The 1153433-nt window shown below is 46.3% G+C and overlaps 1 protein-coding gene across 3 annotated transcripts; it reads right to left on the reverse strand.

Moving 5' to 3' along the window:
- Positions 1–73876: 73876 nt before the first annotated feature.
- On the reverse strand, positions 73877–886958 carry WDR59 (WD repeat domain 59). Of its 3 annotated transcripts, XR_011199955.1 has the most exons (27): positions 886856–886927; positions 842367–842416; positions 794222–794357; positions 785816–785901; positions 782776–782856; positions 781329–781366; positions 765047–765135; positions 748417–748533; positions 718646–718723; positions 698290–698446; positions 642677–642756; positions 605885–606017; positions 596882–597006; positions 561907–562071; positions 528491–528586; positions 497776–497932; positions 497294–497363; positions 447726–447879; positions 341009–341142; positions 297430–297511; positions 286066–286178; positions 220023–220173; positions 219019–219091; positions 151197–151317; positions 149787–149929; positions 122204–122376; positions 73877–75303 (listed from the first exon to the last, which is right to left on the reverse strand). XR_011199955.1 is itself a non-coding variant. In XM_069217643.1 (26 exons), exons 1-26 carry the CDS (start codon positions 886913–886915, stop codon positions 75068–75070), a joined length of 2919 nt encoding a protein of 972 aa, XP_069073744.1. In that variant the 5' UTR covers positions 886916–886958; the 3' UTR covers positions 73877–75067. The 3 variants fall into 3 exon arrangements, 2 of the variants coding, with proteins under 2 accessions (XP_069073744.1, XP_069073743.1); XM_069217643.1 differs by lacking the exon at positions 122204–122376 and having other exon boundaries at positions 149793–149929; positions 886856–886958; XM_069217642.1 differs by lacking the exon at positions 122204–122376 and having other exon boundaries at positions 886856–886958.
- Positions 886959–1153433: the final 266475 nt, after the last annotated feature.

Here is a 1153433-nt window from a genome sequence, read left to right on the forward strand (position 1 = left end):
AAATTTCCTTCCACCCAGCGTTCCCCCACGTCTCCCGATAAAAATGATACCTCACTTGTGTGGGTAGGCCTAGCGCCCGCGACAGGAAACGCCCCAAAGCGCAACATGGACACATCACAGAAAAAAGACCTGTTTTTAGCAAAGTGCCTACCTGTAGATTTTGGCCTCTAGCTCAGCCGCCACCTAGGGAAACCTACCAAACCTGTGCATTTCTGAAAACTAGAGACCTAGGGGAATCCAAGGAGGGGTGACTGGCGGGGCTCGGACCAGGTTCTGTTACCCAGAATCCTTTGCAAAGCTCAAAAATTGGCTAAAAAAACACATGTTCCTCACATTTCTGTGGCAGAAAGTTCTGGAATCTGGGAGGAGCCACAAATTTCCTTCCACCCAGCGTTCCCCCAAGTCTCCCGATAAAAATGATACCTCACTTGCGTGGGTAGGCCTAGCGCCCGCGACAGGAAACGCCCCAAAGCGCAACGTGGACACCACCAAAATTTTGGAAGAAAACAGAGGTGTTTTTTGCGAAGTGACTACCTGTAGATTTTGGCCTCTAGCTCAGCCGGCACCTAGGGAAACCTACCAAACCTGTACATTTCTGAAAACTAGAGACCTAGGGGAATCCAAGGAGGGGTGACTGGCGGGGCTCGGACCAGGTTCTGTTACCCAGAATCCTTTGCAAAGCTCAAAAATTGGCTAAAAAAACACATGTTCCTCACATTTCTGTGGCAGAAAGTTCTGGAATCCGAGAGGAGCCACAAATTTCCTTCCACCCAGCGTTCCCCCACGTCTCCCGATAAAAATGATACCTCACTTGTGTGGGTAGGCCTAGCGCCCGCGACAGGAAACGCCCCAAAGCGCAACATGGACACATCACAGAAAAAAGACCTGTTTTTAGCAAAGTGCCTACCTGTAGATTTTGGCCTCTAGCTCAGCCGCCACCTAGGGAAACCTACCAAACCTGTGCATTTCTGAAAACTAGAGACCTAGGGGAATCCAAGGAGGGGTGACTGGCGGGGCTCGGACCAGGTTCTGTTACCCAGAATCCTTTGCAAAGCTCAAAAATTGGCTAAAAAAACACATGTTCCTCACATTTCTGTGGCAGAAAGTTCTGGAATCTGGGAGGAGCCACAAATTTCCTTCCACCCAGCGTTCCCCCAAGTCTCCCGATAAAAATGATACCTCACTTGCGTGGGTAGGCCTAGCGCCCGCGACAGGAAACGCCCCAAAGCGCAACGTGGACACCACCAAAATTTTGGAAGAAAACAGAGGTGTTTTTTGCGAAGTGACTACCTGTAGATTTTGGCCTCTAGCTCAGCCGGCACCTAGGGAAACCTACCAAACCTGTACATTTCTGAAAACTAGAGACCTAGGGGAATCCAAGGAGGGGTGACTGGCGGGGCTCGGACCAGGTTCTGTTACCCAGAATCCTTTGCAAAGCTCAAAAATTGGCTAAAAAAACACATGTTCCTCACATTTCTGTGGCAGAAAGTTCTGGAATCTGAGAGGAGCCACAAATTTCCTTCCACCCAGCGTTCCCCCAAGTCTCCCGATAAAAATGATACCTCACTTGCGTGGGTAGGCCTAGCGCCCGCGACAGGAAACGCCCCAAAGCGCAACGTGGACACCACCAAAATTTTGGAAGAAAACAGAGGTGTTTTTTGCGAAGTGACTACCTGTAGATTTTGGCCTCTAGCTCAGCCGGCACCTAGGGAAACCTACCAAACCTGTACATTTCTGAAAACTAGAGACCTAGGGGAATCCAAGGAGGGGTGACTGGCGGGGCTCGGACCAGGTTCTGTTACCCAGAATCCTTTGCAAAGCTCAAAAATTGGCTAAAAAAACACATGTTCCACACATTTCTGTGGCAGGAAGTTCTGGAATCTGAGAGGAGCCACAAATTTCCTTCCACCCAGCGTTCCCCCACGTCTCCCGATAAAAATGATACCTCACTTGTGTGGGTAGGCCTAGCGCCCGCGACAGGAAACGCCCCAAAGTGCAACGTGGACACATCACAGAAAACAGACCTGTTTTTAGCAAAGTGCCTACCTGTAGATTTTGGCCTGTAGCTCAGCCGCCACCTAGGGAAACCTACCAAACCTGTGCATTTCTGAAAACTAGAGACCTAGGGGAATCCAAGATGGGGTGATTTGTGTGGCTCGGACCAGGTTCTGTTACCCAGAATCCTTTGCAAACCTCAAAATTTGGCTAAAAAAACACATGTTCCTCACATTTCTGTGGCAGAAAGTTCTGGAATCTGAGAGGGGCCACAAATTTCCTTCCACCCAGCGTTCCCCCACGTCTCCCGATAAAAATGATACCTCACTTGTGTGGGTAGGCCTAGCGCCCGCGACAGGAAACGCCCCAAAGCGCAGCGTGGACACATCACATTTTTTCATTGAAAACAGTGCCTACCTGTAGTTTTTGGCCTGTAGCTCAGCCAGCACCTAGGGAAACCTATCAAACCTGTGCATTTCTGAAAACTAGAGACCTAGGGGAATCCAAGATGGGGTGACTTGAGGGGCTCTGACCAGGTTCTGTTACCCAGAATCCTTTCCAAACCTCAAATTCTGGCTAAAAAAACGCATTTTTCACACATTTCGGTGACAGAAAGTTCTGGAATCTGAGTGGAGCCACAAATTTCCTTCCACCCAGCGTTCCCCCAAGTCTCCCGATAAAAATGATACCTCAGTTGTGTGGGTGGGCCAGGTGCCTCCAACAGAATAAGGCCCAAAACTTGTAGAGATACAGGGGATAGTACTGCGAGTTTATAAGGACATATTCTTTTATACATCTTTAGACTGACTCTGCTTTGGGGACCCACATACGTGAGGTGTCATTTTATTTGGGAGACTGAGGGGAACACTGGGGAGTAGGAATTTTGTGCTGGAGTGGTGATCGTACGAAGAAAAGTCAGGAAAATATGCTTTTTTAAGCACATTTTGAGGTTTACAGAGGAGTCTGGGTAAGAAAATGTTGGGGGATCCACGCAAGCCACTCCTCCCTAGACTCCTTGGGGTGTCTAGTTTTAAAAAATGTCTGGGTTTGGTAGGTTTCCCTAGATGAAGGCCGCACACAGGACCAAAAACATAGGTGCCCTCTCCCCCCCCAAACACAGGTAGTTTTGTAATATATCGTTTTGATGTGCCCACATACGTCCGTGATGTGCCAAACACTAAAATTTTGAAAAGAAACACACTTAGGTTATGTGAAAAAGACCCCTCACCCACCAACCAAGTTGGTGGCATGCTTCATCATCGGGGTCCCACCTGAGGCACCTAGCGTGTCATAGGTGTGCTGCGACGCCTGATTACAGCGGAGCAGGTTTGGTCATTTTTACCACACATACTGGTTGGATTTGGCACGAGGGTGAGTGATGGTTCAGTGGATCAAATTTTACTAACAAGAGCTTTCACAAAAATGAAAAGCACTGTTAGTAACTGAAAGGCAAAAAACTGAACCAATGACTCACAGCTCGTGAGCTGTAAAGCCGCGACAAGGCACCAACCGCTTTACAGTCCATTCACACAACTTTCATACATGACACACACAAGGCCATTCACACCGCCAGCCACGGGCCCAGCACATTACAACACTCACATCGACAGACAGCGCCACTCAAGGGCCCATCACTTACATACGCCCACATGCCTGATACAACAATCACACCAGCTGATGGGAGTGTGTGGACTGGTGTTTGGCTGGCAGTGTGTTGCAGTAGCCAACATCAAGTCAATATGTACAGTCTCAGCCAAGCCCCACTCCACACACAATGGCATCATATATATTTTTTTTTTTTTAAACAGAGGAACCCCTAACTAAGTAGAAAGAATTACAAAACAACAAACACAAAAGCTCTAACTAACAACATGACAGAAATGCTAACCATGAAACTAAACACATGAAAATACAAAACAGACATGAGTTTACACTCATGGTTGTTCCCAGAAATTCTTCTGGGTGTGGTAATTCTTAAAACAAGCACCAACACACAGCCCAGGCTTTGAAGGACAATCTGGGCAGTACATTCGAGACTCCCTCCGGATACCTCTTCGAAAACACACTCTACATTTCTTAGCTGGAAAGTCTTTTTTGGGTGTGGGAGGAATGTGCTCAGCAAAGTGGCGATCTTTCAATCTAGCCACATCCTCCACCACTGCTTCTCTAGGAACTCTGGCCTGTTCCACCACAATAAGGCTCTCTATCACTGACTCCTGAAATTTCACAAATGTCATCTTTGAGTCTGGAGACCTATCCCTAAACACAATAAAAGCATTGAAGGTTGCTAAGTGGAAGAGGTGAAGTGCTAACTTCTTATACCAAACATAAGACTTACGAATAGCAGTATAAGGTTCCAACCTCTGGTCAACTCTATCTACACCTCCCATGTGCTTATTATAATCTAAAATGCACACAGGTTTGCGCACTTCAGCAACCTGGCCCCAAACAGTCACAGGGGAAGTACTCTCATCATGGATGGTACTTAGCATGTAGACATCCCTCTTGTCTGAAAATTTCAAAGCTAGCAGCTCCTCGTTCCGCAAGGCACAGCACTGTCCCCTCTCAAGTTTTTTACAGACAAGCTCCCTTGGATAGCCTTTCCGGTTAGAACGGATTGTGCCACAAGCAACTGTGTCCACTCTAAACAATTCCTTGAACAACTGCACACCAGTGTAGAAGTTATCTACATACAAATGGTGACCTTTGTTGAACAGTCGTCTACCAAGATCCCACACTATTTTCTCAGTAACTCCAAAAGTGGGAGGACAACCAGGGGGGTCAATATTGGAATCCCTACCAGTGTACACACGGAAACTATACACATATCCTGTCCTACTTTCAGACAGCATATACAATTTAATTCCATATCGTGCCCTTTTGCTAGGAATGTACTGCCTAAAAACCAAACGACCCTTGAAGAGGACCAAAGACTCGTCCACACTTATCTCTTTGCCTGGAACATAGACCTCCGAAAACCGATCTACAAAATGATCAAGGACAGGCCTAATCTTAAAAAGACGGTCAGAATCTGGGTGATCTCGTGGCAAGGCTAATGCATTGTCAACAAAATGCAGCATCCAGAGAAGAAGCAAATACCGATTACGACTCATGGTAGCTGGAAATATAGCTGTTGCCATCAAGGGACTAGTAGACCAATAAGAAGCCAGTGACGGCTTCCTTATCAACCCCATCAAAAAAGTCAAACCCAAAAACTTTTTTAGCTCCTCCAAATTTGTGGGAATCCACTGGGCAGCTCTAGAGTGTGGCCTAAGTCTAGCAGCGTTGTCCCTCAAATGCTGCTCCGCATACAAATTAGTCTGCTCAACAATCTCTTCCAAAAACACATCATCCATGAATAACTCAAAGAAATTGATAGGCATAAAGTTCTCTGTATTGGCGTTACACCCCGGGAGACCAGTAAAGGCAGGCAACTCTGGCTGCTCCATGTTTGGGGCAACCCAGACATCAGGTCTTCTAACGGGAAACCTTTCAGCCCCAGGTTGCTGCACTATTGGCACATCAATGTCCTCCTCTAAAACAGAACCTTCATCTGCACTGAGTGTGGCTTCATCATCAGAAGATTCCCCTCCAACAGAAACATCACTGCCAGAATCTCTGACTTCCTCCTCTGCCTCAGATGCAGAGTCCGTCTCATAGTCATGATCAGACTGTGACTCAAAAAGCATACCAACCACCTGCTGAGCGGTCATCCTGCGGCTAGCCATGATCTCTCCTGCTAAAATTAACTGGACAAATTCACCACCAACAACCAGCACTGTGTAAGACAAGTAACAAAGTGTAGCTTTGTTAGTAAGAGTTACAAACTCAAAAACTATACCGCTCACTTGCCTGAAAAAGCTTGATTCACCAGCAACTACACAGCAATCACCAATGATATCCCACTAAAAAGAAAGAAAGAAAGGCAAATTAGAAATAAGACAAAACAAATATCATTGTGCACAAACCTAAGGACAATTTCACACACAATCCTGCATTTAGTACACCCCCTACAAACATGTCATTCATGCATGGCAACAATACTCCTTTGGAGTAAATTGTTTTTACTTACCTAAAACATGCAACTGTGCAAACTGCAGGTCAACCACCGCCAAAACCGCAAGGAGCCACAGCAAATAAAGCAAAAGCTTTGAACTAGAACAAAAAGGAGGAAAACATTTTTTATCACAAATGCAAAGACTTCTTCAGTTGACAAACACCCCACCATCAAACATTTTAGAAATTGGTGCCTAAGTGGATTCTGCCATAGGGGCAGAAGGGCCTACTAAAAAAATAGGCCTGTCTGCCCCAAGGAAGCCAAAAAATACCTTTAATACTGTGTCCCCATGGAGAGCGACCCTTGCCAAAGGGGACAGCCCTCAAACAAAAAAAACACACACAACACTATCCCTGGTGCCTAAGTGGCTTCTGCCCCCTTGGGGGCAGGTGGGCCTAAGAAAATAGGCCCATCTGCCCCCAGGGGGTGTAGAAATGGCCAACAGGTCAATGCCCCCCTTGGGGGGGCGCCCCGTGACCAAGGGGACGCCCCCACACAAAAATAAACACATTAAAAAAAATCCCTGGCGTTCTAGTGGTTTCTGCCCCCCTTGGGGGCAGATCAGCCTAAAAATAATAGGCTGATCTGTCTCCAAGGGGTGCAGAAATGGCCTGGGTACATGTGCCCCCAAAGTGGGGGGCGACCCTTGCCCAAGCCCCCCCCCATCCACTAACACACACACACACACACACACACACTATCCCTGGTGTCTACGTGGCTTCTGCCCCCCTTGGGGGCAGGTGGGTCTAGAAAAATAGGCCCATCTGCCCCCAGGGGGGGCAGAAATGGCCAACAGGTCAATGCCCCCCTTGGGGGGGCGCCCGTGCACAAGGGGACGCCCCCACACAAAAATAAACACATAAAAAAAAATCCCTGGCGTTCTAGTGGTTTCTGCCCCCCTTGGGGGCAGATCAGCCTAAAAATAATAGGCTGATCTGTCTCCAAGGGGTGCAGAAATGGCCTGGGTACATGTGCCCCCAAAGTGGGGGGCGACCCTTGCCCAAGCCCCCCCCCCCATCCACTAACACACACACACACACACACTATCCCTGGTGTCTACGTGGCTTCTGCCCCCCTTGGGGGCAGGTGGGTCTAGAAAAATAGGCCCATCTGCCCCCAGGGGGGGCAGAAATGGCCAACAGGTCAATGCCCCCCTTGGGGGGGCGCCCCGTGCCCAAGGGGACGCCCCCCCACAAAAATAAACACATAAAAAAACATCCCTGGCGTTCTAGTGGTTTCTGCCCCCCTTGGGGGCAGATCAGCCTAAAAATAATAGGCTGATCTGTCTCCAAGGGGTGCAGAAATGGCCTGGGTACATGTGCCCCCAAAGTGGGGGGCGACCCTTGCCCAAGCCCCCCCCCCATCCACTAACACACACACACACACACACACACTATCCCTGGTGTCTACGTGGCTTCTGCCCCCCTTGGGGGCAGGTGGGTCTAGAAAAATAGGCCCATCTGCCCCCAGGGGGGGCAGAAATGGCCAACAGGTCAATGCCCCCCTTGGGGGGGCGCCCCGTGCCCAAGGGGACGCCCCCCCACAAAAATAAACACATAAAAAAACATCCCTGGCGTTCTAGTGGTTTCTGCCCCCCTTGGGGGCAGATCAGCCTAAAAATAATAGGCTGATCTGCCCTCAAGGGGGGCAGAAATGGCCCTAAAAGACATGCCCCCCAAAGGGGAGCGACCCTTGCCCAAGGGGGCGCCCCCCCATCCACTACACACACAATCCCTGGTGCCTAAGTGGCTTCTGCCCCCCTTGGGGGCAGATGGACCTAAAAAAAATAGGCCGATTTGCCCCCAAGGGGGGTAGAAAAGGCCAACAGTTCTCTGCCCCCTTGGGGGGGGCGCCCCTTGCCCAAGGGGGCACCCCCCCCACATAAATACACATAAAAATAAAAAACCCTGGTGATCTAGTGTTTTCTGCCCCCCTTGGGGGCAGATCTGGCTAAAAAGTAGCCAATCTGCCCTCAAGGGGGGCAGAAATGGCCCTAAAGGACATGCCCCCCACAGGGGAGCGACCCTTGCCCAAGGGGGCGCCCCCCCATTCACTACACACACAATCCCTGGTGCCTAAGTGGCTTCTGCCCCCCTTGGGGGCAGATGGACCTAAAAAAAATAGGCCGATCTGCCCCCAAGGGGGGCAGAAAAGGCCAACAGTTCTCTGCCCCCTTGGGGGGGGGGCGCCCCTTGCCCAAGGGGGCACCCCCCCCACAACATAAATGCACAGAAAATAAAAATCCCTGGTGATCCAGTGGTTTCTGCCCCCCTTGGGGGCAGATCCGCCTAAAAAGTAGGCCAATCTGCCCCCAAGGGGGGCAGAAATGGCCGTAACAAATTGCCCCCACAAGGGGAGCGACCCTTGCCCAAGGGGCCGCTCCCCGCAAACAAGAAACCGTAAAGAACAACAACAAAAAAAATCCCTGGTGTCTAGTGGGCATTCCTGCTGCCCGATCGCAATGCGATCGGGCAGCAGGAATGCTCAAAGAGACACCGGGGGAAAGGAAAAGCCTTTCCTTTCCCCCGGTGCCTCTTTAGCCCAAACCCCCCACCCACCGGGAAGAGGAACTCACCTCTTCTCCGTTCGCCGCACAGGAAGCAAATGGCTTCCTGTGCGGCGAAATCCCCATAATGAAGTCAGCGCGCGATCGCGTGCTGACGTCATTATGGGGGGGTGGGGGGGTCGGGGGTGGAAGGGGAAGGGCTTCCCCTTCCATCCCTGACTTTGGGGGGGTGGGGGGAAGCACACAGAGGGAGCGAGAGCGCTCCCTCTGGGCTGTGTGCCGAGGACGTAGTGGTTACGTCCTCGGCACAGCAGCACTGTGCCGCGGGACGTAACCACTACGTCCGCGGCACAGAAGGGGATAGACTATTAACCAAAATCAAGTAAGTAAACAGTCATAAAATAGTGCAAACAGTGAAAAACACAAAAGATTGCAATGGGCCTAGGGGCAACACAAACCATATACTAAAAAAGTGGAATGCGAATGTTGGTTTCCCCCCTAGGCAAGTGTAGTGTGTATAGGGGTACTAGGAGTGTAAGAAAACACCAAAGGTAAGTAAAATACCCCACCCCAGAGCCCAGGAAAACAGGAGTAAAGTACAGCAAGTTTCCTCAGAACACACTAGGAGTTGTGGTTAAAGATTATGCAAAAACCAAGCAAGACTGCAAGATGCCAACGATGGATTCCTAGACCTAAAGACCTGTGGAGAAAGAAGACCAAGTCCAGAAGTCGATGAAGACTCCAGGAAGAACAGGGGCCTCTGCTAACCCGGGTGAAGGTGCAGAAGTGGATTCTCCGGTTGGAAGAAAAAGTCAGAAATGCACCAAAGAAGACAGCTGTGGGTTCCTGCTTGGTGCAAGAGATGTCCTGTGTCGAGTCATTGGATGCAGGCTGCTTTTTGTCATTATATTCCATCAACAAGCCTTGGCTCAAGCAAATGTTGCGGTTGGCAGGAAAAGGTGCTACCTGGGCCCAGGATGGATCTGGATGCCTCAACTCAGACTGAGGAGATGGGGGGCTCTCAGCACTTTCTAGAGAGCCCTCAGATGTCCAGGCAGCACCCACAGGAGTCCCAGAACATGGGGACAAAGGAGTTGGAGAATGGTGTCATCGCAGCCCTACACAAAGTGGTCCCACGCTGCCGGAGAACAACTCAGGGAGCTGAGCATCGCAGGAGAGAGTTCTGGGGACCTAGGCTACGCGGTGCAGGAACGATTTCTGGAAGAAGTGCACAGAAGCCCAAGGAGCTGCAGAACACGCAGTACACAGGGGTACTGTCTGGCATGGGGAGGCAAGCCCCTACCTCCACCAAATTTTATAGCTGGACCTTTGGACAGTCAGGATCACGTCGGTCCACCACCTGTGTTCCAGGGATCTCGCTTGTCAACAGGAGAGGAGTCCCAGAGTCCCAGAAGCTGTTGCAGAGCGTGCCTGCTGAAACAGGGAAGTGACTGTGTCCCTCCACGGGAGATTCCTTCGGTCCTTCTGGTGCAGAATGAAGACAGGCAGTCCCCAGAGCATTCACAACCTGGAAACTGTTGCAGTTGCTGACTGGAGTTGAAGTTGCAGGGTCACAGTAGCCTTCTTGCATATTTTGCTGCAGTTACAGTGTTCCTGGAGCAGTCTGCGGTTGATCTGATGGTCAGAAGCTGAAGCAGAGGAGTTCTGGTGGAGTCTTGCAAACCAAATCTAAGCAAACACCCAGAGGACAGACCCTAAATAGCCCTGAGAGGGGAACTGGCTACCTACCCAGGTATGCACCTATCAGGAGGGGCCTCTGACGTCACCTGCTGGCACTGGCCACTCAGATGCTCCCACAGGGTCCCCACACCTTGGAATCCAAGATGGCTAATGCCAGGGACACTCTTGAGGAGCTCTGGGCACTAACCCTGGGGTGGTGATGGACAGGGAAGCTGCTCAATCCCCAGGAGGACAGAAACATGTCTGTGAGGTGGCAGCAGGTGCAGTGGAAACCTCAAAGAGCTGGCTTGGCAGTACTTGGGGTCCATGGTGGAGCTCCCTGGGTGCATGGAATTGGCCACCCAATACCAGAATTGGATTGGGGGTGCAATTTCTCAATCTTAGACACCCCAAATGGCCATATTCAGGGTTACCATTGTGAAGCTACATCTATGTATTGACATATATGTAGTGCACGCTTATAATGGTGTCCCCGCACTCACGAAGTCCAGGAAATTGGTCCTGGACAACGTGAGGACACCTTTGTTAGTGCAAGGGTGCCCTCACACACAGTAACTTTGCACCTAGACTTCAGTAAGTGAAGTTTAGACATATAGGTGACTTATGTTACCTGATGCAATGAAAATGGCTGTGCAATAGTGTGTGCACTATTTCACTCAGGCTGCAGAGGCAGTCCTGAAGGAGTGTTTGTATGAGCTCCTTATGGGTGGCAAAAGAAATGCTGCAGCCCATAAGTATCTCCTGGAAACCCAATGCCCTGGGTGCCTAGGTACCATGTACTTGGGACTTATAAGTGGGGGTCCAGTGTGCCATTCTGGATTGGAATATGACGTCACTAGACTATAATGACAAATTTGGAAACAGAGAGTGCATAAGCACTGGAGTTCTGGTTAGCAGAACTCCAGTGACACAGTCAAGCATACTGACAACACAGTAAAACACACTGACATATAGGCCACAAACTATGAGCATTGGGGTCCTGACTAGCAGTATCCCAGTGAGACAGTAAAAAAACACGCTGACAAACTGGCAGAAATTGGGGGTAACGTGCCAAGAAAGATGGTACTTTCCTACAGCCCCCCGCCACCTGTTTTCACTTGACACCCCCCAGTTTGAAGACCCCTGGATTAGTCCTACTGTACTAGAGAAAAAATAAATACAAATAAATAAAATGAAAATCTATAAATAACATTCAAAAATAAATAGTTAAATAAAAAAAAAAGTACATAAAAAAGAAACTACATTTTATTCTCTGGTAAGCTTTACTCTGTCTCCCCATCACCCTATCTTCCGTCCCCACGCTGGCTCATCCAAAGCCCACTCTACTTCTTTGATCACCAGAATAACCTTGCCTAAGCTCTTCTCCCCTCTACCACATCTAGCTCACCCCAAACCTCAGTTTACTACTATGATCTCCCAAAGAACCCTACTAAATTCTTCCTCATTTATCTCACCTTTGACTCATCCAAAAACACTTCTGCTACTATGATCTCCCTAACCCCATTCCAAAGACTCTTCCTCCCCCATCTCTCCTTTACTCATCCCAACCCTCATCCTATTACTATAAACTCCCAATTAACGCTTCTGGAATCTTCCCTCCTCTATCCCTCTATTACTCTGGTCAATCCAACTAACAAACTCACATATCCTTTGCTCAAATTAACGCATACTAATACTAATATTGTACTCATAATTCCCTATACTAATCCACCACTAATTCCTCTTGGGTTCAGGAGTAGCGTGCTACTCGCCGAAAAGCGCTTCAACACCTCCTCAGGGGCAGTAAGCACTATATAAATACAATTACTGTCCAGGTTATTTCCTTTGGGAAGCTGACCTATCTCATCAGTGTTAGGCCCCACTTAGAATGCTCTTTGTCTGCTTTCTCCTTTTCCTTGGGATGAGAGGTGTTCATCTCTTCTAACCCTATCTTAGCCAGGGCAACCCCCAGCGTACTCAAAGAGGTCACCCACAAATGGATTAACACCACCATGACCAACAGGGCAGGGGGTCTAGCTTGCTATTTGACATGGGGTCAGACCACTACGGCAAGGACATTGCAGTTATAAAGGCTAACACCCAGCACAGGCCACTGACAGCTGTCAGTGCCCAGAACTACACCTTTAGCTCTTCACTGACATGTGAAGGGGCTAAAGTACAGTCTTCTTTGGGTTCAGGCTGCCTGTCTGCTGTTTTAGAGTGGGGGGTTACTACCGCCTGTAGCAAACACCCTTCTTCCACTCTCTTTTTGGTTAGCTAAGGAACCACAAACTCAGGCTTAACATTTGCCTGACTAATCAGGACTTCTTGTGGGTAAGGCTGGGTTTCACCAGTGTCAAATTTAGAGTTCTTCCCTACTGGAGCAGAATATCCTTAGGCTCACTGAAACTTTGGCTAATAATTGCCCACCATTCCTATACTTCTTTCTTTTCCATTTCCTCTGGGGCCTACTTGCACTCACTACAGGGGCCACACCTACAGAATCCTCGGAGAGGGTTGGCACTGGACCAGCTCCTTTTTTGGGCTCTGATCAACCTCTGGGGGGTCATTAACAAGAGACAATCAAGGGGAGGTGTGTACTGACAACCCTTCTCCAACTAAGGGACCCAGCAATTTCTAGGGGCACTAAATTCACAGGCCTAACAGTGACTTCCAACGGGATAACCTTTATCCTGGAAGTCTCATATGGGATATACTGGTTTGAGAGTACCAGCCTCTCATGCACAATAGTGTGACTGGCACAGGTATCTCTCAGGAAGGTGGTTGGGATTCCATTAACCAATAGGTGGGGGAAGTGTTTACTCCCCTCTGGAATCACCAACGCAACTTGTTGGCCTCACTTTCCAGTTAAAGGCGAAGAGGACCTTGTCATCTGAGGAATCATCCCCTATGGGTACACTGGCAACCCCTGGGGGTTTAGTAGTGAGTTGGTTTTTAGGACAAGAAGTGTCCTTGGTACAGTGCCCTGTCTGTTTACAGTCAAAGCACCATGCCTTTGTTGCATCCCAGTTTTAAACCGGGTACCCACTTTTGTTTTGTGAGGGGTTCTGAGACCCACCCTCCTGATCAGATTTTGGGGGCCTACAGAGGATGTCTTTTCTTTACTTTTAGGGTTGTCCACCTTTTTCTCTTAGGTGGGGGGAGGGCTTCCCTGACTCTTGCCCTGGTCTCCACGTCTTGTTTTGGACATCCTAGTTCTAACCCAATAATCAGCCTTCCTCCCCAGCTCTTGGGGAGAGACTCGCCCCAGGTCCACTAGGTATTGACACAACTATTCAGAAGTACCATTACTTAATAGGTATTCCTTCATAATCAAATTATAAAGCATAATCTTGCACCTGACTTCCCATTAACCAACCACCTAGTGCTTTCACTGAAAAGTCCACAAAATCAACCCAGAATTGACTAGGGGTTTTTGTGAGTCTCCCTGGACCTGATTTTACATTCCTCAGTAGTGAGTCCAAAGCCCTCAATCAGGGTGTCCTTTATTAGGTCATAGGACCTAATATCTGCCTCATTTAGTGTCAGGAGTCTATCCCTACACTTTCCTGAGAACATTTCCCAAAGAAGGACACCCCAGGACTTTTTGTTGACTTCTCTGGAAACACAGGTCCTCTCATTGGCTGTGAACCACTTTGTGATATCATTACCACCCTCATATTAGGGGACAATCCCTTTGGGGATTCTAGGGTTGAAAGCTACATCTTTCTCCCTATTTAAGATATTGCTGCCACCGGAGATGGGACCTAGGCCCATGTCAGTTCTTTCTTGTTCTAGTTCTAAGAGTCTGACCTCAAGGGTCACCCTCTTGGCTAGGATTTCCAGTTCTCTGTCTATCTAATAGTTCTCTGGACCTGGGGCAGGTTGGCTAACCACCAGGTACAGTCTTAGGGTAGAGGTTTCTACTTTTACCCTCTCCCTCAGAGGTACTGAAGGAAAACCCTTCCTGTGAGCACCACTAGCAAGCTCATCGTCACTGACTAGGTCATCCTCTTTACCCTCCTTAGTGTTTCTTTGGGATGCCTGAACCCTACTGAACTCAGCCAATAACTCCTGGAGACTTTCTTTGGTAGGGCTGGAACCTGTTTTAATTTTGCTGGCCTTACAGAGGTTCCTTAGCTGCTGCATTGACAGCTGAAGTAAGGGGTGAGGTTGGGTTCCACAACACTATCCTCTGATGCAGACATTATTTATAGATGAGTTGGGACCTTTTTAGAATCTGCACAAAAAATTCTAAACAGTTTTTTAAGGCCGAAACTAGTAGCTTTTTAAAATTATAAACACAACAGGACTGGGGGACTTAACCAGGTTCCGAACAGTCCAGATTAGAAATTTGGAAACCAAATGCAAAATATTATAATTTGAAAATGTCTTTTGGCAACAAAAGTGAATTGTGAATTGAGGGATCACAACTGACAGAGTGGTACAGTACATGCAAAGTCTTCTTCCCACTACTGTACTATCAATATAAGAAGCCAGTTCTTTAAATAGTGGACCAGAATGAGGTACACTGTGCAAAGAAACCAAGCAATCCCCAGAGGTATCACAAAGGCACAAATGAAACCCCAAATTAGTATGCCTGTGGTATCTCTTTCAAGCACAAATCCATGTTGCATAGGATTTGCCCCCTGACCAAGTCACAGTGAGAATCTGAGAGAATCTTACAATTCATTTTAGAGTTAGAATTGATCAATGAAATGAGATGATAGGGACTGCAAAGGATCCTTGTCTCCAGGAAAAGTACAGCTTTATTTGTTTCTTTCCAGGAGGGAGGGAGGGACCTTGAATCCATTTTCATCAAATGAATTTAGACAAATCAAAAACAGAGGAGCAAGAGCTGGAAAGAAAGCCTTAATAAATTCTTCAAGATATTCTGGTGCTGTCACTTTTCCTGAAGGGAGACTCTTAGTTGCCCTTTCTAGCACTGGCATTTTCATGGACCTAAAAGGTGGTGCTGTAATGGTGTTATCTTGCTTATTTTAGGTTATTTAATTTAAGAATTGAGTTGAGGCATCTCAATAATATAATGCCATATAATAATTATTGAAAGTGAAAATAGAGAATTATTCTTCCTACATGATATTGCCTTGTAGACCCCAAATGGCCATGATATGATTCTTTGTTGAATGTTTTTTTGAGTTTTTTGGCCAAAATCTTTCCCATAATTTCACTGTTCTCAAAATATTTTATGCAACTATGGCAAACTCTGCATATACTGATCAATTCCTTAGTTGCTTTTTGAGCAACATTTTTATCCTGGTAAGCTTATCCATAAGGAGTTCTTGGGTTAATTTACTGGCATGATGATACAAAACGCGTACAAAATCTTTTTTGGTCTTTATTAATGGTATCTCCAGTTGATCTTGGGTGGATCTGCCTTTCTTATTCCTAGTGATTGTAAAGGACAATGCTGCCCCCTTATTATGTCTTTGACCCAATCCTATACTATGATAGGTGAAGCAGAGTCTTCGATAATAAGGATATAGTTGAGATCCTTTTTTCTTGTAAGGCTGATAGCTAGGATTGGTTAGGAGATTTCTGTCAAATGTCCGGTGTGTTGTATGGCTCACGTTTAGTCTCCATTTTAGATTCAACTCTTTATGTTGACATCTCTTTCTCGTGGCAACCTTTTCCACATTTTCCTCCTAACGCATGAATGTGCTGTAAGTGCATCGTTGATAGGCACCGACACCCTGTATTCTGTACAGTTAGTCCCAGGGTCGTACATTTAGAAAGTGATGCATTGTTTTTCTTTCTTGCTGTGCTTATTAGGAGACACTTCATTTCAGCTAGACAAAACCAAGTGAGCTGTTCTGCGCCTCTGTAACAGTGTGATAAGAACAGTATTTTATTACATAAACAGCTTCTGTGCTAAAGCTCAGTGAGAGGAATACTTATATGCTACGATTATCACAAAAACTCTGCAAACTGTGATTGAGATGCAGCCCTGCTGACTCCGACCTCCAGCCTGCCAAGGACTGGCTTCCTGACACTCAACACTAAGGCCCTCATTACAACCCTGGGGGTCAGTGATAAAGCAGCGGTAAAAATAATGGGATCATGACCATGGCGGAAACCGTCAACACAGACAGCCACTTTAATACTTCGACCGCCACGGCGGTAACAACAAAAACCAGGGCGGTAACCTCCAACAGCCAGCCGGAAGACAATGTACTGCCCATAGTAATATGAGAGGCCAATCTGCCAGATTTTCCGAGGCGGTACCAACACCATCAGAAGCACGGCAGAAACAGTACACAGAAGGAAACAACTTACCTCTCGACACTCATGGAAGAACTACGACACCTTGGAGCCCGTGCTGCACATTTTTCCAATGCTGGTCTACCTCCTCATACACCAGGAACACAAACGGCGGCGAAGACGACCACAGTGAGTACTGCACCTAACACACAAGGGAGGGGGGGAGGAAAAAGAGAGTGACACACACGCAACACCCCCAATCCCACCACCAACACCATACACACAGATGCAGATGCATTACATATACACCACGTAACCATCAGGAATAACGTAAGGACAAAAGGAACTGATTAAATTGGGTGTGATAGTACAATATCAGATAAATACGTCCTTAATGCAATTAACAGTATGTACAATATATACAAATGGAGGGACAATGCCCACTCCAAAAGATCCGTGGCCCACGGGGCCATAACACACAGGCCAAGGCTACACTTGACTCCTGCCACAATACCAGGGGCATCAGGTCAAAACACACAGGCACCTCAGGAGGACGGGGAACGGTGGGGCACGTCAGCCGGAGTCTCTCAAGTGGGTGCTCTGCCCACTGCTTGGCCCTGGGGAGTGCAAAGCCACAGTCTCTCTAGTCACTCAAGGGGGTGGTTTGCCCACTGCTTGGTCCTGGGGAGTGCAAAGCCACAGTCTCTCTAGTGGATGCCTTCTTCCACTGGTTCTGGAGGGGGCTTTGTGCCTAGTGTCCTTCATCCTGGCAAGAAAGGGGTGAGTGGATGCCTTCTTCCACTGGTTCTGGAGGGGCTTTGTGCCCAGTGTCCTTCATCCTGCCAAGGAGGGGGTGAGTGGATGCCTTCTTCAACTTGTTCTGGAGAGAGCTTTGTGCCCAGTGTGCTTCATCCTGCCAAGGAGGGGCTGAGTGGATGCCTTCTTCCACTGGTTCAGGATGGAGATTTGTGGCCACTGTGTTTCATCTTGGATGGTGCAAGGTCACAGTCTCTCACCTGGGTGTCACACCTACAGGTGTTGCAGGGGCCAGGACGCACTACAGCCCATGTAGTCATGACTACACACTGCACGCTGGCAGTGACGGCTGCTCAGTGAATGGCAGTTGCAGTGCAGGTTGCGGTGCTGTCAGTGGTGGGTGGAGGCTCCAGCCCTTCCCCTGCAGCCTCGGACGGCTGCCCACTGGGGCTGCTGCTGTTGGCAGTGGTGCTGGTGGTGGTGCAGGTGGCGGTGCTGGCCGCGGTGCTGTCAGTGGTGGAGGAGGCTCCAGCCCTTCCCCTGCAGCCTCGGATGGCTGCCCACTGGGGCAGCTGCTGTTGGCAGTGGTGCTGGTGGCGGTGCTGGCCGCTGTGCAGGTGGCGGTGCTGGCCGCAGTGCAGATGGCGGTGCTGGCCGCAATGCAGATGGCGGTGCTGTCAATGGTGGGGGGAGGCTTCAGCCCATCCACTGCAGCATCGGACGGCTGAATTGCCATGGCTGGTGTTGTTTGCCCAATCCTGCCCTTGGCAGATGGAGGTGCCTCCTTGCTTCTGCCAGCTGGTTTTCCTTTCCTGCCCTTGCTGGCTGGTGGTGCCTACTTCCCATTGCTGGCTGGTGTCCCCTTCTTGCCCTTGCTAACGGCGGCCCCTTCTTGCCCTTGGCAGGTGGTGCAGGCACACTGGCTGTGCTGACGGGTGCCTCCTTGGAGCCTCTCACACCTGCAGTAGCTGCAGAAACTACAGTGACCGTGGACTGGGTGGCTGAGGTGCTGGGCTGGGTTCTAGCCACTCTGGCCCGAAGTGAAGGACTGGGGGGGGGGGGCAGGGAATAGGTCAAGGGTGGCGAGGAAAAGCTTCTTAGGGACACTGGGGCGGGAAGAAGGAGAAGGTCTGAAAGAGGAGGAAGAGGGAATGGTTGTAGGAGGTGTCTGTCTGCTGAGTTTGGGTGCAGGTGCATGGGCTGAATGCTGTTGGGAGGTGGATGGCTGTTAGGTGGGTGGGTGCTTGCGTTTGTGTACTTTGGGAGGACGGGTCACAGACACAGTGGGAGAGGACACGGGGGACGTGTGCATGGATGTGGGGTTGGTGACTTCCAGTGAGGGGCGTGTTGTGATAGGTGTGCTGGTGATGGAGGATGAGGATGTAGTGCATGCAGGTGTGAGTGGAGATGCTACTGGGAGGGAGATGGACGACAAGGAGGAGGGGGACATTAGTGGAGGCAGTGAATGTTGGTGTGTCTGCATCTGGAGGGTGCTTGTGTGAGAGACTGTGGGATGAAGTGTGGTGCTTGTGTTTGCCTGAGCCACTTCTGTGTGTTGGTTTGGGTGAATGCAGGTCTGAAGGTGTGCTTGGGATAGGCTGGGGTTGAGGGGATTGGGACTGAGTTGGAGGGGGGAGGCTGGAGACAGGGACAATGGCTGCCATCAGTGAGTTTGCCAGGGCCAGGGATGCTCTCCGTTGGGTGCCATGCCAGAGTGAATGCCCTCCAGGTATGCATTTGTTTGTTGCAAATGCCCTGCTAGACCCTGGATGGCATTCAGTATGGTTGACTGCCCAACAGAGAGGGATATCAGGAGGTCAATAGTCTCCTCACTGAGGGCAGCAGTGCTGACTGGGGCAGGGCCTGAGGTGCCTGGGGTGAAGGAGATGCCCACCCTACTGGGTGAGCGGGCACGGGAGGGCGGTGCTAGTACAGGGGGTGGCGGCTGTACCTGTAGTTAGGGTGGGCACAGAGGTGTCCGCCAGGGAGCTTCCATCAGAGGAGGAGTCCCTGTCGGTACTGTCCCCTCCTGTCTCCGTCGTGGTGCTCCCCTCGCCCTCTATCCGACTGGTGCCCTCACCGTCGGTGGATTTGGCCTCCAGGCCCAAGTGGGATGCAGCTCCCTCCATCGCCGGTGCCTCTGCTCCTCCGCCAGATGATGCTGATGCACACAAGGACAGGGTGACAAAACAAAAGACAGAGGATACACTTGGTCAATGCCAGCAACAACACTACCGTTGGCGTACATAACTCACAGGGAACAGCCCTATGCACTAGGCCATGCACTACCAGTTACAATGCTAGTCACCAGGCCATGGGGTACAATGCCTAACGCCATTAGCTGCACACCTGAAACTCACAGGACCCTGCCCAGTAGTAGATGCCCACTAACATAATTGGGGTTGGAGTGCATCTGAGCTTACCCATCATGGAATCTACCCTGCCATGTTCGCCCTGGCCTAAGGGCACCCACAGCCCACATCCCCCACCCAGTTAACACCTTAAAGTGCATAAAGTCATGATTCTGAATCTGTACTCACCCTCTTGTGGCTGCCGTGATGCTTTCAAGCGCCAATCCAGCTCCGGATAGGCCACTGCCAGGATGCGGAACATCAGGGGGTCAGGGTACAACGGGCACCCCATCCTCGTTGGGAGGCCAGACCCAGCTGGGCTTCAGGCATCTTCCTTGCCCAGCGGCGCAGGTCCTCCCACCGTTTGAGGGGGTGGGTGCTCTGCCTGTCAAAGACCCCCAAGGTCTGCATCTCCTTGGCGATGGCATGCCAAATACCCTTTTTCTGATGGGCGCTGACCTGCAGAAAAAGATACAGCAGACAAGTTATCATTCATACCGTCTGGGCTGTCATACTCATGGCCCAACATATCCCTCCCATCCCCTTACGCACATACATTGACCACCATACATGCAGCACTCTGCCCAGGACCCTTCAGCCACCCCTACACGAGGCTTACACACACAGCACTCCATACATTCATGCCCCATGCATCATGCTCACAGTGTACTCACATGTTGGTCTGAAGGACCATAAAGTAAACGGTACTTGGGTAGGACCCCATCCACCAGTCTCTCCAACTCCTCCGAAGTGAAGGCAGGGGCCCCTTCCCCAGACACTAGAGCCATGGTCGCTTCCAGACACAGGTCACAGTAGCACTTGCAGTGTAGGTCCTCTCCCGTTGAAGGTCAGGTAGCAAGTGAGTTAACAGATAGAAAATGGCGGTCATGTCCACCGCAGTGCGTACCAGTCACCGCCAACGTACATCACCTTTGGCTCCGGGAACCCATAGGCCCCAATGATAACCAATGCAGTGTTGCACGGCGGTCGTCGACCGCTGCCCGCAACGGCACACAATGCCAGCGGAATTGCCTCATTTACACTTGTCCCTCCTCACAGTTCAGGTGCCCGCCATTTCAGGGGGGCACAGGATTCCAGTTATCTGCTACCCCACAGGTATCCCCCCTCTAATGCAGTCAGTGCTCCATTTTATGGCAAGTGGTTCCTTCCAAGCGACAGTGGCCATGGCATCAGGGATGTCACAGCCTCTGTTCTCAAACGTGTTGACCAGAGTGTTGTCTGCCCTGATGAAACACATGCGCAGCTAAATCGTAATCTCCCAGGTGGATGAATTGGCCACAGTGAAGGCTGACTTCTATGCAATGGGACATATCCCCAACATCATTGGTGCCATTGATGGTACACATATTGCCTTTGTCCCACCCCGGAGAAATGAACAGGTTTCACTCTCTGAATAAGCAGATGGTGTGTTTGGCGGACCAGTACATCTCCCATGTCAATGAAAAGTATCCTGGCTCTGTGCATGATGCCTTTATCTTGAGGAATAGCAGGATCCCTTATGTGATGGGGCAACTCCAGAGGCACAGGGTGTGGCTAATAGGTGAGCCCATGGCCCCACCCAGTTGATTTAGGTATCTGGGTGTGGGGTAGGCCCTAAGGGGGAGTCTGTGGCTAACAGGTATCCCACAATATTTACAGGTGACTCTGGTTACCCCAACCTCTCATGGCTACTAACCCACTGAGGAATGCCAGGACAGGGGCAGAGGAACGTTACAATGAGGCACATGGGCGAACAAGGAGGACCATTGAGCGCACGTTTGGCCCCCTGAAGGCCAGACTCCCAGTGCCTCCATTTGACAGGCAGATCACTGTGCTACTCACCCAAGAATGTCTGCCAGATCATTGTTGCATGTTGCATAACCTGGCCTTGAGACGCCAGGTGCCTTTTCTGCAGGAGGATGAGCCAGGAGATGGTCGTGTGGCAGCGGTTGAGCCTGTGGACAGTGATAAAGAGGAGGCAGAGGAAGAGGATGTGGACAACAGAACTACTATAATTCAACAGTACTTCCAGTGACACACAGGTAAGAAACTGTAGCTTCACCTCCCATTGCAGTTTTCCTATTTCTATGGCCAATTACTGTACCCTTTGGCATCTCTATTTTCAGATATCTGTGCCCCACTCTGGCTCCTGGTGTGTTTACCGCTGCCCACTACAGGTCATACCCATGTAAATATAACTGTACATTTGAATTGCAATGTTTACAGCTTGTTAAACTAATACATATTTCAATCAATTGGCAGACTCCATACTTGTATTAGTTCCCAAGGGTGTTTATTTCTGTGATAATAAGTGTAGGGGGTATTGCAATGGGCTGGGTTGACGGTGGAGGAATGTCCAGGATAGAGTCCAGTCTATTGGTATCACAGATGCATTGTCCAAGGGGGCATAGGGAGGGGTGCAATGGCAGTTCAAGGTGGACAGGGTGACAGAGTGGGACACAAGGGTGACATTCAGGGCAGTCTTATTTCCTGGCAGGGTTTGGCAATGTTCTCTGGCTTCTGCCTGAATCGCAGGGACCTTTTGCGTGGTGGTTATCCTTCTGCAGGGGGAGGGATGCTGTTGGCCTGCTGTTCCTGTGGTGGGGCCTCCTGTCCACTAGCGTCGGCGGAGGGCTGTTCTTCGGTGTGGCAAGTGATGTGCCACTGCCTCCCTCATGGTGTTGGCCATGTCTGCCAGCACCCCTGCAATTGTGAACAGGGTGGTGTGGATGTATCTTAGGTCCTCCCTGATCCCCAGGTACTGTCCCTCCTGCAGCCGCTGGGTCTCCTGCAGCTTGGCCAGTATCTGGCCCATCATCTCCTGGAAATGGTGGTATGCTCCCAGGATGTTGGTGAGTGACTCCTGGAGAGTCGGTTTCCTTGGCCGGTCCTCCCCCTGTTGCACAGCAGTCCTTCCAGCTTCCCTATTGTCCTGTGACTGTCCCCTGAACCGTGTGCCCACTGCCACTGATCCCAGGTCCCTGATCGTCCTGCGTTTGTGGGGTTGCCTAGGGTCCCTGTAGTGGTGGACACACTGCTGATTGACGTGTCCTGGGGACAGAGGTATGGGCCCGCTGGGTGGGTGCTGTGCTGGTGTTTTCTGAGAGGGGAGGCTCTGTGGTGGTTTGGGACTGTGTCCGGGTCACTGACTATCTGAAGGTCCCTAATGGGCCAGGTTGGTCATCCTGATCCAGGCGTGCTGAGCTGCTGTCATCACTGTGGACCTCTTCTGGGGGGTGGGGGGGGCTGGATGTTGCTGGCTCCTCCTCTCCGGTGACGTCGTGTGGGGGTCCTGTGGGGATGTAAATGCAGTGTTTTTGTTTCAGCGTGTGACATCTTGTGCATGGGTATGTTCCCCTCTATGGTTGTTATTACCAAGGCAGCTTTGGCTTGTGTGAGTTGTGATTTGGTTCGCTAAGTGATTGTCACTAGTGTGCATGCTGTGGTGATGGGTGTCCATGCAGGTCTGTGATGTGGGTCCATGCACTGGTGTAGCATGCAGGGCTTGGTATTGGGATGGATGGCTTGCGATGGTGTGGTGTATATGAGGTGGTGGAGTGATGGGGTGAGGGTAGCTCTAGGAGTTCGTGATGGCAATCAGGTAGGGGGGGATAAAGAAGTAAAGATTTGACTTACCTGGTTCCAGTCCTCCTGCTACTCCTGCCAGGCCCTCAGGAGGCATGATCGCCAAGACTTGCTCCTCCCATGTTGTTACTTGTGGGGGAGGAGGTGGGGGTCCACCGTCAGTCCTCTGCACAGCTATCTGGTGTCTTGCTACCACGGAACCCACCTTCCCCCGTAGGTTGTTCCACCTCTTCTTGATCTCATCCCTTGTTCTGGGATGCTGTCCCACGGCGTTGACCCTGTCCACGACTCTTCGCCATAGCTCCATCTTCCTAGCAATGGACGTCTGCTGCTCCTGTGATCCGACTAGCTGTGGCTCTACCCAGATGATTTCCTCGACCATGACCCTTAGCTCCTCCTCTGAGAACCTGGGGTGTCTTTGTGGTGCCATGGGTGTAGTGTGAGTGGTGGGTGTGTGGGGTGATGTGTTGGGGTGTGTGCTGTGAGGTGTCTGGATGGTGTATGGGTGATGGTGTTTTGTGGCTCTGATTCAGTGGGTGCTCCTGGCTTGTCTCTCTCTCAGTTGTCAATTTGTTTGTCGTAAAGGGTTGTGGGTAGTGGGTGTGTGTGTTTTATAGTGTTGTGGGTGTGGTGTGTGTATGTGTGTCAGGTGTGTGTAGTTTGAATTGTCCAATATGGTGTTTTGTTAGTTTGTGTGTATTTTGAGCACGACGGTATGTACTGTCAATGGTTTACCGCGGTTGAATGTCCGCCGCGGTGACTCGTGGGTCATGATGCTGTGGGCGTATTTCTGTTGGCGTAACGGTGTGGGTTTTGGTACTGCCATTTCATCACTGACCTTTGGGCTGGCAGACATGTGTGTGCCTTTATAGTGGAGGATTTCTATGTGTGGGTCATAATACGCATAGCGGTATACCGCCACAGTCGCAGTATGTTAGTGGCAGTCAGCATGGCGGTAAGCGGCACTTGCCGCCAATGTCATAATGAGGGCCTAAGGTACGGGGGTCAGACTATCCCAGCTGATCTGTGAGAAGAGTACTCCTGCTATGCTCTCTTTAGTATAGTATTAGATACAAATAGAAGTAAGCAAACATTAGCAACAATTAACATGGTTGAATTGTTCATATTGTTTACCATTCAAATAATGGTAATTACAGTAAAATGTAATCTTTCTAAACACTGAGCTCATGGTTTCTTTGCAAGAATACAATCATTTTAATAAATGTTTTGAAAATGCCTTCTTGTATCTTTCTTGTGTTTACCTTGGGGATGCAAGAGTGACAATACAAAATGGTAAGATCTGTTTCAACTGATTCCTTGGGAATCAAAGTGTCATGTTCGAGGTTGCCAACAACATCTTTACCCTGGTCAGCTTAGGGGTTGGATGTCGTACTGTGAGCTAGCCAAAACACACCAACACATACTGATGATATATATATGGATGGACTAAGTCTCTATATTGCAAAGTTTGTCCTGCTATATTTGTAGGAACCATGTAACAGGTGTTGGTGCCTTAAAAGCGGCTGAGTCAACCTTTCAGACATAAGGAACATTAGGAGGTTGTGAACAGATGGCAAAGTGACTTTACTTAGGCTGATACATACAAGAAGAGCTTTTGTGACATCAAGAAAACGTCTATCCTTGATCGCATTCTATATTGGGCCCAATAATAAATGAACCCATGATGCATACTGCAAGAATTCTTCCAGGCATCTATTAGACCAAATAAAGACTAGGGGCCTCATTATGAGTCTGGCGGTCTTCAGACAGACAGACAGACTCGCGGTGGCGGTCCGACCGCGGCGGTTCTGGGGGTCCAACTGCCACATTATGAAAAGGACAGAGCCGCCACGGTCGACTGCCGACACCGCAAAGCTGGCGCCAGTCTGCAGCCTGGCGGTCCCGGCTGTTGTAATCAGCTAGTGCTGCGCTACCCTGGGGATTACAGGTCCCCATACTGCCAAAGAAAGTATGGCGAAATGGGGGTGCCGGAGGGGGACCCTGCACTGCCCATGAACTTGGCATGGACACTGCAGGGGCCCCGATGCACATTCCAGTCGTGCATTCCACTGCCCGAATTACGGGCAGTGGAATGTGCACCTGGTGCTGCTGCACCCACCGCAATGCCACAATGTTAAGGCCCTGTTCACTGCAGTGCAGAACTCTTAATTGAGCCGGCGGTGTTCAGGTCACACAGGCGACCTGATGGGGGAATGAGTTTGGTGGGTGGCCTCTGCTGCCCGCCAAACTCATAATGAGGCCCTATATATGCAAAAGGTCATCTCAAGATGGTTACGTGAGGGGTGGAGGCCGCACTCAATGTATCCTTGCTTGCTTCAAAGGTGAGAGAAATATCCTGCATAAGAAGAATGGGCCTTGCCAGGTAGCAAGTTCAAGCATTAGTTGTTTAATCAAAGTAGGATAATCCATTTTAGGGGCATATATAATGCATATTGTAAGTTACACTGAGGCTCTCATTACGGCTTTGACGGTCTTTTTTCAAGATCGCCAAAGCTGCTGCAGCCAGCATACCGTCAGAGCCACCCATAAGAAGCTCATTCAAACCCTTACACAGGACTGCCATTTCAGCCTGCGTGAAAAAGTGCACACACCATTTCACAGCCATTTTCACTGCACTTAAGTAACTTATTAGTCACCTATATGTCTAACCTTCACTTGCAAAGTTACTAAGGGTGAAGGCACCCTTGCACTAGCAAAGGTGCCCCCACATAGTTCAGGGCCATTTCCCTGCACTTTGTGAGTGTGGCAACACCATTACACGTGTGCACTACATATAGGCCAATACCTATATGTAGCTTCACAATGGTAACTCCGAATATGGCCATGTAACATGTCTAAGATCATGGAATTGTCCCCCCCATTCCAAATATGATATTGGAGAGCCAATTCCATGCATCCTGGGGGCTCCACCATGAACCCCCAGTACTGCCAAACCAGCTCTCTGAGGCTTGCACTGCAGCTACACCTGCTGCCACCTCACAGACAGGGTTCTGCCCTCCTGGGATCTGGGCAGCCCAGTCCTAGGAAGGCATATCAAAGCATTTGCTCTGAGAGCAGGGTGTTACACCCTCTCCCGTTGGAAATAGGTGTTACAGGCTGGGTAGGGGTAGCCTCCCCCAGCCTCTGGAAATGTTTTCAAGGGCACAGATGGTGCCCTCCTTGCCTAAACCAGTCTACACCAGTTCATGGACTCCTTCTCCCCAGCGCTGGTGCGAAACTGGACAAAGGAAAGGGGAGTGACCACTCCCCTGTCCATCACCACCCCAGGGGTGGTGCCCAGAGCTCCTCCAGTGTGTCCCAGACTTCAGCCATCTTGCTTTGCAAGGTGTGGGGGCACTCTGGAGGGCTCTGAGTGGCCAGTGCCAGGAGGTGACGTCAGAGACCCCTCCTGATAGGTCCTTAGCTGATAAGGTAAAGGTAGCCAATCCTCCTCTCAGGGCTATTTAGGGTCTCTCCTGTGGGTTCTCTTTAGATTCTGCTTGCAAGTTTCCTTCAGGAATGCTCTGCAACAACTTCAGATTTCTCTGACCTCGGATCAACCGCAGCCTGCTACAACAAACTCTGTAACTGCAACAAAGTGTCTAGAGAGACACTTTTCTTCAGCAATCTCTGCTCCAAGTCAGCAACTGCAACAGTTTCCACAATGTGCATGCTCTGGGGACTCCGTCTTCATCCTGTACCAGAAGGACCGAAGAAATCTCCCCTGGAGTGACAGAGTCACTCCCCTGCTCCAAGCAGGCACCTTCCAAGACGACGACTGGTACCCTGGGACTCCTCTCACAGTGACGAGCGTGCTCCTAAGGACACAGAGGGTGGACATCATCGACATAGACTGTCCTGAGGTCCTGCTGATGCAATTTGGAGGAGGTAAGACCTTGCCTTCCCCGAGAGCGAAAGTACCCCTGTGTACTGAGTCTTCTTCGCTTCCTGAGGCCTCTATGCACTCTTTGCAAAATTCCTTTCTGCACAGCCTGGCCCAGGACCCCAGCACTCCATTCTGAGGCGCTCAACTCGACGAGTTGATCTCCGGCGGCATGCGATCTTCTTTTGTTGTGCTGCATCTACTGCATTTTGCATCTCTTTTGAACCCGGATCCTGTGGCTTCTGGAGGTGCTGGCTGGCATCCTGAGGGCTCTCTAAAGTGCTGAGGGCCCCCTCTTCCTCCTCACACAGAGTTGAGGCCCCCAGGTCCCTCCTGTGTCCATCCAGCGCCATTTTGATGCAAAACGCACTTTTGTCGTAGCCAAGGCTTGTTGGCACCTTCCAACATGAAATCTCATCTGCAACAATCTTCACGCCATGGGACATCTTTTGTATCATGCAGGAATCCGCTGACATCTTCCTAGGGTGCATTTCTGCAGTCTTCGACTAACTGGGGACTCTTCTTTTGCACCCTCTTCTGGGTTGGCAGGGGCTCCTGTCTTTCTTGGAACTTCTTTCGACTTCTGGACTTGGTCCCCTTCCTATGCAGGTCTTCAGGTCCGAATAATCAAGCAGTTGTTCTTTGCAGTCTTGGTTGGCTGCTGCAAAATACCAAAAACTAGGTGTAGCGTGTCCTAAAGAAACTTGCAGTACTTTACTCCTGCTTTTCTGGGCTCTGGGGTGGGGTAATTTACTTACCTTTACTGTATGCTTACTATCCCAGCGATTCTGCACACACTACACTTGTCTAGGGGGGAATTCATGATTCGCATTTCACTTTCTTAGTATATGGTTTGTGTTGCCCCTAAACCTATTTTATCCCATTGCATTCTATAGGATTTCCTACTATTTGCATAGTTCTATGACTATTTACTTGTCTAATTTTGGTGTCTAGTGTATATATTGTGTATAATACTTACCTCCAGAAGGAGTATTGTCTTTAAGTAATTTTTTGGTACTGTGTCACCCAAATAAATACCTTTATTTTTGGTAACACTGAGTATTCCCTTTACTTGTGTATAAGTACTGTGTAACTATAAGTGGTATTGCATGAGCTTTGCATGTCTTCTAGTTCAGCCTAAGCTGCTCTGCAATAGCTACCTCTATCAGCCTAAACTGCCAAAACACTTCTACATTTACTAACAAGGGATAACTGGACCTGGTGTAAGTACCCAAGGTACCCACTACAAACCAGGCCAGCCTCCTACACCACCCTATTAGGGGTTTTCCGCTGAACCAGTGGGCAAAAACAGAATTCCCGCCTAATGGCCCAGCGGAAAACTCACCCCAACATTAACGCCGGCTCGTAATTGAGCTGGAGGCTATGTTTTGGTGCATCAGGTGCGACAGAACCAGTCGTGCATTTCACTGCCCGTAATTCGGGCAGTGAAATGCGCGATGGGGTGTCCATGAGGGCCGGGCCCCTGCACTGCCCATGCCAAGTGCCCCATGCCCCCATGGGGCACCCAACACCCTCTTTCCGCCAGCCACTGATGGCAGTAGGACATCATGGAAAGGCTGGCGGAAAGGGGGCTTGGAATCCTCAGGGCAACGCTGCTTGCAGCACTACCCCGGTGGATTACGACCATGGCCCATTTGCTATCATCATAATAGGGCGGTCAGACCGCGTTCTCTGCGGTGGTCCGACCGCCATTGCGAGCGTGTCGGTCTCGAGACCGCCACACTTGTAATGAGGGCCTGAGTCTTTAGACAACCTGGTGATGAGCCAGTGTCCCTTGTTCTCAAGTTTGCTGGTCTGGACTCCCAATTAGGACCTTCAACCAACCCCCTCTAGTCAGAGTTTTATGCTGTGTGGTGGATTTTACTCGGCATCCCAATTCTAAAACTTTTCCTTTATCATGTCTGTATAAATGCTCCCCCTGGAGGCAAAAAATAGCTTCATGTGATAGATAAATAAGCTTTTCTCTAGGAGCCAAAAAAACATTGGCAGCTAGATTAAAAATAATAATCTTGTACCAATGTGCATTTTATGACTAGAAAGGAGGATATTCACATTCCATTTAAGAAGGTTAATGTCATTTGATGTAACATGTTTGTCCTGTCTGAGTAAAATGCGCTACCTCTGGTGAACTACATCTTTTGTTTTTTCAAGTGTCACCAAAAATCTCACACCCTCCCTCACTGTCCATTACTGCCACCCATCTATGAGAGCATTGTGTTGCCCTACCGCTAACACCACGGAGATCTCGGACGAGTCAAAGAAAGCCTCCCATTCCACAAACCGTTTCCTGGCAGTAATAGGCATAGACTTAGCAGTCCTTCCATAGGTCCTAAAGTCAATAATATAAACTTGGACCCTAGTACGCAAGGTGTAAATGCCAAACTGGACTTTTCTTGCCACATTAAATGGAAAAAAAGAGCGCGATCACGCTGCTGCAGTTCACTCGTAGGTAAAAGTGCAATTATCTACAGAACCGGCAAAAGTACAATTAACTATGTAACAGGCTCGATGTCATGGAAAGCGCTCAACTTCTGCCAAGCGAGATGGCGCTGCGAACAAACATAAAAAGTAGTCCACAAACCGGATGGAAAACAGCGAGCCGCGCATGTTTTCAATACTTGGTCGTTGTGCTCGAGGAGGGCTAACCACCAGAAAAGGCATAACGTATGCATGCCTCCAACTAATGAAAGCAAGCATATTTTAACAGGCAAGCCCAAAAACCAATGAAAGACCACTGACGTGACATGGACGGGGCTCCAAACCCTTTTATAACTCCTAAAGCGCCTCGCAAGCGACGCAGGCTCGGCCCAATAGTACACTATACCAGTTCTTCCAAAACATTTTATACCCACGACCCTCTATTTAGAACAACACGTTTTAGGGAAATACCTAGCTTTAATAGACATGAGGCGGGTGATATTTTAAAATCTAACTAAAGCATTGTGTGGCAGCGCACTGTCAATTACAGACAGCACATTTTCAATTGAAATGGCCACAAAATGTGCACAGACATACAGTTTTCTGATAAAGCTATATTGAATACAAAGTGTGGAAACCGGGTTTCTGTGAATATTTATCATTTGCACATCAGCAAACCAAGGGCCAGATGTAGGTAAGTCCGAGTTTGCGACTTACAAATTGCGAGTCTGAGCAACTCGCAATTTGCAATTCGCAAACCCAGATGCAGGATGGTGTCCATGACACCATCTGCGAATCGCAAGGGGGTCGCAAAGACCCACCTCATTAATATACATGAGGTGGGTCGCAATTTGCGACCCCTTTGCGAGTGGCGGCATTCACATGGAGGGTGGCCTGCTGCAGACAGCAGACCACCATGTCTGTGAGTGCTTTTTAATAACCCCTTGTGTGCCCAGGTTGTAATGGTTACGTCCTGAAGTACAGAGCCAAGAGGGAGCGCTAGCGCTCCCTCTGTGGGGTTCCCCCCACCCCCCCAAGGCAGGGATGGAAGGGGAAGCCCTTCCGCTTCCATCCCCGACCCCCCCAACCCCCCGTGATGTCAGCGTGCGATTGCGCGATGATTATCACAGAGGCCTCCTCGATCAGAAGAGAATGCAAAGCATTTCTCTTCCGATCACATGGAGGAGGCCGGAGAGGCTTCAAAGGGAAGGAAATGAATTTGCAAGCAATCCGGCTGCTAAAATGCCCACTAGACACCAGGGATTTTTTTTTTTTTTTTACAGGAAATTGGCATGAGGGAGCGACCCCTTAGGCAAGGGTCGCTCCCAGGGGAGGCATTTTTTAAAGGCCTTTTCTGCCCCCCCCTGGGGGCAGATCGGCCTATTGTTATTAGGCCAATCTTCCTCCAGGTGGGGCAGAAACCTTTAGGTGCCAGGGCAATTTTTTTTTTTTGTTTGTTTGTTTTTTAGAGATGGGGAGCGACCCATTAGGCAAGGGTCGCTTCCCTGGGGGGCAAATTGTACTTAGACCATTTCTGCCCCCCTGGGGGGCAGATGGGCCGATTTTAGGTCAAGAAACAACTAGGCACCTGGGATTTTTTTTTTGCGCCAATGTCACACAAGGGGAGTGACCCCGTAGGCAAGGGTCGCTCCCAGGGCGGGCAGAAACCTCTAAGCACCAGGGATCATTTTTTTTGTTTTTGAATGTTTTTTTTTTTTTTTTTTTTAGACCTGGAAGCGACCCCTTAGGAAAGGGTCGCTCCCCTATGGGGCAAATTATATTTAGGCCATTTCTGCCCCCCTTGGGGGCAGACTGGCCTATTTTTATGAGGCCAATCTTCCCCCAAGGGGGACAGAAACCACTAGACACCAGGAAGTTTTTATTTTGTGTGAATTTCACGCAAGGGGAGCGACCCCTTAGGCAAGGGTCATTCCACTGTGGGGCAAATTTATTTTAGGCCATTTCTGCCCCCCTGGGGGGCAGATCAGCCTATTTTAATTAAGCCGATCTGCCCCCAAGGGGGGCAGAAACCACTAGGCACCAGGAATTTTTTGTTGTTGATTTACAGATGGGGAGCGACCCATTAGGCAAGGGTCGCTTCCCTGGAGGGGCAAATTGTATTTAGGCCATTTCTGCCCCCTTTTGGGGCAGATCGGCCGATTTTAGGACAATCTGCCCCCAAGGGGGCAGAAATAATTATGCACTGGGGATTGTTTTTGCGCCAATGTCACGCAAGGGGAGCGACTCATAGGCAAGGGTCGCTCCCCGGAGGGTTGGGGGCAAATTTATTTTAGGCCATTTATGCCCCCCTATTGTTAATAGGCCGATCTGCCCCAGGGGGGGCAAAAACCTCTAGGCACCAGGGCTAACTTTTTTTTGTGTTTTTTTAGAGATGGGGAGCGACCCATTAGGCAAATGTCGCTCCCCTTGGGTGCAAATTGTATTTAGACCATTTCTGCCCCCCTTGGGGGCAGATCGGCTGATTTTAGGTCAATCTGCCCCCAAGGGGGGCAGAAACAACTAGGCACGAGGGATTTTTTTTTTTGCGCCAATGTCACGCAAGGGGAGCGACCCCGTAGGCAAGGGTCGCTCTCCGGGGGGGTTGGGGGGGGATTTGTTTTAGGCCATTTCTGCCCCCCCCGGGAGCAGATCGGCCTATTGTTATTAGGGCGATCTGCCCCCGGGGGGGCAGAAATCTCTAGGCGCCAGGGCTAATTTTTTGTGTGTGTTTTTCTTTTTTTTTTAGAGATGGGGAGCGACCCATTAGGCAAGAGTCGCTCCCCTGGGGGGCAAATTGTATTTAGACCATTTCTGCCCCCCTTGGGGGCAGATCGGCCGATTTTAGGTCAATCTGCCCCAAGGGGGCAGAAACCACTTAGGCACCAGGGATTGGTGTGTGTATATGCGTGTGTTTTCTTTAGGGGGGCAGCCCCTTGGGTAAGGGTCTCTCCCCATTGGGGCACATTACTGTTGGCCATATCTGCCCCTCATTGGCAGTAGATGGGCCTATTTTTGAAAGGCCCATCTGCCCCCAAGGGAGGGCAGAAAGCCCACCAGAGGCCAGGGAAGTTTTTTTTTCAAAAATAAGATGATGGGGGTATGGCCATAACCCCACCCCAAATAAATGGGGCCAAAGTTGTTCTGCCCACCAGTGGGCAGATGGGGCAATTACCCCTGATCCACACCCGGGGGGGGGGGGCAGAAAGTCTACTAGATGCCAGGGAATTTTTAAAAAACGAGAAATATTGGGGTGGTGGCTACCAACCAGTTTGGGCCTGGTTACGCCACCACCTCAACTGAGGGGGGTAACAGTCTTTCAGCTCTCCCCCTGCACTCTAAAACATCTTATCCCACAGCAAGCAAGAAGACATTTGATTATTTTGGGTTTTAGTTTTACATTTGGACCATGAGAACTTGGCTTACTCTCAAAATCGTCCCACTTGGAATGGTGAGGGCTGCACTTTATGGACTTTGGGACGCTGACATGTAGAAAAATCCAGAAGACCTAGACACATCTGAAAACGAAACATCTGGGTGACTCCAGGGTACTGTGTTTCACATGCACCCCGCACCATTTTTGTACCCACAATCCCCTGCAAACCTCCAACTTTGCTGGAAATCACACATTTTTCCCACGTTTTTGTGATGGAACCTTATGGAATCTGCAGGAATCCACAAAATTCCTACCACCCAGCATTGTCTCATCTATACCGATACAAATAAATTCTGCTGCACTAGTCAGCCTAAAAATGTTTTTTTGCAAACTGCCATTTTGGACCCCCTTTGTTCCCCCTCAATATCGACAAGTTTTTGGGTCTTCCCTTTCACAAGCACTTGGCCTACTTACACAAATGAGGTATCATTTTTACCAGTAGACTGAGGTGAACATTGGGTGGTATGAAATGTGTCCCAGTGTGGTGATCCCACACAGAAATGTGGGAAAAATGAGATTTTTTAGCTAAATTTGATGTTTGCTGAGGATTCTGGGTAAGAAAACATTGGGGGATCCACGCAAGTCACACCTCACTGGACTCCCTCGGGTGTCTAGTTTTCAGAAATGTCTGAGTTTGGTAGGTTTCCCTAGAAGGCTGCTTAGCCCAGGACCAAAAACGCAGGTGCCCCCCTGCAAAAACAGGTAGTTTTGTATTTGATAATTTTGATGTGTCCAGATAGTGTTTTTGGGCATTTCCTTTCGTGGGCGCTAGGCCTACCCACACAAGTGAGGTACCATTTTTATCGGGAGACTTGGGGGAACGCTGGGTGGAAGGAAATGTGTGGCCCCTCTCAGATTCCAGAACTTACTGTCACCGAAATGAGAGGAAAAAGTGTTTTTTTTGGCCAAATTGTGAGGTTTACAAAGGATTCTCGGTAACAGAACCTGGTCAGAGCCCCACAAGTCACCCCATTTTGGATTCCCCTAGGTGTCTAGTTTTCAAAAGTGTGCTGGTTTGCAAGGTTTCCCCAGGTGCAGGCTGAGCTAGAGACCAAAATCTACAGGTAGGCACTTTGTAAAAAAAGCACCTCTGTTTTTTGTGGAAAAATGTTAAGTGTCCACGTTGTGTTTTGGGCCATTGCATTTCGTGGGCGCTAGGCCTACCCATGCAAGTGAGGTACCATTTTTATTGGGAGAAGTGGGGGAACACAGAATAGGAAAACAAGTGTTATTGCCCCTTGTCTTTCTCTACATTGTTTCCTTCCAAATGTAAGGCAGTGTGTAAAAAAGACATCTATTTGAGAAATGCCCTGTAATTCACATGCTAGTATGGGAACCCTGGAATTCAGAGATGTGCAAATAACCACTGCTCCTCAACACCTTATCTTGTGGCCATTTTGGAAATACAAAGGTTTTCTTGATACCTATTTTTCACTTTTTATATTTCAGCAAATGAATTGCTGTATACCCGGTATAGAATAAAAACCCATTGCAAGGTGCAGCTCATTTACTGGCTCTGGGTACCTAGAGTTCTAGATGAACCTACAAGCCCTATATATCCCCGCAACCAGAAGAGTCCAGCTGACATAACGGTATATTGCTTTAAAAAATCTGACATAGCAGGAAAAAGTTACAGAGTAAAACTTGGAGAAAAATGGCTGTTTTTTTCACCTCAATTTCAATATTTTTTATTTCAGCTGTTATTTTCTGTAGGAAACACTTGTAGGATCTACACAAATGACCCCTTGAGGAATTCAGAATTTTGTCTACTTTTCAGAAATGTTTAGTTGTCTGGGATCCAGCATTGGTTTCTCACCTATTTTGGTCACTAACTGGAAGGAGGCTGAAAGCACAAAAAATAGTAAAAATGGGGTATATCCCAGTAAAATGTCAAAATTGTATTGAAAAATTGGGTTTTCCAGTTCAAGTCTGCCTGTTCCTGAAAGCTGGGAAGATGGTGATCTTGCCACCGCAAACCCTTTGTTGATGCCATTTTCAGGGAAAAAAACATGAGCTGCTTTCTGCAGCCCTTTTTTCCATTAAAAAATAAATAAATCACTGTATTTTGGTTAATTTCTTGGTCTCCTTCAGGGGAACCCACAAAGTCTGGGTACCTCTAGAATCCCTAGGATGTTGGGGGAAAAAGGACACAAATTTGGAGTGGGTAGCTTATGTGAACAAAAAGTTATGAGGGCCTAAGTGAGAACTGCCCCAAATAGCCAAAAAAAGGCTCGGCACAGGAGGGGGAAAAGGCCTGGCAGCCCAGGGGATAAAGCAGTTTTTTTGTATTGCAGCCGTTTTCCTTAAAGGAAAACTATTTGCAATACACACGAAAAAATGAAACATTTTTGTTTCATTTATTCAGAGCAGGCAGTGGTCCATAGGACCAGTGCCTGCTCTGAAAAAATGTTTTCTGGTCCATTCACAAACGGGAAGGGGTCCCTTGGGGACTCCTTCCCTTGTGCGAATGGGTTAGCACCCATTTGAAATGGGTGCTAACTGCGAATTGCTTTGCGACCGCGTTCGCAGTCACAAAGCAGTTCTACATTGTGATGAGAATCAAGAATAGGAAGGGGAACACCCCCTTTTAAAAAAAAAAAACATGCATAAACAACTCAATCACACCCCATATATGCACACATGGATGCAGGTGTCTTCCATATGGTGTGGCTGTGTCCCAGAAAGAGACTGGTGCACTTTAACCTGCATTTACTGATACATTGTCTGGTGTATTTAAACACTCTAAACCAAAAAAGTGAGAATCAAATTCCTAGACCTGGTGGTATTGTTAATAAAGAGTTCCAACTCCATGTCGTGCAATCGTTGGCCGCTCTACCACTCAGCTGTAAACGTAGGATTGTGAAGAATTGGGCTATGAGCGAATGCCTGCACTATATGGGGAGGAAACAAGCGGACTGTGAAAATGTCTCAAAGTCCATAAATGAGAGGAGGTGCTTTCCAAATTTAAAACTACAAAAACAGTCATTGAGGCTTACATGTTAAGGCCCTTATTACGACTTCGGCACAGGCGCCACAATACCGCCAGTGCTGGCGGTACTGTAGGCTCCCTATTTTGACATTTCCTCTGGGCCAGCGGACTGAAACATAGTTTCCATTCGCTGGCCCAGCGGAAAAGTCACATCAACATTGCAGCCGGCTCATAATAAATCCGGCAGCAATGTTGATGTGCAGCAGCACCCGTCGTGCATTTCACAGCTCGAAATTCAGGCAGTGAAATGCGCGATGGGGTTGTGCCTGGGGGCCCCTGCACTGCCCACGCCAAGTGCTGGGGCAGTGCAGGAGGCCCCAGGGGCACCCCGAGTCCCCATTACCGCCAGCCTTTCCATGGCGGTGTTTACCGCCATGGACAGGCTGGCAGTTGGGGATTATGATTGCCTGGCTGTCAAGTGGAGGGGCCGGCGGTATGGTCGTGGCTAATGCGCCACGGTCATAATACACTGGCGGAACACTGCCAGCCTGTTGGCGGTGTTACCACCAGTGTACCGCCGGCTGCCATGGTCGTAATGACCCCCTAAACGTTGAACCTAAGTGTTAAAGTAAAGCAGGACTCCTGAAAAATCTCAGGGGAGCAAAGAGTATGTAACACAGAGGTGGTCATTCTGACCTCGGCGGTAAAAGGCGCCTACCGCCGGTCAGAAATCCTCCATAATCCCGCCGCGGTCGCGGAAACCCGCCACGGTCATTCTGACCCGCAGAAGGCAAACCTCCGAAAATCCGACCGCCACAACAGACCGCCAGACCAGCGGTCGGCGGAAAGGTGGAGGTGACCAAACCTCCACCGCCACGCCAACAGAAATACGCCCATCCCATTACGACCCACGAATCCACGCGGCGGTCATTCAAACGCGGTATTCCATTGGCGGGACACACCGCCGCGGTCAGAATACACACAAACGAACAAAACTCAGCCACATTGGACGATTTGAATCCCACACACCTGATACACATACACACACCACTCCCACACACACAATACAATATAAAACACACACCCACAAACCCCTACGCTAAAAAATTCGTCAAGAAGGCAAGAGCGAGACACCAGCATCCAAAAAATAACAGCCACAGCCACTCAACACCATCACCCACACACTATCCACACACAAAACAACACACACCACCACACTCAACTCACTTAAATACACATACTCCACCCCACACATCATACACACCACCCCATGGCACCCCAAAGACAACCCCGCTTCACAGACGAAGAACTCAGGGTCATGGTGGAGGAAATCGTTCGGGTAGAGCCCCAGCTGTTCGGCACACAGATACAATACACCAGCATTGCCCGGAGGACGGAGCTATGGCAGAGGATTGTCGACAGGGTGAACGCAGTGGGACAGCACCCCAGAAATCGGGAAGACATCAGGAAGCGATGGAACGACCTACGGGGGAAGGTGCGTTCCATGGTATCCAGGCACAACATCGCCGTGCAGAAGACTGGCGGAGGACCCCCACCTCAACCCCCACAATTCACATCATGGGAGGAGGAAGTCTTGAACATCCTGCATCCTGACGGCCTCGCAGGAGTCGGCGGAGGAATGGATACTGGTAAGTTGAAGCTTCAATACTGCTTCCCCCCCACCTGCATGCCAAATCAGACCCCAACCCTCACCCCCATCCTCGAACCCCACCCTCACCCCCATCCTAACCCCCACCCTCACCCCCACCACCATCCTCACCCCCACCACCATCCTCACCCCCACCCCCAGCACACCTATTCCCCGCCAATGTCTCACCATCACAACCCACACATCCCAAAACCTAGGCCTGCATGCGTCCACTAAGCATGGACACCCATCACCAAAGCATGCCCAATGCATATACACATCCCCCCCACAAGCCACCCTCACCAAAGCCCCCACACACGAATGCCAGCACTTGGGGACACGAGAACCCACAGATACACCCATATGCCACACATTGAAACTATAACCATACCTCTATACCCCTGCAGGACCCGACCGTCAACACACCGCGGCGGAGGGGCCAGAATTCTCCACACCCCCCACCCAAGAGGCCGTCAGCGATGACAGCAGCTCTGTCGACCTGGACACCGATGACCAGCCCGGACCATCGGGGACCTCTGGACAGTCGGTTCCCCTCACACAGGCCCAGGCCACTACAGACCCAAACCCCTCTGGGAACACCAGCACAGCTCCCACCCAGCGGGCCCATGCCTCTGTCTCCAGGGCGCGTCAATCTGCGGTGTGTCTACCACTACAGGGCACCCAGGATAACCCACCACCCCAACAACAACAGGGACCTGGGGGCAGTGGTAGTGGGCACACCGGCCAGGGGGCAGAGGCCCAGGGAAACAGGGGAACTCGGAGGGCAGCTGTGCGACAGGGGGGGGAGGAGAGGCCCAGGGAACCCACTCTCCACGAGGTCCTCACCACCATCATGGGAGCATACAACCGCTCCCAGGAGACGATGGCGACGGTACTGGCCCGGTTCCAGGAGATCCAGGTACTGCAGGAGGAACACTATCGGGGGTACAGGGAGGACATCAGAGCCATCAACACCACCCTGGTTACCATGGTAGGGCTGCTGCAGGACCTCGTCAACAACAGGGCGGACACTCAACAACACCCAAGGGCCCCTGCCACTAGCCTGGACCAAGAACAGCCAACCACCTCCGCCGGCGCTAGTGGACAGGAGGCCCCCGCACAGCAGCAGCCCACCAGACCCCCACCTCCTGCAGGAGAAGAACCACCCCGCAAGAGGGCCCTGAGATCTCGCAAGAAGACAGAGTAGGATGTCAAGACCCCCGCCAGCAATGGATACCACCTGATGTCATCCCACTGTCCCACATTCTCACCCTGTCCATCCTTGAACTGCCCATGCTCCATCTCTCCACAGGCCTCTGGACAATGCACCTGTGTGACTGTTACTCTGGACTCTGCCATGGACATTCCTTCACCATAGCCCCCACCCACTTGAAACCACCCATCCCATTTTGAGCACTTCAATAAACACCTATTTTGCACCAAAATATCTGGAGTCTGGCTGTGATTTCAATAGATTGTAATTGACATGACAGTGCAAATATGTCCTTGTACATGGTGAAGTCAACAAACAGCTGCCACAAAGCTGTAGTCCATGGGGAAACGAAGCACAGGACTCGTAGTGGGGACCCCAGATCTGAAATAGGGAGGGAAAAGCCAAAACTCAGTCATCATACACTGGGGCAAATAGACAGGCAGCAGAGATGCTGGAGAGTAGTTAACATTTACTAAATTATCTTTGAAATGTTACCTGTGTCCTATTGGAAGTACTGTTCAATGATTCTGTCCCTGTTGTCTGTTTCAGCCCCGTCGTCTTCCTCCTCGTCACTCTCCTCAGGTTCCACCGCTGCCACAACACCACCGTCTCGACCATCCTCCTGCAGGAAAGGCACCTGGCGGCGCAAAGCCAGGTTGTGAAGCATGCAGCAGGCCACGATGATGTGACACACCTTCTTAGGTGAGTACATTAGGGATCCACCTGTCATATGCAGGCACCGAAACCTGGCCTTTAGGAGGCCAAAGGTGCGTTCGATCACCCTCCTAGTACGCCCATGGGCCTCATTGTACCGTTCCTCTGCCCTGGTCCGGGGATTCCTTACTGGGGTCAGTAGCCACGACAGGTTGGGGTACCCAGAGTCCCCCACTAGCCATACACGGTGTCTCTGTAGCTGTTCCATCACGTAAGGGATGCTGCTATTCCTGAGGATGTAGGCGTCATGCACTGACCCTGGGAATTTGGCATTTACATGCGAGATGTACTGGTCAGCCAAACACACCACCTGGATGTTCATTGAATGGTAATTTTTTCTGTTCCTGTACACCTGCTCCCTGTCTCTTGGGGGAACCAAAGCCACATGGGTCCCATCAATGGCACCAATTACGTTGGGAATATGTCCAAGGGCGTAGAAATCACCCTTCACTGTAGCCAATTCGCCCACCTCAGGGAAAATGATGTAGTTCCTCACGGATTTCATCAGGGCAGACAACACTCTGGATAACACCTTCGAAAACATGGGCTGAGACATCCCAGAAGCAATTCCCACGGTTGTCTGAAATGACCCACTTGCCAAGAAATGGAGTACTGACATGACCTGCACCAGAGGGGGAATCCCTGTGGGTTGGCGGATGGGGGACATCAGGTCGGGCTCCAGCTGGGCACACAGTTCATGGATAGTGGCACGGTTAAGACGGTAGGTCAGGATAATGTGGCGTTCTTCCATTGTCGACAGGTCCACCAGCGGTCGGTACACAGGAGGATTCATCCGTCTCCTCGCCCAACCCAGCGGACGGTGCCTAGGAAGGACAACATGGAGCACACAGTCAAGCAACCCACAGGTACGTACTCACAGCTAGCACAGTATACGATTCTCTATGCAGTGAATGGCGTGTCTGAGTGGCTATGCAAGGCCTAGGCCTGTGTGACGCAGTTGAAATTGAGCCATGTGGGCCCTGGAAATGGCGGCTGCCTGACCTGTGAAGTGTGACAATGGGATGTGAGGTCAATGCGCTGGCGTGGCACACCGCGGCGGGCGGCGGGCGAAGACCGCGGCGCGAAGCCGCATTGGTTAACATTGAAGCCTATGGGTTTCAGGAGCCAATGGCGAAGGGCGCCGGCGGGACGCACCGCCGCGGTACGCACCGCCGCGGACGTGACCGCCATTTTCTATCTACTTATCCACTTGCGACATGAACTTTCACAGGAGAGGACCTATACTGCAAGTGTTGCTGTGACCTCGGTCTGGAAGGGACAATGGCTGCTGCGCCTGGGGAAAGGGCCCCTGCCTTCACTGGAGAGGAGTTGGAGAAACTTGTGGATGGGGTCCTCCCCCAGTATGCGCTACTCTACTGTCCTCCAGACCAACAAGTGAGTTTAATTCAATATGGATTTGGGGCCACTGGCTGGCTTGGGGGCCTGGCGGGGGGCCTGGCGGGGATGGGGGGCATGTTGGGCCTGGCGGGGGGCATGGCGGGGGGCCTGGCGGGGATGGGGGGCATGTTGGGCCTGGCGGGGGGCATGGCGGGGGGCCTGGCGGGGATGGGGGGCATGTTGGGCCTGGCGGGGGGCATGGCGGGGGGCCTGGCGGGGATGGGGGGCATGTTGGGCCTGGCGGGGGGCCTGGCGGGGATGGGGGGCATGTTGGGCCTGGCGGGGGGCCTGGCGGGGGGCCTGGCGGGGATGGGGGCATGTTGGGCCTGGCGGGGGGCCTGGCGGGGGGCCTGGCGGGGATGGGGGGCATGTTGGGCCTGGCGGGGGGCATGGCGGGGGGCCTGGCGGGGATGGGGGGCATGTTGGGCCTGGCGGGGGGCCTGGCGGGGATGGGGGGCATGTTGGGCCTGGCGGGGGGCATGGTGGGGGGCCTGGCGGGGATGGGGGGCGTTGGGCCACTGGAAAGGAAAATGCTGAGAAACTTGAACGTGGTATTTCTCCCTCCCTGTACGTGTCACATAGGTCCGCGCCCATGAGAAGATCGGGATTTGGCGTGCCATCGCCAAGGAAGTCCGGGCCCTGGGGGTCCACCATCGACGGGGCACCCACTGCCGCAAGAGGTGGGAGGACATCCGCCGCGGGACCAAGAAGACCGCCGAGTCTCTGCTGGGGATGGCCTCCCAACGTAGGCGGGGTGCCTGCCGTCAACTGAGCCCCCTGATGTTCCGGATCCTGGCGGTGGCCTACCCTGAATTGGATGGGCGCGTGAGGGCAGCACAGCAGACACAAGGGGGTGAGTACAAGCATTATCTACTCTGTTGTCGCGCAGTGGAGGTGTCTGGGTGGGGGAGGAGGGCTGGGGGTCCCCCTAGGCCAGGGCGATATCTGTAGGCTGGGCACCCTCGTAAGCCCCTGTGTCCCCAGCCACCACCCTCAGTAGTTTGTCAGTACAGCCATCCCTGGGCCGTGTCATCCATGGGTGCAGTTGTCAACTCTAGGCGTGTAGGGCATGTTCCACGGAATGCGTAGCGTACCCCAAGTGCGCAACTTAGTGCAGGGGGCATCTGTGTCTGTCATGTCCGCTAACTGTACCGGAGATCCATGTACTCAATATCCCTTTATTTCTCTCTCCCCCCCCCCTTTTTGTTTGTCTTTCTGTGCTTGTGTGCATCAGCATCATCAGGCGGAGGAGAAGTGGCATCGGGGCAGGAGGGAGCTGCATCTCACATGGCCCAGGAGGGCCATGCCATAGAGTCAGACTGGACCAGTGAGACGGAGGGCGAGGGGAGCTCCACGACGGGGACGACTGGACCCTGCAGCGACACGGACACGTCCTCGGAAGGGGGCTCCCTTGCGGGGGTGGCACCATCCGTGCCCCCCGCCATTACAGGTACAGCCGCCACCCAGCGCACCATCTCCGCCCTCCCAGCAGCCCCTCAGCGTTCGCCCCGTGCCCGCTCTGCCAGGAAGCCGGGCATCTCCTTCGCCCCAGGCACCTCAGGCCCTGCCCCTGTTACCCCCGCTGCCCTCAGTGAGGAGGTCATTGACCTCCTCCGAACGCTCATTGTTGGGCAGACTACCCTTTTGAATGCCATCCAGGGGGTGGAGAGGGAGGTTCATCGCAGCAATGCGTACCTGGAGGGCATTCATTCAGGTCAGGCTGCCCATCAGCGATCGTTCCAGGCTCTGGCCTCAGCACTGACGGCAGCCATTGTCCCTGTCTCCTGCCTGCCTCTACTAACTCCCTCCTCCCAGTCTCCTGTTCCTCTGCCTGTCCCACCCACACCATCAGACCAGCCTGCACACACCTCAACACCCAAGAGAAGCTCATCCAAACATAAGCACCACAGATCACGCAGACATTCACACACGCAACATTCCGATGCAGACATGCCAACAGTCACTACCACCTCTGTGACCCCCACCTCCTCGTCTCCCTCCTCCCTCCCTGTGACGTCTACACTCACACCTCCATTCACCTCACCATCAGCCAGTGTTTCCATCACCAGCACACCCTCCACTCCAGTCCGCACACGTGCAGTCACCACCCCCACTGCCATTTACACGTCCCCTGTGTCCTCTCCCACTGTGTCTGTCACCCCCTCTTCCACACCACACAAACGCAGCCACCCACCCACCCAACAGCCATCCACCTCACGACAGCCTATCCCTCCTGCACCTGCACCCAAAGACAGCAAACGTGACTCACCTACAACCACATCCTCTCCCTCCACTCCCATTCCCACTGTACCTACCACTCTCCATTGTCCCAAGAAGCTCTTCCTCGCCACTACTAACTTCTTTCCTGACCCTGAGCCCCCCCCTCCTTCTCGTCGGGGTAAGAAGAGCACCTCAGCCACCACCAGCCCTGCAGCCCCCTTGACAAGGGTGCAGGGGTATTGGAGCCCGCCAGCCCGCATGTCTGGATCTTCGCCCAGCAGCAAGGGGACAGCCAGCCCACCCCCTGGGAAGAGGAGCAGAAGGCGGAAGGGTCGCCGCAGGAGCCCGCCTTCTACATCCCCCCCGGACACCACCCAGAGACAGTCACCAGCCACAGCTCCAAAGGGAGGAAAGGGCCACAGGCCCACGACTAAGGAGGGCAAGGGCAGCAAGTCGGAGAGGTCAGGCAGCAGGCCTGCTGCCCAGGAGGAGCCCACAACCCCCATAGCCGCTGCCCCGGGAGGAACCGGCACAGCTGCCCCGGGAGAGCCCACCACCCCCATAGCCGCTGCCCAGGGAGGACCCAGCCCAGCTGGCCAGGAGGGCCCCACCACCCACAGCCCAGGTGGGCAGTGAAGGAGCACCATCCCCGCTGCCCAGGAGGGCACCACCAGGCAATTAGCAGTTGGCCATAGACCGGCCGCCGTCTCAAGAACCGCTGAACTGGGCCCTTCAGGGCAAGGACCGCTGAACTGGGCCCCGCCGTCTCAAGAACCGCTGAACTGGGCCCTTCAGGGCAAGGACCGCTGAACTGGGCCCCGCCGTCTCAAGAACCGCTGAACTGGGCCCGCCGTCTCAAGAACCGCTGAACTGGGCCCCGCCGTCTCAAGAACCGCTGAACTGGGCCCCGCCGTCTCAAGAACCGCTGAACTGGGCCCCGCCGTCTCAAGAACCGCTGAACTGGGCCCTTCAGGGCAAGGACCGCTGAACTGGGCCCCGCCGTCTCAAGAACCGCTGAACTGGGCCCGCCGTCTCAAGAACCGCTGAACTGGGCCCTTCAGGGCAAGGACCGCTGAACTGGGCCCGCCGTCTCAAGAACCGCTGAACTGGGCCCCGCCGTCTCAAGAACCGCTGAACTGGGCCCCGCAGTCTCAAGCACCGCTCCGCTGGGCCCCGCCGTCTCAAGCACCGCTCCGCTGGGCACCGCCGTCTCAAGCACCGCTCCGCTGGGCCCCGCCGTCTCACGCACCGCTCCGCTGGGCGCCGCCGTCTCAAGAACCGCTGAACTGGGCCCCGCCGTCTCAGGAACCGCTGAACTGGGCCCTTCAAGGCAAGAACCGCTGGCCCTTTGGCAGACGTGGCAGGGCAGGATCTATCTCGGGCAGGGCTGCAGGATGTCCTCTGGCCAACTTGCCTCCTCCAGTGGCAGTGGGGTCTGTTATGGACTGTATGGACTGTGGCTTTGCTCTCCCCAGGATGGCCCAGTGGGCAGGCCACCCACTGTATGGACTGTATGGACTGTGGCTTTGCTTTCCCCAGGATGGCCCAGTGGGCAGGCCACCCACTGTATGGACTGTTTGGACTGTGGCTTTGCTCTCCCCAGGATGGCCCAGTGGGCAGGCCACCCACTGTATGGACTGTATGGACTGTGGCTTTGCTCTCCCCAGGATGGCCCAGTGGGCAGGCCACCCACTGTATGGACTGTTTGGACTGTGGCTTTGCTCTCCCCAGGATGGCCCAGTGGGCAGGCCACCCACTGTATGGACTGTATGGACTGTGGCTTTGCTCTCCCCAGGATGGCCCAGTGGGCAGGCCACCCACTGTATGGACTGTATGGACTGTGGCTTTGCTCTCCCCAGGATGGCCCAGTGGGCAGGCCACCCACTGTATGGACTGTATGGACTGTGGCTTTGCTCTCCCCAGGATGGCCCAGTGGGCAGGCCACCCACTGTATGGACTGTTTGGACTGTGGCTTTGCTCTCCCCAGGATGGCCCAGTGGGCAGGCCACCCACTGTATGGACTGTTTGGACTGTGGCTTTGCTCTCCCCAGGATGGCCCAGTGGGCAGGCCACCCACTGTATGGACTGTTTGGACTGTGGCTTTGCTCTCCCCAGGATGGCCCAGTGGGCAGCCCACCCACTGTATGGACTGTATGGACTGTGGCTTTGCTCTCCCCAGGATGGCCCAGTGGGCAGGCCACCCACTGTATGGACTGTTTGGACTGTGGCTTTGCTCTCCCCAGGATGGCCCAGTGGTCATGGAGTCCCCTCGTGGATCTGGCGTCGTGTACTCAAGTGGCTGAGGTGCCCCCCCTTCCCTTCCCCCTGAGGTGCCTGTCCTATTTTCTTTCTGATGCCCCTGCAGTGTTCTCTCCGTGGAGTTCTTGTCGTGGGACTGGGCCTTGCCCCTTTGCACAGGACCCCTGTGATCCACGGACAGTGGTTGGACTACATTTAGTAGCTGTATATATTTTGTACATAGTTTATTTATTTATTGGGATTACTGGTGTACATATTTCAATATATCTGCCCGTTTATGATCTCTTCTTTTGGTCTTTGCATTATTTCGGAGGGGGGTGGTTTGTGGGTTGTGACAGTGATCTGTGGGAATGCATTGATGTGTGTGTTGTAGTGGGTGTGGGTGGGTGGGTGTGTGCCGGTAATCTTTTCCCTCCCCTGTGTCGTAGGTGCAGTACTCACCGATGTCTTCCGCGCCGCCGGGCGTGCTCCTGGTATATGAGCAGGAATAGGAGTGCGGGGATGACCTGCAACTCTGGTTCCATACTGCCGGAATCTCGCGTGGAGTGCGTAGAGGTGAGCGTTTTCATGTTCGTAGTCTGTTTCCGCCGTGTTCTTATCGGCGGTGCTCCCGCCCCGGAAAAGGTGGCAGATTGGTGGGTCGTAATAGGGTGGGCGGTACATTGTCTGCCGTCTGGCTGTTGGCGGGAACCGCCGCGCTGTTTGTTTGTACCGCCGTGGCGGTCGGAGTGTTAAGTTGGCGGGCTGTGTTGGCGGTTCCCGCCAGGGTCAGAATTGCATATTTTAGACCGCCGGCCTGTTGGCGGCTTGGCCGCCGCTTTATCACCGACCGCCAGGGTCAGAATGAGGGCCAGAGTATGTAAGCGTCTGAGGTAATACACTCCATGAGAACTAAATGTTAAGTCCATACAACACAACATAATTGTATGATAAGGGTCTGGATACATAGGACCTCACATAATCAGTCCTCAATAGCTTCCTGCTTCAGTCGCAGGGATTCCCACATATAACACAGTTAAAAACTATTTAAATGATCCAGTTTAAGGACTTTTGACCCATGTTCGCTATATCTTTTTGTATTGCAGTTGCACGTGTTAGCAATAACAGACAGGTCTTAATATGGCTACTATTGTCATGTTTATTTCATCTTGCATAACAGTGTATCGCATGACCAAACAATTCACTTACACACACACATAATACTACTGATTTTTTTAAAAAGTTGTGGAAATCAGAGAAATAAGTAAGAAGCTTTTCATCGAAATGTGTTGCACTGAAGGCTAATCTGGTTTACCATTATGTTTGGCAGACTCTTCTGGTCTGGATGTAGTGTTTGTAGCTTGCAGTCCATAAACATTTGACACCCAGAGCTACTAACTGTGACTCACAGTGCTTTTTCACTATGCATTGACCTTGATGAAACAAAAATCTAATGAAAAAAAATTTTGTATGAACAAAGGCTAGGCGTTTTGAAAAGTACTTGAAGAATCTGAGGTATAGGATACATTTGTACCACTCTGCCAGATGAAAGTGTAGTTTTTTTTTAAGAAAGTGACTGAAATTATATAGAAATGCATTAGGTAACATCAAACATTTACCATCCTTCTTTCCATAATTCATTCTATAAAGCAACAGTACCCAAGGAAGACCAGCATTATGTTAATTAAGTGGATGCCACCACTTTTCCCCTTACCAATAATGCTCTGCAAACATAAAACTTTGTTACAAAAAGTAATCTTCCCATATTTGTGATGGGAGGTTGTGCAACTGGTGGGGGATGGCAAAATCCCTGCCACCCTGTGTACTCACAATTCTCCAGAAATGGTGGTTGGGCCTATTCCCAGTGACAAGAAAAGGCACACAACTTGTGTACACAGAAAGGTGTTTATAATTCCTCTGCTAAAGGACTTTTTTGGGGATGTGGGTAGCAGTAGAATTTGGGGCCAGGGTCTGGGAAACCTAACAGCCCAACACATTTCTAACTAGAGACTTGGGGAGTCCTTGGAGAGGTGCCTTGCATTGATGCAATAATTTTGTTTTATGAAATGCCCTGCCAACTTTCTTGCTGGAGAATTGTCTAATTTGTAGGGAAGGGCAAAGGCCTACCACTCAGTATTACCTCATTTTACCGATAAAAGGGATGTCCAACACACGTGTTTGGACCTATGAACTGGGACAGGATAGGCCCCAAAGCACAATCATGGAAATGACCTCAATGTTTCTTTGAATCATTTCTTTTTTGGGTTAAGGACAACTGCCATATGTTGGGGTCCTAGGTCCTCTAGCACTGCAAAGCTCAGGCCTTTCTGAAAGCTAGAGATCTGGGAAAATCCATAGTGGGTAGACTTGCATGAGAGACAACAATTTAACTTACCTAGAATATCCTCAAACCCTAAACTTTCTTTCTTTCTTGTATTTATAGTCACAAGGGCAGCAGACCACTTCATATCAAACATAGCTCAAATTCAAATACAAGTGCCTTAGGGGGTCATTACAATATTGTCGGTAAAAGCGCTTACCGCCGTGCAGAACACCGCCAACACACGCCGCGCCCGCGGAAATCCGCCACGGTCATTATGACCCACAGCACCGAATCCGCCAAAATTCAGACACCCACACAAGTCCGCTACACCAAAGGTCAGTGATAAACTGGCGAAAACAAAACCTCCACCATCACGCCAACAGAAATACGCCCACACTATCACAACACACGAATCCATGCGGCGGTCTTTCAACCGCGGTATTCCGTTGGCGGTACACACCGCCGCGCTCAAAATACACACACATTTACAAAACACAGCCACATTGGACAATTCCAAATACACACACCTGATACACATACACACACCACTCCCACACACCCAATACAATATAAAACACACACCAACATCACCCACAAACCCCTACGACCAGAATCACAGAGAGAAGGCCAGAGAGAGACACCACCATCAACAATACTAGCATCCACAGGCACACCAGACCATCACCCACATAACTTCCACGCACCTCACACAACAGACCACTACATATCAGCACACTTATTACCACACGCACCGCCCCACAAATCACCCACACCCCCCCATGGTATGGCAAAGACACCCCAGGTTCTCGGAGGACGAGCTCAGGGTCATGGTGGAGGAAATCGTCCGGGTAGAGCCACAGCTATTCGGATCACAGGTGCAGCACACCTCCATTGCAAGGAAGATGGAGCTATGGCGAAGAATAGTGGACAGGGTCAACGTAGTGGGACAGCACCCAAGAAATAGGGATGACATTAGGAAGAGGTGGAATGACCTACGGGGCAATGTGTGTTCCGTGGTCTCAAGACACCACCTTGCGGTTCAGCGGATTGGCGGCGGACCCCCGCCTCCTCCCCCACAACTAACAACATGGGAGGAGCAGGTCTTGCCGATTCTGCATCCTGAGGGCGTCGCAGGAGAAGCAGGAGGAATGGACTCTGGTAAGTCAAAGCTTTACTATTACATCCCCCACCCTACCTGCATGCCATCACATACCCCCACCCTCACCCTCACCCTCACCCTCATCACTCCAACTCCTTACAAATGTCCCAATATCACAAATCACATATCCCAACACCAAGCCCTGCATGCAACTACAAAGCATGGACAACCAACACCAAAGCATGCCCACTGCACAAACCCATACACCCCCATAAACCATCATCACACAAGGTCCCACACAGGAATGCACGCACTGGGGTACACTGTCACCCACCCATTGCACACCATGGCACACACATATGCAATAATCATGCTTTTACACCCCTGCAGGACCCCTACCCAACGTCACCGCACAGGAGGGTCCAGACATGTCCACACCACCAACAGAAGAGGCCCACAGTGATGACAGCAGCTCTGTCTAACTGGATCTAGATGAGCAGCCCGGCTCATCGGGGACCTCGGGACAGTCGGTTCCCATCACACAGTCACAGGCCACTACAGAGCTTCCCCCTCTGGAAACACCAGCAAAGCACCCACCCAGCGGGCCCATACCTCTGTCCCCAGGACACGTCAATCAGCAGTGTGTCCACCACTACAGGGAACCCAGGCTAACCCACCACCCCAACAAAAACAGGGACCTGGGGCAGAGGCAGTGGGCACACAGTCCAGGGGACGGAGGCCCAGGAACACAGGGGAACTGGGAGGGCTGCTGTGTGACAGCGGGAGAACAGGCCAAGGGAACCCACTCTCCACGAGGCCCTCTCCAACATCATGGGAGCCTGCCACCACTCCCAGGAGACGATGGCAACGGTACGGCTTCAGAGAGGAACTCAGAACCATCAATTCCACCCTGGGCACCATCGTAGGGGTGCTGAAGGAAGTACTCAACACCAGGAGGGACACTGTGGCACAACAAGGGGCCCCTGACACTAGCCTGGACGAACTGCCCACCACCTCCGCCGGCGCTAGTGGACAGGAGGCACCGCCACAGGACCACCACACCAGCACCCCACCCCCTGCAGAGGGAGAACCAACCCGCAAACGGTCCCTGAGATCCAGGACAAAGACAGAGAACGATGCCAAGACCCCCGCCAAGAAATGAGACCACCCTGAATGTCATCTTTCTGTCCCTCTTTGTCACCCTGTCCATCCTTAATCTGCCCAAGCTCCACTTCCTATGCCCATTTGGGCAATGCACCTGTGAGACCAATAGACTGGACTCTGCCATGGACATACCTCCACCATCACCCCTCCCCATTTTGCAACCCCCTCCAATATTGAGCACTTAAATAAACACCCTTGAAACACAAAACAATCAGAAGTCAGTCTATGATTTCGAATTAGTGTATTATCAATTACTGTGGCAAAAAGCTCTTTCAATTGTAATGTCAACATACCTATGTCACACAGCTCTAGTCCATGAGGAATCAAAACAGATGTCACACAGTGGGACCCACATCTGTGAAATCGTAAGGGAAAGTGACAACTCAGTGACCATACACTGGGTGAAAACGACAGACAGTAGAGAGGTAGTAATGTTAAAGTACATGTAGTAGGCAGGTCTGTATTCTTACCTGTGTCTCACTGGAAATATTGCAGGATCACTGAGTCCCTGTTGTCGATGTCCTCTTCTTCTGCTTCCTCGTCTTCACTGTCCACAGGCTCCACAGATGCAACAACACCGCCATCTGGACCATCCTCCTGCAGAAAAGGCACCTGTCGTTGCAAAGCTAAGTTGTGAAGCATACAGCAGGCCACGATGATCTGGCACACCTTCTTTGGTGTGTAGAATAGGGATCCACCTGTCATATGGAGGCACCGGAACCTGGCCTTCAGGAGGCCGAAGGTCCGCTCGATTATCCGCCGTGTTTGCGCATGGGCCTCATTGTAGCGTTCCTCTGCCCTTGTCCTGGGATTGCTCACTGGGGTCAGTAGCCATGACAGGTTGGGGTAACCAGAGTCACCTGCAAATGGCGAGGGACAACTGTTAGACACACACTAACCTGTAGGGATAACCCCAGACCCAGACAACCATTCCCACTGACTTGCTTCCAGGTGCTCACCTAATAGCCACACACGGTGCCTCTGGAGTTGACCCATCACATAAGGGATGCTGCTATTCTGCAGGATGTAGGCGTCATGCACTGAGCCAAGGAACTTGGCATTCACATGGGAGATGTACTGGTCTGCCAAACATACCATCTGCACATTCATCGAATGATAACTCTTCCGGTTTCTGTACACCTGTTCACTCCTGCGGAGGGGGGAACCAAAGCCACGTGTCCCATCAATGGCACCTATGATGTTGGGGATATGTCCCAGGGCATAGAAATCACCTTTCACTGTAGGCAAATCCTCCACCTGAGGGAAAACGATGTAGCTGCGCATGTGTTTCAGCAGGGCAGACAACACTCTGGACAACACGTTGGAAAACATAGGTTGGGACATCCCTGATGCTATGGCCACTGTTGTTTGAAATGAACCACTTGCAAGGAAATGGAGCACTGACAGCACCTGCACTTGAGGGGGGATTCCTGTTGGATGGCGGATAGCTGACATCAGGTCTGGCTCCAGCTGGGTACACACTGGATTGTGGCACGGTCAAGCCTGTATGTGATGATCACGTCTTTCCTCCACATGCCCCGCTCGGACAGAGAGGACCGCCAGCACATGCCCCGCTGGGACAGAGAGGACCGCCAGCAGCTGAGTCACTGCAAAGGAGCCCGCCGCCTCAAGCACTGCTGAACAGGGCACCGCCGCCTCAAGCACCGCTGAACAGGGCCCGCTACCTCAAGCACCGCTGAACAGGGCACCGCCGCCTCAAGCATCGCTGAACAGGGCACCGGCGCCTCAAGCACCTCTGAACAGGGCACCGCCGCCTCAAGCACCGCTGAGCAGGGCACCGCAGCCTCAAGCACCGCTGGTCCATGAGCGCCAAGGGCACTGACACTACTGAGTCAGTCACGAGCAGGATGTAGCACTCTGGACACAAGGCCCCCTCCAGAACCAGTGGAGAGATACATCCACTACCTCTGTCCTTAGCAGGATGTAGCACTCTGGGCACAAGGCCCCCTCCAGAACCAGTGGAGACTGTTATCCACTTGATAGACTGTGGCTTTGCACTCCCCAGGATGCAGCAGTGGGCAACCCACCCACTGTAGAGACCTGAGAGACTGTGGCTTTGCACCCCCCAGGATGCAGCAGTGGGCAATCCACCCACTGTAGAGACTTGAGAGACTGTGGCTTTGCACCCCCCAGGATGGAACAGTTGGCAACCCACCCACTGTAGAGACTTGAGACTGTGGCTTTGCACTCCCCAGGATGGAACAGTGGGCATGTGGCCCCCTCGTGGATTTGGCGTCGTGCACTCAACCGGCTGAGGTGCCCCCCCTTTCCCTCCCCCTGAGGTGCTTGTTTTCTTGCTCTCTGATGCCTCTGCAGTGTTCTCTCCATCAGGGTTGGGGATCTTGTGTGGGCCTCGCCCATACCGTGTGGGCCCAGTGTTCCACGGACTTCATTGGAGCACTACCTGGACTACTAAGCTTGGTGTATATTTTGGTTATGGTGTATATATATATTTTTGCGCACTTGCTTTTAATATATTACAATGATTGCACTCATTTTCTTTTGTCTTTGCATTCCTCCGGGGGTTTGGGGGATGTAACTGTAATGTATCATGCTGTATTAGTGTATGTGTTGTAGTGGGTGAGGGTGGGGGTGTTGCCTGTGTGTGTCCCTGTTTTTTCCCTCCCCCTCCCGTGTCGTAGGTGCAGTACTCACCGTTGTCTTCGCCGCCGGCGTTCGTGCTCCTGGTAGAGGAGCAAGAAGATGAGGGCTGGAAAAATGTGCAGCTCTGGTTCCATGGCGTGCAGATTCCTTGTGGGGTGTGTAGAGTTGAGCGTTTTCCCTTCTAAGTCCTGTTTCTGCCGTGTTTTTGTTCGCGGTGAATCCGCCCCGGAAAAGGTGGCGGATTGGTAGGTTGTGATACTATGGGCGGTACTTTGACTTCCACCTGTCTGTTGGGGGTGACCGCCAAGCTGTTTGTCTGTACCGCCGTGGCAGTCGGAGTGTTAAAGTGGCTGTCTTTGTTGGTGGTTTCCGCCACTGTCGTAATTCCAATTTTTTTACCGCTGGCCTGTTGGCGGTCTTACCGCTGCTTTAACACCGTCAGCTAGGGTTGTAATGACCACCTTAGTGTCAACCAACAAGGGTACAAAAGAACTGAAAACAGAGGAGCAGTCAACATGAGATTATAGCTGTAAAAAGAAGGGCAGCCTTTTTGGTAAATGAAGTTTGTCCGAGAGCATCCTGCAAATTTCTTCCAAGGGATGGTGATTAAGATTCAGTCAGCAGTTTTAGAGACTTAGGCCCTCATTATGGCATTGGCGGTAAATGCCGCTTACCACCGCGGTGACTGCTGCCAACATACTGCTGCGGTGGCGAATATCCATTCACCATATTATGACACGGACACACCAAAACAACAGAATACTGCTACATACACAAAACTGCCAGTCCAAAGGTCAGTGCAAAAGTGTTGATACGAACACCCATACCGGTACGCCAAGAAAACAAGGTTCAACCACATTATGACCCACGAATCACCACGGCGGACATTCAATGGTGGTAAACCATTGGCGGTACACACTGGAGCACTCACAATGGCCACCCAAATACAAAACAACACAACATTGGCCTAAACGAAATTTACACACCTGACACTGGTACACCCACCACACCCACAGCACTATAAAACACACACCCACATTACACACAACCCTTTATACCAATATCTGCCACAAGACTAACACGAAGACCATTGAGACAACTACACACACCACAAACACCCATACATCTGTCACGCACCCCACATCCCACACCTCACCACAACACTCAGCACCCTGTGCACAACACACACCACCCAACTCCCATGTCCTCACTAAGGCACCCCACTTTCACTGATGAGGACTTGTGGCTCATGGTGGAGGAAATAGTCAGGGTAGAGCCACAGCTGTTTGGAGCACAGGTACAGCAAATATCCATTGCCAAGAAGATGGAGCTATGGCGGAGAATGGTGGACAGGATGAACGCCGTGGGACAGCATCCAAGAACAAGGGATGACATGAGGAAGAGGTGGAACGACCTGCAGGGGAAGGTATGTTCTGTGGCAGCAAGGCACCAGCTTGCCATCCAGAGGACTGGTGGTGGACCCCAACCTCCCTCCTGCACAGCTCACAGCATGGGAGGTGCAGGTCTTGACAATCCAGCATTCTGAGGGACTCACTGGAGTTGCCGGAGGACTGGACACTGGTGAGTCAACATTTACTACCTATCACCCCCCCACCTGCATACCGTCACATCCCCACACCAACATCACTCCACTCCATCCCACACAATGCACCTACACATCTGACTAACCGCAATGCAAAGCCCTGCTTGCTATACCAATGCATGGACAGCATTGAGAACTAACCATTCCACAATACATCACCATACACAAACCAAGGAGGCAGGGCGACAGCAACAATAGAGGGGAAGCTAGGGTTTTACAATTTGTAACAGACATGAAGCATAATACATCACCTACATCCCCAGAGGTGCCCCAGCCAATCTCAGCGGCGAGGGCGTACCACGACTATCCAGTACCCCAACAGAAGATGCCCCAAGTGATGACAGTAACTCTGGACTTCAGGATCTGAATGAACTCTCTGGCCCATCAGGGACCACTTGTCAGTCGGCCACCCCAGCCCACTCACAGTCCACCACAGAGCCTCCCCCGTCGTTATCCAACACCACAGCACCCATCCAATGTCCCCACACCTCTGTCCTCAGGACACGTCAATCAGCAGTATGCCTACCTGTACAGGGACCTCAGTACACACCTCACCCCCAAGATAATCAGGGACCTAGGGTCAGTAGCAGTGGGCACACTGTTCAGGGGACACAAGCACAGGGGAACAGGGACACTGGGAGGACCGATTTGTGCCAGGGAGAGGACAGGCCCAGGGAACAGACTTTCCAGGAGGCACTCACTAATGTCCTGGGGGCTTACAAACAATCCCAGATCAAGTTGGGCCAGCTCCTTACCAACATGCAGGAGAACAAGCAGCTGCAGGAGGAAATCCATCAGGCGATCACTGAGGATTTGTAGGCCCTCAACACCACCATGGTCTCCATGGCAGGGGTGCTGGTAGATATGGCCAACATCATGAGGGAATGGACAGCACACCAGCGGGCCTCTACCACTAGCCAGCCTACTGACCAGCCCACAACTTCCGTTGCAGCTTGTGGGCAGGACCCACAGGCCACCAGCACCCCTCCCCCTGCAGAAGGTGAACCACCCTGCAAACGTTCCGTGTGACCCAGACAGAAGCCAGAGACACTTGTCAAGACCAAGACCCCCTCCTGAATGTCCCTCTTGTGTCCCACCCTGTCACCTTGTCCACTTTGAACTGCCTTTGCACCCCTTCCTATAGCCCCTTGGACACTGGACCTGTGCTACAAACAGACTGGAACAATAACCTGGTCTGTCCTCTACCATCACCACATTCCATTGCACTTTTTCGTCAATTATTTGAACTACAATAAACACCCTTGAACACAACTTGAGTGATAGTGTTTTACGTGATGTAAATGTGCATTTATGGAAACAGTCACATCTTGTGCAAATGATCTGAACACTGTGATAGCATACAATTAATGACCAGTAGCTGTCTGTAGTCATCACATCAGTACATAGTTGCTATATCACCAACATCTGCACAATGAGAAGCCATAGGTGACAGTAAGTTGAGATGCAAAGGATGTGAATGCCATCCTGCTACAGCCACCCAGAAAATATCAATATTCAGAGGAATGGTCAGTTCCACTGTCTCACCTGTGTGTCATTGGAAGTATTGACGTATCACTGATGTTCTGTTGTCCACATCCTCATCCTCTGCCTCCTCATCCTCACTGCCCTCAGGGTCCACTGCTGCCACAGGGGCATTTCCAGTCTCCCCCTCCTGCAGGTAAGGCACATGTTGTCTGAGGGCCAGGTTGTGCAACATGCAGCATGCCACTACTATCTGACAGACCTTCTGGGGTGAGTAGCACAGGTCCTGTTAGATGGAGGCATCTGAACCTGCCCTTCACGAGGCCAAAGGTCCTTCCAATAATTCTCCTGGTTCGCCCACGTGGATCATTATACCGATTCTCAGCCCCCCATCCTGGCATTCCTCACAGGGGTCAGGAGCCATGATAGGTTTGGGTAGTCAGAGTCACCTGGAAGTATTGAGGGACAAACATTAGCCTTACACAATGGTATGGGGGACAACTCCTGAAGGCATACACTGACATACATTGGGTGGGGACTCTGGCTCACCTATTAGCTACACCCTGTGCCTCTGTAGTTGTGCCATCACATTTAGGATGCTGCTATTCCTCAGGATGAAGGCGTCCTGCACCGAGCCAGGATTCTTGGCTGTGACGTGGGAGATGTACTGGTCCGCCAGGCACACCATTTGCACATTCAGTGAGTAGAAACTCTTCCGATTCCTGAACACCTGTTCATTCTGGTGTGGGAGGTGGACACAAACACAATATGTGTACCGCCAATCGCCCCAATGATATTGGGGATATGTCCCATTACATAGAATCCTGCCTTCACAGTGGCCAAATCTTCCACCTGGGGGAAAGCAATGTAGCTGCACATGTGTTTGAGCAAGGCAGACAAAACCCTTGCCAGGACGATTGAGAACACTGGCTGTGACATTCCTGATGCCAAGCCCACTGTCATTTGGAAAGAACCTGTTGCCAGGAAATGGAGCACTGATAGAACCTGCACAAGAGGGTGGATCCCAGTGGGATGAGCTGGTATTATATCAGGTTCCAATTGGGCACACAGGTCTGTGATTATGGCCCTGTCAAGTCTATAGGTCAGTTATTACATGCCCCTCCTCAAGTGTAGCCAAGTCCAGAAGTGGTCTGTAAATGGGGGATTGTCTCCTCCTCCTATTATTCCTCAGTGGTAGGTATCTAAGGGACACAAGAGTGAGTAGGCGGTCACAATCTGAACAATGGAACCACCTCCTTAGTGCATTCTGAGCATTGATGTGATGGGGGAATGGTAATGTATGTGCAAATTGTATTACGCAGTTATGGATGAAATGAATGTTGTCCACCTCCACGAAATGGCGACCGCCTGTTCTGTGTCTAGGGGCAGGTGGAAGTGAGGTACCTCCGCCAACGTTGTGCATCATGGCGATAAGGCAGTCTTGCACTGCCGTGCAATTCCTCATTGGCTAATATGGGGCTCTATGGAGTATAGTGCCAATGCGGATCACTGGCAGCGGTGACGGTGTCCCCGAACGGGGACGTGACTGCCATTTTTTATCTGAATCCTCACTTGATTCCTGACTTTCCACAGGACAACACCTACACTGCGTGTGCTGCTGTGACCTGTGTCTGGATCCTGCCATGGCCTGTGTGACCGGAGAAAGGGACCTTGCCTTCACTTCGGAGGAGTTGGAGCGCTTAGTGGATGGAGTCCTACCCCAGTATGGACAGCTTTATGGGCTTCCAGACCAACAGGGGATTACACCTTGGGCACAATATATGTGACAAGTGTGCATGGAGATGTGTGTGCAAGCATTGTGTCATTTGAGGGGGTGGTATCTGTGGTGGGCGCTGGGTGATGTGTGTGCCAATGGAGGTGGAAATGGGATTTATGGGCCATATGCCAGACAGGCTGGATTGTATGTGTAATGGTGTGCTCCTGTTTGTATTTCCTCTCCAGGTCAGCACCCATCAGAAGAAGGGATTGTGGCGTGCGATCGCCAAGGACGTGCAGACCCTGGAATTCTACAGCAGGCGGAGTACCCACTGTCAGAAAAGGTGGGAGGACCTGAGACGATGGGCCCAGAAGACAGGGGAGGCCTACCTGGGAATGGCCTCCCAATGAGGGTGGGGTGCCCGTCGGAACCCGACCCTCCTGATGGCCCGCATACTGGTGGTGGCCTACCCAGAGCTGGATGGGAGCTGGAGGGCATCACAGCAGTCACAAGGGGGGTGAGTACAGTGGGCGTTACAACTATAATTGGTAGGTAGCATAGGATCCTGGTGGTGGGTGTCAGTTAGTGGTTGCCCCTTAATGCCAGCTCATACATTGCAGCATGATCCAGCTCAAGGGTAATGGGTGTATTGAAAAATCTGGTAACCTAGCTAGGTTGCATTCCATGTCAGACAGGGCTCAGTGACTCCCAGGAAGGGTGCATTTGGCATGGGTTAGCTCACATCTTGCTGTGGTACCTAGCCAATGGAATGCCTGTGCCATGCATGGTGCTCAATCATGATCCGTGTGTGTGACGGTAATGTGTATGCCATCTTTGGTGTTTGTGCTGTAATTGACCCAGTGCCCCCTTTCTCCCGCCCACTCCTTTTTTCTTCTGTCATCCTGTCCATGTGTGCATTAGCAACATGTGGCGGAGGAGCAGGGGCACAGGCGACAGAGGGAGCTGCATCTCACAGGAGGCAGAGTCCACCAACGCTGAGGGGACCAGTGGGACAGATGGCTAGGGGAGCACCACAGCGTTGACATGAGGTGACAACACTGACTCTGATTCCTCTTCCGATGGAAGCTCCCTCGTGGTGATGGACACCTCTGGGACCACCCCAGCTATAGGTACAGCCACCACCCCGTACCAGCACCGCCCTCCCAGTAGTCCCTTACCGAGTTACCTGTGCCCGCTCACCCAGGAGGGTGGGCATCTCCTTCCCCCCCAGGCACCTCAAGCCCTGTCCCAGTCAGCCCTGCTGCCCTCAGTGAGGAGGCTATTGACCTCCTGAGCTTCATCTCTGTAGGGTAGTCAACCATTGTGAATGCCATCCAGGGGCTGGCATCCCAGATGCAGCAATGCAATGCATTCCTGGAGGGCATTCACAGTGGATTGGCGGCCCAACAGAGATCGTTCCAGGCTCTGGCCTCCTCTTTGATGGCAGCCATTGTCCCTGTTCCTACCATTTGCCCTCCAACTAAAACTTCCCAGTCCCAATCTCCTCAACCCCAACCCATACCATGCACACACACAGACAAGCATGCAAACAAAACATCACACAAGAGTGGCACAGACCAACACAGGCAGCACACTTCAGGCCACAAGCACTCACGCAAACAAAGACAGTTGCACACACAAGAACATCCACTGCCTCCACTGTGTCCCCCTCCTCCTTCACTGTTACATCCGCACTCACACCTGCATGCACTGCATCAACAGCCACCACCATCACCACAAAGCAGCACACGCATCTCACTTGCGGACACCTCCACAACATCTATCCACACGTCCTGTGTCCTCTCCCACCGTCTGCCCCTCAAGAGACACAAATGCACGCATTCAGACACCCAACAGCCATCCACCTCACATCAGCACATTGCCCATGCACCCAAGTCTAGCAGACATACACCTCCAACAACCACGCTCTAAACCTCCACTCCCATCCCATCTCCCTCTTCCCGCCCAACCATCCCTAATAAGCTTTTCCTTGCCCAACCTAACCTCTTCCCTCCCCCTCCACCCCCCGTCCTGCCCATAAGAGCAGGGTCCCAAAGACCCAGCCCAGCACCTCAGCCAAACAGTCCACGGGTACAGTGCAGGCACCTCCTAGTCGTGGAAGAAAGAAAAGGAAGGCTCCCACTCCACCACCCAAGAGAGTGGAGGATCCCACCACACCACCCAAGAGAGGGAAGGATCCCACCCCACCAGCCAAGAGAGGGAAGGATCCCACCCCACCAGCCAACAGAGGGAAGGATCGCACTCCACCAACAGCAGTAGGCAAGGAGCCCTCACCTCAAGCTGAGCTTGGCAAGGTTTTCCCTCCAACAGCAGTGGGCAAGGAGCCCTCACCTCAAGCTGAGCCTGGTATGATTTCTCCTCCAATAGCAGTGGGCAAGGAGCCCTCACCTCAAGCTGAGCCTGGCAAGGTTTCCCAACCAACAGCAGTGGGCAAGGAGCCCTCACCTCAAGCTGGAACACAGCAGCCCTCACCTCAGGCTGGGACAGAGCAGCCCTCACCTCCGGCAGAGGGCATGTAGGCCACCCTCCAGGGACTGTTGTACAAGAAGCCCCTTCCAGAACCAGTGGGCAAGTTCCCCACCTCAGACACTGTGAACTTGCACTCTCCAGCAAAGGGCAAGTTCCCCATCTCAGAGACTGTGACCTTGCACTCCCAAGCAAAGAGAAATGGGCATGGAGCCCCCGCCAGAACCAGTGGGAAAGTTCCCCACTTCAGCTGAGGTGCCCCCAACACCCCTTTCACCGGAGGTGCCTGGCCATTCCCAACATGATGCCCCTGCGCAATGTAGTGCGGATTTCGTCAGGGAACAAGTTGGAGCTTGGACTGTGGCCATGTGGGGCTTTTGTACTTTGGACTGGCCATTTGCCCTTTCTGAACAGTGACTCAAATATCTTTTGTCACATGGACAATATGCTGGCTGTTGGCATTAAATTGCACTCCATTCTGGATAAATGTTGTCCTGTGGGACTGGATTTCCTCTGCAGCTGGCTGTGTGTATGGTGTGTGTGTGTGTGTATGGTGTGTGTTGTGCATGTGTGTGTCACTCTCCTTTTCCTCCCTCCCTTGTGTGCTAGGCGGCTGTACTCACCGCTGTCGTCTTCGTTGGCATTGGTTTTCCAGGTGGAGCATGGTGTAGATGAGCCTCGGGAAGACTTGAAGTTACGGTTCCATTGCAGCGTAGATCTTCTCTGTGTCTCTGATGGTGAGTCTTTCGTTGTCTGTGTTCTGTTTCCACCAGGCTTTTGATAGCATTGGTACCGCCCCGGAAATCGTGGCCATAATATGGTGGGCAGTACCTTGTCTTCCGCCTTGTTGTTGATAGCTACCACAGTGGTCAGTGGTGTTTACACCCTGGCGGTTGGTGTGGTACATTGGCTGTTAACGGGAGTTATAACCGCTATGGTCATAATTTGGCGGTAATTGCCGCCAGCCTGTTGGCGGTATTACCGCCATTTTAACAGTCACCGCCATTGTCATAATGACCACATTAGTTCCAAATTATGGGAGCTAAAGAAGAAAAGGCCTGATTTGGAGTTTGGACTCCTCTGATTTTGGAATTCCAAGAAAAAGAAAGATTTGCCTCATGTCAATAATTCTTCTCTGGTTGTATGCAGTTTGTCCTACAAGTAAGAGAGAAGTCCAGAAGGCCATCGCGGAGAGTGGCCCATCTCTGTTATGATTTTCGATCTGGAACGAAATTGGGCTTTGTTTCATTGTTCTGGTAGGAATTCTAGTATTTGCTTTGCAACAGCTTGTTCATGTTGATACAAGGTTTCTTAAATAAAAGGGTAATTCAAGAGGATACGAATATGAAAGGATATGTTCCTTCTTCCAGAGAAGTGTTTTACAATTTTGAGTAAAAGAGAATAAATGGCATCAATCCAGGTTTGGACTAGAGATGCTGCGAAGCATAATATGTAGGTTGATTATGATGACAATCTGTCAGGGAGATTCTGTTGTATGATGACTGTCAACCTAGCACAACAAAGCTTTTTGCATGGTTTTGTTGGTTATTTAGAATTTGTCAATGATTTCTGTCAAGGTATCGTAGCTGGAAATCTTTGGAACAATGCTGAGATTTGTGAAGAATTTTATTTTTTAATAGAGGACTCATGGACGGTTGGTTGCTTCATTGACTGATCTTGTTTTCGAAATAGTTAGATCTGCTTAAATAAATGAAGTCTTTATGGGGCTAGAAGTGTATCTGGCAATGTAATTTTTTCCTAAATCTTCTCTAGTTTCCTGGTTCTTCTCTTACTTGAATTTAGGTTACTGGAGCACCATGGAACATGAGCTTTTTTCTGTGATGAATTTAGGAGACGTATACCTTACTTCAAAAAACTGATTTTCCTCACATTTCTGTTATACTTTCTGTAAATATGGGGAATTACAAAAGTTCCACTTCCCGATATTGACACACTTCGCCTAACATGTGTTGATGGGCTAATGCCCAATGGGACATGATAGCCCAAAACGTCAAACACAGAAAGGTCTGCTAGGTTCCGTTGGAAATGATTTTTTTTGGAATATGATTGCTCACTGAAATTGGGCCCAGGGTCGGCCAACATTCGGGTAATGCTACCAACCTCAGGCATTTCTGAAACTAAAAGCCTGGGGGAGTGCAGAGCGGTGTGGCTTGTGAGGATACCACCCTTTTCACAACCCAGAAAGCCCAACAAACCTCACACTTTGCTAGAGAAAACTGAAATTCCTCACAATTCTATAACAAAAAGTTCCAAAACTTGCATTAAACACAACTACAGGAGGACTTTGTAAAAGGCAGTTTCTGGGATGTGGATAGTTACCGTACATAGGGACAGGGTAGGTGGCCACTGAGGAAAACTGACCAATCCTAGTCATTTCTGTAAACTAGAGATCTGAGGAGTGCACGGAGGTGTGCTTGCATAGACACAACATTTCTGTAGTACTCAGAATGCCACGAAAACATTATTAGTTAAAAAATGACTTCCTCTTAAATTAGATTGGGGAAGCTGTAGCATTTGGTCATCGAGTCTACAGGTACCCACAGAACCCTTTCAACTCTGGACATTTCTGAAAACTAGAGACCAAGAGGAATTCAGGGAGACTTGCATAGAGCTCCTTTTTCTTACAACAATTAATTGAGGGCATTTGTTGCTGGAGCATCCTAAATAGTCACATCACCTTTCTCCAGACTCCAAAGGAGGGCACGAAAGTAAAACGTGCTGAGCTCTTGGTGGATGAGGGAGACAGGTAAATGCCAGGAAGAGCTGGCCCCTCAGCCCATTCATCATTTTTTCACTCTTAAATACTTGACATTCAGAGGTGTTCTCTGTCCTCCTGGAGTGTGCAGTTTTAGGGTAAAACCCCCAATGCCCTCCCCTCTCGAAGAATGGTCATTATAACATGGGTGGGAGATGCCATTCCATGCATTAGAGGCAGCTCTTTTCCCCAGTCATGCAGGCAGGAAAACCGAAGAAACTATCTCTCTCATAGAGAGGGAGCTGCATCTTTAGCAGCTCCTTCTCTATGACAGCAATGCTGGCTTCCGCAGGAGGCAAGGAGCCGGCTCGGAGTGGGGGGCCTTCAGGCTCCACTGCAGTCCCCAACGGCTGTGACTAGGTGTCCTGGAGGGCATCAAGGTGACATTGCTGGGCCCCAGGGGATGGGGTCCCCGGGGATGAAATCAGCCAGTAGAGGAGGGCCGCCCCCCCATGGAATTATAGTGCACCTGGGGTCCCCAGGGCCACACGGCCCCCTCTCCCACAATGGAAATGAACCGGACGAGGTGGCACATATCAACTAACTAGTAGAAAGTGCTCCAGTTGGATAGACATTTTGTGCAGAACTGTAGACTCTTGTTAGCTAAACAAGCAGGCGAGCTTCCATTCTGGCTATGATGCTTATTTCACAGAAATTAAACCTCAACAGGAAGCACTTACAAATATAAACATAGCACGAGTCCCAGGTAAAGTTCCACTTCTGGAAATGACAAATGTTTCTAACTGCTGGCTTTTGCAAAGGCAAAGAAAGCGTGCTTACTCGGCGATTCCATATTGAAAAACAATCTGAAATCCTTCACGGAGGTGAATGCATCTTTCATCTATTGAAGCACAATCAGACACTCTCACACCCACTGTCACATCCAAACAGACCCACTCTCACATCCAGACACTCGCACAGCCAGAGACACCCTTTCACATCTATTCTCACACCCAGAGAGACATGCCATGCGTCCAACGCCTGCTGTGCATGGCCAAAAGCTGTGCACAACATGGGGTTGGGTAGTTGGAGGGTTGGTCGCAGGACAGGCCCTGTGGCCAACCCTGCTGTGCACGGCCTAAGGCCCTAGTTGGATTAATGCATATAATGAAAATTACTCTACGTAAACATTTTAAAAAACATAAAAATTCACTGAAAAAAAACAAAGGTTACAGGGACGTTATTGTTAGGAAAGAGACTTAAAAAACCTTAGAAATTAATGTAAAGACCAAAGGTTACAGGGACGTTATAGTTAGGTTCTGAATTTACTTGCACAAAAGCAAAGAAACTCAGCAGTTATAGAGTTATTTCAAGAAGCTATAACTCTCGGCATAAGTTAACTATAAGTTGTGCCTCATCTACAGAGAGTGCTTAGGCTGGCAAATGGGTGGATGCGTGCACTATTGCGCTGTGGCCGCAAACAAAATTAAAATACACTTACCTTACATGCACGACACCTCCTCCTCCTCGCTGCAGTCTGGTGTTCAGAGTGGGCCCCAGACAACTTTCCTAACCAATCTTGGTGCTGTGCTCATGCTGTTAACCAGCATGAGAGAAGTGCCGGGATTGTAGGGAGGGCACACTTTAAACTGAGGTGCCCAGGCAGCTCACTATCTTCCCTGCTGCTACTCAGCAGGCCCAGCCTCATCCTCACAATCAGTAAAATAACTATATTACCATTTTATTTTTCATCTCTGGGGCTTTGGGGGGGATTTTAGTTGAAGGGGCGATGCTCCTCTGCTCTAATGGAGGAGCCACCCCTGCACTGGTGGTCACTAGTACCTGCTAAGATAATTGCTTCATAACATGTGGCTTTGTAGATCTCAAGACTGTTTGCAATTGGTGAACAGTTCACTGGCTTGTCACAGGCTTATACTGTTTATTGAATACTTATGTTGACTGGGGTGTTTGGCATCTCGTTAGCTGAAGCACCTGCAGAAGCTAGGTAACAGTGCAACTAGCCCTGCAAAGGGGACAGAAGGACCACAGAGAGAGGGTCTCTTGAGAACATCACTAAGTAGCCTCTAGATACCTTATTTTGTTATGAGGCACTGAGGAAAAACAAGAGAAGTTGGCACAAGATCCGCTGGCTCCAACCAAATTCACCATGTGGGACTATGCAGTTTGGTAAGTCTGAGAAATGTGTTAAGTGCCAGACTTCTTACACTTAATTTACGAGACCAAGTTTACAATAAAAAGGCTCATTAAAATGTGCTTACGCTTTCAACCTCAAAAATTGATGTGACTTTGTCTGCACTGGCTTCAGGAGGGCACACCTATCTCAAAATTACCTCTCCTTCTCAGAGTCCTTTCAGATCTTCAAAAAATCTTCCCTTTGAGTGCTGGCCAAGTTGATATGATATTGTGTAATCTTTTCTAAACAATACTTGTGACAAGCATTTGCTCAAGAAGTCATAATTTTAAAAACTGGTCCCTTTGAAAACTGTCTTTGAGAACTAGTGTCTACAAATCCAGCACGTCACAACACACTGGATCGCTTTCTTTTTCGTTTTCATATCACCAAAGCATCAAATGCTTTCTCTTTATTCCAGCAGTTTAGCAGGGAATGATTACATCAGTTCACCCAATGCTAGTGCCAGTTAATCAGAGACAGTTACCATGGATGTGTCTGTAACCTTTGCCCCCATGGAATTCGAGGAGTGTTGGATTCTAAACATAGGTTAGTTGCACAGTTAGGGTCATGCACAGCTGCTATATTTAAGCCATTTTCTAGACGGAACATTTTAACTCGAACTTCCAAATATACCTCACATATTATAACCAGTCAGAGTGTACTGGAGAAGTCTTCCTAATCAGTTTCTTACAAATGTCTCTACTTGCAAACAGAGTCAGATAAAACAGCAGACTCCTTTGATTAATTAATTCTGGTTTTCCGCAACTTTCAGTGGGGTTCAATAAGTTCTCTGTAAAGTCAACAAATGGTTTCTCCCGAGTTGAGCAGCTTTAACGTTCTCATAAAGAGTTCACATAGATACTTGCCATTTATTTTCAATATCCAACGTTGGGAAGACCTTTTCCCCCAGTTCTTGAAGCAGCTTAAAGCCACCATTGCCTTCTACTGCTTCCATTACCAACCAATACCACATTGCTACCTTTTTATTCCTTATATTCCTTATGGTGATGTCTTGGAGCTTCAATTCAATTCTGCGGGTCTACTTTTCAAGGTGCACACTTTTGCATTACACCATTTGTTCATTTGATGATACTTATATTTCAATATCTGTCCGAAGTCCCAGTTACCAGGTCTTCCTACACCCAGAGCTTTACCCCCAAATACTCAAACCCAGCTTGTCTCAAAGGCAGTGAAAGTTTACTTTTCTTACACTCCAGTGTACCTGGTGAGTTCCAAATTAAAGCTAGTTCACCGTGATATGGTTTACCACATGCTGCTCTACTATCAAACCACAGCTTAGCTGATGCTTTAATACCTTGTATTCTTATTTTCTTGAATAATTTTGATGAAACAAATTCATATTACAACAGTGAGACAACCTGCTTTATATCTTTTAGCATTAATTCCATAAAACACCCCAACTCTGACTGGCTCTGTTCTCCTGTTATAATTATACATTTTTTTTCAACTGGAAGGCCCAACAATCAATTTGAAAGTCAAGTGCACTATCACTGCCTTTTTCTCTCTTCCTCCACAGTTCCTCCAAGAAATTAGTGCTCCTTTTGAGGCCCATATGAAAGTTGATTTTCCCTTGTAATTTCCAGGTTAGATCTTTATTGAAGCTTCACAAATGCAATTTAACAAGAAAGTCAATTTCAGTGAAATTGAAATTTCTATCAAGTTGGTTCTGCCACAAATTTTGTAAAGCAGGTTCAACCATGTTGTCAGCAGCTTGTCAATCCGGCCATTGCTCTATTAAAATTTAGATCCGCTCATATATATATATATATATATATATCGTTTTAGCCAAAACACCCAAGTATCTCATCTCTTTCTTCAATAAATCACTTCTCGGACTCATACTCCATGTCAATATTCCTATCTTCCACTCATTCACTAAGTACACTGATAGTTGCTCAACAATGTAAAACACTTATTCTGTAACAAGAATCGATTTTTCCAAATCGGAAGTATAAATCAACAAGCTGTCTGCATATAAGGCTACATTCCTATTCCATCCTTGGCAAGAAAAATGTATTATGCTATTCTCCTTTTTCAATGTTCTTGTGAGCGCCTCTATATACAAATTGAATAATTATGGGGATAGTGGGGACCCCTGTCTCGGAACCTTAGTTATGTGTACTCACTCAATAAGGTTATCACAAACTGAAAATGACCCAACAAAAATTGTCACCTAGATCATTATGTGCAAGGACTGCCTTAAAATATTACAGTTCACTCTGTCAAAGGCTTTCGTTTCATCTAGCGTTATTACAGCAAAGGGGATGTTATACCTTGTTGCTAGGTCAGTGGTGCCAATTAATCCGTGCGTCAATATGTGCAGATACCTTCCTGGAATAAAGCGTTTCTGCCCTTTGTGAATCAATGATCCCAACTACTTTACATAGTCTTGCTAACAAAGCTGTGAAGATTTTATAATTATGATTTAGAGAAGAGAGAGGACTGTATGAATCACATTCTCTAAGATTCTTATCTGGTTTTAATATCACACTTATTCTGGCCGTTCCCCAGGTATGGGGCAGCAGAGATCCTTCCCTTTATATGGAGCTAAATAACTGACACCACACAGGCACAACCTCCTCTGCTAGTGCCAGATAAACTTCACTTGGAATCCCATCTGGGCTTTACCCCTTTTAAATAGTTTTTTCATGGTGTCCCACATCTCTACTAACTCAATGTATTGCTTTAGCTCTGTGTTATGTCTAGGTTGCAATTCTGGAAGAACCTCTCTTGTAAGCCACCTATCCATTTCCTCTTCCCCTCCTTCTTGATCTTCTGCATTGAGCTCCTGATAGAATCTCAAAAATGCTCCTTCTATTACCTCACTTCTATCGAGCCTCCTACCCAAACCTTCCTTGGTTATTTCTTTAATGATAGTCCTAGTCTGGTCTAACTACGCTTTCACGCTAGGGGTTTCTCACATTTCTCCCCATACTAAAAATTGGTTGATCGGCTGCATTCCCATTTTTTACAACTTGTATCCTCTAACATAGCTTGACAACTCATGTTTCATGTTCTGCAGTGATTCTGTCAAAGCCTCTCTCTCATGAACTTCTGTTATCTGGCTTTTCAATATCTGCTCTGTCGCTTCCATTTCCTTTTCAAGCTGAGAAAGTCTATCCCTTTCCAAGTTTATTTCAATAACAGGAAATGCAACTATGTTTCCCCTGATAAATACTTGAAAAGAATTCCAAAGAATATTGATAGGTGCTGTACCCATATTCCTCTTAAAGTATTCTTCTGTTTCCTTTCATAATACCCCTTGCTCTTATAATAGTTTGCCAACCATAGACCATGTCTCACTGCCATTTCAACAGAGACAGCTGAATGATTCGACATATGTCCTGGAAGATGTCTAATCTCAATCACCCCTTTAGCTATTTGCTGATCTACCAGGCGTAGGAAAGTAGCCTCTATCTAGCTTGGTTACCCCCACTTTTGGCCTGTCAGTGTGTTTGACTGTGTCTACTGGGATCATGCTAACCAGGACCCAAGTAGTTGTGCTCTCTCCCTTAAATTTGGTTGTTACTATTGTTAACACAGTATTTCACCCACAATTGACATACTGGTGCCCCCATAGTATATTGTACCTAGGTATCCAGGGCACTAGGGTTCCAGGGGTCCCTATGGGCTGCAGCATATATTTTGCCACCCATAGGGAGCCCATGCAAAGGCTTCTGCAGTACTGCCATTGCAGCCTGCGTGCAAAGGTGCAAGCACCCTTTCATTGCCATTTACACTGCACCAGGGCACTTATAAGTCACCCCTACGGCAGGCCCACCAGCCCTGAGGTACCTGTGTCTGAGGTCACCCTTGAACTTGCAGAGGTGCCCCCACGAACTCCAGGACCATTTTCCAGGACTTCGTTAGTGTGGGGACGCCATTTTACGTGTGTACTGGACATAGGTCACTATCTATGTCCAGCTACATAACGGTAACTCCGAACATAGGCATGTTTGGTATCAAACATGTTGGAATCATACCCCAAGGCTTTTGCAAGCATTGGTTGTATGATTCCATGCACTCTGGGGAATCATACATTGCACTCTGTGGGCAGTCTTGGATTCAAGGTTGGCAGGAAACTCAGGGAGCATCTGGGAGGCCAGCGCCAGCAGGTGACGTAGAGCCCACCCCTGATAGGTGCTTACCTGGTTAGCTGACCAATCCCCCTTTAAGGGCTATTTTGGGTCTCTCTTTTGGGTAATTCCTCAGATTCGGATTGCAAGAATCCAGCAGGAATCCTCTGCATCCCCCACTTCGACTTCTCACTGAAGAAACTGCATCTGGACCCTCCAGGAACTCTACAAACTGTAACAAAGAAGCAAGACACCTTCTGCAACATTGTATCCTCTGCTCCTGCCAGTAATTGCAACTGTTTCCCAGTCATGCATCCTCTGAGGACTGCTCATCTTCAGCCTGCACCAGAAGAGCGAAGGAATCTCCCTTGGGGTGAAGGAGTCACTCCCCTGCTTCAGCAGGCACTGACTGCAACGACAACCGGCTGCGTGGATCCCTTCTCCTGATGAGCTGCATGGGTCCTGCATCACGGGTGGTGGACAGAAGTGGTCCCGATGGTCTGACTCACAGCCAACTGTCCAACTATGTTGGAGGTAAGAGCTTGCCTCCCCACGCAAGACAGTACCCCGTGCACTGCATGTTTTACAGCTGCCAAGGCTTGTTGGCATCCTTCCACGAAGTTCTTCGTGCATCTTGTAGCTCTGGTTCCCAGCACACTATCCTGCGACGCACAGCTTCCTGAGTGGTTCTCTGGCGGCATGGGAGCCTTTTCCGTCCTGCTGCGTGGGCCTCTTTTGCATCTTCCTTCTCCCCGTGCTGTGGGACTCCGGTGCACACTGCCTGGTCTTCTGTGGGCTCTCCGAGTTGCTGAGAGCCCCCTTCGACTTCCCCTCCTGGGTACAGTCCACCTGGTCCTTCCTGGTCCCGGGCAGCAACATTTTCCGCTAACCACAAGCTTTGCGTGTGCCAAGGCTTGTTGGTGGACTCCAGCGACACAACCCAGATTGCAATCCTCCATCCGGCCTGGGACATCACTTGCACCAACCAGGAACCTGACTCCGTATTCTTTGGTGCAATATTGACTGTTCTTCACAGGTGGTTCTTCTTTTGCACATCTGGGTTAGCAGGGGCACATGTTCTTCCTGGACTCTTCTGTGCTTCTTGGACTTGGGCCCCTTCTTCCACAGGTCATCAGGACCAGGAATCATCTGTTTGGGTCTTGCAGTCTCTTCTGGTTCTTGCATAATCGTTTTTTTGTTTGTGTGTGTGTTCTGGGAAAGTTACTGTGTTTTACTCCTGCTTTCCTGGGCACTGGGGTGGGTTCTGGTACTTACCTTTGGGGTTTACTAGTACTCCCTGCTCCCCTCTACACACTACACTTGCCTAGGTGGGAGACCGACTTTGCCATTCCACTTTTAGTATATGGTTTGTTTTCCCCCAGGCCCATTTCTAACTATTGTGATTTTGACTAATTGCACTGTTTTCTAACCGTTTTTATGCCTATTTCGACATACTAGTGTATATAATTTGAGTATTACTTACCTCCTAAGGGAATAGTCTCTATGGTATTTTGGGTATTTGTGTCACCAAAATAAAGTACCTTTATTTTTGTACTACTGAGTATTTTCTTTCATGTGTGTGAGTACTGTTTGACTACAGTGGTATTGCATGAGCTTTGCATGTCTCCTAGATAGGCCTTGGCTGCTCATCCACAGCTACCTCTAGAGATCCTGGCTTCTAGACACTGCCTACATTTCACTGATGAGAGATAACTGGACCTGGTATAAGGTGTAAGTATCATAGGTACCCACTACAAACAGGCCAGCCTCCTACACCAGGAAATAATCAATTCTTGAATAGTGGCTGAAATTCTTTTTATGAAATATGAAATCTCTTGTTGCATAAACGTAAGTCTGTTATTGATTTTAGATATCTTTGCATTTTTGAGGCGTTAAGCCTCTTACTGTTTATTGACTTATCCAAGTAATTATCCAACAGAACACTGAAGTCACCCGCTATTTTAATTAGTACTGTGTGCTTTAGTATTTCATCTATCATTTTGATTAATAATACAGTGCCAGATATTTCACCCCCTAGTGATCTAGTACCACAAATATGGATCCAAATATCTGCAAACAAGCCACCACCCATCTCCCTACAACGTCAACAATGTATCTTACTAACTGAACTCACAAATTTGCTCTGACCAATAAGGCCACTCCCTTATGCACACAAACTGCTGCACCTATCTCCGGTATTTAAAAGATTTTTGCATTCCTTCAGGATCAGCATTAACCATTCACATTCCAGGAAGGAAATTATATTATAAGATCCTTGTCCGTATCTCTGTTAGTCATCCACATTGTCTCACCCACTCCACTTGTGATGCCTTTTGTTTAACTTGTGGACTCTTTTTTGTTTGTTCTTTCCCCTTCCGCTTCCCACGTAATGCCCTGAACCCCCCTCCACCCCTCCCTCTCCATTGGGGAAGCCTCCCCTGTCTCTAAGTAGACATCATTTGTTGCCCTAATATGAGCCTCTTGTCCAGCACGTGTTCCTGCCCCTAAAGTTTGATCTCTTAATATCTTTTCCCTTTAAAGTGAGTGTGCCATAATCTGAATTAATAATTTGTCTAACTCACTTGGGTGTCTCAAAGTGAGCATTTTGTTGTCCCACATCACAAGGAGCATTGCAGGAAATTTTAACTGTACATTTATGCCTAATCTTTTAAGTTCCTCCATTCTCTTCTTCAGGTCCCATTGCCTCTCTTGCATTGCATGAGAGGTCACAAATCTAATATTGAATGTAAAATCTTTTCTATGTAAACACTACTCTTTTAGTGCAATGGCTATCATCCTCCTTCCTTTTCATCCTGCATGTTACCTAAGATTTTCAAGTGGCTTCCCAAAAATTGGAGACACTCAATCATTAAAGCCCTTGTCACCATTCGACAGGACTAGGGAAACACCCTCTATGTGGGAATCAAGGCCCAGAAAGTTAAAAGACGACAGACCATTCCGAACTCTGCAGCAAGACTCATTCTGGATCTCCCTCATCACCCCCCACATCAAAAAACTCCACTGGGTCCTGGTTCAGAAGATACGCCAGTTCAGGCTCCTCACCCATGTGCTCAAGGCCCTGTATGACTACACTACCTGAGTTTCCACAAACCCTCTAGACACTTCTTCTCTGTCTCCCTTAATATGCACACTAGCAGCATCATTCAGTTCTGCTTATTTTCATAGCTCACCTCCCTGATTGCCTGCTTCCTGATAACCTATGTCTACACCATAATTTCCATGTTCTACTATAAAAACTCAGTACCTTATGCCTTAACTCCTCTGGGTTGTGGGAGGGGGGGGGGGGGGGGGGGGTATTCCTTCTCACATAAGCACCGTAAATCTATTCTCTGTCAGAATATCTTCACGAACACATCCTCTGTTCTACCAACATACTGTTTGGGTATTCATCTAAATTTCCCCTGTCCTGTAAGACCAATCCGTGCTCACATCTCTCCCTTTCTGGGCTTTTAGGGCGCAAGGGATCCCTGTGCTTATTGTCCTTTTATGATTAACCTTTATAGGATTCCCGCAGCAAAAGTGTATTTAAGGTTTAATTTAAACCAGTTAGAGCCAGAGTCGTTTTTGTCCCTTCTAAACAATTTTCTTGTTTGATATTCCGTCTGGGCTCCCCTAATAGGTGGGTCTTGTTTTTCCTGCCTTTATTTATTGCTCCTTGTAGCTGATAAGTGGCTCTTGTATTATGAATGCATTCAGTTAGGCATCCCTTTTCTTTCTAGTGGCTCCTTTAGCTTTTAAACTCATTAGAGCATGTCTATTCCCGTCTCAATTACTCTTGCACCTGGGCCCCTTCCTCTCTGTCTGCAACACCTACTGGGCTTCTTTCAGCTGGTCTGTCCTCAACAGCATTCTACCTTTCTCAACATCATTCACCGCAAACATTCAGCTGAATTGTTTGCTTCCCTCCTCGCAGAGCCGCATCCTGTAACTGTACTGCCTCTACCCTCACTGTCCACGCTAGCCAAAAAGGAGCTGCACGTGATTGCACGATCATCGACTATCAGTTCCCTCAAATGTCCTTCATGCCAGTCCCCAGGGAATAGCCGCCTCACCTGAACGCTGAAAGGCTTTTCCAGATATATATGAACTGCTTTCCACAACAAGAAGCAACTGCAAATATTGTCCCAAAGCAAGAAACAATACTTCATTGGGAAAAAGTTTAACTACAGGTCATCCTGCCCCGGAAGAAGAGCTCCCAACCTGCTCCTCAAGCTGCCCGCGTTGTTCCCCTCTAGAAAAAAAAATAATGCCACCCCATATTGGATCTCATCATCTGATTCTCAGGTTTACTGACTCCTGTTGGACCTATCTGAAGCTGTACAGCATTTTGTCTTTACTTTAATAGTTCCTGTGGGGTTTTCTGATGCTTACGTTTCCTAAGTACCTCTAGAAGAATTATGCCTCAAGCTTGGTATTCACTACAATTGTTGAGCCAAGGATAATGCAAGAAGCCTTTTGAATGGCTGTTAAAGCTATTTGATGTGGACATTCCAACCAAAGAACTCCAGCAGTTCCTGCTAGTCTTTTTTTTTTTTTTCATCAAGGACATCAATCTGAGTAATATGCACATATTGGGGGAATCTTTTCTTGACACCAGAGATCTTGTTGTGCAGGATATCTTTGGGAATTCATAGTGCTTCTTTTCATGATGGCATGAGCAAAGGTTGGACCCTTGTAGTTTGTGGTTAGCCTTTTTGCAAGTTTTAATTTTCCTACTGAGAAGAAAGGTTGTTGACTTTTTAGTACACCTATAGACTCCTGTATGCATGGGTAGAAGCACCACATATTCTCCTTACCCACAGAGCAGTGGAACGTAATGAGGTATAATGGGACAGAGTTAAATTGATCTGAGGTATATAAGTGGAGAATGTTTCACCTTTATTATTATGAATCATCTTCTGTTCTTTCCAAAAAGTGGAGGAACGTTACTCATAGTTGGGCATTGGCACACATGGACTTACAGCATTTATATTTCAATTTTGCATCACCCAGGTTTACCTTTTCAGGGAGTGTTATTTTAATTGCAGGCAATTTCCTTGATTGCATATAGTCATCTTCTAAATTCAAATGTGAAACTCAAAATTGGTTAGTTATTTTATTATCCATATTGTTAGAAATTAAATATCACAAATGGCAATCATTATTTACAATTACACTGCAACATCCATCCAACATGTTCCCAAATTAGATTTCTGAAGCTCACAATTTACAGTCACCTTTAAAGTTCAGTGCTCTAGTGCACATGTGTGTTTCCAAACTTCATGTTATGTTCCAAGGACCAAGTTGAAGTTTCACATTATTATTTGTCTAGAATAAAGAAATTACACGCTGCTCGCCTACTGCAACAGAGTCAGCAACTAAACTCAGATGGATTTTTGTGCTTACAATCCCAGTCTCAAGCACAAACCTTCTGTTCAGCACATTCCATCCTTTTTGTAGAGCCCCCCAGTGGACCTGCCAGGCCGCTCTATGAGCACAGTGTCTCAATTCTGGACAAATATCACATGAAATGCAAGTAAAAAGTGTACCCCATCAGAAGAGAGGTGCTTGTTATACAAACTTGATAAATGATAGTTTTTCAGTGCAGGTCCACTGACAATGTCCATATGGCACAGTGCAAAACAGTCTCATCATTGTCATTATTTGATTCCCATACAAAAAATACTGACAACTATTAAGATTTAAAAAAGGGAACTGTCAGGTGTGAATTAAAAATACATTTTTAGTCTCCAGTTACTATAACTGGATAGTCATACAACAGGCTAATGCATCAAGTGAATATCTTGACCACCACATTTCATGTACTGATTATTTCTCGGTTGATAACCACCAAGACAACAACTCATTTTACAAATGTATGATCCAGCAGAGAAAAGTAGAGTATCTTCAGTTTTGTTTCAACACTCGTTGACATTCCACATCAAACGTCTTGTTTCTCAGTGGTTGCTGATTATTTGACCTCTGTGACAGGGACAATAATACAACTGGAGTTCAGGGAGTGATGGTAGATGAGGTAGGCACTCTTTCCATAACTGTTCACTGGAGTTGGATTTGCACATATTTCCTTAGACAGTAAACTCCCTCATTCAAAACATAAGTAGTAGAGTGAAGAGGCTAGGTTTGAGCTACATGACATCCTGCTCAGAAGGAAAGGTGTCCTTTTTTGCAAGACTCCAGATCTCATCCTGAGCATGTACAGATGTACTTCCTAATGGTATCACCAGATTCACAATCAGTAGCCCATCTCCTCACTCATCATGACATTGATGGCTTCAGAATGTGCTCTCGAGGAGGCAGTGGCAGCCACAGCCTGTGGGGCACACCTCTTGTGTGCAAAACCACTCCATCATGTGGCTGGTATGACCACCATGGCCACAGGTCAAGCAAAAGTTGGAGGATCCTCTGACAGCCACATGACATATGGCACACTGGAAGGTGAAACCCTTGCAAATGGCACACTGGGTGCCCCGGACTTCGCTCCGACAGTGGCTGCAGTATACACCAAATTCTGATAAAAGGGAGATAAAAGGATTGCAATAATAGGGAAACCCAAAATCAAAAGAAAAGGAAAACAAGCATAGACAAATAGTGTTATTGTATGAAGAAAAAGATAAAAGGGGCAAAATGAAACAAGAGGACAAGTGGTAGAATGAACAGTAGGAAAACAATCAAAGAAAATATATAGAAGGGGAAATAATGAATGATGCAAAAAAAGGAATTGGAGGGAGAATTTTAAGGGGAAAACAAAACAGCAAAAAAGGAAATTAAATTGAAAAAAAATGAAAAAGGAACAAAAAGAGACAATGGTAAATAAGAACGAGGGAGAAGATCAGTGAGAACATTAAGAGAGAAACAGTTTCAATTACAGAAAAGAAAAGAAACAAAAACAAAATATTATTAAATAAATATATTTGACAAAGTTTATTGACAAAGCATGCAAAAATTGATAACCAATTTTAATCCATTCAACGACCACCCTCACTATCAGAGATCTGCGCTCTTGGGAATTAGAAAAAAAGAGAGCTAGCAGGCCCTTCTGTAGAATCATAGGTTTCCCTGACCCAACCTTCCCATCCCAGGATTTTGTCCTGATTGCTATTTGCCCAATCTGATTGTCCGAGGATGTTGAGTAAGTATGTGCGTGCCCCATTTCCAGCCACATACTTCAAGGATGAGGATGATGAGCTTGTGACAAGCTTTCATCTGATATCCTCTATCTAGGGTGATATTGTGGTGTATAATCACTACCCACCTTCAATGACCCAGGGTGATAGGTTGGTTTCTGCTCTTTCCCCAACCCTATTCTCCCAGGAACATACTTTCATGTCTGTTATGTAACTAACCTCAACTTCCTAGGATTATGAGCTAGTGTTAGCCCTCTGTTCATCCTTTCAAAGATGACATACAAGTATTAGCTCTGGAAAAAAATATACTATGCTTGTTAACTCACAATTCCTGAAAGTATGCCATTACACAGCATTGCATAATGACTTCCCTGTTTATAGTGCAGCCCGGGAAAAAACAATGCATATAGCTATTATTGTGACCCTTGTTTTTTCCTAGGTAAAACGTTGACAAGAGGATATATTTTACATTAAAATATAGCACTATGCGATGGATTTGCTTATTCCATAATTTCGCATAATTTTTCAGAAATTTAAACTTTTGCAAACTTCACAAACATTTAGCTAGAATATGCCTGTACACAACTTCAACCTGCCATTATTATACAATGGAGCTGGATTTGAGCTCGGTTAAAATTACCTCATTCTCCATGTTGCAACCTTGCCAAGTATCACGGATCAGGGGTTAGACTAACGCATTTTAATGCTGGTGACTGCATCACTGTATTAAAATGCTTTGGTCACCCATATATAACTCCCCGATATGCTTTGGGGGGGATCTAAAGAAACAGTTTGATGTGCAGCATTTAATCTCTGCACTGTTGCTCTGCCTGTAAAGCAATTGTCCCTGCCAGGGGGCCTGAAAGACTCGTCGTTATGGTGAGATGGCACACAGGGACACATTGTATCTTTCCCATGCACAAAAACAGATTGCGCTCCTTCTCCCAGCCCGCCCGGCTTCTCTGAGGCACATGTGGCTGCTAGATCTTTCAGCACAGGCCAATAGTGAGATGGTGTGCAAAAGGGGTGTGCTTCCTGTAGTCTCTGGTTATTCACACAAAGTATTTAAATATTTAGAGCCCCTGCCAGCCAGAGACATACTGCTTTAATCAAAACTATGTTTCGATTTGTTAGATTTGCTGACACCAGCTAGGAGGAAGAGTTTGTCATGAATTCAGCAGGGATGTGAATGGCTAAGAATGAGGATTACATTTAAGTAACCTTTTTATGTATCATAGGGATTACTTAATTTGTGGTATAAGAAGACAGTCCTGAAAGTGTCACTCAGTCATTGAAATGTCACTCATAATTACACTGAAATTATGAAAATGTCACACATAGCAATCTGAAATCTTGGCAGCTACGTATTAAAAGACACTGGTGAGAATAACTGAAACTGTAGGGGCGACTTTTCTCCCCACGTTAGTGCTTACTCTTGAAACTGCTTGGGGGAGAAATTATGAACTGCACAATCCAGAAGAGGCACAGAGTTTATTTCAGAGAGTACCCTTAAGTAGGCTTTATGTATAAGGAACCACTAGGAGTTATTTGTTGAGGTTTTGTGTTTACAGACTGTGAGGGAATGTAGCTAATTATATGGTGTGGTTGTGCGATCTCACCATGTAATAAACTCACAAACCTGTCTGATGTCCAGTCAGGGTCAATTGTAAAATCTTAGCTCAAACCTGGGTAGCTGTGGCTTCGAGCAGTCAGGCTTTAAACAAAGGAACTAGTGCAAAGCATTTAGAAGTAACAAAATAATTAACAAGAAAGGAACATAACAAAAGAAATAGGACACCAATTTATAAAAATACATCTTACTTATATGAATTTTTAGAGACCTAAATGAACAAAAAATTCACTCAGCTTTTCACTCAAAATGCAAACAAGCATTAGAAACTAAAAATTTTAAAGATTAGTTTAAATAAGTATTATAAAGTTTGGTTTGGGTACTCCAGTTAACTCTGGGCAACCAACTCTGTCATGGAGCAAGTCAAAGGGGCAGTTAGGCAGAGCAGGACAGTTACCGTGCAGTCAAAGAAGTCTTCAGTTGAGGTCCGGTCTGTCTGACCAAACTCTCATAGTCTTCAACTGAGTGGTCCTGATGCAAGGCATACAGAATGTTGAAGATGCTGAGGAAGCTCAACCAGTCAACGGGAGTCTTACTGGGGCCACGGGCGCAGAGGTGTGACTTTAGCCAGTGAGGCTGACATCCCTTGAAGTCCAGACGAGGTTCAGCCAAAAACTAGTTGCCACTGGTCCCTGGTCACAGGTAAATTTAACTGTGGCTAGTTCCTGTCTGGGGCAACCAAACTGCACTTTTCTGACTCTCCTTGGTCAAGCAGAACTCCTGTGCAACTTCTGAGTGTCAAGGTTCAGTCTCTCACGCTGTGGTTAGCGGCAAGCAAGCAGTTGTGGCTATCAACCCCACCAAGATGGCGTCTTCAGCTTTTGTAGCTATGCGGCTGGAACAGGAAGTAAGCCAATTGACTTTTGGTAGTTGACTTCTGTTTGGGTCTCAGGACTTATCCTTGAACAGAGCACTACAGTCACAGTCCTCACTTGGCTAGCCCAAGAGCAGTAGGTGCAGTCCAGTCGTTGGTCAAGCTTCTCATTGCCAGGTCCAGGGATCAGCAGGGCAGTCCTCCTTCTTCATTACTAACTCCACTGCAGATGTGATCTATGGTTTGAGAGCCAAGTACGCCACTTTTATGCCCACATCTTGACCTTGGGAATGCAGTGACTATTAGCCAGCTACCAGGTCCTCTCTCACCTGATGATGACTTCCTGCAAAGTGTGGCATCGAGCTATCCCTGAGTGCAACATTCTGTCCACTCCCAAGATGGCAAAACCCCCCTCTATTGGTGTTTGTCAATTGGTAACCCATCCAAGAGGTGTGGCTACCTCAGGTCTATATGCCCATGGGAAAACCGGTTAGGCAACTGTTCTCCCCTCTCTGTTCCCGACGCCAACATGTCTAACAAAACAAAAGAGCAGTCCATCTCGGGTGTATTCACCATTTGCTCTTCAAAGGTGGCTTCCCCACTGTAGGAAGCTGGCTCTTTAAATGGTATACCAAAATGAAGAAAAACATGCAAAACATCCAGGGGTTTCATTACCAGAGGACAGGGGCTTACTTGCAACCCTAAGGTGCTCTTTTAGGGGGTAGTGTGGTTGAGCAGCCTTAGGTTTATCAGAGAGAAGTGTTAGACATCTGCAAATACACAGTCGATAAATAAGACACACAACTCAATAAGGAGATCCACACCAATTTACAAAATTAACAAGCATCTTTATATATGTTTAGGTACCAGAATCAATATGATCAGACAGTTCTGAAAAGTCGACAGTGCTTTTTTTGGAAGCTGCAATGTTACCCTATGGAGAAAAAAAAAAAACGGCAAACATGTATAGTACAGCGACTTATGGGACCAATCTCCTGGACTTAATGTAAGGAATGTAAGCAGTAAGCAAAGGCCAAGGCCACACCAAAAAGTCACACCGGGAGGCACTGGGAAGGCCAGGTGCAGAGGTGTAGTACGGCGTCAGGTGCCCAATGTTAGTCAAAGGAAATTAGGCTGGTTGTAAAGAGGCTGCAGACTTGGAGTGGGAGTCCAGTCAGGGTGAACAAACAAGTGGGTTAACATCTTGAAAAGTTTGGGACTTGGGGACACCTCAGGTCCTCTTCTCCACGAGCCAAGGGTGATGGGTGCAGAAGTGTCTTGAGGCGTCAGGTTTTCTCCATGGGAGCACTCACATTGAGGGGGCCTGAGGGCAGAGGCTGCAGGTGGCGTCAATGAGTCCACAGTGGGCAAGACCAAGGTGGCCTTTGTCTCTGGATGGCCGGGAGACCACACTGCCACCGTTGGCCCACTTCAGCTCGGCCTAGGTGGCTAGGGTGCAGTGGTGCTTCCAGGTGTCAGGTTTTCAGTGGTCCGGAGTCCTTGCAGTTCTCTTGGGATGCCTGCAAGATGCAGGGAAGCAGCTCTGGTCCTCCACAGAAGTTCCTGGGACTTTGATGAAGGAAAGATGTCCTCCCAGGCTTTTGGAGGCACAACAACTTGCAGGATGAGTCGACTTTGGCGCAAGTCGGCAGGAATAGCAGACAGGCGGGCAGGGCTGGAGCCAAGTCAAGTGGTTCTTCCTTAGTCTTTGCTTATGCAGCTCTTGAGTATACTTCTCCGTAGGTCAGCAGGAATCTGATTTCCAGGTGCCAGAGGCTCCCCTAAATACTTAATATAGGGGTGTTTGGAGACGTTAAAGGTAGTATCAATGGGTTACATACCCCTGGGGTCAATACACCCCCTACATGACCACTTCCTTTGGTAAGTGGGCATAACATTTCCCAGAGTTCCTAATTCTAACTACACCAAAATGGCAGATTTCTTAATGCTGTGTCCACATCCGTCAGCCCACCTTAGGGGTGGGACTGAACTGAGGGGTGGACACAACCTCCTTGAGTGCTAAATGTCCCGGTGCCAAACGGGCCCTGGGGCAGGGGTCGGCATCCCTCCTTTGAGTGAAGCCAGATGTTCATACCAAGGGCAGTGGGCTTGTTTGATGCTTCCTGCCTTGGAATGCAGATTTGCAGGTCATCCTGTTGGGTGGGGTGTGTAAACACCTCTCCCGGAGCAGGCTTTGTTTGTGAATACCTGGGAGCAAAGGCTCTCACCCCTGGGGGTCAGAAGCATGTCTGATTGTGGCAGGCTGGCTAAAACTAGTTAGTCTGCCCACTGGTAATTCGTAGGTTTTCAGGGGACACCTTCAATGTGCCCTCAAGGTGCATTTATTAATAAATCCATCACTGACATCAGTGAGAGTTTATTAATATGAGACGTTTGTTACCAAACATCCCTATTTTCAGTGAAGCCATCATGTAGCTGGAGAATTCATATTGACCAGTGTCCAGCACATGCACTTAAAATGGCTTCCCTGTTCGCTCACTATGTCTAAGAATCGACAAAGACATAGCAGGGGAATATCTGCTCCTGCAGATATGTCCTCACATGTAATATAATGCACCTTGTCTTAGGGCTGTAAGGCCTGCTGTAGGGGTGACTTGCATATATTGCATGCTGTGTTAGGGGACAAGGCACTCAGGCTGTGTGCCATGTTGTGCTTTCACTTTTAGCTGCACCAAAACAAGCACAGCCTGCAATGGCACTCTGAGGGTGCTAGGTGTGGTGTCCCTGAGGGTGGCACAATACATGCTGCAGCCTTTGGGGACCCCCTTTGGTACCCATGCCTAAGTACCAGGGGTACTATTTAATAGGGACTTACAGGGGACAAAGGACCTGGCTATTGGGGAACAAGTGTTCACTTTTAGGGAAAGAGATTTGGCACTGGAGAACTGGATAGCAGGAACCCAGTGCGCTTTCAGTCAAAATGTCATCATGTACCAGGCAAAAAGTGGGGGTGACTATGTCAAAAAGGGGGACTTTCCTACACAACCCTCCCTCCCCCCAAACGAAAGAGAATGACACCAATCTTTCCCAAAAGAGTCTTCATTGTCAAAGTAGAAGAACCTGAAAAGGCCATCAGCATTGGCGTGGTCAGTCCCAGGTCTGTGTTTCACTGTAAAGTCCATTCCCTGTAGGGAGATGAATCACCTAAACAGTTTGGGGGTTTCACCTTTCACTTGCATCAGCCATCTGAGAGGCCTGTGGTCAGTTGAACAAGGAAGTGAAGGACCAGCCCACAGCAAGGGCTTCCCTCTCAATGGCACTAAAACGCTGCTCTCTGGGGTGTAACCGCATGCTAATGAAAGCAACAGGTTGGTCATGGCCATCATCATTGGTTTGAAATAGGACAGAGACTATCTGACGTTCAGAGGCATCAGTCTGCACTATGAATTGCTTTGAATAATCTTGAGCTTCTAGAATGACTGCTGAGCACATTGCTTTCTTCAGTGTCAAAAGCCTTTTGACAGCTCACTGTCCATTTCTATGAGGGATGCCACAATGGTACCCATACCCCTTCATAAACCTCCTGTAATACCCAGTCAAGACAAGGAATGCCCTGACTTGGGTCTGGGTGGTTGGAGTTCCCAGTCCAGAATTGTCTGGATCTTGGGTTGTAGTGGTGGAACTTGGCCTCCACCTACCAATTGACCCAAGTACACAACCTTGCCCAGCCCTACCTGGCACTTGCTTGCCTTGATAGTGAAGCCAGCACTTCGCAAAGCTTCAAGGACCTTGCTGAGGTGGATCAGGTGATCCTGCCAAGTGGAGATAAAGACAGCAATATCATCAATATATGCTGCAATAAAGGCTTCCAACCTAGCAGGCACTTTATTCACCAACCTTCGGAAGGTGGCAGGGGCATTCTTTAATCCAAATAGCATAATAGTGAACTGGTAATGCCCATCTCGGGTAGAAAATGCTGATCTTTCTTTTGCTCCAGGGGTCAGACCAATCTGCTTCTACCCGGATGTCAAACCAAAAGTACGGAGAAATGTGGCTGTCCCTAACCTGTCAATCAGTTCATCTGCTCTTGGGATAGGGTGTGCATTGTCTTGGTGACAGCACTGAGGCATCTACAGTCCACACAAAACCTCAGCTCTGGCTTGGAATCAGGTTTGGGGACTAAGACCACTAGGTTGGCCCAAGGACATCCTGTTACCTTGTCTGCTTTTCACTAACAGAGAAGTGCCACAGAAAGGTATAGGTTGTTCCCTTTTTTATTTTTTATTTGGTAGCTTGGTTGAGCAGTGAGGTCAATCTTCGAGAAGTACAAAGCATTTGTTGTACCCACAGCATCAATCTTGCAACTCATACACCCAAAGAAATAACCCGAAACCAATTTATAAACATACTTCAGATTTTTATATACATTTTAAGACCAAGACCATCAGAATTGGGTAAGGACTTTTTGAGATATTCATTTTTTAAAGATGAACGAAAATGGTCATTTTAATTAGTAATTACGCACCATAGGAATCAATGGAGGATCATCTTTAAAAATACATACAAAGTTGTACATTTGGTTTACCCTGTTCTTCTTTTGCAGGTTGGTCGAGGTTGTCGGTGGGCACACTGTCTCAGCTGGAGAAGTTCAGTCAGCTCCCGGTTTCGGAGCAGCTGGAGACAGTGTCTGCAGCTGATGCAGGGCCACTGAGAGGGACCACTAGGGAACAGCACTGCAGGGTAAGTTCAAAGATGAATCCTTGGCATCCCCTTGGATTGTCAAGGTCGCAAGGAGTGGGGGACCCAGACGGCACAGCAGATTATTTGGTAAAGGGCACAGGGTGACCAGGTGCAGAGTAAATCGGTGAACCAGGAGCTGTGTGCAAGGATGCCCTCAGGAGCAGGAGGGTAAGTTGGTTCCAGGGTCGTTCACAGGACAAGGGGGGCACTCTGGCAGGAAGTCCACGTTGCTTCAGGAGCCCCTCGACTGGGGCTTACTCCTGGACCTTTTTCAGCCCCAGGCAGGCTGCCTTTCTTGGTGTCTGACGTGGGCTGACCAATAACCCTGGTATTGGCACGGTTTGGCTGCTGGAGGTCGCAGTGCCACCAAATTTGACACACTGACAGGGTTTGTCCTCACATTCGTCGGGTTGCAGTTTGGTCTAGCTGCGGTGTCAATTTCGGGAGTCAGTGTCTGGTCAGTGAAGTGACCCTCACTGGCTTGATGGTTCCTTTGGGTTGTAGAATGCTACCCCTACTCTGGAGGGAGTTCTCTGGTGATTTGTGAAGCCTGGAGGTCCTCTGGGGTTTCTGTAGACTTGTCCAGCTACTCCTCAGTGGTGACTATGAGGTCCTGGGTGCAGGAGGCAGAGTTTGGCGCCTTTTCTTTGGTGAAGCAGGTCCACAGTTCTTGTAGTTCGGATCTTCTTGGTGCTGGTCTTCTTTTGTCCGTCGAATCTGATTTTCTGGTCTGGGATGCCCACTAAATACTGTGTTTAGTGGGTGTTTTAGGGGGAACCTGGTAATGACCAAATGGTCAACTACCTTATGGTGGCTACATCCACTAAGTGACAACTTCCTGTGAGGAGGGGTCATTTCCCTATACCTGATTGGCCATTTTCCTTCCATCCAAGATGGAGGAAAATGAAATTGAGTGTCCACCTCACAGCCAACACCTTAGGGGTGGTACATGCCATGTGGTGCCACTCCTACTACCCTATGTGAATTTTCCCGCCGTTACTCCTTTCAAAAGTGGGCGTATGCAATGGGGTGGCCATCTGCTGTTAGCAGCAGGCCTGGGGGTCGAGTTTCAAAGGCGGTTAGCCCTTTGAAGCTCGTCGACAGGGCAGTACACATTTCTGAGGAAGGGGGTGTTAGCACCTCCACCCAGGAAGGGCATTGTTCTACAATCCAGGGAGACCGATCTCTCCCCCTGGGTTGTAGATTGGATGTTTGGTGGTGGCAAGCTGGACAGAACCAGTCAGCAGCCAGGCCAGGGTAGTTAGCTTTTGCAGGGGGCTCCTTTAACGTGACCCCCTGGGTACACATTATAACAGATCCACCAGTGGGGATTTATCATTCTGAGTTGTTTGATACCAAACAACCCAGGGTTCAGAGAAGCCATCATGTAGCTCTGAAACTCGTACTGACCAGTGTCCAGCACATGCTTTTAAAATGGCTGCTCTGTTCACTCACTATGTCCCAGGTTTGGCAAGGACACAGTCCCCCTCCACCTCATACAAACCCGTTGCTCACCATTTTCAGGAAGAACCTCAAGATGCGGCTCGTTGGATGAGGCCCCTCCCCCCCCTGCGCCTTGAGACCCTCACGGGTGAGTAGCCGCGCCTTACAAAAATTGATCAACAGTGGGGGCATAGTGCTCATGCAGCTATGCCCCCACATACAGTATAGTGCACCCTGCATTAGGACTGTAAGGCCTGCCAGAAGGGTGACTTACCTACACTGTATGCATTGTGTACTGGACTGGGCACAAAGGCAATGCGCCATGTCGAGCTTGCATTTTAGGATTGCACCAGGACACTCAGTTTTCACTGGAAATGGAATTCAGGGGGCCTTTGAAACCTCCTATCTTGCCACTCGCTTGACAGGTGACACAGGAATTACAAAACTACTTCACCTTCTGGGACATACCTGGCAAGTAGAAGTGAGGTACCAACCTACTCCAAGTTCTGGCCTAACATAGATGCCCAGCTAAGGGGATGTCATAAGCCAAACTAAGTAGGAACTCTCTAAACTTCTTAGGCACTATCACTCTCCTAGTGGCACCAGGAGTGGGATCTCTGGCCTCAGCATACAGGACACCCTCCTCCCTACAGGTTCTGGGGGAGCCACTGACATCTCCTTTTTCCTGGTCAGCAGCTTGCTGTCTCAGGCTCTCAAGAGTGGGACAGGTCCTCTGTCCCTGGCAAACAAGTTATTTACCTTTGGTAAGTGGCTTATCTGGTACAGACATATTCTAGTTGCAGATTCCTTACCTTAGAATTTCCCCCAGGGGTCAGTCTGGATCCGAGCAATACCCCTGTGAACCGTGAGGTGGCGTCGGTCAGCTCCACGTCCATCATCGGCATTGTGCGTGCCAGATATGATGCTGTGGGACCAATATTGGTGCCATCCCGGCACGCTAACGTCAGTTTCTTTTCACAACTTTCCAATCCAGAAGCGCAGAGCCATGACAAACACTGACCATAGGTGCGACAAAACTAGAGCAGTGAAAGAGAACTTCTTTTCTGCAAAAATCAGCTGCCTGCAGAGTGGGGAGAATGGGTGGGTCGGTAAGGAATCTGCAGCTAGAATATGTCTCTACCAGATAAGCAGTTACCAAAGATAAGTATCTTGCTCATCTGATAGAGACTTCTAGAATAGATACCCAAGCAATACCATCCCAGGAGGAGGGTCCGCGGACCAAGATCATACCAGGAAGTTCTGCAGGACTGAACAGGCAAAGTACCCGTCCCTTCAGACCTGACTGTCCAGGCAGTAGTGTTAGGTGAACGTGTGCAAGGATGCCCACGTTACTGCCCAACAGATGTCCAGGACTCGAACGCCACGTGCTAACGCAGTGGTTGCAGCTGTTGCTCTGGTGATAGATTGGCCTACATGAAAGGGCTTGACTACTTTCAGGAAGCGCTGGTTCAAAGCACCACTTTGTCAGGATAGATAGAAAGGTATAGTGGGTTAGATGAAAATGTCTGCAGCTTGCTCACCCTGCAGGCAGATGTAAAACCACAAGGAAGGCTGTTTTTTATGTTAGAAGCCAGAGAGGACAATTGTGAATCAGCTCGAAAGGAGAACACGTGAAAAATGTCAGAACAACATTCAAATCCCACTGGGGAATTATGAAAGGTGATGGAGGACACGTGGTAAGACCCTTAAGGAACCTACTAACTATAGGAGACAAGAGGATTGGTCAGGTAATCTCAGATATGCAGAGATAGCAGACAAATGACGCTTGGGCCAAGGGAAGTATAAACAAGAGGACCTCGGAAAGAGGGGCAGAGAGGGTCAACAGATTTGTCTGTACACCATGCCACAAATTTATGCCAACAACAGGTATATACCGTTTTGGTGGAGGGACGCCTGGCTGGCAAGATAACATCACATACTGCAGGTAGAAGATCAAAAGCTGTCAAATGTCACAGCTCAATCTCCAAGCAGGAAGGCAGAGACTGGACAGGTTCGGGTGGAGAGCCTTCCCCTGCTGCTGCAACAGAGGATCCTCCCAAAAGGGCAGTCTGATCTGAGGATCGATGGCCATGCTCAACAGTTCGGGCTACTAGACTCTTGGTACCCAGTCCGGAGACACAAGGATTACTTGAGCCTAGTTATTCTTGATCTTCTTGAGAACTCTGGGCAGAAGTCGTATGGGCGGAAAAGTGCATAGGAGGCCTGAGCTCCACTCAAGATTAAAAACGTCACAGAGCAAGTGCAGCCTTTTAAACTCAAACGCTCAAAACTGCTGACATTTTGCATTCTCTGTGGAGGCGAACAGATCTAATCAAGACTCTCCCCACTGCTGAAAGAGACCTTGCACCACTTCCGGATGGAGACGCCATTCTTGATCAACCAGGCGTTGTCAGCTGAGTGCTTCTGCTCTGGCATTCAGAGAGCCCACCAGATGTTGAACCCCCAGGGAAATGCTGAGATGTCCTGCCAAGTCCAGAGGTGCAGAGCCTCCTGACAAAGCCTACACGACCCCAGCCCTCCCTACTTGTTGCAGTAGCATATGGAGGTGGTGTTGTCCGTGAACACCTGCACTACTTTCCCTTAGAGAGAGGGGAGGAATGCATGTCTGATCGCCCTGAGTTACAAAAGATTGATGTGAAGCTTGTACTCCGCTGGAGACCAGCCGCCTCTGATCTCTGCTTCTCCCATGTGGCTCCCCCCATCACAAGTGTGACACATCTGTCACTACAGCCAGACCTGGTTGGGGAAGGGAGAGGGATCTGCTTCTGACCCAATCGCCATTCAAGAGCCACCACTACAGATCTTGTGCAGTTCCCTCTGAGATCGGGATCATTTTGGAGAGATTTCCCTGATGCTGCGCCCACTGGAACTTCAGGTCCCACTGCAGAACTTGCATTTGCCATCTGGCATGTTTCATCAGCAGGATGCAGGAGGTCATGCGGCCCAGCAGCCTCAGAGTCACTGTCATCCAAATCCAGGATAGAGGCTGAAACACCGGCATCATAGCCTGAATATCCTGGACTTGCCACTCAGGAAGATAAATCCAACACTGCACCTTGTTCAGAACAGCTCCAATGAAAGGGAGCGTCTGAGAGGGAGTCAGGTGTGAATTCAGCACATTTATAGTGAACCTCAGAAAATATAGGAGGTCCGCTGTAGTCTGTAGGTGGAAGACGACAGCCTGGGGCAAACCATTCTTCATCACCCAGTTGTCGAGGTGAGGGAAGACAAACTCCTGACCTGCACAGATGAGCTGCAACCACCACCATCACCTCTGTGAGCACCTGAGGGGCGCTGGAAAGGCCAAGGGGGAGCACGGTGAACTGAAAATGCTTGTGGCCTACTGTGAACCACAAGTAACGTCCGTGGGCAGGCAGGACGGGAGTATGGAAATACGTGTCCTGCAAGTCGAATGCTACCATCCAGTCTCCTGGGCAGATAGAACCTGAGCCACAGTGAGCATTTTGAATTTATCCTTCCCGAGGAAGAGATTGAGGGACCGAAGGTCTAGGATAGGGCAGAGGGCCTTGTCCTTTTTGGGCACAGAAAGTAACACGAATAAGACCACAACCTACTTCTGGCACAGGGACCCTTCTCTATGGCTCCCTTGGCCAAGAGACATGTAACCTCCTCACGGAGAAGTGCTAGGTGATGCTCAATCATCCGATCATAGAATGTTTGTAGGAAAGTGCCACTGTGGGCATGGTTACCCCAACCACTTTTTGCCTAGTGTTGATGCCAACTTTGATTGAAATTGGGGTGGGACCCTGCTATCCAGGCCCCAGCCCCAGTGGTCTTTCCCTAAAACTGTACCTTTGTTTCCACAATTGGCACAACCCTGGCACACAGTTAAATCCCTTGTAAAAGGCCAGGGGTGGCCTCTAAGGGCTGGAGCATGTATTATGCCACCCAAGGGACCCCTCACTAAGCACATATACACTGCCTTGCAGCTTGTGTGTGCTGGTGAGGAGAAAAAGACAAAGTCGACATGGCACCCCTCTCAGGGTGCCATGATTGCAAATCACTGCCTGTGGCCTAGGTAAGTCCCCCCACTAGCAGGCCTTACAGCCCTAAGGCAGGATGCACTATACCACAGGTGAATGCATAGCTGCGTGAGCAATATGTCCCTACAGTGCCTAAGTCCATTCTTAGAAATTGTAAGGAGAGTGTAGCCATATTGAGTGTGTGGTCTGGGAGTTTGTCATTACAAACTCCACAGCTCCACAATGGCTTCACTGAATACTGGGAAGCTTGGTATCAAACTTCTCAGCACAATAAACCCACACTGATGCCAGTGTGGGATTTATTGAAAAATGCACACAGAGGGCATCTTAGGGATGAACCCTGTATGTTAGCCAAACTGCTAGTGTAGGACTGACCGGTCTGTGCCAGCCTACCACTTTCAGACAAGTTGCTGGCCACATGGGGTGAGTGCCTTAGTGAACTCTGTGGGCAGAAACAAAGCCTGTCCTGGGTGGAGGTGCTTCACACCTCCCCCCTACAGGAACTGTAACACCTGGCGATGAGCCTCTAAGGCTCAAGCCTCGGATTACAGTGCCCGAGGGCACTCCAGCTAGTGGAGATGCCTGCCCCATCGGACAAAGCCCTATTTGTGGCAGAAAGTTTGGCAGGAAAATTAGGGAAAATAGGTAGGAGTGACCACCCCAGCCAGGACCACCCCACTAAGGTGTCCAGAGATGAGTTGACTCCCTCCCTGCAGAATCCTCCATCTTGGTTAGGGAGGGTCCCCAGGCGATTGTGAGCAAGTGCCCACCGTAGGTTGACCTCTCCTCCCTTCCACAATGTCGCCTGCAGAGGGAATCCTGAGGACCCCCCTGACCGTAAAGCTCCAGACGCAGATATATGATGCCTAAATACATACTGCACCGGCAGCCCCCAGGCCTTGGAGAAATCAACACCCGGTGCAGCTATGTTCAGCAGGCGGTCCTTCTCCCTGTCCGACTGGTAGTGTGCCAGAGACACCCCCCTGGACCTCACCTGCAACCTCTGGGGTCTCCTCATAGACCAGCATTGGAAACCCGTCGGCCTGTTTGCACCTTTCACCCGGCCACCCCTGTGCCGCTGAGGGTGTGTGTTTGGTGCATACTTGTAGCCCCTCCAGTGCTCCTTCGAACACCCCTGGTCTGCCCTCTGAAATGCAGGTACTTACCTGCAGGTAGGCCTGATTCCAAGTAGCCCCTGTCTCCATAGGAGCCCACATGAAATTTGCTCAACTTTGACCTCTGCACCCGGCCGGCCCCTTGTTGCTGGCGGTGGGTGTTTGGGGCTAACTTGAACCCCAACCGGTGTAGTTCCTAAATTCCGGTGACTGAAACTGTAAGTGTTGTACTTACCTGTAAAACGATCTAACATTTCTTCCCCCCAGGAACTATTTCTGAAAACTGCAGTGTCCATTTTTAAAACAGATTATTGGCAATAATTCAAAAACTGTATTATTTACCTATTTCAAACAAAGTACTGTTGATACCTGTGTGAAATACGAAACTTTTAAGGTATTTACCTGCAACTTGAATCTTGTGGTTCTAAATATAAATTAAGAAAATATATTTTTGCTATTTAAAATCATTGGTCTGGAATTAAGTCACTGAGTGTGTGCTTCTTCTAAGTGTGTCTGTGTGTCTACAACAAAGCTTTGTACTATCCTCAGAAAAGCCTAACTGCTCAACCACACTACCACAAAAGAGAGCATTAGTATTATCTACTTTAGCCTCTGTTAAGCCTCTGGGGAACCCCTGGAATCTGTGCACACTATAACTCATTTTGATATAGTATATACAGAGCCAGCTTCCTACAATGGTGGCATGGACCCGTGTTATAAACATCGTCGTATCACAACGATTTTGGTATCAGCAGACCGAGAATGATTAGAATAGTATGCACAAGCATTGTATTCATATTCAGGTGACAAAATCACCCAAATATCAGAGTTTCCGTCCTGAAACTCTGAGGTTCCATTTAAACGGCAGCCATTTTGTGATTGCCCTCACATAGGCCAATGACTAATGCCGAAAACGAGTCTGAAGGACACGTACATCTTTGCTGACTCCTCTGTGACCTGGGCAAGCTGACTCCACTGCCTGAAGCCAAACCTGTTCGGCCAGTTTCATTCCCAGTGGCCGAATGAGATTAGTATCAAGGCACAACACATCATAAAACCTTTAATCACACACAAACCATGCCTAATCTTACACACACCTGTCCCTGTTTCTTTCTTTATGACTTGCTTTACAAGGAGGAGGTGCCTGTTTATATTGGGGGTCCATCGATATCTGATGAAAGTACTGAGCCTTGCCGGGTAATTGATTGAGGGCTGGACAAACCGAAATATGGCTTGTCATCATAACCCTGCTATTTCTTTGGAGTGAAAATATGTGAATGGTCAACTGTAAAATAAGGAATGTTTGCCTAAAGCATAATATTTTGTATAAAAGAGAAGGTTAGCTTTGCAAGGGGAGCAGTCTCCTGAGAATATACACTGTGTTGTACTTCTAGGATACCTGTTACTGGCTGCAGCCAATAAACAAGATCTTTGACTTCACCAAGAAGACTCTGTGTTTCTGTAGTCTGAAACAGGAAGGACTCGAAGTCTTAGGGTGTGTTCCCTGGCACCACTGGGTTCTGAAAAACCCAGTACTTCAGTTGGCGCCCAACGTGGGGCGATTTCAGCGGTACCGGTCCAAGCCAGAGGTTCGTGAGGAGCTTCGTGTGAAAATTCTGGAGGGAGGCCGCCACTTCATCGACCCCTGTATGTCGACGTGGTCCGAAAGTCTTTGCTGCGAGGTTCCCCGCTTTCCGACGGCTACGAAGGACTGCTGTCCTGACTATCGCCCTGTTTTGGACCCTTGATGATTTGGTAGAGCGAAACGATAAACGAGTCTTCTGGTGACATCATCGATACCTCAGTTAAGTATAAGTGGAGCGTCTCCCAGTCCTTAGTTTGGTTCTTAGTTTGGTATCCCCTTGGGATCTTTGATTTGGAACTTGCAAGTACCAAAGCCAAGGGAATTCGTGTATTCACGAGACTATTATATTCAATAATCCTTTCAAGTTTGACGCCAGACTGGAGAACGAAGATGCCTGGTCTTAGCAGACATGGACATCTGTTTTGTCTTGGTTATAATAGGGATTCCCGATTGGAGGACTCGTGTCCGGTTCCTCCGATTGGAACTCCAACCTATGAACTATATGTGAAACATGGCATAGGCCCCATCATATATAATGAAGTATGGATCCGATACACCAGGAAAGATGGTGTTTTAAAATTGCCCCAATATGGTAGTTTTGACACAGAGATTCTGGATAATCTGGAGGTTAAACTTTTTAAGAAGAAAGCCCGGCCGGCGATGTTTGTCTCTTTCCGCCTATGGCGTAAGGAAGCCAAACAGAAGGAAATTAAATTAGCAAAGAGAAATAAGAGGGAAGAGGGTATCTCGATAATGCAAGCTGCCATGCAGTTTAAAGATGATGAAGAAGAACAGATAAATGAGCAGTTGCACAGGCAACGTAAAATGGTGACCGATAAATGTTATCCAGTTTTTCCGCTTCTTCAGCAAGATGCAGCAAAAGAACTTGAGAAAGATCCTTTAATGTCACACTTGTTGAGGTCGCCACCCCCTTATGCGCAGAATGCTACAGCACCTCCGCAACCTTTAGCTGTGCAACCTCCGGTTATTGTGCCTCAGGTTCTTCCACAGCCGCCAGCTCCTCTTCAGTTGGCTCCTACTATGGCGCAGCCCCTTCAAGGGCCGCCGACTTCGCTACCTGCTCCATCTGTACCTCCTACAACTTTATGTACTACATCGACTGCCTCTTCTGGTGTTCTTCCTGATACTGCATCTGAGTCTGCCTCTGCGTCTGCCTTGCCTCCCTCTGTTTTTCCTCCTGTTCTTTCATCAACTTCTCCTTCTGTCCGACAGAGAATGACATATACTGTTGCCAGCCTTATATTTCCTCTCTTTGGGTCGTCTGGTGTGACCCCAGATTCGGAGCGTAAGCAGTCGCGTAGTCAACTGCCTAATTCTCGAGAGAGAGAAATGTTTGACCGTATGGCGCGTAAATGGGTTGTTTACCCTTCAAGATACGATGTAGAGTCTGTTATGGATGTCTTCTGTCAATGGGAAGCACGGAAACAAAGATAAGTTTTTGAGAAAATGTGTGCTTTCCTTTGTGAGGAATTGGAGGATAATGATTTGGAAACAAATCCGCCTGATTTGTGCCGTGTACGGTTTGAGTTTGCAAAGGGCACGATTGTGGGTTCCGATGTTGAGAAAGCAGTTGCGACGTTGTTGTCCTTTAGGAATAAGGATCCTTCTCAGTCATTGTTCGAACATGACTCCTCTGTTAAAAAAAAGGTGCAACAGTACCCAATGAGAGAAGTCCCTCCGGTATGGAAGGGCGCCGTTGCGGCTGATGTTGCTAATCAAATTGATGCTGTCCCAGCTCATTTTCAGCGTGTTTGGGTACATGTTCCGTGGAAGCGAGCTGAAGTTTTAGCCCTTAAGCAGACTTTGCCTGATCCCCGTAAAAACCCTGCAGGGTATTATAAGGAATTATCACAGACTGCAGACTCATGCATTATGAATTTAGCCGACATAGACATGTTATTTGGGAATGTTGTTCCACAGCCTTAGTGGGGATTGATTCGCAATACAGATCATGCGCAAGAGTTAGGTGACTCATGGGCTAATATTAGTGCTGCAAATGATAGACCAGTTGGTGGTGCCAAGCCTGAGCCTTTGGTAGCAGAACTGCCTGCTAGGATCATTACTTACATGAAGACTTTAATGCCTGCGATGCGTGTGAATTGGGATAAACTGTCTGCGTGTAAGCAGAAGAAAGATGAAACAGTGTCTGATTTCTTCACCAGGTTTGAGGAAACGTTCATCGACCACAGTGGTCAAGATATGAGTACAGAAGGTGGTCAACGGTTGTTCGTCGACAAGTTTGTGCACAATTTGCTTGCCGAGCTGTGTAAGAAATTGAAGGATTCAGAGAGTTCTTGGGCCGTTTCCTCTTCAGCACAAATATTGGCTACTGCACAGTACTACGAAAATAGGGATAAAGATGAGAAGGATAGAGCAGACAAGAAAACTAAAGAATTAAAGACAAAGGTTCTTTTACAACAGGGGTATCCGCCACATGGTGGTCAGAGTAACTATCAGCAACCTCAACAGTTCCAGAGAAACTCGCAAAGGTTTGAGTTTTCTCAACCACGTGTTCCTGTAGGTCCCAATCAGTGTTCATATTGTAAAGAAGAGGGTCATTTCAAGTATAGTTGTCCTATTTTGTTACAGCGTACGAATGATGCTTCTGGCGCAAGAGGTCGAGGTGTTCAACAAGCTCCTAGAGGTAGAGGACGTGGAAGTTTCCCCAAGAACACGCGTTCCTTTCCGTCTCAAAACTCAATGAATAGCTTTGACCAGCAACATAACGCGTCTGGTAGGACCGCTCAGTACTATGCTGACGACTACTATACAGAAGATGAGAACCTGGAAGGTAATAATTGCTAGGACAGCCATAGACAGAGAGAGGGAGTTTTTTTTAGTTCCAGTAGATCAGAATGGACCTTATGTTAAGGTGATTACATCAGGTGTGTCAGAGCCTTTTCTGTTGGATACTGGTGCTACAAAGAGTTCTATTATGCACTCAAAACTCCCTGGCGCACCTTTGTCTGGCGAGATGAATGTTTCAGTAGGTTTTTCTGGCGCCCTGGTTAGGAACCCGATTTCTAGTCCTATGTCCCTTTCTGTTGGACCTTGTGAATTGGAAGCACCCCTTATTCTGACGACAGGTTGTGGTGAAAACTTGTTAGGATTGGATTTGTTGAAAAGATTATATGCGACATTATATTGTTCTCCTTCGGGAGTACAACTTACACTGGGTAGGAAAATGGTCTCTCCAATGTATTTGTCGAAGGATAAACTTCCGACCGAATTGTCGTTTCTTCCTGATATCATTTGCGCTACTGGTCCTAATGATGTGGGTCTTTTGGAAATACCGCCTTATGTTGTGACATTGAAAGCCAATGTTAAATTATAACGCATTCAACAATACAAGATCTCTAGTGAAGGTGAAAAGGTGTTGCTAGCGATCATTTATGATTTAATTGAAAAAGATGTAATTGAAGAGACAAGAGGCAACGTTTGTAATAGTCCTGTTCTGCCTGTTTTGAAACGTACTGATCCCTCTAAGCCACCTGTTTACAGGTTCGTGATTGATCTTAGAGAGGTAAATAAAATAGTTGTGCCACAGTTTCCAGTTGTTCCTGAAATCACTGCCATATTAACTATGATTCCAGCTTCCGCCACCTGGTTCTCGGTGATTGACTTAAAGAATGCTTTCTTCAGCATCCGGATTGCCGAGGAGAGCAGGGATATTTTTGGCTTCAGTTTAGGAGGCCGAAGTTTCCGCTTCAAATGCGCTCCTCAAGGCTACTGTGAAAGTCCATCAATATATAGTCAGGCTTTAAAAACACAGCTTGATGCAATTGTTTTACCTGACGGCGCTACCCTTATTCAGTACATTGATGATTTGCTAGTCGCTACAGATACTGAAGAGATTTGTAAAGAAGCCACCTTGTTGTTGTTGCGTCATTTGTCTGATTTACATCACAAAGTGTCCCTTTCAAAACTGCAATATTGTCGACAAGAAGTGACCTACTTAGGTCATCTCTTATCGAAGGAGGGAAGGAAACTGACCTCAGAAAGAATTCAGGCAATTGCAAAATTGAGTGTGCCAAGGACACAGAGAGAAGTACGTGCTTTCTTGGGCATTACATCATACTGCAGACAATGGATACCGAATTTTTCTTTGCTGGCCAAACCTTTGGTAGCATTGACCTATAAAGATACACCAAACCCCATTCCGTGGTCTGAAGATTGTCAGAAAAGTTTTTCCGAATTGCGTAATGCATTGTGTTCGGCTCCTGTGTTGGGTACCCCCGACTACAGTAAGCCCTTTACACTGTATGTCCATGAGAGAGAGGGTTGTGCATTGTCAGTGCTGACACAGTCTTTTGGAGACAAGCAGCGCCCATGCGCATATTTTTCGTCTACTTTGGATCCGGTAGCTAAAGCATTGCCGAGTTGCTTGAGAGCCACAGCGTCAGCAGCTGTTTCTATTCGACAGTCTGCTGGGTTAGTGATGAATAATATGTTGATTGTGATGGTTCCACATGCAGTGGACACGTTGTTAAACAGGACCAAGACACAGCATTTAACTAGTGCTCGATTGTCAGGTTACGAGTTGACACTGTTAGCGAGTCATGTGCACATAAAGAGGTGCAATACGTTGAATCCAGCCACGTTATTGCTGATTTCAGTAGAGACAGATGATGTTGAACAACATGATTGTTTTCTTAGGACAGAAGAAGAAACGAAAGGGAGAGTAGATCTTAAAGATACTCCTCTTGTAAAGTGTGATGGTACCTTATGGGTGGATGGTTCATGCTTCAAGCTTCCGAATGGTGATACGACTGCAGCATATGATGTCACAACTTTGCATATGATTGTTGAAGCTGCACGTATACCACATAATTCAGCTCAAGCAACAGAGCTGATTGCACTTACGAGAGCGTGTGCGTTATCGAAAGGAATGAAAGTGACCATATATACCGACAGCCAGTATGCGTTTGGTGTGGCCCATAGTTTTGGACGATTGTGGAAAGAACGTGGGTTCCTGACTTCGCATGGAACTAAAATTCAGCATGGTCAGTTGGTGAGTGAGCTTCTTGAGTCACTGACCTTGCCATTACAAGTTGCGATTGTGAAATGCAGTGCACACAAGAAGGTTACTGATGATGTCGGTCGTGGCAATGCATTTGCTGACGAAATCGCAAAAGAAACAGCAAAAGATGTGATGAATCGAATGTATGTTGCAGGCCCCGCAAGATGGGTTGGTGACGTTGGAATGTGTGAAGATACGATAGAGGGTGTGAAGTCTCTTCAAGCTGAAGCTTCAGAGAAAGAGTTGAATGTGTGGAAAGGAAGTACGGGTAAATTGGATGAAAATGGTTGTTGGGTTGACTTGTCAGAACATCAGCGATGGTTGTTACCCGATGCGTATGTGATTGCAGTGGTGACAATGGCTCATGGAATGGCCCATATCAGTGTGAAAGGGATTTGTAAGTTGTTGGCTCCAGTATGGCAAAATGCTGGAATTCCTAAATGTGCAGAGAATGTGGTCAAGAATTGCATGGTGTGTCTGAAATACAATCCTGGTAGGGGAACCCCAACTCCAGCTGGTCATTTTGCGCCTCCAACGTATCCGTTCGAGGTTTTGCAGCTAGATTTCATCCACATGGAAAGGTGCAACAATCTGAAATACGTACTCGTTGTTATTTGTGCCTTTTCAAGATGGGTAGAAGCATATACCTTAAAAGACAACACTGCCTTATCCACAGCTAAAGCCCTTGCCAAAGAATTCTTCCCTAGGTTTGGAATGCCGAGAATGGTCTGGAGTGATAATGGGAGTGAATTTGTGGGTCGAGTGATGAAAAAAGTATGTGAGGGGCTAGGTATCCAGCAAAAATTCCACGCTGCAAATCACCCCCAATCAGCTGGACTAGTAGAGTGCTATAATGGCACGCTAAAACTGAAGTTGGCAAAGATACAAGCGAGCTCTGGTCTTAAATGGCCTGACGCTCTGCCTTTAGCACTCCTATCAACAAGAATGACTGTGCATTCGCAAGTGGGACTTAGTCCCTATGAAATTGTGTTCGGCCGTCCGGCCAACATATGGGGAGTGCCAACACCAACAAAATTCAGTGAGATCGAACACCCTGTACTGCTTGATTATTTGTATGAATTGACGGCTAAATTGCGTGTTCTACACCAACAGGTTCACGATACTCTGCCTCAGGTCTCTGAAGCTCCAGGACATCTTATCGATCCTGGATCATGGGTGCTGGTCAAGAACTTCCAGCGGACAAAGAATGACCAGCCCCGTTTGGACCGGCCCCCACCTCTCAACAAGATCAGCTGTTCGAGTGGAAGGGAAAAAGAACTGGATCCACGGCGTACACTGCAAGAGGGTCCCTTTTCCTCTACCGTATGACCGGTGGGTCCAGGAGGGGATCGCTGACTCTGAGACTGAGCCTCGTTTTTTGCCATTTAGCGATGCACGTGTAAAAGGAACAATTTCTGAACGAGAAAGTGACAATAATTTGCAAGAAGCTGTGCCACCGTCAATTCGATTGAACACTACAGAGCCGGAACTCTTGTTCCAGAACCAGACAGTACCTGGAAAAAGCAGTTATAATTTGAGACCAAGAACTAAGGACAAATAATTTTTTTCCCGTTCCTTTGCTATTTATTTTTTTGAAAGTGCGGCTCTCTCATCTGAGAAACTTTCTTATTTTTTTTTTTTTTTCTTTCGAACCGTTCAGCTGTAGGGTCGTGGTTGCCCAAGTCTTTGGAGTGCAGCTGAAGAAGTTAGGTCGACAGTTCTGGTCGGTCTAAGGGAGTTGCCCTGGACTGACAGAAGCATTCCCTAGCATAGAACACCCTACCACTGCGAGCAGCAATTAGAGAGGATGGAGTTTTTCAAGAATGAGAGACCTGCCAAACAGATGGACTTTAAAGCCAGAATGTGTAAAATAATGACAAAGAAACGATTTTTGATATTATGTATTTTCATGTTGCTTAGTGTAATGACGTTTTTAATAGGATATGTTTTATTCTCTTTTCAAGTGACATTTGCACCCATTACACAGCCTATACCTCCTTCTACTGTTTCCTCGCATTCTTTTCACCCCCTGCCTGAACACGAGTCTGCCAGAAGATTAGAATTTGTCAACAATTCATTCATTCAGCTTCTACACCAACACCAATTAGTAGTGAACACAACTAACTGTTGGATGTGTGGTCTTATGCCTCATACTACTGATAAAGGTATCCCTTATCTGGTCCTGCCTTTCAGCCATAATGGTTCTGTGTGGGCATATAGAACGGTGTTCATATAGGCGTATGAAGCCAACCCCCTATGTTCTGTGAAAGATAATCCTAAGAATAGTGCTCTAGCTAAGGGTATAGTAGATATGATTAGGGAAGATATTTCCTATGAGACTATCCCGAGAGATGAGACACTAGCATATATTGGATGGAACATAACAGGATATGGAGTTACTCTGAGTGGGAACCAGCGAGCAAAGAGATCCTCCCCGATTTGGATTGTACCCCATCAGGGTCACCCATGTCTGCAAGGTAATGGCAAGAATCCCAGAGCTCAGTTAGGGAAAAGTATCTGCACTGAAACATATGTTTTTGCGTCTCAGACTTCTCCTTCGTTCTTAGCAGCTAAGGGTACCTATTTCATCTGCCATAATAGAGCCTATACATGGTTGCCCCCTGACTTCTCAGGCACATGTTTTGTTTTGTTCCTGTTACCTCCCACCTACACGGCCGCGGCAGATTACCATAAGACAAGGATAGTTAGAGGTGTCATAAGTAAAGAAGACACTACAGGACAAGAATTTGGAGATTTCGTAAAGGGTTTTCTGCCGTTTTGGGGTCCTATGGTTAACAGCAGGAACATAAGGCAATTGACAAGGGTGGTTGAATCCACGGTAGTTGAAACCGCCGGTGCACTTGGTAATTTGACTGCTGAGCTCCAGTCGGATCGCCTTCTGACTCTTCAGAACAGGGTTGCATTAGACGTCATACTTGCAGACCGAGGTGGGGTATGTAAAGTGATCCAATCAAGTTGCTGTGTTTTCATCCCAGATAACGCTCCGGCAGTCTACCAGGCCATTTCCAAACTGCATAAGATCTCCAAATCTATTCACGTGGATAAAGGAGATTGGTCATTGATGGGGTGGTTCTGGGAGCTGATATCCGCCTGGGGATGGAAGACTCTTATAGTCATTGGGATGATCTTAGCCATTCTTTTCCTGTCCTGTTTGTGTGTACAGTGTGCTCCTGCAATATGTGGCCTCTGTATCAAAAGACGAGCTAAGTAATAGGATGATGCTACAGCAACATCTCAACGACTTTATGAATATAGACCTGGACTCAGATTAGTGTGAGTATGGGTTATTGCCTATGTAAGGGCAAAAGGAGGGTCTGTGGTACTGAAAATTCTGGACCCGTGTTATAGACATCGTCATATCACAACGATTTTGGTATCAGCAGACCGAGAATGATTAGACTAGTATGCACAAGCATTGTATTCATATTCAGGTGACGAAATCACCCAAATATCAGAGTTTCCGTCCTGAAACTCTGAGGTTCCATTTAAACGACAGCCATTTTGTGATTGCCCTCACATAGGCCAATGACTAATGCCGAAAACGAGTCTGAAGGACACGTACATCTTTGCTGACTCCTCTGTGACCTGGGCAAGCTGACTCCACTGCCTGAAGCCAAACCTGTTCGGCCAGTTTCATTCCCAGTGGCCGAATGAGATTAGTATCAAGGCACAACACATCATAAAACCTTTAATCACACACAAACCATGCCTAATCTTACACACACCTGTCCCTGTTTCTTTCTTTATGACTTGCTTTACAAGGAGGAGGTGCCTGTTTATATTGGGGGTCCGTCGATATCTGATGAAAGTACTGAGCCTTGCCGGGTAATTGATTGAGGGCTGGACAAACTGAAATTTGGCTTGTCATCATAACCCTGCTATTTCTTTTTAGTGAAAATATGTGAATGGTCAACTGTAAAATAAGGAATGTTTGCCTAAAGCATAATATTTTGTATAAAAGAGAAGGTTAGCTTTGCAAGGGGAGCAGTCTCCTGAGAATATACACTGTGTTGTACTTCTAGGATACCTGTTACTGGCTGCAGCCAATAAACAAGATCTTTGACTTCACCAAGAAGACTCTGTGTTTCTGTAGTCTGAAACAGGAAGGACTCGAAGTCTTACTGGTGAAAAACCCAGTACTTCAAGGACTATTTGCAAAAACCATCTGTCTGACGTGATGGACTGCCAGTAGGGCAGGTTATGGTGAATCCTGCCTCTGATTGGTCCCTTAGGGGGGTTGGGGAAGCATCAGACTAGGAAGGTTTGAAAGATGCAGTGGGGGCACCCCGTCCGTAGCAACAAAAGGGGCAAAAAGCAAACTTGGTGGGGCAAGGGGAAGCTGCGAGGCCCAAGCACCTAGGCGCAGCCCGGGACTCCTTAAAGCGCTAGAGAGCAGTCTGCTCTGTATCTGATGAGACGGTGCCATCAAAGGGCATTTCCATAAGGGTGGATTGGACATCCCCCGAAAAGCCAGATGTCCTCAATCAGGCATAGCACCTCAAGGCCACCGTTGATGCACCGATCTTCCCAGTGAGTCGGTTGAATCCAGCCCACATCGTATTGTGAACTTAGCTGCGTCTCTCCTGTCAGCAACAGCTTGAGAGAGAATAGCCTGGGCCTCCTCTGGGAGCTGAGTCAGTACCTGCGGGACTGTGTTTCATAAAGTATGGGTGTAATGGCCCAAAAGGCATGCAGTGTTCACGAACCGCAATGCCAGGCTAGAGGAAGAAAACATCTTCGTCCCAAGCTGATACAGCCTCTTGGATTCCCTATCTGGGGGTGCGGAAGGGTCTAGGGATGTGGACGCTTGGATAACCAAGCTCTCAAGGGTCAGGTGTTGCGTCAGGAACACTGGGTGATATGGAGCGGGTCTATGGCGGCGAGCAATTGTCCTATTCACCAAAGCCCCTGTGCTGGGATTGGGCCAAGTCTTCAGCAGGACATCAGTGAAGGCTTCATTGAAGGGAAAAAGGGATTCAGAAGTGGAAGCCCCAGGCTGAAGCACCTGTCAGGAGAATAGACCTGACTACCACTGATGGCGGCTCGAGGCCCAAGACCTCGGCCGCTATTCTCACCACCACTGAGTAGGACGCTCCTTCCTCCGTAACCATGGTGGGGGGGAGAAATCATGACAGTGTAAGGAGAAGTGTGTAGACAACTGTCTTCACCCAGTTCCATCCGCCAGTACATGGGATCTTCCAGCTGGTATTACACAGGGTCCAGTGACCCCTCCCAATCCTCACTGTAACCCAACCCAAGAGAATAAGGGTCCGTATCCGACCTAAGGAGCAAAGTCCTTGTCAAAGTTGCACGTCAGTCCGGCTCCGTGGTAGAGTCGGTAATGAGGATGTGGTCAACGCCAAACGTGGGTACGGGTGGCATCAGGATCAATGAGGAGGAAGGTCAAGGTGGAACAACCAAAGCTGGTTTGGATCCAGGAACAGATCCATGGGAGCCCCCCAGAGCCGAAGCTGCCAGCGTGAAACCTGGTGGTCTCCTGCTGATACCACGGGGCCTGCAGACAACCCGGCAGGAATCGGACTCCCCAAATATGAGGTGCCTGACCTCATAAAACTCACAGAGTTGGGCAGGGGTTGTTCCCTTGTCTGGGTCACGGAGCTGACCCAGAACCCGGTTCCGAGGAATATGGCCTAGAACGACGATGCTCTTTTTTCCTTTGTCTCATCGGTCGACAGACGGGGTGAAATCAAAGAACGCTTGTTCTTCTTCTAATTCTTTTAGTGCCTCGACTTACCCAACTGTCCCGAGGACTTGGAGTGGGACAATGAAGTAAGTGGGCTCTGCAACCATTCTCAGGACCTTCCTTTGGGCCAAAACTGGGAGTGTCACAGAGCCGAGCGCCGGGCTGCAATGAGCTTTAGGGGACTGCTCCCTCAACGCTTTTGGAATCATGGCACATTACTAGGAGCATGACTTCAGGTCATGGTCGCACTCCAGACACCACAAGCACACAAGATGTGGATCCGTCACAGACATCACCTGATGACGGGATTTGCAGGGCTTGAACTGAGTTTTAAGTGACGACATCTGGTTGCACCAGGAGTATCAACACTCAAAAAATCCTAGACAAAACATTTTAAAAAAAGACCAGTCAAAAAGTGACTGAGGGGTAGCTCTGTTCGGATCTGTGCTGGCTGGCACGGAATGAAAAGAAATTACCTCAAAGCCCCGGGGTAGTGCCTATATAGGTCCCGCAATGTCATATTCAGTGCGAACGACGCCGACACTGGACGCAGAGATGACTGACACCACCTGATGGTGAGCAAGGGTACTGCTCAAGAAAAATCTCTGGATCCAGACTGACGCTTGGGGTAAATTTTAAGGTAAGCAATCTGTAACTAGATGCCTCTATAGATACAGCTCTTCCCTACAGGGTCCCCCTGGGGATAGAACCTCTGCTCTGTAAGGCTCAAGTTCCTGGGGCTCGGATCCCTCAAGGGCTGACAGGTCTTCTACCTGAGGACAGGGGATCTGAGCTTGGGGATGCTCAGAAGCTGGCTTCCTGCCTTTTTTCTTGGAGGGTTGGGCCATTATTCCAGGCTCCAGCACCTCTGTTTCACCCTGGGATTTGCATTGTGCTCTGGTTTTCACACAGACCCATTTGGGTATACCAAGCATAGCTGCATGGGTCTTCCATTTGACCTCAGCCCATGTGGAGAACTCCAGATAATTTCGTAGCAGACAGGCTACAGGAATAGCAGACGATACCACCACCTTCTTCTTGCCAGTAACCTCTCCCCACTGTAAGGAATCCTTTGCCACGGGATGGACCATAGCTTGGTTGTCAGCATTGATTACTGTGAAAGTTTCACCAGTCAGACAGATCCACCCCACCCTCAGAGACTAAAGTTGTTTCTATGAGCTCTCTGATGTGGTCAGGGCCCACCTGGGATACAATCTGGAGATTTACCACTGCAGCAGGAGCTGGAGATTATTAACAAGGGGGATTCTTTTTCGGACAGACAGGGTCTCCAGTTTGGTGCCCACTGGCTTTGCAATTAAAGCACCAAGCTTTCTTAGGGTACCAGTTCTTACCTTGGTACCCACACCTGGTCAGTGTCCTGTCTTGGGCTGGGCTTAGGAACCCCTTTCTTTTGGTCACCCCCTCCATGAGTTGTCCTGGATACCCTAGTCTTGACGCAGTGGTCTGCCTTCTTTCCCAATCCTTGGAGAGAAATTGGACCTAGGCCTACCAGGTACTGATTCAATTTTTCAGAAACACGGTTACTTAACAGATGCTCTTTCATAATAAGATTATAAACCCGATCATAGTCTTGCACCTGGTTCCCTTTTAAGCAGACACCCAGTGTTTTGATTGAGAAGTCAAAACAATCTACCCAGGACTAACTAGAGGTGGGTTTAGACTCACATGGCAAGTTTCCATGCTTGGCAGAGGGCCTGAAAGTTGGGCCAACTTACAGTTTTGGTAGGGGGCCAGGTTTAGCTCCTGGGATATACCTGCTGCCTCAGTGATGGTTTTAAAGAAGTTGGGGCCATATGTACGAACAATTTTTCCCATAGACATAGAATGGGTAAAAACCTTTGCTACATCTGGCCCTTGGAACCTTAATAAATACTAAAAATAAAAGTCTAAGTATACTTCAAAAAGGGCCTAACTAAAAGTATAGCAAATTTCAAAGTTTGGACTGGGGGACTTTTTTGGATTCCTTAGTGGTATCACTTATTAGCCGAGTGGTACAGCAAATGTAAAGTATTGAACCCCAACGCTGCAGCACTAATGTAGGAAGCTGGCTCTTTACATGGTAGGCCAAAATGAGGTATACATGCAAAGAGTCCAGGCGTTCTCTTGCCAGCAGACAGAGGCTTGCTGTAGAAATCCCAAGGTGCTCTTGCAGGGGGTAGCGTGGTCAAGCAGACTTAGGCTTATCAAAGAGGAGTGTTAGACATCTGCAGACACACACATAGACAATAAATTAGACATATGGCTCAATAAAGAGATCTACACCAACTTAAAAAATAACAAATACCTTTATATATGTTTAGGCACCAGAATCAATACAATCAGGTAGGTACGTTTTGCAAGAAAAATATTTACAGTTTTGAAAAGTCAACACAGTGCAATTTTTTGAAGCTACAATGTTATCCTACGGAGGAAAAACAACTACAGGAAACGGATATAGTACAGTGACTTACAGGACCAATCGCCTGGACTTAAGCTAATTATTGGGCAAGGGTCAGGACTACACCAACGAATCACACCGGATGGCACTGGAGCGGCCAGGTGGAGAGGATTAGTACAGCATTGGGTGCCCAATTTTAGTCGATGGGGATCAGTCATTTTGCAAAAAGGCTGCAGGCTTGGGCTGGGAGTCCAGTCAGGGTGAACCAACAAGTGAGTTCAAATCTTGAGATGCTCGGGGACGTCTCTACCAGCTAAATCGTTAACAAAGGTAAGTAACTTGTCCATCTGATAGAGATTTCTAGTTGCAGATTCCTCACTTTATAATAGATACCCAAGCAATACCATTCTCGAAGAAGGGCTGTGAACCAAAATCATATTGGAAAGTCCTGCAGGACCGAATAACCAAAGTAGCCGTCTCTGCAGACCTGACTGTCCAGGCAGTGATGTTTAGTAAACGTGTGCAAGGATGCCCAAGTTGCTGCCTGACAGATGCCCAGGGCAGGAACTCCGTGTGCTATCGCTGTGGTAGCAGCAGTTGATCTGGTTGAGTGAGCACGCAAACCCTCTGGAGGTTGCTTCTTTGCCACAGCGTAAAAAAAACAGTTGATAGACGGAATGCAGAACAAATCAAACATTCACCCCAGTCACACACTTGGGTTTAATCCATCAGTTTTTTTGCTCACCATGCCATTCCAGTTTGGACCCAGCCGTATGCAAATCAGTCTTGACCTCGTTCCTCATGGGAACAGTCCAGCCCAAACTGCCAAACCAAGTCCTCCCTGGCCCAGAAACAAGCATCCTGGGACCGGTTTCGGATAATCACCCCTCTCTTGGGCCAGGCGAGCTTGAATCTGGAGGCATAGTGAGCATGAGACCCACGTCTGGGCATGCCCTTCCCACTTGCAAAAACAACAGTTGATGGACAGAATGCAGAACAAATCAGACATTCACCCCCAGTCACAGATCTGGGTTTAATCCATCCGTTGTTTTGCTCACCATGCCTTTGCCAAACCGTAGCACGTTTTGATGCAGAGAAGCACCCATGATGAGATGGCACGCTTCTGCACTGCCTTCCCTTTTTTCGCACCCACATACCCAACAGAGTTGATCGTCCACTCTGAAATCTTTAGTGCGATTAAGATAGAATGCCAACGATATTTTTGGATCCAGGCAGTAGAGTCTTTTCTCCTCATGAAAAGGACGTGGGGGTGCGGAAAAAGTAGGCAAAGTGATGGATTGGTCCACATGAAAAGGTGTGACAACCCTGGGAAGGAAGAAGGCCCTCATGCCTAGGGCTACTTTGTCAGGATGAACAAACAATAATGGAGGCTTTGAAGAAAGAACCTGAAGCTCACTCACTCTGCGAGCAGAAGTGATAGCCACCAGAAAGACAGTTTTAAACATAAGGAATCGCAGAGGACAAATGTGTAACGACTCAAATGGAGCACACATTAAGAAAGTGAGGACAAGATGGAAGTCCCACTGGGGCATAATAAATGGAGTGGGAGGATACAAATGAGCAAGACCTTTAAGGAATCTCCCCACAATAGGGGATTTGAAAAGAGAAGGTAGATCTGGCAATCTAAGAAAAGTTGAGATAGCAGACAAGTAGCCTTTAGGAGTGCCCAAGGCAAAACCCTTATGGGCGAAGGAAAGAATTAAAAAAAGGACCTCAGAAAGAGGGGCAGAGAGCGGATCAACAGACTTGTCTGTGCACCATGCCACAAATTTATGCCAACGACAGGCTTACACCATTTTGGGAGGGACGCCTGGCTACCAAGATAACATCGAAGACTTTGGGTGGAAGGTCAAGAGTTGTCAACTGTCACTGCTCAATCTCCACGCAAGAAGGTGGAGACTGGACAGGTTCAGGTGAAGGATCACATCTGCTGCTGTGACGGAAAATCCTCCCAAAGGGGCAGTCTGATCAAAGGATCTGTGGTCATGCTCAATAGCTCTAGATACCATACTCTTCGTGCCCAGTCCAGAGCCACAAGAATGACTTGGGCCCAGTCGTTCTTGATTTTCTTAAGAACTCTGGGAAGAAGTGGTATTGGCGGAAAGGCGTACAGGAGGCCTGAGCTCCACTTCAGACAAAAAGCGTCGCCAAGCGAGAATCGCTTTGGAAATGGAGGCAAACAGATCTAACTAAGGCTCTCCCTACTGTTGAAAGAGGCCTTGTGCCACCTCTGAATCAAGACGCCATTTGTGATAGACTATGCATCAATTGCTGAATTCATCTGCTCTGGCGTTCGGAGGGCCTGCTAGATGTTGAACCACCAGAGAAATGCCTTGATGTGCCAGCCATGTCCATAGGCACAGTGCCACTTGACAAAGGGTCCAGGGCACTACACCGCCCTGTTTGTTGCAGTACCACATGGCAGTGGTGTTGTCCATAAACACCTGCACCACTTTCCCTTTGATAGAGTGAAGGAATGCTTTCAACACAAGTCTGATCAACCAGAGCTCCAGCAGGTTGATGTGAAATCCGGACTTCGACGGAGACCAGAGGCCTCTGATCTCTGCCTCTCCCATGTGTCCGCCCCAGCCCAGAAGTGACGCGTCTGTCACCATTGAAAATTCTGGTTGAGGAAGGGAGAAGGACCAAATCCTGATTTGAAAGCCACCACTGCAGATCTTTTGCAGTCCCCTCTGAGATTTGGACCATGTCCGAGAGATTTCCCTGATGCTGCGCTCACCGGAACTTCAGGTCCCACTGCAGAGCGCGCATGTGTCATCTGGCGTGAGGCCCAGCAGCATCTGAGTCATTCTCACTGAAACCCAAGACAGAGGCTGAAAGATAGGAATCATAGCCTGAATATCCCGGACTCGCTGATCGAGAGGATGGGTCAGAAACTGCACTGTGTCCAGAACAGCTCCAATGAAAGGGAGCGTCTGAGAGGGGGTCAGGTGTGACTTCGACATGTTTATAGTGAACCCCAGCATGTGCAGGAGGTTCGCCATAGTCTGAAGGAGGGAGACTACTTTCTGGGGCGTCAATTAATAAGTAATGGCACAAATGTGATTTTAAATCCCTACCAATTCTTTTGAGTATACATCTAACAGACAATGAAACAACAATTAGGGTAATGTCAAACATGAAATCCTTCTATGCATTTCATACATTATTTATTCCTTTGAAATTAAACCAGTTCCAAGTTAGATCAGTTTCAAATTAAACATCCTTATGGATCTTCATAAAGATAAATCATATTCTTCACAGTCCTTAAATTGATTTTATGTATCCTGACACAACAAAAACCTCCAGCTTGCTTGTCCATATATTTGTGTCCAAGAAAAACAGAACCTTCAATTCACTTGTCCTTGTCCAAGAAAAACAGAACCTTCAATTCACTTGTCCTTGTCAACACGTGTTTCATCCAGGGGAGTGCCCCAGGGATTTCATCAGGACTACCTAAAATAATATTTACATATATAATAAATCATTTACATCAATATTTATTGTCTTCTGACCTTATTATCCCTCGTGTGAACTCAGAAACCCATCTCGTAGTGAGAACCATGCACGTTACTAGTGAACTTATTTATGTGATGCTCTTTGTCATGAAACATTGTGACATGGTTAAATAGCCCCATTATAAAACATGATTAAGTAACAATAAATAAAACAAAATTAAAATAGGCCAAATCGAAGTGCAAACTAGATCATAATCTATTTAATATCTTATACTAATGTTAATAGTAAGCCTCTTGTGTAACGCGTGCTCAAAGTAATTTTAAGAGAAATTTCCCCAATATGTGCTAAATGTCCGTCTTTAATCTAATGTATATTAACAAGTCCATAGATTTTACCTTAATATTTCTCCATAACCGTATTCTTCTTTAGTTTTGCAAATGTTCACTCTTTATTGAGAATCCTATTCTATCTGCTCGTGCAGTGGAGAAGAAAATTCTATTTGAATTAGTTCATACGTTTTCTATGTTAACAATTCTAATTATAGTGTCCAATTAAATGTCTAATATGCTCACCTATTTTTGTTTAGATGTTTTCCTCCCTTTCCTGTGTTTCGTAACCTTGTCTATTTCTCCCTCCTGAGGTATCTGCCGTAAAATAATCCATTTTAGTAGTCTCCCTAACCCTAATCTATCTAATGCACTCTCCTATGTATGTTAGGTTTTGTATCTTACCTTAAAGAAGTTATTTTCCTTACAGCGAGTACGCCATCGTAGAGTCTAACCGAAGTTTCCTAAGCGCGTTCTATTTGAACGCGCAAAATTAATACTAGACACTAACAACGGATTACATCAGTCCGTGCGTCTAAATAAAAACATGTCATTTCACTTCCTCGTTTCTTTCTTAGTATGTGAACATAGAAAACGGACTAAGATACCTCCGTATATGTCCGTGTAGATCATGTAATATTTACAGAAGAAGTAAATGCTAAACAGCACATATTCATAATAAAGTGTCATTTGTTTCTGCTAGTAACTAGCCATGTTTAATCTCATGTTATAATAATCTGCAACATAATTTTATCTACATCACCGTTCTGTCCATATATCCAGTATAAATTAGAAGATTCTTCTAAATATATCCCTACTCTTTCTTACCTGGTTAGTGCCGAGCACACCCTACATCTAAGATGAACTCTTATCTTCACTCTTAGTGTAAATATATGAATTTATTTCCCTGAATCATATGGACCAAAGATAAAGTCCCTTAATTCTCCTCACCCATTACCCAAATCTTATAACCATGAACTCTAATGTCCGATATAAGTGTTTTATCAATAAATTATTTATAATATTGAGTTAATTTCTAGTATATCCTCTAGTTTCAATATTATACAACTGTATATCCATCTTCCTGTTCCTCTTCTGACTATATTACGTTTATCGATCACCGAGAAAATACTCTATCTCATGATCCGTATTTAATCCTTGCTCCACAGCACCTAATCTCATAATCCATATTGATTCTCTTCTTCGCAGGGCCAATTCCCTATTACCACCCCGTGGGTTTAGTCGACAGTGCTCAAAACCATAAAATTTAAATTCTTTATATATCCCCTGTGACTTGCACATCTTCATATGAGAGGCTATCGGATATCGTTCATCCTGTTGTCTAATTGCTATCCAGTGTTCCATAATCCTAGTCTTAAACGGACATATCATACTACCTATATATATTTTTTCACATTTTCAAATAAGCATATAGACCACATATTTAGTATTGTAGTCTATATGTGATTCTATGTCTATTTTGTAACCACTCCTATCAAAGTTCTTTTTTAGCTTGCCACACCCATTTACACACTGCAGATGAACCACACTTCTAAAAACCTTGATTCCGTGTATTAAGCCAATTTAGCTTTGCCCCCTCAGATGGATAGCTGGGACTTAGGATATTATTCAGGGTGTTCCCTCTTCTAAATGAGGCTTCTGGTCTATTACCAATATATTTCTTAAGTGTCTCGTCTTGAATGAGTATCGACCAATGTTTCTTCATGATTCTTAGCAGCCTCTGAGAAGTCTCTGTGTAGTCTAGAACAATCCTCATTCTTTGGGTACTATTTTTCTTAATGTCTGCATCTCTCTGTATCGTTGGAAGTAGTGTTTGTGAACAGGAAATTTTAAGAGCCTTATTATAAGATTTGCATATAATATTCTCTGAATAGCCTCTAACTCTAAATCTATGTCCCATGTCTTTAATGACCTCACGAAAGTCACAGTCTCTACTGCTATTACGTCTTGCTCGTATCATCTCTCCCAGCAGTATAGCTTCTATCTGGTGCTTAGGGTGCGCGCTCGTCGCATGCAAAATAGTATTACACACGGTCGGTTTTTGATATAATCTGCTCTCTATTCTGTCGTTCTCCACAAACAGCTCCACATCTAAGAATTCTATACTCTTATCACTGTATTTATGTGTGAATCTAATGTTTACATCGTTCTCATTAAGATAATTACAGAAGCTATCTAATGCTGCCACGTCTCCTGTCCTTAGCATAAGACAGTCATCGATGTATTGCCCCCAATAGAGAATATGTGAATGCCATCTCGCTGCCTTTGAGCCCCACACCCAGTTTTCTTTGAACCACACCATGAATAAATTAGCATAAGAAGGTGAAAATTTAGAGCCCATTGCCACACCCTGTTTTTGTCTAAACCAGTCTTGTTTTACCATAAAGTAATTGTTGTTGAGTATGAGATCAATCATACTCACCAACATATGCGTGTGATCCATTAAACTCACTGATCTTCTGTTTAAAATATGTTCTATTGCTCTTAACCCACATTGATGTTGTATGCTGGTATAGAGTGCTACCACGTCTAGAGTCACTAAAATCATACCTGGTTCCCATTGGATATCTGATAACAGACTTAGTACATGTTTAGTGTCATTAATATGTGAAGGTAAATTACAAACATATGGTTGTAAAAATATATCAACATACTCTGAGAGTCTCTCAGTGGGGCCCCCTATGCCCGAAACTATAGGTCTCCCTGGTGGAAATTCTGATTGTTTGTGTATCTTAGGCAGCGTATACAGACATGGAAATGTGGGGCGAAACACTTGCAAGTAAAGAAATTCATCCTCATCCAATAGATTATTTTCTCTCCAATTAATTAACATCCTATTAACTTTTCCTGTCAGGGCTGGTATCGGGTTATGTGGAAGCTTCTCATAACAACTAATATCGCTTAATTGAGTAAACATTTCCTGTTCATAATCTCCACGATTCATTACAACAATATTTCCCCCCTTGTCAGCTCTCTTAATAATTAAATCTCCATCAGACTTCAAAGCCTTTAATACAGTGTATTCCTCTTGTCTTAAATTAGATCTCCTCCATTGTTTACCCTTCCTCTCCTCTTTATCCAAATCTCTCCACACTAGTTTGAGAAAAGTCTCTATATTACTGTCCATTGTCGATTTCGGTATCCAGGTGGATCTTCATCTTAAACCGCTGGTGATATGTCTGTCCGATGGTATATTCAGATTTTGTAATATCGAAGATGTTGTCACTGGGTCCTCTTCATAGTCAGTGATTGCCATTAATGCCGCAGTATCATGAATGTCCTGAATAGATAGCTTGCTATATGTCTCTTTAAATTTTGGGGCTGTTTCTATATTTATCAAATGTGTATCGAAATGTCTTTTGAGTTTTAACTTTCTAAAAAACTTAAATAAGTCAATTTTGGATTTATAAGATTGGAAAGGTTGAAGAAAAATGAGATGTCCAGATAGTGGGATGCAACCACATTGAAGCAGTATAAAAAGATGGATAGGATTCCTAGAGGATTAAGGTCACACATCTTCCCCACATATGAGGACTTAGATGTGGACCTACTGATAAAATGGGAAGAGGAACTCAAATCCAACTCGATGAAGTTGATGGATATATTAATAGAGAATGATGAAAGGAAAGTTATGAAACTACAATCAGACATAGAGGTGTTAGAGAAAGAGATTAGTGAACTGGATTTAAAGTAAGCGACTGACAAAAACTATGCAATCTTAAACAATGTGATTTTAAAATTTCAAGATGAAATTAAGCAAAGGAAAGCTAAGAAATTAAAAAGAGACGAACTAGATTACCTAAACGGTAGAGTGTTCACATTTTCACATAAATATGATAATTTGATAAAAAATGTAATCCCCACAGTGGAATCTAACAATTCTATAGACTCAGCATCTACATCAAGATGTAGTGTGGTTACAGATACTATCGATACTGAAACTAGGGAATCACGTACAGGATCTGATTTTTTACAAGAATAGAAGAGAATAAAACAGGGCAATTGGGAGGTGAATCAGAAAAGAAATTGGGTAGGAGGATACGGAGAGGGAAAAGACGACACCTATATGGGCATGAAGACAAGATCACGGGACAAAAAGACATAAATACAATCACTGTTTTTGAAAATAATGTAGTTAATTTATCGGATAAGCAACTATCCTTAGATATGCTTTCACTGTTAAACAAGGGATTAGGATTCTGTCCATCATTTGTGGGGGATATTTGTAAATCCAAAATTGACTTATTTAAGTTTATTAGAAAGTTAAAACTCAAAAGACATTTCGATACACATTTGATAAATATAGAAACAGACCCAAAATTTAAAGAGACATATAGCATGCTATCTATTCAGGACATTCATGATACTGCGGCATTAATGGCAATCACTGACTATGAAGAGGACCCAGTGACAACATCTTCGATATTACAAGATCTGAATATATCATCGGACAGACATATCACCAGCGGTTTAAGACGAAGATCCACCTGGATACCGAAATAGACGATGGACAGTAATATAGAGACTTTTCTCAAACTAGTGTGGAGAGATTTTGATAAAGAGGAGATGAAGGGTAAACAAAGGAGGAGATCTAATTTAAGACAAGAGGAATACACTGCATTAAAGGCTTTGAAGTCTGATGGAGATTTAATTATTAAGAGAGCTGACAAGGGGGGAAATATTGTTGTTATGAATCGTGAAGATTATGAACAGGAAATTTTTACTCAATTAAGCGATACTAGTTGTTATGAGAAGCTTCCACATAACCCGATACCAGCCCTGACAGGAAAAGTGAATAGGATGTTAATTAATTGGAGAGAAAATAATCTATTGGATGAGGATGAATTTCTTTACTTGCAAGTGTTTCGCCCCAAATTTCCATGTCTGTATACGCTGCCTAAGATACACAAACAATCGGAATTTCCACCAGGGAAACCTATAGTTTCGGGCATAGGGGGCCCCACTGAGAGACTCTCAGAGTATGTTGATATATTTTTACAACCATATGTTTGTAATTTACCTTCACATATTAATGACACTAAACATGTACTAAGCCTGTTATCAAATATCCAATGGGAACCAGGTATGATTTTAGTGACTCTAGACGTGGTAGCACTCTATACCAGCATACAACATAAATGTGGGTTAAGAGCAATAGAACATATTTTAAACAGAAGATCAGTGAGTTTAATGGATTACACGCATATGTTGGGGAGTATGATTGATCTCATACTCAACAACAATTACTTTATGGTAAAACAAGACTGGTTTAGACAAAAAAAGGGTGTGGCAATGGGCTCTAAGTTTTCACCTTCTTATGCTAATTTATTCATGGGGTGGTTCGAAGAAAACTCGGTGTGGGGCTCAAAGGCAGCGAGATGGCATTCACATATTCTCTATTTGGGGCGATACATCGATGACTGCCTTATGCTATGGACAGGAGACGTGGCAGCATTAGATAGCTTCTGTAATTATCTTAATGAGAACGATGTAAACATTAGATTCATACATAAATGCAGTGATAAGAGTATAGAATTCTTAGATGTGGAGCTGTTTGTGGAGAACGACAGAATAGAGAGCAGATTATATCAAAAACCAACCGCGTGTAATACTATTTTGCATGCGACGAGCGCACACCCTAAGCACCAGATAGAAGCTATACCGCTGGAAAAGATGATACGAGCAAGACGTAATTGTAGTAGAGACTGTGACTTTCGTAAGGTCATTAAAGACATGGGACATAGATTTAGAGTTAGGGGCTATTCGGAGAATATTATATGCAAATCTTATAATAAGGCTCTTAAAATTTCCTGTTCACAAACACTACTTCCAATGATACAGAGAGATACAGACATTAAGAAAAATAGTACCTAAAGAATGAGGATTGTTCTAGACTACACGGAGACTTCTCAGAGGCTGCTAAGAATCATGAAGAAACATTGGTCGATACTCATTCAAGACGAGACACTTAAGAAATATATTGGTAATAGACCGGAAGCCTCATTAGGAAGAGGGAACACCCTGAATAATATCCTAAGTCCCAGCTATCCATCTGAGGGGGCGAAGCTAAATTGGCTTAATACACGGAATCGAGGTTTTTATAAGTGTGGTTCATCTGCAGTGTGTAAATGGGCGTGGCAAGCTAAAAAATAACTTTATGATAGGAGTGGTTACAAAATAGACATAGAATCGCATATAGACTGCAATCCTAAATATGTGGTCTATATGCTTAATTGCAAATGTGAAAAAATATATATAGGTAGTACGATACGTCCGTTTAAGACTAGGATTATGGAACACTGGAGAGCAATTAGACAACAGGATGAACGATATCCGATAGCCTCTCATATGAAGATGTGCAAGTCACAGGGGATATATAAAGAATTTAAATTTTATGGTTTTGAGCACTGTCGACTAAACCCACTGGGTGGTAATAGGGAATTGGCCCTGCAAAGAAGAGAATCAATATGGATTATGAGATTAGGTGCTGTGGAGCAAGGATTAAATACGGATCATGAGATAGAGTATTTTCTCGGTGATCGATAAACGTAATATAGTCAGAAGAGGAACAGGAGGATGGATATACAGTTGTATAATATTGAAACTAGAGGATATACTAGAAATTAACTCAATATTATAAATAATTTATTGATAAAACACTTATATCGAACATTAGAGTTCATGGTTATAAGATTTGGGTAATGGGTGAGGAGAATTAAGGGACTTTATCTTTGGTCCATATGATTTAGGGAAATAAATTCATATATTTACACTAAGAGTGAAGATAAGAGTTCATCTTAGATGTAGGGCGTGCTCGGCACTAACCAGGTTAGAAAGAGTAGGGATATATTTAGAAGAATCTTCTAATTTATACTGGATATATGGACAGAACGGTGATGTAGATAAAATTATGTTGCAGATTATTATAACATGAGATTAAACATGGCTAGTTACTAACAGAAACAAATGACACTTTATTATGAATATGTGCTGTTTAGCATTTACTTCTTCTGTAAATATTACATGATCTACACTGACATATACAGAGGTATCTTAGTCTGTTTTCTATGTTCACATACTAAGAAAGAAACGAGGAAGTGAAATAACATGTTTTTATTCAGATGCACGGACTGATGTAGTCCGTTGTTAGTGTCTAGTACTAATTTGGCGTGTTCAAATAGAACGCGCTTAGGAAACTTCGGTTAGACTCTACGATGGCGTACTCGCTGTAAGGAAAAGAACTTCTTTAAAGTAAGATACAAAACCTAACATACATAGGAGAGTACATTAGATAGATTAGGGTTAGGGAGACTACTAATATGGATTATTTTACGGCAGATACCTCAGGAGGGAGAAATAGACAAGGTTACGAAACAGAGGAAAGGGAGGAAAACATCTAAACAAAAATAGGTGAGCATATTAGACATTTAATTGGACACTATAATTAGAATTGTTAACATAGAAAACGTATGAACTAATTCAAATAGAATTTTCTTCTCCACTGCACGAGCAGATAGAATAGGATTCTCAATAAAGAGTGAACATTTGCAAAACTAAAGAAGAATACGGTTATGGAGAAATATTAAGGTAAAATCTATGGACTTGTTAATATACATTAGATTAAAGACGGACATTTAGCACATATTGGGGAAATTTCTCTTAAAATTACTTTGAGCATGCGTTACACAAGAGGCTCACTATTAACATTAGTATAAGATATTAAATAGATTATGATCTAGTTTGCACTTCGATTTGGCCTATTTTAATTTAATTTTATTTATTGTTACTTAATCATGTTTTTTAATGGGGCTATTTAACCAAGTCACAATGGTTCACGACAAAGAGCATCACATAAATAAGTTCAATAGTAACTTGCATGGTTCTCACTACGAGATGGGTTTCTGAGTTCACACGAGGGATAATAAGGTCAAAAGACAAGAAATATTGATGTAAATGATTTATTATATATGTAAATATTATTTTAGGTAGTCCTGATGAAATCCCTGGGGCACTCCCCTGGATGAAACACGTGTTGACAAGGACAAGTGAATTGAAGGTTCTGTTTTTCTTGGACAAGGACAAGTGAATTGAAGGTTCTGTTTTTCTTGGACACAAATATATGGACAAGCGAGTTGGAGGTTTTTGTTGTGTCAGGATACATTAAATCAATTTAAGGACTGTGAAGAATATGATTTATCTTTATGAAGATCCATAAGGATGTTTAATTTGGAACTGATTTAACTTGGAACTGGTTTAATTTCGAAGGAATAAATAATGTATGAAATGCATATAAGGATTTCATGTTTGACATTACCCTAATTGTTGTTTCATTGTCTGTTAGATGTATACTCAAAAGAATTGGTAGGGATTTAAAATCACATGTGTGCCATTACTTATTAATTGATATTGTTAGATAAACCTTACGGTTTATCTGGTAGGTGTCATTGGGGGGTGGACACCTTAGTTTTGTGCACCGTGTATACAAAATAAAAAAAGAAAACTAATATTGGGAGTAGGAGCGCCAATTACTCACCACTTCATCCTCCTTTATTTTGTTAATACTTTCTGAGGCGTGTCCGCGTTCAACAGCCAGTCGTCAAGGTAGGGGAAAAGTGAAATCCCCGACCTGCGCAGATGAGCTGCAACCACCGCCATCACTTTAGTGAACACCCGAGATGCACTGGTAAGGCAAAAGGGGAGCACGGTAGACTGAAATTGCTTGTGCCCTACTACGAATCATAGGTAACACCTCCGGGCAGGCAAGAGGGGGATATGAAAATAAGCGTCTTTCAAGTCCAACGCCACCATCCAGTCTCTTGGGTCCAAGGCAGATCCAAGCCAAGGTGAGCATTTTGAACTTCTCCTACCTGAGGAAGAGTTTGAGGGCTCTGAGGTCGAGGATAGGACGTAAGCCCTTGTCCTTTTTGGGCACCAGAAAGTAGCAGGAATAACAAGCACAGCCTACCTCTAGCGCAGAAACCCTCTCTATGGCTCCTTGGCCAGGAGAGCCACAACTTCCTTCCGGAGAAGTGCCAAGTGATCCTCCGTCAGGTGGCCAAAAGATGGAGGCATGGCTGCAGAGGAAGTGTTGAAGGGGAGGGAGTAGCTCCTTCATACGATCTGCAAAACCCACCTGGTCGTCGTGATGGATTCCCAGTGGGGCAGGTGATGGCATATCCTGCCGCCAACTGGCAGGAGGTGGGGGACAGACTAGGAAGGTTTGGAGGCTGCAGAAGTGGCAGGAGTGGGTTCGGCAGACCTCTGGTTCCCTGTCCCACGAGAAGTAGGATTCCACGTCCCTGGCCACGCAGAGGCCGAACAGCATGCCTGGCACAGTGGCTAGGGAAGAGAGGCAGCAGGAAGCCCCTCCCGTGGCCACGAAAGGTGGACTGTTGGGGACAAGGGCAAGTGGAAAGTCCAAGGGGCAGAGCTGTAGTCTGGGAGTCCTTAAATCTCTCCATCGCCAAGTCCCCCTTATTTCCAAAGAGATGAGAGCCATCAAAGGGCATGTCCATGAGGGTCTGCTGGACATACCCCGAAAAACCAGATGTTCTCAACCAGGTATGGCGTCATAATGCCACTGTTGACGCAACCAATCCACCTAGAGAGTCGTCGTGTCCAGCCCACATCAAATGTTGAACCAGCCCACATCAAATGTTGAACTTGCCCACATCTCTTCTGTCAGCAACAGCCTGGGAGACGATCTCACAGGCCTCCTCTGAGATCTGCGGCAGAACTTGTGCAACCATTCCCACAAAGATTGGGTAAAACGACACAAGAGGCATGCGGTTTTCATCCAACACAATACCAGACTGGAGGAAGAAAACATCTTTTTCCCAAGATGGTCCAGTCTTTTTGATTCCCTAAACGGGGGAGCAGAAGGGAATGTGCCAGATGACGAAGATGCCTGAATGACCAAGCTTTTATGCGTGGGGTGTTCGGTGAGGAATCTAGGGTCGCTCTGAGCAGGCTGATGGAGGCATGCGAATGTCCTATTCACAGGAGCCCTTGACCTGGGTTTGGACCAGGTATCCCAGAAGGACATCGGTGAGGGCTTCATTAAATGGAAGGAGAGGCTCGGAAGCAGACGCTCCGGACCGAACCACCTACATCAGAAGATTAGTCCTGACCGCAAGAGTAGGCAGTAGCCATGGTAGGAGGAGAAAGCATGTCAGTGTCTGGGGTGGCATCAAGACCACTGGCCTTGCCCAATTCCTGAGCTCAGTCCATGTTTGGTTCGTCCTGCTGGTATTCATAATGGTCCAGTGACCCCTCCAACCCTTCCTCGCATTCATACCCATAGAAAAAAGGGTCAGAATCCAACCTGGGGTGGCTAGGCCCCATCAAAGTCGGAAGCGGCGTTGGATGATGCCGTTCCAGCTCCGGGTCGTTGTGGATCATGACCGGGTCGATGTCAATTGTGGGTCCAGCCGATTTCGGGAGCATCGACTACTGCGCTGGCACCAGGGAAGGTCTCAGTGGTGCGACTGGTGCCGGCGCGGATCCAGGGGGACTCTCGGTGGCTGGAACTGGAGCTGCCGGCACGGAACCTGAAGGGCCCCCCTCCGACTCCCCAGGCCCTGAAGGTGCCACAAGGGGGTCGGACTGCCCAAAAATGAGGCGCATGGCTTCAGAAAATTCTATAAGTGGGGCAGGGGTTGCTCCGGCTCCTGGAAAGTCAGGGAGGCATGGAGCGGACCCAGCAGTAGGCTTCGTGGGACACAGGCAATACTCTGCTTATCAATAGCAAGACATCCTCTGTTGGACAGAGTTCAGAAATGCATCAAGTCTGAGAAGGCAAAGATGTTGGACTAGAGGGTGATCCTGTGGCCCCTGTGTTAGAAATGGGGTCTCTAGTTGTTAGTACCCTGTCCGAATAGGGATCCTCACTTTAGTCAGGGTAAGGGAATCACATGGCTAAAATAACCCCTGCTCACTCCCTTGGTAGCTTGGCACGTGCAGTCAGAAACAAGCACCTGGGGACTTGTTTCAGGGTATCACCCTTCATCAGCCAGGCTAGCTTGAATCTGGTGGTATAGCAAGCACGTGGATTAAACCCAGATCTTTGTGACTGGGGGCGAATGTTTGCATTGTTCAGCATTCCATCCATTATCTGTTCTTTTTGCATTTGTTATCCTTAGTGGCAAGGATATGCCCAAACGTGGGTCACATGCTCACTGCACCACTGGATTCAACCTAGCCTGGCTGATGGGAGGGTGATACCCCGAAACGGGTCCCAGGATGCTTGATTCTGGTCCAGGGAGGATCCAGCCTGGCTGTTTTAAATGCACTGTTCCCATGGGAACAGTGTCAAGACTGATTTGCATATGGCTAGGTCCAAACTGGGGTGGCGTGATGGGTAAAAAAACCGATAGATTAAACACAGACCTTTGTGACTGGGGTAAATGTTTGTATTATTAAGCATTTTGTTCGTCATCTGTACTTTTCACTTTATAAAAGTGGCACTTTCAAACTCACAATTCAAAAACCAACTTCACCAAGAGATGTATTTTTAAATTGTGAGTTTAGAGACCCTAAACTCCCTATCTCAATTTGCTCCAAGTGGGAAACAACACTTTACAGATATTTCAAGGCAATCCCCACGTTACCCAATGGGACAGATAGGCCTTGCAATACTGAAAACCGAATTTAGCAGTATTTTACTATCAGGACAGATAAAGCACACCAGTACATGTCCTACCTCTTAAATACCATGCTTCCTGCCCATAGGGCTGTCTTGGTCCTACCTTATGGGTGACTTACATGTGTTAAAAGGGAAGGTTTAGGCCAGGCATAGGGAACTGGCAGTTTAAAACTGTATACACAGACAATTAAGTGACAGGTCTAAGACACGTTTATAGGGCTACTTGTGTGGGTGGCACAATCAGTGCTACAGGCCCACTAGTAGCATTTGATTTACAGACCGTGGGCCTACATAGTGCACTTTTCTAGGGACTTACTAGTAAATACAATTTAGGCAGAGAGCACTTGCGCTTTAGCACTGGGCAGCAGTTGTTAAGTGCCCAGAGTCCTAAGGCCAGCAAAAACTAAATGCAGCACAGTCAAAAACAGTAGGGCAAAGGCAAAAGGTTTGGGGATAACTCTGCAAGAAGGGCGATTTCCAACACATTGGGACAGTCCAGTAGAAGGGTCAGGGTCAGTACTTATTTGCATGAGCCGGGCCTTTGTCTACAGTGGTATGGTGGGTGAAAAGGATAGACTGGAATGCATCATCAAGCATTTACCAGTGGCTAAGATCAATTCAAGCATTCCATCCATAGTGACCTGGGCCTGTCTGTGTACACAAGATGGAGGTGACTTCACTTTGCCAGACAGTGGTGTGTGTGCTGACATTCCGTGGACTGGAGGGAGAGGGCATATGCACTAAAGTGGGGAAAGAAGAGGCAGGATCTAAAAAGAAATTCAATAAGGCCCTTTTGTTGCACCGGGCTAGTACCTGAGTACTGCCATTTGGTGGATGATGGGGTAAAGGGAGGGATTGCAGTCCCTTATTCTTAGTGTACTAAAGATCCTTGGGAATGGTCAGCCTTTTGACTCTTTTTCTGATCATTGTCAGGAGTGAGTCTGGATGGCAGGTGCACAAAGCTCACACTTCACTGTGCCTCTTTTGTGAATGGTACAACTTGATGGCCATCCTGTTCTGAAAATCATCACTCTAGACAAAATATGGAACACAAATAAATAAATGGTGGTTGTAGGAATGATTGTGAATAGGAAAGGAACAAGGCAACCCTACAGGAGAAGCTGACAATATATGTGGGCAGGAGCAGGTAACCATGGTGCTGAGGGTCCATCTTAACAGAGAATCTTGAACATGCAACTCACAAACTCTCAGCTTGGGCCTGGTAACCACTGACAGAAGGTCCATAGCAATGCCAAAGAGTGGCAGAGCAGATCCCTTATTGACTCTAGTGTTACACTGTGGCCAGAGTGTGCCAGAACAGTCTGCAATGCTGAAGAAACTTTATTGCTAAGCCATAAAACTGGCCATGTGTGCTTCTACCACCTCTGCTGCTGCAGCCTGTGGCACTTGTCACAGATTTTGTCCAAGTGGTCTGTGCTGAGGAGAGACTTGTATCAAGCCCATAGCACTGTCAAAGTGTACCTGAACTGACTTTGTTGTGGCAAGCTCCATGGCACTTACCTAGTGCAGGCCAAGGTATAATATGTTGCTGTAAGTGAAGATGTTCTCGGGTGTGGCTAGAGACACCAACATGTGGACATGTTTTAGTTGAGCTCTGCCACATCGCCTCGTTATCTTGGGGAAACCTCCAAAATAAAGGGCCATCCACCATCTATAATAATGCATAAGCCATGCTGGAGCAGTGACCCGTTGCATGCAGGGAGAGACACAATCTGGCCCGTGGACCTGAACCGCGTCACACATCCGCCTAATGCCCAATAGGCGCAGGCTGCATCGGCTACATCAGACTGACATTTTATTTGCTATCCACATCCCTTGTGCCCGTAGAGATCGAGAACAGAGACATGCTGCCTCCGGGAAGGCACCTGGGACATAGCAGTCGTCGCTCTGCTGCACTGCCTCACATGTGACTGCCTGCTACGCCTGGGTCATCTGTGCACCGCAGGACAACGGGCCCTCTCTAAATCTCGGACACCCTCGGACACTGGCCCTCTCTAAATCTCGGACACCCTCTCCGCCACTGCAGTCTTTGTCATCCCCAGAGGCTCTCCCTACGCATCCTACTTCATTGGATGAAAAACTAGACACTGTACTTTAAGCAACTGAAACTTCTAGAACCTCATTAGAGACTAAAACAGACTTGATTGCTTTGGACCTCATCCTTCTACGCACAGACCATAGAAAATTTGCAGGTAAGACACACCATCTGGAATCCTCCCTGCATACATTAACAGATCGAGTGCGCATACTAGAACAGCAAGCAGAGGATGCAGAGGGTAGATTCCACAGAAATAACATACGCATGGTGGGATTACCAGACGGTGCTGAGGTCCAAGACGAAGTGCGATATGTGGAGAACTGGATACGAGCTACTCTTCCCCCAGGCGCATTGTCACAATTCTACTCCATGGAGAGGGCACATTGCTTCCCCACACATAGACCCCCCTGGTGGAAATCCACGCCCAATGGTGATACGCTTTCTGTAGTACTGTGAAAGAGATTCGGTGTTAAAGGAAATGTGCCTACTCACAGACATACAGGTAGACAATGCAAAAATTATGTTTTTTCCAGACTACACAGCCGCTGTCCAGAGACACTGCTCCTCCTTTTTGTCAGTCAAGAGCCGACTGCATCAGTTAGGACTCAAGTACCCCCACCTCTTCCCAGACAAGCTCTGTGTTGCGGCCGAGGGCACCACACACTTCTTTACTACCCCCGAAGAGGTGTGGACTTCGTTGTAAGAGTCGAACATGTGAGCGAACTGCACTGGCTAAACAGGAGGGAGCAAGGACCCTGTGGGCCCAGCATGCTCAGCGTGGATGTCAGGAGCCACGACAGCGGGCAAAGCACAGCCCCCCTGAAGCCCATGATTTAGAGCAAAGAATCACAGAATGTCGTGAAGTACTGCAGCAAGAGGCCACACTGACGGACACCCGGTGATGCTCCAGCCTGGATGCCTTGAACTCCCTCTCATCAGATGGAGAGCGCTCTATAGTCACCTGGCCCTGTAAGTGGAGCTCATTAATCCTATTGGACATTACTTCACAAACAGCGGAGAACATCATTTAATGAGGACTTCACCCACAGTTCCTTTGCTGTCATGACCAGACAAGTGAAAAAAAAATTCTGCCATTTTTCACAATACAACTTGTAGGCTACTGCTTCTTACTGCTCATCGCAAAGAATGGATGGCCACATATGTAATGATCAACACAAGGTGACCTCCAGGGTTGCTCCAAATGCCACCACATTTGCACTCTTCAACAGGCGTTGGACTAAGTCTAGCCCCAATCCTCCACTGTAATGTAACCTCCCTTTGTTTTCATTTTATTCAATTTGGGTAGTAACTTATTCTTGTGTACTGCTTTTTTGGTATTCACTTTGTTATTGCTGAGTTGCAATGTTGGTTGTTTATATTTACACATCTTGCTCCCCTTTAGGCAATCCGAGACGCCACTCACTATAGCTCATTGTGCTCCTCCTAGACCACAGCTTTCATTGTTGAGACAACATACATTACACAGGGTGTTCACTGATGCCATCTACATTCCCCATGACCTGCATTAACGTACTGACCTGGAACATTCGCAGCATGCAAACCCCAGTTTGTAGATACGCTATTTACTCATATCTTAAATGGCAGAACATCCATGTTGCCCTACTCCAAGAGTCTCATCCGACGATCTCAGAAGCTGACAAATTTAGAAACCAGTGGCGTGGTAAATTCTACTTCACCAACTATTCTTCCTATGCCCGAGGAGTATTGATAGGGGTTCCACTTGAGGTAAATGAAGAGGTGATGGACACTGAGGGACACTTCATGTTTATTTGGGGGAGGTTAGACGGCAGGCATATACTCATCGGTTACATTTACACCCCCAACACTGACCAAGCTCCTTTCTTATGCACACTCACAACACTGCTTTCTCGGTGGAGTAGACTTCCTTGGCTTTTAGGGGGGACGTTAATAGTGTATTGGATATGCACCTCAATACATCATTCCCACCCCTGTCCCACACTGTTGCAACCTCTAATGCTCTCTTCCTGGCGAACTGGCTGTACCACTGTCTCCTAAAAGATATATGGCGCCATCACAGCATATCCTCCAGGGTGTATTCCTTCTACTCAGCCCCACATGGACTACATGTCTACTTTGATAGACTAGTCTGTACATCTGATATGATTCTGGTGGTAGTGCAGACAAATTATTTTGGTCGGACACATTCTGACCAGAACCCCCAATACCTCCATCTCGATTGGGACATAAGCCCATGCGCAGGCAACTAGATAAGGAGGTGTCTGCTATGGAAAGACTGTTACTGAACTGCGAAATTTAAGTAGCGCATAACCCCAATGCCTTACCACAATAAATCGGAAAACGCAAAGGACACTCCAACTTGCTTGAGAGACTGAGATGTTTAAATTATGCAGCGCATTTGGCTAGTGTACATGCAAAGGCGAACAGGGCGGGACCCCTCCTTGCTTGGTTAATTCACAGAGATCCCCCAATACACTGTCACAATGCTTCGCTCATAAACTGGCCCCTTACTCTATACACGAAGTGCAATTCATAATGCATCCCACATACACTATACATCACTGTACCAATCTACCACAATCTTCCCTCCAAATGACACTGACTTTTTTCTCGCAAATACACCCCTCCCCTACATCACATCCGAACAGCGGTTGGAACTGGAGGACCTATTTCTTTGTCTGAGATTTTGGACGCCTTTCGTTCTCTTGATAATGGCAAACCCCTGGTCCCGACAGACTACCAGCAGAGTTCTATAAAACATACTTGTTATAGCTTGCTCCTCACTTACACAAGCAGTATGAGGAAGCCTTTGCGATAGCTCAACTCCCTGACACGCTCCGTGAAGCTACGTTAAAATCACTACTCAAGCCACACAAAGACCCAACTAGCCTCCACTCCTATTGACCGTTAGCACTCCTAAGCACAGACTATAATATATTCGATAAAATCACAGCAAGACAGTTGGCTCCCCTAGTACCTGCGTTGGTCCATGACGATCAGAACGGATTCATGCCAACTCACAGTACATCTCTCAATATACAACACTTTTTCTGAATCTTGAAATATGCACTGCTCCATTGGCCCCGAGCAGGCTGCCTTGTGCTTGACCAAGAGAAGGCATTTGATTCTTTAGAATGGCCCTATCTGTTTAATGTTCTACCATGATTCGGATTGGGACCCCGCTTTATACAACTGGTAAGATTATTATATACAGTCCCAATGGCCTGAAGAAAACTCGGTCCTTATATTTCAGTCCCGATCTGCATAGAGAGGGGCACCAGACAGGGGTGCCTGCTATCTCCCTTACTTTTTGCCCTTGCTATAGAGCCTCTAGCTGTTGCACTTTGTCAGCAAGGTCATGACTAGGGTATACCCTTGAGTGACGGGGTCCACTCCGTGTCTCTCTACGCGCAGGATCTTTTATATACATAAAAGATCTGTCTGACTGCCCAAGACCTATAATAACCACTCTTTGCATACATATCAGGACTGCAGGTCAAATGGACCAAGTCTTGTACCTTCCCGCTATCCCCCACTATGCCTGAACCGGGCCCTCTCCCTGCTGTCCCAACTTTAATCTGGCAACCAACCACATTTAGGTACCCCAGCATCCACATCTATCACATAGAAGTTGATTTGTTTGATGGCAACCTGATGCAAGATTTTTCAAGAGTCAGAAGACTTTTTGGAAGACAATGCTCTTGTCTGTAATGGGCAGAGTAGAGCTTATTAAAATGGTTGTCCTACCGTGCCTTTTATACTTTTTTGTCAACCTTTTACTATACATACCAGCCTCGTTTTTCCGCTCCTCAGAGCATGAGATACATGGATTTATTTGGAATACCTCCCGCTGAAGAGTGGCACTCTCTAAACTTTAAGACGACGGATCAGGCGGATTGGCACTTCCACATTTCAAACACTACTATATGGCCACACAGCTGCAGTGGGAGGCACGTTGGCTTTCCTCCCGATGTCTGTCAAACATTTCTACAACATCTTGCATGTGGCCACACCTCAAACTGCTACACTTATTTAATCTCTGCACCAAACATCCTACTCTTAAACCTGTGGCATACCACTGCTATCATATATGGTTATACCTCACTAAAGAGCTGATTCCATATGCACTGGCTATCCCCCTCCTGGGGATGCCAAGGCGCACGCACATTACCTCAGTCACAGAGCTGACACTCTGGCACAAGGTGGGAATCCACACATTAGGTGACCTCTATACAGACGGCATACTTTGTTCCTACAACATTCTAATGGCTGACACCGGTCTACCCCCCGAACATTTTTACTACATTGTTCCCTTAAAGGAGCGCTACATCACCATGAGGATACTTAACACATGATAATTCTGTTGCCATCTTCCTGGCCTTTAATAGAACTGTCTCTGGATTTATTGCCTATTACCTTTCCTCTTCCTCCTCTACACCCTTCTCTTCCCCTGAACCAATGCCCTTACTATTTTTTCCCACCCGCTATTCCCACCAGTTCTGATCCTACAACAGTTTTACTTTACTTGTTATTATCACTCAATTAAATAGTCTAAATGTTACACACAGTTACTTCCTGTTAATGTATTATGCACACATGCTCCACGTGCAGAGATGGCTGGGTCCAAACTGGGGTGGCATGTGAGCAAAAGAACAATGAATTAAACCCTGATCTGTGACTGGGGTTGAGTGTTTGCATTGTTCAGCACTCCATCCATCAAGCTTTTTTGTTTCTAAAGTTGCCCTAAGTGGGAAAGGTATGCCCAGATATGGGTCCTGTGCTCCCTGTGCCACTGGATTCCAGCTAGCCTGGCTGATGAAGGGTGATACCCTGAAAACGGTACAGGATGCTTGTTTCCGATCCAGGGGAGGACCTGGCCTGGCCGTTTGGGATGGACTATTCCCATGAGGAACAGGGTAAAGACTGATTTGCATATGGCTGGGTCCAAACTGGGTGGCATGGTGAGCAAAAGAACAATGGATTGAACTGAGATCTGTGACTTGCGGTGAGTGTTTGTATTGTTCAGCAGTCCGTCCATCATCCTTTTGTGTTGCTAACAATGGGTGCAGGACAGGCCCAGCTACTGCAACAGACGATCCTCCAGAAGCAGCAGCTTGATTGTTGGGCAGAGGTTCATGCTGAGAAGTTCCAGGTACCACTTTCCTGGCCCAATCCGGTGTCACTAAGATGACGTGGGACCGGTCATTCCTAATCATCCTGACCCTCTTCAGGACTTGGGATAGGAGAGGCAGTGGCTGGAAGTCCCCTGCTCCACTCAACGCAGAATGAGTCTCCAAGAGAGCCTTCTTGGGAATTCCAGCAAGCAAATGTTTAGACTGCATGTTTTCAGCAGTGGCATAGCGATCTTACTAGGGCTCTCCTCATTGGTGGAAGACGTCCTGCACCACCTCTCAGTATAGATGCCATTCAAGGTCTTCTAGAAATCACCAGTTGAGCTTGTCTGCTCTGGTGTTCAAAGGGCTCTCCCAGGTGGTTCATGATCCAGGATATGCCCTGACAATTTAATCAATTCCAAAGGGGAAGAAAGAGCCACCTAGCACAGGTCCCAGGACTCCACACCACCATTCCTGTTACTGTACCAAACGGTTGTGGTATTGTCAGTGGGAAACTGAAACAGTTAGGCCTTCAACACCAAGCAAATGGCCTGCAGCAAGAGCAGGCGCTGTGGAGAGTGGTCTTAACAGATTCCACTGATCTCCACTTCTTCCAGATGACCGCCCCAACCCAGCAGAAAATCTGCTACTAATGTCAGCTCTGGGTGAAGGGTATAACCCTGTTCAAATTGTAGTCAAGTAGCCACCTCAGCAGATATTTTGTAGTCTCCTTCAATCAATCAATCAATCTGGATTTATATAGTGCTGCTAAACACCCGATAGGGTGTCCAGGCACAAGCAGGTCCCAAGGGGCTCAGTCGAACTGTTGTGTGGCCTTCTTGGACTCGTGCCGGTTCCCCTGTTTTTAGCTTCATTTAATATTTTATGCATTTTAGCTAAGCTCTGTTTGGCAATGACAATAACATACATTTCTTGCAGGATATAGTTCTACGAATCTGTGGCACAAGTTGCCGGTTTAGGTAGCTTTTGCACAACATGTGTACTTTCTGTTCAAGGCTAGGAACGCAGTATACAATATCCTAGTTCTTGTGTTGCCCATTCAGAAGAAAGATTCTAACATCTAGACACAGCATTGCTTCAGAGATGTTCTTTAATCAGTATGGCCGTATTATATAAACAGTGAGATGACCTGGAAGGGGCAGAGGGCACTCTACCCACGACTGTCCTTGGACGGATGTGCCAGCAAGCAGCATGCAGCTTGCTGGTGCTTATCTACCATCCTTCTGAGAGGACTGACATCAATACCGAAGGCCGACTCCTGACACTATCTTCAGTTATGGGGCTTGGGCTAATTCCTTAGATCAAGCCAGGCTGAAGGATACGCCTGCTATGCTTGGATCGTACAGGGAGTGCAGAATTATTAGGCAAGTTGTATTTTTGAGGATTAATTTTATTATTGAACAACAACCATGTTCTCAATGAACTCAAAAAACTCATTAATATCAAAGCTGAATATTTTTGGAAGTAGTTTTTAGTTTGTTTTTAGTTTTAGCTATGTTAGGGGGATATCTGTGTGTGCAGGTGACTATTACTGTGCATAATTATTAGGCAACTTAACAAAAAAATATATATACCCATTTCAATTATTTATTATTACCAGTGAAACCAATATAACATTTCAACATTCACAAATATACATTTCTGACATTCAAAAACAAAACAAAAAAAAAATCAGTGACCAATATAGCCACCTTTCTTTGCAAGGACACTCAAAAGCCTGCCATCCATGGATTCTGTCAGTGTTTTGATCTGTTCACCATCAACATTGCGTGCAGCAGCAACCACAGCCTCCCAGACACTGTTCAGAGAGGTGTACTGTTTTCCCTCCTTGTAAATCTCACATTTGATGATGGACCACAGGTTCTCAATGGGGTTCAGATCAGGTGAACAAGGAGGCCATGTCATTAGATTTCCTTCTTTTATACCCTTTCTTGCCAGCCACGCTGTGGAGTACTTGGACGCGTGTGATGGAGCATTGTCCTGCATGAAAATCATGTTTTTCTTGAAGGATGCAGACTTCTTCCTGTACCACTGCTTGAAGAAGGTGTCTTCCAGGAACTGGCAGTAGGACTGGGAGTTGAGGTTGACTCCATCCTCAACCCGAAAAGGCCCCACAAGCTCATCTTTGATGATACCAGCCCAAACCAGTACTCCACCTCCACCTTGCTGGCGTCTGAGTCGGACTGGAGCTCTCTGCCCTTTACCAATCCAGCCACGGGCCCATCCATCTGGCCCATCAAGACTCACTCTCATTTCATCAGTCCATAAAACCTTAGAAAAATCAGTCTTGAGATATTTCTTGGCCCAGTCTTGACGTTTCAGCTTGTGTGTCTTGTTCAGTGGTGGTCGTCTTTCAGCCTTTCTTACCTTGGCCATGTCTCTGAGTATTGCACACCTTGTGCTTTTGGGCACTCCAGTGATGTTGCAGCTCTGAAATATGGCCAAACTGGTGGCAAGTGGCATCGTGGCAGCTGCACGCTTGACTTTTCTCAGTTCATGGGCAGTTATTTTGCGCCTTGGTTTTTCCACACGCTTCTTGCGACCCTGTTGACTATTTTGAATGAAACGCTTGATTGTTCGATGATCACGCTTCAGAAGCTTTGCAATTTTAAGAGTGCTGCATCCCTCTGCAAGATATCTCACTATTTTTTGACTTTTCTGAGCCTGTCAAGTCCTTCTTTTGACCCATTTTGCCAAAGGAAAGGAAGTTGCCTAATAATTATGCACACCTGATATAGGGTGTTGATGTCATTAGACCACACCCCTTCTCATTACAGAGATGCACATCACCTAATATGCTTAATTGGTAGTAGACTTTCGAGCCTATACAGCTTGGAGTAAGACAACATGCATAAAGAGGATGATGTGGTCAAAATACTCATTTGCCTAATAATTCTGCACTCCCTGTAGTTTCAGGATTAGGTAAGAACCTCTAGAACATCTAGAACCACAGACACCATGGTTGTATTATTTATTTTCTTTACCATGTATGTAATGCTGATTACTTTGCTTTGGTTCATCTGCCTCATTATCGCAGCTCACTTTCTATATGCCAGATTGTGGTTGTTTCAATAAATGTATTAAAAAACTAATCTCACATCTCTTTTTGTCCCGCCTTGGCACGCATGACTGATATCACAAAAGGGTAAGGTCTGTTTCCACGACTTTCCAGGGGAGTCAGAGTATCATGTTCAGGATGCCAATATCTCCTTTCACCCTAGTAGGATGGGGACAGGGGGCACTATGAGCGAGCCGGGAATTGGGCAGACAATTAATGAGGGTGCAGATGGACTCATTCTACCACATTCGGGAGTTCTGCTAACCAAAATATGCAGTCCTAATATTGGTGTAGGAACCGTATAACAGAACAGCCAGGTCTTGAGTACCCTTCAGAAATCCGGGAGTGAGGTGATGGGCTGGAGCTGTGGGGGGAGGCTGTTCCAAGTTTTTGCTGCAAGATAATAGGAGGAGCGCACCTGCTTCTACTACGGTGAATGATAGGAGTGTGGGCAAGTGCGAGAGAGGCAGAGCATAATCTTCTTGATGGTTTGTGGAAGCTCAGGCCGTGGTTGACGTAGGTGGATCCTTGGTTGTGTGGAGGCTTGTGAGCACGGGTCAGCATCTTGAATTGGCATCTCTTCTATACGGGGAGCCAGCAGAGTTGCCTGAGGTAGGGTGTGATGTGGGTTTGTCAGAGGAGGATTAGTCTTCCTGTAGCGTTTTGTATGGTTTGAAGTCTATGTAGGAGGTGTTCGGCGATTCCTATATAGAAAGCTTTGCCATAGTCCAGGTGGCTACTGATGAGGGCCTGAGTCACAGAGCGTCTGGTTGCAAGGTTAACCACTTGAAAATCTTGCGTAGCATGTGCAGAGTGAGGAAGCAGGTGGCACTGATCTGTGATTTTATGGTGAGCTTGTTGTCTATGATTATTCCAAGGTTTCTGGTGTGCTCGTGGGTCTGGGTGTGGGTCCAAGGTCTGGGGGCACCAAGTGTCGCTCCATGTGTTGCGGTTGTTGCAGAAGACCAAAAACTTCAGTCTTGTCTTTTTGTTTTTCATCCAGTTGGTGACGTTGTTCATGCATCTGTGGGAATTGGTTCTGGTGGTGTCAACGGTGAGTGAAAGAATGAGTTGTAAGTTGTCTGCATAGAATAATATGTTGATGCTGTGAGATCTGACATTAGTGGCCAGTAGGGTAATATATGTAATGAAGAGTGTGCGGCTGAGCGATGAGCCCTGTGGGACACCGGAGATTATATCCTTGGGTTCGGAGGTGAAGGGGGCTTAAGGGACCCTTTGAGTTCAGTCAGTCAGAATATACTTTATTCGGTTAACATACCCAGCACAATAAAAACATACATAAACATAATATTTTATAAAATCAACCATATACAAATATAAGCCAAAAAATATTGAAGGTTTCAGTTCCAGCACACTTTTCTAATCACATAAATCCTTCATTGGGAAATGGTTAATAAATATCAAGACAGTTACACAATAACTATGTCACATAGATAAGTCCTTGTAGTTAACTGAGTATTGCATAATAAAAGATACTAGCTTTGTAAAGTGGTACTTTCTAGGGGGGCAATGAAGTCCAGGATGGAGTTGCAGATGTTGAGGAGGGGAACCAGGGGGTCAGTCGGCGAGGATTCTTCTGATGGTGGTTTTGGTGTCAGGTTTGATCTGGAAGTTGAGGTGTTCCATGATCGGTGTTGTGTCGTCATCTGAGGCGGTGCATTTGAGGGAGTCCTTTTGGATGATGGTGAGGCCTCCGCTGTATCTGTCGGGTGGTGGATTATCTTGTGTCCGGGAGGAGTTGCGATGTCTGGTGCCGAGGCTGGTGTGAGCCATGTTTCGGTGGCAAACATTTTGTCGGGGCAAGTGTAATTATGGTGTCACAGATTTCCACGGTGTGCGTGCAGAGGGTTTGGACGTTGAGTAGCGTGCAGTGGAGTTGGGGATTGTCACCGGATGTCTGCTGGGCGGAGGCTGCGGTGGATCCTACATCGCAGGGGAAGCGGCAGTGGTGGCAGGAGAAGGGGGCTTTGGAGGATTGAGGCGATGCCGCAGTTGGTGTTCTGGGATTTTGGCCTGAGGTTTTTTACCTCGTCGGGGAGTACCAGTGCCAGGCTGCAGATCCATGAGTCCAGGTGCTGAGCGCCATCAAGGCATGGACAGGTGAAGAAGGATTTGCCTTCGGTGCATTGGTGGCATAGTCAAACAGCGACTGCCATTAAGCGGGTCCTGGGCAGGGTGGGATGCAGTGGGAGAGGGTGGATGTAGGGAGCGAGAAGCGGAGAAACTGTGGGAAGAAGGTGATGGGACCAGGGGCACAAGTAGAAGTGGCAAGGAAAAAGAAAAAACAAAACAGACAAAAAACAGCAGAAAACAACGGAGCAGGAGCAAGGCTAGCAGAACCTAAGCACTTGGGGCAAGAGCGAGAAAAGGCTCAGGAGAGCTCTGCGCAGGCAGGAGCAGTGGGGATAGCAAGGTGCAGGACCTGCTCAATAGGGTAGTGCAGCAGTCTCCACTAAGAAGGTCCTGGGGAGGGCGGTACGCAGTGGGGGAGGGTGGGCACGGTTAGTGAAGAAACTGCTGGTAGAAGGTGATGGGACAGGGGGGCACAAGGGGAAGCGGCAAGGCAAAAGGGCAAACAAAACAGACAAAAATTAGCAGAAAGCAACGGAGCAGGGGCAAGGTTAGCGGAGTCTAAGCACTGGGGGCAGGACTGAGGAAAGGCTCAGGACAGCTCCAAGCAGGCAGGGGGAGCAGAGAGAGCAAGGTGTGGGGGACTGGGCACTAAATCATTGGATAAAGGTTCTCCAGCTGCTGCCTCAGCACCTTCTATATCAGGCAAAGATTTCGGGGCACTTTGATAGCATACGTTTTGCCCCTATTAGTAGTGGAGTAGGCATTAAGGATTGACTTGACTTCCTCAATTAGGTGGTTAATGTCATCAAACATACAATTCCTTCCCCAGTGGTATTAGAGCAAGTACCACCTGCGGCGGGTTTGTTTGTCCTCTTTACATTGATTTTTGGCAGTTCGGATGCCTTCCACATCTTAGCACTTAACAGGCACTAAGAGCAGACACTAATGTATTCCATGGGGATAGCAAACAGGGGATGAGAAAATTAACCATCAGAATAATGGTTAGACTTACAAAAACCTCCTCAGTTGCAACAGCAAAGACTGGATGAAAGAGGGTGGGCCTGGCCTCTTCTGGGCGATAATGGGCAAAGACGTGCCCAGTTTTGATGCAGGAAGCTACAAATGCTTTAAAGTGCACTCCGACACCGTGGCCCTGCCTTGTAGCAAGTGAGTCTGGGGGATCGTAGTCCCACCCCAGATTACTGACAGAGTCCACAGGGCAGTGTCCGGCAGACTGGAGCAGCAGTGAGTAAAACACCTTTGAGTTCTTCTGGTGAAGGAGGCGGCGATCCATTGGAGTCTATCTACTTGGATGCTGATGTGGCGGAGTCTTTTGATCAGTGTGTGGTGTGACATGGTGTTGAAGGATGCACAGAAGTCAAATAGGATCAGAGCTACTGTTTCTCTTCGTTCGAGGATGGATCAAATGTCATTGGTGGCTGTCATCTAGGTGGTGTTGGTGCTGTGATTGATGCGGAAGCCGGACTGGGAGGCGCTGAGTAGCTAGTTGTGCTCCAGGTGTGTTGTGAGTTGGTTGTTGATGGCCTTTTCCAGTACTGGTCGGTGGAGGGTTTTTTGAGTAGAGGTCTGACTTTGGCATGTTTCCAGGCATCAGGGAATGTTGAGGTGGTGACAGAGATGTTAAGCAGGGTGGTGAGTTCCTGGATGATTCTTTGGTTTCTGAGGTTGAAGATGTGGTTTTGGGCATGGATCTGTGGAAGCTCCTGGGTGAGTGGATTTCATGTTGGATGTGATGTCCTGGGTGGTGAGGTGGTTCCAAGTAGTCAGTCTGTGGTTTGAGTCGGTAGTGGTGGGGCCATAGGTGAAGGCTGGTAGGTGAAGCTTCTGTAAATGTATGCGATCTTGTCTTGGTAGAAGCCAGCAAGGTTGTTGCACAGCTCTTGTGAGGGTGTGATATTATTTTCACTGGCAGGCGGGTTGGAGAACTCCTTGATGATGTTAAAAAGTTCCTTGCTGTTGTTGGTGCTGGTTTCGATGCATTCAGCTAGGGCTGTCTTAGTTGTTCTCAACAGGTGGTGGTATACATTGAGGGAGGTCTTAAAGGCTGCTCTGTCGGCGGTGTCCTTGCTGATTTGTCATTTCCTCTCCAGCTGTTTGGTGTCACGCTTTGCTTCTCTGAGTTCTTGGGGGGGTACCAGCTGGACATTTTTATGTATCTTCTCTGCTTGTTGCCCCTGATGGGGCAATGCTGTTGGCACAGACAGTGATCCATGCATAGAAGTTGTTGATTCTCTGTTCCAGGTTGATGGCAGTAGCTTTGTTGGAGGTTTTTAGGGTGTCCATCCAGCATGTCTCTGAAATGTTGCTACATTTGTGGTGGGGTGGTGGCCATCGTGGGGCTCAGCTTCAGCAGGGGCTGGTAATGCTGGAGTAGAAGATGGAGTGGTCGGACCTTGTGAGCTCTGTGAAATGGCTGTGATTGACACAGCTGCTGGAGGTGAAGATGAAGATGGGGTCCAGTGAATGTCCTGCGTTGTGCATGGGGTCGCGGATGATCTGGGTCACTCTAACGCTGCGCAGGCTGTCTAGGTAGTAGGTGCTATTGTCATTGGGGTCGTCAATGAGGAAATTGAGGTCGCCGAGGAAGATATAGCCTTTGGAGTCCAGGCCAAAGGGTGCAATGAAGTCTGCGATGGTGTTGCAGAAGCTGGTGTGTGGTCCCGGGGGTCAGTAAGCTAGGGTGATTCTGATAGTTGTCTTGCCATCTGTGCGGATGTTCCAGTGGGGGGGGGGGGGGGGGGCTCGTCGTAGGGTGTGGTGCATTGTATGGCCTCCTTATGGATGATTGCTATTTCTCCTCCTGGTTTGTTGGTGTGGTCCTGGTGAGTGATTCTGCATCCATCAGGGATCGCTCTGGGGAAATGTCAGGGGTGTGGACTGGGTTGAACCAGGTCTCGATGAGGAAGATGATGTCAGGTGTTAGGGTGGTGACAATGTTTCAAAGTTTTGTGGAATGCTTGCACATCAAGCGTGTGTTGAGGTTTATTCCGTGGAGTGGGTGGTTCGTTTGTGGTGTGGCAAGTGGTCAGCATGGACATTTTGCAGCGTGACGATGTTCGTGCTGGTGCAGGAGAAGCTTCATCTGGCACAGGAGAACAGTCCTAGTGTACAGTGCGATGCGGCATTGCAGCAGTGTGTGCTGGATTATCTGGCATTGAGGGCTTGGAGGACAGCACTGTCGTACATGAGGGTGGGCCGGAGGCCAAGGGTTCTGGAGCTTGGCTTAGTTCAGGCACTGACGGGCACAGGCAGGAGAGGCAGCAGGCAGCACGACGGAGGGAAAAAGGCTGGAAAACAGTCCTCCAAGAGCTGCTCTGATGTAGATGAAATAAGTGGTGAGACAGAAAGGAATGACAGGGCGTAGCCCTGCTGAACTATCTGAAGGAAGTTATTGTTTGCCATCCAAGGAGAAAATGAGTGATCCTGCCTCCAACAGGGTGGTACTGTGCTTCTAACAGCAAACTAAAGTTAATTTAAAGCTGTTGCTGTAGGGGACAGAGACAGGAGTTGGGAAATGGGGACTGAGAAGTTTGTTGGCCCTGGGGCCTCGAAAGGACTGTTTTTTTCCGCTGATGCTGTGGAGGACCCTAGCGTTGGCTGAACATGAAACCCCTGATGATGCCTTGAAAGGGGCAAAGTTGGTGGGGGTAAGGCCTTAAGGCATAGAAAGGCCTAAAATAGCTTTTCTCTCTTTAAAATGTTCCAGGACTGAGGTAGCCTTTTCACTAAAGAGACATGACCTGTCAAAGGGCTTATCCATGAGTGATGTTCGGATATCACATGAAAATACTGTGGATCTCATCAACGTGTGACGCCGCAGCACCACGCTAGAGCTCACTGTCCTGGCAATGCAGTCAGTCAAGTCCAGTCCAGAGAGGATGAGGTATTTGGCAACATATTGGCGGTCCTGAATGGTCTGTTCTAAATTTGCCCAGAATTCTTCTGGGACTGCTGGCAAAATTTTGAACACAGTTTCCCATAAAGCGTGGGAATAGAATCCTAGCAAATAGCTGGCATTGGCAGATCTGAAGGCAAGGCTGGTAGAACAAAACATTCCATTCCCAAAGGTCTCCATTCTCTTCAAATTCCTATCCGGAGGAGTCGTAGGGAAGAACTTTAGACTGACCCTGTTAGTGGAGGCCTTTACCACTAGGCATTCTGGAGCAGGATGCTGGGTCAGAAAGACTGGGTTGCTGGAGCAGGCATTTGGTGACCTATGTCACTTGTCTGCTCACTGAAGCGCAAGAGCAAGGCTTAGCCCAAATACGCATAAGGGTGGAAAGTAGATGCCTCACTAAAATGAAGCAGGGGCCCTGATGAGGATTGTCTTGGTTGCAGAATCTCCATGACCACATGTCTACTTCGACTGAAAAAAGTAGCAGATTTAACACCTCTTTCACCTTTCCAATAACCACAGCAAAGGACCAGTGTGTGGGGGGTGGGATGGATGGTAACACCCACTTGCCTCTTGTAGGTCCATGTAAAAGTTGTTATCATATGGTGGGGAAAAATGCTCTCCATCATCGTCAAGTGGATCAATAAATAGACAGGATTGGCACTGGGTGCAGTTTTGTATGAGATCAGGACAGATTTAGTTCAGAGCCAAAAAGCACTATAGGCTCCACATTCATTGGAGACGCTGGCGCAGATGCGGCATGAACGGTGTGTATTGTGGCACTGGATGTGAACTCGGGTCTGGATCAGCAGCTGAATTCAAAGTGGGTTGAGAAGGCACAGCCGGCGCCCAGGGCAGACCCTCAGGTGGCAACCCAGCTGGAGGTCTTTGTGGACCCATAGGGCTGGAAGGCACACCATGGGAACCGGTAAGGTGCTGAAGATGCAAAGTCTGCTATGTTCAAATGCCACAATCTGTTTGCATGGATCTGAAAACTTGGGTTGCATAGGAATCGGCTGCGGAAATGGTTTCTTAGAATAAGATGGGGAACAAGACAGCAAAGCATGTTGACATCTTTGCAAATTCTCCGAAGGAGAGAGGAGAGACTGGGATGAAGCCAACTTGGATTTCTTATGCATTTTCTTAAACTTTGACTTACCAAATGAGTAGGAGTGTGACAAAGATCTTTTGTGGTACTGGGTCCAAGTCCTAGACTTAAAGCAGGCACGGTTGTTACGTGACTTTCAGTGACGTAGAGCAAGGCTTTATAATCCTTGATCGCCTTCTGATTCATCAGGGCCCAATTCCTGCACAACTTAGATTCATGGCATGACACTGGACACAGAGGCAAACTTGGTGGGAATCTTTCACATGCATTTATTTGAGACATTCCCTGCAAGGCTTAAGGCCTGTGGCTATGGTCTTAGAAGGTGACATTTTCCTTACACCATGTGGAAATTTTTTGAGAAAAACAATTGTAAAAAAGTAGAGCAAGCTCCAAATCTACATTCAAAGGTGGGTCACAGTGGAGTCGACACGCAAACACACAACGCCCCCTATGGGAACGCAGGATCCAGTCTAGTACTAGGAGATATTTAAAAGGTTAGAAATCTGTGGTTAGGAGTATCCATTAAAAACATTTTGTAGTGTGTATATTGAGTTATATTGTGTTAAGGTCTTTCGGAGCTAAGCACTGGATGAGGCAATTAGGTTTTTCCACTGCTGAGTGCAGAGCCTGTTCTATCCCCACAATACCACTCTAAGAGGACTGTCATTGCAGACAATCGCAACCACTAAGTGTCAAGTGCCGAAGGGGTTGTGCCTAGCTCAGTGTTCATAGCAACAGTAGTATGGACCCAGGGGCATTAGAGGCAAACAACCCCAACCCTCAAGGCCATGGCCTAATAGCCCCTGCTTGCCTGGTTTCCCCACAAGTGGGGTCTGACATGTGGTAAGTCATCATATATCCATGCTGGCCATAGTAATTCCTGTTATGCAATACTTTCAAGGATGCTGACTTTAAGCACAGCATACCCATCTGACTCCAGGGCCATCACAATGTTGTAGACAGTCAAAGTGATGTCTAAGATTTTCACAATATGCCAATAATATACACCTCAGCCAGTCCAGCCTGAATGCCGGGTATGCCCAGACATGGGTTTCAGGCTTACTGTGCCTCTGCAACCAAACTATACCGGGCTGTAGAGCGCTAACTAGGGCAAAACCGGTCCTAGGTTGCTTGTGTTTCGGTTCAGGGAGGAACTGGCCTGGCCTGGCTGTTCAGGCTGGACTATTCCCATGAGGAGAAGGGTCAAGACTAATTTGCAAGTGGCTGGGTCCAAACTGAGGTAGCATGGTAGGTAAAAAATGATGGCTTCGGGTGTGGCCTGAACAACTGCCGGGGTCTGAGATTAATTCAAGCATTCTATCCATCACCTTTTTGTTTTTGCTTTTACATTCGACATGCTAAAGGGAGGTGGCAGCCTTTTTTTCCTTATGGAATGCTCTCTAGGAGGCACAAGCACTGTGTGTTTGGCTTTGGCATAATAGGTTTGTATGCATTTGATAATCTATCTTGCAATGCCTAAACTGGATGTGGGTTTCCCATGTAGCCCTTGGCAAAGGTGACAAAGAGTTGTTTTGTTTTATGGAAGGATTTGGACTTTCCAATGTTATACATGAGTACCCCTTTAATATTTAGTGTGTATAAAACCCTTTTCTGCTACAGAGTCAGGGGGAGGGAAGAATGCAGGCAGCACAAAGGACTGATTAATGTGAAAATAGAACACTACTTTTTGCAGAAACCTGGGATTTTAGGGCTCAGGGCCGGTGGGATGGTTTAGATATAAGGGGTGGGGTAGTTTTGGTCCTCAGGGTGGGTGAAGGGGGCTATATTGCAGAACCACGCATGTCGTTTTGTATGCCGTTTCCACATATGCCTTTACTAGGCATGCTTTTACAACGAAATTCGTTGTAAAGGCATGCATGGTAAAAGGTGTGCGTGGAAACGATGCGGTCGTGGTTCCGATCACATTGTTAAGGCATGTGTTGTTCCAGCATGCGTGGTTCCATCATACAACCGCCATGAATGCTTTAACCAATGAGATATTTAAGAAGGGTGTGTTCTCCATTTTGCATGCATGCTGCAACTGCTAATAAATGCAGGTGGGTGGAAGTGTATGCTAACCCAGCATTTTGAAGGTGAAGCAAGTGGCAATAATATCCTGAACCAAGGCCTTGACGTGGTGGAGGACAAACACTTTCCAATTTGCTGCATAACAGTAACTTTGCTACGCCTCGTGCGGAGAAGAACCATTCAACTCCTCCAGGAGCTTGAGTGACCCAAATTCCAGGATCCTCAGGTGCCAAATTGCTAGGTTGAGCTGTTTGGGGTCTGGATGTCTGAGCTGAACCTAGTGCTGAGTGTGACAGGTACCACCTGCTTCTGAATGTAGTAAATGGCTGTCAAGTTGGTCATCTTTGGGACCACTGGGTTCCCCTAATGAGCTTGAAGATAGCTTTCCAGAACTATTTGGAAGTTGATATGACATTTTGATATTATGGGAAGCAGATGGCCTTGACAGACAAGCGGGTGAAGTGGGCTCCCCACCCTGTGAGCGAGCCAACTATGGTAATAGTGACCAGCAGCAGAGGGTCAATGAAAGGACTGCTGAGCAACATACAATTTCTGTTGCACCACAAAACAGTACAATGGGTCTTGGACTTTACCAACACTAGATCGTCCCAATCGCCCTCGGTCTGTGACCCATTCCTCAAGAGTCACCCTTGAAATGGACACATGTGAAGCCTGTCATATGGCACTATGACAATGCACAATGCCAATATACTCAGCAACTTTATTACAATCCTTACAGTGATAGGGAGTCCTCTCTGTAAAGGAGACAACAGCCTCTGGAATGCCATCATCCTCCCTCAATTGGGGGATATTTTTCTTGTGACAGCATTGAGGGTGTGCCCTATGAAGGGTTTTCTCTCTTGGGGATGGAGATGGTATTTTTTGCACTGATGCTAAATGCTAGATTAAGGGCACTGCTGTTTCAGTGTGTGCTAGGCATTGCTGTCTCTTGGCCACGTGTCCCGTTACCACCATACACAGTCTCAACCAAATGCCAGTGTGCAGCCCTGATGAGATTCAACCCCTTGAGTGCAAAGCAGATTAGCAAAATGCAAATAACCCACCTTCACTGATGGTTCCAAGAAAACAGAATCCCCAAACATAAAGAAAACAACCGATCAAGCCAAAATTCTTAGTATATATTCATATCTATATGTTTCATATCAATTTATTTTGCAATAATAATCTCATTTATTTCAATATTGTATTCATATGTATAATACAGATAGTCCTATGACTCCTGGGAAAAAAGGCAAAAAATAAAAAGCAAAAAGGACAGCATATACAAGGTAATCTAAAGCCAATTCAAACCACCCCTCCAGGGAGGAAGAAAAGACAAATACCCCTCCGAGACAAGAGGAGCAAAATGATCCCTATATGTTTTCAACAATGTCACTTGGTTTACAAGTCCTCAATGTTGAGAGAATACACAATCATGAGAGTTTCTCTACTCCTGGTTTGATGCATATACACCGTAATCATCGATTGTTTGTTGATAGAGGCTGATATCCATAAGCCGTAGGCCGCAGAAGATGTTTATTATGGAGGGGGGGTTAAGATCCAATAAAACGTCTTTGTCCTTAATGATGGTGCTGACGTGCATTTCGGTGACAAGTGACCAATGGAGGTCACTCACCTTCTTAAGAGCACACAACAATTATAAATATATAGAGCCATCCCACGAGACGCTATGACACTTATAGGCCCTATACCCTGAATGTAAAGTATTAACATTATAACTAATGCTTGACAAATAAGAAAAAATAAAAGAAAAAAATAAAAAGAAAACAAAGTCTACACATAGTGGCTCCATCCCCACGAGCGATCCATATCATCATGCAGAAACGTCCACTCTGTGGGTAAACATCCAGAAGTGTGTCTCCATGCACATAGACATGCATTGTCTGTTGTCTGGTGCTTCCTCTTATGCCAGTGCGTATTACTCCTTAACACTGCATCAAAGTGCTTCCCAAAAAGCTTTCACTCGTGTATATAGCCGATAACCTCATCTAATATATAGGAGAGTCGCAGGGCTCCAAACCCTCAGAGTATACGGTTCCTCCTCTGTAATAATCTTAGAGAAGAAGATCTTTTAATGGATTGGAAACATACGGAAAAGACAATTTAAAATGGACCTAAAAACAATGTGAGATCACTTTGTCAGATTTGTAAGAAGCCTGCGCTTTAAACATCTGCATCCACTATTGATGGGAATATAGAAATGCAATCTGCTAGTAGCACACTTTGGTTGTTTTTAAATTCATCATCATCAACACATAGCTTTATTCGGTTACTTTCAACCATAAAAGCAAAACAACCAACAATTGAATAAAAAAGAAATAGGAATTAAGTTAAAAAAGAGATAAAAATGAAATAAAAAGAAAACATATGTTTCAGCCTTAAAAGCACATAAAATTACTTTCCTTAAAAAAAAAAGGTGCACCTAACCCCCTAATACCTATCATTTAAATTAAACATGGGGTTTTATTTCAGTCTAGGTGTATAGTTAGAATTTAGCAGCTAAAACACTTTTTTTTCCCCTCTTTTTAAAAAAAAATGTTTTTCCTCATCATCATTTTTCCTCAGAAGATTAATACGTATATGCCAAGCAGCTACAATGTACTTACTAACCGCACAGGATAAAGGGAGAGAAGTATCCCTCATCATGATCCTTAAGGCAACAATACAGTATCTTATCCCCATATTCCTACACACAGGTCGTAACCACTTCCGTCGCGCAAACAAATAAGTAGGGCATATGAACATAAAATGTACAATAGATTCAGAAGTGTGGTTGCAACTAGGACAGGGATCAGATCTTGTAGTCGCACTCCGTGAACTGCCATAGGATTTAAGAGGCAGACAACCATATCTGAACTGAATATATAAACTCTTACTTAATGGGTCAAGAATTGTATCCATAAATGGTTCCAGATACGGGTACCATTTAAAATCAAAGAATTGTGAAGTCAATCTGCCGTGTGTTGAGCACAGCAGATAGTTTTCCCTGACATGTATCCAGTAAACAGTTTTCAAATGGCTCTTCTGATCCTTCCTTATACTTTCTGGATGGCTCCAAAACTCACTAAGACCCAATCTATAAAACCATTTTGAGATGTGATTAAACCAAGGAATGGTAAGAACATTTGGTCTATCTAGAATGTCTTGAATAGACTCCTTGTATGTGGATAGCTCAGGGGTGGTCCATACACGGACCCAGAAGAGCAATGGTCGTAGGGCAATTACATCTGAGATGCGTGGCAAGCTAAGGTCCCAGAACATTGGCAGCAGTGGGGTATTACGAGGACAGGCCAAAGATGACCTTACAAAGTTGTTTTCCCCCACTGCCAACTTGCAGGTGTTCGAGGACCCCCAGATTTCTGCCCCAGACCGCAGCACTCTGCGCCTTGGCTTGGTAGATTTTAATGGTTGGAGTAATCACTCTCTCAGAGGTAGACTTGTGGAAGCGTAGAATAGCCCCAGATCTCTGGGCCAAAAGAGCTAAACTTTTATCGATTTGGGCCCCCCAATGCAGATTGTTGCTGATTCTCACCCCCAAATAATCTATGGAGATTACCATGCCTAGGGGGGTTCCATTGCAGACAATTTAATATCTCTTAGTAGGGCCACAGCCCAGGGTCATAAGTTTAGTTTTACTATGATTAAGTTCAAGTCCATAGTCACCACAAAACGAACTAAACTTATCCACAAGTACCTGGAGACCCATAGGAGTTCTGGAGATCAGGAGGGAATCGTCAGCAAATAGTAAAATTGGAATTTTGTGGTTATTCAGGGATGGAGCATCATTTTGGCAGTTGGTAACGACTTGCACCACCTCGTTAATAAACAATGTGAATAAAGTTGGGGCGAGAACCCAGCCCTGGCGCACTCCTCTCCTAATATCTATTTTGTCGGTGAGTTCCCCCCGATTGCCCCATCTAACTTGTGCAAATGTTTTTTCATGTAACCTTTGAATTAAATGCACCAAGTTTCCTGGGATACCGATTTTGTTTAGTACTCCCCATAGTTTCTCTCTTGGGACAAAGTCGAACGCAGATCTTAGATCTACAAAGGCAACATAGAGTTTTTGCTTAGATAGGGTGACATACTTCCAAAATAGTAATGACAGCCTGAAGACTTGGTCCATGGTATTAGTTTTAGGCCGAAAACCGGCCTGTAAGGGGGATAGGATTTGATTATCCTGAATCCAATCATTAAGCATGTCCAAGACTTGCTTAGCAAACGTCTTCTGAAGGATATCGATAAGGCTGATTGGTCGATAATTTGCAGGTGAGCCTACATCACCCTTTTTGTGAATCGGAATTATTTCTGCACCATGCCAAGAATCTGGAATAGGGCTACCAGCTGCTATGGCATTAGACAATAAGTTAATGTACCATGCCCATATCTTTGGTTCTGATTTAAACAGGTCCCCTGGAATTTTATCTGGACCAGGGGCTTTAGCTGGCCTCAAATAATTAATTGCAGCTGTTGTTTCGGCTAAGGTAAAAACAATGCTCTCAGTTGGAGGCTTGGTAACAGCCCAACACTCATTATATCCAGGGACCTCCAGAGCTTGCGGTGCAGGCAAAGCATAAATTCCAGAAAAAAAGGACACCCATCTTTCGGGCTGAATATACATGCCAATATCATCATTACCCCTTTTCGAGCTGGAGATCAACAGCCGCCAAAAGGAACTATCATCTTGTTGTTTAACTGCTTCAAGCAGCTTCTGCCATATCTCATTATCCCAGTCTTTTTTTGCTTGTTTCAGGGCATTGACATACCTACGTCGGGCCTCTTTAATAACCTCTTGAGTAGAGTTTTTTACAGCCTCATTTAAATTAGATCTTGCTCGCACACAATCCTGATTGTACCAATCCCTACGAGGGATGTCAACAGGTCTAGGTTTAGAAGGGATTTCCCTATAAAAGATACCACTTTGGTTGTTTTTAAATTATATTGCATGAGGTTATCGGCTATATAGTGAAAGCTTTTTGGGAAGCACTTTGATGCAGTGTTAAGCAGTAATGCGTACTGGCATAAGAGGAAGCGCCAGACAACAGGCAATGCATGTCTATGTGCAAGGAGACACACTTCTGGATATTTACCCACAGAGTGGAAGTTTCTGAATGATGATATGGATCACATGTGGGGATGGAGCTACTACATAAAGACTTTATATTTATTTTTTATTTTCATTTTTCCTTTCTTGTCAAACCATTAGTTATAATGTTAATACTTTACATTGCAGGTATAGGGCCTATAAGTGTCATAGGTTCTCCTGGGATGGCTCTATATATTTATAATAATTGCTGTGTGCCCTGAAGAAGGTGAGTGAACTCCTTTGGTCATTTGTCACCGAAATGTGCGTCAGCACCATCATTAAGGACAAATACGCTTTATTGGATCTTAACCCTCCTCCATAAACATCTTTTGCGACCTTCGGCTCATCGATATCACCTCTATCAACAAACAAACAAACAATCAATGATTACAGTGTATATGCATCAAACCAGGAGTAGAGAAACTCTCATGATTGTGTATTCTCTGAACACTGAGGACTTGTAAACCAAGTGACATTGTTGAAAACATATAGGGATCATTTTGGTCTACTTGTCTTGGAGGTGTATTTGACTTGTCTTCCTCCTTGGGGGGGGTTCTTGAACTGGCTTTAGATTACCTTGTATATGCTGTCCTTTTTGCTTTTAATTGTAATTGTAATTGTATTTATATAGCGCTTACTACCCCGGACGAGGCGTTGAAGCGCTTTTCGATGAGTAGCACGCTACTCCGGTACCCAACAAGAATTAGTGATGGATTAGTATAATTTAAATAAGGAGTACAGTTTTAGTATTATTATGAGTTAATTTGAGTTGCGGATATGAGAGTTTGTTAGTTAGATTGACTGGAGTAATGGAGGGGTGGAGGAGGAAAGAAATCCAGAAGTGTTAGTTGGGAGTTTATCCTTCATTTACTCAATCCAAAGGCTTGAGATGAATAAAAGGGGAGCGGAGGAGAAAGAGGATGTGGAAGGGTTAGGGAGAGCATAGTAGCAGGGTGAGATGAATGCAGGAGAATTTAGTAGGGTTGTGTGGGAGGTCACAGAGGTAGAGTGAGGTTTGGTGAGTTAGATGTGGAGGTGGAGGGAAGAGCTTAGGCAGAGATATTTAGGAGATGAAAGTGGTCGAAGGGATTTGGGATGAGTCCGAGTGAGAATGGAGGATAGTTTGATAGAGACATGACATAAGAGTGATGAGTAGATAAGTGTGATAAAAAGAGAGCAGAAATTCATAGATATCTAGTATAACAACCCATGCAATGATCCACAAACATGCCAGGCACAGAAACAACATATACACATACATACACATATATATATATATTTATACACACACACACATGAACACACATATGCACATACAATACATAATTAGAATCATGGGTAAAAATACTTAGACAGGTTTAAAAGAGTGTGTGTGTTTTTTATTGTTATTGGTTTAGTTTCTGTAAAATGAGCATCGTGGCCTACCCAACCGGAGTATTTTCAAAAAGTATGTCAGTAAGCGTTACCTAGCATGTTTTATATGCCCCGTTTATATTGTACACTAAGGGTACGTGATGGGCCACGGGGTAAGCGTCTCCAGCAACCTTGTGTGCCTTTGGCAATGTGATTGTTACTAGTGCGTCTTTGTGGAGATGTCCTTGTGCTTCTGAGCATCAACAACGCACCACCGGAATCGGCGGTAAACGCATTGGGGTCGTTTTGGAAAGCTGTCCATCATCCTGGTAAAAGGCGGGAATTCCTTTACCTACTTCGAGGGTGGACGGGGCGTGGCTCAGCGGGCGGAGCTTACAGGTGCTTTATAAAGGGAGAACCTTCTACTCTGTGTCTCCAGCAGAGGAAGATAGAACCCGAGCGTCACAGTCAGATACAGATTACGCTCCAGTACATCATCAGTTCACCTCCAGGAAGGATTCTAGATCTTTTCTGCTATGGGATCTCTGAGCGTACAGCCTTGCTTTATCTTTGCCAAGCCCAAGAGTTAGGGTGGCTTGTCCTTTCCAGAGGCTGAGCTTCAACTGCGGCATCTGCTACGTTTATATTTCTAAGTGCTTCCTTTGAGGTTTAGTTTCTGTAAAATGAGCATCGTGGCCTACCCAACCGGAGTATTTTCTACGAGTATGTCAGTAGGCGTTACCTAGCATGTTTTATACGCCCCGTTTATATTGTACACTAAGGGTACGTGATGGGCCACGGGGTAAACGTCTCCAGCAACCTTGTGTGCCTTTGGCTATGTGATTGTTACTAGTGCGTCTTTGTGGAGATGTCCTCGTGCTTCTGAGCATCAACAACGCACCACCGGAAATCGGCGGTAAACGCAGTGGGGTCGTTTTGGAAAGCTGTCCATCATCGTGGTAAAAGGCGGGAATTCCTTTACCTACTTCGAGGGTGGACGGGGCGTGGCTCAGCGGGCGGAGCTTACAGGTGCTTTATAAAGGGAGAACCTTCTACTCTGTGTCTCCAGCAGAGGAAGATAGAACCCGCGCGTCACAGTCAGATACAGATTACGCTCCAGTACATCATCAGTTCACCTCCAGGATGGATTCTAGATCTTTTCTGCTATGGGATCTCTGAGCGCACAGCTGACTGTGATTGTGTGAATGAGAGTCTTATTTTTTTTCCTTATTCCCAGCTGCCATAGGATTATCTGTATTATACAGATGAATACAATATTGAAATAAATGAGATTATTGCAAAATAAATTAATATGAAACATATAGATGAATACATACTACAAATGTTGGCTTGATCAGTTGTTTTTATTATATTTGGGGATTCTGTTTTCTTGGAACCATCAGTGAAGGTGGGTTATTTGCATTTTATTGATTTATTTACCCTGTCCCACTTCCATATTGTGTAGTTGGGGAACTGTCACCTTGATTGCAAAGCAGATTAGCCCATTTTGTCTTGAGCTAGTGTCTTGAGTTAGCTCCAGTCAAGAAACCAACAGGTAAGAAAGTATGATCGAAAACAAGTGGATCCATCAAGAAGGGAAGTTAAAAACCAATGAAATCCAGCACAGAACATACATTTTGTTCATATGTCCACAGGACCAAAAAATAAAACCTACATTCTGAAATGCAAACTACAGAAAGCCCAGATTACATAGGTGAAGAACCTTTGGCAGGAACTACACAAGAATTTCCGTACTACGAGGGAATTTCACAAAATATGGATTCCACACTATGCCATCTGTCCCCGAAAGTGACAGAGCTGTGCTATTTGTTATGAAAGGCAGAAAAGCAGAAACAACACAAGCAGGCCGACTCTAAAAAAAGGAGAATTCCTAACATACAACCTGAAAGATTCAGTGGCCCCTTATAGACAGAATGTATGGATGTCCGTCATAGAGGAACCTCCTTTTCATGAGGCATTCACACTCCCAAAAGGATGTTTTAATATGACCGGGCTGGGGAGGAGAAAGAAAAAATTGCTGCTTTTGGTTGTGGTAATCCTCAAAGGGAGCACAGCCCACATAAGCACGGGAAAGCGCAAACTGCTATCGGTTAGATGAGAAGGCATTTGAATCTCCTGTGCTGGTGATGGAACATTTGTGCATAAGATCATGCAGAGGCTCTTCTTTGCATAATTTCATCTACGACCAAGGACTTGTTTTCATCAAAGAGGAGGGAAACATCCATCCTTGATTTAATTCAACAGCAATTAGGAGACAAAAGAACCATACCTTTACAGAGACAGATTAGAAATTAGAAATTGCTGGCTATTTTGAATTGAGTGATAACGACGAGCAACTTGGCAGTGAACATGAATGTGAATGCCGTCAAGTGGAGCCTGACCAAGGCCTGCCAGAAGTCCAAGGCTGGCCCCTCCCTATGCAGTCCCGTGTCCAAATGAGCTATGCATCAATATAACTAACCAAAATGGGCTCTGTGAATGACATCTGTATCGGAGTTGATAATGAAACACCTGCCAAGTCCTTTGGTGGAAAACGAGGAGCTGCCAGGGTTGGGAGGTGTCAGAGATATCAAACAGGACTGGAGTGAAGGTTGCTAGCCGAGGTATGGTCAAAAGTCCAGCAGGTTCCTAGAGGCCCAAAAGCACACCAGAGGCAGCAGAGGAGGCTGGAAAATAGGAAGAAAAAAAACTAGAAGACAGCAGCCACTTGAGTGAGGTCAGAAGCCAGTAAGGCCTGGAATGGGTCTGGCAGCACGGACCTAAAGCTGGAAAGGAGCCGGGCACCACTACTGGGCTCATTAGTGATGGAGATGGATCCGGAGATGATTTTGAGGTCGGACTCAGGGAACTGGGCCATCGACCATAAGACCGGCCCAGGAAATGGGAGGGACATCAAGGGCAAGAAGAGTTCTTTATTTGGTACTCCTTAAACTTGGCGCAGTAAGACATTCTCCAGAACACAGACATCCCTCTATCAAAAACAATGGGATCTGAAGAGCCAGCTTCTCCACTGCTCATCGTGGTTTAAGACATACAAGAAGTTCCCTCCCAGTTCGGATGGCCATCCAGTATGACGCATTGACCATATGCAGATGTGGGGACGTGCAGACAAACCATACTCCAAAGTCAGATATCATGGGGGTCTGAAAAGGACTTATGAGAGTGGCAGGAATGACATCTATAAGGTCTTGACCTTTTTCTTTTTGGGGGGAGGGAGGGGTGAAGTCCCCTAAAGACACTACAAAGTAAGGTTTGATGTGAAATTCAACCAGAAAGAAAAATAAATGTACTGAAGGGCAAAGGGAAAAAAATAAATGATTTCAGAGCACTGGGGTGACACCATTTACATCTGGGGAGGCACTGGAGTCGAACTGGAGCCACTGTATCTTATACAAGTGGAGGAGAGCTCTTTCAACCCTACCAGATCTAGTCTGCCTCCTATGTGAGAATCAAGAGGTTAGGAATTGGCAGGAAAGGCACTCATTAAACTAGTCAACTTTCCATTAGTGTTGAAAACCACATGAATTATTGTGCCAACTACTTGATGGTTCCAGCATGCATGGCATGTGAATCTAAACCGCATTCATGCTGCAAAGACAATAAACATCACTCTGAACTTGGTAAGCTTTTTATTATGTTCTCAACTTCAATTATGAAACAAATATTGCGAATCCAGATTGCTGACTGAATGTGATTTTATACAAATCTAATTGAAGAAGTGGCGGAATTAAGGTGGTTTCTTGGGTTTTTTCAGAGATCACCAAGGTCCCTTTACAATGTTTACCACTGTCAATACTTACACTTGTAACTTGTTTATCAAAACTTTAAAAAACGTTTGACGCTAGAAGAACGGTATAGTAATAGTTTACAAATAATGAGCATCAAACACATTCATACTGCAGAACTGTTTTCCTTTCTCTTACTAAGATAGTACATTTTTCTGTACATCCTACCCCATCTCATCCTTCTGCGATGGCAGGCTGGCATATCAATTCCCAGCATACGGTTGATAAAAGTAGTTTCAAACAACACATACTCACCAATACCTCTGTGGGGTTCTGGCGGAGTGGATACAAACTTCAGAACTTCGGCTCGTTTTTCTCGCAGTCCCCACCGGTATAGGATCTCACCGTAACACTTCTTGAAGTCATCAAACTGTGGGGTGTTGGCAGGATCCAGAAGTCTGTGTGAAACAACAAAAGCACACATCGTTAAGAAACTCTACAGTGATATTGAAGAGTATGACTGATCAGCTAGACTGCAACTTTCTCCTTTTGTTTTGAATATTGTTTAAGAATCCTGTTTGATTTTTTTTCTGTAAGAAGTAGTCAACTCTCAACTACAGATATATGCATTTACAAAAATGTGAAAGCATCAGGTGATTACAAAGACTATGCATATTAGACTATAGAGCAAATAAGATGTATGCTGCAGAAATAGGAATAGTGGGACCGTAACACAAAGGTGTGGTGTCCTTGAATGTGGAGGCTGTGTGACCATGCCACAGATATGCTTTTGATAGGAAGTGGTACATCTTCTACCCATGGAAAGAGTTGGTGATACCCACAAACACAGAAAGCACAGCATAAAAAGTACAAAGTATTCAAAACAACCAAAACTTTACTACTGTATTACCTAGAGTCATCTCGGCTTCAAGACTTGTAGGACTTCACTGCGAATATGGAAGGGGATAAACACACTTCCATAGCATGAAGCAGTGCTCTAAAAAAGTTGAAAACTCAACTGGGTCTGACTGTAACTAGGTCTGCCTGCACCCAGGAAAAGATTCCTATGAAGCACACTGGCTTTCTCATAATCCAGATCCTTCGCAGGCCTACAAAATAAGGGTGGGGATGGCTCATCAATTTTCTGGTCTGGTGAAAAAGCATGGATATAAAAAACTGGGACTAGAAGAGTAACTTCATGTGCAAGTTGTCCAGTCTCTCCTCCTTATAGGAAAGATTACCAAAAATTCTGTACCCCAGACATATAAGAAGTAAAAAGGGTAATTACTGAGGGTTGTCCAAAAAAGGTTCTTCATCATCGCTTGATTACAGAAAGCATCCTTTGTAAAATGGACATAAGGCGAATAATAGTGAATGAAAGCATGAGGTGTTGAACAACTCACTGCTTTCAAGATCACATCCAGTGAAATGTGTTAATGGAAAGTTGTTTCCATATGTCTGTCATAATGACCTGTGGATAAATGCACTTTGATGAGAACAGCCTTCACAGAACAACACTGACGCACACTGAACGGCCTAAAAAGTGCCAAATAAATTTTGCAAGCCTGTGTGTAATTATAGCACATTCATATCAATAAGACCTAAAGACCTTTACATGATCCAAATAAAACAAAGCTTTGCTGACACCCAGAGCTTGGAGACGGCTCTGGGCACGTTTAACTGTTAAATGGCACTGGTTTATAAGAAAATGCACAACTCACTTACCTTTTGTTTTTGTCATGTTGGTCACGCTCTCGCTCACGAGGGTCCAAGTACACTGTTCCATAGCGGGAATCTTCAGGCGATGACTCGATCCATGTGATTGCTTGCTCAGGGTCCCGGCTAACTGCAGAATAAGACAATAAAAAATCTACTGTGCAACGGTGAAATCGTAATTTTCAATATGGCAGAAAAAATAATCAATTCCCTTCTTCAGTCAATCAAATTTAAGAAAAAAAATCAAATGTGTGATAGGATTCACGATTTCCCGAACTGCGATTTTAAATGTCACATTTACACACGACTGCTAACCCTTTAAAGTCTGCTGGGTAACTTTTTTAAAATGCTAATGTCTGAAAATTTACTGAATGTATAATTAGAACAAACCACTAAAGCATGCTTTCCAAGTAAAGTCCTTCTGTCATCCAAGTTAGATGCATATTCATTCAGCGTTTTCTGCTGTAGAAAAAAGCAAAATTCCCCATGGGTGCTAAAATGGGAAAGCACTACTGCACCAATGGTTTTATGCCATGGAAGTTTTTTCATGAATGTTTGTTTTAACAAATGTATTTAACCAAAACAAGGATGCAAAATGTTAAGTTTTCTCAGCAAGGTAAATTCACACTGCGAAATATCATAACCATTCAATCAATCAATCAGTTTTTGTAAAGCGCAGCTACTCACCTGTGAGGGTCTCAAGGCGTTGGGGGGGGAGGGGCCTCATCCAAAGAGTCAAGTCTTGAGGTCCAGGATGAGTCTGGCGGCAGCGTTCTGGATGAGTTGAAGTTTTTTGCTATTTATAGTCTAGGTGCCGGCCTAGAAGGCGCTGCCGTAGTCGAGCTGGCTTGCGATTAAGATGTGGGTGATTGTCCTGCGACAGTCTGCTGGGATCCATCTGAAGATCTTCTGACGTTTGCTCCAGCGAACCCAATGTAGAGCTGATCATCCACTGTGTGTTCTTTAGTATGATCAAAGTAAAGGAGAGGGCTCTCTTAGGGTCCAGACGATGGAGCCTCTCCTCGTGCTTGGAGGGATGGGGTGGAGCGAAAAATGTCAGCAGCATGATGTTCTGGCTGATGGAAAGAGTTCAGCACTTTGGACAGAAAAAGAGACTCTGACCCAAAGAAACAGTCCGTGTGGGTAGAAGCTGGTTTAAGGAGGGTTAACAGAAAGAGACTGAAGTTTGCTTACTTCCTGGCCAACGTAATACCCACTAATAGCATCATAGGCCTGAAAGGGCAGCTGTGCACTAGTTCAAAAGGGGAAAAAATAAGAAGTTAAGACTAATTTAAGGTCCCATTGGGGAATAACAAAAGGGGTGGGTGGGAACCGATGCTGTAAGCCCTAAAGAAAACATGCCACAATGGGTGAATGAAACAGAGTTCTGATCTGACAACCACAAGAAGGACAAGATAGCAGACAGGTAACCTTTAGAATAGCATCACATATTTCGAGAGGAAGATTAAAGACATTTAACAATCGCTGCTCAATCTCCAGGCATGATGCAGGTTTGGATGCAAGAGCTTGCCCTGCAACTGTGACTGGAGATCTTCTACTAAGGGGCATCCTGATCGAAGGATAAATGCTCATGCGTAGGAGTTCTGGATACTAAACCTTTTGTACCCAGGCTGGAGCCACAAGGACGATTTTGACCCGCCGGTCCTGAGCTTCTTGAAAACTCAGGGTATGAGTGGTTTCAACAGAAAGGCGACAGGAGTCCTGAGTTCCAGTTTAAGTGGGAAACGTTCCCCAGCATAAGTCACTTTGGAAACTCCAATGTGTAAAACTGCTGAAACTGCATTCTTGTGGGGTGGCATACAGATCAAGTCAAAGTTCTCCCCATTCTTGGAAGAGAGCTTGCTCCACCTCCTGATGCAGATGTCAATCATGGTCCATGAGGCACCAAGGGTTAAGTTGGTGTGCCCTAGTGCTCAAAGATCCCACCAGGTGTTGTATGACCAGGAAGATATCCTGATGTTCCAGTCATGTCCAGAGGCACAGGGCCATCCCAGCACACAAGGCCCACAACCCCTCTCCACCATGGTTGCTGCAATACCACATAGCAGTAGTGCTGTCCATGAACAACCAATCCAACCTTCCCTAAAAGCTGGGACGAAGGCTTTCAACACCAAGTAGATAGCCCTCAGGTCCAGAACTTTGATATGGAGCTGAGATTCCATCATAGACCTGAAGGGCAAGTTACCTACCTTTGGTAACGCCTTATCTGGTAGAGACAATATCTAGTTGCAGATTCCTTACCTTAGAATTTCTCCCAGCATCAGTCTGGATCTGGAGATTTTTCTTGAGCAGTACCTTTCCGCACCGTTTAGTGGCGTTGATCGGCTCCTAGTCTGTCGCCAGCGTCATTCGCGCCGGATATATAGGCACCATCCCAAAGTGCTGACGTCAGTTTCTTTTCACAACTTTCCACACCAAAAGCGCAGAGCCATGAACAACACTGATCACTGGTGTGTCAAAAATAGGGCCCTGAAAGGGGAGTACCTGTTCCTAGAAACCAGTTTCCATAACAAGGAGGATACGTGGGTCGCAATTAGATATTGTCTCTACCAATTAAGGCGTTACTCAAGGTAAGTAACTTGTCCATCTGTTAGAGATCTCCAGCTGCAGATTGCTTACCTTAGAATAGATACCCAAGCAATACCATCCCTAGAGGTGGGTCTGCAAACTAAGATCATACTAGAAACTCCTGCTGGACAGAAAAGGCAACATGCCTATCCTTTAGAACCTGACTGTCCAGGCAGAGTGTTTAGTAAACGTGTGCAGAGACGCCCATGTTGCCACCTGACAGCTTTTGCTCAGGTAGAGTGAGCACGCAAACCCTTCGGGCTGCTATTTTTGCCAGTGCGTAGAAGATTTTAATGCAGAGGACAGCCCATCTGGAGTGAGTACACTTCTGCATTGTCCAACCTTTCTTCACACCCACATGAACAACAAAGAGTTGATCACCCACCCGGAACTGTTTTGTATGATCAAGGTATAACACAAACGGTCTTTTTGGGTCCAGGTGGTGGAGTCTCTCCCCTTCCTCAGAAGGATTTGGGGGTGCGTAAAAAGTAGGCAAGGTGATGGATTGGTCTACATAAAAGGGCACAACCACTTTTGGCAAAAAGGAAGCCCTGCAACCCACCACTTTGTCAGGATAGATGGAAATGGTTGGCTGTTTAGATGACAATGCCTGCAGCTCACTCACCCTGCGGGCACAGGGAATGGCCAAAAGAAAGGCTGTTTTCAAAGTAAGAAGACTGAGAGGACAATTGTGGAGAGGCTCTAAGGAGCGCACATCAGAAATGTCAAAGCTAAATTCAAATCCCATAAGGGCATAACGAATGGGTAAGGAGGAAACATATGTGTAAGACTTTGAGAAACCTATTTACAAAAGGAGACTTAAACAAAGACGGTTGATCGGTCAACCTCAAAAAAACATAAATTGCAGACAAATAACCTTTAGGAGTGCCCAGAGTAGAGCCTTGCTGGGCAAAAGAAAGTATAAACAACAGAACCTAAGAGAAAGGGGCAGAAAGGAGGTCAACAGACTTGTCTGTGCACCATGCCACAAATCTCTTACAACGGGTGTATACAGTTTTGGTGGAGGGACGCCTGGCTGCCAAGATAATGTGACAGACTTCGGGCGGAAGATCAAAAGCTGTTAACTGCCACCTCTCAATCTCCATGCAAGAAGGTGTAGAGTGGACAGGTTTAGGTGCCCCTGCTACTGCAACAGAAGATCCTCCCAAAGGGGAAGTCTGATCATAGGATCAATGGCCATGCTCAATTGCTCGAGATACCAAACTCGCCATGCCCTGTACGGAGCCACAAGGATAACTTGGGCCCGGTCGTTCTTGATCTTCTTGAGTAGTCTGGGCAGAAGTGGTTATAGGAGGAAAGACATACAGGAGGCCTGAGATGAATAGCATCTGTAAGCGATTGACGCCATGGAAATTCCAATGTGTAATACTGCTGACACTGGGTATTTTTTTGCAGAGGTAAACAGATCTAACCAAGGCTCTCCCTACTGCTGAAACAGACCTTGCGCCATCTCCGCATGGAGACACAATTTGTGATCAACTGACATTGTGGGCTTATATTCACAGAGCCCACCAGATGTTAAACCACCAGGGATATGCCCTGCTGTTACAGTCACACCCAGAGGTGCAGAGTCTCCTGACAAAGGGTCCACGACCGCACCCCACCCCACCAGTTGCAGTGTGTCATGGCGGTGGTGTTGTCTGTGAACACCTGCGCTAACTTTTCCTTCCGATAGAGAAGAAATGCTTTCAAAGCCAGCAGGATCTCCAAGAGCTCCAACAAGTTGATGTAGAGTCCAGAGTCTGATGGAGACCAGACTCTCTGATCTCCACCTCCCCCAGATGGCGGCTCCATCCCCGGAGTGGCACATCTGTCACTACTGTCAGATCTAGTTGGAAGAGGGAAAGGGATCTGCCTCTGACTAAATAGCGGTTTGTTAACCACTACAGATGTCGCACAGTTCCCTCTGAGATCTGGACCATATCAGAGAGATTCCCCTGATGCTGTGCCCACTGGAACATCAGGTCTCACTGTAGAGCCAGCACATGCCAGCTGGCATGTGTCACCCGCAGGATGCAGGAGGCCATGAGGCCATGAGGAATAGTAGCCTCAGTCATTTTCACTGAAATCCGGGATAGAGGCTGAAACTTCGGTATCACATCCTCAATATCGTGGACAGTCCTGCTCAAGGGGAGCCTGAAACTGCACTGTGTTCAGAAAAGCTCTGATGAAAGGGAGAGTCTGAGAGGGAGTAAGGTGTGACTTTGGCACGTTTAAAATGAGCCCAGAAAAAATGCAGGCGGTCTGCTGTAGTTCAGAGGTGGGTGACAACAGCCTGGGGCAAGCCAACCTTAAACAGTCAGTCATCGAGATAGGAGAAGACTGAAACCCCTGACCTACACAGATGAGCTGCGATCACCTTGGTGAACACCCGAGGGGCGCTGGAAAGGCCAATGGGGAGCACGGTGATCTGAAATTGCTTGTGGCCTACCGTGAACTGCAAGGAACTTCTACGGGCAAGCAGGACGGGAATATGGAAATAAGCATCCTGCAAGTCCAATGCTACCATCCAGACTTCTGGGTCCAGGGCAGATAGAACCTTAGCCAGGGTGAGTATTTTGAACATCTTATGCTTGAGGAAGAAAATGAGGGACCGGAGGTCTAGGACAGGGTGACGGTCCTTGTCCTTTTTGGGTACCAGAAAGAAGCGAAAATAGCAACAACGGCCTACTTCTGCTACAGAAACGCTCTCTTTGGCTCCCTTGGCCAAGAGAGCCATGACTTCCTCTCTGAGAAGCGCCAGGTGATCGTCCGTCATCCGATCGTATGATGGTGGCATGGATGGATGGGTAGTCTCGAACAGGAGGGAGTGGTCCCTTTGGACTATCTGCAAAACCCACCTGTTTGCCACTGGAGCAGGTGATGGTGAATTCTGCATCCCCCTGGTCCCTGGAGAGGAACAGTCAGACTCAGAAGGTTTGGAGGCGGCTGCACAGGACACACAGGCTGGCCAGATCGCTACCTCCCTGATGCAAGAGATCAGTGGATCTCACATCCCCAGCCATGCAGAGAATGGGCAGCATGTGCAGCATGTGGCTGGTCAGGAATGGATGCAGGTGGGTGCCTCTTCTGTAGCTACGAAATGGACAAAAGGCAGACTGAGGGGGGCAATGGGCCATCGTGAGGCCAAAGGATATGGCAGAAGCACAAGAATTCTTGAAGCGTTAAAACACCAAGTCTGTCTGGTCTCCGAAGACACGAGTGCCATCAAAGGGTATGTCCACGAGATTAGCATGGACATCCCCAAAAAAGCCATAAGTCCTCAACCAGGCATTGCGCCTCAGGGCCAATGGTGTCGTAGTTTGACTCTTGCTCTAGGCAAGACTGCTAGTTTAAGGATGACAGTACCTATGTTTGTAGGAGGCTATGCCACTCCTACAACAAATCGCAACTGTTGTCCCAACCCTCCCGGCTCACAAGCAGCACCTCACCAAAAACCCAAACAGTAAAAGGTGATTTGTGGCAGCCTTTAAGCATGGACTCAAGAGTGTGAAATCTCATGGAGTGTCATGGTTCAATGGGGATTACCCTTTTATCATATGTGTCTCAATCAAACACAGGCGACAAAAGAGATGCAGTAAAGTTTTCAATAGGTTTTATTCAACAAAACAGCAATCTACGATAAGTTGCATGGGCTGCAATGATTAGGATAATGAACAATGCAAGAAACAGAATGGTAAAGACAAGAGTTATTAATACAAAGACTCCCGCCATATTGCATTGACATGAAGTGACATGAGATGTAAAATATGTTGTAGGAAGGTGGCTCTGTATATAATATTTCAAAGAAAGAAATAGTGTGCACAGAGTCCAAGGGTTCCCCTTAGAGGTAAGATAGTGGCAAAATTAGATAATTCTAATGCTCTATTTTGTGGTAGCGTGGTCGAGCAGTAGGCTTATCAGAGGGTAGTGTTAAGCATTTGTTGTACACACACAGGCAATAAATGAGGAACACACACTCAAAAACTTACTCCAGGCCAATAGGTTTTTATATTGAAAAATATCTTTTCTTAGTTTATTTTAAGAACCACAGGTTCAAGGTTTACAGTAAACACTTTAAATTCAAGGTACTTCACTTAGATACTTTAGGAACTTTTAATAAAAGCAATTTCATATACAGTCTTTGTAAAAATGGCAAGAAGCTATTTTCAAAGTGGACACAGTGCAAAAATCAACAGTTCCTGGGAGAGGTAAGTAAAGGTTAGATTAGGAGGTAAGTAAAACACTTACAAGTCTCAGTTCTGGGGCATAGGCAGCCCACCGTTGGGGGTTCAAGGCAACCCCAAAGTTACCACACCAGCAGCTCAGGGCCGGTCAGGTGCAGAGGTCAAAAAGATACCCAAAACACGTATCCACCTATGGAGAAACAGGGGCGCTCCGGTGCCAGTCTGCCAGCAGGTAAGTACCTGCGTCCTCGGGGGCAGACCAGGGGGATTTTGTAGAGCACTGGGGGGAACACAAGTAGGCACACAAAACACACTCTCAGCGGCACAGGGGCGGCTGTGTGCAGATTGCAAAGCAGGCGTCGGGTTTCAGGTAGAAAACAATGGAGGGACCCGGGGGTCACTCTAGCGGTGCAGGCAGGCACGGGGGCTTCTCGGGACAGCCACCACCTGGGCTAGGCAGAGGGTCGTCTGGTGGTCACTCCTGCACTGGAGTTCGGTTCCTTCAGGTCCTGGGGGCTGCGGGTGCAGTGTTGGTTCCAGGCGTCGGGTCCTTTGTTACGGTCAGGAGGAGCCTCTGAATTCTCTCTGCAGGCGTCGCTGTGGGGGCTCAGGGAAGTCTTCTCTGGTTACTCACAGGCTTGCAGTTGCCGGGGAGTCCTCCCTGTGGTGTTTGTTCTCTGGATCTGGAGCCGGGGCATCGGGTGCAGAGTGTGAAGTCTCACGCTTCTGGCGGGATACGTGCAGTCTTTGAAAGTTGCTTCTGTGTTGCAAAGAAGTAGTTGTTTTTGAGCAGGGCCACTGCTTACAGGAGTTTCTTGGTCCTTTAGTCCAGGGTAGTCCTCTGAGGCTTCAGAGGTCGCTGGTCCCTGTCGGATGCGTCACTGGTTGCAGGTTTTCAAAGTTGGAGACAGGCCGGTAAGGCTGGGGCCAAAGCAGTTTTTGTGGTCCGTCTTCTCTGCAGGCTTGGAGGTCAGCAGTCCTTGTTTCGTCGGGTTGCAGGAATCTGATTTCCTGGGATCTGGGGTGCCCCTAAATACTGAATTTAGGGGTGTGTTTAGGTCTAGGAGGGCAGTAGCCAATGGCTACTGTCCTTGAGGATGGCTACACCCTCTTTGTGCCTCCTCCCTGTGGGGAGGAGGGCATATCCCTAATCCTATTGGGGGAATCCTCCAAACTCAAGATGGAGGATTTCTAAAGGCAGGGGTCACCTCAGCTCAGGACACCTTAGGGGCTGTCTTGACTGGTAGATGACGACTCCTTGTTTTTCTCATTATCTCCTCCAGCCTTCCCGCCAAAAGTGAGGGCAGTGGCCGCAGGGGCGGGCATCACCACTAGCTGGGATGGCCTAGGGAGCTGTAACAAAAGGGGTGAGCCTTTGAGGCTCACCGCCAGGTGTTACAGTTCCTGCAGGGGCAGGTGAGAAGCACCTCCACCCAGTACAGGCTTTGTTCCTGGCCACAGAATGACAAAGGCACTCTCCCCATGTGGCCAGCAACATGTCTGGTGTGTGGCAGGCTGGCAGAAACTGGTCAGCCTACACTAGAAGTTGGACTGGCATTCAGGGGGCATTTCTAAGATGCCCTCTGGGTGAATGTTACAATAAATTGCACACTGGCAACAGTGTGCATTTATTGTGCTGAGAAGTTTGATATGAAACTTCCCAGTTTTCAGTGTAGCCATTATGGAACTGTGGAGTTTGTGTTTGACAAACTCCCAGACCATATACTATTATGGCTTCCCTGCACTTACAATGTCTAAGGTTTTGCTTAGACACTGTAGGGGCATAGTGCTCATGCACACATGCCCTCACCTGTGGTATAGTGCACCCTGCCTTAGGGCTGTAAGGCATGCTAGAGGGGTGACTTACATATGCCACAGGCAGTGTGAGGTTGGCATGGCACTCTGAGGGGAGTGTCATGTCGACTTAGTCTTTTTCTCCCCATCAGCACACACAAGCTGTGAGGCAGTGTGCATGTGCTGAGTGAGGGGTCCCCAGGGTGGCATAAGACATGCTGCAGCCCTTAGAGACCTTCCCTGGCATCAGGGCCCTTGGTACCAGGGGTACCATTTACAAGGGACGTATCTGAGTGCCAGGGCTGTGCCAATTGTGGAAGCAAGAGTACAGTTTAGGGAAAGAACGCTGGTGCTGGGGCCTGGTTAGCAGGGTCCCAGCACACTTTCAAGCATAACTTGGCATCAGCAAAAGGCAGAAAGTCAGGGGGTAACCATGCCAAGGAGGCATTTCCTTACACCGGTGCCCCCCACCGCTAAAATTAATCATTGCTTCTGGTGCCAACTACACTACAAGGAGCCCAGTGGATCCACCTGGCTGTGTGTGCAGGGGATATTGCTCAGCAAAAGTTTCCAGATCCACCCTGACTCCTGGGGAAATCAAAGGTAAGGAATCTGCAGCTAGAAGTCTCTATCAGGTATTAGCTTACTGCCCAAACTAAGGACACTGTTGTGCCAACTGATATCCACTTAATACACATTATGGCAGATTTAACCACTGTTGCAAAGGATGGTTCTTGCCAGGAGTCCACTTGGCTCCACCAGCCTGCCTCCGTGCCCCTGACCCCGCCGACTGCCGTTTGGACTGAAGTTCGAGGCCCTCCACCACCCGCAGGCACCCGCCTGCGCCTCATCCCTGGTGCCTAGTGGTAGGCATATCTTGCTGTTTTAAAAGTATTTTTCCGTGTTTTTTCGTTTTCGTTTTGGTTAAAAAAGTATTTTTTACTGTCTGCTTTGTATATTTCTGCCCCCAGTGTGTATTTCTGCATTGTGTGTCTGCCCCTTCTGTAATCCGTTCGCTATGCTCGCCCGTTTTTCTGCTGGCTCTCGCCGGTCCCATTTTCCCTGCTGCTGCATCCCCTGCGGCCTGCCCCCCTCGCTCACCCATTGGCCCTTTCCTCCCGCCTCCCAGCTGCTCCAATCTCCCAGCTCCCCCTCTTAATGGTGCCCGCTGCACGGAGCCCTGTGTGACTCCCTGACTTGGTTCTGGCCAGGAGTCCACTTGGCTCCACCAGCCTGCCTCCATGCCCCTGACCCCGCTGACTGCCACCTGGACTGAAGTTCGAGGCCCTCCATCACCTGCAGGCACCCACATGTGCCTCATCCCTGGTGCCTAGTGGTAGGCATATCTTGCTGTTTTAAAAGTATTTTTCAGTGTTTTTTCATTTTCGTTTTGGTTAAAAAAAGCATTTTTTGCTGTCTGCTTTGTATATTTCTGACCCCATTGTGTATTTCTGCATTGTGTCTCTGCCCCTGAGCCCCTTCTGTAATCCGTTCGCTGTGCTCGCCCGTTTTTCTGCTGGCTCTCGCCGGTCCCATTTTCCCTGCCGCTGCGTCCCCGCCCCCTCGCGCACCCATAGGCCATTTTCTCCCGCTGAACAATGGCTCCAACCTCCCCCTCTTAATGGTGGCCGCTGCGCAGACACGCCGCTGTACACCAACACGCTCCACAAGTACACCAACATGCTCCACAGGTACACCAACACGCTCCACAGGTACACCAACACGCTCCACAGGTACACCAACACGCTCCACAGGTACACCAACACGCTCCACAAGTACACCAACACGCTCCACAACAACACTAGCACGCTCCACAGGTACACCAACACACTCCACAAGTACACCAACACGCTCCACAACAACAACAACCACCTTAACTGCATACTCCTAAATCCCCGCTCTGTATACAAGCCCGCCATCGAACTCTGGGACCTGATCACAACACACTCCCCTGACATCGCCTTCCTCATGGAAACTTGGATGACCCCCTCATCTGAACCCGACATAGCCATAGCCATCCCAGAAGGCTACAAAATCTCCCGTAGAGACCGTCTAAACATCGCCATCATAAATAAAAGCACCATCAAGATCACCACCAACACTCATGACACCCTAGACAGCGCAGAACACCTACACTTCTTAATTCACATTAACGGCAATACCACCTTCAGAGGAACCCTCATTTACAGACCACCAGGACCCTGCCCCCCTTTCTGTGACTCCATCGGTGACACCATCAGCCCCCACACCCTCACCTCCACAGACTACATCCTCCTTGGTGATATCAACTTTCACCTGGAGAACCCCCATGACCACAACTCTACAACCCTGCTAGACAACCTCACGAACCTAGGACTCAAACAACTGGCCACATCATCCACTCACTCAGCAGGACACACCCTAGATGCAATTTTCTCCTCTAGCAACCACATTACATTCACACACATCACCGAACTCCACTGGACCGACCACCACTACGTCCACTTCTCCTTCACGAAATCCCCCACCCACTACCGACAACACACCACACCCTACTGTGGGAAAAGATCCCCAAGGAACACCTAAACGCCAAGCTCACACAAACTCCCCCCAACCAACGACCCCAACATCTCTGCCCACAGCCTCACAAAATGGATTACAACCTGCGCAGACTCACTCTCCCCTCAGAAAATAAACAACACCACCCGCAACATCAAGACCGCCCCCTGGTTCACCACTGAACTCCAAGCCTCCAAGCATGAATGCCGCAAAACCGAGAAAGCTTGGCGCCAAGAACCCTCCATGACCAACTTCTCCACCCTCAAAACCACCATACGCAAATATCACCAACTCATCCGAACCACCAAAAGGGCTTACTACAAAGAACGCATAGATAGTAACTCAAATAACAGCAAGGAATTCTTTACCATCATCAAAGAGCTCACCAACCCCACTCACACACAAAAGCTTTGCAACTCCCTCTCCAACCTCTTCCACCTCAAAATTCTAGACATACACAACAGTTTCACACCACCTGCACCCACCATCACCACCAGCGACACGACCAACACCACCACACCCCCCCACCAACTGCACACCTGGGCCCCCTACCAACGATGAAGAAACCGAAAAAAACATGAACTCCATCCACTCAGGCTCCCCCACAGACCCCTGCTCCCACCACATCTTCAAGAAGGACAGCCCAATCATCGCTCCCCATCTCCACGCTGTAATCAGCAGCTCCTTCGCCGACGCCACCTTCCCGGACTCCTGGAAGCACAGCGAAGTAACCGCACTCCTCAAAAAACCCAAAGCAGACCCCTTCCCCGCCAAGGTCGCTGAGAAGCTAGTGAATGCCCGCCTGTCACACTTCCTAGAGGAAAATAATGCACTTGACGCCTCCCAGTCTGGATTCCGCAAGAACCACAGCACTGAGACCGCCCTCATCGACTGCACTGGCGACATCAGAACCAGAGTTGACAAGGGCGAGACCGTCGCACTCATCCTCCTGGACCTCTCCGCAGCCTTCGACACAGTGTCACCAAATCCTCCGAACATGCCTTTTCGACGCATGAATCAGACACAAGGCCCTGGACTGGCTTGCCTCCTTTCCTCGCCAAAAGAACCCAGAAAGTTTGCCTCCCTCCCTTCCAGTCCCCAGCAACCAAGATCATCTGCAGGGTCCCCCAAGGGTCCTCCCTTAGCCCTACCCTCTTCATCATTTAAATGGCCCCGCTCGCAAACATCCTCCGCCCTCACAGAATCACCATCATATCTTACGCAGACACCCAGCTCGTCATCTTCCACACCAGGAACCCCACTACTCCGAGACAAACCTCCACGCCGGACTCCTCGACACCGCCAAATGGATGACAGCAAGCCACCTCCAACTCAACTCCAACAAAACCAAAATCATCATCTTCGGCCCCAACAAGACAGTATGGGACGACTCCTGGTGGCCCACCGCCCTAGGACCACCCCAACACACTCCACCCACACACGCACGCAATCTCGGCATCATCTTAGACTCATCTCTCTCCATGGCCCAGCAAATCTACTATATAACTCCCTCCTGCTTCAACACCCTCTGCATGCTGCGAAAGGCCTTCAAATGGATCCCCAAAGAAACCAGGAAGACCGTCACCGATGCACTCATCAGCAGCAGACTAGACTACGGAAACCCCCTCTACGCTGGTACCACAGTCAAGCTTCAGCAGAAACTCCAACGGATCCAGAACGTAGCTGCACATCTCATCCTGAACCTCCCACGCCGTGAACACATCTCCGCCCGCCTCAGATCCCTTCACTGGCTACCCATCATCAAAAGGATCACTTTCAAAATCCTCATCCACGCCCACAAATCCCTTCACAACACTGGACCAGCCTACCTCAACGAAAGAGTGAACTTCCACACTCCCACTCGCCTCCTCCACACTGCTGACCTCGCCCTCGCCACAGTCACCCGCATCTAACGCACCACCCCCGGAGGCAGATCCATCTCCTACCTTGCCTGCAAGACCTGGAACTCCCTCCCCACCAACCTACGCAAGACCCAGGACCTCCTCACCTTCAGAAAACACCTTAAGACATGGCTTTTTACACAGTAAATCAGCATTCCCCCCCCCCAGTTTTGTTGCCTCCCCTTCCCCCCACAGCGCCTAGAGACCCTACCGGGTGAGTAGCACGCTTAATACATTTTATGACTGATTATGATTGATTGATTGCTTATAATTATTACTGGTCATTTAATCTCTGATAAATGGTGAGCCACACTTGACTAAGTGCTTTTCTTACATGAATATACAGTCTTGTTTTCTGGACTGTTATTTTGCAGGAGCAAATGATACATTTAATTCAAGGGGGTATGGATGTGTGTAATGTGAGTGGGACACTGGTGCATGTATTGTGAGGTACTACTAATGCATGTACTGTTAACAACCACTAATGCAGGTCCAAGATGGGAGTACTGATGCAACAGGTGGAGGGTAAGGATACTACTGCAAGAGGTCCAGAGTTGGGACATTAATGTAGCAGGTCCTAGGTGGATGCAAAGTCACTCCCTGGGGTCTTTTAATACATGTACTGCAAGTGACAACTAAGACACATAACACAGTGTCTACAGAAGACTGACATTTGTATTTTAGATATTTTTGGGTGATAAGAGTAACCAGCTTACACCAATCAAACTAGGACATCTTCTACATTCTCTTTACCCCTCGCCCCTCACCAAACCATCACTTTTCAAACTCACCAAGCTTCTTAGCTTGGCTTTAAATTTACGTTTTGTAATATTTTTTCACAGTAGGAATCTTGTGATGCAAACTCAAGTGAGTTACACTTTTTAAGCCAACGGCCCATTTAGAAACCGAAGTCCCTGTATACATTTTTGCATTTTTGGCTATGAAAACATCAAGTTCTGCATGGCCATATCACAATTGTTTCCTTTTTCATGGCAGTTTTGGCCATCAGTGTGGTCTAATCTTGATTATTAGATAAACATTTGCTAATCATTAACCCCTCATGTTCTGACTTTTTGGATGTTTTCAAGAATTTGAATCAGCCTACTAGAAACATTATACTAGGTCGCTAAAGGGCTAATGGGACTTTTAAATCAGGGTGGTTTGACAAGGACTGTAGAATCGCTAATCGAAGATTATGTGAAGCCCTCAATGCTAAACCCAGGAATCAGAAGCACATCACAGAAGCAGGGCTACTATACAAACAATCGATCAAAATAGGAAATCAAGGTGTAAACGTGGGAGTGCCTTATTGATATGTGTAAAGTCAGGGAAATAAAGGAAGGTATCTCCCTCTACGTCAGACAGGTCCAACATTAGTCCAAATAAATGGTTAGAACACTTTAAACAGATTCATTAATAATGGATTACTTTAATGGCCACCCATGTAAAAAGTGTCCCACAGTTCCCGATGGATATCAGATTTGAGCTGAACGATGGTACTGCCACTATATCGACCATCCGATCAAATAAGGCGCCATGCCCAGATGGGGTGCCTATGGACCTTTATAAGGCAAACATCTAGCTGTGGGCCTCTAATTACGAATGTTTTAAATACTGTAGCTTCTCTAGCCATTCCTACCACTTGGCAGAATGCTAGTATTGTGACAGTGTTCAAGAAAGAAATAATGGAGCTGCCTTGTGTGTGTTCTCCTCACGGAGGCAGGAGCAACCTTAGATGGGTGCTCTTGATTTCAAAAATCATAAGACGACCCCAGAGAATTTCAAGTTAACTACCATTGGGGTATACATGGGAATAATCAGATTTGGTTCAACAAAACTCATTTATTGTCTTTCTACTCTCTAGGCTGCTCAGTTTTTAGTCCTGATGAAGACTCGCTGAGATTTATAAAACAACCACAAATCTTTAGAGGGTTGAAATGCCAACGTAAATGTATCTGCCTGTACTGAACTTTCTTGTAATGGCCCTAGATGGACAAAAGAAACAGGCCTATGAATCAAGAGCGATGGATCAGTCAATATATCGGACAGGCTGTGCATTAAACATGTTCCTATAATTTTTCTTTTAGATTTGTATAATGAAACTCTGTTCATGTGTTTAATTTTATACATTGTATGAAGACTTCTACATCCTTGACTGCTGGGAGCACCTGTGTTTGCATTTGATGATACTGATTTATGGTTGGAATACAAGCTATTTAACAGACAAGAACAGTCCTGCATGTACTCTTTGAACCTTGACTTTGGGCTTTTTTCATGCATAAAATTAATTTGCTGATTGTATAAGTAATAACAACTAGGCATTCGACAGAACCAATTGTTTATGTACCGTTCTGTAAGCAGGCCTGTAGCTCTTGTTCTTAACTTGTCAAATATTCTGTGCATTCAAAGACAAAGGTCAAATGTCAGGCGCTTTCTTCTGAGGGAGCTTGGTGTTTACTTTTCTTTCTCTGACTTCAAAGTGAGAGCATTTATGCGACAATCTTGCTGGATGCTGGTGGTAGGAAAGGTTTTTTTTCTAGCAGACAACTACATTTAAATGAACTGTGCAAGTATTTGTAAACTGCATATTCGTATTATTAAAACTGTATGTGTGCGCAACTGTAGTGGTCATTACAATTGAAAATGGGTTGTCTGTAATGGCAGTGTGCTACAACAAAATGCATATGCCACTCTGCACCACTCCATGCCACTGCACTATACTCTGCCCTCCACTTTACACCACTCCACTGCACTCTGTGCCACTGCACTCCACTCCCATCTTCTCTACACTACTTTTCTCTATGCCAGTGCATTCTACTTTACACCACTGCACTCGCCACTACACTCTACACCACTCCAGTCTAGGCTACTACTGCTTTCTATGCCAAGCCACTCTACGCCACTCTACATCACTCCACTTTATGCCCCTGCATTGTGCAGTACTCCACTGCACTCTGCACCACTCTACCCTGCGCCATTGCACTCTTGCCACTCTACGCAACTGCACTCTGCACCACACCAAGTACCACTCTTATCTATGCCACTGCAATCTACAATGTGACACTGCAGAACTCTATGCCACTGGACTCTAGGCCACTATACTATGCAACACACTACACCAATGCACTCAACACCAGTCCACTCTTCACAACAGTACACCACTGCATTCTACGTTATGCTACTCAACACTACTCTAACTGTTGTAGGAAAGTGCCATCTTTCTTGGCATGTTACCCCGAATTGTACATCTATGTTTTTGCCTGTCTCACTGGGATCCTGCCAGCCAGGACCCCAGTGCGCATATATTGCGGCCTAAATGTGTATGTCTGTGTAGTGCCTAACTGTGTCACTGAGGCTCTGCTAATCAGACCCTCAGTGCTCATGCTCGGTCTGCCTTTAAATCTGTCACTATAGGCAAGTGCCTACATTTACCAATTTCATTTGGCATATTGGACCCCCCCTTATAAGTCCCTAGTATATGGTACCTAGGTACCCAGGGCATTGGGGTTCCAAGAGATCCATATGGGCATTTCTTTTGCCACCCATAGGGAGCTCAGACAAACCCTTTCACAGGCCTGCCATTGCAGCCTGCATGCAATAGTGCACACACTATTTCACAGCCATTTTCACTGCACTTAAGTAACTTATAAGTCACCTATACGTCTAACCACATATGTAGCTTCACAATGGTAACTCCGAATATGGCCATGTAACATGTCTAAGATCATGGAAGTGTCGCCCCATTCCAAATTTGGTATTGGGGAGCCAATTCCATGCATCCTGGGGGCTCCACCATGGACCCCCAGTACTGCCAAACCAGGTCTCCGAGGCTTGCACTGCAGCTACAGCTACTGCCACCTCACAGACGGGGTTCTGCCCTCCTGGGGTCTGGGCAGCCCAGTCCCAGGAAGGCAGAACAAAGCATTCCCTCTGAGAGAAGGGTGTTACACCCTCTACCTTTGGAAATGGGTGTTACAGACTGGGGAGGGGTAGCCTCCCCCAGCCTCTGGAAATGCTTTGAAAGGCACCAATGGTGCCCTCCTTGCATAAGCCAGTCTACATCAGCTTAGGAAACCCCAGTCCCTGCTCTGGCACGAAACTGGATAAAGGAAAGGGGAGTGACCACTCCCCTGTCCATTACCACGCCAGGGGTGGTGCCCAGAGCTCCTCCAGTGTCTCTCAGACCTCTGCCATCTTGTTTTCAAAGGTGTGGGGACACTCTGGAGGCCTCTGAGTGGCCAGTGCCAGCAGGTGACGTCAGAGACCCCTCCTGATAGGTAAATACCTGGGTAGGTAGCCAATCCTCCTCTCAGGACTATTTAGGGTCTCTACTGTGGGCTTCTCTTCAGATTTCAACTTGCAAGAATCCACCGCGACTCCTCTGTACTTCTCTCTACGGCTTCTGCCAAGGATCGACCGCTGACTGCTCCAGGACGCCTGCAAAAGTGCAACAAAGTAGCCAGAAGACTACCAGCGACATTGGAGCGCTTAATCCTGCCGCCTTTCTCAACTGTTTCCTGGTGGTGCATGCTCTGGGGGCTGCATGCCTTCACCCTGCACTGGAAGCCATGAAGAAATCTCCTGTGGGTTGAAGGAATCTTCCCCCTGCACCAGCAGACACCAAACTACAGCCCCACCAGTACTCTGGGTCCCCCTCTCATCCTGACGAGCGTCATCCCTGGAATACAGGTTGTGGACCCAAGTGACCCAGACTGTCCAGAGGTCCAACTGTCTGAATTTGGAGGAGGTAAGTCCTTGCCTCCCCTCCCCAGACAGTATTCATGTGCACCATGTGATCTGCAGCTACAAGGGCTTCTTTGCACATTTCCAAGAAATCCTGCATGCACAGCTGAGTCTAGGTCCCGAGCACTCTGTCCTGCGGTGCTCAGCTCCCTGAGTTGACCTCTGGTGTTGTGGGACCTCTCTATGCAGTGTTGAGACGACCACCATGTTCAGTCTTCTTGAGCCTGTGTTCAAGGACTCCTGCGACTGCTTCCCTCCTTCCAGTGGGCTTTCTAGGTTGCTGAGGGCCCCCTCTGTCTTCCCTCCTGAGGTGCGACATCCTGGTCCTTCCTGGGGCCGGGCAGCACCTTTTTTCTTCAACCGCGACTCTTGCATTTAGCAAGGCTTGTTTGCAGTATTTTTGCCAAGGAAACCACCCTGCATCCACTAGCACGTCGTGGGACATCTTCTGCACAAAGCAGAACCTACTGCCTCACTCCGTTAGTGCAAAACCACCATCTTCTTCCAACCGGAGGCAGACATTTTGCACCTTCATCCGGGGCTTAGTGGGCTCCTGCCCCCCTCGACACTTTAGCAACTCTTGGACATAGTCCCCTTCCTTTACAGGTCTTCAGGTCCAGGAATCAGTCTTCAGTGCTTTGCAGACTGGTGTGGTCCTTGCAAAATCCTTTATCACGCCTTTAGTGTGTTTTGAGGGAAATAGTAGTACTTTACTCCTGCTTTCCTGGATCCAGAGGTGGGGTCTCCTATATACCCTTGGTGTTTTCTAACACTCCCAGCGACCCTCTACACACTACACTTGCCTAGGGATGCATTTCTGGTTCACATTCCACTTACTTAGTATATGGTTTGTGTTGCCTCTAGGCCTATTGCATTTTATTGTGTTCTACAGTGTTTGCACTATTTTCTGACTGTTTTACTTACCTGATTTGGTTATTTGTGTATGTTACTTACCTCCCAAGGGTGTATATACACGGATATATTTTTGGCACATTGTCACTAAAATAAAGTACCTTTATTTTTAGTAACTGAGTATTGCCTTTCTTATGATATGGTACCTCTAAGATATAGTGGTATTGCAGGAGCTTTGCATGTCTCCGAGTTCAGCCTTGGCTGCTCTGCTATACCTGCCTATATCAGCCTAAGCTGCTAGAACACTTCTAAACTCTACTAATAAGGGATACCTGGACCTGGTATAAGGTGTAAGTACTATTGGTACCCAGTACAAACCAGGCCAGCCTCCTACAACTGTACGCCACCGCACCCTGAAAAATGCACTTTACGTCACTCTACACCACTGCACTCAATGCACTCTACGTCACTGAAATCTATGCCACTCTATACTGTACTACTGCATTCTGTGCTAATGCAAGCCTATGCCACTGCACTCTACCCCATTCTACTCTGCATCACTCCATTCTACGACACAGTACTTTGCAGCACACCACAGCACTATACTCTGCACTCAACTCCACTCAATGGCACTACAATACACAACACTCTATGGCAATCCACTCTATTCCACTCTACGACACTCCACTCCACTCTCCTCTACGCCACTAACTTTCAGCCATGCGGATCAGCAGCCAAGCTGGTGTACAACATGACTGAAACACATTGGCAAAGCCAACAGCTCTTGCAAAGGCGAGACCTATTGGCTTTGCCAATGGTTGTTTAGCGTGTGCTCAAGCTATCTTCTTTTGTCAGCGATTCAAGCATGTTTGTTTTTGTACACAGCAGGTGATCATGCTGAGAGGGTTACATCAATATCAGCCAGTGAGGAGAGCACCTTTCCTTTCTGGCTGCTCTTCTGACCTTCACGGCTGATGTTATGACAATCAGCTCTATCTCTTCCCTCACAGTACACTCCTGTCAATTAGCGACCACTGACCCTCGGGTAGGTCGCTCCCCTGCTCACGCAGCGCCTCCAGTCCCTGACTGCCTTCCTCTCCTGTGAGTGTGCTCCCCCCTTCTTGCCTGTGTACCCCGAGTGCTTGTGCTGGTGCTGACTAAAAATCCCTTTTCTCTCCTTGTATCCCGTGCGTGTGCCCCCTAGTGACTGAAATTCCCTTTTCTCTCCTTGTATCCCGTGCGTGTGCCCCCGAGTGCCGTGCGCCGTCCTCCCCTCTCAGCCCCTCCTTTTTAGTAGATTTTAGTAGGCTCTTGTTCCCTTTTCGCCGTCTTGCCGCTTTTCCCGACGCTCCTACCGCGCTTTTCCCGCCGTTTTTTGCCGCTCTTTTTTGCCGCTCTTTTTTCCCGCTTCCAGCTCCCCTGCCCGCCCACCTCCCGCCTCCCAGCTGACCCCGCCTCCCCACCTACCCCTTAAATGGCGGCCGCTGCGAGGCAGAGGTAGCGACCACTGACCCTCGGGTAGGTCGCTCCCCTGCTCACGCAGCGCCTCCAGTCCCTGACTGCCTTCCTCTCCTGTGAGTGTGCTCCCCTCTTCTTGCCCGTGTACCCCGAGTGCTTGTGCTTGTGCTGGTGCTGACTAAAAATCCCTTTTCTCTCCTTGTATCCCGTGCGTGTGCCCCCGAGTGACTGAAATTCCCTTTTCTCTCCTTGTATCCCGTGCGTGTGCCCCCGAGTGCCGTGCGCCGTCCTCCCCTCTCAGCCCCTCCTTTTTAGTAGATTTTAGTAGGCTCTTGTTCCCTTTTCGCCGTCTTGCTGCTTTTTCCCGCCACTCCTACCGCACTTTTCCCGCCGTTTTTTGCCGCTCTTTTTTGCCGCTCTTTTTTCCCGCTTCCAGCTCCCCTGCCCGCCCACCTCCCGCCTCCCAGCTGACCCCGCCTCCCCACCTACCCCTTAAATGGCGGCCGCTGCGAGGCAGAGGTAGCGACCACTGACCCTCGGGTAGGTCGCTCCCCTGCTCACGCAGCGCCTCCAGTCCCTGACTGCCTTCCTCTCCTGTGAGTGTGCTCCCCCCTTCTTGCCCGTGTACCCCGAGTGCTTGTGCTTGTGCTGGTGCTGACTAAAAATCCCTTTTCTCTCCTTGTATCCCGTGCGTGTGCCCCCGAGTGACTGAAATTCCCTTTTCTCTCCTTGTATCCCGTGCGTGTGCCCCCGAGTGCCGTGCGCCGTCCTCCCCTCTCAGCCCCTCCTTTTTAGTAGATTTTAGTAGGCTCTTGTTCCCTTTTCGCCGTTTTGCCGCTTTTTCCCGCCGCTCCTACCGCGCTTTTCCCGCCGTTTTTTGCCGCTCTTTTTTGCCGCTCTTTTTTCCCGCTTCCAGCTCCCCTGCCCGCCCACCTCCCGCCTCCCAGCTGACCCCGCCTCCCCACCTACCCCTTAAATGGCGGCCGCTGCGAGGCAGAGGTAGCGACCACTGACCCTCGGGTAGGTCGCTCCCCTGCTCACGCAGCGCCTCCAGTCCCTGACTGCCTTCCTCTCCTGTGAGTGTGCTCCCCCCTTCTTGCCCGTGTACCCCGAGTGCTTGTGCTTGTGCTGGTGCTGACTAAAAATCCCTTTTCTCTCCTTGTATCCCGTGCGTGTGCCCCCGAGTGACTGAAATTCCCTTTTCTCTCCTTGTATCCCGTGCGTGTGCCCCCGAGTGCCGTGCGCCGTCCTCCCCTCTCAGCCCCTCCTTTTTAGTAGATTTTAGTAGGCTCTTGTTCCCTTTTCGCCGTTTTGCCGCTTTTTCCCGCCGCTCCTACCGCGCTTTTCCCGCCGTTTTTTGCCGCTCTTTTTTGCCGCTCTTTTTTCCCGCTTCCAGCTCCCCTGCCCGCCCACCTCCCGCCTCCCAGCTGACCCCGCCTCCCCACCTACCCCTTAAATGGCGGCCGCTGCGAGGCAGAGGTAGCGACCACTGACCCTCGGGTAGGTCGCTCCCCTGCTCACGCAGCGCCTCCAGTCCCTGACTGCCTTCCTCTCCTGTGAGTGTGCTCCCCCCTTCTTGCCCGTGTACCCCGAGTGCTTGTGCTTGTGCTGGTGCTGACTAAAAATCCCTTTTCTCTCCTTGTATCCCGTGCGTGTGCCCCCGAGTGACTGAAATTCCCTTTTCTCTCCTTGTATCCCGTGCGTGTGCCCCCGAGTGCCGTGCGCCGTCCTCCCCTCTCAGCCCCTCCTTTTTAGTAGATTTTAGTAGGCTCTTGTTCCCTTTTCGCCGTTTTGCCGCTTTTTCCCGCCGCTCCTACCGCGCTTTTCCCGCCGTTTTTTGCCGCTCTTTTTTGCCGCTCTTTTTTCCCGCTTCCAGCTCCCCTGCCCGCCCACCTCCCGCCTCCCAGCTGACCCCGCCTCCCCACCTACCCCTTAAATGGCGGCCGCTGCGAGGCAGAGGTAGCGACCACTGACCCTCTGGTAGGTCGCTCCCCTGCTCACGCAGCGCCTCCAGTCCCTGACTGCCTTCCTCTCCTGTGAGTGTGCTCCCCCCTTCTTGCCCGTGTACCCCGAGTGCTTGTGCTTGTGCTGGTGCTGACTAAAAATCCCTTTTCTCTCCTTGTATCCCGTGCGTGTGCCCCCGAGTGACTGAAATTCCCTTTTCTCTCCTTGTATCCCGTGCGTGTGCCCCCGAGTGCCGTGCGCCGTCCTCCCCTCTCAGCCCCTCCTTTTTAGTAGATTTTAGTAGGCTCTTGTTCCCTTTTCGCCGTTTTGCCGCTTTTTCCCGCCGCTCCTACCGCGCTTTTCCCGCCGTTTTTTGCCGCTCTTTTTTGCCGCTCTTTTTTCCCGCTTCCAGCTCCCCTGCCCGCCCACCTCCCGCCTCCCAGCTGACCCCGCCTCCCCACCTACCCCTTAAATGGCGGCCGCTGCGAGGCAGAGGTAGCGACCACTGACCCTCGGGTAGGTCGCTCCCCTGCTCACGCAGCGCCTCCAGTCCCTGATTGCCTTCCTCTCCTGTGAGTGTGCTCCCCCCTTCTTGCCCGTGTACCCCGAGTGCTTGTGCTTGTGCTGGTGCTGACTAAAAATCCCTTTTCTCTCCTTGTATCCCGTGCGTGTGCCCCCGAGTGACTGAAATTCCCTTTTCTCTCCTTGTATCCCGTGCGTGTGCCCCTGAGTGCCGTGCGCCGTCCTCCCCTCTCAGCCCCTCCTTTTTAGTAGATTTTAGTAGGCTCTTGTTCCCTTTTCGCCGTCTTGCCGCTTTTTCCCGCCGCTCCTACCGCGCTTTTCCCGCCGTTTTTTGCCGCTCTTTTTTGCCGCTCTTTTTTCCCGCTTCCAGCTCCCCTGCCCGCCCACCTCCCGCCTCCCAGCTGACCCCGCCTCCCCACCTACCCCTAAAAGGCGGCCGCTGCGAGGCCGCGCAGCGGGCGTGCCTAAGGCAAGCCCGTCTGCGCCCGTCCGCGCCTGGACCGCGCCCAGCGCCCGAACCCCTGGCCCCGCGCCCCCCGCTTGACCTATGACTCCGCCACCCTCGCCAACCTCAACCCCGGCCGCGCGCCGGGCTGCTACCGCGCCACCCCGAAACGAACCCACGGACCCTTCACCTGCAGCAACTGCCGCTTCACCTGCCTACGGACCCACACCGCCACCACCAAGAACGACGCCCCCGGAAGCAACCTCGAATGCATCCTGGTCAACACCCGCTCCGTCCACAGGCACGCCATCGAACTGTGGAACCTCATCAACTCAACGAACCCAGACATCGCCTTCCTCACCGAGACCTGGATGAACCCCTCCTCGGCACCCGACATCGCCATAGCCATCCCCGACGGCTACAAAATCATCCGGAGAGACCGCTTCAACCGCACCGGAGGAGGCATCGCCATCGCACACAAAAGCTCCATCAGCATCTCGACCCACACCGACAACTCACTTCCCGACGCCGAACACCTCCACTTCGCGATCCACATCGACCCCAAGACAACCCTAAGAGGCACCCTCATGTACAGACCACCAGGACCCCGCACCAAGTTCAGCGAAGACATCGCAGACTTCGTCAACCCCCACGCACTCTCATCCACCGACTACATCCTCCTAGGAGACCTCAACTTTCACCTGGAGAACCACACTGACAACACCACCGCCGTTCTAGACAACCTCGCCAACCTGGGACTGAAACAACTGGTCAACACCCCCACCCACTACGCCGGACACACGCTCGACCCCATCTTCTCCTCAAGCAAACACATCACCTTCAGCCACACCACCGAACTCACATGGTCGGACCACAGCTGCGTCCACTTCAGCTTCAAGAAAACCACCGTGCATCACCACACCCGGCAACCACCAAAAAGACACTGGAACCGAATCACCACAGAACAACTCGCAGCAACGCTCTCCCTGAACCAACCCACCAGCACCAGCAACCCCAACAAGGCCGCCAACAACCTCACCAACTGGATCTCCGACTGCGCCAACCTCCTGGCCCCTCTGAAGACCCAAACCAACACCAACAACCACAAGAAAAACTCCTGGTTCACCACCGAACTCAAAAACTCCAAGAAAGAATGCCGCCTCCGCGAGAAGACATGGCGCCTCAACCCGACAGAGGAAAACCTGACAGCTCTCAAGGACACCACCCGCCAACACCACCAACGCCTCCGCACCGCACGAAAAACAGCCTACCAGAACAGACTTGACAACAACGCCCACAACAGCAAGGAACTATTTGGCATCGTCAAAGAGCTCTCCAACCCGGACGCAGAAACCAACCCCATCCCTCCCTCACAGGACCTCTGCGACTCCCTTGCGACCTTCTTCCACCGTAAGATCGCCGACATCTACAACAGCTTCACGACCACCAACATGAACCCGCCCCCGGAAGCTGCAAACGACATCTCCACCATCCTCGCCTGGAACCCTACCACCACCGAGGAAACCACCCGCGTCATGAACTCGATCCACTCGGGATCACCCTCCGACCCCTGTCCTCACCACATTTACAACAAGGCCGACAACATCATCGCACCCCACCTCCGAGACGTCATCAACGCCTGCCTCACCACCGCTACCTTCCCTGAAAGCTGGAAACACGCAGAACTCAACGCCCTCTTAAAGAAACCTACAGCAGACCCCACAGAACTCAAAAACTTCCGGCCTATCTCCCTCCTACCGTTCCCCGCCAAAGTGATTGAGAAAATCGTCAACGCTCAACTCACCGCCACCCTGGAAACCTCCGACTCCCTCGACTCCACTCAGTTCGGATTCAGGGCCAACCACAGCACCGAAACCGCCCTCATCGCAGCCACGGACGACATCCGAGCCCTGACCGACAAGGGTGAAACCATGGCCCTCATTCTCCTGGATCTCTCTCCAGCCTTCGACACGGTCTGCCACCGCACCCTGATAGACCGCCTCTGCAGCGCCGGCATCAGAGGCAAGGCCCTGGAATGGGTCATCTCCTTCCTCTCCGGAAGGACCCAGAGAGTCCGCCTCCCCCCCTTCAGATCCGCAGCCACGGAGATCATCTGCGGCGTACCCCAAGGATCCTCCCTCAGCCCCACCCTATTCAACGTCTACATGACCCCCCTGGCAAACATCGCACGCAAACACGGACTCAACATCATATCCTACGCCGACGACACCCAGCTCATCTTATCCCTCACCAACAACCCCACATCAGCAAGGACCAGACTGCACGACGGCATGAAGGAAGTAGCGACCTGGATGACAGACAGCCGACTGAAACTGAACACAGATAAAACGGAGGTCCTCATCCTCGGCCCTACCCCCTCCGCATGGGACGACTCCTGGTGGCCCCCCGCCCTAGGCAGCACTCCCCAACCGACCAACCACGCATGCAACCTCGGCTTCATCCTGGACTCCTCCCTCTCGATGACCAGACAGGTCAACTCGGTGACCTCAGCGTGCTTCAACACCCTCCGCATGCTCCGCAAGATCTTCCGCTGGATCCCCATCGACACCAGGAAGACCGTCACCCACGCCCTCGTCACCAGCCGCCTGGACTACGGGAACACTCTGTACGCCGGCATCACCACCAAGCTGCAGAGGAAACTTCAACGGATCCAGAACGCCGCAGCACGACTCATCCTGGACATACCTCGCCACCACCACATCTCCGGACACCTGAGAAAACTCCATTGGCTCCCGGTCAACAAGAGGATCACCTTCAGACTCCTCACCCACGCACACAAAGCCCTCTACAACCTCGGACGCAAACTCATCAACTCCCGCGTCTCCTTCTACACTCCTCCGTGCACTCTGCGCTCCACCGGTCAGGCCTTGGCAGCCGTTCCCCGCATCCGCAAAACCACCGCCGGAGGAAAATCCTTCTCTTTTCTGGCAGCGAAGACCTGGAACTCCCTGCCCAGTCACCTTCGCGCCATACCCGAACACCTCCCCTTCAGAAGGCAGCTCAAGACCTGGCTCTTCGAGCACTGACCCCCTCCCCCCCAGCGCCTTGAGACCCTTATGGGTGAGTAGCGCGCTTTATAAATGTGATTGATTGATTGTCAAACCTATCATAATGCTTGACAGGCGCCTGCTCTTTGGAATTACTTTTTCTCGCCTTAGGATTTTGATATTTCCTCCCAGCTGGGGATTTAGGACTCATTTCTTTTTCTGCATGTTAAAAGGCTGAGTCTCTCTGGTTTTGATATAAAAAGGGGTAGCTAGTTGAAATTTATTTATTTATAGTAATTAGGTTTTTTTTTTTGGACATACCTCTTGGAAGTTGATATTCATTTACTTATTTTAATTTGGAGGGCACTTATAAAGGTAGCTTGAGAAACTGAAGTTCCCTGAGTAGGTGGTTATTACAGGGGTCCCAAAAAAAGAAAGGAAAGATGATTAGATTCCTGTTGACCCCTTTTGCATAGGAAAACTGCTATTAACTGCTCTTCCAGAATCTCACATGGAAAGATTGAGGCATCACTCCAATCAGGGAGATTCTTCTGAAGTACTCAGTTTTGCCCTTTGATGACCCAGCCATCATCAGTGGGTGTGACGTGGAGATTTTAGATTTGTTAAGTCAACCTTACTTTGACCCCAATGTAATTGTCCACCCTAGATCGAATAAATGTGCTCTCTCTCTCTTAGTTTTTTGGATTTCCTTGCAAAATGGAAACTGTTCTATGGTAAAAGCTAACAGGAAGAAGCTAAGACCTGAGTGCCTTGCCCACGTTTTACCTAATATATTATCTTCAACCTCAGGGTTTGACCCCAGGATGGTGGTTCTTTTGCCCAAAAATATGTAAAAACTGAAAAAGAAATTGATAAGTCTTTGAGAGTCTGCCAAAATAAGCTTCTTGATTTGCTGGGCCCACTTACTCCAATCAAGGAGATGATTGAGGAGGACCTTTAGATCTCCCAGCTTTACGAGGGCTGGGTTCAATTGTCAATCTGCATCCTGGGAAATTCGAATGGTTCAATTGCCAATCTGCATCATGGGAAATACGAATGCTGTTCTCTTAGTGAAGCAAAGTAAGTCTTTACTCACAGGCACGGACTCATAATTAGAGGAGATGGCAGACAACAATAAGCCTTTTTTCCCCAAAGAAAGTTGGATGGTAGACTCACCCTCTTTCTTTTTCAATGACAGCAAATAAACACAGACCCGTGGATATTGCTGACAGTACTGGGCTACCAGATAATTTTATTCCCCTCCTTTCCAATTGTTTGCTCCTCGTCCAATAGTCTTTTTCAGAATAGAGAGGGCTCTAGATTTATAAGAAGTCAGGAACATACAAAAAATAGAAAGAGTCCTGAAGGTGACAAAGGGATTCCTAAACAATTTGTTTTTGGTAAAGAAATGGTACAAGGGCGTTCGGCCTGTTAACAAACTTGAGGTTTTATTCAGTTATCTACATCATTTTATATTATCTACAGACATTTCAAGATGGAAGGGATATATTATTTGGGAGATTCTCTTTTGCCAGTGGACTGGATGGTAAAAATAGACTTGAAAGATGCCTATTTATTGATCCCCATCAACTACAGTTGCAAAAGTTTCCCAAGGTTCCACTGAAATCAGGAAACGTCCCACTGCGCTGCTCTTCCATTCAGTCTCTTGTCCACCTATACAGATGTCTGGGGATTCGAGTGATAGTCTATCTGGACGATTGTTGATCATATCTCAGGACAAGGTTTGGTTACAGATTCAGACTGTTTGGATTGCCTCTTGGTTGGAGAATCTGGGGTTTGTGATAAACCTGAAGAAGTCTTTGTTAATACCAATTCAGATCTTTACATTTCTGAGCTTCGTGATAAACTCTGTAAAAGCCTCTCTTTTTCTGTGCAAAAAGAAGATAAAGATTATAAAGAATAACATCGGAACAGCCTTGGGGTAAGACAAGTTCTATCTTTGAATGCTAGCCAGGACTGTGGATTAGTTGTCTGTGTCCATTTATGTCTTTTTTCCCCGCATCTCTTCACTTCAGGACTTTGCAGTGTCTCAAGGCACTACTTAAAAAAAAATGCCTCCTATACTCTGCTTCAATTTCAGTATCAGAGGGCCCAATGGAGGAGTTTGGCTGGTGGCTCATGCAAACGGAGGCTTGGCATGGAATGTTGCCTTGAAGGGTCTCCACAAACTCTATGTACCTTTACAAACCCTAACATGTAGGGAAAAAGAAACTTAATTTGGCCAGGATACGTTTTGTTGGAAAAATAGTTATGAAGTTGTAAGCGCAATGGCCCCAAACATTTAAAAAGGACTCAGGAGCCTAAGTCTAGCACTCGAGAAGAAGGTGAGAAGGTGGTGGTGCATTTCAGCTCAGTGAGCAGCCTCTCTCACGGGCCAGAGCCAGTGTCAGTCAGCCCCTTGAAAACCATTTGTATACTAGGGAGAGGGGACCAGAATATTCACTGCGGCAACTGAGACCCTGGAGCACCACAGACTGTATCATGAGGACCCACTCAACCTTCCAGAAGCCAGTGTGGATAGGGCCTTGGAGTAGAGTACAGGGAGCTGCTGGCTTGGCGGCAGAGATCAAGGGTGCAGAGACTCAGGACAATAAACCAGTGCCTGGTGGTCCCAATGGCAGCAGTGGGCCCGAGAGATGGCCCATAAGCCAGAGGAATATTGGCCCAGCAGCTCACCGGGACCTGATACAGCATCTGGCCATAGAAAGACACAAGATTGGTGACTGCAGGCCTAACACTTACCCCATGAAAACCCATACCCAATGTAACCTGGCTACCCTCCCTCAGCCCCACACAGCTTCTAAAACGCTGCCTCATTGCAGGCTAATGGGGACAGTGATTTAAAACCGGTACTAAGCCTCATGGTCCGGAAATGGATTGACACAAGTCTGAGGGAGATAGTACTCATTCTCACATGTTTTGGGGCCTGTTTGCTACCCCAATAAAGGAAAGATGTGTGTGAGAAAGTAGCCTCTTTCTAGCCTTGTTACCCCCACTTTTGGCCTGTTTGTGAGTGTATGTCATGGTGTTTTCACTGTCTCACTGGGATCCTGCTAGCCAGAGCCCAGTGCTCATAGTGAAAACCCTAGGTTTTCAGTATGTTTGTTATGTGTCACTGGGACCCTGCTAGTCAGGACCCCAGTCCTCATAAGTTTGTGGCCTATATGTATGTGTTCCCTGTGTGGTGCCTAACTGTCTCACTGAGGCTCTGCTAATCAGAACCTCAGTGGTTATGCTCTCTCATTTCTTTCAAATTGTCACTAACAGGCTAGTGACCAATTTTACCAATTTACATTGGCTTACTGGAACACCCTTATAATTCCCTAGTATATGGTACTGTGGTACCCAGGGTATTGGGGTTCCAGGAGATCCCTATGGGCTGCAGCATTTCTTTTGCCACCCATAGGGAGCTCTGACAATTCTTACACAGGCCTGCCACTGCAGCCTGAGTGAAATAACGTCCACGTTATTTCACAGCCATTTTACACTGCACTTAAGTAACTTATAAGTCACCTATATGTCTAACCTTTACCCGGTAAAGGTTAGGTGCAAAGTTACTTAGTGTGAGGGCACCCTGGCACTAGCCAAGGTGCCCCCACATTGTTCAGGGCCAATTCCCCGGACTTTGTGAGTGCGGGGACACCATTACACGCGTGCACTACATATAGGTCACTACCTATATGTAGCTTCACAATGGTAACTCCGAATATGGCCATGTAACATGTCTATGATCATGGAATTGCCCCCTCTATGTCATCCTGGCATAGTTGGCACAATCCCATGATCCCAGTGGTCTGTAGCACAGACCCTGGTACTGCCAAACTGCCTTCCTGGGGTTTCACTGCAGCTGCTGCCAACCCCTCAGACAGGCATCTGCCCTCCTGGGGTCCAGCCAGGCCTGGCCCAGGATGGCAGAACAAAGGACTTCCTCTGAGAGAGGGTGTTACACCCTCTCCCTTTGGAAAATGGTGTGAAGGCAGGGGAGGAGTAGCCTCCCCCAGCCTCTGGAAATGCTTTCCTGGGCACAGATGTGCCCAATTCTGCATAAGCCAGTCTACACCGGTTCAGGGGACCCCTTAGCCCTGCTCTGGCGCGAAACTGGACAAAGGAAAGGGGAGTGACCACTCCCCTGACCTGCACCTCCCCTGGGAGGTGTCCAGAGCTCCTCCAGTGTGCTCCAGACCTCTGCCATCTTGGAAACAGAGGTGCTGCTGGCACACTGGACTGCTCTGAGTGGCCAGTGCCACCAGGTGACGTCAGAGACTCCTTCTGATAGGCTCCTTCAGGTGTTAGTAGCCTATCCTCTCTCCTAGGTAGCCAAACCCTCTTTTCTGGCTATTTTGGGTCTCTGTCTCTGGGGAAACTTTAGATAACGAATGCAAGAGCTCATCCGAGTTCCTCTGCATCTCTCTCTTCACCTTCTGCCAAGGAATCGACTGCTGACCACGCTGGAAGCCTGCAAACCTGCAACATAGTAGCAAAGATGAATACTGCAACTCTGTAACGCTGATCCTGCCGCCTTCTCGACTGTTTTCCTGGTGGTGCATGCTGTGGGGGTAGTCTGCCTCCTCTCTGCACTAGAAGCTCCGAAGAAATCTCCCGTGGGTCGACGGAATCTTCCCCCTGCAACCGCAGGCACCCAAAAAGCTGCATTGCCGGTCCCTTGGGTCTCCTCTCAGCACGACGAGCGAGGTCCCTTGAATCCAGCAGCTCTGTCCAAGTGACCCCCACAGTCCAGTGACTCTTCAGTCCAAGTTTGGTGGAGGTAAGTCCTTGCCTCACCTCGCTAGACTGCATTGCTGGGAACCGCGACTTTTGCAGCTACTCCGGCCCCTGTGCACTTCCGGCAGAAATCCTTTGTGCACAGCCAAGCCTGGGTCCACGGCACTCTAACCTGCATTGCACGACTTTCTAAGTTGGTCTCTGGCGACGTGGGACTCCTTTGTGCGACTTCGGGTGAGCACCGTTTCACGCATCCTCGTAGTGCCTGTTTCTGGCACTTCTCCGGGTGCTACCTGCTGCTAAGAGGGCTCCTTGTCTTGCTCGACGTCCCCTCTACCTCCTGGTCCAATTTGCGACCTCCTGGTCCCTCCTGGGCCACAGCAGCATCCAAAAACGCTAACTGCACGATTTGCAGCTAGCAAGGCTTGTTGGCCTTCTTTCGGCGGGAAAACACTTCTGCACGACTCTCCACGGCGAGAGGGATCCGTCCACCAAAGGGGAAGTCTCTAGCCCTTTTCGTTCCTGCAGAAACCTCAGCTTCTTCTGTCCAGTAGAAGCTTCTTTGCACCCACAGCTGGCATTTCCTGGGCATATGCCCATCTCCGACTTGCTTGTGACTTTTGGACTTGGTCCCCTTGTTCCACAGGTACCCTAGATTGGAAATCCATCGTTGTTGCATTGTTGGTTTGTGTCTTTCCTGCATTATTCCTCTAACACGACTTCTTTGTCCTTAGGGGAACTTTAGTGCACTTTGCACTCACTTTTCAGGGTCTTGGGGAGGGTTATTTTTCTAACTCTCACTATTTTCTAATAGTCCCAGCGACCCTCTACAAGGTCACATAGGTTTGGGGTCCATTCGTGGTTCGCATTCCACTTTTGGAGTATATGGTTTGTGTTGCCCCTATCCCTATGTTTCCCCATTGCATCCTATTGTAACTATACATTGTTTGCACTGTTTTCTAAGACTATACTGCATATTTTTGGTATTGTGTACATATATCTTGTGTATATTTCCTATCCTCTCACTGAGGGTACACTCTAAGATACTTTGGCATATTGTCATAAAAATAAAGTACCTTTATTTTTAGTATAACTGTGTATTGTGTTTTCTTATGATATTGTGCATATGACACTAAGTGGTACTGTAGTAGCTTCACACGTCTCCTAGTTCAGCCTAAGCTGCTCTGCTAAGCTACCATTATCTATCAGCCTAAGCTGCTAGACACCCTATACACTAATAAGGGATAACTGGGCCTGGTGCAAGTACCCCTTGGTACTCACTACAAGCCAGTCCAGCCTCCTACATTGGTTGTGCAGCGGTGGGATAAGTGCTTTGAGACTTCTTACCACTCTTGTCATTGTACTTTTCATAAGAGAAAAATATACAAAACAAGTTCAGTGTGTGTACACATTGCTAAAACGTTTTCCATTTCCTCTTTTCACTCTTTTCTAAAGTGCTGAAAAATACTTCTAAACTTTCAAAAAGTTCTAAAAAGTTAAAAAAGTTTTTTTTCTCTGTCTTTCAAAAAGCTCTGACAAACTTTTTTCTCTTTTTCTATCACTTTAACTCTCTCTAAAAATGTCTGGCACAGGCCAAAATGTTGACCTGTCTAAGATTGCATATGACCACCTTAGCTGGAAAGGAGCAAGGAGTCTCTGTGTAGAGAGAGGTTTGAGTGTAGGGAAGAATCCTTCCTTGGAACTGTTTCTTAACATGCTTAGAGAACAGGATAAGGCTAGAAGTGCCCCATCTGTAGAAAAAGCAGCTAATGGTTCCCAATCTGATCCAGGGACTCCCCCAGGAAAAGATTCAGGAAAGAAACTCCCTAGCCTGCCCATTACTAGACAGTCTAGCATAGTTGGTAATGATGGAGAGCCACACCATACAAATAGTGTTGTCTCACATCATAGCAACAGCATTTATTCTCACCACAGTGGTACTGATGTTTCTGTTAGCCAAGCTGTTAGGGTGCCCTCTGTAAGGGACAGGTCTCCTTCTGTCCATTCTTACCATACTTCTGTTTCAAGACATGTCCCTCCCACCCACCCTGATGACAGATTGTTAGAAAGGGATCTCAATAGATTGAGAGTGGAACAAACCAGACTGAAGCTCAAGAAGCAACAGCTGGATTTGGAGAGACAGACCTTAGAAGTAGAGAAGGAGAGACAGAAACTGGGTCTAGAAACCCATGGTGACAGCAGCAGTATTCCCCATAGTCATCCTGCAAAAGAGCATGATTCCAGGAATCTGCACAAGATAGTTCCCCCTTATAAGGAGGGGGATGACATTAACAAGTGGTTTGCTGCACTTGAGAGGGCCTGTGTTGTACAGGATGTCCCTCAAAGGCAGTGGGCTGCTATCCTATGGCTATCATTTAGTGGAAAAGGTAGGGATAGGGTCCTTACTGTAAAAGAAAATAAAGCTAATGATTACAAAGTTCTTAAGAATGCACTCCTGGATGGTTATGGCTTAACCACTGAACAATACAGGATAAAGTTCAGAGAGACCAAAAAGGAGTCTTCACAAGACTGGGTTGATTTCATTGACCATTCAGTGAAGGCCTTGGAGGGGTGGTTACATGGCAGTAAAGTTACTGATTATGACAGCCTGTATAACTTGATCCTGAGAGAGCATATTCTTAATAATTGTGTGTCTGATTTGTTGCACCAGTACTTGGTGGACTCTGATCTGACCTCTCCCCAAGAATTGGGAAAGAAGGCAGACAAATGGGTCAGAACAAGGGTGAACAGAAAAGTTCATACAGGGGGTGACAAAGAGAACACTAAGAAGAAAGATGGTGAAAAATCTCAAGATAAGCATGGGGATAAGGGTAAAACCAAAGATCCCACTTCAAATCTTAAACACTCTTCAGGGGGTGGGGATAAAACAAATTCTTCCTCTTCTTCTCAACCTACACAATTTAAAAAGCCTTGGTGCTTTGTGTGTAAAAACAGAGGCCATAGGCCAGGGGATAAGTCCTGTCCAGGTAAACCCCCTGAGCCTACCACCACTAATACATCAAGCTCTAGTGCCCCTAGCAGTAGTGGTACTAGTGGTGGACTGCTGGCAACAGTCAAGCAAAGGGTGTAGTTGGGTTCACTTATGGGTCCATCATAGAAACTGGGGTAGTCAGTCCCAAGACAGTTTCTGTCACACCTAGTGGCATTGGCCTTGCCACACTGGCTGCTTGTCCCCTTACAATGGATAAGTACAGGCAGACAGTTTCAATAAATGGTGTTGAGGCCTTGGCCTACAGGGACACAGGTGCCAGTATCACTTTGGTGACTGAAAACCTAGTGCACCCTGATCAACACATCATTGGACAACAGTATAAGATTATTGATGTCCATAACTCCACTAAGTTTCTTCCCTTAGCTATAATTCAGTTTAGTTGGGGTGGAGTTACTGGCCCTAAGCAGGTGGTGGTATCACCTAGCTTACCTGTAGACTGTCTCTTAGGTAATGACCTAGAGGCCTCAGGTTGGGCTGATGTAGAGTTTTATGCCCATGCAGCCATGCTGGGCATCCCTGAGGAATTGTTCCCTCTCATTTCTACTGAAATGAAAAAGCAAAGGAGAGAAGGCCTGAAAACTCAGGATCCCTCTCCATCAACAGGTAAAAAGGGTATCACAGTATCCCCTAACCACCCTACCATTCAGGATACCATTCCAGTGGTGGGAGAAACCTCTCCTGGGGTGGCACCTGTTCCAAGGGAATCATCAGTTGGCAAAACTGTACTCCCTGAGGTGGAAGTACCTCTCTGTGGGATAACTAACATTGGTGAGAAAAAGAGCACCGTTTTAGTTAACATGGAGCATCCCTCCAACCCTCCCAGAGAAACTTTAGTGCAGAAACTACGCACTGCCTCACAACACTTAGGACAGCATCCCGGCCCTAGTGTTGAGCTCATAGGACAGCATCCCTGCCCTGCTCCAACTCAAGAGAAACAGCATCCCTGTTCTCTCTTCCAGCCATATGGACAAAGTTTTTGCCCAGCTATGGCTTTATTGAGACAGCATCCCTGTCTGGCATTTCCATCACTACAAATAGGTTCAGTGGACAATTCCCACTGCTCTAAACTAAAACTTACTGATAGAAACTCTGAAAATACATCTTCACATTGTTGCTTAGCTAAAAAACTTCAAACAGGGTGATTTACATCCCCACAGGGAAGTAACCATATAGTGGATGATAAAGGGAGTAACCAGTCTATTGCAGAGCTACTCTCTACTTATCACCACTTAGACAATAAAGTCTCAACTGGCCAAGGTTAGCCTTATTGTCCTTCGTTTGGGGAGGGGGGTTGTGTGAGAAAGTAGCCTCTTTCTAGCCTTGTTACCCCCACTTTTGGCCTGTTTGTGAGTGTATGTCAGGGTGTTTTCACTGTCTCACTGGGATCCTGCTAGCCAGGGCCCAGTGCTCATAGTGAAAACCCTAGGTTTTCAGTATGTTTGTTATGTGTCACTGGGACCCTGCTAGTCAGGACCCCAGTGCTCATAAGTTTGTGGCCTATATGTATGTGTTCCCTGTGTGGTGCCTAACTGTCTCACTGAGGCTCTGCTAATCAGAACCTCAGTGGTTATGCTCTCTCATTTCTTTCAAATTGTCACTAACAGGCTAGTGACCAATTTTACCAATTTACATTGGCTTACTGGAACACCCTTATAATTCCCTAGTATATGGTACTGAGGTACCCAGGGTATTGGGGTTCCAGGAGATCCCTATGGGCTGCAGCATTTCTTTTGCCACCCATAGGGAGCTCTGACAATTCTTACACAGGCCTGCCACTGCAGCCTGAGTGAAATAACGTCCACGTTATTTCACAGCCATTTTACACTGCACTTAAGTAACTTATAAGTCACCTATATGTCTAACCTTTACCTGGTAAAGGTTAGGTGCAAAGTTACTTAGTGTGAGGGCACCCTGGCACTAGCCAAGGTGCCCCCACATTGTTCAGGGCCAATTCCCCGGACTTTGTGAGTGCGGGGACACCATTACACGCGTGCACTACATATAGGTCACTACCTATATGTAGCTTCACAATGGTAACTCCGAATATGGCCATGTAACATGTCTATGATCATGGAATTGCCCCCTCTATGTCATCCTGGCATAGTTGGCACAATCCCATGATCCCAGTGGTCTGTAGCACAGACCCTGGTACTGCCAAACTGCCTTCCTGGGGTTTCACTGCAGCTGCTGCTGCTGCCAACCCCTCAGACAGGCATATACCCTCCTGGGGTCCAGCCAGGCCTGGCCCAGGATGGCAGAACAAAGGACTTCCTCTGAGAGAGGGTGTTACACCCTCTCCCTTTGGAAAATGGTGTGAAGGCAGGGGAGGAGTAGCCTCCCCCAGCCTCTGGAAATGCTTTCTTGGGCACAGATGTGCCCAATTCTGCATAAGCCAGTCTACACCGGTTCAGGGGACCCCTTAGCCCTGCTCTGGCGCGAAACTGGACAAAGGAAAGGGGAGTGACCACTCCCCTGACCTGCACCTCCCCTGGGAGGTGTCCAGAGCTCCTCCAGTGTGCTCCAGACCTCTGCCATCTTGGAAACAGAGGTGCTGCTGGCCCACTGGACTGCTCTGAGTGGCCAGTGCCACCAGGTGACGTCAGAGACTCCTTCTGATAGGCTCCTTCAGGTGTTAGTAGCCTATCCTCTCTCCTAGGTAGCCAAACCCTCTTTTCTGGCTATTTAGGGTCTCTGTCTCTGGGGAAACTTTAGATAACGAATGCAAGAGCTCATCCGAGTTCCTCTGCATCTCTCTCTTCACCTTCTGCCAAGGAATCGACTGCTGACCGCGCTGGAAGCCTGCAAACCTGCAACATAGTAGCAAAGACGACTACTGCAACTCTGTAACGCTGATCCTGCCGCCTTCTCGACTGTTTTCCTGGTGGTGCATGCTGTGGGGGTAGTCTGCCTCCTCTCTGCACTAGAAGCTCCAAAGAAATCTCCCGTGGGTCGACGGAATCTTCCCCCTGCAACCGCAGGCACCCAAAAAGCTGCATTACCGGTCCCTTGGGTCTCCTCTCAGCATCGACGAGCGAGGTCCCTCGAATCCAGCAACTCTGTCCAAGTGACCCCCACAGTCCAGTGACTCTTCAGTCCAAGTTTGGTGGAGGTAAGTCCTTGCCTCACCTTGCTAGACTGCATTGCTGGGAACCGCGACTTTTGCAGCTACTCCGGCCCCTGTGCACTTCCGGCGGAAATCCTTTGTGCACAGCCAAGCCTGGGTCCACGGCACTCTAACCTGCATTGCACGACTTTCTAAGTTGGTCTCTGGCGACGTGGGACTCCTTTGTGCGACTTCGGGTGAGCACCATTTCACGCATCCTCGTAGGGCCTGTTTCTGGCACTTCTCCGGGTGCTACCTGCTGCTAAGAGGGCTCCTTGTCTTGCTCGACGTCCCCTCTACCTCCTGGTCCAATTTGCGACCTCCTGGTCCCTCCTGGGCCACAGCAGCATCCAAAAACGCTAACCGCACGATTTGCAGCTAGCAAGGCTTGTTGGCGTTCTTTCGGCGGGAAAACACTTCTGCACGACTCTCCACGGCGAGAGGGATCCATCCACCAAAGGGGAAGTCTCTAGCCCTTTTCGTTCCTGCAGAAACCTCAGCTTCTTCTGTCCAGTAGAAGCTTCTTTGCACCCACAGCTGGCATTTCCTGGGCATATGCCCATCTCCGACTTGCTTGTGACTTTTGGACTTGGTCCCCTTGTTCCACAGGTACCTTAGATTGGAAATCCATCGTTGTTGCATTGTTGGTTTGTGTCTTTCCTGCATTATTCCTCTAACACGACTTCTTTGTCCTTAGGGGAACTTTAGTGCACTTTGCACTCACTTTTCAGGGTCTTGGGGAGGGTTATTTTTCTAACTCTCACTATTTTCTAATAGTCCCAGCGACCCTCTACAAGGTCACATAGGTTTGGGGTCCATTCGTGGTTCGCATTCCACTTTTGGAGTATATGGTTTGTGTTGCCCCTATCCCTATGTTTCCCCATTGCAACCTATTGTAACTATACATTGTTTGCACTGTTTTCTAAGACTATACTGCATATTTTTGGTATTGTGTACATATATCTTGTGTATATTTCCTATCCTCTCACTGAGGGTACACTCTAAGATACTTTGGCATATTGTCATAAAAATAAAGTACCTTTATTTTTAGTATAACTGTGTATTGTGTTTTCTTATGATATTGTGCATATGACACTAAGTGGTACTGTAGTAGCTTCACACGTCTCCTAGTTCAGCCTAAGCTGCTCTGCTAAGCTACCATTATCTATCAGCCTAAGCTGCTAGACACCCTATACACTAATAAGGGATAACTGGGCCTGGTGCAAGGTGCAAGTACCCCTTGGTACTCACTACAAGCCAGTCCAGCCTCCTACAATGTGTGCCTGGCATTTTAATAAAATACCAGGACTGAAGAATGACCCAAACATTGTCATGTGTGTTCCCAGGAAGGCCCATAGAGTAACAGCTATTCTTATATATAGACCAGCAGTATCTCTCTGACAACTGCAAAGGTGAGGGACAGGTGGTATTGCCCCGCGTACCATATACCCCTAACAGGATGGAGCAACAAACCACAGTGTGGCTTATATACTAGAAAGTGTTTGTAACTGCTGCCATGAAATGTCAAAGACAGGCAGACATCTCTTTTTCACCAAAGCAGTCTTTGGCAACTCATCCAAAGCAATGGCTGATAGTGGGCACCATTCTACGATACAGTGCTGGATATCATAATGAATGAACTGGTAGCACTCAGGGCAACCATGATTACAGTTGCAGGCAATACAACGAATCACTCAAAAGATGTCCACCCTATTCAAAAGGACATTGCTTCCTTTAACATTAGCATACAAAGCACAGAAGACAGATTAGAGAGGTATGAAAAGGAGATCACCTCTTTGATCAGTTGGGTGCAGGGCCATTGGTATTTGCAAAAAAATAAATAAAAAATAAAAATAGTGGAGCTCAACGAATGGCATCACAGAGACAAACTATGCCTGTCAGGAGTGTCTGAGAAACTGGAAAGTATTGATAATAGCTATCCTCGCCCATTTAGTACCAAGCATCACCAATCTACCTTTTGAGCCCCACTTGAGTTCCAGTAAGCCCGTAGAATCTAACCCAGGTGGCCGATGAATAAAGAAGGTCTAAGGCAGATAATCACCTGTTGCCGATGCCATCAGCAAGCTAGTCAAATCATTGCTGAAACAAAAAAATAAGGCCTCTTTCTTTAAAAAGAACACAGAATCTCAATCTCCCAAGACTTCTCATAGGACTCAATGGACAGGCGTGAAGGTTCCTGATGCTACATCGTCATCTCAAGATGTTTGGCATTTAACATGGCTTTTTAGACCCGCAAGTATGCTGATCACTTACTCAAATAAGATCTTTGAAAATGATGATCCAGATCAGCTAGATGGTTTTCAAGGCTCACTTGAAGAAACAGTTATGGACATTACTAAGGAAATGGAAGTATTAACTTCCCTGCCACTCTGAAACATAAAACGTCATATTACCCAACAGAAGGGCAAAAACACATGTAAGAAGTGTCAAAACTATGATCCACGGGGCCCAAATTGAAGTATCAGCTGGAACAGTTAGTCTGAAGGTAAGTCCAAATTCCTTTTGAAGTCCACACAGAAGGTTCAAGGAAATACAGCTTGTTCTAGACTGAGAAACACTAGATACTGCTCTCCACCCTAAATGTATTCATATAGCCTACCTCCCATAAGTGCTATATAATTCACTTCCCAGCCTAACCACTCAAGGACTTAAAGTAGGGGATGCTGTAGTTACCCTGGGCGTGGGTAGTTACCCATGCCCCTAGTGCAAAAAACCTGCCTCCCAACATTCTGACCCAACTCTCTGCCTGCCTGGTCTGAATTCTGCTTGGACCCGAGGCACCTTGGCTTATTACAAAGCAGACACAGCACCCTCCTACTACTTGTAGGATAGACTGGCTACTAGATATCATATAACAAATCAATCCCTCCCTTATGAACAAACACTTCAGACATACACCGACTTCCTTCTGGCACGGGCCTCTTGAAAGCGGACTCACAACCAGGCATCCTACAACCCACCCAGCTAAAGAATCAATCCCTTCCAGGATATTGCCAAGACCTTTTGAGTTAAATATTTCAAAGTTCAATAACCTTTAAGGTTCTGAGATCCACTTATTACTAGCTTCATCTAAACAGAAACTGAGATTACACTCCATCACCCCTTACACTTCTGTAACCTACAGTATCTGGGTCACTCACGATCTACCTCACATGCAAAGCACAGCCCCTTTGTTATCAGGTATCACATGTGCATTTACAAAGTAACAGAACTCTGGTTCATCCAGCCCACAAATTACCAACTTGCCAGCCCTCTCAAAAGTATTCCGCAATGTGAACAATCTAATTCAGTAAGATAAAATCCTAGCAAACCTCCATTTTCTTCAATCTGACATAGCCCTCGTCCAAAAGAGACACCTTGAAACCCAGAAGTTAAAATAGGACTAGGTGAGCAAAGACTTCCATACCAGTAAAATTAGCCCTGATCGGGGCAAAGGAAATTTTTCACAAACTTCATAGTAAGGGGTGGATGGGTGTGGAAGGGAACTATATACTGATCACGAAAAAGCATCTACTTAGAGTTCAGAAAATATGGTGCGATTCACTTGACCATTAAGTCTTCATCAGTGCTACACTATACAAACACAGTTTACCTATTGTATTAATATATGCACCGACTCATATTAAAGAACAAGTTACTTACATTTGGTACCGCCTATCTGGTAGAGACTCTATCTAGGCACAAACTTGTTACCTTAGAATGTTCCTTAGTCGTCACACTGGTTTCTGAAATGTTTGGTGAGCAATACCCCTACGTGCCAGTAGGTGGTCAACTACGTGTGGCGTCATTCGTAACGGAATTGACATGCATGGTGCCTATATAGACGCCACCCCAGCATGCTGATGTCAGTTTCTTTTGTGACTTTTCATGCCAGAAGTGCTGATGATGAGGAAACCTGACAACTCGTATGGAAATCTATAGCTTTTATATGGATAAATCCTTAGCTCTATAATCCGGTCGAAAAGGGGACTATCAGATAAGGCATTACCGAAGGTAAGTAACTTGTTCATCTGATAAAGACATTTAGTCGCAGATTTCTTACCTTAGAATAGATACCCAAGCAATACACCCCCGAGGGAGGGTGTGATACAGATTATACTATAATGTGCCGCAGGACCGAGCGGGAGGTATGACATTCTTGCTTGACCTGACTGTTTTATGAGTAGTGTGTAAAGAAGCCCACGTTGCTGCTTGACAGATATTCATGGTAGGAACTCCACGAGCTAACGCAGTGGTCGTAGCTTTGGCTGTAGTAGAACGAGTGCTCAAACACAGCAGCAGTTGCTTTTTGGTCAGGGTGTAGAAGATTTTGACGCAGAGAACTATCCATCACATGAAGGCCAGCTTCTGCACCACCTTCTCTTCCTTGGCTCTGACAAACGCAGTGAAGAGTTGATCATCCATCGAGAGCTCAGAAGTGTGGTCAAGGTAGAATGACAATGCTCTTTTTGGGTCCAGTCAATGGAGTCTCTCTCCTCTCTCTTTTTTTTTTTTTTTTTTTTAGAAGGGTGAGGAGGAGGGTAAAAGGTAGGTGATGGATTGTCCTATAGGAAAAGGGGTAACAGCTTTAAGTAAGAAAGATGCACTAGTTCTAAGAATGAATTTGTCAGGGAAGAAAGTGAGGCATAGAGGATGTACAAAGAACAGCAGTAGCTCACTGACCCTCTGGGCAGATGTTATTGCCACCAGGAAAGCTGTTTTAATGGTGAGAAGTTTGAGTGGGTAGTTGTGGAGCAGCTCAAAGCAAGCACAAACCAGAAAAGTAAGAACCAGATTTAAGTCCCACTGGGGCATAATAAAAGGCGCTGGTAGGAACATATGTTGCAGACCTTTAAAAACCTATGTACAATAGGGGATTTGAAAGGGGATGGCTGATCTGGCAACCCCAGAAATGGCAGAAAGTTAACCTTTTAATGTGCCCAGAGCAGAGCTATGCTGGGCCAAGGAAACAAAAAACAAAAAGAGTGCAGACCTAGGGTCAACATGCTTATCTGCACACCTTGTCACCAACTTACTCCACAGGCAGGCGTATAACGTCTTGGTTCAGAGACGAATGGTTGCCAAGATAATAATGCAGACTTCTGGCAGAAGGTCAAAAGCTGTCAAATATCGCTGCTCAATCTACACTCATGAAGGCGAAACATTTTCAGGCTTGGGTGCAGGAACCTACCCTGTTGCTGCGACAGAAGATCCTAAAGAAGAGGCAGCTTGGTCAAAGGACTAATGCTCATGCCCAACAGCTCTGGATACTAGGCTTTCCATGCCCAATCTGGAGCCACAAGAATGACTTGAGTCTGGTTGTTCCTGATCTTCTTGAGAACTCTGGGCAGGAGTTGTACTGGCAGAAAGGCGTATAGGAGGCCGGAGCTCCACTTGAGATAAAAAGCGTCTTTTAGCGAGAGCAGGCGTGAAAAATCTATAGTTCACAACCGCTGACATATCGGGTTCACGTAGAGGCAAACAGATCTAACCAAGCTTCCCCCACACTCTTGAAAGAGCCCTTGTGTCACCTCTGGGTGGAAATGACATTTGTGATCCGGTAGGCACAGGTGGCTGAGTTTGTCCGCTTTGACGTTCAGAATGTCAACCAGGTGTTGAGCCACTAGGGAAATGTACTGGTGTTCCAGTCAAGTCCAAAGGTGCAGTGCCTCTTGATAAAGGGCCCACAACACCACCCTGCCCTGTTTGTTTTAATACCACATGGTGGTGGTGTTGTCCGTGAACACCTGTACTAGCCTTTACCTGACTGAAGGAAGAAAGGCTTTCACTGCCATTCAGATTGCCGAAATCTCAAACAGGTTGAAGTGGAGTATGGATTCCACCAGAGACCAGGTCCTCTGAGCTCCATCTCTCCCAGATTGCAGAGGAGCCGCAGATGGATCCTTGGAGCAGTGCAGATGGTGTCCCACGTTGGTCGCCGGGTTGCAGATGGTCAGTGGTTAGGAGACCCACAAACACCCCTTTGCAAATGCAATAGGAGGCAAAAGAAGAGTTGCTAGGACTCAACCTGTGGAGGGGATTACTGGGTGACCCTCAACATTCGGGAGAGTCAGCAGAAGCAGTCACAGCCCCCACAGGCAACCCACTGTCAGCAGGCACAATAAGTTGCAGCGAGGCCCCATCAGCACACCTGGAGATGAGTCGCTGGAGCAGCAGAGAGGACACTGTGCTTGGAAGGATGAAGTGCTGGGGGCCGGGGCTATTTAGAGTCTGAGCAGGAGACAACAAGCCTGGGTTGCTCAAGAGTTGCAGTGCACATGGGTAATGTCCTGCAAGGAGAGGCAAAGGTTCACCGTCTCCCAAGTTGGACAGCGGGCAGAGAGGACCAAGTGGACCACTCCAGACCGCCACCCGTGATGCAGGATCCATGCAGTTCCAGAGGACAGCACAACCACTCAGCCCCACATTGCTGCTGTAGGTGCTTGCAGATACAGGGGAGTGACTCCTTCACTCCAAAGGAGATTCCTTCTTGGTGCAGCTGAAGTCTTGCAGACCCCAGAGGATGCACAGCTGGGCAAATGTTGCAGTTGCTGGAAGGAGCTGGGTAAACAATGTTGCAAGGCAAGGTCTTCTCAGGAGTTGCAGTCTTGTCGGTTCCTGAAGTATCCAGTTGCGGTTCCAGTGGCCAGAAGTAGAAGTAAACGATGCAGAGGAGTCCTGGTGGAGTCTTCCACGTCGAATCTGGGGACCCACCTTCAAGGGAGTCCCTAAACATCCCTAAAAGGGGCTTGGTAACCTTGCACGGTGACCACCTATCAGGAGGGTGTCACTGATGTCACCTGCCTGACCTGGCCACTCAGATGTTCCCAGGGGCATCTTCCCATCCTGGTTTCAAGATGGCAGAATCAAGTGGCCATCTGGAGGAGCTCTGGGCACAACCTTGGGATGGTGATGGACAAGGGAGTGGTCACTCCACTTTCCTTTGTCCAGTTTTGCACCAGAGTAGGGACTGGGGGACCCTGAGCTGGTGTAAGCCGGTTTATGAACAGGAGGGCATCAAATGCGCCTTTCAAAGCAAATCAGTGGCTTGGAGTGGCTATCCCTCCCAAGCCTTCTAACACCTATTTCCCAGGGAGAGGGGTCATGCCTCCGTCTCCCACAGGAAACCATTTGTTCTGCCTTCCTCTGCCTGAGCTGGTCAAGCAGGCGGAGAGCAGAAAACGGTCTGAAGGGCCGCAGCAACGCGGGATGCATGGAAAATCCTGGAAGACTGGTAGGAGCAATAGTGGGGGTCCTCTAGGGAGCCCCAGAGTGCATGGAATCATACAAGCATTATTTGCATTAGTATTGGGGTATGATTCCGACATTTTTTATACCAAACATGCCCAGGTCCAGAGTTACCGTTATGTAGCTGGACACAGGTAGAGGGACCTGTGTCCAGTACACAGGTAAAATGGCTTCCCCGCACTTATGAAGGCCAGTGTAATGGAACTAGAGTACATAGGGGCACCTCTGATCAAGCAGGGATACCCTCACAAACAGGGACCTGCAGCCTGCCCTTCCGGCTGGAAGGGCCTACCATAGGGGTGACCTGGTGCAATGACCTGTAGTGAAAGGGTGCATGCACTTTTTCATGCATGCTGCAATGGCAGGCCTACAGACACATTTTGCTTGGGCTCCCATGGGTGGCATAATACATGCTGCAGCCCATGGGGAACTCCTGGTGTCTCAATGCCTTGGGTACCTAAGTGCCATATAGTAGGAACACCAGTATGCCAATTGTTTAGTGCATAAAGGTTCTAGGTAACCAAATTTGGAGGGAGAGAGAGCACAATCAAGGGGGGCCTGGGTAGCAGGATCCCAGTGAATACAATCTAAGCATACTGATAGCAGACACAAAGTGGGGGTAACCATGCCAAAAAGACGGTACTTTCCTACACGCCTTATAGTGAACTTGGCTGTCTCTCCCATCGGCAGTTGCCTGAGGGAGTATGGCTAAGACCTCCGGTGAGACAATGGGCACGACCTGTGCAACCATGACCCAACACTAGATGGCTGACCTCTGCAAAGCATGTGCATGTACAGCACTACACGCCATGAACAGATGTCTACTGGATACGACACATTTTATTTTTATTTACAATTACAGATGTATATTAGGGAAAGGTCGTTTTTAGGTTTTAGTGTGGTTAAGGGTATTTGGGTGGCAAAGGTGATTTTAGGGTGGATATGGGTTTCTGAATGGCAAGGGCATTTTTAGGTATTAGGGTAGGTATGGGTTTTAGGTGGCAAGAGCATTTTTAGGTTTAGGGGTGGGTATGGGCTTTTGGGTGGCAAGGGCATATTTTTCTTTAGGGTGGTATGGTTTTTGAGTGGCAATGGTATTTTTAGGGTTTATGCTGTGTATAGGGTTTTGGGTGGTCGGGGTATTTTTAGGGTTTAGGGTGGCTATGGGTTTTTGAGTGGCAAATGTATTTTTAGGGTTTGGGAGGGAATGGGTTTAGACCTGGCAAGGGTGTTTTTAGGGTTTAGGGTGGGGGTGGGTTTTTGGGTGGTAAGTGTATTTTTTTTTTAGGAATTGGGGTTTTTGTGATGTTTGGGGTGGGTTTTGGATTTTTGGTTAGGAAGGCCAATTTTAGGTTTTAGGGTGTGTATGGGTTTTTGGGTGGTAAAAGGTTTTTAGGGTTTAGGGTGGGTATGGGTTTTTTGGTGGCAGTGACAGTTTTTAGGTTTTAGGGTGGGAATGGACAAAGGGTCCTGAAAGGGACGCCCCTTGGTGAGGTTGGTGGAATTCCACCATTGCAGAGAACGGTGAGTCTGGCGGTCAAACAACACTAGATTTTGGAGATGACTACAGGAAGCTGGCTCTGAATATACTACACCAAAATAAGGTATAGTGTGCACAGAGTCCAGTGGATTTCCCAGAGGCTTAACAGAAGCTAAAGTAGATAATACTAATGCTCTTTTTTATGGTAGTGTGGTCGAGCAGTTAGGCTTATCAGAGGATAGTGCCAAGCATTTGTTGTACACACAGTCAAGAAATGAGGCACACACTCAATGACTAACTCCAGGCCAATGGTTTTTATATAGCAAAAAATTATTTTGTTACTTTATTACTAGAACCAGAATAACTTTTTTGCAGGTAAGTACAGTTGTAAATAGGTATCAAGCATATGTATCAAATGTACTTTGTTTGCAGATAAAGCAGTTTACAAGTAAGTAACAGTTTTCGATTTTAAAGGTTGACAGTGACATTTTTCTTAGGAGTCAAATGAGTAGGGGGGGCAAGTGTTAGCACAGTTAACAGTTAAGTACACAACTTACGATTCCAGTCTTCAGGGGTTAGGATGTCCAAAAGGTCAAGGTTTAGGCTGACCCCAAAGGTGTGTCACCATCAAAACAGGGCCGGCTGGGTGGAGAGGTTGAAGTTGGCGTTGGGTTCAAATGGAATCCTATGAGGACTGGGGGTGCTCAGTAGAAAGCAGGTTGCAGGTAAGTACCCGCGGTTCCAGGACACAGGCCTGGAGGGTTTAGGTTAACACACCCTCAGTGGCACAGGGGGCGGCCGGGTGCACAGTGCAAACACAGAGCTGGGTGCCCAATGCTTTTCAATTTGGGGACCCCAGGGGTTACAAAAGATGCTGCAGGTTGGGTACAGGGGCCAGTTAATAGGAACCAAAGTCTGGACAGGCAGGAGCGTCACCTGCTGGACATTGCTGGACCGTCAGTCGGATTCCCCAAGGCCAGGGGGCTGCGGGTGCAGGGGTCTCCTTGGGAGTCGTGAATTTTAATCGGATCCGGTCACGGTCGGGGGGTGATCCGGATTCCAGCTGCAGGTGTTTTTGTGTTGGCCAGGAGGGGTGAACCCAGGGTGGACTCAAGGTTGGAATTGCCCAGGAACCTTCTCTGGACCGGTGGGCCGCCTGGACTCAGGCTGTGGGGGTTGGGTGCAGAGTAGGCAAGGCTCGCATATCTGGGGCGGTTCTGGAGTCCTTCTGGAGATTTCTTCTTGGTCATCTGCTGGGCAAGCAGTCCTCTGGGGGTTTGTAGAGGTCACTGGTCCTGCAGGATACATCGCCTTCTTGGAGCGGGGGTCTTTGAAGCAACAGACAGGCCGGTAGGGCTGGGGCCAAGTCAGTTGTCATCTGGTGTCATCACTGCTGGGGTCGGCTCAGCAGTCGTTCTTCTTTCTTCTTTTTCTTGAGGTTGCCAGGAATCTGGTGAGCAAGGTTCTGGGGAGCCCCTAAATATGAGATCTAGGGGCGTTACAGGGGTCAGAGGACAGCAGCCAATGGCTACTGTCCCTGAGTGTGGCTATACCCTTACCATGCCCACTCCCTTTGGGGAGGGGGCGCATTCCTATTGGTCACTTTTTTCCAAACCAAGATGGAAGATTTTGCAAGGAAGGGGTCACTTCAGCTCTGGACATCTTAGAGGTGTTCCTAGCCGGAGTGGTCACTCCTCCCTGTTTTTTCTTAATTTTCCTGCCTTATATTGAGACCACACGTGGGGCTTTGTCAGGGGGGGGCAGGCAACTCCAGTAGCTGGAGTGGCCTGGGGCACTGCAAAAGGAGGCCTGAGCCTTTAAGGCTCACAGCCAAGTGTTACAGTTTCTGCGGGGGGGGGGGTGATGTGAAGCACCTCCACCCAGAGCAGGCTTTGTTTCTGACTTTAGAGGGCACAAAGGCCCTTCACACCATTGGCTCAGAAACTTGACTTTTAGTGGTAAGCTAGATTGGTCAGTCTTACACTAAAGGGTTGGTCTCTAAGATGCCCTCAGGGTGCACTGAACTATAAATTCAACACTGGCATCAGTGTGGGTTTATTGTGCTGAGACGTTTGATACAAAACTTCCCAGTCTTCAGTGAAGCCATCATGGAGCTGTGGAGTTTGTAATGACAAACTCCCAGCCCATGTACTTTATACGGCCACACTGCACTTACAATGTCTAAGAATTGACCTAGACACTGAGGGGGCATTTTACTCAGGCAGCTATGCCCTCACTTGTGGAATAGTGCGCCCTGCCTTAGGGCTGTAAGGCCTGCTTGAGGGGTGACATACCTATACCACAGGCATTGGTTGGTGGGCATGGCTTACTGAAAGGGATGCCATGTCGACTTTACCTTTTTCACCCCACTAGTACACACAAGCTGCAATGGCAGTGTGCATGTGTTTGGTGAGGGATCCCTTAGGGAGGCATAATACATGCTGCAGCCCTTAGGGACCCTCCCTGTTCACAGAGCCCTTGGTACCACTGGTACTTTTTACAAGCGACTTAGTTGTGTGCCAGGGGTGTGCCAAGTGAGGGAATAACGGCAACGTTTTATGGAAAGAACACTGGTGCTGGGGGCTGGTTAATAGGATCCAAGCACACATACAAATTAGCATCAATATCAGAAAAAAGGAGGCGGGTAACCAAGCCAAAAAAGGGGCACTTTACTACACAACTAATCCCCAAACGAAAGAGGATGAGACTAACCTTTCAAAAGAGAGTGTTAATTGTCTAAGTGGAAGAACCTGGAAACACTATCTGCATTGGCATATGCAGTCCCGGTTCTGTGTTCCACTGAAAAATCCATTCCCTGTAGGGAGATGGACCACCTCAAAAGTTTAGGGTTCTCATCTTTCACTTGCATTAGCCATCTGAGAGGTCTGTGGTCAGTTTGCACAATAATGTGAGTACCAAACAAGTATGATGTCAACCTTTCCAGCAGGGACCAAACCACAGCAAAGGCCTCCCTCTCAATGGAACTTCAACACTGCTCTCTGGAGAGTAACCTCCTGCTAACAAAAGGTACAGGCTGGCCATGCCCATCATCATGGGTATGAGACAGGACTGCTCCTATCCCATGTTCAGAGGCATCTGTCTGCACAAGGAACTGCTTCGAATAATCTGGACCTTTGAATAATGGTACTGAGCACATGGCCTCCTTCAGGGTGTCAAAGGCCTTTTGACAGTCAAGAGTCCAGTTTACCTTTTTGTGCATCTTCTTTGAGGTCAGTTCTATGAGGGGTGGGGTCACAATAGATCCATATCCCTTCACAAACCTCCTATAACAATCAGTCAAGCCAAGGAATGCCATGAATCGAGTCTGGGTTTTTGGAGTTTCCCAGTCCAGAACTGTTTGGATCTTGTGCTGTAAGGGTTGCACTTGGCCTCCACCTACAAGGTGGACCAAGAATATAACAGTGGCCAGCCCTATCTGGCATTTTGATGCCTTAATAGTGAGGCCTGTTGATTGCAAGGCCTGCAAAACCTTCCCCAGATGGATCAGGTGGTTCAGCCAGGAGAAGCTAAAGACATCAATATCATCTAGATATGCTGCACTAAAGGACTCCACGCCTGCAAGGACTTGATTCACAAACCTTTAAAAGGTGGCAGGGGCCTTCTTTAAACTAAAGAGCATAACAGTGAAATGATAATGCCCATCAGATGTACAAAATGCTGTCTTTTCTTTTGCTCCAGGTGCCATTCTGATTTGCCAGTACCCTGCAGTTAAGTCAAAGGTACTAAGGAACTTAGCTGCACCTAATTTGTCTATTAATTCATCCTTGGTTTAGGGTGTGCATCTGTATTGGTGACAGAGCTGAGACTTCTATAGTCCACACAAAACCTCATCTCTGCCTTGCCTTCTTTGGAATGGGGTTTAGGGACTAAGACCACTGTGCTAGCCTAGGGACTGTCAGAGGGCTCAATAACCCCTAGATGCAGCATCCTGTGGACTTCCCCTTTGGTGCTCTCCTTGACTTGGTCAGACTGTCAATAGATCTTGGTCTTGACAGGTAAACTGTCCCCTGTGTTCACATCATGGGTACACAGGTGTGTCTGACCAGGGGTCAAGGAGAATAGCTCAGCATATTGCTGCAGGACTTGCCTGCAGTCAGTATGCTGTCGAGCAGAGTGGGTGTCTGAGTAGTCAACCCCATCAACTGACCCATCCTTAGGGTTGTATGTTAGGAACTCTCTCCCAGCCTTCTTTTACAAGTGCAAGTGGTCCCCTAACAGGGTGGCCAATCAGATGTTAAATGTGGGAAAACCCTACTCCCTTCTGAGGCAGCTCTCTGTAGGTGAAAAGCAAGCATGGCAGGAGGACATCCTATCTCCTTTTGAGTTTTTCAGAGGGCCCCTATGATCATGCCTCTCAATGTCTTGTTGAAAATCTCAACAAGCCTATTGGTTTGTGGATGGTAAGGTGTGGTGAACTTACAAGACACCCCACACTCATTCTACATGTGTTTCAGGTAAGCTGACATGAAGTGTGTACCTCTGTCAGAAACCACCTCCTTAGGAAACCCTACCCTGGTAAAGATACCAATAAGGGCATTGGCTATTGCAGGAGCAGTAGCAGACCTAAGGGAATTGCTTCAGGATATTTGGTAGCATGATCCACTACTACCAGTATGTGCTGATTTCCTGAGGCTGTGGGTGGTTCAAGTGGACCTACAATATCCACAACGACACTTTAAAAGGGAACCTCCACCACAGGTAGTAGAATGAGGTGGGCCTTTGGGTGGCCACCTGCCTTACCACTGGCTAGGCAAGTGACACAGAAGTTACACAATTCCCCCACATTTTGGGACATATTGGGCCAGTGCAAATGGCCGACAAACCTTTTCCATGTTTTTGTCTGTCCCAGATCCCCAGCTAGGTGGATGTCATGGGCCAAAGTAAAGGTGAATTCCCTAAACTGCTGAGGCACTACCGCTCTCCTGGTTGCACCTGGTATGGGGTTTCTGGCCTCAGTGTAGAGGAGCCCATCTTCCCAATAGACCCTGTGGGAGCCACTGACACCTCCTTTCTCCTGTGCAGCTGCTTGCTGTCTCAGGCCTTTAAGAGCGGGCAGGTGTTCTGGTCCCTTAAGGGTCTCCCTGGGACCAAGAGCTCTACCTGATAAGGATCCAGCTCCATTGACTCAGTTCCCTCGGAGGATAAGACTTCTTCCTGAGAAGAGGAGTCTTGGTTTTGGAGCTGTGTAGAAGCTAGTCCCCCAGTCTTCTTGCCCTTTCTCTTGGAAGGTTGGGCCATTATTCCAGGCTCCAACACTTCTTTTTTTACCCTGTGCTTGACTTTGTGCTTTAGTTTTCACATACACCATCTCAAGGATTCCTAACATGGCTGTAAGGGTTTTGAGTTCTACCTCAGCCCAAGCTGAAGACTCCAGATAATTCCCTAGCAACATTCCACTGGGATGTCAGAAGAGACCCCCTACCTGTTTCAGGCCAGTAACTGCTCCCCATTCTAAGGTCACCATAGCCATGGGGTGGACCCTACCAGTTTTTCTGTCACCATGGTGACATTAGCACCTGTATCCCTTAGGGCTTCTACATTTGTCCTATTAATCAAAGGCTGCTGTCTGTATTTGTTCATATTAGGGGACCAAACAGCAACAGTGGCAACATCTACCCCACCCTCAGAGACTAAAGTAGCTTCAGTGTGAACCCTGATTTGCTCTGGGCACACTGTTGATCCCACCTGGAGTCTGGCTATACCACTACTAACTGGTGCAGTGCTAGGGGGATTCTTTTTGGGACAGGCCAGTTTGGTGACCATGCTGTTTACAGTTGAAACACCAGGCCTTTTTGGGATCAACTTGTACCCATCTGAAGATTGGGAAGAGGCTCGGGCCACCCTCCTCTGCAGGTTTTTGGGGTCTTTGAGAAGACTCTTTTTTTATCGTTAGGTGTCTCACCACCCTTCCCATGAGGAGGCTTTGTAAAACCTTTTTTGGGTCACCCTAGTCTTGACCCAATGGTCTGCCTTCTTTCTCAATTCTTTGGGAGACATTGGATCTAGGTGTACCAGATATTGAATGCAACTTGTCATTGAAGCAGTTACTTAAAATATGTTCTTTCACAAATAAATTATAAAGCCCATCATAGTCATGCACCCCACTGCCAGTTAATCAACCATCTAGTGTTTTCACTGAGTAGTCTACAAAATCAACCCAAGACTGTCTCGAGGTTTTGTAAGCCCCCTAAACCTAATTCTATACTCCTCAGTGGTGAAGCCAAAGCCCTCAATCAGGGTAGCCTTCATGTGGTCATAGGATTCAGAATATGCACCAGTGAGTGTCTATCCCTACACTTACCAGTGAACAGTCACCAAAGGAGAGCTCCACAGTGAGACTTTTTCAATTTTCTGGTTCCACAAGCCCTCTCAAAGGCTGTGAACCATTTGGTGATGTCATCGCCTTCCTCATATTTGGAGACAATCCCTTTGGAGATTTTAAGGGTATCAGAGTGCTCTCTGTCCCCAGCTGTTATATTGCTGCTACCATTAATGGGTCCTAAGCCCATTACTGCTCTCTCCCTTTCTATAGCCAGGAGCTGCCGCTCCAAGGCTAATCTTTTGGCCATCCTTGCTAAAAGAAGGTCCTCTTCATTGAGGCTGCTTTCAATGTTCCCAGAGGAACTGGACTCTCGTGTGGGAGACCCAGATCCAGTGAGCACTATCCTTGGAGACAGGGACCCTGGGTCCTGTCTTCCCTAGTTAGGTTAGGAGGGGGGAGTTCATCCTCTTGATCCCTAACCTCTTCCCCATCTGAGGGGAGGTCTTCCACCTCAGCAGGGTGTTCTCTTGTATACTCTGCCAAGAGCTCCTGGAGCTTCACCTTGGTAGTGTTGGAACCAGTTTTAATGTTGTTCAGCCTGTAGAGGGACCTTCACTCTCTCATCCCAAGATGGAGGTAAGGGGTGAGGTTGAGCTCCACAACCATGTCCTCTGAGCTGCTCATTTTGATGCTAAAGTTGGAGATTGCTATTAGGAACTAAAAACAATTTCTAGCTACTAACACCTAACTAGAGTAACTTTTAAATCTGAAAAAAGAAATGCTACAAGTGACCTAACCAAGGCCCCTAGCAGGACTTTTACATTTAAATTTTTTTTTGTCAAATTCAAAAATCTGGTAACTAAAGGCAATTTTTGGAATTCAGTTGTGATATCAGGTATTGGCTGAGTAGTCCAGCAAATGCAAAGTCATAGACTCCACCGCTGATCCACCAGTGTAGGAAGCTGGGTCAATATATGCTATATCAAAATGAGATATAGGTTGCACAGAGTCCGGGGGGTTCCCCCGAGGCTTAACAGAGGTTAAAGTATATAATACTAATGCTTTCTTTTGTGGTAGTGTGTTCGAGCATTAAGGCTTATCAGAGGGTAGTGCAAAGCATTTGTTGTAAACACACAGGCGATAAATGAAGCACACACTCAATAACTAACTCCAGGGCAATTGTTTTTATATAGCAAAAATATATTTTGTTACTTTATTTCTAGAACCACAAGATTCTAATTGCAGGTAAGTACATTTGCAAGTGAGTAGCAAGAATATGTATCAACACCACTTTGTTTCAGTTTGGCAAGTAAAACTTTTTTTTAAGTAAATAGCAATAATCTGTTATAAAAGTTGACACTGTGCATTTTTCAAACACAGTTCTGGGGGGGAGGGGTAGAAAAGTTAGCACAGTTTTGAGGTAAGTACAAGACTTACAGTTCCAGTCTCCGGGGGTTAAGATGTCCATAGTTTGGGGCTCAAGTTAATCCCAAACACCCACCAGCAGCAACACAGGGCTGGCCGGGTGCAGAAGTCAAAGTTGCTGCAATATTTAAAATGGGGTTCTGAGGAGACTGGGGGCACTCTGAATTGGATCTACCAGCTGGTAAATATCCATGTGTTCGGAGGGCAGACCTGGGTGGTTTAGGAGAGCACTGGGGGACCACAGGTGAGCACCAAATACACACCCTCATTGGCAGAGGGCGGCCGGGTGCAGGGCACAAACTTAGCGTCGGGCTCCCAATGCTTTTCATTAGGGGGACCCCAAGGTCGCAAAAAGGTTGTAGGCTGTGTCCAGGGAGTAGGTTCCGGAAAACCACAGGCTGGACAAGGAGGAGAGCCACCCGCTGAACATTGCTGCACTGGAATTCGGATTCCCCAAGGCCAGGGGACTGCGGGTGCAAGGGTACTTTTAGGCATTGGGAATCTTCATCCGGTTCTCTGGCGGTGAAGAAAGTCCTCCAGATTTAGGTTGCAGGCATTGTTGCGTTGGTCAGGAGGAGTCAATCCAGGGTGGACACAAGGTCAGATTTGCCTGGGGACCTGCTCTGGACCTGTGGGCCACCTGAACATGGGCTGTCGGCATCGAGTGCAGATTGGGCAGGACTCGCGGATCTGGGGCAGTTCTGGAGTCCTTTGCTGGAGTTTCATTGTGGACAGGGCTGCTGTCCTCTGGAGATCTTGGTCCTCTGGTGGGAAGGCAGTCCTCTTGGGGTTTTGAAGAGGTCGCTGATCCTGCAGGATGTGTCGCCCTTTTGTAGCAGGGGCTTCTGAAGCTGTAGACAGGCTGGTAGAGCTATGGCCTGTTGGTGTCTGCAGTCTTCTCTGCTATGGTCAACTTAGCAGTGCTTCTTCTTTCTTGTTGTTGTCTTCTTGAGGTCACCAGGAATCTGACAAGTTAGGTTCAGGGGAGCCGTTAAATCCTGGATTTAGGGGCGTTACAGGGGTCAGAGGGCAGTCTGTCCCTGAGGGTGACTACACTCTTCCGGTGTTTTCTCCCTTTCGGGACGGGTACACAGAATTAACCCTATTGGTACCTGTCCTCCAAACCAAGATGGAGGCTTCTGCAAGGAGGGAGTTTCACTTCTGCTCTAGACACCTTTGGTGTGGTCCTAGCTGGAGTGGTCCTAGCTGGAGCGGTCACTCCTCCCTGTTTTTCCTAATTTTCCCACTGGACTTGCTGCCAAAAAGTGGGCTTCGTCCAGGGGCAGGCATCTCCACCAGCTGGAGTGCCCTGGGGCACTGTAATAATAGGCCTGAGACTTTGAGACTCACCACCAAGTGTTACAGTTCCTGCAGGGGAGAGGTGTGAAGCACCTGCACATAGAGCAGGCTTTGTTTCTGACTGACTTTTAGTGGCAGGCTGGCACAGACTTGTCATCCTTACACTAACGGGTTGGTTAAGTGGGCATTTCTAAGATACCCAATGGGTGCATTGTACAATAAATCCAACACTGGCACCAGTGTGGGTTTATTGTGCTGAGAAATATGATAACAAACTTCCCAGTCTTCTGTGAAGCCATCATGGAGCTGTAGAGTTCGTAATGACAAACTCCCAACCGATGTACTTTATATGGCCACACTACGCTTACAATGTCTAGGAATGGACTTAGACACTGTAGGGCATATTGCTCAGGCAGCTGTGTCCACACCTGTGGTATAGTGCACCCTGCCTTGGGCTGTAAGAGCTGCTAGAGGAGTGACTTATGTATGCCACAGCCAGTGGTTGGTGGGCATGGCATCCTGAGAGGGATACCATGCCGGCTTTACCTTTTTCTCCCCACTAGTACACACAAGTTGCAATGGCATGTGTATGTGCTTGGTAAGGGGTCCCTTAGGGTGGCATAATACATGCTGCAGCCCATAGGGACCGTCCCTGGTCACAGAGCCATTGGTACCCCTGGTACTTTTTACAAGGGACTTAGCTGTGTTCCAATGGTGAAAACAATGGTACAATTTAGGGAAAGAACATTGGTGCTGGGGCCAGGATAGCAGGATCCCAGCACACACACAGTCAAGTTAGCATCAACAGCAGGCAAAAAGTGAGGGGTAACCATGCCAAAAGTAGCACTTTCCTACAGTGGACAAATTCTTGCTTCCAGACACTGTGCGCCCATGTCCTTGTAAAACCTGGGGTGGTTCCCTAAGACCATGGCTGGCATATGGCTAGTGCGTTGCCACCCCCCTTTCACAGCCACAAAAGAGGCAACAGGCAGAGTGTGGATGAGGGGTTGCCAAGAGGTCCAAGGACTTGGCCGTAGCCCAGGTCTTCTTTAAAGCGCTCCAGCGCCAAGACTGCCTTCCCAACAAACAAGCGAGTGACATCAAAGGACAAGTCCATAAGGTTTGCCTGGACCTACACCGAAAAACCAGATGTTCCCAGTCAGGCGTGGCAATTTAAGGTCACTGTTGATGCAACTGCTCTGCCTAGGGAGTCAGTCATATCTCAGCCACATCAAATGGTGAACTTACCTGCATCCCTCTAGTATTTTACTGCTTGGGAGAGTATGGCCCAGCCTCCTCCAGGGCCTGAGGCAGCATATGCACAACCGTACCCCAATTTGTGTGCGAGAAACCATCCAATAAGTATGAGGTGCTCACCAACCTCACTGCTAGGCTGGTAGATGAAAACATCTTCTTCTCAAGATGGTCCAGCCTCTTGGATTTCCTGTATGTGGAGCGGAAGGGAATGTGCCATAGGAAGTGGAGGCTTGGACTACCAAGCTCTTGGTGGGGTGTTAGCTGAGGATGCTAGAATCACCAGGTGCAGGGCGATAGCAGCAGGTGATCATCCTACTTACAGGAGCCCTTGTGCTGGGCTTGGACCAAGTTCCAGTAGGACATCTGCAAGTGATTCGTTAAAGGGCATAAGGGGTTCGGATGTAGGAGCCCCGATCTGAAGCACTTCCGCCAAGATATTCATCTAAACAGCCACTGAGGGGTGTTTGAGGTCAAGGACCTCCACTGCGCTGTGCACAGCAACTGCATAGGCAGCTCTCTCCCTCTTAGCCACAGTGGGGGAGAGAGCAAGCCAGTATCTGGAGCGGTGACCAGACCACTGGGTTCTCCTTGCTCCTCATACCAGGCCAATGCCATTCGGGTTCCCAATCATCGGTAATCAGAATGGGGTTTGGCGTCGCAGGTGGGCTCCTGGTGGCACCGGAAGCATCAATGTCGGGGCCGATGATGGAGAAAGTGACTTGGGTACGACCAGCACCAGTCCAGATCCACAATCGGATCCACAAGACCCCATCGGAGCCGAGGCTGAAGCCGCCGGCGTGGAACCGGATTAGGCCTCCTCTGCCCGCGCAGGGCTCAAAGGTGCACCAGAGGGGTCGGCATGATTGAATAAGTGGCGCATGACCTTGTAAAACTCCTTGATCTGAGCAGGTGTTGTTATGGCTCCTGGAAACAGGTGGAATTGAACTGGACAACGGCACTGCAGAACCGTGTGGGAAATGCTGATGTTCTCCGCTCATCTTGTCGGGTGATGGACAAGGTGAAGTCGAAGTACTCCTGAGTTGTTGTTCTTTTTCAAACTTTTCCCAGAGTGTCCAGAGTGGCACCTATATTGGTAACAGCACTGTCACATCCGGCGCCAACGCGGAGACAAATGGAGCCACCTGACGGCTTATGGGTACTGCTCCAGCAAACATTTCCGGATCCAGTCTGACACTTGGGAAAAGTCAAAAGTAAGACTCTGTAGCTAGAAGTCACTATCAGATTACTTCTTTGTGTCTGGCTTGCTTGTTGGCTGTAGAAAAGATACAGCTGTCCAACCAAATAGCGTGTCAGACCACAATGCACCCAAATCTGGATATATTCTGACATAATTAAACCTCCAATTAGCAAACAGAGGTTTGAACATGTCCAGATATAGCCTCCAAACTGACAAAAAAAATGCTGAGATCTTTCCACTGCCCTTTTTATTTTAAGGGGAAAATGAAGGAAAGTCTCCTCATTTGGGACCTTATGGCCATGGTGCAAAGCCTCTATTATGAATGAATGAATAAAGTAATTTATGAAGCCAGAGCTACTCCATTGAGTGTTCCATTACTTAGACCGCAAATGGTCCAGACACTGAGCTGAATGGACTCCCTGAAAGGCTCAAATGCAATTTAACCACTATATGTAAATGCTTACTGTACTGAGGCACACCCTGATAAAGGGGGTAGCCGCGGAGATAGACTATGTGGGGTCCAGTGCTCAAGTCCGGTGGAGATTGCGGTGAGTGACCGGGTGGCTGCTGGGCCTGGGCATGCTTGGCTCCAATGAGGCCTGAGCAAGTCGCTGGGAGATACCCGCTGCGGTGCTGAGGCAGGTCTCATGGGACACCACTTTATGCAGGTGTGGTCAAGAAGCTGGAGTGGATAGGTGCAGAATGCTGGCCGCGTGAGCAGTCTCCCCTACTTCCTTGCTCCTGCTGGTATAGAGCTCGGCCTATCTTTGCAGCACTGGGAGGAACTGGGCCTTGCTTGCCGAGATACCTAGATTGGACAGAGGCCTATGAGTAATTAACAATGTGGCATCCACCTGGAAAAGCATGCTATGCCTTAAGATGCCTGTACAGGCAACAGTGTGCATAATACTTCCCCAATACTTCTCTGAATCCAGAAATTCCTGTACTCCACAATATACTCAGATATTACTTGATTCCCATGCTTCAGCCCCAGGATATCCACTTGATTGTCGTCACTCTCACTAACTACTTCTACATACATTATCTTTACTAAGATAGGTGTGGCCCCCACTGCTCCCTGATCGGGCACCTTGGGGGACTAGGGAGGCTGCTACTCTGCTGAGGCACCCTGTCAGGAGCAAGAAGGCTTGGGGGCTTGCTGCTATGGCTGGTAGTTACCTGAACTGATAAGGCTGGGCCAAAAGCTATGAGTGTCTGTTAGTTATGACCAAGGAGCGGGCCTTGGGCTCTGGGAACTGGGATAACCCGAACTACCTGACAGGCTGTGGGGATGACTCACTGATATTGCTCCCTGGTGGAGGCAGAGGAGTTAAGGAAGAGACTTTCAGCACTGAGGATGGGCTCTGGACCTTCTCTGAGGCACCATGGGTAAAGAGGAAGCACCTAAATCCCAGCAGGGAAACACAATGATGCGCTATACAACTCTGCAATCCCCTTCACAGAGGTTGATGAGACTGGCGGTGTACTAGAGGTCACAGGGACAGGAGGTCCATGCGAGAGAGCCCTCAATAGCTGAACTGATGGCAGCATTCCACGGCACCTAAGCAGCCCTTGAGGCAAAGATCGAGGAGGTCTCGATTGATGTCACTTTTGTCAGAAGGTTAAGATATTGAATGATCAAATAGGCAAATTGACGATGACAACAAAGGTACTGGAGTAAAGGGCAGACAATGCATTCCCACCACAATAACCTTCACTTTGGGGAGTTTTCAGAATGTGCAGAGGGTGACACAGAGAACTTTCTGGAAGGCTTGATACACCTGCGGGGCCTGTCGCATTTGTTTGAGATATAAAGGTCTCAGAGTGATGATGCTGCATCCCCTGCCGGAGGAGGCCCCCCTGGGCTTGGATTGCACAAATCTTAAATAATAAAGAATAGGATGCATCCTTAAAACTTCCACATTTGTAGAACGCACCTTTGAGAACCATACGATATCTATCTATCCCAGTGGTCTTCAAACTTTTTAATGCCGCGACCCCAGTTGAAAAATAAAAACCATTGGGCCCCCCTCAGAATTTTTCACAATTATTTTAGAAAGATGCCAATGTTTAAATATGTCTAAACCTATTTAAACATTGCAGTTAAGTACTGTTACCTGCTTAAAACAAGGCATGTTATCTGTATAATATTTTTTTTTTGGCCAGAGTTTGGCACACCCACTGGGATCACTTGAGGCCCCCCTAGGGGGGCCCGCTCCCCAGTTTGAAGACCTCTGATCTATCCTGACTACACTAGGATAGTTCAGTCACAGAGGAAAACATATGTAGAAGTGAAACAGAAACTTGGACCAATGTAACGTGCTTAAAGGTGCTAGCTCAGTGTAAGAGGAATTTCTGACAAGCCAGAGGTTTTGGCTTTGGCTTGAGGTATGGGACAAGACCGAGATCCGGTCAACGGAGGACGCCAGCAAGAGAGAGCCAAGGTTGAGCTGGACAGGAGGGGGTAAGGACACAGAAACCGCCATTGATGTGGTGCTTGAACTATGGGAGCTAGAAGCACAGGGCAGATCACAGTCCAGGAGGATGGAACGATGGTCAGGGAGGGAGAATCTACATCAGATTATCTAGAAATCCCTGGAGATGATCCTGGGTCAGTGGAGCAGCATGAAGTTGACCATACTGATCTGAGTGATTCACTTTAGGTACCCCCTTGACTTGTGAAATGACTCCTCAGGAGCAAGAACAAATGGAGCCCTGTGGAGCAGCCAAGAGGGGCTGCTACCAGGAACAAAAAGAGGGAGCCCATGCAGGGATTGGTCAGTTGGATATTGAGAACCCAGGGCCTAAGTACAATTGCTTACAAGAACATGAAGAGTGGGGTGGAGCTGAAATGCACATTGTACCCTCTGTCTCAGAGAGGAAGAGGTGCCATATGTATCCCCTCACACCAGACTAGATCTGCCTGTCCTTGTGGTGAAAGCTGGCTAGTTTGCACCTGCTGATGGTGGGTGGCACGCTGCCCACAAAAACGTTTCACATATTTGCACTGCAGGGGTGGTGAGTTCGAACCTACACAAAGGTTAAGGGGAGAGCCTTGCTGGTTAGTCTATAGAGTTGTGATACCATGTTATGACGGAGGAGGCGTTGATACAAAACTGTGCACTAGATAGGGTGCAGTGATGAGATATGTAGGCGGACCATATGTTGGGGAAGTTTGGATATGGCTGTCGAAGGGGTGGAGAGGGTTTGTTTAATATGGGGGTGCGGCATGTTACACAGGGATTTGTTTGACGAGCATCTACAGGATTCATTGACGGGAGCTGGAACCTGAAACATAGATAGTAGCCAAGTAGGGAAGGGAGACAAGCAAGACCCGCAATGTGAGGGATCTACCACACCAACTCTTGGTGATCGTGGCTAAAGCATTATTGTCATGGAATGTTAGGGGGTTAAATAGATACCCAAAGCAGAACAGAGTTCTCTCCTATCTCTGTCAGTATAAGGTCCACGTAGCTATGTGCCAAGAGACCTGCACTTGCTCCAGGTGTAGATAGTCAAGCTTAGCAAGAAATTGAGAGTAAATACTCAAACTATGTTAGAGGTTGTGACCTGATTAGCGGCTGGGTTTCCCTTTACTAACAGACTTGCGCACGTAGACACGAATTGTAGATACCTAATAGTGGTTAGCCGCAGCAATGGGTGCTCATTCGCCTACCTCACTGCCAAGTACTGGAACTATACCCCCCCCTGCCTTCCCCCCAGACCTTTGCACCTCGCACACCCTCCTCTACTTCAGGAAAAAACTCAAGACATGGCTCTTTGAGGAGCAGCTTGGACGCACAGCGACAACTCTTAGCACCTGGGTACCCCTCCCCCAGGTGATAAGCCGCACTTTACAAATCCAATGATTGATTGATTGGTTGGGGTGCTTGATGGGTTCAAGACTTGCTTGGTAAACACTTATGCACCTAATGTTGATGATGAAACCTTCTTCCCTTAGGTGGTGAGGGCTATGGCCCCCGTATCTGCGAATGCTAGTCATCTAGGCAGGGGACTTAATCACACTCATGAATGGCATATGAATAAATCCCCTCCACAAGTGGTCCTTAATCCTTGTATTGACCAGGCTCTGACAGCCGCCAAGATGGGCATATGTCTCTTGAATATCTGGAGGCACCACCAACCAGGGGCAAAAACTGACTCCTGCTACTCACCAGTACAAGGAGACTTATAACCGTACAGACTATGTTCTGGATAGTCGGGAAGACACAGATTTGTGTGACACATCAGCCTATCTCAACAGATACCTCCCTTACTCCTCACCCTAAGCTCCGAAGGGCCAGGCCTAAAATCTTGCAATGAAGATGTGTAAATGGACAGAGCTTTTGTTACCCATACTGGAGAATACACAAGGTTCTTTCAAGAGAATATGTGGTCTGCTGGTGTTAGGGCCATGGAGTGGGAACCATATGAGGTGACTGAGGGGAGAGTGCATGGCACAAGTAGTCATTGTTAAACTGGACCTGAGGTTCCCTGGCAGCTGGTGGAGGTCATTAGACAGGTGGAAGCTGTATGGTCTAAACTGGACAAATACACCCACATACACTATAGGCAGAGGCTATTTCATGAGGACGATAAGTCTGGCAAACTGCTAGTATGGTATATTAACAGGGAAGACTTCCCCCCCCATACAAATATATTGTCTCTACAGGGGAGGAGGGAGTGGATATCATAGCTAAAGATCAAATAACTGATGCTTGGTGCACCTACATAAGAGAGGGGTTTACCTAGACATGTTCCGTGTCGCAGAGCGCATTACAGCTGTTTCTCACCAGGACAGAGCTGCCACTGCTGACCAGAGGCTGGGCCTCGATAATCAAATGGAGGTTGGATGAATTCAAGGAGGTACTCGCAGAGATGTCGTTCAGTAGGACATCTGGAGCGGATGGACTCCCAGTTGAATTGTACCATGCCTTGCTTTACACGCTACTGGTCCTCCAATTGCCCATGAAAGAAGCGTTCATGGCTTTGATACCCAAGGAAGACAACAGTCTCCTCCTTTAGACATCTGTTCAAGCTTAATACAGGCATTAAATGGCTATGCACGGTCTTGGACAATAAACTGCTGAGAGTCGCTCCACGCTGGTACATTTGGACCAGATGCGTTTTATTCCGGGGAGGAGCAAAATGTGTATTAACAGGCAGCTATTTCATGTACTGCATGAAGATCCAAGAGTGGAGGACGACATGGTGCTGGCAACCTTGAACGTGCTTTTGACACAGTGGGGTAGCAATATATGTGGCCAGCTCTGCACCATATGGGCTTCTGTGTGAGGTTCATTGGGTTGGGTTCAACTTTGATATGCTGAGCCAATGGCCAGAATGCAGGCGGGAAATGTCATTTCAAACACCTGGCAGCTGGGCAGAGGGACTAGTCATGGATGCCCCTTGCCCAAGTCTTATTTGCACTTGAGCCGCTGGATCATGGGGCTGGTGTTAGAGCCATTGATTGAACTGTGCCTATTGGGCATCATCCCAAAGCGATCAGAGTGGAAAATGAAGGCTAGGATGATTGAATCGGGAATGGTCCTGGCGATACACCAGATATCCAATATATGGAGAGATGCTTGAGCGCAGGTAGTGGACCAATGGAAGAAGGATCAAGGGGAATGGGCGGTTGCTGACAAACAGCAGATCAAGCTTATGAGGCAAGATGAGACCGTGACAGATGATTTGCTATCTTGAGGGGAAATGATTGCTAAGACAACTGACACCCACCCCCACCCTGCAACCCCCAGCCCCTAGTTGCCAATTCCTCATATGAAAAGTTAAGAGAAAGAAGTGGAGGGAATGGCTGAGTAAAGGGACTTCTGGGGTATTTGTGGTATACGCTAGGGGTAAGTGTGGTGTTGATTATATAGAGAGTGTATGCCAGAAACCAAAGCATCATTTGTACTGTGCTGCTTTGATGACTGTGAATATTTTAGTTAAAATGATAATAAAAATATTTACAAAAAAAAAATACCTGCTTAATAGGCTGAGAATAAATGACTAGCTTTATTTCTGCTCTGTTTTGCCTCAAGCAGCGGCACCACAAAAGGGGTGATAAGACGGTAAGACTGTTGACCATGCAGTTGCAACAACAGGAGAACCGCCACTCTATTCTAGCAATCAGAAACACCCAAAACATCATTCTGACTCACCCATTGACATTATAGATACTTTCAAACACTTTAATATAGCCCTGTACCCACTAGAGTGTTGAAGTATACAACTGAAAGCAGATAAATTCATGTTGAACAGCAAGATTTCCAAAATGTTGCTTGACCAGAGGCAGAGACTGAAGGATGACATATCAGAGGAGGAAATAAGAAATATAATTGATGACCCCCCTCCTCCTCCCAATTGCAAATCCCCAGGGATTGATGGCTATCGGGTGAAGTATTATAAACTTCACAAAGACATTAATCTGCTTACTATGTAACGCATTTGCTGAGACTCAGAAGAATCACATCCTACTAACTGAAGCAAGCAGTGCCAACATTTTGCTATTCCTAAAACCAGGCAAAGACATTTTGAATGGTAGCAGCTACAGACCCAACTCATTGTTTAATGTGGGTACCCAGATTATAGCTAAATTACTAGCCAATAGATTAAGATTGGCTGTGCCATCCCTAATTTGTAGAGATGCAGTAGGTTTCTCTTATGTTCAACATGTGTACTGGCAAGTGGATAGGACAATTGTTTTGACCCCCAGCCATGGTGGCCCAATTCCATCCCTCCTCTTACAACTACTAGCGAAGTAGTGAAAAACGTAGGAGTTAAATTTGCTGCACTATCCTTCTGCCCCAAGCACTTGTTGTTGCAGGAACGTCCTTTACTTTAATGATATCTTTGAAAAACATTTTTGACGTCCTGCCTTTGTCAGCAAGAAAGGCCCTAGCAGTTGCAACCATAACTTTCAGACTCGACTACTGTAACAGCCTGTACACCCGTTCCACCAAACAAACGATCCAAAAATTGCAGGTGATACAAAACGCTGCGGGCAGGCTTGATAGGAGACTACCCTGTCGTTTAGTAGTCGCTCTGAAAACACTCCCATTGGTTGCCAATTTACAAGAGGGTTCTCTTCAAAATGTTACTCTACTTCAGAGCAAACCGAGCACAAGGCCCTAAATACCTTGCTGTGAGATTGTCTCCCTATGCCACTAGTTGTACTTTAAGATCTTCCCCCGCCAACCTTCTTAAATCTCTCCTGTTTACACTTAACACCAGAGGAAGTAAATCTTTCTCAGTCCTGGTAGCCAAAGCCTGGAACCAACTAACCAGAATTCCGAGATTCTTTGAGTCAGAAGCACTTTTTCGAAAGCAGCTTAAGACCTGAATCTTTAGTGCTCCAGAAGCTCTCTGCCATTCATCTATTCAATTAAGCCTGTTCCTCCCCAGTCAACCCTTACCATTAGTCAAAGTCACCAGATGCAGCAACAGGATGCTCTCTTGGGAGAGAGAGATGCGCTTTGCACATTTTATATTTATTCATTCATTCATTCAAGTGCAAAATTACGAAGATGAGAAGTTGATGATCTCACTCAACGTGGAATAAGCCTTCAACCATGTTGAGGGGGTTTACCTGTTCTGGGTCATAGAGAAAGTAGATATTGGACTGACATTGGCACCAAGATTCAAAAGGCTATACCACCTGACAACTTTGAGGGTCACAAGAAACGGTTACACATCCTTGACATTGGACATCAAACCAGGCAAGGGTGCTCACTGTTTCCATGGCTGTTAATTCTGCTAGTAGAACCTCTGTTGATAGCCGTAAGGGAGACTAAAAATATACAAGGGATACTAACAGATGGAGGGAAGTATAACAAAGGATTCTATGCGGCTGACAGACTAGTGACTGTAATAAAGCTGTCCTCGTCAATCTGAGCACTCATAGACCCAATATCTTGCTTTTTCACATTCTTACGATACAGGGATAACTGTGTGAGGCACCACCAGTGACAAGATGCACCGCAGTACAGCATTAGGAGGACACCCCATCCATTGGTCTACCAACAACTTGCCATACTTAGGGACTAAAATGCTGCCTGGTTTGAGGGACATGGAAGAACATAACATAAACCTGGTGCTTACGAAAATTAAATCTGATTTGGCAAGGTGGTCACAACTTAACCTACAGATGTGGGGTCAGACACAACTGGTTAAGGTGAATGTTATGCCTTGATCCAACTATCTTTTCTACTTGCTCCCATTACACAACCCCCCACATGTGATAGCCAGTATATTTAAACCTTTCAAAACTTTCCTTTGGGGATGGTGCAATTCATGCTTCAAAATGGCCAAACTACCTGTGGCAACCAAGAGCACGGGCTTCCAACTGCCACGCAGAGAAAATATTGTCTGATGTTCCAATTAGCACACATACAATGTATTCTCTATGATTCACTTGATAGCGTGAGATGGGTAAAGTTAGGAAAAAACCCTGTTGGGCCCCTCCTTTGGCAGTAAGGTGCTATACAATGGGGACGCTAAAAGAACAGTCGCATATAGCCCTACTTTAAGGGAGAAAATATTAGGCTACACAACAATGCACCTATATGGTCCAATACCGCAATGGTATATAAACTGGAGGCACATTACAGCACTGGGAGGACATGGAATATAGAAGCATCAAATCCATATCTGATTTTCTTGCTGAAGTCCACTTGAAAATGTGGTCCAAGAAAAGTTTGGCCTCCAGAGATGTAATTTTAGGCATGAAAAACATCCTATCCACTGTATCATGAAGCTACTAGAATCACCCTCATTAGTACCCCGAGTAGTTGAGGAAGTGGATAACATACAAAGGCGTGGTGGATGGAATATACACAATTCGGATAGGCCACCAATTTTCAAATCCAGTCTCCCAACACTTGTCAGGGGGGAACAAATAGGTTACAGTTGACCTGTTTGGATGATGATTGATGAGACTTTATGGACTCCTATGATAAACCACTTAGGGAAGGCCATTTGAATTTGAGCTGCTATAAAATACTATTAACATAATATAATTAACAGAATAGATGTTTCTCCTATATGACTTTGATCAGTAATCAGAAACTGCCCATCAATGGGCAAGCTAGATGACTACAAAATTAGCCACAACAAAGCTTTGCATTTTAAGACTGTGGCGATCAGGAGGTTGTCCCACCACAGAGTTCTGGTCGCAAGAAATGTATAAAGTTGCCTTTAACAACCTGAATTACCAGTTAGATAAATTATATTTCAGGAGGTATGAGATGGTTTTATCCAGCGCCCCTGAAGCCTCAACCCTACAGGACGCATTGTACAACGGCAAAAAGTAAAGATGAGTTATGTTAAGTTACACTATGGGAATTAGTTACCTCAATTTTACACTTGGAGGGATGCATGTAGGAAGATGGGTTTCTAATTAGAAACAGAAGACCAGCATATGTACTAAAACAGGTGGTACCAGGATAGGGGCCATGAGTCTGATTTAGGGTGGGATCTATATGTTGATCATACCTTGGCATGGTCTCTTAGTTCCTTAGTAGGAATGCACTTTATAATACAGGATTAGAATGTTCACTTAGTGATATTTACAGTAAACTGTTGGATTTTGACTCACAACTCATTAAAAGAAGGGGGGGAGCTGAAGTGATAAAATAAGAACATACACAGACAATGATTGCAATGGTTTTGACTGTATAACTGTTTGGAGAAAAGAAAGTGATTAAGTTAAAACTCTGTAAAGAAATGTTAAAACAAAAAAGAAGGCTCGGGACTGGGGGGGGGGAGTTTGTGGAGGGTGGGGGGTTGGTAAAGGGTTAGAGATGAGTGGAGGTTTAGGGGAGATAGGATTGGAAGCCCCAGCTCTTGAAGTGTTAAAGAAAAATAAATAAATATTCCTTTGAATAATTTTCAATATAAGCAATGTGAGTTGTGGAAGGTTACAAGTCAACCAATCAGAACACTGCAAGACTGAAATTCTCCTGGTCGGGGCAAACATAAAAATACAGAGTAAAGCCACAGAGTCAAGAGGAGACAACTGAGATAGACAACACATCCATCCAATCACCAACAAGGGGCTGACCCAAAACCCACTTTATGTACACTGGAAACAGTGGAAAGCTAAACAGGGGACAGCTAGAGATGCCTGTAGCTGAGACCTAAAAGCTAAGGTGCTGCCTATAGTGAATAAGTCCTCCTCCCCACCCGAAAGAAGTCTGTTAGATAAGAGGTCCACCTCTTTCAGTTTATTAGTGAAATGTACTTGAGCCATAAATGGAGAGTCACAATATTAAGCCTCCCCTTCTAGATCTGATAGTTCTTGTGGCCCTCGAGATCTGACTGGTCTCAGCTAGGATGAAAGCCAGAAACCTGGTTATCAGCGCAGCACACCTCTCACTGTTGTGCCCTACAAACATTCTAACCTCAAAGGAAACAAACGGCAAACATAATAATGTTCATTCTTGAAAATGCATGCACCCAACCATGACTGCTTTGGCTTCCCCTCTCTGAAGAAGAGACTGAGTATGAGAGAACCACACTGTGACTTTCACAACCTGTCATACAAGAAACCAGCTAGACTATGGTAGTTTGACATTTTACACCATCTAATTTAAACTCCGTATTATGGCCCCTCTATCTTGTGTTGATCCTTCTAAAGCTGTAAAAGCATTGCTACAGGGCAACTGTTCTGTGTTTCAGGGAAGTGTTTCCTACCACTGACAATGCTTAAACCTTTCTGCAGATATGAGCTGTGCTTCATAGCTACTACTCTGGTTACCAACATTATTTTTAGATCACAAAAATTTAATGGATTGGATACCTATATTCCAGCCACTGTTGCATATTCCAAGATCTGATGTGCTTGAACAGGAACCAGAGGAAGTGAAGCTGGGCTGTTAGGAGTAAGAGAGAAAAAGACCTAATGACTAATACTATATAACAGTTCATATGTAATGCATGTCTTTTATGCATATCAATCCAATGCATAATTATTTGTGCATGAGCACTGCTCAGAAGTACAAACCTCATGCCTATGAGGTGGGCAAGGCTGTACCTCTAATTTAATATGACTTGATAGTGACAGAGTACATAATGAAGGCTGCAATGTGTACTGATGCATATAAAATTGAACAACACAAGCCATTTCTTATGACCAACTACAATGAAGGTCCATCACCACCACCTGCGATCTCCAAACATGAAGGTATATCTCCCAGAAACTGTGAACTTCCACCATAAAAACCTGTCACCAACGTTCTCGGTGCACTAACCACAGCAATCCATCCAGATCCCCTGTGAACATCCAATCTGAAAGGTCAACCCCAAATTCCCTGACCACTAACATGCTGTCTTATGGGACTTCGTATTATGGTGAAAAACCATCACCCCCCCCCCCCCCCCCCCCCCCATTCACGAAAATGATCTGCTAAGGGACAACTCAGTTCACATTATGTACCTAGGAACTAAAGTAAATACAAGTTTAATCACTACTAAAGATGCCTCACTTTCCCAAGGTGAAAACTGGGAAGGCTATCTTAAATTGCTGGATTAGCAGGTTGACAGGCTCTGTTTAGCATACTACACGGCAAGATAGTCTTTTGGAGTATGTAGCATACATCACTGTGCTCACCAAAACAGGTAGATATTTTAGCTAGAGAGAAAAGCATTCAGAAGACCTTCAGGCCACAGCATGTAGACAGTAAAGGTTGCTCAATATCAACTACAACCTAAGTGCAATGCAGATGCAAAAGTGTATTTACATACAATGCACCAAACCTTTTAGGCAGAAGGCAAATATATGAGCTGACAGAACATCCAACTTACGTAGCGACTGTGGGAGACTGAGTTAGAGAAGCGATGTGGGAAGGGACCATAACACGGCAGGTACCCCCCTTGTAGACGGCCTGGCCCCTCGAACACACTGCATAGCATGGCTAGTGTCTGTACATCATGGAGCTGACAGTAATGAACCAATCTGGTAGACAGAGAAAGAAACAAGTTGATCATTTAAAATGAAGGGAGATAACTCAAATTTTAATTAGTGTGACAGTGAGAAGAGAACACAAGCTACAAGAAAGGAAAGAGAAGAAAAGACCAAGACAGCAGGGGACAAAGAAGGAGAGGCTAAACCAATACATAGTAGTGCAAATACACAGAAGAAAGGGGGAGGAAAAGAGAAAAGGCAGCAGAAGAGACAGAAAAGTGAGACAGAATCTGCCTAGAAAGACCAGTAGAGATGAAAAGAAGAAGAATGAGAAAAAGATGTAAAAGGTAAAGCAGGATAAGTGAGAGTGTTGAGTACCAACTGTGAAAGGTAAGCCAAGCCAAGCAAGAAATAGAAAAAAATCAGAGGAAAAAAAGAACATGAAAAAAGCTAAAGAACAGAAGGAGGTCAAAAGAGAATAGGAGGGAGGACTTAGCCCAAGTACACTGTGTGCCATAATGCTGCAGTTACAATTAAAATCTGCTCCAGTAACTTTCATGTTTGAAATGCAATTTGTTAAATAATGCTCTTTATGTCTGCAGGCCAAGGTAGCATTTTTCTTTCCCTCCTCACTTAATTTCTCAGTATTAAAATGAGTGACTTGATGAATTCATGTTTTATTTTCACTGCTTCAAATCTGAATACATCTTTCCTATCGATTTACTATCTACCAGCAGCAATAGATAAAAGGATAAAGAAAGGTACATGCCATTTTACTATATAGCACATACAGTCAAACTCCTCATAAGCTCAACCAGTTCTTAGGATATTTTCATCCTAGACAGTCATTAAAAATGTATCTAATCTTTGATACTGAAACTGCTTTCCAGATAGGAAGGGGCTTGGACTTTCTGTCTAAGATGGCATTTATAGAGCTCCTGTTAATCTGTGTTCGTCTTACCTCTGTTTTTCATTTGCTCCTACCTATGGCGATACCAACAAGACCTCCCTGCCATGAGTGATCTTTTGAGGACCAACCATGGCACAGTACCAGCCTGGCCCCTGGGTGGAGACCTTTTGGAGTGCAGCCATTCAGGCAAATGAGAGACCACAGTGCCTTTTCGCTCTCTTGGTCAGACACTCTCTCAAGCTAGGCCTTGAATTTGAGATAGTGGGGGGAGAAGGAGCTAGAACAGGCGAGCCATGGTCACCCTTTATGGCTCCTGAGGCTACTGCGATCTAGGGCCTGCTGTGGTGCAACTTTTCCAAAACCTGGCCTCTGACCTGAGTGCTTCAGACTAATGTTCTACATCAGCATCGTCAGTGCTGCCAGAATGAGGGGGTTCTGTGGGTGGAAGATTGAATGGCAGCTTCTCCCAGCAAGGGGACTTCATTCTGCAGTTTGCTATGAGACTTGCTGCTATTCTGGCAGTGGAAAGGTATGGTGTGTCGAAGAGGGCTGTAGCAACTAGACTGCGCTGCACTGTGGCCGCAGGTTGAAGCAAATGGACCATGGGTGGGAAAAATGAGACTCTTTCTGCCATGCAGTGACTGCAGCAGATTTACCAGAGGAGAAGTAGGAGAAATAAGTAGCACCCACAGTACTGCACTAGTGATTTCTTCCAGGGCTCCATTCCTGGATGAGTGGTCTTGAAACTGGAGGGGATGAGCTTGTAATTTGGGGCCAGATGTACAAAGCCCTTTTGCATTTCTTACTTGTCTAAGTCGGTATTTCGGGCTGTTAAAAAATGCAAAATGGGCTTTTCTTCTGTACAAAGCCCTTTAAGGAATCACAAATTGCGATTTCTACCCTGTAGAAATCGTAATTTGCGATTCCTAGAATTGGAAAATCAAATAGAGATTTCCTATTTGCAATTCCTATTCTCATGTACCATGCATTTCCTAAATGCGACTTGGGCATTTAGGAGATGCAATCACCATCAACGTGAAGTCAATGGTAGCCAGGTGCAATTTAAAAAAGCCCCCCCAAAGTGCTTTTTATTAAATGCAAAAGAGCAAAAGGTGCTCTACAGGTGTACCCCTATTTTTGGGGCGCACCAAGGAGGACTTTTGCCCATTGGCATCCTTGGTTTTTGCATTTCCTAAATAGCGATTTCCTCATAAGAAATCGCTATTTGGGAAATGCAAAACCGGCCCATTGACTCAAATGCAATTGGATTTCTTAAAAGTGATTTCCTAATAGTGATTTCTATTTTGTAGTAATCTCTATTAGGAAATCAGTATCTTTGTACATTGCATTTTGAATTTCTTAAATAGCGATTTCTATGAAGTTGCTATTTAAGAAATACAAAATTGCATTTCCGCCCATCTGGTCCTCGTGCTTAACTAGTGAAGGAGGTCCCTTATTTTTCATTGATATTCTTTCCACGGCTAACAAAATCAGCTGTTCCGGAATTATCCCAACAATCTCTTTTTGTTATCTGGCACTCACCTGACTGGTGGCATATTGAAACTCTGGCTTGTCTTCCTAGGTTATGTATGTCCCTAGTGAGGTAATAATTGTTGAAGCTCACATACTGGCAGTGCTGCCTGATACCCTCTGAATCAGGGATCTGCAGGCTTTGGTGTTATGACTTACTGCTCTCCCAAAATCCGGGCTTACCAAGTGGGGGAGGCAGAAGCCAGAGATGAAGGTATGGTAGGCATTGTGAAGGTAGGGGCTAACATATTAGGAGCAAGTCTGCTCATAGATCACAATAAAAGGCATGAGAGCTCCACCCAGGCTGGTCACAGTCAAATTATCAAACTATAGAGACTCAACCTTGAGGGATGCGAAAAAGGAATCAGTAGCTGATCCTTGGCCGAAGCAGGGTAGGCACTCCTGACCAAATAAGCTGGCTCTTGCCATGACACCTCAGAGCAGAGAAGCAAAAGATGTCATCACTCTGATCCCAGTGCTGCCAGTGCTAGTGAGGCTGCAACACTGAGCCACAGCTAAGACAACCCTGGTGGCCTCTCAGGCTCTGAGCCTCCTCTGAACGATAAAATATGGTGTATTTTTTCTTGCCTTGTCCTTACATGCTTTTTTATACATTTTCTCTCGATGTGCTACTTCAATTGCATACAAATGGTTTTGATTCTTTATTTTTTCCACGTTTGTAGTGCCTTGGTGGGGTTTGCCTATATTGGCACAGAACCCTCTTGGTACCTGTACTACCCTACATTGGGAAATACCAGATACCTGTACACTGCAGGCACATGCTACAACTCAATTAGTGTACTTAATTTGATTTTTTATTGATGGTGGGTTCCTATTTGGTGTTTTGTGTTGTTCAATTCATATATCTTGCTCCGCGGTGGGAAGGCCAGGATATTGAATATTTTTTAGACAGACACTTCTACAGGAATATAGGGAGGTTTTTTTTTTGGGATGCTGGACATTGTTGGAGTGTTAACATTGGCTTTTTACTTGAGCAGGACATTGGTGGTTTTAAGGGCTTCGTACTTGATAGAAGGCCATCTGATTCTCTGCTCAATGGAAATCACCATCTAAATATATGATCTGCCCCCTTGGGACTATAACTGTGCAATGTCAATAAGTTAAATGATCAAATTAAGTGGGGGACAATCCTATATGCAAACAATCCTCCCTTACCAGGCATATTACTCCTACAAGAGACAAACTGCAGGTTTCTCACTGTCCCTTCTTATGTAGTTTAGGGGTTTCCATCAGCATTTCATACACGCTTTACTAAGAGATTGCAAGGGGTTGCTATCATCCTTAGAAGGCAGGCTACACGACGAGTGGTGATGACTCCGCGAACGGTCTCAAGATCTTCCTCTTGAGCGAGACCGGGAGCGATGCGGAGTCGAGCGCCCGGCCGCCATCAGCTTTAGGGACCACTCCCTCAAAGCCTTCGGGTGCAAGGCCCGGCACTTGGAGCATGACTTTGGGTCATGGTCGTGCTTAAAAACACCAAAAACAGACCCAATGCGGATCCGTCACAGAAATCATGCAGCAACAGACCTCACAAGGTTTCAAACCGGTCTTCAGATACATCTCGACGGCGGTCGGCCCAGCGGGGAAAACATTATACGGCCGGCAGGGGGGTAGTCGCGCTGGCGGTTATCTATTGACCGCCAGCGCAGATCTCAGCAGTTTTAACCGCCGAGAACATAATGAGGGCCATAGTCTGCAGGGAAAATTAGCTGTTTCATTTGACTGGAAGAATTTGGGACGTAATACTGCATTACTCCCCATTGCTAAGTACAAGTCAAAAAGCCTTCAGGTTGAACGTCACAGAACTGTATTTAGACCTAGATTTAACAATGAAGCTTTATTGTTACTACATACAAAGATAGACACCTTAGTAATCCAGTTAAGCTACCCACATTAAAAACAGAGATAAGCTTTTTCCAAGGACACACCTAGTGCACCAGACTAAAAGAGGCCACACTGCTATCTACTCTAACAGCAATATTTTTCATTCGCACTGAAGAAAACAGCTCGGGTAAGACTACTGCTAGACCCACAACTCATTGTGGAGTTGGCAGTTAGAAGTGCCAAGACAGATGCTAGTTACAGATGAATAATAAATGCAATGATCACCCTCTTACAGTGGCATTGGGATATGACCATACCCCTATAACAGGAAGCAAGAAGCCTTCTTAAAACATTGTGGCTAAGAAACAAAATACATTGCTTTGGGAGCACCAATTACTGGGGGAGATTTTAATCTTATCATAACAAAGGCAAGAAATGACAATCTAAGAATGGGAAACAATTGGTGGAAGATTATTTGATCAATGCTTGGAGCCCTCGCAGTGAACCAACTAATCACATTTCTCAGCAGTACACCATACATATGCTAGGGCACTTCTTTTTGTGGACAAACAACTGAAAGGTATAGTAGAACTAAGAGCCCAAGGCAGGTCCACAATCTTTTTCTTATCACAGTCCAGTGGCTCAAATATTTAACTGGTCCATTTAAAAGTGTGGATGGGCGGTGGGAGCTGGAAGCGAAATGACTCCCTTTTAAATGAGCCTACTGAGATAGACACAGTTGTGTGTCATTAAAGAATACAAACATCTTACTAATGGTAATAGGAGTGGTTTGGAAAGGACAAGTAAGGGGCTTATTAAAAGTGGTGTTTTGAGGAACCTGCATCAAGGTAGCAGCCCACTTGAAAGTAATGAGAGAAGCCATGATGGCCAAACTTACACAAGATTTATGAGAGGGGATGGACCATCTCAAAGCAAATCAAGCGCAGGATGGAATGGACAATTTATAAGTGGACAAATTCGTACCATTAAACGTAATAGGGCTAATTACATTTTGACAAGATTACACGTGCTTCTATGAACAAGGTAACAAGGCAAGCAGGCTATTAGTTGGTAAACTACGTGCTTGCTAGGCCGACACTCATATACTAGAGGTAAAGGTTCAGAAGGGAGCATCTCACATGATGGAATAGGGGAAATTACAATCCTCTTGGTCTTTTTACCAGCCACTATACAAGGAAGAAGTCTCAAATGCACAACAAGATGAAGATACCTGGCACCAAGCTTATACGATGATAGAAGGATGCAAGTAGAAATCACATATTCTAAGTAGGTGACTAGTATATTTTTAGGTACTGGGCATATTGTAAGTGTGTGCTCACAAAAAATACTCCTTGAAACATAGGAGCAACAACAATGGTGAAGATTAAAAAAAACAAAATCAACAATTTGGTAGCACACCAATGACAGAAGAACTACTGTCCCAAAAAGAAACAAAGTCCATGCATACATTTAACTGTCTATGATTTAATTTGAATAGACAGTATTAGGTACAATTATATTTTGTACATTAGTTTATAAATCATGAACTCCATAAATAAAGCCATGTATAGTTCGTACAGCCTAGTTGAATCCAGGCGTGCATTACATCGAATAATTACATCAATTAGTATATTCTTTTGATTGAATTGAGACAAATGTTTAATCAGGGGAACACAGCAAATACGTTTTGTTCATACATTGGACTTTATTGATGCATAAAAAAGACATTTATTTCTGAACTTCATCATTGATAATGGAAAGTTTGGTTTTGCTAGTCAGGTTATTAGCCTGTTGATTGCGGGCATGGCCAAGATGTCAGCCAAAGAAGTCTCATAATTGCAATCTCCAATAGGAGGGCTCATCCCAGTGATCCTAGACTCGGTTAATCATTGGCCAGGGAACGTGACATGGAGATTCGAGCCCTTGACCGTGTTGGTGGTCCTGCTTGGGGCACACTTGGTGACAACGGCTGAGGCACTCTGAGGTTGCAGCCTACCAGGTCAGGTGGAGCCATGACCTACAGCCCTGAGCTGGACCAGAAATAGAGAAGCATTTCCACCAGTTGTAGAGACTGTGACTTTGCGGTGCTTGGTGTGCAAGTGGCATCCTGCCTGGGTAGATACCCTTGAGGTCCCTGTACAGCAGTAGAAGAATTTAGGTGGTGATCAATGGAGTGTGGACCGCCGTCACACTGGGTGAGTAATTGAAAATGGCAGCCTGCGGATCAGTGAGGAGCCACAACCCACCGACCTGCCGGAGCTGCCATAGACAGAAGTCTGCCGGTTGCAGGGACTGTAACAGCGGTAGGCGGGATGTGCAAACAGCACCCTACTTAAATATGCGCCCTTGAGGCCATTATACTCTGCACCGTACTGACCAGAATACCAGGACGTTGGGACCTGCAGTTCAGGCCACCATGGTGCCTCAGGGTGCGCGGGTTCAGATCAAACACAGAGAAGTCCTGCAAAAAAATATCAGAAATATTGTTGAGTGGATTGCTGCTGCACACTGTTTGGTATGGCAGATGGAAATGACCATGTGACCTGAACCTCAGTAACTGTGCAACTGTGTGCAATTTTAATGCATTGTAATCCCATAAGAGGAATGAATGCCACAGTGAATACAAGTGCATCACAGGGTGGGAATCCAGAGGGAATTTTGAGTCACCAGATCCCCTAATAAGCGAGAGTGTGTTTTGGCATTTTTTGTTAGTCACACCACCTTGGGGGTACATGCTACACTGGAAAGGACCCCCACCGCAGTCAGGTAGAGATGGATCCCATAAAAGCTTGCGCGAACACCCTCATCTGGGGCTTACTGCATCTGACCACACAACACTGCCAGAAGAGCTGAAAGGAGTTGCAAATGGGGTTATTGCAATCACACTAAGCCAGTGTGTAAGATAACAGGGTGTGATAAAATGATTGGCACCAGGGGGATTGCCTCAGCAGTGCAAGAATATGAAATATAAGCATCCATTTTGAACCTGAAAACTGTCACTCTAGGGGAAGGGTTCTGGGAGTGACTGAACTTAAAGAGGAACCTGCATACGCTAACCATCCAGTCAACATGATAGAACAAACATTTTGGGACCATAGTGCTAAGTTCAATGAAATCCTGCAAGCCATTTTGGAAATCAAATCCTTTTAAACAAAGACTGATGTGCTAGCAAAAGAGATGGGCCTGCTAAGGGCTGACCTTTGAAAGCTTAAAACAGGTTGAAGACTAAGAATCTACCTTGGCTGGGATGCAACCAACACTGATTGATGCGTAATCCTAGATCAAAGCATTACAGGAAGAAATCAATTTTTTTAAGAGAAAAGTTGACAAGAGAAGAGAAAGAGAAAAGTTGGTCAAGTTTTAACAACATTTGGATGGTTAGTATGCCAAAACAAATCAAAGGACACAGAATGGATCTATTTCTTGAGAACAAACTAGTGCACCCAGTGCTAGTGGATAAAACGTCAAACTTTTTTTGGTAGAATGTGACCACAGAGGCCTCCCACCCTGAGATTCACCCTCGGCCAGAGGGAGACAAACTATTTAATTATTGAGACAGACAATATCCTTAAGATATCAAGAACCAAGCAGCCTTGGAAATTGGAAAACAGTAAAATCACTATATTCACTGACTACACAATTGGGAGTGCAGAGGAAACATGAATTCTTCAAGATGAAAAAGCAGCTCTGACAATTAGACATATGGTACACTTTGCTATTTCTGGCCATGGTCAAGGTGGTAGAAGGAGAGAAATCCCTATTCACACCACTGAAAGAACCCTGGACATGGCTCAAACCAATGGGGGAAACAATGTCATCCGATGTCACTAGGGGCATAAATAGGGGGGGGGGGTGAATGCTGGTTGGGTACAGATGAAGATCCACCGGGAGCTCTGAGGAAGGCGCAATCAGGGAACAAGCAGCTAAGGAGAGAGCAAGAGTGGTAGCAGAGACCGAGAAGTGCAGTGGCTCTGGCTCAGACACCCCAAGAACAGATCCAGAGGTGCCAGAAAACAAAAAATGAACAGAGCAGTGGAGGACATGGTGCAAGAACTCTGCAAAGACCAGAACTTACCCAATGATTCACAAAACTGGCCAGTGACACTATGGCTCTCATTATAACTCTGGCGGTAAAAACCGCCTAGCACCTCAGAGGCAGCTGCCAAAAGACTGTTGCCGCGGCTACCAGCCATCCGCCATATTATGACCACAGCCGGATTTCCGCCACAAGAATGGCGGAAATCCAGCTGTGGCCATGCCGGCGGATGGCAGGAAGGTGGCGCAGCTACCACCAGCAGCGCCACGCCAGTAGACCACTGCCAGCCGTATTATGACCAATAATGCGGCCTGGCGGTGTTCTGCTGGCAGTAGCAGCGCCCCATCCTGTATCCTGCTGGAGGACCCCCTGGATCCAGGTAAGTCGTGAAATGTGTATGCGTGTATATTTGGAAGTGTGTGCGGATGTGTGTGTGATTGGATGTGTGTAAGCATGTGTGTAAGCATGTGTGTAAGCATGTGTGTGTGTGAAGGAGGTGTGAATGTAGAGGGGGAGTTGGGTGGGGTTTGGAGAGGTAGGGGGGTCTGGGGGGGTAACTGGAGAGAAAGGGGGAGACCCCTATCAATGACAGGGAAGGAATTCCCTGTCACTGATATAGCCTACCACCATGGTTTTCGTGGTGTTACGAACGCCACGAAAACCATGGCGGTAGGCTGGGTCATAATCCTGCAAGAGGCACAATGGCAGCCGCCGGGCTGGATATGGATATCTCCAGACCAGCGGCTGGAACTGCTGTGGCGGTTGGAGCCAACATGCAAATGTCATAATGTGCTTACCGCCACATTATCGCCAACCGCCGGGGTCGTAATGACCCCCTATGTTTCAATAACCTTTTAACATAACCTAAATGCATTGGCAGAAAATTGGGGTTAGAGCTTCCTGGGGCATTTTATATGTAGAAATGGGTCACATTCAGAGGTAGTACAAAATGAGTTAATTACATTAGATTTACAATAAGTCCTCAGTTTACTAGATGGAACGAGTTGGTTACACACGTTACACATGCCATTTGAGTGGTTGAGTGAGTTTGTGTTTCTAAACCTAGGAAGGAGAGTTGGGAATTTGTTCGTTTGGGTGGCAAGGCAGGTTCAACAATATGTGCTCAATCTGACATACTATTAGAAGCAAAAGACGACTCACGACCATGTTGTTCTTCTTAGAAATCATCCCAGGGGAAAGTAGACTATAGTGCTCAGTGGCGACTGTAACAAAGACCTGGCTTCAGACATATATAATGTTCTGACCTTTAATGTGAGGGGGATAGCCAACTATACCAAAAGGTACAAAATGTGTGCATAACTAAAATGTTGACATAAACACTTTTCATGCCAGCAGGAGACACTGAGGAACTGGGTAAGCTCCGCAAAAGGCAGAGAGGCAATTTGATAGGAACCATGTACTTGGGGTTTGGCAAAGAAATGCTTATTTGGATTGCTCCTGGTGTTCCTTTCATAGTACATCAGTCCAGGGCTTATACAAAGGGCCAATATCTAGTGGCAGAGGTAACATTAGATGAGGAAATATGAGCAATGGTAGTGGTATATGCACCAAATGTGATCCAAGCCTCCATTTTTGCCATGCTAACGCCACACCCACTCCGTAATATGCAAGCACCCACAATGTAATGTGGAGATTTTAACTATGTACCAAATGTGGATCTGGACAGAAAAACCTCGCCTAAGCATGCAGGTGTCAGGCGTGTGGAGACTCTTGCATCCAGGAAACTGCAAATAATGGTTTTACTTTAGGCTTCATGCCCTGCACATTAGAATAGACATATTTTGTTCAGAAAGTAGGTAAGCAGAGACCAAAGGGTAGCTGGTACAGTGCATCTAGGGCACACACTTGCTGACCACAACTCACTCAAAATGGGGCAGAGTGAGCTCGAGGATACTTACATCGCACCTTCAGACAGAGGCTCTGTATGACCAGTCATTTTGCACCATTGTAGGTGAGTTCTTGAATCAATATTTTGCTGAAAATTCAGGTAGAGCTACAGATTCTAGGACAGATAGGATGCATTTAAAATGATGCTAATAGGCTATTGAATGAACCGCACTGTATGGAAGTAAGAAGGTCTTACAACAAGACTTGCATACCAAGGTAAACTGTATTTGTGAGATGGAAAACAAAGGGTTGGGGATCGTGGATTAGCTCAAGCTTTCACCAACTCAAACTGAAATATAAAGAGGCCCTGGCTAAAATATTCAACTGGATTACTAAGTATATGTAGCCTGGCAACATACAGATGATGAAAAAGCAAGTGGGCTATTTGCATGGCTCTTAAAATCAGACAACCCCAGAACCCTGAAAGGTGTAATTTGCACGCACCCAACATAAGTTAATCGTGAATACCCAAACAGAAATAAATCAGGTATTTGAAGAGTATTATTGGGAGCTATGTAAGGCACCAATGGTGGTTGAAATTCACATTATCTAGCAATATCAGGTCCAGCTATCTTTGCCTTCCATAAAGCCACTGCAATGATACAACTTAGAAGCTTTGTCTGTGGAGGAGATATAGCTGGCACTCCTGGACAGTGATGGCCAGGATGGCTGGCTTCCGAATTAAATTTTATTCAACTTGCAAATCAAATTTAGCTCTTTGACTCTTACAGGTAAAAAAGACAATAAAAAGAAGGAGATCCTACCACAAACAATGAGGGAGGTTTTGTTGGTGCTCCTTCCGAAAGCAAGAAGGGAATCTCTAAATGTGGGATCCTATTGTCCCCTGTTAACCCTGAACTTAGAATACAAGATAGTAGGAAAGGTGCCCACAAATGAACTGATGCCAATAGTACCTACTGTAGTTGATCCAGACCAAACCATTTTTATACCAGACAGAAATAAATACCTTAACCTGCAACCTGTTCAGGAATATGGAATGGACCAAATGAAGCCCTGTTGATTGCTGGATGGCCTCCTTACACATCCAACAGGCTTTCAACATGATGTGTTGGCCTTATTTGATAATTGTGCTCCATAAATTGGGGAGATAATGGAATTCCTGAGATGGTGACAATTACTATACATGGAACCAGTGGCTATAGTTTACACAAATAGGGTGATTTCAGAGACCTTACACATAGAAAGGAGAAGCAGGCAGAGGTGTTGTCCTTTCACCCATAATCTTCATGCTGGCTGTGAAACTGCTAGTGTGCTGAGGTTCTAAGGCCCAAGTTAGGGGAAAAATATAATTCGAAGGTAGCGCATTATATCACTTTACACAAATGATGCATTGCAATACGTACTATCAGATCCAAGTACAGTCTTAAAAGAAATACTGAACACATGTGGTTTTACTTCAGGTTTGAAAATCAACTGGGATAAATCCTGTTTGCAGAAGTGGGTGCTTCCTCCAACTCAATTACAGTGGAAGATGGATACCATAAAATACTTAGAAGTTAACATATATCACACTGAGAAAGACCCTATCAAAGGGAACTTAATGAAAGCACTGACAACAGCACAACACTCACTCACTTCCTTTCTGGTGTGCGTGCCTAACTTTCAATGGGCAGGGCAGCAATCTTGAAATTGCTTCTGCTCCCCAGGTTCCTTTGCAGCATTACCCTTAGTCGTAAAGAAGGCATTTCTTAAGGACTTACAGACACTTCTTGCATCCATAATAAGGGGACTTGGAAGACCCGGGGTACAATTGCAGTGGCCAATGATTCGGCTGAGCGATGTACCTAGGCCGGAGCAGGAGGATATGATACGGGGCCTAAGTGGGCAGGGTATTTTGGAATGTTTAAAGAGAACTACATTGCCTACGCTGCAAGCAAGTATGCTCAAGAGGATGGGGTATTGGTGCTGAGGTCCTACATCAATGTGAAATCCAAACTACCCCATATGTACTCAAGCTACCTATCATGAGCCTTACCTAAATGCGTGAGCATAAAAACATTGCATTATGTTACACCCTGGACTGAGGCAGGCCTGACTGTGTGGTGAGTCAAGTTCAATGATAAAATGCTCTGATCTTTTGAAGACTTAATGGAAATATACTATATGGGATCCTTTAAGTTTTTTTTTATACATTGCATTGGTCGACATCTGACTTAAACTTGTGGCATGGTATGCCAGATGCCAAGTACTTTCCTGGGGCTGTGTTGTTTTGACACATGGAACAGGCGGAAAAGTGCTTACCAGTAAAATCACTGCTTTAACAGACAGGCATAAGATTTGGGAACAGTGGGAGACAAAGCTGGGACAGGAACTCTTGCACACGACTTGAGGGAGGGGTATGAGTATGGTGAAAATTATTTAGAGAAATGCTACATTGAGGCACACCTATCAGACATATAGACCTAGGAGCTTCAACTGATTACCCTAGATATGAGGAGATTGATGCAGATTTCTATCATATGGTGTGGCAGTGCCCAGTGATATCTCGGTTCTGGAAACGTGCTACGAATGGGGGCACAGGTGACTACTATACTGCTTCCACTGGACCTGACCCAATGCATAAGGATCTGCATGAAAAGACAAAACATGTGGGTGAGTTTGTGACCCAAGCAAAATGGTGCACAGCAATGGTGTGGAAATCTGTTTCTGCCATGCCACCGACAGACTAGAAAGCAGATCTGATGAAGTGGTCCCACGCAAAGGATGATATATGTTCTGGGCCACAGCACAAAGGTAATTAGGATAGATGTTATACACAGTGTGATAAGTAGCTTGAAAAAACAGATGGTAAAACAGATGCAAGACCTCTGTCAAAACTGCATAGGGAGAATACAAAAACTGCATTATGAAAATGTGACGTTATGTCTTATATTTATGGGTTTCACATATAAGGTTGTACAAAAGGAACAAACCTGCGCAGGAGGATGGGTGCTCCGCGGGGGTGGGGGGAGACCAGGACAGCCAAGACTGTGGTTGTATCAAACCACTGCTCCGCTGCCTAGGCCCTTTTTATCCTGTAAACATCACAAATAAAGGGCACTGGCGGACCAGCCTGTGGCTCCCCAAAGCTAGAGTATCCCCGGAGCAGAGGTCTTCATGGTCAGGGCTCTACATGCCACGGAACACCCAGGCCTGGACGGGCCCTCATGGCTAGGCCACCCTGGGAGCTGGTGGAATTTGACTCCTGTGCTTGTGGCATCCCTTCCTCCTATGCTTCTGTTCCTATGAGGCACATACTGGATATGTGGTGTCCTAGCAATAGTGGCAGTGCCCATTGACTATGGGGTCCCCAAGCTGGCAGCTGTGCTCTTGGTACGCACCAGGTGGTTGCAGCTTGGGGGTGTGGCTGTCCCTGGCATGGCAGCGATGCTTTGGGCCCAACTTGCACTCATCGTTCTCTCTCCCTGGAGTGGGGCTCTAAAGAACTCATTCCCCTCCCCCCTTGTTGGACGGGGACACTCTTGTCTGTTGGCTTTCTCACAGATGGCCCAACCATCACTGAACAACAAGTAAAAAAGATGCTGCCTCGCCTTCTTGAATACTGGACTTCCTACAGTCATGCTCCTCTGCTGACCTGGATGCAACCCTTGCTGATATTTGGCCAATCTTGGCCCCCACGTGCCACATTCAAAGGCTTGGTTGGATTACTGGGCCCTGCAGATACCCTTCTCCTTTACGTTGCCTGCCACTAAAACATGGCTCATGGCTTAGGCCTTGCTTGCAGGTTGCCTCCTTTGTGCACGTGTGCAGACGTGGAGTTTTGGATATGTCAGACTCCGAGTCTTTGGACTCCAAACTTACTGTCTAGGTGAGTTTGCAGCGGCGCAAACATGTCTGGGGCATTAATGACCAGGTAGCTGTAAATTTGGGAGATCCTACTCTTGGGTAGAGTACCTCTCAGAAGTTTGGCCTCTAATTACTGTACTTAGAGAGATCCGTGTCTGCAGCTATGTGTGCCCATAGTGCATGTCTCAGTTGAAGATACTTGTGGAACTGTGCAGGTGACAGCCCAAATACTAATTGAAGGTCCTGAAAAGAGCGTATGTGCTCAACGGACCAGCCTATCCGAAAAGGAAGATACCAATCAAGTCCCATTTGGTGAAGCCATCCAGGCCAATGACCTCTCACAGCCAAGTCCCTCTTCATAGAGGGGTCTGCAGAGTGAGGTTAGTGTCCCAACCCATGTACCAGAGAGTGACATGTGAGTAGAGTAAGACAACTGTAGTGACCTCTGGGAGCATCCAAGAAATGAGATTACCGTAAACCATACCAATCACAATGTCAAAGTCCAATGAGGCTAGCGCAACCCTGTACACTGGGTTTGACAAGCCCGCTAAACTATTAGTTAATGACTAGTGTTTGGGACGCCAAGTAATACAGATAAAGGTTAGTCATGTCCAAACCCCTTTCGTACATGGCCTGTTGGCACTTAGACAACACCACTTTCAATCTGGATTTGCTTCACAGAAAGGTATTTTCCATCTCTCTGAACCAATGATATGATATCACCAGAAGGAAGTTTTGGAAAAGGTACAAAAACTGTGGAAAACCATACTTTTATATAGTGCAATGCTACCCATCACACTGAGAGGAAGGGACTCCAACTTCTTGAAGTCAGCTTTCACCCTGTGGATCAGCAGAGTCAAATTAAGACTCCATTCAAATTTCGGAAGGAGGGTGACATGGATTCCTAGACACCAAAACCTTAAGTGCAATATACAGATGGATGTCTGCCACGCAAAGCATCCTGAATGGGGTGGAGGATAACCAAAACAGACTTGGAGTGAATAATGCACAGGCCCGAGGCCTGTCCATAGAAAAGAAGAATTTGCAGGCAATGTGGGCCCATCACGTGCAGGTTGTAAGGAATGGTAGGACATCATCCACATACAGAGCTATTCAGTCCATGTGCAATGCCTCCCACAACCAGCCCTTTACTTGTGCGTCACATGAAATAAGTCTCTCCACTGGCTTGATAACGAGGGCAAAGAGAAGGGAGAGAGGCAGCATCCTTGCCTAGTTTCCCATCAATAAGGGAACAGATCAGAGACCACTCCATTAATTTGTACCTGCGCGGATGGCTGAGAATATAGCATCTTGACGTACAGGCAAAAGCGGGGACACAATCCTCCCTTATGGAGGACCTGGGTCAGAAAGGTCCGTACCACAGTATCAAATGCCTTTTTGAAGTCAATAAGTAAAGGGTGCCAAAAGGTGGTAACAACTGTCAGCGGGCCAAGACTACATGGACCCTCCTCAGACAGTGGTGTGTATCTCTGGATGGCATGAAGTCGCACTGATCCAGGTGGATAAGAGCATTCATAGTGCATTTTAAGCTGTTGGCCAGGATCTTCGCAAATAATTTAATTTCTGAGTTAATCAAATAGCTGGGCCAATAGGCAGCACATCTGTTTGGCATGTGACCAGGTTTGGGGCTAATCCTAATGGTGGCCATATTGAGCTCTGCCAGGATGCAGCCCACTTTGACTGCTTCCTCAAAAAGCACTAATAGGTGTGGGGATAGCATATCCCTGTGCACACTGTAAAATTCAGTGGGGTAGAGATTTGGCCCAGGTGTTTTCTAAAATGGCAGTTCGGGGCTAGCCTCTGTGATTCTTCAACAGTGATCGGCTAGTCAAACTCCAGCTCTAGAGACTAGGACACTGTCGCAGAAGGATATTATCCACAAATAGGGAGGACCTCTCAACCACCGGCCACGGGACAGCAGCATAATGCTGTTGGCAGAAGTTGGCAAAGTCTTTACTATGTCAGGTGTGGCGTGAAGTGGCGTACCCATGGAGTCTAAGATTCCAGAAATTACCAAAGACACCATGCATCTAGTGGCCAGCCAGTGAAGTAGTTTGACGTTTTTGTCACCCTGCTCATAACCACTCACTGTGGAGGCCCACCAGACTTGATGCGCCTCATCCACTGATATCTGTCATAGCCCTGCATGGGCAAGGACAAACTGACGGGAGGCCTAACACTGGGGGCCGTCTAAAACGTGCACTTCCGGCTCAGTCTCTGAGCCTCCAACAGGGTCACGCCCTGAAATTATTCCCCTATCCTTCTTTGCAATAAAGCTTTTGGCATACCCTCTAATAGTTGCCTTACCTGCTGCCACAACATGTCTGCTGACTCGACTCTGCACTAGTGTTCTGCTTTTGCTTTAAACAGAGAGGAAACTGGGCCAAGGATTGCAGCACTCTTAGTTTGAGTAATACATTTATTAAGGCACTTCCCAGATATCAATTAAAAGCACACGAAAATATGAACATGAATGTTTAACTTGAATGCAGTAAAACACGTGTAAATGTAAAAATACTCACAGCAGTTAAACAAGGACAGACAGAAAAAGTGCACTACATCAACAATTAATTTATGGAAATATATATATATATGTGCACAGCCAAGCTGGCTAATTAAGAATACAAATGCATCACCATGGGGGTCGAATCCATCATCATCCTTATCTTGCCAGAATCAAGTGAGGAATCCTGAGCGGCTGAGACAGGATAACTTCCCCAAAGGGATTGCGCACTGCGTCCAATCCCAAAAGAAGCTCCTCTTTGTCAGTGCTAAGTTTTCCCACTTTATAAATCTTAAATTAACTCAAGAGGAAGATCCTATTAATCAACGCCTCCCTTCGGTTATTGACTTCAAATGCTGGCTGTCCTTGGTCTGTGTCAAAAACACTCAAAAGAACTGGCCAGGCCCCAATACGCGTTCCTGAGACAGAGCTGTACCTTTCTCTGCTGAAAACATTCTCACCATGGCACACTCTTATCACCTCCGCATCCCCCACAATATGTACCCTGCTCTGGTGAGAAGAGTGAAAACACATTCAGTGTGGAAAACAAGCATTGTGGAAAAATACCTGTGCCGCCACTGTGACAGCACCTAAAGCTGAGCACGAAATGGAATCAGTGGTCGAGATGAAGTCCGTGATCAAATACGAATAGCATTATACCTGGTTGACTTGGAAGTATGTTGTTAGTTCCTCAGCTAGCGAACAGGAGATTTGTCTTTAAAGTACCAAGCATTGAGGCACCAGATGGGCCGCTGGACGAGAGCCCCTGAGATGAGGTGAAATAATATGGGGGAGTGGTCAGAAATTCTCCTCTGCAGGATCTGCCCATCATAGACATGTAGAAAGTTGGTGGCAGTTAGTAGGTCTATTCGGGCATGGAGAGAAGGGCCTACTGATGTGTGCGTGAACTGCCTCTGACACAGAAGCCAGTGTCTCCACTCATCGCACAGACCAAGAGTGTCTACCCATCTGAATAACTGACGGGCTCGAGTGCATCCACTTTCTGATGGGGCATCCGTGGAGTCCATGCTGGGATGCAGAATGGCGTTAAAATCCTCCCCACCACAATCATGGGTGCCATGCGGGAATTCTAGGATGAGGTTAATTAGGACACTGAAAACAGACTCACTGGCCTAGGGTGGAACATAGACACAGAGCAAATTAAGGAATTGCCCATCAACCCTGCATTCCAGCACTACATATCTGCCCTTGACAACAGTGTGGACTCGGGAGACCATCATAGGAAAGGTTCGATGGAGAAGGTTAGCCACCCCCACCACCCACATATCACAAAACTGAAGATCACTTAATGTGGACTAACAAATCATTAACACTCTAGGACAGAACATGGATTTCCTGCATGGCAAACATGTATAAAAAGGTAAGGAAAACAACAGCACCTCTTGGTACACACCGTGATCAGCAGCAACTTTAAAAACTAGCCACAACACCAGCAGGTGTAGACAGTCATAAGTAGGTATTGGTGCAGTCTGGTAATTCTGTTGCAACAACAAAAAAAACCTCCACTTGAACCAAACCTTCCCCCAACAACCCCTACCCAATACTTCCACCCCTGAAGCATATATCACATTGTAACAAAACCACAACTCCCAAATACTCTTACGGATAAGATATGGAGTGATAGACTCCTTCTTGAAGGATCTCTGGGTAACCATCAAAACAAGATCAAGTTCATCTGGCCTGCAAACCCCCAATTAAATAAAAAGACCACTGATCAGGGCTACCTTAGGAAACTGGGTTTTGGTTGCAGTACCCCTCAACATTTTGCCTGGTTTTTGATGCGACTGACTGAAGTGCACTGGGTTCCTGCTAACCAGGTCCCCAGTGCCAATGTTCCTTCCCCAAAACAAGACATCTGGTGACTTGATCCTCAAGTGGGCAGGCACTTCAGGCCCCTGTAAGTCCCTAGTAAATGGTACCCTTGGTACCTATGGTATGGGTATTGAAGAGGACCCCTCAGAGCTGTGGCACAACTTTTGCCACTCTGAGGGACCCAGCACCAACGTTCTGCAGGCTGCGTGACCGGGTGCTCCCAAAAGTGAAAACACGCCATGGCACACACTTTTGTGCCATGCCATCTTATCACTGCTTGTAATATTTGTAAGTCACCCCTACAGCAGACCTTTCAGGCCTAAGGCAGCGTGAATTATATTACCAGTGAGGAGATATATGTGTGAGCAAATATGCCCCTACTATGTCTTTGTCGATTCTTAGACATAGTAAGTGTGCGGGTAGGCCATTTTAAATACATGTGCTGGACACTGGTCAATACAAGTTCCCCAGCTACATGATGGCTTCACTGAAGATAGGGATGTTTGGTGTCAATCTTCTGATATTAATAAACCCTCACTGATTCCAGTGATGGATTTATTAATACATGCACCTAGAGAGCACCTTAGAGGTGCCCCCTGAAAAACCTACCAACTGCTGCTGAGCTCACTGACCAGTGCTGGCCAGTCTTCCACCAACAGCTGAGAATCTGAACCCCCAGGGTGAGAGCCTTCACTCTTTGGTAGTCAAAAACAAACGCCTGTTCGGGTTGGGGTTTGGAACACCCCTCCCCACAGGGTGATCTGCATTCCCAGGCAGGGAGTTTCAAAGAAGACCACTGCCTTTAGTATGCAGATTTGGCCTTCCTCAGAGGAAGATGCCAACCCCCCTGACCCAGGGTCCATCTGGCACCTGGACAGGTGGTAATATTAGCTATGCAGGAGTTGTGTCACAATTCTAGGCTGCGCACACCTCTAGGGTGGCCAGCCTGAAGTGGATACCACCTAGGAAATTCTGCCATTTTGTGCGTGGTGGAATTTAGGACCTCTGGACAGGGTGATCCCACAGGAAGTGTCCTTCTACAGGGTGTAATGAGCCCAAGGGTAACTAGCCCATTGGCTACTACCCTTCACTCCCCTTAACGCCCCTCGATACCAGATCCTCAGATCTCTGCTGAACCTCAGAACCAAGGAGCATGACTGACTTGGCACTAACCTTGCTGGCCTGCCTGGTGCACCTGCCCCTCGAGGAGCAACTGGCCTATCCTGTTGTTGCAGCCTCCAAGAAACCGGGAGAGCTGCCAGTGCTTCATAAATAACCAGGAAGAACTCCCTTGGAGTAGAGGAGCTGCTCCCCTATATCTGCAGGCACCCGAGAAAAAACCTGTGAGGAACGGGCCCACCAAAAACCTGATGCCGGACATCACCACTGCACCTGAGCCGCCTTGTCTGAGCTGAAGTGGGCGAACGGTTTCAGCGTGGTCCCAAGGCCCACCATAGACAAAGCCCACCTTGAGTGCGCCCACTGTGGATTTCACAACGGCGCTTGCAGCCTATTTCTGCAGAACGCTAGCAACTGAGAGTTACCTGGAGATAAGGACCTGATGCCTAAGGACGACTGTGCACCATTCCGCCCAAATCAAGGAGAAGAGATCCAAGGGTATCCCCATGTCTCCAAGTCTCAAGAGACCTGAGCCCACTTGTTGGCTTGGTTGGACTGGACCTCCAGTCCACGCCTGCAGACAGCTACTACAGCCCCCCCCCGCAACCACAAGGAACTCCTGCACTGGACCGGACGTCAGAAGACACCACTGCACCCACGCCCCACAGACCAAGGACCTCAATGGTCAAGCCCCTCTGTGGGTTCCCTGGACTGATCTTCCAATCCATTCCTGCAGCAACTTTGTGACCGGACCTATCCCGATAGACTTGCAAGGGGCATCCGCTGTGAACTGCGCCCGCCACCCCAGTGCCGCCCAAAGTGACCTCCTGGTGTGGCCTTGGATCTTGCCCCATACCAATTCTAAGTCCAGGAGATTGGTTCCGTAAGTTGCTGTACTCTACCTGTATGCAGTGTGTGTTTTTACTCCATGGGATAACAGTTTGCAACTGAAGAGTGTCAACTTCCAAAAACTCTAACAATTCCTAACTCAAAAAGTACTCACCTGATTCCAGTGATCTTGGTACCAAAGTTTATATGAAAGTGTATGTTATTTTTAAAAAATGTGAGTCTGATTTCTTTACTGAGTGTGTCTCACAATATGAGTGTGTGCTTTATATGCTAAGCACTACCTTCTGATATGCCTAGCTGCTCGACCACACTACCCAAAAAGAGAGCATTTGGGATGTAATTTGTGCCTCTGTGATACCTCTGGGGATTACTTGGACTCCTTGCATAGAGTACCTCATTTTGGTCCACTATATAAAGAGCCGGCTTTCTACAGCTTTGGACTAGTACAAATCACCAATTCATGTCTCTCATGAATGCGGAGACAGTGGATCTCTCAGAGCTTCTATGAGTGCCTCAGGATCAGAGGACACTACATCTTCCAGTGCTGGGTATTGCCGATTCTGTAGCCACAATGCCGGTGCTTCAGATCCTGAAAAATGCAAGTGGGTGACATTCTGTATGCTTCCTCTGCGGAAGAGAGTCTGGACCCTCCTACACAGAAGGCCACGTGCTGGCCCCGCTCCACAGGATTCATTCCTGGAGGCCTGGTTGGAATGGGTGGGTAGGTGGACGAGTTGATCTTCAGTCACCCAGTCCCATGCAGCCTTCAGTACGTCGAAAAATACAGTTTTACCATCAAAAACCACCTTCAGACGTGTAGGAAAAAAGCCCCTGGCTTTTAGTTTCTTTCTGACCTCCGTGTACGATCTCAGCTTAGTTTAGACCACTGTAGTGCAGTATGTTAGAGTTTTGAAATCACAGATCTTTGGCTTGCTGAGCTTCGCGGAGGATGTCGTCCGTGTCACGGAAATTCAGGATACAAGCGATCATGGGTCTATGTGGACTCCCCAGAGGCAGTTTGTGTGTCAGCGCTCTGGGTGCTTGCTCCATCACAAACCAGGCTGACAGCTTAGTTGATGGGATCCAGGATTTTAACCACTCCTTCAGGAACATCATTGGGTCTGACGCTTCAGAGTTTTCAAGGAAGCCGACAAACCTGAGATTGTTACACCTGGATCGTTTTTTCAGCATCCTCTGTCGGTTCTGTAGTTCTGCAGCCTGAAGTACAAGTTATTTACCTTCAGTAATGAAATATCTGGTAGACACATATTCTAGTTGCAGATTCCTTACTTTAGAATTTGCCCCCAGGTGTCAGAATGGATCCGGAGATTTTTCTTTGAGCAATACCCTTGCGCGTCGATAGGGGGCGTTGGCAGACTACGCAGGTGTCTTTGTCGCCGTGGTGATGTCGGGAGTAGTACATAGACGCTGCCCTCGCACAGTGACGTCAGTTTCTTTTAAAGACTTTCCACGCCAGGGCGCAGAGCCGCTAAGAACACTGAGATTGGTGCGCCAGAGCTAAGGACCTGAAAGGGGGAATCCCTGGCCCTAGAAATCAGTTCGCAAGTGGGGAGGATGGGTGGATGGTAAGGAATCTGCAACTAGAATATGTCTCTACCAGATATATTGTTACCGAAGGTAAGTCACTTGTACATCTGATAGAGACTTCTAGTTGCAGATTCCTTACCTTAGAATAGATACCCAAGCACTGCCATCCTCGGTGGTGGGCTGCGAACCAAGATCATACTAGAAAGTCTTGCAGGACCGAACAACCAAAATAGCAGTCTCGACTGACCTGACTTTCAAGACACTAATGCTTTGCAAACGTGTACAGGGATGCCCACGCAGCTGCCTGGCAGATATCCAGGACAGGAACTCCGCGTGCTAACGCAGTAAAAGCAGCAGTTGCTCTGGTGGAATGAGCATGCAAGCCTTCAGGAGGTTGCTTCTTGGCCAAAGCGTAGCACATTTTGATGCAAAGAAGTACCCATCGAGAGATGGTACACTTTTGCACCGCCTTCTTTTTTTTGTACCCACATACCCAACGAAGAGTTGATCGTCCAACCAGAAATCTTTAGTTCGATTGAGGTAGAACGCCAACATTCTTTTTGGGTCCAGACGGTGGAGTCTCTCCCCCTCATGGAAAGGATGTGGGGTGTGTAGAAAGTAAGCAAAGTGATGGACTGGCTTGCATGAAAGGGTGTAACCACCTTAGGAAGGAAGGAAGGAAGCTCTATTGCGCAATACTACTTTGTCAGGGTGCACAGACAAGTATGGAGGTTTTGAGGAAAGGGCCTGAAGCTCACTCACCCTGCGAGCAGAGTTGATAGCGAACAGAGAGGTTTGAAGGTGAGGAGCCGCAAGGGACAATTATGCATTGTCTCAAAGGGGGTGCACATCAAATAAGTAAGTACAAGATTAAGGTCTCACTGAGGCATGATAAATGGAGTGGGAGGAAATAAATGGGTGAGCCCTTTTAAGAAACCTACTCACAATAGGAGATTTAAAGAGTCAGGGCTGATCAGGTAGCCTACGAAATGCTAAAATGGCAGATAAATACCCTTTAAGGGTGCCCAAAGCAGAGCCCTGCTGGTCTAAAGAAAGACTGAACAGAAGAACCTCTGACAGAGGGGCAGAAAGGAGATCAACAGATTTGTTGGTACACCATGCCACAAATTTATTCCAATGGCAGGCGTATGCAGTTTTAGGCGATGGACGCCTGGCTGGCAAGATAACATTGCAGACTTCGGGTGGAAGAGCAAAAGCCGTCAACTGTTGCCGCTCAATCTACATGCATGAAGGCGGAGGTTTGTACAGGTTCGGGTGAAGAACCATCCCCTTTTGCTGCGACAGAAGAACCACATGAAGAGGCAGTCTGAGTAGAGGATCGATGGACATGTCAATAGCTCTGGATACCACACTCTTAGAGCCCAGTCTGGAGCCACCAAAATGACTTGGCCCCGGTCGTTCTTGATTTTCTCGAGAACTCTGGGCAGAAGAGGGATAGGCGGGAAGGCTTAAAGGAGAAAAGCGTCTCCGAGCGAGTGCCGCCTTGGAAACTCCAACGTGCAAGACAGCTGACATTGTTTGTTCTCTGCGGAGGCAAACATATCTAACCAAGGCTCGCCCCACTGCTGAAAGAGACATTGCGCCACCTCCGGATGGAGATGCCATTCGTGATCGTCTGTGCATCGACGGCTGAGTCTGTCCGCTCTGGCGTTGAGGGAGCCCACAAGATGCTGAACCATCAGGGTAATGCCCTGATGTTCCAGGCATGTCCAGAGGCGTAGTGCCTCCTGACAAAGGGTCCAGGACCCTACTCCACCCTGTTTGTTGGAGTACCACATGGCAGTAGTATTGTCCGTGAACACTTGCACTACTTTCCCTTTGAGAGAGAGAAGAAATGCTTTCAACACAAGCCTGGTCACCTGGAGCTCCAGCAGATTTATATGGAGTGGCCGACTCCACCGGAGACCAGAGGCCTCTGATCTCCGCCTCTCGCATGTGGCCACCCTAACCCAGAAGTGACGCATCTGTCAATATAGAGAGATCTGTTTAGGGAAGGGAGAGGGATCTCCTATGGACCCAATTTGGATTCAAAAGCCACCACTGCAGGTCTTTTGCAGTTCCCACCGAGATCTGGACCAGGTTGGATAGATTCCCCTGATGCTGCGCACCCACTGGAACTTCAGGTCCCACTGCAGAGCCCGCATATGCCATCTGGCATGTGTTACTAGCAGGATGCAGGAGGCCATGAGTCAATCTCACCGAAACTCAAGACCAAGGCCGAAAGATCGGAATCATAGCCTGAATGTATTGGACTCATTTGTCGGGAGGATAAGCCCGAAACTGCACTGTGACTAGGACTGCCCCTATAAAAGGGAGCGACTGAGAGGGAGTCAGGTGCGACTTCGGCACGCTGTTAGAGAACCCCAGCGTGTGCAGGAGGTTCCCGGTAGTCTGAAGGTGGGAGATGACTTTCTGGGACGAGTCTGCCTTCCACAACCAGTCGTCGAGGTAGGGGAAGACTGAAACCCCTAACCTGTGTAGATGAGCTGCAACCACCGCCATCACTTTCGTGAACACCCGAGGGGCGCTGGTAAGGCCGAAGGGGAGCATGGTAAACTGAAAGTGCTCGTGATCTACCACAAATCGTAGGTAACATCTGTGGGCAGGCAGGATGGGGATATGGAAATATGCGTCCTGCAAGTCCAAAGCTACCATCCAGTCTCCTGGGTCTAAGGCAGACAGAACCTGAGCCAGGGTAAGTGGAAGGAAATGCCTCCTTGGCATGGTTACCCCTGACTTTTTGCCTTTTGCTGATGCCAGTTATGATTGAAAGTGTGCTGGGACCCTGCTATCCAGGCCCTAGCACCAGTGTTCTTTCCCTAAACTGTACCTTTGTTCCCACAATTGCCACAGCCCTGGCACCCAGATAAGTCCCTTGTAAATGGCACCTCTGGTACCAAGGGCCCTGATGCCAGGGAAGGTCTCTAAGGGCTGCAGTATGTATTATGCCACGTGGGGACCCTCACTCAGCACATGCACACTGCCTCACAGCTTGTGTGTGCTGGTGGGGAGAAAACGACTAAGTCGACATGGCACTCCCCTCAGTGTGCCATGCAAACCTCACACTGCCTGTGGCATAGGTAAGTTATCCCTCTAGCAGGCCTTACAGCTCTAAGGCGGGGTGCACTATACCACAGGTGAGGGCATATGTGCATGAGAACTATGCCCCTACAGTGTCTAGGCAAAACCTTAGACATTGTAAGTGCAGGGTAGCCATAATGAGTATATGGTCTGGGAGTCTGTCAAACACGAACTCCACAGTTCCATAATGGCTACACTGAAATCTGGGACGTTTGGTATCAAACTTCTCAGTACAATAAATGCACACTGATGTCAGTGTGGAATTTATTGTAAAATGCACCCAGAGGGCATCTTAGAGATGCCCCCTGAATACCAGTCCGACTCCTAGTGCTAGGTTGACCAGTTACTGCCAGCCTGCCACAACCATACAAGTTTCTGGCCATGTGGGGAGAGTGCCTTTGTCCCTCTGTGGCCAGGAACAAAGCCTGTACTGGGTGGAGGTGCTTCTCACCTCCCCCTGCAGGAACTGTAACACCTGGCAGTGAGCCCCAAAGGCTCATGCCTTTTGTTAAGCACCCCAGGGCATTCTAGCTAGTGGAGATGCCCCCACTTTTGGCAGCAAGGCTTGAGGACATTATGTGTAAAACAAGGAGGAGTCACCCACCAGTCAGGACAGCCCCTAAGGTGTCCTGAGCTGAGGTGACCCCTGCCTTTAGAAATCCCCCATCTTGAGATTGGAGGATTCCCCCAATAGGATTAGGGATGTGCCCCCCTCCCCTCAGGGAGGAGGCACAAACAGAGTGTAGCCACCCTCCAGGACAGTAGCCATTGGCTACTGCCCTCCTGACCTAAACAAACCAATTTTTCCTTCTTGAGGAAGTAGTTTAGGTCCTGAAGGTCTAGAATAGGATGTAAGCCCTTGTCCTCCTTTGGTATCAGAAAGTAGCGGGAATAACAACCACAACCTACTTCTGGCACAGGGACCTTTTCTATAGCTCACTGTCGGAGAAGCGGCAAATGATCCTCCGGAAGGTGATTGAAGGATGGTGGCATGTGTGGTAGAGCAGATTCAAAAGGGAAGGAGTAGCCCTTTCGAACAATCTGCAAAACTCACCCGTCCATGGTGATATGTTCCCAGTGGGGCAGGTGATGGCGAATCCTGCCACCAACTGGACGGGAGTGAGGGGACGGACTAAGAGGGTTTGGAGGCAGCAGTGGGGGCAGAGGTGAACTGAACAGACCTCTGGTTCCCTGTCCCACGGGTATCCTGCATCCTCGAACATGCATAGGCTGACCAGCATGCGTGGCACAGTGGCTGTGTTGAGGATGCAAAGTGGGCGACCCCCTCCATGTCCACGAAAGGGGCGAAAAGCAGACTGTGGTGGGCGAGGGGCAGAGGAAAGACCTAGGGACCACGCCGTAGCCCGGGAATCCTTGAATCTCTCCAAGGACGAGTCCGCTTTGTCTCCGAAGAGACAGGTGCCATCAAAGGGCATGTCCATGAGTGACTGTTGGACATCCCCTGAGAAACCAGAAGTTCGTAACCAGGCGTGGCGCCGTAAGGCCACTGTCGTAACAACCGATCGGTCGTATCCAGCCCACAACGAATTGTGAACTTTGCCACGTCTCTCCCATCGTTCGCTGTTTGGGAGACGATAGCACGGGCCTCTTCCGGTATCTGCGGCAGGACTTGCGCAACAGTATCCCAAAAGGAGTGGGTATAGCGGCCCAAAAGGCATGCGATGTTCACAGACCGCAGTGCTGGACTGGAGGAAGAAAAAAAAATTCTTACCAAACTGTTCCAGCCTTTTGGATTACCTATCCAGGGGTGCGGAAGGGAATGCGCCTGAAGAAGAGGAAGCCTGGATAACAGTACTCTCTGGCATGGTGTGTTGGGACAGGAATTTAGGGTCGTTCGGAGCGGGCCGATGGCGGCGTGCAATAGTCATATTCACAGGAGCACCTTGTTGGGTTTGGACAATGTACCCAAAAGGACATCGGTAAGGGCTTCATTAAATGGCAAAAGGGGTGCTGAAGTAGAAGTCCCAGACTGAAGCACCTCTGTCAGGAGATTAGACCTGACCTCTACAGTAGGAAGCTCAAGGCTGAGGACCTCAGCTGCCCAACTGACCACAATACCATAAGTTGCTCCCTCCGCCGTAGCTACGGTAGTAGGAGACAGCATGCCAGCGTCAGGAGAAGTATCCAGACCACTGGCTTCGCCCAATTCCTGTGCCCAGTCCATAGCAGGGTCATCCTGGTATTCATAAGGGTCCAGGGACCCCTCCAATTCGTCCCCATATTTGTACGCATAGGAAAAGGGGTCTGAATCCGACCTGGGGCGAATAGGCCCCACCGAAGCCGAAGGTGGTGTCGGCCGACACCGCTCCGACTCCAAGTTGTTGGGGATAAGAAATGGGTCGACGTCGATAGTGGGCACCACCGACGACAGGAGCGTCGATAACTGACCCATCGCCGGAGAAGGTCTCAAGGGTGCGACCGGCACCAGTGCGGATCTGAGCACGGATCCGGTGGTGACCTCGGTGGCCAGGGCCGAACCCTAAGGCCCCTCAGCCGAACCTCTTGGGCCCGAAGGTGCTGTCTCGGGGTCGGCCCGCCCAAATAGGAGGCTATGGCCTTGTAAATCTTTTAGTTGGGCGGGGGTAGCTCCGGGGAAGTGTGGAGCCGACCCAGACGCAGGCTCCGAAGATGGAGGCCTAGTGCGTGGCCGCTCTTCATGCGTCACATCAGCCAAGCAACAGCGCGAAGTCAGAGAGCAATGGGACTTCTTCGACTTCTTCTTCTTCTTCTTCTTCTTACCTTGACCCAAGGATTTAGAGGAAGACGAGTGGTGATGACTCCGCGACCAATCAAGACCTTTCTCTCGAGCGAGACCGCGACCTACGCAGAGTCGAGTGCCAGGCAGCCATTAGCTTTAGGGACCGTTCCCTCAAAGCCTTCGGGTGCACAGCCCGGCACTCGGAGCATGACTTCGGGTCGTGGTCGCGCGCTCAAAGCACCACAGTCAAACACGGTGAGCATCCGTCACCGACTTCGTCTGATGGCAGTCCTCACAAGGCTTTAACCGACTCTTCGGGGACATCCTCGATGCACCAAAGTTGCACACAAAAATCTCGTCAAAATGGTTGAATTCGGCCAAAAAGTAGCCAGGGTAGCTCTTCTCCGGATCAGCACGTGGTGCAGAAATAAAAGAACTGACGTCACTGCGTAAGGGCGGCATCTATGTACAACTCCCGACGTCATCACGAGGCCTACGACGCCTGCGGAGTCAACCAACGCCACCTACCAACGCGCAAGGGTATTGCTCGAAGAAAAATCTCCAGATCCAGCCTGAGGCCTGGGGGAAAATTCTAAGGTAAGGAATCTGCAACTAGAAGTCTCTATCAGATACATTATCTAAGAGACCTTTTTCTTTAAACCTGCAACATCACCCTCAACCACTGAAATACGATTCTCCGCCTCCATGACCCTGCAAGCCACATTGAGCACGTCTTGGCATAACAGTGCTACGTCAGTGCGGACCTCTGCAATCTTGTTTTCCACTGCTGCTTGTGATGTCTGGATGGCCTGCAGGATAGCAGACATGTTGCCAGAGTCTGTGCCGACCCCAACAGCTCTCCTGAGTGTGCAGGTCCTCCCATGGGGCCTGTGTTGAATTTGTCCATGCTTGTTTGGGCTGAGTGGGCCTGGTAGGTCTTAATTTCCCCCATATTGCACACACTTGTGCTTACAGATGGAAACCTTCAGTATGTCCTCACCCAGCCTGCTCACCCCACAAAAGGCAAGGCAGAACAAGCAGTCGGGAGACAGAGTGGATGTTAGGGCTCCGGAAGCTCAGCAGTCCAAAAGGGGAGGATTTGACCGTACCAAAGAAGGGCAGGCCAAACTTTGCTGTCCACCCCCTGCACTCGGAGTGGCAATCACTGCCCAAGAGGCCAGGTCCAAAGGCTCCCTCCTCTATATGGTGAGAGGCAACATGCAAAACTACAAAAAGCAGCAGAGCCAGAGCACCATGGTAGGCTTCAGCAGTAGGGGAAGTGACCACAACTGCACCCTCAGTCCAGCCCAGTCACTGTGGATGTAGTTCGCTGTAAGATGAACAAAGGGGGCACTCGAGGAGGTCACAGGATGCGTCCGCCCAACAGCAAGGCAAGATGGATGGACTGGCAGCTCCCACCAGACACAACATACATGTAGAGGGGTCAAAGGCAGTATTCCATCAGGTTTGCGGGTAGAGAGTGACAGCCACAGCCCGAACCGGTGCCGGAGAGAGAAAAAGCAGCCGCAGACGCTCCACTTGCAGTGGCCGCACCAATGCCACAGCCTGAAACTCACTGCCAAAGTCAGCCGTCACACGTTTCTGGCGGCAGGCAGACCATGCGACAAGCGCCTCCAAAGTCCCTGGGGAGCAGTTACTTCCACCACTGCCCAAAGGGCCCCTACCTCAGGGTGTTAATGAGGGTCTGGGCACTCCTCACTTGCCCTTCACAGCACCCAGCTAGGCTGAAAGGGGGCCCACCCAGCCACAGCTCTCTCCTCCAACCACCAATGCAGCTCACAGGCCGATACTGTAGGCCACTGAGGACTCAGCTGCCCCTTCCTCACTGCCAAGGCCCAAGCAGGCCAGAGTCAGAGGTCACCGTGGGTCAGAGGTTGGCAGTGCAGCACACCTTGTGACGCTACTGAGGCTGGGCCAAAGAGGATCTCTTCCGTGGGCCAGTCCTCCTACAACCATCACCGCAGCCAATGCCCTCACATGCTGGGAGACTCCATGTGGTTGGCATGGGCAACCCACAGCTCTGAAATCAAGCCACGGCTGGGACGAGGCCCGAACATGGGATCGGAGCCACCAGTCATCCTCAGGACAATAAGGAGGCCGCTGTCTTGTTTGCGGCCAGCGTCTCACAGGTCTGCCAGGCAGCTCCGAATGCTGCACAGGGCAGGTGCCTGTTGCCGTTCCTCCCTGGAGTATCCAGTACCTGCCATCCACTCAAAGCAGCAAAATGGCAGGGAACTTCTAGATCATCTAGGGTGTATGTGGCAGATGACGGAGGAGGTGATCAGCACTCTCAAGACAGGACTGACATCTTGGCAATCTAAGCAACGCCCCGTTTAGTGGAATTTATGGCACAAACCAAAGCAGACAGAACATTTAGTAGGTCAAAGATTTAGCATTGTTGTTGCCCTATTGATGGCACTCCTCCAATGCCCCTAAGGCATCTACTGTCAACACCAGAGCAGTACGCGCTCTATTGGCGACAAAAATGCAAAAAACCAGCACTCTCAAAACAAAGTAATTTATGCATTGTGCTGATATGTTGTGGTTTAACCTTTTGCATTGCAGAGTTCAATCCTGAAAACTTATTTTTAATATGCTTACAAACACTGTTCCTTTCCAATGTATTCCTGCAGGTTTTCAGAGTGTGCTAGGGTGTGGCCCCTTTCCAGGGCCTTCCAGAGACTTTCCCTGCAACATGCCTGGGCGTGGTTCTGGGCTGGGCCAAGACTCTATAAAAGAGAGCCAGCCCAACTCCCAGTGCTCACTATTCAGAGGTCCCGGTGCAGAGCAGCAGCTTCTTCCTGAGCTCCTGTCCCGGCGGCCTATTTGGATCTTCTAGTCTTCTGCCCTAATCCTTCATTGGTGATCATTGTTCCAGGCGGTAAGACGGTGGTTGGACTGTCCCGACAACGTTATTTTAGAATTTTCATATTCTTGGTTTAAATTCTTAAATGAGTAACAGATTACTTGTGCGCCTCCATTTCTTGAAATGTATATGGTAGTTTACAAATAGGCAAGACGCGCAATTTATTTCATAAAGGTTTGACATTGTTATTCATTGCGTGCTACCATTTCTTGACATTTACATGATGTTTTACGAATTGGCAAGACGCACAACTCGTTTCATGAGCATTTAACTTTGTTGTTCATTGCGCACTACCATTTTGCGACATTTTACATGGTGGCTTAAGAATCGGCAAAAGAAGCGTGATTCGTTTCATTGTACTTTGATCTTGTTATTTATTGTGAGCTGTTATTCCTTGACATTTACATCGTGTTTTACTAATTGGCAAGACGCTCGATTCGATTAATGATGATTTGACTTTGATATTCATTGGATGCTACCATTTCTTGGTATTTTACATGTTAACACTCGAATTGGCAAGACGCACGATTCTCTCCTCGAGTTTAATTCATGTTGTTTATTGTATGCTACTATTCTAAGATATTTATTATGTAATATTCGGGTTGACAAGTTATGTGATTAGTTTCCTGAATCCATATTGTGAAGGTGTTTACTATATATATATATATATATATATATATATATATATATATATATATATATATATATATATATATATATATATATACGCAATTTGTGTTGAAACATTTTAAGAGTACACAGAAGGCCAGAGTTTCCAGATGCAATATTGTATGGTCCTAGTATACATTCTCAAAACAGGATTTATATGACTGGTTTAAAATTTTGTCAGGATGTTTTTTTCTGATTCTCATGTAAATGAAAGTACTTGAATAAGAAAGTTTTCATTTAATTCATCTTGATCCCCTAAAGGTATCCAGCCATCTTGAAACTTAGTCATTTTAAACTTAACTCTTATATTGTTCATGTTTTCAGAGTGACTAGGCTTAGAATCATAGTCTAGTATTGATTTCAGGAGATATAATTTTCATATTGTGTGTTCTAACCTTTTTCTTACTACAGGTCTCCTTCCCAGCTGTTCCCTTCCTAATCCCCTCTTCCCCCTCTTTAACTCTCTCAGTCTCTGTGATTTATCTATCAGTGTCTTGGAGCTGTTCAGTGGTGGACGTGTTGGGAACGTGCACAGACCCCGAGGAAACTGATGCTTCAGATGTAGCAATAGGAGCCGTCTTATCACAACGAAATAAAGACACTGGTCAACTTCATCCTGTAGCTTATATGTCTCGGAAGTTGAACGAAGCCGAACAGAACTATGTCATTGCTGAAAAAGAGCTTCTGGCGATTCGTGACGCCTTTAAAGAATGGAGACATCATTTGTTGGGTGCCAAATACACTGTTACAGTAAATACTGATCATCGTAATCTTCAATTCATGAGTTCCGCCAGACTTTTGACCCCTCTGCAATTACGCTGGATGCTTTTTTTTGCCGAATTTGATTTTGTAGTAACCTTTCGGCATGGTAAAGATAATCGCAAGGCTGACGCCTTGTCCCATCACGAGTCTACCACGTTGCCTGCATTTCAAGCCACCAGAGCTATCATTGCTCCTGACAAGGTTCTATGTATCATAAAAACTGAAGATTTCTTTGAAGATATTTGCAACTCTTTCACTGTTGAAAAATGGCAAATATGGGCCCAAGCAGATCCCAAGGTCAATCAAGCAAGGTTTACCCTTTCATGACGCTCGTTTCTTCGTACCCACTACCAAACTTCGCAAGATAGTGTTTCATTGGTTGCATGTTATACCTATGGCAGGTCACCCAGGTACTCCTAAAACTCTTGAACTAATCCAATGCTATTTTTGGTGGCCTACCCTAACAAAAGCTGTAAAAGAAATGGTAAACAACTGTGAAGTTTGTGCTCACTTTAAAACAAGTCATTCAAAACCAAAAGGTTTGTTACATCCACTTCCAACCCCAAGTCGTCCGCGGGAGCACATTTCTTTAGACTTTATTACCGGTCTGCCAGTGGTTCAACAGCATTCAGTAATTCTGGTGGTAGTAGATAGTCTCACGAAATATGGACATTTCATCGCCTGTAAAAAATTGCCCACTTCTAGTGAATTGGCAACTATTTTACTGAACAGAGTGGTTCGTTATCATGGACTGCCAAAGGTTATCCTCTCCGATCGGGGGTCACAATTTTCCTCCAATTTCTGGAAGACATGGTGTAAAACACTCCAAGTAACATCTACGCTATCTACTAGTCACCATCCTCAAACAGATGGTCAAACGTAGAGATTAAATCAGACTTTGAAACAATACCTATGTGCCTACGCTGAAAAGGCACTTCATTCTTGGACATCTATGCTCTGGTCAGCTGAGTAAGCTTACAATAACTCATTCCACACTTCTAATGGCGTTATACCCTTTTTTGGTTTATTTGGCTATCATCCTGACACCTTGCCCACCACAATTCCTCAAGAAAGTTCTCTTACTCCAGCTGTATCAGAAACCATTCAGCATTTACATCAAACCCAGAAACTGATTCAACAGCATTTAGAAAAAGCCAAACAAAAATATAAAAGGCATTATGACAAGAAATATTGCGAGGGACCGCAATATCAACCAGGTGACAAAGCGTGGCTTTTCACAAAACATATAGACTTCAAGAAGAAGCACATGTTTAACCCTAAATTCATAGGTCCTTATACTGTCCTTCAGCAAATCAATCCGGTGACCTATAAACTACAATTGCCCAGATCCTTACGGATTCATCCAGTGTTCCACACTTCCCTCGTGAAAAAGGCAGTCTTCTGCCCTAATCCTTCATTGGTGATCATTGTTCCAGGCGGTAAAACGGTGGTTGGACTGTCCCAACACCGTTATTTTAGAACAGATTACTTGCGCGCTACCATTTCTTGAAATTTATATGGTATTTTACAAATAGGCAAGACGCACAATTTATTTCATAAAGGTTTGACTTTGTTATTCATTGCGCGTTACCATTTCTTGACATTTACATGGTGGATTAAGAATCGGCAAGACGCGCGATTCGTTTTATTGTGTTTAAACATTGTTGTCCATTGCGCGCTACTATTTCTTGACATTTACATGATGTTTTACGAATTGGCAAGACGAACAACTCGTTTCATGAGCATTTAACTTTGTTGTTCATTGCGCGCTACCATTTCTCAACATTTTACATGGTGGCTTAAGAATCGGCAAAAGAAGCGCGATTCGTTTCATTGTACTTTGATTTTGTTATTTATTGTGAGCTGTTATTCCTTGACATTTACATTGTGTTTCACGAATCGGCAAGACGCTCGATTCGATTAATGATGATTTGACTTTGATATTCATTGCGTGCTACCATTTCTTGGTATTTTACATGGTAACACTTGAATTGGCAAGACGCACGATTCTCTCTTCAAGTTTAATTCATGTTGTTTATTGTATGCTACTATTCTAAGATATTTATTATGTGATATTCGAGTTGACAAGTTATGTGATTTGTTTCCTGAATCCATATTGTGTTATTCATGGTGCACAATCCTTTTATGGTGTTTACTATATATCTGCAATATGCGCAATTTGTGTTGAAACATTTTAGTACACAGAAGGCCAGAGTTTCTAGATGCAATATTGTATGGTCCTAGTATACATTCTCAAAACAGGATTTATATGACTGGTTTAAAATTTTGTCAGAATGTTTTTTTCTGATTCTCATGTAAAGGAAAGTACTTGAATAAGAAAGTTTTCATTTAATTCCTCTTGATTCCCCTACAGGTATCCGGCCATCTTGAAACTTAGTCAATTTAAACTTAAGTCTTAGATTGTTCATGTTTTCAGAGTGACTAGGCTTAGATTCATAGTCTAGTATTGATTTCAGGAGATATAATTTTCATATTGTGTGTTCTAACCTTTTTCTTACTACAGGTCTCCTTCCCAGCTGTTCCCTTCCTAATCCCCTCTTCCCCTCTTGAACTCTTTCAGTCTCTGTGATTTATCTATCAGAGACTTGGAGCTGTTCAGTGGTGGACGTGTTGGGAACGTGCACAGACCCCGAGGATCTGGTGACTCTGACATCTACTTGGGTGATAGACATGATAAAATACACAACAAAAACAGAAATGAACACAGGATGGGTAGAAAAGGCAGGGGAACTGCATATTGTGACATGAGACATCATTCATTTGGAATTGACCCACTACTCGGACAGCCTCCCACTTTCACCCCTTGTAACTAATGATATACCAGAAGGATAACAGTATGAAGTGTCACTGAGATCCCCTACAATGAAAATAGTAATGAAATGGATATTGGAAGGAAATGCCTCCTTGGCATGGGTACTCCCTGACTTTTTGCCTTCGCTGATGCTAAGTTATGATTGAAAGTGTGCTGGGACCCTGCTAACCAGGCCCCAGCACCAGTGTTTTTTCCCTAAACTGTACCTTTGCTTCCACAATTGGCACAGCCCTGGCACTCAGATAAGTCCCTTGTAGCTGGTACCAAGGGCCATGGTGCCAGGGAAGGTCTCTAAGGGCTGCAGCATGTCTTCTGCCACCATGGGGACCCCTCACACAGCATATGCACACTGCTTCACAGCTTGTGTGTGCTGGTGGGGAGAAAATGACTAAGTCAACATGGCACTCCCCTCAGAGTGCCATGCCAACCTCACACTGCCTGCGGCATAGGTAAGTCACCCTTCTAGCAGGCCTTACAGCCCTAAGGCAGGGTGAACTATACCACAGGTGAGGGCATATGTGCATGAGAACCATGCCCCTACAGTGTCTAAGCAAAACCTTAGCCATTGTAAGTGCAGGGTAGCCATAAGAGTATATGGTCTGGGAGTTTGTCAAACACGAACTCCACAGTTCCATAATGGCTACACTGAAATCTGGGAAGTTTGGTATCAAACTTCTCAGCACAATAAATGCACACTGATGCCATCTTAGAGATGCCCCCTCAATACCAATCCGACTTCTAGTGTTAGGCTGACCAGTTACTGCCATCCTGCCACAACCAGAAGAGTTGCTGGCCACATGGGGAGAGAGCCTTTGTCACTCTGTGGCCAGGAACAAAGCCTGTACTGGGTGGACGTGCTTCACACCTCCCCCTGCAGGAACTGTAACACCTGGCGGAAAGGCTCACCCCCTTTGTTACAGCACCACAGGGCATCCCAGCTAGTAGAGATGCCCGCCCCTCCGGCCACTCCCCCCACTTTTGGCAGCAAGGCTGGAGGAGATAATGAGGAAAACAAGGAGGAGTCACCTACCAGTCAGGACAGCCCCTAAGGTGCCCTGAGCTGAGGTGACCCCTCCTTTTAAAAATCCTCGGTCTTAGTTTTGGAGGATTCCCTCAATAGGATTAGGGATGTGCCCCCCTCCCCTCAGGGAGGAGGCACAAAAGAGGGTGTTGCCACCCTCCAGGACAGTAGCCATTGGCTACTGCCCTCCCAGACCTAAACAAACCCCTAAATTCAATATTTAGGGGCACCCAAGAACCCAGGAAATCAGATTCCTGCAACCAGAAATAAAGAAGAAGGACTGCTAACCTACAAGCCTGCAGAGACGGACAACGACAACTGCTTTGGCCCCAGCCCTACCGTCCTGTCTCCTGACTCGAAAACCTGCAACCAGCGACGCATCCAACAAGGACCAGCGACCTCTGAAGCCTCAGAGGACTACCCTGACCCCAGGACCAAGAAACTCCAGTGAGCAGCAGCTCTGCTCAACAGCCAGCAACAAACTTGCAACTTTTCTACAACTTCAAAGGCCTCACTCTTCCCGCCAGAAGCGTGAGACTTCACACTCTGCACCTGACGCCCCCTGCTCGAGATCCAGAGAACCAACACCACAGGGAGGACTCCCCGGCGACTGCGACCTTGTGAGTAGCCCGAGATGACCCCCCTGGACTCCCACAGCGACGCCTGCAGAGAGAATACAGAGACTCTCCCCTGACCGCGAGTGCCTATAACAAGGGACCCAACGCCTGGACCAAGCACTGCACCGGCAGCCTCCAGGACCAGAAGGAACCGAACCTCAGTGCAGGAGTGACCCCCAGGAGACCCTCTGCCTAGCCCAGGTGGTGGCTGCCCGAGAAGCCCCCCTGTGCCCTGCCTGCACTGCTAGAGTGACCCCCGGGTCCCTCCACTGAAACCAATACAAAACCCGATGCCTGCTTTGCACACTGCACCCGGCCGCCCCTGTGCCACTGAGGGAGTGTTTTGTGTGCCTACTTGTGTCCCCCACAGTGCTCCACAAAGCCCCCCGGTCTGCCCCCCTGAGGACGCGGGTACTTACCTGCTGGCAGACTGGAACCAGAGCACCCCTGTTCTCCATAGGGGCCTATGTGTTTTGAGCACCTCTTTGACTTCTGCACCTGACTGGCCCTGAACTGCTGATGTGGTAACTTTGGGGTTGCCTTGAACCCCCAATGGTGGGCTGCCTTTGCCCAGGAACTGAGACTTGTAAGTGTCTTACTTACCTCACAATCTAACCAATACTTACCTCCCCCAGGAACTGTTGATTTTTTCACTGTTGTAGGAAAGTACCATCTTACCTGGCATGTTACCCCCATATTTCACTGTATATATGTTGTTTTAGTCTATGTGTCACTGGGACCCTGCCAGGCAGGGCCCCAGTGCTCATAAGTATGTGCCCTGTATGTGTTCCCTGTGTGATGCCTAATTGTCTCACTGAGGCTCTGCTAACCAGAACCTCAGTGGTTATGCTCTCTCTACTTTCCAAATTTGTCACTAACAGGCTAGTGACTAAATTTACCAATTCACATTGGCATACTGGTACACCCATATAATTCCCTAGTATATGGTACTGAGGTACCCAGGGTACTGGGATTCCAGGAGATCCCTATGGGCTGCAGCACTTCTTTTGCCACCCATAGGGAGCTCTGACAATTCTTAAACAGGCCTGCCAGTGCAGCCTGAGTGAAATAACGTCCACGTTATTTCACAGCCATTTACCACTGCACTTAAGTAACTTATAAGTCACCTATATGTCTAACCTTCACCTAGTGAAGGTTGGGTGCAAAGTTACTTAGTGTGTGGGCACCCTGGCACTAGCCAAGGTGCCCCCACATCGTTCAGGGCAAATTCCCCTGACTTTGTGAGTGCGGGGACACCATTACACGTGTGCACTGTACATAGGTCACTACCTATGTACAGCGTCACACTGGTAACTCCGAACATGGCCATGTAACATGTCTAAGATCATGGAATTGTCACCCCAATGCCATTCTGGCATTGGGGGGATAATTCCATGATTGCCCGGGTCTCTAGCACAGAACCCAGGGTACTGCCAAACTGCCTTTCTGGGGTCTCCACTGCAGTTGCTGCTGCTGCCAACCCCTCAGACAGGTTTCTGCCCTCCTGGGGTTCAGGAAGCCCTGGCCCAGGAAGGCAGAACAAAGAACTTCCTATGAGAGAGGGTGTAACACCCTCTCCCTTTGGAAATAGGTGTGAAGGCTGGGGAGGAGTAGCCTCCCCCAGGCTCTGGAAATGCTTTGATGGGCACAGATGGTGCCCATCTCTGCATAAGCCAGTCTACACTGGTTCAGGGATCCCCCGGCCCTGCTCTGGCGCGAAACTGGACAAAGGAAAGGGGAGTGACCACTCCCCTGACCTGCACCTCCCAGAGGAGGTGCCCAGAGCTCCTCCAGTGTGTCCTAGACCTCTGCCATCTTGGAAACAGAGGTGTTTGTGGCACACTGGACTGCTCTGAGTGGCCAGTGCCAGCAGGTGATGTCAGAGGCTTCTTCTGATAGGCTCTTACCTCTCTTGGTGGCCAATCCTCCTTCCTAGGTAGCCAAACCTCCTTTTCTGGCTATTTAGGGTCTCTGCTTTGGAGAATTCTTCAAATAATGAATGCAAGAGTTCACCAGAGTTCCTCTGCATCTCTCTCTTCACCTTCTGCCAAAGGATCGACCGCTGACTGCTCAGGACGCCTGCAAAACCGCAACAAAGTAGCAAGACGACTACTAGCAACCTTGTATCGCTTCATCCTGCCGGCTTTCTCGACTGTTTCCAGGTGGTGCATGCTCTGGGGGTAGCCTGCCTTCTCTCTGCACCAGGAGCTCTGAAGAAATCTCCCGTGGGTTGACGGAATCTTCCCCTTGCAACCGCAGGCAAAAAAAGACTGCATCACCTCTCAGCATGACGAGCATGGTCCCTGGAACTCAGCAACTCTGTCCAAGTGACTCCCACAGTCCAGTGACTCTTCAGTCCAAGTTTGGTGGAGGTAAGTCCTTGCCTCCCCACGCTAGAAAGCATTGCTGGGTACCGCGTGATTTGCAGCTGCTCCGGCTTCTGTGCACTCTTCCAGGATTTCCTTCGTGCACAGCCAAGCCTGGGTCCCGACACTCTAACCTGCAGTGCACAACCGTCTGAGTTGTCCTTCGGCGTCGAGGGACTCCCTTTTGTGACTTAGGGTGGACTCCGGTTCACTTTTCTTCTAAGTGCCTGTTCAGGTACTTCTGTGGGTGCTGACTGCTTCTGTGAGGGCTCCCTACGTTGCTGGGCGCCCCCTCTGTCTCCACCTCCAAGTGGCGACATCCTGGTCCCTCCTGGGCCACAGCAGCACCCAAAAACCTCTACAGCGACCCTTGCAGCTAACAAGGCATGTTTGCGGTCTTTCTGCGTGGGAACACCTCTGCAAGCTTCATCGCGACGTGGGACATCCATCCTCAAAAGGGGAAGTTCTTAGTCCTCTTCTTTCTTGCAGAACTCCAAGCTTCTTCCAACCGGTGGCAGCTTCCTTGCACCCTCAGCTGGCATTTCCTGGGCTCCTGCCCACTCTCGACACTGTCGCGACTATTGGACTTGGTCCCCTTGTCTTACAGGTACTCAGGTCCAGAAATCCACTGTTGTTGCATTGCTGGTGTTTGTTCTTCCTGCAGAATCCCCCTATCACGACTTATGTGCTCTCTGGGGGTAGTAAGTGCACTTTACACCTACCTTTTAGGGTCTTGGGGGAGGGCGGGGGCTATGTTTCTAACCCTCACTATTTTCTTACAGTCCCAGCGACCCTCTACAAGGTCACATAGGTTTGGGGTCCATTTGTGGTTCGCATTCTGCTTTTGGAGTAAATGGTTTGTGTTGCCCCTATACCTATGTGCTCCTATTGCAATCTACTGTAACTTTACATTGCTTGCATTACTTCCTTTTGCTATTACCTGCATAATTTTGGTTTGTGTACATATATCTTGTGTATATATCTTATCCTCATACTGAGGGTTCTCACTGAGATACGTTTGGCATATTGTCATAAAAATAAAGTACCTTTATTTTTAGTACTTCTGTGTATTGTGTTTTCTTATGATATTGTGCATATGACACCAGTGGTATAGTAGGAGCTTTACATGTCTCCTAGTTCAGCTTAAGCTGCTTTGCCATAGCTACCTTCTATCAGCCTAAGCTGTTAGAAACACCTCTTCTACACTAATAAGGTATAACTGGACCTGGCACAAGGTGTAAGTACCTCTGGTACCCACTACAAGCCAGGCCAGCCTCCTACAACTGTGTCTACTTTTAAAATAGCTTATTGCCATTTTAACAAAAACTGTATATGTTATTGCTCTAATCAAAGTTCTTAACTTACCTGTGTGGAGTACCTTGCATTTTATGTATTTACTTCAAATCTTGATCTTGTGGTTCTAAAAATAAATTAAGAAAAATATATTTTTCTATATAAAAACTATTGGCCTGGAGTTAAGTCTTTGAGTGTGTGATCCTCATTTATTGCCTGTGTGTGTACAACAAATGCTTAACACTACCTTCTGATAAGCCTACTGCTCGACCACACTACCACAAAATAGCGCATTAGAGTTATCCAATTTTGCCACAATCCTACCTCTAAGGGGAACCTTTGGACTCTGTGCACACTATCTCTTGCTTTGAGATAGTATATACAGAGCCAACTTCCTACAGATATGCTTGGTAAGTAAAATGTATTCTTTTGGGAGATACTCCTTCCATTGCATATTCAGAAACAAATTTGGATTCAGCCGCACAATTGTCGCAAATATCTGCACAATCCAATCCAATAATAATGTTAATCAGGTATACTTAATTTTACCAGACTGTCCACTTACTACTATCAAGATGGTTCTAAGAAGCAAACTCACGGTTACTAATAATTTATATATCATTCAATGATTGATATTTGTGTAAGATCAACATGGCAGGTACTAAACTGGGTCACTTGCAATATGAAATAACAAATTTGTAGCACAGACAATGCACAGGACTGCTTTTAAATGTAAATTCAATACAGAAATTAAAATAGATTACAGGAGACTTTTGCAACCTAACAAACTGGGGGGTCTGCCCCCCCCAGGATAAAGATAAATAGAGTGGAGATGGATCAACCATCATAAAAAGTGAAGGTGGGCTGGGTGCATGGGGAAGAGACTGGGGAAGGGAGGAGTCATGAAAGGCAGTTACTTGTGGGAAAAACAGGGGTAATTCTTTGGGCAACCTCTAAGGTTGCTTTCTGTGTTCATGCCACATCACCCTCAACAAGATCTGTGGCAGGGATAAAAAGGCATGCTGTTTCCTACTAAACATGACCCACTTCGGCAGTATCATAATGGAGCTGGCAGCTTCGAGTTTACCCGGGTGCTAGACTATGTTATCAAATGGACTGTCCTTCATGTATAGTAGCCTTTAATGGAAAAGGTCACTACAGGGTCATATCAGCATGCACTTATATGTCCACACCTTTAATATAATGCACCTTGCTGCCTGTGTTTAGGAGGTCTACCTTAGGGATGACTGACATATATTAAAGAGAGTGCTGGGGCTGTGCCATACATGGTGTGGGCACTGCTGAGTTTGAGTAATATGCACTGCTTGTGCAATGGCAGGCCTGCTGTTAGGAGTTTACTTTGGTCACTCAGGGTGGCACAAATACTGATTCAGGTCCTGGTGACCCATTTAACACCTTTGGCCTGGGTACCACTGGTGCCATACACTAGGGACTTATAAGGGAGTTAAAGTGCTTGCCAATTCACAGTTACCAATTTAGGGAGAGAACACTGGCACTGGGGCCTGGTTGGCAGGCCCCAGTGCACTTTTAGAGTCATAACCAACCAACAGCATCTAGAGAAAAAAAGAAGTATAGGGAGGGTCACCCGAAAAGGGCACTTTCCTGCATAGGGATTTTTCCCTTTCCCTAGTGCATGAAGGCCAAAGTGGTTTCATGTCTGAGCAAACAATATACCATAACTTGGGGTACCCTTCATGTTGCTTTGGGATCTTCCTAAATACTGGAAAGCCACAGCTCAACCATGGTTCTTCTTGTCGATATTGAGAAGTTCTTTGATTCAGTAGATAGGGATTATTTATTTGCAGTTCTCACAAAGATAGGCACTTGTGTGTACTTTCTCTGTCCAGTGTGTTTGTCTGTTCTAAACTCAGGCACTAGCATGAGTGCAGGTGTTCTCTCCAAGCCATTTCTGATCAGACAAAGTGTGTGGCAAGGGTGCACATTGTCGCCTCTTTGCATGGTCTCCAGATTGACAGTGAGAACCATGATTTGACAGGAGCTCTTGGTCTGGAGAACCAGGTCTCACTTTATGTAGATGGCCTTTTTTGTTCCTCAGTTGTCCCTGCTGCTCACGTCTTTAAACACTGAGAGTATCTGAATCTATTTGGGAAACACTCTAGGGAGCTTGTGATCTGGTCCAAGCCTGTGTTATATTCTGTGTTGGGGCCAGAGACGTAAGTGTGCTGGGCTCCAGGGTGACATTTGGAGACACAAGGTTTCAGAAACGTAGGTATTGTTAAAGCAAGGAAATCATTTATTTAGTGGAGGGGGAATATTGGTCCGAATCTGTACTCACTCAGGCACCTCCTCAACCACTGAAACACTCTTTCATCTGATTTAGCGTGCACAACAATGGTCAAAATGGGTTTGCTCACAAAAGCCTTGCAGAGCTATCCCTTTTCATACAGCCAATTCCCACCGAGGGTGGTTGCACTTTTCTAATGTTTCCTTTGCGGAAATAAGAATCCTTAGGTCCCTGTGGCCAACTGTAGTAAATCACCTCATGATGGGGAATTCGGTATGATGGAGATCCTAAAGTACTACCATGCTTCTCATCTGCCCTTGTTAATGAGTGGCTATCAATGAGATGCAGCATAAAGAACAGAAATGTGGCTCATGGGTAAATCCATAACTAGTTGTACAACGGGAAGCTTCTCAGTCATGCACACACCACCGTTCACTTAATCTGTGATCAGGCATAGCGGGATACTGTCTGCGCTATTCTTTAGGGTCAGAGACTTACAGGAGAACCTCAGTTGAGGGTTAGGATGCTGCATCTGCAGATAACCGCACTTCAAGGGATTTACATGTGGGATTATTGCCGACATTTAACTGATGTGGTACACCAAACCCAGATGTGCTAATTTGCATATCTACACCACGAGTTTGAACTCCACAAATCACATTTTCTAAGTACTTTTAATTAAAGCATGACATATCCCAATATCCGCAGGGCCTGGATTACACTCCTGACAATAAACCCACTTGGGAATAAGATTTCCAAAATATACCAATTCATTAGTACACCCAGCACTTTCCTGACCTTGCTCTGAGGCTGATGAGGGAATACTTAAGGAGGCCTGCAGGGAAGCTTTAATATCAGCCAACAAGGTGGCTATCTTATCTTGTTTTTTAATTATGCAGCCTATGATTTTTCTACTCCCCCTCTTGTGCCTCTGTCATTCTTCCCCTATCCTCTTCTTTCGCTCTTATCCATCCTCATACCGCTCTCTCTCTACAATGTCACTTCTCTTTCTCTCATGCCTTGCTGATATTAATTTACTACTGTTGCATGTGTTTCTTTGCTGCTTCATGTATATTTGCTGCTTCATATATATAAGCCTTATGGTGCAAAAACACAAAATAGAAATTCCAAATAAATAACGTTCACAGAGTGTACTATACCTAAACGAGGCTCTAGCACATGCTTAGGAATACATTTACCAGAGTTCCACCACTGGACTTTGAGCTGTTCCATCATTCAGGCAGTCTGCAAGGTGTCACTGAGGTCCTGTGGGAGGTTCACAGCTGGCCTGTGACACTGTCCTCGTAGTTTGCTCTTCTGCATGTTTTTAAGAATATTTTTTAAGATATGCATACTAATGGATATAGAAAGTATCTTCTCAATTTGTGGTTAGTGATAGCTCAGCGAGATACTGCCCAACACTGGCAAACGCTGGTACCCCTCCACTACAAAGTTGATTCAGGTATGTAACAGGTCTATCCTGTATACAAATGTGTATCTTTGAGCCTCTTCCAATCATATGCCATTTCTGTACGTCCATGTGAGTGGCCAATTGACCACTCCAGCTGTCCCCTAATTAGAACCAAGAGAGCGCCCATATCAGACTTCTTGCAGGCGGACGCCTTGATAGGCAAGTGTGAAGCACCAACTACACCATCACAGATGGTACTGCTTCAATATTGAGAATGACCTCTGTAAAAACTGATGAATTTCTAGTTCTCCCTCAGCCTCTAGAATAACCTCATGTAAAAGTGGTTGGATCTCTGGCTTTAAGCATTGGTTGTCTGCAACCCAAAATGCAGTCCCTCTCTGATTTTGACTTATTCTCCAGAATTACCACCCAGAACACCTAATTAGTAACGGATGAGTATGGATAATTCTCAAATCGTCATGACCTCTGGCCATGGTCCCTGTGTTTCCTGCAATGCTTGCTGAACAACGATTACATGATGCTTCAAAGCCCCAACATCAGGCTCTGTGACTGTGATGTGTATATTAACATCCTCAAAGCTTCCTTCAGTGAAAACACCCTGACTTCTATTCATCTTGATGCTCCTTACGTACCTCTCAGGGTGGCCATGACAAGGAATTCAACCAGTGTGAGAATCACCTACACATTCTCGGGCTTCCCCAGCCTTTATTGAGGTAGTCTTTAGAGGTCTGGGTCCTTGGGAAAAGACATGCTCCTTATCCTATGCTGGAGGCTGCTTTTTTTCCTTTGGTGACACGATTCATCCAAGATTCAGTGCTCAACACATCTGTGCCCACTGTGTTTTACTGAAGTCTGGAAATAGGTAGTTAAATGTCAAGGCAAATAGCACACTTCTAAGTCCTCATCAGTGCCACCACAACCTCATGTACTGGTATCCAGTTCTGCCAGAGGGCCTTGTGACCACTACCAGGGCACTCAATATCATCCTAAAAATTAAGCAATTGAGAGCCCCTGGAGTTTTCGGGTCACCTCCTTTTACTATGCCATCTTGATTAACATTGGACTGGGCTAGTCATAGATGGCCTCCAGTGCACTATGACCCGCCTGTGAGGAATACGTTTTAAAGTGGATGGGGATCAAGGAGCGTTCTTGGAGCCCTGCAAGCTCCAACCTTCCCTTTTAGCATACATTTTAGATTACTTTGCAGAATATTCTGAAGGTGCCCAAATATACTTTTCACATGCACAAAAATCAGGAGTCCACAGCTGAACATATTTTTCTGGCAGAGTTAAATAAGTAATGCAACTAATCACAGTAATGGTACATTTAATCAATAGCTGGTAAAAAACACATGTTTTGAGAACAAGCTGGCAGAAGGAAACTGTAATGCAGCTGAGGGGAAAATACAGATAAGTCATGTGAACTAACACATCTGTGAACAATACAATAGGGCCTGGGAATAAAACCATGAAATCCCATGATCAATAGTTATTATTTCTGGGCACTGGTATGAGAGAGGGAGGAGAAGATTCAAATGGGGGTTCTGGGCTCATGACATCCAAAAAGCATGCTTACAGAGAAACAGAAGAACAGAAACAAATAGTGATGTAATGAGCACAATCAAAAACACCTCATGCAGTGATAATTCAATGGGAGATTAAAATACCTACTAGCTGCTTCTGTATTTTAAGAGAGATACAAAGAGCTGATATCAAAGAATCTCACTCATGGCCTCACTTTCCCCACCAAGATCTGATTACCAGCCCAGTCAGATGTTTTACTCATTTTCATCTACTTCAAGCCAACCAATACTGAATAATATATTAAACTTTCAGAAATTAGGGAATACAAAAAAAGCTCAACATTCACGCAGACTAATGTCTGCTAGCCAAATTGTAGCAAACCTATGCTTAAATTAGCAACAACATCATTTATTTTTGTGTTAGATTGTAGATTTTTTTCTGACACAATATTTTAAGTTGACTTCAGTGCCTAACTGCCTGTCCTCCCAACTTTAAGAAAGTCACAGTAAGGGCCAGTAGAGACAGCTGTTTGGTGGTCTAGTGCACCATATTAAAATAAGTCAGAGGCACACAGTGCTTAAAATTGCAACTTCAATAGCTGGGTAGTCGCAGTCACAAATAAATACCCTTTCCCAAGTGGTATCCGTGCTGCAACAGTGGAAATCAAAGAACTGATCTGAAGATTTTCACCATTCAATCAGGTGAAATTTGATAAGCCTTTCTCCTTAGTTATCGTGTCCTGCCTTGTCTTTTCCAGCTTGTTTCTACATGTACTCCTCTTTTGCTAGACCGAGTCCTCCACCTCTCAAGTAAAAGAAGTACGAAAGGGGATGAGAGACAGAAGGAGGATAGTTAGGTGAAAAGCATGGTTTAGGGAGAGATGTGAAGTAGAGGGAAAAGGAGGGTAGAGCGAGAGATGAGTTAGATAAGTCAGCTATGGAGAGACATATAATAAATAGAAAGGTGAGGTAGGCAGAAAGATACAGAGAGGTAGAAAGAGAACAAGGTAGGTAGAGAGGTTTTAGATCAAGGTAGAGAGCTACAGTTAATGAGAAGAAAATGTATAAAGTGAGAGAATGCCAGGGTGCACTCAGGAATAAACTAGAGAGATAAGATAAAACGAGAAATGAATTAAAGATAGGCAGAGAGGCCAATTTATGGGTAAAGTATATTTAGAAGAAAGGTAGATGGTTTAGTAAGTTAGAGAAAGAGGTAAACTGAAAAGAGGTACAGATCACGGGAGAAAGAGAGAGAAAAAGAGGTGAAAGGCAATGTTGTGACATGAATATCTCCTGCATGGTGTATGGGTGTGTACCCCGGTCTTGAGTGTCAGACTCTTTGTGGAAATGGTAACAAGACTTTTAGCTTTGCCCTGGCATCACACTATTTTAGTGTGTGCTCAGAGGCTGAATCCTGTCTCTGGTACTAAAAGGTCCAGAACTGACTGCGTGTCCTAAAGAGGTGCACCGATCATGCAGTCAAAGTGGGAATATAATTATCCACGGCCTGAGTAACCAAACAGAGCAGTGGTTGCAGCATACTAGATTTTGTGACTCCTACACCTACACTGGTAATAAGACTTGCAATTGCAATCCTCCCCCGTTGCTGTAAACCTGGTGCCCGGCATTGGTAACCCTACATTGGCCGGTGGGATCATGAATTCTAGCCAGGCCAGACATACAAATACCTAAACAGGGGTGACAAACAAAGTCTTCGTCATCAATCGCATAAAATAATGAAAGATAAAGTTCCAAATTAAGTTGGACAGCCTGCTCCCAATCGGGCTAATTCTAATAACTATTGCTTTATGCAACCTGCTTGGTGAGCTTAATCATTTTTACAGTTTTATTCCTTGCTTTTTTATGATATTATTCTGAACAGTTAATGTATGTGTGTATGTATGTATATATATATATATATATATATATATATATATATATATACACATATACATTTTATTTTCCTTTTTAATATTTTTTGCACAGTTTTTAATTACAAAACCTTGTATTTTACAGTTTTATTTTGTCTCAAGAACATCCACTCTACCTGAGTCTTAATGCTTTGCTTATGTGTTTGGTTTGTGGTTAATGTATTGATTTTGTTTTCTGTATGTATGCTTTTATGGCAAACTTCTGTCCAATAAAGCTTATTGACTTGACACTCCTTAGTGTGACTACACTGTTTTCTCTCCATCAAAGAGTGGTAGGACTATTGATCACTCTCGTATACAATTCTGTTGTCACTTGAACCCCAGATACGTGCAATGACAATGCATGTGCAAGTTTGTGTAGTAGGCATCTGACAAATGTAGGACAAAAACAATGTGTGTGTGGTCAGAGTCTGAATACTACAACCAGTGGATTCCATTTTGGATGGCCCCTAGCTCAGCATGGCACAAGATAGAGGGTGACTACAACTTCCCTAGATAGTGGAAGTGTATGGACTGCATTCTTGTGGCTGGAGATTCAGACAATGAATTGGAGAAGAAAGGAGATAGTCTCCCATTAAAAGCTCAACAAGGTCCTTGTTAGCAAATTGCCCACCTGGGGGCCGCTGTACTGCCCATGCACTTGGCATAGGCAGTGCAGGGGCCCCTGTGCAGTGCCCAGTCACGCAGGTCACTGCCCAATTTACAGGCATTGATCTGTGCGACAGGTGCTGCTGACCCATCGCACACCAATATTGGCTGTGGCTCCATTTGGAGCCGCCATCAATGTTAAGGCCCTTTTCCCTGCTGGGCCGGCGGGTGAAAGCACTGTTTACGCCCACCGGCCCAGAGGGGAAAACATTATACGGCCGCCATGGGAGGTCATCGCACTGGCGGTCTTCTGTTGACCGACAGCGCTGATTTCGGCAGTCTTTACCGCCGAGATCATAATGAGGGCCTGTGTAGCAGACAGAAGCCTGTGAAATAAATGTAAGATTTTTACTACGTGACAGCCAACAAGTGAATGTGAACTGATCTGTTGGGAACATAATTACCTTGGGAGTGAATTGAGTGAACTACACTGGTGTTTAATCAGTGTCTTGTACAGAGATATATGCCAGGGAGTATTCCTGATGATGAACTCCATTAGTGGGGGAGGGTAATGAAAGCATAGCACCTCAAGGAAGATGGAAAACAAGATCAAAAAGCTGCTTTCAATTCCTCTAATTGAGGTGAGTAGCATTACATTATGCTGTGTAACTAAAACACTTTGTTGGTATTCAAAACATACTTAATTGGACAATACGTTAATGTGTCTGCTGGTTGATTGTTGAGTTTTGAGTGCTTGTTCCCCCAATACATCCCTCAGACAACTGCGACTGCTAGCTGTCGTTACAGTGGGATTCAAGGGCAGGAAGGGTGCAGAGAGAGGGACCACTGTCTATCAAACAACATGCTCTTTGGAAACAAAACAATTATATAATACTGTTAAGATTACCATAGAAATATCAATCTACAAAATAATGTAAAATACACTTGAAAACTATTTACCCCTGATAAAAACCATACAAAACCTTCCTATTGCACATTACATCAAGATAATTCATACAAATTAATAAATTGCCAGCTTGCACGCAGCATCGTATTCCACTAAAACTGGCCTTAAAAATCTCCTTTGTTGAGATAATACTAAAATATATTCTTTAAATAAATTATCTTACAAATTCACATATACAGTTGCTATTATTAACTGAGACTGCTTTCATTACCTTTAGACCAGAAAAAAATGAGTTCAAGTTTATTTCTAAATATTAACACTGCCTTTTCATGCCTGTGTTAGGTAAGTCATCTATAGCCAGGATAATTATCACTATTTTACCATGACTCACTTATGAACGGGGATGATGATTTACTACTAAAATGCATTATATCTCTTTTCCTTAACCAAATTTAGTTACAAGTGCAGCATCACTTGTTGTCCATACCTAAGACCTTAGTTAATCTTCTTTGTTTACTAATCTGAGCACTTACATTTTGCATCAAACCAGATCCTCCTCTTACATTGGTTGTAATTATTATTATTATTTTTTTTTGCCAGGTAACAAACTTTAATTTCACTTTGAAAACGTTCCACCACCTGTCTAATGTTATGTCCATACCAATTTAGGAACTTAACTGGTACTTCCAACTCTGGCCAGTAGCAATAAACGTTTATCACTTATCGTATATCTTTATATGAAGGACCTTGATCTATATCAAGAGTCTTAGAGATAAATGTAACAAACAGTGGTCACTGCCCTCTACTTTGCATAATTTTAAAGTTCTCTGTTAAGTTGAGATACTAATCATGCAAGAATACATATTCTGTTGGACAAAGCTGTCACCATTAATGAAATGTGCAGTGCAGGCTAATCGGAGGAGACCATTTACACTGACTATAAACCTTGATGACAAAAAAAATTAAGATTGCACCATCTCGAGCAGAAGTGAAACAGCCTGTGAAAACTATGGGTTTAATATTGTAAACAGATAATAAGTCCTTATAATAGTGGTCACTCTTTCACAGGTCTAGCCCATGATTGAAGTCTCCAGTCATTACAACCAATCTTGATGAATACTTAAAAAAACAATCCTAGCGAGATCCTCAAAGAAGAAACCCTGAGGGATTTGATACTCATGTGAGAGGACTACATTATATATACATTTATCACACTTAGGAAATCAACATTGGAAACATTTTTATGTATAGATTGTAGGTGAAATGAAACTATGAGACATTACTGTACCACATAGTTCATGGTAAGGGCGTCAGACCGCTTGAAGATTGACCTAAACAATTAGGGGAAGCCTTTTCGTGCACATATAAAAAATAATCTATTAACAGGGTTTATTGCACCGCCAAGTCTACTGGAAACAATAATCACTATATTGTATTGAACATTTCTAGATGCTTTTATTGTCTGAACCCATGCATTTTCCAGTAAAGTACTAAGTAGCTGTGCGGAGATCGTGAGTCCTAATCTACATCACTCAGAAGGCTACAGTCACCCTCCTATTCACTAACTGAAATGGTTTCCATTTAAAATAATACAATTCCACTGTGCTTCAGGTAGCCAATTCCACTATTCGTTCTCAGCTTTTGGTATAGTTACCCGTAAATTACCTTTATTTATATTGTTAACTTTTCTCAAGGTATGTAGCATTGCTTTCATATGTGACAATATCTAAAACTGATTTATTCCTAATCCAGCATGATTTTGCAAAAATGTATTAATTGTAGGAGGTCACTGAGCTACTTCCTCCTCAGGTGTAAATTTGATCCCTTGGACCATAATCTCCTTTTTATCCATTAGAAGGGCTTTTTTCACTATTTGGGAGAAGACCAAGATCTTAGAAACGTCTCTCCCGGATGTGAAATGTGCAAATACCACCTGTTTTAAATCATTAGTAGAAAATGCTTTCACAGAAGGACAGTTTGTAAAACCTGGAGTAATTATGAACAATTGAATGGTTCTATTTCTTTTCCCATGTGTAACTGTGCCAACATAGACCCAGACATTATTCTGGAGTAATTGAACAAGTTACTTAACTTCAGTAATGCCTTATCAGGTAGAGCTTTATTTTAGTTGCAAATACCTTACCTTAGGATTTCCTCCGGGCATCGGTCTAAATCAAGAGATTTTTCTCGAGCAGTACCCGAGTGCCTTCAGGTGGTGTTGGTCGGCTCCACACCCGTTGTTGGCATCATATACCGGATATGATGACGCAGGACCCATATAGAGCCACCCCGGTGTGCTGACATAACTTTCTTTTCATGACTTTCCACGCCAGAAGTGCAGTGCCTTGAAGAACACCGACCTTGGTGAGCCAGAATTAGGGCCCTGAAAGGGAAGTTCCTGTTCCTAGAAATAAGTTCACAGAGCGGAGAAGTTGTGTGGATCAATAAGTAATCTGCATCTAAAATATGTTTTTACCAGATAACGCATTACCGAAGGTAGGTAACTTGTTCATCTGATAGAGACTTCTAATTACAGATTCCTTACCTTAAAATAGATAGCCAAGCAATACCATCCCCGAAGGAGGGTCAGAGAACTAAGATCACTCTAGGAAGTTCTGAAGGACTGAAAGGGCAAAGTACTCGTCCCTTCGGACCTGACTGTCGAGGCATTAGTGTTTGATGAAAATCTGCAACAATGCCCACATTGCTGACTAACAGATGTCCAGCACTGGAAATCTGCGTGCTAACGCAGTTGTTGCAGCTGTCACTATGGTAAAGTGATCGCGCAAACCCTCTGAAGGTTGCTTTTTAGGCCCTGTGCAGCACATTTTAATGCAGAGAATGACCCATCTAGGGATGGTTCTCTACTGCACTGCCCAACCCTTCTTCGCACACACCTACCCAGCAAAGAGTTGATCTTCCAACTAGGACTCCTTGGTACGATCAAGGTAGAGCGCCAATGCTCTTTTTGGGTCCAGGCGGTGGAGTCTCTCCTCTTACTTAGAAAGATGTGGGGTTGCATAAAAAGTAGGTTTTTATAAGATGACTCTCTCTATAGAGCACTAAAATGAAGCACACTGTGCAGACAGTCCAGTGGATCCCTAACTGCTATTTTAGAGGCAAAGGTAGATAGGACTGTTGCTCTATTTGTGTTAGTGGGGGCAAGAAGTCAGGCTTATCAAGGAGTTGTGTTAAGCATTTGTTGTACCTACAGAAGCAATAAATGAGACACACACTCAATGAATAAATCTGCAACAAACTTAGAAAATTAACCTTTGCTTTTATACATGCTTAGAACCAAATAACTATGTTATAAGGTAAGCAGTTTTTAAAAGATAAATACATTGCAGTTTCAAAAATCAACAGTGCAATTTTTCAGTTCAGCAATGTTAGCCTATGAGAGAGAAACAAGAACACAATTTTGCAGGTAAGTACACAACTTACAAATCCAGTCAAGGTTCAAATCAGTACAACAAGTGCACCCACAGCAGCATTGGGGCAGCCGGGTACAGAGCTGAATTCGGAGTCGCGTGTCCAATGTTAACCAAAGTAGACTAAAGGGTGAACGAAGATGTGCTGCTCACGGGTGAGTAAAGCGGTGTCAGGGGTTGATCTCCTGAGGTTGAGGTAAGCACAAAGGGGGTCACATGGCAGCATGAAACTTACAGCCTCAGTAGCATGGTGGTGGTATACAGTTTTGGGGGTAACCGGAGATGCACTGCTCTCAGGTGATTAAAGTGGTGTCAGGGGTTGATCTCCTGGGGTTGAGGAAAGCCCCGGGAGGCCACAAGGCAGCACCAAACTTACACCCTCAGTGGCGCAGGGACAGCTGATGCAGAGTGCCAACACAGTGTTGGGCCCAATGCAAGTCAATGGTGGAGATCAGTTTTGGAAAAAAGCTGCAGGAGGCTGAACAAAGTAAATCAACAGCTGCCCTGGTAAATTCTGATGCTAGAGGATGTGGGAACTTAGGGACTCTTACCGTCCAGCTCCCCAAAACTCAGGGGCTCCAGGTGAAGTGGTGTCCTTTGGCATATGGAACAGCTTACTGGGCGATCGTAGTCAGGGGGAGTCTTCGATTTGAGGCGGCAAATTTTGAAGCAGAGTCTGGCAGAGGTTAGCCCACAGTGGACTCAGATTGGCTGGGGAACCTTCACAATACCGGGGGGGCCCTTGGACTCCAGCCGTGGGTGTAGGTGCAGAGGTGGGGCCGGAGGTTGTTTTGCGGGTCGTCAGAACAGAGTTCTTTTCTTTTAAAGTTGGTTTCTTCTTGAACAGGTCCGCTGTTCTCAGGAGATATTGACCTTTATCGAAGGCAGGTAGTCCTCCCAAAGCTTTGGAGGTCATTGGGCTGCAGGACAGGTCGTCTTTTGGCACAGGGTCGTTGAGAGCTGCAGACAGGTCGGTAGGGCTAGGGCCAAGTCAGTTGGTGTCTGCAGCCTTCTCTGCTGAGTTCTAAGGTTCAGGGGTGCCACCTAAATACTGAATTTAGGGGGGTTACAGGGAGTGGCAGGTGGTAGCAAATGGGCACTCAACTTTAGGGTGACTACACCCTCTTTATGACCTCTTCCGTTGGGAAGTGGGCATAACCTTAACCCTAGTGGCCTAATTCTTTTCAAAGAAAATGGAGATTTAAAAAGTACTGTCCACTTCAGCTCGTCCACCTTAGTGTTGGGACTGGCATGAAGTGGGCACTCCTCCTAATTTAACTAATTTTCCACCTGTGCAGCCACCAAAAGTGGGGTCAGGACATGGGGGTCGGTCATCTCCACCATCTGAAGAGACCTGGATCAAATTACAAAGGCGGCAAGACCTTAGAAGCTCCCAGCCCTAGAATGTCAATCCTGTCTGGGAGAGGAGTCACACTTCTGTCCAGAGCAGGCTTTTGTTCTGAGCCCTTGAGAGCACTGGCTCTCACCTCAGGGGGCCGGAATTCTGCCTAAGGTGTCTGCACTGGTTTTGACCACCAGTCAGTGTCCATGCTAGGAGTTGGTAGGTTTTAATGGGGGCACCTCTAAGGTTCGTTCTGAGTGCATGTATATGAGATGTTTGATACCAAACATTCCTATCGTCAGTGAAGCCATCATGTAGCTGAGGAACTAGTAATGACCGGTGTCCAGCACATGTACTTAAAATGGCTTCCCTGTTAACTTACTATGTCTGGGAATCAACAAAGACATAGCAGGGGCATATCTGCTCATGCAGGTATGCCCTCCCATGTAATATAATGCACCCTGCCTTCAGGGCTGGAAGGCCTCCTAGATGGGTGACTTACACGTATTGCACGCAGTGTAAAGGGGACAGGGCACAGAGGTTGTGTGCCATGTCATGTTTTCATTTTAGTTCTGCACCAAGACAACCTGCCTGCGAAAGCAGCACAGGGTGCACTTAGTGAGAGGGTCCCTGAGGGTAGCATGATTCGTGTTGCAGCCCTCAGGGGCCTTCTTTTAGTACCACATGCCTTAGGTACCAGGTGCACCATTTACTAGGGACTTACAGTGGTAGCTAAACATTTGCCAATTAGGACAAAAGACTGAGCAGTTTAGGGGAAAAGAGATCTGGCACTGAGGACCTGTTTAGCAGGGCCCAAGGGCACTTTCAGTCGAAATTGCTAAAGAAACCAGGCAAAAAGTGGGGTGTGACCATGTTAAAAGAGGCACTTTCCTACGTGTCCTCCTCCCAAATGAAAGAGGATGAAGCTAACTCTTCCCAGGGTAGTCTTCTTCTTCTAAGTGGCCATCTGAATTGGCATGGCCATTCCCAGGTCTGTGTTCCACTGTAAAGTCCATTCCCTGTAGGGGTATGGACCAACTTAACAGTTTGGGGTTTTGACCTTTCATTTGCATTAGCTATCTGAGAGGCATGTGGCCAGTTTGAATTAGGAAGTGAGAACCAAACAAGTATGGTTTTTGCTTCTTCAGGGAACAAACCACAGCAAAGGTTTCCCTCTCAATGGAACTCCAACACTGCTCTTAGGGAGTTAACCTCCTGCTACAGCTTGGTCATGGCCATTGTCATTGATTTGGGACAGGACTGCTCCTATTCCATGTTCAGAGGCATCTGTCTGCACAATTAACTCCTTAAACTAATCTGGAGCTTTTAGAACAGGTGCGGAGCACATTGCTTCTTTCAGGGTGTCAAAAACCTGTTGAAAGCTGGCTGTCCAGTTGACCTTTTGGGGCATATTTTGTGGCTGTCAGTTCTGTGAGGGGTGCCACAATAGTGCCATAGCCCTTCACAAATCGTCAGTAATACCCAGTTAAGCCAAGGAATGCCCTGACTTGGGTCTGGGTGGTTGGAGCTATCTAGTCAAGAAGAGTCTGGATCTGGGGTTGGAGTGGTTGACCCTCCACCAAACAAGGTGTCCCAAGTATACATCCTTACCCTGCCATATCTGCCACTTGCTTGCCTTGATAGAGACTCAATGACCTTTTTGAGGTGGATTAGGTGATCCTGCCAGTTAGAGCTGAAGACAGCAATATCATCCGGATATGCTGCACTAAAGTCTTATAACTCACCAAGAACTTTGTTCACCAACCTCTGGATGGAGGCAGGGCCATTCTTCAGACCAAATGGCTTAACAATGAACTGATAATGCCCATCAAGAGAGGAGAATGCAGATTTTAATGTTGCTCCTGGAGTCAGGCCTACCTGCCAGTACCCTGACGTGAAATCAAAAGTACTCTGATATTTGGCTGCTCCCAATGTGTCAATAAGTTTGTCTGCTTTTGGATCTGGCTGGGCATCTGTCTTGGTCACTGCATTAAGATCCCTATAGCCCATACAGAACCTCATCTCTTTCTTTTTACCCTGGGAATGAGGTTTGGGGGGTTAACACAACTGGGCTAGCCTAAGGACTGACTGAGTGCTCAATGACTCCCAATTCCGGCATCTTGCTTTGATGCTCTCCTCAACATGGTGAGATTGTCTGTAGATTTTGTTTTTGACAGGTAAACTGCCCGAGTGTCCACATCATGGGCACACCTGGTAGTTTTTCCAGGGGTCAATGAGGAGAGTTCAGCAAACTGGTGCAAGGCCTGCCTACAGTCAGTCCGCTGTTGGTCAGAGAAGGTGTCTGAAAAGACTACTCCCTCAAATGAGCCATCTTGGGTGCTCTTGGAGGTCTCTCCCATCCTTCCTTCACAAAGCAAAGTGGACCCCTAACAGGATGCCCAAACAAAAGTTTCAAATGGGGAGACTTCCACTCCCTTCTGTGGCCCTTCCCTGTAGGCAAAAGGCAGGCAAGGAAGTAGGACATCCCATCTCCTTCTGAGTTTTTAAGGAAGCCACAACAATCATGCCTTTCACAGTCTTGTGAAATCTCTCAACAAGGCCACTGCACTGGGGATGAAATCGGGTGATGAACTTATAGGTCACACCACATTCAACCCACATGTGCTTCAGGTAGCCAAACATGAAGTTGGCACCTCTGTCTAACACCACCCCCTTAGGAAAGCCCATGCCCATGCTTTAGCCTGATTGTCAGCGCTGAGGAGAGTATATGTCTCTCCAGGAAGGTAATGGTCTGAAGACATTAGTTGCTCAGTCACCATGGTGACACTGGCATCAGTGTCTCTGAGTGCTTCAACTTGAATCCCATTTATATGAGGTTGTTGTCTGTACGTCTCCAGACTACTGGGCCAGACAGCCAGGGCAGCTACATCTACCCCACCCTCTGAGACTAAAGTTGCCTCAGTAGGATCAATGACATGGTGAGGGCCTATTTGGAATTCCATCTGGAGACTTACCACTGCAGGTACACTTGAGGCGTTCTTCTTGTTAGGACAGTTAAGATCTCCAGTTAGGCACTGTAGGTTATCCCCGACACACATTTTGCCTAGTGTTGATGCAAACTTTGATTGAAAGTGTGCTGGGACCTGCTAACCAGTTCCCAGCACCAGTGTTCTTTCCCTAAAACTGTACCTTGGTTTCCACAATTGGCACAGCTCTGGCACACAGTTAAGTCCCTTGTAAAAAGAAGGTCTCTAAGGGCTGTAGCATGTATTATGCCACCCAAGGGGACCACTCACTCAGCACATACACAAAGCCTTGCATCTTGTGTGTGCTGGTGGGGAGACAAAGACAAAGTCGACATGGCACCCCTCTCAAGATGCCATGTACACGAAGAACTGCCTGTGGCATAGGTTAGTCACCCCTCTAGTAGGCCTTACAGCCCTAAGGCAAAATGCAATATACCACAGGTGAAGGCATAGCTGCATAAGCAATGTGCCCCTACAGTGTGAAGTCCATTCTAAGACATTGTAAGTGCAGTGCAGCCATATTGAGTATATGGTCTGGAAGTTTGTCACTATGAACTCCACAGCACCGTAATGGCTTCAATGAATACTGGGAAGTTTGGTATCAAACTTCTCAGCACAATAAATGATGCTAGTGTGGGATTTATTGAAAAATGCACAGAGAGGGCATATTAGAGATATACCCTGTATGTTAGCCCAACTGCTATTGTAGGACTGACCGGTCTGTGCCAGCCTGCCACTTTCAGGCGAGTTTCTGACCACATGGGGTGAGTGCCTTTGGCACTTTGTGGTCAGAAACAAAGCCTGTCCTGGGTGGAGGTGCTTCACACCTCCCCTGCAGGAACTGTAACACCTGGTGGTGAGCCTCAAAGGCTCAAGCCTCGGGCTACAGTGCCCCAGGGCACTCCAGCTAGTGGTGATGCCCGCCCCCTGGACAAAGCCCCACTTTTGGTGACAATTCAGGCGGGAAAAGTAGGGAAAACAGGGAGGGGTGACCACCGCAGCCAGGACCACCCCTGAGGTGCCCAGAGCTGAGGTGACCCCCTCTGTGAAGAATCCTCCATCTTGGTTTGGAGGACAGGGTCCAATAGGGATAGCAATGTGCCCCCTCCCCAAAGGGAGTTGGCACAAGGAGGGAATAGTCACCCTCAGGGACAGCAGTCATTCGCACTGCCCTCTGACCCTTAACACGCCCCTAAATCTTAGATTTAAGGGTCTCCCTGAAACCAGCTCACCAGATTCCTGGTGACCTACAAGAAGACAAAGGACTGCTAAGCTTGAAACATCCAGCAGAGAATTAGGAAGACGACAACTGCTTTAGCCCCAGCCCTACCAGCCTGTCTACTTTTTCAGAGAACCTGCAAAAAGACCAGTGACAAGTCCAGCAGGCCCAGCAACCTCTGCCAACTCCAGAGGACTGCCCTGCACCCAAAAGGACCAAGAACTCCAGAGGACAGTGGCTCTGTCTGAAGAAACCTACAATTAAGGCCTCCCACATCAATCCAGATGCGTGAGTCCTGACCCTGGTACGCCCACGGCCCATGTCCAGGTGGTCCACCCAGCAAGAAAGGGTCCCAAGGCGACTGTGAGCAAGAGCCCACCCTGGGTTGACCCCTCCACAATGACGCCTGCAGAGAGAATCCCGAAGACCCCAATGACCTCTGGACGAAGAAAACAGACGCCTGAAGAACTACTGCACCCGCAGTCCCCAGGATTTAAAGTAACCGACCCCCGGTGCAGCATCGACCAGCAGGCGGCCCTCCTCACTGCCCAGCCGGTGGGTTGCCCGAGAAGCCCCCCTGGACCTCGTCTGCAGCCTCATAGAGTTGCACTGAAAACCAGACGCCCTATTTGCACCCTGCACCTGGATGGCCTAGTGCAGCTCAGGGTGTGTGTTTGGTTCCTATTTGGGGCCCCTCTATTGCTCTCTTGAACCCCCCCGGTCTGCCCTCAAAAACCACAGGTACTTACCTACCAGCAGACCAAGTTCCCCTGTCTCCATAGGAGCCCACCTTAATTTGGTGCCTCTTTGACCTCTGCACCCGACTGGCCCCATGCCTGCTGGTGGTGGGTGTTTGGGGTTAACCCCCAACGTTGGACTACCTACACCCCGGAGATAAGAACTGTAAGTTGTATACTTACCTGCAAAACTGTACTATATTTTCTTCCCCCAGGAACGGTTGAAAAATGCAGTGTCCACTTTTAAAATAGCTTTTTTGCCATTTTAAGAAAAACAGTATATATTGTTGATTCTATTCAAAGTCCTGATTATATATATTCAAAGTACCTTTTATTTTATGTAATTACCTGGAAACTGAATCTTGTGGTTCTAGAAATAAATTAACAAAACTTATTTTCCTATATAAAATCCTATTGGCCTGGAGTTGAGTCACAGAGTGTGTGTTTCTTCTGATGCTGGTGTATGTACAACAAATGCTTAACACTACCCTCTAGTAAGCCTAACTACTCGATGCAGGAGGCTGGCCTTGTTTGTAGAGAGTACCCTGGGTACTTGCACCTTATACCAGGTCCAGTTATCCCTTATTAGTGAAATGTAGTAGTGCTCTAACAGCTTAGGCTGATAGAGGCAGATATAGCAGAGCAGCTTAGGCTGAACTAGGAAACATGCAAAGCTCATGCAATATCAGTTATAGTTACACAGTACTTATACACAAGTAAAGACAATACTCAGTGTTACTAAAAATAAAGGTATTTATTTGGGTGACAGTACCAAAAATATCTTAGAGACAATACTCCTTCTGGAGGTAATTATTATACACAATATATACACTAGACACCAAAATTAGACAAGTAAATAGTCATGGAACAATGCAAATTATAGGAAATGCCGTAGAATGTGATGGGAGAAAATGGGTCTAGAGGCAACACAAACCATATACTAAGAAAGTGGAATGCGAATCACGAATTCCCCCCTAGACAAGTGTAGTGTGTGCAGAATCGCTGGGAGAGTAAGAACACAGTAAAGGTGAGTAAATTACCCCATCGCATAGTCCAGAAAAGCAGGAGTAAAGTACTGCAAGTTTCCTTAGGACACACTACACCTTGTGATTGGGATTTTGCAGCAGCCAACCAAGTCTACAAAGAACAACTGCTAGATTCCTGGACCTGAAGACCTGCAAAGGAAGGGGACCAAGTTCAGAAGTCGAAAGAAGTTCCAGGAAGGACAGGAACCACTGCCAACCCAGAAGAGGGTGCAAAAGGAAGAGTCCACGGTTAGTCGAAGACTGCAGGAATGCACCCATGGAAGATGCCAGAGGGTTTCTGCGTGATGCAAAAGATGTCCCACGGCATGAAGATCATTGCAGACGAGAAGTGTGTTTTGAGTCAAAATGGCGCTGGATGGACCCAGGAGGGACATGGGGGCCTCAACTCTGTGTGAGGAGGGAGAGGGGGCTTTCAGCACTTTACAGAGCCCTCAGGATGCCAGCCAGCACCTCCAGGAGTCGCAGGATCCGGGTTCAAAGGAGGTGCAAAAATGCAGCTGATGCAGCAGAACAAAAGAAGGTCCCACGCCGCCGGAGAACTCAGCGAGTTAAGCGTCGCAGGATGGAGTGCTAGGGACCTGGGCCAGGCTGTGCACGAAGGAACTTTGCAAAGAGTGCACACAGGCCTCAGGAGGCGCAGAAGACGAAGTACACAGGGGTTCCGTCACTCTCAGGGAAGGCAAGGTCTTACCTCCTCCATATTGCGTCAGCAGGACCTCACAACAGTCTATGTCGATGATGTCCACCCACTGTGTCCTTAGGAACACGCTCGTTGCTGTGAGAGGAGTCCCAGGGTACCGGTCGTCGTCTTGGAAGGTGCCTGCTTGGAGCAGCGGAGTGACTCCATAACTCCACGCGAGATTTCTTGGGTCCTTCTGGTGCAGGATGAAGACAGGGCGTCCCTAGAGTATGCACACCGTGGAAAATGTTGCAGTTGCTGACTTGGAGCTGAGGTTGCTGGAGAAAAGTGTCTCTTGTAGACACTTTGTTGCAGTTACAGTGTTTCTTGGAGCAGGCTGCAGTTGTTCCGAGGTCCTGAAGGAAACTTGCAAGCAGAATCTGAATTGAACCCACAGGAGAGACCCTAAATAGCCCTGAGAGGGGGATTGGCTACCTTATCAGGTACAGACCTATCAGGAGGGGTCTCTGACATCACCTGCTCGCACTGGCCACTCAGAGCCCTCCAGAGTGCCCCCACACGTTGCAAAGCAAGATGGCTGAAGTCTGGGACACACTGGAGGAGCTCTGGGCACCACCCCTACGGTGGAGATGGACAGGGGAGTGTTCATTCCCCTTTCCTTTGTCCAGTTTCGCACCAGAGTACGGGAGAAGGGGTCCCTGAACCAGTGTCCACTGGTTTATGCAAGGAGGGCACCATCTGCGCCCTTCAAAGTATTTCCAGAGGCTGGGGGAGGCTACCCCTCCCCAGCCTGTAACACCTATTTCCAAAGGGAGAGGGTGTAACACCCTGCTCTCAGAGGAAATGCTTTGTTCTGCCTTCCTGGGACTGAGCTGCTCAGACCACAGGAGGGCAGAACCCTGTCTGTGAGGTGGCAGCAGCTGTAGCTGCAGTGCAAACCTCAAAGAGCTGGTTTGGTAGTACTGGGGGTCCATGGTGGAGCCCCCAGGATGCATGGAATTGGCTCCCCAATACCAGATTTGGAATGGAGGGAAACGTCTATGATCTTAGACATGTTACATGGCCATATTCGGAGTTACCATTGTGAAGCTACATATAGGTACCTATATGTAGTGCAAGCGTGTATTGGCGTCCCGCACTCAAAAAGTCTGGGGAAATGGCCCTGATCTATGTGGGGGCACCTTTGCTAGTGCAAGGGTGCCCTCACACTTAGTAATTTTGCACCTAACCTTCAGCAAGTGAAGGTTAGACATACAGCTGATTTATAAGTTACTTAAGTGCAGTGAAAATGGCTGTGAAGTAACGTGTGCATTATTTCACGCAGGCTGCAATGACCGGGCTGTGTAAGGGTTTGTCTGAGCTCCCTATGGGTGGAAAATAAATGCTGCAGCCCATATGGATGTCCTGGAACCCGAGTGCCCTGGGTACCTAGGTACCATATGCTAGGGACTTATGAGGGGGGTCCAGTATGCCAATTGAAATTGGTAAATTAAGTCACTGGCCTACAGTGACAAATTTAAAAGCAGAGCGAGTAAAAGCACGGAGGTTTTGGTTAGCAGAGCCTCAGTGGCACAGTTAGGCACTACACAGGCATACACATTAGGCCATAAATTATGAGCACTGGGGTGCTGACCAGAAGGATCCCAGTCAGACAGGCAAAAACATACTGACATACACATAAAAATGTGGGTAACATGCCAAGGAAGATGGTACTTTTCTACACTCGAACACAGTACGACAAATAGAGCATTAGTATTATCTATTTCAGACTCTGTCAAGCCTCTGGGGAACCCCTGGACTCTGTGCACACTACCTCATTTTGTTATAGTATATACAGAGCCAGCTTCCTACAGGTGCTCATTGGTTTTACAAGTGTGGCACCAAGCCATGCTGGCATCCCACTTTTTTCCACTTGTATCCAACCCTTGGGCTGGGAACAGCTTTGGGGCCCACACTCCTGTGCAAGTTTTTGGGGGTCTTTAGAAGACACTTCAATCAATTTTTCATTTGCAAATGGTGCAAAACACAAAATTCCACCGTTTGCGAATGTAAAGTAACCTTTCAGGATTTATGAAAGGCATCTGCAGTACAATTTAAGGAATACCTATACAATTTATTTAGGGAATACCTATTTGCGATTACCAATGCACATGAATCATGCATTTCCTAAATGAGAACTGGGCATTTAGGAAACTCAATTACCACAAATTCAAATTTGGTGGTAACCATGTGTAATTTTTAACAATGCATTAAAAATGCATTTTTAAAAGTGCCATTTAGCGCACACATGCCCCTAGGCCATGTGTGCGCTTTACATGTGCACAATGTCTTTGGGAGGGCATCAAAGAGGGCCTTAGGCCCCCAGCACCCTTGGAATTGCAATACCTAAATTGCAAATTCCTAACAGGAATTCGCAAATTAGGAAATGCAAAACCATTAGCACCTATGGGTCCATAGGGACGAATGGAGTCCCATTCCCTAATAGCAATTCCCTAATAGCGATTGCAAATTTTAAGAAACCGGTTTTAGGGATTCTCTATTTTCTTACATACTATTTTGCATTTCTCAAATAGTGATTTCTTAAAATTTGCTATTTAAGAAATGCAAAACGGGTCTTCGATCCATCTGGCCCTTTGTTTTTGTCCTTATTTTGTTTACCCTCTTTACCGTGTAGGGGCTTTAGGGCCTCTCTTTTGTGGTCCCCTCATCAGTGGAAATCTTGGTCACCCTCAGTGGTCTGCCTCTCAACTCTTAAGGAGAAAGTGGACCTAGGCGTACCAGGTAATGGTGCAACTTTCCTTGAACATAATTACTCAACAGATTTCTTTCATTATTAGATTGTACAGCTGTTCATAATCATGCAAATTCTTACCTTTTAACCAGCCACCTACAATTTTCACTCAGAAGTCCACAAAATCAGCCCAGGATTGTCTTTGGGTTTCTCGAGTCTCCTTGATTTTACACTCCCTCAGGAGGCAACCCAAACTCCTCAATCAGGGTAGCCTCCATGAGATCATAGGGTGTTGCATAAGCCTCATTCAGTGTGATGAGCCTACCCCTACACTTTTATGAGAACTGTTCCCAAAGAAGAGTTCCCCAGTGCTGTTTGTCGAGTCTTCTAGGCACACAGGCCCCTCTCATAGGCTGTGAACCACTTAGTGATATCATCACCTGGCTCATATTTGGGGACAACCCCTTTGGGGATTTTAGGTTCACAGTGATCTACTCTGTTCCTAGTTATAAAATTGCTGCCACCATTCTTGGGTGCTAACCACATTTCTATTCTTTCCTTTTCTATAACTAACATCCTGTTTTCCAGGTCCATTTTCTTAACTAGTCTCTCTAAGAGAGCATCTTTTTCAGAAATTTTATCTCTGGACCTTGAGGAACCTAAGCCACTCTCACTAAAGGGGGGTGTCCTAGACACTTGGGGTACAGATTCCTCTCCTCAAGTGGGAAAGGGTCCCATTCTTCCTCCTCATCTGAGTTGTCTTGATCTTGATTTACAGGATCAGTGGCTTCATCAGAAGGATGTCCCTGCTCATACTCTGCCAGCAGCTTCTGGAGCTCTGCGCTGGCAGGGCTTGAGCCTTTTTAGGTTGAGCGCGCAAGTGCTTTAACTTGTAACCTATCTGTGGGGTTTTAACTACGTGCACTGCACGCCCATCACTATCACTCATTCATGGGCTTGCGTTTCAAAAATAATTTGTTATCATTGGTAAATGTTTTAAGTTTGTTACTCCTTGGGGCGTTTTTGTTACTGCCTTGGACAGCGGCCCTGTTACATGGGTAGTTGCACGATTGCTGATACTGCATGAGAACTTATTTTTCCTTTTGTGTCTCTCCTTTGCGTTTATGGCGGCCACAGCGCTTTGAATCAGTTTGTTTATGTCAACAGTTTTACTTTTTTGACCAGTCAGTGCCCAAGCTAGGAGTTGGTGGGTTTTCAGGGGGCACCTCTAAGGTGCCCTCTGAGTGCATATATTAATAAATACATCACTGGATTTAGTGAGGGTTTATTAATATGAGATGTTTGATACCAAACATCCTTATTTTCAGTGAAGCCATCATGTAGCTGGGGAACTAATGATCAGAATCCAGCATATATACCTAAAATTGCTTCTCTGTTCACTTACAATGTCTGAGAATCGACAAAAACATAGCAGGGGCATATCTGCTCATGCAGGTATGCCTTCACATGTAATATAATGCACCCTGCCTTTAGTATTGGAAGGTCCGCAGGATGGGTGACTTACACATATTGCATATAGAGTAAAGGGGGCAGGGCACACAGGTTGTTTGTCATGTCGCGTTTTCATTTTAGCTCTGCACCAAGACTTACAGGCTGTGAAAGCAGCACAGGGTGCACTTAGTGAGAGGGTCCCAGAGGGTGGCACAATTCACGCTTCAACCGTCAAGGTCCTTCCTGTAGTACCCCATGGCCTTCGTACCAGGGGTACCTTTTATTAGGGAATTACAGTTGTAGCTAAAGGTTTGGAACTGGGGAACCTGTTTAGCAGAGACCCAGTGCACTTTCAGTCAAGACTGCACAAGAAACCATGAAAAAAGTAGGGGGAGGGAGTGACCTTGTCAAAAGAGGCACTTTCCTACATAGACCAGCATCGATAAGGCACGGAAAAACAGGAATGAATACCAACACAGCAGGTGGCAAAGTATAGGCCCAGATATCATCACATCTTGGGCAAGCAGAGTTGCAGCTATATCAGCACAGCACTCCCTGGCAATGCTGGAGAGCTACGGCAGGGGAAAAGTTTCCAGATCCAGCTCAGTGCCTAGAGGATATTCATGAGGTGAGGAATTCTGAAGCAAGAAGTACTCATTAGAGGCGGCCCTTCACGATATACTGTGAGTATTTTAGGTATTATTGAGGTCTGCCTTAAGCTAACCATTCTTGTAATTTTACCACTGTGCATCGTACCCTCCCTGAAAGTAAATACTTGGTCATAATATATGACTGTAAGCCTTCTTGGAGGGCTAGGGTGGAAATATAAAAGAACAGGGGATGTTGAAGTGAATAATAATCCTATATACAGTTTGGAAAATCACAGGACATGCAAAATGACATACCAAAATTATATGACTGCTTGTTAACTTGATAGTTGTTAGCCAATTCTAGGGATACAGGACTGGAAAATGCTTCATTTTGTCACCAATTCTCACATTTTTACCAGGTTGTCACAGTAAGGGGGCAATGGGGTTATATTTTAACCCTCAATACAAGTGGAAGTATTAGTCTTGTTTGGTGCTCCTTCGTGGTATTCAAATAATTAATGCTTCTAAGTCTCTATCAGATATTAGTTGTTACTATCTATTACAGCTATCTGCAGTCAGTGCGAATATACTCCTCAAGACTCCTGTGTCTGGCCTATGTCTCTGTCCTTGGGGAGACAATTTCACTTTCTTTTAACACAGTGCCTCTGGCATGGCATTGGATACCTATCAATTTAGAACTGCTACTCTGACACAGAAGATGGCAACTCACGAAATCTCACGTTTGCTGATTTCTCACTCATCCCATCTTTGACCTATATGTGACCCATCTGGCATAAGGTAAATATAGTAGCTAAAAGAAAGTGGCTAGTAATCCGCAATAACTATTCAGCTAAAAAAATAATAAAACACTAATTTGTCCAAGTCTTACACTAAAAGCACAAGAAAAAAAGGATTAATAGAAATATAAAAACTTAGAAACCTACAAGGATTCCAGCAGCTGCCGTCCAAATGGATGACGGGCCCAGGGTGTCTCTTGATCCGGGTCTGACTTCGGGCTGAGACAGATGTCTGTGGCAACTGCTGCCAACGACCAAACCTGTGCAGGACAAATGGAGTGACAGTTCAATAGGTGGAGTCATTTAGGTGTTATAACAGAAGCATTAAAGGATCTACTCATTATCAAGGGCCTTTAAATCTAAATTAAGCATCTTTAGCCTAGTGATGGCACCTTACAGGTCCCAAGTGTTTACTATGTCCTGAACAGTATGAGAGCTAGCAGCACAATCAAAATAAGAGGACCCAAGAGAAAACAAAGTCCCTCATAAACACTTATAATATTTGCCTCCTTCAATACTGTCATACCATTATTTTTGTGAATGTTGCAAATCACTGACAACCGCCAAAAGATAGCTATTACAACTTCTATGAAATAGATTAATAACTAAGCTAAAGTGTGCTCAGACACCTCCTCTGACAAAACAAAATTTCAATAAATATATAGTTAAGTCAATATCACTGACTTTTAAAACACATAACTTACAGGAGACAACTGCAATTTTGCAGCTTGTTTCTGCATTCAAAATGTTCCACAAACTGTAAGCTTCAGGAAAAAGGAAGGCTTTTCTAAGACAGCAGTTAAAGAAAACAGATGACAAATAATGACTCAATGGGAATTAGGAACACAAAACACACTGCTGAAGCCTGTGGATAGTCAGTGGTTGCTATAGGAAGTTAAATGCAGGGATATACTGGGGCGTGGCCAAGCCAGCCAAGATGGCGGTCACACATTAGAGGAGCTCCCATGGCCCGTCCACAATCTAATTTAATCCTGCATGACAGTGCACATTTGAAACCCCACTCCCCCCCCCTCGCTGATGTGAAGTGCAGAGACTCGGCCATCCGGCCCCTGCCTGCAATGATGACGCAGAACTAGCGATACAGCCGGGTTTGATCAGGAGCGGGGGCTCTTCCTTATGGCAGCACTGGTATGCCCCGCAAGCAGTGTCTGAGGCCGCAGTGGCAGCGATCGGCTGACTCCCCATGCCAGCACTTGCCAGGGCAGTGGACTGAAGAGCAAGTAAGACAGGACTGCCAAGACCTTCCTGGGTGGATTAAGTACCACAGGGGACGGGGCGTGGAGCCTTAGGCCTTTGGTGCAGCCTAGGCCGGGAGGTGAGTGAGGAAGCGTGCCTCCGTATCACCCCCTTGCACTCCTGAACAAACCTGGCTGGAGGGCTAGCTCAATTTAACTGATGGCGTACATGTGTGGCCACCTGCCCGAGGCACTGACTGCTGCAGCCACGGGCTCTCCTATCAAAAGCAGATGCGTATGCCAATGCAGGGCCACCTTCTGGCCTGCAGGAGGGGCAGCAGCAGACCTGGATATGTGAGGGTGCAGGCGTGCACTGAGCGGGCTGATTCTGCATGGGGGTCAATAGAGTAATACCCTGGGGCCTAAAGCAGAGTAACGCATACCTTATTGAAAGGCTGACGCTACCTTGCATGACCCCTGGCGCCGACGGCCATCTCACTGCTGCCCTTTCATCACGGCTGCCACGCCTGGGGTGAGGGGTCATTGTCTCCTAGGAGGCCCTGGAAGTCGACTGGGCCCCTATGCTCTGCGAAGAGGGTGGGGCGAAGGAGCCCTCCCCAGTGTAAACTGGAACCTTTCGGAGTTGTTGGCCGGAGGGGGGGGTGGTTGCCTCTTAGACTTCCCAATATGGACCATCTGCATACCACCTTAGTAAACCAGGTGGTCCAACTGAGTACTTCAGGGACTTCGCCTCCTGCAACGCACACTGTTACTTTTGGCCAGGAGTGGTTGGACCCCCATCTGAGAATATCCTATTGACTTACAGTCCATGCTATTTTGAAGGATTACCCACTCAACGGTGCATGTTCGCTGCCTGGTGTTTGGAGGGCCCGCCTCTCCCTCAACACTTCTTACATGCTGTGCAACCCCCTGCCAACTACTTGTTCTGCCATAGAGCAAGCGAGTTGGAGACATAGGCTTCTGTGACCCCTTCCCCATCTAGCACTACCTATTCAGACTTCAGGTGTTACATCTAGGACTCCTGCAGCCCAGTACCTCCATTCCTGGCAACGGGCTGCTCGTGCTGCTCTGTATCAAGCGGGACCATTCGCTGAAATCTTCTTACCATCTGCTCAACCTCTCACATCTGGACAATGGGGTGCGATAAGCATTTGCAGTTGAAAACTGCTCAAATTAAAATGGATCAGTATGCTATGCCCACCAAGCACAATAGAGGAGCTACTGGGGGGTAATCACTGGACCTGCCTGCTCCCCCCCTGAGGATCTGACAACCATCCTCAAAGCAATTCAAAACTCCAGGGATGCAGTGGAATTTAAAGAGTTTGGCATCCAGATTGACCTCTCCCTACTGCGGAAGGACCTTTGTAAGGTGGCTGACAGGGTCACAGAGGCTGAGATGAGGCTATCGACAGTAGAAGACGAGGAGGCAAACCTTAAACGACAAGTTTCTCGACTACAATCCACAGTGGCAGTCCTGCATAATCAGACAGAATATGCCGAAAACGGCTTGTGCAGGAACAAACTGCACCTTGTTGGCCTACTGAAGGGAATGGCGGGATCTAGGCTGGATGATCTTCTGAGGACTGGTTTTGCTCTTAGGTTCCAGCTGATAAACTGTCCTGCTGCTTCATTGTGGAACGGGCCCTCCGAGCCCCGGTCCAAAAGGCTCCTCCAGGTGCCCCTTCTCAGCCTGTTGTAACGTGCATCCTCAATCGTGCCAATGCCATTATTCACGAAGCCCGGACCCAACCTGAATTGCGGTACTCAATAGGAAAATCCTGATTCTCTGGGATTATACCAAGACAGTTCAGAAACGTTGTTGCTTTGAGGAGGTGAAACAAAAGCTCTGCGGGCCTAACATCCATTACATGATCCTCTTTCCTGCACACCTTAAAGTCATTTTTGCCTCCTATACATACGGTTTCAACACTCCTGTGCAGGCCTGGGAGTGAGCAACGGAACAACAACCCATTCACCCATCAGACAACATGGAACAGAGGGACTTTGAAGAAAGGTAATGCACCTCCCCACATCCTGTTCGAGAACCCCACAACAGTTTCAGAAAGTCTACGACGTCACGGGGCATAAGCGACCCTACAACGAGTACCTCTCCTACTGAGAAGGTGCTGGAACCTGCAGACCATTAGGCCTCTCTGTCGGATACTCCAACGATTTTCCAGTCTGCAGAGACTCTGCTGGACTCTTCGCCTTGAATACAGGTGCAATTCTGTCACAGTTTCAGGCAAATCTGATTTCGGAGTACTGTAACGGGTAAGACCTGCCAAAAACTGGCAACAGGGTGACCGCACAGTACGGGGGGGTCAAAGGCTAAGTACTAATTTTCTATGAGACAATGTTCATTGGGTTTTTTGTGTGTTGATGAGTCTTTTTTTAATTCCATTAATATCGCTGTCAGACAAAGTATCCTCAAAAGGGTGTATGAGACTCCAGACTGTACGTGCTTATTTTCCCCCGCATTTGTTTCTAAAATGTTCTTTATAGGGACGACGGATGCTTCACGGGAGTAAGTATGGGAGGGGGGCGTTGGGAGGGAGGTGGTATTGTAATTTAGTTGTAATATTTTAAGGTAGCAAAATGTAATTACATATAGGCAGATTTTGTTAGATTAGAGGTTATGACATATTTAAATATAAGTGGTACGTTCCCCCTCACCTTCCCTTTAGAATAGAATGTTCTGACTGTTAGGTAGAGGAGTTCACAATAGAATGTTGGGGGAGAGAGCTGAGAGGAGATGTGAAGAGCTGATGAGGAGAAGTGGAGATGAGAATAAGGCGTGATTCTAAAGAACCATTGATCTCTTTTCATTATAACTGCTGCTGCTGTTGTTGTTCTTTATTGCTTTCTTTGCAGGCACTCACCGCATAGGCTATACAACATAGAAACCCTTACCATTGAATATAATCTGGCACAACCATACGCCACTCCTCTCCCAAATAAGGGACTTAGAGAGAGCTCGGGCATTGACATGACCCCTTGTCCATATGTTTAGACTCATCTCCTGGAACGTAAACGGTCTTCTGGACCTAATCAAGAGGCCTGAAGTTCTGAGATATATCAAAAGATACAAACCAGATATTTTTAGCTTCAGAAGTCGCACCTTTTAGGTAATCACTCTCCCTTTCTTGGCTCATTTTGGATACAATTGTAAATATCATGCAGGCCACGTTCATGGTTCCACAGGGCATGCCATTCTTCTCCACAAAACCTTCCCACAGACTGTATCTATCACTACCATACACACGGATCCTCAGGGGTACTATGTTGGTACAGAGGGCTGTTTGGGAACAACCCCCCTTAATCAAGTCTCTTGTTATGTTCCTCTTCACCTCTTGCAAGCCAACGTACGTGCACTTCGATCGCTAATGACGACCTTACCGGTGGAAATGACCTGCGTGGGCATGGACTTTAACACAGTTCTTGACCGTGTGAGGGACACATTTGGGGCCCCACAACCAGGCAGAGTAACATGCTCTGCATCCCTCAATACGTGGGCGGATTCCAGGGGTCTTAGAGATGCCTGGCATTCCTGGAACCTGCAGCACCAGTCTTACACTCATGCGCCAGCTGCCCATAAGACTGAATCCAGGATCGACCTAATTTAGCTGACGGCGTGCAATCTTCTGCTGCTGCCCAGTGTTCGTTTCTTACGGAGAGGTATCTCAGACCATGTTCCCCTTCTTCTTGAATGGGGCACTCCGAAGGGCGTCCTTCGCCCAATGTAAAGATTCAATGCCTGGTGCCTGACTGATCAGAACTGTGTAGAATTCATAGAGGAAGCACTCCGCATCTTCTTCTAGAATAACAGGGGTTCAGTGTCCTCTGCGGGGACTCTATGAGCCGCTAGTAAACCAGCCCTGCGAGGAAGCCTTAAGAGCTATGTGAGAGGTGTGAAAAGACAGTGACAGGCGCAGGTTACTGAATTGGAGGTATAAATCCTTGAGTTAGAACAGCACACCAATAGCGCAAGCTCAACTGAGGTGCTCCATTAACTGAAGATGGTAAGAGCTCAGACCCACCAGGTCTCCTTAGAAGAAGGCCGGCAGTGCTGGAAGGCGTCTACCCAACGGATTTATGCCTAGGGGGATAAGTTGGGGAAGTTGTTGAATTGGTTAGAGACAAGGGGGGGGATGTCTCCCATTACATTGTCCTTGCCATTATGAACCGCTCTTGTACTCTACAAGAGAGAGGAGTAACCTCTGATAGCCCCAACATATGCGGCCTTCTGCCGAGATTTATATGGGCCCCCTGATACTGTCTGGTGAACTTTCACACCCTCTTCTAAGGGATGTGCCTATGTCATCAATTCTTTTCTCCCTAGCCAGAAAATTAGATCAGCCACTGACAGCGGAGGAGACAGGGGCAGACCATCACTGATCTCCAATCTGGAAAACCCCAGGTCCCGATGGGTTCCCCACTGAATGTTTTAAGTGTTACTGGGACATACTGATGCATCATCTACTGGCTCTCTATAATGAGGTGCTAAGACATGGTACGTTCCCTGCAGATCCTGATACTGCCACCATTGTTGTCCTATCTAAATCGAGGCAACTGACCCAAAACTGCTCCACATATCATCCAATCTCACTTATCGCAGATATCAAAACCTTTGCGAAGGTACTGGCAGATAGGCTAACCCGAGCCCTCTCTCACCTTATCCATCCCAGCCAATGTGGCTTCATGCCCGGTAGAAGCACTCGCCACTGCATCTGAAGAGTGCAGCTGGTCCTGTCTCAGGTACACCACTTCCACAGCAACTTGCAACTAATCAACTTCCACAAAGCACTTCACAAGGTCTTGTGGTCCTTTTTAGAGGCTGTGCTCCAACGGGCAGACTTTGCAACCAAGTTTCAAGGCCTAGTGGGATTATTATATAAAACTCCCTCTGCACAAGTTTGGGTGAATGGAATCCTCTCCCTGCCTTTTCAAATCTGTAGAGGGATGCAGCAAGGCAGTCCATTATCCCCGCTTCGTACCTCCCCCCTACAGGAAGTGTAACACCTGGCGGAGAGCCTCAAAGGCTCAAACTCTTGTTACAGTGTCCCAGGCCACTCTAGCTAGTGGAGCTACCCGCACCCTGGAAAAAGCCCCACTTTTGGCAGCAAGTCCAGCTGGAAAATTAGGGAAAGCAGGGAGGAGTGACCACCTCAGCTGGGACCACATCTAAGGTGTCCAGTGCTGAAGTAACTCCTTCCATGCGAAATCCTCCATCTTAGTTTAGAGGACAGGGGCCAATAGGGTTAGGTCTGTGTCCCCCTCCCCAAAGGGAGTGAACATAGGAAGGGTGTAGCCATCCTCAGGGACAGTAGACATTGCCTACTGCCCTCTGACCCCCGTAACGTCCCTAAATCGAGGATCTAAGGGGTCCCCTATTCCCAGTTCATCAGGTTACTGGCAACCTCATAAGAAGAAAGAAGGACTGCTAATCTGAAACCACAGCAAAGAAAAATGAAGATGCAAACTGACTTGGCTCCAGCCCTACCGGCCCGTCTCCAGCTTCAAAAGTCCTGCAAAAAGAAAACAATGCATCCTGCAGGAACAGCAACCTCTGAAAAACCTCCAGGGGACTGCCTGCATCACAGAGGACCAAGAACTCCCGTGGACAGCCGCCCTGTCCAAGAAGAAACTCTATCTAAGGACTCCAGAACGGCCCCGGATCTGTGAGTCCTGTCTACTCTGCACCTAATGTCCACGGCCCATGTCCAGGTGGCCCATCCAACTAGAGCTGGTCCCCAGGCGATTCTGAGCAAGTGCCCACCATGGGTTGATCCCCCCCCCCCCTCTGTCCAACACGACGATGCCTGCAGCCTGAGTCCGGAGGACCACCCTGCCCTCACAGAACCGGACGAAGATACCCGTCGCCAAAAGGTATTCTGTATCCGCAGCCCCCGGGCCTTGGGGAACACAAACTCCGGTGCAGCAGCATCCAGCAGGCGGCCCTCCCTTTGTCCAACCCGTAGTTTTCTGGAACCGACCCTCTAGACCCAGCCTACAGCATCTACGTGGCCCCATGGGATCTCCCTATAGAAAAGCATTGGGAGACCAACACTGTGTTTGCACCCTGCACACGGCCACCCCTGCGATGCTGAGGGTGTGTGTTTGGTGCTGACCTGTGCCCCCCCGTGCTCCTCCTAAACCCCCAAGCTCTGCCCTCCGAAGACATGGATACGTACCTGCAAGCAGGCCTGATTCCGAGTGCCCCCAGCCTCCATAAAAGCCCACCATAAATTTGCCTCATCATTGATATCTGCACCCGGTCGGCTCCATGTTGCTGGAGGTGGGTGTTTGGGGTTAACTTGAACCCCAACCATTGGACTTTCTAACTCCCGGAGACTGGAACTGTAAGTCTTGTACTTACCTCAAAATCGTACTAAATGTTATTCTCCCCAGGAACTGTTTCTGAAAATTGCAGTGTCAACTTTTCAAACAGGTTATTGCAATTTATACAAAAACTATATAACACGCCCATTCTAACCAAAGTGGTATTGATCCACATGTTGAATATTTTGAATCTTGTGGTTCCAGGAAATAAATTAACAAAAGATATTTTTGCTATATAAAAAACATTGGTCTGGAGTTAGTCATTGAGTGTATGCTTCCCTTATTGTCTACGTGTGTACAACAAACAACCACACTACCACAAAAAGAGAGTATTAGCTACTATAGCCTCTTTTAAGTCTCTGGGGAATGCCTGGACTCTGTGCACACTATAACTCATTTTGATACAGTATATACAGAGCAAGCTTCCTACAGTGACATTTTGAATGTGATGCATAATTGTGCTGCTGCTAAATATGTCTTTATGTCACTTAGGGGGGTACAACCAAAACCCCTAATGCCTTGCAGCACCTTTCTAGCTAATCTAGGTCTACTTTTCTGGCAAATGTATTTATCACTAGTCGATCGTGACTGATGCAAATCTTGCGCTGATATTGAAAATGGTAGGACCTGGAAGAAGCATAGCAACTGAAGAAGGATATTCATCTTCAGGGATGTCATCTTCCCAAATAAGGATCCCCACCATCCAAGATCAGTTTTTTATTCCCTCATGAGGAGTAGGTTATTTGCATTATGTAACTCTTGTGGTAGTGGTGTAATCTACAACCTGAGTATTTAATAGACTTCTGCCCACTTGAATGGGAAGTTAGTTCTATCTCCACTCTGGCCTCTAGCTCTATATTTAGCTACAAGATTTCAGATTTAGTGACATTAAGTCTGAATCCTGAAACACTCCCATAGTGTTGTAGGAGAGGTATAACTGCTTCAATAGAGAATAAAGGGACTACTAGTGTTAACACAATGTCACCTGGAAAGAGGTGTATCTTATGTTGTAGGTCCCCAAAATGCATTCATTTTACTAGGCGGACTGTTTGCCCAGCTGGAAAGCAGTTCCATGGAGAGTGCAAAGAGGAGAGTGGATAAAGTGATAGTTCTGGCTCTTTCCCTCAAGGGAGTGGACAGCAATCTGTTTTCTGCCCATTTTATTTCTGGCCACTAGGTTCCTTATAAATGGTCCATATATATTTTTACATACACGGTCCAATGCCACCAGTTTGAGGATGGGCCTCTCCACGCAAATGAAAGCTTTTTCAATTGCTAGTATTAACCTAGGTATGGAGCGTCTGTTGACTTTCTTAATCAGCTGTAAAACCCTGTGTATGTTATCAGAAGTCTGTTAGTTCCTTATGAACCCTGATTGGACTGGGTCAATTAGAAATGGCATAGATTTTTCCAGTATATGGAATGCCCAAACGTGGATCATGTGCTCAGTGTGTCACTGGAGCCAAACTACACCTGACTGAATTGCCCTAATCCAGACAACACCAGCCTTGGGTTGCTTGTGTTCTTGTTCAGGCTGGACCTGGATGGCAGTTCAGGGTGGACTGTTCCTAATGGAGATGTATCAACACCGTCTGTCACAACACACTTAGCACATGCCTCCACGACGGTGGAATCTGCCACAAAGCCCTGAACTGGCTCAAATCCTTCCTCTCGGGCAGAACCCAAAGAGACCACCTCCCACCATTCCTGTCAAAAGCCACCAAGACCATCTGCGGAGTCCCCCAGGGATCCTCACTCAGCCCCACCCTCTTTAATGTCTACATGGCTCCGCTCACCAACATCGTCCGATCCCACGGCCTCAACATCGTCTCCTATGCGGACGACACTCAGCTGATCCTCTCTCTCACGAAAGACCCCACAACCGCCAAGACCAACTTCCACACCAGACTCCACGCCATCACCAACTGGATGGAAGCAAGCCGCCTCAAACTAAACTCAGAGAAGACCAAGATCATCATCTTCAGCTCCAACAAAGCAGCATGGGACGACTCATGTGCCCTGCCATGTTGGGAACCGCCCCAAAGCCCACCACCCAAGCACGCAACCTCAGCTTCATACTGGACTCATCGCTCACTAAGACCCAGTAAGTCAATGCCATCTCATCCTCATGCTTTAACACCCTTCGCATGCTTCGCAAGACCTTCAGATGGATTACCATTGAAACCAGAAGAACGGGCACCCACGCCCTTGTCAGCAGCAGACTGGACTACGGAAACGCACTCTACGCGGGAACAACCACCAAGCTCCAGAGAAAACCTTAGTGTATCCAGAACACCTCAGCACGACTCATCCTCAACCTCCCTCGCCACGAACACATCTCAGCCCACCTCAGAGACCTCCACTGGCTCCCTGTCAACAAAAGGATCAACTTCAAACTCCTCATCCATGCCCACAAAGCTCTCCACGACACCAAACCCGCCTACCTCAACGAGCGCCTCAACTTCTACACCCCGACCCTCCAGCTCCACCAACCCCACCCTTGCCACCGTCCCCAGTGTCCACCATACCACAGCCAGTGGCAGATCCTTCTCCCACCTTGGCGCCAAGACCTGGAACTCCCTCCCTACTGATTGACTGATTGATTGAAGACTAATTTGCATATGGATAGGTCTAAACTGAGATGGCATGGTGAGCAAAAGAACAACAGGATGGAATGTTACCATGAGCGACTGTCAAAGGTTAGACAAGTTGCAAGCATTCCATCAATCACCTTTTGTGTTTAAAAAAAGGAACTGACTTCCATGTGCGTGTGGATTGTCTTATGGTTCTGTGCTAAATCTGGCTAGTAACAAATGGTTGGAGCTGCTCCTTGTACAAACTAGTGCTGCTGGGTGGTTACTGCTACAGAATATTTTTTCCAGCTCCAATCTTCCATCTGGGGAACGTTCAAGAAATGTTGAATCTGTGAGAAGAAGTATTAATTAAAAGATTCTAAAGAATATTTTCAGCCACAAGCAGGACACCATAGCTATTATTAAATAAATTACTATGAACGATGGCTTCTAACATGCTCAGGCCGTACAAAGACAGCCTAATCCAAATGTCAGTATAGCGTTTAAACACATGGTTGTCTTGCTCTTATTTTAGGACCTCTCAATAGCTTTTTGGAAATGTTAAATCATTTACAGCAGTTGGATGAATAAATCACTTTTACAATTGAGAGCAATATCTCAATCAAAAATAAAAGCCAAAACGAGGGATCAAATTACTATAATCATATAATAAATTCTGTGCTGAATCTGGATCAGAATATGAATCAACATCTTCAAAGCCGTTACAGTGTTAAACAAGAACATACTTTGGTTGCTTTTAGAACCTCAATCAATGGCTAATCTTTCAACTGAGAACGAAGTAAGGATTTTCATTGGAATTTCGAACAAGTGCACAAATAGTATAGGAGTACAAGGCAACGATTGATAACTAGTGCAATTTAAATCACGCAATGGTTTAGTAAAAAAAATGAAAGCAAAACATTTAGCACTACTAGAATTTCAAGCAAGAGTTGATTTACTTTTACAAAATGTTTTGAAGGGTTGGCAAATAAAAGAATTTGGTTCTGGAGCAAAAAATTTCTTGCTAAGTTTCAACAATACATAAAGGGCAGTGCACTTCTGGGTTTATTGTTAAAGGCCACAGCATGCTTCTACCAAAAAGTGGTATTTCTTGGGCTCTTTGTTCTGCATGGGTATAATGCATTCCAGTCCACATATATTTTTCAGTCTAGATAATTACATAGGAACTGAAGTTGCAATGCGGTACAAAGAACTACAAATTTGCTATAAAAGTGTAAAGTAACAGGTGAAATACTACAAAGATAAACCTTGGAATGAAAAGGTCGATCATAGCTATGCCCCGGAACAATTTATGTGCTGAATATGGATGCGGTTAAAATAAACAAGCGCACTCCAGTTGCATGTGTTCAGTATCATCTTACCTGTACAAGGTCCCTTCGCCCCACGGTGAGAGCAGAGGCAGCATTCTTTTGGCAGGTCTCTTGGATCTCGTCCATGTTAAGACTGAGAACGAAAATAATATAGAGAAATACTGTCAGGACACTGGGATGATTTTCCAGGGAGCAAAATTGCTCTGTTTAAAGGTAGTATGATTGTGAGGCAGGCATGGCACCAATTGTGCAACAAGTCTCTTTCATAGACACAATACATCTTTCATGGATAACAAAAAGCTTATACATTAATAAAAAGAAAACAAAAGACTGTAGGCTCATAAGTCACTTGCACAGTTTCCACTTGATAAACGGTTTCTCGATTTCATCATTATGACAGCCCCGGTATGCTTTCTGGTGCAAGAGACCTATGTCACAAGTCTCCTGACCAGTGTTCCATGTGATTATGCCATGTTACTATCTGAGTGCTAAAGTCTGTTAGGATTTTGAGAACTACCAAAAGTAGTATTCAATTTAGCATAGGTCCTTACCACCCCCACACCCAAGCTATAGGACTACACAATGGCAGTGGCAGCTGGTCTTTGTATTAACGTGCTGTCCTTTTTTACCTGCACCTCACAATGGGGACTGCCTAATGGCTCTTCCTGGTGAATCTGTATAGTGGGTTGAAGTTGTATGAAGCCCCTAAGGCTTCAGGTGCTCTAAAAGTTTAGTGATGGCCATAAGCCACTATCTGCCTTTCCCATCTTGTTCTCCCCATGCTTCTCCATAGGATTTCCTTTTATTTTGGAGTGCACTGTAAAACGAGGTCCACTATCTAGGTTTTAATATGGATTCCTACAAAATAACTATTGTGCTCTGGTTAAAGCTTCGAAGCGGTTCAAGTAGGTCAAGGTGTGTGACATGAGAGGAACCAATACAGAGACCTTTGCTGTGTGGCCTGGTCAGATGGCACACACCTCACAGTCAAGAATAGGCTGATGATTCACCCCACATCCTGTGCGTTGTGAACATAGACTATGTGTCACTTTAAAATATCACCTACCATACATAATTACCATGCAACTACTACAGTGGGAGTTACTACACATTCGGTGAGTTTCCAATATAATCAGAAGTGACTATTTCACAAAGGACATCGCAATGCAGGTAAGTATATGCAAGTATAAATCAACACACACACATTTTTGTATTTTTTATTTTTTTTAAGAGAAGGGAGGTTTCACAGATCATACAAAGTAAACACACACAGATACAAAACGAATAAGGCAATATATGTAGGTATAGCTATAAACACACATGTAGGTGAAAAAGTACATCTAAAAACGTATTCTTCCTCATCGAACGTCGTATAAAACCACCGGAATTCACCTATCAAAGCAAATAAAACATGCCATAACGTGTGCCACTAACCATGTTGTTTTCTTGGTGACTATAGTACTGTGCCATTGGCAAACTGTTCGTTTAAGCATAAGAGATGCTGTGACTTATAGTGTTTTTTGTATGCATTGATAATCATAACTGACAAATTTCAGTGGGTTTACACATTTCAGCCAAAATGAGAAATCAGTTTTTACCTGTGTTTTTAGTGAATTTCATTTTTTTTTTTTTAAATGATGCACTTAATTAACAACCGCTGCCATGCAAGACCTTTAGCAGTGCATATGGGGTAGATAGATACTTTATTGCATGATTATTTAGAATCATTATAAAAGTCACAGAACGAAATTACGAAAAATTATACCTTATAAAATCGCTTTCATTTTTCAGAAATAACATACATGCATTATATAGATAATTTGAAAATAAAAAAATTATGAAAGTATTTAACTCAGAAAACTAAAATACAGACTAATCTCATGTCAGCTTGGAGTCCCTTTGAGGTCCAAAATGTCTGCCAAGTGATAATCATGGACTCAGGATATAACGTCTGGTGAGTTTGTTGGGTGTGCTCAGACTGCTCTCATGAACTTTATAAATATGGTCGCCAACTGTGAGCACTTGCCCTTCAGGCAAGCTTCCACAGCAGCGCTGCAGCTGCATATATGTAGGGTGCACCATATAGGTCGAAGCCAGAATACTCTAGGTGACAGCAGCACTTGACATATGCACACACTGTGGATTAAAGATTCCTCCTACCTTGCACAGAATCTGCACTGCCTGCCTGAGCTTCAAAATGTCTCCGACCGTATACATATGTTTTCAATGGAAGAAGTCCCAGACGGGCTCTCATTAGCTCTTGTTTGAGGGCCACATTAAACATCACGGAAAGATAGATGGACACAATCCCAGATTCATAGAGGGTGGCTGCCCAGCCAACATGGGCAAGTTTCTTAATTGTCTTACAGTCCAGCTCCTTAGAGCTCAACTTCACCTGCTTGTTCAATAATATTGGACCTGGGAGACCACTTGCCCAGATCACTGTGGCCTTGAGAGTGTCCAGTGCTTGGCTAAAAAACGTATTCCAGTTACACTGAGTAATTTATATTGTTTCCCAAATTAGATAATTTTAGTGTACCTTGCTTGCTTGGTTTTGGCACAGTATAGTAAGAATTTGGCTTTCAATGCCCAATGTTGTGATGTCTGGCCAAATTTTTGGCAACTTTGAGCATGTGCTGCACAATCAGGGAGAGCGAATACTCTGCGATAACATACTAATTGTGCCCTATCCAGCCAATTCCTGTCTGTATATAATTGCGCCATGTATTAAAGTTGGCTGGAATTTACTGCCCATCACTTTTAGCAGGGGACTTAAATTGGATATGTCAGTGATTTCCAAAGCCTGTGAAAGGCCTTTTCCAATGAATTTGCGACTGCTTGTTGGGCCTGAACGCGTGATACAGTACGGGCCCCATGGTCCAGCCAAACCCCCAGGTACTTGTAGGTTTCAACTAATTCTACAGGGCTTCCCTCAATGAATCAGGCCCCATGCTTCTTTAATTTAGATGAAAGTACCATAACTTTTGTTTAAGTGACGTTTAATTTCAGGCTGTTTTCTTGGCAGTAAGTCACCAAAGCATTAAGAAGGCGCTGAAGCACAATTGGTATCTGGTTCAAAAGCACTGTGGCATCTGCATATTGTAAAGATTGTATTCTGGTGCCAGCCATTTTGGGGTGGAATGAACTCACTCTCTCTAGATGGGATTGCAGGTCTGTCAGATACAGACTGAAAAACAATGGGGCCAACATGCATTGTTGTTTTAGGCCCTTATTAGTCCTGATTTTTGCTGTGCTAGACCATTTGGCATTTACCTTTATTTTTACCCATGTATATGTGTATACAACGATGATCGCATTCAGTAAGTTGGTTGGAATAGTGCAGGTCTTTATTTTTTGCCAATGCCTTGGTTTTGACACACTGTCGAATGCGGTTTGAAAGTCAATAAAGGCAGCACAGAGGGCCTTCCTCTTTGTGGCCATGGTTACTTCACTCAGATGTGCCAAGCAAAAAACACTGTCCTCAATTTGGCTTCCCCTTTGAAAGCCTGTCTGGCCTTGGCGGGATTCTGTTTATACTTGTGGCCCAGGATTGAAGATCTGAGTTTAAGAAACAGGTGAAGCATTTCCGTTCTGTGTCCAAAAGCAGCCTGTAACTCCCAGGGTCTGTCCTGGGCCCCTTTTTATATATATGCACCAATAATGAGCCCGCCATGACTCCGAAATGGCTGACCCCAGCAGATATTGTTGAAACAGGGGAGCCATAACAGTGGCTCATCTACTTGGGGCCTGTAGGAGGCTGGCCTGATTTGTAGTGGGTACCTTGGGTACTTACACCATATACCAGGTCCAGTTCTCCCTTAATAGTGAAGTAGTAGTGTTCTAGCAGCTTAGGCTGATAGAGGTAGCTATGGCAGAGCAGCTTAGGCTGAACTAGGAGACATGCAAAGCTCCTGCAATACCACTTATAGTTACACAGTACTTATACACAAGTGAAGACAATACTCAGTGTTACCAAAAATAAAGGTATTTATTTGGGTGACACCGTACCAAAAATATCTTAGAGACAATACTCCTTCTGGAGGTAACTATTATACACAATATATACACTAGACACCAACATTAGACAAGTAAATAGTAATAGAACAATGCACAAAATAGGAAATGCTATAGATTGCAATGGGAGAAAAAAGGTCTAGGGGCAACACAAACCATATACTAAGAAAGTGCAATGCGAATCACGAATTCCCCCCTAGACAAGTGTAGTGTGTGCAAAATCACTGGGAGAGTAAGAATGCAGCAAAGTAAGTAAATTACCCCACCTCAGAGCCCAGAAAAGCAGGAGTAAAGTACTGCAAGTTTCCTGAGGACACACTACACCTCATGACTGGGATTATGCAGTAACCAACCAAGTCTGCAAACAACAACTGCTGGATTCCTGGACCTGAAGACCTGCAAAGAGAGAAGACCAAGTCAAGAAGTCAGAAGAAGTTCAAGGTAGGACAGAAGCCCCTGCCAACCCAGAAGAGTCCACGGTTAGTCGAAGACTGCAGGAATGTACCCTAGGAAGATGCCAGCGGGTTCCTGCATGATGCAAGGGATGTCCCACGATGTGAAGATGGATGCAGATGTGATTTTGAAGCCTTGGTTACGACAAAAGTGCGTTGTGTGTCAAAATGGCGCTGGCTGGACCCAGGAGGGACCTTAGGGCCTCAACTCTGTGTGAGGAGGAAGAGGGGGCTCTCAGCACTTTAGAGAGCCCTCAGGATGCCAGGCAGCACCCACGGGAGTCCCAGGACACGGGGACAAAGAAGGTGCAAAGCGCGGTTGGTGCAGCACAACAAAGGAAGGTCCCATGCCGCCGGAGAACAACTCAGCGAGTTGAGCGTCGCAGGATGGAGTGCTGGGGGCCTGGGCCAGGCTGGGCACGAAGGGATTTTGCAAATAGTGCACAGAGGCCTCAGGAGGTGAAGAAGACGCAGTACACAGGGGTACCGTTGCTCTCTGGGAAGGCAAGGACTTACCTCCTCCAAATTGCATCAGCAGGACCTCAGGACAGTCTATGTCTATGATGTCCACCCCCTCTGTCCTTAAGAGCATGCTCTGTGCTGTGAGAGGAGTCCAAGGGTACCAGTCGCCGTCTTGGAAGGTGCCTGCTGGAGCAGGGGAGAGACTCTGTTTTCAGTCCTTCTGGTGCAGGGTGAAGACAGGGAGTCCTCATAGCGTGCACATCGTGGAAACTGTTGCAGTTGCTGGCTGAAGCTGAAGTTGCAGAGGAAAAGTATCCCTTGAGGATACTTTGTTGCTGTTATAGCGGTTCCTGGAGCATGCTGCAGTTGATCCGAGGTCAGAGGATGATGAAGTAGTTGCAGAGGATTCCTGCAGGAAACTCGCAAGCAGAATCTGAAGAGAACCTACAGGAGAGACCATAAATAGCCCTGAGAAGGGGATTGGCTACCTTATCAGGTATTAAACTATCAGGAGGGGTCTCTGACGTCACCTGCTGGCATTGGCCACTCAGAGCCCTCCAGAGTGCCCCCACACCTTGAAAGCAAGCTGGCTGAAGTCTGGGACACACTGGAGGAACTCTGGGCACCACCCTAGGGTGGTGATGGACAGGGGAGTGGTTACTCCCTTTCCTCTATTCTGTTTGGTTCCAGTGCAGGGTACAAGGGGCCCTGGAACCGGTGTAGACTGCCCTATGCAAGGAGGGCACCATCTGTGGAAGGCTACACCTTCCCAGCCTGTTACACCAATTTCCAAAGGGGGAGAGTGTAAGACCCTGCTTCCAGAGGAAATGCTTTGTTCTGCCTTCCTGGGACTGGGCTGCCCAGACCCCAGTAGGGCAGAACCCGGTCTGTGAGATGGCAGCAGCTGTAGCTGCAGTGCAAGCCTCAGAGAGCTGGTTTGGTAGTACTGGGGGTCCATGGTGGAGTCCCAAGGATGCATGAAATTGGCTCCCCAATACCAGATTTGGAATGGGGGGACAATGCCATGATCTTAGACATGTTACATGGCCATATTCAGAGTTACCATTCTGAAGCTACATATAGGTATTGACCTATATGTAGTGCACGCATGTAATGGCGTCCCCGCACTCACAAAGTCCTGGGAAATGGACCTGAACTATGTGGGGGTGCCTTTGCAAGTGCAAGGGTACTCTCACTCTTAGTAACTTTGCACCTAACCTTCAGCAAGTGAAGGGTTGACATATAGGTGACTTATAAGTTACTTAAGTGCAGTGAAAATGGCTGTGAAATAACGTGTGTGTTATTTCACCCAAGCTGCAATGGCAGGCCTGTGCAAAGATTTGTTTGGGCTCCCTATGGGTGGAAAAGAAATGCTGCAGCCCATATGGATCTCCTGGAACCCCAATGCCCTAGGTACCTAGGTACCATATACTAGGGACTTATAAGGGGGGTCCCAGCGTGCCAAAATTAAATCTGTAAATGAAGTTACTAGCCTATAGTGACAAATTTACAAGCAGAGAGAGCATAAGCACTGACGTTCTGGTTAGCAGAGCCTCAGTGACACAGTCAAGCAACACATACATTAGGCCACAAACTATGCGCACTGGGGTCCTGGCTAGGGGGATCCCAGCGAGACAGGCAAAACACACTGACATATAGGTTTTTATCTATGAGCACTGGGGTTATGGCTAGCAGGATGCCAGTGACACAGAAAAAACCACACTGACACACACTCACAAACAGGCCAAAAGTGGGGGTAACCATGCTAGAATGAGGCTATTTTCTCACAGGGCCCATTTATATACTGTGGCTGGAATGTCGCTTGGACCAGGGGCTTCCCCAGTGTGCATGGTTTTAATTGCCTATATGACTTGCGCCACACTGATTATCGTCAGGACCCATTCCAGGGTCTTTAGTGATTCCATTCCCATTCCACTGTTTCCTTTTATGCGGATGGCTTCCTTTTGTTCCCCGTATAGGTTAGAGACACATGATTCCCAATCAGATGCAGCAATGTTGCCTCCCATTGCCTGAGGCTTTTGGGTGGAATTTTAGTTGATCCCTCTCCAACATTTTCTTTGATCCTTTGCATTTGTGATCTGGTGTGACGCAGACTATTTTATTCCTTCTTCCTCCTTTATTTTTTTGCATGTGTTGGGCCTTTCTGTATTTTTTCCTTATGGAAGAAATCTGGAAGTGCAGCCACTGATTCTCCTCTTTACTTTGGCTTTTGTTTTTCAGAGCCTTATTTAACTGCAGTTTTAAGGCCCATAATTGACACTGATTAGACCTTACCGAGATTGGCTTGAGTAACTCCTTGTAACCTGTATTTCTTGCAGGCAAGGTCTCCATTTCTTCAAAAGAATATGCTGAGCACCCCCAAAGATTTGTTGGGGGGAGGTGCCCCTCCTCATTCAGGATCATCTCCAGAAATGACTCCACACATATTCCTCTTGATTATCCATATTCCACATCACCCTTTTAGTTTGTTCCGATGTCTTGTTTTCTGATATATGTGGGACGATCTCTTGCTGTTCCTTGGAGACCTGCTCTCCTCAGGCCCACAGTGTCTGGAGATCACTCCCCTGTAAGAGGAGGCATCTGACCTTTGGATCAATGAGGCAAAATCCTTGCTGGTACCAATGTTGGGTGATGCAGACAGGAACTCCTGGTGTCCAAGGATTTTACTCCGCTGTATTTCCTTTAAATATTTGGGTATTCACATTTTACATTATATGACACTGGCATGGTGTCTGAATGTACAACCCTTCCTGGCAGGACTGAATAGAGACCTTCAGCGATGGAACAGATGCCCTGAAATCCTTTGCGGCACACTGCATTGTTTAAAGTGATTTGTCTCCCACGTTCCGTGTGTCTTTGGAAATGTTCTGCATCCGAATCCTCTACGGTGGTTCCAAACAGTGACATCAAATATGTCCTCCTTTCTTTGAGTTGAGGGCCACCATTGAGTGGCCTTGGTCAATAGTAGAAATTCACCCAAATTGTAACAATAAAAGACTGGCTCAAAAGAAGATTGGATGACCTTGCCTACTGGGCAGAATTGAACCACCTTTTCCTTGATGGTCTAATGGATCTGCTATCCTCTGTTACTCCCTGATGGTACACGAGTGACCTTCCTTTGCTAGAGAGCAGCCCTCAGATTCATCAAATGGTCCATTAAACTTACGGACATGACCACGCTGTGGAGGGGACCATGGCTGAGCCACACAGTTAAACTACGCAGCTTTGTGCTTTGGGATAGAATAGGGATCATACACTAGGGAGGTATCTTGTGAGACAATGCCTTGATGTGGTTCTTGGATTTGTGGGTACAATATCAGGTCTCCCACATACAATTCTTCTGATATCTGCAACTGTGACATGGTTTAGCCAACCATGTGCCCAACAGGACACCCATCCCCAAATTTAAACCTCTTGAAGTCAAAATTCTGGTGGGGAAACTGGGCAAAGCGATCTTCTCCAGAACTTATCACTGTCTCATTGTCAATGCACTAGACTGCTTTACAGATCTGCTCCAGTGATAGAACGGTGGGTAGGCTCCCTGAGAACCGGCCATCCCATCCCCACTCTGCATGATTCAACTCAATTACTTATACCTCACCTACCTAACCCCTCATAAACTCTAACGAACAGGCAGGGACCCTCAAGCTCACTGCACTTACTGTTACTTGCCACAAGCAGATTTCTTTCATATGGTATGGGCAGGCCCAGTCCTGGCCCAATACAGGGAGGGGATTAGCTTGGAGTTGTCCAAGGTCCTAGATCAACCCCTAGTTTTAACTCCTATGGTCACTTTGTTGGGCTTCCTGAAGAGAGGGGGGGGGGGGGGGGGCGAAGAATGGAACATGTCTTTATTGGGGTGACCACACTGATTGCTAAGCGGGACATTGCATGCAGATGGATGTCTCCGGACCACCCCTCCCTGGAGGCTTGGTGGAGGGAAGTGGACTGGTGTGCTAGTCAGGAGCAGCCAATTTGTAAAGTGCTTGGATGCCTGTGGAATCATGATAAGAGGTGGAAACAATGATGGGAGCACCATGGACAGGGGATGTGGTAAAAATGTGTCATTTGGACAGTACTTATTTCCTAGACTAATGGATGTGACTACTGTGTGTGTTGATGCTTTCTTCCCGACAATCAATATCATTTGGATATCAAAAAAAATCAAATAAAGGACATCCTTAGTGAAAACAAGGATTGGCAAAGCCAATGGGATTTGCCCAATGGAGAGCTATTGGGTTTTTCAATTTTTTGCTCAGCCATGTTGACAGCTATTGTGCAGCATGGCTGAAAGTGCAGAAAAAAATGCTATGTAAGTGGTGAGCGCTGACCATTACACAGCGATTTTTCCTTTGTTTTTCGCCATGCTGCACAGCAGCCATGCAGCTGTACAAAATGGCAAAAACACATTGACAAAGGCAATACTTCTCGCACAGGGGAGACCTCCAGTCTTTGCCAATGCTTGTTTATATATATATTTTTTGTTTTCCAAATCCAGTGCACACTTCACACGGTGAAGTTCGCATCAGGATTGTAAATTAGATTTCTGACTTGTGAATCCAAATCAGAAACTGCAGCCAGGAACAGGAATTATGAGACAGGTACCCTGGTCCCTGGCTGCCATTTAGGTGTTGGGGAGTTATGAGACAGAAATGAAACTCAAAAATTCCACAGCTAGGCAGGTCCCTTGCAGGATACGCAAACTAGCATCTTTTATGCCCCACACGGCAGAGAAACGGTGATGTATAGCAGTATAGCAGTTTGTCATTGAACACCCAGTCAGTAGACAACAAGATTATTCATGGCTGGTATAAACAACAATGGTAGATCCAATGGGAGGACAAGCAATTCCGAGGCAGTAACTAATGTACCTAGCATTAAGGGGGAAAAGAGGGAAGATTCTGATTCTCTAATCAATAAGGTGATCTACTTGATCATCAATCAACACCAGTGCTACCCTGTCATTCGATCGAACATTGAGTGTACCAAAAGCCTCTCAAGGAATACAGAATAGTTTGGTGTGGTCAAAGTAACATTCACTGTGCCTAAATATGTAGAGGGATTGCTGGTCTTGGATGTTCGTCTGAAGCTGCAAATGGTTTGCTCCTCCAATTTGAACTCAACTCTCCTCCAATTAATGGTGCTAGATATCAAGATGAACTTTCTTTATCTTGCTTTTGTCATAAGGGCTGTTCCACATGGTAAATTCTGGCAGCTCCAGGCCTTTGTCACGCTGATTAACAGAATGACTCAGTGCTTCACATGGGGTACCTATAGAGATCCTCAGACGAGAGAGAGATTGTAACATTTGACCAACTAAATGTCATCTTGGATGAGGTTGATTCAGGCTTGTCAAGCTATCCAGTAGGATAGAGTAAATTGTAGGGTCAGATGGATAAAGTTAAGCGTAGCCTACCATGTGTGAATATCTATTACCCCCGTCCAGGTTCCTGTAAGTTGACCGGCCAGCACCCAGACTGGAAATCTAGCGATGAGGTAGTATATACAGCTAACCTAGGGTGTCCATAAAGTATTGTAAGCTTACATCTTTTGTCCTGGAACGTGGTAGAACTGCAGGGAAAACTTTGTGATCCTGAATAGTTGGATCTTGTTAATGAATCACCACCTTTGTATGTTCCAAAATCCTGTTTGACAGAGGCTGATTTATAGGCTGCATTTTTTAACCTTTATTGCCCCGGCACTTCTAACCAAGGCCAGACGAGCTTCTGGGGCACTCAAAATTCACCTTCAAAATATTATTTATTAAACTACAAATAAAATCATAAAAGTATGTATACAGACAGTGCACATCATCAAAACACAATAAAAACACAATACATTTGTCATACATTTGAAAAGCATCCCCCCACATTTCAAAACAGATTTCAAAAAAGATAATAGCAAAGCAAACGTCATCCTCGGTTTACATCTGTAAAACACATAGAGCAGGTATACAATGATTAAAATGTTGCCATTTCACAAAGGTATTAAGAAGTGATTTGAATAAATACTATAAAATTAACAGAAAAAAAAACCAAAGTGCAATAATGATTGTTTCAAATGACCATTGCATGGGAAACTTATCACTTGGGTCAAAATATAATTAAAGGATGAGTAACTTAGCTGCAGTAACACTATCTGGAAGAGACTTTATCTAGCTACAGATCCCTTACCTTTGAATTCTCCGCAGGCGTCAGATGGATCTAGAAGATTTTCCTGAGCAGTACCCCTGTGTGCCGACAGATGGCGTTGATCGGTTCTACGTCCATTGTCGGCTGCACTAGAAATTATGTCACTGTCTTCCTCCTCACACAGAGTTGAGGCCCCCATGTCCCTCCTGGGTCCAGACAGTGCCACTTTGATGCAAAACGGACTTTGCTGGAACCAAGGCTTGTTGGAGGAATCCAGCGCCAAAACTTGCCTGCATCTAACTTCTCTCAGCAGGACATCCAGTGCATCATGCAGAAACCCGCTGACATCTTCCTTGGGTGCATTTCTGCAGTCTTCGTCCAACTGGGGACTCTTCTTTTGCACCCACTTCTGGGTTGGCAGGGGCTCCTGTCCTTCCTGGAACTTTTTTCGACTTCTGGACTTGGTCTCCTTCTTTTGCAGGACTTCAGGTTCAGGAATCCATTTGTTGTTTGCAGTCTTGCTCGCTTCTTGCAATAACTCTAATCATGAGTTGTAGTGTGTCCTAAGGAAACTTGCAGTACTTTACTCCTGCTTTTCTGGGCTCTGGGGTGGGGTAATTTACTTACCTTTACTGTATTCTTACTCTCCCAGTGATAGACTTGTCTAGGGGGGAATTTGTGATTCGCATTCCACTTTCTTAGTATATGGTTCATGTTGCCCCTAGACCTATTTTCTCCCATTGCATTATATAGCATTTCCTATTGTTTACACTATGCTACGTCTAATTACTTACCTTATTTTGGTGTGTAGTGTATATATTGTGTGTAATGCTTACCTCCAGAAGGAGTATTGCCTCTAAGATATTTTTGGCCTTGTGTCACCCAAATAAACTACCTTTATTTTTGGTAACACTGAGTATTGTCTTCACTTGTGTATAAATACTGTGTAAATTCAACTGGGATTGCAGGAGCTTTGCATGTCTCCTAGTTCGGCCTAAGCTGCTCTGCTACAGCTACCTCTATCAGCCTAAGCTGCTAGAACACTACTACATTTCACTTATAAGGGATAACTGGATCTGGTGTAAGGTGTAAGTACCCAAGGTAACCACTACAAATCAGGCCAGCCTCCTACACAGGTCAGGGCCATGGCGGCGGGTAATCATCCTATTCACAGGAGGGGCATTGGACAATGCCCATCTGGCTCCATATCGGAGTCGTGGATGACAATGGGGATGGCACCAGGAGAGTTGGCATCAGGACTGCAGCCGGGGAAGGTCAAGGTGGTACAACCAGTGCCGGTCCAGATCCATTACTGGATCCCTGAGAGTCCATCGGTGCGGAGGCTGAAGCCACTGGTGCAGAACCCGATGGGGCCTCTCTGACCCTACTAGGCCCAAAGGTGCTCCAGCAGTCGGTCCGCCCAAAAATGAGGCGCAAGGCCTCATTAAACTCTTAACTGGGCAGGGGTCGCTTCGACTACCAGGAAACTCTGGAAGGTGCAGACTCAGCCCAAGCGCAGGTTCCAGAAAACGAGGCCTAGAGTGAGGACGCCCCTTTATTGCATCGGCTGACGGACGAAAAGAAGTTGAAAAGAGCGTCTACTTCCTACTTTTTTTCTTGTGCCAAAAATTACCCGATTGCCCTGAGGATGTTGAGTGGGATAATGATGACTTCAAGTTTCACAACCGGTCCAAGGAACTTCCTGTCAACTGAAATCTTGATGCATGCAGAGTGGCGGGCTGGGCTGCCATCAGCTTTAGGGTCCGCCTCCTCAAAGCCTTCGGATGTGGCTCGGCACTCAGAGAATGACTTCAGGTCATGGTCATGCTCCAGACACTACAAGCACATGAGGTGCAAATCTGTCACAGACATTGCCCAGTGACGGGAACCGTAGGGTTTGAAATCTGTCTTTCTAGACCACAACCCTCAACATACCAGGAATGATCTCAAAAAAGAATTTGACAAAAAAATATAAAAGACTAGTCAAAAAGCTACTGAGGGGTAGCAGTCTTCGGATTAGCGCCGGCTGATGCCGAAATAAAAGAACTGACGTTGGCATGCTTTGGTGGCACCTATATAGGAACTGCAGTCATTTCTTGCACGGACTACGCTGACAACTGACACGGAGCAGAATGATGCCACCTACAGGCGCGCCAGGGTACTGGTCACGAAAATCTTACAGATCCAGTCTGACGCCTGAGGAGAATTCAAAGGTAAGGAATCTGCAACTAGAAGTCTCTATCAGATTTGTTGAGCTAAAAGATCCAATACTAACTCCCCTGACATACTAGGTTTACGGCAATGGGCTTTATGTGAATCTTTAATCCATTTATAACTGTCTCTCTACCTCAGAACAAAGTGTCAACTATTATTGTAAGAGGTCTCTCCTTATAGTAGCAAGAGAATTCACTTAAACTTTTAAGCCCTTAGTTAACATATTCTCAGTCACTGCTCTCCACTTAGGTTGACCATTTTTCAAACTTGCCCTCTTGTGGGAGTCCTGATGTTTGCCAGCATTAGACAGTTCATTTACATCTGTCATTTACTATTCTTTTTCACTAAGTCATGTTTTTGTTCCCTTTTAGACACTAGGGTACTCAGAGTCTCTGAAACATGGTATGGCTCCTGGACCGGACAAAATACTAGGGGGGGGCTTTTTAGTTCTGAAGTACAGGGTACTTACCTTCGGTAAAGATATATCTGGTAGAGACATATTTTAGTTGCAGATTCCTTACCTTTGAATTTTCCCCCAGGCGTCAAGCTGGATCAGGGGATTTTTTCTTCAAGCAATACCCTTGCGTGTCGATAGGTGGCGTTGGTCGACTCTGCCGGTGTTGTTGGCGTCGTAGTCACAGTGATGACGTTGGGAGTAGTACACAGACGTCGCCACAGCACAGTGACGTCAGTTTCTTTTCATGACTTTCCACGCCAAAGCACAGAGCCGCAAAGAACACTGGGATTGGTGCACCAGAACTAAGGTCCTGAAAGGGGAATCCCTGTCCCTAGAAATCAGTTCACAAATGGGGAGTATGGGTGGGCCGGTAAGGAATCTGCAACTAGAATATGCCTCTACTAGATATATCGTTACAGATGAGAAGGATGTGGGGGTGCATAAAAAGTAGGCAAGGTGATGGACTGGCCTACATGAAAAGGCATAACGACCTTGGGAAGGAAGGAAGCCTTAGTGCGCAACACCACTTTATCAAGGTGCACAGAAAAGTAACAGGGCTTTGATGAAAGAGCCTGAAGTTCTCTCACTCTGCGAGCAGAAGTGATGGCAACAAGAAAAACAGTCTTGAAAGTAAGGAGCCGTAAGGGACAATTGTGCATAGGCTCAAATGGAGTACACTTTAAGAAATTAAGGACAAGATTGAGGTCCCACTGAGGCATGATAAATGGAGTGGGAAGATACAAATGGGTGAGACTTTTGAGGAATCGATTGACAATAGGAGACTTAAAGAGTGAAGGCTGATCAGGTAACCTAAGAAAGGCCGAATTAGAGGATAAATACCCTTTAGGGGTGCCCAAAGCAGAGCCCTGCTGGACTAAATAAAGATTGATCAAAAGAACCTCAGAAAGAGGAGCAGAGAGGGGGGTCAACAGATTTGTTGGTACACCATGACACAAATTTATGTCAACAACAGACGCATACTGTTTTGGTGGAGGGACTGTCTGGCAAGATACCATCACAGACTTTGGGTGGAAGGTCAAAAGCCGGCAACTGCTGCCGCTCAATCTCCACGCATGAAGGCGGAGACTGGACAGGTTCAGGTGGAGAACCGTCCCCTGCTGCTGCGACAGAAGATCCTCCCGAAGAGGCAGTCTGAGTGAAGGATCAGTGGCCATGCTCAATAGCTCTGGATACCATACTCTCCATGCCCAGTCCAGAGCCACCAAGATGACTTGAGCTTGGTCGTTCCTTATCTTGAGAACTCTGGGCAGAAGCTGTATAGGCGAAAAGGAGTAAGGAGGCAGGAGTTCCTCTCAAGACAAAAAGCGCCTCTGAGCGAGTGCTGCTGCCTTGGAAACTCTGACGCGCAAAACAGTTGACTTTGCGCGTTCTCTGCAGAGGCGCACAGATCTAACCAAGGCTCTCCCAACAGCTGAAAGAGACCTTGTGCCACCTCCGGATGGAGACCATTTGTGATTGGCTATAAATAGACAGCTCAGTTTGTCTTCTATGGCGTTCAGATAGCCCACCAGGTGTTGAACCACCAGGGTCATGTCCTTATCTTCCAGCCATGTCCAGAGGTGTAGAGCTTCCTGACAAAGGGTCCAGGACCCTACTCTGCCCTGTTTGTTGCAGTACCACATGGCGGTAGTTTTGTCTGTGAACACTTGCACTACTTTCCCCTTGAGAGAGGGAAGACATGCTTTCAACGCAAGCCTGATCACCCATAGCTCCAGAAGATTGATATGGAGTCCAGACTCTGCCGGAGACCAGAGGCCTCTGATCTCTGCCTTTCCCATCTGGCCGCCCTACTCCAGACATGACGCATCTGTCACTACGACATCTGGTTGGGGAAGGGAGAGGGATCTGCTATGGACCCAATGCGGATTCGAAAGCCACCACTGCAGGTCTTTCACAGTCCTCTCTGTGATCTGGACCATGTGGGAGAGAATTCCCTGATGCTGCACCCACTGGAACTTCAAGTCCCTCTGCAGAGCCTGCATATGCCATCTGGCATGTGTCACTAGCAGAATGTAGGAGGCCATGATGCCCAGCAGCCTCAGTGTCAGTCTCACCGAAACCCAAGACAGAGGCTGAAAGATCAGAATCATAGCCTGAATATCTTGGACTTGCTTTTTGTGAGGATAGTCCTGAAACAGCACTGTGTCCAGAACAGCTCAGATGAAAGTGAGCATCTGAGAGGGAGTCATGTGTGACTTCGGCACATTTATAGTTAAGTCCAGCGTGTGCAGGAGTTTCGCTGTAGTCTGAAGGTGGGAAACGACTTTCTAGGGCGAGTCCACCTTCAACTGCCAGTTGTCGAGGTAGGGGAAGACTGAAACCCCCAACCTGCGCAGATGAGCTGCAAACACCGCCATCACTTTTGTGAACACCCGAGGCACGCTGGTAAGGCTGAAGGGAAGCACGGTAAACAAAGTGCTTGTGACCTGCCACGAATCGTAGGTAACATCTGTGGGCAAGCAGGATAGGAATGTGGAAATAAGCGTCCTGCAAATCCAACGCTACCGTCCAGTCTCCTGGGTCCAAGACAGGCAGGACCTGAGCCAGGGTGAGCATTTTGGATTTCTCCATCTGAGGAAGAGATTGAGGTCCCGAAGGTCTAGGATAGGACGTAAGCGCTTGTCTTTTTTGGGCACCAGAAAGTAGCGGGAATAACAACCACGACCTACTTCTGGCGTAGGGACCTTCTCTATGGCTCCCTTAGCCAAGAGAGCTGCAACTTCCTTGCGGAGAAGTTGCCAAATGATCCTCTGGAACATGGATGAGTGATGGAGGCATGGCTGGTGGGGCAGATGCGAAGGGGAGGGAATAGCCCCTTCGAACGATCTGCAAAACCCACCTGTCCATAGTGATGGATTCCCAGTGGGGCAGGTGATGGCAAATCCTGCAGCTTACTGGACTGAAGTGAAGGGACAGACTAGGAGAGTTTAAGGGCTGCAGGGGGGGGCAGGGGTGGGCTGAGCTGGGCAGACCTCTGGTTCTCTGTCCCATGCCACAGTGGGATTCCGCATCCGTGGCCACGCCGGGGCTGAACAGCACAGGTGGCATGGTGGCTGGGATAGGGATGTGACAGGGAGCCCCTTCCCTGGCCACGAAAGGGACAAAAGGAGGATTATTGGGGGTGAGGGGCAGTGTAAAGGCCGAGGGACAGAGCTGTAGACCAGGAGTCCTTGAACCTCTCCAAAGCCGAGTCCGCCTTGTCTCCAAAGAAACGGGAGCCATCAAAGGGCATGTTCATAAGAGTTTGTTGGACATCCCCCGAAAAACCAGATGTACGCAACCAAGCATGGCGTCTCAAGGCCACCGTCGTCGCAACCGATTTACCTAGAGAGTCGGTCATTTCCAGCCCACATCCGATTGTGAATTTTGCAGCATCTCTCCCATAGGTGACAGCTTAGGAGACGATAGCACGGGCCTCCTCCGGTATCTGGGGCAGAACCTGTGCGACTGTATCCAATAGAGAGTGGGTATAGTGGCCCAAAGGCATGCAGTATTCACGGACTGCAGTACGAGACTGGAGGAAGAAAACATCTTCTTTCCAAATTGTTCCAGCCATTTTGATTCCCCATCCAGGGGTGCAGAAGGGAATGCCCCTAAGGAAGAGGATGCCTGGGGGACAAGGCTCTCAAGCATTTGGTGTTGGGACAGGAATCTAGGGTCGTTCGGGGCAGGCCGATGGCCGCGTGCGGTATTCCAATTCACAGGGACCCCTGTTTTGGGTCTGGACCAAGTACCCAATAGGCTATCAGAGAGGGCTTCATTGAAATGCAGAAGAGGCTCAGATGTTGACGCCCCTGGCTGAAGCACCTCCAGCAGGAGATTCGACCTCACCTCAACAGTAGGTAACTCAAGGCCGAGGACCTCAGCCACCCTACTGACCACCATAGAATAAGTACTCCCTCCACTGTAGCCACAGTAGGAGGAGACAGCATGCCAGCGTCTGGAGAAGTGTCCTGGCCACTGGCCTCACCCAATTCATGTGCCCAGTCCAAATTAGGATCATCCTGGTATTCATATGGGTCCAGGGACCCCTCCAATTCTTCCCCCGAATTCACACCCATAAGAAAAAGGGTCAGAGAATCTGACCTAGGGTAAACAGGCCCCATCGAAAATGGAGGAGGCGGCGACCAACGACTGTCCAAATCTGAGTCATCGGGGATGAGGATCCGGTCGACAGCGATGATGGGCACCACAGACGTCGGGAGCAATTTTCAATCGAACCGGTGCTGGGGAAAGTCTCAATGGTACAACCGGCGCCGGTGTGGATCCAAGAGCGAATCTGGAGGGGACCTTGGTGGTCGGAGCTGCCAGCACAGAACCCAAAGGCCCCCCGACCGCACCCCTTGGGCCCAAAGGCACCGTATCGGGTCGGTTGCCCAAAGATGAGGCGCATGGCCTCATAAAATTCTTTCAATTGGGCAGGGGTTGCTCTCGTTCCTGGAAACGTGGGGAAGCGCGAAGTGGACCCAGACGCAGGCTCCGAAGAGAGAGACCTCAAGCATCGACGCTCCTCCAAGCCAAGTGACGGAGTGAAGTCAAAGGGTGACGGGATCTTTGCGACGACTTCTTCTTACCTTGTACCGAAGACTTGGAGGAAGAAGAATGGTGGTGGCTCTGCAAGCGGTCTCGAGATCTTCCCCTTGAGCGAGACCCAGACCTACACAGAGTCGAGCTCTGGGCTGGAATATGCTTGCGGGACCGCTCCCTCAAGACCTTCGGGTGCATGGCCCAGCACTCCGAGCACGATTTTGGGTCATTGTTGTGTTCCAGGCACCACAAACAGACCCAATGCAGATCCGTTGCCGACATCATGCAGTGACAGTCCTTGCACAGTTTGAAACCGGTCTTTGGGGACATCCTTGACACACCAAAAAAACTCACCAAAAAACTCAACAAAAGGGTTGAAGTCGGTCAAAAAGAGACTAGGGTAGCTCTCTCTGGATCAGCGCGTGGGTCGGAAAGGAAAGACAAGAACTGACTGAGGTGGCGTCTATGTACTACTCCTGATGTCATCACGGCGACTACAACGCCATCGACTCCCTTGGAGTCGACCAACACCACCTACTGACGCGCAAGGGTATTGCTGGAAGAAAAAATCTTCGGATCCAGTCTGGTCCCTGGGGGAAAATTCTAAGGTAAGGAATCTGCAACTAGAAGTGTCTACCAAATGTCCTATTGTGGGCCCTGTATATCAACTTATTGCTCAATGTCATGGTTGCTGGTGTGGATATTCCTGATAGATTTTGAACGGCCGAGATTCTACTCATTTATAAAGGAATGGCGATAGTGGTGCCACCAGCAACTATATGCCAATGAGCCTGTTGGACAACTTGCAAAAAAGTATTTTTATAAGCAAGTTTTAAATAAGCTAGAGCAGTAGATGAGTGAGTGTTGGGTCTTTTCTCTTTCCCGGCCTGGCTTTAAAGCCAAAGACAGCACTACAGACCTGGTGTTTAGGTAGTCTGATTTTATGGGAGTACATCAAGCTCAAGAAAGAACATTTGTATGGTGCACTTGTGGACTTGAGGACAGCTTTCAGCCTAGTCTTCTTCTATGGAATTCCATATGGTCAATGGGTGCATGGGTGTCCCTGCATTGCAATTGTCTACTATTGTAAGAATTCACGAAAAACGTTATGTCCAGATAAGCTGGGGTAGGAAAGGTGAACTAATAGAACACAGAGATGTGCAACAAGGATGCATACAAGTGCCTACATTATTTTCCTTATACATTAATGATGTTATCTACACACTTATGAATTGCATACATGACTCACCTATATAGGCTCTGCTCTTCGCCGATGACACTTTGATTATCTGGATTGTTTCTGTTTTTTTTTTCTTTTTTTAAACACAAAGGCATTCATATCAACATCCACAAAAAAAAAATATATGGCCATTCACTAGTAGAAGTCCTTTAGGCGTGGATTGAGGTTGGGGGAATATGTGTATTGATAACGTTGATTTGCTGAGTATTAAGATTGACAATAGAATATCTTGGCATGCCCACAGTGAAAAGAGCAGAGATATGGTACACAGAGCAGCAGTGATCATCAAAATGCACAAAGCGAAAATTACAAAATCTGTGTCCCCAGCTCAAGAGATTTAAAGAGCTAAGGCACAATCAGCTGCCTTGTATGGGGCTGAAATATTGGGAATAAACAATATTAAGGTGTTGTTACTACGGGAGGATTATTTTGTTAGATCCCCTTTAACCTGCCTCAATGTAGCCTGTGAGGAAATGGTATATATTACATGGTGTGGTTGTGCCTACCATTGGAGGAGTTCTTATTTCTCCCTGGAAGAAAGGCACACCGGGCGTTAGCCCAAAAGGTAAGCTTTAAAGGGGAAGCCACCTTTTGAAGGGCAAATAGTTATCACACTCAAGAAAGCCTGCTCTTTTGTTCAGGTAGACAGGTTGTTATCAGGCATAAAGAGGGGGAAACAATGGCAAAACGTGTTTTCTCGTGAGCGTGTAGCCCATGGCCAGCCACACTTCTAAGACAGGCTACTGAACTCATGAGAACGAGTGAAGGGATCTATCTTGAGAGTGGGCTGAAAGGAGCCTTCTAGAATAGCTGGATGCAGCACTTTACAGATAAGTGTCATCAGGTGAGAGGGAACCTCGTAGCCCATTGGCTAGTTGCTGCGACCTCCCCTGAGGGCATTTTCTGGGCATAAAAAAGGAACCAGTGGCACTCAGAACTCAGATCTTGCTAGACTGGAAGAAGAGGACTAGACAAGGACTGCCCTACTGACCTTGAAACTGGCGGAGATGAGGTTGCACCAAAGTTGTACTGCGCTTGCTGCTCCTTGGGCTAGCAAAGGAAGTATTTGTGACTGCTGTACACTGCTTGTGGAGAAGTCGTCCTAAGCCCAGCTTGAAGCATGAGTCAGATGGTTTAATTCATGTTCACAGCACAGGTCCAAAAAATCTAGAGGAGCCTGCTGGAATGAGTTGGTAGCTCAGATAACAGGATCGCTGCTCCTTATCGCAGCGCAGCTCAAGAGATCTGGCACTTAAAAGTTGACCCTGAATATGCTGGACGCAGAGTAATAGTCGGAAAGTGGATTGGTTGCCCACTAGGAGAGTTACAACCAAAAGAAGGAAGCGCTGAATCTGCTGTGTCAAGCGACTAGTAGCCATGTGGTGACTGGACTTCTGCTGTTTCACAGAGGACTTTGAGGGATGTTGAGCCCTGTAGCCAGAATCACCTCACCATGACTGTAAACCTATCAGTGTCCTATCTTTGAGCATATTCAGCATCCAGTACCACTTGCATCAGGACCACTCCACAGATGTATTTGTATTGTGTTTTGTATTTATAGAGCACATTACGGCCGAGGCATTGAAGCGCTAAGAAGGTAAGGAGAAGAGTCCACAGAGTAAAGAGAAATTCAAAAGAGAACCCTAACGCAGAAAAAGCCATGTTTTGACTGACCTCCTAAAGGCTAAAAACATTTGTTCCTTCCTGACAGCCAGGGGAAGAGAATTCCAACATTTAGATGCAGCCTCTGTAAAGGCTTTATCTCCCCATTTCGCTTTATAGATACGGGGGACCTGAATTCTGAAAGTTCTTACTGAGCGGAGTTGTCGATTGGGTTTATACTAATGTAGCTTGGAAGTCAGATATTTGGAACCATTTCCATGTACTGCTTTGTAGGTCAGACATAAGGTCTTAAAAATAATACGCTGGGCCACTGGAAGCCAGTGCAGTTGTTTTAAACTGCCACTGGCCGATGCTGAGCATGGGAGGTTCAAAATAGCCTGAGCTGCAGTATTTTGAATCAACTGAAGTTTCTTTAGAGATGTTTTATCTAAATTAAGCACCAGAGCATTGCAATAGTCCAGTTTGGATACTACCAGTTCTAATTCTCCATTCCCATTGAAGGAAAGGAAGAACTTTCTTTAGCATCTTTAATGTCCAAAACCTAGTTTTCACAATGTCCCGACTAGTGGGTGGCTCCTCCTTGTTTTCCTCATTATCTCCTCCAGCCTTGCAGCCAAAAGTGGGGGCAGAGGCCGGAGAGGCGGGCATCTCCACTAGCTGGGATGCCCTGGGGTTACAGTTCCTGCAGGGGGAGGTGAGAAGCACCTCCAACCAGTACAGGCTTTGTTCCTGGCCACAAAGTGACAAAGGCACTCACCCCTTGTGGCCAGCAACCTGTCTGGTTGTGTCAGGCTGGCAGAAACTGGGCAGCCTAGCACTAGAAGTTAGACTGGTATTCAGGGGGCATCTCTAAGATGCCCGCTGGGTGTATTTTACAATAAATCCCACACTGCCATCAGAGTGCATTTATTGTGCTCCGAAGTTTGATACCAAACTTCCCAGATTTCAGTGTAGTCTTTGTGGATCTGTGGAGTTCGTAATGGACAGACTCCCAGACCACATACTCTTTATGGCTACCTTGCACTTAGAATATCTAAGGTTTTGCTTAGACACCGTAGGGGCATAGTGCTCATGCACTTATGCCCTCACATGTGGTACAGTGCACCCTGCCTTAGGGATGCAAGGCCTGCTAAAGGGGTGACTTACCCATGCCACAGGCAGTGAGAGATGGGCATTTGCACTCTGAGGGGAGTGCCATGTCGACTTGGTCGTTTTCTCCCCACCAGCACACACAAGCTGTGAGGCAGTGCGCATGTGCTGTGTGAGGGATCCCCAGGGTGGCATAAGACATGAGACCTTAGAGACCTTCCCTGGCAACCGGGCCCTCAGTACCAGGGGTACCATGTACAAGGGACTTATCTGTGTGCCAGGGCTGTGCCAATTGTGGGAAGAAAGGTACAGTTTAGGGGGAGAACACTGGTGCTGGGGCCTGGTTAGCAGGGTCCCAGCACACTTTCAATCATAACTGGCATCAACAAAAGGCAAAAAGTCCGACGGTAACCATGCCAAGGAAGGCATTTCCTTACACAACCCCCCCCCCCCACCCCAAACGAAAGAGTATGAGACTAACCTTTCCCAAGAGAGTCCTCATTTTCTAAGTGGAAAACCTGGAATGGCCATCAGCATTGGCATGGGCAGTCCCAGGTATGTGTTCCATTACAAAGTCCATTCCCTGTAAGGATATGCACCACCTCAACAGTTTAGGGGTTTCTCCTTTCATTTGCATCAGCCATCTGAGAGGTCTGTGGTCAGTTTGAACTGTGAAGTGAGTACCAAAAAGGTATAGACTCAACTTCTTCAGGGACCAAACCACAGTAAAGGCCTCCCTCTCAATGGCACTCCAACGTTGCTCCCTGGGGAGTAACCTCCTGCTAATAAAATCAACAGGCTGGTCAAGGCCATCATCATTTGTTTTGGGGACAGGACTGCTTCTATCTCATGCTCAGAGGCATCAGTCTGCACTATGAACTGCTTAGAATAATGTGGAGCTTTTAAAATTGGTGCTGTACACATAGCTTGCTTCAGGGTGTTAAAGGCCTTTTGACAGTCCATGGTCCAGTTACCTTTCTTGGGCATTTTCTTAGAGATCAGTTCTGTGAGGGGTGTCACTATTGATCCATATCCCTTCACAAACCCCCTATAGTACCCAGTCAAGCCAAGGAATGCCCTGACTTGAGTCTGGGTTTTTGGAGCTACCCAGTCCAGAATAGTCTGGATCATTGGTTGGAGTGGCTGAACTTGGCCTCCACCTACAAGGTGTCCCAAGTAAACCACAGTACCCTGCCCTATCTGACATTTAGATGCCTTGATCGAGAGGCCTGCTGCTTGCAGGGTCTGCAAAACCTTCTTTGGGTGCACCAGGTGATCCTGCCAGTTGGAGCTAAAGACAGCAATACCATCTAGATAAGCTGCACTAAAGGACTCCAAGCCAGCAAATACTTGATTCACCAACCTTTGAAAGGTGGCATGGGCATTCTTAAGCCAATGGGCATCACAGTAAACCGGTACTGCCCATTAGGAGTAGAGAATGCTGTTTTCTCTTTTGCTCCAGGAGCCATTTTTATTTCCCAGTACCCTGCTGTCAAGCAAAAGGTACTTAAGATTTTGGCTGCACCTAATTTATCTATGAGCTCATCTGCCCTTGGGATGGGGTGAGGATCTGTCTTGGTGACAGAGTTGAGCCCTCTATAGTCCACACAAAACCTCATCTCTTTCTTGCCATCTTTGGTGTGATGTTTGGGGACCAAGACCACTGGGCTAGCCCAGGGACTGTCAGAGTGCTCAATCACTCCAAATTCCAGCATCTTGTGGACTTCCACTTTGATGCTTTCTTTGACTTGGTCAGACTGTCTGAATATTTTATTCTTGACAGGCATACTGTCTCCTGTTTCCACATCGTGGGTACACAAGTGTGTCTGACCAGGGGTCAAGGAAAAGCAAACTGCTGGAGGCCAGAGAGGTAGTCTGAATAGATCATTCCATCTACTGAGCCATATTTAGGGTCAGTGGAGAGGAGATCAGGGAGAGGTTCACTCTCTGCTTCCTGGTCCTCATCCGTAACCATTACCATGTTTACATCTGCCCTGTCATGATAAAGTTTAAGGCGGTTAACAATGATCACCTTCTTGGGGGTCCTGCTAGTGCCCTGGTCCACCAGGTAGGTGACCTGAATCTTTTTCTCAATTACTGGGTAATGGCCACTCCATTTGTCCTGAAGTGCCCTGGGAGCCACAGGCTGCAGAAACCAGACTTTCTGCCCTGGCTGAAACTCAACCATAGCAGCATTGTGGTCATACCACAACTTCTGGAGTTGATGGCTGGTCTCAAGGTTTTTGCTTGTCTTTTCCATGTACTCTGCCATCCTTGAACGTAGGCCTAGTACATAGTCCACCACATCTTGTTTAGGCCCATGGAGAAGTCTCTCCCAGCCTTTTTTTAAAATATTTTTTGTTTACAAGTGGCAGTGGTCCCCTAACAGGATGGCCAAACAGAAGCTCAAACGGGGAAAACCCTACTCCCTTCTGTGGCAACTCTCTGTAGGTGAAAAGCAGGCATGGCAAGATGACATCCCATATCCTTTTGAGTTGTTCAGGGAGCCCCATGATCATGCCCTTCAATGTCTTGTTAAATCTCTCCACAAGACCATTGGTTTGTGGATGGTATGGTGTGGTGAATTTATAAGTCACCCCACACTCATTCCACATGTGCTTTAGGTAAGCTGACATGAAGTTGGTACCTCTGTCAGAAACCACCTCCTTAGGAAATCTCACTCTGGTAAAAATACCAATGAGTGCTTTTGCTACTGCAGGGGCAGTAGTGCAACTAAGGGAAATTGCCTCAGGGTACCTGGTAGCATGATCCACTACTACCAGGATATACTGTTTCCCTGATGCTGTGGGAGGTTCAAGTGGACCCACTATGTCCACTCCCACTCTCTTAAAGGGGACCCACACCACTGGAAGTGGAATGAGGGGGGCTCTGGATGGCCACCTGTCTTACCACTGGCTTGACAGGTGACACAGGAGGTGCACAACTCCTTAACCTTCTGGGACATATTGGTCCAATATAAATGGTTGACTAATCTCTCCCATGCCTTGGTTTGTTCCAGATGCCCAGCAAGGGGAATGTCATGGGCTAAGGTCAGAATGAACTCCTTAAACTCCTGAGGCACTACCACTCTCCTAGTGGCACCAGGTTTTGGATCTCTTGCTTCAGTGTAAAGGAGCCCATCTTCCCAATAGACCCTGTGGGTTCCACTGACAGTTCCTTTTTCTTGCTCAGCTGCTTGCTGTCTTAGGCCTTCAAGAGAGGGACATGTTTCTTGCCCGTGACACAGCTGTTCCCTTGAGGGTCCTCCTGGGCCCAAGAGCTCAACCCGGTAAGGCTCCAGCTCCATGGACTCAGTTCCTTCAGGGGATAGAATATCTTCCTGGGAAGAGAGGTTCTTTTCTTGTGCTGTGTTGAAGCTGGTTCCCCAGTCTTCTTTCATTTTCTCCTGGAAGGTTGGGCCATTATTATAGGCTTCAATACTTCTTTTTCACCCTGAGCCCTGCTCTGTGCCCTTGTTGTGACACACACCAGTTCAGGGATACCCAGCATGGCTGCATGGGTCTTGAGCTCTACCTCAGCCCACTCTGAGGACTCCAGATCATTCCCTAGCAGACTACTGGAATTGCAGAGTAGACTACCACCTGTTTCAGGCCAGTGACCCCTCCCCATTCTAAAGTTACCATTGCCATGTGATGGACTTTAGTTTTATTGTCAGCATTAGTGACTGGATATGTCTGTCCAGCCAGGGACTGTCCTGGGGAAACCAGTTTGTCTGTCACCATGGTGACACTGGCACCTGTATCCCTCTTGGCTTCTACTCTAGTCCCATTGATTAAGAGCTGCTGCCAGTATTTTTGCATGTTAGGAGGCCAGGCAGCAAGTGTGGCTAAATCCACACCACCCTCAGAGACTAATGTAGCTTCAGTGTGAAACCCGATTGATCCCACCTGGAGACTGGCTATTCCAGTGCTAACAGGAGTAGTATTTGTTGTGGGACTTTTCTTTGGACAGGCCTTGTCTCCAGTTTGGTGTCTATGTTGACTACAGTTTTGACACCAGCCCTGCTTGGGATCAAAGTTTTTACCCTTATACCCATTTGTGGACTGTGAAGAGGCTCTGGCCCCACCCGCCTGAGCCGGTTTTGGGGCCCTATAGAAGGCTCTTTACTTTTGCCTTTGGATGTCTCACAACTCTTCCCCTGGGGAGGCTTTGTGACCCCTTTCTTTTGGTCAACCCTTATGGAAGTCTTGGTCACCCTAGACTTAACTCACTGAAACAATTACTTAACAGATTTTCTTTCATAAACAAGCTATAGAGCCCATCATAACTATTTACACCACTGCCAGTTATCCAACCATCCAGTGTTTTGACTGAGAAGTCAACGAAATCAACCCAGGTCTGGCTCGAGGATTTTTGAGCCCCCCTGAACCTAATCCTGTACTCCTCGGTTGGGAATCCAAAGCCCTTCATCAGGGTAATGTAATGTAATGTAATTCGAGATTTATAAAGCGCGTTCCTACTCAAAGAGCATTGAAGCGCTGGGAAGAAAGCATGTAGTAAAAAATAGACAGAGGATAAGAAAAATAACAGAAATAATGAAGATAGAAAAACATCCAATAGAAGAAACTGAAACAAACTAAATCAAAGACCCTGATCTTGATGTACCAAAAAATTAACGAGGGAAGAGACAAGTTTTCACCATTTTCCTAAATTTCATATAACCTGATTCTTGCCTAATATTCTGTGGGAGAGAGTTCCATCCTCTGGCTGCAGCTACTGTAAAAGCTTTGTCTCCCCATTTGGTTTTATGTGTGCGAGGGACCTGAATCAAGTGAGCTTGGGAAGACCTCAAGCTTCTTTTAGGTACATGCAGGAGGAGTCTGGAAGTCAGGTACCGTGGTCCTATTCCATGAAATGCCTTAAAAGTAAGACAGAGCGACTTAAACTGGATACGCTGCGCCACTGGTAACCAATGTAATTTCCTAAGACTCTCTCTAACTGATATACATCGTGGGAGATTAAGAACCGCTCTGACAGTGGAATTCTGAACTTATTGGAGTCTTTTTATCAGCCCCTTATCCAGATTAAGGAACAGTGCATTACAGTAGTCTATCTTGGACATTACCAATGCCAGGATAGCAGATACTCTCTCATTTTTAGCCAATTGGTCTTCATCCATTTACTCACTTCCACCATACAATTACTAAACCGATCTGCAACCTCCTCCCAGGGCTGATTAATAGGAATAATAAGCTGGGAGTCATCAGCATAGGAAGATGGAATGAAACCAAAAGTACGAATTAGACTAGCCAAAGGCGCTACATACACATTAAACAAAATGGGGCTGAGGGAAGATCCCTGCGGAATCCCACATGGCAGAAGATAAGGTCTAGATTTGAAATCACCACAGCTAACTGTGGTCCATCTATTTGTAAGAAAAGACTTCAAAAGTTTAAGCGCCCTGCGGATAAATCTAAAAGAACCAAAACGGCCGCCTTGCCTTCATCAACCATCCTTCGAATAGTATCAGAGGCTGAGATTAGGGCAGTTTCAGTACTATGCCCTTTTCTGAACCCGTTTTGGGAGATATCAAGAGCATCCGCTTTTGTTAAAAACTCGATAAATTCAGAGTTCAAATTTTTTTCTAGAATCTTTGCCAAAAATGGGAGACGTGCTATTAGCCGCAAATTACTCATGTCCTGATTATCCCCCTCTGTTTTTTTTCTTGAGGGGTACTACTATCGTTTCTTTCCAGATAGATGGGTACTCCTCAGACATAGCTACCTCTTGGTAAATAGGGACCAACATCCGTGCCATTAAATCCGGAACCAAGTGAAAAATGGAAGGAGGACACGTATCCAGAGGGGAGCCAGATTTAATTTCAAGAATCTTCTTTTTAAAAGTATCCATGGAAGGGGGTTGGAAATACGACATTAGTGACTGGTCATCTGCTGTAGCACTCTCTGTTATAATGGGGGTTAATACTTCAGGAATAATCTGGGTATCAAAGTTGCTATGTATTTGCAATATCTTATTTTCAAAATGAAAAGCAACTTTGCCACAGAAACCCTGAGAGTTTTCTAGACCAGCCGGCTTCATGGGCACAGTTAGGGCCTTAATAGTCTTAAAAAGTTCCCTGGGGGCATTAATAGCCTCCTTTACTTTGTTAGTATAAAATTTAGATTTGGCCATAAATTGTGCTGCTTTATAAGCCTTTAGAGTGGACTTAAGGGCCACCCTTTCCTCAGGTACTGGATTAAGTTTCCACCGTCCATCACCAACTTCATATTTTGTTACAATCCCTTTGGGGAATTTTAGGATGTCAGTATTTTCTCTGACCCTATTCATGTTGCTGCCACCACTCATGGGAATTAAACTCATCTCTTGTTTTTCCCTTTCTATGGCTAGGAGCTGCTTCTCCAAAGTCATTCTTTTGGCCATCCTTGCTAACAGGAGGTCCTCTTCATTGAGGCTGCCCTCAATGCTTCGCGAGGTACTGGTCACCCCTGGGTAAGAACCAGCCTCTCTGACTGTGATTTGTGGAGTCAGGGTTGGAGGAACCATGCTCTCCCTATTTAGGACAGGAGGGGGGAGATCTTCCTCCTGGTCACTAATTTCCCCATCTGAAAGAGTACTCTCAGAGGGGTGGTCCCTTGTGAACTCTGCCAAAAGCCCCTGGAGCTTTACTTTGGTAGGGTTGGACCCAGTTTTGATCTTTTTAAGTTTACAGAGAGACCTTAACTTCGACATTCCTAGATGCAGGTAAGGGGTGAGGTTGAGTTCCATCACCATCTCATCTGTGCTAGACATTATCACTCTAAAAGTTGGGATTACTTTTTAAGAATCTAAAAACTACTTGTAGAACTTAAATTCAAACTTTTACAAAATTTTAAACTCTAAAATAAATGCTAACTGGGACTTACACAAGGCCCTAGCAGGACTTTTAAAAATTTTGAAAAATTGTTAAGTTGCAAAAATCAATTTCTAATGACAATTTTGGGAATTTAGTTGTGTGATCAGGTATTTGGCTGAGTAGTCCAGCAAATGCAAAGTCTTAGATCCCACCGCTGCCACCAATGTAGGAAGTTGTCTCTGTATGTACTATCTCAAAGTGAGAGTTAGTGTGCACAGAGTCCAAGGGTTCCCCTTAGAGGTTGATAGTGGCAAAATTAGATAATACTAATGCTCTATTTTGTGGTAGTGTGGTCGAGCAGTAGGCTTATCAAAGGGTAGTGTTAAGCATTTGTTGTACACACAGAGGCAATAAATGAGGAACACACACTGAAATACTTACTCCAGGCCAATAGTTTTTATATAGAAAAATATATTTTCTTAATTTATTTTAGAACCACAAAATTCAAGATTTGAGGTAAGTACATAAAATGCAAGGTACTTCACACGGGTAAGTATAGAACTTTGATTTAAAACAGTAGTACTCACAGCTTTAGTTAAAATGGCAATAAGCTATTATACAAGTGGACACTGTGCAAAAATCCACAGTTTCTGGGGGAGGTAAGTTTGGTTAGGTTTTTCAGGTAAGTAAAGCACTTACACAGTCAGTCTCCTGGACATAGATAGCCCACCATTGGGGGTTCAAGGCAACCCCAAAGTCACCGCACCAGCAACACAAGGCCAATCAGGTGCAGAGGTCAAAGGAGGGCCCAAAACACATAGGCGCCTATGGAGAACAGGGGTGCTCTGGTTCCAGTCTGCTGGCAGGTAAATACCGGAGTCCTCGGGGAGCAGACCAGGGTTTTTTTGTAGAACACTGGGGGGGACACAAGCAGGCACACAAAACACACCCTCAGCGGCACAGGGGCAGCCGGGTGCAGTGTGCAAAGTAGGCGTCAGGTTTGCTATTGTAAGCAGTGGAGGGACCCGGTGGTCACTTAGGTGATGCAGGCAGAGCACAGAGGGGGCTTCTCGGGCCAGCCACCGACTGGGCTAAGAAGAGGGCTGCCTGCTGGTCACTCCTGCACTGGAAGGTGGCTCCTCTGGGTCCTGGGGGCTGTGGGTGCACTGCTTTGTCCAGGTGTCACATTCCTTGTTACCAGGCAGTGGTGGTCAGGGTTGAGCCTCTGGATCCTCTCTGCAGGCGACGCTGTGGGGGTGCAGGAGAGTTGACACAGGGTACTCCCATTGTCGTAGTCACCTGGGAGTCCTCTCTGCGGTGTTAGTTCTCCTGAACTCAAGCCGGGAGCACCGGGTGCAGAGTAAGAAGACTCACACTTCCGGCAGGAAGAGAGAGTTCTTTAAAAATGTTGCAGTTTTTGAACAGTGCCGCTGTTCTCTGGAGTTTCTTGGTTCTTTGGCTTCAGGACAGTCCTCTGAGTCCTCAGAGGTCACTGGTCCCTGTTGGGATGCATTGCTGTGCAGGTTCTTTGAGTCTGGAGACAGGGCGGTAGGGTTGGGGCCAAGTCAGTTGTCGTCTCCGTTGTCTCTGCGGGGCTTTCAGATCAGCAGTCCTTCTTCTTGTTGTAGGTTGCAGGAATCTGATTTCCTGGGTTCAGGGTCACCCCTAGATACAACATTTAGGGGTGTGTTTAGGTCCGGGGGCAGTAGCCAATGGCTACTGTTCTGGAGGGTGGCTACGCCCTTTTTGTGCCTCCCCCTGAGGGGAGGGGGGCACATCTCTATTCCTATTGGGGGAATCCTCCAATCTCAAGATGGAGGATTTCTAAAGGCAGGAGCCACCTTAGCTCAGGGCCCCTCAGGGGCTGTTCTGACTGGTGGGTGGCTCCTTCTTGTTTTCCTCATTATCTCCTCCAGCCTTGCTGCCAAAAGTGGGGGCAGTGGCCGGAGGGGCGGGCATCTCCACTAGCTGCGATGCCCTGGGCGCTATAACAAAAGGCATGAGCCTTTGACGCTCACCGCCAGGTGTTACAGTTCCTGCAGGGGGAGGTGAGAAGCACCTTGTAAGGAAATGCCTCCTTGGCATGGTTACCCCCTGACCTTTTGCCTTTTATTGATGCCAGTTATGATTGAAAGTGTGCTGGGACCCTGCTAACCAGGCCCAAGCACCAGTGTTCTTTCCCTAAACTGTACCTTTGTTTCCACAACTGGCACAACCCTGGCACACAGATAAGTCCCTTGTAAATGGTACCCCTGGTACCAAGGGCCTGATGCCAGGGAAGCTTTCTAAGGGCTGCGGCATGTCTTGTGCCACTGTGGGGACCCCTCACTCAGCATAGGCACACTGCCTCACAGCTTGTGTGTGCTGGTGGGGAGAAAATGACTAAGTCAACATGGCACTCTCCTCAGAGTGCCATACCAACCTCACACTGCCTGTGGCATAGGTAAGTCACCCTTTTAGCAGGCCTTACAGCCCTAAGGCAGGGTGCACTATACCACAGGTGAGGGCATATGTGCATGAGCACTATACCCCTACAGTGTCTAAGCAAAACCTTTGACATTCTAAGTGCAGGGTAGCCATAAATAGTATATGGTCTAGGAGTTTGTCAAACACAAACTGCACAGGACCATAATGGCCACACTGAAATCTGGGAAGTTTGGTATCAAACTTCTCAGCACAATAAATGCACACTGATTCCTGTGTGGGATTTATTGTAAAATACACCCAGAGGGCATCTTAGATATGCCCCCTGAATAGCAGTCCGACTCCTAGTGCTAGGCTGACCAGTTTCTGCCAGCCTGCCACAACCAGACAAGTTGCTGGCCACATGGGGAGAGTGCGTTTGTCACTCTTTGGCCATGAGATAGAATGTCCCTTTTCTATTTTTAGTAACAAGGGACGCTTGTCCCGACGTTTTAGAACTTAGAGTTCATGAAAGTCACCAGGTATTCCTGGACGTTCGCCCTGATTAGCTATTCTGTATACAGTCCGCCTTCTTATACGGTGTTCAGTCTTGCCCTTATCGTGTATTTCACAGATACGCTGCGAAGACCATCATGCATTGTTGATTTCTCCGACGCTGGAGGAAGTTGTGTTCCACTCTCCATCTGAGAACAGGTCAGTCTCTGTCTCCTGTCAGTCTTTGAAACAATTTTGTTAATATAACAAAACTTTCATCTATTGTAGTTACCCACTTGTTAATATTCATTTGAGACAGAGCTTCTTTTTACAGACTGGGAGTTTCTAATAAACCAAATTGGTAATTCAGACAGAATTAAAAGATCCAATGGTAGACTTAACACAAGACTATGTCACGAGAAACAAATTGTTTTTCTTCGCTGCCCACATATATAAAAAAAAGTTTTTTTCGTTCCTTTTTCTTTCCTTTCTTATACTGCGCAGTAGGATCATCATTAGAGAGATATTTTACTAGGTATTATAGAATCAAAGCATTGGTAGCAACACCAGTCCAGACTTTGATGCTCTCTTTCAGCGTTGTATTCCATGTATATTTAATGTGGATCAGTTTCTTTTTATAAACGTCACTATAGATCTTCTAAATGGATGGTGGTGATTTCTCCAGTGAAGGTAGCCCCTCTTCTGATTATGGCCGGTAAACATATATTCATCCATTTTTTGTGAACCACTTACCTTTGGATGAGTGACGTTGTAGTATTGCACTTCCGAGTGTGTCCATGTCTTTTTACTTTCTTATTTTTTACAGCATGTCATTCTAGATGTGTTCTATATTTATTTTTTGCATGCATGTTTTTGTTTTCACAGATGACCAGCAGTTTTTGGCCAGTTTTCATAGCCTGAGAGTGAGTAAAAAAAAGGTTTTTTCACTCTTTTCCCTGCAATTGTTTGAACAAATGTGTTTGAGTGTTTTCAGTGTCTGGAGAAAGATTGTTGTAGTCCTGATGAAGCGCCAGTAGATCCGTTTTGGACATTTGTTGAGGTGCGAAACATGTTGACTTTTTTGTAGGAGTCAAAGGGGGTCATTCTGACCCCGGCCGGTGGCGGACGCCGCCGGCCTGGCTGGGACCGCCAGAATACCGCTGCGCGGTCAAAAGACCGCCGCGGGTATTCTGGGTTTCCCGCTGGGCTGGCGGGCGACCGCCAGAAGGCAGCCCACCAGCCCAGCGGGAAACACCCTTCCATGAGGATGCCGGCTCCGAATGGAGCCGGCGGAGTGGAAGGGGTGCGACGGGTGCAGTTGCACCCGTCGCGATTTTCAGTGTCTGCATGGCAGACACTGAAAATCATGGTGGGGCCCTGTTACGGGGGCCCCACGACACCCCATACCGCCATCCTGTTCCTGGCCGCCAAAACCGCCAGGAACAGGATGGCGGTATGGGGGTCGGAATCCCCATGGCGGCGCAGCAAGCTGAGCCGCCATGGAGGATTCCCCAGGGCAGCGGAAAACCGGCGGTACACCGCCGGTTTTCTGTTTCTGACCGCGGCTGTACCGCCGCGGTCAGAATGCCCAAGGGAGCACCGCCAGCCTGTTGGCGGTGCTCCCGCGGTCGTTGGCCCTGGCGGATTTTACCGCCAGGGTCAGAATGACCCCCAAAGTCATTTAACTTGATTTCCTGATTGAATAAAGTGTGGGATCTTGAGTTCCCTTGTACTTTGTTATTGTTTTTAATCTTGACCAGGTCCTGGTACATTCATTAAATAATTTCTGTTTTGAGAAGGTACCCAAGCCAATTTTAACTGCTATTTGTTCATCGCTCCAGCTGTCTCTTGGTAACCCAAGACCTTTGGGTACCAAGATACAACCTTTACACAGGATTCCGCCAGACATTGCAGTACCAGTGTGACGTGGTGCATGGCCCGATGATGATGCATGAGGGCTGAGACGCCTGCAAGAGTGTATGCCGGTGTTGAGAGGTTACACTGCCCTCCACCCTTTTTTAGAACTATGCACTCACATTTTGTTATGGTAACTTGGGGGCGTGTGCACTGGACCAGTTAAGCCCCAAGTCCCCCTTTTGTTGTTGTACGTGCCAAGATAACGTCACAGACTTCATGTGGCAGGTCAAAAGACGTCAACTGTTGCCGCTCAATCTCTACGCATAAAGCCCCAGAGTCGACAGGTTCGGGTGGAGGACCCTCCCCTGCTGCTGCAACAGAGGATCCTCCTGAAGGGGCAGTCTGATCGGAGGAGCTATGGCCATGCTCAACAGCTCGGGATACCAGACTCTTTGTGCCCAGTCCAGAGCCACCAGTATTACTTGGGCCTGGTCTTGCCTGATCTTCTTCCGAACTCTGGACAGAAGTGGTATGGGCGGAAAGGAGGCCTGAATTCCACTTGCGATGAAAATCGTTGCCAAGCAACTGACGCTTTGGGAACTCCAACACACAAAACAGATGAAATTGCGCATTCTCTACGGAGGTGAACAAGTCTAACCAAGGTTCTCCCCACTGCAGGAAGAGACCTTCTGCCACCTCCGGATGAAGACGCCATTCGTCATCGACCACATATCGTCAGCTGAGTTCATCTGCCCTGGCATTCAAGGAGCCTGCCAGGTGTTGAACCTCCAGGGAAATGCCCTGATTCCAGACAAGTCCAGAGGCAAAGGGGCTCTTGACAAAGGGTCCACGACCCCACTCTGCCTTGTTTGTTGCAATACCACATGGTGGTGGTGTTGTCTGTGCAGACCTGCACTGCTTTCCCCTTGAGAGAGGAAAGGAATGCTTTCAATGGTAGTCGAATCGCTCGGAGCTCCAGATAATTCATATGGAGCCCGGTGTCCGCCGGAGATGAAAGGCCTCTGAGCTCCACCTCTCCCATGTGGCCGCCCCATCCCAGGAGAGAAGCATCTGTCACGACTGTAAGATCTGGTTGGGGAAAGGAGAGGGAACTGTCCTTGACACAATCCTGATTCGTTAACCACCACTGCAAGTCTCTGGCAGTTCCTTCCGAGATCTGGACCTTGTCGGAGAGATTCCCCTGATGCTGTGCCCACTGGAACTTCAGGTCCCACTGCAGAGCCCGCATATGCCATCTGGCATTTTGAACCAGCAGGAAGCCATGAGGCCCAGCAGCCTCAAAGTCATTCTCACCAAAATCAAGGAAAGAGGCTGGAACATCGGTATCATAGCCCGAATATCCTGGACTCATTTTTTGCGAGGATATGCCTGAAACTGCACTGTATCCAGAACAGCTCAGATGAAAGGGAGCGTCTGAGAAGGAGTCAGGTGTGACTTCAGCACGTTGATAGTGAACCCCTGCGAATGTAAAAGGTTTGCCGTAGTCTGGAGGTGGGAGACGACTGTCTGGGCCAAGTTCACCTTCAACAGCCAATCGTCGAGGTAGGGGAAGACTGGGACCCCTAACCTGCACAGATGAGCTGCCACCACTACCATCACTTTTGTGAAAACCCGAGGGGCACTGGTAAGGCCAAAGTGAAGCACGGTAAACTGAAAGTGCTTGAGACCTACCACGAATCATAGGAATCTGTGGGCCAGTATGACGGGAATGTGGAAGCATGCGTCTTGCAAGTCTAATGCTACCATCCAGTCTCCGGGATCCAGTACAGATAGCACTTGAGCCAATATCAACATTTTTAATTTCTCTTTTTTGAGGAAGAGACTGAGGGACTGAAGATCGAGTATAAGCCAAAGACCTTTGTCCTTTTTCAGCACCAGAAAGTAGTGGGAACAGCAACCACAACCTACTTCTGGCAACTGAACCCTCTCTATAGCTCCTTCGGCCAAAAGGGCTTGGACTTCCTCGCAGAGAAGCACCATATGATCCTCCAATATCTGACTGTATGAAGGTGGCATGGCTGGAGGAGGTGTCTCGGAGAGGAGGGAGTAGCCCCTTTGGACAAGTTGGGGGACCCACCTGTCCGAGGTAATGGATTGCCATTGGGGCAGGTGATGGCGAATCCTGCTGCCAGCTGGCTCCTGGTGTACCCATGGACTAGGAAGGTTTGGAGTCTGAGGAGGGCCGGGGTGGACTGGGCGACCGGCTGGCTCCCTGATCCCCGGGGGCGTGAGATCCCACGTCCGCGGCCGCACTGGGGCTGTAAAGCATGCGTGGGTCGATGGCCAGGGGGATAGGACGCGGTAGGGTGCCCCTTCCATAGCCACAAAAGGGGTGAAAGGGGACTGCTGGGGTCTAGGAGCGGGTGCGAGGTTGAGGGCCCGGGCCGTGGCTCGGGAATCCTTAAAGTGCTCGAGTGGCGAGTCCGCCTTGTCTCCGAAGAGAAGTGTGCCATCAAAGGGCATGTCCTTCAAGCATTGCTGGACATCCCCTGAAAAGCCAGATGTTCTCAGCCAGGCGTGGCATCTCAATGCCACCGCTGATGCAACCGATCTGCCCAGAAAGTCGGTCATATCCAGTCCACAACGAATCATGATCTTCGTTGCATCCCTCCCATCTGTTACGGCTTGGGAAAGGATAGTCCGGGCCTTCTCCAGAACCCTAGGCAGCACTTGCACGACCGTATCCCAGAGAGAATGAGAATAGGGGTCCAAAAGGCATGCGGTGTTCACGGACCGCAGCACTAGACTGTTGGAAGAAAACAACTTCTTCCCCAAATTATCCAGTCTTTTTGATTCCCTATCCGGGGGTGCGGAAGGGAATGCGCCAGATGAAGAAGCCTAGATGACAAGGCTCTCAGGCGTGGGGTGTTGGGTGAGGAATTTTGGGCCTGACGGCGCAGGAAGATGGCAATGTGCAATCGTCCTATTCACAGGAGCCCCGGTGCTGGGTCTGGACCAAGTAACAAAAAGGACATCTGTCAGTGCTTCATTAAAGGGAAGAAGGGGTACGGAAAAGGAAGACCCCGGCTTAGGGAATTAGGCCTAACCTCCACAGAAGGTAGCTCGAGGTCCAGGACCTCAGCCGCCCTTCTCACCACCATGGAATAAGAAGTACCCTCCTCCGTAGCCACAGTAGGAGACGAGAGCATACCAGTGCTAAGGGAGGTGTCTAGACCACTGGCATCACCCAAATTCTGCACCTCGTCCATTTGAGGGTCAAGCTGGTATTCTAAAGGGTCCATCGTCCCCTCCATACTCTCCCTGTATACATACCTACAAGAATAAGGGTCTGGATCAACCCTGGGCCCAGGAGTGCCCATAGAGAACGGAAACGGCATCGAGCGACGTCGTTCCGGCTCTGGGTTGTCAGGTATGAGGATGGGATTGATGTCAATTGTGTGTCCAATGACATCGGGAGCGTCGACGTCTGACCCGACACCGGGGAAGGTCACTGTGGCATGACCGGCGTCAGGACGGATCCGCGATTGGATCTGGAGGGACCCTCCGAAGCTGCAACTTTGAACCCGAGTGGGCCCCCACCGTCTCACCTGTGCCCAAAGGCGCCGAAGGTGGGTCAGAATGCCCAAAAATGAGGCGCATTGCATCATAAAATTCTTTAAACTGGGCAGGGGTGGCTCAGGCTCCCGGGAAGTAGGGGAAACGCTGAGCCGACCCAGGTGAAGGCTCCGATGACAGAGGCCTAGAGCGTCGACACTCTTTCCACATCGCATTGTCCGATCGACGGGGTGAAGTCGAAGAACGCTTGTCCTTCTTCGACTACTTCTTTTTGTGACCCGAATGTCCTGATGACTCGGAGGACGAGGAGTGGTAGTTACTCCGTGGCCGGTCTCGAGACCTTTCTCTCGAAGGAGACCGTGAGCGCTGCGCAGTCAAGTGTCGGGCCACCATGAGCTTTACGGAACGATCCCTCAAAGCTTTCGGGTTCATGGCACAAACTCAGAGCACGACTTCGGGTCGTAATCGCGCTTCAGGCACCAAAGACACATGAGGTGCGGATCAGTCACCGACATAGTTCGGTGACAGGAGTCGCAGAGCTTGAATCCGGTCTTGCAGGAAATCCCTTGAGGCATCCACGAACTCATCAAAACACTCCGACAAAAGCGTCAACGTAGTAAATAAATGACTGAGGTAGCTCTCTCTGGATCTGCACGTAGGCTGGCGCAGAAAAAAAAGAACCAACGTCAGCGCCTATATATGACTGCGACGTCATCACAGCGAACACGACGCGAACAGAGTCGACTGACCACACCTGATGGCGTGCAGAGGTACTGCTCGAAGAAAAATGTCCAGATCCAGTCTGACACCTGGGGAAATTCAAAGTTACGGAATCTGCAACTAGAAGTCTCTATCAGATATGCACATTTACTGGGCCATGCTGTCGGACAGACCCATAGTATCCTTACAGATCAAGTAGGACTGGTTAATGAGGACCCCATCAATATTGTCCACATTGCCTACCTATCTCCCGAGCAATTGCATGCAATTTAACACTCTAGATATTCAAGATGATTTGCCATTTGTTTTGTGTCAACAAATCTGGTCTGTTTGGGAGTTTGATATGTGGTACTACTGACAGGTCTAATAGTGTTGTGTACCACGGTTGGCGTGCCCATGTTGGCACTATGAGTATCAGCTTGAGCGTGTTTTGATGCAGTTTGATGACTAGAAATGGAATGAGTGGGCAAGAGGGAAAAGCATAAGCAAATATCCCTGACCAATTGATCCATAGAGCATTGAGCTTGGATAGGGGATGTGGGCATTTTGCGTTTTCGCTGGTGGCGAACAGATCTATGTCTGGTGTTCCCCATTGTTGAAAATATTGTTGAAGTACTTGAGGGTGAATCTCCCACTCGTGTGTTTGTTGATGATTTCTGCTGAGAACATCTGTTAATTGGTTATGTATCCCTGGAATGTATTGTGCTGCCAGGTGAATCTTGTTGTGGATTGCCCATTGCCAAATTCTTTGGAGTTGGGACGAATGCCTCCCTCCTTGTTTAGTAATACATTTTTGTCATGGTGTCTGTTTTGATAAGGATATTCTTGTGAGTGAGAAGAGACTGAAAAGCTTTGAGTGCTAGGAATACAGCTAACAAACTCTAAGTGATTTATGTGTAACTGTTTGTGTTTGGTTCCCCATTGTCCTTGAAAGTTGTGATTGTTGAGGTGAGCTCCCCAGCCAATCATTGATTCATCTGTTGTAAGTATGGTCTGAGGCACGGGGTCTTGAAATGGCCGCCCTTTGTTTAGGTTTGTGGAATTCCACCACTGAAAGGACATGTATGTTTGGCGGTCTATCAACACTAGATCTTAAAGTTGACCTTGTGACCATTGCTGTGCAAGGCACTATTGCAAGGGCCGCATGTTTAGTCTTGCATGTGGAACAATCACAATACAGGATGCCATCATACTCAATACTTTCATGACGAATTTGACAGTGTACTGTTGGCCTGTCTGTATTTGTGCTTGTGCTAATATATTGTGAAATGCTTGTATTCTTTGCGGATTTGGGCTTGCTAGTGCTCTTTGAGTATTTAGTGTTGCCCCTAAATATTGTTGAATTTGCGCAGGTTGTAGTTGTGACTTTTGGTAGTTTATGGAGAACCCTAGGGTGTGCAGGGTTTGTATTACATAATAGCCATGGTTTTGACACTGTGTATGACTGTTTGATTTTATTAGCCAATTGTCGAGATATGGAAAGACATGAATGTGTTGCCTTCTTAAGTAGGCTGCAACTACTGCCAGGCATTTTGTGAATACCCTGGGAGCTGCTGTTAATCCGATGGGTAACACTTTGAATTGATAATGCTTTCCTTGAATGACAAACCTGAGATATTTTCTGTGCACTGGATAGATGGGTATGTGAAAATACGCATCCTTGAGGTCTAATGTTGCAATGAAATTGTGTTGTTGAAGTAGTGAGATAACATCCTGTAGTGTTACCATGTGAAAATGTTCTTACAGGATGTAAAGATTGAGGGTTCAGAGATCTAATATTGGCCTTAAGGTCACGTCCTTTTTGGGAATGAGGAAAACAGTGAGTAAACTACTGTCCCTATTTGATTTTGTGGCACAGCTTCTATTGCTTGTTTGAGTAATAGAGATTTTACTTTCTCTTGCAACAGAGCAATATGTTCTGTGGATAGCTTGTGTGTTGTTTTGGTGGAATATTTGGTGGAGTTTGTGTTAATTCTATGCAATAGCTGTTGCGGATAATTGATAATACCCAGCTGTCTGTGGTAATGGGTAGCCAATTGTTGTGGAACCTTTGCAGTTTTCCCACCACAGGTGAGGTGTGAATTGGGAAGGCATGGCACAAGTCAATGCTTAGTTTGTTGTGAGGCTTGTTTTGCTATTTGATATTTTCCGCTGCCTCTGGGGTACTGGCCTCTACAAGTTCCTTTGAAACCACCTCGTTGATATTGAGGTTGGTAGGCTGACTTTGGCTGTGAGGTGGATGCCTCCGCAGTTTGGGCTCTAAATCCACCTTTATTATGTGTATAGACAGCACCCATGGCCTTTGCAGTGTCTGAATCTTTTTTCATTGTTTCAATTGCCGTGTCCACCTCTGGGCCAAAAAGTTGTTTTTGGTTAAACAGCATATTGAGGACTGCTTATTGTATTTCAGGTTTGAATCCTGAAGATCTAAGCCATGAGTGTGTTAGTATGGTTACAGCAGTGTTGATCGTTCTGGCTGCTGTATCTGCAGAGTCTAGGGCTGACCTGATCTGATTATTGGTGATGGCTTACCCTTCCTCTACTATTTGTTGTGCCCTCTTTTGCTGTTCCTTGGGGAGATGATGAATTATGTCTTTCATCTCATCCCAGTAGGCCCTGTCGTATCTAGCCAACAATGCCTGAGAGTTGGCTATCCTCCACTGGTTGGCTGCCTGAGATGCCACCCTTTTCCCCGCAGCATCAAACTTCCTACTCTCCTTATCTGGTGGGGGTGCATCACCTGATGACTGCGAGCTTGCTCTTTTTCTGGCTGTGCTTACGACTACTGAGTCTGGAGGTAACTGTTGGGTGATAAAGACAGGATCAGAAGGAGGTGGCTTATATTTTTTCTCCACCCTAGGAGTAATTATTCTTGCATTTACTGGCTCCTTGAATATTTGGTCGGCATGTTTTAACATGCCGGGGAGCATGGGAAGCGACTGATAAGTTGCATGTGTGGAGGAGAGTGTATTAAAAAGGAAGTCATCCTCTAATGGTTCGGAATGCATAGCAACACTGTAATAGGATGCCGCCCTATCTATGGCCTGAGTGTAGCCTGTACTATCCTCTGGTGGTCAAGGCTTAGAGAGATAGCAATCTGCGTTGTTGTCTGGAATGGGGTCTGGATCATAAAGATCCCATGGATCCACATTGTCCTGATGCGAATCGAATGATTGTGCTGGTGACTGCATAGGTGTAGGACTAGTAGGGGGAGAGATAAGTAAACGTGGAGAGTGATCAGAAGACTGAGGAGGAGAAAACGGAGGAGGTGGAGATTTCTCCTTTGTTCTTGGCACTGTAACTGGAGGCTGTGCAATCTCCAATTCCTCTTGAAAGGCTAATTTCCTCTTTGGTTTTGGAAGAGGTGCTGTTAAAATTCTGCCAGTCTCTTTATGGATGTGAATCCTGGCTTGCCTTTCATCCATTGCCTCCACTTGTGAGTGTTCCTCAGTAGCTTTATGGCTTTCTTTAAGAGCCTGTGAAAGTCCATGCTCCTCTGTGTAAATAGGCTTTTTCGGCTCCGAAGCTGTTTTTTTCGGTATCAAAAAAGTGAGAGTTGAGGATGGTCTCGGATCCGAAAACGATTTTCGAGATTTCGACTCGAAAGATTGATGTTTGCTGGGTTCGGACAGAGCTTCAGCTCGAGTCCAATGGCTTGGGAGGAGTGGCCTTTTTCGGTGCCGAAGTTGTGGGTTGGTCACCAAAGGTCTTTTTCTGGGTCGAGCCATGGCCTTCCGGCAGTGGCGTCGCCAAGGCCTTATGTTTGGGCTTGACTGGGACTGCGGCAGGCGTACTCACGTGCTGTCCTGCTGTGACCGGTTGGTCCTCCTCAGACTCCTGCTCGGAGTCAGATCGTCGAACAGAGACAGCAGTCTGCATGATATCCTCCTCTTCGACGTCGAGACGTTCGGTGCTTTTGGATGCCATCTCGAGGCTCCGTGCTCTTCTGTCTCGGAGCGTTTTCTTGGAACGGAAGGATCTGCAGGCCTCGCAATTTTCTTCCCTATGGTCTGGGGAAAGGCAGAGATTACAGACGAGATGTTGGTCTGTGTAGGGGAATTTAGCGTGGCACCGAGGACAAAAGCGGAATGGAGTACGGTCTATGAGGCTTCCACATGGTCGGCCCGACTAGGCCTGAGTTGGGTGCTGGTGCCCCAAAGGGCGTGTAAAAATGTTTGATCCGACGGTACCGAAGTGTCGATAGAAGATGGAACGCGATCTAAACAATACCGACGGGAGATAGAGAGTTTTGAAACTTTTCTGACTCAAACTATCAGAGAAAAAGGAAACGCGTCCGAACCCGATGGCTGAAAGAAAATAATCTAACATGGAGTCGATGCCCATGCGCAATGGAGCCGAAGAGGAGGAATCACTCGATCCTGTGACTCGAAAACACTTCTTCGAAGAAAAACAACTTGTAACAACACTCCGAGCCCAATACTAGATCTCGGAATAGATATGCATAGGATGTGTATCTGCAGCTACACATGGCATTATATATATATATATATATATTATAAGAAAGCACCTTTTGAAGTGTTTGAAAGCAGTCAAAATACTTTGCTAATACTAGGTTAATATCACATAATTGTTACTATGAGTCCCTGTGCAGCACTGCCTAAACCTCTGTTTAGCCAGGTGTTAGCAATATATTTACTGCAAATTCCCCAAGTGTGACACACACCTTCCTAAAATTGCTGCATATTTATTTAATAAAATATTAGTCTTACTCATTTTTACAAAAAAAAAAAAATTACACAAGCTGTCTGAACTGGCGCACCCACCCTTACACCAACCAAAAGGAGATTCTTGGCACTTTAATGAACTTGCTGTAGTATTTAGTTTCTACATTTCCAGGGACAGTGGCAATACTTTTTACAAGGACAGCCTAAGTGCCCTTGTGTTATGCAGGCCTGGAAAACCGGCATGATGTCTGTAATCATACATGGCTCGGTAGGCTGAGCGAACCATCCCAAGGGAGACAGAGGCAGGGCAAGGGGGACGACAGAAATATATGGGTTCACGTTGACAGAGCAGAATACTGGACCACATGCTCCTAATAAAAACAGACATGAAGAAAAAAAGTCTATAACAGAAGGTCAAAGTGGAATGACTTATGAGGCAAATAGAGGAAAGGCTACAGAAGCAAGATGCACTGGAGAGAAACTAAAGTAGAAAGAGACAAAACAAGAACATTGGAGAGAGCTGGGAAGAGAGAGAGAGAGAGAGAGAGAGAGAGAGAGAGAGAGAGAGAGAGAGAGACAGAGAGAGAGAGACAGAGAGAGAGAGACAGAGAGAGAGAGACAGAGAGAGAGAGACAGAGAGAGAGAGACAGAGAGAGAGAGAGAGAGAGAGAGAGAGAGAGAGAGAGAGACAGCTCTTGTCGGCCTCGTTGGAAAGAAATAGCCCAGAGTCAGATCCAAATAGACATAGTCCTACTTAGTTGAAGTGAAGCTGTAAGAGAGAAAAGCACATATTGGACAATCAATGGGCACTTTATTTAGGACAGTGCCCATCATCACCTGCCCAGGAATGCTCAGAAAACCTCCTTACATATACAGCTCCCCCAGTGACTTATGCACAGGCAGCAGACAGGAGATGTCCTGGATTATCACTTTCCCAGCAGCCTTGATGGGGCGACTGTTGGTGTCCGCATTCTCTCTCTTCATTTTCCAGCGACGCGATTTCTGGAAAGGAGAAATCTATGTGTTAGCACAGGGAGCTGCAAAGAAATGCAGTGCAACACAGGCCCAACATTATAATACAGACAATGGATTCTAGTTCACTCTGAAATAGATGAGCATTCAACAGAGTATATTTTGGAATAGTTTGAAATGGAGAAGCAGACAAATTAGTGCACCATCTGCATGAAAGTTCAAGACTAGGAAAGAAAAGAATAAAACAAGAGATTTGTAAGATATGGAACCACTGACACAACCACTTCACTTCAGTGTATAGGACACTCTTCATGCTTGAAATATTTCCCCAGCTATGTCTAACAATTTGGGTAGAGGACGTTTTTAAAAAACAATTATCTGGCCCTACTACCTAAATCTAAGCAGTAATGATTGGCTAATCTTTGCAATTTTGTATTTGCACGTCTGGAGGGGAAAAGTTTATACAACCATCAAAGTGTGCCACAAGATGAAGGTGGCGCAAAAGAGGGCGGTGTAAGTACAGCTTGTTCACTGTATTGGGCCATTCTCCATATAGTACCACTGAGGTCTATGCATCAGTTGTAATTACTTACATACAATAGGCGTATCTTCTACTGCTATCAATTGTTGGAGATGTGGAGGTTTAGAGTATGTATTGACATGAAATACCAGATAATGGGTGAGTAGCAAGAAATGACACTGAATTCTTGATCTGAAGCCTGGTGATGCTAATGTGGCATGTATTGCTTCAAATACCTAATATCTCAATCTTCCCTTCCAGGTAGGGAATGCAAGCTTTGTTTCTATGCCTTGAAGGTTACAATGCAAAGTCTTTAATGTGACGAGTGCAACAGCAGAACCAACTGAAATTTTCTGGGGTGATCTGGTCATACTTTCTCAGACCCTTGAGGTACTGCGTGGCCACATGAAAATAAAATTCTAAGGTGTAAGGGGGTTGCTGGTATTTCAACGGGAAAGGAATGTGCTTTCATCTAGGATCAGTGCATGCGTAATGTTCTGAAATTGAGCACTGTGCACTCCCCTCACTGCTCGTGACCCCAATGCCCCACTCCTTTCACAAGGAAACGCAATAAACATGTTTTTTCTTGGGAATGGAACTACAGCAGTTGCTGCTGGTGGGGGGGGGGGGGTGTTAGGGTGCGGGGGATGACGCTCCTCCACCCTAGCAGAGGAGCCGCCAGACACACCTACTTTGGGTCCAGTCACCCCTGCTGCCATTCACAGGGACAATGAAAATTCAGGAACAGTAAATGTCTCCCCATTCAATACCGAAACGATGAACCTGGATAGTAATCACCTCATAAAAAGAATGTTTCTAAACACCATGGTAGGGTATGGTATTTCTCATATGCTCCAGGACCAAGGGAAGTCACATGCACAACAGCAGGACAAAATAATTGACAAGATCCCTGTCGGCATGGGAGCTAATAGTTAATCTCCCTCACCTAATTTACCACACTTGGCCCGTGGGCAATCATCTCTAAATAGATCCTCTCAATACAAGTTTATCCAAGATCCACCAGCCCACAATAGACGAAAAGCCTATGGAGTCATAAACAACTTGATACCGCAAGACAGGAACTCACAACAGAATCTTTCAAAAAAAGGTACCAAGTGTGCCCCTGTTTCACCCCAAATACTGCTTAATAGGATATGAAGGCATTTTAAATTGAGGGAACATAATCAGACTGCTGGATCAGATTCCCTCACTAGCAGCATTCAACTCTGGCAAAATTGAGTCTGTTCAGTTCATTAGCCCAGCACCAGGGCATTAAAGTGACTCAACCAAGGTCACTTGGAAATACACAGATGCAGCCCAGAAGGTTCTAAATGAGAGAAAATAATTCATGTGCTGGGGGGCCATAGTGGAAACTTTCTTCAAACCAAGGTACCTCTGTGGCGGCATATAGATGATCAGATGGAGAACACAAAATCTTCACTGGCGCCATACTCGGGACTCAGAAATGTGAAAGGGGCATCGCCTCTGAAAGCAAACAAAGTTACACACTTCCCCCTAAATATCCACTCAGTTACCCAACAGAGAAAGGAGTCCCCTAGAAACGAATGCGGTGGATCGTGGTGCCAACCAACCAACACACATCAAGTAAGCTAACTGATGTCATAGAAGCAGGAGCAGACCAAAGAATATCCAATTTAAGACTCTGTTCATGGAAAATGCATGGCCTGGGGGACAAGTTAGAAGAGCCAGAACTATTAAGAATCCTACAGTCATTTGCTGTTATAGCTTTACAGGAACTGTGGGCCCAAGAGCAAGTCTCAATTCTGGGCTTCTCCCACAACTTGATCCCAGGCATCAAAAATGTAGAAATCTGGTTGAAGAAGAGGAGGTTTAGTAGTATATCTGTCAAAGGCAATCAAAGTCAAGAGCAAGAAACTACCAACAGGCTTCGAACATCTTCAAACAGTGCACCTGACGTTGGAAAATAGCTGGAAGAATCAGGATATAGTATTAATAAGCATTTATGCTCCACCCACGAAAAAGGATTGCGGCGAGACATCAAAAAAGCTGGTAGAAAAAATTCTTGAAGTAGCGGCGTCCCACCCTAATTCACTACTAGTTGTGACGGGTAATTTCAACATGAAACGTCTTGGTCAATCCACAAGGAATGAAGTTGTAGGGGCCCAGGAACTGCAATGGGAAATCCACAAACAAGCACAAACAAACCTAGGAAGGAGGGACTCAATGGGCCAAAACTTGCTCTGCAAATTAGGGCATCTAGGTTTGCTGTTCCATAAATGTTGCTTCAACAAAGGCATTCCACCAGCCCTCTCTCTTTTATTCAAGAGAGGGAAGTTCACTAATTGTCTTTCCACTGCCACTCCTTCCCCTGTTAAGCTCGGTCCTCTCTTTAAAATTGAGACCAAGATCGAAAAGAGATCAACTACCCCAGGGGCTGGAAATTGTTTTCAATTTGAGTGAAAACAAAGGCTGTGCAGGACAGATTTAAAAAACAAACAAAAAAAATAAATAAAGAGTTAAATCATCCTCTTAAACAATAGACTTCCTGAAGCAAAAAGCGGAAATGCATCTATCAAACACCTGACAATGAACATGCTCAGTCACTGAACAATGGGAGGCATTCACTGATACCTTTATCAAACAGTTTGCTACAAGAGTAAATCCAGCTAGGAGACAACTTGAACCTACATCTTTGGACAGTCAAAAACAACACAAGGCCGGCTTTTTGAAACAACTAAAATAGAAGGTTAATAAGGCCCTCTGAGCAGTACGCCAGTCCACACTTAAGAAATCTCACATCATCACTCTAAAGGCAGCTAAACAGGAATTTAAACAAGCAATCTAGGCCGTTAAGAGGGAAAATAAGGAGACTTTCTGGGCCAAACTTACCTGGAATCTCATGTATCATAACGCTAACATATTATGGAAAATGGTGAACGCTTTAGAAAACCTGGATTATTGCAGTTGGGTTCCAGTATCTCAGAAGTCTGGGCTGCCTACCTAGATGCCCACTTCAACTTGCAAAAATCTGGGGCCGACCTGCCCCAGAGAACTGCCTCAGCAACACAACGGACACCAGCCTCAGGCTGCATGTCTTCCTTTGCCCCCAAAGACGTACTTCAGCAGATTTCAAAAGGCAGGGCGTATCACAGGGGTTCCAGGCCTAAATGGTATTCCCCAGGCAATCTATAAGACAGACCCGACAAAGTGAGCAGAGGCAATGGCACCACTTTTTAAGCTCGCTCTAGTTGGATCAGCCTCATGGAGAGGTTCATTATCTCCCTTATCTACAAAGACAGCAACAAACTCGACTGAGGGAACTATAGACTCATCGATAATGAGGCAAAAGCTTATTCCGGGATCTGCCTGGAACACCTCTGCGATCGGGACGGCTCAAATTAAATTATTCCTTCTAATTAAACAGGCTTCAATTGGAGAACCTGAACTTCGACAAGCACATGGCTCTATCTCTCATTGTCGATTCCTCCAAAATTGCAAAGCTGCCCCTCCACCTTTGTTAAATGGATTACGAATCTGCCTTTAACCGTGTGAATTGCCAAAAGCTTTGGAAAAAGTTAAAAAGTTAGCACATCCCCCCTTCTTCTGAAAGTGATTGAAAATCTATATTCCAATAAACTTGTCAAACTTAGAAAACTTATTGGGGGACATTTAAAAAACAAGCAGCCTCAAAGAGCTGTCTTCGCCCCCCTCTATTTAACTTACTTCTGTCAGACTCTATTTACCTTATTCCTGGCAGACTTACCTCCAGACCTGTCCTCCATGAATTCACAAGCTCCAAAACTAGGCTCAATACAACTATCAAACCTTCTCAACGCTGACAGCCTGTTGCTACTAAGCTACACCAGGGTCAGCATGAGCACCTTCTGGGAGCTACCCATGCATACTCCTTTGCGAATAGATTGAAAATAAACAGAAAAAAAGACTAAAATCATGGTTCTTGGCCAGGAGCACACCTAAAAGAAAAGCTAGCTGGTATCTCGAAGGCAACAAGACAGAGGAAATTAAAGAATATAAATAACTTGTCATCTTATTTCACAACAACGGCTGATTCAAACCACACAAGGAGGAAATTAAAATGAAAGTGTTAGCCCTGGCGGGAGGCCTATGTTTGGGCATTTAAACGGGCACTAATTCAGCCCCATATTAGAAACTACAAATGAAAATGAAAGAGTTAGCCCTGGCGGGAGGCCTATGTTTGGGCATTTAAACGGGCACTAATTCAGCCCCATATTAGAAATTGCCAAGGCAAAAGTTGTCCAGACTCTAGTGATGCTCTTCGGGTGGAGACGCAATAAATCTAGACATAACAATACCATGAATCTACAGGCAAATCCTCCAGGTCCCTTGTCACACATCAGCTGCCCGAATTAGGCTGGAGTTCAGACCAGTGAAACAGTCCCACGTCAGGCGTGCAGCCTTTGCCATCTTCTGCCAGGAAAATTCAATCAACTACCACACATGGTGGAAAATCTCTAAGAGACTGCGTTCACCAGCGCAAGATTATCTTGATGAATCGATTGACCTGTTAGGGCTAGCAGATCTAAGGCCAGCAGCTACAAGCTACGACATTTTCAAAAGAGTCATTCACAAAATAACTAAAACAATATCCTTGCTAGAAAACAGGGCAACCCTAGAAAAGCACTCCCATGCTTGGTCAATATTAAGCAGCTACAAGACCTTGAAGCCACAGCAATATTTGGGGGATGTTGTAAACTGCAAGATAAAAAGCAAATTCCTGAAAATCCGCTTTGGGATTTTGCCCTCTCACATGCTCAATAAGCCCTGGTTGAAGGCAGAAGTAAAAATGAGATGTCGTCCATGTGGCACTGCAACCGAGGACCTGGTGCATACCATCTGCCTTTGTAAATCTACTTTAGGCCTATGGCGTCAATGGCTGGACCCTCTTTGGAACCAGTTAGGGGTGCGCTCTTGTAGGCAATCCATACTGGCCTGCATTAACTCAGAAGACCAGCAAATAATCTCCAGGGCTGTAAAATAACTCCAAGGGTTTGAGGGGGCAATGATGAAGAGAACAGTCACTAAACAGCCAAACAGATACAAACTAAGTAACACCTCACAGTGCAAACAGATTCTGTGCATACTTTTTTAAAAATATAATTTATTTTTCTCTTGCATTTCCACTTTGTCTCCAGCTCTGGCTTTATGCAAACGTTAGCTCTTAATTCACATTAGCACTTTACATATTGTAATGATTTTAACTATCCTAACAACAAAGACTGGTTTGATTTGAGGTTGCATCAAGGACAATCATTGAAGAGTCCACAAACTGAACCTTACCTTGTGTAGATTTGTATTAATAAGGAAATTCACAGAAGTTATCTCATGTTTTAGCATGCCCTTGTTCTTTTAATCTGATTGTATAATGGCTAACATTGTGTTCTTATATCATGTAAAGGTTTCAATTAACCATAACATGAGTAATACACTTTGCTTCCTTACAGTGTATCGAGTACCACACTTTTACATCTTTATCCTTAATCAGAGTTAAGTCGAGCTATCAGTCAAATTTAACTCCTTTGCCCTGAAGACATGAACACATCAACTCTCATTCAAAGTCCTGTTTGTAATATCCAAGAACTTTGAAGACCCACACCCCACACACAGGAAGGATATTAATTACCAATGAAGATGACTGCCGGTACTATATATATATTTAATCCAAAACAGTCTGAAAAAAATGTTCGTTGCACGCACTCAACTGCCGGTGATGGAGACCATCCTTGGAATACACACACACACAAGCAAAAGCAGGCAATGGAGTTGGAACTCACGAAACTTGCCAATGAATCAAGTTTCTATCCCTGAAGTAGGACAAATGATGGTAAGCAATGGAGGATGACTCAGGGTCGAATGGTCAACTTTTAGAAGCAGAGAGGTGGGGTTCAGCGCTGAGCAAAATGGCAGCATTATAGTGTAGGTTCTGTACCGGGCACTCAAGTGCCCCATATATCCCGTTTAGAATAACAAGTTATATACTTATCTTCTGTAATACCCTATCGATAGTTAACCATAGATAACTTACCTTAAACTATTCCCCAGGTGTCAGATTGGATTTGGAAACTCTTGAGCAGTACATCTAGGGATGCCGGTAGGGGACGTATATCAGCTTCATGCTGGTGTCATCTGTGCCAGAAATTAAATTCCCTATGCCTATACAGGTGCCACCCCAATGCGCTGAGATTAGTTTATTTTCCTGACATTCTCGTGCCAGAAGCATGGAGCCACGCCAGAAGAGTGATGGACCAGCATGCAGCTACTGAGGACCTACAGGGGCCTTCTAGTTAGAAGAAACCTGTTCACAGAAGCAGGGAGGTTGGGATGCTCATTAAGGATTCTAAACTAGAGATTCTCTACCAGATAGGGTGTTACCAAAGTTAAGTAACAAGTTCACCTGACACACACCACCAGCCACAGAATCTTTAACTCAGAACAGATACCAAAGCAATATCTCCCCAGAGATGGGTCTGTTGGCTGGTTCAGACTCAAAAGTCCTGGAGGACTGAACAGGCAAAATGCCTATCACAAAGGAACTCACTGTAAAGGCAGTAGTGTTTTGTAAAGGTGTACAGAGAAGCCACATAGCAGCCTGGCAGATGTCCAGGACAGAGAGTCAGTAAGCTAACACAGTGGTCAAAGCCATGGCTCTAGTGAAATGCTTCTTGACCAGTATCTGGCAGATCTTAATGAAGAGTACAATTATTCTGGAGATGGTCTGTTTCTACAATGCTTTTCCTTTTTTTGCTCCAGCGAACCCAACAAAGAGTTGGTCATCCACTTCATGTTCCCTGGTGTGATCAGTGTAGAATGACAGCATTTTGTTCAGGTCCAGATGACAGAGTCTGTCTGCCTACTTAGAGGGGTGAGGCGGAGTGAAGAAGGTCAGCTGCATGATGATTTGAGCAACATGGAAAGGGGTCATCACCTTTGGCAAAAAGGCGGTACAAGTACAGAGAACCTTTTGTCTGGGAAGAAGCTGGTGTATGGAGGGTGTGGAGAGAGCTTACTAATCCTTCAGGCCAATGTAATGGGCAGCTATGCACAGACTCAAAGGGCCAACACATCAAAAATGATAAACCAAGTTAACTTCCCATTGGGGCACAATGAAAGCTTTAGGTGGAAATTTGTTTTGAAGTCTTTGCAGGAAACGAGTCACAACAGGTGACTTAAACAGGGAAGGCTGATTTGGCAACTGCAAGAAAGCCGAAGTGGCCGAAAGATATGTTTTAACTGTGGCCAAAGCAAAGCCTTGTCAGGCTAAAGATAAAACAACAATATCTCAGACAACAGTGCAGAAAGAATATCAACATGCTTTTCAGCACACCAAGCCACAAACTTGTCCCAACACCTGACATACACAGTGTTGATGAGCGCATGGCTGACAGCAAAACTTCACAGGATCCTGATGGAAGATCAAAAACTGTCAACTGCCACTGCTCAATCTCCACTGATGAAGGCGGTGCTTCTGCAGGTTCAGGTGTTGAACCGTGCCCCATAGCTGCAACAGGATAGGCAGAATGACCAGAGGACCGATGCTTATGCTCCAGAGTTCAGGACACCATAATCTCATGCCCAATCCGGAGCCATAAGAATGACTTGGGTCCTGTCCGTCCTGATCTTCTTCAGAACTCAAGGAAGGAGCATTACTGGCAGGGAGGCACACAGGAGTTCTGAGCACCACTGGAGATGAAATGAATCTCTAAGCAAGAGCCACCACAGAAACTCCAACAAGCAGAAGTGCTAACATTGCACATTTCAGCGGTGGCAAATAACTCTAACCAAAGTTCTCCCCAGTTGTGGTAGAAACCTTGCACCACCTCTGGATAGAAACGCCATTCGTGATCTGCTAGGCAACAATGGCTGAGTTCATCTGCCTAGTTTAGAGAGGCACCAGATGCTGTATGACCATGAAAATGACTGATGTGCAAGCCATGTCCAGTGACGCAGGGCCTCTAGACACAGGGTCCATGACCCCATCCCCCACCCTGTTTGTTGCAATACCCTATGGAATTGGTGTTGTCTGTGATCCTTGACAACGGGTAGGAAGGCTTTCAATGCCAGGCGGATCCCTCTCAGCTCCAGCAAGTTGTTGTGGAGCTGAGACTCCACCAGAGACCAGAGGCCTCTGATCTACACCTCTTCCAAATGGCTACCCCAACCCAGAAGGAACACATCTGCTAACACTCACCGGTCTCGGTGGGGAGGGGAGAGAAGTCTGCCATTGATCCAATTGTGGTTCATCAACCACCACTGTATGTCTTTTGCAATTCCTTCCGATACCTGCACCAGGTCAGAGAGATTCCCCTGATGCAGCATCCAATGGGATTGCCGGTCCCACTGTAGAGCACACATATGCAAGTGTGGCTACTTTACCAGCGGCATGCCGGAAGCCACGAGACTCAGTTGCATCAGAGTTAGTCTCACCGAAATCAAGGAAAAAGGCTGAAATATCTGAATCAAAGCCGGAACTCGCCAGCGAATGCACCAGGTCCGCTGTAATCTTGAGGTGGCCGACGACTGCTTGGGGAGAGCCTGATTTCGATAACCAGACATCGACATAGGGGAAGACTGAGACCTCTGACCTCCGCAGATGAGCTGCTACCACCCCCATCACCTTTGTGAATACCCCAGGGGTGCTGGTGAGGCCAAAAGGGAGCTCAGAGAACTGAAAGTGCTCTAGGCCCACCGTGAACCATAGGTAACACCTGTGGACCAGAAGGACAGATACATGTAAATATGCGCCCTGCAAGTTAGTCCAGTGCTACGATCCACCCTCCAAGAACCACAGTAAGGATCTTGCAAACATGAGCATTTTGAATCTCTCCTTTTCAGTAAGTAGATTAGAGAGCATAGGTCTAATAAAGGGCAGAGGCCTTTGTCATTCTTTGGCTTCAGAAAGTAGCAGGAACAATGACCATAACCTACTTTTGATGTTGGCCTCCTCTCAATTGATTGTTTGGTCAGAAGAGCCTGAACTTCCTGACGCAACATGAGGAGATTGTCCTCAGTGAACTGATCTGAAGACAGTGACAAAGGTGGTGTGGTTTCTTTGAATAGAAGGACATAACCCTGCTGAACTATTTGGAGTACCCAGTTGTTCGAGGTGATAGACTGTCATTGGGGCAGGTGGTGCAGGATCTTGCCTCCAACTGCCCATTATAGAAAGAGGGCATTTTAAAAGTATTTTGAGGCTGTGGCTCTGGGATATTTTTTTGGGGGAGGATTCGGATTGGGTGAACCACTGGTGTTGTGTCCCATGAGGCTTACTGGAACCATGTCCGCAGCTACAAAAAGACTGGAGAGTCTGCTGCCCATGGTTGCTGGGCGGAAAAGGATGTGGCTAGTGGACTCCACCATAGTCCTGGAAGGGGTGAAAGGCAATATGGGGCTGGCGTGGGGCCATGGAGACTCCCAACAATAGGGAATGGGCTCTGCTGTCCTTAAAGCGCTAAAGCACCAAATCTGCCTTCTCGCCAAACAGGCAGTGCCACTGAGCAGCATTTTCATAAGGGATATCTGGACATTTCCCGAAAAGCCAGCTTACCTCAGCCAGGCAAGAAGACATTCCCGCTCCTTGTCCGATGACTTGATGTGGAGCAGTGAAGTAAAACAGCACTGATTTCTTGGTCTTCTGGGACTCATCCGCCAATGAGTGGGAGAGCAAAGACAACCAGCGGGAAGAACTCAAGAGTGTGGATCCAGGACCTTCTTCACGATCAGGACCTGGAGCCGTGGAGAGCCATCCAGTGATAGGTGACCAGGAGCTTGAGAGTTCATCATGGGACAGTCTGGGCAAGCCTTGTAGTCACTGTCTGGCTCCAGGAACTACAAGCAAACCAGGTGAGGATCCACAGGATTTAAACTCCATGGATTTTTAAGGGACATCCCAAATGCACACTGGGAGTTAGCTAAAAAAGAATTTTGACAAAAATTTGAAAAAGGTAGTCGAAAAAAGGACTACGGTAGCTCCCTCTAGATCTGTGTGCTGAAGGTGCAAAAAGAAAAGAACTAATGCCAGTGTGCTGCAGTGGTGCTATATAGACACCATGCACTCCACTTCTGATGCAGAAGTCATCGACGTGGAGCCGATCAATACTTCCTACCGCCAGTGCAGAGGTGCTGCTCAAGATTTTCCGGATCCAATCTGATGCCTGGGGAATATTTTATGGTATGAAATTTGTGGCTAGAAGTTTCTATCAGACATCCAGAACTGGGACTGACGGTGATAGACGCTGTGGCAGCTTGGAAAGTCAGTTGATGGTTTGCTGCAATGATCAAGGGTCTGAAACATACAAACACATAACAGCCGCCCCACTGACCACCGTGGCATAAGTCGCTCCCTCCGCCATAGCCACGGTAGGAGACTACAGCATGCCAGCATATGGAGAAGTGGCCAGTCCACTGGTCAAGCACAATTCCTATGCCCAGGCCAAAGATGGGTCATCCTGGTATTCATAAGGGTCCAGGAACCCCTCCAATTCTTCCCCAAATGCGTACCCATAGGAAAAAGGGTCCAAATCCGACCTGGGGTGAGTAGGCCCCATCGAAGACAGAGGCGGCATTGGATGATGCCGCTCCGACTAAGAGTCATCGGGGATAAGGATCGGGTCGACATCGTTAGTGGGCATTACTGATGTCAGGAGCGTTGACAATTGACCCGGCGCCGGGGAAGGTCTCAGTGGTGCGACCAACCTGGCGTGGATCCGCGAGTGGATCTGGAGGGGACCTCGGTGGCCAGAGCTGAAGCCACCGGCACTGAACGTAAAGGCTCCTCAACCGAACCTCTTGGGCCCGTAAGCGCTGTATCTGGGTCGGTCCACCTAAAAATGAGACACATGGCCTCATAGAACTCTAAGTTGGGCGCAGGTCGCTCCGGCTCCCGGAAACTCAGGGAAGTGTGGAGCGGACCCAGAAGCAGACTCTGAGGACAGAGGCCTTGAACGTCAACGCTCCTCCCGCGTCGCATCAGCCGAGCAATGGGACGAAGATGAAGTACGATGGGACCGCTTCGAAAACTTCCTTTTCTTACCTGTACCCAAAGATTTGGAGGAAGGAGAGTGGTGGTGGCTCCACGAAGGGTCTTCTTCTAAAGCATAACCAGGACCTACGCAGAGTCGAGCTCAGGGCCACCATGAGCTTCATAGAAGGCTCCCTCAAGGCCTTTGGGTACATGGCCCGGCACTCAGAGAAAAACTTTGGGTCATGGTCATGCTCCAGGCACCACAAACAAACCCAATGCGGATCCGTCACTGACATCATGTGGTGATAGTCCTCACACGGCTTGAAACCGGTCTTCAGGGACATCCTCTACGTCCCAAAAAACTCACACAAAACTCGGCAAAAGGGTCGAAATCGGTCAAAAAGAGGCCAAGGTAGCTCTCTCCGGATCACGCGTGGCGCGGAAAGAAATAACTGACATCATTGCGCTAAGGAGGCATCTATGTACTATTCCCGACGTCATCACAGTGGCTAGGATTCCCGCTGAGTCGACCGACGCGACCTACCGACACGCAAGGGTATTGCTCGAAGAAAAATCTCCGAATCCAGTCTGACGCCTGGGGGAAATTCTAAGGTAAGGAATCTGCAACTAGAAATCTCTATCAGATTGTCCGGGAAGTAGCTGGTGTATGGAGGTGTAACCGAAAGCACTTTAAGCTCATTACCCTCCTAGATGATGTAATGGCCACCAAGAGCACCGTCTTAAAGCTCAGTAGCGGGGGCGTGGCTGGCATGCACGTCGATTAAGACGTGAAGCGAAGGCAAGTAAGACATGAAGCGAAGGAGCTCCTTATCCCGGGGGAAATAAAGCGGTGTCCTCTACCGGACCGGACCCGACCCGGGAGCTGCATTTACCCAGGGGAAAGGAGCTGGGGAGGACGAGGCACGCCTGCTGCTGGAGGGGGAGGGGCACCCGAGAGGCCAGCAGACTGAGGAAACGCGGCAACCGGGCCTAGCCGGAGCCACCGTTTTGGCGGGTGCCTGACGGCGGACCGCGGGGACAAGGCCTGAGAGTGGGAACCCGCGGACACCGAGCGCACGAACCCCGGACAGCTAATGGAGGGGCCCACTGTGTGGCAGGGGCCCGGCCTGTGTGGGGCTATCACCTCTCCGTATGGAGATCAGTGGCCTGTGGGGCCTGCGCTTGGGACGGCTGGGACTGGGGACTGGGGCCTGCGGCGCTCGCCACAGACGCAGAGGCTGACGGCCGGAAAGCCACGGAGCATCAACGACAGGCACCGACTGGAGCCACAATCGAAACGAGAAGGAGGAGCCGGATGGAGATGCGGCCTGATGGCCCAGAGGTGAGCCAAGCATGGGGATGATATGGAGGGGGGGGGCCCAAAAGAGGACTGTGGGTCCATTAAAGCCTGGACTGGTTCATTAAGGGCACCCCCAGAGGACCCAATAAGCAAGGCAGGACGCAGGCCAGCTAAGCACTGGTGTGGCCTCGTAACACCTAAGAAAGACGGAACAGGCGGAGCAGTGAAGGGACTGCCAATGGTGATAAGCTAGGCGGTTGTACTTATATTTGAGGGGTCTTCTTTGAACGGTCTGCCTGTTAGAAGTGCGGTCTGCAGTGCTGCGGTGAGCAGTGAGAAAAGGGACAAACATGTACTAGCGGGGAGCACCTAACCTGGACATAACCGAGGAGAATTCCCTGGTGTAGGGAAATGCCTCCCTTGGGATGGTTATCCCCAAATTTTTTGCCTTTTGTTAATGCCAGTTATGATTGAAAGTGTGCTGGGACTCTGCTAACCAGTCCCCAGCACCAGTGTTCTTTCTCTAAACTGTACCTTTGTTCCCACAACTGGCATAGCCCTGGCACCCAAATAAGTCCCTTGTAACTGGTACCCCTGGTACCCAGGGCCCTGTGGCCAGGGAAGGTCTCTAAGGGCTGTAGCATGTATTATGCCACCCTGGAGACCCCTCACTCAGCACATGCACACTGCCTCACAGCTTGTGTGTGCTGGTGGGGAGAAAAAGACTTACTCGACATGGCACTCCCCTCAGAGTGCCATGCCCACAACCCACTGCCTGTGGCATAGGTAAGTCTCCCCTCCAGCAGGCCTTAAAGCCCTAAGGTATGGTGCACTATACCACAGGTGAGGGCATAGCTGCATGAGCAATATGCCCCTACAGTGTCTAAGTCTATTCTTAGACATTGTAAGTACAGCGTGGCCATATTAAGTATATGGTCTGGGCGTTTGTCAAAAACAAACTCCACAGCTCCATAATGGCTACACTGAATACTGGGAAGTTTGGTATCAAACTTCTCAGAATAATAAACCCACACTGATACCAGTGTTGGATTTATTTTAAAAAAAATGCACACAGAGGGCATCTTAGAGATGCCCCCTGTATTTTATCCAATCCTTCAGTGCAGGACTGACTGGTCTGTGCCAGCCTGCTGCTGAGAGATGAATCTGTGACCCCCTGGGGTGAGGGCCTTTGTGTCCTCTGATTCCAGAAACAAAGCCTGCTTTGGGTGGAGGTGCTTCACATCTCCCCCCTGCAGGATCTGTAACACCTAGCAGTGAGCCTCAAAGGCTCAGGCTTCGTGTTACAATGCCCCAGGGCACTAAAGCTAGTGGAGATGCCCGTCCCCTGGACACAGCCCCCACTTATGGCAGCAAGTCCAGGGGAGATAATGAAAAAAACAAGGAGGAGTCACCCACCAATCAGGACAGCCCCTGAGATGTCCTGAGCTGAGGTGACCCCTGCCTTTAGAAATCCTCCATCTTGATTTTGGAGGATTCCCCAAATAGGAATATGAATGTGCGCCCCTCCCCTCATGGAGGAGGCACAAGGAGGGTGGAGCCACCATCAAGGACAGTAGCCATTGGCTACTGCCCCCCAGACCTAAACACACCCCTAAATTGAGTATTTAGGGGCGACCCTGAACCCAGGAAATCAGATTCCTGCAATCTGAACTACAAAGAAGGACTGCTGACCTACAAGCCTGCAGAGACGACGGACGACGAGAACTGCTTTGGCCCCAGCCCTACCGGCCTGTCTCCTGAGTCAAAAACTTGCAACCAGCGCCACATCCAACAGGGACCAGCGACCTCTGAGGCCTCGGAGGACTGCCCTGACCCCAGGACCAAGAAACTCCAGTGAGCAGCGGCTCTGATCAACAACAGCAACATCTTTGCAACAAAGAAGCAACTTTTAAAGAACTCACTCTTCCTGCCGGAAGCGTGAGACTTCACACTCTGCACCGACAGCCCTGACTCGAGATCCAGAGAACCAACACCACAGGGAGGACTCCCCGACGATTGTTACCCCGTGAGTAGCCCGAGATGACCCCCCTGGATCCCCACCGTGACGCCTGCAGAGAGAATCCAGAGGCAACTCCTGATCGCGACTGCCTGTAACAAGGGACCCGATGCCTGGACCAAGCACTGCACCCGTAGCCCCCAGGACCTGAAGGAACCGAACCTCAGTGCAGGAGTGACCCCCGGTGACCCTCTGCCTAGCCCAGGTGGTGGTTGTCCCGAGAAGCCCCCCGTGCCTCCCTGCACCGCTAGAGTGACCCCCGGGTCCCTCCATTGAAACCTATCTAAAACCTGAAGCCTGCTTTGCACACTGCACCCGGCCGCACATGTGCTGCTGAGAGTGTGTTTTGTGTGCCTACTTGTGTCCCCCCCAGTGCTCTACAAAACCCCCCTGGTCTGGCCACCGAGGACGTGGGTACTTACCTGCTGGCAGACTGGAACCGGAGCACCCCTGTTCTCCATAGGCACCTATGTTTTTGGGGAATCTCTTTGACCTCTGCAGCGGACTGCCTCTGAGCTGCTGGTGTGGTAACGTTGGGGTTGCCCCAACGGTGGGCTGCCTATGCCCAGGAACTGAGACTTGTAAGTGTCTTACTTACCTCACAATCTAACCATTACTTACCTCCCCCAGGAACTGTTGATTTTTGCACTGTGTCCACTTTCAAAATAGCTTATTTCCATTTTAACAAAAACTGTATATGTTATTGCTCTAATTCAAAGTTCCTAACTTACCTGTGTGGAGTACCTTGCATTTTATGTATTTACTTCAAATCTTGAACTTGTGGTTCTTAAAATGAATTAAGGAAAGATATTTTTCTATATAAAAACTATTGGCCTGGAGTTAAGTCTTTGAGTGTGTGTTCCTCATTTATTGCCTGTGTGTGTATAACAAATGCTTGACACTGCCCTCTGATAAGCCTACTGCTCATCCACACTACCACAAAATAGAGCATTAGAATTATCAAATTTTGCCACTATCTTACCTCTAAGGGGAACCCTTGGACTCTGTGCACAATATTTCTTATTTTGAAATAGTATATACAGAGCCAACTTCCTACAGAGACACAAAGACTTTAAGGTGGTAACTGACAACCTACGAACATTAAATGTCAAATATCAATGGGGTCATCATTTTGCCCTAATCTTTGCATGGGAGGGTAAGAGACGTGCACTTCACTCGCTTGTTGAGGAGAAACGATTGCTGGGCCTCCCTACTTTAGAGAAAGCCAGGACCTCTTCTCAGCGGGAGAGCTTCACCAGTGATCTTCTGAAACCCACCTAGACCACAGAGAGGAGTCGCCGCTGACAGGAGCTGGGCAGCAACATCTTCACAGGACACAAAGAGATACATTATACAGCGTCTGCAGAACATGAACAATCCACCTTCGTGGTCCGGCGTGGGCTCTGCTGGCGAGGACCACCGATCTGATGCCTAGTGGTGATCCGCTCCTGGACCAGCCCATTCGCTGGTTGGTGCTAACCTGCCTAGCAGCACCGGCCCCCGGGGGACCCTCGGAGTTTCATCTGTACTCTTGAATGACAGACACAGCAGCTCTGTGTAGTACTGCTGACCTGCCCCAGGTATCTCACCCTACTGGGGGTGACACCTCCATGGAGAAGCTTGTGACTGTACACGGTTCCCTAACAAGAACGAATACATCAGTTGGGCCCAGTTGGCCTCGGATTGGTTGTGAATGTTATTTCCATTTGTTGCTTTTCAGGCCTGCATTAGGTCCTTGGGATGTGATGGGAGACATAGTCTTACCAGACACGCAAGGCAGGGGCAGAATAGGGGACAGCGCCCCCCAAACGGACAAGCCGGAACCTCAGAAGTAGGCATACAAACATCTACCCTGTCATAGTTGGACTCTTGCTCTAGGCAAGACTGTTGGTTTAGAGATGACAGTACTTACGTTTATAGATGACTATGCCAATCCTACATGTCGCAACTGTTGTCCCAACCCTCCCGGTTCACAAGCAGCACCTCACCAAAAACTCAAAGAGTAAAAGGTGATTTGTGGCAGCCTTTACGCATGGACTCAATAGTGTGAGTTCTCAGGGAGTGTTGTGGTTAAACGGAGATTGCCCCTTTCTCACATTAACAATATGTATTAATCAAACACAGGCAATGAAGAAGATGCAGTAAAGTTTCAATAAGTCTTATTTTAGCAAAACTGCAATCTGCGATAATTTGCATGGGCTGCAATGATTAGGATAATGAACAGTGCAAGAAACAGAATGGTAAAGACAAGGGTCATTAATACAGAGACCCCCACCATCTTGCAATAACATGAAATGAAATGAAATGTGAAATATGTCCTAATACCCTAAGGTCATGTACCTAATCTCTAACCTAGAAGAGAGCTAGGCGTGTTAAACCTAATCTGACAATGCCATGTCCATGAGAAGAGCCCCCAACCCTTGCTACCTTGGAATGAGGTCTCTAGCTTAGACTCCGTAGGGACACGAAGACAGGGTCAGCGTCACGGCGATGTGCAGCATCAATATCAGCGATGGCATCTGGTCGGAATCCCTCCGACTATCTGTTTAAGTGTGGAGGATTTATACAGATCAGCTTGGACTCCTGACTTAGGTTTGTTCCCAAACAATAGATAACAAGACATGCTTGGGACGGTAATTTATATAAACAATTCCCTCAAAAGTGTGAAGAGGGAAAGTACCTAATGCGAATACCTACAGTTTGTTTATCCTTGTTGCTTGATATTGACGCCTTAGCACGGTGGCACTGATAACCCAAACTAAAACATGGGCTTAACTAAAAACAAGACAGCCATCTTAAAAGATTTAATTAAATAAATGTGCTAAAACAGAGCAAGCTAAGTGGGGTAAAAGTCACCACATGAGGGTGCACGAGTGTGCAAGCCAAAGGCTAAGCTAACTCCTGTATCCCATTAAAACAAACTAGGATTCACTACAATCTGCTTCCAGATGAGTTATTGGGGGGGCATGAAACTATTATCTCTAAATATATGGGGGTTCAACTCTCCCAACAAGCATAATCAGCTTTGGCGATATATTCTCCAAAATGACCCAGATGTTGTTTTCCTCCAAGAGACACATATACGTGGGATAGACAGGCATAGGATGGGTCACCCAAAATACCCTGGGCGGCATTGGGCATATGCAGATACCAAGACGCTGGGTGTAGCTATATTCTGCAAAGCGCACCTTAGCCAACACATGAAGAAAGTTTTCAGGAACAGGGAAGGACGGTATCTGACCATACAACTACAGAGAGGTGCATAACGCCTCACCCTGCTTAACATATATCCACGTAACATAGCTCAGGAGGCCTACCTACGCTGCTTACTGGAGTCCCAACTGGAGGGACTTGTGGGGGACCTTACAGTGGCGGGGGTCTTGAATATGGTGTCGGACCCCGACCTAGACCAGCACACTAATACAGAGCAGGTGATAGGAGCCATGTCAGCGCAGCTCAAGCGGGACATACTAGATCTAGATTTTACAGATGCCTGGTGCTATCGGAACCCAGAGATGCAAGACTACAACTTCTACTCCCACGCAGGCTACCTCTTCCTCTCGCATAAGCTTTTACAAGCCTTTGACACCATTGCAATCTCGGATATATCCATTATTGATCATGCACACATAGAAGTGTTATAGTCTCCACCCGGAGGAGCCCAGGGAGGACCTCTCAGGAGGTGGCTCCTGGCGAGGTTGCTGAGGAACACAATAGACGTAGCTGAGATCCGAAACGGTATTACTGACTACTTTACTCAAAACACAGACCAAACAGTATCTCTGCACTCTCTATGGGATGGCTTTAAGGCTAATATTTGAATATTGATCTCCACAACAGCCATTGCATGTGGTAGAGAGGAGCAAGTAGTAGAGCAAAATCTAACTTCTGATCTAAAAGTGTTGCAGAACAAGATAAGGTCCGCACTACACACCAGAACAAAAGCCATCTGGCCATTCTGAGGGGCCAACTACATGCACACAGAACAAATAAGGCTGAGAAGTCTCTTTTGGCAATGAAACAACATTATTACCAAGGGGGTAATAAGGTGGGTATGCTACTGAAACGCAGGTTGTGACAACAGCATTGTAAGGCACATATACCTAAACTCCTGAACCCAGATGGATCTTGGGCACTCAGAGAAAGGGACGAACTAAACGAGCTCTGCACCTATTACAAAACCATTTATGGTAGTGAAACAACATTTCAGGAGCAGATTGACGCGTACTTGGGTGCCTGCAACTGGGACCCACTAGACCCCGTGCATAGAAAGGCATTGGAACCCTCTATCTCGGCAGAAGAGATTCGCCAGGTGCTGCAAGCACTTCCCATAGGCAAGGCACCAGGACTGATGGCCTGTGGGAAACATTCTACCGACTGTTTCTTCCTGACATAGAGGATCATCTGCTTAAGCTATACAATTCTTTTTCCGAGGTCACGAGGCTCACCCCCACGATGGTAGGCGTGGAGATCACACTCATCCCCAAGCCAGACAAGGACCCTACTCAGTGTGCCTCTTACCGCCCCATTCCATTGCTCAACATCAATGCTAAAATCTACACGAAGTGTAGGAAGTTGGCTCTGTGTATCCTATCTCAAGTGAGAGATAGGGTGCACAGAGTCCAAGGGTTCCCCTTAGAGGTTGATAGTGGTAAAATTAGATAATACTAATGCTCTATTTTGTGGTAGTGTGGTCGAGCAGTAGGCTTATCAGAGGGTGGTGTTAAGAATTTGTTGTACACACACAGGCAATAAATGAGGAACACACACTGAAAGACTAGGCCTATAGGTTTTTATATAGAAACAATTATTTTCTTAATTTATTTTTAGAACCACAAGATTCAGATTTGAGGTAAGTATATAAAATGCAAGGTACTTCACACAGATAAGTATAGAACTTTGATTTAAAACAGTAGTACACACAGTTTTGGTTAAAATGGCAAATAGCTATTTTAAAAGTGGACACTGTGCAAAAATCAACAGTTCCTGGGGCAGGTAAGTATTGGCTAGATTTTCAGGTAAGTAAAGCACTTACACAGTCAGTCTCCTGAGCATAGGCAGCCCACTGTTGGGGGTTCAAGGCAACCCCAAAGCCACAGTACCAGCAACACAGGGCCAGTCAGGTGCAGAGGTCGAAAGGAGGGCCCAAAACACATAGGCGCCTATGGAGAACAGGGTTGCTACGGTTCCAGTCTGCTAGCAGATAAGTACCTGCGTCCTCGGGGATCAGAACAGGGGGGATTCTGTAGAGCACTGGGGGACACACACACAAGCACACAAAACGCACCCTCAGCAGCACAGGGGCGGCCGGGTGCAGGGTGCAAGGTAGGTGTTGTGTTTGCTGTAGAAATCAATGGAGGGACCCGAGGATCACTATGGCGATGCAGGCAGGGCACAGAGGGGCTTCTCGGGCCAGCCACCTACAGGGCTAGGATGTGGGCCGCCTGCTGGGCACTCCTGCACTGGTAAGTTGGTTCCTATCGGTCCTGGGGGATGCGGGTGCAGTGCTTGGTCCAGGCATCTGGTTCCTTTGTTACCAGGCAGTGGCGGTCAGGGTAAGCCTCTGAATCCTCAATGCAGGCATCGCTGTGGGGGTGCAGGGAGGTTGACTCAGGGTGTCCACATTGTTGGAGTCCTCTGGGAGTCCTCTCTGCGGTGTTGGTTTGTCCAAACTCGAGCCAGGGATGTTGGGTGCAGAGAGTGAAGACTCACGCTTCTGGCAGGAAGTGAGAGTCTCTTTAAAGTTGCTTCATTGTTGCAATTTTGTTGCTGTTTCTGGACAAAGCCGCTGTCCAAGGGAGGTTCTTGGTCCTTTAGGTGCAGGTCAGTTCTCGGAGTCCTCAGAGGTCTCTGGTCCCGCTGGATGGGTCGCTGTGGAGGTTCCTTGAGTCTGGAGAGAGGCCGGTAGGGCTGGGACCAAGTCAGTTGTTGTCTCTGCAGGGCTTTCAAGTCAGCAGTCCTTGTTGTTGTAGGTTGCAGGAATCTGATTTCCTAGGTTCAGGGTTGCCCCAAAACATTAAATTTAGGGGTGTGTTTAGGTCTGGAGGGCAGTAGCCAAAGGCTACTGTCCTTGAGAGTGGCTATATGCTCCTTGTGCCTCCTCCCTGAGGGGAGGGGGGCACATCCCTATTCCTATTAGTGTAATCCACCAAAATCAAGATGGAGGATTTCTAACAGCAGGGGTCACCTCAGCTAAGAGCACCTTTGTGGCTGTCCTGACTGGTGGGAGACTCCTCCTTGTTTTTCTCATTATCTCCTCTGGACTTGCCGCCAAAAGTGGGCAGGCCTCTCCACTAGCTGGGATGTCCTGGGGGGCTGTAACAACAGGCATGAGCCTTTGAGGCTCACCGCCAGGTGTTACAGTTCCTGCAAGGGGAGGTGGGAAGCACTTCTACCCAGTGCAGGCTTGGTTCCTGGCCACTGATTGACAAAGGCACTCAACCCCATGTGGCCAGAAACTCGTCTGGTTGTGGCAGGCTGGCAGGAACTGGTCAGCCTAACACTAGGAGTCGGACTGGTATACAGGGGGCATTTCTAAGACGCCCTCTGTGTGCATTTTTCAATAAATCCCACACTGGCATTAGTGTGGATTCATTGTGCTGAGAGGTTGGGTACCAAACTTCCCAGATTTCAGTGTAGCCACTATGAAACTGTGGAGTTCATAACTGACAGACCATATACTCTTTATGGCTACCCTGCACTTACAATGTCTAAGGTTTGGCTTAGACACTGTAGGGGCATAGTGCTCATGTAACTATGCCCTCAACTGTGGTATAGTGCACCCTGTCTTAGGGCTGGGGTGATTTACCTATGCCACAGGCAGTGGGGTGCGGGCATGGCACCCTGAGGGGAGTGCCTTGTTGACAGTCATTCTCTCCCCACAAGCACACACAAGCTGTGAGGCATTGTGCATGTGCTGAGTGAGGGGTTCCCAGGGTGGCATAATACATGCTGCAGCCCTTAGAGACCTTCCCTGGCCACAGGGCCCTTGGTACCAGGGGTACCATTTACAAGGGACTTATCTGAGTGCCAGGGCTGTACCAATTGTGGAAGCAAGGGTTAAGTTAGGGGGTAACCATGCAAAGGAGGCATTTCCTTTCAACACATCCCCAACTCTCTCCTAATGCGGCCCCGGGATAGGGGCGGCTTGGGTTGCCCTAATCTTTTGGACTATTATGCAGCAACGCACCTAAGATATGTCTCGGCATGGACGTCGAGGGACAGCGAGAGCCATTGGTTCCATAAGGATAGGCCGGTGGCATGCCGCCCCTTGTGGGACTTGGCGTGGCTTCCCCAACACACTTGTCCCGAAAGTGCATATTTAGCCACTCTGACTCAGACGGTCCCGAGCGTGTGGGATAGGTTGGCAGAATCAAGGGGCCTGGCCATTTTCCCATCGCCCAACACACCCCTGGCATGCAATCCCGCATTCCCCCAGCTCTAATTCCACGCACTTTTGAGGCCTGGATGGACGAGGAATGTAGAACCCTGTGCGACCTCTTTCAGGGCGATACCATAAAAAAGTTCAAGCAATGTCCAAAAGACTATCGGCTACCTGCGGCGGCACACTTGTAGCCCCTACTGACGATATGTCTCCAAAACAATGGAAAAGATTATGGTGGGATATCTCTAAAACATACGGCAGTCTCTCTCTCTCAGAGAAACTGCCTACAAACTCATGTACCAATGGTACTATACCCCTGCACGACTGGCACTCATGTAACCGGGCACCTCAGACTCCTGCTGGGGATGCAGCTTGGAGCGGGCTGACTTCTTTCACATATGGTGGAAGTGCACCGAGATCGCCATCTTCTGAAAGAAAGTACTAGGCCATATAAAAGACGTAGTGGGGTTCCTTCTGCGGCAACGTATTATACCATGATTTTGGGACTACACCAACCCAGCTGACAGCCATGTCCAACGCAGACTGGGCTCTTGCTGGTTACATGATGTACACAGTCAGGCAACTAAAGCTATAGCATGGAAGCAAGCAACACCAACCTCTCTCGCCCAGTGGTTTACTCAACTATGGCATGTCAGGGCTATGGAGCGAATCTCACATAGCCTGTCCCTTACTGATGACAAAGTCCAGGCTACATGGAAGCCTTTGATATGCTATCTTACACATACAGAGTACTCTTGCTTTAATCCGCCCCGACTAAGAGCACTACTACTCTTCTGGTGACACCTCGCTGCTGATTTCCCATCTGACATCACATAGGACAGTCATGACCACCATGACACAGAGATATTAAATGGGAAATACACTACTTGCCTTACAGCATACAATAACCCCCTCTCGGTACATGACCTGAACAATGTTATTTCCTGTTGTTTTTATGTTGAGCACTATTCCCTCTCTCCTATGTCCTTTCGTAGGAACAAGCAATTTGGAAGATACCTAACATGATGTGCAATGTTTTGCTTTTCAGTACATGAGAATATGTCATCCAAGGTTTAACATGTGCATACATTGATTGCTTAATGTGAAGCGCTGACTGTCTTCAAAGCACACCATGTTTTTTTTTTTTACTCTCCCTTTTAAAACTTAATAAAGAGGTTCTAAACAAAGCTCAGTAGCCACAGAGGACAGTTAGGCAGGTGATTGAATGGGAAACACAAAGAAAATCAGAACCAGATTGAGGTCCTACTGGGGCATTACATAAGAGGTAGGAGGGAGCAAATACTGGGAGCCCTTAACAAAACATAGTACAACAGCTGAGGGCTGATCTGGTAGCTGTGAAAAAGCAGAGATGGTGGAAAGATAACCTTTAAAGGTACCCAAGGCTAGGCCTTGCTAGGCGAACAGCTGCCCAAATAACAGCTTTTCAGACAAGGAGGCACAAAATGGATCAATATTATGTGAGGAAAACCAAGTCTCAAATATGTCCCATTGGCATAGGTATACAGTTATTGTTGAAGGACGCCTGGCTGCCAGGATGACATCATAGATCTTGGGAGGAAGATCAAAAGCATTCAATTGTTGCTCCTCGATCTCCATGTATGAAGGTGGAGGGTGTGAAAGTTCGGGTGCAGAACCCTGCCCTGTTGTTGCAACTTGAGGTACCTATGAAAGGGACCTGATTGGATACCAAATCCTCCTTGACAAATATAGATCCACCAGGATGACTTGTGCCCGGTTGTTCCTGAACTTCTTGAGAACCCAGGGAAGGAGTAGTATTAGTGGAAAGGCATACTATATCCCTTGTTCCAGTCTGATCAGAACACATCTTTGAGTGAGCCCTGCAGTAAAAACTCAGAACTGACATTGCAAAGAGTGAGCTAAGTTCTCTCTGCTCTCGGAAGGGACGTTGAGCTATCTCTGGATGTAGACCCCATTCATGATCCGCAAGGCATTGCCGGTTGAGTTAGTCTACCCTGGTGTTCAGAGATCTAGCCAGGTGTTACATGCCCAGGAAAATGTCCTGCTTCTCCAGCCAAGTCCAGGGGCCCAGGGCCTCAAGGCAAGGGTTAACTACTCATTTTGTTCAGCTTGCTGCAATAGCACATGGCGGTGTTGTTGTCCATGAACGCCTGAACTAACCTTTCCTTGACGATTGCGAGGAAGGCCTTTAATGTCAAGCAGATAGCCCTCAGCTTTAGAAGACCGATATGAAGCAGATACTCCCCAACCCAGAAATAATGCATTGGTCACCACTGTGAACTCAGGGAAGGAAGGGAGAGGGGTATGCTGCTGATCCAACAGCGGTTCGTCACCCACCACTGCAGAACTGTAGATCCTTTGCAGTCTTCTCTGAAACTTGGCAGAGATTCCACTAGTGCTGTGAGCACTGCAACTTCAGATCCCATTGCAGAACCTGCATATGCCATCAAGTATACTTTACCAGCAGGATGAAGGAGTCAATCAGACCCAGCATCCTCAGAGTCTGTCTCGCAGAAATGCAGGACTGAGGTCAAAACATCAGGATCATTGACCGAATATCATAGACTCTCCGCTCCAGAGAGTAGGTGACAAAATGCATCATGTCTAGAAAGGCTCTGATGAAATGGAGCATCTGAGGAGGAGTCAGGTGTGACTTTGGCATGTCTGGAGGTGGGTAACTACTGTATTGGGTAAGCCCACCTTCAACAGACAGTCGTCGAGGCAGGAGAAGACTAGGGCCTTTGACCTCGAAAGATGTGCTGCAACCACTGCTGTAGGAAAAAGCCACTGTTGGCATGGTAAACCCCTAACTTTCTGCCTTTTGTTGATGCTAGTTATGACTGAAAGGGTGCTGGGACCCTGCTAACCAGGCCCCAGCACCAGTGTTCTTTCCCTAAACTGTACCTTTGTCTCCAAAATTGACACAGCCCTGGCACACAGATAAGTCCTTTGTAAATGGACTTGTAGCAAGGGAAGGTCTCTAAGGGCTGAAGCATGTATTATGCCACCCTGGGGACCCCTCACTCAGCACATGCACACTGCCTCACAGCTTGTGTGTGCTGGTGGGGAGAAAAAGACTAAGTCGACATGGCACTCCTCTCAGATTGCCATGCCCACAACCCACTGCTTGTTGCACAGGTAAGTCACCCATCTAGCAGGCCTTACAGCCCTAAGGCAGGGTGACCTATACCACAGGTGAGGGCATAACTGCATGAGCACTATGCCCCTACAGAGTCTAAGCCAATTCTAAGACATTGCAAGTGCCGGGGAGCCATAAAGAGTATTTGGTCTGGGAGTTTGTCAAACACAAACTCCACAATAGCTATACTGAATACTGGGAAGTTTGGCATCAAACTTCTCAGGACAATAAAATACACACTGATGCCAGTGTGGGATTTATTGAGAAATGCACACATACAGCATCTTAGAGATGCCCCCTGTACACCAGCCCAACTACTAATGCTAGGCTGACCAGTTTCTACCAGCCTGCCACATCCAGACAGGTTTCAGGCCACACGAGGTGAGTGTCTTTGTGCACTCTGTGGCCAGGAACAAAGCCTGTACTCGGTCGAGGTTCTTCACACCTCCCCCTGCAGGAACTGTAACACCTGGTGGTGAACCTCACAGGCTCAAGCCTGGTGTTACATTGCCCCAGGGCACACCAGCTAGTGAACATGCTTGCTCCCCGGACTGAGCCCCCACTTTTGGCAGCAAATCCGGAGGAGATAATGAGGAAAACAAGGAGGAGTCACCCTCCAGCCAGGACAGCCCCTAAGGTGTCCTGAGCTGAGGTGACCACTGCCTTAGGAAATCCTCCAACTTGCTTAGGAGGATTCCACCCAATAGGATTAGGGATGTTCCCACCTCCCCACACAGAGGAGGCACAAGAAGGGTGTAGCCACCCTCAGGGACAGTGTTGAGTAGCCATTTCAGTTATAGCTCCATGCACGTTAGTTTAACACACTAGGCCGCTATGCACTTTGACTGAGATATATTTTATTCGGCTTCGCATTGTTATTTTTACAATAACCAGTTTTACGGTTTTGTTTTGTTTTCATCTATCTAACTGTTTTTGCTTAGCCCAGCACTGTTCTATCAAACAAGACATTCTTGATCACTCTGTGCTTCAGTCAAGGCAACAGTTTGGTACATTGCCGGTGAATGTGGTAGAAATTGAGTCTCCAACATTCGTAGAAAATACACATCCTTACGGAGGGACATTTTCTTAGAAAATCAGCTGTGTTAATATAAAAAAAACACTTCGTAGTCCCATTACACATTAAAAGGGAGATTCCAGCCAGGGAACCACGACTGCATGCGGATTGCTGAATGCTTCGTTGCAGATGCTATCGCAGACTACAGGCCTTTGCTCAGGTATGAGGGTTGATGTCCTCCCGGGGGAACCTGAAAGGCAGAATTAGAGCTTAACATGCTGTGCTCAGATTATGACTTAGATAGAAAAATAGTCCATAAATTCTAGTGACAATATAATAGCGTTATTCTTATGCTTCACTCTCCTCGTCACCATTTTAATATTGTCATGTTGTGTTGTCCTGGTTATTGCAGCTCACGCTTAGCTATCCAAAATGCAATTGTTTTATTAAACCAGTCTTTAAAACTCATACTGCTTCCTATTGTCATTTATATATGAGACTGAATTGTGAATGAGAAAACCGGATGCGACCTGAGTGACAACGACTTCACTGAGAAGCATAATATGTCATGTGCTCGGCTGCCCAATCATCTTTATCTCTTGGTGGAGATGAGGCACTGCTAGTTAGCAGGAGCAAAACCCGGATTTAGAGCGACAGTTGTCACCCGCAGTGGGTCAGACTCCGTCTTGCTGCTCCAAATCCAGTAGTCTCATTAGAATAATGAGAGCCTGCGCAACATGGCGCCGCCAACGTTTGGTCAGGCTCTAATTTTCGGGTCCTCCGGAGTATCTCTGTCTCGTGATAATTAATGACACCTCAATGCTGTATGCGGAGACGTCTGTGGTGCTGAGCACCACAGCTGTGTGAGTAATCCTACTACAACTGGCGGTTGTTCAAGCTTGAACTTTAAAAGGAAACCCCGTTTTGTGTGCCTTCTCTGAACTCATAGTGTTACTAACATGGCAAATCCCCAACAGGTGCAAATAGCTGTTAATATGAGACAACCTCTAACAGCACATTTACTAGCAAACGGACTAACGGCCCAGGGAGGTCCAGTCACATTTCTGGTGGATGCCCATGCAGCTTATAGAACAGAACTTTTTTACTCTTGGGTCACATTTCCAGCAGTTGATAGGAACACAAATACATTGCACCAATATACACCTGCGAATGCGCCTGGACAATACAGAGCATACGCATATTTAGAGATACCTCTATCTTATCAATAACATAATAATTGGCTTGATGGCACCCTACCCCACACAATATTACCAGTAAGGTTAGGTCCACTAAGTAATGACGGTCTATCTGGCCTTTATTCGCCACCTATACACCACATCCTACGGTAGCAAATTTAGCAGTAGCTGAGGTTCTTTGCTTGTATATTGAATTAATAGCAATAAATAGACGATTAGTACAATTTGTGATGCAAACACTAAATACAAACCCAGCCCGTGCTGCACCAGCACATCCACATGTAGTAACGCCAGGTATAAATCCTGCGACCGGACATTCAATTATGGGTAAAGTACCCGCCAAACGAGAGGAAACTCAGTTTTGGTTAGCACAGAAAATTAATACGCTGGAGGCAGTATTTCCCCATACGGGTCCTCAGGATAAACATAGAATATTAACAATGTGCTTGCCCTTTGGGATGGTCCCTACAGTAGAAAACTGTAATACCTGGGGCAAGGTATTTGCCACGCTCTACACAACTGCACAAGTGCTGAAACAGATTCAAGATGAATATGGGGCTGCCCAGGCCCTAGATTTGGGGATGCAATTGATAGGCAATTTTGCCACAGTATCCTCAATCATTTTAAGTAACCTTAAAGGGGAAGCAGTCGCACTTGCAGGGCGCATGACGTTCCACAACAAGATCAAGAACGAGAGCTGCCGAAAATAATAGCAGAGACCTATTCAAGTATCGGTCGAGATAGCCTAGGGGCCAGACCACAAAATCCTCAATTTCAGGGTAAATCAAACAAAGATACCTCCAAGCAAGCACCTGAGGGTAATAAGAAACGCTGGGATAATAAGCAACAGACTCCTAAGAAAGAAGGGGGAGAATCTCCGCGTATGGAGACCCAACAAAATAGGTATAATCTCAGAAATAGGGATAACATAAAAACGCTTGATAGAAATCAATACACTGATACACGCCAATCTCGTTCCTTTCAGGACTCATCGCAAAAAATAAATGAGAGAGGTGGGCGATCAGAGCGAAGAACCGAGTACGTGAAACCGAGACAGGAATCACAACGCTCTTCAGAGGTTTCCGTTAAAAAGGAAGAGAAACCCGCCCAACAAAAACAACAATTTAAAAATAAAAAAGTTGCAGCAGTCGCAGTCCGAAATGCCACACAGGAAGAGGGTCCTCTTCAAGAACAAGAATTGGGCTCTAGCCTTGCTAGACAGCGCGGCAGAGGTCACAATAGTTCACCCAAATTTTCTAGAGCATCTGGAGGTAAAAGCAACTGATGACTTTATACAAGTAGAAACTGTGGACATGAGTGTCTCCAAGCCTGATAGGGTGTACAAAGTTATACATAGTAAAAGTATATGATGTCTTGTTGGCCGAACAAGATTGGCCGCCTGACTTTGTCCGTACCTGCCCATATGGAGAAGATGTCATTAAGCCTTCTTTCTCGCCCCTTGTTCCAGAGGAACTCGCTGAATCGTATTCCATTGAATGGGCTCTAGCACAAGCACCGGCATTATACAGAAATCACATAGGATGGGATAAGGAATCCCCTTACCATGTAATTCCAATTAAAAGGGAACCTCAGCCACAACCGCAGTATCCTATAAAACATGAGGCAAAAGCACCAGTGAGAGAAATACTCACGCAATTAGAGTACCAGGGTGTGATTGAACCCTGTGTCTCACCAACGAATTACCCATTATTCCCAGTAGCTAAACCAGACCATTCATACAGATTAGTCTTAGACTACAGACATTTAAACAGTCATTCACACACCTATGCCATCCAAAATTATCATAGCACAGCACTAATGAGCAACATAGTGCGTAAAAAATACAAAACAACACTAGACATTTCCAATGGGTTTTTCTGGCAGAATATAGCGCCTGAGAGTAGAGACTTAACAAGTTTTAGCGCACTAGGGACTGTTCGCGGCTCGTGTCACTGCTATTTTGCACGAGATCAACCCTGAAGCATTGTTCTATGTAGATGATATATATCTCACGGACGATGAACTACTACAACATTTAAGACGGGTAGCCAGCATTGTTGTAGGGTTTGCCGAATTTGTCTAAAAATGTAACTTAAAAAAAACAAAAATTGCCTTCCTCAGCGTCCTGTTTCTAGGATATGAGCTGTCAAGTGAAGGTAAGAGCCTAGTGCCTCAATTCTTAGAAAAGTGCGCACAGTTACAACCTCCGAATACAATTAAAAAACTCCAATCATTATTGGGTTTCTTAAATTTTGTCAGAACCTACATTCCAGATTATGCTACATGCATAAAACCTTTATATGACTTAATACGCCCCGATTTTTCAAGTAAATTCTGGACAGTTGAACATACATGTATTCTTCGAGAATTGCAGACAGACATGCTTGCAGCACAACATCTACACACAAGGGACAACAAAACACATTTGGTCACCAGAGTAATAGCTGGGGCCATCGGTTTCACCTATGTGACATTTAATGAAGGTGAGACAGTCTTGATAGCATACAAATCACATTTGTACTCAGCAGCTGAACAACACTTTGCTCCCACAGAGAAAATTCTCACTGCTGTACAGATGGCTGTCATTAAGGAAAGACCTCTTGCCCAAGGAAAATTGTCGTTCCTCCAATCCCAGCCCTAGAGGCTGTTACAAAAGCTAGCGTTCCAAACGCAAAAGCATTACATCCACGTTGGATACAATGGGCTACGTCTTTGACAGCCACTGATGTAGACTACATTTTTGACCCAAAGCTACAAACTCAGGAATTCCTACAATATGAAATAGAATATCTGGTTCCAGCAAATACTTTGCCTATTGATCAGTATCATAGAGTCACGTTATACCGATGGCTCTGCACAACCTGCAATTGGAACTAAACATCAATATTCTGCTGCTGGAGCAGTCGTAAGTGGCTATATGGAAGGGGATAAATTTTGTCCTCTACATACCTTTACACAGACCCTAGGGGATTGTACAGCACAATTGGCTGAGCTGAAAGCTCTGCTGATGGCACTGGAACACACGAACCCTGCACAGCTTACGCTGATTGTTTCTGATTCCTATTACTGTGTCCAGTACTTCAATGAATACTTGCATTATTGGCACCAGAATGGGTTCAGAGATTCCAAAGGCAACACCATTAAAAACAGACTACTGTGGGGGAAAGTAACTGACCTGAAAGAGACGCTACCGAACGTCCATGTTGTACACACACTTGGACACCAGCGCGTTGGAATACACGCTGCTGGAAATACACTGGCTGATGAAGCCGCAAAGTTAGCAGTACCTACGAACACTGTTGCTGCAGTAACCCGCTTAGGTGCGAAATCCGACGAAGGCATATTGAAGGGCGGGAAAGCTACGGCTGATGGTACGCCGTATCCAAAAGCATTTCCAGCTAAATATTCCTACCGTATGGGAGACTGCCTAAACGCTGAGGTTAAGATACCAGGAGTAGGAGTTTGAGATATTCCCAATAAAGATATAAGACCAGAGTTGATTAAAGCAGTGCATGAGGGCCACCGTTGGCGGGTGCCAAAGAAAATAGTTTTGTCTCCATTGACAATGTCAAGTTACACCGTGTGGCCGATCCTGCACAGCCGACCAAGAGGAACATCCAGTAGTTCCCGAATCCCTCTAACTACTGGTGAAGAAGTTCCTCTACAAGTTGTTTACACCAACACCTCTCCGAGCATAGGGAGGGTGGAAGATGATCTTGCATTAGTTCCACTAACGTCAACTAACTTAGAAACATTTGACCAAGCCAACTCGACTTCAAGCCAAACGGATGGTACCGTCTTTAGTGTGCCACCGCAGGAAACACCAACTCCACCAGTGACAACGGCTCCGCCATTTGTACGAACTGCCTCTGGTTATTTTTGCCGACTTCAACAATGATTTCTCAGACTCATTCGCCTCTTTGACAGCTGATTTGTAAAGTGCACGTAAGCTAACAAATTGGCTTAAAGAAACGTATTTTATTTTTCCATGGAATTATCTATGGCTCTCTGACTGTCCTAGCCTTCCTACTTTGGACTGGGTTTGTCATTACCTTTTTCTTATTAATACATGGTCATTTTCTTCCTGAAAGATCAAGAGTTGAACTGGTGGAGGAGGTTTTGAAATCACATAAAATCCAAAGAGATTTATCCTTTGTGAACATTTCCACAGTGCCAATTCCTGATGGGATTGAGTGGGACAAAGTAATGTTTGATATATATGGTACCACGGAAGTTATTCAAATACCGTATGTGTTCAAATTATCAATTAATGATATAGTGATACCAGGGATGTGAAAACAGTTGATTCTATGATGACTGAATTGCAATATTATATTGTCTTTGAAAACGCAGATGTTTACCAATTTAAAGAAAATTATGGTGATATGTTTTGTTATAATTACTATGGGCACCATTTCATACATAGAGCGAGCAGTCCCAAAACTGTATTTAATTACCCGCAATGGGAACATAGCCCAACTCCACCGCAAGTGAGTTCAAAACATATTCAGAAAAGTTTGCATATTTTTCTGGGCATAATCAAAAGAATGCTGAGTCATATTATTTTAAGGTACCACCTGCTAAGGATATACACATGTTATTGACCAATACAAAACTTATATATTGGGAATCCTTTGTTTCCCGGCTATCGATAGAAGGCTATGAATATTGGTCCAAATCAATTGATCTGAAAAGTGTCTGGGGAACAACAAATTGGCAAATTAAGGGAAAAGAAACATTGTTTAGAGCATGTCTTATTCCTGTTCAAATGATTTTTCTTTTTTTTGAAACAGTGCGACAAACAAGTTGTTTAGGCTTAGCAACAATCAGGGAATTAAACATGCCCAGTATACCTGTACCTGCAAAATTTTTACAAATGGCAAAAATATACAAATGCAACGGAAGATGTGCTCGATGAATGGGTCCAGAATGGTATGTTTAATGCTTCACTAACACATCCTGGCGGGTGGTTATTGTGGCCAATGGATACCAATGGGTGTCATCAATGTTTATTAACTCTTCAAGGGGTTTTAGGACAAGTAGGCCAGACCCTCGCTATATATCACCAGAACATGCAGACATAATTACAACATATAGTGTGGGAAAATTATGCCAGCAGTGGCTAAAATCATCCTCACTAGATGCAGTTAGAGAACACCTCAGTCTCCTGCCTAACTCCACTGATTTACAAGATTTCTGGTCAGGCCCCAGAACACCACGTAGGAAGCGTTTCTTATATGCAGTATACAATGAAATCTGGAAACTTTCCCAACAAGATGCTGCTGCCCGGTTAAAGCAAATAGATCAGGAAAAAGGAATTAGACGTTGTGGATAATGGGATTAACACCTTGTCCGACCGGATATATACAATTAACAACATTGTCTTTTCTGCTATAGACTTTATACAATTTGATATGTCTTCTTTATACCATGGACAAAGTCAGATCAGGTCCATTATGCAGGTAGGTTGGACGCTCCAAACATTGAAGGCAGGTCGCGTTCCATGGCAGCACGTCAGTGCAAGGGAGATATTTTCTTCTTTTAATCTAACGCGACAACAAAAACTAATGGCTAAAAAAGAAGCGACTTATGTCATGCTTAAGACAGAGAAATTATTAAAATGTCCTTTTACCGTAGCTGAAATACCATTGGCTGAGTGGTTAATACATGGGGTTATTAATCTGCCTATTTCCACACTACAATTCACCTCCTGTTTAAAGCACATTCCGGTAGGTAGATATGAAAAGCTGGGAGATAGTTACATCCATGAGGTGTGGGAGCTTCCCTTCTGGTACAAATGCTTCAATGGCATGAAAGAGGTCTTTCTTAGCGGCAGTGAATGCGAGACTTCAGTCAGCCATCCGATGACTTGTAAACAGCTGTCATTGCATGGGGCGTGTAACGCCTCGTCTGCAAACTTGGCTTCTTATCTTATGGGAGTCCCAGTCCCTTTGATTAGACCCACGTTCCAGGTGCTTTCAAACGGCAGCTACGTCCTTCTCAAAAGTGAAAGCTGTTGTGGCATGCGGGCCGGAATAGTTTACGTTTTTTGGTCTCTAAGGTCGTTACATGCTGCGGGAACGTATTGTTTTCCCCCACTAAATTTAAGGAGGTAGCTGATATTTGGCCTTACATTGCCACTTCAAACGTGAATTTTGACAAGTTGAGTAGACTCAAGGCTTTACTGTTTCAAAACCATGTGGCCCTTACATCTGTGTGCGAGACCTACGCCATTGGCTACTGCCCTCCAGCCCTAAACACACACCTAAATTGAGTATTTAGAGACGACCCTGAACACAGGAAAACAGATTCCTGATGATTTGAACAAGAAGAAGGACTGCTGACCTGAAAGCCCCGCAGAGAAGGCAGAGACGACAAATGCCTTGGCCCCAGCCCTACCGGCCGGTCTCCAGACTCAAAGACCCTGTAACAGCGACGCATCCAGTGGGACCAGCGACCTCTGGCGACTCAGAGGACTGCCCTGCACCCAAAGGACCAAGAAACTAATGTGGACAGCAGCTCTGTCCAAGCAACAAAGAAGAAACCAACTTTGAAGGGACTCCAGCCTCACTCCGAAGCGTGAGTCCCCAACACTCTGCTCCAGACACCCCGGCTCGTGTCCAGAAGAACCAACACTGCAGAGAGGACCCCCAGGCGACTCCAATGACGTGGACACCCTGAGACGACCTCCCCTGCACCCCCACAGCGACGCCTGCAGACAGAATCCCGAGGCTCCCCCGGACCGCAACTGCCCAGTAACAAAGAACACAACGCCTGGAAGAACCACTGCACCTGCAGCTCCCAGACCCGAGAGAAACCAACTACTGGTGCAGGAGTGACCAGCAGGAGGCCCTCATTGTTGTCCAGTTGGTGGCTGGCCCGAGAAGCCCCCCTGTGCCCTGCCTGCATCGCCAAAGTGACCCCCGGGTCTCTCCATTGCTTTCATCCTGAAACCTGACACCTACTTCACACACTGCACCCAGCCGTCCCTGTGCCACTGAGGGTATATTTTGTGTGCCTGTTTGTGACCCCCCCCCCCCCAGTGCTCCACAATGCCCCCCCCCGAGGAGGCACGTAATTACCTGCTAGCAGACTGGAACCGGAGCACCCCTAGTCTCCATAGGCACATATGTTATTTGGGCCCTACTTTGACCCCTGTACCTGACCGGCCCTGTGTTGCTGGTGCTGGGTGTTTGTGTTTAACTTGAACCCCCAGAGGTGGGCTGCCTATGCCCCGGAGACTGAACTTGTAAGTGCTTTACTTATCTGATAAACTAACTTGTACTTCCCCCAGGAACTGCTGATGTTTGCAGTGTCCACTTTTAAAATAGCTTATTGCCATTTTTTCCAAAACTATGTACATTACTGTTTTAATTCAGAGTTCCATATTTACCTATGCCAAGTACCCTACAATTTATGTACTTACTTGAATTCTGAATCATGTGGTTCTAAAATAAATTAAGAAGAATATTTTTATATATAAAAACCAATTGGCCTGGAGTTAAGTCTGAGTGTGTGTCCTCATTTATTGTCTGTGTGCGTACAACAAATGCTTAAAACTACCCTCTGATAAGCCTACTGCTCGACCACACTACCACAAAATAGAGCATTGGTATTATCTAATTTTGCCACTATCAAACTCTAACAGGGACCCTTGGACTCTGTGCATACTATCTCTCACTTTGGGTGAGTAAATATAGAGCCAACTTCCTACAACCGCCATTACTTTTGTGAACAACTTAGGGCCACTGGAGAGGCCATGGGGAAGCACAGCAAACTAGAAATGCTCCTGGCCTACCACTGACCGCGGGTAACGCCTGTGGGCCTGCAGGACTGGGATGAGGAAATACACATTCTGGTGGTCCAACGCTGCCATCCAGTCTTCAGGGCCAGGGCAGACAGAACCTGTGCCAAGGTGAGCATCTTGAATTACTCTTTTCATAGGAAGGTGTTCAGAGGGCAACAATCTAGGATGGGATGGAGGTGTTTGTCCTTTTTTTACACCGGAAATTAGAGGGAATAACAACTATGCCCTGCTTCAGATACTCCTATGGCCAGTAGAGCCTGCAGTTTCTGATGAAGAAAAGAAAGATGGTCCTCAGTCAGCCTTTATGAGAATGGTGAGAATGGTGGAGGGGTTTCCAGGAATGGGACAGCATAACCGCTCTGCACAATTTGAAGCACCCACTAGTTAGATATTTGTTCTTGCCATGGGGGCAGATGGTGACTGATCTTGCCACAAGCAGGATGAGTGTGTTGCATTAAGTACCCATTAAAGAAGTCTGAGGCACCAGCAGCTGGAGGAGTGGGGGGGCTGGGCATTATTCTAGGTGTGGGCCTCTGTGGGATCTGTGCATCCAACCACAAAGGCACTGGGAAGCTTATTGGACTTGGGGAAAGGTTTGTATAGTGGATGTCCATTGTAGCCCCGGTCATGGCACGGAAGCAGCAAAAGGATTGTTGGTGTTGCCGGGAACCCAAGGAAAGGCCCAGGGACCTGGCATTGGCCTGGCTTTCCTTGTAGCCCCAAGCAATGTGCCATCATACAGGCCATGGCCCTGCCTAGTGAGTCAGTGGTGTCCAGTCCACATCAAATTGTGAACTTTGCCTCGTACAGCCTTCAACCAATGCCTGCTTGAGAATAGCTCATCCCTCTCTCTTCAGGAAGCATGGGGAGATGCTGTGCAACCGAATCCCACAAGGCTTGAGTGAATCAGCCCTAAAAACATTTGCAGTGTTCACCAATCGCAATGCCAGGCTGGTGGAAGAAAAGATGTTCTTCCCAAAGGTCTCCAGCCTCTTGGATAATCTATCCTTTAGTAGTAGGGAACACGCTTGGGTTTACCTTGGTTGTCAAGGCCTTCACCACCAGGATCTCCCTCTCTCTCAAGAGGGATGCTGGGAAAGGAAGACTAGGTCCCCTGGGGCGATGTCAGGAGAAAATCATTCTGTGCATTGTAGCCCCACCCGCCAGCAAGTTTCTGCTCAGGCCCCCAGTACAACATCAGTCAGGGCCTCATTAAAGAGGAGCAAGGGCTCAGTACTGATTAAGCCCCCACTGAAACAAAGCACCTCTATCAAGACGTTGGTCTTGACCTCGACCGAGAGTAGCTGTAGGTCGAAGACCTCTGCTGCCTTGTGCATCACTACCGCAAAAGATGTCCCCACCTCTGTGGGGGGGCCTGAAGGAGAAATCAGACCAGGGTCTTGAGAGGTGTCCAGGCCACTGGCGTCACCTACCTCCATACATCAGTTGTTGTCCACGTAGGAATTGTCCTCTAGGAGGCCATAACCCTCTTCATCATCCTCTGATTCTGAGAAAGGGAAGACCGGGGGGGGTGACGTCGAGCACCTTAGAGGTGGCACCGTCTCGGAGTCAGAGAGGAAAATGAGTCCTCTTCAATTGGTGCAGGTGGCACCAGGGACGGAGTTGGGTGGACTGGGACCAGGAATAGGGGAGGCACAGGTGTCGATGTCAGTCCAGATCTAATGGTGGAATCCGAGGGCTCTCCTGATGTCGAGGGTGAGCTTGCCAATGGTAATACAGATGGGACATCTGTTGGCTCCATGGGGCCTGAAGGTCACCAGAGGGAGCTGTTGGCCCAAAGCTGGAGAGCATGGCATCACAGAACTCCTTGAGTTGAGCAGGAATCGCTGCAGCTGTCGGAAAATGAGGGAAGTGAGCCATCCCTGTGGGTGGAGTACGTAAGCGAGTCTAGTAGAAAGGAGCTAACTAGGAGAGTTTGAACAATGCTTTGACTTCTTCTTGGACTTACCTGAATTCGATGATGGTAAACTTCAAGTGGCATGACGGTCATCAGCAAAATTGGCTCTGATAACAGGCCCAAGATCTCCCTCTGGATCAGTGCAAAGCCTTCTTGTGCAGCACCATTATGAGCTTCATAGGCTGCTCGTGAATCGCCTTCGGACGCATGGACTTGCAGTAAGCGCAAGGCTTTGGGTTGTGGCCCGACCCCAGGCAGCACAGACAAACCGAGTGTTTATCAGAGTCAGACATCCGTCTGTGATATTAGTCACATAATTTAAAACCTGTGGGTTTGTTGGGAGACATGTCTCTAGCACACTGGGAGTACAGCTCAAAAAAGAGTCAACAAGAAGTTGAAAAAAAGTGGCCATAAAATGACTGAGACACCTCTCTTGATACGTGCTCTTAATGTGGAAGGGAAGGAAATGTCAGTGCACTGGGATGGTGCCTACATAGGTACTGCGCAGAACACTTCTGACACGGATTAAGTCAATGCTGTGCTACTCGGCGCCATTTACTGGCATGCAGAGGTACTGCTCAAGATTTTCCCGATCCAGTTTGCCACCTGGGAAATATTCTATGGTGAGAAGAACAAGTTACTTACCTTCGGTAACACCTTATATGGTAGAGTCAATATTTAGCTAGTAAATTACTTACCTTTGAATTTCCACCAGGCGTCAGTCTGGATCTGGAGATTCTTCTAAAGCAGTACCCTTGTGCACTGTTAGGTGGCATCGATTCCCTCCGTGTCTGTCGTCGGCTTCATCTGTGCCAGATATAACGTCACAGGTCCTCTTTAGGAGCCACCCCTAAGCGCCGACGTCAGATTCTTTTCATGACTTTACACATCAGAAGTGCAGAGCCATGAAGAACAGTGACAACTGGTGTAGGAAGGTGGCTCTGTATATAACATAACAAAATGAGATATAGTGTGCACAGAGGCTAAAGTAGATAATACTAATGCTCTCTTTTGTGGTAGTGTGGTCGAGCAGTTAGGCTTATCAGATGGTAATGGAAAGCATTTGCTGTACACACACACACACACACACACACACAGATAATCGAAGAAGCACACACTCATACACACACACACACACACACACACACACAGATAATCGAAGAAGCACACACTCAATTACTTGACTCCAGACCAATGGTTTTTATATATCAAAATATCTTTTCTTAGCTTATTATAAATAGATTCATATTTCACACATGTATCAACAGTACTTTGTTTGAAATCGAAAAGGTATACAGCTCTTTAATTATTGGCAATAATCTGTTTTAAAAATGGACATTGAAATTTTCAGAAACAGTTCCTGGGGGCAAGAAATGTTAGTTTGATTTACAGTTAAGTACAACACTTACAGTTTCAGTCTTTTCGGAAGTCCACTGGTTGGGGTTCAAGTTAACCCCAAACATCCACCACCAGCAACACAGGGCCGGGCTGGGTGCAGCAGTCAAAGATGAGCAGCTTTAACATGAGCTCCTATGTAGACAGGGGGTACTCGGAAACAGGTATGCCTGCAGGTAAGTACCCACGGCTCAGAGGGCAGACCAAGGGGGATTGAAGGAGCACTGGAGGGGCAGCACGTAGGCACCAAACACGCACCCTCAGCGGCACAGGCGCAACCGGGTGCAGGGTGCGAACAGGACATTAGGCTCCCAATTCTGGTCTATGAAGGGACCCCGGGGGTCACTTAAAAGCTGCACGCAAGGTCCAGGGGTGTGTCTCGGGCACACCACTGCTTGGACAGGGAGGAGGGCCGCCTGCTGAACATAGCTACACCGGGTGTCTGTTTCTCTAAGGCCTGGGGGCTGTGGATGCAATGTGTCTTTCAGTGTCTGATATCTTTGTCAGGAGCTTCGCTGTCAGGGGGATCCTCGGGATTCCCTCTGCAGGAGTCATTGTGGAGGAGTAGAGAGGTCAACCCAGGATGAGCACTTGCCTGGGGACCCTCTCTAGCTGGGTTGGCCACCTGGAGAGGGCCATGGGTGTAGGGTGAAGAGTGGTCAGGACTCATGCATCCGTGGTGAGATCAATCAATCAATCATAGCATTTGTAAAATGCACTGCTCACCTGTGAGGGTCTCAAGGCGCTGAGGGGGGGAGGGGTGTGCTGCTATTGCTCGAACAGCCAGGTCTTGAGGTGTCTCCTGAAGGTTAGCAGGTCCTGTGTCTGTCGCAGGTGGATAGGAAAGGTGCTCCATGTCTTGGCGGCGAGGTGGGAGAACAATCTGCCATATGCGGTTGTTCTATGGATGCGTGGAACGGTGGCGAGGGCAAGGTCAGTGGAGCGAAGCTGGCAGGTCGGAGTGTAGAAGGTGAGTCATCTGTTGAGGTATTCTGGTCCGGCATTGTACAGTGCTTTGAGAGCACTGAGGGGGCGCCAGAGCAGGTCTCTCAAGTGGGTTGTGATGTGGCTGTGGATGTCCAGGTTGAGGCGTGCGGAGGCGCTCTGTATGTGTTGCAGTCTTTTTCTGGTGCTTGGCCGTGGTTTCTGCGTAGAGGGCGTTGCCGTAGTCCAGTCTGCTGCTTACGAGGGCTTGGGTGACCATCCTTCTGTTTCCGGTGAAGATCCATCTGTAGATCTTCTGAAGCATGCGGAGGGTGTTGAAGCAGGAGGAAGAGACGGCGTTGACTTGCTGGGTCATTGATAGTGATGAGTCCAGGATGAACCCCAGGTTACGTGCATGGTCGGTGGGTGTTGGTGTGGTTCCCAGTGTGGCAGGCCACCAGGAGTCATCCCAGGCGGAGGGGGTGGAGCCGTGGAAGAGGATCTCAGTCTTGTCAGAGTTCAGTTTCAGGCAGCTGTTCTTCATCCATTCGGCGATGGCCTTCATTCCTTTGTGGAGGTTGGTTTTGACAGTGGCGGGGTCCTTGGTGAAGGCGAGGATCAGCTGAGTGTCATCGACGTATGAGACGATTTTAAGGTCGAGTGACCAGACGATGTTTGCGAGCCGTGTCATGTAAATGTTAAAGAGGATTGGGCTGAGGGATGACGCTTGGGGTACGCCGCAGATGATCTTGGTGGCTTCAGAGCAGAATGGAGAGAGGCGGACTCTCTGGGTTCCCCCGGTGAGGAATGGGGTGATCCAGTCCAGGGCTCTGTCGCAGATCCCTGCGTCATTGAGGCGTGTGTGTAGGGTGTGGTGGTAGACGGTGTCGAAGGCAGCCGAGAGGTCCAGGAGGATGAGAGCCACGGTTTCACCGTTGTCAGGTAGGGTCCTGATGTCGTCGGTGGTGTCGATGAGGGCGGTTTCGGTGTAGTGGTTGCTGCGGAATCCAGATTGGGATGAGTCCAGAGTTTTGTTCTCCTCAAGGAAGTGAATCAGTTGTCTGCTGACAATCTTCTCGATTACTTTTGCCAGAAGGGGAGCAGGGAGATGGGACAGAAGTTTTTGAGGTCTTTTGGGTCCGCCTTGGGTTTCTTGAGGAGGGCGTTGATCTCAGCGTGTTTCCAGCTCTCCGGGAAGGTGGCGGTCTCGAAGGAGCTGTTGATGATCTTCAGGAGTTGGGGTGCGATGACGGAGCTCGCTTTGTTGAAGATGTGGTGAGGGCAGGGGTCGAATAGTGAGCCAGAGTGGATGGTGTTCATGATTTTGATGGTGTTGTTGTCGTTGATGTAGGTCCAGGAGAGCAGGAGGTTGGTGTGACTGGGGGGAGGTGAGTCTGTGGTCTTGGCGTTTGGGGGGGGGGGGAGGGGGGGAGGGTCTGGGTATTGTAACTGTCATGGATGTCTGCGATCTTGCGGTAGAAAAAGGTGGCTAGGGAGTCGCAGAGATCTTGCGTTGGCATTATAACCGGGGCTGGTTAGTTCCTTCACGATGTTGAAGAGCTCCTTATAGCTTTGTGCATTGTTGTCAATGCGTTCTTTGAAGGAGGTTCTTTTGGCGGTTCGGAGGAGCTGGCGGTGTCTACGGATGGCGTTCTTGAAGGCTGTGCGGTTGTTCGGTGTCTGTTCTTGACGGCACTTCTTCTTGAACCTTTGGTATGTTTGCTTGGATTCTTGGAGGTCAGCGGTGAACCAGATCGCCTTTCTGCTGGTGCATCTGTTTGAAGGTTTATTGATCGGGGCGAGAGTGTTGGCACAGTTGTCGATCCACTGCCTGAGGTTGCCGGAGGCTGTGTCGGTGGTGTCGATTGGTGGGTTCCGGGAGAGGGTGGTGATCAGTTGGTCTTCAGTGACCTTGATCAATCTGTGGTGTGTTGTGGGTTTCTCCCTCTCAATGGCACTCCAATGCTGCTCCCTGGGGAGTAACCTCCTGCTAATGAAAGCAACAGGCTAGTCAAGGCCATCATCATTGGTTTGGGACAGAACCGTTCCTATCCCATGTTCAGAGGTGTCTGTCTGCACAATGAACTGTCTAGAATAATCTGGAGCTTTAAGAACTTGTGCTGAGCACATTGCTACTTTCATGGTGTTTCATACTGACAGTGAAGAGTCCAGTTTACTTTATTTGGCATCTTCTTTGAGGTCAGTTCAGTGAGGGGTGTCACAAGCCATACCCCTTCAAAAACCTCCTTTAATACCCAGTGAAGCCAAGGAATGCCCAGACTGGAGTCTGGGTTTTTTCGGAGCTTGCCAGTCCAGAATTCTATGGGTCTTGGGTTGTAAAGGATGCACTTGGCCTCCACCTACAAGGTGACCCAAGTATACAACTGTGCCCTGCCCTATTTGGCAATTAGGTGCTTTAATAGAGAGGCCTGCTGATTGCAAGGCCTGCAAAACCTTGCCCAGGTGGACCAGGTGATCCTGCCAGCTGGAGCTAAAGACTGCAATATCATCTAGATATGCTGCACTAAAGACTTCCAAGCCAGCAAGGACTTAATTTGCCAACCCTCGGAAGGTGGCAGGGGCATTCTTTAAGACAAAGGACATAACAGTAAACTGATAATGCCCGTCAGGTGTAGAGAACGCTGTCTTTTCTTTTGCTCCAGGTATCCTCCTTATTTGCCAGTACCCAGCAGTTACGTTAAAGGTACTCAGACATTTGGCAGCACCTAATTTGTCAATAAATCCATCTGCTCTGGGTATGGGGCGTGCATCTATCTTGGTGACAGAGTTGTGCTCGCTGTAGTCCACACAGAACCTAATTTCTCTCTTGACATCTTTGGTATGAGGTTTGGGGACCAAGACCACTGGGCTAGCCCAGGGACTGTCAGAGTGCGCTATTACCCCCAACTCCAGCATCTTGTGGACTTCCACTTTGACTCTCTCTTTGACTTGGTCAGACTATATATATTTTGTTTTTGACAGGTAAACTGTCTCCTGTGTCGACGTCATGGGTACAAAGGTATGTCTGACCAGGGGACAAAGAAAACAGCTCAGCATACTGCTGTAGTACTTGCCTGCAGTCAGCCTGCTGTTGGGCAGAGAGGGTGTCTGAATAGACAACTCCATCTACTGACCCATCCTGAGTTGAGAGGAAGTCAGGGAGAAGTTCATTCTCTGCTTCCTGATCCTCATGAGTAACCATCAGCATGGTAATGTCTGCCCTGTCATTACAGAGTTTCAGGCGGTTAACATGGATCATCCTCTTGGGCGTTCTGCTAGTGCCCAGGTCCAGTAAGTAAGTGACCCGACTCATCTTCTCTAGGACTCAACCATTGCAGCCTTTTGGTCATACCACAACCTCTGGAGTTGCTGGCTGGCCTCAAGGTTTGTGGATGCCTTTTCCATGTACTCAGCCATCCTACAGCGAAGGCCAAGTACATAGTCCACTACATCTTGCTAAGGCTCATGGAGAGGTCTCTCCCAGCCTTCTTTAACAAGTGTCAGTGGTCTCCTTACAGGATGGCCAAACAGAAGCTCAAAGGGGGAAACCCTACTCTCTTCTGTGGCACTTCTCAGTAGACAAAAAGCAGGTATGGCAGTAGGACATCCCATCTCCTTTTGAGATTTTCAGGGAGCCCCATGATCATGCCCTTCAATGTCTTGTTGCATCTCTCAAGAAGTCCATTGTTTGTGGATGGTATGGTTTAGGGAATTTGTAAGTCACCCCACACCAATTCCACATGTGTTTCAGGTAAGCTGACATGAAGTTTTTGCTCTGTCAGAAAGCACCTCCTTAGGGAAACCTACTCTGGTAAAAATACCAATCAGGGACTTGGCTACTTCAGGGGCAATATTTGACCTAAGGGGAATTGCTTCAGGGTATCTGGTAGCATGATCCACTACTACCAGGATGTACTGGTTCCCTGAGGCTGTGGGTGGTCCAAGTGGACCTACAATGTCCACACCAAACCTTTCAAAGGGAGCCCTGACCACAGGAAGTGGAATGAGGGGACCCTTTGGATGGCCACATGTTTTGCCACTGGCAAAGGAGCTACACAACTCCTTCACTTTCAGGAACATATTGGGCCAATAAAAGTGGTTGACAATTCTGCTCCACGTTTTGGTCTGTCCCAAATGCCCAGCTAAGGGGACGTCATGGGCCAAAGTGAGGATAAACACCCTAAACTCCTGAGGCACTACCACTCTCCTAGTGGCACCAGATTTGGGATCTCTAGCCTCTGTGTAAAGGAGTCCATCCTCCCACTATCCCTGTGGGAGCCACTGACATCTCCCTTCTCCTCTTCAGCAGCTTGCTGTCTCAGCCCTTCAAGAGTGGGACAAGTCTTTTGTCCCTAGCACAGCTGTTCCTTTGAGGGTCCCCCCTGGGCCCAAGAGATCTACCTGATAAGGCTCCAGCTCCATGGACTCAGTTCCCTCAGGGGATAAGACATCTTCTTGGGAAGAGAGGTCTTGTTTCATTTGCTGATCAGAGGCTGGTCCCCCAGTCCTCTTTCCTTTTCTTTTGGAGGTTTGGGCCATTATTCCAGGCTCCAATGCTTCTTTTTCACCCTGTGCTCTGCTCTGTGCTCTGGTTTTCACACACACCAGTTCAGGGATTCCCAGCATGGCTACATGGGTTTTGAGCTCCAGATCATTCCCTAGCAAGCATACTATAGGAATTGCAGAAGAGACCACAACCTGTTTCAGGCCAGTAACCCCTATCCATTCTAAAGTCACCATAGCCATGGGATAGACTTTAGTCACATTGTCAGCATTGGCAACTGGCTATGTTGTCCAGCCAAATACTGTCCGGGGAAACCAGTTTCTCTGCCTGTATTTTTGCATGTTAGGCGGCCAGGCAGCCAGTGTGGCTATATCCACCCCACCCTCAGAGACTAGAGTAGTATCAGTGTGAATCCTGATTTGCTCTGGGCACACTGTTGATCCCACCTGGAGACTGGCTATTTCAGTACTAACTGGAGTAGAGCTAGTGGGACAGGCCATGTCTCCAGTTTGGTGTCCATGCCGGTTACAGTTGTGACACCAGGCCTTCTTTCCCAATTCTTGGGGAGAAATTGGACCTAGGTCTACCAGATATTGATGCAACTTATCATTGAAGCAGTTACTTAACAGGTGTTCTGTCATAAACAAATTATAAAGCCCATCATAGTCATGCACTCCACTACCAGTTATCTAATCATCTAGTGTTTTCACTAAGTAGTCAACAAAATCAACCCAAGACTGGCTCGAGGTTTTGTGAGCCCCCCTGAACCTAATTCTATACTCCTCAGTGGAGAATCCAAAACCCTCAATCAGGGTAGCCTTCATGTGGTCATAGGATTCTGCATCTTTGCCAGAGAGGGTGAGGAGTCTATCCCTACACTTACCAGGGAACAGTTCCCAAAGGACAGCTCCCCAGTGAGATCTGTTGAACCTTCTGGTTGCAAAAGCCCTCTCAAAAGCTGGGAACCACTTGGTGATATCATCACCCTCTTCATATTTTGAGACAATCCCTTTGGGGATTTTTATGATGTCAGTACTATCTCTGGCTCCATTTATATTGCTGCCACCATTAATGGGTGTTAAGCCCATATCTGCTCTCTCCCTTCCTATTGCCAGGAGTTGATGCTTCAAGGCTAACCTTTTGACCATCCTTGCTAAAAGGATGTCCTCTTCATTAAGGCTGTCCCCAATGTTTCCCAGAGGATCTGGACTCCCCTGTGGAAGACCCAAAGGAACATTTTTCATAGCCGGAAATTTTGTTTTAACAGAATACAGCAACTGGTGGTGTGGAATGACAGAGTGACGCGTAACGAGTCCGATCGGATATAGAGAAGACCGCGGTAAACACCTGCACGGGGGCTGATCGATTACTTGTAGGCTCTGCTCCTCTTGCCTACCTGTCCTGCCCGGTCCTGTCCAGCCGACTCATCTTTTGACCCTCTGTCCTGAGTCCCTCCTGTTTCCTCTGTGCTCCAGCTCTGGATCCAGTTGGAACGGGTGAGCGTGCTGAGAGGAATGCGGAAGGCCTAAGAAGTAGCCCAAGTAGCAGTGGGTCCCAGTGGACGGTGTAGTCCCAGTCAACACCACTCAGCGCGATGCAGCGCTTTAGCCTGGGTCTCCGGCAACTGGAGCGCCCGCAGCACTTGGAGTTCCTGGTGCTGGGCTACGCTGTAGGCACTGCATTCCTACACTTGGAGGAGTCCCAAGGCAGGAAACCCATTCCCGACAGAGGCAAAGACTTGAAAAATTAAAACAAATATAGTGGAGTAACGGTGAACGCTGAACTTGGAAGGAAGAAGGAAGTCTGGTCTGTTGCTCGTTCGCTTACTTGCTTGCTCCTAATTTTGGGTCTGCCTTCTGCCCCAGTTCCCAGCTCCCAAGGCCGCCCCCGGCAGTTTCGAGGTCGCGACTGCAGTCCCAATTGAGTGGAGGGGGTTTCTCTCGTCCGGGGACAACTCGGTCTTCGCTGCCCCTGGCGCCTGGACCAACGTAACTGGATTTACACACCCGGACCAATCTCATCAGCCCGAATTGCTCTGCCTGACATCTGGGACCTGGTGTTTCACTCCTCGGCTGCTTAGAGGCCGCCATAGAGGTTTTGGCCTCTCCAATGGCAATGGCGTTACCTGGCTGACTGGGCGAGGAGTAAGGAGCAAGGAGGACGCTTGGAACTTTAGTGATCTGACGTGACCTCTGCAGGCCCCTAGGACCCAGACCTGGTCTCGGACAGTAGCGGCACATGAAGTGAGGGAAAAGTGTGGACGTACGTTTTTATTCCTCCCAGTGCCAGAGGCAGAATAAGTAAGCCTTGAGACAACTAAATTCTATTTCATTTTACTTTTCCTCGCTACTTTTGCTTGGTTCCTCCTCCCCCCGACTCGCCAGGTCTGTAGGAGGCAGGAGGCTGTTGGTAGGAGGTGCATAGGGGATAGTTCCAGAGAAGTGGTTTCTGCTGCAAGAGCGCCCCTTGAAGAGGGTGCGGCTGTGGTAGATTTGCGATCTCAAGCGCCAGTTTGGAGTACCTGGGAGTTCCTGGAACTGGGGCCAGGCTGTGGTAGCCTCTCCGCCTTTTATTCTTTTGTGAGTACTTCTCAGGTGCTCTCTTGTGATATGTGTTGGTACCGGTGCTAATTCAAAGTGTGGGAATCTTCTCTGCCATAAGGATGACCACCAAGCGCTTGTGAAGGAGCAGGACCTTCCTCAGTCGGGGATGTAAAAAGACCAAATCCAACCCCCTAAGAAATATGGGTGCTTATCATCTAAGTTTAAAAAACATCAATACTATCCTACAGTTTCTTCAAAATGAGTCATCTAAAGATTTGAATATCAATAAAGAAAATGGACCAGTGGTTAACTGTGCTGCCACTCGGGGACAGAATAAGTGTTCTCTGGGAAGGGCCTCTACAAACAACATTGCTCCTCCAGAGAATGGGGTCGGTGCCCATGGAGAAGGGGACTTCACCCTCCCAGATATTGAGGTGGAATTGCACGCTTCCGCTATTGTAGCAAACATATCCGATTATTGTCTGTCTACGCCTTTGCTGGACAGACCTAAAATAGGTCCTTCTGGCTTAAGGTTGTTCAGTAGTACCCCCCACTGAGCTTTCTCTTTCACCAGCTTTGCCCACTTTGACGCCAATTCTGCGGTCCTCAGAGAACCTTCCAAGTTGCCCTCCAGATCAATATACTATATTCTCGGAGTCCTTTAAATGCCTAGAGAGAATTTTATCTTCAATCTTGGCACTTTTAGAAAGATCTTTAAATAATTCTGATCATACCCAGGACATTTTATATTCTATATTGAAAATTTTGTTGGATCAAAAAAATTAGATGTGGATGAGAAAACATCTATGGTTGTAAAGGTTAGATCTTTACATCTTGAGGGTCAAGGCTCTAGCATATGTACGTCCCCAACTGCTCCTCGGGCAATTAGAGACTCTTGCACTCAGCCTACTGTCCGTGATCAGGGAACTCAGGTGGGTTAGCCTCAGGTTCTGTTGAAAGCTTCAACCTTACAGGATCCCTTAAAGCAAGAAAGTATTGTTTATTCCTTGGAAAAGCTTTTCTTTAGTCCTCTATCTACGAGTAATAGGGTGCAAGTCGTATCTGATTCTGTACCTGTGAAAACTGAGTTACATCTCTCGGGGCCCCTTTTCCCATTTTTCTGCCCAAAATTCCTTGTGCCCTATTATCAGCAGATCTTAATTTGAGTTCAGCTCCAAAAGAGGTTGCAGAGGGGAAAAGTGGCAATAGAAAAGGGAAAAAAGGGAGAAATAAGGGTAAACGGCGCATTCAAAAAAATAACCCAAAAAAGGTTATGTTTGAGAATATTGGTCTTGATGAGCCTTTGTGTGATCAGGAAGAGCATGATCTGCCCCAGAGGAAGTCGACGCTCAAGGATATGAAATCTGTGGGATCGCCGTCTCCCAGGGGAAAACATGGCAGGGGTTGGCAATGTGATAACTCACTTGACTCAATGAAGATTGTTTCAGATTTAAACCCATGTGTTGAACCTTATTGTAATTAGAATGTGCCTACAGGATTATCGGAAATGGTCTTTCAGTGTAATAAGGGCGGGGAAGCAACCAGTAGGATAGAAGCCAGAAAAACTTATGACGATCCTGGATTGTCTGGAATTTTCTGCTCCACTTGATCAGGATTTAGTTTGAAATTGTTCCTTTCTAATCTCTTGTTTTGCTGACACTGAGGAGTTAAAGCAAATTGACAGCTGGAATATTGTTCGTGTATCCCTAGAGCAGAGGGGAGATGAGTCATTGTCTAAAGTCTGGTATACCTCTAAAAGTTGTAGTGAATTTGATTTTGGATAATTGTAAGCAATTATTACGTAGAGACATAGACGTGTTCCCAGTATGGACGAAGCAATGCTTTTTTAAATTGCAGCAACCTCCCCCTGTTCCTCTTGGGTTCAAAACTCTCTGCTGTCAAGTGTTGGATTTCCCTCCCTCCGCTCTGGTGAAGTTTCTCTGTCACATGGTGAAAGAGTGGTGAAATGTATGGAAGAAGCCCCCCTTTCTCTATCCAGGCCCCTATCAGGAAAAATTGAGTTGGCTGGCGGAAACTTTAAATAGCACTCGGACGCAGGGAAAACCAGTATACCCTGGCTACTAACCCTAATCTTACAGTAGTCTCTTGGTACACTGCAGGACTGGGAAATCACCTGGAAAAATTAGATATGATCCAGTCTTGGAAGGCTGATTTAATTTGTATCCAAGAGACTTTGGATTTCCTTTGTCCTGTGTACTTTGTTCTCTGTTCAAAGGCCCAGTCCTCTCTGAAAGGGAATGCAAAAGGGGGTGTTCCTAAGTTGTTAAGCAATAATTACAAGTGGGATTTTGTGTCTTTGTCAGTTTCTTAAAACGTTTTTCAAATCGTGAAAGTGTTTTTAAGGTTGGGGAATGGTAGGATTTTTTTTTACTAATTGTAAATGTCTATATCCCTCCAGAAAAGGATTATGATTTAATTATATCACAAATGTTTGATCATACAGGGAGTGCAGAATTATTAGGCAAATGAGTATTTTGACCACATCATCCTCTTTATGCATGTTGTCTTACTCCAAGCTGTATAGGCTCGAAAGCCTACTACCAATTAAGCATATTAGGAGATGTGCATCTCTGTAATGAGAAGGGGTGTGGTCTAATGACATCAACACCCTATATCAGGTGTGCATAATTATTAGGCAACTTCCTTTCCTTTGGCAAAATGGGTCAAAAGAAGGACTTGACAGGCTCAGAAAAGTCAAAAATAGTGAGATATCTTGCAGAGGGATGCAGCACTCTTAAAATTGCAAAGCTTCTGAAGCGTGATCATCGAACAATCAAGCGTTTCATTCAAAATAGTCAACAGGGTCGCAAGAAGCGTGTGGAAAAACCAAGGCGCAAAATAACTGCCCATGAACCTAGAAAAGTCAAGCGTGCAGCTGCCACGATGCCACTTGCCACCAGTTTGGCCATATTTCAGAGCTGCAACATCACTGGAGTGCCCAAAAGCACAAGGTGTGCAATACTCAGAGACATGGCCAAGGTAAGAAAGGCTGAAAGACGACCACCACTGAACAAGACACACAAGCTGAAACGTCAAGACTGGGCCAAGAAATATCTCAAGTCTGATTTTTATAAGGTTTTATGGACTGATGAAATGAGAGTGAGTCTTGATGGGCCAGATGGATGGGCCCGTGGCTGGATTGGTAAAGGGCAGAGAGCTCCAGTCCGACTCAGACGCCAGCAAGGTGGAGGTGGAGTACTGGTTTGGGCTGGTATCATCAAAGATGAGCTTGTGGGGCCTTTTCGGGTTGAGGATGGAGTCAAGCTCAACTGCCAGTTCCTGGAAGACACCTTCTTCAAGCAGTGGTACAGGAAGAAGTCTGCATCCTTCAAGAAAAACATGATTCTCATGCAGGACAATGCTCCATCACACGCGTCCAAGTACTCCACAGCGTGGCTGGCAAGAAAGGGTATAAAAGAAGGAAATCTAATGACATGGCCTCCTTGTTCACCTGATCTGAACCCCATTGAGAACCTGTGGTCCATCATCAAATGTGAGATTTACAAGGAGGGAAAACAGTACACCTCTCTGAACAGTGTCTGGGAGGCTGTGGTTGCTGCTGCACGCAATGTTGATGGTGAACAGATCAAAACACTGACAGAATCTATGGATGGCAGGCTTTTGAGTGTCCTTGCAAAGAAAGGTGGCTATATTGGTCACTGATTTGTTTTTGTTTTGTTTTTGAATGTCAGAAATGTATATTTGTGAATGTTGAGATGTTATATTGGTTTCACTGGTAATAATAAATAATTGAAATGGGTATATATTTTTTTTTGTTAAGTTGCCTAATAATTATGCACAGTAATAGTCACCTGCACACACAGATATCCCCCTAACATAGCTAAAACTAAAAACAAACTAAAAACTACTTCCAAAAATATTCAGCTTTGATATTAATGAGTTTTTTGGGTTCATTGAGAACATGGTTGTTGTTCAATAATAAAATTAATCCTCAAAAATACAACTTGCCTAATAATTCTGCACTCCCTGTATCTCTGCCGTCTGCTTTAATTCAAAGGAGTGAGCAGATGAGGTACTGATCATGGGAGATTTAAATTGCAAGATCTCTAATCAAACCTTTTCCATCTTTTGTGATCTGGAGAGAGAGAGAATGCAATCCCATTTTATTTCCCCCTAGAATTAAGACAGATAAAAGGGGGTGATCTTATTGAAAGAACCGAGGAATCTTAGTTCTATCGTTTTTGCTCTGATTCCCCTGCAGCCTTCACCCACAAATCCTTACGAACTAATTCTATTTTCGATTATATGATGGCTTCTTAAGCTATCGCCCAATTGGTGGAGGATATGATAATTACTGATTCACAGTATAATGACCATAAGATCCTTAATCTCTCGCTAAAAATTTGGTTACCTTCAATTGAGTCATTGAATTTAAAGGGCAAGGAGATCAGTTTTAATGGAAAAATTGGCAGAATTTATTGGACACAGGCTAAAATCTTATACGTTAAAGACATCCTTGAATGCTCGGTGACATCGATCCCTCCTTGGAGTAGGACTCCTTTAGTCTATTTTACCAAACTCATGACATGTATCACTCGAAGTGATCAGCCCAAGTGCATAATACCCCCTCCAAAAATGGTAAAGTTATCTGTAGTAATATTGAAAAGAACGATCAATAAATTGGTAAGGAAAAGACATGATGGGTGTTGAGGGACAGTAATAGGAAAATTTCCCTCTTAAAAAGAAGAAGAGCACGTATGAAGAGAAGTATAAGGGAGGCGGAGGAGGACCAGAAGTGGGTTGCATTGAGGGAAGCCGCAGTGTCCAAAATTTCTCGAATGTTTTGGTCTATTATATCTGATGGGTGTGGTAGTCGTAAGCCCTCTATCGCCCCCCCCCCCCCCGGTAGCTGAAACAGATTGGAAGGAATTTATACTCTTTCTTTATGCGGAAAATCTGGATATGAATCCAAGGGGAGTGGTCCCGTGTTTAAGTAATATAGTAGAACTGAACAGTTTTGACCACCCCTCTGAATCTGAGATCGAGGGATTCATAAGGTCAATGAGGGCATCTGGAGCTACGGGCCCTGATGAGGTCCCGATTGCAGTAATTAAACAAGAACCTCAGCTCTGGGCAAAAATTCTTCACCCAGTATTCTACACCTCTTATTTACAAGGTAAAGTTCCAGAGTCTTGACCAGGGAGTATCATAGTCCCCCTTTATAAAGGGAGAATCTATGGAAGAAACTGCATGAGATGGGTGTTCTGACAAATTTGTTACGATTAATTATTGCTCTGCCCTCTTCCACCTGGTGTAAAGTCTTTTTAGGAGGAGAGCAGGGCATGTCTTCTGAGTCTGCTACAAAAAATGGTTTGAAGCAAGGCTGTCTTTTGGCTCCATTGCTTTTCTCTCTCTATGTAGTTATGATTTGACGGATTTCCTATCAAATGCAGTTGGGTTTGCACCCCAAATTAGAGGCTGATCAATCTCTAGTCTGTTATATGCAGACGATATAGTTGTGAATGATCTTACCCCGAAAGGCTTAAACCAGCGTTTAGCTGCCTTAAATCAGTACACTATGCAGCACCACCTGAAAATCAATATATTAAAATCTCAAGTTGTTTGTTTTCTTGGGAAAAGGTTTGGTAAAAATATCTATTTCTCCTGGCTCTTGGGTCAACATAAGTTAGAGCGAGTAAAAACGTTTTGTTTCTGGGGCCTATTTTATCCCACTCACTCAGTGCCCAAGACCATACCCGAAATAATGTTAGTAAAGTTTTCTCTCAAGTGCAAGGGCTATTAGCCTTTTATAATGTAGTTGGCCGGCGTAATTTCTTACATCTTCTTACTGCCCATCAATTAAAGATACCAGCAACCCTTCTTTATGCTACAGAATGTATAGAGATTTCTAAATGGGTTTTCTTGATAAGGCCGATGAACAGATTTTAAGACTCCTTGCCTCTTGTAATAATTCGATCTCAGGGGCTGCCCTTAGACTCAATTCAGTATTAAGAGTACTTCTCGTCAGGGCCCAGCAGCGGTGATTCGGAGGGCGTGCTGCCTGGCTCAAAGTAGGGATTCCTCCTTGAGACATTTAGGTGGTCATTACAACATTGGCGGTAAATGCTGCTTACCGCCGTGCAGAAGACCGCCAACACACCGCCGCGGCATTCCGCCACAGCTATTACGTCTCACAGCTCGGAATCCGCCAAAATCCAGACACCCACACAAGTCCGCCACACCAAAGGTCAGTGATAAACTGGCGATAACAAAAACTCCACCGTCACACCAACAGGAATACGCCCAAACTATCACGACCCACGAATCCACGCAGCGGTCTTTCAACCACGGTTTTCCATTTGCGGTACACACCGCCGCACTCAAAATACACACACATTTACAAAACACTACCACATTGGACAATTCCAAATACACACACCTGATACACACCCACACACCACACCCACACACTCATTACAATATAAAACACACACCCACATCACCCACAAACCCTTACGATCAGAAATTTAGACGAAGGCCAGAGAGACAGCACAGCAAAGACAACCCCACCATACAACACCATCACACATACACATCCACACACAAAACACCAGACACCCCTAAACATCACCCCACACATCACAACACACACCACCTCACACATCACCCACACCACCCCATGGCACAGCAAAGACACCCCAAGTTTTCTGAGGAGGAGCTCAGGGTCATGGTGGAGGAAATCATCCGGGTAGAGCCACAGCTATTCAGATCACAGGTGCAGCACACCACCATAGCTAGGAAGATGGAGCTATGGCGCAGAATCGTGGGCAGGGTCAACGCAGTGAGACAGCACCCAAGAACTAGGGATGACATCAGGAAGAGGTGGAATGACCTATGGGGGAAAGGTACGTTCCGTGGCCCCAAGACACCACATTGCGATTCAGAGGACTGGCGGTGGACCCCCACCTCCTCCCCCACAACTAACAACATAGGAGTAGCAGGTCTTGGCTATACTGCATCCTGAGGGCCTCGCAGGAGTAGCAGGAGGAATGGACCCTGGTAAGGCAAGTCTTTAACTACTTCATCCCCCACCCTATCTGCATGCTATCACATACCCCACCCTCACCCCCATGACTCCAACTCCTCACATATGTCCCACTATCACAACCCACCCATCCCAACAGGCGGTGGACCCCCACCTCCTCCCCCACAACTAACAACATGGGAGTAGCAGGTCTTGGCTATACTGCATCCTGAGGGCCTCGCAGGAGTAGCAGGAGGAATGGATTCTGGTCAGGCAGCCCAACAGCAAGCTTTTCAAACTCTGGTCTCAGCACTGATGGCAGCCATTGTCCCTCTGTCCAGCCTCCCCCCTCCAACTTCCTCCACCCAGACCCAAACCCCTGTACCTCAGCCTATCCCAAGCACACCATCAGACCATCAAGCACACACCTCAACACACAAGGGAAGCTCTGGCAAACATAAGCACCACACATCCCACAGGCACTCACACAAGCATCATACCCATGCAGACATACCAACAGCCACTGCCTCCACTGTGTCCCCCTCCTCTTCATCTCCCTCATCCCTCCCTGTCACGTCTCCACTCACACCTGCATGCACTACAGCTTCATCCACTACGTCCATCACCAGCACATCCATCACCACCCCCACTACCATTCACACATCCCCTGTATCCTCTCCCAGTGTGTCTGTGAGCCCACCTCCCAAGGTACACAAACGCAGTCATACACTCACCCAACAGCCATCCACCTCACGACAGCCTCCAGCCCATGCACGTTCATCCAAAGTCAGCAAATGTACACCTCCTACAACCACTACCGCTTCCTTCACTCCCAAACCCCCTCCATCTACCCGTCCCAGTGTGTCTAAAAAACTTTTCCTGTCCAACCTTGACCTCTTCCCCTCACCTCCCCCGCCCCTTCAGTCCCCTAGGCACGCCTTTCCAGGTCCCAACCCAGCACCTCAGCCACCACATCAGCGGGAACAGTGGTGCCAGCAGTAACCGGCTTCTGGAGTGCGCCAAGCAGCAAGGCGGCCAGTGTGCCAAGGAGCCAGACCACGGACAGTCCCCCACCTCAGAAGCATAAGAAGTTGGCCACTTCCCGGAGGGAGAAGGGTGAAACACCTGCCACCAAGGGCTCTCCCAGGACTACAGTTGGGAGTGGGAAGAAAGCTGTGCCACCATCCAAGGTGGGGAAGGGGCACAGAAAGAAAGGGAAGTTGCCGCCAACCTGCACGGCGGACCAGACCGCTACCTGCACCGCTGCCAAGGACACCGCCGCCAGCAGCACCGCTGCCAAGGATACCGCTGCCACCAGCACCACTGCCCAGGAGCGCTGCCAAGGACACCGCCACCAGCAGCACCGCTGCCCAGGACACCGCCGCCAGCAGCAAGCTCACTGAGCCACCCACCAACACCGCAGGCCAGTGAGCGCCGCAAGCACAGCCGCTACTGAGGCCGCCACGGGCAGGATGAAGCACTCTGGGCACAAAGCCCCCTCCAGAACCAGTGGAGATTCACATCCACTACCTCTGTCCTTGGCAGGATGAAGCACTCTGGGCACAAAGCCCCCTCCAGAACCAGTGGAGAAAGGCATCCACTACCTCTGTCCTTGGCAGGATGAAGCACTCTGGGCACAAAGCCCCCTCCAGAACCAGTGGAGATTCACATCCATTACCTCTGTCCTTGGCAGGAGGAAGCACTCTGGGCACAAAGCCCCCTCCAGAACCAGTGGAGAAAGGCATCCACTACCTCTGTCCTTGGCAGAATGAAGCACTCTGGGCACAAAGCCCCCTCCAGAACCAGTGGAGAAAGGCATCCACTACCTCTGTCCTTGACAGGATAAAGCACTCTGGAAACAAAGCCCCCTCCAGAACCAGTGGAGAAAGGCATCCACTACCTCTGTCCTTGGCAGAATGAAGCACTCTGGGCACAAAGCCCCCTCCAGAAACAGTGGAGACTGTTATCCACTTCAGAGACTGTGGCTTTGCACTCCCCAGGATGCAGCAGTGGGCAAACCACCCACTTGAGAGACTGTGGCTTTGCACTCCCCAGGATGCAGCAGTGGGCAAACCACCCACTAGAGAGACCTGAGAGACTGTGGCTTTGCACTCCCCAGGATAAAGCAGTGGGCAAACCACCCACTGGAGAGACTTGAGAGACTGTGGCTTTGCACTCCCCAGGATGCAGCAGTGGGCAAACCACCCACTTGAGAGACTGTGGCTTTGCACTCCCCAGGATACAGCAGTGGGCATGCAACCCCCTCGTGGATCTGGCGTCATGCACTCATCCGGCTGAGGTGCTCCCCCTTCCCTTCCCCCTGAGGTGCCTGTTGTATTTCTATCTGATGCCCCTGCAGTGTTCTCTCTGTTTTGATCGGGTATCTTATCTTGTGTGGGTTTCGCCCATGCATTTTAGGCCCAGTGGTCCACGGACTATAAATGGTGCAATACCTGGACTTGTATTCTTGGTGTATATATTTGTTAATGGTGTATATATATTTTTCAGTACTGGATTTTAATTGATTACAATCGTTACAATCATTTCCTTTTGTCTTTGCATTCTTCCGGGAGGATTGGGGGGTGTAACTGTAATGTATCAACATGTATTAGTGTGTGTGTGTTGTAGTGGGTGAGGGTGGGGGTGTTGCATGTGTGTGTCACTCTCTTTTCCCTCCCCTGCCCCTGTGTCATAGGTGCAGTACTCACCGTGGTCTTCGCCACCGTCGTTCGTGCTCCTGGTAGAGGAGCAGGAAGACAAAGGCAGGAAGAATTTGGAGTTCTGGCTTCCTGGCTTCCTGGTTCCTCGTGGGGTGTGTAGAGGTGAGCGTTTTCCCTTCCAAGTCCTGTTTCCGACGTGTTTTTGTTCGCAGTGAATCTGCCCCGGAAAAGGTGGCAGATTGGCCTGTTGTAATACTGTGGGCGGTACATTGTCTTCCGCCTGTCTGTTGGCGGTTACCGCCGCGGTGTTTGTTTGCACCACCGTGGCGGTCGGAGTGTTAAAGTGGCTGTCTATGTTGGCGGTTTCCGCCGTGGTCGTGATTCCATTTTTTTTCCGCCGCCCTGTTGGCAGATTTACTGCCGATTTAACACCGACCGCCAGGGTTGCCTTAGTCTTTACAGAAATTTTTAGAAGTTTTAAGAGAAAGTTCTTTTTTTTTTTTAATTTTAATCTTGCAGCACAACTGCTTGATCTTGACCCTGATTTGATTCTTTCTTTACCTTCAATTGTTTAAAAAAAAAAAAAAAAAACCCTGAAAGAGGTGACATGGTCTAAAGGTTTTTCTTTAGATCAGGAATCCAGTTTGTCAAAGAGGAGATTAACGACATTGACTAAATCTGTAGTGTTTAAAAACTCTCAGCCATATTTAGCTTGGAATCTTCCACATGGGGTGAGACTTTTTTTTAATCTTGTTGGGACTAGATAGACTGCCACTACGTGAACTCACCTCTAAATTGGATGGTTCTTCAAATATTTGTGATATATGTCAATTGGGGTGCAAGATGTTTTTATACTGGTTTAAAACTGGAATATTAGGGTTTTTTCACATTACTTTGTATTGTATTTGGACCTCTTTGGAGTTCCAACTCACGATTTAAATAACAACAAAAAAATATTTGAAGATCCAGATCCACTGAGTTCTATCCTTGGAGACAGGGATCTTGGGACCCTTGTCTCCCTAGTTAGGTGGGGAGTCGGAGGTCTTCCTCCTCATCTCTAACATATTCCCTGTCTGAGTGGAGTTCTTCCTCCTCAGCATGGTGGTCCCTGGTATACTCTGCCAAGAGCTTCTAGAGCTTGACCTTGGTAGGGTTGGAACCTGTTTTAATATTTTTCGGCTTACAAAGGGACCTTAACTCTGCCATCCCTAGATGGAGGTAAGGGGGTGAGGTTGAGTTCCACCACAATTTCATCTGAGCTGATCGTTATGTTACTAAACGTTGGGATTACTATTTAGAAACTAAAAAACTTTCTAGTAACTAAATCCTAACTTAAAAATAACTTTTAAATCTAAAAAAATAGAGATGCTAAAGGGACTTTTAAAATTTTAGAAAAAATATGCCAAATTCAAAAATCAGTTTTCTAAAGGCAATTGTGCAATTTAGTCGTGTGCTCAGGTATTGGCTGAGTAGTCCAGCAAATGCAAAGTCGTAGACCCCACCACTGATCCACTTATTTAGGAAGCTGGCTCTGTATACTATATAAAAATTATATATAGTGTGTACAGAGTCCAGGGGTTCCCCAGAGGCTTAACAGAGGCTAAAGTAGATAATACTAATGCTCTCTTTTGTGGTAGTGTTTTCGAGCAGTTAGGCTCGTCAGGGGGTAGTGCAAAGCATTTGTTGTACACACACAGACAACAGAAGAAGCACACACTCAATGACTTAACTCCAGACCAATGTTTTTTTTATATTAAAAATATCTTTTCATAGTTTATTTTTAGAACCACAAGATTCAAGTTGCAGGTAAGTACTTCAACAGATTTGCATTTCACACATGTATCAACAGTACTTTGTTTGAAATTGATAAGTTATAAAGTTCTTGAATTATTGGCAATAATCAGTTTTAAAAATGGATACTGCAATTTTCAGAGACAGTTCCTGGGGGGAAGAAACGTTAGTTCGATTTGCCAATAAGTAAAACACTTAGGGGGTCATTACAACCCTGGCGGACGGTGTTAAAGCTGCCGTAATACCGCAAACAGGCCGGCGGACAAAAAAAGGGAATTATGACCCTGGCGGAAACCGCCAACAAAGACAGCCACTTTAACACACCGCCCGACACGGCGGTACAGACAAGCAGTGCGGCGGTCACCGCCAACAGACAGGCGGAACTCAATGTACCGCCCGTAGTATTACAACCCGCCAATCCGCCACCTTTTCCGGGGCGGATTCACCGTGGATAAAAAGACGGCGGAAACTGCTTTTGCAATGGGAAAACGCTCACCTGAACACATCCCACGAGGAAGGAGGACTCCATGGAGCCCGAACTCCAAATACTCCCAGCGCTTGTCTTTCTGCTCCTCTACGACCACCATCTACGTAGGCGCCGAAGACAACGGTGACTACTGCACCTACGACATGGGGGAGGGGAGAGGCAAAACTTAGGGGGACACCCACGAAACACTCCCACCCCCACCCTCGCATATTACAACATACACACCAATGCATTTCCAAACCTCACAGTAACAACCCACAATCCCCCCGGAAGAATGCAAAGACAAAGTGAGATCCGTTCAAACATTGTAATGTTGCAATAAACAAGTTTAGCAAAAATATACAGATATATACGAAAATCTTTCAGAAATGTATACAGTACGAGAAGTAGTACAGATATGTACATATCAATGTCCGTGCCCCACTAGTCCAAAAATGCATGGCGAGGCCCACAAAAGATACCTGACGACAATCGGAGAGAACACTGCTGGGGCATCAGATAGAAATACTAGAGGCACCTCAGGGGGAAGGGAAGGGGGGGCACCTCAGCCGGATGACTGCAAAGCCAGATCCACGACGGGGCTCCATGCCCACTGTGCCATCCTGGGGAGCGCAAAGCCACAGTCTCTCAAGTCTCACAAGTGGGTGGCTTGCCCACTGTGACATCCTGGGGAGTGCAAAGCCACAGTCTCTCAAGTCTCTACAGTGGGTGGCTTGCCCACTGTGCCATCCTGGGGAGTGCAAAGGCTCAATTTCGCAAGTAGATAACACTCGCCAGTGGCTCGTGAGGGGGACTGGTGCCCAGACTGGATTAGTCTCCCCATGAAAGTGCCTGCCCCGTCACTGTCCCAGCTGCACATGGGATAAGGATGCTTGATGTGGCAGTCTATTCATTCTTACCCGGTGCATGCCCTGTTCAGCGGTCTTCACCATGGCAGTTCGGGACTGTTCAGCGGTGCTTTGCCATGGCAGTTCGGGACTGTTTAGCGGTGCTTTGCCATGGCAGTTCGGGACTGTTCAGCGGTCTTCACCATGGCGGTGCTTGCCCTGTTAGCGGTCTTCACCATGGCGGTGCTTGCCCTGTTCAGCGGTCTTCACCATGGCGGTGCTTGCCCTGTTCAGCAGTCTTCACCATGGCGGTGCTTGCCCTGTTCAGCAGTCTTCACCATGGCGGTTCGGGACTGTTCAGCGGTGCTTTGCCATGGCAGTTCTGGACTGTTCAGCGGTCTTCACCATGGCGGTGCTTGCCCTGTTCAGCGGTCTTCACCATGGCGGTGCTTGCCCTGTTCAGCGGTCTTCACCATGGCGGTGCTTGCCCTGTTCAGCGGTCTTCACCATGGCGGTGCTTGCCCTGTTCAGCGGTCTTCACCATGGCGGTGCTTGCCCTGTTCAGCGGTCTTCACCATGGTGGTGCTTGCCCTGTTCAGCGGTCTTCACCATGGCGGTGCTTGCCTTGTTCAGCGGTGCTTTGCCATGGCGGTTCTGGTCCGGACATTGGTGTGTGGCATGACGGTCCCTAGACTGGGCATTGGTGTGTGGCATGACGTTCCCTAGACTGGGCATTGGTGTGTGGCATGACGTTCCCTCATAGCCCACCTGGGCTGTGGCAGCCGGGGCCCTCCTGGGTACTGACTCCGGTGGTGGTCTCCTGACCAGTGACGATAATTGGGCCCTCCTGGGCTATGACTCCGGCGGTGGTCTCCTGACCAGTGACGATAATTGGGCCCTCCTGGGCTAGGACTCCGGCGGTGGTCTCCTGACCAGTGACGACGATACTTGGGCCCTCCTGGGCTAGGACTCTGGCGGTGGTCTCCTGACCAGTGACGATACTTGGGCCATCCTGGGCTATGACTCTGGCCGTGGTCTCCTGACCAGTGACGATACTTGGGCCCTCCTGGGCTATGACTTCTGCGGTGGTCTCCTGACCAGTGACGATACTTGGGCCCTCCTGGGCTATGACCCCGGCGGTGGTCTCCTGACCAGTGAGGATACTTGGGCCCTCCTGGGCACTGACTCCGGCAGTGGTCTCCTGACCAGTGACGACAGTGCTGGCGGTTGGGTCTCGACCGCCGGGAATGATGGTGCCCTTCTCCGCCGTGATACTCACAACATGAGTTGGGGGCAAAAAGGTCAACTTTACAGAGGGACAGTTTCTGACGGACACTGGGATGGGTAGTTGGAGGGGGTCTGGGAGTGGAGGAAGAGGAGGTGGTTGTAGGAGGTGTCACTTTAGGTGATTTGGGTGCAGGTGCAGGTACTGGAGGCTGTCGTGAGGTGGATGGATGTTGGGTGTGTGATTGCCGGCGTTTGTGTACTTTGGGAGGGGGCGTCACAGACACACTGGGAGAGGACACAGGGGACGTGTAAATGGCAGTGGAGGTGGTGAGTGCAGGTGAGCGGCTTGTGGTGCTGGGTGTCCTGGTGCGATTCCTGGTGCCTGTAGATGTGGTGCATGCAGGTGTGTGTAGACGAGACTGGGAGGGAGGAGGGAGAAGAGGAGGAGGGGGACACAGTGGAGGCAGTGGATGTTGCTGTGTCTGTATGTGTGTGATGCTTGCGTGAGTGCCTGTGGGTTGTGTGGTGCCTAAGTTTGCTTGAGCTACTTGTGTGTGCTGACTTGTGTGCATGCTGGTCTGTACGTGTGCTTGGGATGGGCTGGGGTACAGGGGATTGGGTCTTGGTGGAGGAGGTTGGAGGGGGGAGGCTAGACACAGGGACAATGGCTGCCATCAGTGCTGAGGCCAGAGATTGCAGGGTTCGCTGAAGGACAGCCTGACCAGAATGAATGCCCTCCAGGAATGCATTACTGTGTTGCAACTCTCGTTCTACACCCTGCATGGCATTCACAATGGTAGACTGCCCAACAGTGAGTGACCTGAGGAGGTCAATGGCCTCCTCACTGAGGGCAGCAGGGATGACTGGGGCAGGGCCTGAGGTGCCTGGGGCGAAGGTGATGCCCACCCTCCTGGGTGTGCGGGCACAGGGCGAAGGCTGAGGGGCTGCTGGGAGGGCGGTGCTGGTAGGGGAGGTGGCGGCTGTACCTGTAGAAGTGGGGCTCACAGATGGTGCCGCCACCATAAGGGAGCTCCCATCGTCGGACGAGTCCGTGTCGCTGGTTGGTGATCCAGGTGGCCGACGTGAAGCTCCCCTCGCCCTCCGTCCCACTGGTGCATTCTGAGTCCGTGGTGTGGCCCTCCATGGCCATGTGGGATGCAGCTCCCTCGTGCTCCGGTGCCACTGTACCTCCGCCTGATGATGCTGATGCACAAAAGAACAGGGAGAGCAAAACAAGGGGGTGGGGGGAGACAGAAGAAAGACAGGTTGAGTGCATGGCATACCGCCAGCGTTGGCGGACAAGACAGACACAGCAGCCCCCTGCATTACGCCGTGCTCCTGCCCTCTGCATATGCAATTTCTGGGATATGGCCTACATGGCAATGGTGGACATCTGCACACGTGGATGCCACAGGGGCAACTATACCTCGACTTGGCACTCTACTGAGGTGGGGTACAGTGCCACATGGGCTGCATTACAAAGGGGCCTAGTCTTCGTGTTTCTGCCTGGCCTAGGTACACCCACAGGCCTCCTCTCCCACCCAGACTCCTCTACTGCGCACAAAGTCCACAGAATTAGGTTGTACTCACCCCCTTGTGTCTGCTGTGATGCCCTCAAGCGCCCCTCAAACTCCGGGTAGGCCACCGTCAGGATCCGGAACATCAGGGGGGTCATGGTGTGACGGGCACCCCTCCCACGTTGGGAGGCCATCCCCAGCTGAGCCTCCGCCGTCTTCTTGCTGCAGCGGCGAATGTCCTCCCATCTTTTCCAGCAGTGGGTGCCCCGTCTCTGGTGGGCCCCCAGGGTCTGGACCTCCTTGGCGATGGCACGCCAAATGTCCCTCTTCTGGTGGGCGCTGACCTACATGACATGCACAAGGGAAGCAGAGAAGTCATTACCAACTGCACCATCGATATGAGTGTCCCCCCTCGCTACTCTAGCCATGTGGCCCATTCATTGACATGCATTATTGTTCCCTGAACTCTGCCCCTTCCCTCTTCCAACCAGCCCTCTCCACCCAGGCCTAGCCCATACAACGTGCTCCCTGTGTACTAACCTGTTGGTCTGGAGGACCGTAGAGTAGCGTGTACTGGGGGAGGACCCCGTCTACCAGTTTCTCCAACTCCTGAGCAGTGAAGGCAGGGGCCCTTTCCCCAGACGCAGCAGCCATCGTCGCTTCCAGACCGAGGTCACAGCAGCACTTGTAGTGTAGGTCCTCTCCTGTCGAAGGTCAGGTATCTAGTGACTGAACAGATAGAAAATGGCAGTGACGTCCGCGGCGGTGCGCATCATCACTGCCAGTGCACCTGTTCATTGGCTCCTGGGACAAATAGGGTCCAGTGTTAACCAATGCTGCATTGCGCCGCGGTCTACGACCGCCTTCCGCCACGGTGTGCAACGCCAGCGCTGTTACCCCACAATCCCACTGTCCCATTTTAGAGGTCAGGCAGCCGCCATTTCAGGGGCCCACATGGCTTCATTTACCTCTGCGTCACACATAGTTAGTCCTACACTCAACACACATACAGGAAGGGTTTTTTGATTGGTATAGTCTTGTGTGTAACTGTGGGTACATACCTGGAAGAAAAATGACTGATTCGTCGCTGTTGTCCTTCGTAGGAACCGTCAGCTGGGACATGTGAGAAGATGGCGGAATCCTCCGGTGTACCGACCGCTGATGGACCTGTTGACAATGGAAGAATGACATGTCATCATCACCTACAGGTTTGACCGTGCCACAATCCAGGAACTATGTACCCAGTTAGAGCCAGACCTGATGTCACCAATCCGCCATCCCACTGGAATTCCCCCTGAAGTGCAGATGCTGTCAGTGCTCCATTTCCTTGCAAGTGGGTCATTCCAGACGACAGTGGCCATGGCATCAGGGATGTCCCAGCCTATGTTTTCCAACGTTTTGTCCAGAGTGTTGTCTGCCCTGCTGAAACACATAAGGAGATGCATCATTTTCCCTGAGGTGGAAGATTTGCCTACAGTGAAAGGTGACTTCTATGCCCTTGGACATATCCCCAACGTCATTGGTGCCATTGATGGCACCCATGTAGCTCTGGTCCCCCCCCACAGGAGTGAACAGGTGTACAGGAACAGGAGTTATCATTCCATGAATGTTCAGATGGCCTGTTTGTCAGACCAGTACATCTCGCAGGCAAATGCTATGTACCCTGGCTCAGTGCATGATGCCTACATCCTGCGGAATAGCAGCATCCCTGATATGATGGGTCAACTCCAGAGGCACCGTGTGTGGCTATTGGGAGACTCTGGTTACCCCAACCTGTCATGGCTATTGACCCCAGTGAGGAATCCCAGGACCAGGGCAGAGGAACGCTACAATGAGGCCCATGGGCGGACTAGGAGGGTGATCGAACGCACCTTCGGCCTCCTGAAGGCCAGGTTCAGGTGCCTCCATATGACAGGTGGTTCCCTATTCTACTCACCGAAGAAGGTGTGCGAGATCATCATCGCCTGCTCCATGCTTCATAATTTGGCTTTGCGACGCCAGGTGCCCTTTCTGCAGGAGGATGGTCCAGATGACGGTGTTGGGGCAGCTGTGGAGCCTGTGGACGGTGATGAGGAGGAAGCTGAGGAAGAAGACAACAGGGAGTCAGTCATACAGCAATATTTCCAGTGACACACAGGTGAGAACATTTTCATTTTTTCCATTACATTAACTTTCACACGTCTACCTCTATCCTGTCTGTCGATATCAACCAGTATTTGGTAACTGAGTTGTTGCTTTCCATTACGGTTTCACAGGTGTGGTTACCAACGTGTGTTATCTGCTTGCATCCTTCAAGGACTTGTGATGTGTGACATAGGTATGTTGGCTTTACAATGGGGAACGCATTATGACTCTGTCATTGATAATACATATTTACAATCTCACAGACTGACTCAAGATTGTTTTTTGTTTCAAGGGTGTTTATTGAAGTGCTCAGAATTGGGAGGGGGTTGTAATATGAGGATGGGTTATGGTGGAGGAATGTCCATGGCAGAGTCCAATCCATTAGTCTCACAGGTGCTTTGCCCATCTGGGCATAGGAAGTGGAGCTGGGGCAGTTCAAGTATGGACAGGGTATCAAAGTGGGTCAGTGGGGGGACAATCAGGGTGGTCTCATTTCCTGGCGGGGTCTTGCCATCTTGTTCTGTCCTGTTCCTGGCTCTCAGGGACCGCTTGTGTGGTGGTTGTCCGTCTGCAGGGGTTGGGGTGCTGGTGTGGTGGTCCTGTGGCGGGGCGTCCTGTCCACTAGCGCCGGCGGAGGTGATGGGCAGTTCATCGTCCTGGCTGGTATCAGGGGCCCCTTGGAGTGCCACGGTGTCCCTCATGGTTTTTGTATGTCCTTCAGCACCCCTACGATGGTGCCCAGAGCGGTGCCGATGGTCCTGAGCTCCTCCCTGAGCCCCAAATACTGGTCTTCCTGCAGTCGCTGGGTCTCCTGAAACTTGGCCAGGACCGTAGCCATCGTCTCCTGGGAGTGGTGGTATGCTCCCATGATGGAGGATAGGGCCTCGTGGAGAGTGGGTTCCCTTGGCCTGTCCGCCCCCTGTCGCACAGCAGCCCTCCCAGTTCCCCTGTGTTCCTGTGCCTCCGTCCCCTGGACCGTGTGCCCACTACCACTGCCCCCAGGTCCCTGTTGTTGTTGGGGTGGTGGGTTATCCTGGGTTCCCTGTAGTGGTGGACACACAGCTGATTGACCTGTCCTGGGTACGGAGGTTTGGGCCCGCTGGGTGGGTGCTGTGCTGGTGTTACCAGAGGGCGGAAGGTCTGTGGTGGGCTGTGACTGTGCGAGGGGAACCGACTGTCCCGAGGCCCACGATGGTCCAGGCTGGTCATCAGGTTCCAGTAGGGCAGATCTGCTGTCGTCACTGTGGGCCTCTTCTGGGGGTGGAGTGGTGTTGTCTAGACCCTCTGGTGTGGTGACGGTCCTTCGGGTTCCTGCAGGGGCATAAGAGCATGATTATAGCATGTGTGTGTGTGATGTTGTGCAATGGGTGGGTGTCTGTGTACCCCAGTGGTAGTATTCCTGTGTGGGGGCTTGTGTGATGATGGTTAGGGGGTGTTCTGGGTATGTGGAGTGGGCATGCTTTAGTGAGGGGTGACCATGCTCTGTTGTGTCATGCAGGGCTTGGTGTTGGGATGTGTGGTTTGTGTTCTTAGTACATTAGTGAGGAGTTGGAGTGATAGGGGAGGGAGTGAGTGTGGGGGTGTGTGATAGCATGCAGGTAGGGTGGGGGATATGATAGTTAAGATTTAACTTACCAGTGTCCCATCCTCCACGACTCCTCCGAGGCCCTCTGGAAGTATGATGGTCAAGACTTGCTCCTCCCATGTTGTTAGTTGTGGGGGAGGAGGTGGGGGTCTGCCGCCAGTCCGCTGTACCGCGATGTTGTGCCTGGAGACCGTTGAACGCACCTTTACCCGTAGTTCGTTCCACCTCTTCCTGATGTCCTCCCTATTTCTTGGGTGTTGTCCCACAGCGTTGACCCTGTCGACGATTCTGCGCCATAGCTCCATCTTCCTGGCTATGGAGGCATGCTGTACCTGTGAGCCAAATAGCTGTGGCTCTACCCGGATGATTTCCTCCACCATGACCCTGAGCTCCTCCTCGGAGAAGCGGGGGTGTCTTTGGCGTGACATGGGGTGGTGTGTGTGATGTGTGGGGCGGTGTGAGTGTTGATGTGTGTGGTGATGTGTAGTGGTGTGTGGTGTTTTGTGCGTGGATGTGGTGTGGGTGATGGTGTTGTGCACCTCTGTATGGTGGTGTTGTCTTGGCTGTGCTGTCTCTCTGGCTTTCGTCCATAAATTTTGGTCATACGGGTTTGTGGGTGTGTGTTTTATATTGTGTTGGGTGTGTGGGAGTGTTGTTTGTATGTGTGTCAGGTGTGTGTATTTGTAATTGTCCAATGTGGCAGTGTTTTGGAGATGTGTGTGTATTTTGAGCGCGGCGGTGTGTACCGCCAATGGAATACCGTGGTTGAAAGACCGCCGCGTGGATTCGTGGGTCGTAATAGCATGGGCGTGTTTCTGTTGGCGTGGAGGTGGAGGATTTGTTTTCGCCAGTTTAACACTGACTTTTGGTGTGGGTGTCTGTATTTCGGCGGATTCCGAGATGTGGGTCATAATAGCTGTGGCCGACTACCGCGGCGGCGGCGGCGGCAGTGTCTTGCCGGTCTTCTGCACGGCGGTAAGCGCCTTTTACCGCCAATGTTGTAATGACCCCCTTACAGCTTTAATCTCCAGGTTTTAGGAAGTCCACCAGTTGGGGTTCAAGTTAACCCCAAACACCCAACACCAGCAACACGGGGTCGGCCGGGTGCAGGGATCAAAATTGAGCAGTATTAACGTAGGCTCTTATGGAGACAGGGAGTACTCGGAATCAGGTCTGCCTGTAGGTAAGTACCCGGGCACAGAGGGCAGACCAGGGGGGATTGAAGGAACACTGGAGGGGCCACAAGTAGGTGCAAAACATGCACCCTCAGTGGCACAGTGGCAGCTGGTTGCAGGGTGCAAATAGGACATCGGGCTTCTAATTCTGGTCTATGAGGGGACCCCAGCGTCACTCAGAGGCTGCAGGCGAGGTCTATGGGGGGGGGGTGTCTCGGGCACACCACCTGTTGGACAGGGAAGAGGGCCACCTGCTGAGCGTAGCTACACTGAGTGTTGGTTTCTCCAAAGCCTGGGGGCTTCAGGTGCAGTGTGTATTTAGGCATTGGATATCTTCATCTGGAGCTTCGTGGTCAGGGAGGTACTCTGGATTCCCTCTGCAGGCATTGTCGTGGAGGGGTAGAGAGGTCAACCCAGGGTAGGCACTTGCATGCAATCACCTGGGGACCCTCTCTAGCTGGGTGGACCACCTGGACACGGGCCGTGGGCATTGGGTGCAGAGTGGTCAGGACTCACGCATCCAGAGTGAGATGGAAGTCCGTAATTGTGGGTTGTTCTAGACCAGGGCCGCTGTTCTCTGGAGTTCTTGGTTCTTTTGGATGCAGGGCAGTCCTCTGGAGCTGAGCAGAGGTCGCTGGACCCACTGGACGCTTCGCTGTTTTTCTGCAGGTTCTTTGAAGCAGGAGACAGGCCGGTAGGGCTGGGGCCAAAGCAGTGGTCGTCTTCCTTCTTCTCTGCTGAGGGTTTCAGCTAAGCAGTCCTTCTTCTTCTTGTCAGGTCGCCAGCAATCTGGTGAGCTGGGTTGAGGGAGGCCCTTAAATCCTAGATTTAGGCACATTTTACTGTCAGAGGGCAGTAGCCTATGGCTACTGTCCCTGAGGGTGGATACACCCTCCTTGTGCCCACTCCCACTGGGGAGGGGGGCACAGACCTAATCCTACTGGTCCCTGTCCTCCAAACCAAGATGGAGGATTCTGCAGGGAGGGGGTCACCTCAGCTCTGGATACCTTAGGGGTGGTCCTGGCTGGGGTGGTCACTCTTCCCTGTTTTCCCTAATTTTCCTGCAGGGCTTGCCGCCAAAAGTGGGGATTTGTCTAGGGGGCAGGCAGCTCCACTAGCTAGAGTGCCCTGGGGCACTGTAATTCGAGGTGTGAGCCTTTGAGGCTCACCACCAGGTGTTACAGTTCCTTTAGAGGGAGGTGTGAAGCACCTCCAACCAGGACAGGCTGTGCACAAAGGCATTCAACTCCATGTGGCCAGAAACTTGTCCAAAAGTGGCAGGCTGGCACAGACCAGTCAGTCCTACACTAGTAGTTTGGTTAACATACAGGGGGTATCGCTAAGATGCTCTCTGTGTGTATTTTGTCAATAATCCCACACTGGCATCAGTGTGGGTTTATTGTGCTGAGAAGTTTGATATCAAACTTCCCAGTATTCAGTGAAGCTATTATGGAGCTGTGGAGTTCGTAATGCCAAATTCCCAGACCATATACTCAATATGGCTACACTGCATTAGCAATGTCTAAGAATGGACTTGGATACTGTAGGGGCATATTGCTCATGCAGCTATGCCCTCACCTGTGGTATAGTGCATCTTGCATTAGGGCTGTAAGGCCCATTAGAGGGGTGACTTACCTATGCCGCAGGCAGTGGTTTGTGGACATGGCACCCTGAGAGGAGTGCCATGTCAACTCTGTCTTTGTCTCCCCACCAGCACATACAGGCTGCATACGCAGTGTACATGTGCTTGGTGAGGGGCCCCCCTGAGTGGTATACTACATGCTGCAGCCCTTGGGAACCTTCCCTCCTGGCCACTGGGCCCTTGGTACCATGGGTACCTTTAACAAGGGACTTAACTGTGTGCTAGGGTTGTGCCAATTGTGGAAAGAAAGATACAGTTTTTGGGAAAGAACACTGGTGCTGGGGCCTGGTTAGCAGGATCCCAGCACACTTTGAATCAAAGTTGGGATCAATACTAGGCAAAACGTTTGGGGGGAAGGGGGTGTAACCATGTCAACAGTGATACTTTCCTGAAACTGGTGCATCACAAATAGGGCCCTGAAAGGGAAGTCCCTGACCCTGGAAATCAGTTCGCAGGAGAGGATTAGTGGGTCGGCAAGGAATCTGCAACTAAATATTGTCTACCAGATAAGGCATTACTGATCGTAAGCAAATAGGCCCTCTGATAGAGACAACTACTTGCAGATTTCTTACCTTAGAATAAATACCAATGCAATACCATCCTCGGAGGTGGGTTTGCGAACTAAGATCACACTAGAAAGTCCTGCAGGACCGAACAGGCAAAGTGCCCGTCCCTAGGGACCTGACTGTATAGGTAGTGGCGTTTGGTAAACATGTGCAGAGATGCCCACGCTGCCGCATGACAGATTTCAAGGACTGGAACTCTGTGTGCTAGAACAGTGGTTGCAGCTATAGCTCAGTTAGAATGAGCATGCAAGCCCTCAGGGGGATGCTTCTTAGCCATTCCGTACCACATTTTGACACAGTGCATGACCCATTTGGAGATAGTTCTCTTCTGCACTGCCTGACCTTTCTTCGCACCCATATAACCAACAAAGAGTTAACCATCCACCCGGAACTCCCTGGTACGGTCAAGGTAGAAAGCCAACGCTCTTTTTGGGTCCAGGTGCTGGAGTCTCTCCACTAACTTAGAAGGATGTGGGGGTGCGTAAAAATTAGCCAAGGTGATGCTTTGGCCTACATGGAAGGGTGCAACTGATTTTGGTAGAGAGGAAGCCCTAGTGTGAAGCACCACTTTGTCAGGATAGATGGAAAGGTGGGGCGGCTTAGGTGATATTGCCTTAAACAGCAAAACCTCGGAAAGAGGGGCAGAAAGGGGGTCAACAGACTTGTCTGTGTACCATGCCACAAATTTCTTCCAACAACAGGTGTATACTGTAGGAAGTTGGCTCTGTATATACTATCTCAAAGTGAGAGATGGTGTGCACAGAGTCCAGGCCTTCCCCTAAGAGGTCGATAGTGGCAATAATAGATAAAACTAATGCTCTATTTTGTGGTAGTGTGGTCGAGCAGTAGGCTTATCAGAGGGTACTGTTAAGCATTTGTTGTACACACACAGGCAATAAATGAGAACATACACTCAAAGACTTAACTCCATGCCTATAGGTTTTTATATAAAACAAATATTATTTTCTTAATTTATTTTAGAACCACAAGATTCAGAATTCAAGTAAGTACATGAATTGTAATGTACTTGGCATGGGTAAATATAGAACTTTGAATGAAAACAGTAAGGTACACAGTTTTGGCAAAAATGGCAAGCTATTTTAAAAGTGGTCACAGTGCAAAATTCAACAGTTCCTGGGGGAGGTAAGTACAAGTTACTTTAGCAGGAAAGTAAAGCACTTACAAGGTCAGTCTCCTGGGCATAGGCATCCCACCATAGGGGGTTCAAGTCAACTCCAAACACTCAGCACCAGCAACACAAGGCCGGTCAGGTGCAGAGGTCAAATTAGGAACCAAATAACATAGGTGCCTATGGAGACTAGGGGTGCTCCGGTTCCAGTCTGCCGGCAGGTAAGTACCTGCATCCTCGGGGAGCAGCAAACCAAGGGGATTTTGTAGAGCACAGAGGAGGTGGGGCGGGGGGGGTTCACAAACAGGCACACAAAATACACCCTCAGTGGAACAGGGGTGGCCGGGTACATTGTGTAAAGTAGGTGTCAGGTTTTAGATAGAAATCAAAGGAGGGACCCAGGCGTCACTTTGGCGATGCAGGCAGGGCACAAGGTGGTTTCTCAGGCCAGCCACCAACTGGCCAATGATGAGGGCCGCCTGCTGGTCACTCCTGTACTGGTAGTTGGTTTCTCTTGGGCCTGGGAGCTGCGGGTGCAGTGCTTCATCCAGGCGTAGGGTTCTTTGTTACAGTGCAGTCACGGTCAGAGGGAGCCTCTGGATTGTCTCTGCAGGCGTCGCCGTAGGGGTGCAGGGAGGTTCAGAGTCGTCCCTAAATACTAAATTTAGGGGGGTGTTTAGGGCTGGAGTGCACATTAGCCAATAGCTACTGTCCCTGAGGGTGGCTACACCCTCCTTGTGCCATCTCTAAGATGCCCACTGTGTGCATTTTTTTATAAATCCAACACTGGCATCAATGTGGGTTTATAATTCTGAGACGTTTGATACCAACCTTCCCAGTATTCAGTGTAGCCATTATGGAGCTGTGGAGTTCGTTTTTGACAAACTCCCAGACCATATACTTAATATGGCCACAGTGTACTTACAATGTCTAAGAATGAACGTAGACACTGTAGAGGCATATTGCTCATGCAGCTATGCCCTCACCTGTGCTATAGTGCACCCTGCCTTAGGGCTTTAAGGCCTGCTAGAGGGGTGACTTATCTATGCCACAGGCAGTATTTTGTGTGCATGGCATGTGAACTTGCCTTTTTCTCCCCACCAACACACACAATCTGCAATGGCAGTGTGCATGTGTTAGGTGAGGGGTCATTTAGAGTGGCACAACACATGCTGCAGCCCTTAGGGGCTTTCCCTGGTCACAGGGCCGCTGGTACCACTGGTACCTTTTACAAGGGACTTACCTGTGTGCCAGGGGTGTGCCAATTATGGAAGCAATGGTACATTTCTAGTGAAAGAACACTGGTGCTGGGGCCTGGTTAGCAGGGTCCCAGCACACTCTCAGTCAAGTCAGCATCAATATCAGGCAAAAGGCGGGGGGGTATTCGCAACCAGGAGCCATTTTCCTACATATACCATTTTGGTGGAGGGATGCATGGCTGCCAAGATTATATTAGAAGCTTTGAAGGGATAGTCAAAATCTGTCAACTGCTACCGCTCAATCTCCATGCAAGAAGATGGAAACTGGACAGGTTTGGGTGGAGAACCCTCCCCTGCTTCTGCGACAGAAGATTCTCCCGAAGCAGCAGTCTAATGGGAGGATCATGGCCATGCTTAAAAGCTCAGAATACCAGACTCTTTGTGCCCGGACCGGAGCCACAAGGTCTACTTGGGCCCAGTAGTTCTTCATCTTCTTGAGAACTATGGTCAGAAGTGATATGGGCAGAAAGGCGTATAGGAGGCTTGAGTTCTACTTGAGACAAAAAGCACAGCTGAGCGATTGCCGCTTTGGAAACTCCAACAATAAATACTGATGACTTTGCACGTTCTCTGCAGAGGCAAACAGATATAACCAAGGCTCTCCCCACTGCTGAAAGAGACCATCCGCCACCTCTGGATGGAGACACCATTTGTGATCAACTAAGCATTGTCGGCTGAGTTTGGCGCTCTGGCATTCCGAAAGCTCACCATATGATGAACCACCAGGGAAATGCTCTGGTGTTCCAGCCACGTCCAGAAGTGCAGAGCCTCTTGAAAAAGGGTCCACGACCCCATCCTGTCCTCCTTGTTGCAGTATCACATGGCAGTAGTGTTGTCCGTGAACACCTGCACTACTTTCCCCTTGAGAGAGGGAAGAAAAATGCGTTCAATACTAGCCAGAGCGCCCAGAGCTACAAAAGGTTGATGTGGAGTCCAGAAACCACCGTAGACTGGATGCCTCTGAACTCTGTCTCTCCCAGGTGTTCGGCCCATCCCAGGAGTGACACATCTGTCACTGCTGTCATATCTGGTTGGGGAAGGGAGAGGGATCTGCCGCTGGCCAAACTGCGATTTGTTAATCACCACTGCAGATCTTTTGCAGCTCCCTCCAAGATCTGGATCATGTCAGAGAGATTTCCCTGATGCTGCGCCCACTGGAACTTCAGGTCCCATTGCAGAGCTTGCATATGTCACCTGGCATGTGTCACCAGCAGGATGCAGGAGGCCATGAGACCCAGCAACCTCAAAGTCATTCACACCGAAATCAAAGAATGAGGCTGAAACATCGGTATCCTAGCCTGAATATCCTGGACTTGCCGCACGGGAGGATAAGCCTAAAACTGAACTTAAATCAGAACAGCTCTGATGAAAGGGAATGTCTGAGAGGGAGTTAGGTGTGACTTCGGTACAGTGAATGCAAGAGGTCTGACGAAGTCTAGAGGTGGGAGATGACAGCCTGGGGCGAGCCCGCCTTCAACAGCCAGTCGTTGAGATGGGGGAAAACTGAAACCCCTGATCTGCGCAGATGAGCTGCGACCACCACCATCACCTTGGTCAACACCCGAGGGGCACTGGTAAGGCAAAAGGGTAGCACGGTGAACTGAAAGTGCTCATGGCCTACAGTGAACTCCAAGTAACGCTTGTGGACAGGAAGGACGGGAATATGGAAAATAAGCATCCTGAAATCCAACACTATCATCCAGTCTCCTGGCTCAATGGCAGAAAGAACCTGAGCAAGATTGAACATTCTGAACTTCTCCTTCTTAAGTAAGAGACTGAGGGACCGAATGTCTAGGACAGGGCAGAGGCCACTGCCCTTTTTGGGTACCAGAAAGTAGCAGTGACGATTCGGATCCATGAATGGATCCTTGGGTGCCCCTCGGAGCCGAGACCAAAGCTGCTGGCGTGGAATCCAAAGGGGCCCCTTCCAACACCGTGGGGCCCAAAGGTGTAACAATGGAATGGGACTGCCCAAAAATGTGGCGCTTGGCCTCATAAAACTCTCTAAACTGGACAGTGGACACTCGTCTCCCAGAAACTCGGGGAAGCCGAAGCCGGCCCAGACGCAGGCTCCACAGATGAAGGCCTTGATCGATGGCACTCTCTTGTTGTCTACCGATGGACGAGGTGAAGTTGAATAATGTTCCACATTCTTTGACTTCTTCCTATACCTCAATTTACCCAAATACCCAAGGACTCCGAGTGGGACGAAGAAGATGGGGGGCTCTGCGACCTAACCCAACACCTTACTCTCAACCAAGATCAGGACTTACGTGGAGCCAAGCGCTGGGCCACAACCAGCTTTTAGGGACCGCTCCCTCAAAGCTTTCGGATTCATGGCTTAGCACTCGGGCGCGACTTCGGGTCATGGTCCTGCTCCACACAGCAAAGGCACAGGAGGTGTGGATCCATCACGGACATCAACCAAAAGTCGAAAAAAGACCAGTCAAAAAGTGACTGGGGGTAGGTCTTTCTTCGGCTCAGCGCTGGCTGGCACGCAAAGAAAAGAACCGACGTTAGCTCGCTGGGGTGACACCTAAATAGGACCCATGATGTCATATCCAGCGTAGATGTCAGAAAACGACTGAGCTGATCGACGCCACCTAACGGCGCACAGAGGTACTGTTCAAGAAAAATCTCACGCTCAAGACTGACGCCTGGGGGAAATTCTAAGGTAAGTAATCTGCAACTAGATTTCTTTATCAGATTCTGCGGTTAGAAGTCTAGATTTCATTACACAATCTAAGATCATGACTCCACAAAGCTAATCCCAACTGTCTCAGATGTAAAACTTAGTTGGAACGTATATTGATCAACTGTCCAAACAGCAGGATTTTTGCAAAAGAATACAGATTTATTGTGACACTTTTATCTAGGGAACATCTCGAGAAAAATAGGAAGTTCTTATCGGACCTCCTTGCATTTTTACATTCAAATGGATCTTTGTAAAGAATGTGGTTTATCTAGGGGCGTTACCAGCTAGAAAGCGATGGCATCTGGGTGCCTCAATTAACTGGAGTCTCAGGCCCATGGGCTGCGTTCAGATCCTAAATACCATATGCCGTTGTGAGATTTGACACTGCATCTTCTTATGGCATTTGCAACAAGGTTTGAATCCTGTAACCTTAGGTGCAATTTCCTCGGTGAAGCACTGAAAGGTCTTATAAACTACAATGTCGTCAAATCCAGAACAGAGAGAGCTGAGGTCATATGGTGCCACCTGGTGCTGCTGAACAGGTATTGTTGGGAGAAATGTTTCTAGATCCAGTCATCACCTGGAGCATATTCATAAGGTGACGGATCTGCAGGAAGTAGACATCAGAAATAAGATTCTGCTTAAAATGGTAGCCAGCAGCAGGGAACTTTACCATCAATGATGTCACAGGCTCTTGCACATTGTCTTTGATGTCAATGAGATAAATACAAAATTAAGAAGAAGCTTATTTTAAACAATGGGACTACCTGAATACAAAGCTGAATCAATCTGTGTTTGAAGGTACCACAATACTCAAATCCTAAAAGATAAAATCTAGGTAATCACAAATTAGTCTGTACTTCCCCAAAATGATATCAAGTTCTTAATTAAAATTGTAACCAGAATGAGTTAAGCTAAGGGCCGTGCCCTGTGGACCAGCTATATTCAAAAGATAGCGGATTCTGCTTTGCATTAGTAGTGACAAAAAATACACATTTTCTGTTTTAGTTGTGAAGGTGAGATAGCCTCTTTTACTTGTTGTGACTTGAAGTCCTGCCTAAAAGGATCAACCGAGAGAGACCCTCATTCATATTATCCTCTTGCACAGTCCTGACAATATATGCCACAAGGTATGTGAAGAGTTAAATCTAAAGCAGGGGCATTTCACAATAACCTGATTAATCATAAATGAAACCATCTTCAAGTGAATTTGCCTCATCCTTCTACTCTGCTGTTAATGAGGAGGTACCATAATCTCCTAGTAATGTATTGGAATCTTATGCAAATAAATGGCCCTATAATCCTTCCAGATAAGCCTCCACAGTACTCTTGTTTGTGCAACCAATTAAGTTTAAAGAAGCGACTTGCATACTCAACATTAAGAAGCTATAGCCTCAGGCTTGGGCTTTTAGATTATATCTGTTCTGCTGTAGCCCACCTCATAGTAGAAAGCTATTTTCACTTAAAAGTTTCAGATCTTTAACTCTGACAAAACAAATGGTTGAAATTAATTAGCATAACCCGAGTTATAGAGAAGTGGGAACAAATTCTGCATTTACAGCAGAAGGTAGGACAGCTTGGGTGTCCTTTTAGAGTCGTGACACTTGGTGAGGTGTTAGTTTACTGACAAACAATGCTACCCCAGTAGCATACAAATGGACCATTATAAGTATTACATGTATAGCCTTATGACCATTTACCACGCAACTCCCCCGATTAACATGCATTTTCAGCTTGCTGCCTTTCCTGAACCTTCGCCCCTTGTGATTACAAGTGGATTTCCCTCACCCTGCCCCACAATTAACTCTGTGGTGATAATTTGATAAACAAATGCCCAGATACCATATTCTCTGTGCTCTAAGATTTCGATGTTGCTAATGCTACGTGAGCCTGCAATCTCAAAAGAGATTTGCCACTGGGTCTCATTTGCGACAGCTTTCTTTGCAGCATGTGGTTGATTGTGAAAATAAAACAATCGAGGGGGAATGTATTTTCCCGACTGAGTTATATTGCAGTAGAGGCAATTTTAGGCTGGAGACAGCTAAAATAAAGCCATGTTTGGCTTCAAAAATCGAGCACTCTCCCACGTGCATCAAGTCTCTTGGCAGGTATGCTGAGCTGGCTAATGGTGCTAAGCGAATCCCAGGTAGAGGACATAGCAGAGTACATGTACTCTATGCATAAACAGTGAAGATCAGGAGTGAATTGGCAGTGCTAAATGTATAGGAAGGATGCAGTGAAGACCATCATTTTGATGTACATTTTGTGATAGAGACCATTGTACCTCCGAGTCGTTTGTATACTCACAGATCTGTTAACTGCCCTGCCTAGCTGCCAAACCACTACACCCGCAACGGAAACAAACTCTTCCTATCAAACTCCATGCCCATTCTCGACTTGCTCTCACTCTGCATTGATCCTCTCAACAAGCGGGCCTGAAAAGCACTCTCCTACACATGCTCAATATTTGGCTTTCCCGGATCATCTCTGTTTGGATGAGTCAACACGATAATTTATTGATTAGTCTCTCTCTGTAAAGATAACTCTATGCCTGGGCAATCATTGCCCTGTGCTGTTACCAATTGTAAATTGCCCTCTCACTAATTGAAAATGAATGTAAAAATATGCATATTCAGCACCAGACACATAAATTCGAGGCCTAAAACGAAACCCTATTGAAACTCCATAGGGCTCACACAGGTTTATTCCAGAGTAATATGAGAATGTAATGGCAGGTTAGTTTGAGTGAAGCTTCCTGGATCTCAGGTGAACACGTTATGCTTATGAATCAGGTTTGCACAGTCACTGCTTATATACTGTACCTTGTTTATGAGCGATGGATGCTTGCACTGCTGCTATCGGTTCTATGCGTGTGTTCTATGTGAGTAATACTGTTTAGTGTTTATATCTGTATTCCACCTGCTATAAGGTTTGCACTGATACCTGTTCAGTGGGTGTTTTCTAAGCTTCACAGAACACTCAACTATTGTAACCTACACTTAACCTGTTTTTCCTTCATGTGTTAGAGTAGCTTCCACTTTCAAGGCTTTTGAAAAATGAGTACTATGAAAGGAAGCGAAGCAAAGGTATTTCAGGAGCACAAACCAGTTGGGTCCTCAAACCTCTTGGGGTGAATGCTGCTCATGGACCATTTCCGTGGATGCCCTGGTAGACTAATAGCCTGGTGGACCAATAACCTTGCCATGAATTTGCTGTTTTCTGGCCAGAAATAACTTGACAGTATACCTAAGTCTGAAAAAGCAAGTCTTTGCATGCACACATTTATGACTAAAGAAAGGTGTATATTTTTACAACAAAGCACAATCGGAAAAGTAATCAACTGTTTGGGTCCACAACAGCTTGTGTGCGTTCATTGTTCCAGCCTATTCTCGCTGCAGACATTTATTAATAGTGAATGCAGTGTGCAATATTTATTCTGCATTAATTCTATTTGGTTTTGAGTGGTTTATTACTAGTCAGAATATGTTTTCATTTTTATCATAAACAGAATGTCCTAAACCTTATATTACAACGATTATATGTGTCGATTGATTTCTGAGATTTATCAAGGTTATAATGTGAATCTTGTAACAGGAAGAACCAAAAAAACATAGGAACATATAACGCCAAATAACTCAATAACATTCTTTACATTTTTGTCACTAATTTCTACTTTTAATTGCTGAGTATTAGTTTTGTGAATGTTATTTATGTTAATACCAGTGCACCACTCCCTTTGATAAACTTAATGTTTACAGAGTAACATTGCATTTATTTCATTTCTTTTTTAAATTGAAGCACCGGGTTTATTTATTACACGATCTAGTGTAAATACATATTTGGAGGAGTAGGATACATTTTATCAACAAATATGGGATACACAAAACCAATCAGCAGTGTAAAAAAAGAAGGAACACATAGCAATACTTGCTAACAAACTAGAGAGATGTAGTTTATGAAACAAATCATAGCACATATACACTGCCTCACTGAGATATACTTCGTTTAGTGATCAAAGTAACCTAACAGAAAGCAGTTTTGAAACATAACCGTTACACAGTGTGACCGTGCAAAACTGAATATAAGAATAGCAGGGGAAGACAGTTTTTTACACTTACGTCAATTATTTTTTGGTTTCTTTGCATATTATTTCTATTTCTTTACGATTGAAAAAAAATAAATGGCTGTCATGCTTAACCTCTAGAATTACCCAAAGAATGTGTTGGTCGTGTTGGAAGGTGCAACCGTGTTAATATATTATTACTAAATATAACTAAATACACAAACCATTTTATGGAGTGCCTTAACTACCGAATAGCCTTTGTGAATCCCACAATTCTTAAAGTGTCTCATCGGTGTTTACATTGATCCCTCAGCCTCCAGAACAGTTCCTTCATGATGAATCTACTTTATGCAGTCAATCGACAATACAAAAGGTGGCTGCAAGCCTCAGAATGAGGGTTGCTCAAGGCAAAACATTAGGGCATTTTGGAGGGCCTCTGTTTGTCCTTTGTCAGAAGAGGAAGATGGGCACTGTTGCCTTTTCTGATGCTGGGCGTGGCAACATCTGACAGCTCCACATGGGTGAGAGAAAGGTACTTCTAATTGCATCACTTGTATACAGATCTACAATAAGAGGGGGAGACATGATGCTGTGTGTGCTACTAATGCTTACACCATTTTCAGTGGTTAGCCAAGATTCATCTCAATGAGGGGAATAGAAATGTGAAGGAAGCTATTGACCTCAATTTGTTCCATTCTTCTAAATTTAGCGTCCTGTTAACTGATCATCTTAGGGTTTGGCAGCACACTGGCACCGAGTTTAAGTGGCTAAGAGTTCTTGCCAAAACTAAAAAATCCACATATAAGGCATAAAGGTCAGATGTGACATTTGCCTCGTGTTCCAAATACAACCTAAACCCAACACATTTTGAAAGCAAGATGTTGAAATTTACAATATAGTAAAAAAAAATGAAAACATTGGCAAACTAGATAGTAGAACCAAGAAAATGCCTCTGTGATGCTCTAAGATCCAGCGTCTGTGATGCACAAAAAAGGAGCTGAGGCCCTTGGTGCATACAGTGCCTTTACGGAGCCGCTGCAGCATTTCCATGACCGGTGCCCTGTGTGCCATGGCTGGAGCTGGCCGGGGGCTATTCAGAAGGAGACAGTTCATTTTTTATTAGAAAGGCCAGCTTGCTGGGAGGCTGACTAGCCAGATCCCTGGTATGCTTTAGCCGAGAGCTCTCAGGGACTTCTGACTAACAATATCGGCAAATTACTTACTAAGAAGGCAGACAAAGGTGACATTTAGAGTCTGCTTTCAAATCTGCCAGCTTCCTTCCGGTGCAAGTAGTAGTAGTTAAGGCAGAAAAACTAAGAAAAATATCTAAAAACTGTAGAATCAGTCAAAGTATTCGTCTTTAAAATAATTGATAATTATCTACGGGTATTAGTTAGGAGAATAACACCTGGTGTAAGTATGCACTGTGTTCACTTGCTTGCATGCCTGAGGCTATTTTTTTATTTTTTTACCACACTGGCCCGTGGTTAGACCTTCGGCTGACCCTGCTGCATTCTGCTGTCCTGTTTACGATGGGAACCTACAGTGCCTGTGGTGATGGCGTATCTCTTCTGCTCCTAGAAAACCTTAGACTATTGCGTACTCATTGTTTGCAGATATGGGGGCGTTTCCTTCCTAGAATAAGTGCTATAATATTCTTTAAAGTTGCCATGTTTATCTCAGTCTATTTGGGCATAACATTGACTGGTGTTTTACTCCTGAGCTTCTAGCAGAAAACAAGAGACAGAAATGAACAAGTTGGTTGAAAGGAAAAAGTACTAGCAAAGCGCACAATACCGGGAAGTCGTTAAGGGCTTGTATGGACCAACGCCGCCAGGTAGAGAGAGGAGACATCTGCGTGTCAAAACGTTACCCAGGACGAGGAGGAGGCGGCGCCGGAGAAGGGTGACAAAGGAAAAAACACACACCAAGAAAAATTAAAGAGAAAAAAATAATAGCAATGAAAGCTGGATAAAGGCAGTGCTGTCCAATGCCTACACAGGCAATCACGTGCTCTGGCGAGGTCATTCTCTCCCTACAGCGGACAGCATCGTGCCCCACAATGTGTCCTGTGATAATGACCTCAGCAGAGGACTGTCACATCCTGAATCACAATAATATATTTCACTAATGTAAACAAGGAAAAGACAGGAGTACATTAAATGGCAGTTATACTTGGCCACCTTATACCCAACTTCAAGTCAACTTTCAGATCAAAGGAATCTGGCAAATAAACGTATCATAAAGCTTTTGGCAACTTAAATCTCATGGTAGGGAGCAACCCTTACTGTTTGTGTGTTATCTATCCACTGTCGTGAAAGAGCAGTATGTGCTTTTACAAGCGGGAGGAGCCCTCTTACTTGTGGCTTTAATTAGATCACTAGCTTGTCAGGAAACAAGGGCTTCACTCGGTAAATCAATACCACCAGCGATCTGATAAGATTCTTAAGAGATTTACCATATATAAGCCTGATGGAAATAAAACTCTGCTGTGGTTGTCACCATTTCCTTTTCATTCAGGTCGTTGTAGGCTTTTAACACAGTGCAGTGCTTAAGGGCTTGTGCACTGAGTAGTAAACAAGCACCGGGCGCGCCAATAGGTCTTGCATTTGGGACCTATTCACCTTGCCAATTGCTTTTGTTGAGATATTGTGCATCATTCAAAAAAAAAAAAAATGCAATGGTGGCCACATTTTTACACTGAAGCGGGCATGCGTAACGTTAGCTTTATTTTTTTATTCAGCAATAGGAAGTAGTGGGTGTCACTTGGTTCTGTAAATAAATATGACTAAAAGCACCAAATATATATATTTTTTAAACTACGGATCTTAGGGATAATGACTAAAGAGTGGGAAAAGATGAGGAAAAGCAGAACATGGAAGGCGGGTAGGCGAGAGACACAAGAGAGAGAGAATACCTTAGAAGCATATAGTGTGGTGTGGGGGAAGGGGCAGACATGGGTAAAAGAGATCAGCATGCTGGGAAATTAGGCACACAGATGAGACAGAGCAGCACAGAGAAGCACACAAGGGAGACAGCTGAAAAACACGCACCGTGGAGTACTTAAGCAACAAGAAATAAGAGAGAGCAGCACGAGAGGAGAAAAGCAGACACACAAGAGAAAGAGAGAGAGAGAGAGAAGAACAGGAGTGGGAAAGAAAAGACTAATAAGGACCCAACTAGAAAAACATGCTCTCCCGTGGAGGGCTTAACCAAAAGAAAGAAGTGTTTCTCTAAAAGTGAGCAGTGAAGTACAGAAACAAAGAGGCTATGCTACAAGGGAGGGACAAACGAAAGATGGACAAGGCAAGCCAATGAATAAGAAGAAAATTAGAGTGACAATAAAGCTAGCCAATAAAAAGGAATGGGAGGGCTTTAAGGCCACTATACAATCTTGGTAAGCTGACACACTGGGCCTGATTCACAAAGGTAAACTTACATTTTAGGTAAGTTTTCCATTTTGCTAATCACAAATGAATTTTACGAGTATTATCTTTACCACTACAGAGTCTCCACACTTGTGATGAAGACTCAGCACAGGAATATACAGGCCTGTCCTATCATTTTATGTGCAGGGTCTCCACAGTCAAAGACACTACTCATACAATTTGTTTGTGAATAGCAAAACAATCGTAAACTTAAACTTATAAAAGTGTAAGTTTACCTTTGTGACTCAGGCCCTAGGTAATTTTTAAAACAGACATTTTGCGCTGCCTGGGAGGCTAGATCTAAGTAGCCATTAGAAATATATACAAACAAGCGGTGAGATGATATACGGCTGTGCTTCATCATGAGGAAAAATATATATATTTACAGGGGATTACTGCGGAGAACGGGCTATAGGAGGTTCACTGGTTAGCGTAAAAAGAACAAGAAAATAATTGCGCAGAGTCAATCTATAGGAAAGTAGCATCTTTCTGGCACAATTGTCACAACTTTTTGCCGGGTGTCAGTATGTTTAGACAGTAGTACACTGGGAACCTGCTAACTAGGACCCAAATTGTCAGTGTTCACTACCCTAAATTTAGTTGTATGGTAATTTTTACACTCCACAGTTGTCAATTTGGTGCACCCATGGAAGCCTCTAGTATATGGTACTTAGATAACCAGAGTATTGGCACACCAGAGGTCCCCCACGGGCTGCAGCATGTATGCCATTGCAGCCTGTGTGAAATGGTGGATGCATGTTTCACTCCAGATATAAGCTTTGCTTTATATCATGATCACTACACTCTGAGCCTGTAAGTCACCCCTAAGGTAGGCCACTCAGTCCTATGGCAGGATGCATGGTTCTAAGTGTGAGGGCAGCCCTACATGAGCACAGGTGTCCCTACAAACCCCAGACTCGACTTCCTGAGCTTTGTAAGTGCGGGGAAGCCATCTTAAGGTATGTAGTGGACACTTGTCAACATGACGTCTCCAACTACATAATGGCTTCACCAAACATAGGCATGTTTGGTATCAAACATGTTGGAATCATGCAACTACCACTGGAATGCCATGTACTCTGGGAGTTCCTAGGGATCCCCCAAAGTCTGTACAGCCTTGCAGGATCTGCAGGCTACCCTGTGCGGCTGCCTACCCAGGACACTGTTCTGCCCTCCTGCTGCTGAGCCAAACTTGGGCAGGGGAAGGAAGAACAAAGGATTTCCTGTAAGATAGAGGTGTGACCACATATTCTTAAGAAATAGTGGTCACTGGGCTTGGGTGGGTGTGCCTCTAAGCACCACTAGACTGCTTTGAAGTGCACATTTGGTGCCCTGTTTGCATAACCTGGTTTGCACTAGTGCAGGAACCCCCAGTTCCCATTCTGACACAAAACCACACAATGGATAGGGGAGTGACCACCCCCTGTCTAGCTCCTCCCCTAGGGTGGTGCACAGAGATCTACCGGGTGGCCACTTGACTCTGCCATCTTGAAAATAAGATGAGCCTAGGTCCCTAGGAGCATCTGACTGGCTAATCCAGCTGGGTGACGCCCATGATCCCCTATGATAGGTGGGTCACTACAGTAAGTGTCGAACACCCTGCCTGCGTAACTTAACCACTCCACTGAGGGTGGGATGCTAGACTTCAGGAACAGTCTGCAGGTCCCCTCTGCAAAACACTTCTGCGACCTGGACACCAGAACCGCTGCTGGTCTTCGCAGGAACCAAGAGCAAGACTGTAACCAGTAGGACTCCTCCTACTGCAACTTTGTTTTCAAATTCTGCAAAGACTCTGCAGCCCCGTGGTCATGCATCCTCCAGAGTTACAGGGACTCAGCCTGCACTTGGGAAAGCAAAAAGGAATCTCCCTTGGAGTGAAGGAGTCAATCCCCTGCATCCACAGGCACCTCAACAATGACCACCGGCTTGTGAATCCTGCTGTTCCACGGACTCTTCAAGGCTCTACAACACAGGTGGTGGTTCTGTGGCTCTCCAAAGGTCTAACCTATCTTCTTTGCAATTGGGAAGTCTGTGGTCCCTTGGTGGAGCTGCTTGGCTGGAACCCCTGTGCACCGCATCTGCTTGTCGTTGCCATGGCTTGTTTGCTCTTCTGTTCGAAGACCACCTAACTTCAAGAAGCCCCGGCTGCCAGCACTCTCCAGCTCCAAGAACGATACCCTCTCTGCAACTCCTGTGACGTGGGTATCCCTCTTTGCTGTGCTGTTGAGGCCGCCCTGCGGCTCACTGTGCCTGTTGCTAGAGGATCCTATTGGGGGCTCCAACGATTTCTGCTGGCTATCCTGGTTGCTGAGTGCTGGCTCTGACCTACCTGCCAAGGCTGGGTCACCAGGAACGTGGATGTCCCCACAAATCCAACAAACTCTGTGCATTTCACTTCCCTGCATTTGCCAAGGCTTGCTGGTGGTCCAACTGACGCCTCTGCAATTCGACAACCACCATGGGACAGCTTGTGGATGACTCCCTGTATCTTTCTGCATTGCCAGGACTCCACAGCTGCACTTCTTCAGCCACCTCCCTACAGGAAAGCATCACTGAGAATGGTGGGCATTGCCCTCCTGCCCCACCTGGCCAACTCCAGGTGTTCTGGACTCTGTCGCCTCTTTGCTTATGTCCTCTTCTTAAGAAATCCCCACCTGGGTTCCACTGATCTGGTCCATGGGTCACGACAGCAGCTGGACAACCGAGGTCCCCACTGACTTCAGACAGAGGTCTCAACATGACTTCACCCCTATGCACGAGGGCTCCCTGGTGTAGGTACTCCACTGTTCTGGGTATTCACGGGTGGGTGCAGTATCCAATCTCAGTTTTCCCAGCGGGTTTCCTTGGGCTCCTCTGGGAATGGTCTTAAAACACAAAAACTCCAAGCTTGAGTTCCCCATGTTATCCTATAGACACTGAACCGAGATTACAGCTCTGCACACGGGCGACTGGGGAATCCTATATACTTACCTTTGAGGTTTTAGTACTTCCGCAGTCCTAAGGGTCTTTGTGTGGTAGTGTGGGTTGGGAGTATTTTTTTTTGTATATGGTATATGGTGTTTTATGTCTTTACTTACCTGTTGCTAAGTATATTTTGTGTATGTTCATATTTCTGGTTAGGAGATATACCAAAGTTAGTTCTGGTGTTGTTCTTTCCTGTGCGAAAATCACTGAGTGACCTGTGTGGTAACTGTAATGGCTTTGCACCCTCCTGGATAAGCCTTAGCTGCTCACTAAAGCTACCCTTATGAGAGCTCTGGTTATCTAGAACGCCTACACTATCATTAAGGGTTGCCTGGACTCAGTACAGGGTGCCTCACCTATAGGTGTACATCATGCATTGAGCAAGCCTACACAATCGACTTGCTTTAGACTAGAAATGTAACTAATGGAGGGATGGTGTTTAACACTTTAGTGCAACTGGTGGTGAAAGTTAAAGTACATAAATGGATGAAAGAAGAACAATGTTAGCAACAAATGGAATAAAGAGGGTTAGTTTGTCGCAAAATGGGGAGTGCAATCCACGAATACAGTTAGTGAGGTGGTAACAATTCCGTTTTTATGACTCACAGATTTATAACTACTAGGGTCAAAACTTCAACTTATTTCGAGTGGACTTAAGGGGCCACTGATAACTAAACAGTCATAAAAGAAAAACACAGCTGTGTAGCACTACAAACATTTTACTTCAAATCTGATTTGTATATATTCTTATGTGCTTTTATGTTGTGTACTTGACAGTAAAACTATAAAAGTAAGCATCACAAGAAAACAGATCCATGACATAATTTGGATTCTAATATCTTAATCCGTTTTCTGTTTAGCTGACAAGACTGAATTATGTTAATAGTCCTTCTGATTGATATTTATTGATTGTGATATATTTAGATTTGACCAACTCCATCTTATTTGAGTGATTCCATTTTGTGTCCTGTGGCAGTTGCAGGGCAGCGTGGGTATTTTTCCTCAAAGAAGTTATTTCTCTTCACTAGCACAGAGTTAGACAGTGCTGGAACATACTATGTGGGATGCGGGCTTGATAAAAAGTTCACAAGACTGAGACGGTCTTTTTTTTTCAAATTTTTTAAAATGTATTTACAGTTTTTCAAAAACAGAGAAAAGCAGTATACAAATACAAACAGTATCTCTCCAGGGTATATGCACTGAAAAAAATCCAATGCGGCTGTATATATGAAGCCCGTATTATAGTAATCTGAATGGAACAGAAAGGAAATGAAGTGAAATAGATAGAGTTAATGGGAAGAGAGAGGGGAAAGGTGTTTCTCATATGGATAAGTGGAGTAGGCTGAATCAGGATTCCGCTTGAAAATATGGGTTTTCTACACTTGATCGTTGTAGGGCTTAAGGATTGAGAGTTATCTAATTGTGAATTTCCTGTGAAGGGGAAGCAAGGTATTTGTTCATGGTGGTTTATTGGAAACAAAGTATTTGTCCAAGGAGCCCCACATGTGATGTGAATTCAATTTCCACAGAGAGTTCTGGAGGGCAATATTGTCTGTTCCCCGGATTTGAGTTATCCAGTTTAACCAGGGTGCAAAGGTAGTATTATGTGTAGATTTCCAATTAACGGTAATCAATTTGATTGCAGCTGTTAATAAGAGGTCAAGAAGAAAGCAATCTGGTTGATTTTTTGATGTTGGGGTCTAGAAAACCTTTGATTAAATATGAGAAGTTCTCTTAAGCTTAATTCCAGAAGTTTTGAACATGTCTGCAGTGAAAAATCAAATTAAACAAGTAGCCTTTTTCCTCTTGGCAGTTCCAACATGTAGATGTGCATACTAAATTCATCCTGTGTGGGCGGGATAGAGTCCAGTAGATACTGTGCAGTAACCAAAATATGGTTTGTGAAAGTATGGGAGTAACTTTATGTGAAGTAACAGATCTCCAGATTTCTTTCCAATGAATTTCTGACATTTTAGAGTGAGAATGACCATTCCAGAAGTCTACAGGTGGTCATTATAGCATCGGCGGTATTTTTCCAATACTGCAGATGCCACAGGCGATAGAAGACCTCAGTGCCTGTGGTCTTCCGTCTGCCATATCATGGATACTGCAGGATTTACGCCACAATAGGAGCAGAAATCCGGCAGAAGCCATGTTGGCGGGCAAGGCGCCTTGGTGGTGCTAGCACCTGCACCGCGCCACCAGAAGGACGCCACAGGCTGTATAATGACAATACAGATGGCCAGGTGGTATCCTTCTGCTGAGGCGCTGCTGGCGGTAGCAGTGCCCCTTCCTGTTCCCTGCCGGACTGCGGGGTGTTGTATGTGCGTGACTGAGTCTGTGTATGAATGTGCGAGTGCGTGTCTGCATGTCAGTGTATATGCGTGCCTGAGTGCGTGTTTGGATGTCTGTATTGATGCGTGTATGAATGAGTGTTGGGATGTATGAGTGAATGCGTGTATGGTTGTGGTGGTGTGTGCACGTCTGCAGGTGCATGAATGGGTGTCGTGTGTGTGTGTCAGTGTCTGTGGGTGTGTGCATGTATGAGGGGGTGGGGGCTAGTGTTTGAATGGGGAGGCAGGGGGGTCAGGTGCTTGCTGGAGGGGGGGTGAGGGTCCAGCCTACTGGTGACAGGGAAGGAATTCCCTGTTATCGATAGCCCTACAACCATGATTTTCGTGGTGGGGCTACCACCACGGAAAACATGGTGGTAGGCAGGGTCACAATACTGCCGGCGGCACTCTGGGGTCCACCAGGTTGGAGATGAACATCTCCCGCCTGGCGGTTCATACCGCTGTGGCAGTATGAGTGGTGTTGTGACAGCCAGTGGCAAACCCGCCATGGTCATAATGTGGCAGTATGCACTGCCAGCCTTGGTGATAACGTCACTTTACCCTGGCGGTCAAAAGATCGCCAGGGTCATAATCACCACCTAGAGACTCCCCAAGTTTTTTTGAGTGTGCGTGGTTGAAGGAAATGGTGGATTTTAGATACTTGGTGGCCTAGTTTGGTGAATTCTGAGATCAAGGAGGGGAGAGAATAGTCATCTTGGTGGGATTTAGCTTTAGGTAGCGCAGCTTTGATTTTAAGAAAACCGGAGAATTCTTGATCCTCAATGTAACAAAATGTTTAAAGATTTTGAAAGGTTAAAGGGTTGGACGTGGTGCCTAGTTGTTTGTGGTAGTATATACCCTTATTTATCCAAGGTGGCCAATATATAGACTGGTTTGATTTGATGTTTGGGTTGGGTCAGAGAGAGGCAAAGTTTGAGGATTTCATTTTAGACTGCAGCTTTTTGACAATTTGAAGTAAGGCATTTTTGGTGTTCTTAAATATATATTTAGAGTATGGTGGATGTTTGTCAGTAGAAGTAAGGATGGTTGCTGGGTTAAGGGTTTTCAATATAGTTTTTTTTTACTTCTAGCCACATCAGGGTATAGTTGTCTGGGGAGAGAACCAGTAGGCCCTTTGTTTGGCTAAGAAAGCTGTTTGGTATTGTCGAAAGTTAGGCAAGTTGAGGCCTCCTAAATGTTTAGGTAATCTTAGTTTAAATAAATGCTATTCTAACTATTTTACCTTGCCAATTGAAATTGTTAATCATTTTGTCCAGTTTACATTGGAAGTCATCAATAAGTGTTGGGGTCGCATGCTTATTAAGTACTTAACAACATGGGATATCATCTTTATCGTTTCAGTGCGGCCCCACCAGGTAATTAATTTTGGGGACCAGCTAGTAACTGTTACATTTTTTGAAGGGTTAGGTGCTTGTTGTGGATTAGGGTATTAATTAAGTCTGAGCCTAATTTGATACCTAAATACTTGACGTATGAAGGCCTCCAAGTAAGGCCTGAGTCACCTAGGAGGATTTTTGATCCTATTGGGTTCAGAGATTTCACTTCAGATTTGCCTTTATTTAATTTATAGCCTGAAACATTTGAGTATTGGCCGATTGCACCCATGAGGGCCTGTGTACATGATTGGGGGGTTGTCAGCGAGAATTAAGATGTCTTCTGCATAGGCCAATAATTTATTTGTTTTCTCATGGAAGAAAATTCCTGATATTTGAGGGTTACTATTAATGTCTAGAAGTAGGGGCTCGAGCGCTAGTAAAAATGAAAAGTAAAGGAGAATGTGGGCATCCTTGTCTAGTGCCTTTTTCAGGATCAAATGGGAGCGATAAAAGACCATTTACTGAGATATTAGCTTTGGGGTTGCTGTACATGGCCATAAATATTTTTATACAACCTTTGCCAAGGTTAAAAATTCTCAGAGACTGTTCTAGGAATGTCCATGAGACTCTTTTGAATGCTTTTTCTGGGTCCAAAGCTATTGCTACAGAAGCAGATTATGAGTTTTTAGCTCTCTCGATGATGTGGCACAGGAGGTGGTTGTTATCAGTGGTCATCCTATTTTTTTTTTTTTTAGAAATCCTACCATAGAGTTACTGATTAGTTTCAGAAGGAATAGATTGAGTCGTTTGGCTATGATTTTTGCGTAAATTTTACATGCTAGATTTATTAGCAAAATTGATCTATAGTTTTTTGGTAATAGTAAATCTTTTCCTTCTTTAGGAATTACTACTATACTTGCTTTAGCAGTTGTACCATAGATTTTTCTTGAAGAGGCATAGTTGTTGAATAAAGTTACTATGGTGGTGTGAATAGAATTTGGCACTGAATCCATCAGTGCCAGGAGCTTTGTTATCTTTTAGTGTGTTGATAGCTTCAGTAATTTCAATTGTGGAGATTGTTTTGGCTAATAGCATTTAGTTTTCTTCTGATAGTCGAGGGATTTGTAGATTATTTAAATACTCTAGACATTGTTCTGTCTTAACTTGATTATCCTCAAAATATAGTTCTTCATAAAATTGTCTGAAATGTCTAGACTTTTTTGAGGATTAGTATGGGTGATATTAATTTTATCTTTAATTGAGGTTATGTTCTTTTGATTCTGTTTGTATTTAAGGTATGATGCAAGCATCTTCCCAGTCTAGTTTGCTTCACAAAGCTTGAGCCTTTTGAATTCTTGATCCATACTTCCACTCTTTCGCTGAGTATTCTGTTATATTCGTATTTCTTTGTAGTAAGTGTGGTGAGGATTTTTGTCTCTAATGTTCTAATATGAGTGGATCTAAATGACTGATCTCTTTCTCAAGAGGGACCTGTTTTTTGATTTGTTAATCATTGTTTTCATTTCTATTAGTGTGCCCCTTAAGGTCGCTTTAGGAGCATCCTAAAGGGTTTGTATTAGTATGTCAGGCGAAGAGTTATCTGTGAAAAAGTCAGAAATAGATGTTTCAATCTTTTTTATATTTTAAATATTTATTTGGCCGATTAGGTGAGTATAGGAGCTAGAAATAGGGATATAGTCTATTCTCGTGTAAAAGTTATGAGGTAGGGAATAAAAGGCATAATCTCTCGAGTTGGGATGTTAAGTCTCCACACATTTTTAAGATCATATTTGGAGCAGATATTTTTTAGGATCTTATGGGATTTGGGTGGGCAGTAGTTACATGTGGATTGTCTGTCAAGTGTAGTATCTAGTGGAAGATTAAAATCTCCAGCTACAATTAGGAAGTCATTGGATGGTAACTGACCAATATTTTCTGATAGTGCGCTCCAAAAGGCAGTGTCCTCATTATTCGGGCCGTATACATTTATACCATGCATTCTGGAATTGTCTTTTCTCAGTGTGGTTATGATCCATATGCCTTCCTCGTCAGAAGAACAAGATTCAACTAGCAAGTTAGCTTGTTAGGAGATCAGTGCAATTACCCCATTTTTTTGTGAATTGCCGGGAAGCAATGCACATCACTAATCCAATTATTTTCAAGCTTCCATGTCTGAGATCCTTGTTTCCTGGAGGAGGATAATGACCCCCTTAGCTTTGTAAAGATAGTTCATTATTTTTTGACGTTTTATAGGGTGGTTTATGCCCTTTACATTCAGAAAAACAATATTGATATTGTTCATAAAACTAGAGTTAGTCATGTTTATGTGGAATGTGCTGGTATTGTTGGGTGAAGTATGAGGCTGGGTCTATTAGATGACAATATGATGTACTGATACTGTTAGAAGAGAGGAAATTCACACTTTCTCTTAAAACAGATAAATAACTTAGGTAGTATGGTCTGTCATATGTATACACAAACTGAATATGGATGTATTTTTCTATCTTATAATTAAGCAAGGTATTCCATCAAATATCATGTGTGTAAGGTCTCCAGTGCATATCTTCTACTCTCGCATGCAATATATTCTTAGGAAGGGTACGATGCGTGGAATAGTATAATTCTGGTGTGATTATCTCACGTGTATCAACCATAAAAATCACAACAAAAATGGAAAGGGAAAAGGAAAAAGGGGGAAGAAGAAAAGAAGAAAATAAAGAAAAGGAAAAGGGCGAAATAAACCCATTCCCACACTCTTGTCCTTTCCACCCACCCCCCCCAACCTTGCAAGATAAACATGGAGTAGGTGACAAGGAAGAGCGAGCGTTTCTCAATGCGGAGCAGAACTTGAAAGGTAATATGTCCAGTGTACACCAATTACATAATAAAGTTCTGAAGGGAAGATCGTGTGTATGCATCTGAAGTTGAACTTTGGTAATGTATTTGAAAGATAGGAGCATGAGATATGCAAGCAATACATAAGAATTAGTACAGCATGTGAAATTAGGCTGGATGGTATCTTTTTAAACATAACCTACAGATCAGCTGGCACATTCCAAAACATTAAACAATCTAAAAGTGATAGGTAAGGCAGTATTTTGTCAAATAACAAAGAAAGTATGGCGGAACGTGGGGGATAATATTTCAAATTACCCCCTTCTTAACAGATTCTATGTAGGAAGAATGTTATCATGACAGTGGGTTAGACTATTATTAAACATTTAGCAGTTATGAGCATAACATTTACATGTTAGGAATATGCATAAGTCCCACATCCAGAGTCTAGTTGCCTGAAAACGGTTAATCACCACCTATTAACACTAAATTATTCAAATATCTGGACAAATCTACATCTGACAGGTAAGGGTTGATAGTATTAATCGTTACATTCAAAGGATGTGAGACCAGTCTACGAGTGATGTAGAACTATGTGACAGTGTAAAGAAGCCACATTGTAGAAAAAAGATTTAGGGCGAAATGATTTGGTTCACTCGAGCTCCATGAGAATGGTTCACTTAAGATTCAATGTGTCAGGTTTTCCTTTTGTTTGATGAAACTTTAGAGAGTTCCATCTCATGACCTGACATCCTGCCTAGGAATGTTTTTTGGGCATTATGGGCATCAAAGATGTGGTATTTTCCTTTCACTGTTATTCTGAAAAAAATGTATTTTCATGTCCTTTAGTCTGTCACGTAGAGCCAGAAGTCCTTTCCTAGTCCTGTGAGACATAGCTTTTTGATTTGTTTCAGCTGATATGGTTATTTTTACGCATGTAGAACAAGACAGCTTAGACGTGTTGAACAATCAAGGGTCTGCAAACTATTGGTCTTGGTTTTGTTAGACTCCTATTGGAAGGTTTGAATGCTGGCACTCTATGTGCACTTTCTAGTCCAAATTGTTTGGAGAATAGGAGGATTATGACTTGAAGTATGCAGCTTTCAAGAAAGAAGATGCAAAAGTTGGGTGAGCCATCATTGCTTTCAGATCCTTCAGTGCAGGAAAGTGCCCTTGTTGGAATGATTGCCTCCCCACGTTTTGCCTGATATTGATGCCAACTTTGACAAGAGTGTGTGGGATCCTGCTAACCAGACCCCAGCACCAGTGTTCTTTCCTAAAACATGTACCATTGTTTCCACAATTGGGACGCACTGGCACACTGTTAAGCCCCTTGTAAAAGGTACCAGTGGTACCAAGGGCCCTGTGGCCAGGGAAGGTCCCCAAGGGCTGCAGCATATATTGTGCCACCCTTGGGGGACCCCTCACTAAGCACATGTACACTGACACTGCAGCTTGTGTGTGCTGGTGGGGAGAATAAGACAAAGGCGACATGGCACCCCTCTCAGGGTGCCATGCCATCAAACCACTGCCTGTGGCATCTGTGTGTCACCCCTCTAGCAGGCTTTACAGCCCTAAGCCAGGGTGCACTATACCACAGGAGAGGGCATAGCTGCATGAGCAATATGCCCCTACCGTGTTTAAGTCAAATTAGACATTGTAAGTGCAGTGTGGCCATATTGAGTACATGGTCTGGGAGTTTGTCATTACTAACTCCACAACTCCATGATGGGGTCACTGAATACTGGGAAGAATGGTATCAAACTTCTCAGCACAATAAACCCACACTGATGACCGTGTTAGATTTATTGGACAATGCACCCAGAGGGAATCTTAGAGATGTCCCCTGTATTTTACCAATCCTGACTGACTGGTCTGTGCCAGCCTTCTACTAAGAGACAAGTTTCTGACCACATGGGGTGAGAGCCTTTGTGCTCTCGGTGGCCAGAAACAAAGCCTGCCCTGGGTGGAGCTTCACACCTCCCCCCTGCAGGAACTGTAACACCTGGTGGTGAGCTTCAAAGGGAAAATTAGGAAAACCAGAGTGACCACCTCAGCTGGCACCACCCCTAAGGGGTCCAGAGCTGAGGTGACCCCCCCCCACCCCCTTGCAAAATCTTTTATCTTAGTTTGGAGGATAGGGACCAATAGGGTTCCGTCTGTGTCCGCCTCCCCAAAGGGAGTGGACACAGGAAGGGTGTAGCCACCCTCAGATCCCTTTGACACCTCTAAATCCAAGAGTTAAGGGCTCCCCTGAACCCAGTTCATCAGATTCCTGGCGACCTCACAGGAAAGAAGAAGGACTGCTAAGCTGAAACCCCAGCAGAGAAGACGGAAGATGAAAACTGACTTGGCCCCAGCCTACCGGCCTGTCTCCTGCTTCAAAAAGCCCTACAAAAGAAAGCGATGCATCTTGCGAGTCCAGCGACCTCTGAGAAGACTCCAGAGGACTGCCTGCATCACAGAGGACCAAGAACTCCCATGGACAGTGGCCCTGTCCAAGAAGAAACTCCATCTAAGGACTCCAGAACCACCCTGGATCCGAGGGTTCTGCCCACTCTGCACCTGACGCCCACCGCCTGAGTCCAACCGACTAGAGCTGGTCCCCAGGTGATTCTGAGCAAGTGCCCACCCTGGGTTGACCCCTTCATTCCACCACAACAACACCTGCAGACTGAATCTGTGGGGTCCCCTTAAAGCAACAGGATCGGATGAAGATTCCCGATGCCAAAAGATACCCCTGCACCTGCACCCCCCTGGCCTTGGGGAATCCGACCTTCAGTGCAGCAACGTCCAGCAGACGGCCCCCCTCCTTGTCTAGCCTTTGGTTTCCCGGAACAGACCACCTGGACTACACCTGCAGCATCTTTGTGGCCCCGGGGTCCCCCTATAGGAAAGCACTGGGAGCACTATGCTGTGTTTGTACCCTGCACCCGCTCGCACGCCGCTGAGGGTGTGTGTTTGGTGCTGACCTGTGCCCCCCCCCCCGGTGCTCCTCTAACCCCCCCGGGTCTGCCATCCAAAGATGCGGGTACTTCCCTGCAAGCAGGCCTGATTCTGAGTGCCCCCAGTCTCCATAGGAGCCCTTGTTAAATGTGCCTCATCTTTGACCTCTGCACCCAGCTGAACCAGTGTTGCTGGTCATAGGATTTTGTGGTTAAATTGAACCCCAACCTGTGGAGACTGGAATTGTAAGTCTTGTACTTATCTGTAAATCGTACCAACTTTTCTTCCCGCCAGGAACTGTTTCTGAAATTGCAGTGTGTCAACATTTAAAACAGATTATGGCCATTTATTCAAACACTGTATAACTTGCCAATTCTAATGAAAGTGGTATTGCTGCATATGTGGAATACTTATTTATTTATGTACTTACCTGCAACTTGAATCTTGTGGTTCTAGAAATAAATTAACAAAATATATTTTTGCTATATAAAAACCACTGGTCTGCAGTTAGTCACTTGAATGTGTGCTTCTCTTATTGTCTCTGTGTGTACAACAAATGCTTTGCACCACCCTCTGATAAGCATAACTGCTCGACCACACTGCCACAAAAGAGAGCATTAGTATTGTCTACTTTAGCCTTTGTTAAGCCTCTGGGGAACCCCTGGACTCTGCACTCTATGGGCCTCATTATGAGATTGGGCGGCAGCAGAGGCCTAATGGAGCCTGCTGCAATGTGGCAGTGAAATGTGCTACGGGGCTGTGCAGGGCCCCCCTGGACCCCCTCCCTCCCACCGAGTCCCTCATTCAGTGAGCCTTTCCATGGCGGTGTAAACCATGGACAGGCTGTCGGATGGGGACTCGTAATCCCGAGGGCAGCTCTGCCCTGGTGGATTACAACTGCTGGGACCGCCAGGCTGCAGGCAACCTGGCGGTGTCGGAGGTTGGACTGTGGCGGCTCCGCCATGATCATAATGTCGCAGTCAGACTGCCACTTTGGCAGCGGTCCAACTGTGACCACCAGGGTCATAATGAGGCCCTAGATCTCATTTTAATATAGTATATACAGAGCCCGCTTCCTATATTCAGGGATTCCAAAAATCCTTAAGTTACCTCTTCTATTTCAGTCTTCTAGCTCAGCAATGTCTTTTTTCATAGCCTTTGTTTTTTTTTTTTTAAAGAAAGAATATCCGTGGTAGATTTACTTTTAACATCTTCCCGGTAGCTGATTCTTCGTTCTGCCTCCAATATTTTGTTGTTAACAGTGTAAATATCTGCTCTGATCGCTGTCAGTTCAAGTTGCATCGAATCAGTATTTTTTAGTAGATTTAGCAAGATCATGAACATCCTACAATTTCTCGAGGATCATGTACATTGCACTATTTATATCAGCTTTACTTTTGATGGGCGAGTCTGGGAAGGTTGGCTTCGCGATAGAGCGTTTAACATGAGGTTTAGGTTCCTTCTAAGCCATACTGGAGTTTTGACCTTTGCCTGTCAGACGTGATGAATGTTGGCAGAGTTTAGATAGCAGGCCAACAGTGAACACCAGTAGCTCAGTCTCGGGTTTTAAAAGAGTAGATATTGAGGACTAGAGAGCAAGATAATGGTCTTGCGTTGAGACCACAATCTCTAAGGACTGTCAGACTCAATTATCTTGCTAGTATCAGAGGACTAAACTGTATTGGCTCTCGCACCAGAATTGAGGACTACAGAGGGTGTATCCAGAGGTTGAAGTTCAAACTTGATTTTAGAGAGCCCAAAGGCTGAATTTCCTTTTATTTTGTAGAGTAATGTGGATTTGTTGGGTCCAATTCTGCTATGCAACAGATTATTTTAGAGGCGTTCTAAGCAAGCAGAGATCACAAGGTACATATGGTGACAGTTCATCTATGACGTTAGGTTTTAACATTGTATCTTGCGCTAACTGTGTGTTCTCTGTGCTGGAAGATGTGCATCTTTGAATTAGAGTTGTTAGCAGAGATGTGCTTGTTTACACAGTTGTTTAATCAGCCTTGGATTGATGATATGTTCAACGCCATCTTAAGGTCAAGCATGCCATTTAGTTGCTTGTATTGCTTATCTTCATAGCAAAACAAAATAACATTGAGAGATGGTAAAAAGCACTCTGGTTTCTCAGTCTAGGGGTGCAGCCTTCAATCTTTATCTTTTGAGCTTTATAGGGAGAGAGCCGTGGTCGAATTAATGGGCAGTCGCCGCCATTTTAAGAAGTGCACAATGTTCCCGGTGAGAGGTAAAGAAGAGATTTTAATGTTTAGGGCAGACCTGACCTTCCGTCCTTGGACGGTATATTCGGCAAAAAAACTTCAGGTGTTGGTATTTGTCTGGAGGTTGACTTGAGTAGTTTATAATGTGGCTGAAATCATCTGGTTTGTTTCGCGCCGAAAGGAGAGATGGAGTCAAGCTCCCATGCACTTCTCTGTCCAAGTCATGCCCCGGCAGACACTGTTTTCATTAGAGGAATGCACAAGTCTGTCTCAGAACAAACATTGGGAGCCTACCCAGCTTCTATGGGTGTTTTTGACACAAATGAAGTACAGCCAGCGTTTAGTTTCATAACAAAGGAGAGGGGGTTCTGGAACTCTCTTCTTGAGGTGTTTTAAGATATAAAAGACAGGGAGACTTGGTGCTCAGACAGGAGCTTGCCTGTGGAACAGACATGTTGCCCAGAATCGAAATATAATGCAGATCAGGTTTGCTGCCTGACTGATCCGAGTAAACTCTCAATCGTCCTGGCGAGGATGATGACTTCAACTCTATCAGTGAAATATATTACATCTTGATTATACAGCTCATGTTTACATGCTCTACTGGTGAACTGCATATTTCTTTTTAGGTTTTGACCACTTGATATATGTGTTTATCTTTGTATATACACATGTTCTGTTGTATTTGAGTTGTATGATAATTCTCATATAATCATATGGTGTTTATTGGATATTTGGGAAGTGCCTTAATAAATTCATTATTCAGACTAAGAGTGCTGAATTCTTTTGGCATTCTGTCCTCTTAGTTTCAATGAAAGCAATACATTTGTTCTTTATAAACATCCTACTTGGTTGTTAAGGTACCCGGATGTTTAGAAGAATCATTGTCTTTGGTAAAAACTATACACCTAGGTTCACTCCTGTTAAAGAGAAAATCCATGGTTTTAGGTTTAGAAATGTTAAGATTCTTTTCAACATTTTTGAGAACATATGAGGCAGATCACAGCATATAGTACCAAGTTAATATCTCTTGCCATACACCAAAGACTTAACCAAGCCGACAGTCTCACAGGACCTCGTTTGACCCAATCATTGGTTGTCTGGGACACCTAAAGACATTGTTCCAAAATGCTCAAGACTCATGGTAAACACCCTTCAGAAATTCTTGGAACCCTGAAAAGCAATTTCATAAATGCCAGGAGGTAAAGATATCTTATCTACGTGGATTCCAGTTTGGACCATTCCACTGCCATAGTTTCTAGCACAATTCTAATTTTCAATCATGTTGATACCTTATTGTTGTGCTCTTACTCTAACAGCTAATTGTAAGCTAGAAACTGTATTTCTTGCTTTTCAATTTAGAATGCAGAATAAAATTCTGATAATGATAGATATTGTCATGGTGAAAAGCAATATTTTGATGCACAGCAGAAGGCAAGAACTATATTCTTCTACTGTCTTATGTAATATCTAGAAATTCAAACCCAAATTGTGCAGCAGGCTGTCTGTTTGGTGGGAATATTCTCGGTGATAAAGTGCATGTTGTAGAAAGATGGCTCTGTATATACTATATCAAAATGAGATATAGTGTGCACAGAGTCCATGGGTTCCACAAGAAGCTTGACAGAGGCAATAATAGATAATACTAATGCTCTATTTGTGGTAGTGTGGTCAAGCAGTTAGGCTTATCAGAGGGTAGTGTTAAGCATATGTTGTACACACACAAGCAATAAGTGAAAACACACACTCAATGACTTAACTCCAGGCCAACAGGTTTTTATATAGAAAAATATTATTTTGTTAATTTATTTCTAGAACCCCAAGATTCATTTAGCAGGTAAGTACATTAAATGAAAGGTACTCTGCATATTAATAGGTGAGACTTTGAATAGATTCAATATTGTACACTGTTTTCATTAAAATGGCAAAAAGCTATTTTAAAAGTGGACACTGCAATTTTCAACAGTTCCTGGGAAAGATAAGTACATTCCGGTTTCAGAGGTAAGTATCACACTTACAGGTTACATTTCCGGGGTATAGGTAGTCCACAAGGTGTTACACTTCCTGCAGGGTGAGGTGTGAAGCACCCTCACCCAGGACAGGCTTTGTTTCTGACCACAGAGTGCACATCCCATGAGGTCAGAAGCACGTCTGGGAGTGGCAGGCTGGCACAGACCGGTCAGCCGTGCACTAGCAGTTGGGCTAACATACAGGGGGCATCTCTAATATGCCCTCTGTGTGCATTTCTCAATAAATGGCCTCCGTGTGGGTTTATTGTGCTGAGAAGTTTGATACTAAACTTCCCAGTCTTCAGTGTAGCCATTATGGTGCTGTGGAGTTTGTAATGACAGACTCCCAGACCATATTCTCAGTATGGCTACCCTACTACTATGTCTAAGAAAACATCTGAGGGGAGGGCCATGTTGACTTTGTCTTTTCTCCCCACCAGCCCACACAAGCTGCAAAGCAGCGTGCATGCACTGAGTGAGGGGTCCCTGAGGGTGGCATAATACATCCTGCAGCCCTTAGGGACCTTCGCTGGCCACAGGGCCCTTGGTACCAGGGGTATCTTTTACAAGGGACTTAACTGTGTGCCAGGGCTGTGCCAATTGTGGAAACAAAGGTACAGTTTTAAGGAATTAACACTGGTGCTGGGGCCTGGTTAGCAGGGTCCCAGCACACTTCCAATCAAAGCTGGCATCAACACTAGGCAAAAAGTGGGGGGTGACCATGCAAACAGTGGCATTTTCCTACACATGTGCAGATACTTGATTGGCAGATGAGCTTCAGATTTGAACTATTTTCAAATTTCTGTTCTAACCCCCAGTGCACAAGTCAAATATGGAGGCTACCCTCCTCTGGAACACCAGAAAACCCTGAAGTTGAGTTCCCACTCATGCCTATTTAGAGTGTCTGTCAAGCTGTTGTACAGACACATTTTTCACAAAGAAGGCAATGTTATGATTTAACAACTCCGTGTTTCCCTTTATAACTCTTGTGTCTTCCAGCTATCTGGTTCCAAATATTATGTATGGTTGTCATGCTGGTCATCCTGAATCAGGAAGGCTTTCATGACTGCTCTGACTTGAGCTCTAAAATTTGGAATGCTGCCTCTTTGGATCACCAAAGGCTGCTCATGGACAGTTCCTGTGGACTTGCCAGCTTTTCAACTAAACATCTATGGTTTCGGTGTGTAATTTGTAAAAGATTGAATGTCAGTGTCCAAAGCTCTGCTCAGAAGTCAGCGGCCGATGAAATTAAATGTTGACGCACCTAAAACTAAGGTTGCATGCTCTATATATTTCACAACATGCCTCTTTATCTCATTATCAGACAGTCACTGCCCCTTTATTTCACTCTCGCAGGTAACTGATTTCTCCCTTTAAGATGTTTTTTTCATCAGTCCCTTCCTCTGTATTTGTCATTTTTTTGTTTCTCCTTCTTGCTTTCACCAAATATTGGACGCAGACAAGTAAGAGCCGGTTGCTAAAAATAAGTGCCGGTTGTCCCCACTATTTCAAATTAAGCACTGTGTGGTTCTAACATCTGCTGTTCCTGTGCCTGAAAATATAATCCTATTCCTTCCATCATGTGAAACCATCCTTCGCTGTGCTTGTGTCCTGCAAGTGCTCATCCAAATGATGTATGGATTGATTTCAGTGCTGGCAGAGCTATTCCTGGAGCATCCACATTCTAAGGTGCACTAGGGAACAAGAAATCTGCAAGATGACAAGGATCCCAGTGGAACTCTTTAGACATGGGCAACAATGGAGTTCTTCAACTCTACAAATGCTTCTAGAGCTAAAGGTTTGCTTCCATTATGTTTTGACAAATAGGCCTTCAGCTGAACTGTACCCCAAAGAAAGTCTGCCTGCTTGGAGAAACAAAGGATTTCTCTTCGCTCAAGGTGAAGTCCAAAAGACCCAGCAGTAAATGGTACTGTCTACTGAGAGTTGTATTTGGCTGTATGGGACCTGGCTTTAAAAACAGTCAGCCAAGTGTGGAAAGAAACATACTCCTGTTCAACAAAGATGGTCTGGCAAAAGAATCAACCTCTTGGTGCTGACATGCTGGCCAAAGAGAGTTTGATCTGGAGGTGTTGTTTATTTACCATGAATCACTGGTATTTTCGGTGTGGAGGGTACGCACAGTTAAGTCTCCATTTTCAGGAGGTCATTAACGGTAATCATTAGTATAACTGGTTCCTGATGTAATTGATTTGCACTCAGATTCAGGACTGCATGCCAACTCCCTGACTTGTTTCTGACCAAGAAAGAACTTGAATGAAAGTCCAGCTTCTTTTGTACCTTGAGAAAGGTCTCACAGCATCCTTTATTATGAGTTTTAATGCTTTCTTCCAAACGACATTCGAATGTATGAAAGTCAAATTTGCCTTGGTTCGTACTGAGTGCCTGAATAGGGTATTCTGTGTTTATGCTGGATTTTTGTACTTTGCAGATGGTATGTTCTCTTGTACTGCATATAAAACTGGGTTGGATCAGTGATTACACTGTAAGCATAATTTTACAATGTACAAAAATTAACCTTTTGCTCTAGATATTGTGCCATTACTTGGTGGCATGAATTCCCACATATTGTTTATTGCTGCACATATTTAAGGAGTGCTTTCCCAGTATCCTAAGCAAGCTGTGACACAAGAGGGCTACTTTCCCTCTAAAGTGCTATAGTTGTGATCATAAACAATACAAAAAGATAATTTGTAACTTGAAAGAAGCTGACAAATTGTACAGCTGTGCCTGGACCAGGCATATTGCCTAGCTTTCTAGAACATTTACTTAAAATGTATGTATTGTTGAACGGCTTGGTAAGCATAAGTAGGTAAAATTCAGATTTTCCTGCAAATTAAACAGTTGAAAAAAAAAAAGAATTTATTTCCCTTCGGTAACGCCTTATCTGGTTGAGACAATATTTAGTTGCAGGTTCCTTACCTTAGGATTTCCCTTAGGCGTCTGTCTGGATCCAGAGATTTCTCTCGAACAGAATCCCTGCATGGCGTTAAGTGGCGTCAATTGGCTCTGCATCTGTCATCGGCGTATGATGTTGCGGGTCCTATATAGGCACCATCCCGGCGTGCACATCAGCAGAGCCATGAAGGACACTGAACACAGGTGCCTCAAAACTAGGGCACTGAAAGGAGAATCCTTGTCCCTAGAAAACAGTTTGCAGAGCTGGGAGAATGGGAGGGTCGGAAAGGAATCTGCAACTAGATATTGTCTCTACTATATAAGGCATTACTGAACGTAAGAGGTTGGTCTGCAAACTAAGATCATACTAAAATGTCCTGCAGGCCCGAATTGGCAAAGTGCTTGTCCTTTTGGATCTGACTGTCCAGGCAGTAGAGTTTGGTAAACATGTGCAGAGAAGACAACATTGCCACCTGACAGATGTCAAGCCTGTAACTCTGCATTCTAATGCAGTGGTTGATGCTTTTGCCTGGGAATAAAGAGCATGCAAACCTTTCGGGGGCTGCTTTTTCACCACTGGGTAGCAGATCTTAACGCAGAGGATGGCCCATCTGGAGATAGTCCACTTCTGCACTGCCCGACCTTTCATCGCATCCACATAACGGACAAAGAGTTGACCGTCCACCCAGAACTCTTTTGTATGATCAAGCTAGAACGGGGCAATGCTCTTTCTGGGTCCAGGCGGTGGAGTCTCTCCACTTCCTTAGGATATGGGGGTGAGTAAAAAGTAGACAAGGTTATTGTTGTCCTACATGAAAGGGCGTGTCCTATTTTTTCAAAAAGGAAGCCCTAGTGCGAACCACTACTTTGTCAGCATAGATGGATAGGTAGGGCAGGGTAGATGACAATGCCTGCATCTCACTCATTCTGCAGGCAGTGGTAATGGCCACAATGAAGACTGTTTTCAAAGTGAGAAGCCCGAGAGGACAATTGTGGAGAGGTTCGAAAGGAGCACACATCAGAAATGCCAAAACCAAATTCAAATCACATTGAAGCATAATGAATGGTAAAGGAGGAAACATGTGTAAGACCTTTGAGTAACCTATTTACAATACGAGACAAACCAAGATGGTTGATCAGGCAACCAAAAAAAAACAGAAATTGAGGATGAATAACCTTTGAGAGTGCCCACAGCAGAGCCCTACTGGGCCAAAGAAAGTATACACAATGTTTTGGTGAAAGGATGCCTGCCTGCTAAGATTACACAACAGATTTTGAGAGAACGGTTGAAGGCTGTTAACTGTTGTGGCTCAATCTCCACACAAGAAGGCGGAGAGTTGACAGGTTTGGGTGGAGACCAAACCCCTGGAGCTGCAACAGAAGATCCTCCTGAAGGGGCAGTGTGATCGAAGGATTGATGGCCATGCTTAGTATCTCGGGATACCAGACTCTCTGTGCCCAGTCCAGAGCTACAAGAATGACCTGCGTCCAGTCGTTCTTGATCTACTTGAGTACTCTGGGCAGAAGTGGTATGGGTCGAAAGTCGTACAGGAGGCCTGAATTTCACTTGAGACTAAAAGCATCACCAAGAGAGTGCCGCCTTGGAAACTCCAATGTGCAATCCTGCCGACATTGCACGTTCTCTGTGGTGGAAACCAGATCTAACCATGGCTCCTCCCACTGCTGAAAGAGACCTTGCACATTGACCAGATGCTTTTTCATTCATGATCGACTAAGCATTGTTGGCTGAGTTTGTCTGCTCTGGTGTTCAGAAAGCCAGCCAGACGTTGAACTACCAGGGAAATGCCATGTTATTCCAGCCACACACAAAGATGCTCAAAACATCCACAACCCCACCCAGCTCTGCTTGTTGCAGTACCACATGGCAGTGATGTAGTCTGTGAACACCTGCACTACTTTCCTCTTAAGAGAGGGAAGAAATGCTTTTAATGCTAGTCTGATTGCACGGAGCTCCAACAGGTTGATGTGGGGTTCTGCAACGCCGGAGGCCAGATGCTTCTGATCTCCATCTCGCCCACAGGTCTGTCCCAGCCCAGGAGTGGTGCATCTGTCAGTACTGTCAGACCTGCTTGGGGAAGGGAGAGGGATCTGCCTCTGGCCCAATTGCGGTTCGTTAACCACCACTGCAGATCTTGCACAGTTCCCGCTGTAATATGGACCCGTCAGAGAGATTTCCCAGATGCTGCACCCACTGGAACTTCAGGTCCCACTAGAGATAGTAGGTGCCATCTGGTATGAGTCACCAGCAGGATGCAAGAGGACATGAGGCCCAGCAGCCTCGGAGTCATTCTCACCAAAATCCAGGATAGAGGCTGAAACATCGGTATCATAGCCTGATTATCCTGGACTTGGCCGCTCCTGAGGATAAGCCAGAAACTGCACTGTGTCCTGAACAGCTCAGATGAAAGGGACCATCTGAAAGGGACCATACAAAGGAGGGTGGTTATGCTATCTTGTTCGCACATCCAATGTGTCCATACAGTTGCCCAGGATAATGATGTCCTGATTACGGTGAAACTTGTTCCATGGGTGCCATACTGGTAGTTTACACCCAATTACCAAGGGTGTAGGTTGTGTCGACTGGAAACCAATCAACCACGGTAATTGTTATGAGTTGTCAGGGCAGACCAAAGCAGTCCGTAAAAGTCCATGTAAACAATCAGGTATGTTAAAAAGAGTCTTGAACATGTCTTGTGAATGTTTTAGGTTTATTCTTTTCCAGGCACGATTCATCCAAGAAAACAGCCGACACGTATTTCGTTACCTAGACTTTTTCAAGGATCTAAGAGTTAATGTACAGAAGAAAATACAGTAAGATGTAATGACAATAACAGAGATTTATAACTATTAAAGGATTACATGATGCCATGTGGTGGAAAAACAGCTGGGTTGAGTACTCACAAAGGACAGGTAGGGAGGTTGGTTATCAGGGGGAACCTCTAAGGTGGCCTCTGAGTGCATGTATTTTATAAATCCATCACTGGATTCAGTGAGGGTTTATTAATATGAGATGTTTGATACCAAACATCCCTATAGATAGTGAAGCCATCATGTAGCTGGGGAACCTGTAGTGACCACTGTCCAGCACAAGTACTTTAAATGGCTTCATCATTCACTTACTATGTCTGAAAATCGATAGTCACAGCAGGGGCATATCTGCTCATGCAAGTATGCCCTCACATATAATATAATACACCCTTCCTTTAGGGCTGGAACACCTGCTAGAGGGTTGATTTACATATATTGCATGCAGTGTAAAGGGGCCAGGGCACACAGGATGTGTGCCATGTCGTGTTTTCAATTTAGTTCTGCACCAAGACATGCAGCCTTTGAAAGCTGCACTGTGTGCACCTAGTGAGGGGGTCCCTGAAAGTGGCACAATTCGTGCTGCAGCCCTCAGGGGCTTCCTGTAGTACCCCACACCCTAGGAACCAGGGTTACCATTTGCTAGGGACTTGTAGTGGTAAGTGAAGGTTTGCCAAATGGAAGAAACGACTTGCAGTCATGGTAAAAGAGACCTGGCACTGGGGACCTGTTTAGCAGGGTCCCAGTGCACCTTCAGTCAACATTGCACCAGAAACCAGGCAAAATGTGGGAGGTAACCATGCCAAAAGAGGCACTTTCCTACAGGAGATTAGTCTTGACTGACACTGAATGCAACTCAAGGTCCAGGACCTCAGCTGCTCTTCGTACCACCATAGAATATGAAACTGCCTCCTCCATAGCCACGATAGGGGGATAAAGCATGCCAGAATCTGGGGAGGTATCCAGCCCATTGGCTTCACCCAAGTCCGTAACTCAGTCCATAGAGTCTTAGCCCTGGTATTCTAAAGAGTGCAGAGACTCCTCCCATTCCTCAGAATAAACTAGTCCATAAGAAAGGGGCTCAGGATCTGACATTGGAAGCAAGGGTACTGCTGGCGTCAGAGTTGGCGTTGTTTGACGCCCAACTGGCTCTGTGGCAATGAGAATGGGGACGGCTCCACCCGGGAGCACAGGCAGTGCCAGGAGCACCAGTGTAAGGACGGACGTTGAGGAAGGTAGAGGTGGTTCAACCAATGCCATCCTGGAACCAAGCATGGATCCATGGGTACTACTCGGAGCTGAGGCTGAAGCCGCCGGCGCGGACCCCAAAGGGGCCAAAAGGTGCGGCAGCAGACCGCCCAAAAATAAGGTGCATGGCCTCACAAAACTCCTTCTGTGGGGCAGGGTTGCTCCGGCTTCCGGAAACTCAGTGAGGCAAAGACTCGCGCCAGACGCAGGCTCCGCAGAGGGATGCCTAGAATGACGACGCGCCTGCATCTTGTGGGCCAATGGACGAGGAGAAGTTGAAGAACGGTTTGTCTTTTTCTACTCCTTTTTATGTCTCGACTTCTCCAATCACCCCAAGGCTTGGAGTGAGAAGACGACGAGTGGGGGCTCAGCAACCGATTCCGAGACCTTCCTCTCAATTCAGACCATGACGTGCGCAAAGACAAGCATCGCACCGCCATCAGCTTTAAGGACCACTCTCTCAAAGCCTTCGGATGCATGGCCCGACACTTCGGCTCTTGGTTGAGCTCCAGGCATCCAAGGCACACAAAGTGCGAATTGGTCATGAATATCGCCCGATGACAGGATCCCCCCGGTCTTGAACCCGGTCTTCCCCAATGATGTCCCTCGATGTACCAAGAGTTAACACTGACAAAAAGTTTTTAAAAATTGACTGAAGGGTAGTTCTCTTTGGGTCAGCGCTGGCTGGCACAGAAAGGAAAGAACTTTGCCGCAGGAGTGCCTATATAGGACCTGCAATGTCATATCTGGCACAGGCGATGCCAACGACGGACACGAAGCAGATAGACGTCATCTAAAGGAACGCTTGGGTACTGCTCCAGAAAAGTCTCCAGATTCACACTGACACCTAGGGGGAACTCTAACGTAAGGAATCTGCAACTAGATGTTTTTATCAGATCATTAAATTTCAATAGCATGGAGCATACAATAACAGTGACACTTCTTGAGAACTTTAAAGCAATAACCTCATCTAAGTATTTGCTGTATTGACAAAATCTGAAGGATGATCAGTAAAGTTCAGATTGGAATTATTAATTCCATAGTCATGAACTGCCAATTTCTGGGAGAAGGTGATGGATAAAGCACAAGTGGAAATGAAAGGTAAAAAAAAAAGTCATGATTATTATCTGCCATGTTTCTGTGTACCTACCCTCTCCTTGTAGTAGAAGGAGCTGATGGACACTTGCTCCTTTTCGCTGCGGGTGGGGCTTCCACTGTATAGCCTTAGGTTGCCTGTGGGCTCTGTGCGGATCTTCATTGGTGTCACCAAGCCGCTGTGGTAGGCTGACAGAGCAGACAGGGACCTGTATGGGAGAAAAAGCATTCTCCTGTTGAATGCTATGTCATTTAACTTGATATGCTCACTTGTTTCACTATATCAGGGACCACTACTATATAAGTTTAGGGGACTTTCAAAAACACACAGTTGTCCTCTGCTTACATTTTTACAAAAGATATATCTCGAGTACACAGTCTTTAAATGTACATGCAACTGTACAGCAGGGCATCAGAAATTATGAGCAGGTTGATCTGGAGGGTTGGTTACCGTATTCATGTTTTCAGATATAAAAGGATGGTAATGCAGTTTTTTTAGTCCTAGCATCACTGCAAATTACAATACACTATAACACAGGTAAATGTAACTAAACAACTTTGAACAGCAGAACCAGCGTATATAGATTAAGGAAGGATTTCAGGAAATATGTAAAACAAAGAGCGCAATCATCATACCATGTCAAGGAAAAACACCAACAACAGAAAAAGGATTAAGACCAATGGCAAGTGCAATGCACTGTTTGTTAGCTTTTTGATTTTTTGTTTTGCCCTTCCCCTTGTCCTCTCTTTCTAAAAGCTGCACTAAATGTTACTAATATCAGCAACTGTTTCACTTGTAGTAGAAAAAACACCTTCCCGCCAATTATTCTGGACTCATGCATGGCCCCAAGTCAAAGGAAGGGGCTGCAGAAGACAGCTTAGATAACAAGTGTTTCAGTTTAGGAGCTTAGAGCCTCAGCACCCCAGCTTGAGCCACTTTCTTTTCCTCTACACTAAAAAGGGCCAGTCCCATCACCACTCTTCATTCTGATGGTGGCCTGGCTGTAGATGCAAAAACAAGGTGATAGATGAAATTCTTGAATTAATTTCAGCCACTGGCAATCGTTCGGGCCGCATCCCAATCCATCGTTTTTTTGCCCACCATGCCACTTCAGTTTGGATCCAGCCATATGCAGATCAATTTTGAACATGCTCCTCAACTTCCAGGCCAGGTCCTCCCTGAATTGGAACACAAGCAACCTAGGACCTGTTTGTAGGAAAGTAGCACCTTTCTAGCATAGTTCCCCCACTTTTTGCCTGGTGTCAGTGTGTTTAGACTATAGTACACTGAGATCCTGCTAACCAGGAGCCTAGTGTCAGCGCTCTCACCGCTAAATTTAGTTCTAAGGTAACTTTTGCGCCTCACAATTCGCATACTGGTGCGCCCATGTAAGTCCCTAGTATATGGTACTTGGGTACCCACGGCATTTGTATACCAGAGGTCCCTCATAGGCTGCAGCATGTATTGTGCCATCCATGGGGGCCAATGCAAACTGTGACAACAGACCTGCCATTGCAGCCTTTGTGAAACAGTGCATGCACCTTTCACCCCAGATATAAGGTTTGCCTTATGTCAGTGTCACTAAACTCTGTACACCTATAGGTGAGGCACCCTGTACACATCCCAGGCAACCCATAGTGATAGTGTAGGCGGCTCTAGATAACCAGAGCTCTGTTAGGGCTAGCTGTTTAAGCCATAAGTGGGGCTTGTGGTCTGTCTCAACAATTAAGTGAGTGCCAAACAGGTATGTCCTCAACTTCTTTAGGGGCAAGACCTCAGCAAAGGCCTCCCTCTCTATAGCTGACAAACCTTTCTCCCTGGGGTTTAACCTTCTGCTGATAAAAGCTAATGGTTGATCCTGAACCTCTTATTAGCTGGGATAGCACTGCTCCTATTCCTGTTTCTAAAGCACCTGTCTGAACAATGAATTGTTTTGAGTAGTCAAGGTTTTTACGAATGGGAGCTAAGCACATGGCCTTTTTTCATGCAGGACATTAAAGGCCACTTGACAGCTAACAGTCCAGTGTACCTTTTTAGGCATTTTATTAGAGGTGAGATCATTCAGGGGGTCACAATGGATCAATACCCCTTTACAAATCTCCTGTAGTACCCAGTGAGTCCCAGAACATTTCTGACCGGAGTCTGAGCAGTGGGAGCAACCCAATTAACAATTGTTTTGATTTTGATCGGTAAAGGTTGAACTTGGTCTACACCTACCAGGTGACCCAAGTAAACAACTTTGCTCTGTCCTATCTGGCATTTACTTGCCTTGATAGCGAGGCCTGCCTTTTTCAAGGCCTCAAGTATACATCTGAGGTGGACCAGGTGATCATCCAGGTTGAACTAAAGACAGAAATATAATCTAGATTTGCTGCATTTCAGGATCCCAGGCCTGCCAGAACTTGATTGATCAACCTCTGAAATGTGGCATCTGCATTTTAAAAACCAAAGGGCATCTCAGTAAAAAGGAAGTGCCCACCAAGAGTTGAAAATGCTGTTTTAGGTTTGGCAGCATCAGTTAACCTGATCTGCCAATAGCCTGCAGTCAGGTCAAACGTGCGGAGATACTTGACTGCAGTCGAAGTATCAATGAGTTCATCTGCCCTAGGGATAGGATGGGTGTCAGTCTAAGTGACTGCATTGAGGCCTCTGTAGTCTACACAGAAACTCATCTCTTTCTTTACACCTTGGGAGTGAGGTTTGAGTACAATGACTACAGGACTAGCCCAGGGGCTGTCTGAAGGCTCAATAAGCCCCAACTCTAGCAGCTTATGGACCTCTGCCCTGATGCAATCTCTGATATGGTCAGGCTGCCTGTAGATTATGCTTGACAGGCAGACTATCACAAGTGTCCACATCATGGGCACATCAGGTAGTCTGACAGCGTGTCAGGGAAAGAGTGCTGGGAACTGACTGAGTACCTGTATGCAGTCTGCTTGTTGCTGGCCAGTGAGGCTGTCAGGAAAACCTACTCCATCTACTGAGCCATCAACCGGGTTGTGGGAGAGGAGATCAGGGAAAGGGTCACTCTCTTCCTACTGCCCCTCATCAGTGGTCATGAGCAAGCTCAAGTCAGCCCTGTCAAAATAAGGTTTCAGGCGATTCCCATGAAGCACCCTTCTTAGAGTTCCCAGGTCCACCAGGTAGGTGACCTCACCCTTCTTTTCAACAACTGTGTAGGGGCCACACCACTTCTCTTGGAGTGCTCTTGGGATCACAGGCTTCAAATCCCACACTTTCTGCACGGTCTGGTGAACATTCAGCACAGCCTTTTGGACATGCCATAGCTTTTGCAGCTCTTAGCTGGCTTGAAGGTCTTTAATGGTGGTCTTCTTCATTTATCCAGCCATACGTGCATGTAGGCTTAGTTTTGGGGGGTGGGGGGGGTGGAGTTGTGAGGCTATGCCAATCCCTCCTTCACAAGACAAAGAGGACCCCCAACTGGATGCCCAAACAGAAGTTCACATGGACTGTAGCCCACTCCCTTCTGTGGAACCTTTCTGTAGGAAAATAGAAGGCAGGGCAGTAGGACATCCCCTCTCCTCCTGAGTTTTTAGGAGAGGCCCACGATCAAACCTTTAAGGGTTTTGTTGAATCTTTCAACTAACCCATTTCCTTACGGATGATACGAGGTGGTGAATTTATATGTTACACCACACTCCTTCCACACTGCTTTCAGGTACACACCTCTGACACCACCTCCTTAGGGAAACACCCTCTGGAAAAGATTTGCATGAAGGCTTTGGCCACTGCAGGTAATGTAGTGGTCCTAAGGGGAGTAACTTTGGGATACCTGGTAGCATGGTCCACCACCACCAGAATCAATATTCCCAGAGGCTGTAGGAGGGTCTAGGGGACAAACAATGTCAATTCCCACCCTCTCAAAGGGAACCTCAACCACTGGTAGTGGAATTAAGGTGGTCCTTGTAGTGCCATGTGACTTGCCGTTGGCTTGGTAGGTGACACAGGAGCGACAAAACTCCTTGGTGTCTTCAGACATGTGGGGCCAATGAAAGTGTGGAACAAGTCTATACCAAGTCGTTCTTTGCCCAATATGTCCTGCAAGGGGAATGCCATGTGCCAGCATCAATAAGAACTCTCTAAATGTCTGTGGAATGACCAACATCTTGATAACACCAGGATTGGGGTCTTACCCTCAGAGTAAAGGAGACCATTTTCTCAGTAGATCCTGTGGGATCCACTGACATCCCCTACCTCTTCTACAGCAGCTTGCTGTCTGAGACCTTCAAGAGAGGAGCAGGAGCTCTGCTCCACACTCAATTCCTCCCTGGAGGGTGCCCCTGACTCCCCCTAAAGTATGACAGGCCCTGGCTCCTCTGGGGCATCTCCCTGAGGAGGCTGACCATTGGTTGAAGTCTGGGAAGAAGGGAACTTCTTACCCTTCCTGCTTCTCTCCTTGGGAGCTGCCTGGGCCATTGTTCTAGGCTCCAACGCTCCTTTGTTCTCCCTGCTTCTTGAGTACCACAACCACACTCTCACGGATGCCCAGAATTGCTGCATGTGTCTGTAACGTCACTTCACCCCATGCTGAAGTTTCCAAATCATTGCCCATAATACAGTCTAAAGCAAAGGATGTTAAGACACTACAACTGTTTGAGGGCCAGTAGCCCCGCTAACATTAACCACTGACATGGGGTGGCACTTAGTGATATTATCCACAATGGTTACTTGGGGATGCTGCCTGTATTTTCTCATATCAGGAGGCCAGGCAGCCAAAGTGGCAAGGTTACTGCCACCCTCTGATACCTGGACAGCCTCAGTGGTTTCTCTGATTAGCCCAGAGTCCACTGCAGTACCCAAAGTGAATCCAGCTACCCTCTTAGATGTGGTGCTACGACTATTGATATTGCGAGGGGCACTAGGAGAAGTAGTAGTAGTACTATGTGTGCTTTTCTTAGGACAACTGGGATCAGGTGTCCTAGGCCTTTGCTTTACAAAGAAAGCACCATGGTTTCTGTTAGAGGAGGAGAAGGATTTAGACCCACTCCCGAGAAGACGTTTGTGGATCTGAAGAAGACTCTTTGTTTTTGTCTTTAGGCTTCAACCCATCCTTCTCTTGGGAGTTACAAGTATTCCTTTTCTTCTGGTCACCTCTCCTATTAGTTACTCACTCTGGTGCACACCCATCCGTCTTCCTTCTTTCCCTATGTAGCAAAGTACTATCTTTCTTGGCATGTTACCCCCAATTTCTGCCTGTTTGTCTGTGTGTTTTTACTGTTTCACTGGGATCCTGCTAGCCAAGACCCCAGTGCTCATAGTCTGTGGCCTATAAATGTTGTCAGTATGCTTTACTGTGTCACTGGTGTTCTGCTAACCAGAACTCCAGTGCCCATGCTCTCTCTCTGTACCAAATGTGTCACTGTAGTTTAGTGACCCCATATTCTAATTCTGATTGGCACACTGGAACCCCCTTATAAGTCCCTAGTATATGGTACCTAGGTACCCAGGGCATTTGGGTTCCAGGAGATTCTTATGGGCTGCATCATTTCTTTTGCCACCCATAAGGAGCTCATACAAACCTTGCTTCAGGACTGCCACTGTAGCCTAAGTGAAATAGTGCACACACTATTTCACAGCCATTTTTCACTGTACCAGGTAACTTAAAAAGACACCTATATGTCTAACCTTCATTTACCGTAGGCTAGGTGCAAACTTACTGTGTGTGAGGGCACCCTTGCACTTGCAAAGGAGGCGCCCTTGCACTTGCAAAGGAGCCCCCATGTTGTCCAGGGCCAATTCCCCAGATTTCGTGAGTGCGTGGACACCATTATAAGCGTGCAGTACATATATTTTAATACATATATGTAGCTTCACAAAGGTAACTCTGAATATGGCCATGTGAGGTGTCTAAGATTGTGAAATTGAATGCCCAATCCAAATCTGTAATTGGGGGGGCAAGTCCATGCACCATGGGGGCTCCACCATGGACCCCCAGTACTGCCAAACCAGCTCTCTGAGGTTTCCACTGCAGCCCCAGCTGCTGCCACCACACAGACAGGTTTCTGCCCTCCTGGGGATTGAGCAGCTCAATCCCAGGAAGGCAGAACAATGCATTTTCTTTAGGAGAGGGGTGTTACACCCTCTCCCATTGGAAATAGGTGTTACCGGCATGGGAGGGGTATCCTCCCAGAGCTTCTGGAAATGCTGTGAAGGGCACAAACTGTGCCCTCCTTGCATAATCCAGTCTACACCGGTTCAGGAACCCCAGGTCCCTGCTCTGGTGCGAAACTGGACAAAGAAAAGGGGAGTGCCCACTCCCCTGTCCATCACGACCCCAGGGGTACAAGGAAAAGGGGAATCGTTTTTGCTGGGGGAAGAACTTAACAATGCTGGCAATAGTTTTCCTGACAGAAACCTTTTGGACTTCACACGCCCTCTCCAGAGCAGTTACCCATTTGTGGACGTCATTTCCAGATTTGTAACTATCCTGCAGACATTCCTAGAGCCAAAGTGTTCTTCCCTGACCCTGGAGTTTCTTCTGCTGCCACCATTGGGTTCCAACCCCAAACTCTTCCTTTCCTTTTCCACCTCTAGGGCTTCCCTTTCAAGCCTGAAATTAGCTTTCTCAAGCTTGAGTAGTTGGTAACCCCTATCTAATGCTAACTCCTCTGAGTCATTAAAATAGGTGGACTCAGCACAGGATGTTGAAGAGAGTGAGGATGAAGTTGAGGAAGATTTATTCATCCTGGTAGCCCTTTGGACCCTCCCTCTACAGGTCCTGGGTTATCCTTAAGGACTTCATGTAAGTCCTCTTGGACACGCTCAGAGTAAGAACCTCAAATACAGGGAACATCCTGGCCTAACTCTCCCACCTTGGTCTCCCTGCCTTTCATGATGCTAGAGGTAATATTGCATGACCATTTCTAGGAGCAGTGGTTTAGTAGGGTGACTACCGGTCTTTAATTTTCTAGACCTACACGGAGTCCTAAGTTCCTGTAACTTAAGGATGCTGTTACCATACTCCTGAGTCTGTCTAGATTCCTCAACTGAAGACATGATACCATTGTAATGTATGTGTATCTACAGCTACCCTAGTGTTCTAAACGTTTTCCCAAAGATTGGTGAAAGGGCTATGTCAAGAGCCTTAACAACCCAGTTTAAGAAAAAAATAGAAAAATAACAATTTGCAAACAGTACAGTATGTACCTAAGTCAGCAGTGCTTTCCTGTGAAAACTCACTAATGACCAAGTGGTAAAGCAATGTAAGTCTTTATCCTACCACTGCACCACCAATGTAGGAGGCTGTCTCAGTGTATGGTGTACACCTACAGGTGAGGCACCCTGTACTAAGTCTAGGCAACCCTTAGTGAGAGTTTAGGAGGTCCTAGATAACCAGAGCTCTCAAAAGGGTAGCTATGGAGAGCAGCTAAGACTTATCCAGGAGGGTGTAAAGCAGTTGCAAATACCACACATTTCAGTCAGTGATGTACACACAGGAAAGAACCACACCAGTGGTAGAAAAATATGTTATATTTATTGTAACACACACTCTAGAACTAACTTTGGTATATCTCCTAACTAGAGCTATGAACATACAAAAATATACTTAGCAACAGGTAAGTAAAGTCGTAAAATAACATGGACCCTGTGGTGGGTTCCCCTAGGACCCTGATAGTTTTAAGGCATTAAAGATATATAAGACACTATCTCTTTCCCAAGTGCTCTTTATTTTCTTTAAGGCTGGGTTTTTAAAGACACTCCTAATTTATTTCTGGTTTCTCGCAGGACTTTTCCTTGTGGTTTTAGTCAAGGTAATAATGTTCTTTTCTCTTTTCTTTTCTAGATTCTTCCTTTGATGGATGTCGGCGGGGTGGCGTGTTGATCGGGATGGCTCAGTTTTAACCGTCGGCGGTGGACCCCGGGAATAAAGAAAGAGGTAAGTATTAGAGGTCTGGGGATTAGGTTAGGGTAGGTTAGTAATAGGGTGGTGACGGGAAGGGGTGTAGCAGTGACGGATGGTGACCGGATAGGGTTTGTGCCTTAGATAACCTAAGAGCCCATAAGTGTTTATTGTGCAACCAAAAGAATATTGTGACTTTCAGGCTCCTCTCATAGGACTGTTGTACTTCACAGTCCCTATCTGGGAAAGGTATTGTGTGGTTAGAGGCACATGCACTCTCAATTCGCTTGCGCGTTTCTTGGAACTTGGTCCTCGGTTCCCTCCCCCGCTATCTGCCCCTCTCTCCCGTTCCGTCTTACAAACGGAAAGTAACTAAAATTGAGATCCGATCACACCTGGGACAGCCACGCCCTTCCAGGGACGTGGAGGGTCAGTTCGTCCAATGGCCTTGGGTACGGTAACCTCTCTCCACCCGTCTCCTCCTTCTCTTCTTCACTGCGCTCGTCTCTACGGCTCTCCTCGCGCTTGTCAGCCCGTCTTGCCTCTCCGTGGCTCTACTCACTCCTTGCTCCTCCCGGCTTCCTGGAGTTGCGCGCCTTCACCTCCTCTGTGTTCACCTTTTGACCCCTCAGTCCCACCCAATCAACCCGGATATCCGGACTGATAGACACCTCCTGGGGGTCGCTTCTCTGTGTTGTTCCCCCAGGGCACTGCTGATGCAGCTCAGGGGCCAATGTTGTGACCGGATATCCGATGACCCGGTTGCATGTCCCTCCCCTTGACTGGGGCTGTTCCAGACCCTGTTCCACCGGATAGCGAGTAAGTAATAGGCATGAAACATCTGTTCTCCAGAAAGGTGGCACACCTGAAAGGTAAAAGGTTGAAGTTACATGAACCAACGTAGTATGCGGGCGTTGGTGTTTTTATGACGAGACAACCAGATAAGGGGGGCGTGATCGGTGTACAGAAGAAAGGGATGTCCCAGCAAGTAGTACTGTAAGCTTTCAATGGCCCATTTGATGGCCAGACATTCTCTTTCAATAACTGGGTAGCGTTGCTCTCAGGGCAGTAACTTACGACTGATGAAAACTATGGGGTGATTAGTACCCTCTTCTCCCTGTTGGAATAACACTGCGCCTAACTACATCAGAGGCATCGGTCTGAAGGTGGAACGGTTTAAGGAAGTCAGGACAAGAGAGAATAGGTTTGGTGGTGAGACAGGTTTGAAGGGTCACATAACTCCTGTGTTGGGCTTGTGTTAAGGATGCTATTTTCATCAGTTGACCCTTTTTTAGTAAGTCCGTTAAGGGAGCCTCTAAGGTGGAATAATGGGGGATGAACCTGCGATAATATCCTACTAAGCCCAAGAAGGAGCGCACTTCCTTTTTTGTGGCTGGTGGAAGTATGCGTGTAATGGCTTCTACTTTATTAAGCTGGGGCTTAATTATACCTCCTCCTATGTGGTATCCCAAATATGAAATGACAGTATAGGCCAAGCGACTCTTCGTGGGGTTGGCTGTCAATCAGGCTTGATATAAGGTCGTAAGTATGTTATCCAGGTGTACTAAGTGGTACTCCCAGCTTTCACTATATATTACGATATCATCCACGTAGGATGCTGCATACTTGGTATGACGTCGCAATAGAGTCCATGAGCCGTTGAAATGTAGCAGGGGCCCAATGTAGCCCGAAAGGAAGGACCGTGAAGTGATACAGGCCTGAGGATGTGGAAAAAGCAGTTTTTTCCTTATCTTCTGAATCTAAAGAGATTTGCCAATATCTTTTAGTAAGATCAAGAGTGGACATGTATTTGGCCCTCTGTAGCCGTTCTATTAGCTCATCTACTCTGGGAAGGGGATAGGTGTTGAATTGGGAAATGGCGTTTACTTGCTGGAATTCAATGCAAAAACAGACAGACCCATCGGGTTTGGGGACCAATACTACTGGGGAACACCACGGGGTATTAGAGGGTTCTATGACTCCCATCTGTAACATCTTCTCTATCTCTTGTTCGACCACTATCTTCCTGGCTTCGTGTATCCTGTACGGTTTAAGACGTATCACCTTCCCTGGCAGAGTTTTAATGTGGTGTTGTGTTATTGTAGTTTTCCCTGGCTGGGTGGAGAACACCTTGTTGTATCTAAACAGGAGATGGGTTAATTGCTCCTGTTGATGAGGTAGTAAGGAATCATTTTTCTGGGGTTCTTCAGGTTTTATTTCCGAATGTGTAGGGCACCATCCTATGTCTAGTTCTTTTACAGTGTTAACCAGGAATCCCGCAACGGATTCTGTTTGGGGACTATTGGGGTCCTTCCATTTCTTTAGGAGATTTATGTGGTAAATTTGGGTTTTCCTCGGATTTTCGGACATTTCTATGATATGCGTGACTGGAGTAACGGCCCCTAAAACCTTATAGGGTCCCTGCCATCTCACTAATAATTTGTTTTCTGAACTGGGTATTAGGATAAGAACCTTCTCCCCAGTATTTAGCTTACGTATTTGGGTGTTCCTGTAATGATATTGTTTTTGTTTAGCCTGGGCTCTCTCTAAGTGTTCTCTCACATCTTCACATACGGTATGGATCTGGGATTTTAGATCGTGGGTATACTCTAGCAGGGATTTTTCTCCTCCCTCATCCTCCTCCCACATCTCTGCTGCCATATCCAGTAAGGTTCGGGGTTGTCGCCCAAATACTAACTCAAAGGGACTGTGTCCTGTAGAGGACTGCTCATGGGTTCTCATTGAGTAGAGAACCAATGGTAACCGTCTATCCCAGTCTTTTCCGGAGTCGGAGAGTTTTTTTTCAAGACAGTTTTCAAGGTACGGTTATACCTCTCTACTAGTCCGTCAGTCGGGGTGGTATACCGAGGTCCTCAGGTGTTTTATGCCAAGGATCTGGCAGATTTGTGTCATTAGATTCGACATGAATTGTGTACCCTGATCGGTTAATATCTCCTTAGGGAAACCAACTTGAGAAAAAAAACAATCATGGCATGTGTTACACTTTTAGTATTCATGCTGGTAAGGGGAATGGCCTCAGGATATCTTGTAGCGGAGTCGACGAGGACTAGGATATATCTATAACCTTTTGAGGAAGGAATAAGTGGTCCTACCAGGTCCATTCCCACCCGGGAAAAGGGTATGTCGATAATAGGTAAAGGGTGTACGGGAGGCCGTCTGCAAGGTCCCAGATCGACTAGTTGACATTTGGGACATTGTTGACAAAACCTGCGCATTTGGGAAAATACACCTGGCCAGTAAAATTGACGCAAGAGATATTCCTAGTTTTTTTCCCTTCCATAGTGGCCCCCCTGACTGACTATGGGCTTGATGTAGGACTTGCAAGCGATAGGGTTCGGGAACTATTAGCTGCCTCTTTTCTTAGTTGTTGTGATTCATGAATCTATATAAAAGGTTCTTGTGTATGGAAAAACAAGGGGCCAGATGTAGCAAAGTATTTGCACGTCGCAAACGGCGAAAATCGCCGTTTGCAAGGTGCAAATGCCTCTTTGCTATGCAGAAATGCATATTGCGAGTCGGTACCGACTCGCAATATGCATTTCCGACTCGCAAATAGGAAGGGGTGTTCCCTTCCTATTTGCGAGTCTGAGTGGTATGCAATACCATTTGCGACTGCGTACGCGGTCGCAAATGGCATCGCAGTTACCATCCACTTCAAGTGGATGGTAACCCACTCGCAAATTGGAAGGGGTCCCCATGGGACCCCTTCCAGTTTGTGACTGGACCCACAAATATTTTTTCAGGGCAGGGAGTGGTCCAAGGGACCACTCCCTGCCCTGAAAAAATACCGAAACTAAAGGTTTCGGGTTTTTTTTAAGTGCAGCTCGTTTTCCTGTAAGGAAAAGGGGCTACACTTAAAAAAAAAAAAAAAACTGCTTTATTTAAAAAGCAGTCACGAACATGGAGGTCTGCTGACGACAGCAGGCCTCCATGTTTGCGAGTGCCTATACTCGCTATGGGGCCGCAATTTGCGACCCACCTCATGAATATTCATGAGGTGGGTCATTGCGACCCCATAGCGAGTTGCAGTTGGTGTCTGAGACACCGTACTGCATACCAATTTGCGAGGTGCAAAGTGCGAGTCGCATGGACTCGCACTTTGCACCTCGCAAATTTTAAATTTGCTACATCTGGCCTATGGCCCCTTTTCTCCAGGGTTTCTAGGTCGTGCTGCCTTCCAGGCATTTTGGAGGGTGGGGTCTTCTCTTTGACAATATCTGAAAGGGGGAATGCTTTTTTCAGTTTTACTAGGTTTGTATCTTGTTTCACCCGGCCGGATTGGTGCTCCAGAAAATGGGGCTTTGCTTCACCATGTATCGATGTCGCCGTTCTTTCGGACACTGTTGAGAAGGGCTGGAAACTGCACATAATCGGTACCGATAATAACCTCTTCCACCAGTCGGTCTACCACCCCCATTCTAATCTCATCCTTTCTTTCACCCAAGGTAAGAGTGACCCAGTTCATAGGATATTCTCTTGAGTACCCATGAATACAACAAATAGCCACTGCTAATCCAGGGTTCAGTGCTCCCCGGTCTATCAGGCTGGCCCTAATGACCGACTGGCTGCAGCCAGAATCCACTAATGCTCTGATCCCCTGTCCACTGACAACTAACTCACACCTGTACTGTCTATTTTCTTCTCCTGCATAATACACCCTTCCACAGGCTATACCAATCTCCATTGGTTCAGGCCTGTCCGATTTGTGAGGAAACATACGAGCAATATGACCCCATTCTCCGCAGCTATAACATTGGGGTTGTTGGAGGGGTGGTCGTTCCGACATTCAGGAGCTTTCATTGTCTTCAGGTTGTTTTCTACTCAGGGGACGGAAGGGAATAATAACTGAACGGGTAGGGCCAGGACTACTTTGTTGGGTTCCAGTCCTGAATTCTATGGAACCATGATAGGCACAAGCCAAATCAATAGTAGTGGTGGTATCAGGATTAGGGTGTAGTTTAATCCAGTTGCGCGTGGAAGGGGGAAGGGCTTCCATATATTGCTGTAAGAGAATGGTTTCAATAATATGCTCCCTGTTCTTTCCTATTAGTCCTAACCAATTTAGGCCAAGGTCTTTAACCCGGTAATACAATGCCCGTGGGTTTTCCGAAGGCCCCCACTTGGTTTTCCTGAAATGAAGTCAGTAATGTTTGGTGTCAAAACCCACGTTCTAAAATACTTTTCTTGAACTCCTGGTATGGGGTGGTTCCACCAGGGTTCACCGCTTGGTAAGGTGCTTGTAGGGTACCAGTCAACAATGGGGCAATGTACTGGCCCCATCTCTCTTTGGGCCAAGTAGCAGAAGTGGATACCCTTTCAAAATCTGTAAAAAAGGCATGTGGATCATCGCCCTCTTGGTATCTTTGTAAAACTGAACTGGGAACGTTGGGGTGAACACTGGTGGCGGTGATGGTGTCAGCCAGAGTCTTCAACGCATTTTCATGGACCAACTGATTGTTGGCCATGATGGTGGCTTGACTTTTCAGTGCGCTTTGAAGGGCTTCTCGCTCTGTTTTGGCTTCCTTATGTTGTTCTTCCCATACAAGCTGGAGGTGTTGTTGCCCTTCAACCAGCTGTTGCATCATGTCCACTATGGTGGGCTTTTCCTCCATCGCTACTTATACTGTTTTAATGCCTTATAAAAATAATCCCACTTCTGACACCACTGTGGTGGGTTCCCCTAGGATCCTGATAGTTTTAAGGCATTAAAGATACATAAGACACTATCTCTTTCACAAGTGCTCTTTACTTTCTTTACGGCTGGGTTTTTAAAGACACTCCTAATTTATTTCTGGTTTCTCGCAGGACTTTTCCTTGTGGTTTTAGTCCAGGTAATAATGTTATTTTCCTCTTTTCTTTTCTAGGTTCTTCCTTTGATGGATGTCGGGGCCGTGGCGTGTTGATCGGGATGGCTCCGTTTTAACTGTCAGCGGTGGACCCCGAGAATAAAGAAAGAGGTAAGTATTAGAGGTCTGGGGATTAGGTTAGGGTAGGTTAGTAATAGGGTGGTGACGGGAAGGGGTGTAGCAGTGACGGATGGGCACCGGATAGGGTTTGGACCTTAGATAACCTAAGAGCCTATAAGTTTTTATTGTGCCACCAAAAGAATATTATGACTTTCAGGCTCCTCTCATAGGACTGTTGTACTTCATAATCCCTATCTGGGAAAGGTATTGTGTGGTTAGAGGCACATGCACTCTCAATTCGCTTGCACGTTTCTTGGAACTCGGTTCTCGGTTCCCTCCACCTGTTATGTGCCCCTCGCTCTCGTTCCGGCTTACAAACGGAAAGTAACTAAAATTGAGATACGATCGTACCTGGGACAGCCACACCCCTCCAGGGACGTGGCGGGTCTGTTCTTCCAACGGCCTTGGGTACGGTAAACTCTCTCTGCCTGTCTCCTTCTTCTCTACTTCACTGCGCTCGTCTCTACGGCTCTCCTCGCGCTTGCCGGCCTGTCGTGCCTCTCTGTCTTTGTGGCTCTCCTCACTCCTTGCTCCTACTGGCTTCCTGGAGTCACGCGCCTTCACCTCCTCTGTGTTCACCTTTTGTCCCGTCAGCCCCACCCAATCAACCCGGATATCCGGACTGATAAACACCTCCTGGGGGTCGCTTCTCTGTGTTGTTCCCCCGGGGCACTGCTGATGCAGCTAAGGGGCCAATGTTGTGACCGAAGATCCGATGACCCGGTTACAGACCCCTATTCGGGGGGGGTGGGGTGGACCATATACTAAAAGATGGAATGCGAAAATCACTACCAAGCTACACTACCACCCAAAAACCCTTAGGATGGGGGGGGCGGTACTAAAACCCCATAGGTAAGTGGTAGGACTCTCAAGTCACCCAGGTGCAACGCTGTAATGCTGGGCCACTGCACACAAGCTAACTGGTTTCCTGTGGGTCCTCTGGGAAGGGTTCTGAATCCTGAAAATTTCAAACGTGATGGTCCTGTGTTAGCCTATGGGTCACCCAGTTCAGTAACAACTCTGCACCTGGGTGCCTGTGGGATTTCTGATACATACCTCTGGTAATTCTTTACTCCCCCCAGCCCTTGGGATTCTAACACACTTACCTTGGTTGGCACCTTCATTATTTTAGCATTTTCTTAGTATATGTTTTGCCTCCCACCTCTCCAATAGGGTCCCTTGTATTCCTATGTTGTTCCTGTTTGTTTCTAAGTATATTTTCTGTGTGTGGATATCTCCAAGTGGAGATATACCAATGTTAGGATAGAAAGTAGTGTTATAATAAAAATACTTTATTTTTGTAACACCTGGTGTGGTTCTTTCTTGTGTAAACATCACTGACTTACTTGTGGTTTTTCAAGTGCTTTACACTCCTCCTTGATAAGCTTGAGCTGCTCTCCACAGCTACCCGTAGAGAGCTTTGGTTATCTAGGCATCAAAACACTATCGCTAAGGGTTGCCTGGACTCAGTATAGGGTGCCACACCATAGGTGTACACCATAAACTGAGTCAGCCTCCTAGAATAACTGCAAAAAATACAAAAAAGTTACAGGGAATCCTTACATTAACATCTGCAACTAGGGAGTGCTCACACAGCATTAAAGACCTTTATTTTTCTCCCACTACACCACATTAGACAGCAAGTGGTCATATGTGTGAGAAAGTAGCCTCTTTCTAGTATGGTTACACCCATTTTTTGCCTGTTTGTCAATGTATTTTGACTGTGTCACTGGGATCATGCTAGTCAGGAACCCAGTGCTTATGGTTGGTGGCCTACTAGTTAGTATGTTAAACTGTTTTTTTATCAGTATGCTTGACTGTGTCACTGGAGTCCTGCTAACCAGGACCCCAGTGCTTATGCTCTCTGTTCCCAAATTTGTCCTTACATACTAGTAACCCAGTATTTCACTCCAAATTGGCATACTGGTCCTCCCCTACAAGTCCCTAGTATATGGTACCTAGGTGCCCAGGGCATTGGGGTTCCAGGGGATCCCTAAGGGCTGCAGCATTTCTTTTGCCACCCATAGGGAGCCCCATGCAAAGGCTTCTACAGGACTGCCATTGCAGCCTGTTTGAAATAGTGCATGCACTATTTCACAGCCTTTTTCACTGCACCAGGTCACGTATAAGTCACCTATATATCAGGTCTTTTAACCCTGCAGGCTGGGTGCAAAGTACTTGTATCTGAGGGCACCCCTGCACTAGCAGAGGTGCCCCCAGGTCAACCTGGCTCGTTTTCCCAGATCTCGTGAGAGCCGGGAGGCCATTTTACGTGTACACCAGACATAGGTCAATACCTATGTTCAACTCCACAATGGTAACCCTGAATATAGCCATGTAAGGTGTCTAACAAATGGGAATTGTACCCCAATACTGATTCCAGTATTGGGTGAACAATCCCATGCACTCTTGGGGCTCCACAGTGGACCCCCAGTACTCCCATACCAGCCTTCTGAGGTTTTCCAGGCAGCCCCAGCTGCTGCCACCTCACAGACAGGCTTCTGCCCTCCTGGGGCTTGAGCAGCTCAATCACAGGAAGGCAGAACAAAGCATTTCCTCTGAGAGCAGGGTGTTATACCCTCTCCCTTTGGAAATGGGTGGTATCCTCCCCCAGCCTCTGGAAATGCTTTGAAGGGCACAGATGGTGCCCTCCTTGCATAAGCCAGTCTATACCTGTTCAGGGAGCCCCAATCTCTGCTCTGGCGCAAAACTGGACAAAGGAAAGGGGAGTTTACTACTCCCCTGTCCATCACCACCCCAGGGGTGGTGCCCAGAGCTCCTCCAGTGTGTCACAGACTTCAGCCATCTTGTTTTCCAAGGTGGTGGAGCACTCTGGGAGCAACTGAGTGGCCAGTGCCAGCAGGTGACGTCAGAGACCCCACCTGATAGGCCCATACCAGATAAGGTAGCCAATCCCCCTCTCAGGGCTATTTAGGGTCTCTCCTGTGGGTTTCTCTTCAGATTCTGCCTGCAAGTTTCCATCAGGAATCCTCTGCAACTACTACTTCATTCTCTGACCTCGGATCGACCACAGACTGGCCCAGGAACCGCTGTAACAGCAACGAAGTATCCAGAAGGGCTACGTTTCCTCTGCAACTTCAGCTCCAACCAGCAACTGCAACAGTTTCCACGATGTGCACTCTCTGGGGACTCCCTGTCTTCACCCTGCACCAGAAGGACCGAAGAAATCTCCAGTGAAGTGACGGAGTCACTTCCCTGCTCCAGCAGGCACCTTCTAAGATGACAACCGGTTCTCTTGGATTCCTCTCCTGGCAACGAGCGTGCTCCTTGGAACACAGGTGTTGGACCCCTTCGACATAGACTGTCCTAAGGTCCTGCTGTCCAAATTTGGAGGAAGTAAGAGCTTGCCTTCCCCGTTTTCGACACTAACCCTGTGCACTGCGTCACCTTCACCTCCTGAGGCCTCTGTGCACTATTTGCAAGAATCTTTCGTGCACAGCCTGGCCCAGGTCCCCAAGTACTCTATACTGCGACGCTCAACTCGCTGGGTTGACATCTGGTGGCGTGGGACCTTCCTTTGTAGTGCTGCAACAACCGCAATTTGCACCTTCTTTGTCCCTGTGTCCTGGGACCTCCATGGGTGCTGCCTGGTCATCTGTGGGTTCCCTTCATTGCTGGGATCCCCCTCTGCCTCATCAGTCTGAGTTGGGGCCCCCAGGTCCCTCCTCGGTCCAAGCAGCGCCACTTTAATGCAATCCGCGACACTGCTTGAACCAAGGCTTGTTGGACGGATCCAGCGACAAAAAATCGCCTGCATCCAACATCTCGACATGGGACATCCATTGCATCACGCAGGAACACACAGCCATCTTCCCTTGGTGCATTTCTGTAGTCTTCGTCCATCCGGAGAATCCTCTTTTGCACCCTCTTTTAGGTTGGCCAGGGCTCCTGCCCTTCCTGGAACCTTCTCCAACTTCTGGACTTGGTCTCCTCTCGTTGCAGGTCTTCAGGTCCAGGAATCCATCATTTGTTGTTTGCAGTCTTGCTTGGTTCTTGCAATAACTCTAAACACGACTTGTAGTGTGTTCTAAGGAAACATGCAGTACTTTACTCCTACTTTCCTGGGCTCTGGGGTGGGGTATTTTACTCACCTTTGTGGTTTTCTTACTCTCCCAGCGATTCTCTACACACTACACTTGTCTAGGGGGGAATTTGTGATTCACATTCCACTTTCTTAGTACATGGTTTGTGTTGCACCTAGACCTATTTTTCTCCTAATGCATTCTATAGCATTTCCTATTGTTTGCACTATCCTATTTCTAATTACTCACCTTATTTTGGTGTCTAGCGTATATATTATGTATAATACTTACCTCCAGAAGGAGTATTGCCTCTAAGATAGTTTTAGCCTTGTGTCACCGCAGGATATGGTGTGTAAGTAGCCAATAAAGGACACGTCGGACCATCATTACTCAGTGGGCCTAACCTTACTTGTGCTACTGTGTGTGGGAGGGCGCCATCAAGCCAATTATGGTGTTCTTGATAAGATAAAGGTATCTCTAAGTATGCATAAGCCCTGTACTGTCCAGGGACATTCGCAACAGTGTATTCGTGAAAAGTGTTTGTACCCCCATCTACTGCTGGAAACACGACCCAAGAATAAAAAAGTTCTGTTCTATAGGCTGCATGGGCGTCCACCACAAAAGTGACTGGACCCCCCTGGACCGTTAGGCCATGTGCTAACAGATGTCCTGTGAGCGGTTGGCGCATATTAAGCGCTACATGCACCACTAGAGGATTCGCCATCTAGAGAAAAACAGCACCTGGGTAGAGAAGGCACACCAATAACGGGGTTTTTCCTTTCAAAGTTCAAGCCTGAACAACCGACCACTAAGTAATAGGATGCACCTATCCCGTGGCGGCGGAAATCCTCAGCCCCACGGACGTCTCCGCTTACGGAACCGAGTAGTCAAAATATATATGAGACCGAGAGAGTCAGCCGGACCCAAAAAATTAGAGCCTGACCAATCGTTGGCGGCGCCATGGCGCGTAGGCTCTCATTATCCTAAATGAGACTACTGGATTTCTAGGCAGCAGGATCGTTCACGGTGTGGGGGACTGAGTCTGACCCACTTGGAAGGACCTCTGTCACCCTAAATCCGGTTTTGCTCCGGCTAACTAGCAGTGCCTCATTTCTCCCAAAGGGAAGAGATGATTGGGCAGCCGAGCGCATGACATCTTTGGAACTTCTCAGGGAAGTCGTGGTCACTCAGATCCAAACCAACTCTCTCATTTACAGTATGATCTCATATACAAATGACAAAGGCAGTATAAGTTTTATATAATGTTTTAATAAAACGACTGCATTTTAGATAATAAGGCGTGAGCCGCAATAACCAGAACCATACAACATAGTAGGATTGAAATAGTCACCAGGAGAGTAAAACATAAGAACAACGCTATCATGGTGTTTAACAATTTCTACTCTCCCTCTGCTAGTTCTATTTCGAGCACAGCATGTTAAGCTTCTAACTTGCCTTTCTGAATCCCTCGGGAGACATCAGCCCTCATACCTGAGCAAAGGCCTGTGATCTGGTTCAGCATCTGCAACGAGGCAGTCAGCGTCTAGTTGTGGTTCCCTGGTCGGAATCCCCCTCTTGCGTGTATTGGGACAAGGAAGTGTTTTTATAACGAACATGTCAGCGTGATCACAAAATGTCCCTATGCAGGAATGCCAAAGACTAAACTCCTACCACGTCTATCGGCAATGTACCAGACTGTATCCTTGACTGAAGCACAGAGTAATGCGTTATGGAGAACTCCAGTGCTGAAGTAGGCTAAACAGTGTGATATGAAATATAAAACAAGACCGTAGAACTGGCTATTTGAAAAATAACAGTACGAAGCCGAATAAAAACCATTTAGAGCAAAGTGCACGAAGGCTCTAAGCTACGAGCAAAGGAATAAAATACACCCAGGGCAAAATGCACAAAGGCCTAAAGCCTGAAGCTAATGCGCAAAGGATACATAAAACTGACCACACTACAAAACTACCTTTATTTTTGGTAACACTGAGCATTGTCTTTACTTGTGCATAAGTACCGTGTTACTATAGTGGTATTGCAGGAGCTTTGCATGTCTCCTAGTCCAGCCTAAGCTGCTCTGCCACAGCTACCTCTATCAACCTAAGCTGCTAGAACACTACTACATTTCACTAATAAGGGATAACTGGACCTGGTTTAAGGTGTAAGTACCCAAGGTACCCACAACAAACCAGAACAGCCTCCTACAGATGGCGGCTGCGGCAGAGCTCCTTGGAATTGACCTGACATGGCCCCCTCATGCAGCCTGGACCTTACCACGCCTCAAAATATGCACAACTCTGATTGCGGGGAGCCTCGGCTGAAACCTTCCCTCACTGGCACCTTGGAAGCATTCAGTGGGATTCAGCCTGCTTTTGAGGCCTAATATAGGGGCCATAACTATTTCCTTCTGCTGCAACGAGGTGGGACTGAGTGCATTGAGGGCATCCTCCCATGGCAGGATTACATCCCAGAGATTTGCCACTAGTTTGCTTGTGGTGGGGACGAGTGACACAGGCTGGGACCCTCTCCACATCTTTTTTGACTTAGTGGCTTTTCAACTGAGAGGGGAGTGACCCTCACCACTTCTGCCCCGACAATCCATGGCCCCACAACAATCAGAGAACTGTCAGTTTACCACCAGAGCTGTTGACCGATCCACAACTGGGGGGCCTGGGGGCATTCGCCCAGAGGACTTGCCGTAGAAGTTGAGCATCTCTGCCTGTCCGAGAGGGAGGAGAGGAGGGCCCTCCTCTCAGTATAAACTTCCAGTGATCGAGCTAGCAGCAGCACACAACTGAGGGAAGAGGCAGTGACTTGGGCTGTTGGGGGCCCAGCTCCTGACCACCTTTTTTCTCCTTTCTGACAAACTGCTTGTGCCGCTCAGATTAGTGGGGACAGACGGATCCAATCAGCAGCCTTTTGGAGACTGGTTGAAGAGCCTAAGGGAACACTGTGGTGCTATCTATCATCATGGACAAAGATAAATCCCTTCCAAAATGTGACAAATTTGCCAAAGTTGTCCACCTGGGACGCAACTTCAGGACATTTGGGGCGGGTGGGGGGGGTGGGTGGCCAATGCAGTTTTGCAGGCCATCCAGTCCTCTCATCAGGCCCTTGAAATAAAGACTGGGGGAGGTAGGAGCAGATGATGCCCTTCTCAGACAGTATCTACGTAACACTACATCCTAGGTCACTGAGGTGAAAAAACGCATTGTTACAATGAAGAGCACTGTTGCAGCCCTTCGCTCTACAGTCCTGAAACAACATAGCTTCAGAGGCAATATGTCCGCTCGCATCGAATATACAGAGGATCACTGCAGGAGAAACAGCATGTGCCTCCATGGGTTTCTGGAGGGATGTGAAGAATACCAACCCAAGAAATTCATGGAAACATGGCACAAAAACATTTTCACAATGTGAATTTTCCATGCTTCCTAGCTGAAAAGGCACAATGGGCACTGATAACAAAATCACTGCTTGGAGCCCCACCCTAGCCTATGATTGCATGCCTGTTAAATGACATGGACAGATAACTCATCCTACGCAGGTCAAGGGAGACAGGAGGGGTTAAATAGAAATCCTGCAAGTAAAGCAAAAACTGCATGTGATGCATATCAAATATATGCTTCTATATCCAGCCAAATGAAAGATTACTCATAATGGCAAAACAATTAATTTCAACCACCCAGACCGGGTTAGGGAATGAGCTGAGGAACGATCCCCATCCCGCCATCAAGGACAGGAGGAGGAGAGAAGGGGCCTAGGCGATCCTAAAGGCTGGAATTGATCCACACGAATCCGCTTTTGTTGTTTTTCCATGTCTACGATTGTTGTTGGTACAAGTGTGAGTATTCTAGCAAGTATGCAGTCTACTTATGTCTCACCAGCATCTACAAGGCAAAATCACTGGTCATTTCAAAGTAATAACCTGAAATGTCAAGGGGCTGCTAGACGCGATTAAGAGAGGGGGGTATTTGTGTACATCAAAAGACACTCCCCTGAGGTTACTGTATTACAGGAGACTCATCTCCTGCAGACCAGATGTCCCTTCCTAAGGAGATATTCCATAGCCTACTATATGGGCTTCGCCAGAGGCCCTTCGGGATGTGGAGGGGGGGAGAAATCGGGGGAAGATAATGCTCCATAAATCACTCCTCCTCTATGCTAACAAGGCCCATAGGGTCGACCTAGCCCTCTTCATTGTCTTAGAGGGAATGCTTAAAGGATCTCCTTGGACGCTATGCAGCTTTTATTCTCATGCTTCACTGGTTTCCAGACACACTACAGTCACTCTCACACTCGCTGCTACAGACCATCACTGGGGGCTGCGTTTTTACCCACTGCTATGCCCACAAACACTTGTAGCTCAAGGATTGATTACGTATTTGTCTCCCGGGGAGTACTGACCTTCCTGTAGAAGCCCAGATTTTTTACTCAGACCACTCAGCAGTCGAACTATGCTTTTGTGCCATCTCTGAATGCTTTGGAGGTATTTGGCAATTATATGCATGGTGGCTTCACGACCAACAAGTTACTTATTCACTGTGCTCCCTTTTGGAGGCAGACAGGGAAGCTCTGGATGCACTCCTGATGCTGCAGAAGATCCAGGCGGCACTGACTGCCTTGCCCTCTGGGAAGACCAGGCACAAATGGGTGCTTGATGGAGTTTGTTTTTTAGTAATAAACAATGTTATTCATTTTAATACAGTGAATGACCAAAGAGATTCTCAGTTAAATGATCTTTTTGGACCAAGGTGATACAAAACCAAATAGTATCTCAGTGATCTAATGCCTATTGTCATACCTTACAGATCCAGTCCAAAACAGTAAAGCAATTTACCCCAAATTCTAGCATGCTTGCTGGGGCAACCCCTGGCTCGGCAGATCAGTTCTTCCTCCTGCGGACACCAATCCATACTCTTGCACAAAGTTGTCACCATGGGGGTGTCAGTAGTTGTCATCTACGGGCAATGTCTCTTTTGGCCACCACAGAGGCCATGCTCACCAGAATACAGTCATTCCGAGCCCCGCCCAGGTCCCCCATGATGCCCAAGGCGGACACTTTAGCAGTCAGATCAATCCGATATCCTACTATTCTGGTCATAGTTCACACCATCTGGCCCCAGTACTTGGCAACAATGGGGCAGTCGTAAAGTACGTGAAAGAAGTTGCCATCTGGGCAGGTGCCTGAAAACAGGCTGGGCAAGAAGCTTACCTCCATGTCATAAGCAGCGAGGGGAAGATAAGTGGCGGGAAGATAAGTGGCATGAAGATGATTCAGTTGGATTAATTGGAGGCGGGAGGATATAACTAGTGCTTGGGTCCATACAAGCCTCTTGCCAATCCACATCATAAGGGGGCATAACCATGTCTTCTATTTTCTTCCAAGGGTTGCAAATTTGTCTGGGTTTGAAAAATCGGAGAGAAACACCCTTTAACCAATTGCCCCATCTGAGACCTGGCCTCTAGGGAGTTAAATTAAGGTTGGTCCATAATGTGTGCATTGTGTCTAGAAAGGGTGTGTCTACATTGGCGATATTTATGAAACTGGGTCGATGATAAGCAGCAGTGGGTCTATAGGTGATGAAATGTGGAAAGGACGCCTCCCTTACACAGAACTCCCAGTGCAGTCATCCAAATCTTGTCCCATTTATGGAAGCCCTTGAGTTGTGTTGTATGATTTAGGTATCGTCCCTGCCATAAAGGAGTCTGTGATATCAGTTTCTGGTCCCAGCCCATTGTGCACAGAGCTAGCCACCTGCTTAGGAGGACCACTCTATTGACCCCAGGAGTGTCCTGGGATGGGGTTCCAGTACAGTAAGCCCATGATCCTGTCTAGTTCAAGAAGGGTAAACTCCACCCTCCACAAAATCAATCACTGAAGTTTGATTGGCTTGATAGTATAATTGTAGATCGTCCATCGCCATTCCCCCATCGTAGACCAACTGTGGACATTTCGTCAATAACAATTCAGGAGGATGTCCTGCTCATAGGAAGGAATGAATCGAAGCTGTCAGGTCTTTGAACCAGTTATTAGGACCTGACAGCTGGAAATTCTAAATGAATAGAGGAATTATAGGGGTATCATAATTTTGAAGAGGTACGCTTTTCCAGGCACATTGAGTGGGAGTTGTGCTCATTTGTGGAAGTTAGTTTTTATGTTAGCTACAAGGAGAGAAGTTTCAGATTCCAGGTTAGGGCCTGTTCTAGTGCAACATTGACACCCAGGTATTGTGAACTAAGCCACCTTACTGGGATGAAGTCTGGTAGGATGTGACCTCATTGTCTCCTCAGAGTGTTATCAATACTAATTTATTCTCACTGAGTTTGAGGCCTGAGGCTTCTTCAAAGTGGGGCGGAAGTCATGGGTAGTGGGGCCAGAAAATGTTGGGATTTGCAAGGGATAAGGGAACGTCATATGCATAGAGAGCTATCCTCTGTTCTGGACCGTTCTCCAATTTCTAGCCAGACAGTTGTGTGTCACCGCACTAGACAGGTGAGGGGCACAACGGCTAGCACAAAGTGAAGGAGGGATAGTGGACAGCCCTGTCTGGTACCCTGTTGAGTGGAAAAGGTGTCAAATAGCATCCTGTTCGCTATCAAGTATGCTGAGGGTTTGGAGTACAGGAGTTGTGTGCAGGGCCGGCTTAGGGCGGTGCAAGTGGTGTGGCTGCACCGGGTGCTGCCCAAGGGGGGTGCTGTGTTTAGCAATAACTTATGAAACTTGCAACTTAAAAACACCTTCTGGACAGTTTCTTGTACGCCCAGCCTTCAGGAAGCTATTCAAATATCAAGATACCTCTTATGATTAATGTTCTTGCTAGAGAGAGAGATTTAGTTTGTCTAGCTGCAACTTTGACTCGCCATAAAGTAGGGTAGAGGGTTAATATGCCTGCTGCAAATAACATAGCTATATTTTATGTGGATAGCTGAGTAGATTAATAAAGCCAGCCTTTACAAGCTTTTTAAAACAAATGAATGTATGTGAAAGGGAGGCTATGGAGAGATGGGGGCACGTTTGCCGGGTGATAGTGACGAAATCCGAGGAGGTGGTCAAGGAGGGGGGTGGGAGGGGATTGCCAAAAAGAGACTATCGCACAGGGCACCACCAGCGCTAAAGGCGGCCCTGGTTGTGTGTATCCACAGAGTCAGGGTTTCGAAGCCCATGACTTTGAGGACCATGTGTAGAAAGGACCAGCTGACAGAATCAAATGATTTCTTGAAGCCTAGCAACAGGAGAGCACAGGGGTACCAAAGTTGCTGCAAACAGGATATGGCTGTAAGAAAGTGTGTCTGATACAATGTTGGGTACTTAGGCCGGGCATGAAGCGGCATTGGTCTGGGTGGACCAGAGCAGTGAGAACACCCTAGGAACCTCTTAGCTAGGATTTTAGCTCCTATTCTGAAGTCAGTATTTATGAGGGAAATGTGTCTATATGCCTCGCAGTGAGTGGCTGGGGGTGTTGGTCTTGGGAATGCCACAATATTTGCTGAATCTAGTTCCAGGGAGAAGGCCTCTTTGTCAGACGCCTCAGAGAATAATGTAAGCAAATGAGGAGAGAGAGTATTATTAAATACACTGCAATATTCATGAAGAAAGCCGTCCACGCCGGGTGTTTTCCCAGAGTGCATTCCCTGTATTGCTTATTTTTTCATTCCAGATCTTGGATTTGGGACTCAAGCTTCATGATCTGGTGGAGTTTGTTTTGTTCTTTGCGTCAGACATAACATTTGACAACCTCACTAATGTTGGCTTTACTAACGGCCCACAGTATTCCAGGGGAGTCTACCATGCTTTGGTCCGTGTCACAGTAGGATAGAAATTTGATATTCAAGTTGTCTGTAAATTGTTCGTCTGTGAGGTACCACACGTTGAGGTGCCAAAGCGCCACTTAGTTGTGATGGATGCCCCAAAGGTGAGTAACAGAGGGGAGTGATATTATATACCTGTAGGGAGGATAGCCACTGATCAGTCGCTGGTGTGAGGAGCTGGTCTATGTGGAAAAGGATTTTATGTCTTGCAGAGATCTGGGTGTCATAGTGGCCCAAGGAGACCAATCAGTCTCTCAACTACTGGACTCCTTGTGCACAGGATGTTGTAGCAAGAGCAGAGGAGGCTGTGCCTGGGTCAGGCAGTGCACTCATGTCCCATCCAATTATGGTAGTGCCAGTTCAGTAAAGCTACCAGGGCGGTCCTGGCAGCTGCCAAGGTAGGGGTCAATGGTTGTGGGGGTATGCAGACACAGAGAAAATTGTGCGGTTTTCCAGCGAGGGTACCCTTCACTCCAAAAAACTGCACTGAGCGTTGGGCAATATTAATGTCACTGTTTAATGAACAAGTACAGTGGTGCCGCAAGAACCTCTCATGAAGCTGGAATGAAATAATCTATCATAACCAAACTGGCGGAGGAGAGGGTAGTGAGAGCGTTCTGTAGCATGAGGATCGATGGATTGGTATGTTTGGCTTATCAGAGTGCAGTGGTCCAGGAGGCCATTAACCTTCCAAGATAAAACTGTGAAGGCCCTCATGCGACAGTAGAGGGGGGAACGTAACTGGGGAGGAACAGAGGTTCCTCTGCTTGTATCTCAAAGGGTCAGAGCACATAGTTGATATCTGGCCAGGAAAATAACGTGAAATATTCTGAGGATCGCAAGTACTGTGTGTATGGGTGAAACAATGGAAAACAAACAAAAACAATGCAAACACTGCAGAACTTCCCCCACCAACGTCCTCCCACTCTATACTTCCACCCCTTGAAACATCTGTCACCTTAAAACTACCATGTAAATGTTTCTCAAACATCTGCTTTTATCGGGAGGAGGGCTTCCTCTTGTTTAGGATGTTTGCCAGTTCAGCCAGTGGGTGCAGGTCTGAGTACATAACCTGGTGTGTTAAGTTTGTCGTTTATCAATGCTGTGATGGGCCGCAGGTCACTTAGCAAGCAGGTATGTGGAAGGGCCTGTGTCAATAAGTCAGTGTACTGAGGGACCTGCACCACGTCAAGTCCCCAGACCCAGAACATTCACGTATTTGGGTGCGATTAGTGTTGGAGGAGGTTGGGGAGGTTTGGCTCAGCCGTGGTGTCTTCTGGATCCTTTGCAGCATCACGCTCCTGCCCAGTGAGTATTTCAGTTGGTCTTCCACTGCCAATCCGGAAGGCTAAATCCACAAGTCATGGTGCCAAGCAAGGTGCTTTTTTTCTGCTGCCATTCCCAGGCGGTGTCTAGGGAGTCATAAAAGTATGAGTGATTGTAGAACAGCACTTTAAGTTTAGAGGGAACAGTAGCATGTATCAAAAGGTTCATAGTGCAGAGTTTTTGTTTAACTTCATTAAAGGACTTCTTTTGGCATTGCACAGCCCAAAGATAGTCAAGAAAGACAATGATGCGAGAGGACTGGAACTTCAGGTCTCCAGGTCTGCGCACCTCTCTGGATGGATCCTGTCTCTATCTTGGTGGTTGAGTATATGGGCAAACAATGGGCAGGAGGGAGGCACTTGGTGGTGGACGATATGCAAGGGATTGATGCACCCTTTCAGCGACAAACCAGAAGACTGCATGCCCGTGGAGACCCAGGAAGATGGCCATGTTTCCAGGAATATTTCTGGGTTAGTAGATTCTGCGCCTTTAGGAAAGCCGTCCAAGCAAAGATTATTACACCTGGACCCATTTTCAGTGCCTTCTGCACAGGATTCCATGAAGGCCATCTCTGACAAGAGTTTAGAGATGTTGGTTTTCAAGTTGGCGATGTCATCCTCCCACATGAAAATCTGCACCTCTACTTCCGAGACTCTGTGATCCATGTTTTGCAGCTCTTGGCAGGGGAGTGAAACACCAACATGCACTTCTCCAACCTTTATGGGCACCACTTCCCGAGAGGTATTGATGGCCTGCAGTATGGTGTGTGCATCTTTAGAGTCCACTGGGGGTGGATGAAGGCCGATCCGATGCCGCAAAGACAGAGAGGCGGAGAGACAGCCCTCGTCAAGCTCACACAGGACCTCTTGGGAGGGATTCTGCAGGGAGTAAGTCTGACAGCCATTGGGTAGCCTCTAACCCACTTACCCGCCTAGCCGGTGTCAGGGTGGGTGCAAGGTCTGGATTCGGCCTAAGCAGAAGGAAAAGAGGAGGGGCTCTCACCTGGACATTGGTGCCCCTGAGTGCGTGGTGGCAGTCATCATAGGTATGCATCCATCCAGTGTAAGGTGGACAGAGGAGGAAGGCATATTTCAAGACATCAGGGGTGAGGTGGCCCGCATGTCGCACAGCCAACGACTCAGGCAGGCCAGCTAATTGCCCACAGGCCAGGTGCCTCAACTGTGGCAGCTGGACTGGACACTCTGAACAGCCTGTGGACTTTTACATCCAGCCGCTGGATCGTGGTATCAGGAAGGCACCTCCAGACCTCTTACCTCCAACCAGGACAGCAATCCAGGGCCAGGGTCTGGAGGTGCAGCCCACCTTGGTGTCCAAGGCACTACTGCCTGATACTCACAACCAAGTACAGGCCAGCTGCAATGCTCCGACCACAGTAGTGCAACTAGGGTGGCCCCCGAGAAGGAGCAGACACGCCGTGGTCCACCAATAACAGTGCCACAGTAGCGGGTGGAGTCCTTCACTTCGCACACACCCGCCCAGGTCTGTGGCCAGCCAAGCGGTTCCAGTGACCAGGTTACCATTTTGGGTTCAGCTGGGCTCACAAGGGCCCGACAGCCTTTAGAGAGCCACCCTGCAGGCCAGTTCTCGGGTGGGCAGGATGTCAGGGAGACATGGGGTTTCTGAGATTTCGCATGGGGTTATGCGGTGGCATAACGGACAGATTGCAAAGGATGGCAGGCGAGGCTCAGAGCATTATCAAAGTGTATCCGCCATCTTGGTCACTCCTAGACCTATTTAATGCTGTAGGCAGCTCTGGGTCTCTCCTGGATGATGTGTGTTGTATATTAATCCCTATTATTCTAAAACAGAATAAATCTCTGGAGAAACTCTCTTCCTATCGACCTATTTCTCTTCACAATGATTAAAATATTAGCCAAACTACTAGTCACTAGGTTGGCAGCAGTAATCAGGTTGCTGGTTCACATGGACCAAAAGACTTTATGCCGCATAGAGGAACAAGACATTGCAACCTCAAGCCAAAGGTGTGCATGCTGGCCCATGTCGAAGACCAGCAGGGGCGTTCAGTGTTATTCCTGTTGGACTATGAAAAAGCATTCAATACTATAAACTGGCCATTCTTATCTCAGGTCCTACAAAAAATTAACTATGGCCCCTGATTCGTAATGCTGGTGACAGCCCTCTACAATGTTCCCAAGACTGGAGTAAGGGTTAATAAGGTATTCTCCTCCCAGTCTCCTATCCAATGGGGTACGTGCCAGGGGTGACTCCTGCATCCAGTTCTCTTTCTCTAGTAGTGAAGTCCATGGTGAGGTAGCTTTAGAGGGATGCACAGATTCACATCTTCTTCTGGCCTGATGAGACGGAGGACATGTTGTTTAATCCATCAATTCTTCAAATCTTTTGCTCACCATGTCACCCCAGTTTGTATCCAAGCATATGCAAATCAGTCTGGACCCTGTTCCCCATGGGAACAGTCCAGCCCGACCTGCCAGGCCAGGTCCTCCATGGACTTGTTTCCAGTCCAGGGATGACCTGGCCTGGCAGTTCGGGCTGGACTGTTCCCATTAGGTACAGGGTTAGGACTGATCTGCATATGGCTGGGTACAAACTGGAATGGCGTGGGTAGCAAAAAAAAATTGTCTTTAGGCCCAGATCTCTGTACTGGGGGTGAACATTGACATTGTTCAGCATTCCGTCCATCACTTTTTGCAAATGCTCTTTACTTGCAGCATCCTCAGAGTACACTGGTCCGTCCATCACTTATTTTACGTGGATATGGTGAGGCCTCTGTGTTGGTGATTATTTGGGTATATGTCCATCTCACTCGTACATACCCCCCAGCACCCACTAGATGCTAAATACCATTGAGTTGCAGATGAATTTCTATACATGGTAATACATATCTCACAAGACCCATGTGTGGCCTGAGATTTAATCATGTCCCCCACCAAGGGCAGTACATGGAAGGATTCAGAACATTGGACTACATTGCCACTGAACCTAATGAGCAGGGTGGTGCTTTATTAAATGACAGTACTGCCCAGTTTTCTATATGTACTTCATATAGGAAATAGAAGCAGTAAAAAACGGTTCCCATTTCTGAAGCTGGCACTCTCTTGAAGGCCTCTTTAGGCAGCAAGGCTCACATCTTTTGCAGTAAGATGGATGGATGCTCCTCTCCTCTGAGAGCTGCTCTGATGTGGGAGGAAGCTGTGGAGGGTCAGAGAAGGAGCATAACTCTATTGGAGATCTGGAAGGTCCCTCTGTCAGATGTGATGGACTGCCACACTGAGAAAACGTTGGTTTCTCCCTCCCACAGGGTGGTTGTATGGTGCTAATGGCAAACTAAAGAGGCTTCAAAGTTGATGACGCAGGGGAGGGGCTGAGAAGATCTGTGTACCTGGTAACCTGCATGTTGTCTGCCTGATCCTTTGCTACGAAAGGGCTGAGGTGACTGGTGCTGTGCTGAGGTGGCCTAGCACTGTCTATATGCCAACCCTCCAGAGTATCCCCTGAAGGACCAGAACTGATGAGGAAACACTCTGGCTGGGGTCAAAAGTCCTAAGAGTTCCGTGCCCTAGCTTTCCTTGAAGTGTGCAAAGGCGGAATCGGCTTCTTCATAAAAAATGCAGGATCCATCAAAAGACAGGTACACGCAGAATGCCTGCATATTTCCCAAAAAGCCTGTGGATCTCATCTATGCATTGGGACAAAGCAAAACACTAATGCCGACTGCTCATCCCAAACAGTTGGATGTGTCTATGCCAGCCAACATTACAGGGAGTGCAGAATTATTAGGCAAGTTGTATTTTTGAGGATTAATTTTATTATTGAACAACAACCATGTTCTCAATGAACCCAAAAAACTCATTAATATCAAAGCTGAATATTTTTGGAAGTAGTTTTTAGTTTGTTTTTAGTTTTAGCTATGTTAGGGGGATATCTGTGTGTGCAGGTGACTATTACTGTGCATAATTATTAGGCAACTTAACAAAAAAAAAATATATATACCCATTTCAATTATTTATTATTACCAGTGAAACCAATATAACATCTCAACATTCACAAATATACATTTCTGACATTCAAAAACAAAACAAAAACAAATCAGTGACCAATATAGCCACCTTTCTTTGCAAGGACACTCAAAAGCCTGCCATCCATGGATTCTGTCAGTGTTTTGATCTGTTCACCATCAACATTGCGTGCAGCAGCAACCACAGCCTCCCAGACACTGTTCAGAGAGGTGTACTGTTTTCCCTCCTTGTAAATCTCACATTTGATGATGGACCACAGGGTCTCAATGGGGTTCAGATCAGGTGAACAAGGAGGCCATGTCATTAGATTTCCTTCTTTTATACCCTTTCTTGCCAGCCACGCTGTGGAGTACTTGGACGCGTGTGATGGAGCATTGTCCTGCATGATAATCATGTTTTTCTTGAAGGATGCAGACTTCTTCCTGTACCACTGCTTGAAGAAGGTGTCTTCCAGGAACTGGCAGTAGGACTGGGAGTTGAGCTTGACTCCATCCTCAACCCGAAAAGGCCCCACAAGCTCATCTTTGATGATACCAGCCCAAACCAGTACTCCACCTCCACCTTGCTGGCGTCTGAGTCGGACTGGAGCTCTCTGCCCTTTACCAATCCAGCCACGGGCCCATCCATCTGGCCCATCAAGACTCACTCTCATTTCATCAGTCCATAAAACCTTAGAAAAATCAGTCTTGAGATATTTCTAGGCCCAGTCTTGACGTTTCAGCTTGTGTGTCTTGTTCAGTGGTGGTCGTCTTTCAGCCTTTCTTACCTTGGCCATGTCTCTGAGTATTGCACACCTTGTGCTTTTGGGCACTCCAGTGATGTTGCAGCTCTGAAATATGGCCAAACTGGTGGCAAGTGGCATCGTGGCAGCTGCACGCTTGACTTTTCTCAGTTCATGGGCAGTTATTTTGCGCCTTGGTTTTTCCACACGCTTCTTGCGACCCTGTTGACTATTTTGAATGAAACGCTTGATTGTTCGATGATCACGCTTCAGAAGCTTTGCAATTTTAAGAGTGCTGCATCCCTCTGCAAGATATCTCACTATTTTTGATTTTTCTGAGCCTGTCAAGTCCTTCTTTTGACCCATTTTGCCAAAGGAAAGGAAGTTGCCTAATAATTATGCACACCTGATATAGGGTGTTGATGTCATTAGACCACACCCCTTCTCATTACAGAGATGCACATCACCTAATATGCTTAATTGGTAGTAGGCTTTCGAGCCGATACAGCTTGGAGTAAGACAACATGCATAAAGAGGATGATGTGGTCAAAATACTCATTTGCCTAATAATTCTGCACTCCCTGTATATATATTGCAGCATCCTGAATAGTTTGAGCCAAAGAGGCTCTAAACTCTTTCAGGACCTCCAGTAAGATCTCACTGGACATGTGTCAGAGGCAATGCGTATAATGGCCAAGCAGAAAGCTGGCATTGATTGACCTCTAGGCCAGACCGGCAGAGGAGAACATTTGTTCCCCAAGTGCCTCAATTAGTTTTAACTCCCTGTCTTGGGAAGTGGGGCAGAGGGTTTGGGAGGTGTAGGAAAGTACCCTCTTTTGCCATGGTTACCCCTATTTTCTGCCTGATGTCACTGTGCTTGACTGTGTTCACTGGGATCCTGCTAACCAGGACCCCAGTGATTATGCTCTTTCTACTCTAAATGTTGTCACTGCATACTGGTAACCCAATATTTCAACCGAAATTGATTGGCATACCGGTGCCCCCTTATAAGTCCCTAGTATATGGTACCTAGGTACCCAGGGCATTGGGGTTCCAGGGGATCCCTATGGGTGGCAGCATTTCTTTTGCCACCCATAGGGAGCCATGCAAAGGCTTCTGCAGGACTGCCATTGCAGCCTGTTTGAAAAGGTGCATGCACCCCTTCACTGCCATTCACACTGCGCTAGGTCACTTATAAGTCACCCCTATAGCAGGCCCTTCAGCCTTGAGGGCAGGGTGCAGAGCACCTGTGTGTGAGAGCATCCCTGCATTAGCAGACTTGCCCCCATGACCTCTAGGGCCATTTTTTCCAAACTTTGTGAGTGCTGGTATGCCATATCACACAAATACTGGACATAGGTCACTACCTATGTCCAGCTACATAATGGTAACTCCGAACATAGCCATGTTTGGTATAAAACATGTTGGAATCATACCCCAATGCTTTAGTGAGCATTGGTTGTATGATTCCATGCACTCTGGGGGCTCCTTAGAGGGCCCCTAGTATTGCCATTTCAGCCTTCTGAGGTTTTCCAGGCAGCCCTAGCTGCTGCCACCTCACAGACAGGTTTCTGTCCTCCTGTTGCTTGAGCATCTCAAGCCAAGGAAAGCAGAATAAAGGGTTTCCTTTGGGAGAGGGCTGTTACACCGTCTCCCTTTGGAAATAGGTGTTACAGGCTTGGGAGGGTTAGCCTCCCCAAGCCACTGGCAATGCTTTGATGGGCCCATTTGGTGCCCCCTTGCATAATCCAGCGTACACCGGTTCAGGGAACCCTAGTCCCTGCTCTGGTGTGAACTGGACAAAGGAAAGAGGAGTGACCACTCCCCTGTCCATCCCCACCCCGGGGGTGGTGCTCAGAGCTCCTCCAGAGGGTCCCTGGTTTTTGCCACCTTGGATTCCAAATTAGCAGGGAGGGAACTCTGGGAGTACCCGAGTGGCCAGTGCTAGCAGGTGATGTCAGAGCCCTGCCCGATAGGTGCTTACCTGTTTAGCTGACCAATCCCCCTTTCAGGGCTATTTAGGGTCTCTCTTTTGGGTGGTTCTTCAGATTCGGATTGCAAGACACCAGCAGGAATCCTTTGCATTCTTTACTTCACCTTCTTACAGAAGAAACTGCATCTGGACCCCACAGGAACTCTACAACCTCAACAAAGAAGCAAAGACAACTTCTGCAACATTGTATCTTCAGCTTCTGCCTGCAACTGTTTCCTGGTTGTGCATCCTCAGAGGACAGCTTGTCTTCAGCTTGCACCAGAAGAACGAAGGAATCTCCCTTGGAGTGAAGGAGTCACTCCCCTGCTTCAGCAGGCACCTCTCTGCAATGACGGCCGGCTGTGTGAGTCCCCTCTCCTGATGAGCTGCGGGGATTCTGTATCACAGGTGGTGGAGTGAAGTGGTCCCGACAGTCCTGACTTACAACTGTCCAACTTTGGTGAAGGTAAGAGCTTGTCTCCCTACGCAAGACAGTACCCCCGTGCACCGCGTGTTTTGCAGTTGCCAAGGCTTGCTGGCACCCTTCCCCAAAGTTCTTTGTGCACTGTGCAGCTCCCGCCCCCAGCACTCCTTCTGCAATGCACAGCTTCCTGTGTGATTCTATGGCGGCGTGGGACCCTTTGTTGTAGTGCTGCGTGGGCCTCCTTTTGCACCTTCTTTGTCTCCGTGCTGTGGGACTCCTGTGCGCAGTGCCTCGTCTTCTGAGGGTTCTCCGAGTTGCTGAGAGGCCCCTCTGACTCCCCCTCCCGTGTAGAGTCCACCAGGTCCCTCCTGATCCTGGGCAGCACCCTTTTTTACTAACAGTGAGCTTTGCTTGTGCCAAGGCTTGTTGGTGGAACCAGCGATGCAAACCAGACTGCAATCATCCATCCGGCATGGGACATCTCCACCAACCAAGAACCCACATCCGTCTTCTTGGGTACAGTACTGACTGTTGTTCTTCACCAGTGGTTCTTCTTTTGCAGTTTCACCCGGGTTAGCAGGGGCTCCTGTTCTCCCTGGACTCTTCAGTGCTTTATGGACAAGGTCTCCTTCTTCCACAGGTACAGGATTGCATTGTTGGTGTCTTGCAGTCTTTTCTGTTTCTTGCATAATCTTTCTCGTGTTCTTGTGTATTCTAGGAGAGTTACTGTGATTTACTCCTGCTTTCCTAGGCTCTAGGGTGGGTTCTATTACTTACGTTAGATGTTTTCTAATACTCCCAGGGCCCCTCTACACACTACACTTGCCTAGGTGGGAAACCAACATTCGCATTCCACTTCTTCGAATATGGTTTGTGTTCCCCCTAGGCCCATTTCTAACAATTATGATTTTCACTAATTGCACTTTTTTCTAACTGTTGTATGCCTATTTCTGCATACTAGTGTATACAATTTGTGTATTACTTACCTCCTAAGAGAGTAAAGTCTCTATGGTATTTTTGGCATTTGTGTCACCAAAATAAAGTACCTTTATTTTTGTAACACTGAGTATTTTCTTTCATATGTGTGAGTACTGTGTGACTACAGTGGTATTGCATGAGCTTTGTATGTCTCCTAGATAAGACTTGGCTGCTCAGCTACGGCTACCCCTAGAGAGACTGGCTTCTACACACTGCCTACATTTCACTAATAAGGGATAACTGGACTTGGTATAAGGTGTAAGTACTTTAGGTACCCACTACAAACCAGGCCAGCCTCCTACAGGGGAGTCGTCATGCGAGGGAATTAATTAGGATTCAGCTTCTGGTGGAATTATGGACCACCAAACTCTCCTCTCAGGCATAGGATGCTGTGTAAAAAAAACAGTTTTGCCATGGGCTGGTCTATGGCATCGGATGCTAGGATACGTGTTGATGAAGAAGGTTCAGGCTCAGATCTTAGAGTCAGAATGGAATTTGACACTGGAGCTGGTGCAGAACCTGATAAGGGTTCCTTGGACATAAAGGCATGCCAGAGGGAGCTGGTAGAGTGCTGAAATACACAGAATGGCCTCCCATGCAGCTTTTTCAATGGCTCAGGATTTTGGGGGCGCAACCGGATCAACTGTGGAATTAGCTCCTCAATCGGGGATTGGAAGCTAGATAAGTGTCACTCTGACACCCTTGTGTCTCTTTAAATACAGAATGGAAGGATGGGGTAGAGTGCTGCTTCACCTTCTTATGTTTCTGCTTCAACTTGGGACTTCAACTTACCAGTAGACCCCGACTGTGAAGAGAACCTATCAATGGATTGTCCTAGAGAGCGGGAACGGGTTGCAACCTCCACTCAGAGTCGGAACGGGTAATAGGAGGCTTCTATTGGCGTTTCTTGAAGTACAAAGCTTTGCTTCACAGCCTCTGATTGTTTTTAGGTGCATGAAGGCTTATTCCCTGCATGAAAGCCCCGAGCCAAAAACACCAGAGGTACGCCTTATGTGGGCCCGTCACCGATATCTGTTTTAGGTGGCGACATCCCTGCCTTGCAGACTGGAATTGAATTAGAAAAACTGAGCAAACTGAAAGAAAGAAACTGATGTCCGTGTGTGGTGGTGGCACTTATTTGAGGCTCTGCTCACTATTTCTGAAGCCACACAGCACCACTTAGTGGTGCGCAAAACCAATGCTATCAAAACCTATAGATCCAATCTGGCAATTGGGGGATATTGTAAAGGTGAGGAATCTGCAGTTAGAACTATCCATCACAAAGTTTGCAACTATATGTGACTAAAATATGGTTTGTTTACATTTATACTATCTACTCATAGTTAGTAATAGCAGTATGTGGTCAAATATTAATGACGGCATGTTGGGACTCTTTAGGAGAAATTGCGAGAAGGATATGTAGAAATTACATGTGGAAAATGTGTATTTTATTAAAAGTGTGCATACGTGGGAATTAAGTTTTGGCACCATGACCATTGACAGAAATTAGTCAGCCTTAGTTGACTTTTAATGTTAGTTTTGTCAGGGAATTTAATTCTGTAGGATAAGGATATGTTAATGGTTGGTTATTCATTTGTATTTTGTTAGTGAATGTTTTTAGGATGTTAATGCTACCACCTGGGGGAACTGATGAATTCTTTAGTTGTTTGGCCAGTAAGCCCTGCTCTACGAACCCCGCCTGCAAGACACCCACTGTACGGCCCTGTTGGGACTGATCTCCAGTGCCTGAATTCAGACTTTGCATACATGACTTGCTGCCAGGTGCCTCTTGCTGTGATGTTCTATCCTCCAGTACCTGTATCTCATCTTAAAATCCCCTGCTCTGCTTCCCGAAGAATTGTGCTGCTGTTTTTCTGTACAGTCCTGCATGTAATGGTAATGGTACCTCACAAACAGTGTCTGAAGCCATCCGCATAGATTCCAGGAAGCAAGGCAGATGTGTGGCTATATGACTGCAGTTTCTGGGCATGTCACAGTGGCTTTGTGAAAATTTGATGGAAGGTGGTTATTGGCATCTGATGGTGGGTTTGTGTGCATGTGTGAAAGTGTTTGATGGATTGAGTTTGTAGGGACAGGGGTCTAAACCCTAGGAGGTACATGTTTGACAGACCCTGCCCAAACAGCAGCATTGGAGTGTGACCCTCCTACCACCCTGAGCGAGGGGGATAGGTGGATATTTTACCCTTCATCTTAACAAACAGCACAATGGTGCTATGCCACCGCAGGCTGGATAAATAATCCCATCTTTCCTGTTCCAGTAACTTCCTGCCTCGCTCAGGGACTTCAAGTCTGATCAAGTAATATCCCCCATTCCCAGTCCAGCATAAAGACCCGCAGTACAAACAAGTTAATTCTTGTTCATCTCAGAGATTCCTGATTCCAGCCCACAGACTAAAAGGTCCAACACAAGGACTTTCAGTTTACTATAGTGACATCCGCTTGGCCAGCTTAGGTTTCAGATTTATGAGATGCTGATGTAAACCTCGACGGTTGAAGTATACCAGTCAATTTTCTTTTTTTTTTTTTCCAAACATGAACATTTGGCTGGTTTCACTTCTTCACAGATATAATCATTTAAAACTGTGTGATTTTAGTATTTCAAATGTCTATTGCATAGACAATGCACCTTAGAATAGGATGGTGTTTAGTAGCCGCTGTGAATGGTTAAGAGACTCCATAAGAGTCTAACAGAGGCGGTGTCATGATTACTGCCAGGATTATAAACAAGTGGATTGTACCCAAAAAACAAATATCGAACATAGGGGATTGAATGCTCTTCAGTAACAAAGATTATGAGGGAGCTGTTGTTTTGAAAACATGAATCAGCGATATTACTCTACAAGGAATCCAGGGCAAAAGTCGGGGAGACAGAGATTGTATGAAGTCCCCCTCCCTCCACTTTTTTGTTTTAGAGAGTGGACTCCCTTCCCCTTACTAAAGGCTGGGAGGTATCACTTTGTGTCCCAGCACCCCAGCTGCTTGCATTTACACTGTGTGTGTGTAACCTCGCATTAGGGTGTTTTTAAACCCCCCGTCACTCAGGCATCAACCTCTATCTTTGTCAAAGACGACAGTAGGTGGTTATCTTTGATGACCACCAACTGTCATCTTCGAATTGCTTTTCTGAGAAGTTACAGAGAACTTCACATCATTAATCTTTACATCACCTTGTTGGGGCAAGGAGAGAAGAATAATAAAGAGTACACACCTGTCTGGCATTATTATTTTTATGCTGTTTACCAACTGCAGAATAGGAATTTCTGGCTTCTAAGGAGTAGTCTTGCCTCACGTTCCAGTGCTTTCCAGACAACTTTGGACTTTTCCAAAAAGTCACTATAATACAAAGTCAGTGGTCAAGTTACTTTCATTCGGTAAGCATCTTTCTGGCAGAGACCCTAGCTAACTGCAGATTCCTCACCTTACGAATATTTTGCAGGTGTCAAACTGGATCCGGAAGCTTCTTATACAGTCTGCTCCTCGGCAAGAAGCTCTGTGTGACTCCCAACTGGTGCCCTTTCGACCTGGAACTGATGGGTGAAGCCTGTATTGGGGCCACTCCTGAAGGCTGACTCCACTTGCTTTTGAGACTGTCTACACACCCAAACACAGAGCCTCAACACCTAACTGACTTTGGACATTGTGCAAAGTCCAATCCAGAGAACGGGGAGGATGGGGAGAACGGGGAGGATGAGAGGAACAGTGAGGAATCTGAAATTAGAGGCTCAACCAGAAAGAAGAGCATTACAGATGGTAAGTAACTTGTTCTTGTAATAGAGACTTCAAATGACAGGTTCCTCACCTTTTGAATAGAAACCAAAGCAGTACCTATTTGGCAGTGGGACTGTGAATGTACTCAAACTTAAAAGCCCTGTAGTACCAAGTGATCAAAATGTCCCTCTCGGTGGACCTGGCTCTACGGACAGTAGTGCTTCATGAACATATGAAGTGATACCCACATAGCCACCTGTTAGATGTCCAGGACAGGATTTGTAAGTGTCAACACACCAGTAGCAGTTTTGGGAATGAGCTTGCAGTTCTTCTGGAGGCTGCTTTTGGCCACTGCACACCAGATCTTAATGCAGAGCATGATCCAGCAGGAGATAGTCCTTTTCTGGATGGCCTTGCCTTTTCAATTCCAGCAGACCCCAAAAAGGGCTGATCGCCCCCTTTTGCCCTCTGGTAAGATCAAAATAAAAGCTCAGTGACAATTTGGGGACCAAGCGTTGGAGTCTCTCCTCCTCAGAGGGATGAGGCAGCGCAAAGAACACCAGTAAAGTGATATTTTGCCTAATACGGAAGAGAATATGAACTTACAGCAAGAAGGATGTTCGCATCTGCAGAACCAGTTTGCCTGGAAAGAACGTGGTGTAAGGCAGATTGACACACAGAGTTTGAAGCTCGCTTATTTGCCACACTGATGTTATGTCAACAAGGAACACTGTCTTGAGGATGAGAAGCTGCAAGTGACAGCAATGCAGTGGCTCAATTGGAGTGCACATCAAATCTGTGAGGATCAAGTTAAGGTCCCACTTTGGCATTAGAAAAGGATAAGGAGGAAATAGATGTTGCGAGTCTATTAAAAAAACTCATCTTAACAGGTGACTTAAATGATATGGGGTAGTAGGGCAACTGTTAAAAATGCAACAAGGTACCCATTAAGTGTGTCCAGAACACAGCCGTGCAAGATGAGGGACAAAACAAACAACAAAACGTCAGATACCTAGTCAGGAAGGAGTCAATCTAGTATGTGTCGCACCAAGCCAGAAATCGGACAAAACAAACAACAAAACGTCAGATACCTAGTCAGGAAGGAGTCAATCTAGTATGTGTCGCACCAAGCCAGAAATCTGTCTCAGCGATAGACCAATACAGTCTCCATTGAGGGACACCTGGCTGCCAAGAAGATATTAACCAACCCCAGAGGAAGATTGAATGTGTGATGTTGACACTGCTCAACTGCTAAGCATGTAGGTGGAGATTTCAATGGCCTGGGTTCAGAACCTTGCCTCACTGCTCCAGATCTGCCAGAAGGACAGATGCTCATACCCACGAACTCTGGATACCATAAACTCCATACCCAATCTGGTGCCACTAGGATGACTTGGGCTCAGTCGTTCCCGATCTTCTGCAGTACTCAGGGTAGAAGAGGTATCAGCGGGAAGGCATCCAGGAGTCCTGAGTCCCACCATAGGCAGATACTGCCAAGTAGTTCACCACCAGGAAAATTCCTTGACGGTCCATTTCCAGAAGTAGAGCACTCCCTGGCACAGGGTCAATTATCCCACCCACCCTGTTTGTTGCAATATCACTTGGCAATGGTCAATGAGCACCTGCACCAGCCTCCCTTTGATGAACAGAAGGAAGGCTTTCAACGCTATGGGGATGGCCTTAACTCCAGGAGGCTGATATAGAGGAGGGACTCTGCGAGAAACCAGAAGCCTGGTGAGGTTGGGCAGATACGCCAAGGGTGCGCACTGTGGCTCTGATCTCTTTAAAGCCCTCCAGAGCAGTGTCTGCCTTGTCCACAAAAAGATGCGTCCTGCCAGCAGGAATGTCCATAACAGATTACTGGACATCGCTTGAAAAGCTGGTTGACTGAAACCAGGAATGACAACTGATGGTGCCACGAGTGCCAAATGCTCACGCAATAGAGTCTGTGGTATCCAGCCTACAGTGAATCATAAACTTGGCATCGTCGTGGCCATCTCAAATTGTCCGGGTTAATATGGGGTGAAGGTCTTCTGGTATATCTGGGTGAACTTGAGCAACTGAATCCCAGAGGGTGTGGGAGTATTGGTCCAGCAGGAAACTGTAATTAAAAGTCCTTAAGGTCAAACTTGCAAAGAAAAATACTCTCTTCCCAAAGATCTCTGCAGTCTTGGGCTCTCTATTCGAGAGACGAATCAGAAAAGTGTTAGGGTTCGTAAGACTAGTAGAAGCTTGCACCATTAGACTTTTAGGCGAGGGGTGCTGAGACAGTATGTGGTCATTTGGAGCTGGCAGTGGGGGGACAGAATTTGGGGATTTAATTGGGGGGGGGAGCAAAACAAGGTTTGGTCAGGCTCCCAAGAGGGTGTGGGTCAAAGACTCACTGAAAGGAAGCAGGGGTTCCCTATTGGTCTGCCATGGCTGAAGAACTTCCCTTAAGACATCAGATTTGACCTCTAAAGCAGCGAGTTGCAGTTCAAAAACTTTGGCTGCAGAGTCAGGAGAATTGGCAAGGCCACTGGCATCCTGAAAGACATCATACCAGTTCTACTCATGGTAAGGTTGGCTATTTCATCACCTGCATTGTATCAGTCATTAACAGAATCTGTTTGAAACAACGAATGTAGCATGTGGGTCCTGCCTTGTGGTGGGGCAGGGAGGTACACCACTATTTGGGCTACTAGGGTGACCTCCTACACAGATATAAGGAGGTGGGGAACCGTTTCAGAGAGTTTAATAGTGACCAAAGCTACCAAAAGCTCCCTAAGTGGCTCCAGAGGGATCCAGTAATCAGTTACACAGACACACTGCTTTCAAGACAGCAACATTTTATTTTGGCTACAAGTATCAACAATGATCCTAGAATTGCACTGTGAAGTGAACACATTTAGACAACACTGTTCTTTTGAAATAATTCATAACACTCAGCTGCACTTGCATCTGAAATCAAATCATTACTCTTCAGAAAAGAACCACCACAGTAACCTTCCTCTATGTAGTGCCACTTTGACAACTAGACCTATTTACATCTAGTCTAAATCCTTCCTATGCCTTCTTACAACTACTTACAGCGACTCGTCTGCTACATCTGCTTTTATTTATACATGTGCCAACTTGTTTCTACCTTCTCCTACTTATTCCCATTTACTCCCGCTTATCTCTTAGCTTTCTCCTAATTACTTCTAGTGATACTTCTGAGGTTGTTGTTACACCTATTTACAAACACAAGGAGGGGCTAGAGGGGATTATACGGTCCAGCACATGTCCCCCAATCATTATATGGCTATACAAAAATTAAATCCTAGTCTGGTGTTGCGTCAGATTACAGGCCAGTCTACAGGGGGAAGCATCCCTTTTCGGATAGACGGGCCAATACCCATCAAGGTGGCATGCTGCATCATCAGGCTATGCTCCTCGCTGGGTAGGTGCTGCAATGCCCAGCAGGCCCCAACAATGGGGCTCTTTGCCAGAGATCTTTTATTACCCTGAAGTTACCTTTTATCTGGGGTGAAAGGTGCAATAGCAAGCCTCTAGTCACAGTTTGCATAGGCCTCCATGGATGGCACAATACATGCTGCAGCTCATGGGGAACCTCTGGCGTACCAATGCTCTGGGTACCATATACAAGGGACTCACAGGGGTGCACCAGTATACAAACTGTGGGGTGTAAAAGTTACTTACCAACTAAATTTAGGGGAGAGAACACGGACACTGTGTTTCTGGTTAGCAGGATCCCAGTGTACTACAGTCTAAACATACTGACACCAGACACAAAGCAGTGGTAACTATGACAGAAAGGGGCCAATTTCCACCAATGAGCATGCAAGCTCTCGGGTGGTTGCTTCTTAGCCAGTGCATAGCACATTTTAATGCAGAGTACAACCCATCTGGAGATATTTCTCTTCTGTACTGACTGACGTTTCTTCGCACGTACGTAGCCAACAAAGAGTTAATCATCCAACCGGAATTCTTTGGTATGGTCAAGACAGAATGGCACTGCTCTTTTTGGGTCCAGGTGGTGGAGTCTCTCTCCTCTTCCTTAGAGGATGCAGGGGTGTATTAAAAGTAGGCAAGGTGATGGATTGGCCTACAAGAAAGGGTGTGATCACTTTAGGCGAGAAGGAATCTCTAGTGTGTAGCACCACTCGGTCATGATAGATGGAAAGATAGGGCGACTAAGATGACAATGCCTGCAGCTCACTTACCGTGCGGGCACATGTAATGGCCACAAGAAAGTCTGTTATCAAAGTGAGTAGTCTGAGAGGACAATTGTGGAGAGGCTCGAAAGGGGTGCACATTAGAAATGGCAAAACCAAATTTGAATCCCATTGGGGCATAAAGAATAGAGATGGAGGAAACTATGAGTAAAGACTTTAAGGAACCTATTTACAAGTGGAGACTTAAACAATTAAAGTTTATCAGGCAATCGCAAAAAGGCAGAAATGGCAGATAGATAACCTTTGAGAGTGCCTATAACAGAACCCTGCTGGGCCCGAGAAAGGATAAACAACAAGACCTCAGAAAGGGGGACAGAAAGGCTAAAAGACTTGTCTATGCACTATGCCACAAATTTCTTCCAATGACAAATGTGTACAGTTTTGGAGGAGGGACTTCTTGCTGCCAAGATAATGTTATAGACTACGGTCAGATGGTCAAAAGCTGTCAACTGCCATTGCTCAATCTCCACGCAAGAAGGCGGAGACTGAACAGGTTTGGTGGAGAACCCTTCCCTGCTGCTGCACCAGAAGATCATTCCGAAGGGGCAATCTGATCGGAGGATTGATGGTCATGCTCAATAGCTTGGGATACCAGTCTCTTCGTGTCCAGTTCGGAGCCACAAGGATTACGTGGGCCCCGTCTTTCTTGATCATCTTGACAACTCTGGGCAGAAGTGTTATGAGCAGAAAGGTGTACAGGAGGACTGAGTACCACTCAGGGACAAAAGCATTGCCAACCTAGTGCTGCTTTGGAAACTCCAACGCACAATACTGCTGACATTGCGTGTTCTCTGCGGAGTCAAACAGATCTAACCAAGGCTCTCTCTGCTGCTGAAAGATCTTGCGCCACCTCCAGATGGAGACACCATTTGTGATCGACTAAACATTGTTGGTTGAGTTTTCCGCTCTTTCGTTCGGAGAGCCCTCCAGATGTTGAACCATCAGGGAAATGCCCTGATGTTCCAGCCACATCCAGAGACACAGAGCCTCTTGACAATGGGTCCATGACCCCCCCTCCACCCTACCCTACTTCTTGTAGTACCACAAGGCAGTGGTGTTGTCTGTGAACACTTGCATTACCTTCCCTTTGAGACAGGGAAGAATTGCTTTCAATGCAAGTCTGATAGCCTGGAGCTCCAAAAGGTTGATGTGGAGTCCTGACTCCGCCGGAGACCAGAGGCCTCTGATATCTGCCTCTCCCATGTGGCTGCCCCAACCCAGGAGTGATGGATGTGTCATTACAGACAGATCTGGTTGGGGAAGGGAGTGGAATCTGCCTCTGGGCCAATCATGGTTTGTTAGCCACCACTGCAGATCTCAGCAGTTCCCTCCGAGGTCTGGACCATGCAGGAGAGATTCCCCTGATGGTGTGTTCACTGGGAACTTCGGGTCTCAGTGCATAGCCCGCATATGCCATCTGGCATGTGTTATCAACAGGATATAGGAGTCCATGAGGCCCAGTAGACTCAGTCATTCTTACCGTAATCCAGGATAGAGGCTGAAACATTGGTATCAGACCCTGAATATCCTTGACTCACCGCTCAAGAGAATAAGCCCGAAACTGCAGAGTCCAAAACAGCTACAATGGAAGGGAGCATCTGAAAGGGAGTCAGGTGTGACTTTGGCATGTTCATAGTCAACCACTGCGAATGCAGGAGGTTTGCCATAGTCTGGAGGAGGGAGACGACAGCCTGGGCCAAGTCAGCCTTCAACAGCTAGTCGTCAAGATAGGTGAAGTCTGAAACCCCTGATCTGTGAAGATGAGCTGTGATCACCACCATCACCTTGGTGAACACCTGAGGAGTGCTGGTACGGCCAAAAAAAAAAGCACAATGCACTGAAAGTGTTCTTGGCCTACAGTGGACCACAAGTAACATCTGTCGGCAGGCAACATGGAGGTATGGAAATACATGTCCTGCAAGTCCAATGCTACTATCCAGTCTCCTGGATCTAGAGCAGACAGAACCTGTGCCAGAGTGAGCATTTTCAACTTCTCCTTCTTGAGAAAGAGATTAAGGGACAAAAGGTCTAGGATACAGCAAAGGACCTTGTCCTTTTTTGGGAACCAGAAAGTAGCCGGAATAACAACCACAATCTACTTCTGGCACAGAGACCCTCTGCATGGCTCCCTTGGCCAAGAGAGCCATAACCTCCTCTCCGTGAAGTGGCAAGTGATCCTCCGTCATCTGATCGTAGGATGGTAGCTAGGATAGAGGGGTAGTCTTGAAGGGAAGGGAGTAGCCCCTTTGGGCTATCTGCAAAACCCACCTGTCTGACGTGATGGACTGCCAGCAGAACAGCGAATGGCGTACCCTGCCTCCGATTGGTCTGGAGTGGTGGGAGTTTTGGGGATTTGCCAGAATAGGAAGATTTGGAGGCAGCTGCGAGGGTGGGGGGATGCTTACTGGCCAGACAGCTGGCTCCCTTATCCACAAGGACAGTGGATCCCATGTCCAGGGCCACGCAGAGGCTGGGCAACATGTGCAGCATGGTAGCTGGAGGGGAAGGGATTTGGCAGGGCGCCCCTTCCGTAGCCACAAAAGGGGCGAAAAGCAGACTGAGGGAGACAAGGGGTTGCCAAGAGGCCCAAGGACCTGGCCGTAGCACAAGAATCTTGAAGCGCTCAAGCTCCAAGTCTACATCCTCTCCGTAGAGACAGGTGTCATCAAAAGGCATGTCTATAAGGGACCTGTGGTAGCACTTGCACAACCATATCCCACAGTTTGTGGGAATAATAGCACAAAAGGCATGCAGTGTTCAAAGACCGTAATGCCAGGCTGGCGGAAGAAAACAACTTCTTACCAAGTATGTCCAGCCTCTTGGATTCCCTATCCAGGGATGCGGAAGGGAACGCACCCTGCGACGTGTAGGCTTGGATAATCAAGCTCAAAGGGGTGGGGTGCTGCATAAAGAAACCTAGAGGTCACCCGGTGCAGGGCGATGGCAGCGGGCAATAGCCCTCTTCACAGGAGCCCCTGAGCTGGGTTTGAACCAAGTACCCGGAAGGACATCCGAAAAGGCTGCATTTAAGAGGAGAAGGGGTCCTAGGATGAAGCCGCAGGCGGAAACATGTCTGTCAGGAGGTTAGTCCTGACTGCCACAGAAGGCAGCTCAAAGTCCAGGACCTGGGCTTATCTTTGCGCCATATTAAGTATGAAGCCACCTCCTCCTTAGACACAGAAGGGGGGGGGGGAGAATACCATTATCTGGGGAAATATCCAGCCACTGGCTTCACCCAGGTCCGTATTCCAGTACATGGGGTCTTGAAGCTGGTATTCTAAAGGGCCCAGCGACCCCTCCCCTTCCTCACGGTAACCAAGCTCATAGTTATAAGGCTCTGGATCTGACAAAGTGCAGCAACGCCCCATCCGGCTCTGTGTAAGAGTCAGCAATGAGGATGGGGGTGGCGTCGGGAGCGTCTACGTCGGAACCAGTGGCAGGGAAGGTCGATGTGGTACGACTAGCATCAATTCAGATCCATGAATGGATCCCTGGGTGCCCCTCGGTGCTGAGGTCGAAGCCTTTGGTGCGGAACCCGAAGGGGCCCTTTCCGACTCCGTGAGGCCCAAAAGCAAGCCAGCAGATTCGGACTGCTTAAAAATGAGGTGCATGGCCTCCTAAAACTCTTCAAGCTGGGCAGGTCGCTCCAGCTCCCAGAAACTCAGGGAAGCGCTGAGTCAGCCAAGACACAGGCTCTGTAGATGGAGGCCTCGATCGGCGACGCTCCCCCTACCTCGTCTCGTCGGCCAAGGTGAAGTCGAGGAATGTTCAACTTCCAATGCTTGCCCAAACATTCTGAGGGCTTGTTGTTGGATGAAGAAGAAGATGGGCGGCTCCATGACTGATCCCAAGAACTTCCCCTCAACAGAGATCAGGACTTACGTGGAGCTGAGTGCCTGGCTGCCATCAGCTTTAGGGACCGCTCTCTCAAAGCCTTTGGATTCATGGCCCGGTACTCAGAGCACAACTTCGGGTTGTGGTCACACTTCAGAGACCAGAAGTACACGAGGTGCGGATTTGTCACGGACATCACCTGGTGGCAGTATCTGCAGGGCTTGAACCTGGTCTTATGCGAAGACATCCCTCCACGCACCAGGAGTAGAAATACTCCACAAAACATTGACAAAAGTAAACAAATAAGACAAGTCAAAAAGTGACTGAAGGGTAGTTCTTCCTTCATATCAGAGGTAGCTGGCACATAAAAGAAAACAACTGATGTCAGCGTGCCAGGGTGGCGCTTATCCACATATCCACAAACGTCAATGACAACCACAGGGCCAATCGATGCCACCTAACGGTGCGCAAGAGTACTGATAGCAAAAAATCTCCGGATCCAGACTATGTGGGGGAAATTCTAAGGTAAGGATTCTGCAACTAGATGTCTCTATCAGATATCTGTGATACAGACATGAAACAAAATAGATCACTTTCTTCTCATCCCTGTATAGTCCAATCCATGGTAATCTGGCCTGAAATCAGTGTTTGCCCATAATGCATTCAAGACATGGCAACAGGGTGGCAGCTTTATGAATGGGGATAGATGAAATCACCTGAATCGTGCTAGGCTGATTTCTCACTTTACAATGGGGAAAGCTGTAACTATACATAACTGAAGCACTTGGCATTACAGGCGGAAGTGAGGACAATGGCCACATGGGATCGCATTCCCTTTGAAATGTTTACTGCAACTGCTGCAGGTTTGAAAGACAACACATCTAACTTTTAAGACACTCTAGGTATGACTGGTCCCATACCACCCAAGGCATACAAGGGCCACTGGACACGAATGTTGTTGAGGGAGGTCACTGAGGAGTCATTGGGTCTCATTCAGCAAGAATTAGTCTAGAATAACACTAGCAGCCAACAAAGAGAAACACACTATACTGTCTTTTTCAGCTGGGACATGCACCCAGCCAAACTTCACCAACTTTATGCTGCAAGTGACCAGTTATGCTGTGAAATGATATGTGATTTCTGCCACATCTGGTAGGACTGCCCCTACTGAGTGTAGATCTTGACAGCTATGAAGAGCATTCTTGGTTACTCACTGCCAAATGGCATGCGCTTTATTATACATGCGCCTTATTATAAATGTTCTATGCACCCCAATCCTTCAGTGACAGACTGAATCAGTGACAATTGGGTGAAAGTGCTTAGGAGTTGCAGAGTTAGCACTTGCCTTTAAAAGGAAGTGCAAAGACCCAGCATCTCTAATTCATTGGCACCAAAGGCTGTGGAATATTCTGTTCACCAAGAGGCTTACTTGGGCACTCGAGGAATCAAATACCGATTCTGAGTCAACACTATTGTGCTAGCTATCATTTGGTCTTCCAGCAGCACAATGGCTCCCAGTTTTAAGGCGCTCAACCTATTCTATTACTAAGGGTCAGGGGAGTTATGAAGAGAATGGGAGGGGGGTGTCATACTATGCAATGAAAGTGTCTGTCCTTGCTCTATACAAAGGTATGCAGAACTACCGAGAGAGACAATCTGTTAGCTGAGGTGTTGAGGGAGGTAGGCTTGAGGCATTCTTTGGTCTTGATTCTAATAATTAGGAGGTAAAAATGGTACGATTATGATGTTACTTCGATAATACCGAACAGTGGTATATATGTCACTTGTCAGGAATTCCCTTAAAACCTCAATAAATACAATATATTATGAAAAGGAGGTGGGGTAGCTTAAAGCTGGTGTGCAAATGTGTAGGGAAAAGGAAATTACACTAACAATGAAGTCCATGACTATGCGCATTACCAGCAATAGGATGAGTCAAAGTACTTTGTAACTTAAAAGACTTCTTCGAAGCGAAACCACTTGCACACATCCGGGCCCAAAACTAGATAGCAGGAGTAGGCACAGCATGTGTATCTACAGCTACACCCGCTTTGAACATAATACTTCTCTGTACCCATCACATATGTAAACTTCAGGTCTGTAGCACTTTTCCCAGGATTTCCAAATGTACACAAAATTCAAAGCACAGGCACAAGTTGTGTTTCTCATTATTTGCGGATGATTATATATTACTTTTGCCAACCAATGCTCAACACATTAACAATGCAGACCTCACTTGGAGTGCTTTCCGCAGTAGTTCCACATGTAGTCAATTGTCAAAATACTGTAAAAGGGTATATGCCTCCATATGAAGCACACTAGCTCATATTTTTGTCAATCTTTTATTTATGTCAATTTTATTTTTGTCCACTCCAGCGGTTCCCCTCCTTCATATTTTCCACATTTCATAACAGAAACTAAAAAATTATAAAAAAATGTCTATGTTACTCAAAACATTAAAAAGAAACCACGCTTCAACATACATCACAGGCTCTCAGCTTCTGAATTCTAATGTATGGGAAGCAACAGTGTAAGATGTTAGTTAGCACACTGTAGTGCATACGCAATTTTCAAGATCAAACGAAATCCAAATCAGAGGCGAGATGTGAGAAAAAACTCCTTGATAATGATCTGATGAAAAAAAAACAGTAAAAATCAATACTAAAAATCAAAATAAACACAAGGCTAATCCTCACCTCGGCGTTGGCTCTGTAGTGGAGACAGCACGGTGCATGGTCATGGGTCTTGTGAAGTACACCAGGTAACCTGTACAAACAGAAGCAAGATCTCAGTCTTATAATATAAACCAGTATGTAATGGAACACTTAGAAAGATCACAGAAGAAAATATCTTTATTGATTGAAATTAAATAATCAAGGCTGCCATGTTTCTTGGCCAGTGCCATGTTAAAATGCATTTAGTCATCACTTTACTACTGGCATCCCATGAGTTGTTCTCAAAGTAGCTGTCAAGCACTTTCAAATAATTAATTAATATTTTTCTTCTAGTTTACATGCTATACTTTAAGGGCCCAACATCTATCATATCCCTTCTGTTCTTAAGGATGACAAACATTTTTGACACATACTTCTAGTTATAATGACTAATAATTATCCTACACCACCAAAACCAAGAACTAGGATTTGTTTACTTAGTAAATGCACTTGGCCAACCTTACCTGCACCACAGAAGCGGGCTCCGGATGTTCGGGGAAAGGGTATATTGGCATCCTGGTAAGACCCGTAGGCGTTGGTGACCCGGGCAAAAGTCGGAAGTGGAGGAGTCACACTGTTCTGCAGGGCATATGGGTTACTAGATGGATTGTCTTCTTGGTTCTAAAACACAAAGGCTACATTGGGACACTTTCGCCAGCTTGGGTTTATTCACACTGACAGAAATATTAAGTGAAAGAAAGAGTGGAAGAAGGCTAGAAAGAAAGAAGTATGGTCATGTACAGACTAGAACCACTTAAAGCAATGAACATGCCTCAGCCTTCGTGTGCTCTAGCTGCTTGTTGCATTAAAAAATTAGACCTAACATTTGCAATGGCTTGAAAGGAATACGTTACTTACTCTGTAAGCATCTATTCATAACGTGTAGTGCCATGGATTCATATGCTTAGCATACTCCTTCCATCTAGTGTTGGGCTCCGATGTATGCAACTTGCTTTTCTTCGAAGAAGTCCTTCAAGTTACAAGGTACAGGGACTCCTCCTATAGCCTGTGTTGCGAAAGATTATCCGCTTCTTAGTTGGATTGCTTTTTAGCTCATCGGGTGAGCTTAGGATATTAGCAATATAGTGACAGAAAATATTAGCATGCGAGTAAAGATTTAGATAAAGTATTAATAAAGAAGTAAATACATCAACCAGTAGCTTCTGAGGAGGCAGTGTGAATATGAATCTACAGCACTACAAACTACTAATAGATGCTTACAGAGTAACATATTCAATTTCTAACATGTGTTTGCCATAGACACATATGCTTAGCATTAACTGTAAAGCAGTGCTCCCCAAAAGTGGTGGTTACCTAATTAATGGTTGTAGAAGCTTACAAAAGTGTTTGTAGTACAGCTTGACCCACTCTAGCCTATTGATAAGCTAAGACATCACCACAATAGTGTTTGTGAATGTATGCGGGTTATTCTATAGAGCTGCTTTACGAATATCTGCTAGTGGGATGTTTCCTAGAAAAGTCACTGAAGCTCCTTTTTTACGTGTGGAATGAGCTCTTGGAGTTAAAGGAAGTGCTCACTTTGCTTTGAGATAGCAAGTCTGAATACATCTAACTATCCATATTGCTATTCCCGCTTTGGATTTAGGGGAACCTTGTTGTGGGTTTGAAAAAGCAACACAGTTGCTGCGTATTGCAAAAAGATGTTTTTCTTTCTATGTAATACATCACTGCTCTTTTAACATCTAGTGTGTGGAGAGCTCTTTCTGCTACTGAATCTGGTTTAGGGGAAAAAAAACTGGTAGCACTATTATTTGGTGTAGAAAAGTGACCACTTTCTTGGCATGGTTACTTCCATTTTCTGCCTTTTGTCAGTATGTTTGACTCTGTCCACAGGGATCCTGCTAGCCAGGACCACAGTGGTTATGCTCTCTCCTGTAAATGTTGGTAACTGAACCTTTTTATTCCCACACTTGGCATACTGGTCACCCCATGTGAGACCCTAGTATATGGTACCCAGGTACCCATGGCATTGGGGTGCCAGGGAATCCCTATGGGCTACAGCAGGTATTCTGCCACCAATAGGGAGCCCATGCAAAGGGTTCTGCAGGCCTGCCATTGCATGCACCCAGTTTCACTATAGGTCACTGCACAAGGTCACTGTACCTACGGTAGGCCCTCTCAGCCCAAAGGGCAGGGTGCAGGTACCCGAGTGTGAGGGCACCCCTGCACTAGCAGAGGTGCCCTCAGAAACTCCAGTTCCATTTTCCTGGACTTCGTGAGTGCAGGGACGCCATTTTACGCGTCACTACCTATGTCCAGCTACATAATGTTAACTCTGAACATGGGTATGTTTGGAATCAAACAAGTCGGAATCAGTCCCCAATACTGTTGCTACGTTTGGAAGTATGGTTCTATGCACTCTGGGGGCTCCGTAGAGAAGCCCCAGCATTGCTACCACAGTCTTACAGGGTTTTTCGGGCAGCTCAAGCTGCTACCACCCTTCAGACAGGTTTCTGCCCTCCTGCTGCTTGATCTGATCAAGCTCAGGAAGACAGAACAAAGGATTTCCTTTGGGAGAGGGAGGTAACACCCTCTCCCTTTGGAAACAGATGTGACTGGTTTGGGAGGGGTAGCCTCCCCAAGCTACTGGTATGCTTTGAAGGGCACATTTGGTGAACTCCATGTTCACATCATTTCAGGGACCCCCAGACCCTGCTCTGGTGCAAAACTCGACAGTGGAAAGGGGAGTGACCACTCTCCTGTCCATCACCACCCCAGGGGTGGTGCTCAGAGCTCCTCCAGAGGGTCCCTGGGTTCTGCCATCTTGTTTCCAAGGATGGCAGGGACCTCAAGGAGCATCTGAGTGACCAGGCAAGGCAGGTGACATCAGGCTCCTCCTGATAGGTGGCGACCTGGCTAGGTGACCAAGCCCACTCTTAGGGCTATTTAGGGTCTTCCTCGGAGGTGGGTCCTTAGATTCGGCTTGCAAGATTCCAGCAGGACTCCTCTGCAACATCTACTTCGACTTCTAGCCACTGGAACTAAGACTGGACGCTTCAGGAACCGACAATCTGCATCCACGAAGAAGACTCTGCTTGCAACATTGTTTCCACAGCTACTTCCAGCTCCTGCAACATTTCCCTGGCTGTGCATCCTCTGAGAGTGGAAAGTCTTTGGTCTGCACGAGAAGGAACAAGGAATCTCCCTTGGAGTAAAGGAGTCACTCCCCTGCACCCATAGGCAACTACTGCAATGACGACTGAGTGTGTGGATCTCCTCTCATCCTGAGTTGCCTGGATCCTGGATCCATCATGGGTGGTGTTCTGGAGTAGTCCTCCTGGTCCTCTCTGCCAACTGTCCAACTTTGGTGGAGGTAAGCTCTTGCCTTTCCAGCAGGACAGTACCCCCGTGCACCGCGTCTCTTGTAGCTGCCAAGGGTTGTTGGCATCTCCTCCAAGGGATCTTCGGGCTATATGAAGCTCCGGCCCCCAACAGACCTTCCTGCGATGCACAGCCCTCTGTGTGGTTCTCCTGCGGCATGGGATCCCTTTCTGTAGTGCTGCGTGGGCTCATTTTGTGACTTCTGTGTTCCCATCCCTGTGGGACTCCTGTGGGTGCTGCCTCTGCTTCTGTGGGCTCTCTGTGTCGCTAAGGGTCCCCTCTAACTCACCCTCCTGGATTGAGTCCTCCTGGGCCTTGCTAGTTCCTGGCAGCACCACTTTTCCATTAACTGTGAATTTGTCTTTGCCAAGGCTTGTTGGTGGAATTCCTACACCGACACCCATCTTCAATATTCACTTCAGCGTGGGATGTCTTCTGCATCCATGAGGAACTCTTCTCTGGCTCCAGGGCTGGAGTGCTAACCTGTACTTCCTCACCGTCGACCAACTCCTGCAAGTACAGCTGGGTGGGTAGTAGCTCCTACTCCTCCTGGACGCCACTGACACTTTTGGACTTGGTCCCCTCTCTCCGCAGGTCTTCGTCTCCAGGAATCCACTGATGGTTTCTTACAATCTTGTCTGGGTGTCTTCTTTTCCTTCCTTTTGGGAGGTTTGGGGAAATTCCAGTGATTTACCCCTGCTTTCCTGGTGGCTGGGTGGTACTGTGTTACTTACCTCTGTGGTTTTCAGGTACTTCCAGCTCCCCTCTACACATTCTAATTACTAGATTGGGGTTCTGTGTTCGCATTCCATTTTTTTATGTGAGAATGTGTCCTCCGTGAGTTGGGCAAGTAGTCGTCAAGCATGTAAGAGGTCAGAGGGCCATGGAAAGTCCTGTGACCCCGTAGTAAATTTGTCAAAGTTTCAGAGTCACTACTGACCGGAGGACACATTCTTCATAACTCCCATTATCATCTTTTACTACCAGCATTACAGTTTTCTAGTCTTATATGATTGGATAACAGGTACCTATAAGGATATAGAGTGTGTTACACTACTATCTAGAGGGACTTTTCAGATGCTCGTCCATTATCTAGCCTTGAAAAAGTCACTGTGTGACGAAACATGTGTTGGCTGTGTCTTACCGAATGACATAAATTATCTTTTTTTGAACATCAAGAAGACTACTGTAATATACATTTTGGACCTTCCACACCAGCTTTTACTGTCACACTGTATAACTATTGATATTCATGAGTGCTGTGGTCTCAGTTGTACTTCTGTCTCCTAGATAAGCCTTGGCTGCTCATCCACAGCTACCTCCAGAGAGCCTGGCTTCTAGATACTGCCTATACTTCAATAATAGGGGATACCTGGACCTGGTATAAGGTGTGAGTACCTTAGATACCCACCACACACCAGGCCAGCTTCCTACCATTGGTTCACATGGAAAGTTGATACCACACTAAGGAGGAACTCTGGGTTCATACAAATTACTAACTTTAATAGATATACTTAAAAGAAAGGTTCTTCCAACGTGAGTTCTGGTACCTCACTTATTCTTCTAAGGGATGTGATAGCTACCAAAAAAGCTACCTTCCGTGTGAGGAACTGTAGATCACACAAATTAAGTGGCTCAAATGGAGGTCCCATGAGTCCAGTGAGAATGATATTAAGGTTCCAAACTGGCCCATGAGTCCAGTGAGAACGATTTTAAGGTTCCAAACTGGTGCTGGTGGTGTGGAAGGTGGAATGACTCTTTTCAGACCTTCCATAAAAGCTTTGATGCCTGGAACTTTAAAAAGTGACATATGTTGTATGTTTTGCACATAAGCAGTTAGAGCTGCTAAATGTAGTCTAATTGGTGCCTATGTAAAGCCTGCTTGTTACAAATGAAAGGGATAACCAAAGACGCCCTGTACTGTTAGTGATAGTGGTGGATTTGTTTGTTCAGACCGTAATGTACAAATCTTTTTCAATTGGCCACATAAAATACTTGTGTAGTTGGTTTACGTATTTGTTTAGAATGTTCATGCAGTCCTTTAGAAGGTTATGGTGTCCAAATTCTAAGACCTCAGGAACCAAATTGCCTGACTCAGCTGTGAGGGAATTGGGTGTATTAATCTATTTTGTTCCCGAGTTAGAAACTGTGGCCATTAAGGTAACTTCTCATATGGCACTACAAACAGTTGTAGTAGGGTTGTGGACCATGGTTGGCATGCCCATGGTGGGGATATTAAGATTAGTGTGAGGGATGTTTGTGTGAGCTTTGGAACCACATACAGAATGAGCAGGAGAGGAAGAACAGCGTAAGCAACTATAACTGACCAGTTGATCATAGGGCATTGCCCTTGGTTTGGGGGTCAGGAAACCTGGAAGCAAAGATTCAGCTTTTTACTTCTGTTGAGTTGCAAAGAAGCCTATCTCCAGTGTTCCCCACTGTTTGAAGTATGAGTGGAGAAGTGTAAACTTGATTTCCCACGTGTGTACCTGCTGATGTATTCTGCTGAGCACATCAGCAAAGTTGTTTTCCACCCATGGTAGGTATTCTACTAGGAGGTGGATTTTGTGATGTATGACCGAATGCCATGTACGCTCTGCTATGAAGAAGAGCTGTATTTTAACAGTGTCCTCAAATGTTTTAAGCAACATTAAAGGGGAAGCAGCAGCGTTGGCCATTCAGTAATGGCTCTGGGAGATTATTCAACAGGAACAGGAGAGCGAGCTGCCAAAGATTATCTCCACAATCTATACTATTATAGGATGGGATAGACCAACCAAACCACTACCACCCCTAAAGAAGGAACTAAACAAGCACAAGAGTGTTCTAAAAAATTCTGGGATAAACAAAAACAAAACAAAGACAGAAGAGGTTGGCGAGGAGAATCTCTGCAACCGGAGACCTCTGAGAGATGGTATCTCCGAAATAGAGAAACTTTAACAATTCCTGATAGATACCAATATGCTGATACACGTCCCTCTCGTTCCTTTCAGGACACAGCAGAAAAACGGAGTGAGAGAGTGGGACGATCAGAAATGCAAAGTGACTATGCCAAGCCAAAGAAGGACTTACAACGTTCCTCAGAAGCTTATGTTAAAAAAGAGGACAAGACTCCTCAACAAAAGCCTCAATTTAAAAAGAAAATTGCAATTTCAATTAAAGATGCCATCCATGCTGAGAACACTTTTGAAGAACAGGACATGGGCATTGACTCTGCTAGAAAGCACGGCAGAGGTTACGATATTTCGCTAGAATTTAATGGATCATCTGGATGTGACGGCAACTAATGACTTTCTTGTAACTGAGACAGCGGACAGGCGCCTCTCCCCTCCCGACAGGGGTTTGTGAATTAAATATCCAAACTGATTGCACCATTGAACTAATCTTCTGGGAAGCACTAAACTAGGATATGCTATTGGCAGAAAAAGATTGGTCACCTGAATTTGCCAGCAAGCTTCCACATGAGACGATGTCAATTTGCCTTCTTTCTCAGTCCTGGTTCCACAATTTGTAAAAGAAGCCTATGCAGCTCAGTGGGCTCCGGCACAGGCTCCAGTATTGTACCGCAACCATGTAGGGTGGGATAAAGATTCCGCCTACCATGAAATACCCATTAGGTACTCACAACCCCAATATCCTTTTAAACATGAGGCAAACGCTCCAGTGAGAGAGATTATCACATCATTTGAGTGCCAGGGAGTAACTGAGCCCTGTGTCTATGCAATGAATATTCTGTTATCCCCTGTTGCAAAACCAGACCATTCATATAGAATAGTCTTAGACTACAGATACCTAAACAGTCACACACACTTATGAAATACAAAATGCACACAGCGCAGCACTAATTATTAACAGTGTGCAAAAAATGCAAAACAACCATGGATATTTCGAATGTTTTTTTCTGCCACAATCTAGCTCCTGAAAGTCGGGATCTAAGCTCTTTTGGCTCATTAGGCTTTCAGCTGCACTTTTATTGCATGTCACAGGGATATTAGAACAGCCCAGGGCTGTCTTCATCCAAGTAACATCAATACTACATGATACTGACTCTAAGGCTTTATCCAATGTGGATAACATCTATCTCACAGATGACGACCTCAACATACACCTAACCAGGGTGGATCGGATTGTGTTAGGATTTGCCAAACAGGGCTACAAATTCAATTTTAAGAACACTAAAATTGCTTTCTTTAGTGTCCTGTTTCTGGGATACAAACTATCAGATGAAGGCAAGAGCCTGGCCCTGTACTTTCTAGAAAAATGCGCTTAACTTCAACCTCAAAATACCATTAGGACCCTGCAGCCATTGCTGGGTTTCTTTAAATTTGGCAGAATATACATATTGATTATGCTCAATGCATAAAACCACTCTATGATCTAATTCGTCCACATTTTTCAAGCAAACACTGGACAGAAGAACACACACGCATTCTGCGAGAACTACAGCAGGACATGCTAGAAGAAAAACACTTACACACCTGTGACAAAACAAACTTGGTCATCAGAATAACTGCTGGTGCCATTGGGTTCTCTTTTGTCACTTTTAATGAGGGTGACACCGTACCCACAGCATACAAACCTAATTTGTACTTAAACACAGAACAATGTTTTGCAACCACAGAAAAAATACTGACTGCGGTACAGATGGCTGTCATCAAGAAGAGGCTACCTGCCCAAGGGAAACGCATTATTGTCGCTACCCCGTTGCCAGTCCTCGAAGCAGTCACCAAAGTCAGCATTCCAAAAGCCAAAGCATTACATCCACATTGGATCTAATGGGCAACCTTCCTGACTGCCACTGATGTTGATTACATTTTTTTAGCCAAAACGTCAGACACAAGAATTTCTCCAATATGAACAGGAGTACCCTGCACCTACTAATATATTATTACGTGACCAAACTATCATTTACACTGATGGTTCAGCACAACCAGCTGTCAGTACTAAACAGCAATACTCAGCTGCTTGCGTAGCCGTAAGCGGGGTGATGAGGGATTGTACCTTCCAACCTCAAAACATCTACACGCAGACCCTAGGGGACTGCACTGCATAACTGGCAGAGCTTAAGGCTCTTGTACTGGCACAGGAACATACGGATCCAGACCAACTAATACTAATTGTTTGTGATTCATATTAATGTGTCCAGTCGTATAATGGCTCACTAAATCACTGGCACCTGAACGGCTTCAGAGATTCCAAAGGGAATTCCATCAAACACATGTGGAGGAAGGTAGGTGATCTTCAGGACAGACTACCAAATGCTCATGTAGTAAATACATTGGGACATTAACGTGTAGGAATACAAGTTGTAGGAAACACTTTGGCTGATGAAGCTGCCAAATTTGCAGTGGGTACAGCTTCTGTTGCTGCAATTGCTCATTCTCATACGAGGTTGGATAATGAGATGCTGGCTGCTGAAAAAGCTTCAGATGAAGACAAGTCTTTACCAAAAGCATAGCCAGCAAAAATTCCAATATTCCTACCATCTCCGTGCCCAAAATAGGGCATTTGCAACCATTCCAGGGGTGGGAGATCGTGTGATCCCCAATCAAGACCAGAGATTAGATCTCATCAAAGCAACAAATGATAGTGTAGCTTCTGCTCACGCACATATGGCGGCTACAATATTTCTATTGCAAAAACGCTTCTTGTGGCCAGGTCTATAAAACAGACCAATCAATATGTCCTTTGTTGTGACATTTGCCAGCAAATTAACAGGTCCACCATCAAACGTCCACCGCAGACATCCCTCCTAATTTCCAAACAGACTTTTACAATGTTTGTACCTGGACCATTGTGGTTCCTTACAACCTGATGGTGCAAATAAATACATCTTAGTCACTGTTGATTCCTGTTATAGATTCCTGTGAGTATAGCCACTACAGTCGGCTGACGCTCAGACTGGTATTAAAGATCTACAAATCTAAATCTGCACATATGCAGTTGCAGCATTCCACTGGAACCAGGGCTCTGCTTCTGCTTCTAGGGGATTCAGAGACACCATGGGGACGATGAGTGTTCAGCTCCATTACTCCTTACCCTAGCATTTAGAGAGAAATAGGGCTGTGGAAAGGAGGAACCAAGACTTAAACAGTCCTTAAGAGTGAGAGTAGTAGGTTCAGGCCGTAGTTGACTTCATCACCTATATGGGGTCCAGAGAGCACTAAGTAATCTGCCCAAAAGGTCCTTGGGAGGTCACATCCCATATGAAGTCCTATTTGGGATACCTATGTATGTCCCAGATCTTGATGGCCCTGGTGCGGTGGCAGCAAAGACATGTTTGACATAAATTAACGTGTCGCTGTTTTACAGGAGCTACAATACCATCATGAAAATTAATCTGCCTGCGCCACCACCTTGGGAATAAGGGATTAGCCAACAACATCTACAGGCTGGACTCCTAAAGTCGGGGATCTAGTGTGTGAAAAGATTGCTGTGAAAAAAAAGAGTTCGGCCCATCCTACAAAGCACCGGTTCCAGTCCTGTGAATACAGGGTACCAGAACTGTCATCCTACCTGTGCTGCCTGGTTCCAAAGAAAACATATTTATTTCAATTGATAACGTCAAATTGCACCATGTGGCCGATCCTGCACAGTAGACCAAGAGGTGCTTTGGGTAGTACCCATTACCGTCTCACAAACCAAAAAGATATACCTCTACAAACAGTAAACAATACTTCTGCAAGTACCAATGCTACAAATGCCTCTTCGAGCATGGGGAAGGTGGAGAATGGGCTTCTGCTGATTCCTGTTACCACTTCATCGACAAGAAACGTCAGAGATGTGGAGCTTTATTATTCCAATTCAACACAGATGGATGACATTGTCTACTATGAACCACCATAACTAATGAGTCCATCCACAAGCTCTGCTCCGGGCTGTGTTTGCACAGACTGCTTCTGGTTATTTCATCGACATTGGTGACTTTTCTAACTCATCTGCTTCTGCATATGAAACTGTATCAAAGACACAAGTTCTTCATGTGGCCTAAAAAAATTACTTAATTTATCCATGGTACTATCTGTAGATACTGTTGACACTGCTTGCCTTTCTGCTTTGGATTGGTTTTCGTTATTGACTTCTCCCTCTTGATAAATGGTCATTGTCTTCCTGAATGCTCTGCCATCGACCTAGTGGATGAGGCTTTGAAACCTTACCTATCTTCCCATAAGGTCCGAAGAGACTTGTCACTTGTGGATATTTCTGCAGGTCAGATTTCAGATGGGATTGTTTGGGGATAAAGTATCATTTGATATATATGGTCCTACTGAGGTAATTCAAATTCCATATGTGTTTAAAAATTCAAAGAGTGATGTTATTACACCTGGTATTGTTTCACATGATTGGGATGTTAAAAAAATTGATTGCAAGCTTTCTGAGCTTGCTTATTATATGGTATTTGAAAGTCAAGACATGTATATGAGCACATCGAATTATGGGAAAATGTTCGGTTATCACCATTACAGACATTACTTTCTGCACCGAGCTAGTACTCCAAGATTAGCTTATAATTACACACAATGGGAACATTGTTCGACTCCATCTGTGGAGAATCCCAGAATATGTGTGTGTGTGTGTGTCATGAATCATTACATAGCATCCGAGAGGCAATATTTACCAGCTTCTCATGGCAGCACGGACCCCGGCACCACCCATCACTCGAAAGGTAATTTATTTTCTTATTTCATGTAGAGTACAAAGTGCATCACAGACCTGTTTTATATATATATATATATATATATATATATATATATATATATATATATATATATATATATATATATATATATATATATGCAAAAAACAAAGGAGAACTCTGGGAAGTTCCCAATTTTAGGTGGAGAGCTGCTCTAGTAAGGAGCACCCTGCAACACCAGCAAACACTCTAGATTTGCTCACCTCAAATGTCTGCTTATCTAGCAAAGTCTTTAAGCATAGGATTAGCACAGTGCTATCCTCGCCGAGCTAGATAGTGACAAAGTCTTTTGCCATTTGTACAGCAAAATCTTTAAGCATAGGATTGACATAGTGTCATCCTTGCCGAGTTGTAAAATGAAAAAAGCCATTTACCACTCCAGGCACAGTATTACAGCTTTGGACTGGTCAAATACCATCCAAGCCAACCTGGAATGAGTAAAGCAACCCCTGACACGTGTTTCGCTCTCATTAGAGCTCTTCAGAGGAGTATAGCTTTGTCCAGACACAGACTCGGCAAGGATAACACTATGTCAATCCCATGCTTAAAGATTTTGCTGTACAAATGGCAAAAGACTTTGTCACTATCTAGCTCGGCGAGGATAGCACTGTGCTAATCCTATGCTTAAAGACTTTGCTAGATAAGCAGACACCCATCTCTTTGATTTATCCAATATTTCAGATACTTTCTAATTGAAGTTATGTGAACCTGAACAATCAAAGCTGCTGTGGAATGAAGAAAGGAATTGCTTAGGTGATTTCAGTTACTCAAATGCTAACTTGTTGCGGCCATATTTTATTCCCCCGCACCGAACACAAGGGATAGAAGTGGCAGACTTGTGGGCCCGCATTGCTACTTCTAATGTCAATTTTGACAAGCTGAGCAGACTAAAGGCGCTACTGTTCCAAAAACATGTGGCTCTGACATCAGTCAAGGAGATCTCCAGATAGCAAGGTCATCAGCTGAGATGCAGTCCCTATTAAATACCAACTTCCCCAAACATTTTGGTGAATTGATTATCACAATTTTCAATGGATCAAATTCTGCAGGGATTGTGCACTTTTTTAAGACTGCTGGTTCTGGATTTGTCAGCATCTTCTGGACCGTGTTGGAGTCATACCTTCAGCCACACATTCACTCTTTTCAAGTGTGTTTGGTGGATTCCCATACCTTTGGCATTAATTGACGGAGTTTTGTTCCTACTATTTTTGATACGTAGTGGCTGTTGAATCTCAGAAAAGCAGAGTGATGGAGCTACAACCAACCCGGTTGTCATGATGCAGTATTTCGGAGCTTACTTGCTTGACAATCTGTAGTTAGATTGGTCATTGACATTTTGACCAGTCCTAACATGTGCAGCCAGTTTTCCATTGCACTTGGTGCCTCTTATATGCAGGAACAGTGTGTCTTGCCATGCAGCTTGTGCCTCCTGTGGACAAGGATATGTTAATCGTGTTGATGAGGTTTCATTCACGGACATGCGCCTTGAGACTGAGGTTGATTCGTGAGCCATCTTATGAGCTGCGGCTTGTGGATATACTGGCTCCATTAACATCTGGCATAATGGACAGTGCTATCATTGCAGTTCACTCTACGCTTGAAGTTTCTGCACACTTCAGCTCTACAGATCTCTCTGCTAATATAAGATCAACTTGTCACTTGCTGAAGTGGAGTCCCTTTTGGTCTCAATCTCCTTTGATGACATCAGAGATTTTCAACAAGACCAAAATTACTGTTAAAATTTGACCACTGGCTTTTTTCAAAGTATAAAATGTGACACTAAATTGCCTTTTAATTCAGCCTGTCTGTTGGCGCGCTTTGTTTGTCAACGTACACATTTTATCTCTTGTGTATGATTTTATATATGCTTTTAGGATTTTAGTTAGAGCATGTCTAGACTTTAGGCTTTGGACTTTGCACCCTTGTTTCAGCAATAGGGGAGGGTGTTGAAGGTCCGTTTTTAGTTCCTTGCCTGGGCACAGTATTTGACTTAGCTTAGGCTTGCGGCCTGTGCCCTTTCACCCAGATAATATGTTCTGTTTTTATTTATTCTTTTTTATTCATTTTAGCACAGTTTGTTACAGTGGTAATGTTTTTATTTTCATAATCAGTCACTATTCTGCAAGAGTGTCATTGTCCGTGTTATGCATGACATATTTTCATCATGTTCTTCTGCCCTGGGTTGACAAGAACAAAATGCAAAAAGCACTAGATAATATTTTTGTATTGCTGCCCTAAGACTGCACAAATAGTCTAGCACTTAGGTACATACCCGCGTCAGGCTTATTTTGCAAGAACAAAGCATGTTCCTTATAAAAACACCTTGTAGGACAAAGGGCATTACAGGGGGTTCCAGCCAGGATTTTCCTCTACACTGTATGCCAGTTTGCAGCTGACCTCAGCCTTTGTGTTTCTACAGAGCGTGGGGTGTGCTTCTTATGGACAGATTTGTCCTACATCACCATGCTCTGGCTAGGGGCTAGTTAACAGGCTTTAGGTAGGAATTATATATTTATGTTTATTGCAATTTCTTGGGGTTCTTCATTTTTACATCTCTGGTCGTCACAATACTGATTTTGTTATTCCTCATTATCCTAATCATTGCAGCTGATGCACTTTATTGTAGATTGCAGTCTTATCAATAGATTTATTGAAAAATATCATGCATCTCCTTTCTTGTCTTTGTAGGTGTAAGAGACTTGAATCTAGACAAAAAAGGTTATGGCTTGTTCACCACGGTTTCCCTGAGGTGTCTTCTGAGTTCCATGTGCTAGGTTGCCACAAATCATCTTTACAGGTTGGGTGAGGTGCTGCTAGAGAGCCAGGAGGGTTGGGCCCACAGCTGCCAACTGGTGTGGGAGTGACTCTGTCACCTACAAGCAGAGTTGCTGCTGCCCCAAATCCAGCAGTCTTGTTGAGATACATTAAGACACTTGCATGTTTCTTATAAAAAGATGGCACTGGCACAGTTACATAGAGAAGTGTTCCATTTGTCCGGGAACCTGAAGCTGCTCTCTCTCGCTCGCTCACTGAGAGGTTATAAACAATCATTTTATATCATTCATACCGTTTATTCATGGAAAACATCCCCTTACGATGGATGATGGAAGGTGAGAAGAAAAGCAAGAAAATTCACTTACATGCATGGCGAAGCAACAATGCATTTCTCTAAGCATCAAATATAAAAATGATATAAGAATATATGAACTAAACACATACTACCAAAATATAATATACATTCCCTGCACATAATAATCATAAATGCATTTGAGCTAATGAATGATTGCAAACAAATAAAGACATATGGCTGGAGGCCTGAATAAGAAGATAAGCAAATTCACAATATGGCGGGCTATGCATACCATTTAAGGTCAATCCCTTGACACTCTTGGAATGATAGTAAGCATACCAGTAAATAGGTGCATATACGTAATCACATTAAAGCTGAATACACATGAATGCATTTTGATAAATGATCTGACAAGGCAATGGCCGGATATCTCATTCACCCATGTAGAAAGATGCACAACTGAGTACAAATGCAGGCACAAAAGCGGAAGGCAAAGATTAGCTATATGGGAAAGAGGAACAGCTAGACCCTTTTTTTTAATTTTATTTGAGTTGTGTGTCACACACAGGCCTTGAAACTACAAATTTAATTGATCAAAAGTAGACTTGATTATGATTTTGATGTTGAAAAATAAATTATGGAATTCATCAATGGAGTCAATGAGACTGCATGAGGTGCAGTAGTTGTCAAAGTTGGCAAAATATGTCTAAAGAGTGTGGTTGACAACACTGTTGTTGAATAAGGCTGGATAAGATGCAGTTGAGCAAGTCATTGCTGTTGGTGCCAAATCAACAGGAACAGGGTCTGGAGAGCCATGGCCCGAGGAACTTACTCATTTTATCAAGGTGCATTGGCAGTAATTTACTGTGAGCCAAACAGGAACATCAGAAACCCTTATTAGAGAAGGATGCAATGTCACACCATAACATTTTACAGTCTTTTCCACAGTAAGTAGATAAACTTAATTTTGTCACAACTCGCAACATTAATCATGAAAACATACATTTTCAAATAGAGCATGGTATAAGTGAATAACAATGCATGTTGAGACCACAACTGGCAGGTAATGCCAGGCTTCATAAAGTCACAAGATTTGTGTGTTATGATATACAGTAAATGTCATAAAGGATTAATACATGGAGAGATGTGTGAAGTGGTGACAGGCTGTACCATGTAACAACCACCTTAAACTCAGATCATCAGCTGGTGTAAAATATATCCCTTCTATTGATAATTCCTCTACAAATTATATTTTTTAATGACACTGTCCAGCAAACATCCTGTTTGGGGTTAGCCAAAGTAGAAGAATTGAATGCGCCCAATATCCCCACACAAGCTAAATTTCACAATTGACAACATTTTTGGTTGGCACTTGTATAAGGCTGTGTCTTTTATCGCGAAGTACTGCTCACGCAACGTGTAATTGTTGGATGCAAAGAGTGCAGTTTTGTTGAGGAGGAGCCAGGGCCCCCTATGTGATTTAAGTGTCTGCAGAGCCCAGTAAATCAATAATCTTGTGCCTGAACTTGGTTTTCACATACTGCAAAGAAAAGATCTAAAAGCTGGCGATATGCAAGTAGAAATAGAATCATTTTGTTTAGAAGATACATACATGGCAGAAAAAGTGTTCTACAATATATCTCTACTCATTTCTGTTTATTTTTCAGAATGTGCTGTGCACTGATTGAATAAAGTATAAATTCATACTGAAAATGAATACTGCTTCTCTACAGCAGGAGCTGGGCCTAAAAGAACATCAATTAGATTCATGTTGTCATGCATTTTCTGAATGGGATTTTTCAAAGAACTGAAGTCAAACTTTGACAACCATGTTTGGCATAACTTTTCAACACTTAGAGGGTCATTATGACCCTGGCGGTCAGTGGTAATGTGGAGGTAAGTACTGCCAACAGGCTGGCGGTACATACCGCCACATTATGACATTGGCGGGTTGGCTGAAGCCAACACGCCAATATATACCACTCCAACCGCCATGGTGGTAGCAGCCGCCGGGCTGAAGATAAGAATCTCCAGCCCGGCGGCCGCTATTGTACTGCCTCAGGCATTTTGACCCTGCCTACCGCCGTGGTTTTCGTGGCGTTCATAATGCCACGAAAACCATGGCGGTGGGCCCTATCAGTGACAGGGAATTCCTTCCCTGTCACTGATAGAAGGCCCCCACCTCCCCCAACAACTTCCCAGATGCCCCCGTACATCCACGCTCCCCCCTTCCAATCCTCCACACCCCCTACACACACACACACACACACACGCAGACATGCACCATGCATACACACACCCACTCAGACATACACGCATTCATACACGCATGCATCCATTAATTTATGCACACATGCGCACCACATTCACACTGAAACGCAGACACGCATTCACATATCCATACTTACACGCATTCTTACACATGCACGCACACAACACTACACATACATTCGCATTCACGCACACACTCATGTACACACCCCCACACACACATACACACAAGACCTCCCACTCCCTCCCCTGCCGGAAACCTGACTTACCTGAAACCAGGGGGTCTTCCGGCAGGGGGCTGGATGCTGCTACCACCAGCAGAACACCGCCAGGCCGTATTATTTCTCATGATATGGCTGGCGGTGGTCTACTGGCGTGGCGCTACTGGTGGTAGCAGCGCCAACTTAACGTCATCTGCCAGCATGGCCACAGCCGGATTTCTGCCCCTCTTGTGGCAGAAATCCATCTGTGGTCATAATTTGGCGGACCGCTGTAAGCCGCGGCGACACTCTTTTGGCGGCCGTCACCGTGGCGGTAGGCAGCATTTACCACCAATCTTATAATGAGGGCCTATATGTGGTAACTGTAGCAAATAAATATCTGTGATCAGGACAATTAATAAAGGTAACAAATGTCTTCCATAAATATTCAGTAACACATTAATAAGATTGGACTAGCCAAAAGAGAACCACACTTGAAGCATAAGATAACATATTATGTGAACCATTTTCAATTAACTGATTTATTTCATCAGTTGTAAAAGTTACTCCCCATTTCCAAAGTGCAAAACGGATGTAATTATCTTTAAGAGCTAATGAAATTTGTGAATCCTTATGTGAAGAAAAATAAACTCTCTTATAAAAAATAATGATTCAAATAACCTAATCTGTCAGGATTCAGCGACCCAAGTATTTCTACTAGAAAAAAAGCATGCAGGTATTTTTAAGCTAAAAAGAACTCACAAAATGTATGAGACTATATAAGTTTATGTTGAGCCTGCAAATAAAAATAAGTAGATGAGTCATACCTTCTTTCAATATCAAAGTATACAAATCTTTCCCAGAAGATCAAAAAGCTATCAGTCCAAATAGTTTCACAGTGTTCAATTGAGTGAAATTACACAATTGACATTGCCTAGCTGATTGATGAATGTAATGGTGTCCATAGTGATGAAAACAAAACATGTTTATGATGAAAACAAAACATTTGTTTGTAATTTTCTGTATCAAGATAAGGATATTTGTTGTCGAGTGAGGCACAAGTATTAAGATCATTTTGGAGCTTTGGACTGGCATGATGAAAACATCATACAATCAAATGCCTAAAAAATAGTGCTCGTACCACTTTTTATGGCCCAATGTCTGATATGCAACCCTTTGCAAAAAAATGCCATCAGGTAACAAGTAAGCACTGATACTGGCAGTATGATAGCTTCCTGCCACACAATGCGAGGACGAATTGAGATGCAACTCTTATATCAAGGGAGATGGAGGAGAATATTTAGGAAGATGGTAGCCTGCACCAACTTCAAGATGACAATCCACAAAAGGAATTATATATTTCCTGCAAAAATCCATATGTAGGACTGTAGGGAAAGGAATGTCCCCGTATGGAAAACAGGCTTATACCCCAGCCCTGCCCAGGCTGTGTGTGTAACTGGCATGTTCACATTTTCTTTGGCGAAGAGAACAAGCTTATCTAGTGTGGGCACTGAGGTCTGGTCCTGTCCATGATGATTACGAGGTCCAGAACCTGTTCTGTGACTCGGAGGGGCACACCAAGTACAAACGCATTAGCCTTACATGGGACTACTTTCCATGTCCTGGGTTGCTTGACAAAGTGGTGGGTGCACTGTAGTACTGAACATACTTTTATCCAGGGGTAATGTGAGTGTGATGCCTAGAGGCACCACTTGTGTAGGCATCCCCTTAAATATGACACCCAGTGTTGACATTCCACATGTAGGTCAAGTGTATGTATGATGTATGTTTTGTAGCAAGACTACAGTGTTGTCATGAGAGTATAATTCCTGGCACCAATGGGATCTACTTTGGATTGCCCTTGGTTTAACATTGCTCAAGATAGAGGTGAAAATGACAACTTCTCCAGAGTGTGTATATTTATTGTCTGCATTCCTGGAACTGCAGGGAGGAGCCTATATACTAAAATGTAGGAGGGTGAATAGAGGACGACCCTCAGAATATCAATGAGGACCTTGTAACAGACACTGTCTGATTAATTCTTCCTGAGTACTATCATTTGGCTAGCGGTTGAGAAATGGGGGTGAATCAGCAGCTCCTGTTGTTAGAGGTAGGGAAGTTGCTAGGAAAGGTCTGTCCCTTTTGTATTTCATTGAATACTACTGTATGAAAGCTGATGATAACCAGATGCATAGCCTTCATAATCCTTGGTGCTTATTTATTGATACTCCTGTTTGCAACCAGCATCTTTACTATCTGTTGAATCATTACCTTGCACAAAGGCTATGTCTGCACTACAGCAAGAAAATTAAATGTAAAAGGAATCACCCCAAAAAGATTCTTGGATTTTTGACAATGGATTAACATCCCCTGTGTGAAAAGTCAGTTTAAAGGTGGGACCCAAGCTATCTCACTTTGTTCCAGTTCCAAGTTCTTTGTGACCAAGGAAGGGAGCACTCCAGAGAGTACTCAAAGAACTACTTTGACTCAGGGCTGGTGTCTGTCTGACAGTCAGTCTTCCAAAGGTGAAAGGATATCATCTGAAGTTTAGTCAACGTGGTGTGTCTAGTGCATAGAAGTCTGCCTGCTCAGTGATGGAAGGACTGTCATTCGTCCTGCTGGATGAAGGACTGTCCAGGAGAAGAAGCTCAACTGTGCTCCTGGAATGTGCAGCACCCAGAAGCAAGAACTTGTTACAGGTGGTGTAGCTGGCAATGACCCAAATGTTTAGGTGGTCACCCATTCTTCCTGGATAGTTAGTGTGGTGAACCACATTAATAATCAACAAGCCCCAAGCAACCATAGTGTGCCACAAAGCATCACCCTGACCAGTGGGGTCAGCTCCACGGCTGCCCCAGAAGTACAATGAATCCTGTGTAGCCCAACCATGCCACCATACTAGACAGCCCCCAAATGCCTGGAGGTTGCAACTATCAAAGACGTGTGACCACTGCTGAGGCCTTCCATGCTGTTCTTTCACAAAGGTTGTAAAGAGTTTGCCCGGATAAACCTATGTGAACATGGTCTTACATAAAACAGAAAGAAGCAATTGGCTGTCTATAGGGATTATTTAGTTATACCTGAATTGGATCAAAAATAATTAAACATCCCCTGGGCAGCCTCTGTGCACAAATAAAGACTGCTCTCACTGCTTCGCCCAACAAGATGCCCTGTGTGTCAATTTTTCAACGTTTTTTTAAACTGTTTGTTTGAAGCTCCATGTCACTGTACTTAAATGCATTCTTTAAAATAAACAATATTGGAATATCTCACTACTGGAATTCAAACATACTTAATTGCTTTCACATAATCTATATGTATGCAAAATTCCAAATGTATCCTCAGAGCTCTCTACTGAATAATCAGAACAAATGAGAATAAATAAAACAAAAAGAAAATCATTTGGCACATTTATTTTGGCACGTTCAAAACTTAACATTATGTATACCTTCATTTGCACAGGACTGGTTCAGAATTCAAATGGGGTGCCTCAACTGTATTTTACTTTGCAGTCCAAATTATCTGTGAGGAAATCATAATACTTCCTGTATTTACGGAATTGGATTTCCTCTTGCTCAAAGGTCAACTTGTTCCAGCCCACTTGAGCCAGGCCTTCTCAGGAAGCAACACGAGGACATGGAGTCAACAGAAATTCTTTGAATCTCTTTCCACTTGTGATGCTACTGGTCTCATAGCTGGATGACCTTGGTAAACACCGAAGGGGGGCTGAAAGGCCAAAGGGAAGCTCAGCAAACTGATAACGCTCCTGGCTCACCATCAACTGCAGGCAAGGTCTGTGTGCAGGCAGAACAGGGATGTAGGAATAAGCATCCTGAAAGTCCAATGCTACCATCCAGTCTCCAGGGTCGAGAGCGAATAGGACCTAAGCCAGGGTGAGAATCTTGAATTTTTCCATTTTCAAAGCATAACGGAGAGGGTGAGGTCTAGGATAGGACCAAGTCTTCCATCCTTCTTGGGCACAACAAAGTAGAAAGAATAGAAACCATAACCTATCTCTGATGCTGGTGTTCTCTCATTTGCTCCTTTAGTCAGAAGGGCCTGTACTTCATGTGGCAAGAGCACAAGGTGGTCCTCCATCAGCTGACTGGGGGACGGTGGAAGTGGCATCAGGGTCTGTTGGAAATGGGGAGCATAACCCCGTTGGACAATCTGAAGCACACGTTGATCTGAAGTGATCTCCTGCCATTGGGGCAGATACTACCGGATTCTGCCACCAACTGGATGCCCAAGCTTGGGGGAGAGCAGATTGGGCAGACCTCAGGCTTTGGGCCCCGCAAAACTTATGGGAACCATGTTTGTGGTCAAAAAAGGAGTGTGCCGGCTGACTATGGCGGCTAGGGTGAAATTTAAATGGTTGATAACTCCTACCTATCTGCGGAATGTGGCTATTGTGGGGCCGCAGTGAGCTCCAATGACCTGGCAGTGACTAATGCCCTTGAATCTTTCCACGGCCGAATCTGCTTTAACGCTGAAGAGGCAAGTCCCGTTGAAGGGAGTGCCAATAAGGGATGTTTGGACATCCCCAAAAAGCCAGTATCCCTCAACCAAGCATGATGTAGCACCACCATTGAAGCAATAGTTCTGCCTTGTGAGTCGGTCATTTACAACCCACATATGATCATGAACTTTGCTGCGTCTCTTCCATCAGCAATACCTCAGGAAAGTATGGTATTGGCATCATCCGTAAGCATGGGCAGCTCTTGTGCAACCATATCCCACACAGTATGGGTAAAAAGGCCCAATAAACATCTGGTGTTCTCAGACTGCAGTTCCAAGCTGGAGGAAATGAAAATGTCTTCTTACTGAAGGTATCTAACCTCTTGGATTCCCTATTGTGTGGTAGGGAATGCACCGGGATCTATCCAGGAGGTTGAGGCCTGTATCACCAGATTCTCAGGCTGGGTACCCAAGAGCGGGGCAATAGCGACAAGCTTAGGCTAGACCTTGAGCATGACATCAGTTAGGGCTTCATTAAAGAGATACCCCGGGCTGAAGTACCTCTGTTAAGATTTTGGTCTTAATCTCGACCATGGGCAGTGTTATGTCCAGGATCTCACGTCACTCTCAAGACTTCCATCACAAAAGAAGCCCCTTCCTCTGTAGCCACTGTGGGAGGAGAGAGGAGTGCAATGTCTGGTGAGGTGCCCAGACCATTAGCGTCATCCAGGACCTCAAACAAGTTGTCATCAGCCATGGACTCTGCTAAGGGACATAGGGATCCTTAGATCCCCTCCTTGCATGTTCCTCAGTAGGCCCTTCAGGTAAACAGAACTCCATCTTCAATGCTCTATTGCTTGTCTATATATCACAACACAGTTATATTGTCCATTAGGATTTAGACACACCAACCATGAATGAAGGGGAGGAATGCCTTCAGGACTAGGTGAATTGCCTGCAGCGCAAACAGATTAATATGAAACACCTGCTCCTCTGTAGATGAGTTCTCTGAGCTCCAGTTCCTTCAGAAGGGCTCTTCACCCTCAAGTGGAGACACCCTTCAATACCCTGGCCACGGCTGTAGGGGGACAAATGTTATCCCACAGAGAAGGTTAATTTATCTCCCCCACAAGACCACATCTGCTGCAGGATCCCAGGAGACCACAACAGTATCCGATAGATTGTCATTGTGCTGGCACCACAGTCCATGGAAGCACCACAGCAGAGACCTCAAATGCAAACAGAAGTGCCTCACAGGAAGATAAGGGAAGCTAGCAGACCTTGAAGGCATAGTACCATCAGGACTAAGAATAACTATCCTCCCACAATGGATGAAACCATCTTCTGGATATCTTGGATCCTTTGAGGAGCAAGGAAGGCACAGAGAAGAGAAGTGTTCAGAACCAGCTCTATCAATGGGAGATAATGGGAGAGCTCCAGATGAGATTTGGCCTGTTGGTGAAAAAGTCTAGGTCGAACAGCAGAGTTGACTCCGACTGCTAATGGGGCCTCACCACATCTGGCAACTCTGCCTTGATCAGCCGGACATCCATGTATAGGAAGATTAGAATACCCATATATCTAAGATTTGCTAAAACCACACCCATTACCTTGGTGAAGATCCAAGGTGCCAAGGTCAAGCCGAACTGGAGTATACCAACTTGGTAATGGGTGGAGCACACCACCAAAAGCAGGTACTTCTGGTGTGACCACAGGAGCGGGATGTGGAAATACACAACCTCTAAGTCGAGTGACACCAACCAATCTCCTGATTTTCAGAACCCGAGCTGAGGTGAGCATCTTGAACTTCTGCTTCCTAAAGTAAAGATACAACATCCTGAGAAGTAGGACTGGTTGCAGACCGCCATTCTTCTTGGTAACAATGAGAACAGAAACCCTGCCCCATCTCCTTCTCTGGAACTAATGCCATTGCTACTTTTAGATGGAAAAATTGTCTTTGTATAGGGAGAACAGGCCTTGTAAAAGGCAGGGAATACTCTTTTTATTACCTGCTGAATCCACTGATCTGATGTAACTTCATCCCAGGATTTTGGAAAGAAGGACACACAGCCTTTTACAGGCTCCTGGTGTGCTGGTAAGAGGAAACCAGACCTGCTCTCTTTGTGGTGCAGGGAACGAGGAGGTAGAGGATGGGTGCTACCTATGGTTCTGCCACTATATCGTCTGACCAAAGAATTTTGGGGTTGTTGCACCTGTGTCTGAGTGGTTCGCCACTGGCAGAATACAAACAGAATGGAGAAGAGCTGAAAACAATGAAATTGGCACTAATGCTTTTGGGGCTGTAATGTACTGGAGGCCTAGGGATCTAGCTGAAGCTTTCTTAGCTTTAAATTGTGCTACAGCAGAATCCGATTTGGAAGGTTCATGAGAGTGGCTTGCACATCTGTTGTAAATCTCGACGTGTAAAGCCAAGCATGATGGCGGACTGGTACAAAGGAACCCATAATGTAAGCCGTACTGAGGGCTGAAATAATGATGTGTGCAAGACCTCCTGGCTAGTCACCAATGACTCCTTGAGGTCCCTGAAACATTAGAGACAATCAGTTAGGCCATGTCCCACAGGACAAGAAGCATTCCAAGATTTTAGCGCCACACTTCAGGCTGAGAAAACGTTCTTGCCCCAAGCCTCTAAGCGTCTAGATTAATTATCCAATGGGGTAATCAGAAAAGTACCTGAAACCTGTCCTGAAGAACAGATGGAGATGGATGAGTAGAAAAGAAGTGGCGGTCTCCCGGGGTAGGTTGATAGCATGTTACCACTGGCAATTCACAGTTGGTACAGAAGGAGGTTTCGCACATACTGCAAGTACTGGCTCCAATAAGGCATTACTAAAAAGCAGCAATGGTTCCAAGGCTGTGGCAAAAGGTAGGAGGGCTTCAGTAAGTATATTAGTCTTAATGTCAATTGAGGATGGGGAGGTAATTCCAATAACTCAACTGCCTTCTTTCACTACTGAATAGAAAGACATTACTTCAGGGGGTAGAGGTCTTGAAGGGAATTAAATCTCGAGGTGAGTGGGGCAGTCCACTAGCTTAAGTGATGCATGCACATTCAGCCATTGTATCTTGTCATTCCCCTGCCTCATATAGGTGGAGGGGTCTGAATCAGAGCTGAAGAGCTCATGAATCATTTGGCTACAGGATAAGGCAGTTTCACATCAGTACGTCTCTTCTTACAAGAGTCCTTGGGCCTCTCTTGTCGATTTGTGTAGTGGGACAAGGTTGGACCCAGTGGCCTTGGGGCTATAAATGTCAAGGAAGGGTGAGGAGACAGTGTAAGCGGCCTCAGGGGTTGAGTCGGTCATGGCACCGATGGCAGAGTTGGTCCCATGTATTTCTGTGGTGGCATAAAGAGAGCTGTCGGGTAGGCACTGGAGCTAGAACAACGGCATAAACATAAGCATGCCTTAAGGCCACATGGGGCCCTAACAAGTACGAAAGGGGCTGCCACACTAGAATATATGCTGAGCATTGCATTGAGCAATGCTCCTGGATCAGAGTCTGGGATCACAAAGTCCGGGTAGAGTGGCAACGGTGCTGGGGGTTGTCCAGAGGAGATGAGGTCAAGAGTTAGCTCTGGCGGTGCTGAAGGGGAGTCTGCCGGCAGGTCCGGATGTAATAGCACCATAATGAATAACTTCAGCACGAAGAATAAAGATCCTGAGGGAATCGGAGGACACCTCAGTGACTTACCTTTTGACGGGTATCTCTTATGTTTCCTGTTCTTGTGGAGCGAGACAAAGGTGACCTCAAGTGGGCTCGGAAGTGACATCTGTCTCATATTCCATTGCAGGCCTGTGCCACCATGAACAGTCTGGCCTCCCATTTCTTAATTACCTTAGGGTTCATGCTAAGAAATCCCTCTCAGCATTTGTAGACATGGTTTGACCCCAAGCACCAGAGACAGGTTGAGTGCTTGTCAATGACAGACATCTGTCCCTTGCAGACTTTACATGGCTTGATGCTTGGGCACTTCAGAAGCTAGCGCTGCACTTTTGTTTTATTTTTCTTTGAGAGCAACACATTAAAACTCTGAGAAACGGTTCAAGTTGAAGGTGCAGAAAAAAGGAAACACATGTTGTTGCACCAAGTACGTATGCTTTATTGCTTTAATGACATCACCAGGAGTCACATCTGGTGCTCATGTGAAGCCAACATACACTACCAGTGTTGCATAGCTTTGACGTTTCCAGACTAACACATCAAATTATTCAACGTGAGGAATCTGCAGGTATAACTAACCATCAGAAGTATAATTTATGTAAAAGGTATACAAGAATTTTTGTTTCTTACTTTTTTTAAATTTGAGCAAACATTGCTTACCAACTGGGCAAAGTGCATTAATTTTGACACTACATAAAGAAACTGATTGAAATTGTAAAAGCCACAAATTAGTGAGCTTCAGAGATTCATCTTCAAAGGAAAGAAATATACTTTATAGTCAGTCTTAAGTGCCTCGCCAATATCCAATGCCCATTAATCAGTAAGGTTGGTTAAATCATTAGACACTTTATCTTGCGAAAGGTTATGTGATTCCTTGATAAAACTGTGTGCAGGGAACATGTGAACAGTCATAATGTTGTCAGCAGAAACATGGCCTAGGAAGTAAGCATGAACATTGTATCTAATGAAAGATGCTTTTAAAACATGGTTTGAGAATAACAATTTAAAGACAAAGTTCTTCAAAGCTCACAATGATTTTAAATCACAAAGCTAACAATGTGAAACTAAGGTGTGCAAATAGAAACATTAAAACAAGGGAAAATCCTATACTTGGTAGCTGATTTAACATTGATAGATAGTAATTACTCAGATGGAAATTCCCCCGGTATGGCGGAATTTTCATCCCAGTAAATTTGCATGCAGAGGCAGGTTGTTGGTTTTCCAGGGAGGGTTCACCTGCAGACGTAGGGGAGCATCTACAAAGTCAGGTCTGATGGCAATAAGAAACATTTTGCACTTTAACAGCCCAAAATGCATAGATTGACTCCAGTCAAGGGAAGAAGTATATTAATTTTCAGGACAGGGAGGGGATGGTGAGGTGACATAAAAAAACAGATGTGGGTGTTGGAAAAGTTACGCATACAAACATACGTATGTATTCCATTTACACATCTAGAAACATACAGCTGCACTTTTCCATATACCTAAATTGATATGTAATTGAATTCTCCAGGCAATCTTCTCCAGTAACAAATTCAGTGGCAGCTCCTCTGGTATGGAGGAGGAGCATCACCCCCCCCCACCCCCACCAGCAGCTGAAATCTTGAAAAATAAAATGATAATAAACCATGTTTATTATCGTTTTGTTTTCGTGTGTGGTGGTACCATGGGGATGACAGGCAGGTTGAAGTAGTGGTGGCACTGCTGTCATTGCGCATGTGAGTTTGGCCAGCCTTCCCAGAACGGCCAAACCGACATGCGCACTGAGCTGTCTCCAACCCGAGCTGTGTTGCTGGTCTGGAGACCGCAGGCACAGGCTCAGGCTCCCAGTCTGCCTGGAAGCACAAAAATCGAGAGCACTCAGACAAATCCTGGTGCTGCTCTCATGCTGTCAGCAGCATGAGAGCAGCGTTAGGATTGGCTGCAGGGTAGTCTGGGAGCCTGTGCCTGAGGTGCAGCCTGAAAAGCAGCAATGCAGCACGCACGTACGTTTTTTTTTTTTTTTGTGCCCCCACCCTCTCCCCCGCCACTTTGCCCCAACACTATCCGCAACTGTACAAACTCCTGAATACTCCTTAAATATTTTGGAATTCCATTAAAAATCAAATCTGTGGGTGAGCGTCAGGACCTCAGAGACCTTGGGTGATGAAGTAAGACTTATGCCCCAGCTGGTGTCACTAGGAATCTGAGTTCACCAAACTCTGGACTGCTATAGCCTACTATTCTGCAATTTGGCCCTGATGGTGGCCTGTAGCGATATTCTGAAACACTGGGGGGCACCCACTGTGAGGGAGCAGATGGAGAGGCTGGACTGGTGTATGGGGGCTGAGTATGCGTAACTAATATACCACCCATCTCAACTGTGAAGCTTGTTGTGGGGATGTAGCTACAGGAAGAAAGTGGTCAGCAAAAATTAAAACCTCTACATCAATTACATGGAGTTGCTGTTGAGCTCTTTTATAGTTGTATGTATGACCAAGGACGGGGACAGGCTTCATCCTCTTAAAAATGGATACTATCGCAGCAGTCCATTACATCAACTCCCTGGGGGAACTCAGTCTAGAATCCTGGCAGATGAGCCAAAAGAATTCTGGCACTTGTGCTTGAAGAGGGAAATCTCAGTGGAACCAAAATACATAGCAGGCACTCTGAACCTCATAGAGGATTGGCACTCCAGGCATGTGCGTGACTCAAATTATTGGTAACTAGACCAAGTAATTTAGTAAACGTGCTGTAATAAAATAAATATTTTTCAGATAGTAAAGCACAGGAGAAGTCCCTGTGTTGAGGATCAGATTCAAAAATGGATCTGTATATTGAAAAGCTATTTGTCTCTCATGACTACATTAAAATGCATGACGTGTTGTTAGAGATGTTTTTGTATTATCATGTCAGACTGGCATGCAAGCAGGTAACTCCTGAATTACCACAGGAGCCCTCTGCCTTTGAGCTATTTGTATTGTGGAAAAAACATTATTAACATCTCTTTACACTTCAATCCAAATAGTGGCCATAACACATAGCATACCATCCAGGGATAAATGGAATGCTGACTTATGAGGTCTATAAACAGAGAAGATAGGAGAATATTATTGCTCCCCATCAGGAAAGTTTTTGCAGAACAGTCCGTTCATCCATTTTCGATGCTACACTTCATTTGTGTTATGGAAGTAGGACATTAGGCAGGACTCATGTTGTGAAAGATGTCATGCTGCAGATAAGGAACTTCCCCATCTGGTCTGGGACTGCCCAAAGGTGAGGGGGGCCTGGAGATGTGCTATAGAAATCCTCACCCTCTCCCAAATCTTCCATAAAAATCTCCCATAAAAAAACCTTGGCATCTGGCTTGACAGCTCACGTATCCTCGACACCTAAGCCAGGAAAGTTGTTGCAAACTGTTATGGTATGATCAGAATGCTGACAAAAATATTAGATCTCCTTTCATTCTCCACAAGAAGGCTTGTTGTACACGCATTTGTCCTCTTCCAACTTGACTATGGAAACTCCCTGTACTTGGGTTCACAACAAAATGTGACAAAAAGTCTGCAGGTAGTACGAAAAGCTGCTGCCCATTTACTACTAAAAGTCTTTAGGAACCAATCCATCTTGAGCTTTTTGGCCTCAATTCACTTGTTACCAATTTAGCAGAGTATACAATGTAAGGCCCTCTGCATAGCTTGTAGGATCTATCACAAAAGAGGCCCCCAGCTGCTTCAGTCCTTACTACAGCCATATCCCCCTAGCAGGATGTTAAGATCTGCAGATGCAATGCAATTTTCAATTGCAGAGAATTCGCAAAGCAATGAGTGGTGGCAGGTATTTTTCCTATCTTAAGCTATGGAACTCTCTCCCATTTAGGACTCACACTATCCAAGAGGACGTCAGTTTCAGTAAGCAGCTAATACCATGCTGTTTCTAAAACAAACTACCGGCGGTTTAAGGCTGGGAAGCTCCCGGATCACCATGCACTCTATAAATCACATAGAATAGAATAGAATGAAAGATGATAGACATGTTGTTGATAGCATTGCTAGGATGGACAAACCCAATCCCTCATTCAAATAGAAGAGTTGTTGTCTTGGCACTGCTGTTAGATAAACGTGAGGTCACCTGCAACTGAGGAAAGGGGAGAGGGCCAACATTTAAGATGTGGAAGTCTGACTTAATTTACTATAATGATAATTAGATTTATATGAAGTTATGCTCACTAAGGCATACTGTCCCAAAGACATATGGACCTCTCTCAGCCAATTCCCATTGGCGGAGAAACTGGAAGAGACAGTGGCTGAGGAATGAATTTTACTAATACTTGACCTGAATATTGACGACAGGTAATGCACCAAGAATACTATAAATACTCTTGTTGGATGAATGTTGAGGGAAGAAGCATGTTAATGGCCCACAGAATCAGTCTTTTGTTGTTTTATAACCTGATACCGATAATGTCATACAGGGGCTGTGACAACAGAGTGGTAATTCTCTTTGGAAAAACGGTAATGTTTTGACTGAGCTAATCCTGTAACACACCTGGCAGATATCCTAGCTGTTGTGTATTGGTACAAAACTCAATAATAATAAAAAAGAGTTTCAATTAGGCATTTCATTAGCAAGGAGCTGCTGATTAGTCTTCCTGAGCATTGTCATTTGCTGGATGATAGGGTTGAAGGGTAGTGCTGCAGACTCAACTGTGAATGGTGATGTAGCCCTTAAGTGAGGCCTGGTCTTTTGTCTTTCTCTGATTACTCCTTCATGTGGGTTGATGACAGCCAGGTGTAGAAACCTGAACCCTCTTTGTGTCGCTATTGTGGGTGCCCCGGGATGGAGATAACCTTGCTCACTCTAAGCAAAGGCTGTGTCTGGAGTACAGCCTAGAAAGGACACATGAAAGAACCTCCTCAAACTGGCTCACCAGTTGAGACAGATGATACATATCTCTTCTCTGCCAGTCGTGTGCAAAAGTAGGACACACTGCACCACATTGTGATTCCAGTTTTGAGTGCACTATGGCCATTTTTGCAGAGACCTAGTGGGATGTTCCCAGGAAATAATAAAGCAAACTATATCAACTCCTACATAGCTCCCCATTGTTCCATGGCCCCTGAACAGGCCATGGAACAATGAGGAGCGGAATGTATACTAAGACCACAATGTAGAAGACTTGCCTATAGGTCCAGAGAAGTAGGATATTTTCCACAAGGTATTGTGGGTGGGGGCTGTGATCAGATGTAAAGACAATTTACAGTGAATCTAGTAGCTTCAGCTTATCTACGTGGTTTAGTAATTGATTAAAGCAAAAAAAACAGATGATGGGTGGAATGCTGAACAATGCAAACATTCACCGCCAGTCACAAAGATCTGGGTTTAATCCATTGTTTATCTGCCCGTCACGCCACACCAGTTTGGCCCCAGCCGTATGCAAATCAGTCTTGACCCTGTTCCCCATGGGAACAGTCCAGCCCGAACTGCCAAGCAAGGTCCTCCCTGGACCAGAAACAAGCATCCTGGGACTGGTTTCAGGGCATCACCCTTCATCAGCCAGGCTAGCTTGAATCCAGTTTCACAGTGAGCTCACAACCCACTTCTGGGAATCCTCTTCCCACTTAAGGCGACAAAAGAAAAAAGAACAGATGATGCACAATGCAAACATTCACCCCCAGTCACAAAGCTCTGGGTTTAAGCCATAATTCTTTTGCCCATCACGCCACCCCATGGGAACAGGGGCAAGACTGATTTGCATATGGCTGAGTCCAAACTAGTAGGGCATGGTGAGCAAAAGATGATGGATTTAACCCAAATCTGTGAGTGGGGGTGAGTGTCTGAAAAGTTTCAGCATTCCATCCATGCGGAGAGGGGACTTGTGATCCCTAGGGCAGCAGCGCTGCATAAGACTGCCGGCACAGCCAGCCTGTCGACTAGCGGAAACCTGCCAGTCCTGCCGGTCGGACCGTGGCGGCTCCTCCATGGTCACAATGTGGAGGCCGGACCGCTACTTTGGCGTAATAAGTGGCTATATCTCTTGGGAGGAAACCATGTGAAAAAAAGGAACAAGAAAATGATGGTATAATGTAGATTTGGGCATAGGATGGGGGCAGAGTCGACGGAGTATCATCTGGTCTCATGCTCAGTGATAGATCAGTGTTTCACGGATACCATACAAGTGCTAGTTGAGTATCAGCCAGCAAGCATTATAGATCAGAGAGAATCCCCTGTAACCGCAGAGCAGGGAAGGATCACTGTAGTGTTATTTTTGCAGCAACTGTGAAACCTCCAGAAGAAATAAAGTAGCACACCAACAAAATCAAGTATTTATTTTGGATGGGAGCAAGAGTGTGCTGGGGTAAAAAAGAAAAAAAGAAATACAAAACTTTACCTTAGTTATACACACCATAAAAACCAAAACAATACTACAGATAATCAGAAAAAACATGCAGAAAAAATTTGATTGAAGCTTGTCTTACCACAAAAGACTCAAGAGAGGACACAAGCTGCCGCAAGCAAGGCTCAAGACAGCTCTGATTCCGCTTCACTTTCTGTAGAGAGGTGTCTTTTAGGATCTGCAATTATAAAACACAAAGACTTCTCCATGAAGGACAAAATGAAACTGTGTTATTATGAATCACGCTCAACAAGGTCACAGACCCAATGATATCAGACTCTGAGTGGGTGACAACAAAGCAGCAGTCAGGCTGCCAATATAATGTTTGCATTTGTAGTCACCAATATTTCAACAAACAGGATTTCAGTATGTGAGACTGTTGTGTAGGTGCCTAATTTCAAATGAAAACAGACATTTATGTTACACTTAACTGTTTTTCCTGGGTTATGCACTATCGTATTCAATGCTTCACTACCATTTTTTAAATAATTTATTCAACATTCTAGGAACTCTGTTCTGGATTTAGCCCAGTGTAATTTATTTCATCTCCTATCTTTAATGGTTTAGTAAGATTAGATGAAAGTTTAACCAGGCTAAAAATGTCTTTTCTCTGGAAGCTCAATATCTGAATTCTGTTTTTGGCCATGGAAGCCATTACAAATATCGTGAAGGAGTTACTGAGAAGTGAACTAAGCACCGATTGTAATTAGCACTTAACTTTTAGTCCAGTTTCCCTGAGCTGGCATTAAATGGCCTAAAAATGAATGAATCATGTGGGAGCAAAAAAATGGCACCAACTGTAATGACTTTTGGTGACAAAATATTCTGAGGTCATAATCCCTTTCAATCACAGAGTAAAACACCACTGTATCTGCGCCTGGCAATGCTCACATTGCATAAGATTATAAGAGTATGATTTTTGTAGCTTCCCTCATCAAAGTTACAAGGCTTGTGGGTAGCCTCACTGGCAGGATGGAAAGACTTTAGACTCTTGACCACAGAGAATCCCTGATATTGTGTTTGATTAAATGTGCATATGGTGAATGCGGGAAACACATGAAAGATAAACATCCTTTACAACATAGTCTTTAGCACAAATGACCTTTACCACGCAGCTAAGTGTATAGTTTCTTCCTTTACTACATGGTACTTTACTAGGCAGAAAAGTATTTTTAAAAAGGAGAAAAGGTGCAGGTAGAAGTAAAGGGAGGTAAGGGTGATTTTAAGGCTAAGCGGTGGGTAGAGGAGAATGGAGGTGAGGGAAATTTTAGGTTTTAAAGGAGGGTAGAAATAGAGGGAAGTAAGGGTAATTTTGGGGTTCAAGGGAGGGAAGAGATAAGCAGGTGTTAGGAGTAACATAAGATTAACATACATACATACATACATACACACATATATATATGTATATGTATATATTTATATAGTGATCTCTTTTGGGCGGTGCTGTAGGAGTTTTTGCATCTCATCCCAGTGGGCTCTATCATATCTGGCAAGAAGTGCTTACAAATTTGCAATTACCCATTGGTTGGCCGCTAGCGTGGCCACTCTCTTGCCAGCTGCATCAAACTTCCTACTGGGTCTGTAGGAGCAGGTTTATACTTTTAGTCAATTCTCAGAGTAATTACTCTAGCTTTGACTGGCTCACTGAAAATTTGGTCAGCATGTTTGACCATTACAGCTAACATGGGAAGGCACTGATATCTAGAGTGAGAAGAAGACAGAGTGTTGAACAAGAAATCTTCCTCTAGGGGCTCAGTATGCATAAGCACCCCATGATAAGCAGCTGCCCTAGAAACGACCTGAGTGTAGGCAGTAGTGTCCTCTGGTGGAGAAGGCTTGGAGGGGTATAGGTCAGGATCATTAGCTGGAATAGGATCCGGGTCATATAGATCCCAAGGATCCACTGTATCTCCATGAGAGTACTGTGAATGCACTGGAGAAGGCAACGGTGGTGGACTACTGAGTGGAGGTGAAAAAGAAAGCTGGGGAGAATGAGGAGAAGTAGGGACAGGTGCTGGTTTCTCATTTTGCTTGTGGATTTTTGCTGGTAGTTGAACATAGTCTAATTCCTCTCGAAAAGCCAGCTTTCTGTTAGTTTTCAAAGGAGGTGCAGTAATAATTCTGTCAGTCTCTTTTTGTATATGAATCCTGGATTGTCTTTCATCCATAACCTCCAATATAGGTTGAATCTCAGTGCCCTCATCAGAAGGTGTCTAAGATTCTTGCATTGGTTTCGAGGTTTGTTTGAGTTGACTCGAAAGTCCTTGATCCTCTATGTCAGAGGATTTTCTTTGGTTCCAAAGTTTGAGTCTTTTTCGGTCCCAAAAATGGAGTCGGCTGATTCGGCTCCGAAGCTTTGACTCCGAGGAGTGAGGACCCTTACTGGAGTCCCAGGTAGAACTTTTAAAGGACTTAATAGACTCCGAAGTAGGCCTTTTTCGGCGCCGAACCCGAAGGTCGGTCAACAACAGTCTTTTTTTGGGTCGAAACATGGCCTTCCGGCAGTGGTGTACACAAGGCCTTCAGTGCTTTTTTATATGTGGGCCTAGGGGCAGACATACTCATGTGCTGGCCAGCAGTGATAAGCCTATTTTCGTCTGATTCTTACTCGGAGTCGGTACCTCGGATGGAGATTGCTGTCTGCGCCTGTTCTTCCATGACGTGGCGATGTTCTGTACTTTTCGACGCCATTTCTAATCTACGGGCTCTTCGATCTCTCAAGGTCTTGTTGGATCGAAACGATCGACAGGCCTCGCAATCCTCTTCTCGGTCCGGAGAAAGACACAAATTACAAACCAGGTGTTGGTCTGTATAGGGAAACTTTGCGTGGCACCAAGGGCAGAATCAAAATGGAGTCTGATCCATCAGGCTTCCACATGGTAGCCCTGAACAGGCCCGACTCGGGCGCACGCACCCAGAAGGGTGAAATCTAGATTCCGACTGTACTATCGATTCGAGGCTAGATGGAAAACGTGATCGAAACAATACCGATGATTAAATACGTTTTCTAAGGTTTTCCGATTCAAAATCTCGGAGCAAGAGGAAACACATCCTAATCCGACAGCGGAAAGAAAACAATCTAACAATGGAGTCGATGCCCATGCACACTTTAACCGAGAGGAGGAGTCACTCGATCCCGTGACTCCGAAAATACTTCTTCAAAGAAAAACAACTTGTAACACTCCGAGCCCAACACTAGACGTCGGAAGAGCTATGCATTGCATGTGTATCTGCAGCTACACGTTCCATCGGACCTATAAAAACAAAAACTCTACTTTACTGAGCTAACTATATCTTGCCCCAGTCATGCAATGCTTATGACTTCACATATTACATCTCTCATGGCCTGTTAATTATTTCCCAACCTATTTATTGATATTTAAAATATAACAATGATCTGCAAGATCCACATTGTCACCTCCTACAGCAGGAGGAGGTGACAGCACCTCCTCCTTCTGCATACAGATAGAACCCAGGACCCCTCCCCCGGTAGAGACAGCACATGTACTGCACCTCTCAAATAGGGCATGTCATCCTCAGTTCAACCAATTGAGTGACATAATTTACATCAAAATGTGTGCCAGCTATTCCACAGACTCTGCAAACATGAACCAGTACATATTTCTTTTCTTGTCCAGACTGTGGGCCACATTTCTCTGGGCTACTGCCTGCCCCAGCATTATCCTCAACTGTTGTGCTCTGCCCACCTTGGTGTTTCCACACACATTGAGGATACATTGTTTCGCTGACATAGTGATACCCTCCCCTCTCACGTGGCCATGCAACTGATGATCGCCTCCCAGTATCAGTGTATCTCAGGACAGTCCCTAAGGATGTGGAAAAAGGTGCTTACTTGCCCGCAGTCTCGCGCATATCTCTCATCTCCCACCCTACCATTTTTTACCATTGTGGTGTGGACATAGTAAAGCGGTAACAGGGATGTAACAAGCATAGCTGGATTAATCGAAACACAGATTGAATGGCTACTTCTCTAGGGGTGCTAAGGCTTCCTCCCATTCACTATCCTCTATTTCACCCACATCCAGTTCCCACTGCTCTCATAGTCGTGTTAATACGTTTTTAAGTATGATTTAGTTTTTTTTTTTTTTTTTAAGTCAGGGAAGTGGCCTTACGTGGTATAAACTCATCTAACAGGCAGTCCTCAAGAGGCAAGGACTCAGAAATTCTGGCTCCTTTAGGGATAGCAGCCTTGAGGGCATGACAGATATGTAAGTATTGGTATACCTAGGAGGGGGCCAGTTGATAGTCTCGTTGTAGTTCTGCCCAGGGGAGAACATCTCTGTGGGCCCAGAGATCGCCTACTCTGGAAATCTCCAACAGGTCCCATTTACCAAACCCTGGTTGCCTCCATAAGGACCCCAAAGCCACTGTGTCCCATGGTGGGGGTCATCAGTGTGAGCTTCCCTTGAAGGGGTATGGCCGAACACTGATGGAACAGGATAGGAGCTGTGGTTCTCCGGGCTGTACTCCGCTATCCACAGGCACCCTGCCTTTGAACCCCCACACTGCCTCCCCAGATGTGAAGTACAGACTAACTAATCCATGTCGACTTCGGAGCTGTGCCCATATTGCCTGCACATGTTGATGCATTTTTGCTTGGAGGGTTAAATGTGGAGGACGTGAGTTTGACCCTGGTTGGACCGACTGTTCCAGGGAGTACCACTGCCCTCTCCCGCCTGTTGCAACTTGTCGCCTGCCACCCAGATGGGACTACCTGTTCTCGGGTGGTTCGCCCTGCTTTGGAACTGTGGACAGTCCTAACTACCATCAGTCACGTTGAAGGGGGAGGCATCTACATCGTGCTTATAGCGCTGCCTCTTCCCCCACTGCCCGAGACGCATTCTTGCTTGGGGGCCAATTGTGGAGGGTGTCACTTTCACCCTGATGGGACTGACTGTTCCAGGGTGTACCACTGCCCTCTCCCGCCTGTTGCAGCTTGTCACCTGCGGCGCTGGTGGGACTACCTGTCATAGGATGTTCTTCCCTGCTTTAGAACTGTAGACAGCCCCAACTACCATCAGTCGCGTTGAGGGGGAAGGCTTTTGTATTCAAGTGTGTTTTATGGATTTTTGTATCTGAAATAAACAGTTTTAAGAGCCTGCACTGCCTTTGAAACAGTGACTTTGGCGACACTTTAGAGAAGCCGCGAGGCTCTTCATCAAAATGGCCACATTGATGGAAGTCGCAGGCTGCATTTCCAGCGACTGGTCCTGCTAAAGGCCCCAGGGGGTTCCTGAAAACTCTGTTGGCCCCTTTAGAGCATGTGTGCAAGCCTGTAGGTGAGGGGAGCGACTGTGAAAGGGACTGCGGACAGAGTGGCTGGGACCACAAATGTACAGGCTGAACAGAGAGCTGCCTCCTTGGTGTGAGCCTTGAGTCGGTTTTGCGGGGAGTGGTGCCCCTTCTGGGCCTGGCCAATGATCCAGTTGACCCAGCCTGACTGTGCTGGACTGTCCCCCTAAACCAGAGAAATGACTGTGAATGGAGCGGTTGTGTCCAGAGCAGTTGTGACCCTGCCCGCATTAGCTTGCCACGTCACAGATCCATTGCAGAGGTACCTGTCCCCTCTCCCCCGACCAGCATCACTTACTTGGGGCTGAGCGGCTGGGACCACGCACACAGCAGCCATAAGAGCTGCTTTCCTGGAGTGGGCGCCGGGCTGCTGCTCGGGTGGAGAGCTCCTTCTGGGCCTTACTGCTATTTCTGATGGCCTCGCCCTGAATGTGCTGGGCTGCCCACCTGCAGAATATTGCCACATCAGAGAGGCCCTATCCAGAAGTGCTGTGACCACAACTGCAGGAGCGTGGGGGGCTGTGGACTCGACAAGGATCCCAACTCACCAGGGAGGTACCTGAAACCCCCCTCAGGCCGGCAACAATAGAGCCCTTGAGCTACCTGTGTTGTCCCACACCCTTTCACACAGAGGTGCATACCATCATAACTGGCAATGGCAAGAATCTAGTTCCTATATCGGAAGGACTTCCTGACATAGCACCTCTTTAGGCGGACAAATGTGGAGTCCAGGGAGGGCAGTGAAGGGTCCTGAGAGATTGAACTAATTCCCATACTACGGGTGCATTATCTGCTGCTGGGAGAGCAGAGCCCCCCCAAGGAGAGCACCCCGTTGGCACCTTACTGCCCTGCATGGGCAGCCATAGGGCCCCATCTCCGGCTCACCAACAGACACTGGGGGGCCGGTCCGGCTGCAGTGACCAGAGGATGGGACCCATAACTGACCTGCCCGGTGTCCTTCCTTGAGGACTGCATCTGAACCCCCGTGGCTGCCCACAACTTGACTCCCTCGGTGACTACGCAGCCTGGTGACAGCCTTGTGATGTCGCTGCTTGCTACCCCCTCCTCAATTATGGATCTGTCCAGGCCTCACAACCATGGGTAGTATTCCAAGCGGAGTGTGCTGCCTGAATCCTCTCCCTCTCAAGACTGGTGCCCTGCAGCTGCTGCCGGATGGTATTAGAGGGAGGACGCTCCTCAGGGAGACAGTAGGAAGCAACAATGAACTCTATCCTGCAGGCCACCTCCCGGGAAGCACTGGAGTTCAAGACTGGCTGCAGATATAGAGCTTTTACGCAAAGACCATCGCAGGCTAGTGGAAAGAGCCGCCACCACCACAGAATGTTCCTTGGGTGACACTGCCCCCGAAGTGACTACCCGGCGAGAATGGATGGCAAGCATGGAGGACAAATCAATGACCCTCGAAAGTAGGACTAAGGACGGAGAAAACAAGGCATGCAGAAATAACCTATCAATCGTTAGCCTACCAGTACACATAGACAGCCAGTCTGGGAAGATGGTTACTTTTCTGGAGAGTTGGCTCCACAGTGAGCTGGCCCTGGGAAAGCTATTCCAATTCTACACTCTGGAATGGGTACACTGTGTGCCAGCATGTCCACTGATGCCTGGTGCAGCCCCACAACTGGTGGTAGCCAAACTGCTGCAATTCAGTGAGGGTGATCATAACATAGACTGGGCCCGACAGATGGGACCTATCATGGTGGAAAATCAGAGGGTCATGATTTTTCCAGGTCTTCTCCAGAGGGGTCCAGAAACAACAGGCCTCTTTCCTGGAAGCCAAAAAGTGGCTCAGAGACTTGGGGATACCCTATGCCATGCTATCCCCTGCACTGCTGCAGGTCACACAGGAGGACTAAGTACACCTTTTACCTTCCCTGCCTTGCTTTGGGACTGGATAGAGCATCTCCCCCAGTCTGGAGGGGACTCTATCAACACTACATGGAAAAAGAGGAGGGGGAGATCCGGAGTGGTGCCCTCTCAAATGCAGGCCCTGCATGAACAGGGGCGAGTGGTAGAGGTGGTAGCGACCACCGGTGGAGCCAGATCAGTAGTTGGGGAAAAGGAGCACTATGGGAAGACCTGCAGGACACTGACTTTGACCATGGCTTGACAAGCTCGCATAGCTCCAGGAATTTAATGCCTGTGGTTACGCCTGGTGATTCTCATGAAATTGTTTAGTAGCACTGTTATGCTTATTTAAGGCTTAACCGCTATCTGAAATTAACCTGCATTGCTATTATATACTATTCCTGATCCCTCACTGGTTACGGGTTGATCTAAGGCGAGCTTTTATTCTGACTACCTGTCGGATGGTGTGACATGAGGCCAAGAGGCGCAGTAGCTGGCACCACCACCCACCATTTATTGAAGCTGTGCGGAGACTGACTGAACAGAAGTTGTATGTTTGCTTGGATGGGGGATCTGTTCCTTCATGTCCTGGGGATGGGAAGTTGGGTTACTGACTTGTGGTTCATAGGGTTAATGTGTGGGGATGCCCCTGTCCAACTGCACAAATGTCTGCCACAGCAGTTGTTGACCGTCACCCACTGTCTGTAACGGGGGACTTGGCCCAAACATAAATGCCACTCTTACAATGTTTCCCTATGGCGACCTCCTTAACTTATAACTTTATGAGTTTAAATGTGCAGGTACTTAATAGTATGACCAAGCATTATAAAGTGTACGTGTATCAGAAAATAAGGGGAGCCTACATAGTCCTCTTACAGGAAACCCACCTCACTGCCATGGAAAGTGATACTTTACACAAGAGATGATGGGGTCAAGTGTATGCCACCACACTCTCTGCTATGCCAGGGGGTTCTACTGTGGATCCGCCCCAAAGTACAATTCCAAAAGTTACATGAACCGATTGAACCTGCAGGGAGATATGTGCTTGTGACAGGATGACTGGCAGGGCGTGACCTGGTGATAGTGGGGATATATGCACCCAACACGGATCAAGGTGGGTTCTTTACTGAACTCTCCCAGACAATAGCCCCCTACCTGACACAGAACATATGGTTGAGAGGTGACTATAATTGCATTGCAGATCTGACACTCGACAGATCCCACCCACCACTTCTGGCCTCCCGGGTCCTCTGAAAGGCTAGTCTCTTCTCACAGTGGCAGTAGAGCTGGGAGTTAGTGGATTCCTGGAGGTGGCTCCATCAGGTAATCAGGGGTACTCCTTTTACTCAGGCATGCATGAGCTCCAGGTGGGCCTGGACACATTTCTATGCTCTCCAGGTGTGCATGGGGTAGTTCAATACCTATGCAGGACACTCTTGTGATCACAACCCTGTGCTGTTCTACCTGGACTGGCGGATGGAACGTTCATGCATACTATACTGGCGACTGCATGTCGAGACCCTGGATAATCCAGTGTTCAACCAAACTATTGGCGAGGCTATATGAGACTATTTTATATTTAATGAGGCTACTGTTGTCTCTCCACTGATTGGCTGGGATGCATTCAAAGCAGTTATTTGGGGGTGCTGCATAGGAGAGGTAGTAGGGGTGCGATGAATGTTAGCAGAAGCAGTGGACTCCAGTAATGCCTGGAACAGGCAAGGCCCAGAAACCCAGAGCAGAAACAACACTTAATTGATGCGTGGAAACAGGTGGTAACTAACACTGAAAAACTTAGATGCTTTGACTACCTGGGATATATGACCCGAGCACACCCCAAATGTGACAGAGAGGCGGCCCTTCTGGCCTGGCTGACCAATCCGCTATCTAGAAGATCCCTGATCCTTGAGGTGGTTTCAGAACTTAGTGAGCAGCTTTACACACAAGAAAGCATTAACTGTAGATATCAGGACTATTATACCACAATGTTTGCTCCCCGCCAGCATTATACCTCCTTCTGCTAATCAATTTTCTAGGCCAAATGGCTCACCCAACCACTATGTATGAAGAACCGGAAGCCCAGGGAGAACCCATCTTACTCCAGGAGATGCAGGCAGAAATGAAGGCCATGGCGAAAGGCAAGGTTCCTGGAAATGATGGCCCTCCAGATTGATCCATATGCTGCGGCCACGGAAGCAGGACCTTTGCCCTCATCCATGAGGAAAGCACTAATAATTCTATTGTTGAAAGTGGGTCACCCTCCCCCCTTGGGACGTCTGAGCATACCGCCCCCTGTCTGTGCTCAAAATGGATCATAAAATATTGATCAGGATTTTGGCCACCCTCCTCCTGCCCAGATGCCCAAGATGATTCATATGGACAAGACTTGGGTCATTCCGGGGTGCAATAGTGCCCATAGTTTTCATCAGCTCATTTCGACATTAGAGGCAGATATGCTAGGGTAACATATGGTGGGGATTGTAACAATCAACACAGAGAAAGCCTTTGATAGCCTTCACTGGGATTTTCTCTATCAAGTAATGGCAAACATGGGTCTTGGGGCTAGATTCATTAAGTAGGCTGCCCTCTTATACTTGGAGTCCACCACCCGCATTCGCACAGGCAGGTGTATCTCTGAGTTCTACACCGTGGGCCGCGGGACCCAGCAGGGCTGTGAGCTTTCCCATTTGTTGTTTGCCACTGCAGTCAAGCCACTGGCTAGCGGAGCAATAGACCTCCTGAAATGCTTTGGTAAAGCGTTAGGCCTGTATATCAGGGCCTCACCTGGGAGGGGACCTGCCTAAAGTATCTGGGAGTTAAGACAATAAACCTCATGATCTCCAGGAGGGTAATATCAGCATGGCTGTCAGAGGGCTTCAGGCTAATGTAGGCTTTAGGAAACTTCTGCCACTGTCGATGACTGGAAGAATCGCAATGGAAAAGATGGTGGAACTCCCACAACTGCTGTATGTCTTCTCCACACCACTCGTTGTTCCCTGATGGGTTTTCCGGGACCTGGACTCGCTGTTGACTGAGCTGTTGTGGGGGCTGGGTGATCGAGTTGCACTTGACTAAACTACAGAGATCGACAGAGGAGAAGGGACAGGCTGAACGTGACTTTGAGGCTTACTACCTGGCGGCCCAGCACCAGTGGTTCACCCAGATGAAGAGTGATACCCAGAAACCGGTCCCAGGATGCTTGTTTCTGGTCCAGGGAGAACCGGGCCTGGCAGTTCGGGATGGACTGTTCCCATGGGGAACAGGGTCAAAACTGTTTTGTATATGGCTGGGTTCAAACTGGGGTGGCATGGTGAGCAAAAGAACAATGGATTAAACCCAGATCTGTGACTGGGGGTGAGTGTTTGCATTTTTTCAGCACTCTGTCCATTATCTTTTTATGTTGCTAAAGTTGCCCTAAGTGGGAAGGGTATGCCCAGACGTGGGTCCCATGCTCACTATGCCACTGGATTCAAGCTAACCTGGATGATGAAGGGTGATACCCAGAAACCGGTCCCAGGATGCCTGTTTCTGGTCCAGGCAGAACCTGGCCTGGCAGTTCGGGCTGGACTATTCCCATGGGGAACAGGGTCAAGACTGATTTGCATATGGCTGGGTTCAAACTGGGGTAGCATGGTGAGCAAAAGAACGATGGATTAAACCCAGATCTGTGACTGAGGGTGAGTGTTTGCATTGTTCAGCATTCCGTCCATCATCTTTTTGTGTTGTTAAGGTTCACCCAGTTGATTCATTCACAAATGGGAACTGAAGGAGATGGCACAGATACAACCCCAGACCTCTGCATATTATGTCAGATACTCCTACCTCCTCAGCACTCACTGCGGGAAGGTGCTGTGGACCTGTGAGTTAACCAGCACTGTTAGCATCGCTCTCTTCAGCACACTCGTACTAAAAGGCCATACTCCCCAGAACTTTCATTAAGGGGTCTGGAAAAGATGACTCTGGAGACGGCACTGAGGTGCCCTCTCCGACTGGACTGGATTTGAAGTGACTTATATTGGCGACCTTTATAGGGCTGACAAACCTCTACCATTTGATGACCTCTCCACCACATTTGACCTTCCAAGAGGTCAGTTCCTCCTGCACCGAGCAGTGGTCACTACCCCGCACAATCTTTGGAACAACGGCACGACTGAACCCCACCATAATACATGTTGTAAGTTCTTATGCACCTCAACGGGACGGTTAAAGGCAGTAAAAGGAATATATGGGGCCTTGCTACTTGACATCACCAACCCCCTAAAAACACTGAGAACAATGAGAGGGGGATGTGGCCCACCTGATTAATTACACCAAATGGGCTAAGATACTCTTGCACACCTACACGGTATCTAGAAATGCCTGATTTAATTTGAATAACTGCTACTTCCTACATAGGGCATATCTCACTCCCGGCAGGATTATTCGACTCTTCTGAGCAGCAGAGGTGACATGCCCTTGATATAGGAAAGAAGGTTCTGAATTCCTACATATAGTCTGATCCTGTCCCCTACTGGTTGACTATTGGATAAGTTGTGGAATGCATTAATGAAGTCAACCAAAGAGTGAGCCACATACCTCTATGGCCAGTCTACTGGAGCGTTCCCAAGGTCTACCCACTATAAAATTACTACTAGATATGTAGATCTGACCCTGGTTTTTGTAAAAAGGGAGATTACTATGCATTGGAGGGCTGCCAGGGTCCGTAGGTTGATGAAGTGGAGAGGGGGCCTACTTCAGTGGGCGGGCTATTAAAGTGCAATATTGCACCGAGAGGCGAGGCAGGGTCGTGGTCTGATTCCTGGGGCCCGAGCCTGGGATTAGCTGATAGATAGCCTCCGAGACCTGATGCTGATACTCCCAAACATGCCCCATTACCAGCTGACAGAAATAGGGAGAGTCAAAACTAGGAGGACTTAACTCATAAATCTCCAGAGAAGTGAGCCATGTACCAAATGAGTGGTTGTTTTGGTTTGTAAGAAGTAATGGCCTATTGGTGTCATAAAGTTTATCAAAAAAGATGGACAGGGGCCTTGGAGGGTCGGGGTGTAGGGAGGTGTTAGCTGATGGGGAAGAACTGTCTATATTGCAATGTTGTCTTTAATGCACAACTGAATGCCTTAATGAACCATTATGCCTGGACGGGCGCTGTTTGTATTACCAAAAATGCAATAAAGTTTTTTTTTTTTTTTTTTTAAAGTCAGTGTGAGCTTCGCTTTAAACCCAAGGTATGCTGAGGTCTTGTGCCATATGTGGACTACAGTCTGCGTGATGTCTGGCAAGGGCCCCAGTGCCATGTCTCTGTATAGGGTCCCCAGATATCCACGAGGGCCAAGCACTGCCCGGTCCATTTGGATGGTAATTGCAAAGAGTGTGGGTGAAAGGCCCAGTGGTTGTCCGTGGTTAGCTGTGCAGCCCACACTGATGAAATGTTAAATAACATCTTAAATGACATCATTGAAGACATCACCCAACGAATATGGCAGGCTGGTATATGCTTTTCATACTGGAAGGTATTCTGCAAGATACATGTAGTCTTAATTTTCAAAACCCTCTTTACTGCTAAAGGATGTAAGCTTTTGCAACATGCTTGACTTCCTGATATGTCTTGGGAGTGAGCTCTCTATGAATGGTTATGGAAACGTTTAACAGTGTGCAGCACAGACTTGCAGACTGGTGTTTCGCTGATTGCTCTCAAGAGTTCGGTTATCTGTAAAAGCTCTGCTACAGGGCGAAGTCTGTATGTAGTAGGTGCCTACTCTCCTAATGGGCCTTGAGTGTCTAGAGGGAGTGGGTGCTGCACAAGAAGAAGTGCACAGGAGTGAAGATTGTACAGACAAGGTACTTGCCCACTCATGAGTGCATGATTGCTCCCAAGAACTTGGTTATCTTCATAGAGTTCAGTAAAGCCCCCAACTACCTTCTCTATCTGGTGGGAGTGGAAGGCGTTTATAAGGGGCGAGGCCATCGCCTATCATGCTGAAATGGCAAAAATCCAGAAAGAACAAGCTCAGTCTTTGCAACAAGAACTGGACTCTGCAACTCTGGCGTACGCAAAGGACGGCTCTCCCACTTCGGAGAAGGGTTTAGAGGCAGTTAAACTAAGGCTCAACAAGTTTTTTATGTTAGGAAGTCTTGCACCAGCACTCATGTTTTCAAAACTACTATGAGGCAAGTGAACATGCCGGGCGACTTTTGGCATGGTCCATTAAGATGACACAACAAAACGGTGATCAAGTCCATTGCTGACGAAGCCAATAATTGTGTGGTCAATCAACCATGGATATCAATAGAGTAGTTTAGACTCATTATGAGAATTTGTACACCTCTACCTCAGGGCTGGATCCCATTAGAATCAAAGCATATTTGGGCTCAGTAGAGCTGCCTACAGTCACAAATGATAAAAGGGAACTAGCGAAAGCCCCCATCAGATTGGCCGATGTTATCAGTGTGATCTCTAATTCCCCCAGTGGGAAAGCATGTGGGAGCGATGGCCTACCGGCAGACGTCTCTAAGCTCCTGGTTGATCAGTTAGGTGGGTTCCTCGCCACACTGTTCAACAAGATATTAAATGGCTGTGAAATTCCAAAAGAGTTAGTAGATGCCGTTATAGTTCGTTTTTTGAAAAAGAATAAGCCAATCGATAGACCGGCCTCCTAGAGGCCCATTACTCTTTTAAATAATGATTACAAATTGTTTACTAGGATAATGGCCCTAAGGATAACCCCATTAGGGCAAGATGTTGCCCATATGGATCAGGCAGACATATCTCCTTGGACACCAATGTAATTTACCCATACGGCAACAGCAATGCTTTATTGTTGCATCCTTAGTGGCAAAATAATTGATTCTACAACTCTGGAAAATCACTGAAACTCCCTCTTATTACAACTAACTTCGTAAAGTCCAACACAAAGAAAAATTGTACGCTCTAAGGATGGTGGTGTTATTAAAATAATCAAAATATCTGGAAAGGAGGGGGAGCTGCCTAAAGACCATTGGTGGGGCAGAAAGGAGGGGGACTTTAAACAGGAGGTCGAAATGCTATTGCGTAGCTTTGTCATAAGATATTTAATCAAGTAATCTACATCCCTGCTGATATATGTATAAAATTAAGTAATGGGTAAAATTAATAAAAAGATTTAAATAAAGAGTTTGGTACAGTGTGAAGGCTGTATGCAGTGGGAGATTCACCACCTAAGGGACCTTGGGTGTCTAGAGGGAGTGGGGATCTCTGTGGAGGGGTTATGCACAAGGCCAAGACTACTCGCCTGTAGGTACTTTTCTACCCATGTCTTGTCTGGAGCTTGATCACCTAAAGGTGCTTGGATGTCTGGAGGAAAAGGGCTCACCATGAAGCGTTGTTCACAGGGCAAAGATTGTATGCCCGTCCGTGTCTGGTTGGCTGTCAACATTAGGTCAGCTGCCCACAAAGTGTTTGGTACAGGGTGAAGGCCATGCGTAGGAGAAGCATGGTTCATCTAAGGAGGCTTTTGTGTCTGAAAAGTATTTATGCTTTACAAAATTCTGCACCATTTAGTACTTACTTTGATATCTGAAATACTGTATTGGTTTATAAAGTAATTTGAACAAAAGTAGGCTGGATCATGTCATCAGTGATCTCTTTAATGATATAATTGAAAATTTAATTAATGATAAAATAAGTGAGGTGCTAAGCAGTGCGTGGCTGGGGAGCAAATAATTCTTAGTTCAGAAAAATAAGAGCTAGTGAATTTCAGTGGTTTTTTTGTTTTTATATTATTACCATGCATAACTATAACATCATTATAACCTCTGATTTTCCCCCAGAGGATTTCTGTTTTTTAAATGCAAAGAAAGATCTGATTACCATACCTAACTCATCATCATCATCATCACTTTATTTCGCAAAAAATATACTATAAAAGCACAATACAAAACATTTCAAAAAGTAGAAATAAGTCACAGAAATGTTACATTTTAAAAAATCGTATAAAGTTAAAACAGCGGAATACAGTACCTAAAGATTTACATAAATATAGGCATATAGTGAGGGAGTGCAATATTAGTTATACATGGTCTAAAATATATTGCTGACCATACATTGTATTTCACAGTTGTGGACTGCGTTGCCTGCTACTAATATCTATAACTAAGTTTTATTTTTTAAAATTCTAAGTCTAAAATGCCAGATAGATTCAAAAGATTTTGCCAAGGAACACGCCAGTAGCACAGATGGATCCTATTTAAATATTCCCAGAGCCGGTAAGCAATTCCTAAAACCCATTTGTTTGCATAAAGGGATAATCCAGAGAGCCCTCTGTTTGCGGTATGCAGGACATTGGAAGAGGACGTGGATCATAGATTCTTCGTTCTCACAACCCATTGGGCATGACTTGTACCTGCTGGTTGTATTGGACCATTTATAGGTTAGGGTGCACAGAGGAAGAGACCCTATTCTGAATCTGATATACAGGGCACGTTCAAGTGGGGAAAGTAATGTATCCAGGAAATGCTCAAACTCGTAGTGGCATTTAATTTGTAAAAAACTGCCAGTCATGGTAGAGGACGAAGCTTCTAACAATTGCGACACTAAGCCAAAAAGCATCCTTCAAAACCTGTATAGAATTTTTTGGAATAGAAGAAGGGTCCTTCCAGTAGTTCCCCAAACCAAGAGAGGAAAAGGTCCGCTCTACATAAGTACACCACTTAATTTTTGAGGTAGAGTTGGTGCTCAACAGGTTGATCAGCTCAAGTCTATATGGGATAAGAGAATCTACTGACCATAGTCAGATCCAGAACAACAATGGACTCAGGGTGGCAATCTGGTTAATTGAAAAAAGATTTAAATCCATTCGGATAGGTAAGGATGGGGTACTAAAAGGGACTCTTAACAACATCTTTAAGAAAGAGTTTTCCACCCTTGCCAAATCATCCAGGTTGCAATGGCTCCACAACTCAGCTCCATATAGGCCCCCCCCCCCCTTGCTTGAGATTTGTATATTTCTAGAGGAGGAGTCATGGCAAATCTGGGGGATCTGGCTGCAAATGTCATAATGCCACCCGCCCTTTGTTTCAAACACATTGCTGATTTCTGAAGATGAGCGTGCCATTTGTGTGAATCTTCCAATTTTAGTCCTAAATAATCAAAAGCACCCACTCTTTCCAATATGGCACCCTCTAGGCGAATGGGTCTCCTCATTTTTTGCTTTTTATCCCCAAACACCATGTATTTGGTTTTTGTTGAGTTAATTTCTAAACCATGATCTTTGCAAAAGTCCATTAAGCTCATAAGCAAATTAGAGAGACCCGTAGCCGTTTGTGATATTAGCAAGGTGTCATCAGAAACTAGGAGACATGGGATCTTTTGCTCTCCCATTCTGGGGGCATCACCAGAACATTCCAAAAGATAGGGGATACATGTGTTGATGAATAGAAGAAATAATGTGGGGGCAGGTACACAGCCCTGTCTAACGCCACAATTTGTGGGGAACTCTGATGTTAGTTCACCTTTCGGGCCCCATCGAGTTCTAGCATAATTGCCAGTATAAAGATCTCTAATTATATTTAACATGGGACATGAACCCCCACACTGCTCATGACTTCCCACAGCTTTTGGAGTGGAAAAAGGACGAAGGCAGATTTCAAATCTACAAAGGCCACAAAAAGGTGGCCTGAATCCACGTCAACTGTTTTCCATTTGATGGAAATGAAGCGAAAGACCTGGTCGATTGTACTAACTTTGTCTCTAAACCCCGCCTGGAGATGGCTAAGTGCTTGATTATCCACTATCCATTTTTTCAGCCTACTTAGTAACTGGTAACAAAATATTTTTTGTAGGTTATCTAAGAGGCTGATGGGTCTGTAATACCCTGGTATGCCCTTCTCCCCTTTATTATGTACAGGCACAATAATTGCCTCCTTCCATGAATCGGGATAAAATCTGTTTACCAAAACAGCATTCAAGATCCTGTTTACGTACGGACTCCAGTTGTTCAAATCTGCTTTGTACATGTCCGAAGGAATGCCATCTGGCCCTGGGGCCTTCCCTGATTTTTGGGCAATGATGGCAAGCTCAGTTTCTTTTAGTGAAAAGGGTGGCAGAATAGTCACTGGCAGCTGTGAAGATATCGTCTCTCCAAGGATTGTGAAATCACAATCAGATGGAGAGCTATATAATTCCCTGAAGTGGGAGAGCCAAACTTCAGGGGCAATATAGCACTCTGGCTTGAAAACTTGTTTTTGATCGCTACGGGCAACCAAGAGCCAGAAACGTTTGGGATCAGGGGCCCTTGGGCCTCAGCCAATTCCCTCCATAGCACCTCTTCATGTTCAGTTTTACACAACATGCATGTGGAGACATAATTTTGTCTTCCGTTGACAATTTCTTCTCTATCTTTTGATCTTAACGCCTCGATCAAGGTGCTTTTGGCCTCTCTACATCTCTTGTCGAACCACTTATTACTAATTATAACATCGTTTTAACCTTTATTTTTTTTAAGTGAATTTCTAAGACTTTTTTTTTCTTTTAAACGTAAAGTAAGATCTTATTACCATATCGAACTATGAGGTCACTTTAACCTTTGGTTCTCTCCGTGATTACCTAATCCAGGGGGTTTGGATCATATTCACCCAACAGCATACTTTTAAATCGCCACAGTATAGGATTGGATGCAGGGCCTGGTCTGTGATCTGGCCCCGAGCCTAAGAGCCACAGGTAATTAATAGCCACCCATGTGCACTCTTTGGCCAAACTCAGTGTGGGGTTGGTGGCAGGGGCAGTGTAGGAGGCTGGCTCTTTATATGGTGCACACCTACAGGTGAGGCACCCTGTACTGAGTCCAGGCAACCCTTAGTGATAGTGCAGGAGGTTCTAGATAGCCATAGATCTCAAAAGGGTAGCTGTGGAGAGCAGCTAATATATATCCAAGAGAGTGTAAAGTGGTGGCAAATACCACATAGGTCAGTCAGTGATGTTCACACAGGAAAGAACCTCACAAGTGTTAAAAAAATATATATTATATTTATTGTAACACACACTCTAGAACTAACTTTGGTATATATCCTAACCCGAGATATGAACATACAAAAATCTACTTAGCAACAGGCAAGTAAAGGCATAAAATAACATTGGCCCCTATTGGGGAGGCCAAACCATATACTAAAAAAATGGAAGCTGAAAATCACTCCAAGCCCACACTACCACCCAGGGATCCTTAGGACTGGGGAAGTAGTTAAACCCCAAAGATAAATAAGTAGGATTCCCCAGTCGCCCGTTTGCAGAGTTGTAATCCCAGGTCAGTGTCCTTAGGATAACATGGGGAAGTCGCGGTTGGAGTTTTCACGTTTTAGGACCCTTCCCGGAGGACCCAGAGGAAACCCATTGGGACAAGGAAGGTTAAATAGTGAGGATGTCCAGAACAGTGGAGTATCTACACCAGGGTGCCATGTGCATAGGGGTGAAGTTGTGTCAGAACCTCCTATCGAAGTCAATGTGGACCTCTGTTGTCTAGCTCCTGTTGTGACCCGTGGACCAGGTCGGTGGAACCCAGGCATGGAATCCTGAAGAAGAGGGCATAAGGAAAGAGGGGACAGAGTCCAGATAACCCGGAGGTGCCCAGGTGGTACAGGAGGGCAATGCCCACCTGTAGGAGGCTGGCCTGGCTTATAGTGGGTACCTTGTGGTACTTACACCGTGTGCCAGGTCCAGTTATCCCTTATTAGTAGAATAGAGGTGTTTCTAGCAGATTAGGCTGATAGAAGTTAGCTATGGCAAAGCAGCTTAGGCTGAACTAGGAGACATGCAAAGCTCCTACTATACCACTTATATCATATAGCACAATATCATAAGAAAACACAATACTCAGAGTTACTAAAAATGAAGGTACTTTATTTTTATGACAATATGCCACAAGTATCTCAGTGAGTACCCTCAGTTAAAACGTAAGTAATATACACAAGTCATATGTACATAAACCCAAAACAGGTAAGTAATAGTAAGAAAAGTAATGCAAACAGTGTAGAATTACAATAGGATGCAATAGGTGAACATAGGTCTTGGGGCAACACAAACCATATACTCCAAAAGTGGAATGCGAATCACGAATGGACCCCAGACCTATGGGAGCTTGTAGAGGGTTACTAGGACTGTAAGAAAACAGTCAGGGTGTCCAAGATACCCCAACCCAAGACCCTGAAAAGTAGGAGTAAAGTACCCCTACTACCCCGATAGGACACAATAGTCGTGATAGAGAGATTCTGCAAGAACCACAAACACCAGAAAAACACTGAAGATGGATTCCTGGACCTGAGGACCTGCAAGGCAAGGGTACCAAGTCCAAGAGTCGCGATAGTGTCCAGGGGGGACAGGAGCCACAAAAAAAATCCCGGATGAAGGTGCAAGAAGGCTGGCTCTGGGTGGAAGAAGCCAAGGATTCTGCGACAACGAAAAGGGCTAGGAACTTCTCCTTTGAATGGAAGATGTCCCACGGCGTGCTGGAGGTTGCAGAAGTGTTTCCATGCAGAAATACAGCAAACAAGCCTTTCTAACTGCAAGGGTCGCGGTAGAGGTTTTGGGTGCTGCTGGGGACCAGGAAGGACCAGGATGTCGCCCCTTGGAGGAGGAGACAGAGGGGGCGCTCAGCACCCCAAAGAGCCCTCACAGAAGCAGGCAGCAGAAGTAGCGGAGCAGGCACTTAGAAGATTTGTGAACGGGAGTCCACTCAGAGTCACAAAGGAGGGTCCCACGACATTGGAGTCCAACTCAGAGGGTTGAGCACGGCAGGATGAGTGCTGGGGGCAAACCTTGCAACCTTCCAACATCTATCACCCCCAGATCCTCCTTTTACCCCACCACTGTCTGTCCATGTATTCACCCCCCTACCCATGACACGGCGACCATTTCCGGCTCACCGAGCAATCATGACAACGATGCTCCACCCATCTTGCAGGCACATTGCCCACCAAACTTAGAGCTGCTGTCTAGGCCGGCAAGCATCTCCTTGATCAGGACCAGGCCTGTTCCAACAGAGGAACATCACCAACCACCACAAGCCTCACGGGCAAACATTGGTATCAACCCATCTCTGCTCCCTCAGCCACATCTGCCAAACCAACCCCCGACAGCCAACTTCACAAACCCCGGGCATTTAGGCAGGACAACTCAGTCACAATCTGGGGTACGACTTGTCTCATGGAACGTGGCAGGTCTGAAATCTATTCTTCCCCTTCCATCCTTCTCCTCATTTATTGACGAACATGACATATGTCTCCTACAGGAAACATGGTCACTCGACCCACTCTTCCGAACAGGCTACTCAAATTTCCACATCCCCGCTGTGGCCAGCACGAGAGGCAGGCCCTCAGGGGGTCTGACCATCTGGATCAAAACATCGCTTAGCTGCCATATATCACAGCTACCTACTGCCTCTCCCGACCTGTTAGGCCTTCGTCTATCCTTTGGGCCTGACTCTGTGGTGAACATCTTTAATATCTACGCTCGAGGGGTCAGGGGGGTCAAGTCTCCAAAACCCTCAGCGCCCTCGTAGCCCTCTTACAAAATTATCCCCGCCATCATAAAACCATTGTGGCTGGGGACTTCAACGTCACATTCGAACCCCTTGACTGGGACGATCACAGGTCCACCCGCGAGGAAGATCAAGCCTGGTCTATCCCCGCCCTGTCAATTCCACCCATCAAAAGGTGGACGTCGGTTGCCATTCAGGTTAAATCATTGACCATGGAGTTTGGACTCAGGGCGCTAAATGGCAGAACTAATTCAGACACCAACGGTAGTCACACATACAACAAAACGAACCACACCAGCAGAATCGATTATTGCCTATTCGATATAAGATTATGGCCTCTAGTCATCGATATGACAATCATCGAAAGGACCGAAAGTGATCACAACCCTCTCTCTGTCCACACATTAGCCCTAGTTAACCTCCCAGCCACGTCTAACCCCGCAGCAGTAGCACCCGAGGGTATTAACCTGGCCAACAACAAAAGACACCTAAAATGGGTCAATATTGTGGCCCGGCCCGCACTCATCAATGCTGCCAACAACACCCTAAAATCCACACTAAGGGACCTAGAGGCGGGTTCTGCAACACCCCATCAGGAAATTAGCTCAATCCACACCTCCTGCTTTAGGGATATCGCGGACCACTTCTCAGCTTCCCCAGCCCACGACGACAAACGACCCAAAGCCAGGCACCGCTGGTTCAACAAAACGTGCCGGTCCTTAAACAAGCGCTTAGTTCAAGCCATTAAATCCAAGGACCCCATCGCCATCCGCGTAGCTAGGAAGTCCTATAAATCTGCAATATGCATAGCCAAGCGTGATCAAGATAGCAAATGGTTGACAGCACTCAGCGACGCTGTGCGCGAGAGAAATTATAGTCTGTTCTGGTCCCTGGCAGCGCGAGGCCCAGAAACCAGTGGTTTGGACATCACAACCAATATTGCCCCAAGAGACTGGATAGCCCACTTTAGTAGTCTGTACTCCCCTGATCATGATAGCCCCACCTCTGTTTGTACGGGTCCCCTCCTACTTCACTCATTAGCACCAACCACCGCAGCACCCCTGTTGTTCTCCCAAAGTGATATAACTTATTCTCTAAGCACTCTAAAACGCGGCAGGGCCCCTGGTTCAGACTGCGTCCCAGCAGACCTATTCTCAACAGACCTAGCATCCTGGTCAAGATATCTCACCATTATAGCTAACGCAATAGCATCTGGGGCGCCAATTCCCGACTCTTGGAAAGCGGCCATTGTTATTCCAATCTTTAAAAAGGGCGACAGATCTCTTCCCTGTAACTATAGACCCATTAGTCTAATTGACTGTGTCCAAAAAGTCTTCTGCCACTGCCTCCTAGGGAAGATAGAAGAATGGATAATTGACCACGATATCCTTAGCCCCCTCCAAGCCGGTTTCCGAAAGAAGATTTCCACCACTGATCAAGCCCTCAGATTCCTATTATTATATTGGAAAACAGTGTTCATTGATAAAGGCAGCCTTTATGTAGCTTTCGTGGACCTCAAATCTGCCTTTGACCTAGTACCTCGCAACAAACTGTGGGTCACTCTCTCTCGGATGGGAATCCCGGAACACATCCTTGCCATTTTGATACGACTCCACGAGGACAACTACGCACAAGTCAGGTGGGGCAACAAGGGCCAACTTACCGATAGAATCCACGTCTCTAGGGGTGTGCGGCAAGGTTGCGTACTTGCCCCGACCCTCTTTTCCCTGTACATCAACGAAATTGTCCCCTCCCTCCTCAGACTGCAGGCTGACGCACCTTCACTTGGCACACAAAAAATCCCAGTCTTACTCTTTGCCGATGACACTCTTTTGATATCTAAGACCCCTAGTGGTCTAAGGAAACTCCTTGCGTGCTTCGAGCATTTCTGTTCATCCCAGGGACTCGAAATCAACGCAACGAAAACCAAACTAATGACCCTTAATCCCCACAGATCCTTCAAAGGGAAATTTACTTTAGAGGGCTCCTCAATCGAGAAGGTGGGCATTTTCAGCTACCTGGGCATAACACTCACTGACAACATGTCCTGGAAGCCACACATAGGAAAACAAGCCCTTAAATTAAGACAAACAACTGGGGCTCTACTAAAAAATGTCCACCTCTCACACACAAAACCAATTCGCCCAGCATTACAGTTATACGAAGCCCAGGCAGTTTCCTCAGCGCTCTACGGGGCTGAACTTTGGGGTTATACCAAAACCCAAGACCTAACCATCGCTGAAAACAACTTCTTAAGAAACCTTGTGTCCCTTCCGCTAAGCACCCCACTGTTCCCTCTTTTCAAGGACCTCGGCATCAAACGCATTGGTCACAAAGCCCGCCTGCGACCTCTGCTGTACTGGCGGCGTCTCTGGACCACTCCGGAACTTGACATCTTCACCGAAGCTCTACAGGTCATCCTAAAAGCCGACCACCTGCACAGAATCCCCTGGCTACGATCCATCAAGGATTTGCTTCACTCTATCGGGCTCGATGATCTCTGGAACTCACCAGCCACGTCAGTCTTTCCCTCGAAAAGCGAACTAAAGAAACTTTACTGGCAAATGGCCAACAACGAAGACACTCGGGCTGCACTCCACACTACATTATCTTGTGACTTTGCCAACCTAAAAGAGTCATGCAAGTACGAATCTTTTTGGGACCTAATCACGGTCCCAAGGGAAAGGAAACTGTACTTCCAGCTCCGCATTGGAACACTCCCATTAAGACTTTTCACCAGCAGCTGGTCACACAACGAATCCACCGCATGCCCTGCTTGCAAAGCCCCCGTCGAGAATCTCCCTCACCTCCTTTTTGCATGCCCCGCGTATACTGCCCCCCGTAGGAAATGGCTGGCCCCGGCATGCAGACTACTGGGAGCACGCTGCTCTGCGCTAGCTCTGCGAATCCTTAGATCAGACACCAGGCCAACGCTAGTGATCGCTATCGCCAAATTCCTCGGAGCTAGTTGGCTTATTAGAGGGAAAACTCTCCTGGACAAAGACTCCAAATAAGAATGTCCCAACATCCTGCACAGTGCATTTCATTTCATTTCATTTCATCTAATTTTATTCCATTTTATTCTATCTCATTTTTATTCCATTTTAATTTTTATTTATGTTTTACTCCCTTTTATCACCATATTTACCTGCAATTTTATTTTATTACGTGCATTTACTTGTATTTATTACTGCTCGCGCTTTTTTGGCTCTTGTAGCCGCAATAAAGCTTCTTTGAATTGAATTGAATTGAATTGAGTGCTGGGGGCCCAGGCTAGGCTGTGCACAAAGGATTCCTTGGAGAAGTGCACAGAAGCCAGAGCAGCTGCAAATCACGCAGTACACAGGTTTGCAGTTTAGCGTGGGGAGGCAAGGACTTACCTCCACCAAACTTGGACTGAAGGATTACTGGAATGTGGGGGTCACTTGGATATAGCTTCTGTGTTCCAGGGACCACGCTCGCCGAGATGAGAAGGGACTCAGAGGACTGGTGATGCAGAAGTTTGGTGCCTGCGTTAGCAGGGGGAAGACTCCGTCAACCCACTGGAGATTTCTTTGGGATTTCCAGTCAAGGGTGAAGGCAGACAGCCCTCAGAGCATGCACCACCAGGAAGCAGTCAGGAAAGCAGGCAGGATTAGGCGCTACAATGTTGCTGGTAGTCGTCTTGCTACTTTGTTGCGGTTTTGCAGGCGTCCTGGAGCAGTCAGTGGTCGATCCTTAGCAGAAGTTAAAGAGGGAAGTGCAGAGGAACTCTGGTGAGCTCTTGCATTCGTTATCTGAAGAATACCCAAGATGAGAGACCCTAAATAGCCAGAAAAGGAGGTTTGGCTACCAAGAAAGGTAAGATCCTATCAGAGGGGGGTCTCTGATGTCACCTGCTGGCACTGGCCAGTCAGAGCAGTCCAGTGCGCCCCCAAAACCTCTGTTTCCAAGATGGCAGACATCTGGGACACACTGGAGGAGCTCTGGGCACCTCCCCTGGGAGGTACTGGTCAGGGGAGTGGTCACTACCCTCTCCTTTGTCCAGTTTCGCGCAAGAGCAGGGCTGGGAGATCCCTGAACAGGTGTAGACTGGCTTATGCAGAGATGGGCACCATCTGTGCCCATCAAAGCATTTCCATAGGCTGGGGGAGGCTACTCCTCCCCAGCCCTTCACACCTATTTCCAAAGGGAGAGGGTGTAACACCCTCTCTCAGAGGAAATCCTTTGTTCTGCCTTCCTGGGCCAGGGCTGCCCAGACCCCAGGAGGGCAGAAACCTGTCAGGGGGGTTGGCAGCAGCTGCAGTGGAAACCCCGGAAAGGCAGTTTGGCAGTACCCGGGTTCTGTGCTAGAGACCCGGGGGATCATGGAATTGTCTCCCCAACACCAGAATGGTATTGGGGTGATAATTCCATGATCTTAGACATGTTACATGGCCATGTTCGGAGGTACCATTGTGATGCTATACATAGGTAGTGACCTATGTATAGTGCACGTGTGTAATGGTGTCCCCGCACTCACAAAGTCCGGGGAATTTGCCCTGAACGATGTGGGGGCACCTTGGCTAGTGCCAGGGTGCCCACACACTAAGTAACTTGGCACCCAACCTTCACCAAGTGAGTGTTAGACATATAAGTGACTTATAAGTTACTTATGTGCAGTGAAAAATGGCTCTGAAATAACGTGGACGTTATTTCACTCAGGCTGCAGTGGCAGGCCTGTGTAGGGATTGCCTGAGCTCCCTATGGGTGGCAGAAGAAATGCTGCAGCCCATAGGGATCTCCTGGCACCCCAATACCCTGGGGTACCTCAGTACCATATACAAGGGAATTATATGGGTGTACCAGTGTGCCAATGAGAATTGATAAATTTAGCCACTAGCCTGCAGTGACAAATTTAGAAAGCAGAGAGAGCATAAACACTGAGGTTCTGGTTAGCAGAGCCTCAGTGATACAGTTAGGCACCACTTAGGGAACACATACAGGGTACACACTATGAGCAGTGAGGTCCAGCCTAGCAGGATCCCAGTGACACAAGGGCTAAAACAAACATAAATGCAGTGAAAATGGGGGTAACATGCCAGGCAAGATGGTACTTTCCTACACCACCCTTCTCTGAGATGCTTTTCTGTTGAACGGGAGTCGCAGGGAAGCAACAGCAGCACAGTAAAGAGAAATGCACACATCGCAGGAGTTACAGAAAATATGTTGTTCTTTGAGCTGTATAGTGCTGGAGGCCGGTGCTTTTTGGTGGTTCATAGGGGTTCCAGCCAAGCAGCTTCAGCAAGGGATCACAGACTTCCCAGTTGCAAGAAAGATAGGTCAGACCTCTGGAGGGACACAGAACCACCACCTGTGTTGTAGAGCCTTGAAGAGTCTGTAGGACAGCAGGATCCACAAATCGGCAGCTGCCGTTGAGATGCCTGCTGATGCAGGGGAGTGACTCCTTCACTCCACGGGAGATTCCTTCTTGCTTTCCCAAGTGCAGGCAGAGTCCCTGTGACAATGGAGGATGCACAGGGGTTGCAGAAGTCTTAGCAGATCTTGGAAACAAAGTTGCAGGAGCCCTCCTACTGGTAACAGTCTTACTCTTAGTTCCAGCGACGAACAGCAGCAGCTCTGGTGTCTAGGTTGCAGACTTCCTGTGCAGAGGAGACTTGTAGGCAGTTCCTGAAGTCTTGCAAACAAATCTAAGGTCCCACCCTCTGGGAAGCCCTTAAGTGACCAAGTAAGGGGGTTGGACACTTTCTGCAGGGACCCACCTATCGGGGGGAGGTTAAAGGGCGTCACCCAGCTGGACTAACCAATCAGATGCTCCCAGGGGCCTCTACTCATTTTATTTCCAAGATGGCAGAATCAAGTGGCCAACTGGTAGAGCTCTGTGCACGTCCCTAGGGGAGGAGCTGGACGGGGGTGGTCACTCTCCTGTCCTTTGTGTGGTTTCGCACCAGAGTCGGAGCTGGAGGTTCCTGCACTGGAGCAAACTGGTATATGCAAGGAGGGCACCAAATGTGCCCTTCAAAGCAGTCTGGTGGTGCTCAGAGGCACCCTCACCACAGCCCAGTGACACCAGTTTCTAAATGAGGGGTTTACAGGAACTCCTTTGCTCTGCCTTCTCCTGCCCGAGCTCAGCTCAGCAGCAGGAGGGCAGAACAGTGTCTGTGGTCGGCAGCAAAACCGGCTGGCAGGCAAATATGGGGGTCCCCGAGAAAATCCCCTGAGTAAATGGGATCATGCAACTAACACTGGAATCGATGTAGGTGCATGATTCCAACATGTAAAGCCATTATGTAGTTGCACATCTTGTGCTGACCAGTGTCCACTACATACCTTAAGATGGCTTCACCACACTTCACCAGAAAATTGAGTCTGGGGTTTGTAGGGGCACCCCTCTCATGGAGGGGTGCCCTCACACTTAGAACCATGCACCAAGCCCTTGGGCTAAAGGGCCTATCTTAGGGGTGACTTATAGGGTTAGAGCGCAATGACCATGACATAAGGCAAACCCTATATCTGGGGTGCATGCACCATTTCATACAGGCTGCAATGGCAGACTTGTAGTCACGGTTTGCATGGGCCCCAATGGGTTGCACAATACATGCTGCAGCCCATGGGGTACCCCTGGTGTACTAATAGAATAATGTCCAAGGCACACATATATATTAAATGATTGAAGTCCACAGATCCATAGGTGAAAAGTTATTGTGTGTTTAATGTAGCTTCCTTCTTCAAACACATCCAAGGCAGCCAATGCCTGTTTCGTCACGCGACCAATCATCGCATTGACTTCATCAAGGCTGCAAATAATAAATAAAATTACCTATGTAATATCAAACAACAGATACTGCATGAATATAAGATGTACAATAAGAATTCCCAGTGCTCACATAGTAGTGCTCACGATCCACTAGTATGGTGAAAAAAAGTGAGAGGAAAATGTCAAGAAAAATCTGAAGAGAAAATGGTGGGTGATACAACCATTAGTAATACCAAGTGATATTTACAGACAAACAACCAATAATCCAGAAAAATGTTCATGTGCTCAATCTGTGAAACAATGGCACCCCCTACACCAAAATGCTACCAATCTTTTTGTGTTAAGTTAAACCAGATACAAACAAATTTCCAAACTTTTTGAACTCGCCTCCATTGATTGAATCAATTCGGAAAAAATCCCTTATTGCCAACATTTTCAAAAGAATCAATTCAGCGATCTCTCGCACAGAGTATCTGGTATAACGTTATTGGAAGTCCAGTAATGACCTAAAGACCATATCAAAGTTTCAAATGAATGCAAACTACCACAATCCAGGGAAATAAACATCAAAAAAGTATTAATACACTCAAATAAATTGCATAAATTGAGGCCAGATATCTAAAACATTTACCATTGTACCAAAAGAAAATTAGCACAAAATGTCAAACAAGACCCCTATCAATGGCTCGACATTCACTACGACCATTCGTTAAACTAATAATGAGACTGTAACTCATATCCAAATCATATAAAAAAGACAAGTAAAGTAATAAACAGTAATTAGGACTTCCTAAGGCGCTTCATCGGAAACAAATGCTCGCGTAATATTCGAAACTCAAACAAAGTGTAATAACTCACTTACCCCCAAAAACTGATAAATACATCATAACCAAACTTAATAACAACGTGTGCGCTGCTAAAACCATTAAACCGCACTCACCTCCCACGTCAACCGTTTATACGTGAGGAAACAGCAAACTAGAAAGCGGTCTACCTCAGTGAAAGGTGTCCGCCATTATTGTAGTTTCACTACATACGAGGAACAGAATACGAAAACTGACTAATGATGCTCAATATTCACCATTATTGAAGTCCCCATTTGACCATCTCGAAGCGTATATAGTTATCTAAACTACATAAAACAAATTAGACCAGACAAAATGGTCAAAGTAAAACTTAAGATGGTAACCATATCTGAATTATAAAAAATACATCCAAACCCATATAAGATAATCTAAGGGAAACAAGTACTTTATTATAAACCTAAATAAATGCAACAAAACTAGCTATTGATAATAAATATCCATCATTATTAATGTTCAATATTCACCACCCAGAGGCATATGTAATTGTCTAGAATAAAATAAACAGAATTAAGCTGACAAATTAGTAACAATAGATTAGTAAAATAATAACAATAACTGAAGAAAAAGGTTTCTTCAGAAACAATATATAATGTGAGAGAAGCACAAAAGAACCATGAACCATGAACCACTCTCCCCACGAAATAAATTTGTAGTTGTAGACCCAAATAAATTAAGTAAACTTCCAACAAAAAATTGCGGGAGACAAATCCAACCCATAGTTGTATACCACAATGTTAAAGGTAAGTGACCATTCTCCATAGAGACAGCACGCGTAACAATCTCTCCTAACTATATAATCAATATAAACTGTATATTAACAATAACATAAGTATCTCATCGAATAACAAAAGCAATTGAAATCTCTGTAACATAAATTCAGTCAGCTCCCGGACGACATATATATATATTAAATAAATTAAAAATGAATCACCCAAAAAGAACTCCAATTCATGATTGGTATTTAAACCCTCCTTAACAGTTTTTAGTCTCAATATTCAAACACATTCTCGTTTCCTGAGGCGCAATTCCCTATTACCTCCTCGAGGGTCCAAACGTATGTGTTCAAGGCCAAAAAAATGAAAGTTCTTGATATGGCCCTGCGCTGCACATTGTTGAATGTGTAAAGCGATTGGGTACCTGACATCACCTTGTCTCACCGCCCTATAGTGTTTACTGATTCTCAATTTCAAAGCTCTAATAGTACTCCCAACATATATTCGATCACAATTACAAACCATCGCATAAACCACATTTACTATTACAATTGATATATGTTTGAATCCGAAATTCCTCCCCAATACCGTTAGTAAATGAGCAAATTCCGTTTTTTGCCCACTTACAATACCACAGTACCCACATTTAAAGAAGCCTTTATTCCTCATTGTTAACCAATCTCTAGGATATACAGTCTTAGGATAGCTAGGACATGGTATATTTTACAAACTTTTGCCCCTACGATACGTAAAACATGGACGATCAGAGATGTATTTATGTAAATTCTTATCCGCCCTCAATATATGCCAATGCTTATATATACATTTAAGTAAATCACTAGACGCTTGTGTATAATCCACCACACATCTTATCATAGCCCTTTCGGTTTTGGGAATATAAGTAAGAGTATCCTTCCTGTCCACTCGCATAACCTTTTTACAGGTTTTCTTGATAACTGATATGTCATACCCCCGTTGTACAAACCGTCTACTCATATCCTCAGTGCAACGTTGAAAATCTTCATCCTTACTACAGTTTCGTCTTGCGCGTATTAACTCCCCATACGGGATTGAGTTTATTTGATGTTTAGGATGTGCACTTCCTGCATGCAACAAGGAATACCAATACCCTGAGTACCATATACTAGGGGCTTACATAGGTGCACAAGTATGCCAATTGTTGGATGTATAAGTTACTTATCAAATCAATTTAGGGGAGAGAGCACTGACACTGGGGTCCAGGTTAACAGAATCCCAGTTTCCCGCAGTCTAAACATACTGATACCAGACACAAAAGTGGGGGCAACTATGCCATAAAGATGCTACTTTCCTACAGCCAGAACTATGGGCATGCCCTGAATACAACCCCACAGTCAATCAACTATCTGCAGATGTCCAACCTCAATGGATCCTCGCCCTATATTTTCCATTTTTTTCTCTTTTTCAAACTTGTATAACTCGCGCCTCTGCCAAGCACAGTTTTCTCATCAATAATTTTATTTTAAATGTTATAGTGATATTATCAATTATGTACTAAAGATGTCATCACTGATGTGGGATAATTAGAAGTGCATGGCCAGGGCACAAGTATTGGTTACCTTACAGCACAAGATAAAGTTTATTGAGATAAGTCTTACTATAACTGCTTAATTTCACTGATTTTGGGTGTGTAAAATCTGAACTTAACTATAATGTCCCTGTAACCTTTGTTTTTTTGTTTTCTTAGTGAATTTCTAAGGTTTTTTGTTTAATTATGTTTCCTAAATATAACATCTCTGTAGCTTTTTTTTTTTAGTGACTTTCTACAGTTTTTAAAAAAATTAGTATTTCCAAACTATAACATCCCTGTAACAACCTTTGTTTTTTTTCCAGTGAATTTCTAGTTTTTTTTTGTTGTTTTTTTACGTGCAGTAATATTTAATTACCATACTTTAATACAACTGACGTAGCGCATGGCCTGCAGCCAGGGTCTGTGGGCAACCCCTCCAAAGGCAACCAACTCGGGAGGGAGAGACGCACCCATCCACCAGGTCCCGCCACTTTCTTTTTTTTTTTTTAGGGGAGGGAGTAGGTGCCCTCCCCCCCTTCCCAGGCCATTTCTGTCCCCAGGGACCCGATCCCCAGGGGCCCATGGCTGGATTTATGGGGGAAGGGTAACACAACGCCCTCTCCAGGACAATTTCGACCATGGGGAACCCCAACTCCCGGACTGGCTATATTATAAAGGGGGAGGGGGGGCATGCAACCCCCCTCTCCGGGCCAATTTGGCCCCTGAGACCCCATCCCCTGGGACCCCAACTTTTTATAGGGGAAGGAGGGCACAAAGCCCTCCTCCTGGGTCAATTCTGTCTCTGTGAACCCCATCCCTAGGGGCCCGGCCAATACTCGGTGGGTGCCCTGGAGCTACCCAGCGAAACCAACCATATTCTTGTTGAGGGTGCAGGGGGAGCCCCAACTCCCCGGATACCCAGTTAGCTCCCCGTCTTCACCAGGAATCGGGATTGCTCTTTATTTATTTTCATTTGTTACCCTGCTCACTGCAGTGCAGGTGGGGAAACAGATGAAGTCTGCTCCCCGCAAGCAGGAGCATTTTTTGTGATTGCTGCCACCAAGCAAGAGCAAACATGTATTTCCCTATCCGCGCCAGGGGCGGGAAGGGAAACTGCTATGTCCCAGGGTAGGCACTCCAGGACACAGGAGGAGCCAGCCCTGGGGGATGGGGCCCCCAGGGCCATTAATGGCTCCAGGAGGGGGGCCGAGTGGCCCCCCTCACCAATTAATGAAGAGGATGGGGTCCCTGGGGCCGAACGCATCCCAGGGAAGAGGGCCACGTGGGCCCCCCCTTCCTTTTATTTTTTGCTAAGGCCAGTCTCGAAATCTGACAGGGAGGAGGGTCTGTGTGGCCCCTCTCCCTGTTCTTAAAGGCTGCTGGGCCTGGGCCTGGGTAATAGGGTCCCCTGGGGCTGAAATCAACCTGGGAGGGGAGCCATACAGTCCCCCTCCCTGTTTTTCAAATTGGTTGGGCCCCACAGGATGGGGTCCCCATGGCCGTAATCGGCCTGGAGAAGGGGACACATGCACCTCCCTCCCCTATGATATAATTTAATAAACTTTCCCCATGTGTCTTTTCACAAAAAACAAATGCAGGTAACTACGCTTTTTTTTTAATAAATAAAAAAATTGCTAGAAATCCGTTCCAAAATTCGCTCTAGTGCCCCCCAGAACCATGCCTAGGGGGTCCAGGTATTCCTACCATGCCCCTTGTGTTTATTTTATATTTTTTCTTGGGACTCGGCCGCGTTCGAGTGCCAAGATAGCTGCCACCACTTCCTTGTTGAAGTGGTGGCAGCCAATCAGATCTCATTTTGAGATCTGTCAGATCTGGGGACCCTTCGTGTCTCTAGTTATACATGAATAGTTTTTCTTTAATAACTTCAAAATAACTGAACGGATTTACACCAAATCACAAAAAGCTCTCTGCACTCTTTCTGGACCAAGAGCTAACTTTCTGCCAAATTTAGTGCACTTTCATTCAGTGTTTTGGGTTGTAGTTTTGTCTAAAATTCTCCATGGGAAACTACATGGGGAAAATGCGTTTTGGTACTCCCCCTTTTCTTGGCCCCCACTTGACGAATCACCCCTAATCATTCCAGACAGCAGCTGAAGTGACTGGCAAACTAGTTTTCAAAATTTTGTGATGTTTCGCCAAATGATGCCAAAGTTATTAGCAAAACAAAAAAATGCTTTTCCTATAGAGAGAGAGAATGAGAATGTGCGCGTGCACATTGTATTACATGTGTGGTGGTAAAGGCATGCATGATATTGGCATCAACTGTTAAGGCATATAAAATACCTGAGGAACCCATTGTGTACATTAGGGACAAGAACCTGCAGAATGGCAGCATACATTGTATGGAAAGAGAGCACCTCAAACTCATTAAGCCAGTAGTCAAATTTTTTAGTATCACAATAAAGTGTTTCATCCTTCACACCGACAATTAAGTGAATTTGAAATTGTATACTTGGCAGCATCAACGCAAGGCTGGGTGTTTCAAATGGAAGTACACTGTGGAAAAGTAATCCCTGGAATGCGTCGATATAAACAAGAAATATGTAGAAATTAACTGGATAACCTTGGGAGGCATGACGCAGAGTGGGAGACTACGAGGAGATGACAGACAGAAGGGAGGGTAGAGGAAATGGAAGATTAATAGCGTTGAGACATTTCTGTGGTCCAGACCAAAACCAAAGATAACATTAACAAAACAATGATATCCTGGTGTGTCACCTTATTTGATGATATACTGTTTTTCCAAGAATGAGGTTGTCTCAAACTGTGAGAATCAAACCTCCAGAACAGGACTTGAGAAGTTTAATAGAATGGTACAGGCAGTACCACAGAAGGCAGGCAAGCTTCAGTCAGGCACAGCATCAGATGAACTAAGACAAGTAAAGCAAGAGAGATCAATCAGGAAAAGTATTGTTTTATGAATGCCTACCTTTAAGAGTGATGCCTTCATGGATGATGTAATGGTCGTAGGGCTCACAAACTGAAAGGAGGGTGCAGCGTTGTTTGGGTATTGCACAGGAAACATCACCATCAACCGCACACGATGGTTGCCACAGTGCACAGACACAGTGCAGCTCCGATTCAAAGCATCCATCTGTCAGGGAGAGACAAAAAGAGATCTACTCGTCAAGGAGGATCAATGTTCATAACATGCAGGTTTCAATGGTTCACACCAGATTGCCTAGGTCCAGGAGACTGCTTTCCTAGGTCCCTGTTTTCATTTTTGCAACAGTGGTGCTTTAGCAATACTAGAGATAAACAGTTTCCATAAATCATAATAGATGGCCCTTGGCTTGCCAAAACAGTATGTTGTGGATTTCTCCTCAATATTCAAGAGTACATCTTGGCATAGTACCTCATTACAAGCATGACACCCATATTCTCTTGCATGAAGGCTGATGTTTGCCTGTGTTTCTCTGTAATTTAAATAACTATTGTCAAATGCTGCTTTTGTTTTTATAAACTGCAGCACCAATATGGTCAGTTACTGCAATTAAACTGTCAAAACATGCACTCATTTCTCACATCAATTATAAACAGTAGAAACCATCATAATGATACTTACAAAATTATTGGCCATTAAAGATTTCAGATCACTGAATTTTACTTTTGTTAACATGTAGTTGGACTAGGATCAGTTTTCTGGCAAACAAGACTGAAGTTGCGAATTTTATTAAAGTAGAGGAAATGTTTAGGTCTCTACACAAGGAGGATGGGTTATTAAGAATGAAGAACAAAACTGCACTGTGAGCCTGACCCCTGAGATGGAGGCTGCTTCAGTTGTCTCTGCTAGAGCACACAGCTGTCCCCAGATAGTCATGGCTTCTCGGATGTTCCAGTGCAGAGTGAAGGAGACTTCTGGATGGGTTCACATTACAAGGACTTAAGAATGCTGCAGAGTAAGGATATCATGCTTAAAACACTGTATTGCATACTATCTGCAACTCCACATCTCCCCAAATGAACTACAGTTGCAGGATTCTACAACTATGTAAATGAAGAGCTGCAGGACTCATGTCCTTCTCCCAGTCCTATAGCAATGGGACAGAGAAAAGGTGAAGGATCATCAAACAAAATTGAGGTTTGCACAGAGAAAAATACTGTGCATTCCGTAGGTTCAAGAACGATGAAGAAAGTAGCCGTTCTTCAAAGAAATGGGCTCAGGCGATGTGTGGCAAGGGTTCCACCGAGAGGACAGGAGCTACACGTTTTACACAGGAGCACATAATACCTCCTCCCAATTCAACTATTTTCTCCTCCCGAAAGCTGACCTCCATAAAGCATTAGCTGCACAAATCCTTCCCCATGGACTGACGGACCACTCCAAAATCACCCTTTCCCTGCGTGTAGCCCAATGAATTGTCATTCCGCTGGCGTTTGATTACATGGTTCTTTCAGGATATGGCCCTTACCTCCCTGATGGGAAGAATGGTTGACACATACTTGGCCCACAATCACCTTTCTGTGCAGTCCCCGGCTATTCTATGGGAGGCCCTATAGCCCACATTGCAGGGGGAGATTGTTAGCTACCTGACTGCAAAGAAATGTAAGAAGCGACAAATGGTCCAAGATCGGGAGAGGCAGGTTGAGGGCCTGGAAGCACGGTACTCGTTGAACCCTGATCCCAAAGTCTTCAGACATAAACTTCATGTTGAATCCAGCTTCTTCTTGATAAGGCCAAGACAATGTGGCTGGTCTTGCAGTCCGGTATCTATCTGTTGGGGAACAAAGCTGGTAGGCTACGCCATTGTCTCTGCTCCAATATTCCTGGATGCTCTATTTTTGGGATTTTGTGAGCTCCAGGGTCTCAGGGAATGATGATATAGCACATCAATTTGCCCTTTTCTAGACAGACCTGAATGCTTTGTGCGTCAATCTGCCCGACGCAAAAATCCTGTGGCTTCTGTCAGACTAGCCCCTCAAGACCCTATTGCAGACTGAAAGAGCAACGCTCGACGAAGACCTGACTCTTGAGGAGCTAACAGTGGCTCTAGGTGATCTGCAATCTGGTAAGGCGCTGGGCCCCAGTGGGTTCCTGTATGAATTCTTTAAACTGTTTATGGACAAACATGGGGAATCCCTTAACGCAGCCCTCAAGGAAGCAGTGGTCATGGAATTACTTCCTCCTGACTTCCGGAGGGGAGAGACTGTAGTGATTCACAAACCAGGGAGACCCCTGACCAATGCTCCTCCTATTGCCCAATTTCTTTAATAAACAAAGACGGCAAGATCCTGGCCAATGCTCTGGCCAACTGCTTGCTAGGGTTATCCCTTCCTTTGTCGACCGGGATCAGGTAGGCTTCATGCCTGGATGTGCCACCAGACACAATATCCGTAGAGTATATAATGTGCTTGACCTGGCTGACCACTTTGATGGACCAGCAGAAATACCGCTGGCAGATACTGAGCAGGCATCTGACTCAGTGGATCTGAGGTATTTATTTTCACTCCTTCGCCAGCTACACTTTGGGCCCAAGTTTCAAATATATCAAACTCCTCTAAACCGATCTCACTGCCCATGTACGAGTAGGTAATGCCTTCTCCAGATCCTTCTGCATTAGACAGGCCACATGTCAAAGGTGTCCATTGTCCCAGCTGGTTCTGGTGGAAGGGTGGTCCTGATCTTCTTGAATCAGCCTGAGACCTCTGTAGAGTGCTACACATTCTACGAATCTTTGGGAAGACTTCAGGTGTCTACATTCAACATGACCAAGTCCACACATCTTCCCGGTCCCCCAAACTCTAAGAACATGGGATGGGCTTCCGGCTTCCAGATAACCACTCATCACTTCAAATATATAGTTAGTAGTACATATCACCCATGATTCTTCCCAGGAATGGGAGATGAATACCCGGCCACTTCTTGATACACGGGCAACGCACGTCAAAACCTGGTTGGCCCTTCCCTTATCCCGTCAGGGCCACTCTGCTATATTCAACATGGTTTCCCTTCCTCAGTTCCTTTAGCACCTCCAGAACTACCATTTCCCTCTACCGTGCACCTTTTTCCAGAAAGTACAGTCTGTGTCACGTAGCTTTCTATGGAATCATGGTACCCCTCGCACAGCCCTTACTAAATGTTTAAAATCCACATACGATGGGGGAGATTGCCACGGCCGACAGAGTCCTATGATCGGCTGTCCCATCTTATAATGATCAATGATTGGCTATACATCACCCAAGACAACCCTGCCTTTCCGTCTGATAAGTGAGCGCTCCAGAGCAACCCAATCCACCACTCATTATACAGGGGATGGATGCAGCTTCCGCTCCCACCCCCCCACCACATGGGTGGTGCTACAAAGTTGGGATGGACGTTAGCAAAGATGGGGTGGAAACAGACCTGTGGCACAGATCCCACCCTGGGTGTCAGGTCTGCTATCTCAGGTGGCGGCAGTGGAGGGCTTGTCCACATGGGATAATATAGGTATTTCAACTCTGGGGGATGGTTTTCGAGGGTGTCACGTTAAAAACCTAAACCACCCTCCAGGATGAGTTTTGTTTACAACATAGCTAGTTCTCCCCCTATCTCCAGCTAGGCCAGGACTTGACTCCCCAAATCCATGAGTTGGAGGCAATCGCTGAATAGAACCCCCTTGAAACCAAACTACTCTTAGGGGAACTATGCACATATAAAATCACTCAGGTTTATGGGTCCCTATAATCCAACATATGCCTGATTCCTCGGCTACATTGCGTACAGCCTGGAAGTGGGGGGGCTGGAGGTTTGGCAAACGAAGACTAAATAGAAGCTAGGGAGTCTTCAAGATGCTCAGCCATTGCTTCCTGGCTGCGGCTCACACAGCCAAAATACCTCCATTGCATGTACTTTACACGTCACAAACTTTGGGTGAAGGGAAGGACTGCCTCTCCCTCTTATCTTCGTTGTGCAGAACCGGGAGGTACCTTCATGCACACTGTGTGGGACTGTGCAGTAATACAAACCTACAGGGCTTGAATCCTCAACTGTTTGGGTCATGTGTTGGGATATTGCATCACTCAAGATTGTTGGAGAGGAAATGAAATGTTAAGAAATTACACTACATCAGACATAGGTAGACAACAATATAAAATCATATGTGTGAAAGAGCAGTGTAGGCCTAAAATGTGTGCTGATTCCAGAGGTGAAGAGTTCATTTGAAAATAGAATGCATGTCCAGCAAGGTCTTAGTTAAAGGAAAATCTGTATTTGCAACCATGAAGGAATTTATGGTCTTAGGACACCGCATTCTGTTGTCCTAGTAAATTAAAAACATGACTGAAGAATAGGAGCAGGAGACTGAATTAGTCAAGGGTACACAGAATGTGATAAAAGGTCTTAGGATAGAATGATAACATGAAGGGAAATGCACATGCGTTCAAAAGTAGAAAATAATTAGTTTGTTAAGCATTGCTAGAACTGCAATAAAGTATGTGTAAGTAATAGGTTAGAGGTTTAGGGACACCAGTGATGTGATGTTTTTGTAACAAACAAATAACTGCTAAATAACATATTATTTGATCTTTTGTAATAAGCATTGCTCATGTTGCTATATAAGTGGCTGCCTGTGAAGCAGCAAATTGAGACCAGCTGTTCAACTGTATGGAGATAGCTACTCTCCCTGCCGTGACAGTAAAAAGCTGTGTTTGCCTTGCCTAGAGGAGTGTTGTCTTTTTTTATCTTGCGTTTCCCACCAACATTTGACAAACTAGCACAGGAGTCCCATTTTGCCCTCAACTGCCACCGGAATACTACCTACCTCTGCTACACACATCATTACGCATCTTTGGTGAGTTAAGAAGACACCCATGTTCTTTAAAGTTCTGCCTATTTATGGGGGTGGGTAGGATCCAGTGATTGCCGTCTTTAAAAGGAAGGACAATACAGATTTTGCTCTATGTTTTATGTGAATTGTGTGACTTCTTCCTGGCAATGGTAAACACAGATGTAGTGTAAATATAAGGATATCACATGTAAGATTGTGTACATGTGTTGCACAATATCAAGTTAAGGCTCTGCATAGTTGGTAGAGTGTTTATCCCAATACAAAAATTGGAAGTGGTCAATGTAGATGATTCGAAGTTGGGTTTCCAATAGGTGTTCCACTATTTTGACATAGAGGGAAGGCTGAAAGGACCATTTTGTTAAACTTTACCTACATCCAAATACAATCTGAACACTCGAATAACAGCCCTGGACCTAATGTTCAGAAGTCATTCTATGGTCTAATGAGACACATGGTTTGAGGGTTATCCTCTCTCGAGCATGGAAGGAAGCAGCCAGTTGCTGCTGACAGTATTTACCTTTTAGAGTCAAAACAATTGTGATTAACATTTAGAAGTAGTTCATATTTTTTAAATGATGATGACTGCATTTGTATGTGTGTAAATAGAAATGTGGCTACAGAGTGATGTGTTTAATACTGCATTGTGTTATTATGATGTATACTCTTTAACATATGGCTGAAAAGACAAATTGATGGATAGATTGTTTGTAAGGACTAGTTAAACTTTTTTAAAGGAGAAATATTGAGGAGACAGATAAAACTTAAATTGCAAAAGTTGTTAGACATACTGGGGGATTATGGAGACTCCCTTAGAGCCCAGGCAGAAGACCTTTCCAGGTGATCAGAAGTAATTACAGAAAAATTATCAGGAGTGGTTATGGCTACTTAGAAGCATGGATATCCCGGGCCAAAGGAAGGAACATTTGATGACAAAATATAAGATCACATTGCTACACACCTTAAGAACAAATATGTAGGAACTAAACTGCAGAAACGAAAAGCCACCCTATCCTTATGGCGAGTGTTCTGTGGAAAGTCTAAGAATACCTCAAATGCTGATATCCCTAATACATCCCCATCTGCTGCCCCACCTTCCTATGACTCAATGTGCACTTCCCCTAAGGTACTTGGTATGTATTCACTGACATAGCTACAGGAGGCCGCAGTGGGATATGAAAATCCTGAAGTTGAGACCACTTCACAATCTTTAAAGGGATTGCCGAATGCCACACCACAGGTACCCAAGCTAAGACACACAAATTCTCCCAGACAGCAAATAGGGGAGGGTGAGACTCAGTTTTCAGGAAAACTAGAAGTGTAGTTTATGCTGTATTTAGAACCAGCATCTTCCTAGGAAGGTAGAGGTGAAGAGCGGGGTCCACGAGACAATGATAATCAGTTGCATGTTTTATCAGACATACGTACTTGTTACAAAAGAGGGATGTAATAGGAAGGGTGTTAGGGAATGGATGTGTACCCCACAACCAAGATATGCAGATGATGCTACATGGAATGGCTATGTAGACAGGGCTGTTAATATGGCACAATGGCCAGTATCCCAAGAAAGATGAACATTTTAGGAGGACTGAAGATAATTTACTACTCTTGCAGACGGAGGAGGGGAATTTAATAGTACCCACAACAGCAGGATAATGTAAGGGGCACAAGAAAGTAGCAGAGGAGGACAAGGAGCAATAGTAAGAGGCAGGTTGGGTCCCCAAAGGAGGGATCAAACATGCCATTAATGTCAAAGAAATGTCCAATTCATTAGAGAATGCAGGACTAAGAGATGGGATGAACAAAATGGAAGAACAGGTGTTTAGAATCAGGCAGGAAATAGAGTGGTGCAGCCACAATCAAACCCACGAAATATATATGTACCTCAGACACCACCACAAAATGTGCAGCAACCAGAAATGCTTCAGGTGCAATAAAATTCACCACAACAAAGTTACCAAGCACCCCCAATGGCAACTCCATCTCAAAGTGGACAAGGAGGTGTGTTTGTGAGAGGAAGAAATCCTTTCCCAGACAAATTATGTGGGAGGATATACGCAGTGAAGGTACCCCACAGAGTAGTTCCCTGTGTCCAGTATTGTCAGTAATGCACAGGCCAGATGAGGAACCCAATGGCAAGAGGTATGCATTTCTCACAGATACGGGAGCAACCCAATCTTGTATTAGAGAGGGAGACCTTCCAATTTCTAATAGATCAATGGACACACAAGGATTCTCTGGGGCAGTAATGAAGGTTCCATTTACTAAACCAATGGAGATGGAAATAGGACGGTACAGTGATGGGTGTGAACTGTTCTGTACAGCTGCCCCAGCTAATTTATTGGGGAGAGATCTTACGGCCAAATTAACCAGTTCTGTGCCACGGACGTAATGGTTACGTCCCACGGCACAGTGCTCCTGTACCAAGGACTTAACCATTACGTCATCATACTGAAGCATGGGGGAAGCACTAGCGCTCCCCATGAGCCTATCCCCCACCAGCCCAGGGCAGGAATGGAAGGGGAATCGATTCCCTTCCCACCTCTGTCCTCCCCTCACCCAATCTAATGACGTCAGCGCGCAATTGCACGCTGATGTCATTAAAGGGTGCCAGTCGCACTGGAAGCCATTTGCTTACAGCACGCATTAGGAGAAACAGATGAGTTTCTCCATCGGCCGGGGGATTCCTAACAAAGAGGCACTGGGGGAAAAGGAAAGGGTTTTCCTTTCCCTCGATGTCTCTTTTAGCATTCTTGCTGCCCGATCACGTTGCAATCGGGCAGTAGGATTGCCCACTAGTCACCAGGGATTGTCTTTTTTGGTGTATTTGTTTAGCGGGGAGCAGCCCCTTAGGCAAGGGTCACTCCCCTTGGGGGGCATATTATCTATGGTCATTTCTGCCACATTTGGGGACAGATCAGCATATTACTTTTAGGCTGATGAACACCAGGATTTTCTTTTTCTTTGTGTTTTTCTGTTAGGGATGGTGGGGGGCCATAGAACTATTGGCCATTTCAGCATCCCTTGGGGGCAGATCAGCATATTTTCTTTTAGGGCCATCTGCCCCCAAGAGGGGCAGAAGCCACTCAGGTACCAGGGATAGAGTGTGTGTGTGTTTTTTGTTTGGGGGGGGGGGGGGGCATCCCCTTGGGCAAGGGTTGCTCCCCTCAGGGGGGCATATTATTTATGGCCATTTCTGCCCCTCTTTGGGGCAGATCAGCCTATTATTTTTTGGCTGAGCTGCCCCCAAGGGGGGCAGAAACCACAGAAACACCAGGGATTTTTTTTCTTTGTTTTTTTTCCGTGGAGGGTGGGCGGCCCCAAGGGGGACATAGAACTGTTGACCATTTCTGCCCACGCCCCCGGGAGCAGATCAGGCTATTTTCTTTAGGCCCATCTGCCCCCAAGGGGGGCAGAAGCCACTTAGGCACCAGGGATAGTGTGTGTGTGTGATTTTTTTGTTTGGGGGCGGCCCCGTTGGCAAGGGTCAGTCCCCTTAGGGGGCATATTTATGGCCATTTCTGGCTCCCTTTGGGGGAGACTGGCCTATAATGTGTAGGCTGATCTGCCCCCAAGTGGGGCAGAAGCTACAAAGATACCAGGGAATGTTTTAGTTTTGTTTTTTGTGTGGGGAGGGGAGCCGCCCCTTGGGCAGAACTGGTGGCCATTGAAGCCACCCCTTGGGGGAAGATCCACCTATTATTTTGTAGGCCCATCTGCCAGAATCCACTTATGTACCAGGGAAAATTTCTAAATGCTTGGTGGCGGGGTGTTTGTCAACTGGCGAATATTTGCATTTGTGATTATAATAGTTTATTTCTCCTTTTTGTTCTAGTTCAAAGCTTTTGCTTCCTTTGCTGTGGCCACTTGCGGTTTTGGCAGTAGTTGACCTGCGGTTTGCGTAGTTGCATGTTTTAGATAAGTAAAAACAATCTACTTCAAAGGGGTATTGTTGCCATACATGAATGACATGTTTGTAGGTGGTATACTGAAAGCAGAATTGTGTGTGAAATTGTCCTTAGATGTGTGCACAATGATATTTGTGTTGTCTTATGTCTAGTTTGCTTTTCTTTTTAGTGGGATATCATTGGTGATTTCTGTGTCTGTGCAGGGTAGTTGCTGATGAGTCTAGCTTTTTCAGGCAAGTGAGTGGTATAGTTTTTGAGCACATAACTCTTTTGATAAAGCCACACTTTGTTTATTACTTATTTAAGACAGTGCTGGTTGTTGTTGGCACATTTGTCAAGTTACACTTCTTAGAAAAGATCATGGCTAGCAGCAGCGTGACCGCTTAGCATGTTGCTGGCATGCTTTTTGAGTCGTCTTCTGACCATGATTATGAGACTGACTTTGTATCAGAGGCTGTGGAGGAAGTGAGAGATTCTGGGAGTGAATTTTCTGTCCGAGATGAATCTTCTGATGATGAAGCCATTCTCAGTGCAGATGAAGGGCCTGTTATAGAGCAGGAAACTAATGTGCCAATAGTGCAGCAGCCTGGAGCTGAAAGGTTTCCCATTGGAAGACCTTCTGGGTTGCCAAAAACATGGAGATTTGCCTGCCTTTACTGGTCTCCCGGGGTATAGGGTCAATACAGAAAAACTTTTTGCCTGTCAATTTCTTTCAGTTGTTTATGGACGATATATTTTTGGAAGAGATTGTTGAGCAGACTAATTTGTATGCGGAGCAGTATTTGAGGGACAACGCTGCCAGACTTTGGCCACATTCTAGAGCTACCCAATAGATTCCCACAAATTTGGAAGATATGAAAAAGTTCTTGGGTTTGATTTTTTTGATGGGGTTGATGGCAATGGCTATATTTCCTGCAACCATGAGTCGTAATCGGTATTTGCTTCTTCAGATGTTGCATTTTGTTGACAATGCTTTAGCCTTGCCACAATATCACCCTGATTCTGACCGTCTTTTTAAGATTAGGCCTGTCCTAGATCATTTTGTAGATTGGTTTTCAGAGGTCTATGTTCCAGGCAAAGAAATAGTTGTGTACGAGTATTTGGTCCTCTTCAAGGGACGTTTTGTTTTTAGGAAGTACATTTCTAGCAAGAGGGAACGGTATGGAATTAAAATGTATATGCTGTCTGAAAGTAGTACAGTATATGTGTATATTTCTGGGTCTACACTGGTAGGGATTCCATTATTGACCCCCCTGGTTGTCCGTCCACTTTTGAAGTTAGTGAGAAAATTGTGTGGGAACTTGGTAGACAACTGTTCAACAAAGGTCGCCATTTGTACGTAGATAATTTCTACACTGGAGTGCAGTTGCTCAAGGAATTGTTTAGAGTGGCCACTGTTGCTTGTGGCACACTCTGTTCTAACCGAAAAGGCTATCCAAGGGAGCTTGTCTGTAAAAAAAAAAAAAACAACTTGAGAGGGGACAGTGGGACAGTGCAGTGCCTTGCGTAATGAAGAGCTGCTAGCTCTGAAATTTTCAGACAGGAGGGATGTCTACAGGCTAACTACCATCCATGATGAGAGTACTTCCTCTGTGACTGTTTGGGGTCAGGCTGCCGAAGTGTGGACACCTATGTGCATTTTAGATTATAATAAGCACATGGGAGGTGTAGATAGAGTTGATCAGAGGTTGGAACCTTATACAGCTATTTGTAAGTCTTACGTTTGGTATCAGAAGTTAGCGGTTCTCCTCTTCCACTTGGCAACTTTTAATGCTTTTATTGTGTTCAAGGAAAGTTCTCCAGAGTCAAAGATTACATTTGTGAAATTTCAGGAGTCAGTGATAGAGAGCCTTATTGTGGAGTAACAGGCAAGAGTTCCTAGAGAAGCAGTGGTGGAGGATGTGGCTAGATTTAAAGATTGCCACTTTGCTGAGCACATTCCTCCCACGCCCAAAAAAAGACTTTCCAGCTAAGAAATGTAGAGTCTGTGCTCTAAGAGGTATCTGGAGGAAGACTTGAATGTACAGACCATGATTGTCCTTCAAAGCCTGGGCTGTGTGTGGGTGGCTGTTTCAGAAGTTACCACACACAAAAAAAGAAATCTGGGAAATACCATGACCGTAAACTGCCTGTTTCCTATGTTCAGTTTGTTTGTTGGCATTACTGTCATGTATTTAGTTAAAGCTTTTGTGTTTGTGGTTTTGTACTTACTTTTAATTAGATAGTGGTTTCTTTGTTGATTAAAAAAAATAAGTGATGGTGGTGTGCATGAAGTGTCGCTTGTCTGGCGGTGTAAATAGTGACTTGCTGTTGGCCACTGCAACACACTGCCAGCCAAACACCAGTCCACACACTCCCATCAGCTAGTTTGATTGCTGTATCAGGCATGTGGGTGTATGTAAGAGATGGGCCCTTGAGTGGCGCTGTCGGCGAGTTTTGTAATGTGCTGGGCCTATGGCTGGCGGCGTGAATGGTCTTGTGCATGTCATGTATGAAAGGTGCGTGAATTGACTGTAAAGCGGTTGGTGCCTTGTCGTGGCTTTACAGCTCAGAGTTGTGAGTCATTTGTTTAGTTTTTTTGGTCTTTCAGTTATTAACTGTGCATTTCACGTTTGTGAAATCTCTTGTTAATAAAATTTGATCTACTGAACCATCACTCCCCCTCGTGCCAAATCCAACCAGTATGTGTAGTAAAAATGACAAAACCTGCTCCACTGTAATTAGGCGTCGCAGCACACCCGTGATATGCTAGGTTTCTCGGATGGGACCCCCGATGATGAAGCATATCACCCACTTGGCATAACATAAGTGTGTTTCTTTTCACAATTTTAGTGTTTGGAACATCACAGAAGTACATAGACACATCAATATGATCCATTACAAAACTAACTGTGTTTGGGGGAGGAGAGGGGGACCTACGTTTTTGGTCCCGGATGCGGCCTTCATCTAGTGAAACCGAACAAACCCAGACATTTTTTTAAACTAGACAGGCCCAAGGAGTCCAGGGAGCTGTGGCTTGCGTGGATTCCCCAACATTTTCTTACCCAGACTCCTCTGTACACCTCAAGATTTGCTTAAAAAAGCATATTTTCCTCACTTTTCTTTGTAGGATCACTGTAGGATCATTGCTCCGGCACAAATTTCCTACCACCCAGCGTTCCCTTCAGTCTCCCAAGTAAAATAATACCTCACTTGTGTGGGTCCCCAATGCAGAGCCAGTCTAAAGATGTATAAAAGAAAATGATGTGCTTATCAACTTGCTCTACTATTTCCTCAATATCTACAGGTTATTGGTATTTTTTTGTTGCAGGCACCTGGGCCACCCACAAAAGTGAGGTGTCATTTTTACTGGGAGACTTGGAGGAATGTTGGGTGGAAGGAAATTTGTGGCTCCTCTCAGATTCCAGAACTAGGTGTCTAGTTTACAAAATGCACAGGTTTCGTAGGTTTCGCAGGTTTCCCTACGTGCCGGCTGAGCTAGATGCCAAAATCCACAGCTAGGCACTTTGCAAAAAAACTGCTTTGTTTTCTTTGGGAAAATGTGATGTGTCCACGTTGTGTTTTGGGGCACACAAGTGAGGTAACATTTTTATCGGGAGACTTGGGGGAAAGCTGGGTGGAAGGAAATTTCAGGCTCCACTCAGATTTCAGAACTTTCTCTCACCAAAATGTGAGGAAAAAGTGTTTTTTTGTGCCAAATTCGGAGGTTTGCAAAGGATTCTGGGTAACAGAACCTGGTGAGAGCCCCACAAGTCACCCCGTCTTGGATTCCCCTAGGTCTCTAGTTTTCAAAAATGCACAGGTTTGGTAGGTCTCCCTAGGTGACGGCCGGCTGAGCTAGAGGCCAAAATCCACAGCCAGGCAACTGCAAAAAACAGCTCTGTTTTCGCTGTGTCCACGTTGCGTTTTGGGACATTTTTTGGTACTTAGCGTTCTTGATGAACCTACAAGCCCTATATCTCCGCAACCAGAAGAGTCCAGCAGACGCAACGGTATATTCCTTTAAAAAATCTGACATTGCAGGATAAAGTTACAGATTAAAACGTGGAGAAAAATGCCTGTTTTCTTAATCTAAATTTCAATATTTGTTTTTATTTCAGCTATTATTTTCTGTAGGAAAACTTTGTAGGACACAAATGACACTTTGCTGACTTCAGAATTTAGTCTACTCTTCAGAAATTTTTAGCTTTACGGGATCCAGCATTGGTTTCGTATCTATTTCTGTCACTAACTGGAAGGAGGCTAAAAGCACAAAAATAGTAAAAATCGGGTATGTCCCAGTAAAAAGACAAAATGTTGTTAAAAAATGTGGTTTTCTGATTCAAGTCTGCCTGTTCCTGAAAGCTGGGAAGATGGCGATTTTAGCACTGCAAACCATTTGTTGATGCCATATTTAGGAAAACACCACAAGCCTTCTTCTGCAGCCATTTTTTCCCTTTTTTTTTTTTAAATGAAAATGTTGCTTTATTTTGGCTAATTTTCTGGTCTCCTTCAGGGGAAGCCACAAACTCTGTGTACCTCTAGAATCTCTAAGATGTTGGGAAAAAAGGACGCAGGTTTGGTGTGGGTAGCTTATTTGGACAAAAAGGTATGAGGGCCTAAGCACGAACTCCCCCAAATAGCCACAAAAGGCTTGGCACAGGAGGGAAAAACACCTGGCAGCAAAGGGGTTAAACATGACTATTTATTTTGACCCTAATGCAACTATGGGTTGTTCTTCCCCTGGAGTTCCACCCTCCAGGATCAGTAGATTCTTCCACTGGAGATCAGATCAGAGCTTGACCTGCTAATAGAGATGCTTTCACTTCAGCAGTGTACACGATAATGGCAGAAACATCAGTTACTTGGAAGAGAGGTCCAGTTACTTAAAGAGTTTAGTTTCCGGCAACAAGGGCAAACATCTTGGATACCTGACAATGAGTTGATATTACAAAGAGGCCTTTGAGATAATACCAGTCTATAGCATTCTGATAGCTAGTGATCATAATCATGTCCTGTGGGCATGTGTTATATTAATTGAGCCAGGTAAAATAGTTCGAGAAATACTGGATGATCAACTGCTTTGTGATGATTCTAAGAATACATTTGTAGTCTTTCAGGATGACATACATCTGAGAAAAGTATTGAAAAGTAAGAATGCCCACACCAGGAAGAGCTTTTGATTCTGTCACGGATGTAGATCTTTCCCAAGAAGTAGACATCTTGTGGATTAAGGGTCCCCATGATGTAGGTCTTATTCATTTTGCTACTCCATTTAAAATTACACTGAAGGAAGGTGCTATATTACCTAGGGTGAAACAGTATCCTCTTGCTAATAAAGCAGATGAGGAAATCACCCCTACTATAAAGGCATTGCTAGAGCAAGGAGTAATTTACCCTAGAAAGTCTTCTTATAACTCCTATTTATCCAGATAAGAAATTTAAGGGTAATACTTGGCGTATGGTTCAAGACCTGCGCCCCTTGAATGATGTAGTGGCACCAGAGTTTCCAATTGTTCACAACTGTAGGAGGCTGGCCTGGCTTGTAGTGGGTACCTTGTGGTACTTACACCTTGTGCCAGGTCCAGTTCTCCCTTAGTAGAATAGAGGTGTTTCTAGCAGCTTAGGCTGATAGAAGGTAGCTATGGCAAAGCAGCTTAGGCTGAACTAGGAGACATGCAAAGCTCCTACAATACCACTTATATCATATGCACAATATCATAAGAAAACACAATACACAGAGTTACTAAAAATAAAGGTACTTTATTTTTATGACAATATGCCACAAGTATCTCAGTGAGTACCCTCAGTAAGGAGGTAAGTAATATACACAAGTTATATGTACACAAACCACAAATAGGTAAGTAAGAGTGAGAAAAGTAATGCAAACAGTGTAGAATTACAATAGGTTCCAATAGGCAAGCATAGGTCTAGGGGCAACACAAACCATATACTCCAAAAGAGGAATGCGAATCACAAATGGACCCCAGACCTATGGGAGCTTGTAGAGGGTCGCTGGGACTGTAAGAAAATAGTCAGGGTGTCCTAGATACCCCAACCCAAGACCCTGAAAAGTAGGAGTAAAGTACACCTACTACCCCAAGAGAGCACAATAGTCGTGATAGGGGAATTCTGCAAGAACAACAAACACCAGCAGTGCACTGACAACGAATTTTCAGACCTAAGCACCTGCAAGGCAAGGGGACCAAGTTCAATAGTCGCGACAGTGTCCATGGGGGGCAGGAACCCAGGAAACCCCGGATGAAGGTGCAAGGAAGCTGCCTCCGGATGGAAGAAGTTGGATTTCTGCAAGAACAAAGAGGACTAGGAACTTCTCCTTTGGCAGGGAGATGTCCCACGTCGCGATGAAGGTTGCAGAAGTGTTCCCATGCAGGAATACCACAAACAAGCCTTGCTAGCTGCAACGGTTGCGGAAGAGATTTTTCGGTGCTGCTGAGGACCAGGAAGGACCAGGATGTCGCCCCTTGGAGAAGGAGACAGAGGGGCGCTCAGCAACTGAGAGAGCCCTCACAGAGGCAGGCAGCACCCGCAGAGGTACCTGAACAGGCACTTGGAGGATTTGTGAACCGAAGTCCACGCAGTTACATAAGATGGTCCCACAACGTCGGAGGCCAACTCAGTAGGTTGAGCACTGCAGGACGGAGTGCTGGGGATCCAGGCTAGGCTGTGCACAAAGGAAATCCTGGAAGAGTGCCCAGAAGCCGGAGCAGCTGCAAATCATGCAGTACACAGGTTTGCAGTCTAGCGTGGGGAGGCAAGGACTTACCTCCACCAAACTTGGACTGAAGGATCACTGGACTGTGGGAGTCACTTGGGTAGAGTTCCTATGTTCCAAGGACCATGCTCGTCAGAGGACCAGTGATGCAGTCTTTTGGTGCCTGCGTTAGCAGTGGGAAGATTCAGTTGACCCACGGGAGATTTCTTCTGTACTACTGGTGCAGGGTGAAGGCTGGCGATCCCCACAGCATGCACCACCAGCAAACAGTCGAGAAAGCCGTCAGGATGAGGTGCTACAATGTTGCTGGTATTCGTCTTTCTACTTTGTTGCAGTTTTGCAGGCGTCCTGGAGCAGTCAGCGGTCGATCCTTGGTAGAAGTCGAAGAGGGAGATGCAGAGGAACTCTGGTGAGCTCTTGCATTCGTTATCTGCAGTATTCCCCAAAGCAGAGACCCTAAATAGCCAGAAAAGAAAGTTTGGCTACCAAGAAAGGTAAGAGCCTATCAGAGGGGGTCTCTGACGTCACCTGCTGGCACTGGCCACTCAGAGCAGTCCAGTGTGCCCACAACACCTCTGTTTCCAAGATGGCAGAGGTCTGGGACACACTGGATGAGCTCTGGGCACCTCCCCTGGGAGGTACTGGTCAGGGAGTGGTCTCTACCCTTTCCTTTGTCCAGTTTTGTGCCAAAGCAGGGCTGGGGGACCCCTGAACTGGTGTAGACTGGCTTATGCAGAGATGGGCACCATCTGTGCCCATCAAAGCATTTCCAGAGGCTGGGGGAGGCTACTCCTCCCCAGCCCTTCACACCTTTTTCCAAAGGGAGAGGGTGTAACACCCTCTCTCAGAGGAAATCATTTGTTCTGCCTTCCTGGGCCAGGGCTGCCTGGACCCCAGGAGGGCAGAAACCTGTCTGATGGGTTGGCAGCAGCAGCAGCTGCAGTGGAAACCCCGGAAAGGCAGTTTTGCAGTACCCGGGTTCTGTGCTAGAGACCCGGGGGATCATGGAATTGTCCCCCCAGTACCAGAATGGTATTGGGGTGACAATTCCATGATCCTAGACATGTTACATGGCCATGTTCGGAGTTACCATTGTGACGCTATACATAGGTAGTGACCTATGTATAGTGCACGCGTGTAATGGTGTCCCCGCACTCCCAAAGTCCGGGGAATTTGCCCTGAACGATGTGGGGGCACCTTGGCTAGTGCCAGGGTGCCCACACACTAAGTAACTTGCCACCCAACCTTCACCAGGTGAAGGTTAGACATATAGGTGACTTATAAGTTACTTATGTGCAGTGAAAAATGGCTCTGAAATAACGTGGACGTTATTTCACTCAGGCTGCAGTGGCAGGCCTGTGTAGGGATTGCCTGAGCTCCCTATGGGTGGCAAAAGAAATGCTGCAGCCCATAGGGATCTCCTGGAACCCCAATACCCTGGGTACCTCAGTACCATATACAAGGGAATTATATGGGTGTACCAGTGTGCCAATGAGAATTTGTAAATTTAGTCACTAGCCTGCAGTGACAAATTTAGAAAGCAGAGAGAGCATAAACACTGAGGTTCTGGTTAGCAGAGCCTCAGTGATACAGTTAGGCACCACACAGGAAACACATACAGGGCACATACTATGAGCACTGGGGCCCTGCCTGGCAGGGTCCCAGTGACACAATGACTAAAACATACATACAGTGAAATATGGGGGTAATTTGCCAGGCAAGATGGTACTTTCCTACACTGACCCTTCCATCATTTTGACAACTATTTCTCAGGGTGCTAAATATTGCTGTTATAGATCTCAAGATCTTTAAACATCCCTATTCATCCAGAGAGTCATTATTTGAAAGTGTTTTCCTATTGCTGGTCTCAGTATTTGTATTCTCATTTACCTCAAGGGTATTGTGAGTCCCCTAGCATTTTCAACAGAATGGTGAGAAAGGCTCTGTCAAACTTCCAGTGTGACAGTACCTTGTTGCAACATGTCGACGACATATTACTTTTCAGTTCTGTAGAACAACAGTGTAGAAAATATACCATATTTCTTTTTGTTACCCTCGCACAGAGAGGATACAATGTAGAAAAAAGACAAAATTCAGTATTGTAAGGAAGAGGTCCATTACTTAGGACAATTACTGTCAGCTTCTGGTCGACAAGTAACTCCTGAAAGAGAAGCACCTACACGTCAAATGACTGAGCCTGAAACTGTTAAAGGAATGCAGAAGTTTCCTGCCTCTGTAACTACGTGAAGCAATGGGTTTTTGGATTACAGCACTTTATTAGCACCTTTGTTGGCTTCTATGAAACAGCCAAAAGACAGAAATGATACTATAACATGGACACCAGAAGTGAGGAAGGCTTTCCAGAAAATAAAGATTAAGATCAGAAATGCCCCAGTTTTGCAGACTCCTGACTATAGCAAGGAATTGTATCTCTTTTCTTATTGCAATGGTCAGATGATGACAGCTGTCCTTACGCAGAAATATCGCTAAGGACACAAACCTATTGCATATTTTAGTGGACAGTTTGATTCAGTGATGAGAGGAGATTATCCTTGCGAGCAACCTCTCACGCCACAGCAGCATTTGCAGTACAGAACAGCACTCCCATTGCTACAGTGGCACCTTTGACGCTCAAGGAAGAATATGCAGTGTATCCATCATTCAGAAGTCTAAGACTACTCTAACTACACAGACAGTGTCAAGATATGAGGTGATAATGTCACTACCATCTTTGAAGGTTGTGAAGTGTCATACATTGAACCTTGCAAAATTATTTTCTCATCCTATATTAGACTGTGGATTATGTGCAAAGTATATCTCGAATTAATCTAATCAAGCAAAAGAGGATCTTATTCCAGGTAGTATTGTCTATTTTGTTGATGGGTCCTCTACTACTGATCAGAATACAGGAGTGAGACACACAGGTGTAGCAATAGTCACAGCACAACAGCATGATTCTTCAGACACACTCCACATAGTAGAGCAGTTAACACTACCAGCACATTATTCTGCACAAGCAGCAGAGTTGATAGCCTCAACAGTGGCTCTTAAGCAAGGAGCAGGAAAAATTGTCATAACATATTCAGATTCGGCTTATGTAATTACCACTGTACATTCTAGCATTATGAGATGGAGCAGGAGAGGATTCCTCAAGTCAGATAGAAGCGCTGTCATGCATGGGAATCCTTTAGAGGCTCTAATAGAGGCGCTTGCGTTATATCACAGGCAGTGGCAGTTGTGATGTGTGTAGCACATACAAATGGACAGGATTTTGTGTCACAAGGAAACGTATTCGCATATTGGATAGCTAAAGAGGCAGCTAGGAGCACACCCTGCCTGTATCATTAGGTTCACAATATGTCACTGATTTGGTGGACCAGACTGCCTCGCCATCTGAGTCTGAATCTGAATCTGGTACTACCACTGATAATGTCATGCCTCACTATGCCTAAACAGCTAGGCTATATCTTCGAGAGTGGTAGGAAGCTGCTCCAGCACATGAGAAACAGCTATGGGAGACTAAAGGATGCTCCCAGTCAGGAGATTATTTAGTTTAAAGACTAATATCTACAGGTAAAGCAGTGATGCATAAGGCTTTACTTATGGTAGCTCTTGATCAATTTCTTTTAACAGCTCACATCCCGAGAGATCATTTGTCTATGCAAATAAAACAAGATTGGTTTGTTCCCAACTCACTTGATAGGCTTACCATGTACTTTCATAACTGTACTATTTGTCAACAATTCCCTCCAAATCCCACATTGAAGTTGATAAATTCTATCATTCCATGACCACAAAGTCCTTTTAAGCTCTCCAACTAGATATTTTGGATGTATTAGAAAGGTGCAACAGCTATTGGTATCTCATTGTTTTAGTTTGTCTTTTTTCTCAATGGATTGAAGCAGGACTGTGTATCCACAGTGATGGTAACTCAGCTGCTATTTTTCTGGCTCGTAAGATGATTCCCTGCTGGGGAATTCCAGAAGGGATAAGATCTGACAACAACACACACTATGTTCATGCAATCTCCACACATCTCAAAACAATGCTAGGGATAAAACATACTCTATTTCCTGTTTATCAGACCCAGATCAATGGCATCACTGAGTGACTTAATGGCCTGCTGAAGAATAAGATCACCAATGCGCCATGTTACATAAGAAGTGGTTGTATTGCTTACCATTGGCACTCTTCTCCCTTGTGAACACACCTAGTTCTGATCATCATGTGACACCCAATCAGATAGTGACAGGAAGATCTATGAATACACGAACACCAGCCACTAGAAGTCAGGTACAGAGAAAAAGTACAGCTGCAATTTTGAAGGATGAAATGTATGTTTATCTCTCTAAATTAAACAAACTTCATTTTCTTTTTTAAAAATCTTTTTATTTAACACAGTGTGGCATACAATACATATAAACATCAAAGACTTGACATTACAGTTGGTGAACGGGTGCAACTGAGTACATCAAAGACTTGACATTACAGTTGGTGAACGGGTGCAACTGAGTACTAAGTCTTTTCAGGAGCTCTGGCCAACGACTCCCACTTAGCACACTTCTGCTTTCCACCCGTCCTCCGAGCCTAAGAAGTCTGGTCTCTAAATCCCTTGCAGCCTCCCCCCTTCCTCAGACCCCCTCCTCCTCACATGCCTCCATTGTCCCCATATCTTGTCCCATTTCGCTGGGCAACCCTTACTTTCATAGACCACTCTTTCGGACCCACAGCACCAGTCCATATCTGCCACCCAATCTACCCCCTCGGTCTAAGGGATGCGCCCCATGCCCTGGCCACATTCCTATTTGCCACTCCCGGTACTATCCTCAGCCATATAAGTTGAGTATTTTCTATGCATTTTCCCCAGGAACCGATAGGATCAGCCATCTGGGGTCCATCGGGACTGGGTCTCCTATCACATGTCGCATCTCATCCACCACTTCCCTCCAAAACAACGTGTCTCTGGGCAGGACCACAGTATGTGGTAGAATGTCCCCAGTATCTTGCACCCTCTCACGCACAGATCCGACTGGATGCGCCCCACCCGCTTCAATTTCACCCGGGAAAAGTAAGACCTGTGTATTATCCGAAGCTGCACTAATCGAAAGCGGGTCCGAATTGCAATTTCTCTAGCGCTTTTCAAGACATCAGCTCATTCATCCTCATTGATGGGACCTAAGTCCTCCTCACATGCTAATCTCAGCCGGCCATTTGGATTAGAGGAGTTGTTGGTCAGTTTCCTATACATTGTTGAGATTGCCTGCTCTGGCAGTGGCTCTGTGAGGACCCAGTCCTCCAGCAGTGTTGTCTCTTTGATTTGCTCCCCCATGTGTATGTGGCTACCAAGCACGTGATGCAGTAGCAAGTATCTATGTCTTTCTGTGTTTGCAAGGCAAATTCAGTCTGTAGGTGTTCAAAGGGTATCATAGCATTATTCATCCACACGTCTCCTAGGTGTTCTATCCCAATCAAGGCCCATCTAGAGAAACCCTTTGTTACACTCACTTCCCTCAGGTAGTCTCTGGTCCAGAGTGGGGTGCGTGCAGACAACATCTCCCCTCCCCCAAGTAATGATTTGCTTCTCTCCATGCTCGCACTACAGTGAGGGTGTGAGTCGGTAATTCTAGGGCCCCCGGCCGACTGTACAGGACTTTCTCATAGCCCGAGGTGCCCATCGCTTCCCTGCCAACCCTATAGGCTGGCTCTGCGGGTTCTGCAAAGGCCCACTCAACAATCACGACCAGCTGGGTCACTTAGTAGTACATCCGGGCAACTGGAATGGCCAGCCCTCCCTCATAAATCCCCGTCTAAAGCTTCCTCAGCACTATTTGGGGGAATCCCCCACCCATAAGAGAGATCTAAGGGTCTGGTCGATTTTCTGAAAGACCCCTTTGGGAATTACCACCGGTGTGTTCTGAAACACATATAGTAGCCCTGCAGGGTCATCATCAGTGCTGCCCTGCCCATTAATGTCAACAGTAGTTGTCACCAGCGTTCTACATCTCTCTCTAGTCTTTCCACCTGTGGGGACACGCTGTTCACCAAATTTCATTTTCAAAGAGGTAACCAAGGCACAGGAGAAGCACACCACCGCTGAGGTTAACCTCCCAGTTGTTCACATAGGAAATACAGTTTTTGTCAGAAATGTTGTCTGGAAATGGAGAGAGCCATGGTTCAATGGACCTTTCATTGTGACACTGGCTCCTCTCACTGCCCTCAAGGTAGATGGCAGGAAGCCTTGGATTCATTTATCAGACATTTGATTGAACCCTTATTACTCCAAAAACCACCAGCGATATATATGTAACAAGAAGGGAGAAGAAGATTATGACCGTAAAAATACCCCAACCACCTCTGCCTTTGGACAATTTTCCGAGCCAGCAAAACAAAACATACATATTTTTGTTTTCTTTTTCCTTTTTTGTCTCATAATACCATCACTACTACTATTGTTCTTCATAGTAATGTATATTCTAATTCTACTAGTTACATCATACACCAGCAAAGAGAGCTCACTCCTTATGATAATGTATCCCATTGCACTCATACCAGATTATTAGATAACGTGGCTTCAGCATATGTCAGACATAGGTGCAAGAAGTATTAATGAATCATGTTCGTTAAATCCTCATGCCACAGAATCAGATAAGTTATATTCAATAAAGGAAGTACCCCCAAGTACAGCTATATGTTTTTTACATCTCTGCCTGCTTAGGATTAAGGCTAAAATGCAGCCAATGCATTTTGGTGTAGACAGATAGACAGGACATGAAGGATGAAATAGCAGGAATTAAGAAAATAGGTCGTCCTAGCACTGCAGAATGGATACAAATGGTTTTAGGTTTAGGGTTTTTAGGAGTAACATGCCATCCCACTGAGTATAGTAGTTATTTAGTAAATCCTTTACCCCAGATTGTGTTCGTAGACCAGGATTTAGAGTTACAGGACCAGTTTATGCCCATGATCAATGGTATTCTGATATACAATTTTCCTGCAGGGTCATGTCTTTATGGAAAGGAACTGATTTTAGTCAGGATGCAGTAAGAAAGCGTGCGAGTATTTGGGACAACAATGTTCCATGTTACACTTGAATAGATAGTACAGTAAGTCCTCTGACAGTCATGAGATTAACATCTGCTTCTTTATGTTTCAGAATAAACTGCACCATTAATGTAGGCAGGAATTTCAACTGCACAGCCTCAACAGATATTGCCAACACGCGGAGGGCACCCTCCAGACTCATGGAATATTATAGGCAACTTGGAGAACTACTGTATTTTCAGCTACCACTGAACAGGAATGGCCTATGCATCGTGGTCACTTTGCACGTCCCTTTTTTGGTAATTTCTGGAGTTAATTTAGAAATGCTTCATGAACACCCCATGAGCCATCCAATGACTTTTCTACATCATCACCGAAGGAGAAGAACTACAGAGTATTATAGCACTATCACTTAGAATGATGTTCCCTAAGTGTAATGGTTGTTTAATGATACACACAATTTTTCGTTGGAAGTATTCTGCTTTTTGTTCAGATAAACTGCTTGACGGCTACAGATAACTCAATGGGAACTTATGAAGTCTATTAGTACTATGAAAGAAGGATTTAATGCCATAAAGGAAGAGCTGCGTGCTACAAGAATGATGATAACGCAGCACCGTTATGTACTTGACCGTCAATGGAAGGAGGGGTAAGTGCAAAGATTGGGACTGCTTGTTGTACTTTTGTCCCAGCAAATGATGTGGTCAATGGAAAATTGTCAGAGGCCATACAAACCTTGTATAATCTACACAAAAAAATGGTAGATGAAGGAGGTATCCCGGATAATTGGCTTAGTGGGTGTTTTTCTCTACTACCATCCTGGATGTCAGGAATGTTTGGAGCCTTGTTGTCAGCTCTTATGGTCCTGTTATTGATATGTTTTGGTATTTAATTAATTTTAGCATTTTGCAGAAGGATTAGTACAAAAGCGGGAGGATTTTTCCCGTTAGGACACCAGGAGTAGATGCTCAGCGCAATATATATCACATAGTGCCAAGTGCAGACTAAGGTTTAGGCCCAGAAGTTGCAATATCAACTAGAGGGGGTAATTTTGGAGAGGAAATAAAAATGTGCAGAAATTAAGCCACATCAGACGTAGGTAGAAACAATATAAAATCATATGTGGCAAAAGAGCAGTGTAGGCCTACAATTTGTGCTGATGCCAGAGAGGTGAAGAGTTCACTTGAAAACAGAATTCATCACTAGCAAGGTCTTATTTAAAGGAAAACCTGTGTTTGCAAGTTTGAAAGAATGTATATTCTTAGCACACAGGCACGTATTCTGTTCTCGCCAGTAAATTAAAAACAAGATTGAAGAATAGGACCAGGCGAGTGAATTAGCCAAGGGTACACAGAATCTGGTTAGAGGTCTTGGGAGCAAAGCAATAAAACATGCAAGCAGATGCACATGTATTCAAAGGTAGTGAATAGTTAGTTTGTTAAACACTGTTTAGGGACACTGATGATGTGACTTTTTTGTAACAAACAAGTAACTCCTAAGTAACCTATAATATGAACTTTTGTAATAAGCATTGTTCATGTTACTATACAGGTGGCTGCCTGTGAAGCAGCAAATTGAGACCAGCTATTTACCTGTATGGAGATAGCTAATCTCCCTGCCGCAACAGTAAATGCTGTGTTTGCCTTGCCGAAAGGAGTCTTGTCTTTTTTTTATCTTACGTTTCCTCACAACAAGTTCCTAAGTTAAACCTTCTCCACATAGCCCCAGATTTTAAAGGTAAATGATACACAACCACCTTGTTCTGGCTCAGCCTTACTGTGGCTAAAAGAGATATAGCTTGCCATTGGAAGGATGCTGCACTGCCTCTAATTGCAGAATGGAAGCAAGGTTTAGACTGGAGCCTAGACAGAGAACACCGGGGATGACCTCAAAAATACATTAAAACTTGCCTCCGATGGACTAATTATAGAGGGGTCCCTCCTTGCACAAACTGTCGACCCAGTCTGGATGTAGAAATTCAAACTTATGGTGGCTCAACCCACAAACGCAGTGTCTGGCATTACTCACAGACTTAGCTTCTCCTCCATTCAGGGGACCCTTGAACGATCAGTGGGTGGTTTGGTTTATGCGATAAGCATTGCGCCTTGTGGTTGAATGTTTACCACATTGTGTGGTTTTGTAATAGTTCTTGGTTATTGAAACCATATCAGAAACTTAATAAAATGCTTCCACACTGAGCAAGCCCATTGGGAGAGTAAGGGCAATGTTTTTCATTTGAACACTGTGACCTAGAATCTACCTGTTAGGGACAGGATGGGTAAATGAAACATTTTATAGACTCTAAAATCTCTGGCTGTACAAACTGAACTAGACAGATCACACAGGCTCAGAGAGCACAAAAAAGGGTTCAAGGTATATATTTTATACTTTGTTTGAACCGGTATACTGATGACACATAACTGATATTCCGCCTAACTAATCTAGATTCCTCATTATCAGCCATTCAACTTAATCTATAAACTCTCTCTTACGATTATTCAATGGTGGATGTCTGAGAATTTCATGAAACTGTACCTAGAAAAAATGAATGCTGCTTGTTCCATTAGAATGCCTATTAGTTGATTCATTTGCCGGATACGATAGGTGACTGTCCAGTATCTTGTGGGTTCAGTTTGCAACCTTGTTATCCAGATCGACAACAATCTGTCTTAAATAGCCAGGTTAAGAATGTTTCTAAAATCCTGAGTTTGGCAACTAAAGATGTTAAAAGCCATTTTTCCTTTTATAAACCATAGTCATCATGTTACATAGGCAAATGTACTGATACAATTGGAATTGGACAGCCTCTCTAAAAGAGCTTTTCCATTAGATTTAACTGGTACAAACTTCATCAGCTCTCTAATTCTTCGAAGAGAACCCATGTAGCCTGTCAGTTACTTTGCCTGCCAAAGTGCAACTTTCAAATCTTCAGATCCTGTACTCGTAAACATGGTGACAGTGCATTCTCACATGCAGATGCAAGGACCTGGAATTCTGTACTGTCATCTCTTATCATTGAGTTTAATTACTTTCAGATTAGGAAACACCTAAAAACTTTTTTATTTTACTAGCCTGAGATCCAGGTGATGCTGTGGCAAACAACAGTAGTTTCAACACTATGAGGTTTCTGCAAACATATGCTTCACAAATACCTCCCTCACACAACTGAAAATGTGTGTACAGTTCTCAAATATCAGCTTGTCATTTCACCAAGTGCTGACAAGTGCTACTGCTACACAGGAGTGCAGATTTCCGATGTAGATGTATAACCACCACATGATGGGGATACGCATTATATGGTTTGAAGAGCTGTCAACATGCCTAGACAATTAAGTCAAGAGGCACCACCATTGGCTTTGCTCAACTATGTGCATCCTTTTCAAACATCATGTAGAAAGCAGGAAGCGATGCTGATAGCTGAGTGGAGAGTTGTAATCACATGGCTGGAAGGACCTGTCTCAACAAGCAAATGCTGGATCGAAGATACGGCATTATGTACTGCCTGACCTGAAAAGTAGGCTATATTTTAACCAATCCAGTCCAGACCTAAAGATATATGAGGTGCCTTATGTTCATATATGTTGTCCCACATACCTAGCCCTACTAAGAATTTCAGGAATGACTTGCTCTAGATGTATGCTCCTGGTAACATACTTTCTGTTAACCTCACTATAAAGATGTGTAGAGTATAAATAAAATAAAATGGCAGAGAAGGAGAAATGTTTCTACTATGTGTCTCCTCCCTCCTTATTTTTTGTTATGTCTTTCTCTTTTTTGCTGTATTGTTTTACTAATTAAAAAAAAAAAAAAAAAAAGACTCTCCATTGTATTCCAAGGATGAGCACAACTGAGCAAGGGGAGTTTTCCTTATGCCAAGGATGCCCATAACATTTTCCATCGTTCATATGCACATGAAGTTACATCAATTGATTTTCCATAATCTATCTGCACAGAAAGTGACATGACTGGTTTTCAGCCCAAACTGTCTTTAAAAGAAGCCCATCAAGTGGATTGATTTCCATCATATATCTGCAAAGGAAGCAACATTACTGGATTTCCCATCCCCACATGCACAGGAAGTGACATCACTCCTCTCCCCCCCAGGTCCTACTTAATGGTTGCCGCAGTGCAGATGTGCACAACAGGAACACTGACAGAACACCGAAGGCAAGCCCATCTGGCCTGTCCACACCTGGACCACAAGCAGCACCAGGAACCCTGTTCCTTCCCAACGTCTGGCGCTACCCCACTCAGACCCTCGAACCCTCAACCCTGGCTGCCATTCCCCACTCTGCTGCTTCACTGCACCACACAACACAGAGGGAATGTTCTCCTGTTCTTCCTGTGACTTTTCATGCAGTTACCCACACCCAGCATTCACAGCACCAACAACAACCAACAACCCACTCACTCACACAGTCCGCCAAAACAACCCACACAGCACTCCACACTCACATACATGCTCCTCTACACCCACTCACTCACCAAACATGCTATGCAGTTCTGGGACTTGCTGCAGGACAATGTCCCAGACATACCTTTCCTCTTGAAAACATGGCTGAACATGACTGACACCTGACATCACCATAGCCAACCCTCCCTAGCTACAAGATCAAAAGGCAACACCATCCACAAGAATGCGATCAGCTGCACAACCTCCATGACATGACATCTTCCAACATGGAACACCTGTCATACAAGCTCCATGTTATAGCCAACTTCACACTAAGTGGCACTCATCTACAGACCACCTGAACTGTGTCCCAACTTTACCAACATTATCACAGACTTTACCAATTTACACAACATCTGAACAGAAAAGCCAGCACCAGTCTCCTGGACAGACCACACCCTCATCAAGTTCAGCATTCCTCACCCCCCGGCTCAAATAACATGCACCACCGCAAGACCAGCTCATCAATACTAGATCATCACTGACAAGGACTGGAACAGTGCTCTCAACACCCACTGCCCCAAACAAAGCAACAAACTCCCCAAGGCCATCAAAAATGTTACAACTGGCTCACCCTTTGTTCAGACTCCCTGGCCCACACAGTCACACAACAAGATATACAATCCAGGCCAGTTGGTACATGGAGGAACTCAGACTGATGAAAAGCAACAACTGGAGTGCAAATGGAGAAAGAGACAGGGACAATGGAGACAGGAGTATGTTCAAATCTGACCTGAGATGCTACCACCAAATGATCTGAACCACCAAACACTCTGTGGCAGACCCCATCAATGCCAGCACCCACAGAAGAAAATGAATCTTCGTCATTGTGAAGAATTTCACTTCACCATTGGCCACCTCCAATTTAATCACCCACTCTCAGGACCTCAGCAACAATCTCTCTCAATTCTTAAGCAACAAAATCACTGCCATTTACAGCAACTTCCACCTGCAAATGGATCCAACAAACCTGGCCAAACACCCTGAATCTTATCCCAAGAACCCTGGCCACATTGCCTATCATCACTTCAGAAGAAATTGCTGCTGCCATGAAGTCAATACACTTAGGAGCCTCAACTGATCACCATGCTCACACCTATTTTGAACACCTCTACCCCTTCCCCGGCCCGCTCAGATACTTGGAAACATGCAACTGTCCTCATTTTACTGAAGAAACCCTCCACATATCCTTTAAGGATTGCGAGCTGCAGAATGATGTCTCTGGTACCATTTCCAGTCAAGGTCTTAGAGAAAATCATTAACAGATGCCTCACCAAATACCTCAACAACCTTTCCGGTTAATCACACCTCCTTTAGAGACTAGACAATATATTCGGAATGCCTGCGCGTCTGTACAGCCATTTGAGACACTAAACCTAACCACTGGGAGCAGCCCTGGTGGGTTAGGACTTCTCCACTCTAGTCTCGTGACCTCATGCTAAGGTGATGTATTGCATTATTGTTGTTTTCTTTGTAGAGCGCTTGTGCCACTTTTTGGAGTTGGCTGGCTCCATGTTAGTAGTAAAAACAACAAGTGATGGACGGAATGCTGAACATTGTCAAACACTCACCCCCAGTCATAGATCTGGGTTTAATCCATCGTTCTTTTGCTCACCATGCCACCCCAGTTTGGACCCAGCCATATGCAAATCAGTCTTGACCCTGTTCCTCATGGGAACAGTCCAGACCGAACTGCCAAGCCAGGTCCTCACTGGACCGGAAACAAGCATCCTGGGACCGGTTTCGGGGTTTCACCCCTCATCAGCCAGGCTAGCTTGAATCCAGTGGCATGGGAAGCACGGGACCCACGTCTGGGCATACCCTTCCCACTTAGGGCGACAAAGCAAAAACAACAAGTGATGGACGGAATGCTGAACATTGTCAAACACTCACCCCCAGTCATAGATCTGGGTTTAATCCATCGTTCTTTTGCTCACCATGCCACCCCAGTTTGGACCCAGCCATATGCAAATCAGTCTTGACCCTGTTCCTCATGGGAACAGTCCAGACCGAACTGCCAAGCCAGGTCCTCACTGGACCGGAAACAAGCATCCTGGGACCGGTTTCGGGGTTTCACCCCTCATCAGCCAGGCTAGCTTGAATCCAGTGGCATGGGAAGCACGGGACCCACGTCTGGGCATACCCTTCCCACTTAGGGCGACAAAGCAAAAACAACAAGTGATGGACGGAATGCTGAACATTGTCAAACACTCACCCCCAGTCATAGATCTGGGTTTAATCCATCGTTCTTTTGCTCACCATGCCACCCCAGTTTGGACCCAGCCATATGCAAATCAGTCTTGACCCTGTTCCTCATGGGAACAGTCCAGACCGAACTGCCAAGCCAGGTCCTCACTGGACCTGAAACAAGCATCCTGGGAACGGTTTCGGGGTTTCACCCCTCATCAGCCAGGCTAGCTTGAATCCAGTGGCATGGGAAGCACGGGACCCACGTCTGGGCATACCCTTCCCACTTAGGGCGACAAAGCAAAAACAACAAGTGATGGATGGAATGCTGAACATTGTCAAACACTCACCCCCAGTCATAGATCTGGGTTTAATCCATCGTTCTTTTGCTCACCATGCCACCCCAGTTTGGACCCAGCCATATGCAAATCAGTCTTGACCCTGTTCCTCATGGGAACAGTCCAGACCGAACTGCCAAGCCAGGTCCTCACTGGACCGGAAACAAGCATCCTGGGACCGGTTTCGGGGTTTCACCCCTCATCAGCCAGGCAGCAAAAAAACGATGGATTTAGGCCCAGATCACTGTACTGGGGGTGAATGTTTGACAGTGTTCAGCATTCCGTCCATCACTTATTGTTTTTGCTTTGTCGCCCTAAGTGGGAAGGGTATGCCCAGACGTGGGTCCCGTGCTTCCCATGCCACTGGATTCAAGCTAGCCTGGCTGATGAGGGGTGAAACCCCGAAACCGGTCCCAGGATGCTTGTTTCCAGTCCAGGGAAGACCTGGCCTAGCAGTTCGGGCTGGACTGTTCCCATGGGGAACAGGGTCAAGACTGATTTGCATATGGCTGGGTCCAAACTGGAATGGCATGGGCAGCAAAAAAACGATGGATTTAGGCCCAGATCACTGTACTGGGGGTGAATGTTTGACAGTGTTCAGCATTCCGTCCATCACTTATTGTTTTAGCTTTGTCGCCCTAAGTGGGAAGGGTATGCCCAGACGTGGGTCCCGTGCTTCCCATGCCACTGGATTCAAGCAAGCCTGGCTGATGAGGGGTGAAACCCCGAAACCGGTCCCAGGATGCTTGTTTCCAGTCCAGGGAAGACCTGGCCTAGCAGTTCGGGCTGGACTGTTCCCATGGGGAACAGGGTCAAGACTGATTTGCATATGGCTGGGTCCAAACTGGAATGGCATGGGCAGCAAAAAAACGATGGATTTAGGCCCAGATCACTGTACTGGGGGTGAATGTTTGACAGTGTTCAGCATTCCGTCCATCACTTATTGTTTTTGCTTTGTCGCCCTAAGTGGGAAGGGTATGCCCAGACGTGGGTCCCGTGCTTCCCATGCCACTGGATTCAAGCTAGCCTGGCTGATGAGGGGTGAAACCCCGAAACCGGTCCCAGGATGCTTGTTTCCAGTCCAGGGAAGACCTGGCCTAGCAGTTCGGGCTGGACTGTTCCCATGGGGAACAGGGTCAAGACTGATTTGCATATGGCTGGGTCCAAACTGGAATGGCATGGGCAGCAAAAAAACGATGGATTTAGGCCCAGATCACTGTACTGGGGGTGAATGTTTGACAGTGTTCAGCATTCCGTCCATCACTTATTGTTTTTGCTTTGTCGCCCTAAGTGGGAAGGGTATGCCCAGACGTGGGTCCCGTGCTTCCCATGCCACTGGATTCAAGCTAGCCTGGCTGATGAGGGGTGAAACCCCGAAACCGGTCCCAGGATGCTTGTTTCCAGTCCAGGGAAGACCTGGCCTAGCAGTTCGGGCTGGACTGTTCCCATGGGGAACAGGGTCAAGACTGATTTGCATATGGCTGGGTCCAAACTGGAATGGCATGGGCAGCAAAAAAACGATGGATTTAGGCCCAGATCACTGTACTGGGGGTGAATGTTTGACAGTGTTCAGCATTCCGTCCATCACTTATTGTTTTTGCTCCATGTTAGTAGTGCCATGTTAGCTGTACTTATTGGAGTACATTTTAGATGTTTTCATTATATTGTGATGATTTTCTCATGGTTATTTTAGTTTTGTTTTTATTTACCAGTAAACCTACTGTGAAAGGAAGCCTCCATAGTAGGCGGCGTTGCTAGACTCCAGGTTGCTTGGTATTTCCACTCCATGCTTTACGGGCAAGTTTTCTTCCCGTCTAGCCACGTCCCCTTTAGAGGCTATGCTATATATTCAAAACGCAAATGTACCAAAGGCAAGCCCATCTGCCCAGTCTGCATCTGGACTGCACCAGGGATGCTACGAGTTTGGGGGCAGATTTAACGGCTCCATTATCTTTACGGTAAGACTGGGCTCTGTATTAGAAGCTACCTCCTAATATGGTAAGAGGGATGGTTGTCATTCTGTTAATCTAAGTTCTCTTGCCATAACTGTCTTTCATGGAGCGGTGCAGGTTTTCCTGTTCCTCTAGAAAAGATTAGGTTAGGAGAGATTATGAAGAGACCTGACAACCTGATGAAGATTGATTGTGCCTTAAGCAAAGCACAATCCCTCTTTAAACACAAGTACAAAGTCATGAACTTAGTTCAATCCATGGCATTAGACTGTTTTTTTTTTTTTATCACAGAGACATGGACTAAAAAGGACTCAGGATCTGATCTTGTGGATGCTGTCCCCACATGGAATTTGATCACTAGTCTGGACCGCCCCTCTAGAATGGGTGGTGGACTAGCAGTAATGTGTAGGGACTCCCTTAACTGTAGACTTGAACATGTAGGTGCCCTTTAACAAGTCACTTATGAAGTGGCATCCTTCAAACATAAAGTCCATGCTATGCTTACTTTCTCTAGTCTACTGATTTACAGCCCACCCAGCTCACTCATTCATTTTTTTATCCTCCTGGAATCACGCTTTGGAACATTTCTAGACTCAAACCAATTTTATGATTTTTGGGGATTTAAATTTTTACTTAGAGGATACGTCTTGTTGAGATTCCACTACTCTCTCTGAGCTTATGGGTAACTTAGGCTTTCTCAGTTATTCCACTCACCAACCCACACTGCTGGACATGCCCAGGATGAGATCTTTACCAACTTTGAAGGTATTTTCTTTGGTGACATACTCCTTCTCAGTTGGTCCCATCACCGGGTGTTTAACTTTGGGGACCCTATCCCTCACCCCTCGTCCCTCAAGTGGGGTTGAGGCACTTTTAGATATTCTAATGTAAGCCCATGAAAGCAAAGATTTGTACATAAGCAAAACTTGCGCCCCTTGGTTTTGGCTGTGCCACAGACCGGATCATAAGTGATGTATCAATTTTGATCCAGCAGAGAAAAATAAGCTTAAAGCATTTAATCTTTGAGGCCCAATCCACATTTTATATGAATAAAATAATGCAGCCAAGACTTCCTCCAATTAATTATTTCAAGTTATCAAGTGACTGTCCTACCCGCCCTGTCTGAAACTTGCAAATACTGCACACATTTTCTGTGATGAGCTAGCTAATTATTTTAGAGATAAAATGTTAAACATATACTCGGCATTCGATTAGTTTAGTGCACTTGTGGACCCACTAGGTCTCTTTGTTCCTCATCACATCATTCTTTGTTATCGGCGTTTGCACTGATTTGAGCTTCTAAAATCATGGAATTGTTGATGAGTATTACATCTGGTTCCCTGGCAGAGCTGTGCCCGCCTAACATTCTGCAAGTTGCTCCTGACTTAGTTGTAGAATATCTGGTGAAGATTTTTAATCCGGTTCTGGACCCAGGAATCTTTCCTAGGCTTTGGAAAGACGTCATTGTCATCCCCTTAGCCAAAAAAAACTAATGAAGATCTGGAGGGCTTGAAAAAAATGTGTCCTATTTTTAATCTATATGTCTCCTCTCTTGCAGCATTGGTGCGGTCCTTCCATTTCCAGGTTCTGTCATATGCTGAGGGCACACAAATCATTGTGTTGAATACTGATAGTATACCATTAATGGAAAATAAATGTCAACATTGCATGGCCAGTATTAGTACCTAGGTGAAAGTTATGTTTTTTAAAAGTTGAATACAGACAAAACTGAGTTGTGGTTTTCGGGGCCCAACAGTCCCATCTCGCCTGAATTGTCAAGACCTGAATCATGGTTACCATTATCCCTCCCAGTAGCCTGAGCCAAAAACCCCAGCGTTCTTTTTGACAATTCTTTAAACTTCAATGTGTAGGTCAATCGTACTACCAGTATCTGTTTTTATGTCATTGGAACCTTGAAAAAAATCCTTTGATTTCTGAAGAGTTTTGGAAGTCAGTGGCCAATGCCTTGATCACAACTCATTTAGACTACTGTGATGCACTTTATCTGAACATCATCAGCTCCTCATTGAACAAGCTTCAGGTTATCCAAAACGCTACAGCATGTCATATTTTGAACATTCCAAAACATCTCTCTGTCAGAGACGGCCTTCAGACCCTTCAGTGGCTCGCACTGAGGAGGCAAGTGATTTTTAAAGCTCTCTGTACAGTTTCCTTGCACTTCATCAAAAGGGACGCCATCTCATTAAGTCATCTTTTCAATGTTATCTGTCTAACAGGCCACTTAGGTTGGCATATAGCAGAAAGGATGTAGTGCTGAGGTTCTGTAAAGCCAGATGGAGGGACGCTCTTTCTCTACTGCTGCTGCAAAATGATGTAATACCTTACTGGTTCACATCTCCGGAACTGAGCCGCTGCCTGTTTTTTGTAAAAATCCCAAAGCATAGGAGAGTGTGGAGGAAAAGGCTGTGGTCAAACTGGAGCCTTGTCCTTGGACACCTCTTTAGGTGGAGGAGCAGTCTCCAAGGACTCCTGAAAAGTAAGTTCTCTCTTGTTTGGAAAGGTGGGAAGGGGGGAGCAATTATTCTTCCTGTTCCTTTTTGGATATGGAGCTGGCACTGACGAGCGTCCATTACCTCCACGTGAGAGGCTGCTTCTGAGAAGTGACTGGAGTCTCTAGAAGGCAAAATCTTTGGTTCTAAAGTTTTCGTAGTGCAAACCTTGTGTCAAACCGAAGACATCAGCTTTGAAGTCAAAGGCTTCTTGGTCAGTGCCGAAATGCTCGGATCAAAGGGTCGACTCAATCCGGAGGCTGTGTGGGATACTACCAAGCCAGAGGTCAATGCCAAAGATGGCTTAGACTTGGCTATTTTCGGTGCCGAGCAGGAAAGCAGGGCATCCAAAGTTTTCTTTTGGATCAGACCATGGTTCGAAGGCAGTGGCTGTCCGACAACCTGCTTGTGGGTCTTCTTTGAAGTCTTTGTATGGGAAGTGAGGGCTGATGTACTCAGAGGTGGCGCTGAGGTGAGAGGCTGACTTTCTATGTTAGATTTGACATCTGAATACTTTGAAGTCTTTGTATGGGAGGTGAGGGCTGGTGTACTCACGGGTTGCGCTGAGTTGAGAGGCTGATTTTTTATGTCGGATTGGATGTCCGACTCCGAATCTTCTATGGATTTATTATGAATTTGAAAAAGAACATAGGAACTAGGAAAAAAACACATTTTCTTGTGATACAAATCACAGTCAAACACAAGATTTCAAAATATTATATTAAATCATATGCAAAAGTGCTTAACACTTTGTAACTATTCCATTCGTATATAGGACTCAGTGCATTAAATGTAAAGCAATTCATACAGCAGGGATAAAAACCAGTATATGTATAGCACTATTGACAACAGTTATTTGTTTTATTTGGAATGAGTCTGGCAAGCTACCCCTAGATTCTATACAACAGAAAAGGTACAACAAGAACGATCAGAGTAGCACATCAAAACAGAGGACCTGAACCAGTATAAGTCAAAAGGTCGTGTAGTACGTTTCTATTGTTAAAATAACATATTATAAAAAGAAGAAGTCTCTATACCTCAATGTTGACATTTCGAATTTGCACATTAATAAGGGAGAATTCCTGCTGCAGAGTCTGTGGTAGACCCAGTTGGTCAGACTTGCCTCCTGGCAGCAGTTTGGTCTCTGGAACATCTCTTAAGACTAAAGGAAAGGGAAAATGAAATAGATGTTTGACTTAAAAATTAATTCTCTTTTGTTACCATAACTTTAGTAATGTCTCTAGGAAAATGAATTGCTATAAGAATGTTACTGGGAGTTACAAGACACTGCCTATAGTGAAAATAAGCAACATTCTTATAAAAAGAAAATAAACTTGTGAGGCATTACTACTCAAATGGCAGGCGGGCCCTAGGCATCAGGGCTGAGATATGAGGATTATGGACACTAAGACTTGAGAAGTTCAGTTTATTTATGTACATTTTATTTTATTTATAAACATACATACAAAGAAATACCATAAGATGAATGACCAAGAAACCTTCATGAACGGTCACATTCCCAATTTCATACAAGGCAATTTGATAATATAATTAATACAATTTTAAAAAGCATCTAAAAAAGTAAAAATGTCTGCAGCAAAACAATTAATTTGGAGGGTCAAAAAAGGCCTGCAGTACTTCTGATGCAATATGTAAAGAAAGTTGAAGGCAGATTGGGCGTAACCATCTACGACGATGTGACTGCAGGCAATTATTTAATCCTTTTGGCGTCCGATCCAGAATGATTATATCAGCATATAGTAAACAGGTTATTGACCGAAATCCACGCTCCGAGTTAAATAGCTAGGCAGATCTGAATTGTACAAAGAAAACAGCAACGGGGTCAACATACACCCTTGTTTTAAACCATTCTGGGTTGGGATTTCATGAGACAAGCCTCTATATCCCCCTAACAACACCCTACACCAGGTGGAGCAATGGAAGGCTATCACCAAATCTAGTAAGATACCAGGCACACCTAAACTTGAGAGCATTCTCTATAGCGTGGCACGATCTACTTTGTCAAAAGCCATAGAGAAATCAATAGAGGCTGCATAAATCACCACCCCCCCGAGACATATTTCTCATTTATTACCTAGAGGGCCAATATGTTATATATTGTTCCATGCTTTTTCCTGAAGCCAGATTGCTCCAGGGGAGGATTTGGTTCTTTCTCCCAGTCACTAATGTGAGAGAGCAAACATTTGAAAAATATTTTGCCAAGCGCATCTAACAGAGCGATCAGGTGGTAGTTCCCAGGACAGTTACGATCCCCTTTCTTAAATAGGGGAACAATAATACTACCCTTCCAAGATGAAGGAATCTTCCTAGTTTCATAGCAGCTCTGAAAGACCTAGTCCAAGGTTTTACTCCAGTTAAAAACAGCATATTTTATAACCAGAATAGGAATTTCATCCGGACCAATTGCTGCCGAACTACGCATGCCTCTAATGACCTCTTTTTCTTTCAGTGAGGGGGAGGTATATGAGAGATCGTCACCAGCTATGGGATGCTCCTCTATGATCCTGTTGGATGCATAGAGACCTAATATGAAAGTAGACCACCTTGCTTCGTCAATGACCACTGGAAGAGATCTAGTTCTAGAGAGACACCCTTCTGCTACCAGTCATCAGAAACGCCTAGATTGGCCATTAATTGCAGCTCCCCTACATTAATCCAAAATCTGTCAATTGAATCTCTTTTTAGACGTCCCTTTAAACGCCTCATTCTTCTTTTTAGTACGGATAACTGAGTATTTCTTTCTAGAGAGTATTCTCTATATTGCTTGTGTATAAGGGATTTAATTTCTCTATTCAATAGATGTAGGGGGAGGGGTTTCACCATGTGCATACTTGAGGCCTTCTGGCAAATGATCACAGGCAGCTGCTGCATAAACACTGAAAACGTCTCCAAAATATTTCCTGCCAAGCTTTCGAGGTTGCCTGAGACAGACTCTAATCTATTTTCCAGACCCTTAATCCTGTCATAGGGCCAATGCGTTCTACCAGTTTTGATACTGAATTTTGATTTTGTCTAGTCAAAACCCCAGGTGTCAGTGGGGATAACGTTCAGGTTAAGAGATGCTACCAGAGTATTATGATCACTAAGTGCTGTCTTTATTACTTTTAGATTGTGTACCAAAGAGAATGCCTGATAGCTAGTTACTACATAGCCTAGAATTGCTGCTCCCCCAAGATTTGTGTCTGTAATGAGCTGGCGAATCAGAGGGAAGACTTCCATTCGCTATGATGGAGTCACTCATCTTAAGTGCTCGAGGAGGAGCTTCCCTTGCTCATCAGTTCTTATTTTATGGGGGAAGACACAAGTGGGGATTCCAAAGGCTTCCCCTTTTCCTCGTCCCGGAATTGGAAAAGGGCGAGATTTGAAATTTTACAATTTATGTCTCTGACCAGGATAATTCGGGTTGCAGGCTCCCTATCACAATACTCATTCATGAAAAGAAATATCTTTACTAAGAGACCATCATGAGAGACATAGGAATTTACCAGTACCAAGGGAGCTCCATTGGACCCCTCATCTAAACCATATAAAATTATAGCCAAGAACAGATTGCTGGGATCTTTAAAACATATTTAGTGCCAGTTAAGCTTACTGGTGAGCAGACAGACCACCCCACCCTTTGCGTGACCTCTCTTTGAAGGGGAAGCGTTAAAGCATAGTGAATAATAACTGTCGCACAAGAGCTCTCCAACAGACCAGGTCTCTTGCAGGCAGATGATATCTGCATTTAAAGAATTCAGAAACTCAATTTTTTCCACATTATTTATTATTCCTGTAACGTTCCAGAAGACAACAGTGAGCTCACTGCTAATATGAAGATATTGTTAGATTAGATATTATAGAAATATTGCTTAAAGCAGCTGGTAACCAATTCCAAGACTAGGTGTTGGCGCTTGATTCTTGGGGTAAGCACTTCAGGGGTTCCTTAAGCGACACCTCCCTGCAGTGCTTACTTAAAGAGATTTTCAGACCCTGTTGATTTAAAGGGTATTAGTCAAAGTTACATAAAGGATGGGGAATAGAAATCTGACTATCAGCATCTTTGAGCGGGAGCTGTGTGTCCATACCAACAAACTTGCTCCCTGCCTCCCCCAGGAGTGAAATAACATCAATACCTTTACATTGCAACCATTTTTAATTATTTAAAATTTTGTTCACTATCAATTTCGAGTAAAAGGACACTCTTGTTTTAGGGCCATAACCCAAGTCCTCCAGAGATACCAAGAGTATATCATTACTTTTGATTAACCTCTAAAAAACACTAGATCTATTTAAGATTAAATTTGTGTCAAAAAGAAGGATAACATCTAAAACCAAAGGGTCCACATAATTCAGTCTCTGCTTCCTTCCCATGGAAAGTGCCTGTTCCGGCTGGGGTTTGAGCCACATGGGGTCCCCAAATGGTTGTGCCAGGGGATTCAAAAGTTGCATACTTGTCTGTGATGGCGACGTGTTGTGACCCAAGACTGGACCATCCTCGTCTGGACCGCAAGGAATACATGATAGGGCATCCAATACTCAAGATTCAAAGTTTGCAATATAATGATGATGGACAGGTTCCTCTGGGGTTTGGGGAACTTGTGGTAAAAGGGAGCCCTCTGTGAATCACACTTCTTTGACCTTTTTTTATTTTTTAGAGATCCTACGATTCTGTTTCTTTGCCCTATTATTACTTTTCTTTTTGTTCATGGGCTTTTGCAACGATGGACAAGTTTCTCCAGTCTCTATATTTACCTTTTGGCGAGCCATAAAGATTGGAAACACCTTTTGCACTAAGCTTTGGGGTTCATTACTCAGGCTTCTTTCTGGAGGGAAGTCATTCAGTAAAAATCTACTAAAGTCTACTTGGCTCTCAAATGAAGCAGAGTTTGTGTGTAGATCCTTAACCAAAGGCAGACCCACCTGGGGGCAGAGGACAATCTCAGGGTGAGCAACCATGTCGTCTGCTACACACAACTGTGCAGATGCTCCTTCTGGGTGTAATGGGATTGATTCATAACTTCCCCCTTTGTTAGCAATTGGTTCTTTCAAGATGGCTGTGACAGTGTCAAAAATACGGTCAGATCCCTCAACAAATTTTTCTAATACGTTTAAAATGGATGAAAGAAGTTTCTGTAGACTAAGGAGAGAAGTAGAGACCCGCATATTTGTTGATCTGCATATTTTGATCAGGGGATTGCTTTGGAGATTAACATTTATACCCAAATCTGGAGTCACAGAGAGGTCGAGTACAAGGAGGAATGGATAGAGGGAGTACTGCTAAAGATTTGCTGGCCCGTAGGTAGTGGCTGGGGAGAAGACTGAAGTGTATTCACCCCCTGGTGTGGCCCATATCTATTATATAATTCAATGTCTAAATCTGGGAGTCTGAAGTCATCCAACCGAAGTTTCAAATCAGTGCTTCGTAAGGGAGCTTTTTTCCCAACTCCGGTCACATGCCCTTTCTTTTAAGGGTAAAACCCTCAGGTTATCAAGCTGGAGAACGGGTTGTACTATGGGGCGGGGAAGCCACTTTGCTTAAGCCATGTTCCTCTGTGCGACAATGGGCTACCTGAAATGCAGAGAGTTCCTGGACAGCCTCTTTGGAGATGTCAGTACATGCTGACTCTTTAAGGCTAGAATGCTGTGATTCTCCCAGTAACGTTACGTTAGGCATGGCTCTGTTGCCAGAAGATCTAGTGACCGGGGATTCATATGGGGCCTTCTCCTTTCCCCAAAAAGAGAACATTTGATTTCTACATTTTAGTCCTGAGGCTACCGTATACCTATTGTGGAGAGAGTTAGATTCGTTTTTAAACAAGACCTCTCCATGAACAAACAACCCGATCTCAGTTTTTTGGAGTCATTGCGTCCTTCCGATGCCTTGACAACCTTGGGTTCAAATAGTAACAAAGGTGGATGTTCTATACACATTTCCCAAAAATATACAAGAGATAACAACTTGGATGTGCCTTGTTATTTTAAGGGAGTAAAGACATTTCCTTCTTTTCGTTACCTCTACTCTCTCTTTCTGAGATCAGGGGAGCTAAAAAATAAGTCTGGATAAAGGTACTCTCCGGCACAAAAAACAATGGCTGATGACCACTCGTGGTTGTGGAACCTCTTCAATTGTGTATCATAGTTGGACATTTGTGTGGAAACAATTCCAGACAGAGTGTAAGCTGTCTGACGAGAAAAACACCTCCTTGGCTCTAGGAAAAGAGCATCACAGGTGCTAGTTGCTGGAAGCTGGACTGGTGTGTGGTGGGTACCTAAGGTACTTACACCTTATACCAGGTATAGGCATCCCTTATTAGTATAGTGTAGGCAGTGTCTAGAAGTAGCTGTGGATGAGCAGCCAAGGGTTATCTAGGAGACATGCAAAGCTCATGCAATACCACTGTAGTCACACAGCACTTACACAAATGAAAGAAAACACTCAGTGTTACAAAAATAAAAGTACTTTATTTTAGTGAAACAATGACCAAAAGTACTATATATTCTACCCTCCAATATGAGGTAAACACCCTAAATATGTACACTGGTAATCAGAAATAGGCATGTATAGCAACAGAAAACAGTGCAATAGCACTAGACAATAGTGACCCTAGTGGGAGCACAAACCATATACTAAACAAGCATTTGAAATTAAATGGATCTCACGTTTGCTCGAGTTACTAGAGTTGTAAACTCCTAACTGGACTTTTCTTGCCACATAAACTGAAAATGAAAAGTAATACAATTTCATATAAGGAAGACAATTTAAAGCACCTCGCCATGAGAGTTAAAGAGACTAATCAGAACAAAAAGACCGGTCCGCGGTTTTGCCTTTGAATAGGAATAAAAAGAAAAAGCGCTGTGTAAAACTTGGAATTAGCGATGGAGCACTAGGATAAACAATAGAATTAAACTGGTAGCCATGAAAAGTGTTTGATTAGTGCCCAGTGAAATCGCGCTGCCTACGAAATAAAGAGAAAAAGTAGTCCAGAAACCATACAGAAAACATGGAGCCTCATCTGTTTTCAGTAGTTGGCCTGTGCTCTCGAAGACGTATGCATGCCTTTCACTAATGAAATCAAGTTAATTTTAAAGAGCAAGCCCAAGAATCAAAGAAAGTGATGGGCGTGACATGGTTGTGGTTAAAAGCCCACAGAGAGATTACACCAGAAACAGAGCACTTGCACGCTCGACCCTAAAAAAGGGAATGCAGGACCCCCACTCAGGTAAGTGGAATCTGTAGAAGTGAGCTGGGGGAACTAGGAAACCCCAAACTTAAGTACCATAGTGCCCTCCAGCGACCAGGAAGAAAGGAGTAAGTTACTGGATTTTCCCCAAACCACCAAAAGTACTGAAAAGAATAATGCAACACCCAGACAAGACTGCAAGAAACCTGCAGTGGATTCCTGAAAAGGAAGACCTAAAAAAGAAGGGGACTAAGTCCAGAAGTCGCATAAGTGTCCTGGGTTGGCAGGTGCCAGTACCCACTCGTCTGTGGTTGCAGGATTTGGTCGACGGTAGGACGAAGACAGTCAGCAATGCAACCCTGGAGTGGGTGAAGACTTCCTGGAGGATGCAGTCAAAGTCCCATGCCGTATGGAAGATTGCAGTCTGTCTGTGGCATGGAAAAGTCACCAACAAGCCTTGTCAAAGGCAAGAGTTGCAGTAAAAGAAAGGTGGAGCTGCTGGGGACCAGCAAGGTCTGGGAGGACTCAACCCACGGAGGGGAGTCTTAAAGCACCCTCAGCAAGGTAGAGAGTCCACAGAAGAAAAGGCAGCCCCCACTGGAGACCCACTGGAAGAGGACCTAGGAGTCGCAGAGGGGCCCATGCAGCACAACTGAAGAAGGGGCCCACGTTGCAGGAGAAGCAAGCAGAGGGCTGTGCATCGCAGGGCTGAGTTTTGGGGGTTGGGCCTACACGGAACCTGCAGATCCCTGGGAGGAGGTGCCAACAAGCCTTGGCAGCTGCAAGAGACGTGGTGCACGGAAGTACACCAAAGTTGGACAGCTGGTAGAGAGGACTAAGAGGACTACTCCAAACCACCATCCGTGATGCAGGATCCACACAGCTCTGGATGAGAGGAGATCCATGCAGTTGATTGTTGCAGCTGGTGCCTGCGGATGGAGGGGAGTGACTCCTTCTTTCCAAGGGGATTCCTTCTTCCTTCTCGAACAGACTGAAGACTTGCCACCCTCAGAGGATGCACAGCTGGGGAAATGTTGCAGAAGCTGGAAGGAGATGTGGAAACAATGTTGCAAGCAGAGTCTTCGTCCTGGATGCACAATGTCAGGTTCTGGAGGGTCCATTTGCAGTTCCAGTGGTCAGAAGTCGAAGTAGAGGTTGCAGAGGAGTACTGCTGGAATCATGCAAGCCAAATCTGAGGACCCACCCAAGAGAGAGACCCTAAATAGCCCTGGAAGGGAGACTGGTTACCTAGCCAGGTGACCACCTATCAGGAAGGGGCTCTGACATCACCTGCCTGACCTGGCCACTCAGGCACTCCCAGAGGCCTCTGCCCACCTTGGATTCAAGATGGGAGAATCAAGGGACCCTCTGGAGGAGCTCACAGCACCACCCCTGGGGTGGTGATGGACACCCCTTTCCATTGTCCAGTTTCTCACCAAAGCAGTGACTGGAGATCCCTTAACCGGTGCAGACTGGTTTATGCAAAGAGTGCACCAAATGTGCCTTTAAAGCTTACCAGTGGCTTGGGGAGGCTTCACCTCCCAAGCCATGTAACACCTATTTTGAACGGGAGAGAATGTTACCCCCCTCTCCCAAAGGAAATCCTTTGTTCTGCCTTTCAGGGCTTGAGCAGATCAAGCAACAGGAGGGCAGAAACCTGTCTGAGGAGTGGCAGCATCTTGGGCTGCCCAGACAAATCCAGAAGGCTGGTAGGAGCAATGCTGGGGGTCCTCTAAGGAGCCCCCAGAGTGCATGGAATCATACTTCCAATACTGACAACAGTATTGGGGTATGATTAAGACATGTTCGATACCAAACAAGCCTAGGTTCGGAGTTACCATTTTGTAGCTGGACATAGGTAGTGCCCTATGTCCAGTACACACGTAAAAAAGGCATCCTCACACTTAAGAAGTCCATGAAAATGGAGATGAAGTTTGTGGGGGCACCTCTGCTCATGCAGGGGTGCCCTCACACACAGGTATGTGCACCCTGCCCTCTGGGCTTGGAGGGCCTACTATATGGGTGACTTATAGTGACCTGGTGCAGTGACCTGTAGCGAAAAGGGTGCATGAACCCTTTCACGCAGGCTGCAATGGCAGGCCTACAGATACACTTTGCATGGGCTCCCCATGGGTGGCATAATACATGTTGCAGCCCATATGGGACCCATGGTACCCCAATGCCCTGGGTACTTGGGTACCATATACTAGAGACTTATATGGGGGCACCAGTATGCCAAATGTGGGGTGTGTGTGTGTGGTCCACACAACCAGGTATAAAGGGAGAGAGCATAGTCACTGAGGTCCTAGTTAGCAGGATCCCAGTGAACACAGCCAAAACATACTGACAACAGGCAAAAAGTGGGGGTAACCATGCAAGAAGGAGGGTACTTTCCTAGACTAGTCATAACCACTCACTGAGAAAGATGTGGTTTGAGGTATAGTCCATGGTGTAGGTGACAAGACAGGTGAGGTATGTAACAGATAAATTCTTTATGCATGGCATGGCATTACACTGTCTAAAATGGTTGACTACATAGCACAGTATTTAAACCTGACACAAAGTGACAGTAGTAACCTGTTCCCTATTACAAACGGCTGAACTCAGACTTTTGGCAATGTACAACAATAGGATTGAATTAAAAGCAGTATTTGTCCACTTGAAAATGAAAGAAAGTACAGTTTAAAAAAAGAGAACACTAAGGGATGGGGATTTACATGATCGTGCTGTTTGCATAAACATAAAACCAAGAACACTACTTTCCTGAAGCAAGGGTGGTAACAAAGATGATCAATGAGTTCCAACAAAGGTTCCTTCCTAGGTATCCCGCAAGCATTGCTCATGTATTATACTCACTGTCCTCTTCTGGGTGTCCTGAATTTGACACCTGTTCAGGATCCTGACTGTGGAGAGCCTTTTCCTGCTCTGGAAGCAGTGAAATTCCATCCATGAGTTCATCCACTGGATCCAGCATATCATTTGCACACAGCTGGAGAGAAAACAGAAACATGTAGTTATCAGAGCAGAGCGCAGACCTACCATGAGTTTCAAACAAGTTGTAGTTCAGACTGTAACCCGAAATCAATTTTACACAATGAGCACGGGGCAGGCATGGGAAGGCATCGCCAAGCATCATACATGAAGGATACATCTTATGTATGTTCCTATCATCCATACCTGTGTCCGGACTGAATGGAATTATTAAGTGATGCGAAACAATATGCTTCCGAGTGGAGAAGGAGACTAGAGACATAGCGAAAAGTTAAATGACAGGACCTACCTTCCCCAGCAAGAAGTGCAATGCAGCATTTCTGCTGGCTACTCAGAAGGCTTCTGGTAAGCCGCTGAAATGTGGTATCTATAAATGTATGTGTGTTTGTATGTATTTGCTATTTCTGCAGTACAAACCTAGCAAAAAACCACAGTCAAAGACAACCATAAAGTGGATGAGAAACAGGAAAGAAGGCTGGGCTGCCACAGTTAATCCTTTGTGACACAGTATCTTTGAATAGGTGTGCCTTCAATTCTTTCCTAAACTGGAGCAGCACTGTGGCGGTCCTGATTGATGCAGTGATGTTGTTCCAGATCATACGTGCATAATGGAAAAGGCCTGGTGTCAAGTTTTTTTTCTGTTTTTTACACTTTTTAACTGCATTCTAATAATGTCGAGAGCCACCAAAAATGGTGAGCTTGTCTGCAAGATAAGCAGGAGTGGTGGTCGTGATAGCTTTGTAAATGATATATACAATTTAAGGTAATGAGGCAGATTGGTGCAAGGGTTACTCAGGGAGGTGACGTGTGGTAAAAAAAAAAAAAAAACTCACACCTCAGCAAAGACAATAATAAGCTGTATTAATTCTACCACTGCTGCCCGTGATTTTACTTTAAAAACAAAAAGTACTTAATTCCACACCGTAAACTATAATTGACTATTGAGAAACAAAAATGTATAAAATAAAGGCTCCACACAATTCCCAGACCTTCTTGGCTTTGGAAAAGGGTTTTCATAATCAATAAACACTACCTTTATGCTTTGACAAAAGGATATCACAATCAAATTGCCGCCTATGGTCTTTCACAACAGGTTTTATCAATGAATCACCGAACAAAGACAGATGTTTTTTCACAAAAATAATCCATTGACTTGCTTTTATCAAAAAGTTCCTCATAATCGTTTCCAAACTGCACATATCTTGAACGATAGGGCTTATGTGTCACATCAGACAAGTAAAGAGTTAGGGTTTTATTACCTGAAATACTGTTCTGGAGTAAGTACACAAGGCGCCAGTGAAGGTGGCCATTAAACCCAAATATATCCACAACTGCTAATCATTCTTGGATGCAGTCTGCACACTTTTAAAGCTAACAATCTCACTGGAAATCATAAATGAACACAGCCAGGCTAAGAAGAAGGACGGTTAAATGTTAGGACCGGGGATACCGTAAAAAATTACTTTTGTATCGTTTGAATAATCTTCAGAAAACTTAAGCCAACTCACTTCCTTCCAGGAAATGTTTGGGGTGATCCGTGATGCAGGGCCAGAGAAAAAGGGCAGTGGATCTGAAAAAGGATTTTCCTTGGACAGTGATACAGGAAAAACTGCTGAAAGCAATTACACAAAATTTGGCAGAAAGCTAGATTTTTACCCAGAAAGTGCATTTGTGTGATTTGGTGTGAATCTGTTCAATAGGTTTTGAGAAAATAAGGGTCTGAATGTATGTATACATAGAGATTCTGTAGGACCACGGGTTCAGGAGATCAAAATATTAGATACCTGAGGTAAAGAGGCAGTGTAGCCATTTCCTGGCCCTAAGCACCCTAACCTATGGGGCCCATCTGTTTGTTATGTGGGGAGGGTGCATGTGTTCCCCTTTCTGAGCTAGTTGAAAGCCCTGGGAACCGTAAATCTTTGGCCACACTGGAGAAATTACAATCAAGGTAGCAGAGGAACTTTTACACTTCATGATAGTGGTATGAGAGGAGTCCATGAGCTCCCTTTCCATGAGCCATGTTATGGCTGGGGTTGACTCACTATTGGCGTCCCAGGGACCCCATCCAGACTCCCTCCAGACATGCATGCCCCCGTATGTTCCCAAGACCCGACTATGTACAGCCCTGTTATATAGAGAAGCCACTACTGCGGAAAGCATTTGTCCTTTGAGCAAGACTTCATGGACGAGCACACCCTCCACACATGCAAGTTTCATTAGGAGGACAACCATGTTGCAAACACTTACACTCAGCAGTACAGAAACTATAGATAATTTCAGTGTGAGCAGCCTGAAAGGGTATTGTCTTGACTTATAGGGGGTGCTCCCTTGTGTCTGGGCAAAGTTAAATCTCTAGCTAGAGAGAAGCATGTGTCAGGGGTTGCTTTTATTCATTCCAGATTGGCTTGGATGGTACTTTTCCTTGTCATTATTCAGCGCCGCGTGGATGGCACTTGCTAATCTTATACTTAAAGACATTGCTGTAAAAATGGCAAAAGGGTTTGTCACACTCTAGCCCTGCATGGCTGGCACTGTGCTAATCCTATGCTTAAACATCTCTGCTAGAGGAATAGACATTTGTGTTGAGCAGATTCAGAGTGTCAGTGATGTTGTATTTGCTCCATTAAAAGGATTTGCTCTCCACCTAAACTAGGAAAATACTAAGAGTTCCCTGCTTTCATTTTTGCATAACTTATGCAGCACTCTAAGCCTGAAAGGGCATTGTCTTCTACTATATATCATATATGTGTTTGTTTGTGTATTGTCAAAGATGAAGGCGCTCCTGTGACTGGAGTTACGGTAGTGTTCCTGGGAACATGCCCACTGCTTCTGATTCTGGATGGGAGTGACTGAAATGTGGAGAGACTCTGGGGGAGAAAATGTTGATATAAAAATACAAACTGAAGCATTTTGGCTCTCCTGCTACCATGGAGGGTGAAGGGGAGAGACAAAAGAAAGAAATGGTGCTCACGCAAAGCACCCCAATACTGCAGATGGAGTTCAAGGTGTATGAAACTTCAAAGTGCCATGGAGCGGTGAAGGGAACAGACAAAAGAAATAAAGTAGTTCACCCACACAAAAACATATCGGCAATTGTGCAATTATCCATGTAATAAAGTCAGTCTGCAAGGCGTGGCAAACCAGCCTCAAGGCGGGACAAACGTAAAGAATTTACGTATGACATCAAGGGATTTTTGAAATACAAGCCAGCGTGAAAGTGATGGGTGTAGGATGGACGTTGTTAAAAGCCCACAATACTTACAATAAGTCAAAGCACTTGCGAGCTCAACCTAAAAACTGTAGAAATTTACTGAAGAAAATAAAGGTTACAGGGATGTCAAAGTTAGGTTCAGAATTTACATACACAAAATCAGAGAAATTCAGCAGTTATAGTTATCTCAAGAAGCTATAACTTTTGGCCTAAGGTAACTATAACTCGCGCCCTTGGCATGGACTGCTAATTACCCTACATATTACATCACTGATGACATCTATGAAATGATTAATGATATCACTACAACATTTGCAGTAAAATTATTGATGATAAAACTGCATGGCTCGGGCGCAACATGGTTATCTTAGGGCACGAGTTAGAGTTTTTTGAGATAACTAACTATATCTGCTTAATTTCTATGGTTTTGTGTGTGTAAGTTACAAACTTAACTATAAGGTCCCTGTAATCTTTGTTTTATAATTTCTTTTGTGAATATATTATGTTCATTCTGTGGACCACGCACATAGTCATAAATGCATGCAGAAATGTTCTGCCTATCAGTGAGAATTCTATGATGCAAAAGTATTTTTACGGCATCATAGCCCTCATTGAATGTGCCACCCTAAAGTTATTTTCCTGCAAGAGTACAGCTGAGCGGTTGCCAACATTTAAGATGGCCAATTGGAGGTTATGAGAAGTGGCAAAACTGTTGATCCCAGCTGTGTTGGAGGCCAAGCCATGAACTGCGATTGTTTCCCACTAAATTTGGGCGGAATTAATAATGGAAGCAAACTCAAACATCAGGAAACAAACACAAAAGAATTAACTGCTGCACCTAAGTAAGGGAACGAAGCACAACTTACCCCATTTCTAAAGAAGTGAATTGGGCATGGTTTGTAATACCCAGATGAGTGCTTCCATTGAATCGATTTAACAAGGGGGAACTGTACTTTAAAATATGCTTAATTTCCCCCCAATGTTACCTTGCTCAAACATCTGTGAATGGTGGGATGGCTGGTATACGTATCTGATCAATTGCAGATCTTAGCCTTGCCATGAATTTGAATTACTCACCTTTCTGGAGAAAGAAAGACCTGATGTATTGTTTCTCATGGAAACCTAACTACAAGTGAAGTTGGGGTCTGACATCATTCAAGCTTTACCTTCAGTATACTATAGCTGCTGGAGAAATTGGGGGGATAAAAAGGGTGGTCGGATTGCTACCATCCTAAAAGAGGCAATGAGATGCTTCCATAAACCGCTACATCTTCCTGACTGCGAAAGCTTGGCCTTTGCCAAGTTCCTTGACCCCGACTACCACCTTCTCAGACGTGCTCTTCTATCAACCTATGGGTCTTTGTGGCCAGTTTGCTCAGGCTCTTCCTGATGCTATCTCGAGTTTCACAATTAACAAGCTTAACTTTACTCTACTGGGTGATTTCAATGTTCACATTGAAGACCCTAAATGTTCCCACTCCTCTGGATTACTACATGATCTCTACTTTATTATTACAAAAAGGGTCCAGCCCAACATATAAAAAAGGGCAGCTGATCAACCCCATTTTAAGTAATGACCCACACCTGAATTTTCGGGATTGCTACCTGTGCCGTGGTCAGCCCATTTTAGGATTCCAGTGGTGCAGGGTATTCTGCATCCCACCCCACCCTCTGGGTCAGTCACTCGGAAAGTCTCTATTCCTGATTTGGTTAGGGACCCTTTATTAGCTAATGAAAAAAAATATTTCATGGATGAAACACTGTCTGGATCAAGCTATCCCTGTGAAGACAATCAATGCGCCAAGGGCAAATCCCCTCCATGCTACACTCCCCCACCTTTGGGCTCTCAGGAAAGAATGCAAAAGGTGTGAGAGGATTTGGAAGTAATTCTATAATGAGCTAGGTAAACTAAAGTATTGCAAGGCCTTGAGGAGTTAACAAGCCGAAATTAAATTGGCTCAAGTTGTCTACTATGAATTAAAAATCAATCGTGCTTCAAATTCCCCTCGACAAATGTTCCAGGTTGTTAAAACATTAACAGAGTCAAAATCAGATAGTCCCACACCTAAGCCCACTGTAGCTCTCTAAACGGACTCTGAAAAATGCTTCCTAAAATCAATCACAGACATTTAATCTACTTTCCAAGACACTGATAGAGAAACCAAACCAAATGCAAACAATGGCAAACAAGAGAAGGGGAAGGCTTGTTTTATGGACTTTCCTAACATCACTCCGGAATACTTTTGCAGTACTATTTAACAAAGTGAAATCAGGATCCCCGCTTGAGCCGGGCTCGTCTCACATTCTTTCTTAAGCGGCAGACCACATCTTACCAGTCATGCTGCAAATGTTAAATCGTTCCTTGTTAAATGGAACAGTAACACACGCATGGAAAAATGCAGTGGTAAAAGCCTTACTGAAAAAGCTTAATCTGGACACTCTCCGCCTAGGGAACTACAGACCCCTCTCATTGCTCCAAGGAATGAGCAAGGTACTGGAGGAGCATGTTAACCAGTATCTATCGGGGTTCATTGAAGCAAATAATATCCTGCACCTGACCCAGATTGGGTTCGACCAAAGCATTGCACGGAAACCACTCTTTTGGCGGTATTGGAGAAGCTGAAAACGTATTAGATCAAGGAGGTACGGCTGCTATTGTACTCCTTGATTTTAGTGCAGCATTTGATACTGTCAATCATGGAACTCTCATTGAAAGAATTAGCAATACTGGAGTTACAGGAACTGCCTTGAAATGGCTTACTCCATTTCTCAGGGACAGGACCTTTCAAGTGTTCCATCAATCCTGCTTTTCGGACACCTTTTAGTTGAAGTGTGGAGTGCCACAGTACTCCTTGTTGAGTCCTTAGTGATTCAATATGCACATGTGCCCTCTCGCAGATACTGTGCTTACTTTCGGGATATTGATTGTGTCATATGCTGACGACACACAATTAGTGTTTTCTCTTATTCCCGAACACGGGCCTCAACCTTCAACTCTGGGGCCTTTTATGGAGAAGGTAACACGTTTTGGGTGGCCAATTCCTTTCTTGAGCTAAACGGGGACAAAACAGAACTTATGACATTAGGTAATTAACCCAACTCACATCCGATGTTAGGCTGGCCTGATAGCTTTGGTGCCCCCCCCCTCCACCCCCAAACAGTTATAAAACTTTTGGGAGTATGGTTGGATAAATTCTTGTCAATGGATGCCTAGGCAACAAAACTATTGGCCAGCTACTAAGGCCTTCTTAGAATGTTGCCGAAAATTCTACACTTGCTCCTCCTTTCTAGAAGGCTTGTGGTCCAGGCATTACTTCTCTCTCATCTGGATTATGGGAAAGCGCTCTTTCTGGGAGCACCCAAACTATAACCAAGAACGTGACAGGATGCCTTTTGCTCAATATCCCAAAACATCAATGAGCTTGGCAGGTCTCTGTCTTTCTCAATTGGTTTTTTATTGACCAGAGGGTGAAATTTAAATCCCTATGTATAGCACACAGGGCACTTCAAGCTAAGGGCCCCCTCTACTTCTAACTCAAATTTCAACTTACTCCCCGTCAGAACCCTTAGCTTAACAAAGATTTGACTAGCCAACATTCCCTATATCTGGAGGGTGAAAGACGGAGGGCGTCCCTTTGCCTACAATATGGCCAAACTATTGAATTCTCAGCCCCATGAAGTATGGATCCCTGATAATCTATTGGTATTTAGGAAGCACCTTAAAACTTGGCTGTTTCGCAGTTAGCCTCTCTAAAGCCGTCTTTGATGTCCTGTGATGTCAGTCTGTGAAGCAGATGTTAGCGCTGCGATGCCCCAATGTAGCCACATGTTTTACAAATGTGTATAGAATAGAATAGGATAGGATCCAACAAATAGCTGACAAGTTTTCAAATTGTTTATGGGTGGCATTTCCACACATTCAAAGCATTTATGTGAGACATTTAAATGCCTTATGTGTGACACATGAATGACACTTCATAGCCAACAGAAAACAGCAATAATGTTTAGGTCATGAGATATATAGCAAAAATGACCCTTTCATTAAAATGCAATGTACAAAAAATATCTTAAAACAGCTGCTATTCTCCTGAAGTGCTCATGGAACATCCCTAATCCATCCCAATGGCCCTTTTCCTGGAGAAATATTTTGGGCTAATAGTTATGACATGCCCACAATAAACAGGCAGTGCAGAGCAGTAGCCAGTAACGATTAGTTGGAGCACACCCTTAAATTTGCATATATGGATCATTCCATATAGGGCTTTTAATGGCTAGTTGTCCTTATGCTGTGAATGAGTTCGATTTTATTTTATTAATTAAAGTGCATAACAGTTAATAAAAACCTTTATACCATCCATAAGATAAAATTCACAATACACATTTCATAAAATACCATAGAATCACATAAAACATTTTTTACAATACCAAGTTCTAAATGAAATCCTTAAAAAAACACAAACTTTTTTCTAAGGGAAAATAATTTCAAAAATATGATTTTAAGTTAGCCTGGATTGACCTCTACACAAGAATCTTAACTTCAAATATTTGTTCGGAAGAAGTACACATGACTGATAACTTTAATTTAGGTCCAGGTACTGTATAGTTCAGCCACCAGGCCTCGACCACCTTATTGCATTTCACCCGTGTGAATTTGTACAATATCAATTAACATTCTTAAAGACCACCACCTCATACCATGCCCTCACTTAAATTCGATTTACATTGAACATCCATTTTTTTAGGAAACCTGATTTAAAAATGTTGTTAGGCTTGCGTTTAAGATAATATCGGATGATTTAAAACTAGTGATTACCACTTGCCTACATGTACGTATATTCCTCTGGTTAAAAGCCTCCTTAAGATATCTTCTGCGATCTTGCTTTAAACCTTGACATGTACAGATCCAATGTATAAGGTTCCCAACTCCACACCTGCATAAGATACGGGGGGAATTTGAACTAGATTGTTCCCAGGAGGAATAGCAGAACCTCGTGGGAGAAGGCCAAATCGATAATTTAATCATGGATCTTTTACCTTCTTTGACCATCCTAACTCCAGGTACTGCTGATGTTTCATAGTTTTATATTCATTTACCATAACCCAGGAGTGTGACAGGTCGGCCAAAAGACCCTTGCCCATAGCCAAGGACATTTCTTCATAATACGATTAATAAATTATTATTATTATTATTATTATTTTTTTAAGTACAGAGCGATAGGTTCTAGTCCCACAAAGCCTTCACCTCCAGATTGTCTAAGGCTTGGTCTAAATATACCCGGGATGGAGAGTTTGAGTTTGTAGTCAGCTCCTGCCAGAGTGCTTGACTTACTCTACTCCTCTTTGCTCGTTGAACCTGTTTCCAAACTTTTATATAGACACCATGACTTGCGATTAATTGATTCATATACCCAAATTCCAACCTGATTTGGGCCTGTGACTCATTTAATGGAAGATGAAAAAGAGCTCTGAAGACTTTACCAATTATCCCATTCAGGGTAACTGCATCTCTGCCCCTCAAAGCTTCACTATCACAGGTGATACTAGGAACTAGTTTAGCAGTTATCACTTGAAGCAAAGGGCAATAGCTAGAACCATCTAGTGATCTTTGCAGGGTACGAAAGGCAAGCAACAGAGCATTTCCTTTACGCATTATGTCAGTTTTCTGCAGAGTAAAAGACCCCTTCTCATCAAATATTACCCCCAGGTATCTATAGTGTTTTACTAATTCAAGATCATGGCCTTGAAGATACCACTTATACGTTTTATGTATTTTTTTTTAACTTATTTCCAGAGTCTTTGTTTTCTTCTCGTTTATAACCATTCCACTTTGTTCGGAGAATTCTGCTAGTTTCACAATAAGTCGTTGTAATCCTACTTTGGTGTGACTTAAAAGTATTACATCGTTCACATATAACAAATTTGAAATAGAGAGCTCCCCAATCTTTGGAGGGTGTGCATTTACCCCATTTAACATAGAGGATAAATCGGATACAAATAAATTAAAAAGATAGGGCGCAAACACACAACAGTGTTTGCGACCCTATTCGGTCTTAATTTTTATTGATAAAAACAAGCCATCCCCTACTTTCACCCTAATCCAAGTGTCAGTGTATAACATCTGAATACCTCTTAATAACTGCACTGGAATGCCCCATTGGGTTAGTTTTGCCCATAACTGGCTACGCTGAACCAAATCAAATGTGGATTTGAAGTCCACGAAACATACGTACAGAGGACATTTATTTTTTATACATTTATCTATAATGGTGGTAAGAGATAAAATATTAACTTCTGTTCCCGGCCCTTCGATGAATCCTGTCTGATTGACCGGAATGATGATGTTATTGTCTGCCCCCTTCTTGAGATCCTCCAAAAGGGAGCTGGCATAGTATTTGGATTCTGAGTCAGTTAGGGCGATTAAGCGTTAGTTCTCAGGACTGGTACGTGTACCACCTTTAAAAAGTGGGTGAATGATGGTGCCCTTCCACGAATTTGGAATAACATCAAGTTCCAGTGCATTATTAAAAACCACAGCCAACTTCTCTGCCCAAAAACCTGGGTTTGTATTATATAGGGCATTAGGGACCCCATTTGGGCCCGGTGCACCAGCCTGCCTACTCTTATTAATAAGTCTAGTGATATGTGCAACAGTAACCAAATGGTCATTTCCATCTTTGGGCTGGTAAGTGCTGACAGTACTCTGATTGTGAACCCCTATTAACTCCCCTTTGCTCGGCACCACTTCTTTACTATCTTTTGCTTTGTTAAAATAATGAGTTCGAAAATCATACCAAGACGGTTCAGAAATATCTGAGCTAGTCACAATGGTAGGGGGTTTGTTTAAATCGTGTACCATTTTCCAGAATGCCAGGGAGTTCTTTTTTTTATTTAGAGATAAAGCCTTTACCCAGAAATCCTGCTTTTTCCTTGTTATTTCATCCCACATCTGTTTCCTAAATAAGTTATTTGTGTCTTTTAGATCTTTTTGAATACAAGGATCAGTTGTGTTCTTTTTTGCAAGTCTTAATAGCCTATTCTTTTTCCTCAAAAGGGTGATAACAGCTGTTATTTTTATTTTATCTCAATTTCTTGCTTTTTCCAATGCATTATACTGATGAAACATGTAATGGTTTTGAGAAAGTCAGTTACAAATGTATCCAAGAAAGCTGACCACTGGGAGATAGGATCTCAAGTTGGAACAGCAGACTGTTCACAAATAAGTTGGGTTAACATCAACGCTGAATGAATACCAATAGCTTAGATAGAATCACCACGCCATTGAAGCTTCTTATAATTAGTCGTGGTGGTATTTCTGAGATGAGTAGCAGCAAGTTTATGCATTGTATAGCTATAGTTAATTTCCATGCCTTGCAGACCGTGATCACTCAAGTCTGTCCTAATTATATGGTAGAGGGAAACTAGAGTTAGGAGAGACAGGATGACCGCTACTTTATCAATTAGGGAATGGCTCCCAAAGGCGTAGCAGGTGGATGCAGGGGGAATAACCTGACGGAACCTTCCATTCAGGATTTGAGGCCTAGAGCCTCCAAGTTCTTAACAAACGTTACCCACCTTTGGGTCAACTGGGCCTGTACCATTGGTCCCTAGGAATTGATGAGGGACAGAACTCATAAGATCCTGATGCACATTCTTTTCCTCTCTTTCAAAAGGTTGCAATAGTTTAATGTTGAAATCACCTTCAATTAGAAACTCCAGAGCATCAGATTCTTGCAAACCTGTTAGAATTGTTTCTACTAGTTTCTAGGTTATGAGTTTCTTGGAATGGTGATCAGGATGAATATAAACATTAATTATCAGGAGAGGTCTGTTTATCGTTTTATGCCAGTTAAACAATTTTATTGTTAAAAGGTCTGTATTTTCCTCTTTTAGTTGCATACACAATACTTTTAGCCCTGCTACAATGAAAATCGCCAAGCCAATTTATTTTACTTTAAATGCCTGGGGGAGGGGGGAGGGGAATCTATATAGCCATTAACAGAAAATGGTTTAATTGCCCAGGCATCCTGTGATAGCACAATCTGGAAATCTTTTAATATTGTTAGGTCTTTTGGATGATTATTAGTACTAAGCATGGTTATATTCCACAAGCATAGTTTTAAAAAAGAGTTTTGACTATCTATAGTCCTGAACGATCTTATCAGGGTATTCTACTTTTGTGAAGAGCGCCTGAAAGCTATCCTAAACTAAGTTGCCCAGGCTCCGGTCTGTTGTTCAGGGAATAGCTTATTGGATGATAAATAGCTGGAATAGAATTCCCTATTTCAGTTTTAAGAATTGAATAGGGTTTTTGAATGCTGCTGTTTCGTGTGAGTTGTAATGTTCTATTATCAGTTTCTAAAGGTTCAGGATAACCAATCTGCGGAGGGATTCTAAGCTCAATTCCCCATTCTAGAAAGACACTTTTATCTTTAGAAACCCTATTAACAAACTGACTTGCAACCCAGGTTACCATGGTGGATTCTCGGGTGGAACTACTTCTTACCTCAGCCCCAGTAAGGAATTCTATATAATCAGTATCTACTGATTGGATAGTCTCCAGAGAAGGTACAGCTCCCAGAAGTTTTCAAATATTACCATGTTTTAATATTACGTGTGGGCCCCTAGTTTGATACTGTGGTGAAAAAATGATCTTATTCCTAGCCCCAGGGCAGTCCAGCAGGCAAAGTTCTGTTATGGTATCCTGGCTGACTCTGCACGAGTGACCATGATGGGATTTATTTAAGTTAAGTGGGGTCCTCTCCCAGTTAGATCGTGCCTGCAGGATTTGATATGAGCTTATATCTGTACTAACTGACTTTGGGTGGTCTGTAATAGGCCCTGGGTACCCACCCTTTTCGTGCAATCCCTGCCCTCTGGGGGATGTCTGTCTGCTAATTAAGTCATGACTGCTTTTTGCAATGGCCTCTGCTGTTAGAGCTACATTTTCAATGGTGTTCTCAGTTAGCATTACTCGAGTCCCTATTCAATTGAAAGTTCCTTTTTTGTCCCTTCTTTATGATCTCTACAGCCAGCATCCTGGGCCACTTGTGTCTTTATTTTTCGGTGACCCAGGCTTACTCTATTTGTTGTTACCGCTATCTCCCAGAGCTTGGATTAGGTTCCTGAGGGCCTAAAGAGTCATTCCCCTCTTTTTGAGTTTTGAATAAAGGACATGATTTGGGAGTCATTTGACTGCTTTTATACGCTATTTCAATCTTTAGACTACTTCCAGTCGTGTTATCGGTGTTCAAGGGGTTTGTTGTGTTAGTCACAATTTTGCGGGTTGCCCCGGGGACCCCATTCAACCTTATCCACCTCAGACCAGGGAATCATGGCAACCTATCAGCTCCTTAGTTCAGAAGACTGCTTGAAGATCCTAAGATAGTGGGCTACCCTGGGCTCTGCACTACACAAGGGAATATGCAGGCCTCTGCTCTAAGCAATCAATTAATGCCATCAAGGAAGCTGCAGGGGGAAAGCGTAGCCCTTTTAGAAAGCAATGCAAATGCAGTAAAGTGCAGCAAGGTTTACCATATAAGAATCACATTATCAATATCACAAATGGGTCTGAGCAATGGCTGTAACAAATCGTGATAGTACTGGAACTGCAATCTGAGACTGAACACCAATTACGGGACAATCTCTGGTGATTCCAGTGATGCAAATTATGCAGTGTGCTTTATTTTAACCCAACGTGCAAGGAATATGGCAGGACTGTTAACATAGACGTAATAACCACTCTAGAAATAAATGCAGGAAACTAAATGGAAGAGAACAGGAAGGGTGCCAAATAGAGATGGATCTCACACTGTGGTAGAAACATTGCTTTCAGTGTTCAGAGAAATCTTCATATTGCGAAAGAATGGTCGTGAGAACTTCTACATTTGGAGGGACATGTACTCCAACTTCCACCTTTATGGGTATACGGGAAACAGAAAGAATACACCTTTAGAATAAACCTGAGAGAATCATCTGAGATTAACTGCAAAATTTGCATGATCTATATCAAGTGTGTCACAGATTATATTGTCACAGCTGAAACAACCTGGTGATGGGAATCATAAGGGGTCACAAAAAATGTAGAGGAGACATACATGATGAATCTGAGAGATGGCGGTGGTCAGAGAAGAACAGACAAATGGGTGATCTGAACATGACAGAAAAATGATATACAGAAAAGAGAAAAAAAGAATACAGATGAAGGGGTGAAGTATATTTTGCAGAGTCCTGGAATCTAAACCTGGAATGCAATACCCGAGACCTGATTAAAGTACCGTTCTGTAACTGAGATGTTTAAAAGAAGTCTGAAGTTAAGAGTGACAGAGTAATATTATAGTGGAGAAATGGCTACCACAAGCTCCTAATTAAGGATGCAAGCAATATTGAGGCTAGAATAATTCTCTTAGCATCATGAGGGAAATATCGGAGTTCATTTGGTCATGTCGCCAATAGTCCCCAGGCTCCCACTTTTCTACCTTATCTTATCACCCCTTCCTCATTGCTGTTTTTCCATTTCCTCTCCCTACTTTTGTTTCTAGCTTGCATCATTTCCTGTTTGGAATCCCCACACTCCCTCCAGATGGTGAGCCTACGTTCAATTCAACACGCCTACTTACGTTATAAACATTAGGAATCTTGTGTAGAAGGATTTTCATGGTCTTTCCCTATGGGTAGGGAGCAGGTTGCTTATAACCTTAATGCAGATTTTCCCCCGAGCTGTGCTGTGTTCTGTCAATGCCACCTAACCCCCTCCCCTCCTGCCCCCAACCCCACTTCAATTCCTTGCATTCCAGGCACCTGACAAGAATGCTGTAAAAAAGGTATGGTAATTCAGTCCAAAGCACTTTTTTATTTATTTTGTATTTATTTTTTCTTCTTTTGTTGAGAATAGCACAACATCCAGCACAGACAAAGTGTTATGTTACTGTCCTTTACACTTAGATTAATATATTGTCAGGCCAGTTTTGGGTGTGACAATGCTATCTCCCGTTCCTTGTCCTGTAACACCCTCCCTATATCTGCCTCCCACCAGTGTCTAAGGGTGACAGGAGAGGTGTTAATGATTTTGCATATGGCCTTCTATAGCCAGGTGACAACCTGGAACCATTGTGAGTATAGTGGGTATGACCGGATGTACGGGCGGTTCAGCGTTTGCAGTACCCCACAGTGTTTGAGCCGTGTTGCTCAATTGCTGATAAGTTAGTAAATGCCCAGCAGGGACAGCACTGTCTGTAGTCCGCTGGGCGAAGGGGAGGAGGGGGCCTTCGGTGTATAACTCACCTATAGTTTGAAGGGAGCCCAATGTCCACCACAAGCATTTGTGTTGTGTCATAACCTGGGAAGACCTACCAAAGTGAAATCTGGTGTATGAGGAGCATGCATATCTGTGCTAACGCCACCTGTATAAGCCGCGGGGAGAGGTAGGTAGCACTTTAGGGAATAAAAAGTTGCATAGTGTAGCCGATGTAAGGTTGCCACAGGAGTAGCTAGCCTCCTCCATGTTGAGTCGTGCCCCATGTAGAGTCCTGCCATCCAGTGAAATAATCACTGCAGCTGTGTGGCCAAAAAGTAGGCCAAAAGAAGGAAGCTCCAAACTCACCCCTCACTACTGGGAGCTGCAGTGTTTTAAGGGCTACCTCTGGCGGTGTTATGCACCCCAGATTAAGGAGCACAGAAGCATATCCAATTCCCTGAAGAAGGGGCGGGGGAATAAGTGGAAGATTTGTAAAGTGATATAATAATCTGGGTAGTATGATAATTTTTATGAGAGAGATTTTGCAGATGGGGACGAGTGAGAGAGATTGGCAAAAGGTCATCTGCTTGCGGATACCAGTGAGGGCTTTGTAAATATTCCCCTCCAGTTTGAAGCAGTTATATAGGCCCCTATTAAAGGCTGACTGTAAGGAAATGCCTCCTTGGCATGGTTACCTCCTGACTTTTTGTCTTTGCTGATGCGAAGATATGATTTGAAAGTGTGCTGGGACCCTGCTAACCAGGCCCCAGCACCAGTGTTCTTTCCCTAAACTGTACCTTTGTCTTCACAACTGGCACAACCCTGGCACCGAGGTAAGTCCCTTGTAACTCGTACCCCTGGTACCAAGGGCCCTGATTCCAGGGAAGGTCTCTAAGGACTGCAGCATGTCTTATGCCACTATGGGGACCCCTCACTCAGCACAGACACACTGCTTGCCAGCTTGTGTGCGCTGGTGGGGAGAAAATGACTAAGTCGACATGGCACTCCCCTCAGAGTGCCATGCTAACCTCACACTGCCTGTGGCATAGGTAAGTCACCCCTGTAGCAGGCCTTACAGTCCTAAGGCATGAGCACTATGCCCCAATAGTGTCTAAACAAAACCTTAGACATTGTAAGTGCAGGGTAGCCATAAGAGTATATGGCCTGGGAGTCTGTCAAACACGAACTCCACAGCACCATAATGGCTACACTGAAAACTGGGAAGTTTAGTATCAAACTTCTCAGCACAATAAATGCACACTGATGCCAGTGTGCACTTTATTGTAAAATACACCCAGAGGGCATCTTAGAGATGCCCCCTGAAAACATACCCGACTACCAGTGTGAGCTGACTAGTTTCTGCCAGCCTGCCACACACCAGACATGTTGCTGGCCACATGGGGAGAGTGTCTTTGTCACTCTGTGGCCAGGAACAAAGCCTGTACTGGGTGGAGGTGCTTCTCACCTCCCCCTGCAGGAACTGTAACACCTGGCGGTGAGCCTCAAAGACTCACCCACTTTGTTACAGCACCACAGGGTATCCCAGCTAGTGGAGATGCCCGCCCCTCCGGCCACCTCCCCCACTTTTGGCGGCAAGGCTGGAGGAGATAATGAGAAGAACAAGGAGGAGTCACCGCCAGTCAGGACAGCCCCTAAGGTGTCTTCTTAATTTAGAAATCCTCCATCTTGTAGAAGTATGTTTCCCCCAATAGGATTAGGGATGTGCCCCCCTCCCCACAGGGAGGAGGCACAAAGAGGGTGTAGCCACCCTCAAGGACAGTAGCCATTGGCTACTGCCCTCCCAGACCTAAACACACCCCTAAATTGAGTATTTAGGGGTTCCCAGAACCGAGGAAGATAGTTTTTTGCAACCTAAAGAAGAAGGAGGACTGCTGACCTGAAGCCCTGCAGTGAAGACGGAGACGACAACTGATTTGCCTTCAGCCCCACCGGCCTGTCTCCCTACTTCGACGAAAACTGCAACAGCGACACATCCAACAGGGACCAGCGACCTCTGAAGCCTCAGAGGACTGCCCTGCACCCAAAGGACCAAGAAGCTCCAGTGAACAGCGGCTCTGTTCAACCATCTGCAACCTTCTGCAACAAAGAAGCAACTTTAAAGACTCCACGTTTCCTGCCGGAAGCGTGAAACTTTCCACTCTGCACCCGATGCCCCCGGCTCGACCTGCAGAAAACAAACACCTCAGGGAGGACTCCCAGGCAACTGCGAGCCCGGGTAGGTGGTGGCTACCCAGAGGAGCCCCCCCCGTGCCTGCCTGCATCGTTGAAGAGACCCCCGGGTCTCCCCATTGATTCCAATGCAAAACCCGACGCCTATTTGCTCTCTGCACCCGGTCGCCTCTGTGCCGCTGAGGGTGTACTTTCTGTGCCTGCTTGTTTACTACCCCCCCCCCTCCTCCCGGGTCCCTACTAAAAAAAACCTGGTCTGCCCTCCGAGGACGCAGGTACTTACCTGCTGGCAGTCTGGAACCGGGGCACCCCTGTTTCCATTGAAGCCTATGTGTTTTGGGCACCTCTTTTACCTCTGCACCTGACCGGCCCTGAGCTGCTGGTGCAGTAACTTTGGGGTTGCCTTGAACCCCCAACGGTGGGCTTTACCTCCCTTTGAACTTAACAAATACTTACCTCCCCCAGGAACTGTTGATTGTTGCACTGTGTCCACTTTTAAAATAGCTTATTGCCATTTTTGTCAAAACTGTACATGTTATTGTGATTATTCAAAGTTCCTAGAATACCTGAGTGAAATACCTTTCATTTGAAGTATTACTTGTAAATCTTGAACCTGTGGCTCTTAAAATAAACTAAGAAAATATATTTTTCTATATAAAAACCTATTGGCCTGAAATTTGTCTTTGAGTGTGTGTTCCTCATTTATTGCCTGTGTGTGCACAACAAATGCTTAACACTACCCTCTGATAAGCCTACTGCTCGACCACACTACCACAAAATAGCATTAGAATTATCTCTTTTTGCCACTATCTTACCTCTAAGGGGAACCCCTGGACTCTGTGCACACTATTTCTTACTTTGAAATAGTATATACAGAGCCAACTTCCTACATTGGTGGATCAGCGGTGGGGTACAAGACTTTGCATTTGCTGGACTACTCAGCCAATACCTGATCACATGACTAAAATGGCAAAAATTGTCATTAGAAACTGATTTTTGAAATTTGAGCTATTTTTCTAATTTTTTTAAAGTCCTGCAAGGGCCTTGTGTTAGTCCCTGTTAGCATTTCTTTTAGAGTTTAAAAGTTTTTGTAAAAGTTTGGATTAAGTTCTAGAGATAGTTTTAGATTCTTAAAAAGTATCCCAACTTTTAAAGAAATAATGTCTACTGCAGAAGAGATAGTGATGGAACTCAACCTCACACCTTACCTGAATCCTAGGATGTCAGAGCTAAGGACTCTCTGCAAAATCAAAAAGATAAAAACTGGATCAAACCCTACCAAAGTACAGCTCCAGGAGATTTTGGCAGAGTTTGCTAGAGACAACCCCTCTGAAGATACCCTTACAGAGGGGGAAGCTAGTGATGGGGGGAACATTTCCCACTTCCACTCCTAGTTAGGGAGACCAGGGTTCCTCCAACCCTGACTCCACAAGTGATAGTCAGAGATGCTGCTTCTCCCACAGGGGAGTCCAGCAACTCAATGAAGATGACCTCCTGTTAGCCAGGATGACCAAACGATTGGCTTTGGAGAGACAGCTCCTAGCCATACAAAGGGAAAGACAGGAGATGGGCTTAGCTCCCATCAGTGGTGGCAGCAACTTAAATAGGGTCAGAGATACTCCTAACATGCTAAAAATCCCCAAAGGGATTGTAACAAAATATGAAGATGGTGATGACATCACCAAATGGTTCACGGCTTTTGAGAGGGCTTGTGCAACCAGAAAAGTTAACAAATCTCACTGGGGTGCTCTCCTTTGGGAAATGCTCACTGGAAAGTATAGGGATAGACTCCCCACACTCTCTGGAAAAGATGCAGAATCCTATGACCTCATGAAAGCTACCCTGATTGAGGGCTTTGGATTCTCAACTGAGGAGTACAGGATTAGGTTCAGGGGGGCTCAAAAATCCTCAAGCCAGACCTGGGTTGATTTTGTTGACTTCTCAGTCAAAACACAGGATGGTTGGATTAATGGTAGTGGTGTAAATGATTATGATGGGCTGTACAATCTGTTTATGAAATAACACCTTTTAAGCAATTGTTTCAATGATAAACTGCATCAGCATCTGGTAGACCTAGGTCCAATTTCTCCCCAAGAATTGGGAAAGAAGGCACACCACTGGGTCAAGACTAGGGTGACCAAGACTTCCACAGGGGGTAACCAAATGAAAGGGGTCACAAAGACTCCCCAGGGGAAGAGTGTTGAGACATCCAAGGGTAAAAGTAAAGAGTCTTCTACAGGGCCCCAAAAACCTGCTCAGGAGCGAGGCTCCAAAGCCTCTTCACAATCCAATTTTGGGTACAAGGGTAAAAACTTTGATCCCAAAAAGGCCTGGTGTCGTAGCTGTAATCATCAGGGACACCAAACTGGAGACAAGGCCTATCCCAAAAAAGGTTCCTCTTCTACTACTACTCCAGTTAGCACTGGAATAGCAAGTCTCCAGGTGGGATCAACTGTGTGCCCAGAGCAAATCAGGGTTCACACTGAAGCTACATTAGTTTCTGAGGGTAGGGTGGACTTGGCCACACTAGCTGCCTTGACCCCCAATATATGCAAAAATACAGGCAGCATCTCTTAATTAATGGGACTAGTGTAGAAGCCCTCAGGGATACAGGTGCCAGTGTCACAATGGTGACAGACAAACTGGTTTCCCCAGGACAATACCTGACTGGACAAACTTATCCAGTCACCAACGCTGACAATCAGACTAAAGTACATCCCATGGCTCTGGTAACTTTAGAATGGGGAGGGGTGACTGGCCTGAAACAGGTGGTAGTCTCCTCTGCTATCCCAGTAGACTGTTGGCTTGGAAATTACCTGGAGTCCTCTGCATGGGGAACTCAAAACCCATGCAGCCATGCTGGGTATCCCTGAACTGGTATGTGTCAAGACAAGGGCACAGTACAAGGCTCAGGGTGAAAAAGAGGTGTTGGAGCCTGGAAGAATGGCCCAACCCTCCAGGAGACAATGAAAGAAGACTGGGGAACCAGCTTCAACACAGCAAAAGATAAAGAACCTCTCTTCCCAGGAGGAAGTTCTGCCATCTGAGGGAACTGAGCCCATGGAGTTGGAACCTTATCAGGTTGAACTCTTAGGCCCAGGGGGACCCACAAGGGAACAGCTGTGTAAGGGGCAAGAAAGCTGTCCCTCTCTTGAAGGCCTTAGCTAGCAAGCTGCTGAGGAAACAAAAGGAAAAGTCAGTGGAACGCACAGGGTCTATTGGGAAGATGGACTCCTTTACACTGAGGCAAGAGATCCCAAGCCTGGTACCACTAGGAGAGTGGTAGTGCCTCAGGAGTTCAGGGAGTTAATTCTGACCTTAGCCCATGACATTCCACTTGCTGGGCATTTGGGACAAACCAAGACTTGGGAGAGGTTAGTCAACCATTTCTATTGGCCCTACATGTCCCAGAAAGTAAAGGAGTTTTGTGCCTCCTGTGCCACCTGTCAAGCCAGTGGTAAGACAGGTGGCCACCCAAAGGCCACCCAAAGGCCACCCTAATTCCACTTCCAGTGGTGGGGGTCCCCTTTGAAAGAGTGGGAATGGACATAGTGGGTCCACCTGAACCTCCCACAGCCTCAGGGAATCAGTAAATCCTAGTAGTAGTGGATCAAGCTAATAGGTACCCTGAAGCAATTCCCCTCAGGTCCACTACTGCCCCTGCAGTAGCCAAAGCACTCATTGGCATCTTTACCAGAGTGGGATGTCCTAAGGAGGTCGTTTCTGACAGAGGTACCGACTTCATGTCAGCATACCTTAAACACATGTGGAATGTGTGGGGTGACTTACAAGTTCATCACACCATACCATCCACAAACCAATGGTCTTGCGGAAAGATTTAACAAGACATTGAAGGGCATGATCATGGGGCTCCCTGAAAAGCTCAAAAGGATATGGGATGTCCTCTTGCCATGTCTGCTTTTTGCCTACAGAGAGGTGCCTCAGAAGGGAGTAGGGTTTTCCCCCTTTGAGCTTCTGTTTGGCCGTCCTGTAAGGGGACCACTAGCTCTTGTGAAAGAAGGCTGGGAGAGACCTCTTCATGAGCCTAAGCAAGATCTAGTGGACTATGTACTAGGCCTATGTTCCAGGATGGCAGAGTACATGGAAAAGACTAGTAAAAACCTCGACGCCAGACAACTACTCCAGTAGATGTGGTATGACCAAAAGGCTGCTATGGTTGAGTTTCAGCCAGGGCAGAAAGTCTGAGTTCTGGAGCCTGTGGCTCCCAGGGCACTTCAGGACAGATGGAGTGGCCCTTACCCAGTGCTAGAGAGAAAGAGTCAGGACACCTACCTGGTAGACCTAGGCACTAGCAGGACCCCCAAAAGGGTGATCCATGTGAACCGCCTCAAACTCTTTTATGACAGGGCAGATGTAAACATGCTAATGGTTACAGATGAGGACCAGGAAGCTAAGAGTGAACCTCTCCCTGATCTGATCTCTCCACTGACCCTAGAAATGGCTCAGTAGAGGAGCGATCTATTCAGACACCCTCTCTAGCCAACAGCAAGCTGACTGTAGTAAAGTCTTACAACAGTTTGCTGAGATCTTTTCCCTAACCCCTGGTCAGACACACCTGTGTACCCCTGGATGTGGACACAGGAGACAGCATGCCTGTCAAAAACAAACATTTTAGACAGTCTGACCAAGTTAAGGAACGCTTCAAAGTGGAAGTCCACAAGATTCTGGAACTGGGAGTCATTGAGCATTCGGACAGTCCCTGGGCTAGCCCAGTGGTCTTAGTCCCCAAACCTAACACCAGATATGGCAAGAGAGAGATGAGGTTTTGTGTGGGATACAGAGGACTTAGTTCTGTCACCAAGACAGATGCCCATCCCATTCCAAGGGCAGATGAGTCAATTGATAAATTGGGTCCTGCCAAATACCTGAGTACCTTTGACTTGACAGCAGGGTTCTGGCAAATACAAATGGCACCAGGAGCAAAAGAAAAGACAGCATTCTCTACACCTGATGGGCACTATCAGTTTACTGTGATGCCCTTAGGGCTTAAAGAATGCCCCTGCCACCTTCCAAAGGTTGGTGAATCAAGTCCTTGCTGGCCTGGAGGCCTTTAGTGCAGCTTATTTTGATGATATTGCTGTCTTTAGCTCCAGCTAGCAGGATCACCTGAAGAAGGTTTTGCAGGCCCTGCAAGCAGCAGGCCTCTCTATCAAGGCATCCAAATTTCAGATAGGGCAGGGTACTGTGGTTAACTTGGGACACCTTGTAGGTGGAGGCCAAGTTCAGCCACTCCAACCCAAGATCCAGACTATTCTGGACTGGGTAGCACCAAAAACCCAGACTCAAGTCAGGGCATTCCTTGGCTTGACTGGTTACTATAGGAGGTTTGTGAAGGGATATGGATCCATAGTGACACCCCTCACAGAACATACCTCTAAGAAAATGCCCAAGAAGGTAAACTGGACTGTAGAATGCCAACAGGCCGTTGACACCCTGAAACAAGCTATGTGCACAGCACCAGTTCTCAAAGCTCCAGATTACTCCAAGCAGTTCATTGTGCAGACTGATGCCTCTGAACATGGGATAGGGGCAGTTCTGTCCCAAACAAATGATGATGGCCTTGACCAGCCTGTTGCTTTCATTAGCAGGAGGTTACTCCCCAGGGAGCAGCGTTGGATTGCCATAGAGAGGGAGGCCTTTGCTGTGGTCTGGTCCCTGAAGAAGCTGAGACCATACCTGTTTGGTACTCACTTTGTAGTTCAGTCTGACCACAGACCTCTCAGATGGCTAATGCAAATGAAAGGTGAAAATCATAAACTGTTGAGGTGGTCCATCTCCCTACAGGGAATGGACTTTGTAGTGGAACACAGACCTGGGACTGCCCATGCCAATGCAGATGGCCTTTCCAGGTTCTTCCACTTAGAAAATGAAGACTCTTTTGGGAAAGGTTAGTCTCATCCTCTTTCGTTTGAGGGGGTTGTGTAAGGAAATGCCTCCTTGGCATGGTTACCCCCTGACTTTTTGGCTTTGCTGATGCTAAGTTATTATTTGAAAGTGTGCTGGGACCCTGCTAATCAGGCCCCAGCACCAGTGTTATTTCCCTAAACTGTACCCTTCTCTCTACAATTGGCACAACCCTGGCACCCAGGTAAGTCCCGTGTAACTGGTACCCCTGGTACCAAAGGCCCTGATGCCAGGGAAGGTCTCTAAGGGCTGCAGCATGTCTTATGACACCCTAGGGACCCCTCACTCAGCACATACACACTGCTTGCCAGCTTGTGTGTGCTGGTGGGGAGAAAATGACTAAGTCGACATGGCACTCCCCTCAGAGTGCCATGCTAACCTCACACTGCCTGTGGCATAGGTAAGTCACCCCTGTAGCAGGCCTTACAGCCCTAAGGCAAGGTGCACTATACCACAGGTGAGGGCATATGTGCATGAGCACTATGCCCCAATAGTGTCTAAACAAAACCTTAGACATTGTAAGTGCAGGGTAGCCATAAGAGTATTTGGTCTGGGAGTCTGTCAAACACGAACTCCACAGCACCATAATAGCTACACTGAAAACTGGGAAGTTTAGTATCAAATGTCTCAGCACAATAAATGCACACTGATGCCAGTGTGCACTTTATTGTAAAATACACCCAGAGGGCATCTTAGAGATGCCCCCTAAAAACATACCCGACTACCAGTGTGGGCTGACTAGTTTCTGCCAGCCTGCCACACATCAGACATGTTGCTGGCCACATGGGGAGAGTGCCTTTGTCACTCTGTGGCCAAGAACAAAGCCTGTACTGTGTGGAGTTGCTTCTCACCTCCCCCTGCAGGAACTTTAACACCTGGAGGTGAGCCTCAAAGGCTCACCCCCTTTGTTACAGCACCAAAGGGCATCCCAGCTAGTGGAGATGCCCGCCCCTCCGGCCACTGCCCCCACTTTGGGGCGGCAAGGCTGGAGGAGATAATGAGAAAATCAAGGAGAAGTCACCCCCCAGTCAGGACAGCCCCTAAGGTGTCCTGAGCTGAGGTGACTCTTACTTTTAGAAATCCTCCATCTTGTAGAAGGAGGGTTCACCCAATAGGATTAGGGATGTGCTCCCCCTCCCCCACAGGGAGGAGGCACAAAGAGGGTGTAGCCACCCTCAAGGACAGTAGCCATTGGCTACTGCCCTTTCAGACCTAAACACACGACTAAATTGAGTATTTAGGGGCTCCCAGAACCGAGGAAGATAGATTCCTGCAACCTAAAGAAGAAGAAGGACTGCTGACCTGAAGCCCTGCTGTGAAGACGGAGACGACAACTGATTTGGCCCCAGCCCGACCGGCCTGTCTCCCTACTTCGACGAAAACTGCAACAGCGACACATCCAACAGGGACCAGCGACCTCTGAAGCCTCAGAGGACTGTCCTGCACCCAAAGGACCAAGAAGCTCCTGTGAACAGCGGCTCTGTTCAACCATCTGCAACCTTCTGCAACAAAGAAGCAACTTTAAAGACTCCACGTTTCCCACCAGAAGCGTGAGACTTTCCACTCTGCACCCGACGCCCCCGGCTTGACCTGCAGAAAACAAACACCTCAGGGAGGACTCCCCGGCGACTGCGAGCCCGTGAGTATCCCGAGACGACCCCCCTGAGTCCCCACAGCGATGCCTGCAGAGGAAATCCAGAGGCTCCCCCTGACCGCGACTGCCTATAACAAGGGACCCGAAGCCTGGAACCAACACTGCACCCGCAGCCCCCAGGACCCGAAGGAACCGGACTCCAGTGCAGGAGCGACCCCCAGGCGACCCTCTGCCTAGCCCAGGTGGTGACCACCCCGAGGAGCCACCCCTGTGCCTGCCTGCATCGTTGAAGAGACCCCCGGGTCTCCCCATTGATTCCAATACAAAACCAGACGCCTGTTTGCACTCTGCACCAGGCCGCCCGTGTGCCGCTGAGGGTGTACTCTCTGTGCCTGCTTGTGTCCCCCCCGGTGCCCTACAAAACCCCCCTGGTCTGCCCTCCGAGGACGCGGGTACTTACCTGCTGGCAGACTGGAACCGGGGCACCCCTGTTTCCATTGAAGCTTATGTGTTTTGGGCACCTCTTTGACCTCTGCACCTGACCGTCCCTGAGCTGCTGGTGTGGTAACTTTGGGGTTGCCTTGAACCCCCAACGGTGGGCTACCTTGGACCCAACTTTGAACCCTGTAAGTGCTTTACTTACCTGTGAACTGAACAAATGCACTGTGTCCACTTTTAAAATAGCTTATTGCCATTTTTGTCAAAACTGTACATGTTATTGCGATTATTCAAAGTTCCTAGAATACCTGAGGGATATACCTTTCATTTGAAGAATTACTTGTGAATCCTGAACCTGTGGTTCTTAAAATAAACTAAGAAAATATATTTTTCTATATAAAAATCTATTGGCCTGGAGTAAGTCTTTGAGTGTGTGTTCCTCATTTATTGCCTGTGTGTGTACAACAAATGCTTAACACTATCCTCTGATAAGCCTACTGCTCGACCACACTACCACAAAATAGAGCATTAGAATTATCTCTTTTTGACACGATCTTACCTCTAAGGGGAACCCTTGGACTCTGTGCATACTATTCCTTACTTTGAAATAGTATATACAGAGCCAACTTCCTACACTGACCATATCACATAATTTTAAGGGATTCTGCCTGGGTCTCTTGCCACACAAAAAATTAAAACAAGATGCCAGCCAAGTTTGTAGATTTGGCTCTACTAATAGCGAAATGACAGTCCTCTGCTTCCTGGTCAGTGGATTAGGGAATAGAAACAATGAGCTTAAGCAAAGGTTAGAGTACTGCCTCATCTGCAAAGCAGAAGTAGGCTGGGCCTAATGATAACGAAATGGGACAAGCTCCTGGGCAAAATGACCAAGAATGATGATAGACTGATGTCAAGGGGACCCTTCTGTGGAAAGTGTCACAGATGTAAACGCAGGTGGAAATATTTGAACACATGGGAATTATAGTGTGTCAGTATTCAGTAAAGGGCACCACATAATACCCTGGAGTGCTACCTTGTAAGATCCAGAAGGAAACATAATACTACCCCTTGTAATGTTAAATGAATAATCAATGATTGGAGATAACTGACTAATGTAAACATCAAAAAAGTAATGCTATATTCATCTTGTGTTAATAATTGGAAGGGATTTCAAACATATGTTTACAAATGATTGTTGCACATCATAAACTAAGTAAATAATTCAATTCACGCTATATAATAATCTTCTTTGTACATTTTTTGCTAAAATAATAAAAAATATTTTTTTTAAACTATCAAAGAGTACTCCCAGGTTGTGCGCATCATCAATGGATACTGGAGAAAGAAACAACATTTAAACAAGATAAAGGAAATGATGTGTGATTTATAGAGGCTCGAAACAAGATTAATTTTATACCTTGGTTGAGCTACAGTTAGTTTTACTGGTTCCAAAGATGAAACTGCGAAAGACAGTGGGACAAATAGTGGAGTTGCCAGATTTAACTTTAAGCCTGAGGATTATCTTTGTGAGAATGTGTCATGTAAAAACCTATCACAGCAGCAAAGGGGGCCATGTAATGGGGGTGTGGCCAAGCCGGCGATAATGGCGGACGCGAGCTGAGCGAGCTCCATGTCCTGCCCGGCTGATCCAACGGCATAAGGGGGCTTGGAGGCTGGTGCGCCCAGTCGGCTGGAGCGCTGGATTGCTGCGGAGCCCCAGATCGTGGCGATCCTGGACGCCGGCTCCCGGGGGCGGCGCGGAGCGGTGCCGGACAGGGCCCACGAGGATCCGCAGCCTGCGGGGCTCAGGTGAGTGGAGGACACAGACTCATAGCGGGGAGCGGATGAAGCGCCGGAGGGGCTTGGCTGCCGGGGCCTGCTGGAAAAAGGCACCTGGGAGGCTATTGCTCCTTTGGGGGTGAAGCGGAGCCTGGGGAGCTTAGAGGCACGTGGCGGTTGGGGCCGGACTCCCGGACAGGGCACTACGGTGCTGGAGGGGAGTGCCGGACGCTGGATTGCGCTGTCTGCCCCGGACTGGGAAGTCTACCTGATGCATCTGGGGCCTGGAGTTGGCGATCTGCGGCCCGGATGCGGGCAGAAGGAGGAAGGCTTCAGGACGGTTGTTGGTTGGGCTGCTCGTACTCCTGCGCGGCGCCGTTCTGGGGGCGCAAGCAAGCGGGCCTGGCCTTTCGGTGAGCTGGTGAGGGGCTGGTCCAAAGGAAACCTGAAGTGATTTAAAGGCGGACTTGCTGCCGGTTTTCGGAGCTGATGGCGGGGAATCGGTCCCCACCGGCTTACAATGCTGAGAGATCACGCCACCGAATTGCCTGACTGAGAGGGGCCTTGGGCTGACTTGGAGGGCCCGGTCTGGCGCACGACTGCCTCAATTGTTGCACTGCCCTCCTGGACCTCCTGCTCTGGTTGGGTGCCCCGGTGGACTCTTGCCTAACAACACTGGTGGCGTGTCGGCCGGTGAGTGGAGTGGCGCCAGTTGGAGTCCACATAGACTTTGGTCATGGCGGGGACGGGCCGCCTTCGCTCTGGCACTGGAGCTGGGAGGTCACAGGACGCCGCAGCGCAGGACAGCCAAAAGCTGGATGCTGTGCTGGCTGCGGTGGAGCGCATCGGCGACTCACTGGAGCTGGCTCGCACATCTCTGGAAGCCAAGATCAACAAGATGGCCAGTGACCTTGTCCTGCTACACGCTGACCACCGCAGCCTGGCCGACAAGACAGGTATGATAGAGGCACAAGTGGCTGAGCTGACTCCGGCGACATCTCGCTTGGAGGCCAAAATTGGGGATGCACTGACACGTATAGGAGAATTGGAGCACCGTGTTGAAGATGCGGAAGGCCGTACCAGGCGAAATAACATACGGGTGGTTGGATTACCGGAAGGTGTGGAGGGCCGGGATGCGGTGGCCTACTGTGAGAGCTGGCCTAGGGGGCTAGTGCCAGATGGTACACTGATCCCATTTTTTTCGGTGGAGCGGGCTCATCGAATCCCCACACGACCAAGACCTCCAGGTAGCGGCCCTTGTCCCTTTATAATTCGCTTGCTCCACTACGCGGACCAAGATATTATTCTCAAAACTGTGAGATCCTCCCCGCCGCCTCGGGTGGACGATGCGCAAATAATGCTGTTTCCGGACTATACTTTGGCGGTGCAAAGAGATCGGGCCTTGAAGCGTAGACTTCGGGTGCTGCACCTGGAGTACTCTCTCATATTCCCAACCAAGCTCTGCATCATAGCTGAGAACAAATCTCACTTCTTTACCACGCCAGAAGCGCGTGGGTATGGCTGGAGTCGATGGGCCGCGTTTCGGGCCGCGAGATGGAGAGGAACCCGCCTGTGTCGAAGAGCAGGTGCAACTGGGTGAGGCGTGGCCGTAGAGGGGGCTGTGTGATCGCTGAGGCTGTGACACACGCTCCTGACCTGGAACAGCTCATACAGGAGCGGCACGGGCACTGCAGTCGGCGGCGGCGGCGGCTACCAGTGCTTCTCCGCCGGAATCGGTGACCCCTGGCAAAGAGGACGATCTTTTCTAGGCCCTGCAGGGGCCTATTTGAATGGCCCAGAAATGATGTAACTTTTTGCTTGATGTAAATGGGGCGCCTGGTCTACAGAGATGACATGCTACTCAATATGTGCCGACTGAGGGCGCGACTGCCAGGCATGAGATACTTTGTGGGTAGACTGTGCAGCTTTCACTGGTATTGTAATTGTCTCAGACCACTGTTTAAAAGTGCAGCTCGCCGCTGGCTCCCCCCACTCTGTTATCCACTCTAGCCGGGATGACTGGCTTAGTGCGCGCTTACTTTTTTGTGTGATCTGGCCTACCCCACTCGCCTACTATCGGAGAATTAGCATGTGTGATTATTTTGTTGAATGTAAAAATAGTTGGGTTTGGGCGGGAACCGGTTGTTCAGATGCTCTGATGGTATTGGTTTTGTTCTGGTTATGTTGGAGGCTATACACGAGATGGCTGACCGAGTGCTGGGAACCCGCCATTGTGCGCGCAGTATTAGGCTTAAGGGCGGGAAGGGCAGAATACAGGCACATTGAGCTGATGCCGCCATGAATCCATATATTGCGATCACTTGGAATGTGCGCGGCATACACAGGCCTAGGCGCAGGTACTCCATATATTCATATCTTAAAAAGCACTCAGTCCCCCTCGCCTTTTTGCAGGAGACCCATTTGGTGCTCTGAGAGCTCCCTCGCTTGCAGCGGCGCTAGATGGGGCAATTATATGCAACAGGCCACTCCACTTATGCTAGGGGAGCCCTGATCTGGATTAAACTGGGTGTCCCCTTTGTAGCAGAGGACCGCACATAGATGCGCAAGGGAGATTCGCCCTGGTCCGTGGGCGGCTTGCGTGTCGGGCCATAGTGCTAGGCTCTATATACGCCCAAAATGTAGATCAGACTTCCTTCCGGCACACTCTGTCCCATCAATTATCGGGTTGGAGCAAATACCCCTGGTTACTGGGAGGGGACTTCAACAGTGTGTAAGATACTGACTTAGATCGTTCCTTCCCCCCCACTGCCTACATCACCTACTGTGGCAGCTGCGCGTGGGCTGGTCACTTGAACCCAACACTGGCACCTGATAGATATATGGCGGCAGCGGAATGCTGCAGACAGAGTTTACTCGTACTATTCTGTTCTGCACTCCCTGCATGTGCGACTCAATAGAATACTCTGCACGCAAAATTTGACCTCTGCGGTTGTGGACGCAGACTATCTGGGATGCACGCACTCAGACCATAACCTACAGTGCGTTTGGGCTAGGATGTGTCCCCTTCAGCTGTCCCTACCTGGAAACTCAGACCTGAGCTCCTGGTGGATATGGGATGCCTCTAAGGTCTTCATCCGTGGTCACTGTATGGGGACCCAGTGGAATTTGCGCCGCTCGATCGAGCATGATCTCGCTGCGCCCCGAGAGAGAGGCTGCTCGAAACCACGCAGTGGAGGCTTTGTTATCCTGGGCCCGCGATGAACGCTTATCCCTACTTGAACGGCTCCGTCGCTTGAATTACGCTGCTCACTCGGCGAGAACGCACGCATCAGCAGACAAGTCGGGTAGACTTCTGGCCTGGTTGATTAGAGGCGATCGCGACCACGGCCCAATTATGGAGGTTCGCTCAGAGTCTGGTCATCTGCTACATACACCTGGGGAAATACACTCTGCGTTCACGCAGCATTACAAGACACTGTACGCCTCAGCTGTGGCTTCCTCTGAACGGTCCTACGTCGAGTTTCTCTCTGGGGTGGAACTCCCATGTCTGACAGCTGCCCAGAGGAGTGCGCTGGAGGAGCCTCTTGACCTTGCTGAGATACAGGCCAGTATACGTGAGCTGGCATCTGGCAAGACGGCGGGTCCGGATGGTCTGCCGGCTGACTTTTACAAGGCATTTACTTCAATCCTTGCACCCAAGCTGCTCCGTGTCTATGAGGAGGTGGTACAGAGGGGATATTTGACGCATCACAGAGGGAGGCGATGCTTGTGTCCCTTCCCAAGCCTGGCAAAGATCCGGCAGAGTTGGGCTCATGCCGACCGTTGGCAAGGCTCAACACGGATTATAAAATACTGGCCAAAACCCTGGCAATGCGACTAGTGCCTATAATGCCGGGCCTGGTGCACCAGGATCAAAATGGGTTTGTACCGGCGAGAGATACGTCACACAACATCAGGCGGCTGTTCCGTGTCATGCACTACGCGAGACGGGACTGGCCACGGGCAGGATGTCTTGTCCTGGACCTGGAGAAGGCCTTTGATTCCTTAGAATGGCCTTACCTTTTCAGGGTCTTACAACGGTTTGGCATTGGGCCCCTCTTCATTCGTATGGTTAAGCTGCTCTACACTAATCCTCAGGTCCAGGTCAAGATGAGGGGCATTATATCAGAGTCAGTCAATGTATGCAGAGGTACAAGGCAAGGTTGCCCTCTTTCCCCATTGCTGTTTTCTCTTGCCATGGAGCCATTGGCGGCGGTTCTGCGTGACAGGGGTTCTGGTTGGGGTATTGCCCTGGGAGATGGCCTGCACATGGCATCGCTGTATGCTGATGACCTTTTGTTGTATTTTAGGGATATTTTGTGAATCCCCTCGGAGGTTGGGACCCTGCTGCAACAGTTTGCCTTGTTATCTGGCCTCAAGGTTAATTGGTCTAAATCACACCTCTTGCCTTTTGACCCCGCGCTTTCGAACCCAGAGCTTTGTCTCTCCGGGAGTACTGTTCCTTGGCAATCCCACACATTCAGATACTTAGGCATCAGTATTTACCACCGTGAGGGAGACCTAATTGATGGGAACCTTAAGAGAATGGTATTCTCTATCAAATCCCAGATGGCTTTCTGGCAGACGCTGCAGCTGTCGGTGGCAGGAAGGATAGCGCTGCTAAAAATGATAGTCTTATCACGCCTATTATATTACTTTTCTAACCTCCAGCAGTATATCACCCCCAGTTTCTTCAGGAGCCTGGAGCCTACGCTGAGGGAATTTATTTGGAATGGGGGATGCTGCAGAGTTGCGCTGAGAAAATTGTATTTGCCACTGGAGAGGGGCGGCCCGTCGGTCCCTAATCTGGAGCACTACTACTTGGCCTCTCAAATCCAGTGGGTGTCCAAATGGCTGGCGGGCCTTCACCTCACAGACACGGCGACCACAGAGGGCCCTTGGTCCCTCATGCAAGTGTCGCATTTATTTCACCCACTCACACGTGTGGCGTTGCCGGGACAGATATTCCTTAAGGTGGCTTATAGCTGTTATCGTAGGTCCCTGCGCCTTACCGGGGGGATAGTCCCATTTGCCCCAGCCATGGCGTTACTGGGTACTCCCCGTGGCCCCAGGGTTACATCAGGTCCCGAGCTGCGTGCGTGGCATGCGGCACAGCTGTATATGCTGGGCGACCTCTATGATGATGGTAAGCTGATCTTGTTCAACGTACTGGTTCAGGGATTCGGGCCGACCTGCAGGACAGTTTCTGTTATATAATTCACTGTTGAGGTCTTTAGCATCTAAGTGGGGCGACTTGTCAACTGCTCCTCCCACGCATCTGTTGGTACAGTACATACAGGTGATGGGGCAAGGATGACACCTGATTAGATGGTTCACTGACGCATTGCGCATTCACATAACCCTAGAGTGCGATACACTGCGTGTGGCCTGGGACGGGAATGCGACCACCTCATTCACAGATGCACAATGGAACTCTGCTCTCTCCAGCCACGTAATGTACCCCGTAACTCCAGATTTCGCTTGATCCAATTCTATATCATTCATAGGGCATACCTCACTCCAGCCCGAGTGAACAGATATTTTGCTCGTCGCGATGCAGCTTGCCCCCGTTGTTCCTACATTGATGCACACATGATTCACATGATATGGTCCTGTCCATCTTTGCACCGCTTCTGGAGGGCGGTGGTAGGATGCTTATCGGAGTGCTCGTCGCGCTCGGTTCCGTTCACCTGGGAGGTTTGTGTGCTGGGCCTCTTTCCCAGGGGCATGCGGCATAGAGCTGCTGCGAGATTTCTGGATCTAGGCTTGATAACGGCTAAGCGGCTGATAACCCGCAGGTGGAAGTCTGCCGACCCACTGGCCGAGCAGGCCTGGAAATATTAATTTGAGGTTTGGGCAAGTGCGGAGGGAGTGGAGTTAAGAAGGGAGGATGCGCTAGGGCTACGCAAGTATCCGTTATCAGACAGCTGGGAAGCGATGATGGCAAGCTTATGAGATTCGGGACAGGGCTCGGATGTGGAGGGATTAGTCTAACAGTCGAGGTGGGTGCGCACCTGCTCCAGATGCTGGAGTGCGAGGAGGAGGGTGCCGGAGCTTGGGTAGCCGGTTCAGCCTCGGTTTTGGGGGTGTGGCTGGGTTCTATCTAGGTAGCAGGTGTCTGTGGTTTGCATGTGTTCGCGTCCTATATTGGTACGAATGGATAGAACAGAGAGGTTCCCGCACACATGGCGACACGCTTTAATAAAAGTCTGCTGACTGCAGGAATAGTACTCCAAAGTTTGTTCATGTTCTTCTTGTTATCTGTGGTTTGCTTAAGATAAACATCTGCAAGCATAATTCTGTACGAATACATTGATCTTCGTGTGCGGATTAATGGGACACTGGGGTATTTATCGTCCTTCAAGTTATCCATGGGTTTCCAGACTCTATTCCAGTGTATAGACTTTTTCTTTTGAATTCATATGCCAATTAATCCTGATCTATGTAAGTTCTGGCAGAGTGTAGTTGAGTACTCCTATTGGAGGTCTAGCTGTCAACTGTTTCGATGCCTACTTTCTCTTGATGTGCTTATACAATCGACTAGTACCTGCACAAATTTGTTACCCTAGTGTTGATGTAAGTCAAAATGTTACAGTATGCTGAAAATAATAAACAGATTTTTTGGGGGAAAAAAAAAAAGCAAAGGGGGCCATGTAAAATGATGAACAGTATTATTGACAACACAGAGGCCTTGGGGAATGGTTCAGCTGATGGTACCTTACTGGAGAGGTATAGGCCCAGCTTGACTTACGGGCAGCAGCTTTGCAAGAATCTGATAAACCATGCTAATACAGTTCCTCTGATGTAAGGCTATGTAGAAAATTGTTTATGCTGTTGAAGGTGACTTGAAGATTCAGTAAAATCAGTGCACAGTGTGGGACTTGATTGTTTCCCTGAAAGAGTTTGAAACCAAACTGAAAGTCACTCAGGAGGCTGCTTGCCTCTAGCTGGGAAGACAGTTGTTTGAGAGGCCGTCAAATTTAGGGTAAGAATGGATTTTGGATCCTAAGTAGGAAAAGTGTCCTCTGTGTATTCCCTAGCGGTGTATGATAAGCCCTTTTGAATTTCAAGGGGTAATGCATGAATTGTGCTACATATCACTACAGTTTGTAGTGAAGTGTGTATTATCATGTGTGTTCGCACAGTTTTAAGTGGTTTTTTTTTTTATAATGAAGGGCTGGATAGGTGTAAACTTCTGTGTGATAGATCCCTACAGGTGCTTTGAAACATTAACCTTGACTAAGGTAGGACCTTATGCATGCAGTTCCCTGCACAATGGGTTGTAGGGTATATTTAGAGAGTTATGTTGGTAGGGATCCTTGGCCCTGATGAATGCCCGAGATCTGTAGTGGCTTGTAGAAATGGGCAGAAACATTTTGACTTGTATAGGTGACACAAAACATAATTACCGTAATTTCATCTCCTGTTGATTTTAACAATATCCATTTCCCTACCAATAAAGGCAAAATGCCAGGGGTAATGCACAAGGTATTTTTATGACTGGATTCTGGTCTTTTTATCTAGTAATCACTTATCAAGAACTCCCTTCTGCTCAGAAGAGACAGGTATTCGAGTCTACCCTGGTGCCAGTGTTCCTACCAGGGTGAGGAGTAGAAGCCAAGGATGAAGCATGACACTATTAGGTGTGTGAGGCTTCTACTTCCATAAACAGAAATGACCCCATTTTGGCCACTTGAGAACAGGAATTAACCTCAATAGTGGTAATCCTTGATGAGGGAATCAAAAAGGAGGTTTCCCCAATTGGAGCAGTCATATTTTTTACGTTATACATTGATAAAAGGGGCGTTCCCCCTGCACTTTCATGTCCCCTTTCTCTCATATTTGGTGAACAATCAAAAAGGATGCTCATATCCCCCCTAAATATACTGTCAGGATCAGAGAAGTCATCTCTGCCTATTCATGTCGGCCTATTTTTTGCTCTGGTAAGCACTTCACAACTTTTTCTCAGCTTTTCAAATTCTAATTACTGGCAGGCAAAAGTGGGAGAGCAAATGCATATTTAGCATCTTAGGAACTTCAGACAGGGAAAAAGTAACTTTATAAAAGTTACTTTTCTTTAATAGTTACTATAAAGGTGACTTCACCAATTGAAATGAATTGATAACTATTTTAAAAAGTTGTTTAATTATTTTTCTAGCTGGGTATATTACCGAGATACAGTATTAAGGTGTTTAACTGAACTATGGTTTTCTATATGTGATAGCTAGGCCTCTCACAGGGTAGCTTTTGGGTGATAGTAACTGTAAGGACACATTAACATTACATGTCTACATGTCCTACATTTAAACACCAAACCCCTTGCCTTGTGGTCAACAAGGTCTATGCAGGGGTTACTTATTAATATTTAAAAGGGCGCTTGACCTGTCAAAATGGGGCGTATGATGACAGTTTGAATTGCAATGTGAAACTGCCACAGTGATGCTACAATGGTAGGCTTGAAGACATGTTTAACACTGTAATGGATGGTGCAGTAGGTGTTGCAGTGCACTAGTGACATTTACCTGGCAGGCATTGGGTATATTTTGCACTACATACCACGGACTTACATATAAATTAAACATAACAATTAGGACTATGTCAATTAAACCATGTTTAAAGGGGGGAATCAGCACTTTACCATGGGTTGCAGGGCTAAATTTCACAGATGTCTGACACCAGCAAAAAATATTGGGGCCAGCACAATCCAGTGCAAGAAGGTGTTTTAAGCTCCCACCCTATCTGATTTCCACCATCTCCCCTGAATTATGAATCAAAATAAGTTACTTACTACATGAAGGATTTACCTTTCCAATATCAGGCTGTATCTTAAGCATGGTATCAGACCGAAACTACAGTGTTTCTACCATTAAACATGGTAAAGTCAAATAATAGGGACAATTACTTAATCACTAAGGTGAATAAATTCTAAAACAACAGCAGGAACACAACCTAGCAGTGCCCATAGGCCAATCTTAAACATTATGCAAGTTTCTTAGCTTAACACATAATATCCACTACACAGGCCAAGCATTCCTCCTTCATTTCAAAACATATTCTCCTACTGAAAGAACTTGATTACCCTAGAGCAAGCAATCTCAACTTTCAGAGGACAATCTTTTCATCAGTAACAATAACAGTAGTGTTCCACTTGTAGCAGTCATAATGAGAAGCCTTGAAGCTAAAAGCAAGGTATGAGTTCACCAAGAACAACTTTATCCCAGCTTATACCTCTCACTCAATGGAAGGTTCATGGAGAACAGCACTGACCAAAGGTAAACCACACTCAAGTCTGGGATTCAAAATCTCCAAAGCAAACTCTGAAGTTGTGTGCGAGCCACGACGGAAATCTGTCTCATGTCTGTACACTGACAGAAACAAGTTTCAGAAGAGGTCCTCAGTTTGTTTTCTATTTACCTATCCTCAGAAAAACAAATATTTCTCCTGCTGTAGTATGGCCCACAGGCATGTGATCTATGCTTTACTTATGAAAGTTTATTTTGAAAGGGAATTTTAAATGCAAAACGACTCAATCACTACCCGCTGTAGCCTTCTTTTGCACCAACAAGTTTTTTGTGGAAAGGCATGCAAAAGGCATGTCATATCAGTGGAGTAATGAAACTTGAGCCCCCCCCCCCTGTAAAGTACATTGAGGGCCCCCTCGCCCCACCACCTAACACCTCCCAGACCCAGTCAGTTTACTGGGCTGAGGGTGACCCTGTAGGTTGGGCACTCCCCCAAACCCCCTCAATGCGGGAGCCGCAGAGGCTAATGTTATGCCACTGTGTCATATTGTCATTAGATCAGAACCTCTTATTTCATTTAGTACTAGATTCTCAAAAGCAGTAGACCTCTCCCTTCAATTGTTTCAGCAATAAGTTGTTAATCAAGAGTGTTCCATACACCTTACATTATATCCAGCACTAGTGCTAATAACAAAAGTATTACTGAAATTGCAATAATGGTATAATTTTAAACCACAACCTTACACTTGTTTGTTCACCAAACTCTGCACGGCCTCATTGTCACTACAATGAATTCCACAGTCAAAATAGTTGTGTTTCTCTGTTGCTACAGCTGTCTACGACAGCGTTATTGCAATTTGGGTCTGTTTAAGCCTTTCAGTTGATCAGTTTAGGTATCACTGATTTCAGCATGTTCTACCATGGCTGTTTTGTGAACCACTAAACATGAGTGCCTGACTTTGTTGAACACCACTATTGTTTTACTTGCAACATGTGTGGTATGTACAGCCCCTGATAACAGAATATTCCCAAAGGATTAACATACCCTTTGCAACTGGGGATCCACACGCCAAATTCGCAATGTCTGATCTCGGGACCATGTAACAAGTTGACAGTCTTTGGACCCTATAAAAACATAACAAAACAGTCATCAATAATTAGCAATTGATCATTTTAAATCTTAAAGATCACCAAGTTATTGTGAGCTACATTTTTTTCTTAAAAATGAAAATCACATCCATGCTACGGTCTTGCAATTTTCCCATCATATGCCAACAAACGTTCAATCACACCACAGAAAATGGAAGATGCATGCAACTTTATAGAAACTTTATAATTCCTGTTGTTTTCAACTTCATAAACACTTGATTTTTCCTCAGTTTTAGTTATGGGTGGATGGCTTGAGCTGGAAAACAAATAACCCATTCAGCTCCAGTTGAGCTTATGTCCATCACAGTAGAATTAGTGGACCACAGTGTAAAGACAGGATTAAATGGTAACATGAAAAAGCCTTTTCATGGAGCAAAAAAGTTTCGGCACACACAATTTCACCCAAAGATTTGCAGGACCTGGGATGAGGTTTATGTTTTCTCAGATGTTACTACAAATACCAGTGTCACACTGTAAAAGTTCACTAGACAATAAAACTCCCAGTAACCTTGGAGAAACTTCATCATATGTACTTTAACATTTAACCATCTCTCCAAAACCCAGAGACTATGCACAACCTCAGTGGATGGACTCTTTCTTAGTTGTTGGTGAGCAGTTAATTACTATTCTTTGTGATCTATATAGAAACGTTTGGGCCGCTAGTTGCTCTATTTAATGTTTCAGGCTGATTTCTACAGACTGTTTGAATGCTGAGCAATGGTATGAGCTCTGAGTTCAGGATAAGTTCTCCTGAGGTCCATTAGGCAGAACCACTCTGGGGAAGTTGTGCTGATAGCATGGAGCTGCAGGCTCTGTGAGCACCAGCTGGTTAACTGTCAAGCTGGGGTGAACTGACTGCTTAGCTCACATTTGGTACAAACCCAAATCTTACCCTGTCCAGCAGGGTTGCAAGAGAGACCATGGGCAGATGTGGAGTCCAATCTCCAGGTCAGTGATATAACCTCTCTAACCTGGCACGACAGACTATTTCACTGTTACACAATAAGAAGAGTGGTCAGAGCTGCACAGGCTCTCACTTAACATGGTGGTGATAGAGTATGTTAGCTAACATGCCTTGGAAAAAATGTGGTGCTATTAGGTTAGAATGAGGCTTTCCAAGTAGCAAGTGTCTCGTCCGTCTTCATGCCTTTTCAACACTGCAAGGGAGAACATCTATCAACATTGATAAAACTATTTTATTCTTCAAGGGTGCATGTTCCAAAAATATGTAGATAGGCATCAATAGATTACGGAATGTTTGCCAAGATGAGGTTCTAGGTCTTGCTAGCTGTGCCACAGGATTCAAGCTATACTTAACTGACAAGGCTTAATAAGGCCAACAACTGCTTGGATATACTTGTGTTCCTTTCTGTAGGAGTACATTATCTGGCAGTTTGGGATGGACTGTTCCCATGAGAAGAATGGTCAGTACTGATCTGCATAAGGTGAGCCTCTATCTACAATAACACAATAGGCAGAAAACAATGTGATGGAGTGCTACCCAGAGTGCCTTGCAGTGTTTTAAACTTGAGACTATTTGCAAGCATCACTCCTTAACTTTTTTGTGCATTTGATGCAACCCCGCATACGGCCAAATGTATGCCCAGTAGTGGGCCCCTTGATCGCTGTACTACAGGATGCAAGCTATACCTCACAGAGAAGGCCAAATAAGGCTGCAACTAGTCCGTGGTTGCTTGTGTTCTCTTCCTGAGGTGTCCTCACCTGGCAGTTTGAAATGGACTCCTCTGATGAGGAGCAGGTCTCTACTGATTTGCAGAAGGTGTGTCTCTGTCTGGAATGGCAACCAGGCAAAAAACAATGCAATGGAATGCTACCCAGAGATACGGTCAGTGGTTAGAAAAGTGATTCTTAAGTTGTGGTCCACGGACCCCTAGGGATCAGTGATGCTTACACAGGGGGTTGGGAACTGTGTAGTTAACTAAATTATATTAGCAGATTAAGGAAGTCTATAAAAAACTAATTGAAAATGTCAAAATGCTCATTGTGAAGGAATTTGAAATTGGGGGATGAAAAGTTGAGATGCTATACATCTCTTGATTCATAGAAGCAACACACGTACAGCAAAAGGAACCTAGTATGGACAACTGGTGAACCCAACTGAAGCACTTATAAACCCCAACAAAAAAATAACATGCATTTGCAGCAAAAAAAGACAAAATGATATGCTGGTGTCCTGCCTATTACTCCGCGTTCTGGAAATAAAACTACATTTTGAAATGCTCCAATCTCCTACTTAAATTAAAAATGTGATGTTTATATATGTTTGTGAATTAAATAAAATCATTCATAATTTATTTTTATGTGATGCACACTTGTTTCTTCATTTTTGTTCATTGTATGCGGTTGAAATCATAGAAATTGATTAGGTGGGGTCCCTGGATTCCAGTAGTGATTCATTGAGGGTCAACGGAAGTCAAAAAGTTAAGAACTGTGTAGACTATTTGCAAGCATTCAGCTCAGGTCATATATCTTTATTAGGCCAAAAATAGCTATAAAAGAACAAATAGAATAACAATATTACATTAAGATATTTTAACAGACACAGCCTAACACAAATGTATTCAAATAGATAAATGAAAAAGTCATAAAATATTTGGATATATTGGACCAGAATGAAAGTATCATAGAACAATTTCAGAAAGCGGGGCACATAATTTTAGGCATACAATTACAATGAACCATATGATAGAAATAGTCACTAAAATTAGCAAAATGATACAAACAAAAATGACTTGACGACTTAACACAATATCTACATACCTCTATGCACAGCAAGGAGATAAAAAATGAATACCTCAATTATTAACCCCTTCGCTGCCAGGCCTTTTCCCCCTCCTGTGCCAGGCCTTTTTTTGCCTATTTGGGGCAGTTCGCGCTTAGGCCCTCATAACTTTTTGTCCACATAGGCTAACCAAGCCAAATTTGCGTCCTTTTTTTCCAACATCCTAGGGATTCTAGAGGTACCCAGACTTTGTGGGTTCCCCTGAAGGAGGACAAGAAATTGGCCAAAATACAGTGAAAATTTCGTTTTTTTCAAAAAAATTGGAAAAAGTGGCTGCAGAAGAAGGCTTGTGGTTTTTCCCCTGAAAATGGCATCAACAAAGGGTTTGCGGTGCTAAACTCAGCAGCTTCCCAGCTTTCAGGAACAGGCAGACTTGAATCAGAAAACCCAATTTTTCAACACAATTTTGGCATTTTACTGGGGCATACCCCATTTGTGCAATTTTTTGTGCTTTCAGCCTCCTTCCAGTCAGTGACAGGAATGGTCATGAAACCAATGCTGGATCCCAGAAACCTAAACATTTCTGAAAAGTAGACAAAATTCTGAATTCAGCAAGGGGTCATTTGTGTAGATCCTACAAGGGTTTCCTACAGAAAATAACAGCTGAAAAGAAAAATATTGAAATTGAGGTGAAAAAACCATCAATTTTTCTCTACGTTTTACTCTGTAACTTTTCCCTGCAATGTCAGATTATCGAAAGCAATATACCGTTACGTCTGCTGGACTCCTCTGGTTGCGGGGATATATAGGGTTTGTAGGTTCATCAAGAACCCGAGGAACCCAGAGCCAATAAATGAGCTGCACCCTGCAGTGCGTTTTCATTCTATACCGGGTATACAGCAATTCATTTGCTGAAATATAAGGAGTAAAAAATTGCTATCAAGAAAACCTTTGCATTTCCAAAAAGGGCACAAGATAAGGTGTTGAGGAGCAGTGGTTATTTGCACATCTCTGAATTCCGGGGTGACCATAGTAGCACGTGAATTACAGGGAATTTCTCAAATAGATGTCTTTTTTACACACACTCCTATATTTGGAAGGAAAAAATGTAGAGAAAGACAAGGGGCAATAGTACTTGTTTTGCTAATCTATGTTCCCCCAAGTCTCCCGATAAAAATGGTACCTCACTTGTGTGGGTAGGCCTAGCACCCGCGACAGGATATGCCCCAAAACACAACGTGGACACATCACAGAAAACAGAGCTGTTTTTAGCAAAGTGACTACCTGTAGATTTTGGCCTCTAGCTCAGCCGCCACCTAGGGAAACCTACCAAACCTGTGCATTTCTGAAAACTAGAGACCTAGGGGAATCCAAGGAGGGGTGACTTGTGTGGCTCGGACCAGGTTCTGTTACCCAGAATCCTTTGCAAACCTCAAAATTTGGCTAAAAAAACACATGTTCCTCACATTTCTGTGGCAGAAAGTTCTGGAATCTGAGAGGAGCCACAAATTTCCTTCCACCCAGCGTTCCCCCACGTCTCCCGATAAAAATGATACCTCACTTGTGTGGGTAGGCCTAGCGCCCGCGACAGGATATGCCCCAAAACACAACGTGGACATATCACAGAAAACAGAGCTGTTTTTAGCAAAGTGACTACCTGTAGATTTTGGCCTCTAGCTCAGCCGCCACCTAGGGAAACCTACCAAACCTGTGCATTTCTGAAAACTAGAGACCTAGGGGAATCCAAGGAGGGGTGACTTGCGGGGCTCGGACCAGGTTCTGTTACCCAGAATCCTTTGCAAACCTCAAAATTTGGCTAAAAAAACACATGTTCCTCACATTTCTGTGGCAGAAAGTTCTGGAATCTGAGAGGAGCCACAAATTTCCTTCCACCCAGCGTTCCCCCACGTCTCCCGATAAAAATGATACCTCACTTGTGTGGGTAGGCCTAGCACCCGCGACAGGATATGCCCCAAAACACAACGTGGACACATCACAGAAAACAGAGCTGTTTTTAGCAAAGTGACTACCTGTAGATTTTGGCCTCTAGCTCAGCCGCCACCTAGGGAAACCTACCAAACCTGTGCATTTCAGAAAACTAGAGACCTAGGGGAATCCAAGGAGGGGTGACTTGTGTGGCTCGGACCAGGTTCTGTTACCCAGAATCCTTTGCAAACCTCAAAATTTGGCTAAAAAAACACATGTTCCTCACATTTCTGTGGCAGAAAGTTCTGGAATCTGAGAGGAGCCACAAATTTCCTTCCACCCAGCGTTCCCCCACGTCTCCCGATAAACATGATACCTCACTTGTGTGGGTAGGCCTAGCGCCCGCGACAGGATATGCCCCAAAACACAACGTGGACATATCACAGAAAACAGAGCTGTTTTTAGCAAAGTGACTACCTGTAGATTTTGGCCTCTAGCTCAGCCGCCACCTAGGGAAACCTACCAAACCTGTGCATTTCTGAAAACTAGAGACCTAGGGGAATCTAAGGAGGGGTGACTTGCGGGGCTCGGACCAGGTTCTGTTACCCAGAATCCTTTGCAAACCTCAAAATTTGGCTAAAAAAACACATGTTCCTCACATTTCTGTGGCAGAAAGTTCTGGAATCTGAGAGGAGCCACAAATTTCCTTCCACCCAGCGTTCCCCCACGTCTCCCGATAAAAATGATACCTCACTTGTGTGGGTAGGCCTAGCGCCCGCGACAGGATATGCCCCAAAACACAACGTGGACATATCACAGAAAACAGAGCTGTTTTTAGCAAAGTGACTACCTGTAGATTTTGGCCTCTAGCTCAGCCGCCACCTAGGGAAACCTACCAAACCTGTGCATTTCTGAAAACTAGAGACCTAGGGGAATCCAAGGAGGGGTGACTTGCGGGGCTCGGACCAGGTTCTGTTACCCAGAATCCTTTGCAAATCTAAAAATTTGGCTAAAAAAACACATGTTCCTCACATTTCTGTGGCAGAAAGTTCTGGAATCTGAGAGGAGCCACAAATTTCCTTCCACCCAGCGTTCCCCCACGTCTCCCGATAAAAATGATACCTCACTTGTGTGGGTAGGCCTAGCGCCCGCGACAGGATATGCCCCAAAACACAACGTGGACATATCACAGAAAACAGAGCTGTTTTTAGCAAAGTGACTACCTGTAGATTTTGGCCTCTAGCTCAGCCGCCACCTAGGGAAACCTACCAAACCTGTGCATTTCTGAAAACTAGAGACCTAGGGGAATCCAAGGAGGGGTGACTTGCGGGGCTCGGACCAGGTTCTGTTACCCAGAATCCTTTGCAAACCTCAAAATTTGGCTAAAAAAACACATGTTCCTCACATTTCTGTGGCAGAAAGTTCTGGAATCTGAGAGGAGCCACAAATTTCCTTCCACCCAGCGTTCCCCCACGTCTCCCGATAAAAATGATACCTCACTTGTGTGGGTAGGCCTAGCACCCGCGACAGGATATGCCCCAAAACACAACGTGGACACATCACAGAAAACAGAGCTGTTTTTAGCAAAGTGACTACCTGTAGATTTTGGCCTCTAGCTCAGCCGCCACCTAGGGAAACCTACCAAACCTGTGCATTTCTGAAAACTAGAGACCTAGGGGAATCCAAGGAGGGGTGACTTGTGTGGCTCGGACCAGGTTCTGTTACCCAGAATCCTTTGCAAACCTCAAAATTTGGCTAAAAAAACACATGTTCCTCACATTTCTGTGGCAGAAAGTTCTGGAATCTGAGAGGAGCCACAAATTTCCTTCCACCCAGCGTTCCCCCACGTCTCCCGATAAACATGATACCTCACTTGTGTGGGTAGGCCTAGCGCCCGCGACAGGATATGCCCCAAAACACAACGTGGACATATCACAGAAAACAGAGCTGTTTTTAGCAAAGTGACTACCTGTAGATTTTGGCCTCTAGCTCAGCCGCCACCTAGGGAAACCTACCAAACCTGTGCATTTCTGAAAACTAGAGACCTAGGGGAATCTAAGGAGGGGTGACTTGCGGGGCTCGGACCAGGTTCTGTTACCCAGAATCCTTTGCAAACCTCAAAATTTGGCTAAAAAAACACATGTTCCTCACATTTCTGTGGCAGAAAGTTCTGGAATCTGAGAGGAGCCACAAATTTCCTTCCACCCAGCGTTCCCCCACGTCTCCCGATAAAAATGATACCTCACTTGTGTGGGTAGGCCTAGCGCCCGCGACAGGATATGCCCCAAAACACAACGTGGACATATCACAGAAAACAGAGCTGTTTTTAGCAAAGTGACTACCTGTAGATTTTGGCCTCTAGCTCAGCCGCCACCTAGGGAAACCTACCAAACCTGTGCATTTCTGAAAACTAGAGACCTAGGGGAATCCAAGGAGGGGTGACTTGCGGGGCTCGGACCAGGTTCTGTTACCCAGAATCCTTTGCAAATCTCAAAATTTGGCTAAAAAAACACATGTTCCTCACATTTCTGTGGCAGAAAGTTCTGGAATCTGAGAGGAGCCACAAATTTCCTTACACCCAGCGTTCCCCCACGTCTCCCGATAAAAATGATACCTCACTTGTGTGGGTAGGCCTAGCGCCCGCGACAGGATATGCCCCAAAACACAACGTGGACATATCACAGAAAACAGAGCTGTTTTTAGCAAAGTGACTACCTGTAGATTTTGGCCTCTAGCTCAGCCGCCACCTAGGGAAACCTACCAAACCTGTGCATTTCTGAAAACTAGAGACCTAGGGGAATCCAAGGAGGGGTGACTTGCGGGGCTCGGACCAGGTTCTGTTACCCAGAATCCTTTGCAAACCTCAAAATGTGGCTAAAAAAACACATGTTCCTCACATTTCTGTGGCAGAAAGTTCTGGAATCTGAGAGGAGCCACAAATTTCCTTCCACCCAGCGTTCCCCGACGTCTCCCGATAAAAATGATACCTCACTTGTGTGGGTAGGCCTAGCGCCCGCGACAGGATATGCCCCAAAACACAACGTGGACATATCACAGAAAACAGAGCTGTTTTTAGCAAAGTGACTACCTGTAGATTTTGGCCTCTAGCTCAGCCGCCACCTAGGGAAACCTACCAAACCTGTGCATTTCTGAAAACTAGAGACCTAGGGGAATCCAAGGAGGGGTGACTTGCGGGGCTCGGACCAGGTTCTGTTACCCAGAATCCTTTGCAAATCTCAAAATTTGGCTAAAAAAACACATGTTCCTCACATTTCTGTGGCAGAAAGTTCTGGAATCTGAGAGGAGCCACAAATTTCCTTCCACCCAGCGTTCCCCCACGTCTCCCGATAAAAATGATACCTCACTTGTGTGGGTAGGCCTAGCGCCCGCGACAGGATATGCCCCAAAACACAACGTGGACACATCACAGAAAACAGAGCCGTTTTTAGCAAAGTGACTACCTGGAGATTTTGGCCTCTAGCTCAGCCGCCACCTAGGGAAACCTACCAAACCTGTACATTTCTGAAAACTAGAGACCTAGGGGAATCCAAGGAGGGGTGACTTGTGTGGCTCGGACCAGGTTCTGTTACCCAGAATCCTTTGCAAACCTCAAAATTTGGCTAAAAAAACACATGTCCCTCACATTTCTGTGGCAGAAAGTTCTGGAATCTGAGAGGAGCTACAAATTTCCTTCCACCCAGCGTTCCCCCAAGTCTCCCGATAAAAATGATACCTCACTTGCGTGGGTAGGCCTAGCGCCGGCGACAGGAAACACCCCAAAGCGCAACGTGGACACATCCTAAATTTTGGAAAAAAACAGAGGTGTTTTTTGCGAAGTGCCTACCTGTAGATTTTGGCCTCTAGCTCAGCCGGCACCTAGGGAAACCTACTAAACCTGTGCATTTCTGAAAACTAGAGACCTAGGGGAATCCAAGGAGGGGTGACTTGCGGGGCTCGGACCAGGTTCTGTTACCCAGAATCCTTTGCAAACCTCAAAATTTGGCTAAAAATACACATGTTACTCACATTTCTGTGGCAGAAAGTTCTGGAATCTGAGAGGAGCCACAAATTTCCTTCTACCCAGCGTTCCCCCAAGTCTCCCGATAAAAATGATACCTCACTTGCGTGGGTAGGCCTAGCGCCGGCGACAGGAAACACCCCAAAGCGCAACGTGGACACATCCTAAATTTTGGAAAAAAACAGAGGTGTTTTTTGCGAAGTGCCTACCTGTAGATTTTGGCCTCTAGCTCAGCCGGCACCTAGGGAAACCTACCAAACCTGTGCATTTCTGAAAACTAGAGACCTAGGGGAATCCAAGGAGGGGTGACTTGCGGGGCTCGGACCAGGTTCTGTTACCCAGAATCCTTTGCAAATCTCAAAATTTGGCTAAAAAAACACATGTTCCTCACATTTCTGTGGCAGAAAGTTCTGGAATCTGAGAGGAGCCACAAATTTCCTTACACCCAGCGTTCCCCCACGTCTCCCGATAAAAATGATACCTCACTTGTGTGGGTAGGCCTAGCGCCCGCGACAGGATATGCCCCAAAACACAACGTGGACATATCACAGAAAACAGAGCTGTTTTTAGCAAAGTGACTACCTGTAGATTTTGGCCTCTAGCTCAGCCGCCACCTAGGGAAACCTACCAAACCTGTGCATTTCTGAAAACTAGAGACCTAGGGGAATCCAAGGAGGGGTGACTTGCGGGGCTCGGACCAGGTTCTGTTACCCAGAATCCTTTGCAAACCTCAAAATGTGGCTAAAAAAACACATGTTCCTCACATTTCTGTGGCAGAAAGTTCTGGAATCTGAGAGGAGCCACAAATTTCCTTCCACCCAGCGTTCCCCGACGTCTCCCGATAAAAATGATACCTCACTTGTGTGGGTAGGCCTAGCGCCCGCGACAGGATATGCCCCAAAACACAACGTGGACATATCACAGAAAACAGAGCTGTTTTTAGCAAAGTGACTACCTGTAGATTTTGGCCTCTAGCTCAGCCGCCACCTAGGGAAACCTACCAAACCTGTGCATTTCTGAAAACTAGAGACCTAGGGGAATCCAAGGAGGGGTGACTTGCGGGGCTCGGACCAGGTTCTGTTACCCAGAATCCTTTGCAAATCTCAAAATTTGGCTAAAAAAACACATGTTCCTCACATTTCTGTGGCAGAAAGTTCTGGAATCTGAGAGGAGCCACAAATTTCCTTCCACCCAGCGTTCCCCCACGTCTCCCGATAAAAATGATACCTCACTTGTGTGGGTAGGCCTAGCGCCCGCGACAGGATATGCCCCAAAACACAACGTGGACACATCACAGAAAACAGAGCCGTTTTTAGCAAAGTGACTACCTGGAGATTTTGGCCTCTAGCTCAGCCGCCACCTAGGGAAACCTACCAAACCTGTACATTTCTGAAAACTAGAGACCTAGGGGAATCCAAGGAGGGGTGACTTGTGTGGCTCGGACCAGGTTCTGTTACCCAGAATCCTTTGCAAACCTCAAAATTTGGCTAAAAAAACACATGTCCCTCACATTTCTGTGGCAGAAAGTTCTGGAATCTGAGAGGAGCTACAAATTTCCTTCCACCCAGCGTTCCCCCAAGTCTCCCGATAAAAATGATACCTCACTTGCGTGGGTAGGCCTAGCGCCGGCGACAGGAAACACCCCAAAGCGCAACGTGGACACATCCTAAATTTTGGAAAAAAACAGAGGTGTTTTTTGCGAAGTGCCTACCTGTAGATTTTGGCCTCTAGCTCAGCCGGCACCTAGGGAAACCTACTAAACCTGTGCATTTCTGAAAACTAGAGACCTAGGGGAATCCAAGGAGGGGTGACTTGCGGGGCTCGGACCAGGTTCTGTTACCCAGAATCCTTTGCAAACCTCAAAATTTGGCTAAAAATACACATGTTACTCACATTTCTGTGGCAGAAAGTTCTGGAATCTGAGAGGAGCCACAAATTTCCTTCTACCCAGCGTTCCCCCAAGTCTCCCGATAAAAATGATACCTCACTTGCGTGGGTAGGCCTAGCGCCGGCGACAGGAAACACCCCAAAGCGCAACGTGGACACATCCTAAATTTTGGAAAAAAACAGAGGTGTTTTTTGCGAAGTGCCTACCTGTAGATTTTGGCCTCTAGCTCAGCCGGCACCTAGGGAAACCTACCAAACCTGTGCATTTCTGAAAACTAGCGACCTAGGGGAATCCAAGGAGGGGTGACTTGCGGGGCTCGGACCAGGTTCTGTTACCCAGAATCCTTTGCAAACCTCAAAATTTGGCTAAAAAAACACATGTCCCTCACATTTCTGTGGCAGAAAGTTCTGGAATCTGAGAGGAGCCACAAATTTCCTTCTACCCAGCGTTCCCCCAAGTCTCCCGATAAAAATGATACCTCACTTGCGTGGGTAGGCCTAGCGCCGGCGACAGGAAACACCCCAAAGCGCAACGTGGACACATCCTAAATTTTGGAAAAAAACAGAGGTGTTTTTTGCGAAGTGCCTACCTGTAGATTTTGGCCTCTAGCTCAGCCGGCACCTAGGGAAACCTACCAAACCTGTGCATTTCTGAAAACTAGAGACCTAGGGGAATCCAAGGAGGGGTGACTTGCGGGGCTCGGACCAGGTTCTGTTACCCAGAATCCTTTGCAAATCTCAAAATTTGGCTAAAAAAACACATGTTCCTCACATTTCTGTGGCAGAAAGTTCTGGAATCTGAGAGGAGCCACAAATTTCCTTACACCCAGCGTTCCCCCACGTCTCCCGATAAAAATGATACCTCACTTGTGTGGGTAGGCCTAGCGCCCGTGACAGGATATGCCCCAAAACACAACGTGGACATATCACAGAAAACAGAGCTGTTTTTAGCAAAGTGACTACCTGTAGATTTTGGCCTCTAGCTCAGCCGCCACCTAGGGAAACCTACCAAACCTGTGCATTTCTGAAAACTAGAGACCTAGGGGAATCCAAGGAGGGGTGACTTGCGGGGCTCGGACCAGGTTCTGTTACCCAGAATCCTTTGCAAACCTCAAAATGTGGCTAAAAAAACACATGTTCCTCACATTTCTGTGGCAGAAAGTTCTGGAATCTGAGAGGAGCCACAAATTTCCTTCCACCCAGCGTTCCCCGACGTCTCCCGATAAAAATGATACCTCACTTGTGTGGGTAGGCCTAGCGCCCGCGACAGGATATGCCCCAAAACACAACGTGGACATATCACAGAAAACAGAGCTGTTTTTAGCAAAGTGACTACCTGTAGATTTTGGCCTCTAGCTCAGCCGCCACCTAGGGAAACCTACCAAACCTGTGCATTTCTGAAAACTAGAGACCTAGGGGAATCCAAGGAGGGGTGACTTGCGGGGCTCGGACCAGGTTCTGTTACCCAGAATCCTTTGCAAATCTCAAAATTTGGCTAAAAAAACACATGTTCCTCACATTTCTGTGGCAGAAAGTTCTGGAATCTGAGAGGAGCCACAAATTTCCTTCCACCCAGCGTTCCCCCACGTCTCCCGATAAAAATGATACCTCACTTGTGTGGGTAGGCCTAGCGCCCGCGACAGGATATGCCCCAAAACACAACGTGGACACATCACAGAAAACAGAGCCGTTTTTAGCAAAGTGACTACCTGGAGATTTTGGCCTCTAGCTCAGCCGCCACCTAGGGAAACCTACCAAACCTGTACATTTCTGAAAACTAGAGACCTAGGGGAATCCAAGGAGGGGTGACTTGTGTGGCTCGGACCAGGTTCTGTTACCCAGAATCCTTTGCAAACCTCAAAATTTGGCTAAAAAAACACATGTCCCTCACATTTCTGTGGCAGAAAGTTCTGGAATCTGAGAGGAGCTACAAATTTCCTTCCACCCAGCGTTCCCCCAAGTCTCCCGATAAAAATGATACCTCACTTGCGTGGGTAGGCCTAGCGCCGGCGACAGGAAACACCCCAAAGCGCAACGTGGACACATCCTAAATTTTGGAAAAAAACAGAGGTGTTTTTTGCGAAGTGCCTACCTGTAGATTTTGGCCTCTAGCTCAGCCGGCACCTAGGGAAACCTACTAAACCTGTGCATTTCTGAAAACTAGAGACCTAGGGGAATCCAAGGAGGGGTGACTTGCGGGGCTCGGACCAGGTTCTGTTACCCAGAATCCTTTGCAAACCTCAAAATTTGGCTAAAAATACACATGTTACTCACATTTCTGTGGCAGAAAGTTCTGGAATCTGAGAGGAGCCACAAATTTCCTTCTACCCAGCGTTCCCCCAAGTCTCCCGATAAAAATGATACCTCACTTGCGTGGGTAGGCCTAGCGCCGGCGACAGGAAACACCCCAAAGCGCAACGTGGACACATCCTAAATTTTGGAAAAAAACAGAGGTGTTTTTTGCGAAGTGCCTACCTGTAGATTTTGGCCTCTAGCTCAGCCGGCACCTAGGGAAACCTACCAAACCTGTGCATTTCTGAAAACTAGCGACCTAGGGGAATCCAAGGAGGGGTGACTTGCGGGGCTCGGACCAGGTTCTGTTACCCAGAATCCTTTGCAAACCTCAAAATTTGGCTAAAAAAACACATGTCCCTCACATTTCTGTGGCAGAAAGTTCTGGAATCTGAGAGGAGCTACAAATTTCCTTCCACCCAGCGTTCCCCCAAGTCTCCCGATAAAAATGATACCTCACTTGCGTGGGTAGGCCTAGCGCCGGCGACAGGAAACACCCCAAAGCGCAACGTGGACACATCCTAAATTTTGGAAAAAAACAGAGGTGTTTTTTGCGAAGTGCCTACCTGGAGATTTTGGCCTCTAGCTCAGCCGGCACCTAGGGAAACCTACCAAACCTGTGCATTTCTGAAAACTAGAGACCTAGGGGAATCCAAGGAGGGGTGACTTGCGGGGCTCGGACCAGGTTCTGTTACCCAGAATCCTTTGCAAACCTCAAAATTTGGCTAAAAATACACATGTTACTCACATTTCTGTGGCAGAAAGTTCTAGAATCTGAGAGGAGCCACAAATTTCCTTCTACCCAGCGTTCCCCCAAGTCTCCCGATAAAAATGATACCTCACTTGTGTGGGTAGGACTAGCGCCTACGAAAGGAAAGGGCCCAAAACACAACGTGGACACATCACATTTTTTTATAAAAAGCAGTGCCTACCTGTGGATTTTGGCCTGTAGCTCAGCCGACACCTGAGGAAACCTAGCAAACCAGTGCATTTTTGAAAACTAGAAACCCAGGGGAATCCAAGATGGGGTGACTTGCGGGGCTCTGACCAGGTTATGTTACCCAGAATCCTTTGCAAACATCAAAATTTGGCCCAAAAAACACTTTTTCCTCTCATTTCGGTGACAGAAAGTTCTGGAATCTGAGAGGAGCCACAAATTTCCTTCCACCCAGCGTTCCCCTAAGTCTCTCGAGAAAAATGGTACATCACTTCTGTGGGTAGGCCTAGCGCCCACAAAAGGAAATGGCCCAAAACACAACGTGGACACAATATATTTTTTCATAGAAAACAGAGGTGTTTTTTGCAAGGTGCCTACCTGTGGTGTTTGGCCTGTAGCTCAGCCGGCCCCAGGGGGGGGGGCAGAAATGCCCTAAAATAAATTTGCCCCCCCAACCCCCACCCTCCCCCGCCGGGAGCGACCCTTGCCTACGGGGTCGCTCCCCCTGCGTGACATTGGCACCAAAAAACAAATCCCCGGTGCCTAGTGGTTTCTGCCCCCTTGGGGGCAGGTTGACCTAAACTCAGCCAATCTGCCCCCAAGGGGGGCAGAAATGGGCTAAATACAATTTGTCCCCCAGGGGAGCGACTTTTGCCTGATGGGTCGCTCCCCATCTCTAAAAAAAAAAAAACAAAGAAAAAAAAAAAGAAAAAAAAAAAAAATTCCCCTGGCGCCTAGAGGTTTCTGCCCCCCCCCCCGGGGGCAGAAATGGCCTAAAATAAATTTGCCCCCCCAACACCCACCCCCCCCCCGGGAGCGACCCTTGCCTACGGGGTCGCTCCCCCTGCGTGACATTGGCGCCAAAAAACAAATCCCCGGTGCCTAGTGGTTTCTGCCCCCTTGGGGGCAGATTGACCTAAAATTGGCCAATCTGCCCCCAGGGGGGCAGAAATGGTCTAAATACAATTTGCCCCCCCAGGGGAGCGACCCTTGCCTGATGGGTCGCTCCCCATCTCTAAAAAAAGAAACAACAAAAAAAAAAAAACACAAAAAAGAAATTGCCCTGGTGCCTAGAGTGTTCTGCCCCCCCCCCCCCGGGGGCAGTTCGGCCTAATAATAGGCCGATCTGTCCCCCGGGGGGGCAGAAATGGCCTAAAATAAATTTGCCCCCCCAACCCCCACCCCCCCCCCGGGAGCGACCCTTGCCTACGGGGTCGCTCCCCCTGCGTGACATTGGCGCCAAAAAACAAAACCCCGGTGCCTAGTGGTTTCTGCCCCCTTGGGGGCAGATTGACCTAAAATTGGCCAATCTGCCCCCAGGGGGGCAGAAATGGTCTAAATACAATTTGCCCCCCCAGGGGAGCGACCCTTGCCTGATGGGTCGCTCCCCATCTCTAAAAAAAGAAACAACAAAAAAAAAAAACACAAAAAAAAAATTGCCCTGGCGCCTAGAGTGTTCTGCCCCCCCCCCCCGGGGGCAGTTCGGCCTAATAATAGGCCGATCTGTCCCCCGGGGGGGCAGAAATGGCCTAAAATAAATTTGCCCCCCCAACCCCCACCCCCCCCGGGAGCGACCCTTGCCTACGGGGTCGCTCCCCCTGCGTGACATTGGCGCCAAAAAACAAATCCCCGGTGCCTAGTGGTTTCTGCCCCCTTGGGGGCAGATTGACCTAAAATCGGCCAATCTGCCCCCAGGGGGGCAGAAATGGTCTAAATAAAATTTGCCCCCCAGGGGAGCGACCCTTGCCTGATGGGTCGCTCCCCCTCTCTAAAAAAAAAAAAAAAAAGAACAAAAAAAAAAAACACAAAAAAAACATTTGCCCTGGCGCCTAGAGGTTTCTTCCCCCTCTGGGGGCAGATCGGCCTAATAATAGGCCGATCTGCCCCCAGGGGGGGCAGAAATGGCCTAAAATAAATTCCCCTCCCCCCCAGGGAGCGACCCTTGCCTAAGTGGTCGCTCCCTTTGCGTGAAATTCACGCAAAGAAAAAACTCCCTGGTGTCTAGTGGTTTCTACCCCCCTTGGGGGCAGATTGGCCTCATCAAAATAGGCCAATCTGCCCCCAAGGGGGGCAGAAATGGGCAAAATATAATTTTCCCCCATTGGGAGCGACCCTTGCCTAAGGGGTCGCTCCCCACCAAAAAAAAAAAAATGAAAAAAAAAAAAAAAATGGTCCCTGGTGCCTAGAGGTTTCTGCCCCCCCTGGGGGCAGATCGGCCTAATAGTAGGCCGATCTGCCCCCAGGGGGGGCAGAATGCCCCCCTGGGAGCGACCCTTGCCCAAGGGGTCGCTCCCTTTTGTCAATAACAATAAAAAATAAAACAAATCCCTGGTGTCTAGTGGTTTCTACCCCCCTTGGGGGCAGATTGGCCTCATCAAAATAGGCCAATCTGCCCCCAAGGGGGGCAGAAATGGCCAAAATATAATTTTCCCCCAAGGGGAACGACCCTTGCCTAAGGGGTCGCTCCCCACCTCAATAAAAAAAAATGAAAAAAAAAAAAATAAAAAAAAAAATAAATGGTCCCTGGTGCCTAGAGGTTTCTGCCCCCAGGGGGGGCAGAAAAGGCCTTTTCAAAAAAATGCCCCCCCTGGGAGCGACCCTTGCCCAAGGGGTCGCTCCCTTTTGTCAGTTTCTAAGAAAAAAAAAAAAATCCCTGGTGTCTAGTGGGGTTTCAAAAGCCGGATTGCAAGCAATCCGGCTTTTGAAACCCTCGGAGGGACTTCAAAGGGAAAGAAATACTTTTCCTTCCCTTTGAAGCCCCTCCGGGCCTCCCAAGTGATTGAAAAAGAAATGCTTTTGCATTTCTTTTTCAATCGCGCTGGAAGCAGAGCTTCCAGCGCGACGAGGGAGGCCCCTGTGACACATCAGCGCGCGCGCGCGCTGACGTCACAGGGGGGGGTGGGGGGGGGGTCGGGGGTGGAAGGGGAAGGTCTTCCCCTTCCATCCCCGACTTGGGGGGGAAGGGGGGTGCACGGGGGGCGCGCTAGCGCGCCCCCAAGTTCCCCTGTGCCATGGACAAGATGATCTCGTCCAAGGCATAGGGGAACTGTAGCCTTGGACGAGATCATCTCGTCCAAGGCACAGAAGAGGTTAAAGCTGATTTAACCAATTTTATTCCTTAATCTCAAGGCGCAATTCAAAAGCTGTGAAGCAAAACAAATCTTTACAAAAGCTAGTTGCTGTGGTACCAGTAACAACTGCCTAGCCCATGCTATCTTCAAGTCATGGAGGTATAGTCAGAAGATATTGTATCATAGGCAACATGTACATTTTACAAAAAATTAGAAACTGCATGGTGCTCCGCCTGGTACTTTGATCAAATGGACATACAGGCAGATTTTTAAACCAGGTGCCACATTTAGGAAATACAAGCAGAAAGTGCGCAATATGTATTCTTAAGCACAATAGGCAAAATCTATACTGGGGGTTATTAACTCTCAACAGAGATGGTGCTGGTCTGCTCTCCAACAATAAATCAACATGATACTGCACAAGCGGTTTGTAGGAAAGTACCATCTTGCCTGGCATGTTCCCCCCATATTTCACTGTATATATGTTGTTTTAGTTGTATGTGTCACTGGGACCCTGCCAGCCAGGGCCCCAGTGCTCATAAGTGTGCCCTGTATGCGTTACCTGTGTTATGACTAACTGTCTCACTGAGGCTCTGCTATCCAGAACCTCAGTGGTTATGCTCTCTCATTTTCTTTCCAAATTGTCACTAACAGGCTAGTGACCAATTTCACCAATTTACATTGGCATACTGGAACACCCTTATAATTCCCTAGTATATGGTACTGAGGTACCCAGGGTATTGGGGTTCCAGGAGATCCCTATGGGCTGCAGCATTTCTTGTGCCACCCATAGGGAGCTCTGACAATTCTTACACAGGCCTGCCCTTGCAGCCTGAGTGAAATAACGTCCACGTTATTTCACAGCCATTTACCACTGCACTTAAGTAACTTATAAGTCACCTATATGTCTAACCTTTACCTGGTAAAGGTTGGGTGCTAAGTTACTTAGTGTGTGGGCACCCTGGCACTAGCCAAGGTGCTCCCACATTGTTCAGGGCAAATTCCCGGGACTTTGTGAGTGCGGGACACCATTACACGCGTGCACTATACATATGTCACAACATATGTATAGCGTCACAATGGTAACTCTGAACATGGCCATGTAACATGTCTAAGATCATGGAATTGTCACCCCAATGCCAATTCCATGATCCCCCGAGTCTCTAGCACAGACCCGGGTACTGCCAAACTACCTTTCCCGGGGTTTCACTGCAGCTGCTGCCAACCCCTCAGACAGGTTTCTGCCCTCCTGGGGTCCAGCCAGGCTTGGCCCAGGAAGGCAGAACAAAGGACTTCCTCAGAGAGAGGGTGTTACACCCTCTCCCCTTGGAAAAAGGTGTCAGGGCTGGGAAGGAGTAGCCTCCCCCAGCCTCTGGAAATGCTTTGATGGGCACAGATGGTGCTCATCTCTGCATAAGCCAGTCTACACCGGTTCAGGGATCCCCCAGCCATGCTCTGGCGCGAAACTGGACAAAGGGGAGTGACCACTCCCCTGACCTGCACCTCCCCTGGTGCCCAGAGCTCCTCCAGTGTGCTCCAGACCTCTGCCATCTTGGAAACAGAGGTGCTGCTGTCACAATGGACTGCTCTGAGTGGTCAGTGCCAGCAGGTGATGTCAGAGACTCATTCTGATAGGCTCCTCCAGGTGTTGCTAGCCTATCCTCTCTCCTAAGTAGCCAAACCTCCTTTTCTGGCTATTTAGGTCTCTGCTTTGGGGAATTCCTTAGATAACGAATGCAAGAGCTCATCAGAGTTCCTCTGCATCTCTCTATTCACCTTCTGCCAAGGAATCGACCGCTGACTGCTCTGGAAGCCTGCAAAACTGCAACAAAGTAGCAAAGACGACTACTGCGACCTTGTAACGCTGATCCGGCCGCCTTCTCGACTGTTTTCCTGGTGTGCAAGCTGTGGGGGTAGTCTGCCTACTCTCTGCACTAGAAGCTCCGAAGAAATCTCCAGTGGGTCGACGGAATCTTCCCCCTGCAACCGCAGGCACCAAAGAACTGCATCACCAGTCCTCTGGGTCTCCTCTCAGCACGACGAGCGAGGTCCATTGAACTCAGCAACTCTGTCCAAGTGACTCCCACAGTCCAGTGACTCTTCAGTCCAAGTTTGGTGGAGGTAAGTCCTTGCCTCCCACGCTAGACTGCATTGCTGGGAACCATGTGTTTTGCAGCTACTCCGGCTCCTGTGCACTCTTCCAGGATTTCCTTTGTGCACAGCCAAGTCTGGGTCCCCGGCACTCTAACCTGCAGTGCACGACCTCCTGAGTTGCCCTCCGGCGTCGTGGGACCCTCCTTTGTGACTTCGGGTGAGCTCTGGTTCACTCCAGTTCGTAGTGCCTGTTCCAGCACTTCCGCGGGTGCTGCTTGCTTCTGAGTGGGCTCTTTGTCTTGCTGGACGCCCCCTCTGTCTCCTCATGCAAGTGGCGACATCCTGGTCCCTCCTGGACCACAGCAGCATCCAAAAACCCTAACCGCGACCCTTGCAGCTAGCAAGGCTTGTTTGCTGTCTTTCCGCACGGAAACACCTCTGCACGACTCTTCACGACGTGGGACATCCATCCTCCAAAGGGGAAGTTTCTAGCCCTTGTCGTTCTTGCAGAATCCACAGCTTCTACCATCCGGTGGCAGCTTCTTTGCACCCACAGCTGGCATTTCCTGGGCATCTGCCCACTCCCGACTTGATCGTGACTCTTGGACTTGGTCCCCTTGTTCCACAGGTACTCTCGTCAGGAAATCCATTGTTGTTGCATTGCTGGTGTTGGTCTTCCGTGCAGAATTCCCCTATCACGACTTCTGTGCTCTTTGGGGAACTTAGGTGCACTTTGAACCCACTTTTCAGGGTCTTGGGGTGGGCTATTTTTCTAACCCTCACTGTTTTCTTACAGTCCCAGCGACCCTCTACAAGGTCACATAGGTTTGGGGTCCATTCGTGGTTCGCATTCCACTTCTAGAGTATATGGTTTGTGTTGCCCCTATCCCTATGTGCCCCCATTGCATTCTATTGTGACTATACATTGTTTGCACTGTTTTCTATTGCTATTACTGCATATTTTGGTATTGTGTACATATATCTTGTGTATATTTGCTATCCTCATACTGAGGGTACTCACTGAGATACTTTGGCATATTGTCATAAAAATAAAGTACCTTTATTTTTAGTATATCTGTGTATTGTGTTTTCTTATGATATTGTGCATATGACACTAGTGGTACTATAGGAGCTTCACTCGTCTCCTAGTTCAGCCTAAGCTGCTCTGCTAAGCTACCTTTTCTATCAGCCTAAGCTGCTAGACACCCCTCTACACTAATAAGGGATATCTGGACCTGGTGCAAGGTCTCAGTACCTCTTGGTACCCACTACAAGCCAGGCCAGCCTCCTACACGGTTCACTTGTTTTTGGAACTAAGCTACGATCTTCAAGTATAGAAGCATATGTTGGCATCAATGCTTCCTTGCTTATTAATGTGGTTAGGGTCACTAAAAAAACTCTTGGAGCCCTACAGACTGGAAAATCTTTTTAATATACATTAACCAGGGGATACATAAGATCCTATCCAGATTAGAACAATATTTATTAATCTGTTGAGTAAGACTCAGCTCAGGCTATTCTGACACAGAAACCCACAGTAAATGAGGGAGAATCTTTATAATCCTCAGTGTAGGATAAGCCTAACTCACTATGTCAGATAAAAAATAGGACACCTCTGCAGGCCCGTCAACAGACTTCTTATTAATTTGCCTTGAGCTATCCGAAATTCATTTGCTGCTTCACAGCCCCACAAACCAATCTTGTGCACAGCAATAGACATGAACTTGCTCTTGTATTAAACAAATGAGCAGTTCATTAATGTGCAATTTCTGAGCACATCTAAAAATCGCCTCTGTGGACCTGATAAATTGGTGAGTTCTAATTTTAATAAGTTGGCCCCCCAAGTGAGAGATAAATGAAATGGAATACCTAAATATGTGAATGTCTAAACCAGTCCCACTGTCAAGTACCCTATTGCATGGACATGTTTCTTTGTATTCTTTGGGCCACAAATCATGGTAAAGGACTTACTTAGATTTGTATTAAGGCTCAAGTTCTTCATAAATGTGGCAAATTGATTAAGAAGACCATGTAGAAAAAAACTGCAACATCAGCACAGAGTAAAACAGGGAGTGGGAGCTTTCCTACTAACAGAAAGTCATTTTAATATTTTTCTACGTGGTCATCCAACCTACTGATGTAAAGTGTATAAAAACGGGGCCAAAATACAGCCTTGATGGACTCCTCAATATGAGTTAATCATCTCTGTGCATTCCCCATTCAGACCAAAACGTACACTCGCCGACTAATTTCTATGTAGATCAGCATAACAGTGCCACCTCTAACTCTATTTCAGACACATTTGACGAGTTTTGAATGACTGTGTCAAATGTACTAATCAGATCAATAAATGTCAAATATATGGCAGCACCCTTAGCTGTAGTATATTTTACGGTAATAAGGTACAGATTAGGTGATTGCTCTATTGTACTGAAAACCATACTGTACATCTGATAAAATAGACTTCTTTTCAGCCCAGGTTTCCAGTCTTGCCAAAAGAGCTCTCCCTAAGACCTTGATTGTAGAGTCTAGCAAGGGTCTTGGCTGATAACAGCAAGGATCATTCATATCGCCCTATGTAAAGATTGGCACAATAATGGCATCCAACCATCTTGCTGGGGGAGTGAGAAGAGGCCCTAAAATATGTGTTAGGATTGAGCCCATAAATCTGTATTATTTTTAAACGTATAGACAGGGATTCCATCTGGGACAGGGCCCATGCAAAGTCGAGCTATCCTTAATTGTTGCAACTATCTAATGAACCTCAAATTAATACAGCAGCCCTTTGCCAAGTATGTCATGCTTGCTTTCCAACACCAGGCCCTTGTTTTTAGAATGGTAGATGAATGAAGCAAATTAAACTGGTCAAACCAACTTTTAGATGTACTCAGGTTTTCTATCTTCGGCGTATCTGGCTCATTAACAAAAAGACGAGTTGATAATTTTCCAGTGAGCGCCCATGTCCTTCAATTTTGCAGCTGCTGTAAGGTCTTCCTAGGCATTTATGTTTTTTAATGATGCTCTTTCTTCACTCAAGCACTATCTTGCAATCCCTCCTGCTCTTCATGGCTTCCTCAGGAATTCTTGGTTTCCTTTTCAAATCAATCAAATCAATCACTAGGTGCTATAGAGCAAGCATTATCAAACCATATATGTGTCTAAACAGCTCTTAGCTTGGTGTCCACTGTGAATTGCATTTGCATAACTAAGAGGAAACAATGCCAAAGAATGCAGCACTCTTAGTCTGAGCAATGAATTTATTAAGGCACTTCACAGATATCAAATAAAAGCACACAAATATATGAAAGTATGCATTTAGCTCAACTGAAGTAAAACGTGTATATACAAGAATAATCATAGCAGTTAAACAATCACAGACAGAAATGTGCAATGCATCAATAGTTTGTATCTCTCTCACTCTCTTTATATATATATATATATATATATATATATATATATATATAAATACATATACACACACACACACATATACATATATATATATATATGGAAAATGTCACTTACCCAGTGTACATCTGTTCCGCTGCAGATTCACATGCTGTGCATAGGTCTGCCATCTAGTGTTGGGCTCGGAGTGTTACAAGTTGTTTTTCTTCGAAGAAGTATTTTCGAGTCACGGGATCGAGTGACTCCTCCTCTTCGGCTCCATTGCGCATGGGCATCGACTCCATCTTAGATTATTTTCCCGCAGAGGGTAAGGTAGGAGTGATAGAGTGTAAAGAAAAGAGATGTCCATGCAAATGGAATAGAGTTATATATACATATGTACAAATGAATGTGTAACTTAAACAGCTACAGGCTCCTGGGGAGGCGGGAGGGCGAATGTCAATCTGCAGCGGAACATGCCACGAACAGATGTACACTGGGTAAGTGACATTTTCAGTTCGATGGCATGTGTAGCTGCAGATACACATGCTGTGCATAGACTACAAAGCAGTTTTTCTCCTCAGCCTGTAGGAGTTGAAGTTGTTTGAAATGGTGTTCTTAGTACAGCCTGTCCTACTGTGGCTTGTTGCTAACACATCTACACAGTAATGCTTGGTAAATGTACGGGGTGTTGACCAAGTGGCTGCTTTACAGATTACTGTCATTGGTATATTTCCTAGAAATGCCATTGTTGCTCCTTTCTTCCTGGTGGAATGTGATTTTGGTGTTACTAATAACTGCCCTTTAGCTTTTAGGTAACAGGTTTGGATGCATTTTACTATCCATCTAGCTAGTCCTTGTTTTGAGATAGGATTACCAGTATGCGATTTTTGGAATGCGACAAATAACTGTCTAGTTTTCCTAAATGATTTTGTTCTCTCAATGTAATACATTAAGGCTCTTTTAATGTCTAATGTATGCAGAGCTCTTTCTGCTACTGAGTCTGGCTCACTGTTTGATTTATATGAAAAGGTGAGATGACTTTAGGAAGGAATTTTGGGTTTGTTCGAAGTACCACTTTATGTTTGTGTACTTGTATAAAGGGTTGTTCAATATTGAATACTTGTATTTAACTAACTCTTCATAATGAAGTGATTGCAACGAGGAATGCTACTTTCCACATTAGATATTGAATCTGACATGAGTGCATGGGTTCAAATGGTGGACCCATGAGCCGTGTGAGTACAATATTGAGATTCCATGAAGGCACTGGTGGTGTTCTTGGTGGTACGATACGTTTTAACCCTTCCATAAAGGCTTTGATGACAGGGACTCTAAATAGAGACTTGTTTTGTATATTTTGTAAATACGCTGAAATAGCTGTGAGATGTATTTTAATAGATGAAAATGCTAAATTTGCTTTTTGTAGATGAAGTAAGTAACCTACAATGTCTTGTATGGATGCAGAAAGAGGATTTATGTGTTTGGATTGACAGTAAAAGACAAACTTTCTCCATTTGTTTGCATAGCACTGCCTGGTAGTGGGTTTCCTTGCTTGTTTAATTACTTCCATACATTCTGGTGGAAGCTGTAGATATCCAAACTCTAAGACTTCAGGAGCCAGATTGCTAGATTGAGTATTGCTGAATTTGGATGCCTGATTAGTTGTTTGTTTTGTGTCAAAAGATCCGGCCTGTTTGGCAGCTTGATGTGTGGTACTAGTGATAGGTCTAACAATGTGGTGTACCATGGTTGAAGTGCCCACGTTGGTGCTATAAGTATGAGTTTGTTTTGACGCAGTTTGTTGACCAGAAACGGAATGAGCGGGAGAGGGGGAAAAGCGTAAGCAAATATCCCTGACCAGTTGATCCATAGGGCATTGCCCTTGGATAGAGGGTGTGGGAACCTGGATGCGAAGTCTTGGCATTTTGCATTCTGGCTGGTGGCAAATAGATCTATGTCTGGTGCTCCCCATTGACGAAAGTACTTGTGAAATACCTTGGGGTGAATTTCCCACTCGTCTGTTTGCTGATGATCCCGGCTGAGAACATCTGCTAATTGATTGTGAACCCCTGGAATGTACTGTGCTACAGGGTGAATGTTGTTGTGAATTGCCCAATGCCATTTTGTTTGTGCTAGAAGACAAAGTTGTGATGAGTGGGTCCCTCCTTGTTTGTTTAGGTAGTACATTGTAGTCATGTTGTCTGTTTTGATGAGAATGTGTTTGTGAACGAGAAGAGGTTGAAAGGCTTTGAGTGCTAGGAATACAGCTAGCAATTCTAAGTGGTTTATGTGAAGTTGCGTGTGTTTGTTGTCCCATTGTCCCTGAATGTTGTGAATGTTGATGTGTGCTCCCCATCCAATCACTGATGCATCTGTTGTAAGTATGGCTTGAGGCACAGGGTCTTGAAATGGCCGCCCTTTGTTTAAATTGGTGGGATTCTACCAATGAAGCGAGATGTATGTTTGGCGGTCTATCAACACTAGATCTTGAAGTTGACCATGTGCCTGTGACCATTGTTTTGCTAGGCAATGTTGTAAGGGCCGCATGTTTAGTCTTGCATTGGGGACAAGTTGTGGTAATATATTGTGGAATGATTGTACCCTTTGTGGACTTGGGCTTGAAGTGCTGTTTGGGTATTTAATGTGGCTCCTAAATACTGCTGAACCTGTGCTGGTTGTAAGTGAGATTTTTGGTAGTTTATTGAGAACCCTAGTGTGTATGGGGTCTGATTTACATAACGTGTATGGTGTTGACACTGTGTCTGGCTGTTGGATTTTATTAGCCAGTCGAGATATGGAAAGACATGGATATGTTGCCTTCTTATGTAGGCTGTGACTACGGCAAGGCATTTTGTAAATACCCTGGGAGCTGTGGTTATCCCGAAGGTTAACACCTTAAACTGGTAATGCTTTCCTTGTATTACAAACCTGAGATATTTTCTGTGCGCTGGATGGATGGGTATGTGAAAATACGCATCTTTGAGATCCAGTGTTGCCATAAAATCTTGTTGTTGTAAGAGTGGGACTACATCCTGTAGTGTTACCATATGAAAGTGTTCTGATAGGATGTAAAGATTGAGAGTTCTCATATCTAGTATTGGTCTCAATGTTCCGTCATTTTTGGGGATGAGGAAATACAGGGAGTAAACCCCTGTTCCTATTTGATGATGTGGTACAAGCTCTATGGCTTGTTTGAGTAATAGTGATTGTACCTCTGCTTGCAACATTGAAATGTGTTGGGAGGAGAGTTTGTGTGGTTTTGGAGGTATATGTGGAGGAATTTGTGCGAATTCTATCAGTAACCATGTTGGATAATGGATAAGACCCAATTGTCTGTTGTGATGGGTAACCAGTGTGTGTGGAACTTTTGCAGTCTTCCTCTCACAGGGGAAGTGTGGTGAGGGAAGATGTGGAGCAAGTCACTGCTTTGTGTGTGTGGTTTGCTTTAAGGGCTGATATTTTCCCCTAGTTCTGGGAAATTGGCCCCTGTAGGTTCCTCGAAACCTCCCTCTTTGGTACTGTGGCTGGTAAGACGGTTTTGATTGTGAGGTAGATGCCTCAGATGTTTGGGCTCTAAACCCCCCCCTATATTGAGGCTTTCGAAATGAACCTCGGTACTGTGTTGAGTAAAGCACTCCCATAGCTTTAGCAGTGTCAGCGTCCTTTTTCATTTTTTCAATGGCTGTATCAATCTGTGTGCCAAACAGCTGTTTTTCATTAAATGGCATGTTTAGGACAGCTTGCTGGATTTCGGGTTTAAAGCCTGACGACCGAAGCCATGTGTGTCTTTTAATGGTGACCGCTGTATTGATTGTTCTAGCGGCTGTGTCTGCGGAGTCTAGCGTTGACCTGATTTGATTATTGTAATAGCCTGCCCTTCCTCGACTATTTGCTGGGCTCTTTTCTATTGATCCTTGGGGAGATGCTGGATGATATCTTTCATCTCGTCCCAATGGGTCCTATCGTACCTAGCCATTGGCGCTTGAGAACTGGCTATTCTCCATTGATTAGCCGCTTGTGATGCTACTCTTACCAGCAGCATCGAATGTCCTCTTTATCTGGTGGGGGTGCATCACCAGACGACTGGGAGTTAGCCCTTTTTCTTGCTGCGCTGACCACTACGGAATCTGGGGGTAGCTGTTGGGTAATAAAAGCTGGGTCAGAAGGAGGCGGCTCATATTTCTTTTCTACCCTAGGAGTGATTGCTCTTGCTTTAACTGGTTCCTGAAAGATCTGATGTGCATGTTTTAGCATGCCAGGAAGCATGGGTAGAGATTGGTACATGGTGTGAGTTGAGGACAACGTATTAAATCGAAAATCATCCTCAAGGGGTTCTGTGTGCATGGCTACGTAATGGTATGACACTGCCCTAGCTAGAACCTGAGTGTATGAGGTGCTATCCTCTGGGGTGATGGCTTTAACGGATAGCATTCTGGACTATTGTTAGAAATGGGATCATCGTAAAGGTCCCATGGGTTGACATCATCTTGGTGTGATTCTGCAGAGTGTACTGGAGACTGTGCAGTGGGGGTAATATGTGGAGAGACAGTTAGTTGAGGAGAATGAGGAGGAGACTGGTGAGGTGAGAACTGAGGAGGTGGAGATTTTTGTCTGCGTTTTGGCACTTTAGCCGGTGGCTGGTCAGAGTCCAAATGTCCTTGAAAGGCCAGCTTCCTTTTTGCGTTTCGAAGAGGTGCAGTGAGGATCTTGCCAGTGTCTTTATGAATTTGAATTCTGGTCTGTTTTTCATCAAATTCCTCCATTCGCGTAAGTTCCTCCGCAAATCTATGGCTTTCTTTCAGTTGTTTGGAAAGTCCATGCTCCTCTGTATATGTGAGTCTTTTCGGCTCCGAAACCGGTTTCCTCGGGATCGAAAGGCCTGGAGTAGATGTTGGCCTCGGCTCCGACTCGATGGGTCGGTGCTTGACCATTTCAGAGCCTGTGCTTCAGCTCGAGTCCGAAGGCTTCGGTGGCATGGCCTTTCTCGGTGCCCAAGTTGTTGCTTGGTCCCCGGCAGTCTTTTTACGGGTGGAGTCATGGCCTTCTGGCAGTGGCATACCCGAGGCCTTGTGTAAAGAAATGGCTCCCTGTTGCAGTTACCCCCCACTTTTTGCCTGATACTGATGCTGACTTGACTGAGAAGTGTGCTGGGACCCTGCTAACCAGGCCCCAGCACCAGTGTTCTTTCACCTAAAATGTACCATTGTTTCCACAATTGGCACAACCCTGGCACCTAGGTAAGTCCCTTGTAACTGGTACCCCTGGTACCAAGGGTCCTGATGCCAGGGAAGGTCTCTAAGGGCTGCAGCATGTCTTATGCCACCCTAGGGACCCCTCACTCAGCACAGACACACTGCTTGCCAGCTTGTGTGTGCTGGTGGGGAGAAAATGACTAAGTCGACATGGCACTCCCCTCAGGGTGCCATGCCAACCTCACACTGCCTGTGGCATAGGTAAGTCACCCCTCTAGCAGGCCTTACAGCCCTAAGGCAGGGTGCACTATACCACAGGTGAGGGCATATGTGCATGAGCACTATGCCCCTACAGTGTCTAAGCAAAACCTTAGACATTGTAAGTGCAGGGTAGCCATAAGAGTATATGGTCTGGGAGTCTGTCAAAAACGAACTCCACAGCTCTATAATGGCTACACTGAATACTGGGAAGTTTAGTATCAAACTTCTCAGAATAATAAACCCACACTGATGCCAGTGTTGGATTTATAAAAAAAATGCACACAGAGGGCATTTTAGAGATACCCCCTGTATTTTACCCAATTGTTCAGTGCAGGACTGACTGGTCTCTGCCAGCCTGCTGCTGAGAGACGAGTGTCTGACCTCATGCGGTGAGAGCCTTTGTGCTCTCTGAGGACAGAAACAAAGCCTGCTCTGGGTGGAGGTGCTTCACACCTCCCCCCTGCAGGAACTGTAACACCTAGCAGTGAGCTTCAAAGGCTCAAGCTTCGTGTTACAATGCCCCAGGGCACTCCAGCTAGTGGAGATGCCCGCCCCCTGGACACAGCCCCCACTTTTGGCGGCAAGTCCAGGAGAGATAATGAGAAAAACAAGGAGGAGTCACTGGCCAGTCAGGACAGCCCCTAAGGTGTCCTGAGCTGAGGTGACTCTGACTTTTAGAAATCCTCCATCTTGTAGAAGGAGGATTCCCCCAATAGGGATAGGAATGTGACCCCCTCCCCTTGGGAGGAGGCACAAAGAGGGTGTACCCACCCTCAGGGCTAGTAGCCATTGGCTACTAACCCCCCAGACCTAAACACGCCCTTAAATTTAGTATTTAAGGGCTTCCCTGAACCTAAGAATTTAGATTCCTGCAACTTACCTGAAGAAGAAGACTGCTGAGCTGAAAAACCCCTGCAGAGGAAGAACAGAAGACACCAACTGCTTTGGCCCCAGTCCTACCGGCCTGTCTCCTGCCTTCCAAAAGAAACCTGCTCCAGCGACGCTTTCCAAGGGACCAGCGACCTCTGAGGACTGCCCTGCTTCAAGAAAGACTAGAAACTCCAGAGGACAGCGGCACTGCTCCAAAAGAACTGCAACTTTGTTTCAAGGAGCAGATTTAAAGACCCCTGCAACTCCCCACAAGAAGCGTGAGACTTGCAACACTGCACCCGGCGACCCCGACTCGACTGGTGGAGAAACAACGCTTCAGGGAGGACCCTCCGGCGACTCTACGACTGTGAGTAACCAAAGTTGTCCCCCCTGAGCCCCCACAGCGACGCCTGCAGAGGGAATCCCCAGGCTCCCCCTGACCGCGACTGCCTGAACTCCATTTCCCGACGGCTGGAAAAGACCCTGCACCCGCAGCCCCCAGCACCTAAAGGAACGGAACTCCTGTGCAGGAGTGACCCCCAGGAGGCCCTCTCCCTTGCCCAGGTGGTGGCTACCCCGAGGAGCTCCCCCCTTGCCTGCCTGCATCGCTGAAGAGGCCCCTTGGTCTCTCATTGAAAACCATTACAAACCCGACGCGTGTTTGCACACTGCACCCGGCCGCCCCCGCGCTGCTGAGGGTGTACTTTCTGTGCTGACTTGTGTCCCCCCCGGTGCCCTACAAAACCCCCCTGGTCTGCCCTCCGAAGACGCGGGTATTTACCTGCTGGCAGACTGGAACCGGGGCACCCCCTTCTCTCCATTGAAGCCTATGTGTTTTGGGCACCTCTTTGACCTTTGCACCTGACCGGCCCTGAGCTGCTGGTGTGATAACTTTGGGGTTGCTCTGAACCCCCAACGGTGGGCTACCTTGGACCCAAACCTGAGACTTGTAAGTGATTTACTTACCTGACAAAACTAACAAAAACTTACCTCCCCCAGGAACTGTGAAAATTGCACTGTGTCCACTTTTAAAACAGCTTATTGTGTTTTATGTAAAAAGTATACATGCTAAAGTAATGATTCAAAGTTCCTAGAGTACTTACCTGCAATACCTTTCAAATGAGATATTACATGTAAAATTTGAACCTGTGGTTCTTAAAATAAACTAAGAAAATATATTTTTCTATAACAAAACCTATTGGCTGGATTTGTCTCCGAGTGTGTGTACCTCATTTATTGTCTATGTGTATGTACAACAAATGCTTAACACTACTCCTTTGATAAGCCTACTGCTCGACCACACTACCACAAAATAGAGCATTAGTATTATCTCTTTTTGCCACTATCTTACCTCTAAGGGGAACCCTTGGACTCTGTGCATACTATTCCTTACTTTGAAATAGTGCATACAGAGCCAACTTCCTACATTGGTGGATCAGCGGTGGGGTACAAGACTTTGCATTTGCTGGACTACTCAGCCGATACCTGATCACACGACAAATTCCAAAAATTGTCATTAGAAATTGATTTTTGCAATTTGAAATTTTTCTAAATTCTTTAAAGTCCTGCTAGGGCCTTGTGTTAGTCCCTGTTAGCATTTCTTTTAGAGTTTAAAAGTTTGGTAAAAGTTTGAATTAGATTCTAGAACCAGTTTTAGTTTCTTAAAAAGTATTCAAACTTTTAGAAGCATAATGTCTAGTACAGATATGAATGTGGTGGAATTCGACACCACACCTTACCTCCATCTTAAGATGAGGGAGCTAAGGTCACTCTGTAAAATAAAGAAAATAACAATGGGCTCCAGACCTTCCAAACTACAGCTCCAGGAGCTGTTGGCAGAGTTTGAAAGAGCCAACCCCTCTGTGGATGGCAACACAGAGGATGAGGAGAGTGACTTGGAGGAAGATTCCCCCCTACCAGTCCTATCTAGGGAGGACAGGGCCTCTCAAGCCCTGACTCCACAAATAATAGTCAGAGATGCTGGTTCCCTCACAGGAGGGACCAACCTCTCTGAAATCACTGAGGATAACTCCAGTGAAGAGGACATCCAGTTAGCCAGGATGGCCAAAAGATTGGCTTTGGAAAGACAGATCCTAGCCATAGAAAGGGAAAGACAAGAGATGGGCCTAGGACCCATCAATGGTGGCAGCAACATAACTAGGGTCAGAGATTCTCCTGACATGCTAAAAATCCCTAAAGGGATTGTAACTAAATATGAAGATGGTGATGACATCACCAAATGGTTCACAGCTTTTGAGAGGGCTTGTGTAACCAGAAAAGTAAACAAATCTCACTGGGGTGCTCTCCTTTGGGAAATGTTCACTGGAAAGTGTAGGGATAGACTCCTCACACTCTCTGGAAAAGATGCAGAATCGTATGACCTCATGAAGGGAACTCTGATTGAGGGCTTTGGATTCTCCACTGAGGAGTATAGAATTAGATTCAGGGGGGCTCAAAAATCCTCGAGCCATACCTGGGTTGATTTTGTAGACTACTCAGTGAAAACACTGGATGGTTGGGTAACTGGAAATGAAGTGCATGACTATGTTGGGCTTTATAATTTGTTTATGAAAGAACACATTTTAAGTAACTGCTTCAATGAAAAGTTGCATCAGTATCTGGTAGACCTAGGTCCAATTTCTCCCCAAGAATTGGGAAAGAAGGCAGACCACTGGGTCAAGACTAGGGTAACCAAAACTTCCACTGGGGGTGACCAAAAGAAAGGGGTTACAAAACCTCCTCAGGAGAAAGTGGGTGACACTAGAAACAAAGAAAAAGAGTCCTCTGTAGGCCCCCAAAAACCAGACCAGGTGGGTGGGCCCCGAGACACAACCCAAAACAAAGGTGGGTACCAGGGTAAGAACTGGGATGCCACTAAGGCATGGTGCCATAACTGTAGACAGACAGGGCACCACACCAAGGACACTTCTTGTCCCAAAAACAAACCCCCTAGCAAAATCCCAGGGGTGACCAGTGTAGCCATTGGGGATGACTCCTCAGATGAGGAGGTCTTGATAGCCTTCAACTGGAAAAAGGGCCCAACAGGTGAGTTGGAGATTCCAGAGGGAAGTAGACACTTCCACCACCTACTGGTGAATGGAATCCCAGCCACTGCCCTAAGAGACACTTGTGCCAGTCATACTATTGTGCATGACAGGCTGGTGTTCTCAAACCAGTACATCCCAGGTGAGACTGCCAGAGTAAGAGTTAGCCCAGACAGGGTCACTGATAGGCCTGTGGCTTTTGTGCCCATAGAAGTGGGTGGGTCTTTTAGCTGGAGAAGGGTGGTAGTCAGTACAGACCTCCCCCTTGATTGTCTCCTTGGAAATGACTACCCAGAGGTTAGTCAGAGCCCAAGAGAGGAACTGGTCCAGTGCCAGTCCTCTCCCAAGGATTTTGGAGGTGCTACCCCTGCAGTAACTGCAAGTAGGCCCCAGAAGAAAAAGAAAAGAAAACAGAATAGGAAAGGTGGACAACCTTCAGCCAAGGTTCCAGCAAGCCAGGGAGATTCTGCTCCAGTAGGGGAGAACTCCAAAAGTGGCTCTGATAAAGTCCAACCTGACCCACAAGAAGTCCTGGCTAGTCAGGCAACTGTTAAGCCTGAGTGGGTGGCTCCTCAGCTAACAGAAGAAAGAGTGGAAGAAGGGTGTTTACTACAAGATGTGGTAACCCCCCACTCTAATACAGCCGACAGGCACCCTGAACCCAAAGAAGCCTGTAACTTAGCCCCTTCCCTTGTAGGTGAAGAGCTAAAGGTGTGGTTCTGGGCACTGACAGCTGTCAGTGGCCTCTGCTGGGTGTTAGCCTTTATGGCTGCACTATCCTTGGCATGGTGGTCTGACCCCATGCCCAATAGCAAGTTAGGCCCCCTGACCCTGTTGGTCATGGTGGGGTTACTCCAGCTCTGGGTAACCTCTTTGGGTAAGCTAGGGGTGACCCTGGCTAAGATAAGATTAGCAGAGGTGGATACCTCTAACCCCAAAATAGAGAGAATGGGTGGAGACATAAAAAGTACAGACAAGAGGCAATTCAGACTAGGTCCTACCACTGTGGAACTGGGTCAGTTCCCCAGAGGGAATGACCTGAACAGGAGGATGTAAGGCAGAGTAGGCCCTGCAACAAACCAGCCTATTTCCTCTACTCTTCCTCGCCTGACAGACTAGGAAGACTCTCCCAGCTTTGGCTGAGTCTCCTGGCCTGTGGGCTGGGGGGGGCTTGTGTAAAGAAGTGGCTCCCTGTTGCAGTTACCCCCCACTTTTTGCCTGATACTGATGCTGACTTGACTGAGAAGTGTGCTGGGACCCTGCTAACCAGGCCCCAGCACCAGTGTTCTTTCACCTAAAATGTACCATTGTTTCCACAATTGGCACAACCCTGGCACCTAGGTAAGTCCCTTGTAACTGGTACCCCTGGCACCAAGGGCCCTGATGCCAGGGAAGGTCTCTAAGGGCTGCAGCATGTTTTATGCCACCCTAGGGACCCCTCACTCAGCACAGACACACTGCTTGCCAGCTTGTGTGTGCTGGTGGGGAGAAAATGACTAAGTCGACATGGCACTCCCCTCAGGGTGCCATGCCAACCTCACACTGCCTGTGGCATAGGTAAGTCACCCCTCTAGCAGGCCTTACAGCCCTAAGGCAGGGTGCACTATACCACAGGTGAGGGCATATGTGCATGAGCACTATGCCCCTACAGTGTCTAAGCAAAACCTTAGACATTGTAAGTGCAGGGTAGCCATAAGAGTATATGGTCTGGGAGTCTGTCAAAAACGAACTCCACTGCTCCATAATGGCTACACTGAATACTGGGAAGTTTAGTATCAAACTTCTCAGAATAATAAACCCACACTGATGCCAGTGTTGGATTTATTAAAAAAATGCACACAGAGGGCATTTTAGAGATACCCCCTGTATTTTACCCAATTGTTCAGTGCAGGACTGACTGGTCTCTGCCAGCCTGCTGCTGAGAGACGAGTGTAGACCTCATGCGGTGAGAGCCTTTGTGCTCTCTGAGGACAGAAACAAAGCCTGCTCTGGGTGGAGGTGCTTCACACCTCCCCCCTGCAGGAACTGTAACACCTAGCATTGAGCTTCAAAGGCTCAAGCTTCGCGTTACAATGCCCCAGGGCACTCCAGCTAGTGGAGATGCCCGCCCCCTGGACACAGCCCCCACTTTTGGCGGCAAGTCCAGGAGAGATAATGAGAAAAACAAGGAGGAGTCACTGGCCAGTCAGGACAGCCCCTAAGGTGTCCTGGCTGAGGTGACTCTGACTTTTAGAAATCCTCCATCTTGTAGAAGGAGGATTCCCCCAATAGGGATAGGAATGTGACCCCCTCCCCTTGGGAGGAGGCACAAAGAGGGTTTACCTACCCTCAGGGCTAGTAGCCATTGGCTACTAACCCCCCAGACCTAAACACGCCCTTAAATTTAGTATTTAAGGGCTTCCCTGAACCAAAGAATTTAGATTCCTGCAACTTACCTGAAGAAGAAGACTGCTGAGCTGAAAAACCCCTGCAGAGGAAGAACAGAAGACACCAACTGCTTTGGCCCCAGTCCTACCGGCCTGTCTCCTGCCTTCCAAAAGAAACCTGCTCCAGCGACGCTTTCCAAGGGACCAGCGACCTCTGAGGACTGCCCTGCTTCAAGAAAGACTAGAAACTCCCGAGGACAGCGGCACTGCTCCAAAAGAACTGCAACTTTGTTTCAAGGAGCAGATTTAAAGACCCCTGCAACTCCCCGCAAGAAGCGTGAGACTTGCAACACTGCACCCGGCGACCCCGACTCGACTGGTGGAGAAACAACGCTTCAGGGAGGACCCTCCGGCGACTCTACGACTGTGAGTAACCAAAGTTGTCCCCCCCTGAGCTCCCACAGCGACGCCTGCAGAGGGAATCCCCAGGCTCCCCCTGACCGCGACTGCCTGAACTCCATTTCCCGACGGCTGGAAAAGACCCTGCACCCGCAGCCCCCAGCACCTAAAGGAACGGAACTCCTGTGAAGGAGTGACCCCCAGGAGGCCCTCTCCCTTGCCCAGGTGGTGGCTACCCCGAGGAGCCCCCCCCTTGCCTGCATCGCTGAAGAGACCCCTTGGTCTCTCATTGAAAACCATTACAAACCCGACGCGTGTTTGCACACTGCACCCGGCCGCCCCCGCGCTGCTTAGGGTGTACTTTCTGTGCTGACTTGTGTCCCCCCCCGGTGCCCTACAAAACCCCCCTGGTCTGCCCTCCGAAGACGCGGGTACTTACCTGCTGGCAGACTGGAACCGGGGCACCCCCTTCTCTCCATTGAAGCCTATGTGTTTTGGGCACCTCTTTGACCTTTGCACCTGACCGGCCCTGAGCTGCTGGTGTGATAACTTTGGGGTTGCTCTGAACCCCTAACGGTGGGCTACCTTGGACCCAAACCTGAGACTTGTAAGTGATTTACTTACCTGACAAAACTAACAAAAACTTACCTCCCCCAGGAACTGTGAAAATTGCACTGTGTCCACTTTTAAAACAGCTTATTGTGTTTTATGTAAAAAGTATACATGCTAAAGTAATGATTCAAAGTTCCTAGAGTACTTACCTGCAATACCTTTCAAATGAGATATTACATGTAAAATTTGAACCTGTGGTTCTTAAAATAAACTAAAAAAAGATATTTTTCTATAACAAAACCTATTGGCTGGATTTGTCTCCGAGTGTGTGTACCTCATTTATTGTCTATGTGTATGTACAACAAATGCTTAACACTACTCCTTTGATAAGCCTACTGCTCGACCACACTACCACAAAATAGAGCATTAGTATTATCTCTTTTTGCCACTATCTTACCTCTAAGGGGAACCCTTGGACTCTGTGCATACTATTCCTTACTTTGAAATAGTGCATACAGACCCAACTTCCTACACCTTGTGTTTGGGCTTGGACGGGACACGGGCAGGTGTACTCACGTGCTGTTCTGCCGTAATTGGTCTGTCGTTGCCGGACTCGTGCTCAGAGTCGGACCCCCGAACGGAGACTGCGATGTGCATAATCTCCTCTTCTACGTCAGTGCTTCTCAACGCCATTTCCAACCTACGTAATCTTCGGTCTCATAGAGTCTTCTTTGAGCGGAAGGATCTGCAGGGCTCGCAAGTAACCTTTAGGTGGTTTGGAGATAGACACAGGTTACAGACAAGATGTTGGTCCGTATAAGGGAACTTAGTGTGGCACCGAGGGCAGAAACGAAACGGGGTCCGGTCCATGAGGCTTTGACGAGGCTTTGGTCAGGCCAAGCAGGCACGAGTTTGGCACAGGTGCCCCGAAGGGCAAGTAGAGAGCTATATCCAACGGTACCGAAGTGTTGATGATAGATGGTACGCGATCGAAATAATACTGACGAATTTAGAGAGTTTGTAGTACTTTTACGACTCGAACTACCGGAGCGAAAAGAAACACGTCCGAAACACATGCGCAATGGAGCTGAAGAGGAGTCACCACTCGATCCCATGACTCGAAAAGACTTCTTCGAAGAAAAACAACTTGTAACACTCAGAGTCCAATCACTAGATGGCAGACATATGCACAGCATGTGTATCTGCAGCTACACATGCCATCGAACATATATATATATATATATGTATATATATATATATCCAGAAAAATGGTGTATTTAAATCGCACACCAAGGGCTGCACATCATTCAATACCAGCTGGTAAAATACTCAAAAAACCACTTATTCTCGATAGATTCATCGGCTGCTGTTTATTGAAAAAAGATTAGATTGCAGGTAAATCACACCAGCAAAAGTTGGTACAAAAAGCACAAAAAAACGGTCGACAATGTGCTCACCATTCAAAAGACACACACGCTGTCCCAACCAAATGTCTACGCGTTTCGGCCGAAGCCTTCAACAGGACATTGGCAGACATTTTACACTCAACTATTTAAACCATATAGTCCTTCTTTGATGTTCATTGCATAGCTCAAGAGAAGTGCAAATGGAGCGGCCATTTTATAACGTCACAATTTTAACTTAAAAATGAGAAACTCCTAATCCTGTGCATGTTTTGAAATAAACTATGAACTAAAAATGTGACATTATATATTTCTCTCATATTATAATACATTATCACAAATATAGTCTGGTCACCTGTGAACACTAAAAAATTAATTAATTGTAATCACAGTCTACAATTCTTGAATACAAAACAAATCCCATGTATGCTATTTTTTTCTCTTCTCTTTCTCAATTTTCCTTTTTCCTTTTACTCTTGATGTCCACATATTGCCCACTTATACCTAATAATTTTAATTTTGATTTTAGTTTTAATTTTAAAAGCCTGATATATAAATGCAATTAATTAATAATATAAATATATAAATATATATAAATATATGTACTGCCAATTGATTGCAATACATCCACTTCATATAAAGGCTATAAATAGATGACAAATGATGACAAATAGAGTAAATTCAGTCAATTCTGAAAATACAAAATAAAATACAGGTAAAAGCGATTTCAACGTGGAATAAATAAATAAATGGATATTCATCATCATAATTCATTAAATTAGTCATAGTCCTATAAATTAATATATTCTAAAAGGAATCTGAAGAGATTAATTAATAGATCCATATCATAGGTCAAATTGTTATCGATTAGGAAATTGTAAATAAACCCCACAAATTCAGCAACAGGAGAATGTATATGTGCGCCGCTATCCTCCCCAAGGACCTATGCAACAGTATAGGAATAAAATAGATGAGTATAACACCCTAAAAGTGAATAAATTATTAATAAAAAATTATTACCAAAATACACTAAGTTTCAATCCGGCAACATGCTAATAATAATAGTAATAACAATAATGATAGAATCAATCAGTAAGGATCCTAACAAAACACAATATTCTAAAAAAGTCATCAATTTAATTTCATGTTTTCTATTGGACAAAATCTATGTGTGAGAAAATGTAAAAAAATGTGTATATCTCTGTATGGGAAAATCTAAAAACTTACAGATGTACATGAAGCTCTGCGTCCAAGTTGTGACCCCAAGGGTGTTCTGTACCTAAAAGTAAAATAGTTTTGGACTCCATTTGTCTCAAATGTGCAATTCTATTGCCTCCTCGGGGATGGGCCGCAATGGTTTTAACACCATAAAATGCTAGGGAACTACAGTTACCTTCATGTACATCCCAAAAGTGTTTAGCTAAAGGATAAGATGGATCATGATTCTTAATGGCTCTGAGATGTTGCAGGAACCTGACTTTCAGTTTATGAATGGTACTGCCCACATATTTTTTACCGGAGCGAAAAGAAACACGTCCGAAACACATGCGCAATGGAGCTGAAGAGGAGTCACCACTCGATCCCATGACTCGAAAAGACTTCTTCGAAGAAAAACAACTTGTAACACTCAGAGTCCAATCACTAGATGGCAGACATATGCACAGCATGTGTATCTGCAGCTACACATGCCATCGAACATATATATATATATATATATATATATGTATATATATATATATATATATATATATATATATATATATATATATACTAAACAATGCTAAACAATCAAAAGTTTAAATGCATCACCATGGGGGTTAAATCCATCATCCTCAATGACAAGATAAGTCACACACAGACAAGGACACCCTCTAAAGGCCAAGGCGGGAGACCCCCCACTCCCCGTCACCCTCCCCCAAACATGGGAACAAAATATCCCGGGCAGTACGTCTGCTCCACAGGGGAGTTCCTGTCTTGGCGCAAAGTCTCCCCATCTAAACAAGCTAGGAGAGCATTTTAGAACACCCTCCCCTCTATTCTGAAATCAAACGCTGGCTGTACTTGGCCTGTGTCGAAAACATCCTAAAGAACTGGCCAGTCTCCAATGCACATTCCTGAGACACAGCTGTACCTTCCTCTCATGAAAAAATTCTCACCCTTGGGCACTCATTTCTCATTCGCATCCCCCATAATATGTTCCAGCACGAAATGATCCTGTCCTTGTGAGAAGAGCAAAAAGACGTTCTATGTGGAAAACCCTGCACTGACATGATGGCAACTGAAGCATGGCACAAAATGGAGTCCATGGTCAAGATGGAGTTGGTAGTTAAATATGCATAGTATTACCCACTGTCATCAGGCTTTTTAGAGATTTACAAATACCAGAATAAGATGCAGTGATTTTTGGTGGTTTTGCCTATGATCAAGAAACATCTCAAAGTCCCTCATGTTCATCTGCAGCGGTCTTTGCAATAATCGGTTTGGGTCTAAGTTATTCCATTTCGTCACCGCACTTTTAATTTTTGAGAATGTCAGAGCAACTTGATTTGTCACAGGGAAAGGGGGTTCTGAATTTAGATGTAATTTATTGGACAACAGGTTATGGTCACTGCAGCAGTTAGGTAAAATACTAAAATTAGACATTCATGGAGAACTAACATCAGGGAATAGTATAAAATCATTGATACTACAGGCTCCTCTACCCATAAAGCAGGGTAAAAAGGCCCTGATTTATGCTTTTTGGTGCAAAACTGCAATAACGCAGTTTTCCACCAAAAAGTTTAGCACCGGCTTGCACCATTTCTGAGCACCAGCCGGGCACCATATTTATGGAATGGTGCAAGACGGTGCAAAGGGTAGGCTAGTGTAAAAAAAAAGAAATTACGTTAGTCGGGTGGTGCTGACAATATGGAAGGATGGAGTTTTGCTCCATGGGTGGAGTAAAAAAAAAAAAAAGAAAAAGACTAACCACCCTAGCATCATTTTCTGATACAAAATCAACCATACCACATGACTCCTGTCTTGGAAAAGACAAGAGTCATACCCACCACCCCAATGGCCAGCACAGGGGACTAGGGTCCCCTGGGCATGGCCATTGCACCCAGTGCCATGTAGGGGGGCCCATTTCAGGGCCCCCAATGGCACTTAAAAAAAGAAATACTTATCTGTGCTTACCTATACTTACCTGGGATGGAGTCCCCCATCCTCTGCTGTCCCTCTGGTGTGGGTTGGTATGAACCTGGGGCCTGGGGAGTGTACCTGTGGGCTTATTCCACAGTCTTCCACTATTGAAATAGGCCCACAGGTCCCCTAACACCTGCCCTGACCCAAGCGTTAAATAATGGTGCAAGACCCCTCCTCCCCCGTGCGTGATTTTAGCACAGGGGATAATTATGGCGCTACGGCCATAGAGTCATTTTGTGCACGGGAATGCCTACGTTGCGTCTCATTGACGCAAAGTAGGTTTCCGCATCCAAAAAATGACTTCAACTCCATAAATTTGGTGCAAGTTGGCTCTAGCAACAAAGTATAAATATGGAGTCATTTGCGTTAAAAAGAACTACGCAAATTCGGTGCAAAATAAGTATAAATATGCCCCTAAATTATCCCCCTTGGGGCAAATTACCGAGATTATACTTCATCAGTAAATAGTTGAGAGCCTCACCATAACTAGGGTTGAGCAAAATGCTTAAAGCCCATGTTATGAATGTCTGTCAACCCACAGACTTCTGCTGGCAGTAGAGTACACAAAAGTCAATTAAAATCTCCCACCCACATAATATTAACCAGCCTCTTACTCTTTACAAAACAAACTTGTCCAATTCACTCTTTAACTGGATTGTTTCTAGGATTGAAGTTGTTGTGGTACACATTAATTAATAACATGTATTTTTAAATTTAGGAATTGAATACTCAACACCTGATAGAAAGGCATAGAGGCTATATGTTTTGTCTTTGTAATTGCGCTATTAACAGATATTACAATGAAAAGGCCCTCTTTGGCGCCCTCATAATTTGACCGTTCAGCTGAACTACAAAATGAGTGAAAACCATCAACATAACAAGCACTGGCAAAGCTAATAGGTTTCGCCTCTGCAAAATCTATTACCTTTGTCAATATTTTTTTTACATGGCGGACAACAGTTAACCTGCTGTGGAAACATGGGTTAAAGTAAAAACAACAACCACAATACAAAACACAGGTGCACGACGTGGCCAGTTTAACTGAGTGGCCAGCTTTAACTACGTCATAGCATTTCTTATTTACGGCGTATTCCTCTGCAGCCCAACTGCTGTACAACATGTGAAAAAATACATTGACAAAGAAGGTATACCAACAACTGAAACGAGGTTGATGCCATTCATGAACTGAAATCTTCCCATCAGATTTTCTTTTTATCTGCAAAAGATTTTGCAATGGACGATTTCCACCTGGATGGCAGAAACCACAAATTACGTTTCTAGACCCTGGGAATAGATGGTTGCCCAAATCCAGGTGCATCTAGCGGTTTTACTGTGCAAAAACATAATATATAGATTTGCACATAGCAAGCCTTTAATAAGCTCTTCATTGGTTAAGACTGACCCTGCCAAACCAATTAGAAATCTCTTCAGGGGAGCAGCTTTGAGAGGAGGGGCCAGCCGGTTATTTTATGGATTCAGTTTTAACACAGGGTGCCTTTAATAAAAACATTAGTCAGCTCCTTTCGCGCAACCAGAATTTTCTAAACATCTCCTCATATCCTGAGAAAGGCGAGGAAAGGAAAATGTTACTTACCTAGCACACATCTGTTCATGGCATGAGGTGCTGTAGATTCACGTTGGCTCAACTATAGATGGAAACGAGATTTAAACCATACCGACAATCAAAGAAAGTTTCCGAATCGAAATCTCGGAGTGAGAGGAAACACGCCCGAACCAGACAGTGGAAAGAAAACAATCTAACAAAGGAGTTGATCCCCATGCGCACTATGACCGAGAGGAGAAGTTACTCGATCCAATGACTCGAAAAAAGACTTCTTCGAAGAAAAATAACTTGTAACACTCAGAGCCCAACACTAGATGGCGGAAGCAATGCATAGCATGTGGATCTGCAGCTACACATGCCATCAAACACATATATACAATAATTACATAACAATGCTACAACAACAACCACAGGCTTCCGGGGAGGAGGGAGGGTGCATGTGAATCTAAACCACTAAATGCCAGGAACAGATGTCTACTGGATAACATGTTCCGCTTGATGGCATGTGTGGCTGTAGTTACACATGCTTTGCAAAGACTGTAAAGCAGTCTGTAGGAAGTTGGCTCTGTATGTGCTATTTCAAAGTAAGGAATAGCATGCACAGAGTCCAAGGGTTCCCCTTAGAGGTAAAATAGTGGTAAAAATAGATAATACTAATGCTCTATTTTGTGGTAGTGTGGTCGAGCAGTAGGCTTATCCAAGGAGTAGTGTTAAGCATTTGTTGTACATACACAGACAATAAATGAGGTACACACACTCAGAGACAAATCCAGCCAATAGGTTTTTGTATAGAAAAATATCTTTTCTTAGTTTATTTTAAGAACCACAGGTTCAAATTCTACATGTAATATCTCATTCGAAAGGTATTGCAGGTAAGTACTTTAGGAATTTTAAAGCATAAAAATTGCATGTATACTTTACAAGTTATTGACAAATAGCTGTTTTAAAAGTGGACACTTAGTGCAATGTTCACAGTTCCTAGGGGAGGTAAGTATTTGTTAGTTTTACCAGGTAAGTAAGACACTTACAGGGTTCAGTTCTTGGTCCAAGGTAGCCCACCGGTGGGGGTTCAGAGCAACCCTAAAGTTACCACACCAGCAGCTCAGGGCCGGTCAGGTGCAGAGTTCAAAGTGGTGCCCAAAACACATAGGCTAGAATGGAGAGAAGGGGGTGCCCCGGTTCCGGTCTGCTTGCAGGTAAGTACCCGCGTCTTCGGAGGGCAGACCAGGGGGGTTTTGTAGGGCACCGGGGGGGACACAAGCCCACACAGAAATTTCACCCTCAGCGGCGCGGGGGCGGCCGGGTGCAGTGTAGAAACAAGCGTCGGGTTCGCAATGTTAGTCTATGAGAGATCTCGGGATCTCTTCAGCGCTGCAGGCAGGCAAGGGGGGGGTTCCTCGGGGAAACCTCCACTTGATCAAGGGAAAGGGACTCCTGGGGGTCACTCCTCCAGTGAAAGTCCGGTCCTTCAGGTCCTGGGGGCTGCGGGTGCAGGGGCTCTCCCAGGTGTCGGGACTTTGGATTCAAAGAGTCGCGGTCAGGGGAAGCCTCGGGATTCCCTCTGCAGGCGGCGCTGTGGGGGCTCAGGGGGGACAGGTTTTTGTACTCACAGTCTTAGAGTAGTCCTGGGGTCCCTCCTGAGGTGTTGGATCGCCACCAGCCGAGTCGGGGTCGCCGGGTGCAGTGTTGCAAGTCTCACGCTTCTTGCGGGGAGCTTGCAGGGATCTTTAAAGCTGCTGGAAACAAAGTTGCAGCTTTTCTTGGAGCAGGTCCGCTGTCCTCGGGAGTTTCTTGTCTTTTCGAAGCAGGGGCAGTCCTCAGAGGATGTCGAGGTCGCTGGTCCCTTTGGAAGGCGTCGCTGGAGCAGGATCTTTGGAAGGCAGGAGACAGGCCGGTGAGTTTCTGGAGCCAAGGCAGTTGTCGTCTTCTGGTCTTCCGCTGCAGGGGTTTTCAGCTAGGCAGTCCTTCTTCTTGTAGTTGCAGGAATCTAATTTTCTAGGGTTCAGGGTAGCCCTTAAATACTAAATTTAAGGGCGTGTTTAGGTCTGGGGGGTTAGTAGCCAATGGCTACTAGCCCTGAGGGTGGGTACACCCTCTTTGTGCCTCCTCCCAAGGGGAGGGGGTCACAATCCTAACCCTATTGGGGGAATCCTCCATCTGCAAGATGGAGGATTTCTAAAAGTTAGAGTCACCTCAGCTCAGGACACCTTAGGGGCTGTCCTGACTGGCCAGTGACTCCTCCTTGTTATTCTCATTATTTTCTCCGGCCTTGCCGCCAAAAGTGGGGCCTGGCCGGAGGGGGCGGGCAACTCCACTAGCTGGAGTGTCCTGCTGGGTTGGCACAAAGGAGGTGAGCCTTTGAGGCTCACCGCCAGGTGTGACAATTCCTGCCTGGGGGAGGTGTTAGCATCTCCACCCAGTGCAGGCTTTGTTACTGGCCTCAGAGTGACAAAGGCACTCTCCCCATGGGGCCAGCAACATGTCTCGGTTTGTGGCAGGCTGCTAAAACTAGTCAGCCTACACAGATAGTCGGTTAAGTTTCAGGGGGCACCTCTAAGGTGCCCTCTGGGGTGTATTTTACAATAAAATGTACACTGGCATCAGTGTGCATTTATTGTGCTGAGAAGTTTGATACCAAACTTCCCAGTTTTCAGTGTAGCCATTATGGTGCTGTGGAGTTCGTGTTTGACAAACTCCCAGACCATATACTCTTATGGCTACCCTGCACTTACAATGTCTAAGGTTTTGTTTAGACACTGTAGGGGTACCATGCTCATGCACTGGTACCCTCACCTATGGTATAGTGCACCCTGCCTTAGGGCTGTAAGGCCTGCTAGAGGGGTGTCTTACCTATACTGCATAGGCAGTGAGAGGCTGGCATGGCACCCTGAGGGGAGTGCCATGTCGACTTACTCGTTTTGTCCTCACTAGCACACACAAGCTGGCAAGCAGTGTGTCTGTGCTGAGTGAGAGGTCTCCAGGGTGGCATAAGACATGCTGCAGCCCTTAGAGACCTTCCTTGGCATCAGGGCCCTTGGTACTAGAAGTACCAGTTACAAGGGACTTATCTGGATGCCAGGGTCTGCCAATTGTGGATACAAAAGTACAGGTTAGGGAAAGAACACTGGTGCTGGGGCCTGGTTAGCAGGCCTCAGCACACTTTCAATTGTAAACATAGCATCAGCAAAGGCAAAAAGTCAGGGGGCAACCATGCCAAGGAGGCATTTCCTTACACAGTCCCCTCCCAATAAGTGGTGGCTAGCCTGTAGGAGTTGGAGATGTTTGAAATAAAAGTGTCTTGAGCACCACTTGGCCAACATTAGCCTGTTGTGCTAAAACGTCTAAACAATAGTGTTTAGTAAATGTATGTGGTGTACACCAAATCGCAGCCTTACAAATGTCTGCTATTAAAATGCCTTTATGAGTCATAGAAAATGCTACAAACAGTTGTTTAGATTTCCTAAAGTTTTTAGTCCAATCAGTTTAATACATAGGAGCCCTTTCAACATCTAGTGTGTGAAGTGCTCTCTCAGCAACTGAGTCTGGCTCTGGTAAAAAGACAGGTAACTCAACTGAGTGTTTAATGTGAAATGGGAAACTACTTTTCGAAGGAATTTAGGGTTTGTCCTAATAACTACCCTATCTTTGTGTAACTGGAAGAATTGTTCTTCTAAATTTAGAGCCTGTATTTCACATACACGCATTAGAGAAGTGATAGCTATTAAAAAGGCTACCTTCCATGAAAGAAATAGCAAAGAACAGGAATGCAGAGGCTCAAATGGTGGACCGATGAGTCTAGTAAGTACAATATTAAGATTCCATGATTGGGCTTGAGGAACCCTGGGTGGAATGACTTTTGAGGCCTTCCATGGAAGCTTTGATAACTGGAATTCTGAATAAAGAGATCTGTTGTCTATTTTGGAGGTAAGCAGCTATTGCTGCCATATTAAGTCTAATGGATGAATATGCTAAATTTGCCTTTTGTAAATGTAGCAGATAACAAATAATGTCTTGAACGGGTGCTTTGAGTGGATCAATGTGTTTAGGTTGACAGTAGCAGACAAAAAGTTTCCATTTTGTAGCATAACACTGTCTAGTTGTAGGTTTACATGCCTCTTTAAGAATTTCCATACATTCTGAGGGGAAATTTAAATAACCAAATTCTAGGACTTAAGGAGCCATATCGTAAGTTTGAGTGTTTTGGGGTCTGGATGTCTGATTTGACCTTGCCTTTGAGTCAGAGGGTCTGGCCTGCTGGGGAGTTTCTCGTGAGGAACTACAGACAGATCCAAAGATGTTGTGAACCAAGGTTGACGTGCCCATGTGGGAGCTACAAGGATCATTGTGAGTGCGGTTTGTCTCAGAATGCGAAATAGAGATGGAATGAGTGGGAGATGCAGAAAACCGTAAGCAAATATCCCTGACCAATTGATCCATAGAGCTTTGCCCTTGGACTCAAGGTGTGGGTATCTGGATAAAAAGTTCTGGCATTTTGAATTTTCTGCAGTGGCGAAGAGGTCTATTTGTGGTGTTCCCCCACCACTGACAGTTTTGGTGAAGTACTTGTGGGTGAAATTCCCATTCATGACTTGTTGCTGCATACTGTTGAGGAGGTCTGCAAACTGGTTGTCCACTTCTGGGAGATATTCTGCCAGTAAGTAAATGTGGTGGTGAATTACCCATTTCCAAATTGTCTGAGCAAGAAGGGAAATTTAAGACAAATGTGTCTCCCCTTGTTTCCGTAGATAATGCATGGCTGTCATATTGTCTGTACAAACTAGAATCACTTTGTGGGAGAGTTGTGGTAGAAAGGCTCTGAGTGCTAAAAAGACTGCTTGTAACTCCAAATAGTTGATGGGAGAAGTTTGTTGAATGGGATCCCATATGCTTTGTGTTGTGAGGTTGTTGAGATGCGCTGCCCAACCTGTCTGTGATGCACTTGTAGTCAGAGTGCCTTGAGGCACAGGGTCTTGAAAGGGCCGCCCCTTGGAAAGGTTGGTGGGATTCCACCATAACAGAAAGCGGCGAGTCTGGTGGTCCAACAACACTAGATCCTGCTGATGACACTGACTGAGATAATTGACAAGATAGACAGTGCTGTAAGGGATGCATGTGTAGGCTGGCATGAGGAACAATAGCAATGGCTGACACCATCATCCCTGTTCTCACTTTTTAAGTGTGACTTATCTTCTCATTGAGAAAGGAGAGTTGGGAAAGCTTGAATTCGAGCTGAGCTTGGATATGCCAACGCTGTGAAGGCTGCAGGTAGGATTTGAGAAAGTTGATTGTGAATCCCAAGGTGTGGAGAAGGTCTACTGTGTACTGAGTACGACGCTGACATTGTTGGATGGTTCTAGCTTGGTGAGCTAGTCATCCAGGTAAGGGAAGGCATGAATGTGTTGTTTTCTGAGGAATGCAGCAACTACCGCTAGACATTTGGTGAATACTTTTTTACCCCGAATTGTAAAACCCTAATAGTTGTAGGAAAGTACCCTTTCTTGGCATACCCCCATTTTCAGCCTAATGTCAGTGTGTCTGCCTGTATTCACTGGGATCCTGCTAACCAGGATCCCAATGACTATGCTCTCTCCCTTCTGACTTGGTAACCTATACCATTTTCACGCCACATTTGGTATACTGGTGGCACCATGTAAGTCCCTGGTATATGCTACCCAGGGTATTGGGGTACCAGGGGATCTCCATAGGCTGCAGCATTTATTATGCCACCCACGGGAAGCCCATGCAAATTGTTCTTCAGGCCTGCCATTGCAACATGCATGAAAGGGTGCATGCATCCTTTTTCACCATAGGTCACTGCACCAGGTAACTATACGTCATCCGTATGGTAGGCCCTCCTAGCCCAGAGGGCAGGCTGCAAGTACCTGTGTGTGAGGGCACCCCTGCAATAGCATGAACTCCAGTGCCATTTTCATGGATTTCCTGAGTGCGGGGATGCCATTTTATAAGTGTACTGGACACAGCAAACACCTATGTCCACCTACATAATGGTAACCCCGAACCAAGCATGTTTGGTATCAAATATGTCAGATCATACCCCAACACTGTTACCAGTATTGGAAGTATGATTCCAAGCACTCAGGGGGCTCTTCAGTGGACCCCCAGCATTGCTCTTACCAGCCTTCTAGGGTTTTCCAGGCAGCCCATGCAGCTGCACCCCTCTGACAGGTTTCTGCCCTCCTGCTGTTTGAACAGCTCAAGCCCAGGAAGGCAGAACAAAGGAGTTCCTTTGGGAGAGGGGGTTAACACTCTCTCCCTTTGGAAATAGGTGTTACATGGTAGCCTCCCCCAAACCACTGCTAGGCTTTGAAAGGTATATTTGGTGCCCACTGTGCATAAACCAGACTACAGCGGTTCAGGGACCTTCAGTCCCTGTTCTGGCAGGGAACTGGACAATGGAAAGGGAAGTGACCATTCGCCTTTTCATCGCCACCCTAGTGGTGGTGCACAGAGCTCCTCCAGAGGGTTCCTGGGTTCTGCCATCTTGAATCCAAGGTTGGCAGGGACCTCTGGGAGCATGTGTGTGGCCAGGCAGGTGATGTCAGAGCCCCCTCCTGATAGCTGGTCATCTAACTAGGTGACCAATCCCCCTTTCATGGCTTCTTAGGGTCACTCTTTTGGGTGGGTCCTTAGATTCAGATTGCAAAATTCCAGCAAGACTAATCTTCAACCTCTACATTGACTTCTAGCCACTGGAACTGCGAGTGGACCCTCCAGGAACCGACAATCTGCATCGACGACGAAGATTCTGCATGCAACCTTGTTTCCACAGCTCTTTCTTGCTTCAGCAATATTTTCCCAACTGTGCATCCTCTGAGGGCAGCAAGTCTTCAGTCTGCATGAGAAGAAAGATGGAATCTAACTTGGAGTAAACGAGTCCACAGGCACCAACTGCAACGACGATCAGATGCAAGGATCTCCTCTCGTACTGAGCTGCATGGATCCTGCATCATGGGTGGTGGGCTGGAGTAGTCCTCTTGGTCCCTCTGCCAGCTGTTCAACTTTGGTGGAGGTAAGCCCTGGCCTTCCCACGAAGGACAGTACCCCCGTGCACTGCGTCTCTTGCAGCTGAAAGGCTTGTTTGCATCTCCTCCAAGGGATCTTCAGGTTCCATGTAGCCCCAACCCCCAGCACTCCTTCCTGCGATGCACAGCCCTCTGCATGCTTCTCCTGTAGCATGGGTCCCTTCTCCAGTAGTGCTGCGTGGGCTCCTCTGTGACTCGTGTTTCCTCATCCAGCGGGTCTCCTGTGGGGGCTGAGTCTTCTTCTGTGGACTCTGCCATTGCTGAGGGTCCCCCTTGGACTCCCATTGTGGGTGGAGTCCTCCTGGACCTTGCTCATCCCCAGTAGCTCTATTTTTGCTTCAACGCGACTACTGCTTTTGCCAAGGCTTGTTGGTGGCTTTTCCACATCACTGACCGACTGCAATCTTCCATCTGGCGTGGGACGTCAACTTCCTACTCCAGGAACTCTTCCCCTGCTTCAGGACTGCATTCCTGACCCTCTTTGTCTCACCGTCGACCAACTCCTGCATCCACAGCAGGATGGGTAGTAGCTCCTACTCCTCCTGGACTCTTCTGTGACTTCTGAACTTAGTCCCCTTCTTCCACAGGTGTTCCTCTTCAGGAATCCACCATTGGTTTCTTGCAGTCTTGTCTAGGTGTTGCACTCTCTTCATTTTCTTCCATTTCAGTGGTTTGGGGAAAATCGAGTAATTTACTCCTCTCCTCCTGGTCACCAGGGGACACTGTGGTACCTTTGGGGTTTCCTAGTATTCCCAGCTCCCTTCTACACATTCCACTTACCTAGGTGGGGCTCCTGTGTTCGCATTCCATTTTTTTTAGTGTATGGTTTGGGCTCCCTTAGGGTCACTATTGTCTATTTGCATTTGCACCGTTTTCTATCACTTTATATGCAGATTGCTGATAAGTAGTGTATATATCCAGTGTGTTACTTACCTCCTATTGGAGGGTTGCCTCTCTACTTTTTGGTGATGTGTCACTAAAATAAAGTATCTTCATTTTTGTAACACTGAGTGTTTTCTATCAAGTGTGTAAGTGCTGTGTGACTACAGTGTAATTGCATGAGCGTTGCATGTCTCCTAGATAAGCCTTGGCTGCTCATCCACAGCTACCTCTAGAGAGCCTGGCTTCTAGACACTGCCTACACTACTCTAATAGGGGATACCTGAACCTGGTGTAAGTTACTCAGGTACTCACCACACACCAGGCCAGCTTCCTCCAATAGTGTTTTCCCGCAATGGCAAATCTGAGGTATCTGCGATGTTCTAGATGAATGGGAATGTGAAAGTATGCATCTTTCAGATCTAAAGCTGTCAAGAAGTCGTCCTGCTGTAATAGGGGAATAACATCTTGGAGAGTGACCAGATGGAAATGCTCTGAGAGAATGTATAGATCGAGAGGTCTGAGATCTAAAATTGGCCTTAGTGACCCATCTTTCTTTGTATAAGGAAGAATACTCCAAACCCTTCCTGTGATAGGGGAACCAGCTCTATAGCCCCTTTGAGAAGAATGGATTGTACCTCTTCTTTTAAAAGAGTAAGATGGGTGTGTGAAAGTTTGTGAGTGCAAGGGGGAATATTTGGTGAAGTGAAGATGAGTTCAAGACAGTAACCATGTTGGATAATTGATAGAATCCATTGATCTGTGGTGATACTGAACCATTTTGGATAGAAATGGAGTAGTCTTCCCTCTACAGGAGAGTGGGGGCTGACGGAAGGTTTAAGTAGTCACTGGTGTGTATTTGAAGCAGAACCTCTAGAGGTGGACGACTTACCTCTACTGTTTGCACCTCTGTAGGAGCCTCTAAAGGAACCTCTACTATAGAAGTGTGTTCCTTGTTTGTTTTCGGAGGTGGAAGGCTCAGTAGATGATGTTTTAAAACCTCCCCTAAATTGTGGCTGGCAAAAATTACCCCTATCTGGGGTGGTAAGTAGGGCCTCCAGAGCTTGTGCTGTATCGGAATGGTTTTTTACACTTTTCTATAGTGGGGTCAACCTCTGGACCAAACAAGTGTTCTCTGTCAAAAGGCATGTTGAGAACTGCCTGTTGTATTTATGGCTTGAAGCCTGAGCATCTGAACCAAGCATGCCTCCTTATAATTACACTGGTATTAATACCACATGCTGCAGTATCAGCTGCATCTGCAGCACACCTAATCGAGTTATTATAAATGTTTTGGCCTTCTGAAACTATTTTCTTTCCCCTTTTCCGATGTTCCTCTGGGAGGTCCTGGAGAAGATCCTCCATCTGGTCCCAGTGGGTCCTGTCATATCTTGCCAACATTTCCAGTGAACTGGCAATACGCCAATGATTGGCAACTTGTGCAGCCACTCTTTTTCTTGCTGCATCAAGTTTTTTTGCTTTCCTTATCAGGGGGAGGAGCATCTCTTGTTGATTGGCCATTAGCACAGTTCTGTGCTGTGCGGACAACTATAAAGTCAGGAAGTATTGGTGATCTAATAAATATAAGGTCAGAGGGTGCTGCCTTGTATTTTTTTGCCGACCCTGGGGTAATAACTCTGGACCTAACAGGTTCTTTAAAATTATCTGTGGCATGTCTAAGCATACCTGGTAACATGGGCAAGAGTTGACTTTCTTTGTGTGTGGTGGAAAGTGTATTGAAGAGGAAATCATCTTCAATAGAGTCAGTATGTATTTGCATGTTATGGTATGCAGCTGCTTGTGCAATGACCTGTTGGCACAAAGTTGCATCTTCAGGAGGTAAAAGTCAAGCCGGGTATAAGTCAGGGTCATTGGGAAGTATGGGATCTCATTTGGATCCCATGGGTCAAAATCATGTGGAATTTTGCTTAAATCATCTCCCCGAGGTTGTGGGGAGCTCTGTGGAGAAAACTGTAGCTCAACAATAGGTGTAGGTGTAGGAGGAAGTATAGGAAAGTGAGGTGGAGAAGACTGAGGCTGCATTAGGGCCTTATCCTTGGAGACCTTTTTTCGAGGAGGAGCAGTGTCTACTGTCTCTTGAAAAGTAAGTCTCCTCTTGATTGGGACAAGGGGGAAGCAATTATTTTCCCTGTTCCCTTTTGTATGTGAAGCTTGCATTGATGAGCGTCCATAATTTCTATAATTGGCTCCACTGGTAAAGCTGCCTCCGAGGAATGAGTGGAGTCTTTGGAAGATAGCATCTTCTGTTTCAAAGTTTTCAGAGTTAAAGCCTTATGTCGAGCGGAAGATGTCGGCTCTAAAGTGGATGTGGAAGATTTCTTTTTCGGAGCCAAAACATTCTGTCAAGCACTCCCAACAACAGACAGAGAAGGGCAACACACTTGTGCACAAGGTCTTACTTAGTGCTGCACTCCTTCCAGCTGTTTAGGGAGAGAAGGTGCCTTGGGCTCTAACTGAAGGAATATGGACCCACCGCACCATGCCTGGGTAGTAGTAAAAGTCAAGCATGTTTGGAAGTGTGTGACCTACTTAGAAAGGCTGAAACACGTTGACAACCCTTATAGATGTGAAGGATATTTAACCCATTGATATTACATTTCACTTTGTTTATTCTTACCCCTATCCTAGTCCTAATAAAACAGCACCATTCTAGGATAGGAGGTAATTTTACTTCACTGCACTTTTTTCACAAATCCTCTGTCTCTATTTCAGCTGGTGGAGGAAAGACACAATAATTAGGCTACCAGCTATTTGTACATAAGTGGATAAAAACATACTACAGATAGAAACCAGCTGTTATGGGTCACAATACAATTTTTAAGAGATTCTGGTCTCGAGAATGGTTAGGGTTCACTCTCTTTGATATTTAGCACTTGGGATACAGCTGTCTGAAGAGACCTGGATGGAATTGCATTAGTGGGCAGACTTAGGGAAGCCTGAATGGTGTGAATCATGGCTAGACTGTTCATTCTGCCACTGTGGCATCTTTGCTACAGGCTAGGGTTTTTTTGTTCAGAGCTAGATGGTTGTCATGACAGTTCATGTTCTAATAATGTCTTTCTGTAATGTGTATTAGTTTGGAAGACTTTCGCCAATGCAGACTTTGGGTTCCATCGTGGCCCAGACTGGATCATTTTTGGCAGACAAATTAAGTTGGTCATACAGTCATCAACAGGTTTAGCTGGAACACACAACAGGGTAGTATATCAACTGGGGAAAAACTGTCCCAAGAAGAGCTAGGTCTAAACAAATTATTTGGCATTGTTGGCAGGCTTCATTCTGGCAAGCTGTGTGAAGGAGAACAAGACCATCTACTAAAATAGTGGAATGCGAAGTGAAGCCCCCACCGAAGGATATGGAGTAGCTAGAGGGGAGATGGGAGAGCTCTGGCCCCAAGAGCTGAGTACCTTAGTGACCACCCAGCGACCAGGAGCTGCAGAGGAGTCCTTAGAGCAATGCAGATGGTGTCCCACATTGGTCATCGGGTTGCAGATGCTCAATGGTTTAGGAGAACCACCAACAAGCCTTGGCAAATCCAAGAGGAGGCAAAAAAAGAACGGCAAGGCTGCAGAGGACCAGCAAGGTCAAGGGGACTCGACCATTGGAGGGGAGTCTGGGATGACCCTCAGCAGTTGGGAGAGTCAGCAGAAGCAGTTGCAGCCCCCACAAGCAATCCACTGGCAGCAGTCATAGTAAGTAGCAGTGAGGCCCAACCAGCACACCTGGAGAGGAGTTCCACGTCGCTGGAGCAACAGAGGAGAGACTGACCTTGCAAGGATGACGTGGCGGGTGGGGACACTCGGAGCCTGAAAATCGCTTGGAGCAGGAGAGCACAAGCTTGGATGCCGCAAGAGTCGCAGTGCACAGGAGTACTATCCTGCAAGGAGAGGCAGGGGATCACCGTTTCCCAAGCAGGACAGCGGGCAGAGAGGGCCAAAGGAACCCCTGCAGACCACACCCAGTGATGAAGGATCCATGCAGTTCCAGAGGAGAGCAGATCCACGCAGCTGGACGTCATTGTTGTACATGCCTGCATATGCAGAGGAGTGAACTCTTCACTTCAAGGGAGATTCCTTCTTGATTCCTAGTGCAGCTAAAGTCTTGCCGACCCCATACGATGCACAGCCGGGGAAATGTTGCAATTGCTGGAAGGAGCCGGGGATACAATGTTGCAAGGCGAGGTCATCTCAGGAGTTGCAGTCTTATTGGTTCCTGAAGTGTCCATTTGCGGTTCCAGTGGCCAGGAGCAGAAGTAAACGATGCAGAGGAGTCCTGGTGGAGTCTTGCACTTCGAATCTGGACACCCACCCGCAAGGGAGACTCTAATAGCCCTAAAAGGGGGTTTAGTCACCTTGCATGATGACCATCTATCACAACGGGTCTCTGACGTCACCTGCCTGACCTGGCCACTCAGATGCTCCCAGGGGCCGCTGCCCATCTTGGTTTCAAGATGGCAGAATCGAGTGGCTCCCTGGAGGAGTTCTGGGCACCACCCTCGGGGTGGTGATAGACAGGGGAGTGGTCACTCCCCTTTCCTTTGACCAGTTTCGAGTCAGACCAGGGACCGGGGTCCCTTAAGTGGTGCAACCTGGTTTATGCAAGGACAGCACCAAATGTGCCCTTTAAAGCAAACCAGTGGCTTGGGAAGGCTACCTCTCTCAAGCCTTGCAACACCTATTTCTAAGGGAGAGGGTGTTGCCTCCCCTCTCCCACAGGAAATCCTCTGTTCTGCCTACCCCTGCCTGAGTTGAACAAGCAGCAGGAGGGCAGAAATCTGTCTGAAGGGTTGCAGCGGTGAGGGCTGCCTGGAAAACCCTGGAAGACTAGTAGGAGCAACGGTGGGGTTGTCCTCTAAGAAGCCCCCGGAGTGCATTGAATCATGCAACCCATATTGGCAACAGTATTGGGGTATGATTCTGACATGTTTAATACCAAACATGGGCAGATTTGGAGTTACCATTATAGTGACCTGTGTCCAGTACACAGGTAAAATTGCTTCCCCGCACTTACGAAGTCCAGTGCAATGGAACTGGAGTTCGTAGGGCCACCTCTGCTCATGCAGGGGTTCCCTCACACACAGAACCTGCACCCTGCAGGTCCCTGCGAGTGTTCAAGGCTGCTGTATCACTATCCCAGACCCCACGAAGTTCTCAAAGCTTTTTGTCAGCTTTGCCACTGACAAGGCTTGCTGGTTGCCAGCCCGGTAACTAGCCCCTACACTCGATGCTGCAATTGCAGGACACACCGTGCAGCCTGCATCTGACATTGACAACCCAACGCCTGCTGAGTTGCATCTTCTTTTCTGCAATGTCATGTAAGCGGTAGAATCAGCACCAGCGCAAATCATGCTCAGCACTACGGACAGCCAGGATAAGTCAGCACCCGGGTGCAAAGGGCCAGGTAAAAATGAATTGACTGTCATGGCTGGTCCTAGGGCCCGCACAAGCTTAACCCTGCAAGGGTTCCTTTTAATGACTAAGTGGTCTTTTGTCACTAGTGGTGTATCTCCATTGACTTCAACGTAATGTTTAAATGCCTTTTTTGATGTGATTTAATTTTGCTTCTAAAATCTGTAACTCCAATTGTACTGATGCATTTCCGTTCATTTTGGTGTCCAAATTAAGATAAAAATAAGCTCTAGTTTTATAAATTGGTGTCAGGCTTCTTTTGAGTCGTATCAATTACTTATCATGCATGTTGCTTCTCTGAAATGCTTAACACATTTTTCTCCTGTAAAGCCTGATTGCCCTTTGTTACACTACCAGGACTGAGCTAAGAATTTTTTAGTGTGAATCCAAGGACCTTTTCTGGGGTATTGTGAGAGTATCACATGGTGAGGACTAACCCCCACATCACATAATACTCCACTCTCCTGCTGACTGTAGTTGGAGTAAGCAGCAAGGAATACCCTTCTCCCCAACTTAGCAGCTAAAGTGGAAGTAGACTGCCATGAAGCACTATGGGCAGGTAAGCTGGGTTTTGAAAATACAAACTTGCTCTTTATGGGCTTTTTCTCTCTACAAATTATTCAGCCAATCAACCAGCAGAATCAACTATGCATGAAAAAGTAGATAAACTGTACTGTACAGAAATATGGAATTCAGAGCATGGCATTAAAGTTAGAAACACTGGAAAATCGGCTATTTGTTAGTGCACTGGAAGGACGTTTTTCATCTTTCTGTTCCATAAGCAAAAACAAAACACATAAACACAAGATTTAATACAAAACAAACAGAGAAATTACTCTTAATAAATCAAATGTCTCAAGAATTTTAAAATTTTAGTATTATGAAAGTCAGTTACTTCCGTTCTTCTGATTGCATTGTTTTTGTGCAGCCCTTCCATTTCCTATTTTCCCTTAACAGTACACCCACCTTCCTTCTGCTTTCGCCATTGGAACTCCAGCACCACATCATCATGTCCTACAAAGGTGTGAACTGGAGTGTTCAGGTCGCAGATGTTCCAGAGGAGGAGACTGTTCTCACGGCGCAGCTGGGGCACCATCACGGTTACCAGCCCACTACTGAAAGGCTGCAGAACAATAGTACAGCCTTTGTTAGCAAACAGAGGATGGGACAGGGCTCAAAACAACATACATATTTTGGACTAAGTTCATGACTCTGGTCAAGAGTCAAATTGCATGGCTGTGGGATACAAAAATAAATTTTATTCTGCACCACAATATGTCATCAGTCCTTGCCGTTAGTAAGAATAAGTTTGTCACTTACTTTTAGTTTATTAATATAAAACTGTCAAATTGGTGAATCCTTAGGCCAATCTTAACATCAATCAAAAGGGCTCTGCTCGACCAAATCTTGGGGTGTGCTTAAGTGCTCACCCAGAATGCTGAATAATACAGAATATGCGTGAGGAAGCCCACATGGCAGAAACACAGATCAATGTGAAACAAGATCATTTCACTAGAAAACCACAATCGCTTTGCTGGCTCTGAGGTTACTATGGTAAAATAAACTCTATATATTTCTGTAAACCTATTTTGGTACTATCTTAAAAGAAGTTGAGTTTCAGAAAAATGCATATGTTGCAAGGGTGTATCTGGAATTTTGGCCATATCCTGCGAAAATAATCCATAATGCCTGTCCAATTTCCTTGAGATATAGGGAGTCATTATGACCCCGGCGGTCGGTGTAATAGTGGAGGTATTACCGCCAACAGGCTGGCGGTACATATCGCCACTATTATGACATTAGAGGTTTGGCCAAAGCCAAACCGCCAAGTTGGAGGTACATATCTCCACTATTATGACATTAGCGGTTTGGCCAAAGCCAAACCGCCAAGTTGGAGGTACATATCTCCACTATTATGACATTAGCGGTTTGGCCAAAGTCAAACCGCCAAGTCAAAAACAACGACCGCCACGGCGGTAACGACCCCCGGGCTGGAGACTACAGTCTCCAGCACGGCGGCCGTCACCAGGCCGCCCATGGCATTTTGACCCCACCCACCGCCATGGTTTCCGTGATTTCTATACCGCAACGGAAACCATGGCGGTAGGCACTAACAGTGGCAGGGAATTCCCCCTCCCCAAAGTCCTCCCCCCCTCCAACTCCACCCCCCACATATACACCCACGCATACACACATTCACCCATGCAGTCATACATTTATACACACTCACTAACATACATGCAGGCACACACGCAATCACACAACACAACATGCACGTACACACACACACCCACTCATGCACACACGCGTTACACATGCATGCACGCATTCAACCAGTCACACACAGCCCCAACACCCCCACCCCCCCTCCTGTCGGAGAACCCGAGACTTACCTGCTTGCAGGGGGTCTTCCAGCAGGAGACGGGATGCGGCGCTGCTGCCAGCAGCAGTGTCTGCCAGCAAAACTCTGCCAGACCGTATCATGGAACATGACACAGTAGACGGAGTTTTGCTGGTGTGGCAGTTTTGCTTTGTGCCCTGAAGCTGAAATTGTTTCACTTTTATTTGAGGTAAAAGAACACTATCTTCAGTTTTGCTTTGAGCCCTGAAGCTGAAATTGTTTCACTTTTATTTGAGGTAAAAGACAGCTATCTGCAGTAAAATACAATCATCCAAGGGTGATTTACCAGTTTCCTGACTTCTGCTGTAGTTTTAAAGCACATGAAAATCTGACAACTTTCTATATAACCCAGTCTGGCTTCCTTTATTCCCAATAACTGCAGACCTGTCAGTGCCCTTGTGATTCCAAGTAATATAGTGAGAACCCATCAACTTTAGATAACTTAAATTGTTTCCAGTCCCGTGAGAGGCAATCAGCATTTACTCAGGTCATGTCATAAAAATTGCTTTGATCAAAATGGTAAACAACTTCCTAGGGTCATTGACAAAATTACTTGCATTTTCTGCATCTACTGTATTCATCCATTGCCTTAAGCACTATGGACTAATATCTCTTAGTAGTCCAGAAATATTTAGTCGTTGGTATTCGGGGCATACTTTACCTTCTTCCTCCTTTGTAAATTATGGGTTACTTCTAGGCTGCCGTATATTTTCAATGTCTATTTTCAACACTGGATTCTGATAGAGATCAACAGCCCCAAATAAAACATGACAAACTTATCAGTTGCTTAGAGGAGACCGAGTCTTAGGTGATATAGGTGGCCTAAAGCGAGTCACCTTTCTGTGTCAATTTGTCTATAGCAGTGGTTCCCAACCTGTGGTCCGGGGACTCCTGGGGGTCCGTGAAGCCTCTTCAGAGGGTCTGTGACTGCAACATTGACAGAATAGGTCACCAGCTTTCATTAATGTCTCAGTAAGGGGTCCCCTTTTCCAATAATGATTCAGTGGGGGGTCCCCGAGTTTCAGTAATGATAAAGTGGGGGTCCACAGAAGTCAAAAGGTTGGGAACCACTGGTATATAGAATCACATACATTTTTCCTTCAACCTCAACTGGTTATGTAAAAAGCATTTGTGGGGACATGAATGCACCCTGCATGGTAAACTGGTGTGTTCCCTTGCCCGGAATGCCAGATTACATGCATAACTGGGACTTTGACGTTTATGGCCCTAGCGTCAAGTTAAGCTAAGGCTGTGGGCAGAGGCCTTGGCCTATCAGTGGCTAAGGCTCAGGCCGATGATCTTGAGAGGCATACAAAGCATGAATTCAAAATAGAAAAAGCAAGTTAAGCGGTGGTGAACCATACTGTATTTTTTCTAAATGACAGTGAGACCGGCGCTTTTTATCTGTCACTGAAAGTGTGGCCCATAGGCCCTTCCTATAGAGTTCCACTGTTATGTGAATAGCAAGAACCTTGCACATGGAGTTTTCCTTCAGACTACACATTTGTCACAATATAGTAGAGGGCTGCTGGTGCTTGCACAAGCAAATACCTACTCTTTAAATAACTAGAGCTACAGTTTTTCTTTCTGTCACACTGAGGATCATCTACAAGGGTAAGAATTATCATTTGCTTAAATTATTAACAGAATAAATATAATAATGCCAGCGATATAGTAGTATGGCCTTAGGACTCAGTTTTTGATGGCTTATGTAAGGAAATGCCTCCTTGGCATGGTTGCCCCCTGACTTTCTGCCTTTGCTGATGCTATGTTTTGATTTTAAAGTGTGCTGAGGCCTGCTAACCAGGCCCCAGCACCAGTGTTCTTTCCCTAACCTGTACTTTTGTTTACACAATTGGCACACCCTGGCATCTAGGTAAGTCCCTTGTAACTGGTACCCCTGGTACCAAGGGCCCTGATGCCAGGGAAGGTCTCTAAGGGCTGCAGCATATCTTATGCCACCCTGGGGAACCCTCACTCAGCACAGACACACTGCTTGCCAGCTTGTGTGTGCTGGTGAGGACAAAACGAGTAAGTCGACATGGCACTCCCCTCAGGGTGCCATGCCAACCTCACACCGCCTATGCAGTATAGATAAGTCACCCCTCTAGCAGGCCTTACAGCCCTAAGGCTGGGTGCACTATACCATAGATGAGGGCACCAGTGCATGAGCACTGTGCCCCTACAGTGTCTAAGCCAAACCTTAGACATTGTAAGTGCAAGGTAGCCATAAGAGTATATGGTCTGGGAATCTGTCAAACACGAACTCCACAGCACCATAATGGCTATACTGAAAACTGGGAAGTTTGGTATCAAACTTCTCAGCACAATAAATGCACACTGATGCCAGTGTACATTTTATTGTAAAATACACCCCAGAGGGCACCTTAGAGGTGCCCCCTGAAACCTTAACCAACTACCCGTGTAGGCTGACTGGTTTTAGCAGCCTGCCACACTCGAGACATGTTGCTGGCCACATGGGGCGAGTGCCTTTGTCACTCTGTGGCTAGTAACAAAGCCTGCACTGGGTGGAGATGCTTATCACCTCCCCCTTGCAGGAGCTGTAACACCTGGCGGTGAGCCTCAAAGGCTCACCCCCTTTGTTACAGCACCACAGGGCATTCCAGCTAGTGGAGTTGCCGGCCCCCTCCGGCCACGGCCCCACTTCTGGCGGCAAGGCCGGAGGAGATAATGAGAAAAACAAGGAGGAGTCACTGGCCAGTCAGGACAGCCCCTAAGGCAACCTGAGCTGAAGTGACTCTGACTTTTAGGAATCCTCCATCTTGCAGATGGAGGATCCCCCCAATAGGGATAGGAATGTGACCCCCTCCCCTTGGGAGGAGGCACAAAGAGGGTGTAGCCACCCTCAGGGCTAGTAGCCATTGGCTACTGCCCTCCCTGACCTAAACACACCCCTAAATTCTGTATTTAGGGGCTCCCCTGAACCTAGGAACTCAGATTCCTGCAACCTAAGAAGAAGAGGACTGCTGAGCTGAAAAACCCTGCAGAGAAGACGGAGACACCAACTGCTTTGGCCCCAGCCCTACCGGCCTGTCTCCCCCCCTTATGAAGAAACTGCTCCAGCAACGCTTTCCCCAGGACCAGCGACCTCTGAATCCTCAGAGGACTGCCCTGCTCTAAAAGGGAAGAGGCACAAAGAGGGTGCAGCCACCCTCAAGGACAGTAGCCATTGGCTACTGCCCTCCCAGACCTAAACACACCTCTAAATTCAGTATTATGGGGCTCCCAGAACCGAGGAAAATAGATTCCTGCAACCTAAAGAAGAAGGACTGCTGACCTGAAGCCCTGCAGTGAAGACGGAGACGACAACTGATTTGGCCCCAGCCCCACCGGCATGTCTCCCTACTTCGAAGAAAACCGAAACAGCGACGCATCCAACAGGGTCTAGCAACGTCTGAAGCCTCAGAGGACTACCCTGCATCTAAAGGACCAAGAAGCTCCCGAGAACAGCGGCCCTGTTCAAGAAACTGCAACTTTTTGAAACAAAGAAGCAACTTTCAAAGACCACACGTTTCTCGCCGGAAGCGTGAGACTTTCCACTCTGCACCCAACGCCCCTGGCTCGACCTGCGTAATACTAACACTACAGGGAGGACTCCCCGGCGACTGCGAGCCCATGAGTAGCCAGAGTTAACCCCCCTGAGCCCCCACAGCGACGCCTGCAGAGGAAATCCATTGTTCCCCCTGACCGCAACTGCCTGCTTCAAGGAACCCAACGCCTGGAAACCACACTGCACCTGCAGCCCCCAGGACCTGAAGGAACCGAACTCCAGTGCAAGAGCGACCCCCAGGCTACCCTCTGCCTAGCACAGGTGGTGGCTACCCCAAGGAGCTCCCCCTGTGCCTGCCTGACTGCATCGTTGAAGAGATCCCCGGGTCTCCCCATTGATCTCTATTGAAAAACCCGATGCCTGTTTGCACTCTGCACCCGGCCGCCCCTGTGCCGCCGAGGGTGTACTTTCTGTGCCTGCTTGTGTCCCCCCGGTGCCCTACAAAAGCCCTCCGGTCTGCCCCCGAAGACGCGTGTACTTACCTGCTGGCAGACTAGAACCGGGGCACCCCTATTTCCATTGAAGCCTATGTGTTTTGTGCACTACTTTGACCTCTGCACCTGACCGTCCCTGAGCTGCTGGTGTGGTAACTTTGGGGTTGCCTTGAACCCCCAACGGTGGGCTACCTTGGACCCAACTTTGAACCCTGTAAGTGTTTTACTTACCTGTGAACTTAACGTCTACTTACCTCCCCCAGGAACTGTTGAATTTTGCACTGTGTCCCCTTTTAAAATAGCTTATTGCCATTTTTGTCAAAACTGTACATGCTATTGTGATTATTCAAAGTTCCTAGAATACCTGAGTGAAATACCTTTCATTTAAAGTATTGTTTGTAAATCTTGAACCTGTGGTTCTTAAAATAAACTAAGAAAATATATCTTTTTATATAAAAACCTATTGGCCTGGAATTTGTCTTTGAGTGTGTGTTCCTCATTTATTGCCTGTGTGTGTACAACAAATGCTTAACACTACCCTCTAATAAGCCTACTGCTCGACCACACTACCGCAAAATAAATAGAGCATTAGAATTCTCTTTTTGCCACTATCTTACCTCTAAGGGGAACCCTTGGACTCTGTGCACACTATTTCCTACTTTGAAATAGTATATACAGAGCAAACTTCCTACACTGGTTCTGGATGCCTTATCAGTTGTCTGTTTTGTGTTAACAGATCTGGTCTGTTGGGGAGTTTGATGTGTGGTACTACTGACAGATCTAACATTGTCGTGTACCATGGTTGATGTGCCCACGTTGGTGCTATGAGTTTGTTTTGACGCAGTTTGTTGACTAGAAATGGAATGAGTGGGAGAGGAGGAAAAGCGTAAGCAAATATCCCTGATCAGTTTATCCATAGAGCATTGCCCTAGGATAGAGGGTGAGGGAGCATGGATGCGAAGTTTCAGCATTTGGCGTTTTCGCTGATGGCGAATAGGTCTATGTCTGGTGTTCCCCAGTGATGAAAGTATGTCTAGAGTGTGTAGGGTTTGTATGACATAATGTGTATGGTTTTGACACTGTGTATGACTGTTGGATTTTATTAGCCAATCGTTGAGATATGGAAAAACATGGATGTGTTGCCTTCTTATGTAGGCTGCAACTACCGCAAGGCATTTTGTAAATACTCTGGGAGCTGTTGTTACCCCAAAGGTTAACACCTTGAACTGGTAATGCTTTCCCTGTATTACAAACCTGAGATATTTTCTGTGCGCTGGATGGATGGGTATGTGAAAATACGCATCCTTGAGGTCTAATGTTGCCATGAAATCTTGTTGTTGTAGCAGTGGGACTACATCCTGTAGTGTTACCATGTGAAAGTGTTCTGATAGGATGTAAAAACTGAGAGTTCTGAGATCTAGTATTGATCTCAAGGTTGCATCTTTTTTGGGAATAAGGAAGTACAGGGAGTAAACCCCTGTTCCTATCTAAGCTCCATGGCTTGTTTGAGTAATGGTGACTGTACTTCTTCTTGCAACATGGAGATGTGTTGGGAGGAGAGTTTGTGTGGTTTTGGAGGTATATCTGGGGGAATTTGTGCCAATTCTACGCAGTAACCATTGCGGATAATAATAAATACCCAGTTGTCTGTTGTAATGGGTAACCAATTTTTGTGGAACGTTTGCAGTCTTCCTCCCACAGGTGAAGTGTGATGAGGGAAGATGTGGAGCGAGTCACTGTTTTGTCTGTGAGGCTTGTTTTGCTGGCTGATATTTTCCCCTACCTCTGGGGAATTGGCCTTTATAAGTTCCTCTAAACCCACCTCGTTGGTACTGAGGCTGGCAAGATGGTTTGGATTGTGAGGTGGATGCCTCAGATGTTTGTGCTCTAAATCCGCACCTGTATTGAGGTTTTCAAAATGAACCTCTGTATTGTGTAGTATACAGAGCACCCATGGCTTTAGCGTGGTCTGAGGTTTTTTTCATCTTTTCAATGGCCGTATCAACTTCAGGGCCAAAAAGCTGTTTCTCATTGAATGGCATATTAAGGACAGCCTGCTGGATTTCAGGTTTAAACCCTGACGACCAAAGCCATGCGTGTCTCAGTGCACGTCTCAGTAATAGCTGTACTGGGGTTCCCTCTGTATTCATTCCATTTTCCACATATCATTGTCCATTTTCAGGAACACCCTACCCCCTCACCCTACCCTTCTTTGGACACCACCTTTTCAGCAAGCATGCACCGATCCATATCATTCTTCAAATCTCTCAGTTGTGGCAGTTGCTTCGCCTCTACAGGCGTGCAATGCTGCATTTTAGAACCGTCAGCCTAGGGTCACCCATATTCATTCCACTGTGGTCAGGTCAGAGGCGTCCCAGATATTGCAGAGGTACCACTCGGCATCAGGCTCCATAAATAGTGTTCACACAACTAAGCACAGCTAACCAATAATGTTGCAACGCGGGCCAATTCCATATAATATGTAAAAATGTGCCTGTCTACCCACATCTTCTATGACGTTCATTTATGGCTCTGCCCATTTTTAACAACGTAGTGCTCGAGAAATACACCCTGTGTAGGATTCTGAGTTGCACTAAATGGAATCTGGACCATACGGCCACCTCCCTGGGGGATGTCAGAGCCTCTTGCAATTCATTACCTTCAAGACCCTCTAAATCTTGCTCCCATTGTGTCCTCAAGTGAACCAGGGCCTCCGGTAAGTTATTAATTATCTTCTGATAAGTGAGATTGTTTTGCAGGGCATATAGGTGTCAAGCAATCTGTCTTCAAGCAGGGAAAGCCTCTGGGAGTATAGTGCCTGTTGGCTGTGCTTTCTGCATGGCATGGCAAATTTGATGGTAACTGTAAGTTTGTAGCTGGAATTCACTTTGCAGTTTCCGGCCCCCTAATGTGAGAACCTTCTGCTCTAAGGAGGCCCTGACAAAAACCTGTATGGCAAGAGGGTGTAACATCCCTTCCCCCAGGATGACCTGCAGGTTAGTCTTTCTAAGGCAGCAAGCCTCAAAGTGCTGCTGCCTTTGAAATGCAAATCTGGCTCCACTCACAGGAGAGGAAGCCACCCCCAATCCAGAGCCCATTTGGCACCAGGGAAGGCAGGAAAATTAGCTAGTCATGTAGGTGCGCCACCTCCAGACTAGTACCACCACTAAGGTGGGCTACTGTGACGCGGACACAATTTTTCAGATGTAGCCATCTTTGAAATGACATACCTAGGAATTCTGGGACAAGGTTATGCCCACTTACCACAGGAAGTGGTCATGTAGGGGGGAGTAGTGACCCCAAGGGTCAGTAGCCCATTGGCTACTATCTAAGATACCCCTAACAATGCTGAATATTAAGGCGAGCCCCTGGCACCAGAGAAGCAGATCCTGATGACCTAGGAAGACCAAGGATACAGAAGAGCTGCAAAAGCAGAAGAAGAGGAAAGAAGCAGCTGACCTGGTACTATCCCCGCTGGCCTGTCTACATCCCTAGTCGAAAATCCGCACCAGAGTCGACCCATCCTGCAGCTGTGACTCCAGAAACCCTATAGGACTGCCTGCCTTCGAGAAAAAAAAAATCAAGACCTCTGGTGAACAGCAGACCAGTTCTCCAGCAAACTCCAAAAGAAGGGACTCTGAAGCCTCTGGTTCTACCAAAACCCGACACCTGAAGTCACCACTGCATCCACCATCTCTGACTAAGATGAAGTGGGACACCAGTGCCAACAAGGCTCCCCAGCCCTCCAGAGTCAGAGTTCATTATGGTTTTACCCCTCCTGGACGATGCCTGCAGCCTCTGCATGCAGCCACCTTCTACCACGAATTCTCTGGTTAGAAAAACCTGACACTCAAGGACACCTCTGAACCCGTTGCCCCTTAGCCGTAGAGAAGAGGATCAAAGATGCCTACCTGTGCCCAAGCATCATGTGGCCTGAGCCCCGCTGTTGGTTCAGCCTGACTGGGCCCCGGCCAGAGCCTGCAGGCTCTTTTCGCAGTGACCGATCTCCCCAAGAATGCATTGGGCACCTGATGCTGTTTTTGCACTCTGCACCCAGCTGTCCCACTGACGTTGAGGGTGTACTGTGAGTGTTGCCGTGGACCTTGCCCACTACTCACCTTAACTCCTGGAGATTGGTATTGTGCAAGTTGCTGTACTCTACCTGTCAGCACAGCTTGTTTTTCCTCCCATAGGATAACGTTGCAGAACTCACAAATTGCACTCTGTCCACTTTTTAAAGTGAAACGAATTCCTATTTAAAAACATACTTAACTGAACTATTCCTCTCTGATGCCTAAACATATACAAAGATACTTGTATTTTTTATAAATTGGTGTGCATCTCCTTTTTGAGTTGTATGTCCCATTCATTTTGACCCTTTACACAGTTTTCATATACCATATAAAGGGCCACCTTCCTGCACCTTTAAATGCCTTTTGCCTACAGTCACCATTCAGTGGGACCAAGCACTTCACTTGGCTGAATTTGCCTACAATCACAGCAACCATTCTGCCACGTAAAGCACCCCTTTCTATTTCATGACAGGGTACCATCCAAGAGTGCTGCCATCCTTACTAGTACAGGCGACACATCTCTAGAACCCTCTGTAACAGAGCTATTGTGATAGTTACATAGCTGTCAAGATTGCGCCAAACAATGTTTAGGAAAGGCAAAACAGACTATGAAACTCCAAGCTGATAAACACAGGACCCTGGCACCAGAGTATAAAATTGGAGATTAGATCATCTGGTTGTCTACATGTAACATCAAGATGGACAGCCCACGTAAACTCCAGCTGCGTTTCATTGGACCCTTTTCCATTGTGCAGAAATTAACCCTGTCTCAGAGAAACTGCAACTATTGCCAAAATATACCTTTCATCCCATATTTCAGGTGTGCCTCATTAAGCCCTAAAACCTAGACATACCACCACACCCATTTCTGGTGAATGATCACGTAGAGGCTGAAGTACAGTGCATCTTAAACTCTAAGCGCATTCAAGGCAGACTTCACTACATTGTAGACTCGGAGGACTATGAACACTCAGAGCGCTTGTGGGAACCTGCATCTTTTGTCCTTGCCCCATGCCTCAATAGGCGTTTCCATGCATTACATCCAGAAAAACCCTGCACTGCTGGGTGGACTTGGGAGAGGTGAGTGTCACAGTTCCCACACCACAGCGTGCTTATGTTCATGGTTGGCAAAAAGGTGGCCCTCTCCGAAGTAATGTTCTGCTTTTAATGTTATGCGCTATTGACTTGCCATCCCTTGTGTTAGTCGGAGAAACCCACAGCAGATGCTTTAATGAGGAAAAAATGTGCCATTGCGTGCATTATGATGCGATCACTTCATTGTACTTGGTACAGGCACGAACTGTAAAAACTGAAACTTTCCCTGGCTGCTTTGGTAGAGACTTTGGGAAAGCTGTCAGCTTAATACTCTTGGCGCACCCCATGTTTCTGACTCTGACTGCTGGCTAACATGTAAAATAACACACCAGGAGAACGATCAAACACCCTCCACATGCAGCCACAACGCTGTCAGCATTATACACACAGCATACCACATGTTTCTGACTCTGGCCGTTGGCTAACACATGGAGCAATGCACGAGGAGAACAACCACGCCATTTACATGCAGCCACAACTGCCACTAGACGGTATGGCTATTTAAGCCGCTTCCTTCTGCCGAAGTTCACTTGACCTCATTGGAAGCACCTCTCACCAGCGCTCCAGTTGTCAGTAGATGTGCCGAGAGCAAGTCCTTAAGCTGCTCCCCGCCTTGCTTCCGCTGCATGCATTTCCCTGCCCTGCAGAGAAGGATAAGCAACAAGAATAGGCCAAAGTACAGGTATTTCGGTACCACCTCTAGCAGTACCTGCCCAGACAGCATCCTTTGCTGGCTTAGGAAGTATTTAAAATAACACTTGTGCGAATTGTTTTTTTTTTTTTTTTACTACTTGTGCCATTGCATTAGTAATACTGATCAATTCTGCTATGTAGGCATTTGGCTAAACAGCTAAATAAACTGGGACCCTCTGATGAGTGCCAATGTACAGTCCTTGATTAGGGTAGCCCATAGCTTTGATGCCTTTTCCAGGCATACTGGTCACACATGTCAAATCCATAATGGATCTGTACAAAGCTAAATGTATCCTGACAGTGGCATTTGGTTCTGTGATTTGGGGTTATAAGCTTTGTCACCCTAACCAAGTCGCCAAAAATAAGTTCTTAAGGAGGATTCTGAGGATACCACAGAATGTACCTGCAGAGATTTTGCATGAAGAACTGGGTGCAGGGTTTATCTCTGATTATATAGAAATCCACCCCGTACTATTGGGGTTTTCCGTCTGGTTAAAAAATGATCTGGAATTTAATATATGGACTTTAAAAGATTGTTTGGGTCTGGATTATTCCCATCGTATCCCCTGGCTGCACTATATTAAAGGTATTTTGGAAGACTTCGGTAGACCCAAACTTTTCTCTGAACCAGAACACATTTCTAAAACAGATGTTTTAGAGTCAAGGAGGCATTTCGCATTTGTGTGCATGAAAAAAGGGTTGAATGCAGAATTGTCTAAAAATTCTTGTAACCAATACACTGTAGTGAAAACCTTGTGTAAAATATAACTGTTATTGACACTTGCTCTGCCCGTTTACCACAGAGGACTTTTATTTTCGCTTGAATTTGATCACTCAGCTTATAGCTGGTTTGCATAAACCATCAGAGCCTCCAATTTGCACATGTGAAATGGCTGCTACATTATACACTTTACATATTGTAATTATCTGCCCTAAATTTGCTTATCTATGTCGTAAGAACATACACCTCCTCCTTTTGACATTGAATTTTAAGCAAGTGAGGCCTGCTTTTCTGTAGCTCCCATTTTAAGGTAGTCCTAATGATTGTTTTTATGTATCATGGTTTTTAGCAGGGATGCTCCACTCCTCCATATGAAATTTTGTTGCACTGTTTTTAGAAGATGTTATCAAACTGTTTATTATTAATTGTTTTTATTATTTATTGTGGTAAATCTAATAAGAATTTTGCCAGTGCAGCATTCAATTGCTGTTACCAAAGTTAGCCCTCACAGGGAGTGGAGGTCCTACGTGGCCCCACTGGAACCTCCTGGAGTTCAGCTGAGTAGCTTGTGACACCTGTCTTATCTGTACAGAACACCTCATGTACCAACTTACATATGTACATATATGCTGATAACACTCTTGCATTACAAGCTCGGCAAGTAAGTTTCTTGCAGTATACTTGTTTGCAGGAGCAGTCTAAATATCCTAATATTGATGTCTGATTCTTTCTCAGTTTTAAACCATTCCCATTCTATTTTTCTATATTTATAATCCTTGCTTTAATGTTAGTAATTTTCCCATGTTTCCATCTGTGTAGCCCTATCGCTAAACTGTGTTACATTTACTGCTAAATGCTCATCTGATGTGAAGAGGATTTGTTTTTTTAGCTTGTGCCCCTAACCAGTGCTAGTTGCCATACAATCCCTGTGCTCCCCATATCAAGTAATCCTTCCCTTATTCTTTGCATAGGCCCTGTGCCTGTTCAAGATCAGACTACTAAGGGCCATAGTGCAATATATATCAGTCCTCTTCTCCACCTTATCCCCCTCTGTCACTATTTGTTGTTAATGTTCCAATTTGTTCTTTCACTGTTCTGAGCTTACTCATATGAAGTTCTCATCTTTTCAATCAACTCATCAACCTCCTCCTGTTTTCTAAGATCGTGCATTTTGTTTCTTCGCGTACCCCTCAGTACTGCTAGGCATCTAAATATGACCCTTACACCCAGCTTCCGAAGTTCATCCATCCTTCTATCCAGCTCTCACTGCCGCTGGACAAAACTTCTGCATATATCTGATCAGACTTAATACATAAAATTGTCAAACCTCAGTGTTTTGTTTTTAATGGCAATCCCTAATATCTGTTTGTTGGGAAGGAAACGTCTCTTGAGGTGTCAGACGTGCACCCCTGCTGTGAGTGCATCAGCTTCAATGATGTCTGGATCCCTAGTGCTGATTTTTGTAGTTGTGGGCGCACATGGGTCATGTGTCTATGCCAGGACGTACCAATTTCGGTCTTATTGGACAAGGAGGGGCACCCAAAGCACAAACTTCATGGTGGTGAAAGTCTACTGCCTTTGCCAGGAACTGAAAAGCATGAGTGCGGTGTTGGCAGCTTACAGTTTAGTAATTAGTAGGAGTAAACAGGTCCTTGCTACCATTGTCACTGGAGTGAGGCCTATAAGCTCACCTGTGTAAAGGTCTGTTGCTGAGTACTTTATTCACCCTTGGCCTACATCAATTTAGCATGCTGTGCTGTGTGTCTGTGTTGTATGCATGTGCTAGGTGCATGTGTGCCTGTGAATGGCACAATACATGGAAGATTCTGGGTTCCATTTTAAAAGACCCAGGGCTGAGTAGAGGGGCATGGGGAGGTGGAGGAATCTATTTAGACCGATATTCAGTGGTGCATTCCTGTGAGCTTGGTAGGGCACACACACACACACACACACACACACACACACACACACACACACTCACACACTCACACACTCGAGGAAGAAGAGCCAGGGCTTTTTGATTCTGAAGAGGTCTCTGGAATGGGGCCTTGGCTCATCTCAGGCAGAAGATGAAGCTCATAACAGAATCATAATGAGTAGAGACAGGGCACCGGGTTAACCTTTTGATACACATATCACTGTGGCTGACATTCAGGTGTGACCTTCTTGTTACTCCCATGGCCTGTTTTGGGGGAGCTACCAGATGTGTAGTCACTCTTGCCGTGGCAGACTGCTTTTTGGAGGTAGGGCAGAAGAAAGGACACATCAAAAGGCAGCAGACCCCAAACTCAATCTTCAAAGATTCAGACCCTATATCACATTTGGCATCAGGAAATGGAGCATAAGAAGGTGACCTTGAGGCCCCCTAACTAGTCAACTGTCAAGCAGCAAGTCGGGTCAAGTGGGAAGGAGAAGCTCTGCAAGACATTTGCCTATGACTAGGAAAAGGAGTTAAGGCTGGCAGACTCCCTGCTGGGTGAAGGGACATCACCCAGGGAAAATCCAAGAGCACCTGCCACTGGAGAAGTGCCCAGTGTGCTCTGTGAGAAAGAGATCACTGGAGAGAGCGAAGTCCAGTGGGGAATCTCGGTGAGTAGATTCCTGTAGCAAGGTGTGAGATGAGAACTGCCATGCCGATCGGGCTGTTGCCCATGTGCAGTGAGAAAGTCTCCAGCCCTGTATGCACAGGGGCCACTGTTAAGCTAAGCATGCCAATCGGGCCGTTGATTGTATGCAGTATGTAACTAGGCAACCACGTTTCCCAGAGGGGGGGTGGGGGGGGGGGAGGGGGACATTTATTGCTGCTATTGAACGTATTTTACTTGTGAGTCTGTGTACACCCTGTCCTCCTCGCATTCGACACTGCAGCATAGGATGGGCGCAGGCTCACTCTACTGAGTGGTGCGGTTGCTCCTCTAGCGATCAGAGCAGCTTCCAGTTCCCAACAAAGCTGCAAGTCACGTTCTCCCTGGCAGGGTTATTCAGGCCTTTGGCTCCCGACTGGAGTCCCAAGACGGAGCATCAATCTCCTTGGTGTCCCCCTGGTCTATGAAGATCAGTAAGGGCAGATCATTTGGTGCAGCCAGTCCCATAGTTCACAGTCTTCACTTCCAGGTGACAGCCCAAAGTCTTTGATGATTTGGTCCCAGTAGCCCCCCTCGGCATATGGGGGCCCTGTTCAAGCGTTCACAAAATCCTCGCACACTGGTCACACAACTTCTTCACCATTGCCCTTTTCTGGCATACGAGGACACTGCAATGAGGTTGTGTGGGTTTGACGCACTGCACATAGCATTTGCTACTTGGCACAGAGCACGGTGCCCTCCACTGGCATACGGAGGTCGCCGAAAACAGTCTTGCACATGGGCTATGTTATGTTACCTTATATCGATTTGTAGAGAGCACTAATCACCCAAGAGGGTATCCAGGCGTTTAGACAGGTGTGTGGTCCCCAAGGTGCTTATTGCGAAGAGCCAGGCCTTCAGCTTCTTGCAGAACTCAAGAAGATTGGAGGAGGCCCTGATGTGTTGTTGCAGGTTGTTCCATGTCTTGTGTGCATTGTAGGAAAATGAGGGCCCTTAAGTTTTGCTTTTATGGATGGGGGAATGTAAGCAAGTGAGAGTGAGGCAGAGTGTTGATGTCTGGTGGGTTGGTGAAAGTGTATGCAGCTGTTCAGGTGTTCTGGTCCTGTGTTGTGTAGGGGTTTATATGCATGGGTAAGAAATTTGACTTGACTGCGCTTGTAAATGGGGAGCCCCAATGCCTTTGGTACCATATACCAGGAGCTTATATGGGGGCATCAGTATGCCCATTGTGGGCTGTAAAAGGTTAGGGACGAGAGAGAGAGAGAGAGAGAGAGAGAGAGAGAGAAGTCACTGGGGTCCAGGTTAGCAGGATTCCAGTTAACACAGTCAAAACACACTGACAGCAGGCAAAAAGTGGGGGTAACCATGCTAAAAAGAGGGCACACATATGTTCAGTACTCACCTACGACAAAGTTGGCATTAGGGATCCAGGTAGCAGTACAGTTCGGCACTCAGGGCAGGGGTACATGTCTTTACCATGCAGAGGACTTTTCCGTCCCAATGACCCTACTGTTTCTACCTTGCCCCCGATGGGACTCGGATTGCTTGACCTGTGCTACCACAGAGAGTCACGGGCTGAAGGGGTACATGGCCTAGTTGCTCTGCTCAGGATCCACAGTAGGTCAGGATCCAGGACATCGGGAATAAATTACCCCCAAACACACGGTTGGTTCCAGCAGTTCCTGCTTGCCCCGTGGCCCCCCGGAAGAGGTTATGGCACTGTTCTTTTAGTATGTAGGTAAGTTGACCAGGATCTTCCTCTGGGCTTTACAATTTGGGTTGTACTTAAATAGGTCTCTGTGGACCCTTTGAATTTCAAACCCTCAATTCCACTTAGTGTTGCACTTAGACACCCCACTCCTGAGTAGGTCAATCTCAAAGCTTTTCAAGTCAATTCCTTCAGCCTCGTCTGCTATATTTAAAATTTTAAGAATGTTACTCTTTAAATAAATCTCCTGGTTTTCTAGGTCCTCCTTCACGCTTTAATTTTCTAGTTTAGGCTGATTTATTTCCTGTGTGTTACTTCAGAAGTCCAGATTATCCTTCAGGGTCTTTGGCTCTTTCTGCTAGATCGTATATCTTAGTATACAGAATGTGATATGCCTCCTAAATCTCCTTTTGGTTGATTATGGAGATCTCTTACTCTTTCTTCACTTCCAATTTATAATTAAGTAATACAGATTCCAAGAATGCTCTTCCTAACTCACTCCGGGGTTTGGGTTGTTGTTGTCTCTGGTGCCCCTGATGTGGACTCATTGTTGTTTGTGCTGCTTCTTTCTACAATAGTATGCTTCTCAGAATCACCTGGATGTCTTCCATCTGTTTGCTGGAGCGCTTGCAATGTAGGGCTGTAGCTTCATTAGGGTTTATAGTAGCACTGAACTCCAACCCTTCACTAGGCTTTCTCTGTATTAGAGGCTGAGGTGGGAGCGGTGTCCATAGATCTGCGACTCTCAAACCCTTACCCCATGTTTGAATTGGTGAGTCCGTTAGGAATTGCATATGTTGCTTTTTCTATTCCGTTATTTTGAAAAAGGAACCTAATAATGGGGTAGGTCTCTGTAGGATCTTTTTTAGGGTACTTTATTTTGTTGTGTTCTTTTCTGTTTGGAGAATTAGGTTTCAGAGACACACAGGTCTGGAATTTAGTCCAACTTTCACCATTTTGTATTGGGTTTCCGCCTACTGTCTGATTGTCTATGATGCCTTGTGGTTCTGGCATTTAATATGACCTAAATGGGGTAGAGCATAGTGATAATAGACAAGTGTCCTCTAACCATGCACCCCATGCTTTGCCTTTTCCTAGCTCACTCATCCGCTGTAAATTAATTTCAGTCTTACTGACAACCCCCCCCTTTTTTTTTTTTTTTTTTTAGGTAGACCTAGTTGAGCAGAAGTGTTTTAATGATGTTTGTTAGTTACCTCAAACCCAGAGTCCTGCTCCTGGCCTCCCAACATCCACTGGCTGCAGGGACACTCAGCCTCTGGGAAGCTCTGTGGACTGACTCCCTTGGTTGGCTGTCTCTCTGCTGACTCAAATTCTCCTTGGCACCTTTGGACTTGTATCACTGCTGACGCTGCCTTGTAGAATTATCTGCAAATCATTGTCTCTCCCTCAGCATAGTTGGATAGTGGCAATGGGGAGGACCTGGAGCCAAAACAAAACAGAATCAAGGTCAATCCCACATGGAGGATCCTGCAACCAGCTGATAGCTTGCCACCGTGTTCTCTGCCATTGCACAGGGCACTACTTCAGAAAGGTTGATGACAGCCAGATTTCACACTGTACTGTACTGTGGTCAAGTGGTGGGTACCCAACCCAGGAAAACCAGTCCATAAGCACAGACAGTGCTCCAAGATACCTTGTCTGGGAAGTGTTTATAAAGACGGGGCTCAAAGTATCCCACTTGGTTCAAGGAAGTTCTTCTCAGAGTTCTCAAAGAACTGTTGAGAACTAGGACTGATATCTGTCAGACAGCCAAACTGCGAGAGATGAGAAGGCATCACCTCAATACTGTTCATCTTGTTAAAAGGGTCTACCTGTTTCCTGGAAACCGGTCTGTCCTACTGAGAAAAGGGAGAAAGGTGTGGCCCACAGGAGCACACTACTCAAGGAAGGAGAAGCCCAGCGGCGAAGCCCAGTAGAGGGCAGCCAAGAAGAGCGGACTGTTGGTGTATAAACAGAGTTGAGCTGAGTCTGACTGAAGGTCTCTAATCCTCATTGAGTGTTTCTAAGATCCATTGAACGGGTCTGATAATCTGTGGCAAGCGTTATATTACTTGCATATTCCCGATGCAACTGTCTTGAACAGAACAATAAGTTCAGCTTGAGCACATCATTACCTGTGCATAGGAATGACAGATACAAGGTTGGTGGAAGTAGGTCTTGTCTTCCTGTAAGTGGATCAGTTAAGGGACATGTGTTTGGAGAGAGGATGGGGGCCTCGCAGGAACAGGGAGCTTGGGATAAGTGAATTTTTTATAAAGAACCATTTTGAGAATCTGGACAGCAGGGAAGAAACTATGATGGACTTAGGGGAGGTTAACATGTTAAGCACCTGGAGGGGAAAAGCTTTGATGCCAGGCTCTCTTAGTCCATTACCTTAGTTTGTCCCTTGACACACTTAAAAAGTATCCTAAAATTTCCTTTCTGAGATTTCCCCAGTATAGTCACTCCTCTGCCCCCATTGTCAAGAGTACAATTATCACCAACTTCAGAAGTCATTCCCTTTGTGTGAGTTAAGTCTGTGTTCCAAAAGTCTGAGTCCCCATTCTAGTAGTTGGCCCTTCAGAAAGCTATAGTTTAGGATAAGAGAGTCATTGAGTTAAATAGAGAGAAGTTGAGAATAGCTCACTGGGAACAAGAGAAGGTAGAGACAGGAGGAATGGGGCCAAGAGAAAAAAAAACAGAAGACAAAAAGCAAGAGAATTAGAGTGAGGATAGCCCTGGAAAAAGAGACCAATACATCGAGGAAAGAAGATTTCAACTCTCAGGACATCCTGTGAAGGGTCTCAAAGAGTATGTGCATATGTATGTGGAAAGCAATTATATTTTTGAATGATTTGTGACGTTAGATTTAGCTTGTAGAATGCAAGTTTTAAATGCCATATCTAAGGCAACTGATTTGATAAGTCACTAACAGGACACTATGGCTGTCACTGAGTGAATGCCAGTGGCTGATCCATGAATGAGGAGAAAATGAAGGAAGCCTGATAATAAGGTTTGGGCAATACCATCAGACATTCAGGGAAAACAAAAGCGTGCAAAATATTCAGTTTAAAACCTGGATTTATCATATGCTGCGTGATTAGAATGAATGAGTGAGAGGGATTTAGGTAAATGATGTTCATGCCCTTAATCAACTAATGGTAAAAAAGTGACTCAGAGTAGTGTGTTTTCTCCAACCAGGCAAAGCCTGTCTGACGATCCAGAAAAATTTGAAGTGTTGACTGAGAAGGGATGGCTAACTGGATTACAAAAATGTCTGTAACAGATTAGTTGTAAGCCAAGAGGGGAGAAGGAAGACATTTTATCAGATTAGTTTCAAACCGGAGGGCATGGGCAATGTCAATTCTCGAGGTTCCCCGACTGGACACCAGCAGAAAGGGATCTTGGTTTCTGGGCAGGAGAAAAAGGAAAAGGGAGGGATAGAGATTTCTCCCATACCCAAAGTAGTGACTTGCTACTGGTACCACAAAAAGGGGCATTACAGAAAGGATTGTCTAGAGAAAGATCAAGTACCTGTCATGTCAACCATGGACAGTAAATTAACTGTGGGGGAGGACATGCAAGAGGGTCCAGTGGCACTCAACCTCGTTTTTATGAAAATCTAGAAAAGGGACCCATATTCCCTAAAGCACATCTATCTAAAAACAATGGTGGTTGTGTTTGCAGCAGGTGTTTAGTGGACTATGGATGAGAGAATGCATCACATACATGAGGAGAGTCTTGCTGGTGCCAGTGGCTACTCAAGAACTCATAAAAAATATCTCAAGTAAGAGACCATTTGTTCTGTCAGAAAAGTCTCACTCCCACATGCTACAGCAAAATATTATTGAAATTCTCCCTTCAATGAAAATGAAGAGTCTTGGCTTGTAGATTTCCACTAGTAGGCTCCTCCTTATTGCACATCATTCCACTTTCAAAACCCAGGCACACTCTTCAACCTAGAAAACCGGCTCTGCAGGGAAGAATTCAATGTAGGCAAGCAAAAAGAGGGGGTAAGAGAAATTATGATATCACACATACCGTGTACCTGGCTTTCCATACTGGCACTTGGCAGGACAGGATGTTCAAGTACTTCCGAGGTTGCCGTGAATCCCAAAACTTAAATAGAAATATAGAGAGAGCGAGAATGGAAGTGTTAAATGGAGAAATAGAAAACAAATCCTTCAAAACATCATTATGAGAGCAAGAACTGCTAGACTGAGGTGCCTGGTTTAATACTTAAAGTAATCTAGACCTTCTATCCGGTTGCTAGTTTGGAGATCCACTGCACAGCAGTATGTTAGGACTAGAGGACCCAGCCAAAAATATTTATATATGGTGATTATCACATGCAGATAATCAGCATAAGGTGGGATGGAAGGTGAAGGGCAGATTTTAAATACTGTATTTGTGATCATTTCTTCAAAGAAATCCTAAACAAGCATCGGCATTGCAAACTGATTGGTCCCGGCTGACTAATATATCTATTGTATCATGGTTACCTGTTCATTCCCTGATGGAGCATGCTATAGGAAAACCATGAATGCTGCCTTCATTAAGAAAGTAATGCTGTACCAGCAGCATATGGAATGAACAAAGAAAACATACCCTCTATAACATTGTGTCTGCTATTTACAGGGTTTAGAAATAAAAATAGTATTGTATAGTGCTTCTTAACCTTTGGTTCGCAGACCTCTGTGGGTCCGCAACACTTATTCATGGGGTCTGTGATTGTTTAGGAAATGAAATTAAATATTAGAAGATTACTACAGTGCATATACATAAAAAAATAAAACTGAAAATGTTAAAATGATCTGTAAACGGGAAGGAATTTGAAACAGCAAGCTTAAAATTAAGTTATCAGTCATTTCAGTAAATTTTTTATTCAGCTACTTAAAGCCATAAAAGTGCACAACATCCAGCAATATAACATTCATAAAGGACATATACATATCACAGTTTAAAAGTTGCATAAAAGCCTCATGAAGGGTACCCTGATTGAGGGCTTTGGATTCTCCACTGAGGAGTACAGGATTAGGTTCAGGGGGGCTCAAAAATCCTCGAGCCAGACCTGGGTTGACTTTGTTGACTACTCAGTGAAAACACTAGATGGTTGGATTCAAGGCAGTGGTGTAAGTAATTATGATGGGCTGTACAATTTATTTGTGAAAGAACACCTATTGAGTAATTGTTTCAATGATAAACTGCATCAGCATCTGGTAGACCTAGGACCAATTTCTCCCCAAGAATTGGGAAAGAAGGCGGACCATTGGGTCAAGACAAGGGTGTCCAAGACTTCAACAGGGGGTGACCAAAAGAAAGGGGTCACAAAGACTCCCCAGGGGAAGGGTGATGAGACAACCAAAACTAAAAATAGTAAAGAGTCTTCTACAGGCCCCCAAAAACCTGCACAGGAGGGTGGGCCCAGAGCCTCTTCACAAAACAATGGGTACAAGGGTAAAAACTTTGATCCCAAAAAGGCCTGGTGTCATAGCTGTAAACAGCATGGACACCAAACTGGAGACAAGGCCTGTCCCAAGAAAGGTTCCACTCCAAACTCCCATCCAGGTAACACTGGTATGGCTAGTCTCCAAGTGGGATCAACAGTGTGCCCAGAGCAAATCAGGGTCCACACTGAAGCTACTCTAGTTTCTGAGGGTGGGGTGGATTTAGCCACACTAGCTGTCTGGCCGCCTAACATGCAAAAATACAGACAGCAACTCTTAATTAATGGGACTAGAATAGAGGGCCTGAGGGATACAGGTGCCAGTGTCACCATGGTGACAGAGAAACTGGTTTCCCCTGGCCAATACCTGACTGGAAAAACTTACACAGTCACCAACGCTGACAATCAGAGAAAAATACATCCCATGGCAATGGTTACTTTAGAATGGGGAGGGGTCAATGGCCTGAAACAGGTGGTGGTCTCCTCAAATATCCCAGTGGACTGTCTGCTTGGAAATGACCTGGAGTCCTCAGCATGGGCTGAGGTAGAACTAAAAACCCATGCAGCAATGCTGGGTATCCCTGAACTGGTGTGTGTGAAAACAAGAGCACAATGCAAGGCACAGGGTGAACAAGTAGAGCTGGAGTCTGGAAGAATGGCCCAGCCTACCAAGAGAACAGGAAAGTCAGTTGGGAAACCAACTACAACACAGCAAAAGAAAGGGAACCTCTCTTCTCAGGAAGAAGTTCTGCCCTCTGAGGGAACTGAGCCTTTGGAGCTTGAACCTTATCAGGTTGAGCTCTTAGGCCCAGGGGGACCCTCAAGGGAGGAGCTGTGTAAGGGACAAGAAACCTGTCCCTCTCTTGAAGGCCTTAGGCAGCAAGCTGCTGAAGAGTCCAAAGGCAAGAAAAATGGAACGCATAAGGTCTATTGGGAAGATGGACTCCTGTACACTGAGGCCAGAGACCCCAAACCTGGTGCCACTAGGAGAGTGGTAGTGCCTCAGCTGTTCAGGAAGTTCATCCTAACATTGGCCCATGACATTCCCCTTGCTGGACATTTGGGACAAACCAAGACGTGGGAGAGGTTAGTCAACCACTTCTACTGGCCCAATATGTCCAACATGGTTAAGGAGTTTTGCCTCTCCTGCCCCACCTGTCAAGCCAGTGGTAAGACAGGTGGGCATCCAAAGGCCCCCCTCATTCCACTTCCAGTGGTGGGGGTTCCCTTTGAAAGAGTGGGTGTGGATATAGTTGGTCCACTAGAACCTCCCACAGCCTCAGGAAATATGTATATCCTGGTAGTAGTGGATCATGCTACCAGGTATCCTGAAGCTATTCCCCTTAGGTCGACTACTGCCCCTGCAGTAGCCAAGGCCCTCATTGGTATCTTTACCAGAGTGGGTTTCCCTAAGGAGGTGGTGTCTGACAGAGGTACCAACTTCATGTCAGCATACCTAAAGCACATGTGGAATGAGTGTGGAGTGACTTATAAATTCACTACACCATACCATCCACAAACTAATGGCTTGGTTGAGAGATTCAACAAGACATTAAAAGGCATGATCATGGGGCTCCCAGAAAAGCTCAAAAGGAGATGGGATGTCCTCTTGCCATGTCTGCTTTTCACTTACAGAGAGGTGCCACAGAAGGGAGTAGGATTCTCACCCTTTGAACTTCTGTTTGGTCATCCTGTAAGGGGACCACTTGCCCTTGTTAAAGAAGGCTGGGAGAGACCTCTCCATGAGCCTAAACAGGACATAGTGGACTATGTACTTGGCCTTCGCTCTAGAATGGCAGAGTACATGGAAAAGGCAACCAAAAACCTTGAGGCCAGCCAACAGCTCCAGAAGTTTTGGTATGACCAAAAGGCTGCACTGGTTGAGTTCCAACCAGGGCAGAAAGTCTGGGTTCTGGAACCTGTGGCTCCCAGGGCACTCCAGGACAAATGGAGTGGCCCTTACCCAGTACTAGAAAGGAAGAGTCAGGTCACCTACCTGGTGGACCTGGGCACAAGCAGGAGCCCCAAGAGGGTGATCCATGTGAACCGCCTTAAGCTCTTCCATGACAGGGCTGATGTCAATCTGTTGATGGTAACAGATGAGGATCAGGAGGCAGAGAGTGAACCTCTCCCTGATCTTCTGTCATCAGAACCAAAAGATGGCACAGTAGATGGAGTGATCTACTCAGACACCCTCTCTGGCCAACAGCAAGCTGATTGTAGGAGAGTCCTACAACAGTTTCCTGAACTCTTCTCCTTAACCCCTGGTCAGACACACCTGTGTACCCATGATGTGGACACAGGAGACAGCATGCCTGTCAAGAACAAAATCTTTAGACAGTCTGACCATGTAAAGGAAAGCATCAAGGTGGAAGTCCACAAGATGCTGGAATTGGGAGTAATTGAGCGCTCTGACAGCCCCTGGGCTAGCCCAGTGGTCTTAGTCCCCAAACCTCACACCAAAGATGGAAAGAAAGAGATGAGGTTTGTGTGGACTACAGAGGGCTCAATTCTGTCACCAAGACAGATGCTCATCCAATTCCAAGAGCTGATGAGCTAATAGACAAATTAGGTGCTGCCAAATTCTTAAGTACCTTTGACTTGACAGCAGGGTACTGGCAAATAAAAATGGCACCTGGAGCAAAAGAGAAAACAGCATTCTCCACACCTGATGGGCATTATCAGTTTACTGTTATGCCCTTTGGTTTAAAGAATGCCCCTGCCACCTTCCAAAGGTTGGTGAATCAAGTCCTTGCTGGCTTGGAGTCCTTTAGCACAGCTTATCTTGATGATATTGCTGTCTTTAGCTCCACCTGGCAGGATCACCTGGTCCACCTGAAGAAGGTTTTGAAGGCTCTGCAATCTGCAGGCCTCTCTATCAAGGCATCCAAATGCCAGATAGGGCAGGGAACTGTGGTTTACTTGGGCCACCTTGTAGGTGGAGGCCAAGTTCAGCCACTCCAACCCAAGATCCAGACTATTCTGGACTGGGTAGCTCCAAAAACCCAGACTCAAGTCAGGGCATTCCTTGGCTTGACTGGGTATTACAGGAGGTTTGTGAAGGGATATGGATCCATTGTGACAGCCCTCACTGAACTCACCTCCAAGAAAATGCCCAAGAAAGTGAACTGGACTGTGGAATGCCAACAGGCCTTTGACACCCTGAAACAAGCAATGTGCTCAGCACCAGTTCTAAAAGCTCCAGATTATTCTAAGCAGTTCATTGTGCAGACTGATGCCTCTGAACATGGGATAGGGGCAGTTTTGTCCCAAACAAATGATGATGGCCTTGACCAGCCTGTTGCTTTCATTAGCAGGAGGTTACTCCCCAGGGAGCAGCGTTGGAGTGCCATTGAGAGGGAGGCCTTTGCTGTGGTTTGGTCCCTGAAGAAGCTGAGACCATACCTCTTTGGGACTCACTTCCTAGTTCAAACTGACCACAGACCTCTCAAATGGCTGATGCAAATGAAAGGTGAAAATCCTAAACTGTTGAGGTGGTCCATCTCCCTACAGGGAATGGACTTTATAGTGGAACACAGACCTGGGACTGCCCATGCCAATGCAGATGGCCTTTCCAGGTTCTTCCACTTAGAAAATGAAGACTCTCTTGGGAAAGGTTAGTCTCATCCTCTTTCGTTTGGGGGGGGGTTGTGTAAGGAAATGCCTCCTTGGCATGGTTGCCCCCTGACTTTTTGCCTTTGCTGATGCTATGTTTACAATTGAAAGTGTGCTGAGGCCTGCTAACCAGGCCCCAGCACCAGTGTTCTTTCCCTAACCTGTACTTTTGTATCCACAATTGGCAGACCCTGGCATCCAGATAAGTCCCTTGTAACTGGTACTTCTAGTACCAAGGGCCCTGATGCCAAGGAAGGTCTCTAAGGGCTGCAGCATGTCTTATGCCACCCTGGAGACCTCTCACTCAGCACAGACACACTGCTTGCCAGCTTGTGTGTGCTAGTGAGGACAAAACGAGTAAGTCGACATGGCACTCCCCTCAGGGTGCCATGCCAGCCTCTCACTGCCTATGCAGTATAGGTAAGACACCCCTCTAGCAGGCCTTACAGCCCTAAGGCAGGGTGCACTATACCATAGGTGAGGGTACCAGTGCATGAGCATGGTACCCCTACAGTGTCTAAACAAAACCTTAGACATTGTAAGTGCAGGGTAGCCATAAGAGTATATGGTCTGGGAGTCTGTCAAACACGAACTCCACAGCACCATAATGGCTACACTGAAAACTGGGAAGTTTGGTATCAAACTTCTAAGCACAATAAATGCACACTGATGCCAGTGTACATTTTATTGTAAAATACACCACAGAGGGCACCTTAGAGGTGCCCCCTGAAACTTAACCGACTGTCTGTGTAGGCTGACTAGTTCCAGCAGCCTGCCACACCAGAGACATGTTGCCGGCCCCATGGGGAGAGTGCCTTTGTCACTCTGAGGCCAGTAACAAAGCCTGCACTGGGTGGAGATGCTAAACACCTCCCCCAGGCAGGAGCTGTGACACCTGGCGGTGAGCCTCAAAGGCTCACCCCTTTGTCACAGCCCAGCAGGGCACTCCAGCTTAGTGGAGTTGCCCGCCCCCTCCGGCCACGGCCCCCACTTTTGGCGGCAAGGCTGGAGGGAACAAAGAAAGCAACAAGGAGGAGTCACTGGCCAGTCAGGACAGCCCCTAAGGTGTCCTGAGCTGAAGTGACTCTAACTTTTAGAAATCCTCCATCTTGCAGATGGAGGATTCCCCCAATAGGGTTAGGATTGTGACCCCCTCCCCTTGGGAGGAGGCACAAAGAGGGTGTACCCACCCTCAGGGCTAGTAGCCATTGGCTACTAACCCCCCAGACCTAAACACGCCCTTAAATTTAGTATTTAAGGGCTACCCTGAACCCTAGAAAATTAGATTCCTGCAACTACAAGAAGGACTGCCTAGCTGAAAACCCCTGCAGAGGAAGACCAGAAGACGACAACTGCCTTGGCCCCAGAAACTCACCGGCCTGTCTCCTGCCTTCCAAAGATCCTGCTCCAGCGACGCCTTCCAAAGGGACCAGCGACCTCGACATCCTCTGAGGACTGCCCCTGCTTCGAAAAGACAAGAAACTCCCGAGGACAGCGGACCTGCTCCAAGAAAAGCTGCAACTTTGTTTCCAGCAGCTTTAAAGAACCCTGCAAGCTCCCCGCAAGAAGCGTGAGACTTGCAACACTGCACCCGGCGACCCCGACTCGGCTGGTGGCGATCCAACACCTCAGGAGGGACCCCAGGACTACTCTAAGACTGTGAGTACAAAAACCTGTCCCCCCTGAGCCCCCACAGCGCCGCCTGCAGAGGGAATCCCGAGGCTTCCCCTGACCGCGACTCTTTGAATCCTAAGTCCCGACACCTGGGAGAGACCCTGCACCCGCAGCCCCCAGGACCTGAAGGACCGGACTTTCACTGGAGGAGTGACCCCCAGGAGTCCCTCTCCCTTGATCAAGTGGAGGTTTCCCAGAGGAACCCCCCCCTTGCCTGCCTGCAGCGCTGAAGAGATCCCTAGATCTCCCATTGACTTCCATTACAAACCCGACGCTTGTTTCTACACTGCACCCGGCCGCCCCCGCGCTGCTGAGGGTGAAATTTCTGTGTGGGCTTGTGTCCCCCCCGGTGCCCTACAAAACCCCCCTGGTCTGCCCTCCGAAGACGCGGGTACTTACCTGCAAGCAGACCGGAACCGGGGCACCCCCTTCTCTCCATTCTAGCCTATGTGTTTTGGGCACCACTTTGAACTCTGCACCTGACCGGCCCTGAGCTGCTGGTGTGGTGACTTTGGGGTTGCTCTGAACCCCCAACGGTGGGCTACCTTGGACCAAGAACTAAGCCCTGTAAGTGTCTTACTTACCTGGTTAACCTAACAAATACTTACCTCCCCTAGGAACTGTGAAAATTGCACTAAGTGTCCACTTTTAAAACAGCTATTTGTGAATAACTTGAAAAGTATACATGCAATTTTGATGATTTGAAGTTCCTAAAGTACTTACCTGCAATACCTTTCGAATGAGATATTACATGTAGAATTTGAACCTGTGGTTCTTAAAATAAACTAAGAAAAGATATTTTTCTATAACAAAACCTATTGGCTGGATTTGTCTCTGAGTGTGTGTACCTCATTTATTGTCTATGTGTATGTACAACAAATGCTTAACACTACTCCTTGGATAAGCCTACTGCTCGACCACACTACCACAAAATAGAGCATTAGTATTATCTATTTTTACCACTATTTTACCTCTAAGGGGAACCCTTGGACTCTGTGCATGCTATTCCTTACTTTGAAATAGCACATACAGAGCCAACTTCCTACACCGTGTTAATTGTTCTTGCAGCTGTGTCAGCTGCGTCCATAGAGGAGCGTATCTGGTTATTAGAGATGTTTTGGCCCTCCTCAACCACTTGTTTCGCCCTCTTTTGTAGTTCTGTGGGTAGATGCTCAATGAGGTGTTGCATCTCATCCCAGTGGGCTCTATCATATCGCGCTAGGAGCGCTTGAGAGTTAGCGATGCGCCACTGGTTTGCAGCTTGTACCGCGACCCTTTTACCGGCTGCATCGAACTTGCGGCTCTCCTTATCTGGGGGTGGTGCATCGCCCGATGTGTGAGAGTTTGCTCTCTTGCGAGCTGCCCCTACCACAACCGAATCTGGTGGCAGTTGTGAGGTAATGAAAGCTGGGTCTGTGGGAGGTGCTTTATATTTCTTTTCCACCCTCGGTGTTATTGCCCTACTCTTGACAGGCTCTTTGAATATGTCCTTTGCGTACCTTAGCATTCCTGGGAGCATAGGCAGGCTTTGGTAGGTGCTATGTGTGGAAGAGAGGGTGTTGAAGAGGAAGTCATCCTCGACAGGCTCCGAGTGTAGAGACACGTTGTGGAACTCTGCTGCTCTAGCCACCACTTGTGAATATGCTGTGCTGTCTTCTGGTGGTGAGGGCTTTGTAGGATACGCCTCTGGACTGTTGTCCGACACTGGGGCGTTGTATAAGTCCCAAGCATCTTGGTCCTGGTCACCTTGGCTTAAGGTGGTGTGAGCCGGTGAATGTGACGGAGTCTGCGCCGGTGAAATGTGAGCTACAGGTGGAGGAGAGGGTGGCGGAGTTACCTTCTTCACCAGTTTTGTTTGTGGTGCTTGTTCTTGTTGGAATTCAAGTCTCCTCTTCCTCCTAATAGGGGGAAGGGTGCTTATTTCCCTGTTCCACTCTGTATAAAAATCCTTCTTTGAGTGTGGTCCACCTCGGTGGCTTGTAATTCCTCCTCGAATCGATGCTTTCGCATTTGAGAGGACAGTGATTGTTCCTCTGAATAGGAACCGGTAGTTGGCTCGGTTGCAGGTCGTGTTGGCACCGAAACTATGTCCACGCTCTTTTTCGGCTCCGAGGCGATTTTTCTTTTTTTCGGAGTCGAAACCTCTCGGCGTCGATCCTCCTCGGTGCCGCTGTCTCTGCGTCGAGCAGCTTCGGCTCCGCTATCTCGGCGTCGATCTTTGTCGGCAGCACTATCTCGGTCCCGAGATGGCTGGGTGCCTGTGTCTCGACCCGAGTCGGACGATCTCGGCACTATTTCGGCCTTCTTCGGTGCCGATGGTCGGTCACCGATTTTATGGGTTGAGCCATGGCCTGAAGGCAGTGGCGTCCCCTGGGCCTTGTCAGTTTTCTTATGTGCCATATTCGACGTCTTACTCACTGTTTCGTGGTCGTCGAATTCGTCCAAGTCCGATTCATGGATCGAGAAGGCTTCTTCTTGTTCCTCGAAATCTCGGTGTCCTGTCGGCGTGGACGCCATCTGCAGTCTTCTGGCTCGGCGGTCACAGAGCGTTTTTCGAGACCGGAACGCACGACAGGCCTCACAAGTTTCTTCCCTGTGCTCGGGCGACAGGCACAGGTTACAGACCGAATGTTGGTCTGTATACGGGTATTTGTTGTGGCATTTAGGACAGAATCGGAACAGGGTCCGTTCCATCAGCGTCGATGTCACACGGGGTCGGGCCGACCAGGCCCCGACGGGGGATCGAAAACTACCCCGAAGGGCAACGGAGATGTTATCGTATCAATTCGGTGTCGATGCTATCTAACCCGATCCCGAACGCAACAATACCGACGTAATTTTCCGATTTTAGAGCTAACTTTCCGTTCCGAAACCCGGAGCGAAAGGAACACGTCCGAACCCGATGGCGAAAAAGAAAACAATCGAAGATGGAGTCGACGCCCATGCGCAATGGAGACAAAGAGGAGGAGTCCCTTGGTCCCGTGACTCGAAAGACTTCTTCGAAGAAAAACAACTTGTAACACTCCGACCCAACACCAGATGGCGGGCTATGCACAACATGTGTATCTACAGCAACAGATGCCATCGAACATGTATTAATCAGACGCTGAAGCCCCACAGGCACCCTCACCATCAACACTGCATCGTCTGCGTACAGAAGTGCAGGGATGAAATTAGAACCAGCCTAAAGAATTTCCTGACATGCCGTGCATAAAGTGGGCCCCAGGTGATTAATTTAGAGGGTAAACAATAAAGGGGCTAAAATACACCCTTGCCTCACCCCTCTTTGAACTTTCACACGGTCAGTAAGACTGCCATCCGTATTATACCAAACCTAGGCCCATAACTCCCTTTGAAGTTCCAATAGAAGATTTAACATATTCCTGTCAATATCCAAAACACCTTAAAAACATTAGCAGGCACATTGTCCGGGCCAGGGGTTTATTACTCAACATAGAAATTATTGCACTGTATAACTCCTCCTCCTCAGTCACTACTGTGAAGGACTCCCTAGAAGGCTCCTGTCTGGTTTTGGAGCTCTCTTCCACCATATTTCCATACAAAGCCTGAAAATGCCTGAAAAGCAAACTCAAGGGCCGGGGGATTGTGCAGTCCATAACTTCAGATCTAGCCCTATAAACACAGGCACATTAACCTACTCCCAGAATTTTGTGCTGTCATTTAAAACACAAGTCTGCATAAGATCATTACACGCCTGGCCCTAAGTTCCTTTCTCTGAGCCTCTGTTACGAATTGATAGAGCTTCCTACACTCCTTGATCCATGACCTGTCTTTTGGATTTTTAATGAATGCTATTTGAAAGATTTTCTGGGCGTTTGAACAGTTTTTATCTAGCCATTCCCCCCCTACAAATTCCCTCTCTTCCCCTAAACTAAAAAAAAAAAAAAAAGAGGTTTCGCGCCTGGTCTATAGTAACAATGTCAGAGTTTCTTGGACCGGAGCTAGGACCACCCCTCCCCCAATCCCGAATCAATTTCCAAAAAGAGCGGTTATGATCACTACAATAATTCCATTCAATCTTCATCGGCACAGCATGATGGATCAGAGGAAATTAGATAAAAAATAAAATCAATAACCGACTGACTGCACTCCCTGCAAAAGAAGGGACAGCAACATCCTCATTCCTTTGTAAGCAGCATAGGTTCCTACCTGTTAATATAATCTAGGTTCATGGGAGCAACACAAGTACAGCAAATAGAAGTGAGTATGACCAATTAGTAGCCTTAATTGAAGCAACTCTGCTATGCACCCATAAAAAGATAGCATGTACTAGAAGCAAAAAAGACAAAGTGACATGTTATAGTCTAGCATATCGCTTCATCTTTTAGAAATAAAACTACCTATTGACAAAGCTCCATTCTTCTCATTAAAATTAAAGTTTTAATTTTTGATTTGTTTGTGATTTAAATAAATTATTTCTTAATTTCATATTTGTTTAGTGCATAATTGTTTCTGTATTTTTGTATACTGGCACCAGATGCTGCCAACGAAGCCAGACAGCAGCACCCCAGCATACAATGTCAGTTTCCATCCTCTTCTTCCCAGCATTTGGAGCGATTGGACAGACTGATATTGATAGAGAGTAGTGCAGTATCAACAGAGATATTTGGTATTTTACTATCTTTCCTTAAAATACATCCATTCAACACTGAGACGAGTGGGTCGGTGATGAATCAGAAGGTAGATAAATTATCCATCTGAAAAAGCGTTACTACAGGAAGGTAATTTTTCCTTCTGATTTAGACTACTACCTGCACATTCCTAATCTGTATAATAGATTTCAAAGCAATAACTTACACCCATGAGAGGCTGGTGGATGGATAGATGAGGAAATCCTGCAAAACAGATCTGGCAAAGGTGCTGACCCAATGCACTTTGAAGTCCAAGCAGTAATGTTTGGTGAAGGTGTGTAGAGATGCCACTGTTGCTGCCTTGCAGACCTCTACAATTCACACTCCTCTGGAAACAGCAGGAGTGGGCGACTTGGCTCTGGTACAATGAGGCCTGATCCCTTCTGAAGGCTCCTTTTTGGCAAAAGCATATCAGGTCTTATTGCAGATAATTCACCTGGATAAGGTCCTTTTCCGTACCACTCTGCCTTTTTTGGAACCAAAGTAGGCCAAAAAGAGTTGGTCAATCAGTATGTCCATGTGCAGTACGGGTAGTAGTTGACAGCCCACCTAAGATCCAACCTGTGCAACTGCTTCTCCTGACTAATAGGGTAGGACAGAGGGTAAAAGGACATAAGGGTGAAGGAATGACTGAGGTGGAAAGGAGTTACCACTTTTCTCAAGAAAGCAGCCCTATTCCACAACACCAATTTGTTAGGGTAACATGAAGAGAAAAGTGGACAAAAACTGGGAGCATGCAACTCACTCATCTGGCTAAGGTAACTGCCACTATTGTAAGTGAAAATTCTTAAGGAAAAGCTATGCAGGAGCTCAAACAGGGACCCCATTTGAAAAGTTAACAGCAGGTTAAGGTCCAGTTGGGGTACAACAAAGGGGGTTGGAGGATACAGATTTATCGTATCCCTTCAGAAAACGCATCACAATAGTGAACATGAACAAGAATTACTGGTCTGGAAAACAGAGGAGTGCCAAGAATGCAGCCAAATACCCCCTGACAATGTCTACTGCACATTCCCTCTAGGCAGGGGAAAGTGCGAACTGCCAGCCCCAGGACAACCATGCATGTAAGAGGTCCATTTTTTATCTGTGCACCCAAGCTACTCCACCTTCCAGAGTAAGCAGACTTGAAGAATGGGCGAAGCTCTGACAATATGACATCTATCACCTTCGGTGGCAAAATTTCAGTTTCCTCACTCAATCTCCAGAGATAATTATGTCGGCCTTGAGGATTGGGATGCAAAACCAATCCCTTGCCTGTGAGAGAAGGTCTAGTCTGAATGGCAGCTTGAGCGGGGAAAATATGGAGAGGGGCTGAAGGTCTGCATTTCAGATCATCCTTGCCCAATCTGGGGTGACGAAAATATCTTGGGCCCGGTCTTGGTGCATGTTCCTCAAAACCTGAGGAATCAATGATATGGGGAAAATCTGTAGTGCAGCTGAGAGTTCTAGCTCAAGTAAAATGCATTTCTTAAGACTGTTTTCAAGCATTATTTGAGTTCACAGAACTGCAGACATTAAGCATTTTCTGACAGGGTAAACAAGTTCATCTGAGGAGTGCAACACCGAGTGAAGATGTCCTGGACTACCTCTGGTAGAAGGTCCTGCTCTTGGTTGGCAAGTTAACTCCAGCTCTGGCTGTCGCCTCTCACATTCAGAGACCCTGCAAAATGATTGGCTGTGATCCATATCTCTTGGTAGTTTGGCCACCACCACATTCTCAACTCTTTCAGACAAAGGAGGTTAGAACTTACTCCTTGTTTGTGGATGTACCGCTGTCATTTTGTCTATCAAGATCTGGATGGACTTACCTTGGATGGAGGGACAAAGGTCTTGAGTGCCAGCTGAAACCCCCGCAGTTCTAAAGTGCTTGTTCTTCATGAGACCAGAGGACTCTGATCTCCAGATCCTCTAGATGAGCTCCCCACCCTGAGGTAGAGGCAGATGTCACTTTCATACCGGTGGTTGGAGTGGGAGTGGAGGCCATCTTAAAACTTAGGTTTAGCCTCCCTCCCCCACCAAACCATTTCCACTGCAGTGCTGGAGGTGATCACAATGGAATCTGACAGGTCTCGTCCATACTGTAGCCAATGCTTGCCGAGGTACCACAGTAGGACCCTTATATGCCAATGTGCATGCATGACCAGCCAGCAAACAGAGGAATTGTAGGACTCTCAGAACAGGAATTTGCATAACCTGTTGGAAAGATGGAACCTTTTCCTGAATGTGAGCAATCCTCTGAATTGGAAGAAAGGCGCAAAAAAGATTGGTGCCCAATACTGACCTCATGAATTGGAGATGCTGGGAGGGCCTCAGGTGGGAATTAGGGCTACGTTTGACTGCAGACGGCCTAACATCACCTCCAGTGACCTAGTTTTGATCAAACAGTAGTCCAGAAATGGGGAAATTGCAATGTCTGAACCTCTAATAGGGGCCCAATCACTACCACCACTTTCGTGAAGACTCAAGGGACCGATTTCAATCCAAATGGGAGCACTGAGAATTAGTAAGGCGCAGAACCCACCATAAAGCACCAACACTTCTGATGTGAGTGCAGGATTGGAATATGGAAATACACATTCTGCAGGTCAACTGATGGCATCCAGTCTTCAGCTTCCAATGCTAGTAACGCTTGAGAGAGGGTCAGCATCATGAACTTTTTCTTGTTGAGGAAGTAGTTCAATTCTCTGAGGTCCAAGTTCGGACTCAGACCACTATCCTTTGAGGAAACATTGAAGTAACAGGAGTAACATCCTTGACCTCTTTCCTGCTCCAGCACTAGCTCCACAGCTTCTTTCCATAGGAGTGCTGCCACGTGTTGCTGCAGGATAACTCACTGATCCGGAAGATGAGAGGAAGACTGGGGAGGAAGGGAGGTGGGACCTGAAGGAAGGGGAGGGTGTTGCCTCTATCTATGACAGTAACAGTGTTTGAGGCCTGAAGAAAGGAGGGCACCCGCCCTCCCAAAGGCTCAGAGTGGACTTGGTGAAGCGATCTAGGTCTGCTTGTCTGGTGGTGCTGGGGACAGGAGGAGGTTTGCTGGGTGAATCAGTAGCCAGTTCCTTTGAAATAACCAGCAGGTTTTGATGCGGTTCGGTATGGGGCTGGTAATGCTGATGCCAGTGACATCTCAAGGATTTTCGGGACCCTGGGCCAAACATATTTTGGGGGCCCCTGTTTCGACCAGATTTGAATTTATGATCCAATCTTAGCTCTTTCATGCCCTCTTTGGCCAGGTCCCTGACAGTGCAATGCAGAAATTTACCATGATCCCTCGTAGGGGTAGGAACAGAAGTCCAAAGGCTCAAACTGTAGCCTTGCTGTTATTGAACCGCTCCTGTGCTGAATCTGCCTTATCTTCAAAGAGGAGTTCACAGTGAAATAGAAGGTCCATGTGGTTGACCTAAACATAAGGGGAGACATTTGATGTACAGAGCTGAGCAAGCCTGCATATCAAGATAGAGGTGCCCATATTTTGAGAGGCTAAGCCAGCAGTATCTAGTTCAGGATTTATTATGTAGTGCAAAAGGGTCTCACTGAAGCAGGCGCCTGAATGGGCTGGTGCATACCTGAATTGTTTAACGTTTATAGGGAAACGCAACAGGGCTGCCCGCTCTCGCCTATGTTATTCTTGCTGGCTATTATTATACCATTTCCTAGCATAATGAGGTCTGAGGGTTGAAAGAAGGCATCTGCCTGTGGAAAGGAGAACATATCATCTCCCTATACGTAGTTGATATGCTGTTGGGTTTGTGAGAGGACTGAACAGGGATACCGTGGAAGGTCACTATTCTGGGTGATCTGGGAGAGGTGTCTGAACTATGCATGAAATGGAGCAAGACCTGCACCTTCCCAGTGGCTACAACATGCTGGGCACAGTTGGCGGTCATAGGATGCACCACAGGAGAGTGGCACGGGGGTACTAAACTGGAAGCTATTTTACCTCATGGGACAGGTGAAGTGGGTGGCAGGTTAGCTGGCTGTAGGAAAGTGCGGTCTTTCTTGGCATGGTTACCCCCATTTTCGGCCTGTTGTCAGTGTGTTTGACTGTGTTCACTGGGATCCTGCTAACCAGGACCTCAGTGATTATGCTCTCTCCTCCAAATTTGGTCGCTAGTAATCTTTTCTTCCCACAATTGGCATACTCGTCCCCCCATAAAAGTCCCTAGTATATGGTACCTAGGTACCCAGGGCACTGGGGTTCTAGGGGATACCTATGGGCTGCAGCAGTTACTCTGCCACCCATAGGGAGCCCATGCAAAAGGTTCTGCAGGCCTGCCATTGCAGTCGTTGTGAACCAGGTGCATGCGCCCAGTTTCACTACAGGTCACTGTAAGTCACCCCTATGGTAGGCCCTTTCAACCCAGAGGGCAGGATGCAGGTACCTGTGTATGAGGGCACCCCTGCACTAGCAGAGGTGCCCCCACGAATTCCAGTCCCATTTTACTGGACTTTGTGAGTGCAGGGACACAATTTATATGTGTACCGGACATAGGTCACTACCTAAGTCCAGCTACATAATGGTAACTCCGAACCTGGGTATGTTTGGTATCAAACATTTCAGAATCATACCCCACTACAGTTGCAAGTATTAGACGTATGATTCCATGTGCTCTGGGGGCTCCTCAGAGGACCTCCAGCATTGCTACCACCAGTCTTACAGGGTTTTCCCGGGCAGCCCAGCTGCTGCCACCCCTCAGAATGGGTTTCTGCCCTCTGCTGCTTGATCTGATCAAGCCCAGGAAGGCAGAACAAAGGATTTCCTTTGGGGGAGGGAGGTAACACCCTCTCCTTTTGGAAATTGGTGTGACTGGCTTAGGAGGGGTAGCCTCCCCAAGCGGTTTGCTTTAAAAGGCACATTTGGTGCCCTCCGTGCACAAACCAATCCACACCTGTTCAGGGACCCCCAGTCCCTGCTCTGGATTGAAACTGAACAATGGAAAGGGGAATGACCACTCCCCTGTCCATCACCACCCCAGGGGTGGTGCCCAGAGCTCTTCCAGAGGGTCTGTGGGTTCTTCCATCTTGATTGCAAGGTTGGCAGGGCACTCTGGGAGCATCTGAGTGGCCAGGCCAGGCAGGTGACATCAGGAGCACCCTCTGATAGGTAATTACCTGGTTAGGTGACCAAGCCCCCCCCCTTTGGGATATAGAAGGTCACCCTCTAGGGTGGGGACTCCTCTGCAACCTCTGCTTCAACTTCTGGCCTCCGGAACCACGACTGGACTCTCCAGGAACCCAAAAGCTGCAGATCCACGAGGAAGACTCTTCTGCAACATTGTATCCAGAATTCCTGCCAGCTTTGCAACATTTCCCTGGCCGTGCACACTCAGAAGACTGCGTCTCTCCAGCCTGCACAAGAAGAAGGAATCTCCCTTGGGGTGAAGGCATCACTCACCTGCATCCGCACTTTGGTGGTGGTAAGTGGGACCTGTGGGTGCTGCCTCTGCTCCTGTGGGCTTTCTGCGACAGAGAGAGTCCCCTGTGACCCCCCCTCCAGTGAAGAGTCCTCCTGGAACTTGATGGTCCCCAGCAGCACCTCTTTCTCCAACCACAAATTTGCCTTTGCCAAGGTTTGTTGGTGGAAATCCTTCACTGACATCCGTCTGCAATCCAGCTTCCAGCGTGGGACACCTTATGCACACATCAGGAACTCTTCTCCAGCTTCTGTGCTGCAGTGCTGATCTCTCTTCCTTCTTCGTCAACTAATCCCAAAAGGTACCTCTGGGTGGGTAGTATCTCCTACTCCCACTGGAATCCACAGACACTTCTGGACTTGGTCCCCTCTCTCCACAGGTCTCCATCTTTCGGTAATCCATTGCTGATTTCTTTCAGGCTGTCCTGGGTGTCTTCTTTTTCCTCTTTTTATCTTTTGGGGTGGTTTGGGGGAACTCCAGGGTTTTACTCCTGCATTCCTAATCGCTGGGGGGTACTGTATTACTTACCTGTGTAGTTTCCTAGTACTCCAAGCTCCCCTCTACACGATTTACTTACCTAGCTGGGGGCCCTGTGTTCACATTCCACTTTCGTAGTATATGGTTTGGGCTCCTCCTGGGGCTACTATTACTTATTGCTATTTTACACTGTTTTCTGACCTTTTTATGCCTCTTACTCTTTATTAGTGTGTATATATAGTGTATTTACTTACATCCTATTGGAGGATTGCCGTTCAAGTATTTTCTGATACTGTGTTCCAAAAATAATGTACCTTTTTTTTTTGTACAACCAATTATTTTCTTTCTTGTGTGCAATTACTGTGTGACTGTAGTGGTACTGCATGAGCTTTGCATGTCTCCTAGATAAGCTTGGCTGCCCATCCACAGCTACCTCTAGAGAGCCTGGCTTCTAGACACTACCTACACTTCACTGAGAGGGGATACCTGGACCTGGTAGGTGTAAGTACCTTAGGTACACACCACACACCAGGCCAGCTTCCTACACTGGCTGTGAAACATATGGCAGAAAGATGGGAATTTGGAGATAAACACAGGGAGGGAGCCCTCATAGAGCTGCTTCTGGGGTGAGGTTACACCCCTTGAAGTAGCTGCTTGCTATGGCCCTCACGAAGGGTGCCTTCAAATGATCAGTGGGAGCACATAGCACAGTGATACCACTGGTGAGAATGCCCACTGCTAGAGGTGTGTTCTTTATTGCTTGGCAGAAGGAGGAATGGACGGTGTCAGGGCAGACAATGCTGCAGAACTGCTATGCAAATGGTGGATGTCGTGGCCTGGGAACTGGAGCAAAGGAATATAAATTCCCAGAAGTGCAGTTTCTGGTTTATGGTGCACTGACATGGTGGTACACCAAATTTACAGGAGCCTTCAACCAGAGACTCCAACGCCCGATCTCTTTCAAACAATGTTAACCTTCAGGGGGCAGGTGCTACCTAATTTTTGGTTATATAGAACAGTGGTTGCCATGACCCTGGATGGCCTACCTGGAGCACGGGCCTGATGGGAGACAAAAATATGCAGACAATTTGTGGAAAAGCAATAGAAGCAGACACAGGAGTACACCCACAGGGGTCTCAAGGAAGAAATTAGTTACTTACCTGTAACTGCAGTTATTCAGTATTGGTATCTTTCATAGATTCACATGCTTGAATCTTCCCAGTCGTCCAAGTGGGAATCCCACAGTATCCTATAAAGCAGTTTGCAACAACCATAGAGGCTACAATGAAAATAGGCCTTAAATTTGCTAGTCTATCCAAGTCCTTTCTTAAAATGGACCAAACTTGAACCATAACCAATAAGGCGACAACACTCCCCAGAGAGGCTCCCTTCCTCAGATTTTCAGCACTAGAGTGAATTATGTATCCTGAGTTAGTAAAGGGAGCCTCTGAGGGAGGAGGGTGGGTTGCATGTGAATCTATGAAAGATACCAATACTGGATACCTACAGTTACATGTAAGTAACTCATTTCTTATCCAGAATTGGATCTTTCATAGATTCACATGCTTGAATCAGAATAACAAACAGTATTAACCATGTAGAATAAGAAAATTGTAGCAGATGGTGGGTAAGAAAGAATGTTCTACATCATAACATATAGTGTAGTCATAGAAACAGAAAACTGTATCCAGAAATGTTCAACTTATAATAGTAATAATATTAATAATAACCAGTATTAGGAATCAAATTCTTCATTACCGTAGAGGCTCACATTACTGGAACAGATGGCGTAGGACTGATTGACCCACGGCCGCATCAGTTATATGTGTGGACTGGAGGCAGTAGTGCTTCGTGAATAAGTGTGGGTACTCTTCCAAGTAGCGGCACAGCATATTTGCTCTAACGGAACTCCAAGAAACAGAGCAGAAGAGGTAGATGTGCTCTAGGCCGTCTCTCTAGAAGTTTTCCTGCTGCAGAATGACAGAACTGGATGGTTGTTGATAGCCATCTTGCTATCATTGTCTTTGTTACTGCAGTGCCCTGTCGCCCAGTTCTGTAGGGCGGTAATAATTGATCAGACTTGCGAAAAGTTTTAGTGCACTAAAGATAGAAGTTAAGACATCTCTTTACATCCAACGTGTGGAGGGATTTTTCTGCTGGTGATGTTGGATTGGGAAAATATGTCCAGAGAATAACTGGTTGATTGAGATGAAATTAAGAAGGAACTTTAGGAATGATTTTGGGATTTGTTTTGAGAATGACTAAATCATCAGTAAAACGTAGAAAAGGATTTTGTCTAGTAAAAGCTTGGATTTCTCGGACTCTTCTGGTGGAAGTGATCGCTAGTAGGAAAGCCATCTTTCATGTAAGAAATTTGAGGTCTGCCTTGTGGATATGTTCAAACGGGGATTTGATTATTGTGAGAGAACAACATTATGGTGCCCTTCTCAAGGGGGCAACATTACTGGAGGAAAAAGCCTGAATAAACCTCTCATGAATTGCTTAATTAGTCATGATGAACAAAGGGAGGCTGGGTCTGAAGAACGTCTGTCGAAATTAATGCTAAATGCACTTTTACTGAGAAATGCACGAGCCCAGATTTTGCTAGCACTAGCAGATAAGGTAATATTTGTTCTGGGGGGGCGGAGCTAGCCAGCCAGCAAGATGGCCGGCACTCTGTGAGGCTCTGCTCTGGCGGGGGCCCAACTTACGCATTTACCCGGCCAGGACGGAGCTGGCCGAGCAGTGAGGCGGCGGGGGGGGGCGTCTGAGGTCGGCATCGCCCCCTTGCCGCTGTGAGCGGAGGCACATTGGCGGCGCGAGAGGGGAGATCGGACCCCTCGAGGCGCGGTGTGGTTTCGGCCATCGCGGAGCCGCTTTGCACGGTCCCCGGGGGAGTCCTGGAGGGCTCCTGGGGCTGCGTTCATTGAGAAGCGCGGGGGGCCTGCTCGGTGGCAGTGTCGTGCCACGGCCCTCCCCCCCACGACTGGGGATCTCTTCTTCGGGCGCGGCTGGGCCGCGCGGCCTTGAGGACTGGTGGCCGCGCGGGTGGCCCGGCGCGCTGGGCGGCCGGGGGGGGGGGTGGGGCCTGTTGCTGGAGGACGACTTGGGGAGGCAGAGGAGGCCCCGTGGGGGTCGTATATTGGTGCCTAGGGGTGTTGGGGGGGCCGCTCAGCGGTCGGGTCGGACCGCGGCCCTTTATCCCCCCCACCTTCTGGCTGGAGTTGGATGACCTCGCGGCCAGCTGCAGATAGCGGGCCTGAAGTTGCCGAGCTTAGTGCAGGAAACATCTTGGAGTGGCAGCACGGCGTGATTTGGCCCCTGTGCCTTGGGCCCACCTTATAGAGGTCAGTGGGGCTGCGGTGCTCTTTGGTGCAAGCATTGTGCGAACTACTGGTGTGACGGAGCTGGGTGTACGATCGGGAGGACCGGAGCCAGACGGGCTGATTGTCAAAAGCCTAGTGGAATTTGCGTGAGTGACCTACATACCCGACTCCCTTTCTTGAACTTCCACGGAGGTTGGCGATATATATTTGGTGACAACCTATCGACTGAGTGATAGGAAAGGCGGAGCAGAGGCAAGCTAAACTCTTATTTGAGGGAGGCAGACGGAAGGGGGGGGCACCTGCTGCTCAGCTGGAGGAGTCTGCGACGTAGGGGGAAACATCGGATGGATCAGTCAAGGCTATGTTTCTGGACTTAAAAACTAGCCTGGCTGGCATAGATGGGAAGCTAGACCACGTGGCAGAGCAACTTGATCGCATTAAGACTCGGGTGGACGAGCATGACTCCCGTCTTGACCAGTTGGAGGCGCGTACTTCCGGGATGGAGGACGCGCAGCGAGGGGAGAGTGAGCAGCGCATTGAGAGGGTGCTGGAGGTCATCCGGGCTAAAAATGAAGATTTGGAGGCCCGGTCGTGCCGGAATAACCTCAGACTGATAGGACTTCCCGAATCCACAGACATGGGCAGAATGGAGGATTTTGTTGAGGGAATGTTGTCCGATCTCTTCCCCGGTCAGTTGTCCCGCTTACTGGTAGTGGAGAAGGCGCACAGACCGTTGGGGCCGCGGCCCCCACCTGGGACCCCCGCGCCCTATTATCATCCGACTCCTAAATTATCGGGATCGAGACACGATTCTGCGACTGGCCAGGGAGCGCTGCCCAGTGGTCTATAAAAACACTGAATGGAACTTCTTTCCGGACTACACCCCTAGCGTGCAGGCGGCGCGCAGGGCGTTTGTGCCAGTAAAGCGCTCTCTGGCCCAAACAGCTGCTAGGTTTTTCGCTTATATACCCGGCGAAGCTAAAGGTGCAACACGGTGGGTCTCTTCAATTCTTTACGGATCCGAAGCAGGCGGCGAGATATGCTAAGTCTCTCCCACGGAGGATTGAGGCGGCACCTGCAGAGGACCGTGCCGCTGAGCGGGAGTCCCTGAGCAACAATGACTGATTGACACAGATGCCTTCTAACAGAGAACGTGCCGCTGTATATGGCTGTGAGATACTTTTGTGCCGTCCGTCCGGAAGACACTCCTTTTGCATTGGGCCCCCTGCCTGCCCTCCCTGCCGTTAGTAGGTGGGTTGGGCGGTTAGCTTTCGCCCTCTGGATGAGTCCCCACTATTTACATGGTTGGGTATTTGTGGTTTTTGGGGGAGGGATATGAATTTGACCCGTTTGGGGGGGTCGGTGTGGGTGGTGGAGTTCTTGGGACTGTTGAAACACGGGATTTTCTGCTTTTCTTTCTGTGTTCTGTGGATGGAGGAGGCTAGCCGGGATGGAGCAGCGATAGATTTTTGTTGTATGTCTGCTGAGGAGCGGAGATGACACCGATGAGAGCGTCTCTGATTCTTTGCTTAACATGGAACATGCATGGCTTGAATGACAGACGGAAGGTGCGCCTTATGTCCGCTTATGTTAAGAGGAAGAACATAGATATATGCATGTTACAGGAGAAGCACCTGGTGGAGAACACCTTGCATTACTTAAAGACGGGATGGATTGGGGAGTGCCATGTCTCTATGTACTCGCGTTATGCTAGAGGCGCAGCGATCTTGATACGAAAAGGGTTACAGTGGCGTACTCGTAAGGTGATTGTTGACCCAATGGGACGGTATGTACTGTTTAGTGGGGTGTATGGACCCAATACAGATAACCCTGAGTTCTTCAGTGAGGTCTGGCGATTGATTGAGTCTCTGGGGGGAGGAGCTGTGATATGGGGAGGGGACTTTAATGTGACCCTTGATCCTATTCTTGATAGAGAAAGTGCGGCTCGGGTGCAGCGTTCTGCCGCTGCTCGCGTCTTGTCCCCAGTTATGGAGGATGCGTCGTTAGTTGACCTGTGGCGAATGAGACATCCTGCGGTCCGGGAGGGCACTTGTGTAAATTATGTGCATAATAGTTGGTTGCGACTTGATCGCTGGATAGGCTCACGTGATGTGGCTCTATGGACCCGCTCGGTTGACCATTTGGCTCGTACATTGTCGGACCACTCCGCGGTGCGGGTGGAGCTGGAGATACCTGGTGGGCCAGCTCAGACTTATGTTTGGAGGCTGCCACTAGGGGCGCTTAGAGATGAGGTGTTCCGTGAGGAGCTGCGCCGAGACATTAAACTTTATTTCTAACAGAATGCGGGCTCGGTGGGGTCTGCTGGCATGCTGTGGGAAGCCTTTAAGGTGGTTGTACGCAGGACGTGCATTTCAAAGCAGCACAGTGTATTACGCGCGCTGCGGCGTGAGCTGGCTGAACTAGAGGAGGCATCTCTGAGAGAATTACATTTCTTAGGGAAATTTGCACGGGCCAGGAGCTATGGAGAGGGCGACAAAGCTGGGCGCACCTTGGCGAGTTTACTCTGCAGGCCATGGTCTAGCAGTTACATGACCGAGATGGATGATCCGAGTGCAGAGCGAGTGATGGGTACGTCTGAGGTTTTGAGGGTCTTCACTGCATTTTTTCAGGACCTCTATTCTGCCCCCTCTGCAATTCCCGGGAAGGTGATTCAGAGATATTTCTCGACATTAGTCTCCTCTGGTTTGACAGGGCGCATAGGGAATATTTGGATGTTCCCTTCTCTATAGAAGAGGTAAAGGCTGCAATTCTGAGCCTTCCGGGAGACAAGGCCCGTGGGTTGGATGGGTTGACACCGGCGTTTTACAAAGAATATGCTGACATTTTGGCACCCTATCAGCTGGCGATGTATGATGAAGACCTACGGGAGGTAGTCCTCTGCGCGAGGCGCTTACTGTCACGATTCTCAAGCCTGGTAAGGCTGCAGCCATCTGTGATTCGTATCGACCTTTATCGATGATTAATATTGATAACAAGATATTGGCTAAGATGATAGCGGCTCGGCTGCAGCCTCTTATGACGAGACTGGTGTTGCCGGATCAGTCAGGGTTCACTCCAGGGCGGTCCACCGCACACAACCTGCGCACATTCTTTTCCGTTGCTGGTTCAGTTTCTGCTGATGAGGTGGCTGCAGCAGTGTTCCTAGATGCCACTAAGGCGTTCAACTCCTTGCTGTGGCAATACCTGTTTGCGCTTCTTGAAAGGGTGGGAATAAGCAGACGTTTTGTGAACTGGATATGTTTATAATATTCGCAGCCAGCGGCTCGCTTACGGGTGAACGGATGTGTGTCGGAGCCTTTTGCGGTGGCGCGCGGAACCATGCAGGGATGCCCCCTGTCGCCATTGCTTTTTGCAATTGCAATGGAGCCTCTGGCGGCCTTTTTGAGACAACACCACAGTGAGCGGGGGCTGCCGTTCTGCCAGAGGGTGATTCTGATTTCCATGTATGCCGACGATGTGGCACTGTATGTTCGTGACCCTGCACGCAACTTAGACGTGTTGTTAGATGAGATTGTCAGGTTTGGAGATATTTCTGGAGTGGTGATAAATTGGACTAATTGGGTTGTGTTTACCTCTGTCGTCTGGAACGGCAGAAAGTCGATCCCGCTATCCCATTGTGTGGGCGGATGGGCCTGTAAGATACTTAGGTCTTTGGCTGAGCTGTGATGTTGAGACGCTCTGGCTGGCCAATTATGGTAAAGCCATGGCTTGGCTAGAGGACAGAATTACAGCATGGCGTTCATTGCCATTGTCCCTGACTGGGCGGATTGCGGTGGCTAAGATGACTGTATTGCCAAAATGTTTGTATTTGTTCACTAACCTCCCGCTGGTGCTTACGGTTAGTTTCTTGCAGCGCCTTCGTTCCGTGGTGATCCGATTGGTGTGGGCGGGAGGTCGACCCCGCATAGCTTGGAAAACATTAGTGTTGCCATTCGAGATTGGAGGACTCGCGGCCCCTGATTTGGAGCTATACTATTACTGCGCGCAGGCCCTATTTGCGTACTATTGGATCAGGCCGATCCGCTATCTGCCGCACCTGGCTCCTGAAAGCGACGCGGTGTGGCCTGACGGACTTGAACGAGTGTTGGGCTGTCTGGACAGGGCTCGGCCTTGAGGCATCACACTTTATGACATATAATATGGATTTAATGAGGTTAGTCTGAGATTTTAAGGATAGTGGACCACTTAATTGGGTTAACTTGATGTTATTCTATGTAAAGTTAACAGATACCTTATGGGTCTCTCTCATTATTTTAGATATTCACTATAACATAAGGATTGGTCTTTTCGGCTATATTGACATTTTGAATAAGGTAGGCGTATTGATTTGCTGAATTCTATATAAATCTAGGGTTTTAAACTCTTGATTTTTTCTCACATCACTAGTAGGATTTGGAGCGTTACCACTAGGTATTTTGCATTTACCTTTTTTTTCTGATTCACAGTGGTGTGTTGATCTGTGGAACTTCATACAAGTCAAGGGTTACATACCCTTGGTTATTTCTCAAATTACTAGTGGGTCTTAGAATGCTAATACTGGGTGCTTTGCACTTTTTCTTTTTCTTTTTCTGATTCACAGTGGTGCTGTCACGTGATAGTTTATTTGGGCCAAATAGTGTTTGATTGGACTTGCGCATTTGTGTCCTCACAACGCTCTGACTAGGAGACTAACTATTGTCGAATTTATCATGTGGGTAATTTTGGAAACCTCCTTTTTTGTTTCCTGTGTTTTTTCTGTTCTCTTATCTGTGAACCGAACGTAAATTGGATTACATGTACTATAGCTATAGTTACTGTTTTATTTATTTCAGCCCTGATGAAGTCTTTAAGATTATTATCTTATTGGACGAAACACGTGTTGGCGTTTGGCTGTTGGTGATTCATGAATGTTGAATCAATGAACGTTTTCGTTTTCTGCAATGATCTGCTCTTCTGGAAAAATAAATTGAGTTATACTCACTCATAAGTTCCTGTGCGTCAGCGAAATTCATCGGAATATTTTGGCACCAGATATGTAATATGGACTAGGAAACATTTACCTAAATATTGAGTACTGATACACGAGTGCAGTGACATTTTGATCTTACTGTTATTAGTTTCCTAGGAAACACTAGAGGAGTTAGGAAGTTCCTCTTGCCACGAGCACCGTGCCTGCAATGTTTCTTATCTAAAAATTGTGGAGATTACCTGTGAGCGCCTCTTCCTATGTGTTTCTTCCTAGTTTGTGCGTATCACCCCCTTTGTTACAGCACCCCAGGGCACTCCAGCTAGTGGAGTTGCCCGCCCCCTCCGGCCACGGCCCCACTTTTGGCAGCAAGGCCGGAGGAGATGAGAAAAACAAGGAGTCGTCACTGGCCAGTCAGGACAGCCCCTAAGGTGTCCTGAGCTGAGGTGACTCTGACTTTTAGAAATCCTCCATCTTGCAGATGGAGGATTTCCCCAATAGGATTAGGGATGTGCCCCCCTCAGGGAGAAGGCACAAGGAGGGTGTAGCCACCCTCAGGGCTAGTAGCCGTTGGCTACTAACCCCCCAGACCTAAACACACCCCTAAATCGAGTATTTAGGGGATCCCAGAACACAGCAAGATAGATTCCTGCAACCTAAGACGAAGAAGGACTGCTGAGCTGAAAAACCTGTAGAGAAGACGGAGACACCAACTGCTTTGGCCCCAGCTCTACCGGCCTGTCTCCCCACTTCAAAATAACTGCTCCAGCGACGCGTTCCACAGGGTCCAGCAACTTCCGAAGCCTCAGAGGACTAACCTGCATCTAAAAGGACCAAGAACTCCCGAGGACAGCTGCTCTGCTCCGAGAAAGAAGCATCTTTGCAACAAAGAAACAACTTTGAAAGAACACACGTTTCCTGCTGGAAGCGTGAGATTTGCACTCTGCACCTGACGCCCCCGGCTCTAATTGTGGAGAACAAACACTACAGGGAGGACTCCTCGGTGACTGCGAGCCCCTGAGTAGCCAGAGTTGACCCCCCTGAGCCCCCACAGCAACGCCTGCAGAAGGAATCCAGAGGCTCCCCCTGACCGCGACTTCCTGCTTCAAAGACCCGACGCCTGGTAAGGACACTGCACCCGCCGCCCCCAGGACCTGAAGGATCCGACCTCCAGTGCAGGAGCGACCCCCAGGCGGCCCTCTCCCTTGCCCAGGTGGTGGCTACCCCGAGGAGCCCCCCCCCCCCCTTGCCGGCCTGCATCGCTGAAGAGACCCCTTGGTCTCCCATTGAACTCCATTGCAAACTCGACGCCAGTTTGCACACTGCACCCGGCCGCCCCCGTGCCGCTGAGGGTGTACTTTTTGTGCTGACTTGTGTCCCCCCGGTGCCCTACAAACCCCCCCCTGGTCTTCCCTCCGAAGACGCGGGTACTTACCTGCTGGCAGACTGGAACCGGGGCACCCCCTTCTCCATTGAAGCCTATGCATTTTGGGCACCACTTTGACCTCTGCACCTGACCGGCCCTGAGCTGCTGGTGTGGTAACTTTGGTGTTGCTCTGAAACCCCAACGGTGGGCTACCTTGGACCCAACTTTGAACCCTATAGGTGATTTACTTACCTGCAAAACTAACAAACACTTACCTCCCCCAGGAACTGTTGAAAAGTGTCCAGTTTTAAAATAGCTTATTGCCATTTGTGTGAAAACTGTATATGCTATTTTGCCAATTCAAAGTTCCTAAGTGAAATACCTTTCATTTAAAGTATTGTTTGTAAATCTTGAACCTGTGGTTCTTAAAATAAACAAAAAAAAGATATTTTTCTATAAAAACCTATTGGCCTGGAATTGTCTTTGAGTGTATGTTCCGCATTTATTGCCTGTATGTGTACAACAAATGCTTAACACTACCCTCTGATAAGCCTACTGCTCAACCACACTACCACAAAATAGAGCATTAGAATTATCTCTTTTTGCCACTATCTTACCTCTAAGGAGAACCCTTTGACTCTGTGCATGCTATTTCTTACTTTGAAATAGTACATACAGAGCCAACTTCCTACACAATACCTCAGCCCTTATTGCAACGTGGCCGCAGAAGTGCATGGGGAGTTCAGACTATATGGTCGTAGTGCACCAGAGGCAGACAATATCATCAATTGCCTGTCGCTCCCCAGACTGCCTGCCCCGATCTCCACCATGCACAGGGGCAGCACAAATAGCTGGTAGTGGTTGTTACGTGCATGCCACTGTGTTTGGCTCCTGCACCTCCTTGTAAACTAGATGGGTGTGGCCCCGCTCCAGTCCCGGCACCCCTGGTCGGAGAACACCCACACCAGGGGGGAGCCGCCTCTTAACTATGCAGTGAGGGTGGGGGCAGCCCTTAAATTACTGCTCTGGGCTTGCGGTCCCAGGATAGCAGCCGTTGCTAGCCCCTGTGCCCCTGCATGGCTGCCTAATCCACCCACCTGGCTTGGGGACCCAGATTTCTGGCCTTACCTTTGTGCCCAGCTTTCTCTGGAGTTTCCCCTTTCCTCAGCATGCCCGGGGAGAGAGGGCAACTGGGCCATTTCAACTTTCATATCCAGATAGAAGGGGATGTGGAAGGTTCTTTCAACCCCCAGGCCAGCTACTAACCATAGGCCTGCCGGCACACTCACATGTCCCTCAGCCACAAGCTTCAGCAGGCCCTCAAACTCCCATTGGAATAAACCGCCTCTGGCGTGTCGGCCAACCCCCCGCCACTCCTCCCACAGCAGGCAGCGGAGGAAGTTGATGCATCACTCTAGCCAGTGAAACCGCACCCTTCTGACTGTAGTGCTCCTGTGGTCCCGCACTCGAGCTGTCCCCCTCACTGCGCTCGCTTTGACCCAGAGAGTGTCCATTGTCAGCAACCCCTGATTGGGGTGCCCCACCAACAAGAGGAATATAGAGGTGGTTACAGGTTTATGGCGGATGCTTGGGAGCTCAATCACGGTAAGACCACCATCTTGGTCAGCTAGATTCAGGCGTCATTGATGTCCTCTGTCAATATAGTGCTCATTCCATTTTTAGGTCTCGCCTACACAGGGGCATGTGCCATGCAGCTAGACTTATTGCTTACAATTCAGTGACCTTACAACCCGCCCACAGCATACCATTAGCTGCTTTTGTCACTCTCATTTGTAATCTTCCAAATTGCTTAGATCCCTGTACACGTTCCTTCCTTTCTTGTGTTAGCTCCTCCCTGGAGCATAAACAAAGAACATTTGTTCTTCCTTATCTTTGTTCTTCCTTGTCCTTTTGCAACGCATTTTTTATTTTATTTTATAAGCATTTCAAATTACTCCTGGATGTGCATTGTGCTTTCCTACGTTTAACACAAGCATATAGCTTCTTATTTATGTTGCTTTTATCCTTTCTGCTGTCTCTTTTGACACTTTAGTTACATCCACAACTGTACTAGTCTATGCCACTCTACTCTATGCCACACCATGACACTCCACTCTATGCCAGTCTACTCCACTCTACCCTACGCCACCCTACTATGTTACTCTACTCTATGCCACTCCATACAATGCCACTCTACACCACCTTACACTGCTCCACCCCACACACTCCAGTCTACTGCATGCCACACCACTCCATGCCACTGCACACTACACTACTCTCCTCTATGCCACTAACTTTTAGCCATGCTGAACAGTAACCACACTTCTACAAAGGATGGGTAAAAGGCATTGGCAACGCTAATAGCTCTCTACGCCACTCTGCTCCACTGCACTCTACACCATTTTACTCCACAATCTAGTCTTTGCCTCTCCACAATTCCACCCTACCAGATTCTATGCCACTCTACTCTATGCACCTCTGTGCCATTCTACTCTCAGCCGTTCTACTCTACTCCACTCTATACCAATCTAATCTATGTCACGCAATTCTATGAGACTCCACTCCATGCCACTCCACCTTACACTATTCTCCTCTATGCCACTAATTTTTAGACATGCTGAACAGTAACCACACTGGTACAAAGGATGGCTAGAAGGCCTTGGCAAGCTAATAGCTTTTACACAGGTGAGGCCTACTGGCTTTGCCAAAGCTTGTTTCTCGTAAGTGGTGTCTATCTTTGCGCACCTTGGTGAACAATGTGCTCTTTTCGCACAATCACTTTACCAATATTGCCAACGGCCAAAGAGGACATCAATTTAGTCGAACGGTAGGAAAAGAGACAATATAACACCCCTTTTCCAGGGCAGCGACCTTACCTTGACAGAGTTATCCTGGCTGGATGTGGCCAAGATATGTTCATTTTCAGGGTGCCAATCCAATCCGTGTATTTTGGACAAGTGGGCTGCAATGTACTCCACAGCAGTGCTGGGTTTCTGCAACAGATAGCAAATTTAGGACTGACACCAAACCATTCAATAAAAGCCCTCCCAAAAAACAGAATAACCAATGCCTTTGCCACACAAACTCTACTTTGTGTATTCTATTATTCCCAAAGTTGACAGTAGTCACAAGATCCATGCAGCTTAGTTTTCTGTAGGTTGCTACTATTGGGCAGTGCTTGGGACAACAAAGAAGTCAAAAAAATGCAATACTTTCTGCCATTAAGTGCCATGAGCAGAGCAATCAATTGTCACCTCTTCCTACATTTTTTTTTTAAAACATCACCTCTCTGTCAATCCTCGTTAAAAACTCCTCCAGCCTTGTGTTAAAAGGCTGATAAAGGGTACAAGAGCACACTATGAATTACATTTTTTTCATGGTGAAACTATTTCATACTGGGAAAAAAACCTTTTCTATGGCAGTGAGCAAACCTCTTCAAGCGTTAGTGGTAGGCAAAAGGTTATCTATATTATCCTGTTAACGAATGAGCTCTCTACCTACCCTCCCAGCTGCTTTTTTAATTTGTATTTATAAACTTGGTAGCATTTGAGTCAAAGCAATACTCCACCGCTTCTATGCACTAAGTGTATTGGTGTCCCAGTGGGTACGTTGTTTAAGATAGATGGAGTAGTGCAATGTAAACAGGCGAGGGGAGCCTCTGAAAAATTAATTACTCAATAGTGACAATATAACTCCATCTTGGGGAAGAAAAATATTACTTACCCTTTAAGCATCTGTTGGTGGCATGTAGTGCTGTAGATTCACATGCTGTGCATACTCCTGCCACCTAGTGTTAGGCTGGGAAGTGTGTAAGCTGTTTTTGTTCAAAGAAGTCTTTCGAGTCACAAGATACTGTGAATCCTCCTCCTGGTGATAGCTCTCATGGTCATCGACTCCACAGCTAGGGTAAAGGTCAGGGTCTGTCTCCCTTGGTGGGTCTACATTATAAAAGTCCAATGGGTCAGCCTGTGGAGGTGTGTCAAATGTGGCATTCCCTCCCACCACGCCTATCTTGTCAGACTGTGGAGACCCCCGAGATGTGATACCAAGAGGGTCTCCTAAAGAATTAGGTGGGGAGGGCGAAGGCTGAGGGAGGGGCTGGTAGCCTTATCTGCTTTATGCACTTGTTTTGTTGGAATCGATATGTCCAAGGCTTCCTTGGACAACTACATTGTCGAGGTGGAGCAACAGGGCAAGGATCTTGACAATCTGGGGGTGGATGACCAGATGGGCAAGGATCTTGCCACTCTGGGGGGTGGATGACCAGATGTTTTTGTCTTTAGTCCAGCTCCTCCTGCAGCTTGTGAAGAATCAGCTTGACTGTGCCAATGTCAGACTTGGCGGTCGACGCTGAGGTCTGCAACTCTGGGGTATCTCTCATTTTGGTGCCAAGATTCTGGCCGGTGCCAAGGGTTGGCTCGGTAACAGTGCAGAGGGTTGCCTTGGTGCCACAGTGGCCAGTCTTGAGGTTTCTTCAGCCCTGAGAGGGAAATGGGAGGAGCGTCCAAAGTGGTGTATTGGTGCTGATCGTGGTCTAAAGGCAGTGGTGGTCCTAAGACTTGTCTCTGGTGGTCCAGATTGGCTGAGTGCCCTTTGGCAGTAGGCTGCTTAGGTCAGGAGCGGTGTCAAGTGGGGGTGAGGTGGTCATACTTACAGACGCCTGGGCTGGCGGAAGGTCCTTGATCTCCAGGTCAGAGCCACATCTTGCTTCAGTGGAGAAAGTCTCTTTTCATCTGCAGTCGCCAGTTGTGGATGATGTTCTTCTCGATGTCCTTAGGACCAAAGAGGTCCAGGTGTCATTGCCGTCCCTATACGACATCTTGAGTCGGCAAAACTGAAGGTCGAGAAGAGTGTTCTTGGTGCGGCAAGCTTCGCAGGTGACCTTGAATTCGGGTGAAAGGCACATATTGCATATCTGATCGGTCAGAGGATATTTTGAATGGCAGCGAGAACACCAAAATGACGTCTGTTCCATCACCGTCAAGACCTGGTGGAGAGACGCAATGGAGAGACAGAAGTAGGCCCCCGAATGGGGAGGCCAGGGAAAGGCTGTGGTCATCTCGGACCCCACTCGAGCAAGTAATCAAACATTGACCTAAGACAGAAAGTAAGGGAGATGTGATTGAAGTACAATATTGACAGAGGGAAATAAACTGTGTGAACTGAAAAGCATTCTGCAATGGTTGTTCACCCAGGGCACATGTCCGAAACCCTACAGCGGAAAGAAAACAATCTAACAATGAAGTCAATGACCATATGCATTATCACCAAGAGGAGTCATGGTACCTGGTGACTCAAAATACTTTTTCGCAGAAAATCCAGGCCCAACCCTAGATGCAGGAAAATCCTCAGCAACTTTGTCAACAGTAACACATGCCTCAGACATGCATTTCATATGTGTGTAAAACACACCTCTTTATACATGCATAAGCTTACCATATAGTTCATATCCATGATGGTAACGCCACACTGTTAATGTAGTTATTTCCGGGAATGGACAGAGGCATTCCCGAAATAAAAACACAACAGTTCAGCCAAAGAAACTTTGTTCACACCTTCAGATATTAGATCTCCCATACTCTTTTTTTAAACTCAGAACTATATAGAGTAATCCTAACTGACTTCTTATTATCAGCAGGCAATTTACATTCTCCATATGAGTAATAAAAAACAGGTTTTCGTGAGTGACTTTACTACTGATCAAACGTATGTTTAGGAGAACCTGTGTCAAAACTCCTGATGAATAACTATTTACATAATTCCGTTTTCTTTCTGCATTTGTTTTTCACCAGAAAATACCAGCTTCATAAATGTGTGGAATGAAACTGCTTCCCCACAGGAGTTTCCCGAGGAAATCTGGCTAGAACATGCATTTAAAACTAGAAGTCACTTCTTATGCTTGAATCCCAAGAAGGCTTGCCTCTCATCTGGCTTAAGAGGAGAAATTGAAGTATGAAAGAAATAAGCAAACCCAGGAACTCTTAGTATGGCATTTTAAAATAAGGCAATTAACATTTTGGATTTCCTGATCCCAAGGCTAATGGTCGTTTAGGACTTCAAAGAACATCCAAGCGTTCAATCAATGTGAATCACTTGGATAAAAATTGCACCATCCCAAAAGCGCACGTGACAAAATCCTGAAAAACCAAAGCAAACAGATCGCACACCATGTGTACAAAAGGGTTAACTCACCCCAAATTGAGTATTCATAGACTGCCTCGAGTGTAGGCAGACTTAACGCTCAATGGTGTACTATAACCGTGAATACACAAGGTAAGAATCAGGGAAACAAGCTCTCCCTAGTTGCAGTGTCCAGGAAGCTAAAACAGGTTCTGTAAAGGAAATCTATGTAAGCAATACTCACAGAATGTGGCACCCAAGGTATGACATACCCCGAAGTCCACTTCCTCAAAAGTGAAAGAGCTGGCTGGCCGGAATATAAGCACCAGTCAGGGGCAGCTGATTGCCTACGTCTGCAGCGGCCGCAAGTAGTTAGGGAGGCAGCTAGGGTGCATCCCATGCGAAAAAGCTGGGAATTTTATCAGTGCCCTCTCAGATGAGATCGGAGGGCGCTGGCCATGAATATTGGAAGAGAAGATTGTGTTAAACCTTAAACAGGAATTTATTTATTTTTGAACTCCATAATGGGGTAATCTGTGCCGTAGAATAACACTAAGGAACTGCTCAAAACTAAAATGGATTACCAGAAGGTGCTGAGCGTGAATGCTCCTAATGGGGTGGAGCAAAACATCAATGAATAAAAATGTAGTCAAAATCAACTAATCCTCTTGACATAATAAAATGCAATAAAATAACAAATGAGCAAACCAGATCATAGTCTAGCAAAAGATCCTACAAGTGAACAAAAGGCAATATTGCTGACTGGAGTAGAATAGCTTAAGTCCAAACAGGGACAGAGTTAGTGGTCTTGTTCACTCCACAGAATATCATCATTACGGCCATCAATGTGCATGGACAAACGGAAAACCCACTTCGGTTACCTTCTGAATAAATTGTTTTTACTAATGTGTTGATGTGCCTCCAGTCCAACACAAATCATTGGGTAAATGACCTTTGCTCAGGTAGTGTGTGGTGATTTTTATGCTGGCCTTTTTGCATTGTATGGTACTGCTGTATTCCATAATTCATATCTTAACTGGTCAAGTGGTCATGCCTATATACCTTTTACTACGAGGACAAGTGATCGTGTAGATGCAATTTCTGGAATTACAGTTAGTATGTGTGATCTGTCTCCAAGTCTCAGTGGTGACCAATCTAAGTTCCTTAGTGATCTCAGTAAAGGCACAGACTGAGCAAGAGCCCCACGGAAGGGGTCAATAGCAGGGGGTAATAGGGTCCAATATATTAGAAAGAGACTGATCTCCCATCAAGAGATTTCCTAGCTGCCACATGACAGCTTCTCCTGTTTTCACCAGTATCATGTAAACTCTCATGCAGAAAATGCTACTATAGACAGAAAAAGAATAAAGACTGCTGCTGGATGAATTATGTTTTTGAAAATTATATTTTCATTTAATTTCCTAATGTATTGTTTTCACTATCCACTTTTGTTTACATAAAATGCATCAATAGATCAATACAAGGCCTGTACACTTTTGTCCCATCAATCGGAAAACTGAAAAAATTGCTTACTTACGTTAACAATCTTTCCAGTGGATCCTCTTATCTGCAGATTCCTCATCTTTTCAATAATCTGGTCAGGCTGGATCTAGCAACTTCAAAGCTGTACAAACTGGAAGAGCGTGCAGGCCTTGTACTGGCCCCAGAACTGACTCCGAGAAATTTAGTTCCCACCCCCTGGCCAACAACGTCAGTTATCACCCAATTTTTTCCCAAGACTTTAAGGCAACCAGATGCAGCGACAAAGATCAGATTTAGTGCAGTGGCAACTCTAATTGGAAAATGATTAACAATGTCCCTCTACTTGCATCCATCAGATGGGTAGGTGGATGGGTTGGGTGAGGTCCATGACCAGGCTTACTACTATTTTGCACAAAGTTCAATCACAACTAGATGAACCATGACTGGCTAAACATTCTTGACTCAAGTACCTTGTAGTGAGGATCTACTTACAGTTATCATGAATAAACACCTTCTACAGCCTCCAGTCTTGGATCCAAAAAAATCACAGAGTGCAGTTCCCAACCACAGATTTCTTTGGTTCAGGGGGATACTTACCAAAGCAACTTACATTTCAACCCCTGCTTTAAGGAGCAACATATGCAAATCTTTTCTACCAAAGTAGTAATACCTACAAGCAAGGGGCACAGTCCAATTTCCTTCAACAGAATAGCATTCCATCCCAATATGCTACAACTGATTTGGAATTCAGGTGACGGTAGTGTCAAGATGGCCAACCGAAGGATCGCTGCTAATGAGAACCCGCCTCATCCCAATCGGCTGAGGCCCCTGAGAGCTTGAAGGTACAGCCCTCTCCCCAGGACCCTGCTGTGAGCGTGCTGGGCCCGCTTTCCTGGCATTGCGGCTGCCGTGGGGACTGTCTGCGAAAATAAGCGGCGAGTGACCAAGCTGCAAATGACATCACAGGTGGCGCCCCTTGGACCGAGACTCTGAGAGCAGGTCTGGATTTCTTGAGGGCCGAGATGCAGCCTGTTGAAAGTGAAAGGTGCAGTTTCGCAGCTCATCAGGGTCTGTAAAAGCTGCACGCACAGGGCCTGGAGATCACCCTTGTTCAGTGACATTTTTAGGGTTGGGGGTAGTAGTGGTGTGCCTCCATCATGCCCTACATGCATATTGGCTGCATATAAATCCCCCCTTCTATTGTGTAATACCGCAGGCTTGGGAGGGGGCAGTATTTCAAGTAGGGCATCCGTCCTGAGCAATTTGCAGCCCACGACAGCTGCAGTGCTCACTGACAGCGATTGAGCGCAGGGACAGCAGGGAGCCCACAGACTGGCACTAATTCGATGAGGGCTGGGTACAATCAAAGTGAGCAATGGAGGTGACTTTTTACCAAAATGGATGCCAGCTGATGATTGTGCTTGCACACCCACCCTGGTCCTCCTAGAGCAGGCACGAGGAATCTAGCCCTGCTGGTTATCTGGAGACTGGGTGAGCAAAGACTGCTGCAGTTTATCTATCCCTAATACTTACTCCTGATAGTGGCCTGTTATTGAGCTTAAAGTACGGGTTGAAAGGGCTTACCTAGCGATCTCGAGTACTGTGCAGGGGAGGTGTTAGAAATGGGGTCTCTAGATGGCAGTCGGTTTGCACCTTGTCCAAGTAGGGACCCTCACTCTAGTCAGGATAAGGGAGATACCCCGCTCAGATACCCCGCTCAGATACCCCCTGCTCACCCCCTTGGGAGCTTGGCACTAGCAGTCAGGCTTATCTCAGAAGCAATGTGTAAAACATTTGCACATAACACACAGAAATAAGTGAAAACACTACAAAAGGACACCACACCAGTTTTCGAAAAATAGCCAATATTTATCTATATAAAACAAGACCAAATACGGTAAGAATCCAACATACAGTAAGAAAAATAAGAATTATGCAAGATTTACTCAAAACTACAGTTCCTTGAAGTGGATAGCTCCACCTGGGGCTATCACGGCATCGTGATCAACAAAACCAACAGTTCAGGCCGGCCGCGGCGTTGCGGCCTAGCTACGGTGTCGCGAAGACCCGCAATCAGTACCTTGGATTTGCAGGGCGTCGTGATCCTCGCGGTGAGCTCCGGAGCTGGCGTCACTGACGTCGCAGTGTTGGGTCCGGAGTCGGTGCAGGAGTCGTCGTGCCCTTAAGGTCACACGCGTTGCAGATCGAACTCCAAGCTGATGAAATCAGGTGCACCGGCGTGGATGGCGTCGGGGCTGTGGTGCAAAGTGGGACGATGCCACGTGCAGTGCCCACAGGTCACTGTGCAGGCAGTGGCTCGGTGACGGCGTCCAGCGGCGTTGGTGAGACCAGGGCTGCGGTGTGAAGCAGGGCGGTTCGACGTGCGTTGTCCACAGGTCACGGTGCAGGCAGCGGCGTCGTTGTTGCAGAAGCGCTGTTGTCGGTAGGCCCAAGCCAGCAGTGCCGGACGAGGTGGTGCTTCGTGACCCTCACAAGCGGTGTCCACAGGGCACGGTGCAGGCAGGATGCCTGGTGACGACACAGGAGTCGATGATGCTGGCGTCGGTGGACCGGGGTTGCGGTGCGGGATGGGACGGTGCTTCGTGTACCTCACGAGCGGTGTCCACAGGCCACGGTGCAGGCAGCGGCGCCAGTGTCAGCAGGTGCGGCGTCGCCAGGGATTCCCAGGCGCCGTGTGAGCAGGCGATGCCAGAGTGTGGGGCCCACAGGTCACGGTGTGAGCAGCGCTCGGTGAAGGTCGCGGTGTGAAACGGGGCAATGCAACTCTTTGCAATGTCTGCAGGTCACGGTGCAGGTCACGGTGCAGGCCAGCGGCATAGTTGGCGGTGTCGCAGTGGTTTCTCCTCTTCAACAGCACAAAACACACAGTTCCCAGTGCTGCAGGTCGAGGAAACTGAAGTCTTTGGTGTCCCTGAGACTTCCAACAGGATGCAAGCTCTACTCCAAGTACTTGGAGAACTTTCTCAAGCAGGACACACAGCAAAGTTCACCCTTTGCACTCTTTTCAGGCAGAAGTAGCAACTGCAGGCCAGTCCAGCAAAGCAACACAGCAAAGGGACAGTACTCTTCCTCCAGCTCTCCAGCTCTTCAGCTCTTCTCCTTGGCAGAGGTTTATCTTGATTCCAGAAAGATTGTAAAAGTCTGGGGTTTTGGGTCTTCTTCTTATACCCAGTGCTACCTTAGAAGTTGGCAAACTTCAAAGCAAAGTCTCAAGTGTTTGCAAGATCGTCCCTTGTCCAGGCCAGGTCCCAGACACTCATCAGGGGGTCGGAGACAGCATTGTGTGAGGGCAGGCACAGTCCTTTCAGGTGTGAGTGACCACTCCTCCCCTCCCCTCCAGCACAGATGGCTAATTAAGATATGCAGGCTACACCCCAGCCCTCTTTTGTGTCACTGTCTAGAGGAGAGGTGTGAACAGCCCAAATGTCAAACTGACCCAGACAGACAATCCACAAACAGGCAGAGTCACAGAATGATATAAGCAAGAAAATGCCTATTTTCTAAAAGTGGTATTTTCAGACAATTTAAAAAAACAACTTCACAAAAAGATGTATTTTTAAATTGTGAGTTCAGAGACCCTAAACTCCACATTTGTATCTACTCTCAAAGGGAATCTGCGCTTTAAGGATATTTCAAAGCAGCCCCCATATTAACCTATGAGAGAGATAGGCATTTGCACAGTGAAAACCGAATTTGGCAGTATTTCAATGTTAGGACATATAAAACACACTAGTATATGTCCTACCTTAAACATCCACTGCACCCTGCCCATAGGGCTACCTAGGGCCTAACGTAGGGGTGCCTTACATGTAGTAAAAGGGAAGGTTGAGGCTTGGCAAGTGGGTACACTTGCCAAGTCGAATTGGCAGTTTAAAACTGCACACACAGACACTGCAATGGTGGTCTGAGTCATGTTTACAGGGCTACTAATGTGGGAGCACCAGTGCTGCAGGCCCACTAGTAGCATTTGATTTACAGGCCCTGGGCACCTCTAGTGCACTTTACTAGTAAATCAAATATGCTAATCATGGATAAACCAATCAACAGTACAATTTCTATAGGGAGCACTTGCACTTTAGCACTGATTAGCAGTGGTAAAGTGCGCAGAGACAATAAACCAGCAAAAACAGACCTAAAAACAAATAGGAGGAAGAAGGCAAAACGTTTGGGGATAACCCTGTTAAAAGGGCCATTTCCAACAGAAGGCTTTTGAGGTGCTCTGTTGTGAGACCTGTAGTGTAACCCACCTGGGCACAAATGCTTCCCAAACCCAAGGGAGGCCTGGGAACGGGCTTCAAACGGCTCCAAGCCCCAACACATGATTGAGAAGGGCACTGCCACAATGGCTCAAGGTGGAATCACTGGTGAGGAACCCATGCTACGACAGGCTCAACGGCCATTTAATATGGATAACTTGAAACTGGAGGGTAACAAGGCCATCACCGAGAAGACTGAAGGTGTAACCATCACAGTGGTGATATGGACAAAATGAGGGACTTGGGTACTAGAGCTGATGGTGCGGATAAGATACTGGAGACGTACACTAGTAAGCTAGCAGACTAAGATAGGTGACAGCAGCAACAAGAGGCCAAGCAGGTCGATCTGGAAGACCGATCCCAACGCAACAACATGCACATACTGGGGCAACTAGAAGGGACTGAGTCCACACTGGTGGAGCAAATTCTGGAAACATGGCTCCCTACGGTATTGCACGGGTTTGAAACTGAGGGAGGCTTGCACACAGACAGAGCACACAGAACCCAGACCCAAACCCAGAGCATGCCCCGCATGCTGATCACACGAATGCTGAAGTGCAGAGACTGGATGGGTACATTAGCGGCGGCTCGCCAACAGGGCAATGTCAAATTTAATAGGAACAGAACTTCCTTCTACCCAGACTATGCAGCAGTGACCCAAATGAAGAGTAGATAATTCATGGAGGTGAAGAGGAAACTCAGGAACCGTGGGTTGGTAAATGCCCTGCTGCCCCCAGCACACCTAAGAGTAGACTTACAGGAGAAAAGGCTTTTCTTTGTTCATGCTGAGGAGCCCATGCAGTTTCTTGAGAGTCACTGAACAATTAGCAGGGGAGGGTGGCAAGCATGTGGGCAAAGATTCACAGTCAGTGGCGGGGTGGGAGTGCCGACGCTACTACTCAATTATGCATAACATAACCGAAGAGGGATGAACTACAGATGATCCTGCATACTACGCAAGTCAAACGAGGTTGATGCAGTGTCTGAGTACACCACCGCTTTCTGGTGTGACTAATGGTGACTCTGTTCCTGGGGTGCCCCACACCAGGGGACCTAGGGAGCAATGTGCTGTAATGGGGAAGATTGTCTGTTTCTCCAGGCGGTGGGGGGTGGTACCATGCATGTTACTTGTAGACACCAGGTTGGGGCGGGCAACAAGGGTGGGAGAACAGAGGGTGTTACTGTTCTTGCATTTGAGAGGAGGAGTGCAGGCTATCAGCGACACAATCACTTACTGGCAAAGACCGTATACAAGCACAGAGAAATACACACTTCACACACATGTGTTACAGTGTTATCCAGGAAGGTTAAAGGGATCCAGAGCCCCATCAAGCGGCAAAGAATTTGATCATATGCACGTAAGCAGAAAGCAAATATCGCAATGTTGCAGGAGACACACCACCTCCTGCAGGAACATGAGAAGATACGAGCAAAAGGAGGGGGGTGCAGGTTATGGTAAATCACTGATACAGTGACGACACAAGAGGTTACCCCACGTCCTTTCCTGCATTGTATCCACAACAAGGCTGGAGTGACATAGCAGGCATGACCACAGTTTTGCATGAAGCGCAATTGCTCACAGCAGATGGGGATAGGAGGGCAGCCCTGAATGCACAGACTGATGAAACAGATATCAGATGGGCCATAAAACAAATGTACACAGGGAAGGTGCCCAGTAATGACGGACTATCAGCCAAATTCCATCAATAATCTGTGGATCTCCCATACGCTCCACTCCTATCTATGTACAGAAGCATTTGAATCTGGGGTGCTACCGGCATTGTTGAGGGAGGCAAAAATAGTGGTCCCCCCTAAGCTAGGAAAGGACCCTGCTTGTTGCAAATCATATCAACCACAGTTGATGATTAATGTTAATGCTAACATTTTGGGGAAGATACTAGCCCACTGCTTGGCTAAAGTGGCATGGGAGATCGTACACCTGGACCAAGCAGGGTTTGTGGGAGGCCGCACTACCACCAATAACATCAGGAAAGTGTTTTTAATAAGAGAACAGATCGAGAAAGGGGAAGAACCCTGTGCCCTTGCTAGTCTGGATGCCCATAAGGCTTTTGATACTGTCAACTGGGAGTTCATGGAACAAGCGTTACAATTCTACGATCTAGGCACTGACTACTTGAGATGGATGAAGCTATTGTACACAGACGGCAGAGCAAGAGCAAAAGTAGGTAACAGAGTGTGAGTAAAATTAGGTAATAGAGTATCCGAAAGCTTGTAGGTGGACAGAGGGACCCGTACTGCGGTGCACTCTCTCGCCGTTGATATTGGCCCACGTCATCGAGCCAGTGGCACAAATTATATGTTCCAGGCATGAGGGAGACAGTGTTAGGTGTACAAGCAGGAAGTCATTTTATTATATGACGGTGACATCCTACTGACCCTACGCAACTGGGAGATAACAGGGCACACAGTTAATGCCACAATTGTTGAGATGGGGGCATACTCAGAGTTTAGATTGAACGCGGACAAGTCAGTACTTTATTACATGCAGTTAGACCGGGTTGCGGGTGGAATCTACTTAACATAAGGGTCCAGACAATCCCAATGAAATACTTAGGGGTATATTTGAGCTCTGATATGTCTGAGAAGTATGACTCTAATGTGGGTATCTTCCTTGATACCCTGGAGCAGAGCGTGCACAATTGGCTATGGTCCCCTATGTCCCTGATAGGGCACATAGCGATAAGTAAAATTATTATATTACCTAGTCTTATATGTTCTACATCACATGCCAATGCGTGTGCCAGATGCCTACTTTTGTCGGCTGGATGAACTACTTAGGTTGCTCTACTGGGGGAATGGGAGGATAGGCATTAGCCTAGAGGTCCCGAAATTACTGTGGGAGGGTGGAACTTCCATATCTATTACTCAGCAGCTCAATCACAGCATGTCATACAGTGGTTCCTGGAGGGGGACACCAACCCTGTGATGGGACTCTTGATGCAACTGATCACACCACAAAAGCTCTTGGCTTTACCTCTCGTTTCCAGAGAGAAGAGGGCAATTCTACTGTATGGGTTACGGCCATGCTAGATATATGGGGCAAGCCTCCCAAAGAGACTGAGATTACCATATTTATGTGAAACAATGGATGCTTTGGTATACGGGAATTAGTCCCATGATGACCCTTTTCTTAGGATGCAGGGAGACAGGGGAAATCCCACAAACTTCGGGGGACCTATATGAGAATGGTTCGCTGGCAGGATATGTGGCCTTCTGTGCCAGATGGGAGATGGCTGTGGGACGCTTTGTGGTCTATGCAAGCCTCGCTGCAGCAATCCGCAAGGCCTGGATGGAGTTCTCGCAGGAGCCAGAAAATCACACACTGAATCAAACTTTACTGGACATGAGAGGAGAAGGTAAACTGATCACCTGTTCATATGCACTGTTGTTACTGAAAACTGCTGCAAGGGTGGAGGAGTTGAAGTTGCAATGGGAGACTGATCTAGGTGTGGAATTGCAGGATTGTGACTGAATGTTTATACTAGGCAACTGCAGGAGGGTCACCCTCAATGTGAGGTTGAAACTGATACAGTTCAAGTTTATACATAGGGACTATGTGACACCGTGCTGGTTACACAGGCTGTAGCCTTCTAAATCTGAGCACTGTTGTAAATATAAGACAGAAGTAGGAACTTATATACACATGTGGTCTGGTTGCCACTAATCAAGACACAAGGGGACCTGATAGAACTACCGCTGCAGCCTACAATCCAACTATGTCTGCTGGGCTTGGTAACCTGGGCCAAACCCACTAAAGATGTGGAAAGATCCTAGAGTTATGATTAACCATAGTCAAGTATTTCCTTATCAACATCTCCTTCACTGATTGTTCGGACTGGGAACTTCAGCTAATTGTTTGTGGTTCAAGGCCTTTTGAAAATTAAACATCCTCTGCCCTTCCATCTTTTGCCAAAGTATGGTTTTTGGGAGTTTTCTCCCCAACAGAGAACCCCATCAAGGGCTCTGTGGGACACCCTTTCATGGGGTGTGCCTGCGGATGGCGAGCGTTTCGGCATCAAGGCTCCCTTTCGTGCCCGTGAGTCTGATTTCTTCTACTTGGGTGCCTTAGCAGAGGTCGTAGACTCTATTACCTCTTTTCCGCTCTTCTTCAGCGCTTCTTATTCGATTTCTATGATATCCAAATCACCCTCCGAAGTTTCTCATTTGGGTCCTTCGGTGACATTTTCCTTTTTGTCACTCAAAAGTCCCAGATCTTTAAGGGATGGTGTAGATTTTTGGCCTTGTAATGAGTGATGGGCCATTGTTTGTTTCGCTTTCACCCTCAGCGTCTTCGGGGCAAACACAGAGCAGTGTTACAATCTTCACCCTGGTGATCGAGTGAAAGACAGATTACACAACGGATGCTTGTCCTTCTGAGCATATTTGTGAGGGCAATTCTGGCAGAATTGGAATGGTGTTTTCTTTATCATGCCACAAGCGGAGCACCCTGTCTTGGCACTCTCAGCACTCCGTTGAAATTTGTAAAAAATTCACCCTTGCTCTTACTTCGTCTGACATACAATCCCTTTCGATGATGTTCTGAAGCTTTGATAAAGTTTTCTATAAAGTTTTACACCAATTCTTTTACGTTTTTTCTTGATATCTCTGCAAAAAGATCCAGACCCAACGGTGGAAAACAATAATCTGAAGATGGGAACCTAAGGTGGGAACATCCTGACAAAATACAAGGGCTTTTCAAGGAGTCGCCAAATGGAGGTCCCATTGATGCCCACCAACAAAGGTAGATAAAGAAGATGGAATAAAAAAATTTGGTGAAATGGTAGAAATTTCGGACCCAACCACTAGATGGCAGAATAATGCATAGCATGTGAACTCAGAAAAGATTCACACTGCAAAACCTGGGTATTCAAGATTATCGATCTACTTTATGAATCTATACGTCACATTCTTCTGATTTTTGTATTTTTGCTATTTCACCATTTTTGCACTCTACTTGGAAAATATGGTGTAAACCTATGAAATAAGCTCTGACAATATGTGTAAGATGAGCACTATTTTGTGTTTATTCATATTTCCATTCTTGCGTTTGAGCTTATTTTTAAATTTAGTGTTCAAGGTATTCTAATATTTCATATATATTTGCTGTACAGTCTTGATTGAGCATAGGATAATAACATTTTAGAGATGAAAATTATGCATTTTATATCCAGTAGAGCTATTTTGAATTATTATGTATATTTTTACTAAATGATGTGTTTATGATGTAAAATGTATTGGCTTACTGAATGAATTAGTCTGTGGTATTCTGTGAAGAACACTGGATCCTATTCAGAAGGTATAATTCCTTTAATAACATTAATCTTTACCAGTGTCAAGAAAACTAATCGTATCTTGATCAAGCAGAACTAGTGACAATGGAATAAGTGTCTTGCAAGGTGTTGGACGCAATAACTCAAAATTCACTAGCAGGTTGTCTTCCAAACTTTAGATCATCCATGCCTTCTCTGAAAAATAAAGTTTGTCATCAATGGGGGATATCCACATTTGCCAATGCCAGTGTTGACCCTTGAGAATAGTCGCTCCAATTGGATGGCAAGTGGGCGCTCTGCCTTCTTTTGGGAGGTCTGAATGATTGTGCATGACTCTTGCTAATACCCCTGTCCCCACCGTCTCTCTGGCCTGGAAATAACTTACTTTTCTAAAAGTAATATTTTTTCTTCCAGCACAAGCCTCTAAGTAGCCTCAATGGTAGTGTTAGGTCAAGCTAAGAAAATTATTCCTGTTCTTCTTAAGTTTCTTCAAATTTTCGTCCTAGGTTCAAGCAATGTCTCAGCGGCATATCCTCTAACTGTAAACCACAAATGCTTTCAATCTCATATCCCTCAATGGTGTGTCTTTCAATGTCAATATGCCTATCAACATTGGTATAATGTTCGGACAGTGAAGTGCCTTCAACAGTGATATGACATTCAATATCTTTTGGACTGTAAATTACTTAGTGTCATGGGCTGTACTAATATGGAGGTTGACTGGGAGGAAAATGCTTTGTAACTATGACAGAAAAGTGGACAGTGGTGCCACTCCTATGTATTCCTGTCAGGGGAGTCTGAGTTAATCCCCATTTCATCTACATTGTGGTAGAGGGTCATCACCTGTACTATCCCTTGTGTTGAGGCTAAAGTTAAATGACAACTTTATCAATAGCTTTAGTTTTTCATTCACACAAAGACAATCTTGGTCTCTAAGAATTCTACTGGACATATTTCAGCAGTATGGACTCTCAACAGAGTTACATAGATATACACACACTGCAAAAGGAAATGGTTAATCTACAGAATTTTTAACTGCCTTATGAAGGACAGATAAACAGTGAGGACACTGCAGTCCAGAAATGCTCCAGAACAAAACATACAAACATTGGACACCTCAATATTTAGAGACTTACAGGCTGTGTTAATGTGAACACATGCATGAATGTTCAAAATGTATGCGGGTTTCTACACAAGGATACTTATTTTTAAATTTAGTGAGCTGAGATGGTTTGGTAAATAAAACAAAAAGTGCAAAAAGCTGTTTTAAAGTGTAGCGCGATATTCATTTTTTAAATTTATTTTTAAAAGCACTGAGTGGGTTGGGTACCGAGAAGCAGGCCACAAGAAGAAACAAGAGGGAGAGAACACGGATAAAACGTGGAGTGCTGGGACCAGGCAGACGCACACTGGGAAGAGTGCAACACAGGTGGAGGAAAGAAGAACATAGGCAGAGAAAGCGAGGGGTGGGATAAAAGCACATGAGGAAGATAGCTGGGAACTCATCAAGACCTTAAATAAGAAGAATAAAGTAGTTCCTAAAAGTGATCTGAGTTGCCAATCAAAGAGATGGGTAAGGAGGCAATGCCCCATGGGAGAAACAAACACGGATTGACAATAAAGCCATTAAATAAGAAGTAGCCAAATAAAAGTGACAGGAAAACCAAGCAGTGGTAGGTTTCAAAAACCGCTGTATGTGGCTGGTAAGCCCACAATATGCCTTTTTGCAACCAGACAGCTTATGCTCTCTGGTTGGATCAAACTATTAAAGGAGGTTTTAAGGAAAGCCCTTGATTGAAGAAGCATTCCAAAATATCAGCAAGAATCAAGAATCGTTCCATTTTGGCCACAAACTGTATTTAGAAGCAAATTGCACAAAGAAATACGTGGGGAGGGTTTAGTGCTCAAAGGCTTTTTGAACTAGAGGGAAAACAAGTAATTGTATTTAACAGTTGCTGTAGTATATTCTAGAGCTATGGAGCTCCTTTGATGTGTTAAAGTGAAGTTGAGTTTTCTTCACTCATAGGTTGGTGTGTGATTTAACCAGCATTTTAGTTATTTTTCTTTAACATTTTAAGATATTTAAGATTGTGAGATTAAGGGCATGACATTAGCTTGTTATTTACATTTTCAAACGTCTCTTATTGAAAAATATAACAAAGAAATAATCCACATACAGCCAAAAATATTTTGTGTTTATGAAAACCATGATAGATAATCACTTTTCAAGAAATGGTGTACAACCCCTTATCCTACAAAGTGTTGTAGACTAAGCTTGCAGCTGTGACACACCCAGTGGTAGTAGGAGCGAAGCACAAGTAGTGAACAATACTCACCCGCTTATCCCAAATACGCACATCCCCATCGTGACTGGTTGCAAGGCAGTGAGTGTTCTTCTTGTTCCACTTCACCTGAGAAGCACCCGCTATACAAAGAGGGGTGACAAAGTAGATATGAACTGTGATGGTACCAGAAACTGTTCCAAGGCAGTACAAAAAAGTTTAACAAACAAGGCTGCCTATTATAGCACTTAAAGAGTGAGGCTTATAAAGCACACATTTATGGTTTGTAGAGTGGAACATAGGTGGAAGGGGCACCATCTTATTTTACTATCCTAAGAATTGTGTTTATTTATACAAATATTTTCTACACATGCATAGATGTGAAAGCAATCCATAACAAAATAGGGCATGTCCCCGAGATAAATAGCAGCAAAGGTTATGCCCCGATGGACATCTAATGAGGTGTATGTATTTCTTGTAATGAAATGTTGTGAGTTTTGAAAGTGTGAGGTTTGTGGTGTGTTTTTTGGTGTGGTTGTGGGACCTCACCATGTAACATGTTCATGAAACCTAGTTGGGTCTGATCAGGCTCACTTGTAAAATCTCTAGTCCAACACTAGGTAGCTGTGGCTTGATGCAGCAAGGCTTAAACAGAGAAAATAGTGTAGATTATTTAGACATACCAAATGACAAAATAAGAATGTCACACAACACAAAAGAAATCCGACATCAGTTTATTTAAAAAAAAAAGGTTATATTTTTCACGAGGGAAGGGGAGGGGAGAGGAGAGGAGAGAGATTTCTTTTTCTTGGGTAACAATAAGGGGTATTAGGACAGTCACCTGGTCACCAAAGAAGCATCAAGTCCAGTTTCCACACTGTATGCATGGACCGCTATAGACTTTAAAGTAGTGGTCCTGGTGCTGAGGATGTTGTAGGAAGTCCTCTTTGGGCCAGAGGAAGTCCAGTTACGATTGGGCTACTGGTCTCCAGTCACAGCAAGCCCAGCAGTTTCCTTTGGCAAGGACTAGTGTCTGTTGGTAACCAATCTGCACTCTGACTAATCTCCTTGGTCCACCACATTCTGTAGCAATGTTCGAGTGTCAAGGAGTGGGCTTCATTCCTGCACATCGGCAGTCAGAGGCGATTCGATGAATGTGGCTCAGCTGTTGTGGCCCTAGTTACTATCAGGAGCTGTATAGTGAAGATATAGTGTATTCTGAACAGCTACAAAAAAAGGTTAGTGAATTTCTGGGGGGATTAAAGAGTACAAGGCTCTCTTCTGAGGAACAAATTACATTAGATGCACCAATTCGTATTGATGAGATAATTGAGGCAGTAAGCTCCCTGGCAACAGGGAAAGCTGCTGGACCGGGTGCAATACCACTTGAATTTTACAAGACCTTCCTGATAGACATTAAAAAGGATATGCATAGCATTTTTTGTATAGCGCAGGCAGGTCAGGCACCCTTATCGTGGGAATGTGCAAGTGCTAAAAAAAAAAGGATAAATCAACAGAGTTCCCCAGTTCATATAGACCCATATCTTTGTTAAACGTAGATGGAAAGATTTATGCAAAGATTTTGGCCAGTAGATTGGCAAATGTGATAGTCAGGCTGGTTAGACAACAACAACATGGGTTTATTCCGGGTAGAGATACAATAGATCATATAAGAAGAATAATAGCCATGTTTGATCTTGCAGAACTATATCAAACAAATTTAGGATTATTACTTTTGGATGCCGAGAAGGCATTTGATCGTGTATCGTGGAAGTTTCTATGGGAAGTCATGCGCTGGAAAGGTATAGGGAGTGGATATATCACAGCTATAAAAACTTTATATGTAGCCCCAAAAGCTAGAATTTGCATTGCTGGTTTGGAATCAGATACTATCTTAATCTCTAGGGGGACTAGACAAGGGTGTCCATGTTCCCCCTTGCTCTTTGCTCTATATATTGATTCTTTCTTGCTGAGATTAGAAGAATGCAAAAATATTCAACCTCTATTATATCATGGAGAAACATATAAGGTGTTTGCATATGCTGATGATGTAGCTATAGTGACAAGCAACACGGAGGAAGCTATTAAGGCAATAGAAATAGAGGCAAGAGAGTTCGGAAAATACTCCGGATATAAGCTGAACTCAGATAAAACACAAATAGTATGTTCTGGGCACGTTTCACTAGTAGATAGACGATTGGTATCTGAAGCAGTGTATTTGGGGGTGAAGATTACATCAGTGGTTAATCGGTTGGTGGAAATTAATTTTATCCCCTTATTAAATAGAATAAAGAGGGATTTAGACCGAATGCATAATTTGCACTTATCGCTAGAGGGTCGCTGCAATGTATTGAAAATGATGGTTCTGCCACAAATCCTATATTTATTTCGGGCTATTCCCCTTGAGGTTGATAAAAAATGGCTTAAAAGATTGGAAAAGATGGGGAATAATTTTTTATGGGGATATGCTAAAACGAGAAGGGCAATGAAGTATATGACACTTCCCAAAGATCGAGGCGGGTGGTCAGTCCCTAATTTTACACTGTATTACTACGCCTGTTGCCTTCAACATATGGATGAACTTATAAGGGGAAGTTTTAAGGGTAATGAAGAAGTAAAATCAACCCCTATTTATACTATGATGGTGGGTGGGGAGGCAAGTGGTTGGTTATCAAAATTTGAGGAACCAAGTTACTTTAAAAAAGTAAGATTTAAGCCTTTTTTGTCCGCCTTCAAGGTTTGGGCTCAGATAAAACGGAGTATGGGACTGGGAAAGATTACGGCTTATACACCAGTGAAATTTTCAGCTATCCCAAATCATATCTTTAGGGATCCCATACTAGATTTTTGGCGTTCTAGGGGAATAAATAAAGTCGGAGACTTGTATTGTAAATCCGGTTATAAATCATTTACGGATCTGCAGTCTCAATTTGGCTTACCTAAGACCCATTTTTTTTAATTTTTGCAAATACGAAATTTTTTACAGTCTCAGAAGTGCGTTACAGTACAGTTGTCGGAGATCCCGGTAGTTGAGGCTGTTAAAAATGGGGCAAAGATTGGCAAGTTATATAAGTTATTAACAGAGTTACAAGTAGATGATATGGCACAACAGAATGAGAGATGGATTGCACGATTTGGGGTGGCTGGAGAGTGGGTGGACCAATCCTTAGCCATGGCTGAGACAACATTTCTATCAGCTAATTTGAAAACCCAGCATTACAAAACACTGATGGACTTATATTATACTCCAGCAAAACTGAAAAAGTGGGGGATATCCTCTGGAAGCTGCAATCGATGTGGGAAAGTTGAAGCTGAGATAATGCATATGTTTTTTGTATGCCCAATGTTGCAGGGAATATTAAATGAGATAGAGGTATTCCTTAAGAAGATCACGCATTGCAATATTCAGGTTACTGTTATGCTGGTAGTATTGGGAGTCGTGGACTCACCTGAAAGTACGGAACCTGCACTGTATAAAATAAGGCGATTTTTATTTTTGTCCATGGCAATATACCGCTTATGTATTGCTACAGATTGGCTCAAAAAAGAACCCCCCCACGTTTGAGAATTGGCGCTCTAGATTACTTACCATCTATAATACTGAATTAAGTCTTTATAAGTTAAAGGGTCATAAGAAGAGACATAGAGGAGAACGAATGTGGGCACCACTGACTAGATGGTTGGAATATCAAGACACAGTTTAAAAAAAAAAAAAAAAAAAATGCTAATTGTTTCGATATGTGATATATATAACTGAGGTTTTTTTAAAGGTCTTCTTTCTCCTGTTGTTTTGTTTACTTTACTTTCTTCGCACGGATATATTATGTCTTCTTCTTTTTTTTCTCATGTAACCCCCTCCCTCCGACATATTAAAATAAAATAAAAAATTTAAAAAAAAAAAAAAAAGAAAGAAATCTGTGTTTCCTGGAACGCAGCCAGAGTGATCTCAAAATTTAAAAATGATGTAAGGCTCCCTCTAACATTGATGGGTCGAGTGGCACCTTTTAAAATGATTACCCTTCCCAAATTGTTATAAGTGCGACAGAACACATACCAATTACCCAGATTACATTTGCACAATAAATCACGAGCAGCGAACCCTACTATTGGCACGCAGCAACCCACGGATAGCAACCAGGACATTACAGCACAACCTACACAACGGGGAGCTTGTAGAAGGCTACTACTGGACGACACACCTGATTGCCATTGGATCCACGCCCCACAAGACCACCTGACCTTCCATCTAGAGACAGAGCTACTGGGTCAAAAATCATATCTACACTATCTGTACGGAGAGCCAGGTTTAAATAGTTTCCCTCCTGCTACACAAGTCACAATCACGGCAAGGCGTAAAGCCACCAAGACAATAGGCTGGGCACAAAAAACTCACCAGCGAGACACCGCTGTGGAAAAGCACATGGCTAAAAGAAATGGCAAAGCTACTGGGCTTTGAGTCGTGGGACACAATAGGTATCTCCACAGTAGGGTATAGCATTGAAAAGGGAGACACCATGCCCTTCTCATCTTTACAGCAAGAGTACAACATGCACCAGTTCGAGTTTCTAAAATATGTACAGCTGGGCCATGCATGGCACACTCAGGGACTGAGAGAGATCTAAATTCCTGATTGTGCCCCTCTTGAGGGAAGGCTACTAACAAAAGAGCTAGGAAAGGGAGCTGTTTCATGCACATACAAACAATTAATAACAATATGCCAGACAAACTGGGTGCACTAATGTGCACTGAGAACTAGATGGGGGCAAGACCTAAGAGAGATAGACAACCTAGATTTAGAAGCAGCACTTATGCACACAGAGAAGTAGCCATTAAATCCTGCCTACGCTTGATCCAGTTATGGGCCTATCAAAACAGACAAAAACTGCACCAAATGGGGAGGGCCCTCTCACATCTCTGTTTGTGATGTGTGACAGAGAGAGGCTCCTTCATCCACACACACTTTGGAAATGCCCTACTATCCAGGTCTATGGGAAGGCGATAACGTAAGACCTTACTGCAATTCTGGAGGTGCTCATTCCACTAGAGTCAAGATTTGTCCTGTTGGGAATCCCAAATGATGTGGACATCCCACGATTCAAGCTCCTGTTGTGTACCTTGGGATTGGTAGTGGCAAAAAGGGATGTAGACAGACACTGAGGAGCAACTGAGGCACCTAACCTACATGAATGGCAGACAGGTATGGACATGTACATAGGTGCAGAAAAGGTTGTCGACCACAACAGAGGGTGTCCCCGTAAGTTCAAGACAATGTGTAGCTAGTGGAGGATGTATTATGGGCTGTAAACAACTTCACATGCTCAAGATACTTACCTGGATCAGGTTGTTAATGTGTAATAAATGTGCTGTGGGCCATAGACAATATGCTTCCATACTGAGGCCTACCAATGTTGAATGTGTTGAATATATGATTTGATGCACTGTGTCTAAAATAAAATGCTTTGTCTCTGAAACACCATGGCTACGATTATGAGTTTTTGAATGTAATGGTCCTTTTTTAGTTTTGTTACAAAATAAAATTAAGGTATATATTTTTTTAAAACTAAGCTTATTGTAGGGACTATTGTTCCTTTGAAAAAGCATACACCCTTGGTCCCTATATACTCTTGGGTTGTCCTTGTTTTTTGTAATATATTATGGCTATGTGGGGGCGTCTTAGCTATCCCAGAGTGCAGTATTCTGCACACTTCCAAGATGTCTGAATTCCTCATTTTTTGTCAAGAACATGGTAGCCCGCCCTAGAGATGTGGCTACCTGAGAGCTACATGTCCATGGAAAAAATGGTTTGGCAACTGGTTCCCCTCTCTGTTCCCACTGCCAGTCTGTCTACCTTAACAAATGAGCAGACCCCTTCAAGTGTAGTCGCCGTTTGCCAATCGAAGGCAGCTTCTCCTTTGAGGCTTGCCTTTTGGGCAAACATCCTATGTGGCTTCCTGGGATGGGAAGTTAACACTTCTCTCTATAGAAGGCTTCTATTGTTTATGTGTTTGAGAGTTGTTCACACTCTTCCCCTGGAGGACAGAAGGCTATCTAGTAGTCAGCATCCGTTAATGACCACCAGAATAACTGGGCAAAACAGTGGCAACTTTCTAAAAGCTACCTTTTCTTAAAAGCAACATTAAATCCGATGTGGCCATCCAGTCTGTTTTGGAGCCACAATTAATTTGATGCGTTGTACCAATGTAGGTAGTCTCATTCAGAAATTAACACAGCTGTGGGGCAAATCCGTAGACCTGCACTCGCCAATGGTGCTGCCATTGTAAAATGACAATCTGGGGGCGTTTAATGTTAGGGCATCTGAAAATATATGCCCTACCTAAGAACATACAGCACCCTGCCTTAGGGATCAATGTATCTTCCTTAGGAGTGACTTATGTATCCCTTTAAGCAAGGTTTGGGATTTGCCATCAGTTTAAATTGCAAAGTCAAACTAACAGTTTTAAAAACTGCTCTTCCAGTCTGCAGTGACAGGCTGTGAGCCATGTAGTGTTTTGTCACACTCAGGGTAGCACAATCAGTGCTGCATCCCTGGGTGGAAACTGTAACTCACATGCCCTGGGTACACTGTGGAGGGAAAAGTGGAAAATGGCTTAAAAGGTGTTTGTCCGATTGATTAATGATGGCTTGGTTAGCAAACCCAAATAAAGGTTAAGTCAAAATAAAGATATGAATGGTAAACAATGCTCTGACAAAGTCGGAGAGGGATAAGAAAAGAAGGAATTTGTGGTGGAAGGTTATGTAGGGCGAGTGGCCTTTTCTGGTAATGGCTTCTCTGTGTTCTTGTCTTCTCAGGTTCCACTGCATGATGCCACCAGCACCCTCAGGAAAGGGCAGACTGCCTGGTAAGTGTCCTAAAAACTAATTATTTCCTCAATTGTTCCTGACTAGTCTTGATTGTCTCAAGATGCCTTATTATCTCCAGTTACCTTGTCCTCCTGTCTTCTTCTAAAGTGCAGTGAGGCACTCCAGTCACCTCTAAACACCCATGTTCCTCTCTCTGTCAGGCCATTATGCTCAAGGCTGTCTTATTATCACTGTTAACTGGGTCCTTCCATCAAGATCCATCAACCAACAAGCTTAGGCCTGCGAACTTCGTTCCCATTCGGGTTTTGCCTTCACCCACGAGCCCATTCTCAAAACAGAAGATAGAGAGAAGAGAGACAGTAAAGAAAACAATAGTGCATGTGTCCCCATTAAGTGCATGCATCCCCAATGGCTGCCCATGTCCAGCTACCCTGTCACTCACCGGGGGTAACCACAACCCTCCTGTGGCGGGTGATTCTGCATCCGGTGGGGTTATCCACCAGTCCTCAGACCAGCCATTCTCTTCTTTGCTCCCCTTGTCCCCTTGTCCCCTTCCACTTGGGTGTAATCAGCATCTGGGCCCAGTCCTCCCTCCTCAGGAAACCGTGTGCTTTGTTTGCCAGACTACTCCTGCTCTTTTCCAGCTTGCTGTGTGGTAGATCAATTCTCTACTAGTGCTTCTCCACTCCCTGAATTCTTCTCCCAATCTTCTCCTCATTCGGCTCTTCCTTTCCTCGCCATCTTTTGTCTCCGTCACTCAGCCCCTTCCCTGTGTGTGTGAGTCCTTTTCTGTTTGCACTTTTCTCTTGTACTTCACCCTTCCCCTCTTTTCTGTTTAAGCACTGTACTTTTTCTCTTTCCAAGTTTCCTGTTTGCTTCAGAGGAGCCACCGCAGGACCTACGCTCCACATATCAGGTAACTGCCCCCTGCCTCCAATGACTCCTTCACAAACGCCTGGCACCATATACTAGGGACTTTTGTGTAAATAGGTGGTAGACAACTGAACATATACTTTGTAAAGGGTTAGAACCCTGGCACTGAGGTCTGGTTAGCAGGCCTCAGTGCATACTCAGCGTAAAAAAACAGCCACGTCAGACCAAAACTTCGGGGGTGATCATGCAAGGAGAGGCACCTCTTTACAGAAAGCATGTCACAAGTTGGAAAAAGGAAGTTCTGGCTGATTAAACAACAAATTCTTTGGGAGCCTGGCCATACAGGCACCCAAGATGGGGGCCTAGTGTGGATCTCTGCTTGGAGAGGAAGGTCCTGTGGTGAGTAGCACCACCCACCGTCAACTACTCTGACAGCTTGCAGGAAAGAGAAAGCAGGCTCCCAATGTGGCTGAGGTGTTGTTTGCTGCTGCTCAATACTCCAGTTTTCCTGCTCGCCATGATCACAGCCCAAATGCAGGTGCCAGCTTCAGAGGCATGCAAGCAACAGGGACGGCCAGCGAGCTGAAAGCCGAATCTTCCTGCCCACCTGCTGTGTCAGGCAGGCACATACTGCTGCAGAGCACAGCCAACTGCCTTTCCCCCAGATTGGAGGCAGCACGTACAAGCATTGAACCGTGCGCTGGCTGGGGGTGATTTCAGCTTTGCTGGAGAAGCCCACTGTGCCGAGGCTGAGGAGATGAGTGGAGACCTTGCTGCTACATCCGGCATCCTGCAACCCCTCCCCTGCTACTCTGGATGTGTGGCTGACCCTGTGGACATTCAGGTCTTACTCCCCAGACTTAATTGCTTGCATACAGCTTCAGACGTTCTGTCCCTACAGCCATGCATGGAGAAGTTGGGGCCGGCCTACTGTGACCTGCAGTCATCCTCTTCCACCATTCATATCGGGTTGGGAGATATATCACACACAGGTGAGATGGGGCCCCGCCCGAACCTATGCTCAATTAATATGGTGCTGTGCTGAGATCGGACACATTATGGGACTTGGGGGTGATGTCATATGGTGCACTGGTAAACAAACACAAATGAGGGATGGAATGCAGAACCAATCATACATTCATCCCTAGTCACAGATCTGGGTTTAATCCATCAATTCTTTTGCTCACCATGCCACACCAGCTTGTACCCAGCCATATGCAAATCAGTGTTGACCATGTTCCCCATGGGAACAGTCCAGCCCAAACTGCCAGGCCAGATCCTCCCTAGACCAGAAACAAGCATTCTGGGACCGGTTTCAGGGTATCACCCTTCATCAGCCAGGCATTTTACAAGTCACTTCCCAACCCTGGATCCACACCCGCAGCCCTGATAAGCCCTGCCAGAATCAGCCGCTCCACGGGTCGTTCCTGGGCTAGCATTCCTGAGGATTGATTTGACAGACACTTAGGGTTATCTCCTACTCTTTCTTCTACTGTTGTGGTACACTTGAGATGGCTGGACGTCCACTTATAAACCTAATGTCGGCCCCGGGGCTACCTGTCCTTTTCATTTTCCTGCTCAGTAGTTGCTAACAGTCAATGTGATACTGTGGGGAGAGGTGCTCTCCACAAACACCTTAACTCGACTATGTTAATCATTTTCCTCACCTAGGAACAATGTCACATTTTTCCTTGTTGTGTGAGTTTCAACTTGAGGATCCAAAACTGACTATTTGGGCTTTCAGTGAAGATAGTGAGAGGGTTTGGAGAGTTCACTGTTTTGCATTTTCATGGCCATGTCTTCACAATAGAGATGGCACCTGTTTTTCAGGCCGGCTGGTAACTATACACATCCTCTGCTGTATACTGCTTTAGCCCGCTTTATGACTAGCCATAGGCATGGCTAAGTTGGACAGTCTGTGGACTCAATAACTCTTGCAAGACCAGCAGATTGCTGACATATCTAGACCGTCACAGAGTCAACATCACTTTTTTACAGAAGACACACATTGCTCCTATTTGCCCGAGCTCTTTTGCTCCTAATTGGGCCCCACATTGCTATTTCATCTTCTATAGTACGTAGTAGTGTGTATTCCAGGCTTTTAAGTTGTGTTATCAACATGCCGACCCAGCTGATAGATTCGTAATACTCCAGGCCGGTCTTGATGACATCTTTGTTACACTGATCAGCAACTATCAAAAGCTGATGACTCCCAGTTTTTTGGGGGGGATATTTCTATCAAAATGCACACCTCCCAGCTTGGAACAAGCTGACTGACCTGTATGGACTGTCGGATCTATGGTGAAGGGCCTATCTGTCCATCAAGGATTTAACATTTTATTCTGCACCCCACAATTATTTTCTATACTAGATTAAGGGATGACATCCTGTAACCTTATCTATTCAGTTACAATGGTGAGACATTTACCTCATATATTGACCATTCACCGGTTCGCTTTGTGCCTCTATAATTCTCAACTTCGCCAGCCGTATTGGTGCTTTCCGGCATCCTTGTTGCTAGACCCGGTCTTCACGGATGAACTTCATGTTGCAGTCCTTGAATACTTTAAAATTAATGCTGGCTCCCTTTCTAAGTACACTACTCTCTGGGAGGTCTTTTTACGGCATATATCCGGGGACAGGTAATATCTAAGCATGCTGGGGTTTTGAGGGACATTCGGGGGTAAGTCAACTGACCAGAAGCAGCACAACAGGCCCTTGAGGCCCAACATGAATGCACAACCAGTGAGTCAACTTTTGCAACAATTTCGAGACTTAGCTGACAGGGGAGCCCTTCACCAGGTGAAACACCCTGGCTAGATAATACTGCAAAGAGTCAAGGCCTGACAGAACATTGGCCTAGTTCCTTCGGCATGAGAGAACTAAATCACAGATTGTTGGGTTGTAAAGCCACAGGGGGACAATCCTAACAGCAGATGATGACTCTCGTCTTGAGTTTGTGCATTACTATTCCCGGCACTATGCTGCAACACATGTCAAATCCCAAGTTGAAAGAAAACAAGTTACTTACCTGTAACTGCAGTTCTCTAGTATTGAAATCTTTCACAGACTCACATGCTTGAATAATTCCCTGTCATCAAAGTCAGAGTTCCATGGTAACATAGAAATCAGTACTGAAAAACTTAAAAGGAAGTTAATGCTAAAAGACATTTACTTTAATAGCTTATTAACATAATTTGAAAAGACCCAAAATCCACCCAATCAGGCAACAGCACCCTTCAGAACCTGCACCAGAGGGGCTCCAAGTGCTCAGGATTTCCAGTACAAGTGAGATGTATACTGAATAGAAGTAAGGGGAGCCTCTATGGGAAGGAGGGTGAGTCTGTCCTGCCATTTGATAAGTTTTGTTTTGACCAATGACTGTGTTTCACCACTGCGCATATTAGTTGCTCAATGTTCACCAGTAGCACATGGTATGTTTTGTTCAGTTTAGCCGCCTATGGGCTTTGACATTGCATTAGTCATTACATTCTGTATTGTGCCTATTGGCTTTGACATGGCATTAGCCATTGCTTTCTGTATTCAGTTTAGCCGTCTATGGGCTTTGACATTGCATTAGCCATTACATTCTGTATTCTGCCTATTGGCTTTGACATGATATTCAGCTCCGCTGCCTATTGGCTTTGACATGATATTATATATTGCATTTTGTATTCAGCTTAGATGCCTATTGGCTTTGACATGACACTAGACATTGCATTTGATATTTAGGTTAGCTGCCTATTGCCTTTAACATGACATTGCATTTGATATTTAGGTTAGCTGCCCATTGCCTTTAACGTGGAGCTCTGTATTTTTCCAAGCTGTGTTTTTGCACCAGAGAACCAAGATGTTTTGCTCTCACAGTAGACTAGACCTGATAAGAGAGAGAGTACATGGGCGTCGTTTCTCTTCCCTTGAGCTTGGGAACAGGAGTAGTCTTGGAGACCTGGCCAGTCTCCAAAAGGCTTGCTCAGTTTCCCAGGTCTGAGGGGAGGGGGCACACCTTTGTAACGAATGTAACAGGCTGCAGAGAGTCAGATTCGAATCTGCCGGACCTCGTGCTGGAGCTTGGCGCCAGCTGCCAGCATCCCGTGTGGGTAGATGACACTCTTTCTCGCGGCTGACAGGGGTCATCAGCTTGCAGACCTTAGAAAGATGTAGCTGTAAATAGTTCCTACACGGTGAAGTATTTGTTTTGCTTTGCATTCAATATCTTATAAATATAACCTGCTGTGTATATTGCAAACTGATATATTTTGTTTGATTAACGCGGACTTGAAAGCTACTAATTCGTCATTCATTCATAAACATTGTGGTTGGGGAAGAATAAAATAACAATAAAAGTCTTCTTTGACCTCAGAAGTGCATTTCTGTTGTGTTATGTTAGTGCTTAGAAACTAAATAAGAGGAAAGCACTACAATTGGTACCAGGAGTGGGGTGTCGGTCATTAAGAGGTGATTAAGAAGGGGTTTGACGAGTTAGTAGATTTCTAAGTGCACACTTTAAAAGTGTAATTGTTTTTTGTTGTTTGGAGAATTACAGAAATTGTTTTCTGTTTGGAGAATCACAGTAGCACGGCAGACCATGTCTGAGAATACATGTGTTGATGAACTGCCTGATGGTGCTAAGAAAAACTGTGAATTGTTTTCTGTTTGGGGAATTACAGAAGAAAATGCATGTGTAGCTAAAATGCCTGATGTTGTTTTGAGAAATAATTCCCGTTGTATATATGTAGAAAACGTGTGTTTTGGAAGTAATGATGACAGAAAGGTCTGGATACCTTTATCTGCTTACAGAGAAATGCAGGAGAAATGTAGGAAGTTGGAACATGAAAATAGGAATTTACGTGAGCAAATTAGCCCGACTGAAAGTTATAAAAAGGCTGTTTTTGAAGAATCTTTCTTGTCCCATTCCAGTAATGAGGGGGTTAAGACAGCTCCGAGCTGCACTGAGTTTCCGTGTGAGCCAGGGTTTTTGGCAGCCAAAGTGCATTCCTTAACTGATAACACGGACGACGAGTTACCGTTGCAAAATGCACAAGTAAAACGAAGGATTTTAGAGCAAGACACCCCGAGTTTCATTAGCTTGTTTGATTTTTGGAAAAAGAATAGCCCTCATTTGAGAGAAATCCTAACACTTTTGTACATGGTCACTGTGAAAAATAATATGCAGCTGCGCGCTTGTGATTTGGCAAATGAAATAATGCAGACTTTAGGTTTCTGCGCAGTGCAAGAAGGAAATACTTATGTACATGTAACTCAAGAACAAGGAAAGAAAATAGTGCCCCTAGCTAGAATCATACAATGGATCTGGTACTTGCAAGACAGGGCTAGAGTACCACAGATAAAAGAATTACCAATGAAATTGTGTGCACCATTTGAATTCGTGTCTACTGAAGATAAAAAGCATATTTGTTTTACTAATGATTCATTGACTGAAATGTTGCTTTCTGGCACAGTAGAAGGAACAGCGTTGTATAATGTGTGTCAGATTTTAAAGCAAGAGCTACGTGAGATGTGTCATTTTTATGCAGATTTTTGGTTCTTTGATAATGTTTTAGCCACATGGCTTGTACCTAACTGGTTCAATTACCTTGCAGATGTTAATCAGAAAAATTCAGAGAGAGAAGTGTTCACCCAGAATTCTGCCTTAGTGGGGATGGCTATGTGGGTGCCCCAGAAATGTGAAAAAGCCACTTACAGGTGGGCAGAGATGAGAGAGATGCCCATTCCCCTAGATTTGATAAAAACTGTGCAGCACGCACAAAAGCAATCTGTCATGCAAGCAGTCACAGAGCAGTTGGGGAGAGGAAAGTTACCAGGACAGAAATGGCAAAGTGATCAGGTTTTAGGGAGAGTGATTGCTGCAAATTACCAAGGAAAAATCGAAATTATGCTGATACCTAGAAAAGAATCTGATTCATTCATACAAATTGGAGACAGAATGGCCCAACTTGACAAAAATGCAGTGAATGGAGGTTTGGTAAAGAAGGAGTCTGCCCCAGCCCTTCTGACAGTGCAAGAAAAGGGGAGCTGTGGCGCAGCAGATAAAAACCTCAGTGCTGATGTGTGGGCTGAAGCCCCAAGTGATCCTCCAGAACCTGCAGAAAATATAACAAAGGGCCTCAAAAACGTCCTGCTGATTATAAAACAGGGAAAGAAAGAGGAAGGGTGCAGTTTAAATGAAAAATTTTATTTGCAAGAAAAGTCATACTTGTTTCTTTTGCAGATCCGACCACGTTTCGCCACTGTCCCTGAGTGTGCTGTGTGGTCCCCCTTCCGGTGTGTGCGTGTGGGGTCGGGGAAGGGACCGAATCCCCAACCTGAACCTGGCTGAGTAAAGTGCCAGCACCATGGATCCATTTTGCGCAAACTGCGCCTTCAGTTCAAGTTCAACTTGTTTGCTGTGTTTTTTTTTTTCCCTCTCGTATGGAACTCTGACTTTTGCTTACCTTCCAGAAAACCTTTCAGGTGGACCGTGCACCTTTACATGAGCAGAACTCATGCCACATCAAATTGCTAACACTGTTGAATTAGAGACTCATTTAGAGAAAAAAAAAAAAAAAAAAAAATTTGTGCCCAGTCTTTTCTATGTAGATGTATCTGATGTGAAAGGTTATGAGATCAATGTGTTAATTCACTTCTATTGCTTTACAGGGATTGCTTTGATCATAATGTTTTTTGTGCTGATGTTTTTTTTTTTTTGTTTGAAATATGAGATATATGAAACAAAAATTCATTGGTCAAAGGGCGGAATGTCCTGCCATTTGATAAGTTTTGTTTTGACCAATGACTTTGTGTTTCACCACTGCGCATATTAGTTGCTCAATGTTCACCAGTAGCACATGGTATGTTTTGTTCAGTTTAGCCGCCTATGGGCTTTGACATTGCATTAGTCATTACATTCTGTATTGTGCCTATTGGCTTTGACATGGCATTAGCCATTGCTTTCTGTATTCAGTTTAGCCGTCTATGGGCTTTGACATTGCATTAGCCATTACATTCTGTATTCTGCCTATTGGCTTTGACATGATATTCAGCTCCGCTGCCTATTGGCTTTGACATGATATTATATATTGCATTTTGTATTCAGCTTAGATGCCTATTGGCTTTGACATGACACTAGACATTGCATTTGATATTTAGGTTAGCTGCCTATTGCCTTTAACATGACATTGCATTTGATATTTAGGTTAGCTGCCCATTGCCTTTAACGTGGAGCTCTGTATTTTTCCAAGCTGTGTTTTTGCACCAGAGAACCAAGATGTTTTGCTCTCACAGTAGACTAGACCTGATAAGAGAGAGAGTACATGGGCGTCGTTTCTCTTCCCTTGAGCTTGGGAACAGGAGTAGTCTTGGAGACCTGGCCAGTCTCCAAAAGGCTTGCTCAGTTTCCCAGGTCTGAGGGGAGGGGGCACACCTTTGTAACGAATGTAACAGGCTGCAGAGAGTCAGATTCGAATCTGCCGGACCTCGTGCTGGAGCTTGGCGCCAGCTGCCAGCATCCCGTGTGGGTAGATGACACTCTTTCTCGCGGCTGACAGGGGTCATCAGCTTGCAGACCTTAGAAAGATGTAGCTGTAAATAGTTCCTACACGGTGAAGTATTTGTTTTGCTTTGCATTCAATATCTTATAAATATAACCTGCTGTGTATATTGCAAACTGATATATTTTGTTTGATTAACGCGGACTTGAAAGCTACTAATTCGTCATTCATTCATAAACATTGTGGTTGGGGAAGAATAAAATAACAATAAAAGTCTTCTTTGACCTCAGAAGTGCATTTCTGTTGTGTTATGTTAGTGCTTAGAAACTAAATAAGAGGAAAGCACTACAGAGTCACATGTGAATCTATGAAAGCTAACAATACTGGAGAATTGCAGTTACAAGTAAATAACTAACGTTCTTCTGCAGTATTGGATCTTTCATAGATTCACAGTTCTCTGTTTATTCTGGATGTCCTTTTCAGGTAACAGTCTACTACTTTTTTCTTGCATTACATTACCTGAAAATAGTAAACCACGTGTTTTGCATGGAGATAGGGTAAAGACCTGTAGTTTAGGCATATGCACAGGGAGCTCGCTGGATGAATATGGAAGATATTCCTAACAAACTAGTCTCATTGTCAGGAACACTTGAGAATTAAAACAGAGGATGCAAAAAAATACAAAACTAGAACAAATGCCTTCTTGGTCAAAACTCCCAGGATCTGGAGCAATGCCCCCTCAACATCAGAAATACCTGAATCCACTCGCAATTGAGGAAGAAACCAAAGACTCATCTCTTCATTACACTAGCGAAATTAAATTACCATCCAAAGTATTCTTCATCGTAAATGACGCTGAATTATTTCACAGTATTCTGGTCCATGTTCAGCACTTCTTTGCTCTAACTAGGTTTGTACTTAGAAATATTGCTGCACACATTTCAGACACACTACAAAGATGTATCTTATAAAACTACTAGGGAAGCAAGAGAGCAACTCTTCTTGTAAAGAGCAATACACTCAACCAGAATCAATAAATGCTGGAGGGTTTATCACATGGAAAAATAACAAAATATAGAAATACTAGTAAGAAGAAAGAATGAATACTGCCCATAGCATAATTCACAGAGAAAATCATGACCTCTACTCACCTACAGCAGACAATGATACTGCAGGTTTTCTAGTGTCTCTAAATAAAGTTGGAAAAAAACAGAAACAACTAATTAGATGAATTCATGTGCAAACAACATTTACAACATAAAAGACACACATCTACCAAAAAAGTTGCCACGCAAGAATGAACATGCTAATAACTAGGTCTCCAAATTATAAAATCTCCAAACACTGGGGAGAGTGAATAAGCAGAGTTTAGACATTTCCACAAGAGAACATTCAGGAATAACCAAGGTTGTGGAACTACATGTGAGGAATGTAATTTCTTTGCTTTTACCTCTGGCGCGTGACTACTCTAGGTTTACGTTTCTTATTATTTCTCCTATACTAGGACATTGCCAAAGTGTCAGTAATCAGAAACAACTGGCCCTTGACAGACCTGCCCTAATCATTCAGGTGTTATAACTGTGGAATCCAGTATTCCTCTTCTCTATTAATGTGAACCAGTGTAGGGTCCTACTTCTGTAGTTTCCCTAAATATTATCTTTCTATCTTCTATCTATTACATTTCTCTGCCTGGTGAGAGCCGTCTTGATGGACTGTTCATGAGGAAAATTTACATCATTAATCTACCTAGATATAGAAGACTGCCTTTGTAATTTCAGAAACTCAGTCAATTTTCCCAAATTCAAATAAAAGGCAGACTCAGTGTATTTCTTTCTAGTCTCAATTGCTTAAACCTGCAGTGTACTGCTACTGCAGGCAGGAACCAAGATAGCATGTGTGAAATGTTTGCATAAATGAGTGACAAATAATGTGTGAATCCTGGGGCCTAGCCAGTGTCAACTTCCTCTAATAGACCAGTAGGAACTTTTGGATGTATATGATCTGCCCCACTTGCACTGCTTTTACAGTTTCATCATGAGTGCTAATATGATTGCTTTGGCCAGAGAGCAGTCATTCCTGCTGTGACCAAAAATAACTGACTCTGTTAAGCCATTACCACTCACTGTCTTTTTTATAGTCCACTAGAATCCACTAGTTTTCCAGCAGGTGAAGTTCTTCCTCTGGCACAGCAGGGCAGGTGGATGATTAATTGTAAGTAAATGAAAAAGTCCAACATCAACTGGTCAATGTACAGCTCATCAATATTTACTGGGCTAGGAGAATGGCTCAATTGCAAAGTTTGTTACAAGTGGGTTGGTAAACTCTTGTTGTTTGCAACTTCCTGCTGGAATAAGTTAAAAAGTGTTTGATGGAAAGATGTAGAAGACTTCACATGAAATAAGCTATGCCACAAAAGCAAGGTGAGTATTCTCTGGATGAACATGTTGGCTCACTTCACCGCTTCCTGATCCGCCAATCATGCTAACAGGTCTTTATTGTGGTGCTTGTTAAGCAATACTAAGTCAACAGGTAACAGCAAGCAGAAGAGGTGGATGTACCTCTCACATTCATGCATACAGCAGTGGCTATTGCTCTTACTTGATGTCCCATATGTAGATGTACGTGTCCACTGAACTTGTGACCAGTAGCTCAGGCTCGAAGACAGACCAATCCAGATCGCTGAAGTGGCAGAGAAAACACAAAGGGGTAATGTTTAAGTTCCCAAACTAAACAACAAAGCAACTGTACTGTGATGCATGTTTTTCTTTTAAAAAATGTGTTTAGTTCACATTTATACTTACCATATCTCTACTAAAAAGTCACTGTCAGTGTGCTTTAGAGGAAACAAAAACTGCTTGAAGATGAAGAATTCCTTCTAATTAACAATTAAATATACTCAGTGGGGAGAGAAAAACAAGGAACCAATAAAAGAAATACAACCGCAGGTATTCAGTGTAGCCTATTAAGTAAGAACACTTTGCTACAGCAATGGCTAAGAAGAATCTAGTGAACAAGAAGTTTCTGTGCAAATGAAGAGCTTGGACTCATGGGTCTAAAGATTAAGTATGGAAAGGGAGGAAGGAAGGCCAGAACAGATAAGGATTCAGTTTACACTAAAAGATGATATTGCAATAGAGGACAGCAGATTAAGGATAGAAAGACGGGAGAAGGAGGGATGGAACCGATAAGGAGGCAGTAGACAATGGCGAAGGAACAAACAAGATAAAGCAACAGGCTCAAGGAAGGAAGAGGAGGAAATATGTGGGAAGGAAAGGTCATTTACTGAGGTAGACTTAGGAGAAGAGAAACCTTGCCCATGAGGTAATTACAGATCAAGACAAAGTTTAAAAAATATGTTTTAGTTTTGTTGCAAAATTGTAGGAAGCCATCTTGTCATCACAGGTCTGCTAGTAACGACTGCTAAAGGTTGGGTGATGGGGGAGCAAAGATGGATTAAGTGGCAACTTGGTAAGATTTACATTTGATTCTGGACTGAAAACCACTCTGGTCCTAATACTTTTCTTTAACACCAGAAATTGTATTTTATTACTTTTTATTTGTAGTATTCTATAAAGTTAACAGACATAAGCACAAGTTCTTACATTAGGCATAGCATTGGGTTTGCATGACAGTGGGCTATATTGGAAGATACTGCATCCAAGAAAAATGTGTGAGTTTGTAACGTAATATGCAAAGATTACAGGGGCAGATGCACAGTTATATTGATGATTTCCTAGCACGCTTGCCTCATTCCCATGTTTGTAGCCAGTACAGTACAGCCTGACAAACACTATTATTTGATCATCTCTGACCATTTAAATTACCTTGACCTAATTTGTAAAGTTACTCGCTCCATTTAAGTAGGCATGTTCAGAGAGACAAGCCATATATTTTTGGGGTAAGAGGCTGTAGAGACGAGGGGTGTGTGGCATTATTACAGTATGGGAGATAGTTTTTGTAGTCCTTGGCTTAAGGAACTAGACTTCACCCTATCGCATGACCATCTTTCATTTTTACTAAAAACAGTCCCATCCACACTGGGAGGCCTTGAACATATGCCAAAGTCAACAAGTTACGTAATTCTCTCAGAAAATATGCCACCAGAGGCTATCTAAAGAAAGATAGTTGGTAAGGGAGACATATGAATGTAGAAAGGGAAGCTGAATAATCTTTTACCGTTGTCATCATATAACATTGTATCCAAAATTACTATTCCGACAGATTAAAAGGTTGGGCTTGTGTATAAAAAAGTAACAAAAGTTAGCTTTTTTGAAAAAAAATAGATTTTGTTTATTGAGAGTTTAAGTAACCTTTAAAAAATTGAGCTTGTTGCTCATGCAGTTGTAACAGACAGGGTCAACTCAGTATTAAAAAAGTCGACATTGTTTACCAAAAAGTACAAATTTATTTATCATTCCAGACAAGAGAGCTCATCTTTCTAGAATTGTACGTACATTTTAAGGTTTAGCAATTAAGTTGCTATAGTTAGCAGAATTCTATAAAAAAAAAAAAATTACATAAGGAATTAAAAAAAAGAAAATGCAAGTTTTGATGACATACTTGCAAACCTTTTAACGTATTACTAGGTCTGGAACTGTGACAACGGAACATCACATGCAGTGATGCCATTCTCCCTCTAAGGGATAGGGAATCATTGTGACAGTTACTCATCTAAGAATGTAAAGGCTTCAGACATGCTGGCTCTCAAACCAGTGATAAAATGAGTATCCAACCATCAGCTTCCCAGAAACCTTGAGAAAGCTAATGTAGTGAGAAAAATACAAACAACTGCTGTTAACTGAATGCAAGACTGAGAAGCAACTTAATACACTGATCAGCTTCCAGTTCTCGAAAAGTGTTACTTCACAGTGTTACAATGCTGAAAGCAGCAAATTCAGTTACAACATCAGTTTCAGACTGGACTATAGCTACGTTCCAAAGGTATATTAAGGAACTTTCCTATCTTGTGAATGCTTCCATTTAACAGCAGATGTTTAACAGACTTTATCCTGAGACTATTCAAAAGCAAGTAGTCTTTATCTACTGTATAACCTGATAAAATTAACCTACCACATTATTTTGTATACAAGTTATAACTCTTAAGTAACTACACAAGTTGGCATGTAAGTGTGTTAAAAAACACTGCAAATGAATTACTACATAAAAAGGTGCAGAGCTTGGCAACTCACTACCTACAACTGCATACATTAGAAAGTACATAGGGGTGATGACTTGACTCACCAAAATGGTGGTCACTCTTCGGAGAAGCTGCAGCTCTGTGCCCCAGTGCACACCAGCATCCTGCATTAAATCAGCACATCAATTTCCTGATAACTTATTATTTATTGCAGAGTTGAGTGTGACCCTCAAGTTGGGCTCTGTATCTGAAGACCTGTTGTGTGGTCTGTTTTGAGCGACTGGAGAGGAACCCTATAACAAGTGTGTGCATTATTACTGCTCCAGATGCATTAGGATGTTGTATGATTGTATTGCTTTCAGGAATGCTGACACTGGTTTGCACAGTTTCAAATGTTTCTGTCCCAGTTGATAATGTCTTTCAGAACAATCAATAAATGCTCTATTAAAAAACGAGAATGTACACATAATTTTGTCAGAAAGCAGGTTTCACCTTTCCTACCTAATCACTCGAGTGTGTCCTTGTAGAGAAGTACCAACTTCCCCATTTCCATCCTTCCACTTGTACAGATCCACTCGCTGGTTGCTCTGCAATGACAAAGGTATGTCATTATGCATAAGAGATGGAAGGTGAACTGGTGCACAGCAAAGAAACATGCAAGAAACTAGTAAGAGGCCATAAAATGCAGAGGGAAGCAGAGAATGGGCATGAGTAGGTGAAATGGACAAACAACATGGACTGAGAGCAGGAGGAGGGTGTGGTGCCAGAATCAGTCAAACATTGGTAAGAGTGAACCCAAGTTTAGAGAACATATGATGGAAGCAAAGCATTGGCTAAGGTCAGCCAGCATGGATCCCTAAATTGTGAAACCTGAGGTAAGGCACAGAGGAGACATTGAGGGCTTGGCAAGATCCCAAAGAACACAAAGCTGAGATATGTGTGTAGGATGGGGAAGTATGTGAAGAGCATGGAATCTTGGCGGGATAAAGACCATGAGAACACAGCAGGACTGTGGGGAGGTGCAAAATAATCTGAGACCAATAACCCCCTGGGGGTACGCAAAACCTCCTAGGGGGTCCGCGACTGCCCAGAAAATTAAATAACAGATTTAGAAGTGTATATGTGCAGCTCAACATTTTTAAATATATTGTAAATGTCAAGGAACGTGAAATTGGAGGCTAAAAATTAAATTACTATCCTCAGATTGATTTGTGGGAGCAGTGCAGGTGCATCAAACAGAATATAGTATGAACGATGTGTGGCTTCAGTGAATTTAGAAAAGCTCCAACCTATAGGAAAGTACCATCTTTCTTGGCTTGTTACCCACAATTTCTGCCTGTTTGTCAGTGTGTTTTGCCTGTCCCACTGGGATCCTGCTAGCCAGGACCTCAGTGCTCATACTTTGTGGCCTATATGTGTTGTCAGTATGCTTAACTGTGTCACTGAAGTTCTGCTAACCAGAACTCCAGTGCTTATGCTCTCTCTACTTACCAAATTTGTCACTATAGTTTAATACTCCAGATTCCAATTCTGATTGGCACACTGGACCCCCCCTTATAAGTCCCTAGTATATGGTACCTGGGCACTCAGGGCATTGGGGTTCCAAGGAGATCCTTATGGTTTGCAGAATTTCTTTTGCCACCCATAAGGAGCTCCTTCAAACTTTTCTTCAGGACTGCCACTGCAGCCTGCATGAAATAGTGCACACACTATTTCACAGCCATTTTACACTGCACTAAGTAACTTATAAGTCACCTATATGTCGAACTGCCTGTCTCCACCCTGCACCAGAAGAACCAAAGGAATCTCCTGTGGAGTAACAGAGTCACTTCCCTGCTTCTGCAAGCACCCTTCTGTGACAACAACTGGTACTCTGGGACTTCTCTCCTGACAAACGTGCTCCCTGGAACACAGGTGGTGGACCGAAGTGAACCAGACTGTCCAAGGGTCCAGCTGTCCAAATTTGGTGGAGGTAAGAGCTTGCCTCCCCGTGCTGTGAGAGTACCCCTGTGCACTGCGTCTGCTGCAGCTCCTTGGGATTCTGTGCACTTCTTCCAAAAGTTCTTTGTGCACAGAGTAGCCCAGGTCCCCAGCATTCCAACCTGCAACACATAGCTCTCCGAGTTGTTCTCTGGTGGTGTGGGACCCTCCAGTGTAGTGCTGTGATGACTGCACTTTGCATCTTCTTTGTCCCTGTGTTCTGGAATGTCCGTGGGTGCCGTCTGGTCTTCTGGGGGCTCTCTGAAGTGCTGAGAGCCCCCTCTGTCTCCTCAGTCCGAGTTGAGACCCACAGGTCCCTCCTGCGTCCAGGCAGCTCCTTTTTGACACAAACCGCATACTTGCTTGAACCAAGGCTTGTTGGCAGAATCTAGCGACGCAAACAGTCTGCATCCAACAACTCGACGTGGGACATCTCCTGCACCAAGCAGGAACCCGCAGCCATCTTCTTTGGTGCACTTCTGTACTTTTCTTCTGACCGAAGAATCTACTTTTGCACCTTCTTCTAGACTGGCAGGGGCTCCTGTCCTTCCTGGATTCTTCTTCGACTTCTGGACTTGGTCTCCTCCCTCCACAGGTCTTCAGGTCCAGGAATCCATTGTTTGTTGCTTGGGTCTCGCTTGGTTCTTGCATAATCCTTTATCTCGACTTGTAGTGTGTCCTGAGGAAACTTGCTGTACTTTACTCCTGCTTTCCTGGGCTCTGGGGTGGGGTGCTTTACTTACCTTTGGTGTTCTCGGACACTTCCAGCACCCCTCTACACACTACACTTGCCTTGGGAGGGAATTTGATACTGGCATTCCAATATTTTAGTATATGGTTTGTGTTACCGCCCCTAGGCCCATTGCAATCTATTTTATTTTCTACTGTTTGCACTATTCTATGACTATTACCTTACCTGATTTTGGTTACTAGTGTATATATTGGGTATAATGCTTACCTCCAGAATGAGTATTGCCTCTAAGATATTTTTGGCCTTGTGTCACTAAAATAAAGTACCTTTATTTTTGATAACACCGAGTATTGTCTTTTATTGTGTATAAGTACCTTGTAACTATAGTGGTGTTGCAGGAGCTTTGCAGGTCTCCTAGTTCAGCCTAAGCTGCTCTGCTACAGCTACCTCTAGACAGCCTAAGCTGCTAGAACACTGCCTCTGTTTCACTAATAAGTGATAACTGAACCTGGTATAAGGTGTAAGTACCTTAGGTACCCACTACAAACCAGGCCAGCCTCCTACACAACCTACCTATTTAAATGATTTTTTTATTTATATTTGCAAATTAAATAAATAAGTGTTATCAATTGTGGATGTGTTTGGCAAATGCTTGTTTCTGTATTTTTTGAGTATTGTTTTACATTTCAAATAATCAGCAATGTTTAGGCCGGGGTCCCCAGGTTCAAGTAATGAATCAGTGGGTGATACTTAGGTTCCTATGATTTAGTGGGGGTCCCTAGGTTCCTATGATTTAGTGGGGGTCCCTGGGTTCCAGTAATGATAAAGTGGGGTCCACAAAAGTCAAAAGGTTGAGAACCACTGCTCTAAACTATGAGAAACCTCAAAGCGAGGAGCATAAAAAGGTAGAGAAGAGCATGGGGCTACAGAGGTAGTGATAAGAGCATAAACCCATTAGGGTGAACAAACAGCAGAGGAGTGCAGGAGTGAATGAAAAAAGGGCTGGCAACTGTGAATGAAAAGCAGAGGAGCACTGGGCAGATGAAGAACAGAGGGAAAAGTAAAGATCAGGGGGGACATATAGGGGTGATTAAAGACCTTGAGGAGAACATGGAAGAGCACAGATTGCGGTCCATGCAGTGTGAGGGAAGAATGTAGGAATGTAAGGGGATGACTGTAAAGTGTAGGGGAGAAATGGATGACTTAAGTGCATGCAGTGTAATAGTGGAATGAAGTGCACCAGAAACTTTAAACACAACTGTGAAAAAAGCAAAAAAAGAAGCACTACATGCACCACAAGCAATCTGTCTCATGGCCAACAACATAACTTCATAAAATCATCAATAAATTCTCAAACCAAAAAGCATAAACACTCACTTCCACAAACATATTATTTCATCAAAAAAAAAAAATCAAATGATGTCATAATGGGTACCAGAGGAGAAAACACTACAAACCTTGCTGTGGGTCAGGGGACCAATGATAATAGCTATTTGAGCACTCACTCAGAGTGTCTGATTGAGGCATTGCACTCACATTTTGTGTAAGTACAACTGGGTGGTGCTTCTAGCAGTGGTGAATTAATATGGATTTTCACCATTACAGCAGGCCTCACTTAGAATTGACAGACACGTGAAAAATCCAGGGCTGCCGTGGGGGCGATACATGGGAGTACTCTAGTCAGGAATCTGCCCAAACATACTGAGACCGTGGCATGGGTAAGACAGTTGGCCACAGACACTGTGCTGGAAAGCAGCCCTCATAGATCAAATCCTTCCAAGGTTGAGTATTAGACTACAAGGAGCAGGGAGGCAGGGGGCATCGGTCACTATGACACAGTGAAGATCTCCAGTCTGGGGGGTGTACAGAGCCAGGTAAATGTAAAAAAACGATTGACAATTGCACAAGGAATATGAGGTGGCAAATACAGAGATGCTTAGATACTTATTACTCAGATTCCAGGCAGTACCCCTACTGGAACAGAGGGTGTTGGCAGGGGCCATACCTAGAAAAGCTGTCTCAAGAATCTAGAAGACCTTGATTATCAATAATCCTTATATGCCTTCTCTGTTTGAGACCATGTGGGAGGCAGGTATTGGGGAGCTATAGTATACTTACTGAAAGGAGGCTCTGCAGACACACTGTGAAGTGGCAATTAGTTGTTGTGGGTCAACGGGGACTCTGCGTCTTACAGTGTGGGAGAGCGCAGAGTCAATAACCTGCAATGGTATTGGCGCTTACCTCAATGATGTAATGGGGACCTCTGAAGCGAGCTAATTTTATTGAAAGCTTGGGGAGATGATCTGCCATTGAGACATGTGCAAAGGTATGGTAACATTGTTGTATTGATTGCCTGGAGAGAGACTGTCAGGTTGTGAGAAAGCCCTGGGGGTTCTGACCTTTCGGAAAATGGCTGCTAATTTAGACTGGCATAATGTAGTCAAAACAAATGTGTTTCTAAAGAAAATGAATGGCCAGGAAGCATGAAAATATTTGTGTGCTCCCTACCTGAATTATAGGGATCTAGCATGATGAACAGGGGGCAGGATAGCAAGGGGTTGCAAGGGTTCGAAGAAGAATAAAATAAGGAACTTTAAAAAGCATACCTGAGGAGAACTAGCCCAGTGCAGAGGTAGTCACCCACCTTGGGAAGGTAAGATTGCTGTGATTGATGTACCTTACTCGGCTATGTGTTGATGTGTGAAATTTGTTGAAAGACAATAAAACAGCTTTTAAAAACCGTAAAGACCTCAATATAACCAAGTCCTGACACTACTCCTCTTATCCACTACACTAGCTCATAGAGGTGGGACTTCTCCAACACAAAAACATTCTACAGATCGTCAGGATCACCAGCAGATCTGCACTCAGCACATAGTTTCAAGGACATTCAAGATTATTCTCTTCAAAAGGTTCTGCAGCCATTTCACCCATAGCCAATTGTTTTTTAGAGGCTACAACCTTCTAAAGAGAACATCTGCCGTCATTGAAATGGATTCCATCTTGGTTGCAAGACTGAGGCATCACCAACTGCGACAAGGGATGACATCAAAATATACCAACTCCAAAAGAGTAGGGATGTAATGCTACATCATCTCATTTCGTTCTTTGACATGGTTCAACACCCACTTTCTTTCAGAGACTTTGTGGTACATAATTACAAGGATTTCTTTTGAAGTTATTAGATCTTCCCTAACTCACAGGTGTCTTACCACATTTCGTCCACCTTTCTCCCCTGAATGGTTCTAGTCCAAGCACAGGTACCACAAAGATCAACCACTGTGCACCTCCTCTTCAGCAGTTGCTGCTGTCCACTGACTGACCTCTTAACTTTCTTTAATCTCAACTACTACACCTATGCCAATGACATTTAAATCATTATAAAACTTGAAGCTTTATTTAATATTAACTCTTGAACCTAGGAATTGATGCCTTTATGTTTGCCAACCATCTAAAATGCACCATCTCACCAAGCGCTGGCAAAGCCAACAGGTCTGTCTTTGGCTACACCCCATTCGTATTCATCAATACGCCTTTTGTTTCATCATCATTTTTCCAAACTTTATGGTTAGAAAGCCACAGTCCCCTCGACAATATAAAAAATGTCTAAAAGCGAAAATATTTTTGGGTCACGCAAAGCAGGCATTTCCACAGTAGTCACTGAAGGGAATAAATTTGGATGTGGATGTGTTCCTTGAGAAAGAACAGAATTACGTCATTCACAGTGAAGTTAGCCAATGTCAGACTGACATCTTCATCAATTTATTAACTTACCTTTGCAAACTCACATCACAGTTGGACTCTTTTCCGTATATTAACTCACAGTATTAAAAAGGACAAATTTTAAAGCAATTCGTATAGCTCACAGAGCAACACACAGACCTGGACATTTTTTGTATCAACAATAATTCTGCACATAAAGCCAAACTACATCTCTGCACTCAAGGTTGGCCCCAATATTGACTGCAACACATTAAAAAAAAGACTCAAATTGGTGGAATCTCCTTTTCATTACTAAACAACCAGACTGTGGAAAGAACCCGGTTAAATGCTTGAATGAGGAGCATTGCAAATCACCTTCAATACAAAAAAGCATAAAGGCATGACTCTTCACATCTTTATCAACACAAGATACAGAACTATTATCTTTACAACTGATAAATAAGCTTGGACTGCTCTAACTATTCATACACTTCCTGTGACATTTCATGTGTATACGCAGGTATGCTTGCCGCACCATGTTTGGAGAAGGTCTTCAAAACTTGTGCACCTCAACCTACACCTCCTACATAGAACATATTACACTCAACACCTCTCAAGCAACAAACTTCCAAAAGAGCTCAGAGGGACCAATTCAAATCAAACTATTGAATGAACTCATCAGGGGTAAGAAGCATTATAGTAATGCTACAATACTAGACAAGTATGAATTTGCAAGGGTTGTGATAACATCACTTGCCATTAGGGATGAATTATAGTGGGTGTATTTGGGCATTCATCAATGCCCTTTAAACAAACTACAGAGGTTACAAAATGCAGCGTTGAGTCTCCTCAAAAGAATTCTGAAGTTTAATTCAGTCTCTGATGCACTAGTGGAGCTCCACTGGCTTCCAGGGAAAAAGCAAGCACAAACCTCTCCACGGTATAGGTCTGGAGTATTTGAAGAAGAAATTCTTACTGTACACTCCAAGATGTCTGCGTTCTGCGGCTTCCAAAACAGTCATAGTCCCTAAAATTCACAAAGTCTACTCCACCTGTCAACTTTGGAATCGACTGCCCTGGCATCTTAGCTATCAGTCAAATCTAACCTGTTCCAGGAAACATCTTAAATCCTGGTGGCTCTTTTCTCTTCCTCTATAGTTTTCCATAAATATTTCTATCTTAGTACAGTAGCTCGCAGACACTAGTGCCAAGACACACATGGACATTTGATGTACTTTTTAAGTATATCAAATCAAATCAAATCAAAAGAGAGGGCAGCAAAGAAGTGAAAAGCAGGGGTGCACAAGGTTGTATACAGAACTGGGGCATGGTTGGACAAGCAAAGGGACACACAGAGAGTTGCAAAAAGCACAGAGGCACAGCAGGTGAGTGAAACGAATAGTAGGGAAGATCTGAGTGAACAGCCATGGCAGTGCAGGGGATAAGTGAAGAGTATGGAACGCAGAAAATGAGTGAAGGGCAATGGGACTGTGTAATTAAGATTGTGACTTAAGATTGCATTAGCAAATAGGAATAAGTTAAGAATGTTGAGTATGCGGAGGGTGAGAGAAAATCGTTGCTAAGAAGGGGATAATTGAGGATTGTGGAACGCAACCAATGCAAGAACTTGTAAAAGCAGCAGGTGAGGGAGGTACATGAGGGAAAGAGGACTGAGAAAGAGTGTAGAGGAAGCATGGGCAAGTGAAGAGTATGTGAATATGAGATCCAATTGGGAGCACAGACCATTTGAGAAGTGAGGGAAAAGTGTGAGAGAGAAAAAGGCAAGTACATATGGGAAAAGAGGTGGGCTGAAAAGCAGAGAGGACAAATCCTAGCGAGATGCAAGCTAAGTGAAAAGCAACGGAAAACATGGAACAAGAGAAGAGAACATTCAGTAAGTGAGAATAATAAGAGCCTGAAAAGCACTAAGACACTAGGTAAGTGTACGTGAACATAGGGCACAATTGAAAACTATGGGAGTTTTGGTGAGTAAAAAAAAAAAAAGCATTAATTGAAAAAGTTGTGTGAATACGTTAGTCAAGAACATGCAAGGGTGAGTGCGGTTCAAGTGGTGAAGTGAGTGTGAACAGAATAGATAAAAGCAAATGTAAAGCAAAGAGGAGAAAGAAGTGCAACTGTAAAGTAAAGGGGAGCAGCAACGCAGAAAATGTTTCTTCAGGAGGTAGAAAACTGCAAAAGCAGAGGGACAGTGAGTAGAATATGAGATATGAGGGTAAGCAGAGTGTAGGGGTATATCAAGTGGTCACAGAGCACAGCAGGTGGAGAGCTGTTTCTGGGTCTGCCCAAAACCTGCACGAGAGTGGGAGACAATAGGGTCTGGACTGGAAGCAAGCAGGCTAGGAGTTAAAAGACAGGAGGTTACAGAAAGAGCACCAGGAACATATGGGGGAGGTGGTGAGGGCAGTCAGTGAAAGAGCAGAAAACATGGTGAAGTAAGACTGAGATGAGAAAGAAGGACATAAGTGTAGAAGAAAGTGAGGTATAGACTAAGTGGAGGAGATCTGCAAATTTACTGAGGCTGCAAAGTAGTAGGCACAGCACTCATGTGGGTTCCACTGCACTGCCCCAATATCCCACTTGCTCTGGCGTGCGATCTTGCGGTGCCCCTCTGTAGGCACATCCAGATTCACAATGTACAGAAACCGGCGGCTGCAAGAAGAAGAAACACAAATTACCAAAGCTGGCAAAGAACTCAGGAAATAGCAAGTGTTCGTAATTAAATACATTTTTAACCGCAATAAGACTAAAATGTGCATTCTACACACCTTAAAACATTTTTTAACGTTTTGTTCTTAATATCTGGAAGCAGGTTTTAATGACACTGTGGATGACTGTTTTAGTATGTGTAGAGTCCATCTTGTTTCGTTCATGTCCTGTGATATTCAATGAGGCCTGTAGAATGTGTGCAGAAGTCAGATGACCTCAGATAAACTAATGTACCCAGTGGAATAGCTTGTAAGGCAAGGCTTGCTCAAAACCATCTCATGCGACATGCATTGCTTCAGTCACTCAGCAACAGTCATTTTGATGGTCACACATAGCTAAGGCCAAGGTCATGTGTCCCACTGGTCAGTTATTGTGTAAACCCACGTACTGAGGCATTTGATGATCCCAACCACCAGGATATAGAGACACCTTACCTGGTGCCCTGTTGTATCAGACCGGTATCACAAGATGTTATTTCACTGTGATTGGCTGTATGCATAAGGTTTGTGTAATTCTTGCATCCTGTGGTCAGCAACACATCATGTATTTGCTCATAATGTTGGGCAAATATTATTTTCCATAGCATGATTAGATTTGGGGTTTTCATGTATAAAGGACCTGGTGAAAGTTCCGTAAATTGGAAATGCAGAAAACTTGCTCATGTTCCCGTGACTTAGGTATAAATGTTGCCAATTAAACTTTAATTTAGCTTCCACATTGGGTTTAGAGAACAAAGTCCTAGACTCGGTGACCTGTTCGAACGCCGGACACGTTTCTGTGAGTTTTGGCCTCCCTTTGCTCTGGATGAGTGAACAGACAAAGCCCTGGAGCTCCTCGGTGACAGTTCTGCCTTTCCTACCAGTGTGGCGTGACATCTGTCTTTTGCATCTCTACACTTCTCCACAGGGAACAACTGTTCTTGTCAGTGTTCCCACTGCAACAGCCCTAGTAGTTACCTGCTCTTACAGTTTATCATATTATATTTGGACACTGCATGTTTAATACCCAGCAGCTCCTCAGGATAGCCTGCTCTTGTTCTATTATTTATGTTATTTTTGGGATGATTATGATGCTTCATGTGAAGTAGTGCAGGGCAGAGAAACACGAATGTGAAGCAGTGCGGGCAGGAAACTCTCCACTGCTGGTCTCCTCTGTCTACCTCCTGCCTTACTTGTACCGAGGGTTTGCCTGGCGGTTGAGTGTCACTAGGTCCTGGATGCCTGTAGGGTCTTCGATTGAAACTAGGGGTTCTACCTGGTTACAAGAGGAGGGTGAACTAGGATTTTGAGTTGAGCGATCCCAAGATTAATGCATGCAAATTGTTGGTTTACATGACCTGTTAAGGTCACTGGGTCTCAAGGCATAATGCCTGATGGTTGAGTGTCACACTGCATACCGAGGGGTTTGGCCTGGTGGTTGGGTGCTTCACTGCATAACCGAGGTTTGGTTATAACCAGGTGTTCATCATTTTTTCAGTACCCCTCCTTACTTTCTTGTTGGTTAAGATTTTAGGCGTCATGTAGGTCCTAGAACCAGTGTGTTGTTTATCTTCCTTCTGTTATGTCGTGATAATGCCATTCTGGGTTTTGAATTCTCTGTTGTTCTAATCATATTGGGTTGGTCCCCTAGTATGGATTGCCTTTGTTATGTGTAAGTGGGTTCCTATCAGCCTTGATAGTATTGCTGTTCCTTCTCCCTTTCCCAGAGTATCCCGGGGTACAGATTTATATGTTCCCGGTGTGTGTGTAGGGCACACCTAAGTTGTTAGGGTCAGTTTTCCCCACTTTTCTGTGTGTGCATGCATACCTGACTGAAAGAGGATTCATAACTGTTTGCAAGTGTTCTGTGTGTTTTACCGATGATGGCTTCCAGAGGTTTTTCATGTGAATTCAGCTGCACCTGCCAGCCTCCGGCAGAAAGCAAGATATTTTATACACTGCACTTATTCTGACTTTCCTGACTCTTATTTCAGTGGCAAGGACGCTGAGGAACCAGCACCTACAGCACCATTTTTCTCTAAAGACATTTTCATACTTGTGCTGAATATGTAAGCCTTATGGTGAACTAGTATGACAATAAATTGTCACCAGAATGTTGGTTTGACAGAACACTTTTCTTGCTTTCTAGTAGTAATATTGCAGAGGCCTGAATGTATAGGAGACTATGTAAATGTGATTTTCTCTTGTTATCAATAGGTATGGCCTCAGGGAACTGGTCCCAGAGACATCCGACCGCATCCTTTGCCCAGTGTAGGTGACAATTTTGTTATGCTTTAGGGACAGTTGCTATATCATGAAGTACATGGGGTCAAACAAATGAGTATTGGACAGTAGCAGGGACTGTCCAAGACCTTAATTTGAGCGTATAATTTTGGTTCGTAAAACACTGCACAAAAAGTTAATCTGGTTAACAGGCAGTCTTAAAATGTGGCAAAGGGGGGAAATTGCTGCACCGATCTGTTTTTCTCTCGCAATTTCATGTGCACAGGGTTTGGGAGGCAAGAATGAAAGTGATTTTATGGCACCAAAGAGACCACTGCCCTATGGGTGGGTGCCAGAATTGAATTTGACAACTGTGTTTTCTCAACTAGCGCACAAAGAGCTTGCAAACAGGGACTTTTAAAGAATGAGAATACATTGTACAGCACATTTCAGGCTGCTTTTTGAGGCTTAACATATGCTCATCAAGCGCTCTACAACATTATTCATTAGTATTTCAAAGAAGGTGTAGAGGATCCTTCCTGTGACACATGGTCGCGTCTGGCCTCAGAAATACGATGATATTTATTTGATATCCCCTATGATGGCAACTGCACTTAACTGGCAAAATTTGGAAATGGCTACTAAAATACAAGAGTAGCTTAGGAGTTGAAAGGCACGCGCCATAGTAAAAGGGACTAAAATGAGACTGCAAAACCCCTTCCCATACAAATGCATGCCAGTAAAGCCATAAACGAATGTGCAGAAATTAACTGATTTACGAACTCAAAATTCTGCAATGGCCCCTTATTTGTGGGTTCCCGAATGAGCTGGCTGAATTGCCATTCCTTGCGAGTGACTGGACGGAAGAAATCTCTTCTCTTTTCTACAGTCTCTACGACCACTACATTAGAATTTTGGGCATGTTGTCAGAAGGTAGATTTAGAAACAAGACATGTATTATAAGTATAACGTGCCTTCTAGTGTGTTTTGTTTTACTGCAAGTGAGTTAAAGACATGGGAATCAGCAAAAATTCTGTCTCACCCTCGACAGGCATTGGTCCAAACACAGATGTTAAGAAAATATATTCAAGACCCTAATGACCAAATATTTCATTTACAAAAACAAAAATTAACACTAGCAACTTGGTATCGAGAGAATGAAATAACGGGACCGAAGTGCTCTCCTTGCCTTAGTTCTTAATGGAGAAAGTGAGCTATTCTTCATTTCAAAAACGTTAGGACATTTAGGGTTGGCATAATGCATTTGCATTCATGTAAAAACGTCCATAAAAGAATAGCTGGAATGTGTTTTAAGCTTCAGCTTCTTTACAGTGCTTGCAGTATGACGAAGAAGCAAATGTGCAACATCATGCTTGTAGAAAAGGCGATGCCTGCCACGCCCCAGCCCCCCTAGCCTTGCTGCAACTATTGTGTGTGACAGTTAACAATAGCAAGAAAAAAGTACCTGGCGCAGAACATCTCTTCCTCATGTTTCTACTGCCTTCCTGCACGATGACTGTCCACTCAAAAGACAGACAGCACAGAATTCTCCACTAATGTGAAAAGTGCAATAGCCATAATTCATGCAATGTAAAATGAATTGGTATATTAACAGAATTAAAAGATACAAACACTTTCATGTTAAACTATGTCAGCCGAAATTAACTTCCCCTTTCTATGCTCACCACAGACACTCGGCATTTTTCCCAAACACAAAGCCACAGATTGTCACAATGTCCCTTAACGGGACAAGTAGATTTGTACTTTGGACAGCAGGCAGGATTGGTTAGTGGTTTTAGCGTGAGTTCTTGGTAGTGAATACTGAACAACGAATGCAAAAACTGAATGTTGATGCCTATTAAGTATTTGGATTGCCTTACTTTTAAGATTTGTATGATTTCCAATACAACCTGGATGCAGGAATGTATAAATAAATATTAAGATTGCTGCCGGCCCTCCCCTTTGTGACTCGTGCTTTTAATCACTATCGGACCCCACAGCGCCCGTCGTCGCCCGTCATCGCCTGACCGAGGCTGGGCTGGGCATCTTTATATAGCTGCTGAGAAGGACGTTTTTGATCCAGATTCGTGCTGTACACTTTTGAAGCTGGTAAGGATATGGGGAAACGCAAAGCTGTGGAGGCTCCTGCACATATGTGTGGTCCAAAAAAATCCAAGAAACGCCCAAATAATAAGACCAGTTATTTGGCCAATACGGAAAGTAACACCTTAGAAGACATTGATACTCTAATTGAGGAAGTAGAGGCCATTTTGAGAAGTAATACCAATATTTCCCCTGCAAACTGTGGCGGCTTAGCCAATATGTTATGTTTAAAGAAAAAGGCAGCACTTGTCCAAAATCCCAAGGGAATCTGGTCAAAAGGAAGCAACGCAATTCATAAACATCAGGCTTAACCCTGGTGCCGACCACCACCCAGTGCAGTGGCCTGGACGCATCACTGCGCGATATAGATGGCTCTGCTGCAGGAGAAGAGGCCCTACGTCCCCCTCTAAGCCCTGAGGTCCTGGTGGCCCGAACATTTTGTGCTCTAATCGGTATGGCCCCCTGGCAGAGACTGGGGGGACTTCGTGATACTGCTACTCTTGCACTCATTGTAGCTTCTGTTGATGACGTCTTGACCCACACATCCTTGGGCACAGGAAGGCCGTCAATGCCTTGTAGCAATTCTGAACTGGCATCTGTTCACCAGCAACTGGATGAAGTTAAGAGCCTGGTGTTGATGCTGTTGAATAAAATAACAAGGGAACCTGATCAGATCTGTGGGTGCAGGTGTTCAAGGCTAAGTATGGGTGGGACCTTGCCTGTTTTAGGGGGAACGTCCACAGGCACTTTTGTGCCTGAATTTAGGCTACCAACTGACAGCCATTTCTCAGGGCCTGCTTTTAATCTCCCTTCTATGAGTTCTACCATTTCATCTGCTCCCCAGACTGAAGTAACACGGGTCCCCCATTAGAGGACGGCAGGCGTAAGTGTAGTCTCGACACTAAGGGCAGGAATTATGAGGTGCCCTTTGGGGATTCGGCGACTCTCAACTCTACAGTGGACATGATGCGGAATACTGCTGCCTCGGCTGAGGCTCAGGAACACGTGTGATCTGTGGTCTTCCCTGGACATGACTTGGATATTTTGTCACCTGGTGAAGTTGACCATCTCCTGGCTTCCATTGTGCTGGATGCGATTGGCAATGTCCAAAATGACTTTGACTTTTGAATTTGGTTCCATATGCCGCATAGTGGTTTTTGAAATTGTCATTTCCTACGGCTTGTGTTCACTGAACTTAACGCTTTGGTTGATGCTTTAGTTTAGGTTTTTTTATGCCTCATTTTCGCATTAACTTCGAACCACCTGTGACCGGCAAGGGGAGGGTGTTGTGTAGCTATTTTAGCCATGTTCTGAGCAAGTTGTTTTAGCTAACTAGGCCTGCAGCTGTGCACTGTCATCTGTCTACATTTTATTCAGCATTGCTTTATTTTTCTAGCAATAGCTTCATTTGTGGTGCCGTTTTATTTTTCTCTATCTTATTGTATTTTCGCCTAGGAAAGCATTGCGGTCTTAGTAGGAAATATAGTTCATTTTGTGCTTTCTCCAAGGCTACAGTCAGATAGGGTTGCCGGCAAACGTGGTATGCTGTGTCTCCAGCATTCACAGAAAAACACAGACTCATACGTGGGGACCATTTCTTAGAATGTCAGGTGTTTTTATTATAAAACACCCCTTAGTTCCAAACACGTTAGAGGGAGATTCCAGCCAGATGACCACGATTGTATGCTGATTGCTGCATGCTTCACTACAGCTACCTGCTTAGACGACCGAGCCCTGATCCAGATGGGGACAGTGTCTTTTTAGACCTCAGGCCTCTTTTTCAGGTATGAGTGATGATGTTCTTCCAGGGGGAAACCTGAAGGGCAGATTAAGCTTAGAATGTTGTGCTCATACTTAGTGTAGGTGAGGGGCTATAGATCCACTCCCCTGTTTAGAAAGCATGGTAGGACTGTTCTCGTATTTTAAATTTTTAGTCACATGCCTGCTTCTGTTGTCTTATTATTCTTGTAGCAATGCATCTGCTTTTATCGAAGATGCAGATATTTTAATAAATGCTTATTTAAATATATTCTGCTTCTGTTGTCTTTGCCCGAGTGAAATCTTAGTAACTGAGAGACTGGGATGCAATCTGATGTACCGCAATTCCCTGGGGAGTCTATCTTACCATGAGATCAGTTGTCACAATCATCTCGGTCAGAGATGGGGAGCTGCTAGTTACCCGGAAACCCTAGATGAGGCCGATAGGTGTCACCATGTGTGGAATTGTACTCGGTACCCACAACCTAGGCGATCCTACTGCCCAAATCCAGTAGCCTCGTTACCCTATTGAGAAGAAGACAGTGGTGTTTTTTTCTGTATATGCCCGTCTGCTTGTGTTACGTTTAGGTTGTTTTTATTGTTGGTGGACATTTTCTGGGATACATCTTAATATATCAATTACAGTGATATGGACTGATTTCATGAGTCAGTTGATTGCAAATGTATGCTTTCCATACTGGCCTTGAGTATATAAAATATGTACATTTACGTTTCTCTCTCTCTCTCTCTCTCACTCCCATTAACTATTTTCTGGTTCCCTAGAAAATACATTTTCTTAGATTTGTTAAAGAGAATAAAGATACTTGCATGTGTAATTCAGGCAGGTTAACGTGGGTGGAGTAAGGGGACTGCTTGCTCAAGTAGGGGGACAGCGTTGCTTAATATGGATTTGGGGAAATGAACTCAAGGGTTTGGTAGGATGTAAAGAAAGTGATCTGATGGGAAGGGGATGGAAGAATGAAGAGGATTGTGATTTGGAAACAGAAGATGCAACAGTGGAAATATAAAATGAATACCTACACAGATTATGAAATGACAGTTGGTTATGCACATTCATGGCGATTTGTTTTTTTCGATTCAATCACTTCCTTTCCAAGTATATGTTGCAAATGTTGTGTGATGCAGTTATCAGAGAAAAAATACATTTATCCACTTCCACAATTTAAATGTTATTTCAAATATACCTTGTTCCTCCCCTCCCCCCCCAAGTGATTCACTCAGTGATGACCAGAGAAGGGAATATGTTCCTATCACACGGTTGGACAGGTTTTCCTAATTTTATTATTTAGATGCATTTGCCCCTTAGCACCACTTCAGCCTCGCCAACTAAAGGTACTGGTTCCTAACATAGGACAAGTATGGTTTACAATGATAATGATTGTGCCCTTAATAAATGATATGTGAATGAACACTTATTACCGTCCTTGCCACATATAGTGAAAAGGAATTGTTGGGGGAGTGGTCAACTGCATAACATGTCAGACATGCTTTTCTAGGGTTCCTGCTGTCTGCCTGAGAATTCAGCAACATCCAGCACTACTACTACCTATAAGCAATGGGGATATCAGCAGGGTGTCTGCCTGACCCTGCTGCAGTCTCATGGGGCCCTGTGGACGGCTCAATTAAATGCTGTGGCACAGTGATGGCCCCGGCAGGGCAGCACCAGCTGCTGACGGAGGCTGAGGAGAGGCGTGCCGGCGGGGCTTGTCGCGATTCCCCCGGACTCACATTGAGGGGATCCTGACAAGGAATGCAGGGGCAGTCAGAGTGAGCTAGACTGCGGGCTTCCATAGGGAGGCCTGCCTGCCTGTGAAACTTATTGTGAATGCATCTTTCCTGCAGCACTGAAGGGGATTGATGAACCCACTCCATCCGTCGGTCAGGGCTCAGCTGAGCTCAGTATTTGTGGCTGCTAAGGGGGACCCCTAGAGATAATTGACTTGGTGGTGCCTGAGCCGACTCGATTGCTTGTACTGGCCTGGCCTCTGTGGACTTATACAAGCTGCAATGCCAAGCGGTGAATGGATGGGAACCCTCCCTCCCCCTTGAATCGGACAAACTGCACCCCGGGGCTTCACTGTTGTAGAATGTCCTCTTGCTACCCAAAGTAGAGGGCATTGACAGGCGCCATGGGGCAGGAGGTAGCAAATCCCCACAGAGCAGCCTACACCAATTTGTCTCCTTGTGTCAGTAGACTTCAAGGCCATGTGTCGCTATACTGGGTGTGCAAAGATCCTGACTCAGTCAATGCAGCTGCCAACCTCCTTTGTTGGGACACTCCTGCCATTTCTACACTACAGAATGCTGTTGGGTGGATATAAGAGGAGCTGTTGAAGACGTTGTGGGATATATTATACAGTTGACGCCGCAGCGGGCGGTAATTGGTCCCACCCTCCGCTTGTTGGCTCTCCAGCATTTCTGGAAGGTGCTCAGTACGCTGGCTTCAACTTTAGAACTACTTCTATGGCAAACTAAGACACATCCTGAGCTACCATTATGGGGCGCACCACTGCAACGTGATCCACGTCTCAGCACAAAGATGTATCTCCCCGTCAGGGTCTTACTGTGAACTTCATCTTAGCCCTATCAGAGGATTGTATTCCTCCGACAGAGCTACCTCCCCCTGCTGATAACTTGGATCCGATGCTGAAAAAAATACAAGATCACAGACCGCTATCGAACATCATATAGACTCCATAGCAGCAGATCTAGGTATTTTAAGAGACAACAACTGTAAACTGTCCGACAAGGTCCACTCAGCTGAAACTACACTAACTGAGATGGCTCTTCAAAATGTTGCAAATACTGCCGCCATCTCAGGCCTCCAGCTGTGGATTTAGGTACTACATGAGAGAGCAGAGGATGCAGAGTGGAAGTCACGCTGCAACAATGTGAGGGTAGTAGGGATACAGGAAGGAGTGGAAGGCACTAACCCAATGCTGTTTAATGAAGGCTGGCTAGGGAAGGAGGTGGCCCCAAAGGGTCTTTCTGCCCCATTTGTGTTAGAGAGGGCCCACAGAGTGCCAGTGCACTGCCCACCCCCTGGAGCACCTCCTCGAACTATGGTAGCCAAGATCCAGAATTTTTGAGATTGAGATCATTTTCGTCAAATACCCAGAAAGGCAGTACCTTTCATTGTGAACAATGTTATGGTCTCTCTTTTTCCAGATTACACATGTGAAGTGGAGAGATGCCATCCCTCATTTCAATCAGTGAAGAAACAGCTCCATAGTGAGGGTCTCAGTTATGCTTTGCTGTTCCCGGCTAGGTTGAAGGTTATGCACGACAGACGCTCATTCTTTTTTGATTCTCTGGAGGCTGCTTGGTATTGGCAGAAACATCAATATCTCACGGCTTGTCACCAGCCTCCTTTGGAGTGACACCGGGACCGCACCCGGAGATCATCTCAACAACAGAAACATGAACAGAGGAGGCTGTTGACAGTGGTGCCTTCATCCCAAAAGGCCCTGAAGGCCAGTGAAGCAGCACTGATGACGGTGGCGTCCATGGATACCCGGTCGCATAGATCCTCCTCGTGCTCCTATGTCATGACCCACTCTGATTCAAACACCAGCACTGCGCTCTTTCCTACTGTTACGCCACAGACCACGGACACACTAATTTGAACAGTGCTGGAGCAGTCCCTGCAAGTAATTGTTTGTATGCCAGGTGGTGGTCTCTTCAATATATCCACTTTCAATGCTGCCTTACTTTTATACCTGATGGTCTTCTCTGTCCAGAAGCCTTGTCTTTCCTTACTGGGGGATGTTTTTTCCCACTTGCAGCTCTGAGCATGACCGCTGCACACTATGTGCCTAGGTGTATACAAAAGGCATAGCGCCCTGGCGTAGGTCTATCGTCAGGACGCCTCTATAATTTATTTGCAGGAAATTCATAAAGAGGGTGTCTATAGAGGTGGGGTCAAGGCACACTATTCTAACTAACCTGGTCCGCACCGAGGCCCACATGGGTGTCCTATGGCAGGAAGTTATTAATGACCCTGCGCATCTGCTAGAGTTACAGGAAGTTAGAATACAGCACGCAGATGCGTTAGAGCAACTGTGGTTGTTTGACTACACCACCTACACACATAGGGTGGATGCTCAGGGAGGCAGTACACTTTTAGCATGTATGATTCAACCCTCCAGGTCCCCTATGCCGATACTTAGCATAATCTTGCACACAGGAACACAATGTACCACACAGCTGTCAGTCAATTAAGCATTCTATGAGTATTAAGCTACCTTTTATGAAGCTGGCCCAGTGCCTCCTTTCTGTGCTGGGGGAAGGTTTCTTGAGGGACCTCCAGCTCATTACGGGGCCAAGGTTGACACATATACGATACTGGCAGTGTCTATAATGTCAGAAGAACTGCATGGGGCTATTAGGGAAATGGCACACAATGAACCACCTGGAGTGGATGGACTATCCATAGAATTCTATTCAGCGTTTGCTGCACGTTTAAAGCCATAGCTTGAGAATTTATATTGAACTGGCCCTGACATCAGAGAATTGCAGGCCACATCGGATCACACCCTGGTCATCTCCCCACTGAAACCTGGACATGTACCTGAAGCCTTACCCTCTTATAGACCTCTCTCTCTTCTGACCACGGATTACAACATAATCACCAAGGCCCTAGCACGGAGATTGCTTCCTCTCCTCCCATATTTGATTAATACTTATTGATGTATCCCATAGGAGCATCTCTTTAAATATTAGGCACCTCTATCAAATAATGGAGATTAGATTTACAGCAAGCATTTGACTCGCTAGAATGGGAATATTTATTCTCAGTCTTGGAGAAGTTAAAGCTCCCAGTTGCCTCGTGGGTTAGGGAACTCTATGCTCATCCAATGTCCAGAGCTAAGACAGGGGAATGCAGCTCGCCACCTTACCCTGTGTACCGGGGAATACACCAGGGTTGCCCAATGTCACCATTGTTATTCGTCCTGGCTATGGAACCGGTCACGCAGAGACTGCACCAATATGGAATTGTATGGGGCATAACATGTGGATGTCAATTACATGCGATCTCCCTATATGTGGATGACATGCTAATATATGTACAGGATATTACAATGGACCTCACACATATAGCAGGAACTCTCCAATGGTTTGAAGATCTGTCTGGCTTGCGGGATAAACATACAACATTGCAGGCACTCTTCTTCTGGGGAGCCTTATCTCATGCTGACCTTCAGATATTTAGACATCCACATTTATCAAATCCACCATGATTTGCTGGATGGAAATCTACTGAGGGTGATAACAGCACTGAGAGCCCAGGTAAAATATCTGGGTAACCCTCCCACTATCGGTGGCTAGCCGCTTGGCCCTGGTCAAGATAATGATGCTAACAAATTTGTTGTATTATTTTGTTAATCTCCCCCATCATTATTCCACAAGTGATCTTCAGAACATTGAACTTATTGTTTATACACCTTATCTGGGCCACCGGATACCGTTCTTTAAGTCTCCAAAAACTACAGTTACCCACCGATGAGGGGTGGGGGTCTTAGTGCCCCTGACCTTCATGCATACTATTTAGTGGAACAATTGCAACGGCTCCCTCATTTGCTAGAGGGTATACATCTCCAAAGAAAGAGGTTACACACCAGCGGGATTACGTAGCAGGGAACTGCACGAATTGCTGCTGCCGGGCACATCCTGCGGGCCATACACATTACTGTTATTACTAAACAATATATTGATATACTGGCGCTCTGCTGAGTAGCCATATGCCCCTAACATCGCATGTATGGCCTTTCCACACCATCAAGTGTACTATCCATAGCTAGGCTGGTGCACTGGGAGGAGCATGTAGTGTCTACAGTGGGAGATCTATTTAAGGAGGGAATGCTGATTCCACACCGGGAATTCATAAATTCACATGCTTTGTCTGGGACCCTTTTCCTAACACATGCCAATATACTACGGTATATACAACAACACTGGATGCCTACCAGGGAAAAATCGAAGGCACATGCCCTAGTGGGAGCACTCTATGAAATAGGTTCAGGTAGGCATCTGGTGAGATGGCTTTATAGGGCCCTTCCTTCCCACCTTCAGATATCCATGACTCCCTTCCATCATAAAGGGGAAGCTGCATGATAAGGCATGGCTGTTCCTTCTGGAACAAGCAACCCTTACAACACGTTTTATATTGATTCAATTTTTCATATGGTGTACCTAACCTCTTGAAGACTCCTTGTACCCCCCCATGTCACACTGACGATGCAGACCTACTCCATATGCTATGGGCATTCCACTCCTTGACATCTTACTGGGGGAGTATATGTGATTCAGTCAAGTCAGTGACGGAGAAAACATATTGGGATTTTCTAGAACATTGGACATTTGGGCTTTACCGGAGATCCAAGCGATCCTGCATGGCGCTGCGTTTTTGTGGATCTGGCACTATTCACTGCAAAAAGGCAAATAACACGCCGCTGGAAATTGTCAGTTCCTCCAGCGGTGTCTACATGGCAGGCTGAAGAGTGCGGATAAGGTGATGCAGAGAGCTTAGCACTGCATAGAGAAGATTATAGGGGGGGTTATGTAAGCCACCCATCTCTATGGTGTGGGACACGTTGATGGAACAGTTCCAGCTGCAGGGAACACGGATGCTTAACTAACACGCTGTTGGCGACTTGGTGGGTGGGGAGACCTGGCTTGCTCCCACCATACATACATATATACATACATATATACATACATATATATATACATACATATATACATACATACATACATACATACATATACATACATACACAGCATGTTCAGCTCTAATTCTGCCCGTCAGGTTCCCCTGGGAAGAGATCATCCCCCGTACCTCAGCAAAGGCCTGAAGGCTGCATAAGCACCTGTAGCAAAGCGTTCAGCAATCTGCAAACGGTCATGGTTCTCTGGCTGGAATATCCCTCTAATGTGTAAGGGACAGGGAAGTGTTTTATAATAAAACAGCTGGAATTCTGAGAAAATGTCCGTACGTAAGGATGTGTGTTTTTCTATGAATGTTAAAGACAAAACTTGTACCAAGGGGGTGTGGCCGGGCCGCGAGAGAAGATGGCCACCTAACCTGGGAGCTCTGTGCCGAGGTGGACTCGAGGGGACGGCGGGGGCCGTGCGGCTGTCGCAAAGCAAATTAAAAGCCCTCCAGAGGCTCCGTGAAACATCGGCGAACCGATCCTGGTCAAAGAGGAACAGCAACAGCGGCGGGGAAGACCGCTGCGCACTTTGCCAAGCAGGGCCCGACCCGGGGGAGGAGTAGCGCCTCCCGAGGCCAGAGAGATTCGGCCCGGCAGGAGGGAGACAACAGCGCCCCCCCTTGGCCTCACAAACCCCGGCCAACAGTGCCTTCAGCACCGCATTGCCCTTTAGGATGCTGCATTTCCCCCCGACCACTCCCCTCCCCTCCCCAGAGCGCAAGAGCCGGCTTTGGACCGAGGGAAGGCGGCAGAAACACTGCAGCCACTGCAAACGGTACCATAATGTCCCCGGAGTCCCCCCTAAAACTCAAGGAGCCCTGACTTCAAGGGAAAGGGCCCAGAGACGACGCTGGGAAGGACCACTGCACCTCGAGAGGACAGGCCTGGACAGGGGGCGGAGCCACACCTTCTGAGGCCTGAACGAACTGGCCTGCCAGGTACAAAGACCACAGTCCTTTCCCATTATCAGCAACCAGTAGAGTAGGACTGCACACCTCGGCACAGCAACCTCCACCCTGGGTCTCCCCTCCGCTATTAGGGAAAAGTAACAGGCGAAAAGAGGGGGAAGGGCACCCACCCTCACAGAGACAAAAGGGGGCAACGAAGTACTGACACGGACCAACATCGGCTACTTCTCCCAGTCACCCAACCAACCGCAAAGGCACGGATATTAACTTCGCAGCCAGAGCCCTCCTTGCCACCACGAGGCAAATAAACCAATACCCCTACGGTCTGCTATGGGCAGGGCGGGGATCCTGCTGAACGGCCCCTCGCAGCACTGAAAATAAGAAAAAACAACAACCAAAAGAATGAGGAGCCCCACAGCTGTGAACCCAGTCCTGCAACACTAATAGGGGCGGCCGGGCACTGACCAGCCCACGCTCTCTTATCTTCATCAGCTTCTGAGAAAGGGAGAAGGGAAAGGACAAAGGCCTCAGACCTCACAAGGCCTCCTCCACAGACTGGCACTGAGATACCCGGAGGCAAGTCAGGTCACAAACCCACAGGTAAACCGGCACAACAATTGCTATTTTCAGAGGCGCTCCAACATAAACGCACTACTTCTCCGGCGACGGGACCTAGCCCCAACACCAAACCGACCTTCCACGATGGCAGACAGAGACCAACTTGCAACTATGGAACGGATACTGCAGGAGATTACCGCTGTCAGCCGCCAGATAGAGGGGATGGATGCTTCCATTTCCTTCTTGACACTGGAGACCAAATCCATACAAACAGACATCGCAAGCTTCCACTCTCGGGTGACCGGGTTGGAACACCACGTGGGGACCCTAGAAACCCATATGTCCACTATTCAGGACAGAGACCAAGATCTTTCCTAGGTACGGAGCAAGGTGACGGACCTGGAAGACAGAAGCAGAAGGGATAACATCCGCCTTCTCAGGATCCCGGAAAATGAAGAGGGTCCAGACGTGCAGGCCTTCCTTAGTTCTGTTATACCCAAGCTAACCTCGCTGTCTTTCGACCTGCCGCTGGAATTCCAACAAGCACACAGAGTGGGCCCGAAACGCCCTGATGGGGCCTCAAGACCCCACCCGATCATTACCTGCCTGTTAAGTCATACTCAGACCCGTTAACTCATTCAAGAAGACCGAAATCACAGACCCTTCCGGGTAGACAAATACGAAATCCGTATAACGGCCGACTACTCTAAGGAGACCAACGAACGCAGGAAGGCCTTTCTGGCCTTAGGACCCCGACTCCGCCAGCTGAAGATGAAATACGGCCTCTTCGACCCTGCGAGAACGTGGGTCACCAAAAATGGGGTTTCCAAAGTCTTCTACAATCCCGAGGACCTGAGACTCTTCTTGGACTCCTTTCAGTATCAAACCAAAGACCCTACCAACTCGAACCGACCACAGGACACTACGGAAGACGACGGCCACATCTCTTCCTCTGGACTTGAGAAGGGAAGCATGGACCGGGACGACCCTGATAACTGTCCCAGAGGCAGAGACTTGGAGAGACTAACCAGGGAAAATGAATGAGTTCTTGAGCTCTGGCAGTAGATCGGTGTTTGTTTCCAAAGTGATCCAAAGTATTGCAAGGGACTTGAGATCATGCAAAAACTACACTGTGCCTAATACCCTCCAGCAGCGGGCACAGTAGAGTGCAGGAATGGTGTGCTAGAAACGAAATAGGAAAGATTTGTGTATCCACTGAGCTATCGTAGAATGATACACTACTACTTGTTTTTATTGGACATGAGACACACCCCAGACAGAGTGGTTAAACTGAGCCCACACAAAATTCTGTTTGGCTGGCCTACGCACATATCCGTTGTTCTGCTGTCAGCATCTGATGATCTGCTTTTACAGTTACGTTGAGGCACCTTCATCTTCAGGTGCTGCAGGCCCTTCTGACACAATACTAGTTGGACACATCCTCCAAACCAGGAGTTTGGGTCTGGGTTAGGCCCCACATCAGATGCCAGTGATGCCTCCAGCCCCAGTGGGAAGGACTTGACAACTGCAACAGCCATTAAGTGTGAGGGGTTGACTGTTGTGAGATTATTTTAGCGTTTATGAAGGCACGTTTATTTTAGCTTGGGTCGGATGACCTGTGCCCTCTCACCTAGTCACTTGCCATTTTATTCCTCTTATTATTTTAGCAAGGCTTCATTTTAGTGGCAATGCTTTATCATTTTATATCAGTTGACTTTCCACGCAGAATTGCTATTGCTTTCTTTGTGCAACATTTCATCCTGTGTTCACTCCGAAGCTATACACAATAGTTTACCAGGTATTGACAGCATATAGAGTACAACATCTATACTACACAGAATAAAATGGGTTGTCACGTCAGGGCAGTTCTCAACATGCTGCCCCCACCAACTTAGAGTGGACATTCTAGCTAGCTTGCCATTTGATGCTGCAAGTCTTCACAGTTTCTGCTGAAACCTCACACTTCCTATTTGTCTAAGTGGGAGGACTCCCAGCAAACTAAGAGACCTCATCTTTACCTTTAATAAAGGTATGGGATTGGGATTCCTTTCTGGGACTAGAAGGGCAGATTAGGGCTACCAATGCTGTTTGCTCTCATGTAGAAACATAGTACTGTAGGCAGGGATATTAGATGCACTATGGTTACAATATGGTGGGACTCTTCCTGTGTTTCACTTTCCTGGTCACTTCTGTACTAGTCTTTTGTTTCATTATCCTCAATCACAATTCATGACTTCTGTTTTTTTTACCTGGAACATAGTTGCTTCAAAAAAACCTATTGAACCAAGGTTCAACTTCTGTTTGTTTTTGCATGTATGAGACTTGTATAACTGAGAGAAACGGGCGGAATCTGTTCCACCACGACTTCCCTGAGGAATCTAAGCGTCATGCGATAGGATGCCACAAATCACTTTTACCTCGGGTACTGGTAAGGTCCTGCTAGCTAGCTGAAAGGGTTAGGCCGACAGCTGTCACACAGTGAGGGATCTGACTGAGTCCCCTATGCTCAGTGGTGCTGCCGCCCAAAATCCAGCAGTCTTGTTACTACAACAGGAGTCTTACGGCATGACGTAACTGTAGGAAAGTACCATCTTTCTTGCCATGTTACCCCCATTTTTACCTGTATGTTTTTGCCTGTCTCACTGGGATCCTGCTGGTCAGGACCCCCGTAGTCATAGTTTGTGGCCTAATGTGTGTTGCCTGCTAACCAGAACCACAGTGCTTATGCTCTCTCTGCTTTTAAATTTGTCACTATAGGCTAGTGACTTCATTTACAAATTTCAATTGGCACACTAGACCCCCCTTATAAGTCCCTAGAATATGGTACCTAGGTACCCAAGGCACTGGGGTTCCAGGAGATCCTTATGGGCTTCAGCATTTCTTTTGCCACCCATAAGGAGCTCAGACAAACCCTTTCACAGGAATGCCACTGCAGCCTGCGTGAAATATTGCACACAATATTTCACAGCCATTTTCACTGCACTTACGTAAGTTATAAGTCACCTATATGTTTAACCTTCATTTACTGAAGGCCAGGTGCAAAGTTACTAAGTGTGAGGGCACCCTTGCACTAGCAAAGGTGCCCCCACATAGTTCCGGCCAATTCCTTGTGAGTGAGGGGTCGCCATTACACGCGTGCACTACATATAGGTCAATACATATATGTAGCTTCACACAATGCTAACCCCGAATATGGCCATGTAAGGTGCAAAAGATCATGGAATTGCCCCCCCCCCCCATATTCCAAATCTGGTATTGGGGAGCCAATTCTATGGATCCTGGGGGCTCCACTAATGACTCCCTGTACTGCCAAACCAGCTCTCCGAGGCTTACACTGCACCTACAGCTGCTGCCACCTCACAGACAGGGTTCTGCCCTCCTGGGGTCTGAGCAGCTCAGTCCCAGGAAGGCAGAACAAAGCGTTTCCTTTAGGAGGAGGGTGTTACACCCTCTCCCTTTGGAAATAGGTGTTACAGGCTTGGGAGGGGTAGCCTCCCAGAGCCTCTGGAAATGCTTTGAAGGGCATAGATGGTGCCCTCCTTGATTAAGCCAGTCTACACCGGTTCAGGAAACCCCGGTCCCTGCTCTGGCGTGAAACTGGACAAAGGAAAGGGGAGTGACCCCAGGGGTGGTGCCCAGAGCTCCTTCAGTGTGTCCCAGACTTCAGCCATCTTGTTTTTCAAGGTGTGGGGACACTCTGGACGCCTCTGAGTGGCCAGTGCCGGCAGGTGACGTCAAAGACCCCTCCTGATAGGTACATACCTGATAAGGTTGCCAATCCCCCTCTCTGGGCTTTTTAGGGTCTCTCCTGTGGGTTTCTCTTCAGATTCTGCTTGCAAGTTTCAGGAATCCTCTGCAACTACTACTTCCTCCTCTGACCTCGGATCAACCGCAGACTGCTCCAGGAACCGCTGTAGCTGCAACAAAGTATCCAGAAGGGCTACTTCGACTCTGCAACTTCAGCTCCAGCCTGCAACTGCAACAGTTTCCACAGTGTGCATGCTCTGCGGACGCCCTGTCTTCACCCTGCACCAAAAGGACTGAAGAAATCTCTTGTGGAGTGATGGAGTCACGTCCCTGCTCCAGCGGGCACCTTCTAAAACAACGACCGGTTCTCTTGTACTCCTGGCGATGAGCGTGCTCCTTGGAACACAGGTGGTGGACCCCTTTGACACAGACTGTCCTAAGGTCCTGCTGTCCAAATATGGAGGAGGTAAGAGCTTGCCTTCCCAGTTTGCAACAGTACCCCCGTGCACAGCGTCATCTTCACCTCCTGAGGCCTCTGTGCACTATTTGCAAGAAGCCTTCGTGCACAGCCTGGCCCAGGTCCCAGCACTCTATCCTGCAACACTCAACTCGCTGAGTTGATCTCCGGCGACGTGGGACCTTCTTTTTTTGTCCTCATACGCATCTGGCCTTTAAACCCCTCCATATTACCCGTACACTATTCGCCATATTTGGAGATATCTTATGCCAGGGAGAATCGAGCTCTCTCATTCAGACCTCGACCAAAATCGATGTCCAAAACACGAGAGTAACTAAGTTCGTAATCATAGGACAGCATTTTGAATGAATACAAAATACCTTAAACTACTGTGGATTTCCAGTTCCATAAACATGACAAAATCTTTAATTTATTTTCCTTATTCAATTTACTCGTTCCCACATCTAATCTTGAAGTATCCATCAAAGCATTAAACCAGTCAATATATGATGGGGAGGAAGATACCATCCACTTCCTGCAAATCTCCCTTCTAGCCAAGAGTATTGCATAAATCAATATTGTGCTAGTTAATTGTTTCCCCTTCCTGAACCAAAAAGATAACTAACGATAGGGTTGGACAAACATTTTGCCGAATAATCGCAGAGAGAGTTATACACACTTCCCACCAAGAAGAAAACACCCCTGGGCACTCAAAAAACATATGGATATCGGAAGCACCTGACAAGCCACATTTTGCACATAGCACTTCCTCACCTCCCCTCATTCTGAAAAGCCTATTGGGAGAGAAAAAAGCCCTATGCAAGGTATAAAGTTGATTTCTCCTCAAAGAGGCTGGTTTAACCATTTTGAATACCCCTCGCATTGAAGATTCCAACACATTTGCAGCTGCCCAAGAGGGAACTCTTCCCCCCAAAAGATATCCTGGCAATCTAAAGTCACCCTCTAGGGCATCTATTATTCCCCAATACCAATTCAAGACTATATGTAATTGTGCATGGTTCCTTACCAAAGTCGCTTCTAATTGATTCTCATGACTTAAAATAGTAGTAAACTCAGCAGACCAATTCCTTATTTGCACATATTTCATCCTTGAAAGAGATCCCTCCGTTATTTCCATAAGCTCATCCCAAGATAGCAAGGCCCCTGCACTAATCAGATCCCCCCAAACTTCGATTCCTGCCCTCTTGAGAGGCCAAGCCAACACATCTATTAAACATTCAGGAGTACCTGGGGAATCCCAAAACGGAGCCCCCAGGCTATAGTATTCTATCTTTGCCACTTGACGTCTCTCAAACCAAGCCTTTGCAGCATCTTGTAGTATTTTCAATTTGCCTTTCTTGAAGAATTTGGGATCCCCAAATTTGTATAAAAAAAACATTTGCACCACCTTTTTCAGTCGCAATCATAGAGTTAAACATTGTGCCCACTACTGACAAATCTGGAGAAGCAAACAACATCGTAATGTTCTTAAGATGAAACGCCCATGCATAATAATGAACATCCGGGAGCGTCAAGCCACCCTTCTCTCTTCTTCTACGCAATTTCTTCCAAGCTATCCTGGGACACTTATGTGCCCATATAAAGGAGGTTATTTTCTTTTGACAGACAGCCAATAATTTTTTACCCACACGCAAAGGCATGGAATTGAAGAGGTAATTCAACTTAGGCAATATTATCATTTTGATCAGATTCACCCTCCCAGTGATTGTGAGCAGCAAATGAGACCAGCCGATCATTAACCTATTACACTCTGTTATGACCGCCCTAATGTTTACTGCGGGTATTGGTTTTAAATCATGAACAATTGACTACCCCAAATACCTCATACAATTCGTAGTACGCCAGTTGGCACTATTCAAATTCCAGACCATTATTTCGGTCTTGTCCGTATTAATACAGTAGCCTGAAATTCTACCAAATTCTTCTGTAATATTCAACAAAGCAGGCATTGCTGTCAACAAGTCGGAAGTATAGATAAGAAGATCATCTGCGAACAAAGCTACTTTCTTCACCCAACCCTTACTCCTGAAGGGAGAAATTCTCAAATCCTGCCTAATTCTCCTGGCCAAGGGTTCAATGTACAAATTAAATAGCAGAGGGGAGAGAGGACAACCCTGTCTAGTAACCCTAGTAATCTTAAACGCATCTGTTAACCTACCATTAACTAACAACCTCGCTCCGGGTGCCCGGTAAATAGAACAAATTACTTGACATAACTTATGCCTCAAATTACAACGGTCAAGAATCTTATAAAGATATTTCCAGTTTACTCTATCGAAAGCTTCTTTGCATCTACAGCTATAACTGCCAAGGGATCCTGATAAGTATTAGCTAAATCAATAGCCCCCATTAAACTAAATGCCTGCTCATGTAGAAATCTATCGCAAATAAATCCTCTCTGATCGAGATGTACCAGGTCGCTTACCACAGTACCTAACCTATTCGCCATTATCTTGGCAAAGAGCTTATAATCACTATTTAAAAAGGAAATAGGTCTATAAGAGTCGCACTTCGATAAGATTTACCAGGCTTTAAAATGAGTGAAATAGTAGCCTCATACCAAGATGTCGGCAGAACACCTCCGCCCTCAAAAATCTGTGAGAACAATTGCAAGAGAAAAGGGACTATGGAGTCCCCCAATGCTTTGTAAAACTCCACCGGGATACCATCTGGACCCTTACAGTTTTTACTTGTTTTTAGTACTGCTCTTATTTCACCTTCAGTGATAGGTCTGGACAAATCCTCCTTTTTGCTCTGCGACAAACGGGGAGGAATCTCATTTTCCAACCATTCCCCAATCTCATCCTCTCTGACCTCCCTCTCCTCCGTATACAGTTCAGGAACAAACTTATAGAAGACCTCCCCTATAGCCTCCGAGGATGTTACACTATGCCCTGACTGAGTATCCACCAATTCCTTGACCATATTACGCATCTGTTCCTTTTTTACACTTCCAAGCTAGTAACTTCCCCATACTTTCTCCATATTCAAAATGAATTTGTTCTCTTAGCTCCCAACGCTTGGCAATTCTAGCTTGCTAAATAGTTTCCAACTGTAATGTTAGTTGAGATCTTATTCTTCAAATATTCCTCGTCTCCGCCCCTATCATAATGCATATTACATAGCGCAATTAGTGGTTCTAAACCTTTCCCATCTTCTCTATATTTCTTGCCCTATGACTCGCAAGACTTATTATTTTACCCCTTACTACCGCCTTAAAGGTGTCCCATTCTACCACTCCTGAAGCCGAACCTTGATTTATTCTAAAAAATTCCTCGGGTTCCTTCCAAAGTGCACAAATAACCTCATCCTCCATTAAAAGTGTCCGGTCGAAAGACCACCTTGTCCCACTGACATCGGGAAGGCAACTCATCTTAATAACACTGCAGAATGATCTGATAAATGGGCAGGTGAATAAGTTATAGCCTCCACCAGATCACAGATAGCATAATCAACTAAAAAATAATTGATTCTGGATGCATGACCATACTTTTGATTAGGGAATGAAAACTCCTGCCTTTGCCCTGCTCTCTGCCTCCACAAGTCACACAAACAAAACTCCTTCATCAATGATTTTAAAAATTGCTGAGACTTTGGAGTACCCACCGACCTAGAATTTATTGACCTGTCAAGCCTATTATCTAGATTCACATTAAAATCACCCATCATAATAACTGGATCTGAAAAGCTCAAAAGGTGAGAGAAAACTGTTCTAAGAGATTCTGTATCATCACAGTTGGGACCATAATATCCTACCAAAGTGAACTCCCTGCCAACCAGCTGCAATCTAAGTATAATCCATCTCCCTAACCTATCTGTTAATACCTTGGATAAAGTAACATTCATCTGACGCTTAACTAAGATTGCCACTCCCTTGGTATTAAAATTATGCTCGGTGGTAACAAAGTCCCGTACCCATTTCTGTGTTTTAAACAAAGTTATACTTTCATCTTTCGTTAAATGTGTTTCTTGCAAAACTATAATCTGAACTGCGGAATCCCTAAGAAATTGCAGAATTCTTCTTGCTCTTGTTCTCACACGTAACCCATTAACATTCCATGACATCAATTGTATCTGCCCTTTCCTGTCTCCCTGGGTCCCCTGACAATTATCCAGGTAAGAATAGGTCTGAAGTGTATGAGGTTATTTTTTATCTTTTCCCCGCATACCTCCCCCTTAGTGCACCCCAAAAAACCCTTAACGTGACCCACCCCACCTCCCTTGATAAGCCCATTGGCCCAATTTAGAAACGCTATGAGCTCCCCAGCTCCTAAACCTTATTCCCCTCCCTTAAACTTTCTATAAGATCATCTGCCACAGCTGGATCTCCGATATAATACATTTTGTTATTGAACATCACACGCAAACTAGCTGGAAACTTTATCCGGGTTTCTGCACCCAAATTTTTAAACCCCTCCAAATGTTTTCCTAGCTCCCATTGCCTATTCAGCGTTGATCTAGAAAGATCAGACCTAATTTCAAATCTAATTTCTCCGGTGTCTAGAAGACCCAAGCTCTAATGTCTTCCCAAGAATCTTTTTTTTTTCAGCAAATAAATTTGAAAATTAACCAAAATCCTCCTCAGTTTTTAATATTCGAATTCCTTCTAAAAGGGTCACGGTGAACTCTCTGAATATCATCGATAATCTGAGCCACGGTCTCATCCAAAGGGATTACCTTTTTAATAAGAGGAGCTATATATTTCTTTCAAATCCAACCCTTCTACTCCTTCCGGGACATTTAAAATTCTCAGATTATTCCTTCTTGAATTATTTTCTAAATATTCCAATTTCTCCTGCAGTTCCTGTTGTGTCCCTTTTAACTGTTGGATCTCTTCCTTGTTCTTCCTCAAGTCTTCTCTCACAATCCCAACTGATTCTTCAAGGGCCTGGGTTCTTTGGGATAGACAGTCTATTTTTTCCTCCAAAGATTCACAAGCTGATCTTATTTCAGCCTGATTTGCCTCTGAAGTTTGAAAACCCTTCTTTATGCTTTCCATCAATGAGGCTAGCGTACTTTCCAAAACCCCAGTTTCTGATACAATCATCCAAGCTTGATTGCCAAACACCGGTAAAGGGTCTACAACTTCTACCCCCGCCGAATGTTAAACAATTTCCTGTGTCCCGTAAGTATCCACTGTACTGTCCTTTACCTCCTTATTTACCTCCTTGGGCCTGATGCAAGAAGTCAAAGATGGATTGGAGGGTAAGGGGGGATCCGCTGTAACGATGGAAACAGACATTTTTTCGTGACCCTCCTCCTGATTAATTAATAAATCAGGAGCAGTAGACACTGTCAGGAGAGATCTAAAATATGCCAGTAGAGAGGGGGTAATCCTAGTGCTAGTCTTAGCAGACTTTTGCTCTGTTTTGGTCTTTTTAGAATTACATCTCTCCTCTTCCACAAAAAGGCTTCCTTGTAGCACTTTCTGCCCCTCCCCCCCACTGTCCCGACTCATACACAAAGATTTGCGCCTTCTTACACCCCCTGTAAACCCAGCCATCGTAGGTAGGGAGCTCCTTACCAAAGGGGCAGTTGGAGCGAGCGTCCCGGTCTCCGAAGCCGGCTTCCTAGTCCCTCGCGCCAGCTCCTGCACTCCAGAAGTCGTCCGAGACGCTATTCCCACAATTGTGCCTGCAGAGCAGCTAGTGCTGCCTCTGCCCGGCTCCTCCGCTCTCCCTGGGCGTTTCACTGAGCCCATACAGCAGACGTTCAAGCAAGGGGGAAAAACTTCAACGTAATCAGGAGAGCTCGATCAGCGCGCGGACATACTGCCGCCCGCCATGTTCTCCCAATTCAGCCAGCAAGACAAGCGGCGTGGGACCTTCTTTTGTAGTGCTGCAACAACTGCAATTTGCACCTTCTTTGTCCTCATGTCCTGGGACCTATGTGGGTATTGCCTGGTCATCTGCGGGTTCCCTCCAGTGCTGGGAGCCCCTTCTGCCTCCTCAGTCTGAGTTGAGGGCCCCAGGTCCAGGCAGCTCCACTTTGACGCAATCCGCGACATTGCTTGAACTAAGGCTTGTTGGGCGAATCCAGCGTCGAAAATCACCTGCATCCAAAATCTCCACGTGGGACATCCATTGCATCATGCAAGAGCCCGCAGCCATCTTCTTTGGTGCTCTTCTGCAGTCTTCGTCCAACCTGGGACTCTTCTTTTGCACCCTCTTCTGGATTGGCAGGGGCTCCTGTCCTTCCTGGCACTTCTTCCGATTTCTGTACTCGGTCTCCTCTCTTTGCAGGTCTTCAGGTCCAGAAATCTACCATTTGTTGTTTGCAGTCTTGCTTGGTTCTTGCAATAACTCTAGTCACGACTTGTAGTGTGTCCTAATGAAACTTGCTGTACTTTACTCCTACTTTCCTGTGCTCATGGATGGAGTACTTTACTTACCTTTTCTGTATTCTTACTCTCCCAGCGATTCTCTACACACTACACTTGTCTTGGGGGGAATTTGTGATTCAAATTCCAATTTCTTAGTATATGGTTTGTGTTGCCCCTAGACCTATTTCCTCCTATTGCATTCTATGGTATTTTCTATTGCTTGAACTATCCTATGTCTAATTACTTACCTTATTTTGGTGTCTAGTGTATATATTGTGTATAATGTAATACTTATCTCCAGAAGGAGCATTACCTCTATGATATTTTTGGCCGTGTGTCACTAAAATAAACTACCTTTATTTTTGGTAACACTGATTATTGTCTTTACTTGAGTATAAGTACTGTGTAACTATAGTGGTATTGCAGGAGCTGTGCATGTCTCCTAGTTCAGCTTAAGCTGCTCTGCTACAGCTAACTCTATCAGACTAAACTGCTAGAACACTACTAAATTTCCCTAATAAGGGATAACTGGACCTGGTATAAGGTGTAAGTACCCAAGGTACCCACTACGAACCAGGCCAGCCTCCTACAGAAACAACAAGGACCAAGGGCACCACCAAATTAATTGCCTGTAGTTTTATGCTGAAATAATTCACTAGAACCTCCACTGTAAAGTACATTGGTGTTAGGTGCTGGAACCTCTGGTGCACTAAAGACAGTACAGGAAATCTATCATCTTACAGGGTTTATTTTGAAATTCATTGAGGCAACAATGCCTGACACAGCTTCGACAAACATGGGTAACAATAGTTTTCGCTGTGCTACCTTACTGTATTTGAGGTATGTGGATTTCACACAAATACCTCTTGTTTCAAAACAGGAACACAGAATGACATCAAGACTTTTGAACTTTGAGACTTTGAACTTCTTTCTCAGATTGACAACACAACTAGACATCCTGGAGAAAGACAAATATGTTTTGGAGAAAATAATTATGTTGAAGTTAAAATTAAGTTTGATATGAAGCTACATATGTTAGGCCATGTATATTTGCACACACCTGCTCAAACAGTACCTAGTAGACAGGGAACTGGCACAACACCTTTACCAACTACAGCTGTGAAGAAAATACATCTACATTGAAGTTCCATTACTTGTCTAATAAGAGTTGTCATCCATAACAAGAATATTACAAGATTCCAAGTTTAGGGCTACTAATAGGAGAAGTTCTTTTTGGGTTGAAATATAAACTAGCAAGAAGTGGCTCAACTATGCATCTCAGATCCCCGGTGCATGGAAAGAAATATTTTTTCCAACTAGACAAACTACAGGTAGCTAATGGCTATCCAGGTTTGTTGACATAAAAATATCCATATGTAACATTTGTCAGCACGAACTACCACAAATAGAGGTACACTATGACAGCCACCAAAGTCTGACCAAGAGTATGAATGATGGTGTATTGGGTCAATAGTAATAGTTACCAAGGTACCAACAACACATAAGCCAGACACAACATCTAGAACTAAACACTGATAGATACGGGGCAGTGTCAGGGGAATAAAGAACAATGTGTCATCACTGATTATCAGAGGAGGAGATATGGAAGCCTGTTTTTTATGCGGAGTCAATCTTGTCGTGTTCACGTCCTATGATATTCAGTGATGACAAGGCATGCAGAATGTATGCTAAAGTCAGAGGACCTCAAATAACTAATGTACACAGCGGAATAGCTTGTAATGCAAGGCTTGCTCAAAACCACCTCACGCGATATGCACTGCTTCAGTGGATGGACACATATAGCTAAGGCCAGGGACCTGCATTCCATTTGGCAGGTATTGTGTAAACCCCTGTATTGGCACATTTGATGTTCTCAGTCATAAGGATTTGTATACACCTTACCTGGTGCCATCTTGCATCATGCCGGTATCACAGTATGCTATTCCACAGTGATTGGTTGTATGCTAAAGGTTTAATTCCTGCCTCCTGTTGTCAGCAACACATCATGTATTTGCTCATAATGTTGGAGAAATATTCTCTTCAGTATCATAACTGTATATGTATTTTTCGCACATTTTTGAGGTTTTCATGTATATTTTATACACCTGGTGAAAGTTCTGCAAATTGGACTTGCAGCAGACTTGCTCATGCTCCCATAACTCGGTATATATATGTTGTCCTCCAAACTTGACATCTGTCTGTGTTTCTTTACTTTAGCTTCCACAATACCAAGTACTCTGCAATGGTAGCAAGATGGAGAAGTATCTTTTGGCACAGGAAGGTAAAGACTGATGTTGACCTCTCCAGCCCTCACACATAAAAAATCTCCATATTTAAATTATTTTTGCAGCCGTATGTATCCCTGCCTGTCTCTGCTGCGTATACGTGAAACATTCTGTCATTTTGTAGTGTTGTATATATATATATATTTCTATCCTTACTTGCTCACATACAACATATTCCACATCCCAACAAAGACGTGAACACCAGAATTACTGTTAATCACATATTCGTTCAGGATACTCTTGTAAAACAGTTCTGTGCAAAAATGTTGTGCTACTAAATAAACACAACTGAAGATGAAGGAGTATATGTTGTAAATATAACAGATTGAAACTCCACATTTACAGCACCGACATCTCAGCTTTCAACAAGTAAATGTATTTTTTTGGTACGCTGCAAAATCACCATGTCTGTTTTCCATGCGTTTGAGTGTTTTCATAAATCTATGTTTAGTTAGGAAAGAAATTACAAACAAAATAAGAGACCCTTTAAAGCAGTGACATTCTGGAGGCTAGAAAACTCTCTACATATGGCACAGTCCATCAATGCTAAGAAACCAAAACGTTAACACTTACTGGGAACAAAATAAAAACAAGCATTTGCAATGCAATACGTTTTGCGTTTGCTTGAGTTTGCACTATTGGCACTCTAAACTTATAACTGGACTTTTATTGCCACATAAATTGTCCAACCCTGCCTCATAATTGTATCTTTTCTTGCCATATGGCCCTGCATATAACTAAAGCACTTCCATTTAGCGTCTTACTCTATCTGCAGCAAAAAATGAAAATGCTGCCATTTAGCATCCTAATTTAAATCTGCCATGGAAATTTCCATAGAATACCACTTTCACCACCCCACCATCAGAGTTGCTGGCTGGCTAACACAATTCCCCAAAAAAGACACAAGACAGCCACAGAGGAGAAATAAACTAGAAGGGTCATCCAAACATATTAAGAGTGTTCAAACAGTCATAGTGTAATAAGGATGTTAAGTTGGCCTGAATCATGGTCATAATTGTAATAAGGAGAGATTATTAAAACATATACAATTATCATATAAACCTTTATCAGGAATACACTTTTTGCATTAGACTGTAATGCTCAGAACAGCCCCTAGAGGGTACCGTAACAACAATACAATTTGTAAGAAACATGGTAATGTAACCATAATGTTAGCCCTTAGAAGGCATAACCCCATGAAAAAAACAGGAGAAAGTAATGCAGTGCAACCATATACTTAGCCCCTAGATGGTGTTTTTAGGGCTAGCCGGCCTACTGCAATGATATTACAAACAAGGCCTTTAAAACAAAACCTCTCCCAGCTGTAAAACAAAAGCTGTAGCCATGAGAAAGCTTAAAAGACACTGAATGGTAGGAGAAATTATTATTTTGGGGTCCCCACTAATCTAGTGTGGGGACCCACAGATAATGTAGACAGAAAGAGCATTATGAAGGTGGTCCCATTGTCCTAGGACCACCACAGGATGAGTTATGAGCAAAAATGTTTTGTAAATGTAATGCCCTGCAAAGCCCCTAGAAGACATTACAATAAAAATAGCATTTGGAAGACATATGGTCATGTAACCATACAGTCAGCCCTTAGAAAGCACACCCACATGAAAAAAGAATGGGAGAACGTAATGCAGCGTTACCATATATGTAGCCCCTATAGGGCACAGTGCTTCACACATTTTCAAAGCTAGCAGGCCTATTGCAATGATGTTACAAACAAGGCCAATAAAACATAACTTCTCCCAGCTTTAAGTTCCAACCAAGAGAGAGCTTAAAAAGATAATGAATGGTGATAGGGGTTATTCCTACTGACAGTGTGGGGACCCATATGTAGACAGAAAGAGCACATCATGATGAATGTTAAGCGGGTGGTGTAGGAGGCTGGCCTGGCTTGTAGTGGGTACCAGAGGTACTTACACCTGGTGCCAGGTCCAGTTATCCCTTATTAGTGTAGAAGAGGTGTTTCTAGCAGCTTAGGCTGATAGAAGGTAGCTATGGCAAAGCAGCTTAGGATGAACTAGGAGACATGTAAAGCTCCTACTATACCACTGGTGTCATATGCACAATATCATAAGAAAACACAATACACAGAAGTACTAAAAATAAAGGTACTTTATTTTTATGACAATATACCAAAGGTATCTCAGTGAGTACCCTCAGTATGAGGATATGTTATATACACAAGATATATGTACACAAACCAAAATTATGCAGGTAATAGCAAGAAAAGTAATGCATGCAATGTAAAGTTACAGTAGATTGCAATAGGAGCACATAGGTATAGGGGCAACACAAACCATATACTCCAAAAGTGGAATGCGAACCACGAATGGACCCCAAACCTATGTAAGCTTGTAGAGGGTCGCTGGGACTGTAAGAAAACAGTGAGGGTTAGAAAAATAGCCCACCCCAAGACCCTGAAAGGTAGGTGTAAAGTGCACCTACAACCCCCAGAGAGCACAGAAGTCGTGATAGGGGGATTCTGCAGGAAGAACAAACACCAGCAATGCAACAACAGTTTTTTTCCGGACCTGAGTACCTGTAAGACAAGGGGACCAAGTCCAATAGTCGTGACAGTGTTGAGAGTGGGCAGGAGCCCAGGAAATGCCAGCTGAGGGTGCAAGGAAGTTGCCACCTGTTGGAAGAAGCTTGGAGTTCTGCAAGAAAGAAGAGAGCTAGGAACTTCTCCTTTGGAGGATGGATGTCCCACGTCGCGATGAAGCTTGCAGAGGTGTTCCCACGCAGAAAGACCGCAAACAAGCCTCGCTAGCTGCAAGGGTCACGGTAGAGGTTTTTGGGTGCTGATGTGGCCCAGGAGGGACCAGGATGTCGCCACTTGGAGGAGGAGACAGAGGGGTGCCCAGCAAGTCAGGGAGCCCTCGCAGAAGCAGGCAGCACCCGCAGAAGTATCTGAACAGGCACTTGGAAGAAGAGTGAACCAGAGTCCACGTGAAGTCACAAAAGGGGGTCCCACGACGCCGGAGGACAACTCAGAAGGTTGTGCACTGCAGGTCAGAGTGTCGGGGACCCAGGCTTGGCTGTGCACGAAGGAAATCCTGGAAGAGTGCACAGGAGCCGGAGCAGCTGCAAATCACGCGGTACCCAGCAATGCAGTCTAGCGTGGGAGGCAAGGACTTACCTCCACCAAACTTGGACTGAAGAGTCACTGGACTGTGGGAGTCACTTGGGCAGAGTTGCTGAGTTTCAGGGGCCACGCTCGTCGTGCTGAGAGGAGACCCAGAGGACCAGTGATGCAGTCTTTTGGTGCCTGCGGTTGCGGGGGGAAGATTCCGTCGACCCACAGGAGATTTCTTCAGAGCTCCTGGTGCAGTGAAGGAGGCAGGATACCCCCAGAGCATGCACCACCTGGAAACAGTCGAGAAAGCTGACAGGATGAAGCGATACTAGGTTGCTAGTAGTCATCTTGCTACTTTGTTGCAGTTTTGCAGGCATTCTGAGCAGTCAGAGGTCGATCCTTTGGCAGAAGGTGAAGAGGGAGATGCAGAGGAACTCTGATGACCTCTTGCATTAGTTATCTGGTGAGATCCCCAAAGCAGAGACCCTAAATAGCCAGAAAAGGAGGTTTGGCTACCTAGGAAAGAGGATTGGCTACCAAGAGAGGTAAGAGCCTACCAGAAGGAGCCTCTGATGTCACCTGCTGGCACTGGCCACCCAGAGCAGTCCAGTGTGCCACAGACACCTCTGTTTCCAAGATGGCAGAGGTATGGGACACACTGGAGGAGCTCTGGGCACCTCCCCTGGGAGGTGCAGGTCAGGGGAGTGGTCACTCCCCTTTCCTTTGTCCAGTTTCGCGCCAGAGCAGGATCCCTGAACCGGTGTAGACTCGCTTATGCAGAGATGGGCACCATCTGTGCCCCTCAAAGCATTTCCAGAGGCTGGGGGAGGCTACTCCTCCCCAGCCTTCACACCTATTTCCAAAGGGAGAGGGTGTTACACCCTCTCTCAGAGGAAGTCCTTTGTTCTGCTTTCCTGGGCCAGGGCTGCCTGGACCCCAGGAGGGCAGAAACCTGTCTGAGGGGTTGGCAGCAGCAGCAGCTGCAGTGGAGACCCCGGAAAGATAGTTTGGCAGTACCCGGATTCTGTGCTAGAGACCCGGGGGATCATGAAATTGTCCCCCCAATGCCAGAATGGCATTGGAGTGACAATTCCATGATCTTAGACATGTTACATGGCCATGTTCGGAGTTACCATTGTGACGCTGTACATAGGTAGTGACCTATGTACAGTGCACGCGTGTAATGGTGTCCCCGCACTCACAAAGTCCGGGAAATTTGCCCTGAACGATGTGGGGGCACCTTGGCTAGTGCCAGGGTGCCCACACACTAAGTAACTTTGCACCCAACTTTCACCAGGTGAAGGTTAGACATATAGGTGACTTATAAGTTACTTAAGTGCAGTGGTAAATGGGTGTGAAAGAACGTGGACGTTATTTCACTCAGGCTGCACTGGCAGGCCTGTGTAAGAATTGTCAGAGCTCCCTATGGGTGGCAAAAGAAATGCTGCAGCCCATATGGATCTCCTGGAACCCCAATAAGCTGGGTACCTCAGTACCATATACTAGGGAATTATATGGGTGTACCAGTATGCCAATGTGAATTGGTAAAATTAGTCACTAGCCTGTTAGTGACAAAATTGGAAAGCAGAGAGAGCATAACCACTGAGGTTCTGGTTAGCAGAGCCTCAGTGAGACAGTTAGGCATCACACAGGGAACACATACAGGGCACATATTTATGAGCAATGGGGCCCTGCCTAGCAGGGTCCCAGTGACACATAGACTAAAACAATATATATATAGTGAAATATGGGGTTAACATGCCAGGCAAGATGGTACTTTCCTACACAACCCCTCCCCCCCAAACAAAGGACAATAAGACTAACCATGGCTTGTCTAAGTGGAAATATCTGGACAGTCCATCTGCATTGGAGTGGGTACTCCCAGGTCTATGTTCCACTGTATAGTCCATTCCCTGTAGAGATATGGACCACCTCAACAATTTAGGGTTTTCACCTTTCATTTGAATTAGCCAAAGTAGAGGTTTGTGGTCTGTCTGAACAATGAAGTGAGTGCCAAACAGGTATGGCCTCAACTTCTTCAGCGCCCAGACCACAGCAAAGGCCTCCCTCTCTTTGGCAGACCAACGCTTTTCTCTAGGGGTCAACCTTCTACTGATAAAAGCAACTGGTTGATCCTGGCCCTCAGAATTCAATTGCGATAAGACTGCCCTTACCCCTAATTCAGATGCATCAGTTTGAACAATTAATTTCTTGGAGTAACATGGGCTTTTTAGGACAGGTGCAGATCACATAGCCTGTTTGAGCTCCTCAAAAGCTTTCCGACAGCTAGCTGTCCATAATACCTTTTAGGCATCTTTTTACTGGTGAGGTCATCAAGTGGGGCTGCTATGGAGCCATTGTTTTTAATGAATCTCCTGTAATACCCAGTGAGGCCTAAGAAGGCTCTCACCTGGGTGTGAGTTGTAGGGGGAACCCAATCCATGATTGTTTGGATTTTCCCCTGCAGTGGTGCAATCTGTTCTCCACCTACCAGGTGTCCCCGATAAACCACCTTTCCCTGCCCTATCTGGCACTTTGAGGCCTTGATAGTGAGGCCTGCCCTTTGCAGGGCCTCCAAAACTTTCCAAAGGTGGAGCTAAAGACAGCTATATCATCAAGATATGCTGCACTAAAAGCCTCCAACCTTTGCAGGACTGTGTTCACCAACCTCTGAAAAGTGGCAGGTGCATACTTCAAACCAAAGGGCATCACTGTAAATTGATAGTGCCCTCCTATAGTTGAAAATGCAGTTTTAGGTTTAGCATCCTCAGCCAATTTGATCTGCCAATACCCTGTAGTCAAATCAAAGGTGCTTAGATACTTGGTAGATGCCAGTGTATCTATGAGCTCATCTGCCCTGGGTATAGGGTGAGCATCAGTTTTTGTTACCTGGTTGAGACCTCTGTAATCAACACAAAACCTCATCTCCCTTTTTCCATCTTTTGAGCGAGGCTTTGGTACAAGCACCACAGGACTCGCCCATGGGCTTTCAGAAGGTTCAACCACTCCTAGATCAAGCATTTTCTGAACCTCTTGTTTTTTGCAGTCCCCGACATGGTTAGGCTGCCTATAGATTTTACTTTTGACAGGCAAGCTGTCTCCAGTACCAAGATGTGGTGCCTGGCACAGTTGAAAAGAGTTCAGAAAATTGTCCAAGGAGATTTATGCAGTTTTCTTTCTGTTCTGCAGTCAGACAATCTGCCAAAACTACTCCCTCCACTAAAGCATCCTCTTCAGTGGAGGAGAAGAGATCAGGGAGAGGGTCACTCTCTTCTTCCTGTCCTTCATCAGTTGCCATGAGCAGGGTGAGATCAGCCCTGTCATTGTAGGGTTTTAGGCGGCTGACATGAATCACCCTAAGGGGACTCCTGGCAGTGCCCAGGTCTACCAGATAGGTAACCTCACCCTTTTTCTCAACAATTAGATGGGGTCCACTCCATTTGTCTTGGAGTGCTCTTGGGGCCACAGGCTCCAATACCCACACTTTCTGTCCTGGTTGGTACTGAATCAGAACAGCCTTCTGGTCATGCCATTGCTTTTGGAGCTCTTGGCTGGCCTGAAGGTTTTTACTGGCCTTTTTCATGAACTCGGCCATTCTGGATCTTAGGCCAAGTACATAGTCTACTATGTCCTGTTTGGGAGCTTTTAAAGGTTGTTCCCAACCCTCCTTCACAAGTGTTAGTGGACCTCTTACAGGGTGTCCAAAGAGGAGTTCAAAGGGGCTGAAGCCCACTCCTTTCAGGGGTACCTCCCTGTAAGCAAAAAGGAGGCAAGGTAACAGGACATCCCATCTCCTCCTGAGTTTTTCAGGGAGTCCCATTATCATACCTTTGAGAGTTTTATTAAACCTCTCTACCAGTCCATTAGTCTGTGGATGATAAGGAGTGGTGAATTTGTATGTTACATCACATTCCTTCCACATAGCATTCAAGTATGCAGACATAAAGTTGCTACCCCTGTCTGATACAACCTCTTTTGGGAAACCCACCCTGGAAAAGATTTCCTGGAGGGCTTTTGCCACTGCAGGTGCTGTAGTGGTCCTTAGAGGAATTGCTTCAGGATATCTTGTGGCATGGTCCACAACCACCAAGATAAACCTATTGCCTGAAGCAGTAGGAGGGTCAAGGGGGCCAACTATGTCAACCCCTACCCTTTCAAAGGGGACCACAGGTAGTGGAATAAGGGGAGCCTTTGGTGTGCCACCAGTCTTGCCACTGGCTTGGCAGGTCACACAAGACTTGCAAAAATCTTTAGTGTCCTCTGACATCCTAGGCCAGTGAAACAGGGGGACAAGCCTTTCCCATGTTTTGATCTGGCCCAAATGCCCAGCCAAAGGAATGTCATGTGCCAGAGTAAGAAGAACTCTCTGTACTGCAGTGGAATGGCCGATCTCCTGGCTGCTCCGGGTTTTGGGTCCCTTGCCTCTGTGTACAAGAGGTTGTCCTCCCAGTAAACTCTATGTGAGTCACTGACATCCCCATTTTGCTGCTTGACAGCTTGCTGTCTGAGACCCTCTAATGCGGGACAGGTTTGCTGTGCCACACTCAGCTCTTCCCTGGCAGGCCCCCCTCCACCCAAAAGCTCAGCAGTATCTGCTGCCAGCTCATCTGGTGAAGGTTCTGCACAGGGAGGGAATTCTTCTTCCTCAGAAGGAGAATCATCTGTAGAGGGAGGGATAGTGGGTAGGGATTTACCCTTGCTACCCCTAGCTTTAGGGAGCACTTGGTCCATTGTTCCAGGATCCAAGTTACCATGTCCTTTTTGCTTTTGGGCCTGGGTCCTTGTCAAAGCAAAAATATGCCCAGGAATGCCCAGCATTGCTGCATGAGCCTCCAACTCCACTTCTGCCCAAGCTGATGTCTCTAAATCGTTCCCTAGTAGACAGTCTATAGGTAAATCTGAGGCAACCACAACTTTCTTTGGACCAGTAACCCCCCCCCAGTTGAGATTCACAACAGCCATGGGTTGGCTAAGAGTGTTGTTATGAGCGTCTGTCACTTGGTACTGCTGACCAAGTAGGTGTTGTTCAGGGTGCACCAGTTTCTCTATTACCATGGTAACACTGGCACCTGTGTCCCTGTAGGCCTGAACCTCAACACCATTTATTAGGGAATGTTGCTTGTACTTATCCATATTAAGGGGACAAGCAACCAAGGTTGCCAAATCAATGGCACCTTCAGAGACTAACACAGCCTCTGTGGTCTTCCTAACAAGACCAACCCCAACTAAATTACCAAAAGTGAGCCCAGGTACTCCCTTGGATTGGCTATTAGTAGGTTTGCTGCCACCACCACTGCTATTACTAGGGGCACTAGAATTTGCAGTAGGGGTTGTGGTAGTGGGAGGTTTTGTGTTTTTCTTTGGACAACTGGCATCAGTTGTCCAATGGCCTTTTAACTTGATTATTGGAAGAGGATTTGGACCCACCACCCCCACCAGAGGATTTTTGTGGGCCTGATGAAGACTCAGTTTTACTTTTGTCCTCACCCTTGTCAGAAGACTTACCATCCTTCTTGCCATCCTTGTCACCCCCTGTATGAACTTTTCTGTTCACTCTTGTTCTGACCCATTTGCCTGCCTTCTTTCCCAATTCTTGGGGAGAGGTCAGATCTGAGTCCACTAGATAGTGGTTTAACAAGTCAGACACGCAGTTATTCAGAATATGCTCTCTCAGAATAAGATTATACAGGCTTTCATAATCATAAACTTTACTGCCATGTAACCACCCTTCCAGTCAACAAAGTCTATCCAGTCTTGTGAGGACTCTTTTCTGGTGTCTCCGAACTTAATCCTGTATTGTTCAGTGGTTAAGCCAAATCCATCCAAGAGTGCATCCTTCAAAACTGTAAAATTGTTAGCATCACTTTCTCTAACAGTTAGGAGCCTATCCCTACCCTTTCCATTGAAAGATAGCCACAATATAGCAGCCCACTGCCTTTGAGGGACCCCCTGTACCATACAGGCCCTCTCAAGTGCAGCAAACCACTTGTTGATGTCATCCCCCTCCTTGTAAGGGGGTACTATCTTGTGCAGATTCCTGGAATCATGCTCTCTAACAGGATTACTATCAGGAATACTGCTGCTGCCACCATGGGGTCCAAACCCCAATCTCGGTCTCTCCTTTTCCAGGTCTAGGGATTCCCTATCTAAAGCCAGCTGTTGCTGTTTAAGCTTCAGTCTGGTCTCTTCAACCCTCAACCTTTTGAGTTCCCTTTCTAACATGTTGTCTTCAGGATGGGTGGGTTGGGAATGGGTGGACACAGAAGATAAATTGGAAACAACAGAGGGAGATCTGTCCCTAACTGACTGAACCCTAACAACTTGGCCGCCAGGAATAAAGACCCCCCTACTATGATGGGAACCTCCATTACTACCAACATTACTAGGTGTCCTGCTAGGGGGCAGATCTGGAACAGAACCCTCCCCACCTCCCTCAAGGAGATCCCCTGAGTCAGAATGGGAACCTTCTACTAACCTCTCATTTGAAGTGCATCCTAGGGACTCATCATTCACAATAAGCATGTTATATAGAAACTCTTTTGTAGGGTTCTTTCCTATCACTAAACCTCTATCTAAGCAGATACTCCTTAGGCTCTTGTAATTTAAATTGTCATAAGTAGTATTGACCATTTTAAGAGTAGAGTCTACCACAGACATGATAGCAAAAGGTTTAGAGACAGTGAGAAGGATGAAAAAGTTTCAGAACTTTTTCAAGAACAGAGAAAAAACTTTTTCTAACTTTTTAGAAACTTTTAGAAGTTTTAGAGTACTTTTCAGAACTTAGTAAAAAGTTTAAGAGGAGAAAAGCAAAACTTTTTGGTTATGTGTACATACACTGAACTTGTTTTGTATATTATTCCTCTTATGAAAAGTACACAATGACAAAGTGATAAGTAGTTACAAGTACTTATCCCACCGCTGGGCTACTCCTCCCCAGCATTCACACCTTTTTCCAAAGGGAGAGGGTGTAACACCCTCTCTCAGAGGAAGTCCTTTGTTCTGCCTTCCTGGGCCAGGGCTGCCTGGACCCCAGGAGGGCAGAAACCTGTCTGAGGGGTTGGCAGCAGCAGCAGCTGCAGTGGAGACCCTGGAAAGGCAGTTTGGCAGTACCCGGGTTCTGTGCTAGAGACCCGGGGGATCGTGGAATTGTCCCCCCAATGCCAGAATGGCATTGGGGTGACAATTCCATGTTCTTAGACATGTTACATGGCCATGTTCGGAGTTACCATTGTGACGCTGTACATAGGTAGTGACCTATGTACAGTGCACGCATGTAATGGTGTCGCCGCACTCACAAAGTCCGGGGAATTTGCCCTGACCGATGTGGGGGCACCTTGGCTAGTGCCAGGGTGCCCACACACTAAGTAACTTTGCACCCAACCTTCACCAGGTGAAGGTTAGACATATAGGTGACTTATAAGTTACTTAAGTGCAGTGGTAAATGGGTGTGAAAGAACGTGGACGTTATTTCACTCAGGCTGCACTGGCAGGCCTGTTCAAGAATTGTCAGAGCTCCCTATGGATGGCAAAAGAAATGCTGCAGCCCATAGGGATCTCCTGGAACCCCAATACCCTGGGTACCTCAGTACAATATACTAGGGAATTATATGGGTGCACCAGTATGCCAATATGAATTGGTAAAATTAGTCACCAGCCTGTTAGTGACAAATTTGGAAAGCAGAGAGAGCATAACCACTGAGGTTCTGGTTAGCAGAGCCTCAGTGAGACAGTTAGGCATCACACAGGGAACACATACAGGGCACATACTTATGAGCACTCTGGCCCTGCCTGGCACATAGACTAAAACAACATATATACAGTGAAATATGGGGGTAACATGCCAGGCAAGATGGTACTTTCCTACAGGTGGTCCCATTGTCCTAGGACCACTACAGGAGTTATGAGCAAAGATGTTTTGTCAATGTAATGCCCTGCAAAGCATCATGGGGCAAGTTTTCACGTCACAAACATTTAATATGTTGGTATGACTGCAATCCTTAGAACAGCCCCTAGAGGACACGCCAATGAAAATAGCATTTGCTAGAAACATGGTCGTGTAACTATATAGTTAGCCCTTTGAGGCCTGCCAATAAATAATGCAGTGTAACCGTACATTTAGCCCCTAGAAGGCGTAGAGCATTACACATTTGCAGGGGTAACAAGCCTATAGTAATAGTATTACAAACAAGGCCTTTGAAAAACAAGCTATTTCCAGCTGTAAAACAAAAGTTCCAGTCACAAGAGTGCTTAAAGACACTGACTGGTGGGAGGGGTTATTATTTTAGGGTTCCCACTAAGCTAGTGTGGGGACCCAGGGATGACCTAGACAGGAAGAATGCATCATTCTGAACGTTTTGGTGGTGGTCCCATTGCCCTAGGACCACCACAGGCTGAGTTATGAGCAAACATGTTTTATAAAAGTAATGCCCAGCAAAGCATTATGGGGTGAGTTTCCCCGAGTGCACTGAATATTGCAGTATCGGCTCTCCTGCTGTGCCGGGAGAGCCGCTTTTGCTTTGAGAATTTCTGTTTTATGTAAAGCATTTACCAATTTCAATTGTTTTAAGGGGAGAGCCACAAGAAATTACTCTGATTACGTAACTGTGAACAATGTTGTAAGGAAATGGCTCCCTGTTGCAGTTACCCCCCACTTTTTGTCTGATACTGATGCTGACTTGACTGAGATGTGTGCTGGGACCCTGCTAACCAGGCCCCAGCACCAGTGTCTTTCACCTAAAATGTACCATTGTTTCCACAATTGGCACACCCCTGGCACACAGATAAGTCCCTGGTAAAAGGTACCAGTGGTACCAAGGGCCCTGTGACCAGGGAAGGTCCCTAAGGGCTGCAGCATATGTTGTGCCACCCACAGGGACCCCTCACCTAACATGCACACTGCCATTGCAGATTGTTTGTGTTGGTGGGGAGAAAAAGGCAAAGTCAACATGGCATCCCCCTCACACAAAATACAGCCTGTGGCATAGGTAAGCCCCCCTCTAGCAGGCCTTACAGCCCTAAGGCAGGGTGCACTATACCACAAGTGAGGGCATAGCTGCATGAGCAATATGCCCCTACAGTGTCTACGTCTATTCTTAGACATTATAAGTACAGTGTGGCCATATTAAGTATATGGTCTGGGAGTTGGTCAAAAACGAACTCCACAGCTCCATAATGGCTACACTGAATAATGGGACGTTTGGTATCAAACTTCTCAGAATATTAAACCCACACTGATGCCAGTGTTGGATTTATTACAAAAATACACACAGAGGGCATCTTAGAGATGCGCCCTGTATTTTACCCAATTGTTCAGTGCAGGACTGACTGGTCTGTGCCAGCCTGCTGCTTATAGAGGAGTTTCTGACCCCATGTGGTGAGGGTCTTTGTGCTCTCTGAGGACAGAAACAAAAGCCTGCTCTGGGTGGAGGTGCTTCACACCTCCCCCCCTGCAGGAACTGTAACACCTAGCAGGGAGCCTCAAAGGCTCAGGCTTCGTGTTATAATGCCCCAGGGCACTCCAGCTAGTGGAGATGCCCGCCCCCTGGACACAGCCCCCACTTTTAGCGGCAAGTCCAGGGGAGATAATGAGAAAAACAAGGAGGAGTCACCCACCAGTCAGGACAGCCCCCTAAGGTGTCCTGAGCTGAGGTGACCCCTGCCATTAGAAATCCTCCATCTTGATTTTGGAGGATTCCCCCAATAGGAATAGGGATGTGCCCCCCTCCTCTCAGGGAGTAGGCACAAAGAGGGTGTAGCCACCTTCAAAGACCGTAGCCATTGGCTACCTCCCTCCCAGACCTAAACACCCCCCTAAATTCAGTATTTAGGGGCTCCCCAGAACCTAGGAAATCAGATTCCTGCAACCTGAAGACGAAGAAGGACTGCTGACCTGAAGCCCTGCAGAGAAGATGGACACACCAACTGCTTTGGCCCCAGGCCTACCAGCCTGTATCCCCACTTTGAGAAAAACTGCAACAGCGACGCCTCAGAGGACTACCCTGCATCTAAAAGGACCAAAAAGCTCCAGAGAACAGTGGCCCTGTTCAACAAACCTGAAACTTTGCAACAAAGAAGCAACTTTTAAAGACCACACGTTTCCCGCCGGAAGCGTGAGACTTTCCACTATTCACCCGATGCCCCCGGCTCGACCTGTGGAAAACTAACTCTACAGGGAGGACTCCCCGGCGACTGCAAGCCCGTGAGTAGCCGGAGTTGACAGCCCTGAGCCCCCACAGCGATGCCTGCAGAGGAAATCCAGAGGCTCCCCCTGACTGCGACTGCCTGCTTCAAGGAACCCGACGCCTGGAAACCACACTGCACCCGCAGCCCCCATGACCTGAAGGAACCGAACTCCAGTGCAGGAGCAACCCCCAGGTGACCCTCCGCCTAGCCCAGGTGGTGGCTACCCCTAGAAGCCCCCCTGTGCCTGCCTGCATCATTGAAGAGACCCCGGGTCTCCCCATTGATCTCTATTGAAAACCCGACGCCTGTTTGCACTCTGCACCCGGCCGCCCCTGTGCCACTGAGGGTGTACTTTCTGTGCCTGCTTGTGTCCCCCCGGTGCCATACAAAACCCCCCTGCTCTGCCCTCTGAAGTCGCGGGTACTTACCTGCTGGCAGACTGGAACCGGGGCACCCCTGTTTCCATTGAAGCCTATGTGTTTTGGGCACCACTTTGACCTCTGCACCTGACCGGCCCTGAGCTGCTGGTGTGGTAACTTTGGGGTTGCCTTGAACCCCCAACGGTGGGCTACCTTGGACCCAACTTTGAACCCTGTAAGTGTTGTACTTACCTGTGAACTTGACAATTACTTACCTCCCCCAGGAACTGTTGATTTTTGCACTGTGTCCACTTTTAAAATAGCTTATTGCCATTTTTGCCAAAACTGTACATGCTATTGTGATAATTCAAAGTTCCTAAGATACCTGAGTGAAATACCTTTCATTTAAAGTATTGTTTGTAAATCTTGAACCTGTGGTTCTTAAAATAAACTAAGAAAATATATTTTTCTATAAAAAACATATTGGCCTGGAATTGTCTTTGAGTGTGTGTTCCTCATTTATTGCTTGTTTGTGTACAACAAATGCTTAACACTACCCTCTGATAAGCCTACTGCTCGGCCACACTACCACAAAATAGAGCATTAGAATTATCTCTTTTTGCCACTATCTTACCTCTAAGGGGAACCCTTGGACTCTGTGCATGCTATTTCTTACTTTGAAATAGTACATACAGAGCCAACGTCCTACAAATGTGACCAGCGCTCCAATACGCCGATCGAGTTTGCACTTTTGTGTCTGTTTGCGCTGTGATCGTGATGGCCGCCATGAAGCACAAAGATGAGAGACAAAATAAAAAAGTAGTTCGCCCATGCTGAAGTATATCAGCTATCATGCAATAATCCACGTAACATGGTCGGCGTCCAAGGCGGTAGCAAAACCTCCCCAGGGTGGGACAAACGTAAAGCATTTACCAATGACATCAAGGGATTTTTGAAAGGCAAGCCCACGAACAAGTGAAAGTGATGGGCGTAAGATGGCCATGTTTAAAAGTCCACAATAATTACAAAAGGTCAAAGTGCTTGTGTGCTCGACCTACTGAGTGTGAAATTTTCTTCAATTACGACATCAAAATTTAACCACCAACAATATATTTGTGCATTCCTTCTCCTCCTTTAGAAAACATGAACCCCCATTTGTCTCTGTGATAGCGGAACACATGAAGTATAACTCAGTCAGGCTTCACATAACATTCATGACCTAATCATCCTGCAGGCTTGTGAAAACCACCACAGGATGCAGAAACCTGAAACAGACAGAAATATATATTACTCTTGCCTTGTCAAATTATGATTACTCATCTCTCTCAGTGATCATCTGGCACTTTCATTAATCCTATACTTCTCACTGGTAGACAGATGTACAGTTAACGTACATGGAAAAGAAATGCACCTGGCAATGGGTCAGCATTCTAGGTTCATATTTTGCACTTAGTAAATAATAGTATTAGCTCATGTGTTATATTATTCAGTCTCTATACTGCAAACGAGCCAATAACTTCAATGAAAAGCATCTGCTCTAAACTGTAGATCAAGCATGACTTATTTCTAGTTCAAAAGCACTTTATTCCGTTTCCATAAACATTAAAGTGTACAACAAAAACATTTTTTTTAAACTAATGAAATCAATTATTACCAATGAAAAACAAGCAATCTTAAAATGTGATTCTCAATTGGTTCCTATCTCATAATACATTACAATCAAAATCCAGAAAATAACATAAAACATCAAATGCTCAACAGTATGTCATGATGAACCCTAGTAAAGCGGGAAATATCCCGAACCATGACTCCGGAAGAACGAAGTCGTGAACAACGAAAGCAGAACAACGCTTTCGTTAACCACGGGTTTGTTCTTCTGTGCCTTAACCACGCATATGCTGAACAACACACATGCATGGTTAAGTCACAGAAGAAGGGAGTTGATTTCTGAGGAGGACGCGGTCAGGTAAGTGGGACTGGGACCGTTTTAGGGGTGGGGTGCTGGGGGGGGCCGCGGTATTTTTAGGAGTGGGAGAGTTCTGGTTTTAGCATGGAGGGGGGTTGCAGTAGTTTTAGGCGTAAGGTATTTTTAGTTTTTAGAGGGTGGAGGGTCACGTCGTTTTAGGGTCAGGTGTGCAGGGGTCGGGGTATTTTTAGGGGCAAGGGTTGGGGGGGTCTGGCTAGTTTAGGTGTTAAAGAGGATGGGGGGGGTCACGGTAGTCAGGTAAGTGGGGCTGGGGCTATTTTAGAGGTGTGGGGGTCAATGTTTTTTAGTTTTTAGGGGGGGCGGTCGGGTAATTTAAGTTTAGGGGTGGCGGTAGTTTTAGGGGCAAGGGGTCAGGTATTTTTAGTTTCTGGCGGGGTAGTTTAGGTTTTAGGGGGATGGGACGGTCACAGTAGTTTTAGGGGTAGGGTGGTTGGGGTATTTTTAGTTTTTAGGGGGTGGAGGTCGCATTAGTTTTAGTGGCCAGTTAGTTTAAGTTTTAGTGGTGGGAGTCGGGGTAGGGGTAGAATTGTTTTTAGGGGCAGGGATGGGGGTAGGGGTAGAATTGTTTTTAGGGGCAGGGATGGGGGTTGCGGTATGATTGTTTTAGGGGTGGGGTCGGGGGTTTGCATGCTGGAACCACACATGCCTTTACCAGGAATGCCTTTACAACGAAAAATCATTGTTAAGGCATTTGTGGTAAGGGCATTCATGGTAACAACGCGGTTGTTGTTCCGACGGCGTTGTTTAGGCATGCGTGGTTCAAGCATTTGTGGTTCCAACTTATATTCTAGTAAAGCACATAATTTATAAAGTGCAACAATATCAAAAGATCAGCAGATCCCTGGAACTCCTGACTTTGGGCCTCATTACGAGTTTGGCAGTCCTAAGACCCCCAAACTCAGGGTGGTAGTCAGACAACCACAATCCTGGCAGTCTAACCACCAGATCACGATCCTGGCAGTCGAGGGCCAGGAAACCGCTGCCACTGCCGGGATCACAGATCTTGACGGATTGGAGACGGTGAAAGTCGTGGTCTGCTGTGGTGATGCTGAGTTCGGCACAGTTGTGCTGATCACGACTTTCCTTTCTGCCATGAAAACGGTGGCGGAAAGGCAGAGTTGGGGCCTAGGAGGGCCTCTGCACTGCCCACGGCCTCCCCTCAGCCATATTGGAGTTCAGGCGGTTCAACCTCCGAACTCATAATCGGGCCCTTAATATGCAATATATCAGAGTATAATCAGAAAACTCCTATATTCAAAAGAAGTGGCTGAGACTATTAAAAACCTGAGATACTTCAAGTTAATTACCACATGAAAAGGAGGTAAAGAAACGATCGGACAGCACAGCTTTATTTGATACGAGGAAGGAAGCAAGTTTCTCAAAAGTGATTGAAGGGCATATGACAATAGTCAAGGTTCCAGAGGAAAAACAAGAGTAGTCTGGGAAAACTTGGCCTTTAGATGTGGTTAAAATATGTCCACATTTGTAAACTAAAGAACTGTTAACTACAAGGAGAAAAGTAGAAGTAGCGTCATTCCGAGTGAATACTGATGGTCCATCTAAAAGTTCAAGAAGATGTGAAAGAACATCTGGGGGGAGGGGGGTTCATAAGAGGATGATGCACAGGCAGCATATTATACTGCTACGTTTTACAATAAAAATAATTCATTCTAACTTCTGTGCTTTACTTGTTGTCAATTCATTCTTAGCCAGGGATTTGGTTATTGTAAATTCTCAATGTTTTCAATAAAATCAGTTAGTATAAAGGAAAGATGTATATTACAACATGTTGCTATGGAATATTAACGATGTGTATTCTACACCAGAGTCAAAAGGTTGAGAACATTTTAAAGGTGCTACTTTGTGGTGAATCCATTTTAGTTTCCCACTAGGCACAGGAGTCAGCGTAGCCTTCGGCTTACAGGCCTGTTGCCCCCGTCACCTTGAGACCTTTTACTCACTTAGCATGCTCTGTTTTATTCAATTTATTTTATTATTTCTTTTAGCATTTTGCAGCTACCTACATTTTATAAGAAATCTTTTGTTTTGGCTTATCAGTGCCATTCTGAAATGGCATCATTATCAGTGATGTACGTAGGTACTGTCATCATGGCCCTTTCTCATGTGTGACAGAAACATAATGCACATTTGTTAGGGATTGTTTATACAATTGCCAACACAAGCCTGCCACATTATCAGTTGTTTAGGAACAAACCTGCATCTGGGATCCAACATGAGCCGTAGAAATACACCTCAAACGGACAAGGACAGCAAAGGGGATCCTTCCAGATGCATGTCACCTTGCTGAAAAACACAATCTTTGTGTCTTCACGGAGTCTGATCTAGAAACCTTATTCCAAGGTAAAAAGAGAGGGGGGTGCTTCTCATGGACATGATAGAGGCTGATTTGGGTTTATCACACTTAGCTCTAATTAGGGTAGGGATTAGGCGTTTTATGCTAGGAACCGCTAACTTATGTTTATTGCAATATGGTGGTTTTTTTCACAATCACAACTCTCATCTTTACGACCTTGCTTTTATTATTGCTCATTATCCTAATCATTGCAATTCATGCATTCTACCATAAATTGCAGACTTTTCAATATATATAAATTGAAAACTCCCACAACTTCCCTGCGAGGTCTCATCTAGAGTTGATGCGTAAGACTGCCAGGAATCACCTTTACTGTCTGAGTTTTGGTGAGGTACTGCTTGTGAGCCAGGAGGGCTGGGCCGACAGTTGGGACTTGTTGTAGGAGTGACTCAGTTACTTACAAACAGAAGTGCTGTCACCCCTAAACCAGCAGTCTTGCTAAGGAGCGAGAGTTGAGCTACGAACACTTGGCTGCCTGCCGTGATGTGGAAGTGCTGTTGTACTAAGAATAAACTTACTGTTTTCTGTGCCATATGCTTCATGTTCAAATTTCAGCTAGGAGTGTTAAGATCTTGGAATGTCAAAACCCTATATAACAGTATCAGATATTGCATATTTGTGAAGCACATGTCACATAAAACATCGGCAACTTATTTAAAAAAAACAATCTTTTTTAAATTCTTGATCACTAACCTATGTATTAGCATGTGTTGTATCTATTGAAGTGCCCAATGAGAATCTAAGGGTTTGTAAAAATTCTAAATGGTAACTGTAGATGGGTTATGCTGGACCAGTCTGATTCTCACTATGTACAATATATGGATTCAAAGGAATGACAAAGGATTCTGGAAAGAACTCACTCTGGGTACTTTGGTAGAATAGTGTACTGCAGCAATTTCAAAATATAATTGGACCCTAATTAAGATCACATTAAGCCAGACTTGAAAACGGCCCTTCATCTATGCCTATCAGCTTGCTTGTGATGACCTTTGTATGATGATGCTCTGCTTCATGCACACAGCTTTGTATACACAGCCAAAGGACGGGAAACTTGACTGATGAGAAGCGGTCACAACAGATGATGTGAGGTTTATCTTGGTCCCACTGAATCCTACTGAGGCACCTCCTCAGAAGCCATATTAGCACCCACAAATCCAGCAAGTTCAAAAAGTAAGTGTAGAATTTACAGAGATGAGCGCACAATAGGGCGACTGGAGCTGAGCTTAACTACATCCATGTACACCATCAAAGCAGAACTCAAGATCCACTTCTTCTTACTCAAGGAACCACCAGTTACATAGTTCATCGAGCATTCAAGCAGAAAGTGTCCTCTGAACCACTGCATCTGCATTACTATCTTGTGCATTTCTTGCCTGTGTGACATAACTGTTTAACACTTTTTTGTAACATAGGCACAGCCATTTTGAAATGTCAACAAATGAAACAAATCAGTAATGCTGATTTAGGTTAGAAACTTGAACCACCTCTGATAATCCTACCAACTGGCCTAGCACTTTTATTATGAGACTCCTGAGAAAGAGTCAACAATTTAAGCATCTTTGTGCTGGGACTACAGATAGTGCCCTACAGAACACAGTTCTGAGACAGCTGTAGTCGTAGAAATGCATGCTGTATTATCTGCAGCTTTGAAAAAAATATTCTCTGGGATCTTCTTTGATGGGAAATACGAGTACTTGAGCATATCTTTCCAACTACAGAATGTATTCTTAGAGAGTACTATCAAAATAGTTGATTTATTGTTCATAATGCCTTTTTGCTGAGCGTTCTGTACATAAATTATTAAGATCCTTAGGCTCTTTATAAGCAACTACATGTGGACCCTGTGATGGGACATAAAATTACTAGTTGGTCAGGTGACAAAACATGGTCATTCACAACCAATGGTAATCTCTACATTATTAGCTAATATCTTTTCATGTTGTATGGTTTCTTCCTTTTTTTAAAGTAGCTATTTGTTTTCGAAAATCATTTACGTTTTTATCTGCTTGTTAAATATACTTTTAATCTGAGTTTTTTTATGTATGTATTTGAGGTTTCACTGATTAAATGGGAAATTGTATGATTTTAAAGTTTGAATGAATTTGTATGATTATTTTAAATAATCAAATGAAGTTTAACATGGTTAGAGCATGTCTACATCATGAAGTTTAGGCTCCCCTGCAGCAAGTATAAGATCTTTGAGTAAAATGAACAGGTTCTGGATGAATGTTAATTTTTTTGTTTCTGGCAAAAACAATGTCAGGATAAGATACTGATAGCTAAGTCTAACTGTGAGCGCGATTCGAAAATTCACTATTACACAAATCCACCCTCAAAACTTGTAAACTGAAATATGAAATCCGAAACATAATTCTCATTATCAAAATATGTATCAAAAAAGGTAGGTGTGTGAGCTATACAATCAACACAATGTGAAGCCCTCTGTAAATGTCTGTTTTTTGCTTAATTTGTGGCATCTACATGTGATGCAGTTAGGTACAGACTCATCCATGACTTGCAACAGAAGAGTGCAGGGACTAGGAGTTATCCTTCATAAAATGTATTTGTTTTAGGGTACAAGTGAAGCAGGGCAAAATAAATATGACACTCAATCAATCATAGGATTTGTAAAGCGCGGCGATGCAGCTGTGCGTTAGAAGCTACTACTCAAAGAGCCATGTCTTGAGTTTTCTCTGAAGACAAGGAGGGTGTGTGAGGTGCAAAGGTAGGGGGAGGAGGTCATTCCACAGTTTCCCTTCCACCAAGTTCTTTAATCTCCGATTCCAATCTACACCACATGCAAATTCCTTTAAGGGACACACAGTTAAAGCTATAAGGAACTTCAAACAGAAAGAAAGTGATGCTCACCCAGAAAGCACAGCGTGGTATCCACGGCAATCCACAGACATAGCCGTTGCCTATCAGAAAAAAAAAAACATAATTAAACTTAAATAACGTAAAAGAAGAGACATTGCTATCCAATTCAGATATTTAGCACATCTTTGACCTGCATTGACTGCACCTCTCTCCTCTCCATAACTGGTTCTAATTAGTACAGCACGGTGTTAGTCTGCAGTCTTAAATGTGCACCACATTGCACTTAGCTGGAAAGCAATGCACTGTCTAACAAGAGGTAAGAAACACCATGAGATCCAGCCCTTGACAAATATATAGTGTGTTTTACTCATATGTCCAAAGTATTTTTCGTCTTATAGCATATCACCTAATAAAAACTGTAGTAAGACAACCAATTGTGGTTCTACTATTTTACTTCTGCAAGTGTCAATGAATGGTGTCTGAACTGCACCCAAGGCAGAGTGACTATGAAAGTGAGTGCAGTGCGTTTGCTGCCACAATCAGTGGGGAGACACATTCTAGACAGTGGTGGGTACAAACAGAGGCACAATTCAGGCAAGGAAGAAGAACGGAGGCTCCTAGAGGGTCTTTATGGAGGTGAATAACATAAAAATACCAGAGTGGAGTTGTCTGGAACACTGGAAGCAGAAGGGCTACTAGGGGCAGTTGAGAAGATTTTGTGATTGGATAAAAGAGAAGGATGAATATAAGACCCCTAGAAAGAGTAAGGCTTCCTGGGGCAAAAGGTTCTCAAAGGAGGTTGAAGTCCTGAAAGGGAATGAAAATACCTCAACAATATGGTGTAGAATGTGCACAGTTAATTGTGACTTATTATAATGAATAAGGCCAGAAGCCGATAAACAAGAGATATCCCTTGTGAAATAATGAGGACAAAAAAGCCTGAGACAAATTTAAACATGTGGGGACCTGATGTGGAGGATACCGGAATATCTAAAGGGCATGTTGAATTCTTGGCTAAGGGGGGCAGCAAATTAGTACATGAACAAAGATGCAAACAGTTGTAAGTGAGAATTAGAGGACCTGGACGTGGTGTAACAGAGTATACCAGTAAAGCTTTTGTTTAACAGTAAAATGTTTCCAAAAACAACAAGCATTTGCAATGCACTAGGGTCTCGCATTTGTCCGAGTTACAGCTATTACCAGTTGTAAACTCCCAAGCGGATTTTTCTTGCCACGTTCAAAGACAAAAAACAGCGTGATTGCGCTGCTACCTATCTGCAAAAGTGCAATTATGTACATAACCGGCAAAAGTCCAATTGTGTAACAGGGTCGATATTATGCGAAGCGCTCGACTTCTGCCAAGCGAGATCGCGCTGTGAAAATAGAGACAAGGTAGTCCACAAAACTGGCGGGAAACAGCGAGCCTCACATGTTTTCTGTACTTGGTCGCTGTGCTCGAGGAAGGCTCAACACCAGAAAAGGCATGACGTATGCGTGCCTTCCACTAATGAAAGCAAGCAGATTCTAGCAGGCAAGCCCACGAACCAATGAAAGACACCGACGTGAACAGGACTCCGAGCCCTTTTATAATTCCTAAAGCGTCTCGCTAGCGATACGCATGCGACGCAGGCTCGACCCTAAAAAGGACAAAAAGGGACAAATACTTTCTCCCTGCTTGCTAGGGTCCATCCTTTCCCCTCTCTTTCTGCTGCCTACAGCATTCAAGGGCACTAAGCATTTAGATGCAGGGAAGACTGAGCACTCTGTGACAATAACTTTTTCTTTCCAGCTAAGGAATCTAGCACCGGCAAGATGTTAATTCCTCTGAATGGCAACATTTATTATACCAACCTGCGCAAAACTGAAATGTAAAATAATCCCAAGCAGATTAATTGCTGCTGGACTTCTTACTATAAGAAGCTGTGCTGATGGGTGAAGGGACAAATGACAAGGCCACTAAGCTTGAACTGTGTAGCATGGCCAGAAGGTTCAGACTGGTCTCCCTCTTCATCCCCTTGGAGCAGGGACTGCCTCATTTCTGTTACTGGGACTAGTACAGCATCTTTGTGAGGGTGTAATACTGCTAATTTGTAGATTGTGACTGCTGCTCTGTCAGAAGTTTAAGAGTGCTGCCACTAGTGTGCAGCCACTACTCATAGGTTATATATTTTTTCTACACTTTTTTTAACCACATTCTTTTCAATTTTTACAGTTACCAAATTTGCATAAATATGAAACAGGCATCAGTGAGTGATACCTACCACATTCAACAGTCCCACACTAAACCCTGCTGTATTTGGCTACATACTTCAACAAGTCACAATGTGTAATGAGTTTGCCTCGTAGACTGGTCAAAAGATATTCTCTACTACCACCAGGGTCTCCCAGGAGTAACAATAGAGATTTCAAGGAAAGAGTGGTTCCTAAGATCGGTCTAATGTAGGATAAGATGTCTTTCATGTAGGCCTGAATGAAACTGCAAGACCACCACCTGGTAAAGAAGGTTCTTCTTTCGCTACAGTTTTTCCAACATGCGTCCCAGCCACCAAACATTGCATGTAGGAGTGTAAGCCATAGATGAGATGTGCAGATAGGTTTCGGGGACCAAGCCATATTTAACCTGAGTTTTCTACTGGGATATTGTGACCCATGTCCCATTCCGAGAGTGCGATAGAGCTGTTTTAAAATTCAAATTTGAGATAGTACGTTGCAGTCATGTGATCTCCTTACTCTCCATTTTATTTGCAGCTATAGCTTCCAGTGCGGTCTTTCTCCTTTCAACTCCCTCTATCACCTCGTGCAAGTCCGCTCAATAAGCAAATGTGTAAGTCTGAAGGTATCCTCTCTGCCTGTATATAGCTCCTCTTGAGTGTATAGTTTGATATCCAAGTAGAGATCTTCTAAGGAGTGCAACCATTCCAACATTTTTGCAACCAATCCAACATTTGGATCTTAGGTCCGTAAAGCACAGGGAGAAATCCAGATTATGAAATATGGGGGGTATCGGAGAGGGGAAAGTTGTGGAACTCATCTTTTGTGTAGCCTGCTGCAAGTACTCCAGTTGTGTGAGTGGTAGTTGACATATGTCGGCTTCTGGAACACGCTCCCTGTGGGAGTTATAGTAGGAAGAGCTTGAGAAAAATGCTGTTCAACCTGAATCCAACTTCTACCTTCTGGATTGTGATTCCAGTCTTGTGCAGGGCATATCTGAGCTGCCAGGACATAAGATCTAATGCTTGGGAAGCCAAGGTCTCCCTCTGCTTTGGTTTTGTAAAGAGTCAAGTCCTCCCTGCCCTCCACCCCACCCCTAAGTCAATGTGCAGTGGGCACCCCATTAAATCCAAGCAAAGTAGCAAGTCATTCACTGAGGTAACTGATAGATCATGAGTATGGCCCTCTCTCTGATGTATGAAAGTCAGACATGACATCTGAGAAGGACCAACACAGCCCTAGCACAAACTGTGAGAACTGTGGAAAAAAGGCATACAAAACAAAACCAAAGAACAGGGGCCAACCGGGCCCAACGTGTCCAACTGTTTCTCGCAGAGAGCAGCATCTCAGTGCAAAGGTTCTGCCGGACAAGTCTCTCTCCAGGGGTGCAAGCCGAAGGGGATGGGCTGCCAAACAAGTTTGATAGGCTTGGGCAGGCGCTGATGCATCGACCAAGAGTGCCCCAGGCCCCCACATGCCAGGGTACTCATACATAGTAGTCATCCCACTGTGACTTCTCTCCACTAGCAGGTATCAGCCACAGGCAGTACAAATGTGGCTGAAAATGCTAAAGGGACCCCAAAGCCAAGAGGATTGTGGAGGTGTTCTTGCCCATGGTCCTGAGGTACTGCATGATATCTTGTTTGGTTTCTCAAGAATCCTCTTCAGATTGGCGCTCTGTAGAGTGTTGGCTTCATCACCGTCCAGGCAGGTCACAGCACTTCCCTGTTTGGAACACAAGACGTCAAGGGGCCTTTATTTCCGCTGCAGACTTCAGACCCAGGAGAAGCTTTGCCTCTTCCAGAAAACGGAATGTGTAGCATTTCCCCTCCCAGGAAAATAAAAGGGCAATGGGGTGGCCCCATTAGTAGCAGATGTTCAGTTCCCTAAGTTTATCTGTCACTATTTTGAATTGTGTCTTCTGCACAGCGAGATGGGTGAGAGATCCTGCTACAGCCGTATAGTGTGGCCTCAGAATACGAGATTGGCTTTGCATCTAGAGACACTTAAGATATCTTCCTTCTCTGTGAAGAAGTGGACCCTAGTCAGGCTATCAGGCGTCACGTCTGGGCGCCCTGGCACAGAAGCCACCCTGTGTGCTCTGCCTAGCTTCAGTAGGGGCAGATCAGCGTTACCTCAGACTGCCAGCAACATGTCCACTGTAAACACCAGAATATCCTCCCCCCCCCCCCACACCCCACACCCAAGCCTCAGGGGAGGACCCTGATGTGGAGTTTGTTACACCGGCTTCTATTATCCAGGTCTTCTTGCTTGGCTTGTAGTTCAATATGGTGGTCCTCCATGGTTGTTACCCAGTGCAAGAGCATTTCCTCTTTTTCTGAACGGCCAGGCACGGTGCATACCAGATCATCGACTCAAACTACTATTTCAGAGATGGCTCTTGGTATGTCCCAGAGACAAGATTTGAAGTCTGACTTGAGTGATCCAATCTCCGAGCGAATCTCCTGTAGGAAAAGAGCCATGTATTCCTCAATGATCGGGATAGAGGCCGAGTTGTCTTTTTCTAGGGGAGATTGGTCATCAGGTGACTTAATGTCTCTGAGAGATGGCTAGATCTAGAGAAAGGTCACTGTAATGTACTTGGAAGACTTTGAGCGCTCCACTGTGAGTGTCCAAGCGCCTTCATGGTGGCGGTCCAGGAGGCAGGCAGTCAATCGTGCGTACCAAGGCCCAAAGTCTGTAGTCCGAGCTGATCAGAGGGGGAACGTTGTGCCTTTATCTTGAGGTCGGACCACCACACGTGGGCAGGTAGGGGAAGTGGCTCTAACTGTTGTGTCTAGCAGGCAGAGGGTCATCGGTCTAGGCCTCAAGCTCACCCTGCCAACCACATCCAGTAAGGCAGTGCTTTCAGTGATGGACCTCAGAAAGTCTCCACAGTCCAGACGATCACTGTAGGCTGGGGGCAGCAGGGGGCTGTGTGTTTAGACATCTTTGTGCATGCCAAGGGTCTCAGAGGGGAGACCTGGTGCATATATGGCATGTGGTCATCATCAGGCAAGCGCTGGATGAGCCTACAGAGGCAGCTGTACTTTGGGACAAGGTGGGGGACCCAGTTACCAATCCTTGAAGAGCGCCCTCAAGGGACTTGAAAGTCTCGACTATGTAGCTTAAGTAGGCCTGTAATGTCCCCAGTTTTCAAGACCCCAGCAGCTTGTGGCAAGGTAGGCAACAAGTATCCAGCTGAAGGGGAATGAAGTGCAGCAGTATTTGGCAGTAAGGGCTCGCCCTCCCTCCGGCGCTGAGCAGGGTCAAAGTCTCAATAGCTCTGAGGCCGAGCTACCAGTGGTAGAACGTCACTCTGGTGAGGATGACAAGTGGGCCGCTCTTGTCGCCAAAGCCTTCTCCCTAGGCTTTATCGCACCATGTCTCTGCAGATTAGGAGGACCGGAGCAAGAGGCAAAGCTCACCCAGTCTTGTTGCAGGTTCTCTGTTGCAGTCGGGATTCAGAGATGTACCATGCTCACCAGGGGCTACTTCAGTCACCCCGGTTCCTCGGGTGGGGAGCAGTGGGCGACGCAGAAGAAGGCTGTGCTGAGATGAGCTGGTGGTGTTGCATCTAATGAGGTGGGCGGCAAGAAGCTCCTCACACAGGAGTAGTGATTCTTCAGATGTACATCTCGACTGCCGATCAGGTGGAGCCAGATGGCCTGCGGAAGCCTGAAGCATAAGGGACGAGTCTCACTCCATGCGCTTGCAGACTATGCTCCCTTCTTTACATTTTGAAACACACCCTAGGCTGGAACATGTGCTCTACAGCTGTCTCTGGCTGTAGTTATTGTGGCCTGAAGGTTTTTAAAGGAAGGTACGTGTTGAAGAACGCCCTATAGGGGCTAAGTTTATAGTTAAATATTGTGTTCTCAAAATGTGATGCCCTCTAGATCCTGTTTTTATAACTGCATTTTCAATGGCTGAAAGTATGTAAAAAAGCAGAAAGACATATGTGAAGTACATTTGTAAGTGCTTCATTGAAATAATACTGTTGACAGAGACAACTTATCAAAGTGCATATTCTTTATTAACATTAATAAGTGCAATTACAAATGTTTATTTTTTAATATTGCATTTAATCCTACAATGATGGTTTTTGACATTTGGTTTCTGAACTTGAACCCTTTGGGAAGTCAGCGGTGATTATGCAAAATCATTAAAAGTATTTTGACCAGCCTTATTTATATTTGTAAATTACTGCATTGTATTCAATACTGCATGTGTAATAAATGTACTTTTACTTTTCCAAAGAAAATCACAGACTGGACAATTATTTATTGAGTGTTGTTATTGCATGCCAGCGAATGGTGATTAATAGCCCACACAACCTCCCTTTTGTAGGACCTTGACTGCTCTGCTACTCTGAGAGAGTAAAAGTCTATAGTGTGGTGTTTGGTTCCCAGTGGAGGACAAATGAGGACTCATTAATTGTGCAGGCCTGGTTCCTTACACCAGTCATGGAACTGACCATTCCCAAGCATACCAGCCTTTCAAAAGTATTGCTTAGTTTGACCTATTCGATTCTGCCCCAGCCCTAGGCGGCGTTCAGAGGCATTAGCTTGTATGATGTGACGTGACTGCCTTGTTCCACTAGTCTTTTAGCAATCATCCAAATTATGCTTTGTTGCCCAAGCTCTGCTTGCCTTTCTGATTTAAACCCATTAAATGACGGATCTTTTTCAGGCCTTACCAGTATTTCAGAAGTAATGGTCTTTTTTACAAAGCATTAGGTGCCATTCAGAAGCACTAACCTGTCTGATGTAACTCTGGTCCAGTGGCATGGGGGACTGATCATTCACTCAATAGGGCAAATTCCAGATGTGTTGGTTTGGGGTCCTCTTGTCCACTGCTTAGCAGCTATGAAAATGACAAGCACTGACAAAGCCAATAGGTCTTGCTTTGACTGCCATCCTTTTGCCTTTGTCAATGCTCAATGCATGTCATGTGTCGTTATGGTTTTTGCTAAGCATTATTGTTGGGGAAATTGTAGGGCCCTTGTCATTAAAAAAAAAAAAAAAAAAGTTTTGACTGAAAGCAGAACTATGTTTTGTTTCAACAAGCAAGCACACATTGCCATAGTAATCCCAGGCACTGAAGGGAACTACTTTGTGTGGGGATGTGCTCCATGTGAAAGGAAGAATGCCATTACTAACAGCACGTTTAGCCAATTATTGCAGAGTGCCGCCCCACTGCCCCACACTGTATATTGCAGTAGTGGGAAGACAAATGTGAATGACAATAAGAGACCAATGTATGAAAAGGGCTGGCTGAAAGACCCTTCAAATAAGCATACTATAAACATAATTTTAGTAAAATCAAAAGGGCTTACCTAACTCCAGACACTAAACAAAATCATCAAGCTGTGGAGAGCAAGATACCTATGTGCTGCAGTTGCCCCCTTCTAAACACTTATACAGAAATTTGAATCCCTCATAGGCACCACTTCACACCTCTTGTGCATAGCTGAAATAGGCAGTGCTGCTCAGTGGGCATCAAGCCGATATTAAATAGCAGTGTACTTGTATTTATAGGACACTTTATTAAAATGAGGAGGTGACAAAGCTATGTGGTTAGCACACTATAGCATGGAGCATTAATTGGTTCAAAGCAATAACAAGTTATAAATATCAATGTTCAAAAACATTAAACCACTGAAAAGAAGGGGTAATAAGCGGCCCAAACAGAAAACCCAAAGAGGTACTGGAAAAATAAAGGAAAAAGAGAATGGAGAAAAGGGAGCATGGCCGGTTTAGGGCATGTCCTTACTTGTACTACTTAGTGAAAGAAAGAACAATGCTCCTGCAAGGCTAGTCCCCATTTATCATTATTCTGGGGACCAGAGTAGATATTGTTGTCACACGCAATACAACTCACCAAGAAAAAGTGAATGATTCTTCTGAAAACTCTGCTAGCCTCAGAACATAGATCTCTCATCTGGCTAGCTGCTTGTGAAGTAATGTTCACTTGAAGCACCCAGAGCCTGGGTTGTCCTCATTTGCAGAACACTGCTGTTGAAGAGACCACTCCAACCAAATGCTTGAAGCAGCCGATACTGTGCAGAATAACTGTCTATGCACCAACGTGGTAGAACCTTGACTGAAACCCATGTGGATGTTGTAACTTTTAAGCACATCACATTTGGGGTAGAGCACTTCCTCCTCAACTTAGTATTCCAAGCCACCAACTAGGAGTTCTCATTCATGCACCTACGCAGCAGAGATCAAGGTATGTAAATCATGCTCTGAAGCTTCCCTTTACCTCTCTTACCAGTAATCCCCAATTGCTTCATAATGCTAGGTTAGTCTCAATCTAAATCTGGAAGAAGCACCCATTAGCAGAAATTGAGTCTAACAAAGGTGAGTTGTTCAGAAAAGACTAAAAAACAAGCATTGTCAGAGAGCTCCCGTCATAGATTGATCAGGTCCCCGGTTTGTTTTAGTAATAACTAAGCTACTCCCTTTCTTCCCCTTAACAAAAAGCGGTGTAAATGGTTTTCTCTGCATGACCATCTGAATGGAAATCATTTTTTAAAAGTTCTTGCTGGATTTCTTCCAGGTTGAAACATACACAAAAGGCATGCACATTCTACATATAATGCGTATTTTTAAGTGTATCATTTGTTTTTGGTTAGTAAAAACAAAGTTTTGTTTAACTATGTGGTTATCTTTTTGCACATGTAATTGAAAGAATTGTGTCCATCGAAGTGCAAGGATTAAATAGATCTGTGACTCAACAGTGACGCATCCTATATTCCAAATGTTTTTGTCATTTTCTTTTGAATAATAATGTGGGTGAATTCTGGGTTTTACATGTTTATGTACCAATTGCCTGTTATTATATAATTATCCGTTTTGTTATAGCAAACAAACAAATTGGCTATGGCAAATGCAGCAAAGTTTGAATGTGTTTCCTGAGATGCTTGTAACAAAGTATTTCAGGACTGGGTGAAGGAGGCAGAAATTATACACAATTCTACATGATGTATCAACTTGAAAGCAGACTGCCAGTGTCAGCCATTAGCCTACCTGGAAATGTGGGGAGGTGGAGAATGTTATTCTGTTAATGTCATCCAGTAAAAGTATTTTGTTGTTTAGTAAAAGGCAACTGCATTTAGTAAAGCATTTAACTGCATTTATAGCATCGTATTTTATCTTTGTAGGTGAATAGGGCCGTTTTGATGATGTTAAACTTTGCACAGCGTATATAGTACTGCATTAGAATTAAAGGCATCGTAGAACTCCTGTCATGCTCCGCGGCTGAAGACTGATTCTGGTTTGGGACGGCTCTTTGTTGGAGTCGCTGACGGGCTGTTTGCAAAGTGAGTGAGTCAATGCTGCTGCTGCGCAAAAAAAACAGATACACTGCTGCTCCAGGACGGGTGAGTGTGGAGGACAGGAGCGAGACATCTGTGTTGCTGAGCTGGCGGTGTCACTGCAATGAGATTGTATTACTAGGAGGAAGCAAGCAGGGGTTAAGACACAATGGCAGTGAAGGAAGAGGAGAAAGCAATTAAGCATCCATGTCCTTCACTGCTGAGCAGAGTGGGCACATAGCAGGCTGGCTGGCAGGCAGTGTTGTTGGCATTATAGGAGGATATTGGGTGGCAGGGAGCTGTTAACTGTGCTAAGCAAGCTGTAACAAAGTGAAAGCATTTTTTTCACTTTTTTTAGTATGGTATCAGGCCTGCTGAAGTCTAATAAGTACAGTAACCAAGGTTGACCATATTTTGTGACTTACATCGATTAAGAGGGAGGAGCAGCCAAGAGTGGGGACAGACTGATTCCAATAGGTGTTATTGCAGCAATTTGAAAAAAGGACCAAGGTTTAAGGATTGGGAGGTTTCGCGGCTTAGAATGGAGTACTAAGCATCATCTTTAAAGGCAGTGTGCTGCCGAAGCAGTCCACTTTGTAATGGGTGCTGCTTGTGGCCATTCCGGGATCCACACTCACTATCTCGTGTCTTGTTATAAACTCCTGAGTAAGGTAGAACACAGATGTCCTGCAAAAAGATGAAGAGAAGCACCTCAATAGAACGCAGTACAAAAACTTAATGAAGCGCAGGAGTGGCCAAGGAGGCCAAGATTGCGGACGTGAGCTAGGAGAGCTCCGCACTGCTTCCGACAATCCTCCTGTATGCAACTCTCTGATAGATGGCCATCCGGGCCACCTACTCCCCACTCGGACTGGGGGTCCCTCTTGGGGACCGCGTCAGCAGGAAATGTTTTAAGTAGTCAGCCACCGGTCACTGTGCTTCTCCAACACATGGCTGACCACCTATGCTGGACCAGCCGCTTCCCTCTGATAGAGGATCTGGGCGCTGCCAGTTGTGCGTGCGAGTCTGGTATGCGACTCCACTGGCCGCCACAAGCTGCTGTCAACCCCGGACATTATTGTGAAGAGGCCCGCACTACTCTGACTTGGTGCAATACCTGCATGATCAGGCCCTCACGGTAGCGCCCTGGCGCGCACCCGCTGTGGGCGAACCCATGCTGGAGTGTTAGCCCGGCTAACAAGGGGTTCTGTGGGGCCCTGGGAATTGTATCAACCTTCACAGCCTGCGCAGAGTGCAGGGCCAATACTTCAGCGCACCAGGCTGCTACTTTCCTCCGTGATGTAGCATTTGGCTCTCGTGTGACACCTTTGGCGGGTGTTAGTGTAAACTGCATTGTGCTGAGGCTTGGGGGCACTTGCTCCACGTATTGCTTGCAGAGTTGCTGGGTGTGAGGGGAACACCCTGAGGGATTCACTGCCATCCTAGCAATGGTGGATTGCAGGGGCAATCTATCTATTTCAGCCCCAATCACCACAGGGCCCTTGGCAGCGAGGAACATAAAATGGGTACAAGAGACCCACCACTTCATTAAACAAAGCCTACAGTGTGTTGCCAGCACCAGTCCTCCTGTTGGTGGCTTGTGCACCCTGCGACCTATCATTTGAGTTCCTCTGAACTGCAGCCTGTTTGTGTGGGCGAGGGAGGACATAATCCAGGCATCAGGCGCTCCAACACTGCCTGTTCCCTCCCTCCCCCACCCCCAGGCACCAATGCACTAGTGCTCCTGCTGGCACAGTTTCTCTGTAGGACACGACAATTCAAACCGTCCTCTGGCACAGCATCTGTGATCCACTTTCCAGGTACTCAGTCCCAACAGGGTTTCAAGACCACCGTTTGCTGCTACACATTGTAAATTCCAAATTTGTTTTTCACTCCAGCGAGGCCTACCTCTCCCACAATATAACACTGAGTAATAATTATTACATTTAATAAGTGTGAACTTTTGATTGGGAACAGGTTGAAATGTCATGTTTGGTCTTAAATTAATTGTAATTTAAAATCCTCTTGTGGCCGTACGAACGGTATAAAGGCACCGGGAGGCGTCGATATTGCTTAGGTAAGTATTTTATTCTAAATTAAAGGGTTAACTGTTCGTTCCTAGGGAGCGTGTTTTTTTTTGTCTATTAGATATAGATAGATATCTCTGGGTTTGATTGACGTTTTTCTGCTGTCTTTTCTTTTCCATCTTTTTTTTATCAGGTTATTGTTCCGGAGGTCTCTCGGCTGCTTTCAGGCTCAGGGTACCGGAAACAGAAAACACAGAAAAACGCTACGGTAAGTGGGGTGGATGGCCGCCTCTATTTCTATCTAAATTTTAACAGACTGGGGAAAATGGGGAAAACAAAGGTGGGGTTTTGTAAGTGAGGAGTGGAGGGGGACCAAGTGCTCACTGTCTGGGTTATGTCAAAGGACTGCCCTGCTACTTGAAGCCTGCCTTGTGCTCTCGGAGGACTGCCCTTCTGCCTGAGGCCTGCCTTGCTGCTTAAGCCCAGGACTACCAGAGTGACTCAAAGGGCTAGCTGGCTGGCTCCAGGGACTTTGAACCCTACACCTGGTCTTTCCTGGAATGAGTCCTGAACACCCCCCCCAAGTGGTGCCCAACGTGTTCTGGACCTCTAAAAGTGGGGCTAAAGGTGCTTCTCCAGCCAAAACCTCAAACTTAAGACTTGGAAAATGTTTCACCAAAAAGTGGTGTGAGAACCGACAGAAGATTGGGACCTACTTGCTCACCGATTCGCAAGAGGTACATTGCCAGTCGGCCTAAGTTTGTGGTGCCTCCCGTTCCGTTCTTCCCCCCCAACAGCAAATCCTGTTTAGTGGGACTTCTCGGAAGGGGTATCCTGCCTCATGGAGCCCTTGTCGGCTACAGCCTGCAGCTTCATCCCGCTGGAGATTTTTGACTTCCAAAAAAGTGACAACATCAGAACATAAAAATCTTCGTCTAGTGGCTGCCAGACAATGACACCTCCTCCTCGAACACCGCTGGCTGCTTAGCCCCACTAAACTTTAAATACTCAGGAACTTTTCTTCAAAATTTCTTCTAAGTGAAGGTAAGCCAAGACAGGGTCCAATCCACCTTGTGAAGATGAATCGTGGTCCATCGCTGTCAGCCTTAACTTTTGACTTTGCCCTGGTCTTGCACAACCAGTTACCCACGGCCAGCGCTGTGGTCTTTTAGGTGCTGTTTTTTTACCTAAAGCTTTAAAAATTAATAGCTTTGGTTCTGCCGATTGAATATACATTGTGTTAGTGTCATTTTTTCAATTAAAATGTTGTCTATTTTTCTAAATTTATTTGGAATTTTTCTTGTGTTGTTTTCACTTTATTACTGTTTGTGTGCTGCATGAATACCTTGCATACTAGCTCCAAGTTAAGTCTGACTGCTCTTTTATGCCACAATACCAGAGAGCTAAGCACCGGTTGATTTATTGACTTTTGTGGTTCACACTGACAGAGATTGTGGTTGCTGCTTCGGGAAGGGTTTTTACAACCCTCGGTCAAAAAAACAATTTCCTATAAGTATGCATTTCTAAATCCATTTTGCAATCTGGTAAGCAGTTACTTGCTGAATTTTCAGCCGGTTTAGCACATACAACAAAGTAATTTAGTGGTTGCAAACCCTGTTATTTAGCAAATTGCAGGGTTTGCAACTGGTAAGTGGCTTTACACATCTGAACCTTATTCCTTTTCTTGAAGAATGACTCACAACAACACAGGATTGTGTTATTGAAGGGCTGGTGGTCGATAGTGCTGGAAGCTGCCAGGAGGTTAAGTATTGGTGAGAAGACTAAATTGACCATTTTCAGATATTGGGAAGGCATTGCTAGCCACCTGTGTGGTAGTTATCTCGGTGCTGCACAGAAATCAGAATCCGACTGGCAGAACAGAAGCAGCGTGTTGTTAATCACCTTGTCATGGAACTTTGTGGCAACAGTTTCCTTGCTGATCCTCCAGAGGAATGACAGGTGGGTGATGGGCATTAATTTGAGAGGGAGACAGGGTGTGTCTGGTCTCAAGGGCATCCAGGAATATATAAACCTAAAAAAGTAGGAAACAACATGCACAAAGGAGCTTGTCCTAGCTTCCTCTTGATACTCCGCTGATAAGATTAAATCAATACTATATCAATCGCAAAGCAAAAAGGGAAATATTTACTTTTGATGTGACATGTTAACTACAACAAAAGCATGGATTAAAAAAAAAAAAAAGAGAGAATATCTTTTATTCACCTACAAACATGGCTATAAATAATAAGTGTTGTTTTAAACTCCTTGAAAGAAAGTGTTTGTCTCTAAAGTCCAGAACAAAGAGTAAGCCACTTTCACTTCAAATGTTTTCTGGAGTCCTACTGGCACCATTTGAGGGCTAATTTTTTAAGCTAAAAAATGTATGTGTGAAAATATAGATTTTAACACAAGTTGGTGGGAGAAGATGACCTTAGCAGATTATGGTAAAAAATAAAAACAGGCTGCAAGGAAATACCAACATTCCCAATGCCGTATTTCAACATTGATAGTATGCTAATTTTAGATGCACTGAAAACCAAGAATGAGTCCTTTCCCCACTAGAATCACGAAAGGAAAAGATTGGACACCTTAGGGACTGACTGTGTTCCAGCACAATGTCTTCTGTGACTGAAAAATAATTCATGTAGTTTTGAGAGTTTTTGTTTACCACCAGGCAATGGGCAGGATGTTTTCTCTCTTACAGATTACAAATTTAATTTAGGGATTGCATATGACTATAATAATGTAATTTAAGGAAATCTAGATGCAGGCCACTACACAAAGTGAAAGTAAAAATGTTCTCCCATTCTGAATAAAAACAGAGTTGTAAAGATATATTAATGCCAATCAATGATCCAAACACAAATAAATGCATCCAGTCAAGGGGAGCCTGTCACATTGGTTCGGTCACAAAAGCAAACAACTCTGGATACCAAATAATTTTTGTTTAAGGACGAGAACCCTCACCCATCCTTAGGTGGCATCCTTCTTCTGTCTGTGATAATAACATTGTTAATATCAAAAGATCATACAACAAGTGGACCACATTGAGTGTAGATATGTTTGCCACTGTTGTAACCCACAAAAGCTGGGTTACAGGCTTCAATTCGCAGTCCGTGGGACAGTGTGAACATAGAGTAAACTGGCCTGCTGTCCCGCAAAAGAAGTCTGACTGGGGTGAAGAAACACCGCCGAACTATCAATACTGCTCCTCGCCCCAGTCAGACCCGAAGTGGTCCACTAATTGTATGATCTTTTCATAATATCAATATTTTTATTATTGTATCTTTTTTACTGCAGAGTGATACTTAAGGTTTTATGATCCTGATGAATGCCACTTCTGTTTGTACGATATGAGATTGTCAGAAACATGTTTACCTGATTATCATGGCTGGACTGAACTAATATCATCCTAATTTCTGAATATACTCCTTGGGGGGTGGAATTCAATAAAAAAAAGTTTTATTCCACCAAGAGGTATTTTTAATCTTCACACAAATCACCACACACTGCTATTTCTACCAGCACAATATAGCTTAAATAGGGTTCTGTAGAAAAAACTGTAAGAGCTCCTCCCCAAGTGGGAGTGACAGCCCACCCCCCCAAATGCTGGGAAGGTTTGTGAAGAGAAATCTTGAGATAGAGCATGCCACCTAAGGGTGGGTGAGGGTTCTCGTCCTTAAAACAAAAATTGTTTTCAACCAGAAATGGTTTTCTTTTGTGACCGAACTAATGTGACAAGTCCCACTTGACTGGATGCATTTATTTTGTGTTTCGAAGTTAAAACGTTCACACATTAAATTATAAAAAATAAAAATAAAAATAAAGCACTGTGACGAAATGTGAGAAAACTCTAATGTACTCCCTAAGCAGTCTAAAAACAAGGTTAATATGACTGACATTGGAAATATTGAATATTGTATTAGTTTCTATAGTTTTATGTTGCTCAAGAGTTATTCTGCATTTCAAATTCAGCCTATTTTTTATATGATTGATTGATGTATGGTCTCTATTATGTTTTCTTTTTTTGCACTCTAAAATTCACTTTTATGATTTCTTTTGTATTTTGTTTTGGGTAATTTTAACGATTTTTCTACTCTTTTTTCAAAACAATTACACAACAGCCATGGTAAATAACAGAGTTGTTGAGGCAGGCATATGCCTTTTTCCTGTTAATTATGATGCATAAACTGTCATCATCAACAGTAATGCAAAATTGCTTAAACATTCCCAGGCTCTGTCACAATAATACCTCCCAGTTTGTTTGTTTTTTAAAACCAATTTTATTTCTTTTGGGAGTAAGACAAGACAGTGAGCCCATAGCAGTTCAATCAGTTGAAACAGATCAATACAGTTGACGACATCTGTCCCCTTTCCCCACATAAACAGTCATTCCTCTCAGAGGGGCAACCCGTGATGATTCCTCCATCTCCCCCAGGTTTTCTCATATTTCCGAGGGCAACAGCTTCATATATCGGCTTTTCTAGTTGAGAGCACCAGTCAACCCAAGTTCGCCATTTAGACACTGATGGTGTCACTGGGCTTCTCCATAATTTAGCACTGACTCTTTTGTCCACCAGGCATGCAACCCCCACAGAGGTTTTATCAGCCTTTGGCCACCCAAGTCCTCCAGAAGCCCCAGCAGTGCCACCTAAACAGTCAGCTCAATCTGACACCCCACAACCTCAGAAATCTCCCTCTCCACAGCCTCCCAAAAGGGAAGCACCTCTCAACATTCCCAGGGTACATGCAGAAGGTGCGCCTCAAGGTGCCCACATCTCAGATAGCCAGGAAGTGTAGCTGGACATATACATTGTAGGCGCAATGGGGACAAATTAGTAATATGGAAGTAATTGATCTGTACCATCCATAGGTGTGCAGATATAGCCAGTTCCCTGGGTGCAAGGTATGCCTACCTCCAGTCATCCTCACTCAGCTCCCTCACCCAGGCCGTTCACCTGTCTCACAGCCTTGCGAGTCTGGCAGGGGCATTTGTATGCAACAAACGGTAAATGAGAGTAAACCTTCCCCCGGTGGCCCATAAAATGGGGGCTATGATTTGGAAGTGATACCTCACATGGCAGGTGGGCCCACTGGACGTGACGCAGCTGAAGGAAGCAAAAGAACTGAGTATTGGCCAGGGCCAATATGCTGGAAAGGTATCAGGTGGTCACCATCATACACGCCCCCCAGGTGCGTAATCCCAGTGGTGTCCCACTGCTTAAAACCTCTCAGCTGCAACACCTGTCGCAACCACATGCCCTGCCATATGGGGGTTGGCTTAGTAAGGCACAGTCCCCCCTGTTAGTCATAGGGCCGCACCACCACCTTTATGCAGAGGTGGCCTGCAGGATTGGACCACCATACAGCAAGCCCAAAGGCTATCAAATCCCAGGTAGTAGAGCTCCGGACAATAAGCCAGGTCATCCCACCCATCAGTGAACCAGTCATTGATCGGTACTAATTGAGCAGCCAGATAATATATGTAGATGTCCGGTATCCTCAGTCCACCCTTGTAGGGAGATTTCCTTGCGGAGCAAAAAGCAACTCTATGTCACAGTCCCTCCGAGATAAAGGAGGTGAGGGACCAGAACCAGGTACGAGGCACTGAATATGGAAAGTTTGTCAGGTCATACAGATAGCGAGGGAGACAGATCATCTGGAAGAGGGCAGTGCGGCCTAATGGGTTCAGCGGCAGGCCACACCAGCGGGTCAGGTCCCCAGCCAGAGCCTGGTATAGGGGCTGAAATTTTAGTTGCCAAGCCAGATCTTTGAGCAGCAATATGTGAATTCCCAAGTATTTAAATGTGTTCAGCCTCTCGGACACTACCCCGCACTTCCTCATAATTTCACCAGTAGCGACTTCCTGGGATTCAGTCACAGCCCCAAGGTGTCACCGTATAGTGTCAAGAGCTCAAGACAATGGGGTCCGGAGCTCTGGGGGTCCCCCAGGAACACCAGGATGTCGTCAGTGTATAGGGACACAAAATCCCCATGCCCGATCCCCCATCTCCACCCGCTGATGAGCAGGTCACAACGTAAAAGGCAAGTCAGTGGCTCAATGGCGAGAGCAAATAGCAGAGGGGACATCCCTGACGCATCCCATGTTGAATCGGAAAGGAGTCTGACAATGCCATTAACCTGCACCTGTGCCGATGGGTTGTGGTAAAGAAGGTGGACCATTTTCCGAAATGTCGGGCCAAAGCCCATGCACCACCAGGACGTCTTCAAGGAAGTTCCAGGTCGGGGTATCAAAAGCCTTGTGGAAATCTATGAAAAGGAGTGCCAACCCACCCTCCAGTCTCTCCTTCTTCAAAAGCGCCACCTGGACCCGTCGTATACAGTGATGTGTGCTCCTGCCCGGCATAAACCCACACTGATCGGCAACATGCGGACTAATCGGGTAACCAAAATCTTCGCATATATTTTCGAATGTGCGTTGATCAATGAAATAGCGCGACAAGATGAACACCAATCCTGGTGTAGGCAACCCCTGTGTATGACCACGATGGTGGCGCAGTGAAGACCCGAGACGAAGGAGCCACATTGAAGCACCTTCTCATAAGCGTTCAACATATAGGGCACTAGGTGCGAGTGAAACTTCTTATAGTATTTAATGGGGTACCCCATCAGGGCCAGAGGCTTTCTTGGCCTGAAGGCCTGAAATGGCATCTTTCACCTCCTCCTCCGTCAGGGGTAGATCTAGTGTTTTAGCCAGCAAGGTTAGAAGGGAGGGCAGTGGAATATCCCCCAGAATAGGCTTCTCTTGTTCCTCTGGGTGTTGAGGGACCTGTGCAGAGAGATCCCTATAAAAAGAGGCAAAAGTGTGCAGATCCTCCTGTATAGAACCCATCCGGTCCCTGATGAGCAGTACCACCTGGGCAGAGACACCGCAGGTCGTCAACCAGTATAACAGTTTCCTGGTCCTGCCACCTAGCTCATATACCCAGTGCATTGAGGACTGCCTGCATTGTCTAGCCTCCGCAAGGGACACTTGTCGAAACTTTGTGCAAAGGAGCGCCAGCTATCTCCCCAGCTCTCCCCCGTCTAACTGCAGAACCCGACGCTCCGGATCCCCTATGCTGCTGCCTGACATATCCTCTGATAATTCCCTTCAGGGAGGGTTTGCCAGTCGCCCAGAGGGTCGCTGCTGACCCCACTGACCCAAAGTTCTCCCAGAAATAGTTCCTTGGCTCTTGGTCTATGAATCAATACACCCAAGGTCTTTCAGGTGCCATGCACTAAAGCGCCACGTCTGGCATTGGGTTTGTGAGGGGGCACCTCAACCCATCAGAATGGGAGCATGGTCAGAGATACCGCGGGCGAGAATCAGGACCGAAGTCAAGGCAAGGAGATCCACTGCTGGGAGTAATGTCAAGTCTATCCGCGTCGCTGTGTGGTGGGCCGCAGGCTGATGGGTGAACGCTCTCAGTTGCGGGTGCCAAGAACGCCATGTTTCGCATAGGCCCAGGGAGTACACCCATGTCGACAAGCATGTTGATCCAGACCACTGGCCCAGGTGAGGATCAGCGGAGGTATCTCGGATAGGGTCTGGGACCGCATTGAAGTCTCCCTATGGTCGTAGTACCCTGTAGAAGGGTCAACAGTAAGGTGTGCAGCTCAGAGTGGGCCATAGCAACTGTGGAAAGACATAACAGGAAACCAGGTTGATCTGTTTTCCAGCCAAAGAGCACTCTATGCTAACATACCTCCTCTGGGGGTCAACGTGGAACTTGGCCACCCACATGGGCAACGACCTATGGAGCATGAGGACTACCCCCTCGAACCTCTGGAGAATCAGCCTGGGACACCCAGTCATAGCCAAAACAACCTAGAAATGCACACAGGGTACCCACCAAGTGGGTCTCCTGCAGGAGATCAACACCAGGGCGATACCTTTTGATAAATCGCTGAACGGCTGACCTCTTAATGCAGTCTAACAGGCTGTTAACATTCCAAGAGAGTATTGTGGGCATATTATTAGATTGTATGTTAATGGTGGGCTCAGCCAAGCTCCCTCATAAGACCGAAGCCACTAAGCGCGTGGGATGCCACAGGCAGAGAGGGTCAACATGTTGTCAAATACGACACTTACTGTGAACACAGCTAACCTAGAAAACAAATGATTAACACAAACATAGCAACACTACACAACTCACCGTGAACCTCCCCAACACCCCCCACCCCACACTTATACCCCCAAAGCATCTGTCGCCCCTTCCCAATACATCTTGCAAACCAGCAAGCTGAAACAACTCAGCTTTGGGGATTCTTGCGGCTAAACGATACCTTAGATACAAATGTGTTGCCTGACAGCAGCAGATTAAGCAGCAAAAAGCAAGTTCCTATCACCCAAGCCGTGAAAGCCGCCTCAGGTCCAGCAGTTTGGCAGCCACCGTATAGCCCGGCCCAGGCCCTATTCACTGGGCCATCCTCCCCCGGCCCAACTCACAGCGCCCTTGGTCAGTCCAAAGGAATTGGCACCCCCTTCCCTGAACCAAAAAAGGGCAGAGGTGGTTACCAGGGAGCATCCAGGCCAGTCTCCATCCGCACCTCATGCAGTGGCGAGGCCTCCAGGTGGCCATTCCACTCCCTGCCACCAGTTCATAACATCCGCGAATAAGAGCCACGCCTGGCTCTATGCATCTGCTGCTCGTCTGTGCAATATAGTCACCTAAGACATACGTTTTGAGACCTGGTTTTTGAGGGTGGCCAGCTTATCCTCTGTTGTGGAAACGCACTTCTCGGCCTCAGTGACCCTCCCCGTCACTCCCTGCAAGTCCTGCCAGATCAGTGAGAGGTTTATTCGGAGTTCGTCAACTTTATGTTCCACAGCCTCCCTTGACTCATGGATCACCTTAAGGATGGCTTTGAGGTCTGTCTGCGGCGCGGAGGGCCTAGGGAGGAACCAACCACTCCAGCAGTGTCACCCGCAGCAGGGGTGGGAATCGTGTATTGATCCTTCATTGTCTGGGCCAGCGCATGCGGCAGTGGCCTGGTCCGGCCCATGTTGAAGTAGCCCTATCTACCTAGGCAACTGGGTAACAGGCCCAGGTAGCAGCCGTCAAACATCAGCAGCGACCTAAACCAGTCCTGAGTCAGCCCACGGGACCACCATCAGACATCCGGTCCTCAACTCAGGAGCCCCCCCGCACCCTTCTGATGGCCGGCCCCAACACCATGGTGCCCGGCCAGGGGGCGTTACCACCAGGACGCCCACCTCAACTTCTCCAGGCCTTCAGCATGCTTGAATCTCTTCAGTCCAGCTAGGAAGTTTGCCTCCCCTACAGAAGGTCCCTGGGGAGTAGAGTGCCCAGCCGGCCACCGCCCAGCAGGCACTTCAAGTGCAAGGCAGGGGTGGCGGGGGACATGACTTCCAGAGCCGACCCAGCCAGTCAGACTCCAGTCTGTCCCCCTAAGTCCACATTAGAACCCCTGGAGTTGATGCTGTCGAGGGGTCCGAGGGTGCCTAGATGTCCTTCTACACCGCCACCATCAATCAAAGGGCTCCGCTGGGCCTCGAGCTGCTTATGATGAGGGGGTGAGGAGGGGGGAGAATACAGGGGGCAGCTGACAACCCCGACCAGGAGGGCGGGGCAGCAGTGAGTTATGTTGCTGCCACGGCAAGGTCAGGCCATCCTCTAGGCTCTGCCCCCAACCACCTCTCCACCACTGTGATCTCCTCCTGTGTCCCTCGGCGGGCCCTAGGGCCACCAGAACAGGGCCTGGGACCAGGGCCACTCAGCCCAAGGCCCCAGGAGACTAGCCTGCCTCCGCGCACCCTGTGGGGAACCCCAATTCCAGGAATCGCCATGGCCAGAGGCTGTTTCACGTGGCGCCCGCCATCTTTGGGTCAGGCAGGCACTGCAGACAGGCATACTGTGCCAGTTCAGCAGCTCCTCAGGCCAATGCGGCTGGGTCCACTCCTTTCCCTGGTCACCACAAACAGATCAGCAGCCCCAGGGTCCACCAGGCGCCACACCGTTAGGCAGGATTTTGGCAGGCCACGGAGCCTGTCTAAAACACGGCCACTATGTTAACCTACGTCAAACCTTCCCAGTTTTATATACATAGTTCTTTTTAACTAATTCACGCCTTTTTTCAGTCTGTGTCATATTATCAGGACATTCCAGCTTTTATCAGTGTCAGTGACGTCAGTCTACCCAACTCCGCTGTAACTTTTTTTTATTTTTTATAATAATTAGATCCAAGTTGCCAAACACAATTTGATATCGGTGGCAGTATTACGGTTACTTCTAGTTCCAAAGTCTCTGCTAGTAAGACATTTTTCTATTTTTACCTCTGTTCAGTGGTCTGTAACAGCTTCCTAGCCTCTGACCACTGCTAGCGCAGGTGTCTTCATAAAAATTATTAATGAGTATTCATGTATTCTGAATAATGGATTTGCGTAGAAAATATAATAACGTAGAAAAATAATGCTTGCATTTGAAAATGTGATTACGGTGAGTGGCCGCCAATGTTCATGAAGTGTAATTATTTATATTCTAATGCTGTGAAATGTTGAATATATGTTTGAATAATGTATTAATATGTCATATTAAGGGCTATGCATTAGGTATTTGCTTTTTAATTGTAGACCTTAACCTAGCGTAGGTCTTGGCCTACTCGCCAGGCTTCATGTCACGCTCTATTTCTTAACATTTAATAAATGGCTGCCCTAGAGAGTTAATCTTTGATTTTCCATTTGCATTGTTTAAATGTGCTCATAGATGAGAAGTTTTCTCATGAGAACCGACTGATAGAAGATGCTGTTCTTGCTAATGTAACGTTTTGTGTGTAATGTGTGTAAGACTGACTTTCTCAGGAGGAGAACAATGGAGACACTGACTGGAGTAGAAGCTGCAACAATATAGTTACCTGATGAGCCAGATGATGAGGACATTGCAGGACAACCAATCAACGACTTATGAATGGAGTAGTAGTCAAAGTGTGAACATGCGATCCCTTGACCAGTAGGGATTTGGGAAATAGTTTTAGTAGTTTTGATTTAACAAGACCGCACTAAAAGAAGACAGGTGCATCGCCCCTTTTTCTTGCTGGCCGAAAGGTCAATATTTTCTTGTGTGTCAAGCGTGCTTAACTTTATTGCTTAGAGACTTTGCGTTTTCTGAACTTTGATTCAGAATCCTGATGCCTTGCTGATCGACTGATGCCCTGAGGACGAAGACTGACTCTGCTTGCTGATCCACAGTGAGGATAGGTATTATGAATTAGACTGTTGATTATTATGTCTATTTGCTTTTTCTTTCTAGGTACCAACCGCACTGTTTTGATGAAGCCATAGTTAGATGTTTTTTTCCAAATTCGTGTTACTAAATTGTTTTGCATGAAGCCCAACATGCTGATGCTAATCTGGTGTTAGTTAAGGAGCCTCACTGATAAAATGTCACTAATAGGGAATAATGCTTGATGAATTTCTCAGCTGAACTTAAATGTATGTAATCACTTTGACGCAGTTGACTTTGTTACTGATTTGCATCATAACCTTAGAATGTGTTGTAGTTCAAGCTTTGTTTAGATTACGTTTCTTCCGCCGCTTTGGACAGCCAGTATTGTTTTTGTATGTGTTTCATTTGATTTTGGGATTAATCTACATGACTTTAGCAATGCTAATATAGGGAAATAAATATTCTAACTTTTACTCAAAGGTGTGGTTTTTCATGACTGGAAGGTCATGGTGCATGACAATCACCGACTATTGATTATTAACGTTATTTATTACTGTTAATTGTTGATATTATGCATTGGTTATTGATCTGCATGTACTGGAGTTATGGTAAGAACATCTTAATTGCGAGTCAAAATATTCATCAACCTATTTGCGTCCCCTTGTAAGTTTACTTATTAAGGTCTGATGCGCTAACATCACAACCCCTCATACAAGTGTTAACATGCTTTCATTTGTGCAGGTAGCTGCGGTTGAATATTTAACTTATTTTTATGAAAAACCTTCTTGAATTATTTCGAGATTCCAGAATCAACTTCTTTTCCATCTATTGTTTTTATTTTCACTTAATCTAATGATGACAAAAAGGCAAGAGGCAAAGTAAATCGTCTGCACCTTCCTGTCTTACATAAATGTTCTTGAAGTGCTGTTTATATTCTATTGTTGGTTAATTTTGTGCCGAGCTGCCAAAATGTCGATGCGAGGCTGCTCATTTTGATTTGCAGATAGAAGCGAGACGTTCCTTGGATCTGCTCATTTCCTGTCTTTTGCTTTCTGTTTAGCTCGATATCCTCATCCTCAACTTCTGTTACAGCCCAGCTCCTATGCTGTCATCTACACACGAAGGTGTGCAACTTTTTTAGGATCGCTTCCTCTAGTCAAGTAGATCAGCCCTTCAAACGTTTCAGCACAGATAAGCAGTAAAGCCATCAAATCCCATATTGGTGAAGTGGATAGAATCTAATGGTATATACACAAAAAATATATATATGAATACAACATTTTAAAAAGAGGACAAGAAGCTCAGACTGCAACTCGTTCAAAGCCTCACCTGAAAAAGCACCAAAGCATATGCACTCTCTATACGGGGATACAGAGTCTGTGAACTGCTTAGAAATGGTTAATAATGCAAGTTATTATGTGGCACAAACTGGTGAGACTGGAGCTGCTAGAGAAAGCTTGCTCTGCACTCTAAAAGGTGGCTACAGCTACCACTTGAGAATTTTTTGCAAAATGGCTACCCCCAATCATCTTGTGGACTACTGAAGGAGCATTGCGCTTCCAGATTCACCATCAAGTAGCAATTGGGTCACGATAAAAGCACTGTCACAAAAGCTGTAGATTACAGGCATGTGACTAATGAGCGTTTCGATACTCTTGATTAGTAAACCTTTTCTATGCTGCAGATTAAATGGTGCCACGCTTATTTGTTGAAAGTTGACAAATGCATCACTCATACCAACAAATGCGCCACTTGGACAAATATATTATAAATTTTCAGATGTGGAACTAGTAGTGAAATATGGAACACTGTCTGCTACACATGCCAAAAAAAACAAGAAGCACACCAGATATAATACACTATCATCAATTAATGGAACCTATTTTGCTACAACTGCCAGAGCCCTGAAAACACAGAAATAATGTTGTTCACAGGGTCGAAAGAATCACACGTCTCAACTGTGCCCTCAGAAACACTAAACCAGCAACATGTCAGAACTGCGCTGGAAATCACTGAGCAAACTTTGGGGCAGTCCTTATCTACAGAGAGACAATGCGTATAAGCAACGAAAGCAGAACACACAGAAAGAACAAAATACGCCTAACATAAAGGAGCAGTTTGCAGCACATAAGCTTAAAAAACGAGCTTGGGGACCCTATGACAGCTACTTTGCAAACAGACATGCTTGGTGCACTTGAGCACTCTCTGGGTCCGCGTGAATGTCTGACGTTCTTTAACTGAGCATGTGGTGTTGAGACAAATGCAATTCCAGAATTCCACAGAGCAACAACGTAAAAAGAAGCCAATTTGCTTATGTATTGATGCCTTGCACAATGAATATTCCAGCACTCTTGTATTTCGCTCCTACGTGCATATTTGAAGGTCAGATGTACAAAAATAAGATCCTACAACAACAAAAAATGCTGTTTCCTCTGCTTCGAAAGTATCCTAATTCAACTCAACCACAATACATTATCAGGCAACATATAGAAAGACATCTTTGCAGTTGTGAGTTAGTTGCTTTTTTTTTTTTTATATCACTAACCTTTGCCCTCAAATCTCTCCATCCCAAAACTCTGTAATGAACTAGCTAATTTTTTTTCTGATAAGACTGCCCAGAATCGGAATATTATTGTCCAACGGACAACTAAAGAACTCACACCCATTAAGACGAGTCAGGCATTCTCACTCTGATTTCTCCTCCTTTGTCTCTACTTTGGCAGAGGAAATTGAACCCTTAATAACAGACGGCAAATCAGGCTCTCCTGTACCCATCAACATATTAAACCTTTAAACTCTGGGACCGGGCATAAGGGGAATCAGGCAGCTTTGCTACAAGTTGGCACTATGAGCCCACAGCTCCTTCGATTCGGGGACAAAACAAATGATAACTAAGATTGTTTTGCCTTAAAGGCGTTTGCAATGTTTATAATAGAATGTGTGTACAGGACATTAATAACCAGGGTGACAACAGGGCAGATACCTACATAGGTGACTGCAAGAAAACTAAATTACATGAATAAGGACATTGCCTTAAATCTGGCCAGAAATACGTGAGCTATCAATATGAGGGAGCCTATATTTTCTTTTATCTGGATTTTACTCTAGAGGTACAGAGTACAATAAAAACATTCATGGAAGTTGATAAATGGTTGCATAAATATGAAATCAAGTATTCATTGTTATACATTGCCGAACTACACCTCAAGGTCAATGGGAAAAGCACTTTCCACCTCTACTGAGGGTTCCATGGAATTCTTGGGCACATACATGAGCAGCAGAGGCAATCCACATTGCCTTTGAACTGACAGAAAGCAATACCTCTGAATACAACAAGGATCTATGTTGAAAATTATCAGCAACGACCTCAAGACAACATGGATGACATATAGCCAACACAAGACAAACCACTTTTCACTAGCAAAGTGCAACAACAAGAAAGCAAATAATAATCCCTCTGCACAAAGTCATTGCTGAAAATCCGCATGAACAAAGATTGAACATGCAAGCATAGACCAAGCCAGGGATGTGGAATTCCTATAGCCTGACGCCCGGGACATCTTGTTTGGGGTCAAGGGCAACAAGTTTTTATGTTTACTTTGTCCTTGGGACAAGTAGGCCCAACCCCCTGCAGCACAAACCCTTTGGTTGCTTGTTTACAGAGAGTGGAATTCTCTGCAGTTGAGGTAATGTGTTTCCAAAAGATAATGCTGTTCGAACTTGTATATATGGTTCATTATTTGAAAGCCTTCATTATTAGGGTGAGTGCTGTAAATAAATGTTTTAAGGTCACACTTCACTACTGACGTTGGTTCCAGTACAAAAAAAATAAAACGTGTACACACATGTTTGAAAAGTTTAGGCTAAGAGGCTAAGTATAATGCTCCCAGAATGCTCTCTGATTATATGCAAATGAAGTGTCATTTAGTAAAATGTGTTGATGCATGCTAGTATTTCCCAAAAATATTTCTAATGGAAAATCAGTGTAACCATTTTCAACACGATTATGGGAAGCATGAAAATAAACAAACACTGACAAAGCCAACTGATCTGACATATTTTTATAAGTCTTTTAGTTTCATCAATGCGTGTCTTGTTTTGACATGGCTTTTGTAACACTTTATTCTTGTGGGAGCTACCAGGCCCTCAACATTGTAACAAACATTGGCAAAATCCCCCCAAAAAGTTTTTGAACTCTTAAAGCACACGTTGCCACCAGCGGCATAACAAAGGCCCCGCAGCCGCCCTCCAGGGGGCCCCTCCAGCACAGCACCTGCCCTGAGTGAGTCTGGAGAGGGGGCTCCTCCATGTTCTTTGCAAAGGGGCACCCTCCAGTTTTGTTACGTCACTGATTGCCACTGTAGTTCCTGACACTGAACAAAACTACTTTGTGTGGCAATATGCTCCTTGTGGAAGAGCAGAATGCGATCGCTCACAGTTAAGCCAGCCGAAAGAGAGAGAAATAGAAGTTTAATAAAAACAAAATGTCTTTGTTAACACCAGACCTAATTAGGGACCAAGACCCACATGTAGGTAGCTTTTTGCATGTCGCAAACAGCGACTTTCGCTGTTTGCGACATGCAAAAAGCACATTGCGATACACAAACCCAGTTTTGCGATTCAGTAACCTGGTTACCGAATCACAAAACGGGTTTGCGACTCGCAATTGGTAAGGGGTATTCCCTTCCTAATTGCAACTCGCAGTGCAATGTAGGATTGTTTTGTGACCGCGAACGCGGGCGCAAACCAATCGCAGTTTGCACCCATTTCAAATGGGTGCTAACACTTTCGCAAAAGGGAAGGGATCCCCATGGGACCCCTTCCCCATTGTGAATGTCACTGTAAACATTTTTTCAGAGCAGGCAGTGGTCCTGCGGACCACTGCCTGCTATGAAAAAATGAAACGAAAACGTTTCATTTTTCGTTTTTGTTATGCATCTCGTTTTCCTTTAAGGAAAACGGGCTGCATTACAAAAACAAACAAAAAAAAAATGCTTTATTGAAAAGCAGTCACAGACATGGTGGTCTGCTGTCTCCAGCAGGCCACCATTCGCGAGGAGGTCGCAAATTGCGACCCACCTCATGATTATTCATGAGGTGGGCATTTGCGAAGCCCTTGCGAATCACAGATGGTGTCAAGGACACCATCCTACATTCGGATTTGCGACTCGCAATTTGCAGGTCACAAATCTGAACCTACCTACATGTGGCCCCAAATTCTTAAAGAAAGTCACAAAAGTGCACCCATGGTATATGTCGTACCCCTATAAAATATTTGTGAACTGTATTTTAGCATGGGTAAATACGATGTGTAGATTTGCTCATGTGAAAATCTATTGAGCATTTGCAAGTTCATTTTCCCTCCAGCCACTTTCTTCCCAACCCTGGAAGAAGTTCTAATTCTGCCATTGTCAGGAGTAAATGTCCAACCTTTCTTATTATGGGAAAATATTAGAGAGAAGCTGGTAAATATCTTTAAAACATGCAGGTTAGTAGGTTTGCAGACTCAAAGGCATTCCAGCCCTGAAACTATTGCTTACTGCTTCCTCCAGCCACAGTATGCAGATCTGCAGAAAGGTGGCAAAATAAGGAAATTGCTACAGTAGCGATTGAAACTCCAAGTATTCAAGCCCTACTATGGTGGTAGCCCTGGCATAATCAGAGAGGCTATTAATTGCTGCCATAATTTGTCGCCACACTACATGGCACCAAAGGGACAAGTAGATCTTTTTACAGGACAAGTAGATTTGAGAAGCAACCTGTCCCCTGGACAAGTAGATATTTTAATAAATTCCACACCCCTGCAAGCCCTCTGGCACACGTGCGGAACATGCAGATAGCATGAACAAGTAGGCAGGACAGATATACATTCTCTGGGGATGCAGCACACCTCTGGCTCCCCCCCCTTCAAGTGTGTGGACACATGCATGGAAATTTACTGGTTTGAGGGCAGCTTTTCAGTGTCTCACAAATTCAAGGGATGGGCACAGAGATGATGACGGTAGGTAAGGAGGGAGGGGTAGGACATTAAAGTCGGTGATTTCTTTTTTTTGTTTACATGCATCAAGTACAAGACACATCCATGTTAGCAGACAACAAACTGTGCATTGCCACCCCCATAGTAGACAGAAATACTTTAACATTTGGGATCATGACAGACAAGCCCTTATTTAACTCAATCATGGGATCAACTTAGTTGGCACTGTCCAGGGACTAAATACCCCTAAGAAGATGCAATTAGTTTTAACATACCTGGATTGGCAGAAGATCGACACCGCATTGATGCAGGGAATCCATCTGCACGCCAACACATACAGTACATTTGCTACCAAGAAGAGCACACTAAGATATTATGCATCTCAAAACAGTGCAAGAGGGGTGGTAACCCTCATCAGAAAGACACTCAATTTTCAAAACCTATTGAGTATCTCAGACCAAAGCCAGCAATACATTCTAGTCACTGGAGGACTAAATACAGCTAAATCAATCCCAGTATATCTATTAGGACCCCAATATAGACACTACAGATTTTTTCAATGACACGCAGAACACTTGCAGCACATTATGTGTACCCAGTATCATATGGGGTGGAAATTTCAATCAAATACTGGACATGAATATGGACCAAATGACAAGAATAACCCCCTACCTCCACCATCAGGCATTACCAAGCACAGAATAAATAATACACAATTAGAACTACAATTACATCTGGCAGTCGCAATACCCAAAGTAAAAACAATTTGGTTACTATTCTGGCACCAGGAAATGCTACTATTTTAAAACTCCTATATTTTAAGTGATTTGTTAACCTATTCTATAATCCCTCGCACTTTCCTTATTTTCCTTACTACTATTCTGCCGGTGCCCAAAGCCACACGCCTTACAAATCTTTTAAACTAAACTAAACTATCCGACGGTCCATGATTCTAGCTCCACATGATTGAATTCAAGTTGCTGGCACATATTCTGGGTGGAGCCCCCCACAATTGTACTGCAAACCCTTTCAATACAAAAAATTTCGCAGTTAATTACAACCAAATACATTTTGTACTTCCATCACAGAGTAAGCGGAAAAACGTTTTGACAATCATACATATTACACAGATTATGACCAATATTTTTAATAATAGGAATTCATGATGTATGACCCCAAACTGCAACAGTAAAAAAGCTACCACAGCATAATAATATTTTTAAAATGTCCTAAATTTAAGTAAAAGTAACACAAATAGATACTTACTTAAAGTATGTGGGCATTGGAGACAGTTGAGTGCTCTTGGCTTTTACTGGCTGGTATAAGCCCATAGTGTCAACATTCCAATGTTCTTTGTTCACAGCAACAGCGGTGAGCAAAGGTCTCACGGAGCCCAAGGGGATTTTAGTCCCCTCGGGCTCCATGATGACTTTGTTTTATTTATTAGAACATCCTACCGGCTAGTGGGGGAATGTTCTAATAGCCTTAGAGCACTTCATAGCTGGGCTACACCGGCAATTAAAGTCCTACTCTCTTGTTAAAAGCCCTCGTCTTTGGTGAGGCTCTTTAACACTGGAGCGGGCCTTTAATCGCCAGTATAGCTCACTAGGCGGGCTCTAAGGCTATAATAAATTTAGTCAAGGCATGAGAATGCTCACCCAGCAGGCAAAAGATGACGGTACGAATACCATCCTTCATAAAAATGCTACGTAACAATCTATGCTCTGAAATTAATGGCAAGTACATAGAAAACGGGTCAGGGTTTCCGTATATGGAGTGCATAATCTGAAAGTTTGCATTACAGGTTGCACCACCCATTTAGGCAGGAAGTCGAGAGATCAGAGACAAGCTAAACAAAGCTGCTTTAGCCTAATTTTGTAGTGGGCTTTAAAAGATTCAGCCAAGTAATTTGGGGCTTGGTGGCTTCTAGTTGAGCTTATTATGAGCCATGCATGACTGCTTTAGTGAAGCAATGTTTTTCCCAATGGTAAATGACATGTCTTTTGTAACTTCATTTAGAAGCTTCTTAAAGCAATTATGTGGCAGATTCTGATTACATAGACTTTCAAGCTCCTTCCGAAAGCAAACTGGCATTAAGGCATTAGACCAGGCACTGCACTTTTTAAGTTTAGCAGGATTCATTTCCTCCCCAAAATTTAGTTGAGTGTTGATCTTAGCACAGTTTTTAATGTATGTGCATATTTAGGTAAGCTACTTTTTGAACCTGTTGTTGTTCTATTAGGTTAAATTCAAGCCTGATCTGTGTTGGAGAAGAGTTTTGTGGAAGCCTGAGCAAACTTTGATAAATTTTACTTCCTGTGTTACTGAGCGAAGTGCTAAATTTGTCCGGGAATGAATCAGTTCCATAGGTAAACTAGGATAAACTTGGTTTTAATTACTTTTAGGATTGGAATGGGAGAAAGATTCTTGGTCCAATTTAGGAGTGACTGAAAGGCGAAAAGCATGGATACTATTTTTGGTTTTAAGGCATTGAGATGTTGAAGATGCCCCCCTTGATCATTTAGTCAAACACCTAGATTCATGTATTTGGTGGTTTTCAATTATCACCTTTCCATCAAGTTCCAAACTCCATGCTTTATTGTTTTCCTTCCAAAAATTATTTTATTTTTTAAATGTACCCCCATTTTACTAGCTTTACAGCAGTGCAGTACAAAGTATCTACTAATATCTGTAAGCCAACTGTGGTTTGGTTCAAAATTACAATATCATCGGCAAATTCTACAGATGTAATCGGCTGATGGGAGTATTTTTGCTGGATGTGAATTAGCTGCTTAGAACCGCAATATATAGAATAAAAGCACTGGCACAAGCGAGCAAAAATGTCTGCACTCAGTTTATTAGTATATCAGAATGACTAAATGCCAAAAACGTTTTTTTGTTAAAAACAAATAAAAAGCGAGCACTGGCATTAAGTCCTATTTATGGCCTCAGCATGTAGGTATGTTTGCCAAAATCCTATGCTTGCTGCCGAACTTAAACTGAACCCAAATATCTGGATAGAGCAATTGATTAGCACATATATATATATATATATACTATTATAGGGTTGCAGACACGTGGTCGATGGGTTTGCTAAACTCCCCAAAACAGGGAGATAGCAGATGACCTTTCTTAATTTCTTTTTCAACCATCATTGACAGAGCAACCAAGTTTTCTATGGGGCGGGGTAATGGTGGAAAGCCAGTATGGTTGAACTGGATCTAATTTTTGTTTTGTTTCCCAAGACTCAAGATCTTCCGATAATCGAGTGGCAAAACATTAGGAGTCCATGTCTGTAGGAAAGTACCATCTTTCTTGGCATGTTACCCCCAATTTCTGCTGTTTGTCAGTATGTTTTGCCTGTCTCGTTGGGATCCTGCTAGCCAGGACCCCAGTGCCATAGTTTGTAGCCTATATGTGTGTTGTCAGTATGCTTAACTTTGTCACTGAAGTTCCGCTAACTAGAACTCCAGTGCTTATGCTCTCTCTACTGGCCACATTTGTCACTATAGTTTAGGGACTCCATATTCCAATTGGCACACTGGACCCCCTTATGAGTCCCAGGTACATGGTACCTAGGTACTCATGGCATTGGGGTTTCAGGAGATCCTTATGGGCTGCAACATTTCTTTTGCCACCCATCAGGAGCTCAGACAAACTTTTCTTCAGGACTGCCACTGCAGCCTGGGTGAAATAGTGCACACACTATTTCACAGCCATTTTCACTGCACTTAAGTAACTTATAAGTCACCTATATTTCTAACCTTCATTTACTGGAGGCTAGGTGCAAAGTTACTAAGTGTGAGGGCACCCATGCACTAGCAAAGGTGCCGCCACATTGTCCAGGACCAATTCCCCAGACTTTGTGAGTGCGGGGATACCATTACACATGTGTACTATGTATATGTCAATGCATATATGTAGCTTCACAATGGTAACTCTGAATAAGGCCATGTGAGATGTCTAAGATCACAGAATTGTCCCCCCATTCCAAAGCTGGTATTAGGGGGACAATCCCATGCACCCTGGGGGCTCCACCATGGACCTCCAGTACTGCCAAACCAGGTCTCTGAGGTTTCCACTGCAGCCCCCGCTGCTGCCCCCTCACAGACAGGTTTCTGCCCTCCTGGGGACTGAGCAGCTCAAACCTAGGAAGGCAGAACAATGTATTTCCTTTGGGAGGAGGGTGTTACACCCTCCCCCTTTGTAAATAGGTGTTACAGGCTTGGGAGGGGGTAGCCTCCCAGAGCCTCTGGAAATGCTTTGAAGGGCACAGATGGTGCCCTCCTTGCATAAGCCAGTCTACACCGGTTCAGGGATCCCCAGACCCTGCTATGGCGTGAAACTGGACAAAGGAAAGGGGAGTGACCACTCCCCTGTCCATCACCACCCCAAGGGTGGTGCCCAGAGCTCCTCCAGTGTGTTCCTGGTGTTAGCCATCTTGGATTCCAAGGTCTAGAGACACTCTAGGGACCTCTGAGTGGCCGGTGCCAGCATGTGACATCAGAGACCCCTCCTGATAGGTGCATACCTGGGTAGGTAGCCAATCCCCCTCTCAGGGCTATTTAGGGTCTCTCCTCTGGGTGTTTCCTCAGATTCAGCTTGCAAGACTCCTCCAGAAATTCTCTGCATCAGCTTCTGACCGTCGGATCAACCGCAGTCTGCTCCAGGAACCGCTGTAGCTACAACAAAGTATCCAGGATGACTCCTGTGACCTGAAACTTCAGCTCCAGCCAGCATTTGCAACAGTTTCCAAGGTGTGCACGATCTGAGGACTTCCTATCTTCACCCTGCACCAGAAGAACCGAAGGAATCTCCCATGGAGTGACGGAGTCACTTCCCTGCTTCGGCAGGCACCCTTCTGCGATGACGACCGGTACTCTGGGACTCCTCTCCTGACGAAGAACATACTGCCTGGAACACAGGTGGTGGACTGACGTGACTCAGACTGTCCTAAGGTCCAGCTGTCCAAATTTGGTGGTGGTAAGAGCTTGCCTTCCCCATGCTGCGAAGGTACCCCTGTGCACCGCATCTTCTCCAGCTCTTCGGGCTTCTGTGCACTTCTTCGAAGGATCCTTCATGCACAGTGTAGCTCAAGTTCCCAGCACTTCATCCTGCGACGCACAACTCGCTGAGTTGTCCTCCGGCGGCGTGGGACCTTCCTTTGTAGTGCTGTGATGACCGCACTTTGCATGTTCTTTGTCCCTAAGTTCTGGGACTCCCGTGGGTGCTGCCTGGTCTTCTTTGGACTCTCTGACGTGCTGAGAGCCCCCTCCGTCTCCTCAGTCTGAGCTGAGACCCCCCCCCCCCCCCCAGGTCCCTTCTGGGTTCAGGCAGCTCGATTGTGACGCAAACCGCGTACTTGCGTGAACCAAGGCTTGTTGCCGGAATCCAGCTACGCAAAACGGCCTGCATCCAGCAGCTCACTGTGGGACATCACCTGCACCAAGCAGGAACCCGCATCCATCTCCTTTGGTGCTCTTCTGTATTCTTTTTCTTACTGGAGAATCCACTTTTGGTAGGGGTTCCTGTCTTTCCTGGACTCTTCTTCGACTTCTGGACTTTTTCTCCTCTCTCCACTGGTCTTCAGGTCCAGGAATCCATTGTTGCTTGCAGTCTTGCTTGGTTCTTGCAAAATCTCTTATCACGACTTGAAGTGTGTCCTGAGGAAACTTGCTGTACTTTACTCCTGCTTTCCTGGGCTATGGGGTGGGGTACTTTACTTACCTTTGGTGTTTTGTTACACTCCCAGCGCCCCTCTACACACTACACTTGCCTAGTGGGGAATTTGTGATTCGCATTCCACTATTTTAGTATACGGTTTGTGTTGCCTCTAGGCCCATTGCAATCTTTTGTATTTTCTACTGTTTTCACTATTCTATGACTGTTTACTTACCTGATTTTGCTTGCTAGTATATATATATTGTGTATAATATTTACCTCCAGAACGAGTGTTGCCTCTAAGATATTTTTGGCCTTGTGTCACTAAAATAAAGTACCTTTATTTTTGCTAACAATGAGTATAGTCTTTTATTGTGTATAAATACTGTCTAACTATAGTGGTATTGCAGGAGCTTTGCAGGTCTCCTAGTTCAGCCTAATCTGCTCTGCTACAGCTACCTCTAGACAGCCTAAGCTGCTAGAACACTGCCTACATTTCACTAATAAGGGATAACGGGACCTGGTATAAAAGGTGTAAGTACCTTAGGTACCCACTACAAACCAGGCCAGCCTCCTACAATGTCCGACAATGTTATCAAAAACTAACTATTCAGCGTGCATCATCTTGCATATTGTTGAAGCAGCTATTGTGTTACTGAAATAAGTATTTCATAACGTCCATCAAATGGAGTGTGACTTATGGGGCTCGCTGTGACATTTCCTGAACCACTGTTGCAAACTTCTCAGCACCAGATGCTGTGATTGCTGTGTTGTCTTGCTAAAACTCCAATAAAGATGGCCTTTTTTTGTAAATAGGTTGCATGATGGAGCCACACCATGGTGGAGGATTTGCATTTGATACTTGACAGAATTCGAATAAATGATCAAATGTTTGTGACCAGAGTTCCTCATCCTGTTTGTAGATAAATACTCAGTGGCCACTTAGCCCTGAAGCGCTATCCACTCTGCTTCCATTTACAGATTTTGTTTATCTGTTCTGCGCTATACTGTAGTGCCATGGGCAGTTGACCTCCTTAATCCTTTACTGTTTCCAGATGTTGATTCATAGAGGGATTTAATGTGCAGTATCCAGACTTTATGGGGCACATTATTGGCTTGAGCCAAAATGGCAAAATTTGTAGGCGATTGATAATCATTCAAAACTCGTTCTGATTTTTATTATGGTAATCAGAATAAAGTTTCAGCCATTAATGATCATGTTATGATCTTCATAGTTCAGTTTCACCTCACACACTGTTTTTTTTAAATACATTTTAAGGAGGTAGCTCACTTTACTTGGTTGGGGTTGATGCTCAGAGTTTTTAAGTACTCTTTTCTTTGTGTAAGATGTTCTTCTGTGCCTTCCATTCTTTTTTGTACCACTGATTGTAGGCATAAATTTCGTATTGCTTATTTGATTCCCCTTGTGGAGCAAGGTTAGCGAGCAACCGATCATTAACCTCTTCATGCAGAGTTAGTTGAAGGATCCTTCCATTCCTTTCATTTATACATCGGTCATATTCCATTTTTTTTTCCAACAGTTTCGATTACACGATCCCACAGTGTGAAGTAGATTTAAAGTTCTACTGAAGCAATCAATGATAATCTTCTGTGGAAGATTATCACTTTTGCTCTTGTTATCAATGTAAAACCCTTCCACATCACTTCCTAATAACAGTAAATCTGTAACACCCGACTCCAGGCCCACATTCCAGAATGGAAAGGTTTCAAGCATAGTCACTTTTAGACATAGGGCCTGATTCTAACTTTGGAGGACGGTGTTAAACCGTCCCAAAAGTGGCGGATATACCACCTACCGTATTAAGAGTTCCATAGGATATAATGGACTCGTAATACGGTAGGTGGTATATCCGCCACTTTTGGGACGGTTTAACACCGTCCTCCAAAGTTAGAATCAGGCCCATAATCTTAAAAACAGAGGTATGTAAGCCTACTGCAGAATTATTTCCAATTACAAATAGGCTCACTAACCAGAGTTATGCCATCTATGAAACATTCAAAGTACATGTTACAGCATCACTAAAGAGGCAGTTATCCCAAAGACACTCAGAGGCACAGTATGCTGACCGGAAAATACACTTAAATAACTAGAAAGCATATACAAGAAAAACACAAACTGAAACTAGCAGAGATCATTGACACATTGCAGTAATTTAGACAGACAGTAGAAAAAGAAGTAAGCACTTTGGGTAAACAGTCACAGGCCCAGAAACGTGGAGAAGGAGACAGGTTTGGGAAATCATTGGCACTTGTGCTAAGAGGTCACAGACAGAGCACCAGCATAACATACATTTAAAAGCAACTACAGCAAATATCCTTCAGTACTCAAGATATATTATCCATCTTCAAAAACTGCTATGCTAAACTACACACTGCAGGAGGTATACCCTCACTACAGCATATCCCCTAGAGAAATGGTCCTTAACCTGTGGTCTCGGGACCCCTACGGATCCATAAAGCCTTCTCAGGGGTTCTGCCACTGTTTAGAAAAGTAAATAATATTAACAGATTAATAAAGTGTATATATATATATATATATATATATATATATATATATATATATATATATATATATATATCTGTAAATGCAAAGAAATGTGAAATTGGAGGCTAAAAATTAAGTTACTATCCTCCGACTGACTGTGAGCAATGCAAATGCATCAAACAGAACATAGTTTAGATGATGAGTGGCCTCAACTGAAGTTAGAAACGCTCCAGCCTTCCCATTAAAATAGTGATTTTTTTTTATATTTGTTTTTTAATTAAATTATTTCATCATGTGGATAGTCGTTTCATGAATGCTTGTTTCTCTATTCGTTTTTAAATGTCAAACGATCAAATGAACATATCTTCAAAGTAAGTTTATTATATTATTTGCCCCAGCCATCAACAAAACTTCTCCGTCCTCACTCGACCGCTTTCCAACCGTTTCGGCACGACCGTGAGCTACGCTTCTCCATGGAGACCGCGCGAGGAATCTCCTTCGGCATCTCCGTGGAGACCGTCTGCGCGCGGCGCGGCTACAGCAATACACCACGCATCTCCCTCTTTTATAATGAACAACAATTTTTTTTTTTTAACATAGAAGAGTATCTTAACTACATATAAAACCATGAACATAGACCAATAAACAGAATATGTTTCTCAAAATAATTGCATCCCAAACAGAGGCCCCATAACCTTTACCTTTTGGTGCATAACGAAATATTGCTCAGCGAAATTACAGAATAAACACCCCACAAAATATTAAACAAATTACATTCAATTTAGAACATAGTCTTTCAGGTGTTCAGGAGAAATTTTCTTCTGACAACTTCTTCTTATCCCTTCACACCTGGTAACACCACTCGAGCTGTCACTTTGTTTTCTTGACTCTGAAACACATCTGCTTTTATCTCCAATACTTAACTCTGGTTGCACCACATCATTAATCCGAACCACACGGTTCATGTTCCAAATTCTGCTGTCAGAAGTTTTTATAGCATTTTTAAATAGTTTAATCACCACAAAGGGTCTTGTGAAACTTGAACCTTTTACACACCCTGTGGGTGCCTTGATCTTCACCACATCACCTACAGCTAGCTCCATTTCCGAAACTTTCTTCCTTGCATCAAATTCTTGTTTCCTCTTCTGTAGAAGTCTTAATTCTCTTTCCCGCCAATCAGAATTATCTAAATTGAAACAATTTTTCCTCCACTCCATCCACCCAGGACATAACTTGGTATTTGGTAACCTCTTCTTGAACAAAACAAAATGAGATTTCCCAGTGGTAGCATGCAGTGAAAATCTATAACTTGTGATCCTCTTCAATAGCTCTGTCCTTCAATTTAAAGTGTTCGCTTTGGCCAGATGGATACTTTCTGTAATAAATTTATTAAATCTCTCTACCGCGCCATTAGTCTCAGGATGATACATTGCTGATCTTTTGTGTTTGATGCCACACTCACTCATAAATTTCTCAAAGCTTGTAGAACCAAATTGTGGACCATTGTCTGATAACAAAGATTTAGGAAACCCTTCTTTCCTAAAAAATGTCCTCTAAAAAACATATCACACTGTAAGATGAAACATCACATACACTTTTGACCTCCACCCACCTGGAATATAAATCTATTAATACGATCAGATATGGGGTAGAATGTTCACCCGATAGTGGACCAACAATGTCTATAGCGACTTCATCCCAGGGTTTACATGGCAATTGCTAACAACACATTGGTACATTGCGAGTCCTCAATATTTATCACTTTGTGAACATTATATACACTCTCTTCCCACACGTTCCACCTCCAAATCCATTCCCGGCCACCAGAAACACTCTCTCTCTCAAGTTTTCTTTTGTTTTAACAATTCCCAGATGACCTTCATGAGCTTGGTTCATTATTTTAGCCCTTAATACTTCAGGTGGAACCAATCTTGTGCCTCTCAGCAACATGCCATTATCCACTGCTTATTCATTTTTCACCAAAAGCCACACTCTATTTAGTGATCTAAATCTTCCACTCTCCAGTGCTTCGCACACTTCCCGCAGTTCTACATCATCTTTCACCGCTTCTTTCCACTCTCGCTCAGATATCAGCCCACATGTAATTTCACATACATCAGAGAATAATTCACAATCTTTATCTTCCTGTCCATGTAATCCTTTATCATTCTCTTTAACATCTTCCACAACCAATCTGGATAGACAATCTGCACTAAAATTCAACGCTCCCGGCAGATATTCCACTTTAAATCTAAACTCTTGTAGAGAAATAATCCACCTCCTTATTCTTGCAGAAATAGAATTCAAACCTTTGCTGCAAAATACCTCAACTAAAGCTTCATGATCGGACAGCACCACAAACTCTGTTCCCCAGACAAAATACTTGAATTTCTTCAGTGCCCAGTGGATGGCCAACGATTCCCTCTCGATTACCGAGTAATTTTTTTCTGCTCCACTCAAAGTTTTAGATGCACAAGCAATTAAACACTTCTTCCCATTGTCATCTTGCATCAAAATTGCACCCAAACCCTTAGCACTGGCATCAGTGACAATAAAAGTAGGCTTGTCCGGTTTAAAAGCCTGAAGACACGGAGCATTATCCAATTCTTCCTTAACTCTAATAAATTCCTTTTCACAATCTGTGCCCCAAATAAATTCCTTTCCCTTCTTTAAAAGAAGTCTCATGTTCGCTGTTTTCTCAGACAAATTCTTGATATACCTCCCATAGTACTCAACCATCCCCAAAAATGAACTGACTTCATCATTGGTTTGAGGAGCTAATAATTTTTTTATTGTCGAAACTAACTCAGGTTTGGGTTTCACACCTTCCCCTGTGATTAAATGTCCTAGGTACTCGACTTTCGTTAGACCAAACCGTCATTTTTTCCTTTTAAGAGTAAAACCAGCTTGACTTAATCTCCTCAATACTAACCTCACACGCTCCCAATGTTCTCCCATTGTCTCTGCAAAAATTAAAACATCGTCCTGATAAACATTTCACACCCCCTACATTCCCCAAAACCTTGCGCATAACGCGTTGGAATACAGAGGCTACCGATACTAGTCCAAAAGGCATCCTCTTAAATTTAAAAGCGCCAAAAGAAGTAATGAACGCCGTCAACTCCTGTGAACTCTCTTCCAGCTCTACCTGATGGTATGCTGACGTTAAATCTAAGGTGGAAAAAAAATTCGCTCCTCCAATCGTGGACACAATTTCTTCAATATTTGAAAGAGGAAATCTGTCAACTACAACTTCTCTGTTTAAGGCCCTAAGGTCCACACATAATCTGATGTCTCCATCTCCTTTCCTAGCTACTACTATGGGTGCCAACCATTCTGTTGCTTCCACTTCCTCTATTATACCCAAATCCTGCAATCTCTTGAGCTCTGATCTCACCGGCTCTTGTAGTGCCAAAGGTATTTTCCTTACTTTAGCAACTACCGGAGTGGCACCCTTCTTCAGTTTAATTCTATGTTTGTATCCTTTTAGACAACCTAACTTCTCCAAAAACACTTTAGGAAATTCAGAGATTACCTCTCCTTCCACACTCTTAACACTCTGTACTTGCACTTGTGGTTGTGTATTGGGATTCAATACTACCCCCAACAATCTTTGATGTGCCCAACTTAAAAGATTGTCCCCCTGACTGGACACATAAACTTTTCCAACTAAATGTCTCCCTTTTAGTTCAAGATGACCCTCAAAGTATCCTAACATTTTTATTGGTTGTCCACCATATCCACCTGGACGTACATCCATTTTATTTAAAACTCTAACTTTCTTTGCTAATACGTCAAAGCTTTTCTTGGAAATTATTGTTAAATGAGAACAAGATTCAAACCTCATCAAAAGATCAACTCCCTCCACTTTCACCACTTCACTTGGATGTTCCTCACTTTTCTCCCATGTTTTAACTTGAAAAACCACCTGCTGAGACACTTCTTTAATCTCTTTCATGGTGTTGCTGTTACCATACTTCTTATTCTTGTTACGACAACATCTGTAGTAGTGACCCTTTCTCCCACAGCCAGTGCACATTACATTTACAGCAGGACAATTGCTAGAATTAGCTTTGTGGACAGTTCTCCCACATCGAAAACATTCTCCTTTAAACTTTGACTCATCATCTTTCCTCCTCGTTGCATTAAGCTCTTTGCTTTTCACTTCACATATCACCTCATCCACCTTTGTAGATTCACCAGTTATAATTTTGTTACTGCCTAGTTCTTTAACGCATTTAAGCATATGCTCAACTCCTTTTGCTACCAAAATCACTTCTTCCAAGGTGGTTCATCCTTGAACCACAATTCTTCCCTAATTTTGTCACTACTGCACCTAAGCACAAATTGATCTCTAATTCTTTCGTCCACTAAAGATCCAAATTCACAAGAGGCTGCAAGTTTCCTCAAACTGGTAATGTACTCTTCCACCGATTCATCTTTCCCTTGTTCCCTTCTCCCAAAATAGTACCTCTCCATTATCGTACTGACTCTCGGTATGTAATGTTTGTCCAACTTTCTAATGCACAATTCATATTCATTTAGATTTCTAGATTCTTCCAGACTTAAATCTGGTAGATTTTCAAGTACCTCTTCACCTTCACCCCTAAACAGTGCATCAAAAGTGTGTGTTTCCTCTCTGCGCTGAGTGTCGGACCACACACTCTAGCATAGTGAACAAACATTTTTTTCCACTTAGACCAAGAATATGTAGGATCACCTGGACTGCTTAAGAAAAAGTGAGGGGGTGTTACGTTCTGCATTTTAAAATAATAGATATTTTAAAATAACTACATAAACACATAAATATGCTATTGTAGACTGAAAACAGAGTCCTAAATCCTCAACTTCCCTATATAATATCCATCATACACAATTTCAAATTATATGTACATTTAAATTCAGTCAAAATCTCCTTCTAAAAAGGTGTGCCTGTCACCGTGCAATGTGTATGACAGGCAAATGCGCTTAGATGAAGAAGGTGTGCCTATTACCGTAACAGATACCACAGATCCATCATAGAGAATGCAGATGAACGGAGTGAAACACTTCCCCTTTAACGTTATTCCACGACTATCCCTTTAAGGGGAAACCACGCCTCCAGGAAATCTTGAAATGCCAATGCTGCTGAGCAGAGAGGGACACCTCCCCTTTAGTGTTGTTCCTCAACCATGCCTTTAAGAGGAAACCACGCCTCCATGAACTCAGAGCATTTCACCTCCTCAACTCGACTCCAGTGCACTCCACACAATTCCCTTGTTGTGCGCACATCGCGAAGGTAGATTCGACAATATATATCAGAGATCATCCAATGGATCCTCAGTCTGCCGTTACAAGAATCTTCCTGGATGTTGGGGCAAAAATTGAGCCACCCTCATCGCCAGTGTGACGTATGCTGCTCAAACGATCAGACGAACATATCTTCAAAGTAAGTTTATTATATTATTTGCCCCAGCCATCAACAAAGCTTCTCCGTCCTCACTCGACCGTTTTCCAACCGTTTCGACACGACCGTGAGCTACGCTTCTCCACGGAGACCGCGCGAGGAATCTCCTTCGGCATCTCCGTGGAGACCGTCTGCGCGCTGCGCGGCTACAGCAATACACCACAGTTTCTCTATTCGTTTTAAAATTATTTTTCAGTTCAAATCATCGAAAATGCTTAGGCAGGGTCTCCGCCTTTCGATAATGACTTAGTGGGGGGTCCCCCGGATTCTAATAATGAATCAATGCCCCCCCACAAGATTCCAGTAATGAGTAAGAGGCTCCACAGAAGTCAAAGGGTTAAAAACTGCTGTCTTAGAGGGACTACCTAGACAGATCTTCAACATGTTAAACTAAATGGGCAAGGATTAAAATCGCTTGGCAGCAATAAAACCCTAGGAACTGGTGGCTTTACTAGAGAGGTCAATAAAAGGAGTATGATGAACTTTTAACTTCCCATCTAAGATGCACATAACAGGGGGCTGCAGAGTGCAAACTCGCCCCATTGATGCACAAAGCCATGCTTATAGCCCTACTTAAACCTGAAAGGGCCCATGAACTGTGCCAGACATACAGACCTTTAAGGCTGTTAAATACAGAAAATGTACTAGTCAGGTTCCTTGCTAATAGGTTACAACTCCTAATGCCTTTTGTGCTGGTAGCTGTAAAATAAAATACCTCTTTTTTAATAAACATATTTGACATGACAATTATTGCTGCATGTATTTTGAGATGTGAACCTGTGTTCAACCCCTGTATTAACCCCCAACCCCAGAGAGGTTTGGACTGTTCAAACCATGCTATTACTAAGAGTCAAGTGCTGAAGGAGTATGTAGTCCAGTTCCTCAGGATCCATAGTAGGTCAGACCCTCTGTGAAGAATTGCACCATGCAGACTTGGAGAAATCATCCTTTTCTCCAGTAATAAAGAAGGACATTTGACAGACTTGTGTCATGTCTAGTCCATGACACTTTCACTGCCCCCCCCCACCAAACACCCATAGCCAGAAGATCTACTTTCAAGATTCTCTGCATTATACACAAGATCATAAAGAAAAAGGACCATTTTCCTAAACTCAGAAGACACTCACAGAAAAAACACTACCATCCAGATTAGCACCACAGCTAATCATACCATTTTACAAGTTGAAAACTAGTGGTGGTACCATTTCTCTGTACAAGCAGCAAAATTATAGAACTAATTTCTGACAAGGACATGAACCATGGACAACCACCTGGAATTCAGGATTGTCAAAACATCCACTAACGACACGGCAAACCCAAACTGTTGTGCATATAGTTTACGTTGTTTGAAATCTTACCAGTGTGATACCAGTCGCAAAGCCCTTCAGTGCCATTGATAGTACACGTTATATACACACACACACAATGCAGGCCACTGTGTTATGGTGGTAATTCATTGCATACTGTGCACATGCATTTTATGATAATACCTAACCTAACATAATGCTTTCCCTGGTTTAATTATGGTAATTTATGGTATACTGTCCGCAGCCACAGCATGGAAGTGCCAAGTAAAACAAATACACACTTTAAAATACATTAGAGTTCGTGCAGGCGCAGAGAAAAAAGGGGATCATTGAACTGAAAATAACGAAACATCTCTCCAAAACATAGTCTAGGTACATTTTGTCAAAGTCCAGGCGCAGGCTGGGCAAGGCAAAACCTATTTGTAAACGCTTCTCGTGCATACGACCAAACACTGAGAACATATGAAACGAGTGCTAAAGCACCGTAAACGTGAGTTCGGCAATAGTAAGAAGCTCTGGATTCGAAATACTTCATCTTAACTTTTGATCCAGTTTGAATCGAGCATTCAAGAGACAGTCAAACAGTGAATGGCAGAAGATAAAACTTTAAACTTGAGAACACAGTAGACAAAAAAGCAAAATCAGATTGAATCTGTTCCATTTCCTTCGTCCGCAAACATTCGAAAGTCACACACCAACCACGAACAGGTTTAAAGTGACACATCTACAGACTGCACATCACAGACTCTGTTTACTAGGAGGTGGCATATCGGCGCACATGGGAAAACTGAATGTAGTTAAAAATGGAAAACGTATGGAGACATGCAAGACTTCCATAAGGCACAACAGAGTAGGTTCTCCTTAACCAGAAGGGCCTGTCCCGCCTCTAACTCACCTGCGAATCCCTGAATTCCACCACCACATTCTCACTGCTCCAGCGTGCCGCCATCTTCATCCGGCAACACGTGATGTCACAGGTAACACGCCCGCAGCGCACGACGGGAAGTGTAGTTCCTTTCGATTAGAAGGCAACGGAAACGTGAGGTGGCAGTAGCGAAAGCGGACGGTTTTGCTGATATTACAGGATGAAGAAAAAAATTGAGGGTGTGGTTTGAGACGCTACTGGGTTATCCATTCACAGTAAGGGGAGGATGTAGCTGGCAAGCCTCGTAAGCAGCATGTCGTTTGCAGAGTTGCAATTTAGCTGATTTTTTTTATTGCCTTGCCGTTACAAAAATAAGGAAAAATTACCCAAAGATGGTATTTTTAACCTTTATGTGTGCTTAATTTAAACGGGAAATATAAAGAAAATACACTAATGTTTTCTAGAGCCGCGTCACGATCCCTTCCTAATAATGAAAGTAAACAAAGGCAGAAAAGTCAGGTTACAAATGAATGGTTACTATTTTGTTTATTGTCCTAATCAGTGTCATGTCCGTACAACTATTTTATCTATGGGAAAAGGAAACGCATGAAAGGTAGAGGGGTTATCCTTCTGAGGCAGCGAGGCCAGGAAGTACAATGTTTAACACTTATAAAGCGCTTACTATCCTTTTGTGGGGCCCCAAAGAGCTTTCCTAAATTATCAAAATCTGCAATGGCTTTCAATCCAGTATGAATGAAACTTAATTCGGAATTAAACTCTTGTTAACAGGTCGACAACCAAATTAACCTCAGACTCTCATTGCCAATTACAGAAATGGCAATAATTTGTTTATGCAACTGTCTTAAATCTTCTTTCCCACAAAAGTGTATTAAATCAGTTATTAGCCGACACAGTGGCCATAGTTTTTATAGTTTTTTTCAGTTATGCTGTAATGGTGTTCTGCTTCCCTCAAACACCAGGAAACATATCAGGGAGTATGTTTTTTATCTTCATACATTTGCGTTAAAAATGCACAAATGTCTACATTTCTAGCACCAACTGTCTCAATGCAGTCTGACCCAGAATCAAATGGCTGTAGAGCTGGAGCACACATCATCGTTTGTTTGCTTCGAAATTTAATGGTACATTCAAAATATCTCACCAGGTTTATTTTCCTCCCATCGTAGACAGACCAAGATATAAGATGGGAGAATCCCGCTCTGCACAAAATTAGATTTGTATAAAACATAAAAATATTGCCAACTGAGAGAGAGTCAAGCCAGGAGCACCCACTGAATCAGAGCCACATAACACCGTCACCAATACACCATCCACGCACCTCACAGCACACACCCCAACACATCACCCCACACACCCTCACACATACCACTCACACTACACCCATGGCACCACAAAGACACCCCAGGTTCTCTGAGGAGGAGCTAAGGGTCATGGTGGAGGAAATCATCCAGGTAGAGCCACAGCTATTCGGATCACAGGTGCAGCAGATGTCCATTGCTAGGAAGATGGAGCTATGGCGGAGAGTCGTGGACAGGGTCAACGCCGTGGGACAGCACACCAGAACAAGGGATGACATCAGAAAGAGGTGTAACGACCTACGGAGGAAGGTGCGTTCCGTGGTAGCAAGAAACCAGGTAGCTGTACAGAGGACTGGCATTGGACCCCCACCTCCTCCCCCACAACTAACAACATGGGAGGAGCAAGTCTTGGTGATCATGCATCCTGAGGGCCTCGCAGGAGTAGCAGGAGGACTGGACTCTGGTAAGTCAAATCTTTACAAATATATCCTCCACCCTATCTGCATGCATCACAAACTCCTACCCCTACCCTCGCCCCATCACTCCACCACGTCACATATACCCCACCATCACAACCCACCCATCTCAATACCAAGCCCTGCATGCAACACCAATGCATGGACACCCATCACAGACCTGCATGGGCACCCATCACCACAGCATGCACACTAGTGACAATCACTTAGCCAAACCAAGCACAACTCACACAAGCCAAAGCTGCCTTGCTAATAACAACTGTTAGAAATGGGGTCTTTGGTTGACAGTCAGGTTACCCCCTGTTCAAGCAAGGACCCTCACTCTAGTTAGGATAAAAGAGAATCACCCTCAGCTAACCCCTGCTTACCCCCTTGGTAGCTTGGCAGAGCAGTAGGCTTAACCTCAGAGTGCTGGGCGTAAAGTATTTGTACCAACACACACAGTAACTTAATGAAAACACTACAAAATGACACAACACCAGTTTAGAAAAATAGGAAATATTTATCTAGACAAAACAAGACCAAAACGACAAAAATCCAACATACACAAGTCAAGTTATGATTTTTAAAAGGTTTAAAATAAAAAGAGTCTTTAGGTAGTTGTAACAACACACTAGCGCTGCTAGCGTGTAAATGTACCTGGTTTGCGTCAAAAATAACCCCGCACGGGCGGTGTGCGTCGAAAATAACCCTGCACGGTTATATGCGTCGAAAACAGCTCGGCACGGCGATGCACGTCGAAAAAGCCAGCCACGCGACGGTCCGAAAGTCCCGCGGCGCAGGTTGCGATCTCTCAGCCTTCGTCAGCGATGCTGCGCGTCGTTTCTCCTGCTCCGGGCGTCGATTCTCCGGTCGCGTTTCCTGCGGCGTCGTTTCTCAGCTGCGGAGCCGGCGTCGCGTCGTTTTCTCAGCCGCGATCGGATTCGCGTCGATCTTTTCTCCGCACGGCGCTCGGTGCGTGTATTTTTGTCCTTAGGCTGCCAGCCTCTCCTTTCAGGGTCCCAGGAACTGGAAGGGCACCACAAAGCAGAGTAGGGGTCTCTCCAGAGACTCCAGGTGCTGGCAGGAAGAAGTCTTTGCTATCCCTGAGACTTCAACAACAGGAGGCAAGCTCTACATCAAGCCCTTGGAGATTTCTTCTTCAAGATGGAAGGCACACAAAGTCCAGTCTTTGCCCTCTTACTCTGGCAGAAGCAGCACTGCAGGAAAGCTCCACAAAGCACAGTCACAGGCAGGGCAGCACGTTTTCCTCAGCTATCAGCTCTTCTCCAGGCAGAGGTTCCTCTTGGTTCCAGAAGTGTTTCTAAAGTTTGTAAGTTTGGGTGCCCTTCTTATACCCATTTTAGTCTTTGAAGTCACCTTTCTTCAAAGGGGACTCACACCTTCTTGTGAAATCCTGCCTTGCCCAGGCAAGGCCTCAGACACACACCAGGGGGCTGGAGACAGCATTGTCAGAGGCAGGCACAGTCCTTTCAGATGAGAGTGACCACTCCACCCCTCCCTCCTAGCAGAGATGGCTAATCAGGAAATGCAGATCACACCCCAGCTCCCTTTGTGTCACTGTCTGGTGTGAGGGGAAAAACAACCCAACTGTCAAACTGACCCAGACAGGGAATCCACAAACAAGGCAGAGTCACAGAATGGTTTAAGCAAGAAAATGCTCACTTTCTAAAAGTGGCATTTCCAAACTCACAATCTTAAAATCAACTTTACTAAAAGATGTATTTTTAAATTGTGAGTTCAGGGATCCCAAACTCCACATGCCCATCTACTCTCTAGGGGAATCTACACTTTAATCATATTTAAAGGTAGCCCCCATATTATCCTATGAGAGAGACAGACCTTGCAACAGTGAAAACGAAATTGGCAGTATTTCACTGTCAGGACATATAAACCACATTACTATATGTCCTACCTTATCCATACACTGCACCCTGCCCTTGGGGCTACCTAGGGCCTACCTTAGGGGTGCCTTACATGTAAGAAAAGGGAAGGTTTAGGCCTGGCAAGTGGGTACACTTGCCAAGTCGAATTTACAGTGTAAAAATACACACACAGACACTGCAGTGGCAGGTCTGAGACATGATTACAGAGCTACTTATGTGGGTGGCACAACCAGTGCTGCAGGCCCACTAGTAGCATTTGATTTGCAGGCCCTGGCACCTCTAGTGCACCTTACTAGGGACTTACTAGTAAATCAAATATGCCAATCATGGATAAACCACTTACACACAATTTAAACAGGAGAGCATATGCACTTTAGCACTGGTTAGCAGTGGTAAAGTGCTCAGAGTTGAAAAGCCAACAGCAACATGTCAGAAAAACATAGGAGGCAGGAGGCGAAAAAGACTGGGGATGACCCTGCATAAGCAAAAGTCCAACACAACCCCCTACCAGCCTAAAGCCAGGGGAGAACAATCAATACCTTGATGTACTTCCCTGATTGGGGCGATAGAACAGGGACCCAGGCCCACAACAGCAGGGGCATGTTCCAGTTCTACGCCTTCCTGACTCCAGTTGGGTCCCTCTGTCCATACTCTCAGGGCCCACTAAGCTAACCCATGGGGAACCCTTCTCCACATCTACAGACACCATCTGTGCAACACCTAACTTTACTTTGCTCACAGATGTATTGCAATGGGCAGATAGTACCACCAGGGCCAACACAGTGGTGTTGCCCACTCCACCCCCGGGGTGGGACTCTCGTCCTCCCCCTCCCAGGGGCAACTCTGTCCACCAGGACAGCAAGCCACAGTGGCCCCAGACAACTGTCAGGGATGAGAGTCCGACCTCAGGCCTCTCTAACCACTGTGACTGTGGAGAGTGGGGGGTGGTAGCCCTAGGTGCCTGGCACCCTTTGACCACTCTCTCTTCCACCAGGTCAGGGATGTTAACCTGACCCTGGTCCTCCCCTCTGGGGCTCTGTACCCTCCCTGCAGAAGCGGCACCCCCAGAGTCAAAAACTGTCAGGGTGCTTGTAGAAGCAGTCCTGCACAATTCTTCCACCAGTGCAGGGATGTTAACCTGCAACTGATCCTCCAACCTGGGGTCTGTACCTTCAGGTTGGACCAGGGCCAGGGGTGAGGCTTCCCTCCCCCTGCCCTCTCTTCTGGGGTCCTGAACCACCCCACTAGGAGTGGCCCCCCCGGAAGACAACATGGTAGGGGCACTGTTAGCAGTAGCCCCTTCCTCCAGGTCAGGGGGGACACCCTTAACCTGGCCTCCCAATCCAGGGTCTGTACCCACAGACTGGATCACTGCCTGGCAACCCAGGACTTCCTGGGGGGCATACCTACCCCCTACCAGGTCAGAGTTTACCCTCTGAACCTGGTCATCCAACCTAGGGTCACCACCCTGCGGTTGAACCACTGCCTGGCACACCAGGACTTCCTTGGGAGCACACCTACCCCCTATCAGGTCAGAGTTTACCCCCTGAACCTGATCATTCAACCCAGAGTCACCACCCTGCGGTTGAACCATTGCCTGGCACACCAGGACTTCCTTGGGAGCACACTTACCCCCCATCAGGTCAGAGTTTACCCCCTGAACCTGATCATTCAACCCAGAGTCACCACCCTGCGGTTGAACCATTGCCTGGCACACCAGGACTTCCAGGGGGGCACACTTACCCCCCTCAAGGGACACACTGTCCCGAAGGGCCACACAAGAGTCTGGCTGGCGCAGGTCTCCTGACCTCTGCCCATCTGACAGAGTCTGGATTCCCCCCAACCCAGAAATGGTCTCACCAAGGTCATTCATGGGGGGCTCTGCTCTCAGAGCTGACCCCTGACCCTCCAGGTTCTCCACTGGGGTCCGCAACCCCCTCTCAACCCTCTGTCTGGACTTCTGCAACCCCTCACTAGGAGTGGTACTGCCAGACACCAGAACTGGTGGGACGCTGGCTACAGCCGCCCCCCCAAGTTCTCCTGACACTGTGGGGTCTCCCTCAACAGATGGCCCTATGGTACAGGCTAGGCTCCCCTCCTGGTGTTCCCGCAGGGAACCCTCCAGGACCTGGGACCGGATCTCGGGCACCTTGGGCCTCAACCCATCCCCATTCCCTCTCCTCTGAGACTGGACATGGGGTCCCTCACCCATCCCACTACACTGGGACCTACCTGGGACACTACAATCCTTCCCTACCTCACTTGGTTGGGAACTACCTAGACCACTCCTCTCAGGAGCACCCCCAAATGCCTCTTCAGACTCTCTGGTACTCACCCAGAAGTCTGCCTCCATTGTAAGCTCCCTGGGGTCAGAGAACTCACACTCCACCTGGTGTTGGCATAGCTCTGGAAAATAAGGACTAGACATATGCTCTCCAGCAATTACATCACTCAGCCCCTCACATGAATTAACCAAAGTACCCTTCACCCAACCATCCAGTGACTCTGCTTTGAAAAAGCACCCCACATCACCCTCCTGAGACTGGTGAGACAGTACCTGACTGTCCCTGACACTCAACCCACACTCTTCTGGGATGTTTTCACACTCCATAACCAGGACTTCTACCTGGGGGGAACCCCTCTCCCTGTCACTCTCACCTAGAGTCAGTAGAGTGTCCCTCCCACCAGTAGGAATATGACTCCCCATGCCAGTTCCCCAATCCACCTCAGGGACCCTGTGCATCACTGGAGCTACCTCATACCCCTGAACCTCCTGGCGTGTGTTAACTCCCTCCTTCAAGTAGGGCACCACATCTCTGGGCATGTGCACTTCTTCAGCAGTACTGGATACAAGATTTTTGCTGCCACCATCTGAACTGGACTCAGCCCTCATGGCCTCCAGCTTCAGCTCTTCACAGCTCAGCTCTTGAGCTGCAATCCTTTCTTTTTCCAGGACTAAGGCTCTCTCCTCCTCAGCCCTCTCAAGCTCTGCATCTAGCTCTTCCAGACTCCGGATTCGAGCTAGGAGCCACTCATCTCTTTCTGTTCCCTCCTCTTCGGAGTAGTCATCCTCCTCAGACTCATTTGGTGGTGTTGCCTGACAACGTTTCAATTCATACTGAAACAGGGCTGACTCAAGATCCTCCCTTCTGGATTTCTTGTTCACAGCCAGTCCCCTTTCCATGCAAAATGCTTTAAGCTGCCACTTTTTATACATAAATAGGTGCCAGAAATTGACTTCCATTCTGCAAAGGCTTCACAACCAAAAAACAAAGTCCAAAAATATTATCAATACTTCCAGGAGGACATCAGAGAACAAAAAGCAGAATCACAAGACAAGTAGTATGTGGTCACGTAGTGGTCTGAGATCAAAACAGTAGTGTACACTTAATTACTGTATGTCAAGTACAAATACAAGTCCAAATCCCGACCGCTGGTCACCAATGTTAGAAATGGGGTCTTTGGTTGACAGTCAGGTTACCCCCTGTTCAAGCAAGGACCCTCACTCTAGTTAGGATAAAAGAGAATCACCCTCAGCTAACCCCTGCTTACCCCCTTGGTAGCTTGGCAGAGCAGTAGGCTTAACCTCAGAGTGCTGGGCGTAAAGTATTTGTACCAACACACACAGTAACTTAATGAAAACACTACAAAATGACACAACACCAGTTTAGAAAAATAGGAAATATTTATCTAGACAAAACAAGACCAAAACGACAAAAATCCAACATACACAAGTCAAGTTATGATTTTTAAAAGGTTTAAAATAAAAAGAGTCTTTAGGTAGTTGTAACAACACACTAGCGCTGCTAGCGTGTAAATGTACCTGGTTTGCGTCAAAAATAACCCCGCACGGGCGGTGTGCGTCGAAAATAACCCTGCACGGTTATATGCGTCGAAAACAGCTCGGCACGGCGATGCGCGTCGAAAAAGCCAGCCACGCGACGGTCCGAAAGTCCCGCGGCGCAGGTTGCGATCTCTCAGCCTTCGTCAGCGATGCTGCGCGTCGTTTCTCCTGCTCCGGGCGTCGATTCTCCGGTCGCGTTTCCTGCGGCGTCGTTTCTCAGCTGCGGAGCCGGCGTCGCGTCGTTTTCTCAGCCGCGATCGGATTCGCGTCGATCTTTTCTCCGCACGGCGCTCGGTGCGTGTATTTTTGTCCTTAGGCTGCCAGCCTCTCCTTTCAGGGTCCCAGGAACTGGAAGGGCACCACAAAGCAGAGTAGGGGTCTCTCCAGAGACTCCAGGTGCTGGCAGGAAGAAGTCTTTGCTATCCCTGAGACTTCAACAACAGGAGGCAAGCTCTACATCAAGCCCTTGGAGATTTCTTCTTCAAGATGGAAGGCACACAAAGTCCAGTCTTTGCCCTCTTACTCTGGCAGAAGCAGCACTGCAGGAAAGCTCCACAAAGCACAGTCACAGGCAGGGCAGCACGTTTTCCTCAGCTATCAGCTCTTCTCCAGGCAGAGGTTCCTCTTGGTTCCAGAAGTGTTTCTAAAGTTTGTAAGTTTGGGTGCCCTTCTTATACCCATTTTAGTCTTTGAAGTCACCTTTCTTCAAAGGGGACTCACACCTTCTTGTGAAATCCTGCCTTGCCCAGGCAAGGCCTCAGACACACACCAGGGGGCTGGAGACAGCATTGTCAGAGGCAGGCACAGTCCTTTCAGATGAGAGTGACCACTCCACCCCTCCCTCCTAGCAGAGATGGCTAATCAGGAAATGCAGATCACACCCCAGCTCCCTTTGTGTCACTGTCTGGTGTGAGGGGAAAAACAACCCAACTGTCAAACTGACCCAGACAGGGAATCCACAAACAAGGCAGAGTCACAGAATGGTTTAAGCAAGAAAATGCTCACTTTCTAAAAGTGGCATTTCCAAACTCACAATCTTAAAATCAACTTTACTAAAAGATGTATTTTTAAATTGTGAGTTCAGGGATCCCAAACTCCACATGCCCATCTACTCTCTAGGGGAATCTACACTTTAATCATATTTAAAGGTAGCCCCCATATTATCCTATGAGAGAGACAGACCTTGCAACAGTGAAAACGAAATTGGCAGTATTTCACTGTCAGGACATATAAACCACATTACTATATGTCCTACCTTATCCATACACTGCACCCTGCCCTTGGGGCTACCTAGGGCCTACCTTAGGGGTGCCTTACATGTAAGAAAAGGGAAGGTTTAGGCCTGGCAAGTGGGTACACTTGCCAAGTCGAATTTACAGTGTAAAAATACACACACAGACACTGCAGTGGCAGGTCTGAGACATGATTACAGAGCTACTTATGTGGGTGGCACAACCAGTGCTGCAGGCCCACTAGTAGCATTTGATTTGCAGGCCCTGGCACCTCTAGTGCACCTTACTAGGGACTTACTAGTAAATCAAATATGCCAATCATGGATAAACCACTTACACACAATTTAAACAGGAGAGCATATGCACTTTAGCACTGGTTAGCAGTGGTAAAGTGCTCAGAGTTGAAAAGCCAACAGCAACATGTCAGAAAAACATAGGAGGCAGGAGGCGAAAAAGACTGGGGATGACCCTGCATAAGCAAAAGTCCAACAACAACCATAGAGGGAAACATATCCATGCATAAGAGGGCACACGCAGATACAATAACACTGCATTTACATCCCCACAGGACCCCCACTCAACATCACCGGAGATGAGGTGCCAGGCGCATCCAGTCCCTCCACAGAAGAGGTCCACAGTGATGACAGCAGCTCTGCACGCTTGGATCACAATGACCAACCTGGCCCATCAGGGACCTCTGGACAGTCGGTGACCCTGCCACAGTCCCAAACCAACACAGAGCCTCCCCCCTCAGGAAACACCAGCACAGCACCCACCCAGCGGGCCCATACCTCAGTCCCCACGACACGTCAGTCAGCAGTGTGTCCACCACTACAGGGACCCCAGGCAACACCACAAACACAGGACGATCATGGACCTGGGGTCAGTGGGCACACGGTTCAGGGGACAGAAGCACAGGACAACAGGGAAGCTGGGAGGACTGCTGTGCGACAGGGGGAGGACAGGCCCAGGGAACCCACTCTCCACGAGACACTTGCGGGATCCTGAGAGCATACCACCATTCCCAGGACACCATGGGCCAGATACTGTACAATTGCAGGAGACCCAGCGGCTGCAGGAGGGACAGTACCTGGGGATCAGGGAGGACCTGAAAGACATCCACACCACCCTGGTCACCATTGCAGGGGTGCTGGCAGACATGGTCAACACCATGAGGGAGGCAGTGGCACACCAACGGGCCCTTGACACTAGCCACACCGAAGAACAGCCCTCTACCTCTGCCGGCTCTAGTGGACAGGAGGCCCCGCCACAAGAGCAACATGCCATCAGAACCCCACCACCTGCAGAAGGAGAACCACCCTGCAAACGGTCTCTGCGATCCAGGCAGAAGCCAGAGAACATTGCCAAGACCCCACCAGGAAATAAGACTCTCCTGATTGTCACCCTTCTGTCCCACTCTGTCACCCTGTCCACCTTGAACTGCCATTGCTCCCCTTCCTATGCCCCCTTGGACAATGCATCTGTGATACAAATAGACTGAACTCTACCCTGGACTTTCCTCCATCAGCAACCCAGCCCATTGCAATACCCCCTCCACTTATTAGCACCAAAATAAACACCCTTTGAACAAATTCAAGTATGGAGTCTGTGGATTATATGACACATGTATTAGTTTCACAAACTGTAAACATTGCATTTCTAATCTACTGTAATATTAACATAGGTATAACTTGTAGTGGGCAGCAGTAAACACACCAGGAGCCAGAGTGGGGCACAGAGATCTGAAAATAGAGATGCCAAAGGGTACAGTAAGTGGCCATAGACATAGGGAAATCAGGCTGCCATGTTCGATGTCAAACACAAAACTGCAATGGAAGGTGAAGTTACAGTGTCTTACCTGTGTGTCACTGGAAGTACTGTTGAATGAGTGTACTTCTGTTGTCCACATCTTCTTCCTCTGCCTCCTCCTCGTCTCTGTCCACAGGTTCCACCGCTGCCACACAACCATCTCCAGGCTCATCCTCCTGCAGAAAAGGCACCTGGCGTCTCAAGGCCAGGTTGTGCAACATGCAACGATGATCTGGCACACCTTCTTGGGTGAGTAGGACAGGGATCCACCTGCCAGACGGCGGCACCAGAATTTGGCCTTCAGGAGGCCAAAGGTTCTCTCAATTATCCTCCTTGTTCGCCCATGTGCCTAATTGTAACATTCCTCTGCCCTTGTCCTGGCATTTATCACTGGGGTCAGTAGCCATGAGAGGTAGGGGTAACCAGAGTCACCTGCAAATATCGAGGGATACCTGTTAGCCACACACTCACCCTTTGGGCCAAACCCACACCCATATACCTACATCAACTGGGTGGGGACCATAGGCTCACCTATTAGCCACACCCAGTGCCTCTGGAGTTGAGACATCACATATGGAATGCTGCTATTCCTCAAGATAAAGGCATCATGCACAGAGCCAGGATACTTAGCATTCACATGGGAGATGTACTGGTCCGCCAAACACACCATCTGCAGATTCAGAGAGTGAAAGCTTTTTCTATTCCTGAACACTTGTTCATTTCTCCGGGGGGGGGGGGACAAATGCAATATGTGTACCATCAGTGGCACCAATGATGTTGGGGATATGTCCCAGGGCATAAAAGTCAGCCTTCACTGTGGTCAAATCCTCCACTTGGGGGAATATGATGTACCTACGCATGTGTTTCAGCAGGGCAGACAACTCTCTGGTCAGCACGTTGGAGAACATTGGCTGAGACATCCCTGAGGCCATGGCCACTGTCGCTTGAAAGGAACTACTTGCCAGGAAATGGAGCACTGACAGGACCTGCACTAGAGGGGGGGATACCTGTGGGCTGGGGAATAGCTGAAATCAGGTCTGCCTCCAATTGGGCACACAATTCTTGGATTGTGGCCCTATCAAGTCTGTAGGTCAGGATAATGTGTCTGTCTTCCATTGTCTCCTGGTCCACCAGGGGTCTGTACACGGGGGATGTCTCCATCTCCTATTCATCCACAGCGGCTGAACTCTAGAGTGAAAAACGGTGAGCAGAGGGTTATATTCACACATATGTGAAAATAATAATGCATTTTTTCCTTTACAGAAACAGTATGTGAATTCGAGAGTCAGTTGATGTGCCAGTGTCTGCTGTGACGCAGTTAGGTGCCATGGCCTGTGCCCCCCTGAAATGGCGGCTGCCTGACTGGTGAGGAGAGACAAGTGGAAATGAGCTAATTCCACTGGTGTTGTGTGCCGTTGCGGTCGGTGGTCGAAGACTGCCGCGCAACTTCGCATTGGTTATCATTGGGCCCTATGGGTTCCAGGATCCAAGGGCGATGTACGCCGGCAGTGACGGTACGCACTACCGCAGATGTGACCGCCATTTCCTATCTGTTCACTCACTTGCTACCTGACCTTCAACAGGAGAGGACCTACACTGCAAGTGCTGCTGTGACCTGTGTCTGCAAGCGACAATGGCTCGAGTGTCTGGGAAAAGGGCCCCCGCCTTCACTGCAGAAGAGTTGGAGAGACTGGTGGATGGGATCCTACCCCAGTACACTTTACTCTATGGTCCTCCAGACAAACAGGTGAGTACACTGTGAGCATGATGCGTGGGCCAGGAATGTATGGATTGCTGTGTGTGTAAGCCTCGTGTAGGGGGGCTGAGGGGTCCTGGGCAGAATGCTGCATGTCTGGTGGTCAATGTCTGTGCGTAAGTGGATGAGAGGAATATTGTGGGCCATGAGTGTAACAGTCCTGACGGTATGACTAATCCCTTTTTCTATGCATATATTTCTGCAGGTCAGCACCCATCAGAAAAAGGGTATTTGGTGTGCCATCACCAAGGAGGTGCGGACCCTGGGGGTCTTTGACAGGTGGAGCACCCACTGCCGCAAACGGTGGGAGGACCTGCCTGCAGGGCAAGAAAGACGCGGAGGCCCAGCTGGGGCTGGCCTCCCAACGAGGAAGGGGTGCCCGTCATACCCTGACCCCCGATGTTCTGCAGCCTGGCAATAGCCTATCCGGAGTTGGATGGGCGCTTGAAGGCATCACAGCAGCCACAAGGGGGTGAGTACAGATTCAGAATCATGTCTTTGCACACGTTAAGGTTTTACCTGGGTGGGGGATGTGGGCTGTGGGTGCCCCTATGCCAGGGCAAACATGGCAGGGTAGGTCTCTTGTTGGGCAGGCTCGGAAGCAATCCAACCCCAATAGTGTTAGTGGGCATCTACTACTGGGCAGGGTTCTGTGGGTTTCAGGTGTGCAGCTAATGGCGTTAGGCAATGAACCCCATGGGCTGATGACTAGCTTTGTAACTGGTAGTGCATGGCCTAGTGCATAGGGATGATCCCTGTGTGTTGTGTACACCAACGTTAGTGTTGTTGCTGGCATTGACCAAGTGTATCCTCTGGCGGAGGAGCAGAGGCACCGGTGACGGAGGGAGCTGCATCCCACATGGGCCTGGCGGCTGAATCCACTGACAGTGAGGGCACCAGTGAGATGGAGGGCGAGGGGAGCACCACGACGGAGATAGGAGGGGACACTACCAACAGCGACTCTTCTTCCGATGGAAGCTCCCTGGTGGTGGCGGACACCTCTGTGACCACCCCAACAACAGGTACAGCCACCACCCCCATACCAGCACCGCCTTCCCAGCAGCCCCTCAGTGTGTTTCCCATGCCTGCTCACCCAGGAGGGTGGGCGTCTCCTTTGCGCCAGGCACCTCAGGCCCTGCCCTAGCCAGCCCTGCTGCCCTCAGTGAGGAGGCTATTGACCCCCCCTCCAACTTCCTCTACCCAGTCCCAATCCCTTCAACACAAGCCTATCCCAAGCACACCTTCAGACCAGCTATCACCCAAATCAACACACAGAAGTGTCTGAGGAAAATGAAACACCACACTTCATCTCACAGGCACTCATACAAGCACCACCCCCATGCAGACACACGAACATCCACTGCCTCCACTGTCCCCGCCTCCTCATCCACCCCCTCCCAGTAGCGTCTCCACTCACACCTGCATGCACTACATCCTCATCCACTACCTCCATCACCAGCACGCCTATCACTACACGCCCCTCACTGGCAGTCACCACCCCCACATCCATGCACACCTCCCCTGTGTCCTCTCCCACTGTGTCTGTGACCCCTCCTCCCAAAGTACACGAACGCAAGCACCCACCCACCCAACAGCCATCCACCTGAAAACAGCATCCAGCTCATGCACCTTTACCCAAACACAGCAGGTTGACACCACCTACACCCACTCCCTCTTCCTCCACTCCCAAACCTTCACCCTCGTCCCGCCCCAGTGTCCCTAAGAAGCATTTCCTCACCAACATTGACCTCTTCCTTACCCCTCCCCCCGTCCTTCACCTCAGGCCAGGGTGGCCAGAACCCAGCCCAGCACCTCAGCCACCCAGTCCACGGTCGCTGTGGTTTCTGTAGCTGTGAGAGGCTCCAAGGAGGCACCCATCAGCCCAGCCAGTGTACCACCAACACCTGCCAAGGCCAAGAAGGGTGCGCCACCTGGCAAGGGCAAGAAGGGGACACCATCCAGAAAGGGGAAGGAGACACAACCAGTCAGCATGGCCAAGTCAAAGACTCCAGCTGGCAGAAGCATGGAGGCACCACCATCTGCCAAGGGCAGGAAGGGGCACAGAACACCAGCCATGGCACTTCAGCAGTCCGAGGCTGCAGGTGAAGGCCTGGAGGATACCACCACCAGTGCCAGCACTGCCACCTGCACCGCGGCCAGCACCGCCACCTGCAATGCCCCCTCCAGAACCAGTGGAAGAAGGCATCCACTCAGCCCTTCCTTGCCAGAATGAAGCACACTGGGCACAAGGCCCCCTCCAGAACCAGTGGAAGAAGGCATCAACCCAGCCCCTCCTTGCCAGGATGAAGCACACTGGGCACAAGGCCCTCTGCAGAACTAGTGGAAAAGCCATCCACTCAGCCCCTCCTTGCCAGGATGAAGCACACTGGGCACAAGGCCTCCTCCAGAACCAGTGGAAGAAGCCATCCACTTGAGAGACTGTGGCCTTGCACTCCCCAGGACCAAGCAGTGGGCAAACCACCCACTTCAGAGACTGTGGCTTTTCACTCCCCAGGACCAAGCAGTGGGCAAACCACCCACTTGAGAGACTGTGGCCTTGCACTCCCCAGGACCAAGCAGTGGGCATGGAGCCCCCTCCAGGAGCAGTGGCGTTGTACCATCTTCCGTCTGAGGTGCCCCCTACTCCCTTTCCCCCTGAGGTGCTTGTGTGTTTTCAACCTGATGCCCCTGCAGTGTTCTCTCCGTATTGAGACGGGAGTCGTGTGGCCTTGGCCTATGTGTTTTGGCTCAGTGGGCCACGGACAATTTTTGTGTAGGTATTGTCCGGCCTTTTGTATATATTGTACATACTGTTTTTTCTTTATGCACGTATTTCTAAGTATTACTAATATTACACTCATTTGACTCCATTCCTTTTGTCCTTGCATTATTCTTGAGGGTTACGGGGTGTATATGTAATGTTGTTGCATGTGTTTGTGGTATAGTGTTGTGAGTGAGGGTGGGGGTGTTGCGTGTTGCGTGTGTGTGTCACTCTCTCCTCCCCCCTTGTGTGATAGGTGCAGTACTCACCGTGGTTGTCGTCGTGAGAGTGACACACACACGCAACACACCCACCCCCACCCTCACCCATGATGACACACACACTAATACATCATGATACATTACAGTTACACCCCTCCTGGAAGAATGCAAGGACAAAAGGAAATGAGTTGAATGTTTGTAATATATTCAAATACATGAATCAAAAATATATACATATATAAAGATATTCACACTATAAACAAATATATACACCAAGAATACATGTCCAAGGGATTCCACCATCATAGTCTGTGGACCACTGGGCCCAAAATGCATGGGCAAGGCACACACTCAATACCCGAACAAGACGGAGAGAACACTGTTGGGGCATCAGATAGAAATAAAACAGGCACCTCCGGGGGAAGGGAAGGGGGGCACCTCAGCCGGATGAGTGCACGACGCCAGATCCACGAGGGAGCTCCATGCCCATTGATGTATCCTGGGGAGTGCAAAGCCACAGTCTCTCAAGACTCTCCAGTGGGTGGTTTGCCCACTGATTTATCCTGGGGAGTGCAAAGCCACATTCTCTCAAGTCTCTACAGTGGGTGGGTTGCCCACTGCTGCATCCTGAGGAGTGCAAAGCCACAGTCTCTCAAGTCTCTACAGTGGGTGGGTTGCCCACTGCTGCATCCTGGGGAGTGCAACGCCACAGTCTCTCAAGTCCCTACAGTGGGTGGTTTGCCCACTGCTGCATCCTGGGGAGTGCAAAGCCACAGTCTCTCAAGTGGATAACAGTCTCCACTGGTTCTAGAGGGGGCTTTGTGTCCAGAGTGCTTCATCCTGCCAAGGACTGAAGTAGTGGATGCCTTTCTCCACTGGTTCTGGAGGGGGCTTTGTGCCCAGAGTGCTTCATCCTGCCAAGGACTGAGGTAGTGGATGCCTTTCTACACTGGTTCTGGAGGGGGCTTTGTGCCCAGAGTGCTTCATCCTGCCAAGGACTGAGGTAGTGGATGGATCTCTCCACTGGTTCTGGAGGGGGCATTGTGCCTAGAGTGCTTCATCCTGCCAAGGACTGAGGTAGTGGATGGATCTCTCCACTGGTTCTGGAGGGGGCTTTGTGCCCAGAGTGCTTCATCCTGCCAAGGACTGAGATAGTGGATGCCCTTCTCCACTGGTTCTGGAGGGGGCTTTGTGCCCAGAGTGCTTCATCCTGCCAAGGACTGAAGTAGTGGATGGATCTCTCCACTGGTTCTGGAGGGGGCTTTGTGCTTCATCCTGCCAATGACTGAGGTAGTGGATGCCTTTCTCCACTGGTTCTGGAGGGGGCTTTGTGCCCAGAGTGCTTCATCCTGCTCGTGGCGGCCTCAGTAGGGTCGGAATCTTTGGCGCTCACTGGCCTGCGGTGCTTGTTGCGGTGGTGTCCTGTTCAGCGGTGCTGGTGGCGGCGGTGTCCTTTGTTGCGGTGCTGGTGGCGGCGGTGTCCTTGGCAGCGGTGCTGGTGGCGACGGTGTCCTTGGCAGTGGTGCTGGTGGTGGTGGGGTCCTGTTCAGCGGTGCTGGTGGCGGCGGTGTCCTTGGCAGCGGTGCTTGTTGCGGTCTTGTCCACCGTGCAGGTTTTCCCAGACTTGCCGGTTTTACTGTGCCCCTTCCCCACCTTGGATGGTGGCGCAGCTGTCTCCACACTCCCAACTGTACCCCTGGGAGCGGCTTTGGTGGCAGATTTTTTTCCTCTCTCCCGCTGGGCACTGGGCAACTTTTTATGCTTTTGAGGTGGGGTACTGTCCGTGCTCTGGCTCCTTGCCACACTGGCTGCCCTGCTGCCTGGCGCACTCCAGAAGCCGGTTACTACTGGCACTACTGTTCCGGCAGATGTTGTGGCTGAGGCGCTGGGTTGGGACCTGGAGAGGCGGGCCCTTGGAGACTGAAGGGGTGGGGGAGGTGAGGGAAAGAGGTCAAGGGTGGACAGGGAAAGTTTTTTGGGCACACTGGGACGGTAGATGGAGGGGGTTTGGGAGTGGAGGAAGAGGTAGTAGTTGTGGGAGGTGTACGTTTGCTGACTTTGGGTGAAGGTGCATGGGCTGGAGGCTGTCGTGTGGTGGATGGCTGTTGGGTGGGTGTGTGGCTGCGTTTGTGTACCTTTGGAGGTGGGCTCACAGACACACTGAGAGAGGACACAGGGGATGTGTGAATAGAAGTGGGGGTGGTGAGTGCACGTGAGCGGGGTGTGGTGGTGGGTGTGCTGTGATGGAGGTAGTGGCTGACGATGTAGTGCATGCAGGTGTCAGTGGAGACGAGACAGGGAGGGAGGAGGGGGACGAGGAGGAGGGGGAAACAGTGGAGGCAGTGGATGTTGGTATGTCTGCATGTGTATGATGCTTGCGTGAGTGCCTGTGGGATGTGTGGTGCTTATGTTTGCCTGAGCTTCCCTTGTGTGTTGACGTGTGTGCATGCTGGTCTGATGGTGTGCTTGGGATAGGCTGAGGTACAGCAGTTTGGGTCTAGGTGGAGGAAGTTGGAGGGGGAGGCTGGAGACAGGGACAATGGCTGCCATCAGTGCTGAGGCCAGAGTCTGAAAAGCTCGCTGTTGGGCTGCCTGACCAGAATTAATGCCCTCCAGGTATGCATTGGTTTGTTGCAACTGCCTCTCTACACCCTGGATGGCATTCAAAATGGTAGACTGCCCAACAGTGAGGGACCTGAGGAGGTCAATGGCCTCCTCACTGAGGGCACCAGGGGTGACAGGGGCAGGGGCTGAGGTGTCTGGGGCGAAGGAGATGCCCACCCTCCTGGGTGAGCGGCCACGGGGCAAACGCTGAGGGGCTGGTGGGAGAGCGGTGCTGGGAGTGGGGGTGGTGGCTGTACCTGTAGATGCGGGGGCACAGATGGGCCTGCCACCGCAAGGGAGTTCCCATCAGAGGAGGAGTCCACATCGCTGATCTCAGCTCCTGTCCCAGCCGTGGGGCTCCCCTCGCCTTCCGTCCCACTGGTGAATTCAGACTCCGTTGTGTCCCCCTCCAGGGCCATGTGGGATGCAGCTCCCTCCTGCTCCGGTGCCACTGCTCCTCCGCCTGATGATGCTAATGCACACAAGAACAGGAAGACCACAAAAAGGGGGGGAAGAAAGAAGAAAGACATGTTGAGTGCATGCAATACCGCTACCGTTGGCGGACACTACAGACACAGAAGCCCCCTGCACTACGCCATGCACTTGGAGTTCCCTAATCAATCACAGGGACATGGGTTACAAGGCTGTGCCCGATTGCTGCACACATGGATGTCACAAGAGCCTGACTAGGTGTAGTTGGCTCTGTACACAGGTGGGGTGGGGTGCCAAAGGGCCTGCCTTCAGAAGGGACCTTGCCTACTAAACTTGCCCTGGCCTAGGGGAACCCACAGCCCACCTCCCCCACCCAGAAACCTACAATGTGCGCTGAATCAGCTGAATGAGAGTGTACTCACCCCCTTGTGGCTGCTGTGATGCCCTCAAGTGCCCATCCAACTCTGGGTATGCCGCCACCAGGATCCGGAACATCAGGGGGGTCATGGTGCGACAGGCACCCCTCCCACGTTGGGAGGCCATCCCCAGCTGGGCCTCTGCCGCCTTCTTGCTCCAGCGCCGAATCTCCTCCCTTCTTTTCCAGCAGTGGGTGCTCCGTCTGTGGTAGACCCCCAGGGTCCGGACTTCCTTGGCGATGGCCACCAAATATCCTTCTTCTGGTGGGTGCTGACCTACAGGAATAGTACAGTGGGAAAGGAGAAGATACAATCGTCCGCACCGTCACAGTCATTGGCCCGCATCCCTACCCTTGCCATGACGCACATTCACTCACCGTCGTTTCATGCACGCCTCATTCTCCCCCCGACTTTCATCCACACCACTCCAAACAGCCATTGCCCATACAGCATGCTCACAGTGTACTCACCTGTTTGTCTGGAGGACCATAGAGTAGCGTGTACTGGGGAGGACTCCATCCACTAGTTTCTCCAACTCCTCCGTGCTGAAGGCAGGGGCCCTTTCCCCAGACACATGAGCCATTGTCTCTTCCAGACTGAGGTCACAGCAGCACTTGCAGTGTAGGTCCTCTCCAGTCGAAGATCAGGTATCAAGTGATTGAACAGAGAGAAAATGGCGGTCACGTCTGCGGTGGTGCGTACTGTCACCGGCGGCTTACATCGTCATTGGCTCCTGGGACCCATAGGGTCCAATGTTAACCAATGCAGGATTGCGACGCAGTCTTCAACCGCCTACGGCAACGGTGTACAACGCCAGCCCAGTTACCTCATATCCCCTTGGCCCACTTTACAGGTCAGGCAGCCGCCATTTCAGGGGCCCACATGGCATTATTTGGACTGCGTCACACATATTTAGGCCTTGCTTAAACACTACTACAGCCACTTGTCGATTTGCAAACATTTTCTGATTAAGTTGTGTTTACGTGCCTCAGAGTTGGTTGACTCTCTGCTCGCTGTTCTCCTCCATAGGCAACGTCCGCTGGGGCAGGTGAGGAGATGGCGGCATCCTCCGGTGTACAGACAGCTGGTGGACCTGTCGATAATGGAGGAGCGACATGTGATCATCACCTACAGACTTGATCGTACCACAATTCTGGAACTGTGTGCCCAGTTGGAGCCAGACCGGATGTCAGCTATCCGCCATCCCACAGGAATCCCCCCTCAAGTGCAGGTGCTGTCAGTACTCCATTTCCTAGCAAGTGGGTCTTTTCAAACAACAGTGGCCATAGCATCAGGGATGTCCCAGCCTATGTTTTCCAACGTGTTGTTCAGAGTGTTGTCTGCCCTGCTGAAACACATGCGGAGCTACATCGTTTTCCCTCAGGTGGAGGATTTGCCTACAGTGAAAGGTGACTTCTATGCCCTGGGACATATCCCCAACATCATAGGTGCCATTGATGGGATACATGTGGCCTTGGACCCCCCCATGCAGGAGTGAACAGGTGTACAGAAACCGGAAGAGTTACCATTCGATGAATGTGCAGATGGTGTGTTAGGCCGACCAGTACATCTCCCATGTGAATGCCAAATTTCCTGGCTCAGTGCATGACGCTTACATTCTGAGGAATAGCAGCATCCCTTATGTGATGGGGCATCTCCAGAGGCACTGTGTGTGGCTGTTAGGTGAGGGCATGGACCCTATACAGTGTGAATAGGTGGCTGGGTCTGGGGATGTCCCTATGCGTTAGTGTGTGTCTAACAGTTGTCCCTCGCCATTTGCAGGTGACTCTGGTTACCCCAACCTGTCATGGCTACTGACCCGTGTGAGGAATCCCAGGACAAGGGCAGAGGAACGCTACAGTGAGGCCCATGGGCGATCAAGGAGGATTATAGAGAGGACCTTCGGCCTCCTTAAGGCCAGGTTCCGGTGCCACCATATGACAGGTGGTTCCCTATTCTACTCACCAAAGAAGGTATGCCAGATCATCGTGGCCTGCTGTATGCTTCACAACTTGGCTTTGCGACCACAGGTGCCTTTTCTGCAGGAGGATGATCCAGATGGAGGTGTTGTGGCAGCTGCGGAGCCTGTGGACTGTGAAGACGAGGAAGCAGAAGAAGAGGACATAGACAACAGGAACACGGTGATCCTGCAATACTTCCAGTGAGACACAGGTAAGAAGACAACACTGCCTGCTACATCTGATTTAATTCTACTACCTCTCATCTGTCTGTCATTTTCACACAGTATATGGTCACTGAGTTGTCACTTTCCCTTACGATTTCACAGATCTGTGTCCCACTGTGTGACATCTGCTTTGTTTCCGCATGGACTAGAGCTGTGTGACATAGGTATGTTGACAATACAATGGACATTGCTATTTCCCTCAGTTATTGCAAATACACAATTGTGAAAGCACAGACTGACTCCAGATTGTTTTGTGATTTAAGGGTGTTTATTTAAGTGCTAAATAGTGGAGGGGGTTGTAAAATGGTCAGGGGTGATGGTGGAGGAATGTCCATGGCAGAGTCCAGTCTATTAGTCTCACAGGTGCATTGTCCAAAGGGGCATAGGAAGTGGAGCTGGGGCAGTTTAAGTATGGACAGGGTGACAAAGTGGGATAGAAGGATGACATTCAGGGTGGTCTCATTTCTTGGCGGGGGTCTTGGCATTGTTCTCTGTCTTTGTCCTGGATCTCAGGGACCGCTTGCAGGGTGGTTCTCCATCTGCAGGGGGTGAGGTGCTGGTGTCGTGGTCCTGTGGTGGTGCCTCCTGTCCACTAGCGCCGGCGGAGGTGGTGGGCAGTTCATCGTCCAGGCTAGTGTCAGGGGCCCCTTGTTGTGCCACAGTGTCCCTCCTGGTGTTGATGAGTTCCTTCAGCACCCCTACAATGGTGCCCAGGGTGGAATTGATGGATTTTAGTTCCTCCCTGAAGCCCAGATACTGTTCCTCCTGCAGCCACTGGGTCTCCTGAAACTTGGCCAGTACCGTTGCCATCGTCTCCTGGGAATGGTGGTAGGCTCCCATGATGTTGGAGAGGGCCTCGTGGAGAGTGGGTTCTCTGGGCCTGTCCTCCCCCTGTCACACAGCAGCCCTCCCAGTTCCCCTGTGTTCCTGGGCCTCTGTCCCCTGAACCGTTTGCCCACTGTCACTGCCCCCAGGTCCCTGGTGTTGTTGGGGTGGTGGGTTATCCTGGGTTCCATGTAGTGGTGGACCCACTGCTGATTGACGTGTCCTGGGGACAGAGGGATGGGCCCGCTGGGTGGGTGCTGTGCTGGTGTTTCCAGAGGGGGGTAGCTCTGTAGTGGCCTGTGCCAGCGTGAGGGGAACCGACTGTCCCGGGGTCCCAGATGGGCCAGGCTGGTCATCTTGATCCAGTTGGACAGAGCTGCTGTCATCACTGTGGGCCTCTTCTGTGGGTGGAGTGGACATGTCTGGACCCTCCTGTCCGGTGACGTTGGGTAGGGGTCCTGCAGGGGTGTAAAGGCATGATTATTGCATCTGTGTGTGCCATGGTGTGCTATGGGTGGGTGACCCTGTACCCCAGTGCTTGCATTACTGTGTAGGACCTTGTGTGATAATGGTTTAGGGGGGTGTATGGGTATGTGCAGTGGACATGCTTTGGTGATGGGTGTCCATGCTTTGGTGTTACATGCAGGGCTTGGGTTTGGGATGTGTGGTTTGTGATATTGGGACATACGTGAGGAGTTGGAGTGATGGGGGTGAGGGCGAGGGTAGGGGTATGTGATAGCATGCAGGTGAGTGGGGGATGAAGTAGTGAAAGATTTGCCTTACCAGAGTCCATTCCTCCAGCTACTCCTGCGAGGCCCTCAGGATGCAGTATAGCCAAGACCTGCTCCTCCCATGTAGTGAGTTCTGGGGGAGGAGGTGGGAGTCCGCCGCCAGTCCGCTGAACCGCAAGGTGGTGTCTTGAGACCACGGAACGCACCTTCCCCCATAGGTCGTTCCCCCTCTTGCTGATGTCATCCCTAGTTCTTGGGTGCTGTCCCACTGCGTTGACCCTGTCCACGATTCTTCGCCATAGCTCCCTCTTCCTAGCTATGGTGGTGTGCTGCACCTGTGATCCGAATAGCTGTGGCTCTACCCGGATGATTTCCTCCACCATGACCCTGAGCTCCTCCTCAGAGAACCTGGGGTGTCTTTGCGGGGCCATGGGGTGGTGTGGGTGATGTGTGGGGTGGTGTGTGTTGTGATGTGTGGGGTGATATTTAGAGGTGTGTTGTGTGAGGTGCTTGGATGTTGTGTGAGTGATGGTGTAGGGTGCCTTTGGATGCTATTGTTCTTTCTGGTGGTGTCTCTCCCTGGCCTTCTGTCGCAATTATTGACATAAGGGTTTGTGGGTGATATGGGTGTGTGTTTTATATTGTATTGGATGTGTGGGAGTGGTGTGTGTATGTGTATCAGGTGTGTGTACTTCGAATTGTCCAACGTGGATCTGTTTTGTAAATGTGTGTGTATTTTGAGTGCAGCAGTGTGTACCGCCAATGGTATACCGCGGTTGAAAGACCGCCACGTGGATTCATGGGTCATGATAGTGTGGGCGTATTCCTGTTGGCGTGACGGTGGAGGTTTTGTTGTCGCCAGTTTATCACTGACCTTTGGTGTGGCGGACTTGTGTGGGTGTCTGGATTTTGGCAGATTCCGAGCTGTGGGTCATAATGACCGTGGTGGAATTCCGCTGAGGTTTGTTGGCAGTCTTCTGCACGGCGGTAAGCGGCTTTTACCGCCAATGTTGTAATGACCCCCTTAATTTTTATAAGTTCATAACTTTGCTTGTGTACATTGGATTTTCATTGTTCCAACCGAATTTTATTCAGATAAATATTATCTATTTTTCTAAACGTGTGTGGTGTATTTTTGTGGTATTTTCACTGTGTTACTGTATAAGTAATTGCACAAATACTTTACACATTGCCTTCTAAGTTAAGCCTGCAGGATAATTTGGGTTGTGTTGTGACTTACCCTGACTAGAATTGTGGTCCCTACTTGGACAAGAGTGTATACCTCTGCCAACGAGAGACTCAGGCCCTCATTATGAACTTGGCGGCAAACACCAACCCATCGGCGTGCTGACGGCCAACATAAGCCCCCAGTTGCAGTGGTTTGCACACTGCCATATAATGATGCCAAAAAGACATACAGCCCAAAAATTGACAACCTCCACCCACCACCAGGGCCAACGATGGTGGAAATGCAGTATATATCACCCCACCACCGCCACACATACAAACCCCTGCCCACCAAATAATGATGCATCCATAACCATCACACAAGCCACACACACAAAACCACCACCAAAACTCAAACACTGCTCACCCACCATCACAAACCACACTCCCAACCACACAACAGCACCGTCACCAACTCACCTACAACACACCACCCGCAACACTCACCATGACACCCCCTAAGCACCCCCGCTTCACCGACGGGGCACTAAGGACCATGGTGGACGATATACTCAAGGTAGGGCCACAGCTATTCAGGGCACAGGTGCAGTAGACGCCCGTGGCCAAGAAGATGGAGCTATGGCAGAGGATAGTCAACAAGGTCAATGCTGTGGAAAACCATCCACGCACAAGGGATGACATCAGGAAGAGAAGGAACAACCTGCGGGGAAGGTGCATTCCATGGCATCACAACACAAAATTGCGGTACAGAAAACTGGCGGTGATCCCCCACCTCCTCCCCCAAAAACACCGACTCGGAGGAGACGGTCTTGGCTATCCTGCACCCGGAGAGCCTCACTGGACTCCCTGGAGGACTGGACTTGGGTAAGTCAACTACAATACCCTAACAGTCACCACACCTGTAATGCATGTATCTCTCCATCCCTTTTACTACCACCATGCCCTCATCGGCTACCCAGCCCACAACCCAGACACTCCTATCCATGTTTCCTGCATGCCCACAGCCCCACATACAAATCACTATCCAGCCCCCTGTGCAAAGACACCAACCCATGCATGTAAGGTCAGGAGCACTACAACACCCAAAATGCACCAACACCCCTTCACTAAATGCATAAAAAATAACACCAAGGGACCCTGCATGCTACTACATGGGAATGTAACCACTAATTACTGGTGAGCAGTGCTGCAAGGGACAAGAAAGTGCAGGAAACCCACATGTCTATTCTGTCACACACAGGCACTACCACCCATGCCACCCAGACGGAGACATCAAGGAGTGCCAATCCTCCATCTGAAGACGAAGGCCCCACTGAAGAAGTGCACAGAGGAAATCCCTGGGCCATCCCCCAGTCCTGGACAGTCACCCTCCAGAAGCCCCACCCAGGATACCACTGACACCCCTACCACTCACCCACCACCATCAGCTCTGGCCCAACACCCCCACACCAGTGTCTCCAGGCCACGGACTGTCTGCCCACATGTACAGAGGCCCGAGTCTCCACCCACCACCGGGCAGGATGATGAAGGGCCAAATGCAAGTGGGACCGCCAGACCTGTACAGAAGACACAGGCACAGGAGGCTAGGGCCTTTGAGAGGGTATCATTGGCCCAGGGGGGTAATTGCTGAGGTACCACTATTCCCAGGACAGGATGAGCCAGACCATGGCTACATTGGAGGAGAATCAGAGGCTGCAGGTAGGACACCACCAGGAGGCCATGGAACAATGGAAACAGCTCAGTGCTACCATGGCCTTCATTGCAGGGGTGCTGCAGCGCAAGACCAACATCCAGCCTGAGTCCTCCACCCACCTGCACGCCCCTTCCATTAGCCAGGACACTGCCCTGCCATCTACATCTGCAGCAGCTAGTGGACTGGTGGCACTGCCAGAGGACTCACAGGACATAAGTACCCCTTCCCCTGCAACCCAGGTTCCCCCTCGCAAACGTGGCCTCAGACCCAGACATCCCAGTGAAACACCAGCCAAGGCCAAGCCCACTGCCAGGAAGTGACTTTGCCCTGAACTGTCTCCCTTGTGTGCCACTGAGCTACCTTGTTGACATGCCACTGCCATTTCACCTTCTTCCAATGGCCCCATGGACTATGCACTTGTGCTACCAACGGCTGTGGAAATGTACTGGAGTATATTGTTCAACATGTGCCCACTCCCTTCCACTGTCCCATCACTCATGTATAATTTATCTTCATATAAATACACTTGTACACACAAATCTTATGTCAAGACCGGAGGTTCTTATTTTATGGTTATTTCTTGCTTTTAATTCAAATAGCATCACAGTCAAGAAACAAAAGAACACCAATCCCATAAAGGCCCGAAGAAACTCTGGGCCAATGGGAAAATACACAGACTAGAATGGGCCAATTAGAGCCCAACATAACCAATATATACCTATCTAAACCACGAGCAGTCCTCTTTTCTTGCTGCTTGCAGTCAAGATAAGTATATGTTGGTTATACATTTCTCTTTATCGCGTTTCAACTTTGCATGCATTGTTTTTAGTTTATACTCTATTCTGTTTGAATAATTTATAACTGGTTTTCAGTTTTTTCCAACATTTGTTTTCCCCGCTCGCGGCTTCATTTGGTGCCGCCTGGCGCCCGTTGCGCCGTTCCTTTGTTGCCGGTGTTCTAAATGCCTCTCCTCAGGGACTCCAACTGTGACGCGTGGTTAAACGCTTCTGTTTTGGCTATTTTTAGCCGAGCCTAATTGATTTTATTGATTTTCTGTGGCATTTCCCTTACCGCTAACACGCTTGGCTTACTCTCCGACACCTCGCATAAACTCAGCGCTCGCTGGGCGTGTCCCGGCTCATTTGTTCCATTAGGGGCGCAGCTTTGCTCTTAAACATGCCCACTCCTTGTGGGTTTACAAAATTAACCCTTTACTTACTGGTATTCTTCATTTTTGTTCGTTCTCTTTTAAACAATGGATTTTTCAATTTTTTTCCAAGGTAATGACAGTGAGGAAGAATTCAAATCCAATTTAAATGATTTTATTCAGTCCTCTGTGGCCAAAGCCGTTTCTACATCTATGAACAGGGTCACAAAAACTTTGGAAAGCTCTGTTTTATCCCTTATGTCACAATCTACATCAGCCCTATCTGCGGGGGAATGCAGAAAGCACAAAGCCACTGTGGTTTCAAAAAAATCAACAAACGCCTAAAAAATCTGCGCTTTTGGTTGGTGAGTCTACCTCACATGAGATTGAGGACGAAGTTCCTCTCAGGCCTCCAAACAAGGAAGGGAACATTTCTGGAGAAAAGAGCAAAAGAAAAATAAAGCACACTAATAGTGCACAAAAGATTGTGATTTCCACCATCCATGATACGGATGATGAAATTGACCCTGATTCAGACATCAATAATTGTGATGAGGATGATGATCCCTCTGACTCCTGGTCTGGTCCTCCTCCTAAGAGACAAAAGCCTGTGGTCAGCAACGATACCCTATCAGCCAAATCCATTTTGGATTCCGAGGGTAATGACCCAAATCTTATCCACCACCCTAATTCCACGGAATGGTTTCCGTCTTCGCATGTTGGTAATTATATATCAGCAAAACTACGCACACCTTTAGACAAACAAACCAGATCACAGTTCTAGGCAGAATGCCCTAGACCTGCCCTCACTCTTCACATCACTGATACTCCATCCATGGACCCCTCTATGTTAACCTTCTTTACAAAATTTAGTAAATATCCACGTAAATGTGTGGATGGAGCCTGGTCTGTGTGCCAAGATAAAATGCTGGACATTGTCGGGCCTTTGGCGCGAATATTTGATTTGGCCGAAACTGCCAGATTAGCCAATCTGTCGATCGATTCAGAAGAATTGTCTTTACGGGTCCAAATACCTTTCTGGTTGTTGGGTAACACCAATTCATCTATGACCCATAAGAGGCGTAAAGGTTTACTCCTTAAACTAGATCCTAAACTAGCAAACTTAGCTTCAATGGACCCTGGCATCAAAGCTGATGGACTATTATTTGGTGATTTCTTCATCAAGGAATTGAGCAAATATGTGACAACTTTTGTATCACTGGACAAAGCCCACCAATCTCTAAAGAAAGTCTTTAACAATCGTGTTTTTGCCAGGGCCGGTAGAGGTAGGAGTCGCTTTACCAGCCGCTACCCAAGATCTCAGGGTTTCAGAGGCTCCTACAATTCCTCCCCTCAGGATTTCTGTCCCCATTTTTACCCCCAGAGAGCCAGAGGTTTCAGGGGAAGTAACCAGCGCTTCCAAAGATCCTCACAACCAGCAAGTAAATGTACCTTTTGGCCATCTTTCCGCTGGGGGTCGCCTAAAATTCTTTCTTCACAAATGGGAATCAATAAGTTCAGACCCATGGGTTCTAAGTACAGTTCAGGGTTATTCTATTGAGTTTTACGACACTCCTTTTCAAACATCACTTCCCCTTCCTTTAAAATTCTCAGCAGAAATAACTTCTCTAGAATCCCAAGTGGTTCAGTCTCTCCTTCAAAAACATGCAATTCAACGCACCCTACCACACCCCTTGAGTTTTCTAAGCTCTATCTTCTTAGTCCTCAAGAAAAACAAAAAATTAAGACTAGTCATAAATCTCAGAGATTTCAACCGTTTTGTAGTCTATCTTCACTTCAAAATGGAGACCATCTTACATCTCAGAGATACGCTCCAACAAAACGATTGGATGGTTTGTTTGGATCTCCAAGTGTCACGATCATGCTGCTTTAATCTGGAGTCCGCAGAATGAGTGGCGTGGATCTTGGTCTTGAATGTTCGGCCTTGGCCCAGGTAGGGGCGACTCTTTCTGGTAGCCACGGTGCTGCAGGCAATGGGTACGCCAGGAGCAGGCCGTGTCCCTCAGAAATAGTGCCAGAGGGAAAAAAACCCTGAAAGGGGAAAAAAACTCCAAAAAGATAGGTTCCTGCAACAGGAACAAAATGAACAGGTGACAGCAGGAGCAAAATACAGGAAAATACACTGGAACCAACGAGAACCAGCACAGGAATACAAGGAAGCAGGAGCGAAGATACCATCCAAACAGAAAGTGTTGCAGCGCAAGGAGAGAAAGAATCACAGCCCTTAAATACCAACAAACCGGAAGCGACCAACAGGAAGTACAAGGACACCTTCTTAGATAGGGAAAAACACATAGAACAGAATGGACTAGGAGCCATAGAGAGTAGGGAACAAGGAATGCTGGGAAGAGAAGGGTAATATGGGAAGGGGAGAAAAACATAAAGGAAGGCACAACAAGCTGACAAAAAAAAGAAGAAGAAGAAAAGAACAGGTGAGTGGGGGGTCAGACCTGCCTGTGAGTGCGGTGCACTAAAGAAGAACGAGGCCCCATGCCCAATTTGGGGCCTCGTAAGGTGCAGAGCAGGCTGGGGACGCAGCGCGTCTTGGGACCGCGTGCCGTGGCCCGAGCCGAATGTTCGGCTCATGCCGCACGCAGCGGCGCGACACCAAGATGCTTACCTCACCATCCCCACTCACCCAGACCACAGGAAATTTCTTCAATTCCAATGGCAAGGTTCAACGTATCAGTTTTCCTCTCTTCCTTTCGGCCTCTCTTCCGCTCCCTGGTATTTTACCAAGTTAATGAAACCTGTGGTTTCATATCTCAGAACTCTGGCTATACGTCTCATCATTTATTTAGATGGCATTCTGTTAATGGGTCAGAATCTTCAATCCTTACTTTCTGAAATGCACCTGACTTGTTCCTTTCTCACGGACTTGGGCTTTCTTATAAACAGGGAAAAATCAGTCCTGGTCCCGTCTCAAAAATTGGAGTTCCTCGGTTTTCTTATAAATTCCGTAGAAGCTTCCCTACAGCTTCCCGAATCAAAAATCAAAGCCATAAAATCAGAAATAACCGCTCTTTACTCCTTCCTTCTATCTCCCTCAGGTTCCTTGCAAGGATTGTAGGTCTACTCTCCTCTTCAATTCAAGCGATCTTTCATGGCCCTCTACATTATCGCACTCTTCAGAGACTAAAGATTTGAAATCTTCGCAAGGGTCTTGCTTATCAGATTCTATCCTCCTAGATCACGAATCCCGTTTAGAACTTGAGTGGTGGTTGGATCACCTCGACGCTTGGAACGGCAGGACTATCTTTGCGTCAGCCCCAGATCTTGTGTTAGAATCAGACGCAAGCCTGACCAGTTGGGGCGCAAGATGTGGTCAAATATCGACTGGAGGTACATGGTCTCCACAGGAGTCTTCATTGCACATCAACTGTTTAGAGATGCTTGCGGGCTCCTTTGCAATCAAAAGCCTTGCAAAGAACAAAGACTGGTGTTCTGTTCTCTTCCGCATGGACAATCTATCTGCGGTTCGTTATATCAATCATTTGGGATGTACAAAGTCCAAACCTTTAGCGGAACTAGCCAAAAGTTTTTGGCAATTTTACCTATGCCAACAACTATCGTTTCAGGCAGAATACTTGCCTAGAAACCTCATTCGAGTGGCAAATTGGAATTCCTGTTTTCTGACTGATTCCAGCGATTGGAAGCGCTACCCTTCAGTATTCCAATCTCTACTTCACAAATGGGGTCCTTTACACATAGATCTATTTGCATCACGTCTGAATGCACAATTACCTCAGTTCTTTAGTTGAAGACCAGATCCCCTTGCTATGGCAACAGATGCCTTCCAACAAGATTGTTCCTAATCAATCAATTATGCGTTCCCACCTTTCATAATGATCAACAGAGTTCTATCCCAGATCCGACGGCAACAAGCCTCGCTCATACTGGTAGTTCCCCTTTGGCAGTCTCAGGTTTGGTATCCCCCTCTTTTGGAGCTAACCACAGACTTCCCAATAGTTCTCCCGGTGTTCCCAGATCTCCTTCTCAATCCCGAAGGCCACTCTCACAGCCTAATTCTCAGCAATTCTCTCACTCTCTCCGCTTGGAAGATATCAGGTCTTCCCAACCTTGTTCAACAACTTCAAAGGAAGCTTCAGACTATGGCCCTCATTACAACCCTGGTGATAAATCCTGCTTACTGTCGTGCTGAAGGCCGCCAACATACCGTGGCCGCGGCGGAAATACACTACAGGTAGTACGACCCACATCTCATAATCCGCCACAATAAAGACACCCACACAAGTCCGCCACACCAAAGGTTAGTATTAAACTGGAGATAGCAAAACCCACACCGTCAGACCAACAGGAATAGGCCCACACTATCACGACCCACGAATCAATGTGGCGGTCTTTCAACCGCTGTAATCCATTGGTGGTACAAACTGCCACGCTCAAAATACACACACATTTACAAAACACAACCACATTGGACAAATCAAAATACACGCACCTGATACACATATACACACAACACCCACACACTCACACCACTATAAAACACACACCCACATTACCCACAACCCCTTACAATGACATTGTTTTGAAGAAGCAGAGAGAGAGAATAGCAAACACAACACCAGCATCCACAGGCATACAACACCATCACTCATACAACATCCACGCACCTCAAACAACACACCCAACACAACACATCACACTGCACAACAAACATCACCTCACACATTACCTACACCACATCATGGCACCTCAAAGACACCCCAGGTGGCCATGGATGTTTTGGAATTGTAAACACTCAAGCTCTGTAGCTTGGAGTTTCCTACTTCTAGGGAGCACATCTCACTCTGTTTCCCTGACATCAGTTGGTTTATGCAGTGTCTACGCTCTGCCCCCTTGTGTATTCTAAGTCCATGAGTAATCTCTCTTGGATATCATTAGTAGAGTGACTTGCTTCTTGGGTTTGAAGCAGTTTACCCATGCTGTCCACTCACTGGTGTATAGATTCAGTCCTGTCTGCTAACTTCCCAAAACTTATCTGAGTTTGTCCTGTAAAGTCATCATCATACCCTTCTCTCCTTACTTCACTTGTCTCTTTCCTACTCTCACTGCATGATAGCCAAACCTGCACACTCCCTGGTGAGACTACTACCCCCTTCTCCTTCTGCCAAGGGGGCGGACTGTCTACAGTCTTTCTATGCTCCTGCTCTCTTCCTTGATACATTGGCTGTTGTGTCATATCTACAATACTATGCACATAGCCACTCCATCCTGCATTCCCTATGTTCCTTTGCTATGGGGTGGACACCTATTCTTTAATTACTCTACCTGTGGTATCCCTTTTCTGAAGCAACCGCGACGTTGCTGATGAAATATGTGACAGTTCATCACTATCCCCTGAACTCCGTTCTTTGGTCTTATCCTGCTGGGGAACAGCTGGATCTAGATGCAGTATGAACTGTGCCTCCAATTACCCTGAAAATTGGAGGTCCCCTACCTAAGTTTGCTGCCGAGGACTGCTTGCCCTCTGTTGCTGTGGTATTTGTGGGGTTACCTTGGGGGTTGCCTTTGAGGAGTATGGAGGAGTTCCTATTTCAGGGTTCTCAAACCCTACTGCAGCTTCTAGCAGCTGCACTAGTGGGTAGATGCTAGGCACTGTGGGCGCAGTGCTCATATGGTCATATGGTAGTGGGGCAACTGATGGGGTATTAGGGGTATTTCTTTATGACGAGTCTTTGGACTTTTCACAAAATGTTCTCCATAAAGTTAAGGTGGGCTTCCGTTTTCTTTAATTTGGCTCCTGCATATTTTTTTGAAGGTATGTGACAACATGCTCAAATATCCTATAGTTGAACGTTTTTTCTTTTGGGCAACAATACGTATGCTTTTGGGTGGTTGTAAACCATTCCGGGCTATACTTTTGTAATTTCTTCTTGTCACTGGGGAATACCTTCTGCATATGCTGTAACGGTGTCTCCATGATTAGGAATGTTTAATACTTTAATCTATTTTCCTATCAGATTAAGACCCTCATTACAACCCTAGCAGTAAACTCCGCTGACTGCCGTGCCGATGGCCGCCAACATACTGTGGCCGCGGTGGAAATCCGCTATGGGTATTATGACCCACACTGAGAAATCATCCACAATACAGCCACCCACACAAGTCCGCCACACCAAAGATCAGTGATGAATTGGCTGTACCAAAACCCACACCGTTACGCCAACAGGAATACGCCCACACTATCACGACCCACAAATCAACGCAGCGGTCATTCAACCGCGGTAAACCATTGGTGGTAAATACTGCCGTGCTCAAAATACACACACACTTACAAAACACAACCACACTGGACAATTCAAAATACACACACCTGACACACATACACACACCACACCCACACATCCAATCCAATATAAAACACCCACCCACATTACCCACAACCCCTTACAATGAAAATGTTTGAAGAAGCAGACAGACAGAAAAGCAAAGACCACACCAGCATCCAGAGGCACACAACACCATCACTCATACACCATCCATGCACAAATCACCACACACCCCAAAACATCACCCCACACATCACTCACACCACATCATGGCACCACAAAGACACCCCAGGTTTTCTGAGGAGGAGTTCAGGGTCATGGTGAAGGAAATCATCCGGGTAGAGCCACAGCTATTCGGATCACAGGTGCAGGAGACATCCATTGCAAGGAAGATGGAGCTATGGCGAAGAATTGTCGACAGGGTCAATGCAGTGGGACAGCATCCAAGAATACGGGATGACATCAGGAAGAGGTGGAACGATTTACGGGGGAAGGTACGTTCTGTGGTATCCAGACACCAGGTAGCCATACAGAGGACTGGCAGTGGACCCCCACAACTAACAATATGGGGGGAGCAAGTCTTGGCAATTATGCATCCTGAGGGCCTCGCAGGAGTAGCAGGTGGACTGGAATTTGGTAAGTCAAATCTTTACTACTATATCCCCCACCCTACCTGCATGCCACCACAAAACTCCTACCCCTACCCTCACACCCATCACTTCACCACCTCACATATACCCCACTATCACAACCCACCCATCACAATACCAAGACCTGCATCTTAGACCAATGCATGGACACCCATCACAGGCCTGCATGTACACCCATCACCAAAGCATGTCCAAGGGAGAGTCTCACCCAGGGCACACAATCACCACTCACCTCCTGCAGAAAAGGCACCTGGCGTCGCAAAGCCAGGTTGTGCAACATGCAGCATGCCATGATTATCTGACACACTTTCTTCGGTGAGTAGTATAGGGAGCCACCTGTTATATGGAGGCACCGGAATCTGGCATTCAGGAAGCCGAAAGTCCTCTCAATAATACGCCTAGTTTTCCCATGTGCCTCATTGTAGTGTTCCTCTGCCCTTGTCCTGGCATTCCTCACTGGGGTCAGTAGCCATGAGAGGCTGGGGTAACCAGAGTCACCTGCAAATGTCGGGGGAAATCTGTTAAACACACACTAACCCTTAGTGTCTACCCCATACCCAGACATCTATTCATACTGTGTGGGGACCTTGGCCTCACCTATTAGCCACACCCGGTGCCTCTGGAGTTGGCCCATCACATAAGGGATACTACTATTCCAAAAACTTTAAGCGTTATGCACAGAGCCAGGATACTTGGCATTCACATGAGAGATGTACTGGTCTGCCAAACACACCATCTGCACATTCATAGAATGGTAGCTTTTTCGATTTCTGTACACCTGTTCATTTCTGTGGAGGGAACAAATGCCACATGTGTACCATCAATGGCACCAATTATGTTGGGGATATGCCCCAGGGCATAGAAGTCAGCTTTCACTGTGGGCAAATCCTCCACCTGGGGGAAAACGATGTAGTTGCACATGTGTTTCACTCCGGTCAACACGTTAGAAAACATTGTCTTAGACATCCCTAATACCATGGCCACTGTAGTTTGAAAGGAGCCACTTTCCAGGAAATGGAGCACTGACAGGACCTGCACTAGAGAGGGGATTCCTGTGGGATGGCGGATATCTGACATCAGGTCTGGCTCCAATTGGGCACACAGTTCTTGGATTGTGGCACGATCAAGTCTGTAGGTGATAATGATGTGTCTGTCTTCCATTGTCGACAGGTCCACCAGGAGTCTGTACACTGGAGGATGACGCCATCTCATCATCTGCCCCAGCGGATGTGCCATATGGAGGAGAATGGTGAGCAGAGGGTCATGTACCACATAGGTTACACAAGTGTTTTTGCAGTAATGTGAGTAAATCTGTGTGTGGCGTACTTTGTCTGTATTTCTGCCAAAATGTGATGTGACGCAGTTAGGTGCCATGCCATGTGCTCCCCAGAAATGACGGCTGCCTGACCTGTAAGGAGGGACAAGGGGAAATGAGGTAACTGTGCTGGCGTTGTGCACCGTCGTGGTAGGAGGTCGAAGATCGCCGCGCAATTTAGCATTGGTTATCATTGGACCCTATGGGTTCCAGGAGCCAATGACGATGTCCGCCGGTGGTGACGGTACGCACCTCTGCGGACGTGATCGCCATTTTCTGTCTGTTCACTCACTTGATACCTGACCTTCAACACAAGAGGATCTACACTGCAAGTGCTGCTGAGACCTCAGTCTCGAAGTGACAATGGCTCATGTGTCTGGGGAAAGGGCCCCTGCCTTCATCACGGAGGAGTTGGAGAAACTGGTGGATGGGGTCCTCCCCTAGTACACACTACTCTACGGTCCTCCAGACAAACAGGTGAGTACACTGTGAGTATGATGCGTGGGCCATGAATGTATGGAGTGGTATGGATGGAAGATACATGTGGGGGGCTGAGGCCTGCATGTGAGGATGGTGAGCGAATGTGCTTCAGGGCATGGGTGGGAACTGGTGGGCAATGAGTATGGCGGTCCGGATGGGAGAGTAATTTGCTTGCATCCTGTATCTTTCCTCTAGGTCTGCGCCCACCAGAAGAAGGGTATTTGACGTGCCATCACCAAGGAAGTGCGGATCCTGGGGGTCTATCATAGACAGAGCACCCACTGCTGCAAGAGATGGGAGGACCTGAGCTGCTGGAGCAAGAAAACGGTGGAGGCCCAGCTGGGGATGGCCTCACAACGTGGAAGGGGTGCCCGTTGCACCATGACCCCCCCAATGTTCTGGATCCTGGCGGTGCCATATCTGGGTTGGATGAAGCACTCTGGGCACAAAGCCCCATCCAGAAACAGTGGAGGAATGCATTCACTCCCCCAGTCCTTGGCAGGGTGAAGCACTCTGGGCACAAAGCCCCATCCAGAACCAGTGGAGAAATGCATCCACTCCCCCAGTCCTTGGCAGGATGAAGCACTCTGGGCACAAAGCCCCCTCCAGAACCAGTGGAGAAAAGCATCCACTCCCCCAGTCCTTGGCAGGATAAAGCACTCTGGGCACAAAGCCCCCTCCAGAACCAGTGGAGAAATGCATCCACTAACACAGTCCTTGGCAGGATGAAGCACTCTGGGCACAAAGCCCCCTCCAGAACCAGTGGAACATGTCACCGACTTGAGAGACTGTGGCTTTGCACTCCCCAGGACCAAGCAGTGGGCAAACCACCCACATGAGAGTCTTGAGAGACTGTGGCCTTGCACTCCTCAGCACCAAGCAGTGGGCAAACCACCCACTTGAGAGACTTGAGAGACTGTGGCGTTGCACTCCCCAGGACCAAGCAGTGGGCAAATCACCCACTTGAGAGACTGTGGCTTTGCACTCCCCAAGAGCAAGCAGTGGGCATGGAGCCCCCTCGAGGAGCAGTGGTGTTGTACCATCATTCAGCTGAGGTGCCCCCCCTCCCCTTTCCCCTGAGATGCCTGTTTTTTTATCGACCTGATGGCCCTGCAGTGTTCTCTCCGTTTTGAGGCAGTTGTCATGTGTGGGCTTCGCCCATGCTTTTTGGGACCACTGGTCCACGGACATTTCATGGGACAGTGTACTGACTTGTGTACTTGCTGTAAATATTTGTGTATACTGCTTATTTGCTGTTCTCTTGGGCTATCTGATTGTTCGAATATTACACTAGTTACACTCATTTTGTTTGGTGCTTACGTTCTTCCAGGGGGTGACGGGGTGTATCTGTGATGTTATTGGATATGTGTGTGTGTGTGTTGTGGGTGGGGAGTGGGGGTGTTGCGTTTTGCGTGTGTGTGTCACTCTCTTTCCCTCCTCCCCTCCCCTGTGTGCTAGGTGCAGTACTCACTGTTGTCGCTGCCGCCTTCTTTCCACTTTGTGGTGTATTAATAGATGCAGCAACATGGGCAGGACCTGTAGTTCGGGCTCCATGGCGTCCTGGTTCTTCGTTGAGTGACGAGAGGTGAGTGGTTTCCCTTCCAAAGACTGTTTCTGCCATGCTTTTGATGGCGTTGGTACCGCCCTGGAAAAGCTGGCGGATTGGTGCCTTGTAATAGTGTGGGCGGAACATTGTCTTCTGCCTGTCTGTTGGTGGTGTCCGCTGCGGTGTTTGTTGCTACCGCCGTGGCGGTCAGAGTGTTAAAGTGGCTGCCTGTGTTGGCTGTTTTCGCCATGGTCGTGATTCCATTTTTTTGACCGCCGGCCTGTTAGTGGTATTACCGCCGCTTTATCACCGACTGCCAGGGTTGTAATGAGGGCCTAAATATTTTTAAAGTAGACTTGCATGAATCTTGTAGTGGTAATATTTTGTCTATTTTTCTGCTTATAATTTCACAATATACATCCAACTTTTAATTTTGCTTCACCAACTCTACCGGGCACATTACGCTATAAACTTTTCATTTCATGCAATGTATATTCAAAACAAGTGTGAACATTATACAGTACCAAAAAACAACATCTAACTGTGGCCACATTTCATTCAAATATGCACGTGCTCACCTTCAGTTACACAAAACAACACAAAATTCTGTTCTAGGGTGATAATCACATCTCTAATCTACTTTTCAGTAAATGGACCTAGCAGCCCCTGGCCACCTTCCTCCATGCCCCATAGGAGATTCATTTCAGACTATGCATTTTTGAAACCATGGAATGACTGCCAAGCATGAGGTTCTGGGTTAGGAACTTCTAACTGTTGATACAATTTACCTACATCAACTTTTCAGCTGTCCCTCAGTGTTAAATGGAACACATATCGGCACCTTTCCGATTTCAGATTTCCCATGTAGGCCACTTTCAACCCGTTTTTGGGAATCACATGTAAACATTTTATGTAGACGCTTTGTTGATTGTGCAACACTTGTACACAAGCCACCAATAACAAAATTCATAAACATGGATTGTGATCTGCTTTGTCCTTACCTTAAAAAGACATCAGTCCCCGGATCCTTCTCAACCCCCGTGCACAGGCAGAACTTCAGCTTACACAGGGCACCTACTTATCTCATCAAACTGTGTGCATTGGTCTCTCTGCAGCAGGGGGTAGCCTGTCTTCCGGTGCCAGCCATCAGGCGGGGGGCAAAGGAATCCCCTATTTAGCTCGCAAACTGTTGCAGGGTAAACAAGTGCTCTTACTACTCGAATAAACATGCAGACTCTTCTTGATGATCCAAAGACAGTATTTACTCACTGTGGCTACAGGGAGAAAAACACCACAGGCTGCACCTCAGCCCTACTCAAACTATCTCTGGGGTTTTTCTCAAATGCCTGTTCGCATACAGGCTTTTTTATACAAATCAATACAATTCTTTATTACACAGAGTAAATAATAGTTGACCTGCAAGTTACAGATTTAAGATGGAAAAAACACTCAAAGACCAGTGACCTTCTAACCCTGAATTCCTGAACTAAACCATTTATTAGAAATTGAGTCTCTAGTTGACAGTCAGTTTACACCCTGTCCAAGTAGGGACCCTCACTCTAGCCAGGCTAAGGGAGATACACAGCTCAGATAAGCCCTGCTCACCCTTTTGGTAGCTTGGTACAAGCAGCCAGGCTTATTTCAGAGGCAATGTGTACAGTATTTGTACAAACACACACAGTAACACAGTAAAAACACCACAAAAGGACCCCACACCAGTTTTGAAAAATAGCCAATAGTTATCTAAATCAAACAAGACCATAATGAGAAAAATCCCATGTACACGAGAAAAGATATCAATTTTTAAAGTAAAAAGAGCTTTAATCCATAAGAACCAATGGATGCATTGTTTTAGCACAAAGTGCCTGATATGCATAAAAAATAAAGTCGCATGGGGGCGTGCATCATAAAAGCAAGCAATGCATTAATTTGTTTCTCGCAAGTGAGGCTGTGGATCGATTCTTTCTTGGCTGGGTATGCGATGCGTCGATTATTTCCTCACACGGAAGGGATGCATCGGTCTCCGGACAAGCAGCCTTGTGTCCGGGCAGTGATGTTGAAGATTTTGACGGGGCGATGCGTGGAAAATCCTGACACATGGGAGCGATAAATCCACAAGCAGCTGGTGTTGATTTCACCGGCGCTGCGCCGATTTTTCAGTTGCGATGCAGATGCTGCGTCGATTCTTCTGCCGCTCGACTCTGGTGCATGGATTTTCACCAGCTGTGGGGGTTCACCAGCTTCTCCTTTCAAGGGCCAAGGGACTGGATGTGGCATTATTTAGCAGGATAGGGGTCTCAGCAAGGAAGCCTAGGCGCTGACAGATGAAGGTGGTCATTACGAAGTGGGCGGTAATGACCACACTGCCGGCGGTGACGGTAATTACCACAGACGGCATGGCGATTCAGACCTCCATATAACGAAAACAGTAGTGAACTGGCTGCAAAGGAGCCAGTTCACTACTACCCACTGCCAGGCCAGAATCAACCACTGGGCCGGCGGTAGTCACTTTCGACCCGGCGGTGGAGGCCAGACCGCCGGTGGGATAATGTTTCTATTTCCACCAGGGATTTCCTGGCGAGATACCGCTCCAGGTAATCCCTGGCGGAAAGCATACAGGTGACAGGAATTCTCATTCCTGTCACCTGTATGTGATACTCCAGGCCCCCCCCTTGCCACAACCCCTCCCACCCCCCCAAAACCCTACACCCACCCCAACCCAGCCCCTGAATGCCATACATTAACCCCCAACCCTCCTCCCTCCAATCTCCCTGTTGGCCCTCCACAACTCCCCCCTCACCATACCCCACCCACCTCTGTTCAGGTCCCCCCCAACCCCCACATACGCATGCACCCATATACCGGCATACACACATGCATTCATACACGCAGACAGACATCCCCCCTTCACAAACACACATGCACATCCCCATGCACGCACTCACTCACTCAACACCCCCCTGCCCGCCTTCCTTCTTGCCCAGCACTTACCTGTTCCGTGGCGCTGCTCCGGGAGGGAACCGACTCCTAGGATGCTGCTCCGCCAGCATTGCTGCGTCTCCATACACTGCCTCACCTATGACTGCATCATTATAGGCGTGGCGGTGTCTGGACTGATGTGGCGGTGAGGGTGGAGCAGCATCCACCCCGCCACCGACTGCCAGCATGGCGCCTGGCGGCCCATGAGGGTGAGGCTCCAGATGTCATTATCTGGCGGGATGCCTGCCACTGCCACTGGCGGTCTTCTGTCGACCGTCAGCATGGTTGGCGGCGGGCTATCCCACCAAATTCAAAATGAGGGCCTAAGTCTTTGGTGGCCCTGAGACTTCAGAGTAGGGGGCAAGCTCACTCTGAGCCCTTGGAGATACTTCACAAGCAGGATTTTAGAAAGCAAAGTCCAATCTTTTCACTTCCCAGACAGATGCAGCAACAGGCCAGCACAACAAAGAAACAGACAGAGTCAAGCATTTCTGCCTTTGAAGTAGGCAGACTTCAAATGCAAGTCTTTGTAGTGCACATAACCCTGCCTATTCCTTGCTCTGCGCCAGACATACACTAGGGGGCAGGAGACTGCATTGTGAGAGGACAGGCACAGTCCTTTCAAGTGCAGGTGTCAGCTCCTCCCTCCCAGTCTAGCCCAGGAAGGCTTATCAGGAAATGCAGAACATACCTCAGCTCCTTGTGTCGCTGTCTAGAGGTAATTAACAAACAGCCCAACTGTCAGTATGGCCCATACATGTATTCAGTAGCTAGGCAGAAACACAGAATGGTTAAGTAAGAAAATGCCAATTTTTTAAAAGTGGCATTTTCAAACAGACAATCTAAAAACCAACTTTACCAAAAGATGTATTTTGAAATTGGGAGTCAGAGACCCCAGACTCCATATCTATATCAGCTCCAAATTGGAAACTGCACTCAAAAGGTATTTAAAGTAAATCCCCTGTTAACCTATGAGCTAGGCAGTGCCATGGTGAAAACCACATTTGGCAGTAGTAATTCAGTATCAGGACATGTAAAACACATCAGTACATGTCCTACCTTTAAAATACACTGCACCCTGTCCACGGGGCTACCCAGGGTCTACCTTACGGGTGACTTACGTGTAGTAAAAGGGAAGGTTAATTGGCAGTGCAAGACTGCAGCCACAGACCCTGCAGTGGCAGGTCTGAGGCAGGTTTACAGGGCTAGTCATGTGAGTGGCCCAGTCAGTGCGGCATGCCCACTAGTAGCATTTGATTTACAGGCACTGGGCACCTCTGGTGCATTTTACGAGGGACATATTGGAAAATCAAACATGCCAGTAATGGATAAACCAATCACCAATTCAATGTAGACAGAGAGCATGTGTACATTAGCACTGGTGAAGTGCCCATAGTCCTAAAGCCAACAAAAACAGGTCAGAAAAAATAGGTGGGAGGAGACAAACAGTTTTTGGATGACCCTGCAAAAAGGTCCAGGTCCAACACCATTAAACATTCTTCATTATACTTCTGACAATGCTTAATTACAGAGCATCCTTAGACCTATGAAGGCGTGGGTGTTTCATGATAGATGCAATTTACTTAAAGTATGTGCTGGCAGCATTGTGTGACTGAGACCTTTGTGTACTCTGAACTAAGGCACGGAGTGTGTGCCAAGGGACTTGTGTGCTGATGTCGTAAATGCTTTTAAGTCTGTTAGACATGAGTTGGCCTTTAACTGAAAAGCCTTTCAAGTTTCCTGTTCCCCTACATTCTCAAGTGAACTTTTCACCTTGCTTGTGTCAGTGTAAGAGTTGGGCCTAAACTGTTTTTAACTATGAACAGCTGTTTGGTTTCTGCTTGGGCATGATGGTGCGCAATATTTTCACGTTTCATATTTTCTACAGCATGTTTATTTTTTCCATTTTCCTACAACGTTCCCCCCTCTAGTTGATATTTCAGGTACTTCTTTTAGATCTTGGTCTGTCCTTCGCACCAGATGATACATGTTGCCCTGGGAATCTACTACTTGTGTTGGTGCCCCAACTGAAAACATCCCTCCCACCTTAGGGCCACATGCCAATACTACTTGTATCATACAGTATATTAGTAGCAAGATCGTAGTTGTTGGTAGCAAAGCCCCCAACAGTTCCAGCATCCAGGATGGTAGCGACACATACCAACCATTGAACCAAGGCACATCCTTCATCTACCTTTTTAGTTTGTAAATTATGCAGTGTCTATATTGCCTCTGACAAAGGTCCATTTTCTGCATCATTTGCTGGAATGAACGTGCAGCAAGCAGTTCCTATCTTCTTGCATACCACTCTTTCCATGGCCGTCACAAAGTGAAGTACATCATGGTGTTGCAGCAACATCATTCTTAGGGCACGCAGTTCTTCTTTTATGGCATTGAAGCCATCCTTGGTGGTGTTGATGACTTTGAGGAGCTCCCACCTTGATATCTGAAACCACCAAGTTGTTGCTTTAGCTTGGACAAATGGTAAGATTCTCCTGAAGAAAAAATCTGCATTGTGGAACAGGCAGTACTCTTGGGGAAGTTAATTCCAGGTGCTTGAGCCATAACACTCTGCAGTTCTCTTACTTCGACAGTCATGTAGCAAGGTTGTTAGATGGCTCATGAGGTGTTTATGCAAAGTGGATATGTTTATTCAAGGGATTACCAAAACTGGAGCATGCAAAGTCACCAAGGAACAAATCTCTCCCTATGTGGGTGGTAACTGGGCATTCAGCAGTTCTCTGCACTGACAGAAGAAATCCATAAGGCTGGAGGTGCCCCTCTGCATGTCGGCATGGAACACTGTGACCTTACGACCAATATTTTGACCTACCTCAATGGTGCCAGTTCACCTGAAACATAGGGAAACAGAAGTTAGTTTCATGACAGTCTGGGGACTTACAGTGCTATCTACCCAAGTATAACATAGGCCCTCATTATGACTTTGGCGGTCTCAAACCGAGACCGCCAAAGCCATGGGTGCCAGAACACTGCCAGTCCTGGTGGTCTTCAGCCCTCCATAATATGATTACTTACGGATTTCCACCACATTTAGGGTGGAAATCCGGCAGTAGCCATGCTGGTGGACGAGGCACCTGGTCTCTACTACCACCTGCACCGCCCCGCCAGTAGGACTCCGCCAGACATATTTTGACCATACAGACGGCCTGGTGGTGTCCTGCTGGTGGGGTGCTGCTGGCAGTAGCAGCTCTCCTTCCGGTTCCCTGCCAGACGACCTCCTCGTCGGACAAGGTATGTTGGGTGCCCGACAGGGGAGGTGGGTATTGTGTGTGAGTGTGTGGTATCTGCGTGTGTGTATGAATGTGTATGTTCATGTGTGTATGCGTCTGTGAGGGTTTTGGTGTATGCATGGTTGTATGCATGTGAGTAAATGGGTATATGTATGTTACAGAGAGTGCGTGTCTGTATGTCAGTGTGTATGCGTGTGAGTGAATGCGTGTATGGAAGTGGTGGTGCATAGGTGTATGCGTGGTGCCTGTGTGTGTACATGATTGCGGGGTGTTGAGGGGCGCTGTGATTCTAGGGGGGTGGAGGGTTGAAGGGGGTGCTGTCATTCTAGGGGGAGTGGGGGGGTTGGAGGAGCGCTGTGATTCTAGGGGGGTGCAGGGTTGGAGGGAGCACTAGGGGTGTGGGGGTTAGGTGATTGCTGGGGGGGCGGGGGAGCCTTCTACTGGTGATAGGGAAGAAATTCCCTTTCACCGGTAGCCCTACTGCCATGGTTTTTGTTGCAGTGGTACCGCTGCGAAAACCATGGCAGTAGGCCGGCTCATAATACCACTGGCAGTCATGTGTGAACTGCCAGGACGGAGATGCACATCTCTGGCCCGATGGTTCATACTGCCATGGCGGTATGAGTGGTGATGTAGCGGGTTGGCTGCGGCCAACCCACCACACTCATAATGTGATGGTATACACCGCAAGCCTGTTGGCGATGATACTGCCACAGTAACCCTTGCAGTCAAAAGACTGCCAGGGTCAAAATGAGGGCCATAATATTTTCGCTCCAGGTAGATGTACGTTTCTTTATTGCATCCTGGCTGACATCAGTGCCATTCCATAAAGTCAGAGCCCCACAGGAAAATTCAATGTTGGGATGCCATTGATCATGGGCAACGACTGACCCTGTTACCTAAACCCTGGCCTCCGAACACAATCTGGGGGTAAGGGGTTTAAAAAATAGTTGTAACATTCAGTTGGTGAGCGTGTTGCTTCTAGAAATCCTAGATCTAGAACCATCTGGGTCCAATCTACAGTGGTGGGGTGACCTGTCTTTCTCATGCTTGATATTTTTTCCCTGATGTCCTGCTTATCTGGGAGAATGTACAGCACTTCTGGTAAAGCATAATATCTTGTGGCATTAACTAGGACACATATTACTCAGACGTGTTAACTGGATTTGGGCTTTCATTCTACAAAAGTACAGATTGAATAAACATTGAGCTATGTTTGGGGGTACTTCTTTCATGGAGTGCAGTCAGTCTGAACCAGTAGCATGAGTATTGAGGGAACACACAAAGCACGACTCATTTGTGGTCTCTGCACCTATTTCTGACGTGCTGATACTGAATCTTATCAGACAATTTAGCATGGGCATTATGGGTCACATTGTTATTAGAGAGCTCTCTCTGTCCGGGCGTGGAAGACATTAGAGTTAGAGGGTACTTAGGTAGCAAGAGAAAGAAGGATAGAATTATGAGACAAAAGAGAATCATGAAAACAAACATACATATCTTCTGTGCTGTCCTTTAAAAAATAGTCCATAAACATAGTTGGAGTGGGGTGCTTTTGAGGTGACAATCTTTGTCCCCCCCTCTTGTTCCATTTGCATTGTTCATTATTTTTTATAAGAAGCAGGGTTGAGACGCACATGGCTGTGATGAGTCCAGGGCTTCCTGCTGTCCACCTTGGCAGCAGTTGGTGTGACCATGGTGATTGTATTGGGGCTCCTGAAACGGGTCTTCCTCTATTTATGGACCCAATTGCATGCAAACACTTGATCTCCTACTTTCGCAGCTGAGAGGTCGACTCCGACGACACACTTTTCTCTTCCCTTGGTTACCTGTTTGGAGATGAACCTTGCACATTTCGTCAGTTCACACAAATACATATGCATTTCATCATTCTGTGTTTGTGACACACCTTCTCTCTAAATTTTGCTTCTAGGGGCAGGGACTTGGACATTGATAGAACTTCCTGTCTCTATTTGATGGGGTGTGAAGTGATAGTGTGAAAGTGGTGCATTCCTCACGGAAAACACTGCTGTTGGCAAACAGCATAACCATTTTTTTTTTTAGAGTAGTTCATAACCTGCTGATTTTGCTCTTCAAGAGGCCATTCAACCGCTCAACAATACCATTACTTTGGGGTTTTGGGGTTGTTACACAGAGGATAATGTGTGCTTTATCCCTAACAGTGTTTTAGTATGTTCAAATATTGTACTGGAAATAATGAGTGCCATTCTCGGATCGTAGCTCAAAAGTACAAATGAAGGACTTTAAAGTGACCTTGTGGTCGTGGAATGATGGAACATATCATCCTTAGGATGGGATTAGGGGAATCCTGCTGACAGATCATACAGCTGTGCAGATACATGGTAATTTTGTTGTGAAAATTTGGGACAAACCAGTCTTGTTGTATTTGTGTTGCCAAATAGTCCCTGGAGGTGTGGGCTGGCAAATGGATCTGATCCAGGGCGATTGCAAGCCAAGCCTGTGGCAGTACTGGTTTGCCTGTAGATAGCTGTTTATACACTAATTCATCCCCTGACTGGATGCATCCTCTATCTTCCCATAACTGCTTTTCATGCAAAGGAGCAGCTTCCTGCAGTTCTTTCAGGTGTAATTTTGCTGTCTCAATGTAGTGAGGCGTGTCCTTGTCTGTGGCAGTCTTGGGTCCAAATTTCACTGGTGAGGCAGTCTGAACCACCAGAACAGGGGAAGGTTGTGGGTCTGATGTGACACTTTGGGGTGTGCGCCTAGCTGCATTCTTGGTCTCCTACTCTGCTATTCCTTTACCCTAGGACACAAACTCCTGTCCACTTGTGTGTGCTGCACATTTCACAACCGCCACTGCCTGTGGTAACAAAGGTACCTCTATTAGAGCCTCTAAAAGGTTTATGTGCATCACAGGACTACCATCTGCTCCATCTCATGATGCTTGAGTGCACAGTTGTTACATACTCTGAATCTGAGTATATGGTAATTACTTCTCTTGGTCCTGACCTAAGGGCTGCTAATAATGCTGTTAGTTATTTTGCCTGGATGGAATAATTTGCTGGTAATGTCAATTATTCTATGACCTGCAGTCTACCAGAGGAACCGTGCTGCTGAGCCTTGACTACTGCTGCCCCTGTCTGTCTAATTTTTGTCTCTCCGTCAATCGTGGAGGATCCATCAACAAAGTACACAGTGCTACTTGGTATAGGGTCCTCTGTGGCTTGACTGCATTCGTTGGGACTATTTGTTGCACACTCTGGCGCATCCTCCTCAGTGTATAATATTGGGTGGGAAAATAATGTTGCAGGATTCACTTTATGACACTTGACAACCATCAACGATGGTAGTAACGGTATCACCTCATATCCTGATACTCTTTGAGTATTCAGAGTCGTCTCGGCCTTCTATATAATAGAAAATACTGTATGTTCTGCATATAATGTAAAGTGTGGCCCCATAACTATGGGGGTGCTCTTCTGTACTGCAAAGTTTGCAGTGGCCGCAGCCTGCTCAAAGGGATGGTGTCCTTTCATGACTCAGTCCTGCAGCCCACTGAAATGTGCAATCAGTTTGTACCCTACCAGATACTTCTGTGTGAGGACAGCTGTCAACACCTATTGTAGGAAAGTACCCTCTTTTTGCCATGGTTACCCCCATTTTTTGCCTGATGTCAGTGTGCTTGACTGTGTTCACTGGGATCCTGCTAACCAGGACCCTAGTGATTATGCTCTCTCTCCTCTAAATTTTGGCACTGCATACTGGTAACCCAGTATTTCACCCAAAATTGACATACTGGTTACCACTTATAAGTCCCTAGTTGATGGTACCTAGCTACCCAGGGGTTTGGGGTTCCGGGGGATCCCCATGGACTGCAGTATTTCTTTTGGCACCCATAGGGAGCCCATGCAAAGCCTTCTGCAGGACTGCCATTGCAGCCTGTGTGAAAAGGTGCATGCACCCTTTCACTGCCATTTACACTGCACCAAGTCACTTATAAATCACCCCCATAGCAGGCCCTCCAGCCCTGAGGGCAGGGTGCAGAGTACCTGTGTGTGAGGGTACCCCTTGGACCTAGGTCAGTACCTATGTCCAGCTATATAATGGTAACTCCGAACATAGGCATGTTTGGTATCAAACATGTTGGAATCATACCCCAATGCTTTTGCAAGCATTGGCTGTATGATTCCATGCACTCTGGGGGCTCCTCAAAGGACCCCCAGTATTGCCATTCCAGCCTTCTGAGGTTTTCCAGGCACCCCCAGCTGCTGCCATCTCTCAGACAGGCTTCTGCCCTCCTGTTGCTTGAGCACCTCAAGCCCATGAAGGCATAACAAAGGATTTCCTTTGGGAGAGAGTGTTGCACCCTCTCCCTTTGGAAATAAGTGTTACAGGCTTGGGAGGGGTAACCTCCCCAAGCCTCTGGAAATGCTTTGAAGGGCACAGATGGTGCCCTCCTTGCATAATCCAGTCTACACCGGTTCAGGGACCCCCAGGCCCTGGTCTGGCATGAAACTGGACAAATGAAAGGGGAGTGACCACTCCCATGTCCATTACCACCCCAGGGGTGGTCCTTCGAGCTCCTCCAGAGGGTCCTGGGTTTTGCCATCTTGGATTCCAAGTCGGAATGGCACTCTGGGTGCATCTGAGTGACCAAAAGGTGATGTCAGAGCTGTTCCCTGATTGGTGCTTACCTGTTTAGCTGACCAATCCCAATTTCAGGGCTATTTAGGGTCGCACTCTTGGGTGGTTCTTCTGATTCGGATTGCAAGACTCCAGCAGGAATCCTCTGCATCCTTTACTTCACCTTCTTACTGAAGAAACTGCATCTGGACCCTCTAAGAACTCTACAACTGCAACAAAGAAGCAAAGACGACTTCTGCAATCTTGTATCTGCAGCTCCTACCGGCAACTGCAACTGTTTCCCAGTTGTGCATCCTCAGAGGACAGCCTGTCTTCAGCCTGCACCAGAAGAACAAAGGAATCTCCCTTGGAGTGATGTAATCACTCCCCTGCTTCAGCAGGCACCTCTGCAATGACAACTGGTTGTGTGGGGCCCCTCTCCTGACAAGCTGCGTGTATCCTGCATCACGCGTGGTGGACTGAAGTAGTCCCATCGGTCAACACGTCCAACTGTCCACGTTTGGTGGAGGAAAGTGCTTGCCTCCCCACGCAATACAGTACCCCAATGCGCCACGTGTTTTGCATTTGCAAGGCTTGTTGGCATTTGTTCCGCAAATTTCTTCATGCTCTGTGCAGCTCCGGCCCTCAGTGCTCCTTCCTGTGACGCAGAGCTTCCTGCATGTTTCTCCGGTGGCGTAGGACCCTATGTTGTAGTGCTGCGTTGGCCTCCTTTTGCACCTTTTTTGTCCCCACGCTGTGGGACTCCTGTGTGCACTACCTGGTCTTCTGAGGGCTCTCTGAGTTGCTGAGAGTTCCCTCTGACTCACCCTCCTGGGTAGAGTCCTCCAGATCCCTCCTGGTCCCAGGTGGCGCCATTTCCCACTAACCGCAAACTTTGCGTGTGCTAAGGCTTGTTGGCGGAATTCACCGACGCAAACCAGACCTCAATCATCCATCCGTGTGGGACATCATCTGCACCAACCAGGAACCCGCATCTGTCTTCTTGGGTGCAGTACTGACTGTTGTTCTTCACCGGTGGTTCTTCTTTTGCACCTTCATCTGGGTTAGCAGGGGTTCCTGTTCTCCCTGGACTCGTCAGTACTTCTTGGACTTGGTCACCTTCCTCCATAGGTCTTCAGGTCCAGGAATCCATCTTTGGTGTCTTGCAGTCTCTTCTGGTTCTTGCAAAAACTTATTTTGTTCTTGTGTGTTCTAGGAAAATTACTGTGATTTACTCCTGCTTTCCTGGGCTCTTGGGTGGGTTCTATTACTTACCTTTGGTGTTTTCTAATACTGCCAGCGCCCCTCTACACACTACACTTGCCTAGGTGGGAAACCAACACTCGCATTCCACTTTCTTATGGTTTGTGTTCCCCCAGGCCCATTTCTATCTATTGTGACTTTCACTATTTGGACTGTTTTCTAACTGTTTTTACATCTATTTCTGCATACTATATAATTTGTGTATTGCTTACCTCCTGAGGGAGTATAGTCACTATGGTATTTTTGGCATTTGTGTCACAAAAATAAAGTACCTTTATTTTTGTAACACTGAGTATTATCTTTTGTGTGTGTGAGTACTGTGTGACTCCAGTGGTATTGCATGAGCTTTACATGTCTCCTAGATAAGCCTTGGCTGCTCAGCTACAGCTACCCCTAGAGATCCTGGCTTCTAGACACTGCCTACATTTCACTAATAAGGGATATCTGGACCTGGTATAAGGTGTAAGCACCTTAGGTACCCACTACAAACCAGGCCAGCCTCTTACACCTAACCATTGCAATGGCTAAATAAATAAAACTCCTTGGTGTAATCCAGAGGTCCCAAGACTGGAGCAATTGTTATTTCACTTTTCAACTTCTGAAAAGTTTCCTTCATATTTGGTGTCAATGTTATCTATCCTCTCTGTTTCTTGCCTGTTTGATAGCAGCCAACAAGGGAGATATCAGTGTGCTATAGCCAAATACCCACTGTCTCACATAGCTACAAAAAACCAGAAACTTCTGAATTCCTTTGACAGTTTCTGGCTCTGTCATTTGGCAGATGGAGGCTGCTCTCTCTGGTGTTACACTCCTACCAGACACCAACAGTAATTGTTATAACTGTTGAACTCCTTCCTGGCAGTACTGAATTTTCTCACTCTCCACTTTGTATAACCTCTGAGCAAGAGTGGTCAGAAGAGATATAGGGCCAGATGTATCAAACTATTTTGCATTAGAAAATGGTGTGAATCGCAAAATTCCACCATTTGTGAATGCAAAAAAGCCTTCTAAGATGTATGAAAAGCATTCACAGTGCATTTTTATGGAATTTCTAAAATAGCGATTTCCCTAAAAATGCGACTAGGTTTAGTGAATCACAAATTGTGATTTGCAAATAAGGAATCGCAAATCCACTGTTTTTCACTCTACATGGTGACATTGAAAAGGGATCCTACCTCTTCCTACTTGTCCTCCTCTACATGCCTGTGTCCTTACATCAATCTGCTGTTGCGGGTACTGTTGTTGGTACAGCATTACCTCCTGTCACTTCCCAGTCTCATTGATGTATTTTGCGGGATCCTCATTTGGTTGAGTAGACTGATTCATGAGGGATCTGATTTATTGTCTATTGGGGTACAGTTTTCTTAACTGATCCCACACTACAGATCTGACCCGATTAAATGGAGACCCATCACACCTGGTATCAGTAAGGGTCACATTTCTAACTCCAGCCTTTTGAAATACTGTGTCTGTTTTATCCCCTATGAGGGAACTAAGCATGGTTTTTACATCTCAAACTGCCTGGGTGATACCTGAGGTTTGTTTTTCAAATGCCCTGATCCAATTCCCTGCTCCCTCTGTAAGCAGTGGCAACTGTTTTCTGAGGTTTTCGTTGTCCATTTGTGGCCAAGGACAATAATGTGGTGTCCCAGGTGCCACACATGAAAAGAAAACAGAAGGGTAACCTGGGAATCAATTAACAATGTAAATGATGCCAAGCTGAAACTCAAATTAACGGGGGCTGCCCAACTAATCCCACATTTCCAGGGCAGAAACTATATGAAAAGAAAAAAGAAGGGGAACGTGGCAACCAATTAACAATGTAAATTAGACCAAAGTGAAGACTCAAATTAATCACCGGTATGTTGGTGTTTTTATCACCAGACTGTGTTCATTTAGCTAATTATTATCTACAAGCTCAAAAGCCTGTACTCATATTAATCTTCCCTGGAAAACATATAATTAACACAACATAAAGAAATAAGCATAAGTATATTTACGTTACAAACATAAAGAAAAAGAAAAACATTTTTTAAAACATAATTACTTTAAAAAGACACATAGCACAATGTATTGAAGGCCTAGCTATAATCTTTCACTACTTTTAATGTAACATACGTACCCATCAGGTGTGTTACAATAAAAACCACCACACAAAAAATATAGGTGTATGCACCACAACACTTTTGACATGCTGAGTCCTATGTAGAAAAGCCTTTTCCTTGTGAAGAAGGCTCCACTGGCACCTGCCTTAAATCCACGTGCCCCTGCATCAGGGCCTAAAACCACTCACCACCAGAGGAAGAACATGGGAAGTGTCTGAAAAAGACTCCCATCACCAACTGGTGCAACCGAGTGAATGAAAGAAAATTGGTAATTTATAACCGTTGCCCTACACATGCTATCAGAATCAGTAAACTAGTTTTCCACAATAAGTACCCTTTGAGCCTCGTAACCAGGTATGCTGCATGCTTAACGGCTGTCATATAGTAAGAGAGTTCTCAAGAGCCACCTCCAATATGATTCAGGGCAGCCTACCAGGTTCTGGAAGAGTAAATACCATGAGTATCCTGCCGTTTTGCAGATGGAACAAGAAACAAGCATTTGCAATGCAATAGGTCTCGCATTCATGAGCATTAAAGCTATTGGTGTTGTTTATGTTATTGTATTAGAATTCAAATAGTATTGTGAGCATCTAATGGTATTTTTGCAACAACAAGTAAGTGTAATCTCAGAAAATAGGGTACTTTTTTTATTTGCATTTTAATTGTAGTTTTGTATATACATATAGAGAATTATAATTTCAGTGCAATTTTTTTATTTGAATAGCAGTAAAAATATTGGTATAAATATAAAGCATGTTCATTTATTTGTTTATATTGAGAAAATTACTTCAAGAATGTCTTTGATGACTCTGTTGTTGTAAATTATTTCACATGTTACTGGTAAATGTGTCATTAGTTCATCTACCAAGTCTTCTACTTGTGGACTGATAATAAACCAATCTATTAATGTTTCATTTTTAATATCCATCGATTGTAAGTTTTCATTCCCTTGAACTTGTGTTGTTAGTGTTGTTATTTCTTGAGTTGTTTTTTCAATTCCATATATGTGAACTGTTATTTTTTCTGGTGGTGCTTCTGTAGTCTGTGAATAAAATACATGAAAATATTAGTATTACATACATATATAAATACAGAAATTGCCTGTTTATTAAAGTTGCCAATGTATATTTCTAAGTGTTTATATTAAGCTGAAGTTATTTTGGTATTATGCTTAGGTTTTTTAGTAAGTATGTAAATATGTAAAAGTCTTCATAGTGTGAATATTAGAAGTGCAAATAGTGTTTTAAAGATGTATTGGAATTCCTTTCCTTTAGACACATATTTTCAGATTAGATCTAGATATTAAAATATGTTATTTAATGGCTATTATAGAGTGGTTTACTGAAGTTTTTGGCAGTGTAATTCAATGTTTTTTATTACCAGAACTATGCTTTTGGCTAGAGATCTGTTGCCTGCTATGTTTATTTAAGCCCCACCTAGGTGTGCTTGTTTTCTAGTGTGAAGACATCTGTTATAGATGGTTTTAGTACTGGAGGTTTATTTGTGCTATTTTTTTGAGCAAGTATTTCAAATTAATAGAAGGGTATTAACAGCATTGTTTTTTACATTTTGGTATGGTTAGTGTGTTTAATTGTGTATGGTTATGTGGCTTTTCAACTTACTTGAAGTTTGCTGTGCCTTGTTGTATTTAAGATTTTTTCTTCATTGAATTCATGGACCATTTCATGTGTAATTTTTATTGGGAATTTTGTTGCCTCCCTCCATAAAGTTATTTTGATGTAGTCGGTTGAGTCTTTAATTGTAATTGATTTTAGTTCTATGGCCCTCATTACAACATTGGCGGTAAAAGGTGCTTACCGGCGTGCAGAAGACCGCCAACACACCGCCGCGGAATTCCGCCACAGCTATTATGACCCACATCTCGGAATCCGCCAAAAGTCAGACACCCACACAAGTCCGCCAAACACCAAAGGTCAGTGATAAACTGGCGAAAACAAAACCTCCACTGTCACGCCAACAGAAATACGCCCACACTATCACGACACACGAATCCACGCGGCGGTCTTTCAACCGCGGTATTCCATTGGTGGTACACACCGCCTCGCTCAAAATACGCACACTCTTACAAAACACAGCCACATTAGACAATTCCAAATACACACACCTGATACACATACACACACCACTCCCACACACTCAATACAATATAAAACACACACCCACAAACCCCTACTACCAAAAATTCAGAAAGAAGGCCAGAGAGAGACATCACCAGCAAGAACAGCATCCACAGGCACACAACAGCATCACCCACACAACTTCCACGCACCTCACACAACACACCACTACATATCACCACACTTATCACCACACACTCCACCCCACACATCACCTACACCACCCCATGGCACGGCAAAGACACCCCAGGTTCTCGGAGGAGGAGCTCAGGGTCATGGTGGAGTAAATCGTCTGGGTAGAGCCACAGCTATTCGGAGCACAGGTGCAGCACACCTCCATAGCTAGGAAGATGGCGCTAAGACGCAGAATAGTGGACAGGGTCAATGCAGTGGGACAGCACCCAAGAAATCGGGAGGACATCAGGAAGAGGTGGAACGACCTACTGGGGAAGGTGCGTTCCATGGTCTCAAGACACCACCTGGCGGTTCAGCGGACTGGCAGCGGACCCCCACCTCCTCACCCACAACTAACAACATGGGAGGAGCAGGTCTTGGCGATTCTGCATCCTGAGGGCCTCGCAGGAGTAGGTGGAGGAATGGACTCTGGTAAGACAAAGCTTTACTATTACATCCCCCACCCTACCTGCATGCTATCACATACCCCCACCCTCACCCCCAGCACCCCAACTCCTCACATATGTCCCAACATCACAACCCACACATCCCAACACCAAGCCCTGCATGCAACAACAAAGCATGGACACCCATCACCAAAGCATGCCCACTGCACATACCCATACACCCCACTAAACCATCATCACACAAGCTCCCACACAGGAATGCTAGAACCGGGGTACATGGTCACCCATACATTGCACACCATTACACACACAGATTTAATAAACATCCTTTTATACCCCTGCAGGACCCCTACCCAACGTCACCGGACAGGAGGGTCCACACATGTCCACACCACCAACAGAAGAGGCCCACAGTGATGACAGCACCTCTGTCCAACTAGATCTAGATGACCAGCCCGGACCATCGGGGACCTCGGGACAGTCGGTGCCCCTCACACAGGCACAGGCCACCACAGACCTTCCCCCCTCTGGAAACACCAGCACAGCACCCACCCAGCGGGCCCATACCTCCGTTACCAGGACACGTCAATCAGCTGTGTGTCCACCACTACAGGGAACCCAGGATAACCCACCACCCCAACAACAACAGGGACCTGAAGTCAGTGGTAGTGGGCACACAGTCCAGGTGACAGAGGCCCAGGAACACAGGGGAACTGAGAGGGCTGCTGTGTGATAGGGGGCGGACAGGCCAAGGGAACCCACTCTCCACGAGGCCCTCTCCTCCAACATGGGAGCCTACCACCACTCCCAGGAGACGATGGCAACGGTACTGGCCAAGTTTCAGGAGACCCAGCGCATGCAGGAGGAACAGTATTTGGGCTTCAGGAAGGAACTCAGAACCATCAGCTCCACCCTGGGCACCATCGTAGGGGTGCTGAAGGAAGTACTCAACACCAGGAGGGACACTGTGGCACTGCAAGGGGCCCCTGACACTAGCATGGACGGTGAACTGCCCACCACCTCCGCCGGCGCTAGTGGATAGGACGCCCCGCCACAGGACCACCACACCAGCACCCCACCCCCTGCAGAGGGAGAACCACCTCACAAACGGTCCCTGAGATCCAGGAACAAGACAGAGAACGATGCCAAGACCCCCGCCAAGAAATTAGACTACCCTGATTGTTATCCTACTGTCCCACTTTGTCACCCTGTCCATAATTAAACTGCCCCAGCTCCACTTCCTATGCCCATATGGGCAATGCACCTGTGAGACTAATAGACTGGACTCTGCCATGGACACTCCTCCGCCATCACCCCTCACCATTTCACTACCCCCTCCAATATTGAACATTTAAATAAACACACCTAAAGCACAAAATGATCTGGAGTCTGTGATTTCGAAATAGTGTATTAGCAATTACAGTGACAAAATGTTATTTAAATAGTATTGTCAACATACCTATGTCACACAGCTCTAGTCCATGAGGAATCTAAGCAGATGTCACACAGTGGGACCCACATCTGTGAAATCGTAAGGGAAAGTAACAACTCAGTGACCATACACTGGGTGAAAACGACAGACAGGAGAGAGGTAGTAGTGTCTAAGTACATGTAGTAGGCAGGTTTGTATTCCTATCTGTGTCTCACTGGAAATATTGCAGGATCACTGAGTCCCTGTTGTGCATGTCTTCCTCCTCTGCTTCCTCCTCATCAGTGTCCACAGCCTCCACAGCTGCAACAACACCGCCATCTGGACCATCCTCCTGCAGAAAAGGCACCTGTCGTCGCAAAGCCAAGTTATGAAGCATACAGCAGGCCACGATGATCTGGCACACCTTCTTTGGTGAGTAGAATAGGGATCCACCTGTCATATGGAGGCACCTGAACATGGCCTTCAGGAGGCCGAAGGTCCGCTCGATCACCCTCCTAGTTCGCCCATGGGCCTCATTGTAGTGTTCCTCTGCCCTTGTCCTGGGATTCCTCACTGGGGTCAGTAGCCATGACAGGTTGGGGTAACCAGAGTCACCTGCAAATGGCGAGGGGCAACTGTTAGACACACACTAACCTGGAGGGATAACCCCAGACCCAGACATTCATTCCCACTGACTTGCTTCCAGGTGCTCACCTAATAGCTACACACGGTGCCTCTGGAGTTGACCCATCACATAAGGGATGCTGCTATTCCGCAGGATGTAGGCGTCGTGCACTGAGCCAGGGAACATGGCATTCACATGGGAGATGTACTGGTCTGCCAAACATACCATCTGTACATTCATAGAATGATAACTCTTCCGGTTTCTGTACACCTGTTCACTCCTGTGGAGGGGACCAAAGCCACATGGGTCCCATCAATGGCACCTATGATGTTGGGGATATGTCCCTGGGCATAGAAATCACCTTTCACTGTAGGCAAATCCTCCACCTGAGGGATAACGATGTAGCTCTGCATGTGTTTCAGAAGGGCAGACAACACTCTGGACAATACGTTGGAAAACATAGGCTGGGACATCCCTGATGCCATGGCCACAGTTGTTTGAAATGACCCACTTGCAAGGAAATGGAGCACTGACAGCACCTGCACTTGAGGGGGGATTCCTGTGGGATGGCGGATTGCTTACATCAGGTCTGGCTCCAACTGGGTACACAGTTCCTGGATTGTGGCACGGTCAAGCCTGTAGGTGATTATCAAATGTCGCTCCTCCATTGTCGACAGGTCCACCAACGGTCGGTACACCGGAGAATGCCACCATCTCCTCACATGTCCCAGCGGATGGTGCCTATGAAGGACAACAGAGAGCACAGAGTCAAACAACTCAGAGGTACCTACCCACAGTTTACCCAGAACACCAATCATACCCAAAAGGTGGCCTGTATGTGTGTTGAGTCTAGGCCTAGGTATGTGTGACGGACGCAGTTGATAATGAAGCCATGTGGGCCCCTGAAATGGCGGCTGCCTGACCTCTAAAATGGGACAATGGGATGTGAGGTAACTGCACTGGCGTTGTACACCGTCGCAGTAGGCGGTCAAAGACCACAGTGCAATGCTACATTGGTTAACATTGGACCCTATGGGTCCCAGGAGCCAATGACGATGTACACCGGCGGTGACGGTACGCACCTGCGCGGACGTGACCGCCATTTTCTATCTTTTCAAGCACTCAATACCTGATCTTCAACAGGAGAGGACCTACACTGCAAGTGCTGCTGTGACCTCGGTCTGGAAGAGACAATGGCTCGTGCGTCTGGGGAAAGGGCCCCTGCCTTCACATCGGAGGAGTTGGAGAAGCTCGTGGATAGGTTCCTTCCCCAGTACACGCTACTCTACGGTCCTCCAGACAAACAGGTAAGTACACAGGGAGCATGTTGTTTGGGCTATGCCTGTGTGGAGAGGGCTGGATGTAAGAAGTAAGGGGCAGAATGCTGCGTGCATGAAAGACGGTGAATGCAAGTGCCACATGGCAAGGGTAGGGATGGGGGCCAATCACTTTGACGGTGCAGTTGGTAATGACTTCTCTTCTTCCCCTGTACATTTCATGTAGGTCAGCGCCCACCAGAAGAAAGATATTTGGTGTGCCATCGCCAAGGACATCCGGACCCTGGGGGTCTATCACAGATGGAGCACCCACTGCCGGAAAAGATGGGAGGACATTTGCCACTGGAGCAAGAAGACGGCGGAGGCTCAGCTGGGGATGGCCTTCCAACGTGGGAGGGGTGCCCGTCGCACCATGACCCCCCCTGATGTTCAGGATCCTGGCGGTGGCCTACCCAGAGTTGGATGGGCGCTTGAGGGCATCACAGCAGACACAAGGGGGTGAGTACACTCTCATTCTGCTGACTTTGCGTGCAGTGGAGGTGTCTGGGTGGGGGAGGAGGGCTGTGGGTTTCCCTAGGCCAGGGCGAGTTCCGTAGGCAAGGCCCCTCCCTAAGGCAGGCCATGTGGCACCCCACCTCTGTATTCATGCCCCTGTGTCATCTATGTGTGCAGATGTCGTCCATAGCTTTGTAGGCCATTTCCCAGGAATTGAACAGTGGAGCCCAAGAGCGCGGTGTAGTGCAGGGGGCTTCTGTGCCTGTCGTGTCCCCCAACTGTAGCTGTAATCCATGCACTCAACATGTCTTTCTTCTGTCGTCCCCACCCTTTTTGTGGTCTCCCTGTTCTTGTGTGCATTAGCATCATCAGGCGGAGGAGCAGTGGCACCGGAGCACGAGGGGGCTGTATCCCACATGGCCCTGGAGGGCGAGACTACGGACTCGGAATTCACCATTGGGACGGAGGGCGAGGGGAGCTCCACAGCAGGGACAGGAGCTGACACCAGCGACACTGACTCGTCCTCTGATGGGAGCTCCCTTGTGGTGGCGGCAACATCTGTGCCCCCGCATCTACAGGTACAGCCACCACCCCCCCTACTAGCACCGCCCTCGCAGCAGCCCCTCAGCCTTCGCCCTGTGCCCGCTCACCCAGGAGGGTGGGCATCACCTTCGCCCCAGGCACCTCAGACCCTGCCCCAGTCACCCCTGCTGCCCTCAGTGAGGAGGCCTTTGACCTCCTCAGGTCCCTCACTGTTGGGCAGTCTACCATTGTGAATGCCATCCAGGGTGTAGAAAGGCAGTTGCAACAAACTAATGCATTCCTGGAGGGCATTCATTCTGGTCAGGCGGCCCTTCACCGAGCTTTTCAAACTCTGGCCTCAGCACTGATGGCAGCCATTGTCCCCGTCTCTAGCTTCCCCCCTCCAACTTCCTCCACCCAGACCCAATCCCCTGTACCTCTGCCTATCCCAAGCACACCATCAGACCAGCCTGCACACACCTCAACACACAAGGGAAGCTCAGGCAAACATAAGCACCACACATCCCACAGGCACTCACGCAAGCAACACACACATGCAGACACACCAACATCCACTGCCTCCACTGTGTCCCCCTCCTCATCGTCTCCCTCCTCCCTCCCAGTCTCGTCTACACTCACACCTGCATGCACTATCTCTACAGCCACTACGTCCCTCTCCAGCACACCCACCACCACACCTCGCTCACGTGCAGTCACCACCCCCACTACCATTCACACGTCCCCTGTGTCCTCTCCCAGTGTGTCTGTGACGCCCCCTCCCACGATACACAAACGCAGGCACACACCCACCCAACAGCCATCCATCTCACGACAGCCTCCAGCGCATGCACCTTCACCCAAAGTCAGCAAACGAACACCTCCTACAACCACCACCTCTTCCTCCACTCCCAAACCCCCTCCAGCTACCCGTCCCAGTGTGTCCCAAAAAACTTTTCCTGTCCACCCTTGACCTTTTTCCCACACCTCCCCCACCCCGTCCATCTCATAGGTCCCAAAGTAGCACCTCAGCCAAAACATCTCCGGGACCAGTGGTGCCTGTAGTCACCGGTATGTGGAGTACACCGGCCACCAGGACAGCCAGTGTGGCACGGAGCCACAGCACAGACAGTCCCCCACCTGTGATGCATCATAAGTTGGCCAGTGCCCGGCGGGAAAGGGGGAAGACTCCAGCCACCAAAGCCGCTCCGAGGGGTCCCGGTGGGAGTGTGGAGTCAGCTGTGACACCTTCCAAGGTGGGGAAGGGCCACAAGAAACCCAGCAAGTCTGGGAAGAGCTGCACGGCGGAGAAGACCGCCATCATCCCCGCTGCCCAGGAGGCCACTGCCAGCCCCAGCCCAGCTGCCCAGGAGGCCACCGCCAGCCCCAGCCCAGCTGCCCAGGAGGCCACCGCCAGCCCCAGCCCAGCTGGCCAGGAGGCCACCGCCAGCCCCAGCACAGCTGCCCAGGAGGCCACCGCCAGCCCCAGCCCAGCTGCCCAGGAGGCCACCGGCAGCCTCAGCCCAGCTGCCCAGGAGGCCACCGCCAGCCCCAGCCCAGCTGCCCAGGAGGCCACCGTCAGCCCCAGCACATCTGCCCAGGAGGCCAACGCCAGCCCCAGCACAGCTGCCCAGGAGGCCACTGCCAGCCTCAGCACAGCTGCCAAGAGGCCACCGCCAGCACCAGCCCCGCTGGGCCATGAAGGACTGCCAGCACCAGCCCCGCTGGGCCATGAAGGACCGCCAGCACCAGCCCCGCTGGGCCATGAAGGACCGCCAGCAAAAACCCTGCTGGGCCATGAAGGACCGCCGTCTCGAGCCCCGCTGAACAGGGCACCACCAACTCAAGCACCGCTGAACAGGGCACCACCAACTCAAGCACCGCTGATCAGGGCACCGCCAACTCAAGCACCGCTGAACAGGGCACCGCCAACTCAAGCACTGCTAGCCCATGAGCGGCAAGGGCACTGACACAACTGGGTCCGTCACGGGGTGAGTGATGCACTCTGGGCAACAGTCCCCCTCCAGAACCAGTGGAGACATCCATCCACTACCTCTGTGCTAAACAGGATGAAGCACTCTGGGCACCAGTCCCCCTCCAGAACCAGTGGAGAGATCCATCCACTACCTCTGTCCTAAACAGGATGAAGCACTCTGGGCACCAGTCCCCCTCCAGAACCAGTGGAGAGATCCATCCACTACCTCTGTCTTTCACAGGATGAAGCACTCTGGGCACCAGTCCCCCTCCAGAACCAGTGGAGAGATCCATCCACTACCTCTGTCCTTCACAAGATGAAGCACTCTGGGTACCAGTCCCCCTCCAGAACCAGTGGAGACATCCATCCACTACCTCTATCCTAAACAGGATGAAGCACTCTGGGCACCATGCCCCCTCCAGAACCAGTGGAGACTGTTATCCACTTGAGAGACTGTGGCTTTGCACTCCCCAGTATTGAACAGTGGGCAACCCACCCACTGTAGAGACTTGAGAGACTGTGGCTTTGCACTCCCCAGGATTGAACACTGGGCAACCCACCCACTGTAGAGACTTGAGAGACTGTGGCGTTGCACTCCCCAGGATTGAACAGTGGGCAAACCACCCACTGTATAGACTTGAGAGACTGTGCCTTTGCACTCCCCAGGATGTAACAGTGGGCATGTGGCCCCCTCGTGGATTTGGCGTCGTGCACTCAAGCGGCTGAGGTGCCCCCCCTTTCCCTCCCCCTGAGGTGCCTGTTTAGTTGCTGTCTGAAGCCCTTGCAGTGTTCTCTCCGTCATGGTCGGGGATCTTGTGTGGGCCTCGCCCATACCGTGTGGTCCCAGTGTTCCACAGACTTTCTTTGTGCAGTACCTGGACTACTATGCCTGGTATATATTTTGTACATGGTGTATATATATATATATTTCTGCCTACTTGTTTGTAATATATTCCGATGGTTACACTCATTTTCTTTGGTCTTTGCATTCTTCTGGGGGGGTTTGGGGGGTGTAACTGTGATGTATTTATATGCATTAGTGTGTGTGTTGTAGTGGGTGAGGGTGGGGGTGAGGGTGGGGGTGTTGCGTGTGTGTGTCCCTATTTTGTCCCTCCCCCCTCCCCTGTGTCGTAGGTGCAGTACTCACTGTGGTCTTCGCCGCTGGCGTTCGTGCTCCTGGTAGAGGAGCAGGAGGACTATCGCAGGTAGGATTTGGAGTTCCGGTTCCATGGTGTCCTCGTTTCTCGTGGAGTGTGTAGAGGTGAGCGTTTTCCCTTTGAAATTTTTGTTTCCGCCGTGTTTTTATCCGCGGTGAATCCGCCACGGAAAAGGTGGCGGATTGGCCTGTCATAATAGTGTGGGCGGTACTTTGTCCTCCGCCTGTCTGTTGGCGGTGTCCGCCGCGCTGTTTGTTTGTACCGCCGTAGCGGTCGGAGTGTTAAAGTGGCTGTCTTTGCTGGCGGTTTGCGCCACGGTCGTAATTGCAATTTTTTTACCGCCGGCCTGTTGGCGACCTTACCGCCACTTTAACACCGTCCACCAGGGTTGTAATGACCACCTATATCTTGTCCTCCAATGAAAAAGTTTTTTATAGGTTCCTCCTGTAAAAAGAAAAATAGAAACAGTGTTAGCTTATTTTAATGAACTAAAACCATTTGGAGCAATAGCTGTATATTGTAGGGTTTTAAAGTGTTAATGTATTTTAACTTATTTGTAAAAAGAAAGAGTTATACTTTGCTATTTAGTAATTTTGAAAGTTTGAATGTGATTTAAAGCGGTGTAAATGAATATCCAAGAGGGACTAAGAAATAAGGGAGTTTTGGAGGAATGTTGAGAATATTGAATGAGTGAATAATGTTAAATAAATGAATAAAGAAAGGATATAAAAAAGGGATAAAGAAAGGATATAAATAGTGAAATCGAAGGATGTTTGTTAAAAATGATAAACGTAAAAAAGTTAATAAGGAATGCTTTTTTAAAAATGTGAATGATTTATTTATTAATGTTAAAATAATTAGAAAAAGGAATGCAATAGTGATGTGAAAGCAAGTAAATGTAGAAAGTTTAGGTATAGTAACTGAAAGTGTTTTTGACAACAATGATTTTTTTATAAGGATATATTGGATGTTAAATTTATAACTGTAATGAATTTAATTAGTGTTGTTTAGATGGTAGGAAAAAGAAAATGAGAAAGGAAAACATGTAATAATGTGTTTAACATGAATTTTGTCTTGTAAAAAATACATTTGCAATAAAAGTAAGGAGTGTGTAAAAAAATTGAATGTAAGACATTTGTGATAGATAATATGGAATTGAGGATTGATGAAGATGTGGTAGTTAGTAAGTTTGAGTAGTAAATTTGACTAAAAGGTAAGACTACCAAAAAAGTGAATGAAAAAGCACCAGAGAGTGAAAGAAAGATAGATATAAAGAGTGTTAAGATTTTTAAAAATACTTTAAAGAATGAAAAACGTAGTAAAAAGATGAAGTTATTTATGAAAGAAATATTTTGTAAAAGAGATGCATATATATACAAATGCTGAGAATGTAAATAAAATTAATGTGAGAAATAAAAAAACAGATTTTGAAAATGTGTTCATTTTTTTTCTTTAAATACAGATAAATGAAGTTGAAGGTAGGGTGTTGTACTAGTTTTACCTTTGTGATTGTTCCACAAACTGTCATCATTGTTTTAGGTTTTGCTTCTCTTATTGCTTTTATTGGTGATGCTGGTGGAGCAGGTGGTTGTAATAAAAATGTAGCTTCTTATACAATGGCTTCCGGAATTTTAAATGGAGGTATTCTAGTTATTCTTTTTTGTTTTGTTATTAAAATTGAATTGTTGTTACCATGCAATTACGTATTAAAATGCTATTATTTTCTTTTGTTAATGGTAGATAATCTTCATTGTAGCAAGTAGCTTTGATGTCCCCATTTGTGTCTGCTAAAGCCATATGATAAAGAACTTTATTTTCTTGTTTTGCTGTTTTGTAGTATGTCTTTTCTGTACATTTGACAATAATTGCTTTCAAACCTTTTTGGTAAGGTTTGTTATCTTCAGTTGTTTTTCCATTAATGTCTTGAATAGAAATGATCTGAAATGAGAGAGAAAATGTTAAATAAGTAGAGCATTATTCTTTATAGTGCTATCCATAGAGCTTTGTGGTCAGAGTAATAGGATTCTAAAGTTCCATAGTTGTTTATATGTTCATTAGTGTATATGTGATCTAATATTGTTTGGTAATTAGTAGTGTAAGTATTAATAATTTGATTGCATTCAAATTGTGTGTGCATAAATTCTAGTAATAAGTAACTTTGTTGGTTTTTCGATATTAAATCTGTTAAAATCACCCATGATGATATATTTTAGATTTGAATAGAATAATAATGTTTGTTATTGATTGTAACAGTGTCTTTGGTGGTTTGTACAATATGATAATTAAGTACATCTTTTCATTTATATGTAGTGTAAAATATATAATGTCAATTCCTTGCTGTACTTCATACATTGGTAGTACTAAGAGGTCTTTTTTGTAGTATATTGCAATGCCATGTTTTGTTTGTTGATTGTGGTATTTATCAAAGATCATATGATGATACTGTGGTATTGAATACGCTTTGTTTGGTGCATTTCTAGTAGTGTTTATTTCTGTTAGAATAATAATGTCTGCATCCATGATATTTGTAACGGATATTATTTATTTGAAATGCATTTGAAGTGAACGTATATTTTGTACTATAATATTTAAGTTGTTTCTATATGTGGCTAATTGTGGTATAGACATATAAAATGGCATTTCTGTTCGTAATCAATGCATTTCTTCTTTCACTCTGTAATGTACAATTATGTTTTTTATCGAAGTTTTGAATATATTTTTGAGATTGATTTTGCTCTGCTTAAAGCTACATAATGCAAGGGATGTATTTTGCTATTGTTAAAGTGTATATAACGTGGCTCAATAATTTCACCTTGTGTCCTATGTATTGTTCATGCTGATGCTTGTCGCAATGAAATTTTTTTGCGTATAATAATTATACATTTTTTTGGTGTATTGAAATTGCCTTGTTATTGGATATATTGGTGTCCAATTAGATGATGTTTGAGTGTGATATAAGTGTTTGTTTTCTGTCCTTTTTATTTTGCCAGTTGTTTTATTATAAAATGCTATACAAACTACATATGGTTTATTGTTGATAGCTTATACTAATTCTACAATCCCAGTTGCTCCATTAGTTAAACCATCATTAATAGCAACATTACAAGTTAGATCATAACGTAATTTTAAAGCAAGGTGTGAGGTGTGAGGTGTGTGCAAGTCCCATAGTTTGTGTTGGATCTGTTGGTAATTTTTTTTATATTGTTTGTTTTACTGCTTCAGTTAAATCAGAACTAACTGTATCATTTGCTATTATTGTGAAAACTGGATATCGTTGCATACGGTCTTACAAAACTTTATTCTTAATGTTATTTACTCGTTGTTTGTTGACATGATATATGGTATATTTTTGCTAATACTTTTATCTTGCAGTTTTTCGCGTTGTTTAATGTGTAATCGGTTTAGCAGTTCTGCAAATGGTAAGTCATTTAGTTGTCTCATTATTTTTGTAAGTTCATATAGTTTAAAATGTGTTACCCATAAATTAGTACTTAGTGGTCCATATGAATGTTTTGCATTTTCAAAAATGTATGTGTCAAAAACTGGTTTTAATTGATAAAAGTCTCCAATAGCTATAATAGAGATACCCCCATTCGGCTGATTTGATGCTTTAATTTCTTGTGATCTATTATGTATAAAATTGAACATATTTGGCCCAACCATTGAAATTTCATCAATTATTAGTACTTTGAGATGTATTAATTAACTTTGAAAAATAATCCTCTTTTTGTGAGTTACAGGCTTATATGTATACGTTTGTGACACAGGTATTTTAAACGTGTTATGTAGTGTTTTTCCATTGTTATTATGTGCTACTTTTCCAGTTGGTGCTGTAAGCAATATATGAATGTTCTCTGGATTTTCACCAGCTTTAATATTGTAATAAAGTAATAATATTTGATAAAGTGCTGTAATAAGCTAGCTTTTCCCAACTCGTGCTCCACCAGTACAGAATGTATAGCAAGGCGTTTCTTTATTTTTGATCCAATGTAAATGATGGTAAACAAAGGTCAGTTGTTCATCTGTTAAATTATGCATGAGAATACAGTATTCGTTATTTGATAAGACAGAATTAGCTAGTGTATCTTCATCAGTAGTGCCGCCAACACCTAAATCTAATGATAAGTCATATAAAATCAGATGTTCAGGATATTGTTGATCAGTAGATATTGCATCAGATGGTATTGTGTTGTTAGTGGTATTGGTTATTGGTGATAATAGAGGTGTTAATGCTGTTTCATTGTTTATGTTAAAATTTGATTAAGTTATTAGTTTATTGTATTTGTTACACTTGTCATGATGTTTATTTACAATGTCTTTAACTTGAATATATCTTTCAAAGTATGTTTTGTTATTCAAAATTATTTTTTTTCTTCTCTCCATGGATAGTATAGCATTAATAGCTCTCTACAATAATTTTCAGAGTCATTGTTTTATTAATTCTGCAGTAGCGTATAATTTTCTTAGATTTGTGTGTAATTAACGTATTGGTTATTTCCATATTTATATTGTCTTTTATGTGATTTAAGTTGTCTATTTCAATTTCCTCTTCATCTGAGCTGTAGACATTTGTTTCTGTGAGTAAATGTTCATTGTCATTTTGTGTTTTTGTTTGCTTACTTGTGCTTTTATGATTATACAATGAAGCATAATCTGCTAATGTACAATTTTCTAATGCTTTTGGTCGCTTGCTATATTTTTCTATAATATTGTCATATGGTATGTTAGTTGATGTATCTGGTAAAGAATTTATAGTATCTATGTCTCGCATTCAATATGTTCTTCTTTCTGGAATGTACATATGAATGCAAATGACAGAGAACTTTTACGCAATGGAATTTGAAGAATAAGGGAAGCAGCTTCTTGAGAACTTATTTCTGTACAGTTTAGGAATTTGTTGCCTATGTGCTTCAATTGTTCTTTTATATTGATATTATACTATACTTCTCTGGCTGCTTGTTCTATTATTTTGACTCATTCCTCTTTGTGATTTACTAATATATGAAATTATGTAGACAGCACAAGCATAAGCATCTAATACAAACTGTAAGTCTATATTTGCTTTCCAGGATTGTAAAAGAATGGAATTATAATTATTTATATAGCATTCTGCTAGTGTTCGCTTTAATTTTTTTAATTTGTTTTTAACATTGATCTTATAGATATAATGTGTAGCTCTATCTCTAAATGTATTATTTTTAAATAATTCAAAACTTATCTGTTTGGTCAAGTGATGAAGGTTCAAGGATCATAGTTTCTGGCATTGGATAGTTAGGATATTAATATTTGCAAGTTCTTTTATTTTTCTGTCAGCAATTTTTTGCATGTGCATGTTTTTGTAGTGGTATTAAACGTTGAAGTTGTGGATCTCATGATTTACCACATGTGATATATTTATCAATAAATTGAATTACTTCTTTTAGGTTTAAAGAACAATGAAGTCGATTGTGCACCACCATCAATAAAAATATAAATAATAATTCAGAAGAGTCCCAGTTTGTTGAAAATATAATAACGTAGATTTTCGTAGATTTCTTCCAGAAAATGTATTTGGTCAGAGATACTTGATGTCACAATAGATTTATGGAGAGAACCAACCCAGCAGCCAACGCGTTTCGCCATATACACTTGGGCTTCTTCAGGGCTGCAAGATTAACAAATAACCATAAGGCAAAAGTAAAATAACAATAATATTTCTGACATTACGAGATCAAAACATATGGAGCAAAATCAACAATTGCATAATATAATGCACAAAACACCAGTTACATCCAATATAAGTTTAAGTTCAAAAAGAGAAGAAGAATTTCTTCAAATCTATCCTACCCCAGATTATCAGTCAGCCTTAAGTCGTAATTAATAAATGGAACCGACAAGGGAGAAAAATAAATAAAGGGAAAGACAATCGAAAAAATCCAAGATGTGAATTCGGAAAATTGCGTGGATCACGAAAAAGTGCACGATAGCAACATACCATAACAGTTGTAATGAATAAAATAATTGCAATGGTCCGTAAACCAAGGTGCTACCAACATTACCACAACACAAAATCAAGTGATCCATCACCAAAACTATAGTCACCAGAAACTTAAGTTGAAGGCTCAAGAAAAGAAGTGAGCGAGTAGAATCAAACTGAATATAGGAAAAAATGAGAATATGTGCAGGAAAGCGAATAGAGGAGAAAATAGTTCACTGAGGAAAAGCACATACCGAATAGTAAGTTCCAATATAGGGTCAAGGGTCGTTTGTGAAATAAGTGTAAAACGCGAACGAAGGTTCAAAGAACTAAAAATAAAGATGACAAAGGAAAGAATAAAGAAAGGCGATTCGTATACTGAAACATAGATAAATAATACAGTGGGGACCATAACCCACAAGTGTTAATTTGAATAAATTAACATCACTCTAATTGTAAGTTAAAGTGCTGTTGTCCAGCCTTACCGTAAATTGTAAAGTTGCAAGGTATTTAATAACCGGCCGGATTTTCCAAGTCAGAAAGAGTAGAAAGACGGGCCCGGTCACGTTGCCGCCCGTCATGTGAGCTAAGTGCGCGGCTCGTTAGAGTGTTGAAAAGATTCCGGCAGAGAACGCCGAGAATTTATGAACAACGCCGTACATTGAGGAAAGAAAAGGGGGGTGTGAACACAGAAAAGGGACAATACCCAGGGTACGCCACAATACAAGTGGTTTAAGCGGCGGCCATATTGGAATAAACAATGGGAGTTCTCAATATGGAAGTAAATGGAATCAGGATAACAAAATATAAAGAGATATACCATTATACAGTAATGAGACAGAGAGTATGTACAAGTATAGAAGTGTATTGCCTGTAATATATATGGGACTTGAAGCGAAGAGGTGAAAGCAAAACAAAACAAAAGGAGCCAGTGAAACAAGCAGTCCTCAGTGCAGAGTTAGAGCAGTGAAAGAGTATCAAGACCCCAATGCAAAGATAATGTCATATAAAATATATATATAATAATAATAATATACAGTGATATATATAACAAGAAAGGGGGGCCTATAGTTTCAGTTATGATGAAATCTCAGTTATACAGAAAGTTATATCCATTAGTGTACAATAAGCATACATGTATACAGACTGATATTATCAACAGTGATAACAAAACATGTATTAAAACCTGGTACAATCTCAAACAGTATATGAAAAGTATCAGTGTATTACATGTGTATATGCCATCTTTTAGCTCCTATTATGTACATCGTTTTTGACAAATAACTACTAATATTCAGTACTTCACTGAGGCACTAGTAGTGCCATTACAGGTAATAGTGAAGTTCATGGTCAGTGTTGTGTCCCAACTCGACCGTACGTAAGCGACAAATCCATGCCGCTTCTCTTTTGCGTAATTGTAATTCTCTGTCGCCCCCCCTGGGGTTAGGTGGAATATGGTCAATCCCGTGGAATAAAATGACATCATCATGTTGATGTGTCGACATCATATGTAATGATAATGGATACCTATTATCATTATTCCTGATAACACGTATGTGCTCCTGTATTCGATGTTTCAGTTGTCTGATGGTACTTCCCACATAAATTTTGTTACATGTACATTTTAGAATATAGATTACGAATTTGGTGTTACAATTAATAAAACTCTTAATAGAAAAGACCCCTGTGTTATTGTAACAGAAAGTCCTGGTTTTATCCAAACCGAAAGAACACATATTACATTCACGACATGTATAGAAGCCCAAAGGCTTCGCTGGAAGCCAAGTTGATACATTAGGTACAGATACATAACTTGGACAGAGAAAATCTCTTAATGTCTTACCTCTTCGGTAAGTGATTCGAGGTGTTGCGGGAAGGGACCCCTTAAGTCCATGTAGATCGGTAAGTACATGCCAATGACGTTTGAGTATTTTGTAGATACCCTGACTATGCATCGTGTATCTAGTTACAAAGGACAAGCGTTCATTGATTATCTTCTTTTTTCTTTTTGGTTTCAATAACAACGTATCCTTTCTAGATGTTTTCATGATACGTTGTTCTGCATTACATAGAGTCTGATAATTGTAACCTCTGTTAATAAATCTCTGTTTGACAAGTCTGATTTGTTCATAAAAAAGGTCTTCAGTACTACAATTTCTGCGCATGCGTATCATCTCACCAAAAGGAATATTATTAATAGTAGAGGGGGGATGTGCACTTGTTGCATGTAAAAGACTGTTACAAGACGTGGATTTCCTGTACAAAACGCTCTGTACAGTGTTATTCTGAATGAAAAATCTGATATCCAGAAATTCAATACTGTCCCTACTGTAATGAAGACTAAGTTTTACATTATAAGGATTATCGTTAAGAAATGTATGGTATAGAATTAGTTGCTCTATTGATCCATTCCAGATCAGAATAATATCATCTATGTACCTCCCCCAAAATACAATAAATTCAGTCCAGGGAGAGGCATGTCTACCCCAAGCATGTATTTTTTCGAACCAGCCCATAAAGAGACAGGCATACGAAGGGGCAAATTTGGAACCCATCGCTGTCCCTTGTATTTGTTGAAACCATCTAGTGTTGTGTATAAAATAATTTTTAGATAAGATGATATCAATCATGTCCAAAAGCATTTGATTATGATCATAATGGTCAGCAGAACGGGTATTGAGAAATGAAGTGACTGCCAACAAGCCAAACCGTTTTTGGATACAAGTGTAGAGGCTATTGACATCCATTGTAACAAATAAAAGGTCATTAGACCAAGGAAAGTCTTCAAATTTGTTCAAAATATCCTTGCTATCCTGTATAAATGACGGAAGGTTACAGACAAATTTCTGTAGAAAAATGTCCACGAATTCCGATAATCTCTCAGTGGGGGAGTCAATCCCAGATATGATCGGTCTACCAGGAGGAAATGTACCTTCCTTGTGAATTTTTGGAAGAATATAGATGCAAGGATATCTAGGATATTTGACAACTAAGTACTTATACTCATGAGCTGATAATAGACCCTGTTCATGCCATCCCCATAGTTTATTATTAATATATTCAGTCAATTCAAAGATAGGATTATTGGTGAGACATTTGTAACATGTTGTGTCTGATAACTGTCTGTCAATTTCCTGCATGTAGTCACTTGTATTCATAATGACTACATTTCCACCTTTATCAGCCTCTCGGATAACAATTGACCGATCTGTCCTAAGGTTAGTGAGAGCCTTCCGTTCTCCAATAGATAAATTATTAGTTTTACGCCAGTTAGTATGAGGATCGCCTAGGAATTTGTACAGGTCAGATGATACTTTGTCCGCAAATAGATCAATATTGCTGTGTGCAACAGTAGGTATAAATTTAGAACGTGGTCTGAGACCACTAGTGATGTTGAAATCCTCCATGATTCCCAAGTCTGTCCTAATATTTTCAATGTCAATCTCACTGCCATTTTGTAAAGACATCAACAATTGTATATCATGCAAATCCGATATGGATTCAGTCACTGCCTGAGTATTAACAATAGGGGTATCAATAGTTGATGGTGTTGAAGTTTCACTATTAGTAATCCCCCCATAGTGTGTGGAAAAATAGTTCCTTAGTTTTAGTAAACGGGTAAATTTGAATAAGTCCACAAAGATTTCCACCTGGTCGTTGGTTTGAGTTGGACAGAAACCTAGACCTTTACTGAGTAGATTAAACTCGGTAACGTCTAGGGACCGATTAGATAGATTAACAATGGTCAAATCACTTCCAGATTCGTTACTATCAGGGGTGGTAAGTCCTAATCTCTCTTCGAACGGGTTCGAACCCCTTGTTTTTCTGAGCTTTTTTCTCCATTGTTTCCCACCCCTTCTGGTCTTGTTTCTCTTCGATTGATTTTTGTTCCAAGACGTAGTCGTTCCATTTCGACTAAAAAACTATTAGCTGAACTATGGGGGATTTGTTTAGAAGATTCACTATCCTGTAAGGTACTACTATCTACAGAAGACATAGAACTGCCACTGGAGAGATCAGTATCGCTTATAAATCTGTCCCTGTTGATATCTGGTCCAGAAATCTTCACATTGTCATATTTGCGGGCAAAGGTGTAAACTCTGCCAAGTTTGTAGTCAAGGTCGTCACGCTTGACCTTACGTAGTTTTTTATCACGTAGATAAATTTGATAGTCCTCAATTATTTTGTGAAGAATCTCATAGTTCTTATTTATTAGGTCTTTTTGGGGAACTCCATCTATTTCATTTTCTAGTTTTACAATATCACCCTGTAGCTTGGCCACTTTTTTATCAGTGTGTTTAATTAGAATGCGCATCATGTTAAATGATACATTTTGCAAATTTTCCTCCCAGTCCTTGAGTGCTTCATCATCTAAGTCCTCATAAGTAGGGAATATTAAGATTCTAAGGCCTCTAGGTATCTTTTTGTTATCTAGATATTTCTGTAATGTGGTCCCATCCCACCATCTTGACAGTTCCTGTTTTTTCAATTTTTCTAGTTTTTGAAATTTAACTTTTAGACTGTCAGTCTGCCGTGAAGTTGTGGTGTTTAGGTTTGTTTCGCCATACTGTGGAGTATTTTCTATCCATAATAAAGCATGTACATGTGGTGAACCTCGTTGTTGATAATCTACCCTGTAAAAGTAATCTTTTATTTTACCAGAAAATGGCATCAACAAAGGGTTTGCGGTGCTAAATTCACCAGCTTCCCAGCTTTAAGGAACAGGCAGACTTGAATCAGAAAACCCAATTTTTCAACACAATTTTGGCATTTTACTGGGACATACCCCATTTTTACTTTTTTTGGGGCTTTCAGCCTCCTTCCTGTCAGTGAAAGAAATGGGTGTGAAACCAATGCTGGATCCCAGAAACCTAAACATTTCTGAAAAGTAGACTAAATTCTGAATTCAGCAATGGGTAATTTGTATAGATCCTACAAGGGTTTCCTGCAGAAAATAACAACTGAAATAAAAAAATATTGAAATTGAAGTAAACAAACACCCATTTTTCTCTACGTTTTACTCTGTAACTTTTCCTGCAATGTCAGCTTCTTGAAAGCAATATACTGTTACGTCTGCTGGACTCTTCTGGTTGCGGGGCTATATAGGGCTTGTAGGTTCATCAAGAACCATAGGTACCCAGAGCCAATAAATGAGCTGCACCTTGCAGTGGGTTTTCATTCTATACCGGGTATACAGCAATTTATTTGCTGAAATATAAAGAGTCAAAAATAGGTATCAAGAAAACCTTTGTATTTCCAAAATGGGCACAAGATAAGGTGTTGAAGAGCAGTGGTTATTTGCACATCTCTGAATTCTGGGGTGCCCATACTAGCATGTGAATTGCAGGGCATTTCTCACATGGATGTCTTTTTTACACACTGTCTAATATTTGGAAGGAAAAAATGTAGAGAAAGACAAGGGGTAATAACACTTGTTTTGCTATTCTATGTTCCCCCAAGTCTCATTTAAAAATGGTACTTCACTTGTGTGGGTAGGCCTAGTGCCCGCAACAGGAAATGCCCCAAAACACAACGTGGACACATCACATTTTTCCATAGAAAACGGAGGTGTTTTTTGCAAAGTGCCTACCTGTCGATTTTGGCCTCTAGCTCAGCCGGGACCTAGGGAAACCTACCAAACCTGAGCATTTTTTTAAACTAGAGACCTAGGGGATTCAAGGACGGGGTGACTTGTGGGGCTCTCACCAGGTTCTGTTACCCAGAATCCTTTGCAAACCTCAAAATGTGGCTAAAAAACACCTTTTCCTCACATTTCGGTAACAAAGAGTTCTGGAATCTGAGAGGAGCCACAAATTTCCTTCCACCCAGCGTTCCCCACGTCTCCCGATAAAAATGGTGCCTCACTTGTGTGGGTTGGCATAGTGCGCACAACAGGAAATGCTCCAAAACACAATGTGGACACATCACATTTTTCTACAGAAAACAGAGGTGTTTTTTGCAAAGTGCTTACCTGTGGATTTTGGCCTCTAGCTCAGCCGGCACCTAGGGAAACCTACCAAACCTGTGCATTTTTTAAAACTAGAGACCTAGGGGAACCCAAGACGGGGTGACTTGTGGGGCTCTCACCAGGTTCTGCTACCCAGAATCCTTTGCAAACCTCAAAATGTGGCTAACAAAACACCTTTTCCTCACGTTTGGTGACAGAGAGTTCTGTAATCTGGTAGGAGCCACAAATTCCCTTCACCCAGTGCTCCCCCAAGTCTCCCGATAAAAATGGTACCTCACTTGTGTGGGTAGGCATAGTGCCTACGACAGGAAATGCTCCAAAACACAACATGGACACATCACATTTTTCTACAGAAAACAGAGGTGTTTTTTGCAAAGTGCCTTCCTGTGGATTTTGGCCTCTAGCTCAGCCGGCACCTAGGGAAACCTACCAGACCTGTGCATTTTGTAAAAGTAGAGACCTAGGGGAATCCAAGACGGGGTGACTTGTGGGGCTCTCACCAGGTTCTGTTACCCAGAATCCTTTGCAAACCTCAAAATTCGGCTAAAAAAACACTTTTTCTTCGCATTTCTGTGACAGAGAGGTCTGGAATCTGAGAGGAGCCACAAATTTCCTTCCACCCAGCGTTACCCCCAGTCTCCCGATAAAAATGGTACCTCACTTGTGTGGGTAGGCATAGTGCCAGCGACAGGAAATGCTCCAAAACACAAGGTGGACACATCACATTTTTCTACAGAAAACAGAGGTGTTTTTAGCAAAGTGCCTGCCTGTGCATTTTGGCCTCTAGCTCAGCCGGCACCTAGGGAAACCTACCAAACCTGAGCATTTTTGTAAACTAGAGACCTAGGGGATTCAAGGACGGGGTGACTTGTGGGGCTCTCACCAGGTTCTGTTACCCAGAATCCTTTGCAAACCTCAAAATTTGTCTACAAACACTTTTTCCTCATATTTGGGTGACAGAGAGTTCTGGAATCTGAGAGGAGGCACAAATTTCCTTCCACCCAGCGTTCCCCCAAGTCTCCTGACAAAAATGGTACCTCACTTGTGTGGGTAGGCATAGTGCCTGCGACAGGAAATGCTCCAAAACACAATGTGGGCACATCAATTGTTTCTACAGAAAACAGAGGTGTTTTTTGCAAAGTGCCTACCTGTGGATTTTGGCCTCTAGCTCAGCCGGCACCTAGGGAAACCTACCAGACCTGTGCATTTTGTAAAAGTAGAGACCGAGGGGAATCCAAGACGGGCTGACTTGTGGGAATCTCACCAGGTTCTGTTACCCAGAATCCTTTGCAAACCTCAAAATTTGTCTACAAAAACACTTTTTCCTCATATTTGGGTGACAGAGAGTTCTGGAATCTGAGAGGAGCCACACATTTCCTTCCACACAGCGTTCCCCCAAGTCTCCCGATAAAAATGGTACCTCACTTGTGTGGGTAGTCATAGCACCCACAACAGGAAATGCTCCAAAACACAACGTGGGCACATCAATTGTTTCTACAGAAAACAGAGGTGTTTTTTGCAAAGTGCCTACCTGTGGATTTTGGCCTCTAGCTCAGCCGGCACCTAGGGAAACCGACCAAACCTGTGCATTTTTTAAAACTAGAGACCTAGGGGAACCCAAGACAGGGTGACTTGTGGGGCTCTCACCAGGTTCTGTGTCCCAGAATCCTTTGCAAACCTCAAAATGTGGAAAAAAAAAACCTTTTCCTCACATTTCGGTGACAGAGAGTTCTGGAATCTGAGAGGAGGCACAAATTTCCTTCCACCCAGCGTTCCCCCAAGTCTCCCGATAAAAATGGTACCTCACTTGTGTGGGTAGGCATAGTGCCTGCGACAGGAAATGCTCCAAAACACAACTTGGACACATCACATTTTTCTACAGAAAGCAGAGGTGTTTTTTGTAAACTGCCTACCTGTGGATTTTGGCCTCTAGCTCAGCCAGCACCTAGGGAAACCTACTAAACCTGTGCATTTTTGAAAACTAGAGACCTAGGGGAACCCAAGACAGGGTGACTTGTGGGGCTCTCACCAGGTTCTGTTACCCAGAATCCTTTGCAAACCTCAAAATGTGGCTAACAAAACACCTATTGCTCACATTTCGGTGAAAGAGAGTTCTGGAATCTGAGGGGAGACACAAATTTCCTTCCACCCAGCGTTCCCCCAAGTCTCCTGAAAAAAATGGTACCTCACTTGCGTGGGTAGGCATAGTGCCCGCGACAGGAAATGCTCCAAAACACAACGTGGACACATCACATCTTTATACAGAAATCAGAGGTGTTTTTTGCAAAGTGCCTACCTGTGATTTTGGCCTCTAGCTCAGCCGGCACCTAGGGAAACCTACCAAACCTGTGCATTTTTTAAAACTGGAGACCGAGGGGAATCCAAGATGGGGTGACTTGTGGGGATCTCACCAGGTTCTGTTACCCAGAATCTTTTGCAAACCTCAAAATTTGGCTAAAAAAACACTTTTTCCTCACATTCGAGTGACAGAGAGATCTGGGACCTGAGAGGAGCCACAAATTTCCTTCCACCCAGCGTTCCCACAAGTCTCCCGATAAAAATGGTACCTCACCTGTGTGGGTAGGCATAGTGCCTGCAACAGAAAATGCTTCAAAACACAACGTGGACACAACACATTTTTCTACAGATACAGAGGTGTTTTTTGCAAAGTGCCTACCTGTGGATTTCGGCCTGTAGCTCAGCTGGCACCTAGGGAAACCTACCAAATCTGTGCATTTTTGAAAACTAGAGACCTAAGGGAATCCAAGATGGGGTGACTTGTGGGCCTCTCACCAGGTTCTGTTACCCAGAATCTTTTGCAAACCTCAAAATTTGGCTAAAAAAACACATTTTCCTCATATTTCGGTGACAGAGAGTTCTGGAATCTGAGAGGAGACACAAATGTCCTTCCATCCAGCGTTCCCCCAAGTCTCCTGATAAAAATGGTACCTCACGTGTGTGGGCAGGCATAGTGCCTGCGACAGGAAATGCTCCAAAACACAACGTGGACACATCACATTTTTCTACAGAAAACAGAGGTGTTTTTTGCAAAGTGCCTAACTGTGGATTTTGGCCTCTAGCTCAGCCGGCACCTAGGGAAACCTACCAAACCTGTGCATTTTTGAAAACTAGAGACCTAGGGGAACCCAAGACGGGGTGACTTGTGGGGCTCTCACCAGGTTCTGTTACACAGAATCCTTTGCAAACCTCAAAATGTGGCTAAAAAAACACCTTTTCCTCACATTTCGGTGACAGAAAGTTCTGGAATCTGAGAGGAGACACAAATTTCTTCCACCCAGCGTTCCCCCGAATCTCCCGATAAAAATGGTACCTCACTTGCGTGGGTAGGCATAGTGCCCGCGACAGGAAATGCTCCAAAACACAACGTGCACACATCACATTTTTCTACAGAAAACAGAGGTGTTTTTTGCAAAGTGCCTAACTGTGGATTTTGGCCTCTAGCTCAGCCGCCACCTAGGGAAACCTACCAAACCTGTGCCTTTTTGAAAACTAGAGACCTAGGGGAATCCAGACGGAGTGACTTGTGGGGCTCTCACCAGGTTCTGTTACCCAGAATTCTTTGAAAACCTCAAAGTTTGGCTACAAAAACACTTATTCCTCACATTTCGGTGACAGAGAGTTCTGGAATCTGAGAGGAGTCACAAATTTCCTTCCGCCCAGTGTTCCCCCAAGTCTCCTGATAAAAATGGTATCTCACTTGTGTGGGTAGGCATAGTGCCCACAGCAGGAAATGCTCCAAAACACAACGTGGACACATCAATTTTTTCTACAGAAAACAGAGGTGTTTTCTGCAAAGTGCCTACCTGTGGATTTTGGCCTCTAGCTCAGCGGCACCTAGGGAAACCTACCAAATCTGTGCATTTTTGAAAACTAGAGACCAAAGGGAATCCAAGATGGGGTGACTTGTGGGCCTCTCACCAGGTTCTGTTACCCAGAATCTTTTGCAAACCTCAAAATTTGGCTAAAAAAACACTTTTTCTTCGCATTTCGGTGACAGAGAGGTCTGGAATCTGAGAGGAGCCACACATTTCCTTCCACCCAGCGTTACCCCCAGTCTCCCGATAAAAATAGTACCTCACTTGTGTGGGTAGGCATAGTGCCCGCGACAGGAAATGCTCCAAAACACAAGGTGGACACATCACATTTTTCTACAGAAAACAGAGGTGTTTTTAGCAAAGTGCCTGCCTGTGCATTTTGGCCTCTAGCTCAGCCGGCACCTAGGGAAACCTACCAAACCTGAGCATTTTTGTAAACTAGAGACCTAGGGGATTCAAGGACGGGGTGACTTGTGGGGCTCTCACCAGGTTCTGTTACCCAGAATCCTTTGCAAACCTCAAAATGTGGCTAAAAAAACACCTTTTCCTCACATTTCGGTAACAAAGAGTTCTGGAATCTGAGAGGAGCCACAAATTTCCTTCCACCCAGCGTTCCCCACGTCTCCCGATAAAAATGGTACCTCACTTGTGTGGGTTGGCATAGTGCACACGACAGGAAATGCTCCAAAACAGAATGTGGACACATCACATTTTTCTACAGAAAACAGAGGTGTTTTTTGCAAAGTGCCTACCTGTGGATTTTGGCCTCTAGCTCAGCCGGCACCTAGGGAAACCTACCAAACCTCTGCATTTTTTTAAACTAGAGACCTAGGGGAACCCAAGACGGGGTGACTTGTGGGGATCTCACTAGGTTCTGTTACCACAGAATCCTTTGCAAACCTCAAAATTTGTCTACAAAAACACTTTTTCCTCATATTTGGGTGACAGAGAGTTCTGGAATCTGAGAGTAGCCACAAATTTCCTTCCACACAGCGTTCCCCCAAGTCTCCCGATAAAAATGATACCTCACTTGTGTGGGTAGTCATAGCACCCACAACAGGAAATGCTCTAAAACACAACGTGGGCACATCAATTGTTTCTACAGAAAACAGAGGTGTTTTTTGCAAAGTGCCTACCTGTGGATTTTGGCCTCTAGCTCAGCCGGCACCTAGGGAAACCTACCAGACCTGTGCATTTTGTAAAAGTAGAGACCGAGGGGAATCCAAGACGGGCTGACTTGTGGGGATCTCACCAGGTTCTGTTACCCAGAATCCTTTGCAAACCTCAAAATTTGCCTACAAAAACACTTTTTCCTCATATTTGGGTGACAGAGAGTTCTGGAATCTGAGAGGAGCCACAAATTTCCTTCCACACAGCGTTCCCCCAAGTCTCCCGATAAAAATGGTACCTCACTTGTGTGGGTAGTCATAGCACCCACAACAGGAAATGCTCCAAAACACAATGTGGGCACATCAATTGTTTCTACAGAAAACAGAGGTGTTTTTTGCAAAGTGCCTACCTGTGGATTTTGGCCTCTAGCTCAGCCGGCACCTAGGGAAACCGACCAAACCTGTGCATTTTTTAAAACTAGAGACCTAGGGGAACCCAAGACGGGGTGACTTGTGGGGCTCTCACCAGGTTCTGTTACCCAGAATCCTTTGCAAACCTCAAAATGTGGAAAAAAAAAAACCTTTTCCTCACATTTCGGTGACAGAGAGTTCTGGAATCTGAGAGGAGGCACAATTTTCCTTCCACCCAGCGTTCCCCCAAGTCTCCCGATAAAAATGGTACCTCACTTGTGTGGGTAGGCATAGTGCCTGCGACAGGAAATGCTCCAAAACACAACTTGGACACATCACATTTTTCTACAGAAAACAGAGGTGTTTTTTGTAAACTGCCTACCTGTGGATTTTGGCCTCTAGCTCAGCCAGCACCTAGGGAAACCTACCAAACCTGTGCATTTTTGAAAACTAGAGACCTAGGGGAACCCAAGACAGGGTGACTTGTGAGGCTCTCACCAGGTTCTGTTACCCAGAATCCTTTGCAAACCTCAAAATGTGGCTAAAAAAACACCTATTCCTCACATTTCGGTGAAAGAGAGTTCTGGGATCTGAGAGGAGACACAAATTTCCTTCCACCCAGCGTTCCCCCAAGTCTCCTGATAAAAATGGTACCTCACTTGCGTGGGTAGGCATAGTGCCCGCGACAGGAAATGCTCCAAAACACAACGTGGACACATCACATTTTTCTACAGAAATCAGAGGTGTTTTTTGCAAAGTGCCTACCTGTGGATTTTGGCCTCTAGCTCAGCCGGCACCTAGGGAAACCTACCAAACCTGTGCATTTTTGAAAACTAGAGACCTAGGGGAACCCAAGACGGGGTGACTTGTGGGGCTCTCACCAGGTTCTGTTACACAGAATCCTTTGCAAACCTCAAAATGTGGCTAAAAAAACACCTTTTCCTCACATTTTGGTGACAGAAAGTTCTGGAATCTGAGAGGAGACACAAATTTCTTCCACCCAGCGTTCCCCCGAATCTCCCGATAAAAATGGTACCTCACTTGCGTGGGTAGCCATAGTGCCCGCGACAGGAAATGCTCCAAAACACAACGTGGACACATCAATTGTTTCTACAGAAAACAGAGGTGTTTTCTGCAAAGTGCCTTCCTGTGGATTTTGGCCTCTAGCTCAGCCGGCACCTAGGGAAACCTACCAAACCTCTGCATTTTTTAAAACTAGAGACCTAGGGGAACCCAAGACGGGGTGACTTGTGGGGATCTCACTAGGTTCTGTTACCACAGAATCCTTTGCAAACCTCAAAATTTGTCTACAAAAACACTTTTTCCTCATATTTGGGTGACAGAGAGTTCTGGAATCTGAGAGTAGCCACAAATTTCCTTCCACACAGCGTTCCCCCAAGTCTCCCGATAAAAATGATACCTCACTTGTGTGGGTAGTCATAGCACCCACAACAGGAAATGCTCCAAAGCACAACGTGGGCACATAAATTGTTTCTATAGAAAACAGATGTGTTTTTTGCAAAGTGCCTACGTGTGGATTTTGGCCTCTAGCTCAACCGGCACCTAGGGAAACCTACCAGACCTGTGCATTTTGTAAAAGTAGAGACCGAGGGGAATCCAAGACGGGCTGACTTGTGGGGATCTCACCAGGTTCTGTTACCCAGAATCCTTTGCAAACCTCAAAATTTGTCTACAAAAACACTTTTACCTCATATTTGGGTGACAGAGAGTTCTGGAATCTGAGAGGAGCCACAAATTTCCTTCCACACAGCGTTCCCCCAAGTCTCCCGATAAAAATGGTACCTCACTTGTGTGGGTAGTCATAGCACCCACAACAGGAAATGCTCCAAAACACAATGTGGGCACATCAATTGTTTCTACAGAAAACAGAGGTGTTTTTTGCAAAGTGCCTACCTGTGGATTTTGGCCTCTAGCTCAGCCGGCACCTAGGGAAACCGACCAAACCTGTGGATTTTTTAAAACTTGAGACCTAGGGGAACCCAAGACGGGGTGACTTGTGGGGCTCTCACCAGGTTCTGTTACCCAGAATCCTTTGCAAACCTCAAAATCTGGAGAAAAAAAAAACCTTTTCCTCACATTTCGGTGACAGAGAGTTCTGGAATCTGAGAGGAGGCACAAATTTCCTTCCACCCAGCGTTCCCCCAAGTCTCCCGATAAAAATGGTACCTCACTTGTGTGGGTAGGCATAGTGCCTGCGACAGGAAATGCTCCAAAACACAACTTGGACACATCACATTTTTCTACAGAAAACAGAGGTGTTTTTTGTAAACTGCCTACCTGTGGATTTTGGGCTCTAGCTCAGCCAGCACCTAGGGAAACCTACCAAACCTGTGCATTTTTGAAAACTAGAGACCTAGGGGAACCCAAGACAGGGTGACTTGTGGGGCTCTCACCAGGTTCTGTTACCCAGAATCCTTTGCAAACCTCAAAATGTGGCTAAAAAAACACCTATTCCTCACATTTCGGTGAAAGAGAGTTCTGGGATCTGAGAGGAGACACAAATTTCCTTCCACCCAGCGTTCCCCCATGTCTCCTGATAAAAATGGTACCTCACTTGCGTGGGTAGGCATAGTGCCCGCGACAGGAAATGCTCCAAAACACAACCTGGACACATCACATTTTTCTACAGAAATCAGAGGTGTTTTTTGCAAAGTGCCTACCTGTGGATTTTGGCCTCTAGCTCAGCCGGCACCTAGGGAAACCTACCAAACCTGTGAATTTTTGAAAACTAGAGACCTAGGGGAACCCAAGACGGGGTGACTTGTGGGGCTCTCACCAGGTTCTGTTACACAGAATCCTTTGCAAACCTCAAAATGTGGCTAAAAAAACACCTTTTCCTCACATTTCGGTGACAGAGAGTTCTGGAATCTGAGAGGAGGCACAAATTTCCTTCCACACAGCGTTCCCCCAAGTCTCCCGATAAAAATGGTACCTCACTTGCGTGGGTAGGCATAGTGCCCGCGACAGGAAATGCTCCAAAACACAACGTGGACACATCAATTGTTTCTACAGAAAACAGAGGTGTTTTCTGCAAAGTGCCTTCCTGTGGATTTTGGCCGCTAGCTCAGCCGGCACCTAGGGAAACCTACCAAACCTCTGCATTTTTTAAAACTAGAGACCTAGGGGAACCCAAGACGGGGTGACTTGTGGGGATCTCACTAGGTTCTGTTACCACAGAATCCTTTGCAAACCTCAAAATTTGTCTACAAAAACACTTTTTCCTCATATTTGGGTGACAGAGAGTTCTGGAATCTGAGAGTAGCCACAAATTTCCTTCCACACAGCGTTCCCCCAAGTCTCCCGATAAAAATGATACCTCACTTGTGTGGGTAGTCATAGCACCCACAACAGGAAATGCTCCAAAGCACAACGTGGGCACATAAATTGTTTCTATAGAAAACAGATGTGTTTTTTGCAAAGTGCCTACCTGTGGATTTTGGCCTCTAGCTCAACCGGCACCTAGGGAAACCTACCAGACCTGTGCATTTTGTAAAAGTAGAGACCGAGGGGAATCCAAGACGGGCTGACTTGTGGGGATCTCACCAGGTTCTGTTACCCAGAATCCTTTGCAAACCTCAAAATTTGTCTACAAAAACACTTTTTCCTCATATTTGGGTGACAGAGAGTTCTGGAATCTGAGAGGAGCCACAAATTTCCTTCCACACAGCGTTCCCCCAAGTCTCCCGATAAAAATGGTACCTCACTTGTGTGGGTAGTCATAGCACCCACAACAGGAAATGCTCCAAAACACAACGTGGGCACATCAATTGTTTCTACAGAAAACAGAGGTGTTTTTTGCAAAGTGCCTACCTGTGGATTTTGGCCTCTAGCTCAGCCGGCACCTAGGGAAACCGACCAAACCTGTGCATTTTTTAAAACTAGAGACCTAGGGGATTCAAGGACGGGGTGACTTGTGGGGCTCTCACCAGGTTCTGTTACCCAGAATCCTTTGCAAACCTCAAAATGTGGAAAAAAAAAAACCTTTTCCTCACATTTCGGTGACAGAGAGTTCTGGAATCTGAGAGGAGGCAGAAATTTCCTTCCACCCAGCGTTCCCCCAAGTCTCCCGATAAAAATGGTACCTCACTTGTGTGGGTAGGCATAGTGCCTGCGACAGGAAATGCTCCAAAAACACAACTTAGAAACATCACATTTTTCTACAGAAAACAGAGGTGTTTTTTGTGAACTGCCTACCTGTGGATTTTGGCCTCTAGCTCAGCCAGCACCTAGGGAAACCTACCAAACCTCTGCATTTTTGAAAACTAGAGACCTAGGGGAACCCACGACAGGGTGACTTGTGGGGCTCTCACCAGGTTCTGTTACCCAGAATCCTTTGCAAACCTCAAAATGTGGCTAAAAAAACAACTATTCCTCACATTTCGGTGAAAGAGAGTTCTGGAATCTGAGGGGAGACACAAATTTCCTTCCACCCAGCGTTCCCACAAGTCTCCCGATAAAAATGGTACCTCACCTGTGTGGGTAGGCATAGTGCCTGCGACAGGAAATGCTTCAAAACACAACGTGGACACATCACATTTTTCTACAGAAACAGAGGTTTTTTTTGCAAAGTGCCTACCTGTGGATTTCGGACTCTAGCTCAGCTGGCACCTAGGGAAACCTACCAAATCTGTGCATTTTTGAAAACTAAAGACCTAGGGGAATTCAAGACGGGGTAACTTGTGGTGCTCTCACCAGGTTCTGTTACCCAGAATCCTTTGCAAACCTCAAAATTTGGCAAACAAACACTTTTTTCTCACATTTCGGTGACAGAGAGTTCTGGGATCTGAGAGGAGCCACAAATTTCCTTCCACCCAGCGTCCCCCCAAGTCTCCTGATAAAAAAGGTACCTCACCTGTGTGGGCAGGCATAGTGCCTGCGACAGAAAATACTTTAAAACACAACGTGGACACATCACATTTTTCTACAGAAATCAGAGGCGTTTTTTGCGAAGTGCCTACCTGTGGATTTTGGCCTCTAGCTCAGCCGGCACCTAGGGAAACCTACCAAACCTGTGCATTTTTTAAAACTGGAGACCGAGGGGAATCCAAGATGGGGTGACTTGTGGGGATCTCACCAGGTTCTGTTACCACAGAATCCTTTGCAAACCTCAAAATTTGTCTACAAAAACACTTTTTCCTCATATTTGGGTGACAGAGAGTTCTGGAATCTGAGAGTAGCCACAAATTTCCTTCCACACAGCGTTCCCCCAAGTCTCCCGATAAAAATGATACCTCACTTGTGTGGGTAGTCATAGCACCCACAACAGGAAATGCTCCAAAGCACAACGTGGGCACATAAATTGTTTCTATAGAAAACAGATGTGTTTTTTGCAAAGTGCCTACCTGTGGATTTTGGCCTCTAGCTCAACCGGCACCTAGGGAAACCTACCAGACCTGTGCATTTTGTAAAAGTAGAGACCGAGGGGAATCCAAGACGGGCTGACTTGTGGGGATCTCACCAGGTTCTGTTACCCAGAATCCTTTGCAAACCTCAAAATTTGTCTACAAAAACACTTTTTCCTCATATTTGGGTGACAGAGAGTTCTGGAATCTGAGAGGAGCCACAAATTTCCTTCCACACAGCGTTCCCCCAAGTCTCCCGATAAAAATGGTACCTCACTTGTGTGGGTAGTCATAGCACCCACAACAGGAAATGCTCCAAAACACAACGTGGGCACATCAATTGTTTCTACAGAAAACAGAGGTGTTTTTTGCAAAGTGCCTACCTGTGGATTTTGGCCTCTAGCTCAGCCGGCACCTAGGGAAACCGACCAAACCTGTGCATTTTTTAAAACTAGAGACCTAGGGAAACCCAAGACGGGGTGACTTGTGGGGCTCTCACCAGGTTCTGTTACCCAGAATCCTTTGCAAACCTCAAAATGTGGAAAAAAAAACCTTTTCCTCACATTTCGGTGACAGAGAGTTCTGGAATCTGAGAGGAGGCAGAAATTTCCTTCCACCCAGCGTTCCCCCAAGTCTCCCGATAAAAATGGTACCTCACTTGTGTGGGTAGGCATAGTGCCTGCGACAGGAAATGCTCCAAAAACACAACTTAGAAACATCACATTTTTCTACAGAAAACAGAGGTGTTTTTTGTGAACTGCCTACCTGTGGATTGTGGCCTCTAGCTCAGCCAGCACCTAGGGAAACCTACCAAACCTCTGCACTTTTGAAAACTAGAGACCTAGGGGAACCCAAGACAGGGTGACTTGTGGGGCTCTCACCAGGTTCTGTTACCCAGAATCCTTTGCAAACCTCAAAATGTGGCTAAAAAAACACCTATTCCTCACATTTCGGTGAAAGAGAGTTCTGGAATCTGAGGGGAGACACAAATTTCCTTCCACCCAGCGTTCCCACAAGTCTCCCGATAAAAATGGTACCTCACCTGTGTGGGTAGGCATAGTGCCTGCGACAGGAAATGCTTCAAAACACAACGTGGACACATCACATTTTTCTACAGAAACAGAGGTTTTTTTTGCAAAGTGCCTACCTGTGGATTTCGGACTCTAGCTCAGCTGGCACCTAGGGAAACCTACCAAATCTGTGCATTTTTGAAAACTAAAGACCTAGGGGAATTCAAGACGGGGTGACTTGTGGTGCTCTCACCAGGTTCTGTTACCCAGAATCCTTTGCAAACCTCAAAATTTGGCAAACAAACACTTTTTTCTCACATTTCGGTGACAGAGAGTTCTGGGATCTGAGAGGAGCCACAAATTTCCTTCCACCCAGCATCCCCCCAAGTCTCCTGATAAAAAAGGTACCTCACCTGTGTGGGCAGGCATAGTGCCTGCGACAGAAAATACTTTAAAACACAACGTGGACACATCACATTTTTCTACAGAAATCAGAGGCGTTTTTTGCGAAGTGCCTACCTGTGGATTTTGGCCTCTAGCTCAGCCGGCACCTAGGGAAACCTACCAAACCTGTGCATTTTTTAAAACTGGAGACCGAGGGGAATCCAAGATGGGGTGACTTGTGGGGATCTCACCAGGTTCTGTTACCCAGAATCTTTTGCAAACCTCAAAATTTGGCTAAAAAAACACTTTTTCCTCATATTTCGGTGACAGAGAGTTCTGGGATCTGAGAGGAGACACAAATTTCCTTCCACCCAGCGTTCCCCCAAGTCTCCTTATAAAAATGGTACCTCACTTGCGTGGGTAGGCATAGTGCCCGCGACAGGAAATTATCCAAAACCCAACGTGGACACATCACATTTTTCTACAGAAATCAGAGGTGTTTTTTGCGAAGTGCCTACCTGTGGATTTTGGCCTCTAGCTCAGCCGGCACCTAGGGAAACCTACCAAACCTGTCATTTTTTAAAACTGGAGACAGGGGGGAATCCAAGATGGGGTGACTTGTGGGGATCTCACCAGGTTCTGTTACCCAGAATCTTTTGCAAACCTCAAAATTTGGCTAAAAAAACACTTTTTCCTCATATTTGGGTGACAGAGAGTTCTGGAATCTGAGAGGAGCCACAAATTTCCTTCCACACAGCGTTCCCCCAAGTCTCCCGATAAAAATGGTACCTCACTTGTGTGGGTAGTCATAGCACCCACAACAGGAAATGCTCCAAAACACAACTTGGACACATCACATTTTTCTACAGAAAACAGAAGTGTTTTTTGTAAACTGCCTACCTGTGGATTTTGGCCTCTAGCTCAGCCAGCACCTAGGAAAACCTACCAAACCTGTGCATTTTTGAAAACTAGAGACCTAGGGGAACCCAAGACAGGGTGACTTGTGGGGCTCTCACCAGGTTCTGTTACCCAGAATCCTTTGCAAACCTCAAAATCTGGCTAAAAAAACACCTATTCCTCACATTTCGGTGAAAGAGAGTTCTGGAATCTGAGGGGAGACACAAATTTCCTTCCACCCAGCGTTCCCACAAGTCTCCCGATAAAAATGGTACCTCACCTGTGTGGGTAGGCATAGTGGCTGCGACAGAAAATGCTTCAAAACACAACGTGGACACATCACATTTTTCTACAGAAACAGAGGTGTTTTTTGCAAAGTGCCTACCTGTGGATTTCAGCCTCTAGCTCAGCTGGCGTATAGGGAAACCCACCAAATCTGTGCATTTTTGAAAACTAGAGACCTAGGGGAATCCAAGATGGGGTGACTTGTGGGGCTCTCACCAGGTTCTGTTACCCAGAATCCTTTGCAAACCTCAAAATTTGGCAAACAAACACTTTTTTCTCACATTTCGGTGACAGAGAGTTCTGGGATCTGAGAGGAGCCATAAATTTCCTTCCACCCAGCGTCCCCCCAAGTCTCCTGATAAAAAAGGTACCTCACCTGTGTGGGCAGGCATAGTGCCTGCGACAGAAAATACTTTAAAACACAACGTGGACACATCACATTTTTCTACAAAAATCAGAGGTGTTTTTTGCGAAGTGCCTACCTGTGGATTTTGGCCTCTAGCTCAGCCGGCACCTAGGGAAACCTACCAAACCTGGGCATTTTTTTAAACTGGAGACCGAGGGGAATCCAAGATGGGGTGACTTGTGGGGATCTCACCAGGTTCTGTTACCCAGAATCCTTTGCAAACCTCAAAATGTGGCTAAAAAAACACCTTTTCCTCACATTTCGGTGACAGAAAGTTCTGGAATCTGAGAGGAGACACAAATTTCTTCCACCCAGCGTTCCCCCGAATCTCCCGATAAAAATGGTACCTCACTTGCGTGGGTAGGCATAGTGCCCGCGACAGGAAATGCTCCAAAACACAACGTGGACACATCACATTTTTCTACAGAAAATAGAGGTGTTTTTGCAAAGTGCCTAACTGTGGATTTTGGCCTCTAGCTCAGCCGCCACCTAGGGAATCCTACCAAACCTGTGCCTTTTTGAAAACTAGAGACCTAGGGGAATCCAGACGGAGTGACTTGTGGGGCTCTCACCAGGTTCTGTTACCCAGAATTCTTTGAAAACCTCAAAGTTTGGCTAAAAAAACACTTATTCCTCACATTTCGGTGACAGAGAGTTCTGGAATCTGAGAGGAGTCACAAATTTCCTTCCACCCAGTGTTCCCCCAAGTCTCCTGGTAAAAATGGTATCTCACTTGTGTGGGTAGGCATAGTGCCCACAGCAGGAAATGCTCCAAAACACAACGTGGACACATCAATTTTTTCTACAGAAAACAGAGGTGTTTTCTGCAAAGTGCCTACCTGTGGATTTTGGCCTCTAGCTCAGCCGGCACCCAGGGAAACCTACCAAACCTCTGCATTTTTTAAAACTAGTGACCTAGGGGAACCCAAGACGGGGTGACTTGTGGGGATCTCACTAGGTTCTGTTACCACAGAATCCTTTGCAAACCTCAAAATTTGTCTACAAAAACACTTTTTCCTCATATTTGGGTGACAGAGAGTTCTGGAATCTGAGAGTAGCCACAAATTTCCTTCCACACAGCGTTCCCCCAAGTCTCCCGATAAAAATGATACCTCACTTGTGTGGGTAGTCATAGCGCCCGCGACAGGAAATGCTCCAAAACACAACGTGGACACATCACATTTTTCTACAGAAATCAGAGGTGTTTTTTGCAAAGTGCCTACCTGTGGATTTTGGCCTCTAGCTCAGCCGGCACCTAGGGAAACCTACCAAACCTGTGCATTTTTGAAAACTAGAGACCTAGGGGAACCCAAGACGGGGTGACTTGTGGGGCTCTCACCAGGTTCTGTTACACAGAATCCTTTGCAAACCTCAAAATGTGGCTAAAAAAACACCTTTTCCTCACATTTCGGTGACAGAAAGTTCTGGAATCTGAGAGTAGCCACAAATTTCCTTCCACACAGCGTTCCCCCAAGTCTCCCGATAAAAATGATACCTCACTTGTGTGGGTAGTCATAGCACCCACAACAGGAAATGCTCCAAAACACAACATGGGCACATAAATTGTTTCTATAGAAAACAGAGGTGTTTTTTGCAAAGTGCCTACCTGTGGATTTTGGCCTCTAGCTCAGCCGGCAGCTAGGGAAACCTACCAGACCTGTGCATTTTGTAAAAGTAGAGACCGAGGGGAATCCAAGACGGGCTGACTTGTGGGGATCTCACCAGGTTCTGTTACCCAGAATCCTTTGCAAACTTCAAAATTTGTCTACAAAAACACTTTTTCCTCATATTTGGGTGACAGAGAGTTCTGGAATCTGAGAGTAGCCACAAATTTCCTTCCACACAGCGTTCCCCCAAGTCTCCCGATAAAAATGATACCTCACTTGTGTGGGTAGTCATAGCACCCACAACAGGAAATGCTCCAAAACACAACGTGGGCACATCAATTGTTTCTACAGAAAGCAGAGGTGTTTTTTGCAAAGTGCCTACCTGTGGATTTTGGCCTCTAGCTCAGCCGGCACCTAGGGAAACCGACCAAACCTGTGCATTTTTTAAAACTAGAGACCTAGTGGAACCCAAAACGGGGTGACTTGTGGGGCTCTCACCAGGTTCTGTTACCCAGAATCCTTTGCAAACCTCAAAATGTGGGGAAAAAAACCCTTTTCCTCACATTTCGGTGACAGAGAGTTCTGGAATCTGAGAGGAGGCACAAATTTCCTTCCACCCAGCGTTCCCCCAAGTCTCCCGATAAAAATGGTACCTCACTTGTGTGGGTAGGCATAGTGCCTGCGACAGGAAATGCTCCAAAACACAACGTGGGCACATCAATTGTTTCTACAGAAAACAGAGGTGTTTTTTGTAAACTGCCTACCTGTGGATTTTGGCCTCTAGCTCAGCCGGCACCTAGGGAAACCTACCAGACCTGTGCATTTTGTAAAAGTAGAGACCTAGGGAATCCAAGACGGGCTGATTTGTGGGGATCTCACCAGGTTCTGTTACCCAGAATCCTTTGCAAACCTCAAAATTTGTCTACAAAAACACTTTTTCCTCATATTTGGGTGACAGAGAGTTCTGGAATCTGAGAGGAGCCACAAATTTCCTTCCACACAGCGTTCCCCCAAGTCTCCCGATAAAAATGGTACCTCACTTGTGTGGGTACTCATAGCACCCACAACAGGAAATGCTCCAAAACACAACGTGGGCACATCAATTGTTTCTACAGAAAACAGAGGTGTTTTTTGCAAAGTGCCTACCTGTGGATTTTGGCCTCTAGCTCAGCCGGCACCTAGGGAAACCGACCAAACCTGTGCATTTTTTAAAACTAGAGACCTAGGGGAACCCAAGACGGGGTAACTTGTGGGGCTCTCACCAGGTTCTGTTACCCAGAATCCTTTGCAAACCTCAAAATGTGGACAAAAAAAACCCTTTTCCTCACATTTCGGTGACAGAGAGTTCTGGAATCTGAGAGGAGGCACAAATTTCCTTCCACCCAGCGTTCCCCCAAGTCTCCCGATAAAAATGGTACCTCACTTGTGTGGGTAGGCATAGTGCCTGCGACAGGAAATGCTCCAAAAACACAACTTAGAAACATCACATTTTTCTACAGAAAACAGAGGTGTTTTTTGTGAACTGCCTACCTGTGGATTTTGGCCTCTAGCTCAGCCAGCACCTAGGGAAACCTACCAGACCTGTGCATTTTGTAAAAGTAGAGACCGAGGGGAATCCAAGACGGGCTGACTTGTGGGGATCTCACCAGGTTCTGTTACCCAGAATCCTTTGCAAACCTCAAAATTTGTCTACAAAAACACTTTTTCCTCATATTTGGGTGACAGAGAGTTCTGGAATCTGAGAGTAGCCACAAATTTCCTTCCACACAGCGTTCCCCCAAGTCTCCCGATAAAAATGATACCTCACTTGTGTGGGTAGTCATAGCACCCACAACAGGAAATGCTCCAAAACACAACGTGGGCACATCAATTGTTTCTACAGAAAGCAGAGGTGTTTTTTGCAAAGTGCCTACCTGTGGATTTTGGCCTCTAGCTCAGCCGGCACCTAGGGAAACCGACCAAACCTGTGCATTTTTGAAAACTAGAGACCTAGGGGAACCCAAGACAGGGTGACTTGTGGGGCTCTCACCAGGTTCTGTTACCCAGAATCCTTTGCAAACCTCAAAATGTGGCTAAAAAAACACCTATTCCTCACATTTCGGTGAAAGAGAGTTCTGGAATCTGAGGGGAGACACAAATTTCCTTCCACCCAGCGTTCCCACAAGTCTCCCGATAAAAATGGTACCTCACCTGTGTGGGTAGGCATAGTGCCTGCGACAGGAAATGCTCCAAAACACAACGTGGACACATCACATTTTTCTACAGAAAATAGAGGTGTTTTTGCAAAGTGCCTAACTGTGGATTTTGGCCTCTAGCTCAGCCGCCACCTAGGGAAACCTACCAAACCTGTGCCTTTTTGAAAACTAGAGACCTAGGGGAATCCAGACGGAGTGACTTGTGGGGCTCTCACCAGGTTCTGTTACCCAGAATTCTTTGAAAACCTCAAAGTTTGGCTAAAAAAACACTTATTCCTCACATTTCGGTGACAGAGAGTTCTGGAATCTGAGAGGAGTCACAAATTTCCTTCCACCCAGTGTTCCCCCAAGTCTCCTGATGAAAATGGTATCTCACTTGTGTGGGTAGGCATAGTGCCCACAGCAGGAAATGCTCCAAAACACAACGTGGACACATCAATTTTTTCTACAGAAAACAGAGGTGTTTTCTGCAAAGTGCCTACCTGTGGATTTTGGCCTCTAGCTCAGCCGGCACCCAGGGAAACCTACCAAACCTCTGCATTTTTTAAAACTAGAGACCTAGGGGAACCCAAGACGGGGTGACTTGTGGGGATCTCACTAGGTTCTGTTACCACAGAATCCTTTGCAAACCTCAAAATTTGTCTACAAAAACACTTTTTCCTCATATTTGGGTGACAGAGAGTTCTGGAATCTGAGAGTAGCCACAAATTTCCTTCCACACAGCGTTCCCCCAAGTCTCCCGATAAAAATGATACCTCACTTGTGTGGGTAGTCATAGCACCCACAACAGGAAATGCTCCAAAACACAACATGGGCACATAAATTGTTTCTATAGAAAACAGAGGTGTTTTTTGCAAAGTGCCTACCTGTGGATTTTGGCCTCTAGCTCAGCCGGCAGCTAGGGAAACCTACCAGACCTGTGCATTTTGTAAAAGTAGAGACCGAGGGGAATCCAAGACGGGCTGACTTGTGGGGATCTCACCAGGTTCTGTTACCCAGAATCCTTTGCAAACCTCAAAATTTGTCTACAAAAACACTTTTTCCTCATATTTGGGTGACAGAGAGTTCTGGAATCTGAGAGTAGCCACAAATTTCCTTCCACACAGCGTTCCCCCAAGTCTCCCGATAAAAATGATACCTCACTTGTGTGGGTAGTCATAGCACCCACAACAGGAAATGCTCCAAAACACAACGTGGGCACATCAATTGTTTCTACAGAAAGCAGAGGTGTTTTTTGCAAAGTGCCTACCTGTGGATTTTGGCCTCTAGCTCAGCCGGCACCTAGGGAAACCGACCAAACCTGTGCATTTTTTAAAACTAGAGACCTAGTGGAACCCAAAACGGGGTGACTTGTGGGGCTCTCACCAGGTTCTGTTACCCAGAATCCTTTGCAAACCTCAAAATGTGGGAAAAAAAACCCTTTTCCTCACATTTCGGTGACAGAGAGTTCTGGAATCTGAGAGGAGGCACAAATTTCCTTCCACCCAGCGTTCCCCCAAGTCTCCCGATAAAAATGGTACCTCACTTGTGTGGGTAGGCATAGTGCCTGCGACAGGAAATGCTCCAAAACACAACGTGGGCACATCAATTGTTTCTACAGAAAACAGAGGTGTTTTTTGTAAACTGCCTACCTGTGGATTTTGGCCTCTAGCTCAGCCGGCACCTAGGGAAACCTACCAGACCTGTGCATTTTGTAAAAGTAGAGACCGAGGGGAATCCAAGACGGGCTGACTTGTGGGGATCTCACCAGGTTCTGTTACTCAGAATCCTTTGCAAACCTCAAAATTTGTCTACAAAAACACTTTTTCCTCATATTTGGGTGACAGAGAGTTCTGGAATCTGAGAGGAGCCACAAATTTCCTTCCACACAGCGTTCCCCCAAGTCTCCCGATAAAAATGGTACCTCACTTGTGTGGGTAGTCATAGCACCCACAACAGGAAATGCTCCAAAACACAACGTGGGCACATCAATTGTTTCTACAGAAAACAGAGGTGTTTTTTGCAAAGTGCCTACCTGTGGATTTTGGCCTCTAGCTCAGCCGGCACCTAGGGAAACCGACCAAACCTGTGCATTTTTTAAAACTAGAGACCTAGGGGAACCCAAGACGGGGTGACTTGTGGGGCTCTCACCAGGTTCTGTTACCCAGAATCCTTTGCAAACCTCAAAATGTGGACAAAAAAACCCTTTTCCTCACATTTCGGTGACAGAGAGTTCTGGAATCTGAGAGGAGGCACAAATTTCCTTCCACCCAGCGTTCCCCCAAGTCTCCCGATAAAAATGGTACCTCACTTGTGTGGGTAGGCATAGTGCCTGCGACAGGAAATGCTCCAAAAACACAACTTAGAAACATCACATTTTTCTACAGAAAACAGAGGTGTTTTTTGTGAACTGCCTACCTGTGGATTTTGGCCTCTAGCTCAGCCAGTACCTAGGGAAACCTACCAAATCTGTGCATTTTTGAAAACTAGAGACCTAGGGGAATCCAAGACGGGGTGACTTGTGGGGCTCTCACCAGGTTCTGTTACCCAGAATCCTTTGCAAACCTCAAAATTTGGCAAACAAACACTTTTTTCTCACATTTCGGTGACAGAGAGTTCTGGGATCTGAGAGGAGCCACAAATTTCCTTCCACCCAGCGTCCCCCCAAGTCTCCTGATAAAAAAGGTACCTCACCTGTGTGGGCAGGCATAGTGCCTGCGACAGAAAATACTTTAAAACACAACGTGGACACATCACATTTTTCTATAGAAATCAGAGGTGTTTTTTGCGAAGTGCCTACCTGTGGATTTTGGCCTCTAGCTCAGCCGGCACCTAGGGAAACCTACCAAACCTGTGCATTTTTTAAAACTGGAGACCAAGGGGAATCCAAGATGGGGTGACTTGTGGGGATCTCACCAGGTTCTGTTACCCAGAATCTTTTGCAAATTTCAAAATTTGGCTAAAAAAACACTTTTTCCTCATATTTCGGTGACAGAGAGTTCTGGGATCTGAGAGGAGACACAAATTTCCTTCCACCCAGCGTTCCCCCAAGTCTCCTGATAAAAATGGTACCTCACTTGCGTGGGTAGGCATAGTGCCCGCGACAGGAAATGCTCCAAAACACAACGTGGACACATCACATTTTCCTACAGAAATCAGAGGTGTTTTTTGCGAAGTGCCTACCTGTGGATTTTGGCCTCTAGCTCAGCCGGCACCTAGGGAAACCTACCAAACCTGTGCATTTTTTAAAACTGGAGACCTAGGGGAATCCAAGATGGGGTGACTTGTGGGGATCTCACCAGGTTCTGTTACCCAGAATCTTTTGCAAACCTCAAAATTTGGCTAAAAAAACACTTTTTCCTCATATTTGGGTGACAGAGAGTTCTGGAATCTGAGAGGAGCCACAAATTTCCTTCCACACAGCGTTCCCCCAAGTCTCCCGATAAAAATGGTACCTCACTTGTGTGGGTAGTCATAGCACCCACAACAGGAAATGCTCCAAAACACAACTTGGACACATCACATTTTTCTACAGAAAACAGAAGTGTTTTTTGTAAACTGCCTACCTGTGGATTTTGGCCTCTAGCTCAGCCAGCACCTAGGGAAACCTACCAAACCTGTGCATTTTTGAAAACTAGAGACCTAGGGGAACTCAAGACAGGGTGACTTGTGGGGCTCTCACCAGGTTCTGTTACCCAGAATCCTTTGCAAACCTCAAAATCTGGCTAAAAAAACACCTATTCCTCACATTTCGGTGAAAGAGAGTTCTGGAATCTGAGGGGAGACACAAATTTCCTTCCACCCAGCGTTCCCACAAGTCTCCCGATAAAAATGGTACCTCACCTGTGTGGGTAGGCATAGTGCCTGCGACAGGAAATGCTCCAAAACACAACGTGGACACATCACATTTTTCTACAGAAAATAGAGGTGTTTTTGCAAAGTGCCTAACTGTGGATTTTGGCCTCTAGCTCAGCCGCCACCTAGGGAAACCTACCAAACCTGTGCCTTTTTGAAAACTAGAGACCTAGGGGAATCCAGACGGAGTGACTTGTGGGGCTCTCACCAGGTTCTGTTACCCAGAATTCTTTGAAAACCTCAAAGTTTGGCTAAAAAAACACTTATTCCTCACATTTCGGTGACAGAGAGTTCTGGAATCTGAGAGGAGTCACAAATTTCCTTCCACCCAGTGTTCCCCCAAGTCTCCTGATGAAAATGGTATCTCACTTGTGTGGGTAGGCATAGTGCCCACAGCAGGAAATGCTCCAAAACACAACGTGGACACATCAATTTTTTCTACAGAAAACAGAGGTGTTTTCTGCAAAGTGCCTACCTGTGGATTTTGGCCTCTAGCTCAGCCGGCACCCAGGGAAACCTACCAAACCTCTGCATTTTTTAAAACTAGAGACCTAGGGGAACCCAAGACGGGGTGACTTGTGGGGATCTCACTAGGTTCTGTTACCACAGAATCCTTTGCAAACCTCAAAATTTGTCTACAAAAACACTTTTTCCTCATATTTGGGTGACAGAGAGTTCTGGAATCTGAGAGTAGCCACAAATTTCCTTCCACACAGCGTTCCCCCAAGTCTCCCGATAAAAATGATACCTCACTTGTGTGGGTAGTCATAGCACCCACAACAGGAAATGCTCCAAAACACAACATGGGCACATAAAGGCCCATATTTATACTTTTTGACGCTAAACTGCGCTAACGCAGTTTAGCGTCAAAAAGTTTTGCGCCGTCTAACGCCATTCTGAAGCGCCATGCGGGCGCCGTATTTATGGAATGGCGTTAGACGGCGCAATCAGACCGGCGCTGCCTGGTTTGCGTGGGAAAAAACCACGTAGACCAGACAGCGCCGGCGTAGGGGGAAGATGGCGCATGGGCGTCTTAAAATGGGGCAAGTCAGGTCACGTCGAAAAAATCGTCTTAACCCGACTTGCGCCATTTATTTTCGACGCCCATCCCCCATCAACATGACTCCTATCATTGTAAAGATAGGAGTCATGCCCCCTTGCCCAATGGCCATGCCCAGGGGACTTCTGTCCCCTGGGCATGGTCATTGGGCATAGTGGCATGTAGGGGGGCACAAATCAGGCCCCCCTATGCCACAAAAATAAAATATAAAAAATAAAAAATAAAACTTACCTGAACTTACCTGAATGTCCCTGGGGTGGGTCCCTCCATCCTTGGGGGTCCTCCTGGGGTGGGCAAGGGTGGCAGGGGGGGTCCCTGGGGGCATGGGAGGGCACCTGTGGGCTCATTTTGAGCCCACAGGCCCCTTAACGCCTGCCCTGAGCAGGCGTTAAAAAGTGGCGCAAATGCGCCGTTTTTAGCCACGCCAACTCCCGGGCGTCTCTTTTGCCCGGGAGTATAAATACCACGTAAAGGCCTGGGAGTCATTTTTTAGACGGGAACGCCTCCCTTGCATATCATTAACGCAAGGAAGGGGTTCACGCTAAAAAATGACGCACATTCCGGGAACTTTGGCGCTATTCGCCTCTAACGCCATAGTATAAATATGGCGTTAGTTGGCGTTAGTTTTGCGTCGAAATTGCGTCAAAAAAAACGACGCAATTTCGGCGCAAACGGAGTATAAATATGGCCCAAATTGTTTCTATAGAAAACAGAGGTGTTTTTTGCAAAGTGCCTACCTGTGGATTTTGGCCTCTAGCTCAGCCGGCAGCTAGGGAAACCTACCAGACCTGTGCATTTTGTAAAAGTAGAGACCGAGGGGAATCCAAGACGGGCTGACTTGTGGGGATCTCACCAGGTTCTGTTACCCAGAATCCTTTGCAAACCTCAAAATTTGTCTACAAAAACACTTTTTCCTCATATTTGGGTGACAGAGAGTTCTGGAATCTGAGAGTAGCCACAAATTTCCTTCCACACAGCGTTCCCCCAAGTCTCCCGATAAAAATGATACCTCACTTGTGTGGGTAGTCATAGCACCCACAACAGGAAATGCTCCAAAACACAACGTGGGCACATCAATTGTTTCTACAGAAAGCAGAGGTGTTTTTTGCAAAGTGCCTACCTGTGGATTTTGGCCTCTAGCTCAGCCGGCACCTAGGGAAACCGACCAAACCTGTGCATTTTTTAAAACTAGAGACCTAGTGGAACCCAAAACGGGGTGACTTGTGGGGCTCTCACCAGGTTCTGTTACCCAGAATCCTTTGCAAACCTCAAAATGTGGGAAAAAAAAACCTTTTCCTCACATTTCGGTGACAGAGAGTTCTGGAATCTGAGAGGAGGCACAAATTTCCTTCCACCCAGCGTTCCCCCAAGTCTCCCGATAAAAATGGTACCTCACTTGTGTGGGTAGGCATAGTGCCTGCGACAGGAAATGCTCCAAAACACAACGTGGGCACATCAATTGTTTCTACAGAAAACAGAGGTGTTTTTTGTAAACTGCCTACCTGTGGATTTTGGCCTCTAGCTCAGCCGGCACCTAGGGAAACCTACCAGACCTGTGCATTTTGTAAAAGTAGAGACCGAGGGGAATCCAAGACGGGCTGACTTGTGGGGATCTCACCAGGTTCTGTTACTCAGAATCCTTTGCAAACCTCAAAATTTGTCTACAAAAACACTTTTTCCTCATATTTGGGTGACAGAGAGTTCTGGAATCTGAGAGGAGCCACAAATTTCCTTCCACACAGCGTTCCCCCAAGTCTCCCGATAAAAATGGTACCTCACTTGTGTGGGTAGTCATAGCACCCACAACAGGAAATGCTCCAAAACACAACGTGGGCACATCAATTGTTTCTACAGAAAACAGAGGTGTTTTTTGCAAAGTGCCTACCTGTGGATTTTGGCCTCTAGCTCAGCCGGCACCTAGGGAAACCGACCAAACCTGTGCATTTTTTAAAACTAGAGACCTAGGGGAACCCAAGACGGGGTGACTTGTGGGGCTCTCACCAGGTTCTGTTACCCAGAATCCTTTGCAAACCTCAAAATGTGGACAAAAAAACCCTTTTCCTCACATTTCGGTGACAGAGAGTTCTGGAATCTGAGAGGAGGCACAAATTTCCTTCCACCCAGCGTTCCCCCAAGTCTCCCGATAAAAATGGTACCTCACTTGTGTGGGTAGGCATAGTGCCTGCGACAGGAAATGCTCCAAAAACACAACTTAGAAACATCACATTTTTCTACAGAAAACAGAGGTGTTTTTTGTGAACTGCCTACCTGTGGATTTTGGCCTCTAGCTCAGCCAGTACCTAGGGAAACCTACCAAATCTGTGCATTTTTGAAAACTAGAGACCTAGGGGAATCCAAGACGGGGTGACTTGTGGGGCTCTCACCAGGTTCTGTTACCCAGAATCCTTTGCAAACCTCAAAATTTGGCAAACAAACACTTTTTTCTCACATTTCGGTGACAGAGAGTTCTGGGATCTGAGAGGAGCCACAAATTTCCTTCCACCCAGCGTCCCCCCAAGTCTCCTGATAAAAAAGGTACCTCACCTGTGTGGGCAGGCATAGTGCCTGCGACAGAAAATACTTTAAAACACAACGTGGACACATCACATTTTTCTATAGAAATCAGAGGTGTTTTTTGCGAAGTGCCTACCTGTGGATTTTGGCCTCTAGCTCAGCCGGCACCTAGGGAAACCTACCAAACCTGTGCATTTTTTAAAACTGGAGACCAAGGGGAATCCAAGATGGGGTGACTTGTGGGGATCTCACCAGGTTCTGTTACCCAGAATCTTTTGCAAATTTCAAAATTTGGCTAAAAAAACACTTTTTCCTCATATTTCGGTGACAGAGAGTTCTGGGATCTGAGAGGAGACACAAATTTCCTTCCACCCAGCGTTCCCCCAAGTCTCCTGATAAAAATGGTACCTCACTTGCGTGGGTAGGCATAGTGCCCGCGACAGGAAATGCTCCAAAACACAACGTGGACACATCACATTTTCCTACAGAAATCAGAGGTGTTTTTTGCGAAGTGCCTACCTGTGGATTTTGGCCTCTAGCTCAGCCGGCACCTAGGGAAACCTACCAAACCTGTGCATTTTTTAAAACTGGAGACCTAGGGGAATCCAAGATGGGGTGACTTGTGGGGATCTCACCAGGTTCTGTTACCCAGAATCTTTTGCAAACCTCAAAATGTGGCTAAAAAAACACTTTTTCCTCATATTTGGGTGACAGAGAGTTCTGGAATCTGAGAGGAGCCACAAATTTCCTTCCACACAGCGTTCCCCCAAGTCTCCCGATAAAAATGGTACCTCACTTGTGTGGGTAGTCATAGCACCCACAACAGGAAATGCTCCAAAACACAACTTGGACACATCACATTTTTCTACAGAAAACAGAAGTGTTTTTTGTAAACTGCCTACCTGTGGATTTTGGCCTCTAGCTCAGCCAGCACCTAGGGAAACCTACCAAACCTGTGCATTTTTGAAAACTAGAGACCTAGGGGAACTCAAGACAGGGTGACTTGTGGGGCTCTCACCAGGTTCTGTTACCCAGAATCCTTTGCAAACCTCAAAATCTGGCTAAAAAAACACCTATTCCTCACATTTCGGTGAAAGAGAGTTCTGGAATCTGAGGGGAGACACAAATTTCCTTCCACCCAGCGTTCCCACAAGTCTCCCGATAAAAATGGTACCTCACCTGTGTGGGTAGGCATAGTGGCTGCAACAGAAAATGCTTCAAAACACAACGTGGACAAATCACATTTTTCTACAGAAACAGAGGTGTTTTTTGCAAAGTGCCTACCTGTGGATTTCGGCCTCTAGCTCAGCTGGCACCTAGGGAAACCTACCAAATCTGTGCATTTTTGAAAACTAGAGACCTAGGGGAATCCAAGACGGGGTGACTTGTGGGGCTCTCACCAGGTTCTGTTACCCAGAATCCTTTGCAAACCTCAAAATTTGGCAAACAAACACTTTTTTCTCACATTTCGGTGACAGAGAGTTCTGGGATCTGAGAGGAGCCATAAATTTCCTTCCACCCAGCGTCCCCCCAAGTCTCCTGATAAAAAAGGTACCTCACCTGTGTGGGCAGGCATAGTGCCTGCGACAGAAAATACTTTAAAACACAACGTGGACACATCACATTTTTCTACAAAAATTAGAGGTGTTTTTTGCGAAGTGCCTACCTGTGGATTTTGGCCTCTAGCTCAGCCGGCACCTAGGGAAACCTACCAAACCTGTGCATTTTTTAAAACTGGAGACCGAGGGGAATCCAAGATGGGGTGACTTGTGGGGATCTCACCAGGTTCTGTTACCCAGAATCTTTTGCAAACCTCAAAATTTGGCTAAAAAAACACTTTTTCCTAATATTTCGGTGACAGAGAGTTCTGGGATCTGAGAGGAGACACAAATTTCCTTCCACCCAGCGTTCCCCCAAGTCTCCTGATAAAAATGGTACCTCACTTGCGTGGGTAGGCATAGTGCCCGCGACAGGAAATGCTCCAAAACACAACGTGGACACATCACATTTTTCTACAGAAATCAGAGGTGTTTTTTGCAAAGTGCCTACCTGTGGATTTTGGCCTCTAGCTCAGCCGGCACCTAGGGAAACCTATCAAACCTGTGCATTTTTGAAAACTAGAGACCTAGGGGAACCCAAGACGGGGTGACTTGTGGGGCTCTCACCAGGTTCTGTTACACAGAATCCTTTGCAAACCTCAAAATGTGGCTAAAAAAACACCTTTTCCTCACATTTCGGTGACAGAAAGTTCTGGAATCTGAGAGGAGACACAAATTTCTTCCACCCAGCGTTCCCCCGAATCTCCCGATAAAAATGGTACCTCACTTGCGTGGGTAGGCATAGTGCCCGCGACAGGAAATGCTCCAAAACACAACGTGGACACATCACATTTTTCTACAGAAAACAGAGGTGTTTTTTGCAAAGTGCCTAACTGTGGATTTTGGCCTCTAGCTCAGCCGCCACCTAGGGAAACCTACCAAACCTGTGCCTTTTTGAAAACTAGAGACCTAGGGGAATCCAGACGGAGTGACTTGTGGGGCTCTCACCAGGTTCTGTTACCCAGAATTCTTTGAAAACCTCAAAGTTTGGCTAAAAAAACACTTATTCCTCACATTTCAGTGACAGAGAGTTCTGGAATCTGAGAGGAGTCACAAATTTCCTTCCACCCAGTGTTCCCCCAAGTCTCCTGATAAAAATGGTATCTCACTTGTGTGGGTAGGCATAGTGCCCACAGCAGGAAATGCTCCAAAACACAACGTGGACACATAAATTTTTTCTACAGAAAACAGAGGTGTTTTCTGCAAAGTGCCTACCTGTGGATTTTGGCCTCTAGCTCAGCCGGCACCTAGGGAAACCTACCAAACCTGAGCATTTTTTAAAACTAGAGACCTAGGGGATTCAAGGTCGGCGTGACTTTTGGGGCTCTCACCAGGTTCTGTTACCCAGAATCCTTTGCAAACCTCAAAATGTGGCTAAAAAACACCTTTTCCTCACATTTCGGTAACAAAGAGTTCTGGAATCTGAGAGGAGCAACAAATTTCCTTCCACCCAGCGTTCCCCACGTCTCCCGATAAAAATGGTGCCTCACTTGTGTGGGTTGGCATAGTGCACACAACAGGAAATGCTCCAAAACACAATGTGGACACATCACATTTTTCTACAGAAAACAGAGGTGTTTTTTGCAAAGTGCTTACCTGTGGATTTTGGCCTCTAGCTCAGCCGGCACCTAGGGAAACCTACCAAACATGTGCATTTTTGAAAACTAGAGACCTAGGGGAACCCAAGACGGGGTGACTTGTGGGGCTCTCACCAGGTTCTGCTACCCAGAATCCTTTGCAAACCTCAAAATGTGGCTAACAAAACACCTTTTCCTCACGTTTGGTGACAGAGAGTTCTGTAATCTGAGAGGAGCCACAAATTCCCTTCACCCAGTGCTCCCCCAAGTCTCCCGATAAAAATGGTACCTCACTTGTGTGGGTAGGCATAGTGCCTACGACAGGAAATGCTCCAAAACACAACATGGACACATCACATTTTTCTACAGAAAACCGAGGTGTTTTTTGCAAAGTGCCTTCCTGTGGATTTTGGCCTCTAGCTCAGCCGGCACCTAGGGAAACCTACCAGACCTGTGCATTTTGTAAAAGTAGAGACCTAGGGGAATCCAAGACGGGGTGACTTGTGGGGCTCTCACCAGGTTCTGTTACCCAGAATCCTTTGCAAACCTCAAAATTCGGCTAAAAAAACACTTTTTCTTCGCATTTCGGTGACAGAGAGGTCTGGAATCTGAGAGGAGCCACAAATTTCCTTCCACCCAGCGTTACCCCCAGTCTCCCGATAAAAATGGTACCTCACTTGTGTGGGTAGGCATAGTGCCCACGACAGGAAATGCTCCAAAACACAAGGTGGACACATCACATTTTTCTACAGAAAACAGAGGTGTTTTTAGCAAAGTGCCTGCCTGTGCATTTTGGCCTCTAGCTCAGCCGGCACCTAGGGAAACCTACCAAACCTGGGCATTTTTGTAAACTAGAGACCTAGGGGATTCAAGGACGGGGTGACTTGTGGGGCTCTCACCAGGTTCTGTTACCCAGAATCCTTTGCAAACCTCAAAATGTGGCTAAAAAAACACCTTTTCATCACATTTCGGTAACAAAGAGTTCTGGAATCTGAGAGGAGCCACAAATTTCCTTCCACCCAGCGTTCCCCACGTCTTCCGATAAAAATGGTACCTCACTTGTGTGGGTTGGCATAGTGCACACGACAGGAAATACTCCAAAACACAATGTGGACACATCACATTTTTCTACAGAAAACAGAGGTGTTTTTTGCAAAGTGCCTACCTGTGGATTTTGGCCTCTAGCTCAGCCGGCACCTAGGGAAACCTACCAAACCACTGCATTTTTTTAAACTAGAGACCTAGGGGAACCCAAGACGGGGTGACTTGTGGGGATCTCACTAGGTTCTGTTACCACAGAATCCTTTGCAAACCTCAAAATTTGTCTACAAAAACACTTTTTCCTAATATTTGGGTGACAGAGAGTTCTGGAATCTGAGAGTAGCCACAAATTTCCTTCCACACAGCGTTCCTCCAAGTCTCCCGATAAAAATGATACCTCACTTGTGTGGGTAGTCATAGCACCCACAACAGGAAATGCTCCAAAACACAACGTGGGCACATCAATTGTTTCTACAGAAAACAGAGGTGTTTTTTGCAAAGTGCCTACCTGTGGATTTTGGCCTCTAGCTCAGCCGGCACCTAGGGAAACCTACCAGACCTGTGCATTTTGTAAAAGTAGAGACCGAGGGGAATCCAAGACGGGCTGACTTGTGGGGATCTCACCAGGTTCTGTTACCCAGAATCCTTTGCAAACCTCAAAATTTGTCTACAAAAACACTTTTTCCTCATATTTGGGTGACAGAGAGTTCTGGAATCTGAGAGGAGCCACAAATTTCCTTCCACACAGCGTTCCCCCAAGTCTCCCGATAAAAATGATACCTCACTTGTGTGGGTAGTCATAGCACCCACAACAGGAAATGCTCCAAAACACAACGTGGGCACATCAATTGTTTCTACAGAAAGCAGAGGTGTTTTTTGCAAAGTGCCTACCTGTGGATTTTGGCCTCTAGCTCAGCCGGCACCTAGGGAAACCGACCAAACCTGTGCATTTTTTAAAACTAGAGACCTAGTGGAACCCAAAACGGGGTGACTTGTGGGGCTCTCACCAGGTTCTGTTACCCAGAATCCTTTGCAAACCTCAAAATGTGGGAAAAAAAACCCTTTTCCTCACATTTCGGTGACAGAGAGTTCTGGAATCTGAGAGGAGGCACAAATTTCCTTCCACCCAGCGTTCCCCCAAGTCTCCCGATAAAAATGGTACCTCACTTGTGTGGGTAGGCATAGTGCCTGCGACAGGAAATGCTCCAAAACACAACGTGGGCACATCAATTGTTTCTACAGAAAACAGAGGTGTTTTTTGTAAACTGCCTACCTGTGGATTTTGGCCTCTAGCTCAGCCGGCACCTAGGGAAACCTACCAGACCTGTGCATTTTGTAAAAGTAGAGACCGAGGGGAATCCAAGACGGGCTGACTTGTGGGGATCTCACCAGGTTCTGTTACTCAGAATCCTTTGCAAACCTCAAAATTTGTCTACAAAAACACTTTTTCATCATATTTGGGTGACAGAGAGTTCTGGAATCTGAGAGGAGCCACAAATTTCCTTCCACACAGCGTTCCCCCAAGTCTCCCGATAAAAATGGTACCTCACTTGTGTGGGTAGTCATAGCACCCACAACAGGAAATGCTCCAAAACACAACGTGGGCACATCAATTGTTTCTACAGAAAACAGAGGTGTTTTTTGCAAAGTGCCTACCTGTGGATTTTGGCCTCTAGCTCAGCCGGCACCTAGGGAAACCGACCAAACCTGTGCATTTTTTAAAGCTAGAGACCTAGGGGAACCCAAGACGGGGTGACTTGTGGGGCTCTCACCAGGTTCTGTTACCCAGAATCTTTTGCAAACCTCAAAATTTGGCTAAAAAAACACTTTTTCCTCATATTTGGGTGACAGAGAGTTCTGGAATCTGAGAGGAGCCACAAATTTCCTTCCACACAGCGTTTCCCCAAGTCTCCCGATAAAAATGGTACCTCACTTGTGTGGGTAGTCATAGCACCCACAACAGGAAATGCTCCAAAACACAACTTGGACACATCACATTTTTCTACAGAAAACAGAAGTGTTTTTTGTAAACTGCCTACCTGTGGATTTTGGCCTCTAGCTCAGCCAGCACCTAGGGAAACCTACCAAACCTGTGCATTTTTGAAAACTAGAGACCTAGGGGAACTCAAGACAGGGTGACTTGTGGGGCTCTCACCAGGTTCTGTTACCCAGAATCCTTTGCAAACCTCAAAATCTGGCTAAAAAAACACCTATTCCTCACATTTCGGTGAAAGAGAGTTCTGGAATCTGAGGGGAGACACAAATTTCTTTCCACCCAGCGTTCCCACAAGTCTCCCGATAAAAATGGTACCTCACCTGTGTGGGTAGGCATAGTGGCTGCAACAGAAAATGCTTCAAAACACAACGTGGACAAATCACATTTTTCTACAGAAACAGAGGTGTTTTTTGCAAAGTGCCTACCTGTGGATTTCGGCCTCTAGCTCAGCTGGCACCTAGGGAAACCTACCAAATCTGTGCATTTTTGAAAACTAGAGACCTAGGGGAATCCAAGACGGGGTGACTTGTGGGGCTCTCACCAGGTTCTGTTACCCAGAATCCTTTGCAAACCTCAAAATTTGGCAAACAAACACTTTTTTCTCACATTTCGGTGACAGAGAGTTCTGGGATCTGAGAGGAGCCATAAATTTCCTTCCACCCAGCGTCCCCCCAAGTCTCCTGATAAAAAAGGTACCTCACCTGTGTGGGCAGGCATAGTGCCTGCGACAGAAAATACTTTAAAACACAACGTGGACACATCACATTTTTCTACAAAAATTAGAGGTGTTTTTTGCGAAGTGCCTACCTGTGGATTTTGGCCTCTAGCTCAGCCGGCACCTAGGGAAACCTACCAAACCTGTGCATTTTTTAAAACTGGAGACCGAGGGGAATCCAAGATGGGGTGACTTGTGGGGATCTCACCAGGTTCTGTTACCCAGAATCTTTTGCAAACCTCAAAATTTGGCTAAAAAAACACTTTTTCCTAATATTTCGGTGACAGAGAGTTCTGGGATCTGAGAGGAGACACAAATTTCCTTCCACCCAGCGTTCCCCCAAGTCTCCTGATAAAAATGGTACCTCACTTGCGTGGGTAGGCATAGTGCCCGCGACAGGAAATGCTCCAAAACACAACGTGGACACATCACATTTTTCTACAGAAATCAGAGGTGTTTTTTGCAAAGTGCCTACCTGTGGATTTTGGCCTCTAGCTCAGCCGGCACCTAGGGAAACCTACCAAACATGTGCATTTTTGAAAACTAGAGACCTAGGGGAACCCAAGACGGGGTGACTTGTGGGGCTCTCACCAGGTTCTGTTACACAGAATCCTTTGCAAACCTCAAAATGTGGCTAAAAAAACACCTTTTCCTCACATTTCGGTGACAGAAAGTTCTGGAATCTGAGAGGAGACACAAATTTCTTCCACCCAGCGTTCCCCCGAATCTCCCGATAAAAATGGTACATCACTTGCGTGGGTAGGCATAGTGCCCGCGACAGGAAATGCTCCAAAACACAACGTGGACACATCACATTTTTCTACAGAAAACAGAGGTGTTTTTTGCAAAGTGCCTAACTGTGGATTTTGGCCTCTAGCTCAGCCGCCACCTAGGGAAACCTACCAAACCTGTGCCTTTTTGAAAACTAGAGACCTAGGGGAATCCAGACGGAGTGACTTGTGGGGCTCTCACCAGGTTCTGTTACCCAGAATTCTTTGAAAACCTCAAAGTTTGGCTAAAAAAACACTTATTCCTCACATTTCAGTGACAGAGAGTTCTGGAATCTGAGAGGAGTCACAAATTTCCTTCCACCCAGTGTTCCCCCAAGTCTCCTGATAAAAATGGTATCTCACTTGTGTGGGTAGGCATAGTGCCCACAGCAGGAAATGCTCCAAAACACAACGTGGAAACATACATTTTTTCTACAGAAAACAGAGGTGTTTTCTGCAAAGTGCCTACCTGTGGATTTTGGCCTCTAGCTCAGCCGGCACCTAGGGAAACCTACCAAACCTGAGCATTTTTTAAAACTAGAGACCTAGGGGATTCAAGGTCGGCGTGACTTTTGGGGCTCTCACCAGGTTCTGTTACCCAGAATCCTTTGCAAACCTCAAAATGTGGCTAAAAAACACCTTTTCCTCACATTTCGGTAACAAAGAGTTCTGGAATCTGAGAGGAGCAACAAATTTCCTTCCACCCAGCGTTCCCCACGTCTCCCGATAAAAATGGTGCTTCACTTGTGTGGGTTGGCATAGTGCACACAACAGGAAATGCTCCAAAACACAATGTGGACACATCACATTTTTCTACAGAAAACAGAGGTGTTTTTTGCAAAGTGCTTACCTGTGGATTTTGGCCTCTAGCTCAGCCGGCACCTAGGGAAACCTACCAAACATGTGCATTTTTGAAAACTAGAGACCTAGGGGAACCCAAGACGGGGTGACTTGTGGGGCTCTCACCAGGTTCTGCTACCCAGAATCCTTTGCAAACCTCAAAATGTGGCTAACAAAACACCTTTTCCTCACGTTTGGTGACAGAGAGTTCTGTAATCTGAGAGGAGCCACAAATTCCCTTCACCCAGTGCTCCCCCAAGTCTCCTGATAAAAATGGTACCTCACTTGTGTGGGTAGGCATAGTGCCTACGACAGGAAATGCTCCAAAACACAACATGGACACATCACATTTTTCTACAGAAAACCGAGGTGTTTTTTGCAAAGTGCCTTCCTGTGGATTTTGGCCTCTAGCTCAGCCGGCACCTAGGGAAACCTACCAGACCTGTGCATTTTGTAAAAGTAGAGACCTAGGGAAATCCAAGACGGGGTGACTTGTGGGGCTCTCACCAGGTTCTGTTACCCAGAATCCTTTGCAAACCTCAAAATTCGGCTAAAAAAACACTTTTTCTTTGCATTTCGGTGACAGAGAGGTCTGGAATCTGAGAGGAGCCACAAATTTCCTTCCACCCAGCGTTACCCCCAGTCTCCCGATAAAAATGGTACCTCACTTGTGTGGGTAGGCATAGTGCCCGCGACAGGAAATGCTCCAAAACACAAGGTGGACACATCACATTTTTCTACAGAAAACAGAGGTGTTTTTAGCAAAGTGCCTGCCTGTGCATTTTGGCCTCTAGCTCAGCCGGCACCTAGGGAAACCTACCAAACCTGGGCATTTTTGTAAACTAGAGACCTAGGGGATTCAAGGACGGGGTGACTTGTGGGGCTCTCACCAGGTTCTGTTACCCAGAATCCTTTGCAAACCTCAAAATGTGGCTAAAAAAACACCTTTTCATCACATTTCGGTAACAAAGAGTTCTGGAATCTGAGAGGAGCCACAAATTTCCTTCCACCCAGCGTTCCCCACGTCTCCCGATAAAAATGGTACCTCACTTGTGTGGGTTGGCATAGTGCACACGACAGGAAATACTCCAAAACACAATGTGGACACATCACATTTTTCTACAGAAAAGAGAGGTGTTTTTTGCAAAGTGCCTACCTGTGGATTTTGGCCTCTAGCTCAGCCGGCACCTAGGGAAACCTACCAAACCTCTGCATTTTTTTAAACTAGAGACCTAGGGGAACCCAAGACGGGGTGACTTGTGGGGATCTCACCAGGTTCTGTTACCACAGAATCCTTTGCAAACCTCAAAATTTGTCTACAAAAACACTTTTTCCTAATATTTGGGTGACAGAGATTTCTGGAATCTGAGAGTAGCCACAAATTTCCTTCCACACAGCGTTCCTCCAAGTCTCCCGATAAAAATGATACCTCACTTGTGTGGGTAGTCATAGCACCCACAACAGGAAATGCTCCAAAACACAACGTGGGCACATCAATTGTTTCTACAGAAAACAGAGGTGTTTTTTGCAAAGTGCCTACCTGTGGATTTTGGCCTCTAGCTCAGCCGGCACCTAGGGAAACCTACCAGACCTGTGCATTTTGTAAAAGTAGAGACCGAGGGGAATCCAAGACGGGCTGACTTGTGGGGATCTCACCAGGTTCTGTTACCCAGAATCCTTTGCAAACCTCAAAATTTGTCTACAAAAACACTTTTTCCTCATATTTGGGTGACAGAGAGTTCTGGAATCTGAGAGGAGCCACAAATTTCCTTCCACACAGCGTTCCCCCAAGTCTCCCGATAAAAATGGTACCTCACTTGTTTGGGTAGTCATAGCAACCACAACAGGAAATGCACCAAAACACAACGTGGGCACATCAATTGTTTCTACAGAAAACAGAGGTGTTTTTTGCAAAGTGCCTACCTGTGGATTTTGGCCTCTAGCTCAGCCGGCACCTAGGGAAACCGACCAAACCAGTGCATTTTTTAAAACTAGAGACCTAGGGGAACCCAAGACTGGGTGACTTGTGGGGCTCTCACCAGGTTCTGTTACCCAGAATCCTTTGCAAACCTCAAAATGTGGAGAAAAAAAAACCTTTTCCTCACATTTCGGTGACAGAGAGTTCTGGAATCTGAGAGGAGGCACAAATTTCCTTCCACCCAGCGTTCCCCCAAGTCTCCCGATAAAAATGGTACCTCACTTGTGTGGGTAGGCATAGTGCCTGCGACAGGAAATGCTCCAAAACACAACTTGGACACATCACATTTTTCTACAGAAAACAGAGGTGTTTTTTGTAAACTGTCTACCTGTGGATTTTGGCCTCTAGCTCAGCCAGCACCTAGGGAAACCTACCAAACCTGTGCATTTTTGAAAACTAGAGACCTAGGGGAACCCAAGACAGGGTGACTTGTGGGGCTCTCACCAGGTTCTGTTACCCAGAATCCTTTGCAAACCTCAAAATGTGGCTAAAAAAACACCTATTCCTCACATTTCGGTGAAAGAGAGTTCTGGGATCTGAGAGGAGACACAAATTTCCTTCCACCCAGCGTTCCCCCAAGTCTCCTGATAAAAATGGTACCTCACTTGCGTGGGTAGGCATAGTGCCCGCGACAGGAAATGCTCCAAAACACAACGTGGACACCTCACATTTTTCTACAGAAATCAGAGGTGTTTTTTGCAAAGTGCCTACCTGTGGATTTTGGCCTCGAGCTGAGCCGGCACCTAGGGAAACCTACCAAACCTGTGCATTTTTTAAAACTGGAGACCGAGGGGAATCCAAGATGGGGTGACTTGTGGGGATCTCACCAGGTTCTGTTACCCAGAATCTTTTCCAAACCTCAAAATTTGGCTAAAAAAACACTTTTTCCTCACATTTCAGTGACAGAGAGATCTGGGATCTGAGAGGAGCCACAAATTTCCTTCCACCCAGCGTTCCCACAAGTCTCCCGATAAAAATGGTACCTCACCTGTGTGGGTAGGCATAGTGCCTGCGACAGGAAATGCTTCAAAACACAACGTGGACACATCACATTTTTCTACAGAAACAGAGGTGTTTTTTGCAAAGGGCCTACCTGTGGATTTCGGCCTGTAGCTCAGCTGGCACCTAGGGAAACCTACCAAATCTGTGCATTTTTGAAAACTAGAGACCTAAGGGAATCCAAGATGGGGTGACTTGTGGGCCTCTCACCAGGTTCTGTTACCCAGAATCTTTTGCAAACCTCAAAATTTGGCTAAAAAAACACATTTTCCTCATATTTCGGTGACAGAGAGTTCTGGAATCTGAGAGGAGACACAAATGTCCTTCCACCCAGCGTTCCCCCAAGTCTCCTGATAAAAATGGTACCTCACCTGTGTGGGCAGGCATAGTGCCTGCGACAGGAAATGCTCCAAAACACAACGTGGACACATCACAATTTTCTACAGAAAACAGAGGTGTTTTTTGCAAAGTGCCTAACTGTGGATTTTGGCCTCTAGCTCAGCCGGCACCTAGGGAAACCTACCAAACCTGTGCATTTTTGAAAACTAGAGACCTAGGGGAACCCAACACGGGGTGACTTGTGGGGCTCTCACCAGGTTCTGTTACACAGAATCCTTTGCAAACCTCATAATGTGGCTAAAAAAACACCTTTTCCTCACATTTCGGTGACAGAAAGTTCTGGAATCTGAGAGGAGACACAAATTTCTTCCACCCAGCGTTCCCCCGAATCTCCCGATAAAAATGGTACCTCACTTGCGTGGGTAGGCATAGTGCCCGCGACAGGAAATGCTCCAAAACACAACGTGGACACATCACATTTTTCTACAGAAAACAGAGGTGTTTTTTGCAAAGTGCCTAACTGTGGATTTTGGCCTCTAGCTCAGCCGCCACCTAGGGAAACCTACCAAACCTGTGCCTTTTTGAAAACTAGAGACCTAGGGGAATCCAGACGGAGTGACTTGTGGGGCTCTCACCAGGTTCTGTTACCCAGAATTCTTTGAAAACCTCAAAGTTTGGCTAAAAAAACACTTATTCCTCACATTTCAGTGACAGAGAGTTCTGGAATCTGAGAGGAGTCACAAATTTCCTTCCACCCAGTGTTCCCCCAAGTCTCCTGATAAAAATGGTATCTCACTTGTGTGGGTAGGCATAGTGCCCACAGCAGGAAATGCTCCAAAACACAACGTGGAAACATAAATTTTTTCTACAGAAAACAGAGGTGTTTTCTGCAAAGTGCCTACCTGTGGATTTTGGCCTCTAGCTCAGCCGGCACCTAGGGAAACCTACCAAACCTGAGCATTTTTTAAAACTAGAGACCTAGGGGATTCAAGGTCGGCGTGACTTTTGGGGCTCTCACCAGGTTCTGTTACCCAGAATCCTTTGCAAACCTCAAAATGTGGCTAAAAAACACCTTTTCCTCACATTTCGGTAACAAAGAGTTCTGGAATCTGAGAGGAGCAACAAATTTCCTTCCACCCAGCGTTCCCCACGTCTCCCGATAAAAATGGTGCCTCACTTGTGTGGGTTGGCATAGTGCACACAACAGGAAATGCTCCAAAACACAATGTGGACACATCACATTTTTCTACAGAAAACAGAGGTGTTTTTTGCAAAGTGCTTACCTGTGGATTTTGGCCTCTAGCTCAGCCGGCACCTAGGGAAACCTACCAAACATGTGCATTTTTGAAAACTAGAGACCTAGGGGAACCCAAGACGGGGTGACTTGTGGGGCTCTCACCAGGTTCTGCTACCCAGAATCCTTTGCAAACCTCAAAATGTGGCTAACAAAACACCTTTTCCTCACGTTTGGTGACAGAGAGTTCTGTAATCTGAGAGGAGCCACAAATTCCCTTCACCCAGTGCTCCCCCAAGTCTCCCGATAAAAATGGTACCTCACTTGTGTGGGTAGGCATAGTGCCTACGACAGGAAATGCTCCAAAACACAACATGGACACATCACATTTTTCTACAGAAAACCGAGGTGTTTTTTGCAAAGTGCCTTCCTGTGGATTTTGGCCTCTAGCTCAGCCGGCACCTAGGGAAACCTACCAGACCTGTGCATTTTGTAAAAGTAGAGACCTAGGGGAATCCAAGACGGGGTGACTTGTGGGGTTCTCACCAGGTTCTGTTACCCAGAATCCTTTGCAAACCTCAAAATTCGGCTAAAAAAACACTTTTTCTTTGCATTTCGGTGACAGAGAGGTCTGGAATCTGAGAGGAGCCACAAATTTCCTTCCACCCAGCGTTACCCCCAGTCTCCCGATAAAAATGGTACCTCACTTGTGTGGGTAGGCATAGTGCCCGCGACAGGAAATGCTCCAAAACACAAGGTGGACACATCACATTTTTCTACAGAAAACAGAGATGTTTTTAGCAAAGTGCCTGCCTGTGCATTTTGGCCTCTAGCTCAGCCGGCACCTAGGGAAACCTACCAAACCTGGGCATTTTTGTAAACTAGAGACCTAGGGGATTCAAGGACGGGGTGACTTGTGGGGCTCTCACCAGGTTCTGTTACCCAGAATCCTTTGCAAACCTCAAAATGTGGCTAAAAAAACACCTTTTCATCACATTTCGGTAACAAAGAGTTCTGGAATCTGAGAGGAGCCACAAATTTCCTTCCACCCAGCGTTCCCCACGTCTCCCGATAAAAATGGTACCTCACTTGTGTGGGTTGGCATAGTGCACACGACAGGAAATACTCCAAAACACAATGTGGACACATCACATTTTTCTACAGAAAAGAGAGGTGTTTTTTGCAAAGTGCCTACCTGTGGATTTTGGCCTCTAGCTCAGCCGGCACCTAGGGAAACCTACCAAACCTCTGCATTTTTTTAAACTAGAGACCTAGGGGAACCCAAGACGGGGTGACTTGTGGGGATCTCACCAGGTTCTGTTACCACAGAATCCTTTGCAAACCTCAAAATTTGTCTACAAAAACACTTTTTCCTAATATTTGGGTGACAGAGATTTCTGGAATCTGAGAGTAGCCACAAATTTCCTTCCACACAGCGTTCCTCCAAGTCTCCCGATAAAAATGATACCTCACTTGTGTGGGTAGTCATAGCACCCACAACAGGAAATGCTCCAAAACACAACGTGGGCAAATCAATTGTTTCTACAGAAAACAGAGGTGTTTTTTGCAAAGTGCCTACCTGTGGATTTTGGCCTCTAGCTCAGCCGGCACCTAGGGAAACCTACCAGACCTGTGCATTTTGTAAAAGTAGAGACCGAGGGGAATCCAAGACGGGCTAACTTGTGGGGATCTCACCAGGTTCTGTTACCCAGAATCCTTTGCAAACCTCAAAATTTGTCTACAAAAACACTTTTTCCTCATATTTGGGTGACAGAGAGTTCTGGAATCTGAGAGGAGCCACAAATTTCCTTCCACACAGCGTTCCCCCAAGTCTCCCGATAAAAATGGTACCTCACTTGTTTGGGTAGTCATAGCAACCACAACAGGAAATGCACCAAAACACAACGTGGGCACATCAATTGTTTCTACAGAAAACAGAGGTGTTTTTTGCAAAGTGCCTACCTGTGGATTTTGGCCTCTAGCTCAGCCGGCACCTAGGGAAACCGACCAAACCAGTGCATTTTTTAAAACTAGAGACCTAGGGGAACCCAAGACTGGGTGACTTGTGGGGCTCTCACCAGGTTCTGTTACCCAGAATCCTTTGCAAACCTCAAAATGTGGAGAAAAAAAAACCTTTTCCTCACATTTCGGTGACAGAGAGTTCTGGAATCTGAGAGGAGGCACAAATTTCCTTCCACCCAGCGTTCCCCCAAGTCTCCCGATAAAAATGGTACCTCACTTGTGTGGGTAGGCATAGTGCCTGCGACAGGAAATGCTCCAAAACACAACTTGGACACATCACATTTTTCTACAGAAAACAGAGGTGTTTTTTGTAAACTGTCTACCTGTGGATTTTGGCCTCTAGCTCAGCCAGCACCTAGGGAAACCTACCAAACCTGTGCATTTTTGAAAACTAGAGACCTAGGGGAACCCAAGACAGGGTGACTTGTGGGGCTCTCACCAGGTTCTGTTACCCAGAATCCTTTGCAAACCTCAAAATGTGGCTAAAAAAACACCTATTCCTCACATTTCGGTGAAAGAGAGTTCTGGGATCTGAGAGGAGACACAAATTTCCTTCCACCCAGCGTTCCCCCAAGTCTCCTGATAAAAATGGTACCTCACTTGCGTGGGTAGGCATAGTGCCCGCGACAGGAAATGCTCCAAAACACAACGTGGACACCTCACATTTTTCTACAGAAATCAGAGGTGTTTTTTGCAAAGTGCCTACCTGTGGATTTTGGCCTCGAGCTGAGCCGGCACCTAGGGAAACCTACCAAACCTGTGCATTTTTTAAAACTGGAGACCGAGGGGAATCCAAGATGGGGTGACTTGTGGGGATCTCACCAGGTTCTGTTACCCAGAATCTTTTCCAAACCTCAAAATTTGGCTAAAAAAACACTTTTTCCTCACATTTCAGTGACAGAGAGATCTGGGATCTGAGAGGAGCCACAAATTTCCTTCCACCCAGCGTTCCCACAAGTCTCCCGATAAAAATGGTACCTCACCTGTGTGGGTAGGCATAGTGCCTGCGACAGGAAATGCTTCAAAACACAACGTGGACACATCACATTTTTCTACAGAAACAGAGGTGTTTTTTGCAAAGGGCCTACCTGTGGATTTCGGCCTGTAGCTCAGCTGGCACCTAGGGAAACCTACCAAATCTGTGCATTTTTGAAAACTAGAGACCTAAGGGAATCCAAGATGGGGTGACTTGTGGGCCTCTCACCAGGTTCTGTTACCCAGAATCTTTTGCAAACCTCAAAATTTGGCTAAAAAAACACATTTTCCTCATATTTCGGTGACAGAGAGTTCTGGAATCTGAGAGGAGACACAAATGTCCTTCCACCCAGCGTTCCCCCAAGTCTCCTGATAAAAATGGTACCTCACCTGTGTGGGCAGGCATAGTGCCTGCGACAGGAAATGCTCCAAAACACAACGTGGACACATCACAATTTTCTACAGAAAACAGAGGTGTTTTTTGCAAAGTGCCTAACTGTGGATTTTGGCCTCTAGCTCAGCCGGCACCTAGGGAAACCTACCAAACCTGTGCATTTTTGAAAACTAGAGACCTAGGGGAACCCAACACGGGGTGACTTGTGGGGCTCTCACCAGGTTCTGTTACACAGAATCCTTTGCAAACCTCATAATGTGGCTAAAAAAACACCTTTTCCTCACATTTCGGTGACAGAAAGTTCTGGAATCTGAGAGGAGACACAAATTTCTTCCACCCAGCGTTCCCCCGAATCTCCCGATAAAAATGGTACCTCACTTGCGTGGGTAGGCATTGTGCCCACGACAGGAAATGCTCCAAAACACAACTTGGACACATCACATTTTTCTACAGAAAACAGAGGTGTTTTTTGCAAAGTGCCTAACTGTGGATTTTGGCCTCTAGCTCAGCCGGCACCTAGGGAAACCTACCAAACCTGTGCCTTTTTGAAAACTAGAGACTGAGGGGAATCCAGACGGAGTGACTTGTGGGGCTCTCACCAGGTTCTGTTACCCAGAATTCTTTGAAAACCTCAAAGTTTGGCTAAAAAAACACTTATTCCTCACATTTCGGTGACAGAGAGTTCTGGAATCTGAGAGGAGTCACAAATTTCCTTCCACCCAGTGTTCCCCCAAGTCTCCGGATAAAAATGGTATCTCACTTGTGTGAGTAGGCATAGTGCCCGCAGCAGGAAATGCTCCAAAACACAACGTGGACACATCAATTTTTTCTACAGAAAACAGAGGTGTTTTCTGCAAAGTGCCTACCTGTGGATTTTGGCCTCTAGCTCAGCCGGCACCTAGGGAAACCTACCAAATCTGTGCATTTTTGAAAACTAGAGACCTAAGGGAATCCAAGATGGGGTGACTTGTGGGCCTCTCACCAGGTTCTGTTACCCAGAATCTTTTGCAAACCTCAAAATTTGGCTAAAAAAACACTTTTTCTTCGCATTTCGGTGACAGAGAGGTCTGGAATCTGAGAGGAGCCACAAATTTCCTTCCACCCAGCGTTACCCCCAGTCTCCTGATAAAAATGGTACCTCACTTGTGTGGGTAGGCATAGTGCCCGCGACAGGAAATGCTCCAAAACATAAGGTGGACACATCACATTTTTCTACAGAAAACAGAGGTGTTTTTAGCAAAGTGCCTGCCTGTGCATTTTGGCCTCTAGCTCAGCCGGCACCTAGGGAAACCGACCAAACCTGAGCATTTTTGTAAACTAGAGACCTAGGGGATTCAAGAACGGGGTGACTTGTGGGGCTCTCACCAGGTTCTGTTACCCAGAATCCTTTGCAAACCTCAAAATGTGGCTAAAAAAACACCTTTTCCTCACATTTCGGTAACAAAGAGTTCTGGAATCTGAGAGGAGCCACAAATTTCCTTCCACCCAGCGTTCCCCACGTCTCCCGATAAAAATGGTACCTCACTTGTGTGGGTAGGCATAGTGCACACGACAGGAAATGCTCCAAAACACAATGTGGACACATCACATTTTTCTACAGAAAACAGAGGTGTTTTTTGCAAAGTGCCTAACTGTGGATTTTGGCCTCTAGCTCAGCCGCCACCTAGGGAAACCTACCAAACCTGTGCCTTTTTGAAAACTAGAGACCTAGGGGAATCCAGACGGAGTGACTTGTGGGGCTCTCACCAGGTTCTGTTACCCAGAATTCTTTGAAAACCTCAAAGTTTGGCTAAAAAAACACTTATTCCTCACATTTCAGTGACAGAGAGTTCTGGAATCTGAGAGGAGTCACAAATTTCCTTCCACCCAGTGTTCCCCCAAGTCTCCTGATAAAAATGGTATCTCACTTGTGTGGGTAGGCATAGTGCCCACAGCAGGAAATGCTCCAAAACACAACGTGGAAACATAAATTTTTTCTACAGAAAACAGAGGTGTTTTCTGCAAAGTGCCTACCTGTGGATTTTGGCCTCTAGCTCAGCCGGCACCTAGGGAAACCTACCAAACCTGAGCATTTTTTAAAACTAGAGACCTAGGGGATTCAAGGTCGGCGTGACTTTTGGGGCTCTCACCAGGTTCTGTTACCCAGAATCCTTTGCAAACCTCAAAATGTGGCTAAAAAACACCTTTTCCTCACATTTCGGTAACAAAGAGTTCTGGAATCTGAGAGGAGCAACAAATTTCCTTCCACCCAGCGTTCCCCACGTCTCCCGATAAAAATGGTGCCTCACTTGTGTGGGTTGGCATAGTGCACACAACAGGAAATGCTCCAAAACACAATGTGGACACATCACATTTTTCTACAGAAAACAGAGGTGTTTTTTGCAAAGTGCTTACCTGTGGATTTTGGCCTCTAGCTCAGCCGGCACCTAGGGAAACCTACCAAACATGTGCATTTTTGAAAACTAGAGACCTAGGGGAACCCAAGACGGGGTGACTTGTGGGGCTCTCACCAGGTTCTGCTACCCAGAATCCTTTGCAAACCTCAAAATGTGGCTAACAAAACACCTTTTCCTCACGTTTGGTGACAGAGAGTTCTGTAATCTGAGAGGAGCCACAAATTCCCTTCACCCAGTGCTCCCCCAAGTCTCCCGATAAAAATGGTACCTCACTTGTGTGGGTAGGCATAGTGCCTACGACAGGAAATGCTCCAAAACACAACATGGACACATCACATTTTTCTACAGAAAACCGAGGTGTTTTTTGCAAAGTGCCTTCCTGTGGATTTTGGCCTCTAGCTCAGCCGGCACCTAGGGAAACCTACCAGACCTGTGCATTTTGTAAAAGTAGAGACCTAGGGGAATCCAAGACGGGGTGACTTGTGGGGCTCTCACCAGGTTCTGTTACCCAGAATCCTTTGCAAACCTCAAAATTCGGCTAAAAAAACACTTTTTCTTCGCATTTCGGTGACAGAGAGGTCTGGAATCTGAGAGGAGCCACAAATTTCCTTCCACCCAGCGTTACCCCCAGTCTCCCGATAAAAATGGTACCTCACTTGTGTGGGTAGGCATAGTGCCCGCGACAGGAAATGCTCCAAAACACAAGGTGGACACATCACATTTTTCTACAGAAAACAGAGGTGTTTTTAGCAAAGTGCCTGCCTGTGCATTTTGGCCTCTAGCTCAGCCGGCACCTAGGGAAACCTACCAAACCTGGGCATTTTTGTAAACTAGAGACCTAGGGGATTCAAGGACGGGGTGACTTGTGGGGCTCTCACCAGGTTCTGTTACCCAGAATCCTTTGCAAACCTCAAAATGTGGCTAAAAAAACACCTTTTCATCACATTTCGGTAACAAAGAGTTCTGGAATCTGAGAGGAGCCACAAATTTCCTTCCACCCAGCGTTCCCCACGTCTCCCGATAAAAATGGTACCTCACTTGTGTGGGTTGGCATAGTGCACACGACAGGAAATACTCCAAAACACAATGTGGACACATCACATTTTTCTACAGAAAAGAGAGGTGTTTTTTGCAAAGTGCCTACCCGTGGATTTTGGCCTCTAGCTCAGCCGGCACCTAGGGAAACCTACCAAACCTCTGCATTTTTTTAAACTAGAGACCTAGGGGAACCTAAGACGGGGTGACTTGTGGGGATCTCACCAGGTTCTGTTACCACAGAATCCTTTGCAAACCTCAAAATTTGTCTACAAAAACACTTTTTCCTAATATTTGGGTGACAGAGAGTTCTGGAATCTGAGAGTAGCCACAAATTTCCTTCCACACAGCGTTCCTCCAAGTCTCCCGATAAAAATGATACCTCACTTGTGTGGGTAGTCATAGCACCCACAACAGGAAATGCTCCAAAACACAACGTGGGCACATCAATTGTTTCTACAGAAAACAGAGGTGTTTTTTGCAAAGTGCCTACCTGTGGATTTTGGCCTCTAGCTCAGCCGGCACCTAGGGAAACCTACCAGACCTGTGCATTTTGTAAAAGTAGAGACCGAGGGGAATCCAAGACGGGCTGACTTGTGGGGATCTCACCAGGTTCTGTTACCCAGAATCCTTTGCAAACCTCAAAATTTGTCTACAAAAACACTTTTTCCTCATATTTGGGTGACAGAGAGTTCTGGAATCTGAGAGGAGCCACAAATTTCCTTCCACACAGCGTTCCCCCAAGTCTCCCGATAAAAATGGTACCTCACTTGTTTGGGTAGTCATAGCAACCACAACAGGAAATGCACCAAAACACAACGTGGGCACATCAATTGTTTCTACAGAAAACAGAGGTGTTTTTTGCAAAGTGCCTACCTGTGGATTTTGGCCTCTAGCTCAGCCGGCACCTAGGGAAACCGACCAAACCAGTGCATTTTTTAAAACTAGAGACCTAGGGGAACCCAAGACTGGGTGACTTGTGGGGCTCTCCAGGTTCTGTTACCCAGAATCCTTTGCAAACCTCAAAATGTGGAGAAAAAAAAACCTTTTCCTCACATTTCGGTGACAGAGAGTTCTGGAATCTGAGAGGAGGCACAAATTTCCTTCCACCCAGCGTTCCCCCAAGTCTCCCGATAAAAATGGTACCTCACTTGTGTGGGTAGGCATAGTGCCTGCGACAGGAAATGCTCCAAAACACAACTTGGACACATCACATTTTTCTACAGAAAACAGAGGTGTTTTTTGTAAACTGTCTACCTGTGGATTTTGGCCTCTAGCTCAGCCAGCACCTAGGGAAACCTACCAAACCTGTGCATTTTTGAAAACTAGAGACCTAGGGGAACCCAAGACAGGGTGACTTGTGGGGCTCTCACCAGGTTCTGTTACCCAGAATCCTTTGCAAACCTCAAAATGTGGCTAAAAAAACACCTATTCCTCACATTTCGGTGAAAGAGAGTTCTGGGATCTGAGAGGAGACACAAATTTCCTTCCACCCAGCGTTCCCCCAAGTCTCCTGATAAAAATGGTACCTCACTTGCGTGGGTAGGCATAGTGCCCGCGACAGGAAATGCTCCAAAACACAACGTGGACACCTCACATTTTTCTACAGAAATCAGAGGTGTTTTTTGCAAAGTGCCTACCTGTGGATTTTGGCCTCGAGCTGAGCCGGCACCTAGGGAAACCTACCAAACCTGTGCATTTTTTAAAACTGGAGACCGAGGGGAATCCAAGATGGGGTGACTTGTGGGGATCTCACCAGGTTCTGTTACCCAGAATCTTTTCCAAACCTCAAAATTTGGCTAAAAAAACCCTTTTTCCTCACATTTCAGTGACAGAGAGATCTGGTATCTGAGAGGAGCCACAAATTTCCTTCCACCCAGCGTTCCCACAAGTCTCCCGATAAAAATGGTACCTCACCTGTGTGGGTAGGCATAGTGCCTGCGACAGGAAATGCTTCAAAACACAACGTGGACACATCACATTTTTCTACAGAAACAGAGGTGTTTTTTGCAAAGGGCCTACCTGTGGATTTCGGCCTGTAGCTCAGCTGGCACCTAGGGAAACCTACCAAATCTGTGCATTTTTGAAAACTAGAGACCTAAGGGAATCCAAGATGGGGTGACTTGTGGGCCTCTCACCAGGTTCTGTTACCCAGAATCTTTTGCAAACCTCAAAATTTGGCTAAAAAAACACATTTTCCTCATATTTCGGTGACAGAGAGTTCTGGAATCTGAGAGGAGACACAAATGTCCTTCCACCCAGCGTTCCCCCAAGTCTCCTGATAAAAATGGTACCTCACCTGTGTGGGCAGGCATAGTGCCTGCGACAGGAAATGCTCCAAAAGACAACGTGGACACATCACAATTTTCTACAGAAAACAGAGGTGTTTTTTGCAAAGTGCCTAACTGTGGATTTTGGCCTCTAGCTCAGCCGGCACCTAGGGAAACCTACCAAACCTGTGCATTTTTGAAAACTAGAGACCTAGGGGAACCCAACACGGGGTGACTTGTGGGGCTCTCACCAGGTTCTGTTACACAGAATCCTTTGCAAACCTCATAATGTGGCTAAAAAAACACCTTTTCCTCACATTTCGGTGACAGAAAGTTCTGGAATCTGAGAGGAGACGCAAATTTCTTCCACCCAGCGTTCCCCCGAATCTCCCGATAAAAATGGTACCTCACTTGCGTGGGTAGGCATTGTGCCCACGACAGGAAATGCTCCAAAACACAACTTGGACACATCACATTTTTCTGCAGAAAACAGAGGTGTTTTTTGCAAAGTGCCTAACTGTGGATTTTGGCCTCTAGCTCAGCCGGCACCTAGAGAAACCTACCAAACCTGTGCCTTTTTGAAAACTAGAGACTGAGGGGAATCCAGACGGAGTGACTTGTGGGGCTCTCACCAGGTTCTGTTACCCAGAATTCTTTGAAAACCTCAAAGTTGGGCTAAAAAAACACTTATTCCTCACATTTCGGTGACAGAGAGTTCTGGAATCTGAGAGGAGTCACAAATTTCCTTCCACCCAGTGTTCCCCCAAGTCTCCGGATAAAAATGGTATCTCACTTGTGTGAGTAGGCATAGTGCCCGCAGCAGGAAATGCTCCAAAACACAACGTGGACACATCAATTTTTTCTACAGAAAACAGAGGTGTTTTCTGCAAAGTGCCTACCTGTGGATTTTGGCCTCTAGCTCAGCCGGCACCTAGGGAAACCTACCAAATCTGTGCATTTTTGAAAACTAGAGACCTAAGGGAATCCAAGATGGGGTGACTTGTGGGCCTCTCACCAGGTTCTGTTACCCAGAATCTTTTGCAAACCTCAAAATTTGGCTAAAAAAACACTTTTTCTTCGCATTTCGGTGACAGAGAGGTCTGGAATCTGAGAGGAGCCACAAATTTCCTTCCACCCAGCGTTACCCCCAGTCTCCTGATAAAAATGGTACCTCACTTGTGTGGGTAGGCATAGTGCCCGCGACAGGAAATGCTCCAAAACATAAGGTGGACACATCACATTTTTCTACAGAAAACAGAGGTGTTTTTAGCAAAGTGCCTGCCTGTGCATTTTGGCCTCTAGCTCAGCCGGCACCTAGGGAAACCGACCAAACCTGAGCATTTTTGTAAACTAGAGACCTAGGGGATTCAAGAACGGGGTGACTTGTGGGGCTCTCACCAGGTTCTGTTACCCAGAATCCTTTGCAAACCTCAAAATGTGGCTAAAAAAACACCTTTTCCTCACATTTCGGTAACAAAGAGTTCTGGAATCTGAGAGGAGCCACAAATTTCCTTCCACCCAGCGTTCTCCACGTCTCCCGATAAAAATGGTACCTCACTTGTGTGGGTTGGCATAGTGCACACGACAGGAAATGCTCCAAAACACAATGTGGACACATCACATTTTTCTACAGAAAACAGAGGTGTTTTTTGCAAAGTGCCTACCTGTGGATTTTGGCCTCTAGCTCAGCCGGCACCTAGGGAAACCTACCAAACCTCTGCATTTTTTAAAACTAGAGACCTAGGGGAACCCAAGACGGGGTGACTTGTGGGGATCTCACTAGGTTCTGTTACCACAGAATCCTTTGCAAACCTCAAAATTTGTCTACAAAAACACTTTTTCCTCATATTTGGGTGACAGAGAGTTCTGGAATCTGAGAGTAGCCACAAATTTCCTTCCACACAGCGTTCCCCCAAGTCTCCCGATAAAAATGATACCTCACTTGTGTGGGTAGTCATAGCACCCACAACAGGAAATGCTCCAAAACACAACGTGGGCACATCAATTGTTTCTACAGAAAACAGAGGTGTTTTTTGCAAAGTGCCTACCTGTGGATTTTGGCCTCTAGCTCAGCCGGCACCTAGGGAAACATACCAGACCTGTGCATTTTGTAAAAGTAGAGACCGAGGGGAATCCAAGACGGGCTGACTTGTGGGGATCTCACCAGGTTCTGTTACCCAGAATCCTTTGCAAACCTCAAAATTTGTCTACAAAAACACTTTTTCCTCATATTTGGGTGACAGGGAGTTCTGGAATCTGAGAGGAGCCACAAATTTCCTTCCACACGGCGTTTCCCCAAGTCTCCCGATAAAAATGGTACCTCACTTGTGTGGGTAGTCAAAGCACCCACAACAGGAAATGCTCCAAAACACAACGTGGGCACATCAATTGTTTCTACAGAAAACAGAGGTGTTTTTTGCAAAGTGCCTACCTGTGGATTTTGGCCTCTAGCTCAGCCGGCACCTAGGGAAACCGACCAAACCTGTGCATTTTTTAAAACTAGAGACCTAGGGGAACCCAAGACGGGGTGACTTGTGGGGCTCTCACCAGGTTCTGTTACCCACAATCCTTTGCAAACCTCAAAATGTGGAAAAAAAAAACCTTTTCCTCACATTTCGGTGACAGAGAGTTCTGGAATCTGAGAGGAGGCACAAATTTCCTTCCACCCAGCGTTCCCCCAAGTCTCCCGATAAAAATGGTACCTCACTTGTGTGGGTAGGCATAGTGCCTGCGACAGGAAATGCTCCAAAACACAACTTGGACACATCACATTTTTCTACAGAAAACAGAGGTGTTTTTTGTAAACTGCCTACCTGTGGATTTTGGCCTCTAGCTCAGCCAGCACCTAGGGAAACCTACCAAACCTGTGCATTTTTTTAAACTAGAGACCTAGGGGAACCCAAGACAGGGTGACTTGTGGGGCTCTTACCAGGTTCTGTTACCCAGAATCCTTTGCAAACCTCAAAATGTGGCTAAAAAAACACCTATTCCTCACATTTCGGTGAAAGAGAGTTCTGGGATCTGAGAGGAGACACAAATTTCCTTCCACCCAGCGTTCCCCCAAGTCTCCTGATAAAAATGGTACCTCACTTGCGTGGGTAGGCATAGTGCCCGCGACAGGAAATGATCCAAAACACAACGTGGACTCATCACATTTTTCTACAGAAATCAGAGGTGTTTTTTGCAAAGTGCCTACCTGTGGATTTTGGCCTCTAGCTCAGCCGGCACCTAGGGAAACCTACCAAACCTGTGCATTTTTTAAAACTGGAGACCGAGGGGAATCCAAGATGGGGTGACTTGTTGGGATCTCACCAGGTTCTGTTACCCAGAATCTTTTGCAAACCTCAAAATGTGGCTAAAAAAACACTTTTTCCTCAAATTTCAGTGACAGAGAGATCTGGGATCTGAGAGGAGCCACAAATTTCCTTCCACCCAGCGTTCCCACAAGTCTCCCGATAAAAATGGTACCTCACCTGTGTGGGTAGGCATAGTGAATGCCACAGAAAATGCTTCAAAACACAATGTGGACACATCACATTTTTCTAAAGAAACAGAGGTGTTTTTTGCAAAGTGCCTACCTGTGGATTTCAGCCTGTAGCTCAGCTGGCACCTAGGGAAACCTACCAAATCTGTGCATTTTTGAAAACTAGAGACCTAAGGGAATCCAAGATGGGGTGACTTGTGGGCCTCTCACCAGGTTCTGTTACCCAGAATCTTTTGCAAACCTCAAAATTTGGCTAAAAAAACACATTTTCCTCATATTTCGGTGACAGAGAGTTCTGGAATCTGAGAGGAGACACAAATGTCCTTCCACCCAGCGTTCCCCCAAGTCTCCTGATAAAAATGGTACCTCACCTGTGTGGGCAGGCATAGTGCCTGCGACAGGAAATGCTCCAAAACACAACGTGGACACATCACATTTTTCTACAGAAAACAGAGGTGTTTTTTGCAAAGTGCCTAACTGTGGATTTTGGCCTCTAGCTCAGCCGGCACCTAGGGAAACCTACCAAACCTGTGCATTTTTTAAAACTAGTGACCTAGGGGAACCCAAGACGGGGTGACTTGTGGGGCTCTCACCAGGTTCTGTTACACAGAATCCTTTGCAAACCTCAAAATGTGGCTAAAAAAACACCTTTTCCTCACATTTCGGTGACAGAAAGTTCTGGAATCTGAGAGGAGACACAAATTTCTTCCACCCAGCGTTCCCCCCGAATCTCCCGATAAAAATGGTACCTCACTTGCATGAGTAGGCATAGTGCCCGCGACAGGAAATGCTCCAAAACACAACGTGGACACATCAATTTTTTCTACAGAAAACAAAGGTGTTTTCTGCAAAGTGCCTACCTGTGGATTTTGGCCTCTAGCTCAGCCGGCAATTAGGGAAACCTACCAGACCTGTGCATTTATGAAAACTAGAGACCTAGGGGAATCCAAGACGGGGTGACTTGTGGGGCTCTCACCAGGTTCTGTTACCCAGAATCCTTTGCAAACCTTAAAATTTGGCAAAAAATCACTTTTTCCTCACATTTCGGTGACAGAGAGTCCTGGGATCTGAGAGGAGCCACAAATTTCCTTCCACCCAGCGTTTCCCCAAGTCTCCCGATAAAAATGGTACCTCACCTGTGTGGGTAGGCATAGTGCCTGCGACAGAAAATGCTTCAAAACACAACGTGGAGACATCACATTTTTCTACAGAAAACAGAGGTGTTTTTTGCAAAGTGGCTACCTGTGGATTTTGGCCTCTAGCTCAGCTGGCACCTAGGGAAACCTACCAAACCTGTGCATTTTTGAAAATAGAGACCTAGGGCAATCCAAGACGGGGTGACTTGTGGGGCTCTCACCAGGTACTGTCACCCAGAATCCTTTGCAAACTTCCAAATTTGGCAAAATAACACTTTTTCCTCACATTTCGGTGACAGAGAGTTCTGGGATCTGAGAGGAGCCACAAATTTCCTTCCAGCCAGCAATCCCCCACGTCTCCTGATAAAAATGGTGCCTCACCTGTGTGGGTAGGCATAGTGCCTGCAACAGAAAATGCTTCAAAACACAACGTGGACACATCACATTTTTCTACAAAAAACAGAGGTCGTTTTTGCAAAGTGCCTACCTGTGGATTTTGGCCTCTAGCTCAGCTGGCACCTATGGAATCCTACCAAACCTGTGCATTTTTTTAAACTGGAGAAAGAGGGGAATCCAAGACGGGGTGACTTTTGGGGATCTCACGAGGTTCTGTTACCCAGAATCCTTTGCAAACCTCAAAATTTGGCTAAAAAAACACTTTTTCCTCATATTTCGGTGACAGAGAGTTCTGGAATCTGAGAGGAGCCACACATTTCCTTCCACATAGCGTTCCCCCAAGTCTCCAGATAAAAATGGTACCTCACTTGTGTGGGTAGTCATAGCACCCACGACAGGAAATGCTCCAAAACACAACGTGGAGACATCACATTTTTCTACAGAAAGCAGAGGTGTCTTTTTGCAAAGTGCCTACCTGTGGATTTTGGCCTCTAGCTCAGCTGGCACCTAGGGAAACCTACCAAACCTGTGCATTTTTGAAAACTAGGGACCTAGGGGAATCTAAGACGGGGTGACTTGTGGGTCTCTCACCAGATTCTGTTACCCAGAATCCTTTGCAAACCTCAAAATTTGGCAAAAGAACACTTTTTCCTCACATTTCGGTGACAGAGAGTTCTGGGATCTGAGAGGAGCCACAAATTTCCTTCCAGCCTGCATTCCCCCAAGTCTCCTGATAAAAATGGTACCTCACCTGTGTGGGTAGGCATAGTGCCTGTGACAGAAAATGCTTAAAAACACAACGTGGACACATCACATTTTTCTACAGAAAACAAAGGTGGTTTTTGCAAAGTGCCTACCTGTGGATTTTGGCCTCTAGCTCAGTTGGCACCTAGGGAAACCTACCAAACCTGTGCATTTTTTAAAACTGCAGACCGAGGGGAATCCATGACGGGGTGACTTTTGGGGATCTCATCAGGTTCTGTTACCCAGAATCCTTTGCAAACCTCAAAATTTGGCTAAAAAAACACTTTTTCCTCATATTTCGGTGACAGAGAGTTCTGGCATCTGAGAGGAGCCACAAATTTCCTTCCACACAGCGTTCCCCCACGTCTCCAGATAAAAATGGTACCTCACTTGTGTGGGTAGTCATAGCACCCACGACAGGAAATGCTCCAAAAAAGAACGTGGAGACATCACATTTTTCTACAGAAACAGAGGTGTTTTTTGCAAAGTGCCTACCTGTGGATTTTGGCCTCTAGCTCAGCCGCCACCTAGGGAAACCTACCAAACCTGTGCCTTTTTGAAAACTAGAGGCCTAGGGGAATCCAGACGGGGTGACTTGTGGGGCTCTCACCAGGTTCTGTAACCCAGAATTCTTTGAAAACCTCAAAATTTGGCTAAAAAAACACTTATTCCTCACATTTCGGTGACAGAGAGTTCTGGAATCTGAGAGGAGTCACAAATTTCCTTCCACCCAGTGTTCCCCCAAATCTACCGATAAAAATGGTACCTCATTTGTGTGGGTAGGCAGAATGCCCGCTACAGGAAATGCTCTAAAACACAACGTGGACACATCAATTTTTTCTACAGAAAACAGAGGTGTTTTTTGCAAAGTGCCCACCTGTGGATTTTGGCCTCTAGCTCAGCCGGCAATTAGGGAAACCTACCAGACCTGTGCATTTTTGAAAACTACAGACCTAGGGGAATCCAAGACAGGGTGACTTGTGGGGCTCTCACCAGGTTCTGTTACCCAGAATCCTTTGCAAACCTCAAAATTTGGCAAAAAAACACTTTTTCCTCACATTTCGGTGACAGAGTTCTGGGATCTGAGAGGAGCCACAAATTTCCTTCCACCCAGCGTTTCCCCAAGTCTGCCGATAAAAATGGTACCTCACCTGTGTGGGTAGGCATAGTGCCTGCGACAGAAAATGCTCCAAAACACAACGTGGACACATCACATTTTTCTACAGAAAACAGAGGTGTTTTTTGCAAAGTGCCTAACTGTGGATTTTGGCCTCTAGCTCAGCCGCCACCTAGGGAAACCTACCAAACCTGTGCCTTTTTGAAAACTAGAGACCTAGGGGAATCCAGACGGAGTGACTTGTGGGGCTCTCACCAGGTTCTGTTACCCAGAATTCTTTGAAAACCTCAAAGTTTGGCTAAAAAAAACACTTATTCCTCACATTTCGGTGACAGAGAGTTCTGGAATCTGAGAGGAGTCACAAATTTCCTTCCACCCAGTGTTCCCCCAAGTCTCCCGATAAAAATCGTATCTCACTTGTGTGGTTAGGCATAGTACCCGCAGCAGGAAATGCTCCAAAACACAACGTGGACACATCAATTTTTTCTACAGAAAACAGGTGTTTTCTGCAAAGTGCCTACCTGTGGATTTTGGCCTCTAGCTCAGCCGGCAATTAGGGAAACCTACCAGACCCGTGCATTTATGAAAACTAGAGACCTAGGGGAATCCAAGACGGGGTGACTTGTGGGGCTCTCACCAGGTTCTGTTACCCAGAATCCTTTGCAAACCTTAACATTTGGCAAAAAAACACTTTTTCCTCACATTTCGGTGACAGAGAGTCCTGGGATCTGAGAGGAGCCACAAATTTCTTTCCACCCAGCGTTTCCCCAAGTCTCCCGATAAAAATGGTACCTCACCTGTGTGGGTAGGCATAGTGCCTGCGACAGAAAATGCTTCAAAACACAACGTGGAGACATCACATTTTTCTACAGAAAACAGAGGTGTTTTTTGCAAAGTGCCTACCTGTGGATTTTGGCCTCTAGCTCAGCTGGCACCTAGGGAAACCTACCAAACCTGTGCATTTTTTAAAATGGAGACCTAGGGCAATCCAAGACAGGGTGACTTGCGGGGCTCTCACCAGGTTCTGTCACCCAGAATCCTTTGCAAACTTCCAAATTTGGCAAAAGAACACTTTTTCCTCACATTTCGGTGACAGAGAGTTCTGGGATCTGAGAGGAGCCACAAATTTCCTTCCAGCCAGCATTCCCCCAAGTCTCCTGATAAAAATGGTGCCTCACCTGTGTGGGTAGGCATAGTGCCTGCAACAGAAAATGCTTCAAAACACAACATGGACACATCACATTTTTCTACAAAAAACAGAGGTCGTTTTTGCAAAGTGCCTACCTGTGGATTTTGGCCTCTAGCTCAGCTGGCACCTAGGGAATCCTACCAAACCTGTGCTTTTTTTTAAACTGGAGAAAGAGGGGAATCCAAGACGGGGTGACTTTTGGGGATCTCACGAGGTTCTGTTACCCAGAATCCTTTGCAAACCTCAAAATTTGGCTAAAAAAACAATTTTTCCTCATATTTCAGTGACAGGGAGTTCTGGAATCTGAGAGGAGCCACACATTTCCTTCACATAGCGTTCCCCCAAGTCTCCAGATAAAAATGGTACCTCACTTGTGTGGGTAGTCATAGCACCCACGACAGGAAATGCTCCAAAAAACAACGTGGAGACATCACATTTTTCTACAGAAAACAGAGGTGGTTTTTGCAAAGTGCCTACCTGTGGATTTTGGCCTCTAGCTCAGCTGACACCTAGGGAAACCTACCAAACCTGTGCATTTTTGAAAACTAGAGACCTAGGGGAATCTAAGACGGGGTGACTTGTGGGTCTCTCACCAGATTCTGTTACCCAGAATCCTTTGCAAACCTCAAAATTTGGCAAAAGAACACTTTTTCCTCATATTTCGGTGACAGAGAGTTCTGGGATCTGAGAGGAGCCACAAATTTCCTTCCAGCCTGCATTCCCCCAAGTCTCCTGATAAAAATGGTACCTCACCTGTGTGGGTAGGCATAGTGCCTGCGACAGAAAATGCTTCAAAACACAACGTGGACACATCACATTTTTCTACAGAAAACAAAGGTGGTTTTTGCAAAGTGCCTACCTGTGGATTTTGGCCTCTAGCTCAGTTGGCACCTAGGGAAACCTACCAAACCTGTGCATTTTTTAAAACTGCAGACCGAGGGGAATCCATGACGGGGTGACTTTTGGGGATCTCACCAGGCTCTGTTACCCAGAATCCTTTGCAAACCTCAAAATTTGGCTAAAAAAACACTTTTTCCTCATATTTCGGTGACAGAGAGTTCTGGAATCTGAGGGAGCCACAAATTTCCTTCCACACAGCGTTCCCCCACGTCTCCCGATAAAAATGGTACCTCACTTATGTGGGTAGTCATAGCACCCACAACAGGAAATGCTCCAAAATGAAACGTGGGCACATCAATTTCTTTCTACAGAAAACAGAGGTGTTTTTAGCAAAGTGCCTACCTGTGCATTTTGGCCTCTAGCTCAGCCCTCTCCTAGGGAAACCTACCAAACCTGTGCATTTTGTAAAAGTAGAGACCTAGGGGAATCCAAGACGGGGTGACTTGTGGGTCTCTCACCAGATTCTGTTACCCAGAATCCTTTGCAAACCTCAAAATTTGGCAAAAGAACATTTTTTCCTCATATTTCGGTGACAGAGAGTTCTGGGATCTGAGAGGAGCCACAAATTTCCTTCCAGCCTGCATTCCCCCAAGTCTCCTGATAAAAATGGTACCTCACCTGTGTGGGTAGGCATAGTGCCTGCGACAGAAAATGCTTCAAAACACAACGTGGAGACATCACATTTTTCTACAGAAAACAGAGGTGTTTTTTGCAAAGTGCCTACCTGTGGATTTTGGCCTCTAGCTCAGCCGGCACCTAGGGAAACCTACCAAACCTGTGCATTTTTGAAAATAGAGACGTAGGGCAATCCAAGACGGGGTGACTTGTGGGGCTCTCACCAGGTTCTGTCACCCAGAATCCTTTGCAAACTTCAAAATTTGGCAAAATAACACTTTTTCCTCACATTTCGGTGACAGAGAGTTCTGGGATCTGAGAGGAGCCACAAATTTCCTTCCAGCCAGCATTCCCCCAAGTCTCCTGATAAAAATGGTGCCTCACCTGTGTGGGTAGGCATAGTGCCTGCGACAGAAAATGCTTCAAAACACAACGTGGACACATCACATTTTTCTACAAAAAACAGAGGTGGTTTTTGTAAAGTACCTACCTGTGGATTTTGGCCTCTAGCTCAGCTGGCACCTAGGGAAACCTACCAAACCTGTGCATTTTTTAAAACTGGAGACCGAGGGGAATCCAAGACGGGGTGACTTTTGGGGATCTCACCAGGTTCTGTTACCCAGAATCCTTTGCAAACCTCAAACTCTGGCTAAAAAAACACCTTTTCCTCATATTTCGGTGACAGAGAGTTCTGGAATCTGAGAGGAGCCACAAATTTCCTTCCACACAGCGTTCCCCCACGTCTCCCGATAAAAATGGTACCTCACTTATGTGGGTAGTCATAGCACCAACAACAGGAAATGCTCCAAAATAAAACGTGGGCACATCAATTTTTTTCCACAGAAAACAGAGGTGTTTTTAGCAAAGTGTCTACCTGTGCATTTTGGCCTCTAGCTCAGCCCTCACCTAGGGAAACCTACCAAACCTGTGCATTTTGTAAAAGTAGAGACCTAGGGGAATCCAAGACAGGGTGACTTGTGGGGCTCTCACCAGGTTCTGTTACCCAGAATCCTTTGCAAACCTCAAAATTTGGCAAAAAAACACTTTTTCCTCACATTTCGGTGACAGAGAGTTCTGGGATCTGAGAGGAGTTACAAATTTCCTTCCACCCAGCGTCCCCCCAAGTCTCCTGATAAAAAAGGTACCTCACCTGTGTGGGCAGGCATAGTGCCCGCGACAGAAAATACTTCAAAACACAACGTGGACACATCACATTTTTCTACAGAAAACAGAGGTGTTTTTTGCGAAGTGCCTACCTGTGGATTTTGGCCTCTAGCTCAGCCGGCACCTAGGGAAACCTACCAAACCTGTGCATTTTTTAAAACTGGAGACCGAGGGGAATCCAAGACGGGGTGACTTGTGGGGATCTCCCAGGTTCTGTTACCCAGAATCCTTTGCAAACCTCAAAATTTGGCTAAAAAAACACATTTTCCTCATATTTCGGTGACAGAGAGTTCTAGAATCTGAGAGGAGCCACAAATTTCCTTCCACACAGCGTTCCCCGACGTATCCTGAGAAAAATGGTACCTCACTTATGTGGGTAGTCATAGCACCCACAACAGGAAATGCTCCAAAATACAACGTGGGCACATCAATTTTTTTCTACAGAAAACAGAGGTGTTTTTTGCAAAGTGCCTACCTGTGGATTTTGGCCTCTAGCTCAGCCGGCACCTAGGGAAACCTACCAAACCTGTGCATTTTTTAAAACTGGAGACCGAGGGGAATCCAAGACGGGGTGACTTGTGGGGATCTCACCAGGTTCTGTTACCCAGAATCCTTTGCAAACCTCAAAATGTGGCTAAAAAAACACATTTTCCTCATATTTCGGTGACAGAGAGTTCTGGAATCTGAGAGGAGCCACAAATTTCCTTCCACACAGCATTCCCCCAAGTCTCCCGATAAAAATGGTACCTCACTTGTGTGGGTAGTCATAGCACCCACAACAGGAAATGCTCCAAAACACAACGTGGACACATCACATTTTTCTACAGAAAACAGAGGTGTTTTTTGCAAAGTGCCTAACTGTGGATTTTGGCCTCTAGCTCAGCCGGCACCTAGCGAAACCTACCAAACCTGTGCCTTTTTGAAAACTAGAGACCTAGGGGAATCCTGACGGGGTGACTTGTGGGGCTCTCACCTGGTTCTGTTACCCAGAATTCTTTGCAAACCTCAAAGTTTGGCTAAAAAAACACTTATTCCTCACATTTCGGTGACAGAGAGTTCTGGAATCTGAGAGGAGTCACAAATTTCCTTCCACCCAGTGTTCCCCCAAGTCTACCGATAAAAATGGTACCTCATTTGTGTGGGTAGGCAGAGTGCCCGCAACAGGAAATGCTCTAAAACACAACGTGGACACATCAATTTTTTCCACAGAAAACAGACGTGTTTTTTGCAAAGTGCCCACCTGTGGATTTTGGCCTCTAGCTCAGCCGGCAATTAGGGAAACCTACCAGACCTGTGCATTTTTGAAAACTACAGACCTAGGGGAATCCAAGACAGGGTGACTTGTGGGGCTCTCACCAGGTTCTGTTACCCAGAATCCTTTGCAAACCTCAAAATTTTGGCAAAAAAACACTTTTTCCTTACATTTCGGTGACAGAGAGTTCTGGGATCTTAGAGGAGCCACAAATTTCCTTCCACCCAGCGTTCCCACAAGTCTCCCGATAAAAATGGTACCTCACCTGTATGGGTAGGCATAGTGCCTGCGACAGAAAATGCTTCAAAACGCAACGTGGACACATCACATTTTTCTACAGAAAACAGAGGTGTTTTTTGCAAAGTGCCTACCTGTGGATTTTGGCCTCTAGCTCAGCCGGCACCTAGGGAAACCTACCAAACCTGTGCATTTTTTAAAACTGGAGACCGAGGGGAATCCAAGACGGGGTGACTTGTGGGGATCTCCCAGGTTCTGTTACCCAGAATCCTTTGCAAACCTCAAAATTTGGCTAAAAAAACACATTTTCCTCATATTTCGGTGACAGAGAGTTCTAGAATCTGAGAGGTGCCACAAATTTCCTTCCACACAGCGTTCCCCGACGTATCCTGATAAAAATGGTACCTCACTTATGTGGGTAGTCATAGCACCCACAACAGGAAATGCTCGAAAATACAACGTGGGCACATCAATTTTTTTCTACAGAAAACAGAGGTGTTTTTTGCAAAGTGCCTACCTGTGGATTTTGGCCTCTAGCTCAGCCGGCACCTAGGGAAACCTACCAAACCTGTGCATTTTTTAAAACTGGAGACCGAGGGGAATCCAAGACGGGGTGACTTGTGGGGATCTCACCAGGTTCTGTTACCCAGAATCCTTTGCAAACCTCAAAATGTGGCTAAAAAAACACATTTTCCTCATATTTCGGTGACAGAGAGTTCTGGAATCTGAGAGGAGCCACAAATTTCCTTCCACACAGCATTCCCCCAAGTCTCCCGATAAAAATGGTACCTCACTTGTGTGGGTAGTCATAGCACCCACAACAGGAAATGCTCCAAAACACAACGTGGACACATCACATTTTTCTACAGAAAACAGAGGTGTTTTTTGCAAAGTGCCTAACTGTGGATTTTGGCCTCTAGCTCAGCCGGCACCTAGCGAAACCTACCAAACCTGTGCCTTTTTGAAAACTAGAGACCTAGGGGAATCCAGACGGGGTGACTTGTGGGGCTCTCACCTGGTTCTGTTACCCAGAATTCTTTGCAAACCTCAAAGTTTGGCTAAAAAAACACTTATTCCTCACATTTCGGTGACAGAGAGTTCTGGAATCTGAGAGGAGTCACAAATTTCCTTCCACCCAGTGTTCCCCCAAGTCTACCGATAAAAATGGTACCTCATTTGTGTGGGTAGGCAGAGTGCCCGCAACAGGAAATGCTCTAAAACACAACGTGGACACATCAATTTTTTCTACAGAAAACAGACGTGTTTTTTGCAAAGTGCCCACCTGTGGATTTTGGCCTCTAGCTCAGCCGGCAATTAGGGAAACCTACCAGACCTGTGCATTTTTTAAAACTACAGACCTAGGGGAATCCAAGACAGGGTGACTTGTGGGGCTCTCACCAGGTTCTGTTACCCAGAATCCTTTGCAAACCTCAAAATTTTGGCAAAAAAATACTTTTTCCTCACATTTCGGTGACAGAGAGTTCTGGGATCTTAGAGGAGCCACAAATTTCCTTCCACCCAGTGTTCCCCCAAGTCTACCGATAAAAATGGTACCTCATTTGTGTGGGTAGGCAGAGTGCCCGCAACAGGAAATGCTCTAAAACACAACGTGGACACATCAATTTTTTCTACAGAAAACAGACGTGTTTTTTGCAAAGTGCCCACCTGTGGATTTTGGCCTCTAGCTCAGCCGGCAATTAGGGAAACCTACCAGACCTGTGCATTTTTGAAAACTACAGACCTAGGGGAATCCAAGACAGGGTGACTTGTGGGGCTCTCACCTGGTTCTGTTACCCAGAATTCTTTGCAAACCTCAAAGTTTGGCTAAAAAAACACTTATTCCTCACATTTCGGTGACAGAGAGTTCTGGAATCTGAGAGGAGTCACAAATTTCCTTCCACCCAGTGTTCCCCCAAGTCTACCGATAAAAATGGTACCTCATTTGTGTGGGTAGGCAGAGTGCCCGCAACAGGAAATGCTCTAAAACACAACGTGGACACATCAATTTTTTCTACAGAAAACAGACGTGTTTTTTGCAAAGTGCCCACCTGTGGATTTTGGCCTCTAGCTCAGCCGGCAATTAGGGAAACCTACCAGACCTGTGCATTTTTGAAAACTACAGACCTAGGGGAATCCAAGACAGGGTGACTTGTGGGGCTCTCACCAGGTTCTGTTACCCAGAATCCTTTGCAAACCTCAAAATTTTGGCAAAAAAAACACTTTTTCCTCACATTTCGGTGACAGAGAGTTCTGGGATCTTAGAGGAGCCACAAATTTCCTTCCACCCAGCGTTCCCACAAGTCTCCCGATAAAAATGGTACCTCACCTGTATGGGTAGGCATAGTGCCTGCGACAGAAAATGCTTCAAAACGCAACGTGGACACATCACATTTTTCTACAGAAAACAGAGGTGTTTTTTGCAAAGTGCCTACCTGTGGATTTTGGCCTCTAGCTCAGCCGGCACCTAGGGAAACCTACCAAACCTGTGCATTTTTTAAAACTGGAGACCGAGGGGAATCCAAGACGGGGTGACTTGTGGGGATCTCCCAGGTTCTGTTACCCAGAATCCTTTGCAAACCTCAAAATTTGGCTAAAAAAACACATTTTCCTCATATTTCGGTGACAGAGAGTTCTAGAATCTGAGAGGAGCCACAAATTTCCTTCCACACAGCGTTCCCCGACGTATCCTGATAAAAATGGTACCTCACTTATGTGGGTAGTCATAGCACCCACAACAGGAAATGCTCCAAAATACAACGTGGGCACATCAATTTTTTTCTACAGAAAACAGAGGTGTTTTTTGCAAAGTGCCTACCTGTGGATTTTGGCCTCTAGCTCAGCCGGCACCTAGGGAAACCTACCAAACCTGTGCATTTTTTAAAACTGGAGACCGAGGGGAATCCAAGACGGGGTGACTTGTGGGGATCTCACCAGGTTCTGTTACCCAGAATCCTTTGCAAACCTCAAAATGTGGCTAAAAAAACACATTTTCCTCATATTTCGGTGACAGAGAGTTCTGGAATCTGAGAGGAGCCACAAATTTCCTTCCACACAGCATTCCCCCAAGTCTCCCGATAAAAATGGTACCTCACTTGTGTGGGTAGTCATAGCACCCACAACAGGAAATGCTCCAAAACACAACGTGGACACATCACATTTTTCTACAGAAAACAGAGGTGTTTTTTGCAAAGTGCCTAACTGTGGATTTTGGCCTCTAGCTCAGCCGGCACCTAGCGAAACCTACCAAACCTGTGCCTTTTTGAAAACTAGAGACCTAGGGGAATCCAGACGGGGTGACTTGTGGGGCTCTCACCTGGTTCTGTTACCCAGAATTCTTTGCAAACCTCAAAGTTTGGCTAAAAAAACACTTATTCCTCACATTTCGGTGACAGAGAGTTCTGGAATCTGAGAGGAGTCACAAATTTCCTTCCACCCAGTGTTCCCCCAAGTCTACCGATAAAAATGGTACCTCATTTGTGTGGGTAGGCAGAGTGCCCGCAACAGGAAATGCTCTAAAACACAACGTGGACACATCAATTTTTTCTACAGAAAACAGACGTGTTTTTTGCAAAGTGCCCATCTGTGGATTTTGGCCTCTAGCTCAGCCGGCAATTAGGGAAACCTACCAGACCTGTGCATTTTTGAAAACTACAGACCTAGGGGAATCCAAGACAGGGTGACTTGTGGGGCTCTCACCAGGTTCTGTTACCCAGAATCCTTTGCAAACCTCAAAATTTTGGCAAAAAAAATACTTTTTCCTCACATTTCGGTGACAGAGAGTTCTGGGATCTTAGAGGAGCCACAAATTTCCTTCCACCCAGCGTTCCCACAAGTCTCCCGATAAAAATGGTACCTCACCTGTATGGGTAGGCATAGTGCCTGCGACAGAAAATGCTTCAAAACGCAACGTGGACACATCACATTTTTCTACAGAAAACAGAGGTGTTTTTTGCAAAGTGCCTAACTGTGGATTTTGGCCTCTAGCTCAGCCGGCACCTAGCGAAACCTACCAAACCTGTGCCTTTTTGAAAACTAGAGACCTAGGCGAATCCAGACGGGGTGATTTGTGGGGCTCTCACCTGGTTCTGTTACCCAGAATTCTTTGCAAACCTCAAAGTTTGGCTAAAAAAACACTTATTCCTCACATTTCGGTGACAGAGAGTTCTGGAATCTGAGAGGAGTCACAAATTTCCTTCCACCCAGTGTTCCCCCAAGTCTCCCGATAAAAACGGTACCCTCACTTGCGTGGGTAGGCTTAGTGCCTGCGACAGGAAATGCTCCAGAACACAACGTGGGCACATCAATTTTTTCTACAGAAAACAGAGGTGTTTTTTTCAAAGTGCCTACCTGTGGATTTTGGCCTCTAGCTCAGCCGGCACCAAGGGAAACCTACCAAACCAGTCCATTTTTGAAAACTAGAGACCTAGAGCAACCCAAGACGGGGTGACTTGTGGGGCTCTCACCAGGTTCTGTTACACAGAATCCTTTGCAAACCTCAAAATGTGGCTAAAAAAAACACCTTTTCCTCACATTTCGGTGACAGAGAGTTCTGGAATCTGAGAAGAGACACAAATTTCCTTCCACCCAGCGTTCCCCCCAAGTCTCCCGATAAAAATGGTACCTCACTTGCGTGGGTAGGCTTAGTGCCCCGCGACAGGAAATGCTCCAAAACACAACATGGACACATCACATTTTTCTACAGAAAACAGAGGTGTTTTTTGCAAAGTGCCTAACTGTGGATTTTGGCCTCTAGCTCAGCCAGCACCTAGGGAAACCTACCAAACCTGTGCATTTTTGAAAACTAGAGACCAAGGGGAACCCAAGACGGGGTGACTTGTGGGGCTCTCACCAGGTTCTGTTACACAGAATCCTTTGCAAACCTCAAAATGTGGCTAAAAAAACACCTTTCCTCACATTTCGGTGACAGAAAGTTCTGGAATCTGAGAGGAGACACAAATTTCCTTCCACCTAGCATTCCCCCAAGTCTCCCGATAAAAATGGTACCTCACTTGCATGGGTAGGCATAGTGCCCGCGACAGGAAATGCTCCAAAACACAACGTAGACACATCACATTTTTCTACAGAAAACAGAGGTGTTTTTTGCAAAGTGCCTACCTGTGGATTTTGGCCTCTAGCTCAGCTGGCACCTAGGGAAACCTACCAAACCTGTGCATTTTTGAAAATAGAGACCTAGGGACCCTCCCCCCAGGCGTAACAGGTACCTCCACTACACCACTGTGTATGCTCTGCACTTCCCCACCCACATTCTCCTCCTCTGTGTGCCCTCCAGCCTTCTTGATTGTCACCCAGGCCCTCTGTGCCTTTTGCAGCTCCACCTCCCTGGTGGAGCTCTCAGTGGGACCGTCAAGATCTTTAAGGAACTGTTTCAATTGAGCATCTGAGTACTCCTTCAGTTTCTCCATTTCAAACACAGCTCCAGCTGTTGCATCTCCAGATTGAGACATGATGGTCACAAGTGCAAAGTTCCAAAGGCAGAAAATAAGTTCCCAATGAAGTAAAAAGAATCAGTCAAGGGATCAGCAAAATCATGGAAGTAGAACAAAAAGGAGTCCTTAAGAGAAAAAGCAAAAGATCACCAAACAAGTAGTATGTGGTCACGTAGTGGTCTGAACTCAAACAGTAGTGTACACTTAATCATTGTATGTCAAGTACAAATACAAGTCCAAATCCCAACCGCTGATCACCAATGTTAGAAATGGGGTCTTTGGTTGAGTCAGGTTACCCCCTGTTCAAGCAAAGACCCTCAATCTAGTCAGTGTAAAAGAGAATCACCCTCTGCTAACCCCTGCTTACCCCCTTGGTAGCTTGGCAGAGCAGTAGGCTTAACTTCAGAGTGCTAGGTGTAAAGTATTTGTACCAACACACACAGTAACTTAATGAAAACACTACAAAATGACACGACACAGGTTTAGAAAAATAGGAAATATTTATCTAAACAAAACAAGACCAAAACGACAAAAATCCACCATACACAAGTCAAGTTATCAATTAAAAATCAAAAAGAGTCTTTGAGTAGTTTTAAAAACACACTAGCGCTGCTAGAGTCAAAATGTACCTGGTGTGCCTCAAAAACAACCCCGCACGGGCGGGTGTGCGTCAAAAATAACTCCGCACGGCGGTACTTGAGTCAAAAATCCAGCCGCACGATGATTTGAAAATCCCGCAGCGCAGGTTGTGATTTCCCAGCCTCCGTCAGCGATGCTGCGCGTCGTTTCTCCTGCTCCGTGCGTCGATTTTTCGGTCGCGTTTCCTGCGAGCGTCGTTTCTCAGCTGCGGAGCCGGCGGCGCGTTGTTTTTTCAGCCGCAGATCGGATTTGCGTCAATCTTTTCCCCGCACGGCGCTCTGTGCGTGGATTTTCTTGTCTTTAGGCTGCCAGCTTCTCCTTTCAGGGTCCCAGGAACTGGATGGGCACCACAGGGCAGAGTAGGAGTCTCTCCAGAGACTCCAGGTGCTGGCAGAGAGAAGTCTTTGCTGTCCCTGAGACTTCAAACAACAGGAGGCAAGCTCTAGATCAAGCCCTTGGAGATTTCTTCTCAAGATGGAAGGCACACAAAGTCCAGTCTTTGCCCTCTTACTCTGGCAGAAGCAGCAACTGCAGGATAGCTCCACAAAGCACAGTCACAGGCAGGGCAGCTCTTCTTCCTCAGCTATTCAGCTCTTCTCCAGGCAGACGTTCCTCTTGGTTCCAGAAGTGTTTCTAAAGTCTGTAGATTTGGGTGCCCTTCTTATACCCATTTTAGTCTTTGAAGTCACCTTTCTTCAAAGGGGACTCACACCTACTTGTGAAATCCTGCCTTGCCGGGCAAGGCCTCAGACACACACCAGGGGGTTGGAGCCGGCATTGTTAGAGGCAGGCACAGTCCTTTCAGATGAGAGTGACCACTCCACACCTCCCTCCTAGCAGAGATGGCTAATCAGGAAATGAAGGTTACACCCCAGCTCCCTTTGTGTCACTGTCTGGTGTGAGGTGAAAAACAACCAACTGTCAAACTGACCCAGACAGGGAATCCACAAACAAGGCAGAGTCACAGAATGGTTTAAGCAAGAAAATGCTCACTTTCTAAAAGTGGCATTTTCAAACGCACAATCTTAAAATCAACTTTACTAAAAGATGTATTTTTAAATTGTGAGTTCAGGGACCCCAAACTCCACATGTCCATCTACTCTCTAAGGGAATCTACACTTTAATCATATTTAAAGGTAGCCCCCATATTATCCTATGAGAGAGACAGGCTTTGCAACAGTGAAAAACGAAATTGGCAGTATTTCACTGTCAGGACATATAAACCACATTACTATATGTCCTACCTTATCCATACACTGCACCCAGCCCTTGGGGCTACCTAGGGCCTACCTTAGGGGTGCCTTACATGTAAGAAAAGGGAAGGTTTAGGCTTGGCAAGTGGGTACACTTGCCAAGTCGAATTTACAGTGTAAAAATACACACACAGACACTGCAGTGGCAGGTCTGGGACATGATTACAGAGCTACTTATGTGGGTGGCACAACCAGTGCTGCAGGCCCACTAGTAGCATTTGATTTAAAGGCTCTGGCACCTCTAGTGCACCTTACTAGGGACTTACTAGTAAATCAAATATGCCAATCATGGATAAACCAATTACATACAATTTACACGGAGAGCATATGCACTTTAGCACTGGTTAACAGTGGTAAAGTGCTCAGAGTTGAAAAGCCAACAGCAACAGGTCAGAAAAAAAATAGGAGGCAGGAGGCAAAAAGACTGGGGATGACCCTGCATAAGCAAAAGTCCAACACTCCCGATAAAAATGGTACTTCACCTGTGTGGGTAGGCATAGTGCCTGCGACAGAAAATGCTTCAAAACACAACGTGGAGACATCACATTTTTCTACAGAAAACAGAGGTGTTTTTTGCAAAGTGCCTACCTGTGGATTTTGTCCTCTAGCTCAGCTGGCACCTAGGGAAACCTACCAAACCTGTGCATTTTTGAAAATAGAGACCTAGGGCAATCCAAGACGGGGTGACCTGTGGGGCTCTCACCAGGTTCTGTTACCTAGAATCCTTTGCAAACTTCCAAATTTTGCAAAAGAACACTTTTTCCTCACATTTCGGTGACAGAGAGTTCTGGGATCTGAGAGGAGCCACAAATTTCCTTCCAGTCAACATTCCCCCAAGTCTCCTGATAAAAATGGTGCCTCACCTGTGTGGGTAGGCATAGTGCCTGCGACAGAAAATGCTTCAAAACACAACGTGGACACATCACATTTTTCTACAGAAAACACAGGTGGTTTTTGCAAAGTGCCTACCTGTGGATTTTGGCCTCCAGCTCAGCTGACACCTAGGGAAACCTACCAAACCTGTGCATTTTTTAAAACTGGAGACCGAGGGGAATCCAAGACGGGGTGACTTTTGGGGGATCTCACCAAGTTCTGTTACCCAGAATCCTTTGCAAACCTCAAAATTTGGCTAAAAAAACACTTTTTCCTCATATTTCGGTGACAGAGAGTTCTGGAATCTGAGAAGAGACACAAATTTCCTTCCACCCAGCGTTCCCCCCATGTCTCCCGATAAAAATGGTACCTCACTTGCGTGGGTAGGCCTTAGTGCCCGCGACAGGAAATGCTCCAAAACACAACGTGGACACATCACATTTTTCTACAGAAAACAGAGGTGTTTTTTGCAAAGTGCCTAACTGTGGATTTTGGCCTCTAGCTTAGCCGCCACCTAGGGAAACCTACCAAACCTGTGCCTTTTTGAAAACTAGAGACCTAGGGGAATCCAGACGGGGTGACTTGTGGGGCTCTCACCTGGTTCTGTTACCCAGAATTCTTTGCAAACCTCAAAGTTTGGCTAAAAAAAACCTTATTCCTCACATTTCAGTGACAGAGAGTTCTGGAATCTGAGAGGAGCCACAAATTTCCTTCCACCCAGCATTCCCCCAAGTCTCCCGATAAAAATGGTACCTCACCTGAGTGGGTAGGCATAGTGCCTGCGACAGAAAATGCTTCAAAACACAACGTGGAGACATCACATTTTTCTACAGAAAACAGAGGTGTTTTTTGCAAAGTACCTACCTATGGATTTTGGCCTCTAGCTCAGCTGGCACCTAGGGAAACCTACCAAACCTGTGCATTTTTTAAAACTAGAGACCTAGGGGAATCTAAGACGGGGTGACTCGTGGGGCTCTCACCAGGTTCTGTTACCCAGAATCCTTTGCAAACTTCCAAATTTGGCAAAAGAACACTTTTTCCTCATATTTCGGTGACAGAGAGTTCTGAGATCTGAGAGGAGCCACAAATTTCCTTCCAGCCAGCATTCCCCCAAGTCTCCTGATAAAAATGGTACCTCACCTGTGTGGGGAGGCATAGTGCCTGCGACAGAAAATGCTTCAAAACACAACGTGGAGACATCACATTTTTCTACAGAAAACAGAGGTGGTTTTTGCAAAGTGCCTAGCTGTGGATTTTGGCCTCTAGCTCAGTTGGCACCTAGGAAAAACTACCAAACCTGTGCATTCTTTAAAACTGCAGACCGAGGGGAATCCAAGACGGGGTGACTTTTGGGGATCTCACCAGGTTCTGTTACCCAGAATCCTTTGCAAACCTCAAAATTTGGCTAAAAAAACACATTTTACTCATATTTCGGTGACAGAGAGTTCTGGAATCTGAGAGGAGCCACAAATTTCCTTCCACACAGCGTTCCCCAAGTCTCCCGATAAAAATGGTACCTCACTTATGTGGGTAGTCATAGCACCCACAACAGGAAATGCTCCAAAATACAACATGGGCACATCAATTTTTTTCTAAAGAAAACAGAGGTGTTTTTTGCAAAGTGCCTACCTGTGGATTTTGGCCTCTAGCTCAGCCGGCACCTAGGGAAACCTACCAAACCTGTGCATTTTTGAAAATAGAGACCTAGGGCAATCCAAGATGGGGTGACTTGTGGGGCTCTCACCAGGTTCTGTTACCCAGAATCCTTTGCAAACCTCAAAATTTGGCAAAAAAAACACTTTTTCCTCATATTTCAGTAACAGAGAGTTCTGGGATCTGAGAGGAGCCACAAATTTCCTTCCACCCAGCCTTCCCCCAAGTCTCCTGATAAAAATGGTACCTCACTTGTGTGGGCAGGCATAGTGCCTGCGACAGAAAATACTTCAAAACACAACATGGACACATCACATTTTTTTACAGAAAACAGAGGTGTTTTTTGCGAAGTGCCTACCTGTGGATTTTGGCCTCTAGCTCAGCCGGCACCTAGGGAAACCTACCAAACCTGTGCATTTTTTAAAACTGGAGACCGAGGGGAATCCAAGACGGGGTGACTTGTGGGGATCTCACCAGATTCTGTTACCCAGAATCCTTTCCAAACCTCAAAATTTGGCTAAAAAAACACAAATTCCTCATATTTCGGTGACAGAGATTTCTGGAATCTGAGAGGAGCCACAAATTTCCTTCCACACAGCATTCCCCCAAGTCTCCCGATAAAAATGGTACCTCACTTGTGTGGGTAGTCTTAGCACCCACGATAGGAAATGCTCCAAAACACAATGTGGGCACATCAATTTTTTCTACAGAAAACAGAGGTGTTCTTTGCAAAGGGCCTACCTGTGGATTATGGCCTCTAGCTCAGCCGGCTCCTAGGGAAACCTACCAAACCTGTGCATTTTTGAAAACTAGAGACCTAGGGAAACCCAAGACGGGGTGACTTCTGGGGCTCTCACCAAGTTCTATTACACAGAATCCTTTGCAAATCTCAAAATGTGGCTAAAAAAACACCTTTTCCTCACATTTCGGTGACAGAGAGTTCTGGAATCTGAGAGGAGACACAAATTTCCTTCCACCCAGCGTTCCCCCAAGTCTCCCGATAAAAATGGTACCTCACTTGCGTGGGTAGGCTTAGTGCCCGTGACAGGAAATGCTCCAAAACACAACGTGGACACATCACATTTTTCTACAGAAAACAGAGGTGTTTTTTGCAAAGTGCCTAACTGTGGATTTTGGCCTCTAGCTCAGCCGCCACCTAGGGAAACCTACCAAACCTGTGCCTTTTTGAAAACTAGAGACCTAGGGGAATCCAGATGGGGTGACTTGTGGGGCTCTCACCAGGTTCTGTTACCTAGAATTCTTTGCAAAGCTCAAAGTTTGGCTAAAAAAACACTTATTCCTCATATTTCGGTGACAGAGAGTTCTGGAATCTGAGGGGAGTCACAAATTTCCTTCCACCCAGTGTTCCCCCAAGTCTAACGATAAAAATGGTACCTCATTTGTGTTGGTAGGCAGAGTGCCCGCAACAGGAAATGCTCTAAAACACAACGTGGACACATCAATTTTTTCTACAGAAAACAGAGGTGTTTTTTGCAAAGTGTCCACCTGTGAATTTTGGCCTCTAGCTCAGCCGGAACTTAGGGAAACCTACCAGACCTGTGCATTTGAAAACTACAGACCTAGGGGAATCCAAGACGGGGTGACTTGTGGGGCTCTCACCAGGTTCTGTTACCCAGAATCCTTTGCAACCTTCAAAATTTGGCAAAAAAACACTTTTTCCTCACATTTCGGTGACAGAGAGTTCTGGGATCTGAGAGGAGCCACAAATTTCCTTCCACCCAGCGTTTCCCCAAGTCTCCCCGATAAAAATGGTACCTCACCTGTGTGGGTAGGCATAGTGCCTGCGTCAGAAAATGTTTCAAAACACAACGTGGAGACATCACATTTTTCTACAGAAAACAGAGGTGTATTTTGCAAAGTGCCTACCTGTGGATTTTGTCCTCTAGCTCAGCTGGCACCTAGGGAAACCTACCAAACCTGTGCATTTTTGAAAATAGAGACCTAGGGCAATCCAAGACAGGGTGACTTGTGGGGCTCTCACCAGGTTCTGTTACCCAGAATCCTTTGCAAACTTCCAAATTTGGCAAAAGAACACTTTTTCCTCACATTTCGGTGACAGAGAGTTCTGGGATCTGAGAGGAGCCACAAATTTCCTTCCAGCCAACATTCCCCCAAGTCTCCTGATAAAAATGGTGCCTCACCTGTGTGGGTAGGCATAGTGCCTGCGACAGAAAATGCTTCAAAACACAACGTGGACACATCACAGTTTTCTACAGAAAACACAGGTGGTTTTTGCAAAGTGCCTACCTGTGGATTTTGGCCTCCAGCTCAGCTGGCACCTAGGGAAACCTACCAAACCTGTGCATTTTTTAAAACTGGAGACCGAGGGGAATCCAAGACGGGGTGACTTTTGGGGATCTCACCAGGTTCTGTTACCCAGAATCCTTTGCAAACCTCAAAATTTGGCTAAAAAAACACGTTTTCCTCATATTTCGTGACAGAGAGTTCTGGAATCTGAGAGGAGCCACAAATTTCCTTCCACACAGCGTTCCCCCAAGTCTCCGGATAAAAATGGTACCTCACTTGTGTGGGCAGTCATAGCACCCACGACAGGAAATGCTCCAAAACACAACGTGGGCACATCACATTTTTCTACAGAAAACAGAGGTGTTTTTAGCAAAGTGTCTACCTGTGCATTTTGGCCCCTAGCTCAGCCCTCACCTAGGGAAACCTAACAAACCTGTGCATTTTTGAAAACTAGAGACCTAGGGGAATCCAAGACGTGGTGACTTGTGGCGCTCTCACCAGGTTCTGTTACCCAGAATCCTTTGCAAACCTCAAAATTTGGCAAAAAAACACTTTTTCCTCATATTTCGGTGACAGAGAGTTCTGGGATCTGAGAGGAGTCACAAATTTCCTTCCACCCAGCGTTCCCCCAAGTCTCCTGATAAAAATGGTACCACACCAGTGTGGCAGGCATAGTGCCTGCGACAGGAAATGCTCAAAAAACACAACGTGGGCACATCAATTTTTTCTACAGAAAACAGAAGTGTTTCTTGCAAAGTGCCTACCTGTGGATTTTGGCATCTAGCTCAGCCGGCACCTAGGGAAACCTACCAAACCTGTGCATTTTTTAAAACTAGAGACCTAGGGGAACCCAAGACGGGGTGACTTGTGGGGCTCTCACCAGGTTCTGTTACACAGAATCCTTTGCAAACCTCAAAATGTGGCTAAAAAACACCTTTTCCTCACATTTCGGTGACAGAGAGTTCTGGAATCTGAGAGGAGACACAAATTTCCTTCCACCCAGCGTTCCCCCAAGTCTCCCGATAAAAATGGTACCTCACTTGCATGGGTAGGCATAGTGCCCGCGACAGGAAATGCTCCAAAACACAACGTGGGCACATCAAGTTTTTCTACAGAAAACAGAGGTGTTTTTTGCAAAGTGCCTACCTGTGGATTTTGGCATCTAGCTCAGCCGGCACCTAGGGAAACCTACCAAACCTGTGCATTTTTGAAAACTAGAGACCTAGGGGAACCCAAGACGGGGTGACTTGTGGGGCTCTCACCAGGTTCTGTTACACACAATCCTTTGCAAACCTCAAAATTTGGCAAAAAAACACTTTTTCCTCACATTTTGGTGACAGAGAGTTCTGGGATCTGAGAGGAGCCACAAATTTCCTTCCACCCAGCGTTTCCCCAAGTCTCCCGATAAAAATGGTACCTCACCTGTGTGGGTAGGCATAGTGCCTGCGACAGAAAATGCTTCAAAACACAACGTGGAGACATCACATTTTTCTACAGAAAACAGAGGTGTTTTTTGCAAAGTGCCTACCTGTGGATTTTGGCCTCTAGCTCAGCTGGCACCTAGGGAAACCTACCAAACCTGTGCATTTTTGAAAATAGAGACCTAGAGCAATCCAAGACGGGGTGACTTGTGGGGCTCTCACCAGGTTCTGTCACCCAGAATCCTTTGCAAACTTCCAAATTTGGCAAAAGAACACTTTTTCCTCCCATTTCGGTGGCAGATAGAGTTCTGCGATCTGAGAGGAGCCACAAATTTCCTTCCAGCCAGCATTCTCCCAAGTCTCCTGATAAAAATGGTGCCTTACCTGTATGGGTAGGCATAGTGCCTGCGACAGAAAATGCTTCAAAACACAACGTGGACACATCACATTTTTCTACAAAAAACAGAGGTGGTTTTTGCAAAGTGCCTACCTGTGGATTTTGGCCTTTAGCTCAGCTGGCACCTAGGGAAACCTACCAAACCTGTACATTTTTTAAAAGTGGAGACCGAGGGGAATCCAAGACGAGGTGACTTTTGGGGATCTCACCAGGTTCTGTTACACAGAATCCTTTGCAAACCTCAAAATGTGGCTAAAAAAACACTTTTTCTTCATATTTCATTGACAGAGATTTCTGGAATCTGAGAGTAGCCACAAATTTCCTTCCACACAGCATTCCCCCAAGTCTCCCGATAAAAATGGTACCTCACTTGTGTGGGTAGTCATAGCACCCACGATAGGAAATGCTCCAAAACACAACGTGGGCACATCAATTTTTTCTACAGAAAACAGAGGTGTTCTTTGCAAAGGGCCTACCTGTGGATTATGGCCTCTAGCTCAGCCGGCACCTAGGGAAACCTACCAAACCTGTGCATTTTTGAAAACTAGAGACCTAGGGAAACCCAAGACGGGGTGACTTCTGGGGCTCTCACCAAGTTCTATTACACAGAATCCTTTGCAAATCTCAAAATGTGGCTAAAAAAACACCTTTTCCTCACATTTCGGTGACAGAGAGTTCTGGAATCTGAGAGGAGACACAAATTTCCTTCCACCCAGCGTTCCCCCAAGTCTCCCGATAAAAATGGTACCTCACTTGCGTGGGTATGCTTAGTGCCCGTGACAGGAAATGCTCCAAAACACAACGTGGACACATCACATTTTTCTACAGAAAACAGAGGTGTTTTTTGCAAAGTGCCTAACTGTGGATTTTGGCCTCTAGCTCAGCCGCCACCTAGGGAAACCTACCAAACCTGTGCCTTTTTGAAAACTAGAGACCTAGGGGAATCCAGACGGGGTGACTTGTGGGGCTCTCACCAGGTTCTGTTACCTAGAATTCTTTGCAGAGCTCAAAGTTTGGCTAAAAAAACACTTATTCCTCATATTTCGGTGACAGAGAGTTCTGGAATCTGAGAGGAGTCACACATTTCCTTCCACCCAGTGTTCCCCCAAGTCTAACGATAAAAATGGTACCTCATTTGTGTGGGTAGGCAGAGTGCCCGCAACAGGAAATGCTCTAAAACACAACGTGGACACATCAATTTTTTCTACAGAAAACAGAGGTGTTTTTTGCAAAGTGCCCACCTGTGAATTTTGGCCTCTAGCTCAGCCGGAACTTAGGGAAACCTACCAGACCTGTGCATTTGAAAACTACAGACCTAGGGGAATCCAAGACGGGGTGACTTGTGGGGCTCTCACCAGGTTCTGTTACCCAGAATCCTTTGCAACCTTCAAAATTTGGCAAAAAAACACTTTTTCCTCACATTTCGGTGACAGAGAGTTCTGGGATCTGAGAGGAGCCACAAATTTCCTTCCACCCAGCGTTTCCCCAAGTCTCCCGATAAAAATGGTACCTCACCTGTGTGGGTAGGCATAGTGCCTGCGTCAGAAAATGTTTCAAAACACAACGTGGAGACATCACATTTTTCTACAGAAAACAGAGGTGTATTTTGCAAAGTGCCTACCTGTGGATTTTGTCCTCTAGCTCAGCTGGCACCTAGGGAAACCTACCAAACCTGTGCATTTTTTAAAACTGGAGACCGAGGGGAATCCAAGACGGGGTGACTTTTGGGGATCTCACCAGGTTCTGTTACCCAGAATCCTTTGCAAACCTCAAAATTACACTAACAAAACACGTTTTCCTCATATTTCGGTGACAGAGAGTTCTGGAATCTGAGAGGAGCCACAAATTTCCTTCCACACAGCGTTCCCCCAAGTCTCCTGATAAAAATGGTACCTCACTTGTGTGGGCAGTCATAGCACCCACGAGAGGAAATGCTCCAAAACACAACGTGGGCACATCACATTTTTCTACAGAAAAAAGAGGTGTTTTTAGCAAAGTGTCTACCTGTGCATTTTGGCCCCTAGCTCAGCCCTCACCTAGGGAAACCTAACAAACCTGTGCATTTTTGAAAACTAGAGACCTAGGGGAATCCAAGACGTGGTGACTTGTGGGGCTCTCACCAGGTTCTGTTACCCAGAATCCTTTGCAAACCTCAAAATTTGGCAAAAAAACACTTTTTCCTCATATTTCGGTGACAGAGAGTTCTGTGATCTGAGAGGAGTCACACATTTCCTTACACCCAGCGTTCCCCCAAGTCTCCTGATAAAAATGGTACCACACCAGTGCGGCAGGCATAGTGCCTGCGACAGGAAATGCTCAAAAAACACAACGTGGGCACATCAATTTTTTCTACAGAAAACAGAAGTGTTTCTTGCAAAGTGCCTACCTGTGGATTTTGGCATCTAGCTCAGCCGGCACCTAGGGAAACCTACCAAACCTGTGCATTTTTTAAAACTAGAGACCTAGGGGAACCCAAGACGGTGTGACTTGTGGGGCTCTCACCAGGTTCTGTTACACAGAATCCTTTGCAAACCTCAAAATGTGGCTAAAAAACACCTTTTCCTCACATTTCGGTGACAGAGAGTTCTGGAATCTGAGAGGAGACACAAATTTCCTTCCACCCAGCGTTCCCCCAAGTCTCCCGATAAAAATGGTACCTCACTTGCATGGGTAGGCATAGTGCCCGCGACAGGAAATGCTCCAAAACACAACGTGGGCACATCAAGTTTTTCTACAGAAAACAGAGGTGTTTTTTGCAAAGTGCCTACCTGTGGATTTTGGCATCTAGCTCAGCCGGCACCTAGGGAAACCTACCAAACCTGTGCATTTTTGAAAACTAGAGACCTAGGGGAACCCAAGACGGGGTGACTTGTGGGGCTCTCACCAGGTTCTGTTACCCACAATCCTTTGCAAACCTCAAAATGTGGCTAAAAAAACACCTTTTCCTCACATTTCGGTGACAGAAAGTTCTGGAATCTGAGAGGAGACACAAATTTCCTTCCACCCAGCGTTCCCCCAAGTCTCCCGATAAAAATGGTACCTCACTTGCATGGGTAGGCATAGTGCCCGCGACAGGAAATGCTCCAAAACACAACGTGGACACATCACATTTTTCTCCAGAAAACAGAGGTGTTTTTTGCAAAGTGCCTAACTGTGGATTTTGGCCTCTAGCTCAGCCGCCACCTAGGGAAACCTACCAAACCTGTGCCTTTTTGAAATCTAGAGACCTAGGGGAACACAGACGGGGTGACTTGTGGGGCTCTCACCAGGTTCTGTTACCTAAAATTCTTTGAAAACCTCAAAGTTTGGCTAAAAAAGCACTTATTCCTCACATTTCGGTGACAGAGAGTTCTGGAATCTGAGAGGAGTCACAAATTTCCTTCCACCCAGTGTTCCTCCAAGTCTCCCGATAAAAATGGTACCTCACTTGTGTGGGTAGGCATAGTGCCCGAAACAGGAAATGCTCCAAAACACAACATTGAGACATCAATTTTTTCTACAGAAAACAGAGGTGTTCTTTGCAAAGTGCCTACCTGTGGATTTTGGCCTCTAGCTCAGCCGGCAATTAGGGAAACCTACGAGACCTGTGCATTTTTGAAAACTAGAGACCTAGGGGAATCCAAGACAGGGTGACTGGTGGGGATCTCACCAGGTTCTGTTACCCAGAATCCTTTGCAAACCTCAAAATTTGGCAAAAAAACACTTTTTCCTCACATTTTGGTGACAGAGAGTTCTGGGATCTGAGAGGAGCCACAAATTTCCTTCCACCCAGCGTTTCCCCAAGTCTCCCGATAAAAATGGTACCTCACCTGTGTGGGTAGGCATAGTGCCTGCGACAGAAAATGCTTCAAAACACAAAGTGGACACATCACATTTTTCTACAAAAAACAGAGGTGGTTTTTGCAAAGTGCCTACCTGTGGATTTTGGCCTTTAGCTCAGCTGGCACCTAGGGAAACCTACCAAACCTGTACATTTTTTAAAAGTGGAGACCGAGGGGAATCCAAGACGAGGTGACTTTTGGGGATCTCACCAGGTTCTGTTACACAGAATCCTTTGCAAACCTCAAAATTTGGCTAAAAAAAACACTTTTTCTTCATATTTCGGTGACAGAGAGTTCTGGAATCGGAGAGGAGCCACAAATTTCCTTCCACACAGCGTTCCCCCAAGTCTCCAGATAAAAATTGTACCTCACTTGTGTGGGCAGCCATAGCACCCACGACAGGAAATGCTCCAAAACACAACGTGGGCACATCACATTTTTCTACAGAAAACAGAGGTGTTTTTAGCAAAGTGCCTACCTGTGCATTTTGGCCCCTAGCTCAGCCCTCACCTAGGGAAACCTACCAAACCTGTGCATTTTTGAAAACTAGAGACCTAGGGGAATCCAAGACGTGGTGACTTGTGGGGCTCTCACCAGGTTCTGTTACCCAGAATCCTTTGCAAACCTCAAAATTTGGCAAAAAAAAACTTTTTCCTCATATTTCGGTGACAGAGAGCTCTGGGATCTGAGAGGAGTCACAAATATCCTTCCACCCAGCGTTCCCCCAAGTCTCCTGATAAAAATGGTACCTCACCTGTGTGGGCAGGCATAGTGCCTGCGACAGGAAATGCTCCAAAACACAACATGGGCACATCAATTGTTTCTACAGAAAACAGAGGTGTTTTTTGCAAAGTGCCTACCTGTGGATTTTGGCCTCTAGCTCAGCCGGCACCTAGGGAAACCTACCAAACCTGTGCATTTTTGAAAAGTAGAGACCTAGGGGAACCCAAGACGGGGTGACTTGTGGGGCTCTCACCAGGTTCTGTTACACAGAATCCTTTGCAAACCTCAAAATGTGGCTAAAAGAACACCTTTTCCTCACATTTCGGTGACAGAGAGTTCTGGAATCTAAGAGGAGACACAAATTTCCTTCCACCCAGCGTTCCCCCAAGTCTCCCGATAAAAATGGTACCTCACTTGCGTGGGTAGGCATAGTGCCCGCGACAGGAAATGCTCCAAAACACAACATGGACACATTACATTTTTCTACAGAAAACAGAGGTGTTTTTTGCAAAGTGCCTAACTGTGGATTTTGGCCTCTAGCTCAGCCAGCACCTAGGGAAACCTACCAAACCTGTGCATTTTTTAAAACTAGAGACCAAGGGGAACCCAAGACCGGGTGACTTGTGGGGCTCTCACCAGGTTCTGTTACACAGAATCCTTTGCAAACCTCAAAATGTGGCGCAAAAAACACCTTTTCCTCACATTTCGGTGACAGAAAGTTCTGGAATCTGAGAGGAGACACAAATTTCCTTCCTCCTAGCGTTCCCCCAAGTCTCCCGATAAAAATGGTACCTCACTTGCATGGGTAGGCATAGTGCCCCGACAGGAAATGCTCCAAAACACAACGTGGACACATCACATTTTTCTACAGAAAACAGAGGTGTTTTTTGCAAAGTGCCTACCTGTGGATTTTGTCCTCTAGCTCAGCTGGCACCTAGGGAAACCTACCAAACCTGTGCATTTTTGAAAATAGAGACCTAGGGCAATCCAAGACGGGGTGACTTGTGGGGCTCTCACCAGGTTCTGTTACCCAGAATCCTTTGCAAACTTCCAAATTTGGCAAAAGAACACTTTTTCCTCACATTTTGGTGACAGGGAGTTCTGGGATCTGAGAGGAGCCACAAATTTCCTTCCAGCCAACATTCCCCCAAGTCTCCTGATAAAAATGGTGCCTCACCTGTGTGGGTAGGCATAGTGCCTGCGACAGAAAATGCTTCAAAACACAACGTGGACACATCACAGTTTTCTACAGAAAACACAGGTGGTTTTTGCAAAGTGCCTTCCTGTGGATTTTGGCCTCCAGCTCAGCTGGCACCTAGGGAAACCTACCAAACCTGTGCATTTTTTAAAACTGGAGACCGAGGGGAATCCAAGACGGGGTGACTTTTGGGGATCTCACCAGGTTCTGTTACCCAGAATCCTTTGCAAACCTCAAAATTTGGCTAAAAAAACACTTTTTCCTCATATTTCGGTGACAGAGAGTTCTGGAATCTGAGAGAAGCCATAAATTTCCTTCCACACAGCATTCCCCCAAGTCTCCGGATAAAAATGGTTCCTCACTGGTGTGGGCAGTCATAGCACCCACGACAGGAAATGCTCCAAAACACAACGTGGGCACATCACATTTTTCTACAGAAAACAGAGGTGTTTTTAGCAAAGTGCCTACCTGTGCATTTTGGCCCCTAGCTCAGCCCTCACCTAGGGAAACCTACCAAACCTGTGCATTTTTTAAAACTAGAGACCTAGGGGAATCCAAGACGTGGTGACTTGTGGGGCTCTCACCAGATTCTGTTACCCAGAATCCTTTGCAAACCTCAAAATTTGGCTAAAAAACACTTTTTCCTCATATTTCGGGGACAGAGAGTTCTGGGATCTGAGAGGAGTCACAAATATCCTTCCACCCAGCGTTCCCCCAAGTTTCCTGATAAAAATGGTACCTCACCTGTGTGGGCAGGCATAGTGCCCGCGACAGGAAATGCTGCAAAACACAACATGGACACATCACATTTTTCTACAGAAAACAGAGGTGTTTTTTGCAAAGTGCCTAACTGTGGATTTTGGCCTCTAGCTCAGCCGGCACCTAGGGAAATCTACCAAACCTGTGCATTTTTGAAAACTAGAGACCAAGGGGAACCCAAGACGGGGTGACTTGTGGGGCTCTCACCAGGTTCTCTTACACAGAATTCTTTGCAAACTTCAAAATGTGGCGCAAAAAACACCTTTTCCTCACATTTCGGTGACAGAAAGTTCTGGGATCTGATAGGAGACACAAATTTCCTTCCACATAGCGTTCCCCCAAGTCTCCCGATAAAAATGGTACCTCACTTGCATGGGTAGGCATAGTGCCTGCGACAGGAAATGCTCCAAAACACAACGTGGACACATCACATTTTTCTACAGAAAACAGAGGTGTTTTTTGCAAAGTGCCTAACTGTGGATTTTGGCCTCTAGCTCAGCCGCCACCTAGGGAAACCTACCAAACCTGTGCCCTTTTGAAAACTAGAGACCTAGGGGAATCCAGACGGGGTGACTTGTGGGGCTCTCACCACGTTCTGTTACCTAGAATTCTTTGAAAACCTCAAAGTTTGGCTAAAAAAACACTTATTCCTCACATTTCGGTGACAGAGAGTTCTGGAATCTGAGAGGAGTCACAAATTTCCTTCTACCCAGTGTTCCCCCAAGTCTCCCTATAAAAATGGTACCTCACTTGTGTGGGTAGGCATAGTGCCCGCAACAGAAAATGCTCCAAAACACAACGTGGAGACATCAATTTTTTCTACCGAAAACAGAGGTGTTCTTTGCAAAGTGCCTACCTGTGGATTTTGGCCTCTAGCTCAGCCGGCAATTAGGGAAACCTACCAGAACTGTGCATTTTTTAAAACTAGAGACCTAGGGGAATCCAAGACAGGGTGACTTGTAGGGATCTCACCAGGTTCTGTTACCCAGAATCCTTTGCAAACCTCAAAATTTGGCAAAAAAACACTTTTTCCTCACATTTTGGTGACAGAGAGTTCTGGGATCTGAGAGGAGCCACAAATTTCCTTCCACCCAGCGTTTCCCCAAGACTCCCGATAAAAATGGTACCTCACTTGTGTGGGTAGGCATAGTGCCTGCGACAGAAAATGCTTCAAAACACAACGTGGACACATCACATTTTTCTACAAAAAACAGAGGTGGTTTTTGCAAAGTGCCTACCTGTGGATTTTTTCCTTTAGCTCAGCTGGCACCTAGGGAAACCTACCAAACGTGTACATTTTTAAAACTGGAGACCGAGGGGAATCCAAGACGGGGTGACTTTTGGGGATCTCACCAGGTTCTGTTACCCAGAATCCTTTGCAAACCTCAAAATTTGGCTAAAAAAAACTTTTTCCTCATATTTCGGTGACAGAGAGTTCTGGAATCTGAGAGGAGCCACACATTTTCTTCCACCTAGCGTTCCCCCAAGTCTCCCGATAAAAATGGTACCTCACTTGCATGGGTAGGCATAGTGCCTGCGACAGGAAATGCTCCAAAACACAACGTGGACACATCACATTTTTCTACAGAAAACAGAGGTGTTTTTTGCAAAGTGCCTAACTGTGGATTTTGGCCTCTAGCTCAGCCGCCACCTAGGGAAACCTACCAAACCTGTGCCCTTTTGAAAACTAGAGACCTAGGGGAATCCAGACGGGGTGACTTGTGGGGCTCTCACCAGGTTCTGTTACCTAGAATTCTTTGAAAACCTCAAAGTTTGGCTAAAAAAACACTTATTCCTCACATTTCGGTGACAGAGAGTTCTGGAATCTGAGAGGAGTCACAAATTTCCTTCCACCCAGTGTTCCCCCAAGTCTCCCTATAAAAATGGTACCTCACTTGTGTGGGTAGGCATAGTGCCCGCAACAGAAAATGCTCCAAAACACAACGTGGAGACATCAATTTTTTCTACAGAAAACAGAGGTGTTCTTTGCAAAGTGCCTACCTGTGGATTTTGGCCTCTAGCTCAGCCGGCAATTAGGGAAACCTACCAGAACTGTGCATTTTTGAAAACTAGAGACCTAGGGGAATCCAAGACAGGGTGACTTGTGGGGATCTCACCAGGTTCTGTTACCCAGAATCCTTTGCAAACCTCAAAATCTGGCTAAAAAAACACATTTTCATCATATTTCGGTGACAGAGATTTCTGGAATCTGAGAGGCGCCACAAATTTCCTTCCACACAGCATTCCCCCAAGTCTCCCGATAAAAATGGTACCTCACATCTGTGGGTAGTCATAGCACCCACGATAGGAAATGCTCCAAAACACAACGTGGGCACATCAATTTTTTCTACAGAAAACAGAGGTGTTTTCTGCAAAGGGCCTACCTGTGGATTTGGGCCTCTAGCTCAGCCGGCACCTAGGGAAACCTACCAAACCGTTGCATTTTTGAAAACTAGAGACCTAGGGAAACCCAAGACGGGGTGACTTGTGGGGCTCTCACCAGGTTCTGTTAAACAGAATCCTTTGCAAATCTCAAAATGTGACTAAAAAAACACCTTTTCCTCACATTTCTGTGACAGAGAGTTCTGGAATCTGAGAGGAGACACAAATTCCCTTCCACCCAGCGTTCCCCCAAGTCTCCCGATAAAAATGGTACCTCACTTGCATGGGTAGGCTTAGTGCCCGCGACAGGAAATGCTCCAAAACACAACGTGGACACATCACATTTTTCTACAGAAAACAGAGGTGTTTTTTGCAAAGTGCCTACCTGTGGATTTTGTCCTCTAGCTCAGCTGGCACCTAGGGAAACCTACCAAACCTGTGCATTTTTGAAAATAGAGACCTAGGGCAATCCAAGACGGGGTGACTTGTGGGGCTCTCACCAGGTTCTGTTACCCAGAATCCTTTGCAAACTTCCAAATTTGGCAAAAGAACACTTTTTCCTCACATTTCGGTGACAGGGAGTTCTGGGATCTGAGAGGAGCCACAAATTTCCTTCCAGCCAACATTCCCCCAAGTCTCCTGATAAAAATGGTGCCTCACCTGTGTGGGTAGGCATAGTGCCTGCAACAGAAAATGCTTCAAAACACAACGTGGACACATCACAGTTTTCTACAGAAAACACAGGTGGTTTTTGCAAAGTGCCTACCTGTGGATTTTGGCCTCCAGCTCAGCTGGCACCTAGGGAAACCTACCAAACCTGTGCATTTTTTAAAACTGGAGACCGAGGGGAATCCAAGACGGGGTGACTTTTGGGGATCTCACCAGGTTCTGTTACCCAGAATCCTTTGCAAACCTCAAAATTTGGCTAAAAAAACACTTTTTCCTCATATTTCGGTGACAGAGAGTTCTGGGATCTGAGAGGAGTCACACATATCCTTCCACCCAGCGTTCCCCCAAGTCTCCTGATAAAAATGGTACCTCACCTGTGTGGGCAGGCATAGTGCCTGCGACAGGAAATGCTCCAAAGCACAACGTGGGCACATCAATTTTTTCTTCAGAAAACAGAGGTGTTTTTTGCAAAGTGCCTACCTGTGGATTTTGGCCTCTAGCTCAGCCGGCACCTAGGGAAACCTACCAAACCTGTGCATTTTTGAAAACTAGAGACCTAGGGGAACCCAAGACGGGGTGACTTGTGGGCCTCTCACCAGGTTCTGTTACACAGAATCCTTTGCAAACCTCAAAATGAGGCTAAAAAAACACCTTTTCCTCACATTTCGGTGACAGAGAGTTCTGGAATCTGAGAGGAGACACAAATTTCCTTCCACCCAGCGTTCCCCCAAGTCTCCCGATAAAAATGGTACCTCACTTGCGTGGGTAGGCATAGTGCCCGCGACAGGAAATGCTCAAAAACACAACATGGACACATCACATTTTTCTACAGAAAACAGAGGTGTTTTTTGCAAAGTGCCTAACTGTGGATTTTGGCCTCTAGCTCAGCCGGCACCTAGGGAAACCTACCAAACCTGTGCATTTTTGAAAACTAGAGACCAAGGGGAACCCAAGACGGGGTGACTTGTGGGGCTCTCACCAGGTTCTCTTACACAGAATCCTTTGCAAACTTCAAAATGTGGCGCAAAAAACACCTTTTCCTCACATTTCGGTGACAGAAAGTTCTGGGATCTGATAGGAGACACAAATTTCCATCCACCTAGCGTTCCCCCAAGTCTCCCGATAAAAATGGTACCTCACTTGCATGGGTAGGCATAGTGCCTGCGACAGGAAATGCTCCAAAACACAACGTGGACACATCACATTTTTCTACAGAAAACAGAGGTGTTTTTTGCAAAGTGCCTAACTGTGGATTTTGGCCTCTATCTCAGCCGCCACCTAGGGAAACCTACCAAACCTGTGCCCTTTTGAAAACTAGAGACCTAGGGGAATCCAGACGGGGTGACTTGTGGGGCTCTCACCAGGTTCTGTTACCTAGAATTCTTTGAAAACCTCAAAGTTTGGCTAAAAAAACACTTATTCCTCACATTTCGGTGACAGAGAGTTCTGGAATCTGAGAGGAGTCACAAATTTCCTTCCACCCAGTGTTCCCCCAAGTCTCCCTATAAAAATGGTACCTCACTTGTGTGGGTAGGCATAGTGCCCGCAACAGAAAATGCTCCAAAACACAACGTGGAGACATACATTTTTTCTACAGAAAACAGAGGTGTTCTTTGCAAAGTGCCTACCTGTGGATTTTGGCCTCTAGCTCAGCCAGCAATTAGGGAAACCTACCAGAACTGTGCATTTTTTAAAACTAGAGACCTAGGGGAATCCAAGACAGGGTGATTTGTGGGGATCTCACCAGGTTCTGTTACCCAGAATCCTTTTCAAACCTCAAAATTTGGCAAAAAAACACTTTTTCCTCACATTTTGGTGACAGAGAGTTCTGGGATCTGAGAGGAGCCACAAATTTCCTTCCACCCAGCGTTTCCTCAAGACTCCCGATAAAAATGGGACCTCACCTGTGTGGGTAGGCATAGTGCCTGCGACAGAAAATGCTTCAAAACACAACGTGGAGACATCACATTTTTCTACAGAAAACAGAGGTGTTTTTTGCAAAGTGCCTACCTGTGGATTTTGGCCTCTAGCTCAGCTGGCACCTAGGGAAACCTACCAAACCTGTGCATTTTTTAAAATAGAGACCTAGAGCAATCCAAGACGGGGCGACTTGTGGTGCTCTCACCAGGTTCTGTCACCCAGAATGCTTTGCAAACTTCCAAATTTGGCAAAAGAACACTTTTTCCTCACATTTCGGTGACAGAGAGTTCTGCGATCTGAGAGGAGCCACAAATTTCCTTCCAGCCAGACTTCTCCCAAGTCTCCTGATATAAATGGTGCCTCATCTGTGTGGGTAGGCATAGTGCCTGCGACAGAAAATGCTTCAAAACACAACGTGGACACATCACATTTTTCTACAAAAAACAGAGGTGGTTTTTGCAAAGTGCCTACCTGTGGATTTTGGCCTTTAGCTCAGCTGACACCTATGGAAACCTACCAAACGTGTACATTTTTTAAAACTGGAGACCGAGGGGAATCCAAGACGGGGTGACTTTTGGGGATCTCACCAGGTTCTGTTACCCAGAATCCTTTGCAAACCTCAAAATGTGGTTAAAAAAACACATTTTCCTCATATTTCGGTGACAGAGAGTTCTGGAATCTGAGAGGAGCCACACATTTTCTTCCACATAGCGTTCTCCCAAGTCTCCTGATAAAAATGGTACCTCACATGTGCGGGTAGGCATAGCACCCACAACAGGAAATGCTCCAAAACACAACGTGGGCAAATCACATTTTTCTACAGAAAACAGAGGTGGTTTTTGCAAAGTGCCTCCCTGTGGATTTTGGCCTCTAGCTCAGTTGGCACCTAGGGAAACCTACCAAACCTGTGCATTTTGTAAAAGTAGAGACCTAGGGGAATCCAAGACGGGGTGACTTGTGGGGCTCTCACCAGGTTCTGTTACCCAGAATCCTTTGCAAACCTCAACATTTGGCAAAAAAACACTTTTTCCTCATATTTCGGTGACAGAGAGTTCTGGGATCTGAGAGGAGCCACAAATTTCCTTCCACCCAGCGTTCCCCTAAGTCTCCCGATAAAAATGGTACCTCACCTGTGTGGGTAGGCATAGTGCCTGCGACAGAAAATGCTTCAAAACACAACGTGGACACATCACATTTTTCTACAGAAAACAGAGGTGGTTTTTGCAAAGTGCCTACCTGTGGATTTTGGCCTCTAGCTCAGTTGGCACCTAGGGAAAACTACCAAACCTGTGCATTTTTGAAAACTAGAGACCTAGGGGAATCCAAGACGTGGTGACTTGTGGGGCTCTCACCAGGTTCTGTTACCCAGAATCCTTTGCAAACCTCAAAATTTGGCAAAAAAACACTTATTCCTCATATTTCGGTGACAGAGAGTTCTGGGATCTGAGAGGAGTCACAAATATCCTTCCACCCAGCGTTCCCCCAAGTCTCCTGATAAAAATGGTACCTCACCTGTGTGGGCAGGCATAGTGCCTGCGACAGGAAATGCTCCAAAGCACAACGTGGGCACATCAATTTTTTCTACAGAAAACAGAGGTGTTTTTTGCAAAGTGCCTACCTGTGGATTTTGGCCTCTAGCTCAGCCGGCACCTGGGGAAACCTACCAAACCGTTGCATTTTTTAAAACTAGAGACCTAGGGAAACCCAAGACGGGGTGACTTGTGGGGCTCTCACCAGGTTCTGTTACACAGAATCCTTTGCAAATCTCAAAATGTGACTAAAAAAACACCTTTTCCTCACATTTCTGTGACAGAGAGTTCTGGAATCTGAGAGGAGACACAAATTCCCTTCCACCCAGCGCTCCCCCAAGTCTCCCGATAAAAATGGTACCTCACTTGCGTGGGTAGGCTTAGTGCCCGCGACAGGAAATGCTCTAAAACACAACGTGGACACATCACATTTTTCTACAGAAAACAGAGGTGTTTTTTGCAAAGTGCCTAACTGTGGATTTTGGCCTCTAGCTCAGCCGCCACCTAGGGAAACCTACCAAACCTGTGCCTTTTTGAAAACTAGAGACCTAGGGGAATCCAGACGGGGTGACTTGTGGGGCTCTCACCAGGTTCTGTTATCCAGAATTCTTTGCAAACCTCAACATTTGGCAAAAAAACACTTTTTCCTCATATTTCGGTGACAGAGAGTTCTGGGATCTGAGAGGAGCCACAAATTTCCTTCCATCCAGCGTTCCCCTAAGTCTCCCGATAAAAATGGTACCTCACCTGTGTGGGTAGGCATAGTGGCTGCGACAGAAAATGCTTCAAAACACAACGTGGACACATCACATTTTTCTACAGAAAACAGAGGTGGTTTTTGCAAAGTGCCTACCTGTGGATTTTGGCCTCTAGCTCAGTTGGCACCTAGGGAAAACTACCAAACCTGTGCATTCTTTAAAACTGCAGACCGAGGGGAATCCAAGACGTGGTGACTTGTGGGGATCTCACCAGGTTCTGTTACCCAGAATCCTTTGCAAACCTCAAAATCTGGCTAAAAAAACACATTTTCATCATATTTCGGTGACAGAGAGTTCTGGAATCTGAGAGGAGCCACAAATTTCCTTCCACACAGCATTCCCCCAAGTCTCTCGATAAAAATGGTACCTCACATGTGTGGGTAGTCATGGCACCCACAATAGGAAATGCTCCAAAACACAATGTGGGCACGTAATTTTTTTCTACAGAAAACAGGGGTGTTTTTTGCAAAGGGCCTACCTGTGGATTTTGGCCTCTAGCTCAGCCGGCACCTAGGGAAACCTACCAAACCTTTGCATTTTTGAAAACTAGAGACCTAGGGAAACCCAAGACGGAGTGACTTGTTGGGCTCTCACCAGGTTCTGTTACACAGAATCCTTTGCAAATCTCAAAATGTGGCTAAAAAAACACCTTTTTCTCACATTTCGGTGACAGAGAGTTCTAGAATCTGAGAGGAGACACAAATTTCATTCCACCCAGCGTTCCCCCAAGTCTCCCGATAAAAATGGTACCTCACTTGCGTGGGTAGGCATAGTGCCCGCGACAGGAAATGCTCCAAAACACAACGTGGAAACATCACATTTTTCTACAGAAAACAGAGGTGTTTTTTGCAAAGTGCCCACCTGTGAATTTTGGCCTCTAGCTCAGCCGGCACTTAGGGAAACCTACCAGACCTGTGCATTTTTTAAAACTAGAGACCAAGGGGAACCCAAGACGGGGTGACTTGTGGGGCTCTCACCAGGTTCTGTTACACAGAATCCTTTGCAAACTTCCAAATTTGGCAAAAGAACACTTTTTCCTCACATTTCGGTGACAGGGAGTTCTGGGATCTGAGAGGAGCCACACATTTCCTTCCATCCAACATTCCCCCAAGTCTCCTGATAAAAATGGTGCCTCACCTGTGTGGGTAGGCATAGTGCCTGCGACAGAAAATGCTTCAAAACACAACGTGGACACATCACATTTTTCTACAGAAAACACAGGTGGTTTTTGCAAAGTGCCTACCTGTGGATTTTGGCCTCCAGCTCAGCTGGCACCTAGGGAAACCTACCAAACCTGTGCATTTTTTAAAACTGGAGACCGAGGGGAATCCAAGACGGGGTGACTTTTGGGGATCTCACCAGGTTCTGTTACCCAGAATCCTTTGCAAACCTCAAAATTTGGCTAAAAAAACACTTTTTCCTCATATTTCGGTGACAGAGAGTTCTGGAATCTGAGAGGAGCCACAAATTTCCTTCCACACAGCGTTCCCCCAAGTCTCCGGATAAAAATGGTACCTCACTTGTGTGGGCAGTCATAGCACCCACGACAGGAAATGCTGCAAAACACAACGTGGGCACATCACATTTTTCTACAGAAAACAGAGGTGTTTTTAGCAAAGTGCCTACCTGTGCATTTTGGCCCCTAGCTCAGCCCTCACCTAGGGAAACCTACCAAACCTGTGCATTCTTTAAAACTGCAGACCGAGGGGAATCCAAGACGGGGTGACTTGTGGGGATCTCACCAGGTTCTGTTACCCAGAATCCTTTGCAAACCTCAAAATCTGGCTAAAAAAAGACATTTTCATCATATTTCGGTGACAGAGATTTCTGGAATCTGAGAGGCGCCACAAATTTCCTTCCACACAGCATTCCCCCAAGTCTCCCGATAAAAATGGTACCTCACATCTGTGGGTAGTCATAGCACCCACGATAGGAAATGCTCCAAAACACAACGTGGGCACATCAATTTTTTCTACAGAAAACAGAGGTATTTTCTGCAAAGGGCCTACCTGTGGATTTTGGCCTCTAGCTCAGCCGGCACCTAGGGAAACCTACCAAACCGTTGCATTTTTGAAAACTAGAGACCTAGGGAAACCCAAGACGGGGTGACTTGTGGGGCTCTCACCAGGTTCTGTTACACAGAATCCTTTGCAAATCTCAAAATGTGACTAAAAAAACACCTTTTCCTCACATTTCTGTGACAGAGAGTTCTGGAATCTGAGAGGAGACACAAATTCCCTTCCACCCAGCGCTCCCCCAAGTCTCCCGATAAAAATGGTACCTCACTTGCGTGGGTAGGCTTAGTGCCCGCGACAGGAAATGCTCTAAAACACAACGTGGACACATCACATTTTTCTACAGAAAACAGAGGTGTTTTTTGCAAAGTGCCTAACTGTGGATTTTGGCCTCTAGCTCAGCCGCCACCTAGGGAAACCTACCAAACCTGTGCCTTTTTGAAAACTAGAGACCTAGGGGAATCCAGACGGGGTGACTTGTGGGGCTCTCACCAGGTTCTGTTATCCAGAATTCTTTGCAAACCTCAACATTTGGCAAAAAAAACACTTTTTCCTCATATTTCGGTGACAGAGAGTTCTGGGATCTGAGAGGAGCCACAAATTTCCTTCCATCCAGCGTTCCCCTAAGTCTCCCGATAAAAATGGTACCTCACCTGTGTGGGTAGGCATAGTGGCTGCGACAGAAAATGCTTCAAAACACAACGTGGACACATCACATTTTTCTACAGAAAACAGAGGTGGTTTTTGCAAAGTGCCTACCTGTGGATTTTGGCCTCTAGCTCAGTTGGCACCTAGGGAAAACTACCAAACCTGTGCATTCTTTAAAACTGCAGACCGAGGGGAATCCAAGACGTGGTGACTTGTGGGGATCTCACCAGGTTCTGTTACCCAGAATCCTTTGCAAACCTCAAAATCTGGCTAAAAAAACACATTTTCATCATATTTCGGTGACAGAGAGTTCTGGAATCTGAGAGGAGCCACAAATTTCCTTCCACACAGCATTCCCCCAAGTCTCCCGATAAAAATGGTACCTCACATCTGTGGGTAGTCATAGCACCCACGATAGGAAATGCTCCAAAACACAACGTGGGCACATCAATTTTTTCTACAGAAAACAGAGGTGTTTTTTACAAAGGGCCTACCTGTGGATTTTGGCCTCTAGCTCAGCCGGCACCTAGGGAAACCTACCAAACCGTTGCATTTTTGAAAACTAGAGACCTAGGGAAACCCAAGACGGGGTGACTTGTGGGGCTCTCACCAGGTTCTGTTAGACAGAATCCTTTGCAAATCTCAAAATGTGACTAAAAAAACACCTTTTCCTCACATTTCCGTGACAGAGAGTTCTGGAATCTGAGAGGAGACACAAATTCCCTTCCACCCAGCGTTCCCCCAAGTCTCCCGATAAAAATGGTACCTCACTTGCGTGGGTAGGCTTAGTGCCCGCGACAGGAAATGCTCCAAAACACAACGTGGACACATCACATTTTTCTACAGAAAACAGAGGTGTTTTTTGCAAAGTGCCTAACTGTGGATTTTGGCCTCTAGCTCAGCCGCCACCTAGGGAAACCTACCAAACCTGTGCCTTTTTGAAAACTAGAGACCTAGGGGAATCCAGACGGGGTGACTTGTGGGGCTCTCACCAGGTTCTGTTATCCAGAATTCTTTGCAAACCTCAAAGTTTGGCTAAAGAAACACTTATTCCTCATATTTCGGTGACAGAGAGTTCTGGAATCTGAGAGGAGTCACAAATTTCCTTCCACCCAGTGTTCCCCCAAGTCTACCGATAAAAATGGTACCTCATTTGTGTGGGTAGGCAGAGTGCCCGCAACAGGAAATGCTCTAAAACACAACGTGGACACATCAATTTTTTCTACAGAAAACAGAGGTGTTTTTTGCAAAGTGCCCACCTTTGAATTTTGGCCTCTAGCACAGCCGGCACTTAGGGAAACCTACCAGACCTGTGCATTTGAAAACTAGAGACTTAGGGGAATCCAAGACGGGGTGACTTGTGGGGCTCTCACCAGGTTCTGTTACCCAGAAATCTTCGCAAACCTCAAAGTTTGGCTAAAAAAACCCTTATTCCTCACATTTCGGTGACAGAGAGTTCTGGAATCTGAGAGGAGCCACAAATTTCCTTCCACCCAGCGTTCCCCCAAGACTCCCGATAAAAATGGTACCTCACCTGTGTGGGTAGGCATAGTGCCTCCGACAGAAAATGCTTCAAAACACAACGTGCAGACATCACATTTTTCTAAAGAAAACAGAGGTGTTTTTTGCAAAGTGCCTACCTATGGATTTTGGCCTCTAGCTCAGCTGGCACCTAGGAAAACCTACGAAACCTGTGCATTTTTTAAAACTAGAGACCTAGGGGAATCTAAGACGGGGTGACTTGTGGGGCTCTCACCAGGTTCTCTTACCCAGAATCCTTTGCAAACTTCCAAATTTGTCAAAAGAACACTTTTTCCTCATATTTCGGTGACAGAGAGTTCTGGGATCTGAGAGGAGCCACAAATTTCCTTCCAGCCAGCATTCCCCCAAGTCTCCTGATAAAAATGGTACCTCACCTGTATGGGTACGCATAGTGCCTGTGACAGAAAATGCTTCAAAACACAACGTGGACACATCACATTTTTTCTACAGAAAACAGAGGTGGTTTTTGCAAAGTGCCTACTTGTGGATTTTGGCCTCTAGCTCAGTTGGCACCTAGGGAAAACTACCAAACCTGTGCATTCTTTAAAACTGCAGACCGAGGGGAATCCAAGACGGGGTGACTTGTGGGGATCTCACCAGGTTCTGTTACCCAGAATCCTTTGCAAACCTCAAAATCTGGCTAAAAAAACACATTTTCCTCATATTTCGGTGACAGAGATTTCTGGAATCTGAGAGGAGCCACAAATTTCCTTCCACACAGCATTCCCCCAAGTCTCTCGATAAAAATGGTACCTCACATGTGTGGGTAGTCATGGCACCCACGATAGGAAATGCTCCAAAACACAATGTGGGCATGTAAATTTTTTCTACAGAAAACAGGGGTGTTTTTTGCAAAGGGCCTACCTGTGGATTTTGGCCTCTAGCTCAGCCGGCACCTAGGGAAACCTACCAAACCTTTGCATTTTTGAAAACTAGAGACCTAGGGAAACCCAAGACGGGGTGACTTGTGGGGCTCTCACCAGGTTCTGTTACACAGAATCCTTTGCAAATCTCAAAATGTGGCTAAAAAAACACCTTTTTCTCACATTTCGGTGACAGAGAGTTCTAGAATCTGAGAGGAGACACAAATTTCATTCCACCCAGCGTTCCCCCAAGTCTCCCGATAAAAATGGTACCTCACTTGCGTGGGTAGGCATAGTGCCCGCGACAGGAAATGCTCCAAAACACAACGTGGACACATCACATTTTTCTACAGAAAACAGAGGTGTTTTTTGCAAAGTGCCTAACTGTGGATTTTGGCCTCTAGCTCAGCCGCCACCTAGGGAAACCTACCAAACCTGTGCCTTTTTGAAAACTAGAGACCTAGGGGAATCCAGACGGGTTGACTTGTGGGGATCTCACCAGGTTCTGTTACCCAGAATTCTTTGCAAACCTCAAAGTTTGGCTAAAAAAGCACTTATTCCCCATATTTCGGTGACAGAGTGTTCTGGAATCTGAGAGGAGTCACAAATTTACTTCCATCCAGTGTTCCCCCAAGTCTACCGATAAAAATGGTACCTCATTTGTGTGGGTAGGCAGAGTGCCCGCAACAGGAAATGCTCTAAAACACAACGTGGACACATCAATTTTTTCTACAGAAAGCAGAGGTGTTTTTTGCAAAGTGCCCACCTGTGAATTTTGGCCTCTAGCTCAGCCGGCACTTAGGGAAACCTACCAGACCTGTGCATTTTTTAAAACTAGAGACCAAGGGGAACCCAAGACGGGGTGACTTGTGGGGCTCTCACCAGGTTCTGTTACACAGAATCCTTTGCAAACTTCCAAATTTGGCAAAATAACACTTTTTCCTCACATTTCGGTGACAGGGAGTTCTGGGATCTGAGAGGAGCCACACATTTCCTTCCAGCCAACATTCCCCAAGTCTCCTGATAAAAATGGTGCCTCACCTGTGTGGGTAGGCATAGTGCCTGCGACAGAAAATGCTTCAAAACACAACGTGGACACATCACATTTTTCTACAGAAAACACAGGTGGTTTTTGCAAAGTGCCTACCTGTGGATTTTGGCCTCCAGCTCAGCTGGCACCTAGGGAAACCTACCAAACCTGTGCATTTTTTAAAACTGGAGACCGAGGGGAATCCAAGACGGGGTGACTTTTGGGGATCTCACCAGGTTCTGTTACCCAGAATCCTTTGCAAACCTCAAAATTTGGCTAAAAAAACACTTTTTCCTCATATTTCGGTGACAGAGAGTTCTGGAATCTGAGAGGAGCCACAAATTTCCTTCCACACAGCGTTCCCCCAAGTCTCCGGATAAAAATGGTACCTCACTTGTGTGGGCAGTCATAGCACCCACGACAGGAAATGCTCCAAAACACAACGTGGGCACATCACATTTTTCTACAGAAAACAGAGGTGTTTTTAGCAAAGTGCCTACCTGTGCATTTTGGCCCCTAGCTCAGCCCTCACCTAGGGAAACCTACCAAACCTGTGCATTTTTGAAAACTAGAGACCTAGGGGAATCCAAGACGTGGTGACTTGTGGGGCTCTCACCAGGTTCTGTTACCCAGAATCCTTTGCAAACCTCAAAATTTGGCAAAAAAACACTTATTCCTCATATTTCGGTGACAGAGAGTTCTGGGATCTGAGAGGAGTCACAAATATCCTTCCACCCAGCGTTCCCCCAAGTCTCCTGATAAAAATGGTACCTCACCTGTGTGGGCAGGCATAGTGCCTGCGACAGGAAATGCTCCAAAGCACAACGTGGGCACATCCATTTTTTCTACAGAAAACAGAGGTGTTTTTTGCAAAGTGCCTACCTGTGGATTTTGGCCTCTAGCTCAGCCGGCACCTAGGGAAAACTACCAAACCTGTGCATTTTTGAAAACTAGAGACCTAGGGGAACCCAAGACGGGGTGACTTGTGGGGCTCTCACCAGGTTCTGTTACACAGAATCCTTTGCAAACCTCAAAATGTGGCTAAAAAAACACCTTTTCCTCACATTTCGGTGACAGAGAGTTCTGGAATCTGAGAGGAGACACAAATTTCCTTCCACCCAGCGTTCCCCCAAGTCTCCCGATAAAAATGGTACCTCACTTGCGTGGGTAGGCATAGTGCCCGCGACAGGAAATGCTGCAAAACACAACATGGACACATCACATTTTTCTACAGAAAACAGAGGTGTTTTTTGCAAAGTGCCTAACTGTGGATTTTGGCCTCTAGCTCAGCCGGCACCTAGGGAAACCTACCAAACCTGTGCATTTTTTAAAACTAGAGACCAAGGGGAACCCAAGACGGGGTGACTTGTGGGGCTCTCACCAGGTTCTCTTACACAGAATCCTTTGCAAACTTCAAAATGTGGCGCAAAAAACACCTTTTCCTCACATTTCGGTGACAGAAAGTTCTGGGATCTGATAGGAGACACAAATTTCCTTCCACCTAGCGTTCCCCCAAGTCTCCCGATAAAAATGGTACCTCACTTGCATGGGTAGGCATAGTGCCTGCGACAGGAAATGCTCCAAAACACAACGTGGGCACATCACATTTTTCTACAGAAAACAGAGGTGGTTTTTGCAAAGTGCCTCCCTGTGGATTTTGGCCTCTAGCTCAGTTGGCACCTAGGGAAACCTACCAAACCTGTGCATTTTGTAAAAGTAGAGACCTAGGGGAATCCAAGACGGGGTGACTTGTGGGGCTCTCACCAGGTTCTGTTACCCAGAATCCTTTGCAAACCTCAAAATTTGGCTAACAAAACACTTTTTTCCTCATATTTTGGTGACAGAGAGTTCTGGAATCTGAGAGGAGGCATAAATTTCCTTCCACATAGCGTTCCCCCAAGTCTCCAGATAAAAATGGTACCTCACTTGTGTGGGTAGTCATACCACCCACGACAGGAAATGCTCCAAAACACAACGTGGGCACATCACATTTTTCTACAGAAAACAGAGGTGTTTTTAGCAAAGTGCCTACCTGTGCATTTTGGCCTCTAGCTCAGCCCTCACCTAGGGAAACCTACCAAACCTGTGCATTTTGTAAGAGTAGAGACCTAGGGGAGTCCAAGACGGGGTGACTTGTGGGGCTCTCACCAGGTTCTGTTACCCAGAATCCTTTGCAAACCTCAACATTTGGCAAAAAAACACTTTTTCCTCATATTTCGGTGACAGAGAGTTCTGGGATCTGAGAGGAGCCACAAATTTCCTTCCACCCAGCGTTCCCCTAAGTCTACCGATAAAAATGGTACCTCACCTGTGTGGGTAGGCATAGTGCCTGCGACAGAAAATGCTTCAAAACACAACGTGGACACATCACATTTTTCTACAGAAAACAGAGGTGGTTTTTGCAAAGTGCCTACCTGTGGATTTTGGCCTCTAGCTCAGTTGGCACCAAGGAAAACTACCAAACCTGTGCATTCTTTAAAACTGCAGACCGAGGGGAATCCAAGACGGGGTGACTTGTGGGGATCTCACCAGGTTCTGTTACCCAGAATCCTTTGCAAACCTCAAAATCTGGCTAAAAAAACACATTTTCATCATATTTCGGTGACAGAGATTTCTGGAATCTGAGAGGAGCCACACATTTCCTTCCACACAGCATTCCCCCAAGTCTCCCGATAAAAATGGTACCTCACATGTGTGGGTAGTCATAGCACCCACGATAGGAAATGCTCCAAAACACAACGTGGGCACATCAATTTTTTCTACAGAAAACAGAGGTGTTTTTTACAAAGGGCCTACCTGTGGATTTTGGCCTCTAGCTCAGCCGGCACCTAGGGAAACCTACCAAACCGTTGCATTTTTTAAAACTAGAGACCTAGGGAAACCCAAGACGGGGTGACTTGTGGGGCTCTCACCAGGTTCTGTTAGACAGAATCCTTTGCAAATCTCAAAATGTGACTAAAAAAACACCTTTTCCTCACATTTCCGTGACAGAGAGTTCTGGAATCTGAGAGGAGACACAAATTCCCTTCCACCCAGCGTTCCCCCAAGTCTCCCGATAAAAATGGTACCTCACTTGCGTGGGTAGGCTTAGTGCCCGCGACAGGAAATGCTCCAAAACACAACGTGGACACATCACATTTTTCTACAGAAAACAGAGGTGTTTTTTGCAAAGTGCCTAACTGTGGATTTTGGCCTCTAGCTCAGCCGCCACCTAGGGAAACGTACCAAACCTGTGCCTTTTTGAAAACTAGAGACCTAGGGGAATCCAGACGGGGTGACTTGTGGGGCTCTCACCAGGTTCTGTTATCCAGAATTCTTTGCAAACCTCAAAGTTTGGCTAAAGAAACACTTATTCCTCATATTTCGGTGACAGAGAGTTCTGGAATCTGAGAGGAGTCACAAATTTCCTTCCACCCAGTGTTCCCCCAAGTCTACCGATAAAAATGGTACCTCATTTGTGTGGGTAGGCAGAGTGCCCGCAACAGGAAATGCTCTAAAACACAACGTGGACACATAAATTTTTTCTACAGAAAACAGAGGTGTTTTTTGCAAAGTGCCCACCTTTGAATTTTGGCCTCTAGCACAGCCGGCACTTAGGGAAACCTACCAGACCTGTGCATTTGAAAACTAGAGACTTAGGGGAATCCAAGACGGGGTGACTTGTGGGGCTCTCACCAGGTTCTGTTACCCAGAATTCTTCGCAAACCTCAAAGTTTGGCTAAAAAAACCCTTATTCCTCACATTTCGGTGACAGAGAGTTCTGGAATCTGAGAGGAGCCACAAATTTCCTTCCACCCAGCGTTCCCCCAAGACTCCCGATAAAAATGGTACCTCACCTGTGTGGGTAGGCATAGTGCCTCCGACAGAAAATGCTTCAAAACACAACGTGCAGACATCACATTTTTCTACAGAAAACAGAGGTGTTTTTTGCAAAATGCCTACCTATGGATTTTGGCCTCTAGCTCAGCTGGCACCTAGGAAAACCTACGAAACCTGTGCATTTTTTAAAACTAGAGACCTAGGGGAATCTAAGACGGGGTGACTTGTGGGGCTCTCACCAGGTTCTCTTACCCAGAATCCTTTGCAAACTTCCAAATTTGTCAAAAGAACACTTTTTCCTCATATTTCGGTGACAGAGAGTTCTGGGATCTGAGAGGAGCCACAAATTTCCTTCCAGCCAGCATTCCCCCAAGTCTCCTGATAAAAATGGTACCTCACCTGTGTGGGTACGCATAGTGCCTGTGACAGAAAATGCTTCAAAACACAACGTGGACACATCACATTTTTCTACAGAAAACAGAGGTGGTTTTTGCAAAGTGCCTACTTGTGGATTTTGGCCTCTAGCTCAGTTGGCACCTAGGGAAAACTACCAAACCTGTGCATTCTTTAAAACTGCAGACCGAGGGGAATCCAAGACGGGGTGACTTGTGGGGATCTCACCAGGTTCTGTTACCCAGAATCCTTTGCAAACCTCAAAATCTGGCTAAAAAAACACATTTTCCTCATATTTCGGTGACAGAGATTTCTGGAATCTGAGAGGAGCCACAAATTTCCTTCCACACAGCATTCCCCCAAGTCTCTCGATAAAAATGGTACCTCACATGTGTGGGTAGTCATGGCACCCACGATAGGAAATGCTCCAAAACACAATGTGGGCACGTAAATTTTTTCTACAGAAAACAGGGGTGTTTTTTGCAAAGGGCCTACCTGTGGATTTTGGCCTCTAGCTCAGCCGGCACCTAGGGAAACCTACCAAACCTTTGCATTTTTTAAAACTAGAGACCTAGGGAAACCCAAGACGGGGTGACTTGTGGGGCTCTCACCAGGTTCTGTTACACAGAATCCTTTGCAAATCTCAAAATGTGGCTAAAAAAACACCTTTTTCTCACATTTCGGTGACAGAGAGTTCTAGAATCTGAGAGGAGACACAAATTTCATTCCACCCAGCGTTCCCCCAAGTCTCCCGATAAAAATGGTACCTCACTTGCGTGGGTAGGCATAGTGCCCGCGACAGGAAATGCTCCAAAACACAACGTGGACACATCACATTTTTCTACAGAAAACAGAGGTGTTTTTTGCAAAGTGCCTAACTGTGGATTTTGGCCTCTAGCTCAGCCGCCACCTAGGGAAACCTACCAAACCTGTGCATTTTTTAAAACTAGAGACCAAGGGGAACCCAAGACGGGGTGACTTGTGGGGCTCTCACCAGGTTCTGTTACACAGAATCCTTTGCAAACTTCCAAATTTGGCAAAAGAACACTTTTTCCTCACATTTCGGTGACAGGGAGTTCTGGGATCTGAGAGGAGCCACACATTTCCTTCCAGCCAACATTCCCCCAAGTCTCCTGATAAAAATGGTGCCTCACCTGTGTGGGTAGGCATAGTGCCTGCGACAGAAAATGCTTCAAAACACAACGTGGACACATCACATTTTTTGTACAGAAAACACAGGTGGTTTTTGCAAAGTGCCTACCTGTGGATTTTGGCCTCCAGCTCAGCTGGCACCTAGGGAAACCTACCAAACCTGTGCATTTTTTAAAACTGGAGACCGAGGGGAATCCAAGACGGGGTGACTTTTGGGGATCTCACCAGGTTCTGTTACCCAGAATCCTTTGCAAACCTCAAAATTTGGCTAAAAAAACACTTTTTCCTCATATTTCGGTGACAGAGAGTTCTGGAATCTGAGAGGAGCCACAAATTTCCTTCCACACAGCGTTCCCCCAAGTCTCCGGATAAAAATGGTACCTCACTTGTGTGGGCAGTCATAGCACCCACGACAGGAAATGCTCCAAAACACAACGTGGGCACATCACATTTTTCTACAGAAAACAGAGGTGTTTTTAGCAAAGTGCCTACCTGTGCATTTTGGCCCCTAGCTCAGCCCTCACCTAGGGAAACCTACCAAACCTGTGCATTTTTGAAAACTAGAGACCTAGGGGAATCCAAGACGTGGTGACTTGTGGGGCTCTCACCAGGTTCTGTTACCCAGAATTCTTTGCAAACCTCAAAGTTTGGCTAAAAAAGCACTTATTCCCCATATTTCGGTGACAGAGAGTTCTGGAATCTGAGAGGAGTCACAAATTTCCTTCCATCCAGTGTTCCCCCAAGTCTACCGATAAAAATGGTACCTCATTTGTGTGGGTAGGCAGAGTGCCCGCAACAGGAAATGCTCTAAAACACAACGTGGACACATCAATTTTTTCTACAGAAAGCAGAGGTGTTTTTTGCAAAGTGCCCACCTGTGAATTTTGGCCTCTAGCTCAGCCGGCACTTAGGGAAACCTACCAGACCTGTGCATTTTTTAAAACTAGAGACCAAGGGGAACCCAAGACGGGGTGACTTGTGGGGCTCTCACCAGGTTCTGTTACACAGAATCCTTTGCAAACTTCCAAATTTGGCAAAAGAACACTTTTTCCTCACATTTCGGTGACAGGGAGTTCTGGGATCTGAGAGGAGCCACACATTTCCTTCCAGCCAACATTCCCCCAAGTCTCCTGATAAAAATGGTGCCTCACCTGTGTGGGTAGGCATAGTGCCTGCGACAGAAAATGCTTCAAAACACAACGTGGACACATCACATTTTTCTACAGAAAACAGAGGTGGTTTTTGCAAAGTGCCTACCTGTGGATTTTGGCCTCCAGCTCAGCTGGCACCTAGGGAAACCTACCAAACCTGTGCATTTTTTAAAACTGGAGACCGAGGGGAATCCAAGACGGGGTGACTTTTGGGGATCTCACCAGGTTCTGTTACCCAGAATCCTTTGCAAACCTCAAAATTTGGCTAAAAAAACACTTTTTCCTCATATTTCGGTGACAGAGAGTTCTGGAATCTGAGAGGAGCCACAAATTTCCTTCCACACAGCGTTCCCCCAAGTCTCCGGATACAAATGGTACCTCACTTGTGTGGGCAGTCATAGCACCCACGACAGGAAATGCTCCAAAACACAACGTGGGCACATCACATTTTTCTACAGAAAACAGAGGTGTTTTTAGCAAAGTGCCTACCTGTGCATTTTGGCCCCTAGCTCAGCCCTCACCTAGGGAAACCTACCAAACCTGTGCATTTTTGAAAACTAGAGACCTAGGGGAATCCAAGACGTGGTGACTTGTGGGGCTCTCACCAGGTTCTGTTACCCAGAATCCTTTGCAAACCTCAAAATAAGGCAAAAAAACACTTATTCCTCATATTTCGGTGACAGAGAGTTCTGGGATCTGAAAGGAGTCACAAATATCCTTCCACCCAGCGTTCCCCCAAGTCTCCTGATAAAAATGGTACCTCACCTGTGTGGGCAGGCATAGTGCCTGCGACAGGAAATGCTCCAAAGCACAACGTGGGCACATCAATTTTTTCTACAGAAAACAGAGGTGTTTTTTGCAAAGTGCCTACCTGTGGATTTTGGCCTCTAGCTCAGCCGGCACCTAGGGAAAACTACCAAACCTGTGCATTTTTGAAAACTAGAGACCTAGGGGAACCCAAGACGGGGTGACTTGTGGGGCTCTCACCAGGTTCTGTTACACAGAATCCTTTGCAAATCTCAAAATGTGGCTAAAAAAACACCTTTTCCTCACATTTCGGTGACAGAGAGTTCTGGAATCTGAGAGGAGACACAAATTTCCTTCCACCCAGCGTTCCCCCAAGTCTCCCGATAAAAATGGTACCTCACTTGCGTGGGTAGGCATAGTGCCCGCGACAGGAAATGCTGCAAAACACAACATGGACACATCACATTTTTCTACAGAAAACAGAAGTGTTTTTTGCAAAGTGCCTAACTGTGGATTTTGGCCTCTAGCTCAGCCGGCACCTAGGGAAACCTACCAAACCTGTGCATTTTTGAAAACTAGAGACCAAGGGGAACCCAAGACGGGGTGACTTGTGGGGCTCTCACCAGGTTCTCTTACACAGAATCCTTTGCAAACTTCAAAATGTGGCGCAAAAAACACCTTTTCCTCACATTTCGGTGACAGAAAGTTCTGGGATCTGATAGGAGACACAAATTTCCTTCCACCTAGCGTTCCCCCAAGTCTCCCGATAAAAATGGTACCTCACTTGCATGGGTAGGTATAGTGCCTGCGACAGGAAATGCTCCAAAACACAACGTGGACACATCACATTTTTCTACAGAAAACAGAGGTGTTTTTTGCAAAGTGCCTAACTGTGGATTTTGGCCTCTAGCTCAGCCGCCACCTAGGGAAACCTACCAAACCTGTGCCCTTTTGAAAACTAGAGACCTAGGGGAATCCAGACGGGGTGACTTGTGGGGCTCTCACCAGGTTCTGTTACCCAGAATCCTTTGCAAACCTCAAAATCTGGCTAAAAAAACACATTTTCATCATATTTCGGTGACAGAGATTTCTGGAATCTGAGAGGAGCCACAAATTTCCTTCCACACAGCATTCCCCCAAGTCTCCCGATAAAAATGGTACCTCACATGTGTGGGTAGTCATAGCACCCACGATAGGAAATGCTCCAAAACACAACGTGGGCACATCAATTTTTTCTACAGAAAACAGAGGTGTTTTTTACAAAGGGCCTACCTGTGGATTTTGGCCTCTAGCTCATCCGGCACCTAGGGAAACCTACCAAACCGTTGCATTTTTGAAAACTAGAGACCTAGGGAAACCCAAGACGGGGTGACTTGTGGGGCTCTCACCAGGTTCTGTTAGACAGAATCCTTTGCAAATCTCAAAATGTGACTAAAAAAACACCTTTTCCTCACATTTCCGTGACAGAGAGTTCTGGAATCTGAGAGGAGACACAAATTCCCTTCCACCCAGCGTTCCCCCAAGTCTCCCGATAAAAATGGTACCTCACTTGCGTGGGTAGGCTTAGTGGCCGCGACAGGAAATGCTCCAAAACACAACGTGGACACATCACATTTTTCTACAGAAAACAGAGGTGTTTTTTGCAAAGTGCCTAACTGTGGATTTTGGCGTCTAGCTCAGCCGCCACCTAGGGAAACCTACCAAACCTGTGCCTTTTTGAAAACTAGAGACCTAGGGGAATCCAGACGGGGTGACTTGTGGGGCTCTCACCAGGTTCTGTTATCCAGAATTCTTTGCAAACCTCAAAGTTTGGCTAAAGAAACACTTATTCCTCATATTTCGGTGACAGAGAGTTCTGGAATCTGAGAGGAGTCACAAATTTCCTTCCACCCAGTGTTCCCCCAAGTCTACCGATAAAAATGGTACCTCATTTGTGTGGGTAGGCAGAGTGCCCGCAACAGGAAATGCTCTAAAACACAACGTGGACACATCAATTTTTTCTACAGAAAACAGAGGTGTTTTTTGCAAAGTGCCCACCTGTGAATTTTGGCCTCTAGCTCAGCCGGCACTTAGGGAAACCTACCAGACCTGTGCATTTGAAAACTAGAGACTTAGGGGAATCCAAGACGGGGTGACTTGTGGGGCTCTCACCAGGTTCTGTTACCCAGAAATCTTCGCAAACCTCAAAGTTTGGCTAAAAAAACCCTTATTCCTCACATTTCGGTGACAGAGAGTTCTGGAATTTGAGAGGAGCCACAAATATCCTTCCACCCAGCGTTCCCCCAAGACGTCCGATAAAAATGGTACCTCACCTGTGTGGGTAGGCATAGTGCCTCCGACAGAAAATGCTTCAAAACACAACGTGCAGACATCACATTTTTCTACAGAAAACAGAGGTGTTTTTTGCAAAGTGCCTACCTATGGATTTTGGCCTCTAGCTCAGCTGGCACCTAGGAAAACCTACGAAACCTGTGCATTTTTTAAAACTAGAGACCTAGGAGAATCTAAGACGGGGTGACTTGTGGGGCTCTCACCAGGTTCTCTTACCCAGAATCCTTTGCAAACTTCCAAATTTGGCAAAAGAACCCTTTTTCCTCATATTTCGGTGACAGAGAGTTCTGGGATCTGAGAGGAGCCACAAATTTCCTTCCAGCCAGCATTCCCCCAAGTCTCCTGATAAAAATGGTACCTCACCTGTGTGGGTAGGCATAGTGCCTGTGACAGAAAATGCTTCAAAACACAACATGGACACATCACATTTTTCTACAGAAAACAGAGGTGGTTTTTGCAAAGTGCCTACTTGTGGATTTTGGCCTCTAGCTCAGTTGGCACCTAGGAAAAACTACCCAACCTGTGCATTCTTTAAAACTGCTGACCGAGGGGAATCCAAGACGGGGTGACTGGTGGGGATCTCACCAGGTTCTGTTACCCAGAATCCTTTGCAAACCTCAAAATCTGGCTAAAAAAACACATTTTCCTCATATTTCGGTGACAGAGATTTCTGGAATCTGAGAGGAGCCACAAATTTCCTTCCACACAGCATTCCCCCAAGTCTCTCGATAAAAATGGTACCTCACATGTGTGGGTAGTCATGGCACCCACGATAGGAAATGCTCCAAAACACAATGTGGGCACATCAATTTTTTCTACAAAAAACAGAGGTGTTTTTTGCAAAGGGCCTACCTGTGGATTTTGGCCTCTAGCTCAGGCGGCACCTAGGGAAACCTACCAAACCTTTGCATTTTTGAAAACTAGAGACCTAGGGAAACCCAAGACGGGGTGACTTGTGGGGCTCTCACCAGGTTCTGTTACACAGAATCCTTTGCAAATCTCAAAATGTGGCTAAAAAAACACCTTTTTCTCACATTTCGGTGACAGAGAGTTCTAGAATCTGAGAGGAGACACAAATTTCATTCCACCCAGCGTTCCCCCAAGTCTCCCGATAAAAATGGTACCTCACTTGCGTGGGTAGGCTTAGTGCCCGCGACAGGAAATGCTCCAAAACACAACGTAGACACATCACATTTTTCTACAGAAAACAGAGGTGTTTTTTGCAAAGTGCCTAACTGTGGATTTTGGCCTCTAGCTCAGCCGCCACCTAGGGAAACCTACCAAACCTGTGCCTTTTTGAAAACTAGAGACCTAGGGGAATCCAGACGGGGTGACTTGTGGGGATCTCACCAGGTTCTGTTACCCAGAATTCTTTGCAAACCTCAAAGTTTGGCTAAAAAAGCACTTATTCCCCATATTTCGGTGACAGAGAGTTCTGGAATCTGAGAGGAGTCACAAATTTCCTTCCATCCAGTGTTCCCCCAAGTCTACCGATAAAAATGGTACCTCATTTGTGTGGGTAGGCAGAGTGCCCGCAACAGGAAATGCTCTAAAACACAAGTGGACACATCAATTTTTTCTACAGGAAACAGAGGTGTTTTTTGCAAAGTGCCCACCTGTGAATTTTGGCCTCTAGCTCAGCCGGCACTTAGGGAAACCTACCAGATCTCTGCATTTGAAAACTAGAGACCTAGGGGAATCCAAGACGGGGTGACTTGTGGGGCTCTCACCGGGTTCTGTTACCCAGAATTCTTTGCAAACCTCAAAGTTTGGCTAAAAAAACCCTTATTCCTCACATTTCGGTGACAGAGAGTTCTGGAATCTGAGAGGAGCCACAAATTTCCTTCCACCCAGCGTTCCCCCAAGTCTCCCGATAAAAATGGTACCTCACCTGTGTGGGTAGGCATAGTGCCTGCGACAGAAAATGCTTCAAAACACAACGTGGAGACATCACATTTTTCTACAGAAAACAGAGGTGTTTTTAGCAAAGTGCCTACCTGTGCATTTTGGCCCCTAGCTCAGCCCTCACCTAGGGAAACCTACCAAACCTGTGCATTTTTGAAAACTAGAGACCTAGGGGAATCCAAGACATGGTGACTTGTGTGGCTCTCACCAGGTTCTGTTACCCAGAATCCTTTGCAAACCTCAAAATTTGGCAAAAAAACACTTTTTCCTCATATTTCGGTGACAGAGAGTTCTGGGATCTGAGAGGAGTCACAAATATCCTTCCACCCAGCGTTCCCCCAAGTCTCCTGATAAAAATGGTACCTCACCTGTGTGGGCAGGCATAGTGCCTGCGACAGGAAATGCTCCAAAACACAACATGGGCACATCAATTTTTTCTACAGAAAACAGAGGTGTTTTTTGCAAAGTGCCTACCTGTGGATTTTGGCCTCTGGCTCAGCCGGCACCTAGGGAAACCTACCAAACCTGTGCATTTTTGAAAACTAGAGACCTAGGGGAACCCAAGACGGGGTGACTTGTGGGGCCCTCACCAGGTTCTGTTACACAGAATCCTTTGCAAACCTCAAAATGTGGCTAAAAAAACACCTTTTCCTCACATTTCGGTGACAGAGAGTTCTGGAATCTGAGAGGAGACACAAATTTCCTTCCACCCAGCGTTCCCCCAAGTCTCCCGATAAAAATGGTACCTCACTTGCGTGGGTAGGCATAGTGCCCGCGACAGGAAATGCTCCAAAACACAACATGGACACATTACATTTTTCTACAGAAAACAGAGGTGTTTTTTGCAAAGTGCCTAACTGTGGATTTTGGCCTCTAGCTCAGCCGGCACCTAGGGAAACCTACCAAACCTTTGCCTTTTTGAAAACTAGAGACCTAGGGGAATCCAGACGGGGTGACTTGTGGGGATCTCACCAGGTTCTGTTACCCAGAATTTTTTGCAAACCTCAAAGTTTGGCTAAAAAAGCACTTATTCCCCATATTTCGGTGACATAGAGTTCTGGAATCTGAGAGGAGTCACAAATCTCCTTCTACCCAGTGTTCCCCCAAGTCTACCGATAAAAATGGTACCTCATTTGTGTGGGTAGGCAGAGTGCCCGCAACAGGAAATGCTCTAAAACACAACGTGGACACATAAATTTTTTCTACAGAAAACAGAGGTGTTTTTTGCAAAGTGCCCACCTTTGAATTTTGGCCTCTAGCACAGCCGGCACTTAGGGAAACCTACCAGACCTGTGCATTTGAAAACTAGAGACTTAGGGGAATCCAAGACGGGGTGACTTGTGGGGCTCTCACCAGGTTCTCTTACACAGAATTCTTTGCAAACTTCAAAATGTGGCGCAAAAAACACCTTTTCCTCACATTTCGGTGACAGAAAGTTCTGGGATCTGATAGGAGACACAAATTTCCTTCCACCTAGCGTTCCCCCAAGTCTCCCGATAAAAATGGTACCTCACTTGCATGGGTAGGCATAGTGCCTGCGACAGGAAATGCTCCAAAACACAACGTGGACACATCACATTTTTCTACAGAAAACAGAGGTGTTTTTTGCAAAGTGCCTAACTGTGGATTTTGGCCTCTAGCTCAGCCGCCACCTAGGGAAAGCTACCAAACCTGTGCCCTTTTGAAAACTAGAGACCTAGGGGAATCCAGACGGGGTGACTTGTGGGGCTCTCACCAGGTTCTGTTACCTAGAATTCTTTGAAAACCTCAAAGTTTGGCTAAAAAAACACTTATTCCTCACATTTCGGTGACAGAGAGTTCTGGAATCTGAGAGGAGTCACAAATTTCCTTCCACCCCATGTTCCCCCAAGTCTCCCTATAAAAATGGTACCTCACTTGTGTGGGTAGGCATAGTGCCTGCAACAGAAAATGCTCCAAAACACAACGTGGAGACATCAATTTTTTCTACAGAAAACAGAGGTGTTCTTTGCAAAGTGCCTACCTGTGGATTTTGGCCTCTAGCTCAGCCGGCAATTAGGGAAACCTACCAGAACTGTGCATTTTTAAAAACTAGAGACCTAGGGGAATCCAAGACAGGGTGACTTGTGGGGATCTCACCAGGTTCTGTTACCCAGAATCCTTTGCAAACCTCAAAATTTGGCAAAAAAACACTTTTTCCTCACATTTTGGTGACAGAGAGTTCTGGGATCTGAGAGGAGCCACAAATTTCCTTCCACCCAGCGTTTCCCCAAGACTCCCGATAAAAATGGTACCTCACCTGTGTGGGTAGGCATAGTGCCTGCGACAGAAAATGCTTCAAAACACAACGTGGAGACATCACATTTTTCTACTGAAAACAGAGGTGTTTTTTGCAAAGTGCCTACCTGTGGATTTTGGCCTCTAGCTCAGCTGGCACCTAGGGAAACCTACCAAACCTGTGCATTTTTGAAAATAGAGACCTAGAGCAATCCAAGACGGGGCGACTTGTGGTGCACTCACCAGGTTCTGTCACCCAGAATCCTTTGCAAACTTCCAAATTTGGCAAAAGAACACTTTTTCCTCACATTTCGGTGACAGAGAGTTCTGCGATCTGAGAGGAGCCACAAATTTCCTTCCAGCCAGACTTCTCCCAAGTCTCCTGATATAAATGGTGCCTCACCTGTGTGGGTAGGCATAGTGCCTGCGACAGAAAATGCTTCAAAACACAACGTGGACACATCACATTTTTCTACAAAAAACAGAGGTGGTTTTTGCAAAGTCCCTACCTGTGGATTTTGGCCTTTAGCTCAGCTGGCACCTAGGGAAACCTACCAAACGTGTACATTTTTTAAAACTGGAGACCGAGGGGAATCCAAGACGGGTTGACTTTTGGGGATCTCACCAGGTTCTGTTACCCAGAATCCTTTGCAAACCTCAAAATTTGGCTAAAAAAAACTTTTTCCTCATATTTCGGTGACAGAGAGTTCTGGAATCTGAGAGGAGCCACAAATTTTCTTCCACATAGCGTTCTCCCAAGTCTCCTGATAAAAATGGTACCTCACATGTGTGGGTAGGCATAGCACCCACGACAGGAAATGCTCCAAAACACAACGTGGGCACATCACATTTTTCTACAGAAAACAGAGGTGGTTTTTGCAAAGTGCCTCCCTGTGGATTTTGGCCTCTAGCTCAGTTGGCACCTAGGGAAACCTACCAAACCTGTGCATTTTGTAAAAGTAGAGACCTAGGGGAATCCAAGACGGGGTGACTTGTGGGGCTCTCACCAGGTTCTGTTACCCAGAATCCTTTGCAAACCTCAAAATTTGGCTAACAAAACACTTTTTTCCTCATATTTTGGTGACAGAGAGTTCTGGAATCTGAGAGGAGGCACAAATTTCCTTCCACATAGCGTTCCCCCAAGTCTCCAGATAAAAATGGTACCTCACTTGTGTGGGTAGTCATACCACCCACGACAGGAAATGCTCCAAAACACAACGTGGGCACATCACATTTTTCTACAGAAAACAGAGGTGTTTTTAGCAAAGTGCCTACCTGTGCATTTTGGCCTCTAGCTCAGCCCTCACCTAGGGAAACCTACCAAACCTGTGCATTTTGTAAGAGTAGAGACCTAGGGGAGTCCAAGACGGGGTGACTTGTGGGGCTCTCACCAGGTTCTGTTACCCAGAATCCTTTGCAAACCTCAACATTTGGCAAAAAAACACCTTTTCCTCATATTTCGGTGACAGAGAGTTCTGGGATCTGAGAGGAGCCACAAATTTCCTTCCACCCAGCGTTCCCCCAAGTCTCCTGATAAAAATGGTACCTCACCTGTGTGGGTAGGCGTAGTGCCTGTGACAGAAAATGCTTCAAAACACAACGTGGACACATCACATTTTTCTACAGAAAACAGAGGTGGTTTTTGCAAAGTGCCTACTTGTGGATTTTGGCCTCTAGCTCAGTTGGCACCTAGGAAGAACTACCAAACCTGTGCATTCTTTAAAACTGCAGACCGAGGGGAATCCAAGACGGGGTGACTGGTGGGGATCTCACCAGGTTCTGTTACCCAGAATCCTTTGCAAACCTCAAAATCTGGCTAAAAAAACACATTTTCCTCATATTTCGGTGACAGAGATTTCTGGAATCTGAGAGGAGCCATAAATTTCCTTCCACACAGCATTCCCCCAAGTCTCTCGATAAAAATGGTACCTCACATATGTGGGTAGTCATGGCACCCACGATAGGAAATGCTCCAAAACACAATGTGGGCACATCAATTTTTTCTACAAAAAACAGAGGTGTTTTTTGCAAAGGGCCTACCTGTGGATTTTGGCCTCTAGCTCAGGCGGCACCTAGGCAAACCTACCAAACCTTTGCATTTTTGAAAACTAGAGACCTAGGGAAACCCAAGACGGGGTGACTTGTGGGGCTCTCACCAGGTTCTGTTACACAGAATCCTTTGCAAATCTCAAAATGTGGCTAAAAAAACACCTTTTTCTCACATTTCGGTGACAGAGAGTTCTAGAATCTGAGAGGAGACACAAATTTCCTTCCACCCAGCGTTCCCCCAAGTCTCCCGATAAAAATGGTACCTCACTTGCGTGGGTAGGCTTAGTGCCCGCGACAGGAAATGCTCCAAAACACAACGTAGACACATCACATTTTTCTACAGAAAACAGAGGTGTTTTTTGCAAAGTGCCTAACTGTGGATTTTGGCCTCTAGCTCAGCCGCCACCTAGGGAAACCTACCAAACCTGTGCCTTTTTGAAAACTAGAGACCTAGGGGAATCCAGACGGGGTGACTTGTGGGGATCTCACCAGGTTCTGTTACCCAGAATTCTTTGCAAACCTCAAAGTTTGGCTAAAAAAGCACTTATTCCCCATATTTCGGTGACAGAGAGTTCTGGAATCTGAGAGGAGTCACAAATTTCCTTCCATCCAGTGTTCCCCCAAGTCTACCGATAAAAATGGTACCTCATTTGTGTGGGTAGGCAGAGTGCCCGCAACAGGAAATGCTCTAAAACACAACGTGGACACATCAATTTTTTCTACAGGAAACAGAGGTGTTTTTTGCAAAGTGCCCACCTGTGAATTTTGGCCTCTAGCTCAGCCGGCACTTAGGGAAACCTACCAGATCTCTGCATTTGAAAACTAGAGACCTAGGGGAATCCAAGACGGGGTGACTTGTGGGGCTCTCACCAGGTTCTGTTACCCAGAATTCTTTGCAAACCTCAAAGTTTGGCTAAAAAAACCCTTATTCCTCACATTTCGGTGACAGAGAGTTCTGGAATCTGAGAGGAGCCACAAATTTCCTTCCACCCAGCGTTCCCCCAAGTCTCCCGATAAAAATGGTACCTCACCTGTGTGGGTAGGCATAGTGCCTGCGACAGAAAATGCTTCAAAACACAACGTGGAGACATCACATTTTTCTACAGAAAACATAGGTGTTTTTAGCAAAGTGCCTACCTGTGCATTTTGGCCCCTAGCTCAGCCCTCACCTAGGGAAACCTACCAAACCTGTGCATTTTTGAAAACTAGAGACCTAGGGGAATCCAAGACGTGGTGACTTGTGTGGCTCTCACCAGGTTCTGTTACCCAGAATCCTTTGCAAACCTCAAAATTTGGCAAAAAAACACTTTTTCCTCATATTTCGGTGACAGAGAGTTCTGGGATCTGAGAGGAGTCACAAATATCCTTCCACCCAGCGTTCCCCCAAGTCTCCTGATAAAAATGGTACCTCACCTGTGTGGGCAGGCATAGTGCCTGCAACAGGAAATGCTCCAAAACACAACATGGGCACATCAATTTTTTCTACAGAAAACAGAGGTGTTTTTTGCAAAGTGCCTACCTGTGGATTTTGGCCTCTGGCTCAGCCGGCACCTAGGGAAACCTACCAAACCTGTGCATTTTTGAAAACTAGAGACCTAGGGGAACCCAAGACGGAGTGACTTGTGGGGCCCTCACCAGGTTCTGTTACACAGAATCCTTTGCAAACCTCAAAATGTGGCTAAAAAAACACCTTTTCCTCACATTTCGGTGACAGAGAGTTCTGGAATCTGAGAGGAGACACAAATGTCCTTCCACCCAGCGTTCCCCCAAGTCTCCCGATAAAAATGGTACCTCACTTGCGTGGGTAGGCATAGTGCCCGCTTCAGGAAATGCTCCAAAACACAACATGGACACATTACATTTTTCTACAGAAAACAGAGGTGTTTTTTGCAAAGTGCCTAACTGTGGATTTTGGCCTCTAGCTCAGCCGGCACCTAGGGAAACCTACCAAACCTTTGCCTTTTTGAAAACTAGAGACCTAGGGGAATCCAGACGGGGTGACTTGTGGGGATCTCACCAGGTTCTGTTACCCAGAATTTTTTGCAAACCTCAAAGTTTGGCTAAAAAAGCACTTATTCCCCATATTTCGGTGACAGAGAGTTCTGGAATCTGAGAGGAGTCACAAATTTCCTTCTACCCAGTGTTCCCCCAAGTCTACCGATAAAAATGGTACCTCATTTGTGTGGGTAGGCAGAGTGCCCGCAACAGAAAATGCTCTAAAACACAACGTGGACACATCAATTTTTTCTACAGAAAACAGAGGTGTTTTTTGCAAAGTGCCCACCTGTGCATTTTGGCCCCTAGCTCAGCCCTCACCTAGGGAAACCTACCAAACCTGTGCATTTTTGAAAACTAGAGACCTAGGGGAATCCAAGACGTGGTGACTTGTGGGGCTCTCACCAGGTTCTGTTACCCAGAATCCTTTGCAAACCTCAAAATGTGGCTAAAAAAACACCTTTTCCTCACATTTCGGTGACATAGAGTTCTGGAATCTGAGAGGAGACACAAATTTCCTTCCACCCAGCGTTCCCCAAAGTCTCCCGATAAAAATGGTACCTCACTTGCGTGGGTAGGCATAGTGCCCGCGACAGGAAATGCTCCAAAACACAACATGGACACATTACATTTTTCTACAGAAAACAGAGGTGTTTTTTGCAAAGTGCCTAACTGTGGATTTTGGCCTCTAGCTCAGCCGGCACCTAGGGAAACCTACCAAACCTGTGCATTTTTGAAAACTAGAGACCAAGGGGAACCCAAGACGGTGTGACTTGTGGGGCTCTCACCAGGTTCTGTTACACAGAATCCTTTGCAAACCTCAAAATGTGGCGCAAAAAACACCTTTTCCTCACATTTCGGTGACAGAAAGTTCTGGAATCTGAGAGGAGACACAAATTTCCTTCCACCTAGCGTTCCCCAAAGTCTCCCGATAAAAATGGTACCTCACTTGCATGGGTAGGCATAGTGCCCGCGACAGGAAATGCTCCAAAACACAACGTGGACACATCACATTTTTCTACAGAAAACAGAGGTGTTTTTTGCAAAGTGCCTAACTGTGGATTTTGGCCTCTAGCTCAGCCGCCACCTAGGGAAACCTACCAAACCTGTGCCTTTTTGAAAACTAGAGACCTAGGGGAATCCAGACGGGGTGACTTGTGGGGCTCTCACCAGGTTCTGTTATCCAGAATTCTTTGCAAACCTCAAAGTTTGGCTAAAAAAACACTTATTCCTCATATTTCGGTGACAGAGAGTTCTGGAATCTGAGAGGAGTCACACATTTCCTTCCACCCAGTGTTCCCCCAAGTCTACCGATAAAAATGGTACCTCATTTGTGTGGGTAGGCAGAGTGCCCGCAACAGGAAATGCTCTAAAACACAACGTGGACACATCAATTTTTTCTACTGAAAACAGAGTTGTTTTTTGCAAAGTGCCCACCTGTGAATTTTGGCCTCTAGCTCAGCCGGCACTTAGGGAAAGCTACCAGACCTGTGCATTTGAAAACTAGAGACTTAGGGGAATCCAAGACGGGGTGACTTGTGGGGCTCTCACCAGGTTCTGTTACCCAGAATTCTTCGCAAACCTCAAAGTTTGGCTAAAAAAAACCTTATTCCTCACATTTCGGTGACAGAGAGTTCTGGAATCTGAAAGGAGCCACAAATTTCCTTCCACCCAGCGTTCCCCCAAGACTCCCGATAAAAATGGTACCTCACCTGTGTGGGTAGGCATAGTGCCTCCGACAGAAAATGCTTCAAAACACAACGTGCAGACATCACATTTTTCTACAGAAAACAGAGGTGTTTTTTGCAAAGTGCCTACCTATGGATTTTGGCCTCTAGCTCAGCCGGCACCTAGGGAAACCTACCAAACCTGTGCATTTTTTAAAAGTAGAGACGTAGGGGAACCCAAGACGTGGTGACTTGTGGGGCTCTCACCAGGTTCTGTTACACAGAATCCTTTGCAAACCTCAAAATGTGGCTAAAAAAACACCTTTTCCTCACATTTCGGTGACAGAGAGTTCTGGAATCTGAGAGGAGACACAAATTTCCTTCCACCCAGCGTTCCCCCAAGTCTCCCGATAAAAATGGTACCTCACTTGCGTGGGTAGGCATAGTGCACGCGACAGGAAATGCTCCAAAACACAACATGGACACATTACATTTTTCTACAGAAAACAGAGGTGTTTTTTGCAAAGTGCCTAACTGTGGATTTTGGCCTCTAGCTCAGCCGGCACCTAGGGAAACCTACCAAACCTGTGCATATTTGAAAACTAGAGACCAAGGGGAACCCAAGACGGGGTGACTTGTGGGGCTCTCACCAGGTTCTGTTACACAGAATCCTTTGCAAACCTCAAAATGTGGCGCAAAAAACACCTTTTCCTCACATTTCGGTGACAGAAAGTTCTGGAATCTGAGAGGAGACACGAATTTCCTTCCACCTAGTGTTCAACCAAGTCTCCCGATAAAAATGGTACCTCACTTGCATGGGTAGGCATAGTGCCCGCGACAGGAAATGCTCCAAAACACAACGTGGACACATCACATTTTTCTACAGAAAACAGAGGTGTTTTTTGCAAAGTGCCTACCTGTGGATTTTGGCCTCTAGCTCAGCCGGCACCTAGGGAAACCTACCAAACCTGTGCATTTTTGAAAACTAGAGACCTAGGGGAATCCAGACGGTGTGACTTGTGGGGATCTCACCAGGTTCTGTTACCCAGAATTCTTTGCAAACCTCAAAGTTTGGCTAAAAAAGCACTTATTCCCCATATTTCGGTGACAGAGAGTTCTGGAATCTGAGAGGAGTCACAAATTTCCTTCCACCCAGTGTTCCCCCAAGTCTACCGATAAAAATGGTACCTCATTTGTGTGGGTAGGCATAGTGCCTCCGACAGAAAATGCTTCAAAACCCAACATGGACACAATACATTTTTCTACAGAAAACAGAGGTGTTTTTTGCAAAGTGCCCACCTGTGAATTTTTGCCTCTAGCTCACCCGGCACTTAGGGAAACCTACGAAACCTGTGCATTTGAAAACTAGAGACCTAGGGGAATCCAAGACTGGGTGACTTGTGGGGCTCTCACCAGGTTCTGTTACCCAGAATTCTTTGCAAACTTCCAAATTTGGCAAAAGAACACTTTTTCCTCATATTTCGGTGACAGAGAGTTCTGGGATCTGAGAGGAGCCACAAATTTCCTTCCAGCCAGCATTCCCCCAAGTCTCCTGATAAAAATGGTACCTCACCTGTGTGGGTAGGCGTAGTGCCTGTGACAGAAAATGCTTCAAAACACAACGTGGACACATCACATTTTTCTACAGAAAACAGAGGTGGTTTTTGCAAAGTGCCTACTTGTGGATTTTGGCCTCTAGCTCAGTTGGCACCTAGGAAAAACTACCAAACCTGTGCATTCTTTAAAACTGCAGACCGAGGGGAATCCAAGACGGGGTGACTGGTGGGGATCTCACCAGGTTCTGTTACCCAGAATCCTTTGCAAACCTCAAAATCTGGCTAAAAAAACACATTTTCCTCATATTTCGGTGACAGAGATTTCTGGAATCTGAGAGGAGCCACAAATTTCCTTCCACACAGCATTCCCCCAAGTCTCTCGATAAAAATGGTACCTCACATGTGTGGGTAGTCATGGCACCCACGATAGGAAATGCTCCAAAACACAATGTGGGCACATCAATTTTTTCTACAGAAAACAGAGGTGTTTTTTGCAAAGGGCCTACCTGTGGATTTTGGCCTCTAGCTCAGCCGGCACCTAGGGAAACCTACCAAACCTTTGCATTTTTGAAAACTAGAGACCTGGGGAAACCCAAAACGGGTTGACTTGTGGGGCTCTCACCAGGTTCTGTTACACAGAATCCTTTGCAAATCTCAAAATGTGGCTAAAAAAATACCTTTTTCTCACATTTCGGTGACAGAGAGTTCTAGAATCTGAGAGGAGACACACATTTCCTTCCACCCAGCGTTCCCCCAAGTCTCCCGATAAAAATGGTACCTCACTTGCGTGGGTAGGCTTAGTGCCCGCGACAGGAAATGCTCCAAAACACAACGTGGACACATCACATTTTTCTACAGAAAACAGAGGTGTTTTTTGCAAAGTGCCTAACTGTGGATTTTGGCCTCTAGCTCAGCCGCCACCTAGGGAAACCTACCAAACCTGTGCCTTTTTGAAAACTAGAGACCTAGGGGAATCCAGACGGGGTGACTTGTGGGGATCTCACCAGGTTCTGTTACCCAGAATTCTTTGCAAACCTCAAAGTTTGGCTAAAAAAGCACTTATTCCCCATATTTCGGTGACAGAGAGTTCTGGAATCTGAGAGGAGTCACAAATTTCCTTCCACCCAGTGTTCTCCCAAGTCTACCGATAAAAATGGTACCTCATTTGTGTGGGTAGGCAGAGTGCCCGCAACAGGAAATGCTCTAAAACACAACGTGGACACATCAGTTTTTTCAACAGAAAACAGAGGTGTTTTTTGCAAAGTGCCCACCTGTGAATTTTGGCCTCTAGCTCAGCCGGCACTTAGGGAAACCTACCAGACCTGTGCATTTGAAAACTAGAGACCTAGGGGAATCCAAGACGGGGTGACTTGTGGGGCTCTCACCAGGTTCTGTTACCCAGAATTATTTGCAAACCTCAAAGTTTGGCTAAAAAAAACCTTATTCCTCACATTTCGGTGACAGAGAGTTCTGGAATCTGAGAGGAGCCACAAATTTCCTTCCACCCAGCGTTCCCCCAAGTCTCCCGATAAAAATGGTACCTCACCTGTGTGGGCAGGCATAGTGCCTGCGACAGGAAATGCTCCAAAACACAACATGGGCACATCAATTTTTTCTACAGAAAACAGAGGTGTTTTTTGCAAAGTGCCTACCTGTGGATTTTGGCCTCTAGCTCAGCCGGCACCTAGGGAAACCTACCAAACCTGTGCATTTTTGAAAACTAAAGACCTAGGGGAACCCAAGACGGGGTGACTTGTAGGGCTCTCACCAGGTTCTGTTAGACAGAATCCTTTGCAAACCTCAAAATGTGGCTAAAAAAACACCTTTTCCTCACATTTCGGTGACAGAGAGTTCTGGAATCTGAGAGGAGACACAAATTTCCTTCCACCCAGCGTTCCCCCAAGTCTCCCGATAAAAATGGTACCTGACTTGCGTGGGTAGGCATAGTGCCCGCGACAGGAAATGCTCCAAAACACAACATGGACACAATACATTTTTCTACAGAAAACAGAGGTGTTTTTTGCAAAGTGCCTAACTGTGGATTTTGGCCTCTAGCTCAGCCGGCACCTAGGGAAACCTACCAAACCTTTGCCTTTTTGAAAACTAGAGACCTAGGGGAATCCAGACGGGGTGACTTGTGGGGATCTCACCAGGTTCTGTTACCCAGAATTCTTTGCAAACCTCAAAGTTTGGCTAAAAAAGCACTTATTCCCCATATTTCGGTGACAGAGAGTTCTGGAATCTGAGAGGAGTCACAAATTTCCTTCCACCCAGTGTTCCCCCAAGTCTACCTATAAAAATGGTACTTCATTTGTGTGGGTAGGCAGAGTGCCCGCAACAGGAAATGCTCTAAAACACAACGTGGACACATCAATTTTTTCTACAGAAAACAGAGGTGTTTTTTGCAAAGTGCCCACCTGTGAATTTTGGCCTCTAGCTCAGCCGGCACTTAGGGAAACCTACCAGACCTGTGCATTTGAAAAGTAGAGACCTAGGGGAATCCAAGACGGGGTGACTTGTGGGGCTCTCACCAGGTTCTGTTTCCCAGAATTCTTTGCAAACCTCAAAGTTTGGCTAAAAAAAACCTCATTCCTCATATTTCGGTGACAGAGAGTTCTGGAATCTGAGAGGAGCCACAAATTTCCTTCCACCCAGCGTTCCCCCAAGTCTCCCGATAAAAATGGTACCTCACCTGTGTGGGTAGGCATAGTGCCTGCCACAGAAAATGCTTCAAAACACAACGTGGAGACATCACATTTTTCTACAGAAAACAGAGGTGTTTTAGCAAAGTGCCTACCTGTGCATTTTGGCCCCTAGCTCAGCCCTCACCTAGGGAAACCTACCAAACCTGTGCATTTTTGCAAACTAGAGACCTAGGGGAATCCAAGACGTGGTGACTTGTGGGGCTCTCACCAGGTTCTGTTACCCAGAATCCTTTGCAAACCTCAAAATTTGGCAAAAAAACACTTTTTCCTCATATTTCGGTGACAGAGAGTTCTGGGATCTGAGAGGAGTCACAAATTTCCTTCCACCCAGTGTTCTCCCAAGTCTACCGATAAAAATGGTACCTCATTTGTGTGGGTAGGCAGAGTGCCCGCAACAGGAAATGCTCTAAAACACAACGTGGACACATCAGTTTTTTCAACAGAAAACAGAGGTGTTTTTTGCAAAGTGCCCACCTGTGAATTTTGGCCTCTAGCTCAGCCGGCACTTAGGGAAACCTACCAGACCTGTGCATTTGAAAACTAGAGACCTAGGGGAATCCAAGACGGGGTGACTTGTGGGGCTCTCACCAGGTTCTGTTACCCAGAATTATTTGCAAACCTCAAAGTTTGGCTAAAAAAAACCTTATTCCTCACATTTCGGTGACAGAGAGTTCTGGAATCTGAGAGGAGCCACAAATTTCCTTCCACCCAGCGTTCCCCCAAGTCTCCCGATAAAAATGGTACCTCACCTGTGTGGGCAGGCATAGTGCCTGCGACAGGAAATGCTCCAAAACACAACATGGGCACATCAATTTTTTCTACAGAAAACAGAGGTGTTTTTTGCAAAGTGCCTACCTGTGGATTTTGGCCTCTAGCTCAGCCGGCACCTAGGGAAACCTACCAAACCTGTGCATTTTTGAAAACTAAAGACCTAGGGGAACCCAAGACGGGGTGACTTGTAGGGCTCTCACCAGGTTCTGTTAGACAGAATCCTTTGCAAACCTCAAAATGTGGCTAAAAAAACACCTTTTCCTCACATTTCGGTGACAGAGAGTTCTGGAATCTGAGAGGAGACACAAATTTCCTTCCACCCAGCGTTCCCCCAAGTCTCCCGATAAAAATGGTACCTGACTTGCGTGGGTAGGCATAGTGCCCGCGACAGGAAATGCTCCAAAACACAACATGGACACAATACATTTTTCTACAGAAAACAGAGGTGTTTTTTGCAAAGTGCCTAACTGTGGATTTTGGCCTCTAGCTCAGCCGGCACCTAGGGAAACCTACCAAACCTTTGCCTTTTTGAAAACTAGAGACCTAGGGGAATCCAGACGGGGTGACTTGTGGGGATCTCACCAGGTTCTGTTACCCAGAATTCTTTGCAAACCTCAAAGTTTGGCTAAAAAAGCACTTATTCCCCATATTTCGGTGACAGAGAGTTCTGGAATCTGAGAGGAGTCACAAATTTCCTTCCACCCAGTGTTCCCCCAAGTCTACCTATAAAAATGGTACTTCATTTGTGTGGGTAGGCAGAGTGCCCGCAACAGGAAATGCTCTAAAACACAACGTGGACACATCAATTTTTTCTACAGAAAACAGAGGTGTTTTTTGCAAAGTGCCCACCTGTGAATTTTGGCCTCTAGCTCAGCCGGCACTTAGGGAAACCTACCAGACCTGTGCATTTGAAAAGTAGAGACCTAGGGGAATCCAAGACGGGGTGACTTGTGGGGCTCTCACCAGGTTCTGTTTCCCAGAATTCTTTGCAAACCTCAAAGTTTGGCTAAAAAAAACCTTATTCCTCATATTTCGGTGACAGAGAGTTCTGGAATCTGAGAGGAGCCACAAATTTCCTTCCACCCAGCGTTCCCCCAAGTCTCCCGATAAAAATGGTACCTCACCTGTGTGGGTAGGCATAGTGCCTGCCACAGAAAATGCTTCAAAACACAACGTGGAGACATCACATTTTTCTACAGAAAACAGAGGTGTTTTAGCAAAGTGCCTACCTGTGCATTTTGGCCCCTAGCTCAGCCCTCACCTAGGGAAACCTACCAAACCTGTGCATTTTTGCAAACTAGAGACCTAGGGGAATCCAAGACGTGGTGACTTGTGGGGCTCTCACCAGGTTCTGTTACCCAGAATCCTTTGCAAACCTCAAAATTTGGCAAAAAAACACTTTTTCCTCATATTTCGGTGACAGAGAGTTCTGGGATCTGAGAGGAGTCACAAATATCCTTCCACCCAGCGTTCCCCCACGTCTCCTGATAAAAACGGTACCTCACTTGCATGGGTAGGCATAGTGCCCGCGACAGGAAATGCTCCAAAACACAACGTGGACACATCACATTTTTCTACAGAAAACAGAGGTGTTTTTTGCAAAGTGCCTAACTGTGGATTTTGGCCTCTAGCTCAGCCGCCACCTAGGGAAACCTACCAAACCTGTGCCTTTTTGAAAACTAGAGACCTAGGGGAATCCAGACGGGGTGACTTGTGGGGCTCTCACCAGGTTATGTTATCCAGAATTCTTTGCAAACCTCAAAGTTTGGCTAAAAAAACACTTATTCCTCATATTTCGGTGACAGAGAGTTCTGGAATCTGAGAGGAGGCACAAATTTCCTTACACCCAGTGTTCCCCCAAGTCTACCGATAAAAATGGTACCTCATTTGTGTGGGTAGGCATAGTGCCCGCGACAGGAAATGCTCTGAAACACAACGTGGACACATCAATTTTTTCTACAGAAAACAGAGGTGTTTTTTGCAAAGTGCCCACCTGTGGATTTTGGCCTCTAGCTCAGCCGGCACCTAGGGAAACCTACCAAACCTGTGCCTTTTTGAAAACTAGAGACCTAGGGGAATCCAGACGGGGTGACTTGTGGGGCTCTCACCAGGTTATGTTATCCAGAATTCTTTGCAAACCTCAAAGTTTGGCTAAAAAAACACTTATTCCTCATATTTCGGTGACAGAGAGTTCTGGAATCTGAGAGGAGGCACAAATTTCCTTCCACCCAGTGTTCCCCCAAGTCTACCGATAAAAATGGTACCTCATTTGTGTGGGTAGGCAGAGTGCCCGCAACAGGAAATGCTCTAAAACACAACGTGGACACATCAATTTTTTCTACAGAAAACAGAGGTGTTTTTTGCAAAGTGCCCACCTGTGAATTTTGGCCTCTAGCTCAGCCGGCACTTAGGGAAAGCTACCAGACCTGTGCATTTGAAAACTAGAGACTTAGGGGAATCCAAGATGGGGTGACTTGTGGGGCTCTCACCAGGTTCTGTTACCCAGAATTCTTCGCAAACCTCAAAGTTTGGCTAAAAAAAACCTTATTCCTCACATTTCGGTGACAGAGAGTTCTGGAATCTGAGAGGAGCCACAAATTTCCTTCCACCCAGCGTTCCCCCAAGACTCCCGATAAAAATGGTACCTCACCTGTGTGGGTAGGCATAGTGCCTCCGACAGAAAATGCTTCAAAACACAACATGGACACAATACATTTTTCTACAGAAAACAGAGGTGTTTTTTGCAAAGTGCCTACCTATGGATTTTGGCCTCTAGCTCAGCTGGCACCTAGGAAAACCTACGAAACCTGTGCATTTTTTAAAACTAGAGACCTAGGGGAATCTAAGAAGGGGTGACTTGTGGGGCTCTCACCAGGTTCTCTTACCCAGAATCCTTTGCAAACTTCCAAATTTGGCAAAAGAACACTTTTTCCTCATATTTCGGTGACAGAGAGTTCTGGGATCTGAGAGGAGCCACAAATTTCCTTCCAGCCAGCATTCCCCCAAGCCTCCTGATAAAAATGGTACCTCACCTGTGTGGGTAGGCGTAGTGCCTGTGACAGAAAATGCTTCAAAACACAACGTGGACACATCACATTTTTCTACAGAAAACAGAGGTGGTTTTTGCAAAGTGCCTACTTGTGGATTTTGGCCTCTAGCTCAGTTGGCACCTAGGAAAAACTACCAAACCTGTGCATTCTTTAAAACTGCAGACCGAGGGGAATCCAAGACGGGGTGACTGGTGGGGATCTCACCAGGTTCTGTTACCCAGAATCCTTTGCAAACCTCAAAATCTGGCTAAAAAAACACATTTTCCTCATATTTCGGTGACAGAGATTTCTGGAATCTGAGAGGAGCCACAAATTTCCTTCCACACAGCATTCCCCCAAGTCTCTCGATAAAAATGGTACCTCACATGTGTGGGTAGTCATGGCACCCACGATAGGAAATGCTCCAAAACACAATGTGGGCACATCAATTTTTTCTACAGAAAACAGAGGTGTTTTTTGCAAAGGGCCTACCTGTGGATTTTGGCCTCTAGCTCAGCCGGCACCTAGGGAAACCTACCAAACCTTTGCATTTTTGAAAACTAGAGACCTGGGGAAACCCAAGACTGGTTGACTTGTGGGGCTCTCACCAGGTTCTGTTACACAGAATCCTTTGCAAATCTCAAAATGTGGCTAAAAAAACACCTTTTTCTCACATTTCGGTGACAGAGAGTTCTAGAATCTGAGAGGAGACACAAATTTCCTTCCACCCAGCGTTCCCCCAAGTCTCCCGATAAAAATGGTACCTCACTTGCGTGGGTAGGCTTAGTGCCCGCGACAGGAAATGCTCCAAAACACAACGTGGACACATCACATTTTTCTACAGAAAACAGAGGTGTTTTTTGCAAAGTGCCTAACTGTGGATTTTGGCCTCTAGCTCAGCCGCCACCTAGGGAAACCTACCAAACCTGTGCCTTTTTGAAAACTAGAGACCTAGGGGAATCCAGACGGGGTGACTTGTGGGGATCTCACCAGGTTCTGTTACCCAGAATTCTTTGCAAACCTCAAAGTTTGGCTAAAAAAGCACTTATTCCCCATATTTCGGTGGCAGAGAGTTCTGGAATCTGAGAGGAGTCACAAATTTCCTTCCACCCAGTGTTCCCCCAAGTCTACCGATAAAAATGGTACCTCATTTGTGTGGGTAGGCAGAGTGCCCGCAACAGGAAATGCTCTAAAGCACAACATGGACACATCAATTTTTTCTACAGAAAACAGAGGTGTTTTTTGCAAAGTGCCCACCTGTGAATTTTGGCCTCTAGCTCAGCCGGCACTTAGGGAAACCTACCAGACCAGTGCATTTGAAAACTAGAGACCTAGGGGAATCCAAGATGGGGTGACTTGTGGGGCTCTCACCAGGTTCTGTTACCCAGAATTCTTTGCAAACCTCAAAGTTTGGCTAAAAAAACCCTTATTCCTCACATTTCGGTGACAGAGAGTTCTGGAATCTGAGAGGAGCCACAAATTTCCTTCCACCCAGCGTTCCCCCAAGTCTCCCGATAAAAATGGTACCTCACCTGTGTGGGTAGGCATAGTGCCTGCGACAGAAAATGCTTCAAAACACAACGTGGTGACATCACATTTTTCTACAGAAAACAGAGGTGTTTTTAGCAAAGTGCCTACCTGTGCATTTTGGCCCCTAGCTCAGCCCTCACCTAGGGAAACCTACCAAACCTGTGCATTTTTGAAAACTAGAGACCTAGGGGAATCCAAGACGTGGTGACTTGTGGGGCTCTCACCAGGTTCTGTTACCCAGAATCCTTTGCAAACCTCAAAATTTGGCAAAAAAACACTTTTTCCTCATATTTCGGTGACAGAGAGTTCTGGGATCTGAGAGGAGTCACAAATATCCTTCCACCCAGCGTTCCCCCAAGTCTCCTGATAAAAATGGTACCTCACCTGTGTGGGCAGGCATAGTGCCTGCGACAGGAAATGCTCCAAAACACAACGTGGGCACATCAATTTTTTCTACAGAAAACAGAGGTGTTTTTTGCAAAGTGCCTACCTGTGGAATTTGGCCTCTAGCTCAGCCGGCACCTAGGGAAACCTACCAAACCTGTGCATTTTTGAAAACTAGAGACCTAGGGGAACCCAAGACGGCGTGACTTGTGGGGCTCTCACCAGGTTCTGTTACACAGAATCCTTTGCAAACCTCAAAATGTGGCCAAAAAAACACCTTTTCCTCACATTTCGGTGACAGAGAGTTCTGGAATCTGAGAGGAGAGACAAATTCCCTTCCACCCAGCGTTCCCCCAAGTCTCCCGATAAAAATGGTACCTCACTTGCGTGGGTAGGCATAGTGCCCGCGACAGGAAATGCTCCAAAACACAACATGGACACATTACATTTTTCTACAGAAAACAGAGGTGTTTTTTGCAAAGTGCCTAACTGTGGATTTTGGCCTCTAGCTCAGCCGGCACCTAGGGAAACCTACCAAACCTTTGCCTTTTTGAAAACTAGAGACCTAGGGGAATCCAGACGGGGTGACTTGTGGGGATCTCACCAGGTTCTGTTACCCAGAATTCTTTGCAAACCTCAAAGTTTGGCTAAAAAAGCACTTATTCCCCATATTTCGGTGACAGAAAGTTCTGGAATCTGAGAGGAGTCACAAATGTCCTTCCACCCAGTGTTCCCCCAAGTCTACCGATAAAAATGGTACCTCATTTGTGTGGGTAGGCAGAGTGCCCGCAACAGGAAATGCTCTAAAACACAACGTGGACACATAAATTTTTTCTACAGAAAACAGAGGTGTTTTTTGCAAAGTGCCCACCTGTGAATTTTGGCCTCTAGCTCAGCCGGCACTTAGGGAAACCTACCAGACCTGTGCATTTGAAAACTAGAGACCTAGGGGAATCCAAGACGGGGTGACTTGTGGGGCTCTCACCAGGTTCTGTTACCCAGAATTATTTGCAAACCTCAAAGTTTGGCTAAAAAAACCCTTATTCCTCACATTTCGGTGACAGAGAGTTCTGGAATCTGAGAGGAGCCACAAATTTCCTTCCACCCAGCGTTCCCCCAAGTCTCCCGATAAAAATGGTACCTCACCTGTGTGGGTAGGCATAGTGCCTGCGACAGAAAATGCTTCAAAACACAACGTGGAGACATCACATTTTTCTACAGAAAACAGAGGTGTTTTTACCAAAGTGCCTACTTGTGCATTTTGGCCACTAGCTCAGCCCTCACCTAGGGAAACCTACCAAACCTGTGCATTTTTGAAAACTAGAGACCAGGGGAATCCAGGAAGTGGTGACTTGTGGGGCTCTCACCAGGTTCTGTTACCCAGAATCCTTTGCAAACCTCAAAATTTGGCAAAAAAACACTTTTTCCTCATATTTCGGTGACAGAGAATTCTGGGATCTGAGAGGAGTCACAAATATCCTTCCACCCAGCGTTCCCCCAAGTCTCCTGATAAAAACGGTACCTCACCTGTGTGGTCAGGCATAGTGCCTGCGACAGGAAATGGTCCAAAACACAACGTGGGCACATCAATTTTTTCTACAGAAAACAGAGGTGTTTTTTGCAAAGTGCCTACCTATGGATTTTGGCCTCTTGCTCAGCCGGCACCTAGGGAAACCTACCAAACCTGTGCATTTTTGAAAACTAGAGACCTAGGGGAACCCAAGACGGGGTGACTTGTGGGGCTCTCACCAGGTTCTGTTACACAGAATCCTTTGCAAACCTCAAAATGTGGCTAAAAAAAACACCTTTTCCTCACATTTCGGTGACAGAGAGTTCTGGAATCTGAGAGGAGACACAAATTTCCTTCCACCCAGCGTTCCCCGAAGTCTCCCGATAAAAATGGTACCTCACTTGCGTAGGTAGGCATAGTGCCCGCGACAGGAAATGCTCCAAAACACAACATGGACACATTAAATTTTTCTACAGAAAACGGAGGTGTTTTTTGCAAAGTGCCTAACTGTGGATTTTGGCCTCTAGCTCAGCCGGCACCTGGGGAAACCTACCAAACCTGTGCATTTTTGAAAACTAGAGACCAAGGGGAACCCAAGACGGGGTGACTTGTGGGGCTCTCACCAGGTTCTGTTACACAGAATCCTTTGCAAACCTCAAAATGTGGCGCAAAAAACACCTTTTCCTTACATTTCGGTGACAGAAAGTTCTGGAATCTGAGAGGAGACACAAATTTCCTTCCACCCAGCGTTCCCCCAAGACTCCCGATAAAAATGGTACCTCACCTGTGTGGGTAGGCATAGTGCCTCCGACAGAAAATGCTTCAAAACACAACATGGACACAATACATTTTTCTACAGAAAACAGAGGTGTTTTTTGCAAAGTGCCTACCTATGGATTTTGGCCTCTAGCTCAGCTGGCACCTAGGAAAACCTACGAAACCTGTGCATTTTTTAAAGCTAGAGACCTAGGGGAATCTAAGACGGGGTGACTTGTGGGGCTCTCACCAGGTTCTCTTACCCAGAATCCTTTGCAAACTTCCAAATTTGGCAGAAGAACACTTTTTCCTCATATTTCGGTGACAGAGAGTTCTGGGATCTGAGAGGAGCCACAAATTTCCTTCCAGCCAGCATTCCCCCAAGTCTCCTGATAAAAATGGTACCTCACCTGTGTGGGTAGGCGTAGTGCCTGTGACAGAAAATGCTTCAAAACACAACGTGGACACATCACATTTTTCTACAGAAAACAGAGGTGGTTTTTGCAAAGTGCCTACTTGTGGATTTTGGCCTCTAGCTCAGTTGGCACCTAGGAAAAACTGCCAAACCTGTGCATTCTTTAAAACTAGAGACCTAGGGGAATCCAGACGGGGTGACTTGTGGGGCTCTCACCAGGTTCTGTTATCCAGAATTCTTTGCAAACCTCAAAGTTTGGCTAAAAAAACACATTTTCCTCATATTTCGGTGACAGAGATTTCTGGAATCTGAGAGGAGCCACAAATTTCCTTCCACACAGCATTCCCCCAAGTCTCTCGATAAAAATGGTACCTCACATGTGTGGGTAGTCATGGTACCCACGATAGGAAATGCTCCAAAACACAATGTGGGCACATCAATTTTTTCTACAGAAAACAGAGGTGTTTTTTGCAAAGGGCCTACCTGTGGATTTTGGCCTCTAGCTCAGCCGGCACCTAGGGAAACCTACCAAACCTTTGCATTTTTGAAAACTAGAGACCTGGGGAAACCCAAGACTGGTTGACTTGTGGGGCTCTCACCAGGTTCTGTTACACAGAATCCTTTGCAAATCTCAAAATGTGGCTAAAAAAACACCTTTTTCTCACATTTCGGTGACAGAGAGTTCTAGAATCTGAGAGGAGACACAAATTTCCTTCCACCCAGCGTTCCCCCAAGTCTCCCGATAAAAATGGTACCTCACTTGCGTGGGTAGGCTTAGTGCCCGCGACAGGAAATGCTCCAAAACACAACGTGGACACATCACATTTTTCTACAGAAAACAGAGGTGTTTTTTGCAAAGTGCCTAACTGTGGATTTTGGCCTCTAGCTCAGCCGCCGCCTAGGGAAACCTACCAAACCTGTGCCTTTTTGAAAACTAGAGACCCAGGGGAATCCAGACGGGGTGACTTGTGGGGATCTCACCAGGTTCTGTTACCCAGAATTCTTTGCAAACCTCAAAGTTTGGCTAAAAAAGCACTTATTCCCCATATTCCGGTGGCAGAGAGTTCTGGAATCTGAGAGGAGTCACAAATTTCCTTCCACCCAGTGTTCCCCCAAGTCTACCGATAAAAATGGTACCTCATTTGTGTGGGTAGGCAGAGTGCCCGCAACAGGAAATGCTCTAAAACACAACGTGGACACATCAATTTTTTCTACAGAAAACAGAGGTGTTTTTTGCAAAGTGCCCACCTGTGAATTTTGGCCTCTAGCTCAGCCGGCACTTAGGGAAACCTACCAGACCTGTGCATTTGAAAACTAGAGACGTAGGGGAATCCAAGATGGGGTGACTTGTGGGGCTCTCACCAGGTTCTGTTACCCAGAATTCTTTGCAAACCTCAAAGTTTGGCTAAAAAAACCCTTATTCCTCACATTTCGGTGACAGAGAGTTCTGGAATCTGAGAGGAGCCACAAATTTCCTTCCACCCGGCGTTCCCCCAAGTCTCCCGATAAAAATGGTACCTCACCTGTGTGAGTAGGTATAGTGCCTGCGACAGAAAATGCTTCAAAACACAACGTGGTGACATCACATTTTTCTACAGAAAACAGAGGTGTTTTTAGCAAAGTGCCTACCTGTGCATTTTGGCCCCTAGCTCAGCCCTCACCTAGGGAAACCTACCAAACCTGTGCATTTTTGAAAACTAGAGACCTAGGGGAATCCAAGACGTGGTGACTTGTGGGGCTCTCACCAGGTTCTGTTACCCAGAATCCTTTGCAAACCTCAAAATTTGGCAAAAAAACACTTTTTCCTCATATTTCGGTGACAGAGAGTTCTGGGATCTGAGAGGAGTCACAAATATCCTTCCACCCAGCGTTCCCCCAAGTCTCCTGATAAAAATGGTACCTCACCTGTGTGGGCAGGCATAGTGCCTGCAACAGGAAATGCTCCAAAACACAACGTGGGCACATCAATTTTTTCTACAGAAAACAGAGGTGTTTTTTGCAAAGTGCCTACCTGTGGATTTTGGCCTCAAGCTCAGCCGGCACCTAGGGAAACCTACCAAACCTGTGCATTTTTGAAAACTAGAGACCTAGGGGAACCCAAGACGGCGTGACTTGTGGGGCTCTCACCAGGTTCTGTTACACAGAATCCTTTGCAAACCTCAAAATGTGGCTAAAAAAACACCTTTTCCTCACATTTCGGTGACAGAGAGTTCTGGAATCTGAGAGGAGAGACGAATTCCCTTCCACCCAGCGTTCCCCAAGTCTCCCGATAAAAATGGTACCTGACTTGCGTGGGTAGGCATAGTGCCCGCGACAGGAAATGCTCCAAAACACAACATGGACACATTACATTTTTCTACAGAAAACAGAGGTGTAGTTTGCAAAGTGCCTAACTGTGGATTTTGGCCTCTAGCTCAGCCGGCACCTAGGGAAACCTACCAAACCTTTGCCTTTTTGAAAACTAGAGACCTAGGGGAATCCAGACGGGGTGACTTGTGGGGATCTCACCAGGTTCTGTTACCCAGAATTCTTTGCAAACCTCAAAGTTTGGCTAAAAAAGCACTTATTCCCCATATTTCGGTGACAGAGAGTTCTGGAATCTGAGAGGAGTCACAAATGTCCTTCCACCCAGTGTTCCCCCAAGTCTACCGATAAAAATGGTACCTCATTTGTGTGGGTAGGCAGAGTGCCCGCAACAGGAAATGCTCTAAAACACAACGTGGACACATACATTTTTTCTACAGAAAACAGAGGTGTTTTTTGCAAAGTGCCCACCTGTGAATTTTGGCCTCTAGCTCAGCCGGCACTTAGGGAAACCTACCAAACCTGTGCATTTTTTAAAACTAGAGACCTAGGGGAACCCAAGACGGGGTGACTTGTGGGGCTCTCACCAGGTTCTGTTACACAGAATCCTTTGCAAACCTCAAAATGTGGCTAAAAAAACACCTTTTCCTCACATTTCGGTGACAGAGAGTTCTGGAATCTGAGAGGAGACACAAATTTCCTTCCACCCAGCGTTCCCCGAAGTCTCCCGATAAAAATGGTACCTCACTTGCGTGGGTAGGCATAGTGCCCGCGACAGGAAATGCTCCAAAACACAACATGGACACATTACATTTTTCTACAGAAAACAGAGGTGTTTTTTGCAAAGTGCCTAACTGTGGATTTTGGCCTCTAGCTCAGCCGGCACCTGGGGAAACCTACCAAACCTGTGCATTTTTGAAAACTAGAGACCAAGGGGAACCGAAGACGGGGTGACTTGTGGGGCTCTCACCAGGTTCTGTTACACAGAATCCTTTGCAAACCTCAAAATGTGGCGCAAAAAACACCTTTTCCTTACATTTCGGTGACAGAAAGTTCTGGAATCTGAGAGGAGACACAAATTTCCTTCCACCTAGCGTTCCCCCAAGTCTCCCGATAAAAATGGTACCTCACTTGCATGGGTAGGCATAGTGCCCGCGACAGGAAATGCTCCAAAACACAACGTGGACACATCACATTTTTCTACAGAAAACAGAGGTGGTTTTTGCAAAGTGCCTACGTGTGCATTTTGGCCCCTAGCTTAGCCGCCACCTAGGGAAACCTACCAAACCTGTGCCTTTTTGAAAACTAGAGACCTAAGGGAATCCAGACGGGGTGACTTGTGGGGATCTCACCAGGTTCTGTTACCCAGAATTCTTTGCAAACCTCAAAATTTGGCAAAAAAACACTTTTTCCTCATATTTCGGTGACAGAGAGTTCTGGGATCTGAGAGGAGTCACAAATATCCTTCCACCCAAGCGTTCCCCCAAGTCTCCTGATAAAAATGGTACCTCACCTGTGTGGGCAGGCATAGTGCCTGCGATAGGAAATGCTCCAAAACACGTGGGCACATCAATTTTTTCTACAGAAAACAGAGGTGTTTTTTGCAAAGTGCCTACCTGTGGATTTTGGCCTCTAGCTCAGCCGGCACCTAGGGAAACCTACCAAACCTGTGCATTTTTGAAAACTAGAGACCTAGGGGAACCCAAGACGGGGTGACTTGTGGGGCTCTCACCAGGTTCTGTTACACAGAATCTTTTGCAAACCTCAAAATGTGGTGCAAAAAACACTTTTTCCTCATATTTCGGTGACAGAGAGTTCAGGGATCTGAGAGGAGCCACAAATTTCCTTCCACCCAGCGTTCCCCCAAGTCTCCCGATAAAAATGGTACCTCACCTGTGTGGGTAGGCATAGTGCCTGCGACAGAAAATGCTTCAAAACACAACGTGGAGACATCACATTTGTCTACAGAAAACAGAGGTGTTTTTTGCAAAGTGCCTACCTATGGATTTTGGCCTCTAGCTCAACTGGCACCTAGGGAAACCTACCAAAACTGTCCATTTTTTTAAAACTAGAGACCTAGGGGAATCTAAGAAGGGGTGACTTGTGGGGCTCTCACCAGGTTCTGTTACCCAGAATCCTTTGCAAACTTCCAAATTTGGCAAAAGAACACTTTTTCCTCATATTTCGGTGACAGAGAGTTCTGGGATCTGAGAGGAGCCACAAATTTACTTCCAGCCAGCATTCCCCCAAGTCTCCTGATAAAAATTGTACCTCACCTGTGTGGGTAGGCATAGTGCCTGCGACAGAAAATGCTTCAAAACACAACGTGGACACATCACATTTTTCTACAGAAAACAGAGGTGGTTTTTGCAAAGTGCCTACCTGTGGATTTTGGCCTCTAGCTCAGTTGGCACCTAGGGAAAACTACTAAACCTGTGCATTCTTTAAAACTGCAGACCGAGGGGAATCCAAGACGGGGTGACTTGTGGGGATCTCACCAGGTTCTGTTACCCAGAATCCTTTGCAAACCTCAAAATCTGGCTAAAAAAACACATTTTCCTCATATTTCGGTGACAGAGATTTCTGGAATCTGAGAGGAGCCACAAATTTCCTTCCACACAGCATTCCCCCAAGTCTCCCGATAAAAATGGTACCTCACATGTGTGGGTAGTCATAGCACCCACGATAGGAAATGCTCCAAAACACAACGTGGGCTCATCAATTTTTTCTACAGAAAACAGAGGTGTTTTTTGCAAAGGGCCTACCTGTGGATTTTGGCCTCTAGCTCAGCAGGCACCTAGGGAAACCTACCAAACCTGTGCCTTTTTGAAAACTAGAGACCTAGGGGAATCCAGACGGGGTGACTTGTGGGGCTCTCACCAGGTTCTGTTATCCAGAATTCTTTGCAAACCTCAAAGTTTGGCTAAAAAAACATTTATTCCTCACATTTCGGTGACAGAGAGTTCTGGAATCTGAGAGGAGTCACAAATTTCCTTCCACCCAGTGTTCCCCCAAGTCTACCGATAAAAATGGTACCTCATTTGTGTGGGTAGGCAGAGTGCCCGCAACAGGAAATGCTCTAAAACACAACATGGACACATTAATTTTTTCTACAGAAAACAGAGGTGTTTTTTGCAAAGTCCCCACCTGTGAATTTTGGCATCTAGCTCAGCCGGCACTTAGGGAAACCTACCAGACCTGTGCATTTGAAAACTAGAGACTTAGGGGAATCCAAGACGGGGTGACTTGTGGTGCTCTCATCAGGTTCTGTTACCCAGAATTCTTCGCAAACCTCAAAGTTTGGCTAAAAAAACCCTTATTCCTCACATTTCGGTGACAGAGAGTTCTGGAATCTGAGAGGAGCCACAAATTTCCTTCCACCCAGCGTTCCCCCAAGTCTCCCGATAAAAATGGTACCTCACCTGTGTGGGTAGGCATAGTACCTCCGACAGAAAATGCTTCAAAACACAACGTGCAGACATCACATTTTTCTACAGAAAACAAAGGTGTTTTTTGCAAAGTGCCTACCTATGGATTTTGGCCTCTAGCTCAGCTGGCACCTAGGGAAACCTACCAAACCTGTGCATTTTTTAAAACTAGAGACCTAGGGGAATCTAAGACGGGGTGACTTGTGGGGCTCTCACCAGGTTCTCTTACCCAGAATCCTTTGCAAACTTCCAAATTTGGCAAAAGAACACTTTTTCCTCATATTTCGGTGACAGAGAGTTCTGGGATCTGAGAGGAGCCACAAATTCCCTTCCACACAGCATTCCCCCAAGTCTCCCGATAAAAATGGTACCTCACATGTGTGGGTAGTCATAGCACCCACGTTAGGAAATGCTCCAAAACACAACGTGGGCACATCAATTTTTTCTACAGAAAACAGAGGTGTTTTTTGCAAAGGGCCTACCTGTGGATTTTGGCCTCTAGCTCAGCCGGCACCTAGGGAAACCTACCAAACCTTTGCATTTTTTAAAACTAGAGACCTAGGGAAACCCAAGACGGGGTGACTTGTGGGGCTCTCACCAGGTTCTGTTACACAGAATCCTTTGCAAATCTCAAAATGTGGCTAAAAAAACACCTTTTCCTCACATTTCGGTGACAGAGAGTTCTGGAATCTGAGAGGAGACACAAATTTCCTTCCACCCAGCGTTCCCCCAAGTCTCCCGATAAAAATGGTACCTCACTTGCGTGGGTAGGCTTACTGCCCGCGACAGGAAATGCTCCAAAACACAACGTGGACACATCACATTTTTCTACAGAAAACAGAGGTGTTTTTTGCAAAGTGCCTAACTGTGGATTTTGGCCTGTAGCTCAGCCGCCACCTAGGGAAACCTACCAAACCTGTGCCTTTTTGTAAAACTAGAGACCTAGCGGAATCCAGACGGGGTGACTTGTGGGGCTCTCACCAGGTTCTGTTACCCAGAATTCTTTGCAAACCTCAAAGTTTGGCTAAAAAAACACTTATTCCTCATATTTCGGTGACAGAGAGTTCTGGAATCTGAGAGGAGTCACAAATTTCCTTCCACCCAGTGTTCCCCCAAGTCTACCGATAAAAATGAAAATGGTACCTCATTTGTGTGGGTGGGCAGAGTGCCCGCAACAGGAAATGCTCTAAAACACAACGTGGACACATGAATTTTTTCTACAGAAAACAGAGGTGTTTTTTTGCAAAGTGCCCACCTGTGAATTTTGGCCTCCACCTCAGCCGGCACTTAGGGAAACCTACCAGACCTGTGCATTTGAAAACTAGAGACCTAGGGGAATCCAAGACGGGGTGACTTGTGGGGCTCTCACCAGGTTCTGTTACCCAGAATTCTTTGCAAACCTCAAAGTTTGGCTAAAAAAACCCTTATTCCTCACATTTCGGTGACAGAGAGTTCTGGAATCTGAGAGGAGCCACAAATTTCCTTCCACCCAGCGTTCTCCCAAGTCTCCCGATAAAAATGGTACCTCACCTGTGTGGGTAGGCATAGTGCCTCCGACAGAAAATGCTTCAAAACACAACGTGCAGACATCACATTTTTCTACAGAAAACAGAGGTGTTTTTTGCAAAGTGCCTAACTGTGGATTTTGGCCTGTAGCTCAGCCGCCACCTAGGGAAACCTACCAAACCTGTGCCTTTTTGTAAAACTAGAGACCTAGCGGAATCCAGACGGGGTGACTTGTGGGGCTCTCACCAGGTTCTGTTACCCAGAATTCTTTGCAAACCTCAAAGTTTGGCTAAAAAAACACTTATTCCTCATATTTCGGTGACAGAGAGTTCTGGAATCTGAGAGGAGTCACAAATTTCCTTCCACCCAGTGTTCCCCCAAGTCTACCGATAAAAATGAAAATGGTACCTCATTTGTGTGGGTGGGCAGAGTGCCCGCAACAGGAAATGCTCTAAAACACAACGTGGACACATGAATTTTTTCTACAGAAAACAGAGGTGTTTTTTTGCAAAGTGCCCACCTGTGAATTTTGGCCTCCACCTCAGCCGGCACTTAGGGAAACCTACCAGACCTGTGCATTTGAAAACTAGAGACCTAGGGGAATCCAAGACGGGGTGACTTGTGGGGCTCTCACCAGGTTCTGTTACCCAGAATTCTTTGCAAACCTCAAAGTTTGGCTAAAAAAACCCTTATTCCTCACATTTCGGTGACAGAGAGTTCTGGAATCTGAGAGGAGCCACAAATTTCCTTCCACCCAGCGTTCTCCCAAGTCTCCCGATAAAAATGGTACCTCACCTGTGTGGGTAGGCATAGTGCCTCCGACAGAAAATGCTTCAAAACACAACGTGCAGACATCACATTTTTCTACAGAAAACAGAGGTGTTTTTTGCAAAGTGCCTACCTATGGATTTTGGCCTCTAACTCAGCTGGCACCTAGGGAAACCTACCAAACCTGTGCATTTTTTAAAACTAGAGACCTAGGGGAATCTAAGACGGGGTGACTTGTGGGGCTCTCACCAGGTTCTGTTACCCAGAATCCTTTGCAAACTTCCAAATTTGGCAAAAGAACACTTTTTCCTCATATTTCGGTGACAGAGAGTTCTGGGATCTGAGAGGAGCCACAAATTTCCTTCCAGCCAGCATTCCCCCAAGTCTCCTGATAAAAATGGTACCTCACCTGTGTGGGTAGGCATAGTGCCTGCGACAGAAAATGCTTCAAAACACAACGTGGACACATCACATTTTTCTACAGAAAACAGAGGTGGTTTTTGCAAAGTGCCTACCTGTGGATTTTGGCCTCTAGCTCAGTTGGCACCTAGGGAAAACTACCAAACCTGTGCAGTCTTTAAAACTGCAGACCGAGGGGAATCCAAGACGGGGTGACTTGTGGGGATCTCACCAGGTTCTGTTACCCAGAATCCTTTGCAAACCTCAAAATTTGGCTAAAAAAACACATTTTCCTCATATTTCGGTGACAGAGAGTTCTGGAATCTGAGAGGAGCCACAAATTTCCTTCCACACAGCGTTCCCCCAAGTCTCCCGATAAAAATGGTACCTCACTTATGTGAGTAGTCATAGCACCCACAACAGGAAATGCTCCAAAATACAACGTGGGCACATCAATTTTTTTCTACAGAAAACAGAGCTGTTTTTTGCAAAGTGCCTACCTGTAAATTTTGGCCTCTAGCTCAGCCGGCACCTAGGGAAACCTACCAAACCTGTGCATTTTTGAAAATAGAGACCTAGGGCAATCCAAGACGGGGTGACTTGTGGGGTTCTCACCAGGTTCTGTTACCCAGAATCCTTTGCAAACCTCAAAATTTGGCAAAAAAAACCTTTTTCCTCATATTTCGGTGACAGAGATTTCTGGAATCTGAGAGGAGCCACAAGTTTCCTTCCACACAGCATTCCCCCAAGTCTCCCGATAAAAATGGTACCTCACATGTGTGGGTAGTCATAGCACCCACGATAGGAAATGCTCCAAAACACAACGTGGGCACATCAATTTTTTCTACAGAAAACAGAGGTGTTTTTTGCAAAGGGCCTACCTGTGCATTTTGGCCCCTAGCTCAGCCCTCACCTAGGGAAACCTACCAAACCTGTGCATTTTTTAAAACTAGAGACCTAGGGGAATCCAAGACGTGGTGACTTGTGGGGCTCTCACCAGGTTCTGTTACCCAGAATCCTTTGCAAACCTCAAAATTTGGCAAAAAAACACTTTTTCCTCATATTTCGGTGACAGAGAGTTCTGGGATCTGAGAGGAGTCACAAATATCCTTCCACCCAGCGTTCCCCCAAGTCTCCTGATAAAAATGGTACCTCACCTGTGTGGGCAGGCATAATGCCTGCGACAGGAAATGCTCCAAAACACAACGTAGGCACATCAATTTTTTCTACAGAAAACAGAGGTGTTTTTTGCAAAGTGCCTACCTGTGGATTTTGGCCTCTAGCTCAGCCGGCACCTAGGGAAACCTACCAAACCTGTGCATTTTTTAAAACTAGAGACCTAGGGGAACCCAAGACGGGGTGACTTGTGGGGCTCTCACCAGGTTCTGTTACACAGAATCCTCTGCAAACCTCAAAATGTGGCTAAAAAAACACCTTTTCCTCACATTTCGGTGATAGAGAGTTTTGGAATCTGAGAGGAGACACAAATTTCCTTCCACCCAGCGTTCCCCCAAGTCTCCCGATAAAAATGGTACCTCACTTGCGTGGGTAGGCATAGTGCCCACGACAGGAAATGCTCCAAAACACAACATGGACACATTACATTTTTCTACAGAAAACAGAGGTGTTTTTTGCAAAGTGCCTAACTGTGGATTTTGGCCTCTAGCTCAGCCGGCACCTAGGGAAACCTACCAAACCTTTGCCTTTTTGAAAACTAGAGACCTAGGGGAATCCAGACGGGGTGACTTGTGGGGATCTCACCAGGTTCTGTTACCCAGAATTCTTTGCAAACCTCAAAGTTTGGCTAAAAAAGCACTTATTCCCCATATTTCGGTGACAGAGAGTTCTGGAATCTGAGAGGAGTCACAAATTTCCTTCCACGCAGTGTTCCCCCAAGTCTACCGATAATAATGGTACCTCATTTGTGTGGGTAGGCAGAGTGCCCGCAACAGGAAATGCTCTAAAACACAACGTGGACACATACATTTTTTCTACAGAAAACAGAGGTGTTTTTTGCAAAGTGCCCACCTGTGAATTTTGGCCTCTAGCTCAGCCGGCACTTAGGGAAACCTACCAGACCTGTGCATTTGAAAACTAGAGACCTAGGGGAATCCAAGACGGGGTGACTTGTGGGGCTCTCACCAGGTTCTGTTACCCAGAATTATTTGCAAACCTCAAAGTTTGGCTAAAAAAACCCTTATTCCTCACATTTCGGTGACAGAGAGTTCTGGAATCTGAGAGGAGCCACAAATTTCCTTCCACCCAGCATTCCCCCAAGTCTCCCGATAAAAATGGTACCTCACCTGTGTGGGTAGGCATAGTGCCTGCGACAGAAAATGCTTCAAAACACAACGTGGAGACATCACATTTTTCTACAGAAAACAGAGGTGTTTTTAGCAAAGTGCCTACCTGTGCATTTTGGCCCCTAGCTCAGCCCTCACTAAGGGAAACCTACCAAACCTGTGCATTTTTTTAAACTAGAGACCTAGGGGAATCCAAGAAGTGGTGACTTGTGGGGCTCTCACCAGGTTCTGTTACCCAGAATCCTTTGCAAACCTCAAAATTTGGCAAAAAAACACTTTTTCCTCATATTTCGGTGACAGAGAGTTCTGGGATCTGAGAGGAGTCACAAATATCCTTCCACCCAGCGTTCCCCCAAGTCTCCTGATAAAAACGGTACCTCACCTGTGTGGGCAGGCATAGTGCCTGCGACAGGAAATGCTCCAAAACACAACGTGGGCACATCAATTTTTTCTACAGAAAACAGAGGTGTTTTTTGCAAAGTGCCTACCTGTGGATTTTGGCCTCTAGCTCAGCCGGCACCTAGGGAAACCTACCAAACCTGTGCATTTTTAAAAACTAGAGACCTAGGGGAACCCAAGACGGGGTGACTTGTGGGGCTCTTACCAGGTTCTGTTACACAGAATCCTTTGCAAACCTCAAAATGTGGCTAAAAAAACACCTTTTCCTCACATTTCGGTGACAGAGAGTTCTGGAATCTGAGAGGAGACACAAATTTCCTTCCACCCAGTGTTCCCCGAAGTCTCCCGATAAAAATGGTACCTCACTTGCGTGGGTAGGCATAGTGCCCGCGACAGGAAATGCTCCAAAACACAACATGGACACATTACATTTTTCTACAGAAAACAGAGGTGTTTTTTGCAAAGTGCCTAACTGTGGATTTTGGCCTCTAGCTCAGCCGGCACCTGGGGAAACCTACCAAACCTGTGCATTTTTGAAAACTAGAGACCAAGGGGAACCCAAGACGGGGTGACTTGTGGGGCTCTCACCAGGTTCTGTTACACAGAATCCTTTGCAAACCTCAAAATGTGGCGCAAAAAACACCTTTTCCTTACATTTCGGAGACAGAAAGTTCTGGAATCTGAGAGGAGACACAAATTTCCTTCCACCTAGCGTTCCCCCAAGTCTCCTGATAAAAATGGTACCTCACTTGCATGGCTAGGCATAGTGCCCGCGACAGGAAATGCTCCAAAACACAACGTGGGCACATCAATTTTTTCTACAGAAAACAGAGGTGTTTTTTGCAAAGTGCCTACCTGTGGATTTTGGCCTCTAGCTCAGCCGGCACCTAGGGAAACCTACCAAACCTGTGCATTTTTGAAAACTAGAGACCTAGGGGAACCCAAGACGGGGTGACTTGTGGGGCTCTCACCAGGTTCTGTTACACAGAATCTTTTGCAAACCTCAAAATGTGGTGCAAAAAACACTTTTTCCTCATATTTCGGTGACAGAGAGTTCTGGGATCTGAGAGGAGCCACAAATTTCCTTCCACCCAGCGTTCCCCCAAGTCTCCCGATAAAAATGGTACCTCACCTGTGTGGGTAGGCATAGTGCCTGCGACAGAAAATGCTTCAAAACACAACGTGGAGACATCACATTTGTCTACAGAAAACAGAGGTGTTTTTTGCAAAGTGCCTACCTATGGATTTTGGCCTCTAGCTCAACTGGCACCTAGGGAAACCTACCAAAACTGTGCATTTTTTAAAACTAGAGACCTAGGGGAATCTAAGAAGGGGTGACTTGTGGGGCTCTCACCAGGTTCTGTTACCCAGAATCCTTTGCAAATTTCCAAATTTGGCAAAAGAACACTTTTTCCTCATATTTCGGTGACAGAGAGTTCTGGGATCTGAGAGGAGCCACAAATTTACTTCCAGCCAGCATTCCCCCAAGTCTCCTGATAAAAATGGTACCTCACCTGTGTGGGTAGGGTAACCTACCAGACCTGTGCATTTGAAAACTACAGACCTAGGGGAATCCAAGACGGGGTGACTAGTGGGGCTCTCACCAGGTTCTGTTACCCAGAATCCTTTGCAAACTTCAAAATGTGGCTAAAAAAACACCTTTTCCTCACATTTCGGTGACAGAGAGTTCTGGAATCTGAGAGGAGACACAAATTTCCTTCCACCCCAGCATTCCCCCAAGTCTCCCGATAAAAATGGTACCTCACTTGCGTGGGTAGGCTTGGTGCCCCGCGACAGCAAATGCTCCAAAACACAACGTGGACACATCACATTTTTCTACAGAAAACAGAGGTGTTTTTTGCAAAGTGCCTAACTGTGGATTTTGGCCTCTAGCTCAGCCGCCACCTAGGGAATCCTACCAAACCTGTGCCTTTTTGAAAACTAGAGACCTAGGGGAATCCAGACGGGGTGACTTGTGGGGCTCTCACCAGGTTCTGTTACCTAGAATTCTTTGCAAACCTCAAGGTTTGGCTAAAAAAAAACTTATTCCTCATATTTCGGTGACAGAGAGTTCTGGAATCTGAGTGGAGTCACAAATTTCCTTCCACCCAGTGTTCCCCCAAGTCTACCGATAAAAATGGTACCTCATTTGTGTGGGTAGGCAGAGTGCCCGCAACAGGAAATGCTCTAAAACACAACGTGGACACATCAATTTTTTCTACAGAAAACAGAGGTGTTTTTTTGCAAAGTGCCCACCTGTGAATTTTGGCCTCCACCTCAGCCGGCACTTAGGGAAACCTACCAGACCTGTGCATTTGAAAACTAGAGACCTAGGGGAATCCAAGACGGGGTGACTTGTGGGGCTCTCACCAGGTTCTGTTACCCAGAATTCTTTGCAAACCTCAAAGTTTGGCTAAAAAAACCCTTATTCCTCACATTTCGGTGACAGAGAGTTCTGAATCTGAGAGGAGCCACAAATTTCCTTCCACCCAGCGTTCTCCCAAGTCTCCCGATTAAATATGGTACCTCACCTGTGTGGGTAGGCATAGTGCCTCCGACAGAAAATGCTTCAAAACACAACGTGCAGACATCACATTTTTCTACAGAAAACAGAGGTGTTTTTTGCAAAGTGCCTACCTATGGATTTTGGCCTCTAACTCAGCTGGCACCTAGGGAAACCTACCAAACCTGTGCATTTTTTAAAACTAGAGACCTAGGGGAATCTAAGACGGGGTGACTTGTGGGGCTCTCACCAGGTTCTGTTACCCAGAATCCTTTGCAAACTTCCAAATTTGGCAAAAGAACACTTTTTCCTCATATTTCGGTGACAGAGAGTTCTGGGATCTGAGAGGAGCCACAAATTTCCTTCCAGCCAGCATTCCCCCAAGTCTCCTGATAAAAATGGTACCTCACCTGTGTGGGTAGGCATAGTGCCTGCGACAGAAAATGCTTCAAAACACAACGTGGACACATCACATTTTTCTACAGAAAACAGAGGTGGTTTTTGCAAAGTGCCTACCTGTGGATTTTGGCCTCTAGCTCAGTAGGCACCTAGGGAAAACTACCAAACCTGTGCAGTCTTTAAAACTGCAGACCGAGGGGAATCCAAGACGGGGTGACTTGTGGGGATCTCACCAGGTTCTGTTACCCAGAATCCTTTGCAAACCTCAAAATGTGGCTAAAAAAACACATTTTCCTCATATTTCGGTGACAGAGAGTTCTGGAATCTGAGAGGAGCCACAAATTTCCTTCCACACAGCGTTCCCCCAAGTCTCCCGATAAAAATGGTACCTCACTTATGTGAGTAGTCATAGCACCCACAACAGGAAATGCTCCAAAATACAACGTGGGCACATCAATTTTTTTCTACAGAAAACAGAGGTGTTTTTTGCAAAGTGCCTACCTGTAAATTTTGGCCTCTAGCTCAGCCGGCACCTAGGGAAACCTACCAAACCTGTGCATTTTTGAAAATAGAGACCTAGGGCAATCCAAGACGGGGTGACTTGTGGGGTTCTCACCAGGTTCTGTTACCCAGAATCCTTTGCAAACCTCAAAATTTGGCAAAAAAAACCTTTTTCCTCATATTTCGGTGACAGAGATTTCTGGAATCTGAGAGGAGCCACAAGTTTCCTTCCACACAGCATTCCCCCAAGTCTCCCGATAAAAATGGTACCTCACATGTGTGGGTAGTCATAGCACCCACGATAGGAAATGCTCCAAAACACAACGTTTGCACATCAATTTTTTCTACAGAAAACAGAGGTGTTTTTTGCAAAGGGCCTACCTGTGCATTTTGGCCCCTAGCTCAGCCCTCACCTAGGGAAACCTACCAAACCTGTGCATTTTTGAAAACTAGAGACCTAGGGGAATCCAAGACGTGGTGACTTGTGGGGCTCTCACCAGGTTCTGTTACCCAGAATCCTTTGCAAACCTCAAAATTTGGCAAAAAAACACTTTTTCCTCATATTTCGGTGACAGAGAGTTCTGGGATCTGAGAGGAGTCACAAATATCCTTCCACCCAGCGTTCCCCCAAGTCTCCTGATAAAAATGGTACCTCACCTGTGTGGGCAGGCATAATGCCTGCGACAGGAAATGCTCCAAAACACAACGTAGGCACATCAATTTTTTCTACAGAAAACAGAGGTGTTTTTTGCAAAGTGCCTACCTGTGGATTTTGGCCTCTAGCTCAGCCGGCACCTAGGGAAACCTACCAAACCTGTGCATTTTTTAAAACTAGAGACCTAGGGGAACCCAAGACGGGGTGACTTGTGGGGCTCTCACCAGGTTCTGTTACACAGAATCCTCTGCAAACCTCAAAATGTGGCTAAAAAAACACCTTTTCCTCACATTTCGGTGATAGAGAGTTTTGGAATCTGAGAGGAGACACAAATTTCCTTCCACCCAGCGTTCCCCCAAGTCTCCCGATAAAAATGGTACCTCACTTGCGTGGGTAGGCATAGTGCCCACGACAGGAAATGCTCCAAAACACAACATGGACACATTACATTTTTCTACAGAAAACAGAGGTGTTTTTTGCAAAGTGCCTAACTGTGGATTTTGGCCTCTAGCTCAGCCGGCACCTAGGGAAACCTACCAAACCTTTGCCTTTTTGAAAACTAGAGACCTAGGGGAATCCAGACGGGGTGACTTGTGGGGATCTCACCAGGTTCTGTTACCCAGAATTCTTTGCAAACCTCAAAGTTTGGCTAAAAAAGCACTTATTCCCCATATTTCGGTGACAGAGAGTTCTGGAATCTGAGAGGAGTCACAAATTTCCTTCCACGCAGTGTTCCCCCAAGTCTACCGATAATAATGGTACCTCATTTGTGTGGGTAGGCAGAGTGCCCGCAACAGGAAATGCTCTAAAACACAACGTGGACACATACATTTTTTCTACAGAAAACAGAGGTGTTTTTTGCAAAGTGCCCACCTGTGAATTTTGGCCTCTAGCTCAGCCGGCACTTAGGGAAACCGACCAGACCTGTGCATTTGAAAACTAGAGACCTAGGGGAATCCAAGACGGGGTGACTTGTGGGGCTCTCACCAGGTTCTGTTACCCAGAATTATTTGCAAACCTCAAAGTTTGGCTAAAAAAACCCTTATTCCTCACATTTCGGTGACAGAGAGTTCTGGAATCTGAGAGGAGCCACAAATTTCCTTCCACCCAGCGTTCCCCCAAGTCTCCCGATAAAAATGGTACCTCACCTGTGTGGGTAGGCATAGTGCCTGCGACAGAAAATGCTTCAAAACACAACGTGGAGACATCACATTTTTCTACAGAAAACAGAGGTGTTTTTAGCAAAGTGCCTACCTGTGCATTTTGGCCCCTAGCTCAGCCCTCACTAAGGGAAACCTACCAAACCTGTGCATTTTTTTAAACTAGAGACCTAGGGGAATCCAAGAAGTGGTGACTTGTGGGGCTCTCACCAGGTTCTGTTACCCAGAATCCTTTGCAAACCTCAAAATTTGGCAAAAAAACACTTTTTCCTCATATTTCGGTGACAGAGAGTTCTGGGATCTGAGAGGAGTCACAAATATCCTTCCACCCAGCGTTCCCCCAAGTCTCCTGATAAAAACGGTACCTCACCTGTGTGGGCAGGCATAGTGCCTGCGACAGGAAATGCTCCAAAACACAACGTGGGCACATCAATTTTTTCTACAGAAAACAGAGGTGTTTTTTGCAAAGTGCCTACCTGTGGATTTTGGCCTCTAGCTCAGCCGGCACCTAGGGAAACCTACCAAACCTGTGCATTTTTAAAAACTAGAGACCTAGGGGAACCCAAGACGGGGTGACTTGTGGGGCTCTTACCAGGTTCTGTTACACAGAATCCTTTGCAAACCTCAAAATGTGGCTAAAAAAACACCTTTTCCTCACATTTCGGTGACAGAGAGTTCTGGAATCTGAGAGGAGACACAAATTTCCTTCCACCCAGTGTTCCCCGAAGTCTCCCGATAAAAATGGTACCTCACTTGCGTGGGTAGGCATAGTGCCCGCGACAAGAAATGCTCCAAAACACAACATGGACACATTACATTTTTCTACAGAAAACAGAGGTGTTTTTTGCAAAGTGCCTAACTGTGGATTTTGGCCTCTAGCTCAGCCGGCACCTGGGGAAACCTACCAAACCTGTGCATTTTTGAAAACTAGAGACCAAGGGGAACCCAAGACGGGGTGACTTGTGGGGCTCTCACCAGGTTCTGTTACACAGAATCCTTTGCAAACCTCAAAATGTGGCACAAAAAACACCTTTTCCTTACATTTCGGAGACAGAAAGTTCTGGAATCTGAGAGGAGACACAAATTTCCTTCCACCTAGCGTTCCCCCAAGTCTCCTGATAAAAATGGTACCTCACTTGCATGGCTAGGCATAGTGCCCGCGACAGGAAATGCTCCAAAACACAACGTGGACACATCACATTTTTCTACAGAAAACAGAGGTGGTTTTTGCAAAGTGCCTACGTGTGCATTTTGGCCCCTAGCTCAGCCGCCACCTAGGGAAACCTACCAAACCTGTGCCTTTTTGAAAACTAGAGACCTAGGGGAATCCAGACGGGGTGACTTGTGGGGATCTCACCAGGTTCTGTTACCCAGAATTCTTTGCAAACCTCAAAATTTGGCAAAAAAACACTTTTTCCTCATATTTCGGTGACAGAGAGTTCTGGGATCTGAGAGGAGTCACAAATATCCTTCCACCCAGCGTTCCCCCAAGTCTCCTGATAAAAATGGTACCTCACCTGTGTGGGCAGGCATAGTGCCTGCGACAGGAAATGCTCCAAAACACAACGTGGGCACATCAATTTTTTCTACAGAAACAGAGGTGTTTTTTGCAAAGTGCCTACCTGTGGATTTTGGCCTCTAGCTCAGCCGGCACCTAGGGAAACCTACCAAACCTGTGCATTTTTGAAAACTAGAGACCTAGGGGAACCAAGACGGGGTGACTTGTGGGGCTCTCACCAGGTTCTGTTACACAGAATCTTTTGCAAACCTCAAAATGTGGTGCAAAAAACACTTTTTCCTCATATTTCGGTGACAGAGAGTTCTGGGATCTGAGAGGAGCCACAAATTTCCTTCCACCCAGCGTTCCCCCAAGTCTCCCGATAAAAATGGTACCTCACCTGTGTGGGTAGGCATAGTGCCTGCGACAGAAAATGCTTCAAAACACAACGTGGAGACATCTCATTTGTCTACAGAAAACAGAGGTGTTTTTTGCAAAGTGCCTACCTATGGATTTTGGCCTCTAGCTCAACTGGCACCTAGGGAAACCTACCAAAACTGTGCATTTTTTAAAACTAGAGACCTAGGGGAATCTAAGAAGGGGTGACTTGTGGGGCTCTCACCAGGTTCTGTTACCCAGAATCCTTTGCAAACTTCCAAATTTGGCAAAAGAACACTTTTTCCTCATATTTCGTTGACAGAGAGTTCTGGGATCTGAGAGGAGCCACAAATTTACTTCCAGCCAGCATTCCCCCAAGTCTCCTGATAAAAATGGTACCTCACCTGTGTGGGTAGGCATAGTGCCTGCGACAGAAAATGCTTCAAAACACAACGTGGACAAATCACATTTTTCTACAGAAAACAGAGGTGGTTTTTGCAAAGTGCCTACCTGTGGATTTTGGCCTCTAGCTCAGTTGGCACCTAGGGAAAACTACGAAACCTGTGCATTCTTTAAAACTGCAGACCGAGGGGAATCCAAGACGGGGTGACTTGTGGGGATCTCACCAGGTTCTGTTACCCAGAATCCTTTGCAAACCTCAAAATCTGGCTAAAAAAACACATTTTCCTCATATTTCGGTGACATAGATTTCTGGAATCTGAGAGGAGCCACAAATTTCCTTCCACACAGCATTCCCCCAAGTCTCCCGATAAAAATGGTACCTCACATGTGTGGGTAGTCATAGCACCCACGATAGGAAATGCTCCAAAACACAACGTGGGCACATCAATTTTTTCTACAGAAAACAGAGGTGTTTTTTGCAAAGGGCCTACCTGTGGATTTTGGCATCTAGCTCAGCCGGCACCTAGGGAAACCTACCAAACCTGTGTCTTTTTTAACACTAGAGACCTAGGGGAATCCAGACGGGGTGACTTGTGGGGCTCTCACCAGGTTCTGTTATCCAGAATTCTTTGCAAACCTCAAAGTTTGGCTAAAAAAACACTTATTCCTCACATTTTGGTGACAGAGAGTTCTGGAATCTGAGAGGAGTCACAAATTTCCTTCCACCCAGTGTTCCCCCAGGTCTACCGATAAAAATGGTACCTCATTTGTGTGGGTAGGCAGAGTGCCCGCAACAGGAAATTCTCTAAAACACAACATGGACACATCAATTTTTTCTACAGAAAACAGAGGTGTTTTTTGCAAAGTCCCCACCTGTGAATTTTGGCATCTAGCTCAGCCGGCACTTAGGGAAACCTACCAGACCTGTGCATTTGAAAACTAGAGACTTAGGGGAATCCAAGACGGGGTGACTTGTGGTGCTCTCACCAGGTTCTGTTACCCAGAATTCTTCGCAAACCTCAAAGTTTGGCTAAAAATACCCTTATTCCTCACATTTCGGTGACAGAGAGTTCTGGAATCTGAGAGGAGCCACAAATTTCCTTCCACCCAGCGTTCCCCCAAGTCTCCCGATAAAAATGGTACCTCACCTGTGTGGGTAGGCATAGTGCCTCCGACAGAAAATGCTTCAAAACACAACGTGCAGACATCAAATTTTTCTACAGAAAACAGAGGTGTTTTTTGCAAAGTGCCTACCTATGGATTTTGGCCTCTAGCTCAGCTGGCACCTAGTGAAACCTACCAAACCTGTGTATTTTTAAAACTAGAGACCTAGGGGAATCTAAGACGGGGTGACTTGTGGGGCTCTCACCAGGTTCTCTTACCCAGAATCCTTTGCAAACTTCCAAATTTGGCAAAAGAACACTTTTTCCTCATATTTCGGTGACAGAGAGTTCTGGAATCTGAGAGGAGCCACAAATTTCCTTCCACACAGCGTTCCCCCAAGTCTCCCGGTAAAAATGGTACCTCACTTATGTGAGTAGTCATAGCACCCACAACAGGAAATGCTCCAAAATACAACGTGGGCACATCAATGTTTTTCTACAGAAAACAGAGGTGTTTTTTGCAAAGTGCCTATCTGTAAATTTTGGCCTCTAGCTCAGCCGGCACCTAGGGAAACCTACCAAACCTGTGCATTTTTGAAAATAGAGACCTAGGGCAATCCAAGACGGGGTGACTTGTGGGGTTCTCACCAGGTTCTGTTACCCAGAATCCTTTGCAAACCTCAAAATTTGGCAAAAAAAACCTTTTTCCTCATATTTCGGTGACAGAGATTTCTGGAATCTGAGAGGAGCCACAAATTTCCTTCCACACAGCATTCCCCCAAGTCTCCCGATAAAAATGGTACCTCACATGTGTGGGTAGTCATAGCACCCACGATAGGAAATGCTCCAAAACACAACGTGGGCACATCAATTTTTTATACAGAAAACAGAGGTGTTTTTTGCAAAGGGCCTACCTGTGCATTTTGGCCCCTAGCTCAGCCCTCACCTAGGGAAACCTACCAAACCTGTGCATTTTTGAAAACTAGAGACCTAGGGGAATCCAAGACGTGGTGACTTGTGGGGCTCTCACCAGGTTCTGTTACCCAGAATCCTTTGCAAACCTCAAAATTTGGCAAAAAAACACTTTTTCCTCATATTTCGGTGACAGAGAGTTCTGGGATCTGAGAGGAGTCACAAATATCCTTCCACCCAGCGTTCCCCCAAGTCTCCCGATAAAAATGATACCTCACCTGTGTGGGCAGGCATAGTGCCCACGACAGGAAATGCTCCAAAACACAACATGGACACATTACATTTTTCTACAGAAAACAGAGGTGTTTTTTGCAAAGTGCCTAACTGTGGATTTTGGCCTCTAGCTCAGCCGGCACCTAGGGAAACCTACCAAACCTTTGCCTTTTTGAAAACTAGAGACCTAGGGGAATCCAGAGGGGGTGACTTGTGGGGATCTCACCAGGTTCTGTTACCCAGAATTCTTTGCAAACCTCAAAGTTTGGCTAAAAAAGCACTTATTCCCCATATTTCGGTGACAGAGAGTTCTGGAATCTGAGAGGAGTCACAAATTTCCTTCCACGCAGTGTTCCCCCAAGTCTACCGATAATAATGGTACCTCATTTGTGTGGGTAGGCAGAGTGCCCGCAACAGGAAATGCTCTAAAACACAACGTGGACACATACATTTTTTCTACAGAAAACAGAGGTGTTTTTTGCAAAGTGCCCACCTGTGAATTTTGGCCTCTAGCTCAGCCGGCACTTAGGGAAACCTACCAGACCTGTGCATTTGAAAACTAGAGACCTAGGGGAATCCAAGACGGGGTGACTTGTGGGGCTCTCACCAGGTTCTGTTACCCAGAATTATTTGCAAACCTCAAAGTTTGGCTAAAAAAACCCTTATTCCTCACATTTCGGTGACAGAGAGTTCTGGAATCTGAGAGGAGCCACAAATTTCCTTCCACCCAGCGTTCCCCCAAGTCTCCCGATAAAAATGGTACCTCACCTGTGTGGGTAGGCATAGTGCCTGCGACAGAAAATGCTTCAAAACACAACGTGGAGACATCACATTTTTCTACAGAAAACAGAGGTGTTTTTAGCAAAGTGCCTACCTGTGCATTTTGGCCCCTAGCTCAGCCCTCACCTAGGGAAACCTACCAAACCTGTGCATTTTTTAAAACTAGAGACCTAGGGGAATCCAAGAAGTGGTGACTTGTGGGGCTCTCACCAGGTTCTGTTACCCAGAATCCTTTGCAAACCTCAAAATTTGGCAAAAAAACACTTTTTCCTCATATTTCGGTGACAGAGAGTTCTGGGATCTGAGAGGAGTCACAAATATCCTTCCACCCAGCGTTCCCCCAAGTCTCCTGATAAAAACGGTACCTCACCTGTGTGGGCAGGCATAGTGCCTGCGACAGGAAATGCTCCAAAACACAACGTGGGCACATCAATTTTTTCTACAGAAAACAGAGGTGTTTTTTGCAAAGTGCCTACCTGTGGATTTTGGCCTCTAGCTCAGCCGGCACCTAGGGAAACCTACCAAACCTGTGCATTTTTAAAAACTAGAGACCTAGGGGAACCCAAGACGGGGTGACTTGTGGGGCTCTCACCAGGTTCTGTTACACAGAATCCTTTGCAAACCTCAAAATGTGGCTAAAAAAACACCTTTTCCTCACATTTCGGTGACAGAGAGTTCTGGAATCTGAGAGGAGACACAAATTTCCTTCCACCCAGTGTTCCCCGAAGTCTCCCGATAAAAATGGTACCTCACTTGCGTGGGTAGGCATAGTTCCCGCGACAGGAAATGCTCCAAAACACAACATGGACACATTACATTTTTCTACAGAAAACAGAGGTGTTTTTTGCAAAGTGCCTAACTGTGGATTTTGGCCTCTAGCTCAGCCGGCACCTGGGGAAACCTACCAAACCTGTGCATTTTTGAAAACTAGAGACCAAGGGGAACCCAAGACGGGGTGACTTGTGGGGCTCTCACCAGGTTCTGTTACACAGAATCCTTTGCAAACCTCAAAATGTGGCGCAAAAAACACCTTTTCCTTACATTTCGGTGACAGAAAGTTCTGGAATCTGAGAGGAGACACAAATTTCCTTCCACCTAGCGTTCCCCCAAGTCTCCTGATAAAAATGGTACCTCACTTGCATGGGTAGGCATAGTGCCCACGACAGGAAATGCTCCAAAACACAACGTGGACACATCACATTTTTCTACAGAAAACAGAGGTGGTTTTTGCAAAGTGCCTACGTGTGCATTTTGGCCCCTAGCTCAGCCGCCACCTAGGGAAACCTACCAAACCTGTGCCTTTTTGAAAACTAGAGACCTAGGGGAATCCAGACGGGGTGACTTGTGGGGATCTCACCAGGTTCTGTTACCCAGAATTCTTTGCAAACCTCAAAATTTGGCAAAAAAACACTTTTTCCTCATATTTCGGTGACAGAGAGTTCTGGGATCTGAGAGGAGTCACAAATATCCTTCCACCCAGCGTTCCCCCAAGTCTCCTGATAAAAATGGTACCTCACCTGTGTGGGCAGGCATAGTGCCTGCGACAGGAAATGCTCCAAAACACAACGTGGGCACATCAATTTTTTCTACAGAAAACAGAGGTGTTTTTTGCAAAGTGCCTACCTGTGGATTTTGGCCTCTAGCTCAGCCGGCACCTAGGGAAACCTACCAAACCTGTGCATTTTTGAAAACTAGAGACCTAGGGGAACCCAAGACGGGGTGACTTGAGGGGCTCTCACCAGGTTCTGTTACACAGAATCCTTTGCAAACCTCAAAATGTGGCTAAAAAACACCTTTTCCTCACATTTCGGTGACAGTGAGTTCTGGAATCTGAGAGGAGACACAAATTTCCTTCCACCCAGCGTTCCCCCAAGTCTCCCGATAAAAATAATACCTCACTTGCGTGGGTTTGCATAGTGCCCGCGACAAGAAATGCTCCAAAACAGTACATGGACACATTACATTTTTCTACAGAAAAAGAGGTGTTTTTTGCAAAGTGCCTAACTGTGGATTTTGGCCTCTAGCTCAGCCGGCACCTAGGGAAACCTACCAAACCTGTGCATTTTTGAAAACTAGAGACCAAGGGGAACCCAAGACGGGGTGACTTGTGGGTCTCTCACCAGGTTCTGTTACACAGAATCTTTTGCAAACCTCAAAATGTGGTGCAAAAAACACTTTTTCCTCATATTTCGGTGACAGAGAGTTCTGGGATTTGAGAGGAGCCACAAATTTCCTTCCACCCAGCGTTCCCCCAAGTCTCCCGATAAAAATGGTACCTCACCTGTGTGGGTAGGCATAGTGCCTGCGACAGAAAATGCTTCAAAACACAACGTGGAGACATCACATTTGTCTACAGAAAACAGAGGTGTTTTTTGCAAAGTGCCTACCTATGGATTTTGGCCTCTAGCTCAACTGGCACCTAGGGAAACCTACCAAAACTGTGCATTTTTTAAAACTAGAGACCATGGGGAATCTAAGAAGGGGTGACTTGTGGGGCTTTCACCAGGTTCTGTTACCCAGAATCCTTTGCAAACTTCCAAATTTGGCAAAAGAACACTTTTTCCTCATATTTCGGTGACAGAGAGTTCTGGGATCTGAGAGGAGCCACAAATTTACTTCCAGCCAGCATTCCCCCAAGTCTCCTGATAAAAATGGTACCTCACCTGTGTGGGTAGGCATAGTGCCTGCGACAGAAAATGCTTCAAAACACAACGTGGACACATCACATTTTTCTACAGAAAACAGAGGTGGTTTTTGCAAAGTGCCTACCTGTGGATTTTGGCCTCTAGCTCAGTTGGCACCTAGGGAAAACTACCAAACCTGTGCAGTCTTTAAAACTGCAGACCGAGGGGAATCCAAGACGGGGTGACTTGTGAGGATCTCACCAGGTTCTGTTACCCAGAATCCTTTGCAAACCTCAAAATTTGGATAAAAAAACACATTTTCCTCATATTTCGGTGACAGAGAGTTCTGGAATCTGAGAGGAGCCACAAATTTCCTTCCACACAGCGTTCCCCCAAGTCTCCCGATAAAAATGGTACCTCACTTATGTGAGTAGTCATAGCACCCACAACAGGAAATGCTCCAAAATACAACGTGGGCACATCAATTGTTTTCTACAGAAAACAGAGGTGTTTTTTGCAAAGTGACTACCTGTAAATTTTGGCCTCTAGCTCAGCCGGCACCTAGGGAAACCTACCAAACCTGTGCATTTTTGAAAATAGAGACCTAGGGCAATCCAAGACGGGGTGACTTGTGGGGTTCTCACCAGGTTCTGTTACCCAGAATCCTTTGCAAACCTCAAAATTTGGCTAAAAAAACCTTTTTCCTCAAATTTCGGTGACAGAGATTTCTGGAATCTGAGAGGAGCCACAAATTTCCTTCCACACAGCATTCCCCCAAGTCTCCCGATAAAAATGGTACCTCACATGTGTGGGTAGTCATAGCACCCACAATAGGAAATGCTCCAAAACACAACGTGGGCACATCAATTTTTTCTACAGAAAACAGAGGTGTTTTTTGCAAAGGGCCTACCTGTGGATTTTGGCCTCTAGCTCAGCCGGCACCTAGGGAAACCTACCAAACCTGTGCCTTTTTGAAAACTAGAGACCTAGGGGAATCCAGACGGGGTGACTTGTGGGGCTCTCACCAGGTTCTGTTATCCAGAATTCTTTGCAAACCTCAAAGTTTGGCTTAAAAAACACTTATTCCTCATATTTCGGTGACAGAGAGTTCTGGAATCTGAGAGGAGTCACAAATTTCCTTCCACCCAGTGTTCCCCCAAGTCTACCGATAAAAATGGTACCTCATTTGTGTGGGTAGGCAGAGTGCCCGCATCAGGAAATGCTCTAAAACACAACATGGACACATCAATTTTTTCTACAGAAAACAGAGGTGTTTTTTGCAAAGTGCCCACCTGTGAATTTTGGCCTCTAGCTCAGCCGGCACTTAGGGAAACCTACCAGACCTGTGCATTTGAAAACTAGAGACTTAGGGGAATCCAAGACGGGGTGACTTGTGGTGCTCTCACGAGGTTCTGTTACCCAGAATTCTTCGCAAACCTCAAAGTTTGGCTAAAAAAACCCTTATTCCTCACATTTCGGTGACAGAGAGTTCTGGAATCTGAGAGGAGCCACAAATTTCCTTCCACCCAGCGTTCCCCCAAGTCTCCCGATAAAAATGGTACCTCACCTGTGTGGGTAGGCATAGTGCCTCCGACAGAAAATGCTTCAAAACACAATGTGCAGACATCACATTTTTCTACAGAAAACAGAGGTGTTTTTTGCAAAGTGCCTACCTATGGATTTTGGCCTCTAGCTCAGCTGGCACCTAGGGAAACCTACCAAACCTGTGCATTTTTTAAAACTAGAGACCAAGGGGAATCTAAGACGGGGTGACTTGTGGTGCTCTCACCAGGTTCTCTTACCCAGAATCCTTTGCAAACTTCCAAATTTGGCAAAAGAACACTTATTCCTCAGATTTCGGTGACAGAGAGTTCTGAGATCTGAGAGGAGCCACAAATTTCCTTCCAGCCAGCATTCCCCCACGTCTCCTGATAAAAATGGTACCTCACCTGTGTGGGTAGGCATAGTGCCTCTGACAGAAAATGCTTCAAAACACAACGTGGACACATCACATTTTTCTACAGAAAACAGAGGTGGTTTTTTCTAAGTGCCTACCTGTGGATTTTGGCCTCTAGCTCAGTTGGCACCTAGGGAAAACTACCAAACCTGTGCATTCTTTAAAACTGCAGACCGAGGGGAATCCAAGACGGGGTGACTGGTGGGGATCTCACCAGGTTCTGTTACCCAGAATCCTTTGCAAACCTCAAAATCTGGCTAAAAAACACATTTTCCTCATATTTCGGTGACAGAGATTTCTGGAATCTGAGAGGAGCCACGAATTTCCTTCCACACAGCATTCCCCCAAGTCTCCCGATAAAAATGGTACCTCACATGTGTGGGTAGTCATAGCACCCACGATAGGAAATGCTCCAAAACACAACGTGGGCACATCAATTTTTTCTACAGAAAACAGAGGTGTTTTTTGCAAAGGACCTACCTGTGGATTTTGGCCTCTAGCTCAGCCGGCACCTAGGGAAACCTACCAAACCTTTGCATTTTTGAAAACTAGAGACCTAGGGAAACCCAAGACGGGGTGACTTGTGGGGCTCTCACCAGGTTCTGTTACACAGAATCCTTTGCAAATCTCAAAATGTGGCTAAAAAAACACCTTTTCCTCACATTTCGGTGACAGAGAGTTCTGGAATCTGAGAGGAGACACAAATTTCCTTCCACCCAGCGTTCCCCCAAGTCTCCCGATAAAAATGGTACCTCACCTGTGTGGGTAGGCATAGTGCCTCCGACAGAAAATGCTTCAAAACACAACGTGCAGACATCACATTTTTCTACAGAAAACAGAGCAGTTTTTTGCAAAGTGCCTACCTATGGATTTTGGCCTCTAACTCAGCTGGCACCTAGGGAAACCTACCAAACCTGTGCATTTTTTAAAACTAGAGACCTAGGGGAATCTAAGACGGGGTGACTTGTGGGGCTCTCACCAGGTTCTGTTACCCAGAATCCTTTGCAAACCTCAAAATTTGGCTAAAAAAACTAATTTTCCTCATATTTCGGTGACAGAGAGTTCTGGAATCTGAGAGGAGCCACAAATTTCCTTCCACACAGCGTTCCCCCAAGTCTCCCGATAAAAATGGTACCTCACTTATGTGAGTAGTCATAGCACCCAGAACAGGAAATGCTCCAAAATACAACGTGGGCACATCAATTTTTTTCTACAGAAAACAGAGGTGTTTTTTGCAAAGTGCCTACCTGTAAATTTTGGCCTCTAGCTCAGCCGGCACCTAGGGAAACCTACCAAACCTGTGCATTTTTGAAAATAGAGACCTAGGGCAATCCAAGACGGGGTGACTTGTGGGGTTCTCACCAGGTTCTGTTACCCAGAATCCTTTGCAAACCTCAAAATTTGGCAAAAAAAACCTTTTTCCTCATATTTCGGTGACAGAGATTTCTGGAATCTGAGAGGAGCCACAAATTTCCTTCCACACAGCATTCCCCCAAGTCTCCCGATAAAAATGGTACCTCACATGTGTGGGTAGTCATAGCACCCACGATAGGAAATGCTCCAAAACACAACGTGGGCACATCAATTTTTTCTACAGAAAACAGAGGTGTTTTTTGCAAAGGGCCTACCTGTGCATTTTGGCCCCTAGCTCAGCCCTCACCTAGGGAAACCTACCAAACCTGTGCATTTTTGAAAACTAGAGACCTAGGGGAATCCAAGACGTGGTGACTTGTGGGGCTCTCACCAGGTTCTGTTACCCAGAATCCTTTGCAAACCTCAAAATTTGGCAAAAAAACACTTTTTCCTCATATTTCGGTGACAGAGAGTTCTGGGATCTGAGAGGAGTCACAAATATCCTTCCACCCAGCGTTCCCCCAAGTCTCCTGATAAAAATGGTACCTCACCTGTGTGGGCAGGCATAGTGCCTGCGACAGGAAATGCTCCAAAACACAACGTGGGCACATCAATTTTTTCTACAGAAAACAGAGGTGTTTTTTGCAAAGTGCCTACCTGTGGATTTTGGCCTCTAGCTCAGCCGGCACCTAGGGAAACCTACCAAACCTGTGCATTTTTGAAAACTAGAGGCCTAGGGGAACCCAAGACGGGGTGACTTGTGGGGCTCTCACCAGGTTCTGTTACACAGAATCCTTTGCAAACCTCAAAATGTGGCTAAAAAAACACCTTTTCCTCACATTTCGGTGATAGAGAGTTCTGGAATCTGAGAGGAGACACAAATTTCCTTCCACCCAGCGTTCCCCCTAGTCTCCCGATAAAAATGGTACCTCACTTGCGTGGGTAGGCATAGTGCCCACGACAGGAAATGCTCCAAAACACAACATGGACACATTACATTTTTCTACAGAAAACAGAGGTGCTTTTTGCAAAGTGCCTAACTGTGGATTTTAGCCTCTAGCTCAGCCGGCACCTAGGGAAACCTACCAAAACTTTGCCTTTTTGAAAACTAGAGACCTAGGGGAATCCAGACGGGGTGACTTGTGGGGATCTCACCAGGTTCTGTTACCCAGAATTCTTTGCAAACCTCAAAGTTTGGCTAAAAAAGCACTTATTCCCCATATTTCGGTGACAGAGAGTTCTGGAATCTGAGAGGAGTCACAAATTTCCTTCCACCCAGTGTTCCCCCAAGTCTACCGATAATAATGGTACCTCATTTGTGTGGGTAGGCAGAGTGCCCGCAACAGGAAATGCTCTAAAACACAACGTGGACACATCAATTTTTTCTACAGAAAACAGAGGTGTTTTTTGCAAAGTGCCCATCTGTGAATTTTGGCCTCTAGCTCAGCCGGCACTTAGGGAAACCTACCAGACCTGTGCATTTGAAAACTAGAGACCTAGGGGAATCCAAGACGGGGTGACTTGTGGGGCTCTCACCAGGTTCTGTTACCCAGAATTCTTTGCAAACCTCAAAGTTTGGCTAAAAAAACCCTTATTCCTCACATTTCGGTGACAGAGAGTTCTGGAATCTGAGAGGAGCCACAAATTTCCTTCCACCCAGCGTTGCGCCAAGTCTCCCGATAAAAATGGTACCTCACCTGTGTGGGTAGGCATAGTGCCTGCGACAGAAAATGCTTCAAAACACAACGTGGAGACATCACATTTTTCTCCAGAAAACAGAGGTGTTTTTAGCTAAGTGCCTACCTGTGCATTTTGGCCCCTAGCTCAGCCCTCACCTAGGGAAACCTACCAAACCTGTGCATTTTTTAAAACTAGAGACCTAGGGGAATCCAAGAAGTGGTGACTTGTGGGGCTCTCACCAGGTTCTGTTACCCAGAATCCTTTGCAAACCTCAAAATTTGGCAAAAAAACACTTTTTCCTCATATTTCGGTGACAGAGAGTTCTGGGATCTGAGAGGAGTCACAAATATCCTTCCACCCAGCGTTCCCCCAAGTCTCCTGATAAAAACGGTACCTCACCTGTGTGGGCAGGCATAGTGCCTGCGACAGGAAATGCTCCAAAACACAACGTGGGCACATCAATTTTTTCTACAGAAAACAGAGGTGTTTTTTGCAAAGTGCCTACCTGTGGATTTTGGCCTCTAGCTCAGCCGGCACCTAGGGAAACCTACCAAACCTGTGCATTTTTTAAAACTAGAGACCTAGGGGAACCCAAGACGGGGTGACTTGTGGGGCTCTCACCAGGTTCTGTTACACAGAATCCTTTGCAAACCTCAAAATGTGGCTAAAAAAACACCTTTTCCTCACATTTCGGTGACAGAGAGTTCTGGAATCTGAGAGGAGACACAAATTTCCTTCCACCCAGCGTTCCCCCAAGTCTCCCGATAAAAATGGTACCTCACTTGCATGGGTAGGCATAGTGCCCGCGACAGGAAATGCTCCAAAACACAACGTGGACACATCACATTTTTCTACAGAAAACAGAGGTGGTTTTTGCAAAGTGCCTACGTGTGCATTTTGGCCCCTAGCTCAGCCGCCACCTAGGGAAACCTACCAAACCTGTGCCTTTTTGAAAACTAGAGACCTAGGGGAATCCAGACGGGGTGACTTGTGGGGATCTCACCAGGTTCTGTTACCCAGAATTCTTTGCAAACCTCAAAATTTGGCAAAAAAACACTTTTTCCTCATATTTCGGTGACAGAGAGTTCTGGGATCTGAGAGGAGTCACAAATATCCTTCCACCCAGCGTTCCCCCAAGTCTCCTGATAAAAATGGTACCTCACCTGTGTGGGCAGGCATAGTGCCTGCGACAGGAAATGCTCCAAAACACAACGTGGGCACATCAATTTTTTCTACAGAAAACAGAGGTGTTTTTTGCAAAGTGCCTACCTGTGGATTTTGGCCTCTAGCTCAGCCAGCACCTAGGGAAACCTACCAAACCTGTGCATTTTTGAAAACTAGAGACCTAGGGGAACCCAAGACGGGGTGACTTGTGGGGCTCTCACCAGGTTCTGTTACACAGAATCCTTTGCAAACCTCAAAATGTGGCTAAAAAAACACCTTTTCCTCACATTTCGGTGACAGAGAGTTCTGGAATCTGAGAGGAGACACAAATTTCCTTCCACCCAGCGTTCCCCCAAGTCTCCCGATAAAAATGGTACCTCACTTGCGTGGGTAGGCATAGTGCCCGCGACAAGAAATGCTCCAAAACACAACATGGACACATTACATTTTTCTACAGAAAAAGAGGTGTTTTTTGCAAAGTGCCTAACTGTGGATTTTGGCCTCTAGCTCAGCCGGCACCTAGGGAAACCTACCAAACCTGTGCATTTTTGAAAACTAGAGACCAAGGGGAACGCAAGACGGGGTGACTTGTGGGGCTCTCACCAGGTTCTGTTACACAGAATCTTTTGCAAACCTCAAAATGTGGTGCAAAAAACACTTTTTCCTCATATTTCGGTGACAGAGAGTTCTGGGATCTGAGAGGAGCCACAAATTTCCTTCCACCCAGCGTTCCCCCAAGTCTCCCGATAAAAATGGTACCTCACCTGTGTGGGTAGGCATAGTGCCTGCGACAGAAAATGCTTCAAAACACAACGTGGAGACATCACATTTGTCTACAGAAAACAGAGGTGTTTTTTGCAAAGTGCCTACCTATGGATTTTGGCCTCTAGCTCAACTGGCACCTAGGGAAACCTACCAAAACTGTGCATTTTTGAAAACTAGAGACCTAGGGGAATCTAAGAAGGGGTGACTTGTGGGGCTCTCACCAGGTTCTGTTACCCAGAATCCTTTGCAAACTTCCAAATTTGGCAAAAGAACACTTTTTCCTCATATTTCGGTGACAGAGAGTTCTGGGATCTGAGAGGAGCCACAAATTTCCTTCCAGCCAGCATTCCCCCAAGTCTCCTGATAAAAATGGTACCTCACCTGTGTGGGTAGGCATAGTGCCTGCGACAGAAAATGCTTCAAAACACAACGTGGACACATCACATTTTTCTACAGAAAACAGAGGTGTTTTTTGCAAAGTGCCTACCTGTAAATTTTGGCCTCTAGCTCAGCCGGCACCTAGGGAAACCTACCAAACCTGTGCATTTTTGAAAATAGAGACCTAGGGCAATCCAAGACGGGGTGACTTGTGGGGTTCTCACCAGGTTCTGTTACCCAGAATCCTTTGCAAACCTCAAAATTTGGCAAAAAAAACCTTTTTCCTCATATTTCGGTGACAGAGATTTCTGGAATCTGAGAGGAGCCACAAATTTCCTTCCACACAGCATTCCCCCAAGTCTCCCGATAAAAATGGTACCTCACATGTGTGGGTAGTCATAGCACCCACGATAGGAAATGCTCCAAAACACAACGTGGGCACATCAATTTTTTCTACAGAAAACAGAGGTGTTTTTTGCAAAGGGCCTACCTGTACATTTTGGCCCCTAGCTCAGCCCTCACCTAGGGAAACCTACCAAACCTGTGCATTTTTGAAAACTAGAGACCTAGGGGAATCCAAGACGTGGTGACTTGTGGGGCTCTCACCAGGTTCTGTTACCCAGAATCCTTTGCAAACCTCAAAATTTGGCAAAAAAACACTTTTTCATCATATTTCGGTGACAGAGAGTTCTGGGATCTGAGAGGAGTCACAAATATCCTTCCACCCAGCGTTCCCCCAAGTCTCCTGATAAAAATGGTACCTCACCTGTGTGGGCAGGCATAGTGCCTGCGACAGGAAATGCTCCAAAACACAACGTGGGCACATCAATTTTTTCTACAGAAAACAGAGGTGTTTTTTGCAAAGTGCCTACCTGTGGATTTTGGCCTCTAGCTCAGCCGGCACCTAGGGAAACCTACCAAACCTGTGCATTTTTGAAAACTAGAGATCTAGGGGAACCCAAGACGGGGTGACTTGTGGGGCTCTCACCAGGTTCTGTTACACAGAATCCTTTGCAAACCTCAAAATGTGGCTAAAAAAACACCTTTTCCTCACATTTCGGTGACAGAGAGTTCTGGAATCTGAGAGGAGACACAAATTTCCTTCCACCCAGCGTTCCCCCAAGTCTCCCGATAAAAATGGTACCTCACTTGCGTGGGTAGGCATAGTGCCCGCGACAAGAAATGCTCCAAAACACAACATGAACACATTACATTTTTCTACAGAAAAAGAGGTGTTTTTTGCAAAGTGCCTAACTGTGGATTTTGGCCTCTAGCTAGGGAAACCTACCAAACCTGTGCATTTTTGAAAACTAGAGACCAAGGGGAACGCAAGACGGGGTGACTTGTGGGGCTCTCACCAGGTTCTGTTACACAGAATCTTTTGCAAACCTCAAAATGTGGTGCAAAAAACACTTTTTCCTCATATTTCGGTGACAGAGAGTTCTGGGATCTGAGAGGAGCCACAAATTTCCTTCCACCCAGCGTTCCCCCAAGTCTCCCGATAAAAATGGTACCTCACCTGTGTGGGTAGGCATAGTGCCTGCGACAGAAAATGCTTCAAAACACAACGTGGAGACATCACATTTGTCTACAGAAAACAGAGGTGTTTTTTGCAAAGTGCCTACCTATGGATTTTGGCCTCTAGCTCAACTGGCACCTAGGGAAACCTACCAAAACTGTGCATTTTTGAAAACTAGAGACCTAGGGGAATCTAAGAAGGGGTGACTTGTGGGGCTCTCACCAGGTTCTGTTACCCAGAATCCTTTGCAAACTTCCAAATTTGGCAAAAGAACACTTTTTCCTCATATTTCGGTGACAGAGAGTTCTGGGATCTGAGAGGAGCCACAAATTTCCTTCCAGCCAGCATTCCCCCAAGTCTCCTGATAAAAATGGTACCTCACCTGTGTGGGTAGGCATAGTGCCTGCGACAGAAAATGCTTCAAAACACAACGTGGACACATCACATTTTTCTACAGAAAACAGAGGTGTTTTTTGCAAAGTGCCTACCTGTAAATTTTGGCCTCTAGCTCAGTCGGCACCTAGGGAAACCTACCAAACCTGTGCATTTTTGAAAATAGAGACCTAGGGCAATCCAAGACGGGGTGACTTGTGGGGTTCTCACCAGGTTCTGTTACCCAGAATCCTTTGCAAACCTCAAAATTTGGCAAAAAAAACCTTTTTCCTCATATTTCGGTGACAGAGATTTCTGGAATCTGAGAGGAGCCACAAATTTCCTTCCACACAGCATTCCCCCAAGTCTCCCGATAAAAATGGTACCTCACATGTGTGGGTAGTCATAGCACCCACGATAGGAAATGCTCCAAAACACAACGTGGGCACATCAATTTTTTCTACAGAAAACAGAGGTGTTTTTTGCAAAGGGCCTACCTGTACATTTTGGCCCCTAGCTCAGCCCTCACCTAGGGAAACCTACCAAACCTGTGCATTTTTGAAAACTAGAGACCTAGGGGAATCCAAGACGTGGTGACTTGTGGGGCTCTCACCAGGTTCTGTTACCCAGAATCCTTTGCAAACCTCAAAATTTGTCAAAAAAACACTTTTTTCTCATATTTCGGTGACAGAGAGTTCTGGGATCTGAGAGGAGTCACAAATATCCTTCCACCCAGCGTTCCCCCAAGTCTCCTGATAAAAATGGTACCTCACCTGTGTGGGCAGGCATAGTGCCTGCGACAGGAAATGCTCCAAAACACAACGTGGGCACATCAATTTTTTCTACAGAAAACAGAGGTGTTTTTGCAAAGTGCCTACCTGTGGATTTTGGCCTCTAGCTCAGCCGGCACCTAGGGGAAACCTACCAAACCTGTGCATTTTTGAAAACTAGAGATCTAGGGGAACCCAAGACGGGGTGACTTGTGGGGCTCTCACCAGGGTTCTGTTACACAGAATCCTTTGCAAACCTCAAAATGTGGCTAAAAAAACACCTTTTCCTCACATTTCGGTGATAGAGAGTTCTGGAATCTGAGAGGAGACACAAATTTCCTTCCACCCAGCGTTCCCCCAAGTCTCCCGATAAAAATGGTACCTCACTTGCGTGGGTAGAGGCATAGTGCCCACGACAGGAAATGCTCCAAAACACAACATGGACACATTACATTTTTCTACAGAAAACAGAGGTGTTTTTTGCAAAGTGCCTAACTGTGGATTTTGGCCTCTAGCTCAGCCGGCACCTAGGGAAACCTACCAAACCTTTGCCTTTTTGAAAACTAGAGACCTAGGGGAATCCAGACGGGGTGACTTGTGGGGATCTCACCAGGTTCTGTTACCCAGAATTCTTTGCAAACCTCAAAGTTTGGCTAAAAAAGCACTTATTCCCCATATTTCGGTGACAGAGAGTTCTGGAATCTGAGAGGAGTCACAAATTTCCTTCCACCCAGTGTTCCCCAAGTCTACCGATAATAATGGTACCTCATTTGTGTGGGTAGGCAGAGTGCCCGCAACAGGAAATGCTCTAAAACACAACGTGGACACATCAATTTTTTCTACAGAAAACAGAGGTGTTTTTTGCAAAGTGCCCACCTGTGAATTTTGGCCTCTAGCTCAGCCGGCACTTAGGGAAACCTACCAGACCTGTGCATTTGAAAACTAGAGACCTAGGGGAATCCAAGACGGGGTGACTTGTGGGGCTCTCACCAGGTTCTGTTACCCAGAATTCTTTGCAAACCTCAAAGTTTGGCTAAAAAAACCCTTATTCCTCACATTTCGGTGACAGAGAGTTCTGGAATCTGAGAGGAGCCACAAATTTCCTTCCACCCAGCGTTGCCCCAAGTCTCCCGATAAAAATGGTACCTCACCTGTGTGGGTAGGCATAGTGCCTGCGACAGAAAATGCTTCAAAACACATGTGGAGACATCACATTTTTCTGCAGAAAACAGAGGTGTTTTTAGCTAAGTGCCTACCTGTGCATTTTGGCCCCTAGCTCAGCCCTCACCTAGGGAAACCTACCAAACCTGTGCATTTTTGAAAACTAGAGACCTAGGGGAATCCAAGAAGTGGTGACTTGTGGGGCTCTCACCAGGTTCTGTTACCCAGAATCCTTTGCAAACCTCAAAATTTGGCAAAAAAAACACTTTTTCCTCATATTTCGGTGACAGAGAGTTCTGGGATCTGAGAGGAGTCACAAATATCCTTCCACCCAGCGTTCCCCCAAGTCTCCTGATAAAAACGGTACCTCACCTGTGTGGGCAGGCATAGTGCCTGCGACAGGAAATGCTCCAAAACACAACGTGGGCACATCAATTTTTTCTACAGAAAACAGAGGTGTTTTTTGCAAAGTGCCTACCTGTGGATTTTGGCCTCTAGCTCAGCCGGCACCTAGGGAAACCTACCAAACCTGTGCATTTTTTAAAACTAGAGACCTAGGGGAACCCAAGACGGGGTGACTTGTGGGGCTCTCACCAGGTTCTGTTACACAGAATCCTTTGCAAACCTCAAAATGTGGCAAAAAAAAAACCTTTTCCTCACATTTCGGTGACAGAGAGTTCTGGAATCTGAGAGGAGACACAAATTTCCTTCCACCCAGCGTTCCCCCAAGTCTCCCGATAAAAATGGTACCTCACTTGCATGGGTAGGCATAGTGCCCGCGACAGGAAATGCTCCAAAACACAACGTGGACACATCACATTTTTCTACAGAAAACAGAGGTGGTTTTTGCAGTGCCTACGTGTGCATTTTGGCCCCTAGCTCAGCCGCCACCTAGGGAAACCTACCAAACCTGTGCCTTTTTGAAAACTAGAGACCTAGGGGAATCCAGACGGGGTGACTTGTGGGGATCTCACCAGGTTCTGTTACCCAGAATTCTTTGCAAACCTCAAAATTTGGCAAAAAAACACTTTTTCCTCATATTTCGGTGACAGAGAGTTCTGGGATCTAAGAGGAGTCACAAATATCCTTCCACCCAGCGTTCCCCCAAGTCTCCTGATAAAAATGGTACCTCACCTGTGTGGGCAGGCATAGTGCCTGCGACAGGAAATGCTCCAAAACACAACGTGGGCACATCAATTTTTTCTACAGAAAACAGAGGTGTTTTTTGCAAAGTGCCTACCTGTGGATTTTGGCCTCTAGCTCAGCCAGCACCTAGGGAAACCTACCAAACCTGTGCATTTTTTAAAACTAGAGACCTAGGGGAACCCAAGACGGGGTGACTTGTGGGGCTCTCACCAGGTTCTGTTACACAGAATCCTTTGCAAACCTCAAAATGTGGCTAAAAAAACACCTTTTCCTCACATTTCGGTGACAGAGAGTTCTGGAATCTGAGAGGAGACACAAATTTCCTTCCACCCAGCGTTCCCCCAAGTCTCCCGATAAAAATGGTACCTCACTTGCGTGGGTAGGCATAGTGCCCGCGACAAGAAATGCTCCAAAACACAACATGGACACATTACATTTTTCTACAGAAAAAGAGGTGTTTTTTGCAAAGTGCCTAACTGTGGATTTTGGCCTCTAGCTCAGCCGGCACCTAGGGAAACCTACCAAACCTGTGCATTTTTGAAAACTAGAGACCAAGGGGAACCCAAGACGGGGTGACTTGTGGGGCTCTCACCAGGTTCTGTTACACAGAATCTTTTGCAAACCTCAAAATGTGGTGCAAAAAACACTTTTTCCTCATATTTCGGTGACAGAGAGTTCTGGGATCTGAGAGGAGCCACAAATTTCCTTCCACCCAGCGTTCCCCCAAGTCTCCCGATAAAAATGGTACCTCACCTGTGTGGGTAGGCATAGTGCCTGCGACAGAAAATGCTTCAAAACACAACGTGGAGACATCACATTTGTCTACAGAAAACAGAGGTGTTTTTTGCAAAGTGCCTACCTATGGATTTTGGCCTCTAGCTCAACTGGCACCTAGGGAAACCTACCAAAACTGTGCATTTTTGAAAACTAGAGACCTAGGGAATCTAAGAAGGGGTGACTTGTGGGGCTCTCACCAGGTTCTGTTACCCAGAATCCTTTGCAAACTTCCAAATTTGGCAAAAGAACACTTTTTCCTCATATTTCGGTGACAGAGAGTTCTGGGATCTGAGAGGAGCCACAAATTTCCTTCCAGCCAGCATTCCCCCAAGTCTCCTGATAAAAATGGTACCTCACCTGTGTGGGTAGGCATAGTGCCTGCGACAGAAAATGCTTCAAAACACAACGTGGACACATCACATTTTTCTACAGAAAACAGAGGTGTTTTTTGCAAAGTGCCTACCTGTAAATTTTGGCCTCTAGCTCAGCCGGCACCTAGGGAAACCTACCAAACCTGTGCATTTTTGGAAATAGAGACCTAGGGCAATCCAAGACGGGGTGACTTGTGGGGTTCTCACCAGGTTCTGTTACCCAGAATCCTTTGCAAACCTCAAAATTTGGCAAAAAAAACCTTTTTCCTCATATTTCGGTGACAGAGATTTCTGGAATCTGAGAGGTGCCACAAATTTCCTTCCACACAGCATTCCCCCAAGTCTCCCGATAAAAATGGTACCTCACATGTGTGGGTAGTCATAGCACCCACGATAGGAAATGCTCCAAAACACAACGTGGGCACATCAATTTTTTCTACAGAAAACAGAGGTGTTTTTTGCAAAGGGCCTACCTGTGCATTTTGGCCCCTAGCTCAGCCCTCACCTAGGGAAACCTACCAAACCTGTGCATTTTTGAAAACTAGAGACCTAGGGGAATCCAAGACGTGGTGACTTGTGGGGCTCTCACCAGGTTCTGTTACCCAGAATCCTTTGCAAACCTCAAAATTTGGCAAAAAAACACTTTTTCCTCATATTTCGGTGACAGAGAGTTCTGGGATCTGAGAGGAGTCACAAATATCCTTCCACCCAGCGTTCCCCCAAGTCTCCTGATAAAAATGGTACCTCACCTGTGTGGGCAGGCATAGTGCCTGCGACAGGAAATGCTCCAAAACACAACGTGGGCACATCAATTTTTTCTACAGAAAACAGAGGTGTTTTTTGCAAAGTGCCTACCTGTGGATTTTGGCCTCTAGCTCAGCCGGCACCTAGGGAAACCTACCAAACCTGTGCATTTTTGAAAACTAGAGATCTAGGGGAACCCAAGACGGGGTGACTTGTGGGGCTCTCACCAGGTTCTGTTACACAGAATCCTTTGCAAACCTCAAAATGTGGCTAAAAAAACACCTTTTCCTCACATTTCGGTGATAGAGAGTTCTGGAATCTGAGAGGAGACACAAATTTCCTTCCACCCAGCGTTCCCCCAAGTCTCCCGATAAAAATGGTACCTCACTTGCGTGGGTAGGCATAGTGCCCACGACAGGAAATGCTCCAAAACACAACATGGACACATTACATTTTTCTACAGAAAACAGAGGTGTTTTTTGCAAAGTGCCTAACTGTGGATTTTGGCCTCTAGCTCAGCCGGCACCTAGGGAAACCTACCAAACCTTTGCGTTTTTAAAAACTAGAGACCTAGGGGAATCCAGACGGGGTGACTTGTGGGGATCTCACCAGGTTCTGTTACCCAGAATTCTTTGCAAACCTCAAAGTTTGGCTAAAAAAGCACTTATTCCCCATATTTCGGTGACAGAGAGTTCTGGAATCTGAGAGGAGTCACAAATTTCCTTCCACCCAGTGTTCCCCCAAGTCTACCGATAATAATGGTACCTCATTTGTGTGGGTAGGCAGAGTGCCCGCAACAGGAAATGCTCTAAAACACAACGTGGACACATCAATTTTTTCTACAGAAAACAGAGGTGTTTTTTGCAAAGTGCCCACCTGTGAATTTTGGCCTCTAGCTCAGCCGGCACTTAGGGAAACCTACCAGACCTGTGCATTTGAAAACTAGAGACCTAGGGGAATCCAAGACGGGGTGACTTGTGGGGCTCTCACCAGGTTCTGTTACCCAGAATTCTTTGCAAACCTCAAAGTTTGGCTAAAAAAACCCTTATTCCTCACATTTCGGTGACAGAGAGTTCTGGAATCTGAGAGGAGCCACAAATTTCCTTCCACCCAGCATTGCCACAAGTCTCCCGATAAAAATGGTACCTCACCTGTGTGGGTAGGCATAGTGCCTGCGACAGAAAATGCTTCAAAACACAACGTGGAGACATCACATTTTTCTACAGAAAACAGAGGTGTTTTTAGCAAAGTGCCTACCTGTGCATTTTGGCCCCTAGCTCAGCCCTCACCTAGGGAAACCTACCAGACCTGTGCATTTGAAAACTAGAGACCTAGGGGAATCCAAGACGTGGTGACTTGTGGGGCTCTCACCAGGTTCTGTTACCCAGAATCCTTTGCAAACCTCAAAATTTGGCAAAAAAAACACTTTTTCCTCATATTTCGGTGACAGAGAGTTCTGGGATCTGAGAGGAGTCACAAATATCCTTCCACCCAGCGTTCCCCCAAGTCTCCTGATAAAAACGGTACCTCACCTGTGTGGGCAGGCATAGTGCCTGCGACAGGAAATGCTCCAAAACACAACGTGGGCACATCAATTTTTTCTACAGAAAACAGGTGTTTTTTGCAAAGTGCCTACCTGTGGATTTTGGCCTCTAGCTCAGCCGGCACCTAGGGAAACCTACCAAACCTGTGCATTTTTTAAAACTAGAGACCTAGGGGAACCCAAGACGGGGTGACTTGTGGGGCTCTCACCAGGTTCTGTTACACAGAATCCTTTGCAAACCTCAAAATGTGGCTAAAAAAACACCTTTTCCTCACATTTCGGTGACAGAGAGTTCTGGAATCTGAGAGGAGACACAAATTTCCTTCCACCCAGCGTTCCCCCAAGTCTCCCGATAAAAATGGTACCTCACTTGCATGGGTAGGCATAGTGCCCGCGACAGGAAATGCTCCAAAACACAACGTGGACACATCACATTTTTCTACAGAAAACAGAGGTGGTTTTTGCAAAGTGCCTACGTGTGCATTTTGGCCCCTAGCTCAGCCGCCACCTAGGGAAACCTACCAAACCTGTGCCTTTTTGAAAACTAGAGACCTAGGGGAATCCAGACGGGGTGACTTGTGGGATCTCACCTGGTTCTGTTACCCAGAATTCTTTGCAAACCTCAAAATTTGGCAAAAAAACACTTTTTCCTCATATTTCGGTGACAGAGAGTTCTGGGATCTGAGAGGAGTCACAAATATCCTTCCACCCAGCGTTCCCCCAAGTCTCCTGATAAAAATGGTACCTCACCTGTGTGGGCAGGCATAGTGCCTGCGACAGGAAATGCTCCAAAACTCAACGTGGGCACATACATTTTTTCTACAGAAAACAGAGGTGTTTTTTGCAAAGTGCCTACCTGTGGATTTTGGCCTCTAGCTCAGCCAGCACCTAGGGAAACCTACCAAACCTGTGCATTTTTGAAAACTAGAGACCTAGGGGAACCCAAGACGGGGTGACTTGTGGGGCTCTCACCAGGTTCTGTTACACAGAATCCTTTGCAAACCTCAAAATGGGGCTAAAAAAACACCTTTTCCTCACATTTCGGTGACAGAGAGTTCTGGAATCTGAGAGGAGACACAAATTTCCTTCCACCCAGCGTTCCCCCAAGTCTCCCGATAAAAATGGTACCTCACTTGCGTGGGTAGGCATAGTGCCCGCGACAAGAAATGCTCCAAAACACAACATGGACACATTACATTTTTCTACAGAAAAAGAGGTGTTTTTTGCAAAGTGCCTAACTGTGGATTTTGGCCTCTAGCTCAGCCGGCACCTAGGGAAACCTACCAAACCTGTGCATTTTTGAAAACTAGAGACCAAGGGGAACCCAAGACGGGGTGACTTGTGGGGCTCTCACCAGGTTCTGTTACACAGAATCTTTTGCAAACCTCAAAATGTGGTGCAAAAAACACTTTTTCCTCATATTTCGGTGACAGAGAGTTCTGGGATCTGAGAGGAGCCACAAATTTCCTTCCACCCAGCGTTCCCCCAAGTCTCCCGATAAAAATGGTACCTCACCTGTGTGGGTAGGCATAGTGCCTGCGACAGAAAATGCTTCAAAACACAAAGTGGAGACATCACATTTGTCTACAGAAAACAGAGGTGTTTTTTGCAAAGTGCCTACCTATGGATTTTGGCCTCTAGCTCAACTGGCACCTAGGGAAACCTACCAAAACTGTGCATTTTGAAAACTAGAGACCTAGGGGAATCTAAGAAGGGGTGACTTGTGGGGCTCTCACCAGGTTCTGTTACCCAGAATCCTTTGCAAACTTCCAAATTTGGCAAAAGAACACTTTTTCCTCATATTTCGGTGACAGAGAGTTCTGGGATCTGAGAGGAGCCACAAATTTCCTTCCAGCCAGCATTCCCCCAAGTCTCCTGATAAAAATGGTACCTCACCTGTGTGGGTAGGCATAGTGCCTGTGACAGAAAATGCTTCAAAACACAACGTGGACACATCACATTTTTCTACAGAAAACAGAGGTGTTTTTTGCAAAGTGCCTACCTGTAAATTTTGGCCTCTAGCGCAGCCGGCACCTAGGGAAACCTACCAAACCTGTGCATTTTTGAAAATAGAGACCTAGGGCAATCCAAGACGGGGTGACTTGTGGGTTCTCACCAGGTTCTGTTACCCAGAATCCTTTGCAAACCTCAAAATTTGGCAAAAAAAACCTTTTTCCTCATATTTCGGTGACAGAGATTTCTGGAATCTGAGAGGAGCCACAAATTTCCTTCCACACAGCATTCCCCCAAATCTCCCGATAAAAATGGTACCTCACATGTGTGGGTAGTCATAGCACCCACGATAGGAAATGCTCCAAAACACAACGTGGGCACATCAATTTTTTCTACAGAAAACAGAGGTGTTTTTTGCAAAGGGCCTACCTGTGCATTTTGGCCCCTAGCTCAGCCCTCACCTAGGGAAACCTACCAAACCTGTGCATTTTTGAAAACTAGAGACCTAGGGGAATCCAAGACGTGGTGACTTGTGGGGCTCTCACCAGGTTCTGTTACCCAGAATCCTTTGCAAACCTCAAAATTTGGCAAAAAAAACACTTTTTCCTCATATTTCGGTGACAGAGAGTTCTGGGATCTGAGAGGAGTCACAAATATCCTTCCACCCAGCGTTCCCCCAAGTCTCCTGATAAAAATGGTACCTCACCTGTGTGGGTAGGCATAGTGCCTGCGACAGGAAATGCTCCAAAACACAACGTGGGCACATCATTTTTTCTACAGAAAACAGAGGTGTTTTTTGCAAAGTGCCTACCTGTGGATTTTGGCCTCTAGCTCAGCCGGCACCTAGGGAAACCTACCAAACCTGTGCATTTTTGAAAACTAGAGACCTAGGGGAACCCAAGACGGGGTGACTTGTGGGGCTCTCACCAGGTTCTGTTACACAGAATCCTTTGCAAACCTCAAAATGTGGCTAAAAAAACACCTTTTCCTCACATTTCGGTGATAGAGAGTTCTGGAATCTGAGAGGAGACACAAATTTCCTTCCACCCAGCGTTCCCCCAAGTCTCCCGATAAAAATGGTACCTCACTTGCGTGGGTAGGCATAGTGCCCGCGACAAGAAATGCTCCAAAACACAACATGGACACATTACATTTTTCTACAGAAAAAGAGGTGTTTTTTGCAAAGTGCCTAACTGTGGATTTTGGCCTCTAGCTCAGCCGGCACCTAGGGAAACCTACCAAACCTGTGCATTTTTGAAAACTAGAGACCTAGGGGAACCCAAGACGGGGTGACTTGTGGGGCTCTCACCAGGTTCTGTTACACAGAATCCTTTGCAAACCTCAAAATGTGGCTAAAAAAACACCTTTTCCTCACATTTCGGTGATAGAGAGTTCTGGAATCTGAGAGGAGACACAAATTTCCTTCCACCCAGCGTTCCCCCAAGTCTCCCGATAAAAATGGTACCTCACTTGCGTGGGTAGGCATAGTGCCCACGACAGGAAATGCTCCAAAACACAACATGGACACATTACATTTTTCTCCAGAAAACAGAGGTGTTTTTTGCAAAGTGCCTAACTGTGGATTTTGGCCTCTAGCTCAGCCGGCACCTAGGGAAACCTACCAAACCTTTGCCTTTTTGAAAACTAGAGACCTAGGGGAATCCAGACGGGGTGACTTGTGGGGATCTCACCAGGTTCTGTTACCCAGAATTCTTTGCAAACCTCAAAGTTTGGCTAAAAAAGCACTTATTCCCCATATTTCGGTGACAGAGAGTTCTGGAATCTGAGAGGAGTCACAAATTTCCTTCCACCCAGTGTTCCCCCAAGTCTACCGATAATAATGGTACCTCATTTGTGTGGGTAGGCAGAGTGCCCGCAACAGGAAATGCTCTAAAACACAACGTGGACACATCAATTTTTTCTACAGAAAACAGAGGTGTTTTTTGCAAAGTGCCCACCTGTGAATTTTGGCCTCTAGCTCAGCCGGCACTTAGGGAAACCTACCAGACCTGTGCATTTGAAAACTAGAGACCTAGGGGAATCCAAGACGGGGTGACTTGTGGGGCTCTCACCAGGTTCTGTTACCCAGAATTCTTTGCAAACCTCAAAGTTTGGCAAAAAAAAACCTTATTCCTCACATTTCGGTGACAGAGAGTTCTGGAATCTGAGAGGAGCCACAAATTTCCTTCCACCCAGCGTTGCCCCAAGTCTCCCGATAAAAATGGTACCTCACCTGTGTGGGTAGGCATAGTGCCTGCGACAGAAAATGCTTCAAAACACAACGTGGAGACATCACATTTTTCTACAGAAAACAGAGGTGTTTTTAGCAAAGTGCCTACCTGTGCATTTTGGCCCCTAGCTCAGCCCTCACCTAGGGAAACCTACCAAACCTGTGCATTTTTGAAAACTAGAGACCTAGGGGAATCCAAGAAGTGGTGACTTGTGGGGCTCTCACCAGGTTCTGTTACCCAGAATCCTTTGCAAACCTCAAAATTTGGCAAAAAAACACTTTTTCCTCATATTTCGGTGACAGAGAGTTCTGGGATCTGAGAGGAGTCACAAATATCCTTCCACCCAGCGTTCCCCCAAGTCTCCTGATAAAAACGGTACCTCACCTGTGTGGGCAGGCATAGTGCCTGCGACAGGAAATGCTCCAAAACACAACGTGGGCACATCAATTTTTTCTACAGAAAACAGAGGTGTTTTTTTGCAAAGTGCCTACCTGTGGATTTTGGCCTCTAGCTCAGCCGGCACCTAGGGAAACCTACCAAACCTGTGCATTTTTGAAAACTAGAGACCTAGGGGAACCCAAGACGGGGTGACTTGTGGGGCTCTCACCAGGTTCTGTTACACAGAATCCTTTGCAAACCTCAAAATGTGGCTAAAAAAACACCTTTTCCTCACATTTCGGTGACAGAAAGTTCTGGAATCTGAGAGGAGACACAAATTTCCTTCCACCCAGCGTTCCCCGAAGTCTCCCGATAAAAATGGTACCTCACTTGCGTGGGTAGGCATAGTGCCCGCGACAGGAAATGCTCCAAAACACAACATGGACACATTACATTTTTCTACAGAAAACAGAGGTGTTTTTTTGCAAAGTGCCTAACTGTGGATTTTGGCCTCTAGCTCAGCCGGCACCTGGGGAAACCTACCAAACCTGTGCATTTTTGAAAACTAGAGACCAAGGGGAACCCAAGACGGGGTGACTTGTGGGGCTCTCACCAGGTTCTGTTACACAGAATCCTTTGCAAACCTCAAAATGTGGCGCAAAAAAACACCTTTTCCTTACATTTCGGTGACAGAAAGTTCTGGAATCTGAGAGGAGACACAAATTTCCTTCCACCTAGCGTTCCCCCAAGTCTCCCGATAAAAATGGTACCTCACTTGCATGGGTAGGCATAGTGCCTGCGACAGGAAATGCTCCAAAACACAACGTGGACACATCACATTTTTCTACAGAAAACAGAGGTGGTTTTTGCAAAGTGCCTACGTGTGCATTTTGGCCCCTAGCTCAGCCGCCACCTAGGGAAACCTACCAAACCTGTGCCTTTTTGAAAACTAGAGACCTAGGGGAATCCAGACGGGGTGACTTGTGGGGATCTCACCAGGTTCTGTTACCCAGAATTCTTTGCAAACCTCAAAATTTGGCAAAAAAAACACTTTTTCCTCATATTTCGGTGACAGAGAGTTCTGGGATCTGAGAGGAGTCAAAAATATCCTTCCACCCAGCGTTCCCCCAAGTCTCCTGATAAAAATGGTACCTCACCTGTGTGGGCAGGCATAGTGCCTGCGACAGGAAATGCTCCAAAACACAACGTGGGCACATCAATTTTTTCTACAGAAAACAGAGGTGTTTTTTGCAAAGTGCCTACCTGTGGATTTTGGCCTCTAGCTCAGCCAGCACCTAGGGAAACCTACCAAACCTGTGCATTTTTTAAAACTAGAGACCTAGGGGAACCCAAGACGGGGTGACTTGTGGGGCTCTCACCAGGTTCTGTTACACAGAATCCTTTGCAAACCTCAAAATGTGGCTAAAAAAACACCTTTTCCTCACATTTCGGTGACAGAGAGTTCTGGAATCTGAGAGGAGACACAAATTTCCTTCCACCCAGCGTTCCCCCAAGTCTCCCGATAAAAATGGTACCTCACTTGCGTGGGTAGGCATAGTGCCCGCGACAAGAAATGCTCCAAAACACAACATGGACACATTACATTTTTCTACAGAAAAAGAGGTGTTTTTTGCAAAGTGCCTAACTGTGGATTTTGGCCTCTAGCTCAGCCGGCACCTAGGGAAACCTACCAAACCTGTGCATTTTTGAAAACTAGAGACCAAGGGGAACCCAAGACGGGGTGACTTGTGGGGCTCTCACCAGGTTCTGTTACACAGAATCTTTTGCAAACCTCAAAATGTGGTGCAAAAAACACTTTTTCCTCATATTTCAGTGACAGAGAGTTCTGGGATCTGAGAGGAGCCACAAATTTCCTTCCACCCAGCGTTCCCCCAAGTCTCCCGATAAAAATGGTACCTCACCTGTGTGGGTAGGCATAGTGCCTGCGACAGAAAATGCTTCAAAACACAACGTGGAGACATCACATTTGTCTACAGAAAACAGAGGTGTTTTTTGCAAAGTGCCTACCTATGGATTTTGGCCTCTAGCTCAACTGGCACCTAGGGAAACCTACCAAAACTGTGCATTTTTGAAAACTAGAGACCTAGGGGAATCTAAGAAGGGGTGACTTGTGGGGCTCTCACCAGGTTCTGTTACCCAGAATCCTTTGCAAACTTCCAAATTTGGCAAAAGAACACTTTTTCCTCATATTTCGGTGACAGAGAGTTCTGGGATCTGAGAGGAGACACAAATTTCCTTCCACCCAGCGTTCCCCGAAGTCTCCCGATAAAAATGGTACCTCACTTGCGTGGGTAGGCATAGTGCCCGCGACAGGAAATGCTCCAAAACACAACATGGACACATTACATTTTTCTACAGAAAACAGAGGTGTTTTTTGCAAAGTGCCTAACTGTGGATTTTGGCCTCTAGCTCAGCCGGCACCTGGGGAAACCTACCAAACCTGTGCATTTTTGAAAACTAGAGACCAAGGGGAACCCAAGACGGGGTGACTTGTGGGGCTCTCACCAGGTTCTGTTACACAGAATCCTTTGCAAACCTCAAAATGTGGCGCAAAAAACACCTTTTCCTTACATTTCGGTGACAGAAAGTTCTGGAATCTGAGAGGAGACACAAATTTCCTTCCACCTAGCGTTCCCCCAAGTCTCCCGATAAAAATGGTACCTCACTTGCATGGGTAGGCATAGTGCCTGCGACAGGAAATGCTCCAAAACACAACGTGGACACATCACATTTTTCTATAGAAAACAGAGGTGGTTTTTGCAAAGTGCCTACGTGTGCATTTTGGCCCCTAGCTCAGCCGCCACCTAGGGAAACCTACCAAACCTGTGCCTTTTTGAAAACTAGAGACCTAGGGGAATCCAGACGGGGTGACTTGTGGGGATCTCACCAGGTTCTGTTACCCAGAATTCTTTGCAAACCTCAAAATTTGGCAAAAAAACACTTTTTCCTCATATTTCGGTGACAGAGAGTTCTGGGATCTGAGAGGAGTCACAAATATCCTTCCACCCAGCGTTCCCCCAAGTCTCCTGATAAAAATGGTACCTCACCTGTGTGGGCAGCCATAGTGCCTGCGACAGGAAATGCTCCAAAACACAACGTGGGCACATCAATTTTTTCTACAGAAAACAGAGGTGTTTTTTGCAAAGTGCCTACCTGTGGATTTTGGCCTCTAGCTCAGCCAGCACCTAGGGAAACCTACCAAACCTGTGCATTTTTGAAAACTAGAGACCTAGGGAAACCCAAGAAGTGGGTGACTTGTGGGGCTCTCACCAGGTTCTGTTACACAGAATCCTTTGCAAATCTCAAAATGTGGCTAAAAAAACACCTTTTCCTCACATTTCGGTGACAGAGAGTTCTGGAATCTGAGAGGAGACACAAATTTCCTTCCACCCAGCGTTCCCCCAAGTCTCCCGATAAAAATGGTACCTCACTTGCGTGGGTAGGCTTACTGCCCGCGACAGGAAATGCTCCAAAACACAACATGGACACATCACATTTTTCTTCAGAAAACAGAGGTGTTTTTTGCAAAGTGCCTAACTGTGGATTTTGGCCTGTAGCTCAGCCGCCACCTAGGGAAACCTACCAAACCTGTGCCTTTTTGAAAACTAGAGACCTAGGGGAATCCAGACGGGGTGACTTGTGGGGCTCTCACCAGGTTCTGTTACCCAGAATTCTTTGCAAACCTCAAAGTTTGGCTACAAAAACACTTATTCCTCATATTTCGGTGACAGAGAGTTCTGGAATCTGAGAGGAGTCACAAATTTCCTTCCACCCAGTGTTCCCCCAAGTCTACCGATAAAAATGAAAATGGTACCTCATTTGTGTGGGTGGGCAGAGTGCCCGCAACAGGAAATGCTCTAAAACACAACGTGGACACATCAATTTTTTCTACAGAAAACAGAGGTGTTTTTTTTGCAAAGTGCCCACCTGTGAATTTTGGCCTCTAGCTCAGCCGGGCACTTAGGGAAACCTACCAGACCTGTGCATTTGAAAACTAGAGACCTAGGGGAATCCAAGACGGGGTGACTTGTGGGGCTCTCACCAGGTTCTGTTACCCAGAATTCTTTGCAAACCTCAAAGTTTGGCTAAAAAAAACCTTATTCCTCACATTTCGGTGACAGAGAGTTCTGGAATCTGAGAGGAGCCACAAATTTCCTTCCACCCAGCGTTCCCCCAAGTCTCCCGATAAAAATGGTACCTCACCTGTGTGGGTAGGCATAGTGCCTCCGACAGAAAATGCTTCAAAACACACCGTGCAGACATCACATTTTTCTACAGAAAACAGAGGTGTTTTTTGCAAAGTGCCTACCTATGGATTTTGGCCTCTAACTCAGCTGGCACCTAGGGAAACCTACCAAACCTGTGCATTTTTTAAAACTAGAGACCTAGGGGAATCTAAGACGGGGTGACTTGTGGGGCTCTCACCAGGTTCTGTTACGCAGAATCCTTTGCAAACTTCCAAATTTGGCAAAAGAACACTTTTTCCTCATATTTCGGTGACAGAGAGTTCTGGGATCTGAGAGGAGCCACAAATTTCCTTCCAGCCAGCATTCCCCCAAGTCTCCTGATAAAAATGATACCTCACCTGTGTGGGTAGGCATAGTGCCTGCGACAGAAAATGCTTCAAAACACAACGTGGACACATCACATTTTTCTACAGAAAACAGAGGTGGTTTTTGCAAAGTGCCTACCTGTGGATTTTGGCCTCTAGCTCAGTTGGCACCTAGGGAAAACTACCAAACCTGTGCAGTCTTTAAAACTGCAGACCGAGGGGAATCCAAGACGGGGTGACTTGTGGGGATCTCACCAGGTTCTGTTACCCAGAATCCTTTGCAAACCTCAAAATTTGGCTAAAAAAACACATTTTCCTCATATTTCGGTGACAGAGAGTTCTGGAATCTGAGAGGAGCCACAAATTTCCTTCCACACAGCATTCCCCCAAGTCTCCCGATAAAAATGGTACCTCACATGTGTGGGTAGTCATAGCACCCACGATAGGAAATGCTCCAAAACACAACGTGGGCACATCAATTGTTTCTACAGAAAACAGAGGTGTTTTTTGCAAAGGGCCTACCTGTGGATTTTGGCCTCTAGTTCAGCCGGCACCTAGGGAAACCTACCAAACCTGTGCCTTTTTGAAAACTAGAGACCTAGGGGAATCCAGACGGGGTGACTTGTGGGGCTCTCACCAGGTTCTGTTATCCAGAATTCTTTGCAAACCTCAAAGTTTGGCTAAAAAAACACTTATTCCTCATATTTCGGTGACAGAGAGTTCTGGAATCTGAGAGGAGTCACAAATTTCCTTCCACCCAGTGTTCCCCCAAGTCTACCGATAAAAATGGTACCTCATTTGTGTGGCTAGGCAGAGTGCCCGCATCAGGAAATGCTCTAAAACACAACATGGACACATCAATTTTTTCTACAGAAAACAGAGGTGTTTTTTGCAAAGTGCCCACCTGTGAATTTTGGCCTCTAGCTCAGCCGGCACTTAGGGAAACCTACCAGACCTGTGCATTTGAAAACTAGAGACTTAGGGGAATCCAAGACGGGGTGACTTGTGGTGCTCTCACGAGGTTCTGTTACCCAGAATTCTTCGCAAACCTCAAAGTTTGGGTAAAAAAAACCTTATTCCTCACATTTCGGTGACAGAGAGTTCTGGAATCTGAGAGGAGCCACAAATTTCCTTCCACCCAGCGTTCCCCCAAGTCTCCCGATAAAAATGGTACCTCACCTGTGTGGGTAGGCATAGTGCCTCCGACAGAAAATGCTTCAAAACACAACGTGCAGACATCACATTTTTCTACAGAAAACAGAGGTGTTTTTAGCAAAGTGCCTACCTGTGCATTTTGGCCCCTAGCTCAGCCCTCACCTAGGGAAACCTACCAAACCTGTGCATTTGTGAAAACTAGAGTCCTAGGGGAAGCCAAGAAGTGGTGACTTGTGGGGCTCTCACCAGGTTCTGTTACCCAGAATCCTTTGCAAACCTCAAAATTTGGCAAAAAAACACTTTTTCCTCATATTTCGTTGACAGAGAGTTCTGGGATCTGAGAGGAGTCACAAATATCCTTCCACCCAGCGTTCCCCCAAGTCTCCTGATAAAAACGGTACCTCACCTGTGTGGGCAGGCATAGTGCCTGCGACAGGAAATGCTCCAAAACACAACGTGGGCACATCAATTTTTTCTACAGAAAACAGAGGTGTTTTTTGCAAAGTGCCTACCTGTGGATTTTGGCCTCTAGCTCAGCCGGCACCTAGAGAAACCTACCAAACCTGTGCATTTTTGAAAACTAGAGACCTAGGGGAACCCAAGACGGGGTGACTTGTGGGGCTCTCACCAGGTTCTGTTACACAGAATCCTTTGCAAACCTCAAAATGTGGCTAAAAAAACACCTTTTCCTCACATTTCGGTGACAGAGAGTTCTGGAATCTGAGAGGAGACACAAATTTCCTTCCAGCCAGCGTTCCCCGAAGTCTCCCGATAAAAATGGTACCTCACTTGCGTGGGTAGGCATAGTGCCCGCGACAGGAAATGCTCCAAAACACAACATGGACACATTACATTTTTCTACAGAAAACAGAGGTGTTTTTTGCAAAGTGCCTAACTGTGGATTTTGGCCTCTAGCTCAGCCGGCACCTGGGGAAACCTACCAAACCTGTGCATTTTTGAAAACTAGAGACCAAGGGGAACCCAAGACGGGGTGACTTGTGGGGCTCTCACCAGGTTCTGTTACACAGAATCCTTTGCAAACCTCAAAATGTGGCGCAAAAAACACCTTTTCCTTACATTTCGGTGACAGAAAGTTCTGGAATCTGAGAGGAGACACAAATTTCCTTCCACCTAGCGTTCCCCCAAGTGTCCCGATAAAAATGGTACCTCACTTGCATGGGTAGGCATAGTGCCCGCAACAGGAAATGCTCCAAAACACAACGTGGACACATCACATTTTTCTACAGAAAACAGAGGTGTTTTTTGCAAAGTGCCTAAGTGTGCATTTTGGCCCCTAGCTCAGCCGCCACCTAGGGAAACCTACCAAACCTGTGCCTTTTTGAAAACTAGAGACCTAGGGGAATCCAGACGGGGTGACTTGTGGGGATCTCACCAGGTTCTGTTACCCAGAATTCTTTGCAAACCTCAAAATTTGGCAAAAAAACACTTTTTCCTCATATTTCGGTGACAGAGAGTTCTGGGATCTGAGAGGAGTCACAAATATCCTTCCACCCAGCGTTCCCCCAAGTCTCCTGATAAAAATGGTACCTCACCTGTGTGGGCAGGCATAGTGCCTGCAACAGGAAATGCTCCAAAACACAACGTGGGCACATCAATTTTTTCTACAGAAAACAGAGGTGTTTTTTGCAAAGTGCCTACCTGTGGATTTTGGCCTCTAGCTCAGCCAGCACCTAGGGAAACCTACCAAACCTGTGCATTTTTTAAAACTAGAGACCTAGGGGAACCCAAGACGGGGTGACTTGTGGGGCTCTCACCAGGTTCTGTTACACAGAATCCTTTGCAAACCTCAAAATGTGGCTAAAAAAACACCTTTTCCTCACATTTCGGTGACAGAGAGTTCTGGAATCTGAGAGGAGACACAAATTTCCTTCAACCCAGCGTTCCCCCAAGTCTCCCGATAAAAATGGTACCTCACTTGCGTGGGTAGGCATAGTGCCCGCGACAAGAAATGCTCCAAAACACAACATGGACACATTACATTTTTCTGCAGAAAAAGAGGTGTTTTTTGCAAAGTGCCTAACTGTGGATTTTGGCCTCTAGCTCAGCCGGCACCTAGGGAAACATACCAAACCTGTGCATTTTTGAAAACTAGAGACCAAGGGGAACCCAAGACGGGGTGACTTGTGGGGCTCTCACCAGGTTCTGTTACACAGAATCTTTTGCAAACCTAAAAATGTGGTGCAAAAAACACTTTTTCCTCATATTTCGGTGACAGAGAGTTCTGGGATCTGAGAGGAGCCACAAATTTCCTTCCACCCAGCGTTCCCCCAAGTCTCCTGATAAAAATGGTACCTCACCTGTGTGGACAGGCATAGTGCCTGCGACAGGAAATGCTCCAAAACACAACGTGGGCACATCAATTTTTTCTACAGAAAACAGAGGTGTTTTTTGCAAAGTGCCTACCTATGGATTTTGGCCTCTAGCTCAACTGGCACCTAGGGAAACCTACCAAACCTGTGCATTTTTGAAAACTAGAGACCTAGGGGAACCCAAGACGGGGTGACTTGTGGGGCTCTCACCAGGTTCTGTTACCCAGAATCCTTTGCAAACCTCAAAATTTGGCAAAAAAACACTTTTTCCTCATATTTCGTTGACAGAGAGTTCTGGGATCTGAGAGGAGTCACAAATATCCTTCCACCCAGCGTTCCCCCAAGTCTCCTGATAGAAACGGTACCTCACCTGTGTGGGCAGGCATAGTGCCTGCGACAGGAAATGCTCCAAAACACAACGTGGGCACATCAATTTTTTCTACAGAAAACAGAGGTGTTTTTTGCAAAGTGCCTACCTGTGGATTTTGGCCTCTAGCTCAGCCGGCACCTAGAGAAACCTACCAAACCTGTGCATTTTTGAAAACTAGAGACCTAGGGGAACCCAAGACGGGGTGACTTGTGGGGCTCTCACCAGGTTCTGTTACACAGAATCCTTTGCAAACCTCAAAATGTGGCAAAAAAAACACCTTTTCCTCACATTTCGGTGACAGAGAGTTCTGGAATCTGAGAGGAGACACAAATTTCCTTCCAGCCAGCGTTCCCCGAAGTCTCCCGATAAAAATGGTACCTCACTTGCGTGGGTAGGCATTGTGCCCGCGACAGGAAATGCTCCAAAACACAACATGGACACATTACATTTTTCTACAGAAAACAGAGGTGTTTTTTGCAAAGTGCCTAACTGTGGATTTTGGCCTCTAGCTCAGCCGGCACCTGGGGAAACCTACCAAACCTGTGCATTTTTGAAAACTAGAGACCAAGGGGAACCCAAGACGGGGTGACTTGTGGGGCTCTCACCAGGTTCTGTTACACAGAATCCTTTGCAAACCTCAAAATGTGGCGCAAAAAACACCTTTTCCTTACATTTCGGTGACAGAAAGTTCTGGAATCTGAGAGGAGACACAAATTTCCTTCCACCTAGCGTTCCCCCAAGTGTCCCGATAAAAATGGTACCTCACTTGCATGGGTAGGCATAGTGCCCGCAACAGGAAATGCTCCAAAACACAACGTGGACACATCACATTTTTCTACAGAAAACAGAGGTGGTTTTTGCAAAGTGCCTAAGTGTGCATTTTGGCCCCTAGCTCAGCCACCACCTAGGGAAACCTACCAAACCTGTGCCTTTTTGAAAACTAGAGACCTAGGGGAATCCAGACGGGGTGACTTGTGGGGATCTCACCAGGTTCTGTTACCCAGAATTCTTTGCAAACCTCAAAATTTGGCAAAAAAACACTTTTTCCTCATATTTCGGTGACAGAGAGTTCTGGGATCTGAGAGGAGTCACAAATATCCTTCCACCCAGCGTTCCCCCAAGTCTCCTGATAAAAATGGTACCTCACCTGTGTGGGCAGGCATAGTGCCTGCAACAGGAAATGCTCCAAAACACAACGTGGGCACATCAATTTTTTCTACAGAAAACAGAGGTGTTTTTTGCAAAGTGCCTACCTGTGGATTTTGGCCTCTAGCTCAGCCAGCACCTAGGGAAACCTACCAAACCTGTGCATTTTTTAAAACTAGAGACCTAGGGGAACCCAAGACGGGGTGACTTGTGGGGCTCTCACCAGGTTCTGTTACACAGAATCCTTTGCAAACCTCAAAATGTGGCTAAAAAAACACCTTTTCCTCACATTTCGGTGACAGAGAGTTCTGGAATCTGAGAGGAGACACAAATTTCCTTCAACCCAGCGTTCCCCCAAGTCTCCCGATAAAAATGGTACCTCACTTGCGTGGGTAGGCATAGTGCCCGCGACAAGAAATGCTCCAAAACACAACATGGACACATTACATTTTTCTGCAGAAAAAGAGGTGTTTTTTGCAAAGTGCCTAACTGTGGATTTTGGCCTCTAGCTCAGCCGGCACCGAGGGAAACATACCAAACCTGTGCATTTTTGAAAACTAGAGACCAAGGGGAACCCAAGACGGGGTGACTTGTGGGGCTCTCACCAGGTTCTGTTACACAGAATCTTTTGCAAACCTCAAAATGTGGTGCAAAAAACACTTTTTCCTCATATTTCGGTGACAGAGAGTTCTGGGATCTGAGAGGAGCCACAAATTTCCTTCCACCCAGCGTTCCCCCAAGTCTCCTGATAAAAATGGTACCTCACCTGTGTGGGCAGGCATAGTGCCTGCGACAGGAAATGCTCCAAAACACAACGTGGGCACATCAATTTTTTCTACAGAAAACAGAGGTGTTTTTTGCAAAGTGCCTACCTATGGATTTTGGCCTCTAGCTCAACTGGCACCTAGGGAAACCTACCAAACCTGTGCATTTTTGAAAACTAGAGACCTAGGGGAACCCAAGACGGGGTGACTTGTGGGGCTCTCACCAGGTTCTGTTACACAGAATCCTTTGCAAACTTCCAAATTTGGCAAAAGAACACTTTTTCCTCATATTTCGGTGACAGAGAGTTCTGGGATCTGAGAGGAGCCACAAATTTACTTCCAGCCAGCATTCCCCCAAGTCTCCTGATAACAATGGTACCTCACCTGTGTGGGTAGGCATAGTGCCTGCGACAGAAAATGCTTCAAAACACAACGTGGACACATCACATTTTTCTACGGAAAACAGAGGTGGTTTTTGCAAAGTGCCTACCTGTGGATTTTGGCCTCTAGCTCAGTTGGCACCTAGGGAAAACTACTAAACCTGTGCATTCTTTAAAACTGCAGACCGAGGGGAATCCAAGACGGGGTGACTTGTGGGGATCTCACCAGGTTCTGTTACCCAGAATCCTTTGCAAACCTCAAAATCTGGCTAAAAAAACACATTTTCCTCATATTTCGGTGACAGAGATTTCTGGAATCTGAGAGGAGCCACACATTTCCTTCCACACAGCATTCCCCCAAGTCTCCCGATAAAAATGGTACCTCACATGTGAGGGTAGTCATAGCACCCACGATAGGAAATGCTCCAAAACACAACGTGGGCACATCAATTTTTTCTACAGAAAACAGAGGTGTTTTTTGCAAAGGGCCTACCTGTGGATTTTGGCCTCTAGCTCAGCCGGCACCTAGGGAAACCTACCAAACCTTTGCATTTTTGAAAACTAAAGACCTAGGGAAACCCAAGACGGGGTGACTTGTGGGGCTCTCACCAGGTTCTGTTATACAGAACCCTTTGCAAATCTCAAAATGTGGCTAAAAACACCTTTTCCTCACATTTCGGTGACAGAGAGTTCTGGAATCTGAGAGAAGACCCAAATTTCCTTCCACCCAGCGTTCCCCCAAGTCTCCCGATAAAAATGGTACCTCACTTGCGTGGGTAGGCTTAGTGCCTGCGACAGGAAATGCTCCAAAACACAACGTGGACACATCACATTTTTCTACAGAAAACAGAGGTGTTTTTTGCAAAGTGCCTACCTGTGGATTTTGGCCTCTAGCTCAGTTGGCACCTAGGGAAAACTACCAAACCTGTGCAGTCTTTAAAACTGCAGACCGAGGGGAATCCAAGACGGGGTGACTTGTGGAGATCTCACCAGGTTCTGTTACCCAGAATCCTTTGCAAACCTCAAAATTTGGCTAAAAAAAACACATTTTCCTCATATTTCGGTGACAGAGAGTTCTGGAATCTGAGAGGAACCACAAATTTCCTTCCACACAGCGTTCCCCCAAGTCTCCCGATAAAAATGGTACCTCACTTATGTGAGTAGTCATAGCACCCACAACAGGAAATGCTCCAAAATACAACGTGGGCACATAAAAAATTTTCTACAGAAAACAGAGGTGTTTTTTGCAAAGTGCCTACCTGTGGATTTTGGCCTCTAGCTCAGCCGGCACCTAGGGAAACCTACCAAACCTGTGCATTTTTTAAAATTAGAGACCTAGGGCAATCCAAGACGGGGTGACTTGTGGGGTTCTCACCAGGTTCTGTTACCCAGAATCCTTTACAAACCTCAAGATTTGGCAAAAAAACCCTTTTTCCTCATATTTCGGTGACAGAGAGTTCTGGGATCTGAGAGGAGCCACAAATTTCCTTCCACACAGCGTTCCCCCAAGTCTCCCTATAAAAATGGTACCTCACTTGTGTGGGTAGTCATAGCACCCACGACAGGAAATGCTCCAAAACACAACGTGGGCACATCACATTTTTCTACAGAAAACAGAGGTGTTTTTAGCAAAGTGCCTACTTGTGCATTTTGGCCTCTAGCTTAGCCCTCACCTAGGGAAACCTACCAAACCTGTGCATTTTTTTAAAACTAGAGACCTAGGGGAATCCAAGACGTGGTGACTTGTGGGGCTCTCACCAGGTTCTGTTACACAGAATCCTTTGCAAACCTCAAAATGTGGGTAAAAAAACACCTTTTCCTCACATTTCAGTGACAGAGAGTTCTGGAATCTGAGAGGAGACACAAATTTCCTTCCACCCAGTGTTCCCCCAAGTATCCCGATAAAAATGGTACCTCACTTGCGTGGGTAGGCTTAGTGCCCGCGACAGGAAATGCTCCAAAACACAACGTGGACACATCACATTTTTCTACAGAAAACAGAGGTGTTTTTTGCAAAGTGCCTAACTGTGGATTTTGTCCTCTAGCTTAGCCGCCACCTAGGGAAACCTACCAAACCTGTGCCTTTTTGAAAACTTGAGACCAAGGGGAATCCAGACGGGGTGACTTGTGGGGCTCTCACCAGGTTCTGTTACCCAGAATTCTTTGCAAACCTCAAAGTTTGGCTAAAAAAAACCTTATTCCTCACATTTCGGTGACAGAGAGTTCTGGAATCTGAGAGGAGCCACAAATTTCCTTCCACCCAGCATTCCCCCAAGTCTCCCGATAAAAATGGTACCTCACCTGTGTGGGTAGGCATGGTGCCTGCGACAGAAAATGCTTCAAAACACAACGTGGACACATCACATTTTTCTACAGAAAACAGAGGTGTTTTTTGCAAAGTGCCTACTTATGGATTTTGGCCTCTAGCTCAGCTGGCACCTAGGGAAACCTACCAAACCTGTGCATTTTTGAAAACTAGAGACCTAGGGGAATCTAAGACGGGGTGACTCGTGGGGCTCTTACCAGGTTCTGTTACCCAGAATTTTTTGCAAACTTCCAAATTTGGCAAAAGAACACTTTTTCCTCATATTTCGGTGACAGAGAGTTCTGGGATCTGAGAGGAGCCACAAATTTCCTTCCAGCCAGCATTCCCCCAAGTCTCCTGATAAAAATGGTACCTCACCTGTGTGGGTAGGCATAGTGCCTGCGACAGAAAATGCTTCAAAACACAACGTGGACACATCACATTTTTCTACAGAAAACAGAGGTGGTTTTTGCAAAGTGCCTACCTGTGGATTTTGGCCTCTAGCTCAGTTGGCACCTAGGGAAAACTACCAAACCTGTGCATTCTTTAAAACTGCAGACCAAGGGGAATCCAACAGGGGGTGAGTTGTGGGGATCTCACCAGGTTCTGTTACCCAGAATCCTTTGCAAACCTCAAAATGTGGCTAAAAATACACATTTTACTCATATTTAGGTGACAGAGCGTTCTGGAATCTGAGAGGAGCCACAAATTTTCTTCCACACAGCGTTCCTCCAAGTCTCCAGATAAAAATGGTACCTCACTTATGTGGGTAGTCATAGCACCCACAACAGGAAATGCTCCAAAATACAACGTGGGCACATCAATTTTTTTTTCTACAGAAAACAGAGGGGTTTTTTGCAAAGTGCCTACCTGTGGATTTTGGCCTCTAGCTCAGCCGGCACCTAGGGAAACCTACCAAACCTTTGCATTTTTGAAAACTAAAGACCTAGGGAAACCCAAGACGGGGTGACTTGTGGGGCTCTCACCAGGTTCTGTTATACAGAATCCTTTGCAAATCTCAAAATGTGGCTAAAAACACCTTTTCCTCACATTTCGGTGACAGAGAGTTCTGGAATCTGAGAGAAGACCCAAATTTCCTTCCACCCAGCGTTCCCCCAAGTCTCCCGATAAAAATGGTACCTCACTTGCGTTGGTAGGCTTAGTGCCTGCGACAGGAAATGCTCCAAAACACAACGTGGACACATCACATTTTTCTACAGAAAACAGAGGTGTTTTTTGCAAAGTGCCTACCTGTGGATTTTGGCCTCTAGCTCAGTTGGCACCTAGGGAAAACTACCAAACCTGTGCAGTCTTTAAAACTGCAGACCGAGGGGAATCCAAGACGGGGTGACTTGTGGAGATCTCACCAGGTTCTGTTACCCAGAATCCTTTGCAAACCTCAAAATTTGGCTAAAAAAAACACATTTTCCTCATATTTCGGTGACAGAGAGTTCTGGAATCTGAGAGGAACCACAAATTTCCTTCCACACAGCGTTCCCCCAAGTCTCCCGATAAAAATGGTACCTCACTTATGTGAGTAGTCATAGCACCCACAACAGGAAATGCTCCAAAATACAACGTGGGCACATAAAAAATTTTCTACAGAAAACAGAGGTGTTTTTTGCAAAGTGCCTACCTGTGGATTTTGGCCTCTAGCTCAGCCGGCACCTAGGGAAACCTACCAAACCTGTGCATTTTTTAAAATTAGAGACCTAGGGCAATCCAAGACGGGGTAACTTGTGGGGTTCTCACCAGGTTCTGTTACCCAGAATCCTTTACAAACCTCAAGATTTGGCAAAAAAAACCCTTTTTCCTCATATTTCGGTGACAGAGAGTTCTGGGATCTGAGAGGAGCCACAAATTTCCTTCCACACAGCGTTCCCCCAAGTCTCCCTATAAAAATGGTACCTCACTTGTGTGGGTAGTCATAGCACCCACGACAGGAAATGCTCCAAAACACAACGTGGGCACATCACATTTTTCTACAGAAAACAGAGGTGTTTTTAGCAAAGTGCCTACTTGTGCATTTTGGCCTCTAGCTTAGCCCTCACCTAGGGAAACCTACCAAACCTGTGCATTTTTTTAAAACTAGAGACCTAGGGGAATCCAAGACGTGGTGACTTGTGGGGCTCTCACCAGGTTCTGTTACACAGAATCCTTTGCAAACCTCAAAATGTGGGTAAAAAAACACCTTTTCCTCACATTTCAGTGACAGAGAGTTCTGGAATCTGAGAGGAGACACAAATTTCCTTCCACCCAGTGTTCCCCCAAGTATCCCGATAAAAATGGTACCTCACTTGCGTGGGTAGGCTTAGTGCCTGCGATAGGAAATGCTCCAAAACACAACGTGGACACATCACATTTTTCTACAGAAAACAGAGGTGTTTTTTGCAAAGTGCCTAACTGTGGATTTTGTCCTCTAGCTTAGCCGCCACCTAGGGAAACCTACCAAACCTGTGCCTTTTTGAAAACTTGAGACCAAGGGGAATCCAGACGGGGTGACTTGTGGGGCTCTCACCAGGTTCTGTTACCCAGAATTCTTTGCAAACCTCAAAGTTTGGCTAAAAAAAACCTTATTCCTCACATTTCGGTGACAGAGAGTTCTGGAATCTGAGAGGAGCCACAAATTTCCTTCCACCCAGCATTCCCCCAAGTCTCCCGATAAAAATGGTACCTCACCTGTGTGGGTAGGCATGGTGCCTGCGACAGAAAATGCTTCAAAACACAACGTGGACACATCACATTTTTCTACAGAAAACAGAGGTGTTTTTTGCAAAGTGCCTACTTATGGATTTTGGCCTCTAGCTCAGCTGGCACCTAGGGAAACCTACCAAACCTGTGCATTTTTGAAAACTAGAGACCTAGGGGAATCTAAGACGGGGTGACTCGTGGGGCTCTTACCAGGTTCTGTTACCAAGAATTTTTTGCAAACTTCCAAATTTGGCAAAAGAACACTTTTTCCTCATATTTCGGTGACAGAGAGTTCTGGGATCTGAGAGGAGCCACAAATTTCCTTCCAGCCAGCATTCCCCCAAGTCTCCTGATAAAAATGGTACCTCACCTGTGTGGGTAGGCATAGTGCCTGCGACAGAAAATGCTTCAAAACACAACGTGGACACATCACATTTTTCTACAGAAAACAGAGGTGGTTTTTGCAAAGTGCCTACCTGTGGATTTTGGCTTCTAGCTCAGTTGGCACCTAGGGAAAACTACCAAACCTGTGCATTCTTTAAAACTGCAGACCAAGGGGAATCCAAGACGGGGTGAGTTGTGGGGATCTCACCAGGTTCTGTTACCCAGAATCCTTTGCAAACCTCAAAATGTGGCTAAAAATACACATTTTACTCATATTTCGGTGACAGAGCGTTCTGGAATCTCAGAGGAGCCACAAATTTTCTTCCACACAGCGTTCCCCCAAGTCTCCCGATAAAAATGGTACCTCACTTATGTGGGTAGTCATAGCACCCACAACAGGAAATGCTCCAAAATACAACGTGGGCACATCAATTTTTTTTTCTACAGAAAACAGAGGTGTTTTTTGCAAAGTGCCTACCTGTGGATTTTGGCCTCTAGCTCAGCCGGCACCTAGGGAAACCTACCAAACCTGTGCATTTTTGAAAATAGACACCTAGGGCAATCCAAGACGGGGTGACTTGTGGGGCTCTCACCAGGTTCTGTTACCCAGAATCCTTTGCAAACCTCAAAATTTGGCAAAAAAACACTTTTTCCTCATATTTCGGTGACAGAGAGTTCTGGGATCTGAGAGGAGCCACAAATTTCCTTCCACCCAGCGTTCCCCCAAGTCTGCTGATAAAAATGGTACCTCACTTGCGTGGGCAGGCATAGTGCCTGCGACAGAAAATACTTCAAAACACAACATGGACACATCACATTTTTCTACAGAAAACAGAGGTGTTTTTTGCGAAGTGCCTACCTGTGGATTTTGGCCTCTAGCTCAGCCGGCACCTAGGGAAACCTTCCAAACCTGTGCATTTTTTAAAACTGGAGACCGAGGGGAATCCAAGACGGGGTGACTTGTGGGGATCTCACCAGGTTCTGTTACCCAGAATCCTTTGCAAACCTCAACATTTGGCTAAAAATACACATTTTCCTCATATTTCGGTGACAGAGATTTCTGGAATCTGAGAGGAGCCACAAATTTCTTTCCACACAGCATTTCCCCAAGTCTCCCGATAAAAATGGTACCTCACTTGTGTGGGTAGTCATAGCACCCACGATAGGAAATGCTCCAAAACACAACGTGGGCACATCAATTTTTTCTACAGAAAACAGAGGTGTTTTTTGCAAAGGGCCTACCTGTGGATTTTGGCCTCTAGCTCAGCCGGCCCCTAGGGAAACCTACCAAACCTGTGCATTTTTGAAAACTAGAGACCTAGGGAAACCCAAGACGGGGTGACTTGTGGGGCTCTCACTTGGTTCTATTACACAGAATCCTTTGCAAATCTCAAAATGTGACAAAAAAAACAAATTTTCCTCACATTTCGGTGACAGAGATTATGGAATCTGAGAGGAGACACAAATTTCCTTCCACCCAGCGTTCCCCCAAGTCTCACGATAAAAATGGTACCTCACTTGCGTGGGTAGGCTTAGTGCCCACGACAGGAATTGCTCCAAAACACAACGTGGACACATCACATTTTTCTACAGAAAACAGAGGTGTTTTTTGCAAAGTGCCTAACTGTGGATTTTGGCCTCTAGCTCAGCCGCCACCTAGGGAAACCTACCAAACCTGTGCCTTTTTGAAAACTAGAGACCTAGGGGAATCCAGACGGGGTGACTTGTGGGGCTCTCACCAGGTTCTGTTACCTAGAATTCTTTGCAAACCTCAAAGTTTGGCTAAAAAAACACTTATTCCTCATATTTCGGTGACAGAGAGTTCTGGAATCTGAGAGGAGTCACAAATTTCCTTCCACCCAGTGTTCCCCCAAGTCTACCGATAAAAATGGTACCTCATTTGTGTGGGTAGGCAGAGTGCCCGCAACAGGAAATGCTCTAAAACACAACGTTGACACATCAATTTTTTCTACAGAAAACAGAGGTTTTTTTTGCAAAGTGCCCACCTGTGAATTTTGGCCTCTAGCTCAGCCGGAACTTAGGGAAACCTACCAGACCTGTGCATTTGAAAACTACAGACCTAGGGGAATCCAAGACGGGGTGACTTGTGGGGCTCTCACCAGGTTCTGTTACCCAGGATTCTTTGCAAACCTGAAAGTTTGGCTAAAAAAACACTTATTCCTCATATTTCGGTGACAGAGAGTTCTGGAATCTGAGAGGAGTCACAAATTTCCTTCCACCCAGTGTTCCCCCAAGTCTACCGATAAAAATGGTACCTCATTTGTGTGGGTGGGCAGAGTGCCCGCAACAGGAAATGCTCTAAAACACAACGTGGACACATCAATTTTTTCTACAGAAAACAGAGGTGTTTTTTTGCAAAGTGCCCACCTGTGAATTTTGGCCTCTAGCTCAGCCGGCACTTAGGGAAACCTACCAGACCTGTGTATTTGAAAACTAGAGACCTAGGGGAATCCAAGACGGGGTGACTTGTGGGGCTCTCACCAGGTTCTGTTACCCAGAATTCTTTGCAAACCTCAAAGTTTGGCTAAAAAAAACCTTATTCCTCACATTTCGGTGACAGAGAGTTCTGGAATCTGAGAGGAGCAACAAATTTCGTTCCACCCAGCGTTCCCCCAAGTCTCCCGATAAAAATGGAACCTCACCTGTGTGGGTATCCATAGTGCCTCCGACAGAAAATGCTTCAAAACACAACGTGCAGACATCACATTTTTCTACAGAAAACAGAGGTGTTTTTTGCAAAGTGCCTACCTATGGATTTTGGCCTCTAGCTCAGCTGGCACCTAGGGAAACCTACCAAACCTGTGCATTTTTGAAAACTAGAGACCTAGGGGAATCTAAGACGGGGTGACTTGTGGGGCTCTCACCAGGTTCTGTTACCCAGAATCCTTTGCAAACTTCCAAATTTGGCAAAATAACACTTTTTCCTCATATTTCGGTGACAGAGAGTTCTGGGATCTGAGAGGAGCCACAAATTTCCTTCCAGCCAGCATTCCCCCAAGTCTCCTGATAAAAATGGTACCTCACCTGTGTGGGTAGGCATAGTGCCTGCGACAGAAAATGCTTCAAAACACAACGTGGACACAATACATTTTTCTACAGAAAACAGAGGTGGTTTTTGCAAAGTGCCTACCTGTGGATTTTGGCCTCTAGCTCAGTTGGCACCTAGGGAAAACTACCAAACCTGTGCAGTCTTTAAAACTGCAGACCGAGGGGAATCCAAGACGGGGTGACTTGTGGGGATCTCACCAGGTTCTGTTACCCAGAATCCTTTGCAAACCTCAAAATTTGGCTAAAAAAACACATTTTCCTCATATTTCGGTGACAGAGAGTTCTGGAATCTGAGAGGAGCCACAAATTTCCTTCCACACAGCGTTCCCCCAAGTCTCCTGATAAAAATGGTACCTCACATGTGTGGGTAGGCATAGCACCCACGACAGGAAATGCTCCAAAACACAACGTGGGCACATCACATTTTTCTACAGAAAACAGAGGTGGTTTTTGCAAAGTGCCTCCCTGTGGATTTTGGCCTCTAGCTCAGTTGGCACCTAGGGGAACCTACCAAACCTGTGCATTTTTTAAAACTGCAGACCAAGGGGATTCCAAGACGGGGTGACTTTTGGGGATCTCACCAGGTTCTGTTACCCAGAATCCTTTGCAAACCTCAAAATTTGGCTAAAAAAACACTTTTTTCCTCAGATTTCGGTGACAGAGAGATCTGGAATCTGAGAGGAGGCACAAATTTCCTTCCACATAGCGTTCCCCCAAGTCTCCAGATAAAAATGGTACCTCACTTGTGTGGGTAGTCATAGCACCCACGACAGGAAATGCTCCAAAACACAACGTGGGCACATCACATTTTTCTACAGAAAACAGAGGTGTTTTTAGCAAAGTGCCTACCTGTGCATTTTGGCCTCTAGCTCAGCCCTCACCTAGGGAAACGTTACCAAACCTGTGCATTTTTGAAAACTAGAGACCTAGGGAAACCCAAGACGGGGTGACTTGTGGGGCTCTCACCAGGTTCTGTTACACAGAATCCTTTGCAAATCTCAAAATGTGGCTAAAAACACCTTTTCCTCACATTTCGGTGACAGAGAGCTCTGGAATCTGAGAGGAGACCAAAATTTCCTTCATGTGTGGGTAGGCATAGTGCCTGCGACAGAAAATGCTCCAAAACACAACGTGGGCACATCAATTCAATTTTTTCTACAGAAAACAGAGGTGTTTTTTGCAAAGGGCCTACCTGTGGATTTTGGCCTCTAGCTCAGCCGGCACCTAGGGAAACCTACCAAACCTTTGCATTTTTGAAAACTAAAGACCTAGGGAAACCCAAGACGGGGTGACTTGTGGGGCTCTCACCAGGTTCTGTTATACAGAATCCTTTGCAAATCTCAAAATGTGGCTAAAAACACCTTTTCCTCACATTTCGGTGACAGAGAGTTCTGGAATCTGAGAGAAGACCCAAATTTCCTTCCACCCAGCGTTCCCCCAAGTCTCCCGATAAAAATGGTACCTCACTTGCGTGGGTAGGCTTAGTGCCTGCGACAGGAAATGCTCCAAAACTCAACGTGGACACATCACATTTTTCTACAGAAAACAGAGGTGTTTTTTGCAAAGTGCCTACCTGTGGATTTTGGCCTCTAGCTCAGTTGGCACCTAGGGAAAACTACCAAACCTGTGCAGTCTTTAAAACTGCAGACCGAGGGGAATCCAAGACGGGGTGACTTGTGGAGATCTCACCAGGTTCTGTTACCCAGAATCGTTTGCAAACCTCAAAATTTGGCTAAAAAAAACACATTTTCCTCATATTTCGGTGACAGAGAGTTCTGGAATCTGAGAGGAACCACAAATTTCCTTCCACACAGCGTTCCCCCAAGTCTCCCGATAAAAATGGTACCTCACTTATGTGAGTAGTCATAGCACCCACAACAGGAAATGCTCCAAAATACAACGTGGGCACATAAAAAAAATTCTACAGAAAACAGAGGTGTTTTTTGCAAAGTGCCTACCTGTGGATTTTGGCCTCTAGCTCAGCCGGCACCTAGGGAAACCTACCAAACCTGTGCATTTTTTAAAATTAGAGACCTAGGGCAATCCAAGACGGGGTGACTTGTGGGGTTCTCACCAGGTTCTGTTACCCAGAATCCTTTACAAACCTCAAGATTTGGCAAAAAAACCCTTTTTCCTCATATTTCGGTGACAGAGAGTTCTGGGATCTGAGAGGAGCCACAAATTTCCTTCCACACAGCGTTCCCCCAAGTCTCCCTATAAAAATGGTACCTCACTTGTGTGGGTAGTCATAGCACCCACGACAGGAAATGCTCCAAAACACAACGTGGGCACATCACATTTTTCTACAGAAAACAGAGGTGTTTTTAGCAAAGTGCCTACTTGTGCATTTTGGCCTCTAGCTTAGCCCTCACCTAGGGAAACCTACCAAACCTGTGCATTTTTTTAAAACTAGAGACCTAGGGGAATCCAAGACGTGGTGACTTGTGGGGCTCTCACCAGGTTCTGTTACACAGAATCCTTTGCAAACCTCAAAATGTGGGTAAAAAAACACCTTTTCCTCACATTTCAGTGACAGAGAGTTCTGGAATCTGAGAGGAGACACAAATTTCCTTCCACCCAGTGTTCCCCCAAGTATCCAGATAAAAATGGTACCTCACTTGCGTGGGTAGGCTTAGTGCCCGCGACAGGAAATGCTCCAAAACACAACGTGGACACATCACATTTTTCTACAGAAAACAGAGGTGTTTTTTGCAAAGTGCCTAACTGTGGATTTTGTCCTCTAGCTTAGCCGCCACCTAGGGAAACCTACCAAACCTGTGCCTTTTTGAAAACTTGAGACCAAGGGGAATCCAGACGGGGTGACTTGTGGGGCTCTCACCAGGTTCTGTTACCCAGAATTCTTTGCAAACCTCAAAGTTTGGCTAAAAAAAAACCTTATTCCTCACATTTCGGTGACAGAGAGTTCTGGAATCTGAGAGGAGCCACAAATTTCCTTCCACCCAGCATTCCCCCAAGTCTCCCGATAAAAATGGTACCTCACCTGTGTGGGTAGGCATGGTGCCTGCGACAGAAAATGCTTCAAAACACAACGTGGACACATCACATTTTTCTACAGAAAACAGAGGTGTTTTTTGCAAAGTGCCTACTTATGGATTTTGGCCTCTAGCTCAGCTGGCACCTAGGGAAACCTACCAAACCTGTGCATTTTTGAAAACTAGAGACCTAGGGGAATCTAAGACGGGGTGACTCGTGGGGCTCTCACCAGGTTCTGTTATACAGAATCCTTTGCAAATCTCAAAATGTGGCTAAAAACACCTTTTCCTCACATTTCGGTGACAGAGAGTTCTGGAATCTGAGAGAAGACCCAAATTTCCTTCCACGCAGCGTTCCCCCAAGTCTCCCGATAAAAATGGTACCTCACTTGCGTGGGTAGGCTTAGTGCCTGCGACAGGAAATGCTCCAAAACACAACGTGGACACATCACATTTTTCTACAGAAAACAGAGGTGTTTTTTGCAAAGTGCCTACCTGTGGATTTTGGCCTCTAGCTCAGTTGGCACCTAGGGAAAACTACCAAACCTGTGCAGTCTTTAAAACTGCAGACCGAGGGGAATCCAAGACGGGGTGACTTGTGGAGATCTCACCAGGTTCTGTTACCCAGAATCCTTTGCAAACCTCAAAATTTGGCTAAAAAAAACACATTTTCCTCATATTTCGGTGACAGAGAGTTCTGGAATCTGAGAGGAACCACAAATTTCCTTCCACACAGCGTTCCCCCAAGTCTCCCGATAAAAATGGTACCTCACTTATGTGAGTAGTCATAGCACCCACAACAGGAAATGCTCCAAAATACAACGTGGGCACATAAAAAAATTTCTACAGAAAACAGAGGTGTTTTTTGCAAAGTGCCTACCTGTGGATTTTGGCCTCTAGCTCAGCCGGCACCTAGGGAAACCTACCAAACCTGTGCATTTTTTAAAATTAGAGACCTAGGGCAATCCAAGACGGGGTGACTTGTGGGGTTCTCACCAGGTTCTGTTACCCAGAATCCTTTACAAACCTCAAGATTTGGCAAAAAAAACCTTTTTCCTCATATTTCGGTGACAGAGAGTTCTGGGATCTGAGAGGAGCCACAAATTTCCTTCCACACAGCGTTCCCCCAAGTCTCCCTATAAAAATGGTACCTCACTTGTGTGGGTAGTCATAGCACCCACAACAGGAAATGCTCCAAAACACAACGTGGGCACATCACATTTTTCTACAGAAAACAGAGGTGTTTTTAGCAAAGTGCCTACTTGTGCATTTTGGCCTCTAGCTTAGCCCTCACCTAGGGAAACCTACCAAACCTGTGCATTTTTTTAAAACTAGAGACCTAGGGGAATCCAAGACGTGGTGACTTGTGGGGCTCTCACCAGGTTCTGTTACACAGAATCCTTTGCAAACCTCAAAATGTGGGTAAAAAAACACCTTTTCCTCACATTTCAGTGACAGAGAGTTCTGGAATCTGAGAGGAGACACAAATTTCCTTCCACC

This window comes from Pleurodeles waltl, chromosome 12 (assembly GCF_031143425.1).
Source record: "Pleurodeles waltl isolate 20211129_DDA chromosome 12, aPleWal1.hap1.20221129, whole genome shotgun sequence".
Taxonomy (NCBI): Eukaryota; Metazoa; Chordata; class Amphibia; order Caudata; family Salamandridae; genus Pleurodeles; species Pleurodeles waltl.

Coding starts and splice junctions, on each gene's coding strand:
- WDR59 (XM_069217642.1), bottom strand. CDS start 886,915: ATGAAGATGGCGGCACGCTGGAGCAGTGAGAATGTGGTGGTGGAATTC. Junction 782,857..785,815: donor GGACACACTCGAGTGATTAG/GTAGGAAAGGTG, acceptor CTGCCACTTCAG/CGATCTGGATTGGTCTGTCT. Junction 497,364..497,775: donor AGCCCGCTTCTGTGGTGCAG/GTAAGGTTGGCC, acceptor CTGTTTGTACAG/GTTACCTGGTGTACTTCACA.